This window comes from Balaenoptera physalus, assembly GCF_965194825.1.
Source record: "Balaenoptera physalus genome assembly, chromosome: 17".
Lineage (NCBI taxonomy): Eukaryota > Metazoa > Chordata > Mammalia > Artiodactyla > Balaenopteridae > Balaenoptera > Balaenoptera physalus.
In genome coordinates, this window is record NC_138895.1 from 56,129,193 (window position 1) to 57,282,625 (window position 1,153,433).

Genomic DNA, 1,153,433 nt, shown 5'->3' on the forward strand with positions numbered 1-1,153,433 from the left:
CTTTAAAATAAAGACTGTTACAAGAGACAAAGAAGGACACTATATAATGATCAATGGATCAATCCCTGATCATTGACATAACAATTGTAAATATATATGTACCCAACATAGGAGCAATATATAAGGCAAATGCTAACAGCCAAAAAAGGAGAAATCAACAGTAACACAATAATAATGGGGGACTTTAATACCCCACTTACATCAATGTACAGATCACCCAGACAGAAAATCAATACGGAGACACGGGCCTTAAATGACACATTAGATCAGATGGACTTGATTGATATTTATAGAGCATTCTATCCAAAAACAGCAGAAAACACATTCTTTTCAAGTGCACATAGAATATTCTCCAGGATAGATCATATGCTGGGCCAGAAAGCAAGCCTTAGTAAAATTAAGAAAACAGAAGTCATATCAAGCATCTTTTCTGAACAATGCTATGAGATCAGAAATCAACTACAAGAAAAAAAACTGTAAAAAACACAAACACGTGGAGGCTAAAGAATATGCTACAAAATAACCAATGAATCACTGAAGAAATCAAAGAGGAAATAAAAAAATACCTAGAGACAAATGACAATGAAAACACGATGATCCAAAACCTATGGGACACAGCAAAAGCGGTTCTAAGAGGGAATTATATAGCAATAAAACCTTACCTCAGGAAATAAGAAAAGTCTCAAATAAACAACCTAAACGTACACCTAAAGCAACTAGATAAAGAAGAACAAATAAAACCTAAAGTTAGTAGAAGAAATCATAAAGATCAGAGCAGAAGTAAGTGAAATATAGACAAGAAAACAGTGGAAAAGATCCATGAAACTAAAACCTGGTTCTTTGAAAAGATAAACAAAATTGATAAACCTTTAGCCTGCCTCATCAAGAAAAAAAGAGAGAGGGCTCAAATCAATAAAATTAGAAATGAAAAGTGAAAAGTTACAACGGACACTACAGAAATACAAAGGATCGTAAGAGACTACTACAAGCAACTGTATGCCAATAAAATGGACAACCTGGAACAAATGGACAAATTCTTAGAAAGGTATAACCTTCCAAGACTGAACCAGGAAGAAACAGAAAATATGAACAGACCAATCACAAGTAGTGAAATTGAAACTGTGATTAAAAATCATCCAACAAACAAAAGTCCAGGACCAGATGGCTTCACAGGCGAATTCTATCAAACATTTAGAGAAGAGTTAACACCTATCCTACTGAAACTATTCCAAACAATTACAGAGGAAGGAACACTCCCAAACTCATTCTATGAGGCCACCACCGCCCTGATATGAAAACCAGACAAAGATACCAGAAAAAAGAAAATTACAGGCCAATATCACTGATGAACACAGATGCAAAAATCCTCAACCAAATACTAGCAAACCAAATCCAACAATACATTAAAAGGATCATACACCATGATCAAGTGGGATTTAACCCACTTAAATCCAGGGATGCAAGGATTCTCCAATATATGAAAATCAATCAATGTGATACACCATATTAACAAATTGAAGAAGAAAAACCATATGATCATCTCAATAGATGCAGAAAAAACTTTTGACAAAATTCAACACCCATCTATGATAAAAACTCTCCAGAAAGTGGGCTTAGAGGGAACCTACCTCAACATAATAAAGGCCATATATGACAAACCTACAGCTAACATCATACTCATTGGTGAAAAGTCATTGTTCCTCTAAGATCAGAAACAAGACAAAGATGTCTACTCTCACCACTTTTATTCAAAATAGTTTTGGAAGTCCTAACCACAGCTATCAGAGAAGAAAAAGAAATAAAAGAAATCCAAATTGGAAAAGAAGACGTAAAACACTCACTGTTTGCAGATGACATGATACTATACATAGGAAATCCTAAAGATGCTACCAGAAAACTACTAGAGGTCATCAATGAATCTCGTAAAGTTGCAGGATACAAAATTAATACACAGAAATCTGTTGCATTTCTATACACTAACAATGAAAGGTCAGAAAGAGAAATTAAGGAAACAATGTCATTTACCATCGCATGAAAAAAAATATAATACCTTGGAATAAACCTACCTAAGGAGGCAAAAGACTTGTACTCTGAAAACTATAAAATGCTGATGAAAGAAATTGAAGATGCCACAAACAGATGGAAAGATTTACCATGTTCTTGGATTGAAAGAATCAATACTGTCAAAATGACTATACTACCCAAATCAACCTACAGGTTCAATGCAATCCCTATCAAATTACCATGGCAATCTTTACAGATACAGAACAAAAAAACTTACAATTTGTATGGAAACACAAAAGACCCCAAATAGCCAAAACAATCTTGATAAAGAAGAACACAGATGGAAGAATCAGGCTCCCTGACTTCAGACTATACTACAAAGCTACAGTAATCAAAACAGTATGGTACTGGCATAAACACAGACTTATAGATCAATGGAATAGGACAGAGAGCCTAGAAATAAACCCACGCACCTACGGTCAGTTAATCTACGACAAAGGAAACAAGAACATACAATGGAGGAAAGATAGGCTTTTCAATAAGTGGTGCTGGAAAAACTGGACAGCTACATGTAAAGAATGAAATTAGAACATTATCTAACACCATATACAAAAATAAACTCAAAATGGATTAAAAACCTAAATGTAAGACCGGATACTATAAAACTCTTAGAGGAAAACATAGGCAGAACACTCTCTGACACAAATCGCAGCAATATCTTTTTGGATCCACCTTCTAGAGTAATGAAAATGAAAAAATAAACAAATGGGACCTAATTAAACTTAAAAGCTTTTGCACAACAAAGGAAACCATAAACAAAATGAAAATACAACCTACAGAATGGGAGAAAATATTTTCAAACACTGTGACCTACAGGGGATTAATCTCCGAAATATACAAACAGTTCATGCAGCTCAATATCAAAAAACCAAACAACCCAATCAAAAAATGGGCAGAAGACCTACATAGACATTTCTCCAAAGAAGACATACAGATGGCCAAAAAGCACATGAAAAGATGCTCAACAATGCTAAGTATTAGAGAATGCAAATCAAAACTACAATGAGGTATCACCTCACTCTGGTCAGAATCGTCATCATCAAAAAGTCTACAAACAATAAATGCTGAAGAGGGTGTGGAGGAAAGGGAACCCTGCTACACTGTTGGTGGGAATGTAAACTGGTACAGCTACTATGAAGAACAGTATGGAGGTTTCTTATAAACCTAAAAATAGAGCTATCATATGATCCAGAAATCCCACTCCTGGGCATATATCCAGAGAAAACCATAATTTGAAATGATACATGCACCCCAATGTTCACTGCAGCACTATTTACAATAGCCAAGATATGGAAGCAACCTAAAGGTCCATCAACAGATGAATGGATAAAGATGTGGTACATATATACAATGGAATATTACTTAGCCATAAAAAAGAATGAAATAATGGCTTTTGAAGCAACATGGATGGACCTAGAGATTATCATACTAAGTGAAGTAAGTCAGACAGAGAAAGACAAATATTGTATTATATCACTTACATATGAAATTTGTATCATTTTTTAAATGATACAAATGAACTCATTTACAAAACAGAAACAAGACTCATAGACTTTGAAAACAAACTATGGTCACCAATGGGGAAAGGTAGGGGGGAGGGATAAATTAGGAGTTTAGGATTAACATATACAAACTACTATATATAAAATAATCAACAAGCACCTACTGTACAGCACAGGGAACTCTACTCAGTATTCTGTAGCAACCTATATGGGAAAATAATCTGAAAAAGAATAGATATATGTATATGTATAACTGAATCACTTTGCTATACACCTGAAACTAACACAACATTGTAAATCAACTATATTGTAACACAAAAATGAAAATTTTAAAAAAGAACTAGTTGAAAAGAAAAAAAACAAAAAAAGAAAATAAATATTTTTCAATTCTTTAAAATTTTTATAATTAGACTACCTTCAGGCTTGTTTATGTAAAAGTAACCATCATATATATGCATGATCTTCATTATAAAGCCTCAAATAGTAAGAGTCAGATTTGCCATAATTTCTTTTTCCAAGCATAACCTAACAAAAAAGGAAGAAAGGAAGGAAGGGAGGGAGGGAGGAAGAAAAAGAGGGGAATTCGTTTTTAAAAAATTAATTAATTAATTAATTTTTGGTTGCACTGGGTCTGTTGCTGCATGTGGGCTTTCTCTAGCTGCAGCCAGCGGGGGCTAGTCTTCATTGCGGTGCATGGGCTTCTCATTGTGGTGGCTTCTCTTTGTTGTGGAGCACGGGCTCTAGGTGCACGGGCTTCAGTAGTTGGGGCACGTGCGATCAGTAGTTGTGGCTTGCGGGCTCTAGAGTGCAGGCTCAGTAGTCGTGGCGCATGGGCTTAGTTGCTCTGTGGCATGTGGGATCTTGCCAGACCAGGGATCAAACCTGTGTCCTCTGCACTGGCAGGTGGATTCTTAACCACTGCGCCACCGGGGAAGCCCCGGAGGGAAATTCTTTTTTTTTTTTTTTTAATTTTACTTATTTATTTATGGCTGTGTTGGGTCTTCATTTCTGTGCGAGGGCTCTCTCTAGTTGTGGCAAGCGGGGGCCACTCTCCATCGCGGTGCACGAGCCCCTCACCATTGCAGCCTCTCCCGTTGCAGAGCACAGGGTCCAGACACGCAGGCTCAGTAGTTGTGGCTCACGGGCCCAGTTGCTCCGCAGTATGTGGGATCTTCCCAGAGCAGGGCTCGAACCCACGTCCTCTGCATTGGCAGGCAGACTCTCAACCACTGCGCCACCAGGGAAGCCCGGGAAATTCTTAATTAAGAATTAATTAAGAAAAAAGGGAAGACTCCTAGTTGCGGCATGCAGGCTTCTTAGTTGCCACATGTGGGCTTCTTAGTTGCAGCATGCAGACTCTTATTTGCGGCATGTGAACTCCTAGTTGTGGCATGCATGCGGGATCTAGTTCACCGACCAGGGATCAAACCTGGGCTCCCTATATTGGGAGTGCAGAGTCTTACCCACTGGACCACCAGAACTAAGAGTCCACACGCTACAACTAAGAGCCCCCATGCCACAACCGAGGATCCCGCACGCTGCAACAGAGATCTCGCATGCTGCAATGAAGACCCGGCACATCCAAAATACATTAAATAAATAAATATTTTAAAAAAGAAAGAAAGAAAAGGAAAGAAAGGAAGGAAGGAAGGAAGGAAGGAAGGAAGGAAGGAAGGAAGGAAGAAAGAAAGAAAGGAGGGAGGAAGGGACTTTTATCAAAGCCCTGACTATGAACCAAAAGGGACAATCAAAGGGGAACATTAGTCTTCTTCAATAATAAAAGGGTATCAATGAATCAAAACCCAAATTATCAATTTTAGTAGACCTGCTACCTCTTTGACTTTAGCTGGCTTATAGATACATGACTGGTCAAATCCTGTTTGTATTTATGTTTATAAGTTGTTCCTGCTATCTACTGTTAACTGCCTCAGAACATAGTGGCTTGACTATACCATTTCACGATATCTCACATTTGTCAGTCATGAATTTCGTTAGAGATTGGCTGAATAATTCTCCCTTCCACATGTTACTGACAGATTGGGCTACTCTGAAGAGGCATGACAGCTTCACTTTCAACTCTGGTTCCTTGGGAGAAATAGCTGGAAGGCTAACGTCTGCTGAGGCCAGTCTTAGACATGGCCTCTCCAGCATGGAGTCTATCAGTAGTCAGGGTTTTTATATAAGGCAGCTCAGGGATCCCAAAGGGAGCATTCCAAGGGAGCCCAGGTGGAAGCTGCAAGACTTCTTATGACCTAACCTCAGGTGTCTAAGAATGCCACTTCTCAAGTCTTCTATCAGTCAAAACAGACATGAAGACCTGATTAGACACATGAGGAAGGACTTTGACATCACGTTTCAGTGGGAAGAGTAGCAAAGAATGTTTGGCCATTTTAAATCTTCCACACAAATTCACATTGCAAGATATGTCAGGAAGACCCATAGCTCGAAGATACATATTCTGCTGATGCTTTACCAATATTATTTTTGGAAAAAAATGGTTGTTTATAGTTATGTCTTCTTTAAAACTGTTCAGGTTTAAACTACTGTAACCAATTTTTATGACATGGAACTTTTAAAGTCTTAAGCTCTTTTTTTTGGGGTGGGGGGGTGTTTTGTTCTGGGTTTTGGTTATATTTTTTAGAAAATTCTTTTCCCATTCCAAAGGCCTACCTTAGCCAAATATTAGGCAGATATGAGGTAAGTTTCTTTTCAGGCACATTGCCTTGGTAGGCCACAGATTCTGAAGGAGCATATTAGTCCTCCCAGTGTGGCTAACTGTTAAGAACGTAACTGTGAAAATAACTTGTAACATAAAGTACCTACATTCCGAGTACTTCTTAGAGAGTATAACTTCTACCTCATAGCCACTCACAACTTAGCAAAAATCAGTTGAAACAAATATTAAAAATAGTGAATTCCTGAGATGGTCAGTATTGCAGTCCTCCAAACTTATCTGCACTTAGCTTCATCCAAGCCAGCATTGTTAAACCAAACAATTTAACTACTCATTGTTTTAATGCCCTACTGATAATTTTTTACTAAGTTGAACTTTGACATTATACCATCACCTCACATTGATAGCCTTTATAAGACACTGCCTTTTAAAGCTCATTATTATATCTATTATTATGTGAATATAGTTGAAGCTATGGTTCAGGACACCACCTTGCCTCCTTTAGGAGAATCTGCAGGTAAAATTTCTCTCTGGCTGAGTAACAGAAATAGTTGAACCTCTTTGGAGCAACTAATTTGTCTTTATTTTGAGACCCTGAATCATGTAACTGGTTTTGCTTTCCTCTGCTATGTCCGCTAAAAGTCAAATTTGTTGCCTTTCGTTGGCAACTGAGAGAATATGAACTTGAATGCTGACCTCATGCTGCAGTTTAACTCATTTTTCATAGCACTGCTTTCCCTTTTTCTAATAACTCATTTCTTTTCTTTATCTGTTTATAGTGCGTGTTTTTTGAAACCTGCCTTAAATCTTTTTTGAAAAAAGGCAAGGAGTAAATGATTAAATTAAAATAAATATTAAATAATTGTTCATTGAGTGCTTACTATATTTTACAAAGAGTGTATAAGTGGTATGCTATCTTACTAGACCTTTGGACACATGCTTTACAGTTATGGGAAACAGAAACGTATTTAATGGGTGATCTCAGTTGAGTCTAATCAGATATTGGATGTGTGACACCATCTATACCTCCTCTAATCTATCTGAATTGAGGAGCTAGAAGAATAATTCAGGACGTTAGTAGCTGCGATTAAGAATTTTCAGGTCTTTGTAATAACCATGGTTAGTGAGAAAGGAATGATATTCCCAGGAGAAAATTTCACCCTGAATAAAGACTCTGGCTTCTATATTTGGATTAAGCATTTGCTAATGTTTTAAATGGTTGGTCTAAAATAATAGTAAACAGTAAATTATATATTTTAGTTCCCTATATTTGCATATTGTAACTGTCATTTTAGGGGGCCCAATATCTTGCAATTAAAATATTTTCAGATTAAAGCAGTGGTTCTCAACCACGAGTAATACCTGAAGACACTTTTGGTTGTCACAACCGGAGGTGGCGGTAGTACTGGTATCTAATTGGTAGAGGCCAGGCATGCTGCTAAAAATCCTATAATGCACTGGACAGCCCCCCACAACAAAGAATTATCTGGTCCAAATGTCATCAGTGCTGAGATTGAGGAACCCTGGGTTAAAGTCACGTGCTGTGATGTAAGAACTTTCAGTTCTTAACCAATAACTAGTGTAAGTGTTTAAAACAATGTAAAACTTTTTAGAAAAATGATTGTTGGCTTTCCTTAATACTGGAGGCTCTTTGAAATTATACCATATTTATTTCTGTACACCTAACATCTAGCGTAAGGCCTGGCCTACAAAGGCTTGTCGAAAGAAGCAAAGGATGCTGCTGATTTCCCATCTTTAAGGGAGTTGGCCTTTTTTCTGTGCAGGAGGTAATAGTCTAGCTGTTCAACTTCCCACAGTGAAGGTCCCTTTTGCCTCTCTCTTACTTGGTTCTCATGGTAGTCAGCAATATAGAATATGTATAATTAAGGTATTAATGAGAGGGTTTGCTTGTAAATGGAATGAAATCCAGCACCTGTACAATCCTAAAACACCTGATATTTCAGAGAGACAGTCTAATGGATGTATTTGTTTTCTCATAATCTAGATTGTCCCAGTACTATCCTCATATTATGTAGCCTCAGGAAGCAAAGTGCCTGAATACAATGCCCTCTGCTTGTTTGAAGTGTTACTATAAGAACTATTTGGTTAAACAGCATTTCTGTATCTCTTATGGTATTAAAGTTAGAGCCATTCTCCAGTGTGTCACATAATATACTTTAGGCAAGCCTCATGTTATTAATTCAGACTCAAGATTTGTTCCAGGAAAAAAATATCTCAGCATATTATTTCTCTTGTCAAACACACACACACGCAAATATATATATACATATCTCCAACTACTTTTCCTTTTTACCATAGTTATAAGAAAAATAAGCTGCATGAAATCATTTTCTCTTTCTGAGGCAGTGTCATGAGTTGTTAAAACAACATGCCCTGGAGCCAGGCTTCCAGGATTCAAATCCCAGAATCAACACTTACTAGCTGGGACTTCACTTCTCTGTGACTCAATTTCCTCATAGACAAAATGAAGATAATAATTACACTGACTTAAGGTTACTGTTAGGATTAAAACAGTTAACTGTTAACTACTTAAAATAGTGCCTAGTACATAGGAAGCTGTTGATAAGTATCACCCATTATTATTTCTGCTTTCTTCAGACAATTCCAAGCCTGCTGGATTTTCTAGTTGCCCTCTGACTTGTTAAGCTCTTAAAGGCCAGAGCCTTAGGTAGGTTGCTCACCAATGAACTGCCGATTTCTAGCAGAATATCTAACAAATAGCATGTCTTTTAAAAAATGTGACCTGAATAAAAGAGTGGAGGCTTGTACTTTACCAACAGACAGATTATAAAACATATGAAGCTTTATCCTCAAATGGGGACTATGTCCAAAGAACAAAGGTGAATCTTGTATGAGACTGTAAAAGTATAGACCTCAAATGCCAATGAAAGACTATTATACCTACCACATTTAAGTGTTACTTTAAGTTTAGAGTTAGATCAGAAGGAAATGAGACTTCACTTAATATTTGACAGAAAAATTACTTAAGAACAATTTTCACTGTGGTGTTGCAGAATCTGACACTAGAATAAAAATCTTTGCACTCTACATAATGGATGCAAAGAAAAGTGGGTCAGAAATCCTTTCCGCAAGGATTTTACAGGCCAGTGTTTACGAGGAATGCAAAGTCTAGCTACTGGGGATTTTTTAAGTGTTTTTTTGTAATTATGTGATAGACACACAACGTTGGACATGTTCTTATTCTCTATGAATTTGCTAGTTTCAGTTTAGAAGCACTTTTATTTGAATGTAAGATAGCATACATCCTGTTTGAATTTTGCCTTTTTGATAGAGTCATATCAGTGAGCACCGAATTAAATCAATGGGATTTATGGGTGCAAAGAAAAAGCTCACTACCTCACACTGTACGTTCTCTTAGAGATTTGACTTGAGAATTGAATCATCCAAAACAATCTAATTCTTCAAAGGCCATTCGTCTGTAATTATCCATACAACATGTAAATTACATCTTGCCAAGTGTTGGAAATAAAGTTTTTGATCCTGTCATGCATATGTCTAAGAAACCATATGATGTTTAATTAACTGGAAAACAAATCTCGCCTGCTACCTGTCAATTAATCAACCAATAACTTAGTTTCAGGCTTATTTGCAGAGCTGAATCCCTACTTAGTGGAAGTGACATGGTGAGTAAGTGATGACGGCAAAGCCATCTGAAAGGATTACACTCCTAAGGTTAGCTCTCCAAACAGCCCCACATTTGACGGAAGCGATGTAGACAACAGGACAGACACTTTCAGCTTGGTGGTAAGAAGGCACTGCAGAAATTTAAAAGATTCCAGTAATGTCTTTCTAATATTCTATGATGTTATGAAACTTGATTACTCACTATGCTGTATTACCATGCCCATGTCATATATAAATTTCATTTCTTTCCATTTCTCTGTGGTATCATTTCACAAAATTACAGGGCTGGAAGAGAATCTGATTTTCCAACATTCAACTTGACTCTGTTACCCAATTATGATGTGATTTTAAGTACCATTCCAAAGTGTTACACACCCATCATCAGACAGCTTTAGATTATTTAAAGTTTACAAAGTATAAAATGTTTGTAATTTTTTAACATGTAATGAGAATAACTGATAGTCCTTTGTGAATTGTTTTTTGATGAGCTTCCTTCTCCTATTCCCTTAGATGATTAAGAGAAAAGTATTTCTCCCTCTCCACCCTTTTTTTGGCTTTATATGTTCTTCTTTAAAGAATCTGAAGATTGCTTTAATTAAACAATAGGATGAAGGGGGAGAAAAGGGATATGTGTTAAGATTTGGCTGAATGTCAGGCACTGTGCTAGGTTTTTTGTAATATACTATGTCATCTAATTTCTATAACACTTGTGGTTTGTATTATTATCTCTATTTTATAGGGGACTCAGAAATATTAGATTCAAAGTCATGCAGCTAGCAAGTGGCAGAAGCAGGCTTCTTCTTTAAACCTAGGTCTTCCAACTCTATGTCTAGTGCTTTTCCTAGTACGACACACATGTAGAAACAGGTCATCAGGTTAGCCTCATTCTGACCTACACTCTGCTAATCTAGCATGTATCACCAAGGAAGTGGTCAGGATCACTCTAATATGGTTATCATGCATAACTCTTGCTTACTTTATCCTTAAACGCATTCCAGGTGCAATATAGTTCACATAGAAAAACTGCTCCCAGAAAAGAAAAGGCCTAAGGAAAATGATTATGTATGAAAATTCTCTGATTGAGATCTACAGTTAAAAAGGAATTGTAGTAGCACCTCTTAACTAAGGATAGAACCCACAAGAATTCAGTATCTCATTGCACTTCTCATCTCCAGGCTCAACTTGATCTGTGTGCAGAGTGAGTAAACATTATTTAATTTAATCCTTCTGAAAGAGGTATGATTATCTGCATTTTTAAGATTATCTCAAAAAAACAATATTTAAAATTAAGTAACTTGTCCAAGGTCACACAGCTAAACCTCTGTATCATACCATTAAAATCTTTCTGTTCAAGTTCAAATCCTTTCCTAGAGTTCCCGAAACATTTCTTCTTTCTATTAGTTCATTTTCACACTGTAACCCTATGGTCCTTCACCATACTTTGCTTCCTGGCAGCAAACCTCCTCATCAACTCCACTTCCTTAAATTCTCCCTCTTGCTCTTAGATCTTCAGTCTGCTCAAAGATTCCACAGAACGTTTCCTTGAGCAGTACTGCCTAATTAAAAAGCTTTTCAAATCCTTCTCTTCCATAAACGTTTTCCATGAACTTGTAATAAACAGTGGTATTTCACTTATTTATTGTAACGTGTACATTCTGATTCATAGACATTCTCTTATTAATAGCCACACAAAATGACACATATCTTTATATATTAACCTAATAAATCTCTTTAACATTTGAACACTTCATTCACTTTGTTACTTTTGAGTTCACAGTTTCTAGAGGCCAGCAATTGTGTCTGATGAGGCAATTTGGTACAACGCCCATTAGGCCCCTCATTTGATGATAATAAATATGCCAAATGGCAAACTAGAGCACATTTATCTGCTAGGTGGTGTCCCAGGGACACTGATCTATTCATTAAACATTTATCTGGCACCTATTATGCTTGATCCTGTGCTAAGTGCTCATGTGCTCTAAATGAAACACTAATTAAAACCACCTAAATTATTTGGTTTGGTTCTTCCCTAAGTTGCATGTGATTATAGGTATGTCAGGTGACCCCACTGCTTCTCAGTTTCTTCTTTTATAATAAGAGGATTAGATGATTCCCAAAGTCCCTTCTAGTGGTGTAGGTTCAATGTGGTTGTGTCACTTCCTAAACTGACAAGTCATACCTCTTAACTTTCCAAATTAGATATGGTTTAATCTTCATAGCTACGTAACTTAGAGAAAACTTCTTTTAAAAAGATACACAAATGACAAGAACTAACTTGGATGTACTGCAGATTTCTCTTAGCAATATTTTTATTTAAGTGTAAATGAATCATAAACACAAGGATTGTATTTCTCCTAAAAATAAACATGCCTAAAATCTCATGATATTTTCTTGGCAAAATGCACTTAGGCTTTTAGTAAACCCAAGACATTTGAAAATCAGATGATATACTGAGAACAGGATATTCGTGCAAGATTTATACCTACAAAATGAAGTAAATTGAGGCAATATGTTGGTTATTACAGGCTAAGGAGCTCTAGTGATTTTATTCCCCTGATATTAAAGTAAAAGTAAATTTGGGACTTAATAGTCTAGTTCAAGACCCAAACCACAAAGACCTTACTACTCTGTACATTCATTACATGGACTTCTTTGCCTATTAGTTAAACAAATTCCCCTATACCACTTGTTCCCAATTGATCATTTCTTTCAGACTGACTTAACTGGACACTGACTCTTTCCATAAGTTCTCCCTGTTTTCCAAAGTGTAGAATCGCTTTTTCCAACACACCACACATTTCAGGGTTTCCAAACAACTTTCAGCTCATGAGTCCCTCATCTTCATATAAACAAACAAACAAATAATACATCTGTTCCCTTGAAGCTCTTGCCAATTGACCATACATTCTTTTTCTTTTTCTTTTTTTCTTTTTTTTGGCCACGCTGCATGGCATGCAGGATCTTAGTTCCCCGACCAGGGATTGAACCCATGGCCCCTGCAGTGGAAGCGCAGAGTCTAACCACTGAACCGCCAGGGTATTCCCCCCAATTGACTATACACTCTTTACTCAATTCTGACATTATCTTCTATTATCCTCCTGGTCATTTCCCTTGATTCAATAAAATCTTTGGCACCTGTTGAAACCATTTATTTCCTGCTATTGTGAGTAATGTCATCATCTACTGCATGACTCATACAAACCTAAACAGAATAATCTTTGAACTTACCTTCTTTACTCCACTTGTTATCCTTCTCATGGACATACTCAGAAATGCTCCACTTCTGAAACTGGAAATGCCCTCTCTCTACTCTTGAGACCACAGTTTTCTGACTTTCCCATAGATCTTTTCAATTTCATTAGACTCCAACTCACAGGTCTTTCTACTTTCTCCCCTATTAGCCACTGCTTCCTTCTTTCTCCTCTACTTCTCTGATCCATCACTTCTAAACTTCTCCTTCCTTGACACTATCCTTGCAAACATCTCCATCCAGAAAAGTCAACTAGGTTGCAAATGCTATTTAGTAAATCACACAACTGGGCATTGAATCAAGAGTTGAGTTCTCTCTTTCCTTTCCTAACTAATAGGAGAGAAGCAATTGAGTCACATGGCAATAGTACCATTCCTTCTTCAAGCCATTCCTCCCTTACACCTCAACTCCTAATCTATTTTCTCAATAGAGAAAATGCAATTCATAAGAGAGGCAGTCCCTTGATTTTCAGAGAAAGGACAGAAAGAAAGATCAGATGATCTTTCTATCCTTGGAATGGAGTTGAAGTCCCCTCTCCACTACAGAGAGTGGAGGAGTGGCATTATTACCAATTAACTTCCTCAAGAACCTATAAGCCCTAACAGGTGAAAGGCAAGACTTTCTTGTTCTCCTTTATAAACTTAGAACCCCGCACAATGACTAACACATAGTAGGGGTTCAAACAACATTCACTTAAATCATGAATAAATGACTGGGTAATGGTCAGGGAATTTCTGACAAATACATTTGTATCTTCAAACCACTAGCTAGCTGCTTTAGTTGCATGCTTATTATATGTGGAGACTGAGATTTCGTCTCAGCAAACTCTCTCAAACCATTTTCATGTGCCTTTGGTTTTAACAAAACTCAAAATATACTCTGCCAAGTATACTTCTCCATAGATTTTAAACACAAGATTCTTTCAGAGGAAATTTAATACTAATGTTTATGATTCATTTACACTTAAATCATCAAAACATCACTGAAGAATCCCATTTGGCTGTCTAATTTTGTGTTTCCCTAACTGGATAATTGTTTGTATATTTAAGACAAAATTATTATTTGCCCTTAATTATTTAGATGATTGTCTCAATTACATACTTTGTATCTTGCATGTAGACAAGCCATAATCAAACTAAAATGCACTCTGATTTCAGGATAATTCAGTCTTTATATTTGAGGATATAGTTTTTGTATGAGAGAACTGAAACAAGAAATAAGAAGTTTAAAAGTACTCTTTTAAATAAAGGCCTATTTAGTAGTTAATGCAGAATCCATTTAAGTCGTTCTTAATACAGAAAAATATTTTGACCTGTTTAGCAATTTTCACTTTTCCTGGTCATTTTAAAATAAATCGTCAGTCTCAAAAAGAAAGGAGTCTAGTATTACATCAGAAAATCAAGTTGGGATGCTAAAAGTTGTTAAGACCTTAAACAGATGGAGAACTAGAGGAAGAAATTAGTTTCTTCCTGGAGTTTAGTTTTCCTTATCTTTATTAAAGTACTTTTCCAGGCCACTCTTACCTTATGTTTTTCCTTTCTCCTTCTCACTCACTCTGCTCTAGCCATACTGGCCTTGACAATTCAAATTCATTCTTTTTCAGGACCTATGTCTATTCTATCTCCTGGAGGCTCTTCCCGCAGATATTCACTTGGCTCATTTCAATTAAGTATTCCAAAGTCACCTCTTAAGGGCAGTCTTCCCTAATTCCCCTAGACAAAGTAGCCATTTCCTCCCACTTGTTCATTCTCTTCTTAGCCTGCTTCACTCTTACCCTAGTACTTATTACTAATGTCACTACCTGCATTTGTAAAAGATACTTATTAATTTAGCTATCTATGTCAGATTACCTCAAAAAGGCAAGGACTATGGTTTCTTCATTATCATACCACCCAATAATTGTTGAATCAATTAATTAGTCTTCAGCATTAGCATTTAAATAGCTTTTTTGGGTCATTTCACCTTACTGAGTTTTGTAATATACCAAGGGGAAAACATAAAATTTGCAAATATTACTAATGAAAAAAGAAAGATAATGCTATCTATAGCATTTACTCTGGTTCAAAGGTGAAGCGAATGTTTCTCAATTCTGCTGCATGTATGATTTCAAAATATTCAAAGGCTTGGGATTTGACAAAGCAAATAAAATTCTTTTTTGTTGTTTTGATACAGAAACAAGGAAAGGTAAATCTTTGGAGTCCTGACTCTGTAGATAATGGAATGCTCTAATCTGGATATACACTAAATATAAAGGAAAACTGACTTATTGCTAATTACATTCAACAATACAAATTGTGGTTTCACCAAAAGAGTATTTTCTCATTTTAGAGTACAAAAAAAAATATTATTCACTTCTAAAAATTACTACCTCATTTTTCTAAATACTATGAAGATGATGCTAGAAACTGACTCGGGATGGGGTGGGGAGGATGTAGCAGCTATTTTAACTATTTTTCCTCAAAATTTCATCCAATCCTTATTATCCAATTTTTTATTAGCATCTAAATAAAGAGACAAAATAATACCCATCACTCTTGAACATTTACTACTAGGTTCCATGGACTTTGTGTTCTAAATGCTTTATGTATATTCCCTATTTAATCCTCACATCAAACAAGAAAACGAACACTCAGAAAGTTTAACTAACTTGCTCAAGGTTATCCTGATTTGTTCTGAGGGAGACTGGCTCCCTGACCATTCTGCAGTACTGAACAATTTACCCAGCATGAGCACTCCCTTAGGCATCAACACTCTCAACACACAAAGCATGGCACTAACGCCTTCAGATAACGTGGTCCAATCTCTTAACTCTTCAAAAAACTTTTTTAAATGAAAGGTGCATATTTTATTACAGTATATAAATAACTTGGAAAACCTTAAAAAATATATTCCTGACCAGGGAACAGAGGACTGCTGCAATGACCAGAAAGATAAATAGATGTTAAAGCCAAATCTCCTTTGAAGGAGATAGAGCAGGAAGCACAAGGGAGTAGGTCGGAGCATTGCTGGAGCCAGCTGTACTAAGATCTTCAACCTCATGGTCAGACCACAGTCTACATTCTAACTGGCTATGGTTTCTGTAGAGATCTGTAAGTCCCTTACAATGATTATCACATACGTATCACATACACACTAAGGCTTGACATTTGTTACTCTGAATATGTAGATGGACATGACTAGCCTTTGCTTTGGCCCAGTAAGTAGGCTTGGTTTCCAGGGATATGATCCTGATTTCCAGCTTCAGAGATAACGGTCAGTTATCTCAAAGGACAATAAAGAACTGAGATGTACTTTTCTCCTCTATCTCCTATTCTTTGGACAATTCCTATGATCTGAACCTCAGAGATCAAATTGCAGTATCTCCTATGCTAGCTTGTTATGACAACTAAGGCTGTAAAGGAAGAAACCATTCCAAGACTTTGCCTAATAAGTGCCATTAAACCAACAGTTGAACTCCCCATCCCCTCCTTAACTGCTAAGAAGAGAAGCAGTTGAGCATATGGCCATACTAACCAAGGGATAAGTGACCAGGAGTCACTACGAATAACAGCAAGCCCAGTCCTGCCAAAACTACAAAAATGGTCCATACAAAGAATTCAGTGGTGTCAAGTCTACAAAATTCTATGTATCATTGGCCTCTGATAGTTATTTTTTGGCTATGACACAGAGAGACCCAGACAACCTCAAAAAAGAAGCTGAGAACTTACCTTATTCTATTTTTCTTACTACGACTATCCTTTGTTTAGAAGTCTGCACTTCTTGTTTAATTAAGAGGCAGTTGGCAATACTGCTTTTTATTTCAGAATATCCGTAAGGAAGAAACACCTGGTCCACGTGGCACTGAGGAGAGAAGGATGAGATCAAATACTACGACCAACTCCTTAACATCAGGCACTACTCAGAATAGACCTGCATTTGTAATCCACCACTTTTTCCTGCTTGGGTACATCAGTCATGTTGGGGGGAATCTGAGACTCACAAAGAGGCTTAAATTCTCAAATCCAGAGGGTTAGTTTTCCTGGCACATTTTTCTTTAGAAAAACAATTTTTGTATGTGTGATTCATAGAAAACTAAGCTTCTCTTTTCATCAAAGATGGGTCAGTTAATTTAGCACAGTGCCACACACACCAAAGGCAAGAGGCACTGTTTTCAAGGATCATTTATACATGTCAGTAAAGGGTGACTGAAACTGAATCTTTAAAAATAGACCTTTGCTGGTTATGATTTCATAATTCACCCCGCTTCCCTCATTGCTCATTTAGTTGAAACATCATAATTTGCCCCCAATAAAATTAATATCAAAAGAGGTATCAGTCTACGAAAACTATATCATTACACAAGTATTCTTATCTTTGCAGTCTAGGGATTTCATAACTTCAGTTTCAAAATTTTTCTCTTAATTAGTAACTACCAAATATATCCTTTTTGTTTAATTGTTTTAAAGCTAATTTATTATTTTCCAGACCTTTTGACTCAGACCTATGTTAGGTATGTAGCTAACATGCTTACCTGAATTCTAAACAATTATTTTATATGATCTGTATATCAATAATGATGGTCTGCATAAGTGAGTACAGGAGCTGAATAATTTTATTAAAATTTTATATACTGACTATATTTCTAATTTAACCAAGCTACTACCATCTTTCTCCACAAAAATAACAATTTCCTAGCTCTGACGTTATTTAAGGTTGTCTCTTCTCCTTTCCTCTGCTGCTAGATGCCCTCTTACCTGATGTTGCCTATCAGAATGGAGACCGAAGATGCCAATACTGAGGGGACAAAGAATAAACCAACGTTCTCTCAGGTAAAGCTCTAGGGTAAAAGGAGAGCTGGAAAAGTATGTATAAATTGTGTCTCTGCCTTTAATATCATGACTCTCTCAACACTACAGAGTTACTCTAATATAGGCATGCCAGGCACAGGGAGGGGCAGGCAGGCTTTCTGGCTCTCCTCCAATCAAATGTAGGTAGCTCCATTTTGTCTATAGCAGAATCTATTCCAATTCAGATTGATGGTAACCACTAGAAGGCCATTTTGAATCTAAGCAAAGGAATGTTTCCTTTCTCTCTTTTTCTGCATCTTTAGCTCCTAATATTAGTTTTCTTTCTTAATCTTGCCAAAATAATGCACCTGAAAATGTGAGTATAAAACACAGCATTAGAAAAATATATCGGCCTTGGAGGAACCTCTTGAAAATTTTCTTTCAAGTTCTGCTTGCTGGTTGAAGGGTTTAGGCCAGGGTGGTACGTGTGCTATCAATCTCTTTTGAATCAAACAGAATTCTTAAGTTAGCTCAATCACTTTTCCTTTTATCAGATCTACACGTCTACTATTTCCCTTTAAATAGAAGAAAACAGCCAACCTTCTCTTTACTTCCTCTTCTCTCCTTGCACAGTTCTTCTGTGCAGGGCTCAAAAGCCCTGGAGGAGAAATCTGTCCAGGGGTCTGGCAATAAGCAACAGTAATAAAAATGTCTAACAGAGATCATGTCATCTTGGACAAGTCATTTAACTGTTGATGCCTCTATTACCTCATGTGTCTAATCAACAAAACAAAACGAAAATCTTCTAATACCTTACATATTTTTTTCAAAGTGCTTTTGGGTAAGATATTCCCTATGTCTGTTTTAAGACTGAAATATAATTCACATACAGTAAAATGCATAGCTATTACATTTTGGATAAATGCTGACAAATGCATACACTCATGTAACCCATATCCATATCAAATATATCAATAGATCATTTCAAATGATCAATAGATCATTTCATACCAAAATGTTTCCTCATACCCCTTCCTATTCAGTCCTGCCACATAACCACCTCCCAACCACCAACCCCAGAGGCCACCATCATTCTAATTTATTTTACCAGAGATAGACTTAGCTGGTCCTAGAACTATATATAAATAGATTCACAGAAGATATTATTTTGTGTCTGGTTTCTTTTGCACAGAATGTTTTTGAGATGTATCCATGCTGTTGTATGTATCAGCAGTTTGTCCCTTTTCTAATGCTCCTTAATATTTCATTCCTTATTTCCTTAATTCTAATCCCTCATTCCTTTCCTATTATTCTTTAATATCCCATTACATGAAATATCACAATTTATTTACTTATTTTCCTGTCAGTTTTTGGGTTTTGCCACTTACAAATAAGGTTACTATATACATTCTTGTACAAGCCTGTTTTGAGAAAATTTATTTTATCTTGAGAAATTTAGGAGTACAGCTGCTGAATCAGACCATCAACATATGTCTGACTTAAAAAGAAAATGACAGTTTTCCAAAATGTTTAGGCCATTTTACATTTCCAACAATAATATATGAGATCTCTGGCTCCTCCACATTCTTGTCAAAATTCGGTGTTAGTATTTTTAATTTTAGTAATTCTAGTGCATGTGAACTACTATCTCATTATGGTATCAATTTTCACCTTTCTAATGAGGTTGAGGACTTTTTAATGAGATGCTTGGCTGCTTATGTATCTTTGTGAAGTGTCTGTTAAAGTATTTTTCCATTGTTTTTATTTCTATTTTTGATTTACAACAGCTCTTTATATATTCTTAATACAAGTCCTATATATTCAAAATATAAATATGATTTATGCATTACAAATATTTTTCTCAGCCTGGGGCTTATCTATGTTCTTAACAGTGTCTTCTGATGAGTATAAGTTTTAGATACTGATGAAATCCAGCTTAACATTCTTTATGTATAGATTTTCTTTTTCTGAAAAAATCTTTGCCTACCCCAAGGTTACAATGATATTCTCCCTTGTTTTCTTCTAGAAGTTTTATAGTTTTAGCTTGTATGTATGATCCATCTCAAAATTTGTTTCTGGGTTGAACTAGGAATCAAGGTTAATTTTTTTTCCATATAAATACCAGTTGTATCAGCTTATTCTGTAGAATAAACATACTTTTCCCATTGAATAGTTTTGGAGGTTTTGTCAAATGTCAATTGACAGTATAAGTGTAAGTCTATTTCTGTACCATTGATCTATTTTTCTAACATTATGATGCACTGATTACTGTAATTTCATAATGTTTTGAAATCAAGGTAGCATGAGTCCTCCATTTTTTTCTCTTTTGATAATACTTTGGCTTTTCTGGATCCTTTGCATTCCATGTTAATTTATAATCAGTTCATCAAGTTGTTACAAAATTTTGGCCTGATTTTTCATTGGGATTGCATTGACTCTGTAAACCAATTTGGGAATGAACCTTTTTTTAAAAAGTATTAAGGAAAATACTGATAAAAAGACATTTCTGTAGATGGTATTTCAAGAAGTAGAGGAATAAATTGGCATTTGGATTTTTAGTGTAAATTTGTAGAACTTTTCCTAAGCAAAAGGTGTATGAATAAAGATGTATGATCCAAGTGCTATGAAATGTTCTAAACAAGCGGCAGAGAGGATTCATTAATTCAGTTGAGACTCTTATTGAGTACAATGTCATAGCTGGCTAGGATCTCTGAATATAGGTGAGACAGTGCCTAGCACAGAGACAAAATTCAATAACTGTTGAATGAGTAAATGAGAAAGGCACATTCCTCAAAGAGTTTGTGGTCTAATAAGGGAGACACACATACAAACAAATGATTAAAAGGTAATAAGAAAAGACCAATGGGAGGACATGAGAGGGAGTTGCTAAATCTGAGAGGTTCTCTGACTGCAGTAAAATGCAGCATAAAACTGCATGGAGTTTACAGTCCTAAAATATTCTAATTAAATCCTAAAAGGTACTTAAGGAAAGGCCACTTATATATTCTTTCTCTTTCTACTCATCCCTTCCCTGCTATTTAAAGAGAAAATAAATTTTAAAAATGCCACAGCTTTGCAAGTAGAATTTAGGATTATTAAAGATTATTTACACCACACACACCTAAAAATAAATATACCACTTTATTTTTCTGTGAAACTTGTGGGGGATGAAGAACAATAAATCAATTTTCCTCTTTAAGGATCTTAATGTGACTAAGAAAAGAGCATTGGGATATGTTGGTTTTTTTGTGTAATTCTCGTTCACTTTAAGCATTAGTTTCTCTGGCTTTGTATGAAAATATTCTCCTTACACACTTTCACACTCATTTACTCAACTGTCAATAAATATTTATTTATCATCTACTGCATGCCAGGAAAAAACATGATGATCTATAGTTTTATATACCAAGTAAAATAAAAATACTTTCTGTCAAGTTTAATATATGTGGATGTTGTCTGAAATAATTCTTGGAGGATTTTACTACATGAGTCAGAAAGATTAATCTTGGAAGAAGATATCTGGGAAATAAAGTGAATGCAGAATTTAATAAGGCCTTTTTTCTAATTAAATGATGATCTTTAAAAATGTATATCCTTAATAAATTTGCACTAAAATTTCATAAGATACAAGAAATACCAGCATGGGAGGTAGTTTTGGGTTAACTATGCATTCAAGGCAGGAGAGATTAGAAGTTAAGTGTGCTGTGGTACACATTTTGTTTGGGGGAATACACAGAATCCATAGAGTTTGTTAAATTTCAGACAAAAAGGGAAATATATCCTAATAAAAGATTTCAATAGAGATAACAGCCAGAAGATATGAAATAGAAAAAAATTACATCCAATGTAAAATTATAAGGAAGAAAAAAATAAAGTGTGACAATAGAAAACAAAAAATATTAAATAGATGAAAGTAAGTCCTGACACAAGTAATAATGATATGAAATGGAATAAATTTATGTGATCAAGACATAGATATCCAGCTTGAATTAAAAACAATCCAGTAACATGACAAAAAGGATAAAAAATTTTAAAGGATAGGTGTCTCCTCAACCGCACCCCCTCCAATGAGGCTATAATAAAGACAAAGACCCCATTTTTGATGCCTGATCATTGCTGACAGCTTTCAAGTCCCCAGCTTTCATTTACTCCTCTGCCCCACATCTGAGCAACAAGACTCCGAGCCCCCATTCTGGCTCCATCCACTAACCACAATAAAAACCCAAAGCCACCAGTGTCCCTTTCTTGTTTCACTCCCAATTGAATTTGAGTTAATTCTCTTTTGGGAATCCTTTCGCTTCTTACTACAATGAGTAATAACCTCTATTTCCTACCTCATTGGGGCCTATGTGTCTTTCCTCTTATTATCCATAAATGCTTGAGAGGAGAGGGTATGAATGGCAGCTGCCCAGCATTCAGCAGGGAATTCTGGGTACCTAAATAAAATAGAGGCCTTTCCTGACAACACTGTCTAAAATTTCAACCTACTCCCAGCAATTCTGTTTCTCCTCCACTGCTTTATTTTTCAGTAGCACTTCTCACCACCTGACATACAATATGTTTTTACTTCTAGTTTTTCTTAATCTCTTATTATATGTTTTCCTACTAAAATATAAGCTCCTGACAAGCAAGATTATCACCTATTTCTTTCTTTATATCTAGGGCCTAGAACAGTGCCTGACAGCAGACATTCAATATTTGTTGAATGCAATAATGAAAAAGATATACCAGGTCAGCATAACCAAAAGAAAGCCTTAGAAGCAATTTTAATATTAGGGAAATAAATATTTAAGGCAAAAAATTATGAGACAAAATGAGACATTACAAACTAATAAAATGGATGAGAGCTCAAGAAGATGTAACAATCATGATATAATTATGCATCATGAAATATATGATCTTGAAATATATCAACTAGCAACTATGAATTGCTGAGATAAGTGAACAGTACTTTGAGATGGTGACACATCTCTCTTTAAAACTAATACATTGAGCAGCCAAAATAAACAAGGATATTGAAGTTCTGAATAATATAATAACTGATCTACATATATTATAAATAGAGAGAACATATCCAAACCCCAAAAATACAGAACACACAAATTTTTAAGCAAACTTGTAGAATTTATAAAGAAAAACTGATTAGAAACTAGGCATGAAGAAAGCCACAACAGATTTTAAACAGCATCAGAAAGACTATGATTTTGGTCCTTGTTGCAAATTAGAAATCAATTATAAAATGATATAAAATAAAACATCACATGTCTAGAAAACACAAAAACATACTACAAAACAGTCCACTGGTTAGTGGGAAAATTGTAACTGAATACTTAGAGCTTAATTAAAATACTACGTGTAAAAAAATATAGAATATAGTAAGGTAGTATTTATAGGAAACTAGCTTTGCACATTTATTGAAAAACAAGGAATATTGAAAATAAATGGACTAAGTATTCAAATCAATAAGATAGAAAACGATGAAAAGAGTAAACCCAAAGAATTTAGAAGGAACAAAATAATAAAAATAATGAAAAAAATGAAATAACTGGAGAAAAACAACAATAACTTACAAATACAGATTATCAGTTAAAACTTAAGAAAGTTATTTGAAAGTGTTGATAAGTTAGACACAAACAACTGGTATTACTGCTGAAAATAAAAGAGGAAATCACAATAAATATAGGACAACGTAAAAGAGGAAATAACTGTGAAAATACAAAAGCTTAAATAGTATTAATCCATTTCCATACATCTATATAGTTCTCATCCTATAATGTGGTTTGTCACTCTCAAAGCCTTTTTCTTCTTTATAAAGTATGAAATTTTAAAATATTCTCAGATATTTTTAAAGATACATATATACACTAAGTGGATCCAACAAATAAAATCCTTGCTTCCACCCACAACAAACTCTTCTCTGAACAAGATTTCCTCCTATCTGAGGTTCTGAGAGCATAGCACACAACGCTCTAGTCTCGTAGCCTGAGTTCTCTACCCATCATTTGAAGTTATCACAGGACAAAGAGAAAGACTTTGGGTTTAGCAAACAAAGCTTTTTATCACAGGATACCTGCGTACTTCTCTCTCATCATCTTTTCACTCCATGAATTCAACTTTATCTCACAGACATAAATATGATGCTATTGATAGTTCTTGAATCTCATCTGTAAAACAAAAGAGTTTTACTATTTTTATCTCACAGCTTCAAGCTTCTATAACCTTACTTCATACCGCACATGGACAGCACATGAAAATCATGAGACTAAGATTTATATTTGATCTCCACACCATAGTTTTTAGCTATACTTATGATAATGGAAAAATTGTAAATAAAAACATTTTATTGTGACTGTAAATTTATATCTGCTAACTCTTCCTGTCTTCATGTTTTATCTCCCATCCAAACTAATTTCAAAGGCCTTTTGCAACGCTTTTGTTACAAGACTAGAACATCAAAATGCACAAACTATGTAGTGAACAGCAAGGTAGTTTAGCAGAGCATTAATTTATAAACACACTCAGCATGTATTACATATTGTAGCAGCTTCAATATAGCTTGTAAACTTTCAGCTTAGGTTTTTGTGAAAGATTTCCATTTTTCTTTAATAGTCTGTCACCCAGGCCTCCTTAATTCAAATTGTTATCGCATCTTACTGTTCTTTCTGGTTCTCTTAAAGCAGATTCCCATTTAAAGACTTAGTCTTTGAAGACAGTCTCAATTATGTATTCACAGTTGGACTATGGATACCATTTTATTTAGTTTTATTCTTAAAACTTTTTGGCATTTAAATTTTGGAAAAATCATTACTACGCATAACTAAGTAAAGAGCATTTTTTAAGAGAGAAACAAGCAGAACCTCTCTTGCAGTTATACCAGTTCCCAAGTACATATGAATTTTTATTTAAAATTTAACGCTATTAAAAGGAAAACTGAGATCATCCACTGTACTTTGGAAGAAGACTGCAGATCACCACAGAAGAAAAACATGGAGCCTCTTTAAATCCTCCATAGCAGTATAATTTAATTAATAATCATATAAAGAAACAAATGCTAAATTTACAATAAAAATTCAGAGAAACAAGCAAAAGCAACATGGAATGATGTTTAAATTCTGCCCTCGTTAGTTATTAAATCCATAGTTTTTGTATTGTCATAAAGGTTTAAAAGACATGTGATCTTTAATTGCTAGTTACTATTAACTTAGGTTTCCTTGGTAGTTCTGTGCTAATTTATATGTATTTAGCTTTCAAAATTTAAATTGACCTAGATATTCACGATTTTTATAGTTATTTTCCTATTATCATGTGCTTTAAATTAGACAAACTGTGTTTTGTACTTTTCTTTTCAAAATAATAGCTGCTTCAATAATCCCATCAAGTTCTCAAATACAACCTGAGTGATTTATTTATTGGTAAGTTTCCCACTTTATTCAATGGCTGCATAAAACATGCCATTACTTCTCTTTTGTTCTTCCTAATAATTATTATTTTCTTGGAGGAAAAGAAAAATTGAAGACTGAATGATTAAGCTTTTAAAAAGCAATTCTAATTGTTGATAAGAGAGAAATTAAATGTGAAAGCATGACAAATAACTAAATATTACCTGATTTCTCTACCTACTGTGTTAAATCTGTTTGTCCTTATTTCCTTTAATGTACCAGAATAGCATCAAAGATTTTCTTTCCACTGATTCCCAAAACATTTCTAAAGAGCAAAATGAAAATTTTAAATCAACACTGTCATATTAGTCTTGTATGCTCAGGAATAAGAATATGAAAACTCTATGTCTATTTTATAATATTTTACTCCTCTTTCTTTTCCCTCTCAAGCCTTGACCTAATTTTATGACTAATCTTTAGCTAGTCATTTTTGTGGTTTTGAAATGTTTATATGTTTTCGTGTATTTTTATTCTGATGCATATTTACAAACAGGAGTAAATTATAATGCTACAAAAGGGTAACTAACAGACTAATGCAACCTACTTTGAAGAAACTTATGCAAAATTATTTTTCTACAATAAAACTTAGTATACAAAATGCAATTAAATTTTGGTTTCACTATGAAGTATATAAAACTCAAATACAATTTTTGAAACAAAAATATAATAAATATGTCATGAGAAGGAAAATCATTTCTCAGTGAAGAAAGCAGACTAGTGCAGTTCAAATAAATAAACCATACTTTTTAAAAGAATAACGTTCACAATAACAATGTAAATAGAATTCTATGTGCTAATTGTCTTTTCCTGTTCATACATTTGACCTTATTAATTTTAAATATCTCAACAATATAACATGGTATAATTCTTGATGATGTAATTCTTTTCCAATCTAGATAAATAATACAAGATGTTGAAGGGGTTCCTAGAAGAAAATTTGTTTCAAGATGATTGAAAAGTATAGCTTTCTAGTCCTTAGGGCATTTATAATGAATGAAACACCACCTTAAGTTAGAATGAGAATCTATACTGTAATCCACTCTAGCCAACTAAGGTAATTTTAACAATGAGTATACATTCTCCAAACAGCACCTGAAAAAGAAGTCATTTATTCAATTGATAAGTATCTACATAATAGTTAACATTCAGAATGTTTGCAATATGTATATATTTTAGATTTTGTGGTAACAAAGACATATACAAAAACAACCAAAGTCAAAATTTTAATTCATTTATTCCTTTGCACCATAACCATGTATATAAGAATATTCATTATAAGTAGCTTATGAGAAATACTGTATGTATTTCCAAAAAAGTCAGAAGATAAAGTGGAAGAAAAAATATATTTAAAGATAGAAAGGAGAAAATAAAATAACTAGGAATAAACAAGAAATATGCAGGGATATATAATAATATTTTTCAATATTGAGATAAGATTCAATATTCTAATGTCAATTATTTCTAAATTAATCTATAAATTCAATTTAATATCAATAAAACCTCAAACTGTAACTTTTAAAATTATGGCAAGTTTATTTTAAATTGTATATAAAAATAATTATAATGCTCTCTAAGACTAGGTGGGGAATTCTGAAAAAGTAATATGGGATGGGGGACTCACTGTGCCAGATAATTACATTTATTATAAAGCTACAGTATTTTACATAGTTTGGTACTGGACATAGACTAATCAGTAGAACAGATAAGAATCCAGAAATACACCCATAAGTATATGGAAAAATATTATAGAACAAGGTGCTGCTTCATTCAACACATGATGGTTGAAAGACAGAATTAATATCTTTTCTTTACTGTTTGAATTGTTTAGCTGAGTGTGTGCGTCAATTTTTTTTAATAGCAAGTATACATAATTCTTAGAGAATTTATATGTATAACACATATAGACATATATATAAATAAAAGATATGTAATATATTAACATATACATGTATAAAAACTAAGTAGAATATGTGTATGTGTATGCCTGCATATATACACTGTATATATACCTATATGTGTATATACACATATATATGCATATACAATACATAAGTGTGTGTCAAAGAAGAATAAATAAAAATGTTTAAACATTGTTAAATATGTCATTTGTGATAATATTTCTAGTTTGTTTGGGGGTTTTTTTGTTTCAATTTGCCTCAAGACAATTTTACACTATAATAATATAATCTTAAACTCAGGATCTAAACAGGAAGAACAGCATTTGATGATTTTTAATTTTCCACTGTAATTATAGCAATATAATGGTGTGAAAAAAAAGTTTCTGAAAAAATATCAATGAAAAAATTCTATATAAAATTTATTTAGAAATTTAGATATTATTATTTAAATACTATCAATTTAATCAATCAATTTAATAATTTAAAAACAGAATTTAAAATGCACTTTCTGCAATAATGAGGTATTCTAGAATTAGAAAGCAAATAAAAATAAAAGAATTTTGATAATTTTAGTAAGTAGCACGTCTAACAAAAGAATTCTGATAGGACAATAATATAATGATAGTCCTTAACAAAATGTATATGAATGGAGACACCTCACACCAAAATGAGACGTTAATGAAATTAGCTGAAAAAATAAGCATAGAGATTGACAGTTCCGACACGACAAAAACACGAATAGGGAAAGTGCCTACCCTAATTTCATGGAGTTGTTTTCAAACAGTGTTTAGATCATTGGTCTCCAAGTTCATTTACTCTTGGAAAAACAAAGCTTTCTCTTTTAAAGAAGAAAGGCTTATTTTAAAGACAGAGAGAATATTCTTACACTACAACATGTTATTGACTTCAGTATAAACGAATCAAAAGCACATGGCTTGTAAGTTAAAGGAAAACCCCTTCAGGCTACACGTTTTAGAACAAACTAAAATAGGTTTAAGATGTAAAAAATACTCAAACTGTGGCCAAAAGTACCCATCCCTGAATTAAACAAAACACCATGATCATAAAATTCTGTATATACAGTTCAGAAGAGAATAGCATGAGAAACTCCAATAATTATTAGAAGGTGAAATACACTTCTTCAGGAAATCCTGAAATCCTCTTCCAAAAATACGTTGTATTTATAACATTTTTAGAAATTTCATCCAAGCATCAAGTAATTTATGCATACAAAAAGGAATCACTCTGCAAAGTGATATTCTAATACGAAATATAGTAGTAACTCTGCTTCATTAAGATGCCTTTTCTTTTATTAACACCTGCTTCCTACTCTCCCTATCCTAGACTCACAGCACCACTTCCTTCCTAATATACACAGACACAACATACATTTTAACTTCTTTAGAATATGTTAAACCATTTCAATAATTTTGATGCTGTGGTGACTCTGTAATGTGTCAACCTAGCTAACTAATCCATATATCTTAGAATTCCTTTCCCTATATTTCATTACAGCGTCCACAAGAGAGGATCTTGTGGGAGGTTTTGAAAGTAGAAGTAAAGCACTGGTCATTTTGTTGTTCAGACACCTTGTTGCTTATCTTCTGGCTCACCTCATGGACATGAGGCAGTAGTGGGGTTTGTACTTCCTCGTTCTCCTTTGTATTATCCTTCAGCACTTTCAACTCCTAGGACGGAGTTTGGGTTTAGTTCTGTGATTAAGAGATTAGTTTTTCTATGAGTATACATAGAAGGCACCACTCGGCAAATTTTACTCAGCCATTCTTCACTCCGTATGACAATCTCTAGGTCCATCCATGTTGCTGCAAATGGCATTATTTCATTCTTTTTAATGGCTGAGTAATATTTCATTGTATATATGTAGCACATCTTCTTTATCCATTCATCTGTCAATGGACATTTACGTTGCTTCCATGTCTTGGCTATTGTAAACAGTGCTTCAATGAACACTGGAGTATATGTATCCTTTCAGACCATGTTTTTCTCCGGATATTTGCCCAGGAGTGGGAATGCAGGATCATATGGTAGCTCTATTTTTAGTTTTTTAAGGAACCTCCATACTGTTCTCCACAGTGGCTGTACCAACTTACATTCCCATCAACAGTGTAGGAGGGTTCTCTTCTCTTCACACCCTCTCCAGCATTTACTGTTCGTGGATTTTTTGATGATAGCCATTCTGACTGGTGTGAGGTGATATCTCATTGTAGTTGTGATTTGCATTTCTCTTATAATTAGTGATGCTGAACATCTTTTCATGTGCCTCTTGGCCAGCTGTATGTCTTCTTTGGAGAAATGTCTATTTAGGTCTTCTGCCCATTTTTTGATTGGGTTGTTTGTTTCAATGATATTAAGTCACATGAGCTGTTTGTAAATTTTGGAGACTAATCCCTTGTCGGTTGCATCGTTTGCAAATATTTTCTCCCATTCTGTGGGTTGTCTTTTTGTTTTGTTTATGGTTTCCTTTGCTGTGCAAAAGCTTTTGCATTTAATTAGATCCCATTTGTTTATTTTTGTTTTTTATCTCCATTACTCTGGGAGATGGATCGAAAAAGATATTGCTGTGATTTATGTCAGAGAGTGTTCTGCCTATGTTTTCCTCTAGGAGTTTTATAGTGTCCGATATCACGTTTAGGTCTTTAACCCGTTTTGGGTTTATTTTTGCTTATGGTGTTAGTGTTCTAATTTCATTTTTTTACATGTAGCTGTCCAGTTTTCCCAGCACCATTTACTGAAGAGATTGTCTTTCCTCCATTGCATGGTCTTGCCTCCTTTGTCGTAGATTAATTGACCATCGGTGCTTGGGTTTATTTCTGGGCTTTCTATCCTGTTCCATTGATCTATCTGTCTGTCTTTGTGCCAGTACCATACTGTTTTGATGACTGTAGCTTTGATAGAAATGAATACTGGAAAGCACATTGAAGATCAGCCGGTTTAATATCTTCACTCTCTGGAAGAGAAGCATGGGTCCAGCTAGGGGAGAGACTTCCTGGTGACAGGTCATCCCTGGAGCCAGCGGGAGGCAGACCAGGCCCAGGTACCACCAGTCCACTGCTCACTCTTCCACATGACCACGTCCTGCAACAATCCCAGTACCCTGGAGAGTCTTTAATGAGATGTCCTAGTTATTTTGGTGACAAGGTATTTGAAAAATAAGGTCTATGCTTTATATGACAAAATGCTACAGAAACAGAAGCCCATTTTATTCCTCACTGCCTGTGAAGGATGATAGGCCTATTTTCTGATTTTGACATTTATTTGAAATTCAGATTCTATTGTATAACCTAATACAAGTTGTGGAGATCATTAATATAAATGTAAAAATTGCAGGGTGAAGTGGGAGAACAGAGGAAAAGGAACATTCTTAAAGTTCAAGCCACTTTCCTGTGCCACTTTATGGCATTTAATTATCTGCTCTTCTCAAACACAAAATTCAAACACTAAGCTGAAATTTCTCTGCTCTCTGAATCTCTATCACCTGTTCTGAATAAAGAACACCGTGGACCTCATCTACATCTGCATGTCTGAGAAGCTGTGGGCAAATTGCTATTTAAAGAAGCCCTGGTGTTGACCGTACGGTGTAGAGGAGTCAAGATGCCTCCCTTATTTAATTTACCTGGAGGGGAGGTTGACCCCTGACAAACATACTCTGGTAAACTAGCAGTTTTACAGTCTCTGTGGTCCTGGGTCTTTCTGATATCTTTCAAATATCAAAATAGCAGCTTGTCTTGAAGATTTTTCACCTTTACAGCATATCAAAGAAAAACATCTCTAAAAGCTGCCTTTTGTTCTACTAACACCTCTTGCAAAATGTCTGGTGGGAAAACAGATGAATTAACGCATATATGTGGAACCTAGATAAATGGTACAGATGAACTGGTGTGCAGGGCAGAAATAGAGACACAGATGTAGAGAACAAATGTATGGACACCAAGGGGGGAAAGTGGCAGGGGTGGGGGGGTGGGATGAATTGGGAGATTGGGATTGACATATATACACTAATATGTATAAAATGGATAACTAATAAGAACCTGCTGTATGAAAAAATAAAATAAAATTCAAAAATTCAAAAAAAGAAAAGAATAATCATGACCAAAAAAAGAGTACTAGTTTTTGTAAGAGACCCACACGATCCAAGTGAGAGGCAATAAGAAATGGCAAGGATTTCAGTAGAAATTCATGGGCTTATTCTTGTTCTCCTTCACTGTGTGTTTTGGGTTTCCAGCTTTTTCTTGCTCTCTTTCACTTTATACCACCTCTCCTTTCCAACTATCTTTCCTTAGGACTTCAAGTTTCATCATCATATGTGAAAATAACAGCTTTACGGAGGCTACTTAACCAGCTCCCACAATTCCATTAGATCAAATCCTTGAAACAAAATGGCTAAAACACACACACACACACACACACGCACGTCCTAGTTGTTCCGCTTCTCTGAACCTTGATTTGTACAGACACTCATAACTTAAGGCTCACTAGAGGCAGGTGGGTAGTTTATGTGGGAATCAGAAAGACCTTCAAAGTGTCCTACCATTTATACAGCTACATGCACCGCAGATTTTCAAGTTCAGCTCTGAAAATGTGTATGCAACAAGTATTTCTTCAGATGCAGATGTTTATTTGAAATGTTCTTGAAAATTCTAGTCAGTATTCTTTTGGTTGCAAGTGACAGAAACCTATCTTCAACTAGCTTAGGTCAAAAGGTTCATCTATTGAGTTATGACGGCAAATAAGAGGAAAGGCAGGAAAACTGGAAACAGGAATTGAGAAACCATCTGAACTTTCACTGACCTCTAAATTGCCCCTCTCTCTGTTTTAACTTCTGTCTCTCAAACTAACCTTTTGAGAAGAAGCTCAAAAAAGATCCTGGTACTTCCAGGCTCTATTTGCCTAAATGTAACCCAACAAAAGAAAGGGGCACTTTCCTTTAGCTTCTGTTAAAAAAAAAAATCCTGGTGGAAGCTTCTAATCACCCTCTGTGATTAAGACTCAGCTAGGGAAGAAGAAAAAAGCTAAGTACTACTTGACAGACTCCAGTAGAAGCACAGGATTCAGAAAAGGAGTGTATTTCCTCAAATAAGACAAGGTATGGCTACCAGGAAAAGGTGGGAAGGGGTTAAAACAAAACAAAACAAAAAAACTACAGATATCCATGACATTGGGTTAGTTCAGATTTCCTTCAAGGTTTTGCCTACTTTCTCTCACATATAGGAATCATTATAAAATATATCTTATCTAAAAAGGCAGGATGATCTATGATAATGCAAACATTTAAAAAGGGTCATGGCTAATGTATTAATGTCAGTTTGGTGGAAGGTCTATGCCCACTGGACTCTGTTGACAGATACAACTTGTTCAACATATGTATCAAGCATTTGAACCAGGGCAAAGATATGGGCTTATTAAATTTATGGTCAATAAGAATCTGAGTAGGAGAGAAAATGTGCTCAATGACTGAATACAGATCTAAAAGTACATCAAAAAGGCTGAATAACTGTTCACAGTCAACTAGTTAGAAATCAAAAATGATATACAGGAAGACTTTGTTTGAAAACCAGCTAACCAACTGACAAATAATAGCAATTTTAAAATAAAGAAGGCCTTGCTTAATGGCAGCACTATAATAAATATTTAGAGAGTATATTTTTATGTGGGCCTCTCCCTCTTTCTATCTATAGCAGACTCTTTTCTTTACTCAAAGGATGTGTTTTTATTGAATTTTAGATTAAAAATTAGCTACAAACAAACATAGGTTGAAGAAATAGAAACAGAGCATTAAATTAAGAGGATTGCTTCTAAGATCAGAAACAAGACAAGGATGCCCACTTATGCCACTTTTATCCAACATAGTTTTGGAAGTCCTAGCCACAGCAATCAGAGAAGAAAAAGAAATAAAAGGAATCCAAATTGGGAAGGAAGAATAAAACTGTCACTGTTTGCAGATGACATGATACTATACATAGAAAATCCTAAAGATGCTACCAGAAAACTACTAGAGCTCATCAATGAATCTGGTAAAGTTGCAGGATACAAAATTAATATACAGAAATCTGTTGCATTTCTATACACTAACGACAAAAAATCAGAAATAGAAATTAAGGAAACAATCCCATTTACCATCACATTGAAAAGAATAGAACACCTATGAATAAACCTACCTAAGGAGGCAAAACACCTGTACTCCGAAAATTATAAGACGCTGATGAAAGAAACTGAATATAACACAAACAGATGAAAAGATTTACCATCTTCTTGGATTGAAAGAATCAATATTGTTAAAATGACTATAGGCAATCTACAGATTCAATGCAGTCCTATCAAATTACCAATGGTATTTTTCACAGATCTAGAACAAAAAATTCTAAAATTTGTATGTAAACACAAAAGACCTTAAATAGCCAAAACAATCTTGAGAACGGAGAACAGAGCAGGAGGAATCAGGCTCCCTGACTTCAGACTATACTACAAAGCTATAGTAATCAAAACAGTATGGTATTGGCACAAAGACAGACACATAGATCAATGGAACAGGATAGAAAGCCCAGAAATAAACTTATGCACTTATAATCAATTACTACAACAAAGGAGGCAAGAATATACAGTGGAGAAAAGACAGTCTCTTCAATAAATGGTGCTGAGAAAACTGGACAGCTACATGTAAAAGAATGATATTAAAACATTCTCTAACACCATATACAAAAATAAACTCAAAATGGATTAAAGACCTAAGTGTAAGACTGGATACTATAAAACTCCTAGAGGAAAACATAGGCAGAACACTTTTTGACATAAGTCGCAGCAATATTTTTTTGGATCTATCTCCTACAGTAATGGAAATACAAACAAACAAATAGGACTTAATTAAACTTAAAAGCTTTTGCACAGTAAAGGAAACCATAAACAAAACAAAGAGACAAGCTGTGGACTGGGAGAAAATATTTGCAAATGATGCTACTGACAGGGGATTAATTTCCAAAATATACAAACAGCTCATGTAGCTCAATATCAAAAATCAAGCAACCCAATAAAAAAATGGGCAGAAGACCTAAATCGACATTTCTCCAAAGAAGACATACAGATAGCCAACAGGCACATGAAAAGATGCTCAATATCACTAATAATTAGAGACATGAAAATCAAAACTACAATGAGGTATCACCTCACACCAGTCAGACTGGCCATCATTAAAAAGTCTACAAATAATAAATGCTGGAGCAAATGTGGAGACAAAGGAACCCTCCTACAATGCTGGTTGGAATGTAAATTGGTACAGCCACTGTGGAGAACAGTATGGAGGTTCCTTAAAAATCTAAAAATAGTTATATGATCCTGCAATCCAACTCGTGGAGAAGACTCTAATTCAAAAAGATACATGCACCCAAATGTTCATAGCAGCACTATTTCTAATAGCCAAGACTTGGAAGCAATCTAAATGTCCATTGACAGATGAATGGATTATCTTCTCATGCAGTCTTCACAACTAGGAAACTCCAACCCTATTCATTATGATGAACACTAACTTTATCCCTGATTCAGCTTTACTTTAATGTTTTTGTTCTCTCTTTAATCTTTTTCTCATTTATCTTCTTTCTTGACTTATATGTATTTTTATAAGCCACTTCAAATCATTTTTTGAAGATGAGTTTAAGTAAATCAATCACTAAACAAATAAATTCTTATAAATATTTTATTAAGAAAGATCTTCTTCATGCATAATTGAACTTCTCCCCATTGTAAATTAATCTGATTGAAAATTTGGCCTGCAAAGAGAGGAAATTTGAATGGGAACCATTTTGAAAAAAAAGAGTTCAGAGTTTTGTTTTCAACTTAGACTAACAAGTGACATTTTCCCTTTATAACTTTTTTTTTTTTTTTTAAAGAAGGCATTTTGGGCCTAAGCCATTTTTTTTAAAAAATATATTTTTCTTAACCATATTTGCTTATTTATTTATTTTTATTTTATGGCTGTGTTGGGTCTTCGTTTCTGTGTGAGGGCTTTCTCTAGTTGTGGCAAGTGGGGGCCACTCTTCATCGCGGTGCGCGGGCCTCTCACTATCGTGGCCTCTCTTGTTGCAGAGCACAGGCTCCAGACGCACAGGCTCAGTAGTTGTGGCTCATGGACCTAGTTGCTCCGTGGCATGTGGGATCTTCCCAGACCAGGGCTCAAACCCATGTCCCCTGCATTGGCAGGCAGATTCTCAACCACCGCGCCACCAGGGAAGCCCCCTTTATAACTTTTTTAAAAAGACCCCCTAATGTAAAATTCATTACATAGCCTCCATTCTAGAAGCAGAGTCATTGATTATATAATTTCTCAAATAATTAAATGAACCATGCTATTCCATTTATATATTTACAATGTTTATTTTTCTTCATATGTCATGACAGACTGATATTGGCCATGTCTGAATAAGGATTTGATTAAGACCAATAACTGTGTTTAAAAAATTGTCCTTTGATTTTTGACAACAGCTGCTCATGCTTTGGTTAAACCTTTACAGTCTGTAACATTGGTCTCCCATGTTTGAAGGGCTCTTGTTGTGAGGACAAAGACTTGACTTGCTCTGCTCTTCACCCAGTGACTCATAACACTGAAACAACCTAACTTTGTCTTCATTGTGACAGAAATGTTCTCATTTAATAGTTGTTACAGACCACAGCTCATTTGATGAGCTCCACTTAGCTGTAACTCTGTAAATACATTTCCTATAATTGGTGCTGATACGGGAGAATTAACCTTTCAGGCCTCTTTCCATTTGATCCTACCTGTTGACATTTGTATGCCAAAAAAAGAATATGTCAGTGGCATGAGAAAGAGTAGATATGAAGTTCCAAAGTGCTTGTCTGCCAAATAGACAGGTTTAACTGAGTAAGGTGACTGGGAAAAGTGTGAAGATCATGCCAGACATTGGGATATATGTTTAGAAACAGGAAAAAAACTGACTAGCAGGGAAAGCTGATGGGAAGAAAATCTCTGGGAAGAAAGCAGATGATGGCAGGTGACAAAGTGGACCATGAAGAGGTGAATAGAGGAGGACAATTTGCAGAGATACATGTAGTACTCAACATGAATACTGGGCAGCCGGTCAAAGAGACATCAGCCTTGACCGGTCAAAAGCACATTTTGATTTGACTATTCACATCTTGTTGTTTGAGTGAGAATTTCCTTGATCATCTGGGAAAGTAGGGAAGGTCAACACACAAAACACTTGTGGAGGCTTTTAGAGAGGATGAAGGTGACAGAAAAATGACTTATGATTATAATACTGTGGGGCCACATAACAAAATGTTCACCCTAGGTAATGGATATCTATGTTTTTAATAAACGAGTAGGGGGGAAATGCTACTAAATCTACCTGTATACAATGACAGTTGCTTAAATCTTGCTCATTTATTTTCTAGCCTTGTGTAATTACATTTCTTTATTTTTGTTTAAAGAATGTTTTCTTCAATTGGCTGTATAAGTCCCAAGAGGGCAGGGATCGCATCTACTTTGTTCACTCTTCAGGATACAGTAACAAGCACAACACCTGTCATACAGAAAACACTGAATATATATTTTACCAAATACATACATTAGTATATGAATGGCAAAACTCAATTTACATGGATGTTTACTGCAGTGTGGCTGACTTCTAAAACTATGATCACTGAAAACTAGTTTTTGGTTTCTATGTTGACAACATATATTTGAAACATCTAAATGAGCATTTTTGTGTTTAACTAAATATTTATCATTTTATAGGAACTGTGTTACAGAAGTAGGACTTAGCAATACTTTTAGTGTTTTCTGGCTCTGGAGAAATGAGAACAACCATAAACAGAACTGGAGTCCTGTTTTGGTTTTGGGTTTTTGTTTTTTAATTTCTGGAATGTATGGAAACCGCTAAAAATACTAAATATTTAAAAGATGGAGAATTTAGATTAGTTTTAGGATCATACAATAGGTTCAGTCTTTCCTCCATTTGGTTGTCAATCTCTGTACTCAAATTAAGAGGATATTTGAATCTATTTGTCACCCCTCTCTGTTTACACTTAGATTTTAAAACTAGATAGCACTTGGGTAATACAGTGACTTAATTTAGACAATGCCATATTTTAAGGAGGCAGTGGTATATATATATATATATATATATATATATATATATATATACACAAATAAATTTCCCAGAGCTAAAAAAATCTCAGTACACCTAATCTCTAACTTCTTCTCCTAGAAGAGAATCTAAGCAAAATCTCTTCTGTGGTTTTTTAGGAAGCAGCATGCTCCTGTTCACCAATGATACTGGTAACATCTCAGGAGAAACAGGTGTCTGTGCATATGGGTCTCTGAGCTCACAGGGTCCTGCTGAATCTTCTTGTTGGCAATCCATATAGTCCCTATTGAAGGAGTGAGATTTTGTGGAAGAAAATCCATCTTCAAACCCAGCAGTAATAAAATGTCAATAGCAGGAATAAACATAATTATATTCCCATGTGGAGCAGTTAAGGAAAATAGAGAAAAGGGGTAACCACGTAGGCACTGGCAACTCTACAGTTTCTTTTTGGCAATCTTGTATTGAAACTCTCACTATAATTTACTTTCAAGACCATGAAACTGAGTTTAACTCACTAAAGCCTGCATGAGAATCTTATTTTCAGAACTCTTCAATTGCTTACAATTGATTACATCTTGAAAAGTCTCGCCAAAGCCAAGATTCCTCTGCACAGATTATTACCTTGTGCGGTAGGAACAAGGAGAGGAGCCTGAAGGAAAACGTGTTCCTTCCTGAAGAAGCACGCCTTTGAGGACAAAAACCAACTTAGGAACTGGAGCTTATAACTTAGAAGGCATCTATTTTATTAAATAAATGTGCCTGCTGGAAATTGATCTTCATTTATCCTTGGTTTTTTTTTTTTCCTAAGAGGTCATACCTATAAACAGTAAAATATTTAAATATGTAGACTGGCGAAGCAGCAAAACAGAAAAAAAAATTGTGTAGATTGGGATAGTGCTGTAACATCTTTTTGTAACCTCTCCAGAAATACACAAATATGAGATTAACCTCAGCCAAATAAGTGTTAATGTTGCTCTGTTCTGTTGCCTGGAATATATAGGAAGTTTAAACCAAAGGCAAAAATATATTTTACTACCTTCTCATCCTCCACTCCTCTTGGCTTTGTGTTAAAAGAAAGGTTTTGTTGTTAGAGGCCAAAGCAGAGGCACACAATCCCAGACAACTTCTTATATGGCTTGCTGAAAGCAAACTAGTGCTTAAGATGCTCAGCTCCTACATCAGACTACCAGAATTTGGGTTCCAGATCCACCAACTAATAGCTTGCTGATACGAGCAAGTTATTTAGCTTTCCTAAGCTTTATCTAAAAATGAAAACCTACTCATCACACAATGTAAGTGTTTAAGATGACTGGTATGTGCCTAAGCATCAGAAATGTTAGCCATTATTATGATAAATACTGATTTCCTATGAAAGAGTGTGTATGTGTGTCGTCAATCTCTGTACTCCTATACTCTAGCAGTAAAGGAAAAGGTATATAAATGAATATTTTGGTTTTGTTTTTTTAAATACACTATTTTTTAGAGCAGTTTTTTTTTTTACATCTTTATTGGAGTATAACTGCTTTACAATTTTGTGTTAGTTTCTGCTGTGTAACAAAGTGAATCAGCTATATGTATACATATATCCTCATATGCCCTCCCTCTTGTGACTCCCTCCCACCCTCCCTAGCCCACGCCTCTAGGTGATCTCCCTGTGCTATGCAGCTGCTTCCCACTAGCTATCTATTTTACATCTGGTAGTGTACATATGTCAATGCTCCTCTTTCACTTCATCCCAACTTACCCTCCCACCGTGTCCTCAAGTCCATTCTCTACGTCTGCGTTTAGAGCAGTTTTAAGTTCACAGCAGAACTGAGGGGAAAGTATAGAAAGTTGCCATATACTCTCTGCCCCCCAACACGCACACACTCCCACATTATCAACATCCCCCACCAGAGTGGTACAGTTGTTACAACTGATGAATCTACATTGACACATCATTATCACCCAAAGTACACAGTTTATATTAGGGTTCACTTTTGGTGTTGTACATTCTATGGGTGTTTATATAAATGATTTTTATTTCCAAAAATGCTGAGTAATAGTCCTTTACCAGTATACATAAATAATTCAGTGACTATTAATGAAACCCATCTTATTTCATTAAACCTATAGTTGACTGGGATATAACAAAAGAGCACTAAAAGACATATCTTTCACTGCAAGGATTTTACTATTTTAATGAAATAATAAGTGATACTATAATAAAAAATTCTTAACCAAGTGCTTTTCTGAGTGTCTACATGAAAGACAGTATCCTAGAACCTTCTGCAGGAGAGGAGACAGGGAGATAAAAAATAATTTAAATGTATATAAATATGTATATTTATATATATATTCAGTAAGCTTTTTACTCTACTGAGCTTTAAGTTTAATAAAATATATAAGACATACATCTAGATAATTACAATTAAAAGATGAAAGTGACAAAATGATGTGATCGAGAACTGCTGGAATATAAAGACTTGCTGGAACTCACAAAGGGGAGAGATTTATCCTGACTAATCTGATGTTGCTTAACAAGACTGTTAGTTTATTAACAGGTTCTTAGTTTATTAACAGGTTCTGAACAAAGGCTGAACCTTTATTCGGCGGAAGAGCAGAGATAAAGTTACAGAGTCAAGGAAATGTGAAAAAAGGTCATCTAGTCATTCAATCAGTTCAGCATAAATTTATCCTGTGCCTACCTGGAACCAGCTACTGTTGTTGGTGCTGGAGATACGGCAGTAAACAAAAGAGGCAAAAATCCTGTCCTTGAGGAACTTACTCTCCACTGCAGGGAAGCAAATTTTTAGTTTGACAGAAAGAAAGGAGACAATCAATCAATAAATAAAACAAAAAAGTTGGGGAGGAGAGAGAGAAAATGTTTGGGTAGGTACACTGACAGTCCTGAAGGTCAAGCCAGAAACATCAGACTTTTGTTGTCTAGACAAAGGTAAGTCATTAAAGTTTTTTGAGCAGCAAAATAGCCTAATCAGATCTGTACCTCAGGAAGATTAACTAGGTAGCTAATTAGCAAGATAAAGCCAAGAAGAGAGGAATGGGTAGACATCACAGAAGTTCTGCAAAGTAATAACATGGATAAGCAGGTCAAGGGAGAGATAACTCAGGTACTTGAAGAGAATATACAAGGAGTCTGTAGAGGCAAAGTTAAGCTCTAAGGGCACAGAAAGTTTGTGTCTTCCAAATAATGCAAGGCAGTGCCTTGCCAGCACTTCATGGCATAGTTCTTCACAGAAGAGATTAAATTTGAAGTGTTCCCTTTTCCTCCGGCAGATTAATTCTCTTCAAAGTGGTCAATTAACTTGATCTTTACCGCTTTACAAATATTTCCTTCTTTTGCTGAAAGCAATGACTACTGAGGTAGATATACTCGGGCTCCAGAAAATCAGAAGAGACCTCCCATCATTAAATGTCCCTATTCTGAAAGGAACTCTGAGGAATTGGGAAAAAGGGACCTCATCGTTGGAGTTTAATTCTATTGTCTTCCTTGCTACTCATCTGTTTAGCAAATGAAGAGAGCAATTAACGATGACAGGAATGAAAAGCAGAGGGAGATGTGTAGGCCAATCCACAACTGTCTCCAAAATGAGCTTGATGCTTATTTTCCCAGTCTTTAGACCCCCGCCTTTATCCTTGATTTTTCTTTATTTTTCCATTATTCTCAAAAGCACTAATGTACAAAGTGAGTCTCTAGTCAACTTGCAACAAGGTGGGGTAAAGAATTGTCTATTAAATTCCCAGCTCCAATCTGCAGGAGCTAAGACTTCTTCAAATATTAGCAACAAGATGGATTACAAGAGTGACATAGAAATATAAAAGTACCTCAAGTTACCTGAACAAAACACACATTATCAGTACTCACAACCACCTTTTTGAGGACCCAAGAAAACTGGAAAATAGGAAAACACACACATACACACAGTATGCACATACACACACACACACACACAAACACCCAAGTAAACATACATGCACACACAATATACCACTAAGGAATACCGAGAAATAAAGGACTTAATTGGCACCTAAGTACTTTTTATATTATCTACCCCCACCTTGCCAACCACACACACTTTTTTTTTCTTCCTTTGCCATTCGTGTATTCTAAGAATAAACAAATATAAAGTTCAGGATCTCAAGCCATGTGATCCTGGGAGCAAATTCAATTTCACCACTTATGTTCTATTTCCTTAGGCATTTTACTTAAACTTTCTCAGCCTCAACTTTCTCATCTGTAAAGGGGAGTAATAATAATACCTACCTCTAGGTTCTAATGTATATTCAATGAGATCATAGAGATAAATGCTTACAATGCTGGGTAATTAAGCAATCAATAAATGTTATTTATCATTGTTTATTTTGTTGTCATTGTCACTATTATTAAACCTCATAGACAAAGGGAACCACATTAGTAAAAGGCACAATTCCTTGGGCATGCAACACAGTTGAAACACCAACGTGTGCCAGCAGGTCTTGAAAGTGCAAACTCACTTAAAACCCAGGCGTTCTGGGTTGGCTACTATCACCTCTAAGAGTGAGATACTTACAACTCCAAAACTTAAAATAGCTCTGAAGTGTTGGCAAAGATACCCTTGTTGTGAAGGTATAACAAGTGCCCTTTGTGAATTTCACTCCCCAAGTGTTAACTGACATACAGCATGCAACACTTGACAGTCTCTTTCAAAGGCAGTTTAAAAGAAAGTGCCTGAAATACGGAGAATTTGGCTGCTGATTATAGACACCACTTTGGCAAACATCATGTTGAGGCATCAAAGCTTTTCAAACATTGGAGGACCTAACTCAGACTCAGATAAGCAAAGCTGATAAATAAATTGTCCCTAATTCCAGGGTATATCTGTTTACTATAATTATTCTTACCAGCTGAAACTATAGGCTTAGTATAATTTAACAGTCCAAACAGAAAATTAATTTTTAAAAATTTCTATGTGGTTTCTTTTATTCTTGACTTTTCTGGAGTAGCAAGTGTGAGGATGGCAAGTCTTCACCTGCAGATCCTAACCCTTCCCTTACGTGAAACCCTCTCTTTCATTGCATTCTAGCTTTCTTAAGGGTCCCTTTACTTCCCAGCCTATTTAAGAAGTCATCTCTAGTACTTTGAAGAGACAAGGGCTCTCACTTCTCCCTGGAACTGTCCAAGCTCTGTCTATACTACTAAAATGAAAATTAATTTTTAAAAGAAACTTAGAGCTATATTTGATGAATGTCCTATAGTTATTTGTACACACTGAAAATTTTGGATACATCAGTTGTGATATATTCATAGTTCAGGTATAAACAGTTATAGAATGTGGATCATCTTATGAGTTGGTATGTTGTACCTTCCCCTTCATAAGAGCTTAAAATTATGTCTATCAAGAGCATAAATGTTGTGCTAGGACACAGATAGGTGTACAGGCTAACAATCAAACTATTTATTTATTTATAGCTGCTTTTTTCAGGACTAGTTTCAAAAAGGCCTTTCCTCCCTTACAAATAACTCGGTTACCTTTAGTTTGCAAACTTCTTGAGCAGATTAATTCAGAAAACATTTCATGAGCATTGGCTATGTACCAGCAGCACTGTGTTGGGCCATGGGACAAAACCATGAAAAGTATAAGTTGATTTTTTCATGCAGTATGATAGATGCTATCATAAAGATCAACTGGGTGGAGGCGGAATTAAGGGAGTAAAAGTGCCCAGATCCCAGCTCCAACTCATGGGGGGAAGGGTTTCCCCACCACTACCAAGCAATACTACCAACACCAACTGCATGTCCTACAATTCAACTCAACTCTGACATTATGTACCCTGAGATAGCTTAGCTTCCACAGGTTAAGGGTTCAGTCTTATGGGATTCAAAATGAGCCACCCCCTAATGTGCCACTTTTGCATAAGGATTATTTTGAACTAAAGGCAACTGAGACCCTGTGAGTTCAAGAGGAAATTTTGCCCCTCCCTTAACTACCTAGAAGAATTTAATTGAGGGTCTTTCCCAGAAAAAGAGTTATTACCAGAGATAAATTTTTTCTGAGTGGCCCATCCGTATGGCAGGGCAAACATCTAATTACCCAACATCTGCTCTTCTTCTTATAGTCCTGGAATTACCTTCCAGTCCTTGGAAGCCCCAGGACCCTACCCCATTCCTTAGCTTAGAATGGCTTAGACCTTTCTGTCTTTGAACCTCTCTTATATGTGGGGTGGGGTTCCAGTTATGTATAAAATTCAATTTGATTTTCTCTTGTTAATTTGTCTCATGTCAATTTAATTCTTAAACAGCCAGAAAAATCTAGAAAGTTAGAGGGAAGTATTTTTCCTCCCCCACAAGTCCTACAAGACTGCCCTCCCACACACATCATTTCAGAGGCCAGTTGCAAGCCCAGGTTGTTACCTATACTTCTGACCAATGGCTGTAAGTTAGAGGTTTCCAAGACCCTCTTCCTTAGGTTTGATTAATTTGCTAGAGCAGCTCACAGAACTCAGGAAACGCATTTACTCACTAGATTACCAATTTATTATAAAAGGATATAACACAGAAACAGCCAAATGGAAGAGATGCGCAGGGTAGGTATAGGGAAAGGGGACAGAGCTTCCATGCTCTCTCTGAGCTTTCCACTCTCCTCAAATCTCCCCTTGTTCACCAACCCGGAAACTCTCAGAACCCTGTCCTTTTGGGTTTTTATGGAGGCATGACTGATGAAATCATTGGCCACTGCCAACTGAACTCAATCTCTAGCCCCTCTCCCCTCCCGGAGGTGTTGTGTGTTTAGGGGGTGGGGAGGCAAGGAAAAGTTCCAACTCTCTAATTACGTGGTTGGCACGGTTGGTTCTCCAGGCAACCAGCCCCCATCCTTTAAGTTACCTAGGGGTTTTCCAAAACTCACCTCATTAACATAACAAAACACATTTTTATTGCTCTTAGCACAGGAAATCCCAAGGGTTTCAGGAGCTGTGAGCCAGAAACCAAGTACAAAGACCAAACATATATGAAAAATATGTTTTGGTCATCTGAATGACCAAATATGTATTTCTTATAAATCACATAAGCATAAAGAGAGTGCTTATTTAGAGACAGGAAGATACTGGAAAGGCTTCCTACAGTAATGAAGCCTGAGCTGAATGTAAGTATTGATTAGTTAAGGTGTTCTCGGTGAATTTAAGGTTCTTTCTTCGTAGCAAAAGAATTCGGAGACAAAGTGACAGGTAAGAATCAGATTTATTTAGAGAGAAACACACTCCACAGACAGTGTGGGCCGTCTCAGAAGGCAAGAGGCAAGAGGTCTCAAAATAAGGTGTGGTTAGTTTTTATGGGCTGGGTAATTTCACAGGCTAATGAGTGGGAGGATTATTCTAATTATTTTGGGGAAGGGGCAGAGATTTCCAGGAATTGGGCCACTGCCCACTTTTTGGCCTTTTACAGTTAGCCTCAGAACTGTCACAGTGCTGGTGGGTGTGTCATTTAGCATGCTAATGTATTACAATGAGCATATATAATGAGGCTCAGGGTCTACTGGAAGTCGAATCTTCCACCATCTTGGACCTGGTTTGTTCTCATTAGTTTTCGTCACGTACTATGGCTATGTCATTCTTTTAAAGGTTGTCCCCTGCCCACTTCCCTCCTGTTTCAATGGTATGGGTAGAATTGGGGTTGAGGTAGGTAAAAGATGATATGAGAGAAGAAGAGGGAAGAAGGTACAGGCTGAGGCAGAGAAAAGCAAGGCCAGAAGACAGAGAAAGCAAGGATTTATACAAGCTAACTCTGAGCAGTTTAGTGTTGGAGAGCAGAGCATAAATCACGGAGTTCAGATTTAAGGCAGGAGATCTGAGCAAGATTTGATCTTAAAGGTGCTTAGAGACAAGGCTGAGGAATTTGGATTTTATCCTAATTGCAGTGGGAAGCTGTATTAGTTTCCTATTGCTGCTTTAACAAATTATCTCAAACTTAAAACAACACAAATTAATTATCTTACAGTTCTTGAGTTCAGAAGACCAAAATTGGTTATCAGTGCTGTGTTCCTTCTGGAGACTCTAGGAGAGAATCCATTTCCTTTTCTTTCCCAGCTTCCAGAGGTTGCCCACATTCACATTTCTTAGCACATGCACCCCTTATAGAAATTCCATCACTAGAATGTCACATCTCTCTCACTGTGACTCTTCGATCTCCCTCTTTCACTTTTATAAAGTGATTACATTGGGCCCACCAGGATAATTTCCCCATCACAAGATCCTCAACTTAATCACATCTGTAAAGTCCCTTTTGCCATATAAGGTAACATATTCACAGGATCCGGGGATTACGATATGGAATCTTAGGAGGGACACTATTCTGTCTACCACGGAAGCTATTTCAGTTTTTAAGCCAGGAGCTGAAAGATCTGAGTTAACATAAAATTAACTGAAAATCAATTTTATAACTCATCAGTTTCTATATTCTAGCAACAGGTAATCATGTTAAAAATATCTTTTTTAGGTATCCTACTGTTTTATAGCCAGATTTCTCCTTTCTTTTCTCTTCCCCACTCAGGGATGTGTGTGTATTTATAATTATATGGCCAATAACAAGCACACAGAGAATATGTGGGGATGAGGGCTTCTGTACCTAAAAAAAAATTACTCATGTTCGATACATACATTTGGGTTCTTAGCCTGAATTCATAACCCCATGAGAAGTCAAGGGCAGCCCATGCTGCAAAGACAGGCAGATCTGGACATAAACCCTGGCTTTGCTATTTCACAGATGTGTGTTCCTTGGACAAGCTGCCTGAGCTTTTTGTGACCCAGGTTCCTCACCTATTAAAGGGGCACAACAATTCTTCCCAGCAGTTTTGTAGTAGAAATTCAATAGTATAATACTGGCAATAACATTTTGATATTCACAGCATTAGGCTTTTATAATGGAAAGGTATCATACACCTATGCACATGTCCTGTGGTATCTTCTCAAATACAGAAATTATACATGAATAATATAAGCCAGATATTGCAGTGTGCAAAAAAAAAATACTAGATAGAATCTCTCACATTTAGTCTAACCTGACAAAACAGTATTTTTTAAAACACAGTAGTCAATAACTATTATTGTAATTATTCATCTGTTCATATACAAAAAAGAACTGTGAAATATTTTCACTGTGGATATTTTATAAAGTTTCCCTCAAATTAACATCTTTTTAGGAGCCACTGCTGGCCTGGAGCTTCCCAGTGCATTTCCTCAGGCCCAAGCTGGCAGCCTTATTCTTTTTCTTTATTATCATTACTAACAGCTACTAAAGAATGGAAACTGGTAACATTCATGATCCCAGGGTTCCAAAGTAATTTCCAATCTTTTTTCTTTCTCCAGTTCAGTCACCCCAAGGGTGTGAGTGCACAAGATATTCAGAAATCTGAAACAGGCTTAAAATCACATTTTCTTTGAAATAATAAATTGGTCCTCAGGCTACTTTAGCATTCTGTCCATTAGAGGATGTGCATATAAACTAATGCTAGGACAAGCAAAGGACGGCCCAAATTAATGAAATGTGTTTGCAGATGCTCATCACAGCCAATATCAGGCCAGAGATACAAACGAAGTCACCTTCAGATGACAGACAGAAAATATACTGGGCTTGAAGTCAGAAAGCCTTCATTTTAATCCAGCAGCTGGAAGGGCATTTACAAGTCATTTATTTCAACTCCCTCATGTTGTTGATTCATTCACTCAGAAAATATTTATCCAGGTCCTACTATGTGTCGGGTACTGTGCTAGGCACTAGAGAGAAAATGAGCTGAAGTGACAGTGAACATAAAGCTAACAAGGTTCAGAAAGTGCAGGCCTCATGGAGACATTTCTGATATATACAAATTCTTTTCTCTTTTTTTATTAGAATCTTTCATTCCAAGGTTTGTGACATAATCTGCTTTTGGAAGATAATCCAAGAGAAAGGTAAAACATCTGTAGAAATGAATAACTATTCAATAAATATTACTTGAGTGTTTTTCTTTTGCTTTTACACTTAAAAAGTCCTTGATCATCCTGAGTTCAAATATTCATATATAACTTCTTTTTAACATTTACTTTTTGACATTAACTCTTTAATACATTTAAATGAATCCGGTTCAATGAGAGGAAAAAGTCAAATATTGTACTACTCAATGAATAATCTATAATAAATTAATGAGTGATTCTTAAACCCTTTTTTAAAAAAATCACTGTTTATTCTGTTTTAGCCCTTCCTATTACTGTACTATGCCTGTTGAGTCTAGAACCGTAACATGTTGTTATAAATGTCTCAAGTTTTAACAAATTTTCAACTGGTAAGATGAAATCTGTCTTTTTGCTCTATTTTCCTGGGTTTAATTAGCACTAAGAAGATATGTTGGTCTTCCTAAGAGATTTTCAGGGGGTAATTCTGATTACATGTAATTTTTATTTTAAATGCTGATCCTAGAATCGAATGGCCCATGTTTCTTATAATTGGTTGCTTCTCACTATATAAGAGCTATTGACCATGGTTTCTGGAGAAAGAACTGACTTTAGGTACAACACAGGGTAGTAACTAGATGAGTCTGGAACAGCTGTACTGCCAGACAGTAAGAAAATAGTTAAAAAAAAAAAAAATGATGGGTGTGTTATAAGGACACAGGAACCAGATGGAAGAGGTTCCTATTGGCCAAATCTGAGACAATTTGAGCACGAATATTAAGTTCAGTAATGAATTATAAACCATTGAAAAATAGGAATTTACAAATCCACACCAATAATAATCAGATAAATAATTAAAAGGAGGAGGAGGATGGGTTTTGCTTATAGGAGAATGACAAACGCTGACTGAAGAATAGGGAGGGAGCAGTGGAGGGAAAAAAATCATTATTTTGCAACTATCTCAGTAAAGATTGAACCAGGAAAGAAATGTTAATGGAAGCTAAATGCAGGAGAATATTTTGCTGAGAAGAAAGATATTTGCATGGTCTTAAAATGTGTTCCTGCAGACTGCTTGTCTTGTGTGTGTGCGGGGGGGGGGCGGTTAATACTTATTTTTGTTTATTTGGCTGTGTCAGGTTTTAGTTGCAGCATGCAGGATCTTTGTTGCGACATGCGGGATCTTTCGTTGTGGCGTGCAGGCTTCTTTTTGTGGTGCGTGGGCTCTAGAGCATGCAGGCTCAGTAGTTGCAGCACACAGTCTCTCTAGTTGTGGTGCGTGGGCTCTAGAGCAGTAGGCTTATTTAGTTGGCCCACGGCATGTGGTATCTTAGTTTCCCAACCAGGGATGAAACCCGCATCCCCTGCATTAGAAGGCGGATTCTTAACCACTGGACCCCAGGGTAGTCCCTGCTTATTTGTTATAAGGGGGGAATACAGTTATTACAAAATAGAGAAATTACCTCCACAAGTGATCAAAATTAGTATTACCAATGAGGGGCAGATGTACATAGGGTGCCTCCACATGCAATGGCCTGTAAAAGACACAATATCACCTATGACATATTCTGACTGAGAATACATAATCTGAATCTAATCATGAGGAGACATCAGACAAATTCAAAGTAAGGAATATTCTTTAAAAAAGAAAAAAAAAAAGGAAGGGACTATATTCTTCAAAAATGTCAATGTCATAAAAGAAAAGAAAAAGCTGTGGAAATGTTCCAGGTTAAAAGAAGTTAAGAGAGGACTTCCCTAGACTTCCTTGGTGGCGCAGTGGTTAAGAGTCCTCCTGCCAATGCAGGGGACACGGGTTCAAGCCCTGGTCCGGGAAGATCCCACATGCCGCGGAGCAACTAAGCCCGTGCGCCACAACTACTGAGCCTGTGCTATAGAGCCCTCATGCCACAACTACTGAAGCCTGTGTACCTAGAGCCCCATACTCTGCAACGAGAAGCCACTGCAATGAGAAGCCCGCGCACCGCAATGAAAAGTAGTCCCCGCTCGCCACAACTAGAGAAAGCCCACGCACAGCAACAAAGACCCAATGCAGCCAAAAATAAATAAATAAATTTATTAAGAAAAAAAAAGATGTTAAAGAGTCATGACAACTAAATGTACTATATGAGCCTAGGCAGGATCCTCTACTAGAAGTAGAGGGAAAGTATTAGGACACAGGACAGTATTAGGTCAATTGACAAAATAGGAATAGAAATGCTAGTTTAGATAAAAGTGTTTCATCAATGTTAACTTTACTCAAGTTGATAACTGTACTGTGGTTATATATGAGATATATATAACTGTACTGTACTGTGGTTATATATGAGAATATTATTCTTCTAGAGAAATACACACTATTTAGGTTAAATGGCCCGTGACAAATGGGCCTTAAATGACTCAGAAAAACAAATGATGCAGAAGATAGCTAGATGGTTAGATACAGATGGATAGATAAAATAGATAGATAGGTGGATAGATGACAGATTTAGAGAACATGATAAAGAGAATGCTATAAAATATTAGCAATATACAAATCTGAGAAAGTGCATACATGTGTTCTTTGTACTTATTTTTGCAATGTTTGTAAGTTTGAAAGTATTCCAAATAAAAATTTTAAATAATAAAAAATAAATAGAAAATAGTGAAACAATGGGAGAAAAAGTCAAAAGCCCTTCCTCTGAACCATCCTATCAAAGTAGATTTTCCCACTATTTTCTATTGCTTCATCCAGATAATTCCTTTTGTAGTAGTCAAATTATTTGAATTATTTATTTGTTCATTATTTATTGATTATCTCCCTGTGAAACAATCCCTGAGCACAGGAATAATGCTTGTTATTGTTTACCATCACACCAGCATCTAGTTTAGTTAGTTGTACAATGTAGACAGAGAATAAATATCTTTTGATTAGATGGGGGAAAAGCTACTGGTTTTATATATTTATCTTAATATCTAAGTACTTTCAACTTTATCTTTTGTTTCTAATTTTTTAATAATGCGATGTGATACTTTCACATTGGGGGGCTGAGTGGGGTGGGGAATGCATACATTGAATTTACTTATGTAAAGTATTGTGAAGTATACTATTAGAGTATTATTATTATGATCCCTAGAATTCAAAACTTTGGCCTAAAGGTTACACAATAGTATAAATTGTTAATCTCAATGAATGAAAATACTGAAGTAAACTAAAACTTGTGTAAATATTTCTGGCTTAGTATCCGTATCCATGTATGTAGATTTTGGAACACAGTCATATAATGAATCAATTATACAGCTAAGAACCTGAAAATCCTCATTTTTAGCTTTTTTTTTTTTTTATAAATTATTTATTTTTGGCTGTGTTGGGTCTTCGTTTCTGTGCGAGGGCTTTCTCCAGCTGTGGCGAGTGGGGGCCACTCTTCATCGCGGTGCGCGGGCCTCTCACTATCGCAGCCCCTCCTGTTGCGGAGCACAGGCTCCAGACGCGCAGGCTCAGTAGTTGTGGCTCACGGGCTTAGTTGCTCCGCGGCATGTGGGATCTTCCCAGACCAGGGCTCGAACCCATGTCCCCTGCATTGGCAGGCAGATTCCCAACCACTGCGCCACCAGGGAAGCCCTCATTTTTAGCTTTTTAAACACTGAAGTGGAATAGCAAATTTGAAACTTTGGAAAGAAAAATAAACCATTGAAAAATGCCACACTACCCAAGCTATATTAATAATGACTTCACCTACAGTAGAAACTAACACAACATTGTAAAACAACTATACCCCAATAAAAAAAAATTTTTTTTAATAATAATGACGTCACCTAATTAATAGTGAGTGACTTCGGTGTGTGGTTACTTTTGGTTATTCATTAGTTACTACTTTCATCTTTCAAATACTACAAAATATCCAAAATCAAATATAAGAAATAAAACACATTTTTGAAATGGTTTTATTTAGTAAAAATAATATGTATAACTACTTGATTCTGATATAAAGTTCTAAACAACAACAACAAAAAGTAAGAGTTGCTAAGTATAAAATAGCCAACGTTTTAAATCCTGAAATAAATTAAGGAGAAAATAATAGAAAAATAAGTTTTTTCCAACTTTGAGCCTGACAGAAAACTAACTACATAGTTGGACAAAACTGTCAAAAACAATCATTTAGCTTTGCCGATTCCCCCAGAATGGGCTCCTTTGATATGAGGTGTTGACATTTAAAGCGGTGACCCTGGTGGGAGGCAAAGAGTGACAGACAGCAGCTCCGCTAGTCTAAGGTTACAGTCCTGCATGAGGTAAACAATGGATTAGTGAACTAGCCAGAGACTTTAATAGGGAGTTTTAGGATGGGAGTCAGGGGTCTTGAGTAATCAAAATTAACATGACCAGTGAACAATATGAAAATAAAAGAAAAATTTCATATATAATAGCAGCAATAAAGAATAAAATACTTAGAAATAAACTTAACAAAACTAATTAAAAATTTGTAAATTTAGAACTATAAAACATTGTAGAGAGAAATTAAGAAAGTCAAAATAATAAGAGAAAAATTCAACGTTCATGTATTGGAAGACTCAATATTAAGACTGAAAATCTCCCCAAATTTGTCTATAGATTCATCATAATTGTTATCAAAATCCCAGCAATCTTTCTTGTAGAAACTGACAAGCTGATTTTAAAATTGATATGGAAATACAAAGAACCTGGAATAGCCAAAATAATTTTGAAAAAGAAGAATATTGAAGAACTTACATTACCTGATTTCAAACCTTAGTATAAAGCTAAAATAATTAAGATAATGTGGTACTGGTGTAGTGACAGGCAGATAGAATAGATCAATGGAACAAAACTGATATTCCAGAAATAAAACCTTACATTTACAGTCAATTGGTTTTCCACAAGGGTGTCACAAAGTCAATTCAATGGAGAAAGGATAATTTTTTTTAAAAATGGTTCTGGGACAATTGGAAATACATTTGTAAATAATAAAATAAAAATAAATAAAAATAAAATTTAGACCCTATATCTCACCATATACAAAAATTAAATCGAAATGGACCATAGACTGAAATATAAGAGCTAAAACTATAAAACTCTTAGAAGAAAATATATGAAAAAATCTTTGTGACCTTGGGTTAGGGAAAGTGTTCTTGGACAGGACAACAGATGTACAAGCCACTAAAAAAAAACACTGACAAATTGGACTGCATTGAAATTAAAAACTTTCGTTCTTATAAAGACACTATTAAGAAACTGAAAAGACAAACCACAGAGAGGGAGAATGTATTTGATAATTATGTATCTGATAAAAGACTTGTACCCCCCCAAAAAATAAAAAAAATAAAAATAAAAAAATAGATTAAAATAAATAAAAATAAATAAAAATAAGAAAAGACTTGTACCCAGAATATATAATGAAATCATATAACTCAGTAATAAAAAAAGACAAACAACAAAATTGAAAAATAAGCAAAAGACTTGAACAGCTAGTTCACTAAAGAAAACATAAGCACATGAAAGATGTTCAACATCATTAGTTGTTAATTAAAACCATAAATTAAAACCACAATGACATATGACAATAGACACACCAAAATGACTATAATCAAAAGACATACAATACCAAGTGTTGACAAGGTTGTGAAGAAACTGGAACCTTCATATGTGCTGGTGGGAATGTAAAATAGTACCGCCTCTTTGGAAGACAGTTTGGTACTTTCTGAAAGGTTAACCATAAACTTAACATATGAATCAGCAAATCCATTCCTAGAAATTACCCAAGAGAAATGAAAACTTATGTCCACATGAAGACTTCCATGTGAATGTTCACAGGAGTCACTGATCATAGCCAAAAGCTGGAAACAATTCAAATGTCTATTAAATGATCAGTGGATAAATAAAATGTGGTATATCCATAAAATAGAATAATATTTAGCAGTAAAATCCCACAAGGATGGACTTAAAACAGGCTTTTGAGAATTTATTGAGTGATGAAAATGTTCTAAAACTGAATGGTTGCACAACTCTAATATAATTTACTAAAAATTTTTCAACTGTACACATAATGGATAAGTTTTATATATATGTAAATTATATCTCAATACTGTTGTTTAAAAAAGAATAATTTGCTATATGATGAATTAACAAAGTGAGAGAAACATTCTGAAATAATTTTTTAATAAAGTCTAACATGTTCCCTGCATACATCCATTACCCACACACTTCTATTTTATATCGTGGCCCTCTCCCCATTAAATAATATCACAACGCAGCTATTTCATCAGGATAGGGTTATTACAACAAGGGTATTAATACAAGGAAGTAAGTTTTTTTTCCTTTAAGCTTCAAAATACATTTCTAAAACACCTGGAAGGGATAATAGCTTTGAGACTGTTCTTCCAAAGGGATGTATACTATGTATACCCTACCCCACCCTATCATCTACCCCTAGGCTGAAACATGGGGTGGGGTAGTGGTAACAGAGAAACCAGTAAAGTTTTGAGGAATCTAAATATATAGGAAGTCTTGGCTTCTGTATTTGGATAAAGCCCAAAACATGGACAAAATATATGAATTCCTCATGTCCAAAAAGGTGAACAGGGCAGAAATATCTGGAGGGAGGATCTAGGCAGAAGGCCTCAGAGAACTCTACCAAGTTTTCTGCAGTTCTAAAGTAGCAAGGAAGCAGCCAGCTTTGACCTGTGCATTAGAGAAAGCTGCAAAAGTAGCTGAGAGAGAGAACTAACTCCACAGAGATCTTAGAATTCAAGGCAGAGTCAGAGTCCCCAAACCTTGTTATTACATAAGCTCCCCAGCACACAGATTTGATTCCAGAAATGGAAGGAGGGAGGGAAATGAAACCCTGAACTTCTCAGATTACATTTATTCCTCCTGGCAGAAGGTGAGCATAAAACAAAGAACAAGTTTGCTCACACAGAACAAGAAACAAGAAGCTACGTTTCGGGCTTCCCTGATGGCGCAGTGGTTGGCCCCCACTTGCCGCAACTAGAGAAAGCCCTCGCACAGAAACGAAGACCCAACACAGCCATAAATAAATAGATAAATAAATAAATAAGTAAAATTAAAAAAAAAAAAAAAGAAGTTACGTTTCTTCCTCACCAAATTCCTAGACTGAGATTTATGCCTGCTGTATAACACTATGAAGCAATGTTTCTCACCCTTTTTGGTATTATCACCCCCTAAAGAGCCTTCCTAGGCACTTTTTTCCCTAATTACACTCCTCATAAAATTTTAAAAACACAGATATACTGTATATCTATTTATGTGCTGTATTTATATATGTGTTTTACATATTAAAAAAAAGAGTAAGATTTTTTTCACCTCTCCCAAGAACCAATTTTTCCCCCCTTGGGAGCAAAATCACCCTTGTTAACAAAGTATTCTATAAAATTCCATTTGATGGGACACAGAAAAGATATAAGCCGAATAACTGATGACATTAATTTATGTCTAGCACTTTACCAAATATTTTCTTATTCAACATTTCATTTGGCCCCTTGTACAAATTTGTGAAATACCGTTATCATCCTCATTTCACAGATAATTAAATGACTACTCTGCTAATCATCAGTTAAGCTGGAATTGGAACCCAGAAGTTCCAACTCAAATTATATAATCTACTTCACACCTTGCATCAGAAAACATTTTCTTCTGGGGATGGTAGCAACTATCTCCTTTAAATAATATAGCTGCAATAACCTGAGTCGCTAGAAAATATACTAAAGGAAATCACCCTATATAGGAGAGAAACTGACCAAACGTTCATCACTGATTGATTTTCATCATAAAATCAATCCAGTGATTTTATGAACAAGATGCCTTGTTCATGTCTAATTACTAGGATTTTGGTGGAATAGCCGAAGAGATATCAGATACGCAAAATTCAGTATAAAAAAAAGTAATGTGCAGATCACTAGGAACTTGCAATGGCTTTGTTCACCCTACTATTGACATTGTCATATAACTCTAGATAAGTGTATTGGCGTTTTAAATAGTTAAGAGGCTGATATAAAAACACATGCGAAATACTAATTCAAAAATATTGCTTAAAGGATATTAAATATATATTTACAAACACAAAAAGAAACAGAGAGATTAACATAGTCATACATATAATAACATATATTCCAAGTCAAGACTTTGTCTCATTGTTGTTAATGAGCAATAAATAGCCTGACCCAAAGAACTGATTCCAAAACTAAGTCCATAGTTTATCAGTATAAAGTGATAGACTAAAACGTGTAAACACTATTTTATTATAACTATATTTACAATTCACATTCAGATTCTAGGCATGAATACCAAGTGCCTTGTCATAGATATTATTTAAATATTCTATGCCAAATTCTTCTGTCAATAGTTACAAAGGAATCACTGCTACACTGTTTCCCTAATCTTAGCAGGATCACAAAATGATGTTACTCCACAGACTGGAATGTATGATGAGTCTATTTTTAGTGGTTTTGAGGAGCTTTTCCTGGCAATGACCATATGAAAGAGCAACTCTCTTTTTCAGTTGTCTATGTTCCCACTGAACTCATCAGCCTCATCTTCTGGAAGAGTATTTAATATGCTTCCCACTTTAGAAAACAAGATAGAGGAACAAAGAAACAGCAGACAATCTGAAACAAATCTCTACATAAAACTGATCTAGATGTTTATGCCACAAAGTGACAAAGGATACACCAATGGTTCATATCATAGCACTCTGAAACCTCTACATACTGAATGGGATGAATCTAATCCTAGTAATCATGAATGCCTTGGACTTATCCAACATTTCTGGTACAAAATGAGAGAATCAGCAGGGCAGAGAGTTGGTGAAAGGCAATCCCAAGAGAGGGGTAGCAAAAGTCCCCATAGAATGAAAGAGTTTGGCATGTTTGTGGAACTGAGAGAATTCTAATATGGTATGAGTTCTTGTCGGGGCTGGCCAGAATACTCTTCACAGAAATCATTTGACATGTTTTAATTGTTATTCCTGTTTCTCTTTGGCATAATAAATGCCATAAAATAATAATATAATCAGTAGATAAATGACAGGGATTAGAATAATTCAAGTAGTAACACGTAGTGAAGAAAAGCAGACAGGTTGCACCAAACCAGTTTTGGAAGTGTTTGAATTATTATGTATACAAAGTTGACACACCAAAACACCTCTAGATTGTAACTCCTTTCATACTAAAAAGGGCATAATCCATCATGACCTTTCAAATTCAGGAAATTCAGATATAAGTGTGGTTTTAATAAAAGTGTTTCACTTGATTTTTAAAATAATATTTTTCTTTAATATCCTGAGAAAACATTTAGATTAGAAGGCTTTGACTCAATTCTTTCTAAAAATGTATAGTGAAACACATTGAATTGAAGGTGATGGTGTTGAAATACAGAACTAAGTCAACTTAAGGACACTCCAGTGATTTTATATGCTACATTTTTCCTGGATGAAGGAATATATCTAGCTAGCTAGCTACAATTGAACATTTTGACTGAATTGAGAAATCAATTTAAGGCAAATGGCATGACAATCCATTCAAATAAACATTTTTTTGAAAAATGTAAAACTGTTTACTAAATGCAGCTGTCAGGCAAAGTCTAAATAATGCCTGAATCAAATGGAGGAAATCAAGTTGATGATTTTACTGTAGCCATTACACAATCTTTTCTACCTTGCTGAAATAAGTATGTAAACTGAGTAGAAGAGCTGCCTAGATTTGTGTAGCAAAAAGGAGAAGTCAAAGGCTAATGAACAGAATATAGGAATCACAGAAACTATTTCTTTTTATTGCAGTACAGTTGATTTATAATACCGTGTTCGTTTCAGGTATACAGCAAAGTGATTCAGTTACACGTATTTTTTTTCAGATTCTTTTCCATTATAGGCTATTGCAAGAAAGTGAATATAGTTCCCTGTGCTATACAGTAAACCCCTGTTGTTTCTCTAATTCATCTACAGTGGTGTTTATCTGTTAATCCCATACTCCTAATTTATCCCCCCTCTCCCCACCATCTCCTTTGGGAATCTTAAGTTTAGCCTCTGTCTGTGAGTCTGTTTCTGTTTTGTAAATCAATTCATTTGTATTATTTTTTAGATTCCACAATGTAATATTTGTCTTTCTCTGACTTAACCTTACTCAGTATGATCTCTAGGTCCATTCAGGTTGCTGCAAATGGCAATACAGTGTATTCCATTATTTTTTTATGGCTGAGTAACATTCCATTTTGTGTGTGTGTGTGTGTGTGTGTGTAAACACACACACACCACATTTTCTGTATCCATCTGGGGATTAACACTTAGGTTGCTTCCATTTCTTGGCCATTGTAAATAGTGCTATGAACATCGGGGTGCTTGTATCTTTTAGAATTAGAGTTCTCATCTTTTCCAGATATATGCCCAGGAGTGGGATTGGTGGTTCATATGGTAACTCTATTTTTAGTTTTTTAAGGAACCTCCATACTGTCTTCCACAGTGGCTGCACCAATTTACATTCCCACCAACAGTTTAGGAGGGTTCCCTCTTCTCCATACTTTCTCTGGCATGTATTATTTGTAGACTTTTTGATGATGGCCACTCTGACTGGTGTGAAATGATAGCTCATTGTAGTTTAGATTTGCATTACTCTAATAATTAGCGATGTTCAGCACCTTTTCATGTGCCTGCTGGCCATCTGTGCAAAAGCTTTTAAGTTTGATTAGGTCCCACTTGTTCATTTTTGCTTTTATTTCTTTTTTCCTTGGGAGACTGATCTAAGAAAATACTGCTACAATTTATGCCAGAGAATGTTTTGCCTATGTTCTCTTCTAGTTTTATACTGTTATGTCTTATATTTAGGTCTTCAAACCATTTTGAGTTTATTTTTGTATATGGGGTAAGGGAATGTTCTAACTTCACTGATTTACATGAGGTTGTCCAGCTTTCCCAATACCACTTGCTGAAGAAACTGTCTTTTCTCCATTGTATATTCTTGCTTCCTTTATCAAAGATTAACTGACCGTGTAGGTGTGTGGATTTATTTCTGTGGCTCTCTATTCTGTTCCATTGATCTATATGTCTGTTTTTGTGCCAATACCGTGCTATTTTGATTACTGTAGGTTTGTAGTACTGTCTGAAGCCTGGGAAGTTTATGCCTCCAGCTTTGTTCTTTTTCCTCAGGATTGCTTTGAAAATTCTGGGTCTTTGGTGGTTCCATATAAATTTTAGGATTATATGTTCTGGTTCTGTGAAAAATGTCATGGGTAATATGATAGAGCTCGCTTAAATCTGTAGATTGCTTTTGGTAGTATGGCCATTTTAATAATATTAATGCTTCCAATCCAAGAGCATGGGACATCTTTCCATTTCTTTGAACCATCTTCTATTTCCTTTATCAATGTTTTATAGTTCTCAACATGTAAGTCTTTTACCTCCTCAGTTAGGCTTATTCCTAGGTATTTCTTTATGCAATTTTAAATGGGATTTTTTTTTACATTCTCTTTCTGATATTTCATTGTTAGTGAAAGAAATGCATCAAATTTCTGTGTATTAATATTGCATCCTGCTACCTTGCTGAATTCATTTATTACTTCTAATAATTTTTGTGTGGAGTCTTTAGAGTTTTCTATATAGACTATCATGTCATCTACATATAATGACAATTTTACCTTTCCCTTCCCATTTGTATACCTTTAATTTCTTTTCCTTGTCTAACTGCTGTGGCTAGGAATTCCAATGTTAAATAGAAGTGGTGAGAGTGGCCACCCTTGTCTTGTTCTAGAATTTAGCAGGAAGGCCTTCAGCTTTCCACTACTGAGTATTATATTGGCTGGGGGTTTGTCATAAATGGCTTTTATTATGTTGAGATATGTTCCCTCTATACCCACTTTAGTGAGAGTTTTTATCATGAATGGATGTTGAATTTTATCAAATGCTTTTTGTGCACCTATTGAGATGATCATGTGGTTTTTGTCTTTTGTTGATGTGGTATATCACATTGATTAATCTGTGTATGCTGAACCATCCTGCATCCATGGAATGAATCCAGCTTGACCATGGTGTATGATCCTTTTTATGTGCTGTCAGATTCGGTTTGCTAGTATTTTGTTGAAGATTTTTGCATCTATATTCATCAAAGATACTGGCCTGTAATCTTCTTTTTTTGTAACGTCTTTGTCTAGTTTTGGTATCAGGGTGATGGTGGCTTCATACAATGACTTTGGGAGTGTTCCCTCCTCTTCAATCTTTTGGAAGAGTTTGAGAAGGATCGGTATACGTTCTTTGTATGTTAGATAGAATTTCCCAGTGAAGCTATCTGGTCCTGGATTTTTCTTTGCAGGAAGTTTTTCTTATTACAAATTCTTTTTCACTTCTAGTGATTCAGCTGTTCAAATTATCTGTTTCTTCTTGACTCAATTTTGGCAGGCTGTATGTTTCTAGAAACTTCTCCATTTCTTCTAGGTTGTCCAATTTGCTGGCATATAATTGTTCATAGTATTTTCTTATGATCTTTTGTATTTCTGTGGTATTGGTTGTTATTTCTCCTTTTTCAATTATTTTATTTGGAACCTCTCTCCTTTCTTCTTGGTGAGCCTGGCTAGAGGTTTGTAGATTTTGTTCATCCTTTCAAAAAACCAGCACTTGGTCTTATTGATCTTTTCTATTGTTTTTTTTAAACTCTATTTTATTTATTTTCTCTCTGGTCTTTATTATTTCCTTCCTTCTGCTCACTTTACGTTTTGTTTGTTCTTTTTCTAATTCTTTTAGGTGGTAGGTTAGGTTGTTTATTTGAGATTTTTCTTGTTTCTTGAGGAAGGCCTGTATCACTATGAACTTCTCTCTCAGAATTGCTTTTGCTGCATCCCAAAGATTTTGCAAGATTTTCTTTTCATTGCCATTTGTCTTGAGGTATTTTCTGATTTCCTCTTTGATTTCATCATGATCCATCAGTTTTTTAGTAGCATGTTGTGTCTCATAACTGCATGTGATAGATGTGATAGAGTGATAGATGTGACTTTAACTTGTGCCATATATTGACCACATCCTCATACTTCCTTCCATCTCCTCTATATACAACCAATAAATGAGGATGGCATAAACTACCTGGCTTGAAAAACAGCTCATCGGGCTGAGACTGGGGAAAGATATTCAAACTTGAAAAGTTGGTGTGTTTCTCTAGCTGTAAAAAATGAACAGGAAATGGAGGGGAAATAGTGCAATTCACCTTAGCAGTTTCCTGGGTGCCTACTGGGAGAAAGAAAGAACCACAAAAAAAATCCCTCCCATGAAACTGGAGGAAGGGCTTAGAATCTAGAAAACTAGCAACCATTCCTTGCCTGGAGCTGCTTAACAGTAGAACCTGCAAATTCATCTGGGATAGATCACAAGGATGGGGCAAAGGCACGTCTAGGCTGGAAAGGGCAAGGGCCAACCACAGTTTTCTCTGAAGTTACATTTGGTACAGAAGAGAATCCTAAATTTTCTGTGAGCCTAGAAGAGGCTACAAATGTTAGCTGGGAACATTAGTCAATCCGCAAGTCCCCAAGAGGGACCTTGGCATGAATTATGTGGAAGAGTCTCTGGGTGAAGGTCAAAGGACCACCTATGCCATGAAATTTCATGGAGGCCCAGCTGAGCACCCCAACTACCCAGTATGGCACACTATAGTGCCAGCACTATGGTCACTGTGCTATGAGGGCATTAAAAACCGATCACCAAACCCTTTCAGGTCACTAGCAGCTGGAGCCAGCATAAAGCTCTCCTGGACTATTTGGGTTACCTCCCAGTACTAACAAATGGGCAATCATATACACAGACCCCCATTCCCCCTCCTACCAACACCATACAGGTTTCTAGCACCTTAAGAAACTAAAATCACGAAGAAGGAATGGGAAACCCTTGAAGGGAAAAGAAGCTTGATATGTAGAGTTTTAAACTGGACTACAATACCTATATTTGTTTGAAGAAACTTCAATATCAGTCTACTAGTCTAGAATAAGTTGTCTGAGCTAGATAAGACAAGAGGTTTCTCTTTTAGAAAAGTCTGTATAGTTATAAAATGCGAGTTTCATTTTTTTTTATTTCATTAACTTTTGTGAACTATCACAACCATGAAGCATCCTATCAGATATTTTGAAAAACAAAATGGTCTTTTCCTCAAATTGAACAAAGTTAAGACTATACAAAGCTTAAAAACTCCATAAGAAATTACACTTAGAAATGCAGGAACCTAATGGTAATTTAAAAACATGAAGAAGAAATAGTAAAATAATTATCTGTTCAAAAAATGGCAGTGAAAAAATCCTAAATCTGAGGTTGCCTCCGAATCTCTTATAAATTTTAGTTTAAGCTTAAAGAATAAACACATAAGTTCCCATGGAAATCAAATCAATTTTCTCCTCAGACCAAAACTGCAGAAAATGTAAACTTTTAAGTATTAATAGTAGGAAAGCTTCAGAAAGACTTCAAACTGACAGATGAAGGATTAATAAATTAGGCTGAAACAACAAATAGCAAATAGTGGGCTGTACTTACCAGAATAATATAGAGTATATGGTTGACAACATGTTCAAATATGTTTCAACTGTCTGATGAGGATAACCCAAAGCAAATGAAAAATGATAATAAAAATAGGCTATAATTAATAATATACCTACAAGTTCATGGAGTATTTCTAGAGGAGCCAACCAGGATTGTGATGGCATAATATGAGTAAAAATGGAAAAAACTGAGAATCTTTGGTCTGGAAAAATTAAGATTTGGTAGTGGACATGACATCTAACAGCTATCTTCCAATAACCAAAGAGCTAATGTATGGGCACATGGAAGAGAAATCAGGCTTATCCTATGTGACTTCATAGGCATTTAAGAACAGAATTTCTTACAGTCAGTGGTAGGTATTGGTGACAGATTTTTATCAAAAACAATAAAGTTCTAACAACAAAAACTGATAAACTTGTCTTGTGTGGTAAGGAGGCCCCGATCAATGTAAGTACTTACAAAAAAGTGGGACTCAAATGTAACAACTGAGAGGAGAATCCACACATTGGATATAGAGGGCAAGGTTAGATGGTTCTAGAATGCCTTCAATTCTATCAATCTTTAATTTCATTACACATTACAGCATTCCATAAATAAAATAATGAATACAAAATGTTTGAAAATGATTTCTCAAGCCATTTCCTTTTGTCTAAAATTTTAAAGACTTTGCTTTCAACTTTCTGAATGCTACGATCAAATTTGCTCTGTAACAGAGAAGGTGACCAAGATGAAATTACAGGGAAACCAATGATCTGAATAGTTCCAGCAAGGGAAAGGTTCTCAAACTCAAAGCACTGCAGGAGTCAGGTAGGTATTGTAAATTACTGATGTGAGCAGGTAATTCTCTCTTCCATTTTTGAAACGTATCACCCTCTTGAATAATATTTTGTTTTCTCAATTTTGGTAAAAAACATGATGTCTTACCTAAGTAAATGCTAGTTGGTCTCATATATCACAATGTATCAGTCCATGCATGTGTTTGTGCTCAGTGGTTGACTTTCTTTACATGGAACTCAGGGATCCAAGCTCCTTCCATCTTGTGGTTCTGAAGATCTCGGATATTCTAATTCAGCCTTTAAAAGGGGAAAAAGAGAGTGAAGAAAGCCTAAGTTTTTTCTTAAGTCTTCTCAAAAAAACAAAACAACAAAAAAAAAAACCTTTGCTCATGAGCTCCTTGGACAATGAGAGGAGCAGCTGGGGAAGGAGGGAGGCTGACTAGTCTGCAGAAGGGGTTGTCCTATCTATCTACCTGGGTTTCACTCTGCTATCACTTCAAACTGGTTGTCTGAATGTCTGTCTTCTCCACAGGAAGAAGGGATAGAGCCTGTGTTTTATTCATCCTCCTTACTACCGCTTCTCAATGATTTTCAATAAAATGAGTTTGAATTTGTTGGGGGGAAAAAAAGTCCTCTCAAGAATGAAACCCATTACTTTGCTCTCATTCCATTGGTGAGAATTTTTCATATCACCTAGATAAAAAGGGGACTGTGAAATGTAGTACCTGATTAAAAAGCCATTTTCCAATGGCAACTCTACTCTGAGAGAGTAAAAATTACTGGACAGCTGTCTTTGCCAGGTATCAATACAAACATTTTTTTCTCCATTATGAGAAAATCAACTGTGCAAGAATGATATAAATAGCCACTGAGAGTAGACCTCACTGAAGTGGACTTGGACTGTGGCACACTGAAGAATACATATAACCATCACTCTGCCTATTAAAAGGGATGGCTGCCACAAGCTTCCAGGTGATTCCATTTAGTGCCTGCCAAATAGTAGGCACTCAGGAAATATTTGTTGGCTATATGAAAAAATGCAGGATAAAAAGGTCCTAGATTAAGAGACTTCTGTATTTTTTCAAGAAAGGGCAGAAATTTAAATTTTTATTTAAAATATACTGAATTTTAAATTTTGTATTAAAAAAAATCCTTGTTAGATAAACGAAACACTTTGGTGCCGAATTTGTACTGTGGGCAACTAATTTGCAAGCTCTGTATAACAGGTACCACAGAGATTTTCAAAAGTGCTCCAAACATTTTCAAATTATTTGCTTTATTCAAATGATAATATTTTATTAAAAATTAGATTTGGGCTTCCCTGGTGGTGCAGTGGTTGAGAGTCTGCCTGCCAATGCAGGAGACACGGGTTCGAGCCCTGGTCTGGGAAGATCCCACATGCCGCGGAGCAACGAGGCCCGTGAGCCACAACTACTGAGCCTGCGCGTCTGGAGCCTGTGCTCCGCAACAAGAGAGGCCACAATAGTGAGAGGCCCGCGCACCGCGATGAAGAGTGGCCCCCGCTTGCCGCAACTAGAGAAAGCCCTTGCACAGAAACGAAGACCCAACACAGCCAAAAAAAACAAATAAAATAATTAATTAATTTAAAAAAAACATTTAAAAAAAAAAGAAAAAAAAAAAGAAAGTTAACCTTTAAAAAAAAAAAATTAGATTAGTAATAATATTGGTTTGTTCAAAACATTCTTCCTAAGAATGTACAATCTCCTCATGGTTAAAAGAGTTCACAACATTATCTTGCAGACATGAATATTTGCTAAGCTGTAATTTTAAACTCTGATGAGGATTGAAAAAATAGAATATAAATCTGAAAATATTGATTCCCAGTTTAATTTTATGCTTGATTAAAGATGATAGAGGTATTGTAAAACGACATGAAATAGTAATGAACGAGAGTCTGCAAAGTCTCTGCAGGCAATTTGACTCTGGCAGGCTTCCTTGGGGCCAGTTCACCAGCTCTTGCTTGTTTGTTTTACCAATGGGGAATCTTTCTGGTTTATCCCTCAACATTTTTCACAAGTTAAATGTGACATTTTCTTTCTCCTCTAACGCTGTCTCATCAAACTGTTTCTGAACCAGAGGTATCCATAAGGCTTTTTCCAAAAATGAAAGCTGCAAAACTGATAGAATCAGCCATGAGAGTTACTTCTTACTTTGTCACCAAGATGGCTGGCACTGGACTTAGTACTAATTCTATCATTGCTGAGCATTCAAGTTTGGCTGGAATTAGTCTAACCATTTAGTTACTCTAAAATGCTTAACTAGAGTCACGCTAAGAAAAAAAAGGGTCTGTTTGAACTTGTCAGTCACAAGTAAAAATCCAGCAACAAAAATAATTTCTTAAAGCAGAAAAAAATGTATTACATCATCTAGTTTTAGAGACCCCAAACTACAGTAGCTAAAATACCTACCTACGTTTCCATTTTCCTAAGTTTACCTGGTGCTTATGTTTACCTGGGCATCCAAGCAAGGTATTAGTAGGTTCTGGTAAGAGATTACCTTTTGACATTCATTCAACTAGTGCCAATGAGGGTCTACTGACATGCCAAGCACAGTTCTTGGTGAGTGGGCAAAACTCTGCACCCAACAGACATAGTCCCTGTCCCACAGAGTTTATAGTCTCATGGAGATGACAGACGCTGGCAGGTATGCCGTAGCCTGATAATAACGATGATGGGATTTAACAGTCTCTGGGAGCACCCAGAAGCCCCACAGGAGTCCCACAGCCAAATGACTCTCCTTCTAATTGTAAGTCCAGATAAACCTCTTCATGAGGAACATGTGGCTAGGGATTGTGGCAGCTGCAACAAGCTTCCAGATCTATCAGGTAAGACTTCAAATTACTAACAGAGGAAATCCTAGTTTAGCCTAAGCCTCTCATTTTAGAAAGAAAAAAAAAAAAAAGGCACTTTCTAATGTTGACTAATATGCCTACTATTTCTGTCACTTTCTACATCTTTCCTCAGTTCCCTGAACTCCCCAGTTAGAAATAATCACCTCCTTCTGACCCCCATGGAATTTTGTTGGTACCTCTCTAATGAAATTTACCTTATTTTATCAAATTAAGATGTCACCTATTAAAACACTCGATTTCAGAGATATTAAATTCAAGGCAGGAAGGGGGGGGTACACATTTTAGAATAAGTGACATGTGGTGTTACTTTCTGACTTGTGTTTGACTATATACATACTTGTCTTATCTCCATTGACAGACTTCTAGCCCCTCAAGGGCAGACCATGTCTAATCATTTTGTATAGTCTAATGCAAAAGTTCAGCACCTTGCACTGTGCAGGAACCCAAAGCATATTTGAAAAACATGAAAGAACAGATTTGTCAGGTAGACTTGATAGGATCCAAGTTTCCCAATTCTCAATCTAGTGTTCCTTCTACCAAACAATAACATCATCAACCCTTAAGAGAAGGTCAATAGGAACTTTAATATACAATAATCATCAAAATACTAATATAATACTTATAAAGCACTACTGGTATGGCAGGTATTGTTGTAAATACTATACTTATCTTTCAGTGCTCACAACAGCCAGATGTCCTAGATATTTGTATGCTCCTCATTTTCATCCTACAGCCCACCTTCCCTCTCTGGCCTCCCCTCAGCCACATTACCTGTCTCTGGCTTTTTACCAGAGCTCTGTGCCTCTACGGAGTGGGATGCCAGGGGCATCTCTCTTAGCTACACTGACACCTGCACAAAATTGGAAGTACAAGGAGGTTACATCCACTAGGGCAACCCTGACCAATGGTGCCAGGGAGCTATTGGATAAATATCCCCCTTTTCTCAAGGAGATGACTCTGAGCTACCTTTTACAGTTTCACAAGGAGGGCCCCGTAGAATCTCAGACCATTTTCCACATCAGGATCTGGCTCAATCATGACCCCTTGGACCAGCCTGTTTTATCCCTTCCACTCCCTGATTCTAGATCTAATGAAGCCCTAGAACTACTTTCCAAAGTAAACCATCCACACATAATTCTTCTTCGAAGACTCAGTACTTTGGGAGAGCCCAAGCTAAAATCGCTGTGAGGTAGTTGCACTATTAATAACCTAGAATTCAGATGAAGAAAGTGAAGCACAGAGAGATTAAATCAATTGCCTGAGGTCCTACAGGCAGTAAATGGTGTAGCTGGGATTCGAATCCAGGGAGCCTGATGCCAGTCAATACATTTAACCACTACACCTTCTCTTTCTTTATAGGAAATGAAACTTGAAATAAATAAAATATTTTCTGCCTAATTAATCATAATTTGTTATATTGTTACAATGTTGTATAATTGGTTCACTGTCAAATACTGTAGAGAATTAATATTTATTAAGTACCTGCTTTACGTGAGGTACTTTAGTATATATTATCTCATTACTTCTCCACTTTTGAATCATTAATATTTAAAAAAATTCATTTTACATATAAGGACATTAGAAAATTTAAGTAACTTGCCAAAGTCAAACAGCTGGTAAGGGCCAACCCACTCATTCATTTGACAAATATTTATTGAGCACCCACAGTGTGCCAGGTACTCTTCTGGGAGCTACTGATATACTCTAGGTTCCTGCCTTATGTCCTGATAGAGGATCTACACAATAATTGAAACAAATAAACAAGAATCACTGGGTAGTGATAATTTGCTTAAAGATAATAAAACAGGGATGTGACAAAATGAAGAGCTCTGATGCCAAGGGGACACCTAGAAGTTTCTCAACTTTGGCACCACTAACACTTTGGGACTGATGATTCTTTATTGTGGGGGATCATCCTGTGCATTGTAGGATGTCTAGCAGTTATCGCTGGATGCCAAGAGCCCTCCCCAAGTCCATACAGCCAAAATGTCTCTAGACATTTCTGAAAGTCTTCTGGGGGGCAAAATCACCCCTGACTGAGAACCACTGACCTACAGCAAAGTTCTTCAGGTGCGACCAGGCTTAGTATATGTGAAAAGCAAAAGTTCATGGTGATTAAGGAGGAGAAGGGCAGGAAATGAGGTTACAAAAGTACGTGGAGACCCACCAGGCAAGGGCTTTTAGGCGAGGGGAAAAACTTCTGATTTTATTTCAGGTTGTCCCTGCCTAGTCTGACTTAGAAATGCTGTTGTTGCTGTTGTCATTGTTGTTGAATAGCCACTGATATTTTTTCCCTCTTTATTTTTCAAGAGCTCTTAATAACCCTCAAGCCTTGCCAGCCTCTACCCCAAGTTTCACACCATCCAAGTTCTCTGGGCTGCCCTCAACTGCCCTGTGGCGCATTCTCTTAAAATTTCTTGGGGTTTGGCACTTTGGTTGCACATGTGCCTTCTCCTTACTTGGTGCCTTTTCCCTGTTATTCTTTGCCTAGAACACAGTGTCCTGCTCTTCCTGCCTGGAAAAGCCCTAGTCATGCTTCAAGAGACAGTTTGATGATCTGCCTCTCCAGGATGTCTTCCCCGTATCCTTCCTGCAGGCAAATACCACAGCATATCAGCTGGTGCATTAGCCTTTTCTACATCTGAATCAAGTTCTTCTTCGCTCTCACTGCAACCTCCCCAAGGGTATGAGACAAATCTTGGTCATCTTTAATTTTCCAATGACTACCCAGTGCCTGGCATGCAGATAGAAGGTTTGTTCCTCTGTCAAAAATTTATGTTACTATTTTGAGCCTTCTTCCAAAACATAAGAATACTACCTAAGAAAAATTCTTCCTATGCTTCTGTCATCTTTGAGAGATGTATTCAACTTTTTTAGTAAATACTGATTGGTACATTTTATCTGAAGAAAACAGACAGATCACACACACACACACACACACACACACACACACACACACACACAGATTCATTAAAATTTAGCAACTTAGAAAATATACCTTTAAAAAGTTATAGTGGTTATAGGCCATTCCTCCAAGAGAACTACCTAGCACATGGCTCACTTTTAACTTTCTGCTGGGCAGACCGAGATCAAGGGACAGAAGTAATAAACATGAGGATCATAATAACTGAGAGGGAGCAGTGCACTCCAGTTGTGATTGATAAGTTTAAAACTTCTCTCATCCCACCCTGTAAGCTTTAGGGCCTGTCCCACCCTTCAAGGATTAGGATTCAATCATCTGGAGTAAATAGATCAAGGAGTTTGTAAGCCACAGGTCTCATAACATTTCCTCTCACAAATGCACTGTTATAATAAATGTCATCAAAGCCAATGGTGCTGATTTTATGATGTGTATTCAGATAGTCAATGAAAAGACTGAGAAAAGAGAAAGCAGAAATAAAAATTTGCCACTTGATGAGTCAAACTGTAGGCAATGTGCTGCTTTGTAAACTTGGGTGAGTAAAAGTGAAATACTGAACTAACAAAAAAGATAGCTACAAAAATCAACTCTTGAATCCAAAGCTCATCCAAATCAGAACAAGGTTCTAATTGCACTTAGCACTGTGTTTTGCACATAGGAGGCATTTAATAAATCTCTGCTAAATGCATTAATATGCTTTGCCACTCACCTGTTTTCCTAGTATTAAAATATCCGATACATTTAATTATGTCCCTTTCACATGATTCACACAGTTTGAGCTCTGGCAAAACAACAAACCCAGGCAGCAGTTTGAGTAGTTCATTCTAGGGAAAAGATGTAACCAAAGTGTGTGGCACATTTAGCTCTGCAATGAAGCCATTAAAAAAGATTTCTCAATGCCCTTTTCCTTCATTTTTCTGCTTTAAGATATTATGTGAACCAAAAACTCATATGGACAAGGCAAAGCTGGGTGTGAACCTCTCTTCTGGAGTGTTTGCCAACAGGAATAAAGGAGCCAAAAGGAACCCAAAACACTGTTCTGTGTTCTCTTAGATACCACTCATCACAGTCACCGTTATCACACAATATTTATTGCAGCTGACCATGGGACTACCACATGAAGGTCATTTTTCAAAATGATTCTAGCTGCCCCTTCTAACCAATGACAAATTTACCTAAGACAAAGATGGGATTCCACTGGGCCCATTTTGTATTATCAACCCTGGAAGCATATAATTGAAGATGGATTACAGTTAAGTCAGGAAATTCTCTGTATTAATCCCTTAAAATAATAGTGAGTTGGAAGGACTAGCTTCCTATTTTATTAAAAGAAAAAAAAAGAAAAAGAAAGGAAAAAGTCATGACCTTTTCCTTTTAAAAGAAAAGTCACCCAAGCTTCAGTAACGGTTTTAAGTTTGGTTTGGTTTGATTTTATTTTTTCACTAACCTTACCAGTTGTTTGAGTTGAAGTGTGCATTCAAATAACTTAACAGGATGAACGTGTAAAAACAGCCTAAGTAACAAAGTCTCCAAAAGCGTTTAGAAACCTACCATCGCCCTTCAAAAAGCTTTGTCCATGTCCAATCTAGGTACTCGAAAAAGCAAATGAAACAATTACTCTCTAGCCTTTAGGAACGTATATTACAAACTACTTACCCACATCCTTAGCTAACGATATTATTTTATTATTCGTAATAATCCAAATAAGCATACCTTCGAAGTTGCTTTTGCATAAATGACTTTTGCCCTTCCATCTTCACTTCTTCACTTTTTCCCTTTGTCCCCTTCCAATTAGTCCCCAAGATTGTGGCGGACTGTCGTTTCCTAAAACGGCTAACGCACTATCTCCTATCCCATATTTCTTCTACAACCTTGCCTGTTCCTCTATCAAGATTTGGAGTCTAGGTTCCCTTCCCTTCAATGGAAGTTGGCCTTCGCGACTGCCTCAAGCAAGAGCACAGGTGACTTTTGAGGCTCAGTCACGAAAATGCAATTCGCGTCCCCTTCTGTTCTCTTGGCTTGCTTGCTCCTGGAAGTCAGCCTCCGTGCTGTTACGGAAGCCCGAGCGGCTCGTGGAGAGACTCACCTGAAGTGGAATCAAAGTTCTCGGCCTGGACCCCGGAAGGCACCAGAGGCGACCGGGAGTCGTGCCGCTGCGGCTTCACCGCCAGGGCCCTCTAGGACGAGAAACAAGATGGTGGCTGCCCGGGGCCTCCGCTCGTTATCGCGAGAAGCGGCGGGAACACCTGACGGGCTCCCATACGCCGAAAGAGTGGCGGAAGAAGGCCTGCCAGCGAGCGTCCAAGCGGCCCCAGGAGGAGCGCCATTAGGAATACGTGACGTTGCTGACAGGCGGTAAGGGAGCTGCGCCGGCAGAGACAGAGTCGGTGCAGCACGACCGCCCCAACCAGAGTAACTGGACCCGGCATGAGCCTGAGGAGGAGGCGTCATCCTGGAGAAGCCAGCCAGAGCCTTACGCAGAAAGCCCGCAAACCTCCGCTCTCCCAGCGGATCTCCTCTCCCGAGGCCTCGCTGCACACACAGCCGCAAAAAGCTCAAGAGGAGACATTCCAAGACTCCACCAAGACGCCCCCAGTGCCAGTCGTACCTGCCAGAGCCAGCTATGACCGAGAGGCAAAGCCCAGCACGGTAGGAAGTGAGCCCTGAGAACAGGCTGTGCCCCAACCAGGCTTCCAGGACCGGACCTGCCTCCGCCCTGCTGCCCCTGGCACTCTGCCTGCACTGAGGCGATGACCTCTCTGGCCTGGGGCTTGGACCCCAGAAGGAGCAGGCAGCTGAGAGCTGGCCTTCCCCGGGAGGAGCTTTCAGAGCCAAGTTTGGGGCATCTTCCCAAATGTATACCCCACCAGGCCCTTGTCAGACTTGTGAAGCTAAAAAAAACTAGAACATTTTAAAAAAAAATTTTTTTTTGACCCCAGGGCATGTGGGATCTTAGTTCTCTGACCAGGGATTGAACCCATACTACCTGCAGTGGAAGTATGGAGTCTTAACCACTGGAGCACCAGGGAAGTCCCTAAAACATTTTTTTTTAAAAGCTCTCAGCCTTGGCCCTTGCTAAGGTTCAAAGTGACAGCCAACACCAGTTTGACACAGACATGTAACCACTCTTAAAAGTACATCCTTCAGGTCCCTTTGAGGCCATCCTGCTGAAACCGCATGAAGCAGGCCAGTCCCACTAAGGTCTAGCCAAATTGCAAATTCATAAGCGAAGTCAGTGATTGTTGGTCTTTTAACCCATTAAATTTGGAGATAGTTTGTTATGCAACGATAGATAACTGATACATCCTCCCTCGTGTCTGTCTATCTTTCCTCTCCCATCACCAACGTCCTAAATTCACATTCTCATTGCTTGCCTGGAGTATTGCAATAGCTGATTCTTTTCCTTCCCTCCAGGCTCCCCCTGGTTGATTTTTATTTCCACAATCCATCATCTATCTTGTTACCTTACATCTTGTTTATATTATTCCCCCAAAACACAGGGAAAGTTCCAACTGTGATCTGAGAAGTTTTCAACATCTATCTGTGGTTCTAAATTTGGGCTATCCATTAGAATTACCCAAGGATTTTTTTTTTTTTTTTTTGGTTGCATTGCGTCTTCATTGCTGCGCGCAGGCTTTCTCTAGTTGCGGTGAGCGGGAGCTACTCTTCGTTGCGGTGCACGGGCTTCTCAATGCAGTAGTTTCTCTTGTTGTGGAGCACAGGCTCTAGGCACACAGGCATCAGTAGCTGTGGCACGTGGGCTCAGTAGTTGTGGCTTGCGGGCTCCAGAGCGCAGGCTCAGTAGTTGTGTTGCATGGGCTTAGTTGTTCCATGGCATGTGGGATCTTCACGGACCAGGGCTCAAGCCCATGTCCCCTGCATTGGCAGGCGGATTCTCAACCACTGTGCCACCAGGGAAGTCCCCCCGAGGAATTTTTTAAACCAACGCCTGAGTCTCAACTCAGAGATTCTTATTCAGTTGGTCTAAGGTGGGAACTATTCATTTGTATTTTTTTAATCTCTCTAGATATTCCAAAGGGTAGCCAAAGTGAGAACCACTGAAGCCACTGGGAGTAGGAAAGAACATGCAAGGATGGGTGTAATGAGAACAGGGCCAACACCAATATTCAAGATATGAATAAAGAATGTAGGTAAGACTGATCCAGAGTTTTCAAAGTAGGAGTAAAAGCAGAGGATTAAAATATCAAGAAAAGAAAATGACTGAAGAGTAGAAATAGAAATGTCAGGAGGATACCAAGAATAGTTCAAAATGTTTATGAATTTCTCTTGTTGTGTTATTTTGTTTTATTCTGATAAAATGATTAATACAGTTCTGATAGGCAAAGTTAACTCCGGAGTTGAAAAAGAACTTACGTGAATCCATTAGGACATGATTTCATTCACATCTCGAAATATTTACCAACCCTATCATAATTCATTTCTTGACTCAACAAATATATATTGAGTGCCTACTATTTGTCACTCATGCTGGAGATATAGCAGTGAACAGCACAAAGTTCTTGCCCTCAAGGAGCTTTTTTTCAAGTTGGGTGCGGCAGACAATTAAAAAGTAAACAAGTGTATAATGTGTCAGAGGCTGGTAAATAACATCAAGTAAAGAAGGGAAAGGGGAAAAGGAACACTAGGGCAGGAGTAGAGGATGGGATGTGGAGAGTATTTTTTAAAGGGGTCAGAAAAGTCTTCACTGGTAAGGTTTCCTTTGAGCAGAGACCTGAAAGAAGTGAAGGAGCCAGTCATGTGAATGAATACCTGACGGGGGCAGTGAAAGAAGAACAAAGCAAGTGAGAACGTGCTTGAGGGTTATAAGGTACAGCAAGGAGGCCAGTGTGGTTAGAGTGTAGTTTAAAAAAAAGGTGGAGGGTAGTAGGACATGAGGTCAAAGAAATAACAAGAGCAAAAAGAAGGGGTTTCAGGAGTGAGTAGGAGAAATTGTGACAGAGTGGTTCTTCATCTTAGAATACATTAGAATCCTTTAGGGAGATTTTCAAAATACCCATGCCCAGTCTGCACCCTCAGAGATTCTGTTTGAATTTAGGATGGAGCCCAAACAGCAGCAGTTTTCCAATGTTCCCAGTTTATTGAGAACCATTGCTATAATGCTTTATATGGATTATAGGTCACTGAAATTCTATAGATTTGCTCTGAGATGAAAAAGTCAGTGAAGTGTTTTAATGAGAGAAGAGGCAAGATCAATATTTTAATCAGTTCACCCTAGCTGCTCTGTGGAGAATACACTATAGGGCAGGGAAGGACCCAGTCAGACCACCTATCTCTTGTTTTTAACATTTTCCATAATGAACATGTGTGGCTTTTGTATTATAATAGAAATCTCACACTTAAAAACATTTAAAAATAGAGTGAAAGACTATGTATTAATGAGAAACAGAGTATTAGATTCTGTTATTAATCTATTCCTCCAGATGTCTTTCTCAAGGAAAAGTTTTCATGACAGGTAATGGATTGTGTATTATTTTGCTAGGGCTATCATAACAAAGTACTGCAAACTGGGTGGCTTAAAACAGGCAGAAATGTATGCTTTTACAAATCTACAGGCTAGAAGTCCCAAATCCAGGTGTCAGTAGAGCTATGCTCCATCTGAGACTCTGGGTAGAATCCTTCCTTGCCTCTTCCTAGCTTCTGGTAGTGGGCAGTTCTTTGGCATTCCTTGGCTTGAAGTTGCATCAGTACAATCTCTGCCATCACATGGCTACCTTCACATCATCTTCCCTCTCTTTGTGTCTTTGTCCAAATTTCTCTTTTGTAAGGACACGAGTTGTATTCGATTAGAGCCCACCTTAATCACTTCATCTTAACTTGGTTAATGCTGCAAAGACCCTATTTCCAAATAACGTCACATTCTGAGGTATTGGTGGTTAGAACTTCAACATACGTCTATTTTGGGAGCCAGCAGTGGCGGGGGGGAGAACAATTCAACCCATACAGATTGGTTCTTAAGAAATCTTTAATAATAAATAACAGAATTGATATTATGTACTCCCTTTTCTATCAAGGTGAACATATACAAAGAAAAAAAATAGAATTATTCCTAAAAAATTAATAAAAGTCTTGAATAAAGGATGATTACCCTCCAAAGGAGAATCTCTAGCATATCTTTTGATTCTCTCACTTTTTCCACTTCAGCAGACGTTTCGCAGAAAATGACTGAAAACTATAAACAGGCTTGGTTATTTCTGGTGAATTTCATTCATTGAACATAAATTTTCAGTGCTTTAGTGAGTTGACATTTAGGTCTGGATCCTTTAGCCTTCATGGCAAATAACTCCTTACACAGGTTTACTGAAATTAGAGAGTCACCCATACCATTCAAATTGGTTTCACAGTTCCAGGGGAGTGGGAATTAGAATTTTAATGAACATTAATCTGAGAGGGAGTGGAGATCAGCGCATAAACATGTTTAAAACATGTCTAACTTGCTGAACAACTTAATTTTACCTGATGAAGTCTTTTTTTCAGCAGCAAAATGAAGAGTTTTAGGCTGACAGATGAACTTTAGAGGGTGGCTGAACTTCATTGAATGCTGGCTTTGAAAACCAGTAACAAACTCCATAAAGAAAGATCAGAGCATCACATAATGCTTAGCCTCAAGCTATCCCCCAGGCAAAGCAAATCCTTATCAAGAAGCCACCGGTGGTCAAGAAGTAACCAAGTCAAGCTGAAATTAATGTTTGGCATGTATGCTGTTCAAGGAAAATGAGCATTCTGTCATGAGACAGAAAGCAAAAGAAGATGAAGAACAAACACCTACTTCTTGATACATTATCAAACATCGTGTATGGAATTACTTTAAAAGTACACACAGTGAAGCATAAACTGTGTTTGACCCATCTATTATCTGGAAGTTAAATATCTTCAAATTCATTTACTTCCACTAATCAGCTGCTACACATTTTTTCTCCAGCTTCTGCCATCTGCTTTTAATTACCAAAACAATCAGCAATCCAAACTGAAATGATAGTTAATCATCACAGGCCTTCAGTTTACAGGTGTAGTCAAAGAGAAAAGAAGTAAACATTTATTTAGTTTCAAAAGAGACTTGAAACATGAATCCAGAACATTGCCAAAATTTCCTTATTTCTTTGACATCTTGAGAGTTTATAAATGAAATCCACTCTAAGCAAACAGCTATAAAATAAATTTGGGCTAGCAAGATTAACAAATCGTGTTATTTTAGGCAGAATGGCTGCAATAAATTTAAAAATATCCAAACTTTCATGGAGAAGAGTATGACTATGAAGAAAGAGAACGCCTCCTCCAACAGCAATGACTAAAGCTCTGAACATCTGAAGTTAGATAGGATAAATGTTTCAGCAGCTAATGAGGTAAGTTTACCTTCATATTATATTTACATTGATTTGGGGGAAAAGAAAACCAAATGCCTACTTTTTTTTTTTCAAACAACACAAATCAAGGTCAGAGAAAGAAATGAAATTAACATTCGTGATGTCTACTATGTATTTGTATGTCACAAATTCAGTCCTGTAAACGGTCCTATGAAGATTATTTCTCCCACTTTAAAGATAAGAAGACTGAGTCTAGGAGATAAAGTCAAGCTGAGAGTCAAACCCAGGGCAGTCTGTGATTGATGGGTACCTTCTACTGCCTGATTAATACATGATGAATAGCAAAAAACTTTGTAGGAGAAAGTTTTGCTGTATTTGTATAAAGGACACTACTGGATTGACAAGTATTGGTATTCAAAAAATAAGCAATTCATTTTTCATTACTACATGTCTCATCAAGGCTAAAGTCTAAATGATTATGTGTATATATATATATATACACACACACATATATGTTCTGAAATATTTAAGACATTAATATTTTTTTAACTTGCTGAGGTTTTTTAATTTTAACAATGATAATTCCAGTCTTTGAGAAAGTTGCTAGCTGCAGATGGTCAGCATACCACTCCATGACCAGTCCCCCCTCTAAAAAGCCAATGAGAGGTATTAGAGTTTACTGGGCCTTTGTCGATTCCATAATATGAGACAGAAACAGTTTTATACAGGTTCTCAAAGTAAGATTCAAGAATAGCTTGTTTTTAAAGTGATAGGAAAAGCTTAAATCATAGGTTTATACAATTCTTTCTTTTCAGCCCTCTAAGAAAGGTGGATCCTTCGTGGCACTGAGCAGTGTTACTGTTGAGGATATATTTTGGAGAAGACAAAAGAGGAATAAATAGACTTGAAAAGGAAAAGAATAGAGGATCCAGAGGAAACGGAAAGGAGAGAAGGCTGAATTGGGTTGTCAGAAGGGAGGTGGGGAAGAGAAGATGAAATAAATGGAAGGAGAGGTAAGGAGAGATATGAGCAAAAGACTGTGGAGAAAGAGCAAGAATGCTTAAAGAAATATTTTAGGAAGATATTTATGTGATGTCAAATAAAATCCTTTCCTCAGTCTCCCTATTACATCATCAGTAAAAGTCCTTACTTGTAAATGCATTACTACAGACCACCTCTGCCAGTACCCAAATGCCCGGATTTTTTTCCTCTCAAGAACCAACCAGGGGTTATTTGGCCAAGCATAACATCCCAAAGGGACAGCAGCAGTTGCTGCCTAGCTTCTCACCACAACCATCATGCAGAGAAACTTCTGCAAAACAGCCAAAATCCCCATTAGGATTCTCAGTAGAGGAGGCATCAGGTGGGACCCAAAGGCCAATCTACACTGGAGGCGGCAGATCACTGATGCCGCCTTATTTCACTGTAGTGTGAGAAGGTTTGTTGACTTGGGGAAAAATTTCTGTGTACCTGAGTAGGATGCACTCCTCTCTACATTTCTTTCTGATACACATCCTTGAAAGGTACTTGTAAAATGAACCAGAGGAGAACAAAATAAACATTCCTCAGTCTCATCCTACTTTCTTCTCCCTGGGACATGGCCATTACAGCAGTTTATTAAGACACTAGGAGACAAGGGAAGAGAAGAGAGGGAAAAACAAGCATCCATTGCCTGGGTGAATTGAATGTTGTCCCTTGATTGGAAACACACTGGAACAAACACATGGAGGTACCCAATTAACAAGTATGATAGGGCCTCCAATAATTTCTAAGTCAGCTAACCACTTGAGTAGGGCCTTGTTATTCTCTGAACTTGTCATGGACTTAAGGTCTCATATGTCTTTTACCCTGAAATTTGGGTTATATAGTATCAAAGTTAATCTCAGGTATTAAATTCAGGGAAAAACACAGAGGCAGGCTGAACCAGCTGGGATATAACAGGCAGAGAGAGCTTGGTGATACAAGAGTAAAGTGATGAAATTTTCTTTGTTTAATAAAGAAAAGGAAAGTGGCTGCCTCCCCACCCTCCCATTCTTAGGGTGTCTCCTTAAAAACATAATAGGCCCAAGAAGAGGCCCAATCTTTTGATTCTGCAATGCAAGGTCACAGCCCTTCTGAACTTTGGAACTATAAACACACATCTCCAAAATGAACACAGGAGTCTTTCAGGAGGTAACAATCACAGGTACCACCATTTGTCTCTTGAGGCAATAAGAGAAGTTTCTTGTTATTTCTTCTGCTTTACTGTGTAAATTTGTGTGAAATTCTCTCCACACTTTGTAGTCACTTTCATCCTACCTTAAATGCAAATAAATCTGTTAATAGTTTTCCAATAATAAATTGTGTTCTCTCTCTTGTATATTGGTACAGAGAGGGCTTTTATGGTCAGGATTGCTTTATTTCCCCAACAGTGACTACCAGAAAACAGTAATACAGGCACCCAGAAGGCCAGAAAGATAAATAATGGGATAAGGCTTGAACAGTTGTGTGGCTGGTGATACCATTTATTATGAACAGTCAGAAAAGAAGGAGCAGTCCTTCCACAGAGAGCAGAACCTTAATATGGGAGGAGAATTTAACTACCAAACCTCCATCTCATTTTAATTACTTCTAACACATCCCGGGTTTCTTCCACATCCAGTCAATCAGAAGATCTGATTTTTCATCCACCTGAAATCTCTTTGAAATCCATCTGATTCTCTTTATTCGCAACGTGACTATAAAAGACCACATAGCCCATCTCTCCCCTTATAAGGTTTATTACCTTCAATTTTGTTGCCTCTCAAACCATTTCTCCACACAGCTATGAGTCAGATTTCTAAAACACAAGATCTCTGTTTAGAAACATAATGTATAAGGATCTCCTTCATCTTGCTCCTGCTTACTCCACCAGCTTGATTTCTCATGACTTCAAAACTCTTTCTCCTCTCCTTAAATTTTTGATCCTACCATACTGAATTACTCAGTGTTACTTGACATCACTACTCTGTTCTCTAGGATTTTGCACAGGCTATTTTCTTAATCAGGACCATTCACAGCTATCCCTTCCTCTGTTCACCATCCTCCTCCTCCCAAATAATCACTACTTTCTGTTCTTCATTTAGGACTCAGCTGGAATGGATCTCCTCCTTCTGAATTTCTTGCCTGACCCTTCCAAGGTACTTCTAATTTCCTCTATAGCATGTTGCTTTGACCAAATCTTTATCATATTGTATTATATTTGCCAATTTGTACTATGTTTTATACTGTAAGATCTTTGAAATAACTCTTAATTAATAAGTGTTTAGCAATTAAGTCAAAAGGTTAACGTCTAGGAGTAAGGCTAGTTTGTGTACCAGCTTGATCCAAGGCTGCAAATGAGGTCACCAGAACCCAGCTACTTTCCAGTCCTCAGCTCTGCTCTCTTGTATGTTGGTGTCACTCAGACTGCTCCTGCTGACAAACATGGCTGTGTACAGTTCAGGGTCTACATTTTTGAAAGCCCACTGGAAAAGAGTGCCTTTCTCTCCCTGAAGTCCCAGCAAAATCCTCATTGAATGCCATTCCGCTCTGATTGGGCCACATACCATTCTTGAAGTAATCACTCTGGCCAAGGAGAATAAGATGCTCTGACTAACTGGGCTTGAATAACATGCTCATGCCTGGAGCCAGAGATGGAGTTCATGCTAAGAGAGGCACATGTAGTATAAGGGGCACTTCTTCAGAAAGTAATAAGAGTTACTGGTACCAAGAGAAGAATTAATGCAAGCTGGGAAGCAAAACCAAAACCAAACAAAAACAACTGTCCACTGTAGTAAACAAATTTCATGGCTGTGTAAATCAATATATTCTGTGGCAGGTTATGATGATTTAGCTAATCTTTCCCTGTAAATTAGGTTTCTTTGAGAGCTAAATTGAAATTCATTCGGATTTTCAGAATTCTGCCTAATAAATGGAAACTTATTTCCAAGCTGCATGCTGTAGCTTCCAAAGAGAATTTATGATTATACAGACTTTGACTTAAACTTTTAGTCTCAATATATTTTAAACTTGGTGATTGAAATTCCTCAGTAAGTTGAAAATATGGAAAACATTTTGGGAGGAATGGCTAATTCTGGGTAATAGAGGCAAGAAGTGGCACTTTTTATGTAACTGCAATTCTAAATGATTAATAATTATGTAAACATATAAAATAACTTGTTCATCATATGTGATTCAATTGAAAGATTTAATTTATAGTAAAAAGTTGTTACCATGACAAACCAGGGCAGGAAAAGTAGAAAGGGCCAATTTACATTCAGCAAGAAGGTTCCAGTTACTTCTTAACAACCGAGGAAAGCTTTAAACACACTTTTCCTCCTCTGGAAATTTCAGTACAACTTGGCTGCTCAGGGAAAATCTCCCTCTTGCAGCACCTTTTTGTGATGAGAGCAGGCTGCCAAGAAAGCTCCCACAGATAGAAAGAAGTCTGAAGAATGTCTGTCTATCTTGAGTCAGGTGTTATAATTAGTTTTGATACCACTTTCACAGAAAGACTCCTTAATCCTCCTGAAATTTTATACAGGGGTAAATCAAGCACCTGCTGCATTACATACATTATTCCAGTGGTCTCTTTAATCTCTCCTGTTCATGCTTTAGGTGTTAGAGATATTTCAGTTATGGACATGTGGACTGCCCTACAAGCATCAGAAAGATTCTTTTCATGCTTAAGACTTTCCTAAATAAAAAGACTGTGTGTTCACAGTTTACACAGCTATATGATAGGAGAGATTCTATTCCCAAAGGCAGCATGATAAATCAGAAAAAGCACTGAATTTGGAAGTCAGATGCTTTGGAGCTGAAGTCCAAGTCTTGGCCTTAAAACTTTTGTGACTTTTAACAGTTTCCACATCTCCATAGGGGAGAAAAAACATCTTGTATTAGAGTTATTGTGTAGCTCAAAAGGAAATCAATAACGCATGAAAAAGAGCTCTGCAAACTACACAGTCATGCAGTTTCAGCCTTGATACTTCCTTATAGAGAACTGCTTGAAAATTGTAGGAACCAAATATAGCAGAGTCAAGACAGATTTGTGACACACATATATATATATCTGCCAAATTGCAGTGCAATAATAATAGCTAACATTGTTTAAGCACTAGTTATATGCAAAGTACTTTGCAAGACTTCCATTTCCGGTCCTGGCAATAATCCCATAAAATGGCTAATACTGTTATTTTTATTTTCTATATAGAAAGGCCAAGGCTAATAAAGATTAAATAGCTTCCCCAAGTCCACACAGCTAGAAAGTATAGATCTGGGCCTCAACACTGGCCACTTCACTCAAAGCCAATATTCTTACCTCTACATAGCTTCTCCATCCATACAGGTCCTTATGAAAGAAGACATGGTCCTGAAATATTCCCTTGTATAAATATGAAATTGATTCATGCTAAAGAAGCATCATCAACTAATGGGGAGGTAATCAATCATTTAGTAAACAGTTTCAGGAAAATTGACTTTTTAAAAATTTTATCATAGTCTCATACATCAGACACTTAAAAAATGAAATAAGCTAGTCACTTTTTAAACCTTTTTAAGTAAGTGAGACCTTTTAAACCTTTTTAAATCTTAAACCTTTTTAATGCTGAATAATATTCCATTGTATGTATGTACCATACTTTGTCTATCCATTCATTTGTTGATGTACACTTGGGTTGTTTCAACCTTTTGGCTGTTGGGAATGATGCTGCTATGAGCATCAGTGTACAAATATCTGTTCGAGTTTCTGCCTTCAATTCTTTTGGGTATATACCCAGAAGTGGGATTTCTGGACCATATGGTAATTCTATTTTTAGTTTTTTGAGGACCCTCCATACTGTTTTCCATGCAGACTGCACCATTTTACATTGCTACTAACAATGCACAGGAGTTCCAATTTCTCCACATTCTCACTGGTACTTATTATTTTCTGGTTTTTTTCATAGTAACATCTTTGAATTTTATATTTTTTATAGTACACATATATTATTTTCAAATTCCAGGAGGAAAGACTTTCAAAAACTAGAAAAGAAAATAAAAAATAGCATAGTGAGAGTTTGTTCAATGTGAAAATGTTAAGAATGTCATGTTCTTAATTGTCATGGATTTAGGGTCTCTGTCTTGAGACTTCCATATAATGAAGTTCTTGAAAACTGTTGGAAAGCCTTCTTCCTACATTCTCCATCTCAGGTGATGAGATTGCCGTGTCATTAACTGATATGCAGCCTCATCTTGGTCCTCTTCATTATCCCTTACATCCATTTGATAACTAGCTAATTGTCCTTATGCATGTTTCTAAAGTCACTTCTCTCTTCTTCATCACCACTGTCATTGCCTTGGTGTGGCTCACCCTCATCAATTCTAATCTGATCTGAGTATTTTCCTCTTCCTTCTCTGTCCCCTCAATATTGTCAAAGAGGCAAATATGATTATATCATTGTTTTGCCTCTTGCCCCACCAACATCTTCAGCTGAACTTCTCAACCACAGGGTACTTTGTCATAGATAAAGCATACAAATCATTCTAAAACATTGATATTCTTGAGTGAGAAATAATTTAAAACAATAATTTACATATTAAAATAAGCAAACTGTATTATATAATCAAAAGCAAATTTGCGTAAATTTTAAACGAAACCATAGGCTTCAAAAATTTTTCCCACTTGAGGACTTTGGATCATGTGGACTATGGTGCCACAACCTCAGAGTTTATTTCTCTCTCTATCTATAAGGGTATATAAAAGGGAACCTTTAGAAATACTGATTTACAGGGTAAAATATAGTCCACTTAGCATGTCTTAATGAGGTCCCCTGTGAATTGGCACTTGCCTGTATCTCTAGACTCACTTTCTGCCACATCAGTGCCTTCTGTTTCAGAAATGTCACATCATTTGTGATTTCCAGAACATCACCCTACTCTTTCATGTATCTGTGTTTTTCATGTGCTGTTCTTCTCAAGTTTCTCCATCCTATCATCCTGCCCAAGCTGTTCTATGTGGTGAACTCCATTTCCACTTTTCTATCTCCATCCAAATATCATTTCTTCTTTGAAGCCTCCCTTACTCTCTCCTCTACCCTCCACCCCTTCTACTTTATATCTAGATTGTACTTTAATTATTGTTCATATCATATTATATTGTGCAATTAATTTACACATCTGCCTTCACCTTAAAATGTCAGTATTTTGAGACTAAATGGTTAAAATCTTAATTTCTAAAAATGGTCTACATGGGTTTAATCTCAGCACTACCATTTTTTACCTGTGTGACTTTAAGCAGGTTAACTGACTTCTCTGCACCCCTATGTTCTCTGTAAAATAGAGTCAATACTAGTACTTACCTTACAGGGTTGTTGTTAGACTTCTATAGGAAAAAATATATATATAGGGCTTAGAAGACCTCCTGGCAAACAATCGGCATTCACAAATGTCACCTACTTTTGTCTTATTCATTTTAGAATCCTCAGAACCTGCCACACAATAGGTGTTTAGGAAATGTTTATTGAAACAAATTGAATTTCCTTCTTACTATCTACATGTTTTTGTCCTTCAGTTGCTTCTCTTTGGCCAAAAGAAAAACATGCTTTTTTTAAAAAAATTGAAATTTTGGTGACTGAGAAACCCCAGGTGTACTGTTCACATCCCTGGTGTTGCAAATTATTTTGCATGTCCTGGCCTAGAGTTAGTGGTGGTGGTGTTATATCACAACAACTAAATTGAAAGAGGAAGGAATTAAAGCATTGATGGTTTAAAAGGTAGTTTGCTTTCCATCCTGCTATGGGAAAAAGTGGTCCAAACCTCCACATGAAAAGAGAACCCATACTTGGAGACCCATCTTTCAGAGTTATGAAAATCTATTATATACTTGTTGAAAGGAAAGTGTTTGTGTATTTGGACAGTAACATAGAGGAATAAGACTGCCAGAGCTGTGTGTATAATTGCTTGGACTGCTGCGTGTGTATAATTGCTTGGACTGCTAGGGGTTTTATTCAGGGTCTTGAGACTAGTGATAGATGAGCCTAAAAGGACTGCTTTAAATAAACCGAATGTCTTGGATTAGTGTCACTGGACTTAGAGCCCCCTGGGAAAGGCCTGTCTCCTGTGATTTCCAGTATACGCCACTTCCAATGAGCTGGAAATACCACAAGAAAACCGCTGTTCTCACGGTATTTTTGCCTTTTCCATTTCTGGGTTTAGCTAAGAAAAAAAATGGTATGTGCAAATAAAAAATGGCGTGTGTACACGACAGAAAAATCAGAGCATCCAAATGTTTGATCTTTAAACTAAATAGAATTCACACTGAGTTTCAAATAAAGTCAAATAAAATAACGTTAGCCACATTCTCATAAGTTTCATTTAATCAAATGTCTGCCTACAAGTGAGCCAGATTCATCAAGCATTGAATATCCTAAAATTGTATTGCATGTACATTGATTGAAAGCAAAGTGGCAGGATAACTGAAATTGGTTAATGTCTCTAAATTTTTGTTTAGGGATATTTATTTAAACTACTTCCAAAATTGTGCTGTCAATAAGTAAGCATATTTAAATAAATATTTGAATGTTCTTCTAAAAGAGATTGACTTTTGTCTATTTACAAATTTGCTAGGATTTAATTCCATGTTTAGATTATGTTTCAATAAACTGCAGCAAATATTTATGGATCACAAACTGTGTGCCAGGCAGAGTGCTAAGAGCTGGGGACATACTTAAGGGCACTGTTGACATTCGATAAATTTTAAGAAATGTAGTTGCCTTTGGGTATCTGTAGGGGATGGGTTCCAGGACCCCCTCGGATACCAGAATCCCTGGATGCTCAAGTCTTTTATATAAAATGGCCATAGTATTTGCATATAACCTATGTACATCCTCCCATATACTTTAAAATCACCTCTGGATTGCTTATAATAGCTAATACAGTGTGAATGCTATGTAAATAGCCATAAATACAATGTAAATACTATGTAAGTAGTTGCCTAAGTGTGGCAATTTCGAGTTTTGATTTTTGGAATTTTCTGGGATTTTATTTGTAATATTTTTGATCCACAGTTGGTAGAATGCATGGATTTGGATTCATGGATGCTGAAAGCTGACTATGTGTGCAATTAAGAGCCTTTAACCAACTATACTCCAATAAGAAAATTTTTAAATTAAAAATAATTCACATCAACTATACTTCAATTCAAAAAAGAATATTTAGATAAGGTATACAAAGGAATGTGAAGGGAGAGGAGAAAGGGAAACAATACAATGCAAATCTTCAAAGAGCAATTTAAAAGTATGACTTTCTTCAGTGGTGTGCTTAATGTTTTATATATTGTTAGTAGCAGAAAAAAAGTGACTAAAAATTGAGTGAAAATAATTTGCCATAACAAAAATCGATTATGCACTGAGTGTAAGATTTAGATAGTAAAAACAATGTTTAAAGCGTTCATAGTTGAAAGACAGATGAGTTAATTAGAGAAGTTTACATTCACGGGGAGTCATTGAGGATCAACCCTTTGTCATTATGCCCTCATGAAGGGCATTCGCAGTAAATTTGTTACATAACATCAGTAAAAGTTTCTCCTCTCATGACATAAACCAATATTAACTATTTGTCAGGTTAGTACATACTATTTGCACCCACTTAAGTGTAAAGTAGAATAATGTTTCCTGTTTGCCCACATAACTATGTCTGTTAAATAATGACCTGGATCCAGGATTAACGACCATGTAAAATATCTCCACCTTGTCAGAGACATAGCAATTCCAAGCCTCCCAAAAATACCTTGTTTCCATCCAGTCTCTGCATCTATCTGGACAGCAAATAGCAACCAATGTGTTTGCATGGGCTGGGACATGCCTGTTAACAAGTGACTCATCTATCTTCATTTAATATAGTTGTCAGATCTTGAAATCAGTATCTAACTTCAAATAAAACTCTTAAGAGATCTACTATGTCCTTGCTCAAAAGTACATTTTTTTCCATGGGAAGAAAAAGAAGAGTACTCATCAGGCAAGAGCAAGAATGCCAGTGGTAGAAATGAAGAGGAAGAAGCCTCCCAACTATGCAGGGGAATCTCTCTAATAGCCACAAGGTTTAGGAGGTTGTTGGGATTGTGGCATGTGGTCTCTCTGGGCATGAGCTGGGAACCAAGATTAATTAGGATCATCTGGTAGCTAGAAGCAAATAAGACCCTAGAGAAGATGGGACACCACCACAGAAAAAAAGACTTCTGATTACGTTGTATCCTAACTAAATTCCCAGGCTTAATTGGCCTGGGGAAGTACCCATGACATAAGTGACTGAATTATCCAAATCAATGTTTTCCTGTAGTTAAAAAAATTAGTACAGGAAAACATTAAAACAGATCATATTTCTTTTTCTGGGGAAAACCTGAGATTTGTTTGCTTTTGAATCATGAAAAAGATCAGAATACTTTTTTTCTACTCCTAGTAAGTCATTAATGCCTGTCATCTGAAATGTCACTTTTGCCAGAGACTGTTTTATAAATGAGCAATTAGAACTTACTGAAGCATTTTAGATGAAGCTTATTTAATTGATGAGCGAACTAACACTATATATCAAGTTGTGGTTTTTCCTCCTTAGCAAAAGCATAATGTGACATTAGGAGACATAGTGCAGAGCTTTTTTTGTATGAATGTTACGAGCCAGGGTTGAGACTATTTACCTCAGAAGCAAAATGGGGAATACTTTGGTGGATGTAAATAAAATAATAGCCATTTTATACTCACAGCAACCTGGTAGCACTATTTTGGTCCCTAATGGTGGTTATCATAAACATGAAAATCATATTTCTTTACTGAATAAAATTCAGGATATTAGCAGAGATAAAACAGTTTCAATCATTATACAAGAAAGTTAGGAGAAAAAGTGCTTTTCAAGTAAAAATGATCAGGTTTTCTCTCTGCCTACATAACATGTAAAATGGATTGTAATTCTAACACAAGGATTGGAATTTAACTTCTTCTTCACATGCCTATTCTTCAATTTGATACAAATTGATGTATCACAGTAGTATTTATCTTTTTCTCATTTGATCCTCAAGGGATAAAAATAGTCCACATACTTATCCTTGCATGTTAGATACTACCAAAATTTCCAAACTTAAAGATCATAGCTTCACAAGGGAAAATTCCAAGTAACCCTCAGTCAAAACACTGATTCTTTTCCTGTTTCTTATTAAAGCACTTTTTAGGATTAAAAACTTCCTTATAGAATATCAGTGCTGGAACATGATTAAGATAAAGCTGAAGTCAGATGGCTCAATACAGAGAAGCAATTTCTTAACAGACAAGCATCCTTTCTCCAGAATGGAGTGGACTTGCAATCCATTGATATCAACTACTTCAGCAGAGCAAACTCATGAAAGCTTCACACATTGAAATTGGCAGATTTTAAACCTTTATATCTTCTTGTCTCCGTTTAAAGAGAGTCATATGAAACAGGAATGCTATCTTCACGTGCAGAGGGAAAAGAAACATGCTCCTTCTTGGAAGTTCTCAATGAATGTAAAAGTAAGTGAAAGGTTCCCTCCAGTGCCAAGGGAAAGCTTTGAAAGCAGGGGAATGTTTTGTTAAGATTAGTGCTTTCCCTCCTGGCAGGACAACCAAGGACAAATTCCTCTATCTCCATTCTTTGCCATATCCTCTTTATTCAAGGATAAAATCACTTTAAAGTCACTCTGTGCTCTGTGGTGCTGAGTGTTCTATCTAGAGTTGAGGGGAAAAAAAGAAAGAACCAGGACCCTGACTCCAGAGGACATAGTATGCAGGAACACAGACTCATGCAACCACTTCATATGACAAGAATTCATCATTCCCTGACTCTGAAAGGTGTGGGCTCCATGAACTGTAGGAAACTCTTACTGGGGGGAGAAGGGACATTTATTCCATATTCCTTCTGTTTCTATGTTGAAGGACTCTGCCTAGATGAACACTGTCTTCTCCCACTTCTTACTCTTCCCCCAGGGCAAGGAGAAATGAAATATTTGAATGGGGAGTTTCAAAAATGTACGTCATACCTCAGCATGCTCCATGGGAGTCATTCCTCCTGAGATGTGCCAGGCAGCTGAGAGAGGGTTTTGTGTACTGCTCCATCTGTGCGCTTGGAAGTCTGTTCCCATGGAGGAGGCCCAGGATTGACTAGTTTGCCAGTGTTGGGGGTAGGAGCTAAGTTTAATTATAGGATAAAGGATTAACAAGCCCATTCCCCTGCCAATATAAAGGCATGTTCTAGAATCAGCTTTGTCGATGTGATAAAACAAATATTATTTATTTTGAAAAATATCAGACAATCAGAATAACCATGAGATTGAAAAACTGAAACGACTAACTCATCCAAGAAAACAATCAAGAATCTTGAATATGAAGTTTGTTTAACAAAGTAGTGACTAAAGGCATGATGATAGCCAAGAGATATTTGTCAAGTATAAACACGAGTGGGGAGAGAATAAATTTAATTAAATAAATCAACTTGAGGACATGGAAATTTAGGTCCAATTTAATGTAAAGTATTAAAAAGCTTTAATGTAAAGCATGGAAACTCAAATGTCACAGGATAATCTCAAGTGAGATGGAAGATATTCTACTTTGGACATTTAAAAAATAGATTTTATTTACCCAAGTTCTATGCCCACGCAAAGACTTGCACATAAATGTTTATTAGCAGCTTTATTTGTAATAGCCAAAAACTGAAAACAATCCAATGTCCATCAACAGCTAAATGAATAAACAAATTGGGGTATATCCATACAATGGAATACTATTCATCAATAAAAAGTAATGAGCTATTAATAAATGCAATAACATGGATGAATCTCAAAATAATGATGCTGAGTAAAAGAGGCAAGACAAAAATAGAGCACATAGTTATATATATATCTATAAAATGATCAGTGGTTTCGGGGAGGGGAAGAGGAGGAAAGGGGAGAGAGGGATGGCAAAGAGATATCAGGAAATGTTTGGGGCTGATGTATATGTTTAGGAGGCGATTATGGTGATGATTTTATGGGGGGTATACATAATTCAAAATGTGTCAAACTGTACACTTTAAATATATGCAGTGTATTTTATATGAATTATACCTCAATAAAGTTGTTTGAAAAATAACAAATGAACGAACATGTTTAAAAAAAGACTGTGGAACATACTAGAGGGTAAGGCTATAAGGAATTTTCCCATTAACCAAAATGACAAAATGGCTATATCTTGTTCGTTCTTCCTCCACAATACACCTCCTTACTACCCACTTCTCTCTTGGTCAGTATCTTTTTCTACATTCTTTTTTTTTTTTTTCAATTTACTTATTTATTTATTTTTTTTTGGCTGTGTTGGGTCTTCATTGCTGTACGCGGGCTTTCTCTAGTTGTGGCAAGCGGGGGCTACTCTTTGTTGTGGTGCACAGGCTTCTCATTGCGGTGGCTTCTCTTGTTGCGGAGCATGGGCTCTAGGTGGGCGGGCTTCAGTAGTTGTGGCGCGTGGGCTCAGTAGTTGTGGCTTGCAGGCTGTAGAGCGCAGGCCCAGTAGTTGTGGCGCACGGGCTTAGTTGCTCCCTGGCATGTGTGATATTCCCGGACCAGGGCTCGAACCTGTGTCCCTTGCATTGGCAGGCAGATTCTTAACCACTGCGCCACCAAGGAAGTCCCTTTTCCTACATTCTTTTTTTTTTTTTTTAATTTTTATTTATTTATTTATTTATGGTTGTGTTGGGTCTTCGTTTCTGTGCGACGGCTTTCTCTAGTTGTGGCAAGCGGGGGCCACTCTTCATCGCGGTGCACGGGCCTCTCACTATCGCGGCCTCTCTTGTTGCAGAGCACAGGGTCCAGACACGCAGGCTCAGTAATTGTGGCTCACGGGCCCAGCTGCTCCACGGCATGTGGGATCTTCCCAGACCAGGGCTCGAACCCGTGTCCCCTGCATTGGCAGGCAGATTCTCAACCGCTGCACCACCAGGGAAGCCCCATCCTACATTCTTAATCCATGCAGTGTACTGCTATTTGGAGCAAAGAATAAGGAAGACAAAAATCACTCACAATCCCACAACACAGAGATAATGACTATCAGCATTTGAGGATATTTCATTTCAGTTTCTGAACATTAGGATCATACTCTCAGTATTTGAATTTAGTTTTAATATTAGATTTATACAATTTGTATTGTGTTTTAAACTTTCTAATCCTCAAACTTTTCAAATATACAGAAAAGAGTAAAAAGTCCAACATGTTATCATCCCTTGACTTTAGATTTTTGGTTCAAATTTCTTTCTTTTAAAGAAACAAACATTTTAAAGTCCTACTCTCCATTTTTCCCTCTTTTCCCCCAGAAGTAAGCAAAATTCTGAAATTGGTATACATTGCTATCATTTATGTATATAAGCTTTATAATATATAGGTATATAAACAAATACATACATGTTTTGTGCTTTTAACAGTTTCATAGATAGTGTCATGAGAAACATCATTTTGCATCTTCCTTTCTCCATTCACTGTGTTTTTGAGGTTTATCTATGTTGATGCATGTGAATCCAAGACATTTCTTTTGACCATGTCCCATTGTATGAATAAATCAGTTTAGCATTATTGTTTCACTTAATATTATATCATGATTACTCTCCAAGCCTTGTGGTTTTCCCTGACTGGAAGGTTCTTCCTCCAGCTCTTCCTGGCTGGCTCTTGTCTCCTCCCTCAGGTCACAACTCAAAGAAGCTTCCCAGACAACCCTATCTGAAGTATCTTCCATCCTAGCCCCCACCCAAACAAATATATATTATATATATATATATATAATATATATATATATATTCATATCACCCTGTTAATTTCTTTATTAGCTTTTGTTTTGTCCATTTGTTTATTGTATGATTCCTCTGAGAGATAGTAAGTCCCCTGGGGTCAGGTACCTTGAGTTTCTTATTCACCTTTGTGAACAAGAGGCATGTCACATTAGCAAAATGCATGTCACATTAAAGGGGCTCAACTAATACTTAGAGAAGGAATGAAAAAATGGATAAATGGATGGATGATGGGTGGCAGGAGTGATAGATTGTTGGATGCTGACTATAACATCATTTCTGGTTCTAATTCTGTGAGGCCCCATTCTACCATCAACAAAAAGCAGAAGAGAACTTAAATTTCATATTTCATTCCACATGTGGGCCAGTCTACTCTGAATAGCTAAGTAACTAAGTCTACTTTGAAAATAATAAACTTTCTGAGCATTCTGGCTGCAGAATGTGAAAGCTAAGTTCAGTCCCTTAAATTCTCTTTTCAAATTTTCAACTCACACAGAAACTAAAATTCTGGCCACTCAGCTAGATTACCAGAATATATCCTTTATTATCCTGAGAAGTATTCAGTAAGACCATAAATAATTCATGGTTAGTTTTATGAATTATTTATGATTTTTGATATAGCACATAGATAATTGTTTTTCATGTCTAAATAGAGATTTTCTAAAGTTTTGGAAATTTTAAAAGATTTATATACTTACATGTTTCTATAACTACTTTTTAAATTTTACAGAGTTGGGTTTGTAATATCATAATGAAAAATTGGAATTTTTAGATAGTAATTTTAACTTTATGTAATATCTAGTATTAAGGAACACACATACATACAAACATACATGCTTCTGAAATAGTATAAACTATTAGTATATTATTATACTAACATAAAACAATATTAGTATTGTATATACTAATAGTATAATAGGTCTGCAAAATTCACTTAGAATAATTTAAAAATACATATAATTTTCCTGAATTAAAGTGGTCATTTTACTATTTAGATATCACCTAGATTAAAAGTATTCTTTGTATTTGAGGATGCTTTGAAGTGGTAAATATTTTGTAGTTGTAATAATCTGTTTCAGTGAAGTACATAATAATACCAGTTAGCATTTACTGTGCACTTACTATAGTCAAGGCACAGCATTAAGCATTGCTATGAATATATCACTGAGACATCACAACAACCCCATAAGGTAGATATTACTCTCCATTTTACATGCTAAGAAAAGAAGATTTAAAGAGGTTATTTAATTCATCAAAGTAAGTGGTAGAACTAAGACGTAACTCTAAGCCCATATTTTAAATCACTACACGGTAATGGAAATGAGATGTAGTATAGGGAAAATAAAAATCACCCTTCCCATAACCTAGAGATCATCATTGTTAATATTCTAGCTTATTTTTGTCCAGGTTTTAGATTGTATTATACATATTCTATATCTTTCACTTAATCTTGCAAGTATTTCCCATGTTGTTAAATATTTTTTACAATATTACTTATTAGTGAGGGACTGTGCTTTAACAATTCCCCTTCCCAAAACTGTTTGCACTCTCCACAATTCCTAATCCCTCACAACTCACTAATTAACTCAAGAGCGCTTGTCTCAAGTAATTTCATTTTCCAAATCCCGTATTTTAGTTACAAAAGAAAAATATTAAAGAAACCTCAGGAGTACCCAGAAAGTATTAATTGATTGGTACAAAAGAAAATGATCATGTTGATCATTTTTTAAAACTTATAGTTCTTTTTAAATACTAAAGTTCTTTAAATGGTTTTCAACAGAATATGATGAATATATTGGTTACAGTTCTAAAGATTCTTTTCAAACGATAGGCATTCATATATATCTCATAAAGGTGAGGTTAGTACCATAGAAATGTTTTATGCTGATGATTTTATATGACTGAAAAAGCATTGGTAGCATAGCATCAAAAGTAACAAAACAATGAAATATCTGCCTTAAAAATACAGGTTGGCCTTGTGCATCACAGAAGGTCATCTCCTTGATAAATCTGGCTATCTCCGCATCCTAAGATGTCTGCACCCAGGCTCTGAGTCACTGTAAATTTGATACAAGCTAAAACTGCTCCAAGCCCAGGTTTGCAAAGCCTTTCAGCAAAAAGATAAGGCATTGGTATCATGATAATTTTAAGAAAAGGCATTGATACAGATATGCTAATGAAACATTTTACTGATGTATTAAATGACCCTGAGATACCACTCAGAAGCCCCCAGATTGAAATAAAAATATCCACCTATTTGTCTTCAACTCAAAGATTTTGAAAAGCTATCATACATAGTAGAGGTGCAAATTAAATTTTCTGGTGAGCATGTCCTATCATCAAGTCTACAGAAATGGTTTTCAGTGTAAATAACTACTTGCACATTTTCTCTAACATCCAATAACTTGTTCTGTGTGTGTAATAAAGGAGGTTTTAAAAATTTCTCTGCAAGATGTTTTTCATGTTGTGATTATGTGTTGTGAGGAAAACGTAAGAGATTAGTCTAGAAATTTTTTTTTTTTAAATTTACTTATTTTTATTATTTATTTATTTTTGGCTGTGTTGGGTCTTCGTTTCTGTGCGAGGGCTTTCTCTAGTTGTGGCAAGCGGGGGCCACTCTTCATTGCGGTGCACGGGCCTCTCACTATCGCGGCCTCTCTTGTTGTGGAGCACAGGCTCCAGACGCGCAGGCTCAGTAGTTGTGGCTCACAGGCCTAGCTGCTCCGCGGCATGTGGGATCTTCCCAGACCAGGGCTCGAACCCGTGTCCCCTGCATTAGCAGGCAGATTCTCAACCACTGTGCCACCAGGGAAGCCCTAGTCTAGAAATTTTTATGACCTATTTTTAAGCTATTTATGCTCAAGACAAATGTTCATGATTATAATAACGACTATTTGGATTCAATTATTGTCTGACCTTACAAATTAGGTCTTTATAAACTGCTAAATATGCAGAGCTTTTTTTTTTTTTTTTTTAATATTTTTAAATTATTTATTTATTTATTTAATTTTTGGCTGTGTTGGGTCTTCGTTTCTGTGCGAGGGCTTTCTCCAGTTGTGGCAAGCGGGGGCCACTCTTCATCGCGGTGCGCGGGCCTCTCACTGTCGTGGTCTCTCTTGTTGCGGAGCACAGGCTCCAGATGCGCAGGCTCAGTAATTGTGGCTCACGGGCCTAGTTGCTCCGCGGCATGTAGGATCTTCCCAGACCAGGGCTCGAACCCGTGTCCCCTGCATTGGCAGGCGGACTCTCAACCACTGCGCCACCAGGGAAGCCCTATGCAGAGCTTTTAACTTATTTTCTTAACTTTTTATTAAGATAGAATTTTATTATTATTTAACATATGAAATGATTCTACAGCCATTTTTTTTGTGTGCTGGTACAAGAGAGCTTTAAAAAGTAAATATCAATATACAGAGAAATAAATGTAAGTCTGTTTAACATTATCTTCCTGTTATAACAATTTTTTGAAAGTGATTATGAGCATATAAATATATTTTGTTTCTGGGATCAAATTTCCATTATAAGTGAAGCCTAAAGAATCTGGTTAACTTGTTCTGTAAAATGACATGCTGTAGGGTGTGTTGATCAAATGAATTATAACTGTTTCTGCAGGTATCAGAAATTCAGTCAAAGAGCTAACTTTCTTGTACTTGGTGATGCACTGTTGTGTACCCTTTTAATTGGCGATATTTCTATGTCACTAATAGAGGAAATACTTCTCATTCTGACTACACAAATTGGATTTGGCTTTTTAAATATAACTTACAAGCACACAACTCAAGAGTTCAGTCACTAGAATGAGGAATCAGTATATTAACAAGATTGTATAATTACTGAAATATCAATAAATGCCTTTTGTTTTGCCCAAAACGTTGTGCAACTCTTCACTTACCCTTTATTTGCCTTAGATTCAGAGTATTCTTGCTTACTCTAGAACATGCTTAATGTTTTTGCTTAATCATCAGACATGAAAAATCATGTGGCCCTCTGATGCCCTTCAATTTTAAGAATAGATTTCTGCTTAGTACAGAGTAAAATGTTCTAGCTCATTTAGTGGACCAGTGACAGTTTTTATTTGGTTAAGCCAACTTTATTTTGTTATTTAACTATAATGTGTAAAGCTGCAATGAACAGGGAGGAGGAAAGCTTTACTTCTGAAAATGCTACCTTAATATGTAACCAAAGGCCTTAGGAAGCTTTTTTCTTTTGGTTTGATCAAGAGCAACGTAAAAGATATCCCACCCTCATGATAGCAGACTGCTGGTTTCTGGGAGGTCATTTCAATGACAAAATTTGAATCAGTGAAGGGAAACTCTGACCAAAGATAAGCATCTTTGTAATTGTTTACAGAGAACTCAGAGTAATTTACTTTAGGAAAAAGGATTGGCAGTACAACCATTAGAAATGGATATGACTAAGCATATCTATGCCAGAGTTTTTATTTCTCACTCCTTAAAAAAAAAAAAAAAAAAAAAAAAGCACTTTTCAGTAAGTGTTGAGTTTAGATTGTTGGATTTAGGGTTTGGAGAGAAGTTTTCCCATCGTATTTGTCTTTTGCTCCTCCTGAATGAGCTCTACAGATGTGCCCTGGGAATCTAAATGCCTCCTTATCTGATAATGCCTGAAATCATATAATAAGTGGGGGACAAGTTGAATTTTTATGCATAATAACCAGAGACAACATCAATATTGTGTTTCAGAAATTCCTCCTTTATTGCACAGGTTGAAAACGCACACTTGGTACCCAGTTGGGTGCTTTTTGTACTCCTGAACTCATCCAGATGCTCCCTGAATAGGGAAATACAGCTCCTTTCCCAATTCAATTTATCCTTGTCAATTAAATAAAACAAACAAAATATCAAGGAGTCTCAAGAAAGAAATATTGAATAAGTCACATTTTGTTGTCTTTGGTTCTGTATAAGGGTAATTTGAATTGCACAACTGAAACATGTTAGGAAATCTGTAGAATCATAATGCTTTCCTGGCAGACAGAAGGTACTTTGTATCCTCCAATTGGATCTCTAGTTTGTTTCAAGTAACTGAGCGTCTTTTCATAGCCACTGAATGGCCAGAAATGTTATGTTTTAATTCTATTTCTACTTGTTACTGTGGAAATGAGATTTACTTTATGACGAAGACATTTGTTCTCCAAGTATGTCCTTGGGAAGTTAAAGTTGCGTACCTGGGATTGGCTTTCAGGACAAGCAGGATCAATATCAACTACTCTATAAAGGTGCTGTGACAGATCATACTCCATTGTCTAAAGGTCAGAAGTAGAGGGGGCCATTGTGGTCTGAACCAGTGCCCTTGACCCCTTCTCTCTGAGGTTGCAGAGATGGCTGGGGACATCAAGGAGGCTCCTCATGTTGTGTTGCCTAACATTTAAAAAATTTTTAATTGGCAAGTTGATTGATGTCACTTATATTGAGGAACTAGATTTTATGAGTTTGTTTTTTTTTTTTTTTCTATGAGTTTTTAATCTGTTTTTTTCATAGCTCTATCCTCTGGGTCTAAAATAGTGCCTACTACATAGAAGGTGTGTAATTAATATTTCTCAAATAAATCTTTCCAAAACCTGATGTCCCAGTGCAAAAGCTGACTTTTCCTCATGTGCATAAGCAGATAAGATCCACTATTTATTGATAATATACTGTCAACCATTTTATATCTATCATCTAATTTTTCTTTTCAAAAGCCCTTAGGGGAAAACTTCATTATCCTAGTTTAAAAATAACAACAGCAACAATAGCTTTTTTTTAAAAGGAGGGGGCTTCCCTGGTGGCGCAGTGGTTGAGAATCTGCCTGCCAATGCAGGGAACACGGGTTCGCGCCCTGGTCTGGGAAGATCCCACATGCCGTGGAGCAACTAGGCCTGTGAGCCACAACTACTGAGCCTGCGCGTCTGGAGCCTGTGCTCTGCAACAAGAGAGGCCACGATAGTGAGAGGCCCGCGCACCGCGATGAAGAGTGACCCACGCTTGCCACAACTAGAGAAAGCGCTAGCACAGAAACGAAGACCCAACATAGCAATCAATCAATCAATCAATAAATAAATCTTTAAAAAAAAAAAAAAAAAAAAGGAGAATGCTAGTGTTATGGACTGAATGTTTGTGTCCCCCACCACTACCAAATTCATATGTTGGAGCGCTACTCCCCAATATGATGGTATTAGGAGGTGGGGCCTTTAGGAATTAATTAGGATTAGGTGAGTTCATGAAGGTGGAGCCCTCATGAACGGCCTTATAAGAATCACAAAACACCCATCCTTCTCAAACTCTTCCAAAAAATTGCAGAGGAAGGAACACTCCCAAACTCATTCTATGAGGCCACCATCACCCTGATACCAAAACCAGACAAAGACACTACAAAAAAAGAAAATTACAGACCAATATCACTGATGAATATAGATGCAAAAATCCTCAACAAAATACTAGCAAACAGAATCCAACAACACATTAAAAGGATCATACACCACGATCAAGTGGGATTTATCCCAGGGATGCAAGGATTCTTCAATATATGCAAATCAATCAATGTGATACACCATATTAACAAACTGAAGAATAAAAACCATATGATCATCTCAATAGATGCAGAAAAAGCTTTTGACAAAATTCAACACCCATTTATGATAAAAACTCTCCAGAAAGTGGGCATAGAGGGAACCTACCTCAACATAATAAAGGCCATATATGACAAACCCACAGCAAACATCATTCTCAATGGTGAAAAACTGAAAGCATTTCCTCTAAGATCAGGAACGAGACAAGGATGTCCACTCTCACCACTATTATTCAACATAGTTCTGGAAGTCCTAGCCACGGCAATCAGAGAAGAAAAAGAAATAAAAGGAATACAAATTGGAAAAGAGGAAGTAAAACTGTCACTGTTTGCGGATGACATGATACTATACATAGAGAATCCTAAAACTGCCACCAGAAAACTGCTAGAGCTAATTAATGAATATGGTAAAGTTTCAGGATACAAAATTAATGCACAGAAATCTCTTGCATTCCTATACACTAATGATGAAATATCTGAAAGAGAAATTATGGAAACACTCCCATTTACCATTGCAACAAAAAGAATAAAATACCTAGGAATAAACCTACCTAGGGAGACAAAAGACCTGTATGCAGAAAACTATAAGTCACTGATGAAAGAAATTAAAGATGATACCAACAGATGGAGAGATATACCATGTTCTTGGATTGGAAGAATCAACATTGTGAAAATGAGTATACTACCCAAAGCAATCTACAGATTCAATGCAATCCCTATCAAATTACCAATGGCATTTTTTACGGAGCTAGAACAAATCATCTTAAAATTTGTATGGAGACACAAAAGACCCCGAATAGCCAAAGCAGTCTTGAGGCAAAAAAATGGAGCTGGAGGAATCAGACTCCCTGACTTCAGACTATACTACAAAGCTACAGTAATCAAGACAATATGGTACTGGCACAAAAACAGAAACATAGATCAATGGAACAAGATAGAAAGCCCAGAGATTAACCCACGCACCTATGGTCAACTAATCTATGACAAAGGAGGCAAAGATATACAATGGAGAAAAGACAGTCTCTTCAATAAGTGGTGCTGGGAAAACTGGACAGCTACATGTAAAAGAATGAAATTAGAATACTCCCTAACACCATACACAAAAATAAACTCAAAATGGATTAGAGACCTAAATATAAGACTGGACACTATAAAACTCTTAGAGGAAAACATAGGAAGAACACTCTTTGACATAAATCACAGCAAGATCTTTTTTGATCCACCTCCTAGAGTAATGGAAATTAAAACAAAAATAAACAAGTGGGACCTAATGAAACTTCAAAGCTTTTGCACAGCAAAGGAAACCATAAACAAGACGAAAAGACAACCCTCAGAATGGGAGAAAATATTTGCAAATGAATCAACGGACAAAGGATTAATCTCCAAAATATATAAACAGCTCATTCAGCTCAATATCAAAGAAACAAACACCCCAATCCAAAAATGGGCAGAAGACCTAAATAGACATTTCTCCAAAGAAGACATACAGACGGCCACGAAGCACATGAAAAGCTGCTCAACATCACTAATTATTAGAGAAATGCAAATCAAAACTACAATGAGGTATCACCTCACTCCTGTTAGAATGGGGATCATCAGAAAATCTACAAACAACAAATGCTGGAGAGGGTGTGGAGAAAAGGGAACCCTCTTGCACTGTTGGTGGGAATGTAAATTGATACAGCCACTCTGGAGAACAATATGGAGGTTCCTTAAAAAACTAAAAATAGAATTACCATATGACCCAGCAATCCCACTACTGGGCATATACCCAGAGAAAACCGTAATTCAAAAAGACACATGCACCCGAATGTTCATTGCAGCACTATTTACAATAGCCAGGTCATGGAAGCAACCTAAATGCCCATCAACAGATGAATGGATAAAGAAGATGTGGTACATATATACAATGGAATACTACTCAGCCATAAAAAGGAACGAAATTGAGTCATTTGTTGAGACGTGGATGGATCTAGAGACTGTCATACAGAGTGAAGTAAGTCAGAAAGAGAAAAACAAATATCATACATTAATGCATGTATGTGGAACCTAGAAAAATGATACAGATGAGCCAGTTTGCAGGGCAGAAGTTGAGACACAGATGTAGAGAATGGACATATGGACACCAAGGGGGGAAAACTGCGGTGAGGTGGGGATGGTGGTGTGCTGAATTGGGCGATTGGGATTGGCATGTATACACTGATATGTATAAAATTTATGCCTAATAAGAACCTGCAGTATAAAAAAACAAACAAAACAACTAATACTAAACTTTCATTGGGTTATTTGTATGGAAATATGTTAATATAAATGTTTCAGACATTACATGAAATTCCTAAAAATCTTATATTTGTATTTGTATGGAAATATGTATGGAAATATGTTAATATAAACGTTTCAGACATTACATGAAATTTCTAAAAATCTTATATTTGTATTTGTATGGAAATATGTATGGAAATATGTTAATATAAATGTTTCAGACATAAAAAAAAAAAAAAAAAAAAGAATCACAAAACAGCTTGCTTCCCCTCTCTGCTCTCAACCACGTGAAGATACGAGAAGTCAGCCGTCTGCAACCCAAGAGAGAGCCTTAACCAGAACTCATCAGTGCTGGCACCCTGATCTCAGACTTCCAAACTCCAGAACTCTGAGAAGTTTCTGTTGTTTATAAGCCACCCAGTTAATGGTACTTTGTTATAGCAGCCTGAACTGAGTAAGACAGCTAGGAAACTCGCCCAGATTTCACGGACTAAGTGGAAGAGTCAAAATGGTAAGTAATGAAGGGACTGTAGGAAAGACTTTCGTCCTGCTGTCAGCTTGGTCATTTTCTCCCTTCTTCATTTTCTCATGTGCAAATCGAGAGCAATAATTCAGGCTCTTGAATGGAGCATATCTAAAGTCAACTGAACCAACCAAGCTCTGTACAAACAAAGGGTTAATCCCTCATCAATGTTTATCAACAAAAATATTCATGGAAAGCTTTTTATTCTAGATATAGAAAAATATTCATATTTTTTAAAAACACAAGTTTGAGCATTAATTTTGTATCCTGCTACTTTACCAAGTTCATTGATGAGCTCTAGTAGTGTTCTGGTAGAGTCCTATACACTAATGATGAAAAATCTGGAAGAGAAATTAAGGAAACTCTCCCATTTACCACTGCAACAAAAAGAATAAAATACCTAGGAATAAACCTACCTAAGGAGACAAAAGACCTGTATGCAGAAAACTATAAGACACTGATGAAAGAAATTAAAGATGATACAAACAGATGGAGAGATATACCATGTTCTTGGATTGGAAGAATCAACATTGTGAAAATGACTCTACTACCCAAAGCAATCTACAGGTGAAATGCAATCCCTATCAAACTACCACTGGCATTTTTCACAGAACTAGAACAAAAAATTTCACAATTTGTATGGAAACACAAAAGACCCCGAATAGCCAAAGCAATCCTGAGAAAGAAAAACGGAGCTGGAAGAATCAGGCTCCCTGGCTTCAGACTATACTACAAAACTACAGTAATCAAGACAGTATGGTACTGGCACAGAAACAGAAATAGATCAATGGAACAGGATACAAAGCCCAGAGATAAACCCACACACATATGGTCACCTTATTTTTGATAAAGGAGGCAAGAATATACAATGGAGAAAAGACAGCCTCTTCATTAAGTGGTGCTGGGAAAACTGGACAGCTACATGTAAAAGAATGAAATTAGAACACTCCCTAACACCATATACAAAAATAAACTCAAAATGGATTAAAGACCTAAATGTAAGGCCAGACACCATAAAACTCTTAGAGGAAAACACAGGCAGAACACTCTATGACATAAATCATAGCAAGATCCTTTTTGACCCACCTCCTAGAGAAATGGAAATAAAAACAAAAATAAACAAATGAGACCTAATGAAACTTCAAAGCTTTTGCACAGCAAAGGAAACCATAAACAAGGTGAAAAGACAACCCTCAGAATGGGAGAAAATATTTGCAAATGAAGCAACTGACAAAGGATTAATCTCCAAAATTTACAGCTCATGCAGCTCAATATCAAAAAAACGAACAACCCAATCCAAAAATGGGCAGAAGACCTAAATAGACATTTCTCCAAAGAAGATGTACAGATTGCCAACAAACACATGAAAGAATGCTCAGCATCACTAATCATTAGAGAAATGCAAATCAAAACCACAATGAGGTATCACCTCACACCAGTCAGAATGGCCATCATCAAAAAGTCTACAAGCAATAAATGCTGGAGAGGGTGTGGAGAAAAGGGACCCCTCTTGCACTGTTGGTGGGAATGTAAATTGATACAGCCACTATGGAGAACAGTATGGAGGTTCCTTAAAAAACTAAAAATAGAACTTCCATATGACCCAGCAATCCCACTACTGGGCGTATACCCTGAGAAAACCGTAATTCAAAAAGAGTCATATACCACAATGTTCATTGCAGCTCTATTTACAATAGCCAGGACGTGGAAGCAACCTAACTGTCCGTCGACAGATGAATGGATAAAGAAGATGTGGCACATATATACAATGGAATATTACTCAGCCATAAAAAGAAACAAAATTGAGTTATTTGTAGTGAGGTGGATGGACCTAGAGTCTGTCATACAGAGTGAAGTAAGTCAGAAAGAGAAAAACAAATACCATATGCTAACACATATATATGGAATCTAAAAAAAAAAAAATGGTTATGAAGAACCTAGGGGCAGGACAGGAATAAAGATGCAGCTGTAGAGAATGGACTAGAGGACATGGGGAGGGGGAAGGGTAAGCTGGGATGAAGTGAGAGAGTGGCATGGACTTATATATACTACCAAATGTAAAATAGATAGCTAGTGGGAAGAAACCACATAGCACAGGGAGATCAACTCAGTGCTTTGTGTCACCTAGAGGGGTGGGATAGGGAGGGTGGGAGGGAGACACAAGAGGGAGGAGATATGGGGATATATGTATGTGTATAGCTGATTCACTTTGTTATAAAGCAGAAACTAACACACCAATGTAAAGCAATTATACTCCAATAAAGATGTTAAAAAATAAAAATAAATTAAAAAAAGAAAACACAAGTTTGAAATTTTTGTTGACTACATAGTCCATTCACTTAATTTGAAGTTCACAAAATATAAAATAATGCATTAGTGTCTCTTAACCACCCTGAGCATAAAACTCAAAAATGCATGTGTTTTAAGGCATAATATGTAGTATTTCTGTTATTCTTTTCTATGTATTCTACAATTTCTGTTTGGATAATCTCTTGACCCAAGAGTTTTAAGATAAAGTTTTTGTATTTTCTTTCTTGGTTGTTCCCCCCACGTCTTTTTTTTTTTTTTTCTTTTTTAAGATTTTCTTTTTTATATCCAGTCAATTGTCATGAAGTATGAAATAGTCATTAAAATCACTCACTGCAGATCTCTTCTACTTTTCTTACATTTCCTATGCTATCTTTTTCATTCTGAATATTGATTCTGTGTTATTTGATGTACAGGTATTCATAACTATTATGAAGTGTACATTTTAGCATTAAAATGTACTGTTCTTTATTTAATGCTTTGAGGTCTGAGTTCAATCTGCCAGATAGTAAAATTACAACCCCTGCTTTCTTTTGTTTTCACTGGCTTGTTATATGTTTACCAATTCTTTTATTTTCAGCCTTTATGACGCATTTGTTTTAGGTGTAGCTCTTGTACACACCTTAAAATTGGGTATTAATATGTGATCTGATCTGAAAGCCTTTTCTTTCAATAAGTGAGTTAGTTCTTATTGACATGCTTAGTTGTAGTCTGTCAGTTTTTATTCATTTACTTACCTAGTTTCTATTAATTTCTTACTGCATACAGTTCCCTATCTAATTCTTTCCTTCTTTCTCCTCTACCATCTGATTTTTATCAGCTATATTATCTTTCTTAGTATTTAAGTTTGTGGTCCTAAATATATTTGATCCTTATTAATTCGTCAGTTTGATACCCCGCACCGCCATTATTTAAAATGAGGAGAAATAATTTATTAAAACTTCTTTCCTCCTTCCACTTCTAATTTTTTTTGTCGTAACATTTTCTGTACCATCAGGGTATACAACACTCTCTGTTCTGTCATCCTAATCCCCATTCTTTGTTCAGTGTTGTAGACAGATCTAGTTAAAGTTTCAGTGCTTCTCAACAGTGTCTTTATATTCATTTTTCACTTCCCATTTGTCTAATTGAAGTTCTTTATGAGAATCCTCAAGAAGTCTCATAGGAACAACACTCCTTAAGAATATCTGATGTTTAATGTGTCAAAATGTTGCCTCATACTGAACATTTAGGAAGTGTAAAATCTTTCATCATGCTTTATTTCTTTGACTTTTTTTGTTGAAGGTCCTTCATGTTCTCTTAGAATTGACTTTCACTGTGGAGATGTCTGAGAACAGCCTGATGTTTTCCTCCCTAAGAGGTAATTATATTTTGCTTCACTCCTTGAAGGTTTCTTTCTTTGTCTTCAAAGTTCAGCATACTTACTTTGTTATAATTCTGTGTTGTCTTTCCTAAGTCACTTTCCCCGAGGACATGATGTGTATTTGAATAGATTAAAAGGTTTTTTTTTTTTTTTAACTTCAAGAAAGTAAATTATAAATGTTTGTTCTGATACTTATTTTGTTTTTCTCCATTGGTAATTGCAAAGTCTCTCTTTCCCTGTCCTCCATATCTCCTCTTTTCTCTCTAATTCTTCTTTATTTTTTTCTGCATCACCATTTCATATTTTATACTTTACTGTGTTTTCAACAGTGTTTCCTCACAAATGACAATAACAACAACAACAACCAAAAGATATAAAGGGAGATACAAATGTAGGGGAGAAGAAGAAATATAGATAAAATACAAATACAATACAATACAAATATGAATAATAGCATATATGTTTTTAATAGTCTCTCTTATCTGCTCTCCCTTGTTTTCCTTCCATTGTCCCTATCATTTCTCTGATATTTTTTTTCTCATAGTTCCTGAGCTTTGCCAGCTCACATTTCATTTCTTTCCATTATCTCACCATCTCCTCCCAGAGCTCTTGCATTTCTGCCCAGTGCTCTTGTTTCATGGAAGCAATTTCTTCATCATGTGTTTTTAATTCACTTTGCAATTTTTTTTCCTGTGAGAGATCTAAATCTGCTATTTATTTTTCCTGTCATTCCTCCTTCTACTTCTTCTCTCTTTCTTTTTCTTCCCCCCCTTATATCTTTTATATCTTTTTGTTGTTGTTGTTTGATAAGGTGAACAAAATTGGACTACATGGTTAACATGCTTTCATCACTGATCCATGAATGGACATCTTTTATTTTTGATTATTTATTTGTTAGTTTTTTCACATTAATAATATATTAGAACTGGAATATTGAATAAATCAACAAATGTTTGCACCTCCCTCATTCTGTCTCGCACCCTCATCCAAACTATCACTAACCTGAAACTCAGCTTTATCATACTTCTGTCTTTCCAAATTAGAATTCTATCACATATATGTATATGCAATATATGTATATATGTTATATATATGTTTTATAAATATATATAATACAAATACACATATTCCTAAAACATATGCTGTTTGACTTTAATTATTTTCACCTTTATAAAAGCCAGTTAAACATATGATGTATGATATATGAAGAGATATTCAAATTTATTATTGGTCAAGAAAATAAAGATGAAGACTGTAATGACATAATGTTTTATACTCATTCTATTGACAAAAATTGTGTGATGATGTCTATGAGATCTTTTTTACACAAAATCCTTTTCCTTTTTCTCTGTTGCGGCAAATTTTTTTATAGGCTGCTCTTCCCTTTTTATCAGTCACTTTTGAGGAAAGTGGGTTTTAATTCCTGAGATAAATTATTTACAGAAAAAAAAAATTAGTATGGGTATGGGCTGTGTTCCTAGATAGCTGATGTTTTGTTTTTTCTTTATTTAACCCAGGATTTTTTTTTTTTTTTTAACCCAGGATTTTTGATGTGAGCTAGCTCTTAATTTTTCCCAACAAATGAGTCTTGACTTAGACTTACCCGCTATGTTTGTCACAATGAAACTAGGTCCAGGAAACTACCAGCACTAGCTGGTGTATCTTGTTTCTGCTGTCCCACAGTAATTAACCAGGATTTTAGGATTGCATTTCAGGTTATACCTCTCACCTTCAAAGATTATATTCTCACCTTTAAAAATATATTTTTTGAGGCCATAATGGAGCAATAAGAAATGGGTTTATCCTCCACTTAAAATCACTTAAAATGTAGACAAAGCATATAAAATAACAGTTGTTAGATGCTGATCCATGAAAGAGGGGAAACAAGTAAAGCAGTCTCTACAATTCCTGAAGAAAGTTTCCAGGTTTCTGAGCAGAATAAAGGAACCCAGGAAGAACCCCACAATCTATCTGAGCGGAGGAGATGAAAGTGAGCATCCAAGGGTGCCAAAGTAGCTAGAGTTAGCAGGGCAGATACCACAGAAGAGAAAACATCACAGAAGGAGGAAAACAAAGAGCTCAGTAGCTTTGAATATTCTACTGAGGACTGATAAGTGGGTATGAAGATAGCTACTGGAGACGAAGTTATAAAAACATCAAATGGAGCAGGCAGAAAAATCCCTGGAGTTCAAACAGGGCCAGGAGTAGTCCATGTCTCTACCAGCTAGAGCAGAAAAATCTTGGTATTCATGGGATACCAGGTAGAGTACTGAAGGGTATTTTTTAAGTAGTAGAAAAAAATTAGTTCTAAAATAACTCCTCTTTTGCTGCTGCCAAACAAAGCTTAAAAGCAGGACTCAAAGAATCAAACTGTTTCCAATTTACCTATATCCATGAACAAAGTTCAAGAACACTTTGAAGAATATGAACCACCAACCAGAAAATTTACAATGTTTGGCATCCAGTAAATAAGTATCAGGCATATGGGGAAGCAAGCTCTAAGATTCATAAGAGGAGAAAAAATTCAATCAATTGAAACAATTTAGAATTGACAGATGATGGGATTAATAAATAAGGATATCAAAAACAGTTTTACAACTGCTTTGCAAATGTTTCAGAATATAGAATATGAATATGTTAAGAACGTTGTAGATATAAAAAAGATGCCAAATGTAATTTTAGAGATAGAGAGTACTATGTCTGAGATAAAATTATACTTGATGAGACTAACAGCAGATTAGACATTGCATAATAAAGAGTTAATTTAAGACATTCTAATAGAAACTATTCAAATTAAAACAGAGAAAGGAAAAAAGACTAAAAAACCCAAAGTACATCAGTGAGTTCTGGGATAACTTTAAGCAGCGTTACGTAAGTTTAACTAGAGCTTCAAAGAAGGGGAGAAAGGAGATAGGATAGAAAAACATTTGAAGAAATAATGGCCAAAATTTTCCGCATTTGATGAGCACTATAAACCTGCAGATCCAAGAAACTCTAAAAATCCCAAGCAAAAGAAACTTGAAGAAAACAACACAAAGTCATATTACAAACAATTGCTTACAATAGATAAAGAGAAAATCTTAAAAGATTCCAGGTGAAAAAAATACATTTCACATGGAAAAACAAAGATAAGAATAATAGCAGACCTCTTCAGAATACAAGCCCAGAGACAGTAGAACAACAACTTTAAAGTACTAAAAGGAGAACACTGTCAACCTAGAATTCTAAACTCAGTCAAATATCTTCTTTTAAATGTAGGAAAATCTTTTCCAGAATCTAAATCTGGTGGAACCCATTACCAGCAGACATATACTACAATAAGTGTTAAAGGAAGTCATGGAGGGTAAAGGCAAATGATATCAAATGATAGTCTGGGTGTTGAAAAGCAATGAAGAACACCAGAAATGGTAATTATCAAATAATTGTCTTTTATTTTTAAATTACATTAAAATATACTAGACTGTTTAAAGCAAAATATTACAATGAATTTTGACATTTATCATACTTACAGAAGTAAAATGTATGACAGCAATAGTGTAAAGGACTGCGTTACCCTGATACCAAAATGAGAAAATGATATTAGTAGGAAAAAAAAAAACCAAACTACAGACCAATATCCCTCATCAATGTAGACAAAAAACTCCTTCAAAATATTTTAGAAATTCAAATTCAATGATATATGAAAAAATAATATATCATGGCCAAGTGAGGTTTATCTCAAGATTCAAGGTATAATAAATTAATATTAACATTTTAAAACATCAATGAATGTTAGTATCAAATATTAATATTTTTTAAAAATAAATCAATATAATTCATGTACTAAAAGCTTAATAAAAAGCCATATGATCATCTTAATAATGCGGGAAAAACATTTTAATAGTCAACATCTATTCATGAATAAAACTCTCAGCAATGAGAATAGAAGCAAAAGTCCTCAGCCTCATAAGGGTTACCTATAAAAAGCCTGTAGTTAATAGCATACAAATGGTGACTGCCTGAATTTATCCTCTTATGGCTGAGAAAAACCAAGTGTATTTGCTCTAATCACTTCTGTTCAACATTGTACTGACAGGTCTAACCAGTGCAATCAGGCAAGAAAAAAAAGGCATACAGATTGGGAAGGAATAATAAAACTGTCTTTGTTCACAGAAGAGTTGATTGTCTTTGTGTAAAAGTCTATAAGAAATATACAAAAAAGCCTTTGGAACTAATAAATGAGTTTAGCAAGATTGCAGGATGTAAAGTCAATATACAAAACTCAGTTGAATCTATGCATGAGCAACAAGGAATCTGGAACTGAAATTTTAAAAATATACAATTTACAATATAAAAAATGTGAAAAAGATAAATTTGATGAAAGATGCGTAAGACCTAAACACTAAATAGTGCAAAATGTCTCTAACAGAAATTAAAGAAGCCCGAAATAAGTAAAAGAATATAATATATTCATGGATTTGAAAACTCAATCTTGTTAGCATGTTGATTCGCCCCAAATTAATTTTCAATGCAATCTTAAAATCTAAGTAAGCTTTTTTTTTGTAGAAATTGGCGATTCTAAAATTTATATGGAAATGAACAGTACCTTGAAAACTAAAATAACTGAAAAGAAAAATTTGGAGAACTACTACAACGTGATATCAAGCCTCATAAAGCTACAGCAGTCAAGACAGTGTGATATCTGATGTCAATATGAAAAATGAAAAATTAACCTGGACCCTATCCTCACCCTATATACAAAATTAACTCAACATGAATCAGAGATCTAAATGTAAGAGCTAATATTATAAAATTTCTAGAAGAAAACATAGGAGAAAATCTTAGTTCCCTTGAGTTTGGCCAACATTACTTTAATAGGACAAAAAGCACAAAGAATAAAGGAAAAAAATCAATAAAGTGAACTTGATCAAAATTGGAATCTTTTGCTCTTCAAAAGATACTAATGAAAGAGAAACGCAGGCCTCAGACTTGTAGGAAGCATTTGTGAAATAGATATCTGACAAGTAACTTATATCTAGGATATGGAAAGAACTGTTACAGGCACACTTCAGAGATATCACAGGTTTGGTTCCAGACCACCGCAGTAAAGCAAATGTCTCAATAAAGCAAGTCAAATGAATTTTTTGTTTCCTAGTGCATATAAAAGTTATGTTTACACTATACTGTAATCTGTTTAATATGCAATATCATTATGTCTAAAAAAATGTACATACCTTAATTTAAAAACACTTTATTGCTAAAAAATGCTATCATCTGAACCTTCAGCAAGTTCTAATCTTTTTGCAGTATTAACATCAAAGATCACTAATCACAGATCACCATAACAAATATAATAGTGAAAAATTCTGAAATATTGTGACAATTACCAAAATATTTCACAGAGACACAAAGTGAGCAAATACTGTTGGAAAGACAATGTTGATAGACTTGCTAAACACAGGATTGTCATAAACCTTCAATTTGCAAAAAATGCAGTATCTGCAAAGCTTGATAAAATAAAGTATGCCTGTACATCCCACTCATGACACACACGATCCAATAAAAATCAGGCAGAATATTTGAACACACAGCTTACCATATACAGATGTCAAATAAGGACAAAGATGCTAAATATCCTTAGTCATTAGGAAAACTCAATTTATAACTCTAATATTTTACTTTACACTCAATAGAATGACTAAAATTAAAAAGACTGACCACATCAAGTGTTGCCAGGGATGTGGAACAGCTGGAACTCTCATACATTGCTGGTTGGATTGTAAAATGACCATTTTGGAAAGTAGTTTGGCAGTGTCTTAAGATGTTAAATGTATACTTACCATAATACTCAGCCTTTCTACTGCAAGGTATTTTCCCAAGAGAAATGAAAGTATATGTCCATACGTAGAGTTGTACATGAATGTTCACAGCAACTTAATTTTTAAAATCCCCAAACTGAAATGAAAGTTCAAATATCCATCAACAGGTAAATAGATTAAAAAAATGATGATATATCTATACTAAGGGTATACAAACTTTTTCTTTAAAGGGACAAATATATTTTCAGCTTTCTGGGCTGTATGATTTCTACTCAGCTCTGCTGTTGTAACATGAAAGCAACTATAAACAGTACATAAACAGATGGGGGTGGTCAGATTTGGCCAAGAACAAGCTGCATTTAGCCATCTGGATTTGGCCTGTTGGATTTGTCAAAGCCTGATCTATACACAATGAACTACTTCTCAACAAAAACAAAAAAAAGAAACACATTGATGCATGAATGAATCTTAAAAATAATTATGCTGAATTAAAAAAAAACATTATGATTTCATTTATAAAATTCTAGAATTCTAAGTGGCGGAAGGCTTATCAGTGGTATCTTCAGCCTGGTTAAATAATCACTTAGACATGTTTTCTTTGGTTCCTTGAATGTATTTATAACATTTTATTTAAAGCCTTTGTCTAATAAATTCAACAAATGGACTTCCCCAGGGGCAGTTTCTATTGACTGCTTTTTTTTTTTCCTTTGTATGAGCTGTATTTTCTTATTTTCATGATGTGAAAATATATATATATTTTTGAAAATTAGCTATTTTAAATAATATAATGTGATAACTCTGGAAATTAGATTCCTCTCCCCAGAGTTGTTGTTGTTACTCTTTGTTTGTTTAGTGAATTTCATGAACTATTTCTTTATGGTCTGTATTTTTTCTCATGTGTACCCACTGAAGTCTTCACTTGGTTAGCTTAGTGGTCAGCTAATGATTGGACAAAGATTTTCTTAAATTCCAACTCAAAAGTAGTCCCAAGGATGATTTCAAGGGGCACAAGTAGAGTTCTGTGTCTATACCTCGAGAAGAAAGGCCTTCAATTGTTAGCTCTCACTAGAATCCCACAGGAAAGAGGGTGGTCTCCCCAAAAGAGGAGGAAGAAAGCAAAACATAAGTGCCCTTTAGGAGCTGCTCCCAGGGTATGCCATTATTCCTGTATATTCCTGGGCCCACTTTTGGCAAAGGAAGCCTAATTACCCTGCAACCTGTCTCTGAGTGACCGCTTTAAGACCGAGATTGGTACAGGTCCAGATTTAATTATAGGGCGTGCTTCAAATAAGACACTTTCTTTTTCCCTTGACTATTCATAGTCTGATATGGAAGTCCAATTTTTGAAAACCCTAGTCCAGGCCTAAATATTCCATCTTAATCTAAATTAGTCTCACTTTTGGGTTTGGTGAAGTAGTCTTCATTCAGTTCTCTTTCCTCAGGAGGATACATATACTTATGTGAAGACTTTTACTTCCATTGCTAATTAGGGGAAAGAAAAATTTGAAGGAAGAATGCCAACTCAAAGAAAATAAGGGCACTGTTCATTGAGCTCCACATAGAAAGCGTGAAGTCTCAGGTCTCAACAAACATGCTCAATTGAAAGGGAAACACATCAAGAATAGACCTGTTTCAAGTTAACAGGTTTGTATCTTTGGCTTTGGTGCCTGTACCAAATAAAATAAAATGGTGGGACCAGATTTGAGTTACAGATTTTGAAAGGGTATCTAGTTGGACCTAATTTCCATTAATAGATGTTCAGAACTCATGTTGACATATAGCAATGAACTAAATTATCAGTGGAGTCCTATGTTAAATAGCTCTTGTGAAATAAAGATAATGAGCTATTTTGTGGTACTTTTTCTATATTTACAACTGTTTAATGAGTAGAAGTCCCTAGATATAAAAAATCTGGTTTCCAGAAGATCCTGGGAAGCATTCCAAAGAGAACCAGATTCTTAAAAAAAAAAAAAGTGTCAGAGTGTATCATGTATTTACTACATTGAGACAGTTAAACTTTAGGAAATTAAACAACACTAGCAGAAAAAACACAATTTCTTAAATAATAGCAGGTTAATCATGGTGAAAAAGTTTATCCAAACATACCTACCCCAAAGGAATTATAGTAAACGCCTTTTGTTGTAAATTAAATTGTAAGTGGCTAAGATAGTCTTTTAACTTGTACTATTTCAGTCACATCTATTCCCATCAGTCACATTAAATCTACATTAAACAAAACTAATTGCACACACACGTCTCTGTGGGGAAAGCACAGCAGTTCCTTATGTAGACTCTTCTATCTTGCTTCTGCCGGATTTGTCTATGTACCAAAGTGTATCAGTTTTCTGCATATAAATTTTAAAGGAAGATACAACCCAGCAGTGTAATATACAAGTTAAAAACCTTTCTTTACCCTAGACTTTGGTCAAAGACATTTTGTTTTTGTTAAGAATCCTAAATAACCTTCCTAGAAACTGGTATGTAATTCATCACATACCCAACATTTAATAGTAAGTAGAATATATTACTTTGAAAACCTGAACCCATTCCTTGGGCTCCAGTGTTTTATGAACAACTGCAGAGAAATAGTTAAGGTCATTGGTAAAATCTAATGGGTATGTTTTGTTACTCATTTAAAAAATGAACCTTCTGGGGCACTTTGCTATTCTAAAATTCATGGAATTTAAAACTATTGTTATAAAGATTTAGAAACATACTACTGTTTCATAAACAGTAGTACACAGTCACAATATCAAGATACCACATCAGTTTAAAAATAAACATTTTTCTTATACCATTTTTATAGCAGTGACTTAGCAATATACATAAAAAATGTATATTCATAATAGAAATTTACCAAAAAAAGTCTATATTAAAAAGTCTATATTAGGTGCCTACAACCATGTTCTTAGAGTTTGTTTTACATGTCACATATAGTATATTCTATGCTAGAAAAGTCTCAAAAACATGAAATTCTTTTTGAAAAATAAGAATTCTTTCACATATGTAGTTGGGAACTATCTTGCTCCCTTCTAGTCTCGAAGGTGGTGCTTCTCATGCTCCCCACATCCAGGTTAACCTGTAACCAGAGTAATGAAGAAGAAGTCATCAAAATACTTGTTAATTATCCAGAATCACCCTTCAAAAAACTAGGGCCCACTCAGTCTTCTAAGTCAGAATTTAGGCCACAGTACCTGGTCTATAGTTCCAGAGAACAATTTAGGTGTGTATCTCCTTTCCTTGTCATTTAAAAATGAATATAGAGCAGAGCGTTTCATATCCTGGCCAAGAAAACATTTGTATCCCCCTGTCTCTACTGGCTCAAATCCAGTGGTTCCAAGTACTCAACGCCTCCTTACATCCCCCTGAGAATATCTACTTGAACCAAACACGTTTGAGAGAGAGGCAGATTTTAATAAGGATTTTGCAGAGGGGAAAAAAAGATTTTGTACCAACTTCTGCCACATACCCTGAAGCATATAATTTCATAAATACCCATCCAACTTGTACCTTCTTCCTAGCCCCTCACAGTTCTAGCAGCTGCCAACTCAGAAAGAAGGCAGTTTTCTTTTTCCATCTCTTACCATCCAAAATATTGTCACCACGATGCAGGAAATTAATCAAAACTCTTTCAACCAAATTGGCTTTCCCTGCAAAGGAAATCTCTTACCAACTTCAAAGAAGTTAAAAATATTTATATGCTATGTATTCATTATATATTTGTTGCACTTAACAATGGTCCTTTGCAAAATCTATAGTAATTCATGAGAGTCATTCATGTTATATTGAAGACAACCCATTTTTGAATCTCTCTATTCACCTAGAACTCCAGTGGCTACTCAGAGAAAATTTTGTAAGCACCCTGTTGGTAGTTGGGATTACCAAACTCCTCAAAAATTAAAAGGGCACTCTTAACTGGCTTTCATACTGACACAACCAATATGAAATATGTTTTCTCCCCAATGAGTTTAGCAAAGATAGATGAAGGATAGGAGGACATCTAGTATCAACCAACTATGAACTCCTATGGGTTTGGCAATCCCTGCACCAGAAGTATTTATCATGATTTTCCTCAAAAGGGGCCTACCAGAGAAAGGTCTTCTTGTTTCTGGGGGATGTATGAGCAACTCAGATTCTGTTTACTACATTATTTAAGTAGAGAATCATCAAGAACCAATTCATCCTAAAAGACATTTGGTGGTTTGGAATGCTCCCCAAACCATTCATTTCTAAGGGCCAAACTGCATGCCCAACTCATGTTTAAAGTCCTATAAATTCTTAGGTCACATATTGACAGAGTATTTTCCCCTACCTAATTCAGTCAATAGTACTTATTTTGTAAATACTTAAGGAACACCTACTATATTCCAGGCACTGTGCTAGATACTGCACTACAGAAATGATTCTTACCTGCCCTGATTATCCTCTGTTTACACATCAAAATCCATCTCTGCCTCCTCTGCACCCTGCCTTGAGCCCTGAGGAGCTAACTTCTAGTCAACAGAGGTACACCTGCCCTTTGGTTTCCTGTCAGGTTTGCCCAGTGGGGAATACTGCCAGAAGTGAAGGGGAAAGTTCAGGGTATTAATTCTCCTTGTTCCATATGTCTATGCAGGCTATAAATTAGCTAAGGCTGAATCCATCTGCCCATAGCCACAGCTCCTGCTCCTTCAGCTCTCACCCTATTCTGGTAGTGGCTGACTTTAGGCCTTGGGTAGTAATTGCTGCTCTCTGTTGGTAATCTCTGGGTGTTTCACCATGTCTTGTTAGTTCCCATAATCCTGTCCACAACTTTGTAATAGTGCTCTTTTTAAACTGACTTTAAATACCCCCTTTGTATGCAGTCCTTTTCCTGCAGAGACCCTGACTTGTATGCTGCCCTCTAGAATAGTCTCATAGAGAGCTAGATATAGATGTAAATAATCTTTTATATCTACTATTATAATCAAGATAAATTAAAAAAGCACAATGGATGCATAGATGGATATTTCTAGTTGTCTACTCAAAATCTATTTTCCTTTTCTTCCTCACTTACAGAACCCTAAACTTATTGGATTAGTTCCTATTCAGTTAAAAATACTCAGTCTTCCAGGTTCCCTGGCTACTAGTTTAGCGAATGAAGATGTAATACAGAAGTCTCCCAGGTGGAGCTTCGAAAAAAGAGGTTGTATTTCTCATAAAAACTGACAGACTCAGCTAGTACACAGACTTATTTTTTATTTCTTCCTGCCTGGAGTGTACATTCAGTGTCTGGAAGCACAGTAGTCATCTTTAGATCATGTCAAGTAAAGTCCTTCACAAGATGTAATGGAAGAGGAATCTAAGAGGAGCTTCGATCTTTGGTAATTCCCAGAATCGATATTCTGGCCCTCAATTGCCTACATTTCAACTTCTTATTATGGGGGAAAATAGATCATTTTTTGCTTAACTTACTGTAGTCCGTTCCTGATTCATGCAGGTGATCAAACCCCAGCTGACATAAGTGAGTTGAAAAATGACTCTGTGTAAGGACATGACCCAGTGTTGTGTACAAGGAAAAGAAGTTCTGAATTTCTGCACCTAAATGTAGTATGTATGGTGCAGGAAAGAAGGAGAGTAGGGAAAGATATACATAGCCAGATCATAAAGTATCTTATCTACTGTGTCGAAGGATTTTAGGTTTTATTCTGCCAATAAGAAGGAGTATATCAATTCCATTGCTTTCAGCACTGAATAGCCAATAAAGATGACTTAAGCACTACAGGAATTTTTCTGTACACATTTAAGGAGAGGCCCATATGTAGGAGGTTATAAGGTAGATTCAGAGGCTCAATAACAGCATTTGCTCAGAATCCTCTTTAGTTGGTTTCTCTGTGATTCTCTTAGCTTTTCCCTTACTGGGAGCATTTTGGCAGTCATGCTCCAGGCATCACATCCAAAAGACAAGGAAAAGGGGGCTGGTAACTAAGCATCTCTCTTCTCTCTCATTTTTATTTTTTATCAAAGAGTAAGATCTTTCCTAAAAGCCTCCATCAGACTTCCCCATAGGTCTTATTTGCAGAACTGGGTTATACATTCCTAATCTCATCTTTGGCAAAAGAGAATGATGTTACTGAAGAGGTTCAGAGGCAAAAGGCATATGCTACTCTGGCATAAGGATTAATTTGTGCTGAAGGCAACTGAGAAAAAGCAGACACAAGATGAGCTCTCTGGCCTCCCCCAATCTGCCTGAAAGCAGAACATAAATCCCTCTTGTGAAGGTATGTCTGCCCTTCCTATATCAGCAAGGGGATAACAACCTTATCACCAGAGACAACAATGCGACGGCACCTAGATGGACCTACACAAACAAGCTTACTAAATAACCCTTAACTTCCATTCGTTTCCCCAATATTTTAACCTTCCCACAATTTGCTGCCCCTAAAAGCCTAAACCTTCTTTCTTTGCCTTGTCGCTTCTCTACAAATTTGTTGTTCTTTGTTCAGATGCTATATAAGCCCCAAGTTCTAACCACCCTTTTGAGTTATACTCACTACTGAGTACTCTGTATGCATGCACAATGCTTGAGTAGCAGTGTTAGTCTTTTCTCAGTATCTTTTCCTGCACTTTTGCTTATCTTCCCAGTGTGAAACCTTCAACTTTTGGATGAGTATATGATGACTTTGAGTAAAGAATATGTTTTCCAGCCCCCCTTTGAAACAAATTTTGACCCTATGACCAAGTTCTAGCAACTGGGTTATAAACTGGCACATTACATGGAAACTTCTGGAAACCTTCTTAAAAGATACTGAGGATGCTTCCTTTGTCTCTTTCTTCTGTTCTGTATCCCTTTCTCTTTCCTGATGGCTGGATGTAGCTTGAGCAGATATTTGGGGCCATGAAATGACTTTAGGGATGGAATCCTCCACAGTAGGGCTATAAGATAGAAGGAGCTTCATTCCCTATGTACTTTATAAAGAAAGACCTACCAGGGCAGCTCCAAACTATCAACTTCTAGATGTTACCATGAAAAAGAAATAACATTCTATCATATTTAAATTGCTATTATTTTTGTCCTCTCTTATTTGTAGCCAAGTCTAATGCTAACTAATGACAAACTATTTGTAGTTTATACCTTGTGGTCAAGGAATGGGACCCACTTTCCCTTAGCACATTGCCAACTTATTCTTCAACAAAAGAATGATTCTTTTCGCAAGAATGGAGAGAGTGGCTGTAGAATATGCCACCAAAAGTGTTTGCTAAAGGAAATCATCCAGTATACGTCAGGAAAGATGGAGCATTGCTACATTTGCATACCTGAAAGTCATTCTGCCGTATGTGTCGGACAAACAGAAACTAAGAGGAATAGATTTAGAAGGTTGAGACCAGGGTCATGAGAACAGCCTCCAACAGTGCCAAAAGGAATGGAGGAGCATGGACAGCTGTGAGCTATTGATTGGATGGCAGGGGTTGGAGAGGAGAGAGAGAAGACAAGAAGATAACAAGATGGCAATCACAGAAAAGTAAAGAGGATTTAGAAAATACAGCATTGTGTACTCTGTGCTTTCCTATTGGAAAAAAAAAGTATATTCAATCAGTCAATCAATAAACATTTATTAGGCACTTAGCACATGCCAAACACAGGTGTCTGACCATATATTGCAGTTGGATTAGCTTCAGAACTATCTGTTTGTAAATAGGAGTTAATCAGTACTTTTGAGAATTCTACCAGGCCCTAAGTCCAGGACAGAGATAACTGCAAAATGAGCCCTTTCTTCAAGGAGCTCACTATCCAGTAGTGCTGATGAAATACATACACCTGGCACAGAGTAGGTGTTCAATATTGCTCTGGAGGGTGAATGACATGATTCCACAGAGTCATAAAATGGGACAGTGTTGTGTGGTTTGGGGTTCAAATATTTTGGGGCACAAAGGAGAAAAATGACAGTGCTAAGGAAACAATGAAGGCTTCATGAAGGAGGTAAGACCTCTTTGTAGCTTAACTCAGCTCATCTCTTGCCTTCATTATTTTTTTCTCTACTTATTTTTTTCCACATCCTTAATCATTTCATACACTCTCAAGGTAGATTTTTTTTTTTTAATTTAGATCTGAACTGCCAGTGAGCTACATATTGATGCTAAACTAAATTCATATGAAAATATTTTTGCTTAATATGGATTCATTCAGGCCATTATCAAAAAATTTACAAACAATAAATGCTGGAGCAGGTGTGGAGAAAAGGGAACCCTCTTGAACTGTTGGTGGGATTGTAAATTGATACAGTCACTATGGAGAACAGTATGGAGGTTCCTTAAAAAACTAAAAATAAAACTACCATACGACCTAGCAATCCCACTACTGGGCATATACCCTGAGAAAACCATAATTCAAAAGGACACATGAACCCCAATATTCATTGCAGCACTATTTACAATAGCCAGGACATGGAAACAACCTAAGTGTCCAACAACAGATGAATGGATAAAGAAGATGTGGTACATATATACAATGGAATATTACTCAGCCATAAAAAGAAATGAAATTGAGTTATTTGTAGTGAGGTGGATGGACCTAGAGTCTGTCATACAGAGTGAAGTAAGTCAGAAAGAGAAAAATACTGTATGATAACACATATATATGGAATCTTAAAAAAAAGGTCCTGATGAACCTAGGGGCAGGACAGGAATAAAGACACAGATGTAGAGAATGGACTTGAGGACACGGGGAGGGGGAAGGGTAAGCTGGGATGATGTGAGAGAGTGGCATAGAGATATATACACTACCAAATGTAAAATAGATAGCTAGTGGGAAGAAACCACATAGCACAGGGAGATCAACTCAGTGCATTGTATCACCTAGAGGGGTGGGATAGGGAGGGTGGGAGGGAGATGCAAGAGGGAGGAGATACGGGGATATATGTATATGTACAGCTGATTCATTTTGTTATACAGCAGAAACTAACACACCATTGTAAAGCAATTATACTCCAATAAAGATGTTAAAAAAAAAATGGATTCATTCAATCAGCTACAATTAATTAAGATCCCATTATGTACCAGAATTTCAACAGTAGTTTTTGTACCCAATACTTTAGCATTTCTAATAAACTATAAGGCAAGCATATTATCAAGATTAGGTTCAGCTCTAAATAGCAGAGCTCAATAACATAGAATCTATTTCTCTACAACATGAAAGACTGAAAACTGATATATTGACTCTGCTTCATAAAGTCCTCAAGAAACCAGCCTCCCTTTAGCTTACTGTTCTGCCATCCTTAAGATGTGGCCATGTTCTCTTTGCCCGAGAGAGCAGCTGAAGCTTCAGCCATTATACCTGCATTCCAGAGAGCAGACAGCAGACAGCAGGAAGGGGAAAGATTTGAAGAATAAAGGAGGCAATAGCTCACATCAGTTATATTTTAAGGAAGTTCCCTTAAAGCTGCCACATGACACTTCTAATTGCATTCAGAACTTAATCATATGGTCAAACTTACCTACAAGGGAGAATAGAAAATGCTACTTTAGTTGAGACATTTTCCCAGCTAAAGAATGTAAGTTTTATTCCCATGGAAGAAAGAAAGGGTGGATATTGATGAATAATGGCAGTCTCTACTGCAATTATAACTCTCATTTTACAAATTAGAAAATGAACACTCAGAGGGTGACTTGTTCCTGATGACATATCCAGTTCATGTCAGAGCCAGGATATGAATCCCTTTCTTCTTGATCTAAATTCAACACTGATTTCACTATACAACAGCCTCCATCGGTTGAAATATGAAATTACTCCTTTCTCACATGATTTTTTTCCCTCAGAACTGACACAGTATCGCAATTATAAGCATAAAAAAATTTTGAACAGGGCTTCCCTGGTGGCGCAGTGGTTGAGAGTCTGTCTGCCAATGCAGGGGACACGGGTTCGAGCCCTGGTCTGGGAAGATCCCGCGTGCCGCGGAGCAACTAGGCCCGTGAGCCACAACTACTGAGCCTGCGCGTCTGGAGCCTGTGCTCCACAACAAGAGAGGCCGCGACAGTGAGAGGCCTGCGCACCGCGATGAAGAGTGGCCCCCACTTGCCGCAACTAGAGAAAAGCCCTCGCACAGAAACGAAGACTCAACACAGCCATAAATAAATAAATAAACCCAAAGTTTAAAAAAAAAAAAAAAAAAAAGCTGTGGTCCTTCTCATAGAGAACTGCATATATGTATACACATTTTATGTATGTATATACACATTTAAAAAAAAAAAAATTTTGAACAAGTCAATACGGGGAATACATCACGACATCAACCATTATTCTAGTCCTTGATTTTCGGTCTTTACCTTTCTGTGATGTATTAAAATCTTTATATTAATTTCTAGGTTAGTCCTATTTTCTTCATTTTTTGGTCTTGCCTCTTTATACTGATAGGTACCAATGTAATTTTGTTTCCTTCACCCTCTATAATGTATACCTCATACCTGATGGTTCTGTTATAAAATTATACAATTTTCCTGAAGCATCCCATAATATTTTCCTCCTGCATCATATCCTACAGACCAAACTGTCCACCATGTCGGTTTTACATGACTCCCATTTACTCTTTTTTATCATCTTCACCTCTGCTGACTTTTTGAAAGACTTTCTTGTATTACTCCAATGATCCTCTTCAGAGGTTCCCAAAATCCAGGACACTTCTGAATCCTTGTGAAAAATGCAGCTTGTTCCCTTAGATATATGAAGACCTGGTTTCCCAGTAACTCTAAGATGTATTTTAAATAACTTCCTTTCTTTTCAATAGTCTCTACACTACCTAATTTCATTTATCTGCTACATAAAAGCAATAATATTCCCCACCTGTCTCAGAGCATCTAATGCCTGAACTCCTTCTAATGCCATCACATACTTTTGCCACTCTCTTTGTCACAGTCATCTTCACTGCCACTTCTGACATCTGGAAAGATCTCCTGCAACTCCTAGACACTCTTATCAATCTTCCAAAATCGTAATAATAATAAAAAAAACTTGCCTGTCAAATGACTGCAATTTCTCCCCCTTCATATTTGAAATGTTTTCTTATCTATCAAAAATAATGTGTAATGCAAAACTTCCATTGTTTAGTGATTTAATTTGTCAACTAGCAAATACTTAGATCTGAATGCAGGCATTTCTCAATGAATTGTTTTTGGGTTTTTGTGTGTGTGTGTGTGAATAAGTCCAGTATTGACCTCTTCTTGAATGACTCCTGGTAATATAGTAGTGTAAACTGATACCTACATATCTTTGCTATTATTAAAGGGACTGATACCTGCATATCTTTGCTATTATTAAAGAGAGAGGAATGAATAAATCTCAAGTTTGGCATTGACTCTACTTGACATGGAGAATAATGGAGAACCTCCAAGCAAACAGGGAATTGTAATATACAAGAGGTGTTCTGCTGAAAATATAAAATATGAAATCACAGATCAAGTTTATGTAGAGCAGCAGGTCTCAAGAGAATGTTTCCCCTACATTAGTGGTTTAATGACAGCGCTTTTGATATATTAAACCTTATAAATGACTTCATATGATTTGCCTCCCTGGAAAAATACTTTTGGAGACTAAAGATTGGATGAAGACATCTACTTAGTAGAAAAAGAAGAAAATCATATTTATTATTTTTTATTAAACCTATTGGAGCAAAATTTATTCTGTTTTGGCAAGGTCACTGAAAATACTTCAGTGGAAAATGATTGGAGAGAAGTTGTTAGATTCTTTCCTCTAAACATTTTTATCTAAGATATTCCCTTATGTTGTGGGAAAATATCAAAATTCAGATTGGAAGGTCTTTTAAAGAATTTACAAAGCCTTCAAAAGTTGACTCTCAAAGCCATGGATATAATTAAGGTGATCTGGAAACTAGCTCTGTACTTAGTCTTAGCATGGGTTTGTTGTTGATTTTAAATACTTTTCATGTTAGATAAAACAATTTACTTTTCTTCTAACTTTATCTTGTTATACAATTCTTTAAATTACTGAGTACTCCTATGAGAAATGTAAGGATATTCCGTCACAGTTTCTGTCCGAAAGCTTAAGTGTTTTATGGTATCCTTGTTTCGTTTATCAAATGGCTTGCATAAAAGACAATTTTTCTTTTAAATCCATTTTTATCCGATTTAATGATTTAAATTAGTTGACAAAATAAAAAATTGAAAATAATTGCTAAAATGGTATCTCTAATCACCTTTTCATTTTAAGTAAACAAGATATGTAACAATTTGGGCTTATAAACTGTTATTTCCACAACTAATTAGACCTCTAGTTTCATTTTAATACTGTTTTAATTAGAAGACATTCAATATATCCCTATTTTTGGAAACATAAAGGAAAAATGCAAAATTTTTAATAGATTTATTTTATTTATTTGTTTGTTTGTTTGTTTATTTTTGGCTGCATTGGGTCTTCGTTATTGTGCGAGGGCTTTCTCTAGTTGCGGTGAGCAGGGGTTACTCTTTGTTGTGGTGCACGGGCTTCTCCCTGCGATGGCTTCTCTTGTTGCAGAGCATGGGCTCTAGGTGCACGGGCTTCAGTAGTTGCGGCACACGGGCTTCAGTAGTTGTGGCTCGCAGGCTCTAAAGCACAGGCTCAGTAGTTGTGGCTCACGGGCTTAATTGCTCCACAGCATGTGGGATCTTCCCAGACCAGGGCTTGAACCCGTGTCCCCTGCATTGGCAGGCAGATTCTTAACCACTGCACCACCAGTGAAGCCCGGAAAATGTACATTTTTAAATGAAAATTTACCTATTATCTCCTTTAAGCCACAATGTAATTCACAGTATTTGAAAATTTATAGTGGAAATATTCTTAGCTAAATTTTAAAGTGATTTCAGACAAACAGTTATTAGTGCAGTTCACCAAATATTTTTATTTCTCTGGCTTCTGGCTTATAGTAAGATTGTACTTCCTTTTCCACTTGTTTTGGGGCCATGTGATTATTTCCAGCCAATGAGCTCTGAGTAAAAATAATGTATGTCACTTCCAGGCTGGGTATTTAGCTGCTGACGCGATACCCTCCTGAGCTCTTCTGTTTCGGCAAAGTGATCCATAAAGTTTGAGATGCTGGCTGGCCTGTCTGTCATTTCGGGCCCCTGAGTGACTGTGATGTGTTGAGCCCCTTGCTGACTCAAGATGGACATGTAACATGAGCCAGAAATAACCTTTATTGTTTTAAACCACAGAGTTCTGGAGGTAGATTTTTTTTTACTTTTACCATAGCATAATCTATCCCAAGTAAAACAAAACGTTTAGACTCTTTGAATTTAGGGTCTCTATTTTTGCAGCCTCTACACACATTTACTTTATGATGACACTTGTCTTGGCCCACTTTAAGAAAAGTTTATAAAGATATAAGAAAAAATATAGAGAGATACAGAGATATCAATGAACTAGAAGCTCAGGAAAAATATTTTAAATATAACAGTACAAGAAAGCACAGAAATAGATTTAAATTTTTTCCTTAGTTCAGTATTTTTTAAATTATGAAAGAGGAACTGCACACTAAAGAAATAAAATTATATTTAGAAATGTAGAAAGAAAACAAAGTAATTACTTCTCAGACATAATCATGTAATCATATTAACATTTTGATATTTCCTGCCAGTCTTTTCCTATGCATTATTCAGTGTGGGCATGCATTTGCAAATTTAATAATGTACTATGTGAATTTTAAAATTAAACTAATAAAACGTAAGAACTAGAGGAAATGTATTTAAATATTCAACTGAGTTTATGGAAATGAAGGTTTTTTTAGCATAAATATAAAGTAAAAAACACTGACAAAATTAATTACATTAAACTTTAAACTCATGAATATCAAAAACATCCTGAAAAAGATAGGACAAAATGTACTCGTGTAGTCCAAAGCTGAAACTTTGTATTCATAAAAAGCATAAAAAACACCATGCAAGAAAAAAACGAGTATTTTTAATTTTTAAACTTATTTAAGGTTTCATATTTTGTTATACTCAGAATATACACTCAATATAAGTATGTCATTTAGACTTCATAATCTAGTTGTCAAAAGTAATTCATTCACATGAAAAAAAATCACAAAATGAGTATAAGAGATCAATTGTATAATTAAGGGCTAAATTTTGTAATATAGACTGAAAATACTTTAAGAGTTCAAAGAAAGGAAATAGTTATGAGAGAGTCATCAGAGAATACTTCTTGGAAAAGTAGGAACTGAGCTTAGCTTTGATTTTCCATAATAAAGTAAGAAGAATCTCTTTGCTTGTATCATATATGAGCTCAGTCTTGAAGTTTGTTGTAATGGAGTATACAGTTAGAGAAAGAGCAGTAAGTAAATGGCCTAGCTAGCTGTGGGGCTAGCCCTGGAGAGGTGGGCTCAAGGTCTAAATTGCAATGTCTAAATGGGTTGGTAAAGTTGGGTCTGATTTAGATTGGTGCTCGGACACAGGACCTCTGCTTTTATGGATGGTTAAGTGTCTCAGTTCAGGCTGCTATAACAGAATACCAGACTAGGTGGCTTAAACAGTAAACATTTATTTCTCACAGTTTTGAAGTCTAGAAATCTTAGATCAGAGTGACAGCACTGTTCGGTTCTTGGTGGAGGCTCTCTTCATGTTTTGTAGATGGTAGTCTTCTTTTACTGTAGCCTCACACAGCAGAGAAAAAGAGAGCTAGCTTGCTTCCTCTTTCTATAAAGACACTAATCCCATCATGGAGGTCCACCCTCATGACCCAATTACCTCCCAAACTCTGTTCAGCTGCAGTAACAAAGGTCTTCAATCTACATCTACAAGTTCAGCTCCATCCTCCTTAATCTGGAGCCTGTGATTTAGCAACCCTATCTATACCAGCAGGTAGAATCTGGAGTTAGCTTTGCTAACTGAACCTCTCTGTCTAGTGGTCTTAGGGTAAACTCCCTGGGGCACCTGCATCTTCTCTTTAGAGTCCCCCAATCATTATTGCTTGGCTTCAGCTTTATTTCTTGTTTTGTATTCAAGGTCATTATTAGAAATCTAATTCTGCTCTAAACAATAATCTACTTGGTTTAGGGCATTCCCTGGCACCCAACTTAATGCTTTCCAGCCCTACCTCCAAATATCATCACATTAGGGCTTCAACATATGAATTTAGGGTGCGGACACAAACATTCGGTCCATAGCAGTAAGTGTCATCAAAAGGCAGAAGCATGCCAGGGGGCTGTCATGATCTTGGGATAGATGCTCCAATTTCAAGCAGAGTCCCAGCACTTGATGAGCAGCCAGATGTTTCCATGTGCATCATCTTATTTGACCCTCCCAAATCCTATAGACCTTTGAAGTAGGAAAAGCAGGTTTCATTTTCCTAATTTTGGAGGGGAGACATAACATGCCCAAGTCCTGAGGTCAGTAAAAGACATGTTCTGCCTCCTGCTCAGTGTTCTTCCCTTTGAATTGTAGGGAATCTTAGGGCCACTTATAATGGGAATTGAGATCACAGTGAAAATAACTGATTTAACCAGATGACTAAAACTTAAATTATCTTTAGAGAAATAAGGTTGTAAAACCATGTAGCGTTTCTACATTATGGGTGTTATATTAGTTTACTAGGGCTGCCTTATCAAAATACCAGAGACTAGGTGGCTTAAACAACAAATTTATTTTTTCACAATTCTGGAGACTACAAGTCTGAGGTCAAGGTATTGGCAGGGTTGGTTTCCTCTGAAGCCGTTCTCCTTGGCTTACAGACAGCTGTCTTCTCACTTTGTCTTTACATGGTCTTCACTCTGTGTATGTCTATGTCTAAATTTCCTCTTCTTATAAGGACACAAGTCATATTGGATTAAGGCCCACCCTAATGACCTCATTTTAACTTAATTACCTCTTTAAAGACCCTATCTCTAAATACAGTCACATTCTGAGATACTGGAGGTTAGGACATCAACATGAAATTTTGGGGGATACAATTCAGCCCATAACAGATGGCTTTAAAATCACAGTTTTGGAAATAGAATGACATAATAGGACACAGGAGGCCATTGAAAGCTTTTGAAATGAGTGGCATAATGAAAGTGATGTTTAAGAAACATTAATTTGGCAGTGGATTGTAAAATAGATCTGGGAAAAGATTAGAAACAAAGAGACCAACTAGAAGACTGTTGAAATAGTCTACAATGGGTATCATGAGAGTATGGTGATGTTTCCAAATACATGCAATTTTAAAGTATGATGGAACTCCCCGCCCCCCTTTCTTTTAAACTTTGAGTATAGAAGTATGTCATACAGTATATTTCTGTAAATGGTGCCACAAGCGTTCTAGTTAATGCTATAATAGAGGTGGAAAAACACATAAAAGGAGTAAAAAAGTCATAACAGAAGTATATTCTAAATGCTGCATTAATGTTATATAATATGATAATTATCACATAATATGCTACTGTTATAGTAGTTTCTGCCCATTCATCACGCATTTATTTAGTAAGCACATATTGGATAGTGACTATGTGCTCTGTTCAGAAAGTAAAAGATATAATCCTACCCTAGAGGAGCCTGTCATTCTTTATGTTCCCTGAAAGTTAACTTTTTTCAAACGATTTAAACTTTCTCATTGTCTTTGTCAAAAAATCTTTTCCTCTAGGGCTTACGATCCATGAGTAATCATGAATTTACCTACCCATAAACCACTGAGAAGCCATCAAGCTCCTTTTTGAGAAGTATGGCATTTTCTTCATAAGGGTAAAGTAAACCTATTATAAATATGCCAGAGAACACACTCTCATTACTTCTACCTCCCCTAAGTGCCTTCAATCACCCTAATTCCCATGGACTTCAAAGGGAGCTCAGAAAAGATATGGCGGAGAAACAAGAAGTTGGCAGGAGTTGTACCAACACATCTTCAAACCACAGTGTGTTAAAAACACAAACCTTTCATGAAGCTAAGTGCCAACAAATGATACTTAGCATTTTCAAAGAGCTTCCCAATGGCCTAATTAAATGTTATGAGGTCAATCAGTATTATTAGCCTCATTGTGTAGATAAGAAAATGGAAACACAGAAAGGTTAAGTGATGTGCCCAGGCATTCACAGTTCAACAGTGTTCACATTAGTGTTTGAACTCAGAGGGCCTGACAACCCAAGGAATGTTTCAACTCATCTTCCAGTTTCCCTCAAAAATATTATCGATTGCCATTTATGAACATTCTTAATAGGTATCAAAGGTTCAGCTTAACTTCTGAAGGTGAGGGTACTAATTCCACATCAAAAATAACCCAAATTTCTCATCGAATAGCTCCAAATTCACAGAAGTATATTAGAGACAGATAAGATTCTGCTGAATGTAGAATTCTTTTAATAGAGAACTCTATAAAATTATCTGTAATTTATATATGCTCATATATATTTTTTTCTGTATATCTTAGTGATAAATGTGAGGTGATGAATTTTCCATTGTGATTAACTCAGTGAACATCTTTGAAGTTCCCCTAAACTCTCATAAAATTTTTAGTACCCCATCACTGCAAGAGGTCATTCAAAATGCTTTGAAATCAAAGTCTGACACATTTAAATGATGCAGCTGAAGTTGTTGTCAGAATAAATTGTTAAATAACTCCCACTCCATTGAATGCTAAAAGTTGGCTTAAATAGAATCTCTTATAATAGGTACAATTTAGGCTATTTCTTTACTTACTACTAATAATATCTTTATTGCAGGTTCATACAAGAACCACCATTAGTGGATACAACTAATGCCTATACATACTAAACTTTAAATCTCTGGTATATGCTTTTTCAAATAGTTTTTTAAAAGTAATAATTTATGTGCATTTTTTTAATCTAAGTTTCTTTCATCCCTGCTTAAATCAAAATTCATGTTTATGTTTTTCCCTGCCCCAGTATTGCATAATAAATTGTTTTATGCTTCTAATAGTTTGATTAAAGCCAATTAATTACTTAATGTGTTTTTAATAAATAGGAATAAAATCAATCTTTCATTATTGAACTTATGTTTCACTAGTAATAATAATAGCAAAATTAAAACATTATTTTGCCCATATTCTGTTTTCTCCCCCATAGGAAATTTGATCTTAACACATTATTGACCGGGGGACTTTTGCAGAAACTAACGCCTGTGGCTGTAATATGTCTCCAGTCAAAAACGTGTTAAAACGTGACATGATATTAAAATTGGAGGCCTGCACTGTACGCTCTCTTCAGTGTGTCACAGGCAGTCCTTTGATGTTGACTTAGAAGAGATATGCACTGTTGGTTAATCATGGATATAACTTCCATTAACCCAGAAATCATCTTTCCTTTTCTAGACAAATTATTTCTATCAATTTTTTTTTCTAGATCTTGGAGACTTTCTTTTCGACAGTCTATCCAAGTTATCAGTAACGTAGACATGGAAGCAATATAGAGTGGTTGTTAAATTCTGGAGTTCTCTCGGCTTAGTTTAAATTCTGACAGCCACTATCCAAATGTGTAATCTCAGGCAAGCTGCTTAACCCCTCTAAGCCTCAATTTCCTCATTGTAAAATTGGAGTAGTAAAAATATATACTTCATAGGCTTATTGTATGAATTAAAGGAAATAAAACGGGTAAAGCACTTAGTATAGTACCTGGAATAAAACAGTTTCTCAATAAAGGTCAGTTATTATTGTTACAATGAAAACAATGCAACTTGCAGATTGGTCAATTTACCCTTACTATTTATTTTCAAATATCCACTCACCAAGTATTTTTGAGTGTCCACTCTGTGTATGGTCTAGGTATTCCACATAAAATTCTAGTTAATGTACTGGATTTAAAAAAAGGAAGATTTGTTCCTATTAAAAATCTAGTGGACGACACAAAACCTGTGCACAAATCTTTATAACAGCTTTATTCATAATTGCCAAAACTCGGAAGCAATTAAAATGTCCTTCAGTGGGTGAGTGGATAAACAAACTGTGGTAGAATCCGGACAATGGAATATTATTCAGTGCTAAAAAGACATGAGCTATCAAGCCATAAAGAGACATGGAGGAAACTTAAATGCATATTGTTAAGTAAAAGAAGCCAATTTGAGAAGGCTACATAATGCATGATTCCAACTATATGACATTCTGAAAAAGGTAAAACTATGGAGACAATAAAAACATCAGTGGTTGACGGGGATTCAGCAGAAGAAGGGATGAATAGATGAAATACAGAGACTTTTAGGGTAGTGAAAAATTCTCTGTGTGATACTACAATGAAGGATACATGTCATTACACATTTGTCCAAACCCACAGAATGACACACCAAAACTGACCTCTCTAACATTAGCTATGGACTTAATGCTGAGAAAGTAGTATCGTCAGTGGAGGGTATTGTCATGGACAATTGCATCAGTGGACAATCAGCATTTTTTTGAGGATCTGTCTTATAAGAGAGAAGGCTGAATTCATTTTGCCATATTCCCTTGCACATCATGAAGGTCATATGGCCTTGGCTCCACCCCTTAGTTGCTCACGCAACAGTTCTGCTTAGAACCCAATTTCTGGCAAGGGTATAGCAGAAGCACTTGCTTTGGGAAGGCAACACTGATGGAGATGCTGATGTCCAAAACCCAGCATCAGCAGGGGCAGCTGTGGGTTTGCCTCCTGTCCTGGTAGAGGTGATGGTGCTATTCTCCATTTGGGCATTCTCCTATTGTAGTTTGGGCATTGTTCTTAATCTTCACAGCTTCCAAACTTGACTGACCTTTCCAGAGCACCTGTGAGCCACCTAATGTCTACTAACGAAGTGTTTGACTACTTAACCTATGTAGACTTTGCTTCACTATCTGAATATCAAACTGTATAATGACCTACATGACCTATCCCTTAAGACAAAAGTTTGAGGTGGGAAAAGCTTAAGTCCCTGAGGCAGATATTACTACCATTCACTGATATTGTTTCTCTCTCCAACAAGGACATAATAGTAAGACTGTACTTCCTGCCCTATGAACTTAGGAACAGCTTGTGACTTGTTTTGGCCAGTGAGTGAGCAAAAGCGATGTACTTCCTTTCCAGGTGAAGCCATTTATTTTCCAGTTCTGTACTGTCTACCTCTCTCTTTGCTTGCTGAGGCTGTCATGAAAGTCTGTGCTGTTGTGGAGGGAAAAATGTTGAGCCACCACAGAGAGTAGAGCTGCCCCATAAAGTGTCCACGATCTGCAGAGGAATTTCATGATAAAGATGTGAACTCTTGTTTAAGCCACTGAAATTTGGGGTTGTTCAGTACTGCAGCATAACTTAGGCTATTCCTGACTACCAGACATATTAGGGTTTGTAGAAGAGTTATATATGCTCACATCATTTGTAAATAAGTTAAAATGATGTAAATAAATTAAAATTATGTCAAACAATTAGAGCTTTCATACAATCTAAACTGAAATAATAATATATCTGGAAACATTTAAATCCCATGAGGTCTTTTCTCCTCCCCCTCCTTCTTCTTCTTCTTCTTCTTCTTCTTCTATATATACATTTTTTTTGCTTTTTTTAAATTTCTAACGACTGTGTCTGTACCTCACCTTTTTAATTTTTTTTTTAAGTTTTCTTTTTTTAAAAAATTTATTTATTTATTTATTTATTTTTTGGCTGTGTTGGGTCTTCGTTTCTGCACGAGGGCTTTCTCTAGTTGCGGCAAGCAGGGGCCACTCTTCATCGCAGTGTGCGGGCCTCTCACTATCGTGGCCTCTCTTGTTGCGGAGCACAGGCTCCAGACACGCAAGCTCAGTAGTTGTGGCTCACGGGCCCAGTTGCTCCGCGGCATGTGGGATCTTCCCAGACCAGGGCTCGAACCCGTGTCCCCTGCATTAGCAGGCAGATTCTCAACCACTGTGCCACCAGGGAAGCCCTTATATTTTAATTTACACTTATGAACACTATGATCTGGGGTCACTGTGGACTTTTCAAACTCCTTAATGGTGGGATCTAAACCCAGGTAGGTAGAATTAAACCCAAGTAGGTTTTGTGGCAATATAGAACTGTTTAAATGATAACCTACTCATTTCTTACCTATTTTGCAATTATTTGGGATATTTTCTGAGGATAAAGTTGAAATACTTGAAAACTGAAGTTGGCAAGAGGCAGACAAATATAAACCAATTATTAAAAATCAATAGTCAGCAAATAAAATGCTCTGCACCTTAGAATCTAAGAGTACTTATACCTGAGATGATAAAATAAGTTTCATCAGCTATGCCCACTAAGCTTGATTAGTAGTAATTGCTCAAAGGCTATGCAGAGTAAGGAGTTTGAAACTAAATTCAGATTCATTCAGAAAGCCGTGGTTGACTTGTATATCTGCAGTGGGCATGGAAGGGACTTTAAACATACATGTCACATATCAGCCCCCCTGCCCTTATGTTATAATGTCTGCTTATATGTGTGATGTAAATTTGTCCTAGATTTGAAATGCTAAACACTTCCGTTTGATCTTAAAGCAAACAGAAGAGAGGGCCCTAAATAGATCTGTGTTATTTTAGACAGTCTGTTGCACAACACTCTCCATCTTGCCAAAAATAACTCTGTAATAAGATTAAAATTTCTGTTTACTCCTACTTCAACTAAGACATTTGAGGAAATTACTGCTAGGCCGTGTCTTAAACACATTTGACTAACCTACCAGTTATAAAATTATATTGTAATTAGATTGGAGACCCTCTCATCTTCTTTCCTCTACAAGATTGTGAAGTGTCTGAAAGTAAGGTCCACGGCTGCTTCACCTTTATATCAACTGCTCACCAGGAGCAGTTGAGACCTTGATGTATGATCCGTCTTTAATAAATGACTGTTGAATAAAAGCATTGCAAATGGAATCAACAGCCTGACAAAGGCTTTGTTATTTATATAGCAGAGCTGTAGGATCTCTCTCAATGCAGTAATTTTGTATATCTATTAGCCAGCCAAAGGGTTGACTGGCTTCTTGGAGCACAATGGTAAAGTTCTCCAGTGGCACCTCTAAATCAAACTGGGAAATTCTAATGAATCTAGGAGTGATCCCAGCTGGTAAAAATGCCTGGAGATATGAGAGTAAAATTAGATAATTAAATGGGCTGTTATAATTGATAGGACCACAGCCATGGGCGTGAGGCTTGGGCCATCAACAATGGCTGTGAATCATCAGCTTTGCTCTCAGATTTAAATCTGGACATCTTCATTCTTGTTGCTCCTTTCACCCTGGCCTGCTGCTGACTCTCCCCATGTTTTCCACCAAAGGCACCTGCCTACTGGTTGAGATGCTGTGGTATATGTGATAGAGGGCCCTTTAAGGAACTTGCTCAGGTCTGTTTGTGTTACTACTGTTTCACATGCCACAGTATCTCAGGGCAGGGCTGGCTCGGGGTAGCTTTTGAAGCAACAAAGGACTATCTCTTTGTAGACTAGCTTGTCTCCTGCCTGTTTTGCTTCTGGACAACTCAATAATTCACTGGAAGGGAATGCTGCATACTAACAGTTTTCTCACATAAAATACCCATTGGATCTGAGGACTTATATACCAGTGCCTCTGGAAATGTGAGGGAAAATATATAACTCCAGCTGAAGCAGACTGTTTATGTTTCACCAAGGCTTAGTCTCCAGGCAGATTTTTATTGCAGCCTCCAATATATTTAAGAAAACAAAGTTGCTAGAAAACACCCTCTATTCTTTTAAACAGGCTTGAAGCCTGAGAAAACCTTAGCACAAAACAATAACTCGGTTATATTTATAATCTTAAACACCATCCAAAAGAGCATTTCAAAAATTATATGCTAGGAAAGATAAGACTCTACCCCCATAATTTCAGGAACAACCAGATGTCAGGTTGCCAGATAAATATTTACAACACATTCAAATTTAGTTGAACTTATATGACTTCAATCAGTGAAACCGTTTCCAGACCCCAAGGTCACAAAAGCTGTTATCAGGTTTCCTAAGCCTGCTGCCACATTCGTGTCGGAAACCAAACGCCCCACACTCTAGGCTTCCTCAAGTCCTGAAAAGCTGATACTAAATACTTCTCCCTCCTCTTCCTGTCCGTGAAAAACACCTTTATACTCCTTCTTTCCCCAGTAATCACATTTTCCTTCTTTGAACAGGTGAAGGGGGCTGGCCACCCCCCTGAAGCAATCACATCTTTGTGTCCCGGAATTTAATTTGCAAACCGTTGAGGCTGGAATTTCAAGGGTATGAACTGAGGTGACCATTGAGGGCGGATGCAAAGACATCCCACAGTAGCAGGCTCCCAGCCAAATTTACAGTGTCAAGTTATCTGCCTAAAAAATGTTACAAGGGCCATGGAGGTGCCCAGAGTGGGATCCTGCCAATTAGAAGGAGTGTGAATGAGACTTATGGGGCTGGCCAGGGTGACAGGGCCATAGTCATCATTTGGCAGGAGGCAATTTAAAGATAGGTGTCTGACAGCGTAGCCAGGGTTCTTGGGAGCTCGTGTATGGTTCCTGGAAATGCACTCTCTGTCGTAAATTATTGTACTCAGATCAAAAGTGCCTGCTGCTCACTCCAGTTACTGAATTGTAACAAGCACCCTTCTTTCCTTAAGTCACCAGCACCTGCAAAGTTTAGTCAGTGGTTTGGAGAGGTGTGGGGTAAAGAAGCAGAGGAGAAAGCACCATATTTCCAGGTTCTTTACCTACTTAATAGGAGGAAAAATAAATATAATAAAAATAAAATAAAATAAAAATAATTCAGAGAAAAAACACAGCTTAAGAATCAAAATCAATGCTATACTTAACTAATGATAACATTACTGACATCAAACATTATATTTTATTAATGAAGGATTTTCAAAGTAGCATAGAATCTAGCCAAATCATTTTAGCAGGATTAGACTTTTCTAAAAAGAATGATCATATTGGTAGAATGAGGTGAGAAACATATTACAAATTAAGAGAAATTAGACTCTATCTTAAGTAGTGTCCCTTGTGTATAATTATGAAATGGACACAAATATTGCATTAGTCACCAATTGATAAATTTTCAAGGTGTGTTTCGACCTCATGTAGTAGCTAAGTTGCAAATTGTCACAGGTTTGAGCTAAAACTCTATGAAAAGATGCTGCTTTCAGGGCTCTGAGTATATGCATGATTCAAGGGAACACTGGCAGGAATCGGGATTAGAATAGCTGGAGGAAAACTTACAGACCACAAATCATCAACAAGGTAAAGGGGTAAAATAAACAAATTCCAAGATCAGCTTTAATAATATTAACTTCACTTTTTGGTTCTCTCAACTATAACACGTTTGGCTAAAATTAAGAGCTATCAGTTTAGTGTTCACTATGTGCCAGTTTCAATATATTCTAAGTGCTCTCTGTGTATTAACTCATCTGCTCCTCAAAACCAACCCTGTGAGGTGGGTGCTAGTATTATCCCCATTTTACAGATGAGGAAATGGAGCCAAAAGAAGTTAGATGATTGGCCCAAGATTATATAGTATCTAGTTTTAAGTGTCTGAAACAAGATTCCAATCAAGTAGCCTGGCTCCAAATCTTGTGCTAAAGCCATCTCTGGCTCTAAAATCACAAGATCAACATTATGATTGGTCATACACACATGCAAAACTTTGTGTGCTCTTTGACGGAGATGAGTCAGAGGGGTAGAGGAGGAAAGTGAAGGAATATGGGCATACCTTTGAGCACCTTCTCTTCCATATTACTTGCAGGAATAGAATTCAGAAACCAACTCCAATCAGGCTAATTATGTCAAAAATATTTTCCAACATTAGAAAAGAAATATATATGCTGTAATTATTTACTATTCAAATATTTTAATAATTTAGATTTTAATATGTATTTACTATTACAAAACAACTACTCCAATAACACCTTAATGTGATAAGTTACATTTTTTTGTTGTCAGTTCCCAGAAAGATAACTGATAAAACAGGTCAGTCCTTATCTCAGGGGACTTCTCCACAGGCAAGAAGTGATTGGAAGTTCTTACTTCTGGGTGGCCTAAGCAATCCAGAGTGGTGTTAACAAAATGATAGCAGCTTCTTTAATAAAACAGAAAGATAATAGTTGTTCCTGGATCATTAAATATATTTTTAACACACAGGGGGAGTATCTTGAAGCTAATCCTTAGCCTCTAGGTAACTGATCAGTTTTACTAAGACATTTACTTCTTGGATATCTCTCCAACTTAGAGCTATTTGAGAGAGTTTCCCAAAGCAAGGTTTCTATTGCCCTTTGCATGCTTTCTTCCTTTCTCCTTAAGATCCACACTGATATTTGGCAACATGTAGACACAGCTGCAATTATATTAATTCTCAGTGATGTCTGGTACTCTGATTAGATAGAACCTGTGGTCCTTGTTACATAAGCTAAAAATGCTAGTTCAACTCAAGAATTAAGCAGAAGCTCACTGGGACAAAGATAGATTGCTGGAAATGAGAACTGGAAAATATAGGTGCTCTTCTACATGTGTCCTCATACCTTAAGCATTTCATTCCTTTTGATCACTCAAAGGCTCACCCAATTCCCTTTATCTCCACTTTAAACATTTGGAAATTAATCACTATTTTCCTTTTCCTGACAATTAGAGAAAGTTTTTAATTGCAGGATAGTCTCAATATATGTATGCCTGCCTTTCCTCCAAACCACTGGAAGAGCACCCTTTTGTGCCTCAGATGGGCTGATGCCAGCAGGCTGCTCTGAACTGCAAAGGAGATTAAAAACAAAGCATAAATCATTAAAGAGGGACAATCTACTGCTTCTTTATCCCTCTGGATCCTAGGCTATTCCAAATGTCAGGGTACATCACAGACTTAAAGTTCAAGGATGATGTATTAGTTCTGATTCTGTGCTTAGGAAAACTGGCAGCTCTGAAGCAAGGAGAACTGCACACAATCTGCTTTGGCAGAAGATTTCTCTCTCTCCATTTGGGAGGGGGAAGGTTGGGACAGCTATGGGAATTTGGCTTTCTCCTTTAGTGTAGAGGAAAAGAGAAGTAAATAACCGATGATGACTAGCTTTGGCTTTGTATTTCCAGCAATTATTAAATGCACTCAGGCTTTCAGTAAATTAAGAGACTTGATGACCCACAGGGCTATGCAAACCATTTATGGTGCTAAAATACTTGAGAGTGAAGCCTGATTTTTTTTTTATTTTTGTCCTAGGGTTTATGCATTATGATTGAGAGCATGTGTAAGAATAGAGATTAGGGATTCAGAACATGTACTTGCTGGAGACCATATGTCTGACTTATGGAAATTCCAGTCCTTATAAAATGCTGATTAAATATTACACTCAATAAGGAGCAAGATTAACAGATTCTCCTCTGAAGGTAGCAAGCAGAATTTAGCCTATTGAAAGTCTTGTCTGCCCCAGGTGTTTCCTAGCACATCATTCCCTGGGCTCAGAAATCCCCCAGCTGGAGCAGCCACTGAGCTGATTAAGTACATTGTGACTTCAAAAGGTCCAGTTAAAATACAAGTGATGCTATCCTTAGGAGGTTTCTCCATCTGAAAGAAACTTTATTTAGTAAGCTATACTGACTTGAAAATGGTTCTATTTTGGATTCAACCTGATAGACTATAACTTTCTAGCTAAAGCAAAACAAAAATTCCTGAGCAAAATTATTACCCCCTAATCTAGCAAAATAATAGATTTTTCAATATGTATGCCTGAGGATCTAGAGAAGGTGGATTGGCACCAGTTATTTCTTTGCTCCTCTCCAATATTTGGTTCATTCATTGTCATTATTTAATTCCTTCCAATGAAGATGAGAGACCTGGAAGTTGGAATTCTCAAAAAGCTAAGTAACTTATTTTCAGCAAGTCAGGACTGCCTGATGAGAGAGGACAGAGACTGCTATTCATTGCCCAGTGAACTTTGGAACTAACTCAGATCCTTGAGTGGGCCCTTCTTAGTGATGCATATGTAGGATGAATAGTTCTATTTTGCTCTATCAGGGCCCTTTTGGGATATTTCTCCAAAACCCTGGGGACAGGTGGGAAAATTTTTCTAAGGACCCAGGGGCACTAAGGTGATTTGGGAACAAGAACCAAATGTATGAGGGGACATCTTCTGTACCCCATGAGGAAATACAAACCAGCAAGCACTGCAGGACAACAGAGGATGAGAGCAGGAATTGAGTCCACTCTTGCTATTTCAACTGCTGGAATTTGTAGATCTTCCCTCTTGGGCTCTGCCTCTAACAAGATTCAGTATCCACATTCCAGTTTCTGTGTCGTGTTCAATTGGAATCCTTGAAACAAAATTTTTGGTACAACCAGAGCAGGTGTCCACATCTAGGTCACTCAGCTCTGACCAGGGAGCTAGGCTAGCTACCAGAAGACTGTGAGGATTAAGGCACAGAAGCTGTACAGAAGCTGGAGAAACACCTTCATATGAGCCCGCTACTCCAGCCGGCATTCTCAATTTTACTATTTATAAAGATACTCAGGGATCTTGGTATAACACAGATTGTGATCCAGTGGGGTGGGGCCAGAGATTTTGCATCTCTGACAAGCTTCCAGGTGATGTCAATGCTGCTGGTCCATGGACCACACCTTCATTCATTAGGTAGCAAGGTACTACACTATTGTATGTTACAATTTTGTGTCTTAATGATAATACTAACTTTAACAGAACATTTAACACTCACTAGGCACTGCTTGAAGTACATTACAGGTTTACTTCACTTAAGCCTTGTAATAATCATAGAGGTGGATACACTGATCCCCACTTTACCAATGAGGAAATTAAGACAAAGAAATGTTAAGTAACCTGTCCAAGGTTTGAGCATTTTATGCAAATTCCATGTAGATATCTCTTGCTTCTCTGGCCAAATGATTGGATCAGCCTCTGTTGTTTCTCTCTGAACTCCAGGGACCTGTTCAGTATCTGGACATGGATCGCTACATAAGAATTATGCCTGGCCAAATAGCATCAAAACGTTTCCAGATAGAATCAGTTTAATAACTGTACTTCAGAATTCCCAAATCGTGCTATTTAAATATTTCAAGCTCAACAATATATAGGAATTCCAAATGCTAAAATAACAAGCTCACTTCTCTGCATATTCTACTCTGTTACACCTAAGTATTGCTCTTTTTCAACCAGAACACCATCTCTTACCATAAGATAAATACATAACAGTTTGTTTTCAATAGCTACTCTATGTCCAGACTATTTTATCTTGTCAGCACCTTACAGATGTTACAGTGAACAAGGAATATAAAATACTTGTGAAATGTTCTTTCTGTGTCATAAGCTATATGAGGTAGCAGTTCCAGCTGATTAGGACTGAACTCTATTAAATGAATTCCTCCTTTGTTCTTAAAACTGCCTGTCCTAAAAAAGGGAATCTTCATACACTGTTGGCAGGAATGTAAATTGGTGCAGTCACTGTGGAAAACAGTATGGGGGTTCCTTAAAAACTGGAAATGGAATTACCATATGATGCAGCAATTTCAATCCTGGGTGTATGTCCAGAAAAAAAGAGAAAAACTAATTCAAAAAGGTACCTGCTCCCCAGTGTTCATAGCAGCACTATTTACAATGGCCAAGACATGGAAGCAACTCAAGTGTCCATCAACAGACAAGTGGATTAAGAAGATGTGGTATGTATATACAATGGAATATTATTCACCCATAAAAAAGGATTTGCAGTAATGTGGATGGATGTAGAGATATTATGCTAAGTGAAATAAGTCAGAGAGAGAAAGACAAATACTGTGTGATATCACTTATATGTGGAATCTGAAATATAATACAAATGAATGTATATACAAAAGAGAAACAGACTCACAGATATAGAAAACTAACTTGTGGTTACCAAAGGGGAGAGGGATGGAGGAAGGGACAAATAAAAGGTATGGGATTAACAGATACAAACTACTACATATAAAATAAATAAGGAACAAGAATATACCATATAGCTCTGGAATGAAGACCATTATCTTGTAATAACTTATAATGGAATATAATCTGCAAAAATACTGAATCACTATGCTATATACCTGAAAGTAACACAATATTGTAAATCAACTATACTTCAATTAAAAAAAAAAACCTGCTTGTCTCCAGAGGCCATAAATGCCTCATGGATAAAACCCCACATACAACTTTCACATACTCAGTTCTCTCAGGTGGATGAATAATTTTGTACCATCAAATCACCATCTACTGCTGGTGTGGGTTTCTTCATTATAAAGAGTTTCTATTATTTATTCATCCTAAGAGTTTGATTTTTAGGTTAAATTGTTAAAAATCTCTTGAGTTAGAATACAAATTAGCCGTACAAATCTATGCTACAATAATATACTAAGTAATTTTAGGGCATCTTGTTTTTTGATGGTTTTGTATGATTCAGTTGAGGTTTTTTGCTTCTGTTTCATAATCACTGGCTGAGTGCACCTACGTAAGAAACGGTCAATGGCTATACAATTTTATGTTCCCTTAGCAATGAATGAGGATATAGTTTCTCCACATCCTTACCTGCATTTGATATCATCACTTTTTAAAAATTTCAGCCATTCTGATAGGTGTGTTTTGGTATCAAATTGCATTTTTCTGATGGCTGATGATGCTGAACATCTTTTCATGTATTACTCTTTCTCATGCTGTCCCCTTCAAAACTCATCACAAAGGACTTTATCAAAGACTAGGCCTCCAGAAACTATTGAAATCAACAAAAGAGACGCTACTCCTGAAATATAATTTAAAAAAATAGAAATAGCCAGTTCATTTTGTAAATTGAGCTGTTAGGAAAAGCACTTTTCATCATAAAGAAATACTGCTTGCTATATCATGCACTGTGTAGCAAGATGTAGACTTAGTCTTCTTTTAATCCATTTAATGAACCGTTTGTTGTGTATGTGTACTCTTATTATGTTCTACATACCTGTACCGCTCAAGGTGCTGGAGATGTAAAGCCAATCACACCTACCCCTTTCCTCCCAAGAGCTCACCTTCTGGTGGAAAACAAATGTAAATGGCATGTTCGTGTAAATTGTCCTAAGTGCTTCTGAGTTGCCCGCATGACAACTCTGAAATAACTCTGAAAATAACTCTGTAGCTGGTGACAGAGTGAGAAATTGGTGAGGATAGACTTCTGTTATGCCAATTAGTAAGCTATAAATATTTAGAATATGGGTCAAAATTAAAGTACAATTCTTTTTCTGATGTTCCCTTTCACAGGTATTTTGTATTGTTTCTGTTTGTTTTGTTTTGTTTTAGCATATTCCCTTCAATTTACTTCCATTTGCCTGGAATTCCAGTTTCTACTCTTATTTACTAAGTTGATTTTCAAAATGTTGCGAATCAGTTATTATACCCCATAAGAGACATTTGAGGCACATATTTACATACAGGCATTCCCCATTATCTCTTTTATTTGTGTCTTTTAGCCAGTTCTACATTTAAAGCAAGTATTTCCTTAAATCCAATGGCAACCTGATTTTGTTTTGTTTTTATCAATCTTTGGTGTAGAACCTTGCCAAAAGCTTTGTAAAAGTCTGAATAAATTAGGCACACTGATTTCTGTAGTCCAAATGCATACTTACCCTCACAAAGAACATTGGTTGGGAAATATTGGCAAGGGTTTTGCTTCATGGCATAGTGTGTTCCATCACTGGCCTCTCTCTTTCTATTCTTAGATTGCAGGGGAAAAAAGTCCTAAGGCTTTTCTTGTTTTATTTGTATCTTTCTTAAAGCTGCATTATTTTAATGAGATAAAATCAAAAGCACAAGTATTTTTAACATCTCAATTTCTTACAGTGAGGCACGTAATAGAATTTTGATAATGGTCTGAAGTTACTGTCTTCCTTCCAAAATATGTTACTCCAACTATACAAAAATGCCAAATCTGAGAGCACAATTAAGTGTGTGTGTGTGTGTGTGTGTGTGTGTGTGTGTCTAGGATTTTGCATTTGCAAATCAACATGCAGATTATCTGAAGGCGTGCTTAGGTATATAATTTAATATAGTGTTAAACCCTAGATTGTAATCTAAAATCATGAGCATCGATAAGTCATTTAAGGTATATAATTTTAAAGATTCCATTGTTGTTTTTTACTTTTAAAAAAATCACATTTGTAATGACTGATTATTTTTCTTGTACTATTTCTAAAGCTGCATTTTTATGCTGGTAGGAAAAGGACATGCCTTGGATTTCTTCCTTCCTTCCTTCCTTCCTTCCTTCCTTCCTTTCTTTCTTGCAATGTGTTTGTTATTACTCATGAGGAGTTTTATATCTTTCTTATTGGCTGTATTCTGCTTTCTGAGCACAAGTAAATTTAAGAAAATACTACACGTTCAGCCCCTTTTGTATTTCCTTTAATGAAACATTCTTATCTATGTTCTTCAATGTTAATCTGAAGTCACATCCCATTATGTAAAAGAGGGAAATATTTGGCTTATCTTTATAGAATTGTTTGACACTTAAAGGATTAGAGAAAATTTGATTTATGATCTGTAACATGAACCCAGAGTACAAAAATGAACAATATTCTGATATCTAAATTCAACTACCTATACAAGAATTCTGTTGATTTCCTTTGGTAATTTGAAAGTCCTCTTCATCAAAAACAATCTGAAACTATTCTTATTTGCGTGATTTATAGATTATGACATCAACATTTAAAAGGTAAATAATGTGATATCTTCTGACATACATATGTCAAATGCCTATTATGACCCATTTCCATGATGTTTTAATTATTAGCTTCATGTTTTGCTTATGAAAACAAAAGCATAGTATTTCTAACATAAAGAAATTAATAAAGATCCACAAACTTTAAAAATGCATTTTTTTGAAGAAAAAGAGATGGATGAATTACACTGAATATTGTCTTTAAAATAAATATTAAAATGTCTGATGCCAAGAAAACTGATAGCAAAGATTATATATCTTCTTAATTGATATGTTTACAATGATGGTGTAATGATATTTGGGAAGAATTCCAATAGTAAATTATAAAATACTAGTAGATAGGAGGCACTTAAATGACAGTGTTATTAGGCTTTTCCCTAAGAATATGCTTTTTTACACTCACTAAATCATGTTCGAGCATGCAACAGAGCTAACAATTTGCTTACTTGCCCTAGACAATATGTTAATATGATTCTGTTAAAAAGAGGGTTAAGGGAACGTCAATGTAAAAGTAAGATGACATGATGCTAAGTATGAAGCATCCACAATCTTAACAACATAACTACAGGCACCCTTCCCAACTTTCTGTAATCTTCAAGAAAGACAACTGAGGAGTTTTCTATTTTCTTGCCTTTTGGTGATGATCTATTTATACCATTTAGAATAAAAGTATAACACATTTCTTTATCTTAAAAATGTATTCATTCCATCTTTAGTCGATAAAAATTTAGTACAAATAATGAGATAACTTGTACTTATTATTTACTTTTTGGCAAGTTTAGAAAGGTGAACTAACATCTCAAGATTAAATATTGGACTAAAATAAAACCCAGGCAGTCAGACTCCAGGGATAATATTCATAATCTCATAATATTCACTATAAAGATAAAGATTAACAGATTATTAAGAAACTATTTCTTCCTTGAGGGATTCTGGTGGGGTGGGGGTAAGGGAGACAGACAGAAAAGCAAATAATTGCAGCAGCCTTGTAAATGGTAGAATAGAGGTGGTTTAAAACTCTAGGGGAGACAAGAAAAAGCATCTGGTGCCTGGGAAGGCACATCTGAATAAAGTCAGATGGTTTACCAAGTCAGCATGATTTGGAGGGGAGAGAAAGGAGAGAAGGTCATTCTAGGAAGAGCTGAAAGCATAGCCAGAGCTAAAAAGAAGGAAACATGAGTGGTATGTATTCAGGGAACATGTTCTGGCTGGAGTAAATGTGTTTGCAGGCAAGAAGACAGAGGGATTTGAAGAGGTAGACAGAAGTCCTGTGAACCTTCTTAACAGGGCTGAATTTTGGCAATTGGAGGCACTAAAGAAGTTAAAGAAAAGGATGAAATGGCCAAACTTACATTTTAGGGGGAAATTTCTGACAGAGGATAGATGGGTTGGAAACAACAGGGAGGTATTGTAGCAATGGAGGCAAGATAAAATGAGAGGCCTAACCAGAGCAAAGAAATTATAATGGGCAGGAAAAAGAGATTCTGGAAGCAGAGTCAACCAAATCCAAGACTGGGAACCAAATCTATGATAGGAAAGGAGGTGATGAAGGTAAAAGAATCAGTAGGATAAGTTCCAGGCTTGAGTGAATAGATGGATGGTGGCATCAGTAACAAAGATAGAAACACAAAGATAGAAAACACAGGAGGAGGTACAAGTTTTGGGAAGTCGTTAATGACTCAACGTGACGACATGTTGAGTTGAAAGTATCTGGAATATCCTAGTGACAGTGAGAAAATAAATATTGAGACATGTGACTTTCAGGAAATTTGAGCAGCCCAGTTTTTCCCAAGAAGAAAATGTACGTGAAAAGTCAATTTATAAAGAGGAAGCTGTTTGTAAGCAGGAAATCGAACCGGTCTCAATGAGGCCATTAGGGTGGGTCCTAATTCACCTTACTGGTGTCCTTATAAGAAGAGAAAATCTGGACACACAGAGAGACACCAGCGATGCACCTGCACAGAGGAAGACCATGTAGGCAGCCACCTGCAAGCCAAGAAAAGAGGCCTCAGGAGAAACTAAACCTGCTAATGCCTGGATCTTGGACTTTCAGCCTCCAGAATTGTGAGAAATAAGTTTCTGTTGTTAAAGCCACTCAATTTGTAGTATTGTGTTATGGCAGCCCTAGAAAACTAGTACAGACATTATTCTAGCCTTATGCACCATCTGCGTGATAAAGATAGGCTTGCCAGGAGGACCAACCCTTTTTCCCAGAGCACGCTGAAAACCCATGTTAACATCTTATTCTTGGGGCTTCATTTTTCTTAGCTCTATGCTGTCCACCCTATAATTTCTACAGCGAATGTAAACTAAAAGTTAGCGTTCTTAGTCACATTTACATTCTAGGTTTCTTCCTGAAGACTGCACCCAAGAGACTTCTACTGAACTTCAGTGTTTATAAAATGGCTGAGACTCCTATTTTCTCTGAGCATATATTATTTCTTCACCTGACGAATCTCATTGCTATTTCATAACTTCCTTGTCAAAAGGTAAACTTATCTTCACAGAATTCCATAAAATTGCCCAAGTGACCACCCACATTTCCATCTGTATCCCTACAATGAGCTGGAGCCCTGATTTCCACTCAGAAAAAGCATATAGTTGTTCAAGTCATCAGTGAGAAGAATTTTAGAGGAATAATTTAAAGGACTGAAATAAATCTACCCCAAACTAATTATTTTTTAATTTCTGTAGATTCAGACTTCACATCAGGTGCTATCATTTAAACATGAAAATATGAATCAGCTTAAAAAAACTTTTTCCGATAGACCATATTTATAACAGCCTGTTGGTCACTTTGAAGAAGAGTCCATCCTTGTTTTATGATTTATAATCAGATATTACTAGACAAATCATTTATTTATTAAATAAGTAAATATTCATTAATTACCTACTCTGTGTCTGGCACTGTGCTAGGTACTGGAGTTACAGACAAACATGCCCTCCACTCCTTGAACCCTTACAGGCTATCTGGGGGGAAAGAAAGGGGAATCATTAAAAGGTTTTATGAAGATACTTGCCTTATATACCTTAGGTCCATTTATTACCTTGGCAAAACATTAGGCCTACTTACAGCATCTTTAATGTAACTTCAAACATACAATGCAGAAGAAGCAGCTACTGGAAAGTAAAAGTGCTCTTAGAGCTTATGATGCTAGGAGAATGCTGATGATTATAATTGCAAAAGCTATTTTATACTATAGCTTTTATCACTAGAGATTCAAAATGTCAGTATTGGGAAAAACATCTCTGGTGTTACGGGCTGAATTGTGTCCCTCCCTAATATTCATAGTTTAAGGCCTAACCCCAAACCTCAGACTGCGACTGTATCTGAAGATAAGGCCTTCAAAGAGGTGATTAAGTTAAAATGGGGCCATTAGGGTGGGCCCTAATCCAGTCTTCTTATAAGAAGAGGAAATTTGGACACACAGGGACAACCATGTGAAGAGAGAGGAAAAGGGCAGCTACCTGCAAGCCAAGAAGAGAGGCCTCAAAGGAAATCAATCCTGGCAGCACCTTGATTTTGGACTTTCAGCCTCCAGAACTGTGAGAAGATAAATTTCAGTTGTTTAAACCACCCACTCTATGGTAGTTTGTTGTGGCAGCCCAAGCTAAGACAACACGTATCTGAAGGCAAGGCAAGGCAAGATCTGTAAAATGCAAACCAATTTGATAGTTCAGCCATTGTGTAATTAATTTGAGCACTGCCATATGTAAGATACTCAGATAATTCAAGCCAGTCCATGGATTTTTTTTCATACAGCACACTTTCTTATAATTATGTCCTGCTGTTTAAACAATAATAACTTGTAAAGAGTGTAAAAATGTTTTCACTAGATGCTCTTATCAGTTCAAAATCTGTAACATTTAATGTATCAGTTCCTGTCACTGTGGTCCTTCATTTCAATACTTAATAAAGTATTCAGCCATCTTCCCTCAGTCTTCTCAGTGAACCACAATCATTTTTGGCACATATGCAGAACAGATCAAACTTTCTTGAATTAATAAAATTAAGTCTGTCAGATTTAGGCCAGTTGGGTATTAAAGTCAAACTAGACCAAATACTGGCTGAGCATAGTTGCAGCTTGTATAGATCAGATTTGGCATAAAATTCAGTTTGTGATGTAATGTAAATTGTCAAAGTGATACTGTTTCAATTTTGTGTGGTTTATTTTAAAAGTGATATCTATCATACAGAAAAATAAAGCTTAACTTAATGTGAAAATAACTACTTAGAAGAACAATAGAATGAGAATGTAAGTTGAGCATCCATTAAGAACTGGCATATGGTTCTGCGTAATAACCTAGGATTTCATTGTTTCCGTTTGAATTGAACAGAAAAAGAGAGAAGGCTGAGTAAGGTGCTACCTTCACTTTTCTTTTACGTGAGAATTAAAAAAAAATTTTTTTTTTCACTTTAGGAAGAGTCAGCTTTTACTCTCTTAAGTAAGAGTAAAATTTCCATTGCATTTTTTGTAATGGGGGAAAAAAAAAACTGACATGACTGCCACAACATGACTGTGTCAAAATAAGCTCCATTAACTTAATATCATTAAAATATATATGCCGTTTTATGACAAATTCAGTACTGGAGTTTTTTTTTTTTTTTTTTTTGGAGTTTTAAACATCAAATTCATGTAATAGCCACCATTTCAGTGAATTAAGATTCTTGTCGAAGTACCCCTTGGCCAAAACCAGAAAACAAAATTCCAAATGTTCTATAGGACGATTTTAAGATACGTATTATAAAGGGACAACTGAGTGAATATTTTTGGTCTAAACCTCTAAACTAAAAAGTATAGAGAAAATATGGACTAAAATTCAACACAAATAGCCATTTTTCTAATTGCATTAGAAAGCTAGCTATTCACATTTTTACCATTTTTAGTTAATGCACAATTTCCAGGTAAATTTATTTTCATAGTTTCATAAAGTTTCTTTAAGCATGACTTCAGACTATAAAAATCACTAATTTTGAGGCCTAATTAAAATAATAAAAATGTTTATTATTTTAATAATAGTCAAGTATATTAAACTTTCAAACTACTATACTATTAGTTCATTCATTCATTCAACAAATTATTTTGGCATGCCTGTTGCCTATGGGTCAGTGGTTCACAAACAGGCATGGTCACCACCCACATAGAGCTTATGAAATAAGAGATTTCATAATTAAACACAAAGTGGTAAATATGATGTGCCAGGGCAATTTGCAAATACTTAAATATATTCTCTCATTCAATCCTCATATTAGGTCATTACTATTTTCAGCCCAATTTTTACTCAAGAAACTGAAGCATAAAAAGTTAAGTAATAGCCTAAGGTCATATAGCCTATAAGTGGCAGAGCTGGGATTTGAATCTCCACACTCTGGTTCTGGAGCTTATATTTTCAACTACTATACTGCACACACTTTTCATCTATAACATTGCAAACTGTGATGAATGATATAAAGAAAAATACCATCTACAAAAAAATGTATACACAAAGCCAAATTTAACTTGGAGCTGTCAAGGGAATCAAGAGCATTGATTTTGAAGCTGAGACTTGACGGACAACTGAAGATAGAGAGGAGACAGTGGTGGGAGGCATGGGGGTAGTATTTCAGCAGAATGAATAGCATGTCCCAAGGTGCTGGTATGAAAAAAAAAAAAAATAGAGGTTACTTGGTTGAGCATTTTTTCCCCAATCTTTGTATTACAAGAGCCACAATGTTTTTTATATTTCAATCAAAAAAATGGAATCAAATTTTTAAAGCAGAGGGAAAGAAGAGTTGAAAAAGATTTTAAAGAACAATTTATTTATTTAATTATTTTGGTTGTGTTGGGTCTTTGTTGCTGCACGCAGGCTTTCTCTAGTTGGCGAGCAGGGGCTACTCTTCGTTGTGGTGCTCGGGCTTCTCATTGTGGTGGCTTCTCTTGTTGCAGAGCATGGGCTCTAGGCGCTGGGCTTCAATAGTTGTGGTACGTGGGCTCAGTAGTTGTGGCTTGCGGGCTCTTGAGCGCAGGCTCAGTAGTTGTAGCACAGGGGCTTAGTTGCTCCGTGGCATGTGGGATCTTCCCACACCAGGGCTTGAACCCATGTGCCCTGCGTTGGCAGGCAGATTCTTAACCAGTACGCCACCGGGGAAGTCCTAAAGAACAATTTAAAAAGTGCTTAAGAACACAGCAGATTGCAAAAATGCTTTGCAGGGTACAAAGATTTCTGATACATGAAAAACTACTGGCAAAAAAATGATCATTTTCAAACGCATTTCCAGCAAAAAGGCATCTTGAACCAAATTTTATCCCACCAAATTGTATGTTTTCAATTCTGTCCTTGTAGTCAGGAAAAGCTGCCAGGCAGAGGGATCAATGTAGGCAAAAAATAAAGGCATAAAACAGCATGGTTTGCTCTCTGAACTGCCAAGAACTCGGACTTGGCTGAGATGTATGGTGAGGTATGGGGAGGAGCTCTCAGGGAGCAAGAGAGCTTCCCAGGATGGACAGGGAAGTAGGAACCAGATTGCAGAGGAAATTATCAATCATACTAACAGTTTTATCCTTTAGGTAATGGAAAACCATTAAAAAGTTTCAAGTAGAGATTTGCATTTTAGGAAGCTCTAAGAGAACTGGAAGCCGAGAGAAACATGAAAACTAGAAAAAATAAAACCAGACTATCCAACATGCCAGCATTTAAAATTCTCTGTTAATTGATAAAATGGTAAATTCATAATGCCACTAATGGCAAAATGAAGTATGAGGAAAGCTAAAAAGCTAAAAACACGTGTATTACAACCTTGATATCAAGTATATTTTATTATATTTTTTTGAAAGGTAATCAACATAGACTCTATATGGTGACATCAAAGAACCTGATGAGCTAACATATGTAAAAGCATCCAGAACATGCCTGAAATATAAAAGAGGCTTAATAAATATTATAGCATTTCGTTTGATAAGTTCCATTACCAGCTATCTCCCAAATAGTAGTATTATTTATACTCTCTGTATGGAGAAAGGTACCATTATAAGAGAGATCAAAGCAATAAATTCAAAGTGAAAACATTTTAATTTATTTTGTAATTTGAAAGCATTCATTGCACTGATTATTTGTGTGTTTAGTAATAACAAGGCAAGAGTCACCATTATAGATGACTAATAAAAACCTGCTGTATAGCACAGGGAACTCTACTCAATACTCTGTAATGGTCTATATGGGAAAAAAATCTAAAACAAAAAAAGACTGGATATATGTATATGTATAACTGATTCACTTTGCTGTACACCTGAAACTAACCCAATATTATATATCAACTATACTCCAATAAAAATTTAAAAAAAAATAAAGCCATGTCTTAACCATTTCTTCTCTTCAGACTTAATACCAATTCATCAAGACTCTGTTCTAGACCTCAAAATAATTACTCAGTGTCACTTTGGGGAAAAGATTCCAACAATGGCATTCTCTGAACTGAACTCCTATGTCTAAAAATACCTTCGGGATCCAAGTAAAAGAAGCTGGAGTGGGAAGTAAAGAAAATATGTGTCAAACACTCTAACAGTTATTAACGCCCCTCACTTCACTCTAGCAACATCCCTATAAGTTATCCCTGTTTATGTCGATGGCAAAACTAACACTCAAAGAGATTGTGTGACACACTTCCCTCTGCAAGTAGGTGGATGGAGAGAAAGAGCTTAGGCTTTGGAATCAAACGCCTCTAGGTTTCAATCTCATTCTTTCCTCTATCTACACCACCTTTCCAGGGAGAAGACCTTATCTTAGTTACTCTTTTATCTCCAGCATCTAACAGATCAAGTGATTCAGAAGAGAAGTTCAATCAATATTGAATAAAATAAAGATGGAAGGAAATTTCATAATGTAGCAACTCTGAGCTCATTTTTAGAAAAGAGTTCAGTGCACAATCATTTATGAATTCCACACATAATTAGGAATTCATTTCTACATGTATCTTGGAGATAGCTGTAAGGAGGAACAATTGTTAATTAAAAGGATCCAGAAAAAGGATGAAGTAAGTCAAATGAATAATGAAAATTGACCTATACTTCCCAAATAATCAAAAAATAAAAAAGGAGAGGGACTTCCCTGGTGGTCCAGTGGTAAAGAATCCACCTTACAATGGTGGGACGCAGGTTCGACCCCTGGTCAGGGAACTAAGATCCCACATGCCGCGGGGCAACTAAGCCCACGCGCCACAGATACTGAGCTCACGCACCTCAACAAGAGAGCCTGCGTACCACAAACTACAGAGCCCACGCGCCCTGTAGCCTGCGTGCCACAACTAGAGAGAAGCCCGCACGTGGCAACGAAAGATCCCGTGTGCTGCAACTAAGACCTGATGCAACCAAAAATTAAATAAATAAATAAATAAATAAATAAAAATAAGGGAGAAATATTTTTTACAAAGATGTGACAGCAACTGCTAGTTGTTCCCCAATACTTGTTTTCCCATTTTTCTACTACAGTAGAACTTTCCAATTTTAGCTAACTATATGGCTCCCTGGAATAGCAATCACATTTCCCTATTTTCCTCTTATCTAAGTGTAGCCACACGATTGAGTTCAGGCCAAGAGAATGTGAGGGAAAGTGATGTGTGCAGCTTCTAGGATAGGTCCTTAAAGTGATGGGGTGTGTCCTTTCTCCCACTTTTTCCATTCTGCTTTCTGGAATGTAGATATGATGCAGCATCATCTTGGACCATGAAGCTGAGGACAACAGCACCTATGCGATAGATGATAAAGCAACAAGACGGAAGGAGCCCGGGTCCAGTTCTGGAGCTAAGCAGCCATGCCAGTCTTATACCACTTAACTTCAAACTAGTAGGTGAGAGAAACATAAGCTTCTATCTTGCATAAGCCACTGTCATTCAGGGTCCCTGTTACATGACATTGAACCCAAATGCTCATTAATACCCAGGGAGACCATGGTGGCAGGGTTCTTGTGGACTGGCTCATTCTCTCTTCCAATCTCAGGATTTCTTTCCTTCTAATAACATGGAAGCCAGGAAATCATTCACTGTGAATCAAAAATCAGCTTACATCTTTAACTGGGCAAGATGACTGTTGGAAGTACTCCTAAGTTCACTGAAACATTTCTTTTCAAAAACTGGAATGTCATTTTAGTCAAATAGCTTTTTTCTTCTCGGTGTAACAAAAACAAAATATGCCAAAATATATAACATATCCGATTCTTATTTTGAAAAAAGTGAGATCAAAAGGCATATCTACATCTGACTTTCTTTCACTTTCTCTCTCTCTTTTTTTTTCTTTCTCTTTCTTCCTTATTTTAAATCTATAGAAGACCCAGGACTTTGTGAACTAAGTTGGTCAATGTCAAAACAAATTTTAAGCCACTTTGCAAATGACCAGGGGTTAGGCACATCCAGTGTCCCAGATCAAGTAGGATTGTCTTTACATATTCTTTTAAATATATTCTAGCTTCTGGTCTAAGCTCTATGTATATTAAACTTTTTAGTAGAAATAAAACTCAGCTGAATGCCAAAATGTCTACGTTCTGAGCATTTTGCCTGCTATTTAAAGGGATATGAGTTTTGAAAAATTCAATAAAATAACTCCCAGTCATGTCTCTTTATTACAATATTGGAGCTCTGCAACCTACAAGCAATTCACTTAATCCTGCTAAAGCTTGGTTTTTTGACCTATGAAGTGAGGATAGTAACTGTACTTGACTCAGGATTGTAACATGAAACACTGATCAAGCACCTAGTAGAGTGTCTGGCACATTAGAGAAGCTAAGTAAATATCAGCTGTTATTTAAATTATTATTGCAATTGTTATTTGCCACAGACATTTGCAGTTTCTGTGCTCTAAAAATTGATCTCCTTCTTGTAGGAAGATGATATTCTTTGACTGCACACCATCTGCTCTGGTTGTTTAGTACAAACATGTTTATGCTGAACAATCTATATATTTGCAAAGTGGCTGGACAAGGGTCTAGAATTAGCCTACATCCATAAAATATAATGAACTAATAATGCAAAGTAAATTTCTCAGTTAACTCTTTAATTTTAGCTACTTGAAATTCATACCAAATCCACTTGGGTCTTCTTGTTGAATAATAATCAAACTGATACTCACTTGATTATTATCTATTTTGTTCATTAACAGAGTACCTTTCATTATTAATAAAATTTTATTACTACTCTATTTATTTTGCATGATTCTAAAAGACTGTTTGAGGGAATATTTAAATTCCTTGTGGCTTTTCACAATTATGATAGGGTAAATGTTCATATATATATATATATGTATGTGTATATATATATATGGTATGTGAGTGTATATGTATACCATGCAGTAAAATAAAAGTTTCTAATAAATACTATGACTTCGGAGGAAAAACAAGAATATTCATCCTTTGTGTCACTGACAGCTACGAGCCCAAAATAAAATCTAACAATTGCATAATGGTAAAATTTACTGGAAGTGCACTTTTTAAAGGCATGTATCAAACAAGAATGAGAAGATGGTATAAGGCAGAAATACACATTTGTGAAACAGACACTGTCATACAACACGTTTAACAACTGTACACTCTTAAATCAACTCTGGGGTCAAAGAAGATCTCAAATGTAATTCAAGGGTTAGAAATTGTTTCCAACTAGATAACAATGCTCCCTTCATCTTCATTCTGTGCCTACAAAAAATTATATAGTATTTACTCTGCAGATTATCCACATTCATTTAACACTCTACAGTTCCCTTCCCCCACCCTTATACCCTTCCCACCCCGTCCAAGACAGACCTAGAAAAGAATAAATTTCCTTAACTGAAAAAAATAAAGTAAAAATCTTATGTCCTGATTGTTTCTTTTAAAGTGCTGAACTACAGCCATTTTGCTTAATTTCTTTTCAAATCATTTATATTTGAATATGGCTAACACATATTTACAATATAAAAAGACTTAAAATACCAGATTTTAATAATCCTTAGGTGGCTGTATGCAAAGCAGATGTTCTATTATGCTTTCCAGATTCTAGCTGTAAGCACAATTAGTTTAAAGACAGTGCTTACGTATCATTTTAGTACATTTCAGGACATAGTTAAAACTACGATAGAGAAAAGGGAAAATGAACAAAAGCCAGGACTACTTAACTGCAAAGAGAATTGCCAAGAAAGATTAAGTTCACGTATGTTATGCCAACAATAGGCAGAACTAAAAAGCAACTGTAACCAAACTTAGAAGAGCTTGCTTGGTGCACTGTGACAACACCAAGAATGATAAAATACCAGCCTTGTTCACAGCTTTGCACTCTGCATGCCTTTGGCAAGGTTTCAACTCAGTTATTAGTTATTCCAGTATCTTCAGACAACCTAAAATGCCAATCTGCACTTTTGGAAAATGACGACCTGATAAAACTCAGATTGAGTAGTTTCTATCCAATTTGCTAGAGGAGACAATTTTTCCATTTCAAATAATACTAATTGTTTTCTATGTTCACATCAAATTCTATGTCATCATCAAATTCAGTTTCCAACTTACCAACAACCTGGTTATATGACCTAAGCAAAGTTTACACTGAATCCATTGTACTGAGTTTACCTTAGTGTCACAACCCTTATTACACTCAGTATCCAGTAGCGTTTTCTCAAGGCAGAGAACACAGATAAGTTGTTAATGCATAAATATAAAAGAATACCACCTTCAGATCAACCAAGTGACACAGATGAATCACTCATTGTTTGCAAAGTATAGGGCTAGCTCCTTACAAACAAAACTGAGGTAATCAGAAATGGAAAATCAAATATGCAAAATGACTCACTAATCACCTTTTCTCTGATTTTCACCCTTGGGTTTCCCTAGGACTATATTACACTTACTTTCTAAACTGCAGTAGAAGGAGAAGCCCATTCAGTTTTACTTTAAACACAACTTACAGAAATTTCAATTTATGTTTATTTACTTGGTCAATTTCAATGCATCTGTCTATATAAGAATGGAGTAAAACTGAACACAGACCTTAGATTGTCTGCTTAATGCTGAACTTTATAAAATCATGAGTATTTACCAACTTTTGACCTACAAAATGACAATGTCATGTAGTTCAACCTATAAAACTCTGTTTTGTAACTTGAACATACCGTTTCATAAAATCAGTAACCTGAAAACTTTTACATTTAGTTCAGTGGCATTGAATTTTTTTTTTTTTTTTAAATTTTATTTATTTATTTAGTTTTGGCTGTGTCAGGTCTTCGTTTCTGTGCGAGGACTTTCTCCAGTTGCGGCGAGCGGGGGCCACTCTTCATCGCGGTGCGCGGGCCTCTCACTGTCGCGGCCTCTCTTGTTGCGGAGCACAGGCTCCAGACGCGCAGGCTCAGTAGCTGTGGCTCATGGACCCAGCCGCTCCGCGGCATGTGGGATCTTCCCAGACCAGGGCTCGAACCCGTGTCCCCTGCATTGGCAGGCAGATTCTCAACCACTGCGCCACCAGGGAAGGCCGCATTGAATATTTATACAGTTGATTTGATGACTTTAAAATGATATTTCATTTAAAAAATAGCAAGAGACAGAAAGATGGAGAATACGTGAAAGTAAGGAGGTTATACTCTCCTCTGAAGTGAAAGTAAACCCATGTGATGCATTCAAGAAAGCATCCTCTTTCTAAGATACAAGCTGATACTACTAAAGATTTGTTTTTTAACAGCTGACTTTCAAAAGCATTTCCTTTTGCCCAGTGGTGCAAGGGATGGCAGGAGGTGATAAAATAAAGTGTTATGTGCTGACCTGTCATCTCTTAGGGACCAAATTTTAACTAAGTTCATAGATTGATCCCCTCTTAACTCAATTACCACTGAAAAATGACTACACAAACACACACACACGCAAAATAGTCACTTGAAGTTAACCGAAGCCTCAGAACCACACAGCCACAAAAATGAATTCCTCCTCTAAGTTCACAAGGCATCATACTCCCGCTGGATCCTAAAGTGCATCTGACTAAAAGGCCCACCTGGATGTACCTGCAGTTTGAGGATAAACAGATGATTAATCTGTCAGAAGAGCAGTAAAAACTCTCTCCAGAAAAGGGGGAAAATGAGCATATTTTTCTGGCAAGAACATAGAGATGATTATGTTATTGATGAGGCTTCCCTAACGGAGTAGGTTTTGCTTGGAGGTGGTAGTGGCTGTTCACAGGTAATATTGAGAGCGCTGCTGAGTGCAGCACCTTGGCCTTTAACAAAAACAAAATCAAGTTGTTCTATTAGTGTGCACACCTGAAGGTGCTTTCTGACCGGTAAAGTGCTTTGTAAAAGTTGATGATCTATGTTAGATAGTTCTCTGATGAGAAAGAATTTATTCCAGATTTTCTACTGCAATACAGCTGACATTTTGGTAGCAGGATCAATAGTTTGCAAGTGTCCAGTTGTCTTTTAGGATTAGCAAAAAGAACCCTGAGGATAGGTTTTAATCGCATGCTAAACCAAATCCTTTCAGCTAACCCATTAGCACCCATCACTACCAGGCTTTGTTTATTTTACTTGTTTATCGTCTCTCTCCCTCTCCTAAAAGGTAAGCTCCATGGTGGCCCTGGGCTGTCTCATTCATTGCTGGCTGTTTATCTCTAGTACCCAAATAATATCAGACACTTAGGAGAGAATAAATATTGCTGAATTAATTAAGTAACGAAGATTATAGTACTAACACTAGTAATACCATTGATCCACATGAAAACACTAAAATAAGAGTGGTTTCTTGTTTGTACTTATTATTTGTCCCTTCCTAATACCATTTCCACAAATTTTACAAATTTTTCAGATATTTGGCCCAATGTCACAGCTGGGTGAAGAGTAACAAGAAAACATTTATAAAGCACTTTGAATTTCTGCCATAGAGCATTCTATGTAAATAAAAGAGGACCTATATGATTGACAGAATATGCACTTTGTGTTCATTCATTTACAAATCAAAATTTACTGCGTCTCCACAGTGTAATACACACTTTCACACAACTTATCATTATTAATCTTTATTAGATCCTGTAGTAGACAGTATGCTTCTAGGTTTAGAGATTAGGAGCAAGGCTTATACTGGTTGAGCATATTAAATAACTAGGATTTGAACCTACTCTTATCCAGTATTTTGTCATAACCTCGTTTTCTTATTTCTATTTTTCATCCCAGCAGACACTTTAATGCTTGTTACTTTCCCGTCTGCACAGGTAACATGCTGTGGCAATGGGGAAGACTCATTCATAGAAAGATCTACTCCCTCGCTTTCTTGGCATCCAGGGCTTTGCCCATTCATCTCAGGACAGCTTCTGCTCATCCTGGAAGAGGGTGCAGCCGCCACGCTGGTTTTGCATCCTCAAGAGATGCTCTCGCCCTGTGCTTTTCCTTGACCAACGCAAGGAAGAAAAGGCCCACGTCCTCCAGATCCGCATCGTCGCAGTGGAAAGAGACGCTGAGAGAGAGGTAGGTGCAGGATGTCCGCAGATGCTGGTGAATAGGGGGTTGACGGCAGCCTTCACCTCAGTGGAATAATTCTGACAAATATGGGAGCTCGTGGTTGGTTGGCATAAAGAGCTAACCACAAATAACGGTGTTGCTTGGTCCCTAAGGCAGGGAATGGTCAAGATGATGCAGAGGTTGTGACTGGAGAGGAGGATGGAGGGCGGAGGGAGGCTGGAATAAACGAAGTCCTGGGTCTGTTCAGTTCCGACCAAACACTGTTGAGGTGGGAGCCAGACGTGCAGGACCACCGGGAGAGAGGCCTCCATTTCTTTAGCAGATATTAAAACATGTCACCAAGCCTTCCATCTTAAGTGAGAAATCAATGTTTGAAGAACTCCCTTTTCTGGATGTGAAAAAGGTTTGGAATTTAGAAATAAAATCCTCCCAGAAATAGAGCAAGATTTAGCATACTTCATATACATCTATGAAAAAGGGAAATTAAGGAGAAAAAGATTATGAGTTTTTCATAAAGGTTTTCGTGACTTCAAACTTCCTTTTATATTCTGTAAGTTATCATAGGTCATGGTGTCAAATCTACCAATATCTAAGTCAAAATGTTGAAATTTCTTGTGTCTGTATCACTTCAAGGGGGTCCACTAAACACAATCCTTCTTCCCTGCCTGGATTCTGGATCAACTGAAACATAAGTCAGGGAAGAGGGTTGATAAAAGCCATAATATTACCATTATTACCAAGAGAGGTAGGTTGGAAAATATAGTGTATATCTGCAGGCAAATGTGATGCTGAACTCTAGAATTAAAATCCCCAGATGGGCAGGAAGAGCCTGCGTTCCCCAAAAGGGCATTTGCATCCCACTGTCTCTCAGAGGGATTTAGTAGTTTGAGTAACTGGGAAATTAAAACCAAGAGTTTGACTTCTCTGATATGAAGCAGCTGAGAAGTCCTGCTCTCTGCCTGCAGTTCACTCAATAGGAATAGAGGACAGCTGAGTGAAGCCTGCCCAGTTCTGTCTTCCATTGTAACAGGTATTTTGATCTATTACCTGCCCAGGGGCAATGACTCGGGTGTCAATCTTGAGCGCCTTTCAGAATCACCTGGAGGACTTGCCAAACCCCAGATTGTTGGGCTCCACCCACAACAATATTGATTTGCATTTCTGACGAGTTCCCAGGTGCTGCTGGTGCTGGTGGTTGGTGGGGGAGGGAAGGAGGACGCGCCATACTTTGAGGCCCACTGGCACAGAAAGTGGTAAAGCGCATCCCATTGCATCAGTGATGGGCGCAGGGGCAGGCACCCAGTGGCGACACGTTTGCTGGATTGGATTGAATATTAATATGTTGCTTGATTTCATGCCAACTAGCGTGTGAAAACAATTTTTGAAAAGATTTTATATATGTTAGTCTTGAACTTTCACCCATTTTTAAAACTAAACTTCATATCCTCTTCATTTGAAGTTCTTAATTCTGATTCACCACTTTCCAGAGCAGACTGGATATGAATCAGGAAAGACTTGAAGCTATAATGCTGCAAACATGCCTATTTTTGTACAGTTTCCTTCTGAAAGTACCAGAAGTTCTCCCCAAAAGGGCATTTCCATCCCACTGTCTCTCAGGGGGATTTAGTAGTTTGAGTAACCAGGAAATTGAAACCAAGAGTTTGACTTTTCTGATATGACTCTAAAACATTTGAAGGTTTACTTATCTTTTCTCATCTGGCAACTCCTTCTATGTATGTTCCCTCACGCTATAGATAAATCTTTCATTCAACATTTCTAAATTACATTCAGACTTTTCACAAATTCAGAGAAAATTTTCATTCTCACTTTTGCAGTGAATTTTAAAAAAACCAATTAGGCCTTTTTAAATTAAAGGTGATCTAGCTAACAACACTTCACAAATTTCAGGTCCTAAATAATTTAAAAGAAACCAGGACTTTGAAAGGAGAGAATTGTTACAACTGCAACATGAATCCAGAACCCAGAAATGATACAATAAGTTCACAGGGTTTTATAGAGTTATAGAAGCTTACTTGAAGGAATTCTTTTTAAAGAACTTTGTGTAGAGCTGGAATAAATTGAATTCTATGAGCCACTCCTTGACAGCCCCCTACTGGCTAAATTTCAAAGTGTTGACCAGAGTATAGTACTTGGATTTAAGATTTTACCGAAAACATTTGCAGTGAGTTTTTTATAGGTTTTCAGATTTTATGGAAGGCTTGTGTGATCCTTATTTCCTATATCTCTATACAACCAAAGTGATTTCTTTCAATTATATTTAATCCTTGATGATACATATCTTGACTTCTCATTTGTACTACTCACTTTGTCTAAGGGGTTTTCAATAATGATAATGAAAGCATTGCACTCAGGGATAACCACAGACAAGAAATTCAGTGTATTGCGTCTTCAGTGAGGAAGCCATCCCTTCTTATACTTCAATGAAAGACATGATTTTCTGAATGCAGGGGCTATCACAGGCTGTAGAGTTGATTTTTGGTAACAAATGCTTTGCATGTCATTTTATCATTTTATACCTCAATTTATCTACACTTATTGATAGCAACTAAATATGGACTTATAAAAAATGTATTGGAAACTCAGTTGCTTTTTTAAGGTTTAAGGAAATATCAGTAAAATGACAATTTTCTTAAAAATTTGAGGGATGGCAGATGTGGGAGTTAAGTTTAGGTAGTTAATGTGGATTTACTTTTTAAAGGTCTTACCCTAATTCTTGTATCCTGAGTTTCTTGGCCTGTGAACTGAGATTGAGGGTGGGAACAGTTTAGGTATAGATAATATCTTATAAGCCAGGCCCATTTGTCCCCCGTGTTCACTTGTCACAAGAATTAACACAGAAGGGCTGATTTAGCTTCCAGAAGAGGAAGTTGCTAGGGCAAAGTTGCAACCCTACCCATTATCAGACAAGGTGTTTCTGCAGAATAAAAATCCAAGATTGTACAAAGGATAGAACTTGCACCATAAACCTGAGGGTCTAAAGTAATATAATGAATCTAAATAAATCTGAGCTCACATCCCATTGAGTGTCAAGACTTCAGTTTTAGTCATTATTATTCTGGGGCTTCTCCTACCCTAGGTTCAGGTGACGATCCCAGTAGTCTTGTACAGAGCAAAATATTGTGAATGGCACCTTCAGTTATCCATCCTCCCTGATTGCCCTGACTCTTATCCAACACCCAAGTCCATGTGTGCTCCCCAAACTATGGGGAGGAGATGCAGGTCACCACTGCTCCCGGAACCTGCAGCCTTCCTGCCCCCCAGTCTTGGAGAATCACTACTCTCAACACTTTCTAATCACCTCTCTCCTGCCCTTTCTGGGTCACCCATCATAATTTCCTTAATGAGTTCAGGTTATCATTATAGCCAGGACGAAGGATTGTCTTCCAATAATTTCTGTGGGAAGGCTTGCCAAAGGACCTCCCTGGAGGCAGACAAACACCAAGGCAGGAAAAATGATGTAGAGAATAAATATAACTCTGTTTCCATCCTTTCTGATTCTTTCACAGAAATCAAATTGAAAGTAGTATTGCAACGTCAGTAAATTATTCTGCAAAATTAGGGAGAAAGGAATGAAATGAGAAAGATACGAGGCTGGGAAGCTGGAAGAAGATTTAGATAAAGTGCGTCATTTCTTTGCGTCTTTGTAATTCATTGTTTGACTTATTTATTTCTACTGCCATCTGCTGGTACACAGGAATTTCTAGTGCGCGGAACCAGAGGAAGAAAACTTACCCTTTAATTTGTTGCAGCCTAAACAGATTGTAAGGTTTGAAGATAAGCCCCTTTAGGGAATCATAATCATAAAAGGTTAACAATAGAATACTAGCAATGCTTTAAATACAAATCAACTTGTAATATACTGGGGTAGAGGTCTATAGAAAGAGGAAAGAGACGAGGAAGTGGATATTTACAATGCCAGGGGTCAGTAGGTTGGAGCGAGAATGCTGCTAACAGTTGGGAGACTTCATAAATGTTGTGGATACAGTGCTTCATAGGGTCTTCTGGGCTCCTGTCGTTATTCATGCAGTTACGGAAGATAAAGTAATGCCGGAGTATATTTGAACTGCTAAATACATGTTCCACTGAAGGCTTGCTCATCTCTTGCCCATTTTGCTCTTTACCTAAAACAGCATCATCTAGAGTTGATGGAATCTTATTTTTTTAAGAAAAGCTGGACAACATCAGGCAGTGTAAAATCTCTCTTATATGCCACTGGGGGACAAATTAATATATTCTACAGTCTGAAAATTAGACTCCATGCTACACACAGTAGCCTGAATGTGCAGGACTGCCTTGATGTCAATCAGTGTATAGTCTTGAATTAATATACTAGGAGGTTTTCATCCAAAATCAAAACAAAGAAACAAAGCATTCTGCACAGAAGCGTGTTGTATATGTTCTTGACCATTTATGGAGTCAACACCTAGGCTATAAAAAGATTTCTCAAGATCCTGGATTCAGCAAGGGCTAAAATATTTAATGACAGAATGAGCACCATCAGTGGTGCTCTTGAGAGATTTCAATGCCGCAAAAGGAATCAACTGCTACTGAAGACACTGCTGTTGTGTAACAGGTTAGGCAACTGTCTCAACATCACAAATGGAGAGATTTCTGAGATCATGATGAAGTTGTAGAGTTGGTGATAAACTCATTCAACATTGCTACTTGAGTGAGTTAAATGTGGTATTTAGAGAATATAGCCAATGGACGATGAATCAGTCAATGCTTTTATTCACAGATGACTCCCAACTTGGACTAGCTGAGACAAACTGGGAATTTGATGGTTAACAGAATTCAGTTGAAGTTTATATAGACAAATCACAGGAAGATCAGGGATCTGGTTGGGCCTTAGAAACAGCTAAAATAAGGGTATTGCTTGGGTGCTTTCAGTGTTCAGCAGCTGTGCTTCTCAATTCATAACAGCTTCATCTCTAGTATAGAAAGTCTTTCCTCACAGGAGGCATTATGTCTTCTAACAGCTTCCTAAATTTCCATGCCCACCACTCCTTCCTCTTAAAATTCTTAGGGAAGATTATTGACTGGCTTGAATCTGGGGCCAATGTATGAACCAACCACTTGAAGCCACAGGTAACATGGAGTAACGGTTAAATCCTGATTGCCCAAGTGTGATTCTGATACTTAGAAACTCTGGGATCTTGAATAATCTTCTCCTCTGTGTATCAGTTTTCTCATCTGTCAAGTGGGGATGTAATAGTACCTAGTGTAGAAGTTTATAGTGGGAATTAAAAGGGACGTTATTGTGGGAATTAAAAGAGCAGTAAAGTGCTTAAAACTATTCCTGACACAAAATAAGCACCATTTAAGTGGTTGTTTTCCCCCTAGAACAGCAGTTCTCAATCTTGGTCATATATTAGAATCATTCAGGAAACTTTAAAAAATACTTGGTGATTTGGTCTCATCCCCAGATAATTGGTTTGGGAGTATAGCCTAGTATCAGGATTTTTAATATGCTTCTCAGAAAATTCTATGTGCATGCAGGATTGAGAACTGTTGCAGTAGATTATAAGCTCTTTTGATGGAGGGATTTTATGTCCACCATTCAGTCTTCAGTGCTTAAAACCATGCCTGGCACACAAAAGATGCTGAAAAGTATTTGTTGAATAAGATAATGAAGCAGCTATAGAAACTGCTATATCTAGTTGAATTAAGGCCGGGGTGTGTGTGTATGTACGCGTGCACATGTGTGCGTGCTCACACATATATACGTACACACACTACATTTATGAAGAATACTGGGCCTGCTACAGATTGCAGTACTCTACACAACAGAACTTTAAGTCTAAATGCTATTCAAAATACGCAGGCAGATATCTCTTCCCTCATGTTATCAAAATGGGCACAGACGTGTACATACATGCTATACAGCATGTCTTCTGTTTTAAACCTTTCAGCGACTTGCAACTGCATTAAAAAAAAAAAAAGTTACAGGCAATTCTCATTAGTCATGGTGGATAGGTTCTACAGAGACACCAGGAACAGTGAGTTAGTGACTATGGAAACATTCTCCTAGGCAATAAACAGGGTTAGGTTCCTACAAGCCTGTAGTCACAAGATTTTCATTAACTGGCCAATACATTAACCTTGTTGTAAGCGTGATTCTGTTTGAAAAATCTCATTTCATATGTATATGTGTATATATATATATATATATATATATATATATATACACACACACACACATATATTCATTAACATTAGATTCATAATCAACAGCACTGTGACTCACGCCTGAACAAAGCTCATCTAATACTACCTAACACACGAATTTTCTCTGTAACTCATGTCACAGCTTTCTTACCTATAGGAGTACTGGGTAGCACTTCAACGCTATTCTTGGGACCATTTTAAACAGTGAAATCACCTACAAAAAGCACAAAAATGTGAAAAACTGATACTAAGTGTCCTGTGAAAGGGATCCTGCTTCACAGTCGGAGAGCTGAAGCAAGAAGGCGGAGCTTTGTTTGGTTCAGCCTCAGCTAGGGACGCGCACATCAGGTGGCCCAAATTTTTTGCTCCCCTGTGCATGTCCCATTATGACTGCAAAAATACCGTGGGTATTGATTTTGGGCTGACAGATTTCAGCTAGGAGGCATATTCACAAATACAGAATTCATAAATAATGAAGATCAACTGTATTTAACATGATAAAGTCTAAAATCCTTAACCTGGAATTCACGTCTCTCCATGAGCTGGCTCTGGTTTGTTTTTCCAGACTTAATTCCAGTCCTCCCAGTTCTCCTCTCCTTGCTCTCCACCCCCCTGTCAGGCTGAAACACCCTTTCCCCGTACCCCATACGGCCACACATTCTTCTCTCCCCTGTTTCTGTTGACTTAAGCCAAGATGTACTAGAAGCTTGAATGTCTCAGAAACTGCGCAGGGCAGAAAAAAAAAAAAGGGTTTTCTCAATATACGTGTATATGTTGGGAGATTACTACTCCCAAGCCTTTCTATACTATTAGCTGCATTAAAAGCACCTTACTCTGATGAATTCAGTGACAAACCAAACTGAAGGAGTCTGTGTGGGTAGAGAGAGTAGAGAGAGTGTTACATGACAAAGTGACTAGAGAGCATCAAGTGCTGTGACCAGGCCAAATTTGATACGAATCAATTTACCATAGCTTTGGAAAGTTCATGGTCAAATATTTCTCCACTTCCCATGGGATAAGGTCATGATCGAGAAGCACAATTTTGCGTTATTCCTTCTCTCTATGAGATAAACTGTGGGTTAGAGTTACATAGAAGTTGCATGATAAAATTCAATTCCAAAGATTGATTTCCAACTTTCTGAAAAAGCAAAACATGCAGAGGAGTCTGCTTTAAATGACAACATTATTACTCAGATGACTTGGTTATGCTTCACATAACTTGGCTATACACGTTTGAGATAAATATTACCTATATGAGGTATATGTGTATGTTTATGTGTATATAAGTATGTATATAGATATATATGTGTGTATATATAGGTATATAGATATATATATATTTTTTTAATATTTATTTATTTATTTTGGCTGAGCTGGGTCTTAGTTGCGGCATGCAGGATCTAGTTCCCTGACCAGGGATCGAACCCGGGCCCCCTGCATTGGGAGTGCGGAGTCTTACCCGCTGGACCACCAGGGAAGTCCTAGTATATAGATTTTTATATATTTTAAGACTAGTTATAATTCCCAATTGTGTGAATCATTTCACAAGTTGAAGAAAACCAAAAGTTAAGACAAAGAACCTGTAGTCCATATGTGTGTGTCTTTACAGTTTTAGGAAGAAATACAAACAATGAGTCTGGCTTTTACTTTTTTCATTCAGTAAGCTATTTGGACATAACATGTGTGCTTTCCTCATTAAGACCTTATTGTCCTTAGCTTCTATTTTGGAATCTGCTGCCAGGAAATGGATTTCTAATTACCTTTGTGACCAATAAAGAAAGGCTTAGAGAACCAGATGTTAAACTAGGAACTAATTTCAGCACAAAGAGCATGTACAGAAAGATGAATTTTCCAAGTTTTTCACCTTGTCAATGTTCAAACAAAATCATTCAAATTTGTCTTCAGTAAATGTGCACTTTATGTTCTTTGAGTGGTGAGGAAAGTCCTACACTGAGATGACATAGCAGTTTGCCTATATACCAAAAGTCCTTGACTGTCCCCAGCTAAATACTTCATAGTCTGCCTTTACCCTGTATTCTTCTTAATTTAGTTCCCCAAATTAGGAAACAAAATAGGGGATCATGCCATCAGAGCATGTCTACCAACTTGTTCTTGTGGTATCTAAGTCAATCCACTCTCCTATTCTAGATTTCAAGGACAGTCTAAGATCAAAGGCTCACACAAGGTGGAAGCTTGATCTAACTCCTTTTTAGCAGGACTGAACAAAAGAGATACCAAGACAGATATCTAGAGCGAAGAGGCCAGGGTGCATCTCTGCTCTTGTTCTTGATGTAGATTTGGGGTCACCCAATCTCACAGGTACTCGAGGAATATATTCCTAAATTCTCATTAGACTAAATTCCTAAATTCTCATTGCTCCAGTAGTTGGGCTTATTATCCAATGGAGCAGTCTAAAAGCAATGAATCAGAAAGCTCTTCACTGGCAAAAGAGTTCACCGACAGGGAAGATCGGGAGCTACATCCCAACCAGTGTCTGACCAACTGCCTTCTGTTGACATTTCATCTCTGCATTCAGGTGTACTTTGACTATCCTAAGTGGTTTAAAGAGAGCAAACAGGAGACCCAGAATTATGTGCCATGCTGGGTAAAAGTCCTGGAGTGAGGTCAATGCTGATAAAATAAAAAATAAAACCAAGAAATAGAAAATGGAAATTTAAAAATATTAGAAAACATAGACATGACTCCTGAGCCATAAAACCAAAAATTAGTTTCTTGAAAAAATAGTAAATATATAATGGATTAGCAAGTATAATCAAGAAAAAAAAGGAGAGAGAGAAAATACACCACCAAAAACATTAGGAACAAGAAAGGAGGCATAATTATAGATGTGAATGAGAAATTTAGGACTCATAGTTCAGTCATCAATAAATCCTTCTTGAGTAGCTTCTTTATGCCAAGACCTATTCTATGCACTAGGGATAGAACAGAAAATATGACTGAGGCCCTCACTCATGGATCTTACAGTCAAGAAAGAGGAGTCAGACAAACCCAAAGAAATATCAATTGATTTTAGCCAGTGAGGAGTGCATGCAAATGATAAAATAGACTAATGTAAGGGAGAAGGTCCTCATGGCTGCTTTAGTTAAGATGGGCAGTGAAGGCCTTTCTGAGGCAGTGACATTTGAATTGAGACCTGAATAATAGGAAGAGTCACACAGACAGCTGCATGTCGAAAGAGCCTTCTGAGAAGAAAGAGCAAGGACAAAGTCCCTAAGCTTGCACCAGGACTCACGTGTTTAAGGGACTAAGGAGGCCACTGTGACTAGAGGATGTGAACAAAGGAGAGGGTGGAGGGAGCTGACACTGGAGAGGGAGCAGTGGCTAGACTAGGTAGGGCTTTCTAGACCATGGTAAGGAGTCTGAATACCACCATAGACTAGTGGAAATCTGCTGGAATAATATGATTTGACTGACTCTTTAAAGAGACTCTCTAAATTTCTCTCAGGAGGTCAACCTGAGGAGGCACAAGAGAGGAAGATGATCTCAAGACTGTGGAGCAGTAGTCCTTGCAAGAGAGGGTGGTGGCTACTGAGGGCTGTATTAGTGGGCATGGAAAGAGGAATATATACAACCTCAGAACAATCGGAGAACTAGATAAGTTGGATAACTTCTAAACAAACAAAAGAAAAAATATATTAAGCACTAATTATGTGCTCAGAACTGTATTAGTTTCGGGAAAGATACAAAAAAATTAAGATGAGTTCCTGCCCTCCAAAGGCTTACAGTCTGATTGGGATACAAAGTAACTAATACCTGTGGAACTAAGGTGATATGTGTTGGTGAGGCTGTGTTTCATCTTCTCTGGGAAACAACAACCAGAACCACAACTGAGAAAGAGAAAGTGGCGGGTGGCGGGGGGTGGGGGGGCAGGTGGAGAGAGAGAGAGAAGGAGAGAAAAGGAGGGAGAGAGGGATGGGGGAAAGGGAGAGAGGGAGAGAGTGCAAGGGAGCGAGGAAGAGAGTGTGAGAGAGAAGAGAAGAGCAGGAGGGGGGAAGAAAAAAGAAACTAAAACCTTACACTGTCCCTTCTGGAAACATGAAGCCCAACACTGACCCAGTGGGAACTATCTCTGAAACCTCCCCCTCCCCTTGCACTGCCACCCAGTCTACAAAAAGTGGGTTAAGGAGTATTGCCAGCTGGACTTTCTGGAAGCAGATGCTCAGGTGGAGTTTGGGCAGCAAGATATGTTTTAGAAAATAGCATCTGTGAGAGAAACTGTTTGGGGGAAGCAAATCCTGTCCCCGTTTCTCTTCTTCAACCTGTTCTCTTTTTCCTATTAGAGTGGGAGTACCCATGGCCATCTTCCTTCCACAAATTTAGAAACTGAATTTCTTTTCTGAAATTTGCCGAGTTCTGAACTGTCCTGGTGCTACTGTAAAGAAGGATGTCAGAGCCAAGAAAGGGAGTATGTCAGGGGTCACCCAGTTCCCATTATTTGGCTTTCCCCAATGGGTCAAGAACCAGAGAGTTGGAATGGTGCCAAGCATCTTCATTGACCCACAGAGGGCTACTTGCTTGGTGAAGGGTGACAACAGTAGTGTGAGGTAGCCCACCTTTCGTCATCGCTGAGGCGAGGAGAAAGCCTCAACTGGACTTTCTGCACCATGAAATTTTGTAGGACCTGTAGCCCTACAAATAAGCAACAGATGTGTCCGAATGAGGAAGCTAGTATCTTGTATCTTGATGACTTCCCCAATGAAGACTTCACATTCTAGGAGTGCAGTGATTGTGGCCCTGACAAGTTCAAGAAAAGACATGGAAGGAAGATGAATTGTCCTAGGTTTACGCTGTAAAATTTCAAATGATAAATTTAACATATTCAGAAAACAAATTATTGTTCACATTTTCCTGCATACTCTGGATGAAGTTGCATATGCCATCATCAAGAAAGAAAAGTAACAACCTTTGAGTGAGTCCCTGGAAGCTACTGTCCACAGGATAATGCAGCCTCATGAGTAATGACACAACTGGCATTAAGTACATGGCATCAGGGAACTGCAAAGGCAAGCTGATCGATATTGTGTCAATACAAACACATTCCCAGGAGCCCGCATTGTGACTAATAAGAGCCTTGCTACCTTTATCTCACAGTGGGAGATATGAAATTCGCTGGGAACAGCACACTTGAGAATAAAGAACACAAAAAGATGGTTCCTGGACCTCAGCAGAAAGAGATGGGGTGTGGACACTGTGAAGAATCTTTACTTGCACTGATTGGACAATAAACAAATATGTAAATACCTCCTCTCAATCCATTATTTAATCTTCATTGATAAATCACTATATCTTGTATGAGTCCCTGAATGTTGTAGTATACTTTTAACCAAATTGTTTGTTAGACAGGGGCCCCACAAAAATATATTTGCTTGCTCAGGATCCTGCACGCCTTAGGCGCAGTCCTTAATTTGATTTTTTTAGACCAACAAATGAAGAGGGTCTCTACTTTCCCTTCACATAACAAAGTATCATTGGTCCTCTACCTCCTCCCTAGGGTAGCAGCACCAGGGGTAGCACACCAAGAGAAAAGGAGAATGGAGAGATGAAGATAACACACCAGACTCATATATGCACTCTTATGCCCCTGGATCTGCAGATCTAACCTGAGGCAAAGTGACTGAAATGTTACGGACTTCAACATGGATGGAGTTAAAGGAGATTGCTACCTGGAAGTAGAAAATGCGATCAATTATTGGGAAATTAAATCGTATAATTACACCTCTGTTCTAGCATCTGCAACCTCAGTGGAGGTTCCTTGAAATTGCAGATTCCTTTCTTTTTTTATTCCACAAACTAAGTACCTAATTATATGAATATCCAACATCAGTTTGGATGACTTATCCAAATTAAATGTAGAGTTTGTTTTGGACCTCCAAAGATAATTTGCTTTTAGCTCCCACACACAAAAAATTAAATAAACCAGATGTGTAGCTAGAGGGACCCATGAGAGCTAAAAACACCTGTTGGACAGACTAAAACTCTAAAGAACAACTGAAATCTTAAGGCAATTATGAAATACACGATTAATGTAATCCTTGCTATGATTTATCTTTGTGTTTCTCACTTATAGTTGGCATAATTAAGGAAATGCTGAAGACTATTGCACTTGAAGGCTCATAAACATGAATATTTAAAAACATTTGATACCAATATTCCTCATAACTTATTACATCATTCTTTTAATGTGTAGAGTGCTGATGATTTAGAATAAAATGTCAATTACAATAGACCTAATTATTTCAGGTCTAGAAATATTTCTTCCATTCCATTGTGTCTACAAGTGGACTTATAAGAAATAATTCAGAAAAGCCACTAAAGTAAAAATTGTTTTCTTCTGTAGAAAAGTATCAAAATTTTGATTAACTGTGACATGTATACCACCGGACCTAAAATATGATGATTTTATTATTCAAATCTAGGGTTGAGAAGAAGTAATTCTAACTAAAAGCAGCCTATAAATGCTGAATACCTGTATCTATACCTGTCTGTCTTCAATCTCCATTAAATATTTAGCTATTCTTATTTGTCATAATGTATTATATGCTCTCTACATCGTCTAAGAAATCTGTAAAATCTCTGATGCCTAACTCAGCTCCTCTTTCCTATCAATCAGTGTGTGCTAAGGAAATGAGCTAATTAATCCATTGTTTCATTAGACACAATTAACTTGAGCCAAGCCCTGTGCAGGTGTGGTGGATAAGACAGTATTACAGCACTTTCATTCTAAGAGAGAAACATATGATAAGCAAGTATTTATGAAAGGCCCTGTAAGCCTAGCAGCTAGAATACATACTTAGAAATCCCACTGCCAGACTCAAATCCCAGCACTCTACAAGCAACGAGCTTTGTAATAAAAATGCATATAGGGGATTCCCTGGCAGTCCAATGGTTAGGACTTGACTCAGCTCTTTCACTGCCCAGGGCCCAGGTTCGATCCCTGGTCGGGGTGGGGAAAGAAACCATACGTGTAATAACAGAAGCTCCTAGAATTGTTGCAGGGATGAAGTGAACTATACTTACAAAAGTGCCTACTACAGGGTAAGATTCAAAATATGTTGGCTATTATTATGAACAAGCATGATACCCACCATGAGGGAAGAAATGCAGATGCAATATAATTCTAATACCAACCCACAGAAAGTATGAAAAAACAAATTCAACTTAAAAATAACATTCTATAGTCAAAATTGAATGTGTCTGCACTACTTTTCTTCATCTAAACCACTGCTCATACTTCATTCATCCATTCATTCATTCAGTAAGTACTCACTAAGGCTCTGCCATGTGACCAGGCTATGCTAAACAGGGGGTGCAGGGTGAGGACAGGTCCTGCATTCATGGAACTTGTAGTCTATCTTGGGGAATAACCAGAGGTGACTCATTGCCCAACAGATTCAGCAGGCACTTGACTATAAGTGGTAAATGTGAGGAGAACTCAGAAACTTCATGAATAAATAAAATTATTTTTTTTTCAGGATATGTGAGTCTCCCTAAATTCACATGTCACTTAGAACTGGTCAGATTGCTTACTTTGAAATTCAGTCTCTCGTCTCACTTCTGCCACTCTCTTGACACTTAAGAGCTCACTATTAAATTTTTATGAAGCTAGGTACCATAGAAGTACCATTAAAAATTCATAAATCTTGCAGAAAATGTGTCATAATTAGCTTACTTACCATCTTACAGAGCTAATGTCATTTTAGGGTGGCCAAGTTCTGACTTCTTATTCAGTAAACGATGTTAGTGTATGGAATAAAGACAGAGGCAACATAGTATAGTTGCAAGAGTCCTGGCATTGGATTTTTAAAAAAATTTAATTATTTTTAAATTTATTTTTGGCTGTGTTGAGTCTTCATTGCTGCGCGCAGGCTTTCTCTAGTTGCGGCAAGCAAGGCTACTCCTCGTTGCTGTGTGTGGGCTTCTCACTGCGGTGGCTTCTCTTGTTGTGGAGCACGGGCTCTAGGCACACAGGCTCAGTAGTTGTGGCATGCGGACTCAGTAGTTGTGGCTCGTGGGCTCTAGAGATCAGGCTCAGTAGTTGTGGCGCACGGGCTTAGTTACTCCGCGGCATACGGGATCTTCCCGGACCAGGGATCGAACCTGTGTCGCCTGCTTTGGCAGGCGGATTCTTAACCACTGTGCCACCAGGGAAGTCCCTGGCATTGGATTTTGAAGGACTTGTTCTTCCACTCATTTAAACAAATATTTTTATTAAATATTTATGGTATTTCAACCTTTTCTGTATCTTTTTGCCTTCCTGGGAACATCACCTTCATTCTCCCTTGGGAAGTGGAGATCAGCTGACTCCATCCCCAGCTACAGTGTGGCCATGAACTCAGGCCAGCCATATGAGCACATCCATCTCAACAACCAGTGACTGGTCCAGGGACACGATGCAAAACACTTCCATCAGACTTAGTGCTGCTTTGGGGGAAGCTATTGGAAAGGAGGTGCTTTCTTTTCCTTTGAATTGCCAATAGGTTATATGTATGCTTGAAGCTTCCAGCAGCCATCTCCCACCCACAGTGTGCCTGACAACAAAGCCAAGCAAGAGGAAAACAGGGACCAGAGGTAGAGCATAACTGGGAAGAAAAAGAAAGGGAGAAAGTCTGAATGCTGATGACTTCTCTATGAAGGGGTATACACTCAGAGGTACTCTACTTTCCATAGATAAATGCATTTTCTATCTTAGTCTCTTATTTCACCTGATGGCAAAACGGTGAGTATGAGACAACTCAGTGTATCAGTCAACTCAGGGCCTGTCCTCTCCCCTTCCCTTGAGGTTGATCCGAAGGATGACAGCATCTGAGGGTCCATCAGCTGCTGAATCTCCCGATGGCTGGCAATTTCTAAGAAGTCCGTGACTGTCTGTCTACTCAGATCTGTCACTGTCTTCCTTGTCTCAACCCTGTAGTCCCTCCAGATCGTCCAGCTCTCTCTTGACAATGCAGAAATCCTCCAGAAAAACTGTACATTTCTGACCTGACCTGCCAAGCAACCTTTCTAACCCTATTATTTACACACCATAGTGTCACAAAGTGCCTCCTGGGGTTTAGATGGACATAATGTCACAGGTATCCTTTCTTCTTCAGCCCCTATGCCCCCAAATGTGGAGTTTTCTAACATCTCTCCACCAGAAGACTCGCCGAGGGTCAGGACACAGGAGCCATCCTTGGGATTTCATGTGTATATATGCTTGCTTGTCCCCTGTCTACCTGCCTCTGTCTTCTAAAACCTGGGATAAGAAAATGGACTTGTACATTGTGATCTCTTCTTCCAGATCTATTCTTTTACATAAGCTTTTTCTTTAAAAAGAAAAACAAAACCTTGTCTCTGGTGAGAGTTTCTAAAGCCTACTTTGATGTTTGAAACCTAATACTCTATCAGTCTCTGAATGCTCCATCTCCTGATGGGCTCCCTCCACTCAGGCCTGAAATCAGGGAAAAGAAAGAAATTGCTGATAAAGGAAAACACAATAGGTTGTCTGAGATTTGCTTTAAATTAATCCCAGCAAAGGGTACCGGGGGGTGGGGGGAGGGAAGGAGTTGGAAAGTACAAATGAAGCAAGATTAGCCATGAAGAACCTAGGGGCAAAACGGGAATAAAGACACAGACCTACTAGAGAAGGACTTGAGGATACGGGGAGGGGGAAGGGTAAGCTGGGACAAAGTGAGAGAGTGGCATGGACATATACACACTACCAAACGTAAAATAGATAGCTAGTGGGAAGCAGCCGCATAGCAGAGGGAGATCAGCTCGGTGCTTTGTGACCACCTAGAGGGGTGGGATAGGGAGGGTGGGAGGGAGGGAGACGCAAGAGGGAGGAGATATGGGGATGTATGTATATGTATAACTGACTCACTTTGTTATAAAGCAGAAACTAACACACCATTGTAAAGCAATTATACTCCAGTAAAGATGTTTAAAAAAAAGAAAAGATTAGCCATATGTTGATCGTTGTTGAAGCTAAGTGATAGCCCTTGAGGGTTCATCATACTGTTCTTTCCACCATCTTACTACTATTTTCTCTATGTGTTGATTGTTGGAACACTTTTTGCAAATAGAGGAAAACTTTATTGCAAATTTTTTCTTAAAATAAAAGGAATAATTAGTTAATATCAAAATACTCCTCCATTAATGCAATGATGTTCAGGGTTTAGGTAATAGAGAACTATTAAAGAAAATCAAACTGAAAGGTAACTTGATCATATTTGTAATTTTGAAAGGTTACTCTGGCTGTTATATTGTAGAGAGCTCCTCTAGGCATAAAAACTAGAGGGGACTTGTGCCTTGGTCTAGACAAATTGAGTCAAGAGGTGGTAGAGCTGGAGGGGAGGATTCAGAAAAATGGTGTGTCTTGCACAGGGAGGATAATGAGAAAGAGGCACCAGTGTTCCTGCCGGGTTTCTGCTTGAGCTATGGGGAGAACGTCAGTGCTGTTTACCGGTATGGCAAGTTCAGAAGCAGAATCAGGATTGAAGAGTGAGGTATTTGGCTCAAGCCTTGACTTTGCTATGACATTTTTGAGGGATCTTGGAGGAGTCAGCTAATTCTGTGTTTCTTTTTTGTACATGTGAAATTGTGTGAATAATATAAAATAATTCAAAATGTTTTAAACTATACAGCATTATTAGATATAATTATTGTTTTCCAAAAATTTATAATACGTAATATGACCCCAGTAAATAACCAATGATGAAAGGAAGAATATTAAACAATTTTGGTCTCTAACCCCTGTTCTTGAAAATTCTTCAAACCAGTTTAAAAGGACCAGTTTTTAGGAAAAGAGCTAGTTCTCCTGTCCATCAACAAATTCAAGAGAAATAAGATATGTACAGATGGTGATCACAGTAACAAACTTGAGCATGAAATTTCGAGAGAAAACAATTCAAAATGCAATCAGAAGAAACTCTTTGACTTAGCTTATCACAGAAAGCATATGGATTTATTTTAGTAATGTGTCAAGTTCAAACAGCTAGGAGGAAACAAGATGAGTGGTGAAATTTGAATGAACACAAGGCTATTGATTTCAGTCTAATATGATAGAAAATAAAAAGCCTTCGCTCAGGATACGCAGTATTTTTGCTGATACCAGCAAAGGAAACACTTACTCGCCCACCTCCTTGCAAAGGAGAAGGTGTAAACTAAGAAAATAATTCCAAGCCAGGAAGCATTTAATGCATAATACTGACAGCTAACTTTCACACCTGCATTTTTTAAAAGAAATTTGTGCTTCATGGTTAGATCTTAAAACCATTCCATTTCCTTCTGATAATCCTTTTAGGTATCGGTCCTCAAAGCTTTTCTTAAGACGAGAATCCTGTGGCCCAAGTTGCACAAGTTTTATTATAAGAACTCCTTTTGTCTTCCCTTTAGGAAAGTCCTGTTTTTCATAAAGAAACATTGATAATTTATTCCTAGAATTACAAAGCATTTTCCAGCGTGTCAAAGAAGGGAGACTCATTTTGTTATACTCAGATGTCCTTACATTGATTTAAATTCCCAGCATTCTGTGTAAGTCTGGCCTTTGTCCGACATGGCCTCTATTTCTCTCATCTCAGGGGTTTTTACAGAGGTCTGGAATGCCACTACTGAGAGAGCGTGTCGGCAGCATTTCTTAACAAAACACTGCCAGAAATACAGAAAATAAACATCTTTGAAAGATAGCTGAGTTGAAGTGCTTCCAGATTCAACTCTGAATAGTTAAACTCCCTTAAAGCCTGTTAAATATTATAAAAATCAAGTCATTAACTGTAGTTCAGCTTTCAGACTGCAGCATGACTTAGAACCACTGAGACCTAAAAGGCAAGTTTTGTAGCAGTGTTATTGGTCCTCACACAGGACAATCTCCTACTGACTTTGGAGATGGGAAGAGGGAAGAGGCTGAGAACTCAGTACCGAGGGACTCTCAGGGGGATAGAATGTCTAATTTAGGTTGCTGAGGATTGATGACGAGCTCAGCACCCAATTAAAGCTCCTTTGCAAATAGCTCCCAAAGCAGAATCAGCGTCTCTATTTGGAATCAGTGATCACTCTCTGGGGAGTCATCATAAGCCAAAAATGATAACTTGGCCTTTTGGAAAATCTTCACCCTAAATCATGGTAACCCAAAGAGTGATGAAAATCACAAGTTTTATATCGGAGTCCTGGGACGAGGTCATTATTTGTCTTATCTGTGCAAGCATATCTTGCTCAACTATCAGGCTAGGAATGAATAAAGCCTGGAAAATGCTCAGGCTCTAGGGAGAAAGTAATCAGCCTTTCGCACGGAGCATAAGAGCAGTTCATCCGTGAAAACATGTGTCCTAAGCAATAACAGCGCTCCATCAATACAGGCCTCTTGGAAGGTGCTTCCAAGGCCCTCAGTGCCAACAGGGAGAACATTCTGTGCCTCTCTACAGGCATGTGAATGTATATTTTTAACCACCACTTGGGAGTTAAGGGAAATCTCATTACTTTCCTACCTTTAAATCATCTTCAGACATCCAGCTCTAGGGTTCCATGCAGCCTAGAGGGAATTAATTCTCCATCTTTAGTTACTCTCTCATTAGTTTACCTGCCTCCAAGTGATGCAAAAGTCCTCAGTTTCTTTTGCAGAGCAAAGACTCCAGAGAGGGTCACACTGGTTAGAACTGAGATGCCCGGTAGTATCCTGAAAGGCAGCTGATTCTGCTACTCTGGGGCTACCCTGGGCACATGATGCTCTATAGAGTCTTTGTAAGACCAGGGAACGAGCCTCCCAGGTGCACACAGAACACATTCCCAGGTGTGCACACTCAGTTCTCTTACCTTTCCCTGCCTGGGGCTTCCCCTGCTCTCTGCTTCCCCTCTCTCTTCAGGGGTATTTAAAGTCAACTCTAAATAAGCTGAGAATTCCAGGAAATATTGAAAGAGAGATTATCTTCCAGAAGCTCCTGGTTTGGGTTCCTAAAGGATAGGAAACACAATGGACCTTTTACCTTTCCCAAAAAAAGAAAGAGATCTCTCTTTGTCTCTCTCTCTCTCTCTCTCTCCCCTTCACATACACATACTTCAGTTAAAAAAGTTAACATTAGTGTTATTATTCCATTTAACAAATGAAGAAATTAAGTCTCAGACATGTTTACATGTTCACTCCCCTAAGTGACAATGGCATTTAGCTAGTGAAGGAGGTCTCTGGATCCAGGTCTATCCGGATCCAAAGCCCATGCTTCTAAACCTTCTTTTGTCAGAAGCAGAAAAGAAGTCGGTATTTCAGAGGACGACTTGTAGGAAGGCAATCATTATTTAATAAAAAAAAGAAATTAGGTGCTTAGGAAAATAACATTAACAGGCAGATGCTGGCTATAGAGCTTTTGTTCTTTGTCATTTTTTTTTCCCCAAGTGTTTACCCATTTAATGTATTTGTTCTTCTAAACATTGCGAGGCAGGATGGGAACTTTAAAGATGGGGCATAGAGGACTTAGGCACAGACGGCAGATCCCACAATCATCCTGCTAGAATACTGTGAAGGAAGAGCTCTGAAATCACAGCCCCCACTGCCCTGACGAACAATTTACAGGACGGTGTGTCAGGAGGAGAAACGCAAATAAGATACAGAGCAAGGTGTAAGCCAAAGGAGAAAGGAAGCGGTCAGAATCTTAGTTTATTGATGTGTTTTATTCATGATCTATTCCTGAGTAACAAATTACTCTAGCATTTAGTGGCTTAAAACAGCAAATATTGAGGTTTCACAGTTTCCGTGGGTGGGGAATCTGGATGTGGTGGAGCTGGGTGTCTCTTTTTCCGTGTCTCCCATGAGGCGGCAGTCATCTCGCGTCTGAGGCCGAAGGGTCGGCTTCCTGGTTCCCTCACAGTCTCGCTGGACAGATCCAGTTCCCCAGGGGTTGTTGGGCTGAGGGCCTCAGTTACTTGTCTTGCCTTGTAAGCCGCTCCACCGTGCAGCTCACAACCAGGCCTCTGGCTTCTGCCAAATGAACAAGAGAGTTAGAGAGAGAGAGAAAGAGAGAGAGAGAGAGCAGGCTAGATGCTGCGCTCTTATTGTAACCTGCCTTAATCCATTTGGCTGCTATGACGGAGTACCAGAGACTGAGCAGCTTATGAACAGTTAATTTATGGCTCACAGTTCTGGAGGCGGAAGGTGAGATCAGGGTGCCAGCTTGGTTGGGTGAGGGTCCTCTCTGGGTTGGAGACTTCTCACTGTATCCTCACTTGGTGGAAGGTGCAAGGGTTCTCTCTGGAGCCTCTTTCAGAAAGCACCAATCCCTCCAGGGGTCTTCACATTCGTGACTTACACATATCCCAGAGGCCCCACCTACTCAGACCATCATCTTTGGGGGTTAGGATTGCAACATATGAATTGTTGGGGGGGGGTAGACACAAACATTTAGACCATAGCCTAGCCTAATCTTGGAAGTAACATCCCATTATTTTTGCTATATTCTATTCATTAGAAGGAATTCTCTAGACCCAGCCCACATGCAAAGGGGAGGGAAATACACTAAGGTGTGAACACAAGGAGAAGGAGATTATTGGGGGCATCTTAGAGGCTGCCTAACACACGTGTTGATATGATTCATTGCTAGGCTGAGCAGTCAGACTATTTGAGTTCAGACCTTAGCCTTATTACCTGCTAGCTGTGTCATCTTCAATAAGTTACTTAACTACTTTGATCCTCAGTTGCCTCATGTGTAAAATGGAACTATGAATGGTACCTACTGATCTTAAGGAGTCAACATGGATTAAACGAATAATACACAATCAAAAACTAGGTTAATGCCTGGCATATGGGAGACATTCAGTGAATTTTAGCTAACATTATATTAAAAACTTTTTTGTACACCTGAAAATAACACAGTATTGTAAATCAACTATACTTCAGTAAAAATTATATCGGATATTATGTAGCTTTTCTAGCTAATAATATATATTCAAAAGAGAAGGCTTTTATTTTTAACTCCTGAAAATAATGTAACATAAAGTGGTCACAAAGGAAGCCAAAACCATAACCATTCTTGAAAAAATTGAAAAAACTTCACCTATGTTGACACTGAGCATTTTTCTCAATGTAGTAGAATTTCAAACAACCAAAACGTAATCTAAGAAAGTGGAATACTTTTATTACTGTATCACTCTCATAGTCTACCTTTTATCCTGATTTCATAAATATATTACTACCCAAATGAGAATATTTACTCTCCTCTGGGGAGTGGAGTGGGTTTGTTTCGCTAATGTCACTCTGTCATTTGAATCTCAGATCTGAACCCTTCCTTACCCTTCCTTGCAGACCCCACTGGCTGTACACACAGACCCCCCGACAGACAGACATACAATCAGATTGACACAGAGACATAGAATCAATTCTTGGATATAAATATTAGTTACATTCAAAATGAACTGGAACTGCATAGACATGCTTACCAATAAATATGTTCAATTAATGAGATTTTACCTAAACTCCTATATTCCCCAACTTGGTAAATGGCATCCATCATCTCCATCTACACAGACACTGGGACAAAAACTAGGGAGTGACCCTGGTTCTCTCTCTTTCCCACTCCCCCATCTGATCGCTCACCCTTCTCTATCCAGCTCTCCTTGGTCACTTCTTTCTACCACAAATGTAGCTGCTTTAATTTAAGCCCTCATCAATGCTCAAAGCGAAGCTGGCTTCCTTTCAGAAATGAAGACTGTCTCTCACTCCAGCTCCTTTTCCCACCTTGCCACCTGGGCTCACCAACACTGTGGGTAAATATTTCTGTAACTGTAATTCACAAAGTTATTTATGAAAATTGCCCATAGCCCTCATCTTTGCCAGTTCAGATCTAGTCCCTAGAGCCAGGCTGAGCCAGGGACAATACAGCCCTCACCATCTCTTTTTAATCTGTCCCCAACTCCTGAGACCAGCCCAAAACTTCCCTATCAAGGGGAGCTTTCTAATTGCTTTATACAAGGAAATTGCTGATGGTACGGTGAGGGAAGGGTCAACCATTCACTTATTTACCATTTGCAACTCTGAATTCCAGTTTACATTCAACTGGAACACTTTCTGGCAAAGAAACATCTTACTATGCAAAGGTACTACCCTGAGAAGGGTAAGATATCAAAACGCTATTGTCCATTTAACATGGGACATACTGGTTGGAGCAAAGTCCTTACACACTGGGACTTGAGATAGGTTTTACAGGAGTAGGGGATCCATAAACCTAAGTCAGGTAGCCGTGTTCAAAGAAGGCATAGACAGATTGAGCCTAAGAGTGAGAGGTTCTGGGCTGCTGAGAAGAAGCATGAGGACTCAGGGTGCTTGATTCCAATTATTCCTGGAATTGTGAGCAAGATGACAATGTTCTCTCAGTAGCCCACACGGGGTACCTCCAGAGCCAGGCTCTGCATCTGGGTCGTGTTCCCAAACTCTTACCCATTCTGATCTCAGATCAGGTCCAGCTTTCCTCTTCCCTTCCCTAACATCTGTCCTGCATCTGCCACGAACAGATTATTTTGCCTTCATGTCAAGCCATCAGATGTGACAGGATCTTCCTGAGAGATGGACCAGAGCAGGTGAAGACAAATGAATGGCTTTTGCTCTATCATAGAACACAGAGTCAGATGCATTCTTAGAAGTCAGGCAATCTGTTTTTTTTTCCAGTTATAAAAACCTTGAACATCATTTATAACAGGAATCTCATATTTTTGTCTTTTCAGCATCCCTTTCTTTTGTCTTCCGTTAGCTACTCCCTTATTTTATTTTGGGCAACCAGCCCTCCCACAATTTCATTTTATGTAATTCTGGTGAGGCTGATTCTACCTCTGCCTTTAGTGATAGGTGTGATTTATCACCAGTCCCAGAAGTAGCAATTGAAAGTATCACATCTCCGTGGCTCAGGGGTTAGCTAAGGGTGGACATGTGGCCCAAGTCAAACCAAACATACTTAATCCTGGGACTATTGCTGGGGTTTTTAGGAAGTAGCAACTGTCTTTCTTGTAGGGTTGCTAATCAGGCAGGATATAATCCTGAAACTTCTGGAGGCTACCTTGCCTCCACTTAGAGGCAGCCTTAGGATGGGCAAAGACAGAGAGAAGCAGAGTTGTGGTTGGAACAAATATCGTCTCCATGGACGTTATTTAATTACATGGATTCAGCCACGCTGGAACTTTTCAGTTAAATAAACCAGGATATTCCCCTTTGGGCCTAAGGCAATTTATGATGAGTTTCTGTCCCATACAACCCAAAGCAACCAAGTCATCTTCTACAACTTCACTGGCAGGAGGCTATTAGCCCTCACGTTAATCATTCCAGATGGACAGTCTTCATTTTCTGCCAGGGCTCTGGATTTTAGGCTCTGATTCTCAGTTCTTCCTTGTATTGAGCAAAATCTGCTATCTTTATCCAAGTCCCACTACTAATGTTTCATGTATTTGTTCATTTAGTATCTTGTTCAGTTAGAGAACAGTAAGTATAAGAGTCCTGAGGTGGGTTTGGATTTTGTGTATTGAAGGAACAGCAAAACCCAATGTGTCTGGCCCCTAGTGAGTGAGCAGCATGGTGGTACCTATGATGTCAGATAGAGTGAAGGCTGTAAGAACAATGGGACCTTGGGAGTGATTTTAACACATGAGAATAATGTGATTTGAGTTACAATGTTTCAAAGATCCCAAATTCTATTCATGGAAGCACTAGAGGAAGCCAAATCTCTATGCCAACTTCAGAAATTTGAAGTCACAGGTGTTCCCATAATTTTCCTCTTTTCAAGCATTGATATCTCCAGCTTCTTCAACCATGTTTCATGTAGCAGGGTTCTCAAGCGCTACAACAACATGACATTGTCCTCATGACTCATTCTAGTTTATCAACGTGCCTCCTAAAAGACAACTCTCAGGCTGACCACAGTAACTCAAGATATTGCCCAAGCAGTGAATCACACTGGAGATCATTATCTTCTCTATCCCATCCCTCTACTCCTACTGGTATAGTTTAAGCCTGCAGTCTACTACTAACTCTTTCATTTAATTTTAATTAATTAATCAATCATTTAACTTGACATATAACGTTGTACTTGTTTAAGGCATACAGCATCATAATTTTATATATGTCTATATTGCAAACTATAACTATAAGGTTATATATGTATATATTGTACAATAAGTTTAGTTGACCATCACCTCACGTAGTTACAATTTTTGTGTGTGTGATGAGAACTTTAAAGATCTACTCTCAACAATTTTCAAATATACAATACAGTATCATTAACTATAGTCACCATGTTGTACATTGCATCCCCAGAACTTATTTATCTTATAACTTTTTTGACCACCCTCACTCATCTGCCCACCCCTGCCCCACCTCCTGCCTCTGGCAACCACAAATCTGGTCTCTGTTTCTATGAGTTCATATTTTTCAGATATAAGTCAGATCACACAGTATTTGTCTTTCTCTGTCTGACTTATCTCACATAGCATAATACCCTCAGGATCCATCCATGTTGTCACAAATGGCAGGATTTCCTTCATTTTTATGGCTGAATAATATTCCACACCATATTTTCTTTATCCAGTCACGCATCTATGGACCCTTAGGTTGTTTCTGTGTATCGGCTATTGTAAATAATGCTGCAATGAACATTGAGGTGCAGATATCTTTTTGAGATGGTGATTTCACTTCCTTTGGATATATACCCAGAAGTAGAATTACTGGATCGTATGGTAGTTCTATTTTTAATTTTGGGGGGAAATTTTATATTGTTTTCCACAGTGGCTGTACCAATTTATATTCCCACCAACCGTGCACAAGGGTTCACTTCTCTCCACATCCTCAAGAACAATTATCTCTTATCTTTTTGATAATAGCTGTTCTAACAGGTGTGAGGTGATATCTCATTGTGGTTTTGATTTGCATTTCCCTGATGATTAGTGATGTTGAGTACCTTTCATGCATCTGCTGGCCATTTGTATGTCTTCTTTGGAAAAATGTCTATTCAGTTCCGCTGCCCATTTTTTAATCAGATCACCCTATTAACTCTTAATTAATTGATTAAATCAATCAATACTAGTTGAGGATATATATATATATATATATATATATATATATATATATATTTTAAACCAATATCTTTTTTTTTTAAAAATAAATTTATTTATTTATTTATTTATTTTTGGCTGTGTTGGGTCTAAGTTTCTGTGCGAGGGCTTTCTCCAGTTGTGGCGAGCGGGGGCCACTCTTCGTCGTGGTGCGCGGGCCTCTCACTGTCGTGGCCTCTCTTGTTGCGGAGCACAGGCTCCAGACGCGCAGGCTCAGTAGTTGTGGCTCACGGGCCTAGCCGCTCCGCGGCATGTGGGATCTTCCCGGACCAGGGCACGAACCCATGTCCCCTGCATTGGCAGGCGGATTCCTAACCACTGCGCCACCAGGGAAGCCCTATATTATTTTTAATTAAGTCAATTTCTAGTTAAATTGTTATTTTGTGAGAGAAATAAACAGACATCTTTTGTTTTCTGAATGGATTAAAGACCCTGGAAGGTCTTTACAGGACAGGCAAAGAAGAACATAAAGACTGATCTCATCCAACATTTGTATAAACAAAATAAGGTAAGAAAACCAGGGATTTAGCTTGAACAAATGACCAGATTTTATTTGGAATCATCAGCCCAGTAGGGGATTAGTCAATGTATGGCCTCCATGGATGAATGCCTTTAAGGAGTGTATATCTAAAGACACAACCAGTTTTATTTATTTTTTTATTGGAGTATAGTTGCTTTACAATATTGTGTTAGTTTATACTGTACAGCAAAGTGAAGCAGCTATACGTATACATATATCCCCTCTTTTTTGGATTTCCTTCTCATTTAACAAGATAAGCCCCAGGAAATATTTGATTTTTTAAAAATTCCTAATTAAAAAATATTAGAATGAGGTTTAAGTGGCATATTACTTATAGTTGGGCAGAAAAACGTGGTTAATTTAAGCGGGTCAATAACAGTTAAAGATTTCTTTGGAAAGTTACCAAATTGTTCCTGGATGTTTGTTTCCAATAATAGTGAGATCAATAAAACTATCTACTTCATTTATCAATGTTTGTGCTGAACTGTTTCTGTAAAGAGTGTGTTAGCATATTTAGAATTATCAGCAAGCGGAAATGTGTGTTGATTTCTCCTGTGGGAAGCCTTGCTGCTCAGTGGACCAACATACCACACACAGCCCACCTGGCAGAAGGTGCCCTGACTACAGACAAAGCTCCTTGTGAGAAGGTTTTGCATAAACAGCCTTGTAAACCCTGCTTTCACAAAGTAGTGTTAAATTCCACATCTGCTTGGTGAAAGTAAAAGGATGATTTTGTAGAAGCAGTAATTAGTTATTCTGACCAAATTTTCAGAATTTGGTCTTCACTTCAAGGGAAATTGTGCTACCTATTCCAGCAGCTAGAGTCAGGGCTACTGCTAGCTCAAATGTAAGCTAGAAAAGAGACAGACACAAATCCACACTAGGCTTCCTGGCTTAACAAGAGGACCATGGGCTGGCCTTCAGCCTCTTTCACCCTTAATTAGTTATCTATTGCCAGAATAACTGTGTAACAAACCACTCCAAAACTTAGTGGATTAAAATAATAGCCATTTGTTATTTCTTGTGAAACTATGAGTTCTCTGGCCAATTCTGCTGATATGGGCCAGTCTTGCCTTATCTCAGCTGGGTTTGCAATTCATCTGCAGTCAGTACCCGATCGGCTGAGGGTTGGCTGATCTACAGTAATCTTGGCTGGGTCAACTTATCTCTGCCCCAAATGGTCTCTCAACCCCCAGTACATCAACCAAGGTTTGATCTCATGGCAGAAGCTGGTGTCCAATAGAGCAGAAGCTGCAAGTCCTCTTGAGGTCTATGCTTGAACATGGCACACCATCACTTCTGTCACATTCTATCAGCTAAAGCAAGCTACAAAGCCAGCCTAGACTCAGGGGAAGGAATAGACTCCAATCTTGATGGGAGAAGTTTCAAAATCACATTGCAAGGGATATGGATGTGAGGTGAAGATTTAGGGCCACGCTTGCAATCAGTCTACCACATACTCCATCAATAAGGCTTAAGTACGTCTGGCTATAGTCCACAAAACTTGACTTTGCTAGACAATTGGATAGGTAAAATAATAGCCAAAGTTTTTTGCCTGATTGATTTCTTTTTTAAATTTTTAATTTTTCCAGTTTTATTGAGAAAGGATTAACATACATCACTGTATAAGTTTAAGGTATACGGCACGATGGTTTGATCTGCATATATTGTGAAGTGATTGCCACAATAGGTTTAGTTAACATCCATCATCTCGTATAGATACAATAAAAAGCAAAGAAAAAATTCTCCTTGTGATGAGAACTCTTAGGATTTACTCTCTTAACAACTTGCCTGTATAACATACAGAAGTGTTAACTATAATCATCGTGTTGTACATGACATCCCTGCTACTTATTTATCTTACAACTGGAAATTTGTACCTTTTGACCTCCATTCTCCAATTCCCCCTCCCCTCCTCCCCACCTCTGGTAATCCCATGTCTGCTCTCTTTTACTAGGAGTTTGGTGGGGATTTTTTTGTTTCTGTTTTTAGGTTTGACATATAAGTGAGATCATATAGTATTTGTCTTCTCTTTCTGACCTATTTCACTTAGCATAATGCCTTCAGGGTCTATCTATGTTGTCACAAATGTCAAGATTTCATTCTCTGTTATGGCTGAATAATATATATATATATATATATATACACACACACACACACACACACACACACACACACACACATACATAACAACTTTTTTTTAGTTGAAGTATAGTTGATTTACAATGTTGTGTTAGTTTCTGCTGTACAGCAAAGTGATTCAGTTATATATATGTATACATTCTTTTTTATATTCTTTTCCATTATGGTTTATCACAGGATATTGAATATAGTTCCCTGTGCTATACAGTAGGACCTCGTAGTTTATTGATTCTATATATAGTAATTTGCATCTTCTAACCACAAACTCGCAATCCATTCTTCCCCCACCCCCTCCCCCTCGGCAACCACAAGTCTGTTCTCTAGGACTGTGAGTCTGTTTGTTTCGTATATAGGTTCATTTGTGTCATATTTTAGATTCCATACGTAAGTGATATCATATGGTATTTGTCTTTCTCTTTCTAATATTTTTTTTTTTTTAATTTTATAGCTACTTTTTATTTTTATTTATTTATTTTTATTTTTGGCTGTGCTGGGTCTTTCGGTTCGCGCGAGGGCTTTCTCTAGTTGCGGCAAGTGGGAGCCACTCTTCATCGCGGTGCGCGGGCCTTTCACTATCGCGGCCCCTCCCGTTGCGGGGCACAGGCTCCAGACGCGCAGGCTCAGTAGCTGTGGCTCACGGGCCCAGCCGCTCCGCGGCATGTGGGATCTTCCCAGACCAGGGCTCGAACCCGTGTCCCCTGCATTAGCAGGCAGATTCTCAACCACTGCGCCACCAGGGAAGCCCTGTCTTTCTCTTTCTGACTTACTCCACTTAGTATGATAATCTCTAAGTCCATCCATGCTGCTGCACATGGCATTATTTCATTCTTTTTCATGGCTGCATATTCCATTGTATATATGTACATATGTACCACATCTTCTTCATCCATTCATCTGTCAATAGACATTTAGGTTGTTTCCATGTCTTGGCTACTGTGAACAGTGCTGCTACAAACATAAGGGTGCATGTATCTTTTTGAATTATAGTTTTGTCTTGATATATGCCCAGGAGTGGGATTGCTGAATCATATGGCAACACTATTTTTAGTTTTCTGAGGAACTTCCATACTATGGTCTATAGTGGCTGCACCAACTTACATTCCCACCAACAGAGGGTTCCCTTCTCTCCACGCCCTCTCCCAAATTTGTTATTTGTAGACTTTTTAATGATGGCCATTCTGACTGGTGTGAAGTGTAACCTCATTGTAGTTTTGATTTGCATTTCTCTAATAATTAGCGATGTTGAATATCTTTTCATGTGCCTTTTGGCCATCTGTATGTCTTCTTTGGAGAAATGTCTATTTAGGACTTCTGCCCATTTTTTGATTGGGTTTTTTTTTTTTTTGATATTGAGCTGTATGTGCTATTTGTATATTTTGGAAATTAAGCCCTTGTAGGTTGCACCATTTGCAAATATTTTCTTCCAGTATACAGGTTGTCTGTTCATTTTGTTTATGGTTTCCTTTGCTGTACAGGAGCTTGTAAGTTTGATTAGGTCCCCTTTGTTTATTTTTGTTTTTATTTCTATTGCCTTGGGAGACTGACCTAAGAAAACATTGGTACGATTTATGTCAGAGAATGTTTTACCTATGTTCTCTTCTAGGAGTTCTATTGTGTCACGTGTTATATTTTAAGTCTTTAAGCCATTTTGAGTTTACTTTTGTGTATGGTGTGAGGGTGTGTTCTAACTTCATTGATTTACATGCGGCTGTCCAACTTTAACAGCACCACTTGCTTAAGAGACTGTCTTTTTTTCCACTGTATATTCTTGCCTCCTTTGTCGAAGATAATTGACTGTAAGTGTGTGGGTTTATTTCTGGGCTCTCTATTCTCTTCCACTGATCCATAGGTCTGTTTTCACGCAGCTTCTTTATCCATTCATCCACCGACGGGTACAGGTTGTTGCCATGGCTACTGCAAATAGTACTGCTATGAGTGTGGAGGTGCAGATAAAGCTAACACTTTATCCGCCTTAATTGACTCAACAAATATTTTTGGAACAGGTATTATGTGCTCTGGGATGACAATGCTGAGCAAAAATAGACAGGATCCCTGTTTTCACAGAACCTGCCTTCCCGTTCTCCCATTTCCATTTTGGTAGTGTACAAGCAAATATGGTATTTTCACTTCACATTTCAAAAGGTTATATATAAAATCTGTTGACCTCTTTCAAAACTGTGAGTATAAGAATTGCCAGAAGGTTCATGACTAGAAAAGATCACTTATCAGTTCGAGGCTCTTCAAATTTGAGATAAGGTTGAGTCATGTTAAAAGTCAGTATTTGAGGGGACTTCCCTGGTGGCGCAGTGGTTAAGAATCCGCCTGCCAATGCAGGGGACACGGGTTCGAGCCCTGGTCCGGAAGATCCCACATGCCGCGGAGCCACTAAGCCCGTGTGCCACAACTACTGAGCCGGCGTGCCACAGCTACTGAAGCCCGCGTGCCTAGAGCCCATGTTCCGCAACAAGAGAAGCCACTGCAATGAGAAGCCCACACACCGCAATGAAGAGCAGCCCCCGCTCGCCGCAACTAGAGAAAGCCTGCGTGCAGCAACGAAGACACAACGCAGCCAAAAATAAATAAATTAAAAAAAAAAAAAAGTCAGTATTTGATACGTGGTGAATTTCTTTCCCAGCATCAGCGATTGTGTCGATCTGAGTCCTTAAACCTTTTTAATCTGGCCACTGTTTTAAGTCTGCAGATTTCAAAAATCATGATATCTGACACATCTCTATTATTAAAATCAATTTAAAAGCATTATAAAAGGCATTTCCTCCAGAATTAGAAGCATCTTTAACAGCATCATTGAATTCTAAAGTTTGAAGTATCCTTGGAAGTCATCTGACCCAAGGTCTTTATTTTACAGATAAAGAAGCCAATATCCAGAGAGGCAGACAATACCCAAGCTCCCTTATCCCGGCAGTAATAGAGCCAGAACCAGAACTTAGATCTCTTCTTTTCCATCTCAGCACTCTACCCATCATAACATGTGCCTCCTTCCCTCAGCTTTGACCGTATGCTTGAATGTTTTCATTACCCAGAGGTCTGTCCTTCATCATGAATGAATCAGAGGAGAGCAAGAGTGGATGTGGGGAAAACAATGTTGCAGTGATTCGGGCAAGTCCAGTGTTCTGAAATGGGGATGTGGTAGAAGAGGTGGAGAAAGCTACACAGATTCCAAGTACGGTTGAAAGGACAGGATTCCTAGTATGGTTGAAAGGACAGGATTCTTAGAGTGAGGAAAAGAAAAGAAGCACGGGTGAAAATGGGGTTTCTGACATGAACAATGAGGAGGTTAGCCTAGAACTAGGCTAACAGGTGTGGAAATCAAGAGGTTGGTTTGCCCACTGACTTTGTGCAGCCTTCAACATGTCCAGTGGGGAATCTCCTTGAGGCAGTTATGGATACAGATCTGGGTTTCAGGATGGATAAATGCAATGAGTGCATTTGGCTCACTCTTTCAGCAAATGAGATGTGAACATCTGTGGTGCGTTGAGCATTGTACTGTGCCCAGAAAATGCAGTGAGCGGCAAGGCATGTTTGTATTTGCTGTCATGGAGCTTCCGCAGTCACAGGACAGTGTAAGCCTGTGAGCATCCTGGTTGCATCATTCCTCATAGATGTCAAAGGTACAGCCACAGTGTACTGTAATTTGCCTCCAAAGGCCGAGTCATTTCCTGCAAATATCAAAAGAACAGACTTCACAGCGCTCAATGATTTGCCCAAAATCACATTAGCTGGGAAATGATAGAATGAGAGCACTAAACTGCCTTTCCGAGGCTCACTTGTTCTCAGACTCTGCTCCTCCCTTGTCATCTCCTGCATAGTCTGGAGAGGAGTTTCTTATTACAAACCAGGTGGCCTTTATTTTTTGTTAAGTTCCTGTTGCAGCTCAAATTTTCATGAGTACTGAAAATGCATCTCAAGGATATAAACATGGATTCTCTCCCTTGCTCATGCATTAGACTGGCCACAGAGCATTCCCCTTGACACAGCCAGGGCCAGTGGTGCTGAATGAATGAGACCCATGACTTGGGGCTCCTCTTCTTTGACGCTCTTTCCTCTCTTGTTTGAAGTAAATATCTTTGACCATCACACACCAATCATTTCTCAGGCTACAGGACTTATAGCAGAGGCTGTACCAAAGAGGATCTCGTAGTTACAGGATAGTGAGCCAAGAATTTACATTATAAAAGGTAATTTAGGCAGAATTAGAAATTTATGGCAAAACATGAATTGTCTGACAGTCATTATCAGCTTTATCATCATCATACCTTCTACTTCTTGAATGCTGACTATGGGCCAGACACTGTGCTAAGACTAAGGTTTATGTAAAAGATTTCATTTAATCCTTACAATTTCCTTATTTGACAGAGGAACTGAAGCTTAAAGAGGTTAAGTAACTTAAACAAGGCACCACAGCTCCTGAGTATCGGAATTGGAACACAAATCTGTCAATTCCCTCCAAAGCATGCTCTTAACCACTAAACTAAATTCCTGCGCATTCAACATTTTCTGCAAATGTGGTTTTGAAGGATGCTGTGCTCTTCTCGGAGCATCACATAAACTGTTCACCACAAGGGCTTCCTCTTTTGTTTGTCTGACCATCCATCGGCACAAGCTGGATGGTGAATGCAGATAGCAGTTTGCACATTGCCTGTGTTACAAACACTGCGTTAAGCAGTGGTAAAGGAACTTGGTGCTGGAGAGAACACAGAATTCAAGTTTCCAGAATATTTTATTTAAATTATAAGCTAATTTAATAATAATCAAAATCTCACCTGAGACAACAAGAAGTTGAACTGTAGATTGTTTATAATAATGCAAAGAAGTCAAGTGATATCTCCTTCATGCACAAGGGACAGGAAGGGAAAAGAAATGCTGGACAAAGTCTGGGGAAAATAATCCACACCATTTGACATAATTAAATGAGAGTTAGATTGGTTTTAGCATACAATAATAAAATGAACCAACCAGAATGACTCAATTGGAGAAACCTATTGTATTTCAGTTTATATAAATTTTGAGTGGGAAAGAAATACCAAGAAAAATGATTTTTTAATGCTAAGAAAAATAGTGAGTGAAAATGTATTTATAATTTTGTTTGATTTTACATTCTCAAACTTTCTCTGCCTATTCATGACCTGAAATTTCAACCCCAAAGCTTATGCACCATGTATTCTCTTTGGAGCAAGACAGCATGTAAAGAAAACAAATAGGATCTCCACATTTTGCAAAGTTGAATGCCTCAGGTTTTCAACAAAATATACAGAAATAATTTGGGTTTGAGTAGGTTTAGCCTCCTTATACCATGATCAGCCACTAGATGGCAAAATATGACATGAAATGGAGGCTGCCCACGAAGTTGAAAGTCTGACTTGGAGTTGAGGTAGAGAAAGTTTGAGTTAGTGAAAACCTATAGTTGTGTTATATTCATAAGGAGGTATAGTACAGTCATTCTTAAGGTATGTACATTTCTTCTAATTAAAAACATTCACTGATTCATTCAAATTCTTGTCTAGAAGTCCTAAGGCTAAAACCCAGTTGACTGCAACGATGGTTCTACTTCTTATCCCTGCCAGTCTCCCTCCCAGGGACTAACTACTTAACAATAAATATTTCTCAGTGCCAACCACCATTTTGCCTGGGTACTAATTATAATTATTTTCTGTCACAATCTCCATCACGTTGCTTAGCATCTCTTCAGCGGTCTTCACTGCTTCAGCCTTGCATATTTGCTTGGACTGAGCCCAGATACGGTCACTCTTTTTGACATTTTTGACTCTTTTTACTCTTTGGGGAGCTAATGAACCCATTTCTCAGCAGTGCACCTAGTAGGATGCTCTATTTCCAGGTCCTAGCCTGAACCAAAATGAACCCTAAGATGTGAGAGGAATGTTTTTTAAAAAAAAAAAAGGGGGGGGGTCACCTAAGTGTTACAGGAAGGCTGATGGAGAGGAAGAGATGAAACTCAGACCAGTTAAGCAGCTTATTCAAAACTTCTTATCAATTATTGCTAAAAATAGAACCAGACACTCCTGAAATTTGACTGAGCACTCCATTTGGTCAATAGGATCTTTCTTTGATTGTTAAATGAAAGAAAGGAGTGGCAATTTGGAGGAAAAAGTGGACTTAATAATCTTTTCCAAGTGCTATCAGTGAAACTAGGAATAGAAGAAAGTTTTCTGTTGGCCTCTCAACTGTTTTGGGCTTAATAATTTCCATAATATTTGACACTCTGAAATTGAATCATGTTACTAGAATCTCTTGTTGGAGATTGACAAAGTGAAAGTTAGACTGAAATTTCCCGAAGTAAGTGGTGTTTGTGAGAAACCTCCTGTATAATCTATACTATGTGTCATTTTATACACAGACATATTATAAAATAGCCAAGGAAATTTCTTCCTGAAATCTTCCCTACCAGGAAACGTACCTCACTTAAACCAAACACATTTCCTTTCTACCTGGCATATGACAGATGCTCTATTTGCACAAGGAAGGAAGGGAACAAGGAAGTAAGAAATGGAGAATAAGAAGGGAGATGAGAGAAAAAATATATTTATTAAAAAGATGTAAACAAATGCTTGTAAAATCATCAAGAAGCATACTTTCTTTGTCCAGTCGAGATGAAGAAATGTCAGCTCTCTTAGTATAAAATAATGTTTTAGGCTTGGCCATCATAAAAATTATTCCCTAATCATCTCTTTTCTAGACTAAACAATTCCAGCTCCTAAACCTTTCCCTCGGGACTTTCCTTGTTTTTGTGCTTATCCATATCAATTTTTGTATCTTTCCTAAAAGTCAGAGTTACTTGAGATTCTATTCCATTGCTCTTCATTATCCTTTTAAATGTTATCCTCTTTTGAGGAGATATTTATATAGTTAAACGAGAAACCAGATAAAATTTGTAAGTTTTTTAGGAGAAAGCATATTTTGAAGCCCATAGAAAAGTAGTTGTTATCTAAACAACTACTTTTTTACATACAAATCAATTTTATCAGAAATTTACTTTTTGTAAAGGATAAAATGGATTAATTATTGCATCTAGATTTCTCAGTCCCTCAACACAACACACACACACACACACACACACACACAGTTCCTATGCTATGAAAAATTAGTCATGCACAATAACATAATACTCACTTTTCCCATGATGATAATATTTAATGAGATAAACTATTAAAATATTTCTTACCCTGAGTTCATGAACTATACAAAGAATTTTTTAAAACATACACAAACTTAGAAAACTTGTTGGCAAATACTGTTGGGAATTTACAGATAAATTTTCCAGTTTAAGCAGTTTCCTATTTGTATATCAGATTGTTGTCTATGAACCACCTTCATCAAAATCACATTGCAGAAAGGTTCAGCAGTACTTCTCAAAAATTCTGATTTCTGGCCTCCATTCCAGCCCTACAGACTTAGAAGCTGTAGAGGTGGGATCCAGAAAATTGCCATACTCCTCAGATAACTCTTATGAATGTTTCAGTTACAAGGGATACGTATACCAAGCTTTCATCTTTTCACTTGAAGCAGTCCTTTTTTTTTTTCTCCTTAGAATTATAAAGATTTTTTAAAGTTGGTATTTAAACAGTGATGGTAAAAGTGTGAGTGGCTTGCTTCCTATCTATCAAACACCCTAGGTCTGGTTAGCAACCTGATTATTGTGAAGAGAGAATGTAATTGTGTTGCTAGGGATCTATAAGGTGCTTTGATCTCCCAGAGACTAGCTTTATTTTTGGATGTTGTTACAAGATTAATCCCACAGTCTCTTTTATAGTTCATTTACTTGGCCAAGTTTGCACCTCACATTGCAGTGAGTTTGATTTCTTCCTTTCGGTAGCTCTAATGTAAGACACTGTCTTTTGAATAAGGAAATGAGAATATTTATTTTCGGCTGGCCACCATCGGCCAGGGAGCTGAAAAGAAGGGAAAATAGTGCTGAGCTATAATTGCTAAGAGTCAGTGGTTTGAGTCTAGGAAACCCAAGATCTTGGGATCCCAAGAAGTGGGACTATAGTATTCTTAGTCTTCCAGTTTCCACCATTTAGGTCACCTCCAGTTTATTTGCTTTAAAGGGGGTCTACTGCAATTGTGATAGCTTAGAATTTGTCACCAGCAATCATGTGATAGTTTAGCATGTTGCCTATGTTTATACTATAATCTATCAATAAAGTTATCCTCTAAAATAAACTTCTTCACCACTTTTTAATATATTTTCTCATAAAATGAATATATTTTGAAAGTGCTGTGGCTGTGACTTACTAGATGTTTCTCTATGATAGTTTTCCTTTGATTTTTACTGACTTTCATTTTGTATTCTGTAAAAGGTTATTGATATTTGTAAAATATTATTTTACAAATTGATATTTGGATTTTGTATGGGTATATACTTATCAAAAACTTTCAGATCCATGTGAGTCTCACAACCACTCAAAAGATGGCAGGGAATGTACTGTCTATATTTCCATTTAAATAAAATTTAATAAATGTTATAATCATCACTATGAATTTTATCATTAGTAAAACATTAACAAGGATATTTTGGACATTGACTTTGGTATAAAGTTAAATTAACATAGAAAATATGTTTTATCTTGTGTTAATGCAGGATGAGAGAGAAATTTATTAATGAAAAATCTCTCCAAATTGCATGAATCAAATTTCTTTTTATTCAGTGTGGTATAAGGACAGAGCTTCAGGCTTCCCAGGCTTATCATACTATCTGTCATTAACACAGAATGTTGGGCAAGCTTGATTATGAGTAGGGTATGTGTCTCATTGTGCCCTACATTGCCCCATTTTACACCTGTAGCTCCAGCATTCCAAGAGTACTCATAAAGAACAATAGATTAGATGATCACCCATAATAAATTATGAGTCCCTGGGCCACAATTTAATCAAATGTAACATGAGAGAATTTGACTACATGACTTAATGATAACTTCCAGCCCTAAGACTCAATGGAAGAAATCTCTGTGTTAATGTCATCTTATTTAATAACTACACTGCTTGTCTCATAGGAGTATTATACTGTTGTTGAAGAAGATACAGGAAGTTAGGCCAAATAGATACAAGGGTCCCAGTTCATTTGGTGGTAGAAATACCATCTGAAGTTGATTACTTGCAAACTGAAACATATTTTGCCCTATAAACATGTTACAAATTATTATTAAATTTCAAAGTTCATTCAAAACATCTTTAGGGGGACTACTCTGAAAAACATGAGAAGTGGATATAGTCAGCCAACCTCCAGAGAAGGGCTGTGTAGTGATAGCTGTACATTCAGGCAACAGCAAGCCAATCACAGGTGCGGGTCACAAAGAATGGACAAAGGCAAATCACAGTCTCTGATGCAGGAAGAGGCCTTTGATTTCTTGACAGGATAATGACACAACATGGGTTAATTTCCCTTGGGAATGATAACCAGATGCGTTTCAGAGTGTTGGACCTAAACCCCTTGTGAGATATGATTGATAAGCTTTTTCCAGACACCAAAGAAGCTAATGAAATGGAGTAACTTCCATTCCTCCCCCAACAACCCAACCCACGTCCTCCTGATCTTACCCAGTCACACCGTCCTCATTTTGGCCATCTCTATTTCTCCACCAGGAGATCTCAAAAAACCGAAGATAAAGAAACACCTTCAAAAGTGCTCCCTTCTAGGTTTGACGTAAATACACTACCATGTATAAAATAGCTAGCTAGTGGGAACGTGCCATATAGCACAGGGAGCTCACCTCAGTGCTCTGTGACGACCTAGATGGGTGGGATGGGAGGGGGGGGTGGGAGGGAGGTCCAAGAGGGAGGGGGTATAGTTATACATAGAGCTGATTCACTTCATTGTACAGCAGAAACTAACACAACATTGTAAAGCAATTTTACTCCAATAAAAAAAAAAAAAAAGTGCTCCCTTCTATCCAAGCTCTACAGCAGGAAAGGAACTTGATTTTGATCTGAATCTCTTCGTTTGGCCAACAGGACCTGGAAGGTTTGTTAGTGGTAGTGATCCCTGTTGCTTCTTCCAGTAAGTAGAGCTCTTCCCTTTCCTCCCCTCAAGGGTTTCCTCCAATCAGAATAAGGCGCGATGACCCAACGCAAGGTCCACCTTCCTAAGGAACCTCTCCCTTTATTTGTATATGAGGACTATTTATAAACCTGATGTTTTAAATCAAGGAATACTTGAATTATGCCAGTGCCAAATGCCAAAAAATATAGCAGGAGTATTATTCTTATGATGGTGCTTCTCTTGGTTTGCATGTGTTTGTGGGTTTTCACTTGACAAATTTCTGCTATGAATTTTTCTTGTGATTTACCCCACTTCTAGGAAAATTGAAATTCAAATATAGAGATTCTTTTTGTGTGTTTTGGATTCCTAGACTGTTTTATTTAATCAAACTTATAGCAAACCAATTAATCAAGGTCATAAATTGAGAGATGAGGTTCCGGAGATGTCATTCATTATGCTGCAGAGTGATGTCACTTTTTTTTTTTTTTTAATATTTTTATTTATTTGGTTGCACCGGGCCTTAGTGGTGTCAGGCGGGCTCCTTAGTTGTGGCACGTGAACTCTTAGTTGCGGCATGCATGTGGGATCTAGTTCCCTGACCAGGGAACGAACCTGGGCCCCCTGCACTGGGAGCGCAGAGTCTTATCCACTGCGCCACCAGGGAAGTCCCCTGACGTCACTTTTTTCGCTTCCCTGTCACTAACTAGCACTGTCCTCACCCAGGAACACATTCCATGAATGTTGAATAGCCGACCTGAAGGGAGCATGGAGCAGATCCAAAGTTTGTCCTTTTAAGCAATTTCAGTACCTAGAACAATCCTGGAAGAAGGAATAATTAACGAGCTTTTTTTCTCAATGAATTCTGCTATGCATGTTTCTCTATAATGATTAAAACAATGCAAAGTGTCTGCTGTTCAAGCCTATAAGATGAATTTAATTAAAGCAAGGAAACAGACAAAAAATAAAATTCTCTTTAAGCTCCCAGGAGATAGAAAACCATGCCAGTTTGATTTGGGAATATTTAACACATTTGAGAATGTAAACACATGTATTATGATACCCCTATTTAAAATAACTGTTTTATTTCGAAACAAATCGCCCCTGGCTCTAATTTGAGTTAGGAATTAAAGTGAATTGATGTCACTAAACTAGGTTTATTAGGTAGGACACTGGCCTTTTATTAAAATGATTGTCTTTTCCAATATTTCCACGTGAACATCTCACAGGCACCTCCAAATGGAATCTATTCCATTCTTCCTGTGCACTCCTGACACCTCAAAAACTGTTCCTTCCAGTGTTCCTTATTTCAGTCATTGACACTGCTATCCTCCCAGGTGCTCAAGCAAGAAACTTTAGTGTCACCTTCAACTTCTCCATCTTAATTAGGAAAGCTTGGTGAGCAGAAGAGCCACGTTTCTTATTTACCACCACAAACAAGTCACTGTTGATTAAACGTTTAAGTGAATTTGCGATTACCCATCTACTTACTCTTAGGCAAGACACAACCTTTCTAAACTCCAGTTTCTTCATCAATAAATTCATAGATATGGACTATAGAAATAACTCTGAGATTCTCTAATACCGTGCTGCAGCTGCATTCATACACGGCTTTCTCAGCAAAAAGTTGACAGTCAGTTAGTTGCCAACACTTTTTACATGTAATTTTCCTGTAGCTTGGTTTCCTACTCCACATGCTTTCCAAAGTGTCCTGCATTGGATTCTATTATAGCATTTATCATTCTCAAGTACAACTTTCTGTTTATTATCTACCCTTCCAGTAAATGCTGAGATTCCTGAAAATTAAAATTCACACACACAGATTATGGCCTTTATCACTTACCTGTCCTCCCTAGCATAGCACTTTTCATATATAATAGAACACACAAAACAGATTTGAAAGCATTTCGAGCTCTCCATTCACACTGGCCACCCTAGTCTAAGCCGCCCTCATTCCTCCCCAGGATGACTGAAAAGCCTCTTTAGCTGTCTGCTATCAACACCCTTACCTCCTTGTATCCCAGAGAGCAGCCAGAGTGATCTGCCTAAAACCCTCCCTTAGCTTCCCATTGCATTTGTAAAAAGCTCTAAAGTCCTTCTCATGGCTTTACAGTTGCCCACTGCCTACCTTTACGATCTCAGCTCCTGCCACTCTTGCCTTTGTTGATCTGCTGCAGACATGCCAGCCTCTTTTCAGTTCCTCCTCCCTGCCTCAGGACCTTTGACCATGCTGTCCTATCTGCCTGGAATCCATGGGACTTAGCTCCCAGAAAAAGATATATGATATACCTTGAATATTATTGCAGGAAATTGTCTTCAGAAGTAGCACATTAACCCTTTCTTAAGCTCTTCTCCCCATAGTTCCTTCTCTAAAAAGGATAAGAAGTTAATAATGTATTGCATTTCTGGAGTATGTTTGTCCACAGTTAGCTAAATGAAATTTCAAAATTTTTTCAAGTCTACAGCGAAATTATCATCCACTTCTGATGAAATGCAACCACTTCTGGGGTAAAATATCATAGAGCTTGAAACTTTTATTATACTATACACTGGGATTAGAATTACCCATGAAGAATACCCAAAGGTTGTCACTTAAATAGCCTCTTCTTTGTAGAAATCATAGAATATCCTTCTTGACTTTTATTCAGCTCATAAGATCCTATTATACTTCTATCACCAGACTAGAGAGCAACACACTGTCTCATTACTAAAAGGTAGAGAGTTTACACCTCATAAAGCAGCATGACATTCATGGGGAAATTTCTCAGTGAAGATTTCAAATATTTCCGAGAAGATAATGTCTTAAGGAGAAAAAGCAATCGCTCTGACCTGGTGCTTTCTCGATTTGAAGATTTCAGGAACATGTAATCGGTCCTATAGCTTTAATAAGTGTTTTTCTGCTGCCAGTGAAATCACGTTTTGGTTTCTTTTTCACTTGCTTAGGAAACCTAGAAATAGCATCTGCAATACTGTCAGTTGGTTTATACTTAAAATCAAGCCCCCTCTCATGAGACTGAGTGCTATCTTTTACCAAAGCAGTCTTGAATTTGAGGGAAGTTATATGGGTTAGAGGCTATTGGAAGCTTCTTTCCAGGTATTTGTCGCCCATGTTCTGTAAGTACTGATGCCAGAGGGAGGCTCTGCAATCACTAAATAACAGAGGCTCTTACGTGGGCATAAACAAAGGCCGCGGCCCAAACACCAACTGTCAGAAGCTTCCGAACCTGATGTGAATTGTTCTAAACTCACTATATAGAAACAGAAACAACAGAGACCTTGACCCTTGAAGTACCTGGGAAAGTGGCAGACTTCCTACTGGTCACTCAGGGCCTCTGTGTGCTCTGCCCTGCAGATGTGTTTATGAAAGGATTAGTTCTCCTGACAACTATCTGGGTTTTGATTTAGGAACTGAATAGGACTCTGCCACGGAGAGCCACTGGATCACAGACAGTGTGTTCTTTTAATTTACTTCCATAAACAGGCAAAAATTGAAGTCAGCTGTCAGCAAAGACCAAATTAAAGAGCTGAGTGTCAGAGCCACAGTTAAATCAAGATCAGTTTTTGAGGTGGAGGTGGTGGGAGCTTGGGTTTTTAAGCTTCCAAAGAAGATATGCTATTAGGTACCAAGCTAAGACTTTCACTCTGTGGTTTAGATGTCCTGTGCATTGTTTACTTTTCAAAAAATTAGATTTAGACTGAAACTAATATCATCCCTAAAAAACTTTCCTTACTTAAATGATGTACAGGATCTCAAAGTATAATACAATAAATGTGCAAACCATAACCATCCCTAAGATAATTATGACAAATATAGCTCAGTCTTCTAGGCTTGTGGGCTGTGAATCTCCTTAATATGGCTCATCACAACCTCCTAATGCTTCCTTTAATGATTTTAATGATTAATTCTGTCCCGGTATTTTTTGCTGCTCTTGTTACCTCACAGTGACCCTGCTTTTGTGCCGGTATGCTGGGACAGGACATTGTCATTGTGACTGGAGGAGGAAGGTAAGCAAAATCTCAAGCTTGGAACTTTCAATAGTTCAGTAAATAGTACACACATTTATCATGTCTGTTAAGTTAAGTGCAGACATCTCTGGCTATGTGCGATGCCTTAAAATTTGGTTAACATCAGTAAAGTGTAATTGGGGCAATATTGCATAGTGGTTAAAGTACATTGGCTGTGGAGTCAGATTTGGGTCTGATTGTCAACTTGGCCATTTAATAACAAACTAGTGCATTTCTTTGAATTTTACTTTTCTCATTTGTAAAATAAGGATAATATTTCATAAGATTATTTTGGAAATGAAATATAATGTATATCATGTGCCATAAAGCGAGGCATGTGGAAGGCATTCAATAAAATAGTTATTCTCATTATTTTATTATTAGCTCAATTCAATAAATAGATTGTCAGGACCTGCTAGGTGTCCAGTGCTGTGGGATACACAAAAGAAGTGTGAAATAGTGTTCCTGTCCTGAAGAAGTTTATAATCTAGTTGTTTGTTTTAATTATGGAAATAAGCTATAGTGCCTGGAAAAAGCAATGTTACTTTTGAGGGAAGTGTTACATGAGTGGGAGGAAAAACAAGGGATCAGAGAAAGAAGAGGCCAGTGTGAACTGAGAGTGGAGAAACACTGCATGGAATATGTCAGAATAATGATGAATCTTGAGGAGTGGCCCTTCTACGCGTGCAGAAATGACTCTTTGGGTATGCAGAGGGAAGTCCTGATTTGAATTCGGTGACATGGGTTGGAGAGGGTTGTATTACTCTGCATTCAAAGATGCAAGGACTTTGGAGAAAAGAAAGGTTGGGAGATTGCCTCCTGAGATTGAGGAGCTGGTGGGGGTGGGTGATGAACAAACAGCATATCAGGAAATGGATATCCAATAGTTCCTTCTAAGTTGTTTGAATTAATGCAACATGTGAAATCCATCTCCCCTAAAAGGTGAGTAAAATCTGTGCTACACAAAGCCCATAGGCATCAGTTAACTTATGTATCAGTCAGCTGCTGGGTCAGCTGGGGGCTGGCTGGTGTAGGATAGTTCGACTGGGGCGGCTTATCTCTGCTGCATGTGGCCTCTCATCCTTCAGCGGATGAGACCAGACTGGTTCATCAACATGGTATTGGCAGGGCCGAGAGAGAGAGAGAGGGAGAGACAGAGAGACAGAGAGAGACAGAGACAGAGATAGAAAGCAGAAGTACTCAACGTCTTTTGAAACCTGATCTTGAACTGGCACACTATCATTTCCCAGCTTTCTGTTGGCCAAAGCAAGTCACAAGTATAGTGCAGAATCAAGGGGTAGGCAAATTGTCCCCACTCTTGATGGGAGGAGTTGCAAAGTCACAGTGTTAAGGGGTGAAGATACAGGAAGAGGAATAATTGTGGCCATTATACAAACAATTTACAGTGTCTTACTTGAGTAATTTTCTCATGGAAATGTAAAAGAACTTTGCTGAATGCTTTGTGGAATAAGAACAGCATGCTCGGAAAGCTGAACCAGCTCAGTAGAATAAACACCGCTGAGCCAGTACTGACCATGAGAATGTAAGTCATTTGTGAAGTCACCAAAGATTTGGAGTGAGTATTACACTTTCTATGTCATGGAATGGGGCACTGAGCCAATCTTACCGTAGCTCTTAAGGGACATTGTGACAGCATGTCAGAGATAACTTAGAGATGTGTATTATGAATGTCCAAAAAGTTACTATAGGATATGGTGTGCTACTGCTTTATTTGACCATGAAAAATTTCTTTCCCTCCCCTCCCCTTCCCTGCCCTTCTCCTCTCTACCCCTCTCCTGTCCACTCTTCCTCTTCTCTGCTCTCCTGTATTCTCCTGTCTTCCCTTCCCATCTCTTACCCCCTCCTCTTCTCACAGGACTAAGAAGTGGAAATAGTATGAGAAAGGGTTTAGAATATAAAAATGAAGCACTTGACCCAAGTTTGTAGGCAGTAGCCTGCCTTTGGAAGATTTGAGACACAAAATTTATGATTGAATTTGGAAGGGTTCGTCTCCTGACAGCATTGTTTGGTAGATCAGAAGGAAGCCCTATTACTGAAAGTGGAAAGTAAGTTATCCTAATAGTTTCTAAAAGAATCCAGACAGACATGAAACAAAGCTGTACCTGTCTTCTGGTACCCAAGCACCAAGACATTCCACAAATATTTGTTGACCGACTGCTCTGGGGACACCCATGTGGACTTGGATGATTTTCAAAGGGATTCAACCAACAAGAGGCCCAAATCAGGCTTCATTTTGTAGGAGACGTTGCCCATATGTTTTTTACCCTCCAGTCATCAGAAGCATGGATTCAAATGTCAGTAGTGTCTACTTGATTCAGATATATATTTTTTAATGATAGATGAGAGGCTCTTTTAAGTCCAGACTTCATAAAGATAACAAAAGAAAGTAGGTAAGAATGCTTGAACCCTCCCTATGGAATGAACTAAACAGTTAAATAAATAGTTAACATAAACACACATACACACCCTTCATACTAAGCAGTTGTAACTACTGTATAATTCCATTACAAATTCCAATCACCCTTTATTATGATATCAGTGGTTTTAAGAACCAGTCCTAGTCCTGTCCATAGTAATGTATATGACTGCTTTATTTCTGCATCCTTCATTTGTCCTGGTTGGCATCCATCTTTGTTAATTCTGTCTCTCATACTGGTCCATAAAAAAAGTTTCACTTTCTTATATTAGGATTGTACATAGGCAAGAATACATGAAGGAATCATAGTTGCTTTGTCCAACAAATAGAATCTATATCAACGATTTTTTTCAACACTCGTTATTTCTGTTCCTATGTTGCTATTATACAGATATGCGCTGGAAACTCAAGCCCCATTCATTCTGCAGATTACACCTGTTGTGTCTGGCCAACTGCTCTGAATTGGCCTGCTGCAAGATGTCTCTACTCTAACAAGAGAGGGTTTATAGACATTTCTGAATTTAGACTACAAGAGCCTCAAAAAGAATTCTATTGTGGGTGCTGATTCAAAAGTTCCTCTCTCTCGTTTTCCCCAACATAATATTTATAATTCAGTTTCTTCCTAGTGATTTCAGTTGTGGCACTCTAAAACTTACCCCTGACCTCTCCCCAAGCAGCCCTGGTTGTGGTTTAAAACGTGAATACTTTGTTAGATGATTGATTTTTAACCATGTCATGTTCATTCTAGGAAGCAGACACACATTCATATACACCATCAATAAAAGCTAATAATTAATAATGGCAAACATTTATTGAGAGTCTACTGTGTGCCAGGCACTGTGTTAAGAACTTTATGACACATTAACTAGTTTAATTTATACACCAAACCTAAAGTTTATCCTTTCACTCACTATCTAGAGTCATCTTTTATAAGTGTAAATCTGACCAATCAACCTGCTTAAAGTACTTTTAGAGTAAAATCGCTTTTATCATAGTCTACGAAGTCCCTCATCATCTCCCCTTTGCCCATCTCCCCAGCTTTATTCTCTCCCTTGCTCACACTAGCTTTCTTTCCCTTCAACTGCCAACCTCATTCCTGACTCACTGCCTTTGCATCTGGATTTCCATCATCCTCTTCCCTAGACTTTCTCACAAGACTGCCTTGTTTGTATCATTTAGCTTTTTAGCTCAAGTGTCATTTCTCTGGAGAGGCCATCTTGGCCCATCCTAACTAAAGTATCATGCCATCTCCCTCTATCACTCTTCCTCTATTCCATTGCTCTGTTTTATGTTCTTCATAGAACATGGCATTATCTGAATATATCTGCTGTATTCGTTTGTTTACATACTTCTGTCTGTCCATCCCTGGTCAAATGTTAGCCTCAGTGAATGCAATATTTTTATCTGTCCTCTTTATAGCTCTGTCCTCTGTACCTAGAACAGAAAATACTTCTGAGTAAATGAACATTTAATGATGGCAGTGGATTAGTTTTCTCCCAAATCATGGAGACATGTTTGTGCTAAGTAATTTATCCACAGTCACACAGATGATGAGTTTGATCTTGGACAAGTCAGTTAACCCTAATATGAACTCAGGGCTTCTCAAGTCCAAATCCCATGCCTTTAACACCTAGGCTACCCTGTATGAAGTTATGTATAAAAACTGAACAGTTCTACCCCACTTTCAGTAATAATTGACTGGGTAAACTGATATGAAATGAAGATACTTTATTCTCCTACCTTATTCTGGTCTGAAAAGAAGCGGACCTAAATATTCTGCATTGTCAGAGAACTTGGCTTTTACTAAGGAGAACCTGCCAAGGAAGGCAGGGAGAAGAAGAAAGAAAGTAAACTAAGATATTTTTAGTCCCTGCCATTTGTGAGCCATGTTGTAAGTGTTATGATGATTAACACCTACACTACGTGTGACAAACACCATTGTACAGATGAAGAATGGAGATTTGGAGAGTTAAAAAACACACAACTTGGTAATAGTAGAGTATGAATCCCGTTCTATAAAACTCCAAAGTCCATGAATCTCCCACCATGCCACTGGCTTAATGAGTGTTAGCTATGTAGTTAAGAGTAAAATGTGAAGATTTTTACTGTTAACACCACCTACATTTCTTCTTTGTCACTGACATTTGAATATTCCCAGGATATATTTCTTTATCAAAAACCTGACTTCCCTCTTGTTCAGTAATAATAAAAAGTTATGCCAAATTAAATAAAGCCACATTACTTAAATAGGCTCACCAGAAACAAGCCAAAAACGCTGGACAGTGCTTAGCAGTGGATGCAATTCTGAATCTCCCAGGCAATTAAGGAATTTATTTTTCCCTGAGGTGATATAAAACATAAGCCATCTCCTCTTTTATAAAATAAATCAAGCCAGATCTGTGCAGCAATCTTACCTAGATCTCAACAACTGGTCCCAAATCAGTCAAGTTCCTTTTTTTTTTTTTTTAATTTTATGTATTTATTTATTTGTTTGTTTGTTTGTTTATTTATTTATTTTTGGCTCTGTTAGGTCTTCGTTTCTGCGCGAGGGCTTTCTCTAGTTGCGGCAAGTGGGGGCCACTCTTCATCGCGGTGCGCGGGCCTCTCACCATCGCGGCCTCTCCCGTCGCGGAGCACAGGCTCCAGACGCGCAGGCTCAGCAATTGTGGCTCACGGGCCTAGTCGCTCCGTGGCATGTGGGATCTTCCCAGACCAGGGCTCGAACCCGTGTCCCCTGCATTGGAAGGCAGATTCTCAACCACTGCGCCACCAGGGAAGCCCAGTCAAGTTCCTTTCTAACTGAAGTCTAGATTTGAAGCTCCTCCTATTTTCCTGGAATGTGAACCAAGGAACTACACACAGATGTCGGATGACCAGCCTAGAACCATCAAAACTTGAAATTGACATGGGAAATTCTATTTGAGGAAATATCCATTTTCCTGGTTTCTCGGGATCCTGAATGAGGGTTTTCCTGAATTTAGAGAACTGAGGGCAATTTGTCCTTAACAATGCTCGGGCTCCCCATGGAACCAGTGCTTTCAGACAGTGGCAAGGTGAAAGTTATTTCAGTGCCCTTGCTCAGAATTGTGATCATTAGAAACAAGACCGTATAAAAGATGCTTGCAGTTGACCGCATCTCTCCCTGTCAGCAACTTCTCATTTCCTGATGAAGCATCCAATCTCCCATCCTCATGGGAGCAGAGCTCTTACTTCATCCACAACATCTATCTTTTGGCAAGCTGCTCACCCTGGACTTCAACTCTTTTGAAACTGTTTCACTTCTTCCTCAGATTTCCAAAGGAAAGTGCTTCCCTGCAAGTGCTCTCCTGCCAGTCTTTCTCTCTTACTTGAGAAGACACATTTGGACACTGTTCCAGACAGCAGGTTACCCATGACCATGAGCAGCAAACAAAGCTCAGATTTGAAGGCATGGAGAGTGATGAAACACCATGTTGTTGGCTGCCTCCCTGCCAGAACCAGCTCTTCCCTCCACGTAATCCACATCACAATGATAGCCAACAGAGAGCTCTCCAGAGCATTCTGCCGAAAGCCAAGCTCCAGGGTCGTCTGGTGCCACGGAGCACGCATCACACTTCTGTTGACGCAGGAGGTTGCTGTAAAAGCGTAAAGGCACCCTATGTTCTCTGCTCCTTTCACTACAGTACTCTTCTTTCTGAGGTTCCTAAACAAAACAGAAAATGTTACAGCTGAGTTCTTAAAAGGCCTTGCCGAATAGAAGAACTCAGGGTTTGGTGTCTGGAGAAGTGATACAGCTTTGCTGGTGCATCTATAAAATCTACTCTTGATTTTTCTTATATAAAGCATGGCATCATTTTGATCATGACTCACAAGGAAATTCCATGGTGCTTAACCCCTTCATTAGCATCTTTTTCCGGTATAAACTGAAAACTGTCCTCTGGGAGGCTGGTTCCTGACCTCCAAACCACCTGAAAAGAATCTGGATCCTTTCTTTATGAACAAACAACCCATGTGAATCTATCAGCCCCTCCCTCTGGTCTTTCATTCAAATGAGCTCTCCTCTCCTGGGCTTTCTTAAAAGGCATTGGCCCTTTCTTGGCTCATTCTCTCAAACACTCGTTCCTCTCAGGGGCAAATTAAGACTGCAGGTTGACCCAGCCCCTCTGGCCTTTGGCACAGCTTGTCAACAGACAAATTACGGTTTCTGTTTTCTTCTGTAGTTTTCTGAATTTAGAATTTAAAGTATGTGGGTAAACTAGATTATCCAGATCCATACAGTCGTAAAAAGAATGTGTTCGGTCAACAGTATGTGTGCTGATGTCAAAAGATGCTTGAGATATATTAAGTTAAAAAAATAAAAGGGCATTGCAGAAAAAGGAAGTGGCTTATATACATGTTTATCTAATCTGTGTTCAAAATATACGTTTTAATTATAAAAATAGTACACAGTCATGGAAAAAATTCATAAAAGCACACTTCTTGGATGGCCATGGATAGGAAGGAAAATTTTACTCTTCACTTTACACAATTGTGGTTTCCTTGAATTTGTACCATTAGCAGGTATTTTCAAAAAAGAATTAGCAGTAATAATCATAATAAACTGGTGGGAGACTTGTCAGATATCACAGTGAGGTTGGATATAGACTAAAGGAATTTTAGCTTTGTTTTTTCCTGGGTCGGTTGTTGTACCTACTCTCAAAGTAGCCACTTGTTGGTAAATGCCGTCTTATATGTCTCCTTGATCTACTGTGCATTTAGATTAACCACAAAATTTCTTCTCCCCTGCAAATTCCAAGACACAGAATTCATTCTGCACTGAAGGTGCTGCCATACTACCTTTTCTCTGACCGGTTTATGCAATGTTCCCTCCCTTTATGCCATAAAAGTGGACTTTGCAAGTCAGTCTGTATCAACACCCCAGTATTGATCCATGAGCCCATTCGGGGCTGAGAAAACAAGGGCCTTTTCTTCTTGCCTTTCCTAAAGTGTCAGAAAGATCATTGAGGGTCTGATGAGACAGACCCTCTGGAGCAAAGGCACCCAAATCTCAGCCGTTAAAGAGAGGCTGCAGCTTGAAGACTGATCCCAGTAGAGTGAGTGCCGTGATGCTGATGGCAGAAAGCAAACAGAGCAGGTTATCCAGAGACTGGTGACAGCAGACAGTTTGGGTAGTGATTCAGCGAAGCAGGATGAGTAATGCCGGGAAGTCAGGATCATGGAAGATTGGCAGAGGATGTTGTGCTGCAGCCATGGGACACAGAGGCAAAAAAATAGAGCCCTGGGCCCAGAGGAGGTACCATGTTGGTTGATTATTAAGAAAAAGATGGGGGTGAGAGATTAGTTATCCAAAGTGGGGAACAAGCTCAGAGATGCACTAGCAATAGGGCTGACGCACGCTGACTGGCTTCATTGGCCGGACTCAGGCACCTTTTAATCCCTCTGACCGAGGAATGATGGGTCAGTCCACTGCCTGAAATGAGGTAGAGTCTGCAGGGTCAAGGGAGCCAAACTGTGAGAGAGCTGAAATTCGGAAGGCAGGTTAGTCCACACATTATATCAACCAGAGCGGGGGATGAGGCCCAGCTCAGGGCCGTATAGCACAAGCCACAAGTCGGGCCAGTGTCAGCCTGCTGTTGGCATCAATCTAAAAGTTTAGAAAAAGATAAAAATCTATTCATTTTGCCTTTCTTCTGCACATTTGGTGGATATTGGAACCTGGAATCCAATGCATGTCCTGAAAGTCTCAAGCTGTGAAGTAAAACAAACAAAAAAATACAACCAACCAAACAAATAAATAAAAGCACCAGGATGACATTCTGCACTCTTTGATGGGAAAAGTGATGACTTATGAGGAGCCCACCATGAGGACCATCCACAGCATTTAACCCTGGTTGCAACTTTCTTTTTATGTCTAGATTAGAAGAACACACCCGTTTTCCTTAAGTCACATTTAATTTGTTTCTTGGAAGTTCTAACATGTTCCAAGAGAGCAACTTCCCCCCATTGCCAAAATCTCCTCTTGGCCTAATCTTTCTTGTCTCAGGTTTTGAGGCATTGTGCATTTCACATCTCACAACATAACACGCAACATTACTCACTTTGTCAGATGGCCTGGATAAGGTGCAATATTTTCCTTTTCCAGGACTGAACTCTTATAGCAGGCTGATTGTTGGAAAGGGTGAAAGAGTGGGGTGTGGGCAGGAGGTAGAAGAACTATTACATTCTTTCCTTTAGCTGCCAGTAAAAAGTGCTGAACTATAGACAGTCCAACAGGGCCCTGTTCTAACGCTCGGGGACCACACCAAATGGAGCTCATACTGTTGGTAATATTTATTTCAGGGATACGAATTACAGGTGGAGAAAAAAAGCAGCTTTGGTCAAATTTAGCAAGCCATTTCTTGAGGTTTTTGAAAATTGAACACGCAGTGAATCAAAATGCCTCCAAATCTAGCCCATATTGGAATTTGAAATAAAACTACATTCATTTTGGAAGAGCACTTAGTACTGAAAGGCAGTCAGCATTCCTGTTCAAAATCTGGCTAAATACATTTAGGGGTCTCATTCCTAAGGTGTCGTTGGTCCAAATACTATCCTGACATTACCTCCCAGGACTTTCTCCTGGTATATTTCCAAGGCTATGAATCTTCAAGAAAAATTCCTGGGATTTTCCTCCCAATCCTGTTCCCATGAGTTGTTACTCATGAGATAAACTCATGATGGATCCCTTTCCTGCTTAATGAACTTCTTTTTTACTTCTTTTGGCTATTTATGTACTAATCCACTTTCTTCATTTATTTCAATATTCATGCCATAAACATCTATTAACTGCTTTGCATGCATGTGCAATCTTGGTGCTTGGAACAGTGAAGACCAAGATGAAAAAGGCAAGAGTATTTTGTATAAGATAATCACAATAAATATTTATTGAGTCAATAATTATAGGGAGATGCATGTAGTGATTTCACTAGTAGGGAAAAATGAGAATAATCAGCACTTTTTGAATGGGTAAAGGAATCTTTCAGAGAAAAGATGCTTGAAACTCTTGAAGGATATGTGTTTTGACAGACCTACTGGAAAAGTGTCATGGACTGAATATTTGCATTCTCCCAAAATTCTTATGTTGAAGCCCTAGCATCACCCCAATGTCATGGTATTTGGAGGTGGGACATTTGGGAAGTAATTAGGTTTAAATGAGGTCATGAGAGTGGGGCTCCCGTCAGGGGATTAGTGTCTTTGTAAGAAGAGGAAGAGAGACCAGAGCTCTCTCTCTTTCATTGCTATGTGAGGACACTGCAAGAAGGTGCCTGGCTGCAAGCCAGGAAGAAGGCTTTCAGCAGGAACTAAATCTGCTGGCACCTTGATCTTGGACTTCCCAGCCTCCAGAATTGTGAAAAACAAGTTTCTGTTGTCTAAACCACCCCATCTGTGGTACTTTGTTATGGCAGCCCGAGCTGACTGAGACAAAAAGTAAAGGAAATGGCATTCCCAACACAGGGAAGAGTTCGGCATTCCAAGGCACAGTGATTTGCAGTGGTGCAGGCGCACTGTGCCCATGAAGCTCTTTATGCTGCTGCATCACAGTGAGTGTGGGGAGGTCAGGGGACGCCCCGACCCCCAAATTCAATGCACATCATCCCAGGGGGAGCACCACCTTCTGCCTCCCCCCAGCCATATTAATCATGGATACTTATGGGAGTGTTGTTGTAGCCCTCAGATATTTTAAGGTGATTAATAAAAAAACACTGCTTTACACCTTAAAAGCAGTTCCTACATATTAGCTTATTTAATTTGTCGCTGCAACTCTGTGTGGTAAATGGAATTAGCCCTATTCTTACAAATGAGGAAACTGAAGAGTTAACTATTTTGTCCAAGTTGGCAGCAGAGTTAGTTACTTTCCCCTCCTTCCTCTCCACAGCCTTGGTGAGGAATTCCGCTACATGCTGTCCATGGCGCTTTAGAATTCTTTCTTCATGAGGAAGAGTCTGCCTCATATGAAGGTGAGAACAATTTCTTATGCCCCTTTTTATCACCAGGACCGTATTCTCTAGTAGGCTCAGAAGAAGGTGCTTAGTGAATAATTGAGAAGGGAAGACTAAGTCCTTTCATTCCAAATCCCACGTTTTTCCGGCTGATTCCTGACAGTGTCATCACACACTAAGTCAAGGCCACTCGCTTGACTGCCTCCTGTTCTGTGCACTTGCTCTTTCCTCTGCACCTCATCATACCACTGTTTTCCATCACCAATTTCTATACTTCTTCATACAGTGGCAAGCATTTTGTATAAAATTAAATTTCCTTTTCATTACTTAATGATGAAAAATAATAACCCAAGGCTAAAACAGTTGCTTATATAGACTTCAGATGTGCTGACGACACCACTAGGAGAGGGTCACTGGGACCCTAGTTACCAAAACGAGGTGATTTTTCACAACTTGCTGCGTCCACACCTAGGAGAAATGTAGAGATCAGCTCTCCTGGTTCTGAAATTCCACACATATTCCATATTTCCATAATAGTACCCAAATGGCACTTAACATTTTATCAGCTTTCCTCTTCCAATACTCTAGATCATCCCAATACATTTCACTCTACATAATAGGTACATTTCTGAAAATGTGTATGTAAACCAGATCTCAACTATTTTATGCTCTTGGAGGGAACACTTGATTTTAAACATGATCCAATAGATACAAGATAAAAATTGCTGGTTTTAATTTTTCTTACTTATGAATTACCACTTATGGTAATAAACATGTTATTTAAATATTCAATATATTAAAATAAATTAAATATATTGAATATTACATTAAATATATTAAAATATATTTTAAAAGAGGAAATTCAGTAATTTTTAATCTCACATCTTTTGTATAAAATGTAAAGTTCTGGAGAGGAAATAGGAAAATATTGTACAGTAAAACATCTGTTTTTCCTGGGGTGAGAGTCTTAGTAATTTTTCCAAAAAGCTATTTCTTCCTACCCAGATTATAAAGAGAGGATAAAAAAGGCCCACCACACATCTTTAGCAGGCTTAAAATTTAACATATAGATGACCAGAGTATGCAGAAAAATAACTTCTTTATTTTCTTTAACTAATTTCATTTTGCCGATGGCAGAAAAAAAACTCAAACTTGCCACTGAAAGACCTGTCTCCCAGTTTAAAACAGTTTATTTTCATTGAACTCTGGTTTAGTTTTACAAATATCCAGGCAATTTAAATTTCAAACTCCTTATAGGAGCTTAACTAATGTTCACAAGGCTGGGGTCAGTTTTAATTATGCATAAAGGAGAAAAACAATGCAGAGAACATTTCAGGTCCCACAGTGTGAAAGTGGCCCTTCCTGGCCCTGGGTCTCTCTCACATGGCCACACTTCCGTGTCCTAAGTCAAATGAAGTCACATCTGTGACCTTCCACTCCCCTGGCTCTGGGCTCTGGATTGAGGCTTCCAGAGTTCAGATCCTTCTGACTTACAGATCTTACTAACAGGGCAACCTTAAGCAAATTATTTCAATCCTCAGCTTGCTCAGTTGTAAAACATTCAACTGCTTCAGTGGAATTGGTGGTGAGGATTAAATTAACATCCATAAGGGGCTTTGATTCCACTGCCTCTCAAACCATCTCTGGTGAAATTTTGGGAGATTTTTAAATTCCCAAACAGCTATGGAAGAGACTGTTTAAAAATGCAGTAAAATGCATTATTAGAAATCATACCCGCACACACACACACACATATATATAAAGGCAATATATATATATATACACATTTTTCTCTTTTTTTTCTTTATTTATATATAAATAAAGGCAAATAAATACACAATAGAAGCTCAAATTACTACAAAGTTTCTAGCCACTTTAATTTTTGTATGCATCTCATCATCACGGGTAATAGTTTGCGGGCTCCGGTCTGCTGGCCACAATTTGAGAAACAATGCCTTACACAATGCTGAGCACAAACAAACACTCAATAAATGTGATCTATGATTACATTTATTGAGTCCAGTAGAAATAGCAGCTAGAGCATCAAGTAGTATATACATTAACTCAAGCCCCGAGTCATCAGTTAATGAATAATAAACATTCATTAAAGATGTAGTACACACGAAAACTTTCAAACCACGACCACACATAGAACCTCTACCCATTTATCTTAATTTTAAAAAATGCTTTAGGATTTCATCTTATAAATGAGAGAACTGGTAAAGGTCTGACTACACATTAAAATCACCTGGGAGAACTTTTAAAAATTAATGCTGCCCAGGTACCTCTCCAGACAAGTTAAATCAGAGTCTCTGGTGCTGGGACATGGATGTGGGTTTTTTTTTTTTTCTTTAAAAGCTCCCTGTATAATTCTAATGTGCAGGGCTGGGTTTCTGATAGACTGTATTACTGGACAAGGCAGGACTCGTGTCCCTACCTACTATCCACATGCTGCATCACAGTTACATTGAAGGCCTCACTGCAGGGGAACATTTCTTTTTGGACAATCCAGATGAATAAGTTTTGTTAAAATGAAATTTAAGGTAGAAGGGGGTCAATATTAAACTGCTGATTAATGAACCTAACTCATGACCCATACAAAGGCACCTAACTTGGTGTCTCTAAATGCCTACCTAGATGTTTTATGAACTCCCAGGAGGACACATAGATAAGCCCAGTTAGAAGGGTGATATGGTATACTCTGCATAACCTTTTAGATTCAGCTGGAAATTCAAGGCACAATTTTTTCTTAAATGAAATCTCTTATTTCATCCCTACTTCCAGAATTGTAATCAGAACTCTGGCTTTTATGATGTATTATTTTTCTCATTTGGTTTCCCTTGGAAGAGAATGGAAACTTTGAGTCTTGGCCACTCTTCCATCACATTCTGATTTCCCCATTTAGTGGGCCAGAGAGCTTCATGTACTTTCTTTAATATCAATGGAATTAAACTGCCTTCTGTGGAAAATGTACAATGGAGATTTATAGACTTCAAAGGCATAATAAAAATTAAGCTAAATGTTGAAGTTTTCTTAAAAGTAGAGGTAGTGCATTTGAAGTGCTTGCCGACATTGAGTTTTGGGAAAAAGCATTTAACGTTCCAATGCTTCCTTTATTTTGTTTGTATTCAAAATATTGGTTCCTAGACCTCCCCTGTAGTATAGAACTCACTCTGAGCTAGTTGGACAGGTCTTAGGGGGATACAATAATGAGTGGGGTGGATTTGATCACATCAAAAGCAAAGTTGTTTGCGTAATCTACTGCTGCAGAAGATGATAGCGTGAGGGAGAATTCTCCAAGGAATTCTGCTGCCCATTTCTTGGTTTGCCTCCCTCAGATTTCTCATTCAGTCCTACCTGAAATCTCACTGTCTTTGAGAGTTCTTCAGTTATTTCCCAAATTAGTTTGAATCTCTGTTATGCTATGGGTTTTTTGAAGAAATGAATGGTACTTAGCACAACTGTATTTGCTTAATGTATTCTCCCTGCTGGATTATAAGCTCCATGTTTATCTTGTTCTATATTTTGTTCTATCTTGTTCCCAGTTCCCAACACAGTGCCTGGCGTTGTACTGTTCAATATATTTTGTTGAATGAATGAATATGCCTCATACTACCAGCACTCCCCCCCAACACCGCCACACACACACACACACACACACACACACACACACACACACATTGTTTTAGCGATTTTAAGTATTTGCCAAAAGAGTAGTGGAGAATATACTCATATTAAAACCTTTGTGATGTCTTTAAGTTCTGCTTTATAAAACCCACAGATTACACAAACTTTATGCCATTGTTACATAATCTGAAACCACTTTTGAAGACAGTTAGATGGGCTGAAACCTTAAACTTGGAATCCGACTTGGGCTTAAATCTTGAGTCTTGCCACTTGCTAGCAATTTACCTAATTTCACAAAGCCTCAGTTTTCACATACATAAAATGGCAAGCAGTAACAACAATAATGAATAACATACCACAGACCGTGGTTGTAAGGATGGAATAAGATAATATATAATTTAAAAGCTAGCTGAGTTTCTGATGCAGGGTAGGTCCTCAGTTAATGCTTGTTGAATTTGAAAAAAAAAAAAAAATGGCAATTTTCGATGGAAGGTTTCCAGGTGGAACAGGCCGTTTGAAAGGTGGGGAAGGCTCCGATAGTCATTCGCACTGACTGCTCCCTGGGGCTCCTGGGCCGTGGTTCCTGGGCCGTGGCTCCTGCAGCTCTATCTTTTATTCCACCTGTGGTTTCTGGAGTCACATCAGAGTTTGGAGTAATTTCAATTAATATTCCCTCTATAACAATATCAGGTAATCTGAAACTTCTGGGTTTTTTTGCTCTGGTTATTTTTCTAAAATCAAACTCAAAATTATTCTAGAAAGTACAGCCAAAATAATATATTGGTATACTGACTATTTTTGAAATTAATCCTAAAAGTTTTACCTAATATTATACACAGGAACTCACAAGTTTTGTTTCACTTTGATCTCCTTGATTTATTTTGAAGAGGACTTTGTACCTACTTTTCTCTATGTAAGTCTTGCCATTTGCAAAATCAGTAACATTTTGATTATTTTTCTTTTTTTTTTAAATCTGTGTATTTTATTTTTTAAATTTTTATTGGGGTATAGTTGTTTTACAATGTTGTGTTAGTTTCTACTGTACAGCGCCAAAGTGAATCAGCCATATGTATACATATATCCCCTCTTTTTTGGATTTCCTTCCCATTTAGGTCACCACAGAGCACTAAGTAGAGTTCCCTGTGCTATACAGCAGGTTCTCATTAGTTATCTATTTTACACATGTTAGTGCATTTTGAACTGTTAAGAACTTTTGAAGTTTGTGACTTTAAGTAAATTACTTAACCTCTTTGTGCCAAGTTTCCTTAATTGTTACATGGGAAAAATAAGAGTACTTATCATTTAGCGTAGTTTTGAGCATTAAATATGTTCATTCATGTGAAGCACATTGACAGTGTCTGGCACCTCATAAGAATTTAATAGATATTTGCTACTTTAATACGGCTGTATGGATGGGCTACACACACACACACACACACACACACACACACACACACACACACACACACATGAAACCATCTAGGGACATAAACATTAATTACTATTAATATTTAGGGTGACTTTATCTGAAAATGTTACTGTATTAGTTCATTAAGTTCAGATTGTATATTAAACAGATATTTTCGAACTTCCATGTAGTTGAGGACCAGTGTATACTGTCTTTAAAAATCTCATTACTGCACAAGAATATTCCACAGTACTTTATAGAATACAGTTTCTCCAATTGTAGTGCACTAAACAACCACATTAAAATACCTCTGGGGCTTTTAAAGATTTCCTGGGCCCAGAGACCTTGAAGATGGCAGAGGAATAACACGTGGAGATCACCTTCCTCCCCACAAATACATCAGAAATACATCTACATGTGGAAAAACTCCTACAGAACACCTACTGAACGCTGGCAGAAGACCTCAGACTTCCCAAAAGGCAAGAGACTTCCCACGTACCTGGGTAGGGCAAAAGAAAAAAGAAAAAACAGAGACAAAGAATAGGGATGGGACCTGCATCAGTGGGAAGGAGCCATGAAGGAGGAAAGGTTTCCACACACTAGGAAGCCCCTTCGCGGGCAGAGACTGCGGGGGGCAGAGGGGGGAAGCTTCAGAGCCGTGGAGCAGAGCGCAGCCACAGGGGTGCGGAGGGCAAAGCGGAGAGATTCCCGCACAGAGGATCGGTGCCGAGCAGCACTCACCAGCCCAAGAAGTTTGTCTGCTCACCCACCGGGGCGGGCGGGGCTGGGAGCTGAGGCTCGGGCTTCGGTCGGATCCCAGGGAGAGGACTGGGGTTGGCGGCGTGAACACAGCCTTAAGGGGGCTAGTGTGCCACAGCTAGCCAGGAGGGAGTCCGGGAAAAAGTCTGAAGCTGCTGAAGAGGCAAGAGACCATTGCTTCGGGGTGCACAAGGAGAGGGGATTCAGAGCGCCGCCTAAACGAACTCCAGAGACGGGCGTGAGCGCGGCTATCAGCGCGGACCCCGAAGACGGGCATGAGACGCTAAGGCTGCTGCTGCCGCCACCAAGAAGCCTGTGTGCGAGCACAGGTCACTCTCCACACCGCCCCTCCCGGGAGCCGGTGCAGCCCGCCACTGCCAGGGTCCTGTGATCCGGGGACAACTTCCCCAGGAGAACGCACGGCGCGCCTCAGGCTGCTGCAACGTCATGCTGGCCTCTGCCGCCGCAGGCTCGCCCCACATCTGTACCCCTCCCTACCCCCGCCCCCGGCCTGAGTGAGCCAGAGCCCCCGAAGCAGCTGCTCCTTTAACCCCATCCTGTCTGAGCGAAGAACAGACGCCCTCAGGCGACCTACATGCAGAGGTGAGACCAAACCCAAAGCTGAACCCCGGGAGCTGTGCGAACAAAGAAGAGAAAGGGAAATTTCTCCCAGCAGACTCAGGAGCAGAGGATTAAATCTCCACAATCAACTTGATGTACCCTGCATCTGTGGAATACCTGAAGAGACAACGAATCATCCCAAATTGAGGAGGTGGAGTTTGGGAGCAACTGTAGACTTGGGGTTTGCTTTCTGCATCTAATTTCTTTCTGGTTTTATGTTTATCTTAGTTTAGTATTTAGAGTTTATTATCATTGGTAGATTTGTTTATTGATTTGGTTGCACTCTCCCTTTTTTTAATATATATAGATATATATTTTTTTGTCCTTTTTCTCTTTTTGTGAGTGTGTATGTGTATGCTTCTTTGTGTAATTTTGTCTGCATATCTTTGCTTTTACCATTTGTCCTAGGGTTCTGTCTGTCCATTATTTTTTTTTTACTTTTTAATTTTTTAAAATATTTTTTTATTTTAAAAATGTTATTTTATTTTATTTTTTTTCTTTCTTTTTTCTTCTGAGCCATGTGGCTGACAGGGTCTTGGTGCTATGGCCAGGTGTCAGGCCTGTGCATCTGTGGTGGGAGAGCCGAGTTGAGGATACTGGTCCACCAGAGACCTCCCAGCTCCATGTAATATCAAACGGCAAAAGCTCTCCCAGAGATCTCCATCTCAGCGCTAAGACCCAGCTCCACTTAACAACCAGCAAGCTACAGTGCTGGACACCCTAAGCCAAACAACTAGCAAGACAGGAACACAACCCCACCCATTAGCAGAGAGGCTGCCTAAAATCATAGTAAGGTCACAGACACCCCAAAACACACGACCAGACGTGGTCCTGCCCACCAGAAAGACAAGGTCCAGCCTCATCCACCAGAACACAGGCACCAGTCCCCTCCACCAGGAAGCCTACACAACTCACTGAACCAACCTTAGCCACTGGGGGCAGACACCAAAAACAACGGGAACTACGAACCTGCAGCCTGTGAAAAGGAGACCCCAAACATGGTAAGTTAAGCAAAATGAGAAGACAAACACACAGCAGATGAAGGAGCAAGGTAAAAACCCACCAGACCAAACAATAGAAGAGGAAATAGGCAGTCTACCAGAAAAAGAATTCAGAGTAATGATAGTAAAGATGATCCAAAATCTTGAAAACAGAATGGAAAAAATACAAGAAACATTTAACAAGGCCCTAGAAGAACTAAAGAGCAAACAAACAATGATGGACAACACAATAAATGCAATTTAAAATTCTCTAGAAGGAATCAATAGCAGAATAACTGAGGCAGAAGAATGGATAAGTGACCTGGAATATGAAATAGTGGAAATAACTACCACAGAGCAGAATAAAGAAAGAAGAATGAAAAGAATTGAGGACAGTCTCAGAGACCACTGGGACAACATTAAACACAACATTCAAATTATAGGGGTCCCAAAAGAAGAAGATAAAAAGAAAGGGTCTGAGAAAATATTTAAAGAGATTATAGTTGAAAACTTCGCTAATATGGGAAAGGAAATAATCAAGTCCAAGAAGCACAGAGAGTCCCATACAGGATAAACCCAAGGCGAAACACACCAAGACACATATTAATCAAACTATCAAAAATTAAATACAAAGAAGAAATATTAAAAGCAGCATGGGAAAAACAACAAATAACATACAAGGGAATCCCCATAAGGTTAACAGCTGATCTTTCAGCAGAAACTCTGCAAGCCAGGAAGGAGTGGCAGGACATATTTAAAGTGATGAAAGGGAAAAACCTACAACCAAGATTATTCTACTCAGCAAGCTTCTCATTCAGATTTGACAGAGAAATTAAAACCTTTACAGACAAGCAAAAGCTAAGAGAATTCAGAACCACCAAATCAGCTTTACAACAAATGCTAAAGGAACTTCTCTAAGGAGGAAGCACAAGACAAGGAAAAGACCTATAATAACAAACCCAGAACAATAAAGAAAATGGTAATAGGAACATACATATTGATAACTACCTTAAATGTAAATGGATTAAATGCTCCAACGAAAAGACATAGACTGGCTGAATGGATACAAAAACAAGACCCGTATATAGGCAGTCTACAAGAGACCCACTTCAGACGTAGGGACACATACAGACTGAAAGTCAGAGGATGGAAAAAGATATTCCATGCAAATGGAAATCAAAAGAAAGCTGGAGTAGCAATTCTCATATCAGACAAAACAGATTTTAAAATAAAGACTATTACAAGAGACAAAGAAAGACACTACATAATGATCAAGGGATCAATCCAAGAAGAAGATATAACAATTGTAAATATTTATGCGCCCAACAGAGGAGCACCTCAATACATAAGGCAAATACTAACAGCCATAAAAGGGGAAATTGACAGTAACACAATCATAGTAGGGGACTTTAACACCCCACTTTCACCAATGGACATATCATCCAAAATGAAAATAAATAAGGAAACACAAGCTTTAAATGACGCATTAAACAAGATGGACTTAATTGACATTTATAGGACATTCCATCCAAAAACAACAGAATAAACTTTCTTCTCAAGTGCGCATGGAAAATTCTCCACAATAGATCATACTTGGGTCACATATCAAACCTCGGTAAATTTAAGAAAATTAAAATCGTACCAAGTATCTTTTCCAACCACAACGCTATGAAACTAGATATCAATTACAGGAACATATCTGGAAAAAATACAAACACAAGGAGGCTAAACAATACACTTACTTAATAACCAAGAGATCACTGAAGAAATCAAAGAGGAAATCAAAAAATACCTAGAAACAAGTGACAATGAATACACGACAACCCAAAACCTATGGGATGCAGCAAAAGCAGTTTTAAGAGGGAAGTTTATAGTAATATGATCCTACCTCAGGAAACAAGAAACATCTCAAATAAACAACCTAACCTTACAGCTAAAGCAATTAGAGGGAGAAGAACAACAACAACAAAAAACCCAAAGTTAACAGAAGGAAAGAAATCATAAAGATCAGATCAGAAATAAATGAGAAAGAAATGAAAGAGACAATAGCAAAGATCAATAAAACTAAAAGCTGGTTCTTTGAGAATATAAACGAAAGTGATAAACCATTAGCAAGACTCATCAAGAAAAAAAGGGAGAAGACTCAAATCGACAGAATTAGAAACAAAAAAGGAGAACTAACAACTGACATTGCAGAAATACAAAGGATCATGAGAGATTACTACAAGCAAATATATGCCAGTAAAATGGACAACCTGGAAGAAATGGACAAATTCTTAGAAAAGCACAACCTTCCAAGACTGAAACAAGAAGAAATAGAAAATATAAATAGACCAGTCACAAGCACTGAAATTGAGACTGTGATTAAAATTCTTCCAACAAACAAAAGCTCAGGACCAGATGGCTTCACAGGCCAATTCTATCAAACATTTAGAGAAGAGCTAACACCTATCCTTCTCAAACTCTTCCAAAATATAGCAGAGGGAGGAACACCCCCAAACTCATTCTACGAGGCCACCATCACCCTGATACCAAAACCAGACAAAGATGTCACAAAGAAAGAAAACTACAGGCCAATATCACTGATGAACATAGATGCAAAAATCCTCAACAAAATACTAACAAACAGAATCCAATAGCACATTAAAAGGATCATACACCATGAACAAGTGGGGTTTACCCCAGGAATGCAAGGATTCCTCAATATACGGAAATCAATGTGATACACCATATTAACAAATTGAAGGAGAAAAACCATATGATCATCTCAATAGATGCAGAAAAAGCTTTTGACAAAATTCAACACCCATTTATGATAAAAACCCTCCAGAAAGTAGGCAAAGAGGAAACTTACCTCAACATAATAAAGGCCATATATGACAAACCCACAGCCAACATCATTCTCAATGGTGAAAAACTGAAACCATTTCCTCTAAGATCAGGAACAAGACAAGGTTGTCCACTCTCACCACTATTATTCAACATAGTTTTGGAAGTTTTAGTCACAGCAATCAGAGAAAAAGAAGAAATAAAAGCAATCCAAATTGGAAAAGAAGTAAAGCTGTCACTGTTTGCAGATGACATGATACTATACACAGAGAATCCTAAAGATGCTACCAGAAAACTACCAGAGCTAATCAATGAATTTGGTAAAGTAGCAGGATACAAAATTAATGCACAGAAATCTCTTGCATTCCTATATACTAATGATGAAAAATCTGAAAGTGAAAATAAGGAAACACTCCCATTTACCATTGCAACAAAAAGAATAAAATGCCTAGGAATAAACCTACCTATGGAGACAAAAGACCTGTATGCAGAAAACTATAAGACACTGATGAAAGAGATTAAAGATGATACAAATAGATGGAGAGATATACCATGTTCTTGGATTGGAAGAATCAACATTGTGAAAATGACTATACTATCCAAAGCAATCTACAGATTCAATGCAATCCCTATCAAACTACCACTGGCATTTTTCACAGAACTAGAACAAAAAATTTCACAATTTGTATGGAAACCCAAAAGACCCCGAATAGCCAAAGCAATCCTGAGAAAGAAAAATGGAGCTGGAAGAATCAGGCTCCCTGACTTCAGACTATACTACAAAACTACAGTAATCAAGACAGTATGGTACCGGCACAAAAACAGAAATATAGGTCAATGGAACAGGATAGAAATCCCAGAGGTAAACCCACTCATATATGGTCACCTTATTTTTGATAAAGGAGGCAAGAATATACAATGGAGAAAAGACAGACTCTTCAATAAGTGTTGTTGGGAAAACTGAACAGCTACATGTAAAAGAATGAAATTAGAACACTCTCTGACACCATACACAGAAATAAACTCAAAATGGACTAAATACCTAAATGTAAGGCCAGGCACTATAGAACTCTTAGAGGAAAACATAAGCAGATCACTCTATGACATAAATCACAACAAGATCCTTTTTGACCCACCTCCTAGAGTAATGGAAATAAAAACAAAAATAAAGAAATGGGACCTAATGAAACTTCAAAGCTTTTGCACAGCAAAGGAAACCATAAACAAGATGAAAAGACAACCCTCAGAATGGGAGAAAATATTTGCAAATGAAGCAACTGACAAAGGATTAATCTCCAAAATTTACAAGCAGCTCATGCAGCTCAGTATCAAAAAACAAACAACCCAAAGCTTCGTCCAGTGCCTTGGATCCGCTTCCGTATATTCCAGAGTAAGGTCGCTAGTCAGACCCCAGCAGCAAAGATGGTGAAGCAGATTGAGAACAAGTATGCTTTTCAGGAAGCCTTGAACAGTGCAGGAGAGAAACTCGTAGTAGTCGACTTCTCAACCACTTGGTGTGGGCCTTGCAAAATGATCAAGCCTTTCTTTCATTCTCTCTCTGAAAAGTATTCCAACGTAGTGTTCCTCGAAGTAGATGTGGATGACTGTCAGGATGTTGCTTCAGAGTGTGAAGTCAAATGCATGCCAACCTTCCAGTTTTTTAAAAAGGACAGAAGACCACTGATTGATTGAAGATTTTTCGTGTACTTCTAGGAAAATCTTGTTGGAGGCAATGCACAGATAATAGAGTAATATGTTAAAATTCTGTTATTATTTTTGACCTTATGCACAGAGAAAGTATTATTTTTTGTTCTAGCAAGCAGATCTCCTATGCTCTCTCAGTGGTCCTCATGACCAAAATTGATGTCTGCCCATGAAGGAATTGTTTATCTCCGGTTTCAGATTCCTGTCCCAAAGGTTACAGTGAGGTGCCAATTTTGCTAATGGTAAAGGAGTTCTATTATCTGTTAGGAATTCTTCATAGGTGGCTCACAAGGGAGTTCCCGCAAACATTACTGTGGGAATTTGATTCTCTCAAGTATCTAAGAAACTGGTTTTATAGGCCAGATAGAAGTTCCAACCTAAGCAGTAAAGAGTGTGCACATTACTGTTAATTTCATTCAAAGAACATTATTTCTTGTGTTCTAGACCCAAAGGGCTGGAGGAATGCTTGCAGAAATAGTTTTTAAATTTGTACAGTAAAAAATCAGAATTAAATCATATGCCCCTCAAAAACAAACAAACAACCCAATCATCCCCAAAGAAGATATACAGATTGCCAACAAACACGTGAAAGGATTCTCAATATCACTAATCATTAGAGAAATGAAAGTCAAAACTACAATGAGGTATCACCTCACACCAATCAGAATGGCCATCATCAAAAAATCTACAAACAATAAATGCTGGAGAGGGTGTGGATAAAAGGGAACCATCTTGCACTGTTGGTGGGAATGTAAATTGATACAGCTACTATGGAGAAAGTACAGAGGTTCCTTAAAAAACTAAAAATAGAACTACCATACGACCCAGCAATCCCACTACTGGGCATATACCCTGAGAAAACCACAATTCAAAAAGAGTAATGTACCACAAAGTTCACTGCAGCTCTACTTACAGTAGCCGGGACATGGAAGCAACCTAAATGTTCATTGACAGATGAATGGATAAAGAAGATGTGGCACATATATACAATGGAATATTACTCAGCCATAAAAGGAAATGAAATTGAGTTATTTGCAGTGAGGTGGATGGAACTAGAGACTGTCATACAGAGTGAAGTAAGTCAGAAAGAGAAAAACAAATACTGTATGCTAACACATATATATGGAATCTAAAAAAGAAAAAAAAATAATCGTTCTGAAGAATCTAGTGGCAGGACAGGAATAAAGATGCAGATGTAGAGAATGGAGTTGAGGACATGGGGAGGGGGAAGGGTAAGCTGAGAGGAAGTGAGGGAGTGAAGAAGAGAATTCCTTCTTACACTAAAATGTATTCTTATCTGAACTGACTGTGATTTGTTTAGATATTCAGAGGAACAGGAGGCAAGTGGATAAGAAACAGAAGGCACACATTGAGCTTTCTTCAACTCCTGAAATTTCTCTACATTTGAGTACAAAAAAAAAAAAAATAGATGGCACATTTCATTTGCATTTTTCACCCCTAACTGAAGAACCAGTTTGTAATGGAAGAACATGATGCTGAAAATGGGCCAATGAAATAGCTGGGTTTCATCCGCTGTGGGACTGCTTTCTCAGTGCAAATAGTATTTGTGGTTTCAAACACAGAGTCTCCGTGGCTGGGTTAAGTGAACAGCAACTCAAATCAAACTTCGTGTAGCTGTTCTGACAAGCAGGAACTGTGTCAACATTTTCAAAGCCACCAAAGGCTGTCAGGTGAGGGGAGGACCACCATGCTTCTATTCTGCCACAGAGTGTCCCCCTCTTCATTCCGTGCTCATCTGGTGAGTTTCTTCAATTCAGAATGTAGGCATCTTTCATCCTAGGACCAACCTTAATTTGACATTGTATGCAAACTATAATAAATCACACACACACACACACACACACACACACACAACTATTAAGCAGCCCCACCCCTTTTCTGAGGTATTGTTTTGAGCTCACTGAAAAGTCCTTTTATTAGTTTTTTTTTTTAAGAAGTAAAACTATCTTTATTCATAGATGACATGATTGCCAATTTAGAAAATCCTACAGAGTCTACAAAAAGTCACTAGAACTAAGTGGGTACAGTAGACCTGCAGATAGGATATCAATTGTATTTCTAAATACTAGTAACAAACGATTGCAATAATTTACATTTTTAAAAGATATCTCCCAAAGTGTTTTATCTCCCAAAGTGTTTTTTTCTTTTAAAAAAAGGAAGAAGAAAAAGGCAAAAGGAAAAGAGAGGAGAAAGAAGTAAGAAAGGAGAAAAGGAAGGAGGGAGGAAAAAAAGGAAAAAAGGGATCTTTAATGGGATGGTAAAGAGAAGTATTAGGCTACCCCATACAATACCTCTCAGTGCCTCTGGTATTAGAGGATATGCTGTTGGTATTAAAGTCAAACTAATTCAGTGACTGAGACAAAACTAAAACTCAGATTTCCAAGTCTCAGCTCCAGGGCTCTTCTTGCTCCCAGCCATCTCCCACTAGCCATTTAGAAGAAAGATAGTGTTTATTTATTGCTCTATTGTGACCCAAACCAGCATTATTTGGCAGTTACTCTCCAAAAAGTTTGAAGTCAAAACTTCAGTTTCATGAAACATCAGGTTTGGTTAAGGCCAAAATACTTTGAGAGTAACTTTTTCTTCGCGTGGTATTTCCATGGCAGGTTCCAGCTAAAACCCAAACTACATACCCAGATGAAAATGAAAATAAATCAAAAAGAACCTCAGAAATGGTCTGAGCTTAGTGTGAAGAGTGACTGAATGATGATTTAGGTTAGCTCGTATTTTATCTGAACTAGATCCTTGATTTTTTTTAAACTGATTAGATCAGGATTTCTTTTTATTTCTTGTTGGTTTAGATCCTTGATTTTTATATGAATAAAATTGTTATTGTACTGGTAAAATGAAATTTAGCCTACTCCAATAAATGTTAGGAAATTTCCAGTGATTGATGACATATTACAATTATCTTCTCAGTCATTCCTGCTAAGGGGTCTAATTAGGAATCGAGCTTTCTTTATAAAATATAATAAAAGGAAACCTTGAGTCTCTAACTCCTCAAATCACTCTTTCTTGGGGAAAATATGTTAGCACCTTTTGTGAGATATACCTTAATGTTAGAAGTAACTGAGTCAGAAATTCCCTGGGTTCTTACCATTTTATTTGTTTGTGGACTTGGTGACCTTTTTTTTTTTTTTCTAATATGGACAGGATGAAGCACATAAAAGCATTTATTAAAGGACATATTTTTGCCTGAAAACCAGCCCTGTTTCTGCCCCCACAGGATGTTGGTGCTCTCCACAGACCCCGTGTTGATTACCCTCTGTGGGAAGCAGCGGTCAACTCTAATTAACTAATTTACTTTCAACAAGTGTTTAATTAGGGCCTTGGCCCATATGTTGTGCTCTTTTGAAGATTCTGCACAATGTAGGAACTTTATTAAAATACAAAGAATTAATCTGGTTTTCTGATGTGAGAGGCCTTTGACCACACAGAAAATAATCTGAATCAGTTGACAAGTATTAAACTCAATAAATGTATATGGAACAACACAGGGCATTGAGCCAACCACCATGGGGATAAAATACTGAGCCTTCAGAGTCTGGACTGAAGATGAGTACACGGAAACCAAAGGGCGATCTTCAAAAGATGCAAAATTATAATCACTGCTGGTGGATTGAGAATAATAATGAATTTTTTTTTGACTTGTCACTGTGTGTCAGATACTTTCTGCACTCTATCTCGTTTCGTGCTCACAAGAATCCTACAATCGAAATCATCCTAATTTTGCAGGTGAAGCAACTGAGGCAGAGAGGTTAAATAGCTGGCCAAGGTTACAGTTGGCAGGTTGCAAACTTGGGGTTCCAACCAGAAGAGTCTTAGGGAATCACAGGGATGATACTTTAAAGAAGTGCTTCCCAAACTTTGACACCCATTAGGACTCCCCCCGGGAATCTGGTTAAACTGCAGATTCTAATTCAGTGGGTCACCTGTGAGGTTTGAAATTCTGCGTTTCTAACAAGCTCCAGGTACTTCTCATACTACTGACCCTTCAACTACACTTTCAATAGCAGGGACTTAAAGGGACAGTGAGGAGTTCAACAAACTAAAATGTGGTGGAGAGCATGCCAGAGGCTCTTGAGAACTCAGAGGGCATCAGCAAATTAATCAGTAACTTAGAGCTAATAAAATTGTGGAGGCAGTTCTAAAGCTCAGGTCCAGGGCCAGGCACTGTGATTCAAAATTCTTTACTCTTTCTCCTTGAGCACTAAGACTACATGATTATATTCCACATGGATATAGTGGAAGTAACGATTGCAACTGGAATTTAACAATTAACTGCCTCTTCTTGGGGTCATGGTCGTATCACGGCTAAAAGTGATTCCACACCAGTTGATCTCCATCCTTGAAGACTGAAGCATAGGAGGTAGAGTTTGACTTTTAAACACTGCGTTTCTAAAAACCATCATAATAGTGGGTAAGAATGGAAGCGTCACTGAGATCAGCTGATGTGCTGATTCCTCAGAGGAATCAGATTATGCAGAAGTTAAGTGCCGAGTCAGGCTCTCTAGGTTGAATCCCAGCATCACCCACTAGCTGTTTGACCTAAGTTGAATTTCTCGACTTCCCTGTGCTTCTGTCTGTTTATCTGTAAAATGAGGATCATAAGAAGATTTTTCCAAGTATTAAATGTGATATTAATTGAAAAGTGCTTGAAACAGCTCCTAAAATGAAATAAAGGCTATGTATTTCTATTAGCGAATCTAAATTTGATCTGATTTGCTGAACCTAGAATGAGCTCTGACACACCAGTGGAGAAGTAGCAATGGTAAAAATGAACCAAATTAAGGTAGAAAATAATTGTTAAAGCTTGGCTCTGCCACTACTTTGCTAACTGTGGACATTTCACTAGATTTCCCCAAGGCTTAGTTTTCTTCACCTATAAAAGAAAGGATCTTGATAAAATGGATAATTTCAAACATTTCTCCCAGATGTAATAAAGTAAGAATCTATAATTCTATTATGAATGAAAAGGGAGGGGAGGGACATGGGGACAAGAATTATTTGCAGAGCTTTGAATAAGGTTCTTCAACCCCACTCCCCAGATTGCTAGCCGCCCCCCACCCTGCCAATTTAATAATTTAAGAAGAGACATAACGACTGCATTTTAACAAGTACCTCACGTGATTCTCATATATGAGGTCCTTATTCTTTGAGAAACACTGTCCTAGCTAATAGAGAAAAAAATCCAGCCTAGAGTTAGTTTTTGCAAATAAGCCTTACATAGGTGATCCAGATGTGAATAAATGAAAGATAACATCCAAGATAATGACAGCTCCTCTTTACTTATGTGTACTGTATGCCACTGCAGTAGATATTAGATATTATGTGTGTGTATAACATATCTAGTTTTCACAAAATACCTGTAGATTTTTTTGAGCTAGATTCCAAGTTATCCGAGCCTATTCATTCCCTTTTCATTTAAGCCATGTTGAGTTGGGGTTTTGGTTCCTTGCAGCCAAAAATACCCTCAGTAATTCATATGTTTTATTTCAGGCACTGTGGACTTAAAGTGAGTTTCCCCAAAAAAGCTCAGTGACTCATGGTAGGGGGAAAAGGTGTCAGACTAGCAAAGTTGTGATAAATTTCAAAACAGATTTATTTAAGATGCTATGGAAACACTGGGGAGGAATAGAAATGTTTTAGGAGACGAGGGCCTGAACTAATTCCTGAAAAATGAGCAAACAAAATGGGTGAGAAGGACGTTGCAGGCAGAGGGACTGGCTTGTGCAAAGGCACAGATATAGGGGAGAACATGGAATATGGGGCTTGCAGGAAGCTGGTCTTATCTGCCAGGCTAAATAGGGTAGATTATCAGCAGGTCCATTTAGGCAACAAAGAATGATTTTGTCTCCTCTGGGCACCATGTGGAAGAAGTATCTGGGATGATATTATCTTGAATCTGACAGACCTGGGCTTAAATCTCAACTTTGCCCTTTATTAGCTGAGTGATCCTGAGTAAGTTACTTCACCTCTCCAAGCCTCCATTTCCTTGTCTGAAAAGTAAGGTTAATGATGTCTAATTTGCAAGTAAAGTTAAAAGATAAGGTGTAAAAAGTGCTTGGCACTATAGTTTTGTTGTTACTTTGGTTATCATTACTATCTTTGTGCTAAGAATACAAAGAGAAAAAGACATTTCCCCCGCTCTTGAGATGCTTAACATTTAATTGACAAGAATAATATGCAAGCAAATAGTTCTCTGAGAATGGGAATGCACAGGATAGTACGAGAAGCACATTTGATAATTATTAATTGTTGGAAAATAATATAAACAGGTGATCAAGGTTTCATTTAAGATCATGGTTTCCATAGCTGTGTGGAGAATTGATTGGAAGTAGAGGCAGCAGATTGGTTAAGAGACTGTTATAGTGGGAGGTGAGGCGAGAGGGTGAGCTAGGGATTAGCAGCTGAATAAGGAAAACTAGATAGCTTTGTGAAACATTTAATAGAATTGACTGGATTTGGATTTCATGCCTCAGCTACAAGTCTAGGACGACGCTCATGTTTCAAATTTAGGAATGTTTAATATTGATGTCATTTTCCAGAATCTGGAATGTAAGAGGTAGAACTAGAATCCTCATCATTTTCCCATTCTCATTTTCCTCACCTGATTCACCCAACGCTTGGCCAACCATTAATTATTCCTTCCCCTGCAGTCTGTCATGCAAATTTCAGCATGCTGCATTATATCCTGCCGCTTTTACCTAAACTTTCCTCTATTCGGGGGTTCTCAAAGTTCAGTCCTTAAACTAGCAACATCAGCGTTGTATGAGAACTTGTTGGAAATGCAAATCCTAGGGGCCCATTGCATACTGACTGAATCAGAAACTTTGAGACTGGGCCCAAGCAGGCTGTGATTGAACAGCCTACCAGGTGATTACAATGCATGCTAAATTTTGTGGAATCATGTGTCTACTTTAACCGTCAGGGCGCTCAGTGATTGGTAGCGTTCTGACTTGCGCGAGAGGAAGCAACGCCAGCAACTTTCTGCCAGTTCCCAGGGAGAAGCAGCATGACTTTCCATGGACAGCAGTGGGGCCCCGAGGATGGAGCAACCCAACAGCCCTCAACACAAATGCAGGTAAGATCCAACTGGGAGAATTACAGTGAGTTGGGGCAGCTCTGTAACTGATTTGACCCAACCTGGGTTTTCTTCCCAAAGCAGATCGGAACTCTCAGAGTAGCCATGATACACACTACAAACTACCTTAAGATTAGCCCAGTATCAATACCCCCAACTCCACTAGGGGAAAAACTGGGGCCAAGTGGAATATGTAAGAGGTAGTCAAAAGGAAAAGTGTCCCTTAAACAGGTCCGTCCTGCACACTGGGACATTCCACTATTTTTATAGACAAGACTACTCAAACTCCAAGAGACAAATATAATAGCCCATCATGCCAGGTCAGTGGGTAGAATTTCAAGGGTCAACAAGCCATGGTCTTAACGGCTCCAGTTACAACTAGGCCACCACACAGATGCTCAATTGTCTACTGGACTCTGTGGCACAACTCCCTGCTTCTTGGGGAAAAGGAGCGGGGGCTGGGGGGTTCCTTGACTTTCTCAGGGAAAAGGAGTTAATCCTATCATGACCTCTAGGTCTCAGCTCCCAACTGCCCTTTAACTCTCTAAGTGGCATCCCTGGGCGGGCTGCACGGTTTGAGAATTGCTATGAAATCCCTTCCTATCCATTTTCAGAATAAAATCTTATGTACAGAGGTATTTCTTTTCTCATTAAATCATTCATTTCCTCATCCCATGAGCTCTTTTGTTGAAATATTGTTGAAAATACTTGAATTGTCCCATCCGTATTAATACAAAAACTAGAGTTGTAAGAGCTCCTTTCTCTAATGACAAGAGGCTGTGTTGGACTCTCCAGCTAAATACGTGCAGCTGCCCACCATCCGGGCTGCTTAGTTTCATACAGTTCATCTCCTCCCTGACCCTCTTAGCTAATTACACTCGCAGTCGTGCTCACAGTTAGACATCTATGGATAGGATCTAGACATGTAGGACTACCCAGAGGTCAAATGGGAGACTTTTCATCTGTTTGTTTTTCTCCAGTCTTAACAGGAATTGTTAAGTGCAAGTAGCCAGACAGCTAATTGTGACCCAGTCCTTTGGGACGTCACATTTTCCTCTACACCCCTGTCTTCCATTCAGTACTGTTGCAATCAAGACCTCTGGACTCTCAGAATACGATAAGCTCTAACTGAGTGACCTTGGGCAAGGGTTTTTTTATGCAGTCTTCATTTCCTCATCTGTAAGATGGGGGTAGTTGTGAACATTAAATAAAAGAATGCATGCAAAGTTAGTGTTGAACCTAGTACATGGTGCCGAACAAACGTTAGCACTGAGATGATGATGATGTGGATAATTTTGGTGCTTCCCCCAAATACCCAATGACTGTTGGGTGTAAGAATATGAAAGTCCCAGGAGCCATTGGGACCACAAGGATGTTCTAGAACCAAAGAAACAGAAGGTGTCACAAAAATGAGGGAAAGGATCCTCCTCGCTTTAAAAAAAAAATGGCTTTGGCTTAGTTTTATATGGATAATTCTTGACTTTGTGGTCATTAGCAGTGCCAGTACTCATACCAAAGGTGCCAATACCAGTGCAAGTGCCACCTTAACCTGATGGAGGAAGCTGTAACTTCATGAATAGGCCAGCGGTTTCAGGGGCATAGTGGGGGCAACAGTAGGTAGGGGTAAATCACTGGCAGCCATGAGGAGAAGTGTGGACGGTTGACAGAAGTTCAAAGGACTTTATTTGTGAACTCCGTAGGTTCTCCCAGAATAACTAGAGGATCTCTGAGGTGAGCTAAAAGTCCATTAATAGTAAATAAAAAATAGTACCAGAAAAATGTAACATACTGCTGAATCACGGTGAGTTTTATCCATGACTTTCAAGGTACAAGGATGGCAGCTATAGAGCTTCCTACCTCCCTCACCCAGTTGCACCACAGATGAGAAAGCAGGAGGAAGGACTAGGAGTTCTAGGTGGTCTGGCCAAAGGAGAACTGCAGGTTCTTTGTTCTGGCCTTTGGCCTGGCCCAAGGAGAACTACAGGATCCTGGCCCAGATCCTTCCTGTCCAAAGTGACGTAGCTCACTAAGAACTGGTCACCAACAGCCGAGGGTATGAAGTCTGCCCCTCAGCAGCCTGTCTTCACATCTGACTCTTTCATCTCTCTCCCTGCCTCTTACCTCCCCACCTCCATTGCAGAATGCTCCTGTGTGAATTATCAAGCCTACTAGTGTATGATATTAGAGTCTGCAATAAATTATTTATGTTGATAATTTCTTTATTTTTCTAAATCAATTCAATCTAGCTCAGCCCTGCACAACTCATGAGAAATCTAGCTGTACTCATTTTTTATGGGTCCCCTTCTCTTCCCATGGTTGTATAAGAGCCTTGGCACTTCCTGGTAAAGGAAGTCTCCAAGCTTATGGATTCTATTCTGCCATTTCTGATTGACCAGATTCGCTTGAAGCTTGTGGCTCGCTTAAAGATATTTTCCTATAGCAAACCTGGCCTCCAGGACCTTTGACCAGGCTCCCAAAGCCATGGTACTCATGCCATAGTTCTTAATACCAGTCCTCCAATACTCACATGGTCATCTTATCTAAATTCCTATCACCTGCAGTGTCCCATGTGCTGCCTCTCTTTTCTCCAAGTGCCAAGTGATTTCACTCACCCCTCAAAGAATGTTTCCATTCTTCTGGTCAACACTCAAGAACACCTGATCTAGAAAAATTTAGCTCTCAGATTTTATAATAATAATAATAGCATCAACAATAGCTGACATTTAGTAGACTCTTCTTATATTTCCAGTACTATGCTAAAAACTAAAATTATAACAGTGAATATGGCATTAAAGAACTTTTCTAATTAAAAGAACAGAGAAATATGTGAAGAACTATAGTACATGATGCTAAGTTCTGACATAGTAAAATTCATATAGCAAAATAATAAGAGCATCCATTTACTTTTTTTTAACTTTTTATTTTATACTGGAGTATAGCTAATTAACAATGTTGTGATAGTTTCAGGCGCACAGCAAAGGAACAGCCATATATATACATGTATCCATTCTCCCCCAAACTCCCCTCCCATCCAGGCTGCCACATAACATTGAGCAGAGTTCCCTGAGAGCATCCATTTATTGAGAATTTATCTCCCATGCATTGTGCCAAGCATACACATTTACACAATATACACCCTCTTTCATTTATTCCTTATAATGAACTGTTTTAGGTACATTTTGAGGTGTATGAGGGACAGAGGTTAAGTAACTTGTACGAAGTCCTTAGATAATAAATGACAGGGCTGAGATTTGAATCCAGATCTACTGACAAAGACTGCTTCATCTTATCCTCCTTCCCACCCCACCGTGGGCACATAATGAGGGATATTTTATTCAGCCTTGGGGCCTAGGGAGGTCTTCCTAGTGCAAAGGATGGCAATTATAGTTAAGAGGAGACCAAACGAGTGTCTAAGAGTTGGCCAGGCAAAATGGCAAGCGTGGGTATGTATCTAATGTTGACAGTGGAGAAAGGAGGTAAAAAGTTCCCAATAGAGAGACCAGCAAGTGTAAAAGCCCAGAAACAACAAAGTACATTGCTCATTACTAGTTCTGTCTGCTGATACTCTGGAGATGTAAAAGATAAGGAAGTTAAAAAGTTAAGGAGTTTGTACATTGCCTTGAGGGTGATGGGAACTAGTGATAGATATTTAAGATGGGATTAACAAAATAAAATTTAGGACGATTATGTTGTCTATATTATGTGATTGGGACTGTAGCTGGGTACATCTGGAACTGGGGAGGTCTTTCTTAATCTTCCCCTCAAGCATGCATGTATCTTGTATGTATTTTAGTGTATTAACTATGGTAGTACACCATATTTTTGTGTTCTATATTTTTTACTGAATCAGTTTATTCAACAAATATTTGTAGAGTGCTCTCAGGCAAGGACATTACAAGAAATGAGAACTATGGACCAATATCCGTCATGAATATAGATGCAAAAATATTTAGCTATATATAAGCAAATCAAATTCAGCAATATGTAAAAGAGTAATACATCATGACCAAAAGAGTTTTATTTCAGGTACTTAAGGTTGGATTTGCATTAAAAATAAATAAATCAATGAGAGTGACGTCATCAAGATAGGTCATTCCTGACTTTGCTTCCCCTCAGGAGAAAAACGACTAACATCTATTCAAGAACAAGACACCACTGAGAGAATCCTGGAACACAGGGATGAAGCTGAAACAACCCCCTGCACCATAGAGGCCAAGGCAGACTACATTAGAAGGTAAGAGAAGTGGCTTCATGTTGATTGCATTGCCCCTCCCCCAGGACAATGCAGCACCATGTGGGGAAGGTCTCTCCTGAGCCTCTGGCTCCCCCAGTGGGGAAAGAAACCAAGGGGGGACAACCAGCTTCCCCCAGCTTTGTGGGTCTCTTTGTAGGAACTTCTACTTTGACTTCACACCATGGGGATTACAGGGGAATCCACAGGGCCCAGCCACTGGGAATCGACTGTGACAGAGAAAAGGGGAGAGATTTGCAACAACCAGCACATGGGTCTTGGCAAGTGCACAAGTAGTAATCCCAACCCAACAGATTTGTTCATCTGCAGAACCAAGTCAGGGGTACACTCTGAACAGAAAACTTGGTAGGCGTACACATCTGCCAGATTAGGATCCTCAAATGAGGAGTTTTGCTGATCCTAGAGCCCAGTTTGCCCACACCCAGGTGAGGTGCTGAGTCACAGCCCTACCTACTGTGGAGAGTGCCTTCAAGCCCGATCTGACCAGAAGGGCTGGTGACAACTCCTGGAAGGTGTGTGGACGAGGTGCCTTCAAGCAGAGAGGTAGGTGGGCAAAGCATTTTGTCCTCAGAGCAAAGCCGGTACTGGGCATGAAGTCTTCTCATGCTAGGCACATGCAGGGGATTAATTTATAGCCAAGGCTGAGGGTACCACCTGGCCCCTCCCAGCAAGAGAGCCTGTTTGGGAGCTTGAGAGTAATTTCAGGGTAGTCGGGAGACAGATGAAATAGGTGAGGAGGATAAAGAGGTTAAAACTTCCAGCTGTAAAATGAATGTCATGGGGATATAATGTACGTATAGGGAATATAGTCAATACTATTGTAACAACTTTGTATGTAACAGATGGTAACTGGTCTTATTGAAATGATTATTTCATATTGTAGTTATCATTTTATAATGTATAAAATACCAAATCACCATGTTGTCTACCTGAAACTAATATAACATTGTATGTTAATTATAATTCAATTTAAAAAAGAGAGTGAGCCAGTAGCCTAGAGTGGCACCTCCTCCTCTCTCCAAGGAATAAAAACTAAGATAGCTCCACCTGCTGTGGAGTCTTCCAGCCCCATCTGACCTGAAGGGTGGCAATTCCTAGGAGCTATACAACTCAGTGACACTCAAGCAGAGAGAAGGGCAGACAGAGCCAATAGTTTTCAGAGCAAATCCAGTGGCCCTATTCAGCCAAGGAACTTGGCGTGTGGGTCAGCTTGAGTTGAGGCAACAAACAAAGAGCTTTACTAGTTTTAGAGCTGCTTTTCCTACTGTGCCTGGACAGGGAATTGAATCATAGCCCTGCTCATCACTGAATGTAGCCTTCAGCCTGTCTGATCAGAGAACCTAACCAGAGCACATGGGAAGCTGTATAGCCCAAGGAACAGCTCTTTGTACAGTGGCACTTGAACAGAGAGCATAGCCCAGGGCTTCTCCGTCTACAGAGCAAACCAGTGACCTCACCTGACCAGGTAATTCAATGCACACTCAGCCCTGATTTGGGCCCCCAAATAATAAGCTGTATAGGCTGTGGCCCCTGGTATGCTGGCCTGCCAGAGCATGGGAGCTAATTCATAGCCCCATCTACTACTGAATATATTACCCAGTCCCAGCCATCTAATAAGCCTGACAAGAGAATTCAGGCAGCTGTGGAGACCATCCTACAACCTTACTTGGGTAGGGAACCAACCTAGCAGTCCTATCCAGTTGTTCTCAGCCAGTGGCACACCCCCCAATCTCCATCCTCAGAGCTCAAGCAGTTGCCTTGCCCCAAAATAGACCATAATAACAGACCGCACCTGCCCAAAGACATTATCAACAGACACAACCAGAAACTCATACTGATCTGACTGATGAAGAACTGTATCTGTCAAAACAAACATGTAAATTCTGGAAGAGGAACCCCATTACTCAAATGGGTGGATACCAACATAAGGAATCAAGAATCATGAAAAATCAGGTAAATATGACACCACCAAAGGAAACTAATTAAGATCAGATAGGTGACCCTAAAGAAACAAAGATCTATGAGCTGTCAGACAATGAATTCAGAATAACCTTCTTAAGTAAGCTTAGTGAACTACAAGAAAACACAGACAACTAAACAAAATTAGTGAAACAATCCATGAACAAAATGAAAAGTTTGACAAGGAAATAACAACCATCAAAACAAACAAACAGAATTCCTAGAGTTGAGAAATACAATAACTGAACTGAAGAATTTAATAGTTTCAAAAATAGACTCAGCCATGTAGAAGAAAGAATCAGTGACCTTGAGATAAAATACTGGAAATTATCCAGTAAGAGGAGCAAAAGAAAAAAAAAGGAAAAAAAAATGAAGAAAGCCTACAGGAATTATGGGACACAATGAAAAGAAACTATTTGCATTATGGCAATTCCAGAAGGAGAAGAGAAACACAAAGGGACAGAAAGTATATTTAAAGAAATAATAGCTGAAAATTTACCAAACCTGGGGAGAGAAATGGACATTCAGATCCATGAGGCCCAAAGGACCCCAAATAGGTTGAATCTGAATATGGCTACACTGAGACACATAATTAAATTGTCAAAAGTCAAAGAATTTTGAAAGCAACAAGATAGAGAAGTTACATACAAGGGAACCCTCCTAAGACGTTCAGCAACTCTCTCAACAAAACTTTTCGGGCCAGGAGAGAATAGAATGACACATTTAAAATATTGAAAGAAAATAACTGTTAACCAAGAATTCCATACCTGGTGAAGCTATTCTTCAGAAATGAAGGAGGGATAAAGATTTCCCAAACAAACAAAAGCTGAGGGAGTTCATTACCACTAGACCTGTCTAACAAGAAATGCTAAAGGGAGTTCTCTGAGTGGAAGTAAAAAAACTAGTTAACATGATACTCAGTGGTGAAAGGTTGAAAGCTTTTCCTTTAAGATCAGGAACAACACAAGTGTACCCACTCTCACCACTGCTATTCAACATAGTACTGGAAGTCCTAGCTAGAGCAATTAGGCAAGAACAAGGTGTCTGAATTGGAAAGGAAGAAGTATAAAGTTGTCTCTATTTGCAGATGACATTTTAGAAAATCCTAAAAACTCAACCAAAAAACTGTTAGATCTAATCAATGAATTCAGTAAAGCTGCAGGATATAAAATTAACACACAAAAATCAGTAGTGCTTTCATACACTAACAATAAAATTTCTGAAACAAGTTGATCTCATTTGTAATAGCATCAAAACAATAAAATAGTTAGGAATAAATTTGAGCAGGTAAAAGATATCTACTCTGAAAACTATAAGATATTGATAAAAAAAAATCAAAGAAGACATAAACAAATGGAAAGGTCTCCTATGTTCATGGATTGGAAGAATTAATATTGTTAAAATGTGAATACTACCAAAAGCAATCTATAGATTCAATGTAATCCCTATCAGGATTTATTTTTTACAGAAGTAGAAAAAACACTCCTAAAATTTACATGGAACCACAAAAGATCTTGAATAGCCAAAGAAGTCCTGAGAAGGAAGAGCAAAGCATAAGATATCACATTTTCTGATTTTAAGCTATACTATAAAGCTATAATCATCAAAACAGTATGCTATTGCATTAAAATAGGCACATAGACCAATGGAACAAAATTGAGAGCGCAGATAAACCCAAGCATATACTGTCAACTAATATTTGACAAGAGAGCCAAGAATACTCACTGGAAAAAAAGACAATCTCTTTAATAAATGGTGCTGGGGTAATTGGATATTCACATGTAAAAGAATGAAACTGGACCCCTATTGTATACCACTCACAAAAATTACCTTTAAATGTATTAAAAACTTAAATGTAAGACCTGAAACCATGAAACTTCTAGAAGAAAACATAGGAACAAAACTCCTTGACATAGGTTTTGGGAATGATTTTTTGGATATGACACCTAAAGCACAAGCAACAAAATAAAAAATAAACAAGTTGGGACTCCATCAAATTAAGGGCTTTTCCACAGCAAAAGAAACCATCAACAAAGTGAAAAAATGGAAAAAAAATATTTGCAAACCATATATCTGATAAGGGGTTACTATATAAAACATACAAAGAACTCATACAACTCAATAGCAAAAACCCCCCAAATAACCCAATTAAAAGATGGGCAAAAGACTTGAATAGACATCTCTAAGGAAGATAAACAAAAGGCAATGGGTACATGAAAAGATGCTCAACATCTCTAGCCATTAGGGAAACGCAAATTAAAATCACAATGAGATATCATCTCATGCCTGTTAGAATGGCCATCATCAAAGAGACAAGAGGTAACAAATGCTGGCATGGATGTGGAGAAAAGAGAACTCTTCTTGTGCACTGTTGGTGGAATCATAAATTGGTACAGCCACTATGGAAAACAGTATGAAATACACTCAAAAAATTAAAGATAGAACTACCATATGATCTAACAATTCCACCTCTGGGAATATATCCAAAGGTAATGAAAACACTAACTTGGAAAGATACCCATACCCCCATGTTCATAGCAACATTATTTATAGTACCCAAGACTGGAAACAGCCTAAGTATCCATTGATAGATGAATGAATAAAGAAATTGTGGTATATATACACAATGGAATATTATGAGGCCATTAAAAGATGAGGAAATCCTACCATTTGTGACAGCAAGAATGGATCCTGAAGGCATTATGCTAAGTGAAGTAAGTCAAAGACAAATACTGTAAGATCTCACTTATATGTGGAACCCCAAAATAAAACAAAACTGAGCTCGTAGAAAAAAGAGATCTGACTTGTTACCAGAGGGAGGGGGGAGGGGGAGGGGGAATTGGATAAAGGTGGTCAACAGGTACAAACTTCCAGTTATAAGATATTTAAATAAATACTAGGGATGTAATGTACAACATGATGACTATAGCTAACACTGCTGTATGGTATCTAGGAAAGTTAAGAGAGTAGATCCTAAGACTTCACATCACAAGGAACATTTTTTCCTTCATTCTTTTTTTCTTTCTTTTCTTTTTATTGTATCTATACAAAAAGATGGATGTTAGCTGAACCTATTGTGGTAACCATTTCACAATATATGTAACTCAAACCATCGTGCTGTATACCTTAAACTTATATACAGTGATGTATGGCCATTATTTCTCAACTGGAAAAAAAAGCAAAATACATGTATACAAATGAATGAACTATTAAAAAATCTCTCCAAAAATGAAAGTAATTTACCACCTTTTCAGAAAAAATGGAGGAAATTATATGATCATCTTAATAAATGCAGTAAAAGTATTTGACAGAATTTCATACCTAATCAGAAAAAATAAATTAGCAAACTGGAAATAAAAAGAAATTTCCTCAACCTTCTAAAGACATCTACAAAAATCCTATTGCTAGCTAATATTGTACTTAAAGGCAAATACTAAACGCTTTTTATGTAAGATTAGAAACAGGGCAATAATGTACACTGTCACCACTTACATTGTAGTGGACATCTTAGTTAGCCCAACAAGGGAAGAAAAAGAAATAGAAGGCATAAATATTAGCAATAAATACAGTTGACCCTTGAGCAAATCGGGCGTTACTCTGCATATAATTTATAAGTCAGCCCTCCGTATCCACGGTTTCTCTGCATCTGCGGATTCAACCAACCACAGATCGTTTAGTACTGTAGTAATAACCTTTGAAGACCATCCCTGTATAAGTGGACCCATGCAGTTCAATGCACATTGTTTGAGGGTCAACAGTAATTAAAGTGTGCAAGGCCAATTGCAACTGCTGGTTCAAATGTTTCTGATGGCACAGAACACCAAGCTTTCTCTCTAGCTGGATAAATAGGAAATACCAAAAGCAATTTCCTTTCACTCATCAGGGATAGCAGTAACCTTTTCTACTGTGCCTAGAATTAGGTCACCTCTACAATTATCATACATAATTGAGTCCTTCAGGATATCCCATTGATCCTCTACATTTATCACACCACTTTGATAGGATCTATAGAACAGGAAGTAGCAGATATTATCGATGTTTTTGTAGGACAAAAGGAAGGAAGTAAAATTCCCCCAAAATACAGGGATTTTCTACCTTGGTTAAGCTTCTGGGGATCCATGGTCTGGGTTCTGCATGGATTTTCTCTCCAAATTGAAATACAAGTTGCTATACCCAACATCCTATATGTTGAAAACTAGTGATATCATTTGTTAGATCTCTTTGGATTTTCAAGACAATAAATGACACGTTTTGGTTTAGTATTCTGACCAATGTATTAAGTGACCCAAAAGGCTGATATTTTGAGTACAGCCTGAAGCCAGAACAGGCTCTCCAGCTTGTCCAGGTATAGACCTTGGATGAAACATGGGAAGTGATATCCTCCTAATAGGCAGACTCTTACTAATATGTCTCTTTGTACAGTAGCTTAGGACTGTAAAAATGACCATGCAAGCTGTAACTTTGAAAAGCAATGTTAATAATCAATAGGAAAAAGTTCTGTGACCTTTAAAAATTTTGGTCAAACATTAAAAACTCTTACTGTCAATTATAAATGCATGGGTAAATAAAAAATAGTAACACTAATATTTATGTAATATACTGTAATTTAAAATATTAGAAACATTGAGAATTAAAGTGTTTTATTTTTTTGTTTAAAAAAAATGTTTATCAAGAGTAGTTTGAACAGTGATTGCCGCCTCCTTTTTGTATAACTTGCAATATGGAAAGAGCATGTTTCTACACCTTGGTGAATTGCCATACTCCTTTTTATCCTTCTAACATTTGATTCTTTGCACTTACACTGTCATGAAATATCTCTGAGAGTTACCTCTGTGATGTGTTTTTTTTGTCAGCATCACTTGCTCTGAAATTATCTTTATCTCTTGTCATAACGACTTTCCTCACTTATGCCCATAAGTTTGCTTCCACTAAGTTCCTCTGACTTCATATCTAGAGTGTCTCAAATGGCAAAAATGTCAACATTCCAAAGGTCAGTCGTTTCTTCCATAACTCCATTTACATTTTACTTGAATTTCACTTCCAGATTTATCAGTTTTTGTTTCTTTGCTGCACATCCATCTTCGTAGGCCAGTTTCCTTTTACAATTATCCGTTTTTGTAAGTCACATGGGTTTATCACTGGGAGACAAGGAGGCAACAGATGACACACTTTGCTGTGTGTAAACAGAATAACAGATGAGCAATGACCACTGATAGACTTTGAAAGAAGTGACATGATTTGTTGCTTACAGAGTGATTTGTGGACTGAAGAGCTGGTAGTGAAGTTTGTACTTTATGCAGTCTCTCAGGGTCAGAGGACCATAGGAACTGAAATTTGAACTGTGCTGTTGGGGGATTGTTGTTATTTAACTAAACTGAGATAACTGAAATTTGTGCATGTAAGTTATGATATGCATGGTTATATGCAAAGTGAGGACCCCTGATACTTTTGTTGCTTACTTTGCCTTGAAGGACACATGGTTGAAGGTAGGAGTTTATACTGATCTTTAGGCATGGTTTGGGCATTTGGTCAGAGGGAAGACTTTTTGCAGATTAGTGACAAGGAGGTTTGGGAAAGGATCACGTGGGTGATTCTCTCAGAATGGGCACAGAATGTGAGAATAATTACATCATAAGTGAATGTTCACTAAAGGTCCCCTTTGTGGAAGAGGCTTTCAATAATAATATGAACAAGATGATACACCCTGTGTTTATCAAGTCAACCCCATTCCCAGTCCCCCTAATGTTTGATTAGTGGATTCATGAATGTGCCATGATGGCAGAAATGTATTTTATGCAAGATCAGCAGTATAGGTTGCTTTCACCAAGCCAAGTCAGATTACCCCCACTTCTAGGTATGCCATATTCTAAAGACACCAAAATTGAATCCTTGGAGAACCAGCCAGTTATTTGGTGAAATGATATTGCAGCCCTGCCATCATTGTCTTAGACTGTTTGAGCTGCTCTAAAAACAATTACCACAGATTAGGTAGCTTATAAACAACAAAAATTTATTCCTCACAGTTCTAGAAGCTGCAGGTCTGAGATTAGGGTACTATCATGTTCAAGTGAGGGATCTCTTCCGGGTCACAGACTCTTGCTGTGTCCTCACACGAATAGTGGAAGGGGTTAGGGAGCCCTGTGAGATCTCTTTTATAAGAAACCTAACCACCTCCCCAAATCCCCACCTCCTGATACCATCACCTTGAGGATCAGGATTTCAACATATGAATTTTGAGGCAACACAACCTTTAAGAACACAGCAACTGTGGAAGAGACAGTGATTTGTCTTTATGAAATAGATAGTTTTGAATTTGGATTTGCCTCCCCTACCCACCATGCTTAGGCTAAAAATACATCTAAAATTCTTCTCTATTGGAGTTTTCTACACAAATATCTTGACCAAGAAACTCACTTTTCAGCCAAAAAAAAGAAAAAGAAAAAGATGGACCTGTGGGCCAATCACCATGGAGCTCACTAGTCTTACCACATACCTCATTATGCACATGAAATAAAAGCTATCAAAGATTCAATTACAGCACCAGTTGGCAGTCAACACCTTGCAAGGTTGGGATGTGGCATATACTCTGAGCCAGTGACTGAGATGAGGTGCTGTTTCCCCCAGAGTTAGAATACTTGGGTCTGGAAACGGGTGAATGTAGGCATAATACCTCCCATTATTATACTTATTACTCACTTGCAAAAAGTTTTCTCCCAGTCCCCCAAACTCTGCACTTTGCTGGTTGGAGAATTTAGCACCCAAGAGAGAAACACTTCCACAGTGGGGCATAGCAACTGCTGCATTGAACTGGGAGATGTGACTGACCATTGCCATTTGGAGATTCTCGTGCTATTCGACGAAAAAGAAGGAAAAGCCTACCCCTGTTCTGCCTGGGTAATTGATTCAGGTCCAGGGTCTGAAAACTTTTTCCATAAAGGGACAGATGATAACTTTTCTGGTTTTGTGGGCTATATGTTCTCTGTCACAATTACTCAACTCAGCTGTGTGTGAAAGCAGTCATAGTCAGTACTTAAATGAATTGCCATGGCCATTCCTTACCAAATAGGAACAAGACACAAAACCAAAAGATGAAAGGTTCCCTTCCTTCTCCTAAGTCATCCCCATTTGAAACACAGAAGTATAAGATCAGTTATCCTTTCAAATGCTCCATGTTCCTGACTTGGCCAGTAAAACGAGAATTCCTACCTTCTGAGAAGTATTGGGAAGAAATGTTCTCCATTTCTTTATCTATCTTACATTCATATCTTTCTCAAGACTGAGGAATAACTGAGCACTGTACATGTATATTTCAGCCTCTTCTAGGCTTTGTCTCTTTGGGGAAGTTTTGTACCCATATATTTCTCCACGTATACTCTTTACTTCTCTGATCTCTCTATAGTAAATTTAGTGGGGAGGTCAGACCTTGCAAGAGCAAATAGGTGTGAAGGATGGGGAAGTCTGCAGTTTTGCAGCTGCTTTTGCCTGTAGCTGGTGGGTAAACTTAGCTTCTTCCTTAATAACATCAGTCCTTGTGTAAGTCTCACTGTTTTGTTCACTGATTTCCCTCTCCTAAACCTCTGCTATGTTCCAGGATAACCAAGAACAAATTTAAGACTTTTTCTCAAGTGACAATTTTCTATCATACCTAAAGTCTTGCTATTCTGAATCATGAGTGTTTATACGAGTCCTAAATCTCAAGATCATGAGCATCCCTTAGATTGAGAATGGGAGAATATAAATTCCCCATGTAATAAGAAGGTCAGGGATTCTAGAAGGCCAGGAAGCCAATAACAATTTTTTAAATTGTTCTAGCTATTGAGCTAGGTATTTTAGGTGTATTACTTCATTTAATCCTTTAACAACCATTTAAAACTTATAACAACCTGAATATTATACCCTCACTTTAGATGAAAAATGGGTAACCAGAGATGTTAATTAATTTAATATTACTTATACAAAATAGTAAGCAACAAAACCAGAATTTAAACATAGATTTCATTGACTCCCAAATTCGTGCTTTTAATCACTGTGCCATGTTAGTGATTAGTGGAGGGGGAACTAAAGCAATTAGCTATGACTGTTTGTTGGCCACCTCTCCCAAGACAGGAGATAATTCTGAGTAGCAGAAACTACCCAAGGAAGACAGGTAGTTCATCCGTGGCCATTCTCAACTGAAGTTGAGCATTCCATTAATCAAACATCTTCCCACTTATAGAAATCTGAACGTGGGCATATCTTAGTTCATGACTCCTCAATAGAGTTACCATTCCTGGCTTTTCCCAGTGCAGTGATCCATACATGATGAACACAACCCATGGATGACTGACAGAATAAAAGAACAAGTAGGATTCTGATATGAAGAAATCTAATGAGGGAGAGCTTTCGTGGTCCAACTTGTGAGTGTCAAATTTTATACTGCCTCCATCTGCTTAACTAGGCAGTATTCTCAATGTCCCCCTTCTCTACAATTCCCATAATGACAGATTTTTTTTCTGGAAAAAATTATAGAACCATCGTGATTCACTGAAAATCCACGATATATACAACTTAGTTGATGTTTTACAACCTTTTTATACATATTTTACTGGCTCTTAAGTACCCTTCTCCACAACCACTATACAAAACATCCAGTTTCTGCAAATATTTCCACTCAGAACAAATAACTCCACCTACTTTTATTGAGAAGGAAGCCATATGACATATTTCCTCATTTATCTTCTCCAAAATGTATGTCTCGATATCATACCGTCATAGGACTTTCTTTGTAAATACAGAATATTTACCTTAGAAAATAAAAACACAAGGTACACAATAGACAATCACAGTGACTTAAACTTTTGTTTTATATAGCTAAAATTTCACGTAACTGCTCAGCCATCTGGCTTACACATGGAAGAGAGTAGACTTACTGAATTGGCTGAGAACACAAGGAGAACCATCTGGTCATCTAACAAACATAGCTTGAGTTCCTACTCTCTGCCAGGAACTGTAACTAAGATCGAAGACAATAGTTCGGTCATATGTGGCTCCACACAAGAAAGGCTTTTTCCAGTTTGAATTCTCAGACAATGGTATAGTCTATCTTGAAAACCTGTGAATACTCCATTTGTCCACCAGGTACCTACTGACCACATCAGATATTGTAAAAAGTGGGTGTTTTTTCCCCCACTGCAAAAGAGAGTTAAAAGTAACTCAATGCTTGTATGAGATGACAATTCTAGGTCTTTCTTCCCAGTATTCATTTTCTACCCCACACTGTTTTTATTTTCTCATTGCTTTAGAAATGGATCTAATCTCAGATTCACCTTTTTGATGATGACTCATAAGTGGTTTCTTCTAGTCCTGATGACCCCTCTAAGCACTAGTCATGCTTAGCCCTGCCTACTGGACATTTCCTGTTGACTGTCTTGCTGTCTGTCCAAATTATTGAATCAAACTTATCCTTAACTCAAAACTAGGACTCTTTCTGAAATTTACATTTCTAGCAATAGCACCATTTTATTCTTTCAGTAATTTTGGCACAAAATCTGGTAGTCACCATTGATGTACTGTGTCTCTCAAGCCTTAGAAATGATTAATCATCAATCATGTTGGTTCAATATTTCTAATGTTCTCTTACCCACTTAAAAAATGTTCTACCCACCCTTCTTAGTTCATGACTCTATTCCTTAGGCTGTCTAAAGAGGAGGATACAGATTAGGACCCAAGATGGCGGAGTAGAAGGACGTGCTCTCACTCCCTCTTGCAAGAACACCAGAATCACAACTAGCTTCTGGACAATCATTGACAGGAAGACACTGGAACTCACCAAAAAAGATACCTCACATACAAAGACAAAGGAGAAGCCACAATGAGATGGTAGGAGGGGCGCAATCACAGTAAAATCAAATCCCATAACTGCTGGGTGGGTGACTCACACACTGGAGAACACTTATACCACAGAAGTCCACCCACTGGAGCGAAGGTTCTGAGCCCCACGTCAGGTTCCCAATCTGGGGGTCTGGCAACGGGAGGAGGAATTCCTAGAGAATCAGACTCTGAAGGCTAGTGGGATTTGACTGCAGGACTTCGACAGGACTGGGGGAAACAGAGACTCCACTCTTGGAGGGCACGCACAAAGTAGTGTGTGCATCAGGACCCAGGGGAAGGAGCAGTGTCCCCAGGGGGGACTGAACCAGACCTACCTGTTAGTGTTGGAGGGTCTCCTGCAGAGACGGATGGTGGCTGTTGCTCACCGTGGGGACAAGGACACTGGCAGCAGAAGTTCTGGGAAGTACTCCTTGGCATGAAGCCTCCCACAGTCCACCATTAGCCCCACCAAAGAGCCTAAGTAAGCTCCAGTGTTGGGTTGCCTCAGGCCAAACAACCAACAGGGAGGGAGCCCAGCCCCATCCATCAGCAGTCAAGCGGATTAAAGTTTTACTGAGCTCTGCCCACCAGAACAACAGTCAGCTCTACCCACCACCAGTCCCTCCCATCAGGAAACTTGCACAAGCCTCTTAGATAGCCTCATCTACAAGAGGGCAGACAGCAGAACCAAGAAGAACTACAATCCTGTAGCCTGTGGAACAAAAACCACATTCACAGAAAGATAGACAAGATGAAAAGGCAGAGGGCTATGTACCAGATGAAGGAACAAGATAAAACTGCAGAAAAACAACTAAATGAAGTGGAGATAGGCACCTTCCAGAAAAAGAATTCAGAATAATGATACTGAAGATGATCCAGGACCTCGGAAAAAGAACAGAGGCAAAGCTTGAGAAGATGCAAGAAATGTTTAACAAAGACCTAGAAGAATTAAAGAACAAACAGAGATGAACAATAAAATAACTGAAATGAAAAAATACACTAGAAGGAATCAATAGCAGAATAACTGAGGCGGAAGAATGGATAAGTGACCTGGAAGACAGAATGGTGGAACTCACTGCTGTGGAACACAGTAAAGAAAAAAGAATGAAAAGAAATGTAGACAGCCTAAGAGACATCTGGGACAACATTAAATGCAACAACATTCGCATTATAGGGGCCCCAGAAGGGGAAGAGAAAGGATCCAAGAAAATATTTGAAGAGATTAAAGTTGAAGACTTCCCTAACATGGGAAAGGAAATAGCCACCCAAGTCCAGGAAGCGCAGAGCGTCCCATACAGGACAAACCCAAGGAGAAACATGCTGAGACACATAGTAATCAAACTGGCGAAAAATTACTGAAAGCAGCAAGGGAAAAACAACAAATAACATACAAGGGAACTCCCATAAGGTTAACAGCTGATTTCTCAGCAGAAACTCTACAAGCCAGAGGGGAGTGGCATGATATACTTAAAGTGATGAAAGGGAAGAACCTACAACCAAGATGACTCTACCCGGCAAAGATCTCATTCAGATTCGATGGAGAAATCAAAAGCTTTACAGACAAGCAAAAGCTAAGAGAATTCAGCACCACCAAACCAGCTCCACAACAAATGCTAAAGGAACTTCTCTAAGTGTGAAACACAAGAGAAGAAAAGGACCTACAAAAACAAACCCAAAACAATTAAGAAAATGGTCATAGGAACATACATATCAATAATTACTTTAAATGTGAATGGATTAAATGCTCCAACCAAAACACACAGGCTTGCTGAATGGATACAAAAACAAGACCCATCTATATGCTGTCTACAAGAGACCCACTTCAGACCTAGGGACACATACAGACTTAAAGTGAGGGGATGGAAAAAGATATTCCATGCAAATGGAAATCAAAAGAAAGCTGGAGTAGCAATACTCATATCAGATAAAATAGACTTTAAAATAAAGAATGTTACAAGAGACAAGGAAGGACACTACATAATGATCAAGGGATCAATCCAAGAAGAAGATGTAACAATTATAAATATATATGCACCCAACATAGGAGCACCTCAATACATAGGCAACTGCTAACAGCTATAAAAGAGGAAATCGACAGTAACACAATAATAGTGGGGGACTTTAACACCTCACTTACACCAATGGACAGATCATCCAAAATGAAAATGAATAAGGAAACAGAAGCTTTAAATGACACAATAGACCAAATAGATTTAATTGATATTTATAGGACATTCCATCCAAAAACAGCAGATTACACTTTCTTCTCAAGTGTGCACAGAACATTCTCCAGGATATATCACATCTTGGGTCACAAATCAAGCCTCAGTAAATTTAAGAAAATTGGAATCGTATCCAGCATCTTTTCTGACCACAATGCTATGAGATTAGAAATGAATTACAGGGAAAAAACGTAAAAAACACAAACACATGGAGGCTAAACAGTACGTTGCTAAATAACCAAGAGATCACTGAAGGAATCAAAGAGGAAATCAAAAAATACCTGGAGACAAATGACAATAAAAACACGATGATCCAAAACCTATGGGATGCAGCAAAAGCAGTTCTAAGAGGGAAGTTTATAGCTATACAAGCCTACCTCAAGAAACAAGAAAAATCTCAAATAAACAATCTAACCTTACACCTAAAGGAACTAGAGAAAGAAGAACAAACAAAACCCAAAGTTAGCAGAAGGAAAGAAATCATAAAGATCAGAGCAGAAATAAATGAAATAGAAACAAAGAAAAAAATAGCAAAGATCAATAAAGCTAAAAGCTGGTTCTTTGAGAAGATAAACAAAATTGATAAATCATTAGCCAGACTCATCAAGAAAAAGAGGGAGAGGTCTCAAATCAATAAAATTAGAAATGAAAAAGGAGAAGTTAAAACAGACACCGCAGAAATACAAAGCATCCTAAGGGACTACTACAAGCAGCTGTATGCCAATAAAATGGACAACCTGGAAGAAATGGACAAATTCTTAGAAAGGTATAACCTTCCAAGACTGAACCAGGAAGAAATAGAAAATATGAACAGACCAATCACAAGTAACGAAATTGAAACTGTGATTAAAAATCTTCCAACAACAAAAGTCCAGGACCAGATGGCTTCACAGGTGAATTCTATCAAACATTTAGAGAAGAGCTAACACCCATCTTTCTCAAACTCTTCCAAAAAATTGCAGAGGAAGGAACACTCCCAAACTCATTCTATGAGGCCACCATCACCCTGGTACCAAAACCAGACAAAGATACTACAAAAAAAGAAAATTACAGACCAATATCACTGATGAATATAGATGCAAAAATCCTCAACAAAATACTAGCAAACAGAACGCAACAACACATTAAAAGGATCATACAACATGATCAAGTGGGATTTATCCCAGGGATGCAAGTATTCTTCAATATATGCAAATCAATCAATGTGATACACCATATTAACAAACTGAAGAATAAAAACCATATGATCATCTCAATAGATGCAGAAAAAGCTTTTGACAAAATTCAACACCCATCTCTGATAAAAACTGTCCAGAAAGTGGGCATAGAGGGAACCTACCTCAACATAATAAAGGCCATATATGACAAACCCACAGCAAACATCATTCTCAATGGTGAAAAACTGAAAGCATTTCCTCTAAGATCAGGAACAAGACAAGGATGTCTTGTCTCACCACTATTATTCAACATAGTTTTGGAAGTTGAATAATAGTTTTGCATTATTATGAACTTTCATCAAATCTTTAACCATGGTCATTTTTAAGTCTTTTGTCATTTACAGACAGTTCTGGGCCTACTCTGATGCTTTTGCAAAAATGTTCCTATAAAAGGGTTTCATTTTCAAGGAATTCATGGAAAAGACTCTGACAAGCACAGGTTTCTGGTAACTGACTATACTGCTGAACTGAATGAATAAGCATTTTCAGAACTCTAATGGAAAACTGATGAATCTATAAAAGTGCTAACAAAAGATCAAGAAGAAAAAAAAATTACATGGGACTGAGTGAACTGATGAGGATGATTATAATTTTTGTGACTTTCTGTTTGAATAAAAACAAAAAAAAGGAAAAAAGAAATAGGACACACCTATCTAGAGTTTTCCTGAATTGTAAATGACTTGAGTAGTTTAGTGGTGTACTTCCATTTTTCTATTGTATTAACTATTTACTAAATATTTGGTACTACCTGAAATGGAGGGAAAAGAATTTCACTCTCAGCAGCTGTAGAGAAATATGTTTGAAATTAATTTACATTGTGATGAAGACTATAATTAATAGGTAACAAAACTTTAAAATAAAAAGTGTGGGTGTGCTTATGTGGAGAAATGGGAAGGAAGCGAGAGATTTACAGATACTGTATCCTACTCTTTATTTTATTTTTTTTCTTATTTTTAAATTTTATTTATTTTTAATACAGCAGGTCCTTATTAGTCATCAATTTTATACACATCAGTGTATACATGTCAATCCCAATCACCCAATTCATCACACCAACATCCCCACCACCCCGTGGCTTTCTTCCCTTGGTGTCCATACGTTTGTTCTCTACATCTGTGTCTCAAATTCTGCCCTGCATACCGGTTCATCTGTACCATTTTTCTAGGTTCCACATACATGCGTTAATATATGATATTTGTTTTTCTCTTTCTGACTTACTTCACTCTGTATGACAGTCTCTGGATCCATCCACGTCTCTACAAATGACCCAATTTCGTCCCTCTTTATGGCTGAGTAATAGTCCATTGTATATATGTACCACAACTTCTTGATCCATTCATCTGTCGATGGGCATTTAGGTTGCTTCCATGACCTGGCTATTGTAAATAGTGCTGCAATGAACATTGGGATGCATGCGTCTTTTTGAATTACGGTTTTCTCTGGGTATATGCCCAGTAGTGGGATTGCTGGATCATATGGTAATTCTATTTTTAATTTTGTAAGGAACCTCCATACTGTTCTCCATGGTGGCTGTATCAATTTACATTCCCACCAACAGTGCAAGAGGGTTCCCTTTTCTCCACACCCTCTCCAGCATTTGTTGTTTGTAGATTTTCTGATGATGCCCATTCTAACTGGTGTGAGGTGATACCTCATTGTAGTTTTGATTTGCATTTCTCTAATAATTAGTGATGTTGAGCAGCTTTTCATGTGCTTCTTGGCCATTTGTATGTCTTCTTTGGAGAAATGTCTATTTAGGTCTTCTGCCCATTTTTGGATTGGGTTGTTTGTTTCTTTAATATTGAGCTGCATGAGCTGTTTATGTATTTTGGAGATTAATCCTTTGTCCGTTGATTTGTATGTGAATATTTTCTCCCATTCTGAGGGTTGTCTTTTCATCTTGTTTTTGGTTTCCTTTGCTGTGCAAAAGCTTTGAAGTTTCATTAGGTCCCATTTGTTTATTTTTGTTTTTATTTCCATTACTCTAGGAGGTGGATCAAAAGAGATCTTGCTGTGATTTATGTCAGAGTGTTCTATGTTTTCCTCTAAGAGTTTTATAGTGTCCGGTCTTATGCTTAGGTCTCTAACCCATTTTGAGTTTATTTTTGTGTATGGTGTTAGGGAATGTTCTAATTTCATTCTTTTACATGTAACTGTCCAGTTTTCCCAGCACCACTTATTGAAGAGACTGTCTTTTCTCCATTTTATATCCTTGCCTCCTTTGTGATAGATTAGTTGACCATAGGTGCATGGGTTTATCTCTGGGCTTTCTATCTTGTTCCATTGATCTATGTTTCTGTTTTTGTGCCAGTACCATAGTGTCTTGATTACTGTAGCTTTGTAGTATAGTCTGAAGTCCAGGAGTCTGATTCCTCCTGCTCCGTTTTTTTCCCTCAAGACTGCTTTGGCTATTCGGTGTCTTTTGTGTCTCCATACAAATTTTAAGATTTTTTGTTCTAGTTCTGTAAAAAATGCCATTGGTAATTTGATAGGGATTGCTTTGAATCTGTAGATTGCTTTGGGTAGTATAGTCATTTTCACAATATTGATTCTTCCAATCCAAGAACATGGTATCTCTCTCCATCTGTTGGTATCATCTTTAATTTCTTTCATCAGTGTCTTATAGTTCTCTGCATACATGTCTTTTGTCTCCTTAGGTAGGTTTATTCCTAGGTATTTTATTCTTTTTGTTGCAATGGTAAATGGGAGTGTTTCCTTAATTTCTCTTTCAGATTTTTCATCATTAGTGTATAGGGATGCAAGAGATTTCTGTGCATTAATTTTGTATCCTGCAACTTTACCAAATTCATTGATTAACTCTAGTAGTTTTCTGGTGGCATCTTTAGGATTCTCTATGTATAGTATCATGTCATCTGCAAACAGTGACAGTTTTACTTCTTCTTTTCCAATTTGTATTCCTTTTATTTCTTTTTCTTCTCTGATTGTCATGGCTAGGACTTCCAACTCTATGTTGAATAATAGTGGTGAGTGTGGACTTCCTTGTCTTGTTCCTTATCTTAGAGGAAATGCTTTCAGTTTTTCACCTTTGAGGATGATGTTTGCTGTGGGTTTGTCATATATGGCCTTTATTATGTTGAGGTAGGTTCCCTTGCTGCTTGTTTTTATACCTGACAAGTCAAATTATTCCAGTCTCTACAACATTATTCCATCTGTGGGATTTCGTTAAGAACTTTGACTCTGCCAAGGATAGGCCACAGCCTTACTTGAGTGTACAATCCTCACCTCCAGGATTGGTAGTAGAATGACATGTGCCTAGTAGTAATCCCGTTTCCCTGCATTGATTGATAGTAGCTCTTCATTGTGCTAGACTGTAAGCACCCAGAAGGGCGGGGCCTTGTTTTCGAGTAAGCATCTGGATTATTAGATCCTAGCAAAGAGCATTGCATTTAGTAAATTTGTTCAATAAAGAAACCCTGATTTTTGCTTTTCAAAGACATTGTTAAAAGAACAAAAAGACAAGCCACAGACTTGGGGAAAATTGTGGCAAATGACATATTAAGTGAATGTATTCAGAAAATATAAAGAGCTCAAACTCACTAATAAGAAAACAAACAATCCAATTTTTTTTAAATGGGCAAAATTTGAACAGACACTTCACCAAAGAAGATATAATGATAACAAATAAACCCAGGAAAATATGCTAACAATATACTAACTAAACATAATAATAAACTACTACACACCTATTAGAATTTCTGAAATGAAAAAAACTGACCATATCAAGTATTGGTAAGGATGTGGATCTCATACACTAGTGGGAATGTAAAATACTAAAATCACTTTAGAAAGCAGTTGGTCAATTTTTATTTTTTAAAATATTTATTTATTTGGCTGCACCAGGTCTTAGTTGTGGCACGCGGGATCTTGTAGTTGCGGCATGTGAGGTCTAGTTCCCTGACCAGGGATTGAACCAGGGACCCCTGCATTGGGAGTGCAGAGTCTTAGCCACTGGACCACCAGGGAAGTCCCCAGTTGGTCAGTTTTTAAAATCTTAAACATAAACCTACCATAAGACCCAGCCATTCTACTCTTAGAAATCTACTCAAGGGAAAAGAAAGAATACATCTTCACAAAGACTTGCACACAAATGTTCATGGCAACTTTTGTGGTAATAGCCAAAAACTGTAAATGACCCAAATACCCATCAGCTGGTAAATGGATAAACAAATTGTGGTATATTCATATAATGAAACACTACACAGCAAAAAAAAAAAAAAAAAAAAAAAAAAAAGGACTAATACAACAACATATATTAAGTCTCAAAATAATGATGCTGAGTGAAAGAAGCCAGGCATAAAAGAGCACATACTGTCTTACTCCATTTATATAAAATTCTAGAAAATTTAAACTGATCTATAGGGACAAAAAGCAGGTCATTGGTTGCATTGGTGCAAAGAAGTTACAAAAGGGCACAGGAAACTTTTGGAGGTGATGGATATGTTCATTATCTTCATTGTAGTGATGATTTCATGGGTGTTTACATATTTCAAACGTTACCAAGTTGTACACCTTAAACATGTATGTCAATTTCACCTTAATAAATCTGTGAAAAAGAAAAAAGAAAGGAAAAAGAAAAATCTCTTGGCTGTTCACTGTATTTGAAGATATTGATCATATGGATAAATCTAGTCACAGAGGGAGACTCGCATTTTTTAAATGAAAATCTGGCTGAGGATTATTGCTGCAAATGTAAGATTGACTCTCATTCATTCATTCATTTAATATCTACTTATTTAGGACTTATTATGTTCTAGGCACTATTCCAGGCACCAGGGATATATCCATGAATAATGAAGGCAAAGTTTCCACCCTGTCAGAGATTAAAATTTAGGGGTGGAGGGGATGAAATGCTTAACACACAGACAAATAGATCCATGTTACTGCCAGGAAGAGTAAAGCAGAGGAAGGAGACAGACAGGAATGATTGGGGAGGAGGTTGCTATTTTAATTTGGATGGTCAGGGAAGATCTGACAGGTGACATTTGAATATAAAACCTTTTTCATAACATCAATACTTTTAATTCACAGATTTTCATATTTTTTTTGAGGTTTTGGACAGGGAAATAATGTTCTGAGGAGTAAGTTATAATTCTTTGACCCTTTATGTGACTCACTTCCTCGATCTTAAGAAAGGATTTTGGAGGTTTGTTGGTTGGGGGGGTGAGCTATAGAGAGTTAAACAAAATATATATAAATTAAAGGCCTGTGAGAATTCTAAAAGCCAAACACTAATTAGGGAGCTAGTTTCAAATTAGAATCATCTCTTTAATTACCACTTAGAAGGGAATTACCTTGCTCCCCATAATAGAACATGTAGCTCCCTTTCATTTTGCAGCTGAGCCTAAGTATTCTGTTTTTTTATTTACCTTTTCTTGTCCATACTGATTTTTATGTGCTGAAATCAGCACATTCATGGCAATGAATGATAAGATCGTCTCTATCTGATCATACTGGCATATCTGTGTTATTGTCTATCATTCACCCATCCAGCCAGCATGTACTTAGCACCCACTATGCTCTGTGCACTGACTGCAGCATGAGGCTATGGCACTGAATCAGACATAGACCTTGAACTTGAATGACTTATTATCTACTAGAGGTAGATACATGTAAATAAATGAGAAATGAAAGTGTCAGAGGTGTTGACTTACAAGATAAAGCAGAAGGAGGAAAGTGGCTTGTCATGCCCACTATTATGGGTGTCCTTGGTGACCTTTCTGTGAGTTGGAGCTTTTCCGCCTCTCCCTGTAATGTCTTGTCTGTAGCTCTTTGGAGCCAACCAATCTCAGTTATAACCTTAAATATCTTTCAGGTACTTAAACCTCTTCCAGCTGTTCACCTATAAAATGGGAGATAGCAATAAGGATTAAAGTATACAATAAATATAAAGTGTCTTACAGATTAAATGTCCAACTGATGTTAGTTACTTTCCCCCATGTTTTGATCACCTTAGAAACCAAATCTGATTTTACATTTCAAAGATTCTATAAAATTATTATAAAATATTTCAGATACAAAATAGTTTAAAGAATAAATCAATAAACTTCAGAAACAGAACATTGTCAATACAGTTGACATCTCCTATGTATCTGACTCTTTTATCTCCCTCCTAGCAGTAGCCCCTTCCAAAAGGAGTAACTTCCATCCAGAATTTGCTGTCTATCAACCCATGCATTTCTTTATATTTTTACCACACATGTATACATATATACTACATATGTATACAATATTGCTTTGTGTGTTTTTAAACTTTACGTAAATGACCTCATACTCTAGGTGTTCTGAAAACCAGATTTTCCTGCAAATGCATTTGTAAGATGCATCCTTGTTGATATGTATAGAGCTAGTTCAGTCACTTCTCTATGCTCTTCCATGTAAACATTCCATGATTTATTTATTTCTGCTCTGGTTGGTAGACTTTTAACAAAAGCTACTTCAAAAATGCTGCCTTAAATGTTCCTATATAAGGTGCCATATGCAAATGTGTGAGTTTCTTGGGGTTATACTTGGAAGTGAAATTGTTGGATCATCAAATATACACAGCTTCCATTTTATGGATGTTACCAAATTGCCCCAAAATGTTATTGTAATGTGAACTCCCGCCAGCAGTATATGAATCCCAATTTTCCACATTCTCACTAATAACTGGCATAGCCATATATAAAAATGTTCATTGCAACATTATTTACATTAGCCAAGATATGGAAGCAACCTAAGGGCCCATCAATAGATGAATAGATAAAGAAGATATGATACACACACACACACACACACACACACACAAAATAGAGTATTATCCCCAAAAGTGAATGAAATCTTATCATTTACAACAACATGAATGGACCCAGAGGGAATTATGCTACATGAAATAAGTCAGACAGAGAAAGACAAATACCATATGATTTCACTTATATGTGGAATCTAAAAAAACAACATACACAACAAAACAGAAACAGAGTCATAGATACCAAGAACAAACAGGTAGTTGCCAGAGGGAAGGAGGTTGGGTGATGAGAGCAATAGGTAAGGGAGGTTAATAGGTACAGACTTTCAGTTACAAAATAAATGAGTCAGGGGTATGAAATGTACAGTGTGAGAAAAAGTTTTCAAATGAAAGGGTGTGAAATGGTACTTTAATATGGTTTCAATTGACGTTTTCCTTTCTACCAGTAGAGCTGGGCATCTTTTCATGTGCTTAGTGGTCATTTGGGTTTCTTGTTATATGAATAATTTTTGCCCATTTCCTCAGAGTCTTCATAGTAGAATAACTCACATTTTTCTTCTCCAATTTTAAATTTATTAACATTTTGATAGAATACATTCAAACCTTTAGCAATATATTTTTTAAAAAAACAAAAATAAAATTTTCCTACCACCCTTGTCCCCAACCACCCAGTTTTCCTCTTTGTAATTAACTTTTTTTCAAATCTGAAATCTGGAAGCAGTGCATAGAGATTATTGTTTCTGTCTGATGATCTGCCTGTGCAGTGAGGAGCAGTACAGTTAGTAGAGTGAAACTTAGGGTCTTGTGGTAATTTTTAAAGGACTAGAGAGACCAGAGCCAGTCAAGAGGCATTTATTACCCTTGAACAGAGAGACAGGGTGAAGATAAAGGAGAGAGAATGATCATTGATGGTTGAAAGTCACAGAGAAAATTGAGAATGGAAGGTCCCATCCCAGCAGAGAGTTCAGGCTAGAACTGTCCTTGAATACAGCAGTCCCAGGAGCCATCAGCTTGTGTATGAACCTGTCTGTCCACATACAGGGTAATGAACATTGAGTTGCACAGAGATGAGAGTGGCAGCACCTGCTAACCAGAGTTTCTTTATGAAGCCTGTTGAGTCATGCAAAATGCTGGCTGTTGCTTAAAGGTTCTCTGACATTATAATGAATAATATGCCTATGGCTTTTCTTTATTAAGTATTTGCTATACTGTATAGGAAATACTTTGCATACTAGCTCATTGGATTTCTCAACACTCCTAACAGATTGTTGAAGCGTTTCACAGATGAGAAACCTGAGGTTCATACCTGGGAATAGTTTACCCATTGTCACAGCTGATAAGTTATAGCTCATAGATATCACTTGCCTTGTGATGAAGTCTGTAGATTTATTTAAAATTCACAGGAAGGAGAATTTAGTTATGTATTCTCAAGTTCAGATTGTTGAGTCACCCACCTGCAAGTGAGAATGACCAGTTTATTGGGAAATGGCCGGGTTATTTCACATCACACCTCACATGGTATTTCTTTACAATGAATGTATCATATGTCCAGAGTATATAAATGTCTGAAAGGCGGATGCCAGGTCACCAATGAGAAAGATCTGACTGGAAACCCAAACAGTTGGACATTTCTAAACATACAATGCTTCTTCCCCAGTGCTATCATCCTCAATCATCTGCCCCTGGATATTGGTAGGGGGAAAAGTCACTCTTCCAGAGCAACCTTCTGGGTTTATCATAGAAATGATACAACCTCAGATTTCAGCAATTCATGAGCAATTTTCATTTCTGCAAGGAATTTCTAAAAGTCTAGCTCTAGAATCCCAGGCTTTCATATGCTAGCCAAAATGAACGCTTCCAGGATTTTCTTTCAGAGTTCCCTAAAACATTCCCCACTTTCCCGGGGTCTCCTTTCTCAGAGGCTGTGAGAAGTAGTCCAGTGTGAACTCGAGGGTCTAACTGCTGATGCTAGAAGGTAAATTACTACTTACGTTTCTCAGATGAAAAATTCAATGTCTTTTATAAAGAAATTGAACATGTGTTTTAAAAGGTGATATGTTCTCCCTGAAACTCTGTGCTTTCAGCAGAATGAGTCTAAGCCAGTTTTGGGGGTTTTTTTCATCTTTAAAATTCCTGTGGCCACTAATCCGCAGACCTGTTTACTCCTTTGAAGTTTCCTTTCACCCTGAGCTGACAGGGTTTTAGCCAAGTTTGGCTTCAGGAGACCTTCAGAGATTATTCTCTGCCCAGGTTGTGTCTTCTCTGTGTGGTGGTTGAGCCCTTGGCTTAAATTTCATGGGGAGAACGAAGTTGCTGAAGTCCAAGGCAGACTGGATAAATGTTTCCAGCTCAGGAATAGGTTTGTGAGAGGAGTTTATATGTGTGTGTGTGTGTGTGTGTGTGTGTGTGTGTGTGTGTGTGTGTGTGTGTTGGTTTGGTTTTACTGAAGTGAACCCATGAGATATGTATTGTAAAGTTTAATTGTGGTTAGTGTTTTCTAAACATTTATACTTAACAGATCCAGAAATAATTTTGTTTCAAAATGGTAAGGACTATACAGTGGTTATTCTCTCTGTATTATTCTTTCCCCATGTAATTCTTAGCTAACTTGAGATAATAATGAAATAATCTCAGTAAATTGTCTAAGAAAAAAAGTGTCATGCCAAATTGACCCTGAGCAGCAATGAAAAAGTAGCACATGAAAGTGGTTAAGTGTGTTACCCAAAGTTCCGTTACTGTATTCAGCCATCTCACCTTAAGATGCACTAATATTTCTCTTAAATAGGGTCATGGATCATTAATTCCCTGGCCTTGATATCTCTTATTATTAAAAGTGTTACTTAGCAACTTTTAGACGTTGAAGTTAATCCAAATGAGAAAAACCAAAAGGTCTGTTGGTCTGTTCACTCTTATTGTAAAAAAAATGATTGATGTCCTGTGCTGGAATATTTTTCATTTGCTTTCTCAGAATTATATTGTCTTGACTGGGTTAGGAAAAAAAGAGTAAAGTGTGAGTTTTCTTGGCTGCCATAGATCAGGGATCAAAATCACAAACATATTTGGAGTTCATCTCATTTGTCTGCCTCACTCTTCTTCATACATGAAAATGACTTTCTTCTCTCCTTCCAAATGTTGGATTCAGTCTTTAAGCAATACATGCTATCTAATATCCAGCTGGTGGATCCAGCAGGCCCAAATATGTCTATTTCTTTTTCTGCAGATTTGATTCAGTGTCTGCAGATTTTTGCTAAAAGCAGTCAGGTTTATCTTGATTACTATATGCTAATTAGCGGAACCACTAGAACTGTCCAAAATGAGAGCACCACTTCCACTGCATGTTAATTTAAAGCTCCATGTGGCTCTCTTGAAATTCATATTTTTTGAAGAAGAGGCTCTACATTTTTGTTTTGTATGGGGTGCCACATGTTATGTAGCTGATCCTGCTTACATGTCTATCTTCTTACTGGAGTTGAGCTATTGGAGGGAAGGGATTGTAATATTTCCTGGTCCAGTTCAACACATGTTACATGGATTGATTGTTTCATGGAAAGCAGAAAGCTTTGATTACTCATAATACAACCTGATAATACATTATTACTTTGTTTCAAGCTTTGAACAGACACTTCTTTTTTTCAAGTTAAAGTCTGTATCTAAATGATTCAATCAGTGTATTTTAAGTATCTCAGTTATGTCCCTGGAATGCTTTGGGTACTAAGGCATGAAAAATTAAGGATCAAAGACACAATTTTTTCCAAGAACAAATTTAGAATTGTGTGATAATAAAGCTTTCTACCTGAGAGTAGAAAATGTCATATTATTAAATTTTAAAAATCTCATTGAGATAGTTACTAAATTAACAGATTCTTACTGGATTAATGGAATCACCTAATAAACAGTGGCCATTAGCTATCATTATTCTCATCTCTGTGCTCTACATATAAGACATGCTTGTCTTTGTTAATTTTTTCCTTTCAATTAGATCTCAAAATCTATTTATTTAGGGCATTTTCATGCACTACTGGTGAATGAATAGAAATTATGATAAACTTGCCATAAGGTAATATGGAATAATAATCAAAAATCTTAAAATATGCAAACTATTGACCCAAAATTTCACTTCTAGGATTTTCTCCTGAAGCACATTACATCTATAACAGTAAAACATTGGAATAAATGTCTAATAAATAGTTTATTTAAAAACAATGTATTATATATTTATATTATTTTAATGATGTAGGGAAGTTACAGAATAATTATAAATAAATATAAATTATAAAATAATAAAACCATACTTAAATTGTTATGATTCCAATTTTATTTTTTAATGTATAAATTCATTAAGAAATAGAAATAAACACACTAAAATACTAAAAGTGATGCTCTTTTGGAAGAAGGGATTATAGATAATTTTTGTTTTCTTTTTTAATTTCTATATTTTAAAATGATTTTTTAAAGCAAAGGAAACCATAAACAAGACGAAAAGACAACCCTCAGAATGGGAGAAAATATTTGCAAATGAAGCAACTGACAAAGGATTAATCTCCAAAATTTACAAGCAGCTCATGCAGCTCAATATCAATTGGGCGATTGGGATTGACATGTATACACTGATGTGTATAAAATTGATGACTAATAAGAACCTGCTGTATAAAAAAAGTAAATTAAAAAACAAACAAACAACCCAATCCAAAAATGGGCAGAAGACCTAAATAGACATTTCTCCAAAGAAGATATACAGATTGCCAACAAACACATGAAAGAATGCTCAACATCATTAATCGTTAGAGAAATGCAAATCAAAACTACAATGAGATATCATCTCACACCAGTCAGAATGGCCATCATCAAAAAGTCTACAAACAATAAATGCTAGAGTGGGTGTGGAGAAAAGGGAACCCTCTTGCACTGTTGGTGGGAATGTAAATTGATACAGCCACTATGGAGAACAGTATGGAGGTTCCTTAAAAAACTAAAAATAGAACTACCACACGACCCAGCAATCCCACTACTGGGCATATACCCTGAGAAAACCATAATTCAAAAAGAGTCATGTACCACAATGTTCACTGCATCTCTATTTACAATAGCCAGGACATGGAAGCAACCTAAGTGCCCAATGACAGATGAATGGATAAAGAAGATGTGGCACATATATACAATGGAATATTACTCAGCCATAAAAAGAAACAAAATTGAGTTATTTGTAGTGAGGTGGATGGACCTAGAGTCTGTCATACAGAGTGAAGTAAGTCAGAAAGAGAAAAACAAATACCATATGCTAACACATATATATGGAATCTAAAAAAAAAAAAAAAATGGTTGGGGCTTCCCTGGTGGCGCAGTGGTTGAGAATCCGCCTGCCAATGCAGGGGACACGGGTTCAAGCCCTGGTCTGGGAAGATCCCACATGCCGCGGAGCAACTAGGCCCGTGAGCCACAATTACTGAGCCTGCGCGTCTGGAGCCTGTGCTCCGCGACGGGAGAGGCCGCGACAGTGAGAGGCCCGCGCACGGCGATGAAGAGTGGCCCCCGCTCGCCACAACTGGAGAAAGCCCTCGCACAGAAACGAAGTCCCAACACAGCCAAAAATAAAATACATTAATTAATTAATTTAAAAAAAAAAAATGGTTATGAAGAACCTAGGGGCAGGACAGGAATAAAGACGCAGATGTAGAGAATGGACTAGAGGACATGGGGAGGGGGAAGGGTAAGCTGGGATGAAGTGAGAGAGTGGCATGGACTTATATATACTACCAAATGTAAAATAGATAGCTAGTGGGAAGCAGCCGCATAGCACAAGGAGATCAGCTCGGTGCTCTGTGACCACCTAGAGTGGTGGGATAGGGAGGGTGGGAGGGAGACACAAGAGGGAGGCGATATGGGGATATATGTATGTGTATAACTGATTCACTTTGTTATAAAGCAGAAACTAAGACACCATTGTAAAGCAATTATACTCCAGTAAAGGTGTTAAAAAAAAAAGTTTTTAAATATTAGTTTTCAATATTTAATGATGCCTCCATCTTTGTTAAAGGTATTAACCTAAAATTATGTGCCTGTATATCAAAGATTGTATTTAGACTGCAAAAACCCTTAAGCTGTATTTGAATTTTTCAAGAAGAAATGTAAACCCCAGTGAATCCTTAAATGCAATGGTATTGAACATGGGAAGTGCTCCCTTATCCCATTCTTTCAAAAAACATTGCCTGGGAATCAGCACTGTGGGCAAACACCAACTATCCAACTTTGCAAATCATACTGAACCACCTTAACATTGCAGGAAAACAACAAATCTTCCCTGGACTTGGGGAAGAACTTTATAGTGACATATCCCAAAGTAAATACGTAAGACTGGGACTATTGAATTGACAAGAACTGGTTTCTTTGGAAATGGTGGCAGAAACTTTCTTTGTTTTAACAGAGTAATTTGTTCACAGCTCACTTTTAACACTTTGTAGTCAAAGTGCCCAAGTATATCTCTGCAGGTCTGTTTTCATTACTAAAGTTCATGCTTGAGGGCATGGACCGTGTATTTTCCATGTGTCCTCCCTCCCAATGCATAGTGCAGGCACTGGCATATAATAAGACATCATAAGTGTTTTGAGAATGAATGAGGAATGTACAAAGGCAGGACTTATTTATCTCAATTTGAGTTATATTGCTTGACCTTTAGTGTTAGATATGCTTTATAAATGCTTTTTATGTTTAATTTAAATTAAACAGAACCAAGTTTTGGTGTCAAAACTTTGAATAAAATGATGGAAACAGGGCTTAAATTTAGTTGTGATAGCCTGGAGGAAACACCTCTACAGATTTGTAAGCCATTTTGGCTGCCAATTTCAGATTCATTCCTGAACAAATATTAGTTGATAGCCTGGTATAAAAAGAACCATGGACTTGGATAAATTCACTCAGCCTGTTTCCTGTTGTGTCAAATGGGAATACCACTACTTGCTTGTTGTACCTCATGATCTTTGTAGGGGCCCAATTTAAAAAATAATAAAGCTCTGCAGAAACATTATTTATTATATGCAAAGTCCTATGTTAAGTGATCTGGGAAAGCAATGTTTTAAACCCAAGAGCCCTGTCTTCAGGGAACTTACAACCTAATTATAAGTTTGAATTGCTCAGTATAATAATGGGAGTAACCAATGTTTTTTTGGATCACAGAGCAGAAGCACCTCCATAAGTCAATCCATCAAGGTCTCCTATTTCTTTTGTAAACTTTATGAACCTGCGCTTTCAGCTGCTCAGACTGAGACAGTTTGGAACCGTAATTTTGGTAACTTTGCACATTTGAAACAGTGACAAGAGGCAAAGATTCTTGTTGTTCTTTTTGAGTTTTTTCTGCTTTGAATAACATATAATTTCCAACAAAAATCATGGACCATAACTTTCCCTGAATTGTTTTTCTCAAATTGAGACAGATTATGGGAAAACAGAGGGGCTGGCAGAGTGAGAGAGAGAGACAGAAACAGAGAGAAAGACAGAAAGAAAGACAGAGAATATGAGGGGCAGGAAGGGAGGGTGGGAATCTGGGAGGGAGAGTAGAATCAGGACCCTCTGGGAAGGTTCTGTTAGCATCTCATCTTCCCCTTGTCTCCTAGGCTTGTGAAAATGTTTGCCACTTAACATATTTCCTGGGTGAGGACACTTGGTAAAGATTTTAATACCTTTGTACAAAAGGTTTTTTTTTAAGTTATAATAAATTTTCCCAAAATCATTATCATCATCATCACCACCACCAAACCAAAAGGAAGGGAGAGATTATATTTAAGAAATAAGTCCATACAGTAGTATAGAAATTCTAAGAAATTCTGCCACGTTAGGTAAACTCGGGCATGTCCAAGATATAAATTGAGTCTGCCTTGAATTTGAACAGTTTGAGTTTTACCTGGAAGAACACAGAAGGAATTGCTCAGGTAATAATAGCCCAGAGATTTATGCAGAGCAGATGTGGGATATGAGGTGGCGGAGAGAAAACCACTCCTATCCTTCTTTTATCTGGGCCCCAATTTCCTGTAACTCCATTGTCTAAGGAGTCCAGACCAGATTCTGGACTCGCTATAAACTTTACCCAACCTTCAACTACACTCATTTATATGTAGTTTTATATTAAATCATCCAAGGCCCTCACAGAATCATAGGGTGACTTTGTGGTAGCTTTTCCCCCAAATTATTCTGGAATGTGTTTGGATTGGCATTTGAGCACCAGTTTTATTTGTCTCAGAGTATAAATCAAAGAAATAATCATTTCTGGATAGAGTCAGGTCCAAATATCTTCAGTACAGATGAAGTATATGTACAGCCAGTAAAATGTTATATATTTTAATTAATTTTTATAAAATACTGTTTGTGCATCAAAATAATGTTTTAAAAACATATTATGTCCACACTAAACTCAATCAGTACTGTGGAGTTAAAAAAAAATCATATAATCTGAGAAAATATATTTAATAATTGGTGCCAATTTTTAGATGGTGGTCTTTTGAATTTTCTAAATTTCCTAATTAGGGTGTAGCAAATTTAATGACAAAGAACTGCACACAAGCACCTAATTATAGTGGAGCACCACTGATATTGAGGAGCTAAAGAAAGGGTAACTAACATACCATCCATTTTGCCTGTTGCTATTCCGCAGAACACATCAGAGTTCAAAACCATAAGATGAAACACATTCAGCCAGCCTATTTTCAAAAGCTCAACCGTCTGTGTTTTTGAAATGCACTAATTTAAATTTAAAGACACATATTTAATGTTTCCCCTTTGTAGGTTTTCAGCAGCAAACACACATGGCGTCACCATCTGTTTTCTGCCTGATTCATTACCAATTCATCCCCTGCTCTGTATGATCAGATCAAGAGGGTGGACATAAATTTGGCCACCTGGGCACTGGTGTCATTAATGTGCAGTCCCGCCACACACTCATAAAGTGGTTTTGCTTGGAGCTGTAACTTCGTGGTGCTTACTTTTTCCATTTGATCAATGTTGAGTTTTGCTCAGTAAGCTCTTAATAATGTAATTTCAGAACAAGCTAGAGAACCAAGAACTTTCAGGAGTATTTTGCCTACATATCTAGGAGGAAAGTAAGTGTGTTTTCAGGGACAAACACAGATTAACAGAACTAGCAGGAGTAGAGTCTGAGAGAAGAGAGGAGAAAGATAGCGAGAGATACACAAAGACACACAAACAGGGATAGAGAAACACAGGGCCCTGTCCCTTTTATTTTAATGAATATATGTATGGAAGAGTTCAGACTATTTCGATATAATTCTAGGTATGACTCCTGATTGAAAATGAGCCCATGTTTTCTCTTTGTTGTAAAAGAAACTCATAGCTATTCATCCCAAATCATTAAGTTCATCACAAAATAAAGCTGTCATATTTAAAACAGATGTTTTACTTCCCTAATTAAAACTTGAACTGACTAAATGTCACTTTGCAAACTACAGTGAATGGAGAATTAGTCAGATAAATTATGAAGTCAATTAAGACAGATAAATTGCCCTGATTCCTTTTTTCTACCTTCTTTAAACATTGAGCAAAATCACAGAAACACAGTTATCTTAGAAATATGATAGATAGTAATTTATAGTATAGCAGTCACATCTTTTAGAGAAATTTAATATAATTGAGAAATCTTCCAAGTAATATAAGAATTCTCACTAGTGAAACTCATAAAAACTTTCTTGTGATTCTGAGATGAGTCAGATTTTAATAATCAAAAAATTTAAAAAAGGACCATTAACAGAATCCTTTACTGAATAACTACTATACATGCAATTTTGAGGAATAAAAGGATGAAATACATAGCATGAACTCTCAAGAGATTTACAATCAATTGATGAGATTATTCACTTGAAAAAAGTTAAAGTATTTTATTTAAAAGTTCTATTAAATCTCAAGTTATTTTTACTGTAGAAATTCAGCGGAGGAGGGTACCAATGATAAGTCAGGAAGGTAAGGTTACATGGAGGAGGTGATGGGAATCTTGTGCAGGGTGGTGATTAGTCTTCTAAAGCTACCATAACAAAATACCATAGACTAGGTGGTTTAAGTAACAGAAATTTAATTCTCACAGTTCAGAGACCGAAAAGTCTAAGATCAGGTGATGGAACGTTTGGTTTTTCTTGAGGCCTCTCCCCTTGGTTTGCAGGTGGCTGTCTTCTCGGTGTGTCCTCACATGGCCTTTCCTCTGTGCATGAGTTCTCTTGGAGTCTCTCCTCTTTTTATAAGAACACCAGTCCTATTGGGTTTTGGTCCCAACCTTACGACCTCTTATAACTTTATTGCCTCCTTAATGACTTTATCTCCAAATACAGTCACATTGGGAGTTAGGGCTTCAACATATGGCTTTTGAGGGTGCATAATTCAGTGCCTAATAGGTGGGATTTTGATGGGGATGTTTTGTGGGGTGGGTGGTCAGTGATGTGATATGTGATATACTATGGCAGTCAAAGATCAGCCTCATTAACAAAGAATAATTGTAAGCTGTCATTAATAGCATTCTTTTTTTCCTTTAACTTTATTGAAGTATAATTGTAAATAAAATTATAAGATATTTAAGTGTACATGATGATTTGATATACGTATATATTATGGTATATATTATGAAAAAATTCCCCCCATACATCACCTCACATATTTACCATTTGTGTGTGTGTGAGAACATTTAAGTTCTACTCTCAGCAAATTTCAGCTGTACAATACAGTGTTATCAACTATAGTCACCATGAAATACAGATGGTCCTCCACTTAACCGTGGTTCGACTTATGATTTTTCAGCTTTACAATGGTGTGAAAGTGATATGCATTCAGAAGAAATGATATTTTGAATTTTGATCTTTTCTCTGGCTAATGATATTCAGTATAATACTCTCATGACGCTAGGCACTGGCAGCTAGCCACTGCTTTCAGTAAACCATGCAATCATGAAGGTAAATAACTATTCTGTACCCATACAACCATTCTGATTTTTACTTTCAGTATAGTATTCAGTAAATTACATGAGCTATTTAATACTTTATTACAAAATAGGATTTGTGTTTGATAATTTTGCCCAACTGTAGCCTACCACAAGTGTTCTGAGCACATTTAAGTTAGACTAGCCTAAACTATAATTTTTGTTAGGTTAGATGTATTAAATGTATTTTCGACAATGGTAGTTTCAACTTATGATGGGTTTATTGGGACCTAATAATGTAAGTCAAGGAAGATGCTCAGATATTATGCATCTTGTAACTGAAAATTTGTACATTTTTACCAGCCAGTTCCTTTTCCTCCCACCCCTGGCAACCACTTTTCTACTCTCAGTTTCTAAGATTTTATTTTATTTTTTTGATTCCACATATAAATGATGCCATGCAGTATTTGTCTTCCTCTGTCTGGCTTATTTTACTTAGCATAATGCTCTCCAGATTCATCCATGTTGCTGCACATTACAGAATTTTCTTCCTTTTTAAGGCTGAATAATATTTCATTATATACATACATACATACATATATATATATATATCACGTTTTATGGCCACTTAGGTTGTTTTCATACCTTGGCTATTATGAATAATGCTACAGTCAACATGGGAGTTCAACTATCTCTTCAAGATAATGATTTCATTTCCTTGGAATTTATAGCCAGAAGTGTGATTGCTGGATTATATGGTAGTTCTATTCTTAATTTCTTGAGAAATCTCCATACTGTTTTCCATAGTGGCTGTACCAGTTCACATTATCACCAACACTGTACAAGCATTCTCTTGCCAGCTTGATATCTTGTCTTTTTGGTAATAGCCACACTAACAGGTGTGAGGTGATATCTCATTGTTGGCTTTTTAGTTTAGTTTTGTTTTGGTAACAAGAGCCATTTTAATGGAGATTGTGAAGAGATTGGTCTTTGGAATAAGTTAATATTAGTTAAGAATGAGTGTAAAGTATTGTCTTTTTAATTCACTCTTGGGATTACCATCTTCATTATTCAACATTTATTTAATTTTTATTTTTTCCAGTTTTACTGCATTATAATTGACATATAGCTTTGAATTAGTTTCAGATATGTAACATAATGGTTAGATACATGTCTACATTGTGAAAGGATTACCACAATAAGTTTAGTTAATATCCATCACCTCACAGTTACAATTTTTTTGTGATGAGAACTTCTAAGATATACTGTCTTAGCAACTTGTAAATATATAATACAGTATTGTTAACTATAGTAATTATGCTATAGACTATATCTCCAGAACTTCTTTATTTTATAACTGGAAGTTTATACCTTTTGACCCCTTCATCCGTTTCCCCCACTGTCACACCCTGTCTCTGGAAACCTCCAATCTGTTATCTGTTTCTATGAGTTCAGTTTTTATCACATTCCACATTTAAGTGAGATCATACAGTATTTGTCTTTCTTTGTCTGACTTACCTCACTTAGCATAATGCTCTCAAGTTCCATCAATATAGTCACAAATGGCAGAATTCCTTCTTTTTGTTTCTTGGTTTTTTTCAAAAAAAAACATTTTATTAAGGCATGATTGACATGCAATAAACTGTATACAACTTGGTGAGTTTGGGGATAAGTGTACACCCGTGAAATTAATATCAACACAATCTGTGCTATGAACTGTCCATCACCTCCAGAAGTTTCCCCCTATCCTGTTCTTTATTATTATTTTTATTATTATTATTATTATTATTATTATTATTATTATTAGTGGTAAAAACACTTAACCTAAGATCAACCATTTCAGCATATTTTCAAGTTTACAACACAGTGCTGTTAACTATAGTCATCATGCTGTAGAGTAGATCTCTGGGGCTTAGTTGTCTTGCATAACTGACTCTCTGTACCCGGTGACCAACCCCTCCTGTTTCTCTCTCCCCCCAGCCCCTAGCAACCACCATCCCACTCTTTGTGTTTATGGGTTTGACGTTTGGGTCCCTCATACAAATCTTATCAGGTGGTAACTGTCCTTCTGTGTCTGACTTATTTCACTTAGCATAATGTCCTCAATGTCCACGTTGTCACAAATGACAGGTTTTCTTTTTTTTGTAAAGATGAATAATATTTCACTGTATGTATGGAACACATTTTTTCCTATCCATTCATGCATCAAGACACTTAGATTGTTTCCACATCTTGGTTACTGTGAATACTACTGCAATGAACATAGGGGTGCAGCTATCTCTTCAAGATCCTGATTTTATTTTCTTTGAGTAAGTACTCAGAAGTGGGATTGCTGAATCATATGGTAGTTCTATTTTTAATTATTTGAAGAACGTCCATACTGTTTTCCATAGTGGCTGCACCAATTTACATTCCCACATACAGTGATCAAGCATTCCCTTTTCTCCACATCCTTGCCAACACTTGTTATCTCTTGTCTTTTTGAAAATAGCTATTCTGACAGATGTGAGGTGATGCCTCAATGTGGTTTTCTTTTTTTTTTTAATTAATTTTTATTGGAGTATAGTTGCTTTACAATGTTGTGTTAGTTTCTATTGTACAGCAAAATGAATTAGCTATACATATACATATATCCCCTCTTTTTTGGATTTCCTTCCTATTTAGGTCACCACAGTGCATTAAGTAGAGTTCCCTGTGCTATACAGTATGTTCTCATTAGTTGTCTATTTTACGCATAGTATCAATAGTGTATATATGTCAATCCTCATCTCCCAATTCCTCCCACCACCACCCCTTCCCCCTTGGTATCCATACATTTGTTCTCTACATCTGTGTCTCTATTTCTGCTTTGCAAATAAGATCATCTATACCATTTTTCTAGATTCCACATATATGCGTTAATGTATGATATTTGTTTTTCTCTTTCTGACTTACTTCACTCTGTATGATACTCTCTAGATCCATCCACATTTCTACAAATGAACCAATTTCATTCCTTTCATGGCTGAGTAATATTCCATTGTGTATATGTACCACATCTTCTTTATCCATTCCTCTGTTGATGGACATTTATAACTGAAAATTACTCCAGTGTATGTGTGTGCACGTACATATCACATTTTCTTTCTCCATTCATCCCTAGATGAACACTTAGGTAGTTTCCATGTCATGGCTATTTTAAATAATGCTGCAGTGAACATGGAGGTGGAGATATCTCTGTGAGTAGTAACTTTGTTTCCTTTACATGGATATCCAGAAGTGGGATTGATGGATCACATGGTAGTTCTATTTTTAATTTTTTGAGGAAACTTCATACAGTTTTCCAGAGTGGCTGAACCAATGTACAACAGTGAACAGGGGTTCTCTTTTCTCTATGTTTTCACCAGTATTTGTTATCTCTTTTGATAGCTATTTTAACAGATGTGAGGTGATATTGCATTGTGCTTTTGATTTGCATTTCCCTAATGATTAGTGATGTTGAGCATTTTTTCATGTACCTGTTGGCAATCTGTATGTCTTCTTTGGAAAAATGTTTATTTGGGTCTTTTATTCATTTTTTTAATTTGGTCATTTATTTTTTTACTATTGATTTGTATATGTTCCTTATATATTTTGGATATTAACCCCTTATTGGATATGTGTTTTGCAAATATTTTCTCCTATTCCATAAGTTGCCTTTCATTTCGTGATGGTTTCCTTTACTGAGCAGAAGCTTTTTGGTTTGATGTAGTCCCACTTGTTTATTTTTGCCTCTTTGCTTTTGGCCAAATCCAAAAAAAATTCCTGCCAAGACTAATGTCAAAGAATTTACCCCATATGTTCTCTTGTAGGAGATTTACAGTTTCAGATCGTAATTCAAGTCTTCAATTTATTTTAAGTTTATTTTGATGTATGGTGTAATTTAGGGATCCAGTTTCATTCTTTTTCATGTGACAATCTAGATTCCCAACACATTTATTGAAAAGACAACACTTTATGCCTTGTGTATTCTTGATTTCTTTGTCATAAATTAATTGACCATATATACCTTGGTTTATTTCTGGGTTCTCTATTCTGGTACATAAAGCTATACTGTTTTGATTACTGTAGCTTTGTAGTATAGTCTGAAGTCAGGGAGAGCAACACCTCCAGCTCTGTTCTTCTTTTGCAAGATTGCTTTGGCTATTTAGGGTCTTTTGTGTTTCCATACAAATTTTAGAATTATTCCTAGTCCTGTGAAAAATGCCATTGATAATTCCTAGTTCTGTGAAAAATGCCATTTAATAAGGATTGCATTGAATTTGTAGATTGCCTTGAGTAATATCATCATTTTAACAATATTAACCCTTCCAATCCATGAACAAAGTATATCTTTCCATCTGTTTTTTGTCCTCTTCAATTTCCTTCACCACTGTCTTACAGTTTTCCTTTTACCTTTTAAAATAGATTTATTCCTAGGTATTTTATTCTTTTTGATGAAATGGTAAATGAAATTGTTTTCTTAATTTCTCTTTCTGATGGTTCATTGTTAGTGTATAGAAATGCAACACATTTCTGTATATTAATTTTCTATGTAGCATTTTTACCAAATTCATTGATGAGCTCTAGTAGTTTTTTGGTGGTGTCTTTAGGATTTTCTATGTATAGTATCATGTCATCTGCAAACAGTGACAGTTTTAATTCTTCCTTTCCAATTTGGACACCTTTTATTTCTTTTTCTTGCCTAATTGCTCTAACTAGGACTTCCAACCCTATGTTGAATAAAAGTGGTGAAAATGGGCATCCATCTGTTCCTGATTCTAAAACTTGCAGCTTTTTACTGTTTAACATAAGGTTAGCTGTGGGCTTGTCATATATGGCCATTTTTATGTTGAGAAAGATTCCACTATACCCACTTTGTTGAGAATTTTTATCATAAATGGATGTTGAATTTTGTCCAAAGCTTTTTCTGCATCTGTTGAGATGACCAGATGATTTTTATTCTTCATTTGTTAATGTGGTGTATCACATTCATTGATTTGCAGATATTGAACCATCCTTGCATCCTTGGGATAAGTCCCACTTGATCATGGTGTATGATCTTTTTAATGTATTGTTGAATTTGGTTTGCTAGTATTTTGTTGATGATTTTTGCATCTTTGTTCATTTTTGTTGGCCTGTAATTTTCTTTTTTGTGATATCTTTGGGTTTGATATCAAGGTGATGCTGGCCTTGTAGAATGGGTTTGGAAGTGTTCCTTCCTCTGCAGGTTTTTGGAATAGTTTGAGAAGGATAGGTGTCAACCCTCCTCTAAATGCTTGGTAGAATTCATCATCTGGTCATGGACTTTTGTTTGCTGGGAGTTTTTAATTACTAATTCAATTTCATTACTAGTAATTTGTCTGTTCATGTTTTCTATTTCTTCCTGGTTCCATCTTGGGAGATTGTACATTTCTAGGAGTTTGTCCATTTCTTCTAGCTTGTCCATTTTAGTGGAGTATAACTGCTTGTAGTAATCTCTTGTGATTCTTTGTATTTCTGTGATATCAGTTGTAACTTCTCCAGTTTCATTTCTGATTTTATTGATTTGGGCCCTCTCTCTTTTTATCTTGATGACTCTGGCTAAAGGCTTATCAATTTTGTTTATCCTTTCAAAGAATCAGCTTTTAGTTTTATTGATCTTTTCTATTTTTTTTTTCAGTCTCCATTTCATTCATTTTTGCTCTGACCTTTATGATTTCTTTTCTTCTACTAACTTTGGGGTTTTTTCCTTCTTTTCTAGTTCCTTTAGGTGTAAGGTTATGTTGTTTATTTGAGATTTTTTTTCATTTCCTGAAGTAGGCTTGTATCACTGTAAACTTTCCTCTTAGAACTGCTTTTGCTTCATCACGTACATTTTGGATCATTGTGTTTTCATTTTCATTTGTCTCTAAGTATTTTTTTATTTCTTCAGTGATCCATTGATTGTTTAGTAGCATATTGTTTAGTCTCCATGTGTTTGTGTTTTTTTGCAGCTTTTTCTTTAAGTGATTCCTAGTCTCACAGTGTTGTGGTCAGAAAAGGTGCTTAATATGATTTCAATTTTCTTAAATTTACTGAGACTTGTGTTGTGGCCTAATGTGTGATCTATCCTGGAAAATGTTCCATGTGCACTTGTATGTGTATTCTGCTGTGTGTGTATATATATATATATATATATATATATCTCTCCATTGGTCTGATGTGTCATTTAAGGCCATTTTCTTATTGATTTTTTGTCTGGATGATCTGTTCATTGATGTAAGTGGATGTTAAAGTCCCCTATTATTATTGTGTTACTGCCAGTTTCTCACTTTATATCTGTTAATATTTGATTTATGTATTTAGGTGCTCCTATGTTGACTGCATATATTTAAAATCCATGTATCTTCTTAGATTGATCTCTTGGTCATTATGTAGTATCCTTCTTGTCTCTTGTTACAGTCTTTGTTATAAAGTCTATTTTGTCTGATATAATTATTGCTACCCCAACTTTCTTTTGATTTCCATTTGCATGGAATACCTTTTCCCATCCTGCCGTTTCTCTCTGTATGTGTCTTTAGATCTGAAGTTAGTCTCTTATAGGCAGAATATATGTGCATCTTCTTTTTGTAACTATTCAGCCACACTATGTCTTTTAGCATTTAGTCCATTTACAGTTAAAGTAATTACAGATAGATATGTACTTATTGCCATTTTGTTCATTGTTTTAGGGTTGTTTTTGTAGTTCTTCTTTGTTCCTCTCTTCTTCTTTTGTTCTCTTCCCTTGAGATTTGATGACTATTGTTAGTGTTACATTTGGATTCCTTTCTCATTTTTATGTGTGTAAACATTATAGATTTTTGGTTTGTGGCTACCATGAGTTTTATATATAGCTATCTATCTATCTCTTTATGTATGTGATTATTTTAAGTTGCTGATCTCTTAATTTCAAGTGCATTTTAATAACCTTGCATTTTTACTCCCCTTCTCCCATGATTACTGTTTTTAACATCATATTTTACATCTTTTTGTTTTGTGTATCCCTTAACTACTTATTACAGTTATAGGTGATTTTACTACCTCTGTATTTTAACCTTCCTACTAGCGCTGTACATGGTTGATTTACTACCTTTGCTGTATATTTGCCTTTACCAATAAGATTTTTCCTCCTATATAATTTTCCTGTTTCTCATCATCACCTTTTTCTTTTACTCTTAGACAAGTCCCTTTAACATTTCTTATAAAGCTGTTTTGGTGGTGCTGAACTGTTTTAGCTTTTGCTTGCCTATAAAACTTCTGATCTGTCATCAATTCTGAATGAAAGTCTTGCTGGGTAGAATATTCTTGGTTGTAGGTTTTTCCCTTTCATCACTTTAAATGTTTTGTGCCACTCTCTTCTGGCCTGCAGGGTTTGTGCTAAAATGTCAGCTCATTGCCATATGGGAGTTCCCTTGTACATAACTTGTTGCTTCTCCTTTGCTGTTTTTAGTATCTTATCTTTAACTTTTGCCATTCTAATTACAATGTGTCTTGGTGTGGTCCTCTTTGGGTAGATCCTTTTTGGGACTCTCTGTGCTTCCTGGACTTAGATGTCTGTTTCCTTTCCCAGGTTAGGGTAGTTTTCAGCTATTATGTCTTCAAATATGTGCTCTGCCCCTTACTCTCTCTCTTCACCTCTGGGATCCTTATAATGCAAATGTTAGTATGCTTGATGTTGTCTCAGAGGTCTCTTAAACTGTCCTTATTTCTTTTTATTCTTGTTTCTTTTTTCAATTCAGCTTCAATGATTTCCATTACTCTGTCTTCCAGCTTTCTGATCCATATATCCTCTAATCTACTGTTGATTCCTTCTAGTGTATTTTTAATTTCAGTTTTTGTATTCTTCAGCTCTATTTGGCTCTTCATTATATCTTCTAACTATTTGTTAAACTTCTCACTGTGTTCATTCTTCTTCCAAGTTCTCTGATCATCTTTATGATCATTACCTTGAACTCTTTATCAGGTAGTTTGCCTATCTCTGTTTCACTTAGTTCTTCTTATTGGGTTTTATCTTGTTCCCTTGTTTGGAACATGTTCCTCCGTCATCTCATTTTCCCTAATTTGCTGGTTTTCTTCCTATGTATCTGGTAGGTCAGTTATGTTTTCTGACCTTAGAGAAGTGGCCTTTTGTAGGATATGTCCTATATGTCCCAGCAGCACATTCGACTCTGGTCACCAGAGATATATGCTCTAGGGGTAGCCCCCATGTGGACTGTGTGGGTGCTTCTGTTGTGATGGACTGACTACTGTGGGTGGTCTGGTAGACATGGCTGGCCCTGGTCCAGTTGGTTGTCAGGCCCTGCCTTGTGCGGAGGCTGCCGGTTGCTGGTTGGCAGGGCTAGGTCATGAGGCAGCTGGCTGCAGAACCCCAGGGGCTCCTAGGGCTAATGCTGACTCTCTGCTGGGCAGAGCTGGCTCCTGGGGTGGTTATTTGCAGGGCCTGGGTTCCTAGATCTAGTGTCAGCCTGCTGGTTGCTGGGGTTAGCTAGTGTCAGCCTGCTGGTTGGTGTCAGCCTGCTAGTTCCAGACATGGCTGGCTGTGGGTTCTGAGGTGTCCCAAAGCTGGTGTTGGCCCACTGGTGAGTATTTCTAAGTGTTATGGTGGCTGGCTAAGAAGACCAATGTGTTTCAGAGCTGGTGTTTGTTGGTGGATGGCTCTAAGTCCCAGCGCCTCTGGCTGTAGGGTCCTAGGGGTCCCAAAGCTGGTGTCAACCCATCAGTGTGTGGGGCTGGATCCTGGGGCTGCTGGTTCAGAGGCCCAAGGTGTCCCAGAGCTGGTGTTGGCCTGCTGGTAGGCAGGGCTGGGGTCCGAGGGGTCCCAGGGCTGATGCCAGCCTGCTAGTGTGTTGGCTGTGTCCTGACAAGGCAGGCTGCAGAGCTGCAGGGGATCATGGGGCTGGTGTCCACCCACTGGTAAGGAAAGCTGGTAGGTGGGACAGATCCCAGGGTGGCTGGCTGAGGGACCCAAGGTGTCTCAGTGCTACTGTTGGCCTGCTGGTTGGTGTGGCTGGTCCCAGGGCTAGTGCTAGCCCTTTGGTGGGTGGGGCTGAGGCCCAGGAGGTCCCAGGGCTAATGCTACCTCACTGGTATATGGAGCCAGGTCCCACTTTCTCTGGCTGCAGGGCCCTGGGTGTCCTGGAGTTGGTGTGTCAGCCTGCTGGTGGGCGGGGCTGGGGCCCAGGGGTTCCTGAGGCTGGTATTTGCACACTGGGGTGTGAGACTGGTTCTGAGGCTAGAGCTGCATCACTGGGGGTCAGAGCTGGGTCCCAGTGTCTCTGGCTGCAGGACTCTGGCTCTCCGGGGGCTAGTGCCTGTGCACCAGTATGTGGGGTCAGGTCCTGGACCCTTTGGTGAAAAGGACTGTGTCCTAGGGTGACTGTGGGCTCAGGAGGTCTTAAGACAGCCTGCTGACTGGTGGGTGGGGCTGTGTCCTTGCCCAGACAGCTGCTTGGCCTGAGGTGTCCCAGTACTGGTGCCAATAGGCTGGTGGGCGGAGCTGGGTCCAGGTGCTAATAACTAAAGGGAGGTTTCCAAAATGATGCTTGTCAGCACTAGTGTCCAAGTGATAGAATGAGTCCCCATAATGGTTGCCACCAGTGTCTGTGTCCCCAGCATGAGCTCCAGTTTCCCCTTCCTCTCCAGGAGACTCTCTAAGAGCAGCAGGTGGGTCTGACCCATGCTCCTTTCAAATTACTGCTTCTACCCTGGGTCTTGGAGTGTGTGAAATTTTGTTTGTGCTCTTTAAGAGTGGAGGCTCTATTTCCCACAGCCCTCTGGGTCTCCCAAAAGTAAGCTCCACTGGCTTTCAAAGCCAAACATTCTTCAGGCTTGTCTTCACAGTGTAGGACCCCCAAGTTTGGGAGCTCGATGTGGGGCTCAGACCCATTGCTCCTTGAGGAGAACGTCTGCAATTTTAATTATCCTCCCATTTGTGGGTCACTCACCCTGGGGTATGGTTCTTGACTATACCACAACTTGTTTATATCTTTAGTTATAGAAGATTTTTTCTGCTAGATTCTTGTCTTTCTCATCAAAAGTTGCTCTATAAATAGCTGTAATTTTGGTGTGCCCATGATAGGAGGTGAACTCAGGGTCTTCCCACTCTGCCATCTTGGCCTAGGCCTCTCCTTATAGTTATTTATTTATTTATTTTATTAACATCTTTATTGAAGTATAATTGCCTTACAATGGTGTGTTAGCTTCTGCTTTATAACAAAGTGAATCAGTTATACACATACAATATGTTCCCATATCTCTTCCCTCTTGCATCTCCCTCCCTCCCACCCTCCCCATCCCACCCCTCTAGGTGGTCACAAAGCACCAAGCTGATCTCCCTGTGCTATGTGGCTGCTTCCCACTAGCTATCTATTTTACATTTGGTAGTGTATATATGTCCATGACACTCTCTTACCCTGTCACATCTCACCCCACCCCCTCCCCATATCCTCAAGTCCATTCTCTAGTAGGTCTGTGTCTTTATTCCCGTCTTGCCACTAGGTTCTTCATGGCTTTTTTTTTTTTTTCCTTAGATTCCGTATATATGTGTTAGCATACTGTATTTGTTTTTCTCTTTCTGACTTACTTCACTCTGTATGACTGACTCTAATTCCATCCACCTCATTACAAATACCTCCATTTCATTTCTTTTTATGGCTGAGTAATATTCCATTGTATATATGTGCCACATCTTCTTTATCCATTCATCTGTCGATGGACATTTAGGTTGCTTCCATGTCCTGGCTATTGTAAATAGAGCTGCAATGAACATTTTGGTACATGACTCTTTTTGACCTATGGTTTTCTCAGGGTATATGCCCAGTAGTGGGATTGCTGGGTCGTATGGTAGTTCTATTTGTAGTTTTTTAAGGAACCTCCATACTGTTCTCCATAGTGGCTGTATCAATTTACATTCCCACCAACAGTGCAAGAGTGTTCCCTTTCCTCCACACCCTCTCCAGCATTTATTGTTTCTAGATTTTTTGATGATGGCCATTCTGACCAGTGTGAGATGATATCTCATTGTAGTTTTGATTTGCATTTCTCTAATGATTAAGGATGTTGAGCATTCTTTCATGTGTCTGTAGGCCATCTGTATATTTTCTTTGGAGAAATGTCTATTTAGGTCTTCTGCCCATTTTTGGACTGGGTTGTTCGTTTTTTTGTTATTGAGCTGCATGAGCTGCTTGTAAATCTTGGAGATTAATCCTTTGTCAGTTGCTTCATTTGCAAATATTTTCTCCCATTCTGAGGGTTGTCTTTTGGTCTTGTTTATGGTTTCCTTTGCTGTGCAAAAGCTTTTAAGTTTCATTAGGTCCCATTTGTTTATTTGTGTTCTTATTTCCATTTCTCTGGGAGCTGGGTCAAAAAGAATCTTGCTGTGATGTATGTCATAGAGTGTTCTGCCTATGTTTTCCTCTAAGAGTTTGATAGTGTCTGGCCTTACATTTAGGTCTTTAATCCATTTTGAGTTTATTTTTGTGCATGGTGTCAGGGAGTGTTCTAATTTCATACTTTTACATGTATCTGTCCAATTTTCCCAGCACCACTTATTGAAGAGGCTGTCTTTTCTCCACTGTATATTCTTGCCTCCTTTATCAAAGATAAGGTGACCATATGTGTGTGGGTTTATCTCTGGGCTTTCTATCCTGTTCCATTGATCTATATTTCTGTTTTTGTGCCAGTACCAAACTGTCTTGATTACTGTAGCTTTGTAATATAGTCTGAAGTCAGGGAGCCTGATTCCCCCAGCTCCATTTTTCGTTCTCAAGATTGCTTTGGCTATTCGGGGTCTTTTGTGTTTCCATACAAATTGTGAAATTTTTTGTTCTAGTTCTGTGAAAAATGCCAGTGGTAGTTTGATAGGGATTGCATTGAATCTGTAGATTGCTTTGGGTAGTAGAGTCATTTTCACAATGTTGATTCTTCCAATCCAGGAACATGGTATATCTCTCCATCTATTAGTATCATCTTTAATTTCTTTCATCAGTGTCTTATAATTTTCTGCATACAGGTCTTTTGTCTCCTTAGGTAGGTTTATTCCTAGATATTTTATTCTTTTTGTTGCAATGGTAAATGGGAGTGTTTTCTTAATTTCACTTTCAGATTTTTCGTCATTAGTGTATAGAAATGCAAGAGATTTCTGTGCATTAATTTTGTATCCTGCTACTTTACCAAATTCATTGATTAGCTCTAAGAGTTTTCTGGTAGCATCTTTAGGATTCTCTATGTATAGTATCATGTCATCTGCAAATAGTGACAGCTCTACTTCTTCTTTTCCGATTTGGATTCCTTTTATTTCTTTGTCTTCTCTGATTGCTGTGGCTAACACTTCCAAAACTATGTTGAATAATAGTGGTGAGAGTGGGCAACCTTGTCTTGTTCCTGATCTTAGTGGAAATGGTTTCAGTTTTTCACCATTGAGGACAATGTTGGCTGTGGGTTTGTCATATATGGCCTTTATTATGTTGAGGAAAGTTCCCTCTATGCCTACTTTCTGCAGGGCTTTTAGCATAAATGGGTGTTGAATTTTGTCGAAAGCTTTCTCTGCATCTATTGAGATGATCATATGGTTTTTCTCCTTCAATTTGTTAATATGGTGTATCACGTTGATTGATTTGCGTATATTGAAGAATCCTTGCATTCCTGGGATAAACCCCACTTGATCATGGTGTATGATCCTTTTAATGTGCTGTTGGATTCTGTTTGCTAGTATTTTGTTGAGGATTTTTGCATCTATGTTCATCAGTGATATTGGCCTGTAGTTTTCTTTCTTTGTGACATCTTTGTCTGGTTTTGGTATCAGGGTGATGGTGGCCTCGTAGAATGAGTTGGGGAGTGTTCCTCCCTCTGCAATATTTTGGAAGAGTTTGAGAAGGATAGGTGTTAGCTCTTCTCTAAATGTTTGATAGAATTCACCTGTGAAGCCATCTGGTCCTGGGCTCTTGTTTGTTGGAAGGTTTTTAATCACAGTTTCAATTTCAGTGCTTGTGATTGGTCTGTTCATATTTTCTATTTCTTCCTGGTTCAGTCTTGGCAGTTTGTGCATTTCTAAGAATCTGTCCATTTCTTCCAGGTTGTCCATTTTATTGGCATAAAGTTGCTTGTAGTAATCTCTCATGATCTTTTGTATTTCTGCAGTGTCAGTGGTTACTTCTCCTTTTTCATTTCTAATTCTATTGATTTGAGTCTTCTCCCTTTTTCTCTTGATGAGTCTGGCTAATGGTTTATCAATTTTGTTTATCTTCTCAAAGAACCAGCTTTTAGTTTCATTGATTTTTGCTATTGTTTCCTTCATTTCTTTTTCATTTATTTCTGATCTGATCTTTATAATTTCTTTCCTTCTGCTGGCTTTGGGGTTTTTTTGTTCTTCTTTCTCTAATTGCTTTAGGTGCAAGGTTAGGTTGTTTATTCAAGATGTTTCCTGTTTCTTGAGGTAGGCTTGTATTGCTATAGACTTCCCTCTTAGCACTGCTTTTGCTGCGTCCCATAGGTTTTGGGTCGTCGTATCTCCATTGTCATTTGTTTCTAGGTATTTTTTGATTTCCCCTTTGATTTCTTCAGTGATCACTTCGTTATTAAGCAGTGTATTGTGTAGCCTCCATTTGTTTCTGTTTTTTACAGATCTTTTCCTGTAATTGATATCTAGTCTCATAGCGTTGTGGTCGGAAAAGATACTTGATACGATTTCAATTTTCTTAAATTTACCAAGGCTTGATTTGTGACCCAAGATATGATCTATCCTGGAGAATGTTCCATGAGCACTTGAGAAAAATGTGTATTCTGTTGTTTTTGGGTGGAATGTCCTATAAATATCAATTAAGTCCATCTTGTTTAATGTATCATTTAAAGCTTGTGTTTCCTTATTTATTTTCATTTTGGATGATCTGTCCATTGGTGAAAGTAGAGTGTTAAAGTCCCCTACTATGATTGTGTTGCTGTCGATTTCCCCTTTTATGGCTGTTAGTATTTGCCTTATGTATTGAAGCGCTCCTATGTTGGGTGCATAAATATTTACAGTTGTTATACCTTCCTCTTGGATCGATCCCTTGATCATTATATAGTGTCCTTCTTTGTGTCTTGTAATAGTCTTTATTTTAAAGTCTATTTTGTCTGATATGAGAATTGCTACTCCAGCTTTCTTTTGATTTCCATTTGCATGGAATATCTTTTTCCATCCCCTCACTTTCAGTCTATATGTGTCTCTAGGTCTGAAGTGGGTCTCTTGTAGACAGCATATATATGGGTCTTGTTTTTGATTCCATTCAGCCAGCCTGTGTCTTTTGGTGGGAGCATTTAATCCATTTACATTCAAGGTAATTATCGATATGTATTTTCCTATTCCCATTTTCTTAAATGTTTTGGGTTTGTTATTGTAGGTGTTTTCCTTCTCTTGTGTTTCTTGCCTAGAGAAGTTCCCTTAGCATTTGTTGTAAAGCTGGTTTGGTGGTGCTGAACTCTCTCAGCTTTTGCTTGTCTGTAAAGGTTTTAATTTCTCCATCACAACTGAATGAGATCCTTGCTGGGTAGAGTAATCTTGGTTGCAGGTTTTTCTCCTTCATCACTTTAAGTATATCCTGCCACTCCCTTCTGGCTTGCAGAGTTTCTGCTGAAAGATCAGATGTTAACCTTATGGGGATTCCCTTGTGTGTTATTTGCTCTTTTTCCCTTGCTGCCTTTAATATGTTTTCCTTATATTTAATTTTTGACAGTTTGATTAATATGTGTCTTGGCGTGTTTCTCCTTGGGTTTATCCTGTATGGGACTCTCTGTGCTTCCAGGACTTGATTAACTATTTCCTTTCCCATATTAGGCAAGTTTTCAACTATAATCTCCTCAAATATTTTCTCAGTGCCTTTCTTTTTCTCTTCTTCTTCTTGGACCCCTATAATTCGAATGTTGGTGTGTTTAATGTTGTCCCAGAGGTCTCTGAGACTGTCCTCAGTTCTTTTCATTCTTTTTTCTTTATCCTGCTCTGCAGTAGTTATTTCCACCATTTTATCTTCCAGGTCACTTATCCTTTCTTCTGCCTCAGTTATTCTGCTATTGATCCCATCTAGAGTATTTTTAATTTCATTTATTGTGTTTTTCATCATTGCTTGGTTCCTCTTTATTTCTTCTATGTCCTTGTTAAATGTTTCTTGCATTTTGTCTATTCTATTTCCAAGATTTTGGATCATCCTTACTATCATTATTCTGAATTCTTTTTCAGGTAGACTACCTATTTCCTCTTCATTTGTTAAATCTGGAGTGTTTTGACCCAGCTCCTTCATCTTCTGTGTGTTTTTCTGTCGTCTCATTTTGCTTATCTTACTGTGTTTGGGGTCTCCTTTTCACAGGCTGCAGGTTCGTAGTTCCTGTTGTTTTTGGTATCTGTCCCCAGTGGCTAAGGTTGGTTCAGTGGGTTGTGTAGGCTTCCTGGTGGAGGGAACTAGTGCCTGAGTTCTGGTGGACGAGGCTGGATCTTGTCTTTCTGGTGGGCACGTCCACGTCTGGTGGTGTATTTTGGGGTGTCTGTGGCCTTATTATGATTTTAGGCAGCCTCTCTGCTAATGGATGGGGCTGTGTTCCTGTCTTGCTAGTTGTTTGGCATAGGGTGTCCAGCACTGTAGCTTGCTGGTCGTTGAGTGAAGCTGGGTCTTGATGTTGAGAGGGAGATCTCTGAGAGATTTTCACCGTTTGGTATTACGTGGAGCTGGGAGGTCTCTTGTGGACCAGTGTCCTGAAGTTGGCTCTCCCACCTCAGAGGCATGGCCCTGATGCCTGGCTGGAGCACCAAGAGCCTTTCGTCCACACGGCTCAGAGTAAAAGGGAGAAAAAATAGAAAGAAAGAAAGAAGGAGACTATAATATAGTGAAGTAAAATAAAGCTATTATAAAGCAGAGCTATACAGACAAAATCTCACCCAGAAGCATATACATATACACTCACAAAAAAAAGGAAAAGGGGAAAAATTAATATATCCTGCTCCAAAAGTCCACCTCCTGAATTTGGGATGATTCGTTGTCTATTCAGGTATTCAACAGATGCAGGCACATCAAGTTGTTTGTGGAGTTTTAATCCTCTGCTTCTGAGGCTGCTGGGAGAGATTTCCCCTTCTCTTCTCTGTTCACACACCTCCTGGGGATCAGCTTTGGATTTGGACCCGCCTCTGCGTGTAGGTCACCTGAGGGCGTCTATTCCCCGCACAGACAGGACGGGGTTAAAGGAGCAGCTGCTTCGGGGGCTCTGGCTCACCCAGGCCGCGGGGAGGGAGCGGTACGGAGGAGGCGGGGCGAGCCTGCGGTGTCAGAGGCCGGCGTGACATTGCACCAGCCTGAGTCGCTCAGTGCGTTCTCCCGGGGAAGTTGTCCCCGGATCACGGGACCCTGGCAGTGGCGGGCTGCACAGGCTCCCGGGAGGGGCGGTGTGGAGAGTGACCTGTGCTCACCCACAGGCTTTTTGGAAGCGGCAGCAGCAGCCCCAGCATCTCATGCCCGTCTCTGGGGCCCGCGCTGATCGCTGCGGCTCGCGCCAGTCTGTGGAGCTTGTTTAGGCAGCGCTCTGAATCCCCTCTCCCTGCGCGCCGTGAAACAAAGAGGCAAGAAAAAGTATCTTGCCTCTTAGGCAGCTGCAGACTTTTTCCCCGGACTCCCTCCCAGCCAGCTGTGGCGCGCTAACCCCTTCAGGCTGTGTTCACGCCGCCAGCCCCAGTCCTCTCCCTGCGATCCGACCGAAGCTGAGCCTCAGCTCCCAGCCCCGCCCGCCCCGGCGGGGGAGCAGACAAGCCTCTCGGGCTGGAGAGTGCTGCTCGGCGCCGAGCCTCTGTGCGGGAATCTCTCCGCTTTTTCCTCTGCGCCCCTGTTGCTGTGGGATCCGCGCTGTTAGCCGCGGCTCGTGCCCTTCTCCGGAGCTCGTTTAGGCGGCGCTCTGAATCCCCTCTCCTCGCGCACCAGGAAACAAAGAGGGAAGAAAAAGTCTCTTGCCTCTTCGGCAGCTGCAGACTTTTTCCCGGACTCCCTCCCGGCTAGCTGTGGTGCACTAACCCCTTCAGGCTGTGTTCATGCCGCCAGCCTCAGTCCTCTCCCTGCGATCCGACCGAAGCCCGAGCCTCAGCTCCCAGCCTCCGCCCGCCCCGGCGGGGGAGCAGACAAGCCTCTCGGGCTGGTGAGTGCTGCTCGGCGCCGAGCCTCTGTGCGGGAATCTCTCCGCTTTGCCCTCCGCACCCCTGTGGCTGCGCTCTCTTCCGTGGCTCCGAAGCTTCCCCCCTCTGCCACCCGCAGTCTCCGCCCGCGAAGGGGCTTCCTAGTGCGTGGAAACCTTTCCTCCTTCACAGCTCCCTCCCACTGGTGCAGGTGCCGTCCCTATTCTTTTGTCTCTGTTATTTCTTTTTTCTTTTGCCCTACCCAAGTACGGGGGGAGCTTCTTGCCTGTTTAGAGGTCGGACGTTTTCTGTCAGCGCTCAGTGGGTCTTCTGTAGGAGCAGTTCCACATGTAGATGTATTTCTACTGTATCTGTGGGAAGGAAGGTGATCTCCGCATCTTACTCTTCCGCCATCTTCTCTCCTCTCCTTATAGTTATTTTTAATACTTTTGTCTTTTAATCTTTATACTAGAGTTATAAGTGATTTACCCAGCCACATTATATGATAGTATTTTGAATTTAACTATATATTTATCTTTACCAGTGAGTTTTTTACTTTCATATATTTTCCTGTTACTAAATAGCATCCTTTTGTCTCAGCTTGAAGAATTACCTTTAACGTTTCTTGTAAAGCCAGATTAATTGTGATGAACTCCTTCAGCTTTTGTTTGTCTGGAAAATTCTTTATTTCTCTTTCAATTCTGAAGGATAACTATGCCAGGTAGAGTATTCTTGGTTGACAGGTTTTTTTTTCTTTCAGCACGTTGAATATATCATTCCACTCTCTTCTGGCCTACAAAGTTTCTGCTGAAAAATCTCATAGTCTTATAGGGGTTCCCTTGTACATAACAAGTTGCTTTTCTCTTGCTGCTTTTAAGATTCTCTTCTTGTCTATAATTTTGACAATTATAATGTTTCTTAGTCTGTGTCTCTTTAAATTTACCGTATTTGGTTCTCTCTGGGCTTCCTAGATCTGGATATCTGTTTCTTTCCCCAGGTTATGGAAGTTTTCAGTCATTAATTTTTTTAATAAGTTTTCTGCTCTTTCTCTCTCACTTCTCCTTCTGACACTCCTATATTGTATACATTGGTCCACTTGATAGTGTCCCATAAGTCCCTTAAGTTGTCTTTACTCTTTTTCATTTTTTCTTTTTTTTTTTGGCTCCTCTGATTGGATGACTGCCCTGTCTTTGAGTTCAGTGATCCTTTATTCTTGTTTTATCTAGTTTGCTATTGAAACCCTCTACTGAATTTTTAGACTCAGTTATTGTATTTTTCAGCTCTGTGACTTGTTTGGTACATTTTTATATTTTCTCTTTGTTGAAATTCTCATTTTGTTTGTACATTGCTCTCATCTCCTCAGTGAGCATATTTATATCATTATTTTGAACTATGAGATAAATCCCTTATCTCCATTTCATTAAGATCTGTTTCTCTGTGTTGTTCTCCTCACATTAGATAAATCAGCCACTTTTCCCAGTCTTGACAATGTGGTCTGTGTAGGAGACGAACCTCATAAATCATCCCAGCCCAAGCTTCTGATTGTCTCTCAAACCTTTGGGGTTTCCAAGCTGCTTTCTTTGTTCTTAGTGGCTCCCAGTAGGTGAGAGTGTGCCAAGACCCATCAGTGTCCCAAAGGAGAGGATTATATTTGGCATCTAGATGCAGGTTATTGGAAGCTGGACCCTCAGGCAACAACTGGGAAAGTATGTAGGTAAGCCCCTTCCAGGGAGAAACTGGGAGATAGTCATTTTTGCCTGTTCACTCTGTATAGGCCTGGGGTTTTAGCCATGATGGGGAGGGAAAGGGGTTGTGCTCCTATACGCATTAAGAATTGCTTCTTTGTTTGCTGCATTTGTTTGGGACTCATGAATGCCATCCTCATTGGCTTATCAGAGCCAGGAGAGCCAGAGGCCTGTCCCTCGGGCAGCAGCCATGAAAGCTGGGGTGTCAGATGTGTATATTAGATCCTTTCATGGAGATACTTGTGACTTGGAGTGGCCTACAGGGAGGAAATGGAAGAAGTGTCCATCATCTTCCCTGGTCTCCAGGAACAATAGTTGTCAGCCCCTAAATGCATGCTAAGTTAAAAGCCTGACCCTCAGGCAGCAGCTTTTAAAGTATACAGATATACTCCTTTCCGGGAAAGACTAGGAGATGGGCATTTTTGCCTTTTCCCTTTGCCCTGAGCCCTTGAAGGGGGGGTAGCCATTTAAGAACTCTGTTTTTGTGGGATTCATGAGTGGATGTTCCAGTGGCTGTCAGAGCCAGGCAATCCAGGGATCCATCCCTCAGATGGCAGCACAACAGCTGGGGTGCAGACATGTTTAGAAGCTCCTTCCAGGGAGATACTAGTGATTTGTAGCCAGCTACGGGAAGACAGTGAGGGAGGTGTCCAGTGATTTCTGTGGTCTTCATGGATGATCACAGGTAGCCCCTAGGTGTGTGCTAAGTTAGAAGCTTAACCCTCAGGTAGCAGCTTTCAAAGTGTACAGATGGACCTCTTTCAGGTAAAAACTGGGAGATGAGCTAGTTGTCTGCTCCCTCTGCATTGAGCCCTGGGGAGATAGCCATAGTGAGTGTTTGTACCAGTTAACAACTGCTTCTTTGTTTGCTATAGTCTTGTGGGTCTCATGGACACAAGCTTCATTGACTTTCAGAGCTAGGTGTTTTGGGGTCCTGTCCCTCAGGTGGGAGTCTTAAAAGCTGGGGTGCTAAATATAGGGTGAAAACCCTTCCATCCTCAGGAAGAAGCTGGGAGTTTGGAGTTCCCTCTCACTTATATGGTGCTGTGCTTGGAGTAGGGTTTATGGTAAAAGCGTGTCTCAGCCTTTCCTATGCATTTCACTGTGGGTGTTTTCTCATTTGCCCAATGTGGAGGAGTCACTCCAGTAGTTTCTGGATCTCTTTCAGAGGTAATTACTCTGTAGCTGTACATTCAGTGTGTCTGTGGGAGGGGGAGAGTTGAGCAACCTCCCATTTCACTATCTTGGTCAACCCCCACTAATAGCATTTTATAGGCTGCCTACACTTGTTGCATAGGGTAAGTATGTGGAGAAAAGCTGTGGAGATTATGTGTTGCCTTGAATATCTAACAATATTGTATGAACCTTTGCGAAAGTTTGACAACAAATTATTTTACCACCATCATCAGAATGTCAACCTCTTTCATCAAAATGAGACATTTCATTAAAAGTAGATGTCATTGTTCTAATTCTAAACTTATACAAGCTGATTATTCTGATCATATATCCTTTTGACTTTTCTTCTTTTCTGTATCTATTGATTAGCTTTCAACTAATAAGTAAGATAGTTTCTTGATCCGAAGAAAAAGTGAAATACTGAAAAGTGAAACACTAAACTGAAACACTGCATTACAGAGTAATGCCAGAGCATGCTAAGGTAACTGATGACTTCAGAATCTCAGCGGATTAATACAATAAAGTTTATTTCTTGTTTTTGTAAAATCAGATTTAGGTTAGTCAACTACCCAAGGCAACTGTTTTCTGTGCAGTGACTCAGAGATTCAGGCTTATTTCATCTTGTGGTTCTACCATTATGATCACAGCCAAAGAAGAAAAGAAACCATGCAGAGCATACACCTGCTCTTAAATGCCCCAGCCCTGAAGTGACACACATAATTTCCAGCCAAATTTTATTGATTAAAATCAATTACAAGACGCTACCTAACTGTAAGAGGATTGAGAAATGGAATGTTCCTTGATGGTCAGAAAGACATAAGTAAGCACTAGATGTCTCTGCCACATTTAGTTTTTCCAGATAGTAATATGTAGGAGAGAGTAAACTTGGGAGAAGCATGTGTGATGGGAAAAAAGATTAGAAACATTATTTAATTTTAAAAATGTAATGCAAGTTCTTAAAACTTTAGCTCTCCTATTTTTACACAATGAACACTGAAAAAAGTACTTCAGCACTTATCTTGTTTTCCGGTTAAATACCATGATTGTGTATGTGTGTGCAATACTTAACTCTGTTCAAACATGTATGGTCTTACATCAGAGAGCTGTTACAAAACAACCTCAATAATTACAAGTTTAAAAATTCCTCATTGTTGAAAATTACAAGCCCAAGGACCTATAATTCACAGAAGTCTTGTTTTATTATTCACTTGATATATTTTATTAAATTTTAAAGAAATTAGGAAATTCTTTGTAGGGCCATTGAGATAATTATTTCATCATAAATGTAGATGAAATTCATAGGTAGTATGGTAACCTAAAATTAAGTATCATTATCACATTTATGTGAAGAATAATTTCCATGGTTTTTAAGCATTGACTTAAGTTCTTCCAATGTTGATACCATTTTCAAGGAGAATGTAAACTATTGGTAAGTTTCACTTTTGGAGTGTAAAATAAGGGGGAAAAAATTGAGAAGACCAAACTCCTTGATTGTTACAAAGTTTTCCTAATTGTCCTTCACTTCTCCTGATATTTTTTCTAAAATGAGGGGGAAAAGACCTATGTAAGCCTTGAATCCCAGCTCTTGTGCTCTCTCTTAGTAGCTGACTGCTCCTGGTTTTCCTCCCTGGACACATTTTCACAGTCTCTTTACTGGTACCTCCTCCTTTGGTTGATATCAAAGGTTGAGTGCTTCTGTGTTTCTTTTCCTCTCTTTGTCCATTCTCTGTCTGCATCAGCCCATAAAGTTCCTTGGTGCCAAGTGCCATCTATACACTGATATAGCTCACAATTATATCTCTAGTCCTGACCCTTTTACTTAAGCTCCATATTTATATCCAGCTGCCTACTTGTTATCTCCACTTAGATGTCTAGCAGACATCTCAAACTTAGCATGTGAAAAATGGATTTATTTATTCTCCAGTTTTCCCTACCTTCTCTATATATCCTGTTGCACAGGGCAAGAAACCTAGGGGACATATTCTGTTTCTTTTTATCCTTTAGGACTACCCCCTACATCCATCTCATTGGCAAGTCTTGTGGACTCTTCTGCCAAACTATGTCCTGAATCCAACCACTTCTCTCCTTCTCTACTGCCACCCAGCAGCCCAAGTCATATTAATTCTCATCTGATTACTGCAATAACCTAACTTTTCTCTCTGCTTTCACTCTGAAAACGCACTTCTACACAGCAGCCCAAGTGAATAGGGCAAAGGAACCAAATCACATCAGTCCCCTCCTAAGGTCCTCCAGTGATTTTTCCAAGCACTTAGACTAAAAGCTTTCACCAAAGGCTTCCTGGCCCTTCATGACCTTGCCTTTCAATACTCCTAACCTCATGTATGTCTCATGTTCCTCCTGACTGTACTCTAGCAACTTTCCCCTTTTGTCTGTACTTTGATCATGCTGATGCTGTTTGCACCTCAGGACTTTTGCACTGGTTGTTTCCAGTGTCTGGGCTACTTCTTTCTCAGATCATCATACATTCAGCATCCAGGCTTTGTGCCAAAGTTCAGCCCCTGAGAGATGTCTTCCTTGACATTTCTGCCATTATCATGTAATCTTTTCCATTGTCCTTAGTAAAGGAGCACAAGATGACACAAAATATTGGTCTAAAAATCATCTAGCAACTAAAATGAACAAGCCAGAAAACAGGGGCACTACAATTATTGACTATAAAGTTTTACTCTTAAAAGGCATTCAGTGCATACTCAGTATTCATAGGCTAATACAGGAAATGAAGACCAAACTCTAATGGAAAGAAAAGGCACTAAGATAATGGGAGATACAGTTAAGGAATTCTAGCCAAATTTTATTGATTAAAATAAATAAATAAGAACAAAGAAGAGTACACCACTGACACCTATGTCAGAAAAAGGATGGAAAGGTCTTGATGTTGAAGAGACAGAGGATAAAGAGAAAGTATATGATCCTCTTGAGTAGAATGCAGGGGCTCAGGTATGCTAGAAGACAGGGGATCTACTTACTGCAGTGAAGAAGTTAGGAGGGAACTTACACAGAAAAAAATTTTTTGCTTTTTGAGTTTTTACTATTTCACTTTAGGTTTGGGCCAGAAATATAGTAATAGTCTATGGCCAACAAGGGATAAAGCTAGAATTGGAGTGAGACATCAAGAGTGGAAATTTAAATTTGGTACTTATCCCCATACACAGGGTCGTTTTAACAGGGCATATGCATTCAATACATTTATTGGATGCCTCCAGAGGCAGAGTGTGGAAAGCTGAGGCAGAGTTAGAGCCTCTCAAAGAGTTTGCAAGGACAGTCCACGAGGCAACAAGTTACCTTCTATATTAAGGGTCAACAAACCCAGTCGGTGGGCTAATTCCAGTCTACCACCTATTTTTGTATAGCTGGTGAGATAACAATTTTACATTTTTTAAAATGATTGAAAAAAAATCAAAAGAAGAGTAATATATCATGACATGTGAAAACTGAAATTCACATTTAAGTGTCTGTACATAAAATTTTATTGCAATTTAGTTACAGCCATTTGTTTACATACTGTCTTATGGCTGCTTTTGTGCTGCAGTAGTACAAGGTTGAGTAGTTGTGACTGAGACATGTGGTTTGTAAAGCCTAAAATATTTACTCTCTGGCCCTCTACAGAAAAAGTCTGATAACCTCTCTTCTCCAAAACAGACCTAGTGAAGAAGGCTTGTGGCTGAGTTTTATAACTAAACTAGGAGGGAGAAAGGGAGCCAGTAGAAGAGAATTAAATTCAAGTTGGATGTGCACCCAGACAGCACGCTGCAATGGAAGCTGAGGTTATAAAGCCCAAGGAGGAGTGAGTTGGTTAGGCCATTAGAGAACTTCAGAACATCACCAAAGGACCACTGCTGAGCTTCTTAAAGGGGGATATGCATTTCTCCAAGTATAAGTGACTATGTGCCAAGGAGTATGTGAAGCCACAGGACCAAATAAGCATGAAACATCTTCTTGGAACATGATTTCACTCCAGGTTTTTGGGGGGATGCTGAAGGCTGGGGGAGTGGTTTTATATTTAAAAACAGCCATTTTACTGAGTAGACTGCACAATTTGCATGACTTTTGTATTAAAATTTTTTTGTTGCATGAATAATTTTTATATTAAAATTAGGATGCTAAAGACACTTCACATTTGAAGTAAGCCTGCTACAGGTTAAAATCCTGGAGTTGTAAATTCACTTTTCTCTGTCTTTAAGGGCACTTTAGTGGGAAGGTTTGAAAAATACTTCATGGAATACACAAAGAGTATTTCTGAGAGAAGACATTGTCACCATCTAGGACTTTAAATTGACCTGGGAATCAAAAAGGTTATAACCCCTAAAGATTATAACTCCCCTGTCAACTCCAGCCTATTGGTAGTGTTTCCTTGGAACACCTTTATTGGGAAGGATTCTGAGACTTGTGTTTAGTTCAGCAGTGATTAGCAATGTGTTCTAATGCTGGGGGAGGTAGTGCATGGCAGTTTGCTTTAATGATTCATCATAGATTAATATGAGAATCTATCTAAGTCTTTGACATATTTTTCAGACTGTTTAACCTCTTAATCAGATTTAATATGTTTACCATCTACTTTCAAAGCCGTAGTTGCCCTTACATCTCTGCCTTCATGATTCAAGGGGTATCAACAAATACGGAGAGCATGTCCAAGTTAACCATAAAGGAATCCTTGAAAATTTTACAATAATGATCATCCCAGTCCATTCAGTCTTTTCATAATCCCCACAAAATACATAAACAAGAAGAAAATTATAAGGGCACTGTATTCCACATGAAAATTTTTAATATTTTATTCTACAAGGGTAGGATGATATTTAAATGAGAATAGAACAAATACATTAATAGAAAAATAAATGGTAGAAACATAAATGAAAAGTTGAAGTGAGTGAAACTGGGGCAAGAATATTTAGGATGATAATGGAACAGTTCAGAAGAGAGACAAAGAGAACCAAACAGGTTTAAGACAAAGAAGGTGAAGAGGTAAGGAGAAATTCAAGAGATGCTTCTGAGGTAGACTCACTAGAATCTAGTAACAGATTAGATGTATGGAACAATGGTAGTAAATGAATACAGGGTCTTAGCTTAACCAACTAGGTAGGTAAAAATATTAATTACTAAATGGAGAAGGCAGGAAGAGGAATTGTTTGGGGGGCAAACAAGTGATTATGCTGTAGCATCACAGAGAACTACATTACCGAGGGCCCCTGGTTTCCAAGCAAGTTTGGGCAATGGCAGATGCTGGTCAAGACTGGAATTTGGCAGTAGGGAGAAGCCAGAGTATTTCTTCCTCTCTCACTTTGCCTTTGGCAGCATTTCTCCTGGCTACTGGTAATCTTTTCCGAGATTTCACCTCCTGCTATACAAGCTTTCTGTCTTTGGTTCCAGCTTCCTCAGTGGCCCTATCTCTAGCCTCAGCTATGATTCTAGCTCTAGCTGGGTGGCCTTGCCTTCTGGATTCTGGAAACTCCACCTCTTCCTGTTACCCCTCTTGGTAGTGGCTTTCTGCTGTTGCTAATCTCCTGGTTGTCTTGCCATCCCAATTTTAGCTTCTCATCTCATTCATCACCTGTATAACCAATTCCCAATTAAGTTAAATTTCCTGTTTGAAATACCTAGACTGGTTTTTCCCTTGACTGGACCCTGACTGATACAGTAATAAATACAGTTTTAGACACGCTGAGCCTAAGTATGGGGCCCCCTGATCAAGATATTTAGTAGAGGCTTGGAAATAGTTAACAAAGACCTGGAGACAGAGACACAGGCTTATAAGTCAAAAACTACAGTTGGTAGTTGAAGCCATAAGGTTAGATTTCCCAGGTGGAGTGAGGAGATGGAAAGATTAAACCCAAAGTGTTAAGCAGTGGGCTTACCCCAAAATATCAATATTTTTTATTTAAGTCAAGAAAGAACTTGAAGACTGAAAAGGAGTAGCTGGAGAAGTAGAAACCCAGGTTAGCAATGTCGCAGAAGCCAAATGAGAAACAAAATTCCTCAAGGAAAGGTCCCAGTGGAGTCAAACTTGGTGGAAATAGCAGATAGAACACATTAAAGGACTGAGGCAAATATTTTCCTTTCTGTTTAGCAAAGGAAGTGTATTGCTACGTTTGTCAGAACAATTAACTTAAATGAGTTAAGATAAATGAGAATAGGAGGAGGCTGAAGACATCAATGAATGTAAGCTACTTTTTCAGGATACTGGATGATAAAGACCTTGAAAGAAAGAATACCTTAAGTTGGAAGGAGAGGAAGGGCTGAAGCCATCAAAGGAGTGGATACTGAAGATCTCACAAAAGAGGGGGTGGGATCAGGAGTAGAAATGGAATGGTTATCCCTTTGGAAAGAAGAGGGAAGATAATATGGTTGGTCAACATGTACAAGGTTACTAATTCTGCTCTTTCTAACATGGTGTTATCAAGTGTATCCACCATGCACAAGTTTCTCTAAAATGAACAGAAGTATCATTCTCTCCTACTCACAGCTCCCCTCTAAAGCAAAAAAAGATGTTGAAAGAATCACACATCACCTTTATATATAAATTACACACTTGAGGCTGAGTGTTAACTCTTTTCCAAATGTCTCTAGCAAGACATGAAAATTTCATGTTTACAGTGACTGACATTAGCATCTTGAAAAAGAACAAAGACATATTCATAAAATTGGCTTTTTCTAAGTGCTAATCTGTCAAACTTTTTTTTCTCTTGTGACGGGGACATTTATGATTTACTCATCTAGCAACTTTCAATTATGCCATACAGTATTATTAACTACAGTCACCATGCTGTACATTACATCCCCAAGACTTATTTTATAACTAGAAGTTTGTTATTTTGACCCCACTTCACCCACCCCCACTTAAGGTTTTTTATTGAAGTATAGTTGATGCACAATATCATACAAGTTACAGGTGTACAATATAGTGAGTCACAACTTTTAAAGGTTATACTCCATTTATAGTTATTATAAAATATTGGCAACATTGCCTGTGTTGTACAATATATCCTGGTAGCTTATTTTATACATAACAGTTTTTACCACTTAATCTCCCGCCCCTATTATGCCTCTTCTCTCTTCCCTCTCCCCACTGTAACCACTAGTTTGTTCTCTGTATCTGTAAGTCTGCTTCTTTTTTGTTATGTTCACTAGTTTGTTGTTGTATTATTTAGATTCCACATGTAAATTATATCATACAGTATTCATCTTTGTCTGACTTAGTTCACTTAGTATAACACCCTCCAAGTCCATCCATGTTGCTACAAATAGCAAAATTTTCATTCTTTTTTATGGCTAAGTAATATTGCATTGTAGATATATATGTACCACATCTTCTTTATCCACTCATCTGTTGATGGACACTTAAGTTGCTTCCATATCTTGGTAATTATAAATAATGCTGCAATGAACATTAGGGTGCATGTATCTTTTTGAATTAGTGGGGTTTTTTTTCAGGTATATATCCGGGAGTGGAATTGCTGGGTGATATGGTAGCTCTATTTTTGTTTTTTGAGAAACGTCTGTACTGGCTGTACCAATTTACATTCCCACAAACAGTGCACGAGGGTTCCCTTTTCTCCACATCCTTGCCAACATTTATTTGTATTCTTTTTGATGATAGCCATTCTGACAGGTGTGAGGTGATATCTCATTGTGCTTTTGATTTGCATTTCCTTGGTGATTAGTAACCTTGAACATCATCTTTTTATGTGCCTGTTGGCCATCTGCGTTTCCTCTTTGGAAAAATGTCTATTCAAGTCTTCTGCTCATTTTTAAAATTGGGTTTTTATGATGTTGAGTTGTATGAGTTATTTATATATGTTGGATATTAACCCTTTATCAGTCATATAATTTGCAAATATTTTATCCTCTTCAGTAGGTCGTCTTTTCATTTTGTCAGTGGTTTCCTTTGCTATGCAAAAGCTTTTAAGTTTAATTAGGTCCCATTTGTTTATTTTTGCTTTTATTTCCTTTGCTTTAGGAGACAGATCCAAAAAAACATTGCTGTAATTTATGTCAAAGAGCATTCTGCTTGTTTTCCTCTAAGAGTTTTATGGTTTCTGGTCTTAAGTTTAGGTCCTTAATCCAATTTTAAAAGTTTTTGTATATGGTGTTAGAGAATGTTCTAATTTCATTCTTTTACATGTAGCTGTCCAGTTTTCCCAGCACCACTTATTGAAGAGGCTGTCTTTTCTCCATTGTATATTCTTGCCTCCTTTGTCGTAGATTGCCCATAAGTGTGTGGGTTTGTTTCTGAGCTCTCTATTCTGTTCTATTGATCTTTGTGTCTGTTTTTGTGCCAGTATCATACTCTTTTGATTACTGTAGCTTTGTAGTATAGTCTGAAGTCAGAGGGTGTGATTCCTCCAGCTCTGTTCTTCTTTCTCGAGATTGTTCTGCCTATTTGGGGTCTTTTGTGTTTCCATAAAATTTTAAAAATTTGTTCTAGTTCTGTGAAAAATGCCATTGGTATTTTGATAGGGATTGGAAATGAAGAAGTAAAACGGTTATTATTTGCAGATGACATGATACTATACGTAAAAAAATCCTAAAGATGCCACCAAAAAACTACTAGAGCTCATCAATTAATTCAGTAAAGTTTCAGGATACAAAATTTATATACAGAAATCTATTGCATTTCTGTACAATAACAACAAACTATCAAAAAGAAATTAAGGGGAAAATCCCATTTACCATCACACCAAAAAGAATAAAATACAAAGGAATAAACCTATCTAAGGAGGCAAAAGGCCCATACTCAGAAAATTATGAGACACTGATGAAAGAAATGGAAGATAACACAGATGGAAAGATATACTATTTTCTTAGAGTAGAAGAATTAATTATTAAAATGATAGTACTACCTACAATGGTAGATTGTAGGCAATCTACAATTCAATGTAATCCCTATCAAAATACCACTCGAGCTTCTTAATTGAGAAAGTTGTGGTCCCATATTTTACTTTTACAGATGCTAAGCTACCTGAAAATACTAAGAAAACCAGTTTCATATGTTCTACTTACATACATTGTATGAAGTATAGGAATGGTATAGCCATTTGTGGAAAACCACGAGATCTTCTTTGTGTAATTACCATGAAGCTGTAAATTACTCTATAGTATGTCTCTCTCTCTCTGTTGGTTTGTATTTGCTTATAAGTAGAGGCTTAGAAATCAGGTAGCTTTAATCAATTCCCATAAGAGTAAAAGTGTGAGCAAGTAATATCCAGACATAAAAAAATAGATTGAAGGGAAGTGATGATTTCATAAATATATTCTATTTTGTTGGTAGGGAGAATTATTTTTGAAATAGCCAAGGACAGAGGCAACAAGAGTAACAGGTAACAACTTGTGTATTGCTTAGTTTATACCATGCTGTGCTGACCATACTTTACACATTTTACCTAACTGAATCCTTAAGACACAACCCTACACATATTTTACTTAGTCTTTAAGAAAGACATAGCCCTACAACGTAGGTAATATTGTTGCCTCCATTTTACAGATTAGGAAACTGAGATCTGGGGCGATGAAATAATTTGCCCCAGGCTACCCTTAGAGTCCAGACTAGACCTCAGGTAGTGTGGCTCTAAAATCCCCACTCTTAATCACTCTGCTGCAGTGCAATTTATAGCTAAACTAGTTAGTGTCCTAGATGTAGTTACAAACATAGGTTTTAAAAATTTGTCTGCTTTTTTTTTTAAGGACCAATATTTGGGGGTACAGTTGTTAAATATTGCTTTTTTCCCCCTAAATATATCTCTAAAGAAAGAAAAGACTATCTCCACAAGAATAATTTTGAATTTTTTTAATGCACTAAAAGAACATCCCAGAAACAGAACAGGTATTGACTTATTAACGATGAAGCACTATATAAAGAAGCCCCCTCCCCACTTAGTAAATAGGAATATAGTGTAAATAGATGTGAAAGGAGGTGAACACTTTAGGATTAAATGCAAACCCTAAAGTTGTATACAACATTCATATATGGCTTATTATCTCATAGCAATAGTATTTTCATAATGATGTATTTGACATTCATATTTATTGGTAAGATGCTTTTGACTCAAAAGTTAAACAAAAATACAGAAGAGGTAGTTTAGCAAATGCAAGGTGAGAAAAAGGCTTTACCTTGCTTTGTTTCTTTTCCTCAAAAATCTACAGCCATTCCTTTTTGTTCTAATTTTCTTCTGGATCATCCAGGAAGATAGTGATGCTTTTGGAAGAAGCCAATTCAAAACCCTCTAAGAACTGATTCCCCCAAGTGGGCAGTGATGTTTTTGAAACAAACAACTGCTCTGAAAGTCACCTGGGAAGTCGCCACAGTGTTCCTCTCTGTCTTGGATAAGAAAGAAATTCTGGTTCAGAGGAGACCTGTTAAGATCTGACCAGCAGTTGTAGGAATTTATTGTGTTTCTCCTCCAATTCTATGCATGGTCTCATAAGATGGTAATTTCTACACTGACCTAAGAATATTGGTAGATGCTCTGTCATTGCAAGTCAGGAACTGCTTTAAATGAAAACTATACATATTGAAGTTTGCAATTAAAAGTTTGAAAAATTCTCTAGTTGACCTGTGAAACTGCATGATGAGTACTACAAGTGACTGCATGTAATTCCTCATGTTTTCAGTTGTGTTTCATAAAGTCATCACATCTTAGACTCAAAGGGAGTTTCGGCTTCTGACTGCCAGAGGCCTCATGCTTTAGCTGTGGTGAGGAGTAGGGAAGGTCTATTGATATTCAAATTCTCTGACAGGGGTCATTTGCCCCTATGTACAAACTAGCTTATCCTATCCTTACAATGAGAAATAAGCCCACAAAGAAAAGAAAAGTTAAGTTTCAAGGGGCAGAAAAACATTCATCAATTCGCAAAACTAGAACAGTCATTTACCAGACAATGGTTAGGAACCACTAGAAACAAAGTGACATAATATTAATCAGGTATGACTTGTTGCACAGAAGAAAGCATAAATACAGTAAATAAGAGGTTTATATGTAGCCCCAGCAGAGTATGTACACAACCAAGCTGCTGTGAAACTGAACGGGAATTCCTGCAGCGGAACCCCAGCTAAAAGCAGTCTCCGTGCACAAGAGTTGGAAGGTAACAGATGCTGAGAACCACGTGTGGTAACACTAAGCAGATATCCACAGACCTTGATCCTTGAAAATGCACAATATGAGAAATAAAGGTCACAAGTGAAATAGCACTTTGCCTGCCAAGCGCTGTCTTTCCATAAATATGCACAAGTCAGTTCCCCAGTGGGGGGTCTGCAGCCTCACACCTCCTGCCCCTCTGTGGGACCAGGGGCAGCTCTCTCTCGGGGCACCGGGAGCTGAGTCACATGCTGTACACTTACTCCTGCTGCCACTGCTGCAGGTCGCAAGCTCCCGCCTTCACAGTCTCCAGATGCAAATCAAAGCATAAATAACACAGAGACCACGCTCGTGGCTCCTCCTCTCACAATGTTACTGGGAACAGGTACTGGTCCGAGCAGCGCAAATGCAACCAACCCACCAGTGTCCGGGAGTGGAGAGTAGCTTTGTGCACTTTTGCAAAAACACCCCCCCCACCAAAAGAAAAAAAAAAAAAAAACGACCCTGTGTCTTTTATTTTACTGGTTAGCTCTGTCTGTAGCTAGGAAGACGCTGTGTTGCTCCTGAGCTCTTTCTATCAGCTTCTTCTTCTTCTTGTTCTTTCTCTCCTTTGCCTTTGGCACTCTCTTCCCTACAACAGGGGGAAGAGAAAGAAATGAAGACATGTCAGAAAAGGTTCTTTCTCTAGGAAAGAACACACAAAACATTAAGAGTTTTATACAAAGCCCATCTGGAAAACATCACCTATGGAAAAAGTAGCCTCAAAGAGAAAATTGTTCACATTAATTTTGACGGAATAATAATAATTTACTAAATTGGATATGCTGTCTCAAACAGAGACTGATCTTCCTGTTACAGGGAACTGGCATATTTAAAAACCTCCCAGCGGCCTGATCAGTCTTGCAAATATCATTCTGCCACAAAAATTCCATTTATCCCCTCCTCCTTTTAACAATGCTACCCTTTACTAGACATCTTTACATCTTTCTACTGCTCCATATGTCAGTGGGTCAAAAGAAAATAAGCATCTATCTATAGTAAATATACCAGAAGTTTCAAATGCCCCTCTCCCTGCCCCCACAGGAGAAGAAAACGTCTAGCTTTTAACATTATTCCCTCAGTGTTCTGCAAAGGCCAATAAATGAAATGACATATGTGGAGTACTTTATTTTCTATTAAAATTCATGAGGACATCATTTTTATGTGGCTTATGGCTTCTTATACAAATCTCCTAGGCAAGTTGGTCTTATTGAGAGCAAGAAATATGCTTGCTTATTTCTGAAGAACTGATAGGTGTGTGTTTTACTACCAGAAAATCACAACCTGTTATCCTATTTCCCTCTTTGCCTTAGCCACTAGGAAGCACAGACCACAGCTAAATAGTTGAGGTTTTCCTCCATCAGGAGTTTTGGGATGCAGTTTTCCCTTTGCCTCTGCTGTATTTTACTTTTTCCATCTTGTGGTTATGGTTTCCAGTCTTTATAAGGTCTCAGCATTTCTTTGCAAGTATGTCTACGTAGGACTGTGAGAAAAAAGAATAAGGAATGTAGGCATTTGCTTTAGGTCCTTTGGGTTCTAAGCACATAGGAATCATGGGATTTTTAGAACAGAAAAGAGCTTGAAAGTTCATCTGCATTAGAAGTTTGGTGCTGTACACCTTCAGGACAGGAAGGTTCTTCCTCACAGGCTAGAGAGAATCCTCCCGTCAGCTCTTCTTCCTCCTCTAACTGTCCCTACTTCCAACTTCATCATGTAGTTCCACAAAACTTAAGCTGTCTCTTCCTGTGAGGTATAGCTATTAGACACCGCAGTCATCAGTACCACAAATAGAACATTCCATTCTAATCCATGCTCTCCATCCTTCCCACACGTGAGAAACTCAATATCCCCAAGATGCTTTCGTTACAGCAACATAGCTGGTCAGCTTTTCAATCCAGGCAATGGGGAAGTGGCTGATATAAGACATGGAAAAGAAATAGACCAGAGGTTAGGAAGATAGATACGAGCCATAGGAAACCAGAGTCATAGGAGATTAAAGGAGGCCACGAGATTTTTAAGTAAGGGAGGTGGTTCTCATTTCTGCTCTTTCTGATCGGAAAGGGTCTGTCTTGTTTGAGGATGGAAGAGTCTTACTTGTAAGACCCTAGATTCAATAAGTAAAACTTTGCTGAGTTCAACTTTTTATCACAAGAACAAAGATAAGGAATAACTTATTTTTAATAGGACACTACAGTAAAATAAGAACATAAGCATGCCTCATATTAAATTATGAAGGTCCTTGAAGTTAACTTCTGGTTCTCATTAAATTCTGGCATTAATGTTATAATGGCATTTTGCCAACTTAAAACGTAGTTAATCCTACCCAATGAAACTTTAGTCCAAGGCATCATTAGTCAAAGAAACTGTAAAGTTACAACTATTTAGTAACACTGTTTCTAATGATGAGACACACCTAATAAGGACAGAGAGATGAAATACTTAACATAAAATAGCATATTTAAAAAGAAGTTTCACTTATATAAGTTTTATGAGGAAGGTTTTCTTAGTTCTATATTTTCTCTCAAAAAACAACAAAAAAATCCTTAGTTAAAAAAATTCATTGCTGGCTACCATGTAAAAATTCAGTTTGTGTTTCACTTATTTAAAGGCTGGAGTTTCTTTTAGAAACAAAATAAAATTAAATGAAAAAATAATGCGAACATTCCTAGATTTTAAAATGTGTTGTGTTAAGATAAAAATACACTGAATATGTTATTTAAATAAAACCTTTCCCAATCACCATTTCAATTCTTTGTATAAATTATGTAGTTGAATGTTAGATGTGTACTCCTTCACTAACAGCAAATCTATGCTAAGTGACTGCAAACTCTCATTTTCAAAGGTTAATTTCATGTCATTTACCTAATATCAATATATTATTCTGATGTAATTGTCAATATCAAGTAGTTTTTGTGTTTGCTGGCTGATAGAACATTGTGCGATAGAAGTTCCTCAATATTTGCATAAAGCAGTTCATATTGGGACAAAAAATTCAGAAATGCTTCTGAAAACTTATTTTATAGATTATACGATTATCCCATTGGCGATAAGTTTTATGGTACTGGTTCCAACTAGAGATGTTTTGGGAGACCTTATTGCAACCCTAAAATTTCTCCTCAGATGTCTCTTTTAAGTGACTATTTGTTCACTGTGCTATTTGTTCACTGCTTGGTTTTGTTTTTGGTCAGCCCCACTTCTCACGTAGGATATATTGCAAATACCAAAGGCTTAAGACGATTAGCCAAGACTTGACCATGGATAGTTCTAAATTAACTGAAAATATTTTGTGGTCCATAGTAGGTTGTTTGGACTTTAAGCCAACTCAAAGTAGTAAAATATTAACACATAACCTAACATAGAGTATGAAAAGGGTCTTGCACACATTTTCTTCTGAACTCTACTAAGATTTTCAAATATAAGGAATTGGTAAGATTAAGGCTAACAGAAATAAATATCCCTATTCTTATCTATATATGTGAAAATAAGTTATATTGGACATATAAGTGTGCTAATTTGTTTCCACTTAACTTCTTTACATCTGTGACTATGAAATTAGACTGAGAGAATGACTTGTGTACTTTCAGATTTCCACATTATCAACTACATTCACCCTGAGCATTTAAGGGAAAATATGATGCCAGTCACCCAAAGAGTAATTCAACTCATGGACTTAACTTTCTTACTTCTCAGTTCACAAGAGAAGACTTGGCAAATATACTGCCCAGGATGAGCAGAAAAGGTTTGAGTTTTATGAGATTGTCAGCCTTCAGCTATGTCCAACTCCAGTGAAAAATTCTTCATATCATTGTCCTGAGTACTTGAAGAATGCAGTGGCCTTAAATTACTATTGGGAGAATTTCTTCAAGATCAGGCGGAATCTGATCTACAGAGCAAATCTTTACAGCACTGTTATATGAATGCAAGAAGATGACTGGCCCAGATATAACAGTTTTTAAGGAAAACAATGTGGTTTAATAGAGAAAGGTCCTCTCTGAGAGGAAGGAAACCTGGTAGGTAGGCAGTCTTGTAACTGAGATGTCTGGTAATACATTGTGGTTGTGACTCTCAGTTTCTACATTTATAGGATGAAGATGCTACAATTATCTTTCACTAGAAAGTCATGAGGCATCGTGTGAAAAAGTTGTGTTCCTAGGATAAAAAGATATGTAAACTATCACTAGCGAGACAAGATTATTATCAAAATGAACAAAGTTAGAAAGATGCTATCAAAGCCACACTCTAACCAACATAATGACATTGACTTGCACACATGTGGAAATGGTCCAACAGGATAACCTATCAACTCTTCTACAGGAAAAGGTGAACAGTCCCTTATGGAAATACTTGTAACATCCAGCTGTAGATTGCTGCTCTTAGAATCAGGAATAGGACATTATTTTGAACCAAGATATCAGGCAGACTTACAAATCACATGAAGCTGTGAAACTACTGACTCCACTGCCAGTCGGACATGAATTTCTTTCATAAGCTCCCCAATTCAAGGAAGGTCTTCAAATGATTTTTCCTCTCACTAGATTTAGGTAAGAGTCTTTTTATCATCAGAGCAATGGTTCTTGTACGTACATCAGTAAGGTACAAAGGCTGTCTAGGGTTTGCATTATGATTACTAAGTGCTTTGAGAAAGACTTCCTAATGGTAAATACAATGAAAGAAAATTGAAGAATAAATTCAGTAGCTGTGACTGTGGAAAAAGGTAAAAGCTTCTCTCTATATATACATACACAAACACACACACATACACACAAAACTGAGCAAAGTAAGCTACATCATGCAAATGTAATTAACTATAATTACCATTGTTATAGCCACAACTATGATGACAAGGCTAATCACCTGAAACGAGTACCAATTTTTACTAAATTTTAATGGTAAGTCTGTGATGCTGACTTGAAACCTGGGCTTCACTGTATTTATGAAATTCACCATGGAGACTTGGGAATCACCTCCACTCATCCTTCAAAGCAGCTAAAACTGAGGACAAGAAGTCTGTAACTACTAACTCGATGAATCTTGTCATACTTCAGAGGATGTGCTGGAGCAAAACATAAGGTTGCTTCCACATCTAAAGCCACAAGGACTGAGATGTAGACAATAAATAGTAATTGGGTTATTTCTTTTTTCTTGTATGAGCAACTTTAGTTTGCCCAAGAATGAGTAGCAATAGGGATTTATTTATTTAAGAGTGATTGATAATTCTCTGGAAAAATGCCAGCTGATTCCTAAAATACTTTAAAAGCTCAAAAAATAGACAAAAGACCTAAATACAATTCATAAAGGAAATAAAATAGCTAATAAATATATTTAAAGAATCAAATCTCATAATTAAAACCTCCAACTAAGATGAGTTGCCACTGCAAAGATTCTTAAAAGTAAAAATATGTAAAAAGCTAGTGAGAAAATGGTAAGACAGGCATCAGGATGCATTATGAGAATATAAAATTGATACAGCCTTTTTGAAAAGCCATCTGGCAATGTATACAAAAGCATTAAAAATATTCCTAACTTTTGACTCAGATTTAGGAATCTATCCTAGGAAAATAACCTAAAGTTGAACAGAGATTTCTGCATAGAGATGTTTACTATAATTCTGGAAAAATTGTAAATTACCTGAATGTCTAACTATGATTTTTTATGACCTCTTCTTTTTATGATTACAGAAATAATAAAGCTTCTTTTCAGCTATGAATTGAAGTATTTTGTATTTTAAGGCCATGACAGTTAAATTTATTCCCAAGAGTACTACTATTACTTGTCCCTAAAACTTGTCATAAATGGGTATAAGAAAAAGCCTGTAATTCAAAAGCATTCCTACTGTGGTGGTAAGCAGGTTCTTTAGTGGAGGGATCAATCACAATTGCATCTAACACATGAAAGTTTAAGAACTACTAACCTAAATATTTTAGACATTAAGAATGGATGTTGGCTCACAAAGCTTCTTGTATCTAGAAAGGTGTCCAAGTAGGCAAATACGATGAGCATGACTGGCTCTACCCCTCTATATTCTACAGAGTCCAAGATAAAAATCTTTCCACGTTCATAATGGTTCAGAACAACATATTGATGGTTATTTATTTACATCAGCTGGAGAGTCAGAGACAGTGAGCTAGAACGAGTAAAGCAAATGAACCTATTTGGCTCCTTTACAGTAGAGTTCCTTAATTGGCATTTTAAGTAACATCTATCTGGTTTTTCAAAAATACACTCTACTGAAAACATTTCACAGAGAGAGATCGTTGTCTTTTTAAAGGACTGGTAAATTGTTCAATAGTTGTTTGATGACTGTGATCAAATTTTCTTTGAGAAAAAAATAATCTAGAGACAAACCAATAAATGTCATAGTGTTGAAAAATAACAAGCCACTTACTAAGGGAACTTTACTGGACATCTTGAATTTCAAGTCATAACTTGAAACTTCCAAGTAGTCACTTAGTCATTTCATCTTTATAAAAAAAAAAGAGCATGTGCTTTCAAAATCTATACACAATTTGGAGATAGCTTACCAGTTAGCTTGTTCATCTTACAAGGCTATTGGTGGAGAGTGACAGCCATCCAAAATAAAAAATAACTGACAAAATGGGCTCCTCTAAACATACAAACATGAAAATCATTCAGAATTCAGAATACTTACTACCTATGCAGATTTATACTAATTTGTAAGCTGTAATTCAATAAGCCGATTCTGACTGTGTGTTACTGTTCTTTTATCTGTAAAATTTTACCATATTTTTTGTTGCAAAAAGAAGAGTACAAAATGGCTTCCTTTCTCTTCGAGGCCTCTCTACTCAAAGACATTTTAGTAGGCATGAGGTCTGTTGCCTATTTTGCTGAAAGGAAGTCCCATTTGGTTTAAAAAATCTTGTTTCATTGTTCAAATTGATGAAAATGGAAGAGAAAAGCTAATCCTGAGGATGACCTGAACCTTTATGAATTAAGTGTATCACCACTAAGATTTGCACATGGTGTTTCAAAATTTCCTCATTGTATAGCTCTGGAGAAAATTATTGTTCTTTGGGTCTAAGATACAACTTCTATTACCAAGCCCTTACCAACCCATTTGAAGCAGTAAAGACTACAGAAAAGTAACCTGAATAATATCTAGGTTTGTTCCATACAACATTGATCACTCCAGTTGATTTGTTTAAGTTCTTAGAAATCTGGTACCTCAGGAAAGAAAAAAATCAGTTTAGACAAGATTCCATGGAGTTTAAGATAGGTGAGAATAAACAAAAAGAGGTGGTTTCAAAAATGTCTCAAGTTCTTTTCATAACTACTTTAGGTTCACTGTCAAGGACAAAGAGTTTCAGAGTAGTGAAAACTAAAATCATCCTGTCCAAAATTTCATTTGTGTGAAAAAAGTAAATATATAACTCTACCACAAGGGGGCAATAATTCACTTTTACTGTAAGAGTATCTCTGGTTAAAAATATATATACAGGGGAGCTTTTAGGCTCTAACTTCTTAAATACTTTCTTTTAACCCCAACTGAAGGTCTTCTTTTTTTCTTTTTAGCCAATGGTAAGCTCTGTAGTGGACTAAAGAATAGGTAGCAAGATCCAAATGCTGCACGAGGAAAAATGTAATTACATTTCTATTAAAAAGATGTTTGAAGGTAAAGGAGGCTAAGAGAAAAGAAAATAAAGATGAAATCTGCTATTCAAACAGTGATTTAGGGGAAAAAAGCATTATTCACAAACCCAGGTTCCCATTTTCTTATGGGGAAAGTTAACATAAACTACCTGCAAAGAACAGGTCCTTTTCCCTTAGGTCTCTTACCTATAAGAATAGAGTTGTAAATCTAAAAATGATCGTCATTATCTTCTGGTGCAGGGAGTGCACAGAGATTTAATATCAAGTACAAAAGCTGATTGTTAGGTGGTGACTCCTGAGCAAGGCTTCTGATCACGTTGGCTTCCCAGCCTCAGGCAGTGGACCATGTTGGGGAGGGTGGAGAGACAGCATGTATACCCGACATTACTACCCTCTGCTCTAGTCCAGCTCTGCTAAATGCTTTAGAAATGAAGCAAGCCAGGCACAGAGAAACCCGAGTGACCTATCCAAGTTCCTACAGCTAATTAGCAGCAGAGCTGGACTTGGAACCAGGTCTCAATATTTCTCTCTTATATAATTTTACAGCTCTAAAAGTCCCTGGATAAGAACACAGCAATAGAGTTATTTTTCAAGAAAGACCAAAAAGTATTAGAAGATGGCTAATATTACTCTGACAGAGTTCTATGAGAAAAATCCATGGCCTCATCATAACTGAAAACCCATTATGAACTGTTAATATGGCATACGTGACAACTTATCTGTAACTTAGCGACTTTCTGTAAATATACACTGCATTGATTCATTGCTTATTCTTTTCCTTACCTTTTATCAAGATGCAATCTATAAAATTTCTTGGTGGGGTAAGTGGATTGGTGGACATTGCTGCTATGGACCATGCACTGTAAGTGCTTCGTACACATTCTCATGTAATTGAACATCATCAAAAAATTTAAGCATTCAAACGGTTCTCCTAGAATGTCATGCCGCTATGCACCCTGAATTTACTCAAAATAAATAAAATTTGCAGAAAACAATCAGGCTCATTTGCCACTCTTAAATTAAGTCAGAAAAAAAAAATCAGGTTTTGCAGAGAAAATGATACTGATTTCATTTGATTAGGAGTGATGGGATAACCAGAGAAGAATTTCAAGTTGCTCCAAAGCTGACTTCATACTATAACGGAAGGTACCTTTTAAGATAATTCCATTTGAATAAGATGATTTAATCCCTTCATCTTGGGCTTCAATCAATAACCATTAACTAAATGAAAAAAAAAAGTCCAAGAAATGATATTTAGGACTATCGTCATACGGCAAGCATTTATTTAATTTGGATTCAACACAATTTGGAACTTGAAGACATACTTACAAGCAATAAGAATGTAAGTAATGGTTTCTACATGGTAGCTACGTCAGAACGTGGGTTATCAGTCCAGCCTATGGCTCACCTAAGTGGCAGGCCTTACATGAGGACCGTCAACACAGGGTGACATGAGGGGATGCATGTTCCAGCCTCCATAACTGCATCCCCTCCTCTGTGCTCCTGTAGCACTTTGAACCTCCCTCACTAAAAAAATTACCACCTTTTATTGCAATTTTATGTGTGCTTATATTTCATGGCTACTGGTTTGTGAATAATTACAAATAGCTACAATGTAATGCCAGTATGTGCCACAGAGCACTGGTTAGAGTCTTCCTAAAAATTAAGTTACAGATATTCACTCAAACTTATCTCAGTTAATATGGTGAGTTAGAGCAAAGATGTCTGGGCTAGATCCGAACGCTGAATGTGGTCAGGAACCAAAACCATAGGGTCTTTGTCATCCATCATCAAGCGAACTCTCTTGTTCTTCCTGGGCTCCACATGGCTTCTGCCCTCACCTCCAGCTTACACATGGTTTATGAAGGCAACCCTGGCCCTGAATAAACCCATGACCTCTCAGCTTACCTCCCACTTATAACGGCCTCAATCTCTTTTGCCTTAATTGCATATTCCCAAGAGAAGAGCTCAACATGCCTTGCTTCCCCCCTCAGTTAAACTACAGAGTCATGGATGCCTGGCCAGTCCATGGATAGGTCACTCCCAGGTCTAGCCTGGAGGGGTGGGAGAGTCACATGACACTGGACTAGGCAGGCATCTAGGATACATGGTTAAGTACATGGGTTTGGGGGTCAGACAGTCATAGATTCAAAGCAGAGCTCTGCCTCTCAGAAGCTAGTGATCTTGGATCAGTTACTTTTTCTAAGGCTTAGTTTTCTTATTTCTGAACTAATAATATCAATGGTACCCACCTCAGCATTGCTGTAAAGGATAAAGAAAATGTGTGTCAAGTTTCAGATACTATACCTGGCACATACATGCTAAATCAATTCTAGCACCAGATGAGGTGCCTCGTGTGTATTATTTCTAATCCTTAAGACAGCCCGCAAGGTAAGCATTATTTTCACTTTGCCGATGAGGAAATAGGTTTAGAGAAGTTAAGTAAACAGCTCAGGATCACATAGCTCGGCAGTGATTCAAACCAACATCTGGCAGATTCTAAAACCTGTACTCTTTCCACTATACTCTTTGGATCCCTTGTGCCCAGCAAAACTTCTTTGATCTCATAATCATTTAAATGGCTGCTGAACAAACAAATTAATCAGTAAATACTAGGCTGGAGGCATCAAGATCCCCACCCAGTCCCCCAGCACATCCGGGTGCTCTTGGGCCATATTAGCTCCCCAGTGGGCCTGGCCTACAACCTCTACTTCTCGTATTAATTATTCCTTGGGTTAAAGGCTTTCAAAGCCTCAGTTTCCTGGGGTCAAGCAACACATTTAGCGCAACTCAGTATCAACAGTGCGCCCGTGGTAAAACTCAAGGGAAGATGACATAGGATGTTTCTTTTTCAGCTGAGAGTTGGAAGAAGTTTGGACCTGTGGTTCCAAAAGCTAGTTTATGGGCCAGAGATAGTACAATCCTCCAGGGAGTTTTTTTCTTTTTTTAAATATAGGTTTCCTAGCCATACACTGACTCCTGAATGAAACCTTCAGAAGGGAAAATCCAGAATTTTTTTGCTAAGCTTCAGACATGATTCAGTGCAAAGTTAAGATACATTCAAGTCGAGAACATAAAGCTGTGCTGAAAAGGGTGTGGGCAGGAGAGAGAAAGGACTTTGGAACAGGATAAAGAAAGGAGTGCTAGGCATCCCTTCAAAATAAATGTCTTCCTCCTTCCCAACTGAGCTGACAGGTAGCTTCCGAACTGTGAAATGAAGCAAGCCTCTTTGTGCCCGGACTCCCTTCCCTAGGTTCTCTTTGTGATGATGCCCCGAGAAAGCAGCAGAGATCAAGCTGCCTGTGTTGAGAGGAATGTACACACGAAGAAAGGGTCCCTTATCCTTTTGTTCAAGCTAGGTCACTCATGTTGTAGGTCACTCATGTTACAGCAGATTCATTTCTCCTGTGGTTATATTCCACAAACTTGCTTTACTCTAAAGAATCTCTCAATTCACTCAACAGGTTCTGTTCTGAAAGACAATCTACTTGGTTTGCAGAAATTCTAAAGAGTTGGACAGAAAAAAAAGAAAACAAGATTATAGTTGAAAAAAATTAAAATTATTATCAAATTTGGAGCTTCTGCCTTACTAGGATACAGATCTGGCACTTCAAAAATTGGAAAAACAAAAGAAGGACCCCTTAGACCAGGTGACGCAAATACCAGAGGTATTAAAATGTTATTGGTTGTATCACAGAAAGAAGGAAGCATATGACAAGTCTTTTTCCTTCTTTCAGAAAGATGCTAACTATGAGTTTCCTCCATGTTATGAAATCATCATCATCATCATCATCATGCTGCTGCTGTTAGCTGTGTGCCAGGCACTAAGTGTTTTACATATGTCAACTCATTTCATACTAAAAATATTCCTATGAAATAGATATTCTCTTTGGTACCACTTTGCAGAAGAAGAACCAGAAGATCAGAGAGGAAAGGTGACCTAAGATGGCACAGCCAGTAAGTGGTAGAGTTTGGATTTGAACGCAGTCTTGTCCCAAAGCTTACACTCTTATCCATTATGCTATACTTTCTCTCATCACCTTTGTGGTATAATAAATGTGATCTCCTTAGAGAGAGGAGAGGAAGAAGGAGTCAGTGTTACACTCTTCCCTTTAATCATAAACTCCCACAAACCCTATGAATAGGTCATTCAGTCAAAGGGTTGAAACACTAAATTCATAAAACGGAGGCTGGGACTATCATTGGTTTGTTACAAGACCAAGATGATCAAGGGCATATTTTCTTTGTTATTCTTGCAGAACAAGGAAAATAAACAAATATTTGCCAAAATAAATAGTCTCCATCTATAAGTAAAGACCAGACAAATGTTTTGGTCACTGTAGAATCTCTGTCAACCACCCAAGTAGTAGCAATGGATTTCAATTAGAGGAAAAATATTTTACAAGGTACTCTAAATAATATGTTCAACACACCTAATGATTATTAGAGACATCACATCTCTAAGGTTTCAAAAAGTCTGCAACCTTTGCTGGGTTTTCTTGAATCCTAATATCTTTGTGATTACCAGATATTAAAAGAGCAGAATATAGCTAATAATTATTTTTTCCACAAACATCCTACTGTTTAATAAAATGAGTTTACTTCCCCCCAACTGGAAATGGTATTTCACTCTCCAGAAAATGTACATAGACTGTTAAACATATAATATAAATTGAAATCAAAAGAAAGTACTAAACATCCATACACACACACACACTCATATACATAATAAGTATCTGTAGTATTTCCCAAGCATTGCTCATGGTCATGTTTATATCACTATGTTCTAATCAGTTTTATTTGACTTAGGTGTTAAAGAAAAATGAGAAATGAAAAGTTTACATATAACATGAAAAAATTCTAAATGTAATGGAAATTATTTAAAATAAATCATCACTGAATCAGATATCCAAGAGGAGTCTTGCATTCCAAACTACTATAATTTCAGTAAAGACATCACCTGGAATTTGATAAGAAAAACTACATAAAAGAATATCAGTGAGCTATTACTATGTTATAGAATATATACTCTCACAGTCTGAGCAGGGCAGGTTCAAGGACCTGAGCTGAAACTTGACCTAAAAGCATCAACATGAAAATGGTTATTTTAAAAAGGACTTTGAGGAAAGACTACAGAGAATGCTTTGCCAAGAAACAAAAAAGATGTCAATGCTCACAGGATATGTGAAAAATTATCTTCTAAAATAGAACTGTTTTCTACCTTTCACTATGTTGCTAATCAAAAATACATAAAATTACAGCTACAAAGCTATAATACAACCATAATAATTTCTTTATCTATTAGGGAAGTTAAAGACCGAGTTACTGAGAACAGATATGAAAAGCTTTTCTGCTTTATCAGTTTTCAAAAATTAGGTAACCATTTTTCTGACAATAGCTTAATTAGAACTCAGTTGGAAAACAAGGAATGAATTAAGAAACTTCTGGAAATCGCTTCCAATCAGTTTGATTCTAATACAAAACAAAAAAAATGTATGGGTGATAAATATAAGATTAATACTTATACTTTTATATTTTTTTGAAGGAATAAATATTTTTAAACTGCCTTAAATTAATATTTCCAAGTCTTCTCAGAGAAAAATTTAAAATTCCACCAAATAATGCCATCTAAATATTTTGTTAAAAGCTAAATTGATTCTAACATAAATCAAGTCTTTTTTTGAAAGAGAACTGCAGATATATTTTAATGACTATTTAAACTTAAATTCTGGGTCACTGAAAGTTTCAGTAGCAATGAGGTAGGCTATTCAAAATTACTGGAGACAATTTCTCTGAGGTGTGTGTGTGTGTGTGTGTGTGTGTGTGTATTCATGAAAGCATGTGTATCCAAAATATATCTGCCTCCATAGACTATCTGGGCACATTAGTTGAGAGAACAGCTTACTTTCATGTAAATATATGTGTGTTTATCTTACAGCATAAAATTATATTCTTTAGGATTATGACCAACAAATTACAAGTTTCTTTTAAGATAAGACTAAAAAAAATCTGGGGAATCAAAAATTATAAACTCAAAAGGAGTAGCAAAATTGCTACAGTAAAAGTTTATGGTTTGGAGTCATCACTAATCAATGCTATTTTTCCGGCTCTGACAGAACATTTTGCACTGAACAGCAGAGTCTCTTTAAGCATCCAGTTTTTATGCCATAAAATACAGGAAAATGATTCCTATTAACTAAGAGCAGAGCATGACTTAAGATCTCTCCTCCAGTTCCTGTATTTATAAATAAAATATGGAAACAACCGAAAATCTGGACAAGAGGAAGTTGTGTGGTGAGAGGAAAGAAGGGAGAGAGGAAGGAAAGAAAAGGAGGGAGACAGAAATGATTAATTATTATGGCTACCACTCAACTCAAATACAAATTGGTCTACGGGACCATTTTAGAAATATTTCCTCATTTAGAAATCAATCACTGATGTCACCCAAATGACAAAGAAACATTTTCATCATGATTGATAGGGTATGATTTTTGAAGGCTTACTATACTACTACTTGTTAGAGCTTATAAGCTGGTATAAAGATTGCTTTGTCGTAGGTCCTATCCTAAGGATTTCCATTACAAAAACACCAATGAGACTGAATCATAAAGAGGTTCTAAACACATGATCCTTTGGGGAAGTTGGCACGGGAGATGTTACAAAAACAAAATGGCAACATTTGGGTCATATGCCATTTTGTTCTAAGTATTAAAGAAATACTTAAAACGTAAAAAGGCAGTATGATGACTATAGTTACTAATACTGTAGTACATACTGGAAATTTGCTAAGAGTAGATTTCGGGTGTTCTCATCCAACACACAAAAAATAGCTATGTGAGAAGACATGTTAATTAGCTAAACTGCAGTAATCATTATGTAGACGTATATCAAATCATCATGTTGTACACGTGAAATATATACAATTCTTATTTAAAAACTAAAAGAAAAGAAAACGGCCATTTGATTTGGTCATTAGGATGTCATCAGTGACCTTTAAGGCAGGAGTTCGGTGATGCTGAATGCAGAGACCAGGCGGGCCGGAGTAAGTCAGAGTTGAGGGAGGGAAGATGAGAGAGTGAAGGCTCCACTACACAGCACTGTTCTGAGAGAGACAGGAGGGGCAAGCAAGGGGTTCTTCAGGATGGGGAAATCTAAGGTTATTGAAGGCTGAGGAAGAGAAGCAAACAGAGGGTGGAGATGGTTTCTTCTATGGCTACAATGTGTCTGGCCACATTCACATTATCAAAGAGATAAAGAAAAAAGCAAGATAAGGGATTCTCTCCAGGCAAAACTGTATTAGCGACTTATCTGGTAATATTAGATTTGAGCAATCGAAACTAATTCCTGTGTAAATCGCTCTGTCTATGGAGTGCATGGAAATCCAGAGCCACGGACATGTTTAATAACCTTCCTTGATTCCTAATTCCTTCCTCATACTGTCATTCCTAGGTCTCTTTACAAGAGAAAGCCAAAAAATTAATGGTCTTTCCAGCAGGAAAGAATTGAATAAATGTATTCTCTGTGCCAAACTGTGATAATAAAAAGTAAATAAATAAAGGGGAAAAAAAAGTAATATTTGAGCATAAATCCTTTTCCAAATTCATTCCACATAACTCCACAAATTGCGCATTACGTAAGTTGAGTACACTGATGAAATACTGTGGCTTTTCCATTGAGTAATAAATATTCCCTAATGCCAGCAAAATTTTATTTTATAGGTACAAATTATATCAGTTCCCATTAAGGGTTATCTTAACGCATAATGTTATGCGGGTAAAGAGTTTTTTCCCTAAGTGCTACTCCTTGGGAATTTTATATACTATCAACTACGATTGGTATGTACCCATATATGTATACATTCAAAATTAAGTGCAACAAATTAAAATATGAAGTAGATGAAAAAAATAATGAAGTATTTACATATATGTCTGGTTTAAGTGTAAAGTAATACAACTCTTCTGAAAGGAGCTTTTCCCCTATGTTTTCTTCTAGGAATTTTACGGTCGCAAGTCCTACATTTCAGTCTTTAATCCATTTTCAGTTAATTTTTGGTGATGTAAGATAAGGGTTCAAATTCATTCTTTTGCATGTGGATATTTAGTTTTCCTAAAGCCATTTATTGAAGAGACTATCCTTTCCCCATTGAGTATTCTTGGCTTCCTTGTCAAATATTAGTTGACCAGATATGTGTGGGTTTATTTCTGGGCTTTTCTATTCTGTTCCATTGATCTGTGTGTCTGCTCTTATGCCAATACCATACTGTTCTGATTGCTATAGCTTTGTAATATAGTTTGAAATCAGGAACTGTGATGCCTCCAGCTTTGTTCTTTCTCAAGAATTGCTCTGGTTATTCTGGGGTCTCCTGTGGTTCCATATGAAAATTAGGATTGTTTTTCTATTTCTGTGAAAGATACTATTGGAATTTTTATAGAGATTACTCTGAATCCATAGATGGCTTTGGGTAGTATGAACATTTTAACAATATTAACTCTTCCAATCTCTGAACATGGGCTATCTTTCCATTTATTTGTGTCTTCTTCAATTTCTTTCATTAATATCTTGTATAGAACATTCACTTCCACAGTTAAATTTATTTCTAATTTTTTTTTACTGTTTTTAATGCTATTATAAACGGGATTATTTTATTTCTCTTTCCAGTAGGTCATTGTTAGTGTACAGAAATGCAACTGATTTTTTGTATGTTGATTTTGTATCCTGAAACTTTACTAAATTTGTTTATAAGGTATAACAATTTTTCGGTGGAGTTTTAAATTTTTTCTGGGAACAAGATCATACCATCAGCAAACAGCCTATTTTACTTCTTCCCTTCCAATTTGGATGCCTTTTATTTCTTTTCCTTGCCTAATTGCTCTGGCTAGGAATTCCAGTAATATGTTGAACGGTAAGAGTAGGCACCCTCTCAACTGCATGGTCTTTGGTGAATGCTGCAGGGGGAAGGATGTCTTCAGAGGCCACAAGGGCTTTTGGGGTTCTCAGTGGTGACTCCCAGTTCAGACGTTAGGCACCAAGGCAGGCAGCAGTAGTGGCTGGAGCCAGTGGTGTGCACACACTCAGATTTAGGAAGTCAGCTGCAAGTAGCTGGGTAGTGGCAGGGGCCAGTTGCAAACACACACACACACACTGGTGGGAGGCAGGGCAAGCAGTAAGGGCTAAGGCCAACTGCAGTGCATGGGAAGCTGTGAGGGTGCTGGCTGTCAGTGTGCACTACCGTGGCTGCTGGCTTTGATCTCTGGTGCACAGCAGTGGAGCCTGGCATCAGGAGTCAGGCTGGTAGCATGTGGTATATAGCTGGAGCAGCTAGCTGCAGGTGAGCACAGTGGTACAGGCCAGTGATAGGAGACAGGGCTAGATCCAGACCCACAAGCAGCTGTGGGGGCCCTGGCTGTCAGCATACCCTCCTGTGGCTGCGTAGTCTCTCCAGTGATGGAGGTTGGGCCAGAGGCATGCAGCTGTGGCTTGCTGCAGATGAGCCCAGTGGTGCAGGCCAGTGACAGAAGACAGGGCCAGATCCAGGACCACAAGCAGCTGTGGAGGCCTTGGGTATCAGCATGCACTTCCATGGCTGTAAGACCTGGTCACAGGTGCACACATGGCAGTGGAGGTCAGATAAGCAGTGCGCAGGTACACAGCTGAAGGGGTTAGCCCAGAGAGCACACACAGCAGCAAGGTCAGCTGGGGGGCTCTGGGCTGGCGTCTCATACTCATGCAGCCACAGAGGATCCTGGGCTTTTGCTGGGGTGGGAGGGACAGGGGAGTGGGGAGGGACTCAGGTGGCTGGTGTCAGCAAATATGAATACCGGGGGGCAAAAACCCAGTGACATTGGTGATGGCTGTGCTGGCCCTTGATTTCTTCAGTAGTGAAAGCTGCTGTTTTCATCTGCAGGACAGGTCACTGGGAGCAGTGGCTTCTTTCACTGTGTATCTGACACTGGAGCCCGTGCTCTTCTTCCTTGTTCCCACCCATCTTTATGGGTCATGTCTCAGGTTTGCTGGTCTCTGGTGGTGGTGACTGAAGTGGGTCCTTCATGTAATACTCCAAAAGGCTGGGGAAGCTGGTCATTCACCCCACTCTTCCTCTCCCTGTGAGGCAAGCTCTTTCCAGCTGGGGAGTTTTCCTTGGTGCCAAGAATGCAGCCTTGGGGGATAGGATGATGGAGGTGAAAGGAAACGTTCTTCCTTCTCTTTTTGTGTGGTTATTCTCAGGTTTTTTTGTTCCATTGGGTTGCTGAAGTTTCTCAAGTGGATTCCAGAGCTCTCCCCGTGCTGTTTTTGTTTGTGGATAGCTATCTAATTATTGATTTTTGTGGAGGGATGGGGGCTGGGGATCTCCTACTCTGCTATCTTGGTGAAGTCAGAGATAATTCTCTACTTTATAAACTGAATGGTAGGGTACAGGGATGATTTTATCATTGTTCTTTAAACAGTAAATATAAATTACGTGTACTTTTTAGTAAGTATAATATTTCTTTAAAAATTACAAAATCACTGTAAAATATCCACTCCCAAAATAGAAAAACAACCCCCAGAAATAACCATAGTTAACCAAAGGTGTGTGTGTGTATATATATATATATATATATATATATATATATATATATATATATACACACACACATCCTGTAAACAAAAGTGTTACTGTATCATAAATGCTAATCAACTACTTGGTTTCTTAAGATATTCTGCAACGTTTTTTCAAGAAACGAATACATTGGCATTATACTTTATAATTGTTGTATATTTAAGTATATTTCTGTCCTTTCAAAACAGTAATCCTCATTATCTGAATCTAATTCATTCCTGAAAACATGCTGGATGGCAAAATTTTGGATAATGGAGGCCTGTCTTCCATTTCCAAAATGGAAAAAGTAATTTATTTCCAGCTTATGAAAATATCCCAACTAGTTTCCCAGAATATCACTAAAATCCTTGAAAACATCTATGTAATAATCCAATCAAGGCTTTCTGAATTAAAAAAGAAATTTAAATAACCTAATTACCTGTTTAATAAAATTCAATAAACTCTGATATATGTGTTTGTGTTAACCAAGCAATGATACTGTATAGTACTGGAAGCCTTCTATATTGGGAAGTAAAGTGAGCAGTGAGAAACACTATAGTGGTGTGACCCCAAGATAGCTGCCATCATTTTCTTCCTTACTTGTATGCGTATGCCACACTATATCCACAGGAGGGATCTGTTCCTCCACTCCCTTTGAATCTGGACTGGCCTTAGCAGCTTGCATGACAGAGGTAATATTCTGGAACTTCTTTCATTAGAAGCATTGCATCTCCATTCTGGGTCCACCATCTTGTGAGGAAGCCCAAGCTGATCACGTGGAGAGGCTACGTGAATAGAGAGACAACAGCCAGCACCAACTGTTCTGCCATGCCAGCCCAGGAGCCAAACGTGGGAGTAAGAAGCCTACAGATGGGTCCACCTTCAGCAGTCACTTGACACAACAGAATGAGTGCCCCCAAGTGAGACCCTCCCAGCCACAACCTGTCCACTCTTGGATCCATGCAAAATGATAATGAAATTCTTGATTTTAAGCTACTAAATTTTGGAATGTTTGTCGCTAATTAATAGAGAAATGCAAATCAAAACTACAATGAGGTATCACCTCACACCAGTCAGAATGGCCATCATCAAAAAATCCACAAACAGAGGGTGGAGTCAAGATGGTGTAATAGGAGGACGTGGAATTCACGTCTCCTCACAAGTAGGGCACCTACCAGGCACCGGTGGGGGACCACGGACACCTAAGGGGATGGGAGGAACCACCAGCGACCAGCTTGCAGGATCTTAGTTCCCAGGCCAGAGTTCAGGCCCAAGCTCCTGTGGTGGGAGCTCAGAGTCCAAACCACTGGAATAACAGAGAACCTCAGACCCCAGGGAATATCAATCAGAGTGAGGCCTCCTGGAGGACGGATAAGTGAGCTGGAAGTTAAAATGGTGGAAATAACTGCCAGGGAGAAGAATAAAGAAAACAGAATGAAAAGATTGAGGACAGTTTCAGAGACCTCTGGGACAACATTAAACACACCAACATTTGAATTCTAGGGGTCCCAGAAGAAGAAGAGAAAAAGAAAGGGTCTGAGAAAATATTTGAAGAGATTATAGTCAAAACTTCCCTAACATGGGAAAGGAAATAGTCAATCAAGTACAGGAAGGACAGAGCATACCATACAGGATACACCCAAAGAGAAACATGCCAAGACACATATTAATCAAACTATCAAAAATTAAATACAAAGAAAAATATTGAAAGCAGCAAGGGAAAAGCAACAAATAACATACAAGGGAATCCCCATAAGGTTATCAGGGGATTTTTCAACAGAAACTCTGCAAGCCAGAAAGGAGTGGCAGGACATATTTAAAGTGATGAAAGAGAAAAACCTACAACCAACATTATTCTACCCAGCAAGGATCTCATTCAGATTCAATGGAGAAATTAAAAACTTTACAGATAAGCAAAAACTAAGAGAATTCAGAACCACCAAACCAGCTTTACAACAAATGCTAAAGGAACTTCTCTAGGCAGGAAACACAAGAGAAGGAAAAGACCTACAATAACAAACCCAAAACAATTAAGAAAATGGTAATAGGAACATACATATAGATAATTACCTTAAATGTAAATGGATTAAATGCTCCAACCAAAAGACATAGACTGGCTGAATGGATACAAAAACAAGACCCATACATATGCTGTCTACAAGAGACCCACTTCAGACCTAGGGACACATACAGACTGAAAGTGAGGGGATGGAAAAAGATATTCCAGGCAAATGGAAATCAAAAGAAAGCTGGAGTAGCAATTCTCATATCAGACAAAATAGACTTTAAAATAAAGACTGTTACAAGACACAAAGAAGGAGACTACATAATGATGAAGGGATCAATCCAAGAAGAAGATATAACAATTGTAAATATTTATGCACCCAACAGAAGAGCACCTCAATACATAAGGCAAATGCTAACACCTGTAAAAGGGTAAATCGACAGTAACACAATCATAGTAGGGGACTTTAACACCCCACTTTCACCAATGGACAGATCATCCAAAATGAAAATAAATAAGGAAACACAAGCTTTAAATGACACATTAAACAAGATGAACTTAATTGATATTTTTAGGACATTCCATCCAAAAACAACAGAATACACTTTCTTCTCAAGTGCTAATGGAACATTCTCCAGGATAGATCATATCTTGGGTCACAAATCAAGGCTTGGTAAATTTAAGAAAATTGAAATTGTATCAAGTATCTTTTCCAACTACAATGCTATGAGACTATATATATCAATTACAGGAAAAAACTGTAAAAAATACAAACACAAGGAGGCTAAACAATACGCTACTAAATAACCAAGTGATCACTGAAGAAATCAAACAGGAAATCAAAAAATACCTAGAAGGAACAAGACAAGGTTGCCCACTCTCACCACTATTATTCAACATAGTTTTGGAAGTGTTAGCCACAGCAATCAGAGAAGACAAAGAAATAAAAGGAATCCAAATCGGAAAAGAAGAAGTAAAGCTGTCACTATTTGCAGATGACATGATACTATACATAGAGAATCCTAAAGATGCTACCAGAAAACTCCTAGAGCTAATCAATGAATTTGGTAAAGTAGCAGGATACAAAATTAATTCACAGAAATCTCTTGCATTTCTATACACTAATGACGAAAAATCTGAAAGTGAAATTAAGAAAACACTCCCATTTACCATTGCAACAAAAAGAATAAAATATCTAGGAATAAACCTACCTAAGGAGACAAAAGACCTGTATGCAGAAAATTATAAGACACTGATGAAAGAAATTAAAGATGATACAAATAGATGGAGAGATATACCATGTTCCTGGATTGGAAGAATCAACATTGTGAAAATGACTCTACTACCCAAAGCAATCTACAGATTCAATGCAATCCCTATCAAACTACCACTGGCATTTTTCACAGAACTAGAACAAAAAATTTCACAATTTGTATGGAAACACAAAAGACCCCGAATAGCCAAAGCAATCTTGAGAACGAAAAATGGAGCTGGGGGAATCAGGCTCCCTGACTTCAGACTATATTACAAAGCTTCAGTAATCAAGACAGTTTGGTACTGGCACAAAAACAGAAATATAGATCAATGGAACAGGATAGAAAGCCCAGAGATAAACCCACACACATATGGGCACCTTATTTTTGATAAAGGAGGCAAGCATATACAGTGGAGAAAAGACAGCCTCTTCAATAAGTGGTGCTGGGAAAATTGGACAGGTACATGTAAAAGTATGAAAATAGAACACTCCCTGACACCATGCACAAAAATAAACTCAAAATGGATTAAAGACCTAAGTGTAAGGGCAGACACTATCAAACTCTTAGAGGAAAACACAGGCAGAACACTCTATGACATAAATCACAGCAAGATTCTTTTTGACCCAGCTCCCAGAGAAATGGAAATAAGAACACAAATAAACAAATGGGACCTAATGAAACTTAAAAGCTTTTGCACAGCAAAGGAAACCATAAACAAGACCAAAAGACAACCATCAGAATGGGAGAAAATATTTGCAAATGAAGCAACTGACAAAGGATTAATCTCCAAGATTTACAAGCAGCTCATGCAGCTCAATAACAAAAAAACGAACAACCCAATCCAAAAATGGGCAGAAGACCTAAATAGACATTTCTCCAAAGAAGATATACAGATGGCCTACAGACACATGAAAGAATGCTCAACATCATTAATCATTAGAGAAATGCAAATCAAAACTACAATGAGATATCATCTCACACTGGTCAGAATGGCCATCATCAAAAAATCTAAAAACAATAAATGCTGGAGAGGGTGTGGAGGAAAGGGAACACTCTTGCACTGTTGGTGGGAATGTAAATTGATACAGCCACTATGGAGAACAGTATGGAGGTTCCTTAAAAAACTACAAATAGAACTACCATACGACCCAGCAATCCCACTACTGGGCATATACCCTGAGAAAAACATAGGTCAAAAAGAGTCATGTACCAAAATGTTCATTGCAGCTCTATTTACAATAGGCAGGACATGGAAGCAATCTAAATGTCCATCGACAGATGAATGGATAAAGAAGATGTGGCACATATATACAATGGAATATTACTCAGCCATAAAAAGAAATGAAATGGAGGTATTTGTAATGAGGTGGATGGAGTTAGAGTCTGTCATACAGAGTGAAGTAAGTCAGAAAGAGAAAAACAAATACAGTATGCTAACACATATATACGGAATCTAAGGGGAAAAAAAAAAAAAAAAAAAAAAGGCCATGAAGAACCTAGTGGCAAGACGGGAATAAAGACACAGACCTACTAGAGAATGGACTTGAGGATATGGGGAGGGGGTGGGGTGAGATGTGACAGGGTAAGAGAGTGTCATGGACATATATACACTACCAAATGTAAAATAGATAACTAGTGGGAAGCAGCCGCATAGCACAGGGAGATCAGCTCGGTGCTTTGTGACCACCTAGAGGGATGGGATGGGGAGGGTGGGAGGGAGGGAAATGCAAGAGGGAAGAGAAATGGGAACATATTGTATATGTATAACTGATTCACTTTGTTATAAAGCAGAAGCTAACACACCATTGTAAGGCAATTATACTTCAATAAAGATGTTAAAAAAAAAAAAAAAACCTAGAAACAAATGACAATGAAAACACAATGACCCAAAACCTATGGAATGCAGCAAAAGCAGTTTTAAGAGGGAAGTTTATAGTAATACGATCCTACCTCAGGAAACAAGAAATATCTCAAATAAACAACCTAAACTTACACCTAAAGCAATTAGAGAGAGAAGAAGAACAACAATAAAAAGCCGAAAGTTAGCAGAAGGAAAAAAATCATAAAGATCAAATCAGAAATAAATGAAGGGGAGGAGGAGAAGCTGGCAGAAGAGTAAGACATGGAGATCAGCTTCCTCCCCACAGATACATCAGAAATACATCTACACATGGAACTGGTCCTATAGAACACCCACTGAACGCTGGCAGAAGTCAGACTTCCTAAAAGGTAAGAAACTCCCCACGTACCTGGGTAGGGCAAAAGAAAAAAGAAATAACAGAGACAAAAGAATAGGGACGGGACCTGCACCAGTGGGAGGGAGCTGTGAAGGAGGAAAGGTTTCCACACACTAGGAAGCCCCTTCGCGGGCAGAGATGGGGGGTGGTGGCAGGGAAGCTTCGGAGCCATGGAGGAGAGTGCAGCCACAGGGGTGCGGAGGGCAAAGTGGAGAGATTCCTGCACAGAGGATCGGTGCCGAGCATCACTCACCAGCCCGAGAGGCTTGTCTGCTCACCCGCCAGGGTGGGCGGGGGCTGGGAGCTGAGGCTCGGGGCTTTGGTCGGATCGAAGGGAGAGGACTGGGGTTGGTGGCGTGAACACAGCCTGAAGGGGTTAGTGCACCACAGCTAGCCGGGAGGGAGTCCAGGAAAAGGTCTGGAGCTGCCAAACAGGCAAGGGACTTTTTCTTGCCTCTTTGTTTTCTGGTGCACGAGGAGAGGGGATTGAGAGCGCCGCCTAAACGAGCTCCAGAGATAGGCGCGAGCCGCGGTTATCAGCGCGGACCCCAGAGATGGGCATAAGATGCTAAGGCTGCTGCTGCCGCCACCAAGAAGCCTATGTGCAAGCACAGGTCACTATCCACACCGCCCTTCCCGGGAGCCGGTGCAGCCCGCCACTGACAGGCTCCCGTGATCCGGGGACAACTTCCCTGGGAGAACGCACGGTGCGCCTCAGGCTGGTGCAACGTCATGCTGGCCTCTGCTGCCTCAGGCTCGCCCCGCATCCGCATCCCTCCCTCCCCCCGGCCTGAGTGAGCCAGAGCCCCTGAAGCAGCTGCTCCTTTAACCCCGTCCTGTCTGAGCAAAGAACAGACGCCCTCAGGCGACCTACACACAGAGGCGGTTCTAACCCGGGGGTGGGGGTGGGGGTGTGTGTGTGTGCAAACAAAGTAGAGAAAGGGAAGTTTCTCCCAGCAGCCTCAGAAGCAGCAGATTAAAGCTCCACAAACAACTTGATGTACCTGCATCTGTTGAATACCTGAATAGACAACGAATCATCCCAAATTGAGGAGGTGGACTTCGGGAGGAGGATATATTATTTTTTCCACTTTTTCTATTTCTGTGAGTCTGTATGTGTATGCTTCTGGGTGAGATTTTGTCTGTATAGCTTTGCTTTCACCATTTCTCCTAGGATTCGGTCCGTCCGTTTTTTCTTTTTTTTTTTACTTAAAAAAATTTTTTTTCTTAATAAATTTTTTCTTAATAATTTTTTTCTTATTTTTTATTTAAAAAAATTTTTTTTCTTAATAAATTTTATCTTAATTTTTTCCTTATTTTTTATTTTAAAAAATTAAAATATTTTTAAAAATTAAAAAAAATTTTTCGTAAATTTTTTCTTAATAATTTTTTTATTTTTTATTTTAATAGCTTTATTTTATTTTATCTTACTTTATTTTATTTTATTTTATCCTCTTTCTTTCTTTCTTTCTTTCTATTTTTTCTCCCTTTTATTCTGAGCTGTGTGGATGAAAGGCTCTTGGTGTTCCAGCCAGGCAACAGGGCTGTGCCTCTGAGGTGGGAGAGCCAACTTCAGGACACTGGTCCACAAGAGACCTCCCAGCTCCATGTAATATCAAACGGCGAAAATCTCTCAGAGATCTCCATCTCAACACCAACATCCAGCTTCACTCAATGACCAGCAAGCTACAGTGCTGGACACCCTATGCCAAACAACTAGCAAGACAGGAACACAGCCCCATCCATTAGTAGAGAGGCTGCCTAAAATCAAAATAAGGCCACAGACACCCCAAAACACACCACCAGACATGGACATGCCCACCAGAAAGACAAGATCCAGCCTCATCCACCAGAACACAGGCACTAGTCCCCTCCACCAGGAAGCCTACACAACCCACTGAACCAACCTTAGCCACTGGGGACAGACACCAAAAACAACAGGAACTATGAACCTGCAGCTTGTGAAAAGGAGACCCCAAACACAGTAAGATAAGCAAAATTAGAAGACAGAAAAACACACAGCAGATGAAAAAGCAAGGTAAAAACACACCAGATCTAACAAATGAAGAGGAAATAGGCAGTCTTCCTGAAAAAGAATTCAGAATAATGATAGTAAAGATGATCCAAAATCTTGGAAATAGAATAGACAAAATGCAAGAAACATTTAACAAGGACCTAAAAGAACTAAAGAGGAACCAAGCAATGATGAAAAACACAATAAATGAAATTAAAAATACTCTAGAAGGAATCAATAGCAGAATAACTGAGGCAGAAGAAAGGATAAGTGACCTGGAAGATAAAATAGTGGAAATAACTACTGCAGAGCAGAATAAAGAAAAAAGAATGAAAAGAACTGAGGACAGTCTCAGAGACCTCTGGGACAACATTAAACACACCAACATTCGAATTATAGGGGTCCAAGAAGAAGAAGAGAAAAAGAAAGGGACTGAGAAAATATTTGAAGAGATTATAGTTGAAAACTTCGCTAATATGGGAAAGGAAATACTTAATCAAGTCCTGGAAGCACAGAGAGTCCCATACAGGATAAATCCAAGGAGAAACACGCCAAGACACATATTAATCAAACTATCAAAAATTAAATATAAAGAAAACATATTAAAAGCAGCATGGGAAAAACAGCAAGTAACACACAAGGGAATCCCCATAAGGTTAACAGCTGATCTTTCAGCAGAAACTCTGCAAGCCAGAAGGGAGTGGCAGGATATACTTAAAGTGATGAAGGAGAAAAACCTACAACCAAGATTACTCTACCCAGCAAGGATCTCATTCAGATTTGATGGAGAAATTAAAACCTTTACAGACAAGCAAAAGCTGAGAGAGTTCAGCACCACCAAACCAGCTTTACAACAAATGCAAAAGGAACTTTTCTAGGCAAGAAACACAAGAGAAGGAAAACACCTACAATAACAAACCCAAAACATTTAAGAAAATGGGAATAGGAACATACATATCAATAATTACCTTAAATGTAAATGAATTAAATGCTCCCACCAAAAGACACAGACTGGCTGAATGGATACAAAAACAAGACCCATATATATGCTGTCTACAAGAGACCCACTTCAGACCTAGGGACACATACAGACTGAAAGTGAAGGGATGGAAAAAGATATTCCATGCAAATGGAAATCAAAAGAAAGCTGGAGTAGCAATTCTCATATCAGACAAAATAGACTTTAAAATAAAGACTATTACAAGACAGAAAGAAGGACACTATATAATGATCAAGGGATCGATCCAAGAGGAAGGTATAACAATTGTAAATGTTTATGCACCCAACATAGGAGCACCTCAATATATAAGGCAAATACTAACAGCCATAAAAGGGGAAATTGACAGTAACACAATCATAGTAGGGGACTTTAACACCCCACTTTCACCAATGGACAGATCATCCAAAATGAAAATAAATAAGGAAACACAAGCTTTAAATGATATATTAAACAAGATGGACTTAATTGATATTTATAGGACATTCCACCCCAAAACAACAGAATACACGTTTTTCTCAAGTGCTCATGGAACATTCTCCAGGATAGATCATATCTTGGGTCACAAATCAAGCCTTGGTAAATTTACGAAAATTGAAATCGTATCAAGTGTCTTTTCCGACCACAATGCTATAAGACTAGATATCAGTTACAGGAAAAGATCTGTAAAAAACACAAACACATGGAGGCTAAACAATACACTACTTAATAACGAAGTGATCACTGAAGAAATCAAAGGGGAAATCAAAAAATACCTAGAAACAAATGACAATGGAGACACGACGACCCAAAACCTATGGGATGCAGCAAAAGCAGTTCTAAGAGGGAAGTTTATAGCAATACAAGCCTACCTTAAGAAACAGGAAACATCTCGAATAAACAACCTAACCTTGCACCTAAAGCAATTAGAGAAAGAAGAACAAATAAACCCCAAAGTTAGCAGAAGGAAAGAAATCATGAAGATCAGATTAGAAATAAATGAAAAAGAAATGAAGGAAACAATAGCAAAAATCAATAAAACTAAAAGCTGGTTCTTTGAGAAGATAAACAAAATTGATAAACCATTAGCCAGACTCATCAAGAGAAAAAGGGAGAACACTCAAATCAACAGAATTAGAAATGAAAAAGGAGAAGTAACCACTGACACTGCAGAAATACAAACGATCATGAGAGATTACTACAAGCAACTCTATGCCAATAAAATGGACAACCTGGAAGAAATGGACAGATTCTTAGAAATGCACAACCTGCCGAGACTGAACCAGGAAGAAATAGAAAATATGAACAGACCAATCATGAGCACTGAAATTGAAACTGTGATTAAAAATCTTCCAACAAACAAAAGCCCAGGACCAGATGGCTTCACAGGCGAATTCTATCAAACATTCAGAGAAGAGCTAACACCTATCCTTCTCAAACTCTTCCAAAATATTGCAGAGGGAGGAACACTCTCCAACTCATTCTACGAGGCCACCATCACCCTGATACCAAAACCAGACAAAGATGTCACAAAGAAAGAAAACTACAGGCCAATATCACTGATGAACATAGATGCAAAAATCCTCAACAAAATACTAGCAAACAGAATCCAACAGCACATTAAAAGGATCATACACCATGATCAAGTGGGGTTTATTCCAGGAATGCAAGGATTCTTCAATATACGCAAATCAATCAATGTGATACACCATATTAACAAATTGAAGGAGAAAAACCATATGATCATCTCAATAGATTCAGAGAAAGCTTTCGACAAAATTCAACACCCATTTTTGATAAAAGCCCTGCAGAAAGTAGGCATAGAGGGAACTTTCCTCAACATAATAAAGGCCATATATGACAAACCCACAGCCAACATTGTCCTCAATGGTGAAAAACTGAAACCATTTCCACTAAGATCAGGAACAAGACAAGGTTGCCCACTCTCACCACTATTATTCAACATAGTTTTGGAAGTGTTAGCCACAGCAATCAGAGAAGAAAAAGAAATAAAAGGAATCCAAATCAGAAAAGAAGAAGTAAAGCTGTCACTGTTTGCAGATGACATGATACTATACATAGAGAATCCTAAAGATGCTACCAGAAAACTACTAGAGCTAATCAATGAATTTGGTAAAGTAGCAGGATACAAAATTAATGCACAGAAATCTCTTGCCTTCCTATACACTAATGATGAAAAATCTGAAAGTGAAAATAAGGAAACACTCCCATTTACCATTGCAACAAAAAGAATAAAATACCTAGGAATAAACCTAACTAAGGAGACAAAAGACCTGTATGCAGAAAATTATAAGACACTGATGAAAGAAATTAAAGATGATACAAATAGATGGAGAGATATACCATGTTCTTGGATTGGAAGAATCAACATTGTGAAAATGACTCTACTACCCAAAGCACTCTACAGATTCAATGCAATTTCTATCAACCTACCACTGGCATTTTTCACAGAACTAGAACAAAAAATTTCACAATTTGTATGGAAGCCCAAAAGACCCCGAATAGCCAAAGCAATCTTGAGAACGAAAAATGGAGCTGGAGGAATCAGGCTCCCTTACCTCAGACTATTCTACAAAGCTATAGTAATCAAGACAGTTTGGTAGTGGCACAAAAACAGAAACATTGATCAATGAAACAGGATAGAAAGCCCAGAGATAAACCCACGCACATATGGTCACCTTATCTTTGATGAAGGAGGCAAGTATATACAGTGGAGAAAAGACAGCCTCTTCAATAAGTGGTGCTGGGAAAACTGGACAGGTACATGTAAAAGTATGAAATTAGAACACTCCCTAACACCATACACAAAAATAAACTCAAAATGGATTAAAGACCTAAATGTAAGGCCAGACACTATCAAACTCTTAGAGGAAAACAGGCAGAACACTCTATGACATAAATCACAGCAAGATCCTTTTTGACCCAGCTCCTAGAGAAATGGAAATAAAATCAAAAATAAACAAATGGGACCTAATGAAACTTAAAATCTTTTGCACAGCAAAGGAAACCATAAACAAGACCAAAAGACAACCCTCAGAGTGGTAGAAAATATTTGCAAATGAAGCAACTGACAAAGGATTAATCTCCAAGATTTACAAGCATTTCATGCAGCTCAATAACAAAAAAACAAACAACCCAATCCAAAAATGGGCAGAAGACCTAAATAGACATTTCTCCAAAGAAGATATACAGATTGCCAACAAACACATGAAAGAATGCTCAACATCATTAATCATTAGAGAAATGTAAATCAAAACTACAATGAGGTATCACCTCACATCAGTCAGAATGGTCATCATCAAAAAATCTACAAACAATAAATGCTGGAGAGGGTGTGAAGAAAAGGGAACCCTCTTGCACTGTTGGTGGGAATGTAAATTGATACAGCCACTATGGAGAACAGTATGGAGGTTCTCATATACCCTGAGAAAACCATAATTCAAAAAGATTCATGTACCACAATGTTCACTGCAGCAATATTTACAATAGCCAGGACATGGAAGCAACCTAAGTGTCCATCAACAGATGAATGGATAAAGAAGATGCGGCACATATATACAATGGAATGTTACTCAGCCATGAAAAGAAACGAATTTGAGTTATTTGTAGTGAGGTGGATGGACTTAGAGTCTGTCATACAGAGTGAATTAAGTCAGAAAGAGGAAAACAAATACCATATGCTAACACATATATATGGAATCTAAAAAAAAAAAAGTTCTGATGAACCTAGGGGCAGGACAGGAGTAAAGACGCAGATGTAGAGAATGGACTTGAGGGAGGGGGAAGGGTAAGCTGGGACGAAGTAAGAGGGTAGCACTGACATATATACACTACCAAATGTAAAATAGATAGCTAGTGGGAAGCAGCCGCATAGCACAGGGAGATCAGCTTGGTGCTTTGCGTCCACCTAGAGGGGTGGGATAAGGAGATGCAAGAGGGAGGGGATATGGGGATGTACGTATGCATATAGCTGATTCACTTTGTTATACAGCAGAAACTAACACAACACTGTAAAGCAATTATACTCCAATAAAGATGTTTAAAAAAAATCCACAAACAATAAATGCTGGAGAGGGTGTGGAGAAAAGGGAACCCTCCTACACTGTTGATGGGCATGTAAACTGGTACAGCCACTATGGAGAACAGTATGGAGGTTCCTTAAAAATCTGAAAATAGAACTACCATATGACCCAGCAATCCCACTCAGGCATATAGCTAGAGAAAAACATGGTTCAAAAGGATACATGCACCCCAGTGTTCACTGCAGCACTGTTTACAATAGCCAAGACACAGAAGCAACCTAAACGTCCACAGACAGATGAATGGATAAAGATGTGGTACGTATATGCAGTGGAATATGACTCAGCCATAAAAAGAATGAAATAATGCCAACGAGTTGCAGCAACATGGATGGATCTGGAGATTATCATACTAAGTGAAGTCAGACAGAGAAAGACAAATATCATATGATATGGCTTATATGCGGAATCCAAAACAAAAAAAGATACAAATGATCTTATTTACAAAACAAAAATAGACCCACAGACTTAGAGAACAAACTTTGGTACCAAAGGGGAGAGGGTAGGGGGAGGGATAGATTGGGAGTTCAGGATTGACATGTACACACTGCTATCATTTAAAATAAAATACCTTTCCATGAAAAATAAAGAAAAAATAAACAAAAAAAATTTTTTTGGAATGTTTGTCATGCAGCAATAGATAACCAGAACATACACTACCCAATTGGAAAGGCTACTGAGGTAAGACTGAAATGCACTGAACATCTTCCTTGCTTGGAGTCACACCATTGAAATGTTTTTGCCAGCAAGTGCATGTGAACTCATTATGGTAGGGTTTAATTCATAAATTTGGAGTAAAATTTTTTGCATGTTATTATAGCAAATACTCCCATAGTGCCAGTTCAGGCAGCATGGTGTATCAGTAAAGATAACCTAGCTGGGTTACAAGATTATGGAGTTACAGTCTTTATCTTTCAAAACTTAGATGCTATTTCCACTATTTTTTTTTTTAAACACCAAAACTGGAAGTCTGAGGACAGCTTGATTTTGATTTTTGTCCTCTGGATGTAAAGCACTTTCTTTAGAATTTTCTCTTTTATCCTTTTTATTCGAACGTTTTTGCCAGGCTATGACTATATGTAGATCTCTCTTTCACAGACCGAGTTCTTTGGCTCTCTAAAACCAGGCCATTTTTCAACTCAAGTTTTTTACTGTTAATATCTGTCATCTTTTTCCCATCATCATTTTCAGCAATTTGTCCTTATCCACTAAAATTCTATTACTTTCCCAAGTTTTTCCTCCATATCATTATTCTATTTTCCAAATGATCAATTCTGTGCCTGACACTCCCCAATGAAAATGTTAATGTGACTACTCTATGCTCAAATTGCCTTCAATTCTTTATCTCACCTGATCTCTCTTTTAATCTGATCATGTTTTCCCTTTATCTCATTCTATTTACTATTGCTTTCTAAGCTATTTTATGAATATTATGTTTTCCCCGTACCTTACTGAGGACAAACTTTTTCCCTAAATTTTTCTTCTGTCTTATAATGCAGCAATATCAGGAATCTGAAATTCATCAAGTTTTAGAATGACTTCCCTCTTATTCTACAGTAATTATTCTATAAATTCATTTTTTCCTCAAAGAAAAAATAAAGTCTACTCAGATTTAAGAGATGAATTGGGGAGACTGCCTTTGGACAGTCTCTACCCATCTGGGTATTGATTAAATTCCATATTCATCCCAACTCATGACTAGCACTTGATTTACCCATCCCCCAACCAAATCCAATGTTTAGCACTTTTTCTCTGCTGTGACTATGCTGAACTAAAATGGAACCTTCTCTTAATGACTGTCTAGATTTCTCACACACTGAAGGGAAATACATTAAGTTATGATCTTTAACAATCACTCCCATCAGGTTTCTTCCCATCATCCCCCTGACTTACAGCACTTAAGGGACCCACACTTTCCAGGACACAGTGTGCATTCTTATGTATTTATTTTCTGGGAATTGGTGAGTATTTCTAAGAAGAGCAGTACCAACAGGCTTTAGAGAGAAAGATGTAGGAAAGAGGAATCTGGCATAGGCAGTTTATCCTTGTCACTAGGAGCACAAGCCCTGAAGCCAGACAGTCTAGATTCAGATTCTGGCTCCGTTATTCAACTTGCTCAAACCACACAGCTAACCTCTGTGCCTCTGTTTCCTCACCTGAAAAATCAGGAAAACTAAGAGAATCTAACTTACACAATTATTGCAGTAATTAAATGAGCTAATATATTTAACACAATATCTGGACTATTACAAGTATTCACTATTAGTTATAATTATCTTTCTGTTGTTATAAAGCAGAGGCCACACAACAAAAGGACATCTGTCCAGTTTTCTACTTGATATGGAACTTCCATTTCTGACCCAGGGGCAATTCGGCTGTGAGAGGAGAAAGCATTTCTAGCTTTCAGGGAGACACAGTCATCAGCAGCATAATGTAAAAGACCCTCCACTTATGTTTTTAAACAGACTCCTTTTGGTTTTTAGTTATTGGAACTTCCTTCTGGATTCTTATGACAGGTTGCCTGTTGGTTTTGTTTTACAGTGTCATCCATTTCATCCTTATAAGGATTTTAGGGAGAAGTCAGGAGGGGTGTAGCAAAGGCAAATCCATCTAGGTACCGTTCTAAACCACAGGCCATTGATCATTAATCCTAAATATGTTCAAATACAAAAACTCAAGTTTACATGACTGAGAACAGCTCTCAAGTCCAATTCTCTTTCGTTTACACCAATGGCAAATGTCAAATTCTATAAATCTCCTAACCAGAATTATGAACTGTGGGCCAAAAAATATCGCAGTGCTGGACAGAAATTTGAGGGCTCATCTACTCCATACATGTGTCTTAAAATGTGTCTATATCAATTTATCCTGGAAAAAGTATTTTAGAGACCGAAAGGAATATTTAAGTATTCTTAATAACCATAAGTACCAAGGAGCTCTTGATTATGTGAATTCCAAGTCCTCTTCTGTGGTTATATAAGTACAGTTCTTCAAAGAGAAAAATAGTTGGCCATCAGGTTCTATGTAATCTTTGTTCTTTAAACCTTATTAGATCATCCTTTATACCCTTTTAAAAAAATTTTTTATTGGAGTATAGTTGCTTTACAATGTTGTAGTTTCTACTGTACAGCAAAGTGAATCAGCTATACATATACATACATACCCTCTTCTTTGGATTTCCTTCCCATTTAGGTCACCACAGAGTATTGAGTAGAGTTCCCTGTGCTATATAGTAGGTTCTCATTAGTTATCTATTTTATACATAGTATCAGTAGCGTGGATGGACCTAGAGACTGTCATACAGAGTAAAGTAAGTCCGAAAGAGAAAAGCGAATATTGTATATTAATGCATATATGTGGAATCTAGACAAATGGTATAGATGATTTTACTCGTAAAGCAGAAATAGAGACACAGACGTAGAGAACAAATGTATGGATACCAAGGGGGAGTGGTGGGACGAATTGGGAGATTGGGACTGACATATATACACTATTGATACTACCCCTTTTTTAAAGTATATAGTTAACAGATGCACTCCTTAGCTGAGAAAGTGTGCATAAATAATTACCTTTATGTAAATACTGCCTATTCTTCTTTTGAAATGTCACATTTATTTTAAACAGAAACTGAAATTTTAGTCTTGCCAAATTATGTAAAGATTTCTCCAACACTGCTTCTAGCCTAACCCTTTTTTTTTTTTTTAGTTTTTATCATATACCTTTTAGTCTATGTGTTTTTATTCTTTTTTTTAACATCTTCATTGGAGTATAATTGCTTTACAATGTTGTGTTAGTTTCTGCCGTATAACAAAGTGAGTCAGCTATACATATATCCCCATATCCCCTCCCTCTTGCGTCTCCCTCCCACCCTCCCTATCCCACATCCCTAGTTGGTCACAGAGCACGGAGCTGATCTCCCTGTGCTATGCGGCTGCTTCCCACTAGCTCTCTATTTTACATTTGGTAGTGTATGTATGTCAATGCCACTCTCTCCTTTTGATTCTCTTTACTAGAGGTACTTACATTATATAAAAGTAACGGAACTGGGAGAAATGCCATTCCAAATTTTTATGTATGCAACATTTAAAAGTGGTGAGTTCCTAAAGTGGATACTTTCCAACAATCATCTTAGTCTAGGAAAGCAATATTACATAGGAGGTTAAGACCATGCTCTTTAGAGATGAAGAGCTTGGTATAAATCTTAGCTCTGCCACATTAATTTATCCAAAGCCTCATAGCTAGTATCTTCTCTAAGCCTCAGTTTCTCATTTTTAAAATGTGAGAAATAGTTGTTTCTACCAGATAAATTTGGTGTTATGATTAAACAAGGAAATAAAGTTTTAGCCCAATTCATGGCATGTAGTAAGCATTGAATGTATGTTAGTAGTGGTGGTGGTGGTGGAGGTGATAATAGTGATAACAAAAAAGACTATAAATGAGACAGAGAGGAGGAAGAGATCTCCTTAGCCTCCCTTAAACCAACCACATGAAACAATCTAACCCACAGCCAAACCACAGGGGAGGTTTGACCACACTCCCTGACACTGCTGTAAGCCCGTCATGGCTGTGCCGTCCCAGCTCGCTCACGCCACAGACTGTTAGTTTTCTGACTTGTATTAGAAGTTGCTCTTCCCATCTCCGGATGGATGGTAACTGCTGGTTTGGATGGGATTTACTTTACATCCTCTGAGTTAAACAGCTTTGCAAAAGTAATTTTTCGTTGTTTTGAGAGGATAAGTAACACTACAGAAGTACTTGTGTTCAACAAAGTAAGGATCATGCAACAAAAGGAAAACACCCAAAGGAAAACAAATGTGTAGAGGAGATAAATTCACTTCAGGATGGATGTTGACCAAAAAGAAATTACATCCACAGTTCTCGCAGTTGGGGACCAATGGCAGGTTACATGCCCCCTGTTTAGCAGCTGAAAGGCAGCCAGATCCTGTGGCTTGGCTCCCTCACAAGCTTTAAATACACGAACTTGCAGAACTGTACCCAAGTAAGCAAATAACATGCAAACTGCTTTCGGCTAAGAAGAGAGAGAAAAGATAGAAACTTTTCAATAACTCCAAGCTTGAAGAGATTATACAGATAAATGGGTTCAGCTTTGCCAAGGTAGAAACATTCAATTAAGTTTTCAAAATCTCTAAAGGATGCTTTAAAACTCTCTTCTCTTTCTCTCTCTCTCTCCCATCTTACAACTAGCTAAGTTGTAGGAAATTTAGATAAATTTAATATTTCAATAGCTGCTTTTCTTCTATTTTTTTCCACCCACCCAAATAGGTTTCCCACTATGAAGGGAAATGGAAAGCAATCCTGTCTATACTATTAACTCTGATTTTTAAAGAAGCTATAAGGCAAAATATTTGCTGGTGAGGAAAAATGTTGCCAGTGGGGATTACACGGCCTCTGTTCAGCTATAGTATTCATAAAACAAAACAAAACAAAAAAAAACTATATCTATTTTCCTACGTATTTTAAGCCATCTGGGTGATTCTGATGTGCTCTCCTTGGATTGGATCCTATCTCTAGATGAGCACCATTAAGACTGCTTTATCTGTGTTCTTTAAATGGACTGATATTATCAACATCATTATTAGTTAACATCAATATGTGCCCAGGTACTGTGCCAGGCACTGATCCACTTAGTATTCATTACGACTTTTGAGGTAGGCATTACCATTTTACAAATGAGGAAACTAAGGGTTGATGAAGTTAAGCAGCTGCAAAGGTCACCAAGCTACTAAGTAAAGGAGTCAGGACCTAAACTCCAAAGCTTTTACCCTTCAACAATATGTTGTATCGCCTGGTTATGTAAGAGCTTCAAGAGTTTGAAATAAAGTAGGAATGGAGTACAGGAAACCAGATTTGAAAGAATAATGAAGATAAAACAAAAAGATTGAAACGTGACAGGCTCTATTAGCCTGATCTCTGTCACTCTAATTGCTGTACTGTCCCCCGTTCTGAAGCAGCATGGATCCTTCAACTGCTCAATTACTGTTGATGAACATGGTAAGTCCACTCAGAGACCTGACCTAATAAATGTCCTGCATGACGCCATGTTGCCACCAGGATTTCTCATGAACGGCAGATGCAGTCTGAACCACAAAGTTGAATAACAAACAGCGAAAATTATACAGTCTTGGTTTTGCAATGATTTTGAAGAATGTTGCTTCGTCCCTAAATAAGTCATCTAACTCATGATGGGTCCTCCATAAAGCCTTATTAAAAATGCAACTCTGATCTCACACTTGGAGAAACTGGACTGTTGTCAGGGGGCACATACACCATCCCCTAGATCAACAGCAGAGCCAGGCATTGAGGTTGACCTATTACCAGACTGGTCTTGACCACCGTGTGTCATTTTTCATCCCATTGACTATGATATGGTTCAAATCCTAACTAAACTAACTGACATGCTGAACTACCAAGTAGGATTTTGTAATCCAATTTGTTCCTCATCATTTAGGCAGCTGTTTTAACCAAAATGTGTGAACTTGTTTCAGGACATACATAAAATCCAGCATTCCTCTACCCAGGCTGGAAACATAATGGCACTTTGCCAGTGAAAAAGAAAGCTTAGATGGCTCCCATAAAAACCTGTGACACGAAATTAAGCTAATTACAAAATGCAAGCTTAAGGTTTTAACTGCTTAATTCTTACTAATCTTGCACTAAAAATTGAAGCCAACAATGGACAAGAGTTACTTTGTGTAAACTAACTCTCTTCAAATTAATGCTATTTCCTTTATAGTAAAAAGAAATGTTAATATAAAGTGGGTCTTTATTCTTCACATATCCTCCAAATCATAGCTTTGCAATACTTATGGCTCCAAGATAGCCAAAGTCCAGTAATGCCCTTGGTAATTTGAGATCTGCAGTACGCTTTTGACACAAGCCTCCTTTATTTTCCCTTTAAATGCTCTCAAAATACATGAATGTTATCACTCCACATAACTTATGTTTGGATGCTTGGCGCTCCCAAAACTAATTGAATCATTTTTGGTGTCAAGTTACAGAAACAAATATTGTACCAAAAATAGAAAAATTAAAAAAAAATAAAATTTGCAGAAGTCCAGTTACACAAAACTAGGAACTAACAACTAATATGAAACAAGATGTTGGCTAAAAATTTTTTTAAATTAATTAATTAATTTATTTTTGGCTGCATTGGGTCTTCATTGCTGCACATGGGCTTTCTCTAGTTGTGGCGAGTGGGGGTTACTCTTCGTTGCGGTGTGCGGGCTTCTCATTGCAATGGCTTCTCTTGTTGCAGGGCACGGGCTCTAGGAGCATGGGCTTCAGTAGCTATGGCACATGGGCTCAGTAGTTGTGGCACACGGGCTCAATAGTTGTGGCTTGCAGGCTCTAAAGCGCAGGCTCAGTAGCTGTGGCGTATGGGCTTAGTTGCTCCGTGGCATGTGGGATCTTCTCGGACCAGGGCTCAAACCTGTGTCCCCTGCATTGGGAGGTGGATTCTTAACCACTGCGCCACCAGGGAAGCCCCGATGTTGGCTAAAATTTAAAGTGAGGTGACACTAATAGAACAAGTGCAACATGTGTTTAAAAAAAGACTATCACTAAATAATAGTTAACCTAGAAATTTCAGCAACATTTCATAAACATGTATATTTCTTTGTTTCAAGGTAATACCTGGATGAAACAAAAAGATTCTAGTTTCACATACTAAACAGGTATTCTTCTACAGTTAGTTTTGAGGGGAAAAAAAAAGACCAGTCAAGAGACCACTAAAGTAGTCATGGTGGGCAATGTGAAGAAACAGTAGGACTGAGTAAAGACGGGGAGTGAGCAGCAAGTTGTTCAGGTGGTAGAATCAAGTGGAATAAGTGACCAAATGAATATGGAAAATAAGGATAATAGAGGAGTAGGATGATTTCCAGGCCAAAATGAGTAAGGAGGTGATGCCAGCCTCTAAAATAGGGCATAGTAGGTGGAAGAGCCTGTTTGGAAGGAGAATTAGAAGTCGTTTTAGATTTTTAAAATTTGAAGTACATTTGAGATAACCAGGTAGAAATGTCAGGTCAGGGGCTGGGGTAATGAAGGCACTGAGAGGGAAAATATAATAAAGAAAAGGTCATAACAGACAAATAAGATCCTTGTGGAGAAGAGCTAAGATTCAGGAATACTGGGGTAGCCTGGAAAGAAAGAGGTTTGTGTCTTTCATGGGAGAATACAAGTTAAGTAGGTACAGTATTTGAAGATATACAGATGGGAAGAAAGGTGAAGTATAGTTTGTCTGCCATAACGTATGGACACCAAGGGGGGAAGCGGCGGGTGTGTGTGTGTGTGTGTGTGTGTGTGTGTGTGTGTGTGTGTGTGTGTGATGAACTGGGAGATTGGGATTGACATATATACACTAATATGTATAAAACAGATAACTAATAAGAACCTGCTGTATAAAAAAATGAAATAAAATTCAAAAAAAAATTGTCTGCCATAAGGAGAAGTCATCTCTGAGAAGAGTCAAGATTAGGAATAACTTCTGTGACAAATGAGAAAGAGCTTAGAGAGAAGTAATGGGATCTTCAAGCTGGGCTGAGGAATTTGCTAAGATTGTGAGGTGTTCTGTCCACATGGTCTGTGATTTCCTCAACCTTAGACTAACTCAGGTTTGGGGGATTCTGAAGCACTAGAAGAAGAGGCTAAGTTCCAACCTCTCCTGCTGAGCCTGTGTGTATCGTTCAATCACAGAAAGACTAATGCCCATGACGCAACCTCCACTTATACATACATATGCCTCTCTGATCTGATGCTGAGTTTAAATGAACATTGTCACTATCAACATGAAAAAAATCAGAGGGCATAATTTTTCCAGTATTACAAACGAAGCCACACACGTTAGGCCTGCTATAAAAGTAAACTTAAGCTCACATAAAATAGTCCACTTTTGAAAAGAAACTGGCTAAGAGATTGCATATTTATTCATATGAAATATACATGTATTTAAATTATCCATTCTCTTTCGTTTACTTCAATGCTCATAAAAAATGCTGGTCTCAAATTTATCACCTATATAAAAAATACATATTTATGTTTAAAAAAATGTTTTAAGTTCCACCACATTAACAACTCTAAAAAATGTTGAAACCCATGAGCAGATTTCTGGGGGGGCACATTTGCCAAGTTTTACCTCGAAGGAATATTTTAAAATTCATTTTCATAAAACAATTTTTCAAAAAGAAGCTAACATGTCCTTAATTCTATTTGTTTTAGCTGGCACCACTCAAGACTTAGAAAGCTTAGAAGACAAGAACAGAAGCTAAAACTATCATTGTACAACACAAAAGGTTATAAATTCAGCATTTTTGTGCAACTTTGTACTCATTTCAATCCATCTAAAACTTAAAAACCTTGTACTTGGACCTGACAATCTAGTTGTAAGTATCCAGCTGTGATAATTTCAAAACTCTTTTCCATAGTGGAAGTCTTGGACCCCTCATCTTAAAAAATAAAATTACCACACAATTTTTTATATTTCTTTTTTTCTAAGCTTCTTAAGGAATGCACATGCTCTTTGCCTATCCTGGGCAAAGGTTATGAAGACAATTCACAAAAGAGGAAATGCAACTGGTAAACAAAGGAAGGAGCCCCCTCATTAATAAATGAATATAATTGAAAACAGATGAAATATTTTTAAAAACATAATAAAATTGTTTTAAAATGTAAAACGTAGCTCTGGCAAGGTGTGGCAAGGCTAATACTCATATTTTGCCGGTAGCGCAATAATACAGCCCTTTGGAAAAGCATTTGGCAGTATGAATGTTGGCAAAAAATTGATGTTCTTTTATACGGTAATTCTACTACTCAATCTATTCTAAGAAAATAATTCAAAATATTGGAACATTTATAATAATAATCATAAAAATATTTTCTTGTAAAATAACTTCAGGGTTTTTTCCTGATGATAATACTAAGACAATGTTACCTGTACAAAATTTAAAAATTGCAAAAAGTATAAAGGAAGAACATTTTTACACATACATTTATTCGGCTATTTACTGACTACCTACTTACATGCAAGGAACTACTGAACACTGGGGACTGAGTAGTGGGTGTGACAATCCTTTCCATCATAAACATAAACCATGTTGGCTTATGGTTGATTGGCTGATACTTATGACTAGGGGTGATTTTGATTTTTTCCATCCTGATATTTTTTTGTTCAGGAGGCGTGCTGACGAAAATAAATCTCAAATGCAGGAAAATCTTAAGTGCTCAACTTTATAATTTAGGTATGGTAAAAAAAAAAAAATCATAGGATTATTACATGCAAAGCATCTTCTTATTCCGATGATTATATATATCTACATATGATTATACTTACATGTAATATGTAGCATGTAATTTAACATATATTTTACACAATAGTCAGACTTTAATATGTATAAAAATGTCCAGATACACAAAAATTATGTACTACTATAAATCTATAAGCTAGTAATTGTAAAACTTATTTCAGAAAATATATATTAATGGTACAAAAGATACCCATTATCAGATAAGGCTCAAAATGGATGTAATCTACATATTCATCTTTGAGTTTTGCAATCTCATGGCTTTCTGCTGGGTCCTGGATTTGTGAGAAATCCTTATCCCCATGGGAAGATGGTCAAGGTTTGGGGAAACCATGACTGGGTCTGAATTAGAGACAATTGCCCAAGCAATTGAGGACAGTAACACAAGCAGGTGGGACGAATCAGAAGACACAAAGTCATGTGACTGATGCACCAGGGCCACAAAATAGTACTCTACTCAATGGCAGAACGGTGCCCTTAGTACCTCATGAATAAATGACCTAGGTTTATGTGTCTAAGAGAAGGAGCTAGGAGTCTGGAACAGTATTACTACTTTCTGGAAGCTGAAGCACTTTAGCATCCTAGCAAGCCATCCAAGGTCAGCTGGAGGAGTTGACAGACTCACAGTAATAAACAACCGTAAGCACCCAGGAAACACTAGTTATGTACAGACACTATGTGTTCTCCCTTAAGCCTCACAAGCCTGAAAGGTAGATTCCATCATCTGTCCCCACTTTACAGAAAAGAACAAGGGTATCAGAGACTCTTGAAGGGCAAGTAGCTAATGAGTGGCCGTCCTGGGGAGACAATCTCAGGACTGTCCAACTGCAAAGCCTTTTCTCTCTTTACTCCTTTGTTCTTCTGCCTCTCATCATTTGAGGGTTGCAAAAAATAGAAACAGATGGAGCAGGTGGCCCACAGTGGAGTCCCAGATTGTGGTGATGTCAAGGCTGGAACAGGTTGGCATCAACTAGAGATGCCAGGTCATCAAGGAACTTAAGACAACTCACAGGTGAGACTCCAGAATATTTACCCCTGGATGTGTAAACCTACAATTCTACATTATGACTTTTCTGGAATGTTTTCTCTCCAAGCCGTTTAGTAACTGGGTTACAGGAAGAGTAAGAAGAGTTCCTCCTCCATATTTCCAGCAGACCACTTAAGAACATATACATCTTGGTCGTATATACACACATACAAAGGGAATATGAATGAATGAGTTATATAAATGCTGATATTTCTGATATTTTTTGTATGTTTGGTTAAAATCCTGAACCTGTCCACAATAGGATTCTTGAAATTGCAATCTAGTAGTGCTTTATCAGGCAACAGTCTCATAACATAAAAATTTAGTGTCCTTTAGAGTTTAAATTTCAAGTTAGAAGAGATAAAGCATTTAATAGACTCAGTAGTTTTATTGCTACAGATAGAAATTTTAGTTTTGCTACATTTCTTGGCATGTTTATTAAATCAAATGTTTTGCTTCTGTTTACAGTAAAGTCTTTATGAAATCAGAGCTTGAAAATATTAAGAAATTAAAATTAACCCAGAAACGTTCAAATAATTTCATTCTCATGACAGTTTACAACTACCCACCATTTTCCTAGGCAAATGCTCCCAGAGCCCTCCTTAAAATACATTATCTTAAACCTTTCATTTATGAATTCCTGCAGAATTACTTAACATATTGAAGTAAAAGGTTTTCTTTTCAAAATACACAGTCTCTCTGCCCACAACACTATCAGCACAAAAGGTCATTTATTAAAGCTGTAATATCCCACCCACTTAGTGAAAATAAATAAATACAATAAAACAGACCATAACTCCCCAGCCCATCAACCAAATGGATTAAAAATTGGGTAGCTCACCTGATTGTGGCTCTAGAAATGTGAAAAGTATTTGGAAGCTAAACACAAAGCATAGGTTCAGGAAAAAGGAGTCCCTCCCAAGAGGCACATAATCTCTGAGGAGACAGGTGACAGATGTGCCTATGGACCAAAATAAAATAAAGATCTGGCCAACCAAGCTGAGAAGGAATTTAAACACAACAAAAGCTCATGTTAGCACATGTTGGTGCCAAATGTATCCTGAAATCTTTGAGAGGAAAGCATTTTGATGAACTGAGGCTATAAGTCATGAAATGAAAAACTTCTAAGCACCTACCCCTGCCTGCCGGCCACAAATGCTCCCCACATTTTGCCATATAACACAGGCTAACATTGTACTGTGGCAAGAGATTTGAGATTCTGCTGTTATTGTGTTTTTAATGAATGGTAGGAATGAAAACAAAGCCTTGAGTCAGCACAAAATACATACTGCACATCTCTCCAAGAGTGAAGCCAGGTCTCAGAAAAGACCGATGTGTCTCCAGAAGATGAGGAAAGGGATTACGGAGAAAAGAAACATGTTTGTGAGCAAAAATAAGATTACAACTCTTGTTATTAACTCTGGCCAAGCCTAAACAAACATTTTTTTTCTTCCAGTTATCATTGAGTCATATGGCCACCGGCAGGAACTGTTATCACTTCATTTTCTGCAGAACGTTTCAGAAACTTGAAACCTCCCACACTTTCCCCATGTGAATACTTTGGATTTTTAAACAACCATGAAGTGTTTGCTTCCAAAATTGAATACATTTGACCGCCTGGTAGTACAGCTGATCCCTCACAAACTGTTTAGCAGGGAGAATGAGGTGGCGGAGAAGGGTACCGAGAAAGTTACTAGACCAAAGTGCACAATGCTTAAAAAGTTATAATGGGACGGTTATATAGAACAGCAATTTAAATTAATTAAATTATTAGCATTAAAGCTGTCTCTATTGTGCCTTTGCCTCTGTTTTGCTGTTCAATCACACAAAATGGAGAACATTTGCAAGAGCACAGCCTGAAATGCTGAAAGAAGTAACATTTCAAAATTTGTTGTACTCTTCCTTGTGTTACTGACCCCCATGAAGCACCAGCTCATCCATACAGAAACGTGAAACAAAAGATGCCAAGTAAGTTAAATGCCAAGTATTTTGCCTGCGTCCTATTAACATAATAAGAAAAAAAACCTATGCACAATCTCAAAGTCCAGTGTGTGCTACAAACTTGGTAATAAAAAAAAAAAAATCAATCCTTGATTTTTCTGCAGCTGTTTTACAAATAAAATGCCTATTTTAGGTAAGTGTTTTTCTCTAAATAGCATCTCTCCTAAAACAAACAAAAACCAAAAAACTACAATTGCTTAATATCATCTTTGAACCAGAGATAACTTTAAGGAAATCTCTGATACCAACAGATCCAAATTGACCTCCCAGAAGTCCAACATAGCAGAACACAGCTACCTCAACGTTGTTGCTTGTAGCCCCCTAGACCCTTTTGATTTTGCTATTGTAATATCATCTTCAATTTCACCCAAACAATTTGAAAGGAGTCCTGCCTTTTGCCACTTATCTGGCTAAAGAAAGTGCTTTGTCATGAGGGGACTTCCTTTCATGCTGGTCTACTCTTTCCTGAGCTCAGGGCTAGTTCTTAAATTTTCACAGAGGTGGTCATTTCTGCTGAGAAGATCAAGTGTTGCATTTTGCCTAAAAGGAACTTGAAATGTAAAACACCAGGTTTCACAGCTCCAGCCAAGTTAAGTATGTGTGTTTTATAACAGACGCTAGCCAGAAATGCAAATGATTTCCATAAAGTTTTAATCCTGTTATCAATCCCTTGAGACACACCCCCTTACCCCTGATCTCTCCCCTGGCTATGGTTCTACATTTTTATTGCATGTTTTATAAAAGAAAAACACTAGTAAAGATACCCTAGATTCTGGTTTAGAAGTCCCAAGAGATGACACTGAGGTGTAGACTTAGACAGTTTTCTAATTAAAAAGTCAGATGGTCTGTTTCTCTTAGAAATGCTTCAGTTCCCAGTATGTGCCTGTAGGTGTTTTGCTCATGGCCTCTTGGCCCAAAGCCATTTAAGATCTGCCTCAACAAGCCCCTTCATGAAGTTGGGCCTCTCAAGTGATGGAGAGCCAGGATATCCAAGAAAAAAGGATTTGTACACCTTAAATACGTACTGCTTTTACCACAATTTTAAAAATAAATTTTAAAAGAACTTGGAAATCTGAAGAACATAAGCACAATTTTGAAAGAAAAGTCATTATATAGAAAAAGCAATTTGAAAAATTTTTACAAATAGATGAAAAAGAATCAAATATACTGAACTGTTTTAGCCATGGATGAAAACACCAATCACACCTCCCTTCTGATAAAGTTTTTTTTTTAATAAAAGGTATAATATACTTCCTTTATGAACCTCAAGCAATTGGCATCAACATTTTTCTATGGTGCCTGTTCCTGCTTTCAGCATTTGGTTCTTGCTTTAATTTCAGCTGTAGCAGCTTTTAAACTTTTCAAATCTTGAATCAACACAGCTCATGGTTTGTAGAATACCTATTATAATGAGAAGCCATGCATCTTACCAGAAAAATGCGTATTTTATTAATTTCTTTCAAGTCTATTGATCAGGAAACCCTTTACCAAGAAGACAGCAATTGTATCCAGACTCCAGAATAACTATTTGCAACCCATCTGGAGCTGTGGCATAGACCACAGTCAGAATCCAAAAAAGAGGCTGAGAACAGAGCTGTTACAATTCACTCTCTTACATTCTTCATCTAGAGATTATGTTCTATGGTAGCTTTACACTAAATCAAACTTCATGAAAGTCTAGGACTTGGGTGTACAAAAGCCTCAACACATTCTTTGTCTAGATTATGATGTTTATAATAAGAGCTACAAGAGTCAAATAAGTGAGTGCAAAAAAAAATCACTATAACGAGTACATTGAAGTCATTTATGTAGAGGTAATTTCTGCACACTGTACATAAATTAATGTAGACCATTTTTTATTTTGTGTTTTGGGGCTATATCTGTAAAATCCATTAAGATAACCTTTGTAGATAGTTCATGGATTGCTTAAAATATTAAATGGAATGAAATTTACACCACCATAAGATACTAGTCTGATGAATACTCATTTCCATCACAATGGGCATCAGTCAGACCACGAGTAAACCTAACCAGTGAGGAGTCGGCATTTTGCTGATACCATTCTGTTTTTACATAGAAAGCAGCTTGGTTTCACAGTTGGCAGAACCCAGTAATGCTGTAACTCTGAAGTGTTCCTTGATTGAACACTCTATAAACAATGTAGTAAAACTAAGAAGTGAACTCTTCATAGTTAGTGTTTAATAAATCGGGTAGGTTATGCCCACTGAAAACTGACCCAGGGAAAAAAACATGGAAAAGGAAATATATTTGAATTAGTTATGCAAAGGCATAAAAACACATGATTTTGAAGAAATGTATTGTAAGATATATAACTTTCTTTCAGGGCTATAGAACTGCCTTCAATTATCTGCCACCAATTATCTGTCTTCAATTAAACTGCCACCATCTGTAAGCATTTTGGGTGGGGATGTTCTGTGCCAGATTTTGCAGGTCAAAATTCTATAGGAGGACTTCCCTGGTGGTTCAGTGGCTAAGAATCCACCTGCCAATGCAGGGGACATGGGTTCGAGCCCTGGGCCGCGAAGATCCCACGTGCTGCAGAGCAACTAAGCCCATGAGCTACAGCTACTGACCCTGTGCTCTAGAGCCCGCGAGCCACAACTACTGAAGCCCGTGCACCTAGAGCCCATGCTCCGCAACAGGAGAAGCCACTGCAATGAGAAGCCCACGCACTGCAACGAAGAGTAGCCCCTGCTCACCGCAACTAGAGAAAGCCCGTGCACAGCAACGAAGACCCAACACAGCCATAAATAAATAGATAGATAGATAGATAGATAGATAGATAGATAGATAGATAGATAATTCTATAGTAACTTTAGGGAATCAACTCAAACCAGAAAGCTGAGATAAGTAAAAAATAATTTCCAAGTGTCCAAAAAGCAGCCCCAGTCTCCTCAAGAACCCTTGAGGGTGGCTGGGTTGTCCATGGTTACTGAATAAAAGCAGTCTGTCTCTTCCAATTCCACATCCAACAAACATTAGATTTAGAAGCCCCGGGGACAGCAGAAGGTTGCTGGCGTCCTATGTTAAGATGGGAAAATATACTGGACAAACAGCTAAATGTCCTATTTCAGACTATGTGAACATTCTGAAAACCCTATTGCAGCACTATTACCTAAAGCCGACACCTCTTGAAATTCTGGCATTATAATGATCTCTGAAGAGATACAACAATGGTATTACCTAACTTAATCACATAAGAGTTCAGCAAGTTTAATTTCCTCTGCATCATAAGTATCAGAAATTAAGATTTAAATTTAGGAGTCTTTTGACTCCAAAATTTTTTTTTTTTTTTTTGGCTGCACTGGGTCTTTGTTGCTGCGCACGGGCTTTCTCTAGTTGTGGTGAGCGGGCGTTACTCTTCGTTGCGGTGCATGGGCTTCTCACTGTGGTGGCTTCTCCTGTTGCAGAGCACAGGCTCTAGAGCACAGGCTCAGTAGTTGTGGTACATGGGCTTAGTTGTTCCGCGGCATGCGGGATCTTCCCGGACCAGGGCTCAAATCCGTGTCCCTGCATTGGCAGGCGGAATCTTAACCACTGCACCACCAGGGAAGCCCCTGACTCCAAAATCCTTTAATCCTTTACAGCACTGGCTTTGTAGCCTAAAATATCACTAGGAAGTACAATTTAAAAGCTCAATTGTTTCCTTGGTTGACAAAATGAAACATCATCTTGTATTTAAAATACTAAAATACTTTTGTCCGCCTTAGGAAAATCCACATAATGGGACACCAAAGCTTTTTTTCTGGTCAACAGCAAAATTATTTCTCTAAGTTCATGGGTGAAGTAGTTTTGGCTAATAGCTAATTCTGATTTTATCGTTACTAAAAGGAACAGATGCTAAAACATTTTTTTAAAAGTCTGAATGAGTGGACAGCTAGTTCTGAAACAAAGGTGTAAAATGAACTTCAATTGTGTTTGTTTTTGTATTTGAGCTATCTTTGTTTTTTACTGGACTTCTATCTCCAGTAGCAGACAAATGCACTAATTTTCTCGGTACGGAAAATGCCAGCATTAAAGCCAAATAAAGTTGGGTTTAAGATAATTACACGAGATTTCATCAAAGCAACTTGGCACTCATCAAAATTCAATCCCAGTTAGCTGATGAGATTTCATCAGGCTGCTTAAGAAGCAGGGGAATAAACAAAAGGAGAGACAATGAAAACAATGTGACAGCTGTCAAACAAAATGCCGAGCACAACATTGAACGCTTCCCTAAACGCAGTGCTGAAACCACTAATTCTCATCCCCGCCACACACACACACGTATGCGTGTGTACAAGAATAAATGACCACATATTTTGAATTTTCAATCATCTTTCATTGTGCTTTCATTGCATAATACTGATTGTGGAATCATTTGTTACCAAGTACCAAAGTTGCATAAAAGATGAACATCTTAAGGGCTGTACAGTTTAAAAAAGCTTTAAAATAAGGGTGCTTAAGAGGTCACCTCCCTTGTTTGAACTCCTTTAAGCAAGTTCTTAATAAATGTAAGCTATTATAAAAGGAATGGTTCAAATTATGCTACTACCAATGTTACAGTTTTGCAACTAGATATGCTCAGATGTCATCCACCTGGTGGAAAATTTCACATAGTGGTTCTTGGGATATACAGGTCTTATGTTTCTGATAAAGTAGAAGTAAACTGGTAATAGCAACACAGTGCACTGCTTCAAACAGGGCTACAGAAGTTAGCAAAATAACTCAATTCAAAGCATATCTGATGACTGTATTAGGTCAATCTGTGCACTTAGAGCTGACAATTATACCAAATAGAGGAAGATCTGAAATGCTACAGACACTTGACATTTGAAGCAGAAATTACTTTAAATTACTCAAGTTAGCAATACCACTCTCAACATGAAAATACAAGAATACTACAAGAAATCTTTGCACACATGTAAGACATGCATATGGTTTCCTTCTACAGGTTTTGACATAAGATGAAAAGAAGAGAGGAAGAAAGGAATGGGAGTCTACACAATATCTATCTTCCAGGGATTAGCACTAGTTACTTTTTACCCTTTCATTTCATCAGAGGTTTATTTCCTCTAGAATTTTCAAGCAACAGATAGTTTGGAAAGTAGATTTTTCTATATGTAGATATTTTTGAAAATAGATGCTTCATATCAGCCAAAGTCTGTTGTACATTTTCTATGTATAAGTCCAAGATAATAATCAAAGACTTATTACTAATTCAAGTTTCTAGTTTTTGGTTATTATCTTGGACTAGACATTCTAATAACTAAATTAAGACTATCAATGACAAAATGACCCTAGGACTGTTTCACCAAAAAGTGAGCAGAAAAGATGTAAGACCTGCCAGAATTTTCTCCTAGGAACAAGGGAAGATAATACCTACTGAATAAAAATGTTAAAGAGGCAGCTCAAGACGAAACAAAGTTGTGTTTGGAGCATATCATGTGCTGGTCCATCTTATACCATATTTAACTGTACATAACTTGTATACCAAAATGAATAACTGTAAACAAGTTAAAGGGAGGATTTGGGGTTTTTTATTAGTTCATCATAGAATCTTGCAGAGTCAACCATAAAAAGTAGATACATTGTTGAATCAGTCTGAGCTAAGTTTCATACCACTATTTGGAGAGAAAACACTGCAAAAATAAAGGGCCAATCACTACAGAGAATATGTACGCAAGAACATGAAAACCCTAGCTGCGGTGCCTCTGAAGGATTCCCAGAAATTACTATAGGTTGAACAATAAAGAGGCTGTATGGGAGAAAGCTCTAGGTTTGATGTCTAAGCAAGAAACAAGCTTTGCCTTTATCGTCTATCATTACCATGGGGGATTCACTCAGCCTCTCTGCACCTTAGCTTCTGGCATGTAAAGGAAGGGATGTAAATGAATGCAACTTAAAGTTTTGTTTTAGAGAAAGACATGCTCCTTTTTCCACAAAGGAAAACTCATACGGAAACCCCAAAACGGGGACTTCCTTGGTGGTCCAGTGGCTAAGACTCCACACTCCCAATGCAGGGGCCTGGGTTCGACCCCTGGTCAGGGAACTAGATCCCACATGCCACAACGAAGAGCTAACATGATGCAACTAAGACCTGGCGCAGCCTAAATAAATAAATAAATATTAAAAAGAAAAAGAAAAAGGAACCCCAAAACGTAAAAAAGAAAAAAGGAAAGCTACTCTCATTCAGCCAGGGTGAGGGGCCAGATCCTTACCTGCTGGGCCTCCTCCCCACAAGCCATGAAGCAAACCACACACCATGAAATCCTGAATAGAACTAGTTTGACCACTCTTGGATCTACATCTAGAGATTTCTTCCCTTTTATGGATCCTACCCTCTCCTCAAGATTAAATGACTGATACATATGGGTTTAAGAAATTGAATTCCCATAGCAAAAATGTCTTTAGGTACAGTGAAGCAACACACATTACTGTATCTGTTATACATCTGTAACCACATTCCTAGCTTTAGGCTCATTACTCTCTTATGACGTAGGTAGCTAGTTCACTTGTTATAAGCTATGTGCCATATGCTAGACCCATGCTTCTTGAATAACTACATACCTGAATTTGAGGTTTGCAAATGAATCATCATAAATGAGCAGAAACTGTCTCCTCCCTGTGGCAATTCTTCAGTCAGTCTCAAATTTTTCTGGCACTGGTTAATCCATGAGGCTCAATTTAGTAACTATTAATTTTGAAGTATTTGCTGAGTTCACTTCTTCTCTTTATTTCTACTCCTTTTGCCCTAATTTCCCCCCTTTTGCTTCCTGACATATACATTATATCAAGTAGATTCTCCATGTTTACATATATGGCAGCATATATACATCTCATTTTTTCATGTTTTTGCTCATTTGATCTTCTCCCTTCACCCTCTACTCATTTTCACTTAGTCAAATCCTCCCGTGATTCCAGGTCTATACTCTGGATGCATCACCTCTTCAGCCACTATTAACCTTTCCTAGTCATACTGCAACCTTCATCCCGTTCAATATTTGAGGCTTGCTCTGTCCTAGCCCCTACGCTAATCAGGATACTCAATGGCTGTCCAAGCCATTTCTAGAACTTACTGTTTCAATTTTGCCACCCAGATTACACTGTAAATGAGTTGAAATGAGTTTAACTTTGAATACGTTGACACATCTGTTAGCTGGAATGCAAATTAACCTACACTCCCTCTGCCTACCAAAGGCTATTACAATCTTCTAGGTAAAGAGAATAAAAAGGCTTCAAGCCAAGTAGAGACAATAGAAATCAAAATGAATGAACAGTGGAGAAACAGGACTGGGTGAGCAGTTATTTTGAAAAGATAAAATAATAACAACCCACATTTTCTGATCCTTGATTCTGTGCAAAGCAAGGTATGAATGATGTTTCTTAATCCTCTTAGCAATCCTATGAAGCAGGCATCTGTTATTATCTTCCAAATATAGATACTGAAGCTTAGAGAGATTGAGTAAACTTCTCAAGTTTGCCTACTTTTTTTAGGTGGTTGAGCAAAGATCTGAGACCTAATTTGTCTGAATGCGAGGAAGAGATTCAAAGGTGGTTGAGGTCCTGGGTAACTGGGAGGCTAGTGATGCCTTTAGAAAGGATAGCCATCCCCAGAAAAATAAGATCTTGAAAGGATAGTAAGGTATGTTTCAGCTACGCTTGGTTTGACATGCTGGCAGGATCTCTAAGGAAGATGCCCATCAACAGCCAGAACTGTGGGATTGGGGCCCAAATGGAAGAAGAGTCACATCTGAACGAGAGCATGAAGAGGTAAGAGTAAGCCATGGGAAGAATGGAAAATATAGCAGAATTCATGATGGAATTACAACAAAATGTAGCAGAATAATAAAAATTCACCTATTTGCATACATGCTCATTTACTCCTCACAATAATCCTGTGACATATTATTATCCCCATTTCATAAATGACTAAGCTTTGGGAAATTAAGTAATCTGACCAATGCCATTCAACCAATATGTGACCAAGACCAGTATGTACCAAATTTATAACTCTTTCCACTATTTTTTCATACTGTTTTTTCCAATATACACTCATTCACTGTCACTAAAGGTATAAAACAGAAGCTTGATGACTATTTGTCAAAGATAGCCAAGTGTGTCTTGGGGGCTTGGAGGGTTAAAGGATTAGGGGGAACAAATACATGAGACATTGTTTCCCACCACACACCACAAACACCAAAAATTGATAACTATACCGTTTTCTCCTGCACCCAGCATTTAACTCAGAATCCTTCTCAACCCAGTGTTCCAGGCAGCTGCTAGTAAACGACATGCTAGATAAAACCATCTTAGGTTATACAACCGAGACTGGGTCTTGTAGGATCATTTTCATCTTTGATCTGAATAATATTTAATTTGTGTACTTTAAATTGTCAGAGTATTCCAAGCTGGCTGGTAAAGGAAACCCATTAAAAGGTTAACATCATAAGCTAGAAAATAGGGGATAATACATCCAAGGGTCTTGGTAATGGCAAATGGAAGCAGCAGTTAGAAAGCAAATATAGTTCAGTTAGGGTGAATGCAAAATGTGTCTAGATTTTTAAAAATAAACTGAACTAATACAAACTGGGGAATGGCTTGGCTTAGAAAGTTGGCAGAAAAAGATTTAAGTGTCACAGTGGACTGAAAGTCAAGGCAAAATCCTGCGCTCTTTAGAACAGCAAGCATTACAGAAAAATGCATAAACATCAGAACCCAGAAGTATTCTCTGGTAATTCTCCCAAACTCAGGCTCTGCTTAACGCTCTGCTCCAAATCGGGGACATGCAAGTTACCTTCTTCCATACATCTTACCGACACACCCCTCAGTCACTCTCACCTTCAGCGTTCCACTAAAATACTTCCATGCCCCACTGTGTTCAACGTAAAATTCAAAATCCTGTCCTTTCCATAGAGATGCTTCACACACTCAGTTTTCAACTTACATTTTTGCCGTGAGCTGCTGTGACTGCCATTCTCAAAGTCTGAGTTCCGGCCAGGCTCTTGGGCTTATCCTCCCTTGGACACAAGAGGTACTCTTTGGCGTCTACATCTTTTCCCCAAAAGGTTCTGTCTCAAATCATCTCCTTTTTTTAAGGTGTTTTCCACCCACCTCTCCTAATATGTTTTGCTCTTCAGGAAGCATCTCCTAGCCACAACAGCTAAAACAGGATACTTCTCATATCATTTCAGGGCCTAAAATGATACTTACATTTACAAACTCAATTTTGCTTCTTTCGTTATTTTGTAATGTGCATTTTCTTCATCCCTAACTAGACTATAAACTTTTGTTTCTATCACTCCCCACTGCCAATTGGCCCATTTCTTTAAAACCTGATTTAAATAATTGATTTGCTGAACCTGTAGATGTGGCCATGGAAAAATCATAGATTGCATTCGAAGCTCAGCTCCATCACTTAATACCTGAATTATATTGGGGAAGTAGATTTGAAAGAGGAATTAGAAGGCACCTTGTAAAATATTTTAATAAAGTCAATTCAACTCAGTAAGCATTTACTCAAAATCCACATGGTTCTCTCATATCAAATAGCCTTTACAGGTTAAAATAACTGAAGTCCAGCCTTAGAGAAAAAACAAAAATCACAAAAGGTTATTTAAAATGTTAGTGCAGGGTGGGAAATAATCACCAGAAATAACTCTCCATCTAAATATGCAACTTCTGATCTTACTTAAGAACATCTTACTAGGTAGAAAAGACACCTGGCTACTGACAAGCTCAAAGGGTAACTGACCCTCCATACAAATGCACATTTTCTAGATTCTCTAGATACCATGAAGTTCTAAACGGATTCAATATTCACTGAAAGAACCTAGTGGATGACTGCATTCAAATATAACTGGTAAGCCAAAAAGTCCTGATTCCATGATGCCTGTTCCTCTATAACTCACATTTCACTATTATATCTTCAGCTTTCATTGAGGAATAAACACTCCCAAGCTGCCTTCTACCTTCTAGAAACACAGAAGGTAGTGCAGATGTTTGTGGTGCAGATGTTGTTGAAGACACTGTCCACCATACTACTCATTGCTCTGGAAGTGACTCCCCATTTGAGAAATTTGTTTAGTGTTTATCTCCCTATGGAACTAGAATATTCCCTTTACTATGAGAATTATTAATTTCCTTAATTCTACAATGTAGGCCCCACAGCTTGTGCACACTTTAATGTGTCTGAAATTGAAGTATTCATATAAATGTGTGTGCCATGTATATATGTGTGTATATGTATATATGTAGGTATACATCCATATATACATACATGTATGTGTGCATGTGTATCTATTCATGTTTGTGTACATGTATGTGTATATATGTGCTGTGTGTATATACATGGTGATTTTCTCTCCAAAAGCTGTTATTAAATTGATACTGTATTTTATAAGTAATCATTTACTTTAAATTAAGGTAGAATCATATCCATGTTTTCCCTTTGCCTGGTAGGAAACCCAAGGCCAAATTTTTGGCCCAATTATTTCAACCAACACATACTCATATGGTCTATTTTCCCTGTCAATCCTGAGCTCCTATTCTAAGTTTTTCCTAGTTCTGATCTTTTAAAATTTGTTTTGCTTTGTTTTGTTTTAGCATGTTATCAAATACTTTTTACATTAAGTTATCATTAAATCGTTTGAGTAATGGGCAGTCTATAAGGGTATAATACCAATTATTAAATGTCTCTTGACTGCGCAAGTTCAAGTATTTTACTCCTCATTTCCAAAGTCCTCAAATACAAGAAAATAATGCTGACACACAGAATATTAGGCCCAAGTATTATATAAAGAGTCAATTGTAAAGCAAAATCTACTGCCCTTACATTTTTAGTTTAAATTGTAATAAAGTTTGCTACCTGAACCTTTTGCCCCTCTGTGCTGCACAAAGTAATTTTGTCGTCTTAACCACTTCTGTATGATGACAACATGAATCGCTCTGGGATTTGAGTAGAATTCTGTCATTATTTCCACGAAAATGTTTTCTTTCTGCCTCCTAATCCTGGAGGATATCCACAAGTCCAACTCTAGGTCAATCCAGTAGCTGGAGAAGTATTTACAGGAAATCTCAATGAGCAAACAGCCTGCGCTCTTTTTATCAACACCGTTTAAAGATCCCAGAGAGGTGTCTGATGAGGAAAATAAGTTGTTCCAAGAAATCATTAGGGGTTTATACTTGAGACTGTCTTATCTCATAAGGAAAAAAAAGTCCCCTGTAAGAGGGCGAAAAAAAAAAAAATCTACCACTGACACCATGTGTGTCCTATTAAAGTTGTTTTTATTTTAGAGTGTTGTAAAAATTGTTTTATATATTTTACATTAAGATCAGAGTAGCTTACTGCTGGGTAGAATTCATAAAAGAAAGGCTGCTTTGGAATTTTCCTGTCCTTGCCCGGTTACACATAGACCGTCGGGCCTTCGGTGGCATATGTAGTTGAGAAATCCTTTTTACAAGTACCCATAAAAGAGACTAGTACATGTTGCTCCAGACTATAATTTAAGTGGGGCTAAGTAGAGATTCCAGATGGGAAGCTGTAGAGACTGGCACAAAGGTGTGGGTTCGCTCACTCACTCCCTGGCCCCTCCGACAAGCAAGCCTGGCACCAGGACAGGCTCAAAATGCAACTGGGAGAAGAGGTTGTCTTATATGCCCTCCCTCAGCCTCCATGTGATGGGTGCTTGGCACACCCTTGGATTTCTATGTCTAAGTCCAAGGTTGTACTTCATCTTGCCCTCTCTGGACTTTCCATGAGCTCCCATGCACAGCACATTGGGGCCCACTTTTCTGCTCCTCCATTTCCTCAGACCCTTACCCTCTGAAATGTGAGAATCAGAAAATCTGAAAGAAATCATTGCTAAAAAACAAACAAAAAACACAAAAACAAAAAACACCACCACCACCAGGTGTCCATAGTTATCCCCTACCCATTTTCCCAGAAAAAAGTAAAAAAATTAAAAAAAGTAGTTGGGGGCGGGGTCACAAGGGAGGGGATACATCCCAAGACACTGCCTAAAGGCTCATTGTTAAGACAGATGAGGCAGGAATTTCAGATACTTTAGCTACTGAGAGAAATGTTTGGGAGCAGGTGGATCTTTGTTAAACCTCAGTTTTATATGATAATCACACATTTACATTTAAGATGTGGCTGCTTATGAATGACTGTCCCAGTTTATAATCACTATAAAATAAACATTACCATTCGCTGCTGTGTGTCCAGAGTACCTGGGAAATAGTACAATTTGCTTAATTTATAGTGACTAACACAAATCACTGATTTTAAAGGAAACAAAATATTTAGCATAGCAAAGAGGCAACAAGAATTCCCCTTTTTTAGATGCTCTCTTATTCATATAAAAATTTCAATATCTACATTCCTGACAACTCTGAAAGTTTCAAAAGAAAAGAGGTTTTTCTCTTATCCTCTCTCTTCCAAACTACTCTTGAGGTTGGCATGTATAAAACAGACCACATAAATTGCAACTCAAATGTAAACAAAATGTAGAGAAATAAAGAACATATGTCTAAAGCATATTTTCTTGACCCTATCCTACTGCAAATGTGCTTATTTCCTGCTCTTGGTTTAATCCATCACAATCTACAACCATCTTTAGTTATAGTATCTAATACCTAATCCACATGTTGCTGTCAGTTTACATACAGAAAACAAAAATTGGAGAGGTCTTATTACTATTGCCTTTTGAAAAGTAGATGCTTGCAGAGATTCTGGTTCTAAGTTGCTAAATAGTATTTTCTTTTGTATCCTACCAAGTTAAAAGCCACTTAAAAAAAAAAAAAGTAGATGCTGGTCAAGTAATGTCACATAAGAGGAGTGAGTTGTTTTCAAGTTGAAATCGTAGGTAGGGGCAGTTTTTATATTTAAATTGTAGTACAATCCTGAGAAAATACTACGAAAATACAACGAGGGCTTAAAGAATTGCACCATATTATTACTAACACCTGCAGTATTGTGAGCTGAGGCAGCCACGAGCAAAAGAGACAGAAAGCTATCTGACCATCTGTCAAAGCATCACCTAAAGTACTTTAGCAGTCTGATTGCTTAGATGGGTCAGAAAGAGAAAGGGCATTCCAGACACGGAGCTACTAAATGTGAGGGAGGGGCTCAGAGCCCCAAGGCTCCTGGGCAGCCAGGGAGCAAGGGGGCAGAGAGGAGTGCTGGGTGTGGCTCCACCAAGACAGCCTCAGGGGGAGGGCCACTATGAAAGACTGTGGATGGAAAGAATAATCTTGAAATCACATTTTTTTTCCCCCAACAAATTGAGGACCAAAGATACTAAAATTACAGAAGAAGATGGCCTAGTAGGAATGGCTGAATCAAAACAAAGCCAGTGGGCTCAACACTTTGGCATTTATGAAATGACCTTTGGGGTATGTTTCACCAGCTATTTCAAGTGGGAGGACGTTGAGAGGGGGTGGTGATTGCAGTGTCATGTTTTTAAAAAATATTTGTAAAACAAAGTAAAATGATGCATTGGGGTGGAGGGAGAGATCATTTAAAGTCAGCTACTTCGATGTTGGACAACCATAGCTTTTATCCTTGAAATTTATGATAAGGAACAAGGAAAAGGTACAGGAAAACTTGAGTTTCCTGGGCAGGACGTTGGTCCTACTCTTGGCTTTACCATTAATAAGTTGCTACATCTCCATGGACCAGGCAGAGCCTCCTGGATCTCAGCTCCTTCCTCTTCCCTAGTATGTAATGGAAGAATCAATGATGTTCCAAAACATAGCCATTGAGTCAAGCGCTAAAAAAACTTTCCCTTAGGTCTTCAAAAGATCTCCTTCATTCAGATCTCTGATCAAATGTCACTCCCTCAATTTCCCTGAACACCCTACATAATACACTCCCAATCCAATCTTTCACTAGCTCCTTACCCTGCTTTATTTTTCTTCACAAAGCTCCCATCTCCACATGAAATTATGCACTCATCCACTTTTTTATAGCCATGATCCCACTAGAAAAAACACTGTAAGAACTTTGAGCAATATCATGCCTAGACCAATGATTGGTACACAGCACTGCTCAATAAACACCTGATGAATAAATTAAAATTAGTTCTCATGGGACTTTACATATGGGACAGAATATTTCAGGTTGAGGTGGTGTTGGCCAATCCTGTGAAGGACTACTGTCACCTCCAAATGACATTCCCACCAACCCCCGCTCCCTGTACGTGAACATTTTCCAACTTTGTACCTCAGCAACCATGATTTTGTTCTTCCATTTGTCATTTACATTTGATCATAGCATGTTTATATTTTTCTATTAATATATTGCCTAATGTACAACATAGTCCAGACTTGAAAGTCCTTCCATTTAAAGCTGCAAGTTAGGGAATTTCCTGGTAGTCCAGCGGTAGGGACTCCGCACTTTCACTGCTGAAAGGGCACAGGTTCAATCCCTGGTCTCGGAACTAAGATCCTGCAAGCCGCATGGTGTGGCCAAAAAAAAAATTTTTTTTAAGTAATAATAAAGCTGCAGGTTATATATTAATAGAATAACTTGGTCCTAACGGGATGAATTCTGTTAGTGTCCTCAGGGTGGGAAGGAGGGGAGTGAAGACAGTTACATCTGCTGTGAGTACAGTCTTCATTTTTAGTAGTCTGTTCTTTTTGCCCTTGTTTCCTACACTCATTGTTCAATTGTTTTTCCTCTAACTCATTGTCAGTCTTTCCCTCTTTCCCATCGTCCTTTACGATCCCCTCCTCTTTCTGTCTCCGTCCTCCTGCTATCTTGGGAGCTAAACCATAGGTCATATGCAGACTTTACAAGAGTCTTGCTTAGTCTTTGAGGGTTCACTGTCTGTGAAAAGGAAGGAGGAGGAAGGAAGAGGATGAAAGCTGCCAGATGTAAAAGGCTTGGCAAATGCACAGTACAGCTACTGGAAAAGTGGTCAGTTCTTGGTCGTAAAACAATGCTCCTGGGCTTACAGTTCTCTTCCTCACCCTTCACATGACAACCACAAAACCTACCCATATCTTTTGGCAATTAGTCGTAGAGTCATTGGATTTTAGGACTGGACTGGATCTTAGAGATTGCCTACCCCAATACCCTCAATTTAAAATGAGGAAATAGAGGCCAAGAGAGGTTAAGTGACTTGCCAAGGGTCATAGAATTAATGAGTTGACATGGTGCAGAGACCCAGATCTCCTGATCACCAGACCGGAATTCTGAAGAGTGAGAGTCAGAAAAGCCCAAGGTACTCCACAGATTATGTCATCAGAAACGAAAGAAAAGATAACTAATCAAGAAAAGTTTGGAAATGAACAGTAACTTCAAGTCATACATCAATCCATGACTTAAGACATTTCCAAATATTCTTTCACTGTTTAAAAGCAAATAAGCGTACAATAATTAAGGAAAAATAGGCAAAACCATTACACTGTTGTTTTTAAATCTTACAGCCATTTATTGTCTCATTTCTAATAGTTTTCAGTGTAATACCTTATATACTTAGGACTACTCCATTTCGCTGACCTCTAACTTATGGCTTCCAGTAATGAAAAGCAGCTGATTTTAATGTGCCCATGCTCCAGTGTGAAGGAGGCTAAGGCTGCGTTTGTGTGCAATCAGGTTAAGATTGGCTCCAACAGGAGAAAAATCCATACATATGTTGAAAAGATCAGAAAAATGCCTGTATTCCCAACCTGATTACGACTTACATTTTTGCATGGTTTGTCAAAGCAGATCACTGAAATCAAGTCAAGATGTAAAATGGGATAAAGTGGTTTTCTTCTCTATTCTTCCATTAATCCCCGTGACCTATTGAAGAAAGGAACTTTTTCCTCTCTCACCTTAGGCAAGGTGGGATACTCCACTGGAAGTTATGCCAATTTTTATCAATTGGTGCTCAATTTCCAAAATTAACTTTCTAGTTTTCATTTCCTACATTTGTAAATAGAAGTTATTTTATTGCAGAGTCATTTTCCATTTCTATCAACAATCCTCTGTTAGTTCCCTTTTTTAAAACATAAAACAAATTCCAATATAATTTTTTAAACCTACTAACTTTAAAGTTTACTTAAAAATTAAATTTATTAAACTGAATATGTAGATACGGGGATTAGAGCAATAGCTGGTCTCTCCTAATGTCTATCCTAATAAATAATATTTGGTAAAACCTAAATGTAAATTAAATAAGAGTTCATTGCTGGTTCACTTGTAAAAAAGAGACTATTAACAGATGATACATAAACATTTGTTTTGACATAATTTTAATTGCTGACAGTGTCAAGTTATATCTATTAAGACAATGCACTGTTGCTTGAAGCATAAAAAATAAAAATGCAATAAACATTACAGGTTAAAAATTTAGCTGTTACCTACAAAATTCTCAAGCAAGACTGGGGCTAAGTCAAAATAGTTTCAGAGGGGAGGGGAACGTGCTGGCTCTTGTTACACATAAGCATGTTTGTTATAGGAGCATTTTCAGGTTAATTTTTGCTATTAACGTAAACCACAATTGGGGGACCACGTTGCTGGAAGAGGAATGGGGGGGTAGTTATATAAACAATATACAACAAAGAAAGTCTTTATTTCCAATACCTGAATACATCAGGTTTGTTTTTAGGTACAAGGTTGCAGGTTAAATGCTCTCAGCTATCCAAGAAGTGGCTTATTAGTTTTGTAAGAAAATATTTTCTTATATTTTGACTGAAAAATACCCAGTTTAACTGAACAAAACCATCCTTGTTAGTGAAAAGCAGACCCAAAAAAACTTTGTTTCAAAGACTCAGCAAAGAAAAGCAAAACTAATTCAAGAGGAAAAGCTGCCTTCCTAATAGTAGCTTCTGAATCTGGATCTAATAGTTCTCAAAGGCCGACTGGAGTCTTCCAGTCTTAAGTTTTGTCTTCCTCCATGGATCATAGACATTCTCTATGAGGCAGCATAATATGGATATAAATCCATTCTAAGCAGATATATATTCCCTCTCTGGGCTATAGCCACGAAGCTGAAAAGCTATGCCCCAACAGCAAGAACAAAAGCAAACAAAAGTTTTGACTGTTTCATAGGGCAATTTCCTAAACACAACTTTCTTTTTTGCTTTCCTACTTTGTGCACTAGAAAAATCCTAACTTCATCTTTGGCAATGCGGCATCCGCTAGTGATAAAATAAATAGTAACAAGAGATTATGCTTTCAGAAGCACAGCATCAGCGCTAAGAACTGCATTTCAACATACTGACTCGGCTCCAGCCAGCACCTGAGCTATGTACACTTCTCCTAATTTGTAAGTGGGCCTAATCCTGTTATTACAGAATAATTACTGCAAATCAGCACAATTACTACAAAGACACAAATAAACATACACATACCAGTAGCTGTTTTCCACAAATTATTATCAAAACAAAGAGAACCGGCTAATTGTGGTAACATTAAGACAATGTTTATTCCTCCCAGTGTTTGGGCAAGTTTATTTTAAGTTGTCATCTTCAACTAGTAATGATACAGATGATTTTACAGATTCCATAAACCTTTCTAATCTAAACTCTTCTCAACTGAAAGTTGGCTACTTCTCTTAGAGCAAAGGCCTGATTTCATAAGAACTGGCTTTTATGGTACAATAACAAAAAATAAGGAAAAAGTAAAAAACCAACACACACACACTTTTAGAAATCTCATTTTAAAAGCTCATTTGTAATGTAGTCTTCTAAATTATTTTCAAGGTACCATGAAATTAAATATTCACTTTACATTCTTCACAATTTAAGCATTCGTCTCTAAGGAAGTATAATGTGGAATATTCTCACCAATGTTATTATCAGGTTTCCCTCATGGATAAATACTTTTTTGGGAGCGAGGGTGATTAGACAGGAGGAGAATTCAGAAACCACACAGCCCACAATAGGGATTATCTGAACTCACCTCCTGGACAATGCCTCACGGCCATCTTACATCTCCTGGATTCAGCGATCGTTGGACATGGTATCGTGTCTTTTGCTGGCTTTTTAACAATTTGCCGTGTTCTGGTTTCCAGACCCCACTTAAATCCACATGTGCGATTATTTCTGCTACAAGTTCCCCATTCACTCCAATGGCCAACCTCACATCCTTCTAATAGAGAGAAAACAAACACAGGTGACAATTTGGTATACGTTTCTCCACCATCACCAAATTCATATAGCAGTGTTTCTCCAACTCCCCCACCTTCAGATACCAAAAATTAAGTTGTACAGGCCACAAGACCTGTATACACCTTTCAGGAACTTTAACTCTTTGAATTATGGAGTTATAGATAAAAGTAAATAACTGCCACATAAGTCATTTAAAAATTACTACTATTTGTCTTAGTTCATGTTTTGAAGGGATGCTACCGGTCCATTCTAAAGACATTGAAATATATAATCTTTAAAAGGTTCAACAGCTAAAACCTACGGTAAAAGATACTCTTTTCATACCACGACAGGACACAAAATTTTACAGGTTAATTCTGCATGCCCTCCCCCCTGAAATTCACAAGTGTGTTAGTTTTATTTTGGAAGTAAGTATATGATGAAAAGGATAGAGAGTGTTTTGCATTTTCTGATTCTCTCAATTCTTTTAAAAGGTGTCTTACGCCGCAGTATATATTTCTTACTCCCTAAATTGATGCTGCACATTACCATAGTTTGAAAAGTAAACAAATATGGTCAGATATTTGAAAATGTATGTTTTGCCTAGATATGTAAGCTTTTAGCATCCCCTTTTGTAAGTTCATAGAGTGGAAAAGTAGGTTACTCTCCAATACCCTGCGATGAGAGGAAGGGGGAGGAGATAAAAGCATAAAAATATGCAAAGTTAAACCTCCTCATCAAATTCACCATTAAAAGCCCCATCACACTAGCAGATGAGGACTCAGGCCTGGAGTCCACACACCGTTAGTATTTGCACGTTCCAGATCTCAGCAGGCGTCATGGGAACTCTTAGATTTTTCAAAGCTATTTAAGATTTTTATTTAGGGGAATGCATAGGACTCTATGGTTAATTCGTTAACAGTTAAGGGTTTCATGAGCATTTCCACTGAACATTTGTAATAGGTGTGGGTCTTGCCTCTCAAAAGCGAATTCAACATTTTGAATATGCTCTTCTAGTGACTTTCTTATTTTTCAGTAAGGTGTTGCCTGTATGCATGTATTAACTCACACATATATAGGAATATATGTACACATTTCTTCAAAAACCTCTCATTTAAATGTGTTCTCTGCAAGCTTCCGAATACATAATTACAGACTACTTCAAAATTTCTACAGGGAAAAAGTTCTCAATTTAAGTCTCCATTTTAAAGAGATGGAAAGCCTCATTTAGAATACATTGCTCTGTTGTACACCATATCAGATGTATAACATGTCAAATAGAATTCAGGCGTGGCAGAGGTGGGAGTGGTGAAGATGCCATCACACCTAAGATTAGATTGAGGCGTTTATCAAAATGTAGGTACTGACAGATCTTTACCTTTTAATCAGTGGTATAAAATTACCGAAGTTTTTTTAAACACTCAAAAAATATAAAATTTATAAAATGTGTATTCCTAATTATTACTCACAAACAGCATATATGTGTATATTAAATTATGCATTCTACATATCTAAATTTAGTAAAAGTAAAATTGTTTTAATGCACTTTGCAACATTCAGTCAATCATCAACAAAGTACATTTGGCACAAAAAATCTCTTCCCAATTGAATTTTTTTTTATACAAATGGCTAAGCAAGAAGCTCCATAATTAATACACATAACAATAGTGCTAGACTAGCTAACCACATGGCACTGCTTGAAAATCTTGTTTTTCTTCTAAACAAAATGTTTTTCTCTAACAGTTACTAATAATTTTATTAAGATAATTAAGAAATGGATGTATTACATAGATAATAAAAACATTATTCTCAGCATTTAAGTGGTTTAACTTAGATGTAAAACTAACAAATTCTGAAGCAAAATGTAATATATGATACTGCCCAACAGCATAAAGTCAGCAAAGAACTTAAATAATTTTCAGTTCTAATTAATAACAAGAGAACCGATTTGTTTCTAGGATGAATACATCCAGCATGCATTTTTTTTCCCCCAAGAAACGGATGTTAAAATAAAAGTTGAAGTTTGAAAGTTACATGAAAAACTACTCACCCACACATTCCATGGTTTCATCTAATGGTGCAAAACCATCTGGACATTCCTCAAAGCAGCGGCCTCTATGCAAATAAAAGCCTACTTTGCACTTGGTACAAAAGTCTTTGCTAAAGCAAGAATCACAGTTTTCTATTCTGCATCCTAAAAACAATTTTAAAGAGAAAGAGAAAATTTCAGTCAAAAATTTACTGGTTTTGCAAATAAAACTTTCACAAACTCACCGGTTAGCTCAATTGGAATTCTAGTGGTCAGAGAAATATGTGTTCAACTCATTTGTTTCCTCATGCCATCTCCTTCTAAATCACTCCTACCTCTTCCAACACTCACCACATCAATAGGCTAAGACAAAATTCCAGCCTGGGGCCCGAGGCAGCATGAGACCCTTCAGAAATTTTTGCAACTCCAAATGGGATTAAAACGAAGGATTAAAAAGAAAAACACTCCCCCTACAAATTATGTTGCTGGTGGGATTGAAATCTGTTCTGCTCTTCCAAAGACCTACTATGAAAAACACAATGGGAACACTCTAGTCAGTATCTTCTGTTCCAAGACAGTAAGTTAAAATTCTGTTTAATGCATTTACTTTCATCAGAGGGTGTCTTAACTAGGAGGGGTACTTTAAGTTATTTTTTGGAAAACCCATAATGTGCCATACATTTCCATTTAGTCTTCACTACAATCCATCAGCGTGAGCAGTGGTACCCCCATTTTGCAAATAAGGAACCTGAGACTAAGTCACAAAGCTGGTAGTGGCTGAGTTGGTTCTGAAAGCCCCCAAACGGACTGCCTTCTAAATCTGTTCTCTTTTCTCTATAACACACTAACTGAATTTCGTTGGAAACGGTGAAAGAGAAATGCTTTCAGTTCTGCTAGGTGTGGTTTTGAATCCCAGCTCCGCCCTTACCAGCTGTGTGACTCTGAACGGCTGCATGCCTCTCTGAGCCTCTGTTTCCTTCTGTATAAAACAGGGATGTCACTGACTTTACAAGGTTATTGTGAGGATCTACAATAATATATGTAAATCGACTAGCTCATAATTGGCAGTCTGCAGATAGAAGCACCAGTGGATTAGAAACAGAAACATATATTTTTCCACTAAACCATTCACATTACAAGGTGTAAAAAGAAGCAATAATTTACAGGCTTATATTCTAGGTCAGATTCCCCTGTAGGCGAGGAACAGCTGGGCCAGAGGTAATTGGTTTGTACCGGTGAAAATAAATAAACTCTAAACTACTCTTCAAGGAGAAGGAAGGAAAGGTCAGAGAATTGGTTAATTGAAAGGAGAGGTTTTCAACAGATTACAGTACATTATTACTTGTAACAGATTTAATTGATGGCAATTAACAGCACATAAAGCTCTATGAAAACTCCCTGGCAACACTTTTATTCATTTAACAAGCCTCTGAATGCCAGTACTATATTTGGTGATTTAACGATTCAGAAAAGCTTTAAAAACTAGTTTCCACAACCGAAGATATAATTGAATAAAAAATATAACCAAAACATGAAATCATTGAACATCAAAATTTTGAAAATTGAGAAGATAAAGCCAGAATACAAACACTAAAAAAGTTTGTTAAAATAGATTACATTATAAATAATGACAGTTTCTAGACTTATAAAAAGAAAACGGCAATCTTCACCTTTCAATTTTGAGTCTAAACATGTCTGCATGTATTAAGTGACCGCCACCAAGCAGCTAATTCAACTTCTAAAATGTTACCCAAATTTACAATTGGAAAACCAACTATGTGTGGGTGAAAGTCCACAGTCAAATTACACTATTGCTCTTTCAGGGGAGGATGGTGGACACAGAAGAATGGTTTATCGCCCTATAAAATGTTCATTTGCAGTCTTAAATGCTGTAACCTATATTTTTATAAAACGGTGGTCTATCGCTGGTCAGTAGCTTCTTAATCATGGTCAAAATACATGACCATCATGTCCACAAATTGTTGGTTTTCTTGCTACATTTTTTTAAAAAGCAAGCAGCCCTTCCTGTTAGCAGAATTATTTTCCAAGAAATAATGATAAACATTCCAAAGGATAAAACAGAACTAAAGGGTGAAGAGAACAACGCATTTATATTTTTTTTTAAAAAAGGACTATACATTTCACAAGTCAATTGTTATGTATAAGATCTGATTGTTTTTTGTTTTTTTAACATGGCCTGCACCTACGAGCTTTTTGGCCAAAAAGTTATAGCAATAAGCATTTGGAAATAATTTTACAAGGTTCTTTCCTGATCTTTATTATTACTTGTAGCTCCCTTTCCTCATTTCATTCCATGCTCCTAATACCAGTTCACAGAATGTGGAATTTCTGAAATACCTATCATTCTCTCTAAAGTCCCTTAGGACTTCTTCAGGCATAAATCTGGCTAGAAGAAAGCTTAATTATTTGTCCTCAAATTTCAGTACAATAAAAATCTGATGCATTCAAATTATAAAATACTACAACCATGAAAAAGCACAAGGTGAATTACAAGCAATGACTGAGAATAAGCTCTGAGCCCCATCATTAAATGAAAAATGGCAAGTTGCAGGATATATAGAGTATGATGCAATAAAACCACATATACACGTGTATGTGTATGTATATGAAGTAGCTTAAGAAGTTAATTTGGGAAGGGGAAATAGCGGAATTTTGAAATGTTAAAAATTATATTTCTGAGTCATATGAATATCTTTAATTGTAATGTATTTGTGTATTAAAAGTAAAAGAGAAAAAGATATTTCAATATACATTTGTGACCTACTTAAATATACAGAAAATGCCACTGTATTTACATTCTAAAAGAAATTCTTTTGATTTTTAAACAGGAAAGAATGAATAAAGGAATGTTATCCCATCCCAATTTTTTTTCAGATTTGGGAGCATGAGGTTATACCCCTTATATGATAATGCTGAACCTGCCTTAGCCTTCAAAATAATCATTGGACCATCTCTTGCCAGCGTCCTTTGCTTTCATACGTTCAATGGTGCTTTCCAAATCATTAGGAAAAAAGTTAAACATTTTTTTATTCATTGAACCATTTAAATAAAAACTTTGATTGGTGCAAAGCCGTAACGACGTCAGAAGCTCCACTGACCTTCCTGGTCTCAATCACCCTTCGCCACAACATAAAACCAAAGCAGGCCGCCCACATACTTAGCAGCCTGAACTGACACAATGCGTTCACTCACAAACACCTTTGAGCCGAAAGCTTTTTAAAGCTAACAGCGACATAAAACCAACTACACTGCCAGTCTGCTTCTTTTCAGGGATTCACATCAATTCTACTAACTCATTTTTTCATACAAAAGTAAAACATTCTCATTACGAATAAAAATTCAAAACAGTACAGAAGGTTTAAAGGAAAAGATAGAAATAGTCTTCCTTACCTGATGACACATCGGGTCTACTCCCCAGAAATAGCCACTGTATTAACACTTCAGGAAAATCTTTATGTCCATTTTATAAATAAATGAGTTTTAAAACACCAATGGGATCATTCAACAGACTGAAAAACTTTGCAAAACTTTATACTGAATAAGAAAACAGGTATATCAAACTTTACTAAACATGGGTCTTGTCTCTAAAAGCCTGGGCTTTAAGTCCTTGTTCAGAAATACAAGACCCTGTTTTATCCAATTTACATGCTTCTAAATTTATAGTGCCTCCTCAAAACTGTAATCCACCAAGCGAGGGCTGCCAGTATCGGTTTAAGTAAAATTATTGTCCAAGTAAAACTGTGTCCAAATGCAACCTGACGGGGCTGTCATTTGGCAAGGGAGGCTTGCTCTGGCCAAGAAACAGAAAAATAGCCTGGGTACCCCTTCTGTCCTTCCACAGTACCCATACCAGCTCCATTATAACATTTCTCAAATTATACTCTAGTTCAGTTCAATAGTTCATTCCAAACATTCTCCAAAAATTGAGTATGTGCCAGGTATTGTGCCATTTTATGAGAACATAAAATTGTAACACCCATTCCCTGTCCTGGAGGTGGAAAAGCCAAAGAGAGGGGGCCATGTGGCACTTTCAGGGCATCGCAACATAGCATAGGAGATATTAGAAGCATGTGCTGGGTACATGAGAGGCAGAGAAGATCCATTTCTGTTCTGCCATTACAAACTTTTTTTTTTTTTTCAAGCTCTGAATTCCTTGTTTCTAACACAGTGCCGGACACATGGTCGAGTTTTAGTGCTTGCCAAGTGAATGCCATTTAAAAACTCAATTCCTTTATATTTAAAAACTCATTTGAATGCTTAATATGAGATTGCTTCATATGCACTATAAATATCTTTAATATAAAAAGAAAATCTATGGTTGCTGGTAAAGGACTACAAATCTTATTGGAGGAACAAATAGTCCAACACCTGAAAACAATTATAATGGAGAACGCAAATATTGAAGTGTGGCAGGTCATGTGTGCTATGGGATTTGGAACCTCCGCTGAGCAGGTTTGAGAGAGACAGAGGGGAGAGCAGAGTCCTGGGAGGGCGACTCCTCCATCATAACACAACGGCGATGGTTCACATGGGGCAAGACACCCATGAAGAGGGGCAGGAACGAACTGGAGGTTAGATGGATGAGGTGGCTGTGGGTGGAGGATTTCACCTCTTGTTTTATTTAGTTTCAAAAAAGGAGGTAAAATGATAAATTACTTGTGGTTTTAAGTATTGAAGTAACAATTAAAATGAACAAAAATGAAGTTAAGTTCAAATTAGGGCTTGGTCTAACTAGCAATAAGAGGTCCCCATAGATTGCACATGAGAATAACGTGATCAAAATGGTATCTGGTTTGTTCCCTCATTTTGACAGATAACCGCCCCTCGGGGCCAGGCGCCATGATGATAGCTAGAGGGACGGATGAAAAAGCAGAGTTCCTGCACTTCAGGATATTCTGTCTACTAATAGGAAAGGTACCCAGGCAGGCAACAAGGGAATAATGTAACTACACTCAAGTCTATACAGTGAACTGGGGAGAGGGTATTTTCAGGAAATCAAGCTACCTGAAAGCAGGAGTAGAGTGGAGGTAAGGAAAACCACTGACAGCCTCCTGCTCCAAGAGCTGACGGTCATGGGAAAAGGAGTTACAGTGAATCAACAGAACCAACACACTGGGTGGAGGAGAAGATGAGCTGAGAGAAGAGAAAGATCCACAGTTATCCCCCTCGCCTGCCTCTTCCTTTGCTGCCGCAGCTCTCAGGACCTTGACGCACCGAGAGTTTTATTTATCTCCCCAGCAAAATCTAGATGACAAAAACCACCTCTTATTTGAATATCTCAGCGTGGCTAATAATATAAACAAAAAAATGAAAACCTTAAATGAAAAACAGAGAAAAATCAACCTCTGTTCAATCCAACTGTGAACCCGTAATTCTATAGGTTACGATCAATTATTAGAGAAAGGAAAGAATCGGTGAGGTGGAGAGGGCCTCAGCCACACACTGAGGGACCTAAGTTATTTCCTGGGCACCAGGGCCGTGGGCTGCAGGCTCCTCAGCACACCGTGACCGTCTGACTGCTTCTTGCTCTCTAATTGCCCTTCAGTGTCAGCCTCCTGGCACCTCCTTTGGAACGTGGCATACACACCCGTGGTGGGCGGCTGGGGGGAGATTCAGTCTTCAGTTAGCACTTGCAAGGATCAAAGAGCATCAAGTCAACCCCTGGAAAACTCTAGAGGTTTCTCAGCTCAGTGTATGCTAAAATTTGGACAGAAATTAAAGGGACAGGTTGTTCCAAAAGACATTTGAAATTAGACTTTTAGCAGTTTGTTCACATGGAAAGTGCTAGACTGTGCAACTTCACATGAGGTTTCTTAAAATTGTTTAAATATTTTTAGGCTTCTCTAACAACTTCAAATACTGCTGTTTAACATTCCTTCTCAAAACTTGCAATGGTTTATAAATATCACTAAATAAAGTTTTTAAGCTTTATGTTACACAAATCATGCCTTTCTAATGTGTACTATTGCAGTAATCCCATTAGAGTAGGGGCTGATGAAAACTTATGACCTAAAATCTAAAATTACATTTTTTCTAGTAGGGTCTAGTTACGTGCAGCTCATCAGAAGCTTCATTATATTTCAACCTAAAGAAAATAAAGGACAGATTCAGAGGTTTCAGGACTCGGTGTTTCATACTTACAACTGAGCTATTTGAATGATGATGCAGTAAACCGGCATTAATTTCACTAAATTAAGAGAAGATCCAGGGTAGAAGTCTGTGTAAAACCCACCAGAGTGGATTTAAATAAAGATTGCCTTTATTAGTTAGGAGAGTTAGCATAGAGTGAAATTCAACTATGTCAAGTGTGGAACAGGACATTTCAAACAAGAGCCAAGGCAGGGAATAAGAACTATGTTGAGAATATAGTGGCCTTTCAAATAGTACAGTGGTTAGCAGGTCTGAGGTTACAATCTTGGCTCCCTTACTGTTGTGTGACCATCAGCAAGTCAGTAGAGCTATCTTTGCCTCAGTATCCTCACCTTTAAAAAGGAGGTAACATCAGGCCCTATCTCAGAGTTGAGAGAAGTCAGAGGTTTAATAGAGACAAAGATCTCAGCATAATATCTGAGAAAAGAACGTGAGCTATTATGAGTATAAAAATTTGCCAACAAGGATAGTCCAAGATGGCGGATGGAAGGAAGCTCAAATAAGGTACCAAGACACTGTATGTCTATGGGTATATATATGTATAATTATTTTAATTATATATCCTATACATTCATATAATAAATTTTAATTATATACATATGTGTGTATATGTATACATATATATATATATATACATACATACATAATGTACTACTTAAATGAAAGGCATTATCCAAAGACCACTGTCTACAGTAAACATAGTAGCTTTACCCTTGTTTAGGTCATACGGCTAAACAAACTGAATACAATTATTTGTTGAGTACCTACATGGAAAGTCATCTACTTCAAACATTCAGAGCCAAGATTTAGGAAAACTGAGATCTAAATGTAAGTTTGAATTTGCTGGGGCGGAAATTACATGCTCTTTGTGCCCTACTCCCTTCGCCATCGGATAGGAGGAGAAAATATCTGACTTACCTATATCAGATCTTTGTTCAGAGTATCAAATTAAAGATGAGAACAAAAAGAAAAGGTTAAAAGGTACCACATAAAATGTGTATTACTTTCTAGAGCCAAATAAGCCTAACCTTCAACAAATACTGCGTCAAACATGCAGCACCCCCTTCCAAGCACTATAAAGATGTTCAATTTATGAAGTGCAGTAAACATGGTCCGTCATGGCCGTTAGGGCAGTGACCACAAGGATGGGAAAAATCGTGGCCTGAGAGTAATTTTAATTCTCAAATTGCAATTAGGTAGGATGAATGGACTCAATCCAGAAATGTATACATTGCTTTTCAGATAATTATAGAATTCTGTTTTATATGCCAAAAGTGCCCTTTATTTCAACTTCACAGGATATATATGCTATCAAAAATTGTTTTCTCCTGATTTATTTTAACTTAAAGTGTTACAACACTTCTTTAAAAAAAAACCCTCAGATTTGTAAAATATGTTGCTGGGAGCTTCACTGTGACGTCTGACTATTTTAAAAATTATATCTTGCCCACCCACACAAAGAAATCTGAAGAAACATTGAGGCTTGTGTAAAATCATGTGGTCAAATAATAAGGAACTATAAAAATGTTGGCTTCATTTCTCATATGTTCAAGTGATGGATGTTTGAAATCATTCTCAAAACAACTGAAATTAAAACTTGGACACGTTTGCTGGGAATACAAAGCTAGGTGTTTAAAGGGCTTTTTCCCCCACATCTAAAGGGGATGAGAGAGAAGGACAACTACCTCAGAATAAAATAGGAAAGAAATGTGATAGTAATGAGAAAAGTTTTAAAAATTATAAACCAAATTAATATCTCTTATCAGATTTTAAATTCCTACCAGTAGCAGATCTCTCATCTTGGTTACTCCTTGTGCTTTTCCTGTTTTGGTAAGTTGTCTACCTTTCATATTAAGGTGGAACCAAGGCAGGTTAATAAATTTCAGACCTAAGAAAGACTTAGTTGAATTTTTCCAAATGTTGGAAAATGCAAATCTCTCCACCCAACTAAACAGAAAAGCATATGTAAGCTAATATATGTCTTGCCCTCCACTCAACCTCCATCCAAGGAAAACAAGGAGACTCTCTGAATCCCTTCACCCTCCAAATTGGCAAGAGCAGGAATAGGCAAACTTTTCCTGTAAAAGGCCAGATAGAAAGTATTTTAGGCTTTGTGGGCTACACCGTCTCTGTCTAAACCACTCACCTCGGTTGTAGAACAAAAGCACCCACAGACAATATGTAGGTGATTAAGCATGACTGTTTTCCAATAAAAATTTATTCACGAACCCTGAAACTTAAAGTTAGTATCATTTTTGTGTGTCATAAAATACTATTCTTTTCGAATTTTTTCCAACCAATGAAAAATTTGAAAGCTATTCTCACCTCAAGGGTCCTACCAAAAAAGGTGACAGGACTGATTTTGCCACTGGTCATAGTATGTTGACTATGATGCCTAGAGAATGATGGAAATCCATGGAGTACATTGAAGGAAAAAGGAAAAAAGGAAAGAATTTCATTTTTAAAACACCAAATGGTAGCATTAAACTTAGAGAGGCATAGTGATGTCTTATACACACCATCTGGCTGTGTGCGTAAGACAAATATCAAATGAATTTGAGGACTCTGAAATTTAGTTATTTCAACATAGGGATAATATTACTTCAGTGTTTTTCACGGTATATTGATAAATCAAAAAGGGTGACTCCTTATCAGTTAGTAATAGGTCAAAATTCCACCCTATTTTAATAAGCTTTTAATTTCTTGATTATGTGTGGCATTGACTTGTCAGTGAAGGGGTTGACTGAAGAGAAAAAAATAATTTTACAAAATAATGTTTTGGCTAAAACCTGCATCATGTTTATATCTAGTCCTATGGTCTGATATCTTTACCCAGCTCTGTTTGTGAAGGTAACTTTGATGATAAAAGTAGATACAGCCTTCACTGTGCCATGTAGTGGCAGGCAACACTTAGGCTTGTAAGTGGACTTCTCAGAACTTCTGTTATCTGCTCTGTAAATAGGAATAATACTATCTCCCTCATAGGATTGTCAGGAACAAATGAGAGAATGTACAGGAAAGCACTTTAAAAACTAAAGTGCAAAATAGATGCCTTACTTAGACAAAGGGAAACAGAGCACAAGGTAGCATCTGCCTTTAACAGAGAATGATGCTGTCAAACTTGGGTCTATCCTGAAATAATAGGCTCATTCAAGAGAGCTACCAAACCCACAAGAAAATTAAATGTAAGCTTAAAAAAGATTTCCTCTATTAAATATCCGAACAGACTTTTAACTTTCCAAATATTAGTATCATAACTTAAAATTTTCAAATATTTTATAAGTAGTATGGAAAGTCACATAGCCATGTTTACCACAGGGAGGAAAATATACATCCTAGCTCTTAGGATATCTATTTGATATAATTGTCATCCAGATCAAATAGCAAGAAAGAGTACCCTTTGAGTTTTCTCTAGAAGTTACCCAATACAATCTTAAAAGGGTCTGTCTTGCAACAAGTAGTCATGGCATTGCTACCCTAGACCAGTATATTAAACATCTGCAGTGTGAAGGTGAATAACCGTAACTGAAGTTGTTAACAGTATCTCCAATCTGGCCTACATCTTAAATCCTTGATGGTTTAACCATACTGGTGCTTCAAGTCATAATGCTCAAACTAAGACTGCTCGACTGCAGCTACATGAGGACCTCTGTGATCTTTCAAAACCACAAGTTAGTCATGTCATTTTCTTGCTTTAAAATTTTTCAATGGCTCCCTTTCACTTCCAGAATCAGTTCAAACCCTCGATTTTCAAACACAAGATCCGATCCTTCTTGATAGACATACCCATCTACTATCCTCACTTCATCACCATGTGTACCTTTCACCCTAGCCATGAAGTTTCCTTAAAACTCCCCATAGTCTCCCAGCACCCAGACACCCATGACAATAATTCTTCTCATAGTTGTTAATAACTATGTTCATTATAATCACCCTATTAAATGGAGAGCCCATGAAAAAGACAGAGCGTGTCTTATTCTATTCAGTATTCACAGGGTATGGGTACTTGACACAACAGATGACAATAGATGTATCTACTGAATGACTAACAAATTTAATATTAAATCTCTTTCAGGTTAGAATAAACACTGAAACAGAGTCCACCTCGTTTGTACAAAAATACTTAAATTATAAAGAGCTCCATTTCCAAATTAGGCACCAATTTATTATAAACGACACTGAAGCTCTTATGTCTCATTTTTTGTCTTTCTATAAGATATAAAAGTATGCATATTCCTGTAAACCAAGTAGAGATAAGGGTTGGAAAGAGAGATTGAACACAGCAGAAACTAGACTTTAAAATTCATATAAAGTCACAAAGAGATCAATATTAAAGAAGTGAATAGCCAATAGCAGATAATACTGTGTTACCCAGTAATTTCTTTATAGATACTCTTGAGAATTATTAGAACTAGAAGGTTATTATTCCAGCGTCTGTTATGTATTTGTCTAAGCTTGCAAACCTAGTTACTGCAAAAGCTCAAATCACAGCTCAGAGTTCCTTCCAATTCAGTGCTCTTTTATTTTTTTAAATTTTTTATTTTTTATAAACTTATTTATTTTGGCTCTGTTGGGTCTTCATTGCTGTGCACGAGCTTGCTCCAGTTGCGGTGAGTGGGGGCTACTCTTCGTCGCGGTGCGCGGGCTTGTCATTGAGGTGGCTTCTCTTGTTGTGGAGCATGGGCTCTAGGCGTGTGGACTTCAGTGCGTGCGGCTCGCGGGCTCTACAGCACAGGCTCAGTAGTTGTGGCGCATGGGCTTAGTTGCTCAGCAGCATGTGGGATCTTCCCGGGCCAGGGATCGAACCCGTGTCCCCTGCACTGGCAGGCAGATTCTTAACCACTGTGTCACCAGTGAAGTCCTCAGTGTTCTCTTAAAGTGATTTTCCACAAATTGATTTCTCTCCTTAGAAAATCAAATGTCTTGCAATCCTTAATGGGATTTAAACACTTAAACTGACCATTGATTTAAAAAATAGTCAAAGAAACTTTGAGATTTTTCTAATATTCAGGTTTGTAACTGTGCATAATAGTTTTGTCTACATCACATGGTTTATTTTTAGGGAACAGTATAATGAAAAGAATATTCCATTGGAGTCAGTAACTCAGACACTTAGGCCACCCTGCTACTGACAATTGTATGACTTTGGGGAAGCACTTCTTTCATAAGCCTCAATATGCACATTTGTTGGGGTTGGGAGGAGAGGGAGAGAAGAAACAGAATCAATTAGGTTTCTTCCAGATCTATGTGTACAGTTTTTAATTAGTTTAAGAGAACTTCTACATGCCTGACAGAGGCCTCGTAGGGTTGTGAACACACACACAGGTTGGTCAGTGAAAGTGTTTACTAATTCAACAAAACACCTCTTTTAAGAACTATTTGAAATATGCTGTTATTACTTGCTTTCCTCAGCACAATGCAATAAGCTATTGCTTACTTTTATCTGAACTTTGTTTACAGACTGAAAAGATAGGAAATAGTTCACAGTATACCCAATTTAAATTAATAGAAAAGAACCCACAGCTAACGTCATGTTCAATGGTAAAAGCTGAAAGCATTTTCTCTAAATATCAGGAACAAGACAAGCATGTCCACTCTCGCCACTTTTATTCAACATAGTTTTGGAAGTCCTAGCCACAGCAATCAGAGAAGAAATAAAACAAATCCAAATTCGAAAATAAGAAGTAAAACTGTCACTATTTGTGGATGACTTCATACTATACATAGAAAATCCTACAGATGCTACTACAGAAAACTACTAGAGCTCATCCATGAATTCGGTAAAGTTGCAGGATACAAAATTAATACACAAAAATCTGTCACATTTCTATACACTAACAACAAAAGATCAGAAAGAAGAATTAAAGAAACAATCCCATTTACCATCACATCAAAAAGAATAAAATACCTAGGAATAAACTTACCTAAGGAGGCAAAAGACCTGTACTCTGAAAGCTATAAGATGCTGATGAAAGAAGTCGAAGATGATACAAACAGATGGAAAGATATACCATGTTCTTGGATTGGAAGAATCAGTATTGTCAAAATTACTGTACTACCAAGGTAATCTACAGATTCAATGCAATCCCTATCAAATTACCAACGGCATTTTTCACAGAACTAGAATAAAAATTTTTTTAATTTGTATGCAAACACAAAAGCCCCCAAATAGCCAAAAAGAATCTTGAGAAAGAAAAACGGTGCTGGAGGAATCAGGATCCCTGCCTTCAGACTATACTACAAAGCTACAGTATTTGAAATATGGTACTGGGGGAGGGATGGAGTGGGAGTTTGGGGTTAGCAGATGCAAACGAGTATATATAGAATGGATAAGCAAAAAGGTCCTACTGTACAGCACAGGGAACTATATTCAATATCCTGTGATAAACCATAATGGAAAAGGATATAAAAAAGAATGTATATATATATATATATATATATATATATATATATATATAACTAAATCACTTTGCTATACAACAAAAATTAACATAACATTGTAAATCAACTATACTTCAAAAAAAATAGTATGGTACTGGCACAAGAACAGAAATACAGATCAATGGAACAGGATAGAAAGCCCAGAAGTAAACCCACACACCTAAGGTCAATTAATCTATGACAAAGGAGGCAAGAATATACAGTGAAGAAAAGACAGCCTCTTCAGTAAGTGGTGCTGAGAAAACCAGACAACTACATGTAAAAGAACGAAATTAGAACATTCCCTAACACCGCACACAAAAATAAACTCAAAATGGATTAAAGACCTCAGTGTAAGGCCAGATACTATAAAACTCTTAGAGGAAAACATAAGCAGAACATTCTTTGACGTAAATCACAGCAATATCTTTTGAATCCATCTCCTAGAGTAATGGAAATAAAAATAAACAAATGAGACCTAATTAAACTTAAAAGCCTTTGCACAGCAAAGGAAACCATAAACAAAATGAAAAGACAACGTACAGAATGGGAGAAAATATTTGCAAATCATGCAACTGACAAGGGATTAATCTCTAAAATATAAAAAACTCATACCACTCAATATCAAGAAAAGCAAACAACCCAATCAAAAAATGAGCAGAAGACCTAAATAGACATTTCTCCAAAAAAAGACATACAGATGGCCAAAAAGCACATGAAAAGATGCTCAACATTACTAATTATTAGAGAAATGCAAATCAAAACTACAATGAGGTATTACCTCACACTGATCAGAATGGCCATCAATGAACAGTCTACAAACAATAAATGCTGGAGAGGGTGTGGAGAAAAAGGAACCCTCCTACACTGTTGGTGGGAATTTAAATTGGTACAACCGCTATGAAGAACAGTATGGAGGTTCATTAAAAAACTAAAAATAGAACTACCATATAATCCCACAATCCCACTCCTGGGCATATATCTGGAGAAAACTATAATTTAAAAAGATACATGCACCCCAGTGTTCACATAAGCGCTATTTACAATAACTGAGACATGGAAACAACCTAAATGTCCATAGAAAGATGAATGAATAAGAAAGATGTGGTATAGGGATTTCCCTGGTGGCACAGTGGTTAAGACTCCGCACTCCCAATGCAGGGGGCCCTGGTTCGATCCCTGGTCAGGTAACTAGATCCCACATGCATGCTACAACTAAGAGGTCACATGCCACAACTAAGGAGCCCACCTGCCACAACTAAGGAGTCCACCTACTGCAACTAAGACCCGCATGCAACCAAATAAATATTTTTTTAAAAAGTATGAATGGTAGCAAATATTTAAAAAAAAAAAGATGTGGTATACTTATACAATGGAATATAAATCAGCCATAAAAAAAGAATGAAATAATGCCACTTGCAGCAACATAGATGGACCTAGAGATTATCAAACTAAGTGAAGTAAGCCAGACAAAGACAAGTATATGATATCACTTATATGTGGAATCTAAAAAAAAATGAACAAATGAAATTATAAACAAAACAGAAATAGACTCACAAACATAGAAAACAAACCTGTGGTTACCAAAGGGGAAAGGGAGGGGAAGGATAAATTAGGAATTTGGGATTACCATATACACACTACTATATATAAAACAGGTAACCAACAAGGACCTACTGTATAGGGTTAGGGTTAGCACAGGGAACTATACTCAATATTTTGGAATAACCTATAAGGGAAAAGAATCTGAAAAAAATAGATATATATGTACATATAGCTAAATCACTTTGCTGTACACTTGAAACTAAACACTGTAAATCAACTATACTTCAATAAAGATTTATGTATCATTCACACACAAAAAAATTTAATAGAAAAGAATCACCCAATTATCCTCATTATCATCAATGCTGGCTCATTAAAAGAATTGAAAAGGGCTGTCACTTGGTCAATAGTAACCTATCAGGTTGCTCCATTATACCACCACCTTCCTAGATAATCATCTTTAGCATTTCATCAAGCAATTTGTTTATCTTTAAATGATTTTAAATGCTAAAAGTAGTTAATATAAATGTCTTCGTAAAATGCAAAAATAGTTTCAACTTTTAGCTTACCTGTTCCACAAATTTATAAAGTGATCCCTCTTTCAAACAAATTGAAAAGCATTCCAGGAAGCATTTCGCGCAGGAACAATGAACTTGGGTTGTCAGCAGACACATGTTCCTGTATCAACTCCACTACCAGATTTTGAACAAGTGATTTAACTTCTCTAGGACTCAGTTTACTTGCTTCTCACAGTCATGTATCTACTTCATAAGCGGTTGAAAAGACTTAACCAGAAGCAAAGTGCTAAATAAGTCTTCATTATTACTAGTAAGCACATGGTGGCTTTCACAGAAGAGAAGCTAACGTTACTGAGCCCTCCCTCTCACTCTCAGAGACCCCAGCCACCTGGGATATGTCAATCATCCAATTCATATATATTGAGCCCCTAATTAGAACGCCAAGTTCTTGACTAGCTGACCTCAGCCAATTAAACTGTGGAGCTGGTGAGACCAAGCTTTTAGATACAACCCCCTAAAACTAAAATCAGTTGGCAAATGTTTTATCCCAGTCATAGGTGCATCAAAATATAGCCAGCTCTCTTGCAGAGATGGCTTTTATTGAGAAGAAAGCATAAGAATCGAGAGATTCAGCAGGTAATCACATCTCAATTGTCTTCTGATAAGGGGACAAGAGGGCCACGGTTTGTGGTCCCTCTAAGGAACTATTCTTTAACCTTATCAAGTTCTGGTCAGGTTATTAACTGGCTAGGAGCAGCTCTTTCAATGTCAAGCTACTTTAGGACAATAAGCTTTCTCCAGCAGGCAGTAACCTGTTAACCTTCTGTAGAATGGCCCCCAAAGCAAGGTCCCTCTTCAGGGAAGAAACCAGCTCAAGAAAGTACTCTTTCAAAGAACGCCAACTGAAAGTGAAGACCTCACCCCTGCCCCCCCCCAAAAAAAAGACAGATTCTAAAACTTATCTAATAATGTGATTTTTGTTATTTTCTTTTCTCCAAGAGAAGCAGAAAGGTATGGTTAAAGAAACACAGGAATTAGACTCAGCTCTGCTTCATACTGTGTGTCCTTGGGTAGGCTTCTGAACCATTCTGAGCTTATCTTTTCAATGGTAAAATGCAAATATTTATCTGCGACATAGGATTGTTAAGAGAATATTGGAATAGCCATTCCCACCCAGAGTTTGAGAAGAGGGGCTAGGCTGGAATAACAAAAAGCAGTGATTTCTGAAGGCATTCAGAATCCCAGAATGTTAGAGCAATGGTTTCATAGACTCCCTTAGTTTTTACAGATAAGGACACTGGGGCTCAGAAAATGAGGCTCACCCATTGTCAAAGAGTAAGTTAGAATACCTGATTGATCTCCATTCTTGAGCCAGCTGTAGACAACGCCAACAGAAGGCCCCTCTCTGCCTGAGTAGTCACCATGATCCCGCTTTTCTGTCAGTTAACACTCCCCTGCTCTTGCCTTCAAAGTCTGGTCCAAAGTAAAGGTTTACAATGCTTCTACTCATGTAGAAGCCACATTTCAATCAGAATCTTTTGTCAAAACCTTTATCCACAAAATCAAAACATAAGGGAATTAGATTCTAAGATATCAAGACACAGTTATAAATTAGAATACCGTATGTGCCAGAATACTTGGAATCTTAGAGAATTAGGAAGAGGGAGTTATGAGAAAGGGAAGGAGGCAGAAAAGGGGTCAGCAGAGAGCTGGGAGCATTAGAAGCCTGACCTGACAGCCAGTGTATTCTACCATGGTCAACTTAGTAGAGTCCATGTCAGATATATGATTAGTGATTTTGATATTGATAATTAATGAGGGACGTGGGGGAAAATACACATTTCTTCACAATATCCTAATATGCTTAGAGGATATTAAAACGTGTCTTTTACTAAAGGCAAAGCCTTCTACTCCCGAATTAGCGACAGATAGAGACAACATAATTATTACACTGTAGCAGTGATTCCCCAAGTGTAGTCTCTGAGCCAGCCATGGCAGCATTACCTCGAAACTTGCTAAAAAGGCAAGTTCTAGGGCACCACTTCCGACCTACCAAATCAGAAACTCTAGGGGAGGACCCAGCAATCAGTGTTTTTACAGATGATTCTGATGCAGCCTTCAGTTTAAGAACCACCTCACTTTACTCCCTTGCTGCCACTAGAGAATATTCTAAAACAAGTAAAGTGTCTGCCCAGCTTACGGATTCTCCATCCTCATCTTCCAGGATTCCACTCTCAAACTTTATGTGCCAACTCTCAGCTGACTGTCTGCTATGAATGTCCTTTTCCCTCTTGCTCTTACTCACCCTACTCCTCCCTTTGGGATCATTTCAGATAATAATATACTCTCTAGGAAATCTTAAGACTCACCCATCTCCAAGTGCACATTAGCTGACATCCATGGGTTCCCTGAGTACCCAGTGCATCGCTGTCACAATTCGTACCACATTGTATTCCCTTGCATTTTATTCTAAAAACACACATCTGCCCCTGCATAGTGTAAGAAAGGTATGCATTAAGTGTTTGCTACATTTATACACTTTATTAAGCAGTCTAAACTATCTCCCAAATTATAGCGTGCCCTCTCTTTCCTCACCACATAAATACATACTATTGCACCGGGAAAACTACCCAAGTGCCCCTTCATTATTACGCTTCCTTGACTGTAGTGCAACTTCTACTCCAAAATAAAGAATATGATAGGCTCCTTCAATGATCCCTAACCCATTTGCTAGTTTGCTAAAGATCAAACCTAAAGTAAAATATCTCTAACACAATACATGATTTAGAACATTTCTGGTTTAAGTGTAATCAGAATAGCCCCTAAATTTGAATATTATTTTTAGTTGGAGCAGTAACAATCATTTATCATCTCCAGGTTTCCCATCAAGGTCTCATCATTGGCACTTTCACACATCATACTCATCCATTTCCTCTGGACCCCCTAACTCTTCACTACTGACCTAGCTATCCAGGCTAGATGCTGAAGGAAGGAGAGAATATAATTAAGTTACACAATTTCCATACCCTTTCATGACTGTTCTCACTTAAACACTAACCTCTCCCTTCTCTTACCTCTCTTATAATTATGTGACACACCAACCCCATTTGCCTGTGTGCTTCAGCAGCAGTTTAGGTAATAGTGCTATATATTACTGTTGTCTAATTCTGTATCAGTTTCACATGCAACCCAACTGTGTATTCAGTCAATTTGTAAGTATCTGCTAAATAAAGACATTCTTTAGTTTTATTTTACTTCTCCTGTAATCCCACAAATACTGAGGTTACATCAACATATTTGTTAGAGGTCTGCATCTTCACAGATCTTTAAACAATTATAAAGACTTCATGGTACTCAGAGTAATTATATAGGTCCCCTTATTTGGAGTTCACAATTATCCAGATTTGATTTAAAACATCTTAAACATATTTCTGTTAATTCTAAATACCTTGATCTTTTTTCAAATGCATCATCACACTGCATGATTCAAGAACGGCAGGGGTTTCCAAAAGGACTCAAACTTGACATGCAGTAATTCTTTAAAAACACCTAAACACTGATCTTGGGGTTCACAAATTAAGGGATGGTTATACTTAACTTTGAATTTTCTTATACATTCAAAATTCCTAGTTTTTAAACCTATGTCTTTTCATTTCAAAAACAAACTATAGTATTCTCCTGGCTCAAAAGACATTTCTCACAAAGTGCCAAAACAAGGGCAGAATCATAAAATATAGCAGAGTGAAAACAAAAGTAGCAAGTTCACTGGATACAGAACTGCAAAATTTCATTTCCATAATTTTTTGCTTTCAAATGATTTTTTAAAATATACTGCCTCTGGCAAGACAATTATATATATTATTTTCTTATACATAAAAAATTTTACTAGTCCATTTTCTTTCACTTCAGCGTATTTTTGATCCCCCTCCTCGTACATGAATAAAACAAAAACCTTGACTAACATGAGGTAGATACTTTTGCCTTTTGATTAAGGCAACAGAATCATTAAAGAGACAGAAGAACATAGGATCCAAAAACCTAAGTGAGGAAATTAGCCTTGGACATTAAACAGTTGTTTAATCAGCAAATTTAGCACATAAGGTCTGCAATGACCTAGTCCCCACCAATCTAACTAGTTTTTTAGTTTTCTGATTTTACAGTGGAACTGCACTCAACCCCCTGCATCTTACTTCACAATGAATGATATTTTGTGCATCTCCATACCTTTCCATGTGTTTTTTTTTCCTTTTTTCCACCTATAATACTTAATCCTAATAATTCTGCAAACACCCACAGTTTTTTTTAAGTGGTAGCTCCTTCATTGCTGAAATCCACCCAACCATTAGAAAGTGCATTTTACTTAGTTGGTAACTTCATCCATAGAATAGAAATACCATAATCTACTTTCCACACTTATTTGAAAAATAAAATGAGAAAAAGTACATCTAATAGAGTAGCTGGCACAGAATGGAAGCCAAATAGTTAGCAGCATTTACTACATAATACACTTTACTTAACTATCTTTCCACTAGACCAGGCTTTCTCAACCTCAAAACTACTGACATTTCGGGCCAGATAATTCTTTGCTGCAGGAGGCTGTCCTCTGCACTGTAGAACGTTGAGTGGTACCCATGGCCTTTGTCTACCAGATACCAGTAGCACACTTCCACTTGTATTAACCAAAATGTCTCCAAACACTACTAAAATGTTCCCTAATGGGCAAAATCACCCCTGGTAGAATGTCACTGCACTATGCCATAAGCAACTCAAGGACAGAAACTAGTTATTACTCATTATTGCACCTCCAGGTATCTAGTACCAAAGTCAGCACATAGTAGGTATTCAATAAATGCACATCAGTAAAAACTACAATCCTCCCATCTAGCACCATAGATTAATTTTACCTATTTTCGAAAAGTATGTAAATGTGTATATTATTTTATAGCCTCTTTCACCAAATGTTATAGTGTGAGATTTATTTATGACACTTCATGTTGCCGTAGTTCATCTCTACTTCTATATATACTTTTTTTTTTTAGATTTTTACTATTTTCCCAGCTTTTTACAGTTTTACATCCATATCTAATTTAATAGTAGTTGGTTTTTTTTTATTTATTTATTTATTTATTTATTTATTTATTTATTTATTTATTTATGGCTGTGTTGGGTCTTCGTTTCTGTGCGAGGGCTTTTTCCAGTTGCGGCAAGCGGGGGCCACTCCTCATCGCGGTGCACGGGCCTCTCACTGTCGCGGCCTCTCTTGTTGCGGAGCACAGGCTCCAGACGCGCAGGCTCAGTAATTGTGGCTCACGGGCCTAGCCGCTCCATGGCATGTGAGATCCTCCCAGACCAGGGCTCGAACCCGTGTCCCCTGCATTGGCAGGCAGACTCTCAACCACCGTGCCACCAGGGAAGCCCTATATATACTTTTTTAAATACTCTATTGTTTGGACATTTGAGTTGTTTCCAATTTGTAGCTAGTATGATTAGTGTCATCATGAATAATCTTTTATATGGTTTTGGTTACAAGTCAGGATAGCAGTTTTGTTGAAGAAAGAGAAAGGGGAGTGATTGGGAAGGATATAATGAGGGTTCCTGGGGTACTGTTAACATTTCTTCTTGAGTGGTGGTAACATACGTGTGTCCACTTTGTGATAATTCATTGAACGCTCCATTTATGATCTGTGAACATATTCTGTGTTATACTTCACTTGAAGTTTTTTATTTATGTTACTAAGAAAATAGTTGTGCAATTAGAGGAAAAAAGAAGGCCAAGGATTCTGGTAGATATTCTGCAATGCCAATATTCATGAGAAAAATAAATGTTTACCTTCATTTGTATCAAAGAAAAGCATATTAAAACAAAAAAAAATGCATTTTATCCTTTTTGTCACTAATACCCAGTGTTGGTGAGATGCAAGGGAAAATGTCTGCTATTAGTAAAGACGTGAATGAGTACAACTTTCCCAGAAGACCATTTGGTAATATATATCAAAAGTCTTTAAAATATATGTTATGCTTGTATCTCAATTATATCTCAGTAAAGCTGGGAAAATATGCTATGTTTAAAAGCTTATCTTATGAAAATAAATCAGAAAAAATGTGTAAAACTATACATGTGTGTATAAGCAAAAGAATCTATATACAAGGAAATTCTTCATATAACTGCTTATAGTGGTGAAAACTAAAAGCAAATTTTCAACAGATAATTAGCTAGATTATTATGGTATATCCATTCAGTAGAAAACATGCAGTCATAATCACATGAAAAAATGTTCATAATTCATTAAATTAAAACAAGTTACAAAACAGAATGATGACTCATTTGTAATGAAAGAAAGACATAAATATGCACAGAAACAAAATGTCAAGAATAGAAGCCAGAGTATTACTCAGCCATAAAAAAGAACAAAATAATGCCATTTGCATGGATAGACCTAGAGATGGTCATACTGAGTGAAGTAAGCCAGACAGAGAAAGACAAATATCATATGATATCGCTTATATGTGGAATGTAAAAAAAAAAAAAAAATGATACAAATGAAATTATATACGAAACAGAAATAGACCCACAGACCTAGAAAACAAACTTATGGTTACCAAAGGGAAAAGGGTGGGAAGGAATAAATTATGAGTTTGGGATGAACATATACACGCTAATATATAAAGTAGATAACCAATAAGGACCTACTGTATAGCACAGGGAACTATACTCAATATTTTGTAATAACCTATGAGGGAAAAGAATCTGAAAAAATAGATATGTATGTATAACTGAATCACTTTGCTGCACACCTGAAAGTAACACAACACTGTAAATCAACTATACCCCAATAAAAAATTTAAAATTATCTAGAGAAAATTATAATTCCTAGCTATATTTAAATGTTAATCTGAGCAATAAATATTATTGTATATATACACAGGTGTGATTATTAAAAAAAAAATAGAAGCCAAAGTGTTGACTTTTGTTATCTCTGAGTAGTATTTATTTTTGTTGTTGCTTTTTATTTTTTTAAAGGTCTATGTAATTTCCAAGCTTTCTGCAAGGAATATGTATAACAATTTTTAAAATTAAGCTTTTTCATGTAAATGCATTTATCAATGAATGAGAAAGAAAATATGAGAGAAATCTCACCTAACAGTATCAGAGACAATAGCAACTCAGTGTTGTAGTATGTTTTTTTCCACACTACGCTGCAAATGATTATTGAATTGGTTTTTAATAAGCATGTTTGAATTTTATAAGATCCACACTGTATGGACCAAGAAGCCAACCTCAGCCAACATTTTATAGAGCAAGTCTTCCTTTGGAAGAAAGGTTTTTCTTTACAATGAAATCTTACTTTAGTGATTAGGAAATAGATGAGCAAGTTTCACTTAGAGGATTTTTTAAAACTACTGTTGCTTGAAGTATAATCTTCTCTACTGTCTAGCATTAATCTTCTAAAACAAAAAGTCAATATGATTTCAAATTCTAAGTTTGTGACAGCTTTTCCAATTTAAATCTGTCTCATCCTCTGTATGGAATACAAATAACAATGCAATATATGCCAAGCATCTATGAAAAAGAGCCAATATTACTAAGAACGAACCATAATCATCTGAAGTCATATACTGAGAATTAAGAAATAATTTTCCACTTTCACTTTGCTTCACAGGAGCCTTGTTAATAAGCACTTCCCACTTATACCAGATAAGTAATGATTTCTAGGTCAGTAAACTGCAACATCGATTGCATTCACTTACAATAAGTATAACCATAGCAAACCCATTTTCACATGTAGATTCTCTTTCCAAGGCTCACTTACAGTCATTGCTCTCCTCTCCATTTCTGAGAAAAGGGATCAACTTAACCAAAATGTTTGTGTTAAGCCCTGCCTTGGGGTATCTCTCTAAGGAAGTCCCTGTTGATAAGACTATGAGGTATTGCTGAATGACTACCCATTCCAGTTTGCCCAGGACAGCCGTTCTTTACACCCAATGTCCCTGCATAGTTATTAACAGCAGCCACTTTCAATCCCCAATGTCCCAGGTAGAGTAATAAATTATATGGTCACCCTATTGTCCATACACAGTGTGTAGAGTGCTAGGCATAGAACTTGGAATAAATGCCTGGAGCTATCTACACTCTTATCTTCCTTGTGCACTGATAGTCTGGAATAAAAAACACACAATATTCATGGGCTCAAATCCACCCCCTATAGGTGGTCTAAAGCAATCTGAACAGGAATCCATTTCAAGATGGACACATCCTCCTATGAAGGTATGAGGATACACGTTACTAGCTAGCCCAAATCATACACCTTAAGGATAAGGTACATATTTGAAAAAAAATGGCCAATCTATTGATACTCTACGGGAGCTGTACCCCTCTAGTTATTAATCCAAACAATTCCATAAAATGGAAGTCCAGAGCTTCGGGGCAAGATGGCGGAAGAGTAAGACGCGGAGATCACCTTCCTTCCCACAGATACAGTAGAAATACATCTACACGTGGAACACCTCCTACAGAACACCTACTGAACGCTGGCAGAAGACGTCAGACCTCCCAAAAGGCAAGAAAATCCCCACGTACTAGGGTAGGGCAAAAGAAAAAAGAAATAACAGAGACAAAAGAATAGGGACGGGACCTGCGCCAGTGAGAGGGAGAGGTGAAGGAGGAAAGGTTTCCCCACACTAGGAAGCCCCTTCGCGGGCGGAGACTGCGGGTGGCGGAGGGGGGAAGCTTCGGAGCCACGGAGGAGAGCGCAGCTACAAGGGTGCGGAGGGCAAAGCGGAGAGATTCCCGCACAGAGGATCGGTGCCGAACAGCACTCACCAGCCCTAGAGGCTTGTCTGCTCACCCGCCGGGGCAGGGGGTGGGGGCTGGGAGCTGAGTCTCGGGCTTCGGTGCTAGCCGGGAGGGAGTCCGGGTAAAAGCCTGCAGCTGCTGAAGAGGCAAGAGACTTTTTCTTGCCTCTTTGTTTCGAGGTGTGCAAGGAGAGGGGATTCAGAGCGCCGCCTTAACGAACTCCAGAGACAGGTGCGAGCCGCGGCTATCAGCGCGGATCCCAAAGCAACAGGGGCGCAGAGGGAAAAGCGAAGAGATTCCCACACAGAGGCTTGGCGCCGAGCAGCACTCAGCAGCCCGAGAGGCTTGTCTGCTCAGCCACTGGGGTGGGCGGGGCTGGGAGCTGAGGCTCGGGCTTCGGTCGGATTGCAAGGAGAGGACTGGGGCTGGCGGCGTGGCACAGCCTGAGGGGGGCTAGTGCGCCACAGCTAGCCGGGAGGGAGCCCGAGAAAAAGTCTGCAGCCGCTGAAGAGGCAAGAGACTTTTTCTTGCCTCTTTGTTTCACGGCGCGTGAGGAGAGGGGATTCAGAGTGCCGCCTAAACGAACTCCAGAGACTGGCGTGAGACGCGGCTATCAGCGTGGACCCCAGAGGCAGGCGCAAGCCGCGGCTAACAGTGCGGACCCCAGAGACGGGCAGGAGACGCTAGGGCTGCTGCTGCCGCCACCAAGAAGCCTGTGTGCGAGCACAGGTCACTCTCCACACCGCCCCTCCCGGGAGCCGGTGCAGCTCGCCGCTGCCGGGCTCCCGTGGTGCGGGGACAACTTCCCTGGGAGAACACACGGCGCGCCTCGGGCTGCTGCAACGTCACGCTGGCCTCTGCCGCCGCAGGCTCGCCCCGCCTCCTCCGTACTCCTCCCTCCTCGCGGCCTGAGTGAGCCACAGCCCCCGAAGCAGCTGCTCCTTTAACCCCGTTCTGTCTGGGCGGGGAACGGACACCCTCAGGCGACCTACATGCAGAGGCGGGTGCAAATCCAAAGCTGAACCCCGGGAGCTGTACGAACAAAGAAGAGAAAGGGAAATCTCTCCCAGCAGCATGAGAAGCAGTGGATTAAAGCTCCACAAACAACTTGATGTGCCTGCATCTGTTGAATACCTGAATAGACAACGAATCATCCCAAATTCAAGAGGTGGCCTTTGGGAGCAGGATATATTAATGTTTCCCCTTTTCCTTTTTTTGTGAGTGGATATGTGTATGCTTCTCGGTGAGATTTTGTCTGTATAGCTTTCCTTTCACCATTAGTCCTAGGGTTAGGTCCGTCCGTTTTTCTTTTTTTTCTTTTTTTTTTTTTTTTTACTTAAAAAAAAAATTTTTCTTCCTAATAAATGTTTTCTTAATAATTTTTTCCTTATTTTCTATTTCTAGAAATTAAAAAAAAATTTTTAATAAGTTTTTTCATATTTTTTATTTTAAAAAAAATTTTTTTCTTAATACATTTTTTTCTTAATAATTTTTTTCTTATTTTTTATTATAAAAATTAATAAATCTATCTTTAAAAATTAAAAAAAAATTTTTTTCTAAATACATTTACTCTTAATAATTTTTTTTCTTATTTTTTATTATAATAGCTTTATTTTATTTTATTTTATCCTCTTTCTTTCTTTCTTTCTATTTTTTTCTCCCTTATACTCTGAGCTGTGTGGATGAAAGGCTCTTGGTGCTCCAGCCAGGCATCAGGGCTGTGCCTCTGAGGTGGGAGAGCCAACTTCAGGACACTGGTCCACAAGAGACCTCCCAGCTCCACGTAATACCAAACGGTGAAAATCTCTCAGAGATCTCCATCTCAACATCAAGACCCAGCTTCACTCAACGACCAGCAAGCTACAGTGCTGGACACCCTATGCCAAACAACTAGCAAGACAGGAACACAGCCCCATCCATTAGCAGAGAGGCTGCCTAAAATCATAATAAGGCCACAGACACCCTAAAACACACCACCAGACGTGGACGTGCCCACCAGAAAGACAAGATCCAGCCTCATCCAACAGAACACAGGCACTAGTCCCCTCCACCAGGAAGCCTACACAACACGCTGAACCAACCTTAGCCACTGGGGACAGATACCAAAAAACAATGGGAACTACGAACCTGCAGCCTGTGAAAAGGAGACCCCAAACACAGTAAGATAAGCAAAATGAGAAGACAAAAAAACAAACAGCAGGTGAAGGAGCAGGGTCAAAACACACCAGACCTAACAAATGAAGAGGAAATAGGCAATCTACCTGAAAAAGAATTCAGAATAATGATAGTAAAGATGATCCAAAATCTTGGAAATAGAATAGACAAAATGCAAGAAACATTTATCAAGGATGCAGAAGAACTAAAGAGGAACCAAGCAACGATGAAAAACACAATAAATGAAATTAAAAATACTCTAGACGGGATCAATAGCAGAATAACTGAGGCAGAAGAACGGATAAGTGACCTGGAAGATAAAATAGTGGAAATAACTACTGCAGAGCAGAATAAAGAAAAAAGAATGAAAAGAACTGACAGTCTCAGAGACCTCTGGGACAACATTAAACGCACCAACATTCGAATTATAGGGGTCCCAGAAGAAGAAGAGAAAAAGAAAGGGACTGAGAAAATATTTGAAGAGATTATAGTTGAAAACTTCCCTAATATGGGAAAGAAAATAGTTAATCAAGTCCTGGAAGCACAGAGAGTCCCATACAGGATAAATCCAAGGAGAAACATGCCAAGACACATATTAATCAAACTATCAAAAATTAAATATAAAGAAAACATATTAAAAGCAGCAAGGGAAAAACAACAAATAACACACAAGGGAATCCCCATAAGGTTAACAGCTGACGTTTCAGCAGAAACTCTGCAAGCCAGAAGGGAGTGGCAGGATATACTTAAAGTGATGAAGGAGAAAAACCTACAACCAAGGTTACTCTATCCAGCAAGGATCTCATTCAGATTTGATGGAGAAATTAAAACCTTTACGACAAGCAAAAGCTGAGAGAGTTCAACACCACCAAACCAGCTTTACAACAAATGCTAAAGGAACTTCTCTAGGCAAGAAACACAAGAGAAGGAAAACACGTACAACAACAAACCCAAAACATTTAAGAAAATGGGAATAGGAACATACATATAGATAATTACCTTAAATGTAAATGGATTAAATGCTCCCACCAAAAGACACAGACTGGCTGAATGGATACAAAAACAAGACCCATATATATGCTGTCTACAAGAGACCCACTTCAGACCTAGAGACACATATAGACTGAAAGTGAGGGGATGGAAAAAGATATTCCATGCAAATGGAAATCAAAAGAAAGCTGGAGTAGCAATTCTCATATCAGACAAAATAGACTTTAAAATAAAGACTATTACAAGAGACAAAGAAGGACACTATATAATAAGCAAGGGATCGATCCAAGAGGAAGGTATAACAATTGTAAATATTTATGCACCCAACATAGGAGCACCTCAATACATAAGGCAAATACTAACAGCCATAAAAGGGGAAATCGACAGTAACACAATCATAGTACAGGACTTTAACATCCCACTTTCACCAATGGACAGATCATCCAAAATGAAAATAAATAAGGAAACACAAGCTTTAAATGATACATTAAACAAGATGGACTTAATTGATATTTATAGGACATTCCACCCCAAAACAACAGAATACACGTTTTTCTCAAGTGCTCATGGAACATTCTCCAGGATAGATCATATCTTGGGTTACAAATCAAGCCTTGGTAAATTTAAGAAAATTGAAATCGTATCAAGTATCTTTTCCGACCACAACGCTATGAGACTAGATATCAATTACAGGAAAAGATCTGTAAAAAATACAAACACATGGAGGTTACACAATACACTACTTAATAACGAAGTGATCACTGAAGAAATCAAAGGGGAAATCAAAAAATACCTAGAAACAAATGACAATGGAGATACGATGACCCAAAACCTATGGGACGCAGCAAAAGCAGTGCTAATAGGGAAGTTTATAGCAATACAAGCCTACATCAAGAAACAGAAAACATCTCGAATAAAGAACCTAACCTTGCACCTAAAGCAATTAGAGAAAGAAGAGCAAAAAACCCCCAAAGCTAGCAGAAGGAAAGAAATCATAAAGATCAGATCAGAATTAAATGAAAAAGAAATGAAGGAAACAATAGCAAAAATCAATGAAACTAAAAGCTGGTTCTTTGAGAAGATAAACAAAATTGACAAACCATTAGCCAGACTCATCAAGAGAAAAAGGGAGAAGACTCAGATCAATAGAATTAGAAATGAAAAAGGAGAAGTAACCACTGACACTGCAGAAATACAAACGATCATGAGAGATTACTACAAGCAACTCTATGCCAATAAAATGGACAACTTGGAAGAAATGGACAGATTCTTAGAAATGCACAACCTACCGAGACTGAACCAGGAAGAAATAGAAAATATGAACAGACCAATCACAAGTAACGAAATTGAAACTGTGATTAAAAATCTTCCAACAAACAAAAGCCCAGGACCAGATGGCTTCACTGGCGAATTCTATCAAACATTGAGAGAAGAGCTAACACCTATCCTTCTCAAACTCTTCCAAAATATTGCAGAGGGAGGAACACTCCCCAACTCATTCTACGAGGCCACCATCACCCTGATACCAAAAACAGACAAAGATGTCACAAAAAAAGAAAACTACAGGCCAATATCACTGATGAACATAGATGCAAAAATCCTCAACAAAATACTAGCAAACAGAATCCAACAGCACATTAAAAGGATTATACACCATGATCAAGTGGGGTTTATTCCAGGAATGCAAGGATTCTTCAATATACGCAAATCAATCAACGTGATACATCATATTAGCAAACTGAAGGAGAAAAACCATATGATCATCTCAATAGGTGCAGAGAAAGCTTTCGACAAAATACAACACCCATTTATGATAAAAGCCCTCCAGAAAGTAGGCATAGAGGGAACTTTCCTCAACATAATAAAGGCCATATATGACAAACCCACAGCCAACATTGTCCTCAATGGTGAAAAATTGAAACCATTTCCACTAAGATCAGGAACAAGACAAGGTTGCCCACTCTCTCCACTATTATTCAACATAGTTTTGGAAGTGTTAGCCACAGCAATCAGAGAAGAAAAAGAAATAAAAGGAATCCAAATCGGAAAAGAAGAAGAAAAGCTGTCACTGTTTGCAGATGACATGATACTATACATAGAGAATCCTAAAACTCCCACTAGAAAACTACTAGAGCTAATCAATGAATTTGGTAAAGTAGCAGGATACAAAATTAATGCACAGAAATCTCTTGCTTTCCTATATACTAATATGAAAAATCTGAAAGTGAAATTAAGAAAACACTCCCGTTTACCATTGCAACAAAAAGAATAAAATATCTAGGAATAAACCTACCTAAGGAGACAAAAGACCTGTATGCAGAAAATTATAGGACACTGATGAAAGAAATTAAAGATGATACAAATAGATGGAGAGATATACCATGTTCTTGGATTGGAAGAATCAACATTGTGAAAATGACTCTACTACCCAAAGCAATCTACAGATTCAATGCAATCCCTATCAAACTACCACAGGCATTTTTCACAGAACTAGAACAAAAAATTTCACAATTTGTATGGAGACACAAAAGACCCCGAATAGCCAAAGCAATCTTGAGAACGAAAAATGGAGCTGGAGGAATCAGGCTCCCTGACTTCAGACTATACTACAAAGCTACAGTAATCAAGACAGTTTGGTACTGGCACAAAAACAGAAATATAGATCAATGGAACAGGATAGAAAGCCCAGAGATAAACCCACGCACATATGGTCACCTTATCTTTGATAAAGGAGGCAAGCATATACAGTGGAGAAAAGACAGCCTCTTCAATAAGTGGTGCTGGGGAAATTGGACAGGTACATGTAAAAGTATTAAACTAGAACACTCCCTGACACCATACACAAAAATAAACTCAAAATGGATTAAAGACCTAAATTTTAAGCCAGACACTATCAAACTCTTAGAGGAAAACATAGGCAGAACACTCTATGACATAAATCGCAGCAATATCCTTTTTGACCCAGCTCCTAGAGAAATGGAAATAAAAACACAAATAAACAAATGGGACCTAATCAAACTTAAAAGCTTTTGCACAGCAAAGGAAACCATAAACAAGACCAAAAGACAACCCTCAGAATGGGAGAAAATATTTGCAAATGAAGCAACTGACAAAGGATTAATCTCCAAGATTTACAAGCAGCTCATGCAGCTCGATAACAAAAAAACGAACAACCCAATCCAAAAATGGGCAGAAGACCTAAACAGACATTTCTCCAAAGAAGATATACAGATGGCCAACAGACACATGAAAGAATGCTCAACATCCTTAATCATTAGAGAAATGCAAATCAAAACTACAATGAGGTATCATCTCACACCGGTCAGAATGGCCATCATCAAAAAATCTAGAAACAATAAATGCTGGAGAGGGTGTGGAGAAAAGGGAACACCCTTGCACTGTTGGTGGGAGTGTAAATTGATACAGCCACTATGGAGAACAGTATAGAGGTTCCTTAAAAAACTAAAAGTAGAACTACCATACGACCCAGCAATCCCACTACTGGGCATATACCCTAAGAAAACCATAATTCAAAAAGAGTCATGTACCAAAATGTTCATTGCAGCTCTATTTACAATAGCCAGGACATGGAAGCAACCAAAGTGTCCATCATTGGATGAATGGATAAAGAAGATGTGGCACATATATACAATGGAATATTACTCAGCCATAAAAAGACATGAAATGGAGGTATTTGTAATGAGGTGGATGGAGTTAGAGTCTGTCATACAGAGTGAAGTCAGAAAGAGAAAAACAAATACAGTATGCTAACACATATATATGGAATCTAAGGAAAAAAAAAAAAAAGGACATGAAGAACCTAGTGGCAAGATGGGAATAAAGACACAGACCTACTAAAGAATGGACTTGAGGATATGGGGAGGGGGAGGGGTGAGATGTGACAGGGTGAGAGAGTGTCATGGACATATATACACTACCAAATGTAAAATAGATAGCTAGTGGGAAGCAGCCGCATAGCACAGGGAGATCAGCTTGGTGCTTTGTGACCACCTAGAGGGGTGGGATAGGGAGGGTGGGAGGGAGGCAGATGCAAGAGGGAAGAGATATGGGAACATATGTATATGTATAACTGATTCACTTTGTTTTAAAGCAGAAACTAACACACCATTGTGAAGCAATTATACTTCAATAAAGATGTTAAAAAAAAAAAAAAAAAAGGAAGTCCATACAAATCTCCTCTAAATCCATATGTTTCTATCTTGCTAATGGCGAAACTATTCACCTAGTCACCTTAGCTAGAAACCTTAGTATCAAATTTGATTCTCTCTTTATTCTGTGAAATTAGTTACTTACTAAGTCTCATTGATTCTATTTTAAAAGTCTCTGGAATTCATTACACAAAAACCTTTCATCAGAACACAGTTTCTCATCAGCAATTGTTACAGTAGCCTTCTCCAATTCATTTCCTGCACTTCTGCAAGAATTATCTTAAATAAAGCAATTGCTTTAATTCACTGTCTGCTCAGAACCCTCAGATAACATCCAGACTTCTTAACATTGCACTCAAGACGTTTATCATTTGCACTCAAGCCTCCCTTTTCATCTTCAATTCCAACCACACCTCACACTAAGCACCTACTACTCAATGGTTCTCCAGGGATGGTACTGCTCCCCTAGGAGGTGCCTGGAAATTTTTAGGGACATTTTTTATTGTCACAGTGATTTGGGGGAATGAAGAAGATTTAACGAGCAGGGACTAAGAATGTTAAATGTCCAGCAATGCAGGCCAAGTTGCCTTGCCAAGATGCCAATAGCACCCCCAAAGGAGATTTCTTGTTTCCCAAACACATTATTTTTACAAATGTGTCGCTTCTTCTTCCCAGATTCTATATAACCTTCCTCTACTAGTTCTGCCTTCTTCCAAAATAACATTTTCCTTGGATGATAAAATTCAAACTCTCTTCTTACCTAAAGACCTCAGCTGATTTAATAGTCATGCACACAGTGTGTTAATTGGAGATAATTAAATCACTCCCATAACACACCAGTTGCCTGCTGATCTAGTACTTAGTGTACTGAATTATGATTAAACATCTTACCCATCTGTCATTTCATTCCATGTTCCCCTTTTTTCTCCTTCTATCCACTAAAATTTGAGCTCCTTAAAAAGGGGGATATTCCTTTGGTATCTTACTCATTTTTTTAAACTCCAATTTTTACCATTTACCCAGAAGTTAAGAATAATTATATAATGAGAAGTGACTTTTGGACTAAAAGGTAAAAAATTGTACTTGCATTCCTATGTATAGAATGCCATTCCCTAATAACCTTTTTGTGGTTGCTAAACTTAGAATACTTTGAAGTAAACTAAATATTTTAGTTACACCTTTTATCAGCAGTGGTGCTTTAAATTCATGTATTAAATTACAGATTAGACTAATTCAAGTATTACAAACTCAAGTATAAGAGAAAAAGAAGCTACAGACACTGTGGTAAACTCAAGAGGATGTTCCCAATATAAAGGTATTTAAATCCCTTTAGTTTTTGATAAGTGCTGAGTGAGTATGCCTTACAAAGATCTGCCTACCATGCTTGTGTTTGAGATACATTCTATGAAAAAATACTTAGGTAATCTTAAAAAAGAAAAAGTGTGTGTATACAATATACTTCTATACAAGAGATAAAGTAAAAGTGTTCTTATACCACCCCACTTATTTTTTTTAAGTTTAAGCTTAAACTATTTCTGTAGCATATTAAAATTGTACTCTTTCTTAATCAAAATTTTCAACTTAACTCCCCCTAAGTTGCATAAACAATAAATAGGGTGGACAAAAGTTGACTGCTCACTTGCACATCTGTTCATATCTGGGGCTCGGTGTCCATAGTACCCGGATGGGCAGGAATGCAGGCACTCTCCATACTGGCGCATGCCTTCTCTTCGAAGAAAGAAGAATAACTTCTGTTGACATCGGCTGCACCCATTGTCCTTTGAACAAGACAAGCATCCCTTGCAAATGGGATTTGATACATAACTAGCTGTAAAAGAAAAAAGACAAAATACATTTAAATATGAATATGATCAGACTTCTGGTCAATGCAACATGCTGAAAAGACAAGTGTCTCTTGTCCTTTTACTTTAATCACATAGAAATGCTAAACAAAATAACCTCTGCCACCCTCCAAAAAAAAATGGTTAATACACAACCAAACTTAGAAACAAAGAGGAAACCCAGAGACAGAGTTGAGGCTGGAAGCTCAAACTGAATGGCTCATGGAGATGCTAGAGCAGACAGAGGCAGACCTCAGGGCAGGGTCCTGAGTCCAGACCAAGAAATATGCATGTAGAATCACGTTGCTATAAACTTGAAACTAACACACTATCATAAATCAACTATACTTCAATATAAAAAAGAAAAGAAATAAGCATGTAAAGAGCTGATGCTTGTCTCTATGGAGACTGGAGTCATAAAGGCTTGTGTGTCCATGGAACAAGCACTAGAAGTCCCCACTTCCAGCTGGCCAGAGAAGAGGTTTCCAACCCTGGACTGGGGCATAGAGGACGTGAGCACAGGAGAGAAAAATATAACCCATAAGAAAAAGCTACTCCAAACCTACGAGACATCCAAGTGTGGTATCCAAGTTTAAATCATCAATGTAGTATGGGGTCCCTAAGTCAAGAGGTTAACATAAAAAACTTGCCCAGACCCAGCAAAATCCACAAAGAAAAAAGTATGAAACAACCCTACAGAAATTTTCTACAATCCTGAGACCTGGGACATTCATGGAAAACCATCTTAACATCAAAATGAACAAATCACATGTGCAAGCAAACCTCAATGAGCAAGAGTCAGTCTGAGTAAGAGATTTCATACCTAAAGAATCAGAAATAACAGTACCATCTGAAAATGACTTTAAAATGAGTATCTTTAGAGTATTTGAAGAGATGAAATGACTAGAAATCACATGGGAAGAAGCAGTATCATAAAATGTGCAAATTAGAAAAGTTAAAATTCTAAAACTGAAAAAAATTCTAAGGACAAGTTGAATGGTAGACTGGGAGAGGGACTTAACTAGAAAACAGGCTTAAAGAACTGTGGCACAAAACAAGATATAAATATTAAAAAGGTAAGAAGCATGTAAGAAAAAACAGTATCTGAAATATGTGAACCTTATGAAGTTCACTACAGCTAGTGACAAAAATGGTAATTTAAAAGAAAACAAATTCTGTTTCTAGCCCTGGTATAAAATTCAGAAATGATACAATCTGAAATCCCAGTATAATTTCTAAAGTATGAAAAGTTCATGTAAGGTCATAAGCTTAAGGCCACACTGACTTCATTTTATTGAGTTAACCCACAAAAGAAATAAGAGAAGGAATAGAAAATTCATCAATTATTGAAACTTTCTGCTTTGAGACTACATCCTATTTGCCCTACATATAATCTTTATTGCATATAAAATTAATACCAAGCCGACAGTATTCATACTAGCAGCTATACAACAAAGTACACTGTATACCACACCAGTCTTTATTTATAATGATTTAACATCCACTATATTTACAACTACTTGCAGCAGATCTACATAGGTTTCAGTTCCACAACATGCTCTCCCCACTTCTCCTGGGCTCTCCCTGACTTGTTCTTGCAGCCTCTCTTCCAGAGAGATCCCCAAACAAGGGCTTAGTCTAACCTTTCAGAGAAGGGGCCAGAGAAGAACCAAGACACTCAGGACCAGAAATCATGGCCAAGATGACCCTTTGAATTGGCCATTAAGATCTACTTCTTCCCACTTATTCCAGGACTTTGTTCTATCAACTGTTCAAACCTTCTTTTATTTACATAGTGAATCTATGTTAGAGACTTTCTCTTGCTTGCAAACCTATTTATGCTTCCCAACTGATTTCTTATTTACCACCTTATTTTCTTAAACCTGCAATTGTGGAGCAAAAGAGAATCAATTCAGATGAAAAATCACCTCCTCAGATAGAATTCCTAATAAAATTTTGGCAAACTTTCCAGATACCCCTTTATATGTGTACGCATATACAATATTTATAATATGTACGCACATACAATATTTATAATATGTAATTGGTATTTTTCATAACTGTGATCAGACTTTACATGAAGTATGATAACTCGCTCAATTTCAATCAAGTTGTGAGCATCTTCTCGTATCAATGAATCAGACCAATATCACTCATATTTCTCGGAAGTGTCAGTTTTATCTGCAGCCTCAACCTACTATCCCCACCCATGTAATTGTCCCCAACACTACTTTTATGAAGACCACAACTGGTTTTCAGATCCTCAATTCAAGACCTCATTCTCAGTCTCTTGTCCTCCCAACTCCTGTAGCTGGGTCATTACTGAAAGTTTTCTTCCTCTTCTAGATTAATGATAATGTCTCCTTCTAAAGACTTAATTCCAACCCTCCCTCTTGTAATTTCCACTAATCTTCTCATAAGTCAGGCCCTTATTACTTCTCACTTAGACAGTTATAGTGCCCCAACTCCCCACGTACCTCTCTCTACATTCTATTGTTGGCTCAGCTTTTCTGCTTTTATTTTCATCATAGGATTTCTGTTATCCCTTACTCTCATGAAATAATTATGACTTATAAAGCATTTTCACATAGCCAACTGGAAATAAGGTTATAGACTATGTACAATTTCCCCAGCTGCCTTCTGAAGAGGTTTTATTCTGACATTTTGTTATTAGTGTCCTGAGCAGGTTGTAAGGAGTGAGTATGTAAGTTTCAAAAACTAGGACACAGACCAACTTTTGTGTAAGGAAGAGGTAAAAACTGAGAGTGGGGTGGGTAGGGTGCAGAACACGGGATGAAAGGAACAGAACTAGGAAGACTCAGCAGCTGTATGATGGATGAAATGGCTTTGGCAGAGGAAGTGGTGACTGGGGAGAACCCAACTCATTTTAATTTTCAGGGCTGCCTAAGAACATAACCCACCTTAAGCGCAAAGACCCTGTGGCATGATATTTGGGGAAGCAATTTATGACTCTCTTGTGAAAGAAAAAGTCCTTATGTAGGAGCAACCAGGAGACGAAGGCAAGGGCAGGAGCTGCTGGCTGGAGCTGCATCAAAGGCAGCCCCACACTGCAGGGTCCTCTGCAGCACGTCTAAGAATAGTTCACTGGCTGCCTTTTGCTCTGCAACTTAACTACAAATATGAAAAGGTAATATCAAGGTTATCCAAATCCCAAACTTAGCTTCATAAGTAAAAGGAGAATTTAGAAGATTTACATACATAGCAAAACAGTTTAAGGAGAAGGTTCTCTGTACCACAGTCATCACAAAGTAAAACTGAAGCTATACTTACTTTCAGTTCAAAAGTTAAACCAAGAGCTCTTTATCACTATAAATCACACTCTGTAGTAAGAAGTATGGAGAAAAGAGAATTACAGAGCTAAGAGAATCATCATAAATTAAAGGCTTTTTGTTTTGTTTTACGTATCAGAAGCCAACTTTCATCCTGACCACAAAGATTTCAGAGTCAACAAATTGTACTCTACATTTTTTAAAAGGTATTCTTAAAATCAATAAAGCATTGCTTTATTTACTTGAACCTTAACTGACAATGAAAATGAAATAGGGAATACTTACCTGAGTCCATATCTTAGATATCTTTATAACCCTACACAGGAGGAATTCTCTTAAAACAAAAGTGATGTGAGCCACACCCAACCTAAGTGCTCTCTCTTCCCTTCCCCCAATCTTCTTCAACCGTGCTCCTCAATACTGAAGGACAAGAACACATGTAATTTTGGCAATTTGAAGCTTTGTGCCCCAAACCTCAAATGGACTTTTTGGTTTAATTAACCATTGTCCAGTGTCAACTATCCTAGTCACCTCTATGTTGTAAATCAACAGCTTAATTCAACAAGAACTTCTTCATCCATTATATGGTGACTACACCAATCTCTGTATCTAAAGCCAGGCAAAAATAGACCTTTAAGCATGACTAGAGTAATTTATTTTGTCAGGATCTTAATAAGTCAAATGGCTCTGCCTATTTCTATGAGATTTAATTCAAGTGTGCAGGTGAATAAACAAATCTTAATTCCCAGCTTTGATGACCATGTTTATTTGCTCTCGCCGTAAGCTTCAACTTTTCCAGCCCTAAAGCCTGCTGAGATCCAGAGCCTCGTCACTCCAACCAAAACACTTTTCTAAATCTAGATCCACCCACAATTCTAAAGATGAAATACATCACATAAAACATTAAAAATCTTCAAAAAGGTGCTAGACAGTGGTGTAAACACAAATCCACACATATCTCCCTGACAGGGAAAGGAATATATGGATATAGAAAACAAAAATCATGAGGCAGAAACCAGGTAACAATTACTTATATCACTAAGTATATAAGGAGAAAAAAAGAGTATAAGTAAAACTCTTTACTCTTGATTCTAATTATCTGATTTGTATTCCTCTTAAATTGCAAAGTAAGTTTGGTTTTTCATGAATCCTGATATTTTAAGTTTGATCCTTTGTTAAGTCAAACCCAGTTATTCACATTTTATCCCACAGAACATTTTATGTAGGTGTTGAATGCCCATCTGTTTCTAATATACTCCTAATACTTTTTAAAAGTGTTCCCCTGTTTCTGGAGTAGGCCCTGCCAAACAAGAAGAAATCTAAATTCCTGCTAGGTGAAGGCATCCATTCCTGACAAAGAGTACAGATTTCTAATCCTGAAAATAATGGGCCTGAACAATGGGCTGTTGGCATCTTAGCCTCACTCCATATTTGCAGGTTAAATAATGTTACAAGTTCAACAGCTTTTTAAAAAATGAAAAACTACTATTAACTTCATTGATCAATCCTATCATAAAATTGCTAATATATTTATCTCTGCCCAATCCCAAATTCAAGATATATATTTAGAAACAAAAACCCTATCCCTGGCACCAATGACAGGGAACTTGCATGTCAGATCCTATACAAATCAAGTCAGGCATAGATCCTTCCACTACAGCTTGGCAACACTGGGATAAAAAAACCGTGTAATCATGTGTACTCCCAAGCTCAAACTCAACTAAGCAAGCAAGGTCGTGAATTAAGAAGCCACTCAAGATTTGACCAAAATGAGAAATGCCTATCTTAGGATACTTTCCTTAGTTTTACATTAAATTGTAAGTATTTATAGAAAATAAAATATGTAATCTGATCTTTGATGCAAAGACAACAAATTTTAACACTCTGGATGTTCACCATTATAATCATTATGCCTTAGAAAATAGATGTTAAAATTAACAATGTTAATAAAGCTCTGACAGAGATAAATTTTAAATATCCATTAAAGTTTTAGAGGAGGTAAAATAACAGGAATTTAGTCTAGAAAAACTTTTGAGAATAAAGGGCAAACGTGCCAAAAATCCCAAAATTTTATAACCTGTAAAATTAAACCATATTTTCTCAGAATCTCTTTATCTTTTATCATGAGTCCTTCAATAGACACCAATATATTTAGGAAAAAGTCTTACAAAACTTTTAACTTCTCAAAGACGTACTAGCTTTGAGAAACCCATATTAACTGGCTGCCTGAAAATGTTATTAGTTGATAATTAATACCATTGTTTATCCACCTAAAACATGTTAATTAGGAATGAAAGACTGGATATATCCTTATCTTCAGAAGTATTCCTTAGGAAAATAGTATTTCTAAAGATTTATAAGCCTCCCAAAATATTGAAATCATCTCTAGAGATGAATATTCTTAATGACATCAGGATTAAAGGAATTTAATCAGATGATTTTGCTGCTCTTACCAAAGTGTCTTTCTCACTGTATAAAAACTCAAAGCTACTAGATTTTAAAATATGGAGGGAGAAAGTTAAGTAGAATTACAGGTTTATTTTAACACATGAAGTGCTAACATCTTCAGAAAAAATGAGGAAAAGGACCACAATTGTAAGGTCCTGATTACTCGCCAGTGCCAGCACTACACGAGTCATAATCCTTGTAGATTGGCACCTCAGAAGTACAGTTACAACCACGATTAACCATGGCTGTACTGTGGTTAACTGGATGGGATATTTCTTTTTTTTTTTTTTACACATCACAAGGAAGCAGAAAGCCTGGATGAGGCATGTGTCATGCATGCTTCAAGTATAAATTAACTAAGATGTCTCAGGGAAGCCCAGAATACTCAATAAGGGCAGGTCAAGGAAAGAGGATGAGCTAAGATATGGTTGCAAAATAAATGTGGATGAAATCTTACATAAGTATGTTTGAGGGCACAACGGACCTATCCAGAACATGATAGAACACATTCCCCTTCTAATTTAACACATCATCATTAATATTCAAGAGAGTCTGCCAGAACTGGAGGAAACTAAAAGAATGTACCAAAGCAGTCACTGCAATCATCAGAGGAAAAAATTACTTTGGTTCAACACATTTTACCTTGAGACAAAGCAGTATCCCTTCAACATATTTCACCCAAAACGTAAGCAGCTGAAGCAGATGCAGGTCGCACATCTGGTGATAGGAGCCAGAGATTTCCCAAAAGAGCTTCTGGATGCACATCTTACATTCAATGCAAGGTGGTTAAGTGGTTGTTTTTTTTTTTAATCAGAATCCATCAGGTCTTGATCCTCAGGGTTCAGCACCACAGAGAGAAGCTCAAGGAAAGATGAAATGAGTACTTTGATGTGCCAGTTCTATGTACTGATCGACTAAACATGAAGTAGAACACAAGAATCTGAGTGAATTAAATGGGACCCAGAAACAGGTTTCCAAAAACAGTCATTAACGCCCAGTGTCAAGTAAAAAGACACAATAAAAGATAAAAGTAGCTATGTATAGACTCTAACAAAAAATTAAAATCATGAGCCCTCAAGTTAGCATATACAATTCCCCAAATGGTGCAGTATTTCTATAATTAACACTCACTGTCGAAGCCAAGCCCTGTAAGAATTACTCCTCTTCCCCCCACACCCCCGCTACAAACTCTGACACAAAAATCTTAATGCATATTCCCATGCTAGATGTTAACTCTGACAGGTAACAGGGGAATATATACAATTAAGGGTCAGAACACCCGCATCCCCAAACTAAACTATTAACATGAGCAAAATACCAGAATCATAAGCTCTTCAGCTTCTACAACTGCTAACACCAGTAACATTAATTAGCTGATGAAGTCAGAGAAAAATATAAGATGGTTTGAGATTGCTCATTTTCCCAAAGATATATGATGTTTTGAAACAAGGGAAGACTCATATTTTATGTTGTATAAAATAAGCCACCTGCTTGAATCCGTGACAGAGAAAAAAATTTACTCCATAAAACTGTTCTAATGCCAGAGGAAAAGTAAGCGTAAAGTTATAACGTATGGGATCCTCTAAACTGTGGCTAGAAACTGCTGTGTAGTATAGATTACTCATGCCAAGGGTTGGCTTGGACTTTCACAACATACTTAAAAGACCCTGTGGAAATGTTGACAGAATGTTGGTGCTAATGGTAACTCCAACATGAGCAGATCTAAATAGATACATTTATGAAGATTGTGAAACCACCACTTTCACATGGTCCCATGTTTACACAAGGAGATAATCCAATTATTTAAATAGAAAACAGCAAACTGCTCATAAACAGAGCCAGATTTTTATTCCATAAAGTACTTAAATACTTCTTATACTAACACTACTTCAAAATAGTTTTGCATACTTCCTAAGTACTGTAACTTAAGTGCCCATAGCGTCTGACCTACCCAACTGCCTATAGGAAAAACTCCCCTTCCTGTCTATTCAAAGATTAATAGAACATAAACTAACTCCTGCTTATTTCATAATTTTAATTTTAAAACAATAAATGGAAAGCCAACTGGATGGCTTATTTGGTGTCATAAACACAGCCCTCAAGAACCACCAGTGCCACAACTAACCAGATTAAAGACTCCATGTGTTTTAGATGTGGAAACTCCCATGGATTATACCACTGTGTTTTAAAATTGAGAATGAACACTATTAGCTACACTGTTCTAGAGAAAGGTCTCTTCAAACAAAGATCATTAAAAAAATTTTTTAAGTTGCCTTAATGAAAAACACACTAACAAACCCTTCGGGTTGACAAACATTATTATGTAACAATTATTCCGGAATACACTATAATGCAAAAAAAGGTGAAAGCTTTATTATACTCAGTGTAGGTTGCTGTGGGTAAAATATTACTTATGCTAATAAAAATCAGAATGATTCACTACTAAATCTTCAGACCTACAAAGGATTTAGTTCTCAGTAATTTTTAAATCAATTGTCTGTATTTAATATTTATCAACAGTTCATTTTAACATGCTTTGTCAGTTTGCTAACTTCATAGCAATCAATACCTTAGACACAGTTTGAAATCTAGCCGCTTAACCATTCTTGTTCTAAGAAGTTATGTCTATTCAGAACAAGAAGAAATGAAAAAGAGAAAAGTCAAAATGGGGGTGGGGAAAGAAAAGAAAATGAACTTGGGGAAACATTCTAAGTAACGTTTATTACTCATAATTTCTGTTTATCAAAAGTGAATAAACAGATCAGAGAGTTTAAGAAACCTCTCCAAACTCATACAGTTTGCTAGTGACAAATTTAAATCCAGTTCTGACCTCTGATTTCAAAAGCCATGCTTTTAATTTCCTCATTAAGAGATATATGTACAGCACCTAGGGAAAAAATGCATTGTACCATGATTAAAACTGTGAGAACTTTCTTTCAAATTAGGCTGTACCCTTGTAATTTGCTCACTGCCCCTGTGCTCTGTTTTTAGCTACAGCAAAATAATCAAAGTTCCTTTTGGTGATTAGCCACTAAGAGTACTATACTAATTCTTTCCTAACATAACTAGGACTATATTAAGTCTCATAAACCAACAAAATTAGGATGTCATCCACAAAAACACTTCAGAGTCAAACTGCTGATACAGCAAAAAGGATAATGGGGGAAACTGAGTTACAGGTTTCTTCTGGCAGAGGTTAAAGAGAAATCTTCAAAATTATAAATGGAAAGTCTTTAACTGTTTGGGCATACAGCAAAAAGCCAGCACTCTTTACCCCAATTGACAAGTTCAAAGAAAAAACATCACCCCCAAACCATGCAATTTCCTGCAAATGGGCCACTCTCCTCACTGTCTTTGAAGACAAATCGTGTCCTGGCCAAGGGGCCTTTGAAGTAACACAGCAAGCATGCCTATGTAATTAGAAAGGCTCGGTACGCCATCCAAATGAGCAAAACTAGACTTTAAAGATGCGCTAAAGTGAAGAGGCTGGACTGACAACCTGACACAAAGAGTTTGAGAGCAGTTTGCCCCTGCTCACTAACCATAATTCTCCTTCACTCCCTCCAAGCCTCAGAAGCCAAAAGCAAACTCCATATGCACTACTGGGAAACTGTAAATAGTGTTTGGTCACTCTCAAAAAAGTGGCAAAACTGTATGTATGCATGTTTACAGACATAGATGTGTATATACATACCTACACTTATGCATGTGTATATAAATGTATGCATATACTATTTTTCTAAACCATTTGAGTATAAGTTGTAGACATTACACTCTTTTACCTCTAAATTTGTGTTCAGTATGTATTTCCAAAAACAAGGACATTGTCTTATAATATCAGCCGTATTGATATGATCCAATGCTATTTTCTAACCCCCAGTCCATATTCAATTATCCCAATAATGTCCCTTATATCTACTATTTTCCTAGACTATAATCCCATCCAAGATTATGCATTGCATTAGGTTGAACTATTTCTTCAGTCTCCTTTAATCTGCAACAGTTCCACTTTCATGAGCTTGACATTTTGGAAGATCAGTTATTTACAGAATATCTATTTGGCTGACTGATCTCACATTTTGGGGATTATGTATGAACTGATGTTATGTTCTTTTCTCATGCAGGTCAAGAGGCACTTGATGAATTTGGTTGCATTACTGGTGATATTAACTTTGATCCCTTGACTAAGGTGGTGTCGGTCAGGTTTCTATACTATAAAGTCACTATTTTTCCCTCTATAAGAAGTATTTTTTTTTTTAGGAGATATAGTGAAACTATATACATATCCTGTTCTTCAAACTTCCACACACTGGTTTTGGCATCCACTGGTGATCCTTGCCTAAATCAACTATTCTTCTGATGGTTATCAAAGGTGATTTTATAACTCCATCATACTTCTCCATTTATTAGGGGGTGTTCTAGTGTTAGGAAGAGCTTTCCCTTCTCCTTCATTTATTTCTCTGCTTGTTTGTTTATATCAGTAGGGAATCACAGATTTTATTCAGTGTACTATCATCTGTTACTATAATCTGTGCTCAACTTATCCTAGATTTGTTCACTGAGAGCCCTTTAAGGTGCTGTGGATTTTAAGTTGCATTTTATGTGCATGCTACCAAGTGCTTAGGGGTAGAGAAGGAGGAGATCAAATTTATCCTGGAAGAGCTAAGAAATAGGTGGTAAGATGAGTTGCCAGTTGGGGGGGGATATCCCAAGGAGAGAACTAGTACGGGCACAGGTGTCTGCACAGGACTGGGGGATGCTGAACTCTTTGTCCTTGTATGTCTGATAAATCTTGGCCTGTCTTATTGACAATCTATCTTTCAGACAATAGCAAAAGGAGCCACTCAATACTTAACTTGGATACAAGAAAGAATTTGCTGAGAATATGGAAACTATGATGTTACCATGGGGTTTATAAGAGTAGAATATACAGAAACTGAGACCCTAGAAGTAAAATCCAAGACTTCAACAATGGATTTTTTTTTAAGTTTGGAAGGATACAGGTTTGGCTTTGCAGTCAACATTTCTAAGTTAGAAGAGGAATTAAGAGGATATTTTCAAAATAAGAATCTACTTACATAATCCCAATGGGAAAAGAAATGAATGATATTCTATTAGAATTCAATAAGGTTTCATAGGAAGTCCTCTGATGAATTCAAACATTTTAAGCAACATGTACAAAAGGATACATTCAGGAGAAAAATAGGTTAGTCACAAAGAAATGTGAGGAAGGCTAAATTTTCCTAAGGTTTATGGGGAACTTTTTTTTTAGAGCAAAATTAACAAGATGAAATTGTTCAGTCCAATTATTAAGATATAACGTAATACTAGATGAAAGAGGTAGAAAAACTTATTTTCTGCTTTCATTTTGTATTTATTAAAAATAAAGACCTTCAAAGTGAAAAGGGAAAATAAATCACAGCTTAAGGAAAAAATATTGACTACAAGATAAGCAAGAAGACCCTAATGAATATATCCTTAGTTTTTAAATATTGAGAAATTGATTCCTGAAAAAAAAATAATGGAGGGCTTTAAAGAAGGGAAATGAATCGATGTCTGATTTTCAATAAGTTGGGAAAACTGAATTTCAAAAACTCCAAATTTTAGAAGAGGCTTTAGGACACCAGGGTTGTAAGCACTTATAGCTTAAAATAATTATTATAAACACCTATCACGGTGTTTATGTCAATAAGAACAAGTCCTGTCAAAATTAACCTCATTATTTTTAAAAAATCACAATTTTCCTTGCTTTCTCTCCCTATCTATATATCAACATCTATATCTATGTCTCTGTCTATATACACACAGATCTACAGATAGAAAGATATAGAAATAGCACACTCATATTTGGTAAACTACGTATAAATAAGTTGCAGACACCACAATACTTCACATGAAATTCTTCTGCATGCACCTTCTGAGAATAAGGACATTTTCTTACATAATCACAATACCATTGTCAGATGTCAGAAAATTTATCATGGGTAAAATAATATTTTATGGTGTTTATGTTCATACTTCATCAGCCATCCCAAAAATGTCTTTCCATCTATCCAGACACCAATCAAGGACTGTGCATTGCATTTGGTTTGTTTCTTTAGTCCTTTTAATTCAGAACACCTCCCCCATTATTTTTTGTCTTTCTTGACATTGAGATTTTTAGAGTCCAGGCCAGCTGTCTTGTAGAATATCCTACAATCTGCATTTGAATGACTGTGGCCACATAATTAGATGCACCATTCTGCCATCATTAATACGATAATTTAATTCAGACAGAAATCATCACCATCCTACCACCATTAGGTGAAAGCTTATTGGGAAAAAATATCACCCAAGAGATTACTTACTAATTCCAAAGGGAGAAGTTCCCTTTATGATGAAGAGATTTGGCAGACTCCACGTTAACCAAGGGATCAAACTGAGTATCACCAAAAATGGGACAAACTGCCTCATGTGCTTCCCGATGTGATGAAATGGGAAGCACACATCTGTCAAGAATTCTTGTCAATAGGTACTTCTTCTAATTACTTTGTAATCACTAAGTCTCCAATTTCATTTTCAGGGATCCTGAACTTGATATTGCAGAAACCTGTTTCTTCCTCTTTATTCTTTTCATTTTTACTCACAGTATCCTGAGAGTAACATATTTCAAAAAGGATTGTAGCAAAAGAGGAAACTAAGGAGACAGTAGACAGAGATTATGAGGCATTGGGTGTCGTCTCACCATAAGAGCCAATCATTAGGCTCATACACACAGGCACACACCTATGCACAGACGTGTGCATGCAAGCCCATACACCCCAAGGGAATAGAGGAGGGGGGACATTAGCTACTCTCTGGGAAAATCATTCCATCATTGTGGTATAGAAGCATTTCTAGGGCCACCCCACATGGCTATACTCTACACAGATCTGGGGGACACTGTTCACATAGAGCAGTTCTGCCTCAATTTATAAAGCAAAGCCTCCCACCTGATGACCACGAGCCCCTATGCAGTCTGTAGGAGTACTTTGTTTTACTCACAACATATCTGTTCCTCTAAATTTTTTAATGGAAATTCAGATTTCTTGCTTTTTTCTTGAATAATCCTATGGTATGGCCCACATTCCTGCTTGATAACCATCAACTGAGCTGTATGGCAGTTGCCTGCATCAAACGCCCCGTCCACTTCAGCTCATCACTCTCCATGGTCTAACACATGACCAACTTCATGCACAGAGCAGCCACCTGGCCTCCGGGGATCACCTTCCACAAAGGAGACAAGACGCTCAAGTTCATGCTATCGTGAACAACATTTTCCTAACATTCAATTCACTTACTAACTGGGAGGTGTACGTCACCTCACAAACCAGTGCAACTTTCTCTTTGTGAATTTATAATCATGAAATAGCAGCTTTTTCACTGTAACCTAGTAGAGAGCAGTCGGCATAAAGAGAAATAATGTTATTATTTAAGTAATATCAGTGAAAACCAAAATTAGATTCAATTAAACTATTATAAACATATTTAAATATACCCAAATTTCACACATATGTAATAAAAAATCACTTTGTAAAATGGTTTGCTTATTTTAAAATCTATGTTAATAAAGCAAAAGAATCTCCTGAAAGGCTGTGTGACAGAAACAGCAAAAAAAATACTTACTAAACAAAGGAACAAACTGGAAAAAATTATAGCAACACACAAAAAAAGGGTAGTTTTTTTGTATATATTGAATACTTGCAGATCAACATGGAGAATGGTCCTTTTAGAAGAGGAAGTAGGGAATATAAACAAACTATTAAAAATTGATCAAAGAAACGGAAGAATGTACGTGAAAATATGTTCAAACTCACTAGTGACAAAAAATACAAATTAAAATAAGCAGTCAACTTCATCATATATTAAAGTTTAGGAGACTGATGATTAAAAACTATCAGTAAGCATTTAGAAAATGACAACCTCATATACTCCTGGTGGTAATGTAAATAAGTACAAATCTTCTAGAGTATAGTTTAACAATATTGTACTTTTCCTTTGACCTAGCAATGTCACTTTCAGGAATCCTATGGAAAGAAATGGACAAATACATAAAGATACACAATTCACATCACAGCATTTGTTTTAATGGTGAAAAGATAGTAAAGAGCCAAAATGTCCATCAATAGAATACTGAATAATTTATATCAGATCTAAAATATTGACTTTAAAGATCATTTATTATACACAGCAATGTTAGTTAACATGCAAAGAAGGCTCTTTTCATATAGAAAAATGTAAGAAGGCGGATTATAAAAATAATGTAAGACTCTAAAAACACATACATGTGTTTAATATTACACATATTATTACACATATTATTATCATACATGGCATGATATTCTGCAGTATGAACTTTTTTTCTTTTAAGTTCATTCTTAGTCCTTAGGTTTTTCTTTATTCAAATATACAAGTGGCATTCACTGGCTCAGGGAAGAGTTTCCTAAAGAAAGAAGTGCAAATGCTCAAATTTTAAGTTTCCAAATGCTATTTTAAAACTCTTAGAAGAGACAAAACCTTCCCATTCCTTTAATTTCATTGCGTTATGAGACACTGAGTTCTGAGTTTCAAAAACAGGAGACAAATTTCACAGAGAAAAAAAGTTTCTGTCTTAAATAAGCATGGAAGACTATCAGAGCCAATTACCTGCTTAGACAGGATAAAGACCCCATGAATTGGGGGTGTAGGAGGGAGGGAGAAGAGAACACTCAGTTTAGGTTGAGTGGGTCTCTACAAAGAGTCATATGCCCCAACCTTGGGGGAAATGGTTGCACGAAAGAATATTCATATCCTGTCCTGATAAATTAGGGAATCAGAACGGAAGATATTTGTGAAACCTAAGAAAGTAGGAGTGCCCAGGCGTGTGCCTCCAACCTGGACACTTAGAGCCTCGGGATGGAGACATGGGAGTGAGGCATTTGGGGCAGAGCCTCGGGATAGAGACATGGGAGTGAGGCATTTGGGGCAGAAAGGGCCTGAGAAAGCCTCTCAAGCCCAAAGCGGTCTAGGAAAACATCCAAAATAACCTCACATCTCAAGAAGAGCTCAGAGACGGTGGAGAGAGACCACAGGCCAGGGACAGCCTCACAGGACAGAAGACACGGATTTCGTGGACATGAATTCATTCCCTGACAGAAGGTATGCAGAGCTAGACATGGAAGAGTCAAACCAATGCTAACCGCACACAGCAGTGGAGAGTGGCATCAGGATGACGGAGGCCCTCCACTGTTTTCTCTCCCCAGACAAACTTGATGCAAACCTTGCTGAGAAGCAGGTGGATGGAGAAGGAGGGAAGGCCAGAGCTCATCTGGTGATGAAAATGGAAAAACACTTAATTGACAGAGTATATGAATTTACCAGGATTAATTTTCCACTACTAAGAAGAACAAGGCCTCGAGATAGACACTAAACTCAAGCTTAGAAAATAAAGTGACTTTGCTGTACCCCCGGGGTGTGTATCTTAGGAAATTTCTACCTTCTACATATACACAGAAAAATATCTTGCAAATATAGACGCAACTGAAAAGAGATAGAATGAGTCCATCTTTTTCTGTATACTGTTCAGCATTTCATAAAGTTTTGCAACGAACCCATATCACTTTAATAGAAAACAAAACTATTTTGGAAATAAAAGGTAAATGACAATTATTCTGCCTTAAAATGTTTTAAAGAATTTAAAACAATCATTAGGTTTTTAAAATAATTTTGGTAGCAAAGTACAATGGACAATTTCTCTCCATTTCTTAGTTTCTACTTTTAGTTAGCCTGACTTTCACATTTGGAATTGAGAAAAAAGACGTTGGTGATTCACCTGAAAGAACAAAGTAGGCCATGTGCCTTTGCGCCACAGGCACTGCATGCGCATGCGCACCCCCGGGGAGGCCATAATTGGGCAGGGAAGGGTTACTGTCTCTTTAAAAAACATAAAACTCCTAATTTGCTTAAAATACACACAGAAACCCAAAGGCCTTAATAACCTTAATTACAATTTCCTCCAAGTAGAACATTCATAAGCCTTAAATCCCTTTACTGAGTTTTATTGCCGGTAATTAGCCAAAGTAGACAGAACTGAGTGTGTGTGGATGTGTTTGTGTGTGTTTAAATTTAATAGACTCAAGAAACATTTGTGTCATTTAGTCCCCACTTTTCAATACCGAATGGAAATATTCAAGAAGGAAAGGGAAGAGAGATTGGAAGAATTCAGAATAGGTGGAAAAGAAGGAATTTCTAGATTAGTTCAACATCCAAATAAATGTAGTATTTGGATCCTGTTCATATAAGTTATTTGTTTTAATTATTCCCTAAACTTTCCAAAAACATTTAGTGGGAAAGCTGAAACCAAGATTGGTGTTCCAAACTACAGGGCTACATTAGCAAGTAGCCCTTTCAAGTCATGCTATGTAAAATGTGGTCCTCAGCCCCGCGGTAGCAGCACCCACTCGAAGCAAGATCACAAGCCTCCCCCGCACCTACCAAATCCAAACCCATATTAAAAACAAGATCCCCCATGATTCCTACACATTGATCTAAGGCATTCAGATCCAAGTTTTGAATACAGCATCCCCCTCCAAAATAAAAGTCATAAGGAAAATTAATGTCTGTACCTGAAAACACTAAAACTACTTTTGTGCCTCCCTATACATAGATTATAATCAATTCAAAGGGGAATGTTATGTATCTTTCTATCAGAAAAACCAAAAGTCGTAATTAAAGTAGAATCTTTCCATTTTATTCTTTCATTCAAACTATAAACTGAAAATGGGTTAATTTGCAAAAGAAATTCCAAGGGTGTAAGATTTATTTTCCAAGGTTATTAGTTGACCCTATTCAAACTACAGGATGGGAAACTACTAGGTCACAAAGTACCATCCTAGTCAAGTAAAGGCTGCATATAAGAGATCTTCCAAAAAGTTGAAAAATGAGCTTTAAGAGTATACTATATAAAGAAGAATTAACAAAGATTAGGAAATAGAAAAGTTAAGGTTTTCAAGTTTTCATTCACTGAAATTTACAACCCTCATATTGGAATTTACCCTAAATTTACAACCCACACAAATCTGGCCCAGATCAGTGTCTAATGCGTCTTGCCACACTGGATCAGACTCATGCCCCTTCCTGTCCAGGATTCTGATGATGACACCAAGGGACATGCTGTGGGAAGAATGGCTGTTCTTTGATGTCAGCCTCAAAGGTTAGGAGTGTACCCAAAACATCCTAGCTCCCTGTAATAACCCATTATGGAGCTGTCATCCACAAACTTAGTTAAATCATTTTTGAGGTTATTTATATTTTCCACCCCTACTTCCTCTTAGAGTAATCAGTTCCATAAGTTTCTAACTAGTTGGGTAAGGTGATATTTTCTAATCCCATTGCTCACCACATCTTAGAATAAGGCAGTGTTCTTACTATCAATATTATTCATACCATCCATGATGTAAAAGGAAAATGGCCACATCTCCTCACAGCACTTGTGTCCATTGATCCCTATTGGTTTTTTTCTTCCCATGGGCAGGAATCTTCTGTTGTGACCATTTTAGAATCCTCGTATCTTCTCTGATTTCACTATAGATCTTTTGGGGGGGGTGGTTATCAGTCTATTTCAAGGAGTGGGTATACTATTAATTTGTTCAAAGATAAGAGAATGCCCTCCACTTGATTTCAAAATTCATTTCCTGAGGATTTATGACTTCAGTCAAAATTCTTAGGGATCCTGTAACCCCTCATCAAAACTAGAAGCAAACAAACTAGATTAACTTCCCATACTTATAATTTGCCTTCTTTCTTTTTTTGTTTGTTGGGTTTTGCTGGTGGTGTTGGGGGGCTTCTCTCTTATACTTGTCCACCGCTGTGAACATAAATTCATCCGCCTGTTTCTATTTTTCAGGTAAGCTTAAGAGCTTACCCTAAAATTTCTCCTCTTGTGTGGCTTGGCCTTCTACCATCTTCTACCACTATTGGCAGCCAAAAGTAGAACCTGTATACCCTTTGAAAACAGTAAATTAAGACTACATTGATCCTCAATCTTTAAAATTCCCAACTTGCTACATACTTTAAATTGAGCCCAGTTCTAAACTGAGGTCTCTTTTGTCCTATAGGAATATAGTTCCTAAAAAAATCTGCTTTTACCACTTTACCGTCCAGCTCTAGTTTTCTTTGACAATCACAAAGAAAAATAAGATACCAACAATGGGCACCCATGATAACTTTTGAAGGTGAGGGTGCAGAGAAAGGAAAGATACCCTTCTGCACATGCTCCTGACTTCCACTACCCACGTGGGTACTGGAGGAGAACTAGAGAGGAAATTAAGAGAGTTAGATGTAGTGAGTGCTTCAGGAGGGCCCAGCCTGAGGCTGAAATGTGAGAGTGAGGAGATGGCTATAGAAAGTCTTCAGAAAGTATCCAGGACCACCCAAAACAGTCAACTGTGAAGAAGAAAAAAGACATTTCTCACATGTAGGGTCCCAAAAATATATATTTCATGTACCTTTTCTCAGTAAGTTACTGAAGGACATGCTCCACAAAAACAGGGGAATAAATTAAAAAAAAAGAAGAAGAAAGAAAGTAAAAGATGGAATCTAGGAAACAGCATATTAAACACAAATTAGAGGCAGAAGGAATCCCCAAGATGATGGTTAAGGAAAATCCCAAGATGATATCTGTGAAGCAGGCTATATAGCAATCAGTCTAGATTGCACCACATCAGAGACTCTGAAGTTTCTTCAAAAGGATAAAATTAATAAAATAGTTAATATATTCTAACATACTAGGAAGAGATTTACACAAGCTGAAGAGAATTTAGAGTTGAATTAGGGGTGCATATATAAAGGAAAAACCAACTCCAGAGAAAACAACAAGTTATAAAGGAAACAAAATGTAATAAATATATACACACTGTGTGACTCAGCTGTGTTTGCATGGTTATAAGAATATAAACACTAGTTACTCATCCTTCCAAAATTATACTATAACCATATGAGAGGATAGGGAGGAGAAGCGTGCTTGTGTGTAGTGAGGAAGGGAAGTAGTGAGAGTGGGCTAAATCCTTATCTCCCATAGTGGAATTCAACAGATGATGCCCCAAGCTAAAAAGTACAGCAGGAGCAATAAAAGCATGTTGTGAACAGTTATGACCATAAATACCCAAAGATTCTAAAAGAGTTGAAAGTAGTCGTGGCACAGTTAGCAGGAGGGCATTGGGTCAAGGACAGTAGTTTTTCATAACAATCTTGGTAGAACTATTTGACCCTAAACCATAGGTGTTTTTAACTTTGATAAAAACAAAGGATGTGGTGTTTCCTTGTAATATTAGTAATGAATAATTTAACTATACTTAGGAAAATTTCAAATTTATGCAATTAAATTAGAAGAAATTACAAACTAAAGATTTAATTACATAGCACTTACAAAGTCAAACAGAAATAAAGATACAGCTGAATGTTAATATTCTGTGGGCTGTCAGCAGTTACATCACAATATTCAAATTCCCAGATTTGTCCTAACTGCTCGCAAGTAAAAAAAAAAAAAAAAAGACTTTAGAATCTCAAGTCTCATTGTACAGTATCTTCCTTCATTCAGCAAGTGAACAATTTATTTGATGTAGAGAAGAACAAAACATTATTTGCCATAATGTTTTTATTTAATTATGGATAAAATTATACCCTTAATTCACATTTATATTTCCCTACTAAAATAGGACTTCACTTAAATCTTGGCAGAAAGCAAGAGTCTCAAAACTGACACACAGTTCACCTCTAAGATGAACCCTTTTAGGGGGGTCTCTTATTTTACTCAGAGGGAAATGAGGGAATGAATCCAAGTTATTGTGATGTGTTCTTATATAAAATATTTGATTTACAAGGAAAGAATGCCTATACTAATGACACATGGCATTTGTAATAAATCCTTCTCACACTGTGGTATATTAACCAATATTTCCCAAACCTCCCTTAGGTCAACACAAGAGACCTCAAGCAGCCAACCAGATTAACTAGGACCACATCAAGTAAAACCAGGCCACACAGGACTACTTTCCTCCATAAGAGACAAAACAATACATGTATGATTTCAATAGTTTCTCAAGCTGTTCCAGTGTTGGCTAAAACTTACATCTTTCCAGACTTAGCAAAAATACAGACATTATCCAGGCCTAAGGAGTTTCATATTCAGTAAGAATTAAGTCTCTTTGTTCCTCTTTGCCAAGATGTCTTAAAGTCTTAAATAGAAATGGAAAGGGGGTAGAGACGTGATAGAAAATCCAGATAAAGCATTAAAAATAAATGCATATATTACCAAATGTGAAGATTTTTTTCCATAAAACATGAAGAATCTAAAAGTGCCAGTACTCTGAATTTCATGATCCATGATCTTTTAGTGAATTTGGTTTTCAAATTAACAGTTCATACTTTAAGAAAACAAACTTTATGCCAGCCCAAGAATTGCACATATGTTACTGCATATATGTTTGAAATAGTTTTGAAAACTGACATATGGTGGTATAGTTAAGTGTATACAATACAGATTTTAAATATAAGTACAAAAGAGGTGTATATAAAAGCAAACTTGATAGAAGATTTATTATTTTGTTTCTGGTCCATGGACCTCATAGTCTCTAATATTTTCAAGCCTAACAAAATGAATTCAACTCAAAATGTTACACTGAACTATCCAACACTGACCCTTGTTATTTAAAAAATATATATAACCCATACAACCCTTTCCCTTTTATATCTGTATTGCATTTCTGCAAAGCTGATCCACACTCCATGGCAGCCTTTCCCTTTTGTGGGCTTCCCTCAGCCTGTTGGTCTGAGCCACATAATAGTCATACATTTATATGCTGCTTTTAAATGTTTCTTTGAAAGTGTTTTGTTTTTTACTTTTCATTCAAGTCAAGCTGGGTGAGAAGACCACAATCACCTCCTTTCTTTTTTGTTTTTCTTTTTTAGTTATTCTTTGTGATTAGAACAATAATCATTCTTAGGAAGAGCTAAAGCACCTGCTGATTGAGTGCATGTTAAAAATATGACAGCCACATTTTTCATGCAAATATAGTAATCTCCTTTTGGTATAGGATATTTTTCTCAAAGTGTTCTTCAAAAGAATAGACTTTGTTTAATACTAGTAGCAGAGAGATGAACAGGTAACTCACCATGCGTCAGACATTACTAGTTAGTTGCCTACCCTTGTTCAGGATCCCAATTCTCTTTAGGGAGGCATTATGCTGGGCAAAAAACTGACTTCCCAGACATTCTGGTAGTAAAGAGGCATTTGTTACATGTAGGCAGGGACAAGGGTATATGCCAGTCAAGTCTTTCTTGTTTTTTAATAAGAAACCAACAGCTTTTCCAGAAGCCCTATCCAGGAGACTTCTACTTATATCTCAGAGACCAAAACCTTACATCCATCCTAGACTCCCATCCCCTCACCACAGTCAGTTACCAACTCCTACTAACCTTCACTCTCCAATACATCCTTCACTCCAATCTCTTTTCTGCATTTCTACTACCATGGCTATTCCACCAGCCTACACACTTTCATGCTTCCAACTCTCACCTCCATCTAATCCTTTCTCCACCAAATTTTCAGAGGGACTGAAAAATTAAATAAAACTCCTATCACTCTCCCTGTTTAAGAATCCACAAGTCCAGTCTCACCTCTGAGCTATGCCTCAACCCTACACAAGACACCAGCCCCAAACTCTTGCATTTCTGTTTCCACTCTTCACCATCCATCCCCAGAATACCTTCAACCCCCATCTGCCCTTATTTTTCTAGTTATTTTATATTCATTATTCAAGTCTCATATCAGGCTCTATATTATTCATTCAACAAATATTTATGATTATTCCCTATGTCACACACACTAGGGACACAATGATAAGTAAAATAATTTACAATTTCCCAACTTAAAAAGGAACATGCATCCCCTCCAAGAAGCTGTCTCTGATCCTTGAACCACTTTTAAGGGCTTAAGGGTCGCTACAGTATGGCCCCTCAGACATGCTGGACTGTCTCCTATTACTATATTTGTCACATTATGATGAAATTAACCAGCTGTCTATATGTCTTCCCCAGTAGATAGTAAACTCTTCAAAGGCAGGTTTCACCTCCTGTACATTTTGATGTGCCCAGAGTCCAGCTCAGCGCTTTGCATCTAGTATAGATGTTTGCTGTTATGCAAGAACACACTGCTTAAATGCAGTGCCTTTCAATTAACAAGTTTTAGTGCACAGACCTTTTACTTAGCTTGTTAGAAAATAAAGCTCCTGGTCTCCAGAAACATACCATCTAATTTAACAAGATATGCATGCATGATATGTCAAATTTAGTGCAACATTAAATAATAAGGGGAAAAATCTCTAAGGTTTGGTCTCAATTGTTTTGAACAATCTTATGACAATGTTTTAGAGATCACGAATTTGAAAAGCAAATCAATTATATCTCTTTGCCAAATAAACCATTCACCCATTTACTAAGACAGTTTGACTCACTGGGGTATTTAAATAAGCTTTTCCCCCGCAAACTGGCTACCCTCTTCTGCTACCCTGAACCCCTGCTTTCCAGTTGGGTACCAATTCCCTAGGTATACTGAGCAGATTCCATAAATGAAAGCAAGATGAAATTTATTATAGTAGTTATTGAATTTTTAAGGCCTGTTACTTTTTATTTTAAAACATCAATTTAAATTTAATATAAAGCCAAAGCCTTTCCTCCACTCCACATACAAAGGCAGGAAAAGTCTAATTCCCTAACAGCTTGGGGTACAGAGGAGTTGGATGCATTAACTCCCCAGTGCGCTACAGAGGAAAAGGGCATGTCTCCCACTCAAAGGATGAGGTTTTATCCCTCTCCTTAGTTGGCCTTAATGGTCTCATTGCCGAAGGGCTCAGGAAGGAAGAGTGATGACATCACCTTCATCAACAGGAACCTTGTGAGGAGGGGCTAATACCCATAGCAACTTCCCTAAGCTTTGGTAGTCCCTTTACAAATCTCACTGCGCCTTCCAGCTAACACTGTGTCCACACTGTATTCCCCCGATACAAGCTTTAGCTGGCCACCTCCCCACTATGCTATAAAGGTCCTGTCAAGACTGTAATCCCTAATCTCATCCACCCTGTAATCAGATATGCAGGCTCCATCTTACTGCCTTCTAGAGACAGCTTCCACCTCGCAGTCTCCTTCCTCTTCTTCAGATAGAGTGACAGCCACAGTCTACTGCCTAAGTGTCTTCCAACAATGAAAGGAAAGGTAGCAACCTTCTGACAGTAGCAACACAATTTAGGAACAATTTTTTCTTAAAGTCCCCACCCTTGCCTTTGCGGAGTAGAACACTTCCCCTTCATCCTCAAGCTCCCAAACTTTAAGAGTTTATATGTGTGAGGGTACAAAAACATATAGAAAGCATCAGAAATTGATATAAAATAATAGTTGCATCTAGAGAAGGATAATTAAAGGGAACACAGGAGGCATGCTTTTTACTTTGTTTTCTTTTTTCAATTTCTTTTTTTCCTTGACAATGAAGATGTATCTGTGTATAACAAGTGTAACTAAAATGAGAATGAAAGGAGAGAAAGAGGAAGAGAGGAAATGAAGGAGATAGATTGATTGCTTCCTTATAATGAAATGATTCAACAATCAAATTGTCAAGTTAAACTCCCTCTGTATTCACATTACTATTTATTAATTTACTCTTCAGAAATAGTGAGAACAACTCTTCTTCATGGTTACTGCAAAGGAATAAAATTATATCACTTTAATCAAATGCAACAAATTCAGAATTAAGAAAAACCTCGTAAGACTTAAGCATCCCTGAGGAGCACGCCACACTACCCTCAGAGCCCATTCAAAAACGAAGCTTAGGAAACACCAGCTTCTGGTTAAAGTCAATCAACTCAGAAACAACAGAGTCTTTGTCAAGGAAACCCGAGTTCAAGTGCATGAGGATCAGATAAAACACAACACATGGCATCTGAACTAAAATGATATGCTTTGATTTTAGATTAGACGTTCAGAAACCAGCAGAATGCAAACACTTAAGAGAAAGGATGTACAAATAAAATTACGATTGGCTTCCTCTTAGGTGGTGACAGTTGAACAGGAAAGTGGTAATAGTAAAAGTGCTACAGAGCAGCATGTAAACATCTTTATTTGTAAATCCACAATACAGAGAGTTCTACTTAATAGGACATTGTGTTATGGTCACAGATAATAGATATTAGATAACCAAGTGTTTAGAAAGTACACTGTTTAGGAGACTACTGATAATAAAAGAACAACTGTTAATTCAGAAAAGACCACAAGCAGGGCCATGTGCTTTAAGGCCTGTATCCTGTACAGGGAGGAGGACGTGGTGGATGGAAGGAGTTATGCAGAGCTGTGTCTCAATTACGGCTATAAAACCAGTTCCCCAAATTCTTTTAGAACCTCTCGTTAGAAGCTACTCAGATTACCTGAGATAATAAAAAGCCAGGAAGCATAAGGGCTCTTTTGACCACACATTAAACATGAATTAAATTACTGAAATTTCATGGTATAGAGTCCCAATATGGTGTGTTTCTGTGTTTAAAAGCAGGAGAATTTAACAATTTTATACACTGAGGATGCTTCCTAAGGAAGAAAAACAAGTTAACGCATACATAACTCCAAAATTCTCTCCATCAAAGACAACTTGGAGAAGACTTAGATTAAGTTGCTTCAATGAAATAAAAATTATATTAATCTGAAAATACACTTGTACGAGGTTATTCTTTGAAGCCTTGTTTGTCCCTGCAAAATATTGGAAGCAACCTAAATGTCCACACACAGGAGAGTAAGTGGATAAATTATGGTACATCCACACAACAGGACACAATGCAGCTATAAAAAAGAATGAGGGAGAACTCCAACTCTAAACTGATATGGAGTGATTTCCAGAATGTACTGTTAAGTTAAAAAAAAAAAAATCAAAGTGCAAAAGTATAACAGAATATCTAATGTGTGTTACCTTTGATATCAGGGAAAAGGAGATAAATAAGAAAAATTTAAAATGTCTGTTCACTTGTGCAACAAGAAACATAAGTTGAATAAACCAGAAACTAGTGAGATAGGTTACCTTCAGTAGGCAGGTGAAATGGAGTTAAAAAGATAGGGGACTGTAAATAGGTTAGAAGGGGTAGGGCGTGGGAAGTACACACACTTCTTTTATACTGTTCTGACCTTCATAATCTTGTTAATATTTGACATACTCAATAAATGAAAACAGTAAGGATGGGGAAGAGGGAAAATGTCCCACCAAAAAAAAAAAAAAATCGAACTGAATTTTAGATGAACAGAACCACGCTGAAGTGGGCGGGAAACTAATCTGAGTAATTTTTGAACACAATATTTTGACTACATATCCTTAAGCTAAAGACAAAGAGAACTATAAACAAATACTGATTCTGAGTAGGTTTGTTTTTCACAGTGGTATGGGTTAGCATTTCTAAAAGCCTTCTATGTAATATATTCTCAAATTGAACAAATGAGTAAATATATTGCGGATGAGAGTTAAGTTCGTCATTGTTAGAAAAGAGTTAGAAACATGGAAAGAGAACACACTAGAATGAACCCTGAGATGTTGGATTGGAACTGGAGGCCACTACATCATGAAATCACTTTTAATATGATCATAGGGATAGATTATATATGCACAGATATGTATGTATGTGTATACACACAGGCACAAACACACATGCATATGTTTTCTAGCTTTGTTTGCTGAGAAGGTCTAGAATTAATGCCATTCCCAATAGCAATGAACATACCTAGCATCCAGATTCTGTTTTCTAAACACTATTCTCAAATAAAAGGAGCCATGGCCTCTTGGCGAAATGGCTGATTCAAAGGCAGGGTCAGGGAAAGTACAAAATCAGCCTGAGATGTTTTGTACCAGAAAGCAGCGAAGTCTTCAGGGAATGTTGGAAACATGCCAAAAATACAGAAGTTTAGAGGAGCTCCCAGTGGCCCGATCTAGGACAATTTGAGCAACAGAATAAACATTGCCAGATTATAATCCATAGAAGAAAATAACAAACCATGAATCTATATTGCTATGAATGAATGAATGAATGAACGAATTAACAAGGGAGAAGTTCTTCTTTGCAGAATTCCAACTAATGAATATAAAATAAATGAGGGGGATTTCCCTAGTGGTCCAGTGGTTACGACTCCGCGCTCCCAATGCAGGGCGCCCGGGTTTGATCCCTGGTTAGGGAGCTAGAGCCCTCATGCCGCAACTATTATGAAAAGAGCTTGCATGCCACAACTAAAGATCCAGCGCAACCAAATAAATAAATAAATATTTTGATTAATTAAATAAATAAAATGGAGACCCCCTCACTTGGAATCACCATAGTAATAATCATTTCAGGCACTAGTTAAAGCTATTGAGTAAATGTATGATGAGTAAAAGATTTTATATAGCATCAAAGCATTTCCCACAAAATACTTATTTCAGAGAGAAATATAGTAACTTTACAGACAAGATACCTTAGTGATCAAAATTAGTATCACCAGAAATGGATCAATATCATGTGCTTCCTGATATGATGCACCGGGAAAAAAAACCACATCGTTTCTGTTATATCCCTGGCAAGAACGCAGAACTTCAATCTAGTCATGAGGCAACATCAGACAAACTCAAACTGAGGAATATCATACAGAATAACTGGCCAGTACTCTTCAAAAATTTCAAAAAGACAAAGCCTTTGTCTTCGTGAAATACAAAGGCTGAAGAATTAGTCCAGATTAAGAGGCGAATAAAGAAACGTAAAGCAATGTATGATCCTGGATTGGATCTGAAACAGACTTTTCTTCTTTTACTATATAACACATTAGTGGGACAATTAGGAAATTTTGAATAAGTCCTATAAGCTAGATAAAGAAAATAACACTGATATATACTGTTATTTTTAAAAATGTATTGTGGTTATAAATCAGGTTTTCATTTTTAGGAAATACACACTGATGTCTTTATAAAGAGCATCATGTCTCATAATTTCAGAAAAAATAGATAATATGATACAGCAATTGTGAAGTGTGCTAAGATATTAGCACTTAAAGAATCTGGGTAAAGGGTATATAAGATTTCTTTGTACAATTTTTTAAACTTTTCTGTAAGTCTGAAATTATTTCAAAATAAGTTAAACAATATAAGATTTCAAGTTTAGGCAGAAGAAGCAATAATCAATCCATTTCAAAATAATTAAAATAATAACTACCTATAAAAAAATGATAGCAATTAATACAAAGAAGTTTTATGAAAATACCTCTGGTTTTTCCAAGGAACCGGATCTCTATTTCACTTTTATATTTCTTGGAGTTTTTGAGTAAATCATGAAAACCACCTCTGATATTTATTAGATAATAAGGCTTATTACTTAAAAAGACTAGAATATCCAAATACTGCATTTTCCTCTTAGATTTTTCAGTAGAGGAAGTTATCCAACTGATTAACAAATAGTTACTGAATGAAAGACACTGTCTAGATGCTTAAACAGATAACATCTACATCTGGTTCATCCATTTCAATGCCAACAACAAGCCACTATACAAGCTTTACCCCATGGGCTTTGCCAAATGAATTACCAATCTGGTAATCTGGTCAATCCAGTAGGACTACCACATGCAGGCAGAACATTCAATACAGTCATGATAATAAAACAATTCTTGAATAATAATTTCAAGGAACTTACTAGAAATGCATCCTTCTATGCATTTTTATCCAGGAAAATACAAGAGTAGAGAGCTTACATTTAAAAAAAAAAAAAATCCATGAGTTAATTTGTATCAATTCATTCCTAATCACCACTATGCATTAGATTTTTTTTAAATTGACTTAAAACATTGTGTAAGTATAAGGTGTATAATGCATTGATCTGATACATTTATATACTGCAATATGCTTACCACCATTTTAGCTAACACCTCCATCACATCACATAAACCACTATCCACTAGAATGGACAGATCAGGATGGATGTAGTTTGGGGGAGTGGTTTCCCAGTAGCTCTTTTCAGAGCCTAATAGGAACAATAAAAAGGGATCATATTTCTTTTAGGATTTCATCTTTCTCAAAAACAGAACCCTCTTTGATGTTTCAGTTTACTCCCTAATATAGTCTCATCTGGTTTTATATTCAACAGTCTGCAAGCTCCTTTCTGTATATTTGCATTCTCTAAGATTCAACGCAACCCTCATACCCTTCAAAAATTCTTCAGTGGTTCCCAACATCTACTGATAGTCTTTGGCCTCTCACCTCTTATTTCCAGCCTAGTGGGTCCCCTGAGGAAGTAACTGTATGTACCAAAAGTTCAATGACCTGCCGAACATGTAGCCATTCTATATATTGTACCATCCAGCAAATTTAAGTTTCAAGTTCCTAGCTTGACACTCAAGAGACCCCTCCAGTTTGTCCAGGACTGAGGCGTTTCCTGGGATTCTAGACTTTCAGGGCTGAGAACCAGTGTCTCAGGCAAACTGAGACATTTGGTCATGCTAGTTCTGGAACCCAACAACTGACCTCTTGACCTCCCAAATGCACCTTTGCTTCTGATATTCACTTTCTCTGGCTCATCCTACCCCCATCATCTCTACATATCTAAGTGAAAATTATTCAAAAACTTGTCCAAATGTCACCTTCTCAGTCAAACGTTTGCTTTTCTCCAATCCTGGAGGTAATTTCTCTTCACTGTAAATTCCAAAGCAAATCAATTGTTTTCTCCCTTGTGGCACTTGTACTATGCTGGGGAGGAAGAGGTTGGTCACTTACTCCTCACTTCTGGTGTTTCCTTCTCCACAGGGTAGGGTGGGGGATATCTATATATATAGGCTGTGCACGTTCTCCTCCTTTTCACTAATTCTTCCCCAAGAAAGAGGGAGGAAGTTCTCTGTATGGAGATTTGGGACAAGGAACTATGCGTTGCAGACCAGCACCGTTCTCCATCTTTTCCTGTTTGGGATTTTCTTGCATTGCCGAAGTGTTATAGAAGCAGGCCTCCATGCTATGCCTGGCTGGATGGGCTTGTCTGAATCCAAGGTATGGGATTAGGAAGTTCATTTTTGCTGTACATTAAAGCCACGTTCTCGAGCATCAGCTTTCCAGTAACAAAAATGATATTTAATTTGTCATCTGAAAACCCTGATCTCGTTATCATTCACAACTTGGGCAGATAAAAGGAATGCTGTTTATCAACTACAACCCCCTCTGAACTGTAGGTTCCTATAACTGGGCCTGTAACATCTCCATAGCATACTGTACAGTGCCTTGCATGTAGTAGGCACTCCTAACCAAGTGAGTAGATACTAATCTCTCACTATTGATTTTTTTTTTCAGTATGGCAAAGTGAAGTCAGTTTATGCTAAGTGAAATAAGTCAGAGAAAGGCTAATACTATATATCACTTATTTGTGGAATCTAAAAAATACAACAAACTAGTGAATATAACAAAAAAGAAGCAAACTCACAGATATAGAGAACTAGCATTTACCAGTGAGGAGAGGGAAGGGGGGAGGGGCACCATAGGGCTAAGTGATTAAGAGGCACAAACTATTAGGTATAAGATAAGCTATAAGGATATATTGTACAACACAGGGAATATAGCCAATATTTAAAATAACTAAATGGAATATGACCTTTAAAATTATGAAGCACTATATTATATACCTGTAACTTATACAGTATTGTACAGCAACCTTACTTCAGTTAAAAAAAAAAAATCCTAGGGCTGGTACTTACTAGCAAGGTGGTCTCGGGTAAATCTCTTAACATCAGAGTCCCATTTTTTCCCCAATTAAGGAGTTGCTACAGAGACTTATGACCCACAAGGCCTAAAATATTTACTCTTTGGCCCTTTACAGATAAAGTTTGCCAACCCCTCTTCCAAGGATTGTTGTAAGGATTACAGATCAGACGCTATTTATTGCTAGTGCCTAGCATATTTTTGGCTGTTATCAATTTAAATACCACGGTAATATTTAAAGTAATATTTTTTTAAAAGAAAATTCCTGTGAGCATACAAAATTAACAGCTCATACACCCTATACTCAAATATTCCACGCCTAAAAGAGGGGAAAACAGACCATAAGAGTCATCATTTTTAATTTGCTACAAATTTAGAGGCTCAGGAAGCATTACCAACCACAAAACTCTCACACTGCAAAGCATCTACAAGACATTTAATCAGCGTTCCCAAGAACAATGATGACTCAAGAGAAACAAAAGATACACTAAACATTTTTTCCACTAAAAGGGAGTCTTGAAATAGAACTTGAGCAACAAGAATAAGTATATTTACATATTTAATATTCTTTAATGGATGAGAAGCAGAGGGTACTGATGAGAGTTATTCCAGCTTGAAATAAGTTGTGAAAACTATTAAGTCTGACCAAGACACTGCAATAATTCTTCTCCCAATTAACTTTGACTTCTTTAACTTTGTGTTAAGTGCCAGGGATCCAAAATAAATACAGTCCTGGTCCTTGTAGAATTCAAAGTCCAATGAAGAACACAAACATGCATTTAACAAGGTTATCTAAATTCTTCTAGCTGAAGTTCAAACACTTAGCAGAAATGACCCTTCTACCCTTCTCTCAGCTCCATATCAGTTTTGTTTGGTACCAGGGATGGAGGGAAGAATTTTGCAAGGGACGGTCCTAGGACAGATAAAAAGACAAGACAGCTAAGCTTGTGATGCTGGCAAGCCCCCTGGACTGGATTTTAGTTCCAGAAGTTAGAAGAGTGAGAAATCCTAGCCAGGGGCTTCCCTGGTGGTACAGTGGTTAAGAATCCGCCTGACAATGCAGGGGACCTGAGTTCAAGCCCTGGTCCGGGAAGATCCCACATGCCGCAGAGCAAATGAGCCCATGTGCCACAACTATTGAGCTTGCGCTCTAGAGCCCGCGAGCCACAACTACTGAAGCCCGTGAGCCACAACTACTGAAGCCCGCACACCTAGAGCCTGTGCTCCGCAAGAAGAGAAGCCACCGGAAGGAGAAGCCTGCGCACCGCAACAAAGAGTAGCCCCCGCTCGCCGCAACTAGAGAAAGCCCGTGCGCAGCAACAAAGACCCAAAGCAGCCAAAAATAAATAAATAAATTTATTTAAAAAAAGAAAGAAAGAAAGAAAGAAATCCTAGCCAGATCAGATGAGCTGGCTGAGAAGACTGGACAGATCCACGCAGTATTCATTTATACAACCAAAGTTCAGCTTAGGGTTTGGGAGGGCGCTGGTGTCTCTGCGTCTCCATGGAAGCTAGCATGGCTCCTGGACCCTACAGGTTGGCAAATTGAGATGTTTCAGAAGCGAGGGTCTTTGGTCCTGCCGGGCGCCTGCACTGTCCTGAGCAGCGGCCATGGAGACGCTCCTCCAAATAACTTCATGAACCACAGACATTGATTTAGTCCTGTCTAAGCAAAGGAGGAAAACCATGATGGAAGATGTTATATGGTGACTGCCAGGGATGCCCAGAAATAACTGGACAAATTGACTGGGGGTGTAACCCACAATCCTTCAGTCGTTCCTCTGCTGGCTTGAATATGCCCTACTCATTTAGTTTTATTTTCATGTGTATCTTAATACATCGTGATAAGTGCTATGATAGAGGTCTGTACAAGTTCCTATGGGAATCCGGATGAGAGGCTACGAATTCAACCAGTTGAGGCAAGTCAAAAAGAACTCTGAAGAAGATCAGTTATGTTTTTAAGAATGTAACAAGGAGAGCCATTCTTTGCTATGAAATGGTTCTCTTTTCACATTTCTGTCAATGCTTTCTTCCTTCTAAAGATACAGTATAACAATGGGATACTTTTCATCAAGTGAATCTTCCACTGAAATCCTTGCATGGGGTCCCTGAAGAATTGGCAAGCACTTTGCCACTGATGATTATATACCTGTGTTAGTATCTTTTGAGGATCGAGATGACTCTTTATGCTACCAGAGAGAGAATTAGTGTTTCCCATTTACTGAGTTCTTTCAGACACGACCAATTCCATTGTTAAATTATTCTTGTATCTCACAGGACATGCATCTAAGTTACATTTCCAAACTGGAGCAAGCATAACTTGAACCAGTCTCTTTAGAAGTCGTGGTGTTATAGGCTTGAACCTACCACCAGATTAATCTTTCTTCAAATAATGGCTATAAAGAGGGTACTTAAAATATCCCAAAGATCTTGCATCACTAATGGATCACTGTTACATGGTACAGAAAACTTGACTCAGGAAGCGGTAAGCGTAAACAGGTGGAGTCCATTATAAGCTTTCTTTTCTTGTGCTGTAACTAAACGGCCTTATTATGCTACCAACTTGAAAAAATAAATTGTAATGTTTATTACTGATTATTAAAAACACCACGCACTTTGAAAAATAGAGAGTAGCTGTCAATCCATTTTAAAAGAGACCAAATCTTTTATGTTCGCAAACGCCCTTTCAGAACAAGAGGAATACAGGTATTAAGCGTCACCTGGGTGAGAATAAGAAATGACATACAATATTATGACATAGTATGAGTGTGTTTCATGTTTGGTAATTGCAATCATTGTTGCTTTTGTTGTGGTCATCCATGTACAATGCTTGGTGTCAGTCTATTTATCTCTTGTAAAAATAAAATACAGTGTGTGTGTGTGGAAAAAAAAAAGAAATAAAAATCAGAGAATAAAAGACCATAATTTTATATATTAAAAATTCAAGATCAACCATGAGTGAAAATGTAAAAATATTTACTGACACTGGGATTACTAAAGATGAAACCTTTGGTTAGCAGACTTTGTTTCCACATTTTTCCACTCTCTCTGTGAATGGAAGAGGGGGAAAAAGTAACCTTGAATCAAGAGACCCATCAAGCTGCAAAAGTTATTTGCTGTCTTTTGTAGACAGTAACCAGCTTCTCCACTTTCTGGCACTAATAGAAGAGAAGAAAGGTGATCGAATAAAATAGAATTGGTGCCCCACACATCACTCATAACCCAGTTGGCCCAGAAGCTACGATGGTGGCTTAGATTGGCAGAGGCCAGAGGGCGGGAGGGGACGGAGGAGAGGTTGTCACCCCGTGCACCCACACACAGCTTGTATGGGAGGTAGCCCCAGCCCAGGAACTGTGATGAGACCACAGGCAGATAGTACAAATATAAGTTCTGGCCGCACTCCCGCCTTTTCACAACTTCAGTAAAACACTTTGCACACTCTTGTCCTAACTCTAAAATTAAGATTTTTTTTTTAAAGGAAAACAAAAACAGGAAAGAAAAGTAGAGAGGAAGTTACAGAAAAAAAACCAACATCTACTGGTTTTACCACATCTAGGCCTAACTATAATCATAAATATTTAATAATTACATAGTTCACATGTGGTCTATCCCTCTGAGTACCTACTCGTTCATCTTCATTCCTGATAAAAATTTAAGATTGTCCTCAAGGAGTTCATAATTTATCACTAACACCTTAATTCAGTTTCTATTACATGAGGGTTGATCAGTAGTTCCCATTTCTATCCTGTGTCCTGACCACATTTCCTAGAGATACAGGTCACATTTCCTCTTGGCTGCCTATGCTTTCGAAGTGAAGGTATTGAAATTAAAAAAAAAAACAACAACCTCCCCCTATCAATTTTCATGTTTCTTTTCAGAAACATAGTAAATATCTTTTATTGTGTACTGTGGCACAAATTCTTGGTCACCCCATTCTTTCATTCCTCAGATCCAATAAGTCACCAGTTGAAAGGATACTTCCTAAACCTTTCTAGCATCTCTTCTTGTCACCCAATGCTAGGACCCTCGTCCAGTTCTAATTAACTAGTGCTAAGATTACAGCAAGTGTGTCTAGGTAGCCTCCCCGATGCCAGCTTCCTTCCCCTCAAAAACACTAGTCTTCCCCAAGCCCCACTTCCATCCCCCTCAGAAGACAGTCATGCCTGGAAGGCAGGTGCCATGTCTTACCAACTCAGTGTCCCTTCACATGTTTGCAATAAAAACTTTCAAGTACTTCACGGACTGAGGTACCACATGAACATCAATTTATGTTCAAAATTAGACCTCTTTGGACTCTCTGATTATCTTCTTTAAGTATAGTCTTACGAATCTTTGTAATTGCAAGGGAACAGAAAGCTTACTTCTTATTAAGACGCAGCTCTCGCTAGAGTACCTGTACTACCATTCACCTGTATACTGTGCTTCTCAGACGCTTGTTAATCTTTAAACAACAACAACAACAAGATGAAGAAAAGGAGGCTGGATGCGCTTGGTGCTGGTGCTGGTGTGCGGAAAGAAAGGCATGGGGAGCAGAAAAACGTAGCACTAACTTGAACATTCTTTATGCAATTCCATCATAATTGGAGAGCTAAAAATGACAACCCACTGGCAACACCCTTCGCTGAGTCACAGTATTCTTCGTGTGCATTTTTCTAAAAGCAATCAAAATGGTAATTGCAGGACTAACTTTAGAACATGAAATCACTGTATCTGCACCAACATGGAATGCAAAGTGAAAAGTAATCTCTCATTAAACCAGAAACTGTGGTTTACAGTGTTTAAAAATTGCCTTGAGTCACTCATTCTCAGGGGATAGATCACAGTGCTCCTTAAGGACAGAAAAGTTGTTCCTGCCACAAAATACTTAAGAAATCCCATGAGGTTCTGGGTTTTTCCCCCACTTGTTCTAATTACATCAGGAATAAAACGTTCTTTACGCCTGTCTTAAGTACCACCCTTAAAAATGTCCTCTTCCCAAACTAGGTTCCCAATTCAAATAAACAAACTATAAAAAGCCATTTTTGAGACAATCTGAGAAATTCGGTTGTGGTAGGTACTAAATGATGCTGAAGAATTATTGTTAATTTTGCTAACTCTGGAAATGGTATTGTGGTTATAAAATAACCTCATTTTATAGAGAAATGATGAAGTATGTTAAGGTAAAATACATGGTATCTGAGATTTGATTTAAAATACTTTATCAGGTACAAAATAAAAAGGACAGATGAAGCATATATAGAATATACATATATTCTTAATAAATGTTGAATCTGAATGATGAATATAGGAGGGTATCCCCTATTTGTGGTTTGACAGAAAAAATTCATAATAAAAAATTTTTAATGTTTATTTTTCTGCTTTATGTAGGACTCAGAATAATGATTGCAGTGGCCCAGAGGAGAGGGTGCTGGGCCACAGTAGCATCAAAGCAGAGGAAGATTTGCTGTGAGTAGGCTATGGCCAAAGCCACGTGAAGGTTAGTGTGGGAAATGTCCTAAACAGAAAGTCTAGAAAAGATGTGCACGTGTACACAGAACATTTAGTCTTGCGATAACCTCACATGACCAAGCAGACTCCTACACAGAAGCTAAGTGTTATTTTCTTCATGTTTTGAATGAAATTAGCAACTTTTCCCCCAAGCACTGTTTTGCTTTTCCCCCAACTATAACATGCATGTGTTTTATGTTAAATAATTGAAACCTATTGAAAATTCCCTCCAGGTAAACGCACCTTCCAAGTTTTGACCATTGCTCAGTAGGAAGACAAAAAAAAAAGGGGCGGGGACAAATTTAGACCCTTTTCCAAGAAAATAATATGATGGACACAAAAGACCAAATGATTACCTGAGTATCTGGCAGTAGCAAGAGAACTTTAGAAATCTAACTATCTTTTCTGAATTATATTGTTATCTTCAAATTACTGCCTCTTGTAGCTGCTTCTTGGGACAAGTAAGGTACCAGATAAATCAGAGATTTCATGATACTTCCTGGTGAGTTCCAAATCTGTCTTCTTACTGTGTTTCATCTCACTTCTGAGTATAAATGAGTGTCACAGACACAATGAGTAGTTGCCATGTCAACAGCACAAGCTTACAGTGAGCATTGGTTTCTCCTGTAGTGCTTAAACATCTGTGATTCCTGGATGCAGAGTCCGAGCTTTTCCCCGGAGAGTCTGTTTCAGTTTATCTGGAGGGGGGCCCAGGCTCCCACATCATTAAATGTTCCCCAGATTATTCTCACCATTATCAGGTTTAGGAACCACAGACTATGTCTATCCATGGACTGCCTGATATGGAAAACTTTTTCTTGATTTTGTTAAATGTATTACAAAGATAGAGATACAAGGGCATCCTGTGAATCTGTGCATACTGTCCTCCAAGTATTAAAAAGCAACTTTTTAAAAAGTTTGCATTAAAATCAAAGATATTTTATTTAACAACAACAACAACAAACAAACAAAATATTTGGTACAATTAGCATTCCCTTCATATCAGGTAAACCACCACTGGGACTTTGCTGTCTCCACAGATCTTGGTAAAGCAAACAAAACAAAAAAATCCCACCTCACATTACTAAAATGTGCTAAAATCTATAGCAAAAGATTTGCTCTGTCCCCTCTGTAAAAGTCTGACCACTTTCAAGACTCAGCTCCTCTGACACCCTCCTCTGTCAAGAGGAGGCATAGAAACCTATGGCACATTGTATATACCTGTGTCCATAGCACTTTAACATTGAGCTGTAGTTATTTAAGTCATAAATCTGAGCATCCTCAAAACAAAAGCCATTCATCTTCATACTACCAGCACCTTGGAAATACTGGATCAATGCTTTGTTCAGTGTCTACTAGGTATCACATAAATAATCATCCATGTTCTAGAATGGCTTAAGTAATTAAGTCAGTTGCTCAGTCCCTTGGTGTATATGACAACCAAACAAATACGAGGCTAGATTGCTTAATTTTCCCTGACATTTCCATTCATTCTATCTTTCACTATGCTCCATGTCTTAAGAGTTTCTAGACCTTAAGGGTACTTATCCTCATGTGTTAAAATCATAGCATTTTAATAATCTGGCAAATAAATTAGAAACAAATTCTAATATATCTTTTTCTTGCAGCAATTCCCTCATTGCTTAATAGTAATATTAATTGACAGCATTTGGGAATACTCTATTTGCCATATTGTTTAATATGCTTTACATGCATTAACTCATTTAATATTTATAAAAACTTTATGAATATGTTATTATTCTAATTATACAGAGAGTGAAAGTAAAGCACTGAAGAGGCTATCTTGCCCAAGGTCATTCAGCCATGAAGTGACAAAGCCAGGATTCAAACCCAGGGAGCCTGGCTTTAGTGCTTCAAGTGTGTTTTCCTGTGTATTTAAAAACAAATGAATAAAATAAGTGTTTGAAAGACTGTTTATCATAAGCTTCCTTTCCGAAGGAAAAAAAATAGTTGGTAGTGAAGAGGTCTGAGCTCATGCATGCAGTCTCCACACTGGCCAGCCCAGCTCCTCTCACCTCCCACCAACCTTAAGAGAGTCCCAGTGACTACCAAGCTGCCAAGCACATTTACCCTTTCTCACTGTTGGCCAAATAACAATAGTGTAAACAAGGGATTAATCAAGAAAATAATACTGAGCACCTGTTGCTAGAAGGCTCTGAGGAATTGGAGAAAAGAAGACATAATTGAAGTCCTTGGAAACCATCCAATCAAAAGGGCTGCATGAATAGGCATTAGATCACCTACCCTACTAACAGGCAGTAAGTGCTATAAACATACGTATTGAAATTTCCTGCTTTAATCCACAAACTTCTCAACTGGGATGATCACTGAATCCATCTGAACTGGGTCTGGTGGGCTGGACTTCAAACAGAAGGGAGGTAAGGGGAAATAAAGGCATTTTAGACGGAAAAAAGAAAAAAACCCATGTGAGAAAATGCATGGGAACAATCAGTCCTGCAGTTCAGCTGAAGCACAGAGTAAATGCCTAATGGTCTCAGAAGACAGCTGAAAAGGTAGGTTGGGTCCAGACCAAACAGAACATGGAATATCACACTAAGCAAGAAAATTAGCCTCCAGACACTGACAAGTTCCTAAAAATCTGAGCAGGAAAATGACATGATCAAAGAGTAGTAATAGAAATACTAATCCAGCCTGATGAGCAAAACTTAGAGGGAGAGGGGTGATTAACAAAGAGAAAAATCAGTTAAGAGACTTTTGCAATAATCATGACTAGAATATTGATTTGGGACAGAGCACTGGGAAGCCAAAATTTGGACTTGATTCATTATGAACCAAAACTAACAAGTCTTGATAATAGATGAGTGTGGAGATCTGAAGGAGAGAGAATATTTGAAGATGTAGTCAAAATTTTCAACTTGGGGAAGAGAATTGAGGTATCACTAAAAACAACAGCAAAGTCGGTGATGAGCAAGGTGAGTGAAGTTGTGGGTTTCATTGGTTTAGTTTTGGCTGGGGGAGGAGGTACAGAGAATTCACTTTTAGGACAAGTTGGCCATGAAAATGGAGCTCTCCGGCATGCAAATGAAAGCACAGGGCTGGTCTACAGAGAGATTTTAAAGCTATCAAGAAGTTTAGGAGGAGAGCTCCAAAGCATGAACTAAAATCAGGTTTTGTTTCCTTGCAATATTTTAGATAAACCCTGAATGTGTGGCAGGGAAGAAAAAACCTATGGGGATTGCAAATGATTTTTTCCCTAAGAAGTTGAACAATGAAAGAAATGGCAAAAGCAGAAAGGGTACATTCTAAGGATTGTAGAATCAAGGGATATTTTTATTTTACATGTAATATGGAAGATACCTAAAAACTTTTGACAGTAAGAGGAGACAGTGTCAAGGAATGTGAGATAAAAGATACAAATGAAACAGATCCTATATGAGAAAAGCTCAGAAAAGGGAATATAGGAGCAAAAGTACAAGTAGAAGCAACAGGCCCCACTTCAGCTGAAATAGGAAAAAATAAATGTAAAAGGATAGGTGAGGTTTTTAAAAGAAGTTTTTAAGAGGAGTAGGGTATGCAGGGTATGTAACAGGGGGGTACAATATGATGAGAATGAGAAAAAAGATTAGTGAATTCTCAGAGGATAGCTTTGATGTTTCTCAGCAAATTAAGTGGCAAGGTTGTTATGTGAGTGATAAGGGACTTCATGGAATAAAGATCAAGATTGTAGAAAAACATTTGGAAAAGTCACTGTCAAAGAGAATGCAATAAAGAGTCCTAGAGAAATGATGAAAAGGGTTTCCATAGAGCAGTAAATCCCACTTGTGGGCAAAATGCATACCAAATCCCCCTTAGCAGCATGAGATTCACATCACAAAAGGTCAAAGGGGAAAGCTTAGGATAATAAAGACAGCAGTCTGGAGATGATTGTTAGGGACTGAATGTTTGTGTCCCCCAGAATTCATACGTTGAAACTCTAATCCCAATGGGATAGTATTTGAAGGTGGAGCTTTGGGGAGGTTATTAGTTCATAAGGGTGAAGCCCTCAAGAATAGGATTTGTGCCTTTGTGTCAGAGACTTAGCTAGCCCTCTCTCCTTCATGTGAGGATACAAAAATAAAATGGCTGTCTGCAACGCCTGACCTCAGACTTCCAGCCTGCAGAACTATGAGAAATAAATTACTGTTGTTTATAAGCCACGCTATCTATGATATTCTATTATAGCAATCCAAAGGGACTAAGACAATGACCATAGTAAGTTCAGTCAGAATTCTGAGTTTACCAATATGTTGATAGTCGCCCACAAAAAAATGAAATTTAGGGACCTGTGGTTACCAAAGAACAAGTTTAATTAATTGATGGTAAGGAAAGGTTAAACCATATAAATTGTATGCAAGATACAAACTTGAAAGCTAGGAATTAGAAGGGTTTTGAGATGCAGTCACTTCAACAGGTAATTGAGGAGAAAATGAGATCAAGGACACACTCTCATGGGTCACCATACTGGTGCTGAATTTAAAGGAACCCTCTACGACCCAAGTTTGAAGAAGCTAATAGTAGACAGTGAAGGAAGATCCTGAATGTCTACAGATTGGTGATAATGAGGAGAAAGCAGTAGAAATGGACATAGCAGACTACAAAGGAGGAGACTGCTAAATAACTGTGGTCAGAAACAACGGCGAAGATGAAGCACAGGGAAATGAGAAGCAGACCTTCCTTTTCCAGGGAAATCAGGAAAAGGGGGGTGGGTCTTCCACGAGAGAAAGACTCCAGGAAAGAGGCAGTATGGCTCGCAACACAGATTTCCTTACAGCTCAGTACTGCTGCTCATTAAATGTTGAGTTCTTGAAGGAGTCCTTGTAAAGAAATAGAAGCAACTTTGTCCTTAACACAGCTTTCTCCTGACACCTAGGGAACCAAAGTGACAAAGTGGGGAGCATGGGAAAGCGAAGGATCTGAGTTCTTAAAGGTGATTACTAGACTAGCGGTGGGTGCAGGATAAGCTTTGCGTCTAGGGCAACAAGGATGGTTAACAGATGAAGGAAGCATGAAACTGGCGGACTGGGAGGCAGCACGAAACTGGGAAATCGGGGTGGGGGATCAAACGCTTTGTTTGGAGTCAGGCCCAGCTTTCGATCCTGGTTCCATCACATGTGAGCTTTAAGAGCTTCTCGTCTACGCCTCTTTGCTCCCTTAAACTCCTAGTCTGCGAGTTTCCAAAATCCGTTCCAACTGCATGTGGCTGATGCAAGGAGTGAATGAAACGACGAATGCCTGTGAAGCGCGCGGCCGAGGCGTACTGGGGGCACAGCAACAAAAATGAACGGTACCTATCGCCACCAGAGGGAGGAGGCGTCGAACAGACTCAGACAGAGGCTGAGAAAAGTGAAAACGGCCTTCAGCCGACTGTGGATGAAGGACAGAGGAAGATAAGAGCGAATGCATGACCGCAAGTGCCTCGATAAGTGGGGCTTTTAAACCTCAGGGGTGAGGGCACTCCATTTGTAGTGGGGAGTTTGCTTTGACGAAAATGCTTGCTCTGTAATGTTACCTGTAATGTTAATGCTTCGTCACTTGAGAATTCCGCACTGTAAAATCCTTCTTGTCTAAGCCTTAGAGAGAGATCTGGGCAGTGGGTTGAGAGACTGCAGTGGAGGTCTCTTCTCACTCCAGCAAGGTAAGGATTATATTTCATCTGCTCTGTTTTTCTAATGGTGCCAAATAAGTAATATTTTATTCCTATTAAGGAATGAAAGAAAGGATTTCTAAAGTTGTGTCTACAACATATTATACTACTCTTTTTGCTAAATAGGAGAATAGTTATTTTTATTTGGTTATACATTTTACCAAGATACTTTGGGGGGAAAACAAAAGTACCATCTTGGAAAAAAAACAAAAGATAGTCTTAGCACCTCTCACCCTGAAGCATGCCAACATTCTCTCATTCCACGTTTAATTTGAAAGAAAGTTAAAGAGATACCCATGACATCTTGGCTGAACTTTATAACTGTGATAACCAGTCAAGAAGCAAAGGCATCTGAAAGCTCTGCGGCCCAGCCAGGGCCGTCCCAACAGGGACAAGGAAAGGAAGGGAGTCCCTGAGAGGCAAGGATGCTTCAGAGAAAAGTGAAATGAAAGAGCCACTTGTACAAAACATTGTTTGGATAACCAGGAACTTTCAGGGATGTTACGTGGATAGAACTGCATTTGAATTGTTATCAACAGCAACTTCAGAGGGGAAAAAATGTTCAGTTTTCCACTAAAATTTTTAATACAGAAGCAATGTTTTTACTGTCTGACAAATAATCATTTCTAGCACAATGCCTGACACCCAGCAGGAACTCAAAAGACCTTTGCTTAATGAATCCATGTCCTGTGAAAAGCTGATATGTCCCAATGATTATGCCACAATTCTAAAGTGGGTTTACAAACTGTCACAAAATGTCACTGATTCTGTGGTCCAGAAAGAAAACTATGAATATTTAGGAAGTGGTCAAGAAAGGAAAAACTCTGATTTTAGAGGTCAAGAAGTAACACTAGTACCTATATTTCTAATTCCTCAAAAAGCTATTAAAAGGTTAATTTTAAATACAAAAGTTTCTCTTGACTACAAAGCCCATGTATTAGACACCTGGATTCAAAATCCAAACACTCTCAAGAACATTAATTCCTTTCTCCCTTTATTATATAACATGATACATTCGAGATTATAAAGAAGTATGTTTCATTTACTATTCACAAAAGTACCAAAACTCGTAAGTATTAAAACTTTTTTGGTGGGGGGGGGCACTGGGTAGGGGGAAGAAATGTCTGTTCCACATGCAGCTGCAGCATAAGCTTAAGTGAATCATATTCACCTCTTCTAGACATTAGAAGATAGCCATCTTGTCTGTGTATGTTACACGGATATATACATCTTAAACAGTAAAAGACTTTTCCTTACATCTACTTAAGTGAGTTGCGGGGCAAAACATGTGAACAATTTGCTAACTGCTTACTCCACTCAGATTGCCATAGAGTCGGCACTCCAGGATATATAGATATGGTTGGACTTAAACTGTGTAATATAAAACACAGCTATGTTTTTAATCTGTCCTTCCTACCCTGCCATCTTTGGTCACTAAAGTGGAGAATCTCTGTATCTCAGGTTCACATAAGTAAATATTCCATAACACATGAAACACCTCTTATCTTGGAGAGGCAAAAAGCCAAAGCAGGTAGAGTTAAACGCTAAATAACCCCTTTTTCAAGACAGTGCGAAGGATGGCAGCAGCTGCTTGAAGAAGGCTCCCCTGCACACATGTAACAGAGTATGGAAACCATTTGTTAATGAGAAGCCGTGATTTAGGCCTAGGGCCTTATGAAAAGAAAACGTTTATACATTCGCAGAACAGCATAATAAGATTTCACAAATGCAAAGATAAAATGTGCTATCATTTATCTTGGACTAAACTATCTGGGGTTTGATTGCCTTGAGAAATGTCCAAATCAAGAACAATTATAGATTTTTCTCACACCACATATACCATGAAACACTGAACAAATACTTCTTTTAGACTATTCAAAAGATTAGAAAGGAAGAAAATTGTCTATTCAGTGGTAGCCAAACCAGTAAGATGGGAATACAGTACGATGTAAAGAAGAAAAATAAAGAGAACGAAGACTAGCAGTGAAAAGGATCACTGGTCATTTTTTTTTCACCCTTATTTTAGAGAAGGAACAATCTTATATCCAGCCATGTAAACTTTTTCTTGGGTTAAAATTGGCACCTAGAGACAAAAGCATCGTTTGCAAACTACATCTCTTTAACTGCATGGCCTCGCCAGTGGTCTGAAACACTGTGTGCTTCCAGACCATAATTCAAGTCTGGCCTGGTGTATTGACGCAATTCTGCCAAATTATACATGAAATGGACAAAAATTTTAATATTCATCCCATCAGTTCCCTCTCCCAATACAATTGTTAAGGGAAATCCACATAATAGGCTTTCTAGAAATAAACCATTTGGGTGTGCAGACAAAACACTAAGTTTTCACCAAGTCAGCAGACATAATTGAAAAAATAATCCTAATCATTTAAGGACAACAGTTGATTCCAAGTGTCTGGAGAGAAAAAAAAAAAAGTCAAGAAAGGTAAAAAGAGAAGAGAAAAAAAGGAAAACGGCAAAGATGGAGACTGGAAACTACATGAGTCAGAATCAGAAAGTAAGACCTAGAGTCTGAGCATTTAGCAGGACTCCACAACCAGAAAGCCGTTTCCTTGCCAGCGGTCACCCAGTAGAAGCAGGGTTAGTAACTGGTAACAGTTTTAATCACCTTCATTCTCTTCAGTATCACTTAATATAACCTACAGGTGTTATCTAGGATATGAAATATTACTAATGAATATGAAATTTAATCATGTACCAAAAAACACCATTTGAAGTTTTTGCATATTATAAATATTTAAGTTATAGTCTTTAATACTGCGTATGTCAGAGGCCATGCCAAGAATACTAAGGGGAACTTTGGGGAATTTGTGACCTCATGTTTTATCAGCAGAAGTGCTATATTCTAGTACCAACGAAAAATTTGGACACTTCACCACACGTGCTCTTCAAAACACCTCAGGAAAATTCTTGAAAGGTTGCTGCCTCTCACTCAGTGAATAACTTGGTAAAATTTTAAAAAGTGCATGCAATTGAGGAAGCCTGTGGTCCACTGTGCTTATAATATTCACCCAAAGTAATGGGACAAGGTAAGGGATTGACACCCTAAAGATTTCTTTATTGTGAAAAGAAAATATCTATATACAAGGGAACTACTTCTATGTATTTGCTAAGTATTTCTGCATAAAATTAATGACAGCCAGAACTTTTTTGTCCTTACTATGTGCTAGGTACTATGTTAAGCACTTTTTAGGTATCTCTATATAGTCCTCACAATTACCCTAAGGAGGCAGGTACTCTTAACGTCCATTTAACAGATAGGAAAACTGAGGCCCAGAGAGGTGGAGCAACTTGAAGAAGACACACAGACTGTGTCTTCTTAGACCCTAGGGTGCTATCCATTAAGTACCCTGCCTCTCTTTACATGCCACATGTCAAATTATGAGAAAGAAAATTTTAAGAAAGCAAATTCCTGAGGAACTTCAAGAAAGCAAATTCCAGGGCTGCTAGGAAAGGGAGTGGGGCTAACCCGTCAACATCTATTCACATTTACATCCCACATGAGGCTGCATGATAACTCAACAGTTAAAATTAGAAGTAACAGTCACAAGAAACAGTGAAATTACAGAAAATCTACTAGAGTCAAGAAAATAGAAGTACATCAGTTTTTCTAAGTTCCAACACTTAAAATAATCATTTTCATTTACTTGGAACCTTGGCTTTCCAAAGTGACTTATTCTCCATAGATAAGTATAGCTTAAGCTTTACTGTAGCTTTAAAACCCTAATGTTTAGAAAGAACAGATAAAGCTCCTCCCGTTCCTTTTTTTTTTTTTTTTACCCCAAGCTGGGAATTAGTTTTTTAAAATGTCTATCATGTACATAATTCCATAATCTCAGGAAAAAAAAAAAAACACTAGACCACTCACTGCTCTACTTTTTGCACTACAGTTAGTCAACATAGGGAAATCTTCAGTACCCTCCAAACCACTTGTGTTTCCAGGATATATTTGTTTTATATCTACTGCATTTTCAAACAATTTCCACAGCCCAGAAAAAGTCCTTCCAATGAAAACAAATTGTCTTTTACTTATATGTATTTAAGTGCTAGAATGTTTGCTTTCATAAGATTTTGGACTTGAGGTATAGATCAGTTAATCAGAATAATGCTTAAATTTAAGAAGAGTTTATACAAGAGTAAAATCCACCCTTTTGGATAACTGGTCACTTCTTTCATAGCACCGAACTAAACAGCTCCAGTTTCCCTACTAAAAATTAGTAACAAAAGTATGTATATATAGACTGATGAAGCAAACGTGGCAAAATGGTAACTTTTTATTTTAGTCTGTGGGTATGTAGATGCGTATTTTACTATTCTTATGTTTCTGATTATTTCCAGTTTATCAAAATTAAAAGTAAAAAATATATTTTTAAAGTAACAAAAGTTACAAGGTGGCATTAATAAAATCCCATTTGGAATGAACAAAGCAAAGAAATAAATTGCAAGCATGAATAAGTGAAACAGTGTCCAGGGACAACTGCTGTCACTACCTAGTAAATGTTGAACAGGACCTGAAACCTGGCTGGGCTGGATAATTGGTTCCCATCTCATCCCCCTCTGAACGGGGAGGGGGGAGAAGCAGCAGCCTAATACACTCTATGAGATCAGGGAGAAAAGTAAGTTATCTGCAACCCCAAGCACAGAAGGAATCACCTGGAAAAAAATCTCACGCTCAGCTGCCTTTTCCTGGGTTCCCTTTTACTGACTTGAACCTTCAGATTTCTTCCTAGAAGATTAATTACAGTGATGGCTACAGCAACATACCACAAATGAATCAAAAAGTGAAGAACCCTCTTACACCATAAAATCAAAACCACATGCAAGGATGTGTGCAAGAGCTGAAGAACGCCGCAGGGCTTTCAGCAATAAGCAAGCTTCCCCAGCCCCACTGCACCACAAGGCCTCCAAGAACACATTTGGTGAAGAAAAAGAAAGCTCATTGAAATGTTAAGGGAGAGAATCAAAACTGGTAGTTGATTTTTTTTAAGCTCATCTAAATACTAAAATAGAAGCCTATTACTATAAAATAAATCTAGACATGTGTCACTGGCAGTCACCAAGTTGAGAGTGAGCATTGCAGAAGCAGTTTGGGGGCTGGGGGCAAAATAAAGACTTCAAATTTCACCCAGTTAAGATTTGGGTTGAGGGACTCCATCAGTAGAAAAAAAGGGCTGCAAAGAAATTTAAGTTTTCTTTTGAACTGGCTTCTTTTGCTGGACAGAAAGTATGAGTACTAAGAGATGTCAAATGATTTAAAAGAAATTTTTAAAATATTGATACTACCTATCACCTGAAAACCTCGTCAATACAGATAGCAATGCACGAATGTTTCAAGAATAGTACAGAAGAGTCCTGGTCTTATCAGGGCTGTGATTTTGAAACGAAAAGTAGAACAGCTGAACTAAGTAGATTTGAATATTATCCCAGTAAATGAAGACAGACAGGGAGTTAAGTCTCTAGAGACAAAAGGTAGAGTAACATTCACGTACTCAGATTCAGTCTTTGAACATGAGGCCCAGAAAGATTCAAGGACTCCTGACTCATAAGCCAGTGGTTTTCTAGTAAACTATCGCCAAAGAATTCAAATCACATGCACATAAGGAAGCTCTGGAAATCCATTGTTAGCACAGTGCTTATAGATAACAGTACTGCATTGAATACTTAAAATTTACTAAGAGGGTAGATCTTACATTAAGTGTTCTTACCACAAAATTAATAATAATAATAATAATAATAAAGAGATGGGAGGAAACTTTGGGAGGTGACATATATCTCTATGGCCATGATGGTGGTGATGGTTTCACAGGAGTATACTTATCTCCAAACTCATCTAATTGTATATGTTAAATATGCACAACTTTTTACATGTCAATTATATCTCAACAAAATATGTTTTTTTTTTAAATCACATACACAACCAGGGTTAAGTCAGTCAACTGAAGTTTTTTCTTTAAGTATTTTCCTTAGGCATTTCCATCCTAGTTCTTTGGTAACCTTTATCAAATTAAGCAATGTACATGTTAAAATATTGTTTTTTTATGTATAACTTTTAAAAAGTAAAAGTTATATGTTAAAATAAAAAGGAACATTTTAGCTTTTTCAGCTGGTGAAGTATTTCTAATGTGACTCATTTTCATGCTGAAAAAAAAAAACAAACCCTATTTATAAAAACTAGATCAAGCAGGAACAGGATAATATAGAAAGCCAGGAAATAGAACATATGCTGATTTCGGGCTCTAGATTAACATGTTTCTCTGAACTCCTTACTTTTTTTTTTTCCTGTTTTTATTGGGGTATAGTTGTTTTACAATGTTGTATTCGTTTCTACTGTACAGTGAAGTGGAGTAGAGTTCCCTATGCTACACAGCAGTTTCTCATTATTTATCTATCTTATACATATTAGTGTATGTATGTTAATCCTAGTCTCCCAATTCATCCCACCCTCCCTTTCCCAGCTTGGTGTCCATATGTTTGTTCTCTACATGTGTGTCTCTATTTCTGCCTTGCAAACCAGTTCATCTGTACCATTTTTCTAGATTCCACAAATATGCGTCAATATACGATATTTGTTTTTCTCTTTCGTACTTACTTCACTCTGTTTGACAGTCTCTAGGTCCATCCACATCTCTACAAATGACCAGATTTCGTCCCTCTTTATGGCTGAGTAATATTCCATTGTATATAGGTACCACATCCTCTTTATCCATCCACTGTCTGTCGATGGGCATTTAGGTTTCTTCCATGACCTGGCTATTATAAATAGTGCTGCAATGAACACTGGAGAGCATGTGTCTTTTTGAATTATGGTTTTCTCTGGGTATATGCCCAGTAGTGGAATTGCTGGGTCATATGGTAATTCTACTTCCAGTTTTTTAAGGAACTTCCATGCTGTTCTCCATAGTGGCTGTATCAATTTACATTCCCACCAACAATGCAAGAGGGTTCCCTTTTCTCCACACCCTCTCCAGCATTTATTGTTTGTAGATTTTCTGATGATGCCCATTCTAACTGGTGTGAGGTGATACCTCATTGTAGTTTTGATTTGCATTTCTCTAATGATTAGTGATGTTGAGCATCCTTTCATGTGTTTGTTGGCAATCTGTATATCTTCTTTGGAGAAATGTCTATTTAGGTCTTCTGCCCATTTTTGGATTGAGTTGTTTGCTTTTTTTGATATTGAGCTGCATGAGCTGCTTGTATATTTTGGAGATTAATCCTTTGTCCGTTGATTCGTTTGCAAATATTTTCTCCCATTCTGAGGGTTGTCTTTTCGTCTTGTTTATGGTTTCCTTTGCTGTGCAAAAGCTTTTAAGTTTCATTAGGTCCCATTTGTTTATTTTTGGTTTTATTTCCATTTCTCTAGGAAGTGGGTCAAAAAGGATCTTGCTGTGATTTATGTTGTAGAGTGTTCTTCCTATGTTTTCCTCTAAGAGTTTTATAGTGTCTGGCCTTACATTTAGGTCTTTAATCCATTTTGAGTTTATTTTTGTGTATGGTGTTAGGGAGTGTTCTATTTTCATTCTTTTACATGTAGCTGTCCAGTTTTCCCAGCACCACTTATTGAAGAGACTGTCTTTTCTCCATTGTATATCCTTGCTTCCTTTGTCATAGATTAGTTGACCACAGGTGCATGGGTTTATCTCTGGGCTTTCTATCCTGTTCCATTGACCTATATTTCTGTTTTTGTGCCAGTACCATACTGTCTTGATTACTGTAGCTTTGTACTGTAGTCTGAAGTCAGGGTGTCTGATTCTTCCAGCTCCATTTTCCCCCCCCCCCCCTCAGGATTGTTTTGGCTATTCGGGGTCTTTTGTGTCTCCATACAAATTTTAAGATTTTTTGTTCTAGTTTTGTGAAAAATGCCATTGGTAGTTTGATAGGGATTGCACTGAATCTGTAGATCGCTTTGGGTAGTATAGGCATTTTCACAATATTGATTCTTCCAGTCCAAGAACATGGTATATCTCTCCATCTGTTTGTGTCTTCTTTGATTTCTTTCATCAGTCTTATAGTTTTCTGAGTACAGGTCTTTTACCTCCTTAGGTAGGTTTATTCCTAGGTATTTTATTGAACTACTTACTTTTTTGAAGGTGATCTTTGCACTTTAGCTAGCAACGTTTGGTATCTCTAAGCATGCACATTTTCTGTTCTTCACCAAAAGCAGCTGGTTTAAAAGAAAAAGCTGCTTCCTTTGAGAAATTCAAACTTACCCATGATTTTGAACAAACTTCCAACAGGGATGTATGCCCCTAAATATTCATTAGAATTAATTTTTAAAAAGACACCATTTCAGGGAATTTTTCAAAACCATGAATGGAGAATTTGTTAGAGACCTAGGATGGGAGGAAATATGAGCAAAAAGACACACAGAGTAAGCAAGGGGGAAACATAATCAGCAGCAGCGAACAGTCTCTGCACACTTGCTTGGTGCCAGGCTCTGTTCCAAGGGCTTGACATGGACCCTCTGTTTAATTCTTACAATGAAATCATTAGCTAATAACACATATATATGGAATCTAAAAAAAAAAAAAAGGTTCTAAAGAACCAAGGGGCAGGACAGGAATAAGGATGCAGACGTAGAGAATGGACTTGAGGACACCGGGAGGGGAAAGGGTAAGCTGGGATGAAGTCAGAGAGTAGCACTGACATATATACACTACCAAATGTAAAATAGATAGCTAGTGGGAAGCAGCCGCATAGCACAGGGAGATCAGCTCCGTGCTCTGTGACCAACTAGGGATGTGGGATAGGGAGGGTGGGAGGGAGACGCAAGAGGGAGGGGATATGGGGATATATGTATACATATAGCTGACTCACTTTTTTATACAGCAGAAACTAACACACCATTGTAAAGCAATTATACTCCAATAAAGATGTTAAAAAAAAAATCATTAGCTAGGTAACTACCATTACCTTCTCTTTACAAACAGCAAAACTGAGGCAGAGAGATGCGAAGAAATAACCTGATCAACGTTACAAAGTAATTAAGAAATGGAAGAATTTGGGGTGCAAATATTTGGACCAAATGAAGAATAGAAAAATGAATTTTATTGTTCGAAGGACCCTTGGGACTATTTAATCTAAATCTTATTTCTAAATAGGCAGGATGTCTGGTCAAAAGGTGAATTTAAGTTCTCTCTCTCACTTTCTCACACACACACACTCTTACACACACACTCTCTCACACACACACTCTCCACACACTCTCTCTCACACACCCACTCATACACACACAGTCTCTCACACACACTCTCACACACACACTCACACACACAAACTCTCACACACACACAAACTCTCTCTCACACACACACACACACACAGAGTTCGTGGCAGAGCTAGTGAATAGTTACTTGTCAGGGCTAATTCAGGTTGAGCAAAGAGCCCCTCACAGCCATTCCAGCCAGAGTGTGAACCTTACCAGAGACTTTAGAATAAAAGTAAGAATAAAGGCCTCAGATTTTATACATTCTAGTCTTAACTAGGGTACGGAGCCTGTATACCTGAATCTTCTAATAGATCATAAAACCTGACCCACCTGCTGCCATCAATTCATCCTGTTCTCATGGGCTTGCAGGGTGGGCTTCTTGGTGGAAACGTGTCCACAGCAAGTGGTAGAAAACTCCTTCCCCCACCTCCCAGCATCTGCCTGGAAACTTCAGTATTGGCAATCATCACCCTACTCTTACCCATCCTTCTCCATGCCCACAATCTCAAGACTTCGCAGAAAATCAAAACAGGTTCTCTTCTTAAGAGGACTAAAAATCCTTAATCTTGACCAAAAACCCTTCCATCATCAACAGTACAATGCTACACAATGCCCTCTCCTTAGAGCCTATAGACATTTCTAGAAGGAATGCCACCAGATCCTATCCCCAAACTAACGTTTCTATCATTAGGCAAGCAAAATAATCTACTGAACTTTGAACATCAAGGAATTTCATTGTATCAGTAATAAAAGCAGACATTCCTTCTGCGTTGCATTAAATTCTTAAAAGTTCAAACATATATTGGGCATAATTAGTAAGAAATAAAGACAAGAAATTTTCAATATTTTCCAGTTATAGGCCTGTAACTCTAAAAATGACTGGATATAGCCTAATAGGTAAGCTGTTGGTATTAAATTCTATACGTTTCGTGTGAAATCACTGTGCTGTACCTTTGATATGTTTCCAAAACATCTGTGACTAAGAAATATAAGGACCACTTTATAAATAGTGTGAATCTTATGTTTAAGAGTTAAGTCTCCATTTTCATCTTTATAATGGAAATCTTTTCCTAGAGCATCATCCACTCCTTCCCCTCTGAACCCAGAAGACGTTTCTCATCTGTATCCTCCTTTTAGCATTCTGTCTTGAATTTCCTGTATACTGCTATTAATATTCTGCCTTTATTTTTTCAAAAATTTTTTTCTTTGATACCCACAGTCTAAGCACTGTACTGGGCACTAGAGATACAATGTGAACAAAGTCACCATGCTTTCGGAGCTTATGTTGCAAAAGCTCTGGTGTGGATAAGAGAGCCTGCATCAGGTAAGGAAAGAAATGCTAGCCTTTTTTTGTTTTTCTGGGTTTTTTTTCCGGCTTCATTGAGGTATAATTGACAAATCTGTAATACATTTAAAGTATACAATATGATGATTTGAGATGTGTCTACATTGTGAAAGGATTCCCCCCGTTGAGTTAATTAACACATCCATCACCTCACATTTACTTTTTTTTTTTTTTTTTTGGTGAGAACATTTAAGCTCTAGCAAATCTCAGTGAGAGAGTACAGTGTTATCAACTATAGTCACATTACACGTTAGACCCTCAGACCTTATTCATCTTATAGCTGAAAGTTTGAACCCTTTTACCAATTTCTCCCTATTTCCCCCACCCCTCAGCCACTGGCAACCACTTTTCTACTCTGTTTCTATGAGTTTGACGTGGTTTTTTTTTTGTTCGTTTGTTTGTTTGTTTGTTTTTAAGAGTCCACATATAAGTGATCCCATGCAGTATTTGTCTCTGGGTAGCTGGCTTATTTCACTTAGCATAATGCTCTCCAGATTCGTCCACATTGTTGCAAATGGCAGAGTTTCAGTGGCTTTAACACAAAAGGAGTTTTGTTTCTTGCTGACACAGGGTCAGGTGCAGATGTGCAGTAGGGAGATTTCCACAGAGTCATTCAGGGACCTGAGCTCCATTCACATGGTGGTCCTGATGTCCCCTGGGGGCTCCGAGAAGGGGGGGTTAGATCCTCTGCACCAAGTTGGCCAACTCAAGAAGAAAGAGAGACCCTCCACAGGAGGTTTGTGGGGACAGGTCTAGAAGCAGTAAGAACATCCCTTGTATACATTTTCCATGACAAACTCAGGCCCAGGGCCACACCCAACTCCAAGGGAGGCTGGGAAACATAGTCCAGCTACTGACGCCCAAGAGGCAAAAGAAATGGGTTTTGATGAATATGCAGTGTTTGCTACCAAAGGAACAAGAAAATTCTACCGTGTTTAAGAAATAAATAGTTGATAATAGAGTAGGGCTGGGGCTAGGGTGAGGTGAGCAAGGCTCCGACAGTGGAAATGCAGGGAGTCGCTCTCTCTCAGGCTTGGGCAAGTACACGCTTTAGATTTGTGCCATAGGTGCCCCTCTTGCCTCACCCTATCCTGGCCCTGATAGTTTAACTGCAGAAAATGGAGAGCTAGAGAAATGCATTGCTTTAGATACAGTTATCTGTAAAGGAGCTCGTCACAAAGAGGATGGGAAAAGAGCTTTCTAGCCAGAGTGAGCAGCAGATGCAAAGGTCCTGAGACAGGAAAGTTTAGAGTGTTTGAGAAACAGGAAGAGGCCAGTAGGACTGAGATAACAAAAGGAGGGTTGGAGAAATAAAAAGTGCCCAGGTCACACATAGCCTGAGTAAGGAGTTTGGGTTTTATTTCAGGTATAATGGAAACCCACTAAAGCATTTATGTGGCAGAGTCAAATGCTCCAGCATTTGTTTTATGAGCAATTGCTCTGACTGCCCTGTGGAGAATGGATTGCAGGGAGATCAGTTGGAAGGATATCAATGTGGTTTGGGAGGGAGATGGTGATAACCTGGTCTACAAAATGGCAATAGATGCAGAAGAAGAAGGATTCAAAATATACTGGAGAGAGGTACAGAAATCATAGGTATTGATGAGGAAAAAGAGGAATAAAGGTTTATGCAACTAAATGGATATTAATGTTATATGAAGCCACGGGGGAATGAAAGAGAATGTTTTTTCTATTTAAATAGTGAGCTTCTTGAGGGTAAGGGAGATACTGATACTTCTTTCTATTCTCAACAGGAATAATCCAACAAGATGTTTTTTAAAATATAGTATCAAAGGCTCAAGGCAATATGCACACCATCTCCCACCTACAGAATAAGAATCAGTACCATATTCTGGAGAACAACTGGCAGTAAGATCAAAAGCCTCACCTCTCCATCTTGGTGGCTAAGAGCACGGCTGAGTCAAAATGCCTAGACTGAAATTCCAGCTTCACCACTTACTAGTTCTTGGTAGTTCTGTGACTTTGGGCAAATTATTTACCCTCCTGTGCCTCAGATTATTCCTTTATAAAATGGGAAGAAAAATACAGCCTACCTCACAAGGTCATTTGAGAATTAAATAATATGTAGCACAAAGAACTATGATTGGCACATAGTAAATGCTCAATAAATGTAATGATTAAAGTATATTAATTACTGTATCTAGTTCTGTGAATGATTCCTAAGGAAAAGAGATGTGGGAAAAGATGTACAATACAAGGAGGTTCATAGCAGCACTATTAATAATACTGAAAACTTAATATTGAGATGTTTGTCTGCCCAATGATAAGGAAATGGATTTTAAAATGTCATGGTAAATAATGACTTTTGAAGCAGACATATCATTAAAATAGGTATGAATATGTGCTTTATGATGTATTAAGTTTTAAAATCTTATATTTATCTACAAGGAGGGGAAATATCTAGAAGGATAAAACCAAAATGTTAACAGTGGTTACTGCTGAGTGGGAAGATTATTGGTAGTTTTGTTTTCTTCATTGTTTTGTTCTCTGTTTTCCAAATTTTCAACAATAAATAAATGTTGGAATTATATCCATAAAAAATTCTGCAGTTAGTGGTTTTTAAACCAATGACTTATATGAACACAGTGCAAAGTCTTTACCACTTACTTCCAAGACAAAACACCTAAATATCTCAGCAAGATGAGGGTTTATTACCAAAATACATTTCAAAACTAAATGAAAAAACTGGGACATGAACTATTAGCCCTAATTAGTGGATATAGCTCATTTGTTTTCTGACTTAAAAATGTACAGGTTGAAGGAGGGAAAAGTCATTCTCAAGAATCATTAGTAGAAGCAGCTAGGTGCCTTGCCAGTTCTCTTTCCCTGACTTGCAAGATAACCAATTTCTTCAGCTCACAGTACTTTCTGCTCTCTTAAAAACACTGCAAAGGCACTTTACTTCTAAGAAGAGCACACACCTACCGGGTTGTATTTCTCTAGCAACAGGTTTGTTTTCATGAGCCATGTATTAAATGTGTTTATGTTCAAAACTTCTAGCGTGCTCTTATCTACTTCTCCCAACAGACATTTGTGTGAATTAAACTTTCAACTTCATTAAATAATAAAATTATTAAATGTAGATGTTATAGATATCTTTCAACAGGTGAAACAAATATCAGTGGTAACTTAATTAGTAGCAATGAGCTAGGGTTTTAAATGGATAAAGGAAAGATGTCTGTAATTAGCAAGAACTAGCTGCAGAATAAGTAGGAGGAATTTTTTTTTTTTTTTTACAACTTTTACTGCCACTTTCGCACTGAAGCCATAACCTCTAGACCCTTTCTTCATATGCCTTCAAGTTAAAGACCACACAGCTAAAACCGAGCCATTGACGGGTGTGGGGTACACATTCTAAGTGGCAGGCTGCCATTCAGGTCAAGCTTTGAGGAAACTTTAATCCTTCTCAGGTGACGCTACTTTTATTCTACAACATCCAGTTGATCTCCTCAAATATTTTCCTTCCTCCCCTCCCTAAGCCTTCCAGAGAGTGTTTAAGTAGCACAAAGTACTGTTTTTCTACCCAATGAGTGTCAGATTACACTAGGCTGAAGCTACTGTATGTTCACTCAGTAGCTTCTCTGAAAGCTGTTAACAGAAAACATTATCAGAAGATGTCTAATAGAATTCAGGTTTTCAGAAGGTTTGCATTTCATTCCTGTTAGCATAAGCCAAAAAAAGAGAGTTTTTAAATGTCATTCTGCCACTAATGTTTCAGTAAGCAGAAACTGCTGGAAGACTTCACCTCCTCCATCTGACAGGCCATGGCTTGACACAAATCAAAGTTGACCCACTGGCCAGCCAAACATGCATCAACTCATTACTCTGAAAATTACTCTGCAATTAAAGAGGAAGAATTAAGTGTATTGCCTGCTCTCTAAGAACTGTTTCATAGTTAACAAAATATCTATGGTTGAAAAGGAACAGTTCTTTTTTTATTGAAGAATTTCAGCTAATAATTGTGGAAGGAATAAAAATAGAAAAAAACTATTTTATAACCCCTAAAGAAACTGATGATTCAAAGATCATCAGTGGAAGAAACCATTACATGAAAGGTTAATGGGAACCTCAAAATGGAGGAATCAGGCTGTTACCACATGAACCCACTGGTTAACCTTAGCATCACTAAGAAAATGGGATGTTGTGTGCTTCCTGATGTGTTGTAATATGAAGTGCACAGCAACACCTGTGAAGCGTTCTAGCCAAAAGAGTTGAACCTGAATGTAATCAAACCTTCAAGGAGAGCTTCCAGTTTACAAAAACATGGAGGATAGAGGAAGTCAAATGACCCCCACAAGGGAGCAAAAGGAAAAATCCAGAATGTCAGATATTCAGTAGAAAACTGACCTGATCTTTTCAATAAGTCAGTGGCATGGAAAACTGGGCGGGAAGGAAGTACTGCTCTAGAATCAAAGGAACTTGAGGGACATACCAACCAAGTACAATGAGTGGGTGTTACATCAAGGCTGATTCATACGTATCAGCTGTATAAAGATATTGTTGAGGCAACAGATGAAGTTTGATGACATACTGATTATGAGGTGTTACCAAGGAATAAGCAATTTTGTTAGGTATGTTAATGGCATTGTGGTTTGGTAAGAAAATGTCCGTATTTGTAAGAAATGCATTCAGAAATAGATAAGGTAAAATGACGTAACATCTGAGATTTGCTTTATAACACATAACAATAAAAACTTAAGAAGATTATAAAGAATAGATGAAACTAGTGTGACGAAATCTCAATATTTGTTCAATCTGGGTGATAGGCAGTCATTATGCTACCCTCTCTGCTTCTGTGTATGTTTGAAATTTATCACATTTAAAATGTGAGAACATTTAAAAGTATGTTCTTACCAGCCCTTTATATATAGCACACAAGTATGGACAGATCCAGCTCCCTGGCAGTGCCAATATTAGATACTACTCAATATCGGAGGGAACTAATTTAAGATACCTCTAACACCAGAAACAACTGTACAGTAGACCATGTTGATATTTGAGTAATTACTTCACGAACATTACTTCATAAAGGATGCTAACAGCTCTTGGAGTTCTGTAAACTTCAGAAGGAAGCCAGTTAAACAGAATTTTCAGCTTTAGCTGAAGAAGAAGTCAATTTGATTCATGGATTTATTTAAAAATGTAATCAACACACTCAGGTGATTCTTTGGATTCGTGCAATTTCGTGGAACTTCAGGGGCAGGAAGGAATTTGAGAGTCCGATTCCAAAACCTATACACTTATAAACCATGTCTAAAGCATCCCCCCCCCAAGTGCCACTGTGTGCACAAGTCCAGGGGGTGTCATTAATATCATGCTTTATGTGCAGTACACAATCTGAGCGGCTATGTACAGTGCTCTACTACTAGTTATTATACTTCTATTGCCATTATTTTTTCTTTTAATACTATTATTTTTATGGTATCATTAATAATAATAATACTTATTACACAGAGTTGTGAAAATGAGGATTTAAAGAACCTACAGGTCTGCCACAGGTTAGGACTTATGGGTTGAATTGTGCCCCCCAAAATATACGCTGAAGTCTAATCCTCAGTACCTGTGAATGTGAGTTTATTTTGAAATAGTGTCTTTGTAGCTGAAATTAAGTTAACATGGGGTCACCGGTGTGGGACTTAATCCAACATAAGCGGTATTCTTATAAGAAGAGATGAGAGACCATCACAGAGGGATGACAGCCGTGTGAAGGTGAAGACAGAGCTGCCACAAAGTAAGGAACATCTGGGGTCCCCAGAAGCTGGAAGCGGCAAGAAAGGATCCTCCCCTTTAGTCTCAGAGGGAGTATAGACCTGCTGACACCTTAATTTTGGACTTCTAGCCTCCAGAACTGTGAGAAAATTAATTTCTATTCTTTTAAGCCATCCAGTTTGTGGTACTTTGTTACAACAGTCCTAGGAAATCAATACAGTATAATGTGTGCTGCAAATGCACTTCTGAAAGTAATGACATCTAGAACAAACCACTGGTGTGGGCTGAGGACCTTCATCTGCCTCATTCTTTAATCTAGGTAAATATTTCTCTTAATGTAGCTGACTTCTTTTTGCAACTATATCACATTGTCACCTCAAAAATCAGTGGTAACCCCTTGTCTCCAACATCCTATTCGTCCACAGTTGGTTCCTTGATCTTAAGATCTAAACTGCATTTTTTTCTAGCTAGTGGGAAGCAGCTGCATAGCACAGGGAGATCAGCTCAGTGTTTTGTGACCACCTAGAGGGGTGGGATTGGGAGGGTGGGAGGGAGACGCAAGAGGGGGGGATATGGGGATATATGTATATGTATAGCTGATTCACTTTGTTATACAGCAGAAACTAACACACCATTGTAAAGCAATTATACTCCAATACAGATGTTTAAAAAAAAAGATTTCATTCACAAATTCATCCTGCCATTCCCAGCCATCGAGATATTTTTGTAACGTCAACCGACCTTTTAAACGTCCTCTTCTACTTCATATTATGCAAAAGTGTGGATGGCATGCCCATCTGTTTTCAACCTAATCATTAAGAAAATATTGTTCCAAACTAGGCTGAAGAGAGGGTCCTTTACTATGCCAGGTTTCCTGCAAAGTGCACATCAATCCATTACTCACCACTCTGTCAAATGTAATCCAAGTAAGTAACAGAAGATGATATATATTCATTTCTCTACCTGTTCCAAAAGAATTTTTAACCCTATTATGCTTTCATAAGTGCAAAGTATTATTATTAATGAATTTTTGTCCAATGCTTCTTTATCTTCCAGTCTAGTAACCCCATTAAAGACAGCAAAGTATTTGTATGGCATAATCCATGCTGGTTATAGTTGCACTGAAATCTGACCTTCTTATAATGAAACATTCTCAAAATTGACATCATGGTCATGTAAGACTTGAGAAATACATCTTTTCTTTTTTTAGGAATTCAGATTAGACTTCAATATGTATAATACTATTTATCACTGAAGTTTAGAATGATGACAGAGGCATGTGATGCAGAATCTAAAGAAGTAATTTTGTTTAGTGTTCTCTATTTAGGAAGGACATTATTTGGGTCTTCTAATTTGAGTTGAATAATTGTCAACAAGAATTTCTATTTAAATATTAGATGCCAGATACATTGCAGATGTGCTCATCATGGCTCTTATGGTGTGAGTGGCCCTTCAAGGTTTCTCTACACTCAATACAGCCACTGGCTTTACAACACTCTTAAGAGATACCCTCTGCTGCTGGAAAAGGGCAAGTTCCAATGACTCGGGGCATCAAGAAAGGGTCTTTTACATGAGTGGATAGTTTCTTAAATATAACCCATAATCTTCCTCCCTATGAGCCTCCCTCATTTTGCCTTAATCCCAAGGGAAGAACGAATTACACCCTTTTTCCTTGTGACAGGCCTCAAGTCTTGGAAAGGAGTGATCCTGCTCTTTCCTCCTCTCTCTAGGTCCAGACTCTCCCATTTCTTCAAAACTCTCTCCCAGAACATCAACAAAAAAGATGACTACTTGAAGCTTGCCAAATCCTTTAGAACAGTTATTATTCATTTTGAGTCGCTTTCAAGTCAAAATCATGTTGAGATCACCCACAGCAGCTGCAAAGAACTAATTATTTTTACTTCTACATGAGAGAACAATTAAAGTGCACAAAATTCATAACTTTGGACAATCAATTTTCAAGAGACAATTGCCAAGCTCTAGATTTTCAGGATAGTATTATTCAAAGGGAGAGGGACAAAGAAATCTTTCATAATTGACAGATTCAGTCAAGAATCACATCAGCCAGTACATGACTTATTGACCACCAGGAGTGGTGTGAACGGCTTTCCGAGCTCCACAACAAACTAACCTCAACCCACTAATCACACTTCTGGGAACCACTGCTGTCCACTATCAAACAACATTTGGTTTTTCAAATTAGCCTCCTATCCCTAACAAAGTTTCTCTATAATACTAAGTTGATGGAAGGATAGTAACCACAAGGTATATTTCACCAGTAGAAGGAACGCTTTGGATAGGACAGCCCTGATTTCTCTCTAAGCATTTGACAGATACCCAGATCCCTGTGTCAACAGAAAAGTTTAATGTTTGCTCTTTCTATTCACTCCACCTATAGTTATTCTCTGCCATGTCTTCATATTGACTTAGAGCTCAGAACTAATACCCAGGAGTCCCTCAAAATTTCCTATAAACCTGACCCTTTAACACACATACATACACACTTCCAAAGAAGTGATCCTCTAAAACATCATCAAGAAGCAAGTGTCAAAAATTAGAATTTTAAAAAAATATTCTTCCACCTACAAGAACTACCCAGAGGACAAGTCAAAGACTAGGACTGCTTTAATTTATATTTAAGGATGGTAACCTGGGAGCCCCAGGTACAATTCTTCCCATGCCACTGGGATCATTTAGTGCAGAGTCCTCAAAGACCAGTTATAGCAGTGGAACACTTGAGAATAACGAATACCACAGTCACTCTAAAGGGCTATGGGTGAGGGGGGGGAGGATGGCAGAGGGGAAGGGTGTGATGGGCACAGGACACGTCACTTGATCATGGGAATATTAACCCAGCTATGACTCAACTTGAAACCTGGTCTACTATCAGTACATAGATACATAGGAAGGTTAATGAAGATATGAAGATATAGCACAAATCTCTTCAACATTAAAAGCCAGTCTTTTTTTTTTTTGGAAGCGCTGCTCAGCTCGCGGGATCTTAGTTTCCCCACCCCGACCAGGGATTGAACGCGGGCCCACACAGTGAAAGGGCCAAGTCCTAACCACTGGACTGCCAGGGAATTCCCAAAAGCCAAGAAAGAGGCATTAGAACACAGAATGTAAGGTGATCAACAATGAAGGGCCAGAGAATTTTTAAATCCTATGTCAGACATTATTACATGAAGGGGAAAGAGAACCTAAAAAAAATTAAACTTGAGATTTTCAAGATAAGATCAGACAATTTTTATCATTCTCAAAGGGTTGCAATGTGAGAGATCCATTGAATGAAATGGGTCTCTGCATAAAGATTAAAGAATTTGGCAAACAATTGGGAAGTATTAACTTGGAGTCGTTTGGTCAACTCCAAATTTTACCAATTGCTTAAATTTTTAGGCATGCACTTTATGGAAAACATTCTTTAGAAAAAAAGAAAAACTAATGTTTTCCAAAGTGGCTATAGAAGCTGGAATCCACCTCCCGGTTAACACAATCCCTAGCTTTAATATCTGCCTCACAGATATTAAAACTGTGAGTTTGGTTAAGTTTGCCTTTTGGCGAGAAGGTCTTGTCAAAAGGAGACTAAGGACCAAAACCAGAAATTCTCAGTAAAACTGAAAGCTCTCTTTACTTGTTCCTTTTCCCTCTCTCTCCATGAAGAGGTCAAGTTGTTCACAGCCTCAATCTTACTGGAAAGAGTAGAACAGGTTTCCCACCTGAACCTACCCGGCAGGGCAGAGCAAGGCAAGCACAAAACCTACAAAATTTCAGAGAACAAAGCACGAGGAAAAGAATGCAAAGTGCGCCCTCTATCGCTCTGTGTGTTTTAACTGCTAAGTGGCTGGTTGGATTGCTGAATCCAGTGATAGGTGAGAGAGGAAGGCCATCACGGTAGAAAAGTTCTAAGTGTGCTGACCCAACAGCAAGGATCTTGTAGAAGCCTACTTGGCCAGAATTGAAGAGTGCTAAGCCTGGTTCTGACCAGTCTGTGAACTGGCAGTGTGATACGTACAAATCCTATTAATGCCAGCACTGCACATCATCAGCTGGAAAATTGTAACACTGATTTCTAAAACTTTATATTACTGTTTTATTAATGAGACAAAAATTAGACTATATGAGAAGTTTTAACAGAACCCCTTATTCTGTGTTTATTTTGTACTTTTATAAACTTTTTAGGGAAATAGAATTTAACAACTATTGCCTTTGAGAAAGGTATTATTAGCCAAGTAATTATTTACTGAAATAAGTCTTGAGACAGTGTTTCCAATGTGTCCTCATATTGTGAATTAAACACATGGCAAATGGCTGGAAACCCACACATGGAAAATAGACACTTGTTTCCTAAAAGTTTATGTCAATTTGAAGCAGCCAATTGGCATCATGCTCTTTAACAAGGTCTACCTCCTATTTTTTTAACCAATGCTTCTTAACCTGTTGAAGGAAAGATGAACCATGGCCACTTTAAGACTTCAGTGAAAGCTCTAGATCCTCTCTTTACACGCTAAAAAGAAACAGAAAACGTTTTGCATCTAATTTCAGGAGACTCACAAAAACCCTGGCCCCATCTCTGGACCCCAAGTTAAGAAGCCTTGCTCAAAAGACATGTGCAGAACCAGCTGTTTTATAAGTGCTCTTAATATCCTTCAGCAGGTGATGAAAATCAAATGGTTTTAAGTAAATTGTAAAGGTTTTCCCCAAATGACAAGATAAGGTGGAGAGCTACCTACAATTAGTTTCTCTACATTTTAAGAGTAAAAATAATAATATTTACTAGCTTTTCTCTAACCTTGATGGGCTATGCTGATCATATGATGGTGTTATGATACATAAGTGTATGTACAAAATTCATATACACACACCTACAAACACACATATTGATACACAAATGCACAAGCACACACCCACAGACACACAGATATTTGTTCTGGCTATGGGAGTACCGGAAATAAAAGAAGTTCCTATAATTCATATGCAAGAATAGTGATAAAAAATTTAGCAACACAAGTATGCAAGTTTTTACCAGATCACACTTATGGTCCTACACCTCAGTTACTGCATCCACTCAGCCCTCAGTTCCTTAATACCAGTTACTTTGGTGGCGTAATTATGAGTTGCAGGAAGTTCTGAGGCTCAGTAAAACTCTGGGTCCTAAGAACTTTTGAATGGGCTCAAAGGTAATTTCTTCTTTTAAAACGAACACTGATGTTCAAAGTGTACTGTGGACAGGAAAAGCCAGTGAATTTGGGAGGGTTGCATTCTAGTTCTAGCTTTCTTCCACTTAAAAATTAGTTTTTTAAATTACACATTTCAGTAAGCAGCTCACCTTCTTTATTAGTCAAACCAGTCTCACCTCCTTCAAAGGGTAGCAAAATGTCAGTGCTCTCCTGGAAGGCACTGTACAAAAAACTATGTAGTCTACTCACACCTACAGAAGAACTTGTTCTAAAATACACACATACACACACACACACACCCCTGTGTCTCTCATAGGTATGTCTACACTGCTATATTTATTATTCTAAAGTCATAAATATAAGATTGAATGTTTGCCTGCACTAATTTATGTTATTAATATGACTGCCTTTTAAGAAGATAAATGCTACTTTCTTTTTTCTCTAAATAATTATTCATACAGACAAAGTGTTTGGGGATGAAAATCCTTTATTGGCCCTTTGTTTAGAAGTATTTTTTATATATGGGTGACTCCCACAGAGTTTCCCCTCCCCTGTCCAAACTCACCCACCATTTGGGATACTCTATCATTCAAATAATAAACAGGGATACGAATACACACGCAAGCACTAGTGTACTCTGAAATTCTGAAGATTATCAGAGACTTCAGAATAAGGCTAGGCTGGGATGCTTTTATACGTCAGTGTTGCTCATCTTTAAACTCTAAAAAAGAATAGTAAATAATCAAATTATACCTATTATCCTAATTATTCATTCAAACTTCAACTATGCTCAAAGAACTTCGAATTGAAAAGAAAAACATTTCTCATTAAGTCATTAGCATTATTTTAAGGGCAAACAACAAAATCTCATCATCACTGACTTCCTGTTCAGCCACAGCTTGTGGAGGAAGCACTCTAGTTGGCCTGGTTTGGGGAGTATTAAGATGAATATGCCAAAGTTCTGCCCTAGAGGAACTTAAAATATAGTAAAGATGACACATGCGGCAAAGTAGCCAAAATAAAGGGGGAAATGAGAGTCCTTTAGGAGTAGCATGAAAAGCTAAGAAAGCTTCTAGGGAAAATTCCAGGAAGGCTTCACAGAAACGGTGACCTTTTATTTAGCTGGGCACCACCACATGCTCGACAACACAAAAACATGAAAACATAACGGTATGCTTGGAAATGAACTCATATGGTGTAGCTTAAGCATACAGTGCTTTCGTCGTGGTGGAAGGTTGGAAACAGGCTGTGATCAGATGGTAGAGTACCCTTGAATGTAAAGTGAAAGAAGCTGGAATTTATTCTGCAGTCAATATGGAGACCTGGGAGGTTTGAGGTTTATTAGCAAAGAAGTAACATGATCAGATTTGTGGATCACATTGAGAAAAATTCAATGTGGCAGCATTGTAAAGGATGGAGTGAGGAAGAAGTGGATGATGGGAAATGAGTCAGTGAGGACCTGAGCTAGGAAATACCTCTGGGAATGGAGAGTATGGGGTAGATGTAAACAACATTTCTGATACCCACTAAGACTGAACAAACCAACAAAAGAAACAATAGGAAAGTCAAAGACTACAGCTAGGCTTCCAGCCTTGACACAGAAACCCTTGAACAGAAAAAAGAAACACAGGTAGAGGAACACATTTTGGAGAGGAAGAGTAATTCCACGCATAGAAGAGGAATTGAGTTGTCAAGACTGAATGTGCATGGAATGGAATACCTATCCATATATGAGGGTGCATGAAATATTTATCCATATGGCAGTAGTTGGGAAATCAGAGAGTAACATAATCCGGAGTTCAAAAAAAACGAGGGATAGAGTTGAAGGACTTTACATGGAAAAGGCAGTTGAGGATAAAGGGATGGATAAAATCCCCCAAGGGAAAGAATAAAGGTAAAGAAATAGGAGCCTACACCTACTCAGAATGAGGGGACCAAAGAAGAAAAATGTGCAGAATATGGGAGGTGAAACTAGAGTGCAGTGTCACTAGCCAAAGGAAGAGACTTTCTTTGGAAAGGAGTGATAATCTCAGTGATGGGAGGGCTGTAATGTTGGCAGGGTTGGCACTGAGGTGAGTAGTGAATATGGATGACCATTAAGAAAACCCTTTCGATAAAATGGTGGAGGTAGAAGCCAGATTGTGACAGACTGACAAGTGAGTGAATGAAAGCAGATTATTAGGCAAGACAAGAGAAGGGTTGAAGTCAAGAAAAAGATTGGAAAGTAAGGTGAGAAAGAAGGAAATTAGGAATTTTAGGATGGGGGGATAGCAGCAGGCTTGAAAAGAGGGTGACTGGATACAGAAAGGTCCTAGAGGAGAGAAGGATACATGGGGGGTGGGTCTTGGAAAGAATAAAAACACTGTATCCTTACCCATTCCCTCTCCTAGTCCTCAGCCCCCTCACCTATCCCTGTCCTGCTCTGTTGTCCTGAGAAAAAGATTAAAAATGGGAAAGACGAGTAAAAATCATTTTTAGTTACAAAAACCCAATTCTCCATAGTTACACCATGCCCCACCCCACATACCTACATATACACGTACCTGTATGCATGTAAGTAGATATGCCTTCCCTATCATATATAATTATATACTACTTATGTACTGTATTAATTAGTGCCTTCCATATTTATTCCAGCTAAAATTGTGAAAATGTATAAATATGACATGCAACACTGTATCTAATGGTCAATCCTTGATTGTGGCAGATAATGGGGAAAAAAATAATGACCATCACGACATTTTGAAAAAAGAAAATTTTAAACTTTACTTTTATCCCAGAGCTTACCACCTCCTTTTAGCAGGGTGGTTCTCAAGTACTCTGTCAAATGATTTGTCTGTCATCTATTTCCTGAACTTGGGATGGGTAAGAGTGCTTATTTCCAGAAAAAAAAAAAAAATTGGTTCAAAAGGCAGTCAGTTGGAAGAAAAGAAGTAAAAAGCCTGGATAATCTATAAACTGTCCAGTTAGTCTCTGAATAAATCAAGAGGTAGTTTTGCATTAAGAAATTAGAAGCGTCGGGGCTTCCCTGGTGGAGCAGTGGTTAAGAATCCGCCTGCCAATTCAGGGGACACGGGTTCGATCCCTGGTCCGGGAAGATCCCACATGCCACGGAGCAACTAAGCCCGTGTGCCACAACTACTGAAGCCCGCACGCCTAGAGCCCGTGCTCCACAACAAAAGAAACCACAGCTATGAGAAGCCGCGCACCACAACCAAGAGTAGCCCCCGCTCGCAGCAACTAGAGAAAGCCGACGCACAGCAACGGAAGACCCAACGCAGCCAATAAACAAATAAATAAATTAAATAAATCTATTTTAAAAAAAAAGAAATTAGAAGTGTCATCTCCAACTTGTGATTTCTGTAAACATTGGATTCGACCCAAGCTAGATTTATAAACAGATAACGAAAGCCAGAAGAAGTGGAGGCCTGAGGAAATGTCACCTATTCTGAATCACTTCCAAATTTCAAGAGAGGAATAAGATGTTGGTTGGGGAAATGGCAACTTTCTAACCTCTGTGCACTGGTAAGGTACTGGCCAGAAAAACTCAGAATTATGCTGGAAGAAAAGCCCATTAACAAAAGAACAAAAGAAAAGAAAGAACATATTTATGCTGCAAAGTTAAAACATCACATGAGCTTCTCTGAAACACTCTAAACTTAAAAAAGCAGGGCTACAAATGTATTCCGAAGCTTTTAAGCGTAGGTTAATATGTTCCATGTGCCATTTTGTATTTTGAAAGAATACTGTGAGAAATAAGCTATCATTAAAAGTACTTGTAAAACCTGTAAATATCTCCACATCTCCTCATTTGATTTTTTAAAACACTAATTAATTCAGCCCTATAAGGTTTAAGAGAAAATGTAGTGTTTTGTTTTGTTTTGTTTAAACAACCGAAGTTGCCAGTAACATAACACACTATTTGTGATAAACACTTCAGTTTCATGGAAGAAGCCAAATCTAATCATAGGAAAATGAGCGGTTATGGAGAGAGAAGCTGAGGCTTCAGGAGGGAAAAGGCTATGGCGGGAAACACTTGTCATACCACGCCCCCTACCCTCAGACCCCCAGAAACACAATTACATGTCTGGGAGCCTTGCTGCTTTTAAAGAATTTCATCAAGAAGTTTTCATAAATCCCTGGTGAATTTGTGACTGGGCATATCAATAGAATGAACGAGATATAAAATGAAATCACTACATACTAAGCTCAAGAAATCCCAGAAGACCATAATAAAGTTATGATTTGTCTATCTACCTTTCAGTAATTCGGCCTGAAATGTGGCTTACAACCATTCCAAAAAATAAAACAAATCGAATAACCCAGTTTACCATACAAATAAATCATAAGAGGTCCCAAGACAGATACAGGCCACAGGGTTAACAGTAGCTAATAATGACTATGATTTTGAAGGGGGCTGGAGGGTGAGGGGGCCAATGAGTTCTGATTGTTACCACATAGACACAACATGAGTTGTCAATCAGCTTTTCAAAACGTTGGCATGTGTCTCCCCTCTACGAGATATTCATTCTCACTACTGTGTTTGTGCCTTACTTTCAAGATGTACTGCTGCCAGGCCCCAGTAGTGATTATCAAATGCACTTTTATTGTATGATTTTGTTTTCTAAATAAGCAGACAAAAGGACTAGTAGATGGCTAGTGTTGTTTATGATAGTCTCTCCCGTACACAGTTTTATCTGACATTCTGGTCTCTAATCCTCTGGCCATATTTTGAAATAAAGCATAAAGTTAAATGATATATTTGTTCTCTATTCCAGACTGGATGCAATTGATTTTAACTGACTAAATTATCTGATCTCTGCCAAGAATTTTATTTCATTAAGAAAATGATATTATAGAGCATCTGAGATCATAGAGCAGACTAAACATAATGCCAAAGGAGTTCTGAGAATGCTCCACAGTGAAGGTTTGATTATTTGCAGATGGAATATGAAAAAAAGAAAAAGAATCAGATCCCGGGCATTAGCCTAACCAATCCTGGTATCACTGCTGCCGACATCACAGCACAAAGCCAAGAAAATAACTGATCTTCTAAGCCACAACACCTTTTTTTAATGTACTAATCACTTTTCTTCCTAGAAAGTAATACTTAACTGCCACTATCCAAAACAAAGGGAAAGGGGGAAATGTTGGTACCACAATAGGCTCTAGCATGTCAACTGTCACTGCTGACATGATTTGGCTAGTAGTCAAGCATTCACCAAGGAACTAATTTAAATCAATCTCCTTTGGGAAAGCCAATTGTTTGGTATGCGCAACAATTGGTGTAGGATCAATCAGTGGACATGAGATCAATTAAAACCAGCTTAAGCCTGTGAAGAGGGACAATTCACACAACCTGAGTTAGATCTCTATTCATTTCAATACTCTCACAATGCAATCCTTAAGCTTCCTTGCAAAGCAGAAAAGCTACTATCACCCTACACTGTCTAGCCAGCACTTTAAGTAGTTCCACTTTTAATTAAAAACACAGTACGCCCTTTGTTGGTACAGATAGTGTGGTCACTTTTAAGGGTTGCAGTTATTTTAGCCAGAAGCTTGAGATTTGGGAAGGGACATCTGTTAAGGAAAACACACACATTTTGATAGAATTTTTTCTTTACAGCCTTACCAGTTTACATGTACTTGAAAGCATTTGAATCTTATTAAATTGAGAGGTTTGTCTGGCAAAAGTTACTACTGCACACTTTAGAACTGGGTTTCTAAACGTCAGCACTTGGGGATGTGGTGGTAACTGCCATGAGATTTTGCTAAAGCAGCTTTGAAACAAATAGGTTTTGCGTCAGATACCTAAGGAGGTATAGGCAGAACTTTGGAGATGGCACTGCAAAGGAAAGCATGCAGTATCGCTTCTGGCCGCAGGAGTGCTGTAATGTCATGTTCCACCAAGGAGCATCTCTGCATTAAGTTCTACTAAAGCAACATGCTTGATTCTTCCCAGTTCAACCACAATGGGGCAGGCAATGTGGATCAGAAAGACATCGCTGAATTAGCAAGTCATCTAATAAACAAGAATTTGGCAAAGGATTTTAGATATTTTGTATTTTGAACATTTTAAAGCACTTTAGTCTTTTCAACCAAATAGGCTGCAGTGTCTACTTGGGGGCAGGGGGTGTGGGGTGTAGGGAAGCCTCTCCAAACACTTTGACCACTTAGACCACAGTGTAATCAAAAATGGCCAGTTCTACCAAGTGATACCTGGAAAGAAAATACCGGAGTGGAGAAAGGAGGCAGAGGGGAGGTGAAGGAGATGGAAAGGGACTTTGGCAAGACTGATATCAGTATCAAACTTTCATGGCCTCTGGGAAGAAGTTCCTCCCTAGTACGTTTATTCAGAAAAACTTCTGAAAATAAGCATTTTCCAAATGTCAGAAATGAAAGACAAGGAGAGTAAGAGAAATGAGGGCGAGAGAAAGGGGTATCCTTCTCATAAACCACAGTTTCATAGTGTCAATTGGAGAGCAGAGGCGGCGGAAATCGCACACCACCAAGTTATCCTGAGCTCTGCCCTCTGGCCGGCCAACCTCCAGCCCTGCGGGTAGGTGAGAACAGCTTAACGACGTCCTAAAAAGCTTTGAAAAATTAGGGCGCAGAAAGCTCTCTCCAAAATCTGGAGGCAGGACTGGAGATTCCATGAAACGAGTTGTAAATAAACCGCATCACAAGTCGAGGGAGACGTTCATATCCCAGAAAAATCAAAATCTGTTAACCTCAAGACAAATTCCAACTGCGCAAAAGTCCAAACTGCACGACCAAGACTGATAAACTCTAAGGGGCTGCTGTGCACCTTCCGTGAGGCGGTACTGCAAGGTGGGGCTGTGCGTGCTGGGAGCGGGGGTGTTGCGGTTTGTGTTTAAATCCTTCAGCGGACTTCACTGGGTTTAGCGGCCCTTCCCTTAAAATGCAGTTGGATCAGCTGCAGCCGCAGCAGGACTCGGAGACAGAAATACGGGCGCAGTAAATCATCAGGAAATCTAGCTTTCTGAAACCTTTCTAAAAGCTTCCACTCGCCGCCCCACAGTGCACACAGGTGATGGAGAGGGAGGAGGAGGTTAAGAAGCCGCAGGTGAGTTTCACTGAGTGCCGGCAACTCTCTCAGAAGTAGCTGCTTTTGAGGGGAGTAAACAGAGAGGGCAAAGTCGGGCCTGTCTCCAAAACATCACCCTGCAAGCAAGCGTTTCCCCCCAAAAAAAACCTGCGCACGAGTTGCCGCTCAATGCACTAAGTTCAGGTCGTCATCCCATCTAGTCTTAGCGTCCAGAAAAAGAAATCAATGTTGCTCTTTTCCTAAAAAATGCAGGTCCTCCACATCGACTTGGTACCCGTCCCCAGCTCTCTATTCCACACGCGCGCGCAGCCACACACACACACACACACACACACACACACACACACACACACCCCAACACACACAGAGTAGTAGGCCGTGTCCAAAGCTATCTGGGGTCAGGACTTGGGGCGCACGTGGATGGTGAATGTAGGGAAAGATGAGCTTCAGGGGAGATGGTTGAGAGGACTAAAAAGAGAAAAAAGACAAAAAGAACAAGAAAAAAGGATGCCAGGTTTTAAAAAAAGAGCGAGACCGAAAGAGAGAAGAGTTCCGAAGTAGAAGCTCGGCAGTCAACGGGGGTACGGACCGCAGCGCTCAGCCCTGAACTCCCGCAGGACGCCCGGCTCGCCGCGCCTTCTGAGGACGGAAAAGACAGAGCGTTCGGCGGAGCTCTGGAGACCGGAAAGCGGGGAGCGGTGGCGCGCAATGGCGGGGGGTGCAGGGCACGGCCCTGCCCACCTGAGCCCCTGAGCGAGCGCCGCCACCCGCGCCCCCGACCCCGACCCCACGCGCCTCCGGCAGGGCAGAACCCACCTCTCTTACTGCGTCTCCATCGATTGCCTTGGCAGTGGCTGTAATCCATGCAGTTCAGGATGATGAGGGCAAAGGAGAAGAGACGAAACTGCATCTGGGCGGTCGGGCGGGGAGAGACGCCTCTCAAAGTCGGGGAACTGGAGGGCTCATCCGAGGAGCCGGCGCCGTCCGCGCTTTTGAGGAAGACGCCGAGGGGGAGTCGCCACTAGCCCAGGGGCCTGCACTGGTCAGTTCGGCGCAACCAGCATCTTTCCGCCTTGAACCTGAGAGACGAGGAGGAGAAGCCGGGTGGAGAGAGGCCCAGGGAGGCAGCTGCCTCTTCACGCGTCCCAATTTAAGAAGGGGAGGGAGGGGGGAAGCGAACCCACTGCCTGGCAGGAGCTGCGGAGCAGCTTAACCTCGAGCGCACAGCTGCCTGCAACTTGGAGAGGAAGGTGATTACAATCAGTGAATTAGCAACCTCTGCAGACCTATAGGCTCCGACCCGGGGGAAAGGACTTTGCGCGGGCGCTCCGGGAAAGAAAAGAGCTCCACAGTTCCCGAGGGTGCAGGGTTAAAGGCGCACTCTTCGGTCCTTTGGTCCCACAGTGGGGTACCCAAGCGCCGTGGTCGCGGTGGCCAGGCGCGGGTCGCCTACCGTGAGCACTTACGTCTCAGGCTGTGCGGCGTGCCTAGGCGCGGAGCTCCATGCAGGGCTTGGAAAGCCAGACGCCTCGCTAGCACGTGGGCTGGGGAAAAGTTTGCCGAGACCCGCCGGGAGCGCGTAGCAGCTCTGGGATCCCGGCGCCTGCCTTGGGTTCGAAGTGCCCGGAGGGTCCTCTGGACTGACCGCGCCTAGCAGGAGCGCGGCGGGGCGGGCGGGTCCGCAGCCTCTGGGATGCTGCGTCCCCGCCGGTGAGTGCGATCCTACGGCAAGGGTTACGCCCGCTCTCACTCTCTGGGTCCCTGTCCAATTGTGCGGTTTCCAGAGCTCTCTCCACAGCCACTTCACAGCTAAGGTTTCTCCGTTTCCAAGCTGTGGGGGACAGAACGCTCCCGGGAGGCCGAAGGGATGGCGAGCTCACTTTCCGATGGAGATGCAGTCGGGCCGAGGCTCGGGATGCTTCTATAAGTAGGTGGTGCTGTGGTCCAAGGCAACTAAGTCAGGGCTGCCTCGGAGTTCCTGGGTCCTAAAGCCAGAACTTCTCCGGTTTCCCTGAGGTCCTAAAGAGCGCTGACAGCCTCCAGCGAGCCTAACCCCCGGCGAATCCCGTCCGGGCTTTCCTGGAGTGGGTGGCTAAACTGAAGAGTAGCTGAGGTGGAGGCGCCCCCTGACTGTGCTGGCCCGACAGCCCAGCTGTCTTCACCCCCAAGGCGTCTTCTCCGCTGCTCCGGGGTCGGCTCCAACCTCCGCGCCGACCTTCCAGCAGGAAGATCTGACTGACTGACGGCTTCTCCTAAACCTTCCTTTCCGAGCTCCCGGCCGGGACGGCTGCTTCTAAAGTGGCGTTTAAACTTGAGCCGCACCCCGAAAGATGCCACACCTCTGCCACTCTTAAGTTTTACTTCTTGGCTTTGATTTACGGGAAGATGTTAGCAAGGGTGAAACTAAAACGCGTCTTCGGTTTAGGGAGTAAAAAGAGTATTCCAATACTTTGCTTATCCTTAGAGGTTGTATTTCTTGACTTTGTGTCTCCTCCAGAAAAACTTACGAAAACCTTTGATCCCTTTCTTGGAGTACGCTAGAAATTGGGGCCTTGGTTCTTCAAAGAAAAGTTCAGTTTCTACCGAAGTATTTCTCATTCATAATCCTCCTCCCTCCCCCACCCTCAAAGTCTCCTGAATTGAACTTTTAGGTGCCTTGAGTTTGGGGAATACTCTGTTTAACAAAGTATTACATTAAATACACTTACGCTATCTGATTTCATTCTGGTGAAATCTTCTGTCCTGAATTCATTACTGTAGGAATGAATGTATTTACCCCCTAGGCAAAAGATAAGAATTTATACTGCTAACCATGGCAGTAGGAATGTTTGCAAATATTACCACAGGTACCATATTATTATGCTAGCATTTTGTATCATTTAAATTTCTTTCTCTATGCCTTCAGTTTCAGAAGATGTTCAGAAGTTTGGAGACTTGAGACAATCATATAGAAACAACAAGAATATTAAAATAGTCATGTTTATTAATTGTTCCATTAATGCCTATCCGTAACTATTTTTATGGAATCACTATTACATAGCAGTATTTATGTGCTAAGAATTTTAGTGTTATTCACTTTATGTATGTCTGAGAACACCCAAGTCAATCTGAGTTGAAGTCCCTGGTCCCATTTACCAGATAAGAAAATTCAGCCCCTGAGAATGGCCCATAGGGCACAAGTAGAGCTGACAAAGCACATAACAGCAACAGTGGATCTGTTTCTCAGCTTTCAGAGTCTTTGATTTTTGTCACAGAGTTTGGAAGTGATTGGAAACATTTCAGTTTAGGGAGTGGCCCAGCATTTGACCTGATATTCCAGTGAATATCCCCCAATCATCAGAAATACCATTTCTCGCATACACTCATACGTGCACACACCAAATTTATTGCACTTCTAAAGGAGTTAAATCCATGAAAGAGCAAAGTCCTCTATAAATAAGCCATCTACCTTTCTGTACAGCCTTGGGACTCATTCAAGGTTAGTGGTCATCAGTGTCTTTTAAAATATATATAGACAAAAATAAGCAGACGACCAAGTAGATCTAGCTCTACCATTAACCACCTGGGTCATTTTGGGCAAGTCTCTGATCTGTTTCCTTGTTGGTATTTTTAGGAAATTAGAACAAGATCTCTTTCACCCCTACCCTGTTCTAGTTTACAATCAATTTTCTATTTCTATCAAGAAGTTTGCTACAGAGTCTAACAGTGTCAGGACAAACTCATCATTGATGAGTTTTCAATATAGAAAGATGAGAGTTAGCCACTGTCATCCTTAAATTTACAGACCACTTTCAATCTCTGTCTTCAAAGGTTACTTTCCAAAATTTTAATCATTTGGGTTGCACTGATGGCATTTTTTAAACCAGAGATACTTTTCAGTTTAGTGAACTCCTAGATCCACTTCACAAAAAAGAATTTTAACAGCACCACTTCTGCTGAAGATAGGTTAATGCTCTTAACAAGACAAGAATGGGCGCTAGAAGTAAAGAAGATTCCTAATTCCTTTCACCTTGTGCTCTCTCCTGGTCTGTCTCTGCTTTTTAAAGGACACCACGGAACTTCGAAAAAATCTGTCACACTTAGTTCTTGGGGTACTTAGAATCTCACACTTAATCTCTTTGGGCTAGTTTGTTGATAAAGCAGAATTTTTTTTTTCCTTTTTTTTGCCATTCACTGAATATTTCTCCCGATTTCAAGAAGCTAGGAATGTTCTTGCTACTAAAAAAACACATCCCTGGTGGATCCTAAACTATCATTAACTTTAACCCCGTATTTCTGTGTCCTTTCATTTTTAAACTGTGAAAGTGTTGTTGAGGCTCAGAGTTCACAGTTTCTCCATCTTGGAGACTCAATGGGCTTTTTCTTCAAACTGAGTTTAGACGGTGGTTTCATTAAACTCGCTTTATAAATAGGCATGTGTCTGGTGTCTGTTTACAGAGAAGTGTACTGACAAGGTTGACTTCATGCCACGCACTGGTGATAGAGAAGGTTAACTGAGTGCCGGTGGGGGGGTGGGGAGATGATGTTATAGATGAGAAGCAAGTTGCCTACTTTACTTTTTTGACTTGTAATTCATTCATACAGCTAAAATTCCATTGTTAATAAAGGGCATACAGGGAAAAGCCTCTCTACCAGCCAGCCAGTTCTCCTCCTCAGAAACAGCCAGTTATTCATGTACAACCTTCCAGGTTTTTAGTATACTTCCAGAGATATGTTGTGCTTATCAAGAAAATGTGTGTGTATACACATATATATTCTTCACCCTTTTAGGCAACTAGTAGAATACTCTATTCACTAATCTGCACCTCGATTTTTTTCATGCATCTTAGAGTTCGTTCGGTATCAGTTCATAGCAAAAGTTCTTGTTGTTTTTATACAGTCACCTATCATTTCATTGTATGGTTGTATTTAGCCAGGTCCCTACTGATAGACATTCAGATTATCTTCATTCTTCTTCTGTTATAAGCAATGCTTCAATTAACCTTTTCATGGGTCATTTTAAATTTGTATTATAAATTCCTAAAAGTAGAAAAGTTGGATCAAACAGTTAGACATACCTCTGTGTGTGTGTGTATGTGTATCCTTAAAATTGCCTTCCACAGAGATTCTATCCAATTACAATGTATGAAAGTGCCCATCTCCCTATATACCGGCCAGCGTGTTTTGATCTTTGATACTCCTAGGCAAAAAGTGGTATCTCAATGGTTTTAATTTTTATTTCTTTTCTTTTAAATGAAATTATGCATCTTTAATATGCCCAAGCAATTTATGTTTCCTTTTTCATGAATTCTCCAAAGATATCATTTACCTCTTTCTCTGCACTTGCTCACTTAATTTTCCTTTATAGAACATTATATATATATATATATATATATATATATATATATATATATATATATATATATATATAAAATCTTTTGTTATTTGAGTTGCAAATATTTTTCCAGGTTTATCATTTGTCTCTTTACTTTTGATGTACTTTACTATGCTAAAACTTTTAAAATAATTTTATGTAGTTAAATTTGTCAGTCTTATCTTTATAGTTTCTATGTTTGTGTTACACTTGTAAAAAGTTCTTCCCCATGCCATTCTTTTTAAGTTTTTATTTGGGATATTTCTAAGACACTTTTTTTGATATTAAAAACCATAAGATGTTAGTGATTTTATGACAGTATGATGTGGCTGCAATAGAATAGAGCTTACATTTTCTAAATCTTTCCTAAGTATTTATGTTCACAGATTTGGTTGACTTTGGCTCTGACTCTCATTTTCATTAGCTAATTGATTTAGAGTTCTCTTATCTTTTATGTTATCAGATTCATATCCTCAGATTTAAAGTTTCCCACAATCTTCTGATTCACTGTTGAAATTTGGTGGTGTCATACTTATTCTTCCAGTCTAGAATTTATCTGTTACTTACTTTGAAACAAATTATGGCATTTTTGTCATTGTATAAAAATTGATATTTTTTTTCTGTTAAGTATAAGCTGAATGTCCATTTTGCTAGCTGCATGTGATAACCTATGTTCACTTATTATATTTTGTATGAAATAATTAAATTAATTGATACGAAAGATCTTCAACCAGGTCACTGACCAGTCCTTATCCAGGCTAATTTGTTGTTTTTAAAAGCCACATCATAATCACTTATTTAACATTTGAAAAATGTGTAAATATTTGACTCCTCCAAATATTAATACTATGTCCTGCCACTTGAGAACTCTTCTGTAGACTGATGTGATAAGGCCTATTTCTCATTTTGTTCTTCATCCGCATGGAAGAGATCCAGGAGACTCTCTTCAAAGGAAGTCCAACTCAGACCAGCTCATAAGAAAAAACTCAAGATTTGACCTGAAGCTTTAAAGTTATTCCCTTTATTTAATCTTGTGCACTCTGAACTCTTTTGAACTAAAGTAGTGTCATTTCCATTCTTTTTTGTGTGAATGTGGTTGCTGGAAGGAAGTGTTACTACACTTGGTTAATAACAAGAGATAAAGATTCTCAGCTATTTTAAGAATGAGACACAGTTTTCACTAATAGAAGAGAATGTCTCTTTTCACTGTTCGTGGACACTCAATTAGTTATGCTAATTGAGATGAACAATAGGACAAGCATCCCTAAGAGCAGGAAACACCGTCCCCAGAACTTTTTTCAGTATTGATATCCCAAGTAGATCAACCTCTCCTAAGCAATTGATTTGTCTTTAACTTATGGTTATAATGAACTGTGTTACTATTCAAGAGCAAATTTGTGGTTTACCATCAGCAAGTATACAAAATGGTCAGGTACTTTATGTACTAGTCTCATTTCTTGCTCCATTTTTTTCTCACCTATTTTTAATGTTATATTTTGCAGTATTATTATGCATCTTCATAAGCTGCTTTAATTTTGGAACAATATAGAAAATTTAAAAATAATTCATACCTTATACACATGATAATATAAATATATATATGTCAAAGAATCAACATAGGGGTTCTAGTTGCTGATTACGCCTACTCCAACCATTCATTCAAGAACTGAGGAAATAGCCATGGCATGAATTTGGGGACCCACTAGGCGCATTGGGAGATGAACCCAAGCCCAAACTCTATCAATTACCCAGTCTTCATAAGCCCCTTCTCTTGACATTTTGGGTGTCAAGAAATTAACCAAAGTCTAGTTATTTCCCCCTCCCCAAAACACAGTCATCTGAGTAAATGGCTCCAGGTCCTGTGGGGGGAGACCAGGAGAAAGATTTACTGTGAGAGTCCTTGCTCAAGAGACCTACCTGAACTTGTCTTCATTCAAGGAGCTCTGGGGCTGTGAACCGGCTCAAGTCTGGGTTGGTTAAGGGGCTGTGACTATTGTGGTGACTCCAGTTACACTTCTGTAAGCCAGACCTAAAGTTTTTCTGTTATACAAATCAAGACTTTAGTAGGCTGTCCATCTACTTCAGTCCTAGATAAAAGTAACTTATAAGTACCAATTACAATCACATAACTAGCTTCAGAAACACACACTATAGCAATAAGTATTTCTTCCTTGATTTGATATAAATAACAAATATCAATATTTTGTCATCTCCTACTCCTCTACCATTTAACATAAGTTGTGTAAATTGTATTGATAGTTAACCTCATATCTCAGTATTTAAACTACAGAATATGAAATAGCGAGTGACTCAGCTAAAAGAATGAATTTCACCCCAAGATTAATAAAGGGACATCTGATACTTTGGGTATCCTCTTTCGGGAAGCCGGTCTGTATGTTTTTGTGCAGGTAGCTGTGCCATGTACTGTAGAAGCATAAATTTGCATTTATCTTTATTTGGAAGTTAAATGTGGTTAAAAGACGTATGTATTAGATGCCAGATTGTCAAGAGATGGACTGTTGTGGTTTATACTATCACTTGGGTTAAGTTGGGAACTGTATTTCTCAAATCCTCTGGCATGTAATGCTTTTAGGTTGGAGCTGAATAAAAGAGGAATTTACATGGGATTTGGGGGGACAGAAATGAAACAGTGTTCAAGACTTTCTTGGAGGTCTTTTTTCAGTACGATGCAGTGATGGACAGAAGCCTAGGTATACAGCAGGTACCAGCCCGAAACTCACTCTGCTCTACATCCTGCTCTTCTTCTGAGTGCTGATCCTGCTTATCCAGAGCCCCCAGGCCCACTACCAGATGACCAGCTGCAGAGGCAGTAGATTTCCAGAGACCTCTCCACAAATTCCCCCTTTGCCATCACACTGTGGTGGTTGGGCACACTTGGCTTCTCAGACATATCAGTGACTCCTCTTTTTCCCTCCAATTCCCCTTCCAGATCTTCCCTTCCTCAGCTTCTCTCACAATCATATAAGATCTAGTTCCTATAATAATTCCATCTGTAATACCCAGTGACTCTACTCTCCTGACTGAACCATGGCTGATGTAACTATTATCAATTGATTTTTCCACTATTAAATATGAGAACTTATTCCCTTTTCCTCCTGTTTCTTTCCTATACACCATCCTCCCCCCACCCACCAACCCCATCCTTCAAATATGGCTAGATCAATATTGAGTGGCTATGACTGACTGTTATTCAGAGCTGTCATGTAGTAAACTGGACTACTGTTACTTTCCTGTGCAACTTTTGGTTTTCTCTGAAATTATCATTACCTTGTTTTCTCCTCTGCAGAGTTTTCTGTGACTTACAAAAAACTGAACCCAAACATTCTTCTGGTCATCTTAATAACCTCTTATGTTCCTTCCTACCAAGTAGATCATCAGTTTCATTTTCTTCAAGTTCCTCTTGAAGGCTCTGGCATACTTCTGCTGGACTGGTTACCCTTTGTGCCTGATACACAGTTGTCATTCTGGGATGTCCCTTTACCATCTTCCTGGGGATTCCCTTTTTCTTTCACCTCTGGTGGATTTTCTGTTTCCTATGTCCCATGTCTTCCTCTTTCCTAGTTAATCCTTCATTGTGGTGGAGGACATTCTCCAGGAGTTTCCTGAAAAATTTTGTATAGGGGTAAAAAATTTTTGAGACTTTTGCATGTCAGAAATGTCCCTATTCTACTCTCACAACTGACTATTTGGATAATATAAAATTTTATACTGAAATCATTTTTCTTTAGTAGTTTGAAAACATGACTCCATTGCTTTTTACTTTGCAATATTGCTTGGAGAAGGCCAAAACCATTCTAATTACTGATTCTTTCTCATGTTCCTGTCTGCAGCCCACTCCCAGAAGATTGAAGGGCTGAAATTTAACTGAAACTACTTTGTCATGGAAATTTTTTCATTGATATTGTTAGACGTTTGACGGCCCTTTTAACCTTAAAATTCATGTTTTTCAGTTCTATAAATGTTCTTTAATTATTTGTTGTATGATTCCACCCCTTCCCCACCCCGCCACACACACACACACACACACACACACACACACACACACACACACACATTTTTCTCTCCTCCTTTTTTGGGAATACCTATTGTTCACATATTGGACATCCTAGAGTGGTCCTCTAATTTTCCTATATTTTCTCTCCTATTTTTCATCTCCTTGTATTTTTTCTCTACTTTCTGGAATATTCCTTCAACTTCATCCTCCAAGTCTTCTAATGAGTTTTCCATTGCTCTTCTCACTTTGTTTTTAATTTCCAAGAGCTCTCTTTTTTGATTTTAAAATTTTCTTTACTGTTCAGAGTCTTGTTTATTCCAAGTTGTTGCTCGTTTTGGTCTTTATCTTTCATCTTTGAGGCTTTTCCTGATATTTTAAATTCTTGGCTATTTGCTTATATTTAAAAGTGAGAGACTAACAAGCTGATCTTTTAAAAAAATTCTTACCACTTGGGTGATGCTTGCCAACTTGAGATTTACTGTATGGTAAATATGGACCATAAGTAAACTGACTGAGGCATTTACTGGAAAGAATCAAAATATAATTTATTTAACTATTTTCACTAGGTTTGGTTAGATTCCCAGAGAAAAGCTTTCCAATATTCTGCAAAGAGGGAGGGTTGAGGGGCGGCAGTTATTGTCTTGTCTTTAATTCTTCCTTTCCTTGTGGATTTTCTCCCCTTTTGAAAAACTTTTGAAAAACTTATTTCACTTAAGTTTTGAATAACTTTTGAAAAACTTATTTCACTTAAGATTTAGTAAGGTTTCAGGAGAGAAAAAAATTAAAGGCATGTGAATCCACTTTACTGTTACTTGTCTTTGTTTTTCTTTTATTCACTCAACAAATAATGATTGAAGTCCTATATTTTGACACTGTTATGGGTGCTGAGGATACAGCAGTGAGAAAGGAAGACAAGATCCTTATGGAGCCTATATGCTAACTGGGAAAAGATAAACAATAAAAAGCAAATACACAGGATTGTCTTTATTTCCCTAAGTGTTTATTTTAACATTTATTTTGATGCAAGTTCAAAAAACTCCCACATACTCTTTTCCAAACATCATTAATAATTTAAATTTTACTGCATTTGCTTTTCATTCACTTTATCTCTACAGTTATACATATTTTTTCTAAACCATTGATGAGTAAGTTTTAAATATGATCTGTTAGTCCTAAATACTTCAGTGTATACTCCCTGAGAACAAGAACATCCACTTATATAACCTCAACATTATCAAAATTAGGAAATTTAACATTGATAAAATATCATTACCTAATTCACAGTCTATATTCAAATTTTCTCAGTTGTCCAATATGCCCTTTATAGCTACTGATTCCTCAGCCTGGGCTTGAATCCAGGATCACATGCTACATTTAGTTGTCATGCCTCATTGTCCTCTTTAGCCTGGAACTGTTTCTCAGTCTTTCTTTGTCATTGATGGCCTTGATATTTTTGAAAAACACATTCTATTTTGTTGAATGCCCCTTAGTTTGGATTTGTCTAATATTTCCTCATAATTAAATTGAGGTTATGCCTTTTTTGGGAAGAATACTATAAAATTGATGCTGTGTCCTTCTCAGGGCATCACATCAAGAGGAACATTCTGCTGATCTATCCTATTACCTACTACTTGATTAAGATGTTGTCTGCCAGGATTTTACATGGTAAAGTCACTATTTTTCCTTTTGAGATTAATAATTAATTTGTGGGAAACACATTGGATTATGTAAATATCCTCTTTCTCATCAAACTTTAACCCCTACTTTGTTCATCCATTAATGATTTATTAATTGATAATTCATTACTGTGATGTAAAGAGGGTAAATCACTTATTACTCTGATGGTTGTCAAATGGTGATTTTCTAACTCCATTATTTCTTCTACATTTATTAGTATTTATTATTATTATTTACATTTATTATTCTACTGTAAGGAAAAGCTTTCTCTTCTCCCTGATCAATTGACTGATATCAGTATGGACTCATAGATTCTTATTTTGCTCAATGTGATATACTGTGTTACTACTTTTATTTTGAGTCTCAGTTTGACCCAAATTTGGCCTGTGGAGAATATTAAGCTGGGTTCTGTGCTTCAAAGATTCTTTAAGTACTTTTTCACTTTTAGGCGCAACCATAACTTCCAGACTTATCTTGTGTTTTCCCTGTTCCAGCCCTGGAATAAGCCCTGCTTTTCTCCAAGCAACCCTGTTTCCTTTTAGTGGAGAATTATATTTAGAAACCAAGATCTGGGTACTTGGTATATGCAATTCTACTGGCATGTCATAGCTTCTACTTCTTCTTAGCATCAGAGTTAAAATCATGAGTTCTTTATATACACCCCTCATTCCAATCCAACAGCACAGAGTTCATTCTAGCCTTTTCTATTTCCATATTTGTAACTCCCTCTGCAACAGTGATAAATGTAAATTGGAAATACCTATAAAGAGCAATTGCTGCTGTTGTGTGAATATCAAGAAAAGCTTCACCAGAGATGTACATAAGCTTGGTCTTGAAGGCTAAGTAGGATTTTGTCAGGGAAGCAAGAAAGGGCATTTAAGTCAAAAGTGATAGAAAGAGGGAAAGCCAAGATATAAAGAGAAATAGCTGGCTAATAAACCAATGTGCTAATGGAGTGGGGCATGAAGGGAGGGAAGATAAGGGTTTAGACTGGCAAAGTTGATAGCAGCCAGATTGTAAGTGAATGGACTTCCATGGTAATGAATAGGAATTTTACCTTCAATACGAACTGAGTATTTTTTTATAGCGGGAGTTGTAACATACTCAATTCTACCTTAGGAAGATAATTACTTTGGCAGTACTGAAAATGTATTGGAGGGAAACCAGTTCAGAGGTTAATTATATATATATGATATATGACTATATTATATATGACATATATATATATACACACACACAGTTGATTCTCATTATTTATGGTAGTTGTGTTCTACAAAGTCACCATGAACACAGAATTAGCAAATACTGACCCATTGCTCCTTGGAGAAATACCGAGTAAGATTCCTGCAAGCCTCTGATCACTTTTCATCAACCAATCAATACATAACCTTGTTTTACGTGTATTTTGCTTTAAAGACACCATATTTAATATGTATTGTTAATTCACTAACATCCTACTCACAGCAACAGCACTATAAACTCACACCTGAATGAATCTTATTTAACACGTATTTTTTCCGTAAGGCACATCACAGCCTTCTTGCATTGGGGGACACTAGACAGCACTTCAACACTACACTTGGGGACCTTTCTAAACAATGAAATTACCAACAAAAAATATTAAAATGTGAAAAATGTGGCACTAAATAGATCACAAAAAGGATACTTGTTCACAGTATGAGAGCTGAAACAAGAAGGCAGAATGCTACCTTGTTTGACCTCAGCTGGGAATATGAACATCAGGTGACTTAAATTTTTGCCACTCTGTGCATGTTCACAAATGACCATGAAAGCACCAGGAATATTGATTTTGAGGCTACAAATAAATTTTCGTGAGTAGGCAAATTTGCAAATACAGAATCTACAAATAATGAGTATCGACTATATATACATGTATACATACATATGTATGAAACTAAACCAGTGCAATGTTAGTGGAAATGGGAAGGAAGGATTTGATTGATTAAATGTGGGAATGGGGAGGGTAGAAGGCAAAGATGATGCTGAAGTTTCTATTTTGGAAGACTGGGTAAATGTTAATGTTATTACCAAAAAATATAATCCTGAAAAAGAGTCTGGAGGCAAGAGATAATACAATTTTGGAAATGTAGAATTTTAGAACAAGGGCAACATCCTGGTAGAGATAGTCAGTAATCATGAAAATGTGGAACTGGAGCACCTTACAGAGGCCATAACTAGATATAAAATTTGATTATCAGGTACATATAGAGTACAATTGAAGCTGTAGGAATAGAAGAGATTGCTTGGGTAAGGAGGCAAAAATCCAAAGATAAAACCTTGAAAATATATACTAAATTTAAGGGGTATAGTGGAAAAGAACCAATGAAAAAGCCAAGGAGAAACTTGGGGGGAAAATCTCAAATCTAAGGGGATTATAAGAACAATAACAAGTAAAGAGGCTAGTTAATGTTCCCCAAGCAGAACAGGAAGTAAAGGAAATATTATGTATGCAAACATGTATGTAATACAATTCTAAATATGCAACATTATTTGTATATTTGGTACCCCTTGCCTCTGTAACAGTCTAATTTTTATCACACTTTAAGATGGTAGAAATAATTTAAGATTGGTTATCCTGGAAATACACCAGAGTCCAAATGGACCAAGAAGGTCGTTTTTTGGAGAAATTGGAAGCGCCTCATACCATCAATCTCAAGGCAGAGAAAGAAAGATATGTACCAAAGATCATGAAAAGTTGATCCATGATGTCACATCAAGAAACATAGGTTTGGGACTTCCCTGGTGGCACAGTGGTTAAGAATTCACCTGCCAATGTGGGGGACATGGGTTCGAGCCCTGGTCAGGGAAGATCCCACATGACATGGAGCAACTAAGCCTGTGTGCCACAACTACTCAGCCTGCTTGAGCACTAGAGCCCGCGAGCCACAACTACTGAGCCCACATGCTGCAACTACTGAAGCCCGCATACCTAGAGCCCATGCTCCTCAACAAGAGGAGCCACTGCAATGAGAAGCCCACACACCGCAATGAAGAGTAGCCCCTGCTCACCGCAACTACAGAAAACCCGCATGCAGCAACGAAGACCCAATGCAGCCAAAATTTAATTAATTAATTAATTAATTTTTAAAAAAGAAACATAGGTTTGTCTATCACATTCCAGTAAGACCTATTCATAAGCAAAGTACGGTGAAAGAACAGGGGCAGAAAACTGGGAGAGTGGACAACAGAAAGAAAGGGTCAGGAATGATGAAGCGTTGACCAGGGTTTTCAGGAAGAAGACTTCCAGTTCCTAGGAATGGCAGGCTGGGCTATCTGAACAACTCTCCAGCTGAAAACAACTAAAAATGCTGAATGTAATAAACATCTTTCTAATAGCCACAAAGAGCTAAGAAGATAGTAAGAAATAACAGGCCAAACAAGAACCCAGGATGGTAAGTGAACACAAAACCACTTTCATCCTGAGGCTATTTGCCTAACACAAAAACGTGAATTTTCATTTTCTCAGGAAAATGAGGGTGTCTTGTGGGAAGGGAAATAGAAATTCAAAGGCAAGGTTCACATTAGTTGAGGAATTAAATAGGAGCTGGCAGGAACAAATTTAAAACCTGTCCAGGGAAAGAAATACATTCATCCTGAATTCACATTATTTCTAGAAATAATTTTTCAGATACAATAACCAGCACAAAATACAAGAGAACCAGATGCATACACACACAAAAATCACTGTGGATGAGAAACAACAGACAACAGACCCACAAAGACTACAAATATTGGTATAACCAAGCAAACTATAAAACAACTATGCTTTAATGTGTTTAAAGAAATGCTGAAAAACAAGCTTGACGATATCTGCAGGGTATAGGATTGACCGTGAATGAGGTAGGAAGACAAGGCTAAGGACAATAAAGTTAGGGGAGAAAACTTGGAGGATTCTGTTTGCATACATACATGCCTATATAATGAATAAAATCAATAACAATACCATCGTTTTCATCAAAATGCTTTATTAAGCCCCTACTATGTAACAGATATCTGTTGTTTTTGCATGTCTATTTTTCACTCCCTTCCTCTCAAGTAGCAATCTTATTTTCCTTAATAAGGAAACACACACTATAAAGAAGCCTCACCTTCCTCCAAGCTCCAAGAGTGGTAAAGAGACCCCAGACTGACCAACTGAACAATTCCATTCACCTGGTTACTGTAATTGATTCAGGAGTGGCACTGTTTTCCAAGACAGACCAATGAAAGTAAAACTTTTGCTGGAACTCCTGAAGGAACTGGAACTGCTGAGGCAGCTAATCTGGGAGGCTGGAAGTCTGCTGGCTGTTTTGGAACCATGAAAAGAGAGTCTGCTTATAAATAGAGCCAACACGAAGAAAAGAAAACCCAAGGTAGAGGAATAGATTCTTAATGACATCCTTTAAACGTCTAGATTCTATGCCTATAGGCCAGACACATCTCCATTTTACAGGATAGTACATTCCATTTTTCTGCTTAAGACGGTTTGAGTTGTGTTTCTGTAACTCGCAAACAAAACTCCTGGTATATAAGAACATTATTCAGAGCCCTGGGCTGGTCACCAAGGATAAAATATCTGAAAGAGGGAAAGTCAGTCTTGGAATGAAAATTTTAAAAGAGGAAATGATTAGAAAATTTAGGTAATGAGACTTATCTATTGCCAACCCATCCTAAAAATAATCTCCTTCTATTGATTTTCATAGCACTTTATCAATTACCTTATCTCAGCACTTAAAACATTTTACTTTGTATTATAGCAAGCTTTATATATCCCTCCTACAAATCTGCATAACCTGGGGAGGAAATAATCATAGAATTTCAGAGTCAGAATGTACCTTGGAGGGACTCCCCTGGTGGCACAGTAGTTAAGAATCCACCTGCCAATGCAGGGGACATGGGTTTGATCCCTGGTCTGGGAAGATCTCACATGCCACGGAGCAACTAAGCCTGTGAGCCACAGCTACTGAGCCTGTGCTCTAGAGTCCACAAACCACAACTACTGAGCCCACGTGCCACAACTACTGAAGCCCGCACACCTAGAGCCCGTGCTCCACAACAAGAGAAGCCACTGCAATGAGAAGCCTGCGCACCACAAGGAAGAGTAGCCTCCACTCACTGCAGCTAGAGAAGGCTCGTGCACAGCAATGAAGACTCAACGCAGCCAAAAATAAATAAATAAATAAATAAATTTATATTTAAAAAAAATACCTTGGACAGACTTAGAAGGACTTTCTTATTTCATATTGAGGTAAGGACTATGTTTTATCTTGGTATCCTAGATGTGTTTAGGAGGTAATATTAATTAATTGAAGGAATGAGTTGATAAAATGAAAAGAGAAAAGGAAATAAGAAAGAAGAGAAATTAAGAAAACGGGAGAGACATAATAAGTAAAATTTATACACTTTGGGAAAGGGAGAAGAAGAGAGGTTGGAAGACAGAAGGAAAGAGAAAAAGAATAAGAGAAGATAGAAGAAATTAGAAACATTAAGCAATACTTTTGGGCATCTCCAGTTATGAGCTACATTATAACGCTATCTTTTAGAATTTTGACCCTTCTGAGTCTTCTCTGCTTATGCAAATAATAAAATTTATTTCTTAATATCCTGAGTGCACAGTAAACGACAGAAGGAAGGAACTCTGGATGTATTCTTCACGGCAGGGGGAATCCTAATTTAAATCATGGAAGTAGGGTGGAAACTGGAAGCACCCTGGACTGACTGATGATGGGTTTATGGAAGTTCCTCTTGCTTATCCTGTTAGATTGTACTGTGGCTTTCAATGATTTGCTTCCCCTTTCCTTTAGCATAATTATCTTACCCATTGCCATGGAGTATGAAGTGACTTCTTGTGGGAGAAACACACCTCCTTGCCCCACTGATATTCATCTTGGCCATGCAATTTGCTTTGGTCAACAGCATGTGTGACCCATGTCACACCAAAGCAGAAGCCTTAAGAGCCACGATGCTTGCCCTTTTTCTTTAGATATGAAAATGACATGTTTCAAATAAGAGCTGCTGCTTTATCCTGAACCCTAGAATAAGATGACACTGGCAGCAGAGCCACAGCTAATTCTCAGACACCTTTGCTGTTCTACGTTACTGAGACTGAGGGATTATTTGTTACCAAAGCAGAGCTGACTTATACATCATTAAATTGTCTTTGATGTGCAAACCAAATCTTTTTAAAGTAAACTCCTGAGTTACTTTGTTTCCAGTACTACATGCTCTGAGATAAAACTGATGCAGAAAAAAATCTAATGTTTGAAATATAAATTTGTCTATGTTTATAAACCTTTTTTATTTCTCAATACCTATGTTGTACCTATGAAAAAGAACCATAAAGATCAATCCATAATCTGTAAAATTCACAGATCCACAATGTCTGAGATTGCAACAAAAGAAAATAACCACATATTATCCCAGCAGAAACTTAGATTGCTTTGCTCTCATTGCAGGAAAAATAGGTTACTTTTAAATGTTAGAAAAAAAAAAATTATAAGGCAGTCTGTGTGTATAGGGAAGACCACCCCTTTCTTCACCACTACCACCATAAAAATATTTACAGACTATAAATATCTTGGTTTCAGGACTCACTGGTCATCTGATAGTTCAGTAATAGTCTCAGTGCAGAAAGAAAAATATGTTTCTTGGTTTTAGAGGAAGGAAAAGGAAAACAACTCCAATAGTTGCATTTTTTAATTCCAAGCTGCAAAGGAAATGTTTTCTTTCATGAAAAACCAGTGAAGCAAGACTCCCCTGAATTTTTATATAAAGCTCAAAAAAAAGGCAATGAATCATAGGTAATACCACTTCATTAAAGGTGAGTTTTTCATTTAAAAATGTGATAATAATGAGCAAGAGTACTACCAGGAATACAGCATGTATGTGAGTATGTATAGATTTAGCCAACCTGCTACACAGCTCTCCTCCTCAAAAAATCAAAATGACTTTTCCTTTTAATCTAAAACATAATTAATTTCATTTTCCCCTTGCTTTTCAAGTCACAGGGGAAAGAAGTAACAATTAGAGAAAAAATAAAGGAATGGTTTTTATAAGCTATTTGAGTTTCAGTTTCAGGGACATTTTAAAATTTTTTTCCAAAAAGCTAGATACACATAAAAAATAATAAGAAAAATATGCTGTTCACTGCATCCTGAATCCTCATCTTTCAAACTGGACCTATTTGTGAGTGTCAGTTAGAGCCTGCCAACTGTAGAAGCTGTATTCCTGCTGGAAAGTCCTAGCACGAGAATATTACATTTCTTCTGGAGGGAACCCATTGCAATTTGCTAATATTCTTAAGGTGAGAGGGCAAATTCAGTTTTGCCAACTGTACCCACCAAGTGGGTTTTGGAAGATGTTAACTGTTGGTGTTCGGAAAGAGATTTTTTAGATTCCAAATGTTTTCTATTTGTTTTTCTCAAAAGAAATACCCATCCATCAAATGAGAGGGTTAGATTCTTTGGGAAAGAATCTGTTCTTTCCCCCTTTTCGGTGGCAATTCATTATTTTTACAAGATTAATCACTGGTCATAAATCTCATGTGTCTAAGGTACTTGGCCTGCTCTTTGCTGCATCACTGTAAAATATTAATAAATCTAATATAACACGATTGTGTCATCCAATGTATGCGTTTTTGAAAGTGGAAGCCAAATGTAAGTAAATTGAATTGGCTGACTTCTAAGAACCAGAGGGTTGTATGCAGTAGTTTAGACTGAGCACAATCTCAGCCCAACTCCATTCTGCTCTTCCCCCTTCAGAAACCAAGTTCTTTCATTGCAACCCCCTGTCTGCTGAAAGACTGGTCTTCTTGACCACAAAGGACCATTATGCAGCCTAATGAAATGGAATTTGGAATCTTTCATTTCTTTTCCCTCCATTTCTCAGTGCAAAAACAGTTGTATCAGCTTTGTCCCGAAATGCAGCTGCTCTGCAGGTGTTCGTTCCCTATAACCCCAACCAGACAGCTCCTCATCAGGTCCAATCAAACTTCTCACAGTATTTTTGGAAGAGAGTAAGGTATCCCCTTCTTCCTTGGATGCCCCTTTTTTAACCAGGCCATCCTCTGGTGCAGAGATCACAAACTCAACCAGCTATTATGGATCAAGTAGGGAACGTAAATGAGTAAAGTGAGTAGATAGGGATGATGGTGAATTACAAATTACATGTCCCATCCAGAGAGGGTAGTCACAACTTAGGTCTGGCCAAATTTTTTCACATAAGCATTTGACCTACCAAAGCCAAGTCTTTCTTTTTTCAAGAGAAATGGTGCATCAGTCAAGAGCCAATCAAGAAAACCACACAAATCCAAATTTTTATGATATATTATATCCCAACTTCCACCTGTAGTTAACAAACTTAAATTTTTAAAACACATACAGGCATACATGCATTATTTACCAAATTAAGTCTGTGGTTCTTCAATTTGTGATAGTGAGGGACAATATTTCTCTAGACAAGTAAATGGACAGAGGTAGCCTCTTAAAATATTTTACTGAAGTTACAGTCTCAGCTTTTCAGGATTGCAGAACACATTCAGCTCAATAACTTCAGTCTATTTAACTTCGTGTTCATTCATTTATTTATTCATTTATCCATCAAACATTTATGGAGTGCCTACACTAGGGGATGGTTGTACAGAGAGAAATAAGACATAGAACCTGCCTTAAAGGAGCTTACAAACTACCTACAGAGGCTGACATATAAACTAAATTATTATGGGTATTACCAGCCTTTTATAGGAATTTGTTGAATGCAAAGAGACAAACTATCACTGTTTTTTAAAAAAATCAGCTCTCAAAATCACAGTGCTTCTCTGTCTTCCCCCAATCTCCCTTGGAGAGCTCTTTCCACCCCATCCACCCTTCTCTCACATATGCTAATTAGTGCATATGCTGAAGGAGTTGGGTGTGTTTGCTGGCTGCTTCACACTCATTAAACACCATAACTCTACTAAACTGTGCATATCAAGAAGCCAGTTATACAGGCCACGCTCTTAGACACTCTGCCTATGTGAATGGGCAAAAATAACTTAAGACAGAAAGAAAGAGTGTTTCTTGTTGCTCTCACTTTTCTCCTCCTGATTTCTCTCTTATTTTCTATGCCCCCAATCCCCTTACTTTAATATTCATTTCTCATATAAAGACAGAATATAGCAAAATGCCTGGCAAGAGTTTTAGCCACTAGAAAATAATGCAATAAAACTTAATCTCACTCTTTAAAAAGTGCATCATTTACCCTTCGAGACATCCCACCTTAAACCCTAAAAAGTAAATAGATACCCAAATACCCAGGACTGAGGAATGGCATTAGAATAGAAGGGTTTTCAGATGTTTTGGAATTATTCTTTCTCTGCATAATTTACAGCTGGGTTTTGGGGTCTCTACACAGTTGAAAATCAACAAGTAGAGACAGAAGCTATTGACATCCTCTGGAATAAATTATAAGCTATTTTAAGGGATAGTTGGTGTTTATTGAACATTTTTTATGTTTCGGGTACTATGTTAGAGGATTTTTGCTGTCTAATTTAAAAATTTAATTCTTACAATTACTTGTTAGAGTTACCACATTTCCAGGTGAGGAAACAGACTTGGGAAAATCGAACAACCTATGTAAAATCACACACTAGTTAGTGGTAAAGCCAGAGTGTAAATGCAGGTCCTTCTGCCCCTGGGCCTTTGCTCCTCCCACTAACCCACACTGTTACTTTAAAGCAGACACTGAGTAGATCTTTTCTCAGTCACGATTTTACGCATCGTATAAATCACTTAGCTGCCACTTGATCTTTAAGCCAAAGAAGTAAAGAACCAGAAAACAATAAAAAATGTCAAACACAGTTGTATATGACCAATTCTTCATAATAAGACTACACTCTGATTTCAGCCATGGTCGTGGCAAAGACACGGGGTAAAAAGCCTATGAATTGCTTTCCCTGGTAATAAGTAGGATTTGGTAATAATTACATTCATAAGATAATATTGGTTATTCTCTTGTAATTTACTGCAGGAGTAAACTGGCATCAGTAAGACTGAGGATGGATGAATTGACATATATCTATTTTATAGTACAAAGAGACAAATTGTCATTGGTTTTTATTAACATCAACCATCAATGTGATAGTGCTGTTTGGCCTCTCCACAATCTCCCTTGGCCTGGCTGCCTACCTACTCCCACCCACCACAGATTCACATGCATTAATTAGTGCATATACTGAAGTATTTATGTGTCTGCTGTGTGCTTTACACCCAGTAAGCTTCATTACTCTATTGTGCACACAAAGAAGCCAATCACACACCACCTTCTCAGGTTCTCAGGTCTACATTAAAAAGCAGAGATTCTACAGTCAACAGAAGATTGAAGAGGGTCTGGTGTGGACCAAGTTCCCTCCCACTCACTTCCCAATTCCATAATTCCATACTCTAGAACTCTAACTAGGTAGGACCTGGACATCCATAATGCAAGCACAGGAAGAAGTAGGATAGTAAATTTTAGGCCTTAATTTTTAGTGCGGATAGTTAGGATCAACATGAAAAAAAATCAGGGCAAGAGCAGAGCTTCGCCCTTTCCCTATGATTCTGAGCCAATCCCTAACTCAAGCATTTTTTTCCAGATCCAAAAATGCTTCCATTCAACATTTTATATCACTCCTCCCCTCTAATATTTGCCCAATGATTTGCATTATTTGGAACAAGTTCAGCCACATGATGAGCCCTTGTCTGGTCTCCTTCCTGAAGGAGCCCACAGGGATGGGAGAATCAGCTTCCTGCCAAGGGTGCCCATTCTGCTTCCAAACTCTGTTGATCTGTGGTGGTAAAAGAAACTTTAAATGAAAGATTCCCCTGACCCATTCCAGGGGCCCCTGCCCTTTGCTTCCAGTCCTGGCCCCTCAAAATTAGAGGATGGTATTTTTCCAGGATATCTGTCCATTTGCTTTGTGAAACCATTCTACTTCCTTAAATGGAAGTGTTGTTGACCCCTTGATAGCTTCCTTTAATTTTGGTCCCATTTGCAATGGATCTAGTAAAATTTCATGAAATTTTGTAAGATACAGATAGTCTTCTTTCAGGTGTTGTGTACAACTTCTCTATGTTTGCATTCCTTTGTTCAATTCAGTTGAGGATGGGAGGATTCTGTGACACCTGTGTTCATGCTATCATTTTCCCTGAAGTCTTTCACTGAGATTTCTTCTATGGTTCCTTGTTTATAAAGCCATATCCACCCACCCTCATTTCTGGACTTCTTATTAAAAACATTAGCTTTCATTAATGGGAGTTTTCTGTTGCTCAAGGAGGGATTTTGTGCCCAGAAAAGACTATTTAAAATTACATGGAATTTAAGTATTCAGTATAATAAATTTCCCAATTTAAAACTGAAATTTTATTTCCTCATTGCATATTCTTGGCTCTTTTGTCACAAATTAATTGACTGTATATGTATGGATATATTTCTGGGCTTTCTGTTCTATTCCATTGATCTATGTGTCTGTTTTTATGCCAATACCATACTGTTTTGATTACTGTAGCTTTGTAATAAAGTTTGAAATCAAGACACACAAAAAAAAACAAACTGAAATTTGCTGCAAATTGAAACCAGAAAGGGATATCACCTCACACCAGTCAAAATGGCTATCATCAAAAAGTCTACAAATAACAAATGTTGGCAATGATATGGAGAATAGGGAACCCTAGTACAGTCTTGGTGGGACTGTAAATTGGTGCAGCCACTGTGGAAAACAGTTTGGAGGCTCTTCAGAAAACTAAAAATAGAACTGATCCAGCAATTTCACTGCTTGGTATATACATCCAAAGAAAATGAAAACTCTAATTTGAAAAGATACATGCACCCCAACGTTCATAGCAGCATTATCTACAGTAGCCAAGATAGAAGCAACCTGTGCCCATCAAAAGATGAATGGATAAAGAAGATGGGGTATATGTCTATACAATGGAATATTTCTCAGCCATAAAAAAGAATGAAATTCTGCCATTTGCAACAACGTGGATGGACCTAGAGAGCATTATGTTTAGTGAAATAAGTCAGAGAAAGACGAATACTCTGTGTTATCACTTATATGTGGAATCTAAAAAATAAAACAAACGAGTATGTATAACAAAACAGGAACAGAGTCACAGATATAGAAAACAAACTAGTTGTTACCAGTGGGGAGAAGGAAGGGGGGAGGAACGAGACAGGAGCAGGGGATTAAGAGACATAAACTACTATGTATAAAATAAATACGCATCAAGGACATATTGTACAGCACAGGGAAATATATCTATTATTTTATAATAACTTTAAATGTAGTTTAATCTAGAAAAACATCGTACACCTGAAACTAATGTAATATTGTAAATCAACTATGCTTGAATTAAAAAAAAAGAAAAAAAAATAGGACATACACAAAAAAAGTGCTGAAATTTCCCTTAAGCTTTTAAATTCAAATTCACTTAAAGATTCTTTCATGTTATCTATAAATCTAGTAAATTTTATGTAAAACAAGAACAATAATTTTCAAGAAAATCTTTAATTAATGTATGGCCAACTAATGTAGAATGGACTAATTTCCACTTAAGCCATTTAATTCATGGACTTAATTGATTTCCTTAAGCATTTTGAACTGCATTTAGATTAGTATATTTTATTTTCTTTTGAAGAACTTCAAGTGCTTGATTGGGCGGATACACAACACTACTAGGCAAATCCTCCTTAGCTTTTACACAACTATTTAGAGTTAATTACAAATTATTTTAAAATATTTCAATAGTCTTTTAAAATGTAAGCAAATTCTCTTAACAACTTTCAGCTTAAAATAACAAACCTAGCATCAATTAATATTTTAAAGTCAGAATCACAGGGTTAATCTTTCAAATTCTTTAAAATTTCAAGTTTTCTTCCACACAACAAACTATATAATAGCATACACATATTATTCTGAGTTTAATACAAAATGAGTTAAACTGTGGGTTTGATTTCCTCACTCTCTGAACAATATAATTAGTAAGATGAACTCAAGAGCTATATATCAAACTCCAAACCCCTCAAAATGAGAATGATATTCTTTTAAAACAGCAGTGAAACACTGATAAAAACTGACCATGTATTAAGCCACAAAGAAATCCTCAATAAGTTCTACTAAATGGAATTAAACAGGCCATGTTATATAGTTAAAATATAATAAAATTCAAAATAAAAAATAAAGAACAAATAAAAGAAAACCATTAATTTAGAAACAAAATTACTTTCATAAATAATTATTGGGAGAGAAAAATCAAAACTTTAATAAAATAATGCTTTTAATAATAACACTTGATACCAATACATAATCATTTGACAATATCCCTTGCTGACTTTCATTTTGCTGTTTTTTACCTCTTGATCAATCTTCTTCATTCATCAGTCACTTTAGTACCTGGCTCACTCTTTCCCTCTCCATCATTTACTCTTATCATCTTGGTAAACCTAACTCTATATAGATAATTCATCCAACGCCCAGGCCTTCAGTTTCTTGACTTCCTGAATTGCAGGAATGGCTTCTTACACAGCTAATGAAGAATATTTCTTTCAAATTTGCATTGGAAATGCAAGAATATCTTCATAGTATTATATCATTTATCCCAAAATAAGTACTACATTAAGATATAGTTTAAATAGGTTTTATAAGGTTGCCTGACTCTATCATCTAATTATTCTGTTTTTAACACTGGCTGCTGAAATTACAAGCACTCCTTTAATGTGAAATATAATGAAATTAAATACTGAAATATAACAATCTAATGTATGAAAAGACTCTTAATGACCATTTTTAAACAAGTACATTAAAAACCCATATGCAACGATCTGATTTCTAGTATCACAATAAAACTACTCCAAAATGCAAACTCCCCCAGCTTGCATGATATCTATTATTCTGGATGCATAGTTTATATTATTACATAGTTACTGGCTGATTGATGTAATTGCATGTTAGTTGCACTCAATTACTTAGATGCCTCTAACAGTGTCTAAGAATAATGATAAAATATTGATAAAGACATATAAGATCATACCCACCCACAAGGAGATAATTATCTAATTGGAGAGAAAAAATTAGCAAAGATAAAGAGGTAAGAAAATAAATAACTGATTTATGGTATGACATTGACTCTAAGTACATGGGGGTACTATATAGGTGTTCCAATAGCTGTACATTTCACCCACTAACCTATTGTGAATTAACCAAAAGGGGGATTATTTTGTCATACAAAAAATATATATATATATATGGCTATAGATAGGCAGTGCAGGACTGGTGCAGTAAACCCATGATATTACTAAAATCCCAGTCTACTCTCTTTATGTTCTGCCATCTTTAGCATTTCTTTTTTATTCCTTTGGTCATTTTATAAACACAAGATGACTGGTCCACCTGCAACTTATAGTCCAGGTTCTAGGAAGAAGATGGAAGAGATAAAAATCATACAATTTTATCAGTAGACACAGAAAAAGCACTTGACAAAATTCAACATTCTTTCATGATAAGAATTCTCAACACCTGGGTATAAAAATAATGTAACAAAGGCTATCTGTAACAAGCACAGCTAACATCATACTCAACAGTGAAAGGCTGAAAGCTTTTTCTCTAAGATCAGAAACAACACCAGGGTACCACCTCTCATTGCTGCTATTCAACGTGGTACTGGAAGTTTCAGACAGAGCAAGTAGGCAAGAAAAACAAAGTGGCATCCAAATCAGAGAGAAAGAGGTAAAAATTTCCCTGTTTGCATATGACATGATCCTATATGCAGAAAATCCTAAAGACTTTACCTTCTCCACACAAAAAAGTTATTAGAGAGAGTAGAAAAGTGGTAGCCAGGGGCTGGGACATAAAGAAAATAGGGAAGGGTTGGCAAAAGACTACTAACTTTCAGCTATAAGAGGAATAAAGTCTGAGGATCTAATGTATAACATGATGACTAAGGTTGATAACACTATTGTATAACTGAAATTTGCTAAAAGAGTAGAACTTAAATGTTCACACCAATAATGATAAGAAGAAGAAGGAGAAGGAGAAGAAGAAGAAGAAGAAGAGAAGAAGGAGAAGGAGAAGAGAAGAAGGAGAAGGAGAAGAAGAAGAAGAAGAAGGGACTTGGTTCATGAAGCCTTTACCTAGAAGTGAAGCTGCTGAACAAACATTGAGAAGGACCATCTCCTGCTTCAATCTGCTGCTGGATAGGAACTAATCAGAGAGAGAGAGGCAGAAGATGGAGAAGGGGGGTGTCCAGGGCTTTCCAGATCACAAATCTCACCTCCACTCCAACTCTCTTTACACTTTTCTTGCAAAAATAGTAATAGAAATAAGGAGGTGGTGGGGTTTCCAAAAACAAAAATTGTAACCTTCAACCATGTGGGGAAGGCAAAAATCACATCCACCACAACTCTCAATTCAAAAGTAAAGTTGTACTGCACACAATCAGGATGTTACTTAAGAGTGCTCTTAAAATAACACATGGTGTGTGGCTGACAGGGTCTTGGTGCTCCAGCCGGGTATCAGGCCTGTGTCTCTGAGGTGGGAGAGTCCAGTTCAGGACATTGGTCCACCAGAAACCTCCTGGCTCCATGTAATATCAAACGACAAAAGTTCCCCCAGAGATCTCCATCTCAAGGCTAACACCCAGCTCCACTCAATGATGAGCAAGCTACAGTGCTGGACACCCTATGCCAAACAACTAGCAAGGCAGGAACACAACCCCACCTATTAGCAGAGAGGCTGCCTAAAATCAGAATAAGGTCACAGACACCCCAAAACACACCACCGGATGTGGTGCTACATACCAACAAGACAAGATCCAGCCTCATCCACCAGAACACAGGCACCAGTCCCCTCCACCAGGAAGCCTACACAAACCACTAAACCAACCTTAGCCACTGGGGGCAGACGCCAAAAACAACAGGAAAAACGGACATGCAGCCTGTGAAAAGGAGACCCCAAACAAAGTAAGTTAAGCAAAATGAGAGGACAGAGAAACACACAGCAGATGAAGGAGCAAGGTAAAAACCCACCAGACCAAACAAATGAAGAGGAAATAAGCAGTCTACCTGAAAAAGAATTCAGAGTAATGATACTAAAGATGATCGAAAATTTTGGAAATAAAACAGAGAAAATACAAGAAACGTTTAACAAGGACCTAGAAGAACTAAAGAGCAAACAAACAATGATGAACAACACAACAAATGAATTTTAAAATTCCCTAGAAGGAATCAATAGCAGAATAACTGAGGCAGAAAAAAGGGTAAGTGACCTGGAAGATAAAATAGTGGAAATTACTATAGAGCAGAATAAAGAAAAAAGAATGAAAAGAATTGAGGACAGTCTCAGAGACCTCTGGGACAACATGAAATACACCAACATTTGAATTATAGGGGTCCCAGAAGAAGAAGAGAAATAGAAAGGGACTGAGAAAATATTTGAAGAGATTATAGTCGAAAACTTCCCTAATATGGGAAAGGAAATAGTCAATCAAGTCCAGGAAGTGCAGAGCGTCCCATACAGGATAAATCCAAGGAAAAACATGCCCAGACACATATTAATCAAACAATCAAAAATTAAATACAAAGAAAAAATATTAAAAGCAGCAAGGGAAATTCAACAAAAAACATACAAGTGAATCCCCATAAGGTTAACAGCTGATCTTTCAGCAGAAACTCTGCAAGCCAGAAGGGAGTGGCAGGACATATTTAAAGTGATGAAAGGGAAAAACCTACAACCAAGATTACTCTACCCAGCAAGCTTCTCATTCAGATTTGACAGAGAAATTAAAACCTTTACAGACAAGCAAAAGCTAAGAGAATTCAGAACCACCAAGCTTTACAACAAATGCTAAAGGAATTTCTCTAGGCAGGAAACAAAAGAGAAGGAAAAGACCTACAATAACAAACCCAAAACAGTTAAGAAAATGGTAATAGGAACATACATAGCAATAACTACCTTAATGTAATTGGATTAAATGCTCCAACCAAAAGATATAGACTGGCTGAATGGACAAAAAAACAACATCCATATATATGCTGTCTACAAGAGACCAATTTCAGACTTAGGGACACATACAGACTGAAAGTGAGGGGATGGAAAAAGATATTCCATGAAAATGGAAATCAAAAGAAAGCTGGAGTAGCAATTCTCATATCAGACAAAATAGATTTTAAAATAAAGACTATTACAAGAGATAAAGAAGGAGACCACATAATGATGAAGGGATCAATCCAAGAAGAAGATATAACAATTATAAATATTTATGCACCCAACAGAGGAGCACCTCAATACATAAGGCAAATGTTAACAGCCATAAAAGGGGAAATTGACAGTAACACAATAATAGTAGGGGACTTTAACACCCCACTTTCACCAAAGGACAGCTCATCCAAACAGAAAATAAATAAGGAAACACAAGCTTTAAACGACACAGTACACCAGATTGCCTTAATTGATATTTATAGGACATTCCATCAAAAAACAACAGAATACACCTTCTTCTCAAGTGCTCATGGAACATTCTCCAGGATAGATCATATCTTAGGTCACAAATCAAGCCCTGGTAAATTTAAGAAAATTGAAATCATATCAAGTATCTTTACCGACCACAACGCTATGAGACTAGATATCAATTACAGGAAGAAATCTGGAAAAAATACAAACACATGGAGGCTAAACAATTCACTACTAAATAACCAAGAGATCACTGAAGAAATCAAAGAGGAAATCAAAAAATACCTAGAAACAAATGACAATGAAAATACGACGACCCAAAACCTATGGGATGCAGCAAAAGCAGGTTTAAGCAGGAAGTTTATAGCAATACCATCCTACCTCAAGAAACAAGAAACATCTCAAATAAACAACCTAACCTTACACCAAAAACAATTAGAGAAAGAAAGCAAAAAAACCCCCAAAATTAGCAGAAGCAAAGAAATCATAAAGATCAGATCAGAAATAAATGAAAAAGAAATGAAGGAAACAATAGCAAAGATCAATAAAACTAAAAGCTGGTTCTTTGAGAAGATAAACAAAATTGATAAACCATTAGCCAGACTCTTCAAGAAAAAAAGGGAGAAGACTCAAATCAATAGAATTAGAAATGAAAAGGAGAAGTATCAACTGACACTGCAGAAATACAAAGGATCATGAGAGATTACTACAAGCAACTATATGTCAATAAAATGGACAGCCTGGGGCTTCCCTGGTGGTGCAGTGATTGAGAATCTGCCTGCTAATGCAGGGGACACGGGTTCGAGCCCTGGTCTGGGAAGATCCTACATGCCGTGGAGCAACTGGGCCCGTGAGCCACAACTGCTGAGCCTGCGCGTCTGGAGCCTGTGCCCCACAACGGGAGGGGCCACGATAGTGAGAGGCCTGTGCACCGCGATGAAGAGTGGTCCCCGCACCACGATGAAGAGTGGCCCCTGCTTGCCGCAACTAGAGAAAGCCCTCACACGAAACAAAGACCCAACACAGCTAAAAAAAATAAATAAAGTAGCTATTAAAAAAAAAAAAAAGTTAAAGAATTCAGAAAATCTAGTCTACATTGACAATCTTTGTAAAAAAAATAAGGGGAAAAGAGGAGGCTTGACTATATAACAAGGCAGGTCTGTCTGTCAGATTGAAAAAAAAAAAAAAAAATGGACAGCCTGGAAGAAATGGACAAATTCTTAGACAAGCACAACCTTCCAAAACTGAACAAGGAAGAAATAGAAAATATAAACAGACCAATCACAAGCACTGAAATTGAGACTGATTAAAATTCTTCCAACAAATGAAAACTCAGGACCAGATAGCTTCACAGGGAAATTCTACCAAACATTTAGAGAAGAGCTAACACCTATCCTTCTCAAACTCTTCAAAAATATAGCAGAGAGAGGAGCACTCCCAAACTCATTCTACGAGGCCAACATCACCCTGATACCAAAACCAGACAAAGATGTCACAGAGAAAGAAAATTACAGGCCAATATCTGATGAACATAGATGCAAAAATCCTCAACAAAACACTAGCAAACGAATCCAACAGCACATTAAAAGGATCATACACCATGATCAAGTGGGGTTTATCCCAGAATGCAAGGATTCTTCAATGTACACAAATCAGTCAATCTGATAAACCATATTAAGAAATTGAAGGAGAAAAACCATACGATCACCTCAATAGATGCAGAAAAAACTGTGGACAAAATTCAACACCCATTTATGATAAAAACCCTCCAGAAAGTAGGTATAGAGGGAAGTTACCTCCACATACTAAAGGCCAAAAATGACATACCCACAGCTAACATCGTTCTCAATGGTGAAAAACTGAAACCATTTCCTCTAAGATCTGTAACAAGACAAGGTTGTCCACTCTCACCACTGTTATTCAACACAGTTTTGGAAGTTTTAGCCACAGCAATCAGAGAAGAAAAAGAAATAAAAGGAATCCAAATTGGAAAAGAAGAAGTAAAACTGTCACTGTTTGCAGATGACATGATACTATACATAGAGAATCCTAAAGATGCTACCAGAAAACTACTAGAGCTAATCAATGAATTTGGAAGAGTAGCAGGATACAAAATTAATGCACAGAAATCTCTTGCATTCCTATACACTAAAGATGAAAACTCTGAAAGAGAAATTAAGGAAACACTCCCATTTACCACTGCAACAAAAAGAATGAAATACCTAGGAATAAACCTACCTAAGAAGAAAAAAGACCTGTATGCAGAAAACCATAAGACACTGATGAAAGAAATTAAAGATGATACCAACAGATGGAGAGATATACCATGTTCTTAGATTGGAAGAATCAACATTGTGAAAATGACTATACTACAAAAGCAATGTACAGATTCAATGCAATCCCTATGAAACTACCACTGGCATTTTTCACAGAACTAGAACAAAAAATTTCACAATTTGTGTGGAAACACAAAAGACCCCACATAGCCAAAGCAATCTTGAGAAAGAAAAACGGAGCTGGAGGAATCAGGCTCCTGGACTTCAGACTATACTACAAAGCTACAGTAATCAAGGCAATATGGTACTGCCACAAAAACAGAAATATAGATCAATGGAACAGGATAGAAAGCCCAGAGATAAACCCACACTCATATGGTCACCTTATTTTTGATAGAGGAGGCAAGAATATACAATGGAGAAAAGACAGACTTTTCAATAAGTGGTGCTGGGAAAACTGGACAGCTACGTGTGAAAGAATGAAATTAGAACACTCCCTAACAACATACACAAAAATAAACTCAAAATGGATTAAAGACCTAAATGTAAAGCCAGACACTGTACAACTCTTAGAGGAAAACATAGGCAGAACACTCTATGAAATAAATCACAGCAAGATCCTTTTTGACCCACATCCTAGAGAAATGGAAATAAGAACAAAAATAAACATATGGGACCTAATGAAACTTAAAAGCTTTTGCACAGCAAAGGAAAACATAAACAAGACAAAAAGACAACCCTCAGAATGGGAGAAAATATTTGCAAATGAAGCAACTGACAAAGGATTAATCTCCAAAATATACAAGAAGCTCATGTAGCTCAATATCAAAAAAACAAATAACCCAGTCCAAAAATGGGCAGAAAACATAAATAGACATTTCTCCAAAGAGGATATACAGATTGCCAACAAGCACATGAAAGGATGCTCAACATCACTAATCATTAGAGAAATGCAAATCAAAACTACAGTGAGGTACCACCTCACACCGATCAGAATGGCCATCATCAAAAAATCTACAAACAATAAATGCTGGAGGGGCTTCCCTGGTGGCGCAGTGGTTGAGAATCTGCCTGCCAATGCAGGGAACACGGGTTCGAGCCCTGGTCTGGGAAGATCCCACATGCCGTGGAGCAACTGGGCCTGTGAGCCACAATTGCTGAGCCTGCGCGTCTGGAGCCTGTGCTCCGCAACAGGAGAGGCCGCGATGGTGAGAGGCCCATGCACCGCGAGGAAGAGTGGCCCCCACTTGCCGCAACTAGAGAAAGCCCTCGCACAGAAACGAAGATCCAACACAGCCATAAATAAATAAATAAATAAATATACCTTTAAAAGAAAAAAAATGCTGGAGAGGGTGTGAAGGAAAGGGAACCGTCTTGCACTGTTGGTGGGAATGTAAATTGATACAGCCACTATGGAAAACAGTATGGAGAACCATATGACCCAGCAATCCCACTACTGGGCATATACCCTGAGAAAACCATAATTCAGAGAGAATCATGTACCACAATGTTCATTGCAGCTCTATTTACAATAGTCAGGACATGGAAGCAACCTAAGTGTCCATCGACAGATGAATGGATAAAGAAGATGTGGCACATATATACAATGGAATATTATTCAGCCATAAAAAGAAATGAAATTGAGTTATTTGTAGTGAGGTGGATGGACCTAGAGTCTGTCATACAGAGTGTAGTAGGTCAGGAAGAGAAAAACAAATACCGTGTGCTAACACATATATATGGAATCTAAAAAAAAAAAAAAAAAAGTTTTGAAGAACCTAGGGGCAGGACAGGAATAAAGACGCAGATGTAGAGAATGGACTTGAGGACACTGGGAGGGGGAAGGGTAAGCTGGGACGAAGTGAGAGAGTGACATGGACATATATACACTACCAAATGTAAAATAGATAGCTATTGGGAAGCAGCTGCATCACACAGGGAGATCAGCTCGGTGCTTTGTGACCACCTAGAGGGGTGGGATAGGGAGGGTTGGAGGGAGACACAAGAGGGAGGAGATATGGGGATATATGTATATGTATAGCTGATTCACTTTGTTATACAGCAGAAACTAACACACCATTGTAAAGCAATTATACTCTAATAAAGATGTTAAAAAAAAAAAAGAAGAATGAGAGGAAGAAGAAGGAGAAGAGGAAGAATGAGATAAATATGTGAGGCGATTGTGTGTTTAACTAGATTGGAGGAATCCTTTCACAATGAATACATATATTGAATCACAACAATGTACACTTTAAATATCTTATAATTTTATTTGTCAATTATACCTCAATAAAGCTGAAAAACACTATTAAAACTAATAAATAATTTCAGTAAAGTTGCAGGATACAAAATCAACATACCAAAATCACGCAGGTTTCTATACACTGACATTGAACTATCTGAAAAGAAATTTTTTTTAATTCCATTTATAATAGCATCAAAAACAATACAATACTTAGGAATAAATTTAAGCAAGTAGGTGAAAGATCTGTATACCAAAAACTATAAAACACTGATGAAATAAATTGAATAAGAAACAAATAAATGGAAAGATTTCTTTCATGTTTATGGCACAAAAAAGCCATTAATATTGTTAAAAAGTCCATGCTACCCCGATCCATCTATAGATTCAATGCAATCTGTCTCAAAATTCCAATGGCATTTTCCTAAAATTTGTGTGGAAAAGACCCTAAATAGCAAAAGCAATCTTGAGGAAAAAAGAACAAAGCTGCAGGCATTACATTTCCTGATTTCAAACTATACTATAAAGCTATAGTAACCAAAGCAGTATGGTCCTGGCATAAAAACAGACACATAGCTCAATGAAACAGAAAGAAGACCCCAGAAATAAACCCATTCATATACAGTCAACTTATATTTGAAAAAGGAGCCAAGAATATTCAATGGGGGAAAAATAGTTTCTTCAATAAATGATGCTAGGAAAACTGGATATTCACATGCAAAGTAATGAAATTGGACCCCTATCTTATATCACTCACAGAAATTAACTCAAAATAGACTAAAGACCTAAATGTAAGACTGAAACCATAAAACTCCTAGAAGGAAAACATAGGGAAAACCTCCTTGACATCAATCTTGGTAATGATTTGTTTGATATGACACCAAAAGCAGAAGCAACAAAAGCAAAAATAAACAAGTGGGACTACACTAAACTAAAAAGTTTCTGCATAGCAAAAAAAACAATCAACAAAATGAAAAGGCACCCTATGGAATGAAAGAAAATATCAAAAACCATATAGCTAAGGGGTTATTATTCAAAATATAGAAGGAACTTATACAACTCAATAGCAAAAACACCAAATAATTTGATTAAAAAGTGTGCAAAGGACCTGAATAGACATTTTTCCAAGGAAGACATAAAGATGGCAATAGAAAGGTGCTTAACATCACTAATCATCAGGAAAATGCAAATCAAAACCACAATGAGATATCACCTCACACATGTCAGAATGGTTAGTATCAAAAGACAAGAGATAACGAGTGCTGGCAAGGATGTGGAGAAAAGGAAACACTGGAACACTATTGATAGAAATGTAAATTGGTATAGCCACTATGGAAAACAGTATAAAGGCTCCTCAAACAATTAAAAATAGAACTACCATATGATACAGCAATCTCACTCCTAAGTATAAACCGAAGGAAATGAAATCTCTATCTGGAAGAGATACTGCACTCCCATACACGTTGCAGCATTACAAAATATCCGAGACATGAAAACAACCTAAGTGGCCATCAACAGATGAATGCATAAAGAAAATGTGGTGTATATAAACAATGGAATATTATTCAGCCATGAGAAAGAAGGAAATCTTACCATTTGCAACAATATAGATGAAACTTGAGGGCATTATGCTAAGTAAACCAAGTCAGAGAAAGACATACAAGTATCACATATATGGAATCTAAAAAAGCCAAACTCATAGAAACAGAGAGTCAATTGCTTGTTGCCAGGGGCTGGAGGGTTGAGGAAAAGAGATGTTAGTCAAAGAAACAAACTTCTATTTATAAAATGAATCAGTTATGGAGACTTAATGTACAGCATGATGATTACAGTTGACTATGTTGTATACTTAAAAGCTGCTAAGAGAGTAGAACTTAATTGTTCTCACCACAAAAATAAAAAACATGGTAACTATGTGAGGTGAAGGACATGTTAAGTAACCTTATGGTGGTAATCATTTATATGTATATGTACACCTTACTCACAAAATGTTACATGTCCATTTTATCTCAATAAAGCTAGAAAAAAATGAAAGAAGCATCAAGAGGAAAAGGGGATGCCATGTCTATATTGGGAAAACAATTCCTAGAAATTCATTTCTGTCTCACTAGCCAGAATATTATCACTCCTTGCTTCAAAAGAGCTGCCCAGAACAAAATTGGGATTCTATAAAAGAAAAAGAAAAGGAGAGTTGTTGTAAGTAGATGACCATTTGTTTCTGCAATACTGAGAGTCGAAAGAAGGGAGAAACATCTTGGAAATGGTTTCATGGAGGAAGTGAAACAAGAGCTTGATCTGGAAAGGTGGCAGGATCTGGATATCCCAAAGAAGACAGAAGGAGTTTGCTCCAGTGGCATCAACAGCATGACCAGAAGTGGAAGTCAGATTTGAATGATTAGCCTGACATATTCAGAGAACAGATTAAGGGAAGACTACGGCTGGGAACAATGAGAGAACAATGAATAGGTGGAGTGAGTTCAAGTGGTGGATATCTTTGACAGGAAGACTTTGGACTTGATGTGGAGCATATTAAGGATCTACTAAAGTTTTGAAGCAAGAGGAAGAATGTGTTTAACAGTTTAAGAAAACTTTTTTTCTTTGTAGAATGTGGTACAGATTAAAGTGGAAAGAGATTGGATCTATTTGCTTATGAAGTCACTGAAAAACATTCAAGTGCTTTCACTGCATCAGTTATGGTTGTTGCCCAACTGAAGGTCTTAGAGTTACCTTAACACAAGTGTTTCCTGACTAATGGTTCACAAACTGGCAATCATCCATGACATGCTCTCTAATCCTCCCAGAAAATGTTCTATTCATTCTGGAGACTTCACTAACAGTCATTATCAGAACAATATTGTCACTATATTTTTCAACATATAAGACATTCTCTACCTTGGAATTGTGGCAATGGAGCTTTTGAGAAGGAAATATAAGTCGTGATTTTTTTAAAAGCAGGCCATTTTTATTTTGGTCAACATGTTTAAAGTTAAGCGTTGATAGCATCCATGTGTGGAGAAGTGTGTGAAGACTAATTTTTATGCCAGTGTCCTTTCAAACACTGTGCATTGAAACCCAAGTTTAATGGCCTGCCTGACTCGCTCTCCATTTCTCCCCCATCCCTTCACTCTCCATCCCTTGGGCAACTCATATTTCTACAGCAGGCTGGAACTTAGCCCCATCCCCAGCTTGAGGACCAATCTTCCTCCCTCCTTTTAGAGGGCAAAATCTGGAACCATAATCAAGTAGTTCAATGACTCAGCAACCTAGCGTGAAGTCAGCCTTGTTTCTGGATATGGTTGACCTTTGAATCCCTTTCTGGTGATTTGGTCCTCATTGTGTTTTTCCTTATTGAACACCCTGTTGTGATTGCCTGACCCGATGCCCATTCCTCTAGAGCTAAGGTCCTGCCTGGGTCCCATTGATCCTCCTGAAGACCAGTGTCCTAACCCTGAGTCCCAATGCCCTCCCCCCTCTTTGCCAAACCTTCCTGATGCTTCTTCTCTTCTTGTTGACATTTCTAGCTATTGCTAGTTACCAAATCCCCAGCAGCTCACCTGCCAGTCCTTATTTCCTCATATTTCCTACGGTTTAGAGTTGACTGGCCTCCTGCGTCAAGTCAGTTGAACAGCTGACTACAACCCTGATTCAGATTAGTCCTTTATTTGTGTAAAGGTTCACATCTCAGAGCCAGTCTTTCAGCTTTTTGTCTGTGGAAGGATTCTTCCCTAAAATATTAATACTTTTTTCTTCTTTATGTTTTTCCCTTCCCCAACCATTCCAAGCAAGTAGCCAGACCCTTAGTATCTCCTTGATGCAGAGAATTTTCCTAAGAAAGTAGAAGCCACTTGAAGAAGATGGCATTTTTTGTCTTTTGGAAAAACTTACTGAAGAGCTTATTTTAAATAACCTAAATGGGTAGAACAGAGAAATGTGTATTCTACGGAAATAAGAGGAATGAGGACCCAGGCCCATCTCAGGGGAGTACTCCTGGGAGTTGGCAAGGCCTCAGAGGTTTGTCTGTATGAGTTACCAAGAAACCTAGGCCCAGGAACCCCCAGTGCCTAAGTTTCCCACCCCCCACATATGGTACAGATGGGGCACAGCTGCAGAAAATGAAAGGACCATTCCAGCTTGGATTAAGGTGTCTCTGTACTAGCAGTGTGGACTTGTGATGGGAGGGGAAGCAACAAGAATGAGACTGATCACCTCTCCAGCCTACTGTGATATGGGTTCAGAAAGGGATTCAGCTTGGTTTTTAAGTAACCCCAGATAACATAACTATAAATAAGTCACAAACAGTGCCTTCAAGGAATTTCAAGGTAAACATGGAAAATAAGACAAGGTCATTATATATGTATATATATCTTGGGGTATATATATATATATATATATATATGTATTATATATCATAATATATAATATAACATAACAACATAATATAACATAATATCTGTGCCATCAAAGATGTAAAAAAATTTACCTCTGATTGGAAGATTCAGAAACATCCTTCATAGACCTAAAGAGATTGGTAAAATTTGTATAAGCAAAATCTCTCAAGCTAGAAAGAACAAAAAAGGTAAAGCAACATTCAGTAGGAGTCCATCTGGCTGAAACTAACAATGCCTAAAGTGTCAGGGGAGGAAATAAAGTTAGAGATGAAACCAGATATGGTGACACTCTGTTCTGCTGACAGAGAGAACAGAATATGCAAAGTGATCAGAAGATCTGTGTTAAACGTGGGAGAATAATTCCAGACAGTAGAGCCATCCTGCACTATGTCAAGAATTAGTGGGGACATAAACACAATCTAGTGATCTCTTATCTCATGTATAATAAATGGTAGAACAAATCAACATAAAATAAGATTGGCAACAGCTAAATTATGAGGTCTTCAATCTGACCTGGGAAAGTTAGACTTATTAAAAACAGGAATCAAAAGGAAGTTCAAAAATTACAAATAGAATAAGCTATAATTGGTAGACTCTAAATGGACAAAAAACTAACCAAGGAAGCAAATTTCACTGCAAAGTTTTCACAAGAAAAAAGCTCTCAGTAAAATAAGTTAATAAAATAAGAATGAAAATGGAAATATTAGAAATGTTTAACTGTACTCTATAGAAAATTGATCAAGTAATCAAATTGATTTGGTGCAATTCACTCTGGAAAAATAGTTTCTCAACAAAAATATATATTGCCTGTGGAATGATTCTGATGAAATTCTCTATACCAACACCATTGTGTGAGAATGGAAGCACCATAGGGGTAGGGACTTTGTTTTATTCACTGCTGAATCATCAGCACTTAATCCAATAAGGTCTCAGATTTCCATTTCCATTTTATTTCATTCAGCCTACTCAGCAATTATCTATTGAGTACTTACTGGGTTAGAAGTCTTTATTAGGTGTCCTGAATAGAGCTATGAACAGGAGAGACATTGTCCTTGACCTCAGAGCTCTTACAGGGTCTCAGGTTCTCACCAGGAGATCTTCCAAGCATGCTTTGCTGTCTAGCGAAGACCACCAGGAATCTGTCCACTTTAAGTTCCTCTAGGCCTCAATGTATTAAAGCAGAAGCCATCTTCTTTAGCCTCAAGCATCACGACAAGCAATGTGGAGCAAGGTCTCATAGATTTTGTCTTTTCCAGATTCTTCTCTCTCTTTTTTTTAGTTGACGTATAGTTGATGTACAACACTATATAAGTTACAAGTGTACAATATAGTGATTCACAATTTTTAAAGGTTATACTCCTCTTATAGTTATTATAAAACATTGGTTATATTCCCTGTGTGGTCAATATATCCTTGTAGCTTATTTATACATAATAGTTTGTACCTCTTAATCCCCTATCCTTATATCGCCCCTCCCCTGCCCTCTCCCCACTAGTAACCACTAGGTTGTTCCCTACATCTGTGAGTCTGTTTCTTTTTTGTTATATTCATTAGTTTGCTGTATTTTGTAGATTCCACATATAAGTGATATCACACAGTAAACTGGCAGCATTTTAATCTCTTTTTTTCCTCTCTATGGAAGTATTTAGGTACAACTGTGTATCAAATTATTCTGATCCCCAACTTAGTAAAAGGTTGAAAAATGACACTCTACCACAAATAAATTACAATTCAGGAGTTGTCTAACTCCACTAAGAATGTACATGATTACCTCACACATTCAGAAATTATGATCCCAACTGCTTATAACTCTGTATTTTGTCACTTAAAAGCAATTGGATTATTTTCAGATAATCAACAAGGACCTACTATATAGCACAGGGAACTCTAATAACCTATATGGAAAAGAATCTGAAAAAGAATAGATACATGTATACATATAACTAAATCACTTTGCTGTACACCTGAAACTAACACAACATTTTAAATCAACCATACTCCAATATAAAATAAAAAAAATTTTAAATAAATCATTTTAAAAGTAAAAAAAATTAATTAATGTCATATATCCACACAACAGAATATTATTCAGCCATAAAAAGGAATGAAGTCCTGATACTGGCTATGACATTGTTCAGATGAACCTTGAAAACCTTATGTGAAGTGAAAGAAGTCACATGAAAGACCACATATTAGATGATTCCACTTATATGAAATGTCCAGAAGAGGCAAATCCATAGAGACAAATGCATAGAACAGTGGTTGCCTAGGGCTGGGGGCTGGAGGGAATGAAGAGTAACTGCTACTAGGTACATAGTTTCTATTTAGGGGGATGAAAATGTTACAAACTTAGATTATGGTGATAGTAGCGACTCTATAAGTAAATTAATCCACTGAATTGTATACTTAAACAGTAAATTTTATGGACTGTAAATTATATACCAATAAAATGGTTTTTTAAAATCACACACACGAAAAAGAGCAATTGGATTATTGTCATAATTAAAATCAAGGTAATCCTTGTTCCATCTTCCTGTATATTTATCAAAAGTGTCCTTTCCTCCATGTCTACCAAAATACAGTTTCTGAACTTGAGAAATGATTTAAAAAAAAACAAAAAACTTTCCCTTCAAACTTTGGGGCAGTTACAAAAAGAAACCTATCCTGGGGCCATTGCTGACAAGCGCTTAACTACATGATTGTCTCACAAAAGAGAAAATGTCGTTGGATGTGAGTTGCTCTTCGAACCCAAAGTAAAAATAGATTTAAGTTCTACTAAAAATACTCCCCAAGCATGTTTGCAAAGAGAAAAGTCCTCCTCTGTGTGAACATATTGAGCATATTTGGATTTCCCAAGCCAGGACTGTAAAGGATTTTGGTGGTGGAGAAAGCAAAGGAGGTTAGGACACCAGCTTTGTCTTCCTTCCTACTATGGACTACCATTCTCTTCCTCACTCTCTACCAGCCTGTTGCCCCCATTTCCACCATCGCCCACTCTTTCCTAAATCCCAGCTCACCCATTTAACACACATTTGTGGAGCACCTATATCACTAAGGATGTTTGAACTGAAGGCAAAACACACTTATTCCTCTTCTGAGCCCCTTGTCAAGGGCATCTTGCCGTTATGTGTGGGAGAGAATGAGGCGATAGAGACGTGCTGCGAGTTCTGGGGAGGACCTGTGAGACAGCCTAGAATCTCCGAGTCTGCCCATCATGTGCATCAGGGTAGTATGTTAAGGTCCACAGGAACAGCAAAGCAATTTAACAAACCATCCCTTCTCCGTTCTCCTTAATAAGTTCCCACATCACAGTGCTTGAAAGACCAGAATATGCCCTTTATTAATCTTATTACCAAGACTCAGGTCCTTGACAGCAAGACCTAAATCCCACCCCAGTTCTGACACAATAGAATTCTCAGAAGCAAAAACTTCGCAGGGAAAGGGCAATAAATCAAGACCGAGCTCCTCCCGGATTCTTCTCCAGCAAATGTATTTTCCAGGCAAATAGGAACAAGAGGCAAAAAACAAGCAGCTCAGGTTTCCCTATGATGCGATTACTACCTTGGGGGAGGGGGAGGAGGGTGGAAGGAGAGAAAATCTGACCCTACCTTGGATTTATAAAAAAAAAAAAAAAAGCTGGCATTTTGGCAGTCCATCTACAAGTGCTTTCAGAATGCCAAGTGCACGGTAGAACGCAGCCAGAAACAGAGACCTCCGGTGCTTTGTGATAAGCCACTGTTTCACTCGCTCTGCTTTTCAGTAGTGTCAGGTGAACGGAGCCTTGCACTGCAACCTTAGACCGAGGAGAACAGTGGCTGCAAGGCAACCAAACACCCAGCTCCACCGCGGTGCCGAAGTGCTAAGCTCGGGGGTGGGGGGTGGGGGGGAGGCCCCGCTTTCTTTTCTTTAAAGAAAGGGCTTGCTACCTTGCCCTTGTTCTTAACCTTTCCTTTTCTGCTGTGTACTCCAGGCAGGTTTATCAGTCAGTGGACCACGTTGGACCAGCTCACACCACACCTTTGCCTGGGCAACTGCACCCTCAGGGGTCTCCAAGGGTGAAGAGCTTGACTTCTACCTCATCTGTCTTCCCTTTATACTTCGCAGAGTGTCAGCAGCACCAGCTGAGAGTCCAACAAACTGGACTTGGACTTTGGCTGGATGTTCTTGGGCACCATACTTCACCTCTCTGAATTTCAGTCTCCTCACCTGTAAAATGAGGATTATTATACTTGCCCTGCAGTGACAAGGGTTTGGGATTAACAATACACAAAATACTTGCAATCTGGTCTAGCACACACAAATTGAACAGCATACTGAATGCAGGTATGCACAAAACAGGTGTGAAAAAACATGGATTTTTATTTTACCTGGAAGGTACCTTAAATGCCCCTGTGTTAATTTGCTCCTCCCACTCACCTGTCAGGATTTAACCCAAACCTCTCTGCCTCTAGAAAAATCCTGCCCAACTTCATAGAGTTCAGTGCTTTTTGCTCCATGTTTCCAAAGCAGATTGTTTGAGCATATACACAGCAGCAATTCCTGCACTGTTGAATGTGGTCACTTCCTTGTCTGTCAGCCCTGTCCTGCCATACCCTGAACACTTGGAAGGCAAAGAGGAGATGTTCAGTGTAAGGGTTACAAGCACAGCCTCTGGGGTCAGACTGCCTGAGACTAAGCCCCTTTTTCTTTTTGCCAGTTAACTGTATGCCTCAGCATTCTCCCTGAGTGACAATCATAGTACCTATCTCCCAAGGTTCTTAAAAGAGTGCCCAGCATCATAGAAGTGTTAGCTTTTATTACTATTCTCCTCTGTGTCTCCAGAGCCTGGGAGACAGCTGGTAATTGAGCTTTTATTACTATTCTCCTCTGTGTCTCCAAAGCCTGAGAGACAGCTGGTACTTGATGTGTGGGGGTTGGAGGAACCACTGCAAATTACAAAGAGAGTGATCCATGCATTTCATTCAGGGTCAACACATCATACAGTGGTTCAAGAATGCCTAAATTGGTACCCAAAAGAATTGGAAACAGGATCTTGAAGAGATATTTGCTTACTCATGTTCACTGCAGCACAATCCACAAATCCAAATTTGGATCCACCATCCAAAATGAAATGTCCATCGATGAATGAATGGATAAAGAAAATGTGGTATTTGTATATACATATATATGCATATATATATATATGATGAAATATTATTCAGCTTTAAAAAAGAAGGAAATCCTGTCCAATGCTACGACATGGATGAAACTTGAAAACATTATGCTAAGTGAAATAAGCCAGTCACAAAAGGACAAATATTGTATGATTCCACTTATATGAGGTATCTAACATAATCAAACTCATAGAAACAGAAAGTAGAATACGGGGGAGGGGGAAATGGGGAGTTGCTGTTCAATGGGTCTAAAGATTCAGTGATGCAAGGTGAAAAAATTCTAGAGAGCTGCTGTACAACACTGTGTATATAGTTAACAATACTGTACCGTACACTTAAAAATTAGAGGGTGATTTTTTTATGTTCTGTGTTTTTTACCACGATTTTAAAAATGCAGATTTAAAGTCAAAAATAGAAGAAGAAATAAATTGGATGTGTCAGGTTCAGCACCACAAGCCTATTTCTGCCCAGTGCCAGTGCATCTCTGAGGTAAGTGCTGGTGTTCATGGGGCAGTCAAACCTGACCCTGAGACACGGTTCCCTCTTTATGACAAGTACACGTCTCCATGTCTGCACAAAGGGAAAACTGTACAGAATGAAGGATGCCTGAAGTGTTAATGCTTTACTTTCTCTCTAGCCAAATAGTTTGCTTTCCAAACAAGTCTTCTGCTAGATAGCCTGCTTTGTTTTTCTTCATAGCACTTATCTCCACCAGCATTATATAATATAGTCATTAGGTTATTGGTCTATCGCCTGCTAGTAAAATATAATTTCCTGAGAGCATAAACTTGGTTTTATTCACTACTATATCCCCAGCTTCTGGAAGAGTTCCTATCACACAGCAGATATTCAATAAATATTTGTTGAGTGAATGAATGAATTAATAAGTTCCTTGTTAGGGGAGGGACAAGAAGAAAGTAGATTGTCCTTAGCTTAGCCACCAAAGTTAAGGTGCTTAAGTTGAACAGGAAATTGTCCTTGGAAGGATAGAATCACTTCATCTCATTGCATTTCATTGTTTTACCCCCTCTAGTGTGGGGATGCAGACCTCAGTTCTACTCTGCAACACAGTAAATATTAATTTAGTTATGATTCTTTAACTAGATATGTCCAGGACACACTAAACTTTATAGACTTTTGTCAGCTAGATAATTCCAGAAATTGAACTTAGTGACAAGAATTCGTTAGACAAAGGAGATGGAAAAGAGCAAATCCCTCAGGTAGGGCCAAGAAGACAGATATAATTATATCCTGAGCCATTTCAATAAACTCTCAGATAACATCACTTGAAAATGGGTTCAGAAGCGAAGAAAGGGAGATGTCTGAAACACACAGTATTACCCACATATTCGTTTAATCAGCCTTCAAAGACTGAGTCCTCATGCTGAGTTAAAAGTCTTCCTCTACTTCTTTTTCAAAGCCAACCAAATTCTCTACCAAAGACATCTGCTAAATTTGTAAGGCTTAGAACCCTGGGATTGCAGAGTCTCTCTTTAAGTATCCTGAGGCCCTCTTTTCATGCCACTTAAGAGGATGAACCACCTTTTCCCTATTCTGACCTGTGGGGAGACCCTGTGTCTACAACCGTCCAAGGGGTCCTGTTCATTCTGAAGCTCAGTTCCTTTGAGCCAACATTTCCATCTGTAGCATCTAATGCCATCCCTCCTATGACCCCACAGATTATTTTCACATGCTTCATTTAGGTTTTCTCATGAAATACTAGATCAGAGTCCTTTCCAGAATGATAACTGGAGAGACTATCAAAGCTTCGGAGAGAGAAGATACCAATGGCATTTTTTCTCTTTATTTTTCTTTGAAACAATCCCATGGAGGAGGCTTGGGAGAACCTCGGTTGGGCTTATGAAACTCTTGCATCAACAAACGGCAACCCAAACTGTCAGTAGCTGAATTTGCACAGCAGTTGGAAAACCAGAAACCAAAATAACTGCCAATAAGAAGCTACTGACAGCAAGATTTTTCCCTGTTGTGTAACCCAGTCTCCCTTCCACCTTGCCTCCCAGAGATCATTCCGTGGGGAGGGATCATTTCCCTTGTCCTGCCCCTAGCAAGTGCCCCATGAATGCATCTGCAGTTTATAAGGCTCCTCAGTCAGATTGGATATGGCAGGAAAAGACTCTGGAGGGATCAGAGCAGGAGATGAGATCTGAGACTTGGGTTCTCTCCCAACCTCACTCCTTACCAGGGTGGCTCAAGGAGAGCTCAGAGTCCCAGGACTATCTCAAAGAGTGAACACACATATACAAGTAAAACCCAGATTAAAGCAACATCAGTTGCAGTATTCAAAGAGGAAATGGAGTCAAGAAAGGCCAGCAGGAAGCTGCCAGCAGATGTGAGTGAAAAAAGGAAAAAGATTTTGTCTCAGGGATAGCAGTGGACAGACCCATTGAAGAGCGGTTTATACATGACTTTAATGTTAATGATAATAATGACAGAATAACAACAGCTACCATTTATTAAGCACCTGTGATGCCCCACTGTGGCAAGTCCTTTCCATACATTAACTGGTTCAGGCACAATGTAATGTGTGCAACTGCCTTTAATTCCATCTCTCAGATGCGGGTCCCAAGGCTTAGAGAAATTAATAACTTGAGTATGATCATTCAGTTGCAGAGAAGAGCTAGGATTTCAGCGCAGGTCCATCTGACTCCCACGTAGCTCTCCTAGCCCCTGAGCAGGGCTGCTGTCCTGGGAGCTTTGAAATGAACTCTAGTTGGAGTATTCAAGTTCTGACTCATGCCCTCTTCTTCCAACTCCCTGACAATCCAGCATGCATGAGGAAAAGGAGGGTGAACCAGGGAAGCGATTCCTGCTTTATTCCTCTCCTAGGGACTGCTCTCTGCTCGGATTCCTAGAGATGGGGTAGATTGACCCCGAGATGGAATGACAGGGAGCAACAAGAAGTCCACAGGGGGTCATTTTGCCATGCCACACCCCTGCACAATATATCTGCCCCAAGACTCCTGGGCCCGTGGGGTGCCCACCTGAACTTGGTCTTGATTGCCTCTATTTTCCTGTCTGAAAGCTCAATATGTTGGTTATTCTTCTGTTTCTAATAACACTTTAGCTCAGCTCAGCTTTTGCTGACTCTTCACACTCCTTCCCATGAACATTTCTTCCCTCAGATGCCAACGTGGAGAGCAGTGGAATGGGAATGCCAAGGGGAAGCCAGGGAGCCCCAGGGCAAATCTTCCTTGGCAGCCGGCTTTTTGATATGGCAAGGACAGGCCAGGGTTCCAAAGAACACAAATATTCCCATTTTTCTTTTTGGCAGAATTAATGGATAAGTGCTTTAACAAAGACGGGGAATATGATGGAGGGAGGCTGGAAAGAAAGGGGTAAAGAGAAGAGACTTTTGACTAGATAAGAGGGCCGCATTGGAGCTCATCTTCTAGGCTGCGAAGATGATGTATACTTTACACTCACTCAGAAAAGAGTCTTATCTCCTATGGTCTCAGCAATTGTCAGAGCTCCACACATTTTGGTTTTCTGTGGTGGGAACGAAAACATTTTCTTTCCCAAAGCTAACTATGATAATGATGATGATGATGATGGCTATCCTGTGCTAAACAGGATAAACATTGTGCTAAACATTGTACGTGACGATGATGATGATTAATGATAATGAAGACTCACAACTTCATAGTTAATCACATAACAGGCAATGTTCTAACTGATTTATATACATATTAACTCATATACTAAGACATGAGTTAACATATTAATTCTTACAGCGAAAGTTTGAGATAGATACTATTATTATCCCATTTTACAGATGAGGAAACTGAAGAACAGAGTGTGACTTGCTCAAGGTCATGACCCTGAAAGGTAGGTATTTATTCCCCAGGAAACCAAGGTTCAGAGGGGTTTAGTAACCTGCTCAAGGTCACATACAGTGAGATAATGGTGAAACTGAGTTTCAAACCAAATCTTCTAGACTCCAAAGCATATGCTATTAGCCACCACACCTTGATTAACTCTTTAAGTCTCTCTATAGATATAGATATATGTACAGACACACATATATACATATATGTGTATATATGTAAAACACATACACATCCACACAACCTAGCAAACCAGAGGCTTGATGGGGTCAAATAGCCATCTTGTGTTTCTCTCCAAGAATTTGGGACTGTTAGGTTCTAAAACAGTGTTTCTTAGTGCCTCTAAAAATGTCACATCTTGCTATACACACAAAAGGACTATATTTGAAAGTGACTTGAGATACATGGAGAAGGCCACTGGAGGCCCTTTTAGGCCTTGTCCTGCCACCTGTGAGCTGAAAGGATCAGTATTTTGGAACACTGAAATCCATCCTATTTAGGAAGTTCTGCCTTAGAGAAATGTTCCAAGCATGTAAGCAGGAAGCGAACTGAGAACCTACTCCATCTCACCTCTTCCGTTTCTCTGGTTCTGCACCTGCTCTGAACTTGTTTCTCCAGGAATAAAAAGAAATGTGCTGAGTAAAGTCGATTTCACCCCTAAAAACAAATAAATAGGCCCCACCACCTGAAAAATCCCAGTTAAAACTTCCCTTTTTCTTTCTTCTTCCTCCAGGAAAACAGAACAATAGTAGTTAAAATGGAAGCACTAGGAAGCCCAGAGCAAACTGTGAACACCATTTACCTAGAAGACTGCTGAGCTGCAGATTTCACTTTTTCCCCTGAATGAACAGCAGCTACTGTCTTTACTGTCTTGCAATGCCCATCATCAAAACCTGACTGCTGGATGAGCAGCACAGGTGTGTGAGTGTGCTGGGTCCCTTCTGAGCCAAAGTGGTGTGAGCTGCACCAGTTGGGGCTTTTTTTTTTTCTTTCTGCCAGAACAGAATAAACATTGGTACCCATATCATTGGGGCAGGAATGCCCTGGCAGAAGGACACACTGTGTGACTGGCAGCCAGTCCTCTCTGGCTTTCAGTTTTATGTTTCTCAAATTCTAATTGATTTGCAACCTCACCAGGAGGAGTTCTGCTTCATTTCTCTGTTACATAAAGCTGGATGGCCCTAGGGCACATGGGCTGTGGAGTTCTCTGGAGCTCAGGCTTGGAGTGAGTGAGTCCATTCCCAAAGCTGATTCCACGCACGTGACAGAGAGAAGAGAGGAAGATAACTCTGAGCCTTTGCTTCTTTGCATTTTCCCCTTGGAAGCCACACAGTGATAGATGCTGGGTAAACCCTTTTGCTTCCAATGCCAGATGCAATGTACATGTGTTGTCAAACTAGGATTAGTTTGTTATTTCTCCTTTAAGTAGGTTAAGCTTTTTTAAGCAGGGGTAATTAAGATTATGACTAGACAACGAATGAAGAAATCACAGGGCTTAATGAGGGTATAGTAGTTACCCTCAAATGAAAAGGATAACAAGCTTGCTTTTATTGGTAGGAGAAAAGATTTTTTTTAAAAAAAGGAGGGCTTCCCTGGTGGTGCAGTGGTTAAGAATCTGCCTGCCAATGCAGGGGACATGGGTTCGAGCCCTGGTCCGGGAAGATCCCACATGCTGTGGAGCAACTAAGCCCGTGCGCCACAACTACTGAGCCTGCACTCTAGAGCCTGCATGCCACAACTACTGAAGTCCGCGTGCCTAGAGCCTGTGCTCCACAACAAGAGAAGCCACCGCAATGAGAAGCCTGTGCACCGCAACAAAGAGTAGCCCACGCTCGCTGCAACTAGAGAAAGCTCACGTGCAGCAACGAAGACCCAACACAGCCAAAAATAATTAAAAAATAAATTAAAAAATTAAAAATAGGAAAGACGGCAATAAAAGATGCACAGATACACAGCTCCATCCGCACTCCTCTGGTAGAATTGGGAGCAGATCTGACCACTAAGGTAACTGGACTGTCCCTTTTGTAATTCGTTTTTAAGAACAGTTTCCTCCCCACTTCTCCCATTACTTGTTGGCTTCTTCAATTATCTGTGGTTACTAATTTCAAAATACTTTCAAAGATAAAGGTGGTGATGTTGGCACAAATACTTTCTGATCACAGGTTCTGGATATCTGCTCAAAGACCTCAGTGGAAAACAGAAAGGCATAAAGGAAGAAAGAGAAGCAGTCAGAAAGGGGGTGCAAACTCTTTCTCTCAGTTGACTCTATCCATTAACTGTTTCTCCAGTCTGTCCTTCACTCCCAGCACTCCTTGCCAGTGCTGTCCACAACTCTCACTGTCTCGCTTCTGAAGAAATGCAAGAGACTCCTGATCTCTTTGCTTCTAATTGCTCCTCCCTCCAATCCATCCTCCACACAAGCGCCAGAATGATGGCTCTAAAAGGCCAGCTTGTTCACGCCACTCCCCTGTTTAAATTTTTTCCTGGGGCACAGAAATTCCACCTTGAGGAGCATCTCCTGTAAGTAATACTTGCATGTTTTCAAAGACAAGAATATTCAAATCAGCATTGTGTATTGACTGGCAACATATTTAATATCTATCATTAGTGGATGGTTAAATAAACCATGGTTCAACCACATAATTGTAAAACACGGAGCTGTGGAAAAGAATGAGATAGATCTAAATGTGCCAAATACGGAACAATCTCAAGATACAAAGCAAGGTCTGTATGGTACGCTCCTGTGTGTGCAAAAAAGGGTGAAGAAAGGAGATGTTTATACATAAACTATTTCCACAAAGATACACAAGAAGTTAATGATCATGGTTGCTTCCCAGGAGGGAGGCTGTGGAAATGAAGATCTAGGGTGCCAAAGATTCTTTTTATTATGCGCTCTTTGTAGATTTTAAAATCACATGTAGATATCACATTTGTAATTAGAAACACTAACTTAAAAAGCAAAAACAAAACCCTCCATGTAGTGAAAGCACTTCATCAGCATCTAACAAAGGCACTTCATCCCCTGGCCCCAGCCTACCTTTGAGTCCTCCTCTGTTGACTCAGGTCACGCCACACCATTTGCCACTGCCTGACCCGCTCCTGCTACCCAAGAGTATTGCAAACATATGCACACAGCTGGGTCTCCTCATTTTCATATGGAAGATAATAGCAGTGCCCATTACATAGAGGTTTTTGAGAATTAAATGAGATAAAACACAAGCGCTCATAACAGTGTCTAGCAAATAATAAGTTTTCCATAAATGTTAGTTGCTATTATCTTATCCTAAAGCAGTCCTTCTCTTTAGGAAGGCTTTTGCTCCATTCTATGCCTGGTGAAATGTTACTTATACTCTACAGTCTAGCTCAAATGTCATCCTCTCCACATTCTTCATAGCCTCCAAACTCTGAGCACTTTGTTCATACCATTTGTGTAGTGCTTTTCATATTCTATCGTAATTAATGACATACAGGTCTGCTTCTATCCATATCTGTCCATATCCATATTATGGGGTAAATAGAGCAAGGACTGTGGCTGTGATATATATAACTTTATAGAGTCTAATACAAGTTTTCAATAATTATTTAGAGAAATCGTGTAATGAAAGCAGTACAAAAATCCCCAGAAGATGCAGCATGTATGTATCACAGCAATCAAAATCCTCTTGCAGTGTGTCAGCTAATGGTTTCCCCACACTAGAGGAACCTTCTGGGAAATAAGGATTAGCATTAGTGCCAAGATTCCCCCCAAGGTGATCTAAGCACTTCACACCATTTTGGTTGTCAGGCCTCACTGTTCACAGCTCATCCTTCTTGCCAGAACGCTGGGCCAGCTTTCTGTACTTAGCAATATAGATTGTGAGCTAACGCTTGGCTGATGTCTAATTTAAAAGATTGACTGTGCATTAAAAGCCCTACAAGACCAAAACAAAACAAAAAAAGGCTTGAATAAATCATTCCAAGATCAATCTCTTCTCTGATTATCATTTTGGATTTGAGTCTCTAAAATTAACACATTTAATAATATTCTCTGTCCTCCATGTTCATGTGGAAAATAATATATTATTCAGAGACATAAAACACAAGTCCAGAGTTAAAATATCTGAGTGGGGGGAAAGGTTTTTCTAGGCTGATATGTCTCCGTGGATAATGTATTATCAGAATCACCTGGAGGTACTTAAGACTCAGGTTCTCAAGCTCACCCAAGGCTTACTAAATAAGAATCCCTAGCAATGAAGACCCTGGAATCTGCTTTTTCATACGGGATGCCTGGTGGTTCTTGTATATGAAAATATGAGAGCCACTGATTTATGATAACATTCAGGAAATTCAGCTTGAATAAGAAAGTACAGCAAATGTGAAGATCTCATGAAATGTCAAGCTTCACCAAATCACCAGATCCCTACTGGGTGCTGCTGCCCACTTTTGTACTCTTTAGGCAGTGATTTTTTGCTTTTGCTAGGCACCTTGCACAATGTCATGCTTGCAAAGATGCCAAGGATATTGCAAGCTTTGGACAACTGTGGAGAACTGAAATGTGGTTAGCTAGTGATTGATTCACTTTCCCTTAGGCTGTACATTGAGTTCCCCAGTTCTAATTAGAGCTACACTTTCCTGTGCGCCACAGGCCTCATTAGGAATAATGGTCATGGGAAGGAAAAGAAAGCAACATAGTTTGTCTTGGGGGTCAAGTAATATGGAGGATTGGATCAAAATTGTACTTTACCCTTCATGCCCGTTTGTTTTGCGTTTTTAAATGCCTGTCTTTTGAGTAGATCCAGTTGCCTTTGCAGTTCTTCTCTTCACAGCACTGCAAGCACATGTCATAAAGGTAATAATCAAGAGCCACACACTCTACTCCTCCTCTTTACCCACAATAGACAAGTCAGCTCAGTATGATTTGGGAGTCATTGTGCCTTATAAATGAATCTATATATTAACAGAGATTTACTGCAAAATTATAGTCTCTAGTGGAAAGAGCATTTGTTTTCAAGTCAGGATCTATGTTTAAGACCCACTTCATCTTTTCTTAGGTGTACAGCCTTAATGAAGCATTTCACTTCTCCTTTCTGAACCACAGTTTTATTTGCAAGAGGAGAATAAGAATTCCTACTTTCAGGTTGTTGTCATAAGGATAAAAGAAATAATATTGAAAAAGTATTAGAATATTGTCTTGGGATTTAATAACATGTCATTAATTCAATCATCAAATAATGAAGCATCTATGATTTCCTACTATGTGGTATCAATAATTGTGTTGCTCTGGAAAATACTAAGAGAAGTACGGTTATCCTTAAGCTACTATGGTGTTTACAAACAAGATAAAAATTGAAACACACAAACTATAACAATACTGTATAGACGTTATTTAAGTAATAATACAAAATACATCATTAGGCAGTATGTGATCAAGTGCTAGAGTAAGCGTTTAATTTTAAAAATGCAACAAATAAAAGAAGTGAAGAAATAATTTAGTGGCCAGAAAAGCAATTTGCTAAGATCACCTTGAAAATTCCTGAGGCACTTGTGAAAGTATATTCACTCAACAAATATTTCCTGATTGTCTACTACAAGCAGGCACTATACTAGGCTCTGGGAAACAGTGATAAACAAGACAGAAAAGATTCCTGTTACCATGGAGCCTGTATTTTAATGGCAGGAGAAAGACAAAGAGAATAAATTTATGTTGACAACTAATGTAATTCCAGGTAGTGAGTGATAAGTTCTAGGGTAAGGCATTAGAGTAGGACTAGTTGGTGGTTATTTTAGAAATAGAGAGTCAAGGAATACCTCTCTCTCGAGGGAATGCTTGATCAGAGACCTAAATGAAGTAAGAGAGTGAGCCAAGCAAAGGTCAGAGGGAAGGCAAAGGAGCAGCAAGTACAAAAGCAGGAATGAGCTTGGAGTGCAAGATCCTGCAGGCGTGAGCCTGGAGAGCAGCAGCAGGAGACTCAGTAAGAGAGTAAAGTGGAAGCCAGACCCCACAGACTGTCTCAGCCGTCAAAAGAGAGAATTTTACTCGAAACTGTGATGTGAGCCCGTTACAGGATTTTGAGCAAAGGAGTGGCATAATTTAATTATTTCCTCTAAGATAATCATGTATGGAGAACAGACTCTGAAAGGAGAGAGAATAAATATGAGATCAGTTAGTATATTAATACAGTGGTCTAGGAAAGATGACAATGGCTTAAGCTCTAGGAGATGAGAAATGAAACTAAAAATATAGTCATTAAAAGAAGACATTAAAGAGACTATCAAAAGGAGAAATGATGAAAAATATAACAGGCTGGTGGACAATATAGGAAAAGTAAAGAGGATAAAGAAGAAATGAATTAGAGCTGGGGTGAGAAATAGGGAGTTCAGAAGGAGTTATTATTTGGGTAACAGAATGTAAACACCTAGAATCTGGAGCCCACACACTTGAATTTGAATGCCAAGTCCACCACTCACTACCCATATGCTTTTGGAAATGTTATTTAACATCTCTAAGCCAGTTTTCTCATTTGTAAAATAAGAATAATAACATCTACATCATAGAGTTGTGAGAGTCAAATGAGAAAACATACCAATTTCCTGACACATGTAGGTCCTCCAAAAAATGTTTTTCCCCTTATACCCGCCCCATTGAATTTAACCTTTATTCATCCCCTTTTAATAACAAGAAAACTCTAAATACCATTATTTAGAAACAAAGTTTCTTTATGGAAACTTTGTTGTAGTGAATCCACAATTAGAGTTTATTTTAATTACTGTATTCTCCAATAATCCAAGGAGAGTTCTAAAAACTGACCTAGCTTTATGGAAATTCAGGAGAAGATTTCTAGGCGAACTGTGTGGCATGGTCAGATCACTTTAAGGGGAATCTCTGTACCAAGCCCTGTTTACCAGATGGGGCTCAGTCTTGGGTCCACTGAAACTGTGAACTGTTAGCAGGCACATTGTGGGGAGATTTTGACTGTCTGGGACACTGTATAAGGGGAGGCAAGCTTTAAGGTAATCAAAGCATAAACTCCATAGGGCTTTATGGATTAAGGTCACAGCCCCTCAATGAATACGTAATGCCCTAAAGATGATTCCCATTTGCTCATCCAAAAGGGAAAATGGACTAGCAGAAGGGAGGTGGCTTTTATTTCCATTGTGCTGTACTAAGAAACTCCAGGGCTTACTGCAATTTCCTATCAGGGCCTCTCCCTTTAAGTACAGCCTCCTATCCCTGTAGCATGTAGGAAAATTGAAGTTTTCTAAAAATTAGGATGAACTCCATTAAAGAGTTGAAGATGAAATGTTGAGTCAGAGCTTCCGCATATAAGATATAGCTCAAGGTTTGGTCTTTCATACTGTTAGAAGCACTTTATTAGATAATGGACACAGGGCCAAACTAAAACAAAAAATACCGTCGGTACAATATTGGTGTAATATGCAAAAAAGAACTTGGGGTTGGGCATGGTGGAGAAGGGGAGGTAAAAGCACATAAGAAGATTAAATCTCACAAGTTAGGAATGAAACAGGCAAGTACTTTAAATCAATCAACAGTTTTTTCATATTCCCCAAAAGACACCAATCCTCAGTTGAAAATAGTGACCATCGAATTAATTTAGACACACCACATAAAACACATTATCTATCAGTCCCTTAATTTCTCTGTGATGCTGAGTAAAGCTATTTCTTCTGATTTAGAGTCCCAACTAAAATGTCCTGTGGTCCAAATAAAAGGGAGAATTTTGATAACAGATGTGTTGGCCTCTTAGAGCCGATTATGTCAGATATTACCAATGACCATACTTTCTATAGTACAAGTGATAAATTGAATCATGGCAAGAAGAAAAAAGTTTCCCCCTGGCTCATAGGTATTTTGATTTGAAAATCAAATCATCTTCCTGATTTCTATGAAGATTTTAATCAAACTACAGAAAACACAAAAGATTGTTAATATTTTGTTCAAACAGAAGTGGACTTTGCTCATCTATCTGTATATTCAGCAGATGTACTATACAAATATAAATTTTGGAAAATTCCAGTCTAGAAACTTCTTATCAAAGAAAATAGAAAGGTCTTACCTGCTATGTTCTACACACCTGTACACAACAGTATTGGGGAAAAAAAAGGAGTGTGATTTTCTTGCCCATAATATTGAGGCTTTCATAGTAAAAACATTGGTCACTTTTCAATTTCCTTAAAATGCACAGAAGCACTTAATGAGATTGACTTTATAGAAATGGAAGGAGATTGTGTCCTTAGACATGTGCCCACAAGATGGGTATCATTGTTGCTAGCCATAGAAAAGATGCTAAAACGTTAGCTTACTGTAAAATCATATTTTCAAAATGTGAGACAAGAAGAATGTCCTTCTCTAACATGAAAATGCATCCAGAGGGAGAATGGAAAAAAGATTACAGCAAAACAGAATTGTATATGCTGTTTCTCTGAAACTGTTCAATGATCTTTGAAGAGCCCATAAGGAACCTGGAAAAGGATGGACTGGGTGCACATGAATCATTCAATGTTATGTGTACGTTTCAACAAAACTCATACAGTGAAAAAAAAAAATGAATCTTTTTTTTGGAGAAATAAGACTGCTTTAAAACTCAGAAAATGGTAGCCAAGTTAAATAGGACTTTCTCATTTCTTTACTAAAACTACCTTATTTGGAATCCAACTTTAATTTCCCAAGTTCAAATTACCTCTATGCCTTAAATGCTGAGAAAGAGCATTTAACTTATGATGACATCCTATGTGCTTGATTGTTTAAAAATGATGAACAATTAAAAAAACAAAACAAAACAACCCAAAAAAAAAGTTTAAAAAAATGAAAAAAAAAAGGTGAACAATTTAGTTATGGATAACCTACCTGATTGACTTCTACATGCAAAGGATCTGATTGATAAGCAGCTGGTCTACCAAAACAAGTGTGTAGATACAACATGAATGGACATTTTGGGAGAGCCAGAAACTAATTCTTATAAGTCTAAAAACCTGCTGTTACTACAGAGTAAAATCCCAAGTATTCAATGCCCAACTTGTTGAGAAAATATTGGGATCAATGTCATCACATTGGATTGACATCAGAAATCAGTGGGCTTATAGCTATAATATTTAATATCTTTGAATGGTAATTAGACTTATTGTGGTGATCATTTTGAAATGTATAGAAATATTGAATCACTATGGTGTGTAACATGCTCTAATAGTAGAGCCTAGCTGTAGATCAATTATACTTCAGAAACAAACAAACAACCTCTTAGAAAAAGAGATCAGATTTGTGGTTATGGAGGTTGTGGAAGGGGGAATTGGAATTGGATGAAGGCAAATGTACAAACTTCCAGTTATAAGTAAGTACTAAGGACATAATGTACAACATGATAAATATAATCACCACTGCTAATGTTATAAGTGAAAGTTGTTAAGAGAGTAAATCCTGAGTTCTCATCACAAGAAAAAAGTTTTTTTTCTATTTCCTTAATTTTATATCTATATGACTAGATGGATGCTCACTAAACTTACTGTGATAATCATTTCTCGACATATGTAAGTCAGACCATTATGCTGTACACCTTAAACTTACACAGTGCTGTATGTTAATTGTATCCCAATAAAATTAGAAGGAAAAGAATTAAAAGAAAGAGCAGAGCTGCAAATGAAAATGAATTTTACATTCAACTATATTTACTTTTACCACTACATAAAAGAAAAAAAGGATGTCCTAAGGCAAAGGCTTCAGGCATTCAGAGATGTATTATTGGAAAAGGAAACTGAAAGAGTAAAAATATTCTACTGTATCATAAGATAGAAAGAAACATCTCATTGTTACTTTTTTATTAGAAATAGGTAATATCTGTTTAATTAGTATGGATCTTAAAAATACACATTACTATATCCTGAAATTATTTAATATCCAATTAAGAGAGTTAAATCATTGCATCAGAGGAAAGAAATATTATCAAAATATTGTTAAATCTTCCTCATATATACAATTAATTGGTCTTACTATTAATTACTACTAATTGTCACTATTAACTAGTTCTATTGCTTTGGTTGAAACAATAGCATTTATATAACAGAAAAGTAAATAATACAGAATTTAATATAATTTCATATAAACACCCATTTTTCATATCTTTAAAGTAATAACATATAAATTATTTATCATATACTATAGGTAGCTATCTCCCAGGTGGGAGCTCTACAAAGTTGTTCACCTTAATTCTCTCCCAGACCAATCCTGTTCCCTTACCCACCTGATGCTCCCAAGAGCACTCTTCAGTAAACCTTCTTCATATAACTTCCTGTCAGCCAAAGTCTGATTCTGGGGAAGCCAATGACAATGACCAGCACAGAAATGGCTCCTTGCTTCATGAACTTACAGTCTAGGAGGAAAGAAAAACATCAAACATGTAATTCCAAAAAAAGTACGTAGAGAGGAAGGATAGGGGATCTATAGAGAATTAGAGAAAAGTCCAACTGGAAGAGCCAATCTGGCCAGGGAAGGCTTTCCTGAGGAAGAGACAGCTAGTTAATTCTCTAGAGGCTAAAAAGAAAACCATCTGCAAGCCCAGGTTTGCAGTATTGGAATAAGTTCAGGGTTGCAAACTAGTTGCCTACAGGGCAAATTCAGGCTGATGGCAGACTTTGTTAGGCCATTATAGTGTTTTGTAAAAACTCAGACACAGTACAGTCTTTTTTTTAATCAGCAGATTTTTTTATTTAAATGTTTGATTTCTGGCCTCTTTTGAAAAATAAGAAATTTAGCAATACTAGGCCTAAATCCCGCATTACAAAAATCAGTGGGAAGTGAGGAGCCACTGCCCACCTTAGGTGACTTACACCTTTTCTACTTCACATGGTCCCCTCACCACCCAGTCTTTCATTAGTTTAGAAAGACTTCCGCTAGATATACCAGTCTTTCTGAGAACAATCTTCCCACCTCTATGACTAGCTCTGATAAGATTCCTTTTAAAGTATTCTCCTGCTTTTTAAGAAACTAGTGATTACCTAACTACCGCTTTTGCTTTGTGTTCAGACAGTACTGAGTTGGCATCCTAGCTTCACTATACGTTTTTGGTCAGATTATTTAAACTCGCAGAGCCTCAGTTTTCTTATCTGGAAAAAAAGCAATTTTGCAAGGTTGTTGAGGGATTATGTAAAGTGTCTACCACTTTATATACAAAAACAACAGTAAAATAATTATTATAACAAGGCAAGATTTATCTGCTATGGTATTCTAGTATTCTTATTTAGCCTTGGACATTTACCTGTTCCCAGAATAATTTCTGAGAGAGAGAGACAGAGACATTTTAATTGAACCCAAATAACACAGAAACACTTCCAAATATCCAGCTATCTAGCTCTCAGCTGGCTAGCCACTTAAAAATATAATAAGGAGCTCAGAATAAACCTTTTCGTTGCTGGCTAAATTCTATTGATAGAAGCATTCAAATAGAACGTTAAACTTATTGATTTTAGTCCCCACCTGCTCGGCTTGCATCTTACTTCCTCGACAGCAGGATTAAAAGAGAAACAGCCATGAGTAATGGAATGTCTGGGGCAGATTTCGGGCACAAGAGATAAACTCCAGGTGTCTAAACTTGCATATATATCAGCCTATATCTCTTTCTGATCTTCCTAGTAGGAGTACATTCCTTTGGTTTATCCTCACTTGATCTCTTCCATTTTCCCACTGAGGGCTGACCAGACTCTGCTTTAACCATATCCTCGACAGCAGAATGAATTCCATCGTCTCTTTTGGTGGGGTGTCATTTGTCAACTGGAATAAGGGCCTCAATTGTGATGAGGAAGCCCTGAATATCGATAGACAACTGCCGACTATCAATGTCTCACTCTTGCCTTGTGCCTGATACCCCAGCCCAGCTAGCTAGGTGTCAGAGGTAACATTCCTCTCCCAGGTTTCAATACCCTCTGTCATGACCCCTTGACTCTGCTTCATGACTTCCATTATTTGTTTTTATATATTGAGGAAGGTGAGATTTTTAAGCTTATAGGAGGAAAAAGTAACCAATTGGATGTCGTTTAGCACTCAAAAAGAAATGGATTGAATATCACCTTATTTGTTTTAATTCCTGCTACTCCACAACATACAATATCCTCTGGTTGAGCTTGCTAACTTCCTGGACCCCATTCACTCTTACTTTTAAGTGATTTTACTTTTTATTATGAAATATGTCATCCATAAAAAAGAATATATAAAGCATACGTGTACATTAAAAAAAAAAACAAACCTGGGGACTTCCCTGGTGGCAGTGGCTGGGAATCCACCTGCTGGTGAGGGGGGCGCCGGTTCAATCCCTGGTCCGGGGGATCCCACGTGCCACAGAGCAGCTGAGCCCACACACCACAACTACTGACGCCCGCGTGCTTAGAGCCTGTGCTCTGCAAGGAGAGAGGCCACCACGCTGAGAGGCCCATGCACTGCAACGGAGAGCAGCTACTACTCGCCACAAATAGGGAAAGCCCGCGTGCAGCAACGAAGACACAATGCAGCCAAAAATAAATAAATAAATAAATAAAATTTATTAATAAAAAAATTGTAAAGCAAACACCCAAGTTCTCATACACACCCCCATTATGAAATGATAGAACATTAATACTTCGTGAGACTGTCCCTTCCTTTCCCCAGGTGTAACCACTATTTTAACTTTTGCGATAATAATTGTTAATAGCTTTATAATTTACATATGTTATCCTGTAACAATGTAATTTAGTTTTGCCTAGCTTAGAAGTTTATATAAATAGAATAATAATAGCTTTTATTTTGTGACTTGCTTATGTTACTCCATATTCTGTTTGTGAGATTTATCCACACTGATATATAGGTATAGTTAGTTAATATTCTCTGCTGTATAGTAATCCGTTGTATTACTTTACTATATTGCAGTTTCTTGTATCCATGCCACTGCTAGTGGACATTCACTTCTCCATACGCACTTTGTTCCACTTATGCCTTCATGCCTTTGTCCCAGCCTAAGAGGCTCTCCTTTTTTCCTTCTCATGTATTCAATTCTCTCAAAAATATGAGTATTGTTTTTCCTGATTCTTCCTCACAAATTCACTGTCTGTTTTCTGGGTTACTAATGCATGCCTTCATTAATTAATCAAATACTTTGAGCACTTAGTGCTCGAAATTTAGCCTCAATACTACACAGTTTAATATTCAGTATAGCTCACAAATCTTTTACCAACACTGTTGGACTCATAATAGTGCTCAATTAGTACGTGTTAATCCTTGGTTGAGAATAATAGCAATAACAATAGTTATATTAGTAGTAGTAGTAATAGCTGACATTTATTGTGTACTTACTATGTGCAAGCCACTGTTCTAAGAGCATTACAAGTATTAACTTAGTTGATCCTCACAACAACACTATGAAATATGCTTATCCTCATTTTATAGATGAGAAAACTAAGATCAGAGAAAGTATGTCATGTGCCCAAAGTCATGGAGCTAGTGAGTGTTAGAAGACAAGGAATAATAGCAACTTAAATACGATCAATTTAGTTATTCCATGCTGATTTATAAAGGTATAATCATAACATTAATAGTAACAATTATTACTCGTTGAGTATCCTCACTGTACCAAAAGCTAAATTCAGCCCCCTTACATGATCTCATTAATTCTCACAATAATTTGTTATGCTGGGTACTATATTTCCAACTTAAAAGCAAGGAAACTGAGGCTCATAGAGGTTAAGCAACTTGCCTAAATAGATTATAAGTGGCAGGCTGAGGTATGAACCTAAATATGTCTGACCTCAACATCTATGCTCTGCCATAACACCCTGTTTCTTCCCTGTAGATTTCACCAGCCCCTTGACATTGATGCTTTTCCTTGTTAAATCCTAATTTTTCTCCCACTCCCCTCCCTCTCCTCTTCCTCCTCCTCCTCTTCCTTCTTTTTACTGCCTTTCATTACAGGATGTGATGGGAAATAAAACCTATCAAGTTCAACCTTCCAATGTGCAATGACATCAAGGAAAGGGAGATCATCATTGGTTGGAGTGACAGTATTATATGCTCCATAGAAATTTTTTATCCATACTATTCTGCTCTCTGTGTATGTCACCATAAGTGATTGGGTGTAGTACAGGAAGAGATAGTGAGTGTGACCATTGACCCTGCTAGTAGGACTCTGGTGAATATCAAGACAGTCTCTTCTCCCACCAACCCTTCAGATTATTCACTTCTTCCTTGTTTCCTGAGAGTAGAAGTTACCAGCTAGATCCCTCTCTGTATTCTCTGCTGCATCTATTGCTCTAACTAGTGAAAAGTAAGCACCACATAATGCTTTCAGAACCATTGTGGGGAAAGTACAATTATGACCATAAGTAAGTATTATTTTACAGTTTATAATGTCATTTAATTAAATAATAGTTAAAACTTCATACTTTTAGGGCTTCCCTGGTGGTGCAGTGGTTGAGAGTCTGCCTGCCAGTGCAGGGGACACGGGTTCGAGCCCTGGTCTGGGAAGATCCCACATGCCGCGGAGCAACTAGGCCCGTGAGCCACAATTACTGAGCCTGCGCGTCTGGAGCCTGTGCTCCGCAACAGGAGAGGCCGCGATAGTGAGAGGCCCGCGCGCCGCGATGAAGAGTGGCCCCCACTTGCCGCAACTAGAGAAAGCCCGCACGGAAACGAAGACCCAATACAGCCATAAATAAATAAATAAATAAATAAACCCAAAGTTTAAAGAAAAAAAAAAAAAACTTCATACTTTTAGTATGAGTTACCATATGTAGCTAAATCTTGGGCCCCCAAATGGCATTTAGCTATCTTTTTGCTTATATAACTGCAAAGCAATTTGTAAACTGAAAAGTGTAGAGATGCTCCCTCGCAAAGCTACTTTCTGAATAACCAGGGTGGAATTAAAAAAACTATTATGGGGGACTTCCCTGGTGGCGCAGTGGTTAAGAATCCGCTTGCCAATGCAGGGGACATGGGTTCGATCCCTGGACTGGGAAGATCCCACGTGCCGCGGAGCAACGAAGTCTGTGCGCCACAACTACTGGGCCCACACGCGCCACAACTATTGAAGCCCGCACGCTCTAGGGCCCACGTGCTGCAACTACTGAGCCCGCATGCCTAGAGCCCGTGCTCTGCAACAAAAGAAGCCACCACAATGAGAAGCCTGCGCACCTCAACAAAGAGTAGACCCCCTCTCGCTGCAACTAAAGAAAGCCTACATGCAGCAATGAAGATGCAACACAGCCAAAAAATCAAAAAATCAAAACTAGTATGCACACAAATGACTGAGAGATGGTACAAGTGAAAAAATCAACAATGTAAATGGATTTTTATATTAACCAGGGAGGAATTTAAAAAGCTAGTATGCACAGAAATGACTGAGAGTTGGTACAAGTGAAAAAAATCAGAGATGTAGATGGATTTTTATATTAATTTACAAACAGTAAAATTCACTCTTTTCAGTGTACGGTTCTATGAGTTCTGACAAATGCACATAGTTGTATAACCATTACCACAAACAAGACACACCACAGTTCCATCAACCTCCCCCAGATCTCTTTGGTTACCCTCTGGGAGTCAGACTTTCCCCCTACCCTTAGTTCCTGGCTACCACTGATATGTATTCTATCTCTATAGTTTTACCTTTTCCAGAACATTATATAAATGAAATCACATGATACATAGTCTTTTTTTTCCTTTTTTCTACATAAGTTACCATCATGAATTTTCAGTTGAATATGGTCCAACTCTGAAATTTCAGCACTTTTTGATATACAAATTGTAACTTCTTAAAAAATTTTTAATTTTAAGATAACTCAATAGTTTTATAATAGAAAAAGAACACAGATTGAGTACTTGGACTTATGTCAAATAGCACCTTATATTTTAGCACTCAGTAATTAGCAGTCAGTAATTAAAGAGAACAATTTTTAAAACATAATTTAAATTTTCAGAAGTTTTTATTAATTGAAATATAGTTGTACAATATTATGTTAGTTTCAGGTGTACTACATAATGATTTGACATTTGCATAATTAGGATTATCACCATGATAAGCCTAGTAAACATCTGTCCCCATACAAAGTTATTACAATATTATTGACCATATTCCTTATGCTGTATATTATATCCCTGTGACTTATTTATTATATAACTTCAGGTTAGTACCTCTTAATCCCCTTCACCTATTTCCCCCCACTGAACCTCCCTCCGCTCTGGCAACCACCAGCTTTTTCTCTATATCTATGAGTCCGTTTTTGTTGTTTGTTTTGTTTTCTACATTCCACATATAAGTGAGATCATGTGATATTTGTCTTTCTCTGTCTGATTCATTTTACTTAGTATCATACCCTCTAGATCCATCCATATTATTGCAAATGGCAAAATTTCATTTTTTAAAGATGGCTGAGTAACATTCCACTGTGTGTGTGTGTATATGTATAGATATGCCACATATTCTTTATTTATGTAAAAAAAATTTTTTTATTAATTTATTTTTGGCTGCGTTGGGTCTTTGTTGCTGCATGTGGGCTTTCTCTAGTTGTGGTGAGCAGGGGGCTACTCTTCATTGCAGTGCCTGGGGTCCTCATTGCGTTGTTTTCTCTTGTTGCAGAGCATGGGCTCTAGGTGTGCAGGCTTCAGTAGTTGTGGTGCATGGGCTCAGTAGTTGTGGCTTGCAGGCTCTAGAGCACAGGCTCAGTAGTTGTGGCGCACAGGCTTAGTTGCTCCACGGCATGTGGGATCTTCCCAGACCAGGGCTTGAACCCATGTCCCCTGCATTGGCAGGCAGATTCTTAACCACTGCACCACCAGGAAAGCCCCTATGCCACATATTCTTTATCCATTTGTCTATCAATAGACATTTAGGTTGCTTCCACATCCTGCCTATTGTAAATAATGCTGCATGAGCATTGGAATGCATATATCTTATTTAACTAGTGTTATTGTTTTCTTTGAGTAGATACCCAGAAGTGAAATTGTTGGATCATATGGCAGTTCTATTTCTAATTTTTTGAGAAACCTCCATATCGCTTTCCATAGTGGTTGTACCAATTTACATTCCCATCAATAGTACACAATGGTTCCCTTTTCTCCATATCCTTGCTAACATTTGTTATTTCTTGTCCTTTCAGCGATAGCCATTCTGACAGGTGTGAGGTGGTATCTTACTATGGTTTTGATTTGCATTTCCCTGATGGGTAGTGATGTTGAGCATCTTTTCATGTGTCCGTTGGCCATCTGTACGTCTTCTTTAGGAAAATGTCTATTCATCTCCTCTGCCCAATTTTTAATTCAGTTGTTTGTCTGTTTGTTTTGATGTTGAGTTGTATGAATTTTTTGTATATTTTGGATATTAACCCCTTATTGGATATATGTTTGCAAATATCTTCTCTCATTCCATAAGTGCCTTTTCATTTTGTTGATAGTTTCCTTCAATGTGCAAAAGCTGTGTAGTTTGATGTAGTCCAATTTGTTCATTTTTGCTTTTTCTCTGTCACCTGAGGAGACATATCCAAAAAAGTACTGCTAAGACTGATGTTAAATATTGCACTGCCTATGTTTTTTCTAGGAGTTTTATGACTTCGAGTCTTAACATTTAAGTGTTTAATCCATTCTGAGTTTATTTTTGTATATGTTGTGAGAAACTAGTCCAGTGTGATTCTTTTGCATGCAGCTGTCCAGTTTTCCCCATTGTATATTCTTGTCGCATTTGTCATAGATTAATTAACCATGTAAGTGTGGGTTTATTTCTGAGCAATCCACTCTGTTGCATTGATCTATGTGTGTCTGTTTTTGTGCCAGTATCATACTATTTTAATTACTGTAACTTTGTAGTGCAGTTTTAAGTCAAGGCCTGTGGTAACTCCAGCTCTCTTCTCCTTTCTGAAGATTGTTTTGGCTATTCAGGGTCTTTTGTTTTTCCTTACAAAATTTAGAAATATTTGTTATATTGCTCTGAAAAATGTCATGGGCATTTTGATAAGGATTGCATTGAATCTGTAGATTGCCTTGGGTAGTATGGTCATTTTAACAATACTAATTCTTGCAATCAATTAGCACAGCATATCTTTTCACTTGTTTGTGTCACCCACAATTTCTTTAATCAGTGCCTTACAGTTTTTTTAGTATAAGTCTTTTACATCCTTGGTTAGATTTATTTCTAGGTATTTTATTCTTTTTGATGTAATTGTAAATATAATTGTATTATTAATTTCTTTCCCTGATAGTTCATTTTTAGTGTATAGAAATGCAACAGATTTCTGTATATTAATTTGTATCCTGCAGCTTTACTAAATTTGTCTATTAGTCTAATAGTTTTTTGGTGTCATCTTTAGGATTTCTTATATATAGCATCATGTCATCAACAAACAGTGACAGTTTCACTCTTTCTTTCCAACTTGGAATTTTTAAATTTCATTTTCTTATTTGATTGTTATGGTTACGACTTTCAATACTATGCTGAATAAAAATGGTGAGAGTGGGCATCCTTGTCTTGTCCCTGATCTTAGATGAAATGCTTTCAGCTTTTCACCATTGAATATGATGTTGGCTCTAAGTCTCTGATATATAGCCTTTATTATGTGAGGTATGTTTCCTCTATACCTCTTTTGTTGAGAGTTTTATATAAATGGATGTTGAATTTTGTCAAAAACTTTTTCTGTACCTATTGAGATGATAATATAATTTTTATTCTTCAGTTTGCTAATGTGGCATTTGAGATTTTTCTTATTTTCTGAGGAAGGCTTGTATCACTATAAACTTCTCTCTTAGAACTGCTTTTCCTAAGTCCCATAGATTTTGGTCCAAAATGGAGACATTTTCATTTGTCTCCAGATATTTTTTGATTTCCTCTTTGATTTTTTCAGTGACCCATTGATTGTTTAGCAGCATATTGTTTAGTCTTCATATGTTTGTGTTTTTGGCAGTTTTTTTCTTGTAGTTGGTTTCTAGTCTCATAGTATTGTGGTCGGAAAAGATGCTTGATATGATTTCAATCTTCTCAAATTTACTGAGACTTTTTTGTGGCCTAGCATGTGCTCTATCCTGAAGAATGTTCTATGTGCTCTTGAAAATAATGTGTATTCTGCTGCTTTTAAGTGGAATGCTCTATATACAGCTATTAAGTCCATCTGGTCTAATGTGTCACTTAAGGCTAGTGTTTCCTTACTGATTTTCTGTCTGGATGATATGTCCATTGATGTAAGTGGAGTGTTAAAGTTTCCTACCACTACTGTGTTACTGTCAAATTTTCCCTTTATGTCTGTTAATATTTGCTTTATGTATTTAGGTGCTCCAATGTTGGGTCATATTTATTTAAAATTGTTATACCTTCTTGTCAGATCTATCCCTTTAGCATTTATGTAATGTCCTTCTTTGTCTCTTGTTACAGTCTTTGTTTTAAAGTCTATTTTGTCTGACACAAGTATTGCGACTCCAGCTTTCTTTTGATTTCCGTTTGCATGGAATACCTTTTTTCCATCCCCTCACTTTGTCTGTGTGTGTCTTTAAATCTGAACTGAGTCTCTCATAGGCAAGCATACATGTGTCTTATTTTTTAATCCACTCAGCCACTCTCAGTCTTGATTGGAGCACTTAGTACATTTACATTTAAAGTAATTATCGATAGGTATGTACTTATTGACAGTTTGTTAATTGTTTTCAGGTTGCTTTCATAGTTCTTTTTTGTTCATTTCTTCTTCTTTTGCTCTCTTCCCATGTGATTTGATGACTATCTTTAGTATTATTTATGGATTCCTTTCTCTTTTGTGTATCTATTATAGGTTTTTGGCTTGTGGCTACCATGAAGTTTATATATAGTGATCTATCTATCTATCTATCATCATCATCATCTATGTATCACCTCTGATTATTTTAAGTTGCCAACCTCTTAATGAAAAATGCATTTGAACAACCCTACACTTTTATTCCCCTCCTCCCATGATTACTATTTTTAACATTATATTTTACAACCTTTTGTTTTGTGTATCCTTTAACTACTTACTGTGGTTATAGATTATTTTACTACTTTTGTCTTTTAACCTTCCTACTCGCTTTATAGGTGATTGGTCTACTTCCTTGACTGTATGTTTGCCTTTACTAATGAGATTTTTTCTTTCATAATTTTCATATTTCTAGTTGTGGTCTTTTCTTTTTCACTTGGAGAGGTCCCTCTAACATTTCTTATAAAGCCAGTTTAGTGGTGCTGAACTCTTTTAGCTTTTGCTGTCTGTAAAACCATTTATCTCTCCTTTAAATCTGAATGATAACCTTGCCAGGTAGAATTCTTGATTGTAGGTTTTTGCCTTTCATCCCTTTAAATATATCATGCCACTCTCTTCTGGCCTGCAAATTTTCTGCTGAAAAAATCGGCTGATAGCCTTATGGGGATTCATTTGCATGGGACTTTTTTCTCTTGCTGCCTTTAAAATTTATGTTTCTGACTTTTGCCATTTAATTATGATGTGCCTTGGTGTGGATCTTTCTTTGGGACTCTCTGTGATTCCTGGACCTGGCTGTCTGTTTCTTTTCCCAGGTTAGGGAAGTTTTTAGCTCTTATTTCTTCAAATAATTTCTCTGCCCCTTTCTCTCTGTCTCTTCTCCTTCTGGGACTTCTATAATGAGAATGTTAGTATGCTTGATGTTGTCCCAGAGGTCTCTTAAACCATCCTCAATTAAAAAAACTTTTTTTTCTTTTTTCTGTTCAGCTTAGTAATTTCCACTATTGTCTTTCAGTTCACGGATCCAATCCTCTGTATCATCTAATCTACTGCTGATTCCTTTTAGTGTATTTTTTACTTCAGTTATTGTATTCTTCAGCTCTGCTTGGTTCTCCTTTATATCTTCTAACTCTTTGTTAAACTTCTCACTGTGTTCATCGATTCTTCTCCCAAGTTCATTGAGCATCTTTATGATCATTACCTTGAACTCTTTATCAGTTAGATTGCTTATCTACACTTTACTTTGTTCTTCTTCTAGGATTTTGTCTTGTTCCTTTGTTAGGAACATATTCCTCTGTTTCCTCATTTTGCCTAATTATGTGTTTATTTCCATGTATTTGGTAGGTCAGTTATGTTTCCCAATCTTGGAGAAGTGGCTTTATATAGGAGATGTCCTATGGAGCCCAGCAGCACACTCCCCTCTGGTCACCTGAGCTATATGCTCTACAAGTGCCCCCTATGTGGGCTGCATGGGTCGTTCTCTTCTGGTGGGACCAACTACCGTGGGCATGTTCTCTGGCTTAGTTGGCTGCCAGGCCCTGTCTTGTGTGGTAGCTGCTGGCTCACTGGTGGGAGGGCTGAGTCTCAGCTCAGCTAGCTACAAGGCCTTGGGTGTCCTAGGGCTAGTGTCAATTTGCAGGTGGGTGGGACCAGGTCCCAGGGAAGCCTGTGGTTGGTGCCATCCTGAGATTTGTGCCATCCACTGGTGGGAGGGGCAGGGTCTCAGCATGGCTCTCTGGAGGGTCCACTTAGGCTAGTGCTGGTCCATTGGTGAAAGAGGTCAGATTCTGGATGGCTGGCTACAGGGCTAGGGATGTCCAGGACTAATAGGCTAGAGAGAGGACTCCAAAATGGCACTTGCCAGCACCAGTGTCCTTGTGGTAGAAAGAGCTCCTAAAAATGACTGCTGCCAGCATCTATGGCCCCAGGGGGAGTCTCAGTTGTCTCCTTTCTTTCCATGAGGCTCTACAAGTTCAGTAAGTGGGCATGATCCAGGCTCTTTTCAAATTGCTGTCTCTGTGCTGGGACTTGGAGCATGAGATTTTGCACACACCCTTTAAGAACAAAATCTTTGTTTCCTACAGCCTTCCAGTTCTCCCATGTGGAGGCCTTTCTGGCCTTCAAAGCCAGTCATTCTGGGGGCTCACCTTTCCAGTACAGGACCCCTGGGCTGGGGAGCCTGATGTGGAGCTAAGAACATTTGCTCCTTGGGGAGAACTTCTGCAATTGTGATTATCCTCCTATTTGTAGATCACCTACCTGGGAGTGTGGGTCTTGACTACTTGTCTCTATATGTAGTTCTTTCTTTATACCTTTAGTGTGGAAAGGTATAAAGTATAGAAAATGCCTATACTCTTCTTTGATTAAATAGTGAAGATTTAGCAATTTACCTTAACCATTGTTTACAGATGTTACTACAATGTAATGTAATTTTATAGAGGCTTTGTGCTCTCTTCACAAAGTATTTTTTGAAGTTCAAAATAGCTTAAAGAAGAACAAAAGAAACTTCTGAGCTCTCTACCATGTCATTGCTAAATTACTGGGGTACACTTAATTCTAAATTTTGACTATTCACAACACTCATTCAGTGTGAGTAAATTAATAAAAATAATAGGGTGAATTTTATAAATTATCAGCATTTATATTAATACACAATGCTGAAAAATAGAGATTGGTGTTGGTGTAGGTGTTATTGTATTAATATCCAGTGTACCATATGGTAATAAAATGAATGTTTTTCTAAAAAAAAAATAAATTCATTCTTTATACTATCTCATTGATAGTTTCTCTGTAAATAGTTGTACTTTTGGTGTGCCCAGGGAAGGAGGTAAACTCCAGGTCTTCCTACTCTACCATCTTGGCCACACCTTCTGGTATATAGCCTTTTGACTCTGGCTTCTTTCACTTAGCATAATGCACTTGAGATTAACTCATGTTGTTGCATGTGTCAATAGTGCATTCCTTTTTATTGAGGAGTAACATTCCATTATATGTATGTTTGTCCATTCCCCAGTTGAAAGACATTTAGATTATTTGTAGGTTTTGGTAATTAGGAATAAAGTTGTCATAACATTCACATACAGGTTTTTATGTAACACAGGTTTTATTTCACTTAGTAAATGACTATGAATGGAATAGTAGGGTTGTATTTTAATTGTATGTTTAACTTTATAAATAACTGTAAAACTGTTTTCCAAAATGCCACTTTGTATTCTCACCAGCAAAGAAGAGTTCCAGTTGCTGCACCCCTTCCTGTGCTGCATGTCAGTCTTTGTTTTCAACCATTCTAATCTATGAGTAGTGGTATCACATTGTAATTCTAATTTGCATATCCCTAAGACCAATGATGTTGAGTATATTTTCACATGCATATTTGCCATTTGTATACCTTCTTTGGTGAACTGTCTCTTCAAATCTTTTGTCCATTTTAAAATTAGGTTGTTTTCTTATTTCTGAGTTTTCATTATATATCTGGATCCAAGTCCTTTACAAATATGAGGTCTTCAAACATTTTCTCCAAGTCTATGGTTTGCATTTTCATTTTCTTAAGTGTCATTTTCAGAGTAAAAATGTTTTTATGAAGTTCAATTAGTCAATATTTTTCATCTATAGATTATGGTTTCGATGTTGTATCTAAGAATTCTTGCTCTAACTTAAGGTCACAAAGATTTTTTCCTATGTTTTCTTCCAAAATTTTTATAGTTTTACCATTTACATTTATACCTATGGTACACTTAAAGGTAAATTTGGTATAAGGTATGGGGTATAGATCAAGGTGCCTTATTTTTACATATAGATGTTCAATTGTGATGTTACCTGTAGTTTTTCATATATGTCCTTTGTCAGATTAAGGAAATTTCCTTTCATTCCTAGTTTGTTGTGAATTTTTATCATGAATGGTTGTTGAATTTTTTCAAGCACTTTTTCTGTATCTACTTAAAGGGTCAGGTGGCTTTCTTTCATCTGTTAATATTGTAAATTATATTGATTGATTATTCTATGTTGACCTGGCTTACCATTTCTGAGATAAACTCCACTTTGTCATGATGTATTACTCTTTTATATGTTGCTGCATTTGATAATATGCTATTGAGGATTTTTGTCATTGTGTTCATGAGGTATATTGGTCTGTTGTGTTCTTTTCTTGTAATGTCTTTGTCTAGTTTTGGTATCAGAATAATGCTGACCTCTTAAAAAGAGGTGGGAAGTGTTTCTTCCTCTTCTATCTTCTGAAACAGTTTGTACAGAATTCATATTACTTCTTCCTTAAATGTTTTGTATAGTTTGCCAGTGGAGCCAGTTTTCTTTGTGGGAAGGTATTTAACATATAAATTCAATTTCTTTAATAGGTATAGAACAATTCAGCTTATCTATTTCTGAGTGAGTTTTGGTAATTTGTGTCTTCTGAGGAATTTGTCAATTTAATCTGTTACAGGATTTATAAGCATAGAGGTGATCACAGTATTTTTATCCTTTTAATTTCTTTAGGGTCTGTAGAAATATCTCCTTTTTCATTCTTGATATTGGTAAATTGGGTTTCCTCTCTTATTCTTGGACAGGTTTGCTAAAGATTGATCAGTTAAAATGATGTTTTCAAACTGGTTGCATTTTAAACAAGAATCCCCAAAGATTCTGATACTAATGGCTCTAGATGGGTCTTTAGGAGATCCCAATCTATGGCATACAAGGTACTCACTATTAGTAAGAAGAAGCAAATCCAAAATAAGGTTTATGTTTAAATAGAGCTCTCATGATTTACCGAACTCTAACCTGTCTCATTACCTATGGCATCATTTTGCTATGTTAATTTAAAAGTCACTTAATTATTAGAACCAACTTTATCTAGGAAACTCACCAGACACTTCAAATGAGTAAATGGGTTTTCATCTTCCCCAAACACACATTCCTAAATCTCTATGTTTCAAATAATTATGGACATTTTTCAGAGTAATATATTAAATATCTTAATTACTAATTTTTCTTAGTCAAAAGAAGTTACTATGGTTCATGTGACCCTGAATTAAAAATAAAATTATGGGAACTGCAGGAGATGATATCAAATGTTTTCCAGATGTCCTTTAAAATTGATTATTGCTTCATATACTTTTGCTGACTTGAGGAAAACAAAATAGGGCTCAAGAAATGATTCAAGCATATAAGTTATTAAAATTCAGATGCTTTTTGACCCTACAAGCTAAATGCCAAGAGAAATGAGTTGGAAAATGCACAGTGCCCATCTTCTTTCTGGAGGTTCCAAAATTTATGACTAAGTTATTTTCTGTAAGTCTAGGACCAATTGTTGCTGTTCCCATAATGCTTAAAGCAATTATACTGCTGCACTGGATTTTAAAAGGAGTAATCTATATTTTAAGCTATGGTTGTAATTTTCAAAATCTGACTTAATAAAATAAAGATATTGGAATAAAAGAGGTCCTAAGAAATATTTATTAAACTTCCACTTTTTATTTCAATGAAGAGTGTTTTTTTCACAACAGAAATTTACCTTGAAGTCCTCTAAAATCAGATTTATTTTTCTATCCTCTTAGCACATTTAAAAAATCCTCAAAGCACCTGTCTGCTGCCCTGTAAAACCCTTTCGCTAATACACTACATAAAGTTAGGGCAATCATATACTCCAGCTTAGATGATAAATTATAAGGTCACCCTACCTAAAATGAGTTTGAGTCAAAGCTATCAATATACAATCAGACATTCATTAGAGCAAGTACTAACTGACCAACACTAAATGCATAGCAGTCGAGAGATAAAAAGAATGCCTTCTGCTTTTAAAGAAATGACATTATCATAAGGTGGTGAGGACAAGCACTACTTATCAGTTAACAAGATAGAGTTTTTTAAAAGTACCATTACTTATATGCTTAAATGAGTATAACTGAAAGAAGGAAGTTGAGTATAAAGTAAACTCTTAGCAGCAGAAGAACCAAAAACATGTCTGTTATGGTCCCTGCTGTATTCTTGGCACCTAGCATAATGCCTAGAATAAAACGGGTGCTCAATAAATATTTTTCTGCTGACTGTAAGTCTAGTTACGTACTTAGGCTTGGAAGTCAGACAGACTTGGGTCAAAATCCTGCCTTATCCAGGTATCTATATACAAGACTTTCATCAAAGGGTTTGTTCTTCCTTCTGAGTCATAAGACATGAATTTGAAAGACATCCATTTCTAAAAATCAAATTATTCTAAAAAATTGAGATTATCACGTGAAAAATCACTAAAAAGTTGTGTGTTAAGCTTTGAGTGCAACTCATAAAGAGGAGTTTCAGTATTTGCAGCATGTTACATAAGCACTTATCTGTGCAGAATGTCCACTTTAAGGAGGATGAGACTTTGGGATATATAAGTTCTAGCATATTTGTTTGGATTCAGTGTCAGTCACTGATAGGAAAAGAATAAATTTATTTTAAAAATGGAACTATATATCAAAAGCCTTATTATAAATGTTTGTGCACTTTGACTCATTAATTCCACTTCTGAGAATCTATCCTAAATCAAAATACAGAGAAGTTTATTGAAATATTACTTGAAACAATTACAAAAATAAAAGGAACAACCTAATACCTAATAATAGAAAATTTATAGTAAAACTATAGTACACCAACATTATTCACTATAACTGTGAGAAGATTTTTGATAAGGAAAACGGCTTTGTCACACTGCAAAATCAGAAACGTATAATAAAAATTATGTATTCAGTATGCATTCAACTATATAAAACTATACATAGAACTAGCACCAGAACTGCCTCAATTTAAAGATAAAGACATCAGAATAGGTAAAAATAAAAGGCAAATGTTCAGACAAGAGAAGAAACTAACAAAAGAACAGACCAGTTTAAAATTAACAGATACCTTAAAACATATTAGGCAAACACAAATAAAACAGGTGTCAAAAGACTGACTTCATAAAAAGAATTCAAGGAAGAAAACATTAAGTGGGGAAAAAAAGATATACACATGTGTATAATAATACATTATAAACATTAATAACAACTATAAAAGTCTATGTATCAAATTACACAGCACTAAAATATAAAAAGAATCATTAAAATATCTGTGAAATATTTAGAAATACACTTTAGATAGAAAATTTCAACATGCCTCTATAAATTCTGTCATATCAGATACAAAAAAAAAATAAGAAGAGATTTGAAAAAGTAAATAGTAATCAATTAATGATTCACTCTGAAAACACTTTCACATAATTTTTAAAGCATCTAAGTAAAATTAACATGGTAACATCCATTAGACCAAAAAATATATATAAATAAACTCTGCAAAACTAAATTATAGCAGTCTACTTTATAGATTGCAAAGCAATAAAATTATAAATTAATAATGGAAATTTAAACCAAAAAACCTACTCCTTCAAAATTAAAAGTGTTTCTCCTACTGGATCACATGTTATGGAATATAGTCATAGTTGTCCAAAGGCAAAAATTCACAATCCTTACTACTGTTTTAAAAAATAGCAAATGAAAATTTAAAAACTAACATTCAAGAAGCTATAAAAATAATATGCTTCCTTCTTTACCTTTTACATGTTGGAGTTTCCCAGGGCTAGATTCTCTTCCCATTCTGTTGTGAGGCAATTTCATCCATTCCCACAGTTCCATTTGTCATTTATATGGCAAGTGAAATGAAATTTTTTAAAAAATCAGAAGAATGGAAATCATCTCCCTCAAAAGAGAGAAAAGCAAAGAGCAGAAGAAATTAAAAAAAAAAAAACTTACAAAAAACTTGTTCAGATGGAAAAGAGAAAGATAAGAAAAGTTACTACAGTTATGAAACTATAGTAATGTTACTAAAGATGATGAAGATTTTAAAATCCAAAACAGGATAGAATAAAAATTTCAAGCAAAAGTTCAAAAGACAAAATCAGCACTTCCAGTTCCTGCTCTGACATGAAAAGAGCTTGGAAGTCATCTCTCCCATCTTTATAATGAGAAAAAAGCTGAATAGGAATGCCATGCCATGAGGACACTCCATTAGCCCTGTGGAGTAATCCGCGTAGAGAAGAAATAAGGCCCCTATTTGCCACTTTGGTAATGGGTACTCCAGGACCCTTTAAGCCTTCAGATAACTGCAGCCCCAGCCAACAAAGGACTGTAATCTCATGACTCCAAACAATAACTAATTGACTGAGTATATCCTGAATGTGACCAACAGAGACTATGGGAGATAATAAATTATTATTGTTGTTTTAGACTGATTTATTTATTAGGTTACTAATGCACTGTTTTGATAGACATATGAAAGAGATGTAGGAACACGTCGAAAAAATAAGTATAGAGAAAAATAGAGATACTGACTGAAAATTTTTCCAGAACTGATGAAACTCATCTTCTATCATCTTCTACTCACTTAAACAGTTCCATGAATTCTAAGTAAAATTAAAAGAAAAAAAATAACACCTAGACATCATAATGAAACTACAGAACTTCAAAGATAGAGAGATCTTCCAGAAAGCCTAAGAGAAAAAGATAAACGATCTTCAAAAGAGCAAAATTTAGACTGACAGCAGAATTTTCAATAGCAGCAATGGAACCCAGAAGTCTATGAAATGCACTCAATTTTGCTAAGCGAAAGGAACTATCAGAATTCTATACCCAGAAGGAATATAACCAAAAAGTCATTACAACTAAAGGTGAAATAAAAAATGTATTCAGAGAAGGATAAACAGTGAGTTTGCTATCAATAAAATATTACTAAAGGAAATCCCAAAATATGTGTTTCAGACACATGGATTAGGATCTGTGATGAGAAGTTTAAAGTTCAAGAAGGAAAGGGTTATATGGATAAATTCAAACAAATATTGATGATATAAAACAACAATACTAATATCTTTCTGGATTAAAATAAAAACAAGATAAGTTAGAATTAAAATACATGACAATAGGATGCAAATGGGGGACAGGTGACTAAAATCAACTGTGCTAAGGTTTGTATATTGTTCAGGTGAGAATAAATATTTTTTATTAAATCTAGAGGTTAATAATGTAAAAATAATTAACTAATGCATGTTAAAATTTCTAGGAAAATTCTTGAAATAATACCTCTTTTATTATTTGATAGATATGGTAGCTATTAATAAGACTGATCCAAAATAGTAGAGAAAGGTAACACTTGGAAAAATAAGAGAAGGAGAGAGAAACTAGAAAAGATAGAACAAAAAGGAAGTGCAAAATAAATGTTAGAAAAAAAATCCAAGTATGTGTGTATAGTAATTTAAAATATACATATTTATACAAAAAGAATTTATATATTAACATTTATTATAACATATATTTATATATCATATACATTTACACATACATACATAGTAATTATATCTACAGATAGTAATTAAAATAAGTTTTAATGGATTAAATAAGCCCATTAAAAGGCAAAGATCAGGAGAATACATATAAGAAAAGAAAAATGTACATCTAAAACATAACTATAAAAAGCTTAAAAGGAAAAAGTTGGAAAAAATAGCATGGAATATTGAACCAAAAGAAAATTAGGGTCTGTACACTAATATCAGACACAATAGATTTTGTGACAAAAAACATTAAAATAAATAAAATAAAGAGGTTCACTATATACTGATGAACAGGGAGTTAAGAGTTCTAGACTTATATATTCCTAATATTATGGCTTCAAATCATATATAACAACAATTAACAGACTTCAGTGAGATACAAACAAATCTACCATAATAACGGAAGATTTTAACACAACTCTCTCAGTAACTGGCCGAATTAGGAGAAAAAAATTAAGGACAGAGACAATTTGAATAATATTATTCAATGTTAGTCTAGAGAATGCACCCAACTGTAGAATGCACTATTTTTTATCAAGCACAAATGAAATATTTACAAGTGACCACATACATAAAACAATTTACAACCAACTTGAAAGAACTGGGATGACAGACCTTATTCTCCAAATACAGTGTGATTAAGTCAAAAATCAATACTAGCATGGTAAGAGAATAAAGACCTTAAAAACAAACACCTTTCTATTGGTCATTAGCTGTATGACAGAGATAGTGTTGCAGAGCACGCATACCTCACACCATACACAAAGCTCATTCCAGAAGGATTTCACAGACACGTGGGTAAGGCAAAACTATAAAACTTTCAGAAAACAATGTAGGAGAATATTTTGAAGACCTCATGGTACAAAAGGATTTCTTAAAGCACAAAAAAGACAAATCAAAGGAACACACTGTTAAATGACTGCTAAAATCAAGAACTTGTGTTTATCTAATGACTCTACACAGAAAGTGAAAGGCAAATATCTGTAAAATATATAACCAATAAAGGATCACATACAAATAAAATATAAAGAATATTATGCTTCAGTTTTAGAAAGATAATTTAATAGGAAAAAGGGAAAAAATAAATTTCACAGCAGAAACAAAATTACACATATAATAAAAGATATTTGATCTAATTGATAAATCAGGGAAATGCAAATGAAAATCACAGTGAGATGACATTTATACTACATTGTATCCACAAATTTAAATGTCTGGCAATATCAAGTGCTAATGAGAATGCAGAACAAAAAGAACTTTCATCCACCGCTATTAGAATTAAAAACTGATACAATCACTTAGGAAAAATTTTGGTGTTATCCAGTAAATGAGAATACACACAAAGACTATAACCTACCAGATGCCCTACTAGGTATACCCTAAGGGTGTCTCTTGCACATGTGCACCAGAAGACATGTATAAAAATATTTATAGTGCCATTTTACATAATAGTAAAAACCTGAAAATAAAAGTCCATCACTGATGGAATGGATAAATAAGTTATGGGATCACACAACAGATCACGACAGAGTGATATGAGTAAGCTATAGCTATGTGCATCCATGTGGATAAATCTCAAAAATATTGTGTTGAGCAAAAGGAAACAGCCATAGAAAAATACATACAATATTGATTCATTTATATAAATTTCACAAACAGGCACAACCTCATAATGTATTCTTTAGTGGTGCATATGTTGGTGGTAAAAACTTTAAAGAAAAGCAAGGGGATGGTTGACACAAATGTCAGAATGGGGAGAGGTACAAACGGCAGGAACATGGAAAGACAATGGTCTAATACTTGACCTGAGTAATGAGTACATAGAAATCTGTTATTATTTTTAAACTGCACATATACACTTTTATATTCTTCTTCTTGCTTGGATATGTGCTATATTTTACAAACACACACCAAGAAACCCTTCTTTTTTCTAAAAAGCAAAAACCCTGAATAAACTAATGTATCCAGTAGGGCTCTTAGTTGCAAGCAAAAGAATCCACTTGAAAGAGCTCAAGCAAAAAATCAACTTTGTAAAGTATATTATGTGGCCACTGAATTTCTATTAAAATCAGCTATTCCAACATGGAAACCATACAGACAGAAATGATGCCCAAGTTACTCTGCTGGATGGTCCCTGTGGAACTGCCACTTCAGTAGTTTCAAGGTACATACTGCAGCTGCACACACTGGGCAGTGGGCATTGTCACTAGATTCTCTGTCTCTGGAAGTTTCATGGCCCTGCTCTCATCAGCACTGGAATTGATTTCTGAGATACCTGCTTCTTTGTGACAGTAGTTTCAAAATGTTGGAAAATAATGGGCCCAAGTCATATGATAAAGAAGTTGAACACAGCAAAACTGTGAAGAATCGTTCTCAATGGAGTTTATGTGAATACCATCTCCTTAAGCTGTGCAGTATAATCATAGAAGTTTTCAGAAGCCCCGGCACCTGCTTGAAAAATGAGTTTCTGGATTCTAGCTTCTAAAGTGTAGACTACTGAAGTGGGAAACTCCCCAAATACAGTGAAGGTCTTAGAAATTGTTAGGTGGCTCTTATGGACTGAATTGTGCTTCCCCCAAACTTCTTAAGTTGAAGACTTAGCCCCCAGCAGACTGTATTTAGAGATAAGGCCTTTAAATGTGATTAAGTTAAGATAAGGACCTTAGGATGGGCCCTAATCCAATCTGATTTATGTCCTCATAAGAGGAAATTTGGACATACCAAGAGACACCAGGGATGTGCACTCACAGAGGAAAGACCATGTGAAGACACAGTAAGAAGGAGAACATCTGCAAATCAAGGAGACAAATCTCAGCAGAAACCAAACATACTGATGCCTTGAATTTTGATGTCTAGCCTCCAGAACTGTGAGAAAATGAATTTCTGTTGGTTAAGCAACCTAGTCTGTGTTATTTTGTTAGAGCAGCTTTAGCAAACTAATACAGTGGTGAAGGAGGAGGGCATGTGTTCACTGAAACTACTCACATGAGAAAAAAATGGGAATAAAAAGTATTTTCAAGTCAGAATAGTAATTAGCTTTGTAGGAATTTTGACTAGGGTGTTGGAAATGATTTATATCTGGATTTAGGTGGTGGTTACAGAGGTGTGTGTCTGTGTGTGTGTGTGTGTGTGTGTGTCTATCTGTATCTAAAATTTTATTAGGCTTGTGCACTCTACCATATGTATGTTTTACCTCAAATAAAAAGTTAATTTTTAAGAACTACCACAAAAATGCCTGGTACCAGTTTTACTGGCAAGGTCTTTCATATTTTCAAAAACCGAGCTGCCACACAGTTTGGAAGTAAAGCTACTGAGTTAATTTTATGAAATTAGCATAACTTGGAAACTGAGACCAGATAAAGAACTGAATCAATTTCACTTAGAAATACTGATTTTAAAAAATAAATTATTAGCAACACATTTCAAAAGTACATTAAAAAGTAAATCTTTCACCAGCACAATGCAGGATTTATTCCAGGAATGCAGATAGTCCACTTTTGAGAAATTTATTAATGTATTCTACCCCATATGCCAGTAGATGTCAAATGGCATTCCACAGAGATTCCTGATTTTAGAAATGAACAAACAAGCAAAAATAGAAGTAGCTGTTCAAGGTTTTTAAAATATCTGGTAAAATCAGGAAACTGAATGGATACCCACTATCATCACTATTGGTTAACACTGCACCTATTAGTAATTCCAGAACAATGAGATGATAGTTAGAAAGAAGGATTAATGCTATTGTTTGTAGATAATACAATTACAAGCTTAGAAAACTAGCGAAAATCAACTTAACAAAGCTCTAAAATTAACAGGTTTTCAGCAAAGTAGCACAATAGAAAAGTAATAGCTAAAATAGCTTTCTTTTCAATTAGCTAAAAGTAATTGGAAAGAATTCCATTTGCTCTTAAAACAAGAAACATAAAATAACTGTAACAGAAATTATGTAGGGTTCATATGACCAAATTATGGCACTTTCCTTAAATAGAATCATACCATGGTCCTGAATGGACAGGTTAATCGTGCAGATATCATTTCTTTCCAAGTTAATTTAATAAAACTAGAAAAAATGTAGGTGTGGGATGCTTTGTCATGTGTCAACTCTCTTTTGTTACCTTCTATTTCTCGTAAGAGTGAATGAGAGAGATTTTTATGGGAGACTTGGAGTGGGAGCAAGGCAGCAGGTATTTTGTACCTTGTACACATTGTCACTGATCTGCAGTTTCATCTCTTGGTGTGATGTAGCAGCCAGGCCTACATACAATCCTCTGCCTTCCCCTAGATCCTCTTTCAGTTGCTCTAACTCCTGGATTAGGTGTGTATTTGGACCCATGACCAAAGGCAGATACCCATGCCATAACACCAAGGGCAGAGGCAACAAGAACAGGCACTGGTGTCACTCCATCCCTGTGGGGAACAGCTCATGCTTGTGGTTCCACCTTGTCCTTGCTCTTCCCACTTTACCTCCATCTTTCCTTCCCAATTGCTTGCCCTTTGAACTTCAAGCTACAGCATCAAAGACAAGCAACCTTGCAGAACTGCTTAACCAGTTCCTATAATTGCATAAGAACAAACCTCTGTGTACAGTGTGTGTGTGTGTGTGTGTGTGTGTGTGTGTGTGTGTGTGTCTATATCCTAGTGGTTCTGCTTCTCTGAACTGTTACTGATACAAGGTGTCTAACTTGGAAGGACTGATGTAAAGGACTTTTAAAAGCATAATAGCAATGGAAGAAATCACAAATACTGAGAAGTATGATCACATACAAATTAAAACTTCTGAGTGTTAAAAAAACACAAATACATTCAAGACAAAACAAAAAACATGATAAAGTTTTAATGTCTTTGATATATAAAGTGTTCCTATGAATAAATTCTTAAAATACTTACAGCTGAAAAATGGGGGAAAATATGAATAATTATGTTAAAGAAAAATTGTAATTGGCCATTAGTCATATGAAATCAATATGGATTATTAATTTTATTTCAAGAAATACAAATTAAAATTAAAATTGCCTGAATAATCTACAACTGTAATTTAATAAAAGTTTATTTTAAAAAGTCTAATATAACTTACTGATAGTGAGAAAGTAAAATGATACATGGTTTTCAGAGGTCAGTTTGGTCAGAAATATCAAGAACCTTGGAGGAATTATTAATTCCTCTCCTAGAAATCTAACTTAAGAGCACAATTAGCATTTGGATAATTAATAATATACAAAGATGTTCATTGCAACATCACTATGCTAACAAACCACTGCATACATAATTATTTGTGATCGGAAACTGGTTAAATATATCACAGTACATTCATAAGATAGAGCCATAAGTCTCCATTAACAATTACGTACTTGAAATATTAAAAAAATGAGGCAATGTCCATAAGGCTATGTGAAAAGAATGTCCTACAAAACTTTGTAAAGCGTCAGTCTCATTAAAAATTATAATTTAAATTTAATATAAAAATAGCAAAATAAAGGACTAGAAGAAAAATAAATCAAAATATAAGTGGTGATTATGTAGATTATGGAATTGTTTTTACTTCTTTTTCCTGTATTTGTATTTTTCTTTATTTTTTCTGTATTTAAATTTTCTACGATATTCATTTTACAATCACAAAAAAAGATGCTATTAATATACCAAATTATTATCCCTAGATGTGGGATTAGGGGCAGGTTTCTGGTTTTATGAAATTCCAATTTTTTAACTTTATAACTAACTTTAACTTTATAATTTGTTAATTAACTTGTTAATTTGTTTATAATTTGTTAACTTTACTATTAACTTTATAATTTTTTTATGAAAATCATCTTTTTCACAATATTAGCCTCATCTCAAGAGGCCAAGTGAGCACACTTTAAGGTCTCTGAGGGTTCTTGCAAAAAATGAGCTGCCTTTCCTTTTCCTGAAAGTGTGAGCTAGAAAATGAGTAGCAATAAACCGTGATTGGTAAAGGTCTTATCACTATATTTCAGAATTGGATTTTCAATGGTGCAATAGCTCTAATTGTTAGAAAGCTCTCATCTAATTGCTTCCAACAAATGGTTCTAATTCTATCCTCTTGGGCCACACAGAGTATGTCTAATCTTTCCTTCACATGCAAGCCCTTCAAATATTTGAAAAGTTTTCATCCCCCCTGGGTCTTCCCAAGGCTAAATATCTCCAGATTCTTCAACTATTTCTCATAGGTCATGATTTTGTCTCTTCAACACAGATGCCATCCTTCAGACATATTCCCTTTTTTCAGACAATTAGTGAATGAGAAAACCTTATTGACTAGCCATGAAAAATATGAAAAGTCAACAGTAAGGTTTATTTTCAGATTTATCTTTCAGTTTTATTAGAAAATAATGTTTTTCCTTTTAAAAGTTAATTTCCAGGAAGTGTTCTTCATTATAACTCAAGTACTCAGAAAATACTAGGCTAAGGATGCACTTTATTAAATTATTTAATTATTTCTGGAAGCAGGGGGGCAGTATAGACTAATGTTTAGGGGCATAGGCTCTGGAATCAGAGCATCTGGGTTCAAATCCTTCTATACCATTTATAGCTGTATGACCCTGAGAATGACTCTGTGTTTATTTCCTTCCCTGTAAAATGGATGACAGTAATACTAAACGTCTCACGGGTTACTGAGAATTAAATAGGATAATGTATGTAAAGCACTTAAATCACAGTGCCTGGCACATGGTAAAGTGTTTTTAAGTAAAACTTTATACGTGTTCTCAAAGTAATTTAAAAATCCTCAGAATAAGTCTATATGAAGATAGCAATTGTATGGAGCATCTACATGAAGATAGGATACGATCAGAAAGCAAAAGCGTTAAGTTATTAACAGTGGATTTTGCAATATTTCATGGCCCTGATTTTATCTCACATGATTTTATTTAAAAACTGAATTTTAGAAGTTTAAATCAATGGATACAGAACTTTATTGTGAAGGACATAAATAAATAGGGCATGTAGACCAATTAACTAAATTCAGTGTTCCAGAAGAGAAATAATGAGGGCTTGATTCTTGGAGAGGAGAAGGTAGTTTCGTAACAATGAAAACTACCACTTCATTGAGTAGTTACCCTGTGCCAAGCATTCACTCAAATTGGAGGAGGAAGAGGACGAAGGGCAGGGAGGGAGAAGGATAAAGGAGGGAGAGGAGAGCAGGTGAGGGAGGCAAGGAGGGGGAGGGCAAACGGGGAAATAGTGAGTGCTTGCTAACAGCTACTGAGGGCAGGCATTGTGTTAACTGCTGTGCATGAATTGCTTCATTTAACCTCATAACCCTACAAAATAGGTATTGGAAAAAGTCTTTACAGAAGTTAAGTAACTTGCCCAAGGCCAAGTTATAACAATTTATGTCTGGTAAAGAAGAACTCAAACCTAGTTCTTAGTCACTAAGTTATTAGGGGAAAACTGTTTCGATAGGAAGAGAAAAAGGACCTGGAAGAAAGGATGAAGGTCTGGTATCTAAACAACAGAATCAGTAGTGATAAGAAGTGTGGATTTGAGTGGGGTGGGAGGTGGAATAAAAAGAATAATTTTTTGGTTTTTGCATTTCTGACAGCACTATCCAAGACACTCTAACTAAAAAAAAAAAAAAAAAAACAGGATTACACTATATCAATTTTGCATTACAAAGGAATTGAACACTGAAGGTCAAGAGTTAAAAGACTAGGTAACATTCTCAATCCTCTTATTTAATTCTAATTTCTGGGAACTTAAAATGAAACATGGAAGATAAAAACACTTTTCTTTCTCTTTTCGGTAAAGGTGATTTTTAAATTTGGTTAACTTTAGAAAGGTCCATGTTTGCCTCAGTTTGGTAAAATAAAGCTTAGCAATGTTTTCTTAAATTCATACACCAAAGGAAACCTTTCAGGATCCAGCAGGCTGTTTTAGTCATGGCATGTTCACTTTCAGAGAGATGCAGTCTGGAGGGTGATATCGCCATGCCAGTGCTTTCTTCTTCTCGATACACACCTGATTAAAGGCTACAGGATCAAAGAGCAAACCACTTACAGCAAAGGGCTGCAGACCCAAAAGCTCATCTGTGAATGGAATCACTTGAAACTATTTTAAAGGGTCATCACAAAGAGGGTGCTTATTTTTAGAAATGAGTTTTCTTTTGATACAACGAAAAATGTTGGCCATTTCCCTTATGTTTATAACAACATTCCAATTTAATCTTCAGTTTAAAAATTCTTTAATTATTGCACAAGTGTTTTGTTGATTGCACAACACCCACATCGCTGTTCTACGTGTGTGTGTGTGTGTGTGTGTGTGTGTGTGTGTGTGTGTATAGATTCCTTTCCTTTATGGTGATAATATACGTTAAAGCTCATTTACAATTTTTATTCTGCTTGCTTGAGAAAGCTTTAAACATGAATGATAGGGAAAAAAAGCTTGATAGAAAAAAAAGTCTGCTATAAAAACATTATATTTTTACTAATTTCATTATTACTTACCCAAATCTTTTTCTGGTAACAACAGTGGAGCTGGAAAGGAGCATGGTATTGTTCAGGTATCTGTTCCAAAAGTTTATTCTTCTTAATTCCACATCCCTACTCTCCACCACTTAATGTCACTGATTCTATGCCATGTATATATATACTGAAGGACTTCAAGTAAAAGTAACCAATAGGTGTTGGAATTATTTTTAGGGTGATTATTAGACTCTTGTACAGAAAAAGGCCTTCTAATCTAAATTTCCTTTGTTGGTTATCATGACTATCACTGAAAAATCTGGAAGAACATATGCCAAAACATACAACCGCATGTTTTTTTGTCCAGTCATACATAAGAACCCAGCAAAATTATTCTTGAATTAAAAAGTTATGCTTTTAAATACTGAGGCCCCATCTAGTATTCAGTTGATAAATTCAGTGAAGTGTATTTACTTCACTTTTGTTTATAGTGAAATTAAAAGTTGAAAGACAAAAAAATGTCTTACCAATGTAAATAAATTATGTGAAAAAACACTGCATACCACTTTATACCTTTATATGTCTTTGGCATTTCTACTTTGAGCAAATATATTGTTCTAGTGTAGTACAACGTTTTAATTTTCCTTGTCTTACATTGTTTTATAAAATTTAAGAGTGAACCTTTAAAAACAAACAAGCAAACAAAAAACAAAAGAAGTTTGTCTGCTCCTAGAAGACAAAACCCAAAAAACATTGGGTAAATTAAAAAAACACACACACATTAGTTTTGCTTCTCTACAATTTAGTCATTATAGTAGAATATAAGTTTCAAACACACAAAACCTCGAGTCTCCTGGTGCATCTTGTGTTACCATCTCCTATTCCACTGGCATTCCTATGTCGGAGCAGAGTGTTCTTAGGATAATTTAGCTGAAAAAAAGAAAAGGAAAAAAAAAGCTACAGTTCTTCCTTGTTGTCTATTCAAAGATGCAGAGATGCCGAAGGGAATTCTCTCATTTTTTCTTTAGATGCTCTAGAAGGGAGCAAACTGTTTTAGTATTGTTTTTAACTTTGATGAATGATGAACTTAAATTTCATTCTGTTTTCTAATAAGAGAATGTAATAGCATCTTATGAGAGAAATAATTTTGTCAGTATGGGACTTTTTTTTTTTTTTAAACTATATAGTCAACTGTTCTTCCCAGAGTTCCTTAAGTCACTAATGGTCAGATAAGAAAAGGCTGCCAGGTGATCAAATGATAAACCTGAACAATAATGTCCAAGTTACAAGACTGTTTTGAGACTCATTTGAGACGATGTAAATCATTACAGGTGAATGTTAACAAAAAGTGAAAATGAAGCAAAGATGAGGCATTATTACTGACTGTTCAGTGAAACCGCATTTGAGTCCTACAAATCTTCAAAGAACAAGGCCCGAAGTCCCATAACTGTGTCTAGTTATGGCTAGACAACCAAGAATGTTCTCTAATTATGTCATCTATTAAAACATACTGATCATGTAGAACTCTGGACGATTTCTGAATCAATGAAACCATCCACATTCTGCCCAGTATTTTCTAGGCCTGGTTATTCTAACTCACCAGCAGAAATTTAAAATTTTAAGTAAGAATGATAACAAAAGTTCCAATACCTGTCATAGCTTCTTAAGTTTTGTCCCTCTCAACGTAGTGTTTACAATGACAGCAGCACATATGACACCGATTTACTGACCTTTCAATATACAAAGATAAAGCTTCTGATTTGCCATTATGGGATTCATGCTTTATGCTTTGTTTGCTTTGTTTTTAAAAGTTGTGATGATTTTAAGCGGATCTACGTGCACTGTTCTCTGGTCTCCTGGCATCTAATGGCATGCACTTAGGAAACAGCTGGCAAAGTTTCAAGGTGCAAATCTGTGGCTAGGAGTGGAGAAACACTAACTGGCTTATGCACAGAAGGTCCAACAGCTCTGTCCTAATTAGCCAACTGAACAAAGACACAACTAATCAGTGCTTCCTCTCTATGCAAACCGTTTGTCTTTAAAATAAAATGAAAAGCTGCATACTCCCCAAGTTGAGGAAACCAGAGGGAATCACAGCAATGCTCTCTCTGCTAGACTGCTGCTTTAATATTTACCAAACATCACCTGTGTACCTGAATAAACAAATAGGTAGTGGAGTAAATATCTAAGCGTCTACTATTATGCCTACTGTTTAGGGAGTACAAAGATGAAGAAATTATGGTTATTATGCTTAAAGGGCAATGTAGAAGGCAAGAAAAAAAAAGGTCCACAAATAAAAGCAATCCAATATTATACTTTATTCCCTCAGAAGAGCACCAGATTTCAAGTCCTGATTAAATAAGAGTGTTTCTGCGATCCAATTGCTTTTTCCATGCCATTGTGCACATAAGCCATACCTCTGGGTCCTCAAAACAGCTGCTGTCTAGATCCACATGGAATCTTAGACATATACGTTTAAGCCATCAGACTTACACATAAGTATACTTCGTTTATTTACCTGGAATTGTGCCTAAGTACCCATGCTGTTTCCCAGTTCAAAATGTCAACTTCTCCTCAATTGTCCTCACAATACTTAAAAACTAAATGAATCAATCTGGCCTTGTTCTCCCAATCTCAGTAGACTAAATGGAAGTCAGCACAAGAATCAGTTTTAGAACCAAAATAGGAGATGCCTTAGATTAATGTTATTTCTTACAGATTCTAACAGTCAAACAGTTTATTAAATACATGAGATGAAAAATTAACAAAACTTAACAGTGTTTGTCCTACCTCTCCAGCAAGTTAACCTTTTCCAGAGGATGGCTTGTTCTCTGAGAATTAAAATGCGTGGGAGTAAATTATGCATGGAAAACACATAAAACAATTTAACAGCAGGCCATTTTCTAAGAGTCTAATTAAAGACTCATTGGAAGTTTTAAACATTTCACTCTAGCAGATAGTTTGGACCTGACCTTGGTTACTTCTCTTACTGATGGTCGTTACTACTCAGTATTTTACTACTGCCATCTACTGCTGAGGTAAATCTGATTTAGGGCTTCAATTGCTCCAGTGTTAGCAGTGATACTAGAACCAAAAAGGTTTCTTCCCAAGTGACCTCTTCAAGATGCTCGAGGATTTTTGAGGATACCTGTACCTCTTCCTTTGTTCACACATCTACCAGCTGGAAAACAAAACAGTGGTTAGATGTGGGGATCAACAGTAGGCTGACAAACAGAATTCTGAGGTTCAGAATATTGTGATTTTAGAAGTCAATAGTTTTATATGTTGTTCAGCTGTTTTCCTGACCACTGGGAAGTAGAGAGGAAGGAAAACATCTGAGATCATTAGAATATCTGCCTCTATTTTCCTTCTAACATTACCAAGAAAGAGCCAAGACCCAGAGAAAGACAAGTTTTGAAACTTTTCATAAATTGCAGTTATCATGTTGATTTTAACAACTTTTCAACTAACCTTAACCATAAGATAAAAATGTATCCTATAGCAACAATTCATCAGTCTAAGTGTTTCCACATACAATAGTACTTACCAAATTGTATTATGTTTGTGTCTGTCTCAGACATCAACTCTAAACTCATGGAAAGAAGGGCTGTGGAAGTCTTTTAAAAAAGTTTTTGAACAGGTACATTTATCAACCTGTCCGCCTCCAAGTCCATATTTTTTCCACTGTACCACTCTGAACAAGACTCATTCATTCATTCAATAATTTATCAAGGGCCTAATATAAGCCAGGCATTAGGGATTCAGCAATGAAAAAGACATGTATTATCCATAAACAAATGCAAATGACAGCCTAAGACAGAAATTAACCAATTAATTATAAAATATTAAATATAATTATAGTGGGGTAAATAATACAAATGAGACCGAGATTATGACAGAAGAATCTAGCCTAGTCTGCGGGTAAGGAAAATCTTCCTTGAGAAAGGAAATGTCAAGTTTTCTTTGATGTGAGTTGAGTCCTGGAGGAAAAATAAAATATAAACTAAAAGTACACGTGTGCGGGGACTTCCCTGGTGGTCCAGTGGCTAAGAATCCACCTTCCAATGCAGGGGACTCGGGTTCAATCCCTGGTCAGGGAACTAAGATCCCACATGCCACAGGGCAACTGAGCCTGCGTGCCACAAGTAGAGAGAAGCCCACGCACCATAACAAAGAGCCCGCGCGCTGCAACTAAGACCCGATGCAGCCAAATCAATAAATGAATGAATATTAAAAAAAAAAAAAAAGTACATGTGTGCTTCTGGGAAGTGGGAAGTGGGAAGTGGAAGCAGAGAAAATTTATTCCCAAGTAGAGGGAACAGCATTACAAACATTAAAGCATAGGAAGGACTGTTGTTCTTTAGAGCAGTATTTTTCAAATGTGAATTAATACCAAATAGTAGATTATGAAACCAATAGAACAGAACAGAATAAAAAGAGATCACCACATATCAAAAAGGTGGGTATTGTTTTATAAAACTTTTGCACCAAATATGTTTATTTTTATAGTATTGGGTCATGATGTAAAATGTTTTCCTTACTCTGCAGCAGTCAAAATAGCTTGAAGCTACTGCTTTAAGGACTGAGAAGGTCAGTAGGGCTTGAGGCTGGCACATAATGAGGCTGATGCAGCAAGCGGATGCCAGATAATGAGAGCCAGGTTAAAGATTCAGTCTTTAGGCTAACAATAGGGAGCCACTGAAGAATTTTAACCAGGGAAGAAAAACAATCAGATTTAAATTTGAAAAAATTACTCTAACTCTATAATATGGAAAACAGGTGGGAATGGGGAGGTGTCAAGAATAGTTACAGGGAGAGTAATTCAGAAGCGATTGTGTTCATTAAGTGATGGATGCTAGCTTGGGCAAGAGTAGTGGCAGAGAAACAGATTCAAAACAAAATATAAAATAAATTTAAAGAATACAAGTGGGCACTGAAAGTACGATAAGAGACTACCAAAGATGAAGAAAATCACTGAAATAAGAAACTGAACGGATGTTTAACAGCAAATTAGACACAGTTGAAGAGGTTGTTAATGAATTAGAAAACAGATCTAAAGAAATTACCCAAAAAGCAATGCAGCACAGACGACAGAGGTAAAAAAATACGAAATGGAGGGAGGTTCTTCTGGAGTGAGAACTCAAAAACTTGAGGACCCAAGAAAAGGAAATACCCAAAGAGATAATTTTCCAGAACTAATGCAACACAAAAGCTATTTTCAGAATCAAGAGGCCCAATGAAAACTTTTCAGTATAAATAAAAGAAAATTCACTTAGACACATCATTGTAAAACTGTAGAACACCAATGAAAAGGAAATGCTAAAAGCAACCTGAGGGAAAAAAGATCTAATTACAAAAAGAATGAACAAGAAAAAGGGTACTATTGTAGAAAATAATGTCTTATTTATGAGGTTACAATGAAAAGGACAGACTATGGACACAAATAACAAGCTGAGAGAAAGATGACTGCAGTAGAAGCTTTCTTCATATTGTTGGCAGGGGACAAAGATATTAATTTTAAGACATTAAGTTCAAAAATACATGTTAAAATTTCTAGGGTAACCACTATAAAAATAGAATGTTTAGCTACCCAACTAGTAGAAGACGAAAGAAAAATGGAACCATAAGAAGGCAAGAAATAGAGTGGAAAAAAGCCAAAGTGGAACATATAGAAAGCTTATAATAAGATGTTAGAAATAAACCCATATATGTTAGTAATCATAATAAAAGGAATGGATTTAACATTCCAGTTAAGAGACACATGACTGTCAGGCTGGTTCCAAAAACTCCAGATAAGAAGCTGGAAACACCCTGTGTTCAACAACCCTTGAATGAATTAATTATGGTATATTCAGACAATGGAATATTACAGAGCAGTGAAAAAGAATAGACTACAGCTGAATATAGCAACATGAATAAATCAATATGGATAAGTTTCAGTGTTTACAAAGCAAGCCACAGAATACAAAGTATGATTTCAAATTAAATGCATGTCAAAAACATGCAAAACCAGGCATTTTTGCTAGGGATGTACATAAAAAGAAATTAACACAAAGATCGTGGTAATGGTTACTTCTCAGGGGCAAAGAGGAAAATACAATTAGTGAGGGGCTCACAAGCTCTTAAAAGTTACTAGAACCATTCAATTTCTTAAGCTGAGTAGTAGGTAGGAGATACTGGTAAATGGGTATTTTATTTTTCTTTAAACTGGAGATATTATTTATATATATTCTTTTGTATATTTCATATTTTAAAAAGTATAAACACACTGCTTGTGAATATATAGTAACTTTTAAAAAAGATACACAAGCAACTATTTAAACTTCATGAGCTCTTGTTCTTTGACGTGTTCCCAGTGCCTGTAAAAACTGCTGACACACAGAAGGGTCTATTATTGAATGGAAAAAAATAAAGAGCACAAAAAAATTAATCAGTACATAATTTGTGCTCAACATCTTACTGGGACAGTTTACCTGTTATCAAAACTTAAGGTTAAATCCAGAACCAAGTAATTTGTTTTTATGCAAACCTCAAATGTGCACTTCAACAATGAACAAATTTTGGTAATGTGTAAAAATGGCCATTAGTTGTATACAGTTTGATTATTTTTCTGATTGATACTGGTAATCTATAGTGGCATCATCTTTCTTCAAAGGGCAGAAATATTTGAAAAGCAAAAAGTGGTAGAAAATGTGAACATTAACTATTCATATAATGTGTAATCTTCAAGGAGAAGTACATAAATAGAAAAAAAAAATCAGAGATATTCATTAAATTTTTATATGTTCCAATAGGTTCTTTTGTGTGAGGCCAACAGCATCAGATGATTATACTGGCTTAAAAAACAAAACTAAACAAAACACCCTTTTGCTCTCATTTGAAGATAACCAAGAGACTTAAATGGTTTTGTGGATCAAGATTCTCACTTACAACCTACTAAACATACATCCCATAACCCTATGTAAACTTAGTCTGGAAGGATTTATAAAACAATAATGATGTAAGGAGAGACAGTGTGACATAACTGAAAAAGCCTGTTTCCAATTCCTTGCTTTAACATTTACTAGGTATGACCTTGAGTAACCATCTGTGTATATTTCCTCATCAACAATACATAAATATTTGCAAAAAAATTTCAGTGTTTCCAGGCATAAGTGAGGCACTCAAATGTTAGATTCCTTCTCTTTTCCTTAGGGTTATTTAGATATATAGGTGTAAAAATGCCTGACACATAGTAAATGCTTAATATTCACATCCTATCTTTCCTCCCTGCAGTTTTTACAGGTCCACTAAGACATATTAAATAACTGTCAGACTTGCTTTTAATTGTTAGTGATATAATCACCTAGAAACCTTTGCTATTAACATGGCTTGGTTGAGCTATCTTAAGATAAAAAGTGAATATTAATGATGCCTTTAAGAATGTTTTGCCCTTGGGTCACTGGTTAGGATGGAAACATAGGCATCTTAAACATTCTTCCCATTTCAACATAGCCTGAGTAATACATGCAACTTTATATAACTACTGCTCCATTTCTTATAGCTCTGTACTTTTGAACCATGGAATTAGCTCCTACACATGAGGTAATGAGGGTCTGCTTCAATCTAGTTAGTGATATGCCACCTTTTGGTACTTTCTCTATGAACCTTGATCATTTTGCACTACAAGTGATCCTCTAAATTTGGCATTTTCACAACACTGGTTATAGATGAATCAAAAATTAGCATTTGGCTTACCTTGACCAGGAATCCTCCTCCTAGCTTCAACACCTTTGGATTACAGTTTAGAAGAACCAATACCACAAACCACAGCACAACGGCTAAATCTGGCCCGTATTCTCCAAATTTAACTGTATGTTGAGGGTGGCCTGACGAGGCGTCAAATAAAAGAACAGTATGCATGTATCTTTTATCTTTGTACCATTCGCTGAGAGCAGAAACAGAAACTTCTGTTGTGACTGGGTTTTAGTTCAACAATCAAAATGAAAAATCAAACCACTTCTAGGTAAAGGAGACCCAACCAGGGCTTTATATACTTCTTGAATATCTTAGGTGTCTATATAACTCTGTGTGTTTGTGTGTGTGCGTGCGTGCGTGCACATGCACAAAATATTCAAGGAGGTATTTATAAAATTCAACTTATATTCCTATTTAAGTCTCTGTAGCTGCCTAGTGAGTGACTAAAGAGCCACTTTAAGGAATTAAGAAATAGCAGCCTTATTTGTTAATAGCCCCAAACTGGAAACCACCAAAATATCCTAAAATAGGTACATGGTTTAACAATCTGGTACATCAATGCCATGGAATACAACTTAGCAATAAAAAGAAACAAACTACTGATACATATGATAACTTGGATAGAGATCTCAAGGGCATTATGAGTAGAAAAAGCTAATCTCAAAAAAGTCACATATTGTATAATTCCATTGCTGTAATATTCTCATAATGACAAAATTATAGAGACAGAGAACACATGAGTGGTTGCCAGGGGTTAGAGCTGGCTGGAGTAGGTGTGACTCCAAAGGGGTAGCATGAGGGAGATCTTCATGATGATGCTAGCTCTGTATCTTGACTGAAGCGATGGTTACAAAAAAAGTGATAAAATGGTACAGAGCTATTCACACCATTGTACCAATGTCAATACCCTGGTTTTGATACTGTATTATAGTAACACACGAGGAAAAAATTGGGGGAAACTAGATTTAGGCTGCATAGGACCTCTCTGTACTATTTTTGCAACTTCCTGTGAATCTATATTTATTCCAAAATGAAAAGTTTAAAAAAAATCACACACTTACATACACAAGGAAATATAATGACATAAATGAAACATAGCCAATTTTATTCAAATTCTCCAAAATTTATGCTAAATATGTTAATTGTTTATAAAATGTTTCACCTTTGTATAATGGTTTTATTACTTCACCTTTCTTTTACAGTTTTTTCATTTTTTCTGTACAGTTCTTCAGTAGAAGCCAGAGTCCTGAGTTGCCCAGTTAGGAGCCTAAAATACACAAAGAGAAATCAACAGGGAGAAAAGAAATACTTTCTGAAAAGTCAGTTTCAAAAAAAAAAAGTGATACTAGAAAAGTGTTTTAGCAATACTCCTCCCAAACCATTCTCTAAGATTTTAACAACCTCTTCAATTACTAAATGCGAGGTGTCTCAGAACAACAACAAAACACACCAAAATACCATCTGATACATTTTCTCACCAATTATAAAGTATGACAATGACAATATCACCAATATTATAACCAAAATCAATACAACTTGATCCTTAAGCATACAGAAACAACCATTACATAAAAGTTATTTTTCAGGCTCAGTTATTCTGGACTTGGATGGAAAAGGCAAGGACAATAATTTCCTAATTCTTCCTTCTCTTTTAAAACTGAAGGACTATGCTAAGGACACAAATCTGATGCTAAAACTTCAATCAAATGAGATCCTTGAATGTACCTCAACAGTTTCCTAAAAATGTCTTACCCTACAGTTATACATAATCATAATGACTAAAGAGCATTAGAGGTACTTTGGAATCCCAAAATTACAAGGCCATTCAAATTCCTTTAGTATCTAATATGCAGGATTTCTACCAAAAAGGGGGATATATTTTTCTGACAATTAAATATGACTTTCAGATAAAATCAAATTTTATAAAATCAATACTAATATATATAATAAGATCAACATTTTTACAGAAGTAGTTCTTTAGATTTACTGAATAAAAGGAACATGAATTTCAAACACTTGAAAGAGAGATAACACATGTAAGTTATCAACTGCCAGTATCAAAATGATGTGTTGAAAACACTGAGGAAATGAGATAATGAAAGCACACAGGAAGGGTAAAAGAAAAAAAACCCAATTATGGTAAAACTAGGAACACTTAATTTTTTTTGCTGCCTTAACTAACGCATAATACATCTAAGAGAAACATTTTCCGTTTAGTAATTTCTTAAATAAAATGTTTATACCCCCAACAAATACAGAATCAGATACAACCAAAATTAATTTGTTCTCAAATGAAGTCCATGTAACAATTATATTACATTATTGCTAAATCCCAGACAGAAGAGAAGATGTGTGGTTCTTACCTCTGATCTACTATTCTGATTAAGTTTCTTCTCAATATTCATGGCCAACATCTGGCTTCTAAATGAAAGGCTTTTGGTCTTCTCAATCACTTGCTGATAGGGTGAGACTGCATTGTTACCCATAACCACATGACCCTACAATGAGACAGAGGGAAACTGATTCTGTAATGTTAACAACCAAGTTTCTCAGGTAAGTCATGAGGATGACATCACAACCTACATGTCTGTTGCAAATATTTTTATGCACAGAGATGACAATATTCATCCAACAACACAAAATAGGAGGTTGCTGTTGCCTTCAAAAAACTATTACACATTAAAACAAAAATTCTTAATAGAATAAACGTCCTAATAAAAACCTCTCCCCAAAGTATCAAATAATCAGCAACTGATATGTAGTATTTTGCACAGATAACATAATACTCACTAATTTAGAATCAATCTTGGCATCCAGTCTTGCATTTCTAATCAAATTTACAATCCATCTTTCAGCTTCTTCTGGAGTCATGTTCAGTTTATCTGCCAACATGCTAATGAAAAAAGAAAAAAATGACATTAACTGGGTCTAAAAACTTAGTTTTATATACATAGTCTTTGACCTACCCTCTGTATAGAAACTTTTAGGCACTTATGGGTCACCTTCTCTTAAATATTATGAGTCTTTTTTTTTTTTTTTAATAAGAGGCTCCTTTTTTTTTTAAATTTATTAATTTATTAATTTATTTATTTATGGCTGTGTTGGGTCTTTGTTTCTGTGCGAGGGCTTTCTCTAGTTGTGGCAAGCGGGGGCCACTCTTCATCGCGGTGCGCGTGGGCCTCTCACTATCGCGGCCTCTCTTGTTGTGGGGCACAGGCTCCAGACGCGCAGGCTCAGTAATTGTGGCTAACGGGCCCAGCCGCTCCGCGGCATGTGGGATCCTTCCCAGACCAGGGCTCGAACCCGTGTCCCTTGCATTGGCAGGCAGACTCTCAACCACTGCGCCACCAGGGAAGCCCGATATTGTGAGTCTTAAAAGTGCACTATTGGGCTTCCCTGGTGGCGCAGTGGTTGAGAATCTGCCTGCCAATGCAGGGGACACGGGTTCGAGCCCTGGTCTGGGAAGATCCCACATGCCACGGACCAACTAGGCCCGTGAGCTACAACTACTGAGCCTGCGCATCTGGAGCCTGTGCCCCGCAACAAGAGAGGCCGTGACAGCGAGAGGCCCGCGCACCGCGATGAAGAGTGGCCCCCGCTTGCTGCAACTAGAGAAAGCCCTCGCACAGAAATGAAGACCCAACACAGACAAAAATAAATAAAATTTTTTTAAAAAAAGTGCACTATTGATGTTTTTGTCCTATTATCTTGTTCCATTCACAATCTATCTCATTTCACCAACCAGACTGTAAGACCCTTGAAGGTAGGGCCCCATATTCTGTATTACAGAAATCCTATTACAAGGAACATCAGTATTAAGAATAATAAAATGTAACACATAACTAAAACTCAGGGCCGCTATGTATGTTTGTTATAAATTCTAAGGACACTCCCTAGAACTAGAACACTATATAACCTAAATGGCCACTGAATTTAAGAGAAAAGAGACAGACACACATACATAGAAAACACGAAAGGAGAGGGGGAGGGAAAAAGATGACAGACACCAAGACCCTGATCTAAAGCCTTTGATCATCAACCGATCTGCATTTTCTAATTTATGGTCAGGTTGAAAAAGAGGCCACTGCAGAGCTTAATTTATCAGAACTAACACAAACACAAGCCTTGGTAGTAGGTAAGCCAGTCAGTCACCTGATGAAAGAGTATCTACATATGCATGTATAGTATTTAGAAGGACGGTATACATATATGAATATACACAGGTGCTAGACACAAACATTAACTGTCCCCTTTTACTTGTCTTCACTGAAGATATTGCACACTTGCCAGGCCTTCTAATGCAATCACTGGTTTAATGAAAAAAAACCACAGAACATCAGTAACAAAATAATTCCTTAGAATATTATAAACTAAAATTCCTGATCTGATAGCATTCCCAAATTTAAAACATAAATATTCAAGACATTGCCAATCATATAATTATGTAATTCCAGAGCTCCCAACCTAAAAGTAACCAATCAAGTTAATAAAAATACCTTTATGGGAATAATATAATCTGTGCTATCCCTATTTTATATGTTTATTGTCAAAGAGAAGAATTTCATTCAAAATGTAAAAATTAAGTTAGGCTATCAATAAAATCATTACACACTAAATTACAAACTAAAGCTATGAAGACAATCATTTAAAATGTATCCCTAAAATATGCTTGATGTTAAAAACATCATGATGAGTATGAGCCAACTCAACCATAAAACTCCCTGGATTTACATGTCAAATTCTGTTCTCTGTCGTTTTATGGTCAATTTTGCTGTAAGTACACATTCTCAGCAAACATAAAGAACAATTAGTCCATGACTACTACTTCAATTTCATGATCAGGTTTCATCTTATTCTCTTTGTTACTGCTCTCTAACCAAACCTCATTTTATTTAAGCTACTAGAAGTAGGGAAGTGTGTCACTTTACTGAAAGAACCAGGCATTTTTTTGATTAGGAAAAATTCCTGCAGCTGGTGTTTCCTGTGGCTTCTCAATAAACTCCTTGTGTTTCCTGCAGGTACTTGACTTATTTTAGAGATGTATAAATTTCATTCTCTTGGGCTTCCCTGGTGGCGCAGTGGTTAAGAATCCGCCTGCCAATGCAGGGGACAAGGGTTCAAGCCCTGGTCCGGGAAGTTCCCACATGCCGTGGAGCAACGAAGCCCGTGCGCCACAACTACTGAGCCTGCGCTCTAGAGCCCGCGAGCCACCAACTACGGACGCCCGCGTGCCTAGAGCCCGTACTCCGCAACAAGAGAAGCCAACGCAATGAGAAGCCCACACACCGCAACGAAGAGTAGCCCCCACTCTCCGCAACTAGAGAAAGCACGCACGCAGCAAGACCCAACACAGCCAAAAATAAATAAAATAAATAAATAAATTAAAAAAAAATATCATTCTCTTCTGTGCTGCTAAAGTAAGCAACTGCCTAATACTTTTATCTGAAGCTGCTACTCTAAAGGTAAAGAACATATTTTCTAAAAGATATTATTTTATCAACTCCTGTAACAATTTCTCTTTTGTATGTCTCCTGCATTCCCCCAAAATACAACTCTTTAAAGTGAGGCCAAGACCATTTTACTCTGAAAAGCACAAATGAAAACAATTTATACTGAATATATTAAAACTCCAATCTTCAAGATCTCTATATACTGCTTTTCAAAATAGACATGTCATTCCTAGTAGCTACTAATTGTGTATAGTTGGTTTTATACAGATTTTTAAAAATGGAGGCTGTTTACATAATTAAAATTATAATGAAACATTCAGTCTCAAGCCTAAGTTATTGATCAGATTCCTCTTCTTGCTGCCTATATCAAACTGAGAAGTCCTATCAATTATCTCTTTAACCACTGCCTCTAATCTAAGATCCCTACCAAACTACTCTCATCTTGAAAGACTCTCCTCTTCACCAACCAGACTAAACCTCTCTGGTCATTAAACATACCATGTTTTTAACCACTTCAGGACCTCTGCACATGCTGTGCCTTCTGCCTAAAACGCTAATCCACCTTTTTCTTCACTAAGGTATGTGTTACGTGGGTATCAGCTAAAACAGCACCCTCATCAGCCTTCCAAGACACCTCTGCCAATCATGACAGATGTTTGATGCTTTCATGGCCCCCTATTTTTTTCAGAGCATTCATAGAGCTGTAGTTGTTTTATTGAGTATCTGCTTTCATGATAGACTGTACATGTACCCCAAGAGCATGCATCATAGCTTCTTTGTTCAGTGCTATATATCCAGCAATTAGCACAATGCCCAGTATACAGGAGGCAATTAAATAAATATTTATTGTCTGATTCCTACCCTAGTCACTACCCTAGGGCTCCATTACTATTTCCTAATTTTCTAAATAATCTACCTCGAGTCTCTCCTTAATCCATTTTACATAGTTGTCAGCTTAGTCCTAAAATCCAACTACCAGTTTATTCCTAAATTCCTTTCAAAACTTTAATAGAGCCCTTCTACCAAAACAAAAAAATTCAAACTTCCAAGTTTCTCTTTCACGGTTCTCTACAATTTAGCTACAATTTAACTTTCCAGCCTTCTCTTATTCTTCCTCATGAATACCACACACCAACCAAATCATTCATTCAACAAAATATGAACTATGTTAGATGTTTGTGACAACATACAGTCTGCTCCCCACTTTCATAAAGTTTAAAGCTGTAGACTGGGAAGTAGGGGGCAATCACCTAATACCCCAAATATATAAACTATTTTAAGTGGAAGGATGAAAAAGTGGAAGGAGCTATGTGAATGCAAAAGGGTTTAACCAGTTCCAGTCTGGAAGTCTGAGGACAGTTTAAGTAAACAAATATTTAAGGTCAAATTTTAAGATAAAAGAAAGAAAATTCTATGCTGTATTAACTCTACCTAGAATTTTCCATCCCTCTTCTTTCTTTACATACATATTCTAAGTCTCATATTCCATCATGGCTAGAGCAATCTGGCAACATGCATCAAGACCCACAAATGTCTGCATACTCTGACCCATAATCCCACTTTGGGGATTTACTGTTTTGCAATGTGCTTGTTGATCCTTTACTTTTAAATCAAGTCAAAGAAAAACTTGAAATAAGGTCCGAGAAGTATTAGTAAATTATTGATGGTATCTCAGGTTATCTAGGCTACCAATCACTCTGAGAATAAGTAAGAGAACGTGGCAATAATCCAGTTTCTTTCAAGTAACAGGAAAATATACACAGTAAAAGTAATTAAATAATAGAGAGAAATCCTCAAAAGTCCACAATTTTCTTACATTCTACTGATTTTATGAAAAAATTAGTAAAGGTTTAAAAATAAAAATTTAATATCCTATTAAAGCTTAAAAAAACAAAAACTTGCCTTAAGCTATCCTACACCATGTTAATTTTGTTTTTAAAATAATTCAGTTTATCAATAAATTAAAAGACAAAATGTATCAAAGGGCAGAATTTCTGAGAAAAATACCTAATTCAATCTAGGTTTCAAACTCAAAAATAACTTCCAGATTACTTAGGTTACACTAAAAATCTCAACCCTGTCAGTAGGCAGCTTGAAGAAGATATTTTAGGCTTAAAGACTTATATTTAAGACATGATACCATAAAACTCCCAGAAGAGAACATAGGCAAAACATTCTCTGACATAAATCATACCAATGTTTTCTTAGGTCAGTCTCCCAAGGCAATAGCAATAAAAGCAAAAAACAAACAAACAAAAAAAACAAATGGAACCTAATCAAACGTAAGCTTTTGCACAGCAAAGGAAACCATAAACAAAACAAAAATACAACCTACTGACTGGGAGAAAATATTTGCAAATGATGCGAGCAACAAGGGATTAATTTCCAAAATATACAAACAGCTCATACAACTCAGTAACAACAACAACAACAAACAACCTAGTCGAAAAAATGGGCAGAAGACCTAAACAGACATTTCTCCAAAGAAGACATGCAGAGATGGCCAATAGGCCTATGAAAAGATGCTCAACATTGCTAATTATTAGAGAAATGCAAATCAAAACTGCAAGGAGGTACCACCTCACATCAGTCAGAATGGCCATCACTAAAAAGTCTACAAATAACAAATGCTGGAGAGGGTGTGGAGAAAAGGGAACCCTCCTACACTGTTGGTGGGAATGTAAATTGGTGCAGCCACTAGAGAAAACAGTATGAAGGTTCCTCAAAAAACGAACAAGAGCTGCCATATGATCCAGCAATCCCACTCCTGGGTATATATACGGACAAAACCATAATTCAAAAAGATACATGCACCCCTATGTTCACAGCAGCAATACTATTCACAATAGCCAAAACATGGAAACAACCCAAATGTCCAATGACAGATGAATGGATAAAGAAGATGTGGTATATATACACAAAGGAATACTACTCAGCCATAAAAAAGAATGAAATAATGCCATCTGCAGCAACATGGATGGACCTGGAGATATCATACTAAGTGAAGTCAGTCAGACAGAGAAAGACAAATACCACACAATACCACTTATATGTGGAATCTAAAATATGACACAAATGAACTTATCTACGAAACAGAAACAGACTCAAGGACAGGGAACAGACTTGCGGTTGCTGAGGTAGAGGAGGGCTGGGGGAGGGATGGATTGGGAGTTTGGGATTAGCAGATGCAAACTATTATATATAGAATGGATAAACAACAAGGTCCTACTGTATAGCACAGGGAACTATATCCAATATCCTGTAGTAAACCATAATGGAAAGAAATATAAAAAAGAATATATATACATATAACTGAATCACTTTGCTATACAGCAGAAATTAACACAACACTATAAATCAACTATACTTCAATAAGATAAATTAAAAAGACATTTTAAATATTTTGTGTAAATCCCTTATTCCCATCTTTTAGTTGAAGAGCTCTCCTGCTCAAGTGACACAACAACATGATATTGAATATGTTAAGTCAGTAATACATAAGACCCCGAGTAGCCCACGCAATCTTGAGAAAGAAGAACAAAGCTGGAGGTGTCACACGCCTTGACTTCAAACTATATCACAAAGATACAGTAATCAAAATAGTATGCTACTGGCATAAAAACAAACACAGAGATCCATGTAACACAGTAGAGAGCTCAAACCCAAGCATTAATTTATTTATGACAAAGGAGGCAAGAATATACGATGGGAAAAGAACAGTCTCTTCAACAAAATGGTGTTGGGAAAACTGGACAGCTACATGCAAACAAATGAAACTGGACCACTATCTCACACCATATACAAAAATTAACTCAAAATGAATTAAAGACTTGAACATTAAGACCTGAAACCATAAAACTCCTTAAAAAAAAAAACAAAAAAAACACAGGTAGTAAGTTCCTTGACATAAGTCTTGGTGATGACTTTTTGGACCTGATACCAAAAACAAACCCCAAAACAAAGGCAACAAAAGCAAAAATAAACATCAAACTAAAAAACCCCTGCACAGTAAAGGAAACCATCAATGAGAAGAAAAGGCAACCTACCAAATGGGAGAAATATTGCAAAATATTGCAAACCATGTATTTAAGGGGTTAATACCCAAAATACAGAAGGAACACATATAACTCAATATCAAAACAACAAGTAATTTGATTTAAAAATGGGCAGAGGATCTGAATATTTTTCCAAGGAAGACATACAGATAGCCAAGAGGTACGTGAAAAGGTGCTCAGCATCACTAATCATCAGAGAAATGCAAATCAAAACTATAATGAGATCTCTCACACCTGTCAGAATGGCTATTACCAAAAAGATAAGAAATAAGTGTTAGCAAGAATGTGGAGAAAGGGGAACACTTGTGCACTGCTGGTGGTAAAGTAAATTGGTACAGCCACTATGGAAGACAGTATGCTAGTTCCTCAAACAATTAAAAATAGAACTATCATATGATCCAGCAATTCCACTTATGAATATTTACCCGAAGGAAATGAAAACACTAACTTGAAAAGATATACCTAAACCCATGTTCACTGCAGTATTACTTACAACAGCCAAGACACAAAAGCAACCTAAGTGACCATCAATGGATGAATGGATGAACAAAATGTGATACACACACACACACACACACACAGAGGAATATTATTCAACCATTAAAAGAATGAAACCTTGCCATTTGTGACAACATGGAAAGAACTTGAGGGCATTATGCCAAGTGAATTAAGTCAGACAGAAAAAGACAAATACCATATGATCTCATTTATACGTGGAATCTAAAACAAAAAATGCTCGTAGATACAGAGAAGAGATTGGGGAGGGGGCGGGGACTGGGTGAAGGGTCAAAAGGTACAAACTTCCAGTTACAAAATAAGTAAGTCATGGGATATAATGTACAGCATGGTGACTATAGTTTAGAGTAAATCTCATCACAAGAAAAAAAAATTTGCAACTATGTGTGGCGATGAATGCTAACTACAGTTATTATGGTGATCATTTCACAATATATAAAAATATCAAATCATTATGTTATACACCTGAAACTAATGTAATGTTTTGTTATATGTTAATTATATCTCAATTAAAAAAAAGAAAACTAAAACAAACAACAAAAACTATCATTAATATCCTTAGCAAAATTAAAAACCACTGTAGTATTGCATTCATAAAATAAGAACAGAATGCTATAAAGGAAAAATATTCAGAGAAAAAAGTGACAGAGGGCTCTTGGAAATTAAAGAATAACATTAGAGATTTGTTGTTTTTAATCTACAGAAGATTTGAAAGATGTTGAGAAAATATCCCAGAGTGTAGAACACAAAGACAAAGTGATGGAAAATAGAGAAATGATAAGAAAATTGGAAGCCTGGTCCAGCAGGTCTAATACCTGAACAATAGAAGTTCCAGAAAGAATAAACAGTGAACATAAAGAAGAAAGAAATCATTCAAGAAAATTTCCCAGAACTGGAGAGCATGAGCTTCCAAATTAAAAAGGTCCTATATGAAGAATTAAAACAGACCTAAACTAAGGCATATCATTGTAAAATTTCAGAGCAAAAAAAAAAAGCTTCTTCCCCCCACATTTCTAGACAGGAAAACAAAACACCTGTATAAAAGATGAGGAATAAAAATGGCTTCTGACTTCTACAACAAAAGCTAGAAAGCAAGAGAATCACGTCTTCAAAATTCTGAAGTAGTTTTCAAGTGAGAATACCATGCCTAGCAATACCACTACTCAAGTATGAGAGTCAAATACACAATTTTAGATGTGAAAAAATTTACCTCCAAAGTACCCTTCCTTATAAATCCACTGAAGAATATGATAATTACCAAATATGATAATAAACCAAGAAGAAGGAAGGCATAATGTCCAAGAAACTGGAGCGCTATCATAGTAGACAAGCTAAGGAAATCCCCAGAACAAATGACAAAGAGAGATAAATATGCATCTGGCAGAAAGAGCAACAAGTCCAGATTTTTTTGAGGAAGATAAAACTAATAAAATAATCAATTTTCAGAAGAGATTTATAAATTGGCAAAGAATCTGAAGTAGAATTAATGAAAAAGACATTAAGAAGAACAATGAAGCAAATGAGGGAAAAGTGGCAATTATCAATTACATGGAAAATAAATACTGAATACTAAAACATACTATAGATCTACCTTATTTGAAAAAAGGTACTAAGTTAACTTAGCATGTATTTGGTGCTAAGTTCAGAAATCAACACACAATTTATAAAAGATTAAAGAGTTCAGAAAAAGTCCCATATATAAATGAGAATTTAAAATGTGATATGGGTGGCATTTCAAATAAGTGGGGGGAAGGACAGTTTTTCAATAAATCATGTTGGCTAGCTATTGGGGGTTGGGGGGTGGGGGAGCTACTCTCTATTCCCAAATAAATCACTGATGGATTCAAACAGAAGAAATAAAGCCATAAAGGTCCTATAAGAAAACATATAAATAGCATATAAACCTATTATGAGAAAGAATTTTTAAATAAAATACAAAATCCAGTACCATAAAGGAAAAGCTTAGTAACTTTGACTAAATAAAAATATAAATCATTCCTTTGGGGGGAAAAAAATAGAATCCTAAGTGCTATTTCAAGGCATAGAAAAAATAAATATTTCATTCTCTATTCAATTTCATTAATAAAACATATTCAAGACTCTTAGCACAAAACCAGATACTTATCTTTCTGGGAAGTAATTAAGACCAGTGGTCCCGCTTAAGCACATAAAATATATAAATCTAAATCTAGAGAACTAATTAGGCTTTCATTAACTCTAGGCTGATTGTCTATCAGGTTTTCAATGACTAATCTTTTAGACAGTCTCCCTTTTCTGAACCCTCCCATAGCCCCTGCCCTAATGTATCTTAACAAATAAGGATTTGGGGTCCAGCATTTCACAGGCATATGAATTACCTGTTTAAATAACCTGGCTTTCCAAATTTTACTTGATAAGCACAATTTATTTCAAATAGTATTGACTTTAGCATTAAGCTATGGAAACCTCTGGCCTGCTTTTCCCTGAAGACTGTGGTTATTTAGCATATCCAAAGAGCACCAGACTTTTATAACTGTATGCTATGACAACTAATTAAAGAATAAGTGTTAAGTGTAAATTGTGTTTAACTGTAAGATTAGGAGGAAACAGGGGAAAGAAACCAGGAGAAAACTGACAAAATGCTAAATTCTGTGTGTGACAAATGTAAATTCTCACTGAATTTTGCAACATCGCATTAGTCAAAAATGACAGTATAGAGTTTCCCTGGTGGTGCAGTGGTTAAGAATCCGCCTGCCAATGCAGGAGACACGGGTTTGAGCCCTGGTCCGGGAAGATCCCACATGTCGCGGAGCAACTAAGCCCGTGCACCACAACTACTGAAGCCCGCGAGCCTAGAGCCCGTGCTCCCAACAAGAGAAGCCACCACAATGAGAAGCCTGCGCACCACAACGAAGTGTAGCCCCTGTTCACTGCAACCAGAAAAAAGCCCGCGTTCAGCAATGAAGACCCAACACAGCCCAAAATAAAAAAAAATAAAATAAATTAAAAAAAAGAAACTTCTGATAAAAAAAAAGACAGTATATTACTTTATAGTTAACACAGAAATGCAGTGATAATGGTTGTTAAAACTATTTAATCTCCATCTGGAAACGCACCTTTTTATTTCTAACATCAGGAAGTATAATTAAGAATACAAATTGCTGGGCTTCCCTAGTGGCACAGTGGTTGAGAGTCTGCCTGCCAATGCAGGGGACACGGGTTCAAGCCCTGGTCTGGGAAGATCCCACATGTCGCGGAACGGCTGGGCCCGTGAGCCACAATTACTGAGCCTGCGCGTCTGGAGCCTGTGCCCCGCAACAAGAGAGGCCGTGATAGTGAGAGGTCTGCGCACCTCGATGAAGAGTGGTCCCCACTTGCCTCAACTAGAGAAAGCCCTCGCACAGAAACGAAGACCCAACACAGCCAAAATAAATAAATTAATTAATTAATATTAAAAAAAAAAATACAAATTGCTACATGGTAATAAAAACTTTAAGAAAAATATTAAGATCTAAAATGTTACTTAATAAAATCACCAAAGTAGAATGACTTCATAACTTAAATGCAAGAGCAGTTGGCAAATACATATTTTTGTGAAAAGCCAAAACTAACCCCCATAGGGAAATTATATTAATGTATGCTCCAAAATGTTTATCATACACATTCAAAATATTACTTCCATACTTTGCTTTTATCTACAATTGAAAACTGGTCCAAGAGTTATTCTAGAACAGCTTTTAAATTTCAGACACACACCATATCTGATAAACTATTCGGCTATACTAAATTAAATCCCACCACAGTAATCTTTTTTGACAGATGTTGCATACTTTATGGTAAACAGATTCGAAAGTTATCCTACAAATCTATAGGGTTGTATATAAACTGATAAAAACATTCTTAATATGCATTTTTACAAAGATAAGACTATCACATGTGCTTACAGCCACTTAGTGAAGAATCCTATTAACAGAGAATGTTCCAAATCACAAATGGAAAGAGTTATTTAATAAACAACCATGCGTTTTATAATACTGAATAGCATGTGATATACGTCTGCTGGGGGACAGAAAGGAAGACAGAGACAAATCTTCCCCGCCCAACGCTAAAAAAGATCGAATATCAAATAACTTTAAATTAATTAGCAGCAGAGATAGGCCAGCATAAACTAGTGAATGGAGTAATTTGTCATAATTAATATATGGTAGAAGAGTCTACTTAAATATATTCCATTTAGAGAATTATCAGAGTCCACTGAAACTTCAATCCAAATTACTTCTCTGATTTTTCAATATACAAATAATGTCCAAGTCATTCTAATTACTCTGTATTTTTTTTTTCGAAATGCCTATCATAACTTGTAATCTTATCTTTATTTAATATCTGTTTCTTCCTCTGGATTTTAAGCTCTAAGGCTATGCTCCAAGAGGCACTCATTCACATCTGTAATATTTTCTTCTTCAACAACTGTACTAGTTACACTGCTCTTAACTAATTACATCTTAATGTATATCATACGTATTTATCCTCTTTAGAAAGCTGAACACTGGGCTTCCCTGGTGGCGCAGTGGTTAAGAATCTGCCTGCCAATGCAGGGGACACGGGTTCAAGCCCTGGTCTGGGAAGATCCGACATGCCGTGGAGCAACAAAGCCCATGCGCCACAACTACTGAGCCTGCGCTCTACAGCCCCGTGAGCCACAACTACTGAGCCCATGTGCCACAACTACTGAAGCCCGTGCGCCTAGAGCCCGTGCTCTGCAACAAGAGAAGCCACCACAATGAGAAGCCTGCGCACCGCAACAAAGAGTAGCCCTCGCTTGCCACAACTAGAGAAAGCCCCCATGCAGCAACGAAGACCCAACACAGCCAAAAATAAATAAAAATAAAAATAAATAAAAGCAAATCGTATTTAAAAGGAGAAAGCTGAACACTATCTTTTTAAAAATTTTGCACATTCTTGAAATGACAAAATTACAGAAATGAAGAACAGATGAGTGGTTGCCAGGGGTTAAAGAGAAGTGGGAGGGAAGTGGGTATGGCTATAAAAGAGCAATCTGAGGAATCCTTGTGGTGACAGAAATGTTCTGTATCTGAATATATCAACAACAATAATGATGGCCGTGATATTTTACTATGGCTTACAAAATGTTACCATTGAAGGAAACTGTGTAAAGGGCATAGGGGATCTCTTCATTATTTCTTACAACTGAAGGTGAATCTATTATCATCTCAAAATAAGAAGCGTAATTTAAAAAAAGAAGTTTTGCATCAGAGTTACTTAGAGGAGCTTTGAAAAATACAGATGCTGAGATCTCTCCCTCCCCACCCTGAGAATGTTTCAGTTTTTTAGGGGTTGGACCTGGGAAGTTTTAAACCAGATTCTCAAGCCTTGAATCCAGAGATTCTGATTCAGAAGGTCTGGGGTAAAGCCAGAAAATCTATTCTTCTTAAGTTTAAGTTGTTGGTGGTTTTTTAAGTTCTCCAGATGATTCTGATGTACAGCTAGGTTTAAAAACCTCTGGACTAGAGAACAATAATTTTTTCTATGGATTGTTTGAAGGTAAACATTAGCTATTTTGGTCATTATCATGGATTCCAAGTCCTCGGGGTCTGAATTAAGACATTTGTTGTACTTATAAAAGCCCAACTTAGGTGCTTAACATAATTTTCAGCCATATTCCTAACCCACTAAAGCAGCTCTAAAAACGTGAAGAAGCGTAGCTCCCTGGACTGGGCCTATTGGCCACATACTCTCCACTATCACCCCCTAAACCTTACAACCTGAGATCTCACTGTTATTCTAAAAAGAATTATTTCTTTGTTCACGTGAAGCTATACTTTATGCTCTGCCTCTACCTTCTTAATTCATTATATACTAAAAATATTAAATTACTGGTTTTTCACTTCATTACCCTAGCATGCTCTAATTATGTGCCTAAAAAAAACTGGTGACCTGATGCAATGGTTCTCAATCCTGATGTGCTCTGGAATTATCACCCTAAATGGAACAGCATAGTAGCCCTATTTATTACACAGCATAGCATAGCATACACAGAAAATGTGACTCAGAAAGTTCACAGTTGCTTCAGGGAATCTCTTTGTAAAATAAAAATCAAAATTCTACAGATTTTGCACAAAAAAATTAAACACTGTCTTATGGTTTCCATCTTTATCCTCTGGTTCAAGTGATACACTAATGACAAATTAGTCTAAATCTGCTGTTTCTAAAAATATCAATTGCTCACAATGAAAAAGAAAGAATTTATAATGAGGGTGAAGACAATGAATGTCAGAGAGCTATTAGCTCAGGCTCTTTCATTAAATAAGCCCTAAGCTGCTTAATGTCTCTGAGCCTTCAGTTTCTCAGCTATAAACAGGGAGTTACAAAACAAAGGAGTTGTACTGAATCAGTGTTTTGTAAAATTGGGTTTACAGAGTCAGAGTCGTATGGTTCCATAGAGTCAGGAGGAAAGCTGAATAGAGGTACAAGCTAAACAAGGTGAAGGGGCTCTTATTTTATCTGCATGTATGTATACATAAATATGTATACTCATATACATAATATTGCATTTCACAATGAATGACATTTTAGGAATTCCCATGTATTCTTTAAGAGAATCAGATTTTTAAAATTATATGTCTGCTAGCTAAAGTACTACTAAAACAGGTCAAGGCTTCAACTCCCATAGAAAAAGCCTCACGCTCACACTGTAATTCTGACTCTCAGTAACCACTTCAGTGACAATCCACTAAAATTAGGCAAGCAACTATGGATGCCTTAGCAAAAACAAACGGCACTAAAGAAAAACTTTGGTCTACATACAATTCCTAAGAGGCAAACATAAAAGCAGTAAGTTTTTAAACATTAAGGAGCATTTACCATTCGACTTCATGTGTGGCCAAAGAGCACTGTTATTTTTCAAATTCTAATATGTAAAATTAGTTTCTAATAGGTTATGTAAGTTTCATAATTTTTTCCTAATAATTTCCTCACACGAGAGAAAATTCCAACTGAAATCCACCATAATTTTTCCGTGTTTCAACATTTTAGGATGTCACAAGAGTTTACTATATGAGAATTCAAATACATAATTAAATAAAACAAATTCAATTAACTGAAATGATTACCAAATGTGGTCTTTTCAACAGCATTTCCAATTTACTAAGGACTAACTCCTTATTTGAACCCCCGTTAAAAACCATTCTAAAACTGGTCACTGCTCTTTTCTCCCTACGTAATGGTATAATAGTATTATTTTAAAAGGTAACTCTTTAAAAAGGTAACTGACAATCATAATACTGCCTGGAAGTTATCATTTTCAAAAATCATGCTTTCCCACACACATGGAAACTAAAGAAGATAAAGAAGGACTGTAGCACCCCGGAATTCAAACAAAAGCTAGGATTTTTAATAAATTACTAGGACAATGTTTCCTTTTTCTTCTAAAGCAAAGAGAAATAAAACAAAAATCCAATTAACTGGAATCCTATTAAGTGTAACTTTACAATAAATGAAAATTTACAGGAATTTAGAAGTAGAAAATACAAATCAAATCAGAGTGTTCTTACTTAATGCTGATACATTGATGGATGCGACAAAAAGTCTCAAATATGAAGAGACGGGCATTTTCAATGAAATCCTCAAGACAAGCCACCAAGAAGAAATCATTCACTAGCACCTATGTGTATAAAATATAAAAGAAAAAATTAACGGTGCTGACAAGCAATTTTGAAAAATTTGTCACAAATACTTTCTTTGTGCTTTACTCATTATTCCATTCACTATAATTCTCTCATCTATCACAAGTTGTACACCGCAGCACTTTCTAGAACACTATATTCAAGTCTCTAACAATTTAACCAAGAAGTAAACGAATGCTACAGGAAAAAGAGCTAAGAACTGCAATGTTTCCTTGTTCCATTGATGACTTGAGCAATCTTGTGACAAAGCAGCTTTGTCCTGTCTCTATCCTACAAAAATGCTCTGTAGATAACATATTTCCAGCTATTTAAAATAGTTATGAATGGACTAAAGATACGCATATTTTTGTGATAGTAAGTAGACCTGAAAATCTACAAAAGAAAAAAATTCAAAGGGTGGCACCTATTCCACAGATGGTATCATACTTAGAAGAGAATACTCTAACTTCAAGAATAGCAACCAAGTGCCCCACTGCCTTGGCAAGACCTAGATACTTAGTATTACAATATACACCAATATTTAATAATGTCACGTTTGACTGCAAGTACACAAGTTATTAAACTGGATTCTAATTTTGTCCAATGTTTGAAAATCACCTCTAAAGGTATACTTACATAATTTCCTTTTCCTTAGACAAATAAGATCTTAAGTCCTTCAACAAACTCTTCCCATTTTTGTGCTAATATCTGGGTTCAAAAATGAAACTGACAGCTAGTAACTTGTAGATTTGGTAAATGCCTTTAACAGGTAAATTCTTAGTTTCTCAAAACTTGCGAACTAAGTTATTCAAAAAAACCATAAATCTAACTCTTTCAGTTGCTCTCACAGAACTTTAGTTTCTACCAACTAACAGAAAACATTGTAGTTAAAAAATTCACACTCTTAGCTTGACTGATTTATAGCAAATGATAAATACAATCATGAGAAAAATTCTGAAGATAGGCCTGCTTATGTAACACACTGGAATTACAGTTGTGATGGAAAATTCCATATTATCTTGCCCATACATATAAAATATTTCACATATTTACTCATTCAGGATAAGACATGAAATTATGTGTGAATTTATAATGTCCCGATGTTTTAACAAACTGTCCTAACAAAAGGGATAGATTCAGGCAATAAGATTGAAAATGTCTTCAACCCAGTACACTTCTAAATAATCTGCATATTAAGATTAATAAACATTTCTGATATAATTACTTTAATAAAACCCTGCAAGGTTAACTTTTATAATATACAAAATTTTAAGAATATTATTAATTTGTAAGTAAAAATTTGTACTTACTGATTCACATTCCCTTAGCTTTTTCTGAGCCCCATCAAAGTCAAAGTTAACATATAAGCATTCAACAAACTCTGTAATTGGGTCTTTATATGTGTAAGACTCCTGTAAAATTAAGTCAAAGGTTAAGTTGGATCTGATTCAACATTGTTTAGTAGACTGTCCCCAGAATAGCCCAATCTTCCTATTTTCTCCTCCCTTACCATTAATTTCTAACAAATTACCCAGTATTATCTTCTCAAAGCAATTGCTCATATCCTGATTGCAGGCCACACCTTAACCTTATAATGCCTTCCAGACCAAGTTCTCTAAATTCTCATCCTAGAACCATTCCAAAAGCTTTCAAATTCCTCTACTGCCAAAAGTCTCCCTTACTTAATAAACAGTGATGAACTTCTCCAAGTAAAAGGGTATTCATATCCTGCAGAATAAAACTGTCTTTTTGTACTTAAATTATTCTTAGATCAAATAAATGTTTAAGTTCTTTTTTAACCCATAGTTATTGCTGAGAAATTCACTAAAAATCAATCAGTAGGGCTATAGCTTTTGTACAACTTGGGGACTATTAAAATTATATTCTATGTAAAGATCACTACTCTGGAACTATGTAGGTAGTGACCTTCCAACAAAAAGTTCCAAGCTCCAGATCTCCTTCACCCTTTGCAATAAGAGCAACACTAATACACAATGCATATTAAGTATCTAACTAGCAGAGAGCAGTATTCATTCATACCACATCTACCATAAGTATATCATGAACTTAAAGTAGTATACGCCCATTTGGGGTTCTTGGGCTCTTTTCTCTTCATGTATACTTCCCTCCTATTTTTAAACATTTTTACCTTAAGAACTAAGAGTTCTACTTTTTCAGAAAAAGAGGTTAGACTTAAAGTTTAGGCACATTTTAAAAATCAATAAAGATTTTAGTTTTTACCTGTTGAATAACTTTGACCAGATCTTTTAGCACTTGCCGGCGTTTTCGGACATCTTTGTTTGTTATGACTGCTGTGGTCAAATAGCGGAGAATATGTGGACACATTGTCTGAATTGCATTAAGATACCTAAGGTAAAAATATAAAAATTACTTAATATTAATAACTTACCCAGTTTTTTTAGATCTATAATCACCTGTGATTAAAAAAAAACACTTGGGGCTTCCCTGGTGGTGCACCGGTTAAGAATCCGCCTGCCAATGCAGGGGACACAGGTTCGAGCCCTGGTCAGGGAAGATCCCACATACCGTGGAGCAACTAAGCCCGTGTGTCACAACTACTGAGCCTGCGCTCTAGAGCCTGCGAGCCACAACTAGTGAGCCCATGTGCCACAACTACTGGAGCCTGCGTGCCCAGAACCCGTGCTCCACAAGAGAAGCCACCACAATGAGAAGCCCGCGCACCGCAACAAAGAGTAGCCCCCACTCGCCGCAACTAGAGAAAGCCTGTGCGCAACAAAGAAGACTCAACACAGCCAAATATTAAAAAAATAAAGTTATAAAAAAATAAAAATAAAACACTTGAGCAGCCCATTAGATTGCACTGTTTCAGAAGACTAGGATTGCAAAAACTTAAGAATGAATACTATAAAGCAGCGGTTCACAACCTTTTTGGCACCAGGGACCAGTTTTGTGGAAGACAATTTTTCCATGGGAGGGGGGCGGGGGGGAGTTGGTGTGGTTCAGGTAGTAATGTGCTCGATCTCGTGGGGAGGGTTCAGGCAGTAATGCGAGCGTGCGAGCGATCGGGAGTGATGGGGCGCGGCAGATGAAGCTTTGCTTGCTAGCCTGCCGCTCACCTCCTGCTGTGCAGCCCAGTTCCTAACAGGCTGAGGACGGGTACCAGTCTGCAGCCTGGGAGTTGGGGACCCCTGCTGCATGGGCCATCTCCTCCAAGAAAAAGTCTAAATGATGAGAATGCCAGCTGGTATTTCCCAATTTGGAGTGAGATGACAGACTCACTTAAGAGGTAAATAATCCTATTACCATTGTTGAGTAAGAGGATTTTGCAAGGCCCTTATACATACTGTCAGTCTGTTTCGAAAGATTTCATTTCCCTAGAAGAACAAATGTGTGAAAACCTATGTGCAAAAAAACACTACTCAATTAGAGAATCAGGCACTCAACACAAATTAAAGAATTAAAAAAATAATTTCAGGGGATGAAAGACTGGAAACTATTTTGATGATCCCCAGCTGGCTACCCTCTGTCATTCAGTGTTTATCCTGTATTTCTCCTGCTCAATTTCCTGATATAGCTCCCCAATTTTTATCCAGTAAGAGCCTCTGAGCACCAGGTACTATGCCAAGCTTGGAAACATTTGTCAATAAAGTCCATTTCTCTTAGTTAAATCTTCAAGTCCCAAAGTACCCATCCAGATCCATCTCCCACCACACCACCACTGACTGCTTCTTGCTTCCCTCACTTCTTAAAACTCACTCCATATGGACTGCTCTCCCAAACACATCCCTCTGAAGGCCTAAATTCTAGCCATCCTTCAAGGTCCAGCTCAGATACCTTATCTTCCAAGTTCTCCCAGACTGTAATGTTAATAAATCTTTATACTTTGTCATGTTGCAGATTCCCCATAAAATGCTGTTTGAACTCTTTAGAGGACCCTAGAATCTGATAGCAACCTAACACTTAAATAAAATCTAGTCCCACTTAGCCCTCCCTAAATTTCCTCTAAAAAAGGTAAGGTATAAAAATAATCAACACTCACTTAAGAATAAAACAATTTCTAAGAAAAGATAACTACACAAATCAGCTAAAAGTTTCATTATCTGAAAAATTAAGCCTGAGTTTTAGGCAGAAAATTTTAAATGCAATGTTCACTCAGTACAAGTGATTGCCTCAATACTCTTATCAGAGACATCATGTACAGCAGAGCATGATTGGTGTTCTTAATCAGTTTTGAAGTAGGTAATTTTAGTAGGCATTTATGAAACTCATTCATAGATTTATCCATACAAAATAAAAAACTGTAAGTTTATTTTATATGATGTTAAACATTTATTTTTACTTATCCTTTCTCTGTATCATTGCACCATGTGTAACTTCACTGTTTTTATTGGAGAATGACTTCCTTAGAAAAAAATCATCTCTCTTATGTGAGTATATGACAGGGGTTAGCAAAATTTTTGTAAAGGGCCAGATAATGAATATTTTAGGTTTGCAGGTCAAGAGGCAAGATTGAGAATATTAATCAGGTACCTAAATAACCTAAATAACAAGAAAACAAATTTGCAAAATATTTTACTGACAAAACGCAAACTATAATAGTTGACTATAATTTTTTATAATTCAGGTCTACTAATGAGAAGAATAAAATTCCTTTAATAGGGTAACTTTGCTTAATTGTGTTCAAAGTTAGAGATCCCTAACACTAAAATTTATTGCAAATGTTTATCTGTTAATGCTGATCTGTAATGAGATTTTACATATTTGACCTCTGATATCAATTGGTAAGATTTTAATTGAGCATATTTACCACTTGGAAGGCTTTTATGGAAGGCTTTTACAGAATTGTTACGTTCTTTTGATACTGCCTTTTAGCATATCATTACACTGCAGATAAATTGCTTCTGTTTCAATTGCACAGTTAAATGAATTTTCAAATACAGAAATTTCCTTTGTATTAGGTTGGCAAAAAGGTTCAGTTTTTCTGTAAGATCTTACAGAAAAACTCGAATGAACTTCTTGGCCAACCCAATACTTACAATGAGGTCTAAAACTTTCTGGAATTGTAACTTGAGCCCAAAAAACGTGTCCACTACAAATTTGTGTGGGAATGAGGGTCTCATTTCTTCTTTTAACTTTTGAAAGAATGGAAAATGTATAAAGCATCTGGACATAAGATCCATGCTATGTTAGGCATTATCAAAGTGACTACTAGAGTATAAGTTTTGCATGTAAGTACTGTTCTGATTTGTAATTTTAGGTTGAATTAAGAAACATTATCGAGTCTATAGCTTAACTTCCAGAGCCATTCATGGCTTGATAATAGTGTTTGAGGGCAATTTTTTGTTCAGGAAAATTTCAATCTTGCCCCAACCTCAAAAAAGTCACAATAAAACTCTGCCACTGCAAAGCCATCCTATCACTGTGGTAGCAGGAAAAATCAAGATACTCTATTGATCTGACAAAAATTCATGGACTGAGAACAGTTAAGTCTACGATAGCAAATGAAGTTCACTGTTGACACTAATGGTTCAGTAATACACCATGGATTCAAGAATTTTCCACAAAGTACCTGGAAATGAATAAGGCAGTGGATAACTATAGGCTGTGAACACCTCACATTTTCACAAGCTTTGTAAATCTGTCCAACTAATAAGCATTTTTCTCCTCCACACATATTTGCCACCAAAAGTTTTAACACATCTTAGCAGATTCCACTTCAGGCTGTACTAAATTAGTGTTTCCTCAACTTTGCAAACATTTTCCCCTGTAGTTGTTCCACAGACTATTCATAGAGGCATGTTCTTCAGTCACTTCAAACCCATCACTGACTCCTCAAGCCAACAACTAGCCATATTGGTAAACACCTCTCAACTCATCAAGAGCCCAGGAAAACCACTAAAAATCATATACTTTATTTTTTAATTGACTACTGATGTTGCTCCCAATATCTTCAATTCTGAGGAGCTGTTCTCACCAATAGGCTAAAAGTTTTAAACAAGTTCATTTTTTCTGGACATATCTCTTTGGCCACTGCAACTGAACAGAATTTAACAAAATCACCACTGGTAAATGGCTTTCCTTACCTGGTTAACAAGAGAGCCGCTCAGAAACTTACTTTGGTTGAAGCCTCATTTTCATTAATTTTTGTGAGGAAATTCTGCTGTGATGAGATATTCTGTTTTAAATTTCCTAATTTTTCTGACGGTTGCTTTGTAATCAGTTGGGAATATTGTAATGAGTGCTTACAGTCTGGTTATGTAGATGTATACTGTATCCTCTTAGCATATCTACATTGTCAGTTCAATGCTTTGCTTTCTAATTTGAAACAAAATAATTCCCACTGCACTGCGCCTTACAATTTAAGCACATTTGGTACTTCCCTGGTGGTGCAGTGGTTAAGAATCCGCCTGCCAATGCAGGGGACACAGGTTCGAGCCCTGGTCGGGGAAGATCCCACATGCCGTGGAGCAACTAAGCCCGTGCACCACAACTACTGAGCCTGCGCTCTAGAGCCTGTGAGCTACAACTACTGAAGCCCGCGCACTTAGAGCCCGTACCATGCAACAAGAGAAGTCACCGCAATGAGAAGCCCGTGCACTGCAAGGGTAGCCCCCGCTTGCCGCAACTAGAGAAAGCCTGCACACAGCAACAAAGACCCAACGCAGCCAAAAATAAATAAATTAATACATTTATAAAAAAAAAAAATTTAAGCACATTTGAGTCTACTTTTCTAAAAGTAAAATGTTGCAGTATAGTTATACACATGGCACTTGAAACTTTGTCCAGGTACAAGGGCAGCATCACTGGGATTCAAAGAGCACTGAGTAGCAGAGTGAGGCAGGGAGAGTGCAATAATATATGATCTCTGTCACAACAATTCAACTCTGCCATTACAATCCAAAAGCAGCCAAAGATGTGTGTGTGTGCCTGTGTGTAGATATATACATATATAAATGTGTGTTCCAATAAAAATTTATGGACACTAAAACTGTAATGTCATATAATTTTCACATTGCAAAATATTATTCTTTTCAATTTTTTCCCAACCATTTAAAATGTAAAAGCCACTCTTAGATTGCAGGCCATAAGAAAAAAGGCAGTGGGCCACAAGACATTTTAGCCCATGGTCCATAGTTTGCAGACTCCTGGCATACAGCATTACCATGGCTGACTTCGAAACATGCTAGGGCAGAAGTGATCCTTCCTATGTATGTATGTATATATGTATGTTATGTATACAGATCAATATATAAAGGAAGGGAGTGGGGATTAAGGGTGATTCTGGGGACGTTACCTTAGTTCACACTCTTGTAGGATCAGTAATTATATATTTAGTTCGAACAAAAGCAAAATCATAGATATGGTTATTTAACAGCCTGTACATAACCACTGTGCTCTTTTGTTCTACTTCTCTTTTTTAGCATCCATCTCCTTTCCTCTCTATCAATCAAAATTTAAAAGTCAAATCAATTTTCATCTTCACTGGACTCTAACTTCTCCAGGTCTCACTGATAAGTGTTATATATTTACAGTGTGTTTAGCATGCACAATACATCTGTATTTAGTTAAGTAGGTTCTTAAACTACTTGTTATGTTATTTGTTTGGATTATAAATTAGGTAAGAAAGGAGGCTATACCTCCCCTATTTTTGAAATCTAACTTAAAATTAATTTTTCCTTTAAATAAGAGCTTCAGTATTTATTGTGTTTGGAAGTGTAATTTCATGATGGTTAAGTAAAAATATTTATTTTTCCTCCAGCACAGCCCTGCTCTAATTGTACAATTTTATGGAAGTTTTTTCTACAGTATTTTCTAATTGTAAGTCAGAACATTTAGAAATCAAAGGATAAGACAAAATATGCCACCAAATAAAAAATATTTAAGTATTATATGGGGGATACTATAAGGACATAAAGAATAAAAATTCTGCTCCCAAATATGCTTATAATCTAGTTAGGGAGATAAGGCAATTATAAGTTTTTTAAAAAAGACAGTAAATAATTAAATTCCAAATTATCAATATAAGGTAGGCACAATATACAGGACCTCATGTAGAAGTAAACCTGAGCTGGAGCTTGAAAAACAGGCAGGCTTTGAATTGGTACAAAAAAGAGAAAGGTACTTCCAGAAAGGCTAAAAAAATCAAAAAGGCAAGACTTAATAGAACTGCAGAGGATGGATTTTTAGAGATCATCCTGAGCTAAAGCAGGTGAAACACCTGCATGAAAAAGTTTTCTTATCAGGAACAATTAGAAAGTTTAGGAAAAATAAAGGCAGAGGGTATATCAGGACAAATTCTAGACATGATCTAGTTGACTGTTAACAGTAAAACTTGAAATTCCTTAGGATATTTATGATATCTTTATTTAGAAAACAAATTAAACATTCTTTTGCTAACTGAACTTTGAATCTTTCTTTTTACAACTGGAGAGTAACTAGGGCATTGTATTACAAATGCATTCTTCTCCCTAATAGCATCTACATTTGGTGGCAAAGCCTCATCTCTAATAGACTACGAACACTGTTCTAGCTTACACTTGATACTTTATCTTACATATTATATTACATTTAAAAGTTCAACATTTTTCAAATGTGTAAATCATCTCCATTTTAGATTCAGAATAAATTATGGCAGAAATGATAATATATATGATGTAAGAGACTTAACCTGCACTGGCATCTAAACTTTCACATCAAGGACAAAAGTATAAATTATCTCCACAGTACTTTCGTATTTTAAAAAAAGCCTGAAATCACAATCTATATAAACTATCAATTTAACATACACTCAATGAACCACATTAAATTGTATTCCTGTGCTACTGGAAATCAAAAACAGAAAAATGATACTTTCTCCATTAATACCTACTACCTATCAGAGACAATCGAAAAATGCATACTGACTGTAGACATACAAATGCAAATTACACACTACTTACTAGAAGCTATTCTACTTAAAGAATACGCAACCTAGGAAAATGGCTGAAACAATGATCTGTCAAGCCAACTGGGTGTATTCTCACGTGAAAAAAGTTAGAATCAAGCAAAAAATCAGAATAAGTCATTAAGACATTACTAATGAGGAAGAAAATATGATGGCAACCTGACCCTATGGCAAGTGAAAATGGTAAGCACCGTACTTTGGTGAAATTTTAAAACTGTAATACTACTGAGTTTTCTTTTTCACATTTTGCAAACAGGTTACTTCTGTTTAAAAAAAAAAATAGTCCAAATGGCATCAGGGTTCTTACTGGGAGGATGAAAATGTTCAAAAATTGATTTATGGTGATGGCTGCACCACTTGGTAAAGTAACTAAAAATCACTGAATTGTAAACAAAAAATGAAACCATCTAGTACCTTAGCACAAATCACGGTAGTGGCATCATACTATACTAGTCACTGTTATTAATAACCACACTCTTACAGTTAAAAAAAATGCCAATTTCAACTATATCTTTGATTAGGCAGTACAAATTATTAATTTTCAAAAATTTCAACCCGTGCATACTTATCTTTTTAATATTCTGTATGACTAAAATGGGAAGTGTGTAAAAGATCTTCTGCTGTACACTACAGTGTCATGGTTGTCTTAAGGAAAAGTACACGTTCAATGATTGAGTTGCAAGGTGAACCAGCTGCTTTTCTCACAGAACACTATTTTTACTTGAAAGAATGACAGTCAAACCAAAGCCATTCAGACTTGAGTATTTGGCAGACATTTTCCAGATAATAAAGTTGAGCCTATCCTTCAATAAAAACAAATGATAAAAATCAGAGCTTGCAAAAAAAGGGTAAAATTTTGGAAAATTTGTATCTGTCATCAAGAGTTTGACTACTTTCCAATACTTGAAAAGCCTTTTCTAATGGGTTTAGTACTGAAATTAATGAATGTGATTTTTTTGGTGTTGTATAATGGTGCTGTACATGTTGGAATACCTGCATAACTCCCTGAACCAGTATTTCCCAATCAATCAATGCATACGGTCATAAAATCATGCATGGGTAAAAGATCCATTTAAATTGCAAAATCAACCAATATAGTTTAGAATTCTAGTATAGTTTAGAATCCAAAAAACTGAATGATACGGTTTCAAATCCCGCTTTTCAGTACTTTTTAAGAAATTACTACTTGTTTAGTTCTGGTGTATGATCAAAAAAGGATATTCACAATTATCTGAAAAGGCTATTAAAACACCTCTCTTTCCCAACTACATGTATGTGTGAGGCTTGGTTTTCTTCTTATCCTTCAAACAAAATGACATATCACAACAGACTGAATGAAAATCAGATATGAAAGCAAACATGAAAATCTAGCTGTCAATTAAGCCAGAAATGTAAAGGTCTGCAAAAATGTAAAACAATGCCACTCATCACTAAATTTGGTTTTTTAAAGTTATTTTTCATAAAAATATATATAACCATAATCAACTTACTATTTGTCAATTAATAAATATATTTTAGAATTTCTTAGTTTTAATTTCTAATACAGTATATATCAATAAATTTAGCCAACATGTATGAAACTACACTCAAAAACTCTTAATAGTGTAAAAGAGTTTCAAGACCAAAAAGTTTAAGAACCATTCACCAGTAACAATAATATTGCCAAAGATAATTCTGATGTCAGTATTTTTTTCTTCTCAACATACCATGTTTTTTTCTTCTCAGTGTGTATATCTGATTTGGGTCTTGGAGGGGGTAAAGAGTATCTTACTGAATGTTCTAATAGTGCTGGTCCTATTTGCCTCACAAAATTGGATGCAGAATATCTCCCCATGTACACCTAGTTCTTTTAATGCTCCAAAATTAGTAATTTCAACGTTTACTAATGTATTGCTAATTTTATTTTCAGTGCCTTTGTTCCGTTTTTCTGTACTTTTACTCAAGGTTTTAAAAGTTGAACAAGTACTCAAAGCTATGAATTAATTTCTCAGTGCTGCTTTGGCAACTATTTCATAATTATCAACATTTAATCTCTTCTTTGATTCAGTTACTTATAAAACTTTTAATAATTCCTAGTTTTACTGTTTTGTGTCCGGAAAGTACATGCTATAAAATTTCTAGTTTTAAAAATTTATTCAGAGATTTTTAATGGCATACGGTATTGTCTTTTTTGTATATGAACCACGGAAATGCAAATGAAGACATTAAGCCTACTTGTAGAATACAGCTTGATAATTAACTGTCTTAATTCTAAGTTGTTATTTTAATTATATTTCTATGACCATGAACCTTTACCTTACTTTAAAATTTAAGAAACAAATCTACTTTTTGCATTGTTTTCCTTTATAAAAGTTTGATATTTTATCTTTAACAAAATTTTCTGCAATCTCAACTGAACTACCTTTCTATTTCTAATATCTATAATAAATGATTCTACTAACGAATTAAATATATTGTTTTGATTTCATATAAGCCATAAGGTTGTCAGGAATTAATCCACACTGTTTCCCCTTATTTGTATTACAGAATTTTTACAGTGGGCTTGAATATTTTTACTTTCCTTGTTTGTATACTTCCTTTCATTACTTAAAAATATTTAAAAAAAATCAGTTGAACTTAATGTTCCTTTCTGGATACATATGTAACTGCAAAAACTACAGCAGAGGGCTTCACTGGTGGCGCAGTGGTTAAGAATCTGCCTGCCAATGCAGGGGACACGGATTAGAGCCCTGGTGCGGGAAGATCCCACATGCTGTGGAGCAACTAAGCCCGTGAGCCACAACTACTGAGCCTGCGCGCCTAGAGCCGGTGCTCCCCAACAAGAGAAGCCACCGCAATGAGAAGCCCGTGCACCGCAACGAAGAATAGCCCCCACTCGCCGCGACTAGAGAAAGCCTGCGTGCAGCCACAAAGACCCAACGCAGCCAGAAATAAATAAATAAATTTATTAAAAAAAAAAATTTCAGCAGAGTGAGTCTACCTGTAAGCAGTAGCATGGAAAGTCAATGCCTAGGGATTCCTATGACTGAGTTCAAGAAGAGCTGTTCTTACCGATCCTTAACCCACCTACTAGGTATCAAGATTAGAGCCAACTATTACAGTATCCAATGTTTGAGTCAAATCTGCTCATTCAGAGAAGGCTCTTACTCCCACCCGTGATTCTAGGGATATCAATCAACTCATAAGACAATCTTACAGGTTTTATTACTCAGGAGGGAGGCAAAATACTACATGATAATGTTACTTTTAATCTCTTCTCATTTGAATGCATGTTTGATTAATCTCCATAAATATTGAAAAATATATCCTTAATTCTTGAGTTTGAAATTCTCATCAAACATCTCTTTTTATAAGATGCACGGATAGTTAACATTAAAGATAGGTATGTAACTATTTTATATTCACCAACATCCCTAAATTTCTTGCAATGTTTTACCAATCATTTTTCTGGGTACTCCAGACTCATCCATTATTGGTATGTCTCAACTACTGCATAAGATTGCAACTGTCATTATCACAAATAAAAAAGCCTCTTATAAAATATAATGGTTGCCCAAAGGGTGCATGAAAAAGGTACTTCTCAAGAATCAGAGTATAACAGAAATAAGACAGCCCTCAGAGGATTAAATAAACAATGCACCAGGGCAGAGAGAGATTCATCAATTTAGTAAGAGAAAACTACCAGATCAGGAAGACTTGAGAAGAACTTGATAAAAAATATTAACATATTTAAATCAACATAGGGGGACAGGGAAGGAATATAGGAGCAAAGTGAGAGATACTGATATGAAATGGAATCATAAAAAGAGAAGTAAAAAGCAAATCTTGGAAATGCCCATCCAAATGTTTAGGGTGACATGCCAAAAAATGTTCTAGATCTGGTCCTTATGACAAGGATATTCCTATTGTGGAAATGGATATGTTAACCCGATGCTTAATCTGATGGTGCCATGAAACATTCCAGTCACATAAATTAATTTTCTATTCTGATTCCAAATATTCATAAAGGAATCCTCTGTATTCTATAGCTTCCTATGTATTAAACCCATAGGGTCAGAACAATCTGGTCATGTTTCACGTACTTAGTCCTCTTAGCACTTCTCATTGCAAATAATGATGGCATTTTGGTTTTATACATCAGTCTTTTTGAGGTTGGTTCAGCTTTGTTCTTCACAAATCAACCCCTAGGATACTGTAAAATAAAGTTGCACGCTTCCTATACCAAAAGCCAGAACAAAATAATACCACCCTTGTAGGATCTTACTTTAGTACACAGTGGCTTTTCTTTTTTAACCTTTCCCAAGAGCTTTTTACTTAATGCAACATATGGACTACAATTTATATATAACTTTCCAGATTACAATCTATCATAGCATTCAGCAAAGTGTAAAACTTTAAAATTTTTAGATTTCCCACAAAATAGGGTTTCTTTAATAAAGGAGGAACAACAGCTCAGACAGAATGAACCTTTTATGTTCACATCAGTGAATAATGTGAATCTAGAAGGCATACTTGAACATCTCTAATGAAAGAAGAAATAACTATAGTACCACGTAAATTACAAAATCTTATCTCTTGTAATTTACATTTAAAATTTAATGCTGGAATCACCATCTTCTACCTCACTTAATGCCATGTAGTTTTTGTTTTTTCAAGGGAAGACCAAAATAATTTCCTGTTACAAAAACTTCTTTGCCTGTGTTCAGTTTTAACAAATTGGACCGGTGAGTCATGCAAATACTGACTAAATACATTAATACTGAACTTAAGTTGTGACGTTAATACAAAAAATAAGCCAAGCATATTTCTGATAAAAGTGCTTCTATTTGACAGATTCAGGGGAACATTTAGCATTTAATGCAGAGAACACAATTTAAACCATTTAAAAATGGCTCCCTGGGACTTCCCTGGTGATCCAGTGGCTAAGACTTCGCCTTCCAATGCGGTGGTGTGGGTTCAATCCCTGGTTGGGGAGCTAAGATCCCACATGCCTCGTGGCCAAAAAACCAAAAAAACAAAAGCAGTACTGCAACAAATTCAATAAAGACTTTAAAAAATGGTCCACATCAAAAACAAAAACCAAAAACTTCATTTCTACATTTAAAAGTTACTGGCAATTCTTGGTTGGCAAATATTTTTCATCTGTATCGCCACCAATAACTTCATTTCTCTTAAATTTAAAGTCCAGATGATTATGTTAACAACTTAACTGAAGAGGTCAAATATTTTATAGTCTCAAAAATCCTACTAAACTGAGTATTTAAAGAACATGTTTATCCACGTGACTCAGTTTAGATGATTATATTTCATCAACTTATACAAAAATATCGCTAAAGTATTATTATCTTATTTTCAAGACTTAAAAAATCACAAAAAAATTTAAAAATACACTGTTTAGTGTTCATTGATTTTCTATTAAGTGGGTATTACACCATCTATTCCTAAACTATACTTCCGTAAATTAAATACGCATTTTAGGAAAAAATGTTAAAACCTTAATTTGACAGACAATAAGCAGAAATCAAGTGAAATGTATTAGGATCTCCATCTTAAATTGAGTTAAAAATAACAAAAATATGGCTCAAGGTGTTATGTGAGACTTAACCAACAATGCCATCAATAAGTCATACCAAGAATGCAACCTTGGGCTAAATTAATATACGTATATGTACTGGTCATAGGAGCTAGTAATGCCACTGTAATCTATAAAGCTTAGATAACAATCCTAGAATAAGCTTTCAATTTTAAAGATCCAGATTTTTAAAAAGCTGTGGATAAACCGGTGGTTACCTAAGAGCAGCAGCCAAAATACTAAAGAATGTGACAAACTACATTACTTAGTAAAACTAGAGATATTTAGCCTGAAGGAAAGAAAAATAAGGAAAATTATCTTCAAGTACCTGAAGTATTTTCATAAAGCAGTCTAGTTTCCTGTTGCTCCAACCAAACAAATAAGAAATAATAGAAGATTCAGAGGTATTGACCTCAAATGGAAGAATAAATTTTTAAAAATGATTTCTAGCTAACAGCAGAACAGTCTAGTTCATAAAGCAGTGAATTTCTTATCACCAAAAGCTGGATGATGGAACAAAGATGATATAAAAGGGATTCTCTTGGTATGTATATCTTCCTTCCAAATAATATGGCCTAGAGCCTTAATTCTAAAGCTTTAATGTATACATGAATTACCTGGGTTCTTCTTACGTTGAAGATTCTGATTTAGTTCTTCTAGGATAAGGCCTGAGACTCTGCATGATACTGATGCTGCGGCCCCAGGGACCAAACTTAAATAGCACTTTAAAGGGCTAGGAGTATATTTTTATCAAATAATTTACTTAAGAGTTACATGTAAGCTTTTTCAATTAACAAGCAAATCTACCACATGAAGAGGGGAAAATATGTGACAACAAATTCAAATGTTAGAAGTACATTTTAAATTTTAAAAATTCTATTTGATTTCATATAATTAAAGTCAAAACTATACAGTGAAATAACTTACTGTGGCTGGTAAAGGAAGAGATCAATAATGTTATCGCGCCCTTTAGGGTGATTGAAGAAAACAAACAGAGACCAATGAATGAGCCATGTTCGCTGCTGAAGAGACTGAAGTGGAGAACTCACAGACTAAAGGATTAAAAAAGGTATACAAAGGAAATATTAATATATGAGAAAGAGGAAAGGGAATAAACATGGCTGATCTCAGAATTTTATTTTAAATGAGAACCTTCTAAAGCATGCACGGTGATCATTATGATCAAAGTCCAATCCCCCAGACCACTCTACTCTCTGCATGACCCTTGCCATTCAAAACTTCCCTGTTCTCAGAGACAGATTCAACAATGTCCACTAAGCCATTTTTACAGAGGCTCTAAGTTATACTTACTTCAGACAACATTTTATAAGCAAGGACTAAATTAAACACTTCATAGTAAGTTTTATTAGACATTAATAGTAGATGAAAACTGTCATCTTCTGCATTAGACTTTCAATAACGGGTGGCACTAAGAGTATTATGTCATTTCCACTGGAACAGATCAAAGAAGCACCACAGCTCTAACAAAAATGAAAACTGAGTTATTTTCTCTAAGAGCCAAAAGAAGTTTGACAGCTTCCTTCAAGGAGATTCAGTAAAACTAATCAACCCACTAACCCACTGTGATTTTTATATCAGGTCAACATTTTAGTTTAGCCTCCCTCCCTTTCCTCCTTCCTTTTTAAAGTACACAGTGTTTTCCTTATCAGAAAGTATTAAGGATACATAGAAATTTCAGAAAATCACCCTGAAAAACTGTAACTCACATTATTATCTATGGTCTCTTTTAGCCGTGTAAGGTCTTCCATGGCTGCATCCCAATTCTGCATTAAGATTTCAGAGGCCAGTTTTCCCCAGAGTGAACTCAAAGCATTTCTATCTGTTGCTGGAACCTGTTTAAGCAATCATAATTAATTATATTCTGAATACTCCGGAGGAAAAGAAGATAATGTATATTTTATACCCTACATATCCCTCGGGCCTACTAAAAGATCTATAGCACTCTTCCCCAAACTCCTGTTATATAAGCCCTTATTTGGATCACACTGGTTAAGCTGATTCAAATAGATTTCATTTAACTTAATTTATTAAAAATACACAGGTCTTTGATATTCAGTCTAGATCAGAAGATAGAGAATAACTTAAAACTAGGATACAGCACCAGTGTTTTAGTGTAATCCATTTCAGATCATTTATACACAATTAATCAAATTTTAGGAACTCAAAACTTTGCAAACAAAGTTAGATTCAGAGGCAATTTGTTGCTAAAAATTCCTGGAGTGAAGATGTGAAAATCAAGACTTGTGAGTCTCAACTACAATTTAGAAAAATTATTTCCAGAACAAAAAAACTTCCAAATTATGATATAAATGGAAGAGGTCATAGAGAGAAAAAAAAAGCAGGTCTACTGGTTAATAACATTAATAATTATCAAAGGAATATGTACTGAGAAACAGAAGTTCATATTCTTATATAATCCTAAAACCCTGGAAGGTAAATAATAATTTTTATCCCTATTTTAAAGAGGCGAACTGATGCACGGAGAGCATAATTTGTTGAAAATTATACTTCTAATCATAAAAGCTATAAAATTTCATACTGCAATCTTAACCCTGCAAAAATGGAGGAATGAGGGTCACTCTATCTCTTCTTGCCATTGATGCAAGTGGGTCATAAACCCAAACACCTATAAGGACTAGGCTAATAACAAAAACAAGTAAAGCAGGACTCTCAAAACAAGGCAAAGAAAGTGGATATAATGACTCTGAACTGTGCTAAAGCAGCAGAAGCAAGTGAGGGTACTGGAGGGAGAAAACATTTCTATACCCCAAGCTGAAATTTTGAATTTTTCACTGAAGCACTTACATGGTACTATTAACTGTAAAGTACTATTGGTACATATTATAATTACAAGTTAAATAAAATCATATGGGGAGGACTGGAAATCCAACCACCAATAATTCTGGCTCTACCACTTACTATAAGTAGCTGAACCATCTGTGCTTTAGCTCCCTCATCTATAAAATGGGGATAGTAACAGAAGCCACCTCAGTTGTTGTATGACCTAAATCACATAATACATGTAAAAAGATTACAACATCACCTGACACATAATAAAAACTTGGGAAATGTGAATCATTACCACAATGATAATGAGAATAGAAATGATGATATCAGAGTATTATAGGTTGCCTAATCTATGAGGATCAAAACCATACCTAATTCAGACTCTGTCTATACTGAAATTCTTCCTTTGATGTCAGTAATTAATTCAAATGTACGGGAAAACATTTAGCAAACTCTCAGAGCATGCAAATAGCAGAGACTAAATTTGCAAATTAAAATTCGTAACATAACCATGAAATCACTGGTTATTATTATTACAATGTATGTCCACAAGAAACTTGTATATGAATATTCATGTCTTTATTTGAAATAGACAAAACCCAGAAGTAATCCAAATGTTTATCAACAGATGAATAAACTGCAGTATATTCATAGAACGGAATACTAGTCAGCAATGGAAAGAATCAAACTTCTGATATATACAATAATATAAACGAATCTCAAAAACTTGCTAGTCAAAATAAGCCAGGCACAAGCTTACATATATCATTCCACTTACATGAAATTCTAGAACAGACAAAACTAATATACAGGGATGGAAAGCAGATCAATGGATGAACCAGAGATGAGGTATGACTGCAAAGGGGAACAAGGGGTCTTTCTGGGGTAACAGAAATATTCTTTATCTTGATTTGGTGGTAGTTGCACAGGTACGTGCATTTGTCAAAACTCACTGAAATCAAAAAAACCTTATATAAAAATCTATAAAATTATTGTTCAAATTACAAAAGATAAAATGTTTGATCCTTACAAAGAAATCTAAGTACTAATATTTCACTGAATCTAAGATGTCATCAATTTTATGGTATATTATTTTAGGTCAATTCAGGACACATCCTAATTTTAGATGTTAAAATGGGATAAAAATATATCTGAGAATCGATATGAAATAGATGTCTTACAGTGACATTATCAGAGTACATCAGATCCAAATCTTCAGTCAAGAGCCTAAAACTTCACCAAATCATCATTACTCAAGCTTTCTTGAGTCAAGGAAAAGTACCTTTAAATTGAATGGCAAGTACTTACAGTAGATAAATTTTAAATTCTGAGTGAAACACACACACACACACACACACACACACACATATATGATCACCAACAGTCCTAGCATCTTAAAATCACTTTTATTTCAAATAGCTGCTGGATGAGGAGAGGGGTTATATTTTGGAGCCAGACCGAAGGCCACAGTGAGGGCAAATTTTAACAAAATAATTACAATACAGTTATTAATTAAAATACAGTTATAAATTAATAACTTTTAAAACAAAAATGTTCAAAAATTCCTAACAAATCTGCTCCACCATTTAAATTCAAATTAATGCATTTCTTAGAGCATGATTCAAAGAAGCTTCACAATCAAATAGGGTGCATTTAAGCACTCGGTGTATTCTAAAAGCCATGAAGTCTTTTAAAAATAAAAGTAGATTCTAGGGTCATACAGCTTTAATTTATACAACACTAACCTACAATAGGTCACTCAGAGAGTCAAATTCTAATCTCAGATCATAGTTACAATGGTTCTTTCATAGCTTATGTTTCCCTAACCATAGATTTAAAAGAATAATCAACCACCAGAAAAGAAATGAAAAGAGGCCATTTGCAAAAAAGTAAAATTAAACAACTAATAAGCAAAAACATTAACATTATTTATCCCAAATCCAAAACAGGATTTTTATCTTTGCTACTAACAAGATTTCAAACAAATACATAGATTTTTTAGTGGTGCCCATCTAAATCAAAAGAAAAAGTAAATAATCCATTTTTAAACTTAGCTTAGTTAGCCTTTATCAATATGCCGACATGAAGTAACCAACTCGTGCATAACTCAACTGTTCTGCGGCACAAGATGGGACAAAAACTAAAATGAACTGCACCTAATTTCTGAACACTATCCAATCACTATATTTTGACTGCTCTTAATGTAAAACATTAATTTTGTATCCATTCCATGGTATTCAATCACTTAAACATCATTTGAGTTCCATCATAAGATCTGCTAGGCAATGTAAAAGCTTAAGATCAACCCAGAATTTTTTAAGACAGGAAACTATTTAGATCTTCGTATTTTACAAAAGTAAATATAAAAACTCTGCAAACTTTTAAGTATATACCTATCACATGCAGAAATTTTCAGACTAATTATGAAACCATACTACATAAACATAATAATACTATTAAAACTAAAATATGTTATATGTGTTAGGATAAAAGCTTTTTGCAGCAGTGTAGCAAGTTTTTTAATCCCCAAAAGATTCATGCATACTACTCTGGCTCAAGTCCATGTCATTACAGTTGGCTCTTCATACCAATCTGCTTTCAAGGGTGGATATGCTAGAAGAGTTTCAATATCTGGATTTCCAGCAGTTACCTTAAGTTTCCATGTCTTAGCAAAATGGCACATTCACTCACTGACCAGCAACAATAAATTTACTGTGCTAGAACTCTAACATGACACTAAATCTTCATTCTCAAAATTCACTCCCAGCATTAACAAATGATATGAATAACCAACTCTTTTCATGTACCTGTAATCATATCAGGCTTCTGATTTTACAATCCTCGTCTAAGCTGTTTACATTTCCAAAGTAATCAACTTTTGCTCTCCTAAATCCTTCATAATATTCAAAGTAAAACTGATGGAATTTTCTGATAAGCTGCTACAAATTTAGCATCACCCATTACCTGCAATGCACTTGCAAGCTAACCACAGCTAAACTGTAAACTAAGAATTCATTTACAAATGGGATAATTTTTTTTTTTCAAATCAAACTTGGAAATAAACTGAAATCTTTATTTCTTTGAAGGAAGGATGGTACTTTTTTTTTTTTTTTTTTTTAAGGATGGTACTTTTAAAAAATGAAGTTGTCTAAGCCCTTTTTTTAAGTGTAGGAGTTATTCGATTTAATAATACTGAACTCTTTCCTCACTTGCAAAAAAGAAAAATTTAATTTCCTAGAAAACAACCAAAGATAGCAGCCACTGAGTCTTTTCTTTGTGACTTGTGGGGCTAAAAGAAAAAAGGCACCAGAAAATAGAGACAGAAAGAACGGACTCTTCCAAGGTTGGAAGACAAAAAGTCCCTGTCTTAAAGAGGTCATTTCCCAACTTCTAGGGTTAACTAGAGATATCAGAGATGTAGGTACTTGCTTACTAATCCAAAGTAACAAATTATAATTTCTCAAATGAGACGCTAGTTAAAATAAGAGAATTTTGGTAACTTTAGAAGGCATTTATTAATATAATTACCTAAACAGAAGGCAGAATAAGAAAGAAATCTGTCAGTGTGAAATCCTGATTTTTCCTTTGGCTTCATGCAACTCTCCTTCCCTAACAAACACAATGCATCTAGGAACTTGTCAAGTAGACAAATGAAGAAAAAAAGGTTAGGAATTTTTTCTAGCAGTACTATTTAAACTCATCTACTCTCTACATAATGAAAAAAAATTGAGCTTTGTAGTCTAATACCTGAGGGCAGAAGTAAATAGAAAAAAGTTATTTTTTGAAATAAAAAGTTATTTTTTCAAATTTATTTGAAAATCTTTTCAAATATCATTAGAATTCCACAGCTGTTTAGAACAAATTCAAGGAATATATGAAGCACAAAATATTGAATTAAAATTAGGAATAATAGATTTATTCAGTAAATATTAAGCACCCACAATGTGCCACTCACTGTGCTGTACAGTAATATTATAACAAATTCACTACATGATAGAATTCTACTAATGCTAAAATCATACAATTATACATAATATGAAAAATTAGTGGTTCCTACTTTTGGATTTCAAGGACAAGTTAAATCTGCCTCCAAATTTTGAGGCCCTGAAATAAGGTTTCCTATTTCTATTTGGTTTTGTTGAAAGTTTATTTTTTTCTCCTTTTGCCAATGACTGTTGAAAACTTAATGGATAGATCAAATCTACAGACATGTTTTAAGGAACCAAGGCAACCTACAAAAGAGAAGAAAAAGAAAAAAAAAATTACTTACCAACACTCTAAAGAAGTAAAGATATTCTGCTGCTCCAGAGTAATTTCCACATTCATATTGGAATTTTGCATACCTGTAGAGTGTATCTAAATATTCCTGCCTAAACTAAAAAAAGGAAAAAAGCTTAAATTCTATTTTTTAATTTTGAGTTTTAAAACTCAAACCCTTTACTCTTTCAAATATCCCCAGATAGCAATTCTTTCAAAAGTTACTACCCTCCCCCCCACCCCCCAAAATCAGAAAAGCACATGACCATTAAGATACATATTAGGAATTGTTGGATTCAACATTCATAGTTCTGAATTGTAATAATACCTACTTTGTTGTGATACAAACTTGAATTACAGCTGAAGGTCTGATGTGTGAGTCCCTTAGCTGGTGAATGAGCTTAGACAACTACCAAGCATATGTATCCCTGTAAGGATTTTGTGATTCTGTACAAATAATGTGCATAGTAAACTTCAGTTCTCTGAAAAAACTGGCCCCCAAATTACACCAACTTTTACAGTTAATGATGCAAGCAAAGTGAAAGACAAAAAATCAAGAGAAGGGCTCCGAACCAGAACATTAACAAATATACCAAACATTCTATATGGAAACCAGAAAGAGTAATTTTGCAGTGGTCAGCATGTCTCTTGTTACAATAATTGTTAAATGAATGATAAAACTTGAATGCAAGTTAAAGAACTGATTATATAAGTAGCCTCACACTTTGAGTTAACCCAAGGGGAAGGAGACTAGGAGATGACTAGGAAAGCCTGTAACAACATTCCTTTATATGGGGGTTTATGAAGGTCTTGGTAATGTCAAGGGCTACTGTATTCCACAAGGCAGCTTAATGCTATTGCTCAAGGTATTCTAATTCAAATTTAGTTCTGTTTTTACCTACTTGTTTATCCATCAGAAATATAAAATGCTAACTACTACATGATCATTCTGGAACAAACAATTTGAGAATTTCTGTTATCTAAAAAGATAAGTATAAGGATATTATTTTCCAATCAAGACCAATTTTTAAAAACTAAAGTTTCAAAAACAAACCAGGTATTATGTCTAATAACTTAATCTGGAAATTATACTCTTGCCAAGCCATGAATCTATCTATACAGCACTATTCTTTAATTAGCCTTATTACAACATGACAACTAAACAGTTTTTTAAAAGACCACTTACACCATGCTTGTCTGCGAGGTAGTCAAACAGCATCCGACCATCCCTTAATAATAAAAAAACAAAAATTATTGTATTTTATAGGCCACAGAAAAACAAAACAAGCGTATTCAACTTCTATCTTATTACTCACATAAAGCCATTTAATTATCTTAATACTTAAACACTAAAAATAAAATAAGACTTCCAGAATAAAATAAACAGAACATTACATGTTTTGAACATAAGGAATAGGAACTCAAGGAGAACTGCAAACTTAAAATTTCACTTTCAGATTTCTTTAGCCCTAACTGAAAATCATGTGTTCTGATTCACCACATGATCTAAGTTTTTTAGGTAATAAAACCAGAACATTGGGGCTTCCCTGGTGGCGGAGTGGTTGAGAATCTGCCTGCCAATGCAGGGGACACGGGTTCGAGCCCTGGTCTGGGAGGATCCCACATGCCGCGGAGCGACTAGGCCCGTGAGCCACAATTACTGAGCCTGCGCGTCTGGAGCCTGTGCTCCGCAACAACAGAGGCCGCGATAGTGAGAGGCCCACGCACCGCGATGAAGAGTGGCCCCCACTTGCCGCAACTAGAGAAAGTCCTCGCACAGAAACGAAGACCCAACACAGCCATAAATAAAATAAATAAATAAAAATAAAAAATAAATAAACAGGAGCTGTTGTTTAAAAAAAAAAAAAAAAACAAACCAGAACATTCTGACTATCCTTATAGTGAGGTCAGTGAGGTCTACTTAGGTGTTAACCTACTGAGAATGGAATCTGTTCTCTTGAGGATACTTTTCTAATAGGTAATATATTCTTAAAATAGGATAGAGATGGAAATAATGTACTATACAAATAAGCAGGAATTAATCCTGTATATAAATTTTGTCCCCCTCCACAATGTTAGTATTTCTCATAAGGACAGTGACTTGGCAAATTTACAAGACTAATAAATCATGCCTAACTCACATGCTATCTATGTTACATACTCTATATGATTATTATTCATACCAAAGTGTCAAATAACCCAATGTAACGTTTTTAAAATTAGCTTTGCACAACTTGAGATGTTGGCAGCCTTGTAAAAGACAAATTGATGACAAAGACACCAAGGAACAAGTGACAGGTGGCAGAGTTGCCCGCCTTCTGGGCATTTGCAAAAATGAAACCATTTTCTTATGCTCATTGTAAGAATGAATACCATGGCATGTCTTTTGGGAGCATAATTTAACTCGAAGGTTTAATGGGGAGGGGTATGTTACCACTAAAATTAACATGAACATATTATAATACTAAATAAAAACATGCATGAAATTTTAACATAAAGAGACCTCAAAAAAAGCCACTTAACACTTGCTGTAGATCATAGTGAATAACTTTGTGTTATACGCCTTATACCTCAGGTATATAATCACTGTCCTCTGGCTGATATGGTATTTCTGGGAAAGTATGAGAAGTACAATACTACATATTCAATGAAATTTTAAAATGGGGAATCGGCAGGGAGAGGTTATTGCTTTGAAAATGAATAGGTTATAAATTTAATTAGATTACAAGTTTTTAACCCCAATTCCATCCTTTCATTTATCTCCAATTTATTGCCTATTAAGCTAAAAGGAGTTATCTTTTTCTAATATTTAGTGAACAAATCTATATTCATCTTATTCATACCTTAATCCAATTACTTCCCAGTGTTTAAGTGACTAGACTAAACTTAGAATTAAAATCCTAAATTTTCTGTTGTACCCTAACATCTGGATTATTTCAGCTGTCCCTTTGTGGGCACTTACATGTGACTTGAAGGGCTACAATTACTCATGATATTCTAAGTGCATACAAGTATACCCAGACACACAGAGATAGCTATATACAAGCTATATACATATATATGAAAATACATATATATAACAGCTTTGTAAGATATAGTTATCTCTGTATATACATACATACTATATAACATGGCACATTATAGTAAGGTATAGTAATCGTATAGTACTTGCTGCTTTTCTAAAACATACCTGGTAACACTTTCTCAAATCACAAATGAAAACTTAGAGCCAATCGCTCTAAAAGTTTGGTTTGATGACATATCCTAAGAACTCAAGGTGCAACATGGTAATATCCTAAACAATTCCTCAGGTGAATATATTGATAGAAAAGATTTACCACAATGGCAATATTCAATTTTCGTAGAAGACTATTTTTAAACATTTTTAATGACGCAAAGGGCTTCAATTAGTTAAGTCAGAGTAGGGTAACATGCTTCCTTTGGAAACTAAACAATAAGTCTATTTCTAGCTAAGAGGAAATCAGGAATAAAATATAACCGTATCAGCTCTATACTACCCTCCTTGGGCTGAGCATGGAAGGATATGAGACAATGTAGCAAAGTGATAAAGTGAGCTCAGTTTTCCCATACATTGAGCAACCCACGTACTCTAGGTATTGCCCAGGCACAGCTTGTCAACTTCAGCACTAATGACATTTTGAGTTGGGTAATTCTTTTGGGGGAAGTGAGGGTACTGTCTGATGCACTGTAGGATGTATAGCACCATCCCTGGCCTCTCCTCTTTACATGCCGGTAGCACCTCTCCAGCTGTGACAACCAAAAATGTCTCCAGACATTCCAAATGTCCCCTGGGAAGGGGGGAGGAGGGTGGAGCTGCTCAGCATAATCAGATTTGGATTAACTGGTAAAGAAGTTCTAAAAAAATTTAGTTATTAACATTTATAATTAAGGACTTCCTCATCGCTACACAATAAAGACAAAGGAAAAATAAACAGATAAAGCGATCTCTTAAACTGTGAACTTTTAGACTGGGTTACTAAAGTATGAATTAACATTTGTATTAATCCAGAAAACAGAATTTTTAGAATTCAAATTAAGGAGAGGTTACCTGAAGGCAAGAGAAATAAAAGCAAAAAATAAACAAATGGGACCTAGTCAAACTTACAAGCTTTTGTACAGCAAAAGAAACCATAAACAAAACGAAAAGACAACCTACTGACTGGGAGAAGGTATTTGCAAATGATGCAACCAACAAGGGCTTAATTTCCAAAATATACAAACAGCTCATACAGGGAATTCCCTGGCAGTCCAGTGGTTAGGACTCTGCACTTCCACTGCAAGGGCAAGGGCTCAATCCCTGGTCAGGGAACTAAGATCCCGCATGCTGAGGCAAAAACAAACAAACAAAAACACAACAAACAGCTCATATAACTCAACGGACAAAAAACAACCCAATCGAAAAATGGGCAGAAGACCTAAATAAACATTTCTCCAAAGAAGGCATACAGATAGCCAACAGGCACATGAAAAGATGCTCAACATCGCTAATTATGAGAGAAATGCAAATCAAAACCACAACGGGGTACCACCTCACACCAGTCAGAAAGGCCACCATTAAATGTCTACAAACAAATGCTGGAGAGGGTTTGGAGAAAAGGAAACCCTCCTACACTGTTGGTGGGAATGTAAATTGGTACAGCCACTGTAGAAAACAGTATGGAGGTTCCTTAAAAAACTAAAAATAGAACTACCATATGATCCAGTAATCCCACTCCTGGGCATATACCTGGACAAAACTATAATTCAAAAAGATGCATGAGGGCTTCCCTGGTGGCGCAGTGGTTGAGAATCTGCCTGCCAATGCAGGGGACACGGGTTCGAGCCCTGGTCTGGGAAGATCCCACGTGCCGCGGAGCGACTAGGCCCGTGAGCCACAATTGCTGAGCCTGCGTGTCTGGAGCCTGTGCTCTGCAACAAGAGAGGCCGCGATAGTGAGAGGCCCGCGCACCGCGATGAAGAGTGGCCCCCACTTGCTGCAACTAGAGAAAGCCCTCGCACAGAAACGAAGACCCAACACAGCCATAAATAAATAAATAAATAAATAAAAATTAAAAAAAAAAAAGATACATGAACCCCTATGTTCATAGCAGCACTATTCACAATAGCCGAGACATGGAAACAACCTAAATGTCCAACGACAGATGAATGGATAAAGAAGATGTGGTACATATAAACAATGGAATACCGCTCAGCCATAAAAAAGAAAGAAATAATGCCATTTGCAGCAACATAGACAGACCTAAAGATTATCATACTACGTGAAGTAAGTCAGAAAGAGAAAGACAAATACCATATGATAACTTATATGTGGAATCTAAAATATGACACAAATGAACTACAAAACAGAAACAGACTCACAGACATAGAGAACAACAGACTTGAGGCTGCCAAGGGGGAGGGGGGTGGTGGAGGGATGGATTGGGAGTTTGGGATTAGCAGATGCAAACTATTATATAAAGAATGGATAACAAACAAGGATCTAGTGTATACCACAAGGAACTATTTTCAATATCCTGTGATAAACCACATGGAAAAGAATACGAAAAATAATATGTATATATATGTATAACTGAATCACTTTGCTGTACAGCAGAAATTAATACAACACTGTAAATCAACTATACGTCAATAAAATAATTTTTTAAAAAAGAGGTCACCTGGTTGACTGCATTTGCCTTGTAGTTTCTGGATCTTCAAACATCTTCACAATAGGTTCAGTTTCTGCCTGAAGCTGTTTCAGTTGTGCAACAACGGTGGTTCTTTTTTCTCTCAAAGCTAATTAAAAATGCAAAGGAGTACTATAATGTTAAACTGTATTGCTCACTATGAGGATGTCTCTGGAAATTTTTCAATCTATCTAAATTGTGCATATATTTATCCCCAATATATTCATGTGCCAGGAGCCACCAACTCAGTAACTCCCCCAGATCCAATTTCTTCTTTCTAGCACTGCAAAGGCACATAAAGGAAGAGTGAATCCTCTTCTTACTCTTAGAAGAAACTGAGGAATATACAGATACAGCCTGGGAGAAGGAGCTGTTGAGGAAACAATTATTTAACTCTACATTTCAGAGACTTCATTCTCAGTGTTTTTATATTTGTTTTCATTGAATTCTCTCAGGAGATTATCCCACAGTTTCTGAAGAGGCTCAGAGGGGTTTACATATTATTACTACAGGTTTTCAACTAGGTTGAATGGAATTTAAATTCATCAATAATTTCTCTTTTCACTTTAAATCTAATTCTGTAATCTCTCAAAACCAATTCTATAGTTTCTTTTTACTGCATCATGAAGTCAGAGAAAACTTACACATAATTTATCCCGTTAGCATGTTTTAAAGTTTCACTAAGAAATAGTTTACTTTTTTACCACAAACTAAAATTTAAAGAGCTACTGTTCTTGCAGGGAACTATAATAGAAGTCAAAACAGTGATTATGTTTTATGTAATAATTTCTACATTATATATTAGAAAGTACTAATACTAGGAGAGTGTTTCTCAAACACAGAGGGGATCTGTGATCAAATTTTGAGAAATGTCAATTTAAACAAAGTAAATTGTATTTCTCTACTGAGAAGAGTTCTTATAATCTTTTAAAATACTATGTGCATAGTGGGTTTTTTTGTCTGCTTGTTTGTTTTAAGAACATCTATTACTACAGAAAACAAGGATTTCGAAATATACCACAGTAGTTCTCTAATTTGAGTGCTGGTCTTCAGCCAACATTTTCTGGTTAAGTAGATCTGCGGTATGGCACAAGAATCTGCATTTCTAACAAGTTCTCCCAGGTGAGCTGAGGATGCTGGTTCTGGGGACCATGCTTTGGAGAACCCAGATGCTTCAAGACAAAAAAGAAATCTCTAAGGCACACAAGATGCCAACTGAAAAAACAAGTCAAAAAACTGCAAAATTCCCAGATAATTCTAAGGAAACAATCTGATTAATAAGTACAACTTTGATGCTGCATACTATGAACTGAAGACATTTGATGACCATGTTTTAAAGTAGTTTCACACCTTTTATATGGTCCCCAACCCCCGGGCTGCAGACCGGTTGGTTAGGAATAGGGCCGCAGAGCAGGAGGTAAGCAGCGGGCAAGGGAGCAAAGCTTCACCTGCAGCTCCCCATCGCTCGCACTGCCCCCTGAACCATCCCCCTGCCACCCCCAGAACATGGAAAAATTGTCTTCCACAAAACCGGTCACTGGTGCCAAAAAAGGTTAGGGACCACTGCTTTAGAAGACCTGTAACCTCCATATTACCTTTCATCCAAAGAACTTTTAAATCATTCAAATAATTATTAAGACTTCTGGCTAAAGCACTTTTATAAATCACAAAACTTTTAATACACATGCCCTCAGTTCAGAAGTCAAGCTTCAGATGTAATGACAAAACTTACCATGAGGAATATCATCAGAATAAAGGTTTTTGTATACATCCATAGCAAAGTCTACCATGTTGGTATCACTAAGAAGATCCAATTTCCCTTGTAACAATTCTTTTTCATTATATATCTGCAAGAGAAAATTACTTTCTAATGAATAAATTGAAGTTCCCTCAAGTAAAGCAGTTAATATTAAGATAGTGTACCTGGAAACATATGTCCTGAACTATTTTTTAATAAAATATATACTATTAATTCACCCTCCTACAAGAAAGGCAAGCAATCAGCCTACAGAGACATAAAATATTTTGTTTACCTAGCAACTTTAAAATAAAGGCAATTACATACCACAAAGCCATTCCCACCAACTTCTGATTTATACTGATTTTTTAATGTGTCCCTACAAGTCATCCTTCAGCCTTTCTAGAACAAGGCTATGAGTAAATAAACCACACCCACTCCACTGATAAGCACATAGTATTGTTGACTCCTCTCCACATTTAGGTAATTTGAAATCAACTCTTAAATGTTTTACCTTCTTAGTCTCTCTCACACCCGCATGATGCCTACCCATTTCTCATTGAGGTGGCCTCTCCTTTTTCCCCCACATACTTTTCCACTATATAGTTAAAATCCTTTATAATGCTTCCCATCCACACCCCTGAAACAAACGGGCACCCATTCTTTCAGTCAACCTTGTCACATCAGGTTTTAGCTTTTGCAAAGAGTTCAAGAAACTTAATTTAACCCACAGTTCAGGAACCAAATAGATACATAAGCAAACTCACATAAACATGAAGTGTACTGAGCAATATGTTAAGGATTCTACACAACAGCATTCAGGGAGAGAGACAGTAACATAATTCAAAACAATTTTTAAACAAATAGCCAAGATAAGGTTTCAGCAAAAGAAAAGATTTTTGTACTAAATCTAGTTTTGTCAAGCAAAGAAAAATGAAGGAAGATTATACAACATTTTACTACCCGTGAAAAGAAAAGATAAAGGCAGTCAAACGGTATAGCCATGAGATCAAACCTGAACCTTCCAAACTACATAAAGAACTCCTACAAAATAGTAAGAAAAAATAGACAATCCAATTGAACATGGCTAAGAGATTTTAATAGGCACTCCACAAGAGCACAACCAAATGGCCAACAAACACCGGAAAAAGTCCTCAACCGCATCAGTCATAAAGGAAATGTAAATTAAAATCACACTAAAAACTAAAAAAACGGACAATACCCGTGTTGGTATAGTTGCAGAGTAACTGAACACCTTCTCTGCTGGCAGAACTACAACCACTTTGGAAAACTGTTTTTATCTTCTAAAGCTAAAATATTCTTTAACCCAGCAATTCTACTCCTAAGTACCCAAGAGAAATGGGTACATATATTCAAAGGACATTACCAAGAATGTTCCCAGCAGCACTATTTGTAACAGCCAAGTCCTATCAACGTTAGACTGGATAAATAAATTGCAGTTATTTAGGATGTTTGCAACATTTTATTTATTGATCTGGATGGTAGTCACACATAAATGTGTTTCCTTTGGGGAAAAAAAAGCATTTATGGGCTTCCCTGGTGGCGCAGTGGTTGAGAATCTGCCTGCCAATGCAGGGGACACGGGTTCGAGCCCTGGTCTGGGAAGATCCCACATGCCGCGGAGCAACTAGGCCCGTGAGCCACAACTACTGAGCCCGCACGTCTGGAGCCTGTGCTCTGCAACAAGAGAGGCCACGATAGTGAGAGGCCCGAGCACCGCGATGAAGAGTGGCCCCCGCTTACCGCAACTAGAGAAAGCCCTAGCACAGAAACGAAGACCCAACATAGTAATCAATCAATCAATCAATAAATCTTTAAAAAACAAAAAAAAGCATTTATATTTGCTTACTTTTCTGTTCACATATTATACTTGATAAAAAGTTTACTTTAAAAAAGAAGTTCCCTTTCAGTTTGCCCCACAGAAACCCTAATCTTAGGTGAAAACATCCTCTTCCTGGCATGCCACCTCTCCTCACCACTTCATCAATAGCTTTTAATTTGTAATGTTTCTCCCAACTGCAGATCCAAAGCACTGCTCCTCTGCCATCAGACCTCACTGGCCTCTTCTTAAATCTGTATCTGCTTATATCATCCTCTCTAAATTTTATCTCATAGGCACATTTATTCTGTAAAGAAGAGATAGTAAGATTTTGTGAGCCAAAAAGCAAAAATCAAGGATACTATATATAAGTACCATAAGAGAGAAAAGCTTCAACAATTTTCTTTTTGAAATAAAAAATATAATATGGAATAAAATTTTCTGTAATACAGTTCTACTAATGAGAAGAATGGAATTCTTTTTGGGCAGGAAACATTTTACTTAACTTGTGTACAGTTATTGTTCTATAATTGAGAAAGGTTGCAAATGTTCACCTGTTAAAAATTTTTTTTAGCTCAGACCATACAAAACAGGCAGAGAGGGTTGTATTTGGCTCACAGGTTGTAGTCTGCCAACACAGTCTATCAACCTCTTGAAAACAACTCCTACTTTTTAATAGATTAAAAATCTTCTTTTGACACCTCCTCCTGCTATCATCCTCCACAAATCCAACATCCATAATGATGATTCTTTAAAAACTCAAGCCTTAAAATTCCTTTATCCCGCAAATCATAACAACTTTCACCAGCTCATTTCTAAGACTTTTAACTTAACATTCATCACCTCTTCCTCTAAAGTGGTTCATCACCCTCAACATACCCTCTGTTCTTTCTAATTTTTACATCACCCTATTTGGTTGTCACTTTCTACATTAGTTTAGATATTGTTTTTGGCTATTTCAAAGCTCTTCTCTTTAGCGGTTAACATTTATTCCATTCATTTTCTCCAACCAAATACAATTCAATGTCTATCTCTAGCACTGGAAAAAAGTTATCTCTTTTCTATTTTATGGCTAAGGTCACCTATAAAATGTTTCAGAACTAGGCAATAATGTTATTCAATCACATCTGTGCTTTTCTCTAATCAGCAATCCTTTTCATCAATCTCTAGATGTCATTTATCACCAGCCTACCTCCACATATTTCCATACTACTCAAATAAACTACCATTTCTCTCACTCCAAAAATGACCACTTATAAATGTGTGATTTCCAATCTCAGTTGGGCCCTCCAAACTTACCAATCCTTGCATTTGTCTTTGGTCAGTTTCCTCAGTCACTATTTCCAGTCTTTATCTCCCTCCTCAAAACCCCAACTGAGGACTTCCCTGGTGGCGCAGTGGTTGAGAATCCGCCTGCCAATGCGGGGGACATGGGTTCGATCCCTGGTCCGGGATGATCACACATGCCGTGGAGCAACTGGGCCTGTGAGCCACAACTACTGAGCCTGCGCTCTAGAGCCCACGAGCCACAACGACTGAGCCCATGTGCTGCAAACTACTGAAGCCCGCGCGCTGCAAACTACTGAAGCCCGCGCACTTAGAGCCCATGCTCCGCAACAAGAGAAATCACCGCAATGAGAAGCCAGCGCACCGCAAAGAAGAGTAGCCCTTGCTCACTGCAACTAGAGAAAAAGCTTGCACACAGCATCGAAGACCCAACACAGCCAAAAACAAACAAAACTTAAAAAAACAAACAAACCCAACTGAATTCCTCACTTCCCCCTCACATAGGATGGCTTAGCCTCCTAACAGAAAACACTTAGGAGTACCTACTCTGTCCCAGAAGGCTAAATACTTTATATTTACTATTTCATGTAATTTTTCTAACAACCCTATGAGGCTGGTGGTAGTACCAAAATTTTGTGCATGAGAAAAGGCTTAGTTAAGGTGGGAAAGAAACTGTTCTCAAGTGCACAAAGATATTAAGTGCCAGAGCCAGGATCCTAATCCAGGTCCCAATTCAGTACCCAGGCTGTTAAACACTATCTGGCCTTCCACTTCACTTGAGAATAAAGAACACTAAGGTTCAAATATATATTCACTCATGTATTAAATAATCATGAGAAGCCCTTATGCCAGACTCTATTTGCTGAGAACACAGCAAGGAAATAAAACAAGGCTCCTGCTCCAATGGAGTTTATATTTTCCAACATATTGATACCATAAATATATTCAATTGATACCCTCATGTGTCATGATCATTGACTATCCTAACTATCTAGCCTTCAAAACTCAACTTCAAGCCTCTCTTCCTCAGAATCCTTTCTGTACCTCTTCAATTTTGATAGCACTCTGCCACTACTTCTGACATTTTATTACTCTTAGCCTTATAATTACAGACATCTATCTCCACCAAAGGATACGTTTTTTAGTGATGAGATGTCTGGATTTTATCTTGGATTTCTCACAATTCCATGGTAGTCCTATACTTAGTAACTGATAAATAAATACTCCAGCACCTGTCTTCCCCTTGGTGTATCACAGCCATCTTACCAACATTCTCTCCAAGGAAACAGGTTTTGAGCAGTTATTTTCCACTGATTCTCAGCTGCCGTTCACAGTTTTGGTCTTGCCCTATGAAAAACTAATTTACACTTATGTATTCCTCCCTTTCATCTGTCTGCCTTGAAAAACAAAAGTGTAAAGACACATTACAAAAATATGAAGTTTGGCTAGTTTAGAAGCATAGAGGATATTTTTCTATTCCTTGATCTTTGGTAAATTATCCTAAATTATCCAAAAAAGAACAGACGGCAGACTGGGCTGTTTTATTCAAGTTATACAATACAGGTTAAGTACATCCTATAAAAGAAAAATCAAGACAAAAACATTTCAAGATAAAGCTTTATATAGCAAGGCATTCTTGAATATTTATTGAAAATAAACTTTGCTGTTCCCTAATATCATTAACTTTAGAGTTGTGTGTAGGTGTTTAGAAAAGGTTCATATGAATTTGAGGGTTATACCTATCCAATGAACCATGGGAAAATTTGAAAACTTATCAGAACAATTTAATGTTTATTTGTAGGGCTTTTTTGTTTTATTGCTGTTGGAACACACAAAATCTACTCCCCAAATCTAGAGTGCCTTAAGTAGACTTGCGGTTTAATCTGCTTCTAGAAATAGAACGCATTTTTCTGGCCAATATTCTAATTCCTCCATCACAGTAATATCACTTTATTGTAACTATTAAAATGCATCAATTTCCCAATAAACTACGGTATAACTAAGCCTAATATTTCCAAACTTTTAGGACTGAGACATATTTTTAAATGAGGTACTAGGACCAAATACTTTTTCAAGATACCCGGAATAGCTCAATGAACACTGACAACCAATTCAAATCACTCGAAGTCTGTACATCTATACACAGAAAAACAACTCTTAAGATTACTGTCGGGTTATTTTTTGGGTTCCCCTCCCCACTGGACAAAATATGCTACGCTTCTAGGAAGTGGCTATTTACCGAAACACCAGTTAAACTCCTCGCAAAGAACTCACAACTTTACGGAAACCAAGGGGCTAGATATTTAAGTGTAAGAAAATCATTCCAAACGACCCGGCAAGCAAAAACACAAAGCCAAGGTCACCCTTCCTACTGTGCCCAAAAGAAAAATTTAAATCTCTAACAGTCCAATTTGCTTTTAGAAGCCAGCTTGAAGTTAAGCTCAAGCATTAATACAGGGAAGCCAGCCAATCGTCAACTTCCAAGAGGAACGACGCGGAAGTCCCTTCGGAACTGGCACCTCAAGAAGTGAAGCAGAGACCCCTCCCTTTCTCCCCTGAGTTTCATATTGTCACCTCACCCCTACTCACGGCCGAATTCCGCGGTGCTAATCAACAGGGACGACGCTTAACTACCAGCAGATCCTTACTGCCCGACTCGGGAGCAAACTCAGGGCCGCCTCACACGTGTGTAAGGCCTAAGGCTATCGCCACCGCCTTTCGGCCTTGCCCCGCATCTCACGCGCTCCCACGCCTTCCTCGCGCTCAAAAACCCACTCACCTCCTTTACGGAGAGAAACTCAAGCAACGGAAAGACTAGATGCCGATCCAAAAAGTGCGCGATGCGAGTAGTCAAGTCGTACTCCGCCATCTTGCCAAGGAAAAGAGAAGTGTGCGCTCGCTAAAACTTTATTGATAGCGCCGACAAACGAACGGACAAGACCCTTATCGCGCATGTGCAGTGGTTAAACCAGCCAAAGGAAAGGGGCGGGGTTTAGCGTCGAGCGCTCAGGGAACAATGGCGCATGCGCGAGGTCCTCCCTCCCTCCATCCTTCCCGGCAACTCTGGGAAGAGGTGGATGGGCGGGCAAAATTCCTTTTGTTTGCAAGTTTGTTGGTGTCCTGCAATCCGTTCCGTTAACAAATACTGAAAACTCAGAATTGATTGCTGAGGCAATGTCATTTGTATTGGAGATGCGGCAAAGGACAAGATAATGAGGCCCCTGCTCTCCAGAAAATTACGTACAAGGAGGAATAGCTGAGCTTTTATTTGGTGTATAGTAATCGTTTTGTAAGCATTTGTTAAATTAAGATGGGATGGTCTTCTAGACAAAAAACAAGTGAAATAATTTCAGATTATAGTAAAAGCCATAACTTGGTGTCGGGGGGGGGGGCAGCAGGGAGGTGAGGGACGCGGTGCCAGTTTGGGGCTTTTCAATTAGGGTGTTTAGATAAAACTCAGGGTTACAATTTAGCCGAGGTTGTGGTAAGAGAAGCAGGTGACCAAAATTAGAGCCTGGGTGGAAACATGCCTGGTGGAAGCACAGCAAAGACAAAGGCCATGAGACAGGAAAGGGCTTGGTGTCCTTCAAAAACTGAGTATCCTACCAGACTGGAGAGTGAGGTTACAGACATGGAGAAGGGCCAGGTTTCCATTAAGGTAGGGAATGTGAGTTTTTTATTCTAAATACTCTTGTCTCCTTGTCGTCTTTCAGACTTCTTCATTTTGGAGTGCCCTTGGAGTGTCTTGGACCTTTTCACTGTCTAGGCCAATGCCCTAAGTGATGTCATTCAACCTAATGGCTTTAAATGCAACCCACACGTTGACAACTCCCAAATTAGAGCCCCAGCACAGACTATTAGTTAACAGCCAACTCCATATATCCAACATCTCAACATTAACATGTCCAAAAGCAAATTCCCCATGTAGCTCGTCAAAACCTGCTCCTTTTACACTCTTCTCCACCTCAGTGAATGCCCACTCCATCTGTCCAGTTGTTCAGACCCAAAACCTTCGAGTCGTCCTTGACTTTTCTCTTTCTCTTATACTCTACATTGACTTCACCAACAAATCCTCTGGTTCTACCTTTAAAGCATGTCCTGATCAATCAGTTCACACCACCTACAAAGTCAATCCCTACTCCAAAACACCATTATCGCTTGCTTTGATTTTTGAAATAGTCTCGTCACGAATCACCTTGCTTCCCCTCTTTTCCTCCTGTGGTTTATTCTCCATATATAAGCCAGAGTGACTTTTAAAAGTCAGATTATGCTCAAAACCCTCCAGGCCTTGTAATCTCACTCAGAGAAAAACATATGTCTCAAAGTAGCCTAAAAAGCCCTACATCATCTGGACCCGTTACCTCTCTTACCTCATCTTCTCCATCTCCTCCTCTTGCTCATTCTACCACAGCCCTAAGGAACCACTCTGTAGATTTTCCCATTCAGGACTTTCAAATGAATGGAATAACATGATATATGGCCTTTTGGGTCTGACTTTTTTCACTTAATGTTTTCAAGGTTCATCCAAGTTGTAGCATGTATCAGTACTTCATTCCTTTTTAGGTCTGATTAATATTCCATTATATGGATATACCACATATTATTTACCCATCCATCCACTGATGGACATTTGGGTTTTTTCTACTTTTTGGCTACTATGAATAAAGCTGTTATAAACATTCGTGTACACATGTTTATGTGGACATATGTTTTCAGTTCTCTTACATATATATTCAGAGGTGGAATTGCTGTGTTATACGGTAACTCTATGTTTAATTATTTGAGGAACCATCAGAGTATACTATAATTTGGTACGATGTTACCACTGGAAGAAACTGAGTAAAGGGTACACGGGATCTTCATATATTATTTCTTTCTTTCTTTCTTTTTGACTGTGTTGGGTCTTCGTTTCTGTGCGCAGGCTTTCTCTAGTTGCGGTGAGCGGGGGCTGCTCTTCATTGCGGTGCGCGGGCTTCTCATTGTCGTGGCTTCTCTCGTTGTGGAGCACAGGCTCCAGACGCGCAGGCTCAGTAGTTGTGGCTCATGGGCCTAGTTGCTCCGTGGCATGTGGGATCTTCCCAGATCAGGGCTCGAACCCGTGTCCCCTGCATTGGCAGGCAGATTCTTAACCACTGCGCCACCAGGGAAGCCCATGTATTATTTCTTACAACTGCATGTGAATCCACAATCAGAATAAAAGTCTAATTTAAAAGAAGTGACTCCTAGACTTTGGGCTTAAAAAACTGGATACCTACTGGTGACAGTAAAAGGTGGGTGGGGGAATGGCAAAGGAATATGGATGAGTGCTAAAATCAGGAATTCTGTTTCAGACAGAATAACATTCCTATTAGCTACCCAAGTGATGCTGTCTAGTATGCAAATGGAGATACTATTCTGGATCAGTTGATATAGTTGTTAATCACTTACCATCCGTGTAACCTTGTACTAGCTGTTTTCAAGGATTTGGGAGTATGATATGATCTCTGCCATAGTGTCATTACAGTATTGTTGGGAAAGCAAGGCTGAATTTCCATGAAGCAAAGAATAAGTGGTGGTATAGGCTGCTGTATTGTAGGGGATAGTCTTTGTAGCCTCTAAGAGTTGAGAAGTGATAGCTGTAATATGAAGTTTCCTGTAAGCCCAGAGACCAAAGTTGTAATAGAATATAGACAGGAAAAGAGGAAGTTAAAGAGAGAAATAGCAGGAACTGAGGCTTCCGGCAGGAGTGAGCTGCAGCAGAGGAAGGAAGGAAGCAGGTGGAAGTACAGAAACTTGCCAAAAAGGAACAGAGAGCACTTTTGAGAAGCAGTGAGAAATAAGATGCAATTCAATTTGATTCACATTTTGAACTTTTACCATATGCAAGGTACTAAGCTAGGTGTTAATGGGACTATATAATCCGTAAGAGCTAGTCTCTGGCCACAGGAGCTTTCAATCTAATAGGTAGCAATTATTTGTTCATTCATTCAATATAAATTGAACACTTACAATATACTAAGCACTGGTCTAGGTCCTGGGAATACAGCAGTAAAGAAAACAAATTGCCTTCTCTAAAGAAGCTTATATTCAAGTTGGGGGAGACAGATAAAAACATATTAACAAATACATAATTTGTCCAGTGGTGATAAGTGCTATGAAGAACAATAGGCAGGGTGAGAATGATGGGAAAAAGTTGCTAATTTATATAAAGTGGTCAGAGAAGGCCTCTCTAATAAAGTAGAATTTGAAAAGAGATATGAAGGAAGTGAGGGTGCCTGTGGCTGCCTAGAGGAGAAAAAGCCAGGTGAAGGAACATTAAGTATCAAGGTATGGAAGTAAAAGTGTGCTTGGTATCCTTGAGGGATAGCAAGGAGACTTTAAATTCAATAACTGATTGAGCAAGGGGAAGTGTGGAAGAAGATGAGTTCAGAGAGGGAGTGGTGGGACAGATGACATAATGCTTTGTAGGCCACAGTAAAGACTTTGGGTTGCATTCTGAAGGAGGTGGGAAGGTATTGGAGGGTTTTGAGCAGAGAAGGCATATAATCAGTGTTTATGCTTTTAAAAAAGGCCACTTTGAGGGTTTGGAAGGGGGTGGGGGAAGAAGCTCATTCACAGAGAAACCAGTTAAGGGACTATTGAAATAACTCAAGCAAGAGATGATGGTGGCTTAGATCAGAGTGGTAGCATTTAAAGAGTTGTGGACAGTAGTGAAATTCTGAATATATTCCAAATGCATAGCTAGCAAAATTTGCCAATGCATTAGATGAGAAGGAGAAGGGTCCAAGATGACTCTAAGGTCTAGAAGAAATGAGAGGCCGTTTGCTAAGATGAGGAAGGGTGTGATAGATGCATGATTAGAGGAGAGAAATCAAGAGTTAAGTTTTGGACATATTATGTTTGGGATGCCTATTAGACACCTAAGTTGAAATACTGATTAAGCAGTGGTACATATGAATCTGGAATTCAGGAGAAAGGTAAGAGCTGGAGACAGAAGACTAGATCTTGTCAACCTCCTGATGAAATTTAGAACCATGGCACTGGATGAGATCAGACTGTATGTTGGGAAAAGAGATGAGAAGGGCTAAATCTTAGGCACTTCAACTTGTAGCGGTTGGGATAATTCAAATCAAGTAAAGACACCAGAGAAAGACTGGCCAGGAAGTGGAGGAGGGATGAGGAGGAACAAGAGAAAGTGGTGTTCCAGGCACCAAAGAAGGAGATTGGTCCAAGCACCAAGGAGCAATTAACTGTGTCAAATGGTATGGTTAGTTCAAGATGACAACTGAATACAGTAAGTCCCCTACATAGGAACGAGTTCCATTCTGAGAGCGCGTTCGTAAGTCCAATTTGTTTGTAAGTCCAACAAAGTTAGCCTAGGTACCCACCTAACACAATCAGCTATATAGCACTGTACTGTAATAGCTTTCACACAAATAATACATAAAAAGCAAACAGACACAAAAAATAAAGAAAACATTTTTAATCTTACAGTACGGTACCTTGAAAAGTACAGTAGTACCGTACAATAGCTGGCATACAGGGGCTGGCATTGAGTGAACAGGCAAGAAGAGATACCGACTGGAGGAGGGAGAGGAGGTGGGAGATGGTAGAGCTGAAAGATCATCAGCAATAGGAGACAGAGGGCAACCTGCAATTTCACTCATGCCTGACGTTGATGGCACAGGTTCTGGTTTCTCGCTGGATTCAATTCTATCTACCCTCTTAAAAAAAGCGATCCAGTGACGTCTGAGTAATAGCTCTTTTTTTCTCATCATAGATGACACGGTAGCACTGGATTGCATTCTGAACGTCTGCTGCAACCTTCCTTCGTGTACCATTCTACACGGTCCTGTGCCTCAAAAACTAATAGTGCCTCCTCAAATAAAGAAAATCCCCTTGCCACTTCCTGCGTCATGAATTTCTTCAGTTCTTCAGTTACTTCTTCTTCCTCTTGTCTCTCTTTGTCCTTTCTCTGGGCCTCCAATTCCTGGTGCTTCGTAGCAGTACCAGCTACATCACCGCCGCTTTTACAGGCATCCTGGGCTTGAAATAAAGATACTGTACTACTGTACTCTATATAGTACTGTACAGTAAAGTACACAAAAGCACAAGCATGTGTAGAGGATGCATGTGACAATGTACACCAGACATGTGAACTAACTTATGCGATTGGACATTTGAATGCACATTCACATCTTTGAAAGCTCGCAACTTGAAGGTTTATATGTAGGGGACTTACTGTGTTGCTCTTTTTTTTTTTTTTTTTTTCTGTGTTGCTCTTTGACTTTCTAAGATATGCAGGTTATTGATGACTTTGATAAAAGCAATTTCAGTGAGTGGTGGATGAAAGTCTGTTTGGTGTGAGCTCAAAAGATGGGAGGAGAGACAGTGAAACAGCATATATAAACAGATCTTTTGAGGAATTTTACTAGAAAGGGAAGCAGTAAAATGGAATGATAGATGTGGGGTCTAGGGAGCGTGTTTTAAAAGATGTGTGTATGCTGATAGACATGCTACAGTACTTACATAAATAACTATCATGGAAGGATAGAGTATTATGACAAGCTGTAGGGAATATGAGAAGAGCATGTGGTCCCAGGCAACTGGCTCCAAACGGAGATTGATTCTCCATGAGGGTAGAGAAAATGGAGAAAGCTTGGTGGATTGGATGTCTTTTGTATTGGAACTTCTGACTTTTAAAACAGATGTGGGAGAGAGCATTACAGGTGGTTCAGGAACAATTTGAACAGTATAGAGACACAAAAACAGAAGAATATAAGAAATATCTGGGAAAGACAACTTGGGAAGTTAACTGAAGACTGAAGACTATAGAAGAGGATATGCCAGAAAACACAAGACCAGGGCCAAAGAGTAGAAAGCTTATGTGAGGAATTTGAAATTCATCTGAAGTCATGAGGAGCCTTAAAATATTTTTGAGTGTGAGAGTGTTTCAGGAAGGTAATTCTGACTGTTGTGTGGACAGTGAATTGGATAGGTGAAATGCAGCCAGGCTGTGGAAGATCTTCAAAACCAGACTGGGAAACTTGGATTTGATCAGATAGGCAATGGGAGCCACTCATTAAGTTCTTAAATAGAAAAAGACATGAAGACAGTGGTGTTTTGTCCTTTAAAATTAAACTGGAAGTGATTTACAAGAAGGATTAAAGTGGTGACAGATTGGAAACTCTGCTGATTTGCCTGGCTTTTCCCCTGGAATTTTCCTTGCTGGTTTGTGAAAATATCTTATTTCTTTTTATAAGAGAGATTTAGCCCCAAGTATGGAAAATCTGACTTTCTTGCTTTAGTCTCTTCTTAGTGTTTTAGTTAAAAAGAGATATTACAGAAGAAAGACAGGCAAGGCCTCACCTGGTAGGATCTAGGTGGTATCAGGTGAAGACTTTCTCATACATTCATCAGATATTGATGCAACACTTTCCATTTGCTGATCACCATGTCAGGCTCTGGGGAAACAAAGAAAGGAAACCAATCCCAGCCCAAAAGGAATTTACGGTTTAGTGGAGGTGACAAGCATGTAAGATATAAAATAATCATAGCACCATGTGAGAGAGTCTATGCACAGAGTGTCCAGAAGAGGAAGTGATTCGCTGCCAGAGAAAGCTGGAGTTTCATGGGGAAGGTAACACTGGACTACCTCTACCTGAATAGATGTTTAACTGACTAAGAAAAGGGAAAAGAATGTTTTAGGCAGAGGGAAGAGCAGGCACACAGACTTGACCTTGAGAAAAAGCATAGCGTGATCGGAGACATTGAGAAGGTCTTTATGCCTAGAGGGTAGCATGTGTGATGGCAAGTGGCAGGACATGCGTCTGAGTTGAGGGGTCAGGGCTGAATTGTCAAGGGCTCTGTGAACTATGCTGAGGAGTTTGGATTCTATCCTGCAGGCCCTTTTTCCTGATAACTCTTTTATCATCTGTCTTCGACACATCCTCCTCTGTCTTTCTAGTTCAGGCTCTGATCATCCCTCACACAGACAGACTATTGCAATAGTCATCCAAAGGGTCTCCCTGTCCCTAGCCCTGCACCCATCTAGCCTGTCCTCCGCCCTGCTGTCCTGGTGACCTAAGTGTACATCTAACCTTGTTACGAACTGAATCGTGCCCCCACTCCTGAAATTCATATGTTGAAGTCCTAGCCTCCAGTACCTTAGAATGAAACTGTATTTGTCGATAGGGTCTTTAAAGAGGTAATTAAGTTAAAATGAGGTCATTGTGGTGAGCCCTAATCCAATGTGACTGTGTCCTAATAAGAAGAAGAGATTAGGATAGAAACATGTACAGAGGAAAGACCTTGTGAAGACACAGGGAAAAGATGGCAATCTACAAGCCAAGGAGAGAAGCCTTAGAAGAAACAACCCTTCCAACATATTGATCTTGAACTTCTAGCCTCCAGAATTGTGAGACAAAAAATTTCTGTTGTTTAAGCCACCTAATCTGTGGTACTTTATTTTGGCAGCCCTAGCAAACTAATACACTCTGCACTTCCAATTTCATATAGTATAACATAAAAACATCTTAGCACACTGTAGTACGTTCTTTAGAACTTTATCTCTCCAGAGCTGTACACCCCTTCCATGCTAACTTCTGCTCAAATAAGCCATCAAGTTTTTTGCTTCTCTACATTAAGAAGTGAGAAATAGCCCCAAAAAGCAACCTAATTCTACACCTTAAGAAACTAGAAACTGAGCTCAAAATTAGCAGAAGAAAGGAAATAATAAAGATTAGAGCAGAAATAAATAGAAAACAGAAAAACAATAGAAAAGGTTAACCAAACTGAGAGTTGGTTCTCTAAAAGAGAAACAAAATTGACAAACACTTAGCTAGAATAACCAAGGGAAAAAGAGAAGCCCCATATCAACAAAATTATAATTGAAAAAAGAGACATTACAACTGATCCCACAGAAATACAAAGGATCATAAGAGGCTACTATGAATAACTATATGCCAACAAATTGGACAACCTAGAATAGATGGAAAAATTCTCATAAATATACAACTTACAAAGGGAGAAATAGAAAATCTGATAGACCAATTACTAGTAAAGAGATTAAAACAATAATCAACAAACTCCCACGGGGGCTTCCCTGGTGGTGCAGGGGTTAAGAATCCGCCTGTCAATGCAGGGGACACGGGTTTGAGCCCTGGTGCGGGAAGATCCCACATGCCACGGAGCAACTAAGCCCGTGTGCCACAACTACTGAGCCTGCACTCTAGAGCCCGCGAGCTACAACTACTGAAGCCCACGCGCCTAGAGCCCGTGCTCCACAACAAGAGAAGCCACCGCAATGAGAAGCCTGTACACCGCAACGAAGAGTAGCCCCCACTCACCACAACTAGAGAAAGCCCGTGCACAGCAACGAAGACTCAACGCAGCCAAAAATAAATAAATAAATAAATTTATTTTAAAAAATCTCCCACAAAGAAAATCCCAGGACCAGATGGCTTCACTGGTGAATTTTAACAAAAATTTAATAAGGAATTAACATCAAACCTTCTCAAACTCTAACAAAAAATGAAGGGGAGGGCACTCTCAAACTCATTTTATGAGATCAGCATTATCCTGATACCAAAACTGTAAGGGACACCGCTAGAAAAGAAAACTACAGGCCAATATCCCTGATGAAATGGATGCAAAAATTCTCAATAAAATACTAGCAAACCGAACTTAGCCACACATTAAAAGAGCCATTCACCATGATCAAGTGGGATTAATCCATGGCATGCAAGGATGGTTCAGCATATGCAACTCAATTAATGTGTTACATTACATTAATAGAATTAAACAAAAGAATGATATGATCATCTCAATAGATGCAGAAAAAGCATCTGGCAAATTCAACATCCATTCATGATAAACACTCTTTAACAAATTAGGCATAGAAAGAACATATCTTAACATAATAAAGGCCATGTATGATAAGCCCACAGCTCAATGGCAAAAGGTTGAAAGCTTTTCCTCTAAGATCAGGAATAAGACAAGGGTGCCCACTTTTACCACGCCTATTCAACATAGTACTGGAAGTCTAGCTAGAGCAATTGGGCAAGAAAAAGAAATAAAAGGTATAAGAATTGGAAAGGAAGAAGTAAAATTGTCTCTATATGAAGATGACAGTGATTTTATAGACAGAAAATCCTAAAGACTCAATCAAAAGACTGTTAGATTTTATCAATGAGTCCAGTAAAGTTGCAGGATACAAAATTAACACACAAAAATCAGTAGTGCTTCTATACACTAATAATGTAATTTCTGAAAAAGAAATAAAGAAATTGATCCCATTTACAATAGCATCAAAGGTAACAAAATACTTAGGAATAAATTTAGTGAAGATGTGAAAGATCTCTACTCCAAAAACTACAAGACATTGATGAAAGAAATTGAAGAAGACACAAATAAATGGAAAAGCATCCTGTGTTTATGGATTGAAAGAATTAATATTGTTAAAACAACAATACTACCAAAAGCCATCTATAGATTCAGTGCAACCCCTGTCAAGATTCCAATGCTATTTTTTACAGAAGTAGAAAAAAACACTTCTGAAATTTATACAGAGTCACAAGTTTATGGTTTCTTCACTTGCTCTCTAGCAGTTCCTTCAGGCTAAAATGCGCTTCTGCCCTCTCCCACCCTGTTGACCACCTCTTCACTTTTTAAAAAAATAAATTTATTTTTACTTATTTATTTTTGGCTGCACTGGGTCTTCGTTGCTGTGTGTGGGCTTTCTCTAGTTGTGGAGAGCGGGGGTTGCTCAGCAGTTGTGGAGCAGGGGCTTAGCTGCTCCGCAGCATGTGGGATCTTCCCCGGGGCCAGGGCTCAAACCCGTGTCCCCCGCATTGGCAGGCAGATTCTTAACCACTGCGCCACCAGGGAAGTCCCAACCTTTTCACTTTTTAAGACTTGAATTAAGCATCTTCTTCCCTATTCTGTGTCTCCCATTAGCAGAGCATATCTGAAGTAATCCCTCCAGCCTCTCACTACTAGTAACAAACTTTTATCACAGAGTCTATAACATCTTAGCCCACCTTTTTTTTTTTAATGTTTGTTTCCCCCTATTAGGCTGTAAACATCTTGAGTGTAAGGACTATGAATACCTGTCTTTGTAGTCCCAGTTCCTGTCTTAGTACCTGGCATATACCAAGTACTCAACAAATGCTATGGAAATGAATAAATGTGCATAGAGCCTGGATATCCAGATCTACGTGTTCTTGAAAGAAATTCTTTCATATTTTGTTTTTGTTTTTTGGCCGCACCGTGCAGTATGTGGGATCTTAGTTCCCCGACCAGGGATTGAACCCGTGACCCCTGCAGTGGAAACATGCAGTCTTAACCACTGGACTGCTAGGGAAGTCCCTCATCCATATCTTGGAATAGTCTAATGAATACCTGTCACTACTGTAGTGGACACTTTCAGAATGCTCATGCCTTCTGATTCAATAGCTCTCTTAGATATTTCTAAATAACACTAAATAATATTATATTTAATCCAATTACCCTTTTTACATACCACATGCAGATGCCTATTGCAGTATGCCTTCTTTAATTATATTTCCCACTCATTTATTCAACGCACATTTATTCAGTCCCTATTCTAGCCAGACACAGTGCTAGATTCTGAGAGTGAGAAAATAACTAAAATGCTGTTCCTACATGAAGGAACTCATGATTAGGCAGAAGGGACAGATACCTAAACTAACAATTCATATTTCAGTGTGGTAAGTGCAATGATAGAGGTGCGCATGGGGTATTAATGTAGTGCTTTAATTAGATTGAAAGCACAGACACATCATACAGCTAGGTGTTTTCTGTCTTTTCTTCCAAAATAATTATTGCTTCTTGGAGTGTGTATCTTCAGAAGCTGACTTTTTCCTGACCTTATTCCCTTGCTCTGGGGGACCTTATTGGAACTCTTTATGTACTGATTCTACCTAATTCCTGTGTGAGAATTTCCAGAAGCCTCAGTCCTGCTGTCATCCTCATTAAAGAATCACACAGAGAGAAGGTGCCTTTGGAGGACTTAAATCCCCTTCTTTCTTCACTTACCACCTCATATAAAGCTAGGATTGACAGCTAAATCTACTTCACTTGGAGACGTTGTAATATGTGAAGTGAAGGATATCGGGCAAAGGGAAACACCACTGCTCTTTCTCATCTGTCCCTGATGCTAGCACCTGGAATGCGGCTACCCCATTATTTGGGGGAAGGTAGCAATTCCCAGTAGTTGGAAGTATCTCAGAGGAATCTGAAAGAGTTGTGATGAATCTAAGAGTTGACAAGCTAAATAAACCACTAGCCACTTCAGAACATAATTAAAATACCTATGTATCTGTTCAAATACTTCTAATTCTGTGTGTCTTTTATAGCATATTCTGTGCCTGTGTTATCTGTCTTTAAAAATTCCTGCAGTCCAAATAAATGTTCACTGCCTGGTTACCAGACTAACATGGTTACTGACAGGAAAACGGTGACACTGAAATGCAGTACAGGCTTCTAATCATGACAATTATCATTTGAATACATTCTCTTGTGTGATAACAGCCAGCTTCAATTATCTGGCCAGACATCTTATTTAGCATTTATTTGAAAAATTTGACATGAAAAACATGGGCTCTTTAAGAAAGTAATTTTTAAAAACATTTTCCCCAGTACTTTGTTATGTATCTCAAGCCAATGCTGGGATCTACCGGCTATGAGGGAATTAAGCTAGTAATGCATGCAAGTCAAGTTACTTCTGATATAGCCAAAAACTTAAAAGTAAATATTAAGATTATGTAGGGAGCCAGGAAGAATTTTCAGCCTAAAACCCAAACAGGTAAACAGGGTTTCCCAGGGATGCCAGAGGCCCAAGACAGAAGAGTTAACCAGGAAGAACAGTTACCTTGTTCGTGCTTGTGGTATCCCCTTTGCCATGTTGTATTTTCTTATCTGTTTACATGTCTGTTCCTTCTACTAAACTATAGGTTCTCAAGGTCAGGAATGAGGCATATTTATGTACCTCTATATCCATGTACCTTTTGGAGGAAATGAAGTCACGGGAAAGAAGGTCTGTAGGTAGCCCCAAAGGGGAATAACACCTGGGATTCATATGAAAGCACTTAAATATCTTAATATTATTCAACTAACCAGATGATTTAAGACTAGGATGTGGTTAGAGCGGTCTTCCCTGACTTTCTTATTTAGAATAGCTTCCCCCAACATTACCTCACCTTGTTAATTTCCCTCCCATTGCTTATCACAACCTATAATGATCTTGTTTACATGTTGACTGGTTTACATCTTTCTCAGCTCATGGTAATTCCATGAAGGCAGGAGCCTAATCTTTGGTCTTGTTCATTACTGCCCAATAACTATTTGTTACTTGACAACTATCTGCTGAATGAAGTTTTGAATGAATTAATATGTCTGATTTAGGCCAAATGAATATGTTTGTATTCTGAAAATTTCTTACATGATAGGAAAAGCTTGCTTACCTGCCAGGATACAGTGGGCACAAGGGGAAGTAGAACTATTGAAAAAGGAAAGAACATGAAAAATGCCTTAAGTCCTGGTATTTGATCTCTGAAAGGGAGGTCTCTCCTTTTTTATTCTCCTAAGTGACAATAGAAAATTAACTCAGTGCCATGGAGGAAGGGAAGTGGGTTAGTGGTATTCCTATCTTTGAAGACTCCTCTGAGTCCTGGAGATTGGGAATAAGGGAGCTGTCGCAGGAGTTAAGCACCACTTATTTAACAAAGGTATTCTATACTTGCCATGTGACAAGAGCTGAGGGGGGCCACAAGATACAAAGATGCCCAGGAGGAAGACTGTAAAGCAGCAACAGGTAAAAAGCAGAGCTCCCAGTCTGTAGATGCTGGAAAAGATCTGTGTACTAGATTCACTGTTTTTATCTCTTCATTTGTTTTATATTTTAAAAATAATTTCTCTTTTTTTTTTTTTTTTTGGCCACATGTGGCTTTCAGGATCTTAGTTCCTTGACCAGGGATTGAACCTGGGCCACTGCAGTGAAAGTGCCAAGTCCTAACCACTGGACCGCCAAGGAATTCCCTAATGTCTCTTTTAAAACGAAAAACTTTCCCTTTTCACTTTCTATTTCTTTTAAGGCATTCATTAATCTAATTCTTTTTAATCAATAAATTAATTAATCTAATTCTTCACTGAGTTCGGTCACCTCAATGCTGAGCTTTTCTAATTCTGATTCATGATGTTCTTTCACATCTTGAATCATTTTCTTAATGTGTTTTAGGTTTGTTTTGAAATGGTAGGTTACAGTTTTGAGCTCTTTTATGGGCACATCTTCTTGGCCTGCTTTCCTTGTCTGTAAGGATGTTAGTTTGCTCCTTATTTTTTCTTATAATAAATTTTGTGTGGGATTTCCCCTGGATATTCTCCTCATGCTCATTTCTATGGGAAATTGGGGGGGGGGGTTGTGGGGTTTTTTTGTTTTTTGGTGTCTTTTGTTTTTTTTTCCCCCTGAACTTTTACAGTGAGGCTGGTGGAGAAAATTTTTTCTGACTCTAGCATGCTCCCTCTTCTGTTGCTTTTGTGTAGCAGTCAAAACCTTGGTGGCTTTCTCTCTGGAGTTCCCTGGCCCTGTTTCCTGCCCCCTGAAACTTCCTTTACTTTGTCCTGGTTGTTCAGGTGCTGCTGGGATTTGTTCTATTCTCAGCGGCTTCTCCTTCCTCAGTGTTGGGCCGTGTCTCGCATCGGAGCACCGTGGAGTCACAGGGCGGCCCAGCTGCTCCGACCCCTGCAGTCCTGCGGACTCGAGCGCCGCCGGGGCGGGAGCCGACAAAGCGCTCGCTCCCTCGCCGGCTGCGCGTTGCCCGCTGCTGAGCCGGGAGCCAAGCGCTCCTGGCGGCCAAGGGCACCTGCCCGCACCTGCTTCGCAGCCGTCGCCCGCTAGCTTCCTTCCTCCCGCACAGACCCTGAGAATCTGACTGTTGGGGGTTTGGCCGCACCCACGTGTATTTTGGGGTCCCCTAGCCTTGTGATATATGTTGCCCAGGCGTTTAGGCTTCGCCATGTATTTGCTCTGTTTATGTAGTGGTTGTTGTTTGCTTGTTTTTCCTTTCTGTTTTGTAGAAATTCAGAGATTTAAAACCTGGGCTTCTGCCATCTCTCCCAAGTACCCGTCAACTGCATTTAAAGCTGGGAGAAACCTGGGACTAAGCAGATAAGACTTCACACAGGCCCTTTGAATTAAAGGGTAATCTTAAATATTTATCAAATGTGATGCCCCCCCCCCCTCTTTACCCCTATCACCACTTCCCATACATGTAGCAGCTTCTTTCTTTCCTAACCAGCTTTGCTGTGTTCAGCTTTGCCCTCACCCTCCATGCTTGGTCTATGTAATCTCCCTAACATAGAAATATACACTCCTCTTTCCTACCCAATAAATCCTAAACTCCTGAGAAGGGCAAGCGAGACAGTCCATAACCGGGGCCTTTCTCTCTCTTTAGTCTGACCTCCTGTTGCATAACCTTCAAACCCTGTGTGTTAATGCTACTGGACTGCTTGTGATTACTCATGTCCACACTGTTTCAAGACTCAGTGCTTTTGTGCATCTTATTGCTTCTGCCTGGAATGCCTTTTCCACCTTTCTCCTTATGACTGATTCTTATTCAAGTTTCCAGCATTAACTGCACCCCTCTGGGATCTCAAAGCATCTTTTAGTTCTTGTCATTTACCAGGTAAGAGCTATATAATGTAAGTGTTTCCTCCACTTCGCAGTAAACTAGGGATCATATCTTACTCACCTTTGTGACCCTGCATCATGTATAGTGCCTTGGACATAGATAATATTAACATTTTCACTGTTTTTTGCTTCTATCTGTCCTTTCTGAGTCATTTTATCTGCCCTTGGTACTTCAGGTATGCTCTGTATCATTTACTGCCATGGTACATTAAAAGAAAAAAATATCAAATTTCTCTCACTAGATCAGTATGTCTTCTGAGCTCCGGATCATTTAATCAACTGCTTGGGTAACATCTGCACTTGTGGGTCTTCCAGGAATCCAAATCAAGATCCAGTTCCCCACTAGTGTTCCCTTTCTTGATTAATGGCACCTTGTTGATCATGCCAGAAAATAGGAATCATGATAACTCATTCTGTTTTCTAAACTCCCTAAGCAACGCGTCTTATTGATTCCATCTTCCAAGCCCATCTCAGATCCATCCTTTTCTTAACCACTCTCACTCTACCACTTGAAGCCCTATTATCTCTCACTTGAAGCCATTTAAAATAGATTCCTAACTATACTCGTGTATCCACTCTTGACTTTCCCTAATCTGTTTTATATATAACAGACAAAATTACTCTTTGAAAATGAAAATCTAATCATATTGCTTACAACCAATCAGTGGCTTTTCATTGCTCTTAGCATGAAGTCTGAAAATCCTTACATTGGCCTCTAAGTTCCTGTTCTTCCTTTTGCTCACTGGCTTCCTTTAAACTCCTCAAATTCCGTCATCTCCTTCCTATAGCCCAGTTATTCTTTTTCCTCTGCCTGGATGCTCCTCTCCATCCTCCGTCCCCCTTACCAGGCCAAACTCATACTTTGGCTTTAATATAGTAAACATTTCTCTGCTGTTCTTTATAGTTCAATTACTTATGTATGCATCCCTAAACAACACAGTTTACTTTTGTTTTTGAACTTCACATAAATAAAATCAAATTCTATGAATCATTTTATGACTTGTTTTTTTTTTTTTTTGGCCATGCTGCGCAGCTTGTGGGATCTTAGTTCCCTGATCAGGGATTGAACCCCGGGCCCTCGGCAGTGAGAGAGTGGAGTCCTAACAACTGGACCGCCAAGGAATTCCCAGGACTTGTATTTTATATTCAACATTATGTTTGAAGGATTCATCTATAATGCTGAGTGTATAGTTTATTTTCATTGTTCTATATTTTCCATATATTCTATTCTACAATATAATGTTCTAGAGTCAATGAACTTTAGGTTGTTTTCAGATTGAGGCTGTAATGAATGATGAGGCTATGAACCTTATTATACATATATCCTGGTCTACCTGTGCACCCATTTCATGGGGGTATATACCTATGACCTTTGGCAATTAATGACAAATTGTTTTGTAAAATGAGCATAAAGATTACACCTACACCAGGAGTATATGAGAGTTGTTGCTACACATTCTTGCTGACACTTTTTAACTCATGCCAATCTGACGGAAGTACATTTTGCGTATAATCTTTATAATAAATCTATGCTTTATAAAATAATAATATGGCAGTATGTGGTCATTTGTTTCCAGATAGGGCCTTAGCAATAGCTCCAACCCCACATACCCTTCTGCAGCATGATTTTGGAGCTCTTCCAGTAAAAGGTGGAAGAGCTTTTTCTATTCCCCCCAAATCTGGGCTGACGCCATGACTTGCTTTGGCTTCTAGCTCTAGGTCTTAAGAAGCCTGGCATTTCCACTTTTATTCTCATGGGATCCAGCTGTGATATAAACAAGCTCAGGTTAGACTACTGAATAACGAGAGACTATGTAGAAAGAGGTCAAGCCAGCTCCCACCTATTCCAACTACCCCCAGCTAAGGTCCCAGACACATGAGTGAAGCCATCTTAGACATTCCAGCCTCAATCAAGCTTTCAGCTGACTGCAGCTGCGTGCGTGAACCCAGTCAATACTATGTATTGAAAAATGATTGTTAATAAACGGTTGTTATATTAAGCCACTAAGTTGTGGAGATTTTGTTATACAGCAATAGGTAACTGAATCACAATATATATCAAAAGCCTTAAAAATGCTTATACCCTCCATATCAATTTCTTTAACAATCTATCTTAAAGAAATATTTTAAAATGAAGTTTTAAAATGTTTACAAAAATGTTCATCATAGTGTTCTTTACATTTTTTTAAAGTGGAAACAACTGCTATGTTTAAAGTTTTAAATAGAGAGTAGTAAAATAAATTATGATGCTTTCATAAGATAGAACATTCTACAGACAAAACTACATTGAAAGGGTTTTTAATGACATTGGAAAATGCTGATGAAAAATCGGGTGGTAATGGCAGGATCAATATACATTAATACATATATATATATTCTTGTTAAAAAAACTGTACATAGAAAAACACTGGAATAAATAAATCAATATATTAACAATGGTGTAGTGGTCTTGATTTAAGTTTTCCCATTCTTGGAAAGTTTTCTACAGAAAGGATATATTACTAGGATATATTCACTAGGGACTTAAAATTTTTCATTTTGCCATGGACTAGTAGAAACTTCATTTGGGAGATGCTGCCTCAAAAAAAGAAAAAATAACACTAAAACTTAAAATTACACAAGGACACCAAATGTCCTATATATGTTCTTCCTTGGTAGAAAACCACCTAGATTTCCTAATAAAATTATCTTTAAAGCTGAGAGTAATGGAACTTTTAGAGTCATAAAAAGGAAGTTAGGCTTCCTTTGGAGGCGAAGTTTCTCCAAGTGGAGGTGTTTATTTAATATTCAGTCTCAGGGACCCTATCCCAGATGTATTATTATTGAATCTCCGGGAATGTAGCCTAGGAATCTACATTTTAAACTACATCCTCAGGGAGAGATTTATACACCTAAAATTGAAGGAAACATGATCTTTTAAGTGTTCTCTATCTTGATCTGGCTGGTGGATCATGGCTGTAACATGTAACAATTCATCAAGGTATACACTTAACTTTTATACTTCATATTAAGTTATATCTCAGTAAAAAGTAAAAAGGAACAAAAAATACTAGGAATTACATATTGCTTTAGCAAAATAAGTAAATCTAATATTTAGTAAATTTTAGTTAACACCAGTAGTCATAATTTATATATTTCCATTGTTCTGAGGCAGATTATTTTGCATTTTTGTTAGAAAACTAAGCACTGGTCATTTTAGAAACAATCTTTTACATATTTCTGGTTAAAATAGTTTTATTTTTCAATGGAAAAATAATTCTAGTTTATAGCCAAATCTATTTGTTTGAAAAACAAGCCATCATTTTGTTTTCTTTGAGATAAGTCATTATTTTAGATTTTTAAAATTCTGTATTTCTTTAGAAAGTTGATATTCCAAGTAAATGGTACATTTAAACCCCTGTAGTTTTTGTTTTTTGAATATGAAAAAGTGAAAACATCTGTATGAAAGAGGAAGGAAGAAAAGAAGGAATAGAGGGAGGGAGGAAAAGAAAGGAAAGGGAAGGGAAGGGAAGGGAGAGAGAGAGAAGGAAAATGGAAGAAAAGAAAGGAAAGGGGAGGGAAGGGAAGGGAGAGAGAGAGAAGGAAAATGGAAAACAAAATATTCCTGCCGATCCTCTCAAAGTAAATCGCCTCAAAGAGCTTAAGACATTTCACACGTTTTGATTGTTAGTTACATCTCTATTTATTGATTCCCATCTAGAACAGCCTTCTTAACTGCATAATAGGTTATTGTAACACTTTATAGTTGAACATATTTTATAGTTGTTTCTACTGATGTGTATTTGCAAGCTTTATTATCATTATTTAAAATATATGACTGTTTCTGTGTTGGAAAGAGAGGAGCAGGGACTCACTGTAAGAGGCAGAGTACATTTAAGAATTTGTGGCCTCTCATTTTGATGCCTGATTTATCACACACCTTCACAATTTTACTAGTGTCAGAAGGAGGCCTGTTTTCTCTTGGAATGCTACATTCTTTGGGGATGAAGTGTTCAGAGTCTTTAACACTGTATTGGAGTGTCTCTTGAGTATTTAGCATCTGGATAGGGCCGTCATCACAGTAATGAGAGACAGAGCAGGCCAGAACTGACTCTGTCCAGGGGAAAAGCAGGATCAACACCAAATCTACCATGGTTTTTCCCAGCGCTGCAAAAATACTGGGTCAGGAAGACATCCATATGGAATACCTCTGCAGTCTCGCATTTAAATTGTGTTATTGTCACCCAGCCTACAGTTAGGAAATTACTCTAATAGTTAATAATATAACTATAAAAATTTAAGGAATTATAGACCATAATTTTCATAACAACAGTTACAGGCTGTTATTGTAGACTCTGTTATTCTCATTCACATATAACAGTATCTTTCTCTTTTTGTCATTGACAGTGCTAAAAATATTAGAAAGGTTTTTGAAATATAATAAATAATCCATGTTTGCCCAGAAATTATTACCTCATTATTACCAAGAGAGACAAACTTGTAAACTAGATGGACCATCTGACTTGTTTTGTATTCATAAAAAAACCTTCTATTGCTTTTATTATGAAAATCATACATATATGTAATAAAAAGATTTAAAAACTCAGATAAGGGACTTCCCTGGTGGTGCAGCGCTTAAAAATCCACCTGCCAATGCAGGGGACACAGGTTCGATCCCTGGTCGGGGAAGATTCCACGTGCCGCGGAGCAACTAAGCCTGTGCGCCACAACTACTGAAGCCCGCGTGCCTAGAGCCCGTGCTCCACAACAAGAGAAGTCACCGCAATGAGAAGCCCATGCACCACAACGAAGAGCAGCCCCCACTCGTTGCAACTAGAGAAAGCCCGCGTGCAGCAAGGAAGACCCAACATGGTCAAAAATAATAAATAAATAAATAAATTTATATTTTTAAAAAACTCAGATAAGCTGAGAAGAAAATGAATAAAATTTCTGATAGGACATCTACCTAGAAATAATCTGTTAATATTTCTATGTAGAGATACATCAGGAGTGAGATTGATAGGTCACCATATTTATTTAGCACAATGTACTAGACCTTGTTTTATGAATATTAGCTCATCTAATTCAAAAAACAGTTCTATAAGGTGGTATACTATTATAAACTCTATTTTACAATGAAAGCTGAGGAACAGATTTATTAAATGACTTGCCCAAGATCACATCACTAGTAGGTGGCAGAGCTGGGATTTGAGGCCAGGCAGTCTGACTTTGGAGTCTTATTTTCTTAGTTATTGCTAAAATTGTTCACCAATATATTCTTTAAAAAGCTTTATTTATTTATATATACAATAAACTGCAAATATTTAAAATACACAGTTTGATTTTTTTTAACCATCTTAACTATTTCTAAGTGTACAGTTCAGCAGTGTTCAGTATATTTACATTGTTGTGTGACAGATCTCCAGAACTTTTCACCTTGCAAAACCAAAACTATAACCATTAGACAACAGCTCTCCATTTCCCCTCTCTCCCAGCCTTTGGTGATCACCATTCTACTTTCTGTTTCTATGGATTTGACCACTTTAGGTAACTTATATGTATGGAACCATAAAGTATTTGTCTTTTTGTGACTAGCTTATTCCACTTAGCATAATGTCCTCAAGATTCATCTATGTTACAGCATATGACAAGTACTCCTTCCTTTTCTTCCTTTTTAAGGCTAAATACTATTCCATTCTATGTATGCACCAAATTTTGTTTATCCACTTATCTGTCAATGACATATGCCCTGCTTTCACCTCTTGACTGTTGTCAATAATGCTGCTATGAACATAGCTGTGCAAATATCTCTGAGATCCTGCTTTCAGTTCTTTTAGATATAAACCCAGAAGTGAGATTGCTGGATCATATGGTAATTCTACTTTTAATTTCTTCAGGCAGCTGAACCATTTTATATTCCCACCAATAGTGCACAAAGATTCCAATTTCTCCATGTCCTTGCTAACACTTGCTATTTTCTGTTTGTTTCTTTTTTGATAGCAGACATTCTAGTAGGTATGAGGTGATATCTCGTGATTTTGATTTGCATTTCTCTAATGATTAGTGATGTTGAGAATCTTTTGGTATTTTTTTTGTCATTTGTATATCATCTTTGGAGAAACGTCAAGTCCTTTGTCTTTTTTTTTTGGCTGAGCCATGCGCCTTGTAGGATCTTAGTTCGCTGACCAGTGGTTGAACCCCGGCCCTTGGCAGTGAGAGAGCAGAGTCCTAACCACTGGACCATCAGGGAATTCCATCCTTTGTCCATTTTAAAATCAGGTTTTTTGGTTTTTCTGTTGTTGAGTTGAAGGAGTTCTTTATATATTCTGGGTATTAATACCCAATATATGTTTTAAAATAAACATGGAATAATACTTATACACTACAGGCTGTTTTTCAAAGTGCTTTTTCATTTCATTTTATGTACTTTGAATATATTATTTAACATTATTTTGCTATAAGATTTATATTCTGTCATATGTTTATAGTATAATTTTTTTAAATTAATTAATTAATTAATTAATTAATTTTTGGTTGCGTTGGGTCTTCGTTGCTGTGCGTGGGCTTTCTCCAGTTGCGGTGAGCGGGGGCTACTCTTCGTTGTGGTGCGCGGGCTTCTCATTGCAGTGGCTTCTCTTGTTGCGGAGCACAGGCTCTAGTCACGTGGGCTTCAGTAGTTGTGGTAGGCGGGCTCTAGAGCGCAGGCTCAGCAGCTGTGGCGCCCGGGTTCGTTGCTCCATGGCATGTGGGATCTTCCTGGACCAGGGCTCGAACCCATGTTCCCTGCATTGGCAGGTGAACTCCCAACCACTATGCCACCAGGGAAGCCCTATAGTATAATTTTTAATGATCCCTCTATTATAGACATCTTATGCTATTTCATAAGATGCCATTTTCATCTTGCTATTATATATTAAACTACACTTATCATATTTATTGGTTTTATGGTAGTTTCTGTATTAGTTTCCAGCGTTCACTTAACAAATTACCACAAAGTTAGTGGGTATAAACAACAGAAATTATTCTCTTATAGTTCTAGGGGCTAAAAATCAGAAATCTGGCAGAGCCACACTGATCCTAGGCTTCTAAGGGAGATAATGTTCCTTGCATTTTCTGGCTTCTGGTGGTTGTTGGCATTGCTTAACTTGTGGCTGTGCCATTCCATTATCTGCCTCTGCATTCACAATGCCTGCTCCTCAGCTGTCTTTGTAATCTCCTTTTACCTTAATCTTACAAGGACACTTGTCATTGGATTTAAGGCCCACCAAGAATGATTTTATCATCACGAGATTGTTAACTTAATTACAACCGCAAAGACTCTTTTTCCTTATAAAGTAATGTTAACACGTTCTGGGCATTAGGACATGCATATACCTTTTGGAGGGGGGGGCACCATTCAACCCACTACAGTTTTATTAAGATAAATTTCTAAAACTAGAATTATTAGTTCAGATTAGGTAAAATTTAAATAGTTTTAGATAGATATCTCCAAATCATGCTTTAGAGTGACTTTGAATTGTGTTTTTAATGTTCTTAAACATATGTGTGCGCTTGTATACACACCATGCAAAAACGTATGTGTACTCCATAAAAATTTAAAAAGGAAAGAAAAAAGAAGAGAAAATTGGAAGTGGAGAGAAAACAGAAAAAGAAATGTGAGGGGGCTTTCAGCTCTACTCTTTTATAATTTCTCTGTCCATAGTTGTATCAATAAAACATACCTTATTGGCCTAGGCCGAGAAATGCAGCCAAATTTGTGTGCTTTCGATTTATGTATTTGATTATCCCTGTTTTGTTTCTGTCTAGAAATATGTTTTATTTTTAAATATTTGCATTTTATTTAGAATCATCTTCAATTATGACATGTTACGTTTTCCTTTTGAAAGAAACACTTTTTCTGTTTTCTTCCATTGTCACATAATCTTTACACTGTAGAGTATAAGAACTGGTACTTTTAAAATCAATTGATGAATGAGCTAAGAAAAGCTTTATATGTATATATGTATGTGTGTGTTGATGGGAGGTAAAAAACCATCAGGATTTGGCATTTCTTTTCTTAAACATAGTTGAAAATTTCACCAAAAAGGAACTATGTCTCAGGATAAAAGAGCATTCGGGTAATAAATCATGTAAAATTGTATTTTCAATACTTTATCATGAATAGCAATGAATCACTAGCTTCTTGATAGAGGGGGACTTTGTGTAACCAACTGGCAGAACCTACACACCCTGTTGAGTGTGAGCCCCTTGAAGTTGGAGGCAGTGCACTTATTCCAGGGATGCAACTGTGGCTCAAAATCAGGTTTTAGAGGTCTCTCCTAACTGCATTAAACTTGTGGCTTAAGATTCCCCAAAAGAGAGGACAGACAGCAGAAGCAAGAAGAACTATAATCCTGCAGCCCGTGGAACAAAAACCACATTCACAGAAAGATAGACAAGATGAAAAGGCAGAGAGCTATGTACCAGATGAAGGAACAAGATAAAACCCCAGAAAAACAACTAAATGAAGTGGAGATAGGCAACCTTCCAGAAAAAGAATCCAGAATAATGATAGTGAAGATGATACAGGACCTCAGAAAAAGAATGGAGGCAAAGATCGAGAAGATGCAAGAAATGCTTAACAAAGACCTAGAAGAATTAAAGAACAAACAAACAGAGATGAACAATACAGTAACTTAAATGAAAACTACACTAGAAGGAATCAACAACAGAATAACTGAGGTAGAAGGACGGATAAGTGACCTGGAAGACAGAATGGTGGAATTCACTGCTGCGGAACAGAATAAAGAAAAAAGAATGAAAAGAAATGAAGACAGCCTAAGAGACCTCTGGAACAACATTAAATTCAACAACATTCGCATTATAGGGGTCCCAGAAGGAGAAGAGAGAGAGAAAGGACCCGAGAAAATATTTGAAGAGATTATAGTTGAAAACTTCCCTAACATGGGAAAGGAAATAGCCACCCAAGTCCAGGAAGCGTAGCGAGTCCCATACAGGATAAATCCAAGGAGAAACACGCTGAGACACATAGTAATCAAATTGGCAAAAATTAAAGACAAAGAAAAATTACTGAAAGCAGCAAGGGAAAAACGACAAATAACATACAAGGGAACTCATATAAGGTTAACAGCTGATTTCTCAGCAGAAACTCTACAAGCCAGAAGGGAGTGACATGATATACTTAAAGTGATGAAAGGGAAGAACTTACAAACAAGATTACTCTACCCGAAAGGATCTCATTCAGATTCGATAGAGAAATCAAAAGCTTTACAGACAAGCAAAAGCTACAAGAATTCAGCACCACCAAACCAGCTCTACAACAAATGTTAAAGGAACTTCTCTAAGTGGGAAACACAAGAGAAGAAAAGGACCTACAAAAACAAACCCAAAACAATTAAGAAAATGGTCATAGGAACATACATATCGATAATTACCTTAAACGTGAATGGATTAAATGCTCCAACCAAAAGACACAGGCTTGCTGAATGGATACAAAAACAAGATCCATATGTATTCTGTCTACAAGAGACCCACTTCAGACCTAGGGACACATACAGACTGAAACTGAGGGAATGGAAAAAGATATTCCATGCAAATGGAAATCAAAAGAAAGCTGGAGTAGCAATACTCATATCAGATAAAATAGACTTTAAAATAAAGAATGTTACAAGAGACAACGAGGGACACTACATAATGATCAAGGGATCGATCCAAGAAGAAGATATAACAATTATAAATATATATGCACCCAACCTAGGAGCACCACAATACATAAGGCAACTGCTAACAGATGTAAAAGAGGAAATTGACAGTAACACAAAAATAGTGGGGGACTTTAACACCTCACATACACCAATGGACATATCATCCAAAATGAAAATAAATAAGGAAGCAGAAGCTTTAAATGACACGATAGACCAGAGAGATTTAATTGATATTTACAGGACATTCCATCCAAAAACAGCAGATTACACTTTCTTCTCAAGTGTGCATGGAACATTCTCCAGGATAAATCCCATCTTGGGTCACAAATCAAGCCTCAGTAAATTTAAGAAAATTGAAATCATATCAAGCATCTTTTCTGACCACAACGCTATGAGATTAGAAATGAATTACAGGAAAAAAACGTAAAAAAAACAAACACATGGAGGCTAAACAATACGTTACTAAATAACCAAGATATCACTGAAGAAATCAAAAAAGGAAATCAAAAAATACCTAGAGACAAATGACAATGAAAACATGATGATCCAAATCCTATGGGATGCAGCAAAAGCAGTTCTAAGAGAGAAGTTTATAGCTATAAAAGCCTACCTCAAGAAATAAGAAAAAATCTCAAATAAACAATCTAACCTTACACCTAAAGGAACTAGAGAAAGAAGAACAAACAAAACCCAAAGTTAGCAGAAGGAAAGAAATCATAAAGATCAGAGCGGAAATAAATGAAATAGAAACAAAGAAAACAATAGCAAAGATCAATAAAACCAAAAGCTGGTTCTTTCAGAAGATAAACAAAATTGATAAACCATTAGCCAGACTCATCAAGAAAAAGAGGGAGAGGACTCAAATCAGTAAAATTAGAAATGAAAAAGGAGAAGTTACAACAGACACCGCAGAAATACAAAGCATCCTAAGAGACTACTACAAGCAACTGTATACCAATAAAATGGAGAACCTGGAATAAATAGACAAATTCCTAGAAAGGTATAACCTTCCAAGACTGAACCAGGAAGAAACAGAAAATATGAACAGACCAATCACAAGTAATGAAATTGAAACTGTGATTAAAAATCTTCCAAGAAACAAAAGTCCAGGACCAGATGGTTTCACAGGTGAATTCTATCAAACATTTAGAGAAGAGCTAACACCCATCTTTCTCAAACTCTTCCAAAAAATTGCAGAGGAAGGAACACTCCCAAACTCATTCTACGAGGCCACCATCACCCTGATACCAAAACCAGACAAAGATACTACAAACAAAGAAAATTACAGACCAATATCACTGATGAATATAGATGCAAAAATCCTCAACAAAATACTAGCAAACAGAATCCAACAACATATTAAAAGGATCATACACCATGATCAAGTGGGATTTATCCCAGGGATGCAAGGATTCTTCAATATACGCAAATCAATCAATGTGATACACCATATTAACAAATTGAAGAATAAAAACCATATGATCATCTCAATAGATGCAGAAAAAGCTTTTGACAAAATTCAACACCCATGTATGATAAAAACTCTCCAGAAAGTGGGCATAGAGGGAACCTCCCTCACATAATAAAGGCCATATGTGACAAACCCACAGCAAACATCCTTCTCAATGGTGAAAAACTGAAAGCATGTCCTCTAAGATCAGGAACAAGACAAGGATGTCCACTCTCACCACTGTTATTCAACATAGTTTTAGAAGTCCTAGCCATGGCAATCAGAGAAGAAAAAGAAATAAAAGGAATACAAACTGGAAAAGAAGAAGTAAAACTGTCACTGTTTGCAGATGACATGATACTATACATAGAGAATCCTAAAAATGCCACCAGAAAACTACTAGAGCTAATCAATGAATTTGGTAAAGTAGCAGGATACAAAATTAATGCACAGAAATCTCTTGCATTCCTATACACTTATGATGAAAAATCTGAAAAAGAAATTCAGGAAACACTCCCATTTACCACTGCAACAAAAAGAATAAAATACCTAGGAATAAACCTACCTACCAGGAGACAAAAGACCTGTATGCAGAAAACTATAAGACACTGATGAAAGAAATTAAAGATGATACCAACAGATGGAGAGAGATACCATGTTCTTGGATTGGAAGAATCAATATTGTGAAAATGACTATACTACCCAAAGCAATCTACAGATTCAATGCAATCCCTATCAATTTACCAAAGGCATTTTTTATGGAACTAGAATAAAAAATCTTAAAATTTGTATGGAGACACAAAAGACCCCAAATAGCCAAAGCAGTCTTGAGGGAAAAAGACAGAGCGGGAGGAATCAGACTCCCTGACTTCAGACTATACTACAAAGCTACAGTAATCAAGACAATACGGTACTGGCACAAAAACAGAAACATAGATCAATGGAACAAGATAGAAAGCCCAGAGATAAACCCACGCACTTACTGTCAACTGATCTATGACAAAGGAGGCAAGGATATCCAATGGAGAAAAGACAGTCTCTTCAATAAGTGGTGCTGGGAAAACTGGACAGCTACATGTAAAAGAATGAAATTAGAACATTCCCTAACACCATACACAAAAATAAAATCAAAATGGATTTGAGAACTAAGTGTAAGACTGGACACTATAAAACTCTTAGAGGAAAACATAGAAAGACCACTCTTTGACACAAATCACAGCAAGATCTTTTTTGATCCACCTCCTAGAGTAATGGAAATAAAAACAAAAATAAACAAATGGGAACTAATGAAACTTAAAAGCTTTTGCACAGCAAAGGAAACCATAAACAAGACGAAAAGACAACCCTCAGAATGGGAGAAAACATTTGCAAACAAATCAACGGACAAAGGATTAATCTCCATAATATATAAACAGCTCCTGCAGCTCAATATTAAAAAAACAAACAACCCAATCAAAAAATGGGCAGAAAACCTAAATAGACATTTCTCCAAAGAAGACATACAGATGGCCAATAAGCACATGAAAAGATGCTCAACATCACTAATTATTAGAGAAATGCAAATCAAAACTACAATGAGGTATCACCTCACACCATTTAGAATGGGCATCATCAGAAAATCTACAAACAACAAATGCTGGAGAGGGTGTGGAGAAAAGGGAACCCTCTTGCACTGTTGGTGGGAATGTAAATTGATACAGCCACTATGGAGAACAGTATGGAGGTTCCTTAAAAAACTAAAACTAGAATTACCATACGATCCAGCAATCCCACTACTGGGCATATACCCAGAGAAAACCATAATTCAAAAAGACGCATGCACCCCAATGTTCATTGCAGCACTATTTACAATAGCCAGGTCATGGAAGCAACCTAAATGTCCATCGACAGATGAATGGATAAAGAAGTTGTGGTACATAGATACAATGGAATATTACTCAGCCATAAAAAGGAAAGAAATTGGGTCATTTGTTGAGATGTGGATGGATCTGGAGACTGTCATACAGAGTGAAGTACGTCAGAAAGAGAAAAACAAATATCATATATTAACGCATGTATGTGGAACCTAGAAAAATGGTACAGATGAACCGGTTTGCAGGGCAGAATTTGAGACACAGATGTAGAGAACAAACATATGGACACCAAGGGGGGAAAGCCGTGTGGGGTGTGGGGATGATGGTGTGATGAATTGGGCGATTGGGATTGACATGTATACACTGATGTGTATAAAATTGATGACTAATAAGAACCTGCTGTATAAAAAAATAAATAAAATAAAATTCAAAAATTAAAACAAAAACAAAAACAAAAAAAATAATAAAATAAAATAAAAAAGATTTCCCAAAATAAATCATTTTTATTTATTTGATAAACCCATCTTGTATTTTGTTTAAAATTTCTATATATTTTTCAGTTGCACCATCCATTGGATTTGGCTCTGAATAACTTTTGGTCTAGTTCCAAAAATCAAATCCACTTTCATGGAAAAATTATTTGCCACCAGAAAGGATATTCAATATGTTGCTATGTTCTCCAAAAATGATTTAAGCAACAGCACTATCATTAAAATAAGTATATGGCCTCCTGAGGAGTACACTTTGCGAGAGAGAGAAAACATGTTATTTGTGAGAGAAGTGTTATTTGTGATATGTTTTCATTAATATCCTGACACCTTGCTACAGAAGAAACACAGTAGAGTTATAGGACACTAGATTTTAAGAGGAAGAAGGCACTCAAGATTTTCTAGTCAAACCTCTTAATTTTACAAATAAGGAAAGGTGAGATTCAGGCAACTTAAATTGCAGATGGCTAGCTACATCCTTAGTTGGTGATGGAGTTTAGGTAGATACAAGATTTAAAATTCAATTTTACGGCTTTTTTTTTTTAACTGTAATATGGTGCAGCTTAAGTTGTGAATTGGCAAGTGGCTAACAAATTTCAACCTGCAGATGTGTTTGTATTGGCTAGAAATTTTTAAATAACTTTAGGTGAGGAAGTAATTCGCCACTTGAAATTAGCAACAGGTTTTAGTCATGTATGAAACCTATGGCTTTTGGGTAAGGTTGACAGATTTAAGAAATAAAAATTAAAATTTCAGATTAAAAAAATGGTTTTTTTTTTTTTTTTTTTTTTTTTGGCCACACCGCACAGCAGCAGTGAGAGTGCAGAGTCTTGAGCACTGGACCGCCAGGGAATTCCCTGCTGTTCTTGTTTTTTAATCTTTATGGAGTTGCCATCAACTTTGTAGATTTGTTTGGAAGGCTGAATGAGAATTACAGGTGAAAAGCTTTAGCACTCTGCTGTATGGTAGGGTGCAACAAATGAGAATGATATTTAATAATATCATGCCCATTATGATTATTGTTTTAATTCTTATAACAGTCTTATAAAATTGGTGTTATTATAATTTCCATTTTATAAATAAGGAAAATGAGGTGGTTAAGCAATTTGCCCAAGGTTATTTCAACAAACCTCTAATTAAATATAGAGCTAGGTCTCCATTACAAGCCAGTCTGGCTCCAAAATCTATATTTTCAAATCTATATTGCATAAACATTTGCCTGTGACATAGAGAAAAGTCTCTATTCCATTCATTCATTTAAAAAACATTTATTGATTGCCTATTGTGTCAGATGCCCTGTATTAGCATTAAAATACAAAGATGAAAGACCAGGCAAATCTTGCCCTTAAGAAAGTCTCAGTCTTGCACAGGCAAGTAAATATATAATTACAGATTGGTACAGTAAGATATGTGATATAGGGAAACACAGGCTTCTGAATGAACACATGTTGGGAATGGAGGTGGGGTTAGAGGAGGCTTCAAGGAGGTGGTGAAACTGAGTCTTGAGCTGAGTCTTGGAAGATGAATGTGAGTTGGCCTGACAAAAACAGCCTGGGTACTCGAGGCAGGGAAAACACATACTAAGCATGTACAGACCCTTTTGGTATGTTCAGGAATTATAGTTAGTTATACGCCTGGTTACAGTCACGTAGTGAGTTCAGGATATTGGAGACAATATCCTGTTGTCTCCAGTTGGGTTTCCTCAGAAGTGGACCTTGAGATGGAGATTAGTGTATGAGAAATTTATTGAGGAGTGCTTTCAGGATCAACACTTGTGGAAGAGAAGAGAATGAAGTCGGATCAGGCAGAGGTAGAAACTGAGGTGCAATGCAGTCAAGTGAACCCTCAGCTGACCCCATGTGTAGGTGTGCCATGGGGACAGCCCTTCAGAGCTGTCTCGAGTTGGAACACTGGGATCAGACCTTTACACTCCCATGCTGATAAGTCATTGGATACCAGCTATCCTGGAAAGGAGTCATGACCTTGGGCAAGGCAGTTTTCTTCAGCTGAGGGAATCCCTATAGAAGGGTGACAGCTGAGGATCATCTTCCAGCAGCCTTCCCAGAAGCCGGGGAAATGTCACAATGGCTACCACAATCTACCCCAGGTGTCCATCAACCTTTGCATAGTTTACAGAAGCAGCTCCCCATGCACCTTTCTTCCTGAGGGAAATTTGGAAAAGGAAGGTTAGTGGGACAAGCTGGAGTGCTCACTGTTGCAGTTGGTCATGGGGCCACAACTAACACTGGCTGTCTCCCTCCTCTACTATACATTCTAGATCCCCTCACCCTCAGCTATCAACTCTTCTGTTCTCAGTGGTTTACCTGGCATGATCCAGACCCTTTCTTCTGAGGTCTGAGCACTGCTCACCATGCTCTTCTCTGGCCAGAGTTACTACAGTTGGTAAATTCAATTTACCATCAGAATTGGTCAAGGAGTACCAAGGGTCACCCAAGTGGATCACCTGGGCTCCACACATATTCTAGCCAGCCCTACCTTCTCTTGATGATCAGGGTCAATTTCCCCTGCAAAAATGGTGACTCCTTATCTTGCTGACTGGTCCCTGGACACTAGGAGCTAGAAGTGCCCAAAAAGCAGCCATACTCTGTAGTTCAACTGGACTCTTGCTATGTCCCCTGGTTCAAATGTTTTCCCTCTGGGAAGCAGGATCTCTATCCACAGAGCCCTCAGCTCTATGCAAACAGTAACAAAGAAACCTTACAATTTCAGTGAAGATAACTTTGGGGGTCTTAAAAATTTAGAGGCCAGGAAGAGTAAGAAAAAACAGGAAAAAGGTCAGTTTTGTAGAAGGGAAAACAGGTGTATGATGTCTCTGAAATCAAAAGAAGAATGTTTTTTAAAAAGTAGGCTTGATCAATTATTGTCAAATGCTGCTCTAGGAAAGGTACAATAAGATGAAGATCGAGGATAAACCACTGGATTCAGCAAGAATAATGACCTTGAAGAGTGTATTTTCAGTGGAGTGGAGGAATGAAAGCCTGACTAGATGGGGTTAAAAATAGGAATAGGAGGAGAGCAAGTGAAGATGGTGAGTATAGATGCTTTTAAGGGATAAATTGGAAGATTGGGATTGACATATACACACTACTACATGTAAAATAGATAAGTACTATGGAGCTACTGTATAGCACAGGGAACTCTACTCAATACTCTGTAATGGCCTATCTGGGAAAAGAATCTAAAAAAGAGTGCATGTATTTATATGTATAACTGATTCACTTTGCTGTACACCTGAAACTAACACAACATTGTTAATCAACTAAACTCCAATAAAAATAATTTTTTTAAAAAAAGATGTATTTAGGAAAGTAGAGGAAAAGAAAGTAACTTGAGGGAAAAGGCACAAAGGATGTTTTTTAAAGGAGGCAGACATTACAGCATGTTGATGAAAATGACCCAAGAGAGAGGGAATGATTGAGGAGACCTAATTATTATTTGTCACAGATGCCTAAAAAGAAGTGTTTAGTAAGCGCTAGCTACTTTGTTTTGTACTACTTTTAAAATCAGCCCTTGATAATTATAAAATCATCTGCCTACTTTCTTGAATTTTTAATTGAATTTTTGATTTCTAGGAAGTTTCTAGGTAATGTAGCCAATATACCAAAAATGTAAGCTCCATGAATGTTGCTGTGAAAAATAATAAACAAGTTTACTGTTTCTTATGACCACATGAAAATAAAATTATGTACATTTTTGGCGAGGGAGAGGTTTATGTAGGCTAGACTATGCATCTGAACATAAGCCCGTTATTTCCACAAAATAGTTTACAATTACGATAAGGCTTATTATTTGAGAAGATTTTTGTCTATAGTCAATAACAGAGTGCTCTGTGGATGTGTAGGGTCACAAAAACAAAGAAATATAAATAACAAACAACATCACACAGAACAAAGAATAATGTCAATGGAACTGTTGCAAACCATGAAGCACACTCTGAGTATTCAGATCAAAACTCTCCCTTTTTAAAAGTAGCTATGGGGAATTCCCTGGTGGTCCAATGGTTAGGACTCGGCACTTTCACTGCCAGGGCCTGGGTTCGGTCCCTGATTGGGGAACTAATATCCTGCAAGCTGCGGGGCATGGCCAAAAATTTTTTTAAAAATTAAAAAAGTAACTGTGGAGACTGGGTAACTAATCAGGGTGTCTGGGATTAGACCTAATACTTTAGTGACTCTAGGACAGAGACAAAGGGAGGGTATGATGTACAGTTTTTGTTATTTTGAATGAAAGAGAAAAAAAGTGAAACCTCTTTACTTGTGAAATTGTTCAATTTGTGTGTGAGGAAAAGCCATGACTATAACCAATCAGAGCTTTTGTCCAAGTAAAAGATTACAGAGAATTATTGTCAGATGCTGGGTTTTTCCTTCCAGAGGAAAAACAACCCTATACCTTGAACATTTCAAGAGCAGTCTTCCAAAACCTCTATAAAATATTAAACTAATATACTTGCAATTTTAGTACCAATCAGGAAATGCAGAAATTACTGTACTCATAGTTATATTAAATAAGTTCACAGGGCACACATGTAGGACTTTTTATTCCAAAGCAGCCCAGTTTGATGAGTTAATATTTCTTTAGGGAGAGAATACTTGTATTTTCCATCTTCTCTGAATTAAGATTAGAAAACAAAAATAAGGATTTGCATACTTCATTTAAAGTATAATTTCTTAAGCATTGCCAAGATGTTTGGCTGACCTCTGATTCTGTATCAATATTTAAGGGAAGGTATTAAATGGGAAATCATTTTGAGGCAAATTCAAAGATCATGTCATGTACTAGGGCTTTTACACTTTTTATATTTATACTGCAGTAATTTTATTTTGTCACTAGTTTCCATTATTTAAAAAGAGAAAAATAATATGTTTCCAAGGGCAACTATCCAATCTTTCACTTTCTTTTTTTTTTTTTTTGGCCATGCCAGGCAGCTTGCAGGATCCTCCGACCAGGGATCGAACCCAGACCCTGGGCATTGAAAGTGCAGAGTCTTAACCACTGGACCACCAGGAAATTCCCAATTTTTCACTTTTTATGCTAAAACATTGAACAGAGAGAATCATGCAATTTAACATTTGATTTACTCACATTTCTCATTAAAAATTTTCTCATGCTGTGTTTACTTTTTTAATAGTCCAAATATTTTGATTTGTTTAAATATTCTGGAAAATATGCATATTGATTTGGGAGCTGATAAAATACTTCTTAAAGTCATGATGGCATATCTACTTGCCAATGTAAAAATGGACATAACTAAAATATTCCTAAATCTGACATTTTTCAATTGAGGGGAAAAAAATTCCTTTTAAGAAACACAGCAAATCAACCAATGTGATCTTATCATATGGGAACCGTCTGAGGAGCTGTGTGGAACACGCCTCAGAGTTGTCCCCCCAAGGGGTGGAAGAGGGGATTATTTCTCTACCGACCCGTGTCCTACATTTTGTTAATTCCCTCACAGTTCCCAGTTCCAGGTTTGTGTGTGAGTCAAAATTTAGCTGAACAGATTCCCACAGGCGCTACAGCAAAAGTTTCCTGATGCAGAAAGCAAGGAATTGCAGTGGAGGTAAGTGCTGTCACATTATGCTTGTGCATGCCTGGTTGTTATAATAACACCCAGGCTAGAAGTATGTTAAGAGAATGTGAGGTGGGGCACAAGAGGTTTAAACAACCTCTCAAGATGAATTTTGGAAAAATAACATGGTATAACTATCAATAGATGTGGTTACTTGCAAATGCATAGTTAAGGTAATATGGGAATACCCAAGATTTATCAAGGTGACTGTAAGTAAGAATGCCTAAGTCCAAACAATTACATTGTGTTTAAGTAAAGAAAAGATAGGCTATAGTTAACAAATATATCCCATGTTTTCAAGTCTGAATGGGACCTATTAAGAGGAAGGCAAAAAGTACTATAGAAGTTTTGCATGCCTTCAATATAGTTGTCTATACTGTCTCCTGTGAACTGGTCAAATATCTAGTCTGTTTAGCAGCATTTCTTTAGTGAAGAGGAGCATCAGGCAATCAGAGCTTAAAGACATTAACTTGGAATATCATCTAACATTATCTACTCTGCTTCCATGTTCACTAAACAGCCTCTGATTCTGCCAAGGCTTCCTCATAAATTCCTGGTCTCCCGGGATAGGATGGACTCATTTTCAACATGAGTAGTTGCATTCTCTTCACAGTCATATTTATCACTATATGTTTAAAAATTGAACCATGGTTTATATAGCAGTCCTTTGTGAACTTGGATGGTGTGAGATGGAAAAGACTGAGCATGGGTGGGATATTGTTCAAAAATACATCAAGCATGAATGTGCCAAGGAAACCAAGATGATACGACAGGGTTGAGTACATTAAGTTCTAGTAAGAAAAAGATTCTGATTCTTCTTCCCTGCTCTGCGGGCAAAGTGAAGGGAGTTTGGGTGATAATATAGTTTTCAATTATTTGAGGAAAAGTTCAACACTATTGCTTGGCTATTTTGACAGTAGAAGGGGCTCTACAAAATATTGTAGACCAAATTATCCTAAATTTTCAGTTGGTGTGTGGTGTAATGGTACCTTCTATCTCAACAAAATCATTTCTCCAAGGTGGTGGTTTCATTTGATCCATTATCAGAAGTCTTTGGAGGTGGGAAATGAAGGTGACTGCAAAGCATTTGGTAAACATAAATTAATATAAAACTCAACATTAGCAACTTTCCAGCAAATGTCTCTGAAATAAGTGGTGTATTTTGTGTAAAACTTCACAGAGTGGTTTTTTGATACATTAAAATGTCTTTCTCTTATTAGTGATGCTTTCATAGTTGGCTTTATTCACTTGATATCGATGATCTCCACTATAATAAAATTTAAGCAGAGAAACTTAATACAGTCTGAACTAGGAACCACAGCTTCATTGGGACTTAATGTATCATGTTGCAGCATAACATTCTAATATACATAATTTCCTAAATCGTGCATTGACTTCAGGGAGTACTTAAATATTCAGCTCAATTCACTCTTAAGTCTCTGGAATACAGTTAACAGTATAATGTCCTGCATGAAGAAGGTAGAAAAGCTTCCCTCCACACTAGATTCACCAGTCAGGCCAGAAAATGAGGCAACAGCTATGAAAAAGCTTCCTGGTAGAGTTATTTCCAGCACATTTTAATGGGACACAAAAGGAAGAAGAATCAGCACTTCCTGAATGCCTACTATGTGTCAACCCTTTTACTAGTATTTTGACACATTTTGTCATCAAAACAAATCTGCATGTATATTTATTAATTATTCCCATTTCACTTTTAAGGAAACTAAGCTCAGAGATACTGCTGAGGTTAATACAGCTCTGGTGGAACTGAGACTGGAATACAATCCTGTCTACATTCTGTTCATGCACTTGACCGAGGACCAAATCTATGAATGCAAATGACTTCTGCTCAAGCATCCATCGTGGGTATTTTAGTATTATTCCTTCTTAGGACAATCCTTTCAGTGCTGTCCAAGTAGGCATGCATTTAAGAAAGGAAAATCTTACTGCTGCCTTAAAAGCAAGAAGGGGGTTATCAGACCAGTCTTTGCTTTCTTAGTGACAATAGGTATGGTTTCAGGAACCAAGCTCTAACGTATTCACCAGCTGTAAATTCCTGAATGACAGAGGCCATGACCTTGACTTCCAATTTCCAATTTATACCTGGCTTAAAAGAATCTTGCCCGAGTCAAACCATGGCAACAGTAGGTTATGTTTGAGTTGCTGAATTCTTGCTTCCTCTAAACACTGAAGACTCAAGCCCTGAATTATCTCAATTATTTATGAAATGAACAAATGCTCACATTAATAGAGTTCTTTATTTATTCGATGTAAGTAAACCAAAAAAGAACATTTGGCAAATGCTAGCTTTTACAGTGAATTGGGTTTGGCCTGTTGACTGAGTGGCGAAGGATTTGGATATGAATATTTTCAGTTGGCGGCAAGGAGAAGAAGGAATTCTCTGTTTGCTTTTTGACATTGTGAGTTTAAAGAATGTTTTGTGCTGTTATCTTGACAGACTTACAAATCAAAATAAGCAAGAAAAGGTAACCTACAGCTTTCAGAGGAAGACAATATTGGGAGGAAACACAAGTATGTTTTCATTCTCAAAAAGGTAAAATTTGTCAGTAGGAGGAAGGGGAACTCTTATTTTGAGGCTACCAGATAAAATATTGACTTCACATAGTTTCACAGGCAAACAGATTAGAATTCACTTTAATTCCATGAGGAAGTTAATAAATATATGAGAAAACTAAGGTAACTACTTCAAATGAAGAATGGAGAAGTCACCTTATAAAGGGGTGACTTTATAAAACAACCCCTTAGAACCCTCTTGCACTGTTGGTGGGAATGTAAATTGATACAGCCACTATGGAGAACAGTATGGAGTTTCCTTAAAAAACTAAAAATAGAACTACCATACGACCCAGCAATCCCACTACTGGGCATATATCCTGAGAAAACCATAATTCAAAGAGTCATGTACCAAAATGTTCATTGCTGCTCTATTTACAATAGCCAGGACATGGAAGCAACCTAAGTGTCCATCAACAGATGAATGGATAAAGAAGATGTGGCACATATATACAACGGAATATTACTCAGCCATAAAGAGAAACAAAATTGAGTTATTTGTAGTGAGGTGGATGGACCTAGAGTCTGTCATACAGAGTGAAGTAAGTCAGAAAGAGAAAAACAAATACCGTACGCTAACACATATATATGGAATCTAAGAAAAAAAAAAAAGGCCATGAAGAACCTAGGGGCAAGATGGGAATAAAGACACAGACCTACTAGAGAATGGACTTGAGGATTGGGGAGGGGGAAGGGTAAGCAGTGACAAAGTGAGAGAGTGGCATGGACATATATACACTACCAAACGTAAAATAGATAGCTAGTGGGAAGCAGCCGCATAGCACAGGGAGATCAGCTCGGTGCTTTGTGACCACCTAGAGGGGTGGGATAGGGAGGGTGGGAGGGAGGGAGACGCAAGAGGGAAGAGATATGGGAACATATGTATATGTATAACTGATTCACTTTGTTATAAAGCAGAAACTAACACACCATTGTAAAGCAATTATACTCCAATTAATATGTTAAATAAATAAATAAGTAAATAATAAAAGTACAAAAAAAATAAAAATAAAAATAAAACAACCCCTTATAGGACTTCCCTCGTGGTCCAGTGGTTCAAACTCCATGCTTCCCCTGCTGGGGGCAATCCCTGGTCGGGTTCGATCCCTGGTCGGGGAACTAAGATCCCACATGCCGTGTGGAACAGCCAAAAGAAAAACAAAAAAAAACCCCAACCCCTTATGCCTCTTGGTATTCACATCCTTGTGTAATCCCCTCCCATTGAATATTGGCCAGACTTAGGGACTTGCTTTTAATGAACAGAATAATGTGGAACTCGGCTTCCCTGGTGGCACAGTGGTTGAGAATCCGCCTGCCAATGCAGGGGACACGGGTTCGAGCCCTGGTCTGAGAGGATCCCACATGCCGCGGAGCAACTAAGCCCCTGAGCCACAACTACTGAGCCTGCGCGTCTGGAGCCCGTGCTCCGCAGCAAGAGAGGCCGCGATAGTGAGAGGCCCGCACACCGCGATGAACAGTGGCCCCCGCTCGCCACAACTGGAGAAAGCCCTCGCACAGAAACGAAGACACAACACAGCCAAAAAAATAAACTAAAAAAAAAAAAAAAAAAAAAGAATAACGTGGAACTAATAGTGTATGTCCTAAGAAGCAGTGTTTCTCTCTCTCTCTTCCTCTCTCTCTCTCTCTCATCATTCACTCTGGAGGAATCCAGCTGCAGTACCATGAACAACCCTATAATGAGGCCCTTGTGTGAGGACCTGAGGCCTCTTGCCAACAGTCATGTGAGTGAGCTGGGAAGTGAATCCTGCAGCCCCATTCCAGTCTTTAGATAACTGCAGCCCCAGCTGACAGTGTGACTGCAGCTTCATGAGAGACTGAATCAGAACCACTCAGCTAAGCTGCTCCCAGGTTCCTGATCCTGAGAAACTGTATAAGATAATAAATGTTCATTGTTTTAAGCCACTAAATGTTGGGGTAATTTGCTGTACAGCAATAGATAACTTGCACAGAGGGGCAGGAGTGATAACACACAGTCTAGCCTGGAAAGGACAGGCCAGGAATTCATTTCAGCAGGAGGACTAAACAGGACTATATCATGTTTAAGTAGGTCAGTTAAGAGAAGCAAATATATGCCGTAGGTCTCGCCCATCACCACGTCGAGGCTGGAGGATTGGAGAGCCAGCAAAATTGGCACACTTTGGAAAAGTTGGCACCTAAGACTTTAACTCCAAAGGTCAGTAGAGGACACAGGTGAATACCTAAAGGAGGCAGTTACAGAGAAGCTAGAATTACTTCATAGATTAGGAGACTGTAAGACATTTGATGTGTAAGTTGTCCTAGCTATCAGAGTTTAGTCAACCAAATAGACATGGTTGCTACCCTCTAGGAACTTATATTTTTAAATGAACAAGTTGACATAGACAAGCATATAAAAGGGTGTGACACTAAATTCGAAATGCACGTTCTTCTTCCTTCTCCTCATTCTCTCTGCTTCTTTCATATCTCAGCCTCTCAGCACCTCACGCCTAGCACTTAATTGCTACCAGGTTGTTTCTTGTTCTTGAGCCTTGTCTCCTCAGCTAGACTGTAGGCTGCTGAAGTAAAGGATCATGTCTCGTTCAGTAATCCTCTTCTAACCACAAGTTCTTCTCATTTGAAATGTGAGTGTATGTGGACTTATTTCTGTATACCTTCTCTGAAACCACAAGAATTTTGGATCACTATGCATGAATGATTTCAAGTTGCCACCATTTTATCTCTAGTAAAATTCAAAGCCCAAGGGTTATTTGTTTCTACCTTCTTCTGCTTCTCTATACTATTGGTTACAGTCTCTCCAGTTTTTGCAAAGGTGTATTATCATTTTCTTTATATTATGGGCATTATGATGTGGTGTAAGAAATGGTACTAGGTGTTGGGAGGACATTCTGCTATAGATAAGATAGACGCGGACCCTGCCTTCCTGTTATTTGTTACCCAAGTAGTCTGTACAATATTGGAGAAAAAAAGTAATTGATCAATAATACACATAAACTGCAGAAGCTCCCAGGAATGTTTGAAGGCAATACTTGTGGTATGTCATGATATTCCCCAATGGAGGATCCAGTTTTTGATCTGACACTACGCCATAGTGATATTTCTTACCAAAGAAAACCTTATAAGATCTTGCAACACAGAATGTTTTTCAGGACAGAAAGATACACTCACATAATAAGATACAAAGAACACAAATGTTGGAGAGACAGAAAAGTGAAGTATTTTAAAAGCAGGTAGCTGGCAATTGTCAAGAGCATATTGCAGGAGGTAAGTCCTTAGAAAATAACTTCTTAAACCTTGGTATCTAAAACTTTTTATTTGAGCAAGTAGATATAAAGCTATTTTAAAAAGACCTTAACACATATATTAAATGATTCGCTACAATTCTATAAAATGACTAACTCCTTCTAATCCCTTAGGTGTCCATTTAAAGTTGTTCCTTCCAAGAATCCTTCCTATGTGGTCCAATAGTCCCTTGTTCTATACTTAGCATAATTTAGAGCAATCTGATATTTAATTTTCCCTTTCTATCCAGTATATTGCGGGCTTTCAATGAGAGCAGGGACCTGTCTTTCTTGATTAATTTTGTGCCACCAGTCCCTAGCACAGTGCCTTACACATGGAAAGTGCTCTCAAAACATTTGTGTAGTGAAAAAAGGAATAAATAAATGGAGGTCAAAGGGTTAAAAAAAAAAAAAAAAGACCAGTTATCATATTCATGCTTTCTTCAAAAAAATAGAGAAAAATATCAGAAAGACATGAAATCAACACACAGGGCTATTCAAGCATGTCTGATGATAAATCTGCTAGGAGCACAGGCATTCATTATTTTTCATTTAATTCTTCATGTATTTATTACCTTCCTCCTTGATACTCAACAGTGCCAGATTGTGCCTCTCCTGTTTGTCCTCTGGAGCCTTCCTGGGGGCCTCTTCCTAGATTTGGTCCTGGCAGAGAACTGACACTCCCAGAATGCCCTCTCTTTCCTATCTTTTGCTTTCAAGGGTCTGATATTGAACAGCCAAGTTTGTTCATTCCTAACAGGCTGAAATATTTGAACTTAATTCTGCCAGCAATAGCAACATTAAAGGTGTACCAGCAAAGAAGCAGCATTACAAAGTAGGGTTCAGGAAGATTTTTCTGTTGATATCAATTAGAATCGTTTTTCCTCTGGAGAGTCTGATGTTGAAAAGCCACAGTTTTTAAGGAGAGGAGGTCCATGCAATGTTAAGGGATGAGGGAGCAATGCAATGTTTTGTACTTAGTTCCAAATGGGCGCACTGGTATGAGTTCAGTGAAGGAGGAAATGATGTGCAATGGCAGGGTCAGGGGGCCCTCAGTGATGAAGGGGAATGTAAGTTAGCTTTGCAGGATAGAAAGGATTTAGATAAGTAATAATGCATATGACTCGTTTACAGGAAAACATAGAGAACAGCTTGGCTGTAGTAACGGTTCTCAACTTCAACTTTGAATTCAGTTGAGAAGCTCAATAAAATGAGAATTCATATGATCTGTCAATGCCCTCCATTCAAAGACCACCAGGAACACACCTGCAGTTGAAGGAGGTTGGGTTTATTGATTTACTGCAAAGAGGGAGACCACACACCGTGGAGAACCAAGGGGTGTCTCAGTAAGAGGGTTTTAAAAAGGACTTATAATACTTGGGTTTGTGTAAGTGATTTGGGGGAAGGTCCAAACAGCAGGGCTTTGCTCTGGATTAGATACTGTTGAGAAGCAGGGGTAATTCTTGTGTATCTTAATAATTTTTACCTAGAAGATGGAAAGAACCAAGCAATGCTATAACTGTAACCAGTAAAGAAGCATCAGTCAATCATACCATCCTGGATAGGGGATATTTGGACATTTTTTGGACATTGGTTTGGACAATGTTCCTGTTTTTGTCTGTGCTGATACTTGATTGCAGGTTGGTTGTCACGGCCACTGTGGAGCCTTGTCTGATGTTGGTGTTCTGTGAAATTGCTCATGTTCAACAAGAAAACACAGTGCCCAGCTGTGAGGGCCGGACCAGATCCTGGATGTCAGTGACTGCTTTTCAGTTTTTCAAATGCAGCGTGAGAAACTGACTCACTGGTAACAAGAAATCTGTATTCCTGAAAAAATGCCTATGTGGTTCTGATTGAGGGAATCTGAGTACCAAACTTTCCGAAACACTCCTTTGGTAGGAAATAAAGCTGAACAAGAGAAGCAGATTGTAGAGACCCTTGAAAAATAGCTTAATGTGTTTGAACATAATTCTGTCAGCAATAACAGGCATTAAAGGCATATGGGCAAAGAAGCAACATTACAAAGCAGGGTTCAGGAAGAGTCTTCTGTTGGTAGTGAATAGAATGTTTAGATGGAGCACAAGGGATGGGGGCTCAGACTAGGGATGAGCAGAGAGAATAGAAGCCACAGACCACCAGTTAGGAAACGCTTGCAAAAGTCTGATCCTGACAAGATTATGAATTGGATTAAAATATTGGTAGTGGAGATGGAAAGAAAGTATTGGATGTGAAAGACATTAAACAAGAATCTGAAGGGGGCTTCCCTGGTGGCGCAGTGGTTGAGAATCTGCCTGCCAATGCAGGGGACACGGGTTCGAGCCCTGGTCTGGGAAGATCCCACATGCCGCAGAGCAACTGGGCCCGTGAGCCACAATTACTGAGCCTGTGCGTCTGGAGCCTGTGCTCCGCAACAACAGAGGCCGCGATAGTGAGAGGCCCGCGCACCGCGATGAAGAGTGGCCCCCGCTTGCCGCAACTGGAGAAAGCCCTCGCACAGAAACGAAGACCCAACACAGTCATTAAAAAAAAAAAAAAAAAAAAAAAATTTAAAATCCCAAATCCATATCTCAATCTGTTATCAGAATACTTAATCCACTGACTGCATTTAAAAAAAAAAAAATCTGAAACCCATTCACTGTGAGCCTAGAGGGAAGAGACTTATCTTGATATTCTTAGCTCCCAGGCCTGTGCGTGGGGGCACAGTGTATACCCAGGACCGATGTAAAGACTGCATCAATTAACCAATTAACAAGATTATGTGACTGACACGATGTAGGGAAAGAGGAAGAAGGAAAAATCAAAAACAAGAGTGATTTGGGGACAGTTTGGAAGGGAAAGTTATTTCAGGAAAAGAAGCATTCAGTTTGGTCAAGTTGAGTCTCTGTAATGGTAGAACATCCAAGAGGAGACACCCAGCCAAAAGTCAGCAATGTGGGTTTGGAATTTGAATTCAAGACAGAGGTTGAGGTAGGAGGTGCATGTTGAATACATGGGCAAATTAAGGTCATTGGAGCACATGGAATTTCTAAGGGTGGGTAGGTGAAAGAATGGAAGACAGAGTCAGCCTCCTCCTGGTTTGGCCTGGAATTCTTGTTTTCTACCCTAGAAGATGAGTTGCCATTAGGGGAAAAAATATTTATTAACTATTTCAGGAATATAGTGTTGCTCTTATGAGCATGGTTCTGGAGTCATTAGTTGGGGTTTCCAGTTCACCTTTGTCCCAATCAAACTGTGAATTTTTATGTACTTAACTTCTCTGAGTTAAATTTTCTTGATCTGTAAAAAGGAGATAATAAAAGTAGAGCCAAGTTCTTAAAAAGGTGTCTAGAAAGAAAACTATAATACATATCTCATGGCAATCAATGAGTAATGACATCCAGTAAGTATGGTGAAACTTTAGTTTGCTGCTAAGGCTATTTCAGCTTTACTAAACATGGCCTCCTAAGTAGAAGTCATCATCTTCAGTGACTATGCCCTTCCATATCATAGGACAAAGACTGAGAATTTAAACTTACCTAGTTGATGCCAAAATAGTGGCATTTTTCAGAGCATTCTCCAGGAACTAAGTAGAAATAAGAGGGAAAATCCTTTTGAGTTGATCAGATCATACTGCTACCTAAAACTGGGTTCACCTTCTTGGTGAAGAAGCAGTGTCTCCCTGAATAGCAAAATTGGGGAAATTTTAAGGTAAGGGTATATGCATATTCATGAAGGGGCTTGGGTGGTAGACTAAGTACAAGCTTTAGTTGATTGAAGGCATGAGGGTCAGAAAAGGTCAACATCATCATACCTTAGGTTCCACTGTTCTGGTGGTTAAGTCCTTCAGGTTAATCTTTCCATTGAAACAGAAATGGGAGTCTTTACAACTGATATATTATCTTTACTATTGTTACTTCTCTTGCCTGATAACAGTCTTCATTCTTTGTTCCTTTAAGATCATTAATTACTGAGACCTGTTCAAGGGCAAGCATCGTGGCCAGGTTTAGATCACAAAATGGCTTAGGCCAAAAATGGCTTCCATTTTGTCAAGAAAGCCATGCCTGGTTCTCTTTCTCCCGGGACCCCTACCCTATCTGCTTACACAACCACTAATGGAGTTGTTAAATAAAAGTAAATATATTTGAGATAGCTCTTGCCTAGCCTTTTCTGAGTTTTGTAAAGATGTATTTCCAGACAGCTTGCTTAAAACATATGCTTTTTCATTAAAATCTAACCAAAGGTGGCAATGTTCTATACAAATGCTCACCAATCCCTTAACTATTACCTGTACAATTTGTAAAATAAAATATCTCTATGCATACATTATAAGAACCAAACTATCAAGAATCAGAAAACAAAAATACCAGGCTTCATTGAGAAAATTTGAGATTTACAAGAAAACACCTTTAAAATAAAGGCAGAACACAACACAATGTGTTAGGGTACTTGTGTTTCCACAAAGATTCCTATGATGCACTAGATATTGGACATACAGAAACCTGAAGCATCACTTCCATACTTGATTCATACACGGTCTTCTTCTTGCTTATTATACCGTCTACCTGAACACTTTAAACTTGATTAAGGTTTCTGTTTTCTTTTCTTTTTTTTAACATCTTTATTGGAGTATAATTGCTTTACAATGGTGTGTTAGTTTCTGCTTTATAACAAAGTGAATCAGCTACACATATACATATATCCCCATATCTCCTCCCTCTTGTGTCTCCCTCCCACCCTCCCCATCCCACACCTCTAGGTGGTCACAAAGCACCGAGCTGATCTCCCTGTGCTATACGGCTGCTTCCCACTAGCTATCTATTTTACATTTGGTGGTTTCTGTTTTCTTTAGACAAATATTTACTCTCCAGCCTTCTTCTCAGGGTGGCCCTCCAGCTGACTGCAACAGTTTGTGTAATCTACAGGAAAAGAGCACTGGCCTGCATTTAAAGGCCAGGTTTTAATTCAAGCTCTATCCTAGTCATAAAAATGTAAGAAATAAGCATTAATTGAGCATCTACCATGCTCTAAGCCAAGATATATGCAATCTTGCTTAAGTGGTAAAGGAGACCCAATAAGATAAATATCATTAGTTCCACTTTATATATAAAGAAAATGGAGGCTTAGAGAAGTTAAGTAACCTATCCAAGGTCATTGACTAGCAACTAGTGTAAACATTTAAACTAACTTTGAAGGCCCCAGTTTTTCCCATTATGTCAACTCCTATGACTAGATTCTATTTATGTTTCTTGGTTGTTATTTGATACTAAAATTAGGGGAAAGCTACTGAAAGTTAAGAACTTTTTTCGGGATATCAGGGGAAACTTTTATAGAGATAATTTTAATAGTTCACAGCATGAATTAGATGTGAAGTATAGCGATCTGGAATTGTGTGTTTTTAGTGAGTGCATTTTAATAATATTAGAATAGATTAATTAGCTATGCTGTGACAATGTTCGATTTTATTCTTAAAGCTTAATGTAAAAAAAAAAAGAGACTGAATTACAACATATGATCAGTATCTATACCTTATTTTTATGCATTGGCCTCCATTATTTTTCCTAGGGGCTGCACTTTCCAGTGCTGTTTAAAAATTTTAGATTCCCTAGTGTTGTATTTTTCCAGCCCAAGTCTTTGACAGTCTCAGTCAAAATTCAATTGATGTTGTGGGCTGACTTTTTTCCCCTAATTTTTTGTTGAAATAGTCTATTTCTCTGGAATATTTTAAGGCTGTTCTTACCATTTCCTGCTGGGTGGAACTTTTTTTGGGGGCTATGCTGTTTGCTTAAACTATGAAGCCATTTCAAGTAGATGTGTTTTATCATCCTTTTTTCCCCTTCAGGGGAACCTCCCTATAATTTAAGGTTGTTAATAACCTCACCGAAGTGACATTTCTAATAGTTATTTATTTTCTCATTGGAAACACAGAATGAAGGACAGTGGTTTTTTCAGCAGTAGTTCTAAACCTACTGAAAAACTGAATTGTTGATAATGTATCCTTTCAATAAAATTGTGTGTCATAAAAGGGAGTTTTTAAAAACATAATAGAAATAAACCTAATAATTTTTAAAATATATGAGACAAATATCTAATATTAAGTAAAGTTAATAACATCTTAAAATATAGCTCATCCATTGGGGGTTGAATTTCCTAAAGTTGCTTTTGGAGAGCAAAAGGCATTGGGTTTAAATCACTTAAATGAGTATTTAGGGCATGTGTGTTATTATCTTCCCCATTATCATTATTATCAAGGCACTTTATTCACAGCAAGAATGTGGCATGTGTACCCATTTATACTTATCATATAATTAAAGCAAGTAACATGCTTTTTGGGAACTTAGTAATGAAATGGAACAAAAATGACAGGAACTATATTATTAAGCCAACAAATACATTGGATCATTTAAGGTAGAGAAAAGAATCGCTATCCTTTCTCTTTCACAGATGAACACTAATACTGTTTTATAAATTCATTCCAATGTATATACTTTTTCTTCATTGGGGGTAGTTTCACATTTTGAAATTCCCAGGCAAGGGTATACTGACTTATTTTTAGTAAAGTTACCATTAGCTGCATCTTAGCATGATGCTAATGAAAGCAGATTAAATTTTCCATACCTCTTTATCTATCTGGCCAGCTGTCCTTCTAATGTGTTTCAACATTCTAGACCCACTGGATCAAAGAGTGGGAGGGTTAGGCACCCTCAATAAACAACTCACAGTGCATGTTATACTGATGTAAGCAAGTATTATGTCCTCTCACACCATGTAACATATAATCATCTCCTATTTCCAAAAATTGTAGGGGAAGTACTCTGATAGTCATTAAACTGAGGTTCTAGTTCTACCTCTATTTCTTACTTCTGAGGAGATACTTGGAAGTCACCTAGCGTCCCCTGGTCTCTGTTTTCCAACTGGTAAAATGAAGGACATTTAGGGTATATTGTCTCTAAGATGGCCTCCAGGTTTAAGACTTTAACAAAGCCCACAAAAATCTGTATTTAGTGCCAGAATTCAATTGGAATAACTATAAATTTACTAAGTAAAACACTGAGCACTATGAGGGGTCTGCACTCATTTGCTGAGTGATGTTTTGAAACTCTCTAAACTGAGTGACCCTTTCTAAAAATCAGAGCATTACACAATTCCCTTTATACTATTAGCATAGAAGCCACAAGAATGAGTGAAATTCCTAGTTACAAAAATGCTTACAATTCTTTGGAAATTGACCTTACAAGAAATGTTAAAGGATCTTCTTTAAGCTGAAAAGAAAAGGTGCTAATGAGTAACAAGAACACATATGACAGGTTAAATTGCATTGGAAAGTTAAATATATAGTAAAGGCAATGGATTAATCACTTATACAGCTAGTATGAAGGTTAAAAGGCAAGAGTAGTAAAAATAACTATGATTATAATAATTAGTTAAGGGATGCTCAAGCTAAAAAGATGTAAAATGTGACAACAAAATCATAAAACATGGTGGGGGTAGAGTAATAATGTTGAGCTTTACAATGTGATCAAACTTAAGATGTTATCAACTTAAAATAGACTGTTATAGATACGAGCTGTTATATGTAAGCCTCATGGTAACCACAAAGGAAAAATCTATAGTTACCACTGAAGAAAGTCATCAAACCACAAAGGAAGAGAGCAAAAGAAGAAACAAGGAACAGAGAGAAACTACAAAAACAGCCAGAAAACAATGAACAAAATGGCAATAAGCACATAAATAGTTACTTTAAATGTAAATGGACTAAATTTTCCAGTCAAAAGATATAAAGTGCCTAAATGGATTAAAAAAAAAATTAGATCCATCTATATGCTGCCGAAAAGAGTCTCTTTAGATATAAGGACACACACAGACTAAAAGTGAAGGTATGGAAAAGGATATTCCATGCAAATGAACACCAAAAGAAAGCTGGAATAACTATAATTATATCAGACAAAATAGATTTTAAAACAAAGACTGTAATAAGAGACAAAGAAAGTTATTACATAATGATAAAGGGGTCAAACCTGCAAGATATAACATTTGTAAGTAGTTATGCACACAACATAGGAGCACCTCAATATACAAAGCAAATATTAACAGACCTAAAAGGAGAAATAGACAGCAATACAGTAATAGTAGGGGACTTTAATGCCCCACTTACATCAATGGATAGGTAATTCAGAAATAAAATCAATAAGGAAACATTGGCCTTGAACGTAAGACCTGAAACCATAACACTCCTAGAAGAAAACATAGGTGGTAATCTTCTTGACATAGGTTTTGGCAATGAATTTTTAAATCTGACACCAAACAAAAGCAACAAAAGCAAAAATAAACAAGTGGGACTACATCAACTAAAAAGCTTCTGCACATCAACAGAATGAAAAGCCAACCTACCGAATGGGAGAAAATGTGTGCAAATCATATATCTGTCGAGGGGTTAATATCCAAAATATACAAAAAACTCATGCAACTCAATAGCAAAAACCAAACAATTCAATTTAAAAGATAGGCAGAAAATCTGAATAGACATTTTTCCAAAGAAGACATAGAGATGGCTAACAGGTGCATGAAAAGGTGCTCAACATCACTAATCATCAGGTAAATGTAAGTCAAAACTACAGTGAGATATCACCTCATACCTGTTAGAATGGCTATTATCAAAAATACAAGAAATAACAAGTATTAGCAAGGATGTGGAGAAAAGGGAACACTTGTGCATTGTTGGTGGGAATGGAAATTGGTGCAGTCACTATGGAAAAAACTATGGAGGTTCCTTTAAAAATTAAAAATAAGACTATGATATGATCCAGGAATTCCACTTTGGGGTATTTATCCAAAGAAAACAAAAACTAACCCCAAAAGAAAGATATATGAGCACCCATGTTCATTACAGCATTATTTATAATACCCAAGATATGGAAACAACCTAAGTGCTTATTGATGGATGAATGGATAGGAAGGAGGGAAGAGAGGAAAGAAAGAAAGGAAGAAACAAAAGAAGGAAGGAAGGAAGGAAGGAAGGAGGAAGGAAAGAAAGAGAAAGGAAGAAAGAAAGAAAGAAAGAAAGAAAGAAAGAAAGAAAGAAAGAAAGAAAGAAAGAAAGAAAGAAAGAAAGAAAGAAAGAAAAGAAAGAGACAAGAAAGAAAGAAAGAAAGAAAGGTATAGCAATCAATGAATCCAGGCTCATAGAGAGAATGGACTGGTGGTTGCCAGAGGCTGGGGGGCAGTGGGGGTGGGATAGGAGCAGTGGGGAAGTGGGAGTAATGGGTGAACTGTTTCTGTTTTTGTTTAAATAAATTGAATTATTCTTTGAAAAAAATTCTTTGGAAATCATCTTCAGTAAACATTCAATACCTCTTAGAATGCCTAAATATGTATTCTAAACAAACAGGCTAAGATAGTTACTACTCTGAAGGAAGAAAACAAATCAAGTGAAAAGCCATTTTATTTTCTTTTAGAGAAGCCCCAAATATTTCTTTCATCTATTTTTAAAATTAAGAACACAGAATATTGCCACATACTCAATAAATATAACAACCATGAAGAAGAGGCAGAGATTAGAGGAAACAGAAGGTGAAAATGGAGAAAAAGAAAAGTGAGAAAAAGATAAAGATATTCATAGACATAGATAAATAGGCAGACAAATCAAGAATGAAGAGACAAGGAAATGTATCAGAAAAACTCTCATAGAAGTTAAGTGGAAAGGCAAAGAGACAGGCACTCAACAAATGGAACATGGGTCATTCTAAGAGAAAGGTTTTCATGGAGAAATAGCTTAATCAATAACATTTACTGAAACGTTTCATAAACATTAGTGTTAAGCAATGATGGGTATATGGGGGATGATAACCTCTTGGTATTTACCTCTGGGCCAACTGAAGGGAAATTGAAGACAGAGGTACCTCAACATTATTTCAGTTAATTAAAATTAATTCTTCAATGGGTAGTCTCTACACTATTGTAGGATAGGAAATAACTTCATGTTCATACCTCCTCTAGAAAAGAAAAACAAAATTTAGGGACAAAATAAAGAGTGATTTTTAAAACATATTTTGTTCTCCATGGGAAAAATAAATCATTTACATTTTTTTATGAAAGTGATTCATTTGTTAACATCAATCTCTTTTCACATTATTAATTTAAAATAAAATATTTCTGATATTAATTAATTGCTCATTTTAAGTGTTATAGATAACAGCACAATTGTTACATTTAGAGAATCCTTACCAATTAGAGATGCAGTAGATATATGAGTGAAAGGATATGATTTACTTTAATATAATTTGTCAAAAGAAGTGTGTGTGGGTTTATAGATAAAACACATGTCAAAGTATTGATAATAACTGAATCTGGGAGGTGAGTACATAAAAGTTCATTGTACAGTATTTTCCATTTTTGTGTATATTTGAAATTTTCTATAACAAAAAAGAAATGAAAGCATCTTTCCTTTAATTGAGTCAACTATGTATAAAACATTCACTTGCTCAGAAGAAGTAGCTCAAATGAATGCACAATCTCAGTTTCAGGGCATCATGAAAGACTTTTAAGGAATTTTTGTTACAGAGATTTCTTTGGTTCCTACTTTTTCTTTTTTTGCAGTGACTTCTAGTACTTTATTTTCATCATCATCTAAGTTTTATTTTCAGAACATCTGAACTGTGTTTTTATAAATTTCCACTTCAGAAACACAGGAAGTCTTAAGAAATGGATGAGAACCAGGTACTTAGTGAACATTTTCCCATTGTGTTTTATTTAACCTAAGTCCCAAATTCGAAAAGCAGCAGTGGAAGTATCTTTATGCCTTGTGCAAAGATGTCTCAATCGTTCCATGAGAAACCTGGAGAAAGGGTTGCGTTTGGAAGACTTTCTTTGGCTATGGCCTCAGCCTGGTATCCTGGAAGTATAGTGTACTCAGTCTCCTGGAGGAGAGGAATGCTTGCCTCTTACTCACACACTGCTTTATTTGCAAGTTAAAGTCTCAGAGGAGACTGTCTGTCTACCCAGCTGCACAATGTGTATGCAATGATTGCATCTGTTGCCATAGAAACTGAAATATAACCGATAAACTACACATCCCAAACAGATTAAAATTGATTTAGAAAAACTACGGAGGGGTATTACAAAATGTATGTAAAACATTTTGTATACATTTCTTTACTGTACTTCCCTATTTAAAATGATAGCTTATGAAGTTGAATTTTCATAGAATTATTCTCCCTAACAGAGTTTGTGGTGGTAGCAAGATTATTGCTGAATAATCCTTGAAGTGGTTGAAAAAAAAGGAAACATGACAGCAGATGGCTGAATGGTTAAATTATGTATATGCTATGCATATATGTATAAGGGTAATAATATAGTTATGAAAAAACGAGTCCTAAAAATTCAGGGCCAAACGTGTTTGAACATAAGAATACAATTGATTTCTATTTTAACATTCAAAGATGTGTATTCACTGTCTTGTTGAACTTATAGCAACCTGAACTTAATAATAACTACCACTTACTCAGCATTTATTCATAATGATAAAAATCATAGATGTGGAGAAGTAATAATCAACACTCTTGTAGAGCATTAGTTGGTTGAAATGGAGGTATACTGTTTTTTTCCTGAAATGTGAATATCATACCTAGAGAGCTAAAATTAGTCATTTGGGGAAACAAAAATTATGGAATGACAATTATTTACGTGGTATACATTTAGCAAAACCTTATTTTGGGGGGTCAAGGGTCAAAGTCATTTGATAGCAACAATAATTTATAAAAAAATTTCCTAGCAAAAATAATCAATGGTAGTGTATACTAAGGGAAAGGAACAAAGATTGGGATTGCATGTAAACACTTTTGGATTTTCACTGTATAATGAATTAGTTCTGCATTAGAGATTTTTAAAAACAACCTTCCCAGTTACACAAAGCAAGAGGACAACTTATGGAGGACATACCCCACGGAAATTTTGAACAGTTAATTTTGCCATCTTTTAAATCAAAGTAGGACTGAAAGTTCTATTTTCCTATTTGTTGCTCTGATGATTTATAGGAAGGGGAAGGTTCTTTGGGAGATGGCTAAAGCAAAGTTCCAACATTCTAAATTCTGTCTTTGGAAATGATTCATAGCTTCTAAAGTAGGACCTTCTAAATGTCCACGTGCAGATGTATGTAACATTTGATGGCTTAGGAATGCTAATAGTTGGATCTTAGTCTAGTCTCTGTTCTGCCATTACCTGGCTATGGATCTCAGACATTTCTGACCCACGATTATCTTGGCTGTCAGATCTCGGTAGGGGGTGCCAAATAATCTGTAATACTCATTTCAAGTCTAATTAGAATAAAACATTATGGTACAATGTTTCTGGCTGGCTCAACCCCTATGCATAGTTCTTTTTTCCCTAATCATCGTTCAGTATTGGTCCAGGGGTAACCACGTGTCCAATTCTAACCAATGAGCAGTTGCTGGCTAAGATTCCAGGAAAGATTTTTAAAAGGAATGATTGGGTTGGAATGTTCCTTTGGACATTTTGAACCTGTCCCCTCCTTGCCTGCAAAAAAATGCAATGCCTAGAGGTATACCAGCCATCTTATGACCATGAGGTGACATGCTAAATAGTAAAGACAACAGAAGCAGAGAGATGGAAAGAATGTATTGCTTCCTTGAGAAACTGTGCCAACCTTGGTCTGCCTGTATCTGGATTTCTTTTTTTTTTTTAATTTAGTTTAATTTATTTTTTTATACAGCAGGGTCTTATTAGTTATCCATTTTATACATATTAGTGTATATATGTCAATCCCAATCTCCCAATTCATCTCACCACCAGCACCACCCCCGCCACTTTCCCCCCTTGGCGTCCATAAATTTGTTCTCTACATCTGTGTCTCTATTTCTGCCCTGCAAACCATTTCATCTGTACCATTTTTCTAGGTTCCACATATGTGCGTTAATATATGATATTTGTTTTTCTCTTTCTGACTTACTTCATTATGTATGACAGTAACTAGTTTTTATCATAAATGGGTGTTGAATGTTGTCAAAAGCTTTTTCTGCATCTATTGAGATGATCATATGGTTTTTATTCTTCAGTTTGTTAATATGGTGTATCACATTGATTGATTTGCATATATTGAAGAATCCTTGGATCCCTGGGATAAATCCCACTTGATCATGGTGTATGATACTTTCAATGTGTTGTTGACTTCTGTTTGCTAGTATTTTGTTGAGGATTTTTGCATCTATATTCATCAGTGATATTGGTCTGTAATTTTCTTTTTTTGTAGTATCTTTGTCTGGTTTTGGTATCAGGGTGATGGTGGCCTCATAGAATGAGTTTGGGAGTGTTCCTTCCTCTGCAATTTTTTGGAAGAGTTTGAGAAGGATGGGTGTTAGCTAGTCTCTAAATGTTTGATAGAATTCACCTGTGAAGCCATCTGGTCCTGGACTTTTGTGTGTTGGAAGATTTTTAATCACAGTTTCAATTTCATTACTTGTGATTGGTCTGTTCATATTTTCTGCTTCTTCCTGGTTCAGTCTTGGATGGTTATACCTTTCTAAGAATTTGTTCATTTCTTCCAGGTTGTCCATTTTATTGGCATAGAGTTGCTTGTAGTAGTCTCTTAGGATGCTTTGTATTTCTGTGGTGTCTGTTGTAACGTCTCCTTTTTCATTTCTAATTTTATTGATTTGAGTCCTCTCCCTCTTTTTCTTGATGAGTCTGGCTAATGGTTTATCAATTTTGTTTATCTTCTGAAAGAACCAGCTTTTAGTTTTATTGATTTTTGCTATTGTCTTCTTTGTTTGTATTTCATTTATTTCTGCTCTGATCTTTATGATTTCTTTCTTTCTACTAACTATGGATTTTGTTTGTTCTTCTTTCTCTATTTCCTTTACGTGTAAGGTTAGGTTGTTTATTTGAGATGTTTGTCATTTCTTGAGGTAGGATTGTATTGCTATAAACTTCTCTCTTAGAACTTCTTTTGCTGCATCCCATAAGTTTTGGATCGTCGTGTTTTCATTGTCATTTGTCTCTAGGTATTTGTTGATTTCCTCTTTGATTTCTTCAGTGACCTCTTGGTTATTTAGTAACGTATTGTTTAGCCTCCATGTGTTTGTGTTTTTATGTTTTTTTCCCTGTAATTGGTTTCTAATCTCATAGTGTTGTGGTCAGAAAAGATGCTTGATATGATTTCAATTTTCTTAAATTTACTGAGGTTTGATTTGTGACCCAAGATATGATCTATCCTGAAGAATGTTCCGTGTGCACTTGAGAAGAAAGTCTAATCTGCTGTTGTTTGATGGCATGTCTTATAAACATCAATTAAATCTATGTGGTCTATTGTGTCATTTAAAGCTTGTGTTCCCTTATTAATATTGTGTTTGGATGATCTGTCCATTAGTGTAAGTGCGGTGTTAAAGTCCCCCACTATTATTGTGTTACTGTCAATTTCCTCTTTTATGGTTGTTAGCAGTTGCCTTATGTATTGAGGTGCTCCTATATTGGGTGCATATATATTTATAATTGTTATATCTTCTTCTTGGATTGATCCCTTGATCATTATGTACTGTCCTTCCTTTTCTCTTGTAACATTCTTTATTTTAAAGCCTATTTTATTTTATATGAGTATTGCGACTCCAGATTTCTTTTGATTTCCATTCGCATGGAATATCTTTTTCCATCCCCTCACTTTCAGTCTGTATGTGTCCCTAGGTCTGAAGTGGGTCTCTTGTAGACAACATATATATGGGTTTTGTTTTTATTTATTTGTTTGTTTTTATTTTTGGCTGCGTTGTATCTTCATTGCTGTGCATGGGCTTTCTCTAGTTGCAGCGAGAGGGGGCTACTCTTTGTTGCGGTAGGCGGGCTTCTCATTGCGGTGGCTTCTCTTGTTGCAGAGCACGGGCTCTAGGCACACAGGCTTCAGTAGTTGTGGTACGTGGGCTCAGTAGTTGTGGCTTGTGGGCTCTTGAGCACAGGCTCAGTAGTTGTGGCACACGGGCTTAGTTGCTCCGCAGCATGTGGGATCTTCCCGGGCCAGGGCTCAAACCCGTGTCCCTTGCATTGGCAGGCAGATTCTTAACCACTGTGCCACCAAGGAAGCCCTGGGTCTTTTTTTGTATCCATTCAGCAAGCCTGTGTCTTTTGGTTGGAGCATTTAATCCATTCACATTTAAGGTAATTATTGATATGTATGTTCCTATGACCATTTTCTTAATTGTTTTGGGTTTGTTTTTGTAGGTCCTTTTCTTCTCTTGTGTTTCCCACTTAGAGAAGTTCCTTTAGCATTTGTTGTAGAGCTGGTTTGGTGGTGCTGAATTCTCTTAGCTTTTGATTGTCTGTAAAGCTTTTGATTTCTCCATCGAATCTGAATGAGATCCTTGCCAGTTAGAGTAATCTTGTTTGTAGGTTCTTCCCTTTCATCACTTTAAGTATGTCATGCCACTTGCTACTGGCTTGTAGAGTTTCTTCTGACAAATCAGCTGTTAACCTTATGGGAGTTCCCTTGTATGTTATTTGTTGCTTTTCCCTTGCTGCTTTCAATAATTTTTCTTTGTCTTTAATTTTTGTCAATTTGATTACTATGTGTCTCGGCTTATTCCTACTTGTGTGTATCCTGTATGGGACTCTCTGTGCTTCCTGAACTTGGGTGGCTATTTCCTTTCCCATGTTAGGGACGTTTTCGACTATAATTTCTTCAAATATTTTCTCAGGTCCTTTCTCTCTCTCTTCTCCTTCTGGGACCCCTATAATGCGAATGTTGTTGTGTTCAATGTTGTCCCAGAGGTCTCTTAGGCTGTCTTCATTTCTTTTCATTCTTTTTTCTTTATTCTGTTCCGCAGCAGTGAATTCCACCATTCTGTCTTCCAGGTCACTTATCCGTCCTTCTGACTCAGTTATTCTGCTATTGATTCCTTCTAGTGTAGTTTTCATTTCAGTTATTGTATTGTTCATCTCTGTTTTTTCTTTAATTCTTCTAGGTCTTTGTTAAACATTTCTTGCATCTTCTCGATTTTTGCCTCCATTCTTTTTCTGAGATCCTGGATCATCTTCACTATCATTATTTTGAATTCTTTTTCTGGAAGGTTGCCTATCTCCAGTTCATTTAGTTGTTTTTCTGGTGGTTTAACTTGTTCCTTCATTTGGTGCACAGCCCTCTGCTTTTTCATCTTGTCTATCTTTCTGTGAATCCTCTCTGTCTTTTTATACATTTTTCTTGACTGCTTCTGATGCTACCCTGACCCTACCATACTGTTGAGAACTTTCCCCAGACTGTAAAATCTGTTAAATGATTCAACATAGATGAGTTAACAAATAAAAATGGCTTAATGTACTACCAGTTCTTCCTCAGTGTTTGTATTTTCATAACATCTAACCCAGTTATAATTCCTGACTACATTTTAGAAGCATCAGAGAAGCTTTAAAAAAATACCAAATGCACGTGCCCTCCCATCCAAGCCAGTTTGAATTTAACTGGTCTGCAGTGGGATGTGGGCATTGGTAGGTTTAAAAGCATCTCAGGTGTTTCTGATGTACAGCCAACATCAAGAACAAGCAGTTCAACCCACATTCCACATATATATATACCAGGTGCCTGACATTGCAAGTTACTCTGAAAAGCTACTCTCAGCCTTGTGGGATTACATGACTAAAGCACAACTCATTTTGCCCTTGAGTGAAAAAGGAGTTTTGGGGAAGAATACTGGATTTTCTCAGGCATATGCAATGGTATCTCAATAGGGACTATACCCAGTCTCTGGAAAGCTGACAGGAACCAGGGAGTGGCTCTGTCTTTCTCTCTCTTGTTTTTGGTTCATTTTGCTCTTTCTGAAACCCAAATCTTTCTGCCTCCCCAGCTATGAAGAAAAATGCTATGGCTGCCCAAGGTCACTACATATATTTGTGCCCTGCATCTGAAGCTGCATCTACCTAGAGGGCTACCCTTTTCCTATGGGAACAAAATCGTCCCCATGGAGGGACACGGCCTTACGAGTACACTGGCAATGCTTCACAGTTCTCTAGTTCCCAGCTCCTCCATTTAGGAGACAGATCCAGGCTAAGAGGTTTTTTTGTTACAAGTGCATCATCTCTGAGAGGAGAATCTAGCTGGCCCAGCATGGTTAGGTCTCCTCCCTAACCTACTCACCCATGTTCTGAGAAACTGACTAATGTGGCAGAAGCACAGCTGTGGAGGATTCGTCCTCATATGGGGAAGGGGGTACTTATTTGAAAAGGGAATTATCTATGAGGTGGGCAGTTAACTGAAAAGGTCTACTTGATCCCTCGAAGAGCTAACTTTTGAATATGGGAGAAAAATCTAAAATTCAAATGCCTCTTATAAGTCTTCTATCAGAGGAATAAGCATATAGGAAAAATAAGAGAAAAATAAAGTCATTTCTGACTGGTGTGTTCTAGGAAAGCAGCTAGACAGTACAGGGAAAGAGGCCAGCCCAGACAGGCAGAGGGATTACAATGAACAAAGACATGGAAGTGAGAATGGCAACTTTTTTAGCTTGATTGGACCAGAGCATTTATAATGTAGTAGGAAATAGCTGAGACAATATTGTGGAGATTCTTGAAAGTCAGGCTAGGGAGAAAGGATTCCTTTTAAAAAACTGTAAGATTTTTGAGCAGGGGAAATATATAATCAGACTAGTATTTTAGGAAAATTGATCTCTTCCATGGTGTCTAGTAATAATTAAAGAGGAGAAGATCTGAAAGTAGATGAGTAGGTCAAATAAAAGGCAAGACATGGTCTAATTTTGGTTGATGGCAAGAATACAAAATAAAGACAGGGCATTCTTGTGAATCCTGGGGATTTCAGGCATCATGCCAGGAGCAAGGAGGGAGATATTTGGATTAGGAGGCATATTCCCAGTGCTCTGGCCATGTACAATATGGTAAAGCCAGTTCTCTCTAACAAGTTAGTCTTTAAAGCACCCTATTGTTTATTTATTTCACTTTATTCATTCCATCATTCACTCACTTAACAAACATTTATTGAGCACCTGATTTGATCAGATACTATAGGAGGAGGTGGTTCAGATAAGATGAATAAAACCAATCTCTTCTAATGAGGATATAGACATGAAAACAATGAATGAGAAGACAGTGCGAAAAGTGCCACATTACCTCATAGGGCTGCTGGGAATATTAAATGAGATCATGTCTGTAAAATGCTTAGTTAGGCACAGTGCCTGGTACCTAGTAAGCGCTCAATAAATAGTAACTATTCTTCCATGTAAAATCCTGTGAGAGCAAAAAGAAGGAGTGATGAGCTGTCTCAAGATACTGAGGACAGCTTCAGAGAGGAAGTGAGATCATTAACCAGCAAAGACCAAGATGGGCACTCTAGGTTAAAGGACCCATCTGAGAAAAAGCATGGTGTGTTCTGAGAAGATGAAGTGGCCCATCTGGACTGTGGGATGTGTATTTAGGAGTGGCAGGTATTGAGCCTATATTTTTTATAGCTTTTAATGGCCAGCAAAATTTAGACTTTATATTTTAGGCAATCAGAAGCAATGATTCAATTTCAAATAGAGAGTAGGTAAGCAGATTCCTCATTAAAAAGATCACTCTGGGGACAGTATGGAAGATGGACTATGGGTGGGAGGTGAGAAACAGGTCAGAGCAAAGAAATCACTACAGATCTTCCTTGACTTTCCAATAAACCCACTGTAAGTTGAAAATATTGTAAATTGAAAATGCATTTGATACACCTAACATACTGAACATCATAGTTTAGCCTAGCCTACCTTAAACGTGCTCAAAACACTTCCATTAGCCTGCAGTTGGGCAAAATCATCTATCACAAAGCCTATTGTATAATAAAGTGCTGAATAGCTTATGTAATTTGTTGAATACTGTCCTAAAAGTGAAAAACAGAATGGTTGTATGGGTACAGAATGGTTGTAAGTGTATCTGTGGTTTACCCTTGTGATTGCCTAGCTGACTTGGGAGCTGTGGCTCCTTGCTGCTGCCCAGCACCATGAGAGCGCTTCGTACTGCATATCGCTAGCCTGGGAAAAGATCAAAATTCAAAGTATGGTTTCTACTGAGTGTGTATCACTTTCACACCACCGTAAAGTCAAAAAATCGTTAAGTCCAACCATTGTAAGTTGGGGACACCTGTAGTCTACCTGAATTGTTTAGAGAAGTCATGTAAGGCAAGAGCTTGAATCAGATGATTCCAGTGGGATGAAGGGGCAGAAAAAAACAATGATGTATTGGGAAAATGCAGTTCTTTCCTTCCAGTGTAGGGAAAAACCCAGTTCTTCTCTACTGTGCACTTTTTCTCTGTGTATCTCTTTTAATACTCACAGAGAACACTTCATTTCTTCTGGTCACCAAGTGTGTGGAGGTTTTTCTCCACACCAAACAATTCTCTGTGACACCAGTTGGGTGTCCTATAATTTAACTCTATTCTAACACTATCTACCTGGACATAGTGTCAGATTCCACAGGTTAAGGGCTCAGTCCCATAAGACTGTTCCCATCCCACTTCAAATGCCAATATCAAACAATAGGAGTCCAGTTTACTCACAACTTCTATCTGATTTGGCTACAAATTGGAGTTTCCCAGTACCCCCATCCTGAGGTTCGATTAATTTGTTAGAGCAGCTCACACACCTCAGGGAAACACTTACTTACATTTACCCATTTATTAAAGGAGGTGATGAAGAACACAGATGAAGAGATACCTAGGGCTAGGTCTGAGAGAGTCCCCAAGCATGGGAACTTCTGTCCCTGTGGAGTTGGAGTATGTCACTCTCCCAGTGTGAATGTGTTTGCCAACCTGGAAGCGCTCCGAACCCTATACTACCGAGGTTTTAGGGAGGCTTCCTTACGTAGGCGTGATCAATTATTAACCTCACTTTCAGCCCCTCTCCCCTCTCTGGAGGAGGGGGTGTGGGGCTGAAAATTCCAAGCTTCTAATCATGGCTTGGTCTTTCTGGTGACTAGCCGCCATCCAGAAGCCATCCCAGAGCCCACCCAGAGTCACCTCAATAGAACAAAAGATACCCCTAGTACTCTAATCACTTAGGAATTCACAAGGGTTTTAGGAGCCCTATGTCAGAGATGGGGTCAAAGACAAATATTAGAACAAGAGATGATCCTAATGCTCTTACCACTAAGAAATTAAAAGGGTTTCAGGAGCTCTGGGACAGGAACCAGGGGCAGAGATCGATATATATTTTCTATTATCTCACAAATGATGATGATTTCTTTTTACTTTTCCAACTTCGTTTTGATAAAGCATTTTATGAAGCATTTCCAATAATCTATATACTTCTAAAACCCTAAAAAGTTATGAGATGATGTTTGAAAACTTTTTATCTAATTCAAAATGAATTGCATTTTACCATCTCACTGTTTAATGTTAGTCTCTTCTAAAACATAGAAAAGCTCATACTTCAGGGAGAAAACAAAACAAAACAAACTTTCACAAATATAACATCCATTGTAACATCCCAGGTTAGATTACTTTTGAATATATTATGCAAAAATAATCCCATCAAATATTTTAATGTTGTGTTCCAATTTTGTATATTCTTGACAATCTTATACATTTCAAGATTGTGAAACAGATACTTACAGGCAAAAATATGTCTTCTGGTGTGCTAATGAAGAACATCCTTTTCTTATTGCATTACATGAGAAATGGTCAGATGACCAAGACATAGGTAATTCATGGAGGCACCAGCAACTTTCTAGGTTGACAAATTGCTAAGTTTCACCTTTCTCACCTCTGGAAAAGGTTACTGGGTAATTTCTAGAACTATCTGAGGTCTTTTTACTGCAATTCTTGTATACAGTCAATGCTTATTCATTGAAAATTCACTTAACTAGAAATTTCAAATAATGAGTTTTTTTTTATAGTCCTTATGTGTGATAACTCATCTTTTTAATGAAAGCCACCAAGAACAGTGAAATCTTGTATTTAATTTAAAAGCAAACCAGAAAAATTCTATTTCATTTGCTACTATTTTAGCACACTTTTTAAATTAAAATTTTATTTTGAGATAACTGTAGATTCACATGCATGTGTAAGAATTAGCACAGAGAAATCCCTTGTACACTTTCCCAGTTCCTCTCAGTGGTAACATCTTGCAAAACCACAGCTATATTTAACAACCAGGATACTGACGTTGATAGAGTGTAGGTCTATTTCTGGGTCCTCTGTTCTGTTCCCTTCCTTGATCTATCCATCTTTTCCTCCACCAATACCATACTGTTTTGACCACTGTAGTTATACAATGGGCCCTAATATAGGGAAGAGTGAGTCCTCACACTTTATTCTTCTATTTCAAGATTGCTTTAGGTATTCTAAGGCCTCATTTTAGTGTCTTTCATAATACTTTTTCTTTGAAAAATTAGAAACCCGGCATACTGTATATGGCATTCTTATTAACAAGAATATTAATTATTAATAGCTCATTCATCAAAATTCCAAATAAGCAAGAATTTACTCTGCTTTTAATACTTACTTTAAGGTAAATTACAGTAAAATAGATTACAAAAGCAAGTTATGGAATCTTCTCTGTAGGTATTTAAAAACCATCTACTCCTATCTATCTTGATATATCATAAACATTTCAGGTCTAATAATTCTAAGATATGCATTATTTAAAATGATTTTAAATGCCAGAAGTTTTACCACGTTAAACCAATGGGGTGTTCTGTAAAACTGTTCTGTTTTGTCGACCTTTAGTCATATTTACCTACCTATATAACCTTTATAAAGCAATAAATAACTGCAAGCACAGAATATGAACAAATCCTAAAACCAGCTTGTTAAAATGCAACTTTGTCTTTAAAGAATCTGCTGTGCCATTTACCTTCGGAGAAAGGCGAAAAAGACAAACAGAAGCTTCAGCAAACTGATGCTCAGATATTAAATGTACTTAAGTGTGTGGATATATTTTTAGCCCTGAGAATGTATACTCACCAGCAGTGCTCTCTCATAATTGCCTGTTTTAACAAATGGGTCAGAATACATAAGATAAATCTGCAAACTATCGAATAAACTTGCCAAATACTGAATTTCAAAACAATCAGCATTATAAAAGTTTATGCAACCTTCTAATCCATGGTACTCCCAATTTCTTTTTGAGGGAGAAGGAGTTTTTGTTTTCTCCTAGAAAATTGATTAAAATATTTGTGCTGTCTTTAAGCAATAAAACAGGCTTTTAATGAGGTATTCTTTTATCACTGAAAAATGAAAAGTCAAGCCATATTAGAAATCACTGCAGCATATAATCAAAATAAATAAATATAAAATAAAAATGTCCCCACCATATGCAGTGCTTTTCTATTTAGCTAACAAAGTCTTTAAACAAAAAGAGAAGAGCTTTAACATTTTAAAAAATTTTCCACAGTTTTGTTGAGATATAATTGACTTAAAGCAAACTGCACATATTTGAAGTGTACTAAAAAATATGTAAGTTTTGACACATGCATACCCCTGTGAAGCCACCACCAGAAGCAAGATAATAAACATACTTATCACCCTCAAACATTTTTTCATGCCTTTTTTATAACCCTTCCTACTTCTCCTACCCCAGCCTAGGCAACCACTGATTTGCTTTCTGTCACTATATATTAGTTTGCATTTTCGAGAATTTTATATAAATGGAATCATACAGCATATATTCTATTTTGTTTGGCTTCTTTCTCAGCATAATTATTCCCAGATTCATCCATGTTGCTGCATGTAAAATAGTTTATTATTTTTTATTCCTGAAGTATGGATATACCACAATTTCTTTATCCATTCACCTGGCGAAGGGCATTTGTATTGTTTCCAGATTTTGGCTAGTACAAGTAAAACTGCTGCAAATATTTGTAGGCAAATCTTTGTATGGACCTATGTTTTCATTTCTCTTGGATGAATATGTAGATGTTGAATGGTTGGATCACATAGTAGATTGTGTTTAACTCTTTAAGAAGCTGTCCAACTTTTTTCCAGAGTGGCTGAACCACTTCAGTTTCTACCAGCAGTGAATGAGAATTTCAGTTGTTTCACATCCTCACCAATACTTGGTATGGTCAGTTGTTTTAATTTTAGCCGTTGTGTTAGGCGTGTAGCGGTATCCTCTTGTGGTTTTAATTTGCACTTACCTAATGACTAATGATAATGAGCATGTTTTCATTTGCTCATTTGTTATTCATATAGCTCTCTGATGAAGTGTGTTCAAATACTTTGCTCCCTTTCTAAAAAATTGTGCTGTTTTCTTACTGTTGAGTTTTAAGAGTTCATTAATATTGTGGATATAAGCACCATATTCTATATATGATTTGCAAATATTTTCTTCTGGTCTGTGGATTACCTTTTCACTCTCTTAACAGTATCTTTTGAAGAACAGAAGTTTAAAATTTTGATGAAGTCCAATTTATTGTTTTTTTTCCTTATGGATTCTGCTTTTGGTGTTGTATTTAAGAAATATTTGTCTAAACCCAAGGTCTCAAAGATTTTCTCCTATGTTGTTTTTTTAAGAAGTTCTATAGTTTTAGATTTTTACATTATATCTAAGATCCATTTTGAGTTAGTTTTTGTGTATTGTAAGGGGTATGGATAGAAGTTCTCTGTTTTTTGCATATGTATTTTCAAATGTTTCAGCATCATTTATTGAAAAGTTTATTTTTTTCTCCATTGAATTGCCTTTACACCTTTGCCAAAAATCAGTTGTCTATACATGTGTGGGTCTATTTCTGGGCTCTTTATTCGTTTTTTTTTTTTTTAAACATCTTTATTGGAGTATAATTGCTTTACAATGTTGTGTTAGTTTCTGCTGTATAACAAAGTGAATCAGCTATATGTATACATATATCCCCATATCCCCATATCCCCTCCCTCTTGTGTCTCCCTCCCACCTTCCCTATCCCACCCCTCTAGGTGGTCACAAATGGGCTCTTTATTCTTTTCCATTGATCTATTTGCCTGCCTATGCCAATACTGCACTGTCTTAATAATTGTAGTTTTATAATAAATTTTGAAGTCAGATAGTATTTGTCTTCTAAATTTGTTCCTCTTTTTCAGTTGTTTATTCAGACAACCAAGTAATGTTATGGCAGAGAGTAGTCGTGTTTAAAGATGCTTTTCACTAATTCTGGTCAGAGAAGATGGAGTAAAAACTCCAGTTCAGAACTGATGCATGAGGAATATATACGCTCACAGTTATTACGTTTGATGCTTTATCACTTCGCTTGTATCTTAGCTTTGTTGAACACAGACCATGTTTCAATTATTGTGGCTGAAAGCTACATTAGTGCAGTTCTTTACAAGTATTAACTATTGTATAGATAAGTGAAAATTAAGTGTGGAGTATAACTTCCAGAAGACATCTTTGTATTTTGAAATCTTGATGCACTTAGAAGGAAGCTGGAGTGAGTTTTCATGCAAATTCCTATTAAAAAGTTAGACAGGACTAACAACTACTGTCTAACATGGAATGATGAGAAACACATCTAATCTTATTGTCCAATTTCCTGAAACAATTTTCAGTGGTCTTTCTTTACCATCCTTTCAGCCTGACCATTTGCTTGAGACCATTGGGAGATGTGATAAAACAGTTGCTTCTATGATTTATTGGGTACTTACTAATACAACTCTGAAGAGATTTTTGTTTTGTTTTTCTTCTTCTTCTTCTTCTTTTTTTTTTTTCAAAACTGAGATTGTCAATATGCTATATCTCACTTGCATTGGGAAATTTATGAATAGGAAACTTGCTTAGGGCTAGGTTGTGTTATAACTGAGTGCTTGGATCTTGAATTTAGGCAAACAGGGTTTAAATATTGATTCTGCTTTGTACTAGTTATCTGGCCTTATGTTATCAAATATCTCTAAACCCCATCTAGAAATTGGGGATAATATGGTGTCTGCCTCTTAGGATTATTATAAATATTAAGTCACATAATGTTTATAAAACACTTAGGCCATATGAACTTTATGTAGATATTGTTATGCTCTAAATCAGTGGTTTCCTAACTTATCTGTATATTAGCATCACCTAGAGACCTTTAAAAATTTCAAAGTTCAGGCCACACCCATGACCAATTAAATCACAATCTCTTGGAATGGGACACAGGGACCAGGAAGACTTTTCGAAACTCCCCAGGAGAATCCAATGTGCAGACAACTGCAGTAGATGACATATAAATTTTTGTATTTAATTTTACAATAACTCTCTGAGCTGTGTTTTCATTCCTTTTTATACATGAGAAAATTGAGGTTCACACTGAGTATGTTCATGAGGGTCATATAGAAAATCCAGCTTAAAGGATTCAAACCCCAGGTCTGTCTGACTTCAAAATCCTTGCTTTTAACTACTTCACTATATTTATTTAAGCAAGATCCTAGATAATCCTAAATTTAACTAAAAAAATTGCACACACACACAGCAGAAGATTTATTGCAAATATCTGACCCAGAGTTATGAATAAAGCAGTGGGGAAATTGGAAACAGTTTGTTGGCATTTGTGAAAAAGTCTACCATAACCTATTAATATAATCTTAAAAAATCCATAAGGATTCTTGATCAAGGTTTTAACATTATATATCATGGAATTAATTTTGGTAAATAATACACTGGATCTTGACATGTGCTTTATTTTTTTCCAGTCTTTGCAGTAGTCAGATAAAGTCCAAGCTACTAGTAAGCGAGAGCTTCTACCCAATGTTTTCCCGAGAATAATTCCCAGATGTGCTACATGTACAATGGTCAAGATAACCTGATGACTAGTTTCTGAAACAATACTGTTTGCTATAAAACGCATTCTTATGGCATGTAATTTTTTCTCTACACACCTAATTTAGGACATCGATGAACCAGCATCACAGCTCTAGTGGGAGCACTACAACAGGTTTTGGTATCTAAGTGACAGATGGCTCTGGACATCACCATTAGCTATTGCTCTTCCAGGCCTGTAAACAAGTTATAAGAACCGAGCAAAAATGACATTTCTGCATACATGATGACATAATTATGGGTGTAGACTTAATCTTAGAGAAGAATTCCAAAAGAGCTTATGTCAGTACAAATTGTAAAGACACTGCCATAGCAGTATTTTTAGGATTTCTTTACTCCCTCAGTAATTGCAAAGAACTCAATGTCATTTGACAGTAATTCTATCAATATTATTGTGAGAACTTTCTGCTTGACTAGTAGGCAACTATTCTTCAGTCTACCTGGCACTTTGAGGCTAAGGACTCTCCAGACTTTATCAACTGAAACAACAGCGGTTTGTATTCAGTGTAATATTGTGATGCAAACCAAGAAGTTAATAACACTTTGACATTCTGAAAAGTGTTTTCCCACCAGATAGTTCCAAAACTACCAGATGTTATTTTCCAGTAGGCAATAAAGTACCTCAACAAGGTTGATTTTTATTTTTAATTTGAGATTTTCTGTTTTTCAAAAGGAAAACAACTTTTCTTTTTATAGTTATAAAAATATTGTTAGCCATACTGACTGGTGTAGTGAAGAAAGAAATCATCTGAAATCTCACTACGCAGTGATAACCTCTAGGTATGTAGGTTTCCCTCCCTCTCTCCCTCCTTTTCTATTATCTATTTATCTCTCTAACTATCTAAAAATAATGCAATAAATACACATGTATGGAAAAATCATATATTAGAGAATGGACACAACATGTAAAGCAAATTCCTTCCTCCATTTTTTCCCATCCTTAAATCAGTTTCTCAGAGGTTAAATTGTTTATGTTTCACTGCTATATTTTGATTTATCGACTTTGGATAGTATCTGTTGATTCCCAGCTATAAAGGTAAGAACTTAGTCCACCTATGTTACTTGCTACTTGTCTTTTCTTCCTACCAGTTTTAATAATCCTATTATTACTTTCATTTCTAATGGTTACTTACTGACTTTTTTTTTTGGTTTTTTTATTTGTTATTGTTTTTCAGCTTTGAGGTATAATTGACAAATTTGTAATATATTTAAAGTGTACATTGTGATAATTTGATATATGTATATATTATGAAAAGATTTCCCCCATCTAGTTAATTATCACATCCATCACCTTAAAGCTGTTGACAAAGTACTTTGCTCCTAGTTGAATAAAAAAGGCATAAACATCACATTCATGATAAACAAATTGGTGAAAAAAGTCATAAAGTACAAATTAACTGTGGTCTCCTCTGTGAAATGTATCTTAAAAGAACTATAATTTCTATGGTACTATTGCAGGAAGATGAGGCTATCATCCTATTCTGTGGACAGTACAAGCACAGAGATCCATCATTCCCAAGGTAGGGAAAAAGTATGTGCTATCTTTTTTTTTTTTTAAATTTTTATTGGAGTATAGTTGATTTACAATGTTGTGTTAGTTTCAGGTGTAGAGCAAAGTGAATCTGTTATATATATATACATATATATACATATATATTCTTTTGTTAGATTCTATTCCCATATAGGCCATTACAGAGTACTGAGTAGAGTTCCCTGTGCTATACAGTAGCTTCTTATTAGTACTGAAATTTCTATTGTCTATTGCATCAACTGCCAACTCTCTTTTCACTTTTTGTGTTAATAAGATGACACTAACATTACTATTCACACTTCCACCTCTCCTGCCCATTTTTTAAGCCTCAATTTCTGTATTTTTGCAGTGTCAAGATTTATTATATTTATATTTTGTTCTGCAAGGATTCAAATTCAAGAAATCTGGGTTAAAATCATATTTCCATTACATATAAGCTGTATAATATAATTTCTCTAGGCCTCATTGGTGAGTATGTGACTTTTTCATTTTCCTTAAAGGTGCCTTTTGATGAACAGGTTTCTAATTTTGATAAAGTCCAGTATATTGTTTTTTTTTCTTTTATGGTTATTGCTTTTTACACACCAAGAAATCTCTGCCTACTGCATGATTGCAAAGATATTCTTTATGCTTCTTTCTACGGATTTTATAGTTTCGGCTTTTATTTTTAGATTTTCAGTCCAACTCAGGTTAATTTTTAAATATGTTGTGATGTACATGTCAGGATACATAGATATCCAGTTATTCTAGCACCATTTGTTGAAAATATTTTCTTTTCCCCATTGAATTTCTGGCATCCTTTTCAGTTAGCTGAAGTTATGGAGGTGGGCCTAATTCTCGATTCTCTCCTCTGTTCAATGTATTTGTCTTTTCTTACACCAATAATGCACTGTCCTAATTGTTGTAGCTTTATATTAAGTCTTAAAATCAGGTAATCTAAGTCTTCCAACTTGTTTTCTTCTTTTTTTTTTAATAGCTGATTCACTTCATTGTACAGCAGAAACTAACACAACATTGTAAAGCAACTATACCCCAATTAAAAAAAAAAAAAAAACTTGTTTCCTTTTTCAAAATTATCTTGGCCATTCTAGTCCTTTGTATATCCATATAACATTTCATGTTACACTATCAATTTCCAACAACAACAACAGAAAAGCATTCAGAGTTGGAAGTACATTGATTCTATAGATCAATTTTGGCTGAAATGACATTTTTATAATATTGTCTTACAACAAAGTATGGTGTATCTTATTCATTTAGGTCTGTCTTAATTTCTTTCTACAATTTTGTGATTTTCAAAGTAGAGATATTTTACACCTTTCCTTAAATTTATTCTTAGGTATTTAATGTTTTTTGACACTATTATAAAAGATATTTATTTTTAAATGTTACCTTCCAATTGTCTGTTGAAACAATATAGAAATACTGACTTTATATCCTACAACTTTGCTGAATTTACTTATTGACCCTAATAGATTTTTGGAGAACCGTGTAGAATCATGTTGTCTGTGAATAAAGACAGTTTCATTTTAGCTTTTCCAATATTTATTCCCCATTACCCATTTCTTTATATGTTATATCCATCTTTTCTTGTAGACTTTTCAACATATTTATCACAGTTGTTTTAAAGTCTTTCTTTGCCAAATCTAACACCTATGTCCTTTGTTGGTCTCTTTCTATTGACTATAAGTCACATTTTCCCATTTCTAGTAAGTTTTTATTGTTATGCTGAGGGTAATATATTGCAGAATCTCTGGATCTTCCTCTGAAAAGTGTTGTTCTAGCAAGTAGTTAAATTACAGACAGGTTGCCTTCAACTTGGGGAGGCTTGGTTTTTATTTTGTTAGGGCAGCTCTCTGTTTTAGTTTTGTGATGTAGTCTTTATTCCTAACTTTATGGAAAGCCCAAGGTGTTTATCAAGCCCTTCTAACTTAGTTGGATTTAATCTCCAAAGTGTGTCTTACCTGTGGTAGATAGCAGCTAAAATCTCTGCTTAGTTCTTGGAGCCTTCCCCAGATGTTACTTTCAGCTAGGTTCCTTAGATTCTCACTGGCACGTTCACAGTTGAGGCAGTAAGCCAACGTTTTGAGGGGAGCTTAGATACAGATTTTGTGTCTTCTCAGCCAGAAGCTCCTTCCTTTTGGGGATTTCCCCCTAGATTTTTAGTTGTTCAGGCAGTCCCAAACTCAGTTATCTAAATTCTTAGACCAGTAGGATTGTGGCTTTCTTTTAGAGTTCTGTCTTCCCATGCTGCACAGACTGAAGAGTGAGGAGTGCTATTTTTATAGATACTACTCTATTTATAATTAAATATATATATATAGGAAATCTGACGGGAATATATTTCCAACCTTTACAAAGTTTACCAAACTTTTCCCATTTCCTCAATGAATCTTTTCTCTCCCAACTCTGATCAAATAATTTGTAAGTCTTTTATTTTTCCTTTCTGTTCTCATCATCATAACTAGATCATGCTTCTTAAACTTCTTCATTTATATTCATAATTATCAAAAATTGGAATTCCTTTACTACTGGTGTCATAGAAGTAGTATGGGATTGAGGATCAGGAGACCACTGCTTTCTCACCAATCAGCTGTGTCATATTAGAATTAGGGAACCATTAAACATTCTGTTCTTCAATTTCCTATCTGAACAAAAGCTAAGAATGAACTAACTAATGTCAAAAGATAATTCTAATCAGAGTCTATATACATACACATACACATATATAATACAGACAAATTATTTTATAATTCTCTGAATTTCAAAAGAACTCTAAATTTTTATTTAAAAAGATTTTTTAATATCTTATTAATCAATATATCACACCACCAATATAAGTAACACCTATGACAAGAAATTGCCAAAATATAAGAACATTTTTTGTATTTTCCCCCTGGATCTTTTAAGGCTAGAGTAGGCAAAATAATCATTCTTTTTAAATGATAAATGTGAATGGTGTATGATAACTTCTTAAAATGATTTTATATATATATAGTTCCTAAAAATGAAATATTTTCTTTTTTATTGTGAATTTAGGATATCATATATATTTTCTACTTTTTTATTGAGAATTGAGGATATCTATATATATATTTCATTTTTAAGAACTATTTAATCATTAAAGTTTTGAAAAATATGCCAGAAAAGCCAAGTGCTGTCTTTAGTAGGAAGCTCTATTATAAACATCTATAAATCATTTTTTACAACTTGCTTGATTTTAAGGAAAATCATAATAATATCACAAAATGTGTAAACAAATTTGAACACAAATACTGTCTTATCAATGTGTGACCAAACAAAATAATGGGACTCACATATTTGACATTTCACTGGATTTAACTCAATTCAAGCTAAATATCAAATAAATATGTGGCAGTGTAGACTTAAAAATTAATATTGAACAATGTTTCTAGGAACCCTGCAAATTATTAAATATTACCTCACTTTGTGTCTATCTTTTTAATCTATTTCATCAGGAACTACTGATAGGAATATTACACTTTTAGTTAGACAGTCCATGTCCCTAGGGCTTTTGCCCTCCCTCTCCACACACAGATGCAGACAATTTCAATGCATCTATATGTTCATTCTTCACTTTGCTTAGAGTACCATTTACATCATTTGTTCAAAATGGTAACCTCTTTGTAAAAGCCAACTGCCTTCCTCTTGCTTTTCATCAGAGAAGAGGATAACATCAAAATTATTAGACAAGATCGGGCACATTCAGGGTGGTATGGCCATAGACAATATCAAAATTATAACTATGAAGAATCTTAAGCTAGCTAGCTAGCTGTTTCTTTTTCCATTCTTAATTTCTTTATATTTAAAATTTTTATATAAGATACGCATGCACATAGTTAACTTAAAGAGTTAAGTGATTCTTTGAAGCAACACTTCCCTCTCCCTTACTGCTCCTCTATTTTCTAATTCCCAGAAGCAACCATTTTATTTCTTTTCACTATTTAAAATTTACCTGAATAGTTCTAAATAACATGGTTTTATCGCTACATCGTGTAGATTCTATCTCGTGTCATCTCTGTCCAGATGAATATTTAGCATATGTTTTTGTTTAAAACCATTCACCCGGTGGGGAAGGATCGCCAGCGAGATCCCGAGGCGAGGCTCGCGCTCCCGCCCCCACCCTGGCCCCCAGCTCCACCCGGTCGGCCCTGCTCAGCCATGATCAAGGCGATCCTCATCTTTAACAACCACGGGAAGCCGCGGCTCTCCAAGTTCTACCAGCCCTACAGTGAAGATACACAACAGCATATCATCAGGGAGACATTCCATTTGGTATCTAAGAGAGATGAAAATGCTGTAATTTCCTAGAAGGAGGATTATTAATTGGAGGATCTGACAACAAACCGATTTATAGACATTATGCAACATTATATTTTGTCTTCTGTGTGGATTCTTCAGAAAGTGAACTTGGCATTTTAGATCTAATTCAAGTATTTGTGGAAACATTAGACAAGTGTTTTGAAAACGTCTGTGAACTGGATTTAATTTTCCATGTAGACAAGGTTCACAATATTCTTGCACAAATGGTGATGGGGGGGGAATGGTACTGGAGACCAACATGAATGAGACTGTTAAACAAATTGATGCACAAAATAAACTGGAGAAATCTGAGGCTGGCTTAGAGGGAGCTCCATCTGGTGCTGTATCAGCTGTAAAGAATATGAATCTTCCTGAGATCCCAAGAAATATTAACATTTGTGACATCAGTATAAAAGTGCCAAACCTGTCCTCTTTTAAATAAAAAATTTAAAAGGCCACTCCCAGGTAAAATCTGGGGGAAAAGTTAATCTAAGTTTACCATGTAGTTGTTTACCAAAAATAGAGGAGGAGAGTCAACTTTCGCTCTTGGATTTAAGTCAAGGTACTGTAAAGAAGTTATGTAAAGGCGGTATGGAAGTTCATTGTTGCTTTTCTTGCTCAGTGATTTTGAAGAAATTGAGTAGTTACAGTGTGATTTTTTTCTTTATTTTCTAAACTGCATTCCTATGGCCACCTAAGGCATGCCTCTATGTATTGGCTACTACAGTATTTTGAAAAGTGTTTGGGACATTTCTTTAAATTATGTATAACCCAAAATGTTGGTGTTTTGTATGGATCACAAATACAGCATTCCTTAATTCTTTCTGTTATTTGTCACAATTGTTTTTTTTTTCTTTTTTAATATGAATGGCTGGATTTTATTTATTTATTTATTTATTTAATTTTTTTGGCTGTGTTGGGTCTTCGTTTCTATGTGAGGGCTTTCTCTTGTTGTGGCAAGAGGGAGCCACTCTTCATCACGGTGCGCGGGCTTTTCACTGTCGCGGCCTCTCTTGTTGCGGGGCACAGGCTCCAGACGCGCAGGCTCAGTAGTTGTGGCTCACGGGCCTAGTTGCTCCGCGGCATGCGGGATCCTCCCAGACCAGGGCTCGAACCCGTGTACCCTGCACCGGCAGGCAGATTCTCAACCACTGCGCCACCAGGGAAGCCCCACAATTGTTATTTAAATAATGAAGTATGGGGGCTTCCCTGGTGGCGCAGTGGTTGAGAATCTGCCTGCTAATGCAGGGGACACGGGTTCAAACCCTGGTCTGGGAAGATCCCACATGCCGCGGAGTAACTAGGTCCGGGAGCCACAACTACTGAGCCTGCGCGTCTGGAGCCTGTGCCCCGCAACAAGAAAGGCTGCGATAGTGAAAGGCCCGCGCACCGCGATGAAGAGTAGCCCCCGCTTGCCACAACTAGAGAAAGCCCTTGCACAGAAACAAAGACCCAACACAGCCAAAAAAAAAAAAACCCATATGATGAAATAAAATATAGGCTTTTTTTTTGGTGTTATGAGTCTTTCTTGGTTGAATTTGCTTCTTAAGGCTAGGAAATTAAATGAGTTTTCCTTAGAAACATGAATCAAGATCAGATGATCTGAGAGGTAATGCCCAGCTTCACAACTCAAAAATGTTTATTAATTAGGCAAGTTTCCCCACTCACAGACCTAGACTTCCTCTTCTGTTATAATCAAATATTGGTTGCTATCATTTGTACCCCACACTTCCACTCTGTCTCCTGGACCAAGGCACACCTTATAAATTCTGAACCAATATCTACCAATCACCTATTATGTGCCAGGCACTATTAGACATAAGTGGCACAAAAACAAATAAGACAGACCAAGGTCTGCCTTACAGAACTTAGAGTTTAATGGGAAGGACTTATCTTTAATAAGCAATTGAAATAAACTAATAAGTAAACAATAAGGGGACAGATCATACCATCCTTTCCAAACTTTTCTTTTATATGTACTAAAGAATATGTTTTATTAAAGAATATACATTTATATTCCTTTCCATTTTATAGTCAACATTTACCTAAATGACTTTCTCAGTCTCCCAGATTTTATTGTCCTTAACATAGCCTGGCATTGCTCGTCTTCCAAGGGGGCATGCATTTGGTTTTCTTTCTCTGAGTACAGCCTTCTCCCTTGTTATCTGCCTCCTTTACCCAACAATCCTGACCCTTAGTAGTTCTTCTCTTTCATTTCATCTATTTAGCCCTCTTTTGGCATTACCCTAAAAATGTTCCTTACTCCCCAGATCAATTATTCCCACTCTCCAGCATCATTCCTGGACTGCCTCACTGGCATATTCTCATCAGTCTTTGCATGGGCACAGATTTCTTACTATTGGTAATTTTTCAACTGACATAGACAACACATGGGGTTACTCTTCTCCTTCCAATCATTATCTATTATTCATATACATTTCCCTCACAACATACTTCTTCTTTGGCCTCTATTATACATTTTCCTTCAAACCATTCCATCAAAACTCTTTCAAGGGTGACAACTGACCTCTTACTAAATCCAATTACCTTTTCTAATCCTCTTTTTTTGGCTTCAGCCTTCTTAACATTTCTGTAGCACACGACCATCTTGTCCTTCTGAAACTCACTTAAAGGTCGGCTTCTGTGATCTTCTCTGGCACTGAACTTCCACAATCATCTTCCATTTGTCAGACAGTCCCTTCTCCAGAATCTCCTCTGTCATAGTTCAGTTCTTAACCCCCTGTCCATCGCTCTCAATCTTCTTTTCCATTTTCAACTGACTCTGTGTTCTGACTTTAGCTAATAGGTTTATTCTTGATGAGTCTCCTCTTGCATTTTCCAAGTATGTCATGATATAAAGCATGTCAAAGGTTGACTATAGTTTGGGATACTTTGTTTGTTTTAGCAAAATTATATAGGTTTCCTTACAGAAGGATCATTTTGAGTGTTCATTACCCTAATGTGCACTATGGATATCCAAGAAGGAGCAAACATTTTCCCAATTTATTTGGTCTCAAACTCTCTGAATGGGGCATTTGAGAAACACATTTTGGGAAATACTGATTAATATTGTGATTGATAATGTCTCACCTTAATTCAGTTTTGTGCCAGAAACTGGGCATGGAGTATTTCTACTTGGATATTCTACAACTCAGTAGGTCTAGAACCACATTTTCATCATCTTTCAACCCAATATCTCTTTTCAATTTTTTTCCATCAGTGTCACCACAATTTTCTCATTCTTCCCAACTCAAAATCTCAGCATCATCTCTGGATTTTCCTTCTTCATTTCCTTTATCCTTTCAGTCATCTCTTAATTATTTATTAGATTGTTTCTTGAATTTGCATGTACGTAATATCTCCGTAGTCTAAATTCTCATAACCTCATATCTGGAAATCATCCTAACTGGCCCTGCTGTGTCAAGTTTTTCCTTAAACCAATCCATTCTAAAACAACTATTCAATACTTTTGTTAAAATACTGATTAAATCATGTCACTGTCCTGCTCAGAATCTTCAGCCAACTTCCTGTTGCCTCTTGAATAAAGTCTGCACTATTAACTGAGACATTTAAGGTTAATGCCTCTATTGACCTTCCCCCATCTAGTTCCTTGCTGCTTTTCTAATTTTGTTATTTATTCTAGCTAAGTAGACCTCACTGTTCTAAAAATGTAAAGATATTTCCAGCTCTGAACCACTTATTGACCATCTGCCTTGCATTACTTCAGGCAGTATTTTTTTTTAATTACATGTATCATGAAATCAATTTTTTTTTTGGTGTTTAAATTAAATTCGCCTTTATTTTTATTCATTTGCTTAAAGATCACATCCATATTATAGTTCTTTATTTTCTTCTCATAAGGAAGTACTGATCTCTGCAAGATGTTCTTATATTTTTAAATCAGTTATTCATCACTATGTAACACAGTACCTCAAACTTAATTGCTTAAAACAAAAATGGTTTATTTGTTCATGATTCTATGCATAAGGAATTCGAGCAGTGACTGGCTAAATAGTTTTTCTTCTTTGTCAGGGGTCATGTTGTCAGTGCGGGTGCTGAAATGACTAAAGGTCTAATATGGTCTCACTCACATATCTAGCAAGTTATTTCTGACTCCTGACTGGGGACTCAGCTGAGATTGTAGTCAGGGGACTTGGTATTTCTCCACATAGGTCTCTCTATGTGGCTGCTTGGACTTCCTCACAGCATAATGGCTGAATTCCCAGAAGGTGCATTATAAGAAGCAAAGATAGAAGATGTATAACTTTTGAGGCCCAGGCTCAGAAGTCAAAGCATTACATCTCCCATTGGTCATAATAGGTACCAAGGCTAGTCCAAATTCAATGGTAGAGGAAATAGACTCTACCTCCCGATAGGAAAGTAGCAAGGCCACATTGCTAAAGAACATGTGAAATGGGTGATATTGTTGTAGCTCTCTTTGGAAAAAAAAACCTATTTACACTATCTAATGTTCTAGTTCTTTTTTTTTTTAATTAATTAATAAATTTTTTTTGGCTGCACTGCATGACATGTGGGATCTTAGTTCCCCGACCAGGGATCAAACCCATTCTCCCTGCAGTGGAAGTGTGGAGTCTTAACCACTGGACCGCCGGGGAAGTCCCCTTTCTAGTTTTATTTTTTTTTAAGTCAAATTTTTTAAGAAAAATTTTAAACATATATAATTATAGAGAAAGCAATGTAATGTACCCCATGTATGTATTTTCTTAGATTCTGTATTTGTCTATTGGCATCTGTTCACCATGGGGCCAATTACTTTAACTATATTTTCTTTTCTGTATTGATATGCTGGCATTTGGGGGCCTTACAAACCTGGGGAGAGACTGCCCCTTCCAGAGCTGGCTAATTCCTAAAGATAGTAAATAATTTACTTGGGAGCCCCTTCTCATACACAAGCCAACCACCTCCTTATCTAACTCTCACATATGAAGCCAGTATTTCTCCTGCCCTAAATCATCCCAGGGCCAGCTATCAAGTAACTAGAGACCATCCCTGTAGTCCAAAGCCTGCCAGAATTATTCAAACTGGCCAATCCCAAGCTGTTTACCCTACCTTCCCTTGCCTTCCTCATGGAAACCCTGCTACAGGCTCTTCTCCTTGTTCCTGTCTTCTGACCACCTGATGCTTCTCTTGTGTAGCATGGTGTGCCCCTCCTCTTAGAAAATGTAAGTAATAAAAATCTTCTTTCAATGGCATTAGCTCTCTGTTGGCAATGATTCGCCTTCATAAATTAAAATCCTGTGAGCATAAATGGGAGAGCATCACCCAGTTCAACAATTCAGCAGTTATCAACTCACAGCCAGTATTGCTTCCTCTCTATATCCATACTCTTTACCACCCCACCTCTAAAATACTTAGGCAAATTCCGGATACTGTATAATTTAATCTGTGAATATTTCTGAGTGTATGTATTTGTATATGTACGTATACTTATTTGTTTTCCACTATAACCACAATATCATTACCTCAGTAAATGATGTTTTTAATATCATAACTATCCAGACAATGTTGAAATATTTCCAGTTATCTCTTGGAGTGTTTTTTTTAATGGTTTATTATTTGAATTAAGATCCAGATGATGTCTATGCATTGTAACTAGTTGTTATATCTTTTTATTTTCTTTTTATATATTGGTTTCTTTTCCATCTCTTTTATTACTTGCTATTTTTCTTTTTCCTTATCTCTCTCCCTCCCTCTTTCCTTCTCTCTCTCTCTCTTTCTCTTTGGTATGGTTACTGAAGAAAGCCAGTAGTTGGTTTTTTCTGTGAAGTCGCTACTCCCCGCATTCTGCTTGTATTCTCATGGTGTCATTTAATGTGTTCATCCATCCCCATTATTTCCTATAAATTGGTAGTTAGATCTAGAGGTGTTGACAGATTTGGGCTTGATTTTTTAGCAAGAATTCTTCTTGGGTGATGTTCTGTACATCCCCAGGAATTACATAATGTCTGTTTGTCTCACTTTCAGTGATGTTAGCAGCCACTGTGATTACTGCCTCGATCTATTAAATTATTAGGGACTGTAAATAGTGATATTATAATTCCACCATTCCTTTATTGTTTATTAGCTGGTATAGTTCCATAAAGTAAAACTTCTTGACATCAATTATTTGCTTTCCCTGATGTATAGTCCATTTAAAAAATATTGACAATCAATAACGTTTTTTAAAAGTATCATTTTGAACTTATAAATTTAAATATATTGGATTTGTATCAATCCATTGCACTTATCTTTTTGACAAGACCCCAGTAGTTTTTGATAATTTTCTTGCTTTCTGGTTAACAAAATGTTCAAAGATCCTCAGTACATTTCCTGTTACGGCACTGGAATCAGCCATCTGTCTAAGAATCACTAATTCTTTTTAGTGGGAAATGGTATTTAGAGAACACAATCTGTGTTTTAAGAGTGCTCATTGATACTAGGTTCATTATTTCTAGAACTTTTTAGTAGACACAATTAGAAAGTGTGCATTTTTAAAAAGATGAGTCTATATTAATACTTCCAATTTAGGTACTAGACTAGAGAGATTTTCCTTAACCTCATGTAGTTTATACTTGTGTCTTCTTCTATGCCAAAAAAAATCTCAGTTCTCAGTGAATTCAACTTACTCATTTGCTTTTCTGTACTACACGCAGTCTCAGAATATTAATATAAACACTACCACAAGTATAATGATTACTAAAAACAAAGCAAGATTTTTTTATTTGCAGTTTCTTTATCCTTAGGTTATCCTACACTAGGGATAGAAAGTCAAATTTCTGTGTTTTAAATCAGTTAGAATTGTTCCTCTATGTTTATAGAATTAAAGTGGATATAAGTTAGGTTCATTTGTTTCTTTCACTTCACTTTTTACTTTTAGAAATTGAGTCCCACTCCAACTTTATTTTTTCTTATAATTATGTAAAATACTTACATAATTCCAAAGTCAACTCTATATAACAAGAAATTAAAAAAAAAAATTCAACTTCTATTTCTGTTTCCTGCAGACTATTCTCTTTTTTCTCTTGTTGGCAACGATCTGTATGGTTTATTTTCTTTATTAAAAAATAAATAAATAGACTTTATTTTTTAGAGACATTTTAGGTTCAGAGCAAAATTGAGCAGAAGGTACAGAGATTCTCTACATACCCCCTACCCCCACATACACACAGCCTCCCCCACTATCAAAATCCTGCAGCAGATGGTACATTTATTACAATCAGTGAACCTACATGGACACATGGACATATCATTGTCACCCAAAGTCCATAGTTTACATTAGGGTTCACTATTGGTATATTCTATGGGTTTTGAAAAATATATAATGACATATATCCCCAATTAAAGTATTATTCAAAGGGTTTCACAGCCCTAAAAATCCTGTGTGCTCCACCTACTCATCCTTCCCTCCTTTCTAATGGCTGGCAACCACTGATCCTTTTATTATCTCCATAGTTTTTCTTTTTCCAGGATGCCATATAGTTGGAATCATACAGTGTGTAGTCTTTTCAGATTAGCTCCTTTCACTTAGTAATATGCATTTAAGTTTCTTCCATGACTTATCATGGCTTGATAGCTCATTTCTTTCTAATACTGAATAAAATTCCATTGTCCGGATGCATCACAGATTATTTATCCATCTACCTACATTTCATAGTCCATTAGAAATGCTATAACAAAATACCACAGACTGGGTGGCTTATAAATAAGAGAAATTTATTTCTCATCGTTCTGGAGGCTGTAAGTCCAAGATTGGGTACCAGCATGGTTGGGTTCTGGTGAAGACCCTCTTCTGGGTTGCAGACTGCTGACTTCCCAATGTAACCTCACATGGTAGAAGGAGCAAGGGAGCTTTCTCAGGCCTCTTTTGTAAGGGCACTGATCCCATTCATGATGGCTCTGCCCCCATGACCTAATCACTCCCCAAAGGCTCTGCCTCCTAATACCATCACCTTGGTGGTTAGGTTTCAACATATAAATTAATTGAAGGAAGACACATTCAAATCATTACACCTGCTGAAAGACATCTTGGTTGCTTCCAAGTTTTGCGAATCATGAATAAAGCTGCTATAAATATTTGTGTGCAGGTTTTTGTGTGGACATAAGTTTTCAACTTATTTGAGTAAATACCAAGAAGTGTGATTGCTGGATCATACAGTAAGAGTATGTTTAGCTTTGTAAGAAACTACCAAACTGTCTTCCAACATGGCTGTACCATTTTACATCCCCACCAGCAATGAATGAGTTCCTGTTGCTTTATATCCTGTCCAGCATTTGTTGTTTTTTCCTTTATTTTTAATATAAGGAAATGTTATTTCCCACTTTTATAGATAAATGGCAGTATACTATAAACATTCCTTTGTAAACTTCATATCATAGAGTATATCACAGAGATCATGCTATAGTTGTATTTATAGCTATTACTCATTCCTTCTTACAGCTGCAAAGTATGCCATTGTATCGATATAGCATGGTTTTATTTAACCCATCCCTATTAACAGACATTTGGGTTGTTTCCAGTTTTTGTTATTACAAATAGTACTTCAATGAATTCCTTGTAAACCTACCCTTTTGTACTTTTCCCAATGTATCTTTGTGGTCAATTCCTAGAAATGGATTGCTAGGTCAAAGGGTAAGCATTTGTATAATTTTGATCTATATTGACCAATTCCTCTCTCTATAGGAGTTACAACATCTTGTATTTCTATAACAATGTATTAGGGTGTCTATATCTTCACAGCCTCATCAACAGAGTATGCTGTCAAACTTTTGGATTTTTCCCAAACTGATAAGAAAGAAATAGCAAATCAGTGAAGTGCTAAATTATACTTTTATTGTTATGAACGTGGTTGAAACCTTTTTTTATGTTTAAGATCCATGTGCATTTCTTTTTCCTAAGAGCTCTGCTCATATTTCTAGCCCATTTTACTATAGGGTTGTCTTTTTCCTTTAGTCTTAGAAGCTTTTATATATATTAGAGACATTAGTCTTTTGTCTGTAACATATACTTTTTCCCAGTTAATCATTTTTTTTAATCTGGCTGTTTTTATTATCATGTTTTAAATTTTTATCTGATAAACTTCATCATTTTATTGCTTCTGGAGTCATAGTTTTCCCACTTTCAGGTTATAGAAGAATTCAATTGTGTTTCCTTTAAAACTTGTATAACCATAAAAGTAACCCAGTTTAGTGGGTTGTAACAAGCAATTTTTAAAATGAGATAGAATTAAATAGAACAGAAAAAATAGTATTCATTGTATATAATGAAGTATTGAAACAGCTTAGAATTTGCCACTCCAATCCTCACAAGAAAAAAGCTGAACAAACTGAAAGTCTTCAGTTTTTAGATATATCAGAGATCTGAGGCCAAAGGATAAATTGTTACTCCCCAAACTTGAGAGACAGACAGGAAGATACAGAGAATCACAATTTACCAGGAACAGAAGCCCAGGAGCAGAAGCCAGCAGCAGGAGCCAGGATTGGTAGGAATTCTTTAAACTGTAATTGATGAATTGCTAAGTGGCTCAATGTTTTTTTTTTTTTTTTTATAAATTTATTTATTTTATTTATTTATTTTTGGCTGTGTTGGGTCTTCGTTGCTGTGTGCGGGCTTTCTCTAGTTGCGGCGAGCGGGGGCTACTCTTCATTGCGGTGCGCAGGCTTCTCATTGCGGTGGCTTCTCTTGTTGTGGAGCACGGGCTCTAGGCGCATGGGCTTCAGTAGTTGTGGCACTTGGGCTCAGTAGTTGTGGCTCACAGGCTCTAGAGCGCAGGCTCAGTAGCTGTGGCGCATGAGCTTAGTTGCTCCGCGGCATGTGGGATCCTCCCGGACCAGGGCTCGAACCCGTGTCCCCTGCACTGGCAGGCGGACTCCCAACCACTGCGCCACCAGGGAAGCCCATGGCTCAATGTTTGAAAATTAAAACTCCCAAAACTTGAGGGTTAAAAACTCCATGGGGCCCAATTTTAAAGGGATTCTCAGGCTTTTCTGAGCTTTACCTCTAGGAGCTCCATCATGTTCTCACTGTGTAGATAGAAGACAAATCTCCTAGTGCTTTCAGCAGGAAAAGGGGGAAAGTAACCATTTTGAAATATGCCCAGAACTTTCTGTTCTTCTTAACAAGGTCTACCCTTAAGGGAAACTATTTGACCAGAGCCTAACCGGGATTTCACAAAAGCCTAACTGATCTGGAGGAAGGGCAACACCCAATCCAGGCTCACTAAAAGACTGAGACCTAATCATAGGACTATAGAATACTTTCTCTCCCTTGCATCTTACCACAACATCCGTAGGATTCCTGTACAATATCAAGAGATTACAGCTAAAAGAACTACAAGGCTCAAATCCTATTTAAGAAGTCTCGGGACTTTCCTGGTGGTCCAGTGGTAAAGAATCTGCCTTACAATGCAGGGGATGCAGGTACCATCCCTGGTCAGGGAACTAAGATCCCACATGCCATGGGGCAACTAAGCCCACGTGCCATAACTACTGAGCTCGCAAGTGCCTTAACTGGAGCCCGCATGCTGCAAACTACAGAGCCCATATGCTCTGGAACCCTCGTGCCACAACTACAGAGCCCACGTGCCCTGGAGCCTGCGTGCCACAACTAGAGAAGAGAAAACCCGCACGCCATACTAGAGAGAAGACTGCGCACCACAACGAAAGAGCCCACATGCCTCAAGGAAGATCCTGAGTGCCACAACTCAGACCAAATGCAGTCAAAAATAAATAAAATAAAAAATAAATCTTAAAAAAAAAAAAGAAGTTTCTGTGAAAACCCAAAGACTAAAGGGGAGACAAAAGCAAGACACTAAAGGAAATTTATAGCCTCTCACAGCACAACTACAGTAAACAGTAAACACACTCTGCTCTTATCCAGATGAACATAAAGTATATAACGTCTTAAAATAATTTGTATGTTTAATGTATATCAATATGGACATAGTTATGAACGTGTGTATTGGATTGTGATTTAAAATGTATTTCTTACTGAGGACCACAGTCAAAAAAGCTGAAATCACTTGGCATAAGGAATCTCTTGACTGTGCTCTCTACACAACGAAATAATACTAGTACCTATGCGCTTATTCCCCATTCAAGTACAATAAAGAGTTTCTCCCATTCCATGCAGCAACAGCTCAGTGAAGACATGGGCAATGTATGTTCATGAACGGTGTTTTGTTATTTTCATTAATACGATGGGGATCACACAAACTGGTACTTCTCAACTAGAACTAACTCTAACTCTTCATAGGAAAAGTCCTGTGTCCTAGAAATGCTTCTCTCTTAGCTAATTGGGATACCTACTGAGCTGGCAAAAGATGCCAAAGAAGCTAGAGGCCCCGGGAACCTGATAGGCATGCTTACCCTCATCTTACTTGTGCTAGTCATAGTCTCCATTTGCAATATTGTTGTCTGTGAAGCAAGCAGACATTTTCAAGTATAAGTACGGCACACAACATATTTCCTTTAGCCCTAAGCCTCTCAGTAATTTAGTTTCTTTAAGATACTGCTGTACTCTCTTTACTGCTTCCTATGTTTACATCTTTATTCTTGCTGTTAGAACTCACCTAAACAAATCTCACCCAACTGTAAGGTCAGACTTCTCTTTGATCTGTCTCATTCCTCTATGAAACTGCCCTGGCCCTCCTTTTATTTATCCCAGTCTCTAACAGTCCAAATTTATTTCCTGAACCATTGTTTTTAACACAAAAATCATTTATCGCCATGAGTTTATTACTTAATTATTTCATACATATAAATCTTGACACACTTGTTAAATTATAAGCTCCTGGAGTAGGTGGTCATTTCTTTTATACTCCATCTCAGGTGATCAAGAGGTGGGCATGCTCCACCTCACACTGGTCAGAATGGCCATCATTAAAAAGTCTACAAATAACAAATGCTGCAGAGGGTGTGGAGAAAAGTGAACCCTCCTACACTGTTAGTAGGAATGTAAATTGGTGCAGCCATTATGGAAAACAATATGGAGATTCCTTTAAAAACTAAAACTATAGATGCCATATGATCCAGCAATCCCACTCCTGGGCATATATCTGGAGAAAACCATAATTCGAAAATGTACATGCACCCCCAATGTTCATTGCGGCACTATTGCAATAGCCAAGACATGGAAGCAACCTAAATGTCCATCCACAGATGAGTGAATAAAGAAGATGTGGTATATACTACTCAACCATAAAAAAGAATGAAATAATGCCATTTGCAGCAACATGGATGGACTTAGAGATTATCATAAGTGAAGGAAGTCAGACAGAGAAAGACAAATACCATATGATATCACTTATATGTGGAATCTAAAATATGACACAAATGATCTTATTTATGGAACAGAAACAGACTCACAGACATAGAAAATAAATTAATCGTTACCAAAGGGGAAAGGGGGTGTGGGAGGGATAAATTAGGAGTATGGGATTAGGAGATACACACTACTATATATAAAATAGATAAACAACAAGGTCCTACTGTATAGCACAGGGAACTACATTAAATATCCTATAATAAATAATGGAAAAAGAACATACATATATATATATATAAATATATATATAAATATATATAAAACTGAATCACTTTGTTGTACACCAGAAACAAAAACAACATTGTAAATCAACTATACTTCAATTAAAAAAAAAAAAAGAAAGGTTGGCATGTAGCAGGTACTCAGTAAATGCTTAGTCAATAATGGATTTATGAACGACTCAATACACCAATTCTCCTTTAAGAAAGATACTTGTGGATATATATATATATATCTATATATATATCTATATATATATATATAAAAACATCTTTTCATTTCTGTTATTTTTATGAATATGATACAGTATCTAAAAGTTCAGAAAACTAGCAATCCATGAGATGGGACAAGTTCTTGTAAAAATATCTTTCTAGAATTTAAAAATTATACTGATGATGCTAACTCTCACAGGTGCAAGAGCATTTAAAAAGATGAATAAAGGGGTTAGTCAGCCCTGTAGTCAGATGATAGACCTTCTTAAGTAAGCCTATTTAGATACTTCCTTCTACATGTGGAGCTTCTAATTAAGTTGTGAACTCCTAATTCCCTGGGGTTTTGCCACAACATTCATCAATTCGGTTCTTTTCTCAGTGACACATACATGTCATTCAGAACATACTTCTAAGTATGTCATTCTAACATACTTCTAACTCCCTTGTCTTTTTTTTTTTCCCATCTAAAAAGTACTCTCTACTATAGGATGATGAAAATTCAAAGAACAAGCTACATAATTTTTACATTCCAGGTACAAAATCTCATCACTCAAGTTGGCATGTATATACAGCATTAAACAATCAACGTCTTGGGACTTCCCTGGTGGCTCAGTGGCTAAAAATCCGCCTGTCAATGCAGGGGACATGGGTTTGATCCCTGGTCCGGGAAGATCCCACATGCCATGGAGCAACTAAGCCTGTGCACCGCAGCTACTGAGCCTGCGCTCTAGAGCCCGCGAGCCACAACTACTGAAGCCCATGCGGCCTAGAGCCCGTGCTCCGCAACAAGAGAAGCCACTGCAATGAGAATCCCTTGCACTGCAACGAAGAGTAGCCCCCGCTCTCCACAACTAGAGAAAGCCTGTGCGCAGCAACAAAGACCCAACGCAGCCAAAAATAAATAAATAAATTTTAAAAAATTCAATGTCTTAAACATTCAACATTGGCATTCCCTTTTTTAAATCTGCAGGCTCTTCTTTAAGTATCAACATCCTTGGAAATACTGACCCATCTTCTAATATATACTGGAATTTCTTTCAGACTTTTGGGTCTATAGATACCTCTTGATTAGTTTTTTAAAAAGAAGATGTCTAAAAAGCCTATCAAAATCCCCTCTAGGCCTCTGAATCTAGGGTCACTACTTTTGACTTCAAAACTACCGTCCAGGACTTCCCTGGTGGTGCAGTGGTTAAGAATACTCCTGCCAATGCAGGGGACACAGGTTCGAGCCCTGGTCCGGGAAGATCCCATATGCCGCGGCACAACTAAGCCTGCGTGCCACAGCTACTGAGCCCGCGCTCTAGAGCCCGTGAGTCACAACTACTGAGCCTGCGTGCCACAACTACTGAAGCCCACGCACCTAGAGCCTGTGCTCCTCAACAAGAGAAGCCACCACAATGAGAAGCCTGCGCACCGCAAGGAAGAGCAGCCCCCGCTCGCTGCAACTAGAGAACGCCCGTGTGCAGCAACGAAGACCCAACGCAGCCAAAAATAAATAAAAAACAGAAAAAACTACTGGGGCTTCCCTGGTGGCGCAGTGGCTGAGAATCTGCCTGCCAATGCAGGGGACACGGGTTCGGGCCCTGGTCTGGGAAGATCCCACATGCCACGGAGCAACTAAGCCCGTGGGCCACAACTACTGAGTCTGCGCGTCTGGAGCTTGTGCTCTGCAACAAGAGAGGCCGCGATAGTGAGAGGCCCGCGCACTGCGATGAGGAGTGGCCCTCGCTCGCCGCAACTAGAGAAAGTCCTCGCACAGAAACGAAGACCCAACACAGCCATAAATAAATAAATGAATAAATAAATAAATAAATAAAAATTAAAAAAAAAAAACAAACTACTGTCCAAGTAGCAAACAACCAAGCAACCCCACTATTGGGTTGGCCGAAAAGTTCATTCGGGTTTTTCCACAACATCTTACAGAAAAACCTGAATGAACCTTTTGGTCAACCTAATAGTATCTCTATTAGTTCCACCTGTGAATAATTCTGATTGAGTTCATTTATTTATGAACATTCAGACCCTTACATGGTTTTCCTATATAAACCAAACATTTTTATAGACAATATAATTCTTCCTTCTTTATTTTCAACAACAAATTCATTCAAAACTTGTGTTAGCCAGCTTTTGCTGTAACAAACAATCCCAATATCTCTGTGGGTTATAACAACAAATATGTATTGATTGCCTAAGTTCATGAGGGTGAGGGCTTTTCTGGGTTTAGCTGAGTTTGTTTGAGCTAGACCTTGGCTCCATGACAATTATCTTTTCATTCCATAGCCCAGGCTGAAGGAGTAAGCTAGTATCTTGGATATGCTATTCTCATTTTGGAGGGAAACATCAAGATTGGGTACCAAGCCATGCACAATGTATAAGCACATTTGCAAACACATTTAAAACTTCTAAGACAATCTATTTGCCAAAGAAAGTAATATGACCCAGGCCAAAGTCAGTGGAAAGGAAAATAGACTGTGCTCACAGAGAAGCATGGCAAGGGTATGGAGGGAATAAATACTTGTGACATAATGTAATCTACCACAGCCTGCTTGTGAACAAGTTCACAAATGTTCACTTCCTTGCTGTAAAAAAAATGTAATCACCCCATCCTAAAGATACTCCAAGTTCTGATCTAATCAAAACCTCTAGCTTGAAATCCAGGATCTTGAGTTTGTATCATGCCCAAATGTAGCACTATTGAGCCAAAGTCCTATGACCTAAAAGACTTGTTATTTGTACCCACCCATGATAAAATACATACCTACACATCCATAATAAAATAGTGTAACCACAGTAAACACTCTCATTTAGGAAGGGGAAGAAGGTGAGAACCCAGCAGTCACTGATTCACAGAAGTTCTGAAATCCCATGGAGAAATTGTTAAAAAGTCTGCTAACCTGAGTATAAGGAACTGTGTTTAATCAATCTTCAATTTTGTTTCCTGGAGGTAGCTTCATAGTCTATTGTTCTTCATGACTCTTGACTTCACCTTCTGGGAAGTCCTTCCTTTTCCAATATCCTGTTTGGGAGAAACTTCTGTTTTGGGATGCCAAACAGCTTCCTTATCCTGTCAAAAAAGTCGAGAGCTCAAGGGTAGTTTTACTGTTCAAACAATCACAACCTCTTTTAATTTAGGCTGGTAGCAATTTTGGCACTACAACTTAAAAAAAAACATTGTTAGTTTCTTTGATATCTTTGCTTCCTGTTAGTGCTTCCTGCCAATAGCCAGATCCATAATTAGCAGACATACTTCTAGGCTTAATTACAGATAATTTGCACTCTTTAGGCTTCCATTAGGCCAATCTATGATTTCTTTACCCAGAACCATTTTGTACAAGTGAAATGACTTACTGGGGATCACTTTAAAGGGATCAGAGGTCTTAACAAATGGTGTGGTGACAACAGTCTTGATTTGATCTTTACTCCCAAGCCTGAATCATCATCATCATCATCATCTTATTATTATTAATTAGGCATACTTTTACTTAGTAGGATGAAAATATTAACTTTTCATAATTATGACAAAAACTCTTTATAGGCACTTTATAATATTAATTTTTGAAGACTGCTTTTGCCTTCTGATCTTTATAATAGGCTTCTAAAAGATAATAGATAATATAAGTTGCTCCTTCTCCTATTTATCCACTTAAAAATCTCTTTGATATTATCTTTAAAATTACTATGGTAATTTCGCATTAGGAACTTGCTCAAGTTGCTAAATTTCTGATGTGCTTTAAATTCACTAAAAATAATTAAAATTATTCAGTGTAATAAAATGTACACACAACTAGAAAACAACTATCCATGCCCTTGACTTGGTTTTGCATTGAGGCCTTGTTTTAATTTGCAAATAATTTGCTGGCTGGAGATGAGAAACAGTAACATCTTTCAAGTCTGTCTCTGGACTTCTGCATTCTTCTTTTCTCTTCCATTCCATTGAAAAAAGTCCAATTATCTTCTGAGTTTATTCTTCCTTATAAAGCCTAAAAAGCAATTTTGGGCTACGAACATTCCATCTTGAAAATTCTTTGCAAAGTTTATAGGTATATTTTCTCCTTTTCAAGTTATCTCAGGTAACAGTATTACCAAAATTTTCACCATTGCATAGAATAGGTTGTCATTTTTCCAGCCTCCTTTAATATCAGGGGCTCCCATAACAGGCACAGTGCAAATACTACATATTTTAGTTTATTGTTGTACACTGATGCCTTGTTTCTAGGTATCAATTTCTTTATTAATCAACTTTTGTTGTGGTGACAAATAATCCCAAATCTTAGCAACTTGCAACAACAAACAGTCATTTATCATTCATGTTACTGGGTTCTGCTGGGCTCTTTTGGGTTCAGCTTGCATCAAGTGTCTTCTCTCTTTGAATCAAGTCTGAGGAGTAGCCACTATCTGAAAGATGCTTTTCTGACCATGGAAGGCAGGAAGAAGAGGAGTGTCAATCATGCAAGTGTGTTTAAAGCTTTGGCCCAAATGTGTTATATGTTATATCTGCTCACATCCCATTGGTTAAAGCAAACCACACAGCCACCAAAGTTAACCAAAGTTAATGGGTGAGGGGAGCAAATGCTGACTGACCATAGGATAGGAAGGAAAAGAATAGCTATAAAAGAACAAAAAATAAAATATACTTTAAAAAATATTTACTAAATGACAAACTGTGTTCCTTCCAGCTGCTAAATACATTCTATAAACAAAGTAGTGTCTCTGATCTCAGAAAACTCAGTCTAGTGGAGAATTCAACTAAGTAAAGAGGCAATTGAAATGTAATGCGAAAAGTGTACAGAACTCATGCCACTTAACCCAGAATTAAAGTATTAGGGAAGGCTTCCTGGAGGAAGTAATAACTACACCAATACCTGGATGGTGAACAGGAGTTAGAGGGTGAAATGAGTTGAGCAGCAGTGGACAGGGAGAGAGTTCTCAGCAGCTCAGAATGAGCAAGGCCTGAGGTCAAGAGAAAGCATAGATAACCCAAAATATTTCAGTATGGTTTCAGGACAGAGACCAACCCTGTCAAATACACAAAACAATGGTTGAATATTTCATATTAAAAAGATAAATATTGGGTTTAAAACTGTGGAGTCACAAGTCCCATAAACAATACTGCTATACACTGAAAGCTGAAAAAGAAAAAAAAAACAAATCCCTGTGCCTTTCAGAGGTGGAATAACCGAGAGAGTATGGGCATTTATACTTAAACCAAGCCAGGGCGAAATGCAGAAATAATTCGATTTAACTGTCTTGTGGCCTGGCACTTTTCTCCAGCATGCTTTGTGGGAGAAATCCTCGGTGTTGAAATTGAGTGAATGCTGTCAATGTGGTAATTATTTTATTATCAAGGGCAACCACTGGCAAGAGAAGTACTGCCTTGAGGTTTACAGTTTATGTCTCTGATCAGAAAATACAGTTGCTTTTGTCAATTAACTACATTAGGCAGGTTTTGGAAAAACAGAAATTAAAATGCAGTTTTACTCTATCACTTTTCAAGGGCGTGGCTTTGAGTTTGGTTTAAGCAGCGTGAAGGTCGCTGAAGAGCATCCCTACTTTGTCTCTTAGCGCAGTGACTGCCCTGCGGAAGAGTCCAGCAAACTTACAACATGGATAGGCCCACTGTCCTTTTGAAATGGACAGCTGGGGAATGTTAACACGCTCATGACAAGCATAAAAAAAATAACATTTTAGGCTCCGTTTGTACTCAATGTGCACGTATTTTAAAAGGAGGAATCTTGTAAGTATCAGCTATAAGCTACTTTGAAAACAGGATCTGGTAAAATACTGGGTTGGCAAAAAAGTTCGGTAAGATGTTACGGAAAAACCCAAACGTCTTTTTGGTATTTTTGGCTGACCCAATACATCTTTGCAAAGCGGTCCAGGAAACAGACATTTTAAATATTCACCTTTGTTTAAGACACTCTTCACACTTCCCTTAAGCACCCATGTAGTGCTGCTGCCTAACTCTGTAAGGAACAGTCATAAGAAGGAAAGTTATAGTGAAAACAAAAATCCAGAACCATCAAATTTGAGATCAAATGTTGATGCAATATTAATGAACTACATGTGACCTTTCTATCACCAAAATCGGGAACACATGATAATATTGAATACATTTGTATCAACTCCACCTTGATTGTCACATCGTTGTTGAATCTGCACCTCTGATCTTGTCACAGGCAAAAGTACTGAAATGGCAAAGTATGCCTTTGTGGTCTTCCATTCACCCAGGATCTCACTTCTCTTGCTACAAAATTACCTCTTTTTCTCCACCCTAGTATCAATAACTACCATTTATTGGTTGCTTAACCAAGCTCTGGACACTGTGCTGGTCAAGTATGTATATTATATAACAATAGTGGTAACCATGTTTCTCTCATCTTAGAGACAAGAAAACTGAGACACCCTAAACATTAAACAATTTTCTCAAGCTCATAAAGCTAGTAAAGTGATAGAGGCAAGATTCAAACCAGCTCTTTTTGACTGTAAGAAAATTCATAATTCCAACCACAACACTGCCATGTGCACTTGGATTGGTTTCTTATACACTGTAAGTTGTGGTTAAGAGGAAAGCAAACTGTTTAAACTAAGGTGTGAATGACTACAACCCATCCCCCTTACCCACACCCCTACACCTTTTATCTATTTTTTTTCCACTTTGAAAAATGAACACTACCATTCAAATGAATCTTTAATTAGATTGATTTAGTGCAAGGTGACAAAAGGAAATAAAACATTTTAGACAGGTTGAGGAAGTATTTGGAAATAGGAAAGAGGAGCCGGAGCCATTCAGGTGCCCTTTGAGTCATGCCATGTAGTTGGTAGTGCAATCTCTTTTGGCTGATGTTTTCTTTTGGAGCAGGTCTAATAACACAGGCTCATACATCAGGTCAGCCTTGCTCACCTCCTCTCTTGAAAATATTTAGCATAATTTAAAGCTTTAACTAAAAAAGAAAAGATTGAAGAAAATCAGCGATGTGTATTAATAATAGACATTTGAAGGCAGATTTTTATTTCCCTTTTTGAGTGCACAGGATACTGGTAATAGAAGCTAGTAAATTGATACAGTTTACATGAATTTTAAGTCTCCAGTACAAATGCAAGCCTTCCACTTGTCCTCATCCATGATTTATTTATTTACCAACTTCTATTTATCCTTTGGTTTTTAGCTACAGCTTATGTGAATTCTTTTTTTTTTTTTTTTTTTTTTGGCAGCGCTGTGCAGCATGAGGGATATTAGTTCCCCCACCAGGGATCAAACCCGCGCCCCCTGCAATGGAAGCACGGAGCCTAACCACTGGACCGCCAGGGAAGTCCCTTATGTGAATTCTTTTTCCATATCTTCCCCACCTTCATTTACTTACAGGGTTAATATCTCTTCCTTTTGTGTTCTAAGCACTTATTATCTTTCTCCATATGACAGTTCCTACACAACACATTGTAATTTTTTACATGTTAAGCTTTTTTTACTTTAAAAATTTTAGAGTCTACATTGACTTATAGATTTTTAATGAGAACATCTAACAGTGTCTGGCACTGATTGACTACTGGTTAAATAAACATATAATTTCTGTATCTGTATTTCATATTTGAAAAATGCCAGTCACAGGGTTGATGTAACCTAAAATGTGTTTCTGCAAAAGTTTAAATTTTATCTATATGAAACTGATTCTTCTAAATCATTACTCTTCCTCTTTTATTTGCTCACTCATTCCTGCTTTCTCTTGCACTCATGCTCTCTTTTACTTTTGCCTTTTTGCTCTTTCTTTCTCTACCTGCCTTTCATCACTGTCTCTGATTAGCTTCATTCTGCAACAGACTCCTCATCGTGTCAGGGAAGATGGCCAGTAGTGCCAGGTTCAAAATTTCCGGGCTTAGCAACCTTAACAGAAAGACAACATGTTTCTTCTAGTGTTTAAAAATGTTATCATCCTGCCTTGGTTTACTTTATCTTACGTTTTGCTGGTAATATTCTAATTTGAGGGTAAGTCAGGAGGATATACCTCAAATATCTGGAACCTTATCTATTACCTTCTTTGGTGTATTAGCCAAATACACCACATGTATTGTGATAATGGTGTGTAACAAACATACCCCAAAATCTCAGCTCCAGTCTCAGAAGATTCTCCCTGGTTGTTCTAAAATTTCTTCCAGGAGCTCTCAGGCTATATGATTTCCCATTAATGTACTGCATTTGTCCTATTCCCTCAACCTTTGATTTAAAGTCTTAGGCTTCGTTCTAGTTGCACTAAATTATTAATTAGATCATGTTACCATCTCTGAACCAGTCACGGACCCACATAACGCTAATTAGTTTAGGCCTGAGCCACATGTGCTGCTCATGGAGATACTTCTCTGAAGCACATGAGCTGCTTAGAGGGGTGATGGTGGTTACCTAAAACACAATTGGGGTGCTAGAACCAAAATAAGGTGATAAAAGTCTGCCTGAATCAGCAAATGTTCAACACAGAATATCATGCTTATATTTTAGATTTCTTATTTAAGTTCTAGTTTGTGGTTGAGTCTACTTTGATCTTAGGAAGAAGGATCAGGCAACAGCCATGATCTGAACTCTCTATTAGTAGATATACCTCAAAGATTGAACTGAGAAAATTTCCAGAATAAAGAAGGAAAGATGAAGAAGAGATACTTTGTAAAAGGTGATAGTCTTCTTCTTCCACCTGGTCTGCTGATAAAGAGCAGCTACTTAAGTTTAAACTTTTTCCTTTTCTGGAAAGAATAAAACATTCTGAATTAGAAACATCACTGGTACATCAGTCTCTGTTCCAGTTCTAGGGGAGAAAAACAGTAAAACGTTGGTCATGATAGTGGAGGAAGAGTTACCCAGAAAATTTTTTCTTGATTAAAAAAATTTTTTTAATATATGTAAGAAATGGAGAAGGAAACATGTTAAATAATACAAGAATTCTGAAAAAAATATCCCGTACATCTAAAATTTCGGATGCATGATATATACTTTAGGATGGTTAAGAAACAATTTTATCAATGATGAGGACAAGATTATTGCTACTTCTGGGTCATACCTATACAGTGTCTTGAACTTAATGTTTATTCAAAGGACTGCTATGATATATCAATGAAGGATTTCCCATATAGAATTCATTGCGCTTATAAAAGTCCTCAACCTTTTAAAATATTTGTCTGTAAGGTGGTTTTGAACTACTCTGAAGATTTAGGGTGTTCTTCATAACTCTACTTGAAGCCATTCCTCTGGGGATAGCCCACAACTGTCTGCTTGTTTATGTTCTAGAGATGAAATGAAATAATATATGAGATGCGATTGAAATAGTCCTGGATACCTGGAAAGTGCTCAATAAACTGCAGGGCAAGTTATCTTTCTTATTACTGCTGTTATTTTGCTCATATTATTTGAATCATTTTTCTGTAAGAGCAAATTCTGTGTGCAAGTTGCTGCTCTAAGGATTTGATGGCAGGAAAGTCCACCCCCACCTTTGCTGATCTCAAAGGATGAATGAAGGAGGCAGCTGGTTTCTAACATCTCTGCTTTGACAGCCCTCAGAGCCACCAGAGCCTCACATGCAGTTGGAGCTATTGGTAGCTGCTGGAGTAAGAGTGCTTGAACATCTTCAGAATGCCAATATTTTTTCAGGGAATAGTATCCATGTGTCTCAAAGTGAAAATTAAATCCAAACTTCCTTCATCATCAAACACTTGCTATTCCTCTTTGAAAACTTGGTGAATCTGGTGTTCATGAAAACATGGGTTAGTGAAGATCAGTGTGAAAGGCCAAGTAACACATGTTTTCTTCCTCCTCTTTAGCTCTTCATTTTCGTGGCCCTAATAATTTCCCAACAGAAGAAAAGCAAGCAATGAAACAAGATAGAGAAATGATCTTAACAAAGTAAAGAGTCATCCCATAGTTAATGACAGAAAAAAAAGCTAGTTTGATGCAGTACATTTTGTACTGATAAATACTGATCATTAAATGGTAATTTAGAGGTTTGCAATTACTACATTTTTACACTATGACTTATTTGAATGAAAGTTATATCATATTTTTAACTGCATTATTTATGAAGAGCAAGGTTATGCCATAAAATAATTAGCATTATTTATTTTGAGGTTTTTATTTTAAGATACCTATAGATATTTTTTGAAGATAATTTTCAATACATAAAATGGAAAAAGTAGTAACGAATATTTTAATACTTACATATATTTACAGAAATGCAAATTAAGATAGGATTTAAATTTTTGTGCTTCAGGTTAGAGCAGGGTAGAATAGCAGAGGATGTGGAGATAAGCAGTCAAGTATCAATATTTTTGAAGGGAGAGCCATCAGGATTTGTAGATGGATTGGATGTGGCAAGTAAAAGAAAAAAGAGGAGTCAAGGATAACTCTTGATGTTTTTAGTTTGAGCACCTAGAAGAATGAATTTACCATGGACTGAAATGGGGAAAACCATGGAAGGAACAGGTACAGGGTAGCAGTGTGGAGAAGAAGAGTTTGCTTGGGTACATAAGTTTGAAGTTTCATTCCACTATCTTAAGCAGCTTGAGTCTTTTCCCACAGACTTATTTTGATTAAGTCCTTCAGTTTTCAGAGTATAATACTCCTCAACTCAAACACAAGGGAGAGATTTTGCTCTTAATAATTTGGCTTTTCATAAGTTCCAATAGTGCACAAAATTTTTTTGAGATTACTACTTTGAAAAATAAAAATGTAAGTATCAACATACTGTTCAGTAACTACCAATTATTGTTATCATTATGTGTTCAGCATTAACTGCTTTACAAATGTTATCTAATCCCTACAAACACTATTATTTCCTCCTATTTTCCAGATGAGAAAAACAGAATTTAAAATGGCCTGGGGACACACAGCTAGTACTCAGAACAGGTAGTGAGATCAGTTTGATGCTAAAGGCCATGCTTAAAGGCATTATATTTTATGTATTTGTTTCTCTTTGAAAAATGGTAATATTGATTTTCATGCATATATTCATAAACATTTCTAATTTTTCTTTATCTCTTACCTTTTATTAGCATATTTTAATTCAGTTTCATACTAAATAGAAGCAAATATTCAAATTAATTAATCATAAATAATATTTAATATGATTTATTATGACTGGTTCCAATATTCATGTGGCATCAGGGCAACCATAATGAATTGTTATCAGAATGGACAGTCATGCAAATAAATGCTTAAAATATTAAGTAAGCTGAAAAAAGTGTCAATCATATTATCTTAGTTAACTTCATTTTTGAAAATCAGGTATTAGATCAGTAACATTTTTTAAAAACTTGAAAGTGTGGGACTTTCAAAAGATGGGTTTTGAAACCCATCTAGAGCCCGTGGCTCACGGGCTCTAGAGCGCAGGCTTGGTAGTTGTGGCACACGGGCTTAGTCGCTCCGCAGCATGTGGGATCTTCCCGGACCAGGGATCAAATCCATGCCCCCTGCATTGGCAAGCAGATTCCCAACCACTGCGCTACCAGGGAAGTCCAATATGTATTTAACCCATCTTCCAAAAGATGGGTTTAATCAATTACAGACTTTTGTCAGTTTTGTTTAGGATTCATAAAGCATAATTTATGTTAAGATTATAAAATATAGTTTTCAAGATGGTAAAGCAAGTGAACATGTACTGATTCTAAATATTAAAATATAAAAGTGGGCACATTAATTCAGCAGAAAACTTCTTAGTGATGAAGAACAATTGCCTGAATGAAGGAAAGGAAATTAACCAATTACCAATTAGCCTTGAGGAAAATTCAATCACTTGATTTTCCACAGAAAATATCAGGCTCCTCTGGGCTGTCCTGCATGCAAAACAAGACCAGAAGAGGAATCTTGTGGTGCCAAGAGCAAATCTGGATTAATCATTAGTGGCTGGTCCCTTGACAAGTATGGCTTCCTGCTTGGGATGTCGTACTCCTGTGTTGAGTTTTGACGACCACCAGCAGGGCCAGAGACCATCATCATCACATCATCAGGTCCTATGGAAGGTCCCATGATATCCCACTTCTCTAGCATCTTCTTCAGAGAAAATTACATGAAAAGGAGCATCACAAGCAGCACTGAAGGTGAAATGAAGTAACAAAAGGGCAGATTGATACTTGTGGAGAAGGAAAGTTTAACTGCCTTTCCCTGGTGATTGTGGGGGTTATAAACTGATTCTGCAAATAGAATATTTGGAAAGTCTTCATATTTTAAAAATACAAGCAACAGTAAAGTTGTCTTTCTTCCTATTTCCCCAGAGTTTCTCTGATAGGCAGTATCTAATCAACAGAAATATGGAAAGATACCCCAAAGAGAGAACACAGAGGAGCTAGAATAATAACCAGTACTCAAGGTGGCCAGGTGAATGAGTGGAGGCTGACAGGCTTGATCTGTGCTTTCATCTTTGACTCATACACTGCCTTTATGCCTATGTGGCAGAATTGGTATGACCAGGCAGGCAACCTGGCTCTTTGAGTGTTTCCATCCTTCTTATCACCTGCTTCATGAATAAAGCCTTTAATCAAAATAAACTATTGCATTCAGCTCTTGGTAGTTTTTTGCCTGCCCTTCCCATTCTGACTGAATAAGCCCAGCCAGAGAAACTCCAAGGTGAGCAAAGAAAGGATGCCAGCCTCTCTCCCTCTCATACACTTCCAACTTGTCAGGATGGGGTGAAATTATCTTATACTTTTTGAAAAATTGTTGAAAAGTGAAAAAAAAATGATTATATTTTCACTCATTCCTATGCATCCATAATCAGAAAATTAGAAAAGTCTCAAAGCACCGAGCTGATCTCCTTGTGCTATGCAGCTGCTTCCCACTAGCTATTTGTTTTACGTTTGGTAGTGTATATATGTCAATGCTACTCTCTCAGCTCGGTGCTTTGTGAACACCTAGAGGGGTGGGATAGGGAGGGTGGGAGGGAGAAGCAAGAGGGAGGGGATATGGGGATATATATATATACATATAGCTGATTCACTTTGTTATACAGTAGAAACTAACACAACATTGTAAAGCAATTATACTCCAATAAAGATGTTGAAAAAAAATAAGAAAATTAGAAAAGTCTCTAAGTTAGATCATTCATTTTCTGGCTCCAATTAGCCTTAATCAGGAAATCTCCTTTACCTCTTAGGTTTGTGTGCCCGATTCACACAAGACCTGATATGATTATTTCATGACATTTTTGGATGCTGAGTCAATCTTGATATCAGGATTTCCCCTCCTCCCCAAATTAGTAACATTTGAATTCAAACATAGTCTTTTTTTAAAAATTGAAGTTTAGTTGATTTACGATGTTTCAGGTGTACAGCAAAGTGATTCATTTATATATATATATATATATGTAAATATATATTCTTTTTCAGATTCTTTTCCATTATAGGTTATTACAAGATATTGAATATAGTTCCCTGTGCTATACAATAGGTCCTTGTTGTTTATCTATCTTATAAATAGTAGTGTGCATCTGTTAATTGATATTCTTTCCTTTCTATAATCAATGGACCAGCTTCCTTCCTCCCATTTCTTATTAATATTAGTTACTAATTATTAATATTAGTTCTGGTCAGCTATTACTTGGCATTCTGATACTTTGCTACCAGCTGTTTTTAAACTTGACTTTTTCTTTTTTTTTGAAAACTAAATGCCTTTGCAGAAGCACTCTTTCCTTTTTTTTTTCTTTTTTGTTGTTGTTGTTTTGTTTTGGTTTGGTTTTTTGGCTGTGCTGCACGGTTTGTGATTTTAGTTCTGGGACCTTATTTCCCTGAACAGGGATTGAACCCAGGCCATGGCAGTGAAAGTGCCGAGTCCTAATCACTGGATTGACAAGGAATTCCCAGCTCTTTCCTTAATGGTGAATTTAGTCTAGAAACTTAACATATATTGAGATTCTGGCAATATTAGACTTTTTAAAGAACAGTAGGCCTTATTTAAAACCAGTTTTAAGGTGAAATAGTGAGAAAAAAGAAGATCAGATCACCTCTCTTTGAAAAAAATGCTTTAGAAGTTCTTGACAACCTAGTAGGTTAATAAGGTCCTTTTCATAAATTAACATTCTTTTCTTTCGGTGTCTCATTGAGTGTTAATGTGATATACCTTCACTTTATTCATCAAAACAACAACAACAACCCTGCTCATTTAATGCATAGAATGATGATTTCCCTTTGGATGTCTTAGACTCTGGTTTATTTCCTCATTTCCAGTCTTCATAATTTTCTACATAGATGAATGACTATATTTTTCTATTCTCAATTTAAAAACAGGTTATGAGAAAAAAGTTATGCCAATGCAACTAATCTTCAGATAGCTAGTGCCAGGAAAGCAACATTCATAAAATTGTCCTCACTGGCTTTCCTTTTGGAATTGCAGTGCCAGGTAAAATGATTTACTGCCAGGCTGTACTGAGACTTGAGCTTTGTAGAAAAGATTTATTGGCATCAACTTTGCATAAAGCCATAATCATCCCCGAAAGGACATCTGTCATTATAAACCCTTATTTTCAGGTGCCTGGCACTTTCATAAAAAACTTTTCAAGTGGAAAAGTCATTTGAGTTTTCAGATCCTTTATTCCAGTATTTCTTGATCACTTAAAAGTCTATCATTCTTTGAATTTTCTGGACACACTAGGGCAGTGTTTCTGGGATCTATCCCTAGGTTTCCATGAGGCAGGGAAGGGCGGGAACCATAAATGTGCATTTTAAACAAGTGCCTGAGGAGATTCTGCTGCAAGTAGACTTTGAGAAACATTCTTCAGAAAACAGTATAGAGTCCTGTGTATAAATTCCGGCTCCACACTTTTTATTTGTGTAACTTTAACATACGTGGCCTCTGTCTCATTTGTTTCCTTATGTATATTCCTTACATATTCTTTAATTGGGCAAGTATATTTTCTGTTCATAAACTGTGACGATTAAAGAAAATAAAGCAAGGAAGCACCTTATAGGAAGTATATATAGGGAGCAGATGATGCATTTTAGCTTTATTCTTTTTCTCTACCATTCATGATGACAAACACACAAACAAAATTACATATGTATGTGCATACATGCACACTTGACAGTCAATCTGGGGTGGAGCAGCTCTAGGACAAGTAAATTGATCTCTTGATCAGAATGGCAAACTTAAAATTCACTTGTAGGTAGCAGCAATTAAGACAAGGCCACAGTACTGCAAACAGTCAAGGTCAGAGAACATAAACAAGAGGCAAAGTTTATATCAAGATGGACAATCAAAGACTCCCTGACTTGGGACACAAGTTCAAGGAAGACTAATAAGCTGAAAACATTCCTCAAGTACCAGAGACAGGCCTTCATATCTGAACAAAGAGTTTAAAGTGCTTAATGCACTTAAAGTAGCCTGAAATCATCAACTATTTACTTTACCATATTCCTTAACTTGCCAAGAAACTGCACAAATTCATCAGTCCATCATTTACTCTTATCTGTGTCACAAATCAGAGGAGTTCAAAAGTCAACCGAAAAGCACTTGTGCATTTCAATTGATTCCAAATGTAGGGTCATTATAGCATTTGCTTCCTTATAAAATAATTTAGAGCGAATACACTTTATAAGTGGATCTGTGAACTCTGAGGTCACTTATTTAAAATGTTTAAGTTCTGAATTTTGTGATTGTTGCATTCTGCTTCCTCTTTATTTTATTTTTTATTTTTATTTTTTTTTAACATCTTTATTGGAGTATAATTGTCTGCTTCCTCTTTAAAACTCAGAGAAAAATCTCCATTTGGTCAGTTGTGGAGAAAATGCAGTAAATTATGAAATTATACAAAAGAGAGAAACCACCAAGCAGTTGTATATTTTATCATGTTGCGGTTATTTCCAGAATTATCCATTTTGGTGTTAGTCCAAGATATACTGGTTAAATTTTTCATTTTTAAATGAGATATATATTCAAAGAAGTGTTTTGCCTTCATTACCGTTTTATAAATATCCAAAGAATATTTTGTGAAGTGTTACAAGTAAAAATAAAAATCTGGTAAATTTCTGCTATTAATATCCAAATCTTATTTAATCTAATGGATTTATTATTGAGACAGATCCAAATACATTTATTAATTAAAAATAGATATTTTACACTGACATAAATATCTAGGTCCTTAAAAAATAGATTTGTTTGAATGTTTTAATACTGGGCTACCATTTATTCTGATTATTTAAAATGGATTATAGATTATTAGAAAAATATTTAAAACAGAGATGAAAAGCTTATGGAAGATTTAAAATGCTTATTGACTATAGAAACATAAAACATGAGCTTGTAACTTTAAACAATCAATAATCAGTTAAACAATCTATATTTATTGATTGACTACCTTGGATACACTGGGAAAATACAAAAGGACTCTCGCACGGAGTCCCCGGGTTGCCACATTGCTCAGTTCCAGGGAGACATTCAGATTTGCTTTGTGAGGATGGTACCCTGGAGTTAAGAGGGCACATCCAGCCTGCAGGGCTGGGTGTAGCAGCAGTTCATGGTTCCTGTCCTCAACTAGTTTACAATCTATCTGAGTAAGGGGAGGAAGCAGGCAGGGTTGAAGACAATATTGAGATGCATGAAACAATAGTAGCAAGAAAGTATGTATAACAATGTGATGAGAAAGAAGGGAGAAAAAAAATTAAGATGGCAGATGCCAAAGACATGGGATGCAGTTTGTTTCTCTTCCCCTCATTAGGTAATAATGGACAGATTCTAAAATAACTTGGGTAGCTGAGCATAGAGCTGAGGACATGCCCTGTGGGCATTGAGAAGCATGGAGATTAGTGACCCTAGTGATTGAGGCCCTGGTAAAAATAAAAAATGAGCCAAGAAGAGACTATGACCTTTAGTCATTCGATGAGACTGGGTTTTAGCCATCAGGAAAATTTCAGTTTCAATGTGAAATTACTGACTTGAAATTACATTTTATTTGTTTTTAAATCACATTGCTAATTCCTAATTCCATGGTGAAAACACCTATCTTATATTTAAATTTTCCCAAGAATGCTGGGTGTGGGTGGGGATATGGGTTCTGTTTGGGGGAAAGAATTGTGTGTGCAGCATTATGAATAAAGAATGGGTTCACTAGGACCAATTCCATGAAAAACATTCCTTGGAAACTTATGAAAGTAAGCTGTTACATGTAAAGTTGAGCATACAGTTGATGAGTGGTACAGACAGTTGAGGGCTGTAGGTGTTTTACTCATGCTTCAGACCTCAGCTTAGGAATCACTTCCTCCAGGAAACTTGTCCTGATCTCTAAGGTTAGGTTACATGCCCCAGGTTTCACAGAATCCTGTGCTCAATTCTATCAATGCACTCATTACTCTTAATTGCAATTGCCTGTTTACTATTATTTTATCTCTGATAACAAAACAACAACAACAGCATTCATTAAACATTTTGCTGAATAAAGCACTGCTCTTAAAGCTTTAAATAATTATCTTCTTCAGTAACAACAACCACATAGGTATTATTATTACCTCGTTTTAAAAATGAGGAAAAAGGGGCTTCCCTGGTGGCGCAGTGGTTGAGAATCCGCCTGCCAATGCAGGGGACACGGGTTCAATCCTGGTCCGGGAAGATCCCACATGCCGCGGAGCAACTAAGCCCATGAGCCACAATTACTGAGCCTGCGCGTCTGGAGCCTGTGCTCCGCAACAAGAGAGGCCGAGATAATGAGAGGCCCGCGCACCGCGATGAAGAGTGGCCCCCGCTCTCCACAACTAGAGAAAGCCCTCGCACAGAAACGAAGACCCAACACAGCCATAAATAAATAGATAGATAGATAGATAGATAGATAAATAAATAAATAAATAAGAGACCATTCCTTGCTCACAAGCATAGTGACGAGATCAGCAATTAGGACCCCCCCCCACCCGCCCCGTTCACTGAAGGCTCCAGTCCCAGCTCTTCCCAAGTTAGCTGGGTGCTGCTGGGCGAAGGCTCTAAAAAAAAAAAAAAAAAAAAATGAGGAAATAGAGGTGTAAGGAGGTTAAGATATTGCTAAGGTCAAAGAGCTACTACATTTCATAGTAAGAATTCAAATCCAGACAGTCTGACTACAAAAGCAGGCACAATGTCTTTTATACCTGATGCTGGCACAATGTTGGGCACTTAGCATCCAAATAGTCATTGAATGAAAAATTGAACGATGTCAGAGAAGAGGGAGACAGATGAAGACTGGAGCTATAGTGGAAAACTTGCTAGGGAGAGGGTGGGAATTGAGCTGGCCTTTGAAGAATGGACAAGATTTGGATAAATTTACCGGAAAGCAAAAAGCATTAGGCCTGGAGGACTTGAACCAAGTTAACAAGAATGGGTACGTGGTGTGTTTTGGGTACAATGAGGAGACTGTCTTAATTATAAAGGAAGAAGCAAGTTAGTGGGCATGGAGACAGGGCACACGGGTTGAAGTCAAATTATAGCAAGGCTTAGAATCCATGCAAATAATTGGGTAGGGAACAGAAAGCCACTGAAAGGTTGTGTGTATGAGACTGACACAATAAGAACAGTTTTAAAGTGAAAGCATTATGCAAAAAATGCAACCCTCTAGGTGTATTTTAAAGAATGCCTATTTTACTAATAAACTAATTTCAAGGAAGGTAGCCTTCATTTTATTATTTTTATTCAGTCACCTAATATTTATTGAATACCTGTTCTTTGTTATTTATACACTGTAAAGGATGCAATAATTTGCAAAGATGGTTTAATGTAATTTCTTTTAGATGTATTAAAATTCAATTCTGAAGTTTCATTTTCTTTCAAAATACTAGACTTTTTTTTTTTTTTTTTTAATTTTTTTTTTTTTTTTTGGCTGTGTTGGGTCTTCGTTTCTGTGCGAGGGCTTTCTCCAGTTGCGGCAAGTGGGGGCCACTCTTCATCGCGGTGCGCGGGCCTCTTATTATCGTGGCCTCTCTTGTTGCGGAGCACAGGCTCCAGACGCGCAGGCTCAGTAGTTGTGGCTCACGGGCCCAGTTGCTCCGCGGCATGTGGGATCTTCCCAGACCAGGGCTCGAACCCGTGTCCCCTGCATTGGCAGGCAGATTCTCAACCACTGCGCCACCAGGGAAGCCCCAAAATACTAGACTTTCATCTCACATAACCATAACATATCTTAATGCATTCAACTGTTTCTAATATGTCTTTTATTAATCTCCTAGCTGGCACTAAAAATAATCACCACATTTAAGATGAGTAGGTCAGTCCAAAAATTAGTTGTTTAGCTTATCAATTTCTTAATAAGTTGTAGCTTTTGCTTATTATTGCCAAAGAACTATAATGTTCTGCCCATAACTCTTTCTTATTTGATGTATGTCTCTATAATGTGGAAAAGGCAACCTCATCAAATTTATAGATGACACAAAGCTGAAAAGAAAACAATCTATCTGATGCCACAATCTAGAAAGGTTGGGGCAAGGGTCATATCTAACACGATGGAATCAATGGGGATGGATCATGTTTCTAGGTCCTATGAAAATTACTGCACCAGCAAAAGACTAAGAAGATGATGTTTAGCAGCAATATGTGGGTTAAATATCCCAGGATATCCATTATATCTAACTTGTGCTGCCCTGCAAGGGTACAGTTCCATTCTACATTAATAATGGCTTTTAAGAAGACACATACATCATATACTTTAAAAAAAATCTACCTCCCTCTCAACTTGGAAAGCACTGTTAGTTAAAAACAAAAGAGCCCAACTGATTTCTCAGCTTTTCAAAATATCAAATCCATCACTTTTATTGTTCAAAAACATACCTATCACAATGGTGGTGTTGTCTTATAGAAGCCAAATAACTGTATGAGCCCAGTGCCATGTACTATCAGATTCCTTCTGCAATGGTTCTATGAACTCTGATAGAGCAGCCTTATACACAGACAAAGTCTTCTATCAAGGTACAAATTCACCAAAATCATACATAATCCTTCTCTCAATATTTTCTGGGCTTATGTATCATCACCCTCTCCTTGGTCAGACCAAAGAAAGATAAGAAAGAAAGGGCTACTAAGTCTTATTTCTAAAAACATTCAATCAGTTACCAAAATAAAATAATTTGTTTTCAACCCACATTCTCTGTTTATTTTCTGGAGGTTCTTAAATTGTTAGCCCCGATTCTTCTTCTGAGTTGTCTTATGATTGCTAGGCCCAATTTTAGTCCCAATTCCCCAAAAGAGTCCTCGAAAGATGCTGTTAATTGTATCAAATTCAAATTACCTTAAAATATCTAGTGTGCAAACCTTCCAATATTAAACAACAACACACACATACTTATACACATTCACTCACGCAGGTATAGAGTTTTTTTGTGTTTTTCTGGATCTCTAGACATTAATTTAAAACTCACATACACCAATGCTCCTAGTTCAACAAAATCTAAAAAACCCTGAATTTAACCATCCTTTCATTCGTTAATTCACCCATTTATTCATCCAACAAAAGTTTATCTGAGTCTAATGGAGTAGTTAAGAGCCCAAGCTGTAGAGCCAGACTCCCTTGGTGTGAGTCCTGGGTATTCCAGTTACAGGTTGCAGGACCTTGGGCATGTCATAGTTTCCTCATCGCTAAATTGGGGATAGTAATAGTACTTGCCTTACAGGATTGTTGTAAGGATTGAATTAATTAATTCATGTAAAATGCTGAGAGCAGCACCTGATACATATAAATGCTTTATATGTGTTTTTGTGATTATTATAGTCTCTATGCTTAATCAATTTAAGTAAGTCTTCTTCTAAGGAGAGACAAATTCTTTTGAAAAACATCTTCACCTTAAAGTTCTCCTAAAATGAGTTTTAGCTCTAAAATTACAGAGAATACACCTGGCTATAGTCCTTGTTCCTAAGAAGAACCTTGGTGAAATAGGAGGTGAATATTGCTAAAATATCAACTTACTGAGAGAATCCTCTCCAGAACAATCATATTCTGCAGCCCAGTGGCATGACACAGAAAAAATTTATATCAGAGTCTGAGCTAAAACATTTAACTTCTTAAGTATAAAAAATGACAAGAAGTAGAGACTGGTGTTCTCGTGCTAGTTTAATTCTGCTGACCCTGATAGCTTTGGCCCAAAATGGGGTGGGAAAGGAAGGTGTGTGGTGACAGGAGACATCGATGAGCAGGTGCTTCCCACCTCTGACACAATCTGTTTTTGGACTCTAAAAGAAGATAAAAGTGCAATTATCCTACCCTCTTTGAGGTTCTTGTTCTCTCTTGTTTCTTTTTTCTAGTCTACCTTTTCCTTTGTTCTTCTTATATCTGCCCTTCCTCATTCTTAACATTCATTTCATTAAGATGACCAGGGTGAGATATTACTCTTTCATTTTTCTGTTTCTGAGGCTCTTGTCTCTTCTATTATCCTTATTTCACTACTATCACTCTTTCACATAAATTTAATCTGTCTGATAAGCATTCACCATCAATTTCATACTAGCAGCATTGGGAGAAAAAAAAAAACAAAGAGAAATTAGAAAGGAAAGGGTTCTGCAGATCCCAGAGTGTTAACTGGCTTAGCAGATTGGTGTGGGGTGAGTGTTGGGGAGAAAGTCCGCAGAGTGTCTGAATGTGGGCAGTATAAACCCTTGAGAACTGCAATGCATTGGTAGTTAACTTCTCCCCGTGTCTACATGTCCTAACAGCCAAGGAAAAGAAAGGAACAGAATCAGTTAACATGATTTGCAATATTCATAAAATAATGATAAAAGAAGCACTATTCCTCAGTCTAGGACTATGAAGAAATTTCTGCTTTTAGTCTCATAATGGGAGGATAATGAAATGTAAAAACAACAACAACAAAAACCTATTCAACAACATCCCTAACAGCAAATTTCATACTTTTATCCACCTTGGCTCTGTTTGTTGCATTGAATGACGTTAGATTATATTAGCCCATGCCTAAATATAAACATACATCAAGTACAAATTTTATGTACCTCAACATGCAGGACAAAAAATATCCTGAACTGCCATCTCTTAAATTTTTTGAGTCAAAGATATATGCAAGTTTCAGTGGCATTTAAATAACACAATACTTGTCTGGCCCCAAATTGTCCCAGTTAATAACATAAAAAGACATCATTACCCATATGTCCCAACAAAGCCAACAAGTTTAGAAAAAGGCTGTAATTTGGATGACTTTGCTTATATTCTTCTTAGTTTACCACTAAAATTCTGCCACTTCATTTACCGAACTAATATTTAGAGTACCTATTGATATTATGTGCTAGGCGCTGTTCTAATTGCTGGGGATATAGTAGTGAACAAAATAGACACAGTTTCCTGCCTTGATGGTGTGAGCGAGGGAAAAAGCAGTTGTAGGTGAGTTTAGAGAGGCACCTTGGGTACAGATAGTGTACAGCCTTAGAGGAGATATGAGGAACTTTGACTCTGAGCAAGATGTGTACCTATTGGAAGGTTTTGAGTAGAGTGACATGATCTTGTTTAAAATGAATCAGTTTGGGGCAAGGACAGAAACTAGGAGACCAGTTTACTGAAATAATCAGACATATTAAATATCAGAAAGAATAATTCTCAGTCTGTTTCTCCTAGGTCACTATTCCATACCTTATCCTCGCTACTAAAACTCCTAACACCTCTCACTCTTCCACACTCTCAGCTGATGCTTATTTCCTATTTCACTGAGAAACCATCAACTCTACACACTCTCACCACCACTTCTATCCCTCAACCCACATCCATGCCCGTTTATTCTGCCTTCCCTTTGACCACAACTGATGAAATAACTGTCCATACTCCTTTTACCTGTCCACTAGTCCCATCTCCTTCCACCTACTCAAGGACATCCCTCCAGAATGTCTCGTCTCGCTATTGCATTATCATTTTTTACTTCTTTTTTGGATCATCCCACAGCACATAAATATGCTAAATACATTCCCAATATTAAAAAGAAAACCTCTTTTGTCCCCAATCCACCATTCAGCTGGAGCCCTGTTTCCCTACTCCCCTTTACAGCAAAAATAATACAAAGAATAATTAATTCCTCTCCTTGTTCTCTCATAAAATGCTCTAGTTGAGCTTTCACCCACACCACAACTCTAAAACTTCTGCTGAGAAATCAGCGATAACTTTCATGCTGCTAAATCTAACGATCATATCTCAGTTCTCAACCTACTTGATCTTTCAGCGACAGGAGGCACATTTTCTTTGACTTCTGGCACAGCCACTGTCTTAGCTTTCCTCCTCTGTTTTCTGTTTCCTTTGCTGGTTTCTCTTATCTCCCATTAAATACGGGGCTCAGTTCACGGACCTTCTCTGACTACAATACTCTTTTGGTGACCTCTACTAGCCTCAGGACTTTAAATACTGTCTATATGATAAAGTCTCCAAAATTTACACTCTAGTTCTGAACTATCATCTTAATTCTAAACTTCCCTATCTTCAAGTGGAGATCTAATATTCTTCTCAAACATATCAAGCCCAAAGCTGATTCCTGATCTTTCCTCCAAACATGTTCCTTCTGCATTCCTCCCCATCTTAGTAGACAGCAACTGGATTCTTTCAGTTACTCATGCCAAAACCTTGGAGTCTCTCACATACTAACAGAAAATCCATTGTCTTTACTTTCAAAATGTTGCCACTTTCTAAATGTATCTAGAGTCTGGCTATGTTTTCAGTTCTCACTCCCCCACTGCCACTACCTTGGTTTAATCCTCCATCACATTTTCAATAGATTAGTGCAACAGCCACTTAACTAGTCTCACAGGTTCTATCCCTTTACCTCCTTATAGTCTCTTTTCACCCCGGTGGCCAGAATGATCCTGCTTAGTCAGATCATTTCATCCTTCTATTCAAAATCCTCCAACGGCTTCCCATCCTACTTAGAGCAAAAGCCAAAGAACCCTCAGTGGCTTAAAAGTCCTGACACAATCTGGCAACAAGTTGAAAGTCTGACAATACTTAGTATTGGTGAAGTTGCAAAACACCAAGAGTTTTTATTTTATTTATTTTAAAATTTAAATTTAATTTAATTTTTAAAATTTGCTGGTGAGAGTGTAATGGGTATAATTACTTTGGAGAACAATGTGTTAATACCTAATGAAAGTGAAAATGCAGACTCTGACAGGAATTGTCTTCCTGTGTTCATACCTAGAAAACCTCACACATGTATAGAAGGTGACAAAACAATAATTTTTATAGCAGCATTGCATGTAACAGCGAAAAACCGGAAACATTCTAAAGATATTTACAAGAGATGAGTGAATAAATCTTGGTAGGTTTATACAATAAAACACTACTAAGCAATAAAAATCAAAGAACAAAAGCTGCATGTAGCAACATGGACAGCCACACAGAAGCCTTCACCGGTATTAATGCTTTATTTCCTAAACAGGGTAGTGGTTTCACAGGTGTTTATTACATTAGTCCTTATTGCCTCTGTATGCCTGAAATACATCATAATTTTTAAACGGGGTAAATGGTAAACTTGTAGAATATGGGAACAGTTTAGAGGAGAGCTTGCTGAGGGAGGGGCATGGATGGACACAGGCATGAATAAATAAAGTCGTGTCTCAGGGCTGAGGAACTTAATCTCCATCCCTTTCCTCTTCATCCCCACTGTAGTTTTCTTGGTTCAGGTTTTCATCTTTTCAGTAGCCTCTTGTTTGTTTCTCCTTGTTAAAGTCTTGTTCCCCAGCATTTATTGTTTATAGTTCTGAGTGGTTTGTACACATCTAAATCTGATCTTCTCAGTTCCTCTACTCATAAGCCTTAAAAGACTCTTCATTATTTAGAGTGAGTGTAAGTACATTTCTTAACATAATATAGAGAACACTGTGTAATATGAACCTAAGCCTCCTTACCGATATCTGTTCCCAAATATTTCAGTTCACAGTTCTGTATTCTTGCTCACATCCTTCATTATGAGCTTCCTTTTCTGACACCTGGAAAACACCAATGTGAGACACAGTCTATGTGATTTCTTTCTAGCTTCTCTAGAGGTAGCTTTATGATGTATTTCTATACAGTTTTGTACATACCTCTGTAATAGTGTCATATTTTTATTAGGTAGTTATATTTTTGTTTCCACAATATGAACTACTGAGAGTCAGGGATAGTGGTTTTTTGTTATTTCATTTTGTGTATCTGTTTGTTTGTTTTTAAATCTTTGAACACCCAGCTCCTACCAAGACATTTAACACATAGCGGGTGTAAATAACTATTTGTAGAATCAACGAAAGAATGAGTAGAGGTTTTATTTAGCAGTGCTGTAGGTGATAAGAATAGAACATCAGGTGAGACATAAACTCAGTTTTCAAGTTCTCAGTTATCTGGTTGCTTATGCTCATTAATTAAAATGCTATTTCAGCTTATACAACACTTATTGACTGATTTCAGGAAAGATAAAGAGAGGCAGGCATTGTTTTGTTTATGTTAGCTAAGAGCAGTCAAGAATTCAGCTGGTCTTATTGCTAGGATAATTCAAAACTGTTATACTGACGGAATACCAGGATATTTGAATTTATTTTTGAAAGTCTGGATTAATGTAACATTAGCTTTTGTTCTGAAAACATACACAAGATGCTGTGGCTCCCTCCCTTATTCTCAAGATATGCATTGGTAAAACCTGGAGGTGTACGGTGTTATCATAGGGCCACACTATAGCAAATGGGGACTGTATCAGGACTATAACATCTGCATAGGGAAATCTGCTTTCTTTAGGTTTTAATTTTCTAATATTGAAAAATTTTATAATTTAGAGAAAAAACCCTACTGCTTCTCCATTAGTTCCCAGGACAATTGAATATGGTAATTTACATTTTTGAGAACATATCAGTTTGGGCATTTACTCAAAACTGTACAAATTCCACATTTTAGAAATAACCAGTTATTATTCAAGCTCTAACTTCCAAGTAGCTTGAATATTAAGAACTAGTTTCAAAAACCAAACCCACAAAGTACTCCAGGAACTGTAAATCATTCTTCAATTGTCAACCACCAAGGCACTTCAATTTAGAAAAGAATCAAGACACTTTCCAGTTATTCAAGTATAAATGTCTTAACCTAGTTTCAGACTGAGGACAAAACCCTCTGAAGACACAAAGAATGCAACAGCACTCATTTTTTTTCTTTTTCTTTTTTTTTTTTGTGACAGAATCTTTCTTATACATTCTCTAAGAAACAGGTATAAAACTGAGTTACTAGTCATTACTGATAGAGGTGAGAAGGAAGCTGATGATGTGAACAGAGCTGAAGGAAACTTGTCTAGGTAATCAAAGTACCAGACTTCCATTTAGACCCCTGAATAGTTTCCCAAATTTTTTTGAGGTGGTTAAGTCCATCTTCTGCATTATTTCTCAAACACATTAGGATATTGTTACCATGTGTGTTTTAGTTTTTGTTACTGTTTTTATAATTTACCCTAATTGAATGAAAAATGAGGGGATGAAGTAAAGCATGGGGGTTCTTGATTCTTTTTCTCCTTTAGCCCAACAAGTTAAGCACGGACTTGCCCCAGCTGATTCTTATAACACTTTCTAGCCATCAGTCTTTGTGACTTCCAGACAACTACTAGCCATACTCTTGGATGGGAGAAATGGAGGGGTTTTGGAAATTGCAAATCAAGAGTTTCGGCCGTATGATCTTTTAGTTCTGCCTGACAAAGTTCCGGCCCGAAGCAAAAATTCACCAAATCAGTAACATCAGGCCTCTAACATTATTCTCATTATTTTGAAAATTTTTCCTTTATCCACTTCAAGTTTCCTCAACATATCACTTGAGTGAAGTGGGAATTATATGACCTTGCTATAAATATCAGCTTTACAAATGACTAGTAACTCAGTGTGAATAGTACAGGATGCTAAATGCAATTTGTGGTAAATTTCAATATTCCTATTTGGAAGATTGACTTATAACATTAGGACTTTTATTAAATAAGTTCAAACTAATAGCAGTTGCTTCTAGACAAGCAAAATTGAGGACTTGAGAAGGATGAAAGAAAAATTAATTCTTTACTATAAACACATTTGTACTGCTTGAATTTCTTGCCATACAGATGCAATGTCTTAAAATTTTTTTGTTTTATTAAAACATTTTTTTCAAACTGTATTACAGACACTAAATGCAGAACACTTGCTCTCTTAACAAAGTTTGAAAGAATTAAAAGGCTTATCTAAAGGTTCAGATATGTCAGAGTTGGGAAGAGAATCAAAAGCCAATATTCCAGTGTTTCCCTATCCATTTGCTTCTCTTCCACACCACATTTAGAATTCGTTACAAATAAATTTCTATTTCCAACATTCATCTCAGAGGTTCTTTGTATTTTTATTCCTAGATAGCTACCCAATATTTATTTTATTTGAAGCGTATTTTAACTACTCTTGATTATGTTTTTTTCCCCAAATGATTTTCCCTAGTGACAACTGAAACTCAAGTGATGATTACAACAAAAGAGATTTTAAGAGTTTTTCCAGAACCAGGGTCATTGGTGACATTTCCATAAATCACACACAATCTCAACACAGGCCGTCTTACAGAGAAGCCTCACTCTAATAAGCTTAATATACAGAGGTTAAAGTAGCCTCGTTGTATTTATCTTTCACTGTGCAGCTTACCAAAACCAAATTTCTGTCATCAACAATTATTAATCATCCATATGCCCTGGAGAGAATTTTAATAAAGCATATTATGAACCTAGGGGTGGGGGGATTCGGGAGAGACACAAATATGATCCAAATTTATAAAAGGAGATGGGGGTCCCTATTACTCCACCACATCTGTTTGCCACATGTTCATAAATCACATCAGTGTTTTGAACATTTCTCCTAGCACCTTCCTGTCACTCTGGTTTTATAGTTCATAATTTTACCCCTCCTCCCCACACACACAAAAAAATTCTCATTATTATATTTCTGGCTTGAGAGTGACATTTGACCAACTATTAAGTCAAGCAACTGCAGCTAATGGCTGGGCTAGTGCCCAAGGATCCTCCAGTTTCTTGAGATTTGGTCCCAGCAAGCAAAAGTGGGAGCAAAACTTCTTGTTTTTTCTAAAGAAACAGAGAAATAATATGAAGATACCAATGACCACTGCCAGACCAAAAACAAAGCTGCATTTTGAGTCTGAATCTATGAAATAAAGTTGCCAACTTAGAAAAAGATATTTTTCCTTGCAAACAGGATCCTTGGAAATACCATGGACACTAAGTTTATTTTCATTTTCCAGTGATGCTAATACATGTCTGCATGTAGTGCAGTGCCTGTCCTCCACGAGTTTGCCATCTCTGACAACCATGCATATAAAGAGCAACAGGTATAAGGCTACATTTTCAAGACAGACTATGTAACCTGTTGGTTTCTTTAATGGGCAAAAAGTAAGCAAACTGAAAATACAGAGAAAGTCAAATTAGCTATGTGGTACCATATAGATGAAATTGAGGTCTTTGATCATTACGACTGATCAGCCTCTCCCTCCCCTTTGCTCCAAACACAGCACTGCTGAATGGGATATAACAGCCACGAAAACATACGTATCCATATTTATGCTTGAAAACAAAAAAGAAAAACCACGTGAAATGAACAGTCAATCTGAAGCCAGAGCAATGAATGGGAGCTAAAGCCAAATGGGCCATGAGGCTACTGGACCTGGATATTCTAAGTCACTGAGGTTTTAACCTAAGAGTAGAGAGTTGGGGAAAAAGACAGGAATTTTCAGGCCTGGGGGCATGGAAAGCTATAGGTGCACTCTCAGCATAAAACCAAAAGCCTAGAAGGGACTAGAAAAGTTTCTTCCACTGGACTGGAAATTTGGCAAGAAAAATGGATTGCCTGTCCTAGGTCATGGTTGAAAATTAATCATCTGGGAGAAATCAAAACTGATAACTATATGGGGGTAGGGGTTGAATTCACATATTATGTTTGGCAAAAGAATCTGAAGCCAAGAAATCATTGTTAAAACTGGTTGTGAGACCCATGGGATTGAAAGAGGTAGACATAATAAAACCACCCACAATAATGACTTCACAACCCTGAACCATGACACATCCTTCGAAAACAGTCGGAAGATAGAGTCAGTCTAAAATTTGAAGCACTCAAGGAAACAGACTTCCTGAGAGCCAGGAGTCTCAACAAACAGGAGAATTCACATGCTAAAACTATTAGAAAATAGAACCATATGAAAACAAGTTTGCTTTAAATGTTCAAAGAAATAAATAAGGAAGAAATAAAAATTACAAGGACAGCATATCCTAAAAAAGAAGATGTAGTAAGAAATCCTAGAAATGAAAAATATTAAAATTGAAAGGAAAAGCTCAATATGTGAACTCTAGTATATTAAACACAGATAAAGAGGAAATTAGGAAATTTGAAAATAGATGTAAGAAATTCACCTAAAATGCAGTAAGATATATATATGTGTGTGTGTGTGTGTGTATACAAACATATATATATGTAGTTATGTGGTACTGTATTCATGTTATTCCTCAATTAATTAATTATAAACTCATTGGTAAATAGATAAATTTTATTACAAATATAAAAGACACATGGAGGATAGAATGAGAATTTCTAACATATGTCTAATAAATCTAATAATTCTCTTCAGAACAAGAGATTGGATGTGAGGCAATACTCTGAAAATGAAAGAAACCATAAATCTTCATACTCAAGGAGCAGACAGTTCTGAGGAAGGTAACTTAAAAAACACACACACGCACACACTTAGATAACCATAGTGAAACTTTAGAATATCAAAGATTAAATTTTAAGAATTAAAAAAATCTTAAGTTGTACAGCGACTGAGACAAGTTATATTTACAGATTCTTACTAAAATATTACCAAAAAATATACTTCAGCAAGAACGAAACTGAATATAAAAGGAAAGAGTGTGGTGGAAGAACCAGTGATGGACAAACGAAAAACAAAATCAAATCAAAAGTTTGTTGATAAATCTAGGTTTAAATGTTTAAAAGTGTGTGTTTGTGTGTGTGTGTGTGTGTGTGTGTGTGTGTGTGTGTGTACACTAAAATAGACTAAAAAATAACATAGACAGATTTAAGGTCCTTGCCTTATTTTAAGAGAAGGATAGAATTATTGATTCACCTCAAAACTTATTAGGTTATGTATATATTACTACTTAAGAGTAACTACTAGAAGAATAGAAATAGAATGTATAGCACACAAACTTAACCAAGAGATACTTTTAAAAGAATGAGGTGAGGATGGGAATAAATTCAACCAGTGCAATAGAGAAAACAACCACTTTCCTGTCTGGGTTTTTTCATCGGTTGTTGTAGCTTACAAAACTATGTCAGTAAAAACAAGGTATTATGGGCATTTTCAGGAATTATAATGAAGATGAAGCTAGAAGAATTATACATAGGATGTTTTTAAATATTAAATGAAGTAATACACTTATAGCAAGATAAACACAGAGGAAGGAACAAAGTGAAAGCTCAATAAATGATAGACATCATTATTATTATGTTTAAACATTAAGAAGTTTAAACTTCAGTAACATACAGCATAGGGAATATAGTCAATAATATGGTAATAACTTTGTATGGTGACAGATGGTAACTAGACTTATTGTGAACATTTAGTAATGTATAAAAATATTGAATTACTATGTTGTACACCTGAAACTAATATAGTAAGTCAATTATATACTTCAATACAAAATAAATAAATAAACCATGGATAAAGCATGACTGACAGTCATTAATATGGAAAACATTAAAAAAAAAGAAAAAGAAGTTTAAACTTTCAAAGTTATCCAGGATAAGAATCTTGCATCTTCTTTGATATTAATATCCAATATGATTAATTAACATTCTAAATTTACTGGTAATTTGGCTATTTTTAGCAGAAGCCAGAAGGTCAAAACAACAAAACACTTCTGACATTTATCATATAGAAATAATAATGGTAAACAATGCAGTGAGAAAAAAGGATAAACAAAAGTCTTGCAATTGAATCTGAAGGGACTGCAGATTCATTTGAAAGCTGGCACCACTTTCTAAAAGGTGGGGGAAAACTCAGCTTTGACATTACAGTAGAAAAACATTAAACCTCTTCAACATCCAAAGGTGCTCTCTTCATTCTTAGAAATTTTACAGAACTGTATGTCATTTTCATGAATTCTACTTTGTTTATTAATTTTTTAAGGACTTGTATTTTTTCTTCTGGATCATAAGAACTTAAAGGCCTGAATAATGTCATTTATCACTGGCTTTCCCCACATACCTACCAGGTACCTTGAAACTCATTAAAATTGGTTTGTGGATGAAAAGGTGAAAATAATTCTTCTAAAAATAACTGACATTTGTGAAAAGAGCTGCTTAATTCAGTACTACTGTCCCCCCTTGTCACAGAGAAAGACAACCATTCTGGTTTTTTTGGGGGGGGCTTTTAACTTTTAATTTTATATTGGAGTATAGCCAATTAACAATGTTGTGATAGTTTCAGGGGCACAGCAAAAGCAATACATATACATGTATGCATTCTTCCCCCAAACTGCCCTCCCATCCAGGCTGCCACATAACAATGAGCAGAGCTCCCTGTTCTATACAGTAGGTCGTTGCTGGTTATCCATTTAAGACAACCATTCTCTTTACCCGTTTTCTTGCCCCACCAAACAGAGACCAGACAGGAGCTAAGAGTGAGATTTGTCAAAGGATGTATGCTTCCAATTTTTTAAGTTAAAAGCCTTCAGATGCTTCAGGAGTAGATCCTTCTGAAAGGAACATCAAATATCCCTAGTTTTGAAGGTATCGGACACATAAAGTCACACTGCCCCATTATTCAGCCAGAAAGCTAACTACTTTGTTCTTCATTCAAGAAGTATGTTAATTCACACTAGATACCAGTATCAAGAATTTTAATGGACCCAGTTTCTCTCCAACTACCTACTGTACATAAAAAGGAAAAGGCAATAGATATAGAATATTCAGTGATGCATATCCTTACTGAGGCCTTCAGTGTTTACTTTCATCTTCTCGCTCCCATCCCCAGACCACTTCTATGCATCTCTCATTACCATGCAGCAGAGGATTGCATGACAAATCATTGTCTAAATATTACTATTCATTAAGCCAAAGACAGCTTTATTTTGGCTTAAAAACTGCACCTTACTATGTGTATAAAACTCCTTAAGTGCCAGATGGTTTCATTTCAACATTTAAGTTACTGATCTTCCCATGACACTTGCCAGAAGAAAGTTTGGGACACCTCTTCACATGTTTCTTGAAGTAGCCTCTTGATACTAAAGGAGCCTCTCCAGATGTAACCCAGTAAAGATAATACCTTGCAAACCATAAATAAAATGGCCTCAACTAAGCTCACAACAGGAGACCGTCAGCCTGTAGGAAAGTTTTTTTCCCTCTAGTAAAACTCAAGAAATGAGATAGCAGAGAATGAAGGTACAGGGTGTAGTTCTCACTCTGCTTGTACGTTGGAATAATCCCAGATCAATTGAATATGAATTTCTAAGGAAGGGGGTCAAGACATTGGTATTTTTCTTAAAAGCTCCTTTGGTGATTCTAATGTTCAGCCAGGTTGAGAACCAGTGCTATGGGACCCACTGGTAGAAGGATCATACTTTTTCCTTAAAACAAAAAAGCTATACATGTTTATTGTTTTTACAAAGATACCTATAGATAAGCAAAAGGAGGAGGAAAAAAATCCATGTGCAATCTTGATTTCTAGATACAGCAATTATTAAAACCCTGGTATATTTTCTTCCATATTCTTTACTGTGCATGCCTGTGTGAAAATATGTGTGAATATGTAAACACTGTTTTTTTCTTTCATTTTTATGTTTCTTCATATATCATAAAAAATGTTTAGAATCATTTGCCTATGATTTCATAGGCAAAATGGCTGATAATGTAGGAAAAAAATGGTCAGTGCAATTCAGCCTTTATTTTTATAATACCTGACTCCAAAAGGTCTAGTCCATCATTAGAATGACCTTATCAGCAGGAAAGCATCAGCTGACTTATTTCCTCCCTCCCTCACTCCCTTCCTTCATTTCTTTCTGTTTTTGAGAAAGTTAATTTATAAAAGAGATTGAATGTGGAGACATTGGAGCCCTCATACATTGCTGGTGGAAATGTAAAATGGTGCAGCTTCTTTGGAAAACAATTTGTCATTTCCTTAAATAAACACAGAATTACCATATGATGTAGTGATTCTATTCCTAAGCATTTACCCCCCTAAAATTAATATACATTCCCACAAAAACTTGTATACAAATGTTCAAAGCAGCATTAGTTTTAATAGCCAAATAGTTCAAATAACCTAAATGTCCATCACCTGATGAAATGATGAATAAAATTTGATATTCCATAACATGCAATATTATTCATCTATAAAGTGAAATTAAGTACTGATACATGCTACAATATTCTAAATGATGAAAAACAGTCACAAAAGGCCACATATTGCATGATTACATTCATATAAAGTGTCCAGAATAGGCAAATTTATAAAGACAGAAAGTAGACTAGCGGTTGCTTAGAATTGAATGGGGTGGGGTGGGGGGGGAAGTAGAGAGGAGAATGGGGATATACTGCTAAAGAGTATGGGGTTTCTTTTAGTGAGGATGAAAATATTCTAAACCTAGATTGTGGTGATGGTTGAACAATCCTGTGAACATGCTAAAAAACATTGACTTGTATACTTTAAATGGATGAGTTGTATTGAATGTGAATTATATCTTAATAAAGCTATTTATTTTTTAATTTTAAAAAATAAAGCTGTTTTAAAAATAGAAATTCAGAGACCTTATTTTACATCTTACTGTTCTAATGTGACCATTTATTACCTCTTTTTAAAGGGCTTTATCCCCATTCTTCCTTTCCTCCTTCTCCTAATGGCTTTTTTATAAATGACCTGACTCTTTACCATCTCCTTCAGGAAAAAAGAAAATTATAATACCTGCTTAGTCGTTTAAAAGAAGTTTGATATTACAAATTTCAATGTCACCAGAGGCTCAACTTCAAACCCATGGCAAAGGGGAGATTCGAGTGGAATCTGTGTCACTAAGAGATGCTGTCGACATTCTTTTAATATTAAAGTAACCTTCTTCAGGACTTGAATTCTTGGAACATAGCATCCACTTAGCTAAGTTTCTAGTTTGTCGTTTTTACTATCGGCTGGAAACACACCTTAAAATAATTCCATGTTGTTCTGAAAAAAAGTTCTCACTAAAAAATTCTGTTCTCATGATTTATCCTCCTGAAAAATACAGGTACTACACAATAGTTTACATTGGCAGTGGGTTGGGAGGTGCAAAAGAGGAAGTTGGGGCTGCTGAGTGCTGTGGAAAGTTATGAAATTGAGTAGCATTTTGTATTGATAAGGAAGGACATAACAGCAAATGCCTATTTCACCCCTGACTGCATGTTGTGGTTAACTTGATTAAAGACAGGTTTAGAGTCAGCTTGAGCTTCAGGGTTGCACTAAGCTGGTCAAACTCAATTGTTACTTGAAATTTCACTTGGACACTTGGAAATAGCAATTTGAGGAGTTTGGGGGATTTTTTCTCCCCTTTTGCTTTCAAGTGGTAAAAAATAATGTGAAATTTTCTGCCCAATCATAGACTGACTGAGTATGTATAATAAGGAGTCAACCACCAGCTAATCTCCCAGGGCAGACATCCCAGAACTGGTGGGTACATTCCCTTAGAATTAAAGTACCAGTCGAAAGCCTCATAAAGGGGGGCAAAGGGTGCATTAATCTTGACAAAAACATGAAAGCATTTCCCATTATTTTTATATTTGAAGTGATTTAAAAGAAACTGTGGGAAGAAAAGGTAATTTAAAAGAAGTTGTAGAGTTACTATTAACATAGATGGGTCCATATCAAAGTCATATTCATGGTCCATTCAAGAAGGGTCTTCTGTATAGAAAATGAATGACATAGAAAATAAATAGTGTATTATACTATGACAGACCTGTGACATAAACTATTATTGTCTCTCACAGAGGCTTATGCCCTTTTTAAACAAATGGCCCAGGAATGACTGGTCCTTGCCAAAACGCAATTCTAAAAGTTAGTGGTCTTCAAACTTTAATTGATTCTACTTTTTAGAGCAGTTTTGGTTTAGAGAAAACTTGAGCAAAAAAGTATAGTTTGCATCTACCTCCTCTCCCCACCCCCTACTCTGTATACAGTTTCCCCTATTATTAACATCTTGCATAACAGTGATACATTTGCTATAATTGATGAACCAATACTGATACATTATTATTAACTAAAGGCCATAATTTACATTAAGGTTCATTCTTTGTATTGTATAGTTCTATGGGTTTTGAAAAATGCATAATGTTATGTATCCATCATTGCAGTATTACATATAATAGTTTCATTATACTAATAATCTTCTATTTTCCATCTATTCATCCCTCCCTTTCTTCCTCCAAAGCCCTGGCAATCACTGATCTTTTTATAGTCTCTATAGTTTTCCCTTTTCCATAATGTCTTACAGTTAAGCTCATATAGTAAGTAACCTATTCAGATTGGCTTCTTTAATTTAGCAATATGCAGTTAAGATCCCTTCACTTCTTTCCATGGTTTGATAGCTCTTTTCTACTTATTGCTGAATAATACTCCCTTCAATGTATGTACCATGGTTTATTTATCCATTCATCTGTTGAAGGACACCTTGACTGCTTACAAGTTTTGGCAATTATAAATAAAGCTGTTATAAACATTTTTGTGCAGGATTTTGTATGGACATAAGTTTTCAACTCATCTAGATAAATACGAAGGAGTGCAATTGCTGGATCTTATGGTAAGATTACATTTAGCTTTGTAAGACCCTGTCAGATTTCCAAAGTGGCTATACCATTTTGCATTTCCAACAGAAATGACTGAGAATTCCTATTGCTCCAAATCCTTGCCAGTATTTGGTGTTATCAGTGTTTTGGATTTACCATTAATAGTTGTATGGTGGTATCTCATTATTGTTTTAATTTGAAGTTTCTTAATGACATGAGTTTGAGCATCATCTCACATAATTATTTGTAAGTATGTCTTCTTCGGTGAGGTGCCTGTTCAGATCTTTTGCACACTTTCAAACTGGGTTGCTTGGTTTCTTATTGCTGAGTTCTAAGTGTCCTTTATATATTTTGTACACCAGTCTTCTATTGGATATGAGTTTTGCAAAGATTTTCTTCTAGGTTGTGGCTTCTCTTGTCATTCTCTTTTCACCCTCATCCTAGTATTAGCATAGTAATAGGCACAAAGTAGAATCAATTGAATGAACAAATAAGAAAATTAAGGTGCACTTTCCTTTAGGCATTCCTATTGCTGACCAAAAGCTTATTCCAAGCATAGGAAAACCTAATCACAGATGAATGGCTATTTTAAAAATCCTTTTTTTTTTTCTTTTTTCTTTTTATATTTGAGATTGAACTTTTAATATTAGTAACACTAGCTTTTTTTTTTGTAATACAGCAGGTTCTTATTAGTCATCCATTTTATACACGTCAGTGTATACATATCAATCCCAATCGCCCAATTCATCACACCACCACCCCCACCCCCTTCCGCTTTCCCCCCTTGGTGTCCATACGTTTTCTCTCTATTTCTATGTCTCAATTTCTGCCCTGCAAACCAGTTCATCTACAACATTTTCTAGGTTACACATATATGCGTTAATATACGATATTTGTTTTCCTCTTTCTGACTTACTTCACTCTGTATGACAGTCTCTAGATGCATCCACGTCTCTACAAATGACCCAGTTTTGTTCCTTTTTATGGCTGAGTAATATTCCATCGTATATATGTACCACAACTTCTTTATCCATTCGTCTGTCGATGGGCCTTTAGGTTGCTTCCATGACCTGACTATCGTAAATAGTGCTAAAATGAACATTGCGGTGCATGCGTCTTTTTGAATTATGGTTTTCTCTGGGTATATATCCAGTAGTGGGATTGCTGGGTCATATGGTAATTCTGTTTTTAGTTTTTTAAGGAACCTCCATACTGTTCTCCATAGTAGCTGAATCAATTTACATTCCCACCAACAGTGCAAGAGGATTCCCTTTTCTCCACACCCTCTCCAGCATTTGTTGTTTGTAGATTTTTTGATGAAGCCCATTCTAACCAGTGTGAGGTGATACTTCATTGTAGTTTTGATTTGCATTTCTCTAATAATTAGTGATGTTGAGCAGCTTTTCATGTGCTTCTTGGCCATCTGTATGTCTTCTTTGGAGAAATGTCTATTTAGGTTTTTGCCCATTTTTTGATTGAGTTGTTTGTTTTTTTAATATTGAGCTGCAGGAGCTGTTTGTATATTTTGGAGATTAATCCTTTGTCCAATGATTTGCTTGCAAATATTTTCTCCCATTCTGAGGGTTGTCTTTTCATCTTGTTTATGGTTTCCTTTGCTGTATGAAAGCTTTTAAGTTTCATTAGGTCTCATTTGTTTATTTTTGTTTTTACTTCCATTACTCTAGGAGATGGATCAAAAAATATCTTGCTGTGATTTATCTCAAAGAGTGTTCTTCCTATGTTTTCCTGTAAGGGTTTTATAGTGTCCAGTCTTACATTTAGGTCTCTAATCCATTTTGAGTTTATTTTTGTGTATGGTGTTAGGGAGTGTTCTAATTTCATTCTTTTACGTGTAGCTGTCCAGTTTTCCCAGCACCATTTATTGAAGAGACTGTCTTTCCTCCATTGGATATCCTTGCCTCCTTTGTCATAGATTAGTTGACCAGAGGTGTGTGGGTTTATCTCTGGGCTTTCTATCTTCTTCCATTGATCTATGTTTCTGCTTTTGTGCCAGTACCATATTGCCTTGATTACTGTAGCTTTGTAGTATAGTCTGAAGTCAGGGAGTCTGATTCCTCCAGCTCCATCTTTTTCCCTCAAGACTGCTTTGGCTATTTGGGGTCTTTTGTGTCTCCACACAAATTTTAAGATTTTTTGTTCTAGTTCTATAAAAAAATGCCATTGGTAAATTGATAGGGATTGCACTGAATCTGTAGATTGCATTGGGTAGTATAGTCATTTTCACAATATTGATTCTTCCAATCCAAGAACATGGTATATCTCTCCATCTGTTGGTATCATCTTTAATTTCTTTCATCAATGTCTTATAGTTTTCTGAATACAGGTCTTTTCTCTCCCTAGGTAGGTTTATTCTTAGGTATTTTATTCTTTTTGTTGCAGTGGTAAATGGGAGTGTTTCCTTAATTTCTCTTTCAGATTTTTCATCATTAGTGTATAGCAATGCAAGAAATTGCTGTGCATTAATTTTGTATCCCTCAACATTACCAAATTCATTGATTAGCTCTAGTAGTTTTCTGGTGGCATCTTTAGGATTCTCTATGTATAGTATCATGTCATCTGCAAACAGCGACAGTTTTACTTCTTCTTTTCCAATTTGTATTCCTTTTATTTCTTTTTCTTCTCTGATTGCCGTGGCTAGGACTTCCAAAACTAAGTTGAATAATAGTGGTAAGAGTGGACATCCTTGTCTTGTTCCTGATCTTAGAGGAAATGCTTTCAGTTTCTCACCATTGAGAAGGATGTTTGCTGTGGGTTTGTCACATATGGCCTTTATTATGTTGAGGTAGGTTCCCTCTATGCCCACTTTCTGGACAGTTTTTATCATAAATGGGTGTTGAATGTTGTCAAGAGCTTTTTCTGCATCTATTGAGATGATCATATGGTTTTTATTCTTCAATTTGTTAATATGGTGTATCACATTGATTGATTTGCATATATTGAAGAATCCGTGGATCCCTGGGATAAATCCCACTTCATCATGGTGTATGATACTTTTAATGTGTTGTTGACTTCTGTTTGCTAGCATTTTGTTGAGGATTTTTGCATCTATATTCATCAGTGATATTGGTCTGTAATTTTCTTTGTTTGGTAGTATCTTTGTCTGGTTTTGGTATCTGGGTGATGGTGGCCTCATAGAATGAGTTTGGGAGTTTTCCTTCCTCTGCAATTTTTTGGAAGAGTTTGAGAAGGATAGGTGTTAGCTCTTCTCTAAATGTTTGATAGAATTCACCTGTGAAGCCATCTGGTCCTGGACTTTTGTTTGTTGGAAGATTTTTAATTACAGTTTCAATTTCATTACTTGTGATTGGTCTGTTCATATTTTCTGTTTCTTCCTGGTTCAGTCTTGGAAGGTTATACCTTTCTAAGAATTTGTCCATTTCTTCCAGGTTGTCCATTTTATTGGCACAGAGTTGCTTGTAGTAGTCTCTTAGGATGCTTTGTATTTCTGCGGTGTCTGTTGTAACGTCTCCTTTTTCATTTCTAATTTTACTGATTTGAGTCCTCTCCCTCTTTTTCTTGATGAGTCTGGCTAATGGTTTATCAATTTTGTTTATCTTCTGAAAGAACCAGCTTTTAGTTTTATTGATGTTTGCTATTGTTTTCTTTGTTTCTATTTCATTTATTTCTGCTCTGATCTTTATGATTTCTTTCCTTCTGCTAAATTTGGGTTTCGCTTGTTCTTCTTTCTCTAGTTTCTTTAGGTGTAACGTTAGATTGTTTATTTGAGATTTTTCTTGTTTCTTGAGGTAGGCTTGAATAGCTATAAACTTCCCTCTGAGAACTGCTTTTGCTGCATCCCATGTTTTGGATCGTCGTGTTTTTCATTGTCATTTGCCTCTAGGTATTTTTTGATTTCCTCTTTGATTTCTTCAGTGATCTCTTGGTTATTTAGTAACGTATTGTTTAGCCTCCATGTGTTTGTGTTTTTTCGTTGTTTTCCCTGTAATTGATTTCTAATCTCATAGCACTGTGGTCAGAAATGATGCTTGATATGATTTCAATTTTCTTAAATTTACTGAGGCTTGATTTGTGACCCAAGATGTGATCTATCGTGGAGAATGTACCATGTGCACTTGAGAAGAAAGTGTAATCTGCTCTTTTTGTATGGAATGTCCTATAAATATCAATTAAATCTATCTGGTCTACTGTGTCATTTAAAGCTTGTGTTTCCTTACCAATTTTCTCTTTGGATGATCTGTCCATTGGTGTAAGTGAGGTGTTAAAGTCTCCCACTATTATTGTGCTACTGTCGATTTCCTCTTTTATACCTGTTAGCAGTTGCCTTATGTATTGAGATGCTCCTATGTTGGGTGCATATACATTTATAATTGTTATATCTTCTTCTTGGATTGATCCCTGGATCATTTGTAGTGTCCTTCCTTGTCTCTTGTAACATTCTTTATTTTAAAGTCTATTTTATCTGATATGAGTATTGTTATTCCAGCCCTCTCTTGATTTCCATTTGCATGGAATATCTTTTTCCATCCCTTCACTTTCAGTCTGTATGTGTCCCTAGGTCTGAAGTGGGTCTCTTGTAGACAGCATATATATGTGTCTTGTGTTTCTATCCATTCAGCAAGCCTGTGTCTTTTGGTTGGAACATTTAATGCATTCACGTTTAAGGTAATTATCGATATGTATGTTCCTATGACCATTTTCTTAATTGTTTTGGGTTTGTTTTTGTAGGTCCTTTTCTTCTCTTATGTTTCCCACTTAGAGAAGTTCCTTTAGCATTTGTTGTAGAGCTGGTTTGGTGGTGCTGAATTCTCTTAGCTTTTGCTTGTCTGTAAAGCTTTTGATTTCTCCATCGAATCTGAATGAGATCCTTGCCAGGTAGAGTAATCTTGGTTGTAGGCTCTTCCCTTTCATCACTTTAAGTATATCATGCCACTCCCTTCCGCCTTGCAGAGTTTCTGCTGAGAAATCAGCTGTGAACCTTATGGGAGTTCCCTTGTATGTTATTTGTCGTTTTTCCCTTGCTGCTTTCAATAATTTTTCTTTGTCTTTACTTTTTGCCAATTTGATTACTATGTGTCTCGGTGTTTTTCTCCTTGGGTTTATCCTGTATGGGACTCGCTGTGCTTCCTGGACTTGGGTGGCTATTTCCTTTCCCATGTTAGGGAAGTTTTCGACTATAATCTTTTCAAATATTTTCTTGGGTCCTTTCTCTCTCTCTTCTCCTTCTGGGGCCCCTATAATGCAAATGTTGTTGCGTTCAATGTTGTCCCAGAGGTCTCTTAGGCTGCCTTCATTTCTTTTCATTCTTTTTTCTTTATTCTGTTCCACAGCAGTGAATTCCACCATTCTGTCTTCCAGGTCACTTATCCGTTCTCCTGCCTCAGTTATTCTGCTATTGATTCCTTCTAGTGTATTTTTCATTTCAGTTATTGTATTGTTCATCTCTGTTTTTTCTTTAATTCTTCTAGGTCTTTGTTAAACATTTCTTGCATCTTCTCAATTTTTGCCTCTATTCTTTTTCTGAGGTCCTGGATCATCTTCACTATCATTATTCTGAATTCTTTTTCTGGAAGATTGCCTATCTCTACTTCATTTAGTTGTTTTTCTGGGGTTTTATCTTGTTCCTTCATCTGGTACATAGCCCTCTGCCTTTTCTTCTTGTCTATCTTTCTGTGAATGTGGTTTTTGTTCCACAGGCTGAAGGATTGTAGTTCTTCTTGCTTCTGCTGTCTGCCCTCTTGTAGATGAGGCTATCTATGAGGCTTGTGCAAATTTCCTGATGGGAGGGACTGGTGGTGAGTAGAGCTGGCTGTTGCTCTGGTGGGCAGAGCTCAGTAAAATTTTAATCCACTTGACTGCTGATGGGTGGGTCTGGGCTCCCTCCCTGTTGGTTGTTTGGCCTGAGACGACCTAACAGTGGAGCCTACCCAGGCTCTTTGGTGGGGCTAATGGCTGACTCTGGGAGGGCTCACACCATGGAGTACTTCCCAGAACTTCTGCTGCCAGTGTCCTTATCCTCACGGTGAGGCACAGCCACCTCCCGCCTCTGCAGGAGACCCTGCAACACTAGCAGGTAGGTCTGGTTCAGTCTCCTATGGGGGCACTGCTCCTTCCCCTGGGTCCCGATGCGCACACTACTCTGTGTGTGCTGTCCAAGAGTGGAGTCTGTTTCCCCCAGTCCTGTCGAAGTCCTGCAATCAAATCCCACTAGCCTTCAAAGTTTGATTCTCTAGGAATTCCTCCTCCCATTGCAAGACCCCCAGGTTGGGAAGCCTGACGTGGGGCTCAGAACCTTCAATCCAGTGGGTGGACTTCTGTGGTATAAGTGTTCTCCAGTTTGTGAGTCACCCAGCCAGCAGTTACGGGATTTGATTTTATTGTGATTGCGCCCCTCCTACCGTGTCACTGTGGCTTCTCCTTTGTCTTTGGATGTGGGGTATCTTCTTTGGTGATTTCCAGTGTCTTCCTGTCAATGATTGTTCAGCAGTTAGTTATGATTCCAGTGGTCTCAAAAGAGGGAGTGAGAACACTAGTTTTTAAATATCCAAACAGGACAGCTTCAGTGTCATTTAGAATGACCTAAAATCCTTTTCTTAAAATGCACTGAGCTTCTTGAAAAAGTGAAAAGTGTTTGAGTATTAAATTAGCTTCAAATTATCTCAACAGGAAACCTATGTCTCCTATTGGGATGTCTGGTAGTGAGGAGATAGTAACAATTCATTTGAGGAAAGGGGAGAATACATGTTCATATAGAAAACTTTTATAAAGAATTTAGAGTAAATTAGAGAGACAGTGTGCCAAATCCTAACCAGCAGACCACCAGGGAGAGAGTAAATGAAGTTATCATTATAAAGCATGTCACTAGAGAAGCACTTTTTTCCTGGACCCTTTATGCAAAACTATTTGGCTTCATAATTTTTTTCTCTGTAGAACCATTCTCCATACATCCAGTGTTTTCTAGGGATCAGTTATTCAAATCCACATATGTAAGTCTGAAACCCATTGTAACAGTTTGTTTATAAGATGAATATGTCATTAACAATAGGAAGAGGGGTTATTCTCCACTACAAGTTGCCACTGCATTTTTAAAAGGCTATAAGTGATGTGTTGTAAGAGTCAAAACAGTGTTTTCTGAAGTCTACCTCTTGATCTTTATATGAAAAGATGACTTTTAAAAAAGCTTCTCCAGTCAAATTAGTCTTGGAACTTTTTATATGATAAGTCATTCCTGTTATAGAGATTATAATGAATATATTATAGCATATTAAAGTCTTAAAAGTTCTGCAATGAAAAAAAGCCCCAGATTTTAACCAATTTGGCTATGGAATGCTTCCCCGACTTATTAGTTTCCTCTGATATCTATTCCCATCCCCTAAAGCACCCTTTGGGATAAGATTTATTAAAGTACTTTTTCCCCAAAGAAACCAATTTTGGAATTATTTTTTTCTGGCAACCAGGGAAGACAGAGCAGAACTAATAAATTCTTTATGCTTGCTTTTTTTTTTTTTTTTTTTTTTTTTAATGCTACATGACAGATTCTGGGGGAGGGAAGCAAGATAGAGACATAGGTAACCTATAATGGGTAATACAGAAGTCCCAGTTCTCCTTTTGCCTGTTTATTTTAAAGTATACTTGGTGTCTATAATGAATCAAATATAAAAAGATGAAATGTATGTTGTGGAACTATGGTGGTAAAAGATAAGGATGAATGGATACCACTTGCTAGGTTTGGATTTGCATACTGATTTACATTCGCCTTGAATATCATATTTTACATATTATATATATTATCTTTTGTCTATACCTTTGCTTTTTCTGACCTATATATAGAGGAAAGGGATTTCAATTCATATTTATTTTGCATAGTACATAAGAGCATAATGTACGTAATTTGGTGATAATATCAGCCTCCAGTAAAATGTAGTCAGCATGTTATTTAAGCACACTTGTTGCAAATAAAATTCAACCTTAATGCTTTGCCATCTGTAAAATTATTGTATTACATCTTGCTAAGATAATACTTCTTTATGTGTTAATGTAACAGTCACTGAACCAGCTGTTTTTCAGAATGATGCCTTTAGAGAAGTAATCACAGATTTAACACAAACAGCCCAAAGAAATGGAAGATACATTTAGCACACCTCATAAAAGACAAGTCACATTTGCAATACTTTAGGAGACAGACAACTGATATTAAGATATTAATCATGCTGGAGCACATTAAAATAAGAAGGCTGTCTTGTGTGAGAATAAATTAGAACTTGTGTTAAAGAGAATTAAACTGGAATAGATAGCTGCATTAAATGTGTATTGACTGAGATTTTGAAATACATAAGAAATTTGAAATTGGATTGTTTATCTTGATGTACATAGTCCTTGATATTTTGAATGTGACAAGAGACTCCTTAAGTAACTAATAAAATTATTTTATCTATAATAATTTGGATTTATCCTCCACAAGAATAAAAAGTAGTATTTTGGCACCCATACTGTGAATCAGTGTAATTCTTCAGAAAAACAATTACATTAGGAAAAAAAAGCAAAAAAAAAAAAAGGCAAAAAAAAAAAAAGCCAAGTGTTTGGACTAACTGAACTCTCAGTTTCCTTAAAACCTTAAGGTATTAACTGTTTTAGTGTAATGTAAAGCATATAAAAAGCATATAAACTCTTGAGTTAGACTGTGTTTGAAACTTGGTTCTGGCACTTTCTAGTTCTTCTATGACTGAGCAACTTATTTAATTTCCTTGAGTCTCAGTTTTCTAATTAATAAGATGGGTCTTAAAAATTAAATACTTCTCTTGAAAAGCTATCGAATGACTATGCAGTGCCTAGAAAGATCCAAAAGCTTCCACTGAGAAAAACATCAAACAAAACAGGTCTCATCCAAGGATCAGGAATCAGAATGGCATCAGACTTCTCAATAGCAATATTGAAAGCTAAAAGACAATGTAATAGGCATCCAAAATCATGAGTTAAAATTATTTTCAGTCAAGAATTTTGTACCTGACCAATCTTTCAATCAAGCATGAGCACATAATAGAGACACCTTCAGATATGCAAGATATAAAAATGTCAATGCACCCTTTCCAGGAAATTATTCTGGGGTAATTTCCAGAAAACAAGAGAGTAAATTAAGAAGGAAAAGATTAGGCTCAGCAAATCTCCTGCTAACCAGGCTCACAAGAGAATGATGTACAACTCAGAAGTCCATTTCATTAATTTTTAATGATAAATATAATGATCAAGTGCCCTGGAACACTGTTTATCATCTGAACACTGTATTGCTATTTTTCCCCAATGGAAAATCTACATAAGAAACATAATCATAATAAGAAAGTTGTTGCTTTGTAAATACGAGTTAAAGTGAAGGAAAATATTCTATGAGGGCCAATGTACCCATGTCCACTGTCAGGATATAATAAATTAGGAAAGCCTTTTGGGGCACTCCCATCTCACCCAGGATAGTGGAGAAGATATGTTAGCATTCTTATTTAATATATTATTCTGCACTTAATTGTCACTCTCTTAAGTCATTCTTTCTATAACTGGATTAAATCTATGGATTTACCTTTTTTGGAGGGTTTCCAAAATGTCCTCATTTGGAAGTCACATATTTACAAACTATCTTTTTAGAGTGGACTACTTCTATACTTCCATGATTATGTATGATTATTATTCTTTCATTCAAAGAAAATTTTGTTTTCAACTTTTGGGGACATCTCACCACAGTCCTTTATGTACTGACTACATACGTACCCTGACAAACTGAATAAAATTAGTAAGGATTCCCAAACAGAATCATCACAAAACAAACTTGTATTTAGGAATTTTTCTCAAAACAATTACCTTATCCAGAGTACATTTTGTAGCAAGAAACAAAAACTAGCTCAAGTAAAGAGCTAACATTATAGTGACAGATATTATAGCAAACAAGAAAAAGCTACACAACCAAGTCTCTGAATGGATGAGATCACTGGGGACCTCAGCAGCAAGAGACTGAATCATTAATATAGAGCTCCACTAATTTGGGAACCCATTTAGGCTACATTCCAGTATTTTACTATAAATATGACTCAGCTACACTCCACATGACCATTACTTTTCTGTTTCCCAGTCTCTTTGATTTTAGAACATGTATTTTCTGAAATCAAAATACAAAATCTATATATCCTCTACCTTGAGCAGTCACAGCCAACTTTGTATTCACACCAAATACATCCACACACACACTCATGCACACACACTAACCATTTAAACAACTGGCAAAGAAAAGTAGAACTAACAAAATTTGGTATAATTTCAGAAAAAGTAATTTTTGACAGCTATATTTTTAAAATATCAGATTAGAAAGCATTATGTCAAAATACAGGGTCAATCCAATGTTCCTATATAGGATTGTTATATTTGATCTATTTGGGCTTCCCTGGTGGCGCAGTGGTTAAGAATCCACCTGCCAATGCAGGGGACATGGGTTCGAGCCCTGGTGTGGGAGGATCCCACACGCCGCGGAGCAACTAAGCCCGTGAGCCACAGCTACTGAGCCTGCGCTCTGGAGCCCGTGAGCCACAACTACTGAGCCCATGAGCCACAACTACTGAGCCCACGTGCCACAACTACTGAGGCCCGTGCACCTGGAGCCCGTGCTCCACAGCAGGAGAGACCACCGCAGTGAGAGGCTGGCGCTCCACAATGAAGAGTAGCTCCCACTGGCTGCAACTAGAGAAAGCCCGTGTGCAGCAGCAAAGACCCAATGCAGCCAAAAATAAATAAATAAATTAAAAATAAGTAAATTTAAGAATTGCTGTAAAATTGAGGGAAAAGGATGGAGTCGTATTAGGAAAACCAAAAAAAAAAAAAATTTTGATCTATTCTTTAACCACTGATGTTATAACCACTAATCCCAGTCACCTTGACCCTTTGCATCATTAGTCACAGTGGGGACTCTGTTGTAGTGTGAATGGATCAATGTAAATCCGCTCCTATTACTGAAATACTATCTCAAATTGCATGCCCTATAGTGGGTAACAGTTAACATCTTGATTTATAAAGAGTTAATTATAACCACCATTGAAACCAAGATCAAGAACTGGAATTGAAACAAGCTAAAAGACAATCTAAAAATGTGGAAAGACTAGAGAACAGAGCAGAGGGTAGGGAAAAGCTAGTATGAAGAAAAGAGTTAGAAAAGAAAGCCAGTATCCAGATAAAGGATGAAGGGAATAGGAAAATAGAGGAAAGAGAAATGAAATATTGTAGATGCACTGTACTTTGAAAAGTTGAGCTAACTTCAAATAAACTATCATACTAAGGCTCTATTTTAAAAGACAGTGATCTATAAATCATTTTTGAGGACTCCATTCTCTTTACCACACAAATGTAAATGGCTCTCTTTAACCAATGAGGCTACATAGCTACATTAAAGGATGTGAAACTTGTTTCAAATAAGGGACTATTATTTTCAAACTTATATAGGCAGAGTTTCTTAATCTGGAATACACGGTCTCCTAAGTGGTCCATGGATAGAATTCTGAGGATCTGTAAACTTGGATAGGAAAGATTATATCTTTATTTTTATTAACAGCCAACTAAAATTTAGCATTTTCTCTAATTATGAACGTAAACAATAAACTACAGTAGTGTCAGGAACTCATATTTCTATCACATTATAATTGTTGCATATATCTCAAACTATCATTTATGCTTATTACATCTTTGAAATTACAGCAGTTATTAGACCTGCTCCTGGATATTGTTATTGTGTCAATAAATAAGATTTTATATTGCTAATCACAAATTTGTTTTCTTTTTAATATTTTGATAACTTTACTCCAATGTAATTGGTTTCCCTTGTACTACTATGTATTTTACATTAGGCATCTAAAAACATTATTGTGAGAAATGTTTCACTGGCTTCACTAGACTGAAAGAGGGTCCATGGAATGAAATTTCAAGGTACCTGACTAAGGAGACTCAAAATATCAAATAATTTTTAAAAGAAGAGAAAAAAATAGCAAATAGTATAGAAGTGTATAAGTAAAAAGCAGAAGTACCTTGTTACCTTCATACTCCTACCTCCCAGTTCACCCTTGGTGTGTATCCTTCCTGACATTTTCTATGTATATTAAAAATATCCCATTATAGAGTCTTTTAAAATGTATAAACAGAATAAGAACATACAAAATGTTCAACAACATGGTTTTTAAATTTAACAATATATTGTGGCTATTTCTCCATATCATGACATACAAATTTAGCTCATTATTTTTTAATTGTGTCATAATATTTCATGCTACTGTAATACCACAAATTATTTAATTGGTCTTCTATTAATGGGTATTTATATATTCTCAAACAAATTACAATGAACATCCTATTCACAGAGGTGATATTGAAAATATTTAATAATCCTTATGTCACGGACACTGACCAATAAAAATGGATCCCAATTTTAGTGCTGGATGGAGATTGTAGCGGTCCCCTGCTAGACTAGGCATTAATCCTTTGTTGCTGGGTCACAAAGAACTCCACTGCAGAGGGTAGGATGGCTGAGGTATTGGGTGAAGAACTCAAGGAGCTTAGTGCAGCAACCATTTGCAAAAGAGTTTCTGTTGTTTTAACAACCAGCATAGCTATAACTTTGCCTGCTGGTTGAATGTAAATTCTGCTTATACATAAACCTTAACATGTACGTGAGTCTATCTGTTGTCTAAATAGCTAGAATGCAATTGCCAGATCAATGGAAATTTATATTCAGATAAATAATGCCAAATTGCCTTTCAGAAAAGTACTGTAATTTATTCTTCTTCTAAGAAAACTTCATTAACAATATAATTTTTTCACCTTTGTCTATATGTATATAGAAATTTTAATACTTAATATTATCAAATTCTAATCCTTGTTTATTACCTATTTACAGAAATTTGTATTGCTCTCCTTAATTTTGCAGATTTAAAAATTATGAGTGAGGTTCAGTGTCTTCTCACAGGTTTGTATGATAAGTGTTTCATTTTCTGAGGCCTGCCATTTTGAGTCCTTTGCCCATTCTGCTATTGAGTTTTTATTTGTTTTTTATGGACCTTCAAATTAAGAGTTTTAAAAATATATATTAAATAAATGAGTCCTTTTTCTACCATATTTGTCATGCTCATTTTTTCCAGTTTGTATCTTTTGGCTTTACTGATGTTTTTAAATACAGAGAAAACTTTCATTTCTATGTAGTCAAAATTATCAGCCTTTCCCTTCTGAATTCTGGGTCTTGTGTCACTTTTTAAAAGTCTTTCCTATTCCAATTTTATTAAAAACAGTCATCTGAGTTTTTTTTAAAACTACTTTTATGGTTTTACTTTAAATTTTTTTGATGCATCTGGAATTTATTTTAGTGTAATGAGTGAGGTAGGAATCTAGCTTAATTATTTTCCAAATGGCTAGCCAGTCATCCCAACACTATTTATTGACTAATCAGTCTTTCTTCCACAGATTATACTAAATTCTCAAATGTACTTGCATCCATTTTTAGACTTTCTGATCAGTTCCACTGATCTTTTTATTCCTGTTCTAGTATCATACTATTTTAATTACTTTATAATATGTTTTAATATTTAGCAGGTATGTCTCACTTTGTTACACTTTTCTTTCAGATTTTTCTAAGTAATTCGATGAATCCAATCATCTGCCATAAAAATTTTTGAATTATTTCTTTACATTTCACAAAATCATTTTCTAATTGGAATCAGAGTGAATTCATAAATTAAATTAGAAAATTGATATAACAATGAACCTTTCTATAAAAGAAAATGTTATGCCTTCTTATATATTGACATCTTCAGTAGAATTTTAATTTTTTCTTTGTTTTTTAATAAAGTTTATTCTTAGATTTTTAAAAATTAATTAATTAATTTTGGGGCTGTGTTGGGTCTTTGTTGCTCTGCGCAGTCTTTCTCTAGTTGTGGCGAGCAGGGGCTACTCTTCATTGCAGTGCACAGGCTTTTCATTGTGGTGGCTTCTCTTGTTGCAGAGCACTGGCTCTAGGCGTGGGCTTCGGTAGCTGTGGCACGTGCACTCAGTAGTTGTGGCTCACGGGCTCCAGAGCTCAGGCTCAGTAGTTGTGGTGCACGGACTTAGTTGCTCTGCAGCATGTAGGATCTTCCTGGAGCAGGGCTCGAACCCATGTCCCCTGCATTAACAGGTGGATTCTTAACCACTGTGCCACCAGGGAAGTCCCTATTTCTAGATTTTTGATTATTGATTTCTATTGAAAATTGGATCTTTTCTTTCTGTATAATCTCAAGCTAATGTTTTGGTGTGTTAGGAAAGTTAATGATTTCTTTATTTTTTTTAACTAGTATGCTTAGTGAATTTTAATTGTTTCCCATTATTTTAACTTGCTTTTATTGGGTTTTCTAGACAGCCACGACACTACTTGCAAATACTGCCTCCTCTCTTACAATATTTGTACCTTTTATTTGATTTTCTCATCTAATTTCATTTTTTAAAATAGGAAAAACAACCAAGTAATAAGAAAAAGATGGGAATTTCTCCAGGGACAAAGCTATATCAAGATCCCTGGATAAAATGAAATGCTAAGGATAACTCTTCTTGTTCAAGGAAGCTACTTTTGTATACAGTCTTCACTATGTGAATCGTTCTTGGTCATATTTTCAAGCTCAGTGCACACCTCTAGCCCAATAATTGCTCTAATAATTTTTTTTTTAATTAATTTTTTTGGACTCTGTTGGGTCTTCATTGCTGTACATGGGCTTTCTCTAGTTGCAGTGAGCAGGGGCTACTCTTCATTGCGGTGCGCGGGCTTCTCATTGCCGTTGCTTCTCTTTTTGTGGAGCACAGGCTCTAGGGTGCCGGGGCTTCAGTAGTTGTGGCGCATGGGCTTAGTTGCTCCGTGGCATGTGGGATCTTCCCGGACGAGGATCGAACCCGTGTCCCCTGCATTGGCAGGCGGATTCTTAACCACTGTGCCACCAGGGAAGTCCCTCTAATAATTTTAATATAAAAACATTGATAGCTGTGGACAGCTGTAAATAACCAAAATGGAAGTCATTTACACCATGCTTTCAAAATGCACTTGTTTAGCTTTACATTGCCAATAACTTAAACCATATGGAAAGAGCAAATTCTCCTGTACAAACACATTCTACAAGTGGCATGCACAATAAATGATAGCATTTGACAAGTTCTTACTAGTTTATTTCTTTTCAGAGACAGAAAAGCCAGTTGTTACAATCAGTGTAAAGTGAAAAAACATGTACCTTAGCAATCCAAGAGGTCTTTTTTTTTTTTTTGCCTGTGTTAAATCATGTTTATACAACAGCAGCTTTGCTGGACAGGTTGCTATATATACACTCCTATTCCCTTTGCTCCTGCTCCAAAAGCTGAAGGGTCAATGACATAGTGGTGCCTATTGAATACCATTTGTTATGCGGTTGATAACCTTTCGAAGAATGAAGTTGAAGACATCGATGGACTTCCGATGATCTTCAAGGGATCTTCTGACTCCCTTTTAAATTTTAATTTAAAAATTTTAAATTTAATGATCACTATCCAGGTTTAGGGGATCTTTTTTTTTTTTAAACATCTTTATTGGAGTATAATTGCTTTACAATGGTGTGTTAGTTTCTGCTTTATAACAAAGTGAATCAGCTATACATATACATATATCCCCATATCTCTTCCCTCTTACGTCTCCCTCCCTCCCACCCTCCCTATCCCACAGGTTTAGGGGATCTTGAAACCAGTTATAAATGGAAAGCTTTTCATAAGAACCAGGAGCATAAGGAGAGAAAAGAGACAAAGGTGAGAAAGGACAAAGTAACAGTCTATATTTTGAGTGTTGAAAAGGTAAGGATAAGGGAAGATAAGCAATGATGTAGCCTGAGATGGTACTGCATAGGCAGTTATGTGTGCTGTGGCTATTAAGTTACAGTTGAGTGCTAAGTTCTAAAAAATTGAAAACAGAAAGAGTCTTCAACACAGTGATTTTCAATTTGTTCAGCTAATCAAGCAGCCATAATCCTTGGTACTCTGTCTTTCTATCCCAAAATAGTTACACGTTTATGCCATTATATGACTAGGAACAATTTTATTGTCAGAAACTGGGACTGTATTTTAGGTATAAGAGCTTCTGAATCTTAAAAATAATAGTACATGAAATTTATATAAAAATTATGTGTTTAGAAGGATGGATATTATCTATCCATCTACTCACCCAATGTAATATGAAGGATGAGCTTTACTGGTTGAGTAATAATTCTGAATTTAATTATTTTGTGTCAAATTATATTGATATCTGCCAGAAGATAAGGAGAAGCAGGCACCAAAAACTTTAAGAAAGTGTTCTAGAAAAACTTAACCTTGAGAAGCTCCATTCACTAAATTAAATTCACTGGGATTTGAATAAGGGAAGAAAAGTTGAGATAGAAAGTATCTTTCTTCATGTGTATTTTTTTTTTAGACATGCCCAGTAACTATTTATTGTATTTAGGGTCTGGTTTTCTTCTAGGAGCAAAATATTGAAGTAGAAATAAAATCTCTCCATAATTCCTTAGGCAATTTAGAAATTCTATGCTAGTTATATTGATGAAAATCACTCCCATGTTCCTAGTACTGGGAAACTTTGTTGATTCTTTAGTGAATTAATCAGGACTTTTTCAGTAGTAAGAAACGGAATCATAAACCAAATGATTTTGAGGAAACAAATTATATTTCATTGATACACGTAACCAGAAAGGATATAAAGATAAGTCACAAATCAAGGAAGAACTGAATTGGAGATGGGATTCACTGCCATTAGGATTCTGTTCATCTCTCTACTTGTCTGTGCGTAATTGATTTTTTTTTCACTTCCCACAACCGGGATCTCCAATCTCTCACTTGTTTTGTTGCAAAACAAAAGGTCCATAAGGCGTAGAGAAGATGGGACAATGATTAAGTTGCCTCTTCTTTCCTCCCATTCACTAAGTGTATAAGCTTCTGCAGTACAAAAAGCTTAGGTGTCAAGAAATAATTTTCTAAGTCTGAAGAGTCACAGCAATTATTCAATCTACTTGTGTAGATGGCAGTACCATGTTGGTGGGGGGACAAATCTCTATCAAATTCCCTAATTTTCATGAGGTTTTTCTGAGGAGTTGAGGAAAAATCTCTGTCTCTAGTGGCTCTAGATAGATTGGCAATCTCAAACACCCATTGAAACCTTTGCTTTGTAACTTCCAGGTAAAAATGGATGATTGAACACACATCCAATTTTACTCCCTTCACAGCCCCACCAAGAAAAATCAGAAAATGGATTTTTAATGTTTTTAATTTAAATTTTATTTTTAGTTTCTTTTTAATTTTTTTGCATTTAATTTTTTAATAAAATTTTAAAGGTTACTTTCCATTCATAGTTATTACAAAATATTGGCTATATTCCCCATGTTGTACAATATAGCCTTGAGCCTATCTTACACCCAATAGTTTGTACCTCCCTCTCCCCCACCCCTATTTCACCCCCTGCAACTGGCAACCACTAGTTTGTTCTCTATATCTATGAGCCTGCTTCTTTTCTGTTATATTCACTAGTTTATTGTATTTTTTAGATTCCACATATAAGTGATATGATCCAGTATTTGTCTTTCTCTGTCTGACTTATTTCACTTAGCATAATGCCCTCCAAGTCTATCCATGTTGCTACAAATGGCAAAATTTCATTCTTTTTTATAGCCGAGCAGTATTCCATTGTATATATATACCACATCTTTTTCATCCATTCTTCTGTTGATGGACAGAGGTTGCTTCCATATCTTGGCAATTGTAAATAATGCTGCTATGAACATTGAGGTGCATGTATCTTTTCTAATTAGTGTAGAAAATGGATTTTTTAAAAGAAATAAACCCAAAAGGATGGGGGAAAACAGAAGAGGGAAAATACACAAAATTTTGGGAGAGCTGGAAAGTAGATGGAAAAGTGGTACTGATTTAGCATACCTGAGAAAGTTATATCTCAAGTCTGCAGTGGGAGCAGTAAAGAATGAATTTAGTTTATTTCACAAAATCCTCTAAAATGTCAGGAATTAGTGACACATAGTGCATTCTCTCTATGCAGGTGCTAGACTGCCCCTCTTCATTCCAATAGAAGACCAGAGGTTTATTGCTTGGAAGGGATAACACAACAGGACTGGTAGATGCAGACACTGGACAGTTGTTGATTAAGGGGTACTTTACTGAAAGTCAGATTCTGAGATGTCTAGTCCTTTCTGCCCATTTGACTCCTGGAGTACCAGAAGCCAGGCCTTTATCCTCCAAGGACACTGGAGGAGTCTCTTCAGGGGAAATTGTTCCCAAAGACATCTAAATATGTAAAGATTCTGAAATTGGGAGAAAAATCAACAAAATGTCCTAGACAAATTATCTTTCTGTGAGGTCCATGCTTGATCATTATCCTTCATGCTCATATCTTCAAATCAGTGTCTCAGTCCCCTATCCTTACATATGAACAGATAATCATGATTACTGGCCATTTGAGGAAAGGCATTAACATAGAACATAAAAAAGAAAAAAAAAAAAGAAAACGAGAGGGAAAAGCAACAATTTGGAGGAAACAGAGGCTATACAATAAGAAGAAAACGATAAACAATCATTAATATCCTCTGGGGATAAGAAGATAGTACAAAAATGAGACAAGCAAGAGCTCCTAGAAGTTAAAGACATGATAGTAGGTAAAAAAAAAAATAGGTGGAAGATACAGTTGAGAAAATCTCCTACAGAGTGTAGCAAAAAAACAAAGAATTGGCAGGTGGAGAGAAAAAGAACAAACAACAGTCCAGGAGATCAAATACAATTATCCTAGTGGGAAAACTGAGACAAAAAAATTGTCACACTGTTGATAAGTAGAAAGTCTAGGATTCAACCCCAGGCAGTCTGACTTCAGATCCTGGGGATTTTACCACTTAGCCTTTCCAAAATTCAAGAAAGAAAGAATAGGAAAACAGGGGAAGAAAACATCCTTCTCAGAAAAAAGTTATAAATCATCCAGCTCAACAAATGAAAAGACACACCTACCAAGGCAAATCTCAGTGAAATTCACAAAACTAGAGATAAAGGAAAGATCCAACAATCTCCAAAGACAAAAGAACAGGTCACAAACCAAAGAGCAGGCATCAGAAAGGCATTGGAATTCTTGACATAAACACCAGGATATAGATAATAGAACAATCCCTGCAAAATTCTGAGGCAAAAATGACTTCAAATGGAGAATTATATTATTATATAAACTATTAATACAGTGAGAACGAAATAAAGGCATTGTAAGACATGCAAAGTCTCAAAAAAATTTACTTTCGTGTATCTTAGTCAGGAAGCTATTGGAGAAAAGCTTTATGAGAGTGAAGAAAAAAGAGGAGACTTGGAAAGAGGTGAGGTGAAGGAAATCAATTCCAGGGGTGTGTAAACGGTCCATGTAAGTGTAGGCCAGAGGCTCCAGGAGTGATTTTTTCAAGGAGACAAGATTAACAGAATATCTGATGTATCTGAACTCTTAAGTGGAGATTCAGACAATTGGCAGGGAGTTCAAGGTTTTAATTTAAATTTATGACAAACATGTTAAAAATTAAAATTTTAAACAAAAAGGCAACATTAACCTCAAGGAAAAATGTAAAGATTAGCAACAAAGTCAAAGTAATCCTAGTCTTTTCAATGGCACAGATCTGAATAGCATTTAGAAAGTTATACTAATGTGAATACTGAACAATGACATAACTAACGTTGTGCTTTAACTATATTGGAAGGATAAGGGACTGGAAGCAAGTGTATGTATGATGCGATGGGTGGAGAAAAGAGAGCTACATCCTCAGCCGCAGTGGGATGTCAGTAATGATGCCTAATACTTAAAAAAGCAAAAGTAGCATCACAACCATGTATTTTCAGAGATATGGAAGTAAATAACAAATATATTCCCTAAAAGTACTGTTTTTCATAATAAATTTTCCATGGTCATTGCAGAATAATTTAGCTCTTTTATTATGTGTATGAATAACTGAAAAAAAAATTCCTTCACTTTTCATTATTAGAATTTTCTTGTGACTAAGATTACTTGGAGTGTAAAGTCCTCTTACATTGTGTAATTAAGAGCATTTACATGCAGCAATTCATAAGTAGAACACATACTATTGTTATATATAAAATATCTTTTAATTTTGCATATTGTAAAATCCTGTTAAACCATCTTTAAAATCCCTTTAAAATCATCTCTTACTTAATGGATTCTGTATACTTACGGAGCTAGGCATTTTCCCCAGTTTAAAATGAAGTTTCAAAGACTGAGAAAAATTTTTTAAACTGCCCAAGATCCCTTAGGAATTTTGGGAGAGTAACAAGATCAGAACACAATATTCCCAATTCTCTGTCATCATGCCACAAAATCATGTTGAATTTTCCCAAATATTTTAAAAATAATAAACAAAAAACCCAAATAATTTGAGAATGCCAAAAAGTAAAAAAGAAGTAACAATGCTGGCACCATTGTAAGCTAATTATGCATATTCGACAAAGACTCATGAATTCCTTGTCAGATTCAAAGTAGAGAAATCAATTTCCTCCAAAGCTGTGGCAATCCACAGTTGAATAAAGAATATAATTGTAATAGGGAAGAACCTTTTGTATTCTATTACAAGTTAATCACTAAAGGGATGTTGCCTATAAGCGTAAATTATACATAATGGCCTCCCCTTTTAGTATAAAAGAAGCCCGAATTCTAATTCAGGCAAGATGGTTCTTTGGGGCACGAGCCCACCATCTTCTCGGTTTGCGGGCTTCCTGAATAAAGTCGTTTTTCCCTGCCCCAACAGCTCACCTCTTGATTATTGGCCTGTCCTGCAGTGAGTAGTACGAGTTTAGACTTGGTAACATAATGAATAAGTATAAGTAGCAGAATGAGTGATAAGATCAAGTATATAATGTGGGTAAATATGGTTCAAGGCTAATTACAGTATAATGTGAAATCAACGAAGGGTAGAGAAAGCTAAACAAACACACACACACACACAAACACACACACACACACAAACCAAAATTTTATTCCAATTATTTCCATTACTGGGACTGATTATTTCTGTTTTTGATTGGATAGGACCTCAGCTCATGTTTTTAGATCAAAATATCACTTAAATCTAGTGTATACGAAACCTTTCTTCCTTAACAAAATATTAAAAGAACAGAAACAAGTGAGTAAATATGGATTTGGCCTCAGGTTTCCTCTTCTGTAAAAGTAGGATAATAGTACCCATCTCATAAGGTTGTTGTGAAGGTTAAATGTAATAGTGCATGGAAGCAATTTGCATAGCTCTTGAAAACATTTTAAAGGTAAACTCTAATTTCAATGCTTCTGCTTAGTTCTCTACACTGTTCTTCCGTTTAGAAAATTACCTTAATATTTTTAAGTGATGACAGGGTCCTTAGGCATAGTCTGGAAGGAAAAAATTGAAGGGGGAGGAAAAAGGAAGAATAATTGCTCTGCATAATATACTAACAGGAACTTTCAATTAGTTGGGCATGGGGGTAAAGACTGGAGGTTTCAGGGGTTCTGGACAGGGAGGAGAGGAGTACAGTAGAAGAGGAAAGACAGTGAGAAATATCCAAAGATGGGAGACACACAGTTTAAAACAATCGTCTAATGATTAATTTTATTTTTTCCTTTTCTATGTTGGGCATATTCCTCCTCCCCAAATGTTCTGTTTAATAAAAAAAACTGCTATTTACCCAATAGTCTTTTGTTAGTGGAGCTTTGGGAAATGAACAGGCGGATAAGGATACAGACAAAAAAAAAAGTCACAGAGGCAAGGCAGTGAGTGGAGATTGGGCCTGGGAGTGAGAGATGTCTGGATCCTGCAAGCCTCTCCCATGCCTACACCATCCCAAGAAACACCTGGGAATTGTGGAGGGGCCTGAATTTCCAGTGTCTACAGAGTAGGGAGCTGAGAAAACTTGTTAAGATTACCCTAGAAGGCTGGAGAATTTGGGCTTTTTAGGATTAAATCAGCTGCTCTTCTTTCGTTTAGCTAAAATAACTTAAAACACAAATAACTATGACAGATAACTAGCCACTGTGGTTCACTGAACAATGACACATGATGAGTAAGTTTTAATGATGTAGGGGGAATGGATAAAAAAGTTTAGAATGTTTAATGTTTATAAAATTGTTTCACAACATTAGCTTAAGCAATTATCACAAAAACTCTGAGACTGTAGAACCCCTTTTTATTTTTAATGAGAAAAGTAGACTCAGATATGTTAAGGAACTTGTCCAAAGGACCACAGTGAGTATAGGCTTTCCATTACACTACAAAAAATCCAAACCATAGAGGGAAAGAGAGAAGACAAATTTGACCTATTTCAAATTTTGCCCATACCCCTTCTGAACAGATAAATCACCTTAAAAATTTATTATATGCTTAGTATTAATGCAGCTGCCATTTTAAAATATTAATGAGTGTGGTTTTGATACTCCAGGATGTTTTTAAAATTTTTCCAAAAAAAGTTACTGTAGGGCTTCCCTGGTGGCGCAGTGGTTGAGAATCTGCCTGCCAATGCAGGGAACACAGGTTCGAGCCCTGGTGTGGGAAGATCCCACATGCCACGGAGCAACTGGGCCCGTGAGCCACAATTACTGAGCCTGCGCGTCTGGAGCCTGTGCTCCGCAACAAGAGAGGCCGGGATAATGAGAGGCCCGCGCACCGCGATGAAGAGTGGTCCCCACTTGCCCCAACTACAGAAAGCCCTCGCACAGAAACGAAGACTCAACACAGTCATAAATAAATAAATAAATAAATAAAAGAACGTGAATTTCTTTAAAAAAAAAAAAAAAGTTACTGTAGAACAGAGAATGTCACTCACCACCCAGTTCTACAAGGATTACGTCACTGGCTACTGCAGTCCCTGAATTCAGGATGAAGAACAGGATGAGGCACTCTGAGCTTTGGGAAAATAGACAAAACAGGCCCTTAGATAGTTAGTTATACATATTCAGGAAAAAATTTTATGAACCCAGATTCTTGCATCTTCCCATACTTAGCAATAAAATTATTAACTGAGATATCTGTTCCTCATGACTAGCACTAACTTTCTACCAAGATGTAAGTTGGATTTTATGTACTCCTTAGCCAAAATCACATATATACTGGCTTCCCCTGCATCTTTTCGGAAAAGTTCCTCAGAGCAACCTGAGAGGCTGTCTCCTGGGATATGGTCCTCAGTAAGACACTGAATAAAACTCAACTCACAGCTCTTACATTGTGCATGTTTTTCTTCCAGTCAACATTACCCTTGAGCTTGATTGTTTTATCAATATTTTTATAAGGAGACACATTCCCTTCCATCTTGTTTCTCTCTTTTTCCCCATGATCTTTTAATAAAAGAAAAATTATTTTAACAAGCCCAGTTTCATAAAGAGGAAATCTTTAAGCCAAAATGAAATAAAAGCTAGTCTGGAAATATACCATCTTAGTATCAAAGTACTGATGGAAGTATGGGGTCTAAACACAAGAATGGGGCAGGAATTTAATGCATTTTAAAAGCAAATACTCTGGGGAAAGCCAGAATAAATTGAACTTAGCAAGTGAACCATTAAAGAAAAGAGACAACTACAGTTTAAAAATTTTATGTTCATGATAGAAGTGTATTGGCTGATGCATTCAAAAGACTATGCATGAATGAGTGCCCAATATGTGGTTCTGCATCATGTCTTTAAATTTTGGTTTTCTTACGATGACCCACTGGAATCCCTATCTAGTATGAATTACATACATATCTGAGACAATTTGGGTACTAAATTTCTATTTCCCAAGTATGCAATTTTCCCCCCCATTGGTGGTGGTTGCTACTCATATGCTTGGTGTTGAAAAAGCCAACTTTTCCTTGCTTCCTGGTTTCTAGTCATAAGCAAAATGAAAGTCCATTGATTGAACACTGGTGATGGTAATCTTAGTGTTTTGCCTGTTCTGTCAGTCTTCCCATTAAATTGTATTTGAGATAATCTGATATCATTTTATGTTAAAATAATAGCTTTTTTTGCTTACATGGTGTGAAAGATTCTTTGTACCTGTGCTTTATTAATATTTAGTGCTATTGAATACAAAGCACCATTCTGCTAAAAAAATTATGCCAAAAATTATGTAACAATGGAGCCCAAAACCTGTACAATCACGGCATCATATTAGCAACAATGCAGAACAAACACAGGCTGGAGTGAGCAACAACTACAGAACACATTGTGATTCTTCCATTAGATTTCATTACCTGAGAATATTCTTCTCTGACAATTTCATCTATAGTCATTTTATTTACCTGAATTCGAATACAAGTAATTTTTTAAAAGTTGATCTATAAAAATCTCAAAATGGCAATCCCATCAAACAAGACTGCTGGAGTATAAGCACCTAATTCTACCACTTACCAGTCATATCTCTAACCTTTTTATATCTCACCATCCCTACTGATAAATGAAGATAATGACAGTAAACCTCATAGGATTATTGTGAGGTATAAATGAGAAACTGAATGGTGAAAATGGGGCTTGGTGCATAGTCAACATTTGTTATTTATTGTTTCTGGGTTTTTGTTTAATAGTGTAATTATTCATGCTGAATGTATTAGTTAAAATGTTTTTAGCTGTAAGTTTTAGGCCAAGTTAGAGTGGTCTAAACACACAGAAGTTTGTGTTTTCCCTTAATAAGAAATCTGGAGATTAGGCAGTTTCCTCAGAGGCTCAACAATGTCAGGGTGTTAGTCAATGTTTCTGGGATTCTTTTGGTTTCTGTACCCCCAACCCCTGTCCACAATCACATGGCTACACCATTACATGAGAGTATTCAAAGCAGAAAGGAAGGCGACAGGCAGCAAAAGAAACGTTTTTCCCCAAGGAGATTCTCTTTATGTCTCATTTTCCTGAAATGGGTTGCATGCTCACTTGCAGGCCAATAAAAAATGAGATGCCTATGACTGATAGAGACTAATAAGAAATTATCCCCTGGGCCTGGTGCTGGGGGATTGCTACTCAAACAAAATTGTAGTTTTGTTTGCAAGGCAGAAGAGTGGAAAGGTATTAACAAGACAAAGGAGAGGGTGACTGAGTTTCCTTCCAAGGCTCTTTTGTGATAAAGCTTGACTAACAACGTAGAGCTGAATTATTACCTGTCTGAAGTTCTTTGTCATTTCAAAAAATAGCAAAAGGAGGCCAGGACTTATTATTTGCTTTTTCTTCTAAACTACAGAGTAAAGAACAGGTCTATAAAATTGTATAAGGAAATTTACTGTGTGTTGATAGGTCCTTTTCTTCAGTGGTGGTTTGTTCATTTTCCCTGAATGATCCAGGTTAATGTTTCCATTTCTAACTATATTCTATATGTTTATCCACAGTCTCTCAACATAGGTATAGACAGATTTTTTTGTTTATTATGTTTGTGTTCTAAAAAATAGGTTGGCCAACAATATCCACCTAGTATAAATTACGTACATATCTGAGACAAAAAAAATTTTTTTCTAACCATGTAAGATATCTTCCAACTCTCTCATTTTTGAAGTTCTGCATACAGCTGATCTCCAAGAGACTTACTCAGCAATGAATGTTAAATGGATGAAAATGTAGGTAAAAATTGTATGTAAAACAAAAGAATGAAAAACCGTACTAATTTGGAAATAATGCAAGTAGTCAATTTGAGGACTTAGTTCTTTAAAAAATGCAAAGAATTTGATTACCTTTCATTGTGAATAGTAGCCAAAAATAAAAATTTCTATTCACAGAGTAAAAATTGTTAGATTCACCCTTAGGTTTTGTATTTATTTTCCATTAGGCAGGAGTTCTACATCAGTATTCTTTATTTTACCCACTGCTGCTTTGGCATAATGCACCCCTAGTTTGTTGTGGATGTCCCTTTACACCAATTGTTTCTAAGGTATCATAGCAGCTGTCAGTGATACAAAAGTTCATGAGAACATCATATGATCATTAGTTCATTTTATCCCCACTTGGCTGTTCCAACCCCATGTAGCTAAAACTATATTACAATATGTTACTATATGAACCTGGTCCAAAGACAAAAGAATACTGTGATAAAGAATTGAAAAATATTAGAGATTTGTCAATACCGAAACAGAATCAAGTTCCTTTAGGAGGGAATGATTTTCTGGTAAATTAAGATGCATGATTTATTCCCATAAAAGGTTTCACAAATGATTTCTACAACATAAGGATTTTTCAGCACTTTTGAGGAGGTTTTAATATCAGCAGTTTCTGTTCAAAGAATATACTGACCCAATTCTTCAATAGAATGGGTAACCTATAAGAAGAAGGTATGTAATTCACTCACGTGAGAACATGTTGATAAGAAAATATGTGGACTAGACATCTAGGCAATGGTTTCTTATGCTCTGCTAAAAATTAAACCAAAACCTATGGATAAATAACCTTCAATCCAAGTCTTCATTTCTGATGAGGAGAGAATAGAAAAAAAGCATCATGGCCATCAGCCCTGAGAGGTGTGGTGACTGTATTCAAAGACTGTGATCTTCGGTCTCCTAGCTTTAATTGGCCTCCTGGGGTATGTAAAATGCTGTGTGTGTGTCACACTCCTAGAGATCTTGGCACAAACTATTTACAGCTGTTTGGAGTCTTAACATACAATACAAAGGGCCTGCTGGGTCTGGCATTTGCTGACACAGCCTTGGAATCAATGGAAAAGTCTGGCTTCTCTTTTGAGGTCCTCATAGTGAAGGATTTGCGGACTGTAAAGTATACAAGAAGCTAAGAATCATCCTTAGCACAGCCAAAGCTCTTCTCTGCAGGGCTCCAGGGAGTCTGGTTAGTACACATTTTCTGCAGAGCCCTGGAACATTTTCACCTTCTTCACATGAATAACGTCTTCCCCAATAAAAGACTTTACAATATTTTGCCTACATTTGCCACACAAATAGATTACGATATAAGACTGCACAGCAGAGGTGGTGGCAGACTAGTAACCTGTGGGCTGAATCCAATGCACAGGCATTTCTTTTCCCTTGGTTTGGATCCTCATAGTGTTTCATTTTACTTTGTTTAGTTAATTTGAATTAGTTGCCAACTTTTAAAAATCAGGACATTTAAAAAAATTTTTTTCAGATTATTGATTTCTCTGGAAAAGTCCGATATGGCAACACAGGTCTGAGTTCCCACTTGGCAACAGATAACTGGGGCTGGGTAGCAGCCACCCTCTTTGGAGGGGATACGGGTCTTAAATGCCAGAGCCCCTCTGAAAGGCCTCTTGCATTCACGTTCCCTGACTGGCACTACTAGGCACTAGAATTAGCAACCACTCTAAAAAGAACATGCCTTTAAAACACAGATTACAAACAATAAAGAACAATTAGGAATAACATGTCAACAAAGTGAGAATTATGTTTTATTTGGCAGACTTTCTGAGGACTTCAAGCCCGGGAGACAGCTTCTTAGCTATAGCTCTGAGGGACTGCTCCAAGGAGGTAAAGGAGGAGCCAGGATATACAGGGGTTTTTGCAACAAAGACCAGGTAGTTGGAACATCAAAAAATTACCGTTAATTAAAGGAAACCAGATATCTTAAGTTAATAAATTTAGCACTTTTCCATGTATGGGGAGATGCAAGAGTCTCGGCTCATTGAAATCATTCCTTTGATATGCACCTTAGCTATCTAGGGCAAGTATCTTGTTCTTTCCCATCCTGAGTCCCCTCAGCGTGTACCATTTTGGGTGGCTGCAGTGGCTGAGGGCTTGGTAATGGGCAGCCTGTTTGTTTCCAACATGAATTCCCTCAGGGCTCACCACTGGGGCAGCTGTAGTGGCTTGATGGCTGCAACATCCTTTGTTTACTGATATGGCAGCCAACATTTTTCATTCACAAATATTACACAGAACATAACCACCTCTTAGCTTGCTTAAGCAACATTTTCCTATTTTGCTTAAGGTTTTTTTTTTAAAAGAAGTAAAACATTACATATAAGTTCAAGCTCCCTGTTTATCCTTCCAAATTTCAACCCTCTTTCTCCAACTATATATATAAAACCACTATTTGAGGATGCTCAAGTCCTTTATATAAAATGTCTTAGTATTTGCATATAACCTGCCTACATGCTCCCACATACTTTAAATCATGTCTAGATTACTTGTAATACCTGATACAATGTAAGTACTATGTAAATAGTTGTAAATACAATGTAAATGCTACATAAATGGCTGCTAGCACACCCCAAACTCAAGTTTTGCTTTTTTGGAACTTTCTGAAAAATTTTTCCCCAAATATATTCAAACTGCTGTGGATACAAAGGGCTGACTGTATACCTCAGTTTATTTATCTATTTTTCTATTGCTAAAATTTATGTCATTTGCAATTTTTCACTATTTCAGACAATCTTGCTGTGAACATTCCTGTGCACACTTTCCTTTGCACATGTACAAGAGTTTCTTTATGATATACCTAACAAGGAATTGCTGAGCCTTGAGGTGTACATATCCTCAATTTTCTCAGATATCGCCAAATTTCTCTCCAATATTATTTTATATAACTTACCCTATCAGCAGTGTATGAGAGTTCCTGATACTCCTCTTCCACACTAATACTTGTCACTTTTTTATTTTTTGCCAATTTAATGGAAGTAAATGGTATTTTGTTATTGTTTTAATTTGTATTTTCTTTTTTTTTAATTTTTAATTTGTATTTTCTTGATTACTAGTGAGACTGAGCATCTTTTCATACACTTATTGGCCTTTCAATCTATCTGAGATTTACTTGGCTCTCTGTTCATTTTTAATTTTTTTTGTTGTTGTTGTTCATTGATTTGGAGGAATTCCTCACACATTTTGGATACCAAATCTTTTGTTGATTTTATGCATTGAAAATATCTTATTACAGGCTTTAGCTCATCTTTCACTTTTGATGCCTTTTATTTGTACAGCAAATTTCCATTATAATGTAAAAACTGTCAATTCATTCTCTATATCTGTGCTTTTGGGGTCTTGCATAAGAAATCTTTATCTAAGCCTGAGTTGTGAAATACTCTTAAGTATTTTCTTCTAAAAGTTTTGCTTTTCATATTTAGGTCTTTAATCAACTTAGAATTTATCTTTGAACATAAGAATCTAATCTTATTTTATTTTTCCAAGTGAATATCCATTTGTCCCAGCACAATTTACTGAATAGTCCATGCTTTCTCCAAGTTTTCTACACAGAAGAATATATAGAATTTTGGGGCTATCAGTTCTGTTCCATTGGTCTATTTGTCTGTTTCTGTGTCAGTATCACACTGTCCTAATTACTGTACTTTTAAGATAAGTTTTAATACTTTGTAGAAAAAGTCTCTCCTTTCCTTTCTCCTACTACTCCTCCTTTAAAATTATCTTGATCATTCTTTAGTTTTGCTTTTCTACATAAATTACCTTTTCAATTTTCTAAAACAAACAAACAAAACCCCGTTTGCATCTTGATAAGAATTGCAATGAATATTCAAGATGTATTTGGGGAGAATGGAAATGTTTACAAAAGAGGGTCTTATTCATTAACATGGTATATTCTCCATTTATATAAGAAATTGTCAATAAAGTTTTACAATTTTCTCCATAAAATTTTGCACATCTTTAAAACTTTAATGCCTAGATTCCTTATAAAATTTAATCTATTTTAAATATACATTTAAAAAATTACTATAACTTCTTTTTTTTATAAATTTATTTATTTATTTTTGGCTGCATTGGGTCTTCACTGCTGTGCATGGGCTTTCTCTAGTTGTGGCGAGCAGGGGCTACTTTTGGTTGCGGTGCGTGGGCTTCTCATTGCAGTGGCTTCTCTTGTTGTGGAGCACGGGCTCTAGGAGCGCAGGCTTCAGTAGTTGTGGCGCATGGGCTCAGTAGTTGTGGCATGAGGGCTCTAGAGCACAGGCTTAGTAGTTGTGGCTCACAGGCTTAGTTGCTCCACAGCATGTGGGATCTTCCCGGACCAGGGCTCAAACCTATGTCCCCTGCATTGGCAGGCAGATTCTTAACCACTGTGTCACCAGGGAAGTCCTCTATAACTTATTTCTACTCTTTTCTGAGGGGTAGACAAAAGGATTCTCAACCAATTTTGGGGAATTGATCTTGAATCTAGCAACCTTCCTGATTTTTATTATCAGTCATTATAGTTTGTTTATAGAGTCCTTGGAGTTTCTATTAAGATAATCAAATCATCTTTGTATGATAAGAATTTTCTTTCTCCTTTTTCTAGCCTTAAACTTTTGGTTCTATTGAACTACAGAACTAGTTCTATAGAACTAGCATTAGTAGGTATTCTTACCTTTTTAGCATACATGCAATTTTGAAATTTTACTTGAGCTAAGACTTATTAAGATGAAGCAATAAACTTTTCTGGTATTTTTCAACATCTCTCAATTATTTCGGTTTAACTAATTAATTACCTTAAGAGACATTTGCTACTCAGACGACTACAACAGCATCCTAACAAATCTTTTTACTTCAGCTTTTGTCCCCACATAAGTGACTTTTTAAAAATGTAAGTAAGATCGCAACACTCCCCTGTCTAAAATTCTTCAATGACATTCCACTGTATTATACAGTAAAATCTGAACTTCTTCTAATGCTTAATCTCCAGTCTCAGTTCTTATCCCTGGGTCTTACCAAGGCTGGAGATTTTACCTCTATTGAGAACCTTCCCTGACCCCTCTATTTAAAATAGTCCCTCCACTCTATCCTGCCCTCCTACTACAGTTTCTCTTTAAAACACATCCTGTTTATTTTCTATTCTAGCACATTTCACATTCTGAAATTATTTTGTTTATTTGCTTAGTTGTTTATTGTCTTCAACTAGAATATAAGTTTCATGAAGGCAGAGCACTTCTCTGTGTTGTTCATGCTAGTATCTCCAGCACTCAGACTAATACTTGGTACACAGCTGGTGTTAATAAATACTTTTTGAATGAATAAATGAAAAATAGTTATTCTTCCTTCTGCCCCATAATTATTCCACATATTAGCTCTGTATTGTCTGACTCTGCCTTGATTCCAAAGAAGAAAATTATCAGATGTTGGAAAATTTATCAAGAATAAGAATAAAGTTCAAACTTTTATAGACAGCTATTTTAAAAGGTGTATCATTCTTTCCTAAATTTAGGAAGTTAAGCAAATGCATTTCTACTGGATGGACAGACTTTCCAGGTGAGTTGGCCCTCAGGTTCCAGTCTAACCTACGTTCTCTAGGGTAACATGACTTCTTGGCAATAGAACTATGCCTCTCACAGTGGTTCTACCACTGTCCCATAAGTCTAGGTCCTTTCTTGACTATGGATAATTGTGGGATATGGGGCCCTAGTATCTGACTTTCAGGACATGAAAGTTGTTTCATGTTTTATTGCCTCTTCCTTTTCAGTGTCTTCCCTCAAGAAATTCCTCTACCCTCTAAAGGATGTCTCCCACAAATATTCAAGTTTATTTCACTTCTAGAAAATAATGGTTCTCAAAAAGATGGTAGTTTAGAATCCCAGCCCTTTACAACCTAAAACTTGTATACTACCTTCAGACCCCAGAAAGTCTAGACCCTAAAAACACGGTGACATTCACTCCCTCCCTGGAGACTTCATATCCTGCTCCAAATGCATATTTATCTCTACCAGGCAAGAGTCGGAGCAAATTATGCTATGACCTCAAATATGTAAGCTAGCATGGGAGGAGAAGTGAGGATTGGTGTGGAGGCTGAAACCAGAGAAACTAACTCAACAGAGAGGTCTGAAGGCAGGTCCAAACACTATATTAAGTCCCCTGTGGTCCAGGAAGCCATTCTGTCCTATGTTACAACTCTAGAAATGGGGAGGGGGCAGCTTCAGGAGACAATCAACACTTGAACTCAGGCAAATGTTTCCATTATGTCTATTCATGTAGAGGTCATTAATTAAGGTTGTCAAGAGAACAGGTAATAAACAGTTGAGAAGTTATCATATACCATGAACATCCAACCAGTTCAACAAGTGAGCCTCAACCCCTTCCTCTGTCATATACCCTTCATTTGGGCAGTAAACTCAGCCTTATTATTTCAGTTTTTAAGACATCCAGAAGCAGGTGGTTCCAAAGTTATAAATTTAGCAGCTCAAACCAATTGTCAAGGACCTGGGATTTTTTCTTCTTTCCCCTCTGCTGCCATCCTTTATATGTTGACCTTGTCAGTTTTTTTTTTTTTTTTTTTTTATCATGGCTGCAAGATGGCTGTAAGCATCACATTCTCACCAATACATATCAAGCAGCAGAAGAGAGATGAATCCCTGCTTCTGTCCATGTTAAAGTTGAGAAAAAATTTCCCAGAAGGCTCCCAGCAAACATCCCATTACATCTTATTGGCCAGTGTTTCATGCTTAAAAAGATCACTGATAAGAGAAATGAAATAATTATGACTGGTTTACACCAGTCAACATTCACTCTCTGGGGTTGCAGGGGGCCCGTTGGTTTTTAAGCTTTCAAATACCTGAACAAAATCAGAATTCTATTAACAAGGAAAAGAAGCAAGAATAGCTGTTGCATAGACAGTTTTAGCAGACACTGTTGGTGTCCCAACCATACCACATAGGTCTACTCTGAAGGACTCTCACACACTTGTTTCACTCTACTTGTAAGTGTTTTTGGCCTATGAGAGCTTGCTCTGCCAGCAGGAATCCTCAACTAATGAAGACAGAAGGTGATGGGTAAATACCCTAGCCTCCCCCAACTAACGGAGCATATTCCACACGACCTCCCAAAGACTCACCAGTGGAATGGTGCCCCACTTGCCCACAGTGGTAATACACTCATTCATGTACCTCATTGACTTTCCTCCTTTCAGTGTCTCACTTCTTCACAGTGCTCCCTGGGGTCACACCCAAATCATTGTCTTGGTTCTGCTTTTGTAAGAACTCTACCAGGTCAGCAGTCAACAATGTCTCCTGTCAGCTCAGGAGCTGCTCTTCTGTGATGTCTTACCTGGTCTCCAATAAAAAGTTACTTGTTCCTTTGTATGACCACTATATTGTATAACCCTCTACTATAGCACACTTTAAGTGTGTTTATTTCCTTCTACACTGTCCTAGTCATTGCTGCATTCCTACTGTTGAGCATAGGTGCCTGGTACATAGTACATACTGACTAAATGTTGAATACATTGACAGAGTCCACTACGTGGTTTCTTACCTGGGGACTCCTCTCAAAAACCAAAATATCACAATCCTTTGTGCACCCCAGTCATGCCCCTCCCTTCTCCCTTTTGTTTTCATCACTTCCATTACTCTCTGATTCAGCTGCTGCCTCTGAGGTTTAATCTCTGAATTTCTCTAGGCTAGCAATGCATTCATATGGGATAAATATGCTCTCTATAAGCGAATGTCCCTCAAGACATTTATTTTCTTTCCCCATATTTCAGCATTCCCAATCTCCAAGACAGATCTTTTAACCTAAACATTGCCTCACAGCTGGCAGATCCTGTCCAGACCCACTGAACTCCAGCTCACTATGAAAGCCAATAATTCACTGGCCTAAAATATGGGCAGCAGGGCAGAGGGCTGCCCTTCTGCTGCTGCAAGGAAATTTTATTTGAGAAACTCTAATTCTTAGTGACATATTTAGTATATTCCCATCTTTTTCCTTAACTTTACTGCCTCATCAGTAAAACTGAAACTGCCTTCAAGAATTGAAAGAGAGTAGCTAGGAAATGAAAGTCACATGGATAGTGTAGTGGATGCTGTGTATTTGTCTTCCCCTTCCTCTTTAGAAATTCAAGTCTTATGAGAAAAAAATGAACAAAATAATAGTTACTGTTGTCAATAAAACAGATGCTAATTTCTGATGGAGAGTGACAGTTAAAAGGAGAAAAAATAGAAAACTTGGATCTTCGGGCAAAATTTGAGAAAGAGAGGAAGAATGAGATCTTCAGGCCAATGTGAAGCTAGAGCAATGCCAACATAACTACTGACATCATTGGATTGGTATCAGTGTATTGACAACTGTCATGGTGAAGTTGGCTTCTCAAACTGATATCCAGTTGGCACTTAGTTGACTGCAGTAAACAGGAGCAATGAAAGTGGGGAGAATGCGTGGGGCTGCATCAAGGGTCAGACAGAATAATCTGCAAGATAAGTGTGGCTCAAATATTACCCTTATGTCTTGTAAATGCTGGACATGGTGCAAGAAGGAACATGTTGCAATCAAGATTTCAATTCCGTTAACAGAGGCAGATTTATTGTGGAACTAAATTAAGCTTAAGTTTTAGGCTCCCTCCACTTATACTTCCCTCCTAAGGACCAGTACTTAATTTACATTCATTTTTTTTTTCAAAAGGTCTCCCCAAATTATATGAGCTCCAAGCTCTAAAACACCTACATCTCTCCCTGCCAGTTAAATTTAATTTTTAAGGGGCTCCCAAAAGATATCAACCAACATTGTAATTAAATACCAGTTTAAAAGAGAGTGTGAAGGACTGAAATTCCGACAGACAAACAAACAAACAAATAAATAGATAAATGAACCATATAATTCAACAGGTACTTATAAACCCTGATCAAGAGGTTTAAGATGCAATCTCTTTAAATGTATTGTATGTAATTGAGAAATCAAGACATAGGCACATAAAAATAACTATTGCAATTAAAATTGAAAATGGGAATTATTCATTTAACAAATGTTTATTAATGATGAACTCTGTGCCAGGCACTGCACTAGGCACTGGGTGGCCAATATTTATTAAAACAGACATGATCAGCCTTCATGGAGCCTACAGTCCAGTAGGAAAGAAACATTTAAGAAGCAAATAAATGAATAAATGAATGAAAGAAATTTTTTAAAATTGTGAAAAGTTCTGTAAAAGAACCTATCAGGTTGCTAAAACAGAAATTAAAGAAGAAACCTCTTTTAGATTGGGTAGTCAGTGAAGGTCTCTTTGAGAAAGTGACACATCTAAAGGAGAGAATTATCAGCCAGGAAAGGAGATGAAAGGAAATACGTTCTGGGCAGACATGTAAAGACCTGAGGTAGGAAATAGCTTGGCCTTATTAAGCAACAGAAGGGAAGCTATTGTGGGTAAATACAGTACGGGGCCAGAGACATGAGATGAGGAAAAAGATCCTTGGTATATTCTGCTTGCAGATGGAGACTTCTGAGTATTTGCCGTATTACATTTCCTTTGTAACTTGGGAAGTGATGGGATTGGAAAACTGACCTTGGTTCTTAGACCACAGTAGTACAAGTAGCACAGGATCCAACCATTGCATTCCAAGAGATCGTTTATAAAAGTTAGTATAAAAGAAGAAAAATTAAGTATGTGTTGTTTTATAAAGTTCTTATATTCCATTCTCTCTCTAAAAAAAAAAGTATGTATCTTTGCTGGCTTGTGTTTTTATTAAGTTAGAAAATGGTGAAAACCTACCTCTTAGGATCCCACATAAGAAATATTGTAATTGTATACTAACGCTATCATTCATCTGGGTTATAAAAGAATGAGTAAGGCTGTACTCCACCCCATCTTTGGAAGAAGTTACCCCACTGACCTTAACCTTAACAGATGAAACTTATTTTATCTTCCCCTCTTAAGATAGAGGTGGAGTGGGACAGGAAGAGCAATTGCAACTGTCCAGACTTCTGAAATAAAGGAATCTTACCAGCTGAGGTCTGATGAACTGTATGGGTAAAATCTCATTACTCAGTATTAAGTTGGATAAAAACAATAAATGGACTTTCGGTAAAAATATTTTCACTGACTTCTTTCTCTTGGAGTTTTAAATCCCCATTTCACTTCTTAATGAAAGAACCAATCAATTAGGACTTGACAAAGAGTATGTGGACAGGGGCCTGATTATACCTGGACTTGAAGCCAGTGACTTGGAGACTGAATTTTGATTTTAATACAGTGGAAATCCATCAAAAAGTGTTAGCTTGGAAAATCATTTGGTCCAGTTCATGTTTTAAGAAGCTATATGCTTTAAGAAGTAGCACAGATAATAAATTCCATATTTATTAGAATTAATTAGAGATTTGTGTGTGCTGATCATAGAGAGGGGGACTTCTGAGTGGAGATAAAATGAGGACTTTAAATGATGGGTAAAATTAGATAAGCAGGGGAGAGAATAAGAAAAGGGCATTCATGGTAAGTGCAATGAAATGAGAAAAGGCTTTGAGTGGGCTGGAGTGGGAGAAGATAGGGAGTATGCCCACCTGACTGACGTATATTAAGTTCTGACCAAACTGTAACGGACTCTGCACATCAGAAGAGAAACATTTAGGTAACAGGAGATTCTAAAAATGTCATACGCATGATGTAATGGAAATAAATCTTCAGAAACACGAATTTTGTGGAAATGTGAAGAGAGGATCCATTTTAAAGTAGAGAAAGAAGTAAACAAAAAAAAAGTAATATGAAAAATCTGAGCAACAAAATACAGTCTGAAGTAGAATATACATTTCCTATTTTACTTCCAGTTAAAACTTAGATAAACCTGGCAATGGTTGTGTTATTCTCTGATTATCAGGCCAGGGAGAAATGGAGAGCAAGACCAGGGTAAATGCAGCTGGAACTAGGGTTAGCTGTAGGAGGAGACCCAAGGGAAGGTGACAAGAATCAAAATCACACTGAACATGGCAACTTGGGCTTGGATATGATTCAGTGGTATTCAGTGAGCCTAATATGGAAGGTGGGGTATGATGGCTGATGTCATGTATGTTCTGATATAATCATTAGTCAGCACTGTTAGAGTCAGATATGTGGTCCTAAATGGGTGGGAATGAAGGCGAGGCACCAGAAAGAAGGAAGACTGGCAGGCTGGGTCATTCATTAAAATCCATGATGGAAGTTAAGGAATTTAACACACTCAGTCGTAATACAAGTACCCAAGGTTGCATTTTGGGTATTCTGACTGCAAGTAGGTAAAATGCTAATTAAATATCCCAACCATTGGGGAAAGGGGACATATAACACATTGCAAGCCTTGGTTCCAGTGGTCTCTGGGCCTGGGCAAATCTGAGACTGCTTTTTTTTTTTTTTTTTAAGATTTTTTTGATGTGGACCATTTTTAAAGTCTTTATTGAGTTTGTTAAAATATTGCTTCTGTTTTTTATGTTTTGGTTTTTTGGCCCCGAGGCATGTGGGATCTTAGCTCGCCGACCAGGGATCGAGCCTGCATCCCCTGCATTGGAAGATGAAGTCTTAACCACTGGACCGCCAGGGAAGTCCCCTGAGACTGCTTAATGTAGGGAGGTGGTGTGTTCTCATGCAAAAGAGCCCAGGGACCTAGACTCACAGCCTGGGTTCTCTCTGCCACTTACTAGCTGGAGGACAAGTTATAAACCTCTCTGAACCTCACTTTCTTTTTCTAAAATATGTGGATACAAATATACCTAAACAGCATGGTTGCTAGGACAATGTAAAAGTGCTTGATATAGAAAATGATTTGTTAAATGGCAGCTTTAAAACAAAAAGTAATGATTAAAAAAAAGTAATGATGTCATTAGCAAAAACAGTCTGGAACTTATATCAGTTGTTACCCTGAAGGACTTTTATGCAACCTTAAATACCTACTCATTTCCCAAGTACTCTGAGATAAAGAGGTCATAAGGATAAATGAGTATTGTGCCTCTGCCTACTGGGCCACAAATGGGGATATACTGATGGTAAATAACAAGGAACATCAAACATAATGGTTCAGAATGTAGAGTGATTCCTTGGTGAGCCTGATCTTTATATTCACCTCTGGAACACTGCTATCTCATGGCATTTTGGAAAAGCCTGCCCAGAGTTCAAGGAAAAACTCTTATAAGCATCAGCTCCTTATGAAGACATTTGAAAAATGACAGAGCACCGGGTCACTTGGCTGTTGGTGCAGAGCAAAAGTGTTCCACGTTACTGAATCTGCACACAGAAAAACCCAGTATGCTTACAGGAGAAGAGGATTTTAAAAGACTGACATGCTACTTTTGGGTATCATGAAAGTAAACTTATGTATAAAAGCAAAGTTATTACAGAAAAGAAACGGTGGGTATTTAGGAAATGATGTAGTACAGCTACTGAAAGCTCCTAAAAAATAAAGTAGAATTATACAGAGGGAATGTGATCCCACAGGAAAGAGAAGAGATTGTTTAAGAGAGAATTCCCCCCATGTGTTCATCTAGAACCTGTACTCCCACTATCATAGCACTTACCCTCCTAGAATGTAATTGACCATCTGTCTGTTTCCCTCATGAATTCACAAGCTCCAAGAGGAAGTCAGTCTAACTTGTTTACAGTTCTGGTTACAATCCCCAGGGTCTAGTGCAGTGTTTGGCACACAGTAGATGCTCAACAAATACTTGATATTAAGTAAATAATTAAGCTAGTACCATAGAAAACACTGTATCTCCATATGGAAGATAGGTAAATACAAGGAATTTTGTAGGTGAAAAAAAAGAAAAGAGGCAGTGCAGCACAGAAGCAGGCACATTAAAAAAAAATGTCCCAATGCTTCATGTCTAAAAATTGGGAAACCAACTTCTCCATCTGACCCTGATGAAAAAGAGAAGAGATAAAGAAATTCTAAGTTGTAGGTGAGTATATATATTAAACTTTAAATTGTGGCCATAGTGGCCAGAAATCAGATTCAAGGTCAATTTATGGTGGAAATAGTTGTCATTTTATTTAGTTTATGACTTAAAAAGGTAAATACCATTAGTTGTTTTATATTTAGGATCCAGTTTTGGAAAATTTTACATGAAAAGGAGAAAGAATATTCCAGTATAAAATTAAAATGTAATCAGGAACAGTAAAAACAATACAGTTGTTAATTCAGCCCTGAAGAAGACAAGACTCCAGGTCCAAAAGCCTCACAGACTAACTCCGACAAATGTGACCCACGGGAGATGTAGGATGACCTGGAGGTGTTGGAATTGGATGTACATATCTATTGCTCTATGTTACAGCTAGATGATTTAAGAGACCCCAAAGCTAATGAATATTACAAGCAACCAGAAACTCCCTTGACAGCCATGTATACATGTGTAAAATAACAAAGAATCTGAATGCAAGTGTTTGTACTTCATCACTCAGTCTGAAATTCTATCCAATTCATTCAAGCCCAGAGAAATGTGCAGCTTTAGCAAAAATCACTCCCTTCCTTGAAACAAAATATTAATGTTACCACTGATGCACCCACTTTTCTAGGCATTCTTCATTTCAGATGTTCTTAATAGAACTCTGACACTGCATCCAATCAATCCATATAAAAGGGCCAGCAATAGGGTTTGACATTTCTTCTGGAAAATTACGCGTGCTAATATAAAATCTGGGCATTTGCCACAAAGTTATTTTGTGTTAAGTGAAAACTGCTGCTTAAGAAAACAAAAAAATTTTGCCTGAAGAAAATTTGGAACTTTTTATCCAGCTTAATTTGATATTGAAATTCAAAAAATGAGGCAGGATAAATATATTGCTTTTTCTATGCTGATATTAAGGCATCAAATGAAACTACTTTTGCTGTTTGTGTCCTTGTGTTTTTTGTGTACAATTTATCTCATATTAAGATTAACTTTAGGGATTTCCCTGGTGGTGCAGTGGTTAAAAAATCTGCCTGCCAATGCAGGGGACAAAGGTTCGATCCCTGGTCCGGGAAGATCCCACATGCCACGGAGCAACTAGGCCCGTGCGCCACAACTACTGAGTCTGCACTCTAGAGCCCACGAGCCACAACTACTGAGCCTGCATGCCACAACTACTGAAGCCTGTGCGCCTAGAGCCCATGCTCCACAACAAGAGAAGCAACCGCAATGAGAAGCCTGTGCACCACAACGAAGAGTAGCCCCCGCTTGCTGAAACTAGAGCCCACGCACAGCAGCAAAGACCCAACGCAACCAAAAATAAGTAAATAAATAAATTAATTTAAAAAAATAGATAAGGAACAAGCATATCTAAAAATAAAAAGATTAACTTTAAAACAATAAACTTTTTGAAAGTAATAAAATTTAGCTTGAGGGAAAAACCGTCAGTTAAACTTTGGGTGGACTGGGCTAATTGGACAACCAGACATATTACACAGTCTCTTTCTAGAAAGACTGTGGTTATATTGTGGATAGTTGATATCTTCTCCTAAAATATAAAATATTATTATATAATACCAAGAATAATTGAACTCATTAACTTCAGCCTGATATAATGGATGTCTTTAATGTTAGAATCATCATGTTCAAGATTTGGACATTTAAAAAGGCATTGAATATTTACTGTAGCCCTACTTCTTTAATAATTACGTTCCTTAATATATACTGATTTGTATTGGCCAAAATCTGATTGCTAATACCATTAATTCAATCCAATCCATGTTTGTTCAGTTTTTTTACAAGACAAAAAGACAAATTCAAAAATCTCATATTGGCAAAGTCACATTTAATAATAATAGACTAGATGAGCATGAAAGTTCAAAAGTTATAGGCATCAACACTCCATGCTCTATGACAATTAGCTGGCCAGAGAGATTCTAAGTTTTGCTTGGACCTCCCTAGCCTCTCCTTTCCTACCCAAGCTCTTGAGTTTAGATAGCTTCAGAAATTGGTCAGGGATCATCTTCTTTTCTCTGTCTAGGATCTCTCCCCAGGTAATCTTACCCCCATACAGGGCTCTACAAAACTTCTACAGCACAGACCACTCACCCAATCTCCAACTGCCTTTCACAACTTCACTTGGATGTTACATGTCCATTTTAGAATCTATTCTCGACAGAGTCGTATTTCAAAAATGTGAACGAGATCATACTTATTTTCTGGTTAAATTTCTTCAGTGACTTCCATTTCTCTTAGAATAAAATTCAAATTCCTTACCATGGTCTAAAAGGCCCTGCCTGATGATTTCTTTCTAATTCTTCATGTCCTCTCTCTCATCGCTCCTAGCTATTCTGGTTTTCTTCCTTTTCCTTGCAGGAACTAAATCTTTACTCTTTTCAGGCCTTTACACTAGCTCCTGGACTGCTCTGCTTTTCCTGCAGCTGTTCCCCTGTGCTGCTTATCCTCAAGTCAAGGACCAAAGACCACCCTCTCAGAAGCTTTCTTTGACCACCTCCCTAAAGTCTCTTTTCCCATTTGCTCTCCTCCTCACCCAGCTATTTTTCATCTTAGTACTAATGACAATCTGAAACTATCTTCATTTTGAAATATTTTGACTTCTATAAATGCACTTTTGTTCTCCCACCCTTCCTAGTTGTGTCCTACTCCCTCTTCAGCTAGAGGCCTCCACTGTCTCAGGAAGGATTAGGGTTGCTATAGCATGAATGCGAGGAAAAGACGGAATCAGGATTCTGCCTATTTCAGTGACAGCAGTTAGAAAACATGAAGCCTTTTGATTTTACAAGAGCTTTTTAAAAAGAAAAGGGTTTTTCAAAAATACAACCTACTGAATGGGAGAAAATATTTGCAAATGATATGATTGATAAAGGATTAATATCCAACATATATAATACCTCATGCAACTCCCACCTGATTAAAAAATGAGCAGAAGAACTGAATAGACATTTTTCCAAAGAGGAAATGCAGATGGCCAGCACATGAAAAGATGCTCAACATCGTTAACCATCAGGAAAATGCAAATCAAAACCACAATGAGGGGCTTCCCTGGTGGCGCAGTGGTTGAGAATCTGCCTGCTAATGCAGGGGACACGGGTTCGAGCCCTGGTCTGGGAAGATCCCACATGCCACCGGGCAACTAGGCCCGTGGGCCACAACTACTGAGCCTGCGCGTCTGGAGCCTGTGCTCTGCAACAAGAGAGGCCACGATAGTGAGAGGCCCACGCACCGCGATGAAGAGTGGCTCCCGCTTGCTGCAACTAGAGGAAGCCCTCGCACAGAAACGAAGACCCAACACAGCCAAAATAAATAAATAAATAATAATTAAAAAAAAACAAAAACAAAAAAAACACAATGAGATATAACCTCACACCTGTCTGAAAGGCTATCATCAAAAAGAACACAAATAACAAATGTTGGCCAGGATGTGGAGAAAAGGGAACCTTCCTACACTGTTGGTGGGAATGTAAATTGGTACAGACACTGTAGAAAACAGTATGAAGTTTTCTCAAAAAGCTAAAAATAGAACTACCATATGACCCAGCAATTCCACTCCTGGGTATATATCTGAAAAAAACAAAGAACACAAATTCGAAAATATTCATGCACCCCAGTGTTCATAGCAGCATTATTTCCAATAGGCAAGATATGGAAGCAACCTAAGTGTCCATCAAAAGATGAATGGATAAAGATGTGGTGTACACACACACACACACACACACACACACACACACACACAATGGAATACTACTCAGCCATAAAAAAGAATGAAAATTTGCCATTTGCAGCAACATGGATGGACTTGGAGGGCATTATGCTAAGTGAAAGAAGTCAGACAGAGGAAAACAAATACTGTATGATATCACTTATATGTGGAATCTAAAAAAATACAACAAACCAGTGAATATAACAAAAAGGAAGCAGACTCACAGATACCAGCGTGGGGGAGGGGCAACATAGTGGTGGGAGAGTGGGAGGTACAAATTATTGGGTGTAGGATAGGTTCAAGGATGTATTGTACAACACGGGGATGTAGCCAATATTTTGTAATAACTGTAAATGGAAAGTAACCTTTAAAAATTGTATAACAATTTAAAAATTAAAAAAATAGTAATAATAAAAAAAAGAAAAGTGTTTTTGAGGAGGAAAGTTTCTTTTCTTAAAGTTCTGAAGGAGTTTCAGTTTATCCATACATGATAGTTTTAAAAGAAAGTAGATTGAAAAGTATTGGTTGTTGTAGAAAATGAAGCATTGTGGAAAGTATAAATGAGGATTAAGTGGGGTAGAGGTGAGGAGCTTTAATTAATTCGACTATTCTCACAGACTGAAGGCCACTCCCCCTGCCTCTAATAGAGACTCAGAGACTTTCTGGGATTGACTTTTAGCTTTCCTGTCTACTAGCTGAGAGTCTTTGAGCCAGATGCCCCAGTTATCTTTTCCATAAAATTAAGATAATAATATTTCTTACCTCGTAGACTCTTGAGGATTAAAGTAGTAGTTAATACATATAGAGCAATTAGAACAGTGTCTAACACATAGTAAGAGCTCAGTATTCACTAGTTTTCATTAATATCTATATAACAACCTCTCATTCATTGTTTAAAATTGTTTAGGCCTCATCTCCTCTCTGAAGGCTTTAAGGTTATCCCTTTTCTAACCCCTCCTCCCCTAATAACGTACTCAAAGTATTTGCACCTCTGTTCTTTGTAACTACTTGAATTACTCAGTCTCATGAAGAAATTTACTGCCTATCCAAAACTGGTTAACTAGATAAAGATAGGTTAAATTTTTCTCAATTACTTCCAATTCCTTTTAAAGGAACAAAGGTTTCTGTAGTGGTAATTTCTTAGAAATATATTTAAATAAAATTGTGGATTTGTAGAATTTTAAATTACAGGTAAAGTTTATTTTCCCAAAGGAACTTTATCAGGCACACTGTTAACTTAATTTTTAAAAAAAGAGCTCAGAGGAGAATTTATATGCTATTCTCAAGCATTAAACTTTTATAAACTAAAAACTTCTCTAAGTGATTTATTACTGGGAGGGGCAGTATACCCTTCTTACATTCTGAATCTAATGTTAATGTCCTCATCATATACTTACGGCATTATTATTATAAGAACACGAAATCATATTCCAATTATTCTCAGTTGCATGTTGCCATGACTTCCCTCTGAGAGATTGCATGACTTAAAAGTATATCACATTCACTGTGGGAACTTCTAGAAATCACACTAATTAAGTGCACATGGAAAAATTAGCATTCCAGGGTTGCTTCATAGGCTATACTTAGATAACAGATTAGCACAAATGGAGCAAGAACAGTAAAATAAACCATAAGTCAAAGAAATGATAAATTATAAACCTGTGCCCCACATACCTTCTACCTTACAAGAGTGCTACTAATCATTTATTGTATAGAGGCTTTTAAAAATACATGTTGAATCAATAACTACTATTTCTGGAATCCTTTATAATTTGTCTAACAGATTGCTATTGATATATATCAGCAAACAACTCTGGAGATTAAGTTTCTAATCATCAATGAGAGTGATTCAGCTGTAATTTAAATCTCCAAACAATAAATCTATTTTGGTAAAATGATGAATTTCATCTTTGGTCCTAGAAGTTAACATATCAGTGATCTAAATAATTTTATTAATATAATTAGGATCTTTTGTCTTTGTTTATGAAACACTTTCTCTTTCCCACCTTGGTGTTTCCTTTCTGCATTAAAGCTCCCCTAATTCTAACCTTATGCCCCAAACTTCCCAAACTAAATGTCAACAAAACTATAATGCTTTTCAACTTAATTCTCACAAAGTGGGCCAGTTTAACGTAAAAATGTTAATTTGTCTTTTTTTACACATCCCCCTCCTTCTCCACCCTGACAACGCCCACTCCTGCTATAGAGGCCTGTTCTTTAATGGTCTTTAGCCTCTATTTTCTCATCAACCTTTACCTGTCTTGCGTTCCATTCCCTCAGGGCTTTAGAGTGATTATTAGATCATCTGAGAAACTAATTTGAGTTAATGTAATGTATTGAAGTAGTACTGCCTATGGTCATATGATAGGATGGATATAAAACACAGAACCTGAGTATATATGAGCTCAGAAGGCAGAGATCATCAGTTACCAGGCATGGGAACTGGAACCAGCTGGTCAGATTCTACCACAATTAGGAAAAAACTTTGTTTCTGGTTTGTTTTATAGCTTACGGTATATATTTTAAGTTTTGGTACTTTAAAGAAAATAAATTTAATGACTAGTAAAATCCTTCATTTAGACAACACAATGTTTAAAAAAATCTCGTGGAGGACTTCCCTGGTGGTCAAGACTCCACACTTCCAATGCAGGGAGCACGGGTTTGATCCCTGGTTGGGGAAGTTCTGCATGTTGCGCGGCGCGGCCAAAAAAAAGAAATCTCATGGAATAAATAGGTGTTATTGGAACTATAATTTAATGAATTATAATTAAGTGGCTATTGTAATACATGCCTTCTCATTAGATATTACTTTCCTTGAGCGTATTCTGACGCACCAACCTAAAGGCCAAGTGACTTCATTCTTCCTAGAATGGCAATTTCCCAGCATAACACACCCTGGAATGTATTATTGTGGTTTTAAAATGGTCTGTATAGTGGCAAATTTGTCATAATTAAGGCGTTTTGCAGAAAATAATAACATGCCTATTAAAGTATTAAGTGAAAAATTTCCTAATTACAAATGTTAACATGTGTGAGGATTTTTATATATATATATAAAACATATAATTTAATATACTTTATTAATTCATATGATTTTATATATAATTATATATGTATATATAATTTAAAACTCATCTCAACTTTTTCCAGATTTAGTTCATACATTTTTCTCCATGTAACTTATTTAATTGGTGTTCTCCTTCTTAAATATAAAACTTCTGAGGAGACTGATGGACCAAAAATAAGGTAAATGAAGTCTTCATGAACTTAAAAAGCAAATAAACTAACAGCTATGTTAGTAAGGGTAGGGAGTAACAGGTGACTTCTCACACTATTAGGGAAGATGTATATTGCTTTTTTTTTTCTGGAGGTCAATTTGGTTTTCATAGCAAATGCCTTAAAATTGTACACACCTTTTCTATCTAAAAATTCCCCCTTCTAGAGATTTATCCTAAAGAAATAATTAGATAAAAGTATAAAGTTGCATATACAGGAATGTTCACTGTAGCACTGTATATCATATTAAAATAATGCTAATCATCTAAAAATATAAAAATAAGAACTTGATTAAATATATTATGGTATATAGCTACAATGAAAATTCATACTTTAAAATTATTATGCAGGTTACATATATTAACATGGGAAGTATTTACATGTGTTCAATGAAAAAAGTCAGATTATAAATATATATAGTATAACCAATTTGTATTTTAAAAATATGAATTTATATGTGAACCTCTGTGTATGTGTGTGTATGCACTTTCTCATGCATGAAAAATGTCTACATTTACAGCACTGTGTATGAATGTCCCATGATGAAGAAAATGTTCTGAATCTCTGCTGACCAGTACAATAGTCTCTCACTGCTTGTGGCTGTTGAGCGCTTGAGGTGTGGCTAGTGCAACCGAGGAACTGAATTTTTAACTTTATTTAATTTTAAATACCACATGTGGCTAGTGTCTACCATACTGGGCAGCACAGATCAGGAAGGGAATATACTATGATACTAACAGTGGTTATGATTTACTGTTATTTTCTTTCTTTTGCCTTTTTAATTTCTAAGGTTTCAAGTGAACATATATTACATATGTGATGAGAAAAGAATAAGGGTTCCTTTTTGAGAGGTCAAGGAGAGAATTCAGGCTTAGGTCTTGGAGTTTAATAACCTGGATTTGAATACCAGTTCTGCTATTTATTGGCTACATTAATTATTACTTGAAATTTCTAAGCCTGTGTAATACCTGTAACATCTCTTCTGTTATTACCATTTCATGGTGATTTTTTTTTTTTATAAATTTATTTATTTTTGGCTGCCTTGGGTCTTCCTTGCTGTGCGTGGGCTTTCTCTAGTTGCGGCGAGCATCGGCTACTCTTCGTTGCGGTGCGCGGGGTTCTCATTGCAGTGGTTTCTCTTGTTGCAGAGCATGGGCTCTGGGCGCATGGGCTCAGTAGTTGTGGCACGCGGGCTCACGGGCTTAGTTGTGGTTCATGGGCTTAGTTGCTCCGCGGCATGTGGGATCTTCCCGGACCAGAGCTCGAACCCGTGTCCCCTGCTTTGGCAGGCGGATTCCTAACCACTGCGCCAGCAGGGAAGTCCCCATTTCATGGTGAGTTTGATTAGATTGTTTAATATTTGTGACCAATATCTTTCTAAATGGAAAAACTTAAGAGTAAAGCATCCTTTCTTTATCTTGGAATTTCTATGTGGAGAATGAAAGAATGGAGAAAAAAATGTAGGAATCCTGAAACTGACTATGATCATAATGTTGATGAAATAGGAAATAAAACTAAAAGCTTACACAGAGTGAAAGAATGGCCACATTTACCAAAAGCAAATGAAATTATGTGAGACATTTATTAGATGAAACCTTTGGCATACGTCTTATAGTTAACCATTAACCATTTTAATATGGCATAATAAAAATAAAAACATTTGTTTAAGAATATCTCACTGATTAGATGAGTTATCCAAAACATTAATAGAAACCATGCACTGTCATTTAATTAAATTTCACTAATTAAATTTTAAAATCCACGACTATGTAATAAAAATATGAAATTTTGTATGCCCAGTATATAATAACATGGTAGTCAAAAAGTAGTTCTCTGTTTTAAGAGATTGGTAAAGCATCTTCTTAAGATAATATTTATAAATTCAGGAGAGCCCTACTTAAAGAGTTCTTAATTCAATGAAACGGGTCAATACTTCATGAGGTCAATAGAAATGCTCTGATGACAGTACTTTTAAAAATATAGCAACATTTTAAAAGCATTTACTTAGAAATCAGATGAACACAGAATTATGAATTTTATATTCATAAGTGAAATCAGGCATAGAGTATAATGGCACTTGGAAGCTAACATTAAAAGAGACTCAAAAAGCTCTGTCCCTAAGGTGTCCATAGGGAATAATGTTTTTAAAGACTATTGAATGTATATTAGGATATTCTTGTAGGATTCAAATGAGATGCCAAAAGAAATACACTAAAATTACACAGAAAAATAAAAGACATAGAAAGATGTTGATTAAACATATTAAGTATGAGAAATAAAAAGAATATTGCAACTATACTAATGATTAGATTGAAGTGTTAATACTTACTTTTAATCTCTGTTTTAGACAAACTCATTTGTGACCTGATCATTTAGGTAGTTACAAGGATGAAAGACCAAAGATGACAATGAAATATATGAGAAAATAGATATTTTTCTAAACTGAGAGATTTCTAATTTATAAATTCCAATTCTTTCTTCTATGTTTCTTAAGGAATAAACTGAAGTCGTGATCATAAGCGACTAAATAATAACTATTTTCAAGACCCGGGGAGACTTGCCAGATACCAATGGGCTAGATTATAAGTGCAAATAACTACAAGGATGGAAAATAACAATGTTATTGAGTCATTTGTTGAGACATCATTTGTTGAGGCGTGGATGGATCTAGAGACTGTCATACAGAGTGAAGTAAGTCAGAAAGAGAAAAACAAATATCGTATATTAACGCATGTATGTGGAACCTAGAAAAATAGTACAGATGAACCGGTTTGCAGGGCAGAAGATGAGACACAGATGTAGAGAACAAACGTATGGACACCAAGGGGGGAAAGCCGCGGCGGGGTGGGGATGGTGGTGTGCTGAACTGGGCGATTGGGATTGACATGTATACACTGATGTGTATAAAGTTGATGACTAATAAGAACCTGCGGTATAAAAACATAAAATAAAATTCAAAAATTAAAAAAAAAGAAGCTATAGATTCATAACATCAACTACATAACTCAGAAAATATTGATACATATTTCAAAGAAATAGATTTACAGTCATTTACAGACCATGGATTAAAAAAAAAAACAAACCTCAAAACAAAAAAACAATTTGGCCCTTTTTCTTTCTTTGAATGTTACTAAAAATGACCACAGCAATTATTTCTAAGTTCTTGCATTTGAGCAAGAGATAGCAATATTATAGTGCTTTGTAGCTTATAAAATATTTTGCAGGTCACTTTTGTAGTTTTACCATAAAACTATGAGTTAAGATTGATGAAGATGAGAATTTTACAAATGAGAAAGCTTAGAGAAATTAGTAAATTTTCTAAAATAAGTGGCATTAGTGGGACTTGAACCTAGGTTTCCTGATTTTAAGGCTGGTCTCCTGGCCTTTATGATCACTCTGAGGCAGAATCAGAACAAGTACACAGATGTTTATTGATCCAAATAACGTTTCCTTTATGCATTCCCAGAACTAGGGGATGAAGGCCTGATCAATCTTTTCTCCTCATCACTACCTTCCCTCCCTTCCGAACAGCCAAGGCAGTATGGCTCCTTCCTGGTACCCAATTATTCCTGCTTTGAGGTGGGCACGCATGCCCTTCTGTTTGGGATACAGCACATCACTACCATATACTTAAAAAATAAACTCCAGTCTAGACCTGCTGATTCTTTTAATAACATGCAATATCAAACCCATATATAAGCATTATTATAAACTGCTATCTGAAATGTCAGGAAACTATTGTCCCAGGGACAGCAAATCATTAGATCCCTGTAATTACTTAGTTGTAAAGCAAAACTTGTAACAGGAAAGAGATATTTGGTGTGTCACTTCCAATTGTCTGGTTCTTCTTCTCTCCTGAGAATTCTTACACTAAAAAGAATAAACCCTTCACACCAGGCAAATTAAAACTCAGTCTGTGATAGATCAATAAATTATCTGTGGCTACATAACACTAGCACACACAATAAGTTTGGGACTCTCCAAGTCAAAATAAAATATAAGGTAAGGCTGCATTGACTATTGTGTGTGTGTATGTGTTTTCAACAATTATAACCTGCTTTCCATGAGTCCACAGAAATGTTTGTATTCCCTTTGGAACAAGTGACCCTTAAAGCCCAGATACTGATCTCCATGATTTCTCACACCATTGAAGCCTTCCTACGTGAATAATGGGCACATGGAAGGAATTTCATAAAAGCTATTTCCAACCTGTGAAATAATTTAAAATAATAAGCATGTTGGTGTTGAGGAACACCTTTTAATTCAGTCAGGCTTCTCTGCAGGGTAAGGTTAAAATCTGGTGAATCTGAGCTGTGAAAACAACTGTTCTTTATAATTCTGACAGAATGTACATCATTTTCCTTATCAGGTAAGAAAAACCCAAAGTAACTTAATCATGTTTTAAACAAGTCATCTTAATTTTCATGTTAATATTTGTAATATCACTAACAGTGACTTTGAAAGAGTAAGCATACAATAAATGTAGAATTCATGTTCAAATTAATATATGAATTAGTTTTTAATTTTGAATATTTCTTGAGCATTTATTATGTGCTTGGCATTAAGCTAAGTGCTTTCTCTACATTATCTTGGTTACCACTTATTAATAATCTTATGGGTCTAAAAAGGATTACGTCCATGTTATACATTTATTTTCTATATTAGCTTTTCCCAGTATGTTCCATAGGTCATTAGTTCTAAAAAATATTCAATGAAAAAGAGGGCTCTGTGGTTGAAATCTGTATCATTGTTCCTCTTGGAGATTTAACACATACCTTATAAAGGATATGAGAGTTAACAACATTAATGGCCTGAAAAAGAAAACCAATATGATCTTTTCAATAGCTATGGGAAAATAATTTGACAAAATTCAACATCCAGTCATGATAAAACCTCTCAGCAAACTAAGAATAGAAGGGGACTCCTTCAACCTGATAAAGGGAATTTACAAAAAACCTAGAGTTACCTATCATATTTAAGGTGAAAGAATGAATGTTCTCTCCCTAAGATCACAAGGTAAGGATGTTCCCTTCACTACTTCTGTACAGCACTGTCCTGGAGATTCCAGCCAGTGAAACAAAACAGGAAAAACAAATACCATTAATCCAGATCAGAAAGTAAGAAGTAAAACTTTCTTTATTCATAGATGACATGATTGCCAATTTAGAAAATCCTACAGAGTCTACAAAAAAGTCACTAGAACTAATAAGTGAGTACAGTAGAACTGCAGATAGGATATCAATTATATTTCTAAATACTAGTAACAAACAATTGCAATTTTAAATTAAAAGAAGTCATTTACAATAGCATAAAAACATAAAACACTTTGGGACATATCTTTTAAAAATGTAAATTATTTGTATGCTGAACACTACAAGACATTAATTAAAGAAGTTAAAGAACACCCAAATAATACCAAATTCATGGATTGGAAGCTCAATATTGTTAAGATGTCAATTCTTCCAAAATTTACCTCTAGATTAAACAAAATCCCAACTAAATCCCAACAGACTTTTCTTTAGAATTAACAAGCTGATTTAAAAATTTTTGTGGAAATGAAAAGGATCCAGGATAGCCAAAATCATTCTGGAAAAGAACAAAACTGGGGGACTCCACGACTTGCTTTCAAGATCATAAAGCTATAAAGCTATAGTAATCAGTGCGGCATTGGCCTACAGATAAACATATAAACAAATAGAACAGGATAGTCTAGTTGATTTTTGACAAAAGCAATCCAATGGGGAAATTTAATTTTCAATTGTTTTCAACTGCTTGAAAAGGCTATATAGTCTTTTCAAACAATTACCATATGACTAAGCAATGTCTCTCAAAGAGGAATGAAAATATATGTCCACACAAAGACCTGTTCACAAATATTCATAGCAGTGTTATTCCTAATGCTATAAAAACTGTAAACAACCCACCAATCACTGAAAGGATAAACAAGTTGTGGTACATGTATGCAATTCAATACCGCTCAGCAATAAAAAGGAATTAATTACATGCATGATACATGCAACATCAAGATGAATCTCAAAATATTATGTTAGGTAAAAGAAATCAGACACAAAAAGCTACAAACTATATGATTATATGCCATCCTGAAAAGGACAAAATTATAGAGACAGAAATCAGATCAGTGTTTGCCATGGGCTGGGGCTGGGGGGAAGGGAATGACTGCAAAACAGATGGAAGAACTTTTTGGAGTTATAAAAATGTTCTATATATTAAAAAAAATTTTTTTAAATTGAAGTATAGTTGCTTTACAATACTTATTAGTTTCAGGTATAAACCATAGTGATTCAATGTTTTTACAGATTATACTCCATTTAAAATTGTTATAAAATATTGACTATATTCCCTGTGCTGTATCATGTATCCTTGTAGCTTATGTATTTATTTTATAAATGGTAGTTTGTACCTCTTAATCCCCTTTCCCTCTTTCCACTGGTAATCATTTGTTTGTTCCCTATATCTGTAAGTCTGTTTTATCTATTTGTTTGTTTTATTTTTTAGATTCCACATTTAAGTGATATCATACAGTATTTGTCTTTCTCTGTCTGACTTATTTCACTAAGCATAATACCCTCTAGGTCCATCAATGTTGCAAATGGTAAAATTTCATTCTTTTTTATGGCTGAGTAATATTCCAGGGTGTGTGTGTGTGCATACATATCACATATCTTCTTTACCCATTCATCTGTTAATGGACACTTAGGTTCTTCTTTATCGTGGGTATTGTAAATAATGCTGCTATGAACACTGTGGTGCATGTATCTTTTTGAGTTAGTGTTCTCATTTTCTTCGAATATATACCTAGGAGTGGAATTGCTGGATCACAATGTAGTTCTATTTTTAGTTTTTTGAGGACTCTCCATAATGTTTTCCATAGTGGCTGCACCAATTTACATTCCCACAAACAGTGTACTAGGGTTCCCTTTTCTCGCCAACATTTGTTATTTGTGGTCTCTTTGATGATGGCTATTCTGGAAAATGTCCTATATCTTGGCCACAGAGTGGTTAGACAACTGCGTACATTTGTCAAAAATGGTAGAACTATACATTTAAAAAGGGTAAATTTTACTGCAGGTAAATTAAACCTTAATGAATCTAACTCAAGCAAAAAAAGGTCTCTCAGAATTACTTTAGTAAGAAACTGGTTTAAATATACATATTTTTAACATCTTTATTGGAGTATAATTGCTTTACAATGGTGTGTCAGTTTCTGCTTTATAACAAAGTGAATCAGCTATACATATACATATATCCCCATATCTCCTCCCTCTTGCGTCTGCCTCCCACCCTCCCTATCCCACCCCTGTAGGTGGTCACAAAGCACTGAGCTGATCTCCCTGTGCTATGCGGCTGCTTCCCACTAGCTATTTTACATTTGGTAGTGTATATATGTCCATGCCACTCTCTCACTTCGTCCCAGCTTACCCTTGCCCCTCCCCGTGTCCTCAAGTCCATTCTCTACGTCTGCGTCTTTATGGTTTAAATATTTCTTAAAGTTTTCTAAGATTATTTTTTACTGAAAATATTTTGCAACTTCTTTTCTCATTCTATAGAAGTCTTTATTATGCTCTACACTATATATATGAGATATATATTTATATCTTATAATGTATTTTAAATCTATTTATATTTTATAAATAGTTATGTACTTTTATATTTATAGTTACAGAAATGAAGGAAACTTTCTTAAAGTTAATTTTGAGGACCATAGACATAATAGAGACAAAATATTGTATTAGAGAGACTAATAGGACTCAAATCCTAATAGAGACTCAAACGTCCATGTGTTTGAGTACTACCCCTCAGAGAAGCAGTATAGAAGAGCTCCCAGAAGAAAAGTGTTTCACGTTTAAATAATGTCTATTATTAGATACTGCAAGAGCTGTTGAGAATACAGAGTTCAAAGACAGATTCTTGCCCATAGGTTGCTCAGAAATAAATGTGGGAGACAGGCAAGTCAACTGTTATTGAAAATTCAGCATGATACAGAGTGTTATAGGTGTTTACATAGTGATAAGGAAGCACTTAAGAGGCTCATACAGTTCTAATTTAGAGAGAGGCAGTCATGGAATAGCTCAAGGAAGGGTTCCTTGGTGATGCCTGGGTTGAATTTAGCTGGTCATAGAATGTGGGACAGGGGGAGGGAGGAGCACTGCAGCAGAAGCAAAAGTATGAGATTATATTATCAATATCTTTGAGAGAATATTCAAGTGGTTCAGTATTGTTGGGATACAAGGAGTTTGTGGAGATTTTAATCAGGAGAATGATGTCAGATTTGAGTTTTACAAGGAAATTCTAATTGCAATGTGGAGGTTACTGAAGAGGTAAGACTAAAACAGAGAAACCAGTTAGGAGGCCCTTGTGGTCTCTGAGGTGGGAAATAAATAGAGTGTAAACAACTTGGTAGTGGTAATGGACATGGAAAAGAGAAGACATATGATAGAAATATTTAGAAGGTAGATTTGATATGATTTGAAGACTGAGTGGACATTGAGAGTGAGGAGAGATTGAAGGAGAGATTCTTTCGGGTTTTGTTAAGAAAACATTTAAGTGTTGTTCCAGATAAGAATCCTTCTCAAATTACTAGCATGACACATAAAACAATATTTATGCATTATTATTTCTTACAATCCCCTGCAGTATGAAAAAGGCAGGAGATTCTCAAAAACTGCTTGACCAATGAAAGAATTAGAATAGTAGAGAATTAAATGCTCATAATTGCAGATTTTGGGAATCGGCAGATGAGAGAATTTTTTAAATAGAATTTCAAGAAACTGTAATTGTTTCCAAGGCCCAGAAAGTACAATTCGTTCCAAAGCTATAATTGTCAAAACATATGAAAGATTTTGTAAGATTAAAAGCTCAGTATCTTTACTTTTGATACCTAAAGATTGTTAAAAATTTGAAGATAGTTAATAATAAAAAATATGAAGCTCTTTTTTTTTTCATGTATAATTATTATTTTTTTTCACACACACACACTGTATTTTATTTTTACAAGAGATAAATAGACTGACACCAAGCATTGTACATGGATGACCAAAACAAAAGCAACAATGATTGCAATTACCAAACATGAAACACACTCATACTATGTCATAATATTGACATTCAGTCCAGTAATCCTCCACTGTAACAGCTCCTTTACTTTGCAGTGAAAATTGATTTGTATATTCTTTGCCTCTGAGTCCTTGTGGGATTTTTTTTTTTTTTAAATTCAGACAGAAAGTCACAAAAATTATACTCATCCTCATCAGTTCACTCAGTCCCATGTAATTAATTTTTTTTTTCATCTTGATCTTTTGTTAGCACTTTTATGAGTTCATCAGTTTTTCATTAGAGTTCTGAAAATGCTTATTCATTCAGTTCAGCAGTACAGTCAGTTACCAGAAACCTGTACTTGTCAGAGTCTTTTCCATGAATTTCTTGAAGATGAAACCCTCTTATAGGAACATATTTGCAAAATCATCAGAGTACACCCAGAACTGTCTGTAAATGACAAAAGACTTAAAAATGACCACAGTTAAAGATTTGATGAGAGTTCATAATAATGCAGTTGACAAGAAAATTAGTTATTTCTGACATATACATTTTAAAGTAATAACTAGGATTATTACTTATAACATTATACCAGAACATATAAGATTTTTAGACATTTCATGTAATGTCTGAAACATTTATATTAACATATTTCCATACATATTTCCATACAAATACAAATATAAGATTTTTAGAAATTTCATGTAATGTCTGAAACATTTACATTAACATATTTCCATACAAATAACCCAATGAAAGTTTAGTATTAGTTGTTTTGTTTGTTTTTTTATACTGCAGGTTCTTATTAGGCATCAATTTTATACACATCAGTGTATACATGTCAATCCCAATCGCCCAATTCAGCACACCACCATCTCCACCTCACCGCAGTTTTCCCCCCTTGGTGTCCATATGTCCAATCTCTACATCTGTGTCTCAACTTCTGCCCTGCAAACTGGCTCATCTGTACCATTTTTCTAGGTTCCACATACATGCATTAATATACGATATTTGTTTTTCTCTTTCTGACTTACTTCACTCTGTATGACTGTCTCTAGATCCATCCACGTCTCAACAAATGACTCAATTTCGTTCCTTTTTATGGCTGAGTAATATTCCATTGTATATATGTACCACAACTTCTTTATCCATTCGTCTGTTGATGGGCATTTAGGTTGCTTCCATGACCTGGCTATTGTAAACAGTGCTGCAATGAACATTCGGGTGCATGTGTCTTTTTGAATTACGGTTTTCTCTGGGTATATGCCCAGTAGTGGGATTGCTGGGTCATATGGTAATTCTATTTTTAGTTTTTTAAGGAACCTCCATATTGTTCTCCATAGTGGCTGTATCAATTTACATTCCCACCAACAGTGCAAGAGGGTGCCCTTTTCTCCACACCCTCTCCAGCATTTGTTGTTTGTAGATTTTCTGATGATGCCCATTCTAACAGGAGTGAGGTGATACCTCATTGTAGTTTTGATTTGCATTTCTCTAATAATTAGTGATGTTGAGCATCTTTTCATGTGCTTCGTGGCCGTCTGTATGTCTTCTTTGGAGAAATGTCTATTTAGGTCTTCGGCCCATTTTTGGATTGGGGTGTTTGTTTCTTTGATATTGAGCTGAATGAGCTGTTTATATATTTTGGAGATTAATCCTTTGTCCGTTGATTCATTTGCAAATATTTTCTCCCATTCTGAGGGTTGTCTTTTCGTCTTGTTTATGGTTTCCTTTGCTGTGCAAAAGCTTTGAAGTTTCATTAGGTCCCACTTGTTTATTTTTGTTTTTATTTCCATTACTCTAGGAGGTGGATCAAAAAAGATCTTCCTGTGATTTATGTCAAAGAGTGTTCTTCCTATGTTTTCCTCTAAGAGTTTTATAGTGTCCAGTCTTATATTTAGGTCTCTAATCCATTTTGAGTTTATTTTTGTGTATGGTGTTAGGGAGTATTCTAATTTCATTCTTTTACATGTAGCTGTCCAGTTTTCCCAGCACCACTTATTGAAGAGACTGTCTTTTCTCCATTGTATATCTTTGCCTCCTTTGTCATAGATTAGTTGACCATAGGTGCGTGGGTTAATCTCTGGGCTTTCTATCTTGTTCCATTGATCTATGTTTCTGTTTTTGTGCCAGTACCATATTGTCTTGATTACTGTAGCTTTGTAGTATAGTCTGAAGTCAGGGAGTCTGATTCCTCCAGCTCCATTTTTTTGCCTCAAGACTGCTTTGGCTATTCGGGGTCTTTTGTGTCTCCATACAAATTTTAAGATGATTTGTTCTAGCTCCATAAAAAATGCCATTGGTAATTTGATAGGGATTGCATTGAATCTGTAGATTGCTTTGGGTAGTATACTCATTTTCACAATGTTGATTCTTCCAATCCAAGAACATGGTATATCTCTCCATCTGTTGGTATCATCTTTAATTTCTTTCATCAGTGCCTTATAGTTTTCTGCATACAGGTCTTTTGTCTCCCTAGGTAGGTTTATTCCTAGGTATTTTATTCTTTTTGTTGCAATGGTAAATGGGAGTGTTTCCATAATTTCTCTTTCAGATTTTTCATAATTATATATAGGAATGCAAGAGATTTCTGTGCATTAATTTTGTATCCTGCAACTTTACCATATTCATTAATTAGCTCTAGCAGTTTTCTGGTGGCAGTTTTAGGATTCTCTATGTATAGTATCATGTCATCCGCAAACAGTGACAGTTTTACTTCTTCTTTTCCAATTTGTATTCCTTTTATTTCTTTTTCTTCTCTGATTGCTGTGGCTAGGACTTCCAGAACTATGTTGAATAATAGTGGTGAGAGTGGACATCCTTGTCTCGTTCCTGATCTTAGAGGAAATGCTTTCAGTTTTTCACCATTGAGAAGGATGTTTGCTGTGGGTTTGTCATATATGGCCTTTATTATGTTGAGGTAGGTTCCCTCTATGCCCACTTTCTGGAGAGTTTTTATCAGAAATGGGTGTTGAATTTTGTCAAAAGCTTTTCCTGCATCTACTGAGATGATCATATGGTTTTTATTCTTCAATTTGTTAATATGGTGTATCACATTGATTGATTTGCGTATATTGAAGAATTCTTGCATCCCTGGGATAAATCCCACTTGATCGTGGTGTATGATCCTTTTAATGTGTTGTTGGATTCTGTTTGCTAGTATTTTGTTGAGGATTTTTGCATCTATATTCATCAGTGATATTGGTCTGTAATTTTCTTTTTTTGTAGTGTCTTTGTCTGGTTTTGGTATCAGGGTGATGGTGGCCTCATAGAATGAGTTTGGGAGTGTTCCTTCCTCTGCAATTTTTTGGAAAAGTTTGAGAAGGATGGGTGTTAGCTCTTTTCTAAATGTTTGATAGAATTCACCTGTGAAGCCATCTGGTCCTGGACTTTTGTTTGTTGGAAGATTTTTAATCACAGTTTCAATTTCATTACTTGTGATTGGTCTGTTCATATTTTCTGTTTCTTCCTGATTCAGTCTTGGAAGGTTATACCTTTCTAAGAATTTGTCCATTTCTTCCAGGTTGTCCATTTTATTGGCATAAAGTTGCTTGTAGTAGTCTCTTAGGATGCTTTGTATTTCTGCGGTGTCTGTTGTAACTTCTCCTTTTTCATTTCTGATTTTATTGATTTGAGTCCTCTCCCTCTTTTTCTTGATGAGTCTGGCTAATGGCTTATCAATTTTGTTTATCTTCTCAAAGAACCAACTTTTAGTTTTATTGATCTTTGCTATTGTTTTCTTTGTTTCTATTTCATTTATTTCTGCTCTGATCTTTATGACTTCTTTCCTTCTGCTAACTTTGGGTTTTGTTTGTTCTTCTTTCTCTAGTTTCTTTAGGTGTAAGGTTAGATTGTTTACTTGAGATTTTTCTTGTTTCTTTAGGTAGGCTTGTATAGCTATAAACTTCCCTCTTAGAACCGCTTTTGCTGCATCCCATAGGTTTTGGGTCGTCGTGTTTTCATTGTCATTTGTCTCTAGGTATTTTTTGATTTCCTCTTTGATTTCTTCAGTGATCTCTTGGTTATTTAGTAACGTATTGTTTAGCCTCCATGTGTTTGTCTTTTTTACGTTTTTTTCCCTGTAATTCATTTCTAATCTCATAGCGTTGTGGTCAGAAAAGATACTTGATATGATTTCAATTTTCTTAAATTTACTGAGGCTTGATTTGTGACCCAAGATGTGATATATCCTGGAGAATGTTCCGTGCGCACTTGAGAAGAACGTGTAATCTGCTGTTTTTGGATGGAATGTCCTATATATATCAATTAAATCTATCTGGTCTATTGTGTCATTTAAAGCTTCTGTTTCCTTATTTATTTTCATTTTGGATGATCTGCCCATTGGTGTAAGTGAGGTGTTAAAGTCCCCCACTATTATTGTGTTACTGTCGATTTCCTCTTTTATAGCTGTTAGCAGTTGCCTTATGTATTGAGATGCTCCTATGTTGGGTGCATATACATTTATAATTGTTATATCTTCTTCTTGGATTGATCCCTTGATCATTATGTAGTGTCCTTCCTTGTCTCTTGTAACATTCTTTATTTTAAAGTCTATTTTATCTGATATGAGTATAGCTACTCCAGCTTTCTTTTGATTTCCATTTGCATGGAATATCTTTTTCCATCCCCTCACTTTCAGTCTGTATGTGTCCCTAGGTCTAAAGTGGGTCTCTTGTAGACAGCATATATATGGGTCTTGTTTTTGTATCCATTCAGCCAGTCTATGTCTTTTGGTTGGGGCATTTAATCCATTCACGTTTAAGGTAATTATCGATATGTATGTTCCTATGACGATTTTCTTAATTGTTTTGGGTTTGTTTTTGTAGGTCCTTTTCTTCTCTTGTGTTTCCCACTTAGAGAAGTTCCTTTAGCATTTGTTGTAGAGCTGGTTTGGTGGTGCTGAATTCTCTTAGCTTTTGCTTGTCTGTAAAGCTTTTGATTTCTCCATCAAATCTAAATGAGATCCTTGCCAGGTAGAGTAATCTTGGTTGTAGGTTCTTCCCTTTCATCACTTTAAGTATATCATGCCACTCCCTTCTGGCTTGCAGAGTTTCTGCTGAGAAATCAGCTGTTAACCTTATGGGAGTTCCCTTGTATGTTATTTGTCATTTTTCCCTTGCTGCTTTTAATAATTTTTCTTTGTCTTTAATTTTTGCCACTTTGATTACTATGTGTCTCGGCGTGTTTCTCCTTGGGTTTATTCTGTATGGGACTCTCTGCACTTCCTGGACTTGGGTGGCTATTTCCTTTCCCATGTTAGGGAAGTTTTCGACTATAATCTCTTCAAATATTATCTCTGGTCCTTTCTCTCTCTCTTCTCCTTCTGGGACCCCTATAATGCGAATGTTGTTGCGTTTAATGTTGTCCCCAAGGTCTCTTAGGCTGTCTTCATTTCTTTTCATTCTTTTTTCTTTAGTCTGTTCCGCAGCAGTGAATTCCACCATTCTGTCTTCCAGGTCACTTATCCGTTCTTCTGCCTCAGTTATTCTGCTATTGATTCCTTCTAGTGTAGTTTTCATTTCAGTTATTGTATTGGTCATCTCTGTTTGTTTGTTCTTTAATTCTTCTAGGTCTTTGTTAATCATTTCTTGCATCTTCTCAATCTTTGCCTCCATTCTTATTCCGAGGTCCTGGATTATCTTCACTATCATTATTCTGAATTCTTTTTCTGGAAGGTTGCCTATCTCCACTTCATTTAGTTGTTTTTCTGGGGTTTTTTCTTGTTCCTTCATCTGGTACATAGCCCTCTGCCTTTTCATCTTGTCTATCTTTCTGTAACTGTGGTTTTTGGTCCACAGGCTGCAGGATTGAAGTTTTTCTTGCTTCTGTTGTCTGCCCTCTGGTGGTTGAGGCTATCTAAGAGGCTTGATGGGAGGCTCTGGTGGTGGGTAGAGCTGACTGTTGCTGTGGCGGTCAGAGCTCAGTAAAACCTTAATCCACTTGACTGTTGATGGGTGGGGCTGGGTTCCCTCCCTGTTGGTTGTTTTGCCTGAGGCAACCCAACACTGGAGCCTACCTGTGCTCTTTGGTGGGGTTAATGGCAGACTCTGGGCGGGCTCACGCCAAGAAGAACGTCCCAGAACCTCTGCTGCCAGTGTCCTTATCCCCACGGTGAAACAGAGCCACCACTCGCCTCTGCAGGAGACCCCCCAACACCAGCAGGTAGGTCTGGTTCAGTCTCCCCAGGGTCACTGCTCCTTCCCCTGGGTCCCAATGCACACATTACTTTGTGTGTGCCCTCCAAGAGTGGGGTCTCTGTTTCCCCCAGTCCTGTCAAAGTCCTGCAATCAATTCCCACTAGGCTTCAAAGTCTGATTCTCTAGGAATTCCTCCTCCCGTTGCCGGACCCCCAGGTTGGGAAGTCTGACGTGGGGCTCAGAACCTTCACTCCAGTGGGTGGACTTCTGTGGTATAAGTGTTCGCCAGTCTGTGAGTCACCCACCCAGCAGTTATGGGATTTGATTTTACTCTGATTGCGCCCCTCCTACCATCTCACTGTGGCTTCTCCTCTGTCCTTGGACGTGGGGTATCCTCCTTGGTGAAGTCCAGGGTCTTCCTGTCAATGATTGTCCAGAAGCCAGTTGTGATTCTGGTGCTCTCGTAAGAGGGAGTGAGAGCACGTCCTTCTACTCCGCCATCTTGGTTAATCCTCTGAAGCTCTTTTAGTGATATCAGTTACTTAGGTGTACTATTTCTTTAAATCTTTAAAAATATTTTAATTTGTATTTTTCTTATAAAGAACTACTGTAATTTCCTATTGCTATTGTTTTTAACATCTTTATTGGAGTATAATTGCTTTATAACATTGTGTTAGTTTCTGCCGTATAACAAAGTGAATCAGCTATATGTATACATATATCCCCATATCTCCTCCCTCTTGCGTCTCCCTCCCACCCTCCCTATCCCACCCCTCTAGGCGGTCACAAAGCACTGACCTGATCTCTCTGTGCTATGCGGCTGCTTCCCACTAGCTAGCTATTTTACATCTGGTGGTGTATTTATGCCCATGCCACTCTCAATAGACTTTCCCTTGAAAAAGCATATGCATGATTTATATACATTTAACAAAAGTAACTCAGTACTATGTGGCTGCTTCACGCTAGCTATCTATTTTACATAGCACAGGGAGATCAGCTTGGTGCTTTGTGATCACCTAGAGGGGTGATATGGGGAGGGTGGGAGGGAGGGAGATGCAAGAGGGAAGAGATATGGGAACATATGTATATGTATAACTGATTCACTTTGTTATAAAGCAGAAACTAACACACCATTGTAAAGCAATTATATTTCAATAAAGATGTTTAAAAAAAAAAAAAAAGTAACTCAGTAAATTCTCCACCTTACTGTTCACACTCATTAATCTTTTCCATTCTGTTCAAATGCCCATTCCTATTCTTATCCTTCTTATTTTCAGTTGAAGACCTCACTTCCCAGTTTACCAACGAAATAAAGACATCCAGCCTGAACTCCCTCACTCTCCTCTGTCCCTCCCAAACTACTGGAAGGAAATTTTCCTTCATGGAAAATGATTTCTAGTGAAAAGTGACTGACTTTCAGGTATATTGCACAAAAAAAAACTAAATATGAACCTTCCTAGTGTTGTGATACACGAGTTGAATATTGATTTAAAACTTGAGCTGGATTTACAGCCTGACTTTGACTTATTCAATTACCGATAAAGAAACTAAGGCCCAAAGAGGTTCAATAACAGTCCACGGTGACCAAATAATTTTCTTCACCTTAAAAGGTCCGTTCTAGTTCTAAAAATCTATTATCCTATGATTAAAAAGAAAATCTATGACTAGATTATGGGTAATAGAGAGAAAAATACAAAATAAATTGGCTGTAATTTATCAAAATAAAAGCAGACCATGGTTATTTAAAATCTAGTTATGAAGAGGCAAAAAATAAAGAGTATATCAGTGTCTATTAATTTATTTAAAAAAATTATTAACGGTCTACCAGGAACTATTCTAGGCTGTGGGGATACAAGCAATACAAACCAGACAATAATTCCTCCTTTCTGGGCTCACATTCTAGTGAAGGGTGACAGAGAATACAAAACGAAATAAGCAAAACTATGCATCACATCAGATGATGAGAAGTGCTATGTAATAACAGAGAAGTATGCTAATTGCCAAGAGCTGGGAAGAGGGAGAGTTACCCTAAATAGGGTCATTGGGGAAGGTCTCACTAGGAAGGTGACATTGGAGCAAAGATTTGAAACAGAAAGAATAACCCACATAATGATTGGGGAGTGGGGGACAGGGACATGGTGGGAAGGTAGGGGGATGCAGGGAAGCGATCTTTTTAGGCAGAATGAAAAGCAAGTACAAAAGCTTGAGGTGGTACCATTTCTAGCAGGTTTCATGAACAAGAGGCCAGAACAAGAAGGCCAATGGGGCTAGAGTAGAGGGATGGAGGATTAACATGCAGTAGAATAGGAAGGTATTAGAAGAGCAGCTTGGCATAAGGCCTTATCTTTATAATGAAACAGAAGCTGTTGCAAGATGTTTGAGTAAAGAAATGATGTGATCTAACTTATCTTTTAAAAGGCCCAGTTGGACTTTTCTATTGACTATAAGAGAGCAAGGGGCTAAACAGGAACCAGTGAGAAGGCAGTTGCAATAATCCAGGTGAGACATAGATGTGGTGAGAAGTGGTTAAAGTCTGGATGTATTTCAAAGGCAAAGTCAACAGGATTTGCTGACAGGTTGGATGTGAGATATGAAAGACTACAAGGTTTTTTGGTTTGAACACCTGAAAGGATGGAGTTGCTATTACTGATAAAGGAGAGACTATGGGAGATGCTGTCTTAGATGGAGACTGAAGAATGTAATATCAAGAGTTCAATTTTGATCATGTCAAGTATGAGATGATTTTTAGACATCCAGTTAAGGATGTCAAGTAGGTAGTTAGATATATGAGTCTGAAGTCAGAGGGCAGATCTAGGAGGGGAGATACAAACTAAGAAGTCACCAGCAGATATGTGGCATCTAAAGCTATGTATCTGGATGAGATTACAGAGATGTTCAATGACTTAGCTTTGGGGCATTTGAACATTGCTTTGTCAAAAAGATATGAAGGATCAAATAAAGGAGTTTGAGAAAAAGCAGCCAGTAGGGTAGGAGGAAAACCAAGAGAGTGAGTGCCCTGGAAGCCACAGTTTAAAATGCTGCTCAAGTAAAATGAGGACTGAAAATGAACCACTGGCTTTAGAAAGGTGAAGGTCATTTGCGTCCTTGATAAGAGATATCAGGGGAAAGAGGTTTACAAAAGTCTGATGGGAGAAACTACAACATGTTTTGTACTTACAATCCATAAAAAAGAGAAATAATGATGGAGAAGGAAGAATTGCTGGAATGACAAGCTGACTTGAAGAAAGGGTGTGGAATCTAGTGATCAAGTGCAGGGGTTGCCTTTAGAAGCACGAACAACTCACAAATGGGAACAAGAGAGAAATCAGAATATATACTGTTTACAGAAAACAGCTTTTGCTCATTTATTACTATTACTTTTCTTAGGTTCATATTTTATATTTGACTTATGAGTTCATTATTTTAAAAGTAAGTTAACTCCTTTTTGTTTTATTTTTGTACGTATTTTATTTTTATACATACTAAACAGTACTTTCTAGATTTGAGAATATCTCCTTTCAATCCAAAAAACTTGCTTGCAGCTCAAGCAATTCCAGTGTGCTGCAATGCCATCCAAATGGCAGAAATAACTCAGATTCATATATGACGTTCCAAGCCTTCTTTACTGTTTTCCTTAACCAAGAAAAAAGTAATTAGGATACCTCATTAAGGACATTCCATTAACAGGGATATGCCAAGGTTCTTTTTACTCCATACTGTTTACGTAAAATATAATCTCCCTTCATACTCTTTACCCTAGGGTACTACTCTGGTAACACCCTGGGGTAAAGAATATGCAGGGAGATTATATTTCAATATTCAGGGAGACAGTATTTAGCATTTGCTATATTTAGGCTAAATAAATACACTTGTCCTCTTTCTTATGATTCATAATTTGGAGCAAGTAAGAGGATATTAGTAAATTATTTAGACATTACAAATATTTTCATTGACTTATCAATAAATAATATGCTAAATATTATTAATAATGAAAATATCAGAACTACAATACAGTTTCAAAAATTCAAGTTGTCTTAAATATAAATGCGAAACTACCTTGTTTTTCAAAAACAGTGACTTCTAAGTTCGTATCTCCTGCCTAGTCCTTAGTAGACATTCCAAGTCTCTTTACTGTTTTCCTTAACTAAGAAAAAAGTAACCATCATACTTCATAAGGGCATTCTATTAATGGGATATGCCAAGATACCATTCTTGTTACTCTCTATTATTTACATTTGTAATTTATTGACTATATATGTATATATAAATATAAATATATATATTTAATATATAAAATGAAATATACATGCAAGCCAACAGAATGGTTTACATACTAGCTATATTTGAGCTTTTCGTCTGGTAAATTTATTTGGTACAACAGAGAAAAAAAACCAAAGCAAATCCCACATGTGTTTTGATGCTGCTACTGAATGTATGACTATATAGCGGTTTTATTCCTGAGGTATTAGGTTAGCCAAAAAGTTTGTTCAGTTAGTGAATACATTGTTCAGTAAAATTCTTGGTGAAATAAAAAAGGTTTTTTATTTTTAATTTAAAACCGAACAAACTTTTTGGCCAATGCAATACAAAACACTGCCACCTTACCTGTTAGTAGAATTTAAACTAAAATAAACACAATTAAGAATAATGTGAAAAACAACATTAAATTAATAAAATTACCACCCTTTTCATGTTTCTAGAAAAATTACCTTTTGTAAATTAGTAAAATTTCTAAGAAGGACTATATATTATCCCAGGACAACATGTGCTGTGGTCTTACATTTTTCTTTTTTTTGCCTTAAACAGTGTATTTTTTTTCTAGTGCTGATATAACAAAATGTCATAGACTGAGTGGCTTAAACAACAGAAATTGATTTTGTCACAATTCTGGAGGCTAGAAGTCCAAGATCAAGTTGTCTGCAGGGTTGTTTCATCTGAGGCCTCTCTCCTTGGCTTGTGGGTTGTGACCTTCTCCCTGTCTTCACCTGGTTTTCCCTCTGTGTCTTAACCTCTTCTTCTTGTAAGGACACCAGTCCTATTGGATTAGGGTCCACCCTAACAAACCCATTTTAACTTAATTACCTCCTTAAAGGTCCTATCTCCAAATACAGTCAATTCTGAGGTACTGGATTGAGCTTCGGAATATAAATTTGGGGTGGGGGGGCATAATTCAGCATATAACAAACACTACAGTTAGTTACAGGGAAAATGTGTAACTTGGAGAAGGCCTTAGGGTATTTTTCTTTTATGTAGTCATAATAATTAAAAGGTAGGCCCATCAAATTAATCCACTGAAATTCTTTTTATTATAATGATTAAATGTTTATTCCTTATCATTTTAAACAGAATCATCACTCAGTGTTCTTTGAAAAACTAAAAATGGTGGAATGGATTATACAAATTTCTTTATAATTTACAAGGCTCTTTCACATATTTTTTCCTGGGAAATTGACACTCATAGAAATTAAAAACTATGGTTATGCCTAAAACTTTTCTTATTCTTCATTCAATGGCCATTAAACTACACTATGTAACATCTAAAAAAGAAAACAGCAGATGGAAATTCATGTGTATGAGGATTTTGGAGACTTAAAAAGTCAGTATAAGTTTTTCTAAAAGAATGACCTAAGCCTAAAGTTGCACAATGCTTTTTCAAGGACCATAAGAATGTTTGCCTGCATCTACAATACGGTGGCAGAAGCAGGGTGAAATTAAGAAGAAAGGACAGGCTTTGGTAAATTAGACTAAGCTATCTTCCTAACCTGAATACTTACGTTAGCAAATAATTTACAATCAGACTTTTCTCAGACTCTGATAAAGTAATTTGAAAGCTTTGGCCAATGTGTAAAAGTCCAGGTGGCTCCCAGTGGTAGAGAGTGACTTTAGTAAACTAAAATTCTGTACTGTATTTTTAAGGTTGCAGTTTAAAGAGCAGAGCCACATTTCATAAGATCAGTGGCAAACACATGGCATTCTCCTCCTCTGGGGATGTCCCTAGAGTTCCATCACTCAGATTGATCAAATTAACTGAATCATTGTTCCACTCATTGAGCCTGTGTGTTCACTGCCTCAAAATTCACAACTCTGCTAACTGTGGCTTCCACTATTATGGTGTGTTTTTTTCCTGTTGGCTAATACCATGCTTTTGGGTGAGAAGCTATAGGACATTATAGTTGAAGTTTCTCTATGTAAATTCAGGAAAATTCTTCAGGCTATTTTTTTCAGGTTGAAATCCCTAAAGTATTATGCCCTGGGGATAAACTCAGGACCTGGCAAGAGCAATGAGCAGAAAAGGGAATCTGAATTTATTCTACGTGAAGTAAGGAGAAAACTTGCGATTGAACATGCCTCTTGTTTCCTCATTCTCCTGAAGCCCCAATAAAGTAAGTAAAGGAGTAAAAAGGGACAAAAAATATATAAGAAAAAAAAAGAAGGAAGATATGATGAGGGATTTCAACAGAATTCTTTCGGAGATGGAAAGCAGATGGATAGTGGTGTTCAATAAAGAAAGCTATAACCTGGGTGCCTAGACAGACGGTTATCCATGAGAAACACGTTTCTTCTTCTCCTTCATCTCCTTTTTCTTTCTCTTCTTCTTCCTCCTCTTCCTCCTTCTCCTTGTTCTCTTTTTAGTCTAATTTGCCCTACAGAAACCTGGAAAGGTTTAGGACATGGAAGCACAAGGCACTGGGGGAGGTGGTGGTGAGCTCAATGCTGAGAACAAGGAGAGTGGTTGAAAGTGGCTAGACCCTTGGATTTCATCTACTCCCCACACCTCTAAATAAATCTTTCTTTATTTTCTTCCCACCTTCTACCTTGAAGAGTACCAATATTTTAGCTTTTAGGTGAAATACCACATCTGAGAGGCTCTGGACACTAGTCAGTATGGGAAATGGGGCTGAAGCCAAAATGACTAAGTCCAAAATTTTGTACTGATTGGTAAGACTCTAGCTCCCCTTCTCTACCTGTTCCTGGAACACAGGATTGAGGTATGTACCCTCCCAGGTGGGAGAATAAAAGAATACTTCTCTGGGGAAGCAAATGACCCCAAAGAAAACACCTATTGAAAGAGATGATTGAGAGATTCCAATGAAAAAAGAAAAGCATGTTCACTACCCATCATTATACAGTTGAGGCACCCTATTCACAAACATATTGTGCTTCCCTATGGCATTCTAGGCTCTTATGCTTAAATATGAAACAGACAATTAAGTATCATAAGACATTTGAGGAGAGTCCTCAACAAGAAAGACAGACATTAGACTAGATAAAGAGAAAATAAATTACATAAAGAAAACAGACACACTAAAAGGGGCAAAACATACTTTAAGGAATATTCTCAAAGAAATAACATGATTATTACAAGCATAAAACAAGAACAAGCATGCTATAAAAACAGAACAGAGAATAAGAAAAATTATTGGAAATAAAAAATAAGATAGGTAAAATGAACAATTCAGTAGGAGATTTGGAAGATAATATTGAAGAAATTTCCCAGCTGGTAGAACAAAAAGATCAAGCAGAGGGGAAACAAGAGATGAAAAGTAAAGAACTTAGAGGATCCAACAAAAGATCCAATTTCCAAACAAGAAAATGGAGAGAATCATCAATGAAATCATCTATAGAATTACACAAGAAAATTCCCCAGAACTAAAATGTGTAGATACCAGTCCAGATTGGAACAGGGGGATATAAGAAAAATAAAAGCAAAGGAAGAAGAAATTGATTTTAAACACTTGAGAAACAGTACTGAAAAACTACAGTAAATTTAGGCAAATGAAAAACAAATAAAAACTGACAAATGAAAACTTTAGGCAGTTACTAATTCCAGGAAAAAATAAAGGGTTGTACAGGAAGGAAGGAGTAGTTGCAGTGCCCTACTTGTGCAAAATATCCTTTTTTGTTCTACTTTACCTACAGGGACAAAATGTATTTAGACAATCAGAATAAAGTAAACCCTGTATAGGAAGGACTGGGAAAGGGGAATGGAGGCAGTGGGAAAAATAACATTGCTACACAGAGATAGCAGTAAAATATGTTATTTAGAAATATGAAACTACTAGAGAAAACAAATTTTTAGAAAAATTCAGTGTTTGGTTTGGGAGAGGAGGATTGGCATTATTATAATTCTTTCAGTAAAATTTGCCTTAATAAAAACTATGTACGTACATTTGATAAAAATAAAAATCTAACTAAAATTAATACAGGGACTTCCCTGGCGGCACAGTGGTTAAGAATCCACCTGCCAATGCAGGGACATGGGTTCAAGCCCTGGCCCAGGAAGATCCCACATGCTGCGGAGCAACTAAGCCTGTGTGCCACAACTACTGAGCCTGTGCTCTAGAGCCTGCAAGCCACAACTACTGAGCCCACGTGCCACAACTACTGAAGCCCGCATGCCTAGAACCCGTGCTCCACAACAAGAGAAGCCACCGCAATGACGGGTAGCCCCCGCTCGCCGCAACTAGAGAAAGCCCGCATGCAGCAACGAAGACCCAATGCAGCCAAAAAAATAAATAAGTTAATTAAAAAAAGAAAAGTAAAATTAATACAAAAGGGAAAAACAAAGATTATAATAAAAGGTAAGAGAGACTGGAAAATGAACAGTCAAGACTTAGACATTTCATATATATGCAAAATTTAAATATTCTAAAAGAACTTTTAAGTGTAAAGCTGGACCCTATTTGTAATAGTATTTTAAAAATACAGTCAAATGATACTTCTCTTATTTTCACATTATGTTAGTACCTTGGTTTATGAAATTTATGCTTTTGTTTGGCATCTTTAAATTTACATAAAATATATACTAATTTTTTGAAAACAAGAACAAAAGATCCAAACTGTCACACACAGCATTCTACCAAGTTAATAAGAGTTACTCTGTAACAGTATATCTCTGCAAAACTTGGTTTTCAAAGTGAGACTAGGGAACAGCTCACTTCCTACCTTAGTCATTGGTTGTAAGGAACAGAGACTCACTCAAACTAGCTAAGTAATGACGGGGAATTTATTTAAAGGGTAAAACACTATTTAAAAACTCAAGGGCAAGTTTTAATTTTATTTATTTATTTTTTTAATTTGTTAACATTCTGATTTTTTTTTTAGAAACTCACGTTCTTTTATTTTTATTTTATTTATTTATTTATGACTGTGTTGGGTCTTCGTTTCTGTGCGAGGGCTTTCTCTAGTTGTGGCAAGTGGGGACCACTCTTCATCGCGGTGCGCGGGCCTCTCACCATCGTGGCCTCTCCTGTTGTGGAGCACAGGCTCCAGACGCGCAGGCTCAGTAATTGTGGCTCACGGGCCCAGTTGCTCCGTGGCATGTGGGATCTTCCCAGACCAGGGCTCGAACCCATGTCCCCTGCATTGGCAGGCAGATTCTCAACCACTGCGCCACCAGGGAAGCCCGAGGGCAAGTTTTATGAGAGAATGGAACAAGGAAACAGAATGCCATCAAAATCCAAGCCTGTTGACTTCATTCTATTCTCTCGCTCCAGGGCCACAGGGACTCTCATTTCTTCATCCTTGTATGCACCTCAATCACTGTTTTTTCTCTATGGAGCACATCTCCCTGTTTCACTTATACTAGACCAAACATGGCCACTAGGGTCAGCTTTGGGTGATCTCTCTAAATGTTCCAAAGTTGTGACAAGAATTCCTAATTCCAAATGCCTGGAAGATGAATCTGATTGGCTCAGCTTGAGTCAGGTGCCTACAATTGATCCAATCAGCCTCAGCTGTGTTTATCTGGTGGGGTGAATGGTGTGTGGGGGGGAGGTGTCATGTGACCCCATGCTCACTCAGCAAGGATTGTGGGAAGAGAGAAGAGATGACAAACAGGCAAACTGACTAACAGGTTTGCTTTATCTTTTCACCTCTCTTGATAAGAACTAAAAAGGTTTCTTTCAATCCCTATCCCAGTTACTCCAAACAAAAGTGTCTACTCAGTAGGAGTGTCTACTCAGTGAATTCGAGTGAATGACAGGTATCCCAAATGACGTAGTGAAATGTGAAAAGTGTAAGGAGAGAACTTCCCTGGTGGCACAGTGGTTAAGAATACGCCTGCCAATGCAGCGGACACAGGTTCGACCCCTGGTCTGGGAAGATCCCACATGCCACAGAGAAACTAAGCCCGTGCACCACAAATACTGAGCCTGTGCTCTACAGCCCATGAGCCACAACTACTGAAGCCCACGCGCCTAGAGCTGGTGCCACACAACAAGAGAAGCCACCGCAATGAGAAGCCCGCGCACCGCAAGGAAGAGTAGCCCCCACTCGCCACAACTAGAGAAAGCCCAAGCACAGCAACCAAGACCCAACGCAGCCAAAAATATAAATAAATAAATAAATTTATTTTAAAAAATGTGTAAAGAGAAATGTATGTCTCTCTTCTCACTCTTGAATAATTTTTATTTCACATGTATATGTTAGAATTCTAAATCAGGGGAGTTATAGGAAACGTTTTTAGTCCTATTTTCCCTCTTTGAGACATTCCCACAACTGACCAGTATTTTTGGTCAATATGATTACCTTGTGATGTAAGTTGTTACTTGAAGATTTTCATTATGGCTGTTAGTGGTATGAGAATAGATCTGTGTCACAGGAAAAGTTTTCCAGAATTTCCAGAAGTTATTGTTCAAGCTATTGTTGCTTCACTTATTATTAAAGGATTAAAAATTACATTTTTATTTCCAACTATGGGAAACCAATTCTTACATCCCCATCTATTTTATATCCTATGTAGGTAAGTAATGAGGAATAGGGTTAGGATGATGAGTGATGGGCTGGAAGAAATACGTTAGATTTTTAAAACACAAGCTATTTGAACTAGCATTATATTAGCCCCCATAAAAATATCCCATATGTTCATTTCTTGATAATTGCTTTCATTTCCTTTTAAAGCTGAAAAAAATAAAACAAAATTAAAATTATGTTAAATGATACTCATATCTTGGCTTTTTCCCTAAGGACATCAAGGAGAAATTCCAAAGAGAAGAGAAAAAGGAGAAATACTGTATGTTAGCAGGGTTTATCAGCAGTGTTTTTATGGGTTGAAGAGGTTCAGTTTTAGGTTATGTGTGGGAAAAGATGTGAGACAGGTGTGATTATAATCTCATTGCATTCCACATCTTCATAAGTTGGTTTCGAGTAGGTAGTTGCTTATTTTATAAATTTAAGAAACCATTTGGGCTTCTTGTATATCTTGCTAAAAATTCAAGACAATTGCCTGCAGATTTTACAAATTTAAAGTAGATGGATTTAAAGTAAAGTGTGGATAAAAATGTAACAAATAGAAATTACCTTTGCTTCCTCCAAGATATTATTTTCAAATCTATATCAGGCTTCCATTTAACTGTCACTAAGGAAATATTACACAGTTTGCTACATTATCCTGTACTAGAGCTGAATGATGAATGGAAAAGAAAATAGAACTAGTCTATGAAATGATGACTTCATTAGAGTGATTATTTTATTTTTTATTTTTTTAACATCTTTATTAGAGTATAATTGCTTTACAATGGTGTGTCAGTTTCTGCTTTATAACAAAGTGAATCAGTTATACATATACATATGTCCCTATATCTCTTCCCTCTTGCATCTCTCTCCCTCCCACCCTCCCTATCCCACCCCTCTAGGTGGTCACAAAGCACCAAGCTGATCTCCCTGTGCTATGCGGCTGCTTCCCACTAGCAGAGTGATTATTTTTAACCACTTAAAATTTATTGTATTCATGTGTCAGGTATTGTGCTATGCTTTCACAGCAATTATCACATTTAATTTTCTAAATAACCTCTGAGGTAGGTATTATTATTTTCTATCAAATGAGATATCAGGGACTTACATAAAGTCATATTATTAATAATTTGTAAAGCCAGAAATGAAGTCAAAGTTTTAGAATTCCAAGGAATATCAGTGTTTTAGTATACTGACTGCAATTGAAAAAAACAAGTATTTAGTAGAGTTCTTTTTTGGGGGCAGTAACTGTGAGAAATGTCATGTCCTTATATTTGTGTCATATATTTATTCAGATCTTTATTTGCATGGTTACAATTTCACTTGGCTTTCTATTCCTTTAGTGACAATTTCTTCAAAAACCTATGTCTCCTCAAGAAGAATCTAAAGAATTTCATGTAGTTCTTATTCCATTTTCAGACAGCCTGAGGTATAATTCATTTATAATACAATAAACTGAATGTATGTAAAATACCATTTGAATAGTTTTGACATTCACACTTGTGAAATCATCACTGCAATCAAGATAATAAACATATCCATTACTCTCAAAAAATAAACAGGGACTTCCCTGGTGGTGCAGTGGTTAAGAATCCGCCTGCCAATGCAGGGGACACGGGTTCGATCCCTGATCCAGGAAGATCCCACATGCCGCGGAGCAACTAAGCCCATGTGCCACAACTGCTGAGCCTGTGCTCTAGAGACCGCGAGCCACAACTACTGAGCCCGTGTGCCACAACTACTGAAGCCCACTCGCCTAGAGCCTGTGCTCCGCAACAAGAGAAGCCACCCCAATGAGAAGCCTGTGCACCACAACAAAGAGTAGCCCCAGCTCACTGCAACTAGAGAAAGCCCGCGTGCAGCAATGAAGACCCAATGAAGTCATAAATAAATAAATAAATATTTTAAAAACAAACAAACAAACAAAACCTATGTCTCCTCATAGGTTTGGCCACTGGTAACTCAGATACATTTCAGAAACTCCGGTACCTGAGTCTTCCAGCAAAAAGAGTTTTTATATTTTATTGAGTAATACATACTTTTTCTTCCTTAAATTAAAAAATTCTTCATCTTTTCTAATTAGAAAAAAATTGCCTATCTAAGTTAATTTCATATAACTGCTCTTATGTGACTGTAATTTTTTGGAAAAGAACTCTCAAAATCAGACCAATGTACTCTGGTTGAATTTTTGCTTTTCAGTTAATTGTGCTTAGCATGCAGCTCAGGTTGATAATCTTGTCTGTGTTGACACTAAAGTATCTACTTATAGATATTATGCTGCCAGTTATAACTATTTTCATAAGTGATCATCTAAATTTAGCTCTTGATAGTTCAAAAATATCTAACTGTTATCAACACTTCTCAAAAAATATCAACATTATTTTGTTTTTAATTTTCTAGCATTTTAGAATGGGAAAACTTTTGTTCAGAATTAATGGTTAAAGGTTTTACTAGCTATTTATGAACTAAGTGAAAACCTGCAAGACTATTTTCCATTGTTTTAAATATATAGTGCAAATCCGACATCTTATGTCCTCTACTCATATTGAATCAGGCTAGATTAAGGATAATAATCATAAATACCATTTCTGGCTACTAAATGAATTTATTCCTTAAATTTTATGTTAGGTGGTATCATAACTGGGGCAACGAATACATTAAAATAGATTAGTTTTCACAAGTTTGACTTAACATGTTATATATCTCAAACTACAGTTAAATGTCATAGACTCTTTTATTTTCAATGAATTCCAATGAGGCAAAAAACACAAACAAAAAGCATAATTCCTCTGAGACTTTACAGAGTATGGAGATCTGTAATTCATGAGATTACTAATTTTAATTCCTGCACAGGGATATTGTTTGATCTACTATTTTATTGAGAGGCTGGATTTTAGCTGTGAAATTTACCTGCAAAACTGTTTGATAATAGAAAATAACATGCTTTTGCTTTCAGTATTACTATTGTAAGAAAAAAATAGACTAAAACCAGATTATTAAGGCCTCCTTTTTTTTTCTTCCTAAGGACAGCAAGGAAGTCACTATACAAAGTAAAATAAAAATAAAGAGAAAGCATAGATTTGTGAAGGCACAAATCAGATTCAGAAATTTCTCCTGGCCTGAAGCATTACAACACACACAGCATGCAGGAGAGATCTTTAAGGGAGTCTGCCCTGTGTCATCAAGGGTCTAGATTACATCATCATTGATTTCATCTTCTCCATCTCCTAATTTTAATGGCTCTGCTTTCCCAAAGGCTGCTGTAATTTATCCCATGGGTACTCAAAATAAGCGAAATTTAAAACAGAAACACTGCTTCTGTGTTGTCTTTATTGTCTTTGCCTTTTTTTGATACCACATCTATTTGCAGAGATAACAGTACCTTCTGCTCCAGTTCCAATGAAAATGCTCTTTATATATTCACTGTTTTATCAATGAGATGAAGAATTTTTGTGATTTGTTAAATAAGACACGAATAATACATTTACTCTGCTTTACTGTAAAATTTAACCATAATGAATTTTGCTGAATTTATGAGACAAGAGCTATATCCAAAATAAATTTGGATGAAATGTTTTGCAGCATGTGATAATTCAACTATAATTTTATATTTTTTCTTACATCAGACTGGAGCAACTCTTCCCCAAACATATTTTTAAAATAAACAAAATTACAGTAGTTTTACTTTCTAATATGTTCACTCCTTCCGAGATTCACTGGGAAAGAGTAAAAAATCTTGAAGAGGGTAATGAGTCCCAGCTGAGAATCATGTGCCAAGATGCTCAATGACTTCTTTTTTCTTTAAAGACATAGATAATAAGGATAGGAAATAATTTTTAGCTATTAGGGAGTGCTTCTTTAAAAAAAAAAAACTAGAAGTTCCACCTTGAAAATAGGTGAATTACCATTTCGAACTGCCTTACCTTATCTGAGAGTAGGAAGGGATTTAAGAAGTTAGCAGCAGTTCTCAAATGTATCTGTCATTCAGGTAGAAGTTGTCACTGGTCCCTAGTAAAAAGTTAAATTTACTTCTCAGGAACTGTTCTTTAGTGAATCCTTAATATTCTTTCAGTGTTAAAATAGCAGTTTTAAGATGAAATGATGTGAAGCTAAATTGTGGTTGTTACTTTTAATGTACTCACTTAGCAAAATAAAAAGTTGGCAACTGTGTATCGGTGCCCTTACCTTTGCCCTTGAAATTTTACTGGTTCATAAAGCCCCAAATTGGTGAGCACTTTTCTAATAGAGCTTCTGTCTTTCCACAAATACTTATTGAGTCTCTGGGGACAGATCATGAACATGACACACAGGTGTCAAATAGAACTTAGAGTCTCATGATAGACAAATAAGTAATGATGGTAATACAGTGGAATAAGTGCTTTTAGGGAAACAGAAGTGCAGGGAATACTGGAGTATATGAGCAGGCCACCTAATCCTGATTTGGGGAAGTCAGGCAAGGATTTCTCTAGGAATGAGATATAAAACATGACTAGCACATATTGGCTTTGTGAGCAAAGTATCTCCCTTGAGGTAACTAGGTACTTAGAAAAGCAAACCAAGGGGCTGCTTTATCACCATGGAATTAGAACAAATGGCTATAATTAGAGCCTGTTGAACTTTGATGAAATAATCATGTCCCAGCCAGTACAACAGTTCCTTAGTGGCCAGATATTAATTTCTCTAGAGGCAAGGTACTGGGATAAAATTTTTGAGGTAAGAAGTGATATTCTCTTTCTCCGTGTGTCTTTCTCTGTTTCTGTCTGTCTTTCTGAGAGTGAAACTTTCCTTATCCTCCTCCATATCCTGAATCTTAGTCTCAGAAGAAGAGAGTATCTGGGGAGAAACCTGGGAGGGCAGGAGCCTCATCTTTCTGGGTTTGGTTTCCAAAACCCACCAAAGAGGATATAAGTAGGTGCCTCTGGATAAATCACAAATAAGACAGCGCCTAGGGAATAAAGCACTGGGAATGTGGGGGAGCTTTCCCTGAGACTAAAATATTGTTCTCACAGGGCTGGGGAGTAGAGGCAGGAGGGGTAGAGAGGAAGAGAATACTCAAGGGGAGCTGATAAAAGCAGAATTTGGTGGTTCCCAAGGACAGAGCCATATATCCAGTCAGAATCTCAAGGAGGTGAGAGCACCCAGTAAAAAAAAAGGTTGGAAGGTATGCCTAGGGAGGGAATCTCAAATTCCCATGTGATCCAAAGGTAGTCAGGAGAGGCACAGGACCTGGAGGTGCTTGTGGAGAGAAACAAGGGCTGTATTGCTAACTGGAAGACTAGGCAGGCTTCCCAATGCCTTGAGACTACATAAGCATAATTCATATATAACTGGTATGGCTGTACCGGTTGATAAATTATCAAAGTACTTTATATTCATTGATAGCCATTTACCCAGAATGACCTACCCTTCCCAAACTAAAGGATTAATGCCTGGGATGGCAGAGGAACCTCCAGGATGCCACATAAGCACTAAACCTGGCATCTGCATCCTTTCTGACTGGTTGGTATATTAGTTATCTCACGTTGCATGACACTTTACTCCAAAAATTGGCAGCTTAAAGCAGTAATAACCATTTGTTGTCTCACAGAGTTTCTGTGGGTCAGGAATTTGGGAGCAGCTTAGCTGGGCTATTCTGGCTCACGGTATATCATGAGTTTGTAGTCATGAGGTCAGCTGGGTCTGCAGTCTTGACTGGCACAGGGGGACCAATCCTAAGATGTGTCACTCACATAGCTGGCAAGCTGTAGGAGGCCTCAGTTCCTCACCTTGTGGACCTCTCTGTGAAGCTGCTTGGATGTCTTCAATGACATGGCATCTGCCTTCCCCAGAATGATTGACCTAAGAGAGAGCAAGGCAGAAGCTATAATGTCTTTTATGACTTAGCCTCCAAAGACACACTCCATATTTCTGAAGTATCCTACTGATGACACAGGTAATCCCTATTCATTGTGAGAGAGACTACACAGGGTATACTAACTAGGAGGTAAAAATAATTGGGGGTTGTCTTTAAGGCTCCTACCACAGTCGGTGACCTTGTCCTATGGGTTGTTAAATATCTGGAATGTCACTTTCACACAAGTCAGAGTAGCCTTGAAAAAGGAGGAGGCAGAAGTGCAGGGCAAAGTCCAACCTGACTGAGATTAAATTTTTGTCTTCCTCTAAGAATGGTACCTCAAACAGAAGCTGGGTTTTATAAAAATGTAAATTTTGTTCTTGCACACCTGAATTTGTGTACTGAGATTCATGGCTACTGTGTTCCATGTAACTGCTCCCTGAAAATAACTGCCAAAGTTTTATTCGTTCACCACTCCTCTTCTATCGCTTTAGTTCTTTTTTAAAAGGTACAATCCTTCAATAACTTTGCTATTTAGAATGTGAATCTGGGAAGCACTCTGCCTCTTCCCATTAATAGTGATTTCATTATATCATTGCTTCTGGAAGCCCAGAATGTGGAGCACGTATAATGTCCTTCCTAGAAGGGCATCTGTGCAGCAAAGCAAATGCTAATTAGTGCTGCCTTGGCGTTCAGAAGGAAGAAGAGTAGGTTGACAGTGAGGGTCATTGGATTTATGCACCATTCATATTTATTATCTGTTTTGGGGACAAGCATTGATAAAATATGACCTTGCTTAAGTTTATTAACAAACAATCATCAATGATATAGTATGGCAGTTACCCAGTGAATTATCAAGGGGCATGTCTGAGTCAATGTCTTTGGCATTTTCTAGGACTTCATGGAGATCCTGAGTTGCAGAATTTTAGAAATGCTGCCCATTTTGAGAGTTATACTGTTATTCTTGGAAAGATGTTTAAAAATTCTAAGTTACTTGGATATATTTGGAATCTGGGTGAAAAGAGAAAGAAATATGAAGTTCTAGGTAATTTATCAATGGTAGCAGCATTAGTTCCCAACCTGAGAAAAGAATGAATAATTCCCAATTTGTGTCTCATAAAAAACAAGCAAAATTTCAAGCCTCTGTGGGCTGGATATATTTTACCATGTCTTCTCTTCAACACAAGTCAACCATTGCTGAGCCATTAATCATATACTAGAAAAAGACATTCTGTGGAGTTGAAATATAATTTCCATATGAAATATAGCTATGTTTAATAGCTTCTGAGCTATGTATGTCAAATAGCTTCTGAGTCTAGCTATTCCTTCAGGAGAACACACAGCCCTACCTCTCATCAAAAATGGAAGCTCACACCCAGAATGAAAGAATAATAATAATGGCTACTGTGGCAGTTATGGTGGTGCAGTTAGAATCTCTCTTCAAGAAAGAACTTGCTACTCAGCTGCAAGGGGGACAGGGAGCTGACAGCCTCTAGCTGCTAAAGGCTTCAGGATTTATCTCCTCCTAGCTTCTGAGCTGAGGCAATGCACTTCAAGGCAGACCTCAGTCAATGACTGAACATGTGGGAGTCCTAAGGCCTGGCTACTCCTGCCCACTGTAGTAAGACTGTTCTAATTGGTAATCTTTACTCAGGAGCTTTTCTTATTGAGTTGGCTGACACTTGGTCAGATCTAAATCATGGTTTGAGACTTGTTCTGTTCAATCCTGCTTCTTACTCTCCTTTCACATGTATCAGATATGCATCATGGTCTGAAAGCATTCCCTACCCAATCTCGCTTTCTTCCCCTTTTATATTTCACATGGAGTGTCCCCTAGCAAAACTCTTGCATTCCCATCTCAACATCTGCTTCTCAGAGGCCCAAAATGACACAGCTACTATTTACTAAGAACCTACTGTGTGAAGGAGTATATCATAGTGTGTTTGGGGAAGTTATTTAACCTCTCCTAACTGTTCTCTCATCTATAAAGTGGGGTTGTTGTAAAAATTAAATGAAGTAATCTACAAAGAGTAATTTGTACAGTGCCTGGGATACAGCAAGTACTCAATAACTGGTATGTAACACTAAGAGTATTACTATGCCATATGCTAGAGTCTGTGTGAGAAATTTTTTGTTTATTACTTGTAATCCTTGTTAAATATCAAATATTATTGTGCTCATTTAACATATGAGGTAACTAGTGTTCACTGAAGTTAAAATAACTTGTTCAAATTACTTTATATATTTCAACCTGGGATTCAAACTCAGCAAGTTCTGTAGAAGACAGCAATGCACACGTATGCTAGCAAAGAATCCATTGCTGTTACCTAGAATGTAAAGGAGCTCCACACCCTCTATGGCATGGTATGTACAATCTGTAATTAATAAAAACTACTTTGGGGATTCATTTATAACTTTAAGTCTACTCTTAATTCCCCCATGTACATGACATTAGAATCTATCAATGTGTGCTTAAGATCAAGAATTTATCAAAAAGTTCAGAAGAGCAATATATAATGCCACTGCCACTGCCACTGCCTGATGAATATTGGCCAGTTATTTTATATTCTTTTTTGCACTTAATTTTATTTTTTATTTACTCTCTCCCATTCTGAGGGTTGTGTTTTCGTCTTGTTTATAGTTTCCTTTGCTGTGCAAAAGCTATTAAATTTCATTAGGTCCCATTTGTTTATATTTCCATTACTCTATGAGGTGGATCAAAAAAGATGTTGCTGTGATTTATGTCAGTGTTCTTCCTATGTTTTCCTCTAAGAGTTTTATAGTGTCTGGCCTTACATTTAGGTCTTTAATCCATTTTGAATTTATTTTTGATCATGGTGTTAGGGAGTGTTCTAATTTCATTCTTTTACATGTGGCTGTCCAGTTTTCCCAGAACCACTTATTGAAGAGACTGTCATTTCTCCATTGTATATGCTTGCCTCCTTTGTTATAGATTAGTTGACCACAGGTGCATGGGTTTACCTCTGGGCTTTCTATCCTGTTCCATTGATCTATATTTCTGTTTTCGTGTCAGTACCATATTGTCTTGAAGACTGTAGCTTTGAAATATACTCTGAAGTCAGGGAGTCTGATACCTCCAGCTCCGTTTTATTCTCTCAAGATTGCTTTGGCTATTCAGGGTCTTTTGTGTCTCCTACAAATTTTTAGATTTTTTTGTTCTAGTTCTGTAAAAAATGCCATTGGGGAGTCAGCTTGACCACCACCAGTCCCTCCCATCAGGAAACTTACACAAGCATCTTAGATAGCCTCATCCAGCAGAGGGCAGACAGCAGAAGCAAGAAGAACTACAGTCCTGCAGCCTGTGGAACAAAAACCACATTCACAGAAAGATAGACAAGATGAAAAGGCAGAGGGCTATGTACCAGATGAAGGAACAAGATAAAACCCCAGAAAAACAACTAAATGAAGTGGAGATAGGCAACCTTCCAGAAAAAGAATTCAGAATAATGATAGTGAAGATGATCCAGGACCTCGGAAAAAGAATGCAGGCAAAGATCAAGAAGATGCAAGAAATGCTTAACAAAGACCTAGAAGAATTAAAGAACAAACAAACAGAGATGAACAATACAATAACTAAAATGAAAACTACACTAGAAGGAATCAATAGCAGAAAAACAGAGGCAGAAGAACAGACAAGTGACCTGGAAGACAGAATGGTGGAATTCACTGCTGCGGAACAGAATAAAGAAAAAAGAATGAAAAGAAATGAAGACAGCCTAAGAGACCTCTGCGACAACATAAAACGCAACAACATTCGCATTATAGGGGCCCCAGAAGGAGAAGAGAGAAAGGACCAGAAAAATATTTGAAGAGATTATAGTCGAAAACTTCCCTAACATGGGAAAGGAAATAGCCACCCAAGTCCAGGAAGTGCAGCGAGTCCCATACAGGATAAACCCAAGGAGAAACAGGCCGAGACACATAGTAGTCAAATTGGCAAAAATTAAAGACAAAGAAAAATTATTGAAAGCAGCAAGGGAAAAACGACAAATAACATACAAGGGAACTCCCATAAGGTTAACAGCTGATTTCTCATCAGAAACTCTACAAGCCAGAAGGGAGTGGCATGATATATTTAAAGTGATAAAAGGAAAGAACCTACAACCAAGATTGCTCTACCCGGCAAGGATCTCATTCAGATTTGATGGACAAGTCAAAAGCTTTACAGACGAACTAAAGCTAAGAGAATTCAGCACCACCAAACCAGCTCTACAACAAATGTTAAAGGAACTTCTCTAAGTGGGAAACACAAGAGAAAAAAAGGACTTACAAAAACAAACCCAAAACAATTAAGAAAATGGTCATAGGAACATACATATCGATAATTACCTTAAATGTGAATGGATTAAATGCTCCAACCAAAAGACACAGGCTTGCTGCACGGATACAAAAACAAGAGCCATATATATGCTGTCTACAAGAGACCCACTTCAGGCCTAGGGACACATACAGACTGAAAGTGAGGGGATGGAAAAAGATATTCCATGCAAATGGAAATCAAAAGAAAGCTGAAGTAGCAATATTCATATCAGATAAAATAGACTTTAAAATAAAGAATGTTACAAGAGACAAGGAAGGACACTACATAATGATCAAGGGATCAATCCAAGAAGATGATATAACAATTATAAATATATATGCACCCAACATAGGAGCACCTCAATACATAAGGCAACAGCTAACAGCTTTAAAAGAGGAAATCGACAGTAACACAATAATAGTGGGGGATTTTAACACCTCACTTAACACCAATGGACAGATCATCCAAAATGAAAATAAATAAGGAAACAGAAGCTTTAAATGACACGATAGACCAGAGAGATTTAATTGATATTTATAGGACATTCCATCCAAAACCAGCAGATTACACTTTCTTCTCAAGTGTGCATGGAACATTCTCCAGGATAGATCACATCTTGGGTCACAAATCAAGCCTCAGTAAATTTAAGAAAATCGAAATCATATCAAGTATCTTTTCTGACCACAACGCTATGAGATTAGAAATGAATTACAGGGAAAAAAACACAAAAAACACAAGCACATGGAGGCTAAACAATACGTTACTAAATAACCAAGAGATCACTGAAAAAATCAAAGAGGAAATCAAAAAATACCTAGAGACAAATGACAATGAAAACATGATGATCCAAAACCTATGGGATGCAGCAAAAGCAGTTCTAAGAGGGAAGTTCATGGCTATACCAGCCTACCTCAAGAAACAAGAAAAATCTCAAATAAACAATCTAACCTTACACCTAAAGGAACTAGAGAAAGAAGAACAAACAAAACCCAAAGATAGCAGAAGGAAAGAAATCATAAAGATTAGAGCAGAAATAAATGAAATAGAAACAAAGAAAACAATAGCAAAGATTAATAAAACTAAAAGCTGGTTCTTCGAGAAGATAAACAAAACTGATAAAATTTGATGATAGCCAGACTCATCAAGAAAAAGAGGGAGAGGACTCAAATCAAAAAAATTAGAAATGAAAAAGGAGAAGTTACAACAGACACCGCAGAAATACAAAGCATCCTAAGAGACTACTGCAAGCAACTCTATGCCAATAAAATGGACAACAACCCAATCCAAGAATGGGCAGAAGACCTAAGTAGAGATTTCTCCAAAGAAGACATACAGATGGCCACAAAGCACATGAAAAGCTGCTCAACATCACTAATTATTAGAGAAATGCAAATCAAAACTACAATGAGGTATCACCTCACACCAGTTAGAATGGGCATCATCAGAAAATCTACAAACAACAAATGCTGGAGAGGGTGCGGAGAAAAGGGAACCCTCTTGCACTGTTGGTGGGAATGTAAATTGATACAGCCACTATGGAGAACAGTATGGAGGTTCCTTAAAAAACTAAAAATAGAATTACCATATGATCCAGCAATCGCATTACTGGGCATATACCCAGAGAAAACCATAATTCAAAAAGACGCATGCACCCCAATGTTCATTGCAGCACTATTTACAATAGCCAGGTCATGGAAGCAACCTAAATGCACGATGACAGACGAATGGATAAAGAAGATGTGGTACATATATACAATGGAATATTACTCAGCCATAAAAAGGAACAAAATTGCGTCATTTGCTGAGACGTGGATGGATCTAGAGACTGTCATACAGAGTGAAGTAATTCAGAAAGAGAAAAACAAATATCGTATATTAACGCATGTATGTGGAACCTAGAAAAATGGTACAGATGAACCGGTTTGCAGGGCAGAAGTTGAGACACAGATGTAGAGAACAAACGTATGGACACCAAGAGGGGAAAGCCGCAGTGGGGTGGGGATGGTGGTGTGATGAATTGGGCGATTGGGATTGACATGTATACAATGATGTGTATAAAATGGATGACTAATAAGAACCTGCTGTTTAAAAAAAAATTAAATTAAATTAAATTAAAGAAATTTTTTAAAATGCCATTGGTAATTTGATAGGGATTGCATTGAATCTGTAGATTGCTTTGGGTAGTATAGTCATTTTCAGAAAATTGATTCTTCTAATCCAAGAACATGGTATATCTCTCCATCTGTTTGTGTCATCTTTGATTTCTTTCATCAGTGTCTTACAGTTTTCTGAGTACAGGTCTTTTACATCCTTAGGTAGGTTTATTCCTAGGCATTTTATTCTTTTTGTTGCAGTGGTGAATGGGATTGTTTCCTTAATTTCTCTTTCTGATCTTTCATTGTTAGTGTATAGGAATGCAAGAAATTTCTGTGCATTCATTTTGTATCCTGCTACTTTACCAAATTCATTGATCAGCTCTAGCAGTTTTCTGGTCGCATCTTTAGGATTATCTATGTATAGTATCTTGTATCTGCAAACAGTGACAGTTTTACTTCTTTTCCAATTTGTATTCCTTTTATTTCTTTTTTTTCTCTGATTGCCATAGCTAGGACTTCAAAAACTATGTTGAAAAACAGTGGTGAGAATGGACATCCTTGTCTTGTTCCTGATCTTAGAGGAAATGCTTTCAGTTTTTCACCATTGAGAATGATGTTTGCTGTGGGTTTGTCATATATGGCCTTTATTATGTTGAAGTAGTTTCCCTCTATGCCCACTTTTTGGAGAGTTTTTATCATTAATGGGTGTTGAATTTTGTCAAAAGCTTTTTCTGCATCTATCGAGATGATTATATGGTTTTTATTCTTCACTTTTTTAATATGGTGTATCACATTGATTGATTTGCATATATTGAAGAATCCTTGCATCCCTGGGAAAAATCCCACTTGATCATGGTGTATGATCCTTTTAATGTGCTGTTGGATTCTGTTTGCTAGTATTTTGTTGAGGATTTTTGCATCTATATTCATCAGATATATTGGTCCGTAATTTTCTACTTTCGTAGTATCTTTGGTTTTGGTATCAGGGTGATGGTGGCCTCGTAAAATGAGTTTGGGAGTGTTCCTTCCTCTGCAATTTTTTGGAAGAATTTGAGAAGGGTGGTGTTAGCTCTTCTCTAAATATTTGATAGAATTCACCTGTGAAGCCATCTGGCCTTGGACTTTTGTTGGTTGGAAGATTTTTAATTACAGTTTCAATGTCATTACTTGTGATCAGTCTGTTCATATTTTCTATTTTTTCCTGGTTCAGTCTTGGAAGTTTATACCTTTCTATGAATTTGTCCATTTCTTCCAGGTTGTCCATTTTATTGGCATAGAGTTGCTTGTAGTAGTCCTTTAGGATGTTTTCTATTTCTGCGGTGTCTGTTGTAACTTCTCCTTTTCATTTCTAATTTTATTGATTTGAGTCCTCTCCCTATTTTTCTTGATGAGTCTGGCTAAATGTTTATCAATTTTGTTTATGTTCTCAAAGAACCAGCTTTTAGTTTATTGTTCTTTGCTATTTTCTTTATTTCTATTTCATTTATTTCTGCTCTGATCTTTATGATTTCTTTTCTTCTACTAACTTTGGGTTTTGTTTGTTCTTCTTTATCTAGTTCCTTTAGGTGTAAGGTTAGATTGTTTATTTGAGATTTTTCTTGTTTCTTGAGGTAGGATTATATTGGTATAAACTTCCCTCTTAAAATAGCTTTTCCTGCATCCCATAGGTTTTGGATGGTTGTGTTTTCATTGTCATTTGTCTGTAGGTATTTTCTGATTTTCTCAGTGATCTCTTAGTTATTTAGTAATGTATTGTTTAGCCTCCATGTGTTTTCGTTGTTTACATTTTTCCCCTTGTAATTTATTTCTAATCTCATAGTGTTGTGGTTTGAAAAGATGCTTGATATGATTTCAATTTCTTAAATTTACCGAGGCTTGATTTATGACCCAAGATGTGATCTATCCTGGAGAATGTTCTGCGTGCAGTTAAGAAGAAAGTGTAATCTGCTGTTTTTGGATGGAATGTTCTATAAATATCAATTAAATCTATCTGGTCTATTGTGTCACTTAAAGCTTGTGTTTCCTTATTAATTTTCTCTCTGGATGATCTCTCCATTGGTGTAAGCAAGGTGTAAAGTCCCCCACTATTATTGTGTTACTGTCGATTTCCTCTTTTATAGCTGTTAGCATTTGCCTTATGTATTGAGGTGCTCCTGTGTTGGGTGCATATATATTTATAATTGTTGTATCTTCTTCTTGGATTGATCCCTTGATCATTATGTAGTGTCCTTCGTTGTCTCTTGTAACATTCTTTATTTTAAAGTCTATTTTATCTGAAATGAGTATTGCTACTCCAGATTTCTTTTGATTTCCATTTGCATGGAATATCTTTTTCCATCCCCTCACTTTCAGTCTGTATGTGTCCCTAGGCCTGAAGTGGGTCTCTTGTAGACAGCATATATATGCGCCTTGTTTTTGTATCCATTCAGTGAGCCTGTGTCTTTTGGTTGGAGCGCTTAATCCATTCACATTTAAGGTAATTATCGATATGTATATTCCTATTACCATTTTCTTAATTGTTTTGGGTTTGTTTCTGTAGGTCCTTTTCTGCTCTTGTGTTTCCCATTTAGAGAAGTTCCTTTAGTATTTGTTGTAGAGCTAGTTTGGTGGTGCTGAATTCTCTTAGCTTTTGCTTGTCTGTAAAGTTGTTAATTTCTCTGTCGAATCTGAGTGAGATCCTTGCCGGGTAAAGTAATATTGGTTGTAGGTTCTTCCTTTTCATCACTTTAAATATATTGTGCCACTCCCTCTGGCTTGTAGAGTTTCTGATGAGAAATCAGCTGTTAACGTTATGGGAGTTCCCTTGTATGTTATTTGTCATTTTTCCCTTGTTCCATTTAATAATTTTTCTTTGTCTTTAATTTTTGTCAATTTGATTATTATGAGTGTTGGCGTGTTTCTCCTTGGTTTTATCCTGCCTGGGACTCTTTGTGCGTCCTGGACTTGGGTGGTTATATTCTTCCCCATATTAGTGAAGTTTCTGACTGTAATCTCTTCAAATATTTTCTTGGGTCCTTTCTTTCTCTCATCTCCTTCTGGGACCCCTATAATGTGATTATTGGTGCATTTGATGTTGTCCCAGAGGTCTCTTAGGCTGTCTTCATTTCTTTTTTCTTTATTCTGTTCCACTGCAGTGAATTCCACCATTCTGTCTTCCAGGTCACTTATCCATTTCTCTGCCTCAGCTACTCTGCTATTGATTCGTTCTAGTGTATTTTTCATTTCAGTTATTGTATTGTTCATCTCTGTTTGTTCTTCAATTCTTCCAGGTGTTTGTTCTTTTTGTAGGTCTTTGTTAAACATTTCTTACATCTTCTTGATCTTTGCCTCCATTCTTTTTCCGAGGTCCTGGATCATCTTCACTATCATTATTATGAATTCTTTTTCTGGAAGGTTGCCTATCTTCATTTTTCTGGGGTTTTTTCTTGTTCCTTCATCTGGTACATAGTCTTCTGCCTTTTCATTTTGTCTATCTTTCTGAGAATGTGGTTTTCGTTCCAAAGGCTGCAGGATTGTAGTTCTTCTTGTATGTGCTGTCTGCCCTCTGGTGGATGAAGCTATCTAAGAGGCTTGTGCAAGCTTCCTGATGGGAGGGACTGGTGGTGGGTAAAGCTCGGTGTTGCTCTGGTGGGCAGAGCTCAGTAAAACTTTCATCCACTTGTCTGCTGAGTTCCCTCCCTGTTGGTTGTTTGGGCTGAGGTGACCCAGTACTGGAGGCTACAGGCTCTTTGGTGGGACTAGTGGCAGACTCTTGGAAGGCTCATGCCAAGGAGTACTTCCCAGAACTTCTGCTGCCAGTGTCCTTTTCCCCATGGTGAGCCACAGCACCCACCACCCCCCACGGCCTCTGCAGGAGACCCTCCAACACTAGCAGGTAGGTCTGGTTGAATCTCCTATGGGGTCCCTGCTCCTTCCCTCTGGGTCCTGTTGCGCACACTACTTTGTGTGTGCCCTCCAAGAGTGGAGTCTCTGTTTCCCCCAGTCCTGTCAAAGTACTGCAATAAATTCCCGCCATCCTTCAAAGTCTGATTCTCTGGGAATTCCTCCTCCCATTGCTGGACCCACAGGTTGGGAAGCCTGACGTGGGGCTCAGAACCTTCACACCAGTGGGTGGACTTCTGTGGTATAATTGTTCTCCAGTTTGTGAGTCACCCACCCAGCAGTTATGGGATTTGATTTTATTGTGATTGTGCCCCCTCGTACCGTCTCATTGCGGCTTCTCTGTTGTCTTTGGATGTGGGGTACCTTTTTTGGTGAGTTCCAGTGTCTTCCTGTTGATGACTGTTCAGCAGTTAGTTGTGATTCCGGTGCTCTCGCAAGAGGGAGTGAGCGCACATCCTGCTACTCTGCCATCTTGAATGAATCGCTATCAACTGCTGATGCCAACTCTTTTCCTCCCATCACTGGGAAGTTGACTGATTGCATCACTAAGTCCTCTTGTTACTGAACCAAACTTGGGTCTGCTCAGCCACGTGCAGTAAAGCCAGTCTAATGACAGTGAGTTGTGGTGAAGGTAAGTTTAGTGTTTATTATAGGGAGCCAAGCGAGGAATTCAGGAGAGCTAGTGCTCAAAAAGCCTGAACTCTGGTCAGTTATTTTTGTAGAATGGCTCCCAGTTTGGGTTTGATTGATGTTTTCTGATGGTTAGATTGAGGTTATGTTTAATATTCCATAATCTTGCTATTGCTAGAAAAATTACATCAACTGAAATCACTCCCCCTCTGCCTGTCCCTGCTCCCACCCCACCCACATGACAAATGTTCAAGCCCATTATCAAAAGATGCAAAAGAAATAATAATAGAAACATCATGAGCAGATGCAGCTAAAACATTATAATGCTGAAAGAATTTCTAGTGAGGTGGCAGCAATCTGAACCAAATGGCAGCTTTTGCAGCATACCTATATTATTCCTTACTTCATAGTTTTAAGATAAAAAATTCCCAGTACAATTTTAAATTATGATACATAAAGTTTTCAAAAAGTTGATATTATGCTGTTTCTTCAAGAATGAGGGGGTGCTGGATGTGGCTGGTGTAATGGATTTAGGGGGTGGGCAGTTTTCTTAGAGACATTCTGCCAGGAAACCAGTCTCTTTCCCAAATAAATCCATGAGGTTGATTAAATAAGCCCTCCTATATGTAAAAAAGCACATGATTTACCATCTGAAGGATAATATGGCCACATTATGCCCAGTGTGGCCATATTATCGGCCTTTAAGCCAACTTTAGCCAAGAGCGGTTATTGGCTTTTAAGCCAACTTTAGCCAAGAGTGGTCAGCATGACCTTACAAAGAAAAAGATGACCAGTAAAGATGACCTTGTGGCCTGGTGGCAAGGGTAATATACCTTAGAACAACAGGTCTGAGCAAATCAAACCACCATAGAGAGGGATAGTTGAAGAATGAAAATTACATCTGCAACAGAATAATATGTAATAATAAATGCACAAGTTAACATTCAGTGTATTTTTGTGTGAGTTTCGTTTATTGTGAATAAATACTCTTGAGAACGTTTTTCAAATAAAGAATTCAGTTATAGTTCTATTGCAGAAAATGGAGTCTGGATGAGCTCCAGAGACCTTCAAGTCACAGTAATAGTACATAGAGACTCCCAGATGTTTGGTACCCAAAAGGGATGTTTACAAAAACACATTTTTGCAAAAGGACTGTTACATTTGCACAGATGTATGTGTGTATCTGAACAGAAAATGCACTTTGGGGAAATTAAATAAATATTGTTTGAAAAAGTGGACTTTTAAGTATGGTTATAAATCTTAAAAAGAAATAGCTTTAATTTATTGCCCATCTAGGAGAAATTCTGGGTGTACTCTTTCTGGATGTACTTTCCTCTTCATTCTTACAACTATGGCACAGGGGAGTAATTATCAGTTTGTGAATTCTACTGTGAAAGGACCTAAGTGATTTCACTGGAAATCTTTCCCAGAGACTTTCCTTTGCTTTTTACAATAATATAATTGGATGTGAGATGAATGGCTGGCACATTTTATAACATATATATTTCAAATGATGGTAGACTTGAAAGAACTAGAAGTGCCTAAATGCTATGGTTGTGCCAGTAACAGAGGCAGAGGCTCTTGGGTTTTGTGGGAATGTATTAAATTACAGAACCTTTTAAAAATGTAATAAAAAACAATGTTCATAAGGTTCCTAAAACAACTCTATATTAATCTGGCTTTTGGTAAATAAAACTCTAAGGAAAACTTCCTTCCAAATGTGAACGTGTCACAGTAAAAATATATTGACATGGAAGGAATGAAGATGAAATAAGTAATATTTTCCCTTAAACACAAAGGGATTATAGTTATGATTCACTAATTAGAAACAATAACATGATTTAAAAGCTATGATGAATTTTATATGAGAGTTGTAGTAGACCAATTTATTTTGATGGATAATTGTCAAAGTAGTAAATTGAGGTTATAAACTGTGCTATATAATGTAGGATATTTGAATTCACTATGATTAAGACAGAACAAAGCAGCCAGTAAATTCTAAATAAATGATTTGATGACTATATTGAATACTGCAAAAATCAATTAACATGGTATTATGCTTTGTCCTGTTAAATAATGTCCATTTTATAAAAGCCTTAAGGCTTATTAAATTTAAGAAGTTGCTTTAGTCTCATAATGTCTGAAGACATTAATTAAGTAAACCATGACCATAAAAAAGAAGCATTCTAAAGCGCTTTGTGGGCCAATATGGCTTGATAAATAATCAAAGCTTATCCCATCTCAAAGAAAATGTGGCATTATTCAAAGTTATTCATTTTTGACCCTAATTCATTCTGATGTATTGTTATTCTAACTATTCAAACATGATTTTGTAGGACAAAAAATGGAAATCATAAGATAGCTTCACATTTAAAAAAGCATATAATAGATCACATTCATGTGCCTTTTTCATTCTGCTGTTGAGATCATTAATGAAATAGTACTTCCCATGGCGTTGGACAGGGCATAATCTACTATTTGGCTGCTGGGATAGTTTCCTGATATTTGTCACCAATATTGGGCAGTTGTTCAATCAGATAAAGTGGATTAAATATTTTTAATGTGCACGAATGAAAACTCTTCTTTTTCAAAGGAATGAGAAGGTGAGAGGTAAAACTTTGTGAACATTTGTAAAGGTGGATTTACAGAAAGTATGCTTGATGTTTATGTTGCCAAGGTTATGGTTTTATCTATAGAAGGTATTTTTAAATTTACTTTATAATTACATTAAAAAATGTTAAAGAAGAATACAGAAGTTTTGTCACTGACATGCCAGTTTTTTCCTGAGTGTCTGAGGAAAGCAAATTTTACCGGACATCTGAAATGTTGTAAAATATGAACAGTCACTGTCCTCGCTTCAGAGAGTACTATTGTTGACAAACATTTTTCCTGTAAATATTTCATCTTTCACCTATGAACTAAACATCTCATCTCCACCCCATGAATTTCCCATCTTTTTTACCTACTAGTAGCAAGAACTTGAGCAAATAATTTCATTTCAGGGCCTCATATTAGGAAATGCATACAATGTTCATTAGTGTTTTTCAAAATATGGGTCATTACCCCATTTGTGGGTCACAACTAATATTTTTATAAAATAAAATGGAATTGACTCAATTTGAATACAAAATATAGAGAACAAGACACAATAAAAGGCTTGTTTGCAAATTTTGTTTCAGTTTTAAATATCTGTATGCACAGTGAGATATAAAGTGTATTCCTTAAAATAAGATGTAGGCAAAAACGTTTGACAAATACTGTTCTAAAGAATCATAAGTTCCTTCTAAGTCTAAAATGAAATTATTCTAGTTTCCAGCTCAAGAACTCTGATATTGACCTCTTTTAACCTTATGTCATATGGTTTATTGCCTGACAGACAACAATAGCCAGCTATTGAGTTGGCCAAAAAGTGCCTTCGGTTTTTTAAGTAAAAATAAAAAACACACTTTTCATTTTCACCAAGACTTTTTTTTTTTTTTTAATAAATTTTATTTTTATTTATTTATTTATTTTTGGCTGTGTTGGGTCTTCGTTTCTGTGCGAGGGCTTTCTCTAGTTGCGGCGAGCGGGCGCCACTCTTCATTGCGATGCGCGGGCCTTTCACTGCCGCGGCCTCTCTTGTTGCAGGGCACAGGCTCCAGACGCGCAGGCTCAGTAGTTGTGGCTCACGGGCCCAGTTGCTCCGCGGCATGTGGGATCTTCCCAGACCAGGGCTCGAACCCGTGTCCCCTGCATTGGCAGGCAGACTCCCAACCACTGCACCACCAGGGAAGCCCTTCACCAAGACTTTTATTGAACAAAGTATTCACCCTTTTGTTCCACTACCTTCTGCCATTTTTCAGGCAACTTCATAATTTCATCTTCCCAATACTTTTTATCTTTTTGAACAAAGAACTGTTCCAGGTGCCTTTTATGGTCTTCCAGGGAATTGAAATTTTTTCCATTAAGAGCATTTTGTAAAGACCAAAATAAATGGAAATCTGAAGGTGCAATGTCTGGTGAATATGGCAGATGAATGAGAACTTCCCAGCCAAGTTAAGTTTTTGCCTGGTGATCAAAGAAACATGCAGTCTTGCGTTATCCTGATGGAAGGTTATGCATTTTCTGTTGACTAATTCCGAATGCTTTTTGTCTAGTGCTGATTTCAGTTGGTCTAACTGGGAGCAGTACTTTTTGGAATTAATCATTTGGTTTTCTGGAAGGAGCTCATAATAGAGGACTCCCTTCCAATCCCACCATATACACAACATCACCTTCATTGGATGAAGACCAGCCTTTGGTGTGGTTGGTGGTGGTTCATTTCACTTGCCTCACAATCTCTTCTGTTCCACGCTCTCGTACAGTATCCACTTTTCATTGCCTGTCACAATTTGTTTTAAAATGGAACGTTTTCATTACGTTTAAGTAGAGAATCACATGCGGAAATATGGTCAAGAAGCTTTTTTTCACTTAACTTAGGTGGAACCCAACCATCAAAGCGATGAACATAACCAGGTGGGTGCAAATGATTTTCAACGCTTGGTTTGGATATTTTGAGTATGTTGGCTATCTCCCCTGTGGTATAACACTGATTGTTCTCAATTAACGTCTCAATTTGATCGCTATCAACTTCAACGGGTCTACTACCTGCCCGTGGAGCATCACCCAGTGAGAAATCTCCAGCACGAAACTTTGCAAACCACTTTTGACATGTTCAATCACTCACAGTACCTTCTCCGTACACTGCACAAATCTTTTTTTTGCGTTTCAGTTGCGTTTTTACCTTCTTGAAATAATATGCCGAAAATGCTGCTTTTTTCCTTCCATCTTCAATGTTAAAATGGCTACAAAAAAATTCACCTATTTTGATGTCTTTTTTTAAATGCACGCTGATGTGACAGCTGTCATGTGCAATCTAACAAAATTTTTTCAATGAAGTTAAAGACAACTAAGTGCTACTAGAGCCATCTTATGGAAAAAACCGAACGAACCTTTTGGCCAACCCAATATAAGGGCATTTAGTTAAAGTGAGTGAAAAATATTTACTCCCTCAATTAGTTGTACTCGTTATACCCATTGTAAGTCATTAAAAGACAACTTCTTGGGCTTTCACGCACTCTGGGTAAATGCCAGACCTAAGGCAGATAGGAGTTTGCCATGTTTGAGAAACAGAAATAGGTGAGAATGGTAGGTATCTAGTAAAAAGAGACAGAATGGTAGGAGATGAAGTAAATCATGGTAAAGTGTTTAGAGTATATTTTTAGTGCCAGGGGAGCCATTTGAAAGCTGTAAGCAGAGGACTTCTGTGGCCTTTTTTTTTTAAGACCAGTAGGATCGCTGTATAGAAAAGATTTTTACACAGCAAGAATGAAACTAAGAAGGTTAAAAGACTATGACAGTCATTCAGGTGAGAGATGGTTGTGGCTTCTATTAACGTAGTAGCAGTGGAGATGAAAAAAAATAGATGGATTTGGGGAAAGTTTTGGAAGCATACAATACAGAATTTGCTAATAGAATGGATATAGGGGGCTTGGCAAAGAAGGGAATCAATGATACTTCCTAGAATTTTAGTTGCGATGGGGAAGAGCAAGTTGGGGGGCATGGTGATGGGGAAGAGCAAGTTGGGGGGCATGGTGGCAGGAATCCAGACTTCTGTTTGGGAGATGTTAACTTTGAGATACATTTTAGGCATCTAAATGAACACTTCAAGAAAGCAGAACTGGGTTTCAGGGGAGAAGTAACGACTGCTGGATTTTATGCATTTGGGCATCATCAACATATAAACAGTATTTATAGCCACAGGATTGCTACTTCCATAAGCGTGTCATGCAGTGTCTCTTTTATTCTTGATAACAATTCAAGGGATATATTTTCTTTTTATATCGATATGATTAGCTTCTTTCTATATCTGATCAACTCCTATGCTCAGAGATACATAGGCTAACTGCCAACCAGCTACTAAATGGTGGAGCCTGGATTCAGATCTGTCTGACAGAGTTCTTGTTTTTTCCATTACACCAGGTTGTTTTACTGAAGTATCAGAATATGTGAATTTCTGAGTGGAGGATTTTTAATTTTTTTGAATGAAGGTTTTTTTTAAAAAGGTCTGTCTAGTCTAGAGAGAATGAACTTCATTCAGAATCTAATCCAAGTTTATAAATTCAGCAGTCTTTTCTATCCCTATGCAACTTCCCTTGGGCAGGTGCCACTGATAGTTCCTTTTTTTTTTCTTTTTAACTCTACTCCTTTGGCATGTGGGACATGACTCTTTGTTTTTCTTTTTTCTCATATGTTGATTTTCTCTTCTTCATTGACCCTTAACTATACGTGTTATGCAGAATTTTTAGCCTTCTTTATTCACTTTACATATTCCCCCTTTACATTTTTATGTTCTCATTGCTTCAAATACTAAATATACCTTTATGACCCTCAAATTTTTTGCTTCCACTCCAGACATTTTTTCCCTAGCTCTATCCAACCAGGTCCAAAGGTTTCTGAAAGCAATTAGCCTGGAGTCTCCCCCGTGCGAATAAGGAGGAGCGAAGTGTACGGGCTATGATTTAATTCATCTACTTATAATCATCTACATATCGGCTGCTTTCACGGAGTTTAAAAAATAGAGTGGCAAGCAGACAGTGATCCACGGGGAGCGTTAACTAAGGGTTTGGATTGGCACGAAGCCATTCATGTGAACATAAAGAAGTCCTCGGCCACAGGAACATAACTTGCAAAGCAGAATTCTGCTTAGTTCCTCAAAGAGATTTAACCAAAATTTTTTTAAGTGTATCAGTTCAGCCGAACATTAAAAAGGAAATCGAAGGCGAATCCCATCACGGAAGGAGGAAAGTTGGGGACAGATAACGGGTTCGCGCAGAACGTTGCATTGCAGCAGGTCATGAAGAGAACAAGGTACCGATTAGGGGGTGGGAAGAGAATGAATACACCTATGTAGAAAAAAGTGAAAAGCCTGGAGTGGCACACATTAAAGACCCAGAATTTGTTAAGAATCCACGGTAAAATAGACATCTCACCCCAAACCGGCTCCAGCGGCTCCGGCTCCAGCGGCTCCGCCCCCGCGTCCTCACAGACCTTAAGCGCGGCGCGCCGCCCAGCTCTTCCCGCCCCCTTTCCCGACTGCCCCTCGGCAGAGCCGCGTGCACGTGTGCGGCGGATCCCGCCCCCTCCGCGCTCTTGGCCAATGAGAAATGGTGTCGTAATTCGCCACCGCCTGGTCTCGGGTCGTGTGACCACGTCTCCCCGCCCTCTCGCCCGGTTGCCTCCAGGTTCTGAGAAGATGGCGAAGGTCTCAGAGCTTTACGATGTCACTTGGGAAGGTAACTGCTGCCGGGGCGGGCGCGGAAAGACCAAAAGCCGTGGGAAGCGGTTCGGGAGTACCTGCTGCCCTCGGAGAGCGCTGGGTTCTCCGGTCTCTCTTCGGCATTGGACCGGCAGAGCTGAGGTGGTGGCTGAGGTGGAGGTTGAGGATGACCCCTTCCTTGGCCCGGCCACCGACTGGGGTCTGCGGTGTTCCCCACCTCTTGCGCCAATAGGCTGACCGACCGTCCTACCTCCGCGCCAGTCCAACGGCCCAGGGTAGCGTCCATTGTAAGGCGGCCGGGACCTGGGGCTAGGGTTGTCATACGTTTCCTGCGGCTGCTGGGCGGCGCGGAGGAGGCGGGATAGTTGCCTGCAGAAGCGTCTTTGCAGCCGAGAAATACATGGCCTGTACAGGCCTTTGAAGTGCTCTGTAAGGGTTACAGTTCTGTGTAGTAAAGGTGTGTGGAAAACCCGTGAACATATCTGATTCTTTTACATGCTAGTTTACATTTCATTCTCTCTTCAAAACTGCGTTTCTGATTTCTCCCCTTGTTAATTATTCCCTGTCCCACTCCCCCTCAAAACACATTTACACACACAACTTCCTTCTTATTCCCTACCAGTAATTCCTTTTCTGAAGGGGAAGTACCTCTGGTTTAATCTGAGGTGGAGTTTGTCTTTAAATTTGGAAGCAGCCAAACTTTGGACGAATTCTGCAAGAGATTTTCCTTTCTTAAAAACTTTCGTGGGAGGCATGCATGCTTAAGAGAAGAGCCTTGAGTTTCTCTAAGGCATGAAATTTGTGTAATCGAAATTTATATTCCCAACATTTCACAGTAGACTTCAGTAGCTTATTTGTTCGGATATTTAAACAATGGCCTGATAACACGTGGACTGAAAATTATATTGATTGTTCAGTGGTGAGTAAATCTTTCCAGTATTACAAAGTTGAAAACAATAATGGGAAAAGGTAAACTTCTTTTATACTGGAAGTGAATTCAGTGATTTATTATTGTTTTTGTGGCTTCTAGCACACTGTGAACCGCAGTGTTTCTACCTGTACTGGGGAATCCATTATATTAAAAGTATTAAGTTCTTAGTGCTAGATCTTGGAGACAGCAAATTAAGTAACACAGTCCCTACCTTCAGGGAGTTCATAGTCAAATGGAGAAAGACAGACTTGTAAAATGGTTTTAAAAGGCTTGTGTCAGGGTATGTTCCTTCAGTAGATACGTGGCTGTTATTTTTAATGCTTTTAAGAAATGTTTCAAATATTTCATGGTTTTTGGAAGGTGCTATTTGGAAGGTATGTTCAATATAAGTTTTTTAGATGATAGTGTTGTGTAGAATGGTAGGGAATGAGTAGGTGTGTAACTACCAGCAGACAAGGTAATTTAAGTAACTTGGACCTTACCCTGTGGACATTCTAAATATGAGTGACATAATTAGATTTAGATTAATCAATAATAACTATTTCACAAGATTGTTGAGGAACAAAAGGGAAAACATATGTTAAAGTGCTTTTAAGCTATTACATACATATAAAAAGATGATCTGGCTCCTGCCTGTGTCTCCAGCTTTATCTTAAGCTACTCTTCCCCTTGCTCTATGAGCGGGCCACGCTGGCTTTTGTTGAATTCCCTAAATGTGCGATGCTCCTCTAGTCTTAAGACTGGATACAAGCTATTCCTTCTGATAGGAGTGTTCTTCCCTCCTGGTTCTACTCTTACACTCTGCTCTACCGACTATACTTTTATCATTTCTCGGAATTCCCCTCAGAGGCCACATACTTCAGAGAGCCTTCCTTGACCACCCTACCCCCGCCCATTCTCCGTCCCTCCACCAAAATTTAAAAGAAAAAAGACAACAAAAACAAGCAACAAAACTTACCCCTGGTCCTTTAACTATGTGTCCTCATACTATTGAAGTACTTACCCAATTGTGTTAAGTTTAAAAATTTTGTCTCTCCTAGAATGAAGAGGGACCAGGCCTGTCTTGTTCTAGTGCATGACATATTGGAGGAACTCAGTAATCTGTTGACTAAATGAATTGTTAGTAGGATTAAAAAATTTAAAAATCCTCACAAAAAATACTGTAAGTAATTTTCTTAGTGTTGGAGAGATTTTTTTAGTATCTTAGACTTAGGCAACTCAGCATATAGAATATAGTTTGCTCATTTTAATTAATGTAATTAATGAGTAGAATTAAAATTCTATTTTAGGAGACTTTTAGGAAAAGAGTATTGTAGATTTTTCTTTCAGAGAGTTTTGGTAACAAGAGGGAGATGGGAGGACCCTCGGGGTAGTTTTTTTGTTTAGATTTTTGTGGGGGCGGGAGTGTCAGTTGACCTGTGTCCTTTAAGAATTCCATTGAATAGCATCATGAATTAAAGTACTGGAAATGGTTAGTTCAAAGAGTAGTGTGATTCTTGTGATAGGAAAATTTATCACATATTTATAAAATGTATATACTAAGTTTAACACTCTCTTAGTCTCTATTGGGCTCTATAAAAAAGTAGGTATATGGTTTATTTATCAGCCAGTTGAAAGTTATTGATGTTTATTATATAGAGGAGTTTGGAGGTGGGAAAGAGTTGAAGGAGGGTATAGTCAAGTTTGTTGAGAATAGGGTATTTGGGCAGAATATGGATAGGATGCCTCACACAGTGCCTGGCCTATAATAGGCAATAAATGAGTATTTGTTGAAAAAATATTTATTAAAAATGTTTGAGGGGATTTTAGTTGTATATGCTCACTGTCTCTACTTCTCTTTTTATTCAGTCCTTTAAACAACCACAATTTGGTTTCCATGCTCTATGAGTCCAGTAAGATTTCTAGGGAGATCTAATGCTGGATCTAATGTATCTGTTTTCTACATCTATACTACGTTTGTCTTTGCAGGTCATTCCCTCTATGAAAAATTCTTTCGTTGGTTTCTTAATAGCATTAAGGCTCTCTTTTTACTTTTCAGAACTTTGCTGTGTTCTCTACATCCATTTGCACCTTAATTTTTGATGTCCCCTGTGGTTCTTTCCTTAGCCCTCTTCTTAATCTGTTATTAGTGGTGATTAATCCTGAGTTCAACAGACTCCTAACTGATGCAGGCATAGGTGTTATGTGGTCTGTGACTTTCCTGAAATTATATGCAGAATTGAGTGTGTTTTTAAACATGTACATATTTCTGGGGGAAAGTTGGTTCAAAGGTCCCATCAGCTTTGAAGAGCTCTAAAAAGGTTGAATGTCTTCTGTGGGTAATCATCCACACCTAGCTTTAATTATTAGCCTATATGCTAAATGACATGTTAGTTAAACATATATTTGAGTACTTTGTGCCAGCCGCTGTTCCAGTTCTTGAGGATACAGTGCTGAAAAAGACAGGCAGGGTCCCAGGTCTCATGGCATGTACCCTGAGATTTCACTTATGCACTAAAGGTTCATATTTATGGATATGTAAATATTTAGTGAAGGTCATTTTTGCAAGGTAAGAGCTGGAGAGGTAGGTTGGTGCCTTGAATACTAGCCTAAGGAGTTTGGACTTTATTTTGTAGATACTTGGGAGCCACTTTCCTATTTAAAAAAAAGAAAGAAAAAAAGATCAGTGACTCCTTTTGTTAAACTTAAAATTTTAAATGGACTTTTCATATAGGGCAGGGCTTTTTCTTTGATAGGGATCCCCTGATTGAAATTCCCTGTCATCTTTAATAAACCATTTTCAACTTTGCTTTCTGTAACATGGAACAAGAACATAAAGACCCTTGTATAGCAGCTTCAGTGTACAAATCCTGTAGATTTTAATTATTTTCCTCTTATTTTTAATTGAGTCACCTTAATATAACAGCAGTTTTTGAAAGCTCTTTTACCTTTGTGGACTCTTTTTAAAGCATCCAGCTTTGTTTTATAGAAAAAGTCTATCTTTTGCACTCAAGTTTTCTTTGGCTTTTGTAATATTTAATTATAGTATATAATTACATTAAGTTTAACTGCCATGAACTGGTTTGCATGCAAACACAACTGACTTTTTAAAATGTAACAAATAATGGAAACAATTAACCAAGAGCTAACTGATGAGGCCTGTTGGCCAAGGGCTTCTCAAATGCTAGGGGGGCATCATTAGTATTTTTTGCAGAAAGAAATTCTTTGAGTTGATTCTAACTGGAGGATAGTTAAGAGAGTTTTTAATGAACCTTATTAATGTCACCCATCATATTTTTTTCATTGAAGTATAGTTAATTTACGAACACCCCTCATATTTTAATTACTTGTTTACATTCTTTACACACACAAATCTTCTCAGTGCTTCCAATGACCAGCATAGTGGTGAGAGTCAAAAAATAGCTCTCAGTAAATTCTAATTAAAATTTTTGTAGCACTTTATATTTTATGAAGTGCTTTACATAAATTATCTGATATTAGGAGTTCTAAACTCAGATGCCAAGAAGATGAGGATAATGTGTGAAATTGCGTGAAAGATGATAGTGGTGCCTATGAAGAACTGGTGAGCGTATGCCTTATCTAAAGGTAATCAGAATCAGATTAAAAACAGATTACCCCCCACCCCAACCCCCAGCATTGTACTGGCTAAGACAAATATTTGAGGGGTCTAGGTTTTGCTTTATGTAACGTTCATTGCAGATAGGCTTGTGATCGTCTATATTTTATAGCTGAGGTTAGAAATGTTACATAACACGTCCAAGATCACTATGCTAAGTAGCAGCATTGGGATTTAAACCAGAGTCCTCTGACTGTAGATTCTATGTCTTTATGCAACTTAATGCTCTAATTCTGGAATTGGCATTATTTTCTGTAAAGGGCCAGGTAGTAAATATTTTCAGCTTTGTGTGACATATGGTCTGTCTCAACTAGTCAGCTCTACCATTGTAGCACAGAAACAGTCAGACAGTACCGAAATGAATAAGGGCACCTGTGGGTTTTTTTTGTTTGTTTTGGGTTTTTTTGGGGGGGGAGGGTGCCTGTGTGCTGATAAAACTTTATCGATTCAACAGGTGGCTGCAAAATTTGGCCCTGAGGCTTTAGTTTATTGACCCCTGCTTTAAATGAAATATGAAGAACAAAGCCAGAGATGGAAGGATTAGGAAAAGATTAATAGCATTTGGTTTTAGAGGCTGTACTGTTGGCTTGCAGAGAAGTTTCAAAGCCTTTTGGTTCAGAAACAAAAGAGAATTAAAAGTGGGTATGAGAACAGGGAAGGAAACAGAGAGTAGAACATTAATAGCTTAAATTTTTTTGAGCACATTTTGTACCATACACTGTTCTAAACACATAAATTAACTCACAGTGCTTACCACAACAACTATATGATACAGGTATTATTATTTTTCATCTCCACTTTTTAGATGAGAACATTAAAGTGAAAAGTGTTAACTCTCCAATATCACACAGCTAGAAAGTGGCAGAACTGGCATTTGAACTCCAGCAGTTTGAGTTTTGCATCTTCACTTTTAACCACTACACACTAGTGCCTTTAGATAGTAGAAGAGATAATCTGAAGAAAGAAGATAAAAATTTAAAGCTTATGGGAGTTTTGAAACACAGGAAAAACCTTTGGATAGTGAAAAGAATTGTGAGGCAAAATTGAAGTGTATGTAACGCTTTAAATATATCTTTGAGGGAGTCATAACAGTGCATAGATAATACTTTTATACCTTGCTTGAAAAATATCTTGAAGTACATGTTATACTCAATTTGGTTTTCTTTTAAAATTTAGAACTTGGGTAAATAGGGAAATATTTGCGTGAAAGGGCTCATTGTTTTTCCTAGTTAATCTTTAGAAAAAGTGCTTTTGTTACCAAGTCCAAGATCATTCTGCTCAACGCACAACAGGCTAATAAATCGAGAGATGAGTTGTTGGGGCAAGGAATAGTGACTTTATTCAGAAAGCCAGCCAACTGAGAAGATGGTGGACTAGTGTCCCAAAGAACCATCTTACCCCAGTTAGAATTCAGGCTTCTTTTATAACTAAAAGAGGGGAGGGGGTATGGTTGGTTGTTGCAAACTTCTTGGTGTCAAAATCCTTTGTTCTTGCATCTGTTCATGTAGGTCAGGTCATGATGTTCCTGAAAACCTCCAACAAGACAAACTTTATGCTCTGTTTGCAACTTTTTATCTCTATGTAAGTGAAAAAGTGTTATACCTTTAAAGGTTGGAGTTTTGAGAACGGGCTGTCCTGTGTATTTCAGGCCATTAGGCAACACTCTTAACTTGTAGCAAAAGCAATAGAATACAAAGGTTAAAGTAAAAGAAAAAGATCTGATATGGAATCAGATTTGTTCTTCCCATTATACTCTGCTCTCCTAATTTTCCCTCTTCTGATGAGTGATCCTTCAGGTTTTGTTTTTTTTTAAAGGGTCTCTGGGAGTAGTCTTTGACAGAGAAACATGTTCCTCACCCCTGCTTTGGGTTACATAAACAAAGAATTAACCTGAGCTCCATTTTGCAGTGGCCTGAAGGAACTGCTTTGCTTACCTTCTCTCTCTCCCCCAATAGGTGGGTTGGGCACTTTCCCAGTCCCTTAGCACAGTGGTCCCCAACCTTTTTGGCACCAGGGACTGGTTTCATGGAAGAAAATTTTTCCACAGACTGGGGTGGGGGTGGATGGTTTTGGGATGATTTAAGCACATTACATTTGTTGTGCACTTTATTTCTATTGTTATTACATTGTAATATGTAGTGAAATAATTATAAAACTCATCGTAATGCTGACAGGAGTTGGAGCTCAGGCAGTAATGCGAACGATGCGGAGTGGCTGTAAATACAGATGAAGCTTTGTTCACTTGACCGCCGCTCAGCTCCTGCTATGCGGCCCGGTTCCTGACAGGCCATGGACCGCTGTTGGTCCATGGCCTGGAGGTTGGAGACCCTTGCCTTACCAAATGAGATACTTTTATTCCTCTACCATGGTTTATGCTTTTTGTTGTAGAATTCATCTAATGAACTCCCTTTGATCCTTAGGGCTCAATTCATTTATCACAGATGTCTTCTTTAACCCTTTCTCCCTGCCAGGTGGAATTAATCTTTCCCTCACCTTGCTTTCTTAGTGCTCTGAACATAACCACTGTCTTACCTTTTATCACATTATTTTGCTGTTGCTTACAGTTTTTCTGTTAACTTGTCAATTTCTTAGGCACACTGGATGATTCTTTTTCATTACGTTTCTAGCATGTTATAGAAAGTATGTATTAATATATTTTTGAATGACTAAATAGAAGTCATGGGGGACATGACAGTGGGTGAAAGGGGATGTTTTAAAAGTCAGAGATTTTCCAGTAATATACTTTGGTTATGAATAAGTAGGAGGAGACTGATGGAAAATTGAGTACTGTTGGTAAATGAGAAATTTGACAAAAAAGGAGATGGGACCAGTTTTTGTCTTTTAGTCTCTAGTTTATGGGAAGGAATTCTACAGTTTCTTAAAGGGCATTCTAAAGCAAGTTAAGAAATAATCTAATAGATTAAAAGATAATTCTTAAATTCAAACAGCATATTTTATTAATTCACCTGGGCTAGCATTTCTTAATTTGGGTGTCAGGGTACAGGCAAGGCGTGTAGTTTTGTGGAACAGATCTGTAAAACACTAAATAAATTTATATTTCTGAGACTCTTCTTCCTATTTTAAAATAGTCTTTCAGGTTGACAGAGAATGTCAACTTCAGACAGTGTAACTATGGTATAGGGGATGTGGTTTGAATGAGTTCTGAGAACCCAAGTTGTGGACCTTGTGGATATATGTTATATGCATGTTATCTTGTGGATATATGTTATATTGTGATGTAATAAGGTATAATGTATATTTGGTCTTCATCCCCAGTTTCTGGCACAGAGCTCCTAAACCCTTGTAATTTCCTTAGTGATAGGGTTGATAGGAACATCTTCTGTTATAATATTAGGTCTTAGTCCTGGGTTCCACATACAACATCTTCTAAGATTTATAGTGATACATGTCTTTTTATATGCCACTGAATAACTGGTGGCTGGATAGCTTCAGGATGGGGCCTGGTTACTGGTAAGACCAAGACTTGAGTGAAGAGTTGGAACTTTCAACCCTACCCCTCAACCTGCTGGGAGGGGAGAGGATCTGGAGATTGACTTAATAACCAGTGTCTAAGGATCTAATCAATCATGCCTACAGACTGAAACCTTCATAAAAGCCCCTAAACTTCAGGGTTTGTAGAACTTCTAGGTTGGTGGATACATCAAGATGCTGGGATGGTGACTTACTCAGAGAGGGTACTCCTATGTCCCTGAAAACCCCCTCCCACCCCCAACTCTTTGCTCTGTGTATCTCTTCCATTTGGTTGTTTCCTGAGTTGTATCCTTTATAAAAAACCAGTAATAGTAAGTGAAGCACTTTCCTGAGTTCTTTCAGCCACTCTAGCAAGTATCAAACTGGATGAGGGAGTTGTAGAAAAGAGCCCCTGATTTTGTAACGAGTTGCTCAGAAGTATGGGTATCGCTGACTTGTGTTGGTTTCTGAAGTAGGGGCAGTCTTGTGAGACTGAGCCCTTAACCTGTGGGGTATGAATAACCTACTTTTTTGTTTGCCTGCTCAATTCCTCTTCAACCTTTAAGATTCAGTTCAAGTTACTTCCTGTGCAGAGTGAGAGTCAAGGTGATTTCTAGGTTTCAGTAGGAGGAATTAACTATGTTAATTTGTAATGATTTTCTAAGACCGTTTTTGTAAATTCACTTAGGGTCTATTTTCATCTTATGATGATTTTTGTTTTCATTTGTAGACTTCAAGCTGTAGATACTCAGATAATGCATATAAAGGTAGTGAAAATCCCATATGCTTCTCTTAGATTTATTCTATAGAAGCATAGCATATTGTTTATTTAACTCATGTGTTCAACAACAACTTAATTCAACTATTTAAATCTGTACAACATGTATGTCAATAGAAGGAAGAAGGTAGTACTTCAGATGAATATGTAAGATTTTCAATAGGTAAGAGTAAGAAAGCATGTATGTAATTGGTGAACTGGACAGTTAATTCTACCTTAGCCATATAAAAAAGGGATCTTTTTTTCTGGGTTAGGTATTCCCCCACCCCAGTTATTATTTCTGCTATTGTCAAAATGCTGTTCTTTGAAACTCCAGAGTTCCCTATTGTATTAATATGCCAAGTTGTTCTCTCAACTTTTGTTGTTTGCTAGTGCCTTTGACCTTATTTTACATTATTCATTTTTTTCTTTATATGTAATAAAAAGATTTCCTTTGTCCTAATTTTTTTTCCTGTTTATTTCCCTGTGTAATTGTGTATCTTTATATGTTATATGGACTGTTGTAGTAATGTTGTTATTAAGAGAGTTTTGTGGTGAATGTTTCTTCAGTGCTGATAACCTAATATGATACCCTGATTATGAAAATTTTATATTCTTGAGTCAATGGGTAAACTTCAGGAGGACCTTGAATTTTTGATTTCAGTGTATAATTTTATTTGTTTTTCTGAGAAGAGAATCCTTAGCTTTTACCAAATTCTGAACATTGTAACCTAAAAAAGCTATGATCCATAGTTGCTTAAAGGGATAGAGCATCTTTGTAGCAGACCCATGCCATACACTACTTTTAAAGATAGTTGTAATATCAGTTGTAATGCATTTTCAGTCTTCTAAAGCAGGGGTCCCCAACCCCCTGTCCTCGGCCTGTTAGGAACCAGGCCACACAGCAGGAGGTGAATGGTGGGTGAGTGAGCAAAGCTTCATCTGCTGCTCCCCATCACTCACATTACTGCCTGAACCATTGCTCGCATTACTGCCTGAAACATCCCCCTCCCCCGTCCGTGGAAAAGTTGTCTTCCACGAAACCGGTCCCTGATGCCAAAGAGGTTGGGGAGCGCTGTTCTAAAGGATCTGTTGCTCTTGCTAAATTGATTTTCTGCTTTATGAAATTTGAGATACCATAGACTTTTACATTAGTGTGAGTGTATTTTCTTAAAAAGTTGATTTCATCTTGTCAACTGTTTGACATTAGTCAAATATATATATATATGTAATCGCAAGCATTTTTTTTTCAGAAATGCGAGATAAAATGAGAAAATGGAGAGAAGAAAACTCACGAAATAGTGAGCAAATTGTGGAAGTTGGAGAGGAATTAATTAATGAATATGCTTCTAAGCTTGGAGATGATAGTAAGTTTTTAAATTTATTGTGTTCATGCTCAGCACATGTTTCATTTACAGTTCTTAGTTTTTTAAAAAAATATTATTATGTTTTTTCTGCTGTTCATATCAATCTCTCTATGATTTGTTACTTTTTAAAAAACTTCTTAGGAAGTCTTAATGACAACTTTGTTTTGAGAAGGACTTATAATTGTTGGTAGTAGTGAAGCTATCAAATAGGCATTTTTATTTTAAAGCTCACAAGGCTGTAGTCCTGGTCAGGTCAAAATGTATTTCATAATGATCTTTTGAAACAGTAAAAGTATTAAATAATTAGAGATTTTTTTTACCTTATATTAAAATAGTTTGCTTTGCTGGAAACATAAGGATGCTTTCTTTCCTTAATTCTAGATGTAATACAATAAATCAGTTTTCAGTTATGAGTAATGTTCTTTAAAATATCAGAAACAGGAAGAATTCATTATCTAATTTCTGTTGTGAGATTTTTATATTCAGTTTTTTCCTCTGTGTACCTAGTTTGGATCATATATGAACAGGTGATGATTGCGGCCCTCGACTATGGTCGGGATGACCTGTCATTGGTAGGTATTTAAACTTGTTATATTTTATTTTATATTTAATTTGCTTCATAAATTATGTGTAAGCAGTTAGTATATGGCTGTATTGAATGCTTTCTGTAGCTGGTTTTCAGTGCTACTCTTGAGTACCTGGGACTAACTAGGTACTTTGGGACACAGTATGTTTTTATATCTTTTTAACAATCCTGAGAAGTAGATGTTTAGTATCCCAGTTTTACTGAAGAGGTTAAATTAGTTGGTGAAGGTTATCCACTTAATAGGTGAATTATGCCATATTATAGAGTTAAAAATAAGAAGCGTATAGTTTAAAACATTTATTTTTGGGGTTGTTAAATGACTTATGTAATATATGATGTTAAGTACTGTTTTACAATGTTTTAAATGTATATGTTAAATTAGTAGAAAATCTTAACATGTACAGAACATGACTTAAAATATTAATACTAGGTATTTAAGTGGGGCCTGACACATTATGGAAGTAATTTTAAATTTTAATTTAATTTTAAAATAAAAGAATGATAGCTGTATTTTTAAACACTCATGTGCTAGGTGCCATGCTAAATGCTTTACATCATGGTTTATTTAATCTTTATAATTATTTCTTAATTTGATTTGTGTTTGATACTATCACTATATTCATTATATAAATCAGGAAGCAGTGGTTTCTGTTCTTTTGTTCTGTAATCCTGAGCTTTTAAGTGCTCCTTCATGCTGCTTCCTCATTTAAGGCCAAAAGAAATACAAAAAAACCAGAAAGTAGAAATACCCGGAGAACATATGCATGTCTAATTAGCTTTGTCCTTTTCAAGGTAATTATGTTATGTTGACTATACACATAATTCCAGTGGAGCTACCAGTGATAAAAAATATTCCACGAAACCGTTGTATTACATTTAGAACCTATGAGACATAGTCTTTTGAATACCAACAGAGGTGGCAGCTTAAATCTTGAGGGAAATTTTGAAATTTTTTTTTTGTATAGCAAAATGCCATTTGGTAAAGTAGGAGATTAAGTGAATAGATAATAACTTCTTTTGTAACACAGTATTTTTTTTTTAATGGTTCAGAAGTTCAGCACAGTTATCTTGATTGAACAAGTACTATGAGTTTTACATGATGTCAGAGAAATAAATGAACATCATCTTCAGTTTTGACTAACTTGAATATTTTTCTTATTACAGAATTTATAGCTGCAGACTTTGAAGCTATATTTCCAGATCATATTAAAATTTATTTTATTATTGGTTAATAGTTTCTTCATTAGTTAAAGGCATTTTTAATCACTTATGCTTTGGGGCACTAGAGTGGACCATTTTTATCATGCTTAATATTTCTAGCACTTCCAAGACTCTTATAATCCCTTATAGGTTGCTGAGAACATAGTAGGTGCTCAATAAATATTTGATTATTTGTGTAGTTGAGTTGATGGGTGAATTATGGATATCTGCCAAAAGGAGATTGGTACTCCATTGATATGGTGTCTGTATTTTATGACCCCAAATCAGGACATGTGTACTGACAAGGTGATTGATTAGAATATGACTTCAATAGGGCAAAATTAAACAAAGTGTTAACAGTATTTGCTAGGGACTTGAGGTTACTACCAAAAAACTTAATTTTTATCAAGACAATGCTTGTGCAATACTTAGGAAGAAAAGGCCAGGGAGCAGTTGTAGTTATTTAAGTGGTGCCTGACACATTATGGAAGCAGTTTTTAAGTGATATGGTAGTAGTATTCGAAGAGTTATTAGTGGACCTCATAATCTGCTCATTTTCTTAGTTAAGAGCTTGATCAGTTTCTGAGAACTGATTGTTGTCCTCACTGTAAGTTCAGAGTTCTTCTTTCACCCCATTATTCATTACTGATTAATTTCACTTATGTCATTAGATCTCAGTAATGAAATTATTTAAGAAGAAACATTGAAGACTATGTAAGCTGTTCCTTGTAACCCATTTAGTATATGTAGTGTAATTACTACTCTTCAAGTCTTTTTTACCAATATTTTTTTTTAGTTTTGTCTTCAAGAGTTGAGAAGACAGTTCCCTGGCAGTCACAGAGTCAAGCGACTAACTGGCATGAGATTTGAAGCCATGGAGAGGTAACTGAATCTTGTAAATAGTGTGATCCTGTTTTAAAATGGCAAACATGGGGGTCTTACATTTAGGTCCTTCTATACCCATGGCAACATCATTAATTGTACAAGATCTTTTGCTGCTGAGCTTTAGAATAGTGTCAGAGTGCTTCTCAGCCTAAATCCTGCCAAGTTACTCTCCTTAAATAGGATTTGACATAAGAGTGTAATCCATTTACCATCTTTGGCCTAGTGGAATTGGGATCATGCTTTGGAGTAAGAACAGGCTTCCTATCCTGTTTCTAAGGATTTATTAGCTATTGACCTGGCAAATTATTTAAGATTTTCGGTCTTACTCCTCTGTAAAACAAGAATATTACCAACTTGTCAGGGTTGTTTTGGGAATTAATAATGATGTATGTGTAGTGCCCTCTCAGGCACTCAAGGTATAGAAGCTATTATTATTTTTTTAATTGAGATATAATTGATATATAACATTGTATTAGTTTCAGGTGTATAACAATGATTTGTTAAATGTGTACATTGTGAAATGATTACCACAATAAGTTTAGTTAACATCCATCATCATAGTTATAAATTTCTTATGATAAGAACGTTTAAGATTTACTCTGTTAGCAACTTTCAAATGTACAACACAGTATTGTTAACTATAGTAAACCATGCTGTATTATATCCCCAGGACTTAATTTATCTTATAACTGGATGTTTGTACCTTTTGACCACCTTCACCCACTTCTCCCACTCCCCATCCCCTCGTCTGGCAACCACTAATCTGTTCTTTGTGTCTGTGAGCTCAGGTTCTCTTTGATTCCACATGTAAGTGAGATCATACAGTATTTATCTTTCTCTGTCTGACTTATTACACTTAGCATAATGCCCTTAAGGTCCATCCAGGTTGTCATAAATGGCAGAATTTCTTTCCTTTTTTATGGGTCAGTAAAATTACATTGTATATATGGTTGACCCTTGAGTAACATGGGTTTGAATTGTGTGGGTCCACTTAGTACGTGGGTTTTTTTCAATAGTAAATACTACAGTGCTACACAGTCTGTAGTTGGTTGAATCTGTGGATGTAGAACCTTGGATGTGGAAGGGCCGATTTTAAGTTATATATGGATTTTCCTTTTTTTAATTTTAATTTTTATTTTTGGCTGCGCTGGGTCTTCGTCATGGCATGCAAGCTCTTCATTGTGGCACATGGGCTTCTCTAGTTGCAGCATGTGGGCTTCTTTAGTTGCAGCATGCAGGCTTCTCTAGTTGCGGTGCACGGGCTCAGTAGTTGTGGTGCGTGGGCTCTCTAGTTGTGGCATGCGGGCTCTAGAGCACGTGGGCTCAGTAGTTGTGGTGCGTGGGCTCTCTAGTTGTGGCATGCGGGCTCTAGAGCACGTGGGCTCAGTAGTTGTGGTGCGTGGGCTCTCTAGTTATGGCGTGCGGGCTCTAGAGCGTGTGGGCTCAGTAGTTGCGGTGCATGGGCTTAGTTGCCCTGTAGCATGTGGGATCTTAGTTCCCCAACTAGGAATTGAACCTGCGTCCCTTGCATTGGAAGGCGGATTCTTAACCACTGGACCACTAGGGAAGTCCCCTATGTATGGATTTTCCACTGTGCCATAGGTTTGGTGCTCCTGACCCCCACGTTGTTCAAGGGTCAACTGTACTTACACCAAACTGTTTTAGCCATTTATCTGTCGATGGGCACTTAGGTTGTTTCCATGTCTTGGCTATTATAAATAATGCTGCAATGAACATGGGGGTTCAAATATCTTTTCAAGTTAGTGATTTTATTTCCTTTGGATAAATAACCAGAAGTAGAATTGACTAGATCAAATGGTAGTTCTGTGTTTAATTTTTTGAGGAACTTTTATACTGTTTTCCATGGTGACTGTGCCAATTTACATTCCCATCGACAGTGCACAAGGGTTCCCTTTTCTCCACATCCTTCCAGCACTTCGTATGTTTCGTCTTTTTGATAATAGCCATTCTAATAATTATGAGGTGATACCACATTGTGGTTTTAATTTTCATTTCCCTGATGATTAGTGATGTTGAGCACCTTTTCATGGACTTGTTGGCTATTTGTGTGTCTTCTTTAGAAAAATATATATTCAGTTGCTCTGACCCTTTTTACTTGGATTGTTTGTTTTTTTGCTATTGAATTATATAAGTTCTTATTATTATAATATTTTGGTTATTAGCCCCTTATCAGGTATGATTTGCAAATATTTTCTCTAATTCCATAAGTTGCCTTTCCATTCTATTGATGTTTTCCTTTGCTGTGCAGAAGCTTTTTAGTTTGATGTAGTCCCACTTGTTTATTTTTGCTTTGGTTGACTTTGCTGTTTGTGTTGAATCCAAAAAATCATCACCAAGATTGATGTCAAGGAGCTTACCACCTACGTTTTCTTCTAGGGGTTTTATGGTCTCAGGTCTTATGTTTAGGTCTTTAATCCATTTGAGTTGTTTTTCTGTATGGTGTAAAGATAGAGGTCCAGTTTCATTCAGGCTGTCTAGTTTTCCCAACACTGTTTATTGAAGAGACTGTTTCTCCCCCATGGTGTATTCTTAGCTCCTTTGTCATAAATTAATTGGCCATATATGTGTGGGTTTATGTCTGGGCTCTCTGTTCTGTCCCATTGATCTATGTGTCTGTTTTTATGCCAGTACCATACTGTTTTATTACTATAGATTTGTAATATAGTCTGAAATCAGGGCACCTGATCCCTCCAGCTTTGTTTTTCTTGCTCAAGGTTGCTTTGGCTACTCAAGATCTTCTGTGATTCCATACAGATTTTAGGATTATTCTATTTCTGTGGGAAGTGGCATTGGAATTTTAAGAATTGCACTGAATCTGTAGATTGCTTTGGGTACTATGGACGTTTGACCAGTCTTAATTTTTCCAGTCCTTGAGCATGAGATAACCATCTTATTTATTTGTGTCTTCAGTTTCTTTCATTAGTAACTTACAGTTTGTAGTATATAGGGCTTTCAGCTCTTTGATTAAATTTATTTCTAGGTATTTTATTCTTTTTGATGCAGTTATAAATGGGATTGTTTTCTTAATTTCTCTTTCTGATAGATTCTTATTAGTGTATTGAAACACAACAGATTTTTGTATATTAATTTTTTATCTGCAACTTTACTGAATTTATTAGTTGTAACAGTTTTTGATGGAGTCCTTTGCACCAGTAAGCTGTGATTGTATTCACCTGTCTCTCAATTTTGGATGCAGTGGTTTGCCTTGTAACTTTAATTGTTTGATGGATCTAAGAAGAGTTGTTGGGTCAGCTTTTTTTCTTGCGAGGATGGGAGTGATGACTTCCAAGGTCTTTATGTGCCAGACCAGGAACCAGAAATGTTGAGTATCTTTTCATGCAATAATTGGCCATTTATATATGTTCTTTGGAGAAATGTTTGTTCACATTGTCTGTTTTTAAATTGGGTTACTTTATTTATTTACGTCTTTTTATTATTTAGTTGTAAGAGTTCTTTATATATAGTGTAGATACAAGTTTTTTATCATATATATGATTTGCAAAAATTTTCTTACATTATGTGGGTTGTCTTTCACTTGCTTAATGGTGTCTTTGATTACAAAGGATTTTGATTTTTTTATGAAGTTCAGTTCATTTTTTCTTTTGTTGCTTGTCATTCTGGTGTTATTTCTAGAAACCATTGCCTAATTCAGGGTCACAAAGTTTACACCTCTTTTCTTCTAATAGTTTTATAGTTCCAGTTTTTGCATTTAGGTCGTTGACACTTTTTGAGTAAATATTTTTTATAGTATGAAGAAGGTGTCCAACTTTATTCTTTCTTTTGTGGATATCCTGTTGTTCCAGCACCATTTGTTGAAAAGACTGCTTTCCCCATTTAATTGTCTTGGGCAATTAAATCAGTTGAATGTAAATGCGATGTTTTATTTCTGGGCTTTCAGTTCTGTTCCATTGATATATTTGTTTATTATATACCACACTGTATTGATCCCAATATCGATATTGTAGCTTTGTAGTAAGTTCTAAAATTGGGAAGTGTGAGTCCTTCAACTTTGTTTTTTTTTTTTTTTTCAAGATTATTTTGTCTGAGTCTCTTAAATTTTTATATTCATTTTAGAGTCAGCTTGTTGTTTCTTACCTTTTTAACCTGGTGTTTTAGGTGAGACAGGGCTAACTTGTACCTCAATTGTAGTAGCTTTTTTCACATAGGCTCTATTGATATAGTTTTTCTTAACCCTTTTATTTCTTGGCTTTTGGCTTATGTGTTTATGTATATGTATATTTTAATATCTTTGGATCTTCTCTGTTAGTTAGCAAAGGGCATGGATAAATAAAAATAAATAAAATAGTATTATTATAGGTTAGCAGAAAATAATTTTGAATCAGAGGACAGAATGGAAGAAATCTGCAAAGGATTGCTCCTGAATCAGTATTCCACTCTAGTACCACTTTTTGTTTTACTTCAAGTAGTATGAGTTCCTAGCTCGTTCTTAAAATAAGTGAATAGCAAAGCACATCCCAGCGTCCAAGATGAATGATTTTTCAAATTATCTTTTTAACACATTTTAATAGTTATCATTCCTCTACCCTCTTTCCAGCCATACAAAAAATTGATATGGTAGCAATAATTTATTTTTAAGTATTAACTCAGGTTTCTAAGAAACCTAGTGAACTTTAATTTCTTTAAGCTTTTATTCTTTAACTGAAACTCATATCATCATTTTACCTAGTAAGGTTTTACTGTTTTTTTCTGAAAGAGTGGCTGTTATATGTTTTTGTTACATAGGACCTTTAACCATTGATTCTCATACATGATTGTGTGAATTAGAATTATCTGTGGCATTTAAAAAATATGTAGTTGCCTAGTCCTCACTACTGAGATCAATCTGTTAGGGGTGTAATGCAGGAGAATAGACAGGTAGATTTGAGAACGTTGCTGACTAAAGGTAAATTTTTATGGACCTTCAATGTATTAGTCAGGACTCTCTAGAGAAACAGAACCAGTGGGATGTATGTATATTTATGTGTGTATATGTGTGTGTGTGTGTGTGTGTGTGTGTGTGTGTGTGTATATACATATACATATATATATATAATAGAGATTTATTATGAGGCAATTATGGAGGCTAAGAAGTCCCAGGATCTGCTCTCTGTGACCTGGAGACCCAGGAAAGCTGGTGCTGTAATTCAGTCTGAGACCAGGTCTGAAGGCCTGAGGACCAGGGGAGCCAATGGTGTAAATCTCAGTTTGAAGTCTGAAGGCAAGAGAAAGTGAGATGAGATGTCCCAGCTCCAGCAGTGTGAGGCAGTAAAAAGAGGTAAATTCTTCCTTCTGCCTTTGTTCTATTCAGGCCCTTGAGGGATTGGATGGTGTCCACCCATATTAGGGAAGGTAATCTGTTTTACTGAGTCCATGGATTCAAATGCTAATCTCATGTGAAACACCCTGAGACATACCCAGAAATAATATTTGATCTCGGCACCCTGTGGTTGACACATGAAATTAATCATCACACCCAGTTTTTACATAAATTACTTTTTATTATAATATAACTTAAATATGTTCAAATATAAAACCAGTATTAGTGCCTTACATGTATATTTTTATATAACTGTGAAAACAATGTAGGGTTTCTAATAAAATACCAAAAAAACTAGAAAGTACTAAAATTCAAATTATTGTTCTATTAATGAAGTGAATGAATGGTTTCCTCTGTCATTTCCAATATATTTCCTAGAAGTTATATAATTGGGAAAAGATCCCCAAGCGATTCTCATGTACTATGTCTTGTGAGAACCCGTGCTCTATGGCATTAATTTTGCCCTTGTTTATATACTTTATTTTATAATTATTTAATGATATTATTTTCTCTTTCTCCATACAATTGCAGGTTCTTATGAGGCTAGCACACCTATTATATAATCATGTATTTGATGTCCAAACTAATTTTCTTTTTTTGAGCTATTGCTAACTCTGATTAACTTAGTGTGCAGTGATGTTATTTGGCCTTTGCATGGTATGGACATACTTACAAATTAAGTCTGCTTTTATTTTTCTCAGTAGTCTGCTACAGTATTTAAATATTCTTACCTACTGGCATGACCACAACCACAGATACAGGCTTGGTCACTAAAATTGTGGGCCGGTGTTTGATTAAAAGATGTGTCACCATGATGATATAGAATATTCATGTGTTGAATAACATTAAGAGAAAAACTTAAAATTAAAAAATTATCATAGGGAACTTAAGAATAGATCACAAGAGTATATCTGCTGTCCCTAGTTTTATAAATACTGCTGTAAAAGTGTTTAAACATCGTTTTTTGCTTTCTCTAAAGATCTATATCCGGAAGTGGAGAAATTGATTGGAAGGGAGTTGGGGGTTGTGGATATGGTTAGCAGGGAATTTCAGAATCACTCAACTATTTCCTTGTATCCCAAATAAGATCACCATATATAGGAGTATATTGTTAGGTAAAGTTCTTTATGTGATTTCTGATGTATCCCTCCCTTTGATTCACTATCATATAATGTTAATTTTGGCTTCTTAGTTATATCCTGCCATATTTGATTATTTTTTCATTTGATAAACTTGTTAACTATTTCCCATATGAGACTGTAACTCAGCAAAGTGTATTATGTGTGCATACTTAATAGGTACTTAATGAATTGAACTTCACCAGCTCAACTAAGAAAAGCTGTCATAAATATTTATTAAAGGAGGATTAATACTTAGATCATTTCCTTGTGAATATATTTGTTAAAATTAAACTCTTTTTCATGGTTTATTAGCTGTAATTCTGTGTATAACTAGGACCACAAAGGTGTCTCTTTGAGCTGCTAGTTTTTACCTTTGTATTTAGGCCAAATTGAATCAGTATGTTTTTGAAGTAAGTTTTTCTATAAATACTTTATACGTGTTTTTTCTTTTTTTTTGCTTGGAAAATGACATTGTAGCAAACTTGCCATCACGTGAAGATCAGAAGAGGCTTAGTAGCAATTGTAAATGCATATGAAGTCCTGCCAGTTTAATCTTTTTCTGTATTTACTATTTGTCACTAAATTTTAAGGTAGTGATTCTTGATATTTGTTTTTCTTTTTAAATAGATATGATGATGCTATACAGCTATATGATCGAATTTTACAAGAAGATCCAACTAACACTGTAAGTTAGCTGGTTGTGCTGAAGATCAATTCGTTTTAAGAAATGAAATTAATTTATTTTGGAAAAAATGGAAAAAACCACATGGAACCATATTCTATTTTGTTATTTTAAATATTTCCTGATGGGCCATTTAAAAAAAAATAGGTTTAAAACTCTTCAGTAAAATTTGACTTACAATATCTCTTATTAGAAAGAAGCTAGTTGAAATTTAGAAAGAATGAATTTTATGCACTTGCAAAAAAAAACACCTAGCAGAGCTTATTGTTTTTGTAATACTTTGAAGTTTATGGAATACTAACTTCTCTGGTTTGGGTAGTTATATTTTAGTTGTCTTCATGAAAAATGAAAGATGTCACCTCAGTAATTAGTATATGGAATTGATTAATGAAGACATTTTTTTTCAGTTTTGCTTTCTTCCTTATACCTGAATTAGGGATATATATATGTATATGTTTTCCTTAAGATAACATCTTTAATTTATTCTGATTTTGAACAAATATTTATCTCAGTTTATTGGGCAGAAGATTTGTTTCAAATATACTTATGTAGTTTATCTGTTTTAAAAACACCCTGGTGAAAAAATTTTTTTTAATATTGAGAACATTTTAGTTTACTATATGGGCATAATGGCTTCCCTCAGACTTACCTTTTACTAAATGAAAAGTTAGAGATGTTAGATAACGTATCAGGTGTTTCAGTGTTTCATATTATTCTATCCATGCACACATATGCCTGCTAAAGTAAAGTAAATATTTTTAGAGTTTTTAAATAATAATCAGTTTGAGTTTGTTTTTTCCTTTTATAGAAACAGAAATTGTTATTTTAACACATAATACAACTATGTGAAGGTTTTCTCTTATTTGGCAAGTAGTTTATTAAAAATATACATTTTAAAAAGTCATATAATATATGACTGGATTAAAAGATGCAGAAATACTGATTGAACATTGGTAACTTGATTCATTTTAAATTATTTATGCTAAGTTTGGAAATTAATATTGAAGTGTGCAATTTTTAGATAGCATTTATACCAGGCATTTATTGGTCATAAATCCCTGATCTCTCCTTGCCCCTTTTGTTACTCTATAGGAATACGTATTTTTTTTGCTTAAATAATATTTTTTCCCAGCTTTATTGAGATATAATTAACATTGTGTAAGTTACACAACTTGGTGATTTGATATGTGTATATATATATTGTGAAATGGTTTAGATTATTGCTTTTAATACAGTCTCACCCCAGGGAAATTTTCTCTGGAAACTTTCTAGGTGTTTTGTTTTGTTTTGTAGATATTTGAATGTTAAGGATTCATCATTTTGTGAGGATTCTCAAAATACAGAAAGTTCAGGGAAAAGTTTTGACAGAGCTGCAAGCCTACCTGTTATTAAAAAAAAGCAGTTAATTTAGATATCCCAAATAAAAAGAGAGTTAAAATTGAGAAGTTCTGAATAATCTTTAAATCTTATTTATACTAATAGCTTGCCATCTGTCTTAATAAAACAATCCCTTATAAAAAGCCCCATTTTTCTTTTCCTGGAGATTTTCTCATGTACTTATTTCAGCTCTAAGACTTTACCACAGTTTCAGAGGTATTCATTTTTTACATAGCGATATTTCTGTGTAATATGAAATATGACATCAGATTTCTGAAAAAAGTTTGTTTCATGTAGTTTTCTCATACTAGTTTAAAAGATTAATAGTTTGTAATTTATTTTTTTGAATCAGGAGTCATATTTTACTTCTGTGTCAGTTTAAGTTGGGCATATTTTAAATAAATTATTTCACTACTTCAGGGTCTCAGGTAATATGTAACTAAATATTACTCTATCCTTGTAGTACTTTCCATGTTTTATGGTTTGGTTCCCCTCATAGACTATGTATGAGGGGGTAATAACTAAATCATTTAGTTGTTAGGTAAACATTTTAGAACAAGGTGACTAAATTCAGCTTTGCTAGATGTATTATTCTTTCATCAAATATTATTTTTATCTAGTCTCCCCTCAGTCCCTTCTGTCCTTCTGTAAATGTTTATTGAGTACCTGTCAAGAGCCATGAAAATGTTGGTGTTACTAAGAATAAAGACACTATTTCTGTGACTGTATCCATAGAAAGCACTGTGGTAGACATTAAGGGAGAAAAACAAAGGCATATAAGACCTAGAACTAATAAAGTCTAGTAGGGGAAGACTTTTCTTATATTAAACAGTGAAGTTACTATGTAGAAGACACCATAGTTATAATTCAAGCTTTTATACTGTAGAGCTTTGCATTGTCTAAAACTGATCATGTGACTCTTTCATCTGCTTTTGTGTTCCTATATAGCCAGTATAGAAATGAGGCTGTTCATTAAAGCTTTAAGGAGCTCTCTTTCCCTCTCACATGCATTCATTATTCTTTCAAAAAATGTTTGTTGAGTGCTTGCAACATGCTTGTTGTTGAGACTAGCAGGATGAATTAGACACCGTCCTTGACTTTGTTTTTAGAGAGAGAGCATGATATAATGAACACATTATGGGCTTTGAAATAGACTTATTGAATCCTGACTCTTTGGTGATTTGCTGCATTACCTTTAAGCCTTGTAGGCCTTGGAGGATGAGTATGGCTTAAATGAGACAAAGATGGTAGGCTGGGGAAAGACATTGTATCCCATGAATGGCATGAGTAAGCCTTAGCATTATTAAAGTACAAGGCCTACCTAGGGAAGAAAGAATAAAGTGATTAAAATGCAAGTTTTCAAATTTTGGGAGGTTGCTAAAATGGGACATCTCATCTATTTTTGAAAAGCTATAAAATATTCTTTTGAAAAAAGTAACATGTACCCATGTTAAAAAATTACAAGCAATACAGAGTGTATGTTGAAAAATAAGTCCTCCCACCCCTGATCTCAAGTCCTCCTTCACTTAGGCAAACGTTGTTAACAATTTCTTAAGAACTCTTCCAGAAATTTTTTCTCATGCACACACAAATAAGTGTGTGTGCATGTGTGTCCCTTTTGACAAGGAGAATGGTTGGAAATGCAAATGGTGGCATACTCTACCTAGCAGTATCTTTTAAAGTTCATGCGCTGTCAGCACATCCTTTACCTCATCCTTTAGGTAGCTGCATAGCATTGTAATGCATGGATGTATAATCCCTGTCTTGATGGAAAACTTTCTTTAATTAAGTCCCCTTGGTATGTGATATATTCCTCCCAGAAGCAGTGTTGCAGTACACGTCATTTGTAGGATATATTCCTAGGAGTGAAGTCTCTGAGCAGGAGGTCCATGTATTTTAAAATTTGATAGTTGTTACCAAATTTCCCTCCACAGAAACTTTTTAGCTGTCTATACTCATTAATTTGGTATATGAGAGTGCTTCTTGCCCTGTATCCTCCCACGTGGTATATTATCAGCTTTTTTTGTGTTTAACCTTTGCCAGTCTAATTAGTTAAAAATGTTACCTTGTTTTAATTTGCATTATGAGTGATGTTTAATATCTTCTAATATGCTTAAAGGGCCAGGTATATTTCTCTTTTTGAACTGCCTCCTTTAACACGATTTTCGCATGAAATTTCATTTCTATTCTTGTTGAAGAGAGGGCATGGCTCTGGTGCTCTGTGTAGTTTTAACCTCCCCCTTCTTCCCCACTGATTTACTGCTGAGGAAAACTAGGGCTCTAAGGAACAATATTTTATACCTTTTAGTTGGTTCGTTGTTCAGAGTGACTAGCGATACAACAAGAAGGTTTACATTTGTGAACAACCTGGTATGTTACACTTCAGAATTTTAATTTTTTTTCTGCATTATCAATACAGTTTTATTTCTTTTTTGTTTTCTTTTTAATTGAAGTATAGTTGATTTACAATATTTTGTTAGTTTCAGGTATACAGCATAGTGATTTGGGTCTTTTTGCAGATTAGATTCCATTATAGGTTATTACAAGATATTGGGTGTAACAGAATTTAAATTTTTTTTTTTAATGTCTGAAACATTTATATTAACATATTTCCATACATATTTCCATACAAGTACAAATATAAGATTTTTAGAAATTTCATGTAATGTCTGAAACATTTATATTAACATATTTCCATACAAATAATCCAATGAAAGTTTAGTATTAGTTGTTTCATTTGTTTGTTTTTTTATACTGCAGGTTCTTATTAGGCGTCAATTTTATACACATCAATGTATACATGTCAATCCCAATCGCCCAATTCAGCACACCACCATACCCACCCCACCGCAGTTTTCCCCCCTTGGTGTCCATATGTCCATTGTCTACATCTGTGTCTCAACTTCTGCCCTGCAAACCGGCTCATCTGTACCATTTTTCTAGGTTCCACATACATGCATTAATATACGATATTTGTTTTTCTCTTTCTGACTTACTTCACTCTGTATGACAGTCTCTAGATCCATCCACGTCTCAACAAATGACTCAATTTCGTTCCTTTTTATGGCTGAGTAATATTCCATTGTATATATGTACCACAACTTCTTTATCCATTCGTCTGTTGATGGGTATTTAGGTTGCTTCCATGACCTGGCTATTGTAAATAGTGCTGCAATGAACATTCGGGTGCATGTGTCTTTTTGAATTACGGTTTTCTCTGGGTATATGCCCAGTAGTGGGATTGCTGGGTCATATGGTAATTCTATTTTTAGTTTTTTAAGGAACCTCCATATTGTTCTCCATAGTGGCTGTATCAATTTACATTCCCACCAACAGTGCAAGAGGGTTCCCTTTTCTCCACACCCTCTCCAGCATTTGTTGTTTGTAGATTTTCTGATGATGCCCATTCTAACAGGAGTGAGGTGATACCTCATTGTAGTTTTGATTTGCATTTCTCTAATAATTAGTGATGTTGAGCATCTTTTCATGTGCCTCGTGGCCGTCTGTATGTCTTCTTTGGAGAAATGTCTATTGAGGTCTTTTGCCCATTTTTGGATTGGGGTGTTTGTTTCTTTAATATTGAGCTGAATGAGCTGTTTATATATTTTGGAGATTAATCCTTTGTCCGTTGATTCGTTTCCAAATATTTTCTCCCATTCTGAGGGATGTCTTTTCGTCTTATGATTTCCTTTGCTGTGCAAAAGCTTTGAAGTTTCATTTGGTCCCATTTCTTCATTTTTGTTTTTATTTCCATTACTCTAGGAGGTGGATCAAAAAAGATCTTCCTGTGACTTATGTCAAAGAGTGTTCTTCCTATGTTTTCCTCTAACAGTTTTATAGTGTCCAGTCTTCTATTTAGGTCTCTAATCCATTTTGAGTTTATTTTTGTGTATGGTGTTAGGGAGTATTCTAATTTCATTCTTTTACATGTAGCTGTCCAGTTTTCCCAGCACCACTTATTGAAGGGACTGTTTTTTCTCCATTGTATATCTTTGCCTCCTTTGTCATAGATTAGTTGACCATAGGTGCGTGGGTTAATCTCAGGGCTTTCTATCTTGTTCCATTGATCTATGTTTCTGTTTTTGTGCCAGTACCATATTGTCTTGATTACTGTAGCTTTGTAGTATAGTCTGAAGTCAGGGAGTCTGATTCCTCCAGCTCCATTTTTTTCCCTCAAGACTACTTTGGCTATTCGGGGTCTTTTGTGACTCCATACAAATTTTAAGATGATTTGTTCTAGCTCCGTAAAAAATGCCATTGGTAATTTGATAGGGATTGCATTGAATCTGTATATTGCTTTGGGTAATATACTCATTTTCACAATGTTGATTCTTCCAATCCAAGAACATGGTATATCTCTCCATCTGTTGGTATCATCTTTAATTTCTTTCATCAGTGTCTTATAGTTTTCTGCATACAGGTCTTTTGTCTCCCTAGGTAGGTTTATTCCTAGGTATTTTATTCTTTTTGTTGCAATGGTAAATGGGAGTGTTTCCATAATTTCTCTTTCAGATTTTTCATCATTAGTGTATAGGAATGCAAGAGATTTCTGTGCATTAATTTTGTATCCTGCAACTTTACCATATTCATTAATTAGCTCTAGCAGTTTTCTGGTGGTAGTTTTAGGATTCTCTATGTATAGTATCATGTCATCCGCAAACAGTGACAGTTTTACTTCTTCTTTTCCAATTTGTATTCCTTTTATTTCTTTTTCTTCTCTGATTGCGGTGGCTAGGACTTCCAGAACTATGTTGAATAATAGTGGTGAGAGTGGACATCCTTGTCTCGTTCCTGATCTTAGAGGAAATGCTTTCAGTTTTTCACCATTGAGAATGATGTTTGCTGTGGGTTTGTCATATATGGCCTTTATTATGTTGAGGTAGGTTCCCTCTATGCCCACTTTCTGGAGAGTTTTTATCAGAAATGGGTGTTGAATTTTGTCAAAAGCTTTTTCTGCAACTACTGAGATGATCATATGGTTTTTCTTCTTGAATTTGTTAATATGGTGTATCACATTGATTGATTTGCGTATATTGAAGAATCCTTGCATCCCTGGGATAAATCCCACTTGATCGTGGTGTATGATCCTTTTAATGTGTTGTTGGATTCTGTTTGCTAGTATTTTGTTGAGGATTTTTGCATCTATATTCATCAGTGATATTGGTCTGTAATTTTCTTTTTTTGTAGTGTCTTTGTCTGGTCTTGGTATCAGGGTGATGGTGGCCTCATAGGATGAGTTTGGGAGTGTTCCTTCCTCTGCAATTTTTTGGAAGAGTTTGAGAAGGATAGGTGTTAGCTCTTCTCTAAATGTTTGATAGAATTCAACTGTGAAGCCATCTGGTCCTGGACTTTTGTTTGTTGGAAGATTTTTAATCACAGTTTCAATTTCATTACTTGTGATTGGTCTGTTCATATTTTCTGTTTCTTCCTGGTTCAGTCTTGGAAGGTTATACCTTTCTAAAAATTTGTCCATTTCTTCCAGGTTGTCCATTTTATTGGCATAAAGTTGCTTGTAGTAGTCTCTTAGGATGCTTTGTATTTCTGCGGTGTCTGTTGTAACTTCTCCTTTTTCATTTCTGATTTTATTGATTTGAGTCCTCTCCCTCTTTTTCTTGATGAGTCTGGCTAATGGCTTATCAATTTTGTTTATCTTCTCAAAGAACCAGCTTTTAGTTTTATTGATCTTTGCTATTGTTTTCTTTGTTTCTATTTCATTTATTTCTGCTCTGATCTTTATGATTTCTTTCCTTCTGCTAATTTTGGGTTTTGTTTGTTCTTCTTTCTCTAGTTCCTTTATGTGTAAGGTTAGATTGTTTATTTGAGATTTTTCTTGTTTCTTGAGGTAGGCTGGTATAGCCGTGAACTTCCCGCTTAGAACTGCTTTTGCTGCATCCCATAGGTTTTGGGTCGTCGTGTTTTCATTGTCATTTGTCTCTAGGTATTTTTTGATTTCCTCTTTGATTTCTTCAGTGATCTCTTGGTTATTTAGTAATGTATTGTTTAGCCTCCATGTGTTTGTCTTTTTTACGTTTTTTTCCCTGTAATTCATTTCTAATCTCATAGCATTGTGGTCAGAAAAGATGCTTGATATGATTTCAATTTTCTTAAATTTACTGAGGCTTGATTTGTGACCCAAGATGTGATCTATCCTGGAGAATGTTCCGTGCGCACTTGAGAAGAACGTGTAACCTGCTGTTTTTGGATGGAATGTCCTATATATATCAATTAAATCTAACTGGTCTATTGTGTCATTTAAAGCTTCTGTTTCCTTATTTATTTTCATTTTGGATGATCTGTCCATTGGTGTAAGTGAGGTGTTAAAGTCCCCCACTATTATTGTGTTACTGTCGATTTCCTCTTTTATAGCTGTTAGCAGTTGCCTTATGTATTGAGGTGCTCCTATGTTGGGTGCATATATATTTATAATTGTTATATCTTCTTCTTGGATTGATCCCTTGATCATTATGTAGTGTCCTTCCTTGTCTCCTGTAACATTCTTTATTTTAAAGTCTATTTTATCTGATATGAGTTTAGCTACTCCAGCTTTCTTTTGATTTCCATTTGCATGGAATATCTTTTTCCATCCCCTCACTTTCAGTCTGTATGTGTCCCTAGGTCTAAAGTGGGTCTGTTGTAGACAGCATATATATGGGTCTTGTTTTTGTATCCATTCAGCCAGTCTATATCTTTTGGTTGGAGCATTTAATCCATTCACATTTAAGATAATTATTGATATGTATGTTCCTATGACCATTTTCTTAATTGTTTTGGGTTTGTTTTTGTAGGTCCTTTTCTTCTCTTGTGTTTCCCACTTAGAGAAGTTCCTTTAGCATTTGTTGTAGAGCTGGTTTGGTGGTGCTGAATTCTCGTAGCTTTTGCTTGTCTGTAAAGCTTTTGATTTCTCCATCAAATCTAAATGAGATCCTTGCTGGGTAGACTAATCTTGGTTGTAGGTTCTTCCCTTTCATCACTTTAAGTATATTATGCCACTCCCTTCTGGCTTGCAGAGTTTCTGCTGAGAAATCAGCTGTTAACCTTATGGGAGTTCCCTTGTATGTTATTTGTCGTTTTTCCCTTGCTGCTTTCAATAATTTTTCTTTGTCTTTAATTTTTGCCACTTTGATTACTATGTGTCTCGGCGTGTTTCTCCTTGGGTTTATTCTGTATGGGACTCTGCGCTTCCTGGACTTGGGTGGCTATTTTCTTTCGCATGTTAGGGAAGTTTTCGACTAAAATCTCTTCAAATATTTTCTCTGGTTCTTTCTCTCTCTCTTCTCCCTCTGGGACCCCTATAATGCGAATGTTGTTGCGTTTAATGTTGTCCCAGAGGTCTCTTAGGCTGTCTTCATTTCTTTTCATTCTTTTTCTTTAGTCTGTTCCGCAGCAGTGAATTCCACCATTCTGTCTTCCAGGTCACTTATCCGCTTTTCTGCCTCAGTTATTCTGCTATTGATTCATTCTAGTGTAGTTTTTATTTCAGTTATTGTATTGGTCATCTCTGTTTGTTTGTTCTTTAATTCTTCTAGGTCTTTGTTAATCATTTCTTGCATCTTCTCAATCTTTGCCTCCATTCTTATTCCGAGGTCCTGGATCATCTTCACTATCATTATTCTGAATTCTTTTTCTGGAAGGTTGCCTATCTCCACTTCATTTAGTTGTTTTTCTGGGGTTTTTTCTTGTTCCTTCATCTGGTACATAGCCCTCTGCCTTTTCATCTTGTCTATCTTTCTGTAACTGTGGTTTTTGGTCCACAGGCTGCAGGATTTTAGTTTTTCTTGCTTCTGTTGTCTGCCCTCTGGTGGTTGAGGCTATCTAAGAGGCTTGATGGGAGGCTCTGGTGGTGGGTAGAGCTGACTGCTGCTGTGGCGGTCAGAGCTCAGTAAAACCTTAATCCACTTGACTGTTGATGGGTGGGGCTGGGTTCCCTCCCTGTTGGTTGTTTTGCCTGAGGCAGCCCAACACTGGAGCCTACCTGGGCTCTTTGGTGGGGTTAATGGCAGACTCTGGGAGGGCTCACGCCAAGGAGCACTTCCCAGAACCTCCGCTGCCAGTGTCCTTGTCCCCACGGTGAAACAGAGCCACCCCCCGCCTCTGCAGGAGACCTCCCAACACCAGCAGGTAGGTCTGGTTCAGTCTCCCCCAGGGTCACTGCTCCTTTCCCTGGGTCCCTATGCGCACACTACTTTGTGTGTGCCCTCCAAGAGTGGGGTCTCTGTTTCCCCCAGTCCTGTAGAAGTCCTGCAATCAATTCCCACTAGGCTTCAAAGTCTGATTCTCTAGGAATTCCTCCTCCCGTTGCCGGACCCCCAGGTTGGGAAGCCTGACGTGGGGCTCAGAACCTTCACTCCAGTGGGTGGACCTCTGTGGTATAAGTGTTCGCCAGTCTGTGAGTCACCCACCCAGCAGTTATGGGATTTGATTTTACTCTGATTGCGCCCCTCCTACCATCTCACTGTGGCTTCTGCTCTGTCCTTGGATGTGGAGTATCCTCCTTGGTGAAGTCCAGGTCTTCCTGTCAATGATTGTCCAGCAGCCAGTTGTGATTCTGGTGCTCTCGCAAGAGGGAGTGAGAGCACGTCCTTCTACTCCGCCATCTTGGTTAATCCTCTCCAGAATTTTAATTTTTATTCTTCGAAAATGGAGAATGAAGTCAAATTTTGATTAGTAAAATTCCACCAGATTTTTTTTTAGAGATAACTTTGTCAGTAATACGGGAGATGGTTTGAAAGAGGTGAAAAGAGATGAAATAGTAATTTGGAGGCTCTTCTGTCTTAGGCTAGAGATTATGGGGATCTAAACCTAGGATAAGTAGAATTAAAGAGGATGGGGTTGGATGAAAGTATATTTTGCAATAAAAGTACACAAATGATGAAAACTTAGATATGAATGTTATTTTAGAAGGATAACTCTGAAGTATGAAAATCTTCATCACCAGCTCATCAAAATCAAGTATTGAATTAGGCTCACTGTTAGCTTTTTATCCCTTAGATTACCCCAACACTGGTCAGTTTTTTGTTTGCGTGCTTTTAAAGTAAAAGTAGGCTTTTCATCCTTTGAAAGCTCTTTGAGGGAAAAATTATGTCCATTGCATGCAACAATGCCTAGCATATATGCCTTCAGTAAATACTTGTTGAATGAATGAATGCCTTTCAGAAAGAAAGTACAATAATTCTTGTCTTTTTAGTTAAATTTCATATTTCAGAAAGATCAGATTTTGCCTCCAGTTGTGAACTGCCTGTTATGATATATCAAATATTTGAAGTCTTATTTTGGAATTAGATGTAATTGCCTCTGTGCCAAGAGTGAAGATGGTTTATTTTTATTTTTATTTTTTTTAGATAAATTTATTTTATTTATTTATTTTTGGCTGTGTTGGGTCTTCGTTGCTGTGCACGGGCTTTCTCCAGTTGCGGCAAGTGGGGGCCACTCTTCGGTGCGGTGCGCGGACCTCTCATTGCAGTGGCTTCTCGTTGTGTGCAGAGCACAGGCTTTAGGCGTGCAGGCTTCAGCAGCCGTGGCGTGCGGGCTCAGTAGTTGTACCCTGCGGGCTGCAGAGCACAGGGTCAGTAGCTGTGATGCGTGGGCCCAGTTGCTCTGCGGCACGTGGGATCTTCCCGTGCTCGAACCCGTGTCCCCTACATTGGCAGGTGGATTCCCAACCACTGCGCCACCAGGGAAGCCCCTGAAAATGCTTTTAGAATGCCATATTTCCCAGGGTCATGGCATAAGCCTCGGAGGCAGAAGAACATGGAACTCTGCTTTCTCTTTGTTGGCCAGTGGTCTGTTTCTGTGTCCCAACATCTGGGGTAGGGGGTGTTCTAGGTTGTATTTTGCTGGTAGACCTTAATCCTTTAATCATTTTCTAGGTTCTCTCCCTACGTGGCCTCATTTTTTTTTAAGATGTGATATGTCTTTCAGGAAAAATTGCTATCTAGCTCCTTGTACATATACAGAGGCATGTACCAAATTTATGGTCATAAGAACGTTTTGAAGTTTCATATTTTATAATAGAAATTCTGACTCCATTGTTAAAATCGCTTGTAAAATGTGGAACGGTTTTCATTTTTGACTTAAACTGACTTTTACAAAGGTTGATCTAAACAAGAAATTTAGAAAAATTCAGAACATTGGCATATTTTATAAGATAAAAAGTATAAGAAAGAAATATAAATAGAAATTGATAGTCAAGACTCTACTTAATGTCTAATTAGTGCTATTTTTAAAACTGTTTTGGCATATAATTGATGTAGAATAGACTGCACATATTTAAGGTGTATAATTTGATAAGTTTTGACATTTGTATACATTTGTGAAACCATCACCACACTCAAGATAATGAACAAAACCATCATGCTCTAAAGTTCTCTTTGCCCCTTTTGATTTTTGTATTCTTATATATATTCTTTGAGCTTTCTTGTGGGATATAATTAAGTTACTTGCAAACAGTTTCATCCTTTTGGGTCTTTGTTAGACAGGACCAGAACAGTGTTTATACTGGGACTAATTAATTCCCCATTATGTCCTTCTGGGTAGTCTGTCCACTGCCCCAGGAATCATGGCGTTTTCCAGTCTGGCTGGTAGGAAGGGACACTATTCCCAGCCCTGTGTGAGCTCTGGGCACATTTTCCCCTAAACGTTTCTGGTAGATCTTTCCTTGGCTGTGGTAGTTTCCACATACACATGCACTGATCAGTACGAACCTGAGTACTCGAGGGAAACCCTTGAGATTCAAGGGGAATCTCTTTAGAGTCTTTATTCTGTATTTTTCTCTCTTCTCCTGTACTCTGTCCCATGAACTGTAGCCTCTTTGATCTTCTTGGACTCTGAGCTCCGTATGAACTCACAGCTCAACCTGGTTTTCTTTTCTTGCACAGCACCCTTGAAACTCTCTCAAAGCAGTGAGTCAGGGCAATAAAAATGGGGCCCACCTCATTTGTTTCTGCCTGTCAGGGATCAACTCTCCTTTTTTGCTTGTCGTCCTGTGCCTTAAAAGTGGTCGTTTTATATATATATATATATATATATATAGTACAGTTCTTTCGTGGTCTCAGGCAGGAGGGTAAAACCGCTCCCTGTTACTACATCTTGGCCGGAAATGAAATCCCTGCTTAATGCACATTTAAAATGATCATGGTTTTTGTGCCAGAATGTGGTAGTATTTTTCTGTAGAGGGCTGTTGTATGTGACTTAATGATACATTGTTGCCTGTGTGATAGTGATTGCCATATAGTTTTTTCTTTAAGCTGTCATGTATAGTTTCATTAGGAAGACTGGCTTTGCATAGTTGGTTACCTCTTAAAAGTGTGTTTTAAACCTTATAATATTAGGAGGTAAGTTACTATTATCTTAGGTCTTACATGGTTAAGCAAAGTATTGCTTATTATAGTAGAGATTTTGGGGCATGTTTCACAGATTGATTAGTAAAACCTTATGTTTAAAATCTTTGCTTATACTTCACTGAAGTGTTTGTTAGGTGGAAAACTCTTAGTTTTTAAAATAGGCTATTACAAAGTTAATACTGAATTTCTGTTTTACATTATTATAAAATTATGGCATTCCACCTACTACAAATATACATAATTCAAAATAATAGTAACAAATTAATTTGTAATATTTCAGTTTCAGGAACTCTTAACAATGAATCTAGAATGGGAATCAGAAATTTGAGATCCTGCTTCTCATCCTACCTCTTTTGATGCATTTAGGTTGTTTAAACCTCTGTTTTTCATTATTTACAAAAGGATTATTTTTTTAAAAGGCATTTTTAAAGATTAATTATCTTTGAAACACTAGCAGTGCTTTATAAACTGTATTCTGCAAAATGCTGCTGACCTAAAAATTTTGGTGTTTGCTCAACAGTAGAGACATGATTCTCTTGTCAAATCAATGAGAAAATGAGTTAATATTAGACAGGTGTTTTTTAAAAAACGAAACTCATTTTGTGAATAATGGTGTCCATTACAGTGTTCGTACCACATTCTTACTATGACTGTAGAGGTATTATTTGCTATTCATGTTTGTACTTTGACTTTTTGTCTCTTATTTGTGGCATTTGAATGCAGTATTTTCAACAAGTTTCACTGCAATATCTCATTTCAGCTGATACAAATCATGTAAGGATTGGGGCAATATATCAATATTAAACTAAGCAAGCCTGTGCCAGTTCTTTAAAGATCTCATAGGTAGAGCTTTTGGCAAGGTTTAACGCATATATATTAAGCATAGACCAAAGGTAAAAAAGAAGGAAGATAACATTTATTCAATACTGTTATATGCTATGTACTGTGTTAGATACTTCACTTTGCTACTTGGAGATTGGTGGTATTACTGAAGTTTGGGCAGGTCAGATGATTTGCTCTTGGTTAGAAAGCTCATAAGTGACAAGAGTTGGGATTCAGTTCCTTGTCTTTTTTATTTCAAAACCTAGACTCTCCGCTCTAACATACTGCCTGTGGAAGAAGTAGTGTCATCAAAAATGAAATGAATAAACAAAAATGTTTCAAATTCTGTTGGACTGGTGAAATTAGATAATATATGCCCCAAAGAAGTTAGTTTCTTAATTATGTTAATTTAATCCTCACCTATTTTCAGAAGGACTTGGAATAAGGCATACATTTGAAGTCTAATATTCTTCCTAAAGGCTTTAGGATTGAGTTACTTTTAGAGCTTTACTTTTACTTTCCTTCTGAATTCTTGAGATTTAAACTTTACATTTATTTTGGCGCTTTCATTGTTGTGCATAGTGAAGTTATTCCAAAAATATTTGAGTTCCTGCTGTGTGGCAGGTGTTCTGGTCGGCATTCAGCATGAGCCATGTAATCAGGGATATACATTTTTAACAGATGTGTCATTCTTTCATTACCGAAATACTGTTATCACTATTTTTATAAATATTGCTTTTGGTCATATTTATTGGGAGTCTCTTGATTCGCTCTGATTTTTTGACTTTCAGTTTTTCAGAGCAAAACCCACCTTTTCCACCCCAGGACAGATAGCTCCTTTGGTCTAAAGAGGCCCCATTCATTTTACAGTACTTCCCTTGTCTGTATCTTGTGGAGTGTGTTTTACTTAAAACAATGACAATCATGTTCATAATTAATAAGCCTAACCTAGCCCTGATTATAGTGTGTTTTATTGTTTAGTCTTCTGCATTTAATTAAACAGAGATGGAGGGGATGTAAATTTAATAATTCACACAGAGCCCTCTGGTCACTTCAGCCCCAAACATATAGTCTTGATTATACACAATGCTGCTGTCTCCTATGCCTTTGCTCCTTTGTTCTCCTACTATGCAGTATCGTCCCTCCACACAGCTTTCTTTTCTGCTTTCTTAATGTCTACTTGCACGTTCTCTTTCAGCACAGGTATCACATCTGGGACGCTCTTTGCTTCCTGTCCTTCCACTTCCTCCCATCTGCCACAGCCTTGTTAGGATCACCTCCGTGTTGCCACAACATCTTAGATATCTCTATTATTGTCTTTTTATTTGATGTCTCTTTCTCTTATCAGACTGAGCTCCTGCAAGGAATTATCTGTTCCTTTTTTTTATCCTTATATTTTCATTGTCCAGCACAGTACCTGGCAAACAACAGATGTTTGTTACATATTTGATGAATGTATAAATAAATGGCATTGATTTTTATATTTATATTTAAAAAGCTTTAAGTTGCAGGTTTTAAATGTTTTGTCTATTATAAAATATTTCTTTCAGGACCTATATTATTCTTTTGAAAGACTCTTAGGTAGATTTTTCTCTTGAAATTGTGAAAAAAGTTATTTGAAGCCATATTTGTATAATGACATTCAAGTGGCCACAGTAAGATTATTTTCTAATCTCCGCTATCCCTCTATCTCTTAAGATACAGATCTTATGAATGAGACAGAGTAAAGGACTTTAGGCTGGATAAAGATTAGGATTCCCTGCTGGCTTGTAATTATCAGAATCTGGATGGTTATTTATTTGAATGAAATGATGCATACATTGTGTACATCAAAAGTAAAGCACATGTGATTGTTAGAGGAATGTTTGAACTCCCCAGTGGGATGTCATGGGGTATGTTTATAAACTCCCACTAAGCAGTAGTTCTACAATGGAATTTCACTGGCATTGAGATAATAATTTGCACAGTCAAATTACCTCTTTACAAAAACCCAGGGAATCATGAGGGTCTAATCCTTTATTAATGTCAACCCACAGGCTGCAAGAAAGCGTAAGATTGCCATTCGAAAAGCCCAGGGGAAAAATGTGGAGGCCATTCGGGAACTGAATGAGTATCTGGAACAGTGAGTGTCTTACAAGAGGATTGTGTTTTGTTATTCTGATAAATCTTTTTTAATTAAAATGGAATTTGCATTTGATTTTCCTTTTTGCCTCCATGCTGTTCATTTATAGAATATCTACACACTTACTTTTTTTCCCTTTCCTCGCACCAGATTTGTTGGAGACCAAGAAGCCTGGCATGAACTTGCAGAACTTTATATCAATGAACATGAGTAAGTCGTTAACACATAAAATTTCGTTAAGGAATGCAATTTTCATCACTATATAAGTTCAGAAGGCATAGTAGTTTCTGAAGGGTTGGTGAGAGGTATGAATCACGTCATTTTAAATTAGCAAAATAATAAATGAAGGAAAACAAATCAACAGTTTGTTGGTTATAATATGTGAATTACTTTAAGTAGGTCATTTGTGTTTTGCTAAATTATTTTTGTTTGGGAAATGAGTTTTCTTTCAAATACAGATGGCATTCTTTGGAGTTAGAAAGGCATGTATGTGCTGAGCTAAGGTTATTTTTAGTGAATCAAAATTGTGAATTTTTAGAATTTAAATTGTTCTTACATACAAAGAGTATTATACTCCCTGCTGTTTAAAAATTCTGTCAGTTGTATGCATTTATTAGCCTTAGTGCTAAGAGAATCAACTCTTCCAAAGTAGAAGCATTCTGTTGCCTGGGTAAAAAACCAAGAATAATCAAGAATGTTGAATGCTGTAGGAACTTGCTTATTGGATATTTAATGTTTTTGTTAGCTTTTTTTTATTGCAGTGACAGGAGGAAATCCCAGTGTGAGAGGATTAGCCCAGTCTTAGTGCAAGTTTTCTAATATCACAGCATTAACGCTAACCTCTATCTAGAGGCAGGCTTTTTTTCCCCTTTTTTCTTAGTGAGGAGTCTGAAGTATATCACATTGTTTCTTTCCTTCCTTTTGAGAGAACAGAATCAGATTCTCATGCACATATTCTTACTGTGCACGAATACTTAGAATACTTAACCTCATTCTCATAGGACAAATAGCTGACATAGGAAATAGTATCGAATGAAGATACTTGTCTCTTGCCTTTGCTCAGGGGAATATATGTATGTGAAATAGAGTTAATGTATTATCTGTGTAATTCTAATAAAAGTGGGGGCGAAAATAAAATGTCAACTTAATGAATGTGTACTGTATTCTGGGAAGCATTTTTCATTTCTCTATTATATATGCTGGCTATCAGATTCTCTGTTTTTTGTTAGGGAGTTATTTCCTGAATCATGTTTGGATGCTTGTATGATCATATATATAAATATACTTAGCTTTCTCTTATGTATGTAAGAGTGGTAGTGTATTTGGTTAAATGGTAATGTTTCTATTTTTCATTGTTTTATTAAAGTCAACATTTATAAAGTTTTTTAAATGTAAATTATTTGTATGCTGGAAACTATAAAATATTAATTAAAGAAATTAAAGAACACCTAAATAATACCAAATTCATAGATTGGAGGCTCAGTATTGTTTTGTTTGTTTGTTTTTTGGGTTTTGTTTTTGTTTTTATTGAAGTATAGTTAATTTACAGTGTTGTGTTAGTTTCAGGTATACAGCAAAGTGATTCAGTTACACATGCATATAATGATTATCTTTATTTAAATTTTTCCTTGGGCTAAATTCTTAGAAATAGAATTACTTGATTAAATGATATGCACATTTTCAGTGGTTTTGATAAATCATTCCTAGATGTGCACTAGAAAGGTAGTGTCAATTTACTCTCACATCAGCAATTATTAGAATGTCCACTTAACACTGGGTGCTACTGTTCTTTCTAATCTTTGCAAATTGTGATAAGTGAAAATTGGTTACACTTTTTTTAAGAGCTCTTTATATAAATGATATGAGCCTTTGTCCTGTCTAGAATATATCCTTGTTTATTATGTCTCTTTAATATTGATTTTTTTAACTTATAGAAACTTTATATTTTCAGATGGTCAGTATATCAATTTATATTACTTTCAGGTTTTCTATCCTCTAAGAACTATATAAATATATCACCTCTGTGTTTTTCTTCTACTTCTTTATCAATTTTACTTTTTTGCATGTATTTGTAATATTTCTATATTTAGCTCTCCAATAGGTTATACTTTATTTTTAACCTATCATTAAATTTATTATTATTTACCTCACCTTGTAATAGCCACATTCAGTTTTGCTTTGTTTTGGGTCTCTGAAGAGTTCATTGAGATAGAGTTGGATGTACATTTAAGAGAAATGAACTGAAGAATCCCAAGAAATCAAGAGATACAAAGACAGAAAAGCACCTGAAAAATAGTTTCTTTTCATGGGAAATGATACTTACATTCTGCCTACCCTTTTATCTTGCATTACAAAACTCTTTTTGGTCTCGAAGCTAGTTACTTACACAATGTCCGTTTATTTTTTCTAATTGAACACAGAAGGAATATTCAGATTTACGGTGAATGGAAATAAATGTCTTCAGATTTTTTGAAACTGTGTGAAAATCAGAATGTTCACTTAATTCATTTAACTTGTTTGAGCAAGTCATTGTCTTCGGTAGGGTATTGTTGGTACAAGTAGTAAGTTACTGTGGAATGTCAGTTTACCACAGTTTTGTGGACCCAGTGGCAAAAATGTACCAATTTAGGAATTGCTTGATATATTTAATATTTTGACATTCTTTTCTTCATATTAATAGTTATAGTAAGTCACAGGCAGCATTGCTAATCTAGATGTAGACTTTTTTACTCCAAATAAATTTCCACAGTAGACTGTTCATATAAGTCTATTCAGTGATTTTATAGAGAGAAAAGGGGATATAGAATTCTGCCACATACTTTTTTATGTCTTTAAGTTATTTTTATTTAAATTTGCTTCTGATTTATAAATTCTAGATACAGTTATTCTAGTGGTATATGTCACACCAGTTGATCACATTGAGACACTTGCTCTAAGTATAAAAAATTAGTCATGATTTATACCTTAACCCCAACAGTACATATTATAAACAAAAATATGTATTTTAAACAAAGATACTGAATTTTTTACTTGATTTGTAGTTAAAACTAGATGTTATATCAGCAAGGAGCAGTTAGTATAGATTGATTATGATTGTGATTATTGTAGGTACAGCCTTACTATATAAAATTCTATAACAAAGGGAATTATCAGAATCCTGTAAGGAAAAATCATAATGTTGATAAAGCAATCAAGGAACAAATACTGTAACCTATACATACGCTTTTGTGAGGAAGAGAAGAACTTCAAAAACTAGTTACTGACTCTAATGTAGTAATAATAGTGGTTATTCTATTTTAAATGGATTCCAATTATTTTTACTTCTCTAAATCTTAGTCTCATGAGTTGTATATAATGAATTAATTTCTTTATATATCTGCAGTGGTATTGGCTATGTACCATCTTGGGAGAACTGAGAAAATAATCATCACTCAAATCACTTTTGTATGGCTTAATACTCTTGTGTACCCCGGGCTGAGAAAAACTGGATTAGACCATTTCTCGCTCCTTCCAGCTCTAAGTTTATTTGATTCTATATTTTATCCACAAAATTAATTTGATTTTATATTTTGTAAAATTGGGGGAAGGTATCCCCTCCTTGTATGTGATACTCAATAATTTTTGAGAAAAATATCTTGGCATTCATTTTTCATTAGAAACTCCTCTCTGCCCATTTTATCTTACATTATGCTGTATAAGAATCAGAGTCACTATTTTGCTCAACCCATTTAAATCTCTAAGAACACTTATTCTTAGCATTAATATGAATTTTTGGCGTTACCATAAAGGAACACATTTAGAAGGGAACTATCTTTCTGATGAAGCTGGGTGTTTAAAGTATAGACGACTTCCCCTTCTACACAATGATGAATAAATATCAGATAGGTAGTCACAATACTTTTGTTCTAGACATTTATTCAGTCATTTGTTCAGTCATTCATTATATAGCTATCATATGTCAAGAACCAATACTAGGTTTTGGGCATAAATATGAAAAGGGCTAAATAGCAGCATGATCTTTGATGAGAATTATATATAAGGTCCTTCATATATTTAAAATGCTGTGATTTTGGGCTAATCTGCAGGGTGTTTTTGGTTCCTCTGGCCCTTTGGGTTTGATTGCTGTACCTGTTTTTATGTTACCGTTGACATATTCATCACTACCATCACCACCTCCATTTTTCATCCTGATGTGTAGTGTATATAGGTAGTATGCATGGTGGTTAAGAGTGTAGGCTGTCTGCCTACTTCCTAGGGTTTTGGTGGGATTAAATGAATTAATATTTGTAACACACCTAGAGAGGTGCATGATACATAATGAGCACCTAATAAAAGTTAGCTATTATTAGTCAGTATTTCACATGTTTGAAACTGCAATGTATATATTTTGAAAACTAAGTATGTCAGACATTAGTGTAAAATAGATACCTTTGTATATTGGTGACAAATGTCAAAAATAACTGTAGGTAGCCTTTTTCTGTTGTAATGTCATAACCTCTTCACTGGGACTAAATCTTACAACACCTGTGTTGTTTACAATTTCCTGTAAATAGGAGGGATATTCACATGGCTTGAACATATAAAATACATTAAGGGGAATTATAGTCATGTGGTATAAAACTATTTTTCCAGAGCCCTTTGCAGCAGTTTTCTCCTTAGGTTTTCAGTAAAGATTTTGTTTCTCTACCACATGATTAAATAGTAGTAGAGTGCATATCAAAACCACTAACTTGATCTGTTTTTCATGGGTTTAGAAATTCGTAACTTCATCATAATTTTGTATTTGACAGTAACCTTAAATAATGAAAAGTCTTTGTAATAGAATATGTGGGATATGTCTGTAAAGGATTTTTAGTGAATAGAGAATATTTAATGTTTATTTCCTCATTACACTTTAGCTATTTGAATATTTTATTAAATGATCAGTGGACTTGCAGAACTTATTTTATATGTAACCTGATCCAAGATCTTGAAGCCTGTGTTGTTTAATTATGTTTGGATGTCATCCTAGTGACCCAGTTTTAAAAATTTAATATCTTGGGACTTCCCTGGTGGAACAGTGGTTAAGAATCCACCTGCCAATGCAGGGGACACGGGTTCGAGCCCTGGACTGGGAAGATCCCTCATGCCGTGGGGCAACTAAGCCTGTGCGCCACAACTACTGAGCCTGTGCTCTAGAGCCCGTAAGCCACAACTGCTGAGGCCACGTGGCACAACTGCCTAGAGCCCATGCTCCGCAACAAGAGAAGCCACTGCAATGAGAAGCCCGCGCACCGCGTAACACCTGCTTGGTGCAAATAGAGAAAGCCCGCGCACTTCAATGAAGACCCAGCGCAGCCATACATACATACATACATACATACATACATACATAAATAAGAAAAAAAGAAAAATGTAATATCTTGATAGTTCACAGGCTGCTTTAGGATTTAAGCTTCTGTTTATTCATTTCATTAAAGAATATGATATTCGTATTTATGAATTCAAGATAAGTACTTTATTAATAAAGGTATTTAAAATATTTTGGGAATAAAATGTGTAATATCACTAAAATTGTTTTTTAAATTATTTTAAGGTGTAACTGACATAAAATTTATGACTTTTAAAATTAACTCCTTGATGTTTTTCAGCTATGCTAAAGCAGCCTTTTGTTTAGAGGAGCTTATGATGACTAATCCACACAACCACTTATACTGTCAGCAGTATGCTGAAGTAAGTGTTTTCAAAAACAACAATTGTATGTGATTTTATTTTGGTTGGTTTTGGGTATTATTATGGAACTAAGAATATGTCCTTAATGTTAGGCAAGTATATAAATATGTAAGATGTGATGAAAATTGATTTGTGGGAGTAAAATTTTAAAATTTTTAATACTATAATGGAAATACTGACTTTTCAGTTAAATGTACTTATTTAAAATAGTGGCGTTCTTTATATTTTTTTAATTGCGTACTGTATTCTTTCCTGATTATGAATTATGTCACAGTTATCACTATTTAATGGCCTTTAAGGCATTTACAGTGATTAAAATTTTTACATCCATATTCTAGGAAATTCATATTAAGGTCAGTATTTTGGAAAGTAGGAATTTTTTTTCTTATTTGATTAACTGTTAAGAATAGCAATACAGTTGAATCCTATAAGGTTAAAAGGACTTCATTATTAAGGAATGTCAGTGCAACTAGGAAAGGACAATTCAGTATGAAGTCTAGATTTATAATGCTAGTAATAGAAAATAAAGTTGTGAAGCATTTGGAAGGCAGTTGAAATAGAAATTATACTGGCTTTCTTATATTGGCAGCATTTTTTTATTTTAAAAACTCAGTGATCTTAATGTTCATAGAATATAATGATTCTGGAGGGTATGTTATGCTTTAAAGTTTAGATTAGCTTGAACAGCTTTAAGATGAATTCTTTTAACATCTTGCCTTTGTTTACAGAATATCTGTTTCAATTACTAATGCCTATGGTATGATGAAACATGCTATATTTCAAAGTAGTAAAATAAACAGGTTTCAGCACTCCGTAATTTTTAACAGGTTAAATATACCCAAGGTGGACTTGAAAATCTTGAACTTTCAAGAAAGTATTTTGCGCAGGCATTGAAACTGAACAACAGAAATATGAGAGCTTTGTTTGGACTTTACATGGTGAGTTGAGGTGCATGTTTAATGTTATTTTATGAAATGTCATTTAAAGTCCATTAACCGTCCCAGTTAATCACTTCCCTCTTTTTTTTTTTTTTTGTATTTCATTGATAAGCATATGATTTTTTTCCTCTAGTTAATTATGAGCAATAGGTTGTAAGGCGGTTATATTTTTGAATGTTAATATATCCCAGCTATCTGACATTTCATTGTCAATTATCTTTTACTCTATCAGAATTTAAATCTGCCTTTATGAAATTAAATAGTAACAGATACAAAGCTATATTATGTATTTCTTAATTGTTTTGTTATTCTTGGGTTCATGCCCAACATTTTATTTCTTACCTTAAATTATAATTGTATGAGATATTTTTAAACTATGTTTATAAAAGACATATTAGAAATAAAATCTCTAATGCCAAATTAAAACTTTTTTATGGTATAGAAAAACAGTTTGTGGTACGCATGTAATTAAATATTTCTTTTGTTTATGTATGCTAAATGATGAGCTTAGAAAAAGTCAGTTAACAAGAGCTATGGGAAATAGAGGAAGAATTTAATGAACTTCAAATTTATATAAAATGAGCTCCTTTCTACAGTCAGAATGACTAGAAAAATAAACTTCTTTAATACGCCAGTTCTTTGAAATTTTATTTTATCCTAGTCTTTTCATGGACTTTTGGATGACTATTTTGTTGGAGCTCAGTGAAAAGAATTGATTGCAGAAATGGAGGCAGGAAGAAACGTAAATGAAATAATTTTCAGCAAAGAAATGGCAAAATATAATTAGAAAACAGATTAAAGGGATTTCAAAAATTTTTTTCTGGATTCTACCAGTGCCAATTGTAGCAGCTTGTAGGTACAGTGTGGTAGCAGTGTCTCTTTTACCAAATAAATACTATTTTAAAAAATAAATTATTAATAATAGTAAAAATACATAGCACTTTATGTGTCAGGTGTTGTTATGACCTCTCTTTTTTATTTTAAATCATTACATCTTTACATCAGCTATTTGAGAAGGTACTATTACTGCTACCATTTCACAGAAAATGAAACTAAGACACAGAGGGTTCTGATTAATTTGCCCAAGGATGGACACAGAGCTACTAAATGATTGAGCTGGGATTCCAGCTCAGGCAGTTGACTCCAGAGTCATTCTCTTAACTACTGCAAGCAGATTTTGGCATATAAATTCCTTAGTGGCAGAGGAGGAGACAGAAGGAAAAAGCATATAACACAGGCTAGGCATAAAAGAAACCACATGGACAGAGATTCTTAAGAATAAGATATATTTAAGCATAAGATAAAATTTGTATCTTTCTCTCCTCAGAAATACATACAATTAAAAATAAGAATATGATTTTGAGGGTCTACAGATTCTTGCATGGATCCCAGTTTAACAATCCCTTGTTTAAACACATCTTTAAAAAGGAGATGATGGCTCTAATTGGTTCTATGGAACATAGTTTGGAAACTCTCGGTGTAGTGAAAAGAGAAATAGGTTGGAAGTGATGATCTCTTTCTACTTCTAAGACTTTCGTTAACTTACTTTGGTTAAGTCAATTCACTCCTATTGGACTTAATTTTTTTTTCACCTGTTAATGTAGGAAGTTAGACTAAATTATTTTTGAGGTTCCTTATATTAATATTCAGTAATTCTATAATTCTGACATAGAAAAGTTGAAGTAATTCAGTAATAAGAAATAGCACCAGTAATATCCTACAGTATTTAAGTGATGATGGAATTTTACCTTCAAGGGCTGTGGTAGATAACTAATAAAATAATTTTAGATGTTATTTAAGATATCCTTTCTCTTGCTACTACCTTGGATTATTCTCCATTTTAAAATATATTTTCATTTGTAAACACTAATTTCATTCAGCTTTATTTTATTTTAAAAATTGTGTTGGTACAGTTTTTAAAAACTCTTTATTATCAGCCCGTTGCAATTATGACCCTTACATGTTTTTGATTGTCTTGGCTACATCAAAGGAGTACTGTTTTTGATGTTTCTTTTTTGTTCTTAGTCTGCAAGTCATATTGCTTCTAATCCAAAAGCAAGTGCAAAAACAAAAAAGGACAACATGAAGTATGCTAGTTGGGCAGCTAGTCAAATAAACAGAGCTTATCAGGTTAGTATTGATAATTTTATATTATGACATAGGTCAGTTAATGTATTTCTTAGTTGTTGTTTATGTTTCTACAAACTACAAAAGCTAGGTGTCTATCATTGAACTTTTGTGCTTTTGGGTCTTTATCAAATGTTTTAACTGTGTAGAATTAACTTGTAGGATCCTTTTTTTTTTTTCCTCAAAAGGAGTCTGTTACTATTATCCCATAATGAGCCTTATCATCTCAGTAGTTCTACATTTGGCAAATAAAAAAAAGTAATTGTAAAAATCCAGAAAGGATAAATTTCATGATGCATTTCAGAGGCAGATTGGGTATGTGAGTGTATTATTAATCAGAGATATCTCAAATAATAAAAAAAAGAGGAAGAAAATCCTAAAAGTAAACTAACAAGACTATATAACAAAGTTTATGTACTCTGTTTACAGTCAGACCTTATCTGAAACATCTCCCCTCATTTTTTAGTTTACTGAAGCTCATCCCTAGGAGATTCTTCAGAAAAGACTCATGGAGAAACTCATCTTCTTACATCTTTCATGTTTGTAACTTATCCGTCTATAGTCTTTATATTTGAAGGACAATTTGACTTTTTTATACATCCTTTGCTATTAAATACATTTACCTAAGTATTAAACATATTGTTCCTTTTTTTGTTTTTTTTCTTTTTTAGGATAAAATATTGCTGTCAACAAGTTTCATGCCATCCTGATTTTCTTTCTCTAATAAGTGACTTGCACTTTTTGTCTGGTTGCCCAAAGGAATTTTTTCTTTATCTTTAAAATCCAATAGTTTCACTATGATAATGTTTTGTTGATATTCTTGGGTCAGTCTTCCCAAATACACTGTAGACCTTTTTAATATTTGCATTCAGTCCTCTTTTAATTTGAGAAAAGTTGCTTTTAGAATTATGATTTTGAATTTTTTTTGCTTGATTCCTTAAGTTTTCTTTTTCAGGTCTCCAACTATAAGTTTATTGGCTCTCCTTTGGCACTTCCTTTTATCATTCTTTTTTTTTTTCAAATCCTTCTGTCATTTTCTGTATTTTATTCTCTTCTTTTTTTTCTGGTAATAATTTTTTTATGGAGTTAATTCTTTTATTTCTGTTCTCTGCATTTAAATAAGATAGTTTTTCTGGGCTGTTAGGAGGTGGTTTTTACCATCTTAGGGGAGTCAGAGATCGAACAGCATAACTTTCCCAGCTTGACCTTTATATGTTTCCTCTTCTTTGTTGCAGAGAACTCAAATATGACCTCTCTATATATCCAGTCTTTCTTAGAACTAGGTCAGGTTCAGAATGATTTTTCTGGCTGCAGGCCTCTCTGTGTTCTACCCCTATGGGTCTACAGATCTTGAATTTTGAGGTGGTGTTCTTAGTTTTAAATGTTACATTTTGTTGTTGTTGTTTTTTCTTCTGGGATTTTCTGCCTCTGGGCATCACTACCTCCCACCCTCCCCTTCTCCCCTTATCTGAACCATCTCTCCCTCTTAACCCCCGTGTTTCTGCCCTGTTAAATTTGGTTTCAGTTTCTGTAGTTTTCTTTCAGTGTGAGGTTTTTTTCCTTTTGGAAGAGGGTGTTTGCTGGATAATTCAGAGATTTTGAGGTCTTAGACTATTAGATTTGTTTAATGTCACGTTTGCATACAGTTTTTTATACTTTGATTTGGAGCCTGAGACTGTCCTAGTTTTGCAAGCCATTTGCAGATGCATCAGTTCATACTTTTTTTTACTTTTGTGGCCTATAGAGTAGTAGGTTGCCCTCTTTTACATCCTGTAGTGCCTACCACATAGCTGTTGAGCTTTTGTAGGTCCTGCTACTGCTGGTGGTATAACAACCTTCTAGGATTTTGAAGGATTGCCTGCAATATAGTTTTTTTTGAAAGATGTCTTTGTTGGGTTTGTTTCCTCTTATTTTGGTCTTGGTTTTGGTGCTATTTGTTTCTTTGTTTTTGTACTCCTGGTTGGGGAGATTAAAACAATTCAGTGCCCTGTGATCACACGATTTAGTCACTTTTGTGTAGTTTTATTATATATAATAGAGAATGTTAGTTCTGTTGGCATATTGCAAGTCAGAATATTTATAAATATTAGCTAGGCTGTGCTTCTTCAAATGGAGTTTGAGATGGCTCGAGGGGTTCCACACAGAGTAGGCTTGGGGGTTGGGGGTTGCGAGGGAGGGAGGGGTAGTTTGTGATTTAAAAATAAGACTTGGATAATATGAAAATAATAGTATGCAAACTACATCATTGTTTTTAAGATATTTTTGAGAAACAACCAGCTGCTCAGAGAGTGCTTTTTTTGACATGGCATGACTATATTTCTAAAATCAATTTTTATTAAATTATACATAGAAAAATGAACCCAAGTCACAAAGATACATTCCAATGAATTATACAAGTAAATGTAACCAGGTCAATAAATAGAAACATTATAGCACCCCAAAACCTTCCTGGTACCTTCTTTCAAATTCTACTCCTTGTATTCCCCTCAAAAGTACAAATTTATAATCCCATAGTTTTGGCTTTTTTTTTTGAACTTTATAGAATCATACAGTATGTATTTATTTTTGTCTGGCCTGTTTCATGATTTATGAGTTTTATCTTTGTTTAAGTCTGTAGTTCATTCATTTTCATTGTACTGTAGTCTATTATATGAACATACTATAATTTATTCAGTTTTTTTAAAAAATTTATTTTATTTATTATATTTGGCTGTGTTGTGTCTTCATCACTGCTCACGGGCTTTCTCTAATTGTGGCGAGCGGGGGCTACTCTTCTTTGCAGTGCGCGGGCTTCTCATTGTGGTGGCTTTTCTTGTTGCGGAGCACGGACTCCAGGCACACGGGCTTCAGTAGTTGCAGCACGCAGGCTCAGTAGTTGTGGCTCGTGGGCTCTAGAGCACAGGCTCAGTAATTGTGGCGCATGGGCTTAGTTGCTCCGCGGCATGTGGGATCTTCCCGGACCAGGGCTCGAACCCGTGTCCCCTGCATTGACAGGCGGATTCTCAACCACTGTGCCACCAGGGAAACCCCTTTTTCACTTGTTGATAGATGTTGGATTATTTCCTGTTTGGGGCTATTATGAATAATACTACACTGATATTGCTGTACAAGTCTCTTGGTGTATATGTACATATACTTCTTAGGGGTGTATACCTTTGAGTGGAAATACTGGATCATAGGATGTACATATATCTAACTGAAGTAGATAAAGCTGGTTTTCCAGATTACTTGTTTATAGTCCCACCAGCAGTGTTTGAGAGTTCTCATAGTTCCACATTTTCACCAACACGTCCTTCTGTCAGTTTTTGTTATTATAGTCATTCTGGGTATGTGTAGTGGTATCTTCATGGTTTTATTTTGTATCTCCCTGATGACCAGTGAGGTTGAACACTTTTTCATATGTTTATTGGCTGTTTGGATATCTTCTTTCATGAAGTCTATGTTTTTCATTGGTTTATGACTTTTTATTTTGTTTTTTAGTTTTTTGATTATGGGCCCTTTGTTCATTATATGTGTAGCAGATCTTTTTAACTCCTTAGTTGCAATCACTCTCAAATGATTTTGGTGAAGAAAGTTTTGAAGATTATCTTCACCCTAATCGTTCATTTCCTTTATGGTTTGTGCTTTGATGTTCTGTTTAAGAAATCATTTGCTGCTGATGGTCATAAAGATAATCTTGTGTGTCTTTGGAGGTTTTTTTCTTCTACTTTTCACATTTAGATCCACAATCCATTTGGAACTGATTTTTATGTATGATGTGAAAATAGAGGTCTGTTTCCCCCCTACGTAGCTTTCCAGTGTTTCTATATCTGTATTCTGTCATGAGTCCCATTCTATGGAAGCTGCTACCTTATAATAGTTGAGAGAGAACACAGATGCTCGAGCTGTATTGTCTGGCTTCCAAGTTTGGCTCTGACATGTGGCCATGGACAAATTACATACCATCTCTGGGCCTAGCTTTTCATTTGCAAGATGGACGTAATAAAAGTTTTCTGAGTATTAAAGGAGTTGATACATACTTTTTACCATATCACAGTAATACACATTATATTGTGTTTACTAATTGCATGCTGTAAGTTCACTTTATTATGTCTATTTTTATTGCAATTACAATAACAGTAACAACAATAACAGTTATAATAGCAAACAGAAAATTTTTTATAAGGTAGGTACTTTTCCTGTTTACAAATGAGGAAATTAAGGCATGAAAGATTAAATAACTTTCTCCAAGGTGATATAACTGGTTAATGACAGAGCAGTTCTCAAACCTAGGCAGCCTGACTCCAAGTTTGATGCTCTTAATGGCCACAATATACTGCCTTTATAAAGAGATGTCAGGTATAAATGTTTCTAAAACTGTAATTATAGTTTCCAACTCCCTTCTTAGTTATTTTCTCATGTGAACAAGTGATATCCTACCCTCACTTGTTTCCCTTTTCATTTCAGACCCAAAGCTCTCCATAGTAACTAAATTTAGAGTTTCATTTTGTTTGTTTGTTTGTTTTTCCTCTTTTTCACTGTCTCTTCAGTAATGCAAGACCAGGCAAGCATGCCCTTCCCTGCCATATGAGATGCACTTTACCATTAGACATGAATCCATCATTTCGATATTTTAAGCCATTGTTCATATATCCAAACCCTATTCGTTAGTAATATTTTCCCTCCCTGCCATTCTCTTTAAACAAATTTTTAAAAATTGTCTTATTAGATCCATTCTCTTTTCATAGACTTATTTTGTAAAGTCTCAGTGTTTTTTGGAAAGAGCTCTGATAATATCATCTGTGCTCTTCAGTCTTTGACTTTGGCACCATAAACTCCATAGTACCCAGTGATGTTTTACACATCTTTCCTGAAGGTATGATTTGCCTTTTCTTGACTCTAAGGGAAAGGATAGTATAAGGAATTTTTGTAAGTTTCTGTCATCTTGGATACCACTCCAAAAAGATAACATCTCTCAGTTGATAATGTCAGGTTTCTGTATAGCAGCCTAAAATACCTCTCAATTAGGAATCACCCATCATGCAAAATTTATTTTTGCCTCTAGACACTAGTAACACTTTTTTTGTTTGTTTTTGTTTTTGTTTGGCTGCGCCGCACAGCATGCAGGATCTTAGTTTCCTAACCAGGGACCAAACCCGTGCCGCCTGCAATAGAAGCACAGAGTCTTAACCACTGGACCACCAGGGAAGTCCCAGTAACGGGTTTTAAATAAAATCTTTTGGTGCATTTGAAATTTTCATCTCTACGCTTTTTCTACAGAAGTTGGTGGTTTTCTTCATGTGAATCAGATTTCATAAATACTTGTATCTATTGCCTTTTGCTAGCATAGTGGTTTAAAATAACGACTTATTTGCTTATGAATCTGTAGGTATCATGTAGGCTTGCACTCAGTTGAGTAATTCTACAGGTCTATAGTGGACTTATTTTTTTTCTGCTCTATGCTAGTGGTTGATGGCCTCACTTAAACGTCTGATGGTTGGCTCTCTGTCAGCTGGGGGTGCTGGGCCTTGTATTTCTCATTTGGCAAGCTAACTTGGACTTATTCACACGATGGTTTCAGGGTTCCAAGAGCAACAAACAGGCAAACTCCAGTGCCCAAGGGTGTTCTGAGCCTCTGGTTGTGTCACATATTGCTAACGTTCCATTGAGCAAAACAAGTCGCATGGTGAACCCAGATACAGGGGATATAATATTTCACCTCTCAATCGGAAGAGAAATATGTGGTCATTTGGCAATTTATTACACTTTTGTATAACTCCATAGTTCCATCCTTCTGTTTTTGTTTATTTTGCCTTTTTCTTTTTATCTACTTTATTGAGGTATAGTTTACATACAATAACATGCACACATTTTAAGTGTACAGTTGAGTTTTGACAAATGTATACTCCTCTCTCACCACTACCCCATTCAAGACATACAGTTTCCATCACCCCAGAAAGTTCCCCTCTGCCACTTAGTAGTCAGCCCCATTCCACACTGCAGACTAGCACTGATTTGATTTTCATCACTATAAATTAGTTTTGCCTGTACTAGAACCTTATATATAAATGAGATCGTAGATTATGTACTCTTTTCTGCATTGCTTCTTTCACTCAGCATGTTTCTGAGATTCATCTATCCACTTCTCCATTTTATTTATCTTATTACTTTGTCCACCCATATTATTTTCCACAAACTGTGTAAATTTGTGAATTTTAGCCCAACTTACTCCAGTTATCACAATGGGTAAATCATTGACCTTTGAATTTGATAAGCATTTTTTTATTATTTGAGTGGTTTTCTCGTTAGTTTTCTTTAAGATCCATCAGGAAATTATGAAAAAAGTTTACTTAAGCAAAATCTATATGAAAAATAAAAATGCAGAATTTGTGATTAATGTGGAAAAGTATAATTTTCAGAGATTGACATTTTAGTAATAAATCTCTGGGATCTAATTGAGAACTTTATGATATGTCTAGGCATATAAACAAGTATAAAGTGTATAATAAGTATTCCTTATTGTAATGTTTTTCTAGGCATTTAAAAATTAGAGAAAATGAGATTTTAAGAACTGCTTTCTGTCTTTGTTTCTACTTAATAATGAAACAAAATATGGCTACTACTTGCTGTTCAATTAGGTAATTGGTTTAGCATGTTCAGTAGAGGCAGGCAAGTTTGATTAATGCTCATGAAAAACTTTAATGTGAACCTACTCACAGTAATTTTCCAGATAAATGCTTCTTTGGTACTCTGTTAAATTCGTCTGTGCTAGTGATCCATATGTTATTTGTGATTGCAGAGGTGATTTTGTTACTATCCTTTTGGGAAATAGAAAATTAAATCATGATTTGAGGGAAAAATAGGATTCCGGCTTAATCAGTTAAATTGCCATATAATTCTAGAATAGACAAAATAATTGCATGTCAGGTAAAATTTGAAGTGATAGATTTATATTTCCAACTTTCTTTTTATTTGTTCTGACACAAGTTAGTTTGGTTTATTCTAAATTGCACTGGTTGTCAGTAGTGTTGACACACAATCTTAGGTGGTTTTCTAAAATTAGCTAATTTTGAAAATCACAAATTTGTATTTATTATTATTTTTATTACATTTAAACACAAATCAAGAAAAATGCTATATTTTAAAATACTATGACTTCAGCGCTACACAAATTTTTCATTTTTATTTTCCATTTAAAAAATTAGGTGTCCTATTTTGTACCCCTTCCCCCAACCCATCAAAAGCTTTTTCTTAGAATTAGACCTTTAAGTATCTGATTAGGACGATTCCTGTTTACTTTGGGTAGGCAGTGGTAAAAGAAAAGGCTTTCTGTTCTTGGTAAGTCCTTGTGAAAGTGACTCTATCAACTGGGTAATAGGAGTAATAAGCACACTCCACATCCTTTACTCACCAAGGGAAATTATGAAAGGGCAGAGTTTTAAATGTGGTGTTGCTATTGCCATATTTTTAAATTATGGCCTGTATATTCAGCATTTGAATTCCTTAAATTAATGATGTCTTATGAAAGGCAAAGTGATCTTGATTCTTACAAGAAGCTTTTCTCTTTCCCTGGCATTTCCTCTAGAAATCCCCTTTAGTTACTCTATTAAATCAGGATTCAACCACAGAAGCTAATGGTTTAGGAAATAGGAGAATCATAATGTTAAGCTGCAGCCAGAGGGGTCAGAGGCAGGTTACCAATTCCTGAAGCCTATTGCTTCTACGATGTTACCTGTGCTTGATCACTTAATCTTTCTCAACAGGTCACAAGAAGTTTGCCAAATTAAGTTAATTACAAAAGAGAAGGAACACATCATAAATCAAGTACTAAGTCCCTAAGACAGCATTGGTATTTGAAGGAAAGATCAGTCACTTGAAAGTATACTGAGTGCTTAGATGTTAACTTGAAAATACTGTATGTTGCTAATAGAAAATGTTAATACTTTAACCAGGGGAAAAACAGGTAATATAGTTATAATAAAACTTCCCCTGCCTTTACAAGGAACACATACTTATCTAGGAAATCTGTAGTGTTAAGTCAAACTGATAAATGATGGGAATTGTCAGTCTAGTTAGAAAACTCATTTTGAAATCAGCATGGGGTATTCAACAGTGTTTTCCCCACTTATCATGCACTATATTGAATTTAATACACATGAATTTGCTTTTAAATGTACAAAGATAGTATTTAATGCACTATGTTTTGTTTTTATTGTAAAATCCAATCCCAATTTGGTATTATAAAATAAATTATGACTTAATAAACTAGAAATGCATGTTTTAAAATGTTTAATATGTAGCATAGTTTTATTTGATAGGTTTTTGCTGCAGAAACATATTATCTAGTCAACTAATAAATCTGGGAAATTTTTAAAAATTACAGCCCACTATAAGTAGTTTTAGAGAAATCTTGCAACTCTAAAATGTTTGATAAAACTTCTTTACATTTGTATTTTACCTTTGTTTGAAATTGTAAAAAGTTGATTAGAGGCCACACAGGTAGTCCACATTCCTACATAAATATAAGCTAAATTTCATTTCTAAATTATGCTTTTTATTTCATAAAACTTTTCTGGTCTGAAGAGGGAGTACAGTTTGAAAATCATATTAATGTTTTTATAGGTTATCATACTATTTAAACTGGCCAATTTCACACTGAAATTTTTTTATACGTCAGTTGAAGATGAAACCTTAATGAAAATGTCCTTAAAACCCAAATTTTGTTTTTTATTGAAGAAAAAGAACATATCTGATTTCATGCTAGTGATAAAATAGATAATGTTAACTCTCTAACAATTTGAAAGTAAGACTGTGATTTTGAACCTGCCACTGAAATTGAGCCTAATTGCATTTTCTAAAAATTAGTTTGCAGGTCGAAGTAAGAAGGAAACCAAATACTCTCTCAAGGCAGTCGAAGACATGCTGGAAACACTGCAGATCACCCAGTCTTAAGGTTTCAAAAACTCTTTCACATTACATTTCACAACTGTAAAATTGAGCTCACTGGTTTGTGACTTATTTACTAGATGCCCAGTGCTATTTATATACTGATTTTCTGCTAAGAAGGCAGTTGTAAAGAATGTGTTTCTATAAACCTAAAAATGCCATGTACTGCTAAGCAGGAAGATGGGGAAAACCCATGGAAGAGAGATTTGACAAGATTCTTACTGATTGTACATCATTCTTTCCATATCATACATATATAACTGCTTTTAAACCACAATCTGATATAGAAATAACCTTGTTAAATAAACTGATGATTTATTAAACTTGCATATGAAAATTCTAGATTCTTTTTGTTATACTCAAATAGTGAGTGACTATATTGTTTTAGAACTCAATTTCTAGTTAACTCCTTTTTATTTGTGATAGGAAATACATAGCATATATAGATGACAGAAGCAAAATGCTGGCAAATTATTTTCATTCTTTTTATAGCGTCAGGTTGGGTTTCGCTCTGTATTCCAGTAGGCTATTATTTTATATGCTGTAATGTTATTCTGATAAATCTTGATTAAAATACATCATTCTCCAAAGTTCAGCACTATCTTTTTTATAAAATTTTGTTTTGCTATGGGACATAACTGAGATTTTTTTTACCTATAAAATGGTTTAAGGTTCATGTATGTTATGATATTCAAATTTAACCCTTATGAAAGTTATATTTATCCAACTTTCAACTCTATGTAAAAGGCATAATTTTTAGAGAACATAGATAATAGGGATGAAAGGGGTTTCAGTGGCTTAGTTATTTTTACTTTAAGGAAAAATAAGAAAATCTGAACTATCTTTAGAAGCAAAATTTTTACAATTCTCATATCTCATTACTCCTCAGTAATAATAATTAGAATTTCTTCTTCCTTTTTTTCTCTTTTCATAGTGAACAACCATTACACTACCTTTAGCAGTATTTTGCATGTTTCACAATAGAATAGAAAGAACTTTGAGAGTTAACCACTTTGTTCAGACACAAATCAGTTTTTAAAATAGGCAGTTGTTCATTCAGGGCAAATATTGTTAGTATTAGTCTGTAATTTATATACATAACTTCTATATTACATATAGAAATACATATATAAATTTTAATTAATTAATTACCAACATAATAGACTCCGACATGCTTGTTACTGCTTTATTTGCGCAAATTGGAGATCATGGAAGAATTGACAACCTGGAGGTCTTAAGGAAGAAAACTATTGTCAGTATCAGCTTTTTAACCTTTTGAATTATTCTGTTAGTAAATTATTCTCCACATCTAGTCTAATTCTTTCATTTTACAGTTTTTTTCATTTTATTTTGCCCTGAATAATGGGCAGATGTGAAATAACTCTTCCCATATGAAGATAATTCTTATAAATTAATAATTGTTGTCACAAGATACACTGTTTTTGTCCATGAATTTAGTAACCATTTTCAACATAATCAGACATTTCAGATTTGTTTGTTATAAAGAAAATAGTGCCCACATATTATTCCACTACCTTTCTTCCCTTTAATCTCCTCCCATGAGTCACTAGAGTAGTGTTTACTTTTAGCAATATTTGTGTAATAAGTAAGTTAGTGTCCCTTATAACTGTCAGCCTTTAGTTTCACTTTATTTTTTCTAATTTTAATACCTCCTTGCCAGGAATTTTTTATTTATTAAGTACATTGTTAATGTGTAATAATTTATAAACTTCAGTTATATATAGTGATAATCTCATTGTGGCAGACAATTGCCCACCCAACTGCTTTTACCTCCTTCTTCCTTGTTAACAGTATCCTATATTGTTCAGGTAGGAGCACAGATCCCTGTTATTCCAGGAGGTTTGGACCTTACCCTCAGCCCCAAGGGAAGTATCATGATTGTTCTAAAACAGAAGTGGTTTCATTCCATATGGTCCGTGATATGCCAAGGCAGAACTTTTTGCATTGAAGGAAATATTCCATATTTGTGCTACCTAATGTGGTAGCCACTAGCTGTATGTGGGTATTAAGCACTTGAAATGTAGCCAGGACAACCGAGAAATTGAATTTTTTATTTAATTTTAATTTTAATAGCTGCATGTGACTCATGGCCACCATATTTGAAAGTGCAAATATCCAAAATCTGGGCATGTGGCCTAATTAGGGCTAATGAAATGAACAGAAGCTGTGGGGAAGGGCCTGTCTTTCAAATTAAAAAGTCAAGGTTTTGTGAGCTGAGGCTTTTTGCCTCTTCTGGCCATGAATGCCAACAACAAGCCTGGAGGTATAATAGCCATCTTACAAGCATGAAATAGCAAATATGAGAATTAAAGCTGCATTTCAGAGATGGTTCTGTAGAAAGATTACTGGGAGCCTGGGTCCCTGATTGGTTGAACACCTGAACCAACAAGAGCAATTGCCAGCTTCTGCACTAACTACATGAGAAAAATAAACTCTTGATTGTTAAGCCATTGTTATTTTTTGTTACTTTAGCCATATATGTTTCTGACTAATATATCCATCATTCAACTTTTTTTTTTAAGATGCAAAACTCTTATTTTAGACATGCTAGGGATGCTATTTTAGAATGTAATGATTTAAAATTAAGTACATAATTACATGTAACAAAAGAAGTAATATCTTGTTCCAACTCAGCACCTAGTATTTAAGCCAACAGAGGTGAGAAAAAGGCATATTTAGAATGTCTTTAATCATGAAGATAATATTGACTTGGGAATAGAGGAGGATGTAGAAAAAGTTGAAATGGAAAATTAATGTTTCAATATGCTGGAAGCATACAATTTTTATTATCAAATATTTAGAAGAATTTTTTTTCTTTAATGCTATAATCCCTTTATTCTCAAAGTAACTTACTTAAATTCAAAGAACTATAGTAGGAGTGTAGGAGGGGCTTTAGAGAGATTTAGTTGTTCTCCCTTTTAGGGTGAGGAAGTGAGGTTCTGAGAAATTAAGCTCTTCTGTGACAGAGCAGGTAATTGGACCAGGACGTCAGGTGTTCCCAAGTCAGTGCTCCTTCTAGCATATTCCAAGGCATATGTCTAGTCTCTGATAGGTTGTTCCTTGACAAAAATGAGAGCCAGATGTACCTAAGGGACATTGCTTGTTAGCAGAGCAAGGACTAGAATTCAGATTTTCTGGCTTGTAAAAGAATTTTTTAATGGAATAATGAAGTCAGAATTTCATTTTTAATTAAATTGAATTTAAACAAAATTACCCATTAAAGATGTTACTTCATTTATAGTTAATGTGAGAAGTATTTCAAACTATTTAGAACTATTTCAAACCTCTTTCACTTGGAACCTCTAATTTATCCTATCTCTCTTCTTATTCTTGGCAAGTAACCTCTTTTATAGGCTGAATTGTGTCTTGCCCAAAATTTCATATTTGAAGTTCTAACCCCTGGTGCCTTTGAATGTGACTTTATTTGGAGATTGAGTCTTTAAAGTGGTCATTAAGTAAAATTAGGTCATATTGGTGAGCCCTAATCCAATATGATTGATATCTTTATAAGGAGAGATTAGGACACAGACATACAGCAGAAGGACCATGAGAAGACGAAGAGAAGATGTCCATCTACAAGACAAGAAGCGTTTCCTCAGAAGAAACCAACCCTGCTGACACCTTGATCTTGGACTTCTGGCCTTTAGAACTGTGATGAAATAAATTTCTGTTGTTTTAAGACACCCAGTCCTCTGTGTACTTTATTAAGGCAGCCCTAGTTAACTAACATAGCTCTCTTACTATTTCACAGAGAAAAAGAGAAGTCATGAGATAAAACCATACCCAGTATGACATTCTTGTGCCCAAATTCACCTCTTTTCCTCTTAGAGTGAAAGAAATTGGCCCTACCCTTTTCTGAGCTGTTTCCCACCACTGTCTTTCTCATTTTTTATGCTTTAGCCATACTTTAGCTTAATGAATTTGCCACACTCCCTTCCTGACTTCCCAAAACTTCATCTTTTCTTCACATTTGTCCTAAAACTATTTTTTTCTTCATTATCTCTTCTCCTTTTTATTTCAACTAGATTCTTCCTATTAACACTAAAATATGCTCAGTTTGCTACCACTTTTTAAAACATCTTCCTTCATTTCCACAGTCCCACTCCAGCCACTACCCATTTTTCTCTTTTTTTACAGCCAAATTTCCTCATTTGTCTAAACTCATGTCTGTTTTCCCATTCTTTAAATTGCTCCAGTCTGGCATTCCCTTCACCCCCTGCATTGTTCCTTTGAAATAGTTTAGTTCAGTGTCAGCAATCTAATGGACATGTTCAGTCTTTTAAGTCATGACCATGTTCCATCTATTTTATGCTCTATGATACACCTCAAATCTATCCACTCTTCTCCATTTCTATTGCCACCAGCACCCTAGACCAAGCTACCATTACATGACTCCTGGACTACAACAGTGACTAGAGAGCATCTTCACTTCCCCTACTCCATTCTTCGCTACAATTAGAATGTGACAAAACATCACTAATAATGCCTTTTTACCCTCCCCCCTCTTTAAAACTCTTCAGTGGTTTCCCATTTGTTGCCTTAAACATGACCTTTGAGGTTCTGTATGGTGTCAGAACCAGGAAGGAAGATTCAGATTTTCTTAATTGTAAACTGTCATCCTCTACTCTTCCCCTTTGTTTCTGAATTTAGCTACACTTAAATTCAATGGCCTTGTTATGCTTCCTTCTACAAACTTGGTACTTGTTGTTCCCTCTCTGTAAAACAAAGCCTTCCTTGACTCATCTTTCAGAGGTCACACCCCTCTTTTTTTTTTTCCTACTGTATTTTAAAGACAATGTCTTATTTTAAAATACTTTAAGACTCACAAGAAGTTGCAAAAGCAATGCAGAGAACTCCCATGTACTGGTAAGCTTCTCCCTATTATCTTATGTAACCTTAGTACATTGTTAAACCAGAAAATTGACATTGCAGCAATACTATTAACTCAGGTACAGACTGTATTCAGATGTCACAATTTTTACATGCCTTTTTTTTTTTCTTTTCTGTTTATGAAGTGTTACATATGTAGATTCATTTTACCATCACCACAATCAGGATATAGAATGTATATCACAAAGGAACTTCTTGCTGCTTCTTAACAGGGTACATGTTACATCCTCATCTAACTCTAATGCCTGCTGTCCACTGATTTGTTTCTCTATTGCTATAATTTTCTCACTGTAAAAATGTTATATCAGTGGAGTCATACAATTTGTAACCTTTTGAGACTGACTTCTTTAACTCAACATGTTTCCCTTTAGCTCTATTAGTGTTGTATGTGTCAATAATTTGTTCCTTTGTATTGCTAAATAATATTCCATTGTATAGAGGTGTCACAGTCTGGTGATGCATTCACCATGGAAAGACATTTGAGTTGTTTACACAACAAAGTGGGCTTTATTCCAGATATGCAAGACTCTTGCTTTAATATTTGAAAATTGGTCAATGTAATTCATCATATTAAGAAGAAAATAAGAAAAAGCACATGATCATATCAACTGATATGAAAAAAGCATTTGACAGAATTCAATACCCATTTATGATGAAAAAAACAACTCAGCAATAGAAGGAAACTACCTCAATTTGATAAAAAGCATCTACAAAACTTGCACCTAGCATGGTACTTGATGAAAGACTAAATACATTAAGATTGGGAAGAAGACAAGGATATGCAATTACCACATCTGTTTGTTATAGTACTTGATGACTTAGCTGGTGCAGTAAGATAAAGGAATAAAAAGCATACAGATTGGAAAGGAAGAAGTAAAACTCTCTGTTTACAGATAACCTGATGGTCAACATGTAAAATCCCAGGAAATCTCCAAGAACATCTTGGAACTAATAAGTGAGTTTAGCAAGATCACAGAATAATACAAGGTCAACAAAAATTTTATATGCTAGCAATGAAGACATTTTCATTTACAGTTGCTAAAAAATACAATATTAAGTATAAGAAAATCTGTGGGATATGTTTGCTGAAAACTACAAATGCTAATGAAAGAAGAGTTAAATGGAGAGACATAACATATTCGTGGATTGGGAGGCAACATAGTAAAGATGTCAGTTGTACCCCAAATGATCTGTGGGTTTAATACAATTTCTATCCTGAAGGATTCTTTGTAGATAGACAGACTTTCTAAAATTTATATGAAAAGATAGAGGAGCAAGAATAGCATACACAATTTTGAAAATGAAGATAAAGGAATTAGACTGCAAGATACCAAGACTTACTATGTAGCTACTACAGCAGTCAGGCAAGTATGGTATTGTTACTGATTGTGTGGTTTTGCCAGAGTGATAGACACATGGAGCATGGAACAGAATATAGAGTCCAGAATAGACTCACACCAGTATGGCAAACTAATTTATTCAGTGGAGGAATTGTGCTGGGACGATTGAATATTCAACAAATGGTGTTGGAACAGTTGGGAATTTATAGCAAAAAAAACCCCTAAACCTAGACCTCACACCTTAAAAAAATGTTCAAAATGGGTCATGGATCTTAACGCATTGTGTAAAACTAAAATTTTTAGGAAAAAAACATGAAGAAACCCCTTTGACCTAGGGTTAGGCCAAAATTCTTCAGGTGACAACAAGATGTAATCCTTATTTAAAAATATGAATAAATTGAACTCTAAAAAATAAAATTTTTTTGTTCTGAGAAAGACCCTGTTAAAGAAGTGGAAAGACAAGCCATGGACAGAAAATACTTGCGAACATATTCAATAAAGGACTTGTGTCCAAAATATATAAAGAACTTGCAAAATTTAATAGAAAGAAAACAATCCAGTTAGAAAATATGCAGAAGACTTGAGCAGACATTTCAACAAAGAGGCTGTAGTGGTGGCACATGAAAAGATGTTCAACGTAATTAGCTATTAGGGAAGTGCAAATTACAGCTATAATGAGATACCACTGAAAACCTATTAGAATGGCTAAAATAAAACAACTCTGTGCTGATGATTATGCAAAACAACTTGGAAATATCAAATGTTGAGCTTCTCTGGGAAATGGTTTTTCATATACTTTTATATTATCACATACCTTTCATTTGAAGCACTTATCACTTTAATCATTTTCAAGTGATTCCCTCCCCTCCTCCCCCCCCCCACCCCGCCAACCCCCTGCCATAGATTCTTTAATTACATGAGGTCAGAGACCATAAATGTTTTTGCCCACTATTGTCATTCCAGTTTTTAGCATGGAAGCTACACACACACACACATGTTCATATACTCATCTCTCTCCATTTATATATTTGTACTTATTTTTGCACCCAATTGTAATAATCATAATGAGGTGTAGAAGGTATGAACTTTGCATTACTGTAGACATAGTAGAAAGCAAGAATAAATCAAGTCTTCTATACTTGTTTCTTAGCATAAAAATATAATTAATAATTAGAAAGATCTTGATGCCCAAAGTTAAATTAGAAACATTGCAACAGACCATTTAATCCACAAATGACTGAATTCCAGTAAGGTCAATTGCATCTCTACTATTTAATATAAAAACACAAACATAAGAATGCAAAACTCATTTTCAAGTCTAAGTCCTGGAAAAATTCCTCTATCTCAACAAACTGCTGCCACCAAAACAAAGTTAGAGACATTAATTTGGCAAATAAGTCACTAATAAGGAAATATGTACTTGCAGATGTCCAAGTAATCATGAACATTTCCAAACAATGAATGGACAGTAACTTCGAGGAAATCTGAGTTTATGCCTGACAAACTTGAGAGATACACTACGAAAGAATCCCTAATTGCAAATTCAGTTCCTTTTTAGGCAGCTTAAATATTACATGAAAGCATGGATACGAATTATGTGAAAATGTGATTGTATCAGATGAATGACCCAAAAAGTTGAAGTTTATCAAAAAACATGTTCTTTAAAAACTCTAGGTAACAATGTGTACCAAAATATCACATCAATTTAAAATCAATTTGAAGCTCTCCAGAGTGGTAACTGTAGAGTGGTTTCAAGAGTTGGCCTCAAATGACAGTTGATTTTGGATCCAGTTTCACTATACTGGTCTACGTGTCATACTCAGTATGACAGAGAGAACTGGAGACAACACAGCTCTGCTGGTTGATAATTCCCCAATGCCCCCCCTAGTCTGATTTTTAAAAATACGGGAATAAATATGACTACAGTTCTTGTGAGGGGAATCAAAGTTGTGTGGTTCCAGATAAAAACAATTGAAGAAAATTGTCTTGCTAAAAAGAGCTTCCAGTAACATGATATATATGCTGATTTTAAAAAATTAATGGCTTTTGGGAAATAGACATGGTGCAAATGTTTGCATCACAAATTGTTGCATCACAAATGGCACCCAAGAGTCAGAACTCTGATGCTTGCACAAATGCAATCTTAATGAATATTAGAATGAGAGGGAGTTTTAAAAAACAAGTTTTAAAGATGTAAAAATAGTTAAATACAATATTTTTTTTCCATGGGGTGGGGGTTACTGCTAAATACTTCATTTTTCTGCATGTGATTTCTCTAAAGTTTTTCCCACAAGACAATATTTACTAGTCTAAAGAGAATCATAATACAGTATTTTCTGTTAGTTATATCCCAATTTAGCTTAGCAACTTTAAACTTAATTTTCTATTAACAAATCTCACATATCATTAGACTAGTTTTTGAGTTAACAGTCATTGATTAGAAATAACAAAAAATGATTTTCAATTGTATTCTTTTCCTTCTACAAGCTTATAGAAGTACGCCACCTAGAGTAAATTTTATAATTTTTAAAGTGTAAAAACTGCTGGGCTGGTTTTATTATTCTAAACTATAAAAAGTAGGCACATTTTAATCAAAATCAAGCTAAATATTATAATTGTGGAATTTTTCATATATTTTCTGTTTTGATGTGACTTTCTTAATATTACTGTATATAAAATAGACTGGTTTCAATAGTTCCAGATTAAGCAATTTACACAATGTGCCCTCTTGAGATGGTTAACAAATCAAGTTCAGGAGTTATAATTTTTGAAACCTGATTCAATGACATTAGGTAATCTTAACATGCTATTACCAACTAAAATAACTATGGAAATATTTGAGAGATAATATAAATAATGAGTTTTGGATATATACATAAGTACACACACAGTATACTAGGCAATGTTAAAAATCATTGAATTTTTTTCTTTTTTTCCCCCAACTTTATTGAAATATAACTGACATACAACATTGTGTAAGTTTAAGATATACAAAGTAATGATCAGATACACGTATATATTGCAAATTATTTACCACAATAAGGTTAAGTAACACATCCTTAACCACATATAATTACTCTTGTTACAGTGAGAACACTTTAAAATTTACTCTCACAGCAACTTTCAAGTATGCAATATGGTATTGTTAACTATAATTCATACTATACATTAGATCCCCAGAAATTATTCATTTTAGAATTAAAAGTTTGTGCCCTTTGTCCAGCATCTCACCGTTTCTTCTGATCTCCAGCCTCTGGTAACCATTAATCTATTCTCTGTTTCTATGAGTTTGACGTTTTTAGATTCCACATATAAGTGAGATCTTACGGTATTTGTCTTTCTCTGACTTATTTCACTTAGCTTAATGCCCTCAAAAGCCAAAAGCCATCCATCTTGTCACAAAAGGCAGGATTTCCTTCTTTTTTATGGCTGAATTATTATATATATATCTCACATTTTCTTTATCTCTTCATCCATTGATGGACACTTGGATTGTTTCCATGTCCTGGCTATTATGAATAATGCTGCACTGAACATGGGAGTGCAGATATCTTTTCAAGATAGTAATTTCATTTCCTTTAGATATATATTCAGAAGTGGGATAGCTGGGTCATATGGTAGTTCTGTTTTTAATATTTTAAAGGAATCTCCACACTGTTTTCCATTGACTGTTTCAATTTACATTTCCCACCAACAGTGTACCAGGGTTCCTATTTCTCCACATCCTCTCCAGCATGTGTTATCTCTGGTCTTTTTAATGATAGCCATTCTAACAGGTGTGAGGTGGTATCTTATTGTAGTTTTGATTTCCATTTCCCTGTTGGCTATTGATATTGAGCACTCTTATACTTGGTGGCCACTGTATGTATGTCTTCTTTGGAAAAAGAGTTTTTGCCCATTTTTAAATTGGATTTTCTTTCTTTCTTTCTTTCTTTTTTTGCTATTGAGGTGTGTGAGTTCCTTATATTTCTTAGGTTGCCTTTTCATTTTGTTGATTGTTTCTTTTGCTGTGCAGAAGTTTTTTAGTTTGATATAGTCTTACTTGTTGATTTTTGCTTTAGTTGCTTGTGTTTTTGGTGTCGTATCCAAAAAATTATTGCCAAGACTGATGCCAAGGAGCTTTTTCACTGTTTTCTTCTAGGTATTTTCTATGTTTAAGGCCTTAATCCATTTCAAGGTAATTTTTGTGAGAAGTGTAAGATAGGGGTCCAATTTCATTCTTTGCATGTGGATATCCAGTTTCCCCAGCATCATTTATTGAAGAAACTATTCTTTCCCCATTGAGTATTCTTGGTTCCTTGTCAAATATTTGTTGAGCTTTTGTGCGTGGATTTATTTCTGAGAGCTCTCTATTCTGATTTATTGGTCTATGTGTCTGTTTTTATGCCAGTGCCATACTGTTTTCATTACTACAGCTTTGTGATATAGTTTGGAATCAGGACGTGTTATGCTTCCAGCTTTGTTCTTTCTCAAGATTGATTTGATTAATCAGGGTCTTTTGTGGTTTGATAGGAATTTTAGGATTGTTTTTTGTTTCTGTAAAAAATTTCATTGGAATTTTCATAGGGATTACACTGAATCTATAGATGGCTTTGGGTAGTATCGACATTTTAACAATATTAACTCTTCTGATCCATAAACATGGAATATCTCCCATTTATTTGTATCCTTAATTTTTTTCATCAATGTCTTATAATTTTCAGTGTACAGATCTTTCACTTTCTTGGTTAAATTTATTCCTAAATTTATTGTTTTTGATGCCATTGTAAATGGGATTGTTATTTTTATTTCTTATTAAGATAGTTCATTGTTAGTGTATAGAAACATAACTGATTTGTATATGCAGATTTTACTGAATTTATTTGTTCTTATCTGACTTGGTATCAGGATAATGCTGGCCTTCTAAAATAAGTTTGGGAGTGTTTTCTCCTCTTCCTTTTTTGGGAAGAGTTTGAGAAAAGTTGGCATTAATTATTCTTTAAATGTTTGTTAGAATTCACCAGTAAAGCCATTAGTTCCTGGGCGTTTCTTTGTTAGGAGATTTTTGATTACTGATTTAATCTCCTGACTAGTATTTGGTCTGTTGAGATTTTCTGTTTCTTCCCAATTTAGTTTTGGTAGGTTGTATGTTTCTAGGAATTTGTCCATTTCTTTTAAGTTGTCCAATTGTTGGTGTATGATTGTTCATAGTAGTTTCTTAGGACCCTTTGTATTTCTTTGGTATCAGTAGTAATGTCTCCTCTTTCATTTATAATTTTATTTATTTAAGTCCACTCTTCTTTTTTCTTGGAAAATCTAGCTAAAAGTTTGTGAATTTTACCTTTTTACAAAGCCAACTCTTAGTTTCACTGATTTTTTTTTTCTATTGTTTCCCTATTCTCTATTTCATTGTTTTCTGCACAGATCTTTATTATCTGCTTACTTCTGCTAACTTTGGGCTTAATTATTTTTCTTTTTCTAGTTCCTTGAGGTGTAAAGTTAGGATATTTATTTAAAATCTTTCTTTTTGTAATGTAAGCATTTATTGCTATGAAGTTTTCTTTTGCATAGCTTTTACTGCATCCCATACATTTTGGCATGTGGTGTTTCCAATATCATATGTTTTGATACATTTTCTAATTTATCTTTGATTTCATCTTTGACTCAGTTTTTCAGGAGTGTATTGTTTAATTTCCATGTGTTTGTAAATTTTCCAGCTTTCCTCATGTTATTGATTTCTAGTTTCATATCATTGTGATCAAAAAAGATACTTAGTTTGGTTTCAGTGTTTTAAATTTGCTGAAACTTTTGTGACCTAACATATGATCTATTCTGGAAAATGTTCCACATGCAGTTGAGAATGTATATTTTGCTGCTGTTGAATGGAATGTTCCATATATGTTTTTAGGTCCTTTTGGTTTAGAGTACAGTTTAAGTTCCACATTTCCTTATAGATATTCTGTCTCCATGATATATCCATTGTTGAAAGTGAGGTATTGAAGTCTCCTCCTATTATTGTATTGCTGGCTATTATTTCTTTCACATATGTTAGCATTTGCTTAATATATTTAGGTACTCTGTGTTGGGTTCATATATATTTATAATTGTTTTAGCCTCTTGATGAATTGACCCCTTTATCATTATATGATGACCTTAGTTTCCTGTTACAGTTTTTGACTTAAAGTCTATTTTATCTGATATAAATATAGCTACCCTGCTCTCTCTTGGGTTTCATTTACATGATATATATTTTTTCATTCCTTCTCTTTGAGACTGTGTGTGTCCTTGAAGTTGAAATATGTCTCCTTTAGGTATCATATAGTTGGGTCTGGGTTTTTAAAAATTCATTTAGTCACTCTATGCCTCTTGATTGGAGATTTAATCCATTTACATTTGAAGAAATTATTGATAGTAAGGACTTACTATTGTCATCTTTTTAATTGTTTTCTGGATCCTTTGTAGTTTTTTTGTTCGTTTCTTCCTTTCTATCTGTCTTCCTTTGTAAATTGATTATTTTCCATAGTGGTATACTTTGATTCCTTTCTTTTTATGTTGTATGTATCTAGTATAGTTTTTTGTTTTGCATTTATCCTGAGGCTTACATAGAGTATCTTAATGGATATAGCAGTCTATTTTAAGCTGATAACAACTTAACTTTGATTGTATACAAAACTCTACCCTTTTACTCCTCTCCCCACATGTTATGTTTTTGATGTCACAATTTATATCTTTTTATATTGTGTATCTATTAACAAATTATAGTAACTATAGCTATATTTACTACTTTTTCCTTTAACCTTTATTGTAGAGTTAAGTGGTTAGCACACAACCATATCATAGTATTAGAGTATTTTGAATCTGACTATATACTGAATGTCACCAGTATGTTGTATATTTTCATATGTTTTCATGTTACTAATTAGCATCCTTTCATTTCAGGTTGAAGAACTCCTTTCAGCATTTCTTATAAGGCAAGTCCAGTGGTGATCAACTCCCTCAGCTGTTGTTTGTTAGGAAAGTGTTTATCTCACCTTCATTTCTGATGGACAGCTTTGCCAGGTAAAGTATTTGTGGTTGGCAGTTTTTTTCTTTCAGCACTTTGAATGTATCATCTCCCTCTCTCCCACCCTGCAAGGTTTGAGAAGTCCACTGATAACCTTATGGGGGTTCCCTTTTATGAGAGAAAAATATTTTTTTCTTCTGGCTGCTTTTAAAATTCCCTCTTTGATTTTAGACAGTTTTATTATAGTGTGTTTTGGAGAAGGTTGTTTTGGATTGAAATTTTGGGGTGACCTGTTAACTTAATGAATTTGGATGTCCAAATCTGTCCCCAGGTTTAGGAAATTCTCAGACATTATTTCTTTAAATAAGCTTTCTACCCCTTTCTCCCTGTTTTCTCCCTCTGGGGCTTCAGTTATGCCTAGGTTGTTTCTCTTAATCTTTTACCATTAGTCCTGTAGGTTTTCTTCATTCCTTTTCATTCTTTTTTTTTTGCTTCTCACTGGATAATTTCAAATGATCTGTGTTTGGACTCACTATTTCTTTCTTCTGCTTTGTTTGTGCCATCTGCTCTTAAAGCTCTTATTGACTTTTTCAGTGAAGTCATTGTGTTCTCCAGTTCCAAAATTTTTCTTTGGCTCTTTTTCATGTTTTCTGTTTGTTGAACTTCTTGTTTTGTTCTTATATTATTTTCCTGACTTCAATAATTGTTTATCTGTGTTCTCTTACAACTCTCTGAGAATCTTTATAACAATTATTTTGAATTATTTATTGGGCAATTCCTGGATCTCCATTTCTTTGGCATCATTTACTGAAAATTTACTGTGTTCCTTTGGTGGTATCATATTTACCTGATTCTTTATGATGCCAGTAGTCTTGCATAGGTGTCTGCACTTTTGAAGAAGCAGTCACCTCTGCCAGAGTTTATGGACTGACTTCAGTAAGAAAAGACCTTCACTTGTGTGGTGGGGCATGCTGGCGCATGATGTGACCCTGGGTCTAGTGGTTCAGGGCACCAAGTGTGCGTGCATGTGGTGGCTCTGGGTCCTGTGGAGGGGTGTACCGTCTCAATGACTTGGCCAACTGGAGTACATAATATCAGAAATTATGTGGTCCTTGGTGAGCACTGTGGGGGATCTTCAATGGCTGCGAGGGTTATTGGTTCTTCAGCTGTGTTTCCAGGTCCAGTGGCTAGGGATCAAGCCAGTGGTGGTGGCTGGAGTCAGGGGTATGTGGATCTGGGGGCCAGCTGCAGGTTCCTGTGTAATGATAGGGGCTGGTTGCAGGTACAGACATAGTGGTAGGGGCCAGGGCAAGCAGCACATGCCAAGGTCAACTGGGCATACTGGCAGTTGTGGGGCCCTGGCTGTCAGCATACACTCTTGTGACTGCAGGGTCTTGCCATGGGTGCATTCAATGCAGCGAAGGTTGGTGACAGGAATCAAACTGGAGTTGTACAAGTGCACAGCTGGAGGAGCTAGCCCCAAGCATGCACATGGCATTGGGGGTCAGCCATTGGGGTCTAAGGCTGTGTTTTGCACTCATGCAGCCACAGAGCCGGGATGCCAGTGCAGATCCCAGGCTCTGATAAGGAGGGAAGCGGGGAGTGAGGAGAGATACTCAGGCATTTGGCATCTGTAAACATGAAAACCTGTGGGGCACAAAGCAGATAAATCTGTAAGGGTTCTGTTGTGGTTGTACTGGTTTCTTCAGTAGCAAAATCTGCTCGGGTCTTCTGTAGAGGAGTTCGCTGGGAATCACGGTCACTTCCACTGTGTGGCTGATACTGGTAGCCCTTGCCCTTCTTCCTTATTCCTAGCTGTATCTATATGTCTCAGCTTTGCCAGTCTCTTGGTGGGCTGAAACTGAAGTGGATTCTTCTTATAGTGAACTGAAAGGCTGGGGAAGCTGATGACTCACCCTGCTTTCTCTTTCCTAGTGAGGGGAACTCTTTTCTAGCTGGGGAGTTCCTTCCTGGCCTAGGGAGATGAAGGAGGCAAAATGGAGCTGTTCTTCCTATCCTTTTTGTGTGTTTATTCTCAGGGTTTTTGTTCCTCTGTATTGCTAAAGTATCTTAAGTGGACTCCTGAGTTCTCCCAGAGCTGGCTTTGTTCATGGATAGCGGTCTAATTGTTGATCCTTGCGGGGAGATGGAGTCTGAGGTCTCCTACTTTGCCATCTTGGTGATGTCACTCCTCAGAATTGACATTTCATAGTGAATGTGATGGGGGAAGATTTCATGAAATTGAGTACAAAATATTTTGGATTTGAAACCAAAGCTATTTGGAGAGGTCTATCTTATCTCTGAGACTTTATCTTAATCTCTGCTTTAAAAGATCATTTTCTCTTCTAGTTTTTGTGTCTGTTGATAGGTAATGCTTGGAATTTTTGCTTTGGGAGTTCAGAATTTGAAACAGTTGTGGGCAAATGATGTTTCTTGTAACATCCCACAAGGGATCAGATTTTCTAATGAAATATCGCTTTGATTTATTTGTGTCCTTGTATAGGTGATTTCTACACTTATCCAGAGGAAAAATTCCTGCAGAGTAGAGGTCTTGTCTTCAGTTTCATTTCCTTACATTATCTAACACATACTTTTGCCACAGGGAATGCTTATAAATATTTGTTGATATAATATTTTGTCTCCAAGCTAACTGAAGTCAGTGAGAGTCATTCAGTTGCTAAACTTTAACAGTCAAATTAGGTTATCAGACTAGGAATTTAATTAGCAAAGTTTGAAAACTCTTCATGGTTTTTTTTTTTTTTTAATTTAGTATGGCAAATTTTATTTAAGGCATAGCAAAGCCTCCTTGATAGCAGTTCAGAATGAAAGATTTATAAAATTTCTCAACCCACTAAAAATATAAACCAGACAGAAAAATTACCCATTGAGTAATAGTAAATGTCAGTGTTTAAAAAAAAAACTAACTTATTTTTTAGTTACAAGGGACACATGCATTTTATTTATAATATAGCTTCAAGACTTTAAATATGCTGCCCAGAATATCTTCCAGTTGCTATGGGGAGTTCTGTTATTCGTCAATGTAGGGTTTCCTACTTGGCAGCATTATGTATTTATGATGGCATCTGTGTTTGCTGGTTGTTGCAGTTGCAGTGGAACTTGTATTTCAGCCAGTTGAAGAGGGAGGGAAAAAGAAAGTAAATTAAACCTGACTTCTTGGCAGTGAAGTAGTAGCTTCTTGTTACTTGGACCCATATATTCCAAGAACACCAAACGTAACTGCAGTTGTGTGCCATAGTTACTCTACCTATAACTGACTATATTTGCATTGTAATAAACTTGTATAATAATATTAAAACCAAAAAGTTAAAAAGTAAAATATTATGTCTTGTCAGTTGACATGCACTTTTCAAGCAGAATTTTAATATGGGAAATTAGCTATTAGAATGATGCTTATTTTTTCCTGATCAAAGAAAAATTGTCACTATCATCAATATCATTTTGTAAGCTTTCATTTACTTAAAATAAGTGAAAATCTAAATGAACTAATTAAAAGACATTTTTCCTCAACTGAGAGAAACAGAACAGAAAATAAAAGTAAACTTATTAATATCTAGGATTTCTTTTTAAAAACAACTAGTATATTTTAGAGTCAGTGTACATTTATCTCAAGCCAATATTCCAAACCCATATACATCTACCACATTAACCTGTAATATTTGGTGTTCATAAAGGTTATCTTCAGATATCCCAAGAAGTACCTTTTTAGTATTAAGAACCTAGAAACACCTTCTTAACATTGATTCTTAATATACACAACCGAAAATTAACTCCTTAATGTTGACGTATGAAATTATATTCATTATAATTTCTAGATTTGTGGATTGTGTTCATTTTAATTTATGTAATTCATTTTATTTTTTGAACGCTGGCAGTCTCTGAGGCATAGTTTAGTTAAATATCTACTAAGTTAACTTTTAACTTTGTGTTTATCCCAACTATGTCGCACAATTATATTCCCTGTTCTCTGGAAGCTTATGAAATGGATACACTGGTGGTACCAGTATGCATAAAACAGAAGTGAATATGGCGACAGAAATCTAATATTTAGATCTTGCCCTCAAAATGCTTATAATTTAGTTTGAAGGACAGTGAATAAGAATGAAAATTCTATTAGTGTACACAGGAAATAACTGTCCAGTAGAATAATATGCGAGTAATTCTTATTGCCTAGTGACTTAATATGTTAGTGCCATACAGCTTCAGATGAAGATGTCACTGCAGTTCAGAAGGTTGTGTAAAAACTTGAGGGAAGGGGAGAGACTTGGCCTTGATACTGAAAGATGGATAGTTTTAGATTGAGTGTTGACATTCTAGGTTGGGGTAACAATTTATGCATCAATATTAGAGAGGAGAAAACCACCTTCTAGAGGCACAGTGGCTAGGCCTTTTTTGCTAGGATGAGAGTTTAGAGAAGTAAGTATAGAGAAAGAATGGGGGGAAGTATTAATTATTAGAACAAATATTTCTCTAGCACTTTACAATTTATAAGGGATTTCTATGTAAGTCTCATTTAATCTTAAATACCTGTGATGCAGTATCTTTATTACTTCTATTTTAAAAATAAATCTAGAACTAAGGCAACTGGGAATTATTGTTACAAAATAAAAATGAACAAAATATAAATGTAAGCTTTGATAAAGAGAAAATATAACAAAAATTAGGTTAGAGTGGAAAAATTTGATAATCTGTATAATCTTTTATTGTAAGGAGACGGTTTAAAGGTAAAACATATAGTTTCAAAAGTGACATCAAAGGTTTTTATAATTTTTTTTCTTACCTTTAGAGAGATCTTTTACTTAGTAACAATATCTTCTGTGAAGATTATATTTTTATGAATTTCAGTATTGCCTTCCATTTATTTAAAAAATTTTTAAATTTAAAAATAATCATGATTCCACCATCTTTTCCTGAAATTATTTATATTTGCCTTTCTGAAGTACTCCTTTGCAAGCTGTACATATTCGTAAGAATGTTCAATAAAAGTTGGCAATGATTATTTTGGGGTGATGGAATATTAGTAGATTTTTTAGTTTCTTCCTGGCACTTTTCAGTGTACTTTCTGAACCAAATGTGCATCGTTTTTTTTTCTAAAACATTAAAGGCATTATTCTTAAAATTTAAAAATTCCATGCAAGTGCTGTTCTGAGGAATATACTTTGGGAATCACTGTTGTAGATAATTATTTCCTAACCTTTTTGGATGAATGATCTCTTTCACAATAATATATGATTTTGCCAACTCAGGAATTTAAAAAATTATTTTCTGATTTTCCTATGGCACATAACAAAGTAATTTAGCAAAAAGTTTTCATAATTATTTTATTTTATTTTATTCTCATGATTACATAAGAGAAAATGTTGCTACCTATTAGTATGTCCTCACAAATATAACATTGATGATAGTGGTTTTTATTACCAGCTAAAATAAAGCCAAATTGGATATAGTCATCACAGTCATTTATTTTATTAGCAGTGCTTTTTGAGGTACAAGAAATACTGGTGCACTTTTAAAGAATTTTGATCGGACAGATTGACCTAATGGGTCTGAAGATCATTTTGAGGCAAATTTGCACATTTATCATGTTTGTACTCATTAATGTGTATTTTATTATTTTCTTGTGTTATCTTTCTTCAACCAGTGACTGATTATGGATATAAACTAGGTAATAAGGGACCAAAAATAGATGATTTAAAACTAAGCAATGATTAATACCTTCATGATGACTGGTAATGCTTTGCTGAGTTATAAACTGACACTGTCTATGTATGGAGGCCCTTCCTCTGATTTCCAATAATCACTGTACATTCTTACAGCACTTGCACTCCTAGGCTCTCCAGATTTCATTTTAGATGGATATTTTTAAAAAGTTATTCACATATTAAGAAGTAGATACTGAAACAGATAACATTGTTAATTTAACATCATGATTCCTTATAAGACCTTTGTGAACCCATGATGATTACTATTTGGGAAATGGCCATACAGAAACTGATATAGGCGTAGGCTTCCATGTAATTCTTAAGGAAAAGAGAGAATTTAGAAAGGACAGTAGAAAGTTAGGGATTGAAGTTTAAGGCTTACTAAAATTTGGGTAGTGGAAGAAGAAAAAATAGTAGAGGATAGAGAACTAAGGAAATACAATTACAGAGGAATAACCATTGAACGAATGACATTACATACTTTATCTCATTTCATACTCAGTTTAAATGAGAAAGTTACAACTAAGAAAGATGAATAATTTGCCCCCAGTCACCCAATAAATGGTAGAGCAATGATGATTCAAAGCAAGATCTGTAATAAAGTTCATGCTTTATCCTCCTCAGCATTCCATCTCTCTCGTTCAGAGATGTCAGAAGAGAATCAGAAGAGGGATGATATAATAAAAATCAAAGGACGAATTTTAACAAGAAAGTATTCTGCATTAGATGTGGCAGGGGTGTCAGGCAAAAAGAGATCTCAGAAAATATCACTGGAACTGGCAGAGGCCTTGAAGGGCCAGGTCTAACATCCAGAAAAGGCAAAGCCATATTCTATGGATTTAAGGGGACTTGTTTTCTCTGTTAACACAAGACTTGTGCTTTATGCTACTAGTGTGGTATCTTGCTCATTTTTTCCTGGTATCCCTAAGGCTTAGCATGGCATTTTGCCTACAGTAGGCACCAGGCTAAGATCTTGCAAATGTATGACTGATGTAGATTATTGGTCTCAAAGGTCTTGAAACAGTCTGGTGGATATTGAAGATTCAAAGGGTGATGGCACTCTGAAGGGCGATCCACAGAAGGACTGATGATTTGAAGATGGTGGTAAATGAGCATAATATGATGTTAAATGGTGAAAAACAAAGATGGGTGCTATACGAATCATTGGGACCTGCTTCTGGAGACCAAGAAGGTTGTGCCCCTCCCTTACTCTGTCTCTTCCTAGCCACTGTGAGTCAGTAATACCACCAAAACCCACAAGTTTGGATGAAGTTGGGGGGGGTGTCACAGAAATTTTGGTCTATTTTAAATTGATGACAACTTAAATTTTTAAAGAATTTGTTATATAAAAATGTACTAACGATGATAAACGTTTTTTCAATAGGTGAAGAAAAAACATTTAGTATAATAACATACACATTTATGAATTTAAAAAATCAGTGAAAATTGGGCAAAGCACATGAACAGGTAATTTAAAGAAGGAGATACTTAGCAAAATACAGTTCAATAAATATTTATTGAATAAAAAGTAGGCTATGGTAAAATTAGATTTATACCACAAGAAGAAGAAACAGCAAGTAGCTTGATTACCAAGAGCTTTGTATGTCATACTTTGGAGCATGGAATTTATCCTGTAGATGGTTGGAGTCTACTAAAGTGCTGTCCACATTGAAGTAACTATTTTATTAGCACTGTAGTTAATGTACTCGAAACAGACTTGAGCTAGTGGAGAAAGGAGGTAGGCAGAGTAGCTCAAGTGAGAAAAAAATGAAACTATGGTAAGGATAAAAGAAATGAGAGAAAATGGACAGATTTAAGAAATATTAAAACTTGTTTTCTCAATAAACTTTTTTCTTCCAGTTTTATTGAGCTATAATTGACATACAGCACTGTGTAAGTTTAAAGTGTACTGCATAATGATTTGACTTACAAGCATCATGAAATGGTTACCACAATAAGTTTAGTGAATATCCATCATCTCATATAGATACAAAATTAAAGAAATGGAAAAAATGTTTTTTCCTTGTGATTAGAGCTCTTAGGATTTACTCTCTTAGCAACTTTCATATATAAGATACAGCTGTGTTTATTATATTTATCATGTTGCAAATTATATCCCTACGACTTATTTATCTTACAACTAGACGTTTGTACCTTTTGACCACCTTCATCCAATTCCCCCTTCCTACCGCTTCTGGTAACCACAAATTTGATCTCTTTTTCTGAGTTTTTGTTTTGTTTGTTTGTTTTAAACATAGTAAGACCTGATGAAATGAATATGGTAGAAGGTAAAGGAGAACAGGGAGTCTAGGAAAAATTCTGTTTTTCTCAATAACTTGTGTGACTAGCTTGATGATATAATGCTTGATAGGAAATAAACAGGGTATAACACATGTGTTTATTATAAATTTTTGAAATTGAACTTGAAAAGCTACTTTTAAATATAATTTTAAATGTATTTTTTATTAAGGACTTTAAAAAAGTTTTTTAGAGCACTTTTAGGTTTACAACAAAATTGAGAGGAAGGTATAGAGATTTCCCATATGCCCGTTGCCCCTACATTTGCATAGCCATCCCTCATCTTTCACCAGAATGGTACATTCATTACCAAGAACGAACCTACATTGACATATCATAATCACCAGAAGTCCATAGTTTACCTTAGGGTTCAGTCTTGGTGTTGTAGATTCTATGGGTTTAGACAAAAATATTATGACATATATCCATCATTATAATATCATATAGAATATTTTCTCTGCCCTGAAAATCCTCTGTGCTCTGCCTATTTATCACTCCCTTCCTCTGACCCCTGGCAACCACTGATTTTTTGTCTCCATGGTTTTTCCTTTTCCAGAATGTTTTTTTTTTTTTAATTTGGAGGTACATGGAGTTATGAATTTTTATGTTAGTCAGTTAGTTGTATGTAATGCCATCCATTCTCCGAACTAGAATCACAAATAAGATAAAACTTGGATAAAAATTTTAAAATTCCTTGTAAGACTGCATGTTTATTAATACTGTAGTCATATCAGAAATAGATATGGAAAGATATTTCCCTCAAGTGTGATTGAAAATACAGTTGTTGTTAAGGTTCTGGCCATTAGATTTAGTTCTGGTTGATGTTTAAAATAAAAAAATACTTTTATTAATTTCACATAAAAAAGTTAGAAGGGGTCAGGTGTCATTTAATATTTCCCTTTTGTATCAGGTAATGCAATTTTTGAGTTAGAGGTTCTTTATTGTAACATAGTATCTTTCCTCTGTGTAGAAGTTCATGTTAACCATAGAAAATAAAGAAGCTCATTGCAGATATATAGATTTTTCTATGTAAAAAATTTTAAAATTCAGTTTTTATGGCACATGGAAATGCTTTCAGTCTGTAAAACATTTTGAAAAATTCATTTAACATGAAAATATATACTGAATTATGATCAGTGTCTTCTATTTAGGCATTGCCACTTAACCAGATCTGATAGAAAGGTAATTCATAGAAATTCTATTTGTGCACATTCAAATTTGACTTGATTTAGAATATTATAAAATAGAAGAGACTGAATAAAAGAAGAAAAAGAACACCAATTTGTGGCACAAATATAAATGATGACATTATATTACAAGATTAACAAACGGCTTCATTTAATTTTAGATTTTGGTACAACACTTAAAACATTGCTATGGCTCAAAGTAAGTTATTGAATCTGGGTAGCAAGGAAATAAAGAAAATTATTAGCATTGTAACAAAGCCCTGAAACAAAATGTCTTTTGGAAAATAGCACGCTGGCGATATGCCAGGGAGGGAAAAAAATTAGAAACACAAATGTTCCATCCGAGTCTTGATTTTGAAAATGAATAAAAGAAGTAAATATATTACCATTTAAGTGTTATACTTACTAGACCTTCATTTCTAAAGAACAAATGACAAAAATAGGATCTGGATTTTTATAGAGTGGGAATAGGAGCTACTGCTCCCTTTCCATTTTAAGTTTGGAATGTCTTCTCTCAATAATCTAGGATTGTTTCATTTTGCGTTTAAAGTTCGGGTAGGCCAGCCTAAACTAACAAATTACATCAAAGGGAAATCTGGAACAGACTAATGTCATTTAGGACCTGAGTTATCATATTATATTTCAAATATAGTAATCTTCCACTTTTACATACACCAAAAACTTCATATTATTGTTTTGAAATAGCAGAGCAGAAAGTTTTGTAGGTTAAGGCTACAAAGTGAACAAAGTAAAAAACTCATTCAGGGACAACCTTACTTCCCAATATGGTAAAAATAAAATTTTGTTTTGTAACATTATATTGCTTATAGAAAACATTCTGTACCACAAAGCTCTATCTTTTTAATAGTTTAAATTCCCAATGAACAAAGATATTAGTAGGAAAGGAACTTAACAGTACTAAAATCCTTTGAACCTAAGGTAAGAGGTAGAATCTGATTGTACCTATGGTGAAGATGACCTCCTTAGCTTATCAGGTGTTTTAAGTGTCACTGATTATTTTTCTCTTGCTAAATCTCTAAACACATCTCTGATTTGCTATGGTGTTAGCTGAATTTTTAGGATTATTTAGTTTCACTTTAATCAGTTGAGGACTTAACTACAAATACAGCTTCTTCTTTGATGAGTCAGTAACTGGTTCTTGCATCTTCAAATCTGAGTTCTGTTCTCCTGTCCTTTGCTTGCCTGACAGTTTTATGCACAGTATGATTTAGTTAAAAGGATATTTAGCATTGTGGTTGATTTGTATTGCATGAAATAAGATAGTCAGCTGGTGGAAGCCAATTCAGGCCACACATACTGTATTTAAGACTTAAATGCTGAACCTTTATGGTGCATATTGCTGTTTTGGAAGTTGCCAAACAAGTCACACAGCCTACGTGCAACAGACTGGGTGTGGTAAAAAATGGCCTGAGCTTTCCAAATTTCCTGGCTTTTTTCCTCTTTTTGGATTACACTAAAACAATTTCCTTCAGGATTGAAGCATCTGGCTAGCTCTTATAGTTTCTTTTTTTCTTATGATTAAGGGAGAAAAATTGATTCAGGGGAAAAAAAGCTATGGCTCAACCCAAAGTCTGTGCTAAGGATAGACCTCAGTGGCACATTTTTGTGACATAAAATTTTACGTTGGGCATGCAAATTATTGATTTGATTTTGATTTTCTCAATTTGCTAATGATTCTATCTCAATATGGGGCCTTTACTTAGTGATGTTTAAAGTAATTCTTTACTGTAATACCCTATAGCTGGGAAAATAATCCAACTGTACTCTGCACAAAAAATAAAGCTTCTCCATACCCATGATGCTAGATCTATTATCACACTCATGATGAATTACTGTTGCTTTTGGTAGCACGAAAAACCACAATCTATTTTTCCTCTCGAGTGGCAGGTCTCTCCTCACTTCCTTTTTCTGATTTTAATTCTCTCCCAGCTGCTTATCTCTTCTAATCGTTAACCTTTCCTTAATTATAGGAATCAGCAGTGTGCTTTTTGTCAGAACTTTGTTCCTTTAGTGAAATAACAGTCATCAGAAACAGTCACCTTTGGACATTCACATGTGTGTTTACTTATAAAATCAGTTATTATTAAATCAATACATTTGATTTCAAATAGATGAGACTTGTTACGATAACTAAGCAGAACCCTAGTTATTAAAACTGCTTCTTATGTACAATACAGCTTTACTTCTCAAAAAATCAGCCTTCTAACAACATCTAAAAAAACACTGACAGAGGAGATAAATAAAAGCATTGTGTACTTCAGTGATTCCCTGACAGTCCTTTTGTTCTACACTAGATATAGCAACCCTTGGTTTATTAGAGGCCATTTACTGGTTTTGTTTGTTCGTTTGTTGGTTTTCAGAAGCTTGAGACAATGTACCTGTACCAATGTACTGCCAGATTAGCAGTGTAGGCCTGGTTTAGCTACATGTACTGACTAAATCAGTTTAGCCTTTCACCATAGCAAAGGAGCATAGTCATACACAGTAGAGAACTGCAGACTCAACATCACAGATCTATAAGCAGTGGAACAGGGTTAAAACAGGATGTATTCTACAACGTGGAAAGCTAGAAAGTTGAGTTTACCATTAAAGGAAGATGGAGACCTGGATGTATATTTCTGGAGATTAGTTACTTTAAACCACCCTTTGAACAGATTTTTTAAAATTGGATAAAATAAAATCTTATGTATATTTTTTATTATATATATTACATGTATTATGTATGTACTTTTTTTTGCATTGATGACCTGGCAAAGCAGCCAAATCCAAAAACAGAGTAAACCGGGAACCATAAAAGATAAGTGCCAAACCTAGTTTTGTTCTGAGGATTTCTGCTGAATCCTGAAGTACTGGGTTTCCATTTGACAGCTTCTTGGGCCATGGGGGATAGTAGTTAAAACTGAAGATCCAGCTATGGACGGAAACCTACCTAATAGGATACCCCTACAAAGCTGAGACGTGTAGGAGTGAAATAAAGATGGAAACACCAAGGAAATTCTCCAGTAATGCTAGGTAAGTGAAGAATAAGTAAAAATTTCCTTGAGAATATATAAGTACAAACTGGCCCCTCAATGGGTCTGAAAAGCCTCAAGGAGTTTAGTGGAGAGCTTAGCTTAGAATGTTTCCAGCTGGTAATGCCCCCAGATGACTGGCAGAAAGAAATGAAAATTATTTGGAGGAATTCCAACTTCAGTTTAGGCCTCTACCACCAAGGAAAATGAACTTTCATGGTAAAAAAATCATAAAGCACCCAAGGAGACAAGACATCATAAATGAGAATCTACCAAAACAATCAAAACAATAGACCTCCTAAAACTATAAACGTTGGAATTATGAGACAGAATGTACAATCATGGTTAATATGATTAAAGAGATAGAAGCTTGAAAACATAAATAGGTAACAAGTAGGTTTGAAAAATAACTAAATAGAAATTCTAGAAATTATTAACATAATAATTAAAAACTGAAAAGATTAACCATCGGATTAGACACAGCAGAAAAGAGAATTGGTGAAGTAATTTCTGAAGAACTTATCTAAAATACAGTCCAGAGAGAAGTGAAAAACATGATAGAGAAGTTAATAGCTGTGGAGAATGAAGGGAGAATATACTTTTTTTCAGAGTTCTAGAAGGAGATTATAGAGTCAATGGGAAAGAGTATTCAAAAAGAATTCCTCAGAATTATTGAAAGACAGTAATCCTCACTCAAATCAAGAAAACCAAATAAATACCAAGATTAAATTAAGAATTTCTCTTAATCAAAAATCACCATAAAGAAATAGATAAGTTACTGGGCGCCAATACTTGCAATCCATATAACCAACAAAGGGTTAGTATCTCTCCAGAATACATATATAACATATATTGTATATAATAGTATGTATAATAAAAATAAAAATTATAATATGTTTATATATATATAATAGAGAATAATACATGTTATTGTGAATTAATCAGAAAACTACACAGAGAGCAGCTCCATCTAGTAATTCAGGTTATAAACTTCCAAATTATCTTAAACATGCCTCTGAATTATCCTAAGCATCCCCACTGCGTATCTATATCCAACATCTCCCAAGTCCTTGTGATTCTGTCTGAACTGTCTTCTAAATAGTCCCCTTTCCTTCTGGCTTCACTGACAATAACTTGGTTCAAGTCTTTATTACATTCCCTTTAACCTAGGGGAACAGATTTCCGACTGATTTTCCTCTCTCCCTTTAATCATTTATTTTGCAATGCCAACAAGAAGTTTGCTTAATACATTTAGAACAAATTTTGTTATTCTTCCACTCAAAAATTCACCATGCTCTATAAATCATGGCTGTTCATTTTCATTTTTATCAAATTATACATACACATAGCTTAAAGAGTCAAGTAGTTCTATAAGGTCACTTCTTCATCCTTTTAACTTACGTCCATTTAACTTTTGTCAATATAGTGATGTCTTTACTTAACAGGTTTGTGTTGTTTCTTCTTGATTTTTCAATTTTAAGCATTGATTTTCCTTTATGGAAGATGAGGATTTAGCTCTCTTTCTCCATCCCTACCACATATGAATACCCTTCCCACATACCTCTCTTCCTACTACAGTTAACATTGTAATTTTGATCATATTAACATTTAGTATTTTACATAATTTTGACTATGAAAATACTGTTACAACTGGTCCAAATATTAAATTAAATTGATTTTACTTTCCTGGAAAAATTTTGTGTTCTCTATCTTGCTCTTTTATTTTCTTGCAATTATTATTAATTCAAATCCAAACTGTTCCCAGTTGCCCAGTTCTTATCTCAAGACATTTAGATACATCATGCATTCGATCAGTTCCATTATCCTGAAGAAGTCTTTCATAGAATGTAAATTCCTAGCATTGTACTTTCATATGTTAGGTTATCAATAAACATTTATTGATGAATTAACTGAAGTGCTACAAACTGAGCAACATAAATATATTTCTACAGTTTATTTCTTCTGAGAAGAACTAAAGTGTGGGTCATTTCAGATTTTGCACGATTTGGAGAAGCTTCAATTTCCTAATCTACAAAGTGGGAATAAGAATTTCTACTTCTAAGGTTGTTATCAGGATTAATCATATAATAATTATAAACAGTAATTGGCACTTATGAAGCACTGAATGGGTGGCAGGTACTGAGTTAAAATAATGGTTTTATACTACTACTACTACTATTCTACTACTAATGATAAAACATGGGTCCTTATTATAAATTTCCTTAGGGATTTCCAGTGATTTCTCATCAAAAGAAAGAGTTGGAGAAAAGTTTTCACTCTTTCAAAATCTTTCATGAGAATTCCTTTGACTGTTTTTCTTGGCCTACTATTTGAGGGGTTTGGGATGCCTTTCCTCTTCTCTAAATACTTTGCCTCAGGGACAACTTAAGTCCTCTCTCAGTTTTGGTAATACTCTGTATCAAAGCATATAACTACCAGACTTAATAATTTATTACATACTTAGCTTTATTTAACTATTTCATATTTATTATTCTCATCTCTATTTCATAGGCTTTTAAAATGCCATGTGAAATAATTGCTTTCTATATTTTGTACTTTTTCTCTGCATTTTTAATGATATTTGGCATCATGAATTATAGATGCTTAAATGATATTATATTAATTGGTCTAAGTTTCAGGCAAGTAAGAAAGAGAAGGAAGAAAGTATCCCAGTGGTGTGCAAAATTTCTGGGAGCATATAGACTTGATTCTTAAATGCTCCATAGCTGATTGTACTATTTTTCAATTATTCCTTCATTCCTCCTCAAGATTTTTCTCCAAGAAGACTTTTTAGAAAGTCTGCTTTATGTTGGCTTTTGAAATAATGTATTAAAGCAGGTTGACTCAGGGCTGCCACAAAAGAGCCCTTCAGTCAGCAAAGAAAAATCTCCAATAGCAGAGGGGTCCCCAGTCAACAATTCCTAACAAGGCTGTTCTTATTCCTAACAAGGCTATTCTTATTCCTAACTGTGCCTGACATATAGGGATTTCTGATGGATCATTTGGTATTTTCATTTCCCTGACATACACAGAAGGCATCTGAAGTTGTCCAATTAAAGATGCCTCTATTACATTAGACTTTTTGGAAATCTCAAGTAAAAAAATGACCATCATTGCACAAAGAGCTAAACTAAATCTCTCCCTTTCCTAGTTGAGCTATTTTGTTTGTTTATTTAAACTTCAGGTATAGCTGGGAAAATAGGAGATTATTTTTAAATTATCAAACATTGGGGTGTATTTTAAAATTTGAAATAATTGCTTTAAATGTGGAAATTTTTTTAGTTTTGCTTATTAAGAAAATAACATTAACAGTGAATTTTAATTATTTCAAAATGATTTATTTTTAAACTATTAATTGTACCAACCAGCAAGGTAAAAAGGAATTCAGCTAAAATGTAGAATTTCAACTGATGAGTGAAAATATCAGAAGACATTCTAGAAGATAATTCTGTCTGCTTATAACCACCTATTGTATATACTCCTTGGGATGCACTACTGACACCTTAAACTCAAGTTGCCCCAATCATATTCGTTATACTTTTTTCTTATACCTTTCTTATTCACTTTTTTGGTTGATTTATTTACTATCTTTTTAGTCACCGAAGTATAAACTTTGAACTCCCTCCTCTTCATGGTCATTAAGTTCTGTGGTTTAGCTTCTGAAATGCCTCTTGACTCTTCTCCATTCACTTTTCATTTCCTTGTTTCAGAGCTTTAGTAAGCTACTGCAGTATGCTCCTAACTAGTCTTCCAGTCTCCCTAGTGTCCCTAGGTACCTTAGGAACCTTTGATGATTTTGCATTTTTTTATGGAATTAAGTCTAACTTTCTTGATAGGACCATTAAGGCCCTTTCTTGCCTCAGGATTGTTATTGTTGGTGAATAAAGGTAGAACTTTAAGGTCACACAGACCTGGATGCAAATTCCATCTTTACCACTTCCTATGTGATTTCCTCAGGCAGGTTTCCTAACTTTACTAAGAATAGTTTCCATATCAATAAATTGGTAATGATAAGAACAATAATAGTTTTAAACTCCTAGAATTTTTGTGAGGGTTAAATTAGCTATAACTTATTTTCAATGCTCAGTGTGTGGTAAGCATTCAGTATGTTAGTGTTCATTTTTATTTCCCTTCATTTCAGCCACCATGCCTATTATTTACCATGCTGTGAGTTTTCATATTCCATCTGTCTGCTTATGTTTTCCTTTCTCTAGCTGATGAACTCCTACGTGTTCTTTATTACTTTCAATTTTTTTAGATGAGCAATCACCATTCAAAGCCCTATTTAAATGCCACCTCTTTTGTGAACTGCATTAATCACTCTCCTGAGAATCACATTGCATATTCCTACTAATAACTGGGTTCATAACACTGTGTCATAGCTATATTTTTAAAAATAAATTTACTTATTTATTTATTTTTGGCTGCGTTGGGTCTTCGTTGCTGTGCATGGGCTTTCTCTAGTTGTGGTGAGCGGGGGCTACTCTTCGTGGCAGCGTGCGGACTTCTCATTGTGGTGGCTTCTCTTGTTGTGGAGCACGGGCTCTAGACCATCTCCTAGATGGTCAAAGGCTTGATATAAGTCATAATATGGTACTCAGTCTTTAAGGAAATGTGGCAGAGCCAACTAATTACTCCAAATCTACCTCTTCATTCTTTTGGTTAGAGAACCCCAGGACTTTTAGGAGGTCACAAAACTGCCCAGCTATAGACTACATTTTCCAGCTTCCCTCACAACTAAGTGTGTCCATGTCACTAAATTTTGGCCACTGATATATGAGAACAATTTATGCAACTCTGGGTAACTTCCTTAAAAAAGGAAGCTGATGGCCTTCTAATAATATATTATTTAATATATTATCAGCTTCATCATAATATATTTTCTGATATTAGCTGATATTATAATATCAGCTATCATGGTATGTTATTTAATATATTATCAGTAGTATATCAGCTTCCTTCTTATATATATAATATAATATATTTTCTAGTGAGCTAAATCCGTTATCCCCAAGAGGCTATTCTATACTATACCAGGGGAAAGGACAGCTAAGATGAGTGATTTTTTTGGCCTGGCCTAATCATATTCATTTGGCGATATTTACGCTCACCCCTCCTTTGAGTGGTGTATCAAAAGCTTGGGGTATCTAAACCCTTGCCTATAACAGATTCTCTCAACATGCTTTTCTTGCCTCTTATGGATTTTCAGCAGACATATTCAGTGAATAAGCTGAGGATCTTTAATTTGAATAGAAACATTCACCAAAGCTCAGATTTCTCTTTGGCCCACTTTTTTTATTTTTATTTTTTGATAGAGGAAGAGACAAAGCAAGTATAACTATTAAGAGGGATGTTTTTTCAAACACCAACATCTAAAGCAATGTCAGTACTAGGTCACCTGACCATCCTGTCATGAGATCTAAAATGCTGTCCAATGGAAACTGATTTTTATAATGATGATCCTGAAATACTTTAAAAAAAAAAAAACACTTTCCAAAGCATTAAGGAAACATTGATTTCCTTAATGAGCAAGTATTTATTGATTATCAGCAAGTATTTAGTGATTACTATGTCCCAACAACCAAGTATGCTTAGTATGGCTAGCTCTGTCTTAGAGATGAGGAAACTCAGGCACAGTTTCAAGATCCTGCTCGAGGTTTTGCCTAGAAAGTGTTGAAAGAAGAAGTAGTACCAAAGCTCACAGTAGTTTAACTTTCCTCAAGGAGTTGGCAATCTGGATGGGCAGATAAGAAAAAACAGAAATATTTTTAAAAATAGAGAATAATTAAACCCAGAACCATATGGTCAAGACTGTGGGTATAATATTCAGAGGATAGAGTTTAACGAGGAATTTACCAATTAGGCTTCAAGCAGAATGTTAGACTTGAACTAGGTCTTGAGGATGAAATGGAACTTGCATAGGCAGAGTGGAGGGAAAATGCAATTCAGTCATGTAGGAAAAGTCAGAGCAAACTAATGCAGGAGGAAAAGCAGAGTGTAAGTTCAGAATATTTTCAGTGTTGCACACATTTAACTTTATATTTCTTCTTCAAGTTTAGTACCCCATCAGCATACCCCATTCCTAACTAAATAGACTTTTACTAGGAAAACTGATTTTAGACTTTTAGAGCTGAAAGAAATTTTAAAAACTTGTCCTGAGAATTTGGGCACGGTGAAGATTTGTAATTCATAGAAAGTTATTGAATCACTTTATTGCTTATCTGGGATTCAGTTTGCTTTCTGCACCACCACACTGCTCCGGGCAGATAGGGTATGGGTAATGGGGGTGGGAAGAGAGAAAGCCTCTAGTACTGGGTATTCTCAAACTGTCTCCTTTCCAAGTACTAAGCAGACCCAATTCTGCTTAGCTTCCCAGATTGCAGGGCTGTCAGATGGAAAGGAAAAACAAAGTACATGAAGTTTCTTTTAAGGTGCACATGTGGACTGGTGTTTCCTTTCTTGGCTGTTAGAAGGCACCTTTATCATGGTACAAAAGAATTTTCTTGATACTGTGGGGATTTATTGGCACAAGTTATAATGTGCCACAGAGGCACTTTTTCTCTCTGTAGAGTTATGTCTGATGGGTGACAAAGCAAATACACAGTAGGCTTCAGAGGTATGATGTGCAGAACCTGAAAAGAAAGGAGTTTCAAGATTGGAAAGGAAGGAGAAAAAAAGGAACAGGCAGATAAATTTGCTCTTTTACCTCAACCTTGCTCTTATTATGGAAATCATACTGTTAAAAAAACAAACAAAACAGTCCATAGTTCATAGACATTAGCTTTTGGCAAGGAGATGAGAGCTATTCTTTTAGCACGCAGGTAGGCCAGAAGGTGTAGAAGGAAAGTGAAGTTTAAAGAACTGCCTGATTCTAGGAGGATTCTTGGAAGGTCATTCAGTGGATGTTAAAATCTACTTGGAAGGTCTCTAAAAATAGGAGCGGCACATTCATATCTTCTTTCATACTTTTTCACATGATTCTGCCTACAAATGGATGTACACAGCTGGACTAGATGACCTCTACTCCTGCCTTGCAAATCTTTGATTATATTCAAGTCATTTAACCATTGGCCATTACATATTTATAAGTATTTAACTGGGACATATTAGAAGGTCTATCATATCAAAATGAAATGACACAATTATTAATACAGTTTAAAAATTAGGCAGAAGTTTCAGAAGGGATTCCTAAAGCCTTTGTTAATTGAGAAAGTCATGTCTAAATAAATCTTGTTTCCTTGCAGTAGAGGGAGTGCCTTGAGATATTCTGTATTTATAACAACCATATAAAGAAAAAAGTCTGTCAAGGAGGGCTATGTCCCTTCCTGTGTCTCTGCCTTGCTTTTTTATTTTTGGGCATGCGTTCCTAAATAAATGAGCAATGAGCCTTTAGGAAATCGGGGTCTCCTTCCAGTATAGATGTTATACCTGAAAGGGGCATTGCATGCTATTGCATTGTTTATGGAGACTTTACATTCTGATTATATTTTGCAAAAGCTCCTCATTAAAGTGTAGAAATTTGAAGCGAATAGGAAGTTGTTATTCAAAGACTTGTTCCCTCCCATATTGGTCTCTTGGGCTCCATTCATTAAGTAGACTCCTTTGTGCCAGGTGTAATTCAAAACATTGGGAATACAATGGGAGTAGCTTGATGTAGTCCTTGTCATTAAATATTCATTGTCTGGACTCTCAAACTCTTCAGAGAATATCATACCCAGTAATAATTTTATGTAATTAGAAGAAAGTTTCCTTTTTATAAAGTCAGATTGTTGCCAGCATTATTGCAATATTTACAACAGAGAATTTTAAAATTGGAAAGGACTTGTAAAATCTTTCCTTTTGAGTCAACAATCCATTTTAGAAATCACTGGTAGTTCTATATAAATCAGATTTTCCAATTTATTCATAAAGTGGTAGAATCAAGTATATTTTCATAGATCTGCAACAGCAGGATTGGTAAGGGAGGCATGCAACAAGAAACTAATTTCAAATTTTGTTTCTTATTTCTGAAATGGTTTTCTGTCATAACTCTGGAAAACCAACACCATGAATTTTTCAAATTATCATTAGGCAGCTCTGGCATAATTTATGTTAAGAGGTTTTGGCCTGTTTATGTACCCTGGAATTTGCCAAAATTAGTAATGTGATATTCCATATTTAGCAAACCTATAGAGCAATAAATAAGGACATATGACTATTGGGGAGTGCTGTTTGTTTAAATTCTTTTTTTGTGGCATTCATGAAATACAAGGGACTTCCAGCTCAAATTCTGCAATATTAGGCGGCAAGTTGTACTCTGAACCAAACCAGATGGTGATCAGCTCTATTCCTATTATCAGTTCAATGCAGCGATGGTTACCAGACCTTACTTGCAACTTTAACATTTGGAACAGATTAACAGCAGTTAGGCTGAAATGAGAAACCTCCATTTTACTAAAAGGTTCAGAACATATCATGCTGTAAAATCAGAAAGACTAGTAAGAAAAATTATGAGGGAAAGAGTTCACTGTCTACCTTGGTTTCTTCTTGCAGGACATGCTATTTCCCTTTTATGAATGCCTTTTTCAAAGGAATTTTAATGTGGAGTATTGTGATGGTTAGGGTCTATTAGCCTATCAGCCTCCTGAGGTGCCCCATTACACAACCTGTTGTTGAATTTATCTCAGTGTAGCCATGAACAATCTAGACCTCAGGCACACAAGGAGGATTGTTTGCAGTTCTGGGGGGTTTCCTTTGCAAGAAAGTTTCACACACACACACACAGAGTACAAGTTCAGAGGTTCATCCAGCTGCTGAAATTCATGAAGCATTTGGGCTGCCCAGGTTTGATCTATGGATTTGAATGTATGTGGCTAAAAGCTTTGGCTTGTCTTCCAATACCACGTGCTATCTCCAGCAATCTTTTCTTTGTGGCATCTATTGGCCAAATCGATTCCCAGGGCTTTATAGGACCAGGAAAAGCTATATATGTTCTTCATGTCTAATTTTGTATACAAGGTGAACACCAAGGCCAGCAAATCTTACAGTTACAGCTATCAGGACAAAATTGTAGAAATAGACTTATGACTGAGTTCAGCTCCCATTTTGTGGTGTAGGAAACTGAGGTGCTGAGAAGTTAAAGGATTTTCCTAAAGACACACAGTTGGTGTGAGAGGTAGATGTGATGAGGAAGGAAGTCTGTGTTGCTAATGTATCAATATTCTTCTATGACCATGATTCAGAGACAAAGACAAAAAGGTAGATCCTCCACTTTCTATACCCAAATGATGGCAGCCCTGCTCTTGTTCTGGGAAACTGAATGGCTTGCCAGAGAAACCCTTCAGAGAGAGGCCAACGGCCTTTGTGCATTTTTGTTTATTCTCTAGCCAAGACCTTGCTTCAGGGCTGATTGAAAACCCTTCTGCCTATTTTTCGGTATGATAGGAAATATGAATTCCTCTTTAGGAATGGGTTTTTGAAGTTTCTTGTACTGTACAAATTAGGGAGGATGAAAACAATGCTTAGTTGCAGGAGGAAAAGAATACCTCACATGTGTGTGCTTGAACTGAATTTTGGGGTACAGTTATCCATGTAGACAGTGTAGTTAAGAGAGACCTGGAGGAGAGTGGCAAGAGGTGAAAGAGAGAGAGAGAGACAGAGACAGAGACAGAGAACCAGGCAGGGAACAATCATTGCAAATTGCAAGAAGGAGATTGTTCTTTATCCTAAAAGTAGAAGGAACACTTTTAAGTATTTCTAACTCGGAATGATATGATAGTATTTGCATTTTGAAACAATATGGCTGCAGTCTAGAAGAAGTAGGATTATTAGAAGACAGGAGTAGATGAAAGCCAGTTAGGAGGTTATTGTAGTAGACCAGGTGAATGATAACTTTGACTAGCATGGTTCTTCAAGTCTTTGTTCTATTTATGTCTGTATCTACCTATAACTATAGCTGTATATAAATATATATATTTATAAAATTGATTATACCATATATACCATTTAAACTCTGATTTTTTTTTTTTTAACTTCACAATCTATTGTGAACATTTTTTACCATTCACTTAAATTTTAATGGCCACATAAATTCCTTCATGGGGGAATAGTATAATAGTTTACTGAATAATAATTCAGTTTTTCAATAGACATGACTGTTATGACTATCTGTGTAAATACATCTTTGCTCACATCCATGACTATTTCATTTGGATAACTTCCTAGAAACTCTTTGGTACATAGAGTATTCAAAAGCCTTAAATTTTGTAGGGTATTGCTAAATTGTACATGGCCACAATTCAAGTTCCTTTTGCAGTACAGGTGATACTCAGGAAGCTGCATGTGAGTTGTATGCAAGATCTCCACACTGGGTGTGCTCCTCTTCCCAAATTTGTTAGTTGTGATTCTTCCTTATGGTGTAAAAGTACCTTGTAAATAATCAGTGTACCAGTTACCTCTCTTATTCTAGACACTAGAGCTAAAATTTGGAATTGGAAAGGTCTTGTGAAATTTGAGTTAAGAATCCATTTTTAAAATCACTGGTAGATCCAAATTTATCGATTTTCCAATTCATAAAGTGAAAGAACAGACAAAATTTTATTCATATTAGACATGAAAAACATAATACCTGGCCCTCAAGCATTTAAAAAAATTTTAATAGACTTTATTTTTTTGGGTAGTTTTAGGTTTACAGAAAACTTTAAGCATTTTATAATTACAACAAAAAGGAAAGAAGAAAAGAAAAAGGAAAATCGGGACATAAATAGATGTATATTTTTGAAGTGAAAGAATTATTATTTTTTTCCTTTTAATCTTTTAGAAGATAATATTGGTTAACATTTGGGACTGCTTACATCAAGGATCTATCATTTCACAGTAGCCTAAAACATAAGCATATTCTCATTTGCTTTTGAAACTTAAATCATGGTGAAGCTAAACGAAACTAGGTGACAAAGTAGAAAATGTGATGTATTTATTCTATTATTTCGTGCTTTCCTCCCCTTCCCTCCCCTCTCCTCTATTCTCTTCTCCCCGTCTCTTCTTTCATGAGAATTAAATATTCATGAGAATTTGCTTAGTGGAAGAGATCTTGAACATACTGGCTACCAGAGAGTTCTTATTCCCACAGTGGCATTTATGTTTCTAATGAGATGAACATTATGGCCAACTTGGAACTCTCATTTTTGTTTAATACAATTCCTTGTTACATGTTTACATGCCACAAACTTACCTTTCAATTAAAATAATTCCCAACTCCACTTCTTTTTTTACTTACTTCAAACACTATCTTGATAAATGCTAGGTACATAGTAGATGTTTAGTAAATGCTTGATTAATTCATTAATCTGGAAAGTAGCTGTTAATTAGTTGAAGATTCTTATTATGGGATCTTCGTTGCTGTGAAGATTAGTAGCAAAATACTCTTTGTTGGTACCAGAAAAGCATATTTAATGTAATCAAAGAGAGTGCAATAGCTTAAAATCTTAACTGATATTCTGGGTCCCAGCTGCAACTATTAACACCTCAGTAACTTTTCACCAGTTAACTATGTGCTTTCAGAAATCTACTTGTACTTACATTTTCTCAACTGCTCTCTGTTCTCAAATAGTTTAAAAAAAAAAAAAAAGTTTGGCAGAGCATGCCAGCAAAAAGAATAACCTAGCCAGATTCTAACCAAATCATCAAATAGAAGCTGTGTTTCTTTAGGACCTCACAGGTCCCACCCCACCTTTTTTTTAAAAATTTTTTAATTTTATTTTATTTTTTTATACAGCAGGTTCTTATTAGTCATCCATTTTATACACATCAGTGTATACATGTCAATCCCAATCGCCCAATTCATCACACCACCACCCCCACTCCCCGCCGCTTTCCCCCCTTGGTGTCTATACGTTTGTTCTCTACATCTTTGTCTCAACTTCTGCCCTGCAAACCAGTCATCTGTACCATTTTTCTAGGTTCCACATATGTTCATTAATATACGATATTTGTTTTTCACTTTCTGATTTACTTCACTCTGTATGACAGTCTCTAGATCCATCCAGGTCTCTACAAATGTCTCAATTTCGTTCCTTTCTATGGCTGAGTAGTATTCCATTGTATATATGTACCACATCTTCTTTATCCATTCGACTGTCGATGGGCATTTAGGTTGCTTCCATGACCTGGTTATTGTAAATAGTGCTGCAGTGAACATTGGGGTGCGTGTGTCTTTTTGGATTAGGGTTTTCTCTGAGTATATGCCCATCCAGTAGTGGGATTGCTGGGTCATATGGCAGTTCTATTTTTAGTTTTTTAAGGAACCTCCATACTGTTCTCCATAGTGGCTGTATCAACTTACCCACCAACAGTGCAAGAGGGTTCCCTTTTCTCCACACCCTCTCCAGCATTTGTTGTTTGTAGATTTTCTGATGATGCCCATTCTAACCAGTGTGAGGTGATACCTCACTGTAGTATTGATTTGCATTTTTCTAATAATTAGTGATGTTGAGCAGCTTTTCATGTGCTTCTTGACCATCTGTATGTCTTCTTTGGAGAAATGTCTATTTAGGTCTTCTGCCCATTTTTGGATTGAGTTGTTTGTTTCTTTAATATTGAGCTGAATGAGCTGTTTATATATTTTGGAGATTAATCCTTCGTTTACAAATATTTTCTCCCATTCTGAGGGTTGTCTTTTTGTGTTGTTTATGGTTTCCTTTGCTGTGCAAAAGCTTTTAAGTTCCATTAGGTCCCATTTGTTTGTTTTTGTTTTTATTTCCATTACTCTAGGAGGTGGATCAAAAAAGATCTTGCTGTGATTTATGTCAAAGAGTTTTCTTCCTATGTTTTCCTCTAAGAGTTTTATAGTGTCCGGTCTTACATTTAGGTCTCTAATCCATTTTGAGTTTATTTTTGTGTATGGTGTTAGGGAGTGTTGTAATTTCATTCTTTTACATGTGGCTGTCCAGTTTTCCCAGGACCACTTATTGAAGAGACTGTCTTTTCTCCACTGTATATCCTTGCCTCCTTTGTCATAGACTGGTTGACCATAGGTGCATGGATTTATCTCTGGGCTTTCTATCTTGTTCCATTGATCTATATTCTCTTTTTGTGCCAGTACCATATTGTCTTGATGATTGTAGCTTTGTAGTATAGTCTGAAGTCAGGGAGTCTGATTCCTCCAGATCTGCTTTTTTCCCTCAAGACTGCTTTGGTTATTCGGGGTCTTTTGTGGCTCCATACAAATTTTAATATTTTTTGTTCTAGTTCTGTAAAAAATGCCATTGGTAATTTGATAGGGATTGCATTGAATCTGTAGATTGCTTTGGGCAGTATAGTCATTTTCACAATATTGATTCTTCCAATCCAAGAACATGGTATATGTCTCCATCTGTTGGTATCATCTTTAATTTCTTTCATCAGTGTCTTTTAATTTTCTGCATACAGGTCTTTGGTCTCCCTAGGTAGGTTTATTCCTAGGCATTTTATTCTTTTTGTTGCAGTGGTAAATGGGAGTGTTTCCTTAATTTCTCTTTCAGATTTTTCATCATTATATATAGGAATGCAAAGATTTCTGTGCATTAATTTTGTATCCTGCAACTTTACCAAATTCATTGATTAGCTGTAGTCGGTTTCTGGTGGCATCTTTAGGATTTTCTATGTATATTACCATGTCATCTGCAGAGATTTAAAGTTTTACTTCTTCTTTTCCAATTTGTATTCCTTTTATTTCTTTTTCTTCTCTGATTGCCATGGCTAGGGCTTCCAAAACTATGTTGAATAATAGTGGTGAGAGTGGACATCCTTGTCTTGTTCCTGATCTTAGAGGAAATGCTTTCAGTTTTTCACCATTGAGAATGATGTTTGCTGTGGGTTTGTCGTATATGGCCTTTATTATGTTGAGGTAGGTTCCCTCTATGCCCACTTTCTGGAGAGCTTTTATCATAAATGGGTATTGAATTTTGTCAAAAGCTTTTTCTGCATCTACTGAGATGATCGTATGGTTTTTCTTCTTGAATTTGTTAATATGGTGTATCACATTGATTGATTTGCATATATTGAAGAATCCTTGCATCCCTGGGGTAAATCCCACTTGATCATGGTGTATGATCCTTTTAATATGTTGTTGGATTCTGTTTGCTAGTATTTTGTTGAGGATTTTTGCATCTGTATTCATCAGTTATATTGGTCTGTAATTTTCCTTTTTTGTAGTATCTTTCTCTGGTTTTGGTATCAGGGTGATGGTGGCCTCATAGAATGAATTTGGGAGTGTTCCTTCCTCTGCAATTTTTTGGAAGAGTTTGAGAAGGATGGGTGTTAGCTCTTCTCTGAATGTTTGATAGAATTCACCTGTGAAGCCATCTGGTCCTGGTCTTTTGTTTGTTGGAAGATTTTTAATCACAGTTTCAATTTCATTACTTGTGATTGCCTGTTCATATTTTCTGTTTCTTCCTGGTTCAGTCTTGGAAGGTTATACCTTTCTAAGAATTTGTCCATTTCTTCCAGGTTGTCCATTTTATTGGCATAGAGTTGCTTGTAGTAGGCTCTTAGGATGCTTTGTATTTCTGTAGTGTCTGTTGTAACTTCTCCTTTTTCATTTCTAATTTTATTGATTTGAGTCCTCTCCCTCTTTTTTTTGATGAGTCTGGCTAATGGTTTATCAATTTTGTTTATCTTCTCAAAGAACCAGCTTTTAGTTTAATTGATCTTTGCTATTATTTTCTCTATTTCTATTTCATTTATTTCTGCTCTCATCTTTATGATTTCTTTCCTTCTGCTAACTTTGGGTTTTGTTTGTTCTTCTTTCTCTAGTTCCTTTAGGTGTAGGGTTAGATTGTTTATTTGAGATTTTTCTTATTTCTTGAGGTAGGCTTGTATAGCTATAAACTTCCCTCTTAGAACTGCTTTTGCTGCATCCCATAGGTTTTGGATCGTCATGTTTTCATTGTCATTTGTCTCTATGTAGTTTTTGATTTCCTCTTTGATTTCTTCAGTGATCTCTTGGTTATTTAGTAACGTATTGTTTAGCCTCCATCTGTTTGTGTTTTTTACGTTATTTTCCCTGTAATTCTTTTCTATTCTCACAGCGTTGTGGTCAGAAAAGATGCTTGATATGACTTCAGTTTTCTTAAATTTACTGAGGCTTGATTTGTGACCCAAGACGTGATCTATCCTGGAGAACGTTCCGTGCACACTTGAGAAGAACGTGTAATATGCTGTTTTTGGATGGAATGGCCTACAAATATCAATTAAATCTATCTGGTCTGTTGTGTCATTTAAAACTTGTGTTTCCTTATTAATTTTCTTTTTGGATGATCTGTCGATTGGTGTACGTGAGGTGTTAAAGTCCCCCACTATTATTGTGTTACTATCGATTTCCTCTTTGATAGCTGTTAGCAGTTGCCTTATGTATTGAGGTGCTCCTATGTTGGGTGCATAAATATTTATAATTGTTATATCATCTTCTTGGATTGATCCCTTGATCATTATGTAGTGACCTTCCTTGTCTCTTGTAATATTCTTTATTTTAAAGTCTATTTTATCTGAAATGAGTATTGCTACTCCAGCTTTCTTTTGATTTCCATTTGCATGGAATATCTTTTTCCATCCCCTCACTTTCAGTGTGTATGTGTCCCTAGGTTTGAAATGGGTCTCTTGTATACAGCATATATATGAGTCTTGTTTTTGTAACCATTTAGCAAGCCTGTGTCTTTTGGTTGGGGCATTTAATCCATTCATGTTTAAGGTAATTATCGCTATGTATGTTCCTATTACCATTTTCTTAACTGTTCTGGGTTTGTTTTTGTAGGTTCTTTATTTCTCTTGTGTTTCCCACTTAGAGAAGTTCCTTTAGCATTTGTTGTAGAGCTGGTTTGGTGGTGCTGAATTCTCTTAGCTTTTGCTTGTCTGTAAATCTTTTGACTTCTTCATTGAATCTGAATGAGATCCTTGCTGGGTAGAGTATTCTTAGTTGTACATCCCTCCCTTTCATCACTTTAAGTATATCATAACACTCCCTTCTGGCTTGTGGAGTTTCTGCTGAGAAATCAGCTGTGAACCTTATGGGAGTTCCCTTGTATGTCATTTTTCGTTTTTCCCTTGCTGCTTTCAATAATTTTTCTTTGGCTTTAATTTTTGCCAATTTGATTACTATGTGTGTTGGCATATTTCTCCTTGGGTTTATCCTGTAAAGGGCTCTCTGCACTTCCTGGACTTGGATGGCTCTTTCCTTTCCCATGTTGGGGAAGTTTTCGACTGGAATCTCTTCAAATATTTTCTTGGGTCCTTTCTCTCTCTCTTCTCCTTCTGGGACCCCTATAATGCGAATGTTGTTGCGCTTAATGTTGTCCCAGAGGTCTCTTAGGCTATCAGCATTTCTTTTCATTCTTTTTTCCTTGTTTTGTTCCGCAGCAGTGAATTCCACCATTCTGTCTTCCAGGTCACGTATCCGGTCTTCTGCCTCAGTTATTCTTCTATTGATACCTTCTAGTGTATTTTTCATTTCAGTTATTGTATTGTCATCTCTGTTTGTTTGTTCTTTAATTCTTCTAGGTCTTTGTTAAACATTTCTTGCATCTTCTCGATCTTTGCCTCCATTCTTTTTCTGAGGTCCTGGATCATCTTCACTACCATTAATCTGAATTCTTTTTCTGGAAGATTGCCTATCTCCAGTTCATTTAGTTGTTTTTCTAGAGTTTTATCTTGTTCCTTCATCTGGTACATAGCCCTCTGCCTTTTCATCTTGTCTATCTTTCTGTGAATGTGGTTCTTGTTCCACAGGCTGCAGGATTGTAGTTTTTCTTGCTTCTGCTGTCTGCCCTCTTGTAGATGAGGCTATCTATGAGGCTTGTGCAAGTTTCCTGATGGGAGGGACTGGTGGTGGGTAGAGCTGGCTGTTGCTCTGGTGGGCAGAGCTCAGTAAAATTTTAATCCATTTGAATGCTGATGCGTGGGCCTGGGTTCCCTCCCTGTTGGTTGTTTGGCCTGAGGCGACCTAACACTGGAGCCTACCCAGGCTTTTCGGTGGGGCTAATGGCTGACTCTGGGAGGGCTCACGCCAAGGTGTACTTCCCAGAACTTCTGCTGCCAGTGTCCTTGTCCTCACAGTGAGACAGAGCCACCCCCTGCCTCTGCAGGAGACCCTCCAACACTAGCAGGTAGGTCTGGTTCAGTCTCCTATGGGGTCACTGCTCCTTCCCCTGGGTCCCGATGTGCACACTACTTTGTGTGTGCCCTCCAAGAGTGGAGTTTCTGTTTCCCCTAGTCCTGTAGAAGTCCTGCAACCTAATCCCACTAGCCTTCAAAGTTTGATTCTCTTGAAATTCCTCCTCCCATTGCCGGACCCCCAGGTTGGAAAGCCTGACATGGGGCTCAGAACCTTCACTCCAGTGGGTGGACTTCTGTGCTATAAGTGTTCTCCAGTTTGTAAGTCACCCACCCAGCAGTTATGGGATTTGATTTTATTGTGACTACGCCCCTCCTACCGTGTCATTATGGCTTCTCCTTTGTCTTTGGATGTGCGGTATGTTTTTTGGTGAGTTCCAGTGTCTTCCTGTTGATGACTGTTCAGCAGGTAGCTGTGATTCCGGTGTTCTCGCAGGAGCGAGTGAGAGCACGTCCTTCTTCTCCGCCATCTTGAAACAATCTCACAGGTCCCCTTTTAATAGGCCCTTTCATATGTCATTCTGCTTCTAGAATACTAAGACCACTCTGATGTCTCATTAGCTAAGAACATTTTCTCTGTTAAAGCCTTGTCAACTAACACTTCAAAGCAAGAGTTTAAGGCATTAATATTTTCAGGAGTAATTGCATTTTATTAGGGGGATGTTTGAAAAGGAATAAATCTTTATAACTCAAAGTAGCAATGTATAATGGAGGGGATTTTAGGTGATGACCTGTAAGTGCCATTCGCAAAGTTCTTTTTAAGGTGTATATTTGGAAAAATACTTTCTTTTCGCAGCTTATCACACTAGATAAGTTGATGCCAACTTAATTGAACCGATCTCTCCCCTCTCTGAATTAAGGCTTCTTCCTATAATCTGCCTCTGCCTATTATTTTCTTAAAATCTGTGATGATCCAAAAGCTGAATCCAATGGGTACTTGTTAGCACCCATCCAATTTGACACCTCCTTGCTAATCTTTCCCTTTTGAAACTGCCTTTCCTTGGTTTCAGCATATTCTTCTTTTGATTCCATTTCCCCCTCTCCCAATACTTTTTTTTTTCCATTTTCTCGAGCTTTTTCTCTTCTTCTCACACAGTAATGTTGATACTTCTCATATATAAGCAAGCTTCTTTTCTATTAGTTATGGAGTTTCTCCTTTTTATTTCCTCCACTCTTTTGTCTTTAGCTATTATTTCAGTGCCTACCACTCCCTGCCAGTTCATCCTCTAGAGTTTCAGGAATCCTTCTGGACATTGCCACTTGGATTTTCTTAAGATGTAAGTGAAATAAGCCCAACATCAAGCTCATTATCTCCTACTTGAATCTTCTCTTGCATTTTCTCAGTTAGTGACATCACCATTTATTCAACAACCTTCCACTCCTAAACTTGCCTGATAACTCATTTATCCTTGAACTCTCACTTCCACATCCACTTGACTGGATGTTGCTGGTTCTCCTAAAATTAATTCAACAACTTGTCTCAATCCTCATTTCTTTTTTTTTCCCCCACAAGGGCCACATTTATTTATTTATTTTTTATAGGAGTATAATTGCTTTACAATGTTGTGTTAGTTTCTGCCACACAGCGAAGTGAATCAGCCATATGCATACACACATCCCCTCCCTCTTGGACTTCCCCACCATCCCACCCAACTAGGCCAACACAGAGCACTGTGCTGAGCTCCCTGTGCTATACAGCGGGTTTCCACTAGCTATCTCTTTTACACATGGTAGTGTACTTATGTCACACCTAATCTCCCAATTCATCCCACCCTCCCCTTTCCCCACTGTTTACACACGTTCTTTTAGTTTAAACCTTCACCTCCCCTAACCTATCTTATTGCAAAAACCTGCTAAATATAGGCAAAGTGCCTCAGTTGTTCTCTTTCAGCAGTGATGCTTTTGTCACACTGCTGCCAGATGTGATCATTTGCTTCTTCATTTAAAATTATGATGGCTTCCTATGCTTATGAGACAAAGCAGGTTTTTCATTCATTCATTCAATTAATATAGTGAATACCTACCGTGAGGCTGACACTGAATAAATACTGGTTAATGAAGTATAATATTCTCTATGTTTTTCCTCTACTTAATAATCTAATTCCAATGTAATTATATGGATTAATTTTTTTCTTCCCAACACATCCTCCCCCATGTCTATACCTCCCACTGGTTCATTCTTTGAAGGGTATTCTGTACTCCAGCTATTCAGATATATTATACATCCTGCTAAGATATCATGCTGTATTATCCTGGTGACTCCTGCTTGTTGAGGGACAATTCTCCATGGATCACTTGCATTTTTGCATTTCTTGTGAGCAGAGGCACTCACTGCCTTTGTTCTGGATTATCTTTTCCAGGATGTTTGTATGGCAAGCAGTCTTGGAAGACTGGATAGTGTCTTCCTCTGGAGCAAAGGGCCGGCATGTTTATTGCCTGTTGTAAAAAAAAGTTGGGCTCCCTAAGCTCGGGGTTTCTCCCCTGTAATGCAGCCCACTGTATGTGCAAGTGTTACCTGGCCCTTGTTGGGTCACCCGTGGGAAGTGGGACCCAGGAACTGGTATAAGAAAGTGCTAACAGTCTGGCTATGATAGCTGTGAGTAGTAAAGATCTTTCTGTTTGATTAAGGAATTTCATTTTTTTTGCCAGCTTCTATGAAACTGTTGCAAGATAATTTGTTAGTTTGCTAATAGGATAAAATCTCAACACTTCACAGGTCTTGACACTATTCATCTTTCAAGATCCAGCTTAAATATGTCCTCTTTGATGAAAACTGTGCTGATTCTTCCAGGAAAACATTTTTGCAGATCTGTGATTTTCCAGAGTGTTGCCTTTAGAGTAATTGACACACCATGTTGTGACTATGCTTTCCAAGTCTGTCTCCTTGCTAGATTAATAGCCCTTTAGAATCAGATACTAAGTCCCAGTTACCTGCATTATGGAATGCACATTAATATATCCAATAAATACTGATGAATCAATGGATATAATTTTCTTTCTTTTCCTGATTTCATCCTAGTCATTCTCATCTTCTTTCTAATATCTGAGGTATTGAGGAACTTATTTAAATTTTCCTTTCAAAGCAACATCCTCCTACTGTCATTATGTAACCACTGGAAAAGATGACTTCTATACCCTCTAGCCCAATTAGAAATTTCCCCACTCTAGAAATGTGTGCTTGTTTGAATTGCTTCTCCAGTTGTGATATAAGGCCAAATTCCCAAGAGTACAGAAAATAACTTCTTATTGAGCATCCTTGGTTCCAATATTTTATATAAAAGTGGCTTTATCTTACTGTATATTTCCTTGTACCTAATTGATACTCTCTTGTTAAAATGTTTGCATTTTTCTTTTCAACCCTTAAGATGTTATAAACCACAGCTTGACATTAACTGAATGTCTTCTTGACTCTTATTCGTGATCTGGGACATCACATTGTGATCAGGCTGTTTAGTTGATACTGTTAGTAACTATTCTCTGAGTTTTCCACCATCCAGTCTTCTATTATTCAGGCAACATTTTCTACAGTACTGGTTTTTACCTAATTATCTTTTAGAATTTGCCATAAAAAGAGTTAGAAAACCATATGTAGGAGAATGGTGGACAGGGCAATAGAAAGGAAAAAGTTTGAGTATTAGTCAAGATAGTACAAGCCTATGCTTCATAGCACACAAACCACCAAATATCACTGGCTTGACTCAGTGGGTCCAGGTGACTCTCCAGGAAAACTTATCTTCCATACAGTAACTTGACATTTGAACCTACTTAGGCCTTGAGGCTCTCTTTTCTCCTCATCTTAGTAGAATGTCTCAACAGGGGAAGAGTGAATGGAGAGTTCATAACTTCTTCAAATCCCACTGGCCAGAAGTAATCATAGGGCCCCATCAAACTACAAAGGCAGAGAATACTGGTAATCATTACTAATGAGAACAGAAGTAAATTTATCTAAATTTTGAGAGAAAGGGTTCAATCATGTGAAAGTACATCAAGTTTGAGAGGAAATGAATATTAACTAGGTACCTACTGCAGAAGTCCCCCAATTTTTTTTGATTTATGACGTCCTCAGAATTCCTAGACCAAAGTAAATAACTGTACTGTCGATTTGAGTGGTTAGGTCCAAACAACTTAAAATGTATTTATATACTAACAACTTAGTAGTTTTTTGAGAAAAAAATAATACACGTAGTTGAAGGAAAAAAAATTTTTAGTCTTAACCAAGTCACTTACCAACATGTGTGGGCCTCTTGGGCACTGCGTACCTCTCAGACATTGAAATCAGATCACTACCTTCATTTCCTGTTCTACATTGATTTCATGCTTATTTGCTTTTTGTCCAGCAACCAACAAAACTCAGCTTCACAAAGATATGATGTCACTGAAAGGAATGTAGTAAGATCTAATGTTGAAACTGTGGACTACCTGTAGCTAGTAGTTCACACAGTGGCTGACAGATTTCAAATATTGCTGTGGTTCCCTTGAAAATTTAAAATATCACATGCTGCCTCTATAAATGTGCTACAGTCCCTTGGGGTGCCATGGGGCTATTGTCCTCGGTACTATATATAGATCACTTACTTCTCACAATAGTTTGGAAAGTAGATGTTATTATTGCCAAGTTGGATGAGAAAACTAAGATCTGAAAAGGGCATGAATTTACCCCAAACCTCCTACTTAGTAATTAGCAGAGCAGAGGCTTGAACCCAAGCCTTCTGGCTCCAGACCCCATTGCATCATGCCATGTGTCATGGGATTTGCAGGATTAAGGTTTTCACAGCTTCCTCTCCCTATGACCTTTCCTGAGTTTCAAGCAACATTGAAATGACTATTTTTTTAAACATGTGGAAGTGCTTGAAGCTCATGGAAATGATTTTAAGTCATGTCTACATTTTTAGTTTTAAGGCACACCTGCTAGAAAATAAATTCTCTTGAGCAGAGATTAAAGAACTTTAAAATGGTCTTAATATAGCCCAAGGAAGATTGTTTAAGCTTTGAAATCAAGACAGTACATTTCTAATTAACTTGTAATTATTTACTGCTAATTTTTAATATGACGTTCAGTATGGACCACATATCACTCTTTTTCCAGCTGTCAGGACAGTCCCTAAACTAAACCTTCTTCACCAGCTGTTGCCTAATTTAATATGGTCCATTTTGGAATGTTTCCAACTCTGCCTGCACATAATTTCTAAGTCTCAACAGACCTGTGCAAAAATGAACCATAACTATAATCTTTCATGTTACTCATAGTTCTATTTAATTATCTGAAATACTACCTGATAAATAGTGCAATCAGAAGAATTCCAGTTTAACAGTAACTACTTCCACATCACTTTTTTGCTGTCATCTAATTTGAAACAGGTTTTGGATTACTACCTCTAAATTATGTAAACTACTAATCAATGATTAATTTAAGAATCTTCAGGCTGCTCCCTTTTTTCTTTTTTTATGTGGTTCCTAAGTGTCAATAAATTCAGGCCTAGTCAAATAAAATTTTTTTCTTCCCTAGACTTTTTAGACCTTTATTTTCTACTGAGTTTGTTGAGGAGACAAAAGATAGGTGGTTAGAACCAAAAAGAGTAAATCCATACAATAGAAAATTATTTTCAAATCAAATGTCTCCTAATATAGAATTAAAAGTACATTTGTATTAAATGCCTTTGACAGAGTATAGTTCAGAGAATTATCTGAAGGTAAGTGGAAAAACTGTTCTTCATTTAAAACAAAATTCGTCAGTGAATGAAAAGAGAGTGACGTTTATCGAGTACTCTGTAAATGCCAGGCATTCTCATTTATTATTTTGTTTGAACCTGAACACAACAGTGGGAGGTCATTGTTATTACCTTCATTTTGCAGATGAGGAAACTGGAAGCTGAGACTTTGAGGAAATCTCCTAAGTTTACAAATGAATATTACTTAGAGCTCACATTCAAACTCAGGTGGGTCTGACATCAACATTGCAACATGGCTTTTGCCCACAAAGGTGTGCTGCCTCTAGATCAAGATATGTGGGGATGGGCTTGTGTCTTTTATGATTCAGAATATGAAAACATGATATTAATTTTTTAATTTATCAAATATTTATTGAGTGCTGCAATATGACTGGCACTTTTCTAGGAGTTAATTGTGCTAATTGTGAATATTGACATTTATTAAGTTGTATAACTTATTTGCATCTTCTAAAAGTCTGATTTATTTTTAACTCTTCTGTTGTTTGACATTAAGGATCTCAAGGGATCCCAGTGAGTTGGTGATTATCTACAGTATTGAAAAAATGTTGGACTTGATCCCAAGAGAACTGTGAATTCGTGTTTGTTTTTCTACTTGGTACCTTGGTGGTCAAGAGTCAATTTCTATGTCCTGGCTCTGTTTTTTCATTTGCATAATGAGAGGAATGAAATGTCTGATCTCTGAAGTTCTTCTGAGTACTGATATTCTAAGCATCCTCATGTTTTATAGGTCATTCACAATGATCCATGTGATTTCTGAAAGAAATGCCTTTGGATTTGTCTTTGGGAAGTATAAATGAGGTACAGTGAATGAAACCTTTAAAGCACTATGCCAATTGTATTAGTTTTCTATTGCTGTGTAATGAAATACAACAGATTTTGTGGCTTAGAATAATACGTATTTGTTATCTCACAGTTTCCATGGGTTAGGAGTCTCAGCATGGTTTAGCTGGGTCTTCTGCTCAGGGTCTCACAAGGCTGCAGTCAAGGCTAATTCATTTCTGGGACTTGGTCTTTTTCCAAGCTCTGGTTGTTGGCAGAATTCCTTTTCTTATGGTTGTAGAATGGAGGTCTCCATTTTCTTTTTGGCTGTCAGCCAGAGGCAGCTCTCAGCCCCTAGAGGTTGCTGGCAGTTTCTTGCTCTGTGGCTCCCTCATAAGCCCTTTCAAAACCTGGAAGCTTACTTCTTCAAGCCAATGGGAAGGAGTCTCTCCCTCCTGTCTGCTAAGACTAAGTCTTATATGACCATACTAGGTTGAACAGTGTCCCCTCAAATTCATGTCAACCTGAAACCTTACAAAGTGACCATTTTTAAAAATGGGTCTTTGCAGATGTAATTAGTCAAGTTAACATGAGGTCATACTGGAGTAGAGTAGGTCCTAAGCTAATAACTGTTGTCCTTGCAAGAAAATAGAGGCATACAGACAAACAGAGGGAAGACAGCCATATGGCAGCAGAGCCAAAGATTGGGGTTTGGCTGCTATAAGCCAAGGAACCCTAAGGATTTCTGGTAACCACCGAAGCTAGAAGAGGCAAGGAAAGAGTCCTTCCCTAGAGCCTTCAGAGAGGTCATGGACCTACGGGCACCTTGATTGCAGACTTTTAGCCTCCAAAACTGTGAGAAAATACATTTCTGCTATTTTCTGAGCCACCAAATTTGTGGGACTTCATTATGGCAGCCCTAGAAAACTAATACAATAACATGATGTAATCACAAGAATAACAATATCCCATTACCATTGCTATATAACATAACCAAATCAAGGAAGTGACTGACATTCTATCATCTTTGCTGTTTCTGTTGGTTGGAAGCAAGTCACAAATTCCTCCTACACTGAAGGGGAAAGGATTATACAAGGTAACTCATTGGGATCACCTTAGGATGTACCTGCCACATCAATGCAAGTTTATCTTATTTTGTGAGAGTGGACCCTTCTATTATGTAGGAATTGAATTAAGCAGCCCTATCTAACTTTCTTTACCATTTCTAATTATTTTAAAATTATCTGAAAAGATATTTTAATAAAAAGATTCATTGTGACTAATATTTTTCTTAATGATGGCTCTTTAAAGTCTACCACTCAATATTTTCTATGCTCTTAATTGTATTTTAAAATGGATTTGTTGATACTTTGGCTACAAGTTGTTCTGAAGATGAAAGTTAGTCAATCCTTTGAAAGTATAAAAAAGAGAAACAGAGAAATTTATTAGCTAAACACTACCCTCTTAAAAAATCATTAATGGGGAGGACCTTCAAGATGGCAGAGGAGTAAGATGTGGAGATCACCTTCCTCCCCACAAATACATCAAAAATACATCTACATGTGGAACAGCTCCTACAGAACACCTACTGAACACTGGCAGAAGACCTCAGACTTCCCAAAAGGCAAGAAACTCCCCATGTACCTGGGTAGGGCAAAAGAAAAAAGAAAAACAGTGACAAAAGAATAGAGATGGGACCTGCACCTCTGGGAGGGAGCTGTGAAGGAGGAAAAGTTTCCACACACTAGGAAGCCCCTTCACTGGTGGGGAGACAGGGGGTGTGCGGGGGGGAAGCTTCAGAGCCATGGAGGAGAGTGCAGCAACAGGGGAGCAGAGGGCAAAGCGGAGAGATTCCTGCACAGATGATCTGTTCCGACCAGCACTCACCAGCCTGAGAGGCTTGTCTGCTCAACCGCTGGGGTGGAGTGGGGCTGGGAGCTGAGGCTCTGGCTTCGGAGTTCAGATCCCAGGGAGAGGACTGGGGTTGGCTGCATGAACGCAGCCTGAAGTGGGCTAGTGCACCACAGCTAGCCTGGAGGGAGTCCAGGAAAAAGTCTGGATCTGCCTAAGAGGCAAGAGACTATTGTTTCAGGGTGCGTGAGGAGAGGGGATTCAGAGCACCACCTAAACAAGCTCCAGAGATGGGCTCAAGCCGTGGCTATCAGCGCGGACAACAGAGATAGTCATGAAATGCTAAGGCTGCTGCTGCAGCCACCAAGAAACCTGTGTGCAAGCACAGGTCACTATTCACACCTCCCCTCCAGGGAGCCTGTGCAGCCTGCCACTGCCAGGGCCCCATGATCCAAGGACAACATCCCTGGGAGAACACACGGCGCGCCTCAGGCTGTTACAACGTCACACCAGCCTCTGCCTGCTGCAGGCTCCGTCCCCCCTGCGTGAGTGAGCCAGAGCCCCCTAATCAGCTGCTACTTTAACCCCGTCCTGTCTGGGTGTGGAACAGACATCCTCAGGCGACCTACATGCAGAGGCAAGATCAAATCCAAAGCTGAACCCCAGGAGCTGTGCGAACAAAGAAGAGAAAGGGAAATTTCTCCCAGCAGCCTCAGGAGCAGCAGATTAAATCTCCACAATCAACTTGATGTACCCTGCATCTGTGGAATACCTGAATAGACAACAAATCATCCCAAAATTGAGGCAGTGGACTTTGGGAGCAACTGTAGACTTGGGGTTTCCTTTCTGCATCTAATTTGTTTCTGGTTTTATGTTTATCTTAGTTTAGAATTTAGAGCTTCTTATCATTGATTTGGTTGCCCTCTTTCTTATTTTTTTAATATGTATATATATTTTTTCCTTTTTCTCTTTTTGTGAGTGTGTATGTGTATGCTTCTTTGTGTGATTTTTGTCTGTAGAGCTTTGCTTTAACCATTTATCCTAGGGTTCTGTCTGTCTGTTTTTTTTTGTTTGTTTGTTTGTTTTTAGCACATGTTATCATTGGTGGATTTGTTTATTGCTTTGGTTTCTCCTTTCTTTTTTTAATTACTTTTTAATTTTTAATAATTTTAAATTTTATTTTAATAACTTTATTTAAATTTAATTTAATTTTCTTTCCTTCTTTCTTTCTTTTCCCTCCCTTTTCTTCTGAGCCATGTGGCTGACAGGGTCTTGGTACTCCAGCTGGGTGTCAGGCCTGAGCCTATTAGGTGCAAGAGCTGAGTTCACAACATTGGTCCACCAGAGACCTCCTGGCCCCATGTAATATCAAATGGTGAAAGCTCTCCCAGAGATCTCCATCTCAACACTAAGACCCAGCTCCACTCAACGACCAGCAAGCTACAGTGCTGGACACCCCATACCAAACAACTAGCAAGACAGGAACACAATCACACTCATTAGCAGAGAGGCTGCCTAAAATCATAATAACTTCACAGACACCCCAAAACACACCACCAGACACAGTCCTGCACACCAGAAAGACAAGATACAGCCTCATCCATCAGAACACAGGCACCAGTCCCCTCCACCAGGAAGCCTACACAACCCACTAAACCAAACTTAGCCACTGGGGGCAGACACCAAAAACAATGGGAACTATGTACCTGCAGCCTTCAAAAAGGAGACCCCAAATGCAGTAAGTTAAGCAAAAAGAGAAGACAGAGAAATATGCAGTAGATGAAGGAGCAAGGTAAAAACCCACCAGACCAAACAAATGAAGAGGAAATAGGCAGTCTACCTGAAAAAGAATTCACAGTAATGATTTAAAGTAAATGATTTAAAGTATCATTCACAATAATGATAGTAAAGATGCTCCAGAATCTTGGGAATAGAATGCAGAAAATACAAGAAACGTTTAACAAGGACCTAGAAGAACTAAAGCACAAACAAACAATGATGAACAGTAAATTAAATTTAGAATTCTCTAGAAGGAGTCAATAGCAGAATAACTGAGGCAGAAGAACGGATAAGTGACCTGGAAGATAAAATAGTGGAAATAACTACCACAGAGCAGAATAAAGAAAAAAGAATGAAAAGAATTGAGGACAGTCTCAGACACCTCTGGGACAACATTAAATGCACCAACATTTGAAATATAGGGGTCCCAGAAGAAGAAGAGAAAAAGAAAGGGACTGAGAAAATATTTGAATAGATTACAGTTGAACTTCCCTAATATGGGAAAGGAAGTAGTCAATCAACTTCAGGAAGTGCAGAGAGTCCCATATAGGATAAATCCAAGGAGAAACATGCCAAGACACATACTAATCAAACTATAAAAAATTAAATACAAAGAAAAAATATTAAAAGCAGCAAGGGAAAAGCAACAAATAACATACAAGGGAATCACTATAAGGTTAACAGCTGATTTCTCAGCAGAAGCTCGGCAAGCCAGAAGGGTGTGACAGTACATATTTAAAGTGATGAAAGGGAAACACCTACAACCAAGATTACCCAGCAAGGATCTCATTCAGATTTGATGGAGAAATTAAAACCTTTACAGACAAGGAAAAGCTAAGAGAATTCAGCACTTCTAAACCAGCTTTACAACAAACGCTAAAGGAACTTCTCTAGGCAGGAAACACAAGATAAGGAAAAGACCTACAAAAACAAACCCAAAACAATTAAGAAAATGGTAATAGGAACATACATATTGGTAATTAACGTAAATGTAAATGGATTAAATGCTCCAACCAAAAGACATAGACTGGCTGAATGGATACAAAAACAAGACCCCTATATATACTGTCTACAAGAGACCCACTTCAGACCTAGGGACACATGCAGACTGAAAGTGAGGGGATGGAAAAAGATATTCCATGCAAATGGAAATCAAAAGAAAGGTGAAGTAGCAATTCTCATGTCAGATAAAATAGACTTTAAAATAAAGACATTAAAAAAGACAAAGAAGGACACTACATAATGATCAAGGGATCAATCCAGGAAGAAGATTTAACAATTTTAAATATTTTTGCACCCAACATAGGAGCACCTCAACACATAAGGCAAATGCTAACAGCCATAAAAGGGGAAATTGACAGTAACACAATAAGAGTGGGGAACCTTAACACCCCACTTTCACCAATGGACAGATCATCCAAAATGAAAATAAATAAGGAAACACAAGTTTTTAATGATACTTTAACAAGATGGACTTAATTGATATTTATAGGACATTCCATGCAAAAACAACAGAATACACTTTCTTTTCAAGTGCTCATGGAACATTCTCCAGGCTAGATCATATCTTGGGTCACAAATCAAGCCTTGGTAAATTTAAGGAAATTGAAATCATATCAAGTATCTTTTCTGACCACAACGCTGTGAGACTAGGTATCAATTACAGGAAAAAGTCTGTAAAAAATACAAACACATGGAAGCTAAACAATACACTACTAAATAACCAAGAGATCACTGAAGAAATAAAAGAGGAAATCAAAACATACCTAGAAACAAATGACAATAAAAACACGATGACCCAAAACCTATAGGGTGCCACAAAAGCAGTTCTAAGAGGAAAGTTTATAGCAATACAATCCTACCTCAAGAAACAAGAAACACCTCAAATAAACATCCTAACCTTACACCTAAAGCAATTAGAGAAAGAACAACAAAAAAACCCCAAAGTTAGCAGAAGGAAAGAAATCATAAAGATCAGTTCAGAAATAAATGAAAAAGAAATGAAGGAATGAATAGCAAAGATCAATAAAACTAAAAGCTGGTTCTTTGAGAAGATAAACAAAATGGATAAACCATTACCCAGAATCATCAGGAAAAAATGCGAGAAGACTCAGATCAACAGAATTAGAAAAGAAAAAGGAGATGTAACAACTGACACTGCAGGAATTTAAAGGATCATGAGATAGTACTACAAGCAACTATATGCCAATAAAATGGACAACCTGGAAGAAATGGAGAAATTCTTAGAAAAGTACAACCTTCCAAGACTGAACCAGGAAGAAATAGAAAATATGAACAGACGAATCTCAAGCACTGATATTGAAACTGTGATTAAAAATCTTCCAACAATCAAAAGCCCAGGGCCAGATGGCTTCACAGGCGAATTCTGTCAAACATTTAGAGAAGAGATAACACCTATGCTTCTCAAACTCTTCCAAAATATAGCAGAGGGAGGAACACTCCTGAATGAGGCCACCATCACCCTGATACCAAAAGCAGAAAAAGATGTCACGGAAAAAGAAAACTACAGGCCAATATCACTGGTGAACATAGATGCAAAAATCCTCAACAAAATACTAGCAAACAGAATCCAACAGCACATTACAAGGATCATACACCGTGATCAAGTGGGATTCATCCCGGGAATGCAAGGATTCTTCAATATATGCAAATCAATCAATGTGATAAACCATATTAACAAATTGAAGGAGAAAAAACATATGATCATCTCAATAGATGCAGAAAAAGCTTTTGACAAAATTCAACACACATTTATGATAAACACCCTCCAGAAAGTAGGCATAAAGGGAACTTACCTCAATATAATAAAGGCCATATATGACAAACCCAAGGCCAACATCGTTCTCAGTGGTGAAAAACTGAAACCATTTCCAGTAAGATAAGGTTGCCCGCTCTTACCACTATTATTCAACATAGTTTTGGAAGTTTTAGCCACAGCAATCAGAGAAGAAGTAGAAATAAAAGGAATCCAAATTGGAAAAGAAGTAAAACTGTCACTCTTTGCAGATGACTTGTTATTATATATAGAAAATCCTAAAGATGCCACCAGAAAACTACTAGAGCTAGTCAATGAATTTGATAAAGTAGGAGGATACAAAATTAATGCACAGAAATCTCTTGCATTCCTATACACTAATGATGAAAAATCTGAAAGAGAAATTAAGGAAACACTCCCATTTACCATTTCAACAAAAAGAATAAAATACCTAGAAATAAACCTACCTAAGGAGGCAAAATACCCCTGTATGCAGAAAACTGTAAGACACTGATGAAAGAAATCAAAGACGATACAAACAGATGGAGAGATATACCATATTCATGGATTGGAATAATCAACATTGTGAAAATGACTGTACTACTGAAAGCAATCTACAGATTCAGTGCAATCCCTATCAAACTACCAATGACGTTTTTCACAGAAGTAGAACAAAAAGTTTCACAATTTGTATGGAAACACAAAAGACTCTGAATAGCAAAGCAATCTTGAGAAAGAAAAACAGAGTTGGAGGAACCAGGCTCACTGATTTCAGACTATACTACAAAGTTACAGTAATCAAGACAGTATGTTCCTGGCACAAAAACAGAATATAGATCAATGGAACAGGATAGAAAGCCCAGAGATAAACCCATGCACATATGGTCACCTTATCTTTGATAAAGGAGGCAAGAGTATACAATGGAGAAAAGATAGCCACTTCAATAAGTAGTGCTGGGAAAACTGGACAGCTACATGTAAATGAATGAAATTAGAACACTCCCTAACTCCCTACACAAAAATAAACTCAAAGTAGATTAAAGACCTAAATGTAAGGTCAGACAATATAAAACTCTTAGAGGAAAATGTAGGCAGAACACTCTATGACATAAATCACAGCAAGATCCTTTTTGGCCCACCTCCTAGAGAAATGGATATAAAAACACAAATAAATAAATGGGAACTAATGAAACTTAAAAGCTTTTGCACAGAAAAGGAAATCATAAGATGAAAAGACAACCCTCAGAATGGGAAAAAATATTTGCAAATGAAGCACCTGACAAAGAATTAATCTGCAAAATATACAAGCAGTTCATGCGGCTCGATATCAAAACAACAAACAACCCAATCCAAAAATGGCAGAAGACCTAAATAGACATTTCTCCAAAGAAGATATACAGATTGCCAACAAACACATGAAAGGATGCTCAACATCACTAATTATTAGAGAAATGCAGATCAAAACTACAGTGAGGTATCCCCTCACCCCGGTCAGAATGGCCATCATCAAAAAATCTAGAAACAATAAATGCTGGAGAGGGTGTGGAGAAAAGGGACCCCTCTTGCACTGTTGGTGGGAATGTAAATTGATACAGCCACTATGAAGAACAGTATGGAGTTTCCTTAAAAAACTAAAAACAGAACTACCATACGACCCAGCAATCCCACCACTGGGCATATACCCTGAGAAAATCATAATTCAAAAAGAGTCATGTACCACAACGTTCATTGCAGCACTATTTACATAGCCAGGACATGGAAGCAACTAAGTGTCCATTGACAGATGAATGGATAAAGAAGATGTGACACATATATACAATGCAATATTACTCAGCCATAAAAAGGAACGAAATTGAGTTATTTGTAGTGAGGTGGATGGACCTAGAGTCTGTCATACAGAGTGAAGTAAGTCAGAAAGAGAAAAACAAATACCGTATGCTAACACATATATATGGAATCTAAAAAAAAACAAACAAAATAATGGTTCTGAAGAATCTAGGGGCAGGACAGGAATAAAGAAGCAGCCGTAGAGAATGGACTTGAGGACATGGGGAGGGGGAAGGGTAAGCTGGGACGAAGTGAGAGAGTGGCATGGACATATATACACTACCAAATGTAAAATAGGTAGCTAGTGGGAAGCCACCGCATAGCACAGGGAGACCAGCTCTGTGCTTTGTGACGACCTAGAGGGGTGGAGTAGGAAGTGTGGGAGGGAGAAGAAAGAGGGAGGAGATATGGAGACATTATGTATATGTATAGCTAATTCACTTTGTGATACAGCAGAAACTACCACACCATTGTAAAGCAATTATACTCCAATAAAGATGTTAAAAAAAAAATCCCTTTGTGACTCCTAAGAGATAGCTAAATGAGTAAACAAAACAAAACAAAACAAAAATCATTAGTGCTCTTAGAGATATTGTTCAGTTGATCAGTATACCATTGAGATTCTATCATATACTCAGAGCATTGTACAAGATTATTAAGCATACCTTAGTACATCTTCACTATATCAAATGATAAAATGACATGGACAAAGGCAAGCTGAGACTTGTCAGCCAGCAAAGTCTTTGCCCTTAGATTCCTCTATGTAGTATATACTTACACAAAACATTAGTAGATTCCGTCATATTTATTATATTTTACAGAACAGCAGTTCAGGGTTAGCAGGAACCAACAAAGTAAAGCAATGACTCTATTTAGCTATAGGTACTCTGTGGTTTTCACATTGGTTCTTGAATCCAAACTTCCACAAATACTACGAATGCAGTCAGATTTGTGAACTAATATTCCAGACACATCTCTCATATTTTCCTATGGATTTCTTTGTGGGCTGTCGGACAGACATGTGTTTTTTCTTTGGGTACTGCCATAGAACTCCCTTATGGGATAGATTTCAACCCTTAGTCAGCCTTGGGAAAAAAAAATATTTCCTTATATATGAACTTATTACATATCATGTTGCATAACTATTCCGGGTGCAGAGCCCTATACATTTGGAATACTCTCTAGGGTTTGAACTTTCCTTTCAGAGAAAGTTTGTTTGAAAACATATCAGTTTTTTTAAAGATAGAGGCTTACATACTTTCATACACAGTGCTGTCAAAATCAGGCTCCTAATCTATTCTTGATTCTATAAAGATCACAATTAAAATTCTCTCTCCTTGCCAAATTCCTATCTTTAATGCTGCATGAATAATCCTTTACGGTATCAGTATTTAATACAGCCAGCAAGAGGTATTAAATGTGATAACTCCAGAAAGATTATTTGTGTAATATCAAGCATGGAAAAATTAAGTACATTTTAGGTCTCTAATCTTAGAATTGCCATGTAATGTAATGAAGTAAAATTGCTTCATGTAAAGAAGTTCATATGTTTGAGTTTCTGGCTCTGGATTTTAGCAAAATGAAGTGTTCTATAGGTCCTTGCTGAAACTTAGATAAAGGCATTATTTCTCCTCTGAGTTTTCTGGATTTGTTCTCTCTGTGGGAGATGTCAGAATCCTATAGATAAAATCAGAAGCTCTGGAGTCAGTTGACCTGAGTTCAAATTTGAGCTCTGGCACTTTTTAGCCATAAAATTGGATAGTATGATACATCACAGGGAATTTGTGGATATTAAATAATGAATGTAAATTGCATAACATGAAGCTTAGCATGTAGGTAATGCTTAATATGGTAGCTAAAATGAATCAACAAAAATAAAATTTCAACTCAACACTCACTTCCAAGTGTCTCTGAAGCAAACTTAGGCTGTGAAGAAATTTGCAGATGATCTGGGGATTTTCTTTGGATGAGAATATTTTGGCACCACCCATCCTGGTAGGAAGGAACAAACATTCACTGGCCACCTATTGCACATCAGATAATATGTTAGAATACTTGCATAGGTGAACTCATCAAATTCTTACCCACCCCCCAAAAAACAAAGAAAAAAAACCTATGAGAGATTCTCATTTCAAAATAAGGAACTAAGCTCAAATTGTAATAAGTTGCAGAGATGTGATTTAAATCCACATCTGTTCGACTTTCTAATCCAAGCTCTTACTGCTTCACCATGCTGCCTCAAAAAGCAAAGCTCCCTGAAATTCAGCCATGTTATATGACTTCTGTGTGCCATGATGAGAGAAAAATAAAAATAGAAAGTGATGAAAATTTTTACCATGCAGAAAACTTGACATTTCCTGTGAAAAGGCATAAATGAATTCAAATGGTGGACAAGCCTAGAAATTTTGGGGGAGGCTTTGAAACATAATTAGGCATATACAATCAGACATATTCTCAGACTTGCTTCTGTAGATCTTTCTTTTTTATTTCCACCCACACATACATGCATTCACACTTGCCTGGATCAGTTTCTGCCTATTGACAATCTTGGACTCAGATGCTATGAGGGTGGTTGGGAATGGTAGGTGGGAAATAACTACATTTGCATTTTGAAAATGTCACACTGGCTGCAGTATGGACAACAGGTTAGAGAAAAGCCAGATGAATGTAGGGAGATCAGTTAGGAGGCTACTGCAGTAATCCAGGTGAAAGATGGTGATTCTTAGAGTAGATTGGTAATAATCAAGAGGGTGAAAAGTCAATGGCTTTGAATTAGAATTTAAATCAATGGCACTTTGTGATGGACTGGATGTGAGTGCTTAAGTGAGAAAGGTTCTAGAGCTCTTAGTTCTGTAAGGGTCACTAAAATAGGGAAACAGAAGTAGAATCATATTTTAGGGGAAAGATCAAAACCTTGCTTTTTGTATATGCTGGACTTGAATATGCTGAGTTTGAGACTTCCAAATGGAAATGTAGGATAGGAAGTTGAAAATAAAGAAATAAATCTCAGAGAATTGTCCTGGATGAGAGAGAGAAATATGGGGGAGGGGGTGATCATAGTATATATGATGATTAAAGCTGTGGATGTGATTTTTCTCAGAAAAATACAAAGGGTGAGACTGAAAAGTTGTCTACTACCCAGGCTTTTGGAAGTCCCCCATCTGTTGGGTGGGTGGATGAAGATGAGCCTGCAAAAGGAAATACAGGAATGACCAGAGCTCGAGGAGTAAAACAGAAGTGGCTGTTGTAAGAAAAGATTTCAAAAGGAGAGACTAACACATATGATCATAGATGAGGACTGAAACATATTCATAGATTTTGTAACATGGAATGAGTTAGTGACCTTAAGATCTCTTTTAGGAACCGAATTGCAGAGGTTGAAGAGTGAGCAGAGGTGTGAAATTGGTACAGTGTAGAGGAAAAATAAAACCTGAGTTTGGTTAGGTTTTTAGAAATTGTGAAAATCAGTTAGGCTTTCTCTTTTCTTTTTTCTGCCTATTTAAGAAAAGCAAAATGTTGCCATTTTTATGGTAATTTTTTTCTTATACCCCAACCAAAAAGAAAAAAAACAAAAGAAGATAAAAGAAAGAAAGAGAACCAAATTAAAGCCAAAGGGAAATCTTCATAAGTATGTTAGAGGTAGTCTAATTCTTCCACCTAGAGATGGGGAGCTGGAATGTGGAACATAGAGACTATTCCAGGCCAATACAGAGGAATCTTCTTATTTGGGGAAGGATAGGGAAGGGGCAGGAGTGTAGCTATGATGGGGGTGGGTACTCTAGTTGGGTAAAGCCTAAATCCAGTTAAGCTAAATTATCCCAGAAATGTCCTCATTGATGAGCTTGAGTTCTTGATGTTCCCAAGTCAATATTATTTTGTTTTTCTTTGTGTTTCTGATGAGATTTCACTTTTCTTTGGGGGCAATAGAGACCAATGTCTAGTTTTTAAAACGTAGAGGAAGTGAGGGTAAGGGGAGGAAGATCCCTGACAGCATAAAACTTCTCTGTCATATCAAAGTAGGGATAAGTGATTTTAAGTTAAAGGCATGTGTAATTCCACTTGATTAGTTTTTCAGCACCAATTTGGTAGAAAGCATTCTATCAGTGTTTAGGGTACTCTTCAAAATGTACCTGCCTATAAGTGTTTGGTTTTTTTCTTAAGTATTTTATTTTTTTATTGAAGTATAGTTGATTTATACTATTGTATTACTTTCAGGTATAGAGCATAGTAATTCAGTTTTTTTGCAGATTATATTCCATTATAGGTTGTTAAAAGATATTGGATATAATTCCCTGTACTTTACAGTAAATCCTTGTTGCTTGCCTACTTTATGTATAGTAGCTTGTATCTGTTAACCCCATATTTCTAATTTATCCCTCCCTCCTTCCCTCTACCCTTTGGTAACCCAAATTTGTTTTCTATATCTGTGAGTCTGTTTCTATTTTGTATATAGATTTATTTGTATTATTTTTTAGATTCCACATGTAAGTGATATTATGTAGTATTTGTCTTTGTCTGACTTATTTCACTAAGCATTGTACTGTCTAGGTCCATCCCTGTTGCTACAAATGACAATATTTCATTATATGTATATATATCTCTCTATCTCACATGTTCTTAAGCCAGTCATCTGTTGATGGGCACTTGGGTTGCTTCCATGTCTTGGCTATTGTAAATAGTGCTGCTATGAACATTAGGGTGCATGTATCTTTTCAAATTAGAGTTTTTGTTTTTTCCAAGTATATGCCCAGGAGTGGGATTGCTAGATCATATGGTAGTTCTAGTTTTAGTTTTCTGAGGAACCTCCATACTCTTTTCCACAGTGGCTGCACCAATTTACATTCCCACCAACAGTATAGGAGAGTTCCCTTTTTCCACCTCCTCTTCAGCATTTATTATTTGTAGACTTTTTGGTGATAGCCATTTTGACTGGTTTGAGGTGATACCTCATTTTAGTTTTGATTTACATTTCTCTAATAATTAGCGATGTTGAGTATCTTGTCATGTGCCTGTTAGCCGTCTGTATGTCCTCTTTGGAGAAATGTCTATTTAGGTCTTCTGCCCATGTTTTGATTGAGTTGTTTGTTTTTTTGATAGTGAGTTGTATGAGCTGTTTATAATTTTGAATATTAACCCCTTTTTTTCGCATTGTTTGCAAATATTTTCTCCCATTCCGTAGGTTGTCTTTTCATTTTTTTGCTGGTTTCCTTTGCTGTGCAGAAGGTTTTAAGTTTGAATAGGCCCCGTTTATTTATTATTGCTTTTATTTCTTTTGCCTTGGAAGACTGATCTAAAAATATTCCTATGATTTATGTCAAAGGATGTTTCACCTATTTTCTCTTCTAGGAGTTTTATGGTGTCAAGTCTTACATTTAGGTCTTTAAAGTATTTTGAGTTAATTTTTGTATATGGTGTGAAGGAATGTTCTAATGTCATTGTTTTGTATGTATCTGTCCACCTTTCCCAACACCACTTGTTGAAGAGACTGTCTTTTCTCCATTGTATATTCTTACCTCCTTTGTCATAGATTAATTGACCATAGGTGTATGAATTTGTTTCTGGTTTTGTTCCATTGATCTATGTGTCTGTTTTTGTACCAATACCATGCTGTTTTGATTACTGTAGATTTGCAGTATAGTCTGAAGTCTGAAAGGGTTTTACCTCCAACTTTGTTCTTTTTTCTCAGAATTGCCGTGGCAATTCTGGGTCATTTGTGGTTCCATGTACATTTTAGGATTATTTGTTCTAGTTCTGTGAAAAATGTCATGGGTATTTTGATAGGTGCATTAAATCTGAAGATTGCTTTGGGTAGTATGGCCATTTTAACAATATTAATTCTTCCAATCCAAGAGCATGGGATATCTTTCCACTTCTTTGTATCATCTTCAGTTTCCTTCATCCATGTTTTATAGTTTTCAGAGTATAGGTATTTTACCTCCTTGGTTAAGTTTATTCCTAGGTATTTTATTCTTTTTCATGTGATTTTAAATGGGATTGTTTTTTTACTTTCTCTTTCTGATATTTCATTATTAGTGTATAGAAATATAGCAGACTTCTGTATATTAATCTTGTATCCTGCTACCTTGCTGAAATCATTGATCAGTTCTAATAGTTTTGTGTGGAGACTTTAGAGTTCTCTATACAAAGTATTAAGTCATCTAAAAATAATGAGTTTTACAGGGAGGGGATATGGGGATATATGTATACATATAGCCGATTCACTTTGTTGTACAGCAGAAACTAACACACCATTGTAAAGCAATTATACTCCAATAAAGATGTGAAGAAAAAAATAGTGAGTTTTACCTGTTCCCTTCTGATATGAATACCTTTTATTTCTTTTTCTTATCTGATTGATGGGGCTGGGACTTTCAATACTATGTTAAGTAAAAGCAGTGAGAGTAGGCATCCTTGTCTTGTTCCTGAATTTAGTGGCAAGGCTTTCAGCTTTTCACTGTTGAGTATTATGTTGGCTGTGGGTTTATTGTAAATGGACTTTATTATGTTGAGATGTGTTCCCTCTATACCCACTTTGATAAGCGTTTTTATCATGAATGGATGTTGAATTTTGTCAAATTCTTTTCTGTATCTATTGAGATGATCATGTGGTTTTTATCTTTCCTTTTGTTAATGTGGTGTGTCACATTGATTGATTTGTGTATGTTGAACCATCTTTGCAACCCTGGAATGAATCCAACCTGATCATTGTGTATGATCCTTTTTATGTATTGTTGGATTCAGTTTGCTAATATTTTGTTGGGGATTATTGGATCTGTATTCATCAAAGATATTGGCCTGTAATTTTCTTTTTTTGTAGTATCTTTGTCAGGTTTGGTATTAGAGTAATGGTGACCTCCTAGAATGAATTTGGGAGTGTTCCCTTATCCTCATTTTTTGGAATAATTTGTGAAGGATAGGTATAAATTCTTTATATGTTTGGTAGAGTTCCCCAGAGAAGCCATCCAGTCCTGGACTTTTGTTTGTAGGGAGTTTTTTGGGTTTTTTTTTTTTAATTGAAAATTCTATTTCATGTCTAGTGATCAGTCTGTTCAAATTGTCTGTTTCTTTTTACTTCAGTCTTGTCAGGCTCTATGTTTCTAGAAATTTGTCCATTTCTTCAAGGTTGTCCAATTTGTTCACATATAACTGTTCATAGTATTCTTTTATGATTTTTTTTGTATTTCTGTGGTATTGGTTGTTATTTTTCTTATTTTGTTTGAGTCCTCTCTTTTTTCTTCTTGGTGAGCCTGGCTAGAGGTTTGTCAATTTTGTTTATCTTTTCAAAAAACCACCTTTTTGATTTATTAAATTTTTTCTATTTTTTAATCTCTTTTATTTATTTCCTTTCTAATCTCTATTATTTCCTTCCTTCTCCTGACTTTGCACTTTGTTTGTTCTTCTTTTTCTAATTCTTTTAGGTGGTAGGTTAAGTTATTTATTTGAGATCTTTCTTGTTTCTTGAGGAAGGCCTATATGGCTATGAACCTCCCTCTTAGAACTGTTTTTGCTGCATCTCATAGATTTTGTAAAGTTGTGTTTTCATTTCTGTTTGTATTGAGGTATTTTCTGATTTCTTCTTTGATTTCATCGTTGACCCATTGGTTTTTTAGTAGCATGTTGGTCATTCTCCACGTGTTCCTTCTTTTCCTGATTTTCTTTCTGTAGTTGATTTCTAGTTTCATAACATTGTCATCAGAAAAGATGCTTAATAGAATTTCCAGGCTCTTATATTTGTTGAGGCTTATTTTGTGACCTAGTTTGTGGTCTGTCCTAGAGAACGTTCTATGCACAGTTGAAAACAATGCGTATTCTGCTTTCTTTGGATGTACTGTCCTGTAGATATCAATTAAGTGCAACTGGTCTATTGTGTCATTTAGAACCTCTCTTGCCTTATTGATTTTCTATCTGGAAGATCTGTCAATTGATGTCAGTGGGATGTTAAAGTCTCCTACTGTTGTGTGATTGTCAGTTTCTCCCTTTATGTCTATTAGTATTTATATATTTAGGTGCTCCTGTATTGGTGTGTATATGTTAATGAGTATAATATCCTTTTCTTGTATTGATCCAAAATTTATAATATAATGCCCTTCTTTGTCTTTCTTTATGGCCTTTGTTTTAAAGTCTATTTTTTTCTGGTATGAGTATTTCTACCCCTGCTTTCTTGTCATTTCCATTTGTAGGAAATATGTATTTTCCATCCCCTCACTTTTAGTCTGTGTGTGTCTTTTGCCCTGAAGTGAGTCTCTTGTAAGCAGCATACTGCAGGTTCTTGTTTTTTTAATCCAATCAGCCACTGTATATTTTTTGATTGGAGCATTTAGTCTATTGACGTTCAAAGTAATTTTTGATAGGTACACTTATGAGCATTTTGAGACCAGGACTATACATTTTTTTATATTAACATATAGTAATATTGACTTTCTTTTGCTATGCAGTTATATGAATTTTAACACGTGTGTAGATTCAGTAACTACCACTGCTGTCAGGATACAGAACCATTTCATCACCTCAAGAATCTCCTCCTTGCTACTTGCACACTTTTCCTGCCTAGCCCTTGGAAACTACTGATCTGTTCTCTGTCCCTATAGTTTTATTTTTTTGAGGCTGCTGTATAAATGGAGTGTGTAACTTTTTGAGGCTGGTGTATTTTACCTGAGAATAGTGCCTTTGAAATTCATCCAGGTTGTTCCATATGTCAATAATTCATGCCTTTTATTTCTGAGTAATATTCCATTATATAAATATACCACAATGTGTTTATCCATTTACCTGTTCAATGACAACAATTGTTTATAATTGTTGGCAGTTATGACTAATGCTGCTATAAACGTTTGTGTACAGGTTTTTGTGTGAACATAAATTTCCTTTCCCTAACGTAGTTAACCAGGAGTAGCATTACTGGGCCATATTATAAATGTGTATTTAACTTTAAGAGACACTGGAAAATTGCCTTCTAGCCGTACCATTTTGTATCTTGGTTTTAAAACCAAAATTAGATACACATTAGTAGTAGAATGACTATAATTTTAAATTCTGGCAATTTCAAGTGCTGACAAGGATGTGGAGAAAGTAGAACTCTCATACATCATTGGTGGGAATGCAGAATAGTACAGCTGAATGAAAAAAGGTGGGGGGAGGGTCATACTCTTTGATAATCTAATCATGGAAATGGCATTTCATCACTTTGCTGTATTCTGTTTGTTAGAATCAAGTTACTAAGTCTAGCTCACACTCAAGGGGAGGGAATTCCACAAGGCTGTGAATATCAGGGAGGAGGGATCACATTTGGAGTCTTTGGAATGCTGCCTAAAACAATATTTAAAGGAAAGGGCAACATATTTACAGAGAAGAATATTATATTTGCACAGATATGTACCATTTCTATTGCTCTTCCTATATTCTTGATGTTCTGAATTTCCTTCTGCTATCATTTTCCTTCTGTGAAAAAATTCCTTATCTTATTATTTCAGAGCAGATCTCCTGACTATGTATTCTCTTAGTCTCCCTTCTTCTAAGAAAGTATTTATTTCACTTTTTTATTCCTGAAGGGTATTTTCACTGTGTGCAGTGTGCTGGGTTGACAATTTTTTTCTTTCAGCTCTTTAAAAATGTTCAATTTGCTTCTGGCTTCCATGTTTTCTGATGAATTTGAATTGTTGTTTTCCTATAAATAATTTGTTATTTACTCTGGTTACTTTCAAAAAATTTCTTTGTCTTAATTTTCAGCAGTTTGATTATGATGGTTCTAAGCATGGATTTCTTTGAGTTTCGCCTGTTTGGGGTACACTGGGCTACTTGAATCTGTAGGTTTATATTTTTTACCATATTTTGGAAGTTTTCAGCCATTACATCTTCAAAGCTTTTTGAGTAACTGGGCTCTTTCTCGTCTTCTGAGACTCCAATGACAAAAATGTTAGATCTTTTGATATATTACCATAAATCCTTGAGGCTTTGTTACTTTTTTTCCCCCAACTTGTTTTTGAGTTAGGAAAATATCAATGGATCTACCTTCAAGTACGCTTAGTCTTTTCTTTGTCATCTCCAATCTGCTATTGAGCCTTCACAGTAAGTTTTTAATTTTGGTTATTGGTTTTTGCAGTGCTAAAATTTCCATTTAACTCTTCTTTATACCTTCTTTTTTTTGCTGAGATTTTGAATATCTTTTCTTTATTTTAAATCTCTTCATTTCTAGTGTATTCTCCCTTTCTTGTTGGAGCATTTTAATAATAGCTGATGTAAAGTCCATGTCACATAATTCCAGTATCTGTGTCATTTCAGTGTTCATGCCTATTGCTTGTCTTTTTCCATGCAAGTTGAGATTTTACTAGTTCTTTATATGCCAAATAATTTTAGATTTTGTCCTGGATATTTTGAATGTTATGAGACTCTTTGTCTTATTTAAATCCTATGGAGAATGTCGATATTTTTGTGTTAGCAGGCAACTGACCCAATTAGTGTATGTCACAAGTTCTGTCCAGACTTCTGTGGGTTGTGGTTTCAATGTCAGTTCCATTTTCAAAGCCTTTGCCATATTATTCATATATGTCCCAGGTACATACCATTCAATGTCCAGTCTGAGTGTTATCTGTCAGTTAAGTTCTCACAGTCTTTGTTATGCTGTTTAAGATATGATCCATTCATGTGTAACTTAGGGTGTGAGCCCAGGAATTAAAAAAAAAAATTTATGGTGTTACTTTCCCAAGCTCCTTCCTGTCCTCAGAATTTTCCAGTTTCCTGATGTTCCCATTGTTGATTTTCTGGCTAGAAAGCTGGGACTTTTTTTAACCTGCTTTGCTGCCCTGCTCACTTCTCATGACTGTACTTGCATCTGGGGCCCACTGGTTATAGGAGCTATAGAGAAAAGAGCATTGGGGTTTTGTCCCACCCTCTCCAAGTCTGACTTTCCTTACTCCTTGACTCTAAAATACATTTTCCCTCTAGCATGACAAAGTTTTAAGTTTTTTTTTTTTCGAATGAATGAATTTTAAAGAAGGAGTTATTTTGCTAAAAGCTTACACTTTTCTCATTTGAATCACAGCCTGTACTCTATCTGGTACCAAGCATAGGAAGCAAATTGTGGGTACAATAGTCTTAGGTAAGTACCATGTACTAGGGGAATCCCTTGTAGGATAAGAAATCTGAAATTAACTATAAGATGAGGGTTAGACAACAGGAAGTGCAAAGAGAAGGATACAAGAGAGAAATGAATAGTTCATCTAATAGGTACTGGCTCTGCCATGCTGGTCTAATGTTGAAGTTGAACCTATACCACCATCCCTGAAAAAAAGGTAGATTCATGTATCTTTGAGTTCTCTTAGGTCTTTTGAGGTTATAAATTGCAAGTTCTGTAATGGCTTCCCTTTTATAGGCCTATGTCTATTCAAAACCACATTTCTGCCCACAGTGGGTTAATAATTCAAAGATTACATTTTGATGTTCCTGGGAGGTCTGTGGAACTCAAAATAAATGAAAGCCAGGACTTTCAGCCATACTCTTACCACCTTTCCAAGATAAGAATACAAAGGAATCCTATTCAAGGACATATAAATCCTTTAAAGATCTAGTTTTATAAGAGTGAAACATTTAATAAATATTGTCCAATTTTTTACCCTGAACTGGATACTTAAAACCATGTGACTGGTTATCAGACTAAAAATAAAATGATTTTCAAAAATAAACAAAACCTTCCAAGTGGTGCATAAAAATGATGTCATTGAAATCTGAAAACTCTCTTTAACAGTTTATGTTTTTGCAATGATGTCCTACTGATGTCTGATGTAAGAAAAAACAAAAAAACCTCTTAGAGAAGATTAACTACTTGAACCTGGGCTGCCAAATGCATTTAGCAAGTCTTACAATTTTGGCAGAATATCACATCATCTAAACAGAGGAGGAAAACTTGAGGTGTAAGGGATATGAGATGCAGTATGCATTCTTGACTCTCCAGACAGTAGATTTTGGAAGGTGATAAGATAGGTCAAAGCTTCTGAGGAAAAAGTTAAAAGAATTCTGAAGCTGCCAGTGATACATCCTGGCTGGACTAAAATCAAGGCATTTTTATTAGTCTAGGCAACCTAGAAGCTATTGACACGGGGTTCTTTTATTTTATCTTTTAAAATATAACTTCCACATTGCTGTTATATCAAGAATTTTCCTTATTGGGGAACTTGAAGTTTGGTACGCACGCAAAATGGCTCATCTTTTCAGCAGTGTGGAAAAAAAATGACTTGATCATAAATAACATGAAAATTAATAATGTTTAGGTAAAGAATGGAGAATTATAAGCAAGGTACATCTTAATTCCTCTACTTTCTTCATAATCAATGTTCATGATAAGCAGTGTACGTGAGAGGCAAAGTGTTCTGAACATCTCTGAGGATGAAAAAGTAATTTGTTATGTGAAAAATAACAAAACTACTTGTAGCCGATCTAGTTACAGATACATAGTTGGTGCAGTGGGGGCTGGTGGGAGACATTGTTCTATTACCACTGACTGTAATAATTTATGATATTTATTTAGTTTGTGCCAAATTTGCTAAATTTTGCCATAGAGTTATCTTTAGGGGCAGTATTGTGTTACCTATCAAGAGTTTGGTCTCTGCTGTCAGACTCTCTAGGGGCCAATCCTGGCTTCACTGTTTTCTAGTTTGTGACTTTAGGCCCATTGTTTGCTATCTCCTAAGCTTCGTTTATCCCATCACAAAATGGGATTAATAGTGTCTATTTCATAGGGTTGATGTGAACATTAAAATGCTTTGCATCGCATATAAAATGCTTAGCATAAGCATTTAGTAAACACTCCATTAATGTTAGCTATTACAATGACATTGCAATTCTATAGAACAAATCAAGTAACTCAGTGAAAGCTCTTTCCATGAAAAATGTCCTATGAAAGAATTCTTCGATATACAATTTAGTCCAGCAAGTTTGGGATTGCTGGTCTTTCATGTTTCATAACCTGGTGTATAATAAATGGATTTTTACTGTAATTTTAAAAGTTATTTAAATTATATTTATAAAATTAAGTTCTATTCATACATTTACAGAAACTGGGAAATATGACCATGGACCCTCAGGTTTCTTAACTCAGGTTGAAAACACTGAATTATGTTGACCCTTTGTTCCTTTAGTAAAGATTCATATAGAAAATTTAGTACCAGTCCATTTAACTGCCTACTCCAGAATCAGAATATTTATCTCACTTCACTGAGACTATTATACCTTCAGATGGAAGACTTAAAATAAAAATATCTTTGAATTAAGTTTGAATCTTTTGAATTAACTTCTATTTGTGTTGTTGAATCTGGCAATCAGCATTTCAGCTATATTTTTGTTATGTACACCAAGGTAGTGGGGCAGAAAGAGAAGTTTAAACAAGAGTTCCATGTTTAAGTGTGAAAGTCATCAAGAAAGGATTGAGGGATTTCCATGGTGGTGCAGTGGTTAAGAATCTGCCTGCCAATGCAGGAGACACAGGTTCGAGCTGTGGTCTGGGAAGATCTCACATGCCGTGGAGCAACTAAGCCCGTGCAACACAACTACTGAGCCTGCACTCTAGAGCCCATGAACCACAACTACTGAGCCCATGTGCCACAACTACTGAAGCCCATATGCCTAGAGCCTGTGCTCCGCAGCAATAGAAGCCATCGCAATGAGAAGCCCACACACTGCTACAAAGAGTAGCCCCCACTCGCCACAACTAGAGAAAGCCCGCGTGCAGCAGCAAAGACCCAGCGCAGCCAAAAATAAATAAATAAATTAATTAATTTAAAAAAATAGATAAACAACAAGCATATCTATTAAAAAAAGAAGAAAACAACAAGAAAGGATTGAGCATTGGTTTCTTCTGACAAACCCTTAGGAGAAAGGAAAGATAGGTTGATGTTTTAGACCCCCACAATTCTTGGTAATAATGTGCTCAATGCATACTTTCTGAATAATTGAATTCAATTTGGTTTTGCCTGCACTTGCCTTTTTTCCTCTCATCAAAGACAGAAGACACTTCTTCTGTCTATTCTTCAAGGTTCAGCTAAGTTCCTGTCTCCTTTCTTGAAAATTTTGCCACAGTGTCGATTATTTTCTCTAGAGTATCCATGGCCTCTTCTACACAAAGTGTTGGAGGTATCCTTTGTAGTGGTTTCATAGAAGTTCTTGTCACTCCAAAAGCATACATAGTATTAACTAATTCTCTTTTCCCCTGTCCCCACAGTGCTGAATATGTTATAGGATCTCAGTATTTATTTGTTTATTCATTATATTTGGGTGATTGAAATATGTGAAACCTATGATTCTGCAGATGCTTTGTTAGTTGTTAATTATTTTTGTGACTCAGAGCTGATATTTGAAATCTGGGGTTTGTGTATCTTCAGTTGTTAGTATGGTATTATTTTCATCTTGTAGTGAGTAGCAAAAATGCTACTTTACTTCATTAACTCTGAAACATAGAGTGCTTAGTTTGTGTTTACTAAAAAGATATTCAGTGTCAATTGGAGGACCTTGAGAGGTTCTCTGGGCTCTGTTTTCATAATTATTTAATTATCTGCCTCCTTCTTCTGTGTTCTCTTATGAGAATCACAAACTATTGCTTAACTCATTGGAACTCAGTACAGGTTGGAAGAGTTTTCATCTCATAACAATCTACAATTCAGTGAATGTAATAATTGGATGATGAGAACTGCTTCCTCAAGATGGAATAAGAAAGAGGCATGAATGAGGCCAAGAAGACCACCCTGGTGAAAAAAGAAAAGTTTACCCAAAATGAAATCTTTAGCAATGAAGATAGAATGTCCTGAGGTTTTATTCTTATGTGTGAAACCCAGATTTCCTGGAAGAGTCCCTCCTAAGGGTTTGGCCCTGCACAAACTATAATGCCCCTACACAAATGGATCATTGAAGGAAGCATGGGCTGGAAGATTCTGTTTGGATATCATCCCATGGGTTGTTCCTGTCACCCATCCCACAGTTTATCTGCTCCCTACTAGTTCTCTCATTTCCAGATCCTGCAAACAAACACTGCTCCTGTGTGGATGACTGAAAAAGTAGGCAGAAGAAGAAAGCAAAGTAGGACCAATGACAAAGCTTTTACATTTCCGCAAACCCATGAAGCATCGGATTCCAAAGAGGACCTGGAGTAGGAATATTTCCAAAACTCCTGTTACATACATGTGAACAGCTGTTTTGGACCTTATCTTCTCTAAAAATCCCCACTGTTGTTTGGTCTACGCAAGTATGAGGCAGACTGTTCAGCTTGCTTTGAATATGAAAGAAAAATTATAGTTGGGTTTGCCATGACAAGAGTCAAGGTCTGAATTTTGTAGTATTTTCTTCCCCAAAATTGCAACTATACTTCCTACCCCTCTAAAATGATCTCATTTATTTAATTCTGATAAGACCCTGTAGAGTATAATTTTTACCGGTATCATCTATGTTCAAGGCACTTGTTTGATCTCTGTCTAGGGAATGAGCATTACAAAAAAAATCTTATTCTGAGACAAAATTCTGCACTTTTCCTTTGTGCCAACAAACTCACTATCGTTAAAAATCCTCAGGCTATTTGGAGTCTCATACTTCTTAGAGGTAGCATAACGCACTGCTGGGCGTGATCCAGCTGCGATGCATTCAGAGCAGCACTCCCCACAAACTGATTATATCATCTCTCTGTAACCTCACACATTTATTAGAAGCTTATAGGAGAATACTAATGAACACACCCTGCATAGTGTTTCCACAAACACTCTAATACGTTTCCATTGCCTATTATTCTTGGTAACCAAAGGGAGGGTAAAAGGAAAGAATTAAGCTGTTACCCACTTGCTAAGACTCTGAAAGGATTTGCAAAGACTTCAATAGGGTGGGGGAACACTCACCTCTTTTTCCCATTTTCATTTATTAGAACAGAAATATCGTGTGAGGACATATCAAAAACATTTTGATCTCCCCTCGCCTCCCCTCCCCTCTCCTCCTCTCCTCTCTATTGCAATTAACAGTGATAAAAACTCAACCCTAAATCCACAATCATGGAAAAGATCTCCTCCCATAATATGCTTCCTGTAAGACACAAAGCAGAAACCTCTCCTCTCAAACTAGAGATACGGAGCTATAAAGGTGAGTGTCTAGTCATCAATAATTCATTCCTACATTAACCAATTTCAGATGTGCTGCAGTTTGATTCCAGTGTCTTTTGTTTTATCATTAGATAGGGAGAATAGGAGCCACAGTCCTTTGGAACAGTTACTTTGCAACTTGAGTACAGAAGATTCCCTACCTGGTCAGCTGGACAGGAACAGGCTAGGAATGGTGTCCTGGTTTGTAGTCTGTGCCTCTGCAAAGGAGTAGCTCCTGAGAAGTAGGGAATTGATTTCATGGCCTTCATGGAAAATCTCAAGATCTGGGTGGTTCACTTCAATAGGTAGAGTTGGCATGGAGGTAAAAACTACCCTCTGTCTTTTGCATCTCTCCATCTACCTGTTTATCATTCTATTTTGCTACCTACTGGCATACTTTCCACTATAGTTCTAGAGGGGTAATACCTCTTATTGCTCTCCAGATACTTAAAACCCTAGTTATGATGATTTCTGCCTTCTACTATTCCCAAATAGTATCTCTTCCCCCCCAGTCATGCCTCCCCTACTTTGCTCACAGAGAAATTTCAAGTGAATTTTAAGAGAACAGTCTGCTGGCTGAACTAATTCACATTTAAGTAGGAATAATGGATAACTTCTTATTACTTCTAGAATGTTGGCATTTTAAGAAGAGTCTGATTACCCCCAAAGAATCAATAGTTGGAGACATTTCAGAAATTATGAAGTAAATTAAACCAGGCAATTTGGGGAAGATTTCCTGGGGAGTAAAGTCAGTGGACAGCTGTTTTATTTGGTTCTGAAACAAGGCAAAGTCTGTGTTGTTTAATAAGCTACCCTGTAAAGGCCATTATTCAGCAGCCACAATGCATAAGTCTTAATTGAGAATGGGAAAAGAAGGTGTCCTTTGGGAAGGAAACACCACAAATTGGGTTAGACCTAGAAGAACGTTTAACATTTTCTGCAAAACCTTCTCATTTTATTGGTGAACAAAATACCAATTCAGGATCACTACTGCCCAAGGAACACTTGTGTCATTTGGTGACCCATCAAAAAAGGAATAGCCAGAGATTGTTAACTTGAAATGTATAATTTCAATTTACTTCTTCTGGAGAAGGGATTTTACTTTTGTGTCTGCTGCTCCATTGAATCTTTTTTGCATTTTACAGTGGAAATATCACAGCATGTGAAACCAGAAAGAGGGTGGAAGTGCTGGGCCTGGCTACTTGCTTTCTGATTGTGAGCATTTCCTCTCTGAGCTTTGGTTCCTCATATGCTACGATGGGGTAATAATGATGACACATAGTATACAGGGTTGTTGTGGTTATAAGGATCCACTGAGATAATGTGGAGCTTGGGAAATGGCAAAGTTGGGAGGCTCTCTCAAAAAATTTTAGGTCCTTTCTTTCTCAGTCTTTATCAGTTCCTTTAAAAGCCATAGGACACCTGACACTTGAGATCTAGGGCACACACTGCCTTATATAACCTTAATTTTTTCCATTTGAGTGTTTGTGTGCATGTGCAGTGAAGGGGAGGAGGATACAGAGTCTATAAGTCAAGGCCCTGGCTTTGGAACTGGACCTTGAAGTAAATGTTGGTGAATGAAAGGTTTCCTTTGCATTGTGTCGTATCAAAAGAGACGATACAGATTCTTCATCCTGTGAGTTCCTACTGTATGGACATGACATGGGTCAGGACAGGCAAGAACATTTTGTGGCCTTTATTGAGTCTTGCTCATTTAGAGATAATCATTGCAGGTCTCACAAAGGCCAAACAAGATCACATGAATGCTCCTCATTTGGGAGACTGCCACTCTTACTGGCTTGAAAACTTTTAATTTCTCAGGACTGCATCAAATTAAGCCATTACCAGTCTCTGCATTTTGTCTCTTCATGACTCCTAACAAAGCCAGCTCAACTTCTTCTTATCCCTCTAGCCAAGGGTACTTTCACCCAGCCCTTTTTTTTTTTCTCTGCACATATGTGTGTTTTCCAAAAGCTTAACCACAGTTGCATAAATATTTTTCCTGTTATGAGCCTAAAGCTGACTGTAGGGAAATAAGATAATTTAGTCAACCAGATTTTCTTTTCAAGAGTAGGAAGGATTCAGGGGAGCTTCCATAGGGTTGGACAACATCCTCCTGGGAAAACATCAGTCACATTAGTGCATATTCCACTAAACAATGCTACTGATGACTGAAATTAGAAAATCACTGTGATTCAGCAAACTTGAATCATTGTCTGAAGTACAGTACTACATGTATTATTTATCTACTTAAAAAACCAGTTTGAAAGAGTCTCAAAAGGTTTCCTTAGGCAGAAGACCTCCATATTTTCAGAGTTGGCAAGCTAGCTGTAGTAGGGGGTAGGAGATGTATGTGCCTAAGTTTCCAACAGTTCTTCTTTAGATCTGTGGACAGTTCTATTAGATCCTTTAAGTTTACTTAACAGAACCCACTCTCTGGTTGAGAGCTGAAGCTCATGTTTTCTTTCTTTCTTTCTTTTTTTTTTTTTTGGCTTCTTGGCATTATTCAGAGCCTTCAACATAGCTATTCATTTCTTTTTTCACTTATTCTTTCCTTCCTTTCTTGCTTGTTCCCTGTCAGGTTTTTTGATCTTACATTCATAGAATTGGTTTGTCATGATTCTCAGTATATAGTCAAGTGTCATCATTGATCCATGCTCAACTTCCCTTTTATATTTAATTTCTTCACCTAATTTTATTATTCGCTGTATTGCCAATTTCCAAATCCATTTTCCCTCCTGTAGACACCTATTCTTATGTATTTTCTAATTTATTTTAGAAAAATATATATTTTATTTTATTTATTTATTTGGCTGCGCCAGGTGTTAGTTGCGGCACGTGGGATCTTCATTGCAATGTGCAGGATCTTTAGTTGTGACATGTGGGCTCTTAGTTGCCACATGAGGTATCTAGTTCCCTGACAAGGGATCAAACCCAGTCCCCCTGCATTGGGAGCATGGAGTCTTAACCACTGGACCATCAGGGAAGTCCCTATTCTTAATGTATTTAATGTGAGTCCTTCCAAGCCATCATATTTATATATATTTTCAAATATGTGTCCATAGGCAATATTAAGTATTACGTATGTGCTTTTAATTTACAGAAATGGTCTTATTTGACACATTGTTACTCTTTTCATTCAGCATTATGTTTTTGGAAAAGTAAAGCGAAGATGAGAGACTAACCCATAAGTTATAAAGGTTTATTACAAATATGTAATAATTAAATTACTCTAGCACTGGCCCAGGAACAGACAAACTGTTAGAATAGAGATTCCAAAACCATTCCTATGTACACAGGGAAACTGATAAGGATAGATTAGCTACTTAAATCAGTTATGAAATAATGGATTATTTAAAAAGTAATATGGACATATAATAATAAGAACAGCAACAATCAATATTTATTGGACACATACTATGTTCCAGCCCTGCTCCAAATGTTGGCATACACACTCAATCTCATAACTATATGAAGTAGGCAATAGTTTTGCTTTACAGATGAGAAAATTGAGGCACAAGCACAGAGAGATTAGAAAACTTGACAATTCCCAAGCAGAGATTCCAACCCAGGCAGTTTGGATTCAATGTCCATGATCTTAGCCACTACTCTACACAGCTGTCTCAGAGCTACATTGTCTCATTCTAAGCAGAAAAATAAAATTAAGTTCTTACTTTAAACCATACATAAAAAAATAACCTCTGGATGAATTGTTTCCTTTTTTTTTTTTTTTTTAAACTTATAGTACAATCTAATATTTCTAGTCACTGGTATCAGGTGGGTGCTGACTCTCTTCGTAATATGAATCTAAAACTACATTTCTTGGACTCTCTTACTGACTTCAGGATGTTCATTTTTAATTTGAGTTTTCCCATTTCCTGTATTCAGTACCTGATAGGAGAAACAAATTTGCTTTACCAAGAATTGTTAACTATTACATTACAGGAAGAATGTAATGAAAGAAGTGATGGACTGCCTGATGCCATATCAGAGTAGAGCTTGCCATCTGAAAACACTGTATACTATTGGAAGCAGATGAGAAAGACTGCTGAAAAAGGGAATTTTGACACAGAGTATTGAGCCATACCTCTGTGGAAACTCTTGAGGCATATTAGCTAAATGTCAGGATGCTTCATGAATATGAATTCTGGAAAGAAGCAATAAGGTACTCTCTAATGACACAGAGTCTAAGAATAAGAAAAGTACCTAGAAATCCATAAATTCTTCTCTACCTCTCAATCAATTGGAATAAACTAGGTACTCATGAGGATTCAAGATTCCAGCATAGAGATGGATAAAGTTTCAGTGAATAAAAACATCTAAAAAGTTTAATTTTGTTTACATTATATTAAATTATATATTTAAAATGTCTGTCTGACATAACAAAACTCTCTGGAGCTTTGGCATTTCCTCATCTCTTTCACCTCCATTGACTTTCACTCAGTATCTTATATATAACCTTTCCCTCCACCCCGAGGGAAAGGTTGGAGTTTCAATAAACAGAGTATAGACAGGAAATTCAATCTTTCCTTGCATCTCTCACAAAAATTTATGGGAGTCTAAGAAGATAAACTACCACAGTTATATTAAAACATTGTATCCTCTCTAGTATCTGTTATCCCTCAAATCCTGGGAGCCTTGCCTTCGTCTGTAATAAGCAGCTGTTATCCATGCCATTCTGTCCTGGATAATGTGAAGTCATGCACTATCTTGCTCCTAACAGATTATGTCTTCTCTGTCATGACCAGTAGCCGTGAGGAGTGGAACATTTCTTCCATAATGAATGCTTTTCTCAACAATCCATTCACATCAGTTTTTCCTTGGATGGTATTGGAGGAGTAGGGAGAGAAGGAAATAAGTAGACAAAGCAGGTGTGCAGGGGGTGGGAGCTCTGGATCTGTATATGTTGGTTATGTGGGCATATGCATGTCCATGAATTCTACTCTCCTCAGTCTACCAAAGAATTAACATTTCTGCCACCCCCTTCCTAGATAAAAGTGAAAGGAAAGGGAGGCAAAGAAGAGGGAGTAAAAGTAGGGCATGGAAACACCTAAAATTCCTTAGAAGAAACCCAAATATTTTTGACTTGCCATTTGGGAAACAGGGCTCTTTCATTTTTTAAAAGTTGTCTTTCTGTAAAACACTAGAAATATTTAGTCCTGCGTCACAGCCTATTTTTAGATCTTAGGTCTAGCTTCTGATCTCTGTGTCCTACCTGAAAAATCATACTGAGAATTAACAGTCCAGGAACTCAACTAGATGGGAGGAAATGTCTGTTCCCAAGCTCCACTCACCTCACGTTTTTATTTTTAATATTTCCATACTGCTTAGTTGTAATTAGTTTCAATAGAACTGTAGAAAAAAACAAAAACTTTGGATTTTAAAAAATTGGGATCAAATTGTACAATTGGTGTGCCTGATTATAAAAAGTCAGTTTTAAGTGTTCTTAACCTAACTTCAAATCTCCTGTCAATATCTTTGGACTGTAGAGGCAAAGTATGTGAATTTCAGTCTGACATTGCAAATATCTGCTTAAAGTCAGTATGACATCTTTGAAGAACAGAATTCAAGTTCCATCATAGTGATGTTAATAACCTATAAGTGATATAAATAACCAGTTATCAAGATACTCAAAATCATAGGTGACCAAGAGAGTAAGTAGCCACTAGTTTTAAGGAGTCTTAAGAAATAATGATGTGATAATCTTACTAGACCTCCCAAGCTGAGATTATGATTCTGAACATGTTTTTATGATTTAGAGGGGCCCTGGGCTATTATCTATATAGTTAAGTGCTCTGTAAACCTGCCAAATCCCATCTACCAACTTCCTCAACAAAACCAAGCATTTGTGCCTGTCATCACTGCAAATACTAGGGAACGGCATGAATGTCACTAGGGGTTATTTCACTCATGTTTTCTGTCAACCAGATTTGCAGTATCAAAATTCTAAAAGCATTTTTTATTTAAGTTTTTTTTTTTTAATGAAAATATTGAACCATTTTGAGAATTCGGATTCTAGAAACACCATACTTAAAACTCTGGGTTTTCCTACATGGTTGATCTGATTTCTTATTATTGTAGGTATTTCACAGTGTGGACTTAATATGTTATCTGTAATCGGTGTATGTCTACTCCTTCACGGCTATACAGTTTGAGAAAAAGAGATACTTTTCAGACCCTCCCCAGACTGTGAAGTGAATCCAGGACAAAGTACCTTCCAGGATACGTCCAAGGGGTAATGAATTGTTTGAGGGCAGAGGAACCCTGGCTCAGTGCAGTTTCGTCTTCCTGTGCTAAATGTGCAGGAGGGAGTCCAGGATGAATGAAGTTGGCCTTAGTGAGTTGTGTTTAATGCCCAGAAGCTGGCCCAAATCCCTGCCTTTATGTAGCAGTCTGATGTTATAAGTGCACAACCACTGGGAGTCTAATGTCACATACCTTGAAACTGATCTTAGAGGTCAGATCCAAAATCTATGGGAGAGGTGGATGCCCCCATCAATTACTCTCATGGGTATGAAAACAATATCATTTTGTTTTTGTTGTCTCTGTTTTTATCTCTGTGTTTCTCTTTTCCTACCTTCTGTGGGTACTCGAGGATTGAGTGTTTTTTAGGATTCCATTTTGATGCATCTCTTGTGTTTTTGAATATGTCTTTGTATAACATTTCTTAGTGGGTTTGTAGGTATTACATTTACCTAACTTAACACAGTCTACTGATGTCATCATTTGACCTGTGAGAGTGAAGTATAAAAACGTTCCTTCCCTTTGTGTCCCTTTACTCTCCTCCATTATCTTAAATGTTTCCTCTACATACATTTAGAACTACGTCAGACAGTGTTATTTTTGCTTCAACTCTCAAAGACAATTCAGAAAACTCAAGAGGAGAAGGAAGACCTATTGTATTTACCCATATTTTTGCTTACCATATTCTTTCTTCCTTCTTGATTTAAAAAAAAAAAACCTTTTTCTTTCTGTTTGGAGTACTATTTTTAGCTATTCTGTTAGGGTAAACCTTCTAGTAACCAATTCTCTTAGATTTCTTTCATCTGAGAATGTCTGATTTCCCTTCATTCCTGAAGGATATTTTCACTGGGTGTAGGATTCTGGATTGACAGTTCTTTCAGCACTTGAAAAATATTGTTCCACTTCCTCTGGCCTCCATGTTTTCTGATGAGAAGTCTGCTATTTGAATTTTTTCCCTATTCAGTATTCCTCTCGCCCTCTCTCTGCTTTTAAGTTTCACTTTCATAGTTTGACTATGATGAATCTTGGTGTGAATTTCTTTGTTTGGTGTTCACGTAGCCTCTTGAATCTGTCAGTTTTTGTCTTCTGCTAAACTTGAAAAGTTTTCAGCCATTATTTCTTTGAGTACTTTTCTATTCCTGTCTTCTCTCTCCTTCCCTTCTGGAACTCCAGTGACATGAATATTAGATCATTTGTTATAGTCCCACAGGTCCCTGAGGCTTTTTTTTTTTTTAGTCTATTTCTTTTTGTTGTTCATATTGGATAATTTTTATTGTTTGATCATCTAGTTGGCTGATTCTTTCCTCTGTCACTTCCATGCTTCTGTTATTGAGTTTTTAAAAAATTACAATTCTTATATTTTTCAGTTCTAAAATTTACGTTTGGTGGTCCTTTATACCTCTTTTTCTTGCTAAGATTCTATTTTATTTACTTATTTTTAAAAATTTATTCATTTATTTATTTATTTATTTATTTATTGGCTGCGTTGGGTCTTCATTTCTGTGTGAGGGCTTTCTCTAGTTGCGGCAAGCGGGGGCCACTCTTCATCGTGGTGCATGGGCCTTTCACTGTCGCGGCCTCTCTTGTTGTGGGGCACAGGCTCCAGACACGCAGGCTCAGTAGTTGTGGCTCACGGGCCTAGTTGCTCTGCGGCATGTGGGATCTTCCCAGTCCGGGGCTCAAACCCGTGTCCCCTGCATTGGCAGGCAGATTCCCTGCGCCACCAGGGAAGCCCAAGATTCTATTTTTTTTTAATTTTTTTCAAATATGTTTGTAATTGCTTATGTATTTTTTATTTTTTTAACATCTTTATTGAAGTATAATTGCTTTACAATGGTGTGTTAGTTTCTGCTTCACAACAAAGTGAATCAGTTATACATATACATATGTTCCCATATCTCTTCCCTCTTGCGTCTCCCTCCCTCCCACCCTCCCCATCCCACCCCTCTAGGTGGTCACAAAGCACCGAGCTGATCTCCCTGTGCTATGCGGCTGCTTCCCACTATCTATCTATTTTACATTTGGTAGTGTATATATGTCCATGACACTCTCTCACCCTGTCACATCTCACCCCTCCCCCTCCCCATATCCTCAAGTCCATTCTCTAGTAGGTCTGTGTCTTTATTCCCGTCTTGCCACTAGGTTCTTCATGGCCTTTTTTTTTTTTTTTTTCCTTAGATTCATATATATGTGTTAGCATACTGTATTTGTTTTTCTCTTTCTGACTTACTTCACTCTGTATGACAGACTCTAACTCCATCCACCTCATTACAAATACCTCCATTTCATGTCTTTTTATGGCTGAGTAATATTCCATTGTATATATGTGCCACATCTTCTTTATCCATTCATCTGATGATGGACACTTAGGTTGCTTCCATGTCCTGGCTATTGTAAATAGAGCTGCAATGAACATTTTGGTACATGACTCTTTTTGAACTATGGTTTTCTCAGGGTATATGCCCAGTAGTGGGATTGCTGGGTCATATGGTAGTTCTATTTGTAGTTTTTTAAGGAACCTCCATACTGTTCTCCATAGTGGCTGTATCAATTTACATTCCCACCAACAGTGCAAGAGTACTCCCTTTCCTCCACACCCTCTCCAGCATTTATTGTTTCTAGATTTTTTGATGATGGCCATTCTGACCAGCGTGAGATGATATCTCATTGTAGTTTTGATTTGCATTTCTCTAATGATTAATGATGTTGAGCATTCTTTCATGTGTTTGTTGGCAATCTGTATATCTTCTTTGGAGAAATGTCTATTTAGGTCTTCTGCCCATTTTTGGATTGGGTTGTTCGTTTTTTTGTTATTGAGCTGCATGAGCTGCTTGTAAATCTTGGAGATTAATCCTTTGTCAGTTGCTTCATTTGAAAATATTTTCTCCCATTCTGATGGTTGTCTTTTGGTCTTGTTTATGGTTTCCTTTGCTGTGCAAAAGCTTTTAAGTTTCATTAGGTCCCATTTGTTTATTTGTGTTTTTATTTCCATTTCTCTAGGAGCTGGGTCAAAAAGAATCTTGCTGCGATTTATGTCATAGAGTGTTCTGCCTATGTTTTCCTCTAAGAGTTTGATAGTGTCTGGCCTTACACTTAGGTCTTTAATCTATTTTGAGTTTATTTTTGTGCATGGTGTCAGGGAGTGTTCTAATTTCATACTTTTACATGTATCTGTCCAATTTTCCCAGCACCACTTATTGAAGAGGCTGTCTTTTCTCCACTGTATATGCTTGCCTCCTTTATCAAAGATAAGGTGACCATATGTGCGTGGGTTTATCTCTGGGCTTTCTATCCTGTTCCATTGATCTATATTTCTATTTTTGTGCCCGTACCAAACTGTCTTGATTACTGTAGCTTTGTAATATAGTCTGAAGTCAGGGAGCCTGATTCCCCCAGCTCCATTTTTCGTTCTCAAGATTGCTTTGGCTATTCGGGGTCTTTTGTGTTTCCATACAGATTGTGAAATTTTTTGTTCTAGTTCTGTGAAAAATGCCAGTGGTAGTTTGATAGGGATTGCATTGAATCTATAGATTGCTTTGGGTAGTAGAGTCATTTTCACAATGTTGATTCTTCCAATCCAAGAACATGGTATATCTCTCCATCTCTTTGTATCATCTTTAATTTCTTTCATCAGTGTCTTATAATTTCCTGCATGCAGGTCTTTTGTCTCCTTAGGTAGGTTTATTCCTAGATATTTTATTCTTTTTGTTGCAATGGTAAACGGGAGTGTTTTCTTAATTTCACTTTCAGATTTTTCATCATTAGTGTATAGAAATGCAAGAGATTTCTGTGCATTAATTTTGTATCCTGCTACTTTGCCAAATTCATTGATTAGCTCTAGTAGTTTTCTGGTAGCATCTTTAGGATTCTCTATGTATAGTATCATGTCATCTGCAAACAGTGACAGCTTTACTTCTTCTTTTCCAATTTGGATTCCTTTTATTTCTTTGTCTTCTCTGATTGCTGTGGCTAACACTTCCCAAACTATGTTGAATAATAGTGGTGAGAGTGGGCAACCTTGTCTTGTTCCTGATCTTAGTGGAAATGGTTTCAGTTTTTCACCATTGAGGACAATGTTGGCTGTGGGTTTGTCATATATGGCCTTTATTATGTTGAGGAAAGTTCCCTCTATGCCTACTTTCTGTAATTGCTTATTGAAGCATTTTCCTGGTGGTTACTTTATAATCTTTGTTAGATAATTCTGATACCTCTTTCATCTCAGTGTTGGCACTTATTGATTGTCTTTCTTCATTCGGTTTGAAATCTTTCTGGTTCTTGGTATGCATTTTTGATTGAAATCTGGACATTTTGAATATTATGTTATGAGAACCTGGATCTTTTATTTATTTATTTATTTATTTATTTTACATATACATGTATCTATTCTTTTTCAAATTTTTTCCCCTTTAGGTTAAACCTTCTCTTTTAGCTGGCTTCCTATGACAGAGGAAGGAGGAGTACTATTTTATCACTGTCAGGTGGGAGTAGAACTACAGATTCCCCACTTGGCCTCTCTTGTCACCTTAGGGGTGTTCTTTTTGTGTCTGCTAGTTGGGGTTTTAGCTTGACACCAAGCCTCTACTAACACCATGGCATGGAATTTACCTCTTTATTACTGGGTAGCAGTTAAAATCTTGACTCTCTACTAGGCCTCCTCTGATGTTACTCCAGTGGGGAGAGAGAGGGGTACCTCCTTACTTCTGGGGAGAGATGGAAATCTAGCTCCCCATGTGGTCTCCACTGACACTGTGAGAAATTGGGAACCTTATTACCACCTATGGGGATGGAAATCCCAGCCCTCTACTAAGCCTTTTCTGACTCCACTTTGGTGGTAGAGTTGAGGTACCTCATTACAGTCTGTCAAGGGTGGGAGTCTGGATTCCCCATTGGGCCTTTGTTTTTTTGAGTGGGAGGTGCTAAACTTCCCTCTCCTTGTCTTTTGGCTAAAGAGAGCAGGCTTTTTGTTTTTTGTTTGTCTGTGCCCATTGGTATTTCTGGGTTATCAGCGCAAAGACTTTTTGCTCAAAGTCTGGGGTATATGAGACAAAAAGCAAACCCAGGGTACTCACCATCATATTGATTCTTGGGTCTCCTGTTAGCCTGCCATCTTCTTTCCATCTTTCAGAGTCTTCTTTTGTTTGTTTTACATATAATGCCCAAGGTTTTTATTTGTACTTAGACGGAAAAATAGGGAATGTTATGTCAACTCCATCTTTTTGGAAGGGGAAGTCCCTCCAAAGGCTTTTTAAGTCCCTCCAAAGGCTCTATTATAACAAGACATAGAACATTTCTCATCAAAAGTCCCACATTCCTTAGTTATGAAAGAACACCTCTATCATGAACTTCAGTGCTCCCTGTAATGTTGAAGAAACTATATAGCCTCAAAATAATGTTAAGAGAAAATATTTTAGAAGATCTTTTCACTAATGTTGAGAGCATGAAATCAATCATTTCCTTTTTTACCCATCATGCCCCTATTTGAATTCTCTTACAAATTCCACACTGTTGTTTTCTGAGGCATCTTGGTTTGAGCTTTGAGTGTCCTTGGCTTTACTGTCATGTTTATTATTCTCAAACTGCTAGATGCAAGGTCTTCCTAGTTTTCATTGTAATGAGTGTAACCAGTGTATTGAGTTGGGTGTAAACATGAAAATCTTTTATTTCTCCAATAAATCCCTATTGGGGATTCCAATAATTCCCTTACAACAATACAAGTTTGTAGAAAAAGGCCAGATGGTAGATGTTTTTGAGAAATCTAGCACTCTATATGGTAAGGGAAAAGTTGGATTTGTACTTTATATATCCTATATAAAGATGATCCATAAGATTGCTTCTGGACCGTTTATTCTGCTGCATTAGTTTTTCTTTTTGTCTGTTTTAGACCAGTTCTGCTACTCTTATTGCTATGGCTTTCTAGTATGTATCAATACCTAGTAGAATGGATCATGGCTATTTGGAGATTTTATTATTCCATGTAAACATTAAAATGTTTGTGAAGTTTCTCTAAAAATTTCTGCAGACTTTTGTTGTTGTTGCTGTTGTATTACATTGAATTTAAACATGGCATGTTTATTCAGGTCCTCTTTTGTTACTTAAAAGTGTTTGAATACAGCAGAAACTAACACAACATTGTAAAGCAATTATACTCCAATAAAAATAAAGTTATTAAACATTTCTTTCATAAATGCCTTGTCCATTCTTCACTAAATTACTCTCGCTTTATAGCTTTTGATTTCTGTAACATGACAGTATATTTACGAACTTGATGAATTCCTTTATTAGTTCCAGTTGTTTGTTTTCTTTTGTTTTAATGACTATACCATCAGGAAGTAATGTCTTGCACCTTCCCTTGCAATTATCATAACCCCTTCTTACCATTCTTACTGCATTAGTTAGGATGTTCAGTATTACTATGCTGAATAGTAATAGAGAAAATACAAGTTTTTATTTTGTTCCAGTTCTTAAAGGGAATGTACTTAACTGTGGGTTTTCAACAGATAATCTTTATTAAGTCAAGGAAATTCTTTTACTCTTCGTTTTCTGGGAGTTTCATCATAAATATGTGTTGACTTTTATCAAATATAGTTTTTCTTCATTTACTGAGAAGACCATGTGATTTTTTTCTTTTAGTTTGTTAATGTTGTAAATTACATTAATAAGTTTTCTCATATTGAACTATCTTCGATTGTTTTAATAACAATTGAACATTGAATCATGATATATTAATTTTTAAATAAATTGAAATTTTCAGTTGTCTGATTATTTAGGTATTTTTGCATATATAAAATGTTCATAAATTAAACATACCTATACTTTTTTCCATGCTTTGTTCATTTTTGTTCTGTTTTGTTTTGTTTTGTTTTTTAACACAGCTTGTGGGGTTTTAGTTCCCCAACCAGGGATCAAACCCAGACCCCTTGGAAGTGAAAGTGTGGAGTCCTAACCACTGGACCACCAGGGAATTCCCTGTTCATCCATTTTTGAACTCAAGGTTACATTAGATTCATAAAATGAATTGGGCAGCTTTCTCCTTTCTTCTATTTTTCTGAAACAACTTGTATGAGAAAGGGATGATCTGTTCTTGAATGCTTGGTAGCACTCAACTGCAAAAACCATGTAGGACCAAAGTTTGGTCATTTTTGGAGGGTGGAGTTCTTGATTCCGATATCCAGTCTTCAATGGTGATTCATCTGTTCAAGTATTATATTTCTTCTTGGGTTTATCTTGGCATCTTACATTTTTCCAGAAATATATCCATTTAAGCTAGGTTTTCAAATGTCTTGGCATATAGTTGTTAATAGTGTATTATTTAAAAAATCTCTGTTACATCTATAGCTTATTGCTAGTTTTTTTTTGGAATATTTTGCATTTTATTTTTATTTATTTATTTATTTTTATACAGCAGGTGCTTATTAGTTTTCTGTTTTATACATATTACTGTATATATCTCAATCCCAATCTCCCAGTTCATCCCACCACCACCACCACCACCACCCCTGCTTTCCCCCCTTGGTGTCCATACATTTGTTCTCTACATCTGTTTCTCAATTTCTGCCCTGCAAACCGGTTCATCTGTACCATTTTCCTAGATTCCACATATGTGTGTTAATGCGATATTTGTTTTTCTCTTTCTGACTTACTTCACTCTGTATGACAATCTCTAGGCCCATCCACGTCTCTACAAATGACCCACTTTCATTCCTTTTTATGGCTGAGTAATGTTCCATTGTATATATGTACCACATCTTCTTTATCCATTCATCTGTCGATGGGCATTTAGGTTGCTTCCATGACCTGGCTATTGTAAATAGTGCTGCAGTGAACATTGGGGTGCATATGTCTTTTTGAATTATGGTTTTCTCAGGGTATATGCCCAGTCGTGGGATTGCTGGGTCATATGGTAATTCTATTTTTAGTTTTTTAAGGAACCTCCATGCTGTTCTCCATAGTGGCTGTATCAATTTACATTCCCACCAACAGTGCAAGAGGGTTCCCTTTTCTCCCCACCCTCTCCAGCATTTGATGTCTGTAGATTTTCTGATGATGCCCATTCTAACCGGTGTAAAGTGATACCTCATTGTAGTTTTGATTTGCATTTCTCTGATGATTAGTGATGTTGAGCATCCTTTCATCTGTTTGTTGGCAATCGGTATGTCTTCTTTGGAGAAATGTCTATTTAGGTCTTCTGCCCATTTTTGGATTGGGTTGTTTTTTTTTTAATATTGAGCTGCATGAGCTGTTTACATATTTTGGAGATTATTCCTTTGTCCATTGTTCATTTGCAAATATTTTCTCCCATTCTGAGTGTTGTCTTTTTGTGTTTATAGTTTCCTTTGCTGTGCAAAAGCTTTTAAGTTTCATTAGGTCCCATTTACTTATTTTGTTTTTATTTCCATTACTCTAGGAGGTGGATCAAAAAATATCTTGCTGTGATTTATGTCAAAGAGTGTTCTTCCTGTGTTTTCATCTAAGAGTTTTATAGTGTCCGGTCTTAAATTTAGGTCTTTAATCCATTTTGAGCATATTTTTGTGTACGGTGTTGGGAGTGTTCTAATTTCATTCTTTTACATGTAGCTGTCCAGTTGTCCCAGCACCAGCTATTGAAGAGACTTCTTTTCTCCATTGTATATCCTTGCCTCCTTTGTCATAGATTAGTTGACCATAGGTGTATGGGTTTATCTCTGGGCTTTCTCTCCTATTCCACTGACCTATATTTCTGCTTTTGTGCCAGTACCATATTGTCTTGATTACCATAGCTTTGTAGTACAGTCTGAAGTCGGGGAATCTGATTCCTCCAGCTCCTTTTTATTCCCTCAAGATTGCTTTGGCTATTCGGGGTCTTTTGTGTCTCTATACAAATTTTAATATTTTTTGTTCTAGTTCTGTAAAAAATGCCATTGGTAATTTGATAGGGATTGCATTGAATCTGTAGATTGTTTTGGGTAGTATAGTCATTTTCACAATATTGATTCTTCCAATCCAAGAACATGGTATGTCTCTCCATCTGTTTGTGTCATCTTTGATTTCTTTCATCAGTGTCTTATAGTTTTCTGCATACAGGTCTTTTGTCTCCTTAGGTACGTTTATTCCTAGGTATTCTATTCTTTTTGTTGCAGTGGTGAATGGGATTGTTTCCTTAATTTCTCTTTCTGATATTTTGCTGTTAGTGTATAGGAATGCAAGAGATTTCTGTGCATTAATTTTGTATCCTGCAACTTTACCAAATTCATTGATTAGCTCTGGCAGTTTTCTGGTGGCATCTGTAGGATTCTCTATGTATAGTATCATGTATCTGCAAAGAGTGACAGTTTTACTTCTTCTTTTCCAGTTTGTATTCCTTTTATTTCTTTTTCTTCTCGGATTGCCGCGGCTAGGACTTCCACAACTATGTTGAATAATAGCGGCGAGAGTGGACATCCTTGTCTTGTTCCTGATCTTAGAGGAAATGCTTTCAGTTTTTCACCACTGAGAATGATGTTTGCTGTGGGTTTGTCGTATATGGCCTTTATTATGTTGAGGCAGGTTCCCTCTATGCCCACTTTCTGGAAAGTTTTTATCATAATTGGGTGTCGAATTTTGTCAAAAGCATTTTCTGCATCTATTGAGATCATCATATGGTTTTTATTCTTCAATTTGTTTATATAGTGTATCACATCGATTGATTTGCATATTGAAGAATCCTTGCATCCTTGGGATAAGTCCCACTTGATCATGGTGTATGATCCTTTTAATGTGTTGTTGGATTCTGTTTGCTAGTATTTTGTTTAGCATTTTTGCATCTATATTCATCAGTGATATTGATCTATAATTTTCTTTTTTTGTAGTATCTTTGTCTGGTTTTGCTATCAGGGTGATGGTGGCCTCGTAGAATGAGTTTGGGAGTGTTCTTTCCTGTGAAATTTATTGGAAGAGTTTGAGAAGGATGCATGTTAGCTCTTCTCTGAATGTTTGATAGAATTCAACTGTGAAGCCATCTGGTCCTGGACTTTAGTTTGTTGGAAGATTTTTCATCACAGTTTCAATTTCATTACTTGTGATTGGTCTGTTCATACTTTCTATTTCTTCCTGCTTCAGTCTTGGAAGATTATACTTTTCTAAGAATTTGTCCATTTCCTCCAAGTTGTCCATTTTATTGGCATAGAGTTGCTTGTAGTAGTCTCTTATGATGCTTTGTATTTCTGTAGTGTCTGTTGTAACTTCTCCTTTTTCATTTCTAATTTTATTGATTTGAGTCCTCTCCCTCTTTTTCTTGATGAGTCTGGCTAAAGGTTTATCAATTTTGTTTATCTTCTGAAAGAACCAGCTTTTAGTTTTATTGATCTTTGCTATTGTTTTCTTTGTTTCTATTTCATTTATTTCTACTCTGATCTTTATGATTTCTTTCCTTCTACTAACTTTGGGTTTTGTTTGTTCTTCTTTCTCTAGTTCCTTTATGTGTAATGTTAGATTGTTTATTTGAGATTTTTCTTGTTTGTTGAGGTAGGATTGTACTGCTATAAACTTCCATCTTAGAACTGCTTTTGCTGTGTCCCATGGGTTTTGGATCGTCGTGTTTTCATTGTCATTTGTCTCTAGGTATTTTTTGATTTCCTCTTTGATTTCTTCAGTGATCTCTTGGTTATCTAGTAACGTATTGTTTAGCTTCCATGTGTCTGTGTGTTTTACGTTTTTTCCCCTGTAATTTATTTCTAATCTCATAGCATGTGGTCAGAAAAGATGCTTGATATGATTTCAATTTTCTTAAATTTACCAAGGCTTGATTTATGACGCAAGATGTAATGTATGCTGGAGAACGTCCCATGTGCACTTGAGAAGAAAGTGTAATCTGCTGGTTTTGGATGGAATGTCCTATAAATATCAATTAAATCTGTCTGGTCTATTGTGTCATTTAAAGCTTGTGTTTCCTTATTAATTTTCTGTCTGGATGATCTGTCCATTGGGGTAAGTTAGGTGTTAAAGTCCCCCACTATTATTGTGTTACTGTTGATTTTGTCTTTTGTAGCTGTTAGAATTTGCCTTATGTATTGAGGTGCTCCTATGTTGGGTGCATATATATTTATAATTGTTATATCTTCTTCTTGGGTTGCTCCCTTAATCATTATGTAGTGACCTTCCTTGTCTCTTGTAATAGTCTTTATTTTAAAGTCAATTTTATCTGATATGAGTATTGCTATTTCAGTTCCTTTGATTTCCATTTGCGTGGAATATGTTTTTCCATCCCCTCACTTTCAGTCTGTATATGTCCCTAGGTCTGAAGTGGGTTTCTTGTAGACAGCATATATATGGGTCTTGTTTCTGTATGCATTCAGCCAGTCTGTGTCTTTTGGTTGGAGCATTTGATCCATTCACATTTAAGGTAATTATCAATATGTATGTTCATATTACCATTTTCTTAATTGTTTTGGGTTTGTTTTTATAGGTCCCTTTCTTCTCTTGTATTTCCCACTTAGAGAAGTTCCTTTAGCATTTGTTTTAGAACTGGTTTGGTGGTGCTGAATTCTCTTAGCTTTTGCTTATCTCTAAAGCTTTTGACTTCTCCGTTGAATCTGAATGAGATCCTTGCCGGGTAGAGTAATCTTGGTTGTAGGTTCTTCCCTTTCATCACTTTAAATATATCTTGCCACTCCCTTCTGGCTTGTAGAGTTTCCGCTGAGAAATCAGCCGTCAACCTTATTGGGGTTCCCCTGTATGTTATTTGTTGTTCTTCCCTTGTTTCTTTTAAGAATTTTTCTTTGTGTTTGATTTTTGTCAATTTGATTACTATGTGTCTTGGCGTGTTTCTCCTCAGGTTTATCCTGCCTCTTGGTTGGCTATTTCCTTTCCCATATTAGGGAAGTTTTCGACTATAATCACTTCAAATATTTTCTCGGGTCCTTTCTCTCTCTCTCTCTTCTCCTTCTGGGACCTCTATAATGAGAATGTTGGTTTATTTAATGTTGTCCCAGAGGTCTCTTAGGCTGTCTTCATTTCTTTTCATTCTTTTCTCTTTATTCTGTTCTGTGGCACTGAATTCCACCCTTCTGTCTTCCAGGTCACTTATCCATTCTTCTGTGTCAGATATTCTGCTATTGATTCCTTCTAGTGTATTTTTCATTTTAGTTATTGTATTGTTCATCTCTGTTTGTTTGTTCTTTAAGTCTTCTAGCTGTTTGTTCTTTAATTCTTCTAGGTGTTTGTTAAATATTTCTTGCATCTCCTCGATCTTTGTCTCCATTCTTTTTCTGAGGTCCTGGATCATCTTCACTCTCATTATTCTGAATTCTTTTCCTGGAAGACTGCCTATCTCCACCTCATTTAATTGTTTTTCTGGGGTTTTATCTTTTTCCTTCATCTGGTTCATAGCCCTCTGCCTTTTCATTTTGTCTGTCTATCTGTGAATGTGGTTTTCATTCCACAGGCTGCAGGATTGTAGTTCTTCTTGCTTCTGCTGTCTGCCCTTGGTGGATGAGGCTATCTTTTTTTACATTTTTAAAAGCAGTATTTCTAGAGACCTTTCTGTTTTATTAATCTATTCAAGGAGTTATCTTTCAGCTTTATTAACCATCTTTATTATAAATAAGCTATATGTAATTAATTTCTGGCCTTATCCTTGTTTTTCTCCTTCATTTCCCTGTGGTTTATTATGTTGCCATTTTTCTCATTTATGGTTGGATGATTACTTCAGTTTTTTTATATCTTTCATATTTTAAATAGATTTACTCAAAGCTCAAAATATTCTTCTAGGTACAGCTTAACCTTTGTCTCAAATTTTGACATTTAGTTCTTTCCTTGTCATTCAGTTTGAAATATATTACAGCAATATGGGTAAATAGCCTTTTGTAGACATAACTGGTTTCACTTGTGTTGTCATTTCTGAGTCTTCATGTCACTTAACCTACCAAAAGAATTTGACAAAGTTGCATAACCCCTCCTTCTTGGAATGCTGTCTTCAATTGATTTCCAAGAGATAATTTTCTTCCTATTTTCCTCCTACATTCTTAGATACTCCTTCATTTGTTGCTTCCTCCTCATCTTCCTGACTTATAAATGTTGTAGTATCCCAGAGCTCAGTTCTTATAATTATTCTCTATTTACTCTACTTCCTATACAATGTCATTAAGTCCTATCATTTTAAATAGCATCTATATGGTAATTACTCCTGAATATTTTTTTTTGGTTGAACCATATAAAATTTCTGAAACTTGACGTCTTTTTGATATATAAAGATGGTAATTTTAAATGATTCAATGATTCAACCTAAAGAACTATATATAGTTATATATATTTTACCACATGAACATCTAATGAAGTCCTCTCTTATAACAATTTTTCAGCAAATTATATCAACTCTACTTGCAAAACATATCCTAAATCCAGTCACTCCTTAACAGTTTTACCACTTCCACCTTAGCCTTAAACTGTACTGATAGTCTCCTGACTGGTCTCCCTGCTGCTCTCAACACAGCAGCTAGAGTGATCATTCTGAAACATGAGCCAGAACTTGTCAGTCCTTTGGTTAAACCCTCTAACTCTTTCAGAGGAAATTCCAAAATCCCTTCCTTGGCCTATCGGGCATCACATGTTCTGACCCTCTCTATCTCTTTGAGTTCATCTCATATCTCTCCCTCCCTCTCTTCTGCAGTCACAGTGGCTATGTTCCTCCAACTTGTCCAACATCCTCCCACCTTGGGCATTTACCTTTCAGGCTCCTCTGCATGGGTCAAGCTCCTTCCAGATATTTATGGTGCTATCCTTTACCCTTTAAGTGACTACAATGCCACCTCTTCAGAGAAGCCCTCCCTGACAGTTCAATATAAAAGAGCATCCCTCACTGTCAGTCGTTTTTTTGTCCTGTGGTCTTCATGTCAGAACCTGATATATTATCTATTCATGTGTTTATGTGTTTATTTTCTGTCTCCTACGACTAGAAATAAGCTTCACAAGGAAGAGTAACCCCTTCTCACAGCAACTAGAGTAAGCCCACATGCAGCAATGAAGACCCAACAGAGCCAAAAATAAAATAAGTTAAAAAAAAAAAAGAAATAAGCTTCACCCACCACAAATTTTCATCTGTTTTATTTATGTTTTATCTGCAACATAAGCAGTGCCTGGGACACAGTATACACTCAACATTTGTTGAATGAATGAATCCATGAATGAATAAATGATCTAGTTATAGTGGTGTGTAATTTTTTTTTTTTATATTCAAGTTGTCACTACTTGTTCACTTGTGGTCTTCTCTGCAGGTTGAACTTTTTAATCATTTTGTATATTACTATCAGGTATCTTTGAATGCATCTTGTATTTTGATAACAAAATGTCCCAGGTTTATTATGATTTTTTGTGCCCAAACATGAAATTGTATTTTCTCTGTCTTTTCTAAAAATGAATTATTCTTTTGAGATTTTTGCCAGAATTTCTTTTATCTCTTTATTTATGGGCACCAGTGTCTTTATTTACTTGTAGTGTAAGAAACTTAGTGTTAAGCATTCGTTTTCTTAATAGTTAGATAAATACAGATACTTGTCTATAATTTTAAAAGTCAAATAAATATGTCAGATAATTTAATGAGAGTAAAAATAAGAAATTCCAGAGACTTTAAAAACTTCATCCACAATATTTAAGAGGAAAAATTTGTATGGGTTCATATATTCACAACAGTGACTGGTGTCCACAGGAATAAATTTTTAAAAGAAAGAAAATCAGTGCATTTGGATCATAACACATTTTACTTATACTTTTATACTTTATATTTATAAGTATATAAATATCTTATATACTGTATAATTTTATATTTGTAAGTATATTTAGGTAGATCACAAATCATATACAAGTTACTTTTTGTCATCTTTGGCCCATCTTCAGATCTTTTTATTCCTATATAAAGCAAAAACAGAAAGTTTAATGTGAATCAATTATAGAAAAAGTTAGGGCAAATATTCAAATTATTGCCATGTCTTTATCACCATTTTGTATTGTGAATAATTACCACATAGATGAAACACAGTCACTTTTAGTATGGGTAACTTGATGGAGAGTAACTAATAAAATCACCAAATGTGGGAACTGCTTTTGCCAAAATTCAAACAGATGATCAGATTCTGGGACGTCTTACTTAGACTGGTTGGATCCAGAGCCAGCAATTCATTCTTCATGAACTGTTCAAGGGATTCCCAGGAATTTAACTTCTTCAGATTTATAATTTTCTAGGGAACCAGTGATACTACAGGTTGAAACTTTGCATGACTCATTAATGCTTGCATGTAAGCAGGAGAAACCCAACCTGAGGTCATTTTGCTGTCAAGTTCATGAAGGACTACTGGTATTATGGGACATTTTGGGTTCACTTTCAATCTGCCTTGGGGAAGGCATTCTGAGAATTTCTCACTGAAGCCACCTCCTCCCCTCTCTTGTCTGGGACTGTCATTTTGTCCTCATATCTGGGGAACATGCCTTCTCCTTCACCAGGTCTTATCTGACTTTCTCCCTCATTCCTCGCAGAGCCTCCTTCAGGTGACAGTCTAGGGAATGCAGCAAAGTGGCAAATACTCCCGTGTGAGTGGCCACATAGCCTCCAGGTCCGGGCCGTTTCTGCCCTCTTCTGGGTTCCTTAGGCCAGAGGTTTGCTAATTAACTTTGATACTTTTTCCCTTAATTCAGTGGATTTTTCCCAGTGTTAGCAATGTTTACTTAAAATCCTTCCCTCCCAACCACCTTTCACATTAAAGAAAAAAAAAAAAAGAACAACAACAAACATAAAATCCCTTTTTAGCATTTTCCTACCTTTCTATGAAAGGAAGGTGGTAATGATGGGAGAGCAGTTCAATAATTCTTTAGTTCAGAAACTGTGATATCAAGTAAGTGTGTGTGTGTGTGTGTGTGTGTGTGTATGTGTGTGCACGCGCATGTCCCTATGGTTCCAGCAAGCCTTGGTTAATATCAGATGTGTGCCAACCTCCTTCTTATTGGTTTTCTTCATACTGGACAGTCATCTTCCCCTAAACATATGTTATTCAAAGCCTGACCCTAATAAGGTCTGGTAGTATCAGCAGCATGAAAGGAACTTGTTAGAAATGGAAGATCTCACACCTCATCCCAGACCTACTGAATCCCCTCCTTAATTACTGAGTCTATAATCATCATTTTCTGGACAGAATGCTATTATTCTTTATAGCCACAGCTACTCTGGAGGTTGCCTGGAGATGTTCCTGCTATTAATATACATAGTTATAATTACTCTAATGCTTCTCTCCTTTCAAACTTCTCTGCAGAACTTTAGGATTCCTTGAAAATGCTTCAGTATGCACCTCAGGGATGTCACATACCTAATGAGTGGGACCCTGCGCCTCCTTGAGACAACCTTTTAACCACAGTAGCTGTTGTAGGTTCAGTTGTGACATCCCCCACCCCCGAAAAAATATGTTGAATTCCTGACCCGTGGTACCTGTGAATGTGACTTTATTTGAAGATAGGATCTGTGCAGATGTGATCAAGTTAAAGTGAGGCCAAGTTGATTTAGGGTGGGCCCTAATCCTATGACAGAACCTTATAAGAAGAGAAAAATTTCGACATAGACAGAGAGGAGACACACAGGGGGAGAATACCATGTGAAAATGGAGGCAGAGATTGAAGTGATGTGCCTACAAGCCAAGGATGCCAAGGGCTAATGGCAACCACGAGAAGCTAGGAGAGCAGCATGTAATAGATTCTCACTCAGAGCTCCAAAAGGAATGACCTGCCAACCTGGATTTTGGAATTCTAGTCTCCAGAACTTTGAAAGGATAAATTGCTGTTTTAGGCTTCTCAATTTGTGGTATTTTGTTGTGGTGGTCCTAGGAAACTAATACAGTAAGTTTCCTTTGATCTGTCCTATATCTGCATAATATGCCACTTTTATGGAATGAAGAATTGGCTCACTTGCGGAATGCTTAGAAACCATGACTTGTCCTCCACTGGTGGTGATGGTAGGTGAGGGGAAGCAGTGGGGCAAAAATTACTCTCTTTGTCTCTGAATAAAATTCTTTATTAGAGTAGCAGTGTGTTCTATGTACTCTACAGCACGTCTAGTAAAGTGTGTTTTCATTTGATAAATCTTAATTACAGTTCCTCCTCTCCCTTCCATGGCCCATTCTTTGTACAACTTGGACAAACTACAATTTCAGTGATACTATACTGTACTGTACTCAAAACCATTCACCTTCACAAACATCCTAGCTAATGGACAAAGGAAGTGCCTTTACTCTCTTTCCTTTCAAATAAATTCCTTTCCAATGTAGTACACTGCCTGGGAAGCTAAGCGGGAGCCATTATTCTCAGGCTGTTCTGGGGCTACTCCTCAGTGCCAAGAGGCTCAGCCATGTTTTTTACCATAAGGTCCATAAAGTTCTCATGGAAATAAAACCAGTAGGTCTACCTTCTACTCCTGCCCCCTAAAACATGCCTGGAATACTCTTTCAAATATTACTAGAAATCACTGAAAAAAATTGAGATGGTATGCAACATTTTGTTTTAGACAAAATGAATAAAGATATGTTGTTTCATTTTGAAGGAAACAGTAGGCAGCATTATTGTATAAGCGCATTCGGGTTGTGTATCATTTCAAATCCAGGAAGTCATCATTTCCTACTGGTACTGTCTAAAAAGCAGTAGCTGAATGTATTGGTAGAGCTAATTAGGTCACTTAAAATTATTGTTTTTACTCTTTTCAATTAAGGGTGTGTTTATTTTCTTAGTAATATTTCAACACAGCAATTATAGTTTAAATAAACAAGGGAAAGTACGCAGACACTTATTCATGAAAGATGCCTCATAACATTGTTTTGTATTTTTAAAATTTATAGCTGTGTTAGTGGATTCCAGTGGGACTTAGTGAGTTTATTTCCTTTTTGGTTTTAATTAGGAAACTTCTTGGAACTGTGGATAGCTATACAAGCTAGGGGAATGGGTACGTTTTATTTGATTGTATTGGATGTTAGTGATTTTTTTCTGTAATAGAATTTTAAGGATGTTATAGTGGTGTTAGTTGAGAGTTTTTTTTAAGAATGGTAAAAATGAAACTAAATATTTATTTAAAGGCATTTTTAATGTTGCACAAATGTGTGCTTATTGAGAAAGTTGAATTTCTCTAGGAAAAAACCCTCCAATTTCTATGTTTTGACTGCGTATCAGTTTGATGTTAGGGCCTTGCGAAACTCTAAGTAAACAATGTAAGTATTCAGAAAAACATTATTTTATTTGTGGTAGTGAGCAGAGGCAAGACAGAGGGGAAAGGCCTTGGAATAGATGAACCATTTCCTAAGATTTTCCAGAAGGGCCCACTTAGAATTCCCTTTGGATTTTTCAGTTAAGTATAAGAATATATCTGGGTCATACTGTCAGCTCATCTACCTCCATAGTTGAGAACCAAAGAAGCTAATCAGCAGCATGGACTCAGCCATGAAACTGAGGGTGCTCAGTGGTTGGTGGCCATACCGATTCCAACAGAATCTTTGTTCCGGCATAGCTCTTTCTCTCTAATGACATATGTAATAATATATATAATTACATATATGCATATTATCAATATATATAAATATAAATCTATATGCAGTACCTCATGAACTGTCTCTTATTTATTTATTTAGTTAGTTGCATCAGGTCTTCACTGCTTTCTCTAGTTGTGGTGAGCAGGAGCTACTCTTTGTTGCAGTGTGTGGGCTTCTCATTGTGGTGGCTTCTCTTGTTGCCGAGCGTGGGCTCTAGGCGCACAGGCTTCAGTAGTTGTGGCACAAGGGTTCTAGAGCGCAGGCTCCGTAGTGTGGCGCACGGGCTTAGTTGCTCTGCAACATGTGGGATCTTCCTGGACCAAGGCTCGAACCGTGTCCCCTGCATTGGCAGGCGGATTCTTAACCACTGCACCACCAGGGAAGTCCTGAACTGTCTCTTCTTGAACTCACATTTTCTGTCCTGCTTGGACCTACTCTTACTAGAGTTGACTGCCAACTTTCTCTACTTACCCTCACCCTGTCCTCACTATTAGCCCTTACTCATCCCACTTTTTAGGTCACAATTCCATTATAAAAAATTCTTTTAGATATTGACCTTTCCCTTCTCTTCTTTGATTTCATTGACTTAACCTAAATCTATAACCATTAGATTCTGGAGCAATAAGGAATCTAACCTCACCCTCTTCTTTTATAGGTGAATATAATGAAGAATATATAATGATACATTCAAGGCTACATAGCTATATAGGAACATTACTAGAAGTACTTGTACTACATATGCCTCTCACATTTGTTAATATCATTGTTATTATTTATGATACTTTATATCCTAAATTATTTTTATTATTAAGGCATTATATAATAACAGAAGAGATAAATCTGATAGTGATATGACAACATTAATTCATTTATTGAACACATTTATTAAGCATATACTGTGTGTCAATAATTGTTCTGAATACTGGGAATTAAGCTGTACATAGAGTAGAAAAAAATCCCAACCTTCATAGACTTTGCATTCCTGTGGTGGAAGCTAGATTCTAAACTTATACATAAGTGAAATATATAATGGTTTGTGCTGGTGCTAAAAATTCAAGCAGGAAAGGAGGAGAGGAAATGTAGGCAGTTACAGGTTCTGTGTGTGTGGGGAGGGGGGCAGGGGTGGGTGTTAGGGTGGTGAAACCAAGGATTTGAAAGTGAGGAAAACTAAATATCCTGGAACTGAATCAATGACGCAGATGCCCTTCTTGATTTAACTTTTGCTAATGAAGAAGGATTACCAAATATAATCCTTCCAAAGTTTGTTTCTTCCTCCTGATGTGAACAGTGTAAAATTGTGGCAGAGGGTAATATAAGGAAGGATAGTTTGCCCTGGCTGCCACCCTCATTACCCTCATTTTTCTTCAGAATCTCATTTATCAAAAAGGCACAATTCACCCATTGGCATGGCAATCACTAGTTAATTTAAATCTAGGGTTTGCATTTCATTTTCAAGAACCGATTTCCTTACTAGGAGGCAAAAAAAGTGTTTAATCAAGGCTGTGTGTAAGAGAAAAAGTAAGATGCAGAAAGGATCCCTAGCCGCCAGGGCCTCAGCTCACATATCCATGTATTGGACATTCACAGGAGAGGGCAACAGCTTGAAAACCCCTTTACTGTGGAAAACTGGAGAGGGAATTGGTGCTGGTGACTCAGAAAACAGAGAAATAAGTACTAACCAGTTTTCTCTGCTTTTCCTAATCCAGTGAGTGGCACACTGTTTCAAAACTGGGGAAAAAATCATCAATTAGGTGGGGATGATTAAATAAGAGAAATAATGTCTCAATTATTTTTCTTAACTTGTGTTTGTTTATACATACCGTATTTGGGGAGGAATAGATATGTTAAATTTTCCTGGTGTTCTTCCTGCTTCTCCTACAGTTCTATTTCCTTTCCCAATTCCCTTCCTCTCCCTGCTCTTTTTTTAAAAATAAATTTATTTATTTATTTATACTTTATTTTTGGCCGCGTTGGGTCTTCGTTGCTGCACACGGGCTTTCTCTAGTTGCGGCAAGCTGGGGCTACTTTTCGTTGTGGTGTGCGGGCTTCTCATTGCGGTGGCTTCTCGTTGTGGAGCATGGGCTCTAGGCGTGTGGGCTTCAGTAGTTGTGGCACGCAGGCTCAGTAGTTGTGGCTTGCGGGCCCTAGAGCACAGCCTCAGTAGTTGTGGCTCATGGTCTTAGTTGCTCCGCGGCATGTGGGATCTTCCCGGACCAGGGCTCGAACCCGTGTCCCCTGCGTTGGCAGGTGGATTCTTAACCACTGTGCCACCAGGGAAGTCCCCTCTCCCTGCCCTTAATGTTGGTGTTGTTTAGGGTTCTTTCCTTTGTTTACTGCTCTCCTTCTCCTCTAGTTCCCTTCCTTGGATAATCTTGCCCATTAACAGGGCTTTCGTTGTCACCTAAATGGTGATGACATCCCACTCTCTCTCTTTCCACACCTTATTTCATTTCTCTTAGACTAGTAATATTTCACTTGTACATCATATGGGCACCTCAAATACCTTAGTTATGGAAATAAACTAACTACCGTTGCTCTACAAATTTGCTTGGGCAAATTTGCTTGGGCAAATTTGCTTGGGATCCTTGGGCTTCCCTGATTGCACAGTGGTTAAGAATCTGCCTGACAACACAGGAGACACGGGTTCAAGCCCTGGTCTGGGAAGATCCCACATGCTGTGGAGCAGCTAAGCCCATGCACCACAACTACTGAGCCTGCACTCTAGAGCCCACGAGCCACAACTACTGAGCCTGCGTGCCACAACTACTGAAGCCCGTGTGCCTAGAGCCCGTGCTCCATGACAAGAGAAGCCACTGCAATGAGAAGCCCATGCGCCACAGAGAAGAGTAGCCCCCATTCGCCGCAACTAGAGAAAGCCCACGCAGCAACGAAGACCCAACACAGCCAAAAATAAATAAATAAAATAAGTAAATTTATTTAAAAAAATTTGCTCATCCTTTTTATTCCCCATTTCATTATTCATCCCATCTCCCAAGCCAGATACTCAGGTCATCTTTGACTAATCCCTTTTTATTATTAATCAATCCCTTATATTGCCAGTTTTATGTCCCAATAATATTTTGGGTTTCCTTCTCTCCATTCCTATAGCTCTACCCTAACTTAATTCTTATCTCATCTTCATTTCTCCCCCAACTCCTTCCATCTTCCACATTTCTGCTGGAGAGATCTTTGAAAATGCAAATCTGACCATATTAATATCTTGCCTTGATCATTCCCCATAATTGACTTCTTTAGATTTGTACTTTTTCTTACCTAAAGTCTAGCTTTATATTGCTTTATAATACAATCCTCATTTTGGAAAGAAATTCAACAAAGGTATTAAATGATAGAACCATAGAATCCCAGAATTGAAAGACTCTTTAGGGGTCACCAGTGAAACATCTTTCTCCTCTCTGGAGCTATCCAAGCAGAAGCCATGTGTCAAATAAGAGGGACTGAAAATGGAGAGAATTTAAGTCTTAGCTATGACTTGAACTAGATGAACTCTCAGCCTCCATCCAAACCAACTCTGGATTGTTTGATTTGGAGAAATCTTATTAATTTTCTCAGCTCAGCTTAATGACATTTTCTTCATGAAGTCTTCCCTCATTTTTAGCTAGAAGTGATTTTTTTTTTAACTTTGTTTCAGCCTTAAGGGCAGACACGTCTTTTTACTTTTGACACATGGAATGTACCAAGTAATGCTGAATGGATAAGGGAATACAAAAGAACATTGAGTTTTCTATGTTTTAGTTTGCACTGTTATTATTGGTATAATGTCAAGAACTCAAACTTTACCTTCAAGGAGACTTTAGGTCAAATTCTGGTTCTAGTTCTTACTAATGTTATTATATTAGAAAAAATGATTGATTAATGATTGTGAAGCTTGGTTTCCTCCACTAAAAATTGAAAATACTAACTTCTGCTCTTAGGATTTCAGTAAGGATTTTCAAAAAAGTAAACTTGAGAAAGCTTGAGAAATTCTCATTACCTTTTTATAAATTCAGTTTTCACTTATTGAGCATTTATTATGTGCCAGCTTTCTGCTCTAATTCATCTAATCCTTATAATCAACCCTATGGCTCGTTCTATTACAGGCCTATTTTATAGATGAGGATGAGAGGCAGAGAGAGGTTAAGTAATATTCCAATGTCTCACAAATAGTAAATAGTAGATCCAGGATTTGAATCGAGCTAGTCTGCAGATGCCAGACTCTCAACCTCTGTGTTTCTCAGACTCAGAAAATTGCTCTTATTGATCAGTCACCTGCCCAAAGAAGATGGCAGCCAGCCACATGGAAATCCAGCAGTCTGGTCCAAAGGAACTGTGAGCCTTTGGTGGGCCAATTCAGTTCACTTGTGTTTCACTGATAAATCTGCAAATGAGCAGATGGCTCCTTGGAAGAATGGAGGAGCAATTTCCCAGAGAGTTAAAATAAACTGTAAATTAATCAACCATGTTCAGATATTTAGAAGACTTAACTGGATTAGAAGACTCACTAACAGTATATTATGTATTGAAACAGAATGAAGTAACCTCTATTTGTCAGGTATAACACAGTGGGTAGAAATAAAGCCCAAAGAACAGCAAACATTATAGACTCAGTTAAGTTTACATATTTACCTGTCCCTTGCTAACATGATTAAGTAAGTGCTTCCAAACGGTTGACAGTTTGGTCATAACCAAATCCCACTAATCATAGGGTACTAGAGAACTCATTTATTTACCAGGGGAAAAAAGAGAATTGCATGATTTAGTGAGGTTTTCCTATCAACAATATCTGTAAAACATATTATTAATAATACTTCAGAGATGCATATGTAATTTGAAGTAAATTAATATTATAACCAGAAGTGTCTATTTGGGACCCAAATCCAATTGCAGTTGTTATGGCATGTTTGTCCTTGTGTGTCTGCCTGGTTACCAGGAGAAAGTCTGCCCTGGGCTCTGTGTTATGCAGGAGACAGTGCTTTGTCTGAGCCTCTTGGAGGCTTGCATTACTGAGTGACTGCGGGACCCCTAGTGGGTCACACCCCTCAGACTCTCTAACTCACATCTTTATTGTCCACTCACTCATTCGTGCATAGTAAATGTCCAATAACTATTAACTGAATGAATGAAAAAGTCAGTCATTCAACCCCACTCTAAGGAGGTTGGGAGAGAGCAGCAATTCTGGGAAGAAGAACTAGACACCCTTCTGAGAGTACTTTTGAAAGTGACTGGATCAAACTTGGCACTAAAGCTGGTTAGGGGAATGGAATGTGTCCTATGTGAGGCAAAAGTAACCTATTTCTGGGTTTTAACCAGCTGTCTGGGGGAGGAGTTCTAGACGTATGTGATACAGCCTCAAGAATCACTTGTTTGACAACATGGTGTATAAGTGGGGCTTTTATAGGCAGAGACAAGTCTTCAGAGAAAATCATCATTTAGGTTCCCAAGTCTTTATGAAAACTATGCAGTGTTTAACAATGGTAGGGAAATATTGGAGATTTCACTAACCTAAGAGTTTATTGGAGTTTACTGCCCATGACATAGCTGCCCATTACAGAGTTCAACTGTGTAGGTCTTAGCAGGTTGGCAAGGGCCAGGCCTCTGCACTAGTTCATGAAAATGAGGAATAGAAGCTTTCTTAGGACAAGGCACCTTTGTGCCTTTGGCATGGTAAATATTGCCTAGGGACTATGAGATTTTCAGGGGCCCATAAAAATATTTGAGGGCTGAAAAAAAAATGTTGGCTTCAAATATGAAAAAACAACAGCAAAATTAAAATAAAATTTTAATTCAATTTGTACAAAGTATAACATCATTTATTCTATTACTTGTTAAATTTCTTCTTAATTAAAAGTTTATTTTATTTGGAAACAATTTGGAGATTGAATTTTTTTACCTTGCCACAGTTCTCAAGATGAGTGTTGACTACAGAGAATTTATGTGTACCACATAATGTCTAAAACGAAATTATAAAGCTCTTTCAAAAATTTTACAGCAAAATGTTATATTAATTATATCTAACAAGGGCCATAGAAGAATTTTAATATATTGGACACAGTAGTATGGTTGCCCAAGGCTAAAGTAACTTGAATTACAATTTGATGATAAGCAACAGAAAAGATGTCCATATAAACAGCTGCAGGCAACAGGATAAAACCAAGGAGAAACACACCGATACATATATTAATCAAACTAACAAAAATTAGACACAAAGAAAAAATATTAAAAGCAGCAAGGGAAAAGCAACAAATAACATACAAGGGAATCCCCATAAGGTCAACAGCTGAACTTTCAGCAGAAACTCTGCAAGCCCGAAGGGAGTGGCAGGACATATTTAAAGTGATGAAAGGGAAAAACCTACAACCAAGATTACTCTACCCGGCAAGGATCTCATTCAGATTCGATGGAGAAATTAAAACCTTTACAGACAAGCAAAAGCTAAGAGAATTCAGCACCACCAAACCAGCTTTACAACAAATGCTAAAGGAACTTCTCTAGGCAGGAAACACAAGAGAAGGAAAAGACCTACACAAACAAACCCAAAACAATTAAGAAAATGGTAATAGGAACAAACATATCAATAATTGCCTTAAATGTAAATGGATTAAATGCCCCAACCAAAAGACAAAGACTGGCTGAATGCATACAAAAACAAGACCCATATATATGCTGTCTACAAGAGACCCATTTCAGACCTGGGGACACGTACAGACTGAAAGTGAGGGGATGGAAAAACATATTCCATGCAAATGGAAATCAAATGAGCTGGAATAGCAATAATCATATCAGATAAAATCGACTTTAAAATAAAGACAAGAGATAAGGAAGGACACTACATAATGATCAAGAGATCAATCCAAGAAGAAGATATAACAATTGTAAATATCTATGCATCCAGCATAGGAGCACCTCAATAGATAAGGCAAATGCTAACAGCCATAAAAGGGGAAATTGACAGTAACACAGTCATAGTAAGGGACTTTAACACCACACTTACACCAATGGACAGATCATCCAAAATGAAAATAAATAAGGAAACACAAGCTTTAAATGACACATTAAACAAGATGGACTTAATTGATATTTATAGGACATTCCATGCAAAAACAACAGAATACACTTTCTTCTCAAGTGCACGTGGAACATTCTCCAGGATAGATCACTTCTTCAGTCACAAATTAAGCCTCGGTAAATTTAAGAAAATTGAAATTTATCACACATCTTTTCTCACCACAATGCTATGAGAATAGATATCAGTTACAGGGAAAAAACTGTAAAAAATACAAATAACATGGAGACTAAACAATATGCTACTAAATAACCAAGAGATCACTGAAGAAATCAAAGAGGAAATCAGAAAATACTTAGAAACAAATGACAAGGAAAACACTATGACCCAAAACCTATGGGATACAGTAAAAGCAGTTCTAAGAGGGAAGTTTATAACAATACAGTACTAACTCAAGAAACAAGAAACATCTCAAATAAACAACCTAACCTTACACCTAAAGCAATTAGAGAAAGAACAAGAAACCCTCAAAGTTAGCAGGAGGAAGGAAATCATAAAGATCAGTTCAGAAATAAATGCAAAAGAAGTGAAGGAAACAATAGCAAAGATCAATAAAACTAAAAGCTGGTTCTTTGAGAAGATAAATAAAGTTGATAAACCATTAGCCAGAATCATCAGGAAAAAATGTGAGAAGACTCAAATCAACAGAATTAGAAATGAAAGAGAAGTAACAGCTGACACCGCAGAAATACAAAGAATCATGAGAGACTACTACAAGCAACAATATGCCAATAAAATGCACAACCTGGAAGAAATGGACAAATTCTTAGAAAAGTAAAATCTTCCAAGACTGAACCAGGAAGAAATAGAAAATATGAACTGACCAATCACAAGCACTGAAATGAAACTGTGACGAAAAATCTTCCAACAAACAAAAGCCCAGGACCAGATGGCTTCACAGGCGAATTCTATCAAACATTCAGAGAAGAGCTAACACCTATCCTTCTCAAACTCTTCCAAAATATAACAGAGGGAGGAACTCTCCTGAATGAGGCCACCATCACCCTGATACCAAAACCAGACAAAGATGTCATGAAGAAAGAAAATTACAGGCCAATATCACTGATGAACATAGATGCAAAAATCCTCAACAAAATACTAGCAAACAGAACCCAACAACACATTAAAAGGATCATACACTATGATCAAGAGTGATTTATCCCAGGAATGCAAGGATTCTTCAATATACACAAATCAATCAATGTGATACACCATATTAACAATTTGAACGAGAAAAACCATATGATCCTCTCAATAGTTGCAGAAAAAGCTTTTGACAAAATTCAACACCCATTTATGATAAAAACTGTCCAGAAAGTAGGCATAGAGGGAACTTACCTCAACATAATAAAGGCCATATATGACAAACCCACAGCAAACATCATTCTCAATGGTGAAAAACTGAAAGCATGTCCTCTAAGATCAGGAACAAGACAAGGATGTCCACTCTCACCACTGTTTTCAACATAGTTTTGGAAGTTTTACCCATGGCAATCAGAGAAGAAAAAGAAATAAAAGGAATCCAAACTGGAAAAGAAGAAGTAAAACTGTCACTGTTTGCAGATGACATGATATTACACATAGAAAATCCTAAAGATGCCACCAGAACACTACTAGAGCTAATCAATGAATTTGGTAAAGTAGCAGGATGCAAAATTAATTCACAGAAATCTCTTGCATTCCTATACACTAATGATGAAAAATCTGAAAGAGAAATTAGGGAAACACTCCCATTTACCATTTCAACGAAAAGAATTAAATACCTAGAAATAAACCTACCTAAGGAGGCAAAATACCCCTGTATGCAGAAAACTATAAGACACTGATGAAAGAAATCAAAGACAATACAAACAGATGGAGAGATATACCACGTTCTTGGTTTGGAAGAACCAACATTGTGAAAATGACTATACTACCCAAAGCAATCTACAGATTCAGTGCAATCCCTATCAAATTACCAATGGCATTTTTCACAGAACTAGAACAAGAAATTTTACAATTTGTATGGAAGCACAAAAGACGCCGAATAGCCAAGCAATCTTGAGAAAGAAAAACGGAGCTGGAAGAATCAGGCTCCCTGACTTCAGACTGTACTACAAAGCTACAGTAATCAAGACAATATGGTAGTGGCACAAAAACAGAAATATAGATCAATGGAACAGGATAGAAAGCCCAGAGATAAACCCATGCACATATGGTCACCTTATCTTTGACAAAGGAGGCAAGAATATACAATGGAAAAAGACAACCTCTTCAATAAGTGGTGCTGGGAAAACTGGACAGCTACATGTGAAAGAATGAAATTAGAACACTTCCTAACATGCTACACAAAAATAAAATGGATTAAAGACCTAAATGTGAGGCCAGACACTATCAGACTCTTAGAGGAAAACATAGGCAGAACACTCTTTGACATAAACCACAGCAATATCTTTTTTGACCCACTTCCTAGAGTAATGAAAATGAAAACAAAAATCTACAAATGGGACCTAATGAAACTTAAAAGCTTTTGCACAGCGGAGGAAACCATAAAGAAGACGAAAGGACAACGCTCAGAATGGGAGAAAAATATTTGCAAACGAAGCAACTGACAAATGATTAATCTCTAAAATATACAAGCAGCTCATGCAGCTCAATATCAAAAAAACAAACAACCTAATCCAAAAATGGGTAGAAGACCTAAATAGACATTTCTCCAAGTAGACATACAGATTGCCAACAAACTCATGAAAAGATGCTCAACATCACTAATTATTAGAGAAATGCAAATCAAAACCACAATGAGGTATCACCTCACACCGGTCAGAATGGCCATCATTAAAAAATCTAGAAACAATAAATGCTGGAGAGGGTGTGGAGAAAAGGGAACCCTCCAGCACTGTTGGTGGGAATGTAAATTGATACAGCCACTATGGAGAACAGTATAGAGGTTCCTTAAAGAACTAAAAATAGAATTACCATATGACTCAGCAATCCCACTACTGGGTGTTTACCCTGAGAAAACCATAAATCAAAAAAAATACATGTACCACAATGTTCATTGCAGCACTATCTACAATAGCCAGGACATGGAAACAACCTAAATGTCCACCAAAAGATAAATGGATAAAGAAGTTGTGGCACATATGTACAATGGAATATTACTCAGCCATAAAAAGGAACAAAATTGAGTTATTTTAATGAGGTGGATAGACCTAGAGTCTGTCATACAAAGTGAAGTTAGTCAGAAAGAGAAAAACAAATACTGTATGCTAATGCATACATATGGAATCTAAAAAAACAGTACTCATGAACCTAGTGGCACGGCAGGAACAAAGATGCAGATGTAGAGAATGGACTTGAGGACATACGGGGGGAAAGGGAAGCTGGGACAAAGTGAGAGAGTGGCATTGACATATATACACTACCAAATGTAAAATGGATGGCTAGTGGGAATCTGCTGCATAGCACAGGGACATCAGCTCGATGCTTTGTGATGACCTAGAGGGGTGGGATAGGGACGGTGGGAGGGAGGCTCAAGAGGGAATGGATATCAGGATATTATGTATACATTTAGTTGATTCACTTTGTTGTACAGCAGAGACTAACACAACATTGTAAAGCATTTGTACTCCAATAAAGATGGAAAGAAAAAACCAGCATTAGGGCAGTTCAGGAGAAAGCCTCTGAGAGGTCTAAAAGATAGGTAGAGTGTAGGTGTAGAGACTAGGCACTATTAGCCACCAAGGAAGGTTGTCAACAAGCAGTCAGCTTTCCTCCCACACCATGAGAGAACTGGCAAAAGCAAGTCATGGCTGTAGCCCTAGAGAACCAAAACTGGGGTTTAGGGTCAGGGCTTTTTTCTGAGCAGTAGGTCAGATGCTGAATTAGTACAAGCTAGCACACAATAAAAGCTGGCCTTGGTAGCAAATTTGATTTATTTATGAGTCCCATGAGTTTTAAGTCAGAATTCAGTTTCCCCTTTGATCAAAAACAGGTTCCAGAGCCTGTGGGGGTCAAGACAGTCAACATATATTTAGTAGGTACCTACTATGTGCCAGGCACTGTGCTAAGTACTGGGAATACAGTAGCAAACAATCAGATGCTACTTTCTAGACCACAGTGTTTAATGTCTAATGAGAGAGACAGACATTAAGCCTATAACAAGTGTGATAAGTGCTACTAAGAAGATGTACAGGGTGCTAAGAAACTAGCACAAAGACTGGGAGCAAGAGACTGAGACAGGGCATTATAGAAAAATCAAACGTAGAGCAAGCATGCTTGGGGGCATGGCTATGGATTTTGTTGGACTGCTACATCAACCAGGGCTGAAGAGCTCTTGGTTAGCCCTGCCTGGACAAGATCTTTCCTAGGACAATATGTCACATTGAGAAATGCTTTCTTGGAATATGTTTGAGGAGCTCTGGATTACTGTGCTTTCTGTCATGAACGAGCTATCATTAAAATTTTTTCTCTTTTACTAACACTTCCTCTCAGATACTGTGGCTACCCTCCTTGCAAATAATCAGTTAGTGTCAGCCTATTGGACTGTCCAGTTGAGAAATCTGTCCTTTTTAATCTTTAATATTTAACTCAGGCCCTTGCAGCCTCAGGCATCCCTAACACATGCATAATTCTCTAGGATTATAAATAAGTTATTTTCAACACCAATTAACATCATCATCAAAAATATTGTGCATGTCACACGTCTCATGCAAGCAGTAAGCACTGACTGTGCAAAGTACTTTCAACTGGAACCCACCCAGTTCAAATGATTTCATGCAGAGAAAATAAATACCAGTGAGCAGGCTGCTTGATCTGAGTAGAGTAGACTTTTTTTGTTTTTTCTTTTTCTACCTCCAGCAGCCCTTAGTACGGTGCCTTACTTATGAGTGCCTTACTCATATTTTTTAAAATGAAAAGTATATGGAACTTGGTATATCTTTCCAATGCCAAATCTGATTTTGAAAGTTGAATCACCTAGCTTTTTTTATTTTAGAGATAGTACCCCTGTCCCTTTGCCTTCTTCCGGAGGGGAGAGATGAAATGTGATAATGCAGTCATTTGTACTGAGCATGTTCCAGCTGAAAGGCCTTTATGTAGGTGCTTTGAGTCTCAGAGAAAGGTAGTCATTGTTCGTCTCTAGTATTTGAAGATGACCTCACCGATAGGGTTGTATCTCCAAGTGACTGAAATGGCTATGGTCTCAGAGGCGTGTGGGAAGGTTTTTCTTTGGTTTGTGGTGAGAGCCTGTTTGCAGGGCCTGGTATTTGTAGCACAACCTTTCTTCAGGCTGCTTTTCAAGATGAGCTGGCTCGTGTCTGTTAGCTGCACACCAGGTTCTTCTGTTGGCGGGTGTTCTATTCCAGAATTCCATAGTTATCGAGAAATGGACTATGTTAACACAAAGTTTTATTGTGTTTTGAGGCACTTTGGGGCCTCTGACAGCTGCTCTCATTTTTCAGAGTAAACTGCTGCTGAAGGTTTGGCAAAGGTTAATTTTTAAATGGATTCTATGTTGCTATATGTGGCATCTCCCTCAGTATTTGAATTATTCAGCACATAACCCCACTGTTAGGTCATTTTTTTTTCTGTTTTGAAATTTTTGTTGGTCACCTTTAAAGCTGCATCAATCTTGGTAATGGAAAAAAAAGTCAATGTAATGATCTGCCTTGAAAATAAACAGTATAACTTGACTTTGGCGTTGAGAGCCTATTATCATGTGGTAACATCATTCTATTCCAATGACATTATCTGCTAAGGATAGTATGATGGTGGAAAATATTTCAATTTTGTTATCGGAACAATGAAGCTGTGATATTTAATTATAGAGAAGTATGCTTAATTTGGGGAATCTGGTATGTTGACTGTCACAGTTTACTCATAAGAAGCTTGGGCAGTTATAATCAAATTTGAACAGAATATTATTTAGTGACCCACCCATGTTATGGATTGAACACTTTCCCTCACTTTCTGAAGTCTTATCCTTTGAAATTTGAATTCTTCCATTGTTTATTAACAAATTAATTAATGAGCTCATTTGATAACTGTAGTCGTGGGTAGTTGTGAAGAGCTAGGGAATTGAGAATAAGGTCTGTCACCAGTTTTTATTCTGTGGGGGTGAAACCTGTTTGAATAACTCAGCAAGAAAAGTATTTCCAAGTTGAAATGTTAACAGATTAGGGAAAGTGCATTCTCTCTCTCCATATGGACACAAACACACACACACATACAGTGTGTTGGGTAAATTAAAAATAAAACAAACAGCCTATGACTACATTGATTAGACTGTTATGTGATGAATAAAAGTTGTCCTTAAAATGGTACGGAAGGTGGCACTGGGATAAGATTTGAAAGGCAATTCAGGGTACTTCCCATTCTGTAGTAACATTCCTGCTGACAATCAGTTGTGCCATCCTATACTTTATTGAAGTATAAGCTGACTTACAGTTTTAGTTTCAGGTATACAATATAGTGATTTGATATTTTTATACATTACACACCATACAAAGTTATTACATTATTATTGGCTATTTTCTCTGCTGTACATTGCATCACCATGACTTACTTATTTCTAACTGGTAGTTTGTACCTCTTAATCACCTTCAATTATTTCACTCATCCTCCCATCCCCCTCCCCTTTGGCAACCACTAGTTTGTTCTCTGTATCCATGAGTCTGTTTCTCTTTTGTTGTATTTGTTCACTTGTTTCGTTTTTCATATTCCACATGTAAGTGAAAATATACAGTATGTGTCTTTCTCTGTCTGACTTATTTTATTAAACATAGTACCCTCTAGGTCCATCCATGTTGTTGAAAATGGCAAGATTTCATTCTTTTTTGTGGCTGAGTAATATTACATTCCACACACACACACGTGCACACACACACACACACACACAATCTTCTTTACTTTCTTTATCCATTCATCTGTTGATGGACACTTAGGTTGCTTCCATACCTTGGCTATTGTAAATGATGTTGCAGTGAATATCGGAGTGCATATATCTTTTCTTATTTTTTCTTTTTTGGCTATGCTGCCTGGCTTGTGGGATCTTAGTTCCCTGGCCAAGGACTGCACCCAGGCCCTCGGCAGTGAAAGCACAGAGTCTTAACCACTGGGCCTCCAGGGAATTCCTGGAGGGCTATCTTTTCAAATTAGTGTTTTCATTTTCTTTGGATAAATATCCAGAAGTGGAATTGTTGGATGGTATGGATGTTGTTTACACTCCATGTGTTCGTGTTTTTTCCTAAAATTTTTCTTCCTAGAATTGATTTCTAGTTTTATACATTGTGCTTGGTAAAGATGCTTGCTATGATTTCAATCTTCTTAAATTTATTGAGACTTGTTTTATGATTTAGCATGTGGTCTATCCTGGAGAATGTTCCATGTGCACTTGAAAAAAAATGTGTATTCTGCTGTTTTTGATTGGAATGTTCTGTAGATATCTATGAGGTTCATCTGCTTTACTGTGTCATTTAAAGCCACTGTTTCCTTATTGATTTTCTGTCTAGATGATCTGTCCATTGATGTAAGTGGGGGGGGTATTAAAGTCCCTTATTATTATTGTATCACCATCAATTTCTCCCTTTATGTCTATTTATATTTGCTTTATATATTTAGGTGCTTCTATGTTGGGTACATATATATTTACAAATATTTTATTGTCTTGGGTTGACCCCTTTATCGTTATGTAATGCCCTTTTTTTTTGTTGTTAATAGCCTTTGTTTTAAGTCTATTTTTTCTAATACAAGTATTGCTACCTGAGCTTTTTTGTTTGTTTGTTTCCATTTGCATAAAATATCTTTTTCCGTTTTTTCACTTTCAGTCATTGTGTGTCTTTAGCTCTGAAGTGAGTCTCTTGTAGGCAGCATATATATTAATATATGCCTTGTTTTTTTATCCATTCAGCCACTCTTTGTCTTTTGATTGGAGCATTTCATCCATTTACATTTAAAGTGATTATTGATAGGTATGTACTTATTGACATTTTGTTCATTGTTTTCTGGGGGGATTTTTGCAGTTCTTCCCTGTTCCTTTCTTCTTCTTTTAGTCTATTCCCTTGTTATTTGATGATTTCCTTTAGTGTTGTGTTTGGTTTCCTTTGTCTTTATTTTTTGTGTGTCTCATGTAGGTTTTTGGTTTGTGGTTTTCATGAAGTTCATATATGTTGGATTATATATAGCGATTTGTTTTAAGTTGTTGGTCACTTAAGTTCAAACACATTCTAAAAGCTCTACATTTTTAAAATCCTCCCCTTCAATGTTTTATAAATTTTTTATTGGTGTATAGTTGATTTATAATGTTATGTTAGTTTCAGGTGTACAGCAAAGTGAATCAGTTATACATATACATATATCCACTCTTTTTTAGATTCTTTTCCCATATAGGTCATTACAGAGTACTGAGTAGAGTTCTCTGTGCTATACAGTAGGTCCTTATTATTGAATAGTTATCTATTTTATATATAATAGTGTGTATATGTCAATCCCAGTCTCCCAAGTTATCCCTCCCCCCTTCTCCCCTGGTCAACGTTTTATGTTTTTGACAGCATATTTTACATCTTTTTATTTTGTGTATCCCTTAACTATTTATTGTAGTTGTAGTTGGTTTTATGTTTTTTGTCCTTTAAACTTTTTTTTCCCATACTAACTTTTTAAGTGTTTGATCCACTGCCTCTATATACATTTGACTTTACCACTGAGGTGTTTATTTTTTACCCATATATTTCTTATTTCTAGTTATGTCATTTTCTTTTTTTTAAATGAAGACCCTTTAACATTTCTTGTAAGTCTGGTTTAGTGGTGATGAACTCTTAGTTTTTGCTTGTCTGGGAAGCTCTTTATCTCTCCTTCAATTCTGAATGATAAACTTGCTTGGTAGAGTATCCTTGGCTGTAGGCTTTTACCTTTCAACGTTTTAAATATATCATGCCGCTCCCTCTGGCCTGCAAAGTTTCTGCCAAAAAATCAGCTGATAGCCTTATGGGGATTCCCTTGCATGTGACTTGTTTTTCTCGTGCTGCTTTAAAAATTCTTTCTTTATTTTTAACTTTTGGACCTGGATATCCTGGACCTGGATATCTCTTTCCTTTCCCAGGTTAGGGAGGTTTTCAGCCATTATTTCATCAAATGCATTTTCTGGCCCTTTCTCTCTCTCTTCTCCTTCTGGGACCCCTATAATGCAAATGTTAGTATACTTGGTGTTGTTCCAGAGGTCCCTTAAACTATCCTCATTTTTTAAAAGTATTTTTTTCTTTATGCTCTTCTGATTGGGTCATTTCCACTATTCTATCTTCCAGGTCACTTATACATTCTGCAGTATCATCTAATCTGCTGTTGACTCCCTCTAATGTATTTCTCATTTCAGTTATTTTATTCTTCTACTCTGATTGGTTCTTTTTTTATATTTTCTAAATCTGTTGAAGTTCTCACTGTGTTTCTCTTTTGCTGAGTTTAGTGTGCATCTTTAGGACCGTAACTTTGAACTCTTTATTGGGTATATTACTTATCTCCATTTCATTAGGATTTTTTCTTAGGTTTTATCTTGTTCTTTCATTTGAAACTAACTTCTTTGTCTTCTTATTTTGTTTGATTTTTCTGTTTGTTTCAATGAGTTGGGTAATACAGTTATCTCTACTGGTCTTGAAGGTATGGCTTTGTATAGACACATTCATATGCAGACTGTATGTGCTTTAGTGGGAGGGCTGAAGTGAGTGCAGGCCAGGGCACAGCAGGGACTGCATCTTTGTGGGCGGGCTGGAGCTGTAGCTTGTCATGGGCTGGGGATTTTCTAGGGTGTGATGGGGCTGCTGCCTTGGTGGGTTTGCTGGAGCCAGACCCAGGTGTGGGCCAGGGGGCTGCTGATGTAGTCTTGGCAGGATGGCTAGAGTGTCAGGTGCTATTCAGTCTGCTGCTTCTGTACTAGAACTTGGAGCAAGTGAGTTTGCATTCGACCCCTTTAAGAGCAGAATCTTGGTTTCCTACAGCTCTTTTGGACTTAAGCCCTACTGGTTTCAAAGTCAGTTATGGGCCTCATCTTCCTGGTACCAGACCTAGGGATGGGGTGCCCAGTATGAGGCAGAACCCTTTGCTTCTTAGGGAGGACCTTTAAGTTTGTGATATCCCTTCCTGTTTGTGGGTCACTGTGCTGAGGGTGTGGGTCCAGTCTAGATCACTTCTCTGCCCCTGCTACCCGTCCCAGTGTGGTTTTAAAAAACAGACTTAATTGTAGAGGAGCTGCTCTGCTAGTCTTCAGGTCATTCTCAGAGAGTTGTTCTATATGTAGTTGTAGTTTTGGCATGTTCCTGGGAGAAGATGTGCTCAGGATCTTCCTACTCCACCATCTTGATCCCGTGGGGCCCTCTTACCTTCTTAAATGCTCTTCAGTTACAGCCATTGGCTAGCCAAGAAATAGGTGTGCCCCTTTTGCTGAGTACCTGCTAAGTGTCAGACATCATGCCTGATCTAAAGGGAATGTAGAAGTGGATAAGGCACATATTGTCCTCAAGGAGCTTTCCATTTCATGGGAGACAGACACAACAAATAGCTGTGCTTGGTGTTCACATGTGATCAGTGGTGGGAAAGAGGTCATTAGAAGTGGGAAATCGTGATGAAAGCCACACCACACTTATTCCTATCTCACTGGTACATTAGCAAGCACTGGTTAATCACAAAACTAGAAAATTCTCTAATTCTTGAGCTAGAGGAAACTCAGAAAACATTGAGTCCATCTTACTTTGACAAATGAAACTGCTGAACTGCTGAGAGTCACAGTGGTTTCCCCAAGGTCACAGGGCAAGGTGGTGGCAGAACTAGCAACAGAGCCTAGTCTCCTGACCAGTGTTCTTCCTACTATATCAAACTCTTTCCAAAGTTCTATTTCCATCCTGGGGTCAAGGAGATTGGAATCCTGCTGTAGAAGGAGTTACAGGGGGAGACTTGATCTATTTCACAATTTTCCTTGGTCACAAGTTCTGATGTGAAATTTTTATGTTTCCTTTTCGTTTGTCTGGGGGCAAAAGAGGTAACCTGTCTAATGGCAGGCTGTCACTGCATCTGGGCCAGAGATGCTCGATGCCCTGATTTTGGCTGTTGAAACATTCTGCGTCACTACTTGGAGTGTCCCCAGATTCACAAACGTGCCACAGGGACTACGAAAAATAACCTTTGTGTATATGGAGGGTTGGGAAGAATGAAGAGGGTTGTATTGAGGGCTAACACCAAATTCACATGGGAGTTGTGTTCTCAAACACAATATAAGAAGGAAAAAAATACCTTTTGTTTCTGGTAGGGGTCCCCAATCAGCCTCAAGGCTGGTGACAGTAAACTGTGAAGAAAAGTAGCCCAGGCTACATTTAAGCTGGCACTGAGCAATTTGGACAATTGACAGAAATATGACCTTTCTGGCTTGTAATTCTCTACTTCAGCTCAGTGCCTTTTGTAGGTTATTTTAGTATATACAGCAAACTAAAAGTTCTTCTTTCATGGACTTTTCAGGTAGAATGTATATCTGAAAGAAACCATTCAAGAACTGATTTTAAATAACCTACATGTTTGATTATAAGTAGGTGGTAAGTAAATATTGGTGTTGTTATATTTTAAAGGGAAGCTTTACTTTGTTCATTCTTTATAACTTCATTTTAAAAATATACCAATTCATAGAATTGTCTCTAACAATGAAAGAGCTCTCACCCCAAACCAAAACAACCAAAGCTGATCACAAAGGCACATACATCACTGGTAATTCTTTATAGGAAGCAAAAGGAGGAATAAATATAGGTCTGGGTACCACAAGTTCATCTCATGTCAACACATGGCTTTGTGACATAGAAATCAACATATAGGTCAAAATGCTTTGGAAAAATACAGATTCTTTAAATATAGAATATGTAGGTCTTACTTAATCCAGTCAGCAGCATTTTTATATTAATGTATGAATGTGTTATATTTACATTTATTTAGGAGGCAGCATGTTGAAAGGAAAGTAAGACATGTGAGTCAGACCCATTAAGGTTAGGATCCTTATTCAGGCCCTGGAAAGGTTACTTAATCTTTTTGAATCTCAGTTTTCTCATTGGCAAAAGGAGAAATTTGCTCATGTAAAAGTCTTGTCATAGTATTTGTTGCATTATGGGCACTCTGTAAAGTATTTGTTGCATTATGGGCACTCTGTAAATGTTAGTCCAGTTTTCCTTCTTAATTCCTGTCAAAATAAACCAGTGGGGACATGATTTTGGAAGCTCTCATTAACTATCCTTTTTTTTTTTTCATACCCAATAAATCGCTCTCTTACAGTTGGGTCCCTTGGTGGGCATATCTCAAATTTATTATAAAATTCTAACAGAGAGAAGCTGTCAGAGGACCAACTTGGAAGGGAAGCCCCAAGAAAGGCTATAGGTCTCATCTGAGAACAAAAAGAAAGTCAATCAAGGGCAACGTTGCAGAGAGAGAGAAAGAAACCAAGACACACATCGTTCTCCTTTGTGATATCAATCAGTGTTCCAAAGGCAGGGCCATCCTATCTTTTATTGATAAAACTGGGATGCTTTTGAATGGGAAAAAGGACAGGGGAAAAATTCCGTATCAGATGGGATGCTTGGAGAACAGACATACATGTGGACTGTCCAGAGCAAACCAGGATCTATGGTCTCCTTGTCTATAGGAGTCCCGTGGACTTCAAGCAGTGTGGTGTCACACACACCTCAGCCAGAATCCCTGTGGGTGGTTAGACATACCATGATCAGTTATGCAGCCTCCCTGAGCCTCAACTTATTTATTCATGGAAGAGGGTTAATGAAAGCTATGCCTAAGGGCTGTACTAAGGATCAAAGTCATACATCTAAAGTACTTGGTACAAGCTGGTGTGCAGAAAATAAGAATTGTTATTTTAAGTGCATAAGGCATACAGAAAGCCTGCATGGAAAGGACCTGAGAATACAAGTAAATCTCCCAAAGAGAAAGAATCTCCCCTTTCCCTGACTTCACCATTACAAAACTTGGAACATGGGACGTGGGAGAGAGAAGGACATTTACCAGCATCTTATGCTGGTTGCTGTTAATTTTGGACTTTGTTAACCAACTTTATTAAGTATTTTGCTGGTTATATTATTGTTATATTGTTTTTTAATCTAATTAATAACATGCTAATCTAAAAAAAACTATGGATAGATCAGGGATCAAGAGAGAGGAGATGTGTTTGGGGGAAGAATGATTGCCCCATGTGTGGGGTGCTGGCAGTGAATTTTCACAGGTTAGGAGAGCTCAACTGTAAAAATTTGGGATTAATTGCTTCCCTTTCTCTAGAAGACATGGATATAAATGGCCATGCAGGTTCTGGAGCTTCCTGTTAAGGAGGAGAGTAGCAATCCCCTCCTTTGCCCATCTCTCATACCAGTAGGAAGAAAGCTTTACATTTATAGATAAATAAGCACACACATACATACACAGATACTTTTTTTAATTTCAAATTTTATTCCAATTTTTTCCATTTTTTGTTATTGAATAGACAAATGTTTAAGCATTATACATGCTATTTTTATTCTTTAGTTGATTATATCTCACGTTTAAAAATTCAAGCTCATTTTCCGTATTCTTTTCTTAAGCATATTAATATTTATGTTCACAAATACTTACTTTTGATTCATTCTTTCAAACCACCCAGGCAGCACTTTTAAAAAACAGCATTTGTTGAGACTGCTAAGCCTTGAATAGGTATCCAAATACCTGCTCAGTATAAGTGTCATGTCCTCAGACATCACCCTGCTGAAACGCATCAGTTGTAAAATAAGGGGTGGGGGGTGCGGGGAGGGGTTGAATATTCTGTCATGCGTGACGGTTGTTATAAGAATGTGTGTTTACTTTTGTTGTATCTTTATTAGCAAAGCAAAAGAGGAGGTTCAAATCTGGAGTGTTTTAATTGCTTTAGTGGATACAAATTTGACTATGAATAGTTACTGAAATGAGACGACCTTTGTAATTAGAAAGAACCACATGGGCTGCATGAGGTCCTCCACTCTTTGACCTACTCATTGACATTTTTTCTTAATGCCAAACCACTCCTAAAGACCCAGCTTTTGTGAGGGTGTGCGTTTCTACCTGCCGTTGGAGAAATAGTCTTGTTCTTTCATTATTTTTACTTTAATAAACAACAAATTTTTCCTAGGATTGTTGAGTATTTTCATTTTAAGAACAAATTAACATATATATTTATATTTTTGTTGAAACTTTATGTATTATTTTAGCAAAGAAATGATATAGTATCACCAACCCATATATGTGACCAAAATATAGGTTTTCTGAGCATTCCTCCCCCGAAATGTGCCCTTTATGTGATCATGATGTATCTAAAAAGAGGCTCAGTTTTATGGTCTTTATAATGGTGAAGTTAGCTTTGCAATTGGAATTGAGCAATAAATTGAGGTCTTTATTTCCCAACAGAAACAATGTTCAGTTTGACGTATTTAAATCAGCAATAGGTAAGTGTCCCAGTCCCTTGGTAGGAAGGGAAATCGTCCCAATCCCATGTAAATGCTATCTTGTAATTGACGGGGTTTGGTTTGGCAATTAAGCTTGCCAAGAGTAACAGAACCTGGCTTCCCTGAGTGGTTTTTTTTTTTTTTTTTTTTGGCAGTTCTTATTCTGGCAAATGTTTTGGAAGTTCTTTTGTAATTCTTGGAGAACACCTTCAGTAATGTTCCTGTGTGATTAAGAGACACATCGTGGCTAGACAATTTAATGCATGTCTGGTAGGACAATCTAGCCTGGCTAGAAGTTGTTGGCAAACTATTGTCTATTACGAGAAAGTAAAGGGAGTGAACAAGAAATTTCCCAACTAGTTCCTCCCACTGCACCCCCATCTATTTTATTTTAATTTTTGAATTAACAAAGTAAAATTGACCTTTTGGTGAGCAATTCTATGAATTTTAATGTATACATAAATTTCTATAACCACCGCCACAATCAGGATACAGAATTGTGCCATTGTCCCCCAAACTCCTTTGTACTATATCCCCCCATAGCCACTTTCTCCTCATCCCTAACTCCTGGCAGCCACTGATCTGTTCTCTATCATTATAGTTTTATCTTTTCAAGAATGTCTTATAAATGGAATCATATAATATGCTACCTTTTCAGATTGTCTCCTTTCACTTAGTGTAATGCCTCTGAGATTCATTCAAGTTGTATGTAGCAGTAGTTTATTTCTTTTTATTACTGAGTAGTATTCCATTGTATGGATGTGCCACAGGATGTTTATCCATTGAAGGAGACTTAATTTCCTTCCAGTTTTTGGCAATTATTAATTTGCTATAAACATTAATATATAGGCTTTTGTGTTAATATAAATTTCATTTCACTAGAATAAATAGTGAGGAGTGGGTTTGCTGGGTCATGTAGTAAGTGTGTGTTATTTACATTCCTATGTGTGAGTCCCTCTGTCCTGTAATCTGGTCAGCACTTTGTATATATATCCATATTTCTAATTTTAGTCATTCGAATAGGTATGTAGTGGTATCTCATTTTGATTTTAATTCACATTTCCTTAATGGCTAATGATGTTGAACATATTTTTATATGCTTATTTGCCTTCCTTATATTCTCTTTGGTGAAGTTTTTGTTCAAATCTTTTGCATATTTTTCAAACTGAGCTATTTGATTTTTCAGTACTTGAGAGTTCTTTATATATTCTGGATACAAGTCATTTGTAAAATATGTGATTTACAAATATCTTAAATGTTTTCTCCAGTCTGTAGTTTCTCTTTTCACTTTCCTAAGAGTGTCTTTTAAAAAGCAAAAGTTTTTAATATTGATAAAGTCCAATTTATTAATTTTTATTTTATGAACTGGGCTTTTGGTGTTAAATCTAAGAACTCTGTTTAACCCAAGATCAAAAAGACTTTCTTGTCTGTTTTTGTCTAGGACATTTATAGTTTTATGTTTTACATTCATATCAATGATCCATTTAGAGGTAATTTTTGTATAAAGAGTGAAGTTTAGGGCAAAGTTCATTTTTATTTTTGCATATGTATTTCCAAATTTCCTAACACCACTTATTGAAATGACTATCTTTGCATCTTTGCAAAAATCAACTGGTTGTATTTGTGAAGGTCTATTTCTGGACTTCCTTCTGTACATTGACATATGTGTCTATCTTGTTATCAGTACCACACTGTCTTGATTACAGTAGCTTTATAGAAATTTTAAGATTGAGTGGTGAGATAACTTTGATTTTATTCCTATTTCAGTTCTTTGTTTAAATATAAGTTTTAAAATAAATTTGTCTATAGCTACAGAAAATTGCTGGGATTTAATTAGAATTGCACTAAATCTGTAGATCAATTTGGGAAGAATTAACACCTTTACAATTGTTGAGTCCTATAATCCATGAATATGGAATCTATTTATTAGGTCTTTAGTCATTTATTTTTAAAATTATTTTTTATTTCTTTAATCAGTGTTTGTAGTTTTGGAAAACATCTTGTATATTTTGTTAAATTTATACCAAAGTATTTCATTTTGGGGAGCTATTGTAAATGATCTTGTGTTTTAATTTTGGTTTCCAGTTGTTTATTTCTTGTACACTATATTGGAATACCATTGATTTGTTGACTTTTTATGCTGTGAACTTGCTAAACTCACGAGTTCAAGAAGTTTTTTTTTTTTGGTAGACTTCTTGGGATTTTCTATGTAGAAAAACATGTTGTCAGTAAATAGGGATGCTTTTTTTTACTTTCCAATCTGTATGCTTTTACGTAGTCTTACCTTATTGTACTAGCTAGGACTTCCAGTGTGATATTGAATAGAGGTGGTGAGAGTTGACATCCTTGTCTTGTTTCCAGTCTTATGAGGGAGTCTTCCCTATTCTGGGTGTTAGGGAACCCCTTTCCTGCTCCTTGATACAGAAGTAGAGGGCTTCTCTTCTAGCTCTCTCTTTCCACTCTAATGCTACTTCCAGGCAAGGTAACTGCCATGTTTCCAAGCAAGGTGATAGCAGAAGAAAATAAAATTGTGAACTCACCACTAGTTTCATAATACTTTGAATTCTGGTGTTTTTCCCCAAACTCCTGTATTCTTTTCCGAGTTCTCAGATAGTTGCTCCAAGTGTGCTCTCCAGGTTTTATAGCCGCATTCAGTGGAAGAGACAGGATAGAGTGTGCTGTCCTGGAACCAGAACCATTTTATGTTTTTAAAAACAAGAGATTTTTTTTTTTCTGTTTCTAGACATGCTTTTTCCCTTCAAATTTTGAGAGTAATTTTTACAGGAATTTTAGGGGGAAAATGTTTTAATGTTTTAAAGTAAAATAGAGTACTTTGGAAATTTTTTTGTCCCCTTTGCATTCCTTTCTCTGTGTGTTTGTTGAAGGGTAGGGCTTTATGTTTTATATCTCAATATTTAAGACAAGTGAGATTATAGGATACAGGTGTAAAATATCTTTCTCTTCTTACCACTTAATGCCAAACAGACACACTCAGAGTGGCTAATTCTTTCCTTGTCTTGCAATCAAATCTTGGGCAGGCCTCCTTTGTTATCTGGTTCCTTTTAGATTAAAAAAATAGTCCTCTAGTCATTTTATTATGTCAAATCATTTCAATTCAAGAATTATTATATATGTCCCCACATAATAATTAGAACTTCAGCCTTATTTTAAAGTTGAATCTTTTCCCCTGGGGCTGCTCCAGACCAGGGTCCTATAGAAGCAAGGAAACAGAGTTGTCATTTTCTCTATTTTACCTACTGGCAATTCTTTTTTTTTCCTCCACTCACTAGACACCTTTGACTTCCACAGGACTGAAGGGTAGAGTTGGAAATGTGGAGAAGAACTAAGGGTCAGGAAAAGTATTAACTTGGCTGGCACTGTTGTGAGTTGACATTGGCCCTAGACTTAACAAATATTTAAAGCTAAACTGACTTTTCTCATTTGTAGGGTTTTCAGATACTCACCAACAGTTCCATGACACTGATGATGCAACACCTCCACATAAACTCTCAGTGTTGGGCTTCCAACACGTGTCCCAGTGGCTTTTGGGGGCAAAATTAATTTAAGATTATTGTAGGCCAGGGCATTTTCTCTCTCTCTCTCTCTCATTCTCCCTCACCCTCTTCCTCTCTCTCTCTTCACATTTACATATAGTCCACAGGAAAATCACTTGCTTCCCCAAAGCATAGCCCTCTACACTGCTGCTTCTTGCCCTTTAAATCTCTTGGGTGTGAGTCACACCACAGTCTACCATATTCCCTAAACTATTCAAGTATTCTTGAGTCTTTCTGGATTAGCTTCACACCTGGTGGGTCTCATAGCACATCAACAATTCTCTCCAAAGAATGACTATAATTTTCTACTAACTTGTCCCAGACTCCTCAGCCTATTTTATGGGGTGGAGGTTAATGGGAAGGTCACAAAGTGGTTTTCTACCACTATACAAGTCTTTAGTATAGTGTAGCAACTTACTCTGGAATGTGAGTAGGTGGCCTAAAGAAAATCAAGAGAGGAGGAGTCCCTTTTTAACCCCCTATTACATGTATAAATAATCCTTTTGATCTTTATATGACTGATAGCATATATTAGCTGGAAGAAGATAAATCTTGCATCAGATGTAGCTGGTGACTTAGCAGAGAGGCACACTCATTGTATACATTACAACAGTACTGGTTAGATTCTTTACCATGTATTTTTAATTCTAATGGCCCCATCAGTGAGGACTTTCTGCCTGCATTGTCCTCAGGATTAGATGTTACTGTAGAAATGAAGAGAGAAAGAAAGAGTCATTGCTCTGCTTTGAGTTTCAAAAGCCTTTTGAAGGTTTCAGCCTTTTATATCATTTACCAAATTGTGGGTAAATGCCTGTTGATATAAAACGATTTTCCCACCATGCAGTGAGGCAAGGGAGAGAAACTACATAAGAAAGGGAGACATAAAAAAGGAGGTTTGGGATAAGGTGAGGGGATCACATGACTCTCTCTATCCAAATCTGGGTTAGGAGAGAAACTATAGGTAGGCTTTGGGGACCCAAAAGCAGAGATTTGTGTCTTGCTCTACAGGATGACCACAGGAAATGCTCTCTACCTTTCAGAGATCCCATATCCAGGATAGAGCAGAGGTTGGAATAGTAAAGCAAAAAGGCAGGGGATGTCAGAAATAAGACCTGTTTTTAGCCCCTCAACTCTAGTGAAATGGGGCAACATTCAACATTTTCCCATGGTCATGAGAGGGAAGAGTGGCAAATGGTCCAGAAGAGGCCTTGTAGAACATAGACTCTGTGGCCCTGAATACTGGATGCCATGCAGGCCCATAAGTATCAGCAGCTTTCAGAAACAGTGGGTCCAGGGGCCAGTGGCCAAGATCAAGCAGGAAACATTAAATCTCTGCAGAGAGGTCAGGTGATTACTACGGACTGGACATGGGCCACTCCCTCTGCCCCCCGAACCCCCCAACTTCTAGGATAACAAGGTGTTCTAAGCCTCCTTCAAAACCAGTCACCACCCAAGAAAAAGGGAAGGATAAGCAGAGAGTAAGATTTCTGAATTAAACGACTTGTTAACAACAACGATACTAAGTTCTAAAATAGAAATATCTCAAATGGGCAAGATTAAGCTTTCTACTGCTGAACTGGATCCAGTTTTGCACAACTGAGTCTATGACTGTGAAATTAAAATCCATTTATACATGTATACTTGCCCACTAAACTGAGAACAATTTGAGGGCAGAACCCAATTTCAATGGATGATTTTATCCCTGGGACCTAATAAAATTGCCTGAAACAAGGTAAAAATTGAGGAAGCAGGTATTGTATTAAATTAATATGAAAGAAAGAAAACTCTTAATTTGTGAATTGGTTAGTTGTCCTCTATCCTAGTAAATAAAATTGCTACCACTTAATGAAATTTTCAGCTCTCCAGTTCCTTTTCATCTGAGACTGGGTCTAGCCTCACTTTTCATGATAGCAAGTGAGCTTCTGTGATAATTTCTCTGGTAATTCTTTTTTTTTCACCCTGTATCTTTGCCAGTCTATTATTTGCAGGTGAGAGTCACGTCCATGGCTCATCCCTCTCTCTTTTTATAAAAACTTAACAGAGAAATGCAGAGCTGGAAAAGGAGTCAAAAGAAAAAAATCACATACTAGAAAAAGGGCTCTGACAAAAGGAAAGTACAGTAAATATAATAATTCAGTGTTGTAAAGGCTCTCATAAAAACATGTTTGTGGGACTTCCCTGGCAGTCCAGTGGTTAAGACTTTGCCTTCCAATGCAGGGGGTACAGGTTCGATCTCTGGTCAGGGAGCTAAGATCCCAAAACCAAAACATAAAACAGAAGCAATATTGTAACAAATTCAATAAAGACTTAAAAAAAATAAAAATTTTAAAATGTAAAAAAAAAATAAAAACAAAAACATGTTTGTACTATGACATGATTCTTCTATGGATTAGGAAATAGTTTCCACATATAGAAGATGAATCTCTCCTAGATGTTTCTGCACAGTCAACAAAACTCTCCTGCGATGTCAGGAAACCATTTTTCAGGCCACTTATTAGTGATTTCTCGTTCACCTCCGTTGTTATCTCTTTTCTGATAGAAAGAATGGAAACGACTGGGCAGGGGACAGAATTCCACATCAACCTGTGATAAGATATCTTGTTAAGTAATAGTTTCCTACTTAAAGTGCTTAATTCTAAGTGTAATTTTTAGAAAACCAAGACTTCATTTAGAAGCAGGAGTGGTAAATTCAAGGACAGTCTTTTACTTTTTATCAAATGTGAGAAGGATCTTCAAAACCCTAAGCCACCAAAGAATGTTTCCAAAGCATTACCTAGGTTTACTAAAAGCTTTCTTGCAGAATTTATTTTTTAAAGTATAGCTTGCATAATTTTGAGCATGAAATTTGATTAAACATTAATTACCTGGAATTTCTTCATTCAGAGAAAATTTAATAGAGCTATACAGGAATGCCCTGGTATTCAGGTTTTTGCCCAGTTAGGAAAAAGGCTAAATAGGTTAGATTTCAATCAGGAAGTTGCACTTCTTTGTCAAACAAAACAAAACAACAACAACAATAAAAATCCAAAAAATGCCAAAACCACTGTAGTTTGCAGAAAACATAAGTGTAGACTACAGAGATGGTAGAAATAATGGTAATTTTTAGTGGGTTTTTTTTGTTTGTTTGTTTGTTTGTTTTACTCTTTCTGCCTTTGAAATTGTAGGTTAATGATATGATACTGCTTAGATGAGATGGACAAGTGTTTCCTAGTAATGAGAATAGAAAGATAATTCTCTATACTGAGAGGAAGTGTAAGAGAATAATGAAAATATGAGCTCTAGGGCTTCCCTGGTCGTGCAGTGGTTGAGAATCCGCCTGCCAATGCAGGGGACACGGGTTCGAGCCCTGGTCTGGGAAGATCCCACATGCCGCGGAGCAACTGGGCCCGTGAGCCACAACTACTGAGCCTGCGCGTCTGGAGCCTATGCTCCGCAACAAGAGAGGCCGCGATAGTGAGAGGCCCGCGCACCGCGATGAAGAGTGGCCCCCGCTTGCCACAACTAGAGAAAGCCCTCGCACAGAAACCAAGACCCAACACAGCCAAAAATAAATAAATAAATTAAAAAATATATATATGAGCTCTAAAGACAGACTGCAATGGTTGGAATCCAGTTCCTGTGCTTTTTAATGATGTGACCTTAAGCAAGTGAAATAATCTCATAATACTTGAGTTTCCTTATGTGTAACGTGGGTATAGTAATGTATTTACCTGAAAGAGTTGTGAGGAATGAGTTAAAATATGTAAAACAATCAGAACAGAGCTTGGCACATTGTAAGCCCTCAACAAGGCTAGTTATTTTGACTAATTACTGATGGCTGGATTTTATTATCATGTCCTAGAAATAACCCCCATATTCAGTTAGTCTTGCTGTATATTATTGCCAGAAAGGATAGTTTAAGTTCAGCATTCTTATATCCAAATCATCTAAACTAAGAGATGTTAAGTGGCATTTAATTGGTTTATATCCAGTAGTTCAGTACAGCAAGATAAGTCATTTATTTACCCTTGGGGTACAGAAACCTTATCTCAAAAAGTACATGCATATACTGTATTTTCCAAAATTAGATATCATCTTTATAATGAATCATTAGAATTGACTCTCTATTGTTTTGGGAGATGATTGGCAATTCCTACCTAAAAATTTCCAAGCTAAAATTCTTATGGTATGCCATATAGATCTAGAGGTTTGAGGCTTTTATTGGCCATTCATCCATCTGTGGCTTGCAACCAGGCCTGCTATCAGAGGAAAATGCTGGCATTGCATGTAAGTAAACTCTTGGCCATCCAAGTGAAGTGGCCCTTCATTCAGATATGTGTCTTGATTAGATTTTTCATAAGAAAATGTTAATCTTACTTTCTGCCTAGTTGGTTGTTAAATATGTAACAGAATATTTGCACTGAACGCTTCCTCTGGGGAATGTTCTTTGAACTTTTTGATGACCAACTATTATTCAAAAAAATTCCTTTGTGATAATATTTATGAAAATTTAGCCAAAGGACATGAAGTCTTCAAGATATGCCACATTTTCCTCTTAGATCAAGCAATAACACCAAGAAGAGCACTAACACTATATTGTTTGGTGTCATTATAAAACTGATTTTACTGAAGAGTGTTTCACTAAATTCATCATATGTCTACTGTAGGTGCATTGCTAAAGACATTATACACTCCATAAAGGAGAGCACAAGAAAAATTATTCTCAGGTTTCACAGGGAAAATTATGATTCCTCCATTATAACAAATCTTTTTAAAAAAAATCTTATTCTGGGTCCTTATTTGCTTTGATCACTAGGAATCTCGTTTCTAGCAACTGTTAAGGTACTATCTTTCTAAACCTTTGTCAGGTCGTACACAGATAGCAAATGCTACAATTTGTATGGCATGCTGAGGAAAAGAGTGGAGGCTGCTAATGGCCAGAAGTAGTCAGCCTAGGGTTGGGTCATCCAGCCACCCCTGGCTTCCCTGAGGGCCCAGAGCTCAGTATGTTTACACACCAGAAAACCATTCATGGCATGCCATTGAGAAATCTCTGTTCTGTAGCGTACAGTTATATGATATCCTTTCAAATTGTATGAATGATTGAAATCAACCTTAAAATCTTTGTGGAAGGAGGCAGGAAATAAAAAACTAAATCATCAGATAATTGATTAAAAGCAGAGAAGTGGAGGACACCAGAGGAGTGCCAAGATTATAGGAATGTGGAGCAGAGCTTTAGCAGCAGCCAGGATGTCAGCATTTTGCAGAGGACCCTAAAGAGAAGGAAAGCTCCTCATAATCCCGGGACTTGGTGTGTACGAGTGAACTTGGGTCCAGAGCCCAGACAAAACCTAAGACGTATCTGAATTTCAAGGGCCATGATATGACAATTCCCAGTGCATATTAGTAGGGAAAAGAAGATTGAGGAGATAAAGAAGCAGGTTTTCAGAAACTGAAGCAAGGAGAAATACACATTGTAATCTACCTTCTTAGACATAACTAGGTAAAAGTTTTCACAAACGTTGTAAGGAGAAACTAGAAACTGACATCAGAAACCCACTGTAAATAATGTAAAATTAGCTTTGAAATCTATGTTTCAAACATTGTAGTAAAATGTATGTAATATTCAGTATATAATGTGCTTTTAGTCATTTAAAATTATTTTTTGTTGTTATTGTTACCATTCATTAAGTAAAAAACTCAAGCATACTTCCCTCTCTTAAAGCAGGATTCTTGAATCCAAAATGGAATAAAATCAGGTCACTTGTACTCCTCAGAAAATATTTTAACAAGGCTTTTCTCTCCCTCTGGAGATGCTACGCAACATAATTTCAGCAAACAAATAGATTCTGCCATCTATCTGCTGACAACTCCCACATTAACATCTTCAGCCAGATAAAACTCTAAATTTGTATATCCAATTTTCTACTCACCATCTCCACACTTGGCTGTCTGTTAGACATTCTAATTTCAAAGTGTCAAAAATGATCTCTAGATCTTGCTCCCACACCTCTTTCATCCAGAACCTTCCTTATCTTAGTTGATAATTGCATCTTTCCACTTGCTCACATCCCAAATTTAGGAGTCTCTTTGCTCCTTATTATATTTAATTCATCAGGAAACCTTTTGGCTTCACATTCAAAATATATCCAGAATTTAACCACTTTCATCTATCACCACCCTGGTCCAAGCCACACTTATCTCCCACTGGATAATTGCAATAGCCTTTGTCTCCCTGCTGCCACCGTTGCCCCCTTTACAAGCTACTTTCAACACAACAACCAGAGTAATCCTTTAACATGGAAGTCAAATCATGTCACTCTTTATTATTATCGTATTATATTTCTGAAAGCTCCTAGAACAGTGCCTCATATATATCCTGTGCTTGTGACTGAACACATGAACACCCATTCTTAGAAGAGAATACTATCCTTAGAGAAAGTAACTTACTTTCTCAATATCAGAGTAACAGAATTTAACCCAGGTATTTGAACTTCACACTAATGTTCTTTTCACTATTCTATGCCTCCTCCTAGACATGTTGATAGAATCCTCATGGTGGATATCAGGATTTTTCTGAGGAAGAGTGTTGTACTAGTAGGAGTCTGAGTTCAAATCCTGAGTCCACTGCTAAGCAGGCAGAATCTGAGTATGACTTTTTTGGCTTGCAGAAGGCAGTTGAACTAGATAATTCCTAAGGTCCATTTTAGAGCCAAATAAGTCCAGTGACACTGCAGAAGTTTCCCATTTTTCAACATCAGTTCAACTAAAAAGCCACTTGAGAGTATCAGCAGGACAAGGGAGCCTACCAGATATGCTAATCTGATTCTTAGATTTCCAAGGACAGCCAGATCTAGTAACCTCGTTAAGTGGGACAAGGTTTCCCAGGGCTGGTTGCTAATCGGTGACATTTGGCTCAGTTGGCACTCTCAATGGTGATGTATGCAAATGTGTATTGTTTGGGTAAAACTGAGTGTGACACCCAGTATGTATTTATTTTATGTATTTGAAATCAAACTCACATCCAAATTAGTGGTGTGATGCCTTAAAGTTTATAACAAGAGTTTGTGTGGTTTTTCTAGCTCATTGCATTAGAGCTCACTGTATATATATATTTGTGCAAGTATTTGTGTTTATTCCTTTACCTCAAATACAAGTTTTTGTCTCAAAATACACTTTCCCAACCCCAGGCAGCCCTTTATTCCAGCCAAGACAGGTTTCCTACAATATCTTTAATCTCCCTTATTCTTTTCTTGAGACTTTTCATTTCTGTCTTCCTCCTTCCCTCCTTCCCTCCCTTCCTTCCTTCCATCTTTCCTTCCTTCCTCCTTCCCTCCCTCCCTCTTTCTTTCTTTCTTTCTTTCTTTCTTTCTTTCTTTCTTTCTTTCTTTCTTTCTTTCTTTCTTTCTTTCTTTCTTTCTTTCTTTCTTTCTTTATCTTTCTTTTTCTTTCTCCCTCTCTTTCTCTCTTTCTTTCTTTCTTTCAGCTTATATTCTCCTAATCACTTTGGCTCAGATTATTTTTCTTAAAAAAGGCCTTTCTCCTTCTTTCTAACAATCCTAACTCATCATCATTAAAGATGGGATTTACCTATGAGAAACCTTCTTTGGCTGCTATCTTTCAGTCAGAACACTAATTTTCTCTTTGATTCCAGATAATCCTGTTTATTACCATTAATAATTTATTATTTGTAGTTCTCGATGGTTTCTTTGCTAGTCATTCTCCTGTAATAATATACTTTTTGGCACTCACTGGATTGCATACTTCTTGAGGGTGCTGATTTGTTTTCTAGATCCTTTAGAGCTTTCTTTTCACATATTAGTACAGGTTTGGGTAGTGAGAAGGAAACTCCCTAATAGTCTGTGTGTCAGTTGTCTATTGCTTCATAACAAACAGCTCCAAAACTCTGTGCTTAAAACAACCATTTTATTTTACTCATGGCTTGGGGGGTAAAGAAGTTGGAATGGCTTGGCTAGTGGTTTGTCTCGCATCCCTCTGATGTCAGGTGGGAAAGCTGGGGCTGGAAACCTACTTCCATGACGACTTCTTCATTCACATATTGTTAGGTACCTTGGTGTTCCTTGCCCTGGCTCTCTCTGAATGGTGTCTCATTCTCCAAGGCCTCTCCATGTGGCTTGAGCTTCTCAAGGCACTGTTGTTCTGAGGTAATCACACTTCTTGCTTCATGGTTGGTTTCCAAGAGGAAGAAGTCAGAAGCTGTCAGGCCACTTAAGAGATGTGCCTAGAACTGGCACAGTGACACTTTAGCCCTATTCTTCTATTGGTCAAAGCAGTCACAAGGCCTTCCAGATTCAGGAGGGTTGGAGAAATGGACTGCAGTTCCTGATGGGAATGTGACAAGGTAACATTGCAGGAGCATATGCAGGATGGGAATTATCTCACTCTGCAGAGTAAATTCAGTGGTTTTATTGTGGAAATGCATTTGAGTAAAATGTATAATATATGAATTGAAAAGTCAAAAGTTAGAATGTCAAATGAATGCTATTTTAGGTCAACCAATCAATAAAAAACAAACATATAGACCAATATTTTATTAAGAGGATCTGCACAATTAGGTTCTGCTCCGAGGTACTGTGACCTAACTCATGACTAGAATATGATGTGCTGTTGGTGGTATGGTAGACTCTGTTCTTTGATTAGGCTGCATGTAGTAATCACTACTTTTATCGCAGCAGCTCTTGCTGTGTCAAGTGTAGTAATGGCATGGCCATGGTATTTTCTCTGTAAATGGGCTGGAATTTAGTTTGAAGTCTAACTTATTAAAAAGGCATTCATGGCTTTTCCAGCTTAGCTCTCCAGTCTCAAGTGTCATCAATTCCAATCTTACAGTATTCTTTTTGGTTCTTCAGATTAACCTATAAAACGAGCAAGAAAAAAATTATATTTATTTATTAACTTTATTATTATTTTTAAAATATGTTTTAAACATGTACTATGTTTAAAATGCTTTGTGTACCATGCAGGATAAAAGATGAATTTTGGTTAAATTGAATGGAATAAGATCTTAGTTTCTGATTTTTAGGTTTACAGTCCTGTGTGTCTGTTTGTATTTATGTGTTTTAGGATTTGAGTGAATTTGCTGATATAGGCTACTTAGAGAACTACCCACTTGAGCTTCCCTATTATTTATACTGACTTATCTGCAGTCTTAGGAACTGCTGATAATAGAATCTTTTCCAAAATTCTTGAAATTAAATACCCTTTACTGAAAAATTACTGGATATGGAATGAATCAGAAACATGTGGATTAAATTTCCCTGAAAATTTATTTGGTTATAAAAATTAAGGGGAAAAAGTGTTTGGCCAGATGCATTGTGGGTGATGCCAAACCCAAATTGTTTGAAAAATGTGTGTGCTGGTTAGATAAACAAACAAACAAGTTTTATTTCCCTCTTGCCTTGTAAAACATCACACTCACTGTAAAAATCTCAGGTCAGCTTTCAGCCAGGTTTTATAAAGGTTTTTGAGAAGTCTGTGGTTTTCTACTTTGCCTCATCATTGGAGGCAAACAGCTATATAGATGAATGTTCCTGAGAAAGCAAGTAAGCAATGCTGATGTTTCTCAATATATTTCAGTGGATTGAATGACGTTAAGATGTAGTTGTAAGATTTATTTGATTTCTGAATGTCAACTGAAGATTTTATCTAGAATAGATATACTTCATAAGAGAAGCAGCTGACTTGTTCAACTTAAACTGTTCAAAAATTTTGACATGACATATGTGAAAAGAAAATATGCCATTATCATTCAAACAAGAAATCTGAAACTAGTTTAGTTTCCAAATTCTACTTAGTAAAAGGAAGTGTGTTAGGTTCAAAATAAATTTCATTGTAATGGTCCTTATCATTCTTCCATCCTCTTCATTAAAGCCATCAAATAATTCGTTAAGTGTCTATGTCCCTGTACCCAGCACAATTTAAGGAGAACCCTGTGGATATGGTCTCTGGTGATTAGCTAGACATGGATATGTATACCTTAGTACAGCAGAAGAAAGACATTAAGAAATAAATGGTACACAAAATATTTCTGTCAATGGCCCTCACACTTAAGTATGAATAATTATCCCCTGGAGAGATTATTAAAAATACAGGTTGTAAAGGTCTCCTCCCTGGCCCAGAGGTTTTGACTGAATCAAGGGTCAGGAATCTTCATTTTCATCAAGGATCCAAGTTGATTCTAATGAAGATTATCCAAGTAGTACAAACATGCATTTAGAAGAAGAGAAAACTTGAGGTTGCTATTGGGAAGAAACACTATGGAAATTCTACTTCATGACACATGAAGACAAAGACAGTTATATCACCTAATCAGTACCAGTTTGAGTAGATGTTATTTTTAGACTACAATTATGAATTTCCAGAAATGCATCTGTTTGTTTAATAAATATTTATTAAATGGACAGATAAGTTCTTTAAAAAATAAAAACACAAATCCATGCCTTCATGAATTTTACATTCTAGTTGGGGGACACATTCTATAAAAAAGAAATAAATAAAATAGCTTGTATATCAGGTAGTGATAAGTGTCAAGGAGAAGAAAAAGTGGGGCGGGGGTTGAAATTTTAGGAAGAATGGAGAGAAAAGTCCTTGTTAAGAAGGTGATATTTGAGTGAAACTTAAAGGAGGCAAGGGAACAGGGAACAGTCGCTGGAATACCCTACAAGGAAAGCTTCCATGGTAAGGGAACAGCAATTGCAAAGACCTGAAGTGGAAGCGTGGCTGGTGTAGCTGGAATGGAATGGTCCAGGAGAGTAGAAAACAAAGAAGTGAGCGAATGTAAATGGGAAGGGGGTTTAAAGAAGACTTTGGCTTCTCCTCTGAGTAGTATGGGATGACATTAAAGGGTTTGAGCAAAGGCAAAACCAACACAAAATGTTTCCACTCTAAATGAAGTGGAAATAAAGTGCCAATTTACTTATTCACTCTGTAGTGCTTATAGTGCACTACAGAGTGAATAGTAGTGTGCTAGTAGAGTGCAGTATTTGTGTTGTGGGGATGTTTGGATGGATGGTTGTTGGAGGATGGAAAAGGCTAGATAAAATGTGAAAATCCTGACCCCGTCCTTAAATTATATTACAATATACATGGGGATTATATAAATCACTTAGTCCCTGAACAATTATTGTCCAAACTAGTTTGCCTCAATTTTTAGGATTCTTTTCAGCGCATAAAATATGGAGTATTTTCATTTAAACATGAAGTAAATGAGAATTTGATCACATTGGAAAGGTATTTGAAATCCGTGGATTAAAGTAGAGTGTATATATCTGTGGTTAGTGAAATCTTTCATTTCCATTTCCAAGGACCTAGGGCTTTAAATAAACTTAATAACTAAGAGAGAACATTAAGAAAAATAAATCAGAATCACTAAATTTCCTAAGTTAGGGAACCCAAGAAGATGCAAACAAGTCATGTAGAATATCTGGGAATAACAAAGTGGTCCTGCCCTCTTCAACATAATGACTGTTCAGTCACTAGTAAATTATAGTTGATATTTCAGATTATAGAGCCAAGGGGTGTTTATTTTCCAGGTTACTAAGATGCAGCTGGGCTCATAGGAAACATGCTGATGCTTCAAATGAATAGATAGTGCTCCTGTTGGAATGAGACTCAATACTCAAATAAGAACAGGCGACGGAGTTTGGCTATGTGAGGGTTCTTGTGTATGTAGTTGCCTGATTTCATTCTTCCTTGGCAACATCTTTGATCTCTTCTGCCTTCTAATTAATTAGCAATGCCAAGTAACCAGTATGACCAAATTTTTCTGTCATCTATTACCAGAAAGACATGTCTTCAAATATTTGTTCGTGACTGATAGATATTATTTCCTGGGCACTGAATCTTAGAATCTTTAAGTCCATACTATTTCTATGTTAAAGAAAGTGGGATTAAAGATACAGTCCATATTTCATAGCTTCCTGGATGTTAAAGATACTGGACCTACTTAACATTATTCTAGCTCAAGAAATATTAAAATAATTAAAAAATATTTAACAAAATTTTACAAAGGGTCACAAGAATAATGAATAGTGAATATTTGGGAATCAAATATTAGAAGTATAAGGATTAGTCTCATTTTCCAGATGAGGAAATGAAGCTAGTTGGCTCGACCAATTTCACATAGCTAACCAATGTTAGAGCTAGGTCAATCCCATTTTATCTCACTCTCAGCATTAGGCTCTGGAATGTTCTCCAAGATTAGAGTTAATTCTAACAAGAATTGTCTAAGAATTGGTGGATGCTATCTATGATTCATTACTGAAAGCTGCTACTCAAGATAAAGTGATCTGTCCAGCTCCATGTATGCATTTAACATAAAATAGGGTCATAGAATGTTAGAATGGGAAGGCACAGTGGAGAAGGTAGTCCAACTCTCTCATTTTTTAGATAAGCAATGTGTTCTGTGAGATTTGCATGCTCCAGCTGCATCCTGGCTCTAGTTCATTTCTTCTTCAAGCTGATACTATTTTCTAACTCAGTGCTCTTCTGTAAATCATTACAGCTTAGATTTGCCTGACATGATTATTTGAATTATGCCAGCTTATTATCTTCATTGGCAGCAAAATAAAAAAGTCCAGGTCTTCTTTTTTTTTTTTTTTTTTTTTTAAAGTCAGGTTTTCTGGTAGCAATCTCAAAATCTTGACTGCGTGCCACTTCTGCCGCTTAGCTAACCAGCCATTTAGAATATAAACTTTTGGATCAGAAAAATAAGGAATTCAAAGAAAAAGAAGCAATACTTGGTTGAACTAGCTTGGCTTTCTTTGCTTCTTTAGTATTCAAGTGGACAATTTGTACAATTTCCCTTGCTTTGATCTTAGCTGCCCACACTACCAAGTTGTAGGCACAATTACTTGCCCATCCCTCCACAGACTTTGAAGGACATGGAAAAAACACCCATTGTGAAACATCCAGGCTAAAAGTGCCTATAGTTGTTGCTGCTGATGATTTGGGCCGTATGAGGAGACAGCGCCAGCCAGGCCTGCCCCAAAGCCACCCACCCTGCCAGAACTCTCTGTCTTGCCAACATCATTTCCTGAATGATGAAGCTCCCCGAAGTGTGTCCCCCAACATACCCTTGGAAGAGCAGGAATGCCCAATCAGGAATTAATTAAAGGGGAGAAGAAGGCAAGACAGAGCTTTCTATTTAACTTGGAACCATGATAACCGAAAAATGGCTCTTGGTGTTTTGTGAATCAGATTGCTGTCAAATCCATGTATTTTTTGATTCAGATACACTTCAGTGATTGTACTGTTTTTTGGTAAAAACTATTTGATGTTCATGACTTTGAAGTCATTTAGACCACGTTCTTTCTCCCTTCTCAAATAGAAGTTTTCATTTTGTCTACCACATAGAGAATGCAAATGCCAAAAGGTCTGAGTTCACTTTGAAAGTCCAAACCCACACTCACTGGTTTCCATACTTGGCCAGATTATCCTCCAGACCTTACATCAAATGGGACAGGATGATGTCATAATGAAGAGTGCATACTGTGGAGCAGACCACCTGAATTCAAGTCCCTTGAATGTACCTTCAAGGAAATTGCCTCATCTTACTTAGCCTGTTTGCTTCATCTTCCAATGGGGTAGTAAAAGTACCGACTTCCTTGTAATACTGTACACTGAGCATCTGGGAACCTGACACACAATAAGTAATTAATGAGAAGATTGGGGAGAACTAACTTTTTGGTAAGGCTTATTTACATTTGGGTATTTCCTTTTCATGTAAGTAAATTGAAATGGGGGCTTCCCTCATGGCGCAGTGGTTAAGAATCCGCCTGCCAACGCAGGGGACACGGGTTCGAGCCCTGGTCCGGGAAGATCCCACATGCTGCGGAGCAACTAAGCCCGTGCACCACAGCTACTGAGCCCACATACCACAACTACTGAGACTGTGCTCTAGAGCCCGTGAGCCACAACTACTGAGCCCACACACCACAACTACCGAGACTGTGCTCTAGAGCCTGTGAGCCACAACTACTGAGCCCAAGTGCCGCAACTACTGAAGCCCGCATGCCTAGATCCTGTGCTCCACAACGAGAGAAGCCACCACAGTGAGAAGCCCGCGCACCGCAACAAAGAGTAGCCCCCGCTCACCGCAACTAGAGAAAGCCCATGCGCAACAACAAAGACCCAACACAGCCAAAAATAAATAAATAAATAAATAAATTTATTTTAAAATAAATAAATAAATTGAAATGAATTCCTTATTAATAAAGGAAACTAAATAATGAATTATACAATGTTACAGACTGTTAGTTTTAAAAAATAATTTTTAAATATCTTAAATGGGTATTACTTATATAACAATTTCTGTCCAACATATTGCAATACTGCTACCCATTATTTTCCTCTCTTTCTCTTTAATGCTTAAGCCCAAAACAAAATCTTTTCTCATTTTCACTAAGCCCAAATCAATATTGCCCTCTTATTTTCCTTGGTCTCCATACCCCTGAGTATATACCAAGTGCATTTGGCATTATCTTAGTTTGATTTTAAGAATATTTTCTGGATAAAGTCCACTAATAATGGCCAGAGATTAAAAGTAAATAGGAATGCAAGTGGCAAAGATAAGAAGGCAAGAGGAAAGAAGGAAGAATAGGTCCAGAGATGCCAAAAATAATGAGCTAGAAAGTCCAATTATAAAAATTCTTGTAAGAAAGAGGGAGGAGGTATCAAATTTACCTAACACCTGAGTGCTAGTAAACTAGGTGCCAAAGTTTTAGTAGAATTCACATAGCTCCTGCTGATATATGAGTTGTATAATTAGGAGGTTTTTTGTTAGAAATGCAGAGCAGAGCTTTAGCAGCAGCCAGGCTGTCAGCATTTTGCAGGTGACCCTAAGGAGAAGGAGAGCTCCTCAGTAATCCTGGGACTTGGTATATAAGAGTGAATTTGGGTCCTGAGTTAATGATCCCCCTCAAATGACTATTGTAAATTCATCTGACTATATATATTTATACAGAGTGATAGAATAGAGTGATTTAGAGGAGAAGGAGGAGATGATCTATTCTGGGCATCTGGGAACTCTTCCCTGATTCAGTATCACCTGAGCACTGAAAGAAAAGAAGGAATCAATCAGGCAAACGTAGCAACTGATAGGGAGCCTTTAGAAGAGCATTCCAGGCAAAGGCAGGCATATGTAAAGGACCTGAGATAGGAAGGAGCAGATGAAGGTGAGGTTTATTTTCTTCTTTCTTTAGTCTGGCCCTTTGGTCTCATGCGGCTTCACTAGTTCAGAGCATAAATGGCACCAAGGCCTATGGATTATCTTCAGTATGTCCTTTAATTTTGATGGATTCAGTGCTAATATTGATATTATTGAGGTCCTTTTTGTTTTAAAATGAGTCCTGCAAATGGGGGAGCCAACATAGAAGCAGCTGCTTCCACATGTGATTTTGATTAGGGAGTGTAGGAAAGCCCCCTACCCGATACTGTCTGAAAGGGACCTGTTATCCATTTATTAGATTGCCTAAAATTCAGCTGGTTGGCTTTTGATGACCTCTTGGTTTTATAGGGAGTCATCACTTAAAAAGCAGGTATCCTAAGGGGCATAATAATTTAGGAGGAATTTAATTTTCTTACAGATGATCTAACAGAAAGAGCCTGGATCTCATGAAAATGGATACAAGGAGCCCTGGAGGGAGGGAGGAAGAGGAGGTGGGGAACCAAAGCCTCGGGGAGAGAATGAAAAGGTGTAAAAGAAAAGTTTTACTTACTTGATAATTCAGCCTCAGGACTCCCTTAATTACAAGGAAAATTTCACTGCTGATTCCTACAGCCTTTCCTGCCCTGGTTCTCCCAGCTCTTGTATTGGGAGCACTAGTACAGAGGGGTGGGAGAGAGAGTCTCAGGAATATGCAGTCTTTATGAGTGAACTTCACAGTCATGTCCCTGGGAGAGACTGCAGGCATATCATTGTATGTGTCGTGATGCCAAGATTTATAGTGCAGTGAAAGGAATGCCCACTCCATTCCTGTCTTTATTGCCTCGAAAAAGGCTAAAGAGGAACCTGCATCAAACAGCAAGCTCTGTCCTCTGTACTTGAGCTTCCAGAATTGATGGAAGGCACTCACTTGACTCTCCCCCACTGCCTAACTCACAATAACCCAAAGTCTCTTGTGCCTTTTGTCCTTCATATGTTCCATGATTCTTTCATCAACTGTAGAGTCTATATTTTTAAAGTAAGTCATATATTGTTTATAATATATATGATGCCTTTCATTGTTTGACTACTTTGGAACAGTTGTAATAGGTGAAAAGGATTTGATGGTGGAGCTCTAGACCAGTTGCTAGATTTTATATATTCTTATGGACATAATTCCCCTTTTAGATCTTTGCTTGATCATGGTTTTGAAACTCAACTTTGTTAATGGGAAGTCAATTTCACTACAGCTTGGTCTCTCTGATCCTAAGTTTCGTCATCTGTGACCTAAATAACCAAAGGATAAAATCATGAAGACTCTTCTGTTCTAGCTTGAACGTATCATGGCTCTTCTTACTGTACCATGGTTGTTCTGTCACTGGTTATCAGTGCTTGTTGGAGTGCTTCAGTAAAGGTCTGATTCCGTTTGAAGTTGCTCAATGAATCTTTTCCACTACCATGAAGCCTGTCCCTACAGGCTGAAAATGCACTGAAAATACTACATATTCACTGAAGCAGACAGCCTAGGAAGTGTGGTAATTGAAATGCCACTCACCTTCTCAGCTCTGAGAGGAGTTACTTACATTTACTATTTTTTGTTGAAATAGAAAAGAATGGTTCAGTGACCTTACGCACTGGTTTGATTTTTAGATGGATTAATGTGACAAAACAGACATAATAGAGAAGTTTTAGTAACGACCCAAACAGTTTCACCCAGGCAGCAAAATGTAAGCCATGATAATGCATCATCATTGTTGGCACCATTGTCCAGTATTTATAAGGATGATAATGCTATGGGCAGCCCAGGGCCATATCAAAGAACCTAGTAAATCATTGTCTCCTTTCTGTAAGTATTTATTTCTAAGAAAGAAAATTATCGTATATTTGTACCAGACGTAATAGCTTACAGCACAGTTTTAAACCTTTATTTAATCCCAAGAACAACTTTATCATATAACTGTTATTGTCAATCCTAATTCTGTTGGTGAGGAAATTGAGGCACAGAGAGCTTATATGGCTATTAAGTGGCAGAGTAAGTATTCAAGTCAAGAAGTTATATTTCTAGTTAAGAAATATTGTTACCTCTATGAAATACTGCTTCCCAGGAATAGAAACTAGGAAGGGAAACTAGGAACTCTGAGGAATAATAAAAAAAAACTTCTAAAAATAAGCAGAATAATTTAAAAAATAAGTAGTTATTGAAGTTTGGAGATATGGGAGTATTGGCCTGCTGAAGGTTCTGGACTTCTCTGAATTCCACATGCATGTACAGATGTTGCATTGATCCTGTGACTCAGCATGAGGGCTGAGACCTGTCCACCATCCACAATTTCCAGTCACCAAAGAAGTGAATGGGCCACCGCAATATATGTAATAAATTTTGGTGCAAGCTGGATGTTGGGCGACCCCAGACCACAGCTCCCTGTGGTTTTTCTCTGTCTCTATGGAATGGATGTAACTGTGGGTGGGCATCCTCTCCAGCTTTCTAGTCGAATCTTAAATGTGGGTCCTGCCCTGAGAAGGCTTAAGCCCTAAGAGTTAAAGGAGGTTTCAGGTTCTGGAAGAGCAGTTATTCACATACATGCATGCTCCTCTGATTTAAAGTTAGATTATTTTGCAAAGTTATTCAAAACATTATGAAGTACACTTATGTACAAAACTTGCTTTTGTTGATCCTCTTAATTAGGGGCCACATAACTCCATGGGAGAAATGTGAAAGGTAGAAGAGTCTATGCTGGAATCAGAGATAAAAGGTAGTCTATCATTGAAGCAACCTAAGTGTCCATCGACAGATGAATGGATAAAGAAGATGTGGCACATATATACAATGGAATATTAGCCATCTAAAGAAATGAAATTGAGTTATTTGTAGTGAGGTGGATGGACCTAGAGTCTGTCATACAGAGTGAAGTAAGTCAGAAAGAGAAAAACAAATACCATATGCTAACACATATATATGAAATCTAAAAAAAAAAAAAAAAAAACATGGTTCTGAAGAAACTAGGGGCAGGACAGGAATAAAGACACAGACGTAGAGAATGGACTTGAGGACACGGGGAGGGGAAGGGTAAGCTGGGACGAAGTGAGAGAGTGACATGGCCACATATACACTACCAAATGTAAAATAGATAGCTAGTGGGAAGCAGCCACATAGCATAGGGAGATCAGCTCGGTGCTCTGTGACCACCTAGAGGGGTGGGATAGGGAGGGTGGCAGGGAGATGCAAGAGGGGGGAGATATGGAGATATATGTATATGTATAACTGATTCACTTTGTTATACAGCAGAAACTAACACACCATTGTAAAGCAATTATACTCCAATAAAGATGTTAAAAAAAAAAAAAAAAAGGTAGTCTATGCCCTTTGCTGCTGCTGCTGCTGCTTCATTTAAAAAAAGTAGTTTGTTGAAAACTAGTGCATTTGTCATAGGGATAGGGAGGCTTATCTATTTTCCTTGCTATTTCAGTGGCACATAATAGAAGCTATTATTCATTTGTCTTAAATTTACTTCCCACATCTTTGGCTCTGTTAGTGTGGGCACATTGTAGTTTCAATATCTGATGTTTATTTTCATCTTTCCTGACTTTCCCTGATTCTTTACTTTTCCTTAGTTAGCCTGCAGAATCTGGCACATAATGCCCACAAAAGAAATGCTCACTGAATTAGTTTTTTTAACCATAAAAATTTAGAAGAATTTCCAGGAAGTTAATACAATAGAGCAGCAGAGATCCCTACATGTGTAAGATTGTAGATCATTAAGAAAATTTTCCATGGTATTTTCTCTGTGGGGTGTCAGATTGGGATGGGGCATGGGTAGACAAGGAAAGGAAACTAATTTTATTAAACACCTGCCAGCAAGTTCCACATACCTTATCTCATTTAAATCTTTAACAATTTTGAGAGGTAAATATTTCCACACCATTGTATATGTATGAAAAATAGGGCTTCAGGAAGTTAATTTGCCTAATTTCATACTCTTTTTGATAAAGTTGAAGTTCAAACTCAGGTATGTATGTCTCAAGATTTGTGCATACTCTTTCCACTGAATCCCATATCTCCGAAGGATATCACCTCGTAGGATCATTCAGCTTCGTAATGACACCCACAGCACATTCATAGCAATCTTTTTAGATACACTAATAACTTTTTTGATTTTTGTAATCCTTGTCTGGTGGTATGGTGTTTTCTTCCCTTCTTACCCCTTCTCTACCCCTACTCTTTCTTCTTGGTAGGAAGTCCGTAGTAAAAGTAGAGAGAAAGAAATTTGGTTAGCATCACAACCTATTGAAGCAATATTATGAGAATGGTCGACATCAGCAAGAGGAAGTGTTTTTGTTTCAATTTGAAGAATCCAAAGAATCAAAGTCTCCTTCTTAAGCCTCTTGTCATTCCACTATGCTCCTCCCATGAAGCCTGGTCCTTGGCAAGCTGATGTAGATGGAGCTGGGGTCAAGGGGATTGTGGGATTGTAGACAGCAGGCAACTTCCGGATGCCCAGCTGATTTATTTTGATTTGGGTTGTTCCAAAGCAGAACTTGAGAAAAGGCCATGGGTGCAGGTAGTCTATTTAAAAGATGATCCCAGAAAACATAAGTGAGGGTGTGTGGAAAGTGAGACAAGGAGGTGGGGAGAACCAATACCAGGTATTTTAATGAACAGTTTACTGCTGTGGGCCAACTGGACTCAGTTCCACTAGGGGCCCTTTGAGAAAGTGAATGGGATGGGGAAGCTGGACATTTATTAATTCCTATTTTGCATTAATTGAAGTTTGCCCCTAGGGTCTTTAATTCTCCTGTACTTCTAGGTTGTGCCTGTCTTTGGTAGGTCCTGCTTCCATAGTCCCTGAAAAAGCCTTTAGACAGGCAGGGTCAAGAGAAACCCAGGTAAGAAGTTATCCATTTGTCATGAATTTTACTGTAGCTGTAAGTGAACTGGGGAGTCAAAGTGTGGAGCAGGATATCAACAGCATCTGCTACAGACATCTCTATGAACTGACAGAAGGCTTGACGTGAAATGTACAGGGGTGATTGCACCATTCTGTAGACTCCTTGTGAATGTGTGATTGATTAGTGATAGGATACTCTGGAGAGGATCTGTACAGTACAGTGCATATGAGCATGGACTCTGGCAGCAACTCTGGATTCAAATCATCTCTGTTACTTACTAGCTGGGTTGACTTGGTCAAGTTATTTAACTTCTCAGTACTTGTTCCCCCATCTGTATATAATGAGGATGGTGATGATGAATCCTACCTCATGTATGTTGGTGTCGGGTTGAAATGAGCTAATATATGTATAGCATTTACAACAGTGTCAATCCCAAAATAAGCAGAGAAGCACTCTTTATTTTTATTCATGCAAGAGACCTATATTGCCTCCTAAATTTTACAAATGTAGAACTGAACTTTCAAAAATCTTCCTAGTGAATTCTTTAACTAGAAAGCTTTCTTTTACGTTCCACCATCAAATTCTACTTACCCAGACCCAGGACTTCACATATATCTTAACATGTAATCTATTCAAATTTTGAGTAATCAGAGAATTCAACTTTTAAGGGGTAAAAGTTTATAAAAGGGCATAGTGACAAGAGGTTCTGAAAACCAGAAAGTGCTGGTGTTGCCATAAGCGGTCTGATACCTTCAGAACTCCACATAGACAGTACCCACTATGACATAGATTCCTTTGTATTGGGGATGAAATATGGCAATGGTTACTACTGAGGGGGTAAATGGGGTAAATGCTAAATGTGCTAAACACATTATCTCATTTAATCTTTATATCAAATCTATGGGGTAGATATTATCACTCAGTTCTTCAGATGAAGAGACAGATTCAGAGAGTTGAAGTAAGTTGCTCAAGATCCGAAACTAGTAATTCGTGGGGCTGGGATCCTGACACCAGTGCATGTTTTTTTTAACCACTATGTGCAATTGAAACACCGCAACAAGCTAAATGTTATTCTTCACTGACATCACTTGAGATACTATATACTCAGGGTGGCTTAGAATTGAAGCTTGTGTTGAGTCCTGCTCTATTACTTACTGCCTTGGGCATCACTTAACCTTTCTGAGTTTGTAATATTGTGTTTTCTATATGAGAGGAATAATGGTATTTACTTCATAGGATTGTTTTGGGAATCCCATGAAATTATATAAGTACTTTATAATTCAGTAATGTGTAATTTGATCATGTAAAAGGATAAAATTTTGGAATGAGAGGCTGAGAGTCTCTGTGAATAAAAATAGTAACAAGGGAGTTTATATTAAAAATTATTTCATAGTCAACTTTATACTCATATATTTCAGAGTTTTTAATTGATATTCTTTTCCTTCTTTCATCTTATTAATTCACATCACAAACCTGTATTAAATACTTACTATATAAGCCATGTTTTATGAGCTGGGAATATAAAGATGAAAGTAACATGGTACCTACATTCAGGTTGCTTAAAAGTCTAGGAACATAAAAAATATCTTTCAGAATTGTTCTCAGAATAGTGGCAGGGAGATTATGGTGATGAAGTTTTGTTTTGCTTACCTTCTTCTTCTCTTTTGTTTTCTTTTCTTCTCTTTTGTTTTCTTTTCTTTTCCCCTTTCGTTTCCTTCCCTTTCCTTTCCTTCCCTTCCCCTTCCTTTCCTTTCCTTTTCTTTTCTTCTTTTTTTAATTCTACTTTATATCTTAACTGAGAAAAAAAAAAAAGGATAACCAGCTCACCATTTTGTTTGCCCTCGACTCATTGTTTAGAAATAGTTAAGTCTAAATGCTTTTAAGTTAATTTTGACTGTATGTCAAAGCTCTCATGAAGACATGTGCTCATTTATAGATAGGTATGTCTATCTGCAAATTAGGCCTTCCCAGTGCTGTGAAATATTAAGGTATTTAAAACCATTAAGATTGTTAGCTTTGGCTGCAGATAAGCAGAATAAACAAACACCTTTCCAAGTGGGATCTAGTTTTACTGCCTTTATTGGCTTTTGAAGTTCAAGGAAGCCACAAATTTCAAAAAACAACTTATCCCCCAAACTGATAATTTTCTGATGGCTTCATTGTTTTGTATCAAATGTTTCTCACAGGTGCAGATAACAGTGTTTCTATGTTGGCTGTGAATAGCCATTAATGGTTTCCTGATTTGTGTTAACCTTTCGGCTTGTATATAATAAGTTATCTACCTACTCACCTCTTGGCCCAATACTGACCGTAACAGACAATACACACAATAAGTGTCTTCTCACTCCTAAATAGCCAATTAATATATAAGTGCAAATAGAGCTTGGAAAGGTATTTCTGAATTTTCTGGGGAAATTTGGTGGGTTTTCCTGTTAATTCACTAGTTTTAATGCCTTCGTCTAACCCCTGGTTCTTAAGGAGTGATTTTGCCCCCAGAGGACTTTTGGCAATATCTGGACACGCTTTTGGTTGTTGCAACTGCTACTGCCATCTAGTAGGTAGAGGCCCCAGGGGTGCTGCTCACTACCCGACAAAGCACAGGGCAGTCCCCTACCACAAATAATCACCTGGCCCCAAATATCTATAGTGCCGAGGTTGAAGAGTTCTGAGTCTAATCTTTTTCTTATGTTAAAAACTAAAAACTTTGGGAGATATAATTGCATTCTTTAAGGTTAATTCTGCCAGCCATAGTCTTGGATTTCCCAGTGGCAGGATAAACACAATCTTGTAAACTTAATTCATCAGCAAAGTAGGGGAACCAACAACACCGCACCCAATAGATTTTATTATTCCAAAATGAAACAAATCAGAATTTTGACTTCCTTTGACTCATTTTAAAGGCTCTCTTCCTTTTATTTTAAATATATATGTGTGTGTATGAATAGGAACACCACCATAATCTTTTCAGTGTCTAAAATCTCTAATCAGGGAGAAAGGTGAAGAATAATTAATAAAACCATCTCTTGTTAAAGCACCAGAATTTGGGTGACCGTTGTGAATTACTTTCACTTTTTCCAGACTCTGCTTAGGGTTTTCTAACTTTTAGACCTTTGCTCACACTATTCCACTCTTTCCTAACTATTAAAATTCTATCCATACCTCAAGGTCCAACTCTCTGTACAACCTTTCTGGACCAGCCCACAAAAAAGTGATTGCTTCTTTCTTATATGAATTTCATGGATTCCAGCACTCTTTCTGTGGTCCTCTGTCAAAAAACTTATACATATGTATTTATAAATCTGTGTATCTTATTAAAAAATATATAGCATTGTCAACTGAATTTTAAATATTTTATATTCTAAAGATAAGGCACTCTATTTTATATCTTTCATTTCTCTCATAATATCTATTTACTGAACATGCACTTAATTGGCATTCAAAAGATTCGGATTGATTAGTGAATATTTGCATGTGAAAACCCTGGAGTTGTAAACCATGGTAAAGATAAAGGTATTACCAAAATAGCATTTCTTATTGTGGAGGAACTGTGTGTCTATAACATGCTGAAGGAAATTACTTATTATTCCTCCTTACTTTGGTTATCTCTCAAATACTCTCATCCAGATTTATTTCACAATGTTTTAAAGTACCAGAAAAAAGATAATTTATTAGCTAATGCTGGAAAGACAGAGAGCCACACTAACATGAATTATCCTGTTTAGTTTGGTATATTTTAAAGCATTTAGAGTTTCTACAGACATTTCCCACAGAATGTTCTTTCTTGTTAGTGAAAACTCTGGAGGGAGAGAGGTGGAGGGTGAGAGGTGAGGACAGATAAGAATTTAGATGTGTGTTTCTTACAGGGCAGCAAGTGGTGCGACTTTGACTTGGATGCCTAGAGCTTATCTCACATACTTGTGAATCATTTGGAAGAGGGAGCACACAGATTTTAAACTGTTAACTGCAACAAAAACCACATATGTGAGAAGGTAGCAATGAAACATGAAAGCAGGGAACCAAGTTTTGTAATTCTGCATTTGTGTTTTAAAAATTTTCCATAACTATGTTCGTACCATAAAGAACAAATCAAAATACGATGAGGTAGATATTCTATATAGTTATGTGGTGAGATCACGGTTAAATACTAACATATTTCTTTCCAGTATTCCCTTGAAAGTGTTTTCTTCTATTGCTTTCCAGTTCACAAGTAGCTTTACTCTTCCCTTCTCAGTACTAAAAATTCTTTTGGACTGTTCAAATTTTCTTTTCCAAACAAAACATAAAATTATATATTGCAGATGTGAATTCTTCAGATTAAAAATAGGATCACAGTTTAAGGTTTAAAGATAAGGTATAGTAGTTGAATGTTTGTAGGGTATACTTTATCAATTATATATCACTTAATATTCCCAATGTGCTTAGTCTGTTGCCCACTATACAAAATAATTCTTGTTGAATTATTTTGCTCATGAGGAAATCTATTCATTTTTAAGACTCTGCTCAATATTAACCTGGAGACAAGCTTAATTTTACTATAGGGATGTTGTAGTTATGAAGTCTGATATATCTAAAAGAGAGATTTTATATTTGGAAAATACAAATTACATCCTACTTCAAACAAATGCATTCTTCAAATACAGGAATAGTATGTAAGAGTTACATAGTAGGTCAAGCATACTTAATATAAACTTTATGTACACTCTAAACCCCAGAAGAATAATCAGCGTATAATGGAATCACTCAATAATGTAGCCAGTTGACTTGATGACCTTAGATATTAGGACCTACTTTACTGTGAGCCAGAATCAAGATGGTTTTATTGGACAACAATTAAACATCTCATCCATCCTCCTTCATTAGCTCCACTGATGACTCCAGACAAAATTCTTTTGAAATGATAACATCCATTATTCTAGTATATCTGTTACATCATTTTTCTACATTATTTACATTATTACATATCTCTAATACATTTATTTTTGATAAAATATTATTTGTGTTTGTCTCTATATTGGGGAAATCAAGAGTGCTATTGTGTGATTTAAAATGAAATCCTCAAATTAAATTTTACTCTGAATTTCCCTCCTACAATTCAAAATTTTATGATATCATACACCTTTTTATTTCATTTGACTTATTGTCATTTTGTTGGCTTACACATATAGCAAAAGCTTGGAGAGATACGTGATCCCTCCATGGGCTGTGGGGAGCTGTTTTCAGTATTAATGTTTGCCATGTAAAAGCCATGCTTGAGTTAGTTAGTTATTTGTGCTGTGTAAGATCAAGTCATTTTATTGGTGCCTCATTAAATGTGGCATTATTTTCCCACTACTTTTTATAAGATTTTTGGCAGCTGAGGGTGGGAGTGGCTGTGGAGGTGGTTGAGGCCAGTGACCTGATGGCTGAAAAATTGTTGAGAATCTGATATGGACAGTGGTGATACACAATGTTATCATCCTTCCTAGCTCGTGAGTGAAGACAAGAGGCTATGGCAGTGAGATTTCCATTTGTTTAAATGTATGCTGTAAAAATTGAATGTTTTTTCTTTGCTGGAACCATTATATGTATACAACCTGTCCATTAGTCACTTTATACATTTTATTATCACTTCATACTTTATTTTCTTCCTTTGACCTCAGGAAGATTCCCAAGTAACTCTAAAACCCATTAGTATCTCTGAACACTCACAAAAAAATCCATAAATGATTTTTCATTGTCATTACTAATCGGTATTAAGCAATCTTGGACGGGCTAGAAGTTATTGTATGGAGACTTTTAAAAAAATTTAATATGTGAATTCTCTTATTCTCTTTTTTAATACTATCATTTCCCTTTTGAGTATCTAAAAATGATTCAAAATTTTTACCACTTAGTAAAACCAGTATAATAAATGGGCAAATTCCATTTTCACTCTCCATTATTACAATATGTTGGATGCTAAAATAAGGAAGTTCCAAAACTGCTATAATTTACAAAGAAGGTAAGGAATCCTTCTGATTATTCTCCCTCAACCCCTTTCCACACACACTTCTGTTGGTTCCTTGAGTAACAGCAGCTATAGACAAAGCACTTACTAATACTGAGTTTAGATATGGTTTCCAGCTCCTGTGGGCACCTGTGCCATCTGAGGAATGAACAATAATGTTGTGGGATACAATATAACCCATAAACAGGGGATTTAGTATAATTCAGATGGAGTTCAAATCCTGGCTCCACCATATCCTAGCTGTGTGCTTTGGGCAAAACTCCTGTAAAGTAGGGTGGATGCTAATACTGACTTTATATGGTTGTTAAAGAATTAATGGATAATGAGTAAAAACTCCTAGCACAGTTCCTGTTAGTCAGTAAGTACTCTATAAGGTTCATCGTTACTCTTATTCCCACTTCTGTGCCCAAGGAAGTACACTGAAAAAGACTTCTCACACTCAAAGGGGAGGAGCCCTGTGAGGTATGGTCACTATAGGAATACAGCAAAAGAGTGAAAAACAAATTCCCAAAATGAGAGATCAGAATTTTCATCAAGGCCCAGAGGGTGGGGAATGGTGCTGTTGATTGGGGTCACAAGCAACTATGCAAATAAAGGCTCATTAGAATGCTTTGCAGTTTTGTTTTTTGAGTTATGCTCAGTATTGTCACTTAACTTGGTACATTAGCAGACAGTCAGGTCAAAAGTGGAAATTTCTGCCTCCAGTAAACTCCAAAGTTGCAACACCCCTGTTTCAAAACTGTAGAGCTAATTCAAACCAATTTGTCATCATTTAGAGTTATAAACACAGCAAAAGGACCTTTTGAAGATACCATCTACTGCAGTCCATAAAAGCTGGGAATTTTTATCCTCCTAACTATGTTTAAGCACAACAGGCATGATGAAGAGGTTTGTCTAAATGCTTTCCACATTCACCATGGGAGGTTGGCATAATGGGAATAGCGGGGTGTCTTTAGGAGAATTTGTGTAATGGAAGCCTTTCCACTTTCCCAAATTTGATTAGGAACGTACAGACAGGTGTGCTTCTACTAGCAGACCGCCATGTAGTGTCCATTAGACTAGTTACTCTTAGCAAGCCTATTGGAGAGGTCGGGCAAGGGAAAGACTATCACAGTGAAGGACCTTCCATGTATGAGGAGAATGATGCCTGGGAAAGAACTTGGCATTTCCAGATTCTATCATTTTTGGCTTAGAAATTCCTCTTTGGGGTTAGTTCCTACAGCATCAAAGAAAATAATCAGGGAAGTAGTATAGCCTGGTAAGTTGGTTAAGCATTCTCTATCTGAAGTCAGACTTCCTGGATTTAAAGTCTACCTCAGCCTTATTTATGCCTGGTGACCTTGGAAAATCTTTTAGCCTCTTAACTCTAATTTCTTTATCTCCAAAATGATACCCCTCATAAGGTTTTTTGTGGATAAAATCAGATAATGAAAGTAAAGAACTTAGTACATTTATTGGAACATTAAGTGCTCAACAAATTAGGGTTTTTGTTTGGGGCACTTGTTGGTTCCATATCAGAAAGCTAATCTAGTGAGATAAAATTTTCTTTGAATTAAATATAGTAGCAGTGGGATCCTTAGGGAACCAGAGAACCAAGAACATGGAAGAGCATACCCTAGCCAGCACTTTGGGCTGAAAGAGTAGTGGCAATAGGTTATAGTGTCTAAGAAAACCAGCAAATCAAACTTAATGTGTAGATACCTTGAATTCTCAGTAGAGTGATGAGACATTGTCTGTCAGCCCAGCAAAACCCCTTTGTCTATGACATTGAGTACTGTTACAGGAAGAATTGTGTCCCCTCAGTACCTCAGAATGTGACTTTATTTGGAGATAGGGTCTTTACAGAGGTAATCAAGTTAATATGAGGTCATTAGTGTGGGCCCTTCTCCAATATGACTGGTATCCTTATAGAAAGGGGAAATTTGGACATAGAGATATGAATAGAGGGAGAATGCCATGTGGAGAGTCATAGGGAGAAGACAGCCATCTCTAAGCCAAGGAGAGAGGCCTGGAACAGATCTTTCCCTTACAGCCCTCACAAGTAACCAGTCCTGCTGATGCCTTGGATTTTGGAACGTGAGACAATAAATTTTCTGTTATTTAAGCCTCCCTGTTTGTGGTATTTTTTATGGCAGTCCTAGAGAACTAGCATGGATACTTAATAAAAATGTCCCAAAGTGGAGTTGGTGAGGATATTAGAGGTACAGGTAGTGGCATATGAAAAATGCTAGGCCTCCTAGGTTACAAAGCCATGGTCACAGATACCACACCAGGAAAGGCATCTTAAGGGAGTTGCCAGTTTGGATATGGTTTAATCCTGTTAAATCAGTTGGGAAAAATAGGATGCCGGGACCTTCCCCACCTTTAGTTTTCCAAAGGGTTTTAGACCACAGTGGGAATAACCCTCCCATTTGCTTTCTACTTGGTGTTAAAAGCATGCTCAAAGAACTCAACGCATTTAGGTAGGGACTCGTATTTGGTTTGAGACCACTGGGAAAGGGAAGGTATGAACCTTATTTCATAACTCCTCCACTTTTATAAATCAAACTCAGATGATAGGAAACATCAAATAGAAATATTTCTACTTTTGTTTTGAGTGATACAGGCTACTGGAGTATAGATAGTTGTATGAAATTAATTAGTAGCATTCATCTAGTCTTTTGTCAGACATTTATTGAGCTCTTACTATATGCTGGGCTCCACTGACATTAGGGCTTCAATGGCAGATAACACTTGGTTCCTGTCCTCAGGGGACTTACAGTCTAGAGAGGAATGCAGTTGAGTAAACAGAAGGCTGCAGCAGACTGTAACTGAGTAACTCAGGGATGCTATGAGAGCACACAGGAAGGGCATTATCCCAGCCTGGAGGTGACTAGGGAGTCTATGAAAAGTTTCGAGGAATAGATGATGCTCAAACCAAGTCTAATAGGCCCTCCTCACTCGATGAATAGAGGTGGAGCAAAAAGAGAGGCAATCCAGGTAGTGGGCATAACAAAGACCGTGTCATAGAGGATTGGGAGAACATGGCATATCTACCATAAGTGCAAATGATTTTTTTCAAGAAGGGGTTAGGTGCAGAGGGAAGGAGGAAGGATGGGCAGTTACTAGAGGGTTGGGTAGGTTAGAGGAAAGGTTATCCTTAAGAAAGAAGAGGCACATGAAGTGGAAAATGACCTAATTTGAAAGTTAGAGTTCATTCACCCATTCAATAAGTATTTATCAAAGTTCTAAATGTGTTAGGATTAAGGGATAGAATAGTCATTTTGACCTCATGGAAAAGACCTATGTTTGCCTCTTGGCCATGTCATTTCCTTTTTGCGTGGGTTCTGAACAAGTCACCAGACTAGACTGAGAGACTCTGTACTTAATTCCCTTGTTGGCAAAGTGAGAGAGCTGGACCAAGCTGGTTCTTAGTTCCAAAATGATTCTGCCATGAACAGTAAGAAGAACGTGTTCTCCTAGTTGACATGGGTAGGATTGGTTCATTTCCCCACCATCCCTGAGCCCGAGTATACTGACTTAGTAATTCCATATCGGGAAGCAGATTGTTCAAATAACAGTCCCATTAGGCAGCCATCCCCTTCTCCCAGAGTAATAAAAGTCACACGTTTATGACTTGTATGAAATAAAAACTGTGAGCTTTTGTTGTTTCTGTGAAAAATCTGTCATGTCTCCGTGGAAATTGGTTTTTATCACTCAGAGGGTTACTGTAATAATCGTAGACTTTTTTTTATACTCGTTCTTTCTCCAAGAAACAGTGGGATTTTTAAATCTTAGTTCATGAGCAATTATGACTCCATTGTGAAAATATTAAGTGTTGAGAGGAGAGAAACATGGCTGGTCCTGGAGAAATAGCTCAAGCAAGTAGAATATGTGCTGGTATACCTTTCCCTCCCTGACCATGCTAAGTACCCCTCCATTATTTCTCTACCCTCATCTCGACCTGTCTTCTCATTTAGATTAGTAACTAATGAATGACTGATGCTTAACAGCCACTAATTATGTGCTTAAGAAAATGATCTCTTGTATTCCTTATAATCATCCATGAAGATAGCACTATCCCCTTTTCACAGGTAAGGAAACTGAGACTCTGAGATACAACTTTCCCAAGATTATATAACTAGTAAGCGCTAGAGCTGGGATTGGAACCCAGGTCTGGTTTCCCACTGGTTCTTATTCTTTTTCATTCTCTTTCTCTCCCTCTTCCCCCCACCACCTTTTCTCCTGCACTCCCTCCCTCCCTCTAGAATAGTTAGCTGGTCCTCAATGAGCATGCTTGTTGTAGGTTTGGTAGTTGTTGTATCAATACTGCTTTCTAAACAATAGTTCATGCTCTCTCATGGAGCGTGGGCACGCTCCTTACCCTGCTTCAGTGTTTACCACTGTCACATGTAAGTTTAGGGGAACTAGACCTCTTTTTTTTTCTGCCATAACCTTAGGCATAAACCTTCCAACATGTGAATTTTTGAAGCAATTAAACATTATTTAGATTGAGTGAGTGGTATTTTATTTTATTTGGTTTTTTTTTTAAAAATAAATTTATTTATTTATTTTTGGCTGTGTTGGGTCTTCATTTCTGTGCGAGGGCTTTCTCTAGTTGCGGCGAGCGGGGGCCACTCTTCATCGCGGTGCTCGGGCCTCTCACTATCGCGGCCTCTCTTGTTGCAGAGCACAGGCTCCGGACGCGCAGGCTCAGTAGTTGTGGCTCACGGGCCCAGTTGTTGTTGCTCCGTGGCATGTGGGATCTTCCCAGACCAGGGCTGGAACCCGTGTCCCCTGCATTGGCAGGCGGATTCTCAACCACTGCGCCACCAGGGAAGCCCCTATTTGGTTTTAATAGGAGGATTACTTTACATAAATCTTGAAGACAAGTGTCTCTCTTTATGGGAAGTGACTATAAGCCAAAGGGAGAAAAAGAATTTACCAAGTAGAAGATGACAAAAAAAGTGATAAGTTGAGGCTCCTCATTGACATTTCATATGGCCATTGAGAGAAAAGGAAGTGTGTGGGCACGGAACACAGCAGTCAGCCAGGAGAATTTTCATAACCATATGACTTAACATTTTGGTGGAGGAATCAGAACAGAAACAAAATAACTGGAGAGACCATGAGAATAAGCTCTCCTCCCTGCCCCCACTCCAAACAAAATAGTATTTAACAAATGACAGCTGATGAAACAAGCCTAAAAACAAGAGAAAATCATGTTTTGGTACTTGTAGAATGAGTTGCTTAGCATGCTCTAGCATTAGTTAGCTATGTTCAGCCAAATATTCCTCTTATTTTCCACTTATAAATTGTCCCTCCCCTCTCTCAATATTGTACCTTAGCCTAAAATCCATTAACTGTTTTGGAAAGAAGCAGCTGTCTTGTGGGTCTGTTGTAACTTTTGAAGATGTTCTGCAGGATAAGGCTACCCACACCAGTTGAAAGAACATGCAGCTTTGCCAAACCTGTTCCTTTTTTATGGTCAGCCATTCTGTTTTCCTCCTTTATTTTGGCAATACGGCTGATTTTCAGGGGATTCTCCATTCTAAGAAAACCAGGGCTGCTGCTCTTCTTAAAGCATACAGGGAGGTAATTTCTCTCAACTTGACATTGCAGCTGATCTGGACACCTAGCTCAAGCCCTAGAATCTTGGTGATGTCAGTGGGTCTGCATAGTATATTCACAGTAGATCCATAGCACCAAGGGTCCCCAGGATGAACTAGCCTTAGAGTTTGAGCAGTAGAGGTAATCTGGGAGTTTTCTGCCTGCCCTGAAGTATGTCTTTTCACTCTGGCCTGAGGGGATATCAGAAGATTCCCTTCCTTCTTATTCTCAGTCACCATTGTAGCTGGTCTTTTGTACATATTCATCTTTACCTTCAGCCCTGATTGTATAGGCTTGCAGTCCTGTATTGCCAACCCCTGTTATGCCTCTTCACAGTTGCAAGTATATCATGGCCAAACCAAGTCCTTCACCTTCCCCACTCAACTGGCTGGGCTCTTTCTGAATCTCTCCCATGTCTGTTTTTTTTTAAAAAAAGAGTAATCTTTGATTTCTCCTTCAAATTCCTCTCCGTCTCTCTCTTCTCAGTATCAAATGAATTGAAAAAAAAGACAAAATTCATTGCTTCACCCTCCACAGTATATCTCATATCAGGTTTTTGTTTGTTTGTTTTGCCACTGATGCTCTCCTAGCCTTTACACCCAAGAAACTGTAATCATGTCCTAGTTACTACAGCTCTAGTCTGTAGTCTTTTTTTCCCCCCGATCTTTTCTGCTTATCATATAGTTACACTTTTCTCAAGACAGTGTTGTCCTTGGGTATCTCCTCTGTTCAGAAGCCTGAAGCAGGATCCAGGATCCCCCGAATTGGCCCTAAATGCTTTGCTAATTTTTAAGACGCTGTAGAAACTTCTCCAAATTTACCAAAACCTCATTTCCCGCTACTCCCTTAAGCACATCTCTATATTAAAGACAGTTCTCATTCACCTCAGCAACACTGGGTTTATTTTTAACTTTCATATCTCTCCTCACTTAGAAGGTTTTTAAAAATACTTTCTGTTTGTACAAGTCCTACTCATTAAAATTCAAATCTCTTCTTCATGAAGCTTTTTCTGGCCACTCTGGCCTGCAACCTTGACTGATTTTTTACTTCTCTGTATTTCTGTTAGTCTCCCTCTTCTGGCTGAATATTGTCTTGTTATTTTTCTTGAATACTTTAATAATAATTAGCCTCGTATTTCTAATTAAAGTATAAACTCATCAAGGATTAGAGGCTAATTTTTGTGATGTCCATCCCTCATTCCTTGATAAAAGATAAAATTTGCTACCATTCCTACTTAAATAGCCCTTTGAAATCTGTGGAGTCCTTTCATGTACATTATCATTAAACCAGAAAGCCTACCAGAATTTAATTAATTTGTATTTTCAATCAGAGAACATAGCTGCTGACCACACTCTGTAGAGTTGCAATGTCATCCTGGAAAAGGCCTTGGTACATATTTGAGTGAGCAAATACATATGCCAGATAGAGCACTCTGGTGACAAAAAGTTGCAAGGAGTGCTTCTGTTTTATTCATCAAACCTTCTGTCAGCATGAAGAACTTTTAATGGGAATGGGTTCGCCTGCGTGAAGAGCCCAGAGAGTTGTATGGGAGAGAAGCAACTTATTTCCCTCAGCTCCTGCTCCCTGAGATTCAGAAGTGGGGAGCCTTGCTTATTTGAGGGTGGTCCTGACCAAACACCACTGGCGAGAGAGGGCAACAAGAGGCTTTAAGTAAAGTTAACACAAGTTCAAAGAAAGATGACACTTAGAAGGAGGAAAAGAGTGAGCACTGTTTTCTGTGTCTGAGGCAGCAAACACTGGAATCAGCTTTAATTGAGCACTTCTTGGGGTTGACCTGTCTGGGGGAACAAAAGACCCAAAAGATCTGAAGACCAAGGCCGTAACACTTGGGGGTCAGGCCTACACTGAGGCTCAGCATATAATACTTCTGTAAAGAAGACAGCAGTGGGCAGCATCTATATGGGGGATTTTATTCCCCATTACATCTCTGGGTAAAATGATTGGAAACCTCTTTGCCTAGGACCAACACTGCCCGAATTTCACTCAGGCCTCGTGCCTGATACAGTATATCCTATGGAAGTGGCTGAGTGAGAGAAGTGAAACTGCTTTGATCTTGAGAGCGCCAGCCCTCTTTAATGACTATTCCACTGAGGAGTGGATCTGCCCTTCCTCAAAGAATGGAAATGAAAGCAAAAGAAAAATTTGTCTCAGCTTCTGTGCTTTGGCCATGACCAAAGTCAAACCCAGCTTCTACTCAGTAGCTCTCCACCACAGTAAATACTTTTCTTTTCTGGATACTATTAAGCACAAGAGCTTCCTTGGAATTAATATTTGGAGAGGGTTAAGGCCTTGAAGAAATAAAGACCAAACCTCTTGCTACTCCTGACAAGTGAAAGTTCAAGCATAATTATATTTGGAATTTGGTTGAGGCATATTCTTCATTCTGCATGCGTGCAGAATGTAAAGAGGGTTCCATATTATTTTAATCTTTACAATAAACTTGTAAATTAGAAAGGCCAAATATTACTTTCCCCATTTGAAATGTCAGCCCTTTGTAGCTGGTAGTCAAGAAATTCTTATTGATTGTATAATCTAAAATATCTAATCTCCTTCTTAACCAGGAGTGGTAGGCAGAATAATGGCCCTCGGGAATATCTAATTCCTAATCCTTGGAAACTGTGAATATGTTATTTTACATTTCAAAGAGATTTTGCAGATGTGATTAAATATCTTGAGATGGGGAGATAATCCTGGATTATCTGGTTGAGCACAATATAATCACAAAGATCCTTATAAGAGGAAGGTCAGAGTCAGAGAGGAGATGTGATCACAGAAGCAGATGGAGAGAGAGAAAAAGAGAAAGGGAGAGAAAGAGAGAGAGACAGAGATTTGAAAATGCTATGCTAGTGGCTTTGAAAATGGAGGAAGGGGCCATGAGCCAAGGAATGCAGGTGGTATCTAGAAGCTGAGAGAAGGCAAGGAAACATTCTCTTCTAAGCCTCCAGAAGGAAGGCAGTCCTGCCGACACCTTCATTTTAGGACTTCAGACATCCAGAATTGTAAGATAATACATTTATGTTGTTTTAAACATTTGTCATAATTTGTTAAGACACAATTAGTTTCGCAACAAAACTGATAATGTAATCTATTTTACTGCCTATGTATTTCTTGATGGAAAGCAAAGTTTGTAAAATAATTAATGGGAAGGGAATTATTTGGTGTTCACTTAACCTGAGCGGATCATTGTATTCCTAGTGTCCATGTATCACCAGCTTCTCTCTTTGCAGACACATTCAGCTAATGCAGCCTGACTGAATATACTTCTGTGTGCACATGTCTGCACATTTCCTGCTTAGTCATGGAAATAGAACTGTGGGTAGGGCCAGTGCATGTTCTGAAGGGTCAGTGAAAACTTTTGCTTCCTTAGAGCTTTTTCAAGCTATTTTCAAGGTCCAGTAATATCATGTCATTTCACAATTTTTAATTAAAAATGAGAATATGCTTTTATGACTGAATGGAGAACTCTGCTCAGAAACCTCTACATACTTTTCAACTTCCAGGGGTTCAAGTTCAAAGTTTTCAGTGTTGTCTGTTGAACTTCATTGGAGAGAAATAACCTTCACTCTAAATTTTTTTTACTAAGAGTCTATTTCATTGTTAATAAGATTCTAGGAAAACTCACGTTCTTCACACTGTTTTCCTCATTGTTTGTTTTGCAATTTTTTAAGAGGTTCAAGCTAAGTCAACCCAGATATAAGTAATAAACTTTCAGTAACTTGGTGAAGTTTCCAAAGTTTCTACCATTAAAAAAATTTCTCAAGAAATAAGCAGTCTTGAATTCAGACATTGCTGTAATTCCGTAACATGTTATATTCAACTATACCAGGTAGGAAGTTTGAAATGTTATGTGTAGCCTCTTACCACTCATAATTGCTAACAATTATTAAGCACTTACTTAATGTAACTGTCATGTCAGGCTCTAAACTAAGTATTTTACATTTATTGGCATGTGTGATTCTCAAAACAGCTCTGTGATATAGTGTGGTGGGTTGATTGTATTAATAGGTACATTTTTTTCACATATCCCTTCTCTTAGTCCATTTGGGCTGCTAACAAAATGCCACAGACTGAGCAGGTTATAAACAACAGAAATTTATTTCTCATAGTTCTAGAGATTGGAAGTCCGAGATCAAGGCTCTGGCAGACACGGTCACATTGTCTGCTGAGGGCTCTCTTCCTGATTCATAGCTGGTACTTTCTCTCTGTGTTCTCATGTGGTGGAAGGAGCTAGGGATATCTCTGGACCCTCATTTATAAGGCACTAATCCCATTCATGAGGGTTTCCAAAGGCCCTACCTTAATACTATCATCTTTGGGTATGAATTTTTGGGGGGGACACATTCCTGATCAGAGCATCCCTGAATCCATACCCTTTAATGATTTCTTTCAACACTGACTCAGGGTTTGACCATGTGACTTGCTCTGGTCCAACTAGGCTAAAGCAAACTTGCCACAAACAAAGACTTGAAAAAATGCTTGCACAACATTACTCTTCTGTCTCTTGGACTTCTGCCACCATCAGTGAACAGGCTGGCCTAGCTTTCTGGAGAGAAAAGAGGTACATTGGAGAGGAGCCAAGATATCCCAAGCAAAGCCTTCCTAACCTATCCAGCCCCAGCCAGGTGATTGTAGAAGCCTGAGTGAGCCTAGTTAAGGTCAGCACAGCCCAGCCCAACCCAAATTTTGAGCAATAATAAGTGCTGATTGGTTTAAGCTGTAAGTTTTGAGGTGGTTGGCTATTTATCAATAGCTAACTATTGAAACATGTAGATACTAATATCATTCTCATTGTATGTATGGGTAAACTGAATTCTAGAAGGACTGAGTAACTTGCTCAAGACTGATTCTAAAGCCCATAAAGCCCATATACAATCAAACCACAATTTGTAAAACTGTGAAGTGAATTCTTTAGCCTAAAAATGGTTAGACTAATTCTTTTACACACACACATACACACACACATGGTGTTTCCATTCTTAAAGGGCAGAAACAAGCATTATGAAATAGATGTGATATAATGGGGCAGTAGATGATCATTGTTGATCTTTTAATTTCACATAGGTGACACTCTTGACATTCTAGGAGGGATGTTTCCTATTGTATGGGACTTTTTTGGGCTGCAACATGTTTATGGACCCTGCCCCTATAATGTTACTCATGCCCCTTCCCCTCTACTCCAGTAACAATGACCACTAAAAATGACCTCATAGTAATTGTGACTACTAATTTTGGCATATATCCATTACCCCAAATTTCTAAACCTCCCTAGATGGGGAAAAGGGCTGGGAAAAGTGGTTCTAGTTGAGAACCACTGTTGGAATTTACAAAACACTAGATTTAACACTAAATATATGTGTTTTTTGGTGTAGATGTACTAATTTTAAGAAATAATTTAGTCATTAAGGATAAATAAGTTATTATAAGACAAACATCCTTGACATCACCACTTAGGTAAAGAAGAAGTATTTTGTCAGTCATTGCAGACATTCCTCCTATGTTCCTTGTCTCAACTGCAACCCCTTCTGTCCCCTCAAAAGTAACTACTTTCCTGGATTTTATAATAATCACCTCTTAAATTTATCTTTTTTTGTAGTTTCATCACCCAGGTGTGTGTCCCTAGTCACTATTGTTTTGTTTTGACCATGCTTTTTTTCTAAATATGCCTTGTCAGTCTCTTTTAATCTAAACGTATCTTCTCCATCACTTTCTTTTTCTTATAATTTATTTGTTGAAGAACCTTGGATCTTTAATTATTTCAGCCCTGAGGCAGTAAATATGTGAGATGAACACACTTTTTGTTTGGAAAAAAAACTATGGTAATATCATTTATATAATCAACCTTTGTACAGTTTATTCAGTCTGTCACTACTGTGCATTGGTTCAGAAACATATTGTCATTTTGACACAGTTGTGTCTTGAGATAATGACCCCACTGCTTTCTTCAATTAGCATCATGGCCAAGGAAAATATTATGTTAAACAGTGAGGTTAATCGTTATTTCTCAAACAATAGGCCTTGACTGCTTCCAGGGAAGCTATTAACAGTAGCTCTATTCCACCCATACCTGCTCAAGAATGATATCATCACTTTAACCATTTATATAGTACTTTTTCAATCAAGAATGATGTAGAAATGCTTTTGCTTCAGTACTTTCTCTCTGTCCAGTTGCTGTTTCATGACCTTTTCCTCCAAAATTAGGAAAAAATCAAAGCCTAGTCATTACGTGGGATCATGATGCTACAGATTAGGATGCTTTTTTCTTAATTCTGTACTTCAAGTCAGGATGATTTTAGAATATCAGTTTACAGAATAATAGGGAAGGTATGAAGCTACTTATCCTTTTGAGGTTGGCAGTTAAGTTGATTGCCTGGAAATCTGAGTGCTATTCAAAATGAACAAAATTCATTTTCTGATTATAATAGCAATGCATATTCATTATAGAAGACTTCGGGAGAAAACACAAAGTACAAAGAAAAATAGTAAAAATTAGAGAATGATGTCTTATTGACAGAGTCCACTCTCCTAATTTTTATTTTAAGGCTATTTGTTTAATTGTCATTTTCAGGGATAACATGCTACTGCCACTGTCCAAATACTGTTCTGTTAGTCCTGTGTCAATACTGCTGCCGGTCTGAACTGGTGTGTTTTCCTCTCTCCTGCTCTCCTGTATTTCAGCTGCCACTGTACTCAAGGTTGATGACTGTGAGGGCTCATCCATTATGTGAACTCATCCACAATTTGGCTTTGTTCATAATCCTGCATGGGACTTGTCTTCTGTCCTCCTCTGTGTATCCCTCCCTGAGATCTTTGGACTACAGTGAGCATTTCTCCAAAGTGAGCAGTCTTGTGTGACAGGTGGTTCCTTGGGCCCACCAGTCTGGATGGTCAATTAGGATGTAAAATAGCACTAAACCAATTAATCTGTAGCCCAGGCCAATAGTCTTCTTTGCACGCCTTCTCTTTTACTTCTAGTTGGGGAAGATCTGATCATTAAGGGATTTCATAAACTTCGCTTCATCTTTAGTTTCCATGGGACCTCTTAGCTTCCTAGGTCTTTGAATGAGAATTCAGCTGCTCTCAGGGAATACTGTTATGATATGATATGTTATGAGGATAATGAATAGTTTGTACTTGACACTGTGTCTGGCACAGTGAAAACTCAAACTCAATGAATGTTAGCAAATACAACAATTAGGAGTAGAAATTTTAAGTTGGGAAATCCATATATCATCCAAGTGACTCTGCTCAGTACACAGTTGGAAATAAATGAACAGATTTTAAAAAATATAAAAGTGTTTAACTAGCTGAGTGACACATTACCTACTCTTCTTTAATGGTTTGAACGCTCCTAGTGAGCCATTGCCAAGGGTGGGGAAACTCTGTGACCTCATCATTTCACTTATAACTTGAGGGAAGGATAATTCATTGAAATATTAATTTGTATAGATACGTTTATTCCCTCCTGCCTTTTTGAGGAAAGAGCTTGACCTTTAGCAATTTCTTGCCACATGGATTTTTTTCAAAGAGTAAGGAAGAAGTTCCTCAAATTCAGGAGCCTTTTATAAACACCTATACTCAATTTTAAAGAGTTCATGCCAGGTGTCCTTGAAAGAGGTGGGGGGAAAAAGATGTTCCTTTGAGATCTAGAAGAAAAGAGATAGTTTGGTTACGCTGGAGAGAAATCTGAAGCCTACGATTAGAGGTGTGTGATCAGAGAGGAAGCTTGCCCATTTTATAACCATGTCCTGGAGATATGGCAAAATCTCCAAAATTGAAGCACCAGGCAAGAATCATCCTGGTATGGGGCCTCCCAACCTTGCTCATTATTCTCATACCCTCACATGTGCCATAGAAGCAGCAGAGCGATCAGACTTACAGGAAGCTTTGGGAATGGAATAGGGAGATTCTGAGTAATGACTAAAGGATTCCCATCACCCCCACCCCCAATAATCTGGTACTATGTAAGACTTTGGTCCTCTAACAACCCGGGAGGAGGGAAGTACCATAATAACAGAATGGATCTCTTGACAGCTAAACACAAGAGAGGCTTGAACAACGATTTAAATAAAAATAATGACAATGAATAAATGATATTCCTTGCACATCTGAGTTTGTGGGCTCAGATTTATACTTGTTTCTTTTGGTTAATATGACAATTGTAAAATTATTTTAAGAGAAATTGTGAAACCAGAAAACCACCACTTTATACATTTTCCATGAGTTTTCAGGGAAAAGGCTAATAAAAAACTTCATACTTAACATAAACTCAAGAAATATTTGTTAGGTTGAAATAACGCTATTAAGATGTTTCTAAATCATCCAAGTGTATCCATGCTAAATATTCAGTTTAGGATCAGGGACATATAGTACCTCTACTATATGGTTAGTGCTGTGGTTAGGAAAATAGGTTCAGGAATCACCTGCTTAGATTTAGGTATACCATATGATAATTATATGACCTTGGACAACTTAGGGAAACGTTCTGCTCTGAGTTTTGCATTTGAAAAATGAGTATAATAATAAACCTCTCATGGTTGTTATGGGGATTAAATGAACTAAGTCTTTGGGTTTTTAAATATAAGAATTCAACATTAATGACAATTTATTGGCTGTATCAGTTTACATGGGTGGTATTTCACGAATGAGTTTCAAATAAACATGAATGTGCCTTTGAGGGTATAGTCTCTTTGGACACTTAGTATTAAGAAACTCAAAAAGCCTAGAGTTCATTGTTACTGTTGTTAAACTGTTATCTATTTTAAGGCATGGTTAACTGAGCTTTTGTAAAATATTCAGTGGATTAACAATGACAGTTTTAACATTGGGATAGAAACACTTTCAAGATATTTAAACATTAACTTGATTGTCTTTGGACTTCAATGTTGTTTTTATTCATTTTTGTCCTTCATAACTCAGGTTATAAAAATATTCATTACCTGAGATAAAAAAATACAGGGCACCCACACATATTCCAGGTGTGGTCCATTGTAACATTACGTTGGAGAATAACATAGGGATGGGTTCTTCTTGGTTATTTCATCATATTAAACATCTGTACATTTTACTTTAACTTATATTACAGCTGGCACTCTTGATTACAGGCATACAGAATATCTTTTCCCCCAAACAAGCTCTGTTTCTTGTAACTCACCATCTTCTTTTTGATTTCTTAATTCCGCTGGCAATTTGGAGCAGCCTGCTTATTCATGTTGTGCCTGCAGCTCTGGAATCTTAGCCCTTGAGTCATGTAATTTTGGAAATCTTTGCTTTCTGCCTTATGTATTAACAGCAATCAGGCAGCCCCTTAAGACCTTTTTGGAAATATTCCAAAATACCTCGGTTTTTATTTTGTATTCAGTTTGAAGGAATTCCAGTTACGTTAGCCTTGGGTTCCTAATTTTGACTGGCCATCCAACTGAAGACAGCTTCAGAGGTCTCTTATTTGGCAAATCAGTACCCTTGGCGAGAATCTGTGGATTTCCTAAATGTCACACAATCAATTTGTGATACCAAGCTTCAAAAATCATAATTTAACTTTTTATTCCAAGAAAAACTTTTTCTGCAACCAATATTTAGTACTACTAATTCCTTTCTTTCCTATTTAGTTTATCAATGAAAGTCTGGATTCCATAGTAGAAAAAAAAATAAAGGATTAAAGATTCATTAAATATAAATATATTTTAAGGAAACAGTAGTAGTATTTGAGGGCTGGAGTTTATAGATTATTTGTTCATACATTTTTTCAATAAATTCTTGTTAACCTACTTCATGCATTACTAAGTACATTACTAAGTCATGTACATTAGTACTAAGTCAGGTACATTACTAAGTCACTGGGAAAGCAAGAGCTACTAAGACCCATTTGCTGTCCACAAGGAGCTTACAGTCTAGGTTGAAGGGCAGAAAAATAAATGGGTAATTTCAATGCAGTGTGTTAAGTGCTATATCAGGGGTAAGTATTGAGTATGATGAGAGAACAAGGAGAAGGCCTCCTGGAGGAGGTTATATCTCAGCTATGATAGCAAGGAGGAGAATAATTTATCCAGGTAGAGAGGAAAGCATTTTGAGCATTCTAGGCAGAGGAAACAACTGTACAAAGATTTGGATTTTTCTAACTAGTGATGGACTTGTCTTAGAAGGTCTCTCTCACATATTATGCTAGTTTTGGTAGATTGTAACAGTTGCCACAAATTCTTCCCCTTTTTGCATCCAAGTCTTTTGAATGTGATGTTACAGATCCCCCCAATAAAGAGTTGGAGTATATTTCTCTACCTTTTGAATCTGGGTAGGCCATGTGACTTGCTTTGGCCAAAGGCACATAAGCAAATGTGATACTAGCAGAGACCTGACAAGTGCTTGTATGTTGGAGCCTGACCTCTTGCTGAGCTAGAGCTCTGAGCCATCATGTATTACGAGCCTGAGCTATCCTGCAGGGGAGGAAGAGAACCAAGGCATCCTGACTGACAGGCTGACAACTGCCAGAAATGTGAGGAAAGCCATCTGTGGGAAGCAAAATAAGCCCCCTCCCCACAAAGATATCCACATCCTAATCCCCAGAACCTTCGGACATATTACTTTACAAGGCAAAAGACACTTTGAAGATGTGATTAAATTAAGGATTTTGAAGTGAAGAGATTATCCTGAATTATCTCTAGTGGGCTCATTGTAATCACAAAGGTCCTTCTAGGAGAGAAACAGGAAGGTCAGAGCTAGAGAGGGGACTCGAGAGTAGAACAAGGGTGAAAGTCAGAGAGAGACTGAAGATACTTTCCTGCTGGCCATGCGAAAAGGAACGCAGGTGGCCTCTAGAATCTAGAAAAGGCAAGGAAACAGATTCCCCTCTAAAGCCTCCAGAAGGAGCACAGTCCTGCTGATACCTTGATTTTAGTCCAGTCAAAACTTCTGACCTTCAGAACTACAAGAGAGTAAATTTGTTTTGTTTTAAGCTGCTAAGTTTGTGGCAATATTTAGAGCAGCAAAGGAAACTAATACACTGTGCTTGATTATCTAACTGCCAGCCAACCTGCCAGCTGACCACAACTGCATGGCAGAGGCCAGCAGAGATCAGTCAAGCTGGTATTGAGCAGAAGAACCAGCAAGACTACCCACAGGATCATGAATGATAATAAACAGTTGTTGTTTTAGGTTACTAAATTTTGGAGTGATTTCTTACACAGGAACAGCTAACTGATACACTGGTCCATATATTCAAAATGAAAAAAATAAAGCAAAATATATTTATATTAAGTTACTTCAAAAGTTATTTCTTGCTGTATACCTGAAACTAACACAACATTGTAAATCAACTATACTCCAATAAAAATTTTTTTTTAAAGTTATTTCTCTAACTCTCTTATGGACTTTTATGTGGGTTCTTTACATTGTCTGCAATTCTAAATGAGAATTTCATCCACTCTTTAATACAATACAAAATGATTATCCACTGCCTATATAGTACTAGGCTAGACTGTATGGTAGACATTTGAAACTTGTTTCTGCCCTCAAGGAGCATACAGTTCTTTTCCTAGAAGTTTGATCTTGAGCAGGTTGTTCAAGTCTGTAAATTTTAGTATCTGTATCTTCAAAAAAGGGATAACAATAATACTTGGCCTAGAGGGGTGTTTTGAGGATTAGATGAGAAAATGTTTGTAAAGCATTCAGCTTTGCATGACATACAGTAAGTATGCAATAAATGTCAGCCAAATCAGAAGATGAGGGAAAACTAAGTGGCAATAAAAAGGAAAGACAATATGAGAATACTATTTATTGCTTATATGTTCTGGAAACTTTATGTTTATTAATAGTTACTCTAACCCTGCGAGGTAGAGGTTGGTATTTGCATTTTCCATATGACAGAATTAAGATTCAGAAGGTTAAGTATCTTGTTTAACATCATATAAGCAGCCAGCAGCACCAGGCCTCTAACCCCACACTTTTTTTTTTTTTAACATCTTTATTGGAGTATAATTGCTTTACAATGGTGTGTTAGTTTCTGCTGTATAACAAAGTGAATCAGCTATACATATACATATATCCCCATATCCCCTCCCTGTTTCGTCTCCCTCCCACCCTCCCTATCCCACCCCTATCCCACCCCTCTTTGTGTGAACACAAAGGACCGAGCTGATCTTCCTGTGCTATGCGGCTGCTTCCCACTAGCTATCGGTTTTACATTTGGTAGTGTATGTATGTCCATGCCACTCTCTCACTTCGTCCCAGCTTCCCCTTCCCCTTCCCCGTGTCCTCAAGTCCATTCATTATGTAACCCCACACTATCTGATTCTAAAGCCCTTCATCATTTTGTGCCTCGTGGCCCACAGGTGGTTGTAACTAAATCAGCTGCAGCTAGGGTTATCTTTTTAAAAAGTGTATCTGATCCTGTCAGCTACTCTTACAGCTCCCCATTGCTTATAGAATCAAGTCCAAAATCCTTAACATGATCCAAATTGTTTTTCACTATCTAACTATCCCACTTCATATTGCTTCCCTGTGCTCTGGTTATACTGACATCTACCAGCAGGTAAAAGTGTCATGCTCCATCCTACTTCCAGTCTCTTCACACACACTGATGTCCTTCCTGGAATGCTCTCTTTCCTCTTGGACTCAACTCTCCCATATCCTTCTCATCTCATCTTAGGTACCATCTTCTTCCCTGATACTTACATTGCTCTTTGTTATCTATTTTTCTTTAAAATTTTCTTCTTTCCTTTCTTATCCTTCATCTTTGAAGTTCCTTGAATTATTGCCTGTCTTTCTTGGTAGTAGAAATCTCTGGTGGCTCTTTGGTCCAAGAGTTCCCTTTCTCTGGGAACTGTCCCCAGGACATAGGAATGGTCTCTCAGAACCATGTGTCTATTTCTAAACTTAATTATACCCCTTCATCCTGCCCTTGATCCAGGGGTAAGCATCTAACTTAGGCTGACAATTCGGTTTCATTCTGCCAAGAATTTGGAATTTTGAACAAAGAGATGTAGAGCCTCAGGGGAACTGGAACTGAGCCATGTCAATGGCAGCTCTCTAAAGCAAAGACTCATGAAGTCCTGCCTCGTAGTCCCCAGCCAACGCTGGTTCCTACCCTCCCCAAGATTGGTTGTTCACCTCTTCTTTGGATTTCTAATTTCCCTGGACCTCCTTCAAATACAGTCCCCTTTTGACTTAAACTAGCCAGAGCTGGTTTCTGTTACTGTTAGACTGTGAGCTCCGTGATGTAATGTGAGAATTTCTTCTCATTACCCAGCTGTTATAAATCTGTTAGATACCCTGATATTTTAGAAGCGTGATAGGAAAGATATTCACTCATTTCTAGATTTATCTTTTAAATTTTGGAGTTTTGAAGACTCTTAAAGGAAAGCTTCTATATTGATTATTATTTCATTGAAACATGTCAACATAAGCCTAGAGCTACTTAAAGAGAGCCTCCATGCCTAAGACCATTACTTGTCTTGCTCTTTACTCAGCTTAGTCTAAGTCATCTCTTCGGAATGCCATGAGAAGACATTCTATCCTTTGTTAAGGGACTGACTGACCATAATTATATTATTATGCCTATGTCTGTTGAAAAATTCCAGGAAAAGTTAGAAAGAATCACATGGGATTTTGGCTTGAATCAAATGAAATCAGTTTGGAATGAAAAAGCAAAGATAATTTGAGCAGTAAAAGAAATTTCACAACTATTAAAAGTGCCAGTTTTACTGCAAAATTTTCCTTCCTTAAATGTCCTATAAATTGTATATACAGTGTTGTACTTTTTAGAGGGTGAATAAGGATCTAGTTGTAGTAAAACATAACTTCTGTTACATGGCATCTAGCTCCTTTGAGTCCCAGTATTGTATCAATTTCTTGCATTATGTATATATATTTTTTCACCACCACTATTATATATGCCTCTTGCTCAGTTTGGGTTCTGTGGTCATCAATTCTATGACACCGTCACCAGAATCATTAATTCCTTCCTCCACACCCACGAATCATTCCCTAACCCTGAATGGGTTACTGAACATTGTGGAAGTAAAATTATATGACCACAAACTGAAACTACTACAAATTTAGGATTTTCAAGTCCAGCTGGTCTCCCAGTGCCACTTGGCAAACCTTTAGTTGATGCTGGTTAATAGCATAAGCTCTTTCTCTTTTAGTACATAACTTTGCCTCTGCCTTGACAGAGAAAAATAGAGGCCCTCAGATGCTAATAATTCCTCTTCCCTACATTATAAAACTGTCCATAGTAGTGTCCATCCTTCTTTTTTGTATTAAGGGAAAATGAGTTGATATTCATCAGTGATGCGCTGTATATCTCCAGCCAAACCTCTCTCCTATACTCCAGACTCTCATATCTTATTGCCTGCTGAACATCTCCACTAAGCTTCTCAAACTTAAGATGTTGAAAACAAAACTCCTGATCTTCCCTGCCAAGTTCTGCTGCTCCAGGGTATGCCCCTTGCCAGTTAATGATGACTCCATCCTTCTAGTTGTTCAGGCCCCAAATTTTGGAGTCATCCTTGCCAGCTAAGTCATTATCATCTCTTGTTTGGATTATTGTAATAATCTCCTAATTTTTCCTTTTTTCTTCTGCTCTTGTAGCCCTACAGTCTATTCTCAGCACAACATCTGGAGTCATTCTGCCAAAATTGTAAATCAGATCACATTCTCTGCCCCAACCTTTCCGTTGTCTTCCTGTTTCACCCCAAAGAAAAGCCTAAGTCTCTGCAATGGCCTATAAGGCTCTATACCAACAGGCTCACTATTGCCCTTATGGTTGACTACTCTTCTCACTCATCTGCCTCCTTGCTCTTCCTTGAATATGATGGATTGCTTTGGCCTTAGGCCTCTGCAGTGTTGTTCTCTTCCTGCAACAGTTTTCCCCAGGTTACTTGCCTGCCTTTCCTTTTACTTATTCCAGGTTGTTGTTCAAACATTTTCTTCTCAGTGGGTCCTTTCTGATCACTTTATTTAAAATTTCCACCCACCTAATCCTACTGACCACTATCTGTCTCCCTTTCATGTCTTATTTTTCTCCGTAGTGCCTACCACGATCAAACATTTTGTATATTCACCTCTTTTTTTCATTGTCTGTCTCCTCCCACCAGAATGTAAGATGCATAAAAAAGAGATGTTTGTTTGTTTTCTTTACTGCTATATCTCCTAGTGCTTATGACATTCCCTGGCACACGGTTGAAGTTCAATAAATGTTTGTTGAATGAATGAATGAATGATGTTTTCTTCTTCCTCAGTAACTTCTTTGTTTATACACTGAATCCAATCTCTACTGCGTGTTTAGAAATTGTTTCCTCAGCTATTCTCAAATTTTCCTGTATTTTTCCTTTCCCCTTCTCATCTAAATTAATGTTTACAGCCAATAAATATAGTTAAACATCACTAATATTTTTTTAAAAATTTTTCCTGTGTTTTCAAGTTCAGGCTGAGATTTTGTGAAAAATGCAAGGAAACAAAATGGAATAAACACATTATAAGAAATGAGGGTTGGGCTAGAAGTCAAAAGTGAATTTCATATACCTAGAAATAGGAAAGAAAATGGGAGCAAGTTGAAAGATGAAATAGAATCTGAGGGCAGCTGTAGCCCAGAAAACATGGAGGAAAGAGGTTTAGTACGTGTGTGTGTGTGTGTGTGTGGTTGGGGCACTGTCAGCTAATCTTCTTGGTGATCCCCAGAGAGAATATGGACCCTAACTGACAGGGAGCAAGGGCAGGAATGAGAAGTGAAGCCAAAAGGAAGAAATTTTTTGACATGAGTTTATGGAAAGCTGCATCGATCTGTTCATCTATATCCTCTCCCCACTGTTATACACACAGCTGTTCACTGCAGAGCCAGTGAGTATGCCAAGACATAGTGTGGCATGTTTCAGATCATGAGTATATATTACTTTGACTTAGGTCTAAAAAAAATAAAGATGGAAAAATGATTAAAGGCAACAGAGAAAAAGACAGGGTAGAGTAGCACTTGAGAGCATCAGCCCAGGCACCAGACTGCCTGAGTTTGAATCCCAGATGTGCTGCTTACTAGCTGGATAACCTTGGGTAATTTACTTAGTTTCTCTGTGCCTCAGTTTTCCTATTTGTAAAAAGGACATAATAGAGGTGTTTTCCTTATTGGGTCGCTGTGAGGATGAAATTAGTTAATGTAGATAAAGTACTTGAACCAGTGTCTTATATATGTGATATATTATAATTATGTGCCTGAGAAAGGAAAAAGAAAAAAGAAATCATGAACCAGTTCAGTCTGTTTTATTTACTCTAAATTGACCCATGTCTCATTTTACTAATAACTGGGTTTGGTGGTCTATTGAGGGAGAAGAATAAGGGTTGAGTCTGAGCAATTGTTTGGGATTTCCGAAGGAGGAGCAGGGAATGAGGGAAATTTTAATTTGACTGGATGTTTAAAAAATACAACTTGTAGCATGCCTTGATCAATATTCCTTTTGCCCCTTTTATCCATTTCTTGGTATCGTAACTAATTTTAAGGAAAAAACAAGACTTACTCCCTCCACAGAGCCTTTTGTAAAATCCCTGGCCCACTCAGAAGTCTCTTTATCTCTTGCATATGTTAGTTGTTCATTGCATTTAGCCCCATTTTATATTGTATAGTCTTAATTATAGGGACAGATATTAGTTCTTTATTATATGATACCATTAAGTAGAACATATTTTACTAATTACATAGGATTATAGAGTATGTTTATTTATTGTAGCAATTTTTATGAAAGAACATTGATTTTCCCTTGACCTAACCTTTCCTGTAAGACCTTGTACTTTCTTCTTTTTATAACCAAACCTTTAGAAATGGAAACCTGCATTTATAGTAGTGTGGTTTCCATTTCCATAGCTCATTTACTCCTTAACCCTCTACAAGTTTCTTTAATCCCTCTACTCTGCTCAAACTACTCTCACTGGGGTGTGCACTGACTTCTTAGTTGCCAGGGGCAAGTATTTATTTCAGTCCTTATTTTGCTTAACCATTCAACATCAACATCTTGACCATTTCTTGCACTTTGAATCCTCTTGAAACTTCTGGAATCTTCTCTGTTGGATTCCACAAAAGTCCTTCCCAGCTCACCCCTCACCTCTGACCATTCCTTCTCTCAGTCTTCTTCATAGGCATCAGTATGTAAGAAGACCTTTTGCAGACCTTTCATTCCCAGCTGGTTAACATAAATATTAGAAATCGGATGGTAAGGAGGGTTAGTGTCATATTTATTGGGGAATATTATTAAGAATTTAAATATTGTAGAATAATGTAACATATCAAATAATACATTCCAGGGAAAAGATCGTTATTGAGATAATAACATGGTTTTGAGCACCCAAAGTTGTGGAAAAAATTTCTGTGAGAAAGTTAAACAACAATTATTTTGGTTGGTGTACAGAGGTAAAATTAAAAAGAACACTTAAAAAGTGACCTTACAAAGCCAAAACCTCACTACAAAAAAATTTTAATCAGTTCTTAGAGAACTAACCTCCACGGAAGTTCTCTTTCATTCTCCTTTGCTCCCACAAACGCTTTTCTGAAGAGCAGATACTTTCAGGAGTGCACCAATTGTACATCATCTGGTGGTACTGGTAGGGGTAGGGACTGCTCTTATTCTCCACTCCTCTTTTCCTTTAGAAAGGATTTTTTTCCTCTCAGTTTTTTTACTTTCTGTTTCTTTGGCAGAGTAGAGCGAGTGAAAGCTTGGTGAGTTTGAGAGGAGGACCTGGCATGTGTAGTTCCTTCCTGTCCCTTTAGTTTTTAGGATCTGCCTGCCTGAAGAGACTCTGCCCTGGTGGATCATGTGGAAAGCTTAGTGGTAAAGGTCTCAAACTTGCTTTTTATTCAGAGTCAGTGGGTGATAACATTTGCTTAATTCTAGGATTCAGAATCAGGAAGTCCGTTCTGGCCACATGTTCTCCAAGAGCCCTATTTCGGTCTCCATCTGCCTCATTCTTTTGTCCATCTCATTGATTCAGAATTCAGGAGAGGAAAACAGGGGAGTTATTTACTAATTCCCTCAAAGTCCAATATTAACTTTCATAGTGAGTTACTCACCACTTTGTAATAGCATGCATCAGAGAAAACGATCATTTCACAGACATATTGTTCTACCTGGCAGTAGATACAGATAGAAATCTTTTTATGATTTTTGTAATGCAAGACATAACTACTCTTAGGATGATTTAATCATCTCAAAGAGACCAAAATACATCCCTCTTTGATATGTTCATAATATCCATCTCACAATAGTGGATTCAGCAGAATTCTTGTTGTCACATATTTTTGTTCCCTGTTTTTGTCATGTAGCTAACAAAACAAAGAAGATTCTACCACCCAACAAAATAGGAAAGTACTAGAAACAGGAGCAAGAGAAATCCTGCCTTCTTCATTGGAAAACTAAATATTGTCTAATATCATATAGCTCTCCAGTTTTCTAGGATTTTCTTACAACCAATCGGAATGAAAACCAATTTTCTCCACACTCTAGAATTTTTTTTCTGCAACCATTGTTATATAAAAGATAAACTTTGAAATTAGGCTCAGAATCCATGACAAATGAAAGCTTTTTTCTTTTGTGTTTTTTCTGCTATATAATAGTCATAAAATGCATTTTACAGTATTCACTTGAAGGTATTAAAATGTTACAGCCTTTTATACACAGTTTCAATCAGCCTCCCAAATTTATATGTAAGGGAAACCTTGAGTCATTCCAGGTTAGAGGGAGAAGGCCTGGCACAGTTAAAAACTGAAACTCTGAGGTTATAACCCTGAGATGTATGAGGTCTAATCAGCTTAATCTAGCAATGATTTACAGAGTAAACTACCATGTATGAAGCATGGTATTAGAAACTGGGGACTCCGAAGATTAACTGGACCTGGTCGTTTTCCCTGAGATTCTAACTCATAAATGGGAGAAACAGATGTGAATTCAACCTATTGACTGTCTACTTCTCCTCTTCTGAGGCACCAGGATAGCCAGCCTGGGTTTTGGCCAAATGAATTAGGGCTAGGTCTGGGTACCTGAAAGCTGCATCTTGGGTTAGTAATTGCTCTGAAATATCCAGGAGTGGGTGGAACTAGTTGATAAATAAGAAAACAACAAAACAACAAAAACATGTCCTTGGAGAATTCTAAAGTCTATCACTTTCAGGCTTTCAAGAATGAAATTTAGTCACCATAAATTAAAATCTAAAATACCAGGAGTCTGGTAGACACCAGGACCAAGTAGAAAATGGGAACAGGCAAAAGGAAAATGAGAAGATCCAAAATCATTGCAGAGAACAGGCTAGCCAACCTGTGATTCATTTCTGGTGGCTTCTGGCCATGTAAATTGTGAGCTAAGGCCTGAGCTGGGAAAACACCAGCCAAGCACTAGATCATCATAGTGTAGTAGAAGGGGGACAGGGATTTCAGCAAATCATACAAGTTAGTTGTTATTTTCAGCAAGTTCAGTTTTTAAAACTGATGCATGGGGCTCTCCCTAGAAGAAGCAGGGTTATGTAGAGGTGGGATACCCAAAATAAGCAGGAACATTGTCATATCCATACATTTTTTTGGACTTCCTATATTTGCTTTCTTTTATGTCATGTGCTTACCTCTAGATCTTGGGGTAAGTAATACCAGCCCCACTTCAAACCATTAGTAATGAGAAGGGTAGGTTGGTCTCTAAAGGGAATATTGGAATGCTGTTTCAAAATTTAAGAGGAACAGATTTCAAATCAGCAAAAACAGATGTCCACAAAGAGGAAAGTTAAAATATCAAATGCGACAGAAGACAAGAATTACTAGGAGGAAAGAATACCTCTGAATTTTGCAGCTAAGCAAATGCTAGTCTGTATCTTGGCTCAGCCACTTAATAATTTTGTAATCTCTGTCAAGTCAAATAATCTCTCTGAGTCTCAATGGTAAAGTCAAAATTCTGACTCATAGTTAATAACTTGAAGAAGAGGATTAGAAAACCCCTCAGTACATAGGTAGTTATTGCTATTAACAATCTTCAAGAAAATAGTCATTTCAGTGGTGCGGAATTCAAGCCAAAACAATGAATGGAGAGGATATAAAAGTAATACCTATATAGGTCAAATACAAGAAATGTAATCAAGTGAAATACAATGGAGAAATCAGATGGTAGCTAGAACATGGCATCAAATTAAACCTATTTAACCATCCATCCTCTCCCCACCCCAAGATAGGGCAGATTCGTGAAAATAAGAAGGCTGGTAGGCATAGCTAACTGAGGAAAAGATAATAGAGAAAGGAGAGAAATGAAAGAAATCAACTAGTCATTCAAAGTTTAATGTGAGGAAAAGACCACTTCTCCTCCAAAACTAAAGATATGGATAAGACAACGGCCTCTTCACAGGCCATCTCAAGTATTAATTCTTCTGTAAGTTTCTCCTTGATGCATCCAGCTAGGCCCAGTTGTTTCTCCCTCTGGCCCCCACTGTCCCTGACATACTTCCCACCATAGCCCTTTCCACACTGTAATGTGAAGGTCAATTTATATGTGTCTATCATGTTGCAGTATCTATATCCTCAATGCCAAGTACATTTCTTAACCTATATTACCTACTCACTAAATGTTATTTGAATGAATGAATGTATGAATGAGCACAAGAATTGCTTTCTTTTTCTCCTAAAAACAACACTACTACTATTAACTTTAATCTCTTGGGTAATTCAACTAAGAAGACTAGTATCTGGGGGCTTCCCTGATGGTCCAGTGGTAAATGCAGGGGACACAGGTTTGATCCCTGGTTGGGAAACTAAGATCCCACATGCTACAGGGCAACTAAGACCATGCGCCACAACTACTGAGCTCGTGCGCCTCAACGAGAGAGGCTGTGAGCTGCAAACTACAGAGCCCACACGCTCTGGAGCCCGCGCGCCACAACTACAGAGCCCATGGGCCCTGGAGCCCACGCGCCACAACTAGAGAGAGAAAACCCACACACCACAACTAGAAAGAGGCCCGTGCACTGCAACTAGAGACAAGCCCGAGCAGACCACACACCATAATGAAAAGATCCCACATGCCTCAACAAGGATACCGTGTGCCGCAACTAAGACCCGACACAGCCAAAAAAAATAAGGAAAATAAATAAATGAAATAAATCAATATTAAAAAAAGAAGATTAGTATCTGGCCAATTGTTTTCTTATACCAGGACATCTGAAAGATAGTCCTGTCTTAATAAACTTGAAAGTTAAGGTTTCATCTATCGAATGGACCCAGAAGAATCATTGTCCTCCTCCTGGCTGAATTGGAAGCTTACAAGTGTCTCTCCTTTGTTTAACTATGAGCCCCTCCAGGCTAGAAGCCAAGTCTTATTCATCTTGGTATACAATCCCCAAAACTTCACTCACACCCTTAACTCCATAGTAGAAAACTCACACTTAGAGAAACTCTATAAATATTTGGGTAATTAATAAATGAGTATAACCCAGGTAAGTAAGATTTAAACAATGCCTAGTGTCACGTATCATTTAAACCTACAGTTAAAATAGTTGTGCCTCTATTAAAGTGCACTTGTTTATAAAATGATTTAAGCACATCATTCACACATCATAAAGCTGCCCCCTTTTAATCCCTTTGTTATATTGCATTGTGAAACAGTTAGCTGTGATAGCCCCACTGAGAGTATTTAGTGTAGGTAACTCAGTTTATTGGGAGAGGAAAACAGATTTTAACTGTTGCTTGTTTCATGTATTTGTAGCTCAGTTTGCCATGTTAAAGAGAAGCTACAATTATTGACTTTCTTATATGCTACATATGGAACATGGAAACAGACCATTGTCTGTGGTCAAGAGGAATGACTAAATAAAGGGAGTTAGGGTCCATCTCTGTGATGAAATGTGGTTTAGTATTAAGAAAATCCTTCATTCCCAAAGACTGACTAGGATGATACTTTGAAAAGAATTCCATAGGGTTAAATGTAAGGCCCTAAAAGAATTCCACACAATGACCTCCTCTGCAGCATTTTCATGATTTGCATACATTTTCCATTACTTTAAGCCTTTCGCTTGAAATTACCCATTCCAAGATTCTTAAATCAGTGGCAAGAGAATTGTTGGCCAAAGTTAATGCCTCCCTTATACAAATGGTCTTTTTAAATTATGTGACTCCCATTTAAAAGTGGCTCTTTGTGGCCAAGATGGTTTTAGTTTGAGATTGTGCAAGAACAGTTTCGTGATTTTTGCCACTGAACCTGGTCTTTTCACTCTTTTTCTTGCAACCCTTGTCTTTTCTCTTTGCTGAAGTTATTAGAGAAAGGTGGAGAGGCTTATAGGTATTTGCACATTGTTTTCTTTGTTTTCAGTTTTAGGTTTGACTCTTTCAAAGAAAGGAGAGATTGTCATAAATCACTGCTTATTGCTTAGAACTTCCATATTCATTCAACAAACATTTATGGAGTGCTGGCTGGAAGTCAAACACTGGAGGTACATATGTGTTCATATGTCTAAGGAGCCATGTCTTGTGGGGAAGACTTTCAAGCCTGTTAACATTTCCTGATCTGTGTGATGAGTGCTGTAAGGGTAAGAAGAAGGGGCTTCCAAAGCACTGAGGCATATCTAATTCCACACTGAAGGGAGTAGCTTCCTTTCTGGGTGGGTAACCCTGTCCTTAGAAGAAGAGTGGGAGTTATCCAAGGAAGAGGAGGGAGTAGTAAGACAGATAAGACGGACAGGCCATTAAGGAGAAAGGAGTTTATGAAACTGCAAGAAGTTCTGTCTAGCTTATAAGGAGAGTGCAAAGAATGGAGTAATAAGAGATGAGACTGGTGAAGAGACTATGATTAAATTATAAGATTTACCATCTTTCATCTCAAATATTCTATGAAATATAGATACCAAAGATAATAATCCTTATTTTCTGAGTAGGGTGAGAAATGGTGATAGAAAATGAAAGAGGCTAAGAATTGCTTCATATATTTAAAAATATGGGGACAGCAAAGAATTTGGGAGAGAGAGCCTAGAATCTCAGACAGTCTGGATGGAGGAAGAAGCAGATGGACAAGTTGAAGAGATAGTGGTGGAGATAGAGGGAAAGGGAGAGATTAAGAAAGACAGAGAAAGACATACACATATACAAACACATGTCAGACACAAACAGAAACATATGGCTGAGAGAGAAAAGAACACACAGTTGTCAGTGGATGAATGGGTAAGATGATATCACACACACACACACACACACACACACACACACACACACACAATGGAATACTATTCAACCATGAGAAAGAAGGAAATCTTGCCAATTGTGACAGCATTGATGAACCATGAGGGCATTACGCTAAGTGAGATAAGTCAGACAGAGAAAAACACATACTATATGATTTCACTCATATGTGGAATCTAAAAAAGCCAACTAATAAAAACAGAAAGTAGAATGGTGATTACCAGGGCTGGGGGTGGGGGAATTGAGGAGATGTTGCTTAAGGGTACAAATTTGCAACCAACAGATAAATAGGTCCTGGAGATCTAATGCAGAGCATAGTGATTACAGTTCACAATACTGTATTATAAAATTTAAAGTTGCTAAGAGACTAGATCTTAATTGTTCTCACCACAAAAAAGAAATAATTATACAGCATGATAGAAGTGTTACCTAATGCTATGGTGGTAATCATATTGCAATATATAAATGTATCAAATCAACACATTATACACCTTAAACATATGTTATATGTCAATTATATCTCAATAAAAAAAGAATATACACCCAGACAGAGACAGTGGCAGTGAGAGAACAGGGAGACAAAGATAGAGATACATATAAAAAGACAGACATCAAATGGAGCAATAGAGAGCAAGAGATGTAGCAGCTACCACAGTTACTAGAACTTTGGGGAAAAAGGACTGCTTATAGAGGCTTTTAAGAAGGGTTTCCTGTACTGTCAATGTACTTTGTTATGTAATGTTCTTTGTTTCTCCACAGAAAGTTTATTAACATTTTATCCTGTTTATCAACATTTTTAGAATTAGAGTTTTTTGCTTTAAGATGTATGAACATGGTCAGACTGGCCCCACAGATGCCCAGTTACATACCCTAGAGGTGAACAGTGATGAGAGCAGGGAAGGCCTGTGCGCCCTATTAGGGGGTTGGAGTCGCCTATTGGGCCTTATTGTGGTCAGATGACTTCTCTCAGTTTTGACTCCAGGACTTGTGCCTAGAGAGCTCTGGGAAATCTAGCTGCATCTCAGGAAGAGCAATTGGGCATCACCTCACCTGGGAAGTCTTCCCAATCCTCTCAGATCTGGTTAGGTGCCCTTCTTCTTTGTTCCCACGAAACCTAGCCTCACCTCATTTACCACAGGTAGAACATAGGTGAACTCTAGTCACATGGGGCCACATATCCTCCATCTTCATGGGGGTTTTTTTCAGCTTTAGAAAAAATTTTTTTTTGCAGTTTAATAAGTTTCAAGACCAGGATTTTTTTTCCCTTTGTGCTGAAAACATGTCACTTCCTAAAGGGAAGTAAGAGCAAGAAAAGAGTCAAGCAGGAGGCTCATGGTAGAGACTGTGCCAGCTGCATGTTCTGGATTAATCCAGGCCAGCTTCTCCTCTGAGCAAGACCACCTGAAGCCAGGTCCATATGTGGACCCAATAGGGGTGGCAGGGGGTCAGGGCCATAGGAGTCAAGCACGTCTGTGGGGCAGGTTGCTCCATGTTTGTTTTTTAAATAGACATCATGAAACTTGATATCTGTAGAAACACTTGATTCTGACTTTTTATGGTGAATGGGTACAATATATATACAGGAAACTAGCCCATTAATTCATGGACATGCTTTTTCACAAACATGTCCTAGAGCATAGCCCAAATGGAGAGAAACCTTCAGAGTTATTCACCTCAACCAGGCCAAGCTGGGACAAATTCTGCTTTATTTTTTTGCTTTTGTAGTTTACCAAAGTCAAGTCTTAAAGATTTGATGGTTTACAGGCACCTGCTAATGAATGTTATTATTCCCACATTACCTAGGAGAAATAGCTAGGAGATGTTAGAGACTGCTCAAGGTAAGGGTAGTAGTAAATGGAAAATCAAGATCGAGATCACAGATTTTTCTGTTTATCTCTCTGCTATTTCTACTCTACAACATTGCTTCCCACTTAAGAGAAATTCAGTAACTTGGAAGAAGAATATAGCTGCCTCAACAAGCACAGTCCACACACTTATCCTGTCTAGAGATTATCAGGAGGCCAAGTAGAAACTGTAGATGGTTGGATCCACCTTAATAGCATTCTTTTTCCTGATAGACTATACAGATTCTCTCTCCTGCTAAAGATCAGATACCTTGGTATCCTTGCTTTCTTCCTTATGTTAGGAAAACTAACTGTGGTTAGTGAATTACAATGGGACAGGCCAAGTTGAGAGAGTCCAGGACTTGGAACTGGTTTCTCCCACTGTTTTTCCCACATGTCCCATTTACAGGCAGAGAAAAAACTCCAATTCGGCAGTTGGAATACAGAAGTCAATGAGTGAATTATTATATAAAACTACCTAGGCTAGTAGCCTGGGATGGTAGGGATGAGGTGGGAGGGATGTAACAGGGCAATTGTTTCAACTAGGGGAATATCATTGTGATAATGGGTGTGAGAGCAAGTGATCTTCTGGAATCCTGGATACGGGAGTGGGTATCAGGGAAAAGAGTATCAGGAAGCAAAGTCCCACCCGTGGAGTACAAGGTTGAGATATCCTGGGTCAAGAGAACAGTAGAGGACTAAACGATGCAGGAAAGGTTTTAGTCCCATAGATTTTTGAGTGCATTAATAGCATAGGAACTCAGATACTAAATATCTAGGAAGGCTGCACTAGCAGAGAGAATAATGAGATCAAGTCAAAGAATGATGAATGGAGATGCCTAAACTCCATTCCTAATGGATTTTGCCTGAACTTGGGATTGGCCCGAGAAAATGTGGCTGTCTAAATGTGGTTGTGTGCAGATCGGAGTCAGTATGTAAAGAGACAGAGGGGGGTTGCAGGATCTAGGGAATAACAAAGGCTCAATACTTGTTTATTGAATAGATAGCAGTACTATTTTGGAGCATCTGACTCAGGTGCTGACGCAGAGATGTGTAGCCAGATGAAGAAGGTGCTCTAAAGGATACTTGGTTCAAAACAATATTGCTTGCAGCACAAAAACAATAATGTAAAATGTCTATTAAGATGTGAAATATCAGGGGTAATGCTATGAATATATCATTCAATTAGGACTATGCATAAGGAATAAGTAAACTTTTTACTTGCATTTGCAAAAAAATGTTTGTTTTTATTGCCTTGGTGTTGAATAGAAGACTGTGAAGGGAGAAGAAACTCACCACATGACAAAACATTAAAATAATGAAAACAACCAAATCCTTAGACACAGATTTTACTCTTTGGACTGTATGAATACAAACTTCCCAGTTGAAAGCTCTCTTAAGAGGGAACCTGGTTATACATTCTTTCAAAGAGCCACATGTTCAGCACTGTGGTAACCTAAATGAGAGGGAAGTCCAAAAGGGAGGGGATATCTGTATGTGTATGGTTGATTCATTTTGTTGAGCAGTGGAGGCTAACACAACATTGTAAAGCAACCATACTCCAATAAAAATTTTAAAAAAGAGCCACATGTTCAGAAACAGATTTCGTGTATTATTAATCAGATGGCAACACAGCTATTTACCTAAGATTAACCTGATGGACATTATTTGCTTAATAGCTAAATCACCATGTAGGAGCCCTGGTGACTACAAAAACTTGAGTATCAGTGCACATGTTGGCAATGATTCCTCAAAGAATTTAAAAGCATTGTAGTCATGAATTAGGTCTGAAGGAACTGATAATTATTTTCAGGAGTATAGTTTGAGTATTAGCCTTGCTGGGTCATCCCTGTTCCACTCACTACCCCTTTTAAGGCTGTAGTCAAATTGAACCGTAGCTTTTGGACATAGGAGTAGATGTAGAGGAAGACTTTCTTTTGCCCATCTAAGATACTACATAAAATTGTGCTAATGGACCCCTGTCTGACCTTACACTATGGCTACTTCTCTTCTTCATCATCTCAGTACTGAGAGATGGGAGATTAGACAACAGAAGGAAGAGAATAATACAGGCTTTATAAGACATGTTGTGGTCACATCCCATCTCAGATTTAAGGGCATTAGGATTTTAAAAATTCGGTGGCTTAAAACCAAAAACCAACTAAACAGAATCCTATCCAAACACTGCATTACATTTACCACATTTTGCAGCATTATCAATAATTCAGCCTAATTGGCACTTCTAGTGAAAATGAACTTAGGCCATTTCACAGCATTAACTCTGATGATTTTGTTCACATTTATTTTCTAATCCAATCTTGATTCACCTGTAATGGGCTTCTTAGGTCATCTATTTAAAACAGCCAGGTTCATTCTGCACTCCCACAGAAACAAATGGCTGTTTCTCAAATTGATAGTTGCAAGGAGAGGTCTAATTTCCCAATATGGATTGATTTTTTTTTTTTTTTTTTGGTGCAGTAAAAAAGATCTGTGTGTTTTTCATTGCAGCCAGTGTCACAGTGGCTGGAAGCTAGTTGGTCTAGATTAAAAACAGACCAGACTCATGTCCTGGAATGCTGAGTACAAATTCTAACTATGTGACAAATCTACTTTTGTGAATAGGCAAACAAAACTGACCAATCTCTCTGGGATGCAGAAAGAATAAATTAACATAAGATTGTTAAGCACTTTTTGTCAAGATAGAATATTATAGTAAAATGATATGTTTTCCTTTCATGATATCTGATGATGAAGATGGATTAAATGATTCAATTTGTTTCAGTTAGATTCATTAGTTGTTCATTCTGGAGGAGGATTTTCTCTTCCTTTCTCTTCTTTATTCTTTTTCTTCTCCAAAGTCAAAGATGCAGTCACGCAACAGATTTTTCTAAGGAAAACTGTCCTGCTGAGAAGGTAGTTTCAGGCAGCCAGGTTGTATAATCCATGCCCTGTGCCATGTGCTCCATTGCACCAGGTGATGAGACTCAATGGGCAACTGAGCCAAGGTTAGCAGATCCATAGCATGGACAACAGCCTATGTGATATTGTCCCAAAAATCTGTCCCAAAAAGATAAAGTGTTATTAGTTGAGCCCGTTAGATTACTTCTCTTAGACCCTGCACTGCCAAGTATGAAAAGAATAAACCAGAGGGTATCAGGAAGAGAAGTAGACAGAAAATAAGAGGTATGCAGAGAATAGCTGAGTCAGTTAAAAGGTGTAGATCTGGACTGAATATCCGTGGGCTCTTGCTGCTAGAGCTGCCTTAGATTCTGAATGACCTTTTGATTCCAACCTCCATGAGTTCTATTCTGATTTCTGCCCTTCCTGATATCTGGTTCTGTGGCTTCCCTTGGCTTCTGGGAAGACAGTCTGTATGAAAAGGGGCTTGTTTCCTTATTTATGTACAATAAAGCCCCTATTAAGTAAAATAATTTGAGTTAGTATCTGTCCTTATGACAATAGCAATAATAAAAGCATAAATAGAGATTTTGTGCAGAGAAGTTCTGAAAAGTCTGTTTTAAATTAGAGTCAGTTTCTGTTCTAACAAGGAAAAAAAAAATGGTTCTCCTAGATTTTAAACCACAGTAGCATACATCTCAATATTAATAGACTTGTAGACTCTCATTCTATGTTCTGAGTTCTTTTTTTATTATTATTATTAGGGTATAGTTGCTTTATAATGTTTTGTTAGTTTCTGCTCTGCAGCAGAGTGAATCAGCTATATGTATACATATATCCCCTCTTCTTTGGATTTTCATCGCATTTAGGTCACCACAGAGCATTGAGTGGAGTTCCCTGTGCTATACAGCAGGTTCCCGTTAGTTGCCTATTTTATACATAGTAGTGTATATATGTCAATCCCAATCTCCCAATTCATCCCACACCCCCTTCCTTCCCGTTGGTGTCCATACGTTTGTTCTCTACATTTGTGTCTCTATTTCTGCTTATAAATAGGTTCATCTGTACCATTTTTCTAGATTCCACATATATGTGTTAACATACAATACTTGTTTTTCTCTTTCTGACTTACTTCACTCTGTATGACAGTTTCTAGGCCCATCCACATCTCTACAACTGACCCAATTTCATTCCTTTTTATGGCTGAGTAATATTCCATTGTATATATGTACCACATCTTCTTTACCCATTCATCTGTCAATGGACATTTCTTGAACTTTAGACTTACTTCCCTGCAAAATATTACAAAGCTCAGGTATGGGTTGCAATCTTTTAAGCAGGGGAGTGTGTGTAGTCGTTTCCCTATTTGCCTTTCTCTTCCTCTCTTTTATATAGCAGTGAACTACATTTCCTAGACTACTTTGTCAGCCAACTTCAGGTAGATTGGAGGGCAAAAGGAAGATGGAAGCCAGAGTACTTTTCCCTTTCTTTTCTGCTATGGATGGGTCTCTGGTACCTCCTTACTTGCTCTGACTCCCACTGGACATCTCTACCCTCTTTAGTACAAAATTCTGTCAAGACAGGTAGGCCTTCTGTGTTTCCAGCTTTCACTGGGTGACCCTGGATTCTGGGCTGTAGGAAAAGTACCTCTCCTCTGCTCTCCTACCCTAGGGGCCACAGAGGTTTCATGCTGTTGTTCATCTCTGTCATTTATGTATTCCCTGTTTGGCTTTACATCTCTTCCATTACCCATGTAACCAATGTCCTGACCTAAGTCAGTTGTTTAAATGAGCCTCCATTTCCACATCTGTAAAAAAGGAGATAATATGACACACTTCAAAATGTCCTCAAGAGAATCATATACTGTTCTAGAATGGCTCAAGCAAAGCTAAAGAGGCTAAATGGGGCTGATTAAATGAAAAACAGAAAGATCCAGGCTTCTGAGGTGGAGTCTAATTTGTTAATATGCTGCAGTCAATCCTTCAGCCCTAAGGACAAAATCTCAGGCTAATGATTGCCTCCAATTAAAAACAGTGGATGTGATGAAATTGAGCCACTTTGCAGAGAGGAAGCATGGAAGTCAGAGTTAGCCCTCAACAGAGGTACATAGGGTAACTAGATATATGACTTACTATATTACCATATTAAAGTTTCTAAGAAGTCCAAAGTGAAAAAGAAACAGGGTTAATCAGATATTTCTACATGGCAGAAAACTTGGCTACCACAGCAGTTTTACATTTTAGAGATTTAGCCTCTGGAGAGAAATTTTGCCACCTTCTTATTGGGCTGCAAGTTCCACATTCCAGACAAGGGACTCTGTGGCTCACTTGCTGACCAATAAGCTATGTCTGGTGCTAGTGGTTGTGACTCAGGCTATACTAAGGAGGCAGTTCCTACAGAGCCATTTGGAAAGGAGTAGAGGGCTGAGCAGTTCCTACCTAGACAAAAGTGCTGGAATAGGAAATCCTATAGGTGTCCATTAAAAGTATACATAGGTAAGCAAAAGAGTCCCCAGGTATGAAGAATAAGGACCTAGTCAGTGGAGTATAACAAATTGGAAAAGAAGGGGCTGGTGGTACAGAACAGAGAATTTTCAGTGAATGGCAGATGCCCTGAAAGAGGATGAGTCCAAGACAACTGCAAGGTTTGAAACCTGAGTGACTGAAGGAGTGCTTATGACATGCCTGGAACTGTTCTAAGTACTGTATACACATTAACTGATTTAATTCCCATAACAACCCATTGTGGTAAAGAAACAGAGGCACACAGAAGTTAAACAACTAGTCCAAGACCACATAGCTAGTAGGTGGCATGACAGGGGACGTCAGCAGGCGTGTCTTAGAGTAAGGAAGTGGCAGAGACAGTCAGATTTCACATATACTGAACCATCTAGGGGCTGAGACAGGCTCTTATGATTGCTGCCATAGAAGACAGAGCGAATATCTCATATTTCATTCACCTTGAGGGGGTTACATGTCCATTCTTGAATAGGTCATTGTAACCAGGACAAGAGGCTATACATACAGTTGGCTAATTGGGGTGGGGGCAATCCCACTTAAGCAACAGGACTGAGAAAGGAGGAGGAGGAAGAATTCCCACAAAGCAAAACTTTGGTTGCCATTGCTAGAAGATGGAGAAATGGAGATTGATGGCAAAAATAACTGAATACCACAAAAAGGAAACAAAGCAGAGTATTTCACTCTTAGAAGGGGCATTAGAAGCTGCTGAATCAGGAGAAGAGGAAATAGGGGACTATAGGATGGACAAGAGAATAAATAAAAGCACTATTTGGGGTCTTCTTGAATTAGTTGGGGAGATTTCATCTGGGACTAGAGTTCTCCACTGCGATTGTTGGTACCAAGACAGAAAAACCCTGATTTGTCATTGAACTCTGGTCACATTTTTGCCCTTATATTGTTGACTTGGAGGAAACACAAGTTGACTCTGGACCTGAACCCCCTGTGCCATGCGTGTTGAAACATCATTTCCCCTGGCTGTCTCTTTACCAGTACTATATTTAAGTATATTTATTTCACTTGCTTGCTTCTTTTATCCTCACTTAGAGCATAAAATCAAGAAGTAGGATTTCCGTAGATAACTTGACCTCATTTCTTTATATTTCAACTTTAAAAAAGCAGCTCTTCTACCAGAGTGACCTTATCAAGGTTAAATGAGGATGGTATGAGAAAAGACCACTGACTATCCAAATTTCTCCTGAGTTTTGCCCCGCATCTCTCCTCTCTGAGGTTGAGTGTGGTCAATCTCAGTTCAGCCTCAACTCAGTCATTCTCTTGGATGAAGGGTGCTGAAACCAAGATCTGAACCTTGAGAGGAAAGGAAATGTATAATATGTAAACACTAAGTTGCTATAGACCATCTTTCTCTCAAAAAATGTGTGGTTTTACAAAAGCAGCCTTTCATTCAATGTAACAAGTAAGCAAGGAAAAAATGTTACCTCTGGCCTTAATTAGAATGACCATTGATTACTAAGCAATTTTTAATGTCACTCTTTTTAGCTAATTAGAAATAAGAACTTCAATGATTATGGAAGTATCTCACTGCTATATTTAAACAGATTTCTAGATTATTGCTATAATAGGTAACTTATTGGGTAGGTAGTGCTTAAGTAGACAGGAACCACTTACTGACTAGCTGTTTCCATAATAATCTGGTTATGATAAAGAAAGTATCAAGTTATAGACTAGTAAATTTCAGATCCCTTAGGTATTTTTAATGGTTTAATTCATTTCCCCTTCGTATACATAATTTATAAAAGTAGTATTCCTAGCTTTTGTTCATCTTTGAATTGTACAACGTAGAGTCTGCCTCTCCACGTCTTTCCCCTCCCCCAGTTTTCTGCATATTTACTTTTCCCTCTTTAAATTGAAAGAAACGACATGCCTAGTACCTCCTCTCTTCATACTAAGAAGCAGAACAACACTGTCATCTGCTTCATTTTATAGATACTAGTGATTTTCCTCTAGAGGGATAAGTGTTGATTAAATATTTTCCATGCTCCCTCCGCATTTCCTGGTTCTGCAGCTCTTGTTTGCCTGACCCAAAGCAAAAGTATTGCTTGGTTAAGACACCATGCTCTATTTCAAGTAAGTTTGCCACCAACATTTGGTTATTGAAATAGCATTTAAAAGACAAATTATCCATATTTGAGTATTACTCACATGACCAAAAATGAACCAGGACACCTTCTCAGTCAGTTCATGAATTTAATAAGTGGCTTTTCAAAGAACTCTTTATAATTGTACTGCTTTTAGAAATATAATCTGTAAGTTGATTTCTAGTTTTTGTGTAATAAATTTATCAAAGTATGTAAAAATATGTAAATGTGCATTTATATTACCCACAGCATTTACATTTGTCAGCTACAGAAACTATAATGCCTGTTAATTGCTGTATTGACAATAATCATTGGTAGGTCTTATTAAAGAAACTATTCTATTTTCAAGACACGTCATAGCAACACTAATAAATAACAATAGCAACAATAGCACCAACTCTTTTTTTTTTTTAAACATCTTTATTGGATTATAATTGCTCTACAATGGTGTGTTAGTTTCTGCTTTATAACAAAGTGAATCAGTTATACATATACATATGTTCCCATATATCTTCCCTCTTGCATCCCCCTCCCTCCCACCCTCCCTATCCCACCCCTCTAGGTGGTCACAAAGCACCGAGCTGATCTCCCTGTAGCACCAACTCTTTTCATTCTTTTTTCTTCATTCTGTTCTATGGCAATGATTTCCACCATTCTGTCTTCCAGGTCACTTATCCGTTCTTCTGCCTCAGTTATCCTGCTGTTGATTCCTTCTAGTGTATTTTTCATTTCAGCTATTGTATTGTTCATCTCTTTTCCTTTTCCAGCTGTGTTTCAGCTTTTCAAAAGGCATCTCTCCTTTCTTCCTGGACTTGACTTCCTGAACCTCAAAACATCATTTCCTCCCTTTCTGTTTCCCACCTTGCCAAAGTCTCTGAGGCTGGGGTTACAAAATGTTGATAGTCTGCTTGAGACGGAGTGGATATAGGGAGGACATACACATGTTATCCTGCCAAACAAATTACCATAAAGGTTAATCATCATTGGTCCTTTTAGTAATTTGAAAATTTACTGAGCCACAAAGCTTTTACTTTCTATTCTGGACTGAAATGTAGAGAACATTTGGCTGGTGATATTTGCAATGGTCATGGGAAGGAGCAGGAGGAAATCATCTATCCTCCAATTCTTGGTAGTAAGTGGAAATAACCTGTGATCTGGGAAGACTCTTATTTGGAGGAATCATGTATTAGTTTTATTTTTTTCTAACTTTAATAAGATTCAATGTAAGATTTTCAAAAGCAGAGGAAATGTATCCACTTGTATGCTTTTTATATTGTCAGCTTATCATTAATATCCACAAATCAGATGGAAGGGCCAGTTATCTCCAAAATGAAAGACTGGAGCATTCTCCAGAAGAAGTGAGAAGACCCATTTCCCTTCCTCATATCAATTTTTCCTGCACTCAAAAAAATGCTGACAATGAAATTACAAATAAAATATTCACTCTGAATTTGGATAAAGTATTTGGTTTGTTATAAAAATTCCTTTCTTTGCTCTATGACAAAATATATGGTACTTTCATTCCTGTTTAACTCCTCTATGAACAAATGGCCAATGACTAAGGTCATTCTGGTGCTGTGTTCAACATTTACTTCAGAACACAGACTAAGTATTGGGTCAAGAAGCACCATCTGCTTACATAATGGTTTACCCTGCAAAGTCTTTGGAAAAACAGAGTGTCTTAGTTTAGTCTAATATCAGGCATCGTGTAGCACAATATATGAAAGCTTCAGATCATTAATAGCATTTTGTTTCTGAGTCTCCCATATGCTGTAGCGCTGTGTGGTTGTGGCTGAGTCTTAATGTACCCTATGATATCACTTCCCCATTTGTAAGACAAACGAATATCATAGTAATTTATTTTGATACTTTAAACTTAATTCCCTTACTTTAATTGTGTCCTCAACAACCCACAAGACCTTTAATAAAACTGGTTCAATCTTTCAGAAACAGATTAAGGAGCCTTGAAAATAGTTATATCCAACAAAGTGTAAAGTGCAACTGTTCTACACTTTTGTGGAAGGTCTGGAGACAGAAATCTATGAAAGATGGATGAATTCAGTGGTTTGTGAGATATTACCAGGAAACTTCTTTTGCATCCCGTGTTCCCTCTAGAATTAAGACCCAGGAATTTGGAGAAAATTATATTTGAAAAGTAAATACTTTTAGATTAAAAATAAAGGAGGGGAAAATGAAAAGAAATAAGAAAATAATCATAATGTAATTGGCTATGATCCTGTAATAACTATTTTAAACTTCAAAATCCATACAAGATCTGGATCAAAGTTCCAGAGAATGACCAATTAACAGTAAAGAACACTGGAGAAACTGAGAAAATATCATACCTATGCTTAGTGATGATGTTTTTAAAGTGAGCGTAAAGTTGGAATAATAAGATAAAACTTTTCATTAGTCCTGTCAAAGCTGTGTTTTTTGAAACAGGAAAGGATCCTGGGGCCTGATAAGGGTCCACAGGAGCCTTGGTTGAATATGGTCAAAATATATGACCTGAATTACTGTCAGAGACAGGTGATGACCTATGCTCATTCTTGGAAGTAGTTTCTTTTATATTTGGCTAGGAGTTATCTAATTTAAAAGGCCCCTTCCAAAAAAAAAAATTTTTTTTTTTTAAATAAATAAAAGCCCCCTCCATCTGGGCTCAGGTAGAGCCAAAGGCTAAATACTAGCTCAGAGTCACACAGTATCTTGGTTTTCTGGCTTTCATGAAGACAGGGTTTCCACTCAGCCACACTGCCCACTGAGCTGTACCACCTTGTTGCCAGGCTGAGAAGTTCCCCCTGGTTCAAGAGCAATCATCCTGTTTCTGTTTGTGGTTGGATGGAAGATGTTCACATGGCTAATGATCCCTGTTACCCAAAAAAAAGCAGGTGAAGCTCAGGTTAATACAACATTGAAGTGCTAAGAGGTTTTTCACAACTCAGGAAACTCTCTTAGCTGAGCTGGTTCCCCTGAAATGTTGAGTCCTCTTTTCCGTGGCATGGTGCAGCTGATGTTGTCACTCTGTGGTCAGGAGCAGGAAAGCTGGTGGGGTGGAGAGAGATTAGTGGTCTGAAAATATGTAATTGGTATTGCATGGCAGCAGGGAGTTGACAGCCCTCAGGGACCGCAAACAGGAGAGGGCGAACAGCTCAACTGAATTAAAACAAACTGTGATTTTAAAAAAGAGAGGAGAAACATATTCAAGTATTCAATAATTTGACAAAATATAGATGAATTCCATATTGTTAAATGAGATAATATATGTAAGGAAGTTAGTATAGTGCCAGGATCATAGTGATTAATCAATTTAAAATCTGGCTGTTTTTATTATTATTATGTATGAGGGAGCAGGTTAGTATACCTTAATCTTAGAAGCAGTATCATTTCATTGGAACTTCCCCCCATTTGCACTAGAGAATTCTGATCCTCGATTCATATCCTGTACCTGACATTGAGGGTGGAAAAACTCCACTCATGAATTGGAGAGGGCAGGCACACTGCTACGGCAGTTACCATCCAACTGAGTGTGGTTAGTTTGTATAATTGAAGCCAAGCAAAGCTAAGGCAGTACTGGTACATGGATCCTTCTGTTAGACTAAATAAAGAACAATGAGACCATTTTTATGGGGGGGGGGAGGAGAAAAAAAGTGTTTTTAACTGTAGGGAATGGCTTGAGTGCAGCAACCTCAGGCTGTGTCTAAATGTTACCAAATACTGAGATGATAGCTGCATAAAATTCTACTCAGTCATCCAAATATTTCCAGAAATCCAATCTTTGATTTCATTGTAGATGAAATCAGGGTAAGATGAGATTTTTTTTTTTTTTTCTGGCATTGTGAGACACGGTTTCAGTATTTTTCTGGTTGGCTGGTAGATCTATTTAAGACTGTGTCATGGATTCATCCTGGACAAGCACAGCTGCTTTCTGGGGTGTCCGTCCACTGCTAGGACCAATCTTTTATCTGAGGAGGACTCTTTGTTTCACGCAAAGTTCACAGAGGGGTGGAACCCAGTTTGATATTTGGTTCATTGGAATGAGCCAGTCGAGTTTATTGTCCTGGTAGTTTCAAGTCAAAGAATTAAAATGTACAAAGCAGTGGCATTAACTTTCCTCCCTGTACCTCAAATATATCTGAAAGAGATCAACCAACAAGGATCCTTCTGAAGTTTAAAAACTTTCAAATCTGTAAAAGTGTCATGTCCTTGAGCATGTGGGAAGTTTAGCAAGACCATTTCTTTTCTCAAAACAAGATTATAGAGAATGGGCAGGGTAGGGATAGGTTTAATACAACACTTCTCACAAAGCAGATGCTCGAAATATTGGCTATTGAGTGAATGAATTGGAATATTTCAAATAGAACTGGTTTTGACATGAAGATCAAGATTTAATTAAATACAACTTTTCAACTTCACTTATCTTATGTAGCAGAAACATAAATGGAAAAGCATGACCTCAGTAGTCTGAAGGACACATATTCAAATCCTAAGAAAGACATGCATATTCTTTGTTTCCTCAACCATAAGAGAAAATTTATAGCCCATAAGAATTTTATGAAGATCAAATCAGATAGTTATAAGGAGCTATACCTAAATCACAGTTGGTGCACAATAAGTATAAGTTCTCTCTCCCCAGTTGTTGTTTTAACCCTCTCCTTAAGCCTGACTTTAGTTCCAGGCATAGATGCTTAGCATGTGAAGGAGTAAAAGGAAAATTCTGAGACAGATCTTTTGGAGAAAGTCAATTCTAGTGATCCACTCCATATTTATTTTCTATGATCATGTCACTAGGTGGAATAGACAGCAATGAGCAGTGCATTCAGAGGAATATTGGCAATAATTGACCAATTTATGGTGATGAGTATACTTTATAGTGATTTTAACAAGTTTTTTCAAAACTCATGGGGTATCTACATAGTGCTATAAGATCTACTATTGAAGTTGCTAATTTTTGAAAAAAGAAATCACACAAGGGATCCTCCTTACTCCATGAAAGGAATTCCAGAGAGCTAATGCTATGGGTAATCCAAGAAATTCTAGTATTTGGAGAATTAACTAGTCTATCTGAAAATCCTATAAAGCTGTCTCTATTATTCTCAAACACAGATCAAGTAAGACTCTTCTGTTGTACCATGACCTACCTGGTAGAGTCAGTATACACTTGGAGTACTCAGTATCCACTGGAAATTCTAGTTCCTGCTTTTTTTTAATCACATGACCTCAGGAAATTGAGCCTCAAGTGGTAAGCTGCTGAATAATATTGTATATTGGAAGAGCCTTGACACTGTGAAATGGGGGGCTCATTTTGAGCACAGGCTCTAATTAGGAAGCAAATCTTCAGAACAGCTGGAGCTGAATGTAGCCATCCTTCACTATGGCAGGCGAACATAGCCAGAGAGTAGTCAGCTTAGTGAGACAGCCAAGCAACAGGAGCAGGCATTTTATAGAAAACATTAGAGGGAACCAAAACACAAAAGCAACTAAGTGATAAAGATTCTACTTCAAACACACTTCACGTAACTTCTCAGAATGACACAATCCCAGGGTAGATTGTATGGGACAAAAAGAAAATTTGGGAGACACAGAAAATCAGCAAACCTAGAAGAAGAAGAATCCAGTTGAGATCAGAATAGACATTATTGTCTTGGCCACTCTTCTGGTCATTCCTTAAGTGAGGAATAGCCAAACACTGATATCAGAGCCCTACTGGATGGTATTTGGCTTATTATTAATACCCTGGTTTAAGTTCAGGTGTGGCAAATTGTATAGTTCCCATGTCAATGAATAAGTTCAAACATATTCAAATTTTCGTATTGTTTTCACAAAGTCCCAAGTTAAAGACTTTGTTAAACATGGATGCCTGGGCTATGTGAATCCAGCTTGACTATTACAGTTAAATACTGATGCCTGGAATTTGCAAACTTATATTAGCACCCCTCATTAACGACTGTTGTTTCAATATGGTTGTTACCAGCTGTTGTTCTACAATTGTTTTCATGGCTGTGTTTTTCATATACCATGAACTTAATGTGGGCTGAGAGTGTGCCTTATTCATGTGACTATACCCAACATCAAAGAGGGGTTATTGTTTGTGCTTCATGAATTTGTTAAATAATGGTATGTGTTTCTTCCCATATTAGTAGAGAAAGAGAGCATGGCCCAAGATACAAAGAGCATTATACTGGGAACAACTTTTCTTGGCTTTTCATCTTGCCTTTTGTAACCCATCAGTCTTCACTTTGGTTCCAGGAGCATCATACTAATTGTAATGGATTGTATATGTCTGATTGATCAGGCCAGTTAGTGAAAAGTAATAATACTAAAGAGACAAGTGTTAATAAGTCTGAAGATTCAGCTTCAGTCTCAATGGAAGTTATTCAGAAATATCTATAATTGAATCATGGTGGCTGAAGTCAGGCCTTGTCTGTAGACTATGATGAGAACTAATTGTGGGAGAAGTTTATGAGAGAAGTTGACTGTTTAATGTCATAAGTACCAAAACAACTATTAGTTGTGTGGACTGAACTGGGCCTCAGATAGGCATGGTCAAGCTGCATGACTCCAGAGGGGCACCACTCACCTTGTCATCTGTGTGCATTGTGTTCCATGGAATTGTGCAGCAGACAATCTGTGAGTTAATATATGCAACCCTGGAGGGGAGGTGGATCAAGATGTGTAGCAGATGCTATCAGATCACTCAAATGTTTCAATTTGCTCTGCCAGACTTCTAACTTCCAGATTAGCCCAAGGACTTGTCTTCTTCAACTCCTTACCCCCAATTTCGAAAAGTGGCATACTAGAAGCACTGAGTTAATAATACCCACAGAACAGCTCTTGACCAATGAATCTGAAAGTTGATATATATATATATGCCCACAGCCCCCTTGCATCTTGGGTGGGATAATTCTGAGGCATGTGTTTTATACCATTTCCCAGAGTCCCCTTGTGGGAATAAGCTTCAGTTGCCCACTGTGGTGGCTGGAATAGTATATCCTTTATTGATTGCCTTCCATTTCTTGTATTACCTCCCCACTTTTCTTGTGGTGTTGCCTCTACTTGCCAAATAAATTACTCGAATTTGAATTATTATCCCAGTATCTTCTGGGCAATCTGAAACTAAAACAAGGTGCAACCTGGATCTGCTTAAAAATTTCCAGAATGTGGTTGCAATTCTGGTCCCTTTGTAGAAGGCCTCTTCCTTGTCTACTGAAGTTGGAATATTGGCGCTGAACAGCTGCCAAAGTACAATAGACATTCCTGCAAAATGTAATCTTCTGCTGCCATCTAAATTGAATAAACAATTTGAAATCCCAATTAAAGGACCATAACAAGTCACAAAGTGCTCAAATGAACGTTGTTTCTGTTTCTACCCAATATTACAAGTTCTTTAAAGTAACTCTGGTCACAACCTTATTCTCTTTTCAGAGTACATGGAAATGAAATGGAAAAAAAACCCACATTTTTTTCTATTAGCCATTCAGGGAGCTAAATAGCAGAAAGTTTTAAATTTAGAAGAGGTTACACAGAAACTCAGAGGCTGTGACACAGCAGTTAAAAATACATTAGGAAATGGTGAATATGCCTAGGTCTTTGCTCCATTACCTAGGACAATACTATTCACAGTTGTTAAGATACTCATTCCAGAGAATGTCACTCATTTGGAAATGGGTGGGAACATGTGATACTGAATATAGTTTAGTATGGGGAGTTATGACAATGAGGTAACATTCTCCATTTTGGTTGTATTGTAGTAGCAAAATAATTTGAAAGAAGGATAAAAACAAAATAATAGGTAGAGAAAATGATAAACTGACTTTTAAAAAGGAGATACAAATTATAAAGGACTCATGTGAAAGGTGGAGGAATATTGAATGTGAAATACTGAAAAGGGAGGGTATTCAAAGGGAGAATTAGCACTGAGGAGAAGGGAAAGATATCAGAACTGGATAGCAGAAATGGAATGTGGGAGGTCAGTAAACTTGGAGAACATGTACAGGATACCAAAACCCTTTGTAGGAGTACTTTCAGGGACTTTAAATCAGCTCATGTCACTCCCTGAGTCAAAACCCTCCGATGGCTGCCCATCTCCTTCAGAATAAAAGCCAAAATCCTCCAATGGGCTTGTACATGATCTTTCCCCTTATTTCTCTATCCTTATCTCCTCTGACTCTTCCTCTTGTTCACTCATTTCTAGATATTCTGACCTCTATTCAGGGCCTCAAACATGCCAGGCCCAGTCTGTCCTATCCCAGAGTCTTTGTATAGGCTACTCCCTTTGCCCATGGAGATATGCACATGGCTCACTCCCTCTTCTCCTTCAAGTCTTTGCTCACATGTCACCTTCTCAATGAGGCCTTCTATGATTATTCTATTTAAAATTTCAATCCTTTCCCTGACCACCTTGCTATATATTTTTTCAAATAGTATTTTTGACCTTCTAAAAAAATGCATAATATACTTACATACTATGTTTATCTTTTATTTAACTCCCCTCCTCCCCCCAATCAGAATGTAAGCACGTTGAGGGCTGGAATTCTGTCTCAGTTTTTTTCATTGATATATCTCAATCATCTAAAACAATGCCTGACACAGTAGGTACCCAGTGAATATTTATGGAATGAATGAATGATGATGTTGCTTGCTCTGCTAACACCAACAGCTGGCACAAGATAGTTGTTGAATAACTGAATGAAAGGAGCAATGAACCTTCATGCGCTTGACTAGAAAAATCTTACAGCTGTTGAGATAAAATTTCAAGTTAATACCAAAATGTAAATTAAAACATTGTTCAAAGGCCAACTAATTATTATTCCTTCCAGCTACTGGGATTTATAGTTTAATTTTTAGCTGTGAAATATATCATCATAAATCTCTTGAATCCAAAATCTCACTTTCCTAGGCTAGAAGATAAGAAATTTCCTTAGGTAAAATTTGTGAGATGAATACAGTTTCTAGGAGACAATTTGTGGTATGGTTTAGGGTGATCCAGCCTGGAGGGAAGGGAATATAATATAGTTTCTCTTTTTTCCATCTCAGTGATTCCAAACAGTCACTCAAACCTTTATTTTCATAAAATTTTAAATAGTTAAACACAGTGTATAGATACTGACCATGAACATAAAAATATTAATCTTCCAAAATAAAACAGATTATTTTAAAATAAGGAAACGTAATATATAAAATGCATTATGCATATCAGTAAGCTAGAAGTACTACGTTATAAAATATTCTAAAAAATATTTGAAAATATAGTAGCTTAAATTTAATGTGAAAGAATTGATTTTGGGCTGAAGTCAGTTTTGAAACAACCTTAGTATTTTAACCTTTTCTGAAACCAATGAATCATGTGCAATCTGACCAGATGACATTTTTCCAGAAATGGCTCAAACTCTAGCCATGTTTCCACCATTACCTCGTGGCAAGATGGGATTTTGACAAGTAATGACAGTTACTTTGACTTTGTGTTTTTGCCACAAAATCTGTCATTCTGTGCTGATCAGCATTTTATTTTCACTTGGCCATGAGACCAAATATGGCTAATTGGCTTTGGAGCCATGGGATTGGATCAGCCTAGTCCTTCTTAGGTCCTTTCTTTTTAGTAAGACTTGCACTTAAGGGTACATTCATATAGATGAGTTGCAACAAGCTACAGTGATCCAAGTTTAGACATTTTATTTTTATTCTTTCTATCACCAGCTTGCAGTGGCACCGGAAATTCACCATAGCCTTGAAAGAGATCATAGTAGATAGTTCTTTGACCCTGGCCACATGTAGTTTTCAAAAAGGAAGCCAGTTTTCATGCTGCCTTTCTCCTGGAGAGGATGTTCCTTAACAGCCATTTATATTTTTACTGCAAAAACAAAGCATTAGACTATGAAATGCATCAATCCTTCTTTACACTGTTCAAAGAAAGACTATATCTTCTCATAACTTTTAATCACACAGGAGAAATTCTTCTAGGATATTAAGTGAAGACTACAGATGACAAAAACAATAGATTTCAACTGTATAAACATAAAAAAATTAGAAAATTTTGACTTTTAGGTAACTTAGTTTTATATTAGCATATCAATTAAATATCTGGAAAATGTCATTCTATGCTGCTGCTTCTGTTCTTGCTGTTGATGATGATCAAGACGATTATCATTCCCATTTTTGTTAGATTCTCTTAAACAAAAGAAAACCACGATTATTGTTAGCTCCTCCTATATATCATGTAAACCAGCCTATGGGATACTCCAAAGAAAAGAGAACACACCCTCTCATAGGAGAAATTGAAGGCTACATTCAAAGAAATGTGTTCTTAAGCCCAGTGATAAATTGTGAGGAGGCTGGGACAAGGCAAGGGATATGGGTGATAAAGTACTCAAACATTTTGCCACTAATTGCAAAAACAAATGATACAGAGCCATGAATGCAAAAGACATATCAAGGCAATAAAAACTTGTTTAAAAAGTAGTAGAGTCTGCATATAAAAAGTGATAGAGTCTGCATGTAAAAACCCTGTCAGGTCGTGACACTGGAACAATATTTCCTGTACAACTGAAGAAGAAAGTGATTTAGACAAGGGCTTTCTAACAAGTATTTAAGATTTTTTTTAAAAGGAAACCTGTTCTAGAATTTCTGTTTGCTATGTTTAAAACTAATTGAGTACAGTTTAGCACTTCTCCTTAAATCTATATTTCCTACAGCACCTTGAGCATGCTAATCGCTGTTTTGCCAACCACAATTCTTTTAGAAATACAACCCCTGAATTTAGAGAGATATTTCTGTAAAATTTATAGAAAAAAAAATTCAGAAATATTAATAGTGCTTATCTATAAGTGGAGAGATCATAAGCAGCTTTCACTTTATTTTTATGTTCCTCTCTGTATATTCCAAATTTTAAAACGAGGTGTACATACTATTTTCATAATTAGAAAAAATACTGTTTAAAATGAACTAGAATGTTCTGGGAGACCAAGAGAAAGGATCAGTTGGTTAGTTGATTGAATTTTAACACTGTGGCTGGCTTAGTACTTAAACCCAGTTATGTGTTCATATATTGCAAGTCTTTGCTCGTAGTTTTTGTTAGTTGGTTTCAGGAACGTTTTGATTGGCCAGAGGGCATATACAGGGCTAGAAATGACCAGGAATAATTTCACTTGATAGATAGGAAAAGGTGAAACCAGTAAAATGGTTTAGATTATTTCACCCATGCTGATTTGTTAGAGGAAGAGAGAGGGTAATAGAATGGGAGGACACAGACCTGCCTTGGCCATGTGACTAGTCATTAACCCTTTGTAGGCATAAGCTTTCCAAATCTTCCCTCTAATATACTCTTCCTACTTTCATTCCCACCTCAATAAATGTCATCCATTCATTGAGGTTCTCCAGCTAGAAATCTAGAAGTCATTCTTGACGCCTTCTTCTCTCTCATTCCTTACATCAAAGTCATCATCAACCATCAACTGAAGAATAAAAAAGTGATATATTTATATAATGAAATATTATTCAGCCATAAAAAGGAACAAAGTAATGATACATGTTACAACATGGATGAACTTTGCAAACAGTATGCTAAGTGAAAGAAGCTGGACACAAAAGGCCACGTATTGTAAGGTTCTCTTTATAGGAAATATTGAGAATAGGCAAATCCATAGTGATAAAAAGCAAATAAGTGGTTGCCACGAGCTGAGGGGAGGAAGGAATGGAAAGTGCATTAGTTTGCTAGGCCTGCCGTAACAAAGTACCATAAACTGGGTGTCTTAAACAACAGAAGTGTATTTTCTCACAATTCTGGAGGCTAGTCATCTGAGATCAAGGTTTTAGCAGTGTTGATTTCATCTGAGCCCTATCCCTTTGCTTGTAGATGGATGTTTTCTTGCTCTGTCTTCGTATGATCTCTCCTCTGTGCATGTCTATGTCTTAATCTACTCTTCTTATAAAAATACCAGTCATATTGGATTACAGCCTACTGTATGACCTCATTTTATCTTAATTTCCTCTTTAAAGATTCTATCTCCAAATGCAGTCATCTTCTGAGGTACTGGGGGTTGGGACTTCAACATATGAATTTTGGGGGGACATAATTCAGCCGATAACAGGGAATGACTGCCTAATGGGTATGACTCTTTCTTTTAGGGTGATGAAAATATTCTGGAACTTGATAGTGGTGACGGTTGCAAGCATTGTGAATGTACTAAATGCCACTGAATTGTACACTTAAAATGGTTAAAGTGGTGAATTTTATGTTGTGTGTATCTTACCACAGTGAAAGAAGTAATCACTTAGTCATACTGATTTTATCTTGTAAAATGCCTTGAATCAGTGTGCATTTGCCATCCTGACTCTACCATTCTAGTCCAAGCCACCATTATTTCTTGCATGTTATGTCAACAATTTCTAACTACTCTTCTCATTTCCACCCTTGCTCTGCTCCAATTTGTTCTCTGCCCTGAAGCCAGATGGGTCTTTGGAAAGGTAGATTATATTGTAACACTCCCCAGATGAAAACATTTTAGTGATTTCTCATCTTATTTAGAATAAAATCCAAAACTTCTGATTGTAGCTACAGACCCATCAAGCTCAGATCTTGGCCTACATCTTAGCTTTGTTTCTCTTCCACAGCTTAATTTGGTGTAATCTCATTCTTAATTTTTGAGCAAGCCAGAATTATTCTCATCTCCAGGCTTTTGCTCGTGCCATTCCTTTCACCCCCACTGCCCTCCCTTCATTCTTTGCCTACCTAAGACCTATCATCATTCTTATCTCAACTTAAATGTCATTTCCTCATAGAGACGTTCTCTGATTTCTCCATCTAAATTATTCTCTTTCATAGCACATTTTTCTTTCTTCCAAATGCATAGAAAAATTAAAATTCACTTATTTATTTATGTTTGTCTGTTTATCGTGAGCTATTGGTCTGTTTAATGTGTTTCCTCCATCAGACTGAAGCCCTATGAAGGTAGGAACCATGTTTATTTGGTTAACTGCTATATCCTCAGTGCATAGCATAGCAGGCAGTACATAGGAAATCGAATATTTTTTGTTCAAAAATATTATTTGAATAAATAAACAAAAAATACAGTTAGACTAGAAGATTTCACAAGCTCTATCTACCCAGAGATAATGTGATTTGTAATTAACTTTACATGATTTTCCTTAATTTCAATGATTGCTTAAAGGCTCTCATAAGCTGATAGAATCTCACATAAATAATCTCACAGTGCTGTAGTGTGGCTCTCAAAAACTTCCAGTAAAGCACACACTAAGGACGAACTCCTGCTGAAGTGGGAGCAGGACTCAATTAATGAAGAAAGAAGTGGGCATTAATAAAATAGAGTGTATAATAGATTTAATCAATAAAATGAGTTTTTTGTTCTCTTTGGTAAGTGTATTAGAGAAAAAAGAGAGAAGATAAAGTAATTTGAAACAAGGAAAAATATAACCAGGGGTATGGAATGTCAAGAAATCTTGACAAAAATTCTATGAATAACTTTTTGCTCAAGAAAACCATAATAAAAACAAAAAAGTGAATGATTCTCTAAGAAAGTATAAATTACTTTAAATGACTGAAGAGGTAAAAATTGAATACATCAATAACCATATTAAAAATCTATCCCTATAAAAGACACTAGTTCAAAACGAATTTATAAGCCAGTTCTATTCAACTTTTAAAGATAATTACTCTGTTAAATAAACTTACCAAAGCATTAAAAATGTTTTAAAAAACTTTAAAACTCATTTAATTAATCTGAATAACTCTATTACAAAACCAGAAAACAAAAGAACACAAAAAATGGGAAAAGCTATAGATTAATTTCATTTACAAACATTAAGTACAAACATCTCAAGTTAAATATTCACAAATTATAGCCAGCAACTTTTTCAGAGAATAATATAAATGACCAGGATTTATTCTGGAAGTGTAATAATGGTTTCACATTGGTAAATCTGTTTATATAATTCAACCAGATTAACACATTTAGAGATATTATACACTTATCTCATTTCAAAAAAGTAATTTCTCATGAATCAATACCATTATTAATAGAGTCAAACTAGGAATAAATAGGTTCCTCCCTGATTTAGTTAAGAAAATTGTCAGAAAAACTTAGCAAACATCATAATGGTGAAACATTAAAACCATTCCCACTTAAGTCTTGACCAAAATAAGAATGCCTAACACCATCATGGCTACTAAAACTGGACATCTACCAATGCAACAGGGCAATAAAAGAAAACAGTTAGAAATTTTAGGATAAGAGCCTCAAACTTTTATTACTTGCATATAATAGAATTGTCTGAGAGATGGAATGTAACAATAATTTTAGCAAAGCAGGTTGATAAAATATCAACATACAAAATCAACCACTTTACAAGTAAGAACCTAATTAGAAAAATGAAAGAGAAAAAATCCGACTCAATAGCAATAAAAAGTATTTAAAACCCATGAGCAAACTTAGCAGAATGCACATGACCTTTATAGAGAAAATTATATGACTATGCTGAAGTATATATAGCAAAGCATCAGGACAAAAAAACTCAATACTGTAAAGGTAATTATACCCAAATAAATATGTAAATTGAATGCAATTCTAAGTAAAATCCCAACAAGATTTTTCAAATCAAAGTTACGAGTTTCTTTTAAAATTCATCTCAAAGAGAAAACATGCAAAGGTATCCTAAAAAGAAAAAATTGAGAAAGATAAACAATGAGAGTGTATGTTGGGAAGGATGGTCATTCCTTTGTTTTGTATTTTTCCTTAGAGAAGAGAGAATTTCTGCTTCTCCTTGTAGGGGGAGATATTATTGGGGTAAATACTCTGAGAAAATGGGTTTGGGATGCTGGCATTCTCCTCCTTAAGCTGGTTGAGTAATTGCTTTGCAGATCTCATCCTCCTCACAGTTACATCCTAAGATCTAGATCTGTAGGGAAGAAAAAGAAAGCCTCACTTTGGCTCCAGACCAGACTACATCCTCTTATACAATATTTTAGAAGTTCTATATTTTCAAGAGGTTACTGGACAGTACCCAGCCAATGTAAACCAGATGCTCTACATTGTCATCCTTATCAGACTCTAAGTGTCTATTATCATTTTTTGAGAAATCAGAGAGAAGAATGGTGAGTAATCAGCAACCCCATATCTCCAGTAAGGAAGTTGCCTTATGGAATTTCAGAATGAACCCAAAAGCAAGAAGATACCTGTTAATTTAAGATACAATTAGAATTTCAAATAATGAGAAAATGGTGTTGAGGTAATCTGATATCTATTTATTTTAAAAAGTTATATTTCTATTCATAGCAAACATAAAACAACTTTCAGATGATTAAATAATCAAATACAAATGTAAAACACCAACAGCTTTATTAAAGGAAATTAGGAGATTACTTTGGCAGTCGTGGAGCTGAGGGGATCTGTGAAAGACATTAAACACAAAAATCATTTTTAAAAATTAATGGATTTTCTAAATAAAAATTAGCAATTTCTGCACAACGAAGGATGCAACAGCAAAGTTAAAAGGCAGTTAACAGACTGGAAGAAAACATTGTACCAAATATGACAGAGAAAGGAGAAGCATCTCAGGGTTCCAACAGTTCAATAAGGAAAAGCAAATAACCGAAAAAGGAAAAGGAACAGTAGTTATAGACTGTTAGTTCTTAGAAAAAATAAAAATGGCCAGCATACATCGGAAAATATGCTTAAGCTCACCAGTATTCAGGAAAATTCAAATCAAAGCAGCAATTTTTCCCAGTCAGGTTAGCAAAACTTAAAAAGATCAATAATAACCATTGCTGACTCGTATGCAAACTGGTGTTCTCATGAACTGTTGGTTTGTATATAACCTGGTTCAACCTTTCTGAGGTCAACTTGACAATATTTTTCAAACTCAGGATTTATATATTCTTTGACCAGCAATTATACCTTAAAAATCCATGTTTAATGTCCTTGTCCTCTCCTGCAATCGCGCCCTTGCTAGGTCCCCACCCCTTGTGTGTGAGGTAACAACTCACACGCCCAGTTCAACTAAGGATGTTCTCAAGGCTACAACTCAGTTTCTCTCCACATGTCCAGCCAAAATTTCTCAACCGTACTCCCATGTGGCGGGGTTAAAGGGGCTTCCAGTCTCACCTCCATTCTGTGACAGAATTGGTAGCCTCTCCCCACAACCATCTTGGCAAAAGATGAAGAATTCAACCGCCTTCTGTGTTCCAGAAAGTTAAAGAAATGAGTGAAGCAGGGAGAGTAAGAATATATATGTGAGTGGTAGGCTTTTGAGCAAATTGTAGAGCATGTGTCCTGGCCAAAGTAATTCATATTTATATGTGAAATATTCTAACTTTTTTTTTTTATAAATTTATCTATTTATTTATTTATTGGCTGCGTTGGGTCTTCATTGCTGTGTGCAGGCTTTCTCTAGTTGCGGCGAGTGGGGGCTACTCTTCCTTGTGGTGCGCGGGCTTCTCATTGTGGTGGCTTCTCTTGCTGCGGAGCATGGGCTCTAGGTGTGTGGGCTTCAGTAGTTGTGGTACGCAGGCTCAGTAGTTTTAGCTCACGGGCTCTAGAGTACAGGCTCAGTAGCTGTGGCTCACGGGCTTAGTTGCTCAGTGACATGTAGGATCTTCCCAGACCAGGGCTTAAACCTGTGTCCCCTGCATTGGCAGGCGGATTCTTAACCACTGTGCCACCAGGGAAGTCCTCTAACTTTTAAATGACTTGCTGAGTTTAGTTGGTTCACTACTTTAAAACAAAGGAAACATAATTTGGCTCATAAGCAATTTCTTGATAAGCCTCTAATCTAGCCTTGTCCACCAGTCCAGTATTACCTTCATTCATGGTTAGTTTCCCATGGTGGTTCCTGGTGTCCTAACCTGTCCACACACCTTAGGCAGGACCATCACAATCTGTCAGAAGCTCTAGAAGTGTTCCTCCAAAAGCAAAGGGTCTTATTATGGTCACTGGAAAGACCTCCTTGTCTCCTCTGTAGATGTATACGCCTCTTCCCCAGTGACAAGTTCTGCATACCAAGGGGAGACAGTGGTGGTGAACACCTTTAGTTAAGCCACTTAAAGGTCCTGGCACTATTCTCTTAGACAAGGGTGCCTGCTCGTCTTTTCACTACAAAGTCACTCAAATGACACTTCCCAGAATAACGTAAATCTTCTTCAACTACGCTCTCTCTCTTCCTCCAGAAAGAGATGCATCTGGTAAATGATGCATTGAAAAACTTAACATTCTGTCTACTAATCCCCCAAACACATGATGACTGGTAGAAAAGCCATTCATTTAAAGAAATGCAGACAGCTAGCAAATACAAAATGTGTCCTCCCTTCTTACAGAGAAAGAGTTAAGGGATAACAACCTCTAACTTAAAGAGCAAGGTTACTTTATCCAGTTGAGAGAGTAGGCACTGTTTTTATAGAGTAATGAACCACATTTTTTTCTGCCCCACAGAATTCTAATGCCGTCAAGTATGGTAAGACAGATGATCCTATTTAAAATTATATTTTACAAAGCAAAACAGATATAACTCAGTAACTGTGCATCTAATTGACTTAATTGCCTCATTTATCACATGACTTAAGTGAGCTGATGTTTTCTACTCTGCTTCACCCATGTAATTCTTGTAATATAAGAGCTGAGACATGGTGCCAGGCGTGAGCGAGAAATCCTCTCTCCTGAGAAAAGATATCATTGGAGTGATGTTGGCTTTGGGTTCCAGTTTATTGAAAAATCAATGTCCATTTGTGCGACTAACACATATGGCTTTCTTCCAGCCTGATGATGGCTTTGGGAGGCTGACTATCACCTAATGAAGTCAGATCAGCTTACCCAGCACCCGAGTTACAGTTGGCAAAGTGACTTTGTCATTAAAACCCAGTTTATCATTCCTATTGGTGTTTTTCTTCCCATTTCAAACCCTCCTATCCATTTCTCCTGAACCCACAGTATTGTTTTTCTCTCTGTAGATAACAGACCAATGGCTCCAAATTTTAGCATTTCAAAGGGACTCAGTATGATGTTTGGTGCTCAAAGAATAAACAACTTTTTCATATGTCTGTTTCTCTCATTAGAGGCAGGAAAATACATATATATGTATATAGTCCTACTTAGTCTTGACTCAAAATAGACAGTTTTACAAGTCAGAGCCAGCTTTGTAACAGGCTCAATTGAAATTTGTCAGCCTAGCTGTCTCGGGTAAATCAACAAGGTTAAGTTTGTCTAATGTGTTGTTATGTTCCAATAAACAGAGTCCAGCTGACATTTTACGTGGGCTTTTTAAAAAAATTAATTACCAGTAAAGTAACACCATTTCCCTATTTATTAAATGGAGTGGCAATCTAAATTGCAGTGCTGGGTTTTTTCCCCCCAGTATTCTCTTTCTCTGGAGAATGCCCCCAGAGTGATAGTCACTGGCAACAGAAGCTCTGGCAAAGCAGTGGGTTTTTTTCCCCCTTGAAATCTGCCAAGAGTAACAAATAATTCTGTCAGGAAGTGCCAGCTCAGCCACTCACCATGGTTACTAGGTTCTTACTTGGGTCCATCATGTGAAGACCTCCCTCTCTATTAGTTTGGAATGTTTTGATTGCAGGTAACAAAAACTACCTGGCTAATGTTAGGAAAAAAGAAAAAGAAAAAAAGTGTATAAATTTGCAAGGATACCAAGGACATCACAAAATCAATGGGAGGACAGAAAACCAGGAATAGAGACTGGGTGTGAACCAAGGCACTTCTGTTCTTTTATGCCAAGAGGGAGGAAGTCAAGTCTTTAGCCCAAGCAGAATCTTGTAGAGCTGCTGCTGCTGTTGCTGCTGCTGCTGCTGTGAATGAATTGAAATGGTCCCTTTCATTTTGTGTCCCTTGCTAAAGAGTCACTGTCCCATGTTGGAGCCTCTGGTTGACTGAGACTGGAACATTTGCTTCTATTCTGGCTGATGGTGCTCCAAAGAAAAAAGAAAGATCATTGGATGGTAATCCAACGATCTCTGGTTTCTCCCAATAAGGAAAGGGGGGTGTTGGTGGGGAACTGCCCTATGTAACAAATGTCCTCTACACCCAGAATATGAGCACCTAAATAGAAGATGTGAAGGAAAACTGCTGGAGAGGCTACAGTTTCTCAACTGTTCGGCATATGCCTGGAACCCCCAGAACTTGTCAAAAAAAGATTTTCGAAACAGAATATATGGTCATTTGTGCTCAGCATTCCTATAGAGTTGAAATCTAAAATAAGGATCTAAAGTTTGCAGTACAGCAGGGCTGAACTGGTAAGTGTTATAAACTGGAGAAGTGATCCATGGACATTTTGAACGATTCAAGGTCACTGAAATCTTGACAAATGATCTTTACATGAGAGAGAGTCATGTAAAGAATCTTACATAAAGAGACATGTAAAATGGCTCCTGTAGGAAACATAGTAAATAGGGAACAAAACGACAGAGGAATAAGCTAGTTAGGTAGTAGAGTCTCCAATAAAAATCTTAAAGTTAGGATGAAATATAAATAGGACATAAATTCACAGTGTTGTGAAGTTGTAGTAAGGCATATCACCAAATGGTTTTAGGATATATTACATATATATATGGAAGTCCCATATATATATTCCATACTTCTACATGACTAAATTCAGTGAATACTTTTCAGTCTTTATTTTACTTCAGGCTCAGCAGCATCTCAACACATTGTACAGTAATCTCCTTTTCTTAAAAAATTAATTTTTATTGGAATATAGTTGATTTACAATGTTGTGTTAGTTTCTGCTGTACAGCAAAGTGAATCAGTTATACATGTTTCTGATTCTCTCCTTCTTGAAACACCCCTGTCTTAGTCAACTTGGGCTCTGTAATGAAATACCACAGATTAATTGGCTTAAACAACAGAAATGTATTTTCTTACAGTTTTGGAAGCTGAGAGTCCAAGATCAAGGTCCTGGTAGTTTTGGTTCCTGGTGAGAACCCTCTTCCTGGCATTTAGAGGTCCCCCATCTTGCTGTGTGTTCGCGTGACCTCTTCTTTGTTTAAACAGACAGAGAGAGAGAGAGAGAGAGAGAAAGCTCTGGTGTCTCTTTCTCATCATATAAGAGCACTAATCCCATCAGGGGCTCCACCTTCATGACCTCATCTAAATCTGATTACCTCCCAAAGGCCCCACCTCCAAATATCATTACACTGGGGATTCGGACTTCAGCCTATGGATTTTTGGAGGACATACTCAGTCCATAACAACTGTCTTCTTCAGCGTGCCACGCTTGCATGGTTACCCTCCTCCCTCACTGACCACTCCTGTTCTGTTTCCTTTCCATTGTTATCCATTCCTACTTCCAGTCCTCTCTTCCTATTCTTCTTGCTATTCCTGGATGATCTTATCCATGCCCACATATAATAGGCACTGAGAAGCAGATGTCTCATAAATTTATCCCTATACACACCTCTAATTTTTAAGTTCAGTTTAATCTACAAAATTATTTGATATCACTTCTTGGGACATCAATAATACTTCAAAATGAAAATGTCAAAACTGAACTTATAACCTGCTCCTTCCCTGCCTCGAAAAAACCCTAACCAACCAACCAACATACATACATACATGCATACATGCATATAGAAACAAATACCCAATCTTTTCCAGCATCCTCTGTTACAAGGATGGCACCACTATGAATCAAATTGCAATTTTACATTTATTAGCATGATTAGTACCTGTTAGTTTATTAGTCAGTCAGTCAAGATATTAATTGTACATCTCCTATCTGCTCCAGCATTGTTCAAAACTCTGGGAAAACAGCTGTCAACTAGACAGACAGAGTCCCCCCTATATTAAGTATATATGATATACTTTTGGGAAACAGAAAATAAAAAATAAATAGGGTAATGTGGTGAGTGTGACTGAAAGGGCTGCTATAGCTAGGGGAGCCCACTGTGAAAAGGTACTAAATGACTTGAAACTTGAATGATGAAAAAATTACCTTGTTGAGAAGAATATTCAAGCAGAAGGAGCAACAACTGTAAAGGTCTTGAGCTGGAGATGAGTTTTACATGTTCTAGGAGCCAAATGTAAACCAGTGTAGCTGTAGTATAGTGTAAGAGAGGGATAATGGAGGGAGATGGGGTCGGAAATATCTGTAAGACAATGAAATTCATATTAGATCTTTGGAGTAAAAAAGAAGTAAAACAACAACAAAAAAGAAAGCGGAGTTAGCAGTTGAAGGAAAATACTGGCTTTTTATTGTACTCCCTGAAACATGAGGGAAAGAGAACTGGCTTGACATATCCTCAATCTTGAAATCTACTTTCATACTCTCCCCTTTTTAGGGGAAGTTTGGAGGCAGATGTGGGCCTTTAACCGATGTAAAGGACAAAAATTGATGAGTTCAGAAAATGGTGAGAGGACTGGAAATTTTGGCTAATATGTTCCTTGTATACAAGGGATTGAACATAGGAATTCTATTGACATCTAATTGCTGGCATGTGCAAGCTGATAAGTGTTACCAAATGCCTTCCTATATAAGTATGGGGTGGTGTGGAAAGAAATGTTTTTCTGTTGGCTAAATGGTGAAAGCAGTAATCTATTAAGAGAATTATTCTCAGAGACTGAATGCTAATTGATTTTATGTGCATGTCAAGAAGCCAATCAGTGACAAGCTTATAGCAAAATAGCAGAGCAAAGAATAATATACGTAGAAGATTGGAGTCAAATGTGGAAAACATCTGACCTTATCACTGAAAATATCTAGTTTAATGAACATAATTTTTACTGGTTCAGCACCCATAAACTCTAATGGAGTCTCTTCAATTTCACTCTGAACAATTATAGATACATGTAAATTTTTTTAAACTAAAGGAAACCAACCTTATAACTTCATAACCTTAAAATTTTTTATTGAAGTGAAATTTATATAATATAAAATTAACAATTTTAAAGTGTGTAATTTAGTGGCATTTAGTATGTTCACAATGTTGTGTAACTATCACTATCTAGTTTGGAACTATATAGTTCCAAAAAGTGAAAACAACCTAAATGTCCATCAACGGATAAATGGATAAACAAAATGTGATATATCCATACAATTGAATATTATTCAGTCATAAAAGTGTGAAATACTGATACATCCAGCAATGTGGATAAACTTAGTAAGCATGCTAAGTGAAAAAAAAAAAAAAAAGACACAATAGGTCACATATTACATAATTTCATTTATATGATCTGTCCAAAGTAGGCAAATCTGTAGAAACTTTATAATTTCTTATATGGTGAGCAAAGGCTGATTTTTCCTTTAAGAATTGTGATAATTTTGTAACTATAGGGTCAGTACCTTATTCATCAGTTTTGTCAGTCCATAACATAGTTCCTGGAACAAAGAGAGAGAGCCCACTGTATCAGTTAAGGCTCTTATCAGATTATCAGAGAAGATGACCAGGATAAATATATGAATATATCTATAAATATATAGATATATATTTTTTAATAGGCGTTTATCATAAAGTTTTGACCTTACACAGTTATGGAAACAGGAGAAACAGTGTATGTGAAGTTTAGTGTCTGAGTCTAGTGCTGGAACCTGATGTCCACAGGCAGATGGTTGGTAAGGGAGGATGGTTGTGGAGTGGGTGAAAAAAGGCCAAACTGGAACCTGCAAGTCTGAGCTGGAACCCTTAAGAATGAACTGGAACCTGTATGGGTTCCTTACTGCCTCCAAGTTTCAAACTTTGATGATGAGGGTTTTCTTCAGGAGAAGCTGGTGCCCCTTTGTCACATTGCTAAACACACCTCTGGGCCAGGAGTTGGAGAACTCAGAGCAGGAGATGCAGTAGGATCTGGAGGAGTTAAGCATCTGGCTGCTGACACCCTCCAGCCAAGAAGCCAGGGGGTCAGCACCACCAGGCAGGAGCTGCAACAGTGCCTTGTGCTGCACCAACCTTCTCAGCACCAGAAGCTAGCTGAGAACTGATCACATGAGGGAAATGTGGATTCTGGGAAATGTAGTCCCAGTTTAGCTAAATTGACACAACACAAATCTCCCACAGTTTCCAGGAATGCTTATGGAAGAAATGACTAAACCAGTGCAAGAAACAATGCTTCAGCAAGGATTTTTGTACCTTCCTTGCCTGCAGAATGTGTGAGAAGTATTTTCTAAGACCAGAAAATGGATTGGGCACTCAACCAGCATTGTTGTTTCATTATATCTTCACAACATCCCTATGACATAATTATAATTATAATTTTTATATTTATGTATTTTATAATTAGAATTTTTATTACCATTACAAAGGTAAAGTGAGAGTGGCACAAATTGTTAAAGAGCAATAGGTACTTAGCCTAGGGAGCAAATAACCCAGCTACAAAACCAAATTTAGATCTGTCTCATTATACAGGCCATGCTCTGTCCACTATACCGCACTGCCCCCCGCAGGCCCACCTTGATCTCCATTTTGTGTATAGTGAAATTTTCTGCTTCTTTCTCCTCTTTCCATCTCCCTCCCTCCCCCTCCCCTGCCAAAAAAAGGGAGGGGCATCCTTTTCTTCCCAGGTAATTGTTATTAAGGATGACCCAGCTTTTTCAGTGGTGCCTGTCAAACATGGTATGAGGCTCAGCATCAGAAAACGGGCCTTCCCTTTTTCCTCTTAGTGTATTATTCTCTCTCTTCTGGTCTCTGTGCTCTTGCCTCTGCTACTGAATCCACTTCCGTCTCCTGCTACCAATAAGCTACCATGAAGTCATGAACAAGTCAGATTCTGAGACATTTTTTGTTCATCTGTTTGTCAATGAGTCTCACGAATCTCCACGAAAAAGCATGTCATTTTGCAATGACCAGATACTTGATACTATCACAAAAAGGCTTAATATATACCTTATATGGCCAAAAAGGCAGATTAAAGATTTGTGGACATTATTTGCCTAAGATGAGGTGTAAAATTGTTAGTAGCTAATGTTTTTTAGCACTTTAGAAACACGAGCATGATTCTGAGCTAAGAGTTTTATATTAATTATCTTATTAATCTAAGTGACCACCCAATGGAAGAAGTAATTATATATTGAGATTTTCTTAATAAAAAAATCTGAGGCTTAAGGAAGTTATAAAAACTTGCTTAAGGACACAGATAGTGAATTAGGTCCATTTGATCTTAGAGCTCTTGGTCTTAATTATCGTGAAATGATAAATTATGAAATCATGAAAGGATTTGAAACTCCTTAGCCAATTCTTCCTGTTATTTAACAAATATCCATTGAGTGCCTACTAGGTATTCAAGTAATAATAGCAGATTAAAACACCATGACATGGGATAAAATGAGAAATACAGTCATAAGCATATTTTTTTGTATTCTAATAGCAGTCTTTACAGTCAGTTTCTGAAAAACATAGTAACATTTAATGAATGAAAACCTTTTTGAAGGATCTCTCCAAAAGACTGATTTTGTTTTAGTAAATAGGAATTAAGTAAATCTTTTTTTTTTTTATTTTTTTTTTAATGCTATTCTTGTCTGCTTACATTCTTTTTTTATGTATGTATGTATGTATGTATGTATGGCTGTGTTGGGTCTTCGTTTCTGTGCGAGGGCTTTCTCTAGTTGTGGCAAGCGGGGGCCACTCTTCATCGCGGTGCGCGGGCCTCTCACTATCGCGGCCTCTCGTTGCCGAGCACAGGCTCCAGACGCGCAGGCTCAGTCATTGTGGCTCACGGGCCCAGTTGCTCCGCGGCATGTGGGATCTTCCCAGACCAGGGCTCGAACCCGTGTCCCCTGCATTGGCAGGCAGATTCTCAACCACTGCGCCACCAGGGAAGCCCAAGTAAATCTTAAAACTGCAAGTTTCTGACTGAATTTTTTAAATTCAAGCTTTTATCTGCAAAATTTATGTACAAAAGACAAACTAGCAAAAAATAGGTTTTATTTTCATAAATTTTACGTTTTTGTTGCAGTGCACTGTGAAGATAGGGACCTATAGAATGGAAGACTCCAACATATGGGAGCAAAATGCTCATGGAGATTTTTGCGCTAGCACAGCAGATCCCCTCTCAGACTCTTTTAGATTGTACTCTTGCTATTTGTGCTATCATTTCCACTCTCTCTTTCCTAATTTTTTTTTTTTTCCTTTTCATGTTAGGTCTTTAGTGTTTCCACAGTGGAAAAGCTATGAACCTCTACTGGACTGGGAAATTACATTACTTGAGAATGCAGAGCGCAAGAATGCTGGAGGCCTAGCTAACGTGATCTTCTCTAAGGTCTGTTATCTATTTGTTTTCCCACACTACACGTTAGATTCTCGACAGCAATTGCCAGTGGATGTCCACTGTCTAGGGTTCTACCAGAGTGATTCTTTAACCTAGAGCTTCTTTGAGACAATAGAGTCACAGAGATGACTCCTTCACAACATAGGATAAAGAACTATGTCTGGTTTAACATGCTTTTGTGGATATTGCATTATATATGACACGCAGATAGGTTCTGATACAAACATCAATTCCTCCTTTACCATGTGAATAAATTTGGCTTGGTGTGGCTCAGAGCATAATCTTTTGTAATGGCTTGGGTTTTGTTTTCTTTTTTTGTACAGGATCTACTCCTCTTTCTTGTTGGTTTTTGTTTGTTTGTTTGTTTTGTTTTAAATGTTATTACCTGAAATCCTATTTGCAAGTATACTCAAATTTTACTTTATCAACTGAATTGCTTAAAGGGAAGTTACTTCCTTCAGTATTTGTGAAGGTGATCTACTACCAATTATCCCTTACCCTGGAGATAGGTCCTGAGTGCCTGTTCTCTGTGTCTTTTGTCTGCTTATTTTCCCTTTTTAATCTTGATGGTCTGTGTCCTGTCTGTGCTGTGGTAATACTTTCCATGTATTGAATGGCTTCCATGTACTACCTCTCACTTTCACAGTAATCTTGCAGAGTGGTATGATTACTCTGTTTACAGATAAAAAACTAAGGCTCCAAGAAATTCAACGACTTTTCTAGGGTCACACATCAGGATTTAAATCTATATCTATGTGACTTTAAAGCTCAGAGTGACTTTGAGTGAGAAAAGTAATTATTAGAATGGAAGTAAATGTATAATGGAGGCATGGGGCTCTGCGGCTGGACTGTTTGGGCTCAAACCCTGACTCCACCTTTATTATCGAACTAACTTTGAATAAGTTACTTGAACTTTCTCAGACATAGTTTCCTCATCTGTAGAATGGACATAAGTATATTAATTAACTTTCTGGACTATTGTGAGGACTAAATGCAATATTGCAGGTGACATCAGTGTTTAGGACAGTGGCTGGCATGTGGAAAGTGTTCAATACATGCTAGCTGCTGTTACTGTTGAACTGAAAATTGGTTTATTAAACAGAACTATTGGTGTCATGACGTTTACTCGGAAGCAACAATGAAAGTCCTTCATGATTTATCAGTTCTGAGGTTTGAGTATTTAACCATTTCATACCCACTGTCATGTGGGGCCATATCTATTCTGGAAAGAAATGATTTTTTTTTTTAAATTAGTGCTTTCCAAGCTTTGGTAATATTACTACATTTTTTTTTTCTGTCCTGACTCTGTTCTTAAATATGAAGTGGACTATTCACTAATTACCACACAATGCATGAAGTAGCCTTACCCTATAAAGCCCTATTCCTGGAAAACAACCTTGGTTTGGGTTTAGTGATTCTAAATGTGAGGATTAGAGTCCAGAACTGACTCCCTGGAACTGCTGACCAGACAACAGTTCACAAATCACCCCCCAGCAGGAAGAGTTCCCGGACAAGCTGGGCAGGATCAGGGCTTTCACTTCCCATAAATCTCCCACTGGCCATTGTCCTTCTTTCTGGGAACCACCATTATTGCTTTCCATTTTCCCTCCCTCCCTCCCTCCTTTGCTCCCTCCCTCCCATCCTGTTTCCTTCCTTTCTTTTCTTCTATTAAGGAATTAAAGCAGATATCAAAACCAAATACAAAACTAACCCTTTCATATGCCCTGTGTCTTTCATACTATGTGTGCTATGTGTATATAAACTTGGAAAGTTAGGACTTCAAGGGCAGGGACTTTGTCTGGTCCTGCCCTGAATGATTCCTAAAAAAACCAGAACTTCACACTCTGTCAGGGTCATGTTCTCAAAACAAACAAACATATATTTATGAATGTTAATCTTACTCAGTGTTCTATGGCATTGGCCATAATACCTCAGATATATTTGAAAAAAAATTATGTTGAAGTAGTATCTATAAAAGTAATGAAAAATTGGGCTTTTGATTTTGGTTGTAAGGATGATCTCTGCAAAAGAAAGAGAAGGTCTGGGTGCCTGTACCAACACTCTCGCATCTGATTTGTTGTACAACATCTATTAAATGCACAGTGGTCTTAACCACTTAAAATATTGAGGTTGATCCTAAACTGTCCTTCTTGCATCGGGTATTTCCTAGTGTTTTTCTATACTGGAACATTCCTCACTTTGGTGAGGTGAGTCAGCCTTTCCCAGTTCTCTATTTAGCTCATTAACTGAGTTGCCCCTCTGCCAGTGGTTTCCGAACACCAGTCTGTGACAAAATTTCACCAGTATGAGGTAAAATGAGAAAAATAAGGATAATGTAGGGACTTTTTCTTATGGCTAAATTTATTTAATTGAAAGAAAAGCAGTTTACTCTGAGATTACGTAACTCCTATATTTTTGTGACAAAGAGGTCTTTACTTCATGAAAAGATCGGCAAAAGAGGAAAATCAGGGAACCATGGCCTTAGACTCGGGGAAATGTGAAATGGAGAACTGCTCTAGGCCACACATGGTATGTGCACATGTATGTGTGTGTGTGTTTATGGCCAGGTACCCACCTCAAGGAACCATGTGACTGGACAGTCTTTTAAAGGAGGTTTCTAATGGGGGACTCATGGGCCATGTTAGCACCAGTCAGATGGTTGCTAAAGCAGAGGAGTTCCTGAAACAGAAGGGGCACCTATTCCATCCTTACAGACAAATCTTTAATATTCTCATTGCTCTCTTGGGATGTATTTTCTTCCTCTGAGCTGTACTTGGTGTCCTTTTTAATCTGATTTCACCTGAATGAAATTGTTTCATAAGGATAGCCTTGATGAATAGTCAACAACTTAAAACAGGAAATGAATGAAAAGAAAAAATGCTTTTATGATGTTCCTAATAATAATGGTACTTTAAATGAACACCATGGCTTAAGTTTTTTAGAAAACAGAATACACAGCAAAGCTTGATTGATCATGCTTTATTGGGAAGTGCAATCTCAGGATAGCAAAAAAGAGAGGAAAAAAGAAGTGCTTTCACATACATAGTGCGTTTAATCATCTTGACAGAAGTAAAACAAGTGAGTGATCTAATTAAAATTTTGAGAAGCTACTTTTAAATGCCATTTTTGGATGTCCTTAGTGATTCCATGGTAAATAACTGATTGAAGTCCTCAAGAGGGTGAATGACTGGCCCAGGTCTATGTAGTTGAGAAGTGGGAGAGCTGTATTTAAAATCAGGCTTAGCTCCTGAGCTAATGAGTTTTCACCATTCCTGCAGATTGGCAGCACAGGGCTTTTAGAAAAATATCTGGGACAAAGATTATTATTCCAGTTTTAGAGAAAGAGGAAATAAGAGCATTGGAGAGCTTAGTAATCTGTCTAAAAACAAACTAGCAAATTGAATCCAACAGGGTATAAAAAGAATTTTATAGGGAATTCCCTAGCAGTCCAGTGGCTAGGATTCAGTGCTTTCACTGCTGGGGCCTGGGGTTTGATCCCTGGTCAGGGAACTAAGATGCTGCAAGCTGTGAGGTGCAGCCAAAAAAAAAAAAAAAAAAAAGAATTTTATACCTTGACCAACTGGGATTTATTCCATGCATGCAAGGTTAGTTCAACATTCAAAAATCAAATGATCATAATAGATGTAGAAAAAAATATTTGAAGAAATCCAACATTCATTCATAGTGAAAAAAAACTCTCAGCAAGCTAGGAATAGAGGGGAACTTCTTCAACTTGATAAATAACATCTGCAAAAGCCTATAGTAAACTTCATATTTAATGGAGAGAAACTTGAAGATTTCCCACAAAGATTAGGAATAATGCAAAGATGTCCCCTCTTACCACTTGCTTTCAACATTGTACTAAAAGTCCTAGCTAATGCATTAGGACAAAAAAAGGAAATAAAAGGTATACAGATTGTGAAGGAGGAAATAAAATGTCTTTCTTTGCAGGTGACTTTATTGTTCATGTAGAAAATCCAAAAGAATTGACCAAAAATTGCCTGGAATTAATAAGCAATTATAACAAGTTTGCAGAATACAAAGTTAACCTACAAAAGTCAGTTGCTTTCCTATATACCAGCAATTTACAAGTGGAATTTGAAATTAAAAACAATAACATTTATATTGACACCCCAATGAAATATGTAGGTATAAATCAAACAAAATACGTACGTACAAAATACGTACAAGTTTTAGAGGAAAACTACAAAACTGATGAGAGAAATCAAATAAATAAATAAATGAAGAGTTAGTCTATGTTCATGGATAGAAAGACTCAATATCATCACGATGTTGGTTCTTCCTAACTTGATCTATAGATTCAATGCAATCCCAATGAAAAACCCAGAAAGTTATTTTGCAGACTCTAGAGTTTATATGGGGAGGCAGAAGACCCAGAATAGCCAACACAGTGTTGAAGAAGGAAAACAAAGTTGGAGGAATGACACTACCCAAATGCAAGACTTGCTATAAATCTACACGAATCAAAATAATGTGGTTTTGGTGAAAGAACAGTCAGATCAATGGAACAGAATAGAGAGCTCAGAAATAGGCCCACACACAAATATAGGTGACTGATCTTTGACAAAGGAGCAAAGTCAATACAATGTAGCAAAGATCGTACTTTCAACAAATGATGCTAAAACAACTGGGCAGTCACATGCAAAAAAAAAAAAATGAATGTAGACATAGAGTTTATACACTTCACAAAAGTTAACTCAAAATGGATAATAGACTTAAATGTAAAATGAAAAACTATAAAACTCCTAGAAGATAACATAGGAGGGCTTCCCTGGTGGCGCAGTGGTTGAGAATCTGCCTGCCAATGCAGGGGACACGGGTTCGAGCCCTGGTCTGGGAAGATCCCACATGCCGCGGAGCAACTGGGCCCGTGAGTCACAACTACTGAGCCTGCGCGTCTGGAGCCTGTGCTCCGCAACAAGAGAGGCCGCGATAGTAAGAGGCCCGCGCACCGCGATGAAGAGTGGCCCCCGCTCGCCGCAACTAAAGAAAGCCCTCGCACAGAAACGAAGACCCAACATAGCCATAAATAAATAAATAAATAAATAAATAAATAAATTTATAAAAAAAAAAAAAAAGATAACATAGGAATATAGATCTTGGGTTTAGCCATGACTTTTTAGATACAATATCAAAGACATGATCCATGAAAGAACTAAATTAATTTCTAAGTACAATTTTTCTGTGAGTCTAAAACTGCCCTAAAAAAATAGTCTGTTAAAAAACAAAAAAACTGCGACAGACAGTGAGTGTGTGGGGATAAGTTTTGTTAAAAGAGTAGTAGACACCTAGAGAGAGCATTAGACAGGGACCATGGAGAATTGCTTCTAGACCCTGCTCTGCAACTAGTCAGCATTACCTTGGGAAAATAACACCTTCTTTAAGCTTTACTTTCTCGTATGAAAAAAGAAGCAGGTGGAAAAAGTGTTCTCTAAGGTTCCTTTGCCGCTCCCATTTGCTCAGTTTTGGAACAAAGCAATTAAGTCTACTTTTGGAGAGTTCACATAAGTGATGGGATTCCTGAGGAGCTGAACAGGTCCTCTTACCCCAAATTGTCACCTTCTCTGCCTGATGTGTCCTTTATTAGAGACTCACTTGTTTAAGTCCATCTCCCTGCACATATTTAAAGCAGAATAATCTCAGCCCTAACCTTGCTCCCTAATGTAGCTACCGTTAGGAACTATTATATCTTAAGGCATAAAGTTAATTAGTATGTATTTTGTCAGGACAAGGGCATCAGAACAAAATCTGGTATATATCAGGTGTTCGATATATTTGTTAAGTAAACGGATGGATGAATCAGTAATTGTAAAGAAGAGGGGTGCAGGGGTAAGTGGAGCTGCAGGGGTGCAGGACTGTGTTAGGGCCATGGAAAGAGGGATGAGACCTAGAATGCGGTATAAGGAAAGATGCTCCAAAGTTAGATTTGCCTACTCCACACTCATGCGTGAGACTTGCCCTGGGAACGAACCCATTCCATCCCTGTTCTTTATCAATCCTTCATTTAGTAAGCACCTACCGTGTGCCAGAAACAGCACTTAGCATTAGGGATTCAACGACGAGTGAGCCAGAGGGATGATCTCTTTCTCACGGAGCCATTTGACTTGTTCCTTGTTAAATGCCTACACAGCAGAGCAGACACCAGACTTCCACCCACTTTCCTACTCCTGACATCCTTATGTACTCACACTAAATTCAAGAAAGAGTTTAAGTGTTCCTTTCATCCAACTTCTCAACCTTTACTACTTTGAAAGCTAGCTAGAGTAAAACTTTTTCTTGGTTTCCCTATTATGAATAAATGCTGCCCCCTTCTGGAATATTGACAGAGTATGAAAGACTGACTTCTAGCAGTGAAAGTTCTTATAGTTCGTGGAAGGTTTAGATTTAACTTTGGTTAAATCTCGCTGTATTATCAATGGGGATTTTGATGTGTGGGAAGGTCAACTTGTCTGTCTATATCTTGGGAGAGAAGAGAGTTAGTAACAACAGCAAATGAAAGAGGGGACTGAAACCTATGCTTTCAGACTTTCAGTTCATGGTCCCCCCTTTCAAGTTTACTAGACTGGAGACCTGGTTATAGATGTTTTTATTGCTTCTATGTATGTATTTGCCTATATGTTTCCCCTTCGTTTTCCATCACATTCAGTCCATGCTTTCATCTCTTCCCTATTTCCTTTTCCATATCGTTGTGATGGACAGATTCACCTTTAAGGAATTAAAGCAGGTTAAGAGCTGTCTCAACCAGTCTCTGTCTGTGTATCTGTGTGTCTTCTGAATTTTTGTCTGTCTGACTGTCTGATATCTTCTATAGATTTCTGGGTAAGGGAGTTTAAAGTCCACCCATTTATGAATTTAGGTCTATAAGAACAAACCACACATTGTCTTCTCTTCCACTCAGATAATTATTTAGCAAAAATTTATTGCCTACCACCTACATGTTAGATGTTGTGAATACAAAAACAAAAAAGACAAGCTCTCTGTTCTCCAGGACTTATTTTGGGGGATGACAGAAAAATAAACAAATGATCAGAGGCAGCAGCGTGATGAGACCCCTAAAAGAGGAAGTCCCAGAGAATGGAAGGAGGCATCTAACTTAGCCTGAAGGAAGGTGGAAGTTGCTTAGAGGTAGTGGTGTCTTACCTTCCAGCTTTTTGAGGATTCCATGTAAAATGAACTGTGAGTACAAATGTCAAACTGTAAGCAGAGTTTCATAGACATCCGTATTCAATTCAGTTCTTCACCACTTGAGAGGCCTCAGGGATTTGCAGATCTAAAAGTAAAAGTAAAGATCAAGGATATAAATATCTGATAAAATATATGAGACCAAATTTTACAAATAAATCATTCAGAAACATCACTTTTAATAAAATTGTGATAGTATTTAATTTTTTTTCCATCTACTTCTGTAATTGATAGTCACGTATTTATATAGCTTAAAGTAGCCCCATGGTTTGTGAAGCCCTTTGCTTTATTGAAGATCTGTACTAACTTGTGATTAGCAAACTCTGTAGGCTGTTCAATAAAGAAAAAGCCAAAATAAAACTAGAAAAGATCTAAAAGTGGGAGTGGAAATCAATGAACTTATGCTTGCAAAGTGTTCTGGAAATAAAGGCTATTTATCTGTGTTAACAATGCCTTGAAACCTGTTTTAGTGTATTATAGGGGAATGCACGTTTAATTAAAAGAAATTTGATTAGGAGAGAAAGCGAGGTAGTTAATTTCTGAATGGATCTTGGTCAAGTTGTTCAATCCCTCCCAGATGCAGATACAGGGCTACCTCTAGCCCATATGCTGCCTTTATGCAGATTAGAAATGGCACCTGCACTCTGGGTCGGTAGAGCCCCCCAGACACTAGGCTTGGTTTTGAGAATATCTTATTTCTTTGCTCAGAGAGGGTACGGTATCTTTAATCATGTTCACATTTACCGTTCATTTTCCCTAATAAGTTTTTCTCTACTACCAGCCAACTGCATTGTTAAAATGGATTACTCACTCACTGTCACAAAATGTTAACAGTTATAAACTGCCAGGTAGTCAATCAGACCTCTTTAATTCCTATTTTGTACTGAAGAACACAATCTTGATGATTTTATAGGTATAGAACAGTAATATTACCTCAGAAAAAGTCCTCTCTTAGGGAGAGACCATGGCTGAAGTCATTGAGAGGGAGAGGAGAGCATAGAATCTAAGGTTCCATTGTCTGGGAGCTTTTTGAAATGGAAAAGTATGAGAGGGAAAATGAAAGCTTGTTGTTGTAGTTCTGTATTCTTATGGACTTTTAAAACAACATTGGGGCAATTCAACATTTAATAACGTGGTAACAATGTGAAATAGTACATTTTTCATTCTTATTTACATATGTAATTTATATATTTTTAGAAATAATCAGAAAATAAACAAGCAAAAAAGAGATAATGAATGAAATGTACCTATTACAGCATACTACAAAGATAGCTATTGATAACATTTTGTATATACACATATATCCTTGTAATCATATATGCAAAAGGTCCCAATGAAAATCACACAAATTATTAATACATATTTTGAAAATACATCAGTGTATAGATAAGCAGTTAGTTTGCTACCTTAAGTTTGTCCTCTAATATTTAAATATATTACTTTAAAATGTTTTTACTCTGATTTTCTTGATATGGGTTCTACTGAAATATTATAATGGGGATAAATATATTTTTTAAATTGGGGAGATACACAGACAAACACACACAGGCACATATATTTTTTAAATGGTATCAGCTCTCTAAATTGTTTTATTTTTATTATTTTTTATCTAAGGACTATGTCATGATCATCCACCTATTTTTCCTAATTAATATACATTCTCACTAAGTTTTTAATAGGAGTGTAGTAATCCACAATATGATTATTTATTAGACCAATCTTCCATTTTGGCAGATTTGCGTTGTTTAAGATTTAGCTTGATTATAAGAGCACTGACATTTCTATCCTTGTTGGCATATCTTTGTGCACTTGCCTAATTGTATTCTTATTCTGTTTCTAATCAAAGGGAAGGTACATTTTTCCAGGTGTCTTTAATTTTACAGGAAGTTATAGAATAAACTTATTGTTTTTATGTTTGATATATGTAGTTTTGTAGTGGAGTAGAATGTAAAACATGAATACATGTTAGGTATAAAACTGGAATTTCAAAGAAATTTCAAGCTGTTATCAGGCCACTTTGAGAGTGCGGAGGCTAGCAGGTGAGGGTAAGTGGAAGGGTGTGTGGAAATGGGAGGAATCACATTTACTTGTATCATCAGAGTTTCTTTAACGGATAAGTTTGAGAAGCACTTAGGATAGCTCTAAACTAATTTCTAGATCAAATGGCACTTCCATTTTTATGATTTATTATCCACCTGGCAAATGTTTCTCTTATCACTTTGCCCTGTATCTATTAAAAACCGAGTCAGTTTGTTGGAAGGTGGTATAATCTTCCATTCATTATGATATTTAATTTTATTTATTTATTTATTTATTTATTTATGGCTGTGTTGGGTCTTAGTTTCTGTGTGAGGGCTTTCTCTGGTTGCGGCAAGTGGGGGCCACTCTTCATCGCGGTGCGCGGCCCTCTCACTATCGTGGCCTCTCCCGTTGCGGAGCACAGGCTCCAGACGCGCAGGCTCAGCAATTGTGGCTCACGGGCTTAGTCGCTCCGCGGCATGTGGGATCTTCCCAGACCAGGGCTCGAACCCGTGTCCCCTGCATTGACAGGCAGATTCTCAACCACTGCGCCACCAGGGAAGCCCTCATTATGATATCTAAAGGTATAGTTTAAAAAGAAAAACATCATGGGCACAAATGTCTATTATTTTAACATTCCTTTCTTCTCATCCTACTTATGTCACCATCTTGATATGTTCATATACATAACCTCTTTGAAGCCTTAGCTAATTTGCAATGAATACAAATTTTGTTCTTCCTTCTCTGACTTTATAAATAGGCAAGAATTAAAGTGATTTTCAAAATCACTGTATGAGGGTGGTCAGACCGGCTGTACCCAAATTAAAAAGAAAAACTATTTATGGGTATCCAAATTTATTTTAAAATGAAATCGTCACATTCTGCATTGACTTTGATTAAGAAAAAAAAATCTGTTCTAGCTTTTCAGACAGCTGTCAGCCCAACCACAGTTGGAAATAAGTATTGTTTTGTGAGCATAACAATGAGAACTGTTGAGTGTGCAGTACTGTGGAAATGATTAAATAATGGCCAAAATTCACTCTTGAAATAGAAAGGACACAAGTATTGCACTGGTTATGAGACCCTCATATTTGTAATTCACTGAAGTGCCTTTTCATGTCAGTATAACTTTTTGTACTTCATGAATAATGGTTTAATGATACCTATAGTCATTGTACAAATGTTAAGCTACAATTATGTTATAAACTCTAATAAATTAGGTAGATTATAAAATCTCTGTGAGTAGAACAGACTCTTATCTTTGTATCTCTAGTGCTCAGCACAGTATCTGGCATAAAAAAGAAACCCAATAAAAGGTTCCTGAATAGGTGAAATGTAGTATGTAGCCCCAAAATTATGATATAAAATTAAAATGTCCACTTCAGAGATGATTCCCCTGATTTAATCAACGTAATTGAATATCTGCTATGAGCCAGGCACTGGAGATATTGTGGTGAACAAACCAGACAGGGTCCCCAATCCTTGCATCTAAGAAACATAGTATACATGTTGCTAAGGAGACGAGCATGCTCCCCAAATCCCATCTTGTCCTCTCTATCAAGAAAGGCAATCTGTCTCACTATAATTTTCTTAAATCACAACTGGGACACACCAACATAGAAGTATACTAAAAATTAGTAATTACAACAACTCCATCCTACACTTCCTCCTTTTCTTTGCTCTAATGATACTGGTCATCTTTCTGTCCGTGGATTCCCTAAGCACTTTCCATTCTTAGGGATGCTGTCTTTGTTCTTCCATGTAACTGGAACAGTCTGCCTCACATCTTCTCGCTCAGAATTTGGGTTGAGTATGGTCTCCTTAGAGAGGTCTTTCCTGTTCCCCTCACCCTAACCTCAGCTGGTCATCTCCACTCCATCACTCTATCACATTAAACTGTTTCATTTTCTTCCTAGCAATGAGACATTTTTGAAATTATATTGTCTATTTATCTGTTTATTTATTATTTCCTCCACATGGAATATAAATTCTAAAATAGCAGGGACTTCTCTGGCAGTCCAGTCGTTAAGACTCTGTGCTTCCACTGCAGGGGACTTGGGTTCAATCCCTGGTTCTGGAACTAAGATCCCACATGCCACATGGCACGACCGGAAAAAAAAAAAAAAAAGGCAGAGTAAATTCTAAGAAAGCAAAGACTTTCCATGAAAGCAAATTTGTCTTGTTCACCACTATATTCCAGTGCATAAAAGAACAACCTGCCAATTTTATCTAGACAATTAGGTTAAGAAAACAATTTTTTTTCCATTTTGAATGACAGCTATATGACTGACACTGGAAATACAGACTCCAAGGGGACAAAACACTATTATTTTTGTATTAAGAAAATAAAGAATTAAAATTAAAACAAGTTCAAACAGTAGAGAAAGGTATGGAAAAAAAAGTAAAAGTCTCTCTTTTTTCCCACTCTTAGCCTCAGTTGTGCTCCCCAGAAATTTAACCTTTAATTTTCAGACATTTCTGTTTTAAATGCTTCCAGAGGTTACTACTGGAACTCTAGTAGTAACATATTACATTTCTTCATTTATCATGGTTAGACAGTATCTCACTGTAGAAGATGAGGCATTGGTGTATGATTGTCCCCAATCCCCGGGGCATAGGTTCCAGGACCACCCCATGCACACCAAAATCTGCCTAGGCTGAATTCCCTTATATGAAATGATGTACTATTTGCATGTATTTTATGCACATCCTCCCAAATATTTTAAATCATCTCTAGATTACTTATACTTTGCTGAGCGTAAGACAAATTCAAGTTTTGCTCTTTTGGAACGTTCTAGAATTGTTTTTTTGGAATATTTTTTATCTCTGATTGGTTGAATCCTTAGATATATTTAGAACTCATGGTTACAAAGGGCCACTTTCTCTGCATCTCCTTCTTTATGTCCCATTTCTTGGTATTATTATTTTAGTACTCATGGTTACCTTCTCAGTATTTAACAACATATTTAAATCTCTTGATTAACCCATCTAGATATTATCTAATTATGATAATTTTCAAAAATTGGGCAGTTAGCTCTCCTACAGTTTCTTGATATTTTCTTCTCACCTATTCTTTTCAAAATTTTTGTCATTGCTTCTTCATTGGCAAAGTTATATTATTTATAGTCCATAGTTTGATTCAAATACTTTAACGAGTACTTTAACCACCATTTGTGAAATTATTGTTGTGTGAATTTTCTCAAATATGTAATACGCTTGGATAGAGGAGAAACCCTAAACCAATGCCGCTATCCATGTGTTCCTCTAAGGATAATGCTTTTTTTTGTTTGTTTGTTTTAACATCTTTATTGGAGTACAACTACTTTACAATGTTGTGTTAGTTTCTGCTGTATAACAAAGTGAATCAGCTATATGTATACATATATTCCCATATCCCCACCCTCTTGCACCTCCCTCCCACCCTCCCTATCCCACCCCTCTAGGTGGTCACAAAGCACCGAGCTGATTTCCCGTTGCGTTGCAGCTGCTTCCCCCTAGCTATCTATTTTACATTTGGTAGTGTATATATGTCAGTGCTACTCTCTCACTTCGTCCCAGCTTACCCTTCCCCCTCCCTGTGTCCTCAAATACATTCTCTACATCTGCGTCTTTATTCCTATCCTGACCCTAGATTCATAGGAACCATTTTTTTTTCTTTTTTTTAGATTCCATATATATGTGTTAGCATACAGTATTTGTTTTTCTCTTTCTGACTTACTTCACTCTGTATGACAGACTCTAGGTCCATCCACCTCACTACAAATAACACAATTTCGTTTCTTTTTATGGCTGAGTAATGTTCCATTGTATATATGTGCCACATCTTCCTTATCCAATCATCTGCCAATGGACACTTAGGTGGCTTCCATGTCCTGGCTACTGTAAATAGTGCTGCAATGAACGTTGTGGTACATGACTGTTTTTTTTTTTTTTTTTTTTTTAAGGACTTGATTTTTTTTTTTTTTAATTAATAGCTACTTTATATATTTATTTATTTTTAGCTGTGTTGGGTCTTCGTTTCGTGCGAGGGCTTTCTCTAGTTGCGGCAAGCGGGGGCCACTCTTCATCGTGGTGCGGGGGCCACTCTTCATCGCGGTGCGCGGGCCTCTCACTATCGCGGCCCCTCCCGTTGCGGGGCACAGGCTCCAGACGCACAGGCTCAGCAGTTGTGGCTCATGGGCCCAGTTGCTCCGCGGCATGTGGGATCTTCCCAGACCAGGGCTCGAACCCGTGTCCCCTGCATTAGCAGGCAGATTCTCAACCACTGCACCACCAGGGAAGCCCTACATGACTGTTTCTGAATTATGGTTTTCTCAGGGTATATGCCCAGTAGTGGGATTGCTGGGTCGTATGGTAGTTCTGTTTTTAGTTTTTTAAGGAACCTCCATACTGTTCTCCATAGTGACTGTATCAATTTACATTCCCACCAACAGTGTAAGAGGGTTCCCTTTTCTCCACACCCTCTCCAGCATTTATTGTTTGTAGATTTTTTGATGATGGCCATTCTGACCAGTGTAAGGTGATACCTCATTGCATTTCTCTAATGATTAGTGGTGCTGAGCATCCTTTCATGTGTTTGTTGGCAATCTCTATAGCTTCTTTGGAGAAATGTCTATTTAGATCTGCACAATTTTGGATTGGGTTTGTTTTTCTGATATTGAGCTGCTGAGCTGCTTGTATAATTTGGAGATTAATCCTTTGTCAGTTGCTTCGTTTGCAAATATTTTCTCCCATTCTGAGGGTTGTCTTTTCATCTTCCTTATGGTTTCCTTTGCTGTGCAAAAGCTTTTAAGTTTCATTAGGTCCCATTTGGGGTTTTTTTGTTTTTATTTCCATTTCTCTAGGACGTGGGTCAAAAAGGATCTTGCTGTGATTTATGTCAAAGAGTGTTCTTCCTATGTTTTCCTCTAAGAGTTTTATAGTGTGTGCCCTTACATTTAGGTCTTTAATCCATTTTGAGTTTATTTTTGTGTATGGTGTTAGGGAGTGTTCTAATTTCATTCTTTTATGTGTAGCTGTCCAGTTTTCCCAGAACCACTTATTGAAGAGGCTGTCTTTTCTCCATTGTATATTCTTGCCTCCTTTATCAAAGATAAGGTGATGATATGTGCATGGGTTTATTTCTGGGCTTTCTATCCTGTTCCGTTGATCTATATTTCTGTTTTTGTGCCAGTACAATACTGTCTTGATGACTTTAGCTTTGTAGTATAGTCTGAAGACAGGGAGGCTGATTCCTCCAGCTCCGTTTTTCTTTCTCAGGATTGCTTTGGCTACTCAGGGTCGTTTGTGTTTCCATACAAACTGCGAAATTTTTTGTTCTAATTCTGTGAAGAATGCCATTGGTAATTTGATAGGGATTGCATTGAATCTGTAGATTGCTTTGGGTAGTAGAGTCATTTTCACAATATTGATTCTTCCAATACAAGAACATGGTATATCTCTCCATCTGTTGTATCATCTTTAATTTCTTTCATCAGTGTCTTATAGTTTTCTGCATACAGGTCTTTTGTCTCCTTAGGTAGGTTTATTCCTAGGTATTTTATTCTTTTTTTTTGTAGTGGTAAATGGGAGTGTTTCCTTAGTTTCTCTTTCAGATTTTTCATCCTTTGTGTATAGAAATGCAAGAGATTTCTGTGCATTAATTTTGCATCCTGCTACTTTACCAAATTCATTGATTAGCTCTAGTGGTTTTCTGGTAACATCTTTAGGATTCTCTATGTATAGTGTCATGTCATCTGCAAACAGTGACAGCTTTACTTCTTCTTTTCCAATTTGTATTCCTTTTATTTCTTTTTCTTCTCTGATTGCTCTGGCTAAAACTTCCAAAACTATGTTGAATAATAGTGGTGAGAGTGGGCACCCTTGTCTTGTTCCTGATTTTAGAGGAAATAGTTTCAGTTTTTCACCACTGAGAACAATGTTGGCTGTGTGTTTGTCATATATGGCCTTTATTATGTTGAGGTAGGCTCCCTCTATGCCCACTTTCTGGAGAGTTTTTATCATAAATGGGTGTTGAATATTGTCAAAAGCTTTTTCTGCATCTATTGTGATCATCATATGGCTTTTATCCTTCAGTTTGTTAATATGGTGTATCACATTGGTTGATTTGTGTATATTGAAGAATCCTTGCATTGCTGGGATAAACCCCACTTGATCATGGTGTATGATCCTTTTAATGTGCTGTTGGATTCTGTTTGCTAGTATTTTGTCGAGGACTTTTGCATCTGTGTTCATCAGTGATACTGGTCCATAGTATTCTATTTTTGTGACATCTTTATCTGGTTTTGGTATCAGGGTGATGGTGGCCTCGTAGAATGAGTTTGGGAGTGTTCCTCCCTCTGCTGTATTTTGGAAGAGGTTAAGAAAGACAGGTGTTAGCTCTTCTCTAAATGTTTGATAAAATTCGCCTGTGAAGCCATCTGGTCCTGCCTGGGCTTTTGTTTGTTGGAAGATTTTTAATCACAGTTTCAATTTCAGTGCTTGTGATTGGTCTGTTTATATTTTCTATTTCTTCCTGGTTCAATCTCGGCAGGTTGTGCTTTTCTAAGAATTTGTCCATTTCTTCCAGGTTGTCCATTTTATTGGCATATAGTTGCTTGTAGTAATCTCTCATGGTCCTTTGTATTTATGCAGTGTCAGTTGTTCCTTCTCCTTTTTCATTTCTAATTCTGTTGATTTGAGTCTTCTCCCTTTTTCTCTTGATGAGTCAGGCTAATGGTTTATCAATTTTGTTTACCTTCTCAAAGAACCAGCTTATAGTTTTATTGATCTTTGCTATTCTTTCCTTCATTTCTTTTTCATTTATTTCTGATCTGATCATTACGATTTCTTTCCTTCTGCTAACTTTGGGGGGTATTTTGTTCTTCTTTTTGTAATTGCTTTAGGTGTAAGCTTAGGTTGTTTATTTGAGATGTTTCTTGTTTCTTGAGGTAGGATTGTATTGCTATAAACTTCCCTCTTAGAACTGCTTTTGCTACATCCCATAGGTTTTGGGTAATCGTGTTTTCATAGTCATTTGTTTCTAGGTATTTTTTGATTTCCTCTTTGATTTCTTCAGTGATCTTTTGGTTATTTAGTAGCATATTGTTTAGCCTCCATGTGTTTGTATATTTTACAGATTTTTTTTCTGTACTTGATATTTAGTCTCATAGTCTCTGACCGTAGTTGTGGTCAGAAAAGATGCTTGATATGATTTCAATTTTCTTAAGTTTACCAAGGCTTGATTTGTGACCCAAGATATGACCTATCCTGGAGAATGTTCAATGAGCACTTGAGTAGAAAGTGTATTCTGTTGTTTTTGGATAGAATGTCCTATAAATATCAATTAAGTCCATCTTGTTTAATGTGTCATTTAAAGCTTGTGTTTCCTTATTTATTTTCATTTTGAATGATCTGTCCTTTGGTGAAAGTGGGGTGTTAAAGTCCCTTACTATTATTGTGTTACTGTCGATTTCCCCTTTTATGGCTGTTAACATTTCCCTTATTTACTGAGGTGCTCCTATGTTGGGTACATAAATATTTACAATTGTTGTATTTTCTTCTTGGATTGATCCCTTGATCATTATGTAGTGTCCTTCTCTGTCTCTTTTAATAGTCTTTATTTTAAAGTCTATTTTGTCTGCTATGAGAATTGCTACTCCAGCTTTCTTTTGATTTCCATTTGCATGGAATATCTTTTTCCATCCCCTCACTTTCAGTCTGTATGTGTCCCTAGGTCTGAAGTGGGTCTCTTGTAGACAGCATGTATATGGGTCTTGTTTTTGTATCCATTTAGCCAGTCTGTGTCTTATGGTGGAGCATTTAATCCATTTATATTTAAGGTTATCATTGATATGTATGTTCCTATTACCATTTTCTTAATTGTTTTGGGTTTGTTATTGTAGGTCTTTTCCTTCTCTTGTGTTTTCTGCCTAGAGAAGTTCCTTTAGCATTTGTTGTAAAGCTGGTTTGGTGGAGTTAAATTCTCTTAACTTTTGCTTGTCTGTAAAGGTTTTAATTTCTCCGTCGAATCTGAAAGAGATCCTTGCTGAATAGAGTAATCTTGGTTGTAGGTTTTTCCCTTTCATCATGTTAAATATGTCCTGCCACTCACTTCCGGCTTGCAGAGTTTCTGCTGGAAGATCAGCTGTTAAGCTTATGGGGATTCCCTTGTATGTTATTTGTTGCTTTTCCTTTGCTGCTTTTAATATTGTTTCTTTGTACTTAATTTTTGATAGTTTGATTAATATGTGTCTTGGCACGTTTCTCCTTCGATTTATCCTGTATGGGACTCTCTGTGCTTCCTGGAGTTGACTGACTCTTTCTTTTCCCATGTTAGGGAAGTTTTCAACTATAATCTCTTCAAATATTTTCTCAGACCCTTTCTTTTTCTCTTCTTCTTCTGGGACCCCTATAATTCAAATGTTGTTGTGTTTAATGTTGTCTCAGAGTTCTCTGAGACTGTCTTCAATTCTTTTCATTCTTTTTTCCTTGTTCTGCTCTGTGGTAGTTACTTCCACTATTTTATCTTCCAGATCACTTATCCGTTCTTCTGCCTCAGTTATTCTGCTACTGATTCCTTCTAGAGAATTTTTAATTTAATTTATTTTGTTGTTCATCATTGTTTGTTTGCTCTTTAGTTCTGCTATGTCCTTGTTAAATGTTTCTTGTATTTTCTCCATTCTATTTCCACAATTTTGGATCATCTTTACTATCACTACTCTGAATTCTTTTTCAGGTACACTGCCTATTTCCTCTCCATTTGTTTGGTCTGGTGGGTTTTTATCTTGCTCCTTCATCTGTTGCATATTTCTCTGTATTCTCATTTTGCTTAACTTACTGTGTTTGGGGTCTCCTTTTCACAGGCTGCAGGTTTGTAGTTGCCATTACTTTTGATGTCTGCCCCCAGTGGGTAAGTTTGGTTCTTTGGGTTGTATAGGCTTCCTGGTGGAGGGGACTGGTGCCTGTGTCTGGTGGGTGCGTCTGGATCTTGTCTTTCTGGTGGGCAGGACTGCATCCTGTGGTGTGTTTTGGGGTGTCTGTGAACTTAGTATGATTTTAGGCAGCCTCCTTTTAATTGGTGGGGTTGTGTTCCTGTCTTGCTAGTTGTTTGGCATTGGGCGTTCATCACTGGAGTTTGCTGACCATTGGGTGGAGCTTGGTATTAGTGTTGAGACGGAGATCTCTGGGAGAGCTTTTGCTATTTTATATTACGTGGGGCCAGGAGGTCTCTGGTGGTCCAATGTCCTGAACTCAGCTCTCCACCTCAGACGCTCCGGCCTGACACCAGGCCAGAGCACCAAGACCCTGTCAGCCACATTGTTCGGAAGAAAATGGAGAAAAAATAATAATAATAAAATAAAATAAAATAATTAAAATAAAAAATCGTTAAAATAAAAAAATTAAACAGTAATTAAAAATAAAAGAAGAGAGCAACCAAACCAGTAAACAAATCCACCAATGATAACAAGTGCTAAAAAGGATACTAAGATAAACATAAAAATCAGAAACAAGTCAGTCACCGACAGCAAACCCCAAGTCTACAGTTGCTCCCAAAGTCCACCGCCTTAATTTTGGGTTGATTCGTTTTCTATTCAGGTATTCCACAGATGCAGGGTACCTCCAGTTGATTGTGGGGATTTAATCCACTGCTCCTGAGGCTGCATGGAGAAATTTCCCTTTCTCTTCTTTGTTCGCACAGCTCCTGGGGTTCAGCTTTGGTTTTGGCCCCACCTCTGTGTGTAGGTCGCCCTCAGGCTTCTGTTCCTGCCCAGAGAGGACAGGGTTAAAGCAGTGGCTGACTGGGGGCTCTGGCTCACTCCTGCCAGGGGGAGGGAGGGGTACGGTAGTTATAACTGGAATGCAGGGTGAGTCTGTGGTGACAGAGGCCAGGGTGATGTTGCAACAGCCTGAGGCACGCTGTGTGTTCTCCTGGGGAAGTTGTCCCTGGATTACAGGACCCTGGCAGTGGCGGGCTGCACAGGCCCCTGGGGAGGAGGGGGCGTGTGGATAGTGACCTGTGCTTGCACACAGGATTCTTGGTGGCTGTTGCAGTGTTAGTGTTTCATGCCCGTCTCTGGTATCCACGCTGATAGCCATGGCTTGTGCCCGTCTCTGGAGCTTGTTTAGGTGGTGCTCTACTTTCTGTTGGCAGACAGAGAAGGAATCCCGTCTCCTCACGCACCCCAAAACAATGGTCTCTTGCTCCTCCGGCAGGTCCAGACTTTTTCCCGGACTCCCTCCTGGCTAGCTGTGGCACACTAGCCCCCTTCAGGCTGTGTTCACGCAGCCAACCGCAGTCCTCTCCCTGGGATCTGACCTCTGTAGCCCTAGCCTCAGCTCCCAGCCCCCACCCAACTCGGCGGGTGAGCATACAAGCCTCTCAGGCTGGTGAGTGCTGGTCAGCACCGATCCTCTGTGTGGGAATCTCTCCGCTTTGCCCTCTGCACCCCTGTTGCTGTGCTCTCCTGTGTGGCTCCGAAGCTCCCCCCCCACCCACTCCCCATCTCCTCCAGTAAAGGGTCTCCCTAGTGTGTGGAAACTTTTCCTCCTCCACAGCTCCCTCCCAGAGGTACAGGTCCCATCCCTTTTCTTTTGTCTCTGCTTTTTCTTTTTTCTTTTGCCCTACCCAGGTAAGTGGGAATTTTCTTGCCTTTTGGGAAGTCTGAGGTCTTCTGCCAGCATTCAGTAGGTGTCCTGTAGGAGTTGTTCCACATGTAGATGTATTTTTGATGTATTTGTGGAGAGGAAGGTGATCTCCATGGCTTACTCCTCCGCCATCTTGAAGGTCCCTCCAGAGTAATGTTTTAAAAGCAAAGTTCAAATGAATTCTCTTATGTCTATCAATTGTTCTAAATCACATCACATTTTAGTTAGCTTCATATTTGGATCATTATTTTTACATACCTGTTTATTTTTTCTGGAGTTGCCAATTGTTTTTCTTCTCTTTGGCTGAAGAGGTAATTCGCTTTATTATGTTTTTAAAATTTTCTATATTTTGAAGTGAAATTACGTAGTGGAATATACTTTTATCCTGAAGATATGATTCCTAGAGCCTTCTGACCTTCTGTTGCAATGTGAATTTATTCATTTCTAATTGCATGACCATAATTCTGGACTTATTTTCATTGTATTACATTTGGTTCCACTAGTATTTTTTTTTAACTTTTTAATGACTTTCTTCATCTTGCATCCCTGATTTTATTCTGCCTATGTATATCTTTAAGATTGTTTTTTCAGAAAATGAGGAATGGGATGTAAATTCTTCAGTGTATGCACATCTGAAAATTACTTCGTTTTGGTCATACCTGACTGATAAACTGGTTAGTAAGAAATTTCTAGATTCCAAATCATTTTTTTTAAAAACTCTAAAGGTATCTTTCCTTTGGCTTCTAGCATCCATTATAGCTGATTGGAACATCTGATCCTGATCTTATGCATTTTCTTTTATAAGTAGTTTATAAGGAATTTTGTCCTAAAGGTTAAATTTCACCAGGATGTAACCAAGTGTAAGTTTTTTTCCCTTCTTTCCATTTATTCTCCTTGACCCTCAGTAGGGACTTTCAATTTGAAGGTTAAAAACTATCTTTAATCAGGAAATTTTTCTTTTATCATTTCCTACAATTCATTATCTCTGTCCTCATCCCCATGCCTTTTGGAACTCTTATAATAAGGATTTTGTAAGGAGCAAGCAAATTGGTTTGAGACCCTCACAATTAACCAAAAACAAACAAACAAAAACAACCCTTGTCTAGATCTTTTGTGAGACCTAAATTTATCTTAGGATCTGCTCTAACTCTTTTCCCAACTCCAAGGCCAACAACTTGGAGCCTACCTAGGAAAATTTTTGAGGCTCTAACTGGAGGCAAATGTTCCAGCTCACTGCTAGACTGGAGGGGAGAGAGGCCAAATGGTCCAAAGTGTTCTTAGTTAAACACGTTGATAATTGATTCAAAGTTCAAATAGAACTTCGAGCCTAGAATAGAGTACTGTAGCCCTGTAATTTCCTTTGCTCTTGTGTTTCCATTAGAATGACCCATTCAAATTCTGTCTCCCAAAAATGTATCAAAATCTCTACTATGCACATGACATACTCTTACATTTTCAGTGCTGACATGGATTTATTATTTTCAATATACTTTTTACTAAAATTTCAGGGTAGTCTTGAGAACAATGAGAGGCAAACACATGTGCTCAGTCTGCCATACTGAACCAGACATTAGCACGTGACAGTTAGATGCATGGTTTTGAAGAGTAGTTTTAATGTTGGACTATTTTTATACAATCCACATCAAAATCATTCAATTTGCCATTATTTAAATTAGTAAGTGTTATGTTCAACACATACCTTTTACATGGTCCCTGAGCCTTCCATCAAGCTTCACAGGAACAGAAATGTAGTTATAATGTGGTAAGACCTCCTGCTTTGTCAATTAATAATAGCCTAATCCTTGTTGAAACAAATGATAACTTTCTGAAAGACAGAATTTGGGCAGAATTATAAAGAGATAATCACACAATTGTGTGGTTAGTGCTATGATGAAGCCAGAGAATTGCTTTTTCTGTCTTTCCCTTCTTCACTGCCACAAATGCTCAAAGTTTCTTTGCCTTTGAGGCATGTCCAGAACACTATTTTTCCTCTGCTAATTAAAGTATTCTTATTTTCTAGTCTTTCATCTCTTAAGACCTCTGGTTTCAGCTTCTCAAGTCTCATCTGAAATCCCAAACTCTTCATAAAGATTTCCTTAGTTAATTAGAAAAAGTTAAAATTTTCTTATCATGACAAGGATAATTTCTGCTTTATCCTTTTTTAAAACAGCTTTAATGAGGTATAATTCACATATAATTCACCCATTAAGGTGTTACAATTCCATGGCTTTTAGTATATTCAGAAAATTATGTAGTGATTGTCACAGTCAATTTTAGAACATTTTTATCACTCAAAAAGAAACTCTGTACCCTTTAGCTATCACTTTCCTATTCTCTCATTCCTTCCACCACCATCCCTAAGCAAGCACTAATCTACTTTCTGTCTCTATACAGTTTCCTATTCTGAAATTTCATATGAATGGAATCATATAGCATGTGGACTTTTGTGACTGTCTTCTTTCACTCAGCATAATGTTTTCAAGGTACATCCAAGTTGTAGCATATATCAGTACTTCATTCCCGTTTGTGGCCAAATAATGGTCCATTTTCTGTATATTTTAACTTTTGATTACCCATTCATCCATTGATAGGCATTCTTATTGTTTCTACCTTTTGGTTATTATGAATAATGCTGCTATAAACATTTATGTACAAGTGTTTGTGTGGACATTATTTTCATTTCTCTAGGAATTGAACTGTTGGGTCACATGGTGTCTTTATTTTTAGTTGTTTGAGGAACTGTCAGATTGTTTTTCAAAGCAGCTGTACCATTTTACATTCTCACTAGCAGTATATCAATGTTCTAATTTTTCCATATCCTTGCCAACACTTGTTGATACCTGATCTTTTGATTCTAAGTGTCCTACTCTGTGTGAAGTGGTATCCCATTGTGCTTTTGATTTGCATTCCCCATAACTAATGATGTGAGTATCTTTTCATGTGCATATCGGTCATTTGTATTACCTTCCTTGGAGAAATGTCTATTCAGATCTTTGCCCATTTTTAAATTAGGTTGTCTTTTTATAAAGAGTTCTTTATATATTCTAGGTACAAGTCCCTTATGATTTGCAATTATTTCCCCCCATTCTGTTTTTTACTTTCTTAATGGTATCTTTGAAACACAAAAGTTTTAAATTTTGATAAAGACCAATTTGTCTATTTTTTTCATTTGTTGCTTGTGCTTTTGGTGTCATATCTAGAATTCTTTTCCAAATCTAGGCTCATGAATATTTACCTCTACAGTTTCTGCTAAGAGTTTCATAGTTTAAGCTCTTATATTTAGGTCATTGCTGCATTTCAAGTTAATCTTTTTGTATATGGTATGAGGTAAGGGTCCTACTTAATTGTTTTATGTGTGGCTATCCAGTTGTCCCAGCACCATTTGTTGAAAAGACTATCCTTTCCTCAGTGAATGCTTTTGACACCCTTGTTGAAAATCTGTTGACCATAGATCCTATTGACTCAGTTTTATTCTTTACTCCACAGTATACATTTATCTCTTTGCCTGAACATAAGAGATAGAGATAACGTCTGATTAATTTCTGGAGAATACTAAAATTTTTCATAACATTTAGCCAGGCAGACGATCTCAGAATCAGTTAGCTATTGCTGCATAACAAACAACCACAAAGTCTTAGTGGCATGAGCATGTATTTAGCTTATGCATCTCGGAGTTGGCTGGGGATTGTCTGAGGTAGATTGGATCTGACTGTCACAGCTGGGGTGGGGCAACTCTTCTGCAAGTGTCTCTCATTTTCTGTCTGGGACTAGTGTACCAAACTGGGCATGCTTTTCTCATGGTGATGGCAGAAACTCCAGGTAACAAGCCTACCTGCGTAAATACATTTCAAGCTTCCTCTGTGTCATGTCTGCCAACATTTCATTAACTGAAACAAGTCACATGGTCAGGTGTAATATCAAAGGGGCAGGAAATTATATTTCTCTCATGGACTGAGGAAAAGGAAGTGAATACTAAGCGATAGTTCAGTCTATCTATTTCCATTATCCAAAACTTCTTCTAGGAAAGAAATTAAAAGCCCCCAAACTCTTGAACAAGATCCCCTTATACTAGATCCCCCTTGCTAAATTCACTTGTCATTTCTAAGAATTTTATTTTCTTTATTTATTTCATTTTGTTTATTATTTATTTTGTTTATTATGCTTTATGGCTTAATATGGTCAACAACTTGAGGATGAGAGTGGAAAGACTGAACACTGAACAAAGCTTTACCACTAAAAGCTCACCCAATTTGCAGTGGAAAGAGTATGGGCTTTAGAGTAACTAGGAATTGGATTTGAATCCCTAATTTTTCCATTATTCACTCTGTGGCCTTAGACAAATTAATTTATATCTTTAGGTTTCTCATTTAATAATAGGATAATAATGCTTATGTTATAGGGTTATTTTGAGGACTAAAAAGATAATGTAAATGCCTAGACAGCACATAAAATGTATAGTAATTTACATTTCTTCCAGAAAGCTTTGCTTCCATGAGGCTGTATTTTCCTGAACAAAGAATGTGCCTTATTTATCCCTGATACTTATGCAATTGGTTTGTGTGCACTGAAGTCATTCATCTTCAAATTAATATCATGGCTAAGGGCACATTAGTAGAGAGGTTAAGAGTTAGAGGTGCCTGGTTCTAAATCTTGATGTCAGTTTGTGTTAGCTGTGTGAGATCAGGTCATTTGTTTACATCTCAGTGTTCTTTTGTTTACATGTCAGTGTTCTTATCTCTTCAGTGAGAGTAATAGGACGGACGTACCTGTCTCATGGTGTTGCTGTGAGGACAGTGGAGGTGCATATAAAGTACTTATCACAGGACTGTGGTGCAGTAATTAATTTGGCCCTTAGAGGGAGCTCCATGTGAGTGAGAATCCTGTGAAGCAGATGAGCTATATGGTGCTTCTTTCCTGGGATTCTGTTTTTAGCAAAATTGATTAAGAGGTGATTTAAACCACGCAGATTCACAACTATGTGACATTATATATGCATTCTTAAATTTTTGAAGCAGAGCATTAATTGAGGTTCATCTAGGTTAACAATAATTTGAATTGTTTTGCAAAATGCTCAATTCCTTGGCAAGATCAGAAAATTTAAATAATCTTACATGCTAGAGTGTCCTTCAGTGGCTGACCAAGATGTAAATCCCATAATTCATAAAATATATTTTTAGTGCACATGTATATATATACATATATATAATGATTACACTAAAATAGGCAAGGCAGTGATCATTTTGAATCTTTCAAACCATACCATTCAAAGAAATTAATTCTTCCTGTGACAAAGATTGTTGAGGCAATAAACTATAAATGGCTTTTATGGAAGCAAATCCAAAAAGAAGAGAGTTATAATTTTAACATCAACAGTCCAGATAACCCAGAGTGGCTCTAAACTTATTTTCGGCTTATTGAAAAAATTAAATATAAAACAAGAAAGATGTCACACTCAACACTAAGACCAGAATGCAATATTAGTAAGTTTAAAAGAAGATACATTAACGGGAAGATTAATGTGAAGTTTACCCCTCACGTGGCAAGAGATAAGATAATGTGGTTTAAAACATTTCTCTTAAGAAACCATTAAGTTCAATTTTTAAAGCAACTATATATGAACTGTCCTAAAGGGAAGGGAGGAAATAATCTCCTATCTTAGATACTGTGAAACTTTATTTCACTGTGAATTTACATTTTCAACAGTTCAGTTAATTTTCTTTAGCTTGACAAAGCGTGGGCCTGAGCCTGAGCCCCACAGTAGGACTTGCTGTTTCCCTAACGTACTTTGCACTTTCAAAGTATCTATGATTTGCTTTTTGATTTCTTCTGGTGAAGATTGTATTCCTTCCATGCTTGTTTTCTGCTCTTTGGGTAGAGCTCAGTTATCCCATCTTCTCAATAATTCTCCCTGAATAATCTTTACACCCCTCCCCACCCTGTGCAGTGTTATTTATTTCCTCATCATATTTCCCAAAACACATTTTCTATTCCAGCTACTGATTTATGGTCTTGTGTCCATGACTGAATTCTGAACTTTGTGTGAGCAGAGAATGTGCCTTATTTATTTCAGTATCCTTGGAACCTTCCAGGGAACTCAGAACATGTTATAAAATTAAGTTGGATTTTTGTAGGGCTAGGTACCCACAGTGCCATGTATCCACAGGCAACTTTGAGTCTGTGAGATGAGGTCAGTAGTGATAAGAATGGTGATTTAAGTACATGGTGAAACTACTATACAAAATTAAGAGACCTCTATATCCTTTCCTCTCTTTTCAGAAGTAAAAAGTTACTCATTATTATCCTCATTACAAAAATTTCCAAATTTTTTTTTTCAAAATGAGTTTTTAATGTTTTGGACAAAAGCAGAACAAGTTAAAATTAATTTTACCCGGACTCAAGCCTCTCACGCGGCAAACTCAGGAGTCTTAGGTGTAGAGAAAATACACCTTCACAGTGTACTTTGAGGTGTACTGGACAGACTCCATTTGCTAAAATTTCCTCTTATCTCTTCCCTTTGCTAGCCAGTCTCCACGCAGAACCCAGAGCAATTTCTTTTTTAAAAAGAAGAAATCAAACCGTATCATTTTCCTGCTTAAGACTCTCTGATGGCCTCTCAATCCACTTACAATAAAACTCAAACCCTTTTCTTCGGCCCCCAGGCCCTATGTGGTCTGCCTTCTGCTGACCGCTCTTGTCATTTCTCACTGTATTATGTTTCATTCACAAGCTACAGTCACACTCTCCTGTCTTCTTTTATTTGAAGGCACCAAGTTTAGTACCACTTTTAGCCTTTGACGAACATTCTTCTCTCCTGGAGAGCTTTTCCCTCACCTCTTTTAAGAGACTTGCTATCTCATGGTTTAGATCCACATTAAAGACACTTAGCTTTCCCTGATTGCCTAATCTAAATAGCTCCTCAAATCTTTCAAGTATATCATCTTGTTTTATCTTTATTATAGCATTTAGCACTACCTGATTGCTTCTTGATATTTGTTTACTTTTCTGTCCCTCTCCACTAGATGGTACAGTCTTTAAAAACAGATACTTTGTTCATCTCTGTGGCCCAGACCTCCAAAAAGGCAAATAGGGGCTCAAAAGCATTTCTAAAACAAATTAATGTTCTATAGGGAATCAAATTTATTCTTTATCTTTTCCTCTGGTATTCTTTAAAAATATTTCCTGAGAAAGTTGATGCTAAGAACACACTCATCTAAAATATCTTAAATGTTTAAAAATTAGTAGATTAATAGAAAGGATCAGCATCTTGAGAAGTAAATGTTGAAAATACTCTTGGTTTTGAGATATCCAAAGGCAGGTTACAGATTCTGCTAGAACCAAGCAGACTCAGAGACTATAGCAGCTCTTCCAAGTTTTGCTGAAAATGCAACCAAAGAAAAAGTGAGATGGAAGTAGGGCCAAGAGAAGTTTTTATTTTTCTTTTTAAAACAGAAGAAAGAATTACATCTCTAAAAAATGGTATAGTGCCAAAGATCATATTAATTAATTAGGACATGTGTTATGATAGACATACGAGATTTATTTTTTCATATCTAAGTTGCTGTAAGTTACTCAGAGAAAAATCATATCTCCGGGGGAAGAGGCTAATATGTAATTAGTGTCATAATTAGAGTGAAGTTGTTAGATATTTAAGGAGGGAGGGATCAGAAAAACATTTTGGTATACCATGTGATAATAAGTGAAAAATGCACCTGAGTAAGTTTGGAGTGTAATACATAATTCACTACTCTATTTATTCTGGACATATTGGGCCATATTGATGGGGCCTGCTTCAGTGGGGCTCCAGTAGTCAGAGCCTGGGGAAAATCCCATTGCTGAGTAGGTTTCTTCATTTTTAAAATGACAATATGTGTCATCATCTCTAAGGTCTCTAACGGGTCCAAAAACTGTGTAACGAATTGGAATGTTACAGATTTCAGAAACAAAATACGCTGAAAGCAGAGGAAAGTATACAAATGAGATCAGTGAAGGTAAAATTATCTGTTCCAAATATCTGACTGGATGGCCTTATGTGTCACTTGGAAAGTGCATTACCTCTTTCAAAGTAGAGTAAATCAATGAACAAATAGCACTGATAGGCAATGCCTAGCAACTTAAGATTGCAAAACTTTTTCTGGTGGAATTATACGTTTTGTATATAGAAGGGACCTAAAAAATGATTTGATGTAGCTTTTTCTTAACTGTGGGATGCAAGTAATATGATATGTTAACAGGTATTATGTGACAAATGAGTTCTGTGTTCAAATAAGTATGGAAAACATTGCACACTGTATTTGACTGGAAGATTCTCAAATGTAATCAGTGTATTAAAGGTCCTAGAAATTCATCAGTAAAGAAAACCAGCTAACTTTGAACATACGTTTCATTCATTCAACAAATATTTATTACATGCCTACTAGGTACCAGCCACAAATGCTAAGGCAAGAGCAGGTTTGATATTCAAGCAAAAGTGAGGGGGGCACTCTGGCTGAAGCAAAATGAGCAAGAGGGAGAGTCACAGGAGAAGAGATGGAGAGGATTGCTCATGAAGATTTCTGTGGGCTATTTAAGGCTTTTGGCTTTTTCTCTGAGTGAAATGGGGAGCCACTGTACGGCGTTGACCAGATAAATAACTCAAATTTGTTTAAGTTCTAAAAAGGTTGTTTCAGCTGCTATATTAAGAATAGACTATAGGCCAGTGTCCTCGTCCTCACGGTGAGCCACAGCCACCGTCCACCTCTGCAGGAGACCTTCCAACACTAGCAGAAATAACTAACCAGAGACTCATGGCCTGATAACATTCCAACTGCAAGCAAGACATGATGAAATTTTGGTGCCAGTGATCATGATAATCATCTCTGAAAACAGAAGACTACCCTTTCCCCAGCATGTAGCCCCTTCCTCTTTTCCCTGTATTATCTCTGAGCAAAACCTGGGGAGTCAGGAATTGGTTCTTTGGGACATGAGTCCACCTTCTCCCCAGGATTGTTGGCTTCCTTAATAAAGCTATCTTTCCTTCTACCCTCCCCCCACCAAAAAAAAAGAATAGACGAGAATAGAGTTGCAAGGACAGAAGCAAGGAAACCAATTAGGGGTCCATTGCAGTAATCCATGTGAGAGATACTTATGATCTTGACTAGGAGGATAGCAGTGGAGATAGTGAAAATGGTGAGATTTTTGCATGTAGATCCAGGAGAATTTTCAGATTACATGTGGAATATGAAAGAAAGAGAGGTGTCAAAGATACTTTTCAGGCTTTCGGCTCTAGGAACTTAAAAGATGGAGTTTCCATCAACTTCGATGGGAAGTCTGTGTGGGGAGCTAGTTTTGGGGGAAAGATAAAAAATTCAGTTTTGAGTTTGTGATCTTGCATAGACATAGATATGGGGATGCTGGGAAGGCAGTTAGATATATGAGTCAGAAGTTCAGGAGGGAGATTTAAGCTGGAGATAAAAATTTGGAAGAAATCAACATGTCAATTGTATTTAAAGACATGAAATTTAAGAGGTCACCAGGAGTGTGTCAATAAAAAATAGAAATGGATGGGAAAATAAGCTTTGGAGCCTCCAACATCAAGAGCCTTGGGAGAAGGGGAAGAACCAGCAACAGAGACTGAGGAATAGACAACAAGATATGAGGTAAACCAGGAGAATATGGTGTCCTGGCAGATGAATGATGACACTGGATCAAGGAGGTGGGAATGACAACTGTGCCAAATGTTCCTGACAGGTCAAGTAAGGTGAGACTGAGAATTAAACATTGGATTTAGCAATGTGAAATCGTTGGTGACCTTGGCAAGTGTAATTTTGGAAGAATGGTGCCGTCAAAACCCTTATGAAGTAGCTTTGGGAGAAAATAAGAGGGATAATTGGAGATGATAAGTATAGCAACTCTTTCAAGGAATTTTGCTGTAAATGGGATCAAAGATAAGGTGGGAGGAAAGTAGGGCCAAGGGAATTTTTTTTCCAACTGAAAGATGGTAAAAAGTCATATGCTGTATGCTTATGACAATGATCCAGAAGACAATGAAATATTGATGTAGGAGGGTGGGGGACTTGCTACAGCATTTTCCTATAGGCATAAGCAATATTCTGGTTTTAGATAATCAGCACAAAGAGTTTATTTGTGGTAGCAGGTGGGAAGGTAGAATTTGTGGAGGCAGATATTGGTAGGTAATTGAGAGGGGTAGTGGGAGTCTAAGAAAGTTCTCTTCTGATCATAAAACCTTTTTTCTCCCTCCCCAGCTCCAACACAATACAACTAATATACCCAGGTGGGGTGTGCCATAGAACACTGGGAACACTGGTTTATTGACACCCCATTCACTTTAGCAAGGTATGAACTATATCCAGAGAGATAAAATGGCTAGTCCTAGCTTACATATGTGGTTAATGTTAGTAACACTTCCGTTTTTCATAGATAAACTAATCGAGTACTAAATAATCTAAACACTTCCAATTCTCCACCTAGAGTCATTGGTGTAAACTCTATTGATGTCATAACTCACAGACCATTACTCAGTACCTGATACATATAGACTCTCAATAAATATTTTTTGAATGAATGATGCATTAATAAATCATGTGTTTTTTCCAAACAAAACAGGAGGCCTAGATATGACAATTCACTTATTTCACTAATTACATTAAGAGCAATCAAAATTTTAAGTCCCCAATTATTTAGAAATGTGAGAATTATACAGTCACTGAATCATTATATTAATTTTCTGTTGCTGCTGTAACACATTTCTAAAGTTTTAGCAGCTTAAAACAAGACCTATTTATTATTCATAGTTTCTTTGTATCATAAGTCTGACATATATCTCACCAGGCTAAAATCAAGTTGTCAGCAGGGCTGCTGCATTCCTTACTAAAGGCTCTGTGGAAGAAACCTTTTCCAAGCTCACTCAGGTCATTGGCTTAATTTAGTTCCTTGTGTTTATAAGACTGAGGTTTCTGTTTCTTTATGGCTGTCAGACAGGGGCTGGTTTTTGCTCCTAGAAGCTGCCCACATGTCTTCACTATGCTTTCCATGTGGCCTCCTCCAGCAATGGTGGTATGAGTCGCTCTAACACTTTGAATCTCTCTGACTTCAGACAAATGAAGTTCTTTGCTTTTAAGGGCTCATGTGATTAGGTTCAGCCAATGGAGATAATTTAGTATACTCTCTCTGTTATCTTAATCACATCTGCAAAGTCCTTTTGCCATGTAATTTATTCACGAGTTCTAGGGATTAGGGCATGGACATCTTTGGGAAAGGGAGCATTCTGCCTCCCAAAATCTTTGCTCTAAAGATTCAAGGCATTGTTCAAAAGATATTCTTATAAAATTAAGCTTTGTCCATGAGATAAGAGATTATAGATACTACCCCATTTAGAGAATCAAGAAGAGAAGCAAAAAATTAATTATAATTTCCTACATTTAATTAATTTCCTAAATATCATTTCTTTCCTTCTCTCCCCTTTCATCCATTTGATCCCATTCTATTCCATTCCATTCAATTCTAGAACTTTAGTAGAACAACTTCCATATGCCAGATACCAGTGCTAGTTGCAATGGATATAAGGATGGAAGACATTTTTTTAGCTCTTAAGAAGCTCACAACTTAGTTGGGGAAACCTCACAAACATGATTTGCAGAACATGATGTAGCAAATGAACATTAGTGGACAAAGAAATTGAGTTAGAACTACTTGTACCCTAGACTACCCTAGTCCCTTGTACCCTAGGGACTACCCTAGAGTCCCTAATGCTTTTTTGGACCACAGGAATATTTCCAAAGTAACTAGATTTTCAAGAAGCCCCAGCAGTCTCTAGAAAACATTTTTCTCCTCCACCTGTATCTTCAACTGCCTGAATAAAAATCTTTTGGAGTATTGCCTTGTGACTAAAAAGGAAAACATTTCAGAGTTGGCATGAGCCTGCTGGTCTTTCTATAACTTAACTTTATAAAGTCAAATAAAAGCCTATAAAAATCAAGGCTCCCATCATGATCAATAGAGTAGGGGTGGGGTGTCAAGCTGGCAGGCTGGGCTGAGGCCTGCATATGTCTAAATCCCCCTGGAATACTCTCTGTCTGACCCTTTGGCAATTACTCTTGCCGTATGTACGTTGTAGAAGACTGCTGAAGCACTCATTGGCAGGGCTCTGAAGATTTAAAACAGTAGCAATTTTTTATATAGACCCTGGCACTGTCCTTCACAGACAAAATAAAGTTTCAAGCTTTTATCAGCACAATCAAGACAACTGGTTCCACCACTGTCTTGCTTTTTGTTGCACTTTTGGATACCAATATTTCAGAGAAAATATGGTTTCCCCCTCAGATAAAGTTCTTTTATATTGCTCATTAAATAATTTATTTATATGTTCATTTATTCCTTCATTTCATTGTGTATATCCAGAATATAAAACTGTATAAGTTTTAGCTTTAAATGTATGCAAACTTCCCACTGTTTTTTGTTTTGTTTTTTTAAATTAGAGTATAGTTGCTTTACAATGTTATGTTAGTTTCTGCTGTACAATGAAGCGAACCAGCTATATATATACATATATCCCGTCCCTTTTGGATCTCCCTCCCACCCCCACCCCTCATCCCACTCATCTGGGTCACCACAGAGCACCGAGCTGAGCTCTCTGTGCTATACAGCAGGTTCCTACTAGCTATCTGTTTTACACATGGTAGTGATATATATGTCAATCCCAATCTCCCAATTCATCCCACCCCCATACCCCACCGTGTCCACATGTCCACTCTCTATGTCTGTGTCTCTATTTCTGCCCTGCAAATAGGTTCATCTGTACCATTTTTCTAGGTTCCACATGTATGCGTTAATACACGATATTTGTTTTTCTCTGACTTACTTCACTCTGTATGACAGACTCTAGGTCCATCCACATCTCTACAAATGACCTAATTTCATTCCTTTTTATGACTGAGTAGTTATCCATTGTATATATGTGCCACATCTTCTTTATCCATTCATCTGTTGATGGACATTTAGGTTGCTTCCATGTCCTGGCTATTGTAAATAGTGCTGCAATGAACATTGGGGTGCATGTGTCTTTTTGAATTATAGTTTTCTCAGGGTATATGCCCAGTAGTGGGATTGCTGGGTCATATGGTAGTTCTATTTTTAGTTTTTTAAGGAACCTCCATACTGTTCTCCATAGTGGCTATATCAATTTACATTCCCACCAACAGTGCAAGAGGGTTCCCTTTTCTCCACACCCTCTCCAGCATTTATTGTTTGTAGATTTTTTGATGATGGCCATTCTGACCACTGTTTTTCTAAGGGAATGAAACAGTTAGTTTGGCTTAGCATGTACAATTAAGTTAACCATTATTCTGCAGGGATAAGAGGAAAGCAGGGGTACCATTCATATTTTTGACCATCCTATAAGGCACTGACCAGTCCAAATAGATATCAGCAGAGGTCTTGGGCAGTGTCCTAAAGACCCCTTGCTATACCTGGTATGGCATTAACATTTTAGTTTTGGGAATGTGGGTAGATTCAGAGGGTCCTAGGTGTCTGGGGAGAGGATATATTCCCAATAGGTAGGAAAATATTTAGGTATTTTAACACTTGGTATGGTCATACTGGTCATGAGAGCTAAATATCAGTCTTGAGGAAGAGTATTTTTATGAATTAGTAGATGATTTTGCTGTGGGCAAAATCTTTCTGTTTATTTATTTTGACCCATTCACTCCTCTAAAACTGTACCTTAGAGCAGTGTTTCCCAAATCTCCCTCTTCTTAAGCGTTAACTGGTGAGCTTTATCTTACATTTGCTAGCTTTTTTTTTTTTTAAGTCAAATCTCTTGTCCTACATTTCTTCTGCTTTACAGAATCATATCCCAGAAGAATTCACTTTTGACTATTACAGTATTTAGTTCTTCCAGTGGTTGCTTCCTCAACTAAACGCAATAGTTTTACATATATGATTCTTAACAATTTTAAATAGCATTCATTTAATTAGAGGGCCTTTTAAAAATATACAGATTACCAGGATGCTCCTTGCTATAGTCTGATTCAGGAAATCTATGCTGGACTTGGGAATCTGAATTTTCAAAAAGTTCTGATGTGATCTCTTTGTTCAGCCAGAGTTAGAACTAATTTACTAGAGAAAGGAGGGTGGGGATAATAACATAACTATGTATTGTTATAAAGATCTTTGTTCAACCAGCATGGCCATGCATGGCAGAATTTTGTGACCTAGAAATTTCTCTTCACTTGGAAAACATCTTACCTTGCTTTCCTCATCCTTTTTTATTTTCACACCTTTTTCATTCTTTCTCTAAATATATTTGCCTTATTATAAACCCTTTTTTGGTATGTCCTACAGCTTATCTGTTAACCCTATATTCCTTGCTTTTCTACCCAGATTTAGGGCGTTAAATAAACTTCTGTCTTACATCATTGTCCGAAGAAAATGGACACAGTGAAAGGTCATTAAAATTGTAGACCGCAGAGTTTTCAAAAAGGATGATCAGAATTTTCTGGGAAAATGTATAATCTCATGATCAATTAATAGGATACATGTTCTCAGTGATTGGAAACAGCGTATTGATTTAACATAGCAATTTATATTTAGCAAAAATTACACACTCAGGAGCATAAAATTTCTACACTCATTTCTGCCTGCCAAAGCATTTAATGCAGCCCTACTTGTTTATAACAAGGATGGTGCTGAGTTTTCAAATAAAAATTTCTTCTGTAGGATGCATTAAATCCCTGGGAGTACTAGGTAATAGTGAGCACAAATACACACTCAAAATAGGACATGGCATCTGTTAGACTCTGCTTGATAATAAGTTTCTGCCCTTATGTTAAACCTCTGAGCATTACTAATATACTTAACACAGGTAGCCAGCCTTACATTCTGGGTAATGGGAGCAACCAGGTCAGTTTGGTCTGTTATACAAAAACTGTTCTCAGTCGAATCATGTCTGAATATTATCTCAATTTTGGAGTGTTGTTTTGTAGAAGACTTTTAGTTTAATCATTATTTCCTACAGGAGGAATTGTTCCTCTCAATTTTTACAAAGGGATCTATAATTATTCCTGAGAATCTACACCACACAAAAACAGATGAAGGGAAATATTTTAAAAAAGAACACCATATTTTTTCTCCTCAATCAGCTTCTTTATTTCACAGTTTAACAGCATATTTTTCTGATCCCCAGTACGTACATGCTTGGACTCAGTATTTGATCCTCTCTTCTCAGTTGCTTCCCATTCCCAACTCCAGCAGTTCTACACAGCAGTTGTAAAACCCAATTCTTCCTTTCAAATATCTTAGACAATGAAAAATTGGAAATTAAAAAATTTTAAATACCATGTATAATAGTATTGAAACCATAAAATACTAAGGAATTAATTTTTAAAAAGGTGCACAAAATTGCTTCACTGAAAACTACAGAAGAGTGCTGAGAGAAATGTTAAAAGACCTAATAGACCTAATACTATATTTATTGATTGGAAGGCATTACTGTTAAGATGTCCAATCTCCCCCCAATTTTGTATGTATGTATGTATGTATGTGTGTGTGTGTGTTCAATGTAATCACGAATTGTCTAAAATCCCTGTGGGTTTTTAAAGAATATAGACAAAATGATTTTAAAGTATATTTGGAAATGCAAAGGACCTAGAATAGCAAAAAAGAAAAAAAAAAAGTCTTCTAACAAAGTTAGCAATACCTGACTTCAAGATGTGTTACAAAGCTACAGTAGTAAAGACAGTAGACAAATATATTAAAATAATAATAGATAAATAGATTAAAATACAGAATCTCAAAATAGACTTACATATGCATCTATGATGATTAAGTAATTTTCAACAAAGGCATCAAAGGGATTCATTGAGAAGAGGAAAATCTTTTCACAAATGGTGCTAGAAAAACTGGGTATTCAAATAAAAAAAAACACTTCAACTTCTACCTCACTCCACACTCAGAAATTATTTGAAATGGATCATAGACCTATAAATAACAGCTGAAATTAAATATAATGCTTCTAGAACAATACACAGGAGAATATTTTCATGAACTTGGAGTAGGCTAAGATTTCTTAAGACAATGAAACCATAAATTAGACTTTATTATAATCAGAAACTTCTGTTCATCAAAAGATACTGTTAAGAAAACAAATAGATAAACAACAGGCTGGGAGAAAATATTAATAATACAAATTATTGTATTCATAATACAAATGTCAAAATACATTTGACAAAGGGCTTATAATATATATAGAATATGCAGAGAATTCCTACAGCTCAATAATAATGTCATATAATTGTATACAAAATGGACAAAATATTTGAGGAAACACTTCACAAAAATGACATATAGATTACTAACAAGCACATTAAAAAGTGTTCAACATCACTGATTCTCAAGGAAATGCAAATTAAAACAAATTGATAAAAGATTGACAATACCAAATGCTTTAGAGGATGTAGAGCATCTGGAAATCTCATACATAGCTGTAAAGATATAAAATGGTACAACCACTTTGGAAAATAGTTTGGCAGTTCCTTCAAAAGTTAAACATACATATGTACATCCCGTGACTCAGCAGTTACACTCCTAGGTATTTTTCTAAGAGAACTAGAAACATCTATCCACAAAAGCCTTGTTCTAGAATATTTAGAACTACTTTATTTGTAGTAGCCCCAAACTGGAAAAAACCCAGGTGTCCATCAACAGGAGAACAATGGTTAAATAATCTATGGTATATTTATATACAATGGAAAAACAATAAAAAGAAGTGAACTACTGATACACATAACAACATGGATAAATCTCAAAAACGTTGAGTAAAAGAAGCCAAAAACAAAGTAGCATATAATTTATAATTCCATTTATAAGAAGTTTAGAGTAAGCAAAATTAATCTATGATAATAGAAATCAGATGAGTGATTGCTTCTGGGGAAAAATAAAGAGGAGTTACTGGAAAGAGGTGGTAGGGAATTTTCTGAGGTGATGGGAATATTTTGATGATAAGGATGTGGGTTACATTATTGTACTCATTTGTCAAACTGAACAGCCTATCCACTTAAGATCTGTGCATTTCATTGAATATAAAATAGTACTTAAAATTTTTTTGAAAATACCTTCCAGATTTTGTCCATCACTGCTTCTTACCTTAATTCAGGATATAAATATTCCACATTTATTTTGTTGTAATAACGAGGGAATTCTTTAAGTACAGGACTGTTTTATTTATGTTCATATCCCAGTGAATGGCCCAGTGTGTGGCACATTTTGTTCCCTAACCAGAAGTCCAGGTACAAGCCAGTTGCTGAAATGTAGCTGTAGCTTAGCCATTCCACAGACATCAAGCATCATCTAGTCTGTTCATTCCAGAACTTCAAGCTATTTCAAAACCAGTGAATCTTTTTTTTTTTTTTTTTTTTTAATTTTATTTATTTATTTTATTTATGGCTGTGTTGGGTCTTCGTTTCTGTGCGAGGGCTTTCTCTAGCTGTGGCAAGCGGGGGCCACTCTTCATCGCGGTGCGCGGGCCTCTCACCATCGTGGCCTCTCTTGTTGCGGAGCACAGGCTCCAGACGCGCGGGCTCAGTAATTGTGGCTCACGGGCCCAGTTGCTCCGGGGCATGTGGGATCTTCCCAGACCAGGGCTGGAACCCGTGTCCCCTGCATTGGCAGGCAGATTCTCAACCACTGCGCCACCAGGGAAGCCTCCACCAGTGAATCTTTTCATTCATCTCATTCATGTCCTCATTTGGTGCCATTCAAAACACAAGTTACTTCAATTATTTGTCTTCTCTATTGTCACCTCTATTAAGTTCAGTGTGTCCTCTTCTCCTTCTCCCATTTTATCTCAACTTTCCGTTATTTTCTTCTGTGGTCAATTCTTTATGGATTTTGGAACTTTTTTTTGGTTCAAAAAAGAAAGAATAGGAGAAAAAATTGAGGAAAGAAAAGAAAAAATCCTCCTGAAGAAGACTGAATTTTTCAAAAAATGCCCTAGGTTCATCTTTGCATTAATAGACACAGGGGACATTTGAGACCTTGCAGCTTTCTCAAGCAGAGGCTGTTTACTATCACACCCTCAGGCATGTGTAGGGTACTAGGCATTCTGATAGGCATTGATCTATCCAAACCATTTGCCTTAAAAGAAATTTTTAACAAAGATACATACAACAAACAGCACCTACTTGTAATTCAATGACATGTAGTTAACCACCACCTTTTCTGCTTATCACTGACATCTGCTAATATCCTAGTGACTGACCCCTACATTCACTAAGGACTCTGGCATCAGACTCAGTATGTTGCTCTACTTCTAATCCCATCATCATCCTAGGTCAAGATATCTCATTCAGTATCTTAGTTTTTTAGTTCCTTGACCTTCATTTCCATCCCACTTTAGCAGCTCATATCCATGTCTTCAGGATGGACTCATCCATTGCCTACTTCATTTTATCAACAGCTTTATTGTGATATAATTCACATACCATAAAATTTACCTATTTAAGGTGTACAGTTCACTTTTGGTATATTCACAGGTATGTGCAACAATCACCATAGTCAATTTTAGATAATTTTTGTCACTTTAAGAAGCAATCCCGTATCCTTTAGCTATCTTCCTTCTATACACCATTCCTCAACCCTGAAGCCCTGAAAAACCACTGATCTACTTTTTGTGTCTATAGATTTACTTATTCTGGACTTTGCTATGAATGGAGTCACGTAGTATATGGTCTTTTGTGACTGGCTTCTTTCTTTTAGCATAATGTTTTCAAGGCTCATACATGTTGTAGCATGTGTCAGTACTTCATTCCTTTATATGGCCAAATAATATTCTATTGTATAGATACACCACATTTTCTTTATACATTCATCCACTGATGGACATTTGAGTTGTTTCCACCTTTTGACTATTATGAATAGTGCTGCTATAAACATTCATGCACAAATTTCTGTATGGACATGTTTTCATTTCTCTTGGGTATCTATCTAGGAGTACAATTGCTGGGTCATGTTATATCTTTATATCTTGCATACATCTTAATATTCAGTATCTCACTCTGACCACAAATCAGGTTCTCATTTTTCTCTACTCTGCACACCTACTTTACAACTGTATACAAATCCAATTTCATTTTCCCACAAACTATGTGATTCCTTCTAACTTTATACTCTTGCCTACATACCCGATGGCCTATCACTTGAATTACTCACTTGACACAATTCTCAAATCTTTTGCCTTCTTTTCTTTCTGTTATTGCACAATGTAAAGACCTAGTTTGGGGTTAATCCAAGCATTTTCTGCTCTTAAAAAACATCCTAGTTTGGCATCACTAAAAATTCCTTGTCTCTGACCTCAGCTGGGCTTTTGGTGCTACTTGTCAGTGTTTTCATTTGTCCTAGGTCAACTTGTTATTTCATTTCTCATAACAGTATTTCAAACTTTGTCATCTTTTCTCAAAAGCCTATATCATCAACCCCTGCTCACCTCTCCAACCTCTTTGATTCATTTTCTTACCCTCTCCCCACACTTACTCTGCTCCATATCAGCTCCCTCCTTGTTTCTAAACACTCAAAAACATTCCCACTTCAGGACCTTTGTTCTTGCTGTTCCTTATGACCAGGAACCTCTACTTGTTATTTGTATTCTTATTCCCTAACTTCATTCAGTTGTTTTCTCAAATGTCACCTCGTGAGAGAGGCCTGTTTTTCTAACCTAACTGAACCGTCTTCCAACAACCCTCTTGTCATTACTCTCTGTTCTATTACCCTGCTTTATTTTTCTTTTTGGCGCTCATCTTCACCTGGCTTATTATTTATTTATCTGTTTATTGTCTGCCTTCCCCTGCTAGGATGTAAATTCCATGAGATCAAGGCATTCGTCTGCTTATGGTCACTCATGTATTTTAGTACTGAGAAAAACTTGGATATAAGAAGGACTCAATAAATTTTGTGGAATAAATGAGTGTAATATTTATGCCACTTTCTTGTTTTCTCAGAAGGTTACTGTCTCCCTCTACTCTCATTATCCACTCAGTCTTTTCCACATGCACCTGTACTTTCTTCTTACCCATCTCAGTGAATAAATGTCCCGCTCCTTTGAAGAGAATCCTGTCTGTTCTTTTTGTCATCTTTGCCTTTTAACCTGGAAAATTTCATAATTTATTCCTTATTTTTCCTATATCCTTAACCTCTCCTCTGCAGACAGGTTTACTACCTCTTTTCCTGGAGCCGATAAGCACACTTGAGTTTGTTCTACCTAAAATCAAAAAACAAACAAACAAAAATCCCTAGAACCCACATTCCCCTGTTGTGCTACTTTTTCTATATAGCTATATCTATATCTATGCATACTTCCATTCGCAGCCAAGCTTCGTGAGAAAGAATTCTATTTATATTATTTCTACATTCTCATTGCTCATGTCATTCCTCAATCTACAGTATCCTGAATTCTTCTCTACCTACTCTACCAAGATTATTTTTATGTTAAGATTTACCTTGATCTTCATAATGTCAAAGTCAATAGACAGTGTGTTTCCCTATCCTAAGGGCCCTTCTGGGGCAGCTGACCTGTTGAACATGTCCATTTTCTTGATACACACTTTCCTCTGCTATTGTGATACTTTTTTTTTTTCCTGCTATCTTTCTGATTTTTTTTGTTTTCTTATTCTCTAACACAGACTCACCTTCCTCAACTTGTCCTTTAAATGTTGATGTTTCCCAGAGTTCCAGATGCATCCTTCACTCTGTCCAGCCACACTAGCCTTCTTTCTATTGCAAAAAACACAAACTTATCTCTTCCCTGCAGCTTTTATATTTGCTGTCTTCTCTGCCTAGAACACTTCTTTTTTGTCCTTCTTATTCTTAAGTCTCACTTTCTGTGTGACTGTATCTATCAGGATCCTCATAGGAAACATGCCATACTAAAAAGGGAATAATTAAAGAATTTTAATAAAAGTATTTATAAAGGTTTGGGTAGGACTAAGGGAAATTTACAAGGGATGATAAAGCACTCTGGGATTGGCAACAGCAGGAAGTTGGGCATCAAAGAAAGGCTACCAGTACCAGGTGGTAGTTATAGCCATAAAAGAGGGCTGCCTGGCAGAATCTGTGTCCTTTAGGAATGCAGCCACTGACAAACCATGGTCAAGCAGGAAGACAAAATACTTTGCCCTCTGCTTTCTCCCACTGTCTAATTGGCTGACGCTATTGGAAGCCAGAGCACAAGGGAGCCTGGTTGATGTTGCCTATATAGTCATCCCCCCAGGTTAAGAAGGATGGAGAGTAGAATTGGAGGGGCCAGCAGTGAATACTCAGTTTATCCCTTTTCTCCTTCAGCAACCACTGCTGTCCTTTGTCAAGATGAAACACCTTGTTCCCACACAGGGGAATAAAAACTCTTATCAGTTAGCATGTCGTTTTGGAGTGGTGTCAATTCAGTCAGTCTTACCTGAAAGTTAAAATATTAGCACCAGTGTATTTTATTTAAGGTAGCTATAGTGTAAGCCCTGACAGTTGGCTTTTCTTTCTGTAATGCAAGTACCTGACTTAAACTTTGATTGCTCAGGCATCCACTTCAAAGAAGCATCCACTTCAAAGATGGCTATCTTAAATATCTTGAATAAACACATTCCCAGCCACATGACTAGATAAAGAGCCAGCTCCCCTTCCCTCTACCCAGGCTTTGTTTTCTAAGTCTTGGCTGATTTTGATAACTGACCATTTGGGCTGCTTGTTCTTTTTCCCTTTCCATGCTTTAAATTACTGCTCTTGTGTTTTAAGCACATCATTAAAGAGTGAGCCTTGGAAACCTGAGGCCCCCACCCTGGGCCTCAATAAAAGCAGAATCCCTGGCCTTCCTCCCCCACCTCCTCCACTGTCTCTGTCTCTGTCTCTTTTTCTCTCTCCCCCTACCTGTGACCTCACTGTGTGGTCCTAGGTGTGTCCTGTGCTTTTCAGGACCTGTGAGTAATAAACTTTTTTTTTCAAAGTTTCCTGATGGTTATTGCTGAGAGCATCTTGCAGTCTTAATTAGACCACAGGTCCAGGTCCAGCCACAATATTGGTTATCAGTAGGCTGAGACCAGCATGAAACAGCAGCAGAGTAAACAGGGTGGAGACAATCAATTAATTCAAATAACATTAGCCCTACAGTCCCTGTTTCCGTAGCTAGTCACAAGGACTACGTATTCATGTATTTCTTCCTCCATCAATCTTTCTATGTTCCCCTGGCTATTGGCACCTTGGCTGTTTTTATTTCTTCCTTTGGGATGGTCCTTCTTCCCAGAGTTCAAGTCCTCATTGATTGGTACAGTTTTCCTTTGACCAGTACTATTGGGCAAGCGAGTACTGAGAAAGAACCCAGTAAATCCCTGGATACCAGTCTTCTTTGCCCTCACTGTGTAGCAGTGACCCAGTTTTCCCAGATAATAAGGATCAATTATCAATGTTCTCCTTCTTTGTATGTTGGTTCAGGGTAGGAAAAACACAAAATGATCAGATGGCAGTCTTAAATTACAATTTAGTGGAATAATGACTGTATTCCTTAGTGGAAACACTCCTCCACGAGGTACTAAAATCTCCAACTCCAGTTCTCAAGGTTATAGAGATGATCCTCTCCCACCTGCATTCTTTCCCCAGACCCTGCATTCTGGCTTTTGGTAAGATGGCACCATATATTGACCACTGGCACATAACAAATCCTGTAGGACATAAGCTCAGCCTTGCAGAATGCTGGCTCCAAGCTATCACCATAAATGAGTTTTCCACAGGCTATTGCACCTATCCTATCAAGTCTGCTACTTCTAGGTTACGAGGACTGTAAGACCAGTGAATTCTGTGGCTGTGCGCTGACTACAGCATTTCTTTTGCCAGCAGATGAGTTCTTTGATCTGAGATGGTGTCCTAGTCTAAATTATGTGGTGATGAATAAGACTTTTTATTAAGATCAACATGTCCACAAGTGATGGTGTTGACAGAAGAACTGCAATCAGAAAAGAATAATCTGCACCTAAACATACCTATTCCTAAGAGGGCAGATAACTTTGCCTTGCTCACCACCTGATGATAGAAGTGCTCTCCAAAATAATCTATATGGCACTAGGTGCCTGGATGGTACCTCAGGGGATGGGCCAAGCAGAACTCAGCACTGGCCTTTGCTGTTGTTTTGTCCAGTACTCACCTTTGTTGGGGGTGGCCCAAGTTTTTAAAGCTCTGAAGAGCCACAATTGCCATCATGGCATCTTTGCACATGGGCCCATTGAGTAAGCACTGAGGTGGAAGATAGAGAGGTCAGCACACCATGCAGACCCATTCATAACTAGGTCCACAAATTTTTTTTTCTTTGTTTTTTGCCTAGAGGGAACTCCCCATGACAGTACAATACCATGACACCATGACACCATGGGAGTCTGAGTCATCTACTCATGAAGTTGACTTGTGCCTTCCACATACTACTGAGCATGTTCAACTTTATGCTTCAACAGATTAGATAACATTCTTGATGAACATTGTGGGTCACATAGTCACTTGGTGTTCCATTATTAGGTTTTCAGTCTTCTAGGGCTCAGTAGCAAATCTAGGGTTACTTTTCAAATGGAAAATGGTGCTTAGAAGCAGGTTTGCTCTTAACCCCAGGTTGTAGAGGTTGGTGCTGTGATTATTCTTCTAGGTATTGCTAGAGGTTCCATTCAGGGTCCCTTCTACCATAGATAATTCTGATACCATTGGGTCTACTGCTCATAAGATGTAAGTGGCAGAGCAGTTTGTAACATGGCTAGTACCTGCTGGAAAGCCTTTTTTTGGTCCAAGTCTCACCCAAAGTGGCAGTCTTATGTGTCATCTAATAAGTGGCTTTGAAAAGCACACCCAAATATGTTAAATGTGGCCTCCTAAATCCAAAGAGTCCAAGCAATGTGCCTTTTTCTTGGGGGGAAGATATATGAGGGCAACTTACAACTTGTCACTCACATTGGAGGACATATCTGGATGTGCCCACAGACCACTAGACCTAGATATTTTTCTAATGAGCAGGCCCCTGAACTCTTGCACTTATTTCCCATATTCTGCTGGGCATATGTTTTAGTAGGCATGTAGAGATGCTTACTATTTTCTGCTCAACATGTCCAAGTAGCATCATATTATATAATGGACCAGAATGATATTCTGGGGGGGTATTAAGATGATGAAGTGGCATCTGGATGACATACAACATAGAGCAGGAATAATGACATAACCCTGAGATTAAGATAATGAAGTCTACTGTAGTTCCTGCCACATGAAGAAATACTGTCATTGTCATAGATCTCTGTGTTCCAAACACTCTGATGCTACTCTACCCCTGAGGTTTATTGTGATACTTTCACCCACTTTATCTGATTATTACGTGACTCTACCACTTTGACTCTACCAGTTCAGGATCCCAATATCCCTATTAAAATCCAAGAGCCCAATTTCTTTGAGGCATTCCCTGATACTATCTCTGGCTTACAATTAACACAGAGTTTTTCAAAGATACTAGTGTTACAATTTCTTATTGTGTGGATGAGGGAAATATCCTCTGAGCCCATATCCTAGGGGATATGGTTAAGGGTGGCTACACAGTTGGCATATAATAGGTTAATTTACATCCTTCTGATTTTTTTAGACTCCCTTTATCTAAAATGTGCTGGGGAAATTCCAGCACTTCCCGCATCTCCCCACCACTTGCTGCAGGCCAGGCTTCAATTAATCAATCTAGTTGAAGAAGGTACATGGCATTTACACATGCATGAGTTAACACATTAAATTCTGAATCCTGAATGTACTCCCATGTCAATAAATAAAACTAATGTCATCTTGTGACTTGACCACCTTGGTCTAAACTACTTAGAAGCTAGTCCCGTACATGCTCTCCATAATTCTGCTTACATGAATCTGCCACTCCTCAGGCCTTGAAGTTTTCCAACTGTGCAATGTTGGACCTGGAGGCAATGAGGGGTAGTGAGTGTGCATCCTGAAAAGAATCAGCATGTCCGTGTAAGCCATTCCCACACCTGGCCAATTCAAGTCTACCATGTGTGATCGTCCATGAGCTTTTCCTTTTCACCATCTGGATGTTGACAGCGAGGGGGGCCTTGGAGCTATGAGTTGAGTAGTAGTGCTTCCATCAGCCTGGGTCTCCAAAAGACTTCGTGGAAAGAACTCCACACCACCCTACTCTACCCTCCACCAGCAAGCTGGCACCACCAGTGGACTGTTACATAAGAAAGTAACATCTATTGTGCTCGAGCCATTTTGTATTTGAGTTATGTACTAGTTGTATCAGTTTGCTTACCTTAAATTATACAGGGGTTTTCTGGCTTCTTTTTTCTCTTTACTTGAAGCGTGGTTTGTAAATTATTTTGAAAATGGGAAATTAACATTATAGATAGCCTGTTCTCTCCCTGATGGTACGCCTACATAAATTTGTAGATATGACAACTCTAATGATAGTTAGATATTATTAGTCTGCATGCCACTCTTAGAATGGCATTTCTTCTTTCCCGTTAGTATCATAGAAGCTACAATTTTCAATGCCAGAGGAATGCAAAACATACATAGGATACCTTTAAGAAAAATATCAATGATGAGCAAAACGATCTGAGTGGCTATCAAAAGAGATCTTTACGCAGGACAGATGTCTTCATTGTGGCTTTTGTTTTTTCAGAGAAAAAGATACCCCTTTATATAAAACATTATCAACATATATTGCAAACAAACTACTATGTATCATAAGTACTTCTTTTCTTCCTTAATTCAGAACCAGACCACAAGGTAAGAAAAAACACAGAAATAGCTACAGTGTTCCCAGAAATCCTGGCAAGGTCTCTTTTCAGGCAGATTAAATAACCTTGAAATTTTGGGCCTTGAAAAACTTTTACCAGACCTCTCTTTACCATATGTAGAGTTTGTAATGCAGGTAGGTCACTCTACTGGGCTACGTGAGTAGAACCTTGCATTACTTTCTCTAGAAGAAATGATAACTCTACTTCGATAGAGTAAATTTATCTACATAAATTTGTAGATGTCCTTATTTAGCATCAGCCAATTTCCTTTTTATAGAATTCAATATTTTACTTCATTACACATGCCCTTTGGTCAGATTACTTCAGAGCTTTCCTCTAAAAACAAATGCTTAATTTTATAAAAGTGGAACAGTCTTATCAGTAATTTATTAAAAGCCCCCTTGACTTTCTGTTTCTTTAAAGTATTCACTCTAGAAGGCAGAGGGTAGAGCAGAAAACATGCTGATCTGAATGTCAGGAAGCTGTGGGTTCATATCCTGCCTCTGCTACTTGCTATATAGAGACTCCTGAGTAAACTAGTGACCACTCTAAACCTTATTTTTCCTCAATCTCAAAATGAAAACCTCTTAGGGTACTGATGAGGAGCTAATATGTATAAAGTGCCTGGTATACAGTTCCTTCTTGTTCCTTTATTCCCTTTGGCTCTAGCCTGATTCTTCTTTTTTTTTTTTTTAACATCTTTATTGAAGTATAATTGCTTTACAATGGTGTGTTAGTTTCTGCTTTATAACAAAGTGAATCAGTTATACATATACATATGTTCCCATATCTCTTCCCTCTTGCATCTCCCTCCCTCCCACCCTCCCTATCCCACCCCTCTAGGTGGTCACAAAGCACCGAGCTGATCTCCCTGTGCTATGCGGCTGCTTCCCACTAGCTATCTATTTTACATTTGGTAGTGTATATATGTCCATGACACTCTCTCACCCTGTCACATCTCACCCCTCCCCCTCCCCATATCCTCAAGTCCATTCTCTAGTAGGTCTGTGTCTTTATTCCCGTCTTGCCACAAGGTTCTTCATGACCTTTTTTTTCCCTTAGATTCCATATATATGTGTTAGCATACTGTATTTGTTTTTCTCTTTCTGACTTACTTCACTCTGTATGACAGACTCTAACTCCATCCACCTCATTACAAATACCTCCATTTCATTTCTTTTTATTAGCCTGATTCTTCTTGATTGAATTAACATGATTTCTCAATGACTTGCATATCAAATCAACTTGGTAGAATTGTCATGTGCTCCAGACACAGTATCACTCAGAACATTTGTCCTTTGGATCTGGTTCATTCATTATTTAAAAAGCAAGCATAATTTGGTGATTAAATCAAATGTGTGTAATCTAAATATTAAAATATATTCAAATTTAGCATTTAATATCAAAGGCAGTCTGATGTTGAAACTGTCTTCTAGCATTGGCAGAGAGACACTCACCTCTTTGGGACCAGTAGAGGCAGGTATCACCTGTCTGGGCTAAGGATATCCTTGGATATTTGTAGCTACAAATCAAAACGTCAATGCAATCCAGCATAAAACAAACAATACAAATTCAATAAAGGAGGAGCTTTCTGAATAGTTTGTTCAAAGCAATACATTTATCTTCCATTACCCTTTCCTGTCCTTCCAAGTACTTAAAACCTTTGTTCTTCATATTTATAAAAAGATATGGATGTATATAGAAGCCAAGCTTGAGTAGAGAAGGCTAGTGTAGTGTAGTCTACCCTATACCTCCACTTTCTTATTCTCCCTTCAGTCCTCAATTTCCTGCAAACTGGTTTTGGTACTCTCTATTTTAGTGAAACCATTCTTAAATGTAGCACATAGTCTCCAAATTAATAAATAGTAGGAGCACTTTTCAGCCCTTAGTGTATTGTACCCACCAGCTGCATTTCAAACTATATGTAATATGTGAAATCTTCAATCATAACTTTCATAAACTTCTCTCTCTGGTTTTTACTATCACTTTAACTCTCTTGATGTGTTTCAAAGTCTCTCTCCCCTATTCTCAGCTTCTTTTCATTAATTTTCCCTCAGGGTTTCATTTTCAGCCCACTATTCTTCTAAATGTATGTGCTCTTTCTTGAGATGACTCTAGTTTGAACTGTGGCCTATGGGACCACCCTGTTGATGTATCCAGTCCTACCTCCCTACTGAAGTTTAATAAACGTTTGAAAATGTCTTAATTGTACATCTCCACTTAGGATGTAGGTTAAGGGCCTATATTAAACACCCATTGGCGTTTCTGCCGAGTTCAGAACATTCTTTCTGAGCACTACTCGTGACATACTATTGTGGTATACTCTGCTTGTAAGTCTCCTTAATCTCCATTTCTTGTTCTATCTTACTAATAGAACTTGCATTTTACTTAGGGTATCAATGTGCCCAGCTACTAAATTAAATGTCAAAACGTGGCCAGTGTGACATAAGTGAAGTCTTCTAAGGATTCTAGAAAGTTTTGAATCACCTCTCCCACCTTGCTGCTTCCTTCTTTTTCTTTCTACCTGGAATGTAATTGAAAGCTGAAGGACAAAGAGCTATTTAGCTACAATGAGGTAGCCTAAGGATGAGAGCCACAAAGGGTGGTGGATCAGAAAGACGGAAGCAGCCTGGGACGCTGTAGACACTTTACAGCTTCTGCGCCAGCCTTGACTGTATTAGAGTAATTTCAGTTGTGAGCAAAATAAAATCTCAGAATAACAGTGGCATAACAGGATATAAGTTCATTTCTCTTTGGTATAAATGAAGTCGAGGGATTGAGAGGGGTTGATATAGTGATCCATTAATCATTAGGCACTGAGACTCCTTGCATTTTGTTGCTTATGACTTTGGGAATAAGAAGGGTGCTAGGCCGAATAACCCAGTTACTAAATCCACATTTAATTCATGAGCAAGAAAGAGGACAAAAGAAGGACATGATGTCTCCTGTTAAAAATACTTTGCAGAAGTCACATAGGACACTTCTATTTAGATCCCACAGCCAGAAATTAATTATACAGTAACTGCAAAGTAGCCACGTGTTCAGCTAAAAATCATGAATGCTATGGCAGAGGAAGAAGGTGATGGAAATTGGGGTCAGTAACTAGGTGTTTCTTCCCCAGTTGCCCATCTGTGACTTCTTGTTATGTCAAAAAAAATTCCCCATTTATTTAAACTTAAGATTCAGTTATATGAAGCCAAATGCGATCCTTAATTCAGAATCTGGATCCTAAATGAGGCCGCTAAGAGTAACAGAAGATAAAACATAGAATTGACCAAAGGAAGAAAGTGGTGCACTGGACAATAAGGACTCATATACTGCATGCCAGAAAACTGGTGATGATCACTCTGTGGAATCAGGTCCAACTGTTGTGGGTTGCATTTTAGGAGGTAGACAGTATGAATCCCCAGGCTACAGTGTTAGGAAAAATGGTAGGGCAATTCAGACTACTGGGGGGTAGGGGTTACTTGTTGCCACTATCATCAGACCATTCTACAAACAAAGATGGGAGTTGCTTTAATCATCTGTTGTTGTGTAATAAACTACTCCAACACTAAATGGTTCAAAACAGCAATTATTATTGCTATGGTTCTTATGGGATGACTGGGCTCAGCTAGGTGATTTTCCTATAGGGTCTCTCATGTAATTTCATGTCAAATAGTAAATGGGACTGAAAATATCTGATGCGCTGACTGGTCTGGACATCCAAGAAGGCTTTTTTCCTTACATGTCTGATGCTTTAGCTACGATAGCTGGAGGCTATGGATCTCTCTCTCTCTCTCCATGCAGCCTCTTCTCATGGCTAAATTAGACTTCCTCATAGCATGACAATCTCAAGGTGGTCATGCTTCTTACATTGTTGTTGGCTATCCCCAGAATGAGTGTATGAGAGACCTAGCTAGAAGCTACTAGACTTCTTATAATCTACCCTTGGAAAGCATGCTGCATTGCTTCTGTCACATTCTATGGTCAAAGGTGAGTTAAAGGGCCAACCTAGATCCAAAGAGTGGCGACTACACAAGTTTGGGAATCTCAGGAAGCATGCTTCATAAGGGTTGGGGTGCTTTCTTTGGAAACAGAATACAAATCTGCTGAGAGAGTTGCTTTAGGCCTGTGTCCTGAAATCTAAATTGCATGCTGAATTTAGATACTGAAAGACTGTTAAAAAAAAATGTTTTTACGTTCTAAACAAATTCCATGTGGCCGCCTTAGCAAGAGCAAAGACTGACCCGAGCAACTTTTCTTAAGAGTCCTCTATCAAACAAAGGTTTTGAATTTTAAGGAAAAGATGGGATTAATACTGCTGCCATCCAAACAGAGGCTGTTTTAAATTTAAATTACATAATAATGAAGACTCACTTTATGTACTGGTATTAAATGATGTCTAACATAGACCCTCTAGTAGGGTAGCTATGTCCTGCTTTGCATGGGACAGTCATGGTTTATACCTGTGGTCCTAGTATAATTACTAATTATGTCATTTTCATCCTTAAATTGGCTGATTGAAATGATAAATTATACGTTTATCCTATTGTTAAGTAACAAAACACAAGATGAAGAATAGTGTTTAATCATCCTTCAATTTGTATAATATGACCTATTCAAAAACACATAAATTTAAATTTAGAGAAAAATAAAAGTTATGGTCAACATTTTGGGAAAAGGGAGAACTTGTGGAAACAAAATACTTGGAAATAGGATACTCTACAAATGGATAACAGTGGAGCAGGATCAGATGGTTGGAAGACAGAGGTGGGAGACTTACTTTTCTCTATAAACCCATTTGCCCTGTTAGAATTTTGTGCCTTATCCATGTATTACCTATTTGAAAGAGCAATTTAAAACAACAAAATTTATTTTCAATGTAATGTGAGTCATGCCATGATAGCTATCACCATACTAGCTTCCATTTATTGCGTTCTTATTCTGCAAGGCACATTTCTAACCACTGTACATACATTAGATTCATTAATTCTCACATCAGACCTAAGAGGTGAGTAGCACTGCTATTAGCTGTGTGATTCAGAAAAGTTGCCTGATTTCTTCTGTAAAACTATTCTTATTCTATGCTACTTACACTGTTCTTATTCCTGCTCATTCCGTGATACCACATATGTTAAATGTTGAATGTTTGCTAAGTTAGTGGCTATAGTAGGAAGTGTTCTGGATTTGAAGTCCTGAGCCCTTTTTCTTGCCCAACTACTTACTACCTATTCTAACCTCAGTGAGTCACTTTCTGAGAGAGCCTGGGTTTTCACTGTAGAATGGAAACAAGGTACCTTCTCATTTTACAGGCTTACTGTGAGGATCAAATGAAGGCATTCAAGTGGAGGTAGGCTGGAAACCAGAATGCAGCATGGGAATGAGTTACTATTGTTATTAATGACCTAGTGTAACACTTCTGTCAGAAAGCCATAAATCAATAGAGATGTAACTGAAAATAATTTGAAGACCATTTTCGCTTTCAGCACGTGGCATTTCCTCATTGCTTGTTGCCTTATATAGTCGATAGTTTTATGCATAGCAACAGCCTTGAAACAGATCAGCAAGTACATAATGAACATACTTTAAGCAGGAAATGTTAAATGATCTATGTCTATTGTTATGAGCTAAGCCTCGATCAATTCAGGAGGTGGTTTTCTCAGTTGAAAAGAAAGCAAATGACCTCATGTCGTTTACTGTACATAATAAATTCGACATTTGATGATAAAATGGTAAGAAAAGTTAAATTTGTGGCTTTTTCTCTTAAGAAAGCCTTGGAAATATTGTACAGTATTTATTTAGCATCACTCTCTTTCCTTTTGCATAATTTGGGAGCAGACTTTCTTCCTCCTTCTCTCCCCTGCCGCCACCTCCTTAGTCTTTTCAGGAACAAAAAACTGTGTTAAGTACTGCAAAATAACAATGACAAAAAAAGTCTTACCAGAAATTAAACAGAAAAAAAAGTCAAAGAATTTTATTTTATTTAAAAATAGCATCTGTAAAAATATATGCAGTGTTCTAGAGGGTTTATCAAAAAATCTTTCAAAATGTCATATATAATAATGGAATTGTTAGAGAAATGAGAGGAAAGGCAAAATATATAGCTTAGTTGTTTTTACAGCTTTGTAAAGTTACCTGGCAGTCTTGCCTATGGTTTGGTTTATTTTAGTTTTTCTTGGCTCTTATAATAGTTGAAATCCAGAAAAATCTTCTAGAGACCTTTATCTCATTGGTGATTAAAAAATTCATAATACCAGTAGGCTCCCACAGCTCAGTTTATTGTTGCATAGAAATTTTATTTTTCTTTCAGTAATGTCCTATCCCCCCTCTCCTCCATGGAGCCTTTTACCTCTCTGCAGTGGCACTCTGCTGAGCAGCTTTCCAAGGGGAGAAGGAATGTTTGAAAATGTGGGGGAAGATGTGAACTGCAACCCACAGGAAAATCTTTATTTAGATCATTTTTATCCGGAGATTTAAAAAATGCCAACCAAGGTACTCAATCCTATTTTCTTAGCAGAAGAATAAAGCAAGAAGGTGGACAATGCTTAGTACACCTGAACCCCAGTTGGAATTCAACATTTCCTCTTATTTAGTGAGTTATTATTTAACTATTCTCTATCCAGAGCCCACAGAATCAGTAGGCAAGAGCTTTCTGGGCAGCAAATTCTGAGTGTGGGTTTTGGAGTCAACCTGACCTCACTTCAGATTTCTTGAGTATTTTTAGGCCAGAGAGTTTTCCCACTTCAGCAGAAGGAACCAGAAATTTTACCCTATCTAAAATAAACAGAAAACCAAGACAAAATTTCAAACAATATTAGTAACAACAACTGAAGCAAAATGGCCAAAATGTATGTTTACTGTAATGGAAAGAGATTCCATGTGAGGTCAGGAATCTGCATTTAATGCCTAGAATAAGTACTCACAGGAGATGCGATCTTAGACTCCTTAGCGTCTTTCTTCATTTGTTCAGTTGTAGCGGCTACTTGCCTAACTTCTTTATAGTTTATGTGCAGATTGAACAATGGCGTATCTCGGGGGTCAGTAAATTTTCTTTGTAAAGGACCAGAGGGTAAATATTCTAGGTTTTGTGGGTCATTATTGTCTCTACTGCAACTACTCAACTCTACTGTTGTAGGGCAAAGTAGCCATGGACAATACATTAAGGAACGTGTCTGTGTTAAAAAACAAAAAAACCCTTTATTTATAAACATTAAAATTTATATTTTGTAGAGATTTCACATTTCAAAATATTCCGTTCTGCTTCTTTTCTCTCCAGACATTTAAAAATGTAAAAGTCAGTTTCAGTTTCTGGCCATACAAAAACAAATGCTGGCCTAGATTCGGTCCACAGCTGTAATTTGCTGAGCTTCGTATTTATTAAAGCACTTAATAAACTTCCATATATGTAAGTAGTTACTAATATGTGTAAGATCACTGTGGAATATTTGAGATATATTTTAACTCCAGATTGATTTCCCTCTGTCACCCCAAACTTGGTGAGATTCCCGTTTGCCGTCTCTGCAATATTTCAATGTTGTCCTGAGGAAAATCATTTAAGAGGGGAGGATCTTTTGCTTGAAAAAGTTCTAGTACGCATTTCCCATCCAGAAAGAAATGGTTGTAGAGTTACTTGGCATTTGAAATTAGATGGACTACTGAATTGTCTCAAAGTGAAGCATCCTGGATTTCCCTAGATGATGTTTGTTTATTTTACGCCTTGTGCATGTCCCAATATAGAACCCTGTCACATTGCATTGTAATTGTCTGTTTAGGTGTTGGTCTCCTGATGGATTAGGAACTTTGTAAAAGTAGAGACTGGGCCCCAGTACCTCCTAAACTGTCTGGCGATATTATTCACGTGTTTATTTATATTCCTGTCCAGCTAATAAAGACTCAAAAGAGCTTGCAAAAATACTTACAGGAAAAAAAACCAGATAAAATAGATGGGGAAATCAGGATAAAAGAGAACTTTGGGAGTTAAACTTATAAAGGTGAGGTAAGAGTATCACAGAGAAGTATGATCCACATGGTCTGTACGGTTGCTAGGTGTAGCCAGCTAACTTGCCCCTGGGATTTCCAGCAGCAGAAGATTGCCCTGATCTGCACATAGATGTGGAGGACCGTTCCTGGTCTCCAGATGTTATTATAAGGGAGAAAGTGGTCACAGCATTTGGGAAATTGTGCCAGATTAGTGACTACATATTTATATTCTCTGCCCTTAAAAGATTATGTTATGGGTTCAGAAGTGAGAATTAGGGAAAATTTTGAACAGTAGGCATAGTTTATCTTTTGAGTTTCCCTGCTGCTTCTTTTATCACCCTTCTGCACAGGTTTCTACCCTATGCCGTGCCCCAAAGGACTTTGATCTTAGCTCTCTGTTAGCTAATTACTATTGATATCCACTAGGTCAGCGTCACTTTTAGCAGCACTTTCAAAATCATAAAATGCTCTGAGGGAAATGAAAAGGCTCCATGGCAAAATAAGTTTGCAAACTTTGAAAATCTAGTTCTGTCTCTGGGAATCGCAATAGATACTTGCAGATTTATAAACCTTCTGGGAATTCCCCAGTAAACAGACCTGTATAAACGTTGTTTGACCTAACATTGATCAAGTGTATTTGATTATGGATTTTTTCAGATAATCACTATTAACATCTTATGAATTAGTTTTCCATATATTTCAATTAACTTCCATTGAACAAATACATTTAGAGAACATACTTGGTGCACTGAAGTCTTCATAAGTGAGAGCAGTGATTCTTCCCTTCTTGGAGCTTACAGTCTACAAGGAATGACCCACTTTGAGAACAGATGCCTTACAACATTATTCCTTATAGCATGTGAACAAATTGTTTTTGAGATTAAACCGCTTTCAAGACCCAAAGGAATGATTCTTTAGGGTCGAAACATTTTGGGCTTCATGACAAGCAGCAAGGAGGAGAAGATATTTTTAGGGAGGTGTCCAGGATCATTGTTTCTTGAACCATACCATGCAGCATGCAGCCTATTCCATATACTTACAAATACAATTTGCAGCATTGTGGAAATGGCATAGAACTTGCGATCAGGAGATATAAATTTGAATCCTGGTTCCGTCACACATTCTTTTTGTCCTGGAGCAAAACAATGGCATGATTATATATTTAGAAAACACAAGAGAGTACATTCAAAACTATTAGAAACTATGAAAGAATTCGGCATGGTCACTGGTTACAAAATTTATATGTAGAAATCAATAGCTTTACTATATACTGACAATAACTGGTTAGAAAATTTAACGGGAGAAAAGTTTTCCTTTATAACAGCAACAAAAAACATAAAATAATAAATGTAACACAAAATGTTCAGAACCAAAATTTAAAAATGAAAAACAAAAAAATCTTTCTATGTGGTATATTAAAACAACAAAAACAACTAAATTGAATGAAATACGTTGCTCTAAATAGGAAACAAACACTGTAAATATGTTTATTTTCCCTAATTCATGGCTATATATGATATAGTGCCAATCAAAGTCTTAACAGGATTCTGGAGAACATACAAAATGATTCTAAAATTAGTTAGAATGAATAAACATGTGAAAACAGCCAGGACAATTTTGAAAAGTAAGAGAAAAGAGGGAAATCTTGCTCTTCTAGATGCTATTAGAAAACTTCACTTATTAGGAGAGAAAGGAGAAGGTCCACTGTTGTATACTCTTGTTTGTCATGTTCGCTGCTACACCCAACACACAGAACAGTGCCTGGGCAGTCAATTAATGTTGTTGTTGAATGAATGGTTGAAGGAATGACAAAGCTTCTTTATGTGCAAATATTGATAATCCCTCATTTTCAAGTGGTACAGAGGATGGGACAATATGAAACAAGGTAGCACTCATAAGGAGCACTGACCTTGAAGCTGAACTTTCTGGGTTTGAATCCTGCCTCCATTACTTGCCAGCTGAGTGGCCTTAGTTGAATTCCTTAACCCCTTGGTGTCTCAGTTTCCTCATCTCTAAAATAGGAATGGCAACTGTACTTACCTCATCTAGTTGTTGAGAGTAAATTTGTTATCCAACTAAAGCCTGTAAAGGAGGCCTAGCACAGAATAGCTCTCAGGCAATATTTGTTGAATGAAAAAGTGAAGGATGGAAATTTATAAATGTAGCCTTTCTCAAAGGTCAATGATATGGCATCGTAAATCTAAACATCTGCTTTCATGTGAATGACCTACCTAACAAACCAGTCTCAAAGTTCTTTAACTGTCTTTCATTCCAACTATGCACCCATAAACCACTTTACCAACCTACTTGCATGGTTTCAACCAAAACCTTATTGTCACTTCAAAGTAGTTCTCTCTGGAACCTTATATAACAATTTCCGTCCACTCAGATGTATTAATTCCTGTCCATAACCTTATAGTCTTTCACCATGTTCACTCTTTTATCCCCGCTCCAACTGTTCTTGCACTTTTCCAAGCCCCTTAAATCTCTCCCTTTCTCTCAGTCCCTTACCACCTCATGAATTTGCTTCTTCCTTATCTGGCTTAGACATAATGTCTTTCTCGTCAGTACAACCAGTTTATTTTCCTCTCTATTTCTCTTGGCACTTGTCATGAAAATCCTATAACTGGGCAGCTGAAGGGTGGAAATCTTAGTGTCACCATAGATTCATTGGGTCTCCAACCTCAGTTTGCCTTTTTTTTTTTTTTTTAATTTTACTTATTTATTTATGGCTGTGTTGGGTCTTCGTTTCTGTGCGAGGGCTTTCTCTAGTTGCGGCAAGCGGGGACCACTCTTCACCGCGGTGCGCGGGCCCCTCACCATCGCGGCCTCTTCCGTTGCGGAGCACAGGCTCCAGACGCGCAGGCTCAGAAATTGTGGCTCACGGGCCCAGTTGCTCCGCGGCATGTGGGATCTTCCCAGACCAGGGCTCAAACCCGTGTCCCCTGCATTGGCAGGCAGATTCTCAACCACTGCGCCACCAGGGAAGCCCTCAGTTTGCCTTTTGGTAGCACACAGTCACACCTTTAACACATCCTTCTCCAATCCCCCACATGTTTCAGGTTGTGTTAATTATTCTAAGCGTCTCCATTTCTCAAATTTTCTTAAACATTTTGATCCATTTCTTAATTTGCCGGTGTTTGTGGTCAAGTATTTTTTCAAGAAGGACTTATAGGCATTATATTTTCTGAATACTTTCATGTTTGAGAATGTCTACTTCTATTTGAAAACTATCTTGGCTGGATATCATATTCTTAGGTTCTTACCTTCAGAACTTAATGAATATAGCTTCATTGTTTTCTGGCATTGAATGTTTGTGTACAGAAATTGATGCCAGCCTAATTTTTCTCCCTTGCAGACATTTTTGTTTTTGTGTGTGGAGGCCTGAAATTAAATAACTTCATGATATGCCTTGATGTTGAACATTTGCCTTCAAATTTTCATGCTATTCTTAGCATTGAATGTTTGGAATCAAATTTTTCTGGAACCTATGTGCCCTTTGAATGGCAATTTCAGGTGTTGCTTCATTTGGGGGAATTTTCTTATATTTTTTCTTTCATTTGTTGAGTTCCACACTTCAGGGGCACCAGTTATGCTTACTGGGAAGATTGTTTGCCTATTATAGCTATCAGCTTTATTCTGATTGCTTTAATCTCTTTGTCCTTTTCATCTGCATTTTTGGAAGTGAGGTTACTCCAAATCTTTATTTATATTAGCACTTCAATTTTCAGACATGTCTACGCTGTTTTATACTGTTTTTAATTTATGTATGAGTTTTTCATCATGGAATGTGTTCCATCTGCTCTTTGTTCCTCCATTTCTCTTTACAGCACTCATTTGTGTGAATCAAGTATATTTTGGTATTCTATCTGATCTCTTCTACTGAGCTATGTTTGTAGCTATACCTCATTGTGTTATTTTTTTTTAGTGTTCTCAGACTTTAGAATCATGAAAATTGTATGGAGAGCTTATTAAAACACATATTGCTAGTACCAATCTCAGGGATTTTGATTCAAAAAGTAGGAGGTAAGACCTGAGAATTTATATTTCTAAGTTCCAGGACAACACTTCAAGAACCAGTTTTCTAGAGAATATATTATGCATCTTTAACTTACCACAGTCTCCTATCAAATGATCCACCTCATGAGTGCTGTAAAAAAACTGAAAACAGAAAAATTCATTTTATCCTTTATTCCCCTTGTGCTCTTGTTGACATGCATTTTACTTCTACATATGTTAAAATTCCACTATATAGTTATTATTTTTGTTTTAAACTGTTAACAGATTTTAAAATTAATTTTATAATATATTACAGATAATAAAAACATCTTTTATATTTACCTGTGTGGTAGGCAGGCCCAAGGGTGCCCCCTACCATGATCCCTGCCTCATGGTCTTCATGCCTTTGTATAATCTCCTCCACTTTAGAGTAGGCAGAAACTCTGACCTGCTTCTAACCAATAGAATATGGCAAATATGATAGGATGTCACACCTGTGATTATGTTCCATTATATAAGACTCTGTCTTGTTAGCAGACTCATTCTAGAGACTCCCCTTGCTGGTATGAAGTTAGTGGACATGTAGCAAGGAACTGGAAGCTGCCTCTAAAAACTACTGGTAGCCTCTCAGAACTGTGACCAATTTCCCAGCAGGAAACCAGGGCCCTCAGTCTTGTAACCTCAAGGAAATGAATTCTGCTAGCAACCTAAGTGATTCTGAAACCATATTCCTCCCCAGTCATTACCAAATGAGAAAGCAGACTGGCTGACACCTTGGTTGCAGCCTTATGAGAGCCTGAGTAGACAATGCAGTTAAACTGTACCTGGATGCCTAACTCACAGAAACTGTGAAATAATAAGTGTGCATTGTTCTGAGCTGCAAAATTTGTGATAATATGTTACATAGAATAGAAAACTAATACAACCTCCCTACTTGCCCTTTATGATGCTTTTCTTTCCTTTCTACTGATCCAGGCTTCCCTCTGATATCATTTTCCTTCTGCCAGAACTTCCTTTAACATTTCTTGTAGTGCGGGATGGCTGGTGATAAAAACCTCTATTTTTGTCCATTTGAAAATGTTTTTATTGAGCTTTTATTTTTGGAGGATATTTTCATTGGTTATAGACTTATAGGTTAACAATATTTTTTTCCTTCAGCATTTTAAAGATATTCATTGTCTTTTGGCAGCCACTGTTTCTAATGAGAAATCAAATATCAATCAAAGAGTAGGCATTACTATAAAATAATTCTTTAAATATAGTGCAAGAAAATAAGGTTGGAAGTCCCACTTAAAAATATGTCTTTCAAAATTAATTCTGAAGAGGACATTTTATACTACAATAAAATAGTTAATTGGCATCATTGATTTTTATTTCTCAAGTGTCCAAGCCTAACTAAGATTTCTGTTTTAAGCTAATAAAAAAACAATCTCACTTTTGCATTCTATACCCTCATGGTTTGCTTTTTAACAGAAGTTTAAGAAATCATTTTGAATTCTGCTAATGATTTGCTTAATTAGCAAATAAATGACAAATAAATAAATATATTTAAGATAGGAGATGTACACAAGAAAAATAAGTACTATATTTTCTAAAACTCATATTAGAACTAAGGTCAGAGTGGAAGTTGAATACTAATAGCAACATAAATTTATTACCAAATTAAAGTGAACTTAAGGTTTAGATGAGAGTATGAACAGACAAAAAGAGAAAAAAGAACAGGAAAAAGTATATTATCAGGAATTGGGGAATATAGGGATGAGAGGGAATAAAAATATATTTTTTTTCTTTTTTGGTGTTTGTCAGTCAATTAGTGCTTAAAAGGGATCCTAGAATCAAGGGATTATATTCTAATCACTTGAAAGCAACAATAAAATACTTAGTAATAAGAAAGTAAGGTATAACTGAAAAATAAAGAGTTTGAATTTGTTTCTGAACTTTTAAAGTTATTTATTTTATTATATTATTAAATTTTCAAAACACTTGGGTTTTATCGACCTCCAACTAAATGGAAGGCAACATTCCAGAATTTGGGATCATAAATCTACCTGATGATACAGAAATTAAATTTTACTATGTTCAGAAATCGGGGAACTCTTTTAGCATATGATATAAAGTGTTTACGTTTACAGAATTCTTGGGTCCCCCTCACCTGTCTGTTTCAGTAAATAGCACATGGGAAATCACTTCATCTCTTTGTTTCCCTTCCTGACTTAAAAATAGATGGAAGGAACTAAAATTCTGAATCTGTTACAGTATATTCTTGAGATATTTAACTTCAGTGTCTTTGCTCCTGAACCTTATCAAACCAACATGTTCATTTCTTACGCCCTAAGATACATATCTGCAAATTTAGAGGAACAGAGTGAGATCACTGCATGAAATAAAATCAGTTTTTCTTCATAAGGATACATCTAACATCTCCTTGTAGCTATGTTCAAAATGACTGGGTCAGTACCTGTTGTAGGAACTCCAAGAATGATGCTAAATTGGGGAAAGGTTTCTTTACCTGGTAATAGCATAAGTTCCAAGCTTATGGCGCCAGCACTGCTTATTATTCCCAGCAGACCTCTGCTTTGATCACAGACCTCAGAAATTCCATTAATCATTTTTGTTCCCTTAAGAACTAGGAGACTATACCCAAAGGAGCAATACTAGAAAAGGATAAGATTATAGACTGTTCATTCATTTCCTAATATGGGGTCTACAAGTTTAGCATTTAAGAAGCCAGGTATTTCTTACTGCTGGCAGTAGGAGACAGTGATGCCTGATTAGGATTATGCAAACTAAATGGTTAGGATCATCCTTGATGTGGATAATTTAAAGATAACAAATATGTAGCCTTAATTTAGTGAAATTCCTTTGAAAGAAGTATATAGCATTCTTTTTGTATTACTATGTTCCACCAGATTGGATACATCAATATTTACCTCAGCACAGACTATTCATAATAAGAAAAATAAAATGGTGATTGGTTTTCAAATATTATAATATTCTGAAGATTTTTTCTTTTGCTGTCCTCTTAAGGGTATTCTTAAGCTTACATATAGGGTGAATTAATTAATTACTTTTATCAGAGAAAGGACCTTAACAAAGTTGATTTAAGTGCTTGCTGCTATAAATTGCTTCTCTTCTATTTTTTTAAACGAATAAATTGCTTTTAATGCCTTCAAGAAGCCCCCATGTATGTACTTTTAAATTTTATGTAGTTGTTACAGAGAAAATGAGCCTAATGGTGCCAGAATTAACAGTACATTTATGTGCTCAATTTCCCTATGACTTCCTTGGTCAGGTCTTTTATTTTTCCCTTATCAAATCAGGAGCAATTTCCCCTTAGTAAATGCTTTGCAACTTACTCTGGAGTCTATACCATTACTTGTTTAGCACTGAATCATTTATGTACCGAACTCTGCATCTTTCACTTTCCTGTTGAATCGTGCTTTTCTTCTTGTGTTATCAAGAGAGAAGTTAAACTTTTTTTCTCTCTGAGCATTTAAAAATGACATTTTTAAAAGCAGAACTTCTTTGATGATGTAACTAGGATATATCATTTGATGAATTCTATAAGAATTTTATAATAACCCAAAAGTAAATTTAAAAGAAAATTTCCAGTTCCAGGAATAGTTTGGACAAATTACCATAATAATCCCTTTATTAAAAGAAAAAACATCACAAAGTAAAAACAGAACAAGTATACTTTCAAATGTGTAGCAGAAACAAAGGGGGTGTTGAAAACCAGTAAGTGAGCATGCAAACTGAGCTCTCTACATGCATGCAGGATCCATAAGGTTTACATCCTCCATGAAGGGAGGTATTAGAAGAACTCCACCCAGGCTTAACTCTCTTGACCTGAGTCAGGGGAAGGACTGACACGCGAAAAGACAATTCACAAAGCAGGAAACGCAAATGGCCAATAAGCTTATGAAAAGATGTGTAATCACCTTAGTAATGGAGGAAAACCAAATTAAGACAATAGGAAATACAAATACCCTTTCCCCATCTTACACTTACTTTGAGCTATGCACTTAGCAGGTGGAATTGTGAACAAAGTCACTGATACTATTCCAAATATATACATATATTTGTACAGTCAAAAAATGGGGTATGATAAACATGTTAAGTCGAACCATTATATATTTTGGCCTATAACAAGAATGATTTGATATGGCTTGATCATCTAATATACCTGATGCAAAGTACTGCTTAGAAAGTTTTCAGAGCACATTGACATACAGACCCCATAATGGATCTGATGATTCCAAGTGATACCCCCAAGAAGCTTAGAGAAAGCAGAACAAGGGTCAAGCTAGCATCTTGGGATTGGCGATCTGGGTTGAAAAGCCAAGTGCACCAGGGAAGCAATGCTGGGTCTCACGGGCCTTGTTGGTCACAGATCCTATCTTAGGAGAGGAGTTGCCAGTAGCAGAGCTAGACGATTATTAGCAAGCCCACTCTGAGTGCAGTTTTGACAGAATGCTTCCGTTGGCAGGAGTGTGAGAGGCAGCAAATGCTTGTGGCTTGTTTCTGCTCTGACTGCAACATTAACTTGTCTTAACCTTTACTTGGCTGAGTGCCTGAAGCTCTCCTTAGAAGAGATGCAATTATCCCCTTGCCCTTTTTCAAAATTCTCTCTATGTCACTTTGTAGTTGGGCTGCAGCAATGTCATACCTGATGGCTGGTGTCTGATATGAGCCCTAGCCAAGGATGTCATTAACTGGAGAGGGCACAGTGATGTAACTCTATATGATAATCTATAGTGAACTATCCTGTAAGTGCTACAACCCCCAAAGCTTTTACTGGTTCAACACTCAAGCCAAACTGCAGTGCAGAAGGGAAAGGAGGTGATTTGTTTGCTCAGGGATTGGGTCAGAGCTGGCTGGACTATGTCAACTAAAGGATCCTCCTCTTATTGCAGCTCTGATACACCAGCTCCTGAATTCCTAAATTAAAATGAAAAACTAGGGCTCTGTCTCACTCTGTCTCTCTGTTTTCTCTCTCTGTCTTTCTCTGTCTGTCTACCTTTCTGACTGTTTTTCCCTCTCTCCCTCCCTCTGAATACTATGAGACCCTTCTTTGAGAAGAAATCCACCTACCTAGCACCTTTCCTAGAAGGTTTTTAGCAACTCTTTACTTGTATAGGGTCCTTTGTGAGTTGTTTTGCTCTGTGTGTGTGTTTCAAATTTCACCACAGCCAAAATCTTTATTAAATTTTTTCCTTTGCAAGAGAATCTCATTGCCTTTATTTACCTTATTTTTGTTTCTATTCATTCATGAACCCATTCCTCCATTAATCCAATAAACATCTTCAGTATAGTTGATACAATATTAGGTTCTGTATGCTATAGCAGTTAAGAACATGGTTTCTGGAGTCAGAAACCTGGGCTCCAGTCCAGGATCATCTACTTACTAGATATTACTTTGGGTTTTCTAATCTCACTACTACTTATTTTTTTTCATCATCTAAATAGAACCTACCTCAAAGAGCTGTTAGGATTAAATGAGATAATCATTATAAAGAGATCTGCACAGAAGCTGGATTCAATAAATGTGAACTCTTATTAATAATGACTTAATGAAAATTGTTTATTTTATCCCTTATCCTTTTAAATGAGAGCCACAGGAATAGTTCTACAGCTAGGCCGTGCCCGAAGCAAAGATGCCTTTTCCATATTATTGTAAGATATTTTAACAGCATCTAAACTGACCCTCTTATTCTTCTCCAGGAAAATCACCTTGACCTGGAAACTGATAGTCTCACATCCAATAGAAGCCTTTGTTCCCAGAAGCCACAGGAAAAAGAAATGTTACCCTCTTCCTATTTCCCTATTTATCCAAATTAATATGCAGTCCTAACGCTCTTCCTGGTGGAGTAATTGAGTTCTTTTTTTCCTATTTAGTCCTTACATGAGGATATTCATAACATCAACCAAACTTTCCAAAAGTTAGGCAATTCCTTTATGAAATATATTTATTTCAAAGGCTCATTCTAAAAAAAATATACAAAGAACTCTCACTTCCAAAAAAATTAGTCAGCCACTATTTCCATCAAATCACAACACAAAACAGACCTAGCCAAAGGGCTTGGTGCCTTTCTGTACAACTTTTGGGAAGAAAGGCCAACAAAGAATCCTTCTTGACCTAACGTAATCCCTCCTACACTTCTTAACTAACTACAATTCAATGCAGTAATGTTTGAAAATGACACGGCAGTGTTTCATTCTTTTTGCTATTAACACCAAAGATGAAAGTTGATAGAATGGGCATCATTTTAAACAGGGTTTGAGGAAGGAACTAGCTGTGCTTCGTGAAAGTAAGCCTCTTTGCACACAAATAAACCTGGCATAGACAATAATCTCCATCATCTCTCCAAGCACACCTGACTAAAATTTCAGAGATTCAAAGAATAAAAGTACATAATACACCCTGACATGATGGGTTTCAACCTCCATCATGCTGGATTACCTCCAACATGAAGGAAAATATCCTGCATTATTTTATACATTTTCCTAAGGATAAACAGCTGATTCTCGTGAATAGACTGAAAACCCTTCAAAGCAAACTTAGTATATAATGCACAAGGTCAGGGCTTATTGTAGGCTCCACATTTTCTCTAATTTCTTAATCTGTTCCTCCTTTCAGACTCACTCATGAGTATTTAGAAATTTTTCAATTCAACCATGTGGGTAGAACCTACCTTGGTGACACTTTCAATGACCCGAACTACAGCATTTATCTTCCCACCATCATCAAACTTCAGGTCTCAGTCCAAGTGTCACTTCCTTCCCCATATTATAGTTTCATCTCTCCCTGTCCTTTTCCCTTTGTTTTATTTATCATCAATTGAACTATTTTCATATGTGATTATTTGATTCACACCTGTCTCCTCTACTAGATTAAAATTCCTTGAGGATAGGTAGCTTCTGGTTTGGTTTTTCTTTCCTTTATATTCTATTTGCCTAGCAAAATTCCTAGAATATTACAGTCAACCAGTAAATTATTGAACAAATGAAAGAATTCATAAGAATTAATTTCCTCCAAATTATTTTCTTTTATTTTGCCTTACTACAGTCTTCCAGATATTTCCTAGTTCATATTTCTCATGGAATTAAATTGTCCCATTTATCTGGCTGAATCGTAATTAAACCTTTCCTCTCCTCCCATTGGTAAGTCTAAGAAACCAAACTTTTCCCCATTGTGACACTCCCATATGTTATGTCTCAAATCAGCCCAGATAAAGTAGGTGTTATGAGTCAGCCACAATACACACAAACCCCAAGCAGTTAAAGGCAAAGAGCTGCATTTTAGATAAATTCTGAAAAATGCTAATTGTGCTTCTAAAGTGCTAAAAATTCTGCCCTGGAATTTAGCTAAATAAACACAAATCTAGGCATAAGATGGTTTGCATAGTATTAGACTGTTTTAAAACATAAATTCCAATATTCACTACTTTTAGAGATTTTATAAGTAATATAAAAGAAACAATAGATTATTGAGATTTGAATCACATGGTAAGAACTTCCATATAGAACAACATAAAAAGGAGCCTCTGAAATTTTCACTGTAGAATCTCAACTCTTCCCCTATAACTGACACCTGAAGCATTTGAAACATACTTTCTAGACACTCATCAGAGAATTCAACAAAAGATCAGAAATTCAGCAATTTTGTAAGAAGCTTACTTGAAAAAATTCAATATTTAAGAGTCATCCAGAGAAGCATGCTAACTATTCAATCCTCAAGATAATTCTGGCTCCATTCCTTAATTAAGTTATCATGAGAAAGAAACTTGGGCTGTAGTATCCTAGTTTTCTGAAAAACCTATCTTCCTTTTGGACTTAATGATATGAAGAACATTTCTTAGCCTTACTAAAATGATTTTCCATTATGTTACTCATTGGCCTTTATCTAAAGATCCACATGATAATTCCTCCTAAAATTTTGCACAAGGGAATATTTCTCTGTCTAAATTAATATCTAGACTTTCTTTTTATCAGGTACTTCATAACTGTGATCCAATATTCTTCACTCTATTTTTCACTTTGTTTAATAGAAACCTAAAGGTTAACTTTTAAACTTTTATTGTGGCTATTGACTAACTTCAGGTATTCCCTTGCTTTCCTTCTGATTGATTTTGAATATTATTAAGCTTTGGTTTACATCACAATTGTATTGACCCTCTTTGAAATAGATGAGATGGAAGTATAGTGACCATACCTCCTGGATTTTCCAGGGATGTTTTGATTTCAGTGGCTTTATTTTTTTACTTGATGGTAATTAATTAAAATCTAACAATATACTTCCATATTCTCATATTCATAAAAATTTTCATGAAAATAAATTCACTCACCATTGAAAATTTGAAAGACCCTGGGTCCTAATTTTGGGTTAAGAGAATATTGTCACATAGCTTTATATCATAAATAAACCCAACCTCATTCTAGTATTCCAGAATCATATTTCCACTGACCGTTAGACACCTTCACTTGGATGTCCCCCACATACCTCAAACTCAGCATATCGCATATCTTTTTTCCACCAAACGTAGTGCTTTTTCCTATGCTTTTCATAACTTGGTCAGTGACAAATTATCCAAGTGATTTCTCTCAATGGCCCCACCCTATTCAAATCAATCATTAACTTTTTCTGATCTCTGAAATGCCTAATATATTACCTCCTCTCAGTTTCTTCCTTCACTCTTCAAGTTCATCATTTCTCCTTGGCCCCTTTCTATTGTTTCCCAACAGTCCTTACTCACTTTTCCAATCTGATCTCTACCCCATTATCTGAGTTTTCTTTCTAAAACTAAATTCTGATTATGCCATTTTTCTTTTTAAGAAAATCTCAGTATTTCCTCCATTATTCGTAGAATAAACTTCAGCTTACATAACCATCACATGTAGTTGTTGTTTCCTATCTCAATTTCTACCATTTACTCCCATAACACAAGTGTTTGTAGCTTTCATCCACAACCACTTCCCTCCCCCACCCTCATCACAACTCTTTTCAAGGACCCCCTTCCTCTAGCCAGTTTGGGAGAAATTAAAAGTACGTCAATGCACACCAGAGCCTACTTTTCTACTAATGCTAGCATCTACCTGCTGCTCTTAGGTCTAGTTCAAATCTTCACTTGCTTCGCTAAAGATCATGTAATTCTGGAACAACCGTCCCCCTCTACTGCTGGTGCCTCCACCATGTGGGCATCAGCAGAGGAGTAATGCCAAGGGGCCTGCCCTTCTCTTCTCTGTCCTACCCTTAAATTCCCCATGGCTCCACTAATATGAGGCTGTTATATATGGCTGACTTGTATGAAAGGCTTAAAGACATTGAGAGAGAACATACAGAATAATTATGACTAGGGACCAGCTTAATATTAAATATGCAACATTGCTGATTTTCAAAACCCTTCTGCCATCTTTGCAACTGGGAATTTGTCAACAAGTAGACTTTTCCTTCTGAAGCCTCTAACCACTT

General features: G+C 37.0%; 3 protein-coding genes, 1 long non-coding RNA gene and 1 pseudogene across 11 annotated transcripts; 2 read left to right on the forward strand and 3 right to left on the reverse strand.

Moving 5' to 3' along the window:
- Nucleotides 1-279,032: 279,032 nt before the first annotated feature.
- Nucleotides 279,033-805,975, reverse strand: LOC309647237. The gene is made up of 3 exons (XR_014255879.1): nt 800,323-805,975; nt 747,809-747,888; nt 279,033-279,532 (listed from the first exon to the last, which is right to left on the reverse strand). It is a non-coding gene; the product is annotated as an uncharacterized lncRNA (long non-coding RNA).
- On the reverse strand, nt 286,616-462,650 carry RSPO2 (R-spondin 2). 2 transcript variants are annotated; one of them, XM_082434348.1, is made up of 6 exons: nt 462,418-462,650; nt 461,768-462,030; nt 391,537-391,725; nt 359,158-359,301; nt 356,920-357,108; nt 286,616-295,499 (listed from the first exon to the last, which is right to left on the reverse strand). In XM_082434348.1, the coding sequence occupies exons 2-6, from the start codon at nt 461,859-461,861 to the stop codon at nt 295,387-295,389; spliced, it is 729 nt and encodes a 242-aa protein (XP_082290474.1). In that variant the 5' UTR covers nt 461,862-462,030; nt 462,418-462,650; the 3' UTR covers nt 286,616-295,386. The 2 variants fall into 2 exon arrangements, with proteins under 2 accessions (XP_082290474.1, XP_082290475.1); XM_082434349.1 differs by having other exon boundaries at nt 391,537-391,721; nt 461,743-462,650.
- Nucleotides 553,601-605,254, reverse strand: EIF3E (eukaryotic translation initiation factor 3 subunit E). Its single transcript, XM_082434324.1, has 13 exons — nt 605,103-605,254; nt 599,191-599,305; nt 597,450-597,567; nt 592,958-593,000; nt 591,785-591,889; nt 586,434-586,559; nt 585,634-585,758; nt 572,450-572,576; nt 571,519-571,620; nt 570,098-570,207; nt 555,317-555,419; nt 554,890-555,024; nt 553,601-553,793 (listed from the first exon to the last, which is right to left on the reverse strand). The coding sequence occupies exons 1-13, from the start codon at nt 605,190-605,192 to the stop codon at nt 553,755-553,757; spliced, it is 1,338 nt and encodes a 445-aa protein (XP_082290450.1). The 5' UTR covers nt 605,193-605,254; the 3' UTR covers nt 553,601-553,754.
- On the forward strand, nt 654,024-677,332 carry LOC309647210 (AP-3 complex subunit sigma-1 pseudogene; annotated as a pseudogene). Its single transcript has one exon. The product of its transcript is annotated as an AP-3 complex subunit sigma-1 pseudogene (transcript).
- Nucleotides 805,976-820,332: 14,357 nt separating the features above from the next.
- EMC2 (ER membrane protein complex subunit 2) lies at nt 820,333-939,931 on the forward strand. Of its 6 annotated transcripts, none has more exons than XR_014255855.1 (14): nt 820,333-820,474; nt 830,487-830,600; nt 831,108-831,172; nt 833,183-833,268; nt 840,358-840,415; nt 855,987-856,072; nt 856,223-856,282; nt 861,703-861,784; nt 862,612-862,722; nt 864,748-864,852; nt 873,694-873,781; nt 886,944-887,063; nt 914,289-922,301; nt 922,588-939,931. XR_014255855.1 is itself a non-coding variant. In XM_082434336.1 (13 exons), the coding sequence occupies exons 3-12, from the start codon at nt 830,489-830,491 to the stop codon at nt 873,778-873,780; spliced, it is 852 nt and encodes a 283-aa protein (XP_082290462.1). In that variant the 5' UTR covers nt 820,458-820,474; nt 822,430-822,551; nt 830,487-830,488; the 3' UTR covers nt 873,781; nt 877,307-877,478. The 6 variants fall into 6 exon arrangements, 3 of the variants coding, with proteins under 3 accessions (XP_082290460.1, XP_082290461.1, XP_082290462.1); XR_014255856.1 differs by having other exon boundaries at nt 922,219-922,301; XR_014255857.1 differs by having other exon boundaries at nt 922,219-922,301; nt 922,822-939,931.
- Nucleotides 939,932-1,153,433: the final 213,502 nt, after the last annotated feature.

Bases quoted from the DNA above. Each gene is read 5' to 3' on its own strand.
- EMC2 (XM_082434334.1), top strand. From the start codon at position 820,339: ATGAGAAATGGTGTCGTAATTCGCCACCGCCTGGTCTCGGGTCGTGTG. The intron at 862,723-864,747 runs GTGAGTTGAGGT...TTTTGTTCTTAG, and splicing joins CTTTGTTTGGACTTTACATG to TCTGCAAGTCATATTGCTTC. The intron at 864,853-873,693 runs GTTAGTATTGAT...TCTAAAAATTAG, and splicing joins AAATAAACAGAGCTTATCAG to TTTGCAGGTCGAAGTAAGAA.
- RSPO2 (XM_082434349.1), bottom strand. From the start codon at position 461,861: ATGCAGTTTCGTCTCTTCTCCTTTGCCCTCATCATCCTGAACTGCATG. The intron at 391,722-461,742 runs GTGGGGTCGGGG...TTTTACAGCTAG, and splicing joins TTCTGCCCTGCCGGAGGCGC to TTATGTATCAAATCCCATTT. The intron at 359,302-391,536 runs GTGAGCAGTCAA...AATTGTTTTTAG, and splicing joins AGATATGAACAGATGTGCAA to GATGCAGAATAGAAAACTGT.
- EIF3E (XM_082434324.1), bottom strand. From the start codon at position 605,192: ATGGCGGAGTACGACTTGACTACTCGCATCGCGCACTTTTTGGATCGG. The intron at 593,001-597,449 runs GTGACCTCTTTT...TTTATTATTAAG, and splicing joins AGGCAAATGCAGTCAACCAG to GGATGGTCGGATGCTGTTTG. The intron at 591,890-592,957 runs GTAAGTGGTCTT...TCCTTTTTTTAG, and splicing joins ACCTCGCAGACAAGCATGGT to TTTAGGCAGGAATATTTAGA.